Source organism: Hemicordylus capensis, chromosome 4 (assembly GCF_027244095.1).
Source record: "Hemicordylus capensis ecotype Gifberg chromosome 4, rHemCap1.1.pri, whole genome shotgun sequence".
NCBI classification, from domain to species: Eukaryota; Metazoa; Chordata; class Lepidosauria; order Squamata; family Cordylidae; genus Hemicordylus; species Hemicordylus capensis.
Genome location: NC_069660.1, coordinates 239273869 through 240301150, shown reverse-complemented (window position 1 = coordinate 240301150; position 1027282 = coordinate 239273869). Strand labels below are relative to the sequence as shown.

Sequence of the window (1027282 nt, the reverse complement as noted above, 5' to 3'; positions counted from 1 at the left end):
GAGGTTCAGTTTAGAGTCATGGATAAAAGTGCTGGACTCCTCCCCTCTTTGTTCTTCCAGTGTTAGCGTCCATTTTGTCTCTCCAGAGATGGCTGTTTGTTTTGGTCTCTCTCTTCAGCCATGAGCTACAGCTGAAATTAATCTGCAGGCTTTTTCACATCTGTTTGTAACCTTTTCTTTAAATAAATCCTTGTAGTTCTTCAATCCTTTAGTATTAGTCTCGAGACCTCTTGCTTTTCTACTTTCTCACCAAACTGGTTTTGCTTTGCTTTTTGGGGACTGAACTGCCATTCTTCCACTACAATAAGATGCAGCCCTTAGTTAGGCATGCCAACATCCAATTCTTTCTCATCCTGTCCCTAAGGCATATTTAACTTACAAAACAACTGTGATTCAGTACATATAGTGGGAAATGTTTGTACCTCTCTAGAGTGTATAGTTTACAGAAAGGTTTCTCATTTTCCAAAATTATAATAACAATAATTTACTCTCAAACATGCAAAACACAGGATGGTTTATTTAATTATATATTTTTTCTTATGTTTGTAATGTCCAGTTTTGCTCAGTTCAGTTTAAACTCCTTGATTCCATTTGGTTTAATCAGCATAGCTATGTGCAGGCAAGATCAGTGTTTATGGCATGAAAACAACCAATATGTTTCAGAATTTGTGGTTTAACTAATATCTAGTGGGTATTGAAATTCCATTTCTTGATGAATCCTTCTTTACACAGGCAAGATAAGTCCAATGTGTTATGTCAATATTTACTCATTCTAATAAGAGAAGCAGAAGAATAAGTAAGAGAGAATGAATGACTGAAGGCATGATGAGCATTTACAGGTGTCTGACTTAGAAATGGCCACTTCGCATTTAAACGGGGGAGAAAAGTTCAGTCTTTTAACTCCATCATAATTCTATATTTCCCAAACTTAGTCCCATAGTTTAAGAAATTTTGGGTTTTTTAAATTGTGATTAAATAATTATGACAATTGTATTTGCTGTGCTTAAAACCAGGCGCGTAACAATGATAGGGCAAGGGGAGACAGTTGTCTGGGGGCCCCACTGCCTGGAGGGGCACCCCAGAGGCACCTCATGTGACTCCCCATTGCCCCCTGCCCAGCCCCATAGCCTCTCAGCCACTTGCCCTCTTCGCCGTCTCTCCAGCTTGTTCTCCTGGCCCGCAATAGAAGCAGCAGGCAAGCTGCCAAGAGCTCCTTTTCTCCCGCCTCTCAGCTGATCGGCGGGTGGGCGGGGCTTCCACGGAGGCCTCCGTGTAGGCCGCAGTGAAGCCTGAACTCGAGTAGGGCCCAAGCCAGCCAGGAAGGAGGAGGCAGCCAGAGTGTTCTCTGCAGCAGAAGACCCCCTGCTGCACTGCTTAACCCAGACCAGCATTTGCCAGGTAGAGTGTGAACTCCTTTTTGTGGTTACCTTTCCCGCCCCCCCCCCCCCCATATATAGGGATCTGCTTGCCATAGGGCTTGGATATGGGGGGGGGAGGGACTGAGAAGTCTCTGAATATTTATTTTGAAACAGCTTGGAAAATTTGCTGACTTAAAAAAAACTATCTAAAAAGTCCTATAAGTGGCTTGTTTCATGGCAGAAAATTGCAAAAACTTCTGGAACAGTATTTTATTAATTTTATTTATTCATTCATTCATTTATAAATGCACTTATGTTCAAGTTGTTTTGCAACCCAGAAGGTCTGAGTGAGAACTGTGAAGCATGTCTTGTGCTTTTATTTTATTTTATTTTTCTTGTGTGTGAACTGCTCCCCAATAACTTGCAGGGACTTCAGGGTCAATCTGGCCAACATGTGAATGCAGCACCTCCATTCCAGAGGAGATGTGTCTTAAAGGGCTTTAAAAGCCTCCTGTGAAAAACCTCCTGCAATCAAACTTGACTGAATTTGTTCAGAATTCTGAGAAAACAAACATAGGTTCACCCTGCATGGTTGAAAGTCTCCTTTGCTAATCTGCAGCGAGGGGCCCATTTTAATAATTCATCTTTCTAGTGTGTTCTAGGCATTAAAAGTAATACAAATGTATAGTACTCAATGTATATCACTATATATTGTGACGTGTGTGTGTATTCAGTGAAATGTATTTGCAGGCAGCATACTTATTTTGGAATATCAGACTTAAATCCTTGGGGGCCTGGGGTGTGCGGAGGCCCTGGACTTTGGGGGGGGGACGGGCCCATTTTAAAATCTTGTCTCTGGGCCCACTCCAACCTTGCTACGCCCCTGCTTAAAACTCTAAACTCAGCCTCTATTAGTGTAAATATTGGCTGACTAAATTATTCAATGGAAGGTCTATTGAAATGGAATAGTCCTTTAGAATATTTCCTGAGTATTAGTATAGCCTGTCTGGAGGTCAGCCAGTGTTTCTTAGCAATTAAATAATAAGATAAAAGGATCTGAAATATGTTATTGTAGACATGAAATACTTCCAGTAATAGAATGAACCTTGGTGTCAGAGTAGAAAGCTAAGAGTTTCCTTTTTGCAACTGTGTGAAATTCCCATTTATAGCTGTGACAGTATACGCTGTGATAGTACAGTATGCTTATCACAGGTACAAGATTAAATGTTCTAAGAATGGTTGGGTTTTTAGATCAAGGAAGCATAGAATGTATAAATGAAAGAAAGGAAGGTATATTTACCTTCAAGCTTTCTTACGGATGTGAATATATGTTTGGTTGTTAGAAATGGATCAGAATAATTGGAGTATTTGCAATATTCTTGCAAATCCTGAGGGCCAATGCTTAGACTTAGGAAAGTCTAAGCAATAAAAAGTTTCCTAATGCATCCCATGAGTGGAATTTGTACAACCACACTGCTGATTTGCCTCCTTTGACACCACTGTTGTTTTTTACCCCAAACCCAGGATGGGAGAATGCAGTGATCTCAACTTTATTTAAGCTGTGCAATATAAATTCAACACAAAATAGGAAAGGCTCAGTGAACAACTATAATCCCAGACTCTCAGGTGGGCTTGCCACTCAGTTCAATGTGATGTCAAATACTAGTGGGGTCAAAGACCTGTTGATCAGTTGAACAGTTGATCAGTTGAACAACAAAGACCTGTTGATCAGTTCCCAAACTACATTCCCTAAGGTGATGATGAGGAAGCTGAGGAAGCAATATCCAGTACCCACCCTCAACCTCCTAGTCCTGAGTGGAATGTCCCGCCAAATCTGGATGTTAGTCAAGAACAAGCAATTCTAGCATTTATGGGAGTCAGTATAGATTGGGAGTCAATCATCCCCTGCAGGGAAGCTTTAGAATATGACCCTCCAAGACCAATAGGCTGCATGATGATGGCACACACAGTAATGAGACACATACAGGGGCCATTCACAGACTGGGCGGGCAGGCAGGGGAGCGGGAGGGGGCGAAGGCTGGTCCAACTCCACCACCACCCCACAATGATCAATGAAATGTTGCTTGGAGTGCACTCCTGGACAACCAGTGCAGAGCTCCAGAGGCCAGGACGACGCATAACCTATAATGCACCACATGACATGCATGGTGCACTGGGGGATTCCTCCAAGAGATGGGTGATCTAGATGCATATCTCTGTGTCTAGTGGGACTGAATGCAGCCCCAGCGCACACACGATCCCGGAGCCTGGGTTGAGGGCTCACTCAAGCCTTTAACCCCATCTAAAAGCTGGGCTAGGTGGTGCTGCCCTGCTGGGATCAGACCCGATCCTGGCAGTTCTCATGCGCAGCCTAACCCAGGCTGGGCTTCCCTAGCCTGGGTTAGGGTGCACTTGAGAACAGCCTCACAGAATGTCTCATACTTCAGTAGAATATATTATTCTGTAGTCAAGTAGCCCCTAGAGATCATGCACACTTATTTTAGAAGGTCTTTAAAGTATTTGCAAGTAAACAAACTCCCCTTTTGAGAGTAGGCTGATAAATAGCCCTATAAATAGTGTCAGACCATCCCTGATCAAGCTGAAAGCAAAGACAGAAAAATAATCTCCTCACAACTACAAATTAATTCAGCTTTGATTAAACTAGGTTTCTTCACTATGAACACTCCTCAGCATATAGCACGCCTGTCCATCTTTCAGTACACACTTAATCCTTTTGCGTCTGGGAAATAAAAATGTGAAGGATATATTTTAATGTGGTCTTAATATGTTCTACCCATAAACAAATGAAGCTACAAAATATTTTTAAAACCCTGGAGTAAATTCATCTTTAAAAATCCCTATGAATCTGTATATGTGTATGTATATTAATATTGGAGCCTGTTTAGAGGACTGTTCAGTAGTTTGTAATGCTTTCTCTCATGAATGTAATTGAATAGACTAACAATCTTTTACTGCTATTAAAGGATTGGAAATTTGTACATTCAGACTAATCCTCAACATTTTGCACTGCTGAATTATAATACTATCGATTGTCTTGCATATATTGATAATTCTTCTTGACTGGGCTTGTATTTTTCCTTGTCAAAAGTACAAAATTGGACCTGGCAAATTCTCTCTGGTTGACATTGAGATAAGTTAAACTGGCTTTCGCCTTTCTAAAAGTCCTGATCTGAATAAACACAGATTGGCAGGTCATCTGGCTCTTAACTGATACACATTTTATTATCCAGTTCCTGTAATATATTTTTCTGGAACCATATGTCTTTAGATTATAAATAAAAAAACATTAAAATGTTGTAACTAAATTTAGCCATGGGTTTATCACAAAGGTTTCTGCCATGTGCCAATTTTAGCAGCAGTTTGCCCTCTCTTTCAGACTCGCAAGCTTCTACATACAGTGAATGCTGTGGCACAGGTCATTAGGTCAGGAAGTCAGAGACAAAGAACACTGTATTGATAAAGTTTGACAATAGAGATTTCAAAATAGAAATTTCTGGGTACTTCTCTCATTTAAACTGACAAAATAGATGTGAGAGCTGTCGGACATAGTAGTTCCACAGTGAAACAAAACTATGTAGTCATCTGAAGGGGTGTTCTTTTGTTTTTGTTGTTTGCCTTGTGTTCTTTCTTTTTCTTGCCAATCTGGACCAGTTATGCCATTTTTGTACAGTCAAACACACATCTGCACAGGGGCACACCTAGGTAATTGGGGTGCCCAGACCGCCCCCACCATGAGCCCCCCCTCACCATGAGCATCCCCAAAACCTGCTTTCGGGGGGGGGTCTATGCAACCACCCTGCACCCGCCGTGCTGCACCAAACCTGCATTCTGTGATAGGCTTGTAACAATCTATTTCAACTGTGCAGGTACACTGAAGTGTCTCACAGTTATCAAGAGCCGCTGGGTCGGATGGATAGACCCAACGGTCACTCCATTCATCGACGCTGCCGGGAGAGGCCTGCTTTGCTCACCCTATGGCCACCACCCCTCGGCCACGCACATGGAGGCTGAAATTATGGGGGAACAGAGGTTCAGCATGGCAGGGCAGTGGCGAGGCTGTTGCAGGGTCACTGCAGGAGCCCCCCTGGCCATTTGGAGGAGGCCCTGTTCCTTGGATGTCAAGGACTGCGTCCCCAAGGTCCAAGAGTAAGAGCGCCTCTGCATCTGCAAAAGAGGTTATGGTAAATATACCAGAATGCTACTAGGCCAAGAGTTGAAGCTAGCTTCCATATTGTGGAAGCTATCTTCAGTTCTCACCCTACTAGTCTACTGCCATGTCCACCATGACACTGTAGTCATGTGTGTTTCAAAAACCAAGAATACAGTGCTATAACATAATCACCTTGTCCAGCTTGTATGCTCTGCAGGAACTATGCTCCTGCACAGGAACCTATGCTCGCAGGAACTGTGAGCCAGACAGTTCCTGCTTGGCTCACACACATACCCTCCCACAAGCAACTCACATCATACAGATCGCACTATGATGAGTAATTGCAAGCAAGGTGATTTAGAAAAGTAACCCAACTGATTTCAAGGCAAGCCACATGTTAAGAAAACATGTTAACTGGGCTGAGAGTCAGTCTTGAGAGCATTCCTTCTCTATCCTAAATAAAATAATCAAATGATTATAATGAAGCCCAGAATATAAAGAAAAATCTATCCATTAAATCTTCCAAAGATACTTTTTTTTTTAGCCCTTGAGATTAAATCAGTAACTAGCTGAGGCAGTCATTGATACCTCACCAGTGTTGGGATGGGGAAGAGAGACACAACAAAACAGCCAGACTGAATTAATAGTAAATATCTTGCCCATTAAAAAAAAAAAAAGCAAATGTCAACTTCTAATATCACCAACAGCTTTAAAAGAGGGCAATGAACTTTAACTTAAATCAACAGTACCAACAATAAAGCTCAGTAGTATAATAAGTCAGGTCATGTTTTGAGTTGAAACTTTACTTCAGACAGAAATAAAAAGGTTAAAATAATAACAATCATTATTGCCAAGTTTCTTGAGTTTTACATTTGCCCTAGGAAGCTGTGTGAAGGATCAGGCTGGCAGCAGGCTTAAGGCCCTTAACTGGCCTCAGCCTGTGCACTACCCAAGATCTTTTTCTCCAAATGAACAAAACAAAGAGGCTGTTCTCATGTGCAGCCTAGCCCAGGCTAGGGAAACCCAGCCTAAGTTAGGCTGCGTGTGAACTCCTGGGATCGGGCCTGATCCCGGCAGGGTAGCGAGTGTTCCCTTAACCCAGGCTCCATGGTCGTGTGAACGTGTGGGCTGCTTGCAGCCCATGTGGTCACAGAGATGGGCTCCCAGAGCACCATGTCCTGGGGCAATCCCCCAATGTCAGGGGCGTAACTATAATAGGGCAAGGGGAGACAGTTGTCTGTGGGCCCACTGCCTTGGCGCCCCCCCCGAGGCAAGTCACATGACTGACTCCCCCAGCTGCACCCCCGCCCAGGCTTCCTTCAGTTGTATTCATCCTCCAAAATTGATGTGAGTGTTAAGACTTGGAGCTACCAGAACAGCATGTCTTTCTCTAGTACCATTAAATGGCCTGCATCGTCCACAATTTACAATGCATTTTGTTACCACTATTCAGCCTCATTTAAGATTTCTTTACTTCATGAGCTGAGCTTCAGTGGGGCGGGGGGGGGCATTTTAAAATCTTGTCTCTGGGCCCACTCCAACCTTGCTACGCACCTGCCCAATGCACATGCTTGAACACGGGCTGTTTATTGCCAGGGGCTGCTTGCATGCTGCATCTCCCCCCTGGACCTCCTCTCACCTGCCACCTTACCTCCCCTGCCCGTAGGCTACTGCAGCCAGAGCTCCTAATCTTTCAGGAGCTGCAGCAGCTCACTAAGGTTTGCCTGGTTGTTGTGTGGTATGTTGTGTGGTATGGTCCAGTGCCAGTCCCAGGCCAAACTTAAAGAACTGATGCAGCTTCTGGAGGCTTAGGAGAAGGAGAAAGAGGTGGAGGCCTGCAGGTGGGGGAGGCAGCAAGTGAGCCGTTGCGGAGGCTTCTGGTGAGGAGATGGCAGAGATGCACCTAGGTAATTTTGGAGCCTGGACCTAAAGGCCTTTGGAGGCCCCCTTCCCCTGCAAATTAAGCATCATCATGCTCTGCTGGGCAGCCACACCACCCAGGACAGACTAAAGAAGATTTGGTGGCCCCCAGGGACTGTGGAGGCCCTGGACTTCAGCCCCAAAGTCCAAGGGTAAGTGCACCTCTGGGAGCTGGCCATGGGGCCTGTGGGAGGCATAAAGGCATCAGGTGATCTGAGGGTGTGGTAGTGGGTATGGCCACCAAATTTTGAATACAGGCCTGCCACCAACATAATTATGCCACTGTTAGTGCTCTTACAACACTTCCACAGTGATTCTTCCAGAAATTTATACCCTAGGATGATTTAGCATCTCCAGTTTTGAGCCTGAAGATAATTTCAGTTGTCTCACAATTCATTTTACAATGTGAACATAGCTTAGTCAATCTGAAGGAAAAAGAAGGCTCCAGAACTAGGCCCAACATACTCTTCAGTTCCAGTAGGTTTGGAGAAAAATGGAAACTCTTTCTGATCTCCAACCTAAATGTATTAAGCATCAGTCTCACACAGATTTTTCTATCTTATCTTTACTGTAACCTAAATAACTGTAACTGTGTTGTCCATTCTAATGGAGTATTATAGACTGCAATTATATATTTTATTTCACTTTGCAAGAAAATGAACAAAAGCCTCAGTTATTTTGAGATTTATAAGAACTGGCTCTTCCGACAAGGTTCATGGCCCCCAAATACAAAGAAAATTATAGTGCAAATTATGGTTTGACATAGTAGGAGTCTATCCTAGGCAAAGCATTAAAAACAAAAAGCTGCAAAACAGTATGTCCAGAAGCATACTTAAATGCATGATCTACATTACAACAGAAATCTGGTAATATAATGTCAAATAAATGAAATGCTCAGGAACATGCAGTAATCCTTCCAGTAATGTAATAGGCAACACATTCTCTGTCAGTCTGAAGATATTCACTATAAGGCATCAAGATGGCTCAACACTTGACACAACGTTAGCTCTTTTTGTTCTTCTTGTGTTAAAATACCCAAAGGCCATTCCATATGTTACAAACTTCCAAAATGGAAGGCATGTCTATGTAGGTATTAGAAACCCATGTAGAGATTATTCAGTGTGACAACTGCACATAGATTTACATACAGGCATTGTATGCCCCCCCCCAAAAAAACCCACCTAGTTTGTGACATAAACCGAAGTGGACCAGATGGGAAAAGTTCCCCCTCTGATCCATTCTGAGTCACGCTTTCCACCAGGCTGGCACAAGAGCAGTCATCTGGGAGGTCATGCAGGCAATGGATGCAGCTGGCCTATCAGAGGCCTGCAATGTTCCTCTCCTCACATCCCACCTCTCCTCACCTACTGTTCGGAGCCCCTTACCTCACAAACATGGTGAGTCAGGCTTCTTAGAGGAATTACAAGATACAACTGAAGATGCCTCTCTGTAATTCTGATACCTTTTCCATCATTAAACTATGCAAATGGGCAATATTATAGCAAAGAGATCCACCAGCAGGAGTCAGAATAAACAGAGGGTCACAGGATTCATTCAAAATATTGTCTTTGGAGGAAAAACAACAACAAAACTAACTAGGGTTGCCAGCCCTCTAGGATTGCCCGGGAGTCTCCAGGAATTTTCACCAATCTCCAGATTTTCAGATTTCTACTGGGAGCAATCCTGGAGATTTTAATGGTTTGATATTGTGAAAAACATTAGGAAAGAAATATTGGGGAGGGAGGAATCTCTGAAAATCACTTCTATCAGAGTTGGCAACCCTATAACTAACTCTTGGAAATATAGGAAGGAATTCTTGTTGTTCCTATGTGACATTTATTTTCACAATTCCAGCAGTGTCTATCAGCCATTTCAGCACTATTGCTACCTAATATAGCAAATAATACATTTAGGGATTCCTGGAAAACATATAATCTCTCCTCTAATATAGCATTAGCTCAGTATATAACCTCTGGCATTAAATCCATGCAGTGCTTTTGATGAAGTCTCCCACTGATTAAATACAGTATATTCTGGATGTCCATTTCAGATTTCCACAGCACAGTTTCATCTCTTCACAGGAACGGAAGCTGCATACAATGAAAACCATTCCCAGGTTCCTGGAGTTTTATGGACTTTCATAACTGCAGGATCACAGTGGGCCATTTTGTCATCATTTCTGTGTGATGGGTCTAAAAGAGAAAACACACCTCCATCTTCTGACAGAAGGAAGCTCTTATCTCAGGTTTAAACACCCTCCAGTATCTGGAACCCTCCTGAGGTGGTTTTTCTTCTTCTTGCACACCTGTGTTGATACCTTAATCTTCAAGCCATGTGGACGCCACTATGGTGCTGCTCAGGATAGCTACAGAAAGTAAAACAAAGGAGAAAGCTGCTTTTAAAGGACCTCCTGTTGGGAAGGAGCTGCTCATTAATACACTTTCAAACTGCCCTACTTTGAGTTACTGTTCAAAAGGTGTTTGCTATGGTGGCAAAATCAACTATATTTTCACCAATGAAGCTTTCCAGGACTAGAAGATGTTAACCATGGCAGCTCAAGTCCTCTGTGCGTCTAAAGAAGGCCATCGAATGCTGCTTCCACTCAATTGTGTGTCCCTTCTCACCCCCCCTTTCCCCTTTTTTAAAAAACAGGGGCAGGAGGGCATCTTAACTGCCTCACTGACACCCTAATAAAAATTGCTGCCTGAGGCAGTAATCTCACCTTGCCTCCTGGAAGGGTTGCACCTTATTTTTATGAGAAATATCAACATCTGGTGTTTCTGATTCAGAACCAGCTTTGATAATGGATTAAGTAGAGGGCCGGAAAGGGGTGATCGAGGCTTATCTTCATGAACTATGTAGGAATGTTTCAGTTAGGTATAAGCGTATACTTTTTCATGACAAACCATTAATTATGTGAGATAAAGTCAATTAGTTCTAAATAATAGATATAATTAATTAACCCAACAAAGGTTTCACCTGCATATGAGAACAATTATTCTATAGATAAGGCACACTTTCTTTGTTTTTTGATGATGCATCTAAGTGTCACTGTGGGCATTATCTAAGAAGAGGAATTCTGTAGCAGAATGCCCCTCCCATGGCCTTGTGCTATAGGGAGGGTGATTTGTCCCAGCCCCATCCCTAGCATAGGCCCTAGAAGACGCCGTATTGGCCAGGGGCCTTGATGGGGGCAGGGCTAGCATGGCAGCTCCAGCAGCTCCCCGCCCCAAACATTCAGTCCAGAGTTTGCTTTCCCCTCCCTCCCTTCCCTAGGGGCAGAACGGGTCTATGGGCTGGTCGTCCTTTGGTGGGCCGAGTAGGAATTTTTGGCTTCCAATGCATTGGCCTTGTTGGGGTTTTTTCCCCCACCTACTCTGTTCTGCTATCCTAGTCCTTGTAGATAGTTAGGTCACAGCTTGGCAAGTACAACTGTACATTGATTTTCTAGAATCCTTCCAGATTAGTTAGCCAGGCCATATATTTGTCAGCAGTTCGCCTCCTCCATAACATCACACGCTCTCTGACTGCTAGTTCAAGCATGTTGTTGTTCTTCCAGTGCAGATGGTCTTTTGAATTTTCTGATACTTTCTAAGTTTTTACTCCACAGGGTTCTGTGAAGCCACCATAGTTCCTTCTTATTCAAACTGCAAATAGCTGGAATGTCATCCAAAACAGCAGCTGATGTGGCAACTCCTGGGATTTTGATCACAGAACTCACTATATGCTCTACTTCTTGCCAAAATGGAACTACAATTGGATAACTCCAAAGCATGAAGTTATGCTTCATGTACGTATAATGTGGGGTACATATGTGAGAGATTAGAATTTTATAAAAATGTTTGCAGTACACATTTGTCTTCACTCCTTCTGGCTTTTGGCTCTATTATTGGATTGATTGGTTCTTTCACTTTCTCTCACTAGCTGATGTTATATCATAAAACACTTAGACCCCAATGCAGAAAATTGTCTGCACCAACTTTCTATGGTTTAGGACCAGCAGCCACTTATGCTACCAGAAAAACAAGACATGCCGCAGTAGTGAATGTAGCCCACTACCCGTAGTGATGTCAGAATAACCAGGAGATTTCAGAAACATCTTTCTGTAGATTGGGAACTCTCAGCTCATTACAAGCCAAACTTCCTTACAAGGCCAGCTTTAATGTGCTCAGCCAGACTCCAGCCCTCCCTGATGGATATTCTTCCTGCCTTTCCTCATCCAAATCTATAGTTGCAGCAGAGCAGCCTCTACCAAGCCTGTGGTGTTGTCACAACAGTGTCCTAAGTTTGATTCATGGGAGATAAAGTTCCCAGGGATTCTCACATCCTAATAGGGTTTTTAGGATCAATGGGAATGACATCTTCTTTGGCTCCCTGTGCCAGGAATGCAGCATCCCAGATGCAATCTAGGAACCTAAATGACTGAAGATCTAATCGAGATCCCACAATGAGGCCTTTTTTGTGAGGACTCGTCACCACCAGGAGCAACAAGAATCACCAGGGATTAGGCTGATGAGGCCTCCAGGCCCTGTCACAGTTCCAATGTCATCATCAGACATCATCTTGCCTGGGCTTTAGCTTAAAATGAGCCAAATCTGAGCCCAAATTAACTACTTTGAAGAGAGCTTACAGTATTCCAAATCAAGACTGTTGGGTATGTCCGTAACTATGCTGCTGTGTATAGACTCCTGTTTTCTTTCTTGACTGGAGGAATAATTGTTGGCACATTTCTAATAAGACAGACATGCTGAGCCAAATGTAGCCCTAGAATAATTTGATTTACTTTTGAAACTGTCAAACGCAGAGACTTTGAACATAACCAACACATTTGGTGATATTGCACTCTAGCTTATAATGGCACAGTATAATTGGCTTTAGTGGGACCAGCTTAGGGGCAAGCACACCATCTAATGCCCTAAGTTAGTGGACAAATGCTATATAAATATAGAGAATAACACCAGCAATATTTGCTATATACTTTCATAGAAATGTATATTCATTCAGAGAAATAAATTGGTAAATAAACCATAATTTTAACAGATACATAGCAATAGTTCATGGCTGATAACCACACTGTTTCAGAACACTCTCTCTTACAGTTATTAATGAGAATATTAGTATAAAAGAGATATTTGGGTGTGTATTGTTGTCATTTCCTTCCAGTTGTTTGTATAGTGTTATAAGCTCTGCTAATCACTATTTTTGTGTTGGCTGTATAGTCAGTTCCAACAGGAATTAATAACACTGATGATATATAGATTTTTATCTGTCAACAATAAGATTTTAGCATTAATTTTACAGTTACGGTCTCCACAGGCATAGACTGTTTTTAACACCATTGTTGTCATGTTTTATCTTATGCTGGTCAAAGACCCAAATAAAGGTATTGGTTAATTAGCTGATTGAATAACACTGATAGTATGCAAGCAGTGTTAGAAATGGTGTCACAAAATGTGGATAAGAGGCCAAAGTGGTAAGATTTCCATCACTGATATATCATGGGTGGTAATACATAACACTGCTTGTGCACATGCTCCCTTACAGAAGCTCATAATGACAGCATAATAGCAGGGGCTATCAGACATTTCTGCGGTGCTATTCCCTTATCTTTCATACTCTACAGCAGCTACAACAACTACTAATTATAACTTGTGTGCTTTATTATATACCCACCACCACCGTTACCACCAATGTCAAAAATGTCTGTGAATGCAAGGGCTGAAATAGCTTTGTCCCACTGCAAAAAAACCTTTTTTGCATGGCTTTAACACCCTGTTCTCATACCGCAGACATTGCTTTTCCAATTTAATGGCAAATGTTTGCTTTGGTAATAGCACAAAGGCTTGACTGTAAGCATTCGAAGGCCCCTAAAATGACCTTGGAAATGGTTAGAGTATAGACTGAGATAGGTTTTCCATCTAATTTAATTATTTCAGGACAAATGGGAGGGAACTAAAAGGATTTCCCTTGTATCCTTGCAAATGTCTCACCTCTATTGTGCATACACACACACACACACACACACACACACACACAACTTAACAGAATCTGCTTAGTGGTAGCTACACTGGATATAATCTTTAGAGAGACAACACAGATCTGTCCCCACTCACCCCACAAATTTCAAATGACCTAAGATTGTTTCAAGTCCTATCCTCATGTCAGGAACAACATAGAACAAGTCCACTCTTTCTTCTCACCTCCTTAATCATTCCTCATGTGACGTTTCCAAACCCTTCACCATCTTCGTTGCCCTTCCTGGACCCATTCCAGTTTATCAACGTACTTCTTAAAATGTGGGGTCCAGTTTTGGACGCAGTACTCCAAGTGAGGTCTGACCATATATGAACCGAGGGTTGTATCAAAACCTTTAAAGTATGGGATGATGCATGTCATTTCAAAGGCCTTTTAAAATCCCACCCCAATCACATTTTTCCTCATTTTAACCAATGGGCAATCCCTCCTGCATCACAATTTTGCATTTCTCTCCTTGCACCTAGATGTCAGAAGTATATTATGATAGTCTGCCTCTGTTGGTAATCTAAGTTACTTCAAACCTACCTGAAACACCGAAGTGAAACTGGTGATCATAACACATTTTGTCCTCATTCAACCTAGTAAAGCATCCCTCTAGTCTCCCTTCTGTGCTCCTTTGGGCAAGCAATCATCTTCTCATCCTTCTGCTCATTCTTTTTTTCTATGTCAATCATTTTGTTGAAAAGCAGTATATTCTTAATAATAAAGATTTTTGAAAGATATTTATATGCCCGTCCTTCTGTTAAAAGTATCCATATGGCTAAAAAATAGCTTAAACCAATAAAAGTAATGTTCAAATACTTAAATTATCAAATATCGAACTACAGATTGAAAAGAATTAGATTGGACTTTCATCTAATATGTGTATCTATGCTGTACAATATACATTTTAAACTATTTTGATGTGATGATAGCAAGGTATATATGTTACCATTTCTGGCAGAAGAAAATGTTCCAAAATATCTTAAGATTGTGGTTCTCTACATCCAGATTTAACTTACATTTTGAAAGTTTTTCCAGGAGAAGGTAAATCATAATTATTAAAATGGGCAGCAGATGGTGCTATTGTTTAGGATACAAACAATATTTTTTAAAAAATTCCTTTCTAAGAAGCATTTGTAAATTTGCTATCATTTTATGATGCCAGAATTCTCCTGTTATTTATCAGTCTGGTGTATTTGGTTTTTGCTATGCTGCTATAATCTAGGCTTGTCTGTTTATGTGTTTGTGCATCTGTATAGGGAACACAACAGGACTAGTGGGTGGTGATACACCAGAGTGTTGACTCAAAGCAGTTGTTTTATGTAGGGGGGGAAATTCACTGTGTTTTGCATAACAACATATTCCCATTGGTTCCTATATAGGCCTGGTTTAATGAGCTTCTAACATCCAAGAAACATTTTCTTTGAATGTTAGTAACAGTCTGGGGAAGTTGGGGATGTTTAATGCACTTACTGAATTGTAGAAGACATTTTATCTGTGTTCATAAATATATTCCATCAAATCTTTCTATTTGTATCTTTCTGTCTGGTGCCTTGATATTTATCAGCTGTATTTTGCATGAGAAAATACTAACGGTGAGTTAAAATTGCATTCTTCTTAGATGTGTTTATTTATTCTTCTAGTGATAATTACATATATGCATCAATGTCTTGTTTTTCCAGATGCTTAATGATAGTGAAGTACTGAATATTGCAAGTTAACATCAGTTTGAAAAAAAAAGCCTTTGTAGGGAGCAAAAATATCCCCAACCCCTCACACCTCCTCCTTACACGCACCCTAACATCCATGCCCTATAGCCATGCCAACCCCAATGGCCACACCTCCCACCTTTAGAAAGATGCAATAATCAGGGAGGCGGTGTAGGTTCCTATTACAAGAAGTTAAGGGTAGTTTCCTAATCCTGCAAAGGTTGAACCTCATGTGGTTATTCACCCAGCAGGATTGTCAGCCACAAAGCGTAGAGGACACTCTTGGAACAGAAGACCAGAACAATGGTGATAAAATCAATTGTAGTCCAATATTCAGTTATGTAACAAACTAATGGAATATCAAAAGCAGCATATTATTTCTATTTGAAAAACAAAGGGTTTTGTGTCCCTGCTGAGACTCTGGAGGGGAAAAAGTATCAGGGCTGTGGCCCTGCCCAGCACTGCAGCACTGCACCACTCCTGATTTTGTTACTCTTGACTGTCACTATTGTTTTTAACCTGCTCCCTCTTCTTGCTGGCTATGTAATTTAGTCCATCAGACACCACACTGCCACCATGATGACATCATAGTATCTTAAAAGCCAACCAAATTTGGTTATATAGCTTATATCACCAAATACAAACAAAGCTCACTCATTGCTCTCACTTTAAATGGGGGAAAGAAGGAATATGTCCCTCCAGCCAAGGCAACTGAGAGGATGTTCTCTCTTGCTGCACCAGTTGGTTGCCTGTACTGCAGTGCTGCGAAATAGAAAGGGCTGGCCTGTTTCAGCAATTGAGATGCATCCCCTCCTGCCTATTCTGAATGAAAGTATCCTGTTTTAGACTGAGCTAGGGTTTGCATTGGGACAGAGATCCAGGAGTGACACAGACTTCAGACAGCAAAGGAGGGAAGAGAGCTGATCTTATGGTAGCAAGCATGAATTGTCCCTTTTGCTAACCAGGGTCTGCCCTAGTATGCATTTGAATGGGAGACCACATGTGACCACTGTAAGATATTCTCCTCAGTGGATGGGGACATTCTGTGAAGATCACCTGCATGCTTGCGTGCAGAAGGTTCCAAGTTCCCTCCCTGACAACTCCAAGATAGAGCTGAGAGAGACTCCTGCCTGCAACCTTGGAGAAGCTGCTGCCAGTCTCTGTAGACAATACTGAGCTAGTTGGACAGATGGTTTGACTTGGTATAAGGCAGCTTCCTATGTTCACAATCTCAACTTGCCTCAAGTATGAACAAAAGAACTGGGTATGACAACACAGAAGACATTACTCCATTGGCTTCCTGGACCAGACTGCCTACTTTTATGGTTGCTGCCCAGGCAGTGAATTGGCCCCATCCTTTCCCTATGGAACGCTCTGTTCTTTAAAAGAAGCTTGCCAGTTCCTTAGGTTCTGGATCCAGCTATTCTACTAGCTCTGGCATGTCCTGAGGGGACTCAAAAACAGGGCAGTATTCTTGGGTCATGATTGAGGAGCTTTCTCAGGTTCCATTGGTTCTCCTGGTGGAGGGGGTCTTGTCAGCAGGGGGTCACCCTATCTCATCCCCTGAATCATCTGCCTTGTCCTCCAGTAAAGTCCAACAGAGGGCAATGAAAGTGTCAACAGTCAGATTTAACTATGAATCTTCCTCATTCTGAATTTAACTATGATTTAACTATGAATCTTCCTCATTAATTATTCCTGCTGTAATCCCTTCACACCCACCCAGCCCTACATATGCGAAAATCACCAGAAGGGGACACTTTTTGATTGGTACAAAAATGTTTGCAAAAAGATACACCCCCTCCCCTTAAGTATTTAACAAACACACTCTGTTGCAGTTCATAATACTGAGTCTAGGTTCTCATAATTTCATAGTACTTGGCCTTATCATACTATATCCAGTATGGTTGTTTCCCCATGAGTGTTTGTGATATGGTCAACAAGCACTTACATGCAGAAGACGACTATGTGCACAGGCAGAGATGCTTGGCTTTTCAGATAAAGACCATATTTACAGGACTTTCCTGGGTTGCCAAATCATGCAACTTCCCTTTTACAATATTGCAAATCTATGATCCTTCCCAACTGCCCCTTCAAGAAAAATTCTAGCTCATGTCTTGATCATTTCTTGCCATGACTACTTCAGCCTTCATCTTTCAGCTTAGTCATCATTCAGCATTCTACTGCTGAAATCATTCACCTCTCTTGTCTCACCAACCATGTTATTCTCCCCTAAAATCCCTTCATTGGTTTTCTGTCCACTCCTAGATCCAGCACAAGCTTCTTGTTCTTACTTTCAAAGTGCTGGTTAGTTTCTTTCCCTCCATGGCCTTTGCCCTGCCTGTCTCACTTTTTTGTTCCATTTTTAAATTGCCTGTACCTGTTGATGAGATTTCTGTTTGTGTTCTGTCAATTTTTTTTTTAAAGGAACACATCAGACATTATGTGGGAGGTAGTGTTGGTTTCAGCATATCTGCCAGACCTGCCAAACTATACAACTGTTTGGGGACAGAGGTCTGCCAATTGACCTTTGGACTGTATTATTAGGGCAACTCAGTGATGTTGCTCCAAAGTAATGTTGTAAACTTGTTTGGAAAGTGCTTCTTGTGCCATATGCAATAGTTTTAAGCCTCTAGAAACAGCAATACCTCCCCACAAAGAAAGAGTAGCAGAAGCAATTAATGCAAAAGTCACTTACATGTAAATTAACACATTATAAAGGATCACAAGGTAAAGTGTGCCGTCAAGTCAATTTCTACTCCTGGCCCCCACAGAGCCCTGTGGTTTTATCTGGTGGAATACAGGAGGGGTTTATCATTGTCTCCTCCTGCGCAGAATGGAATGATCTCTTTCGAATCCCAATATAGTACCAGTTGGGATTCGAACTGGCAATCTTCTGCTTGTTAATCAAGCATTTCCCCTCTGCGCCACTTAAGGTGACTCAAAGGATCACTGGGACGGCTTTTTACTGGAACTGGATCAACTGCTTTAGAATGATAGCTGAGAGAAATACTGAATATTGTCTAAGGTGGTTTTTTGGGTTGTTTTTTTTTAAATGAAATAAACAATTTATGATTTAGCACCAGTGACAGATGAAAAACAATAGGTTCTGTATTGGAATTATACTGAAATGTTTTTATATTTTTCTTTTTAAAATTGTTACAATATATTAAATAAATATATCCTTTAAGGATCTAAACTGGTGTAACTCTGCAAATTCAAACAGAAATGTTTGTGCCTGGATGCTTGAGTAATGTTACTGGTCTAAAGAGGACTGGTTCCTAGGTAAGGATGGGGAAACTTCTCTCAGTCTGAATGCCTAGACTTCTCCCATCATCCTTTCCTAAAACTTAACTGGTGAGGGTCAGTAGTGGCAGCAAGGTCCTATTCACCTCTTTCCCTTTGTTGAAGCACCAAGAACAACAATGGCATGATCTATGGGAGGAGAGCTGGTCTTATTTATTTATTTATTTATTTATTTATTATTAAAACTTTCATACCGCCCTTCCAAAAGGCTCAGGGCAGTTTACATTAAAACACCATTAAAATCAGTTAATAATTAAAACATTAAAAATTATAAAGCATAAAACAATGATTAACCATTAAAAACATCATAAAACAACAATTAAATAATCAGAACAATTTAAAAACAAGTATTAAAAAGCCGAGAAAGCTGGTGGTAGCAAGCAAGAATTGCCCACCTTTACTAAGCATGGTCTGCCCAGGTTTGCATTTGAATGGGAACTACATGTGTGAACACCAGAAGATACTTCCCTTAGGGGATGGGGACACTCTGGGAAGATCAGCTGCATGCTTGTATGCAAGAGGTTCCAAGTTCCCTCCCTGGCATCTCTAAGACAGGGCTGAGAGAGACTCCTGCCTGCCACCTTAGATAAGCCAATGTCAGTCTGTGTAGACAATGCTGAGCTGTATGGACCAATGATCTGACTTGGTATAAGGCAGTTTCCTATATTTCTAAGAACCAGGCACAGAGGGAGGCCAGCAGCAGCCCAGGTTCAGTCCACCTCTACGGTCCCCTAGCCTCCACCCCCTGCCTCTGACATCAGATGCACGGGGAATAGTTTAGCTTGTAAACGGGGCCACATGGCCCTGTCTGGGAGCAAAATCGACCAGTGCCGCATTTGCAGCATGGCAGGAGCATCTCTCCCTGCCTTTTAATGCATGGCTAGTGGCCATGCTGCAGACGCAGTGCTGGCTGTATTTCGCTCACAAATGGGGCCACATGGTGCTGGTCGATTTTTCATGCAAACAGGGCTCCATGGCCCTATTTGTGAGCTCAACTATGCCCCCTCATTTGATGTCAGACGCAGGGGTCATGACTGGGTTGCAAGGTGCGGCCCCTGAAGGGTGCATCCCGAGTTTTTTGAACCCGTCCGTGCAATGGTGGCTCGGTCCCTGTTAAGAACCCTGGGGGACTATGTTCCGCAGGCCTTCTTGTGCCTCAAACACAATGTTGCAGCATTTGGCACTCCAAATAGAGGGAGAAGGGGAGAGAAAGGGGTGAGAGGAGACAGAGCAGGGCAGCTGCTGTTGCTTCATTATCGCCATGCCCTGTCTCACTTTCAGGTAATATTGGGAGATAGGATGGAGTAGCAGGGATAGAAGGAAAAAATGGTGGTGAGGTATGAATCTTAACATGAACCATGGAAATATGGAGGAGTCAGTGCTTGCCTTTTAGTGGAATGAAAAGTTCAGGAACTGGAGGACTGTGCATTCTGAACTCCTCCAATTCAGAATTTGCCCCATCACTCATACCGGGTAGGTGTAATAGACCTTGGACCTAGTGTATCAGTTGTCAAGGACAAACTCCTGCTTTGGGGGAGAAATCACCATTTAGAGGTCTGATGGCAGTTAACCCCTGTTGGAGATCTTGGCAAAGGAGATTGTTGTCAGAAGCCATAAGCCCCTAATTAAAAGGGATTGAACAAACTCAGACCACCAATTTCTTGACAGCAGCCTGGGATAGACCCCTGGGCTGCTGCCAATCAGATCACAGTGCTGGGATAATTGGATGCCATATGATCTGAGTCTACATGGGTATGGCTAAAGTACTGCTTACTCTAATATATTGATCCTGGAAGGAGTTCAAAGGTGGGTAGGATGAAACAAGACAGTTTCATGGGGAGCCCATAAAAACATTAAAGTCATAGGGGCCATGGGAGGCTTACCAGTTGATGTGTTCTTGCTTGACAAAATCATGCCTTTGTGTAATGGTAATGCTGCATGTGCTGATGCTTATTGCATTGAGCAGATCCTGCCAGGTACCATTTTTGGTTCCTGAAAATACATTGGCTCAATGTCATGATGTGACATCTACCATTTCTGGTACATTTTCAGGGAGCAAAAATGATGCCTGGCAAGAGCTGGCTGCCACGGAGCAGCAGTGCCTGAAGCTGCCCGTAGAGCTGCAACTTTGTCTAGCAAGAATGCACCTGTTGGTAAGTCCCCCAACACCTTGACCATTTTGAAATGGTTTCCTGGACTTCCCATGCAGGATTGAAATTTCCTTCCCATTTTCACTACCCAGCAAATTATCAGCAAAAATGTGAACAGGTAGTTTTGGATCAGCATAAGTCTGAAGCAGGGATGTGCCCGAAACACAGTTCGAAGAATGGTCCAAGCACTTGCAGGGAAATGCAAAAGGAGACTTAAAAAGAAAAGAGAGCAGGTGCTTACCTGCTCTCTGCCACCCCTTCCAACTTCCTGTTGGGATGGCAGGCATCCCAAAAAGCCCTCTGAACCAGAATAAACATGGTGTATGTGCATGAGCCGGTGCCATATGTGTGGTCAGCAACACCATGTGCAAATGGCGCCCACACATGCGTGGAGGCCATGAGAGGACTGATGACACACTGGGCTTTGGGGGATGTGAGTCGTCCCATCAGGAAACGAAGGGACGGCAGACAGCAGCTAGACACCTGCTCTCCATACTTTCTTCTTGTAGTACCCTGCCCCATCTTCCCAAGGGCTACTTGGAGGCTACAGATAGCCTAAGACAATTCTATTGTTTGATATTTTCTAGCTTTTAATATGTTTTAATATTTTAAATTATATATTTCATATTCATAGCAACTGAAAACTAGCACTATAGTTGCAGGAATAGCTGCTACAGTCTGTATCCATGTTCACCATAAGTTTATCTAATCCTGTATACTGAAGAAATAAGCAGTCGGCTTACATATGTGAGCCAGGCATCCAATCCCAAACACCTTTTCAGTATTTCTTCCTATGTCTTTAGCTCTGCAGAGTGTTCTGCTAATGAACTATCATAGTTTCTGACTTCTTGCTGGTGGTACTACTCTGCTTTGTAAACCCTATCCTGAGCTGGCATAATAGCATCAGGCTGGGAGCTCATGGGCACTCTGTGAACTGTCTTATAGTTACCAATGCTCACCTTTTAGAAGAATAAACCTTCCATACCATTGCCCACAAAGGCATGATTTTGTCAAGCAAGAACACATCAACTGGTTGGTAAGCTTCCCAAGACTTACTTGTTTTTTGTGGATCTATAACAGACCAGACAATGATTGACTGCTTTGAAAAACACATAAAATAAAATATAGTCTAGAGGCAAGAAAAACAAAAGCCAACAGAATATTCTAATATCTAAAGTGATTAGATTGGATACCTGTACACTGTTGATGAGAATAGAAGCAATTTTCAAAACAGTATGGTATGTTCATCATAGTCAACGTACAAGATGTTATATATAATCTCTCTCTCTCTCTCTCTCTCTCTCTCTCTCTCTCTCTCTCTCTCTCTCACACACACACACACACACACTATCTTGTATGTAGCTCCATCATGTATGATAAAGGCACACAGAGAGGTTACTGTACATACAAATAGGAAATAGCCATCAATTCAGTTCAGTAAGCCTATACTATACCATTTTCATTTTTACACATTTTACAAATGAGAAATTGATTGATATGTAATTGTTCTGTCAACAAATTTATTTAATAAAAAGGATTTGTTTTATAGAAAAGGAAATGGACTTTTATAAAGAAATTTCTCTTGAAGGGTATTCACATTACTTAATATTAGCCCTCTATGTGGTTAGTGGGTTTTTTAAAAGACACACTTGTACTAAAAAGACACAAGAGTGTCTAACACAAAGGGACAATATAAATTGCATCAATAGTTCTCTGAGCACTCTGGATTAAATAACCTGAAATAAGAGAAAACTTTCAGAACCCTCTTCTCCCTAGACTTCCATGTTGGCTAGCTGCAGTCATCAATACAGAACCCTGCTCTGTATTCCCTCATTAAGGGAAGTGAAATTGCCAGCAGGTAGAAGCAGGGCTTTTACTACAACCTGAGGCTCTGGAATGATCTCCCTAACAAGTTCTGAACTTGTGTGTCCCTGATGGCATTCCAGAAGGATTGCAAAACTAATCTGTTGAGCATGGTTTTGGGCAATTATATTCATTTTAATGGCCATGAGATGTAGCTTTTAGTCGTATGTAGTGGATTTCTTTTGAATTTTGGTGAAACTGAATTATAAATGATTGTGTTGTTATATAATTAATGGGTTGGAGTCTAACCTTTGGCAGAGTGCTGTGTGAAGCAGGGAAGTGTCATGATTGGTCCACTCCCAATTAACTTCCATTAGAAGTTACTGGTATTCTGAGTCCAACTGCAGAGCAGTGGTATTCCTGTACCTAACCGTTACGTAACTTTGAGAGCGGAGCTGTATGTGTTCTTAGTATGTGTTTCTGGAAAGTATCCAGTGCATAAATGTTCTCTTTAAACCAGTTTGGGACTGGTTCCTTTATCATGAGGTAAGCGATATGCAATTCAGTTGCCAAGTACCAAGTACCAAGTAATGCCAACTATTACATGGCAGGAATTTTGTTCAATCGCAAATTTTCCATTTAGGCAAACTTTTCAATCTTAGATCCCTTTTCTTTTCCAATTGTATTAGAATACATCACATCCTTTATCCTAGATTTTCACTGAGTCACTAACATTGTAACTTAGAATAACTGGAAAGCATCCAGACTAATTAGTCCTGACTAAGCAACGTTGATATCAAAGAGAAGGGTCCCTTGCATGAGTGTGACTCTCCTTTTGTTTGCAGAAGAAGCTTCTATTGATGCAACACTGTTCCCACAAAGGTTAGGATCCAGCACATTGCAATTTAATGGTTTCTTTAAAATGTAAAACATTTTGGACTTAGAAAAAATTGTATACAAATGTCTTAAACAAATAATAATAAATACCAAAAATGAGTGGGGGGTGCTCTGAGCAAAGATATGGTTGAACCACACACTTGCAAGTGTTGACAGGATCTGACTATCTAAGGCTTTGCATTGTGGGGCAGTAAATCAGTTTGATAAAGGAGAACTTAGGTTTCCATTCAGAGGAATGTTAATGATGAGGTAGGTGCAGATTTTTAAATTCTTCTGCAAGTACTGGAAAAGCCAGCTTGAGAGGGAAAATTATTACTACTGTCATGGCTTGCACTGTAGGAAGGGATACGCTTCTGCAAGGGAGGCAGCTTGTAAACCCTACTCTGGAGAAAAAAGACCTCTTGCAAGAGCATCAGACTGAGGGTTAATCAACAGAGAAAGTGTGTCCTGCTTCCAACATTTCTTGGATTGCCCCCAAAGTCCTTATTACATGTTGACTTATCATGCCTGGATGGATAGGAGAGAGAGTTAAATTTTGTTGTGACTCTTTATTCCTCTAAAGTCCCACCCAGTTCTTTACATCACTCAGTTAATAAGGTGTTCATGGTAATTTCTTACTTAGTGTTGTACATAAGACCACAACTTATTTCAAATTAAATCCAGAATAACTATTCTCCTGGGTGGGTAGTAGGAGAATAGTTAAGGATCCCAGCTACCCCATCAAACATGCACTCGAGCAGCAAAGCAGGTCCTTTTGCACCTCAATCCTATACAACTTTACTGAGAAATAATCCCCACTGTATTTAGTGAAGGTTACTCCCAGGAAAGTGTGCCTTGTCCACTGTGGGAACATCAGAGTATTTATAGAGGTAACTAGCCTGTGTAAGTGATCATGCGTAGGCTGCATTTCCTGGATATACGTAAAAGAATCTTTTAAGAATAAACTAAAATGTTTTAAAATAGCCATCTTTTATTTTTCTTCTAAGCATACATAAACAGACTGATTTCTAAGTCTGAAATTAGAATTGTCTTGAGAGACTACCATGTGTACTTAGATTTTTTTTTAACACGTTCTACTAGTTTAGCAAAAAGATGTTCAGAAGTCTGCCTCGCCCCTGGAAAATGCCATGTAATAATGAATGGTTATTGTGCCCTTGATGTACACTTAAAAAAAAGAAGACAAACATGAAGTGATGAGACCTGTTATGTGCTTGTGTTTATAGCTTCCAGGTTTAAAGTGAGTTCTACAGATTGTAATAACTAAGAATCTGATGTTGATGTTTCAATAAACACAGCTTTATTCTGGTGACGTTTAACAGTACCTGTGCTGAGAGATTTCCAGATTTCTGCTGAACCCTATTATTATTGTTGTTGTTATTCTTTATTCACACAGTCAATCAGATGTTATTGACTGGTTTGTTTTATCCAGACATCGAGCCCTTCCCAAGGACCTGAGATGCCTGAATTTTATTGTCAATATTGTTGTTGTTATAAATATCGTCACAAAATGTAAGCTGTTCCCAGTAAAGTTGCTTTTTGTAAATGAATGATGGTATTTTCTGTGACCTCTATGCTATTGAGGTGCTCTTCAAGGTGTTTTGGAATTGCACCTAGGGCGCCAATTACTACTGGGATTATTTTGGTCTTCTTCTGCCACAACCTTTCAATTTCGATTTGAAGATCTTTATATTTTGTTCTTTTTCTTCTATTCTGCAGTCACCTGGTATTGCTATTGTCAATTATTCTGACTTGTTTTTCTTATTTATTTATTTATTTTATTTATTTTATTTTTAGACGACCTTTACAAAATAGCTCAGGGTGATTCACAAACATCAAAGACCCTTTAAAACAATTTAAGAGCACTGGAAGGCCAGGCCGAACAGGTAGGTCTTTAGAGCTCTCCTAAATTCCAAAAAAGAATTCAAATTACAGATGTCTGCAGGGAGCGCATTCCACAGTCCAGGAGCGGCTACAGAGAAGGCCCGTCTCTGGGTCGCCACCAGACGAGCTGGTGGCAACGGGAGCCAGACCTCCTCAGATGATCTTAGTGTGCGGTGGGGATCAGACTGAAGAAGGCGCTCTGTAAGGTAACCTGGACCTAAGCCGTTCAGGGCTTTAAAGGTAATAACCAGCACTTTGTATTTTGCTCGGAAACATATTGACAGCCAGTGCAGCTGTTTCAAAACAGGTATAATATGGTCTCTTCTCAACTACAGTTATATCTGGTGTATTGTGTGGCAGATGTTTATCTGTAATTGAAAGTCCCATAATATTTTTGCATCTTCATTTTCTACAACTTTTTCAATTTTGTGATCCCACCGATTTTTGGCCGCAGGCAGCTTGTATTTTTTGCAGGTGTTCCAGTGTATCATTGCTGCTACCTTGTCATGCCTTTGTTTGTAGTCAGTCTGTGCGATCTTTTTACAACAGCTGATTAGGTGGTCCACTGTTTCATCTGCTTCTTTACAGAGATGGCACTTGCTATTTGTTGTTGATTTTTCTACTTTTGCTTTTATTGCATTTGTTCTTGGTGCCTGTTCTTGTGCAGCCAGTATTGAACCCTCCGTTTCTTTCTTCAAGTTGCCTGTCCTGAGCCACTGCCAGGTCTTGGTGATGTTTGATTATCCGATTATATCATGTAAATATTGACCAACTATGCAGTGGCTTGTTTTTCCATTTTTCTGCTTGGTTCTTGACTTGTTCTTTCTTGTAGGCCTGCTTTGTTTCATTGGTGTTTAATAATTTCTCATTGTTGACCATTTTAAGTGCATCTTCTTCACTGTCCTTTATATATTCTTCAAGACCTCTTTTCTCCTCCTCTACTGTTTGATGGACTTGCAGAATTCCTCTTCCATCTGAGCTGCGAGGGAGGTATAGCCTATCTACATCACTGCGGGGGTGCAGAGCATGATTGATGGTCATGATTTTCCTGGTCTTATGATCTAGCATCTCCAGTTCTGCCTGGGTCCAGTCTATTATTCCTGCAGTGTATCTAATGATGGGTATAACCCAGGTGTTTATGGCTTGTATGGTGTTCCCACCATTGAGTTTGGACTTTAGAATTTTTCTAGCTTTCCTGATGTATTCACTTGCAATTTTTCTTTTAACTTCAGTGTGTGCAATGTTATCAGCCTGAAGAATGCCCATTTGTAATGTTCTTTTTCTTGCACGTTCTTAATGTTGTTTCCATTGGGCAGTTCTATTCCTTCTGTTTTTTGTTGTTTTTCCTCTGTTCATTATTAATACGGCACACTTATCTAGTCCAAACTCCATTGCTATATCGCTACTGAATATACGGACAGTATTTAGCAGTGATTCGATTTCTGATTGGGACATTTCATACAACTTCAGATTGTCCATGTAGAGCAGGTGGTTTATTTTACTTGATTTTTAGATGTTTGGTATCCAAGGCCTGTTTTGTTTAGTATTTGTGAAAGTGGAGTCATGGCGATTACAAACAACAGGGGAGATAATAAGACCCCTTGGAAAATACCTCTTCTAATGCTAACCTGTCCAAGTGTCTTGCCATTGATTGTTAACTGTGTACTCCACATGCTCATTGCTTTTTAAAATAATATCTGAATGTTGCTGACACCAGTTGTTTCTAAACATCATCATCATCATCTTCCTTATTATTATTATTATTAATAAATAAATTATTGTTTTAATCACAATTCTATAGATCAGTATTAGTTCAATCACTGAATTGCTAGAGTCAGTATGAGAAATTTCTGCTCTTTGATTACCAAAATTATTTGTAGATGAAACCAACAGTTCATTTATTTATTTTCTGTCAAACAGACATTTGGAGTGACTAGGCACCTTATGTATTTAAAATCATTGTGATAAAACCAAGTATTTAGCATTATTTACTGCACTTATATACTGCTATTCTAACCAGACACTCAAAGTGATTTATAATTTAAAGTATGAAAATATATTAAAGATTAGAAAAGACAAAACAATAGAATTGTCTTCAGCTATCCATACAGAACCCATTTTACTCAGGAAATAGGTGCTTTGGTTCAAGTCTCTCATACACATACACACACACACACACACACACACATATATATATATTCTCATGACCATGTGGAACCAGGCTAAGGGAGGTCAGCCCAGTTCCACGTGGCTGTGTGCTGCAGTGAGAGAGAGAGTGAGGCTACTCTCACAACCTTGCGGAACCGGGCTAAGGGAGGCCAGCCCAGTTCCACGTGGTTGTGTGCTGCAACAGGAGCCTCACAGATCCCAGCAGCAAACTTTCAAAAATATTTTTAAGACAACTGCTCTTTGCCCTCTGTGATAAAGACCTTGCAAATGGTGGATTCTTGACTACCAACTTATGAAATTCATTCCTATAGCTGACAGTCCCCCTGTATGTATAACTATAGTTTTTTCCTTAGCGTAAAGTTTTAAAGTTCACTAATTATATTTAATGGATTCACCTTAGAAGTCACAAGAAAATAGCCACTGTTCTTAAGGTTTCCAGACATATCAATATTTAACCGTCTCACTAAACTTTGATTATTCCAGTATAAAAGTCCTGACTTTACAATATAATTGTCAATATTCCTTACAATGAAGAGCTATATTAATGCAGGGCACTCTGGGCCTGTTGTGCTCCTGCTCTGGGCATGTCTGAACATGCCTGGGCCTGTTCTGTGGGGGTGTAGCCATTTCCATACACGTATGGTGCCATCACCCATCCCCTCCTCCTCCCTAACTCAGCCCATGAAGGTGACGTCATCTAGGTGGACCAAGGGGAAGCTTGGCTCTGCCCAGGTATGTCTATAATATTACTCACAATATTCTATCATTCCTTCAATAAAGAACAGGCCACAACTGAACAGGGTGACTTTTGCAGAAACCCAAGGCTTTTTGAGTGTTTATTCAATGTAGCACTAAACTAAAGCAGCATTGATCAGCTGGTGATAATGAGCCAGATGTGGTCCCAAAGCAATCTTATATGGCCCCTGGTACTAAACCCTGCGTACTTTTAATCAAGATGTGATAAAACGTTTGCACACAGTTTCATTTGTAAGGGGGGTAGGAGAGATGAAAAGGTTGTTAGTCATATTCCACAATAGTGCTATACATTCCTTTGATGTGTACATGCTAAGGCACCACTACTATATGGTGGGGTTGACATTTATTATAGAGCCTAATTACCAAGAGGTGATTGCTTTCTGCAGCAAAATAAACCTTCAGCCTCTAGATCATTCTTTGAAGAATAGGAAGAGGTTGTTGGCCAAGTTGGCCTCAAGAGGTTGGCCAACTCTGCTCTGAAGAATAGGAAACTCAGGAAAATCCTTTCTTTCCATACAGTTTTAGCCAGCATATAATTGAGTTATGGCAGAGGGGGATGTTCTGTTTTGTTATTTTCCACTTAATTCTGGCCACTCATGTTCCTAACTAGTATCCTAGTTTTTTGTTGTTGTTTTTAAAAAAATCAATCTCAGGTTAAATTAAGATTGTTGGAGGCTAAAGATATTTCTTTCATTCAGTGTTTCAGACAACATGACAGCAATGCCTCAGAACTATGTGCATATTTTGTGAACATTTCCAGAAGAATAATGCTGAAATGTTAATTATCAGTTACATTAAACTGACATTTTTATTGGATTCTAGATGTGCATAAATTAGTTACAATTATTCCACTGAGGTGATTCATTTGAATAAAAACCTCACAAGCAGCTCGGTCTAGCCTTGGTAGATGGCCTTGAGGAAGCTGCAGTATTTCACTTGCAGTTCCTTCCTAGTAATATGTGCATAATGCTGAGCCATCTTTCAGAGTTACTGTATGCAAAATGAATGTGGTAAGGAAATTGTGGTCTATCCAGTAGCTTTTATGTTTTGTTCTTTAGAAGTTTGTCCTGTAGATAGTGCGGGGGTGGGGATAGAAAGGAAATAGGAGAGAAAGGAGAATGAGAAAATGGAGTTGTTTCTGAATAAACTCTTAGTTAAATCTATATAAGATTACTTTGTGTTTGTGAGGGAAGCAGCTATAAAACATTTTGCAAGGCGATTTTGAACCAGCTAAGTATGTGAGCCTGCACAGCTTATGAATGCTCCTGCAACTTCATTGCATTGCATTACTGGCACTCCATTCCTGAACTGCTTTCTACTATTGCTGCTGCTGATTGTTTTTCCAGCTTCCTGACCTGCACAACCCGACGGTACTTTTCTTCTTATCAGTCTTGGACTCTGTTGTTCACAGGATGCCCACTGCAACTTGACTCAGTTCCCACCACCACCTTTTTTTCTTGTCTACCCCAGGATAACTTGCTCTTACCTGGAAACAATGGAGGGCCTGTTTCCGCAATTACCTTCTTACCATACAGACCCCTGATTTTACTCCAGCAAAGCAGAAGGCTATATTCCTAAACTGACTGGGCCCTGAAGGCAAAAGAATATATAATCATTTGCCCTTTCGGCCAACTTGGAAGGGGGTGCCAATTCTTATGACACTGCTCTTTAAGCCTTAGGTGATCATTTCAACTCTACTTTGAATGAGATTGCTGAATGTAACAAGTTCTAGACTAGATTCCAAATGTCTGGTGAATCTATCACTCAGTATGTCACAGCATTGCATGCCTTAAGTGTAACCTGTGAGCTTGCCATATTTAATGATGAAATGATCAGGCATCAGACTGTTATGAAAACAAATTGCTCCAAACTCCATGAAAAACTGTTATTGGAGCAGAAACCTACCTTGGATAACGTTATAGAGATGGCTAGAAGGGTGGAAAATGCTCTTCACTTTGCCAAATCACTCTTTGGTACCCCCAAACCCACTTCCTGAAATCAAGACTTTTCAGTCTAAATCCTTCAAAATCCATCCTTCTCATATGACACTGCCCCAGAAAGTGGCACTGCAAGAAAGGAGAAGCTACCAATGCTACCTATGTGGAGACTCTTAAGGATGTGTGAATTGGATTGAGGGTTTGGTTCGGGGGGTTGAGGGTTTGGTTCGGGGGTTTGATGGTTTTGACCCCCCAGTTTTGACCCCCCCCCCAGTTTGGACCTCCCCCCGGTTCCATCCAGACTGGGACAGAACCCCACCACCAGTTTGCAATTTTCCCCCCAATCTTTTTTTTTTTTTAACCTTTTCTCCTGTCCAGGGGAGTTCCTAGAGATGGCGGAGGTGTGTGTGAGGAAGTTCTCCTCCTCCCACCAGACTTCAAAATGCCCCCCTCAGGCCTTTTTGGCCTGTTTTTTGGCCCATTCAGGCCTTCCTAAATTGGCACAGAGGCCAAAATGGCGGCTGCTGCACATGCAGAAATGGCCTCTGCAAGGCCTGGAATGGCCCGAGCCTTGCAGAGGCTATTTGTACATGTGTGGTGGCCATTTTGAAAAAAATTTAATGGCCTCTGTGCATGCACAAATGGCCTCTGAGAGGCGCTGGGCCATGCCAGGCCTCACAGAGGCCATTTGTGCATGTGCGGCAGCTGCCATTTTGGCCACTGCACCAATTTAGGAGGCCTAAAAGGCCCAAGGGGGCATTTTGAAGGCTGGTGGGGGGGGTTTATGGAGGTTCTCCCCGCAGAGGGGAGAAAAGGTAAAAGAAAATTTCCAAAAAATAAAAATAAAAAATTCACGAACCCACCCGAACCGGACCAAACTGGGGGCGGGGGTCAAGGGGTGCCGGATCAAACTGGTCCAGTCAGGTTTGAGTCCAGTTTGGACTCGAACCGAACCAGGCCAGCTGGTACCATGTACACCCTTAAAGACTCTGCCCACAAAGCCAATTTTGCTCACTGTCCTGCATAGAAGGTCACTTGCAACAGGTACAAGAAAAGCGGACATTTTGCTAAGGTTTTCAAGTCTGCTGTCCACTCCATTACTGATTCACTATATGAGAAGGATGAGGCAGATGAACCACTTCCTGACAGTGTGACAGAATCAGGTTCTGCTTCTGCACATTGTCAGGTTAAACTGAATGGCTTTGGAGTGCAGATGCTGGCTGATTCTGGTTCTCTGTACACTATCATTTCCCACATAATTTACAAGAAACTAATTACTACATCAGATCTGCACTTACAGCTTTCAGATATCTCCCCTTGGGGATATGGAGGTTCCCCTTTTGCCATAAATGGATATTTCACAGCTGTTCTGGAATATAAAGGATGTATTGCAGAGGAGAAAGTATATATGTTTAAAAAAGGAGTCTCAATATTGGGCTGAAAACATCAGAAAGATCTATGGATCGTGTTAGACCCAAATTGCATTGAACCTATATTACAGATGATGGAGCATCCATGTGCTGCTGTCATTGCTGATTTCTAAGGCATTTTTGCTGATACTCCTGGCACTGCCATACATTTCAAACATAAAATTCAGATGAAGGCAAATGCAATACCTGCACAACACAAAGTGAGGAATGTACCCATAGCTTTGCTCCAACCACTTAAAGAAGAGCTCTTAATACTGCCGCATGCTGGCATCATAGAGCTTGTTGATTAATCAGAATGGGTCTCTCCCATTGTTCTTGTACGGAAATCAAATGGTACACTTTGAATGTGATTAACAGGAGACCACCTAAAAGACTTCAAGACTTTGTCACTGAATTTTAAATAAATTCAATTCTGGTTGTTATAAAGGGGAAGGGATGTGTTGTATTCTATCTATGTTGTATTCTTGTGGTTCTTTAGAAGTTTGTCTCAGTGGGGATCCTGGAGAGAGTATAGGGGGAGTGGAGTCAGAAGGGGGAAAGAGGGAAAGGAGAAGGAGGAAATGGAATTGTTTATTAATAAACTCTTAGTTGAATCTATATAAGATTACTTTGTGTTTGTGAGGGAAGCAGCTGTAAAACAAATGTGTATGCAATTCACCTTGAGTCTTGTGGTTCAGTGCTGTGAGCAACTGAACAGAGGCAGCAATTCACAGAATCCAGTGTAATGATTCTAGCACTGGCAGAAGAGGAAAACCTTTCTTTTCTTTGTTTTTTCTCTAGGACAGCACCTGCCTTTAGCAGTTTCCCTGCTCAGGACTGTGTTGTACAATTGCTTTTGCACTGTTCTGGCAGAAGCAGGAAAATGACAGTCTCCTGCTCTTTCCTTAGGCAGTGTCAAGTAGCTGAGCCATGGGCAGCAGTCTCTAATGGGCACAAATCCAAAGCCAGGGCTGGGAGAATCAGCAGCTTACTAGAGGTTAAGCCAGGCAGGCAGTCAGAAGCCAGTAGTCAAAAGATGCCAAGGGCCAGAGGCAAGTTTATTCACCAGGAGCCAGAGGGTCAGATAGAAGCCAGGAAGAAACCAAGGATCACACTGAGCAAGAACAAGACCACTTAAGAGGAACGTGATACTGAGGCAAAGCCTGCCTCAGCCTGGAAGCCTTTTATACTTTCTAGTACAAGGATAGGCCACAGAGTGATTTCCTAGGGCGGAGCTTGCTGAAGGCTAAAGAGTCAAGGATGTTAGCAGGCTTCCATAAGAGGCAGTGAGGTGCAGGATTACAAAGCAGGCAGGCTGTGACAGGCAGCTGGCAATTCAAAATGGCAATGCTAAAAACAAAGGAATCGGCAAGACAGCCCAACACATTAATTCATATGGAGGATTGGTTCCATTTTCCAGGGGCGCCTCAGCATAATGCCCTCCATGGGCCCCCTTTTACCTTAGTGGGGTCTCCTAAAGTCCATGATGGATAGGAGCGGGGAGAGAAGGAGATGAAGATCATCATCATTTTGGCACCTCTGAATGAAGGCCATGAGCACAGAGGTAGTCTCAGGAATTGGCAGTGGGCATTTCTGAGGCCCCAGGACAGCAGCCTGGCAGCCCCTACGCTGTTCATAAGATTCCACTTACCTGTCTGCCCAACCTTTCCAATCCAATTCTCAGCTAACCCTGCCTGTTCACCTCCTTTACTCTTTGCCCTGCCTTACTACGCTCAACCCTCTGCCGCCCCACAGTATTTTTCCCCAGCTGGGTAGTGCACTATAGGATTATACTGGTGCCATCTCCTGGCTGCAGGAGGCACAGTTGGTAGACTGCAGTGGTATACATTACTTGTGCTGCTACATCTTAAGTCGAGCGCCAAGAATGGGGTGCCACAGTGCTGCAGTGAACAATAAATCTGAACATTAAAATCAATCATTCTTTTACCATGTTCCCTGCATCAAGGCAGCTGAAAAACATATGCTAATGGGAAAAATATATTGTCTGTGAATCTAATACTTGCAAAATTAGCACATCAATCATGAAAATTAGACAATAACGTCTTCCTCCAAAAAAAATCCTGCAAAAATATATTACAAAAATAATTAAGAGATAATGTCATTTGGATAAAGCTTCATCACAAGACAATGAGCTCCATTTGCAAGATTAAAAAAATGACAAATCACAGACATTTATCAAAAACTATCAAGTCACAGGCATGTTTCTTCAAAGCAAGAGACACATATTCGTTGACAACATTTCATTACAATGACACTATTTCTATTAAAGTGTATGATTGATGGATGCTTAGGGCAACTGAGTGACAATTTGTTCATCGTACATTTTTTGAAGCACTGGATTCTGATTAGCTTTAGGAACAAAGCTTCTCTCTTACCCAATTGGTGTGAATAAAAAATAGATTTAAAAGCATGAAACAGTTGATACTCATTAATAAAATGGCTATTGGCTTCTATTAAGCAATTAAATGTGACACAACATGATCTGACCACAAAATCTCCCACTCATATTTCTCCAAAAATGACTGTTAGAGCGAAGCCAACGGCTGAATCATTTCCAACTTTTAAAAAGAGACTGGCAGTTTTTGATTGCAGGATATATTCCAGATTATTTTCAAAGGCATTTTGGCCATTCCTTTTGGCAAGAAATGTGGCTGTTTTCAAAGGTCCCAGGTAGTGTTCCTACCTAGGCTGGGACATTTGGCTGGATCAGCTGGCCTGTCCTCCAGCACCAAGTCATTAGTGCTCTGAATAAAAGACAACGAGGTGGTTCTCACATGCAGCCTTACCCAGGCTAGGGAGGCCCAGTAGGGTTAGGCAGACTGAGAACTGCTAGGACCAGTGCTGCCGAGCCCAGCTTTTTGCCAAGGTGAAAGGCACGAGCACGCCATTAACTCCAGCTCTGGGATTGCGTGTTCGCTCAGGTTGTGTTCAGCCTGAGCAGACACAGAGATGGGTGCCTAGAGCGCCTGTCTCCCAGGAGATCCCATCAATGCACCACACTCAAGGCACAATGAATTGTGGGATATCCAGAGGCCAGAGTGCATCGTCCTGGCCTCAGGAACTCCACACTGCATGATGCAGTGCAGATTGTCTGGGAGCACAGTACATGCTCCCAGCAACGTAGCTGCTGTCGTCTGGGGAGAAGATGAGTTGGACTAGGCTTCTCAGCTGCCTGCCCTCCACCTGCCCCGCCCCCCACAGCCTGGTCATGCGAATGGCCCCAATGTGTTAGTTTAGGAAAATTGCACTGAACTGGAATCTAGCAAGGTAATGTAATTTCTGTTCTATACCTCAATGTGAGACACAGACCACATTTGTGACCTTTTTTCCATTCCACAAACGTCAAATATCAACTACCCAACAATCACAATTTTTATCACTTAAAGCATTTCTTTTCAACTCATATCACACGAGTGCCCCAGCCACCTTGTCACCACCTTGTGCTTCATCATAAGTCTATTTGTCACCCCACCACTGCCTCACAAGTCCATTTCTGTCAAGAATGCCCACATGCTTGTCAGAAGCCTGACATCCCTGCCCTGCCCTCCCCTCCAACCTAAAATTACCTAGGATTGGGTGGGGACCAGAAGAAAGCCTACACAATGTACTCAGCCTCATCACTCACCTTTGGGAATGGCTTCTGTGTAAAAGGTATGAGTTTTTTCTTTAAATCCCTTTTAGGTTCCCAAGTAGCACCCAGGATAGTGGGGCCTGTATTTTTTTAAGTGATGTAGCCATAATTCCTAGCGCTGCTTGGAGACCTAAAAGGAACAACAGCAACAACAACAACAACCACCCCCATACACAAAACACTTCTTTTACACAGAAGTTGTGCCAGAATTCAAATGGCAAGCCTGCTGTGTTAGTGCTCCAGATAGAGTGAAGAGGACCAGGGGTGTAACAAGGCTGGAGTGGGCCCAGAGACCAAATTTTAAAATGGGCCCCTCGCTAATACACACATACTTCACAATATATAGCCATGTGACTTGCTTCTGGGGGTCCCCTCGAGGCGTGGGGGCCCCCAGGCAGCCACCTCCCCTTGCCTAATAGTAGTTACGCCCCTGAAGAGGACATCACTTATGCTGTCTTCTGGGCCTGGCCCCAAGAAAGGGAAGGGAGAGAGGGTGTGGGGAATCAAACAAAAATGTCACAATTATGATCAAATCGAACGGGGCACACTTGACAGCTGGGAGGGGCAAACTCACCCACCCCAATTTTGTCATTTTAGGACTGACAAAAGGAAGTACCTCTTCACATAGTGCATAGTCAGTCTATGGAATTCTCTGCCACCAGATGTGTTGACAGCCACCAGCCTGGATGGCTTTAAAAGGGGCTAAGACAAATTCATGGAGAGCAGGTTTATCAGTGGCTACTAGTCTGGTGTCTGTGTCACTTGAATCACCCCGACGAGCTCTAATTGATTCAACTCAAATTGATTTGCACATCTCTACTATCCAAGGTGCAGCAACACCAACTGGACCATGATTTTGGAGTGACCTGCATCTGAGAATCATCAAATCAGATATTCTAATAGCCTGATTTGGTAGAGAGGAAAGCCTTTCTGTTATTGCCATTATTAACTGGGAGTCAGAAACTCTTGCTGATCTAATGCAAAATATCCAGAGATCTACTGTTAGATCCCAAACTATCTTCTGCTCACCCCACTCTAAACTATTCTGCATTGTTTATTCATATAGTGTGAGCTTTAATACTATTTAAAAATGTGAATTAATTCCGTGCATTGTGGCCTAGATTGTCATGAAACATGTTATAATAATACACTGTGAACATGTGATTAGGACATCATTTATGCTCACTCTTGCTGAAGGTCAAGGAAAACCAGAGGATTTTATGTTAACATGGGCATCATTTTTTAACTTTGCCAAAAACAGCACATAAATTGTGAATACGTCATTTCAATACAAAGCAAGGGTGTGTGGCCAAGATGGCTTCGGGTGAGCAGCTCCCTTGAAAAACTCCTGGAATTTTAAGAATATTTTAATAGTTTCAATGGGAGATTTTAACAAGGGTTTTAAGCTGGGGATGATTGCACCGAGATGGGCTTGAGTATGAACTTTCTGTGTTATAAAACAAATTATTTGCATTAGTTCAGCATAAGGGAGAATTTGAATTAATACTTTGTCTATTCTTACTGGGTAATTTAAAAGAGGGAAGCGTTAGGCTGTTTTCATTTTCATTTTTCTTTGCTTATTTAAAATTTTATGTAGATGATATAAGTACTTGATTTGAACAATGCATACTTCCTTGCATACTTGGATGTATACTTGATAATTTTTCTTGTTAATTCCTTATAGAAAATCAACAAAGATTACATAAAGATCTGGATCCCTGCCACTAAGTTCTTCATTTATTAATGTTCAAGGTCTTGGAAATAACTAAGTGACCTGAATCTGGAAATCCAAGTGATGTTTCTTTTTACAAACAGATGTAGTTAGAGCATGTGCAATATTTTCTTGGCATGGTTACAAAATTTTCAGTTAGTTCTTAGAATCCTGGAAAATCTTGGTTGATTCTGCAATCCTATATAGATTTACCTGGGAGTAAGCCCCATAATAAGCAGTGAGACTTGCTTTGAATCATACTGTAAGCCAGATAATACCAGTCATCAAACTGACAAGAAAGGCTATCCTTCTTGCTCCAAGTGACCCGATAATCGGTCCAGATGCATTCAACAAAGCGTGAAATGTACACATTTATGAAAGTATACCTTTGCCTCTTGGTTTCTGGAAGAACCATTTATATACTTCAAAAGGCAACATGATAGGTACAGAACTCCTCCAAGGTGAAGGGCTGATCCTATTCAAAAAGGTTGCACCGGTATTGTAATGAACAAGGAAGCTTGGTTTATTTTTAAAATAAACATCACAATAGACAACAGTGCAACTTTTTTTCTTTCTCTGGTAAACAAGGTTTAGCTAATAGAAAAGCAGCTTTTCTAGATTTTTTTTTTTTAATTATAAAGGAACAGCTGCATTAACTTTATAATGTATAAGATAATCCAAATGAGCTAAGGTGAAATCACAGTTTTAATTTTTAGTTCTAATTAGAATCTGGAAACACATTTTCCACAAAACAAGGCATATGGTTTAACCTACACAGACTACATTATTTGTATATTGCAGTAATTATGCCTACTTTAAGAGTCAGTATACAAAGAATAGCTAAATGTAGTCCTCTATCACATACTGAATATATGTTATGGTTTTAAAAGAGTTACAAATGCATACTTAATTGCACTTTGCCTTATAAACAGAGTTTTTAGTCCAGGTAAAGTATTTATTAATATAATTCACACATAATTCAGCAACCATGGATGATCAGTCTCTTCATTTCTAATTATATCATAAGGATTTTGGTGGCAATTATTTTAAGGTAGTTTTGACTCTTGGGGTTTCTATAAGTTTTGATCTGTTGTGTTCAGTCCTTTGGTAGTGATTTTACGGGTGTGTGATTTGTCTGTGCGCTGCTCTTTTACAAGGAAGTTTGAGGTGTTTGAGAATGCCATGTCTGTGGCATTCAGTTTCTCACGTTTTCATGGGGAATGTCTTACTGATTTGCTTGTTTTTGTTTTGGTGAGGTTCATAGAGTGGTCCTCTGTGGGAAGGGCTAGGGTAGTGGAGGTAGAACCTCAACCATATTTCTTATTGCTCCCAAGAACCACTGGATCAGTGAACTTGCCCACCAAAATCAACAACTGTATTATAAGAGTTCATCCACTCAGTGCTGAATAAATGAATGTATGAATGAATGAATGAATGAATGAATGAATGAATAGATTAAAGACAAATTATATTTAAATATAAAACTTGATTTTTATTCTCTAGACTTTCCTACCAAGGGCTATATGCACACTATGAGCCCTTTCTCATGATTATGTGAGAGGGCTACCTGGCAGGCACAGGCAGCAGGGAAGGCTAATTAAACTTACCTTTCCTGCAGATGATTGGTTAGTCCTTACTGGTTACACAAATCGTATGCCCAGACAGTCACCGGCATTCTCTGGCAGCACAGAGGGTCGGGGGCTGGGACGTGTCATCTTAGCTCCCTGGAAATCCCATAATAAACTCTGTGAGAGCATGGTGCATTTTGGGGATCTCCCCAGCGCTGACCAGGAGCCTGCTCCTTTGTTGGCGCCACATGGTACCAACACACAATCATTTAGTCCAGGTTAACATCAGTTAATGGGTAGGCCTCTTTGCAGGGTTTTCCGCCAAGGCACCACCGGCAGTTGCATGGCTGCTGACGGTTTTTATGAGCAGGCAAGAACAGGCTTGATTTCCGTAGCCCGGTCTTGGCTGCACATGAGAACAGTCTCTATGAATACTTATTTAGGCTGCCTCCACTCCCATATGGCTGAGTCACATTGGCTGGCACAGGGTACAGGGAAGAATTACTCAGGACTTGGAATCACTGCTTGGGTTTGAGACTTTCCTTTTCTCATGTACTTGTGTTCAGTGCTGCTGTCATTGTCAACAGTAGATTTCTGATATTAAACTTAAAATCTGCTTTAAGCAGAGTATAGCTTCTTAGAATGAAAACAGTGAGCAGCTAGCCTATATCCAGGGTCAGGTATGCGACTCAAATTAAATTCCTTTATTTACCATTTGATTGTATTGACTAATTATTGATTGTGACTGCTTGCATAGATAAAATCATCAACTGCCCAACAAGAGCAACCAAGGACAGCCTTCCATTTGGCATTCCTGCTGTGGCCACTTGATGTTATTAATTGCCAGTAGCAGATGGATGACCTAGCCCTCAAATTTCTATCAGGTTATTATGACATGCTATCAAATGATCCCTTTTTTATTCCTATATCATTTTCTGTTGATCTGATAGAAGTGTTCTGCACAACATTGATTTGTCAGCTGCCTTGAGCATTCCAAAAGAAAGAAAAGGTCTTTTTAAAACAAACAAGCACCAAACTTGCATATTGGATTATTTGAGCTATTGGGGTCCTGAACTATTGTGATTGGATTTGAAGTTTTTTTAGTGTCCCTGGAGTGAAGCTCCAGAAATCCACATAAATGTCCCAGGGGTGTAGCAAGGTTGTAGGGGCCCTTGGACAAGATTTGAAAATGGGCACCCCACACCTGCCTTTACCACCTCCTCCCCCATCCCCACTGCTATCTCTGCTTATCTATCCCCTGCCTTGCCCACCCAGTGGCCTGCCTTCACTACCATCTGCCTTGGCTGGGATGGCCACACTCCAGTTAAGCCACCACAGCCTGATGATGTCACCAAGCCAGCACAACAGTGCCAGCTTGATGAGGCAGGGCAGCCGCAGTGCCAATGAGAACGGCCTGCCTTAAAGGGGTCACCTGGCCTCCCTGGGATCAGAACATCTATGACCATACTGGCTCAGAGAGCAGCCAGCACAGGTTAGGCTGAATGCCCAGTGCAGGAGTGGAAGGAAGGCAGCAAGAAGCTCATGGGCACCCACAGCCCCTGGACATCTGCCCACCTGGGCTGCCTGTTTAATGGTGGCTATGCTCCTGGATCTTTGATAGCATCCCAGAACAATTTTGTTTCCTTTGTGCAATCTCTCCCTCAAAGCATCATATTGCTTAATTGCCGGGTGTATTTTTGCTATGTTTTTGCCGAATATATTTGCAGTTAGGATGGGTTCGATGGAAATGACAAGGCCTGTGCCCTTCCCAGATTTTAACAGCAAGTGAAACTGACCAGTTCTGATGAGGTGTGCTGAAGCCCAGGAATTTGGGACTGCACAACCTGAAAGCTTTCATTTTTCTTTCAAGAAAGTGACAATTCCTGGGGCCACTGGTGGGGGGAAAGATATCTGGTCTGTATCTGTAGCACTCCATATGGCCAGAGCACTTAATTGTGGGTGGAGCTGAGGATGGATCATCACAAAGATGCCATTTTTCAGCAGTATAACCATGAAACCCTGATATGTATACTGGCTGTGAGACGGTGTCAAAGCAAAGCACACTGTTGAGATGGAGGCAATGAGGCTGTTCTCACATGCAGCCAAGATCGGGCTAGGGCAGCCAAGCCCAGGCTTGGATGCAAGGACCCCCGGGATCATCTTGACAACAAACCCGCCTGTGGAGCCAGCCTTTTAAATGAGGTTCAGGGAGTGAGCATTCCCTTAGCCCCATTTTCTTGCTTGTGTACAGCGCCAGCTGCTTTCAACTGATGCTGCAACATTGACAGGTGCCTGCCCATCACTGGGGGTATCGTGCGGTGCACTGTGGGAGTTCCAGAGGCTGGGACAATGCATCTGAACCTCCACACCTCTGTGCTGCCAGAGGTAGCAGGTGGCCATCTGGTCACGCTATCCACATGCCCAGCAAGGACAAAAAAGTTCATCTGTGGGGAAGGTCAATTTGAGCAGCCTTCCCCACTGCCTGCCCAGTAGCCCTCTCACGGGCTCTATAGGTGAGAAAGGGCTCTATAAGTATCCATTGCCCTAAGACTCTAAGGACCAATGGCCAAATTTAGCTCCCACTTCCATTATTTCTTCTCCTACACTGCAGTCTCGCTTTGCTGCCTTCTTTGTCATCAAGCTTTCCAGTTTCATGAAAAGATGGGAAAGGGAAGTGGCAAATGTTCGACACTGCTGACAGTACCACTGAAATAAATGTGGTGTTTTAAAATAAACCATGTTTGGCGAGTGTTTTCATAGTTGCCATAAGAGATCATAATCATGCAGAGATCATCCCCTGCTAACTGGGCAAAGAGGCACCTTTTCAAGTGGTGATTCTCTTTATTTAGCAGGGGGAGAGTAACTGGCCCTATCTACCCCCAGCACAGTACTTCCAGTGACTGTTGCTGGTGTCTATCTTGTGTTTCTTTTTAGAATGTGAGCCCTTTGGGGACAGGGAGCCATCTTATTTGTTTGTTATTTCTCTGTGTAAACTGCCCTGAGCCATTTTTGGAAGGGCGGTATAGAAATCAAATTATTATTAATCATCATCATCATCATAGGTTCTTCTCTAGGAGCCCTGGCTTCTGAGAATAGTCAAACAGTACTGGACACAAGTATTGGTAATTATGGATCACCTCTTCAAGGGATGTACACCTTGCATCCATCTTGGTAACCTTTTCAGTGTTGGGTGAAGTCTGTCCTGTTGAACAAATCTTATGGTGGCTGATAATCTTTATGGTGCTCTCAAGTAGAAGGAGGCCCATGTAGGATAATTTGCTGAGGTCTTCTGAAACCTGCAGCTAACACTGCCCTCCAACTTTTATTTTATTATAAGTAAGTTATACAGATTCTATGAGTTATCTTGTTCATTGTTTCATTTTTAGACCTTGCTGTCAAGTTATCCTAGTATGATAGTAAGGATTGTTCCTAGGGAAATCTTGTGGTTTTATTGATAGCACTAGTGCCCTTCAAAGTGTGTGAGTGGGTGAGTGAAGTATTATTTTTATGCATTGTTCATCAAGACAACTCTTGAAGTGGGGAACGCCAATGGCGTATTGATTCCATTTCAAAAATATGAGATTCAGTACTGTTCTTAAACTGGTGTGCATTTATGATATACATTTCTGAGGGCATTTGTAGTCTGCTCTCAGAAATATATAGCTCTAAATCAATTCCAGAATTCTCTGAGAAATTTGTCCATTGACTTTATTAGATACCTTTTTGCTGACATACTTGACCTTTCAAATGAATGGTTGGCTGTTGGCATGGTGACTCCTAATCAGATCTGTTCATGTTGCATACATGTTTCTCCATGGTATACTGGAGAGAATTAAGATATCCAAAGCAAGTACAAGGATAGCTAGAGAATGGTCACATTTGCACATAACATGGAACCGCAGTTGAATGGGCCATTGATTCCATAACCGTTGCATATGAATGCAGGCAAATGGGGTTCGGCATTGCAACAAACCCAAGGGTTCGGATTTGTGACTCCAATCTGAACCCCTGTGTTTTAGTGGCTTTCATCACCACAACCCAAGCTTGGATGTAGCCTGCAATGTGTCCAAATGTGGAACTGCAGGCTGTGTTCCTTGGAACCAGAGTTGAGGGAAGAATCTGACTGTAGAGAGGGAGCTCTCAGTGATATCCAAATTCAGACAGGGAAGCAGGGGGAGTGGAACCATGGGTCCATTTGACCAGTGGTTCTGTGTTACATGTGAATGCATATGAGGCTGAAATATGAGGCTGAAACATTCTACCAATTCATTCATTCATTCTACCAATTCTCATTCATATGAGGCTGAAACATTCTACCAACAGAACATCTCCTGGAACCCATCTAAGGGCCATGCCATAGCAGTGATGGTGGCAAAGCCAGATTCATAATGAAGCAAACTGAAGCGATCCACTCAGGTGGTGGATTTCTGGGGAGGGTGGCAGCTGCTGTCTCTGTTCTGCCTGTTGCAACTTCACCTCATCAGCCACCTTCCTCTTCCATCACTGCCTCACTTGGCAGCACTGTTTGCAAAGGGCCACTCTGTCATCACCTAAAGTTTGTGGTGAGCTTTACCTTGGTGGATAGGAAGGGACAGAGGGAATGACAAAACAGAGTTACTGTCTTCAGAGGAGAGACACTCCGCTATCACTGCACAAGGGCCATAGGCACAGAGGCTGTCTCAGGGATTGGCAGTGAGGGTAATGAGAGTCTTGGGCCCTAGACAGTTGCCAATGATTCTGACCCCTAATTTCAGCTTAATTTAAAAGGGAAATTGGCATGGTATTAATACCGCAGGGAACATTTTAGTGTAAATGATTATGTTTTTTAAAAAACACATGTGCTGGAAGAAATGCATGCCTTACTTCTCAACAACACTCTGCTATTCATATACCTATCCCACTATCTATTAGACCTCTAAATGCTTCAGGGTCATTTGCAAACTGAGATGTTCATGGTTCTTGTCCTGATTTTGTTTCCCTCCTTTATTTCCCTGCAGGTGTCCTCGTGTATGTTACTTTTAAGCTGATTAATTTCCTTCACTTTTGCTTTAAGCCACTTTCAATCCTATTAGCTTTCATATTCTACCTCAAGCTCCTGCATTTCTGGATAGGGAAGGATTCTGTATTCTCTTTCTTTTTAAAAATATTGTTGCATTTTTATGATGAGCTTTTATACATATAATCATACACAGAAAATGACTTGCTTTCTTAATAAGGTAAAAACCTCTGTGATTTTATATAATTCCCCCCTCCATGCAAACCCATTGCCTTTAACTTTTGTCTTTTCCCTCACAAAGGATAAGGATTTGAAAAGCAAATGCTATCCCTGGCTGATGCCTTTTACTCGGCATTTTGTTTTCAATAGCTTTCTTTCTTCCAAACATTTTACATTCTCCGCTTGCAGCATCTTTATCCCCTGCTCTTCAGAGAGGCTCTTCATGATATCTCTGGAGGTTTCCCCCTAATTTTTCAGCATAAGAATTGAAGCGTCTATCATTAACAATACTATACACATTTCTTTTCTGAACAATCAATGGAAAAGCTACACAGGTTCTAAAGGGCTAGATGCTCAGAGCCAGACCTCTGATATCCCGGTAGGATATTGGGAGACTACTGAGTGTGGGAGACATTCAAAGAGTTTCTAAGAACAGTCTTCTAAAAATATTTTGCAAAGGAGAAATGGTTTACTTCTTTGCAGAAGCAATACTGCAATATTAGACTAGCTGTTACAAACAACCAATGATATCCCCAAAGCAAACAGTCAAACCAGAACCGCAGCTTTAGATTCATTATAGGAAAATAAATCTAAGATTAGAAGTAAGACTGGGGTTGTGATCTAAACCTATTCTCTGGATAAGAGGGGTTTGGATGACTTCATGGAGGAGAGGTCTATCAATGGCTACTAGTCAGAGGGCTGTGAGCCACCTCCAGCCTCGGGGGCGGGGTGCCTCTGAGTACCAGTTGCGGGGGAGTAATGGCAGGGGAGAGGGCACGCCCTCAACTCCTGTCTGAGGCTTCCAGCGGCATCTGGTGGGTCACTGTGCGAAACAGGATGCTGGACTAGATGGGCCTTGGGCCTGATCCAGCAGGGCTGTTCTTATGTTCTTATGATTAGTCCTATTCAAAATGGCAGATGATTCAAAGGTATGAGTGTTCTATAGAATGGAGGCCCCGCTATTGACTGGTCTAGTCGGATTACTGCTTGGGAATTCTTGTGAAGATCTCACAAGCATTGATTGCATACCTCTACACATAGTCTCTACATCAGATCTATGAGCAAATTTGCATGTACTCTTAGACACCAAAGGGCTGTTTCAGAGGTTTGCCAGTTTCCCAGGTTCTAAGCAGCCCCTGATATGCAGCCCCAAATGTTTGTAGAAGTAGTAATTCCTGAGCTACTTTCCCATGATTGGAAGAATTGCTTATGTCAAGCAGTGACTAGGATATCCTATGTTAGATGTTATTTTAACCATGCAGCTTTACCTTTAGAGGCACATGGGATTCTATTAATAATAATAACAGTGATAACAATGACGACAACAACAACGTACCAAATTTGGAAAGAGAAGCATCCAGATACAGAAATAACAGAACAAAGGCTAGCAGACCAGAGAAGATTCATAATAAGAAATAAAGTATTCACAGGAGTTGAGCTGGAAGAACTGCAAAGAGCAACACAGGCTCAAGATATGGAAGAAGAATTACCACCAACTGAAGAAGTTGCTCAGGCGCAGGTGGAGGAGGTGTTGGAAATAGAGGATGCCACTGTTGCTGAACTGTTTCAAAATCAAAACCAGGCAACCTCCCCTTTGCCTTCACCTCAAAAACCCGAATGCCGTTTAACAGAAAAGCAACAAGAACTAAAGCAAAAAACTGAGCACATGAACCAAACAACCACCAGGGTTCGACTTCCAGCTCTAAAAACAGTTGCCAAAAAACATCAAGAACCTGGAAGAAAAAGAACATTACAAATACTTGGGCATTCTCCAGGCTGATAACATTGCACACACTGAAGTTAAAAGAAAAATGGGAAGTGAATACATCAGAAGAGTTAGAAAGATCCTCAAGTCCAAACTCAATGGTGGGAACACCATACAAGCCATCAATACCTGGGCTATACCTGTTATCAGATACACTGTAGGAATAATAGACTGGACCCAGGCAGAGCTAGAGATGCTAGATCGTAAGACCAGGAAAATCATGACCATCAATCATGCTGTGAACCCCTGCAGTGATGTCAATAGGCTATACCTCCCTCGCAGTTCAGGTGGAAGAGGAATGCTGCAAGTCCATCAAACAGTAGAGGAGGAGAAAAGAGGCCTTGAAGAATATATCAGGGACAGTGAAGAAGATGCACTTCAGATGGTCAATAACGCAAAACTATTCAACACCAATGAAACAAAGCAGGCCTACAAGAAAGAACAAGTCAAGAACCGAGCAGAAAAATGGAAAAATAAGCCCCTGCATGGTCAATATTTGCACAATATAAGTGGAAAATCAGACATCACCAAGACCTGGCAGTGGCTTAAGAATGGCAACTTGAAGAAAGAAACAGAGGGTTTAATACTGGCTGCACAAGAGCAGGCACTAAGAACAAAAGCAATAAGAGCAAAAGTCAAAAAATCAACAACAAACAGAAAGTGCTGCCTTTGTCAAGAAGCAGATGAAACAGTGGACCACCTAATCAGCTGTTGTAAAAAGATCGCACAGACTGACTACAAACAAAGGCACGACAAGGTAGCAGGGATGATACACTGGAACATCTGCAAAAAATACAAGCTACCTGTAGCCAAATATTGGTGGCACCATAAAATTGGAAAAGTTGAAGAAAATGAAGATGCAAAAATATTATGGGATGACTGACTACAAACAGACAAACATCTGCCACACAATACACCAGATAACTGTAGTCGAGAAGAAAGAAAAACAAGTCAAAATATCAACATAGCAATACCAGGGGATAGCAGAATAGAAGAAAAAGAAATAGAAAAAAAATCACCAAATACAAAGATCTACAAATTGAAATGGAAAGGCTGTGGCAGAAAAAGACCAAAATAATCCCAGTGGTAATTGGCGCCCTGGGTGCAGTTCCAAAAGACCTTGAAGAGCACCTCAACACCATAGGGGCCACAGAAATCACCATCAGCCAATTACAAAAAGCACCTTTACTGGGAACAGCCTATATTCTGCAACGATATCCATAACAACAACAACATTGACAATAAAATCCAGCCATCCTTGGTCCTTGGGAAGGCCTCGATGTCTGGATAAAACAAACCAGTCAATAACACCTGTCTGACTGTTAACAAGTTAACAAGAGTTAACAAGAGATAACAACAACTAGCTGGGCCGGGCGCAGAACATCTGCGCATCCGACAGGCCCACCCACTGCCACTGCTTTTCCCCCCCCGCCCCAGCCCACCCGCTTTCTGGCCAGCGGGCTGGCCCACTTTCCCCCCCTCCTGCTTCTCGGGACCCCCCCCATGCTTTCAGGCTGGCGGGAAGCATGGCCAGCCCACTTCTTTTCTCTCCCCCACCATCTCTGCCTCCCCCCAGGGTTTCTGGCTGGTGGGCCAGCCTGCCACCTCCTCCTGCCCACCTGCCAATTCCCAGCAGCGGCTGCCTCCTCCTGCCGGCCGGGCTGGAGCGGGCCAGTCCACCACCACCTCCTGCTCCCGCCGGCCAGGCTAGGCCATCCCACCACTGCCTCTTGCTCCTGCTGGCCAGCCTGCCACCACCTCCTGCTCCTGTTGGCTGGGCCGGCCCGCCACCACCTCCTGCTCCTGTTGGCTGGGCCAACCCACCGCGGCCTCCTGCTCCTGCTGGCCGGGCCAGCCTGCTGCCAGCTGACATCCCTATTTTCTCCCCATCTCCGTCACTATCCTATCCAGCAGCTGCTCATGAACTCTCACCACACATGGGATTAGTGACGGGTACGTTTAAGAGAATTATATATAAAGATACTAATTACTAGATTAAACTATGCAGAGCATCTGCACGCTAGTACTTTATTGCTCCTCACCCCCTGCCACAGCCCCCCTCAACCCTCACCTGAGCCGTACTCCTGCTGCTCCTCCTCCATCTTGTTGCTTCCATTCCCCTCATCCCTCCATCCCTTTACTCTATCCCCTTCACCCTGGTCGCAGCTGCAGTGTTGTTGGCACCTATTTGCCAAGCTGCAGCTTTCTATCCACAGAGACTTCCCTCATTTGAGCCCCGCTCCTGCTCCTCCCCACAGGAGCAGCAGCGATTGACCGGGCCCTTCCTCGCTGCTGCCACCATCATGGCTGCTTGTTCCCCTCAAGCCACTGACAGGCCTGGGCCCATCCCTTGCCCTTCCTTCTTTCTCTCTTCTCCTCCCTTCTTCTTCTCTCTTTCTCTCTTCTCCACTCACTCTTCCCCCCTCCCTTCCTGAGTTAACAGATCTTGTTTCCTCATCTAATTCACACAACAGCAGCCTCCTTCTCTTAAAGGGGCTCATTCCTTCCTCACAACCACTCTCTTCACAGACCCCTGTCCACTATCCTTTTATATATAGAGATTCCTTTCCTCTACAATCAAGAACATCTTTCAACCAGTAACAGTTGCATTCCAACTGACCTTAACCATCACAGGCTCCTCCTCCCTATCTGCATATGGAATCCCCACTGCCCAATCACCATGGTGCTTCTGCTCTCACAGGCTCCTCCCCCCTATCTGCATATGGCGTCTCCACTGCCTAATCACCACAGTGCTTCTACTAGTGAACTCTCACAAGAACTGCCACACACAGGATAAAATAAAAAACCAATTTAAAACAGATTAAATTACAATTAAAACAATAGATAACATTACAACTAAAAATGACGTATGGACTGGCTCCAGACTAGGTTTTGGGATGTAAATCCATGCCTTGATCCAGGCCAGGTTTCTATGGGCTAGGCCCCTGGACTTTGCAAAATTTTCTCAGCTCCTACAGTCAACCTCTTTGCCCCCCTACTAAAATGACATTCCCACACAACGTGCCTTCACAGCAGGCCATACTTCGGCACAGTGCAGGCCAAAGCTAAGGTGGGAAGGAATGCTGGACTCTAGGATTTCCCCCTTCATCAACCAAACATAGCCTAAGGCTGGGAGAGGTGGCATTTGAGGTGGCAACCAGGAACAGTCCAATAATAGGATAATCCCCAAATGATGATTTCCAGTGTTATTCAGAAATGCAACCATGCCTTCACAATGCAAAAATCAAATTACTCCGTTCTGCTAGCATCATGAATGGCTTACAATGGTAAATGGAACAGAACAGCATAACTCTAGTAAAACTATGTCCATGTTATTGAACCCTAAATGCCAGAACAACATTAAAAGCACTGGGGAAACCAATAATGTAGTTTCTCTGGGCTCCTTGGAGGAAGACCGGGATATAAATGTAAAAAATAAAATAAAATAAATATACCTATACTCATTTTTAGCTGGATCTAGCCCGTTCAAGCTGGACCCATCTTGAAACAGTTTTGCATCCTGTCTCAAGTGTAGTTCAAATGATTTTTATACCTATTTTTACTACTATAGCTCAGCCATACATCATTGGAACTTTTGTTTGGGAATGTTCTTGGATCTTGGTCTCACCGTGAGGTCTCAGGTTGAAGGTATGACCAAGAGTGCTTCTCATCCATGTCAGCTGATACGACAGCTCCTCCCATTCCAAGAGAATGATTGTAATACAGTGATGCATGAGCTGGTAACATCCATGTGCTCTATGTAGGGCTGCCTTTGTACATAGTCTGAAAACTTCAGTCAGCCCAAAATGTTGCAGCCAGATTGGTCTCCAGGGTAGCTTGGCGAGACCATATAATGCCAGCTGTACTGTCTGCCAGTATATTTTTGGGCAAAATATTAAGTGCTGGTTACTATCAGAGCCTGTCTGTCTGGTGTCCAAGTCAATGTTGCTGTCAAGGTCAAGAGCAGCTCCTTAAAGTCCTCCCCAGTCTGCAAGAAAACACAAGAGAACACTTTACTGGAAGTATCAGGTTCAGACAGTCTCCCCCCCAGTCTGCTCACCAGATAGCATGGTTCCAGAGCAAAAGGAATGCAAGGCATTCCAGCTAGGGCAGCAGTCAGGACTCAGTCAGGTCAGCAGAGTAGCAGCAGTAAAAGCCTGGGTCTCTAAAGGCCAACACAAAGCAGGGGTTTCCTCTGAGTCAGAGGCTCACCTGTAGCAGGCTCAAAGAGACCTATTGCTTCCAGCATCTAGCTGCAGCCTTTAGATTTGATTTATAGCCAGACTTAATTGTTCTCCACCTTTGACCAGCTGACACAATTTCAGGATTTATCTGGTTTGTAAAGCAGCCATCTGCTTCTCCTGAGTTCTTCCACCTGTTGTCTGAGTCTAATCAGTCTCCTCTCGCGAGGATACAAAGGTTCCTCAGTGTTCTGCTCTCCATTCCCTGTCTCTGCTACCTCTGATGGTTCCAGTTATCCTGAAGCTTTGGATATGCCTCGGGTATCTGCTGTGGGCTGACAGCTAGTCTCTTCCCTTCAGGTTCCCCTGCAGCTGCTGGCAGATTGCCAGCTTCCCCTTCGCCATCTGAGGACGGGGGCATGACAGTTATTATCTTTAAAGTCCTGAACGGCTTAGGTCTGGGTTAACCTGAGAGAGCACCTGTCTCTGCAAGATCTCCACTGCTTATTAAGATCATCAGGAGACGTCTGTCTTTGAGTGCCACCAGTTCATCTGGTGGCAATTTGTGATTGGGCCTTCTCAGTAGTTGCTCCCTAGGTTGCTCCCTAGGTTGTATTCCCCATGGGTATAAGAGGTTTATCATTGCTGGAGGCCTTCAAGAAAGCCATAAAGATCCACCTCTACAGCTTGACTTTCAATAATATTTACATGATTTTAATGGTATTTAAATGTGAAGCACCCGGAACCATTTTTGGATGGGTGGCGTATATATGAAATAAATATAAAAATAATTTTTCTGGAAAATATCACCCATAGATTTTCCATGCGAAAGGCAATTGTGATGTAAGATTAGTAGAATTCTGAAATGTTATTTATTTATTTATTTATTTATTTATTTATTTATTTATCTATCCATTTTTATAACACCTTTCACAAGGCATCCCAAGGAGGTTTACAAAAGTTAAAATACAATAAAACTTCATAAAAATCACATTTTAAAATGTAAAATTAGTTAACCAGTAAAAATCATAAAACACACACACACACACACACCCCAACCAACAACCATTTAAAAAACAACAACCTAGAAGCAGGAGAGCTGAGAGACCTGGCAGCCCCTAAAGGATAAAAGGCTGAAAAAAATTAAAAGGTCTTTAGTTGTTTTTTAGAAACAGTCACTAGGTGAGCATTCAAGAATCTGTGGGCAACCACAGAGAAGGCCCTGTCCAGTGTGCAAGACAATTTAGTTTCTCTCTCTTTGCACATGGAGCAAAGGCTCTTCTGATGACCTTGTGGGGCGGGCAGAAATTTTATTTTATTTTATTTTATTTAGCATATTTTATACCACTCAAAACTTATGCCATGTCCTATCAAAATATGATAGGACATGGAAAACCTTAACAAGATAGGTATTCTCACAAGTATGCATTTGCTTGCAAGGGGGGAAGCCCAAAACACGTTTGTGTAAATCTTCTCTGAACTTTTGCTTTGTACATTCATTTCAAAGACTGAGTGACAATGAAGTATATTATTCCATCAGGTGGCCAATTCTTAGTTGCAGATTAATAACATAAGGGCATAGGAAGCTGCCTTCTACCGAATCCATCTAGCTCAGTATGGTCTACACTGACTCCCAGTGGCTCTCCAAGGTTTCAGGCAGGAGTCTTTCCCAGCCCTACCCGGAGATGCCGGGGATTGAACCTGGGACTTCCTGCATGCCAGCAGATGCTCTACCACTAAGCTATGGCCCCATCCCCTAAGAGGAATATCTTGTAGCAGACAGTGCTCATATGTAGTCACCTATCCAAATACAAACCAAAGCAAACCCTGCTCAGCAAAGGGGGCAACTCATGCTCCACAACACAAGACTGACTCTTCTCCCCATCATGATAAGAGCATAATGATGTGTATAATTTTTGTTTATGTTACTGAGCATTTCCCCTTTCCCCCTCCCTTGATCTACATACAGGCAACAGGTATGTAAATGCTTATGAATTATGAATGCAGAAAAACTGTTTGTGAATATGTAGCTACCATTAGCCCTAAGAAGACTGTGCATCACTTAGATAAATGTACCTTTCTTACTGGAAATAATGCAGATGGATATCACACTCTTTAAAGGCCTAACAAAATCAAACATATGACTGTTAAAAAAAATGTCCAGAGAACAACCTGTTGTTGCAGCTGCCTGCTGCAGGTACAGGTGTCACAATTCTGTTTAGCTTAGATGTGGAGCTGTGGTAAATGGAAAGGAAAATAAGATCAGTGTATGCTACGTCAAGCAGGCAAATTTATTGTGTCCTTAAATGTGCATTCTTCATTTTTCTATTTGGTTCCCTGTTCTTGGACAATATAACATGGCTTGCACTGCCTGCTGAATCTGAGAACAATTACACTCAAGTCCGATCTGGGAGATCTGCAAAAGATGTGCTTTTACCAAAAATAAAAAATAAAAATCCAAGCAGGCTAACTCCTTCTTTGTAACTGATTTTACTAGGGATGTGCATGAAACAATTCGGTGCGTTCAGAAGGGATGTGCCAAATCGCTTTGGCACAGTCCACCGAAGCATTTCGGCAGGGTGGGGAGTAAAACCTTTAAGGATGAGTAAAGCAGGTCCTTACCTGCTCCTTTACTGCCCCACTGCTTTTCCTGCTGCAGTGCTGAGCTGCTCAGAGATCCACGCGAGGCTGCTGCACTGATTCAGCAGCCTGTGAGCATCTCAAGGATGCACAGGGCCACTCCATATGCACAGCAGCCATGTGCATCCCGGCACCGCATGCAGGCTGCTGGGTCAGTGCAGCAACCACGCACGCACCTCTGAGGAGCACAGCAGGAAAAGTGGTTAGGCGGCAGAGGACCAGAGAAGGATCTGCTTTACTCGTCCTTCAAGGTCCCACTCCCCACCACGTTGAAAGGCTTCCTACACATCTTTAGATTTTTGTTGTTTTAATGCTTTTAAGCAACATACTTATTTGTCAGGATAGGCCAAGAACACAGCAAAAGCATTGGGAAAAATCAGAATTTTCTGTAAATGAGATACAATTTACATGGAATTACATTGACACTGAGTAACATGCTGGGCACACATGCCTCCAGAAAAGCAACCTCTCCCTACCTTAGCAGCTGAGGACAAGCAAAGCAGCAACAGGGGTTAACTATTAGGAGTATTTTCCTAATGTTTCCTAATTAGGAATTGTTCACTAATTATAACAGCATTTAAACACTGGAACAAGATGACTAGGGGAAATGCTGCTAGAAGGTTTCAAGAACAGGCTCAAATAGCAGCTGTTATGTGTGCTTTAGGCATACAGGTGGAAGGTGCTGGTCTTTAGTATTTTAATTCCCGAAACAAAAAGTCAAAATAACTCACTCATACTATTCTTTCTAAAAATGATACACAGATATAGAGACTGGGAATTGATGCCCCCTGGGGCGTATCTAGGGTAGGGCAGGCAGGGTACGTGCCCTGGGTGCCACTTGAAGGGGGGTGCTATTTTTTAAACTAAAAAAAAAAATAGCAGCCAAAAACAAAATGGCCACCGTGCATGCTCAAATGGCCTCTGTGAGGCCCTAGGCCATGCCAGGCCTTGCAGAGCCCATTTGAGCATGCACAGTGGCCATTTTGTTTTCAGCAGCCATTTTTTTTAAAAAAAGACCACTGCACATGCTCAAATGGTCCCCGTGAGGCCCTAGAGGCCAGTGGGGGGAGGGGAGACCTTTTCAGACCCCAGAACAGCCTTTAGGAAGCCCCCCGAAGGGGCTACAGGTAATTTTTTAAAAAATAATATAATATGTCACTGTACACATATTTAGTTTGGCACTATGTACAGAGAATCAGGCCTTGTGAATACTGATCTGAAGCTTATAAGCTAGGATTGTATTCATTTGCTCTTACTTTGCTTCTTGTGATAAGTGAGTTAAATGCGATGTCTTAATAATATGGCTATTAATGGTGAGTTTGTCTTTGAATCAGTGTGAAATCCTTAGTATTAAGCCCCACTGGGAGTTTCTTGCTCTCTTTCTTTCATTTTAACTGTCTTTCTGAAAGACTAGAATATATTCCAAGCAGTGACACAGTTTACTCTGCATATCCTTTAATTATTTACAGAGTATCTGGGAAAAGTCAAATTCTCCATTGATTTTTAAAACTTATGTAATGGTGATGCTACAATACATAGTAGAGAATTAGACAGGCACTTCTGTTTCATTTTCCAAGTACACCTCCACATAGTATTTGGGTATTTCATGAGCCCCAGCATACTGAAATTTGTAGTTTTCCAGCATTTTTTGGTCTGGCTAAGTCCACTGCTAAAATAGTTTTTGAAATATTAAAAGATTAACGAGCCTGACTTGTATTTTTGAGCTGCTATTATGGTAAAGTTATCTGAAAGATGGGTGTCAGATGCTTGGACAGGGGGCGCAATTTCAGTGCTTGCCCTAGGCGCTATTTCCCCTAGATATGCCTCTGGATGCCCCTGCTATGATCTCTGCCCCAAGGCATGGTTAACACCTGCTCTGAAGACAGGATATTAGTGAGCAAAACTGGATTATATAACCCACTGCCAGGGTGTTGGTGTCTAAGCCTTTGTCAGACTAAGACCTGGCATCATAGCAAGCATCTGGCACTTTCGACAAAAGAAGCACTTTACTGTGAGTTCTGTAGAGCAGAAAAAGCATCTGGGGGTGAGGCAGCAACCTTTAAGGTAAGAGGGAGCTGTGAGATATGGCAAAGCAGGGAAGTACAGGATAGAGCTCTGTGGACAGATGCAGGAAGTTCACAGAACAATAGTCTAGCAAACTACTGTAATTAGTGGAGCAATCCAATCGCTTCCTTTAGTACAAGGGAAGTAAAACTGTTAAGTAAGCAAAGCATGCTCTGGGACTTAAAGTTGAATGTGGTTGGTTTCCTTTCTCCTCAGGGTTCATCATGATATTTTTGACCAGAGGTTGCCGTTAGCTGGCTCAGCTTGCTTCCAGTCACTTTCTCTAATTAGCTGGCCTGGTGGTACAATGAATAGAAATTGGAAAGTGTTGATTTCCACAGATCCTTGTTTAAGCACGGTATGCCTGTCATCCACTGAATAGCTTTTAACTGGGTGTGACCAGTTTCTTCTGTGTCCATTCATATTGATGGATCACATCCCAGAATGCAGTGCTTTGGGATTTCCCTCCATATTTTTTCTGGTTTCAAATGTGCCCTAAGAGGATATGCAAGGCTGCCAGATCACAAACCAGAGTGGCTACCTGTATCTTAAAAGTTCCAAATCAGCAGGCGAGTGTGTAGCCAATACAACATTTGCCCTGCTCTACTACTGATCTGTTCCTTTGACCAACCTCCTTTCCACCCACCATAGCAAGCCTTCTGACCTCACCTCCCTGTGGGTAAGAAGAGGGGGAAGGAAATGGTGGGGGGGATTATCAGGGTTGAAAGGTTGCGTTATCTTCCACTCTTTCAGAAAACTGTCTGGGTTGTGAACAGTGTTCCCTCTAAGGCGTACGCATGTGCACATGCTCACACATTTTTTGATGTCAGTTCAGTTAATTTTAGATCCTGCTCAGGTTGAATAAAAAAGGCCCCACTCTGAATGCATGTACACACACAACTGCCTTAATACTGTCGCCCAGAACGAAATTCATTCTGCACACAGATGAAAAAATTAGAGGGAACACTGGTTGGGAATTGACCACTCCAGTGAAATTAGCACACTGTCACAGACTGCCTTGACCTTTGCAATGTCCAAATGAAATAATCATTGACAGGGATTTAGTAGCTCTGCTAAAGGTTGTCTGCTTATGCTTTCAGTGCTTTGTTTCTGTAGTGTGTAGAGTCTGTTTTTTTCATGCTGTTTTCTGGGTTTCTAGTTGGAAGAGGTTAGCTTGTAACCAAACAATTACATCTTTATAGCATCTCCAGTCTGCTTCCTTCGTGTCCTCTGGGCCTGCGCTATAGTCATGAGAATCTTATAAAATCTTTCCTTAGCCCCATTAACTTGTGAAAGAGCTATGCTGTGAAACATAATTTGTTACTTTATGAACATTAAGCTATTGCAGAAACAGATGGAGCCTGGTTCTCTGGGAAAAAATATAGTGTTGTGATGTTCAACACAATACTGCTGGAAAAGGAGGGGGAAACCCTTCTGTTCCAAAGTGCTTGCTGTTTAAACCCCCCTGATGCATTTCAAGATGCCCCACTGACTGTGCTAATTCCTCTTCCAGAAATACTGTTTCTCAGACTGCCTGCTCCCCAAGTATGCGTAGTCCTTGGAAAGTTTATGAAGAGAATCATTCTTCTGTGTCACAAAGCTGGCAACCTGTGCTTGAGAAGGGTTCAGAACCCTTTTTAAAAATTTCTACCTCTGCTACAGTGTTTCTCCTTACAAATGCAGAGGGCATTCTGGCCTCTCAGGAACTACATTGCTCCAAGCTGTAGCGAAATTCTGCTGTAGCAGCAGTTACTGGGAACTGCTTTTGTTTTTCTTTTTAATGTGTTCTGAAAGGGGCCTGAAACTTGCTTGGCATTTTCTGCCACCAATGAAGGTGGTGGAGCTGGGGCAGTTTGGGGACAGTGGGCAGAATCCAGATTGTTAGGACTAAACACCATTGAAACAAATGAGACAAGTTAGATACGACTAACTCAAGTCCCATGAATGTCAAAGAGACGACGATGAACCTCAGTTTATTTCAAGTAACCAATGCTAGCTAGCCCTTCAACCAACCAACGGCAAGACCTTAAAGGCCAAGTTGAAGACAGATAATCCTGGAGAAAATCTATCTATGTGGTCACTAAGAGTCAGCACCGACTTGACGGCACTTAACCAACCAATCAATCAGCCAACATTACTTTTAAGATTTGCACCCATGCCATTACACTAACCACAGTTTATTTATGACTTTTTAACCAAGATCTGAACTCTAAATGTGAAGTTAGCTAGTGTACCTAGGTTAAGCTTATCCTTAGTTCTGCATTACACCCACCCTCAGAATAAACCTTGGATTGTTCCTGGAATTCCTTCCTCCAAGAGTTGCCACTTACAGAGATGCAATGGAGAGCAACCACAGCACACGGCTACTCTAGGCTTCAAGCTTTCCAGTCCTCTGGTATAGAACCTGACTGCAGGGACAAGTTACATATTTTTGCTAGGAGATCAGCAATTTCACATTTTGGTTCCTGCAAAACTCTTGGGTGGGTGTCATCTGGCCCTGGTGGTTTTTTAATTTTTCAAGACAATTTAGAACATCCTCTCTCATCACCTCAAACTGACCCAGTTCTTCATCTTCCAAGCCTGAGAAGCTCAGTTCCAAAGCGGTATATGGTCTGTATCCCCCACCATGAAGACGCAAAGAACTCTTTCAGCTTCTCTGCAATCTCCTTATCCTCCTTAATAATCCCTTTCATGCCCTCACCATCTAAGGGTCCAATCACTTCCCTGGCAAGTTTTCTGCTTCTGATATTTTTAAAGAAGTTTTTTGTTATTCCCCTTGACACTGGTAGCTAGACTAACGTTCTAGGTTGACACTTGTTTCTGCTTCAGACCACAGACAGATAAAACTCACAGTCAATATTTTGACTTCATGGTATTGACATGATCATCCTGGCTGGAGTGAACTGCCACTTGGCTCCTCTTCTCCCAGGATTCCAACAGCAGTCCAGCCCATGCCTGTATCTGTATCTGACTGTATGCGGGAGAACTGATACAACAAGGCCTGTGCCATCAGCTCAGCTCAGCTCAACCAGGACCAAATACCTGAAGCTCCCTTAACTCACCATTTAGTTCAGTAATGCCTATGGTAAGTAAGCAGCAGCTCTCCAGGAATTCAGACAGGCAGTTTTCCCAGGAATTAAACGTGGGGGCTTTTGTATGCAGAGCCTCTGATGCTTCTGCTCTACCAAATGGCTAATTCTAATTACTGAAATTAAAATTACAACTATAGGCTGCCATAATCATGTCAAACTACCCCATTTGTATCCTCCCCTTACAAAACTGTCTACTGCAGTGGCCATTCGACCAGGTCAGTTGAACACTTGTGTGTCATAACGTAAGCACTGTTACCTGAATGCTTATTTTTATTTCCCCATCCCATCTCTTTTTCCTTTTGTATCTGATCACATTATTTTAAATTGTAAACTGCCTTGAGTGCATTGGTATATACTGTAGAATGAATGAATGAATGAATGAATGAATGAATCATAACTGTCATATTCAGCAGCAGTATACCCCTTAATATCAGATGCTGAAGATAAAGAACAGGGGGAGGCCATCATCCAGCAAGAGGTCTCTGAAAGCTCACAAGCGGCATATAAAGATAATGGGCTTTGTCTTCATGGTCTATAACAATTGACCAGATGGACCACCCTGGTCTGATCTAGCACACATTTCCTTGTTCTTGTGTAAAAATTGTATTTTAATTAATGGTTTCATTAGATGTTTTAATGACACAATTCCTAAGTCCTGAGTCCTCCTTGTTGAAATGGAGTTTCTTAACAGAAACCCTCCACACAACTGTTTTATCAACACAAGGGCAACAACGATTGCTTTAACAGGATGATAGACTGCATGTGATGTTTCTGATTATGCTGCTAATTTTAAAGAAGCAAGTCAAAGCATCATGCTTCAGTCTTCTGTGCACATAAGCAGCCGAACAAAATACCTTGCATGCAAGTCAAATCGGTGGCACCATCCCCTTCTTCCTCAGGCAGGCTATTAAAAGGTGAGATGATCCAGCAATGACAGCTGCAGCTGTAATACTGACACTGCTGATAGATACTTCCAGTGGTGTCCATGCACTGTAGTGAAAGGCACATTAGAAATTCTTAGTAGGAAAGGTATTTTACTTGTCTGACACTATTATTTATTCAGGAAGCGACAAGCACCAAGAAGCACAGTTATAGTCCAATGCATTCACTGCTGAAAAAAAGGAATGGCAGAAAACCCAAATTCCACAATCAGAATAAATTATGCAAAGTGACATATGCTTGCTTAGTTTGCATAATTCATTCTGCTTCCAAAGTTTAGGGTTTACTATTTTCTATTTCCCTCCCCCATGTACAAAGGCTAGAATGTTATAGCAAGGGCTTAGGGAAAACACACACAACTATGGGATCTTTGAACCAGAGCTAACCTCTGCCAATGAATCAAACTGATATTGGAGAGGCTTCTAATGAATAGCTAATTTTATGGTGGTGTTTGCACAATTACAGTGATCCTGGTTAAACAGTAAAGATTTAACCAAGATAGCTGACCCACGCAGAGCTGAATGTGAAGACCCAGAATATCTGGGCAATTCTGGTCAACTTGCTGTGGTTAACCCACATTTAACCAGGATAGATAATCAGGATTTGATCTGTTTTGCAAAAGCAACAAGGAACAAGCAGATGAAGATTCTTACTTTGTTGGCTATGTTAATTGGATTAATACTTTTACTGATAAGAGTGGCTTTGTTTAGAAGTTTGCTATTGATAAGTTGTAGGCAGGTGCCTTTCCCCCTTTTCCTGAGAAAATTGATTAATTGGCTTAGGAATTTCCATAGTTTCAGTCTTCCTAGGAAGGGTCCAGGGGACCTCTGTTTGGTTTTTTTTGAAAAATGATTGACACGTGGGTCAGACTTGCTTTGTAATTGCCTTAAATCATGCTTTTGTGTACTATTCTATGCTGGTCTTAGAAACTACGAGCTGGTTACCTTAACTTCAGTGCCAGGTTAATTGCTGGAAAGCAAACTAAAGGACAAAATTGTTAAACATATAGAAGAACAGGCCCTTCTGAAGGAGAACCAGCATGGCTTCTGCAAGGGCAAATATTGCCTCACTAACCTTTTGGAGTTCTTTGAGAGTGTCAACAGGCATGTGGATAAAGGTGATCTGGTTGACATTGTATACTTGGATTCCTAAAAGATTTTGACAAAGTTGTCCACAAAAGGCTCTTGTGTAAACGTAGAAGTCTTGGGATAAAGGGACAGGTTCATCTGTGGATCGGTAACTGGGGTAGGAATAAATGGACAGTTTTCACAATGGAGGGAAGTAAGAAATGGGGTCTCCCAGAAGTGTTCCCTCTAACAGGGATTCCCAGATGTTGTTGACTACAACTCCCATATTCCCCAAGCAAAAGCCATTGCAGCTGAGAATTCTGCGAGTTGTAGTCAACAACGTCTGGAAATCCCTGTTAGAGGCAACACTGTCCCCTATTGATCTGTGCTAGGACCAGTGTTCTTTAACTTGTTCATAAATGATCTAGAAGTTGAGGTAAGCAGTGAAGTGGTCAAATATGCAAATAACACTAAACTATTTAAAGTAGTCAAATCCAAAGCAGATTGTGAAGAGCTCCAAAAGGATCTCTCCAATCTGGATGAGTGGGTGACAAAATCACAAATGTGGTTCAATGCAAGAAAGTGTAAAGTGATTGAAAATAAGAATGCTAATATTATTATGCCCTTATACAAATCTGTGGTGCGGCCACATTTGGAGTACTGCATAAAGTTCTGGTCACTGTATCTTAAGAAGGATATTGTAGAACTGGAAAAGGTGCAGAAGAGGGCAACCAAGATGATCGGGGCCTGGAGCACCTTCCTTATGAGGCAAGGCTACAGCATCTGGGGCTCTTTGATTTAGAAAAGAGACGACTACTGGTCATTTTTCCAGTATTAATAGAGGTTCCGCTACCAATAGTCATTTTCTGGTCCCTGGACATTACCTTTGCATGGTGTTTTTTCACCCTATTTCCCCTATTTGGCGTGCATCCCGCTTTTTTGCCATTTTCAGTCCTCATCATCCTTAGCTATGGATGCCCTTAAAAATACATCCCCCTTCCTGGCAAGCAGCGGGGAAAAGAGACAGGATGATAGGACGGACACAAAGTGCTTCGATCCCTGAGAATAAAGCAGCAATGCACAAGCACAAATATTTCGGGTGGTAACATGAACAGAGCACCCCATTACAGCACTGGGATGGGAATATTTGGTGGGGGAGGGGTTCCCAGGGTTGGATTTAAAAGGCAGCCCAAACCAGAGATCCTTGAACAACCAATTTCTTTTCCTCCCCCGCCACACACACAAATAAGTTGAGGAAGGGGGGCAACCCCAGCCTCTTGAGGGAACTGAACTCTCTAGGCTTACTCATGAGAAGGACCGGGCAGCAGGAGCAGCACTGCCAACACTGAGAAGAGAGATTCTTCATTTGTATTTAAGAGAACGTCTTCTTCATTATGAGTCCCATTGCCCTCTGAGTTTGTCTGGAGAGGTCCATCTCCAGTTGCCACCAGCTTGGCTGGGCCTTCTCGATTGCTGCCCTGAGACTGTGGAATGCGCTCCCTACTGAAATACAATCCTCCCCATCTCTGACAATTTTTTAAAATCACTTGAAAACCCACCTCTTCACCCAAGCTTTTTCAGCTTTTTAAATTTTTATTTTTTTAATCTGTCTTGATTTTAAGATTGTTTAAATTGTTTTAAGATTTTTGTGTATGTTTTTAACTTGTTTTATGTTATTGTTAACTGCCCAGAGATATAAGTTGGGGGCGGTGTACAAATCTGACAAATAAATAAATAAATAAATTTGTGAAGGCGATGGATGCTGATCCCAAGAGGACCGCTCACTCATGAGAGTGTATGGCCATGGGGAGATCCCTTCATAACTCATGAGAAGAACCATCTGACTGGGGACCAGGGTGTCAGGCAGAATTGCTAATGATGTGTGATGACAAAATAACCCCTTCTCCCATGTACAGCTCTCTCACGAGAGTGTCAAGTCATGTCGGCTTTATATCAATTCCATAAAATCAAATTAAAATATTAAAATCAATTAAGACCATAACAACATAAAAATACCAAAAAGCAACAGCTATAAAAAAACAAAGACAGAGCAGCTGGAAAGGAGAGATTGGTAACCCCCAAGGGGTAGAAGCCAGAACAAATAAGGGTTTTCAGGTTTTTAAAAAAGTAGCCACAGATGTCAGGGAATGGACACCCACCGGAAAAGAATTCCAGAGCCTGGGGGCAACAACAGAAAAGGCCCTGTCCAGCATGCATCAAGCCCCTGCCCCCCAATGTCAGCACATGGAGCAAAGCTCCTCTGATGACCTTGTAGGGTGGGCAGAAAACCTTGGAAGCAGGTGGTCCTTCAGATATCCAGGCCACAAACCACTAAGAGCATTAAAGGTAATAACTATTGTAATTTGTGATTGTTTAGCAAAGCACCAAGAGGAAACTTCCCACTCCAGTTACAAAGTAGTGCAGAGCCTTATTGTTGCAGTTAGTCAAGAACAAGTCAGTAGAACTGATACGCTACAAGAAATACCTGAGGAGTCAAGGCAGGGGTGATAGAGTAGAGACAAAGCAGGGACAGGTAAGGGGATCCTCACTAACTACTCTGCTCCCAAAGCCCCTAGTGGTCATTAGGATAGTCGGTGTGAAAGGTCTCAATATCTGGAACTCAATATCCAACACCCCTTCTCATCGCCTGTCGCATCGGCTCAGGATTCCCATCTTTTCCCGAAGCACCTGGAATCTGTCTCTAGGCAGTGGTTTAGTCAATCCATCTCACACCATCTCTGCCGTTGGGCAGTACTCCTACTGGATCACTCCCTTTTCTTGCAAGTCCCTAACATAGTGGTATTTTATGGGAATGTGCTTAGTTTGATGCGTCATCTTCTCTGTTTGGGAGATCTGGATACAACTCTGGTTATCCTCAAGAATGGTTGTGGGCTTTGGTTCCTCAATCCCCAATAGTAGTTGGTGTATCCACACCACTTCTTGGCATGCTTCAGCTGCAGAAACATGTTCCACTTCTGTGGATGAGAGCACAACAAGTGACTGCTTGCAGCTAACCCAACTTATGGCTCCACCTCCATACAAGAATAGGTATCCACTTGTGGACTTACGGTCTGATTGGTCCTCACCCCAGTCTGCATCCATGTACCCCACAAGCCTGGGATTGCTGTTTGTGGAAATCTCTAATACATAATCTGTGGTGCCTTTCAGATATCTTCTCAGTCTTCTGACTGCAATCCAGTCATTGTGGGTTGGCACACTCACTTTTTTGCTCAGGATTCCTACTGCTGAAGCAAGATCTGGCCTTGTGACTGTGGCTACATACAGGAGCTTTCGAATTGCCTTACTGTATAGATTGTTAGCTGGTAAAGGCTCGTTGTCTCCATCTTGTTTCCAGAAATTTGTATCCATTGGCGTACTGACTTCATTGGTATCCCTCAGTCCCAGACATTCTAGAAGATCTATTATTTTCTGCTTTTCATTGAGAAGGAATGTCCCATCTCGTTCTCTTTCTGTTTGGAAGCCAGGATAATAGATGCTTCCAAGCTCCTTCACTTCTGTTTCCTTGTTCAAGTGCTGCACAATCTCTGACTCATGGCTGTCTTCTTCTTCTTCTTCATATGCACAGATCAGGTCATCTACATAAGTCACTACATAAGTCCATTTATTGTCTCTGAATCTTGAGTATATGCAAGGATCAGCCTTTCCTTGAATGAATCCCTCATTCCTTTAGGAGGTAGTCGATTCAACTTTTCATTCCATGCTCTGGCTGCCTGCTTCAAGCCATAGATGCTCTTTCGTAGTTTACACACAAACCCCTTCTTTCCGGGTACCTCAAGGCCTGGTGGCTGTTGCATATATATATCTTTCTCAATTTCCCCATGAAGCAAAGCAGTCTTTACATCCAAGTGGTCAATGTGCATCTTTCTGGCTTCCACAACCCTGAGCAGTGCCCTATGCTTGACAACTGGTGCAAAGGTCTCATCATAGTCCTCATCATAGATTTGGGAGTATCCTTTGGCTACCAGCCTCGCTTTGTAGTGCTGCACATCTCCTCCTGCATCCTGTTTGACTTTGAAGACCCACTTGCAGCCTACAGTCTTCCTTCCAGCGGGTAGTTCCACAATCTCAAAGTTTGATTTTTGTGCAGGGAATTAATTTCTTCTAGAGCTGCCTTTCTCCATTTTTCATCTTCATCAGTCAGCATCTTTTCTACATCATGCCATGTGGTGGATTCTTGTATCTCTCTTCCTTTGGCAGGGTGGCCAGAACCTCAGGGGTATACTCGTGAGTCAAATGGGCCGTAACCCAAAATTTGGCTTTAAAAAAGCCAAATCTGGCAACAGAAGTCATGAGTGAGAGCCTCTTGGGTGGAAACCCTTTGTTGGGCCTCTGTGAGCACCTTTGCTCTAGGTCAGGCTGTATAGCCCCCTCTGAGTCTGTATCCCCTTCTGAACCTCCTCCTGATTCTGGCACATGTTCCTTGGGTTCAATGGGGTTCCAGGTACATGGGTCCTCTTTTGCCTGAATCGCCGTTGCAAGTTCCAGCATGTCACCTCTAGCTGTTTCTTGCCTTTTGTCAAAATACACTACATTACAAATTCTGACCTTTCCACTTATAGGAACAAGGATTCTCTATCCCCTTCCACCAGGCACATAACCAACCAACACTCCCAGTTTGCATCTGCAATTGAGTTTCATTCGTTTGGCTTTCATAACATATGCAGAAGCCTTTGATCCAAACACTTTGATATGGTTTAGAGAGGGTTTGTGCCCATACCATAATTCAAATGGTGTCTTGTCTATTGCCTTGGTTGGCAACCTGTTTTGCATGTAGTTTGCAGTCATCATGGCTTCTCCCAAAAATTTATTTGCTAAACCGGTAGCATGCAACATGCACCTCATCATCTCTAACAGAAAGTAATTTTTCCTCTTTGGCACACAGTTCAATTCCAGTGAGTATGCAGCAATGACTTCCCACGAAATTCCATTTTGCTTCAGGAATGCTTTCATCTCTTTTGACATGTATTTGCCTCCGTTATCTGTCCGTACTTTGAAGCCTTCTTTCAAATTTACTACTGACAAATGCTACATACTCTTTAAATTTTTCAAACACTTCAATTTCCTTCCTCAGTAGATATACATGAGTGAATCTTGAAACATCATTGATAAATGTTAGTATGTAGTGATTGCCCCCCATACTGTAATCCATCAGACTAGAAATCTCAGAATGAATTAACTCCAGAATTTCTTGTGATTCTAAATGTGTCCTTTCAGAGAAGCTGGGCCTCACTCCTTTATTGAGTAAGCAACACTGTCATCTAGTGGTGGTTTTCTTGCATGGCATTGCATTGAAATCCTTAATTAATCTGTTCCTTCTAAGATCATTAATCATTCTCATTTGTCTATGCCAGAGCCTTTCATGCCACCGGGTGATGCAATTCTTATGATTGCATGAAGCTGAGAGATTTGCTTGCTCAGTTACACAGTCCAATTGAAAGAGACCATCTTTACGCAATTATTGATTGATTAATTAAGTGCTGTCAAGTTGGTGTCGACTCTTAGCGACCACATAGATAGGTTCTCTCCAGGATGATCTGTCTTCAGCTTGGCCTTTAAGGTCTCTCAGTGGTGCATTCATTGCTGTCATAATCGAGTCCATCCACCTTGCTGCTGGTCATCCTACCCTCTTTCCTTCAACTTTCCCCAGCATTATGGACTTCTCAAGGGAGCTGGATCGACGTATAATGTGTCCAAGGTATGATAGTTCGAGCCTGGTCATTTGTGCCTCGAATGAAAATTCTGGACTGATTTGTTCTATGATCCATTTGTTTGTTTTCCAGGCTGTCCATGGTATCCTCAAAAGTCTTTTCCAGCACCAAAGTTCAGAAGCGTCAATGCTTTTTTATCTTGCTTCTTAGCCGATCATTATTATGTCATCATCTCTGGTAATATAGCAGACTTTGCCCTCAAAAGTCACTTTACAACCTTTATTGACTCCATGTCCTGCAGATATCAGGTTACAATTCATATCAGGGACAAATAAAACATTTTCAATTAAAATCCTATTTTCCCCATTTTACTGTCTGCAATATAGTTCAGCAGCTCCTTTCCCTTCTGCATGAGAATTATGACCATTAGCAGTAACTATCAAGGTTTTGCAATTTGTGTCTAAGTCAATGAACTGTTCTGGGGAATTTAAAATATTTTGAGTAGCCCCTGAATCAATTATGAAGATATTTCTTCCATTGGTGTCCTCTCTTACATTGAAACTTTTTTCATCAAACTGATCGTGCTGCTTCCCTCTCTGTGTATCAGGATGCGAGTTCCTTCCATATCCATGGAAACTAGGCTTCTGGCCTTTGTGTTTTCTGACCTTAAACTCTGGGCAATCAGTCTGGAAAGGGCCCATTTCATCGCAATAAAAACAGCTTCCCTGTTTGAGTGAGAAGGCAGCAATGCTGTCACTAAGTTTCACATATCTTTGCATTCAGTCTCCCTTTGTCTTTATGCAAAAATCTTGCAAAGATGTGATTACATTTTGAAGTTTAAGCTCATGCTTCAGAGATCTCCAGGGCTATTTTAATGGGATTATAGCTTTCTGGCAGAGATTGCAAGATCATTCAAATCATCATCTGGTCATTCAAATCACATTTATGCTTCCCCTATAATCTTTGAACATGTATCATTTTGCTGATATGAACTGAGAGGTCTTCTCCTTCTTGCAGCTACATTTTGCAAATCTTTTGAATTAAGAGTACAGCTGAATTAGGAGATATTCTCTCAAATTGTTTTTTGAGTTTCTCCCAAGCCTCAGCAGCAACAGTAGTATCAGGAAAAAGCATCAATAAATCATCACTTACATTCAAGCGTATTAATCCAAATGCTCTCTTGTTGTGTGCATCCCATTCTGCCTGAGCATCTGTGCCTTCTTCTGGTCTCTTTTGTGTAAGAATTCCATTGAGCCCCCTGGCTATCAGGAGCTCTTTCATCTTCATGACCCATTGGTCATAGTAGGTTCCATTCAGCTTGAAGAAAGCACCACTGCCTATCTCTGGGTCCATGAGGGAGACCTCAGCTGCACTTTAAAGGAAGGTCTCTGCTGCAGGCTCTTGGGCTGCTAAGTCCATAACCCTGTTGTAATTTTTGATTATTTAGCAAAGCAGAGCCTTATTGTTGCAGTTAGTCAAGAACAAGCGTGGAGATTGTAGTGCAGTATAAAGTAAATAAGATGTATTAGGTTAAGTACATTTGAGATAGGAAAGACCTATCCTAATTATGAGCTACATAGTGAATAGGAGCGGGGAGAGAGAGAGATGCTCCCATCTGCTCTCCAAGGAGAAAGGAGGTAGAACTGACTTGCTACAGGAAATACCTGAGTCAAAGCAGGGGTGATAGAGTAGAGGGAAAGCAGGGACAGGTAATGGGACCCTCACTAACGACCTCTACTCCCAAATCCCCTAGTGGTCATTAGGATAGTTGGTGTGAAAAGTTGATGCACCGGGACTCCATCTCCAACAATAACAAGACCTTTAACTGGATCCAGAAACAAATTTGGAGCCAGTACAGCTTTTTTCCAAAAAGGTGCAATGCATTCCATATGAGGAGTTCCCTAGCTGCTGCATTCTGCACCAAATGAAGTTTCCAATATTCTTCAAGGACAGCTCCATGTAAAGCACATTGCAGTAATTAACCATGACATGACTAAGGCATGGGTAACCATGGCCAGATCTGCCTTCTCAAGAAAGGGATGCAGCTGGGGCACTAGTCGAAGCAGTGCAAAGGAACCCCTGGCCACCGCTTCCACCTGAGCATCCCAAAGTAGAAGTGGGTCCAGCAACACTCCCAAGCTGTGCACTTGCTATTTCAAGGGGAGCACAACCCTATTCAGCTCTGGTTAAATTCCTTTATTCCAATTGGCTTTCCTACTGACCAACAGCACATCCATCATGTCTGCTTGTTCCCTCACTGACTCTTAGCCAGGAATGGCAAAGCTCAAGAGCACATGATGTTGCCTGCACAATGCCCAAAATCTTGTCCACCTCCTCAGGCTACACTAACTTAAAAGAATACGATACGACCAGATGGTTGCCGAGGCATTGCCAAAACCCTGGAGTTCAAATTACCATTCTTTATGGTTGTTTTACAGGTACATCATAAATATAGAGCTCCGCTGCATAGTAACAGCCTGATCCACAATGGCTGAAAAAGTCCATGCACAGAATCGAGATGCTGGAACTGGCCAGAATATGCTTCCATACAGCTTTCTTATGATGTATCCTAATCTAGAGATCTATGAAGATGTTTTATCTATTTATTTCAAACATTTATACCTGCCTTTCTGTTGGAATAGTTAAGGTAGTAGACAAAACAAATAAAAGAGAAAAAAGCATCAAAGTAAAACAATTATCACAGACAATATTAAAATAATTTTTTAAAAAAATTAGCCTTTAAAATGAATGTGGTTATTTATGTTGTATGTTTATAAACATAAACACATTATATTTATGTGTCTATTTGTGTGCAATATATTTATATTTTGCAACTGATATATGTGCAATTTATTTATACATATGATATATATTTATGTTTTATCTATCTATATTTCTTTTTACACAAGTAAGGTTTTATAATGTCTGTTTTTTCATTAATTTGAAGCATGTATTTATAAAATATAAATGAGTGCATTATTATGCAATTAATTCATATATGACATGAACATTTATGTTTATATTAATTATATCAAATATTGACAGAAGTTCCTACTTCTTGTATTTTAAGTGAAAAAATGCTTTTCTATAATAATGATAGGAATGAGCTGTTCTTCATTCCTATCATTATTGTTGTTGTTGTTGTTTATTTTGTATAATAACGATAGGAAAATGTACTTTTTGGAACGAACCTGAGTTGATAGGTGAATTTGAAATAGGTGTGATGTAAATGTCAGCATTTTATATAGAGTAAAGATTATTGTGGGTTGGTTTTTTTAAAAAATTTAAGCTTAAAACAATAATATTCAGTTATTCTAGGCTGATCTCTGCAGTCATCAGGATAATGGGAGGGAATGGAAAGGGCCATAGAGGTACTGATGCCTGAAATACAGCTCAAAACATACAGTACATTAGCAGTCAGGTACTGGAGAGTTATTGCAGTAGGAAGCTCTACCTCTTGGGGGAGAAGCACCAATATGGTTTTGCCCCCACCAGGAAATTTTGGGTAGCAAGCATGACTTGTCCCCATAGCTAAGCAGGGTCTGCCCTGGTTGCATCTGAATGGGAGACTTGATGTGTGAGCACTGCAAGATATTCCCCTCAGGGGATGAAGCTGCTCTGGGAAGAGCAGAAGGTTTCAAGTTCCCTCCCTGGCATCTCTAAGATAGGGCGCTGAGAGATTTCTGCCTGCAACCTTGGAGAAGCCGCTGCCAGTCTGTGAAGACAATACTGAGCTAGATAGACCAATTGTCTGACTCAGTATATGGCAGCTTCCTATGTCCCTATGTTCCTAGGTTTTAGCCATTCCTTTTCCCCAGAGAAACCTGGGGGTTTCAGTTTTATGAAGGCCAATCTACCCAGAGGGTGAGGGCTGAACTGCATGCATGACATTGAATGTGTCACTGGTCCTGATTTTCTTGCATCAGTAGCAGCCATGGGGGACAATCTGGACTGAGACCATGCTGTGGAGGGAGAGGTGCCCCTGCCATGCTCCTGATTTGAACTAGGTCCCCTGTGGCTGCTATTTGTCCCAAGCAGAAAACTCCCATTAGTGTCAATGAAAGCTTGCCTTCCAGGGTAAGGAGCAGCTATGGTGGGATGGTCTAAATCAGTACCATAAAGATATGAGAATAATTTATTGCTGAGACCCATCCCAACATGTTTCAAGGGGGAAACCTCTTCCTCAGGGGAAAATATATACATGAATCAAAATAAAAGACTTTTTATTTCTCTAGAGAGAAGAGGTTTCCACCTCAACATGCTCCAGGACTTGTCCTAGTAATAAATTGTTCTTACACTGTCCCTCTTTCTGTCCTTCTATCTACATTGGTGTGTTGCCATCTATACCATCTGTTGCCAAATCAGGATCATAGTCGAGGGCAAAAAAGGAAATGCCATTGCTCTCATGCCATAATATCAAGCCAATTCCCTTCCCTCTCTCCCATTGCTGCTATTGATGAAAGAAATCTAAACCCACCTAGGCTAATAACCTATTTAGCATCAAGTACGGCTCTCATGATTTGTAGCAACATTTTCAGCATCTCACCGCACTACAATTCCCAGAATTCTTTGCTGGGAGGTGGGGAGCCATTATTGTTAATGTGGAATTAAACTTATATACGTTTGCAGTATAAATAAATAAATCCAAATAAAGTTGGATTAAGTTGGCTGTATCTCATGAAATGCACTGAACAAAGACTGTCTCACAGAAATATAGGAAAATAGGAATCTGCCTTATACTGAATCAGACCATTGGTCCATAGCTGAATACTGCCCACACCGACTGGCAGTAGGAGTCTCTCTCAGTCCTACCTGGAGATGTCAGGGTTTGAACCTGGGATCTTCTGCATGCAAAGCAGATGCTCTATCATTAAGCTATGTCCCCATCCTCATCCTAAAAGAGAGTGGCTGACATCAACACTACCACTGTGCTGGTGCAACAGTGCTAACATCCAGACTAATACTGCACTGTCATGCAAGAGGGAGGGGCAATTTTAGCTGATCTCTCTTCCCTCTGAAGCCCACTGTACTTCCTGGAAATATGTCCCTATGGGTTGCAAGACCCTCAGGGACATATTTTCAGGAGGCACAATAGATTTCAGAGGGGAGGGGAGATCAGCGATGGCCAAAAAAAACCACCCCACTCCTCAAACAACATTCATCTGGATGTCAGCACTGTTGCACTTGTGCAATGCTAGTGTGGATGTCAGCCAGTGGGTTAAAAAAAAAAGACAGTGTCCCTGTGTGCTTATATTGGCACTGTCAGGACTCCAGACCCCCCCACCACTCACCCCACCAGTTGGAGGGGTTTCAGAAGAGGTGGCCGGGTCTTCTAGAGAGGCGGCAGATGGAGCAGTGGACACTGCTAAGACCCGCTGGGCCTCTGAGCCTGCCTGCACCAAGGAGGAATGGTGTGTGATGAGGCAGAAGGAATCTTGGCACTGTCTGAAGATGTCACCCAGCTGACGTCAATGGGGAAGGCAGCAGAGGCCATGGGACAGGGGGAGCCAGGGAGCAGGGCAGGAAAAGGTGAGCAGGGTGGGTGGCTGGAGGCCAGGCCTATGCCAGAGCCCAGTTATAAAGACGTGAGGGAATGGCGGGGTGGGGTGGCAGCAGGATGTCTTGCCTGTGGCTCTGTATATAATGATAGCCAGGCCTGTGGTGCAGCAGGTTTTGGGAGCCAGAGAGTGACTGGGCCTCTGGAGAGGGGCCAATGACCGCAAGAAGAAGGAAGAGGGTAAAGCAAACCTCCTCCTCCTAACTCTGAGGCCAAACCTGAGGACTCCACTAGGCTGGGGCCCTGGTTGACTGCCTGCATCTCCACACCACAGTTACCTGTCATTCTTACCAAGGAATGCTCATCATCATTATTATTATTCTTTATTACAGATTGTTCCTCCTCTATAAAGTGTAGAATATAATACTTCTTGTTTTGCTACATGGCTGCTCTATGCTATTGCTCCACAGTGACTGTTATTCTTGAGATTTTGATTCCACAGTGGTAAACACAGCTGAGACTTTAAAAGGGGGGGGGGATATTAGCACTAAGCACTAGCCTTTTTAAATCATACTTGCATTCTCTGTGAACAGAAGTGAACATAAAACTTGAATAATGTGCAAACAGAGCTGTGCATTAAAACAAAACAAAACACTGTTAACACTGAGTACCACCTTTTTCACCCTACCTACACTGAACTGACACATCTTCTAGAAAATGGTCATGAAAGGTAGATGCCAAGGTGGCATAATTAAACACCACTGCCAGAGCATATACTGCCTTTCATATGGCTAGGGCTTCAAATAAAGCTGCCTTATATTGAGTTATGCCATTGATACATCTAACTCATTATTGTCTGTTCTAACTGGCAGTACCTCACTGTAGGGATGTTCACGAATTTGCAGCATGATTCAAAGCATGTCCCTGGCACCTTTAAAATGGAGAACAGCTGCATACCTGCATACGCCACTACTTCCGGAATCAGCAGTGCCCCTCCCAATTATCTCCACACGCCAGTTGCCCTCATGCGATGCACGCACGGCGGACATTTGTGTGGTCAGCAACCATGCTGACCACACAAACAGCTGCCACACATGTGCAGAGGCCATGTGCATGCCAGCATCACAAGAGGGCAGCTGGGAGAGAGCACCACCAGCATGCGAAGATAGCTGGGAGGAGCGCCGCTGATTCAGGAAGTGGCTCCTGCTCTCCTCCATTCTAAAGGTACTGGGGATGTGCTTCGAATCATGCTGCAAATCACGGTTCGTGCACATCCCTACCTCATTGGGCTTTCAGACAGAAGTCCTTCTCAGCCTTATCTAAAAATATCAGGGATTGAATCTTCAATCTTCTGCATGCAAAGCATACATTCTACCGTGGAGCTACAGCGGTACTGGCATGGAATGGCAAGGATTAGAGACAAATTTCCCAAATCCTTCCCAAAGAAAACAAGCAGACACATCTATACCAAGTAAGCTGAAGTCATGTGCTTTGCAGGTAGAACCATCCATGCTAACATCCATTTCATGCAAATCATATAAACCAAAAGCAAATTTAAACGAGCTTTTCCAAACATTCTAGGAGAATTGTTTTAGGAAAGGATTACAGGCAATTTGTTAACATTTAAAACTCGTGGTCCAAGGGAAAGGACAGAAAAGGTATCAAATGATTTATGGTAGAAATTATAAATAACCCTGAAGCAGTATGAATATGGAGTACTGAGCCCTGAACATGGAGCACTGAACCTTGAATGATTAAAACTGTCCAGAGTCAATCAAGAAAGGCACCATTTGTTTGAGAATGTTCAAAAAATAAATATGTGGAATCAAACTCCATATAGAGTTTTATAACTATAAAATATTTATATATTTTTATACATTTATTTATAATAAATATTATAAATAAATCTTAAAGGCTGTGATCCTGCACACACTTCCTTGTGAGTAACTTCCATTGAACACAATGGGATTTACTTCTGAGTATACATACTATGAATGGCACAGATTCATTAAAACACCCAAGGATGCTATTTGCTTCTTATGCTGAATATCTGTATTAGAGTCCATTGGATATTTTTCACTGAAAAAGTAAGCATGCCACTCATCTTTAGAAGATAAAGCCCTTCAGCTGAAAATCATTTGCTGTGAATTACTGACTCATAGTGATGGTTTGGTGCTGGTAAAATTCCTTGGAACACTATGCGGGCAAAGTATTCAACAGATTTCTTTAATATTTAAGGGTACTTAAAAGAGACGTTAATCATTTGGCTATATATTTAAGGGTACTTAACAGGAAAGTTAATCATGTGGCTATATATTATATCGAGTCTTGCATATAGTTTGTCAATAGGACTGGCTCTTGAATTGAACAGATGGGAAAGTCGTTCCAGTACTAAGCTTGCCAGGGGGCATCAAGCCAAAGACCATTTATGCCACTTGTAGTGTTGCCGTTCTCAGCCTCTTCATTTTGGGAGCTGTGTTTCAGTCTCTCCTGATCAGCCATTCAGTCATGTCATTCTGAATGAATTACAAAATGAATGTGCTAAGCATTGTGATTTATCTCCTGGTATTAATCTTAGGAGGAGATAGGGAGATCGCCAGAGATGCAGCTAAGAACTTTTAGAGCCTGGACCGAAAAGCCTTTTGCCCACCCCCCACTGCCGCAAGTTGTTGTTGTTGTTGTTGTTATTAAATTAAGTTAATTATCATCCCCCTACACACACACACACACACACACACACACACACACACACCACACTCAGTATTTTAAACACCACCATTTTAAATGCAGTATTTTCACACCATATTAGAGGGGTATGCGTGGAACCGATTCTGGCGGTTCAGTTCGAATTCAAGCCAAATTTGAACTAAACAGCTAGTCCACGAGCCAGTTCAAGTCAAACTGGCCCCTGGATTGGTTTGGCATTTGAACCGGGTTGGACAGGTTGGGAACCGGTTCAAATTGGTTTGACACGTGTGCTTGTAAAGGGGAATCTGTTGAGGAAAGCTTACCAGCACTGGTGACTCCTCTAAACTCTATACCAGATCCAGCACTCCCAGCAGTGTAACCAGGCCACGCTTCTGGGAGTGCCAGACCTAGTTCAGAGCTTAGAGGAACTGCTGCCACCACCGCTGCCTGTGCCGGTAGTAAGGTGCCCTCTTGCCAACCCCCTGGCTGCCATTAGAAGTATTTTAAAGGCAGCGTTGCCCCTTTGTTTGTAAAGGGGAATCGAGGTCAAACCAGTCAAACTGGCCTGGTTCAAATAGAACCAAGTTTGAATATAACTGGTTCCACACATCCGTGCCACAATATGTTCAAGGAAAGGTTGAAACATTGTTTTAGGGGATGTTATTACAATAAATTCTCTATCATCCCACTGACCAGCAAATATCACATTTCGCATTGACAATCCTGCCACTTAAATTAGCTGGCGTACTTTTAACACCAGAATATGCAGTACAGAAGAAGGAAAGGGTGAAATCAAAGGGAGATGAAAGAGAATGAGGGAAGGGAAGGGAAGGGAATGAGGAAACCAAGGAAAGACAGAAAGGAGAAAAGGAAAGAAGACTGAGTAAGGGCAGGTGGGAAGGAACAATGTTAAAAGTATGAGGAGTGCTTATGATATAAGGTGCTTAAAGGGGGACTCCAGTGACCATAGTAACCACATGGGAAATGCCATGGTGGCAGGAACCAGCAAAATTCCTCCCAATCCCATCCCCCAGTAGTCAGTGTGCAGTCTTCCTGCTGCTACCACATTTCTTCTCCCCCCACCGCCGGACCCCTTGCTGGACCCCGAATCCACACAGGGCAAAGTGGATGCCTCACAGGCACAAAAATGAGAGCAGAGCAACTTCATTCTGTGTCCACAAACACACTATTGCAATGATCTGTGGCTTGTTTGCCTAGTAACAAAGAAAGTCCCTCTGAAGCCAATGCAAAAGAACCTGTTGCTCCACAGCTGCTTCCCTCTACCACAGACACCTGTGAGCAAAGTACAGCTCAGACCAATCCCTTGCGCAACAGCATGGCTGCTCACATGGGAGCAGTTAGGCTGCGGGAACTATGTTTGCAGGGAAGAAAGGGAGGGACACCGAGAGAAACTCCTTTTGCTTTGATTAGACAGCAAGCCTGAGAGCTACACAGACCATCCTCGTCTCCCTGTTCCATTTCCCCCTTCCAAGCTTACACATAAAGAGCAAGCCATGCCTTCCCCTCCCATGGCCACTGCCTGCCAAAGCAGTGACACTCGTTACTGTCCACATGCTCCCCCCACCACACAGCTGCTTTTTTTGCCCTGCCACCCAGGCCTGCCAAAGCGGTGGCATTTCCTTCCCACTTGTTGGGGCTGGAAGCAGCACCCTTCACTTCACCTGCCTTCACCTCGTCCCTCCTCCAAACCTGCCACCCTCTTCTCTCAGAATGCCACAGCACGCACGGTGCATGGCAAATCTCGCATTACCAACTGTCGCTGTTTGCCTGCCTGGTTACCTGCTTCTCTCTCGCTCAGGCACACTGTGGGAGCTGCTTATAACCAGGCCCAGCGTGCCCATATGGAAATCAGACCGGCCGTGGCCACACCCACAGCCTGTGTTCAGTCCTTAGCCCCTGGCTGTGCACAGTGGGAAGGAGATTGGGTGGGCTGCGAGTGGCCACAGCACTCAGTCGCCAGCCTCAACACAGTCGCACTCAGTGAAGTGTCTACCCAGGACAGACTAAAGAGGATTTGGGGGCCCCAATGGGTTTGGGGGGCCCAGATTTCCAACCAGAAGTCCAGGGGGGCAGTTGGTCGAAATCATTAATTAAGGGCGATATAGAAATTATTAATTCGATTTCTATACCGCCCCTCCAAAAATGGCTCAGGGAGGTTTACATAGAGAAATAATAAATAAACTAGCAGACCCGGTATATAGCATCTGTGGCACCAGTTTGTCGATCGCTCTCTCCCCCACCTCTCTCACTCACCCCCCCAACTCTCGCTTGCTCTCCACCCCCACAAGTCTCTTGCTTGCCCTCCCACCACAACTCTCCCACTCGCTCTCTCCCCCCACAACTCTCTTGCTCACTCTCTCCTCCCCACAACTCTTCCACTCACTCTCTCCCCCCACAACTCTCCCACTCGCTCTCCCTCCCCCACAACTCTCTCGCTCACTCACTCCCCCCAACTCTCTTGTTCACTCTCTCCCTCCCCCCACAACTCTCTCGCTCACTCTCCCCTCCAACCCTCTTGCTCGCTCTCTCCCCCAACTCTCTCTCTCCCCCCACAAATCTCACACTTGCTCTCTCCCCCCACAACTCTCTCACTCGCTCTCTCCCCCACAACTCTCTCACTCACACTCTCTCCCCAACAACCCTCTCTCACTCTTTCCCCCCACAACTCTCTGACCCTTGCTCAGCTCTCCCCCCACAACTCTTTCTCTCGCTCTCCCCCACAACTCTCTCGCTCATTCTCTCCCCCAACTATCTTGCTTGCTCTCTCTCCCCACAACTCTCTCACTTGCTCTCTCCCCCCACAACTCTCTCACTCTCTCTCTCCTGACTCTTCCCTTGACTCTTCCCCCCTTCAGCCCCATTTCATTCTCCCCCCCCTGCCGCCCCAGTCCTTTCCTACCGTCATCTGCACCTCTAGTTTGGTCTTCCCCCCATTCTTAGCCTGAACACTGCTTTCTCTCCCCCGTCACTGCTTTCTCTCCTCGCTGGCCTGCTATCACCTCCTCCAGCATCTCCTCAGCACTTTCCCCCAGGGCCTCTTTCTCTCATCCGTTTGCTTTTCCCCTGCCTCACCCAAACTACCCTCCCCCACACTTTCTCCCTTCTCACCACAGCTTTTGGTCCTGGCCAGCCGCTGTTTTGCGATCTGGCTTGCCACTGCCTGCCGCCATTTTCTTCTTCATCCTTTGCCTGCCCCATCGCTGAGCAGCAGCCCCACCCCCACCTTTTCATTGGTTGAGGGAGCAGTGGGGGTGGGGCTTGCTATGCATCCCCACATTCCCCCATGCATGTCGGCTACGATAATTAAGTATATAGAAGATAGAAGATAAGATGGATCCCTGTCCCCAAAGGGCTTACAAGCTAAAAAGGAACATAAGATAGACACCAGCAACAGTCACTGGAGGTACTGTGCTGGGGGTGGATAGGGCCAGTTACTCTCCCCCTGATAAATAAAGAGAATCACCATGTTAAAAGGTGCCTCTTCGTCAAGTTAGCAGGGGTTAACCTGACTTGACTTTCAGGGACATCAATTACTATCAATTAATTTTTTCCCTTTCCCCTCTTTAAAATGTCTCTCTTTACATCATTCCATAGAATACCCACCCAGTATTTTTCTGCTTTAGTTCCATTATCCTACTAGTTAGGTCTCTCTTACATTTGTTCACTCCTTTTTCTATCTTTTCACCTCCCTCTCTCTGCTCTCCTGTCGCTTCACCTTCTTTATAAACAGACCTCCTCAGAAAATGTTCATTTGAATAGTGTTTCACCTACATGGCCCTCTCTCTTATCATTGTTTCCCACTCAGTGACTACATTCTTCTCTATTCTTAAGCATCTTTTCCTGCCCAGGCATATTTCTTCTGGGAACTCTCCATTGTCTATCATGACTTTTGCTTTTCTCCTACTGCTTCTGTGACCAGATGTCAAGATGGCTTGAGGAGTGCTTTTGACTGATGGGGCTCTGTAGCGATTACAGAGTAGAGCTTTGGACCTTGACTTGCACAGAAAGCTGTTCCTTTGTCTTGCTTATGCGTACTTGTGACACAAGTTGTTGCTGTCATCTATTTTCTTTCCCTGCACACAGTTCCATTTTCATGAAACAATTTATCATTTCTGTTTCTATGACATTTTTTCTTACTTCACTGGTGGCCTGATCCCTCAAGGCTTTCAGTAATTTTCTTATGAGTAGCCTCTCACAGAAGACTCATCTGTGTTCTTAGAGGTTCCAGTCTATAGAATTTCCCTGAACTTCAGTGACAGGGTACAACTGCTCTCATTTAGCATAAACAAATCCCTCAAGATTTTACAAGTATAAATCTGGCAGATAAGAGTAGGAGGTTGGGGAGGGGGGAGCAATGTAGTTCATTACTCCATCTTGCAAGATAAATAAAGACCTCTTATGAATGATTAATATTCTTAAAACCACCCAGAAACAAAATTGACCTCTTCGCTTCCTTGCCAAAATGATTTAGTAATGGCAGTAATTAATAATTTAAAGAGATATACTTATGAAGCTCGAAGACACCACATTTATAAATTAATATACAAGGGAGAAAAAATGATTAGCTATATCAGTTTAAACCAAAACATTTAATCAATGTAGAATCCAAAGAGTGGATTTTGCCAGCACCTTTGATTAATGGTAATAGCTATCTTGTTATGCTTCAAAACAAGGGCTTTCTGGGAAAAATAAGCATCTAGGGAAATGAAGCTTCTGAGTGTTGGGCTGCTTATTTGGAATGACTTCTTTGAACAGGTCCAGTTGCAGATACAGATGTCAGGCCTGCTGTAAGGTCCTTGAACTTCTTATTGATCTTATTCAATTGTGAATACATTATCTGTTTTAGATATTAAAAGTTATTGTTCTGTCAAAATCTGATCAGTTATACTTTGAGCATACTGACCTAGATGGACCTATGGTCTGACTCAGTATATGGCAGCTTCCTATGTTCCTATGTCCATTTGATAATGGAAAGTCCAAAGTCATTTTCTAGATAATCAAAGGACCCGACCTTGATCTAAATTGTCAAAAGGATCCTCTGCATTAGGATTAAGAGATACATAATGGTTAGCAATAGTAATAAAAAATGAAGGAGCTCTTTTGTAAGAAACGTTAAGCAGAGGTGGTCCTTGTTGTTCGCAAGGGTTCTGTTCTCGCCTAGAGGCATGAATATGGAAACCGCAAATAACAAAACCTTGACACAATGGGAATTGGAGGTTAGGGAACTGGGAGCTTTAAAAGGGTCTCAGAAAGCAGAAACAAAGGGAATAAAGCATAGTACCTTGTTCTTCAGGTCTCCAGCTCTCCAGAATGGCCCCCCAAACCCACAAATCTTCCAATTCTTTTGAGAATTTTTCAAAAGTAATTGGGATTTTCTTTTTTAAAGAGCTGAAAATGGCTTTGTGCTGTAGAATGGTGGTCGGAAATGACATTGGAAGATAGGCAGATTTTGCTTTTTTTTTTTAAATTTTTTTTTAAACTATAGATAAATAAACTGGGTCCCTATGACCCAACTGCGGATATGCAAAACCACGGGTGCCAGGACCACAAGTAATGAGGGCCACCTGTATCTATTTTACATTGCTTAGACTTTGGGCCTTGCACACTAGCCTCAGGACTATCTCTACATTTTGTCTTGCCCACCTTAGTTAAGTCTATGCCATAATACTATGCCATGTTATCTATCAATATATAGAGATGACCTGTACTTAAGTTAACTTATTTTATTTATTATTTATTTGAGACATTTAATATACTGCCCACTTAAAAGATTCTGGGTGGTGCACAACAAGATGCAAACAGGCAACATTAAAAATTACGTTCTAAATTAAAAACTAAAATAACTACCAAAGAACAGAAAAATAAACTACAGGGCAAAAGCCTGGTGAAAAAGAAAAGTCTTCAATAGCGATTTGAAGATCGGTAAGGAAGGGGCTAGCCGGATCTGTAGGGGGAGAGAGTTCCAAAGGAGTGGGGCAGCGACCAAAAAGGCCCTTTGACGGGTCCTAGAGCCCTGAACATCTCGGAAATCAGGGACTGACAGAAGGGCCATCTGAGCTGATCTAACCAGATGGGATGTAACTGGATGGGAGAGGCGAGTCTGTAGGTAGACAGGCGCCAGGCCCCACAAGGCTTTGAAGGTCAGAACCAGGACCTTAAATTGATCTCGGAAGCGAAAAGGCAACCAGTGCAATGACTGTAGGAGAGGTCTTACCCTGTCATATTTTCTGGTACCCATGAGTAGGCGAGCCGCTGCATTCTGAACTTAGTTCCATGGAAATGAAACTATTAACACAGACTCAGCTGCAGACTTAGGTAATTAGGGATGTGCACAAATCAATTTTTTTGATTCGATTTGTGCCCAAAACAAATCACTCCTGATTTGTTTTTTATCCAAATCTACCCCCTCCAAATAACCACAGATTCAATTTGTATTTGCTTTGCTTTGATTCAAATTTGGACCAATTCGGGTCACTTAACAAGGTCCTAGGAGCACCAAATCTGGGTGGTGGGTAGGTCCCCATGGGTGCCACCTACCACCCAAATCTCAAGGCAGTGAGACACAGTTGATTTTTAATGAATTATTTTAGTTTTTACTGATTTTGAACATTTCTGCCATAGAAAATAATGGGGATTCGATGTCGCCATATCCAAACCCTAACACGGATCTCTAGCTTTCTTTTTTTATATATAAAAAAGCTAAGCTCTAGCCCTTGTAGAAGTGGAGTTATGAAGCAAAATGTGCAGTCATGATTTTTCAAGTGTTTGAATTCTTTGGTGTCTAATAACTTTTCCTCATAATGAATCCTTATGAGGATTCATTGCACACCTTCATTTCTTCTGTTCATTTTGACTGTCACTGAACAGTACCAACTGTCAACTGCCATGTGCCAACCCCCACACCCACCTGCAAGGCAGTGGTTACTCATTTTAAATTTTAGGAATATTGAAATATTTAGATTCTTTGGTGTCTTCATTACACACCTTCATTTCTTCTGTTCATTTTGACCCCACTGCTTTGCAGGTGGGGGTGAGAAATTAGTGGTATCCCATGTTCCAACATGTCCCCCACAACCCACAAGCCACTGGGTACTCAGTTTATATTTTAGGAATTTTTGAGGTGTTTAGACTCTTTGGTGTGTAATGAATCCTCATAGGGATTCATTATGAGGAAAGGTTATTAGACAACAAAGAGCCTAAACACTTGAAAAAAAGAAATCCTAGAACATAAACTGAGTATTATCCCACTGCCTTGCAGGTGGGAGTGGGGTGTAGTTGGCACATGGCAGTTGACAGTTGGCACTGTCAAAAAGACAGTCAAAATGAATAGAAGAAATGAAGGTGTGTAATGAATCCTCATACGGATTCATTGAAGGGAAGTTATTATACTCCAAAGAATCCAAACACTTGGAAACACACTGGAAACACATTTTGCTCCATAACTCCACTTCTAAGGGGCTAGAGCTTAGCCGTTTAAAAAACAAAACCTGGGAATCTGGGAGAATTGATGGGAGGGATCCGAATCTCGAATCAATCGAATCAGGTGCGATTCAATGTGTACCCGAATCTAGCCAATGGACCACGGGGGTGATTTGTTTTGTCTCCAAATCACCCGAATCAGCTAGATTTGGGTACACATTGATTTGTACCCGAATCAATTTGCACATCCCTATAGGTAATAGTGGGACCACCTCTTCTTGGGCCAAAGGGAATAAGCCACAGGGAAATCTCTTGTACTCTTTAGGCCACACAAGCCTTCTTACACCTGCATTGGGAGGAGCACACAGCTTCAAACTGGAGATCCAAATGCAGTCTGAGTTTGACCAATGCACTCAGCACTATCCCAAGTGAACTTTCCTATAAATGGAAACGTGTGTATTTCCACTGTTTTCATTTCATCCACAGCTTTCAAAGTACTCTAAAAATGCCTCCAGGTTACAACAATAGAAAGGTATGCATTTGGTAGATCCCATACACAGTGAGTACAAAGTGTAAATGAATTCTAGTTTCCTTCGCTTCTAGCTGATTATTACTGCCTATATTACCTTCTTTAAAGATGCCATCTGTATGATGCTACTCACTGTCACATTTCCTGAAACCATGAGAATGGAAGGCATGCCCACATTCAGTAAACATACTTTGCACTACAAATGGGAAAGTGTGCATTCCCTGTGTTTTTGTTTCATCCACAGTTTTCAAAGTGCTCTTTAAAACTGGCTCCATTTTTGCAGCCATAGAAAGATAAGCATTTGATATGGCCCTTCTGGGACTGTACTTTCTCAGACCACAGACAGAGAAGCACAAGTCAAATGCTCTTTTGCATATCAAAATTCCTGTATGTAGACAATTAGCATGTCAGGAAGGCTATGCGAAACCTCACCTCTCTAATATACTAGCTTTTCACAGGTAGAGAGGTCTTGACGTGGATAAGCATTCAAATTTGTCATTTCTGTATGTCATTTATGATGTGGCACAGTCTCGAGAGAATTGTTGTATATTCTTTTCCTGTAGATCAGCCCTGAGTGTCTCAGTCTTGTGGCTTCTTTGCTTAGACATTGCACCTTGACAGAGCAGATGCTTCCAAATGTCACATATACTTCATAGTGTTATATCAGCACATGATTTTATTGTTGGTCTGTCACAGTGTATTGTATCATCCTCATCATCCTGGAAAATATCTATAAAACTTACTCTCTTTCCTTTTATACAATGGAAATTATCTATGAGCGTGTATGTCCATATGTTTTTCCTCCCTCACATGTAAGTGGCACTTGCAGGTGAGAATATGTTCAGAGGTCATCCATGGCAATACTGCCCACAAGTCAAAGGGACATCTGAACATTTACAACATGCTGGAAGAAATGCTTAAAACATTACAGATGGACTCATTCCTGCATTACCATGAAACAGATGTAATATGGCAAATAGTGAGCCAGCATGATTATAATACTGGAATTATAAGTGATTATAATACTGGATGAGAACATAAGAACAGCCCTGTTGGATCTGGCCCAAGGCCTAACTAGCCCAGTGTCCTATTTCCCACAGTGGCCCACCAAATGCCTCTGAGAAGCCCACAGACAAGAGATAAGGGCTTGCCCTCTCTCTTGCTTGGGAAGGATTGGGGAAGCCCTGGCCCATATCCCCACTCAGCCATGAAGTTTGCTGTATGACTTTGGACCAGTCAGTTTCTCAGCCTAACCTACCATCACTGGGTTGTTGTGGAAAGAAAAGGGAGGCAATAACCATGTCTACTTACTCAGGGAAGAAGAGTGGGATAGAAATGTAATAAGTATGTAAAATATAGTGCAGTCATAATTGGAACATGGCCATTGCTTCAACATACTTTTGTAATTTCAGAAACTATCCCAAGAATATTTACTCAGAAATAAGTCTAACTAAGTCCAATGGGATGTATTCTCTAGTAAGCTAGCTTCAGATTGTAGCCTAGCACACTAGACCAAGTGTGGCAATGATACAAAGCAACAAATTTGATTTGACCAAGGTCAGACAGAGTAGGTTAAGACCTGGTGAGAGTACTGAGCAGGAACAAAGTGTCCTGACTGCTATCTTGTTTATTAGGCCACACTGCTCTCCCTGGATAAACTTTACTGCAAGTACTAAACATTCGCCTGCCTTTAAGGGACAAACAGAATACTACTGATGAGTGGGGGGAAACATTTTTGAAAATGTCAGAGGAATCAATTAAAATGAAGAGAGCTTTTTGTCCTGCAGCCTAGGTTATGCAGACCAGAGTGGTTACCGCAGGATGAAAGTGTGCTGTAAATGGACACTGCTGAAATGGAAGTGGAAGCTGCAATTGGAGAGCCGTGGTGGGAATATTTCTAGCAGTTTGTGTCCTCCCAGAGCTAAAATGGGAAAATGACGGAGTCGGGAACAAAGAGAAATCATAACTGCTTTTACTGGGGCCATTTCTTCTACTTGCCAGCATTATTGAGTCCATTATTGTCAAACTGAAAATTTGTTTCATCCTTTTGGTTGCTGGTCTTTTTCTTCAGACTCTGATTCAGAGACAGGGTCAGAAAAGCCTCATGTCATTTTTAAAGGGAATTGGTTTCTTACTTCAAGCACTCATAATGTCTCCTGATCTACGGTGTATATAAACAGTTTAAAATTTGTGGCGGTGTTTTTCTGTAATGGGAAACAAGGTCTTAATTTAAGACCTTTCCGGAAACATTATTACATCCACAGGATATCACAGTGCTGGTAAAAATATCAAGATGCAGTAAAAGTTTCATTTCAGCTACAATTTCAGCCCTCTCTGGTATATATAATTGCAGGAGAAGCCAAACCTGGCACCACAATAACACCATCGTAACAACGGATGAGCTGTGTTAATTGGCATTAAAGTGTATTTATGTCGGAGTGACTCAAGTTAAAAACTTTAATTGATTAGCAGCACTTGGATGATGTTAGCCAGTGAATCCTATCAGCAGCAACCTGACATACAAGCTTATTGTTACTGTCAGTGAAGCCATATAAAGGGAGCAACTTGCAATGTAATGCATTCGGGGTAAGAGAGTGTGACCTTAGATTTATGACACTGAGAGCTACAAATCAACCCGCTCCGCTAGCTTCATGGCCTGAATTACAGATTTTTCATTTAGCTGGACAACACGAATCTGCTTTTACAATTATGCCCACAATTACAGCGTCTCTGAATGTGCATGGCATCATAATGCAGTTGTTTACACTGGTGTGTTACAGCAATAGCATTCCAACGAGCCCATAAGCAGGCTACAACTACCTCATTATTTCTAGGTAGCTGAGCTGATGACACACCTAGGCGATATTCTTGAGAATGTAGCTTTGCCTGGATTCTAAAAGAGTTAGCTGAGAGTTCGTTCACAGCAGCAAAAAGTCACTGAGGCTCAGCTCATGAACATCATCCTAAATTATTTTTTTTAAGGTTTTGTAAATCGTGGATGATGCAAATCATTTAATGGTACTAGAGAAAGACATGCTGCTGTTCTGGTAGCTCCAAGTCTTAACACTCACATCAATTTCAGAGGGTGAATACAACTGAAGGAAGCCCGGGCGGGTGCGCAGCTGGGGAAGTTAGTCATGTGAGTTGCCTCTGGGGGGCCCCCCAAGGCAGTGGGCCCCCAGACAACTGTCTCCCCTTGCCCTATTATACTTACACCCCTGCCAGAGTGGCAAGAGGGAGCGGGGAAACTAGGCTGCATCCTCCGGTATCCCACAATGCACCACATGAGTGTGGTGCATTGTGGGAGTCTGGTCGCTCCTTCCCCCTGGCTGTATGGAAATTTGGGCTGCTGGCAGCCTGAGCTTCCACACAACCTGGCCATGAGGTAGGGTGTGCGCCCATGCCCTCCTACCTTACTCTTAGCTCGGTTTTGAAACCTCGGAGGAGGAGCACTGGGTTCTCAGTCATCCCTACCCAGGCTACAGCTATCCTGCTTGTGCAGGGCTCATCATGAGAATGGCTTTCATGGCTTCAGAGCCATGCACACTTAATTGAGAGAATGTGCCATTGGACTCATTGGAACTGGCTTCTAAGTAAATATGCATAAGAAGAGGCTGTCCAGATATTAAGAGCTGTGGGGCACTTCTTCTTCTGAGAGAGAGATTAATCTCTCTGTGTGTGTGCACGCGCGCACACGCACGCGCGCACAGACACACAGACACAGACACACACACACACACACACACACCCTGTGCTTCCCAAAGTGTATGAATGGTGATAAACATGTCACTATACAATATAGGGAAATCTCTGCTCTTGCTTGCTTCTCTCTCTCTCTCTGCTTTTCCTATGCCAAGGGTTCCTAGTCTTGGGTCCCCAGACATTGTTGTCTGTGGACCTGTAATCCCAATCACATCAGCTATTGTGGCTGGGGAGGATGGGAGTTTTAGTCCGAGAACATCTGGGTACCCAAGGTTGGGAATCCCTGCTCTGTGCTAGGAGTAATAGCTGGGAGCAGCAGCCCCTACATAATGGGTGTGCACAAAAGTGGGAAGTGGCCCTGATGGAGAGTTTAATCTCTGTGTGGATCAGTCCTAGGTTTTACTATACATACATATCCTTACTCTGGTGCCGAAGGGCTGTACTTGTTTCCAGTGGATTAGCACTTTTCTTTCTATTGCATAAGGAAAGCATCAGAAAAGCACGTGAAGTAAAAGGACTCCATTCAGACCAAAGCTTTCTGTGCTTCCGACAGTGTATAGGAAGCATCTCAAGAAAAGATTCCCCCCCACACACTCAAAACACTTCTACAATGGGGATACACAGCCCACTTTCTGGCCCCACTACAGTCCTTTTGACCCATATGGATCAATCCCCAAAGCAGCATTATGCAAACTGAAAGAAATAGGTAGGGATGTGCCGAATTGGGATTCAGTTGTCGAATCATGGGACACATCTGTTTAAAACCAAGGGCTTAACATAGCCCCTTTAAAGTGGAGGGGAACAGGTCCATATCTGCTCCTCCTCCTCTCACCGTCATTGCCATTTGCATGGTCAGCAACCTAGCGTGGAGGCCATCTGCATGCCAGTGTCACACAGGGGCAGCTGGGAGATGCCCCATCAGCCAGTGGTACTCTTACTTCTGAATTTGAGGGCCAAAGTCCAGGGCCTCCACACCACTTGGGGGCCCCCAAATCCTCTTTAGTCTGTCCTGGGTAGTGTGGTCACAGCTGGCACTGTGCCAGGCGGTCGAGTGTGATTATGACCTATGCCAGGTGCTTTAGAGACAAAGGAGGGAGTGGCAGGGAGGATATGTGGGACAAGAATATGTTAAGTTGTGTGCTGAAATGTTTCTGTTACTGCATATTTGCATAAATATACCTGTTTTATATTTTTACATTCTTGTGAGTTCAGTTGCTGTTTGTGCCCTCAAAAACCTATGTGTTAAAACTACTGTGTTTTTCATGGTGTGTGTGTGTGTGTGTGTGTGTGTGTGTGTGTGTGTGTAGGGTGATGATGCTTAACTTGCAGCATGGGGGATCTCCAGCAGGAGGGGTGGCCTCCAAAGGCCTCTAGCTGGGGGGAGTGCTAGGATGACAGTAATGACGGTGAGGAGAGGAGGAGCAGGCATGGACCTGCTCTCCTCCACTTTAAAGGGGCTGTGTAAGCCCTTGGTTTTACAGGGATGGTCCTTGCGATTCAGCAGCCAAATCACAATTCGGCACATCCCTAGAAAAGACCAAATGAACTTTTGTGGTGACATTTTGCTAGATGCATAACTCTTGAAAGCTGCTTTAATGCAGCTTGTAGTCACTCTAAATGGTTAGCTCATGTTTCATTAAGCCTGATCAAAAGTCATCATAGATTTGTTTCCTTACCCCATTTATATTTGACTGCCAGCAGCTGGAGTAAATCTTCCTTTCTTCCAGCCATGCTTGTTATCACTCTTTTTTAGGACTATTAATTTGCTGCAGTATATCGTAATGTACTATAGCGTTTAGATATGGCAGTTTGATGTGCAATAATATTATTTTGCACAATTAATTTCTGCTATCCCTCAGTGCAAACACATTGAAAGCAAATATCAGTTATGCTGTGCTCTTTCCAAATTACTTTGGCTTATGTGGCTCATGCCAGTTGGATATCCTTCTCTAAGATACTAGTGTCATTGACTAAATAGAAAAAATTACTTTTCTAAAAGAGCAGTATGCACTGGAGTGCTTTTGAAAGCACTAAGGTACCTTAGAAATGAAGCCCATCACAAACATCAGGGTAAAGTGCAATCCAACTGAAATTAGGCATTGTAGATCCCCTCTGGGTTAAACATGTGCTTAATTCTCGCCCACTGAAGTCAGTAGAACATGAAAATGCTCAGTTTAGGCAGGGTTGTGTGCCAAATGTCTAGAATGTAAATCTTTATCCAGATGAACTGTGTAGCTTTCATTGTTTATAAAAATGCTATAGGCAGGCAGGAGGTGGGGGAGAACGACTTAATCACATATGATGTTCTTCCTACACTGAGATCACTTCGGGTGGTGGGGGCAGGGGGGGATGTCTGCCACCACTACCAAAGCTAGAAGGACTACTTTATGTGTTTTTCATACACACACACAAAATTACAGTATATCCCACCCCTCCTATACAATACAGTACTGCTTGGGGTGGCTTACAACAGTAAAACAATAAAAGTTATATAACATTAAACACAATAGAACAAATAAAACACATCAAATAAAAACAACCCCAATTAAAATTAAATACCCATTACACTGTAGTAAAAAACATTTAAAAGCCTCTCTAAACAAATAAGTTTTAAGAGCTTTTTAAAATGTTTTGTTATAAGTACACTAGGCAGGAAACTAATAGCCATTACGAACACTTTCATAGATTCTATAGTAAGGTTCCCAAATTTTTTTATAATGAATTTTCCTTAATTTAGATTGATATATCCATTTTTTTGTTTCTACACAAATGTCTCATTTGTAAATCTGATTGAACTGAATTTTGCCCAAAAACATTACAAAGGTTTTCAAAGGAACATATGATTCCTTTTTCTGTATTTCCTGATATTCAGCCACTATTCTTATTCCATTGTCAGCCCATCTTTTTGCCACATGTGCTGTGGCAAATCTTTATGTGCAAGTGCAACTCACAGCAACCCAGGTTCCATAGGATACCATGGGACACTTCTGTTGACTTTAATGGAATAAATGGCTTGTGTATCACTACTGCTTTAAAGTGAGCCAGGATTCTTACTTTTATAAATATTTGTCTAGACTAGTACACTTATAATAATATTATTCATGGACCTGGAAGGAGAGCTGGCCTTGTAGTACCAAGCATTGATAGTCCCTTTTGCTAGGCAGGGTCTCCCCTCATTAGCATTTGAATGGGAGACTACATGTGACCACTGCAAGATATTCCCTTTAGGGGATAGGGCTGCTCTGGGAAGAGCACCTGCATGCTTGTATGCAGAAGGTTCCAAGTTCCCTACCTGGCATCTCCAGATAGGGCTGAGAGAGACTCCTGCCTGTAACCTTGGACAAGCCACTGCCAGTCTGTTTAGACCATACTGAGCTAGATAGACCAATGGTCTGACTCAGTATATGGCAGCTTCCCATGTTCCTATGACCTTCCCACATGGTAGTTTAGACATACAGTCCTCTACTAGAAATGCATGAAGTTATTCTTTCCTACACAAAGACATCCCATTTTATATAAGGGTTTTGTGTCTTCTGCCATCTGTGCTGACTCCATTTTTCTCTTGGCCTCTAATCTCATGGGTCGACTAGCAGGGATCAGCCATTATGTGTGGCTTGCAGAGATCTGGAGTCAGCAGGAACAAAACTATACAGACATCTTGAGACTTAGCACTCACCTGCATGTAATATTATTCTTATTACTCATTTTGATATATTGATAGTCTTCCATTACAACCATCGTGAAGGTCACTGTTTAGTCTAAACAGATTTGTTCAACATTTCAATCTGGATCTCAAGTGCTGATTTCCCTAAAGTTTCCCTATGAAAAACTAAGCCTAATAAGTCAACTTCTAGTGGCTCCATAATCGTGGCAAGTATATAATAAGAAACGACAACTAAATTATACTTACTCAGTAAAGACCCCTTTTGCATTATATTACTACCAAAAAATGTAGGGAGGAAATATATATGGAGGAGTGGTTGTTTGAATTTTTTCAACTTCAGTTCTTTGCAGATACAGGGAAAGAACATGAATACAGTTCATCCTCCCAGCACCACTCTGGCACATCTCCCATTCATTCAATGGGAGCTGCATTTTCAGGTATGAACCTTATTTCTCTACCTAGCAGGTAGAAAGCTATTATGATTTCTGAGTTATTCCAGTATCCTTCGCAATGAATTCTATGGAAAACCACAGAAACACAAGAAGAACCTCAGTGGCACATTGAAATCTCAGAGCTAATTGGGGCCTTTATATCCTCATTTTTCAGCACATACTTTGCATTCTGTCCTTTTCAATGTTCAGTACAATGCTTGTCACTCGATTTCCCCATCCCTTGTTTCACATTGTTCTCTCGTCTTCTGCAGTTCCTTTTATCACTGCACCCCTTTCCTCTACCACCTTTCCGAGCACTCTTCCATTTTCATGCTTCCCCTTTTGTCACTCTAGCTGTCACTTTTGAAACAGCTTGCTTCATGTCCCTGGGGCTGGACTTTGCAAAGTCAGTCCCAGTACTTTGTGAAGGTGACCCCACTGCAGTTTCATGGGCTTACTGGAAAACCTTCGTGAAATCAAAACATTGCTGATTCACTGACTCCCACTCCCAACACCCTCTACTTGCCAGTAATGTGTATGAAGCAGCATCTCCAAGCAAATAATGACACAGCGCAGTGAGTGGTACCTTCTAAGCAGAGTTCAAAATTGTGATTCCTTGTTTCATATAGGACCCTGTGTTCCAGCAGAAATAAACTTTTATTGCATTTGAACAAACGTGCTTCTTTATTGCTAGACAGAACACTCTAGCCAAAAGTAACAAAATGGGGCAAGTCCAAGGACAGGGTTGAACATAACAAAAGGCTCTAATATTTTAATTCTTTAATTGTCATGCTGCAACTAGAGTACTGTTACAGGCCCACTCCCCACTTCTCCGGGTGGTGAAAAACTCCAGGGTTACAGTGCCACCCTGATTCTGGCTTCCTTCAGGGAAGAGTTCACTGGAGGCTTATGATGTCTTCTCAGACACCTCTGGCTGGGGAGTGGCGAAGGAGGAAGAGTTAAATGAGAGTCTCATAGCAATCCTTCCCATCAGGTAAGGATGCACGCCATCTTACACAACTCTTGATAGCTCCCCTCCCTCAGGGTATTCCAGAGACACCACATCCAGAAGCACCCTCTGGCCTCCTGGCCTATTAGGGAGTTATCTGCCTAACAACAGTTAGCCACTTGGTATTAATAATCATAACCTCAAATTCACTACAGTACAAAACAGGGTAGGGGGTAGGGTAGGTGTATATGAGAGAGAGAGAGAGAGAGAGAGAGAGAGAGAGAGAGAGAGAGAGAGAGAGAGACCCTCTCTTTAGGTTTATCAGACTTTGAGGTTGTTCACACGACCAGCCCTACAGGGATGGGACAAGGGGTGAGACAAGGGCTAGTCACGTGCAGCGCCAGGATCTCTCCCAATCCCCTGGGTAGCCCTGCTTTCAACCCCGTGCTAAAAGTGGGTAGGAGGATGAGCTCACACCTACCTCACTCCCAGGTTCTGTGGGCGCTCAGGCTCCTGACAGCTCCTCTCAGGCTGCCTGTAGCCATCTTTTCCATAGATCTGAGGGGAAGGAGTGGCTTGGCAGCAGGAACCTTCCCAATGCACCATGCTGCTCGTGTGGTGCATCATGGGATTCCTGGCAACCAGGATTCTTCACCCCCCCCCCCCATGCCCACGCACTGTGCTGCTCATCTGGGAACATGGGCAGCAGAGCCCTGTTTAGGCTCTGCTCATGTGAGGAAAACAGGTAGGCGCCTGCCTTCCCCCCAGTCCTCTGCAGCCTCAGCACCATTGGCTATGTGAACGACCTTCATGCATGCTGCTCGCTACCACAGCTCTCATGTGCTCTATAGCCACTCTCCATAGTTGCACCAATTGTCTGCAAAGACTAACACTGTACTTGGGGAGACATCTTCCCTGTGATTAAGAACAGTGGGTAATCACAAAGAAAATCTCTCTCCATGTACAGCCCCTTGTGTCTCCACCCACCACTCTATTTTCTGCTCCCTGCTCCCTCAAAAAGCAGGAAGTAGAGTGGATGGGAGGAGGAAGAGTCATGGCAACCACTGCTCCCAGCGAAAGTAAGGTTGGGCAGCAGAAAAATTGGATCTCAACATGTTCTGCATGCCACAGGTGGCAAGATCGGGGGGGCGGGGCGGGGGGAGGCAGGCAATAAAATTGACTTGCAACATACTCTGTGTGCTGTGGGGGATAGGGGCAATGGCTCATCATGCCATCTCAGGTACCAGGGGAGCTCAGGCTGGGTTACTCCAAAGATCAGCATGGCTGCCATATTTTGAACTAACTGAGATTTCCAAACTACATACCAAGGCAGCCCTACGTAGAGAGCATTGCAATAGTCAGCCTGGACGTTACCAGCTGATGCACCGCTGTTTTGAGGTTGTCCTCTTCAAGGAATGGATGCAGCTGTCGAATCAGGCGAAGCTGGTAGAAAGCACTCCTGACCATAGCCTCCACCTGAGATACTAGGGTGAGGCCTGGGTCCAGGAATACCCCCAAACTGCGTACGTATTCCTTCTGGGGGAGTGTAACCAGCACAGGAAGATCCAATGAATCTCTCAAATTCTGAGCCACTACAATGAGCACCTCCGTCTTGCTTGGATTCAGTTTCAATTTGCTATCCCTCATCCAGCCCATTACTGCCTGTAGGCAGGCATTTAAGGAATGAATGCCATTTCCTGATGATGAGGATGACAAGGAGAAGTAGATTTGGGTGTCAGTGTTATCAGCATACTGATAACACTCAGCACCAAATCTCCTGATAACCTCACCCAGCGGTTTCATGTAGATATTAAAAAGCATTGGTGACAGAATTGAGCCCTGAGGGACTCCATATAGCAGCTCCTGTTTTGAGGAGCAATTGTCACCAAGCTCCACCGTCTGGAATCTACCGGAGAGATAGGAGCGGAACCACTGCAAAGCAGTACCCCCTATCCCCAACTCTCCCAGGCGATCCAGAAGGATACCATGGTTGATGGTATTGAACACTGCCAAGAGATCCAAAAGAACCAGCAGTCACACTCCCTCTGTAGATTCCCCAGTAAAGGTCATCCACCAGGCTGACCAAGGATGTCTCAACCCCATAGCCAGCTCTAAAGCCAGTTTGAAATGGGTCTAGATAATCAGGTTCCTCCAAAACTGCCTGGAGCTGGTCGGTCCCCACCCTCTCAATCACCTTGTCCAACCAAGGGAGATTGGAGACTAGCCTTAGTTTAATTTTAACCTTAGTTTAATATAGACCCTAGACCAATGAAGCTGCCTTATGTTATGTCAGACCATTGGCCTATCTAGCTCGGTATTGTCTACTTTGACAGATAGTGGTTGTTCGGATCCAAGGCAGGGGTCTTTCCCATCACTTCCAACCAGATCTCCTTCCCTGGCTAGGTAGGTAGATCCATCCTACCCACACACACCCCAGCTTAGAATTAGCTGTGATCAAGTTGCCAGCACTCTAAAGGTCAGAGATTTCATTTATTTAATGCAGCACCCTGAAACATACCTCATTTTCTTCAGTTCTGTTCCTACTGAACAGAATGGATTAAGAAGACTCAATACTAAACTATTACAAGATAATAGTTTATCATCTGTGGGATAAGGCTCAGTCTTGGCATTCTATAATCCCTCTTTAACCTTTTGCCCAACATTATATGAATGCATTTTTCATGACACATCTTATGCTACACGACATCATAGTTCTAAAGCATTTATCTTTAATTCTTTAATTGTCATGCTGCAACTAGAGTACTGTTACAGACCCACACCCCACTTCTCCGGGTGGTGAAAAACTCCAGGGTTACAGTGCCGCCCTGATTCTGGCTTCCTTCAGTTAGTTCAAAATGCGGCAGCCAGACTGATCTTTGGGGTAACCCGGAGAAACCATATTATTCCTGTTTTAAAACATGTGCACTGGCTGCCGGTCTGTTTTGGGGCAAAATACAAAGTGCTTGTTATTACCTTTAAAGCCCTGAATAGCTTAGGTCCAGGTTACCTTAGAGAGTGCCTTCATTTGCATGATCACCACTGCACGTTAAGGTCATTTGAGGAGGTCCAGCTCCAGTTACCACCAGTAGGTCTGGTGGCGACTTAGGGGTGGGCCTTCTCTGTAGCTGCTCCTGGGCTGTGGCAGAAATCTGTAGTTTGAGTTCATTGCTGGCTTTCAGGAGAGCCCTTAAAACCTATCTGTTTGGCTTGGCCTTTCAGGGTTTTTTAACTGTTTTAATAGTTAATGGTTTTATGCTGTTTAAAATTGTTCTGGAATGATTGTTTTAAATAGCTTTTATGCTGTTCTTAAATTCTTCTGAAATGATGGTTTTTTTTAAAGATTGATTTGTGGTTTTCATTTTTATTGTTGTGCACCACCCAGAGCCATTTAGATGGGGCAGTATATAAATTTAATTAATTGATTAATTAATTAAATGGTGAGATTTGCACAACCAGTCATGGAGCGAATATCCTGTCCTTGCCACATTGTTTCATGCACATGGCAATGGCTGACATGATGCAGGCGCTAGTGGAGCCAGAATGCTCTGTGTCAAGGCTGCAGCAGAGTCAGGAAGTAGCACCAGCATTTTTACAAACTGGGAGCTGTACAAAGAGGAGTACTCTATCTATTCCCATTGTCAAGAATGGAAATAAATCTGGTAATGCTACTTGTGCAGCCACCAGTTTTTAAGTGTCAAGGTTGCCTTATGCTCCACTGCAGCCCTGCCAGAGTTCTCTGGCTCCATTAGCCTGCACATCGTATCACTCTCGGTCACCAACCATACTTCTGCTTGTGCCCAAATCCTAATTTACTACCCGATTGCCAACAAGGAATACATTTCCCCTGGTACAGGTATCTGGGATCTCAGATGGCAGAATGTTCAGAATGACCATTGCCAGGGGCGTAACTACCATTAGGCAAGGGGAGGCAGCTGCCTGGGGGCTTCCCATGCCTCGAGGGGCTCCCAGAGGCAAGTCACATGTGAAGTGAGTGTGTGTGTATCAGCGAGGGGCCCGTTTTAAAATTTTGTCTCTGGGCCCACTCCAGCCTCGTTACGCCCCTGACCATTGCTAATGTGTACATTTGATTTGTGTGGCTAAAAAGGTCAGCACTTCACTGACTCAACACAAACAAAATGGGTTCAGTATTCTTGAATACTGAAGGAGTGGCTATAATATCCAGCTATAAAGTATGCCTTTGTTGTAGCCTGTATTACTTCAATGAAGTGCTGAATTAAATTTAAGGCTATGCCAAGATAATAAACTCCATAGTGTACTCTTCAAAACCAGCCAATACATGAAACCCAATTTGGGTGATATTTTGCCTAAAAAACCCAAAACATTGGTGTGGAGGATTGGAGAGCATGCAAACTTAGCCTCCATGTTATTGAGCTTTCATATAGAGTTCATCCTGGAGGCTATCCATATGATGGAAGGGAGGAGTTCATGCTGCTTTTCTACTACACTATAGCACAGTGGTTCCCAAACTTGTGGTCCTCCGGAGGTTGCTGAACTACGACTTGCATCATGCCCAGCTACAATTTATTGTGGCTATAGCAGAATTGCTTCCAGCTGAATGTATGAATCAAGGCTAAATGAAACAAGAAATAAGAAAGGAAGGCTTCTACAAACTACTTGCCTTTGCATCTCTTCCTCTTATGCAACAAACAGAAGCATTTTGTCTTTGTATGCTGCTGCTTATTGCTGCTGCAAAACATCTATCTATCTATCTATCTATCTACCTACCTACCTACCTAGCTAGCAAACATTACATATTTATATCCTGCCTTTCAAATAAATGTGCACAAGTTTGCAATACCTTCAAAGGCTCCCCCTGGTTTGTCCAACTATGTGAGAAAAGGAAAAGGACTTTATAAGACCCAAGCAACTGCCCCCTCCATCTTTTAACCAGGGAACTCAATGATTCTCTAGTGAGATGTGTTGATTAGCAATGTTAGGACATCTGTAGTAGGTAGGAACAAAGGCAGGAAGCTGAGGGTTTGGCTCTCCCGTTTATAACTAGCAAATGCAATGCTCTTAGCTGTGTCCTTCTCCTGTAGGAACATGAATAGTCACGCTGAGGCATTGCATTATGTTTCGCTGTAACCATAGTGGCTCGCAAGGAGTCAAGTGCATACTTATTAGGAAGTCGGAATAACTGCTCCGAGTGATTCTTTGTGATTACTGTGAGGAAATCTGTCGTTTGCAATAAGATGAGCGATGTGTATCTCCATCAAAATTGTTCATGCAGGCACCAATGGATCCCTACTGCTTGTATCCTCCCTTCACAATGGAACATGTTTAAAGCTTGCTGAAAGAGATATTTCCTATTAAAAGTATTGCCTCTGGTAATAGGAGGTACTTTGAACATGTCGCACAATTGGGCTTTTTACTGCTCTCCTTAAACAGCGGGCTGTTCTGAGCAGATTTCATAACACCTGGAACATTTCGTCTTTGACAAGCAAGAAACAATTGATCCTGGACAGTTATTCTGCTCTTTATCCACATTTTACTAAGGAGGTGTGTGTGTGTGTGTGTGTGTGTGTGTGTGTGTGTGTGTGTAGAGAGAGAGAGAGAGAGATGCCAATCTGGCACAAAATACTGTACCACCAATATGTGTGTTTTCTATAAATGCTAGATGCTTGAATGAAGAGTGACTAAGACTGAATCATAACAGTGCCATTTGCAAAGGCAGTTGGTGGCACTCACAGCAAAGTGTTATTGCTCATTTTCCTTTGTTGCCTCCCAAAGATACTGTACACGATAGAGGAAATGCTCAGAGTACTTCTGACTACAGCCAGGGGCACCACACAGCAAACCTGCATAACAAAAAAGGAAACAAGCAGAAAAGACTCAGCCAATTAGATGCACTTAGACCAAGGTTTCTTAACCTTGGGCCCCCAGATGTTGATGGACTACAACTCCCATCATCCCCAGCCACAATGGACATGGATGGGGATGATGGGAGTTGTAGTCCATCAACACCTGGTAGGAAGATTGTGGGGGCGGAAAGAGGGGGACTAGGATGGCCAAAAGAAAAGGGGGAAAGTCCTAATGCAAGGGGATAGTAAGATGCCATGAGATAAGATAACTGAGGGTTTGAGGAGAGTACAGGGTGAAATAAAGCGGCATGTGGACAGTCCCAGGTTCAGTCCCTGCCATCTAAAGGTAGAACTGGGAAAGACCTCCCTCTTCCTGAAATACTGGACAGCTGTTGCCAGTCAGTGGACAATGCTGAGCTAGATGGACCAAGGGTCTGGCTCAATATAGGGCAGTTTTATACGTTCATATGTTGAGAGGAAAGGCCTCAGTATGAGGTAGGCCAGTCTGCCCAAGGAAAATTAGAACAGCAACTATCCTAAAATGAAGGGCCCATGAAGCTGAAGGGCCAAATGAAGTTGGCAATGGACCCCAATCTACAGGAACTGAAAGGGTAAACATTTTAAAAGATGGGTTGGATGAGAGAAATTTCACTGAAATACCAAATTCATTGCTAAGAACCTCTGACTCTCGTAAGCAAGAAGTTCACCACACTAAACAAGTAGGTACTCATGTAGTCACACACAACTGTTCCACCTGAGAATGCACTGTTGATACTCCTTGTTTGAAAGTACCCTCAGATCAAAGTCTTTCTCCACAGGGAAAGCTGGTGGTCTCCATACCATATCATCTTTCTGTGTAAAGAAGGATTCTGACATTTTCAAAAATCAATACCAATAATGCATTCTCAGGTAATCTAGTTGTGCAAGAGGGGAGCACCATGAATGCCTGCATGTTGTGTGCATCACGCCTCAGAATTCCTCTATCCTATTGCTGTACGATATTCCCTGTTTCCTATAAATTCATACTGAAAACCATCAGGTATAGTTTTAACTAGGTCTCCTGTTTTCATTAGTGTGCAGTTTTATCTTTTCTAAATCCCTCTGTCTGACTCAGTGAATGTTGTTTCAAAACAACACCATCATAATGGATTTCCCCTGTCATTTGTATAGGGGAAATGCATTGGTAAGCATTAGATGAAGCCTTGACTTCAAACTATGCTAAAACAGGCACACTTCCTTTAAAGAACAGCAATGAAAACAATGATAAACAATAATTATTAATTATTAATTGTTTTATTTCATTCACCTAAAATTAATTAAGTGCTGTATGAAGATAAAACTCATAATATGTCATAACATTTATCTAAACCTCTGTGGAAAAGGAATTTGAAGGGTTACAGGAGGAAAAAGCCATTTGTTTTTCAGAAATGAAACTGTAGGAAATAACTTTTTCTCAGCATTTTCAAATCAATCAACAGTTAGTGCTTGTTCAACTTAAAATATGCACTGCAATAAAACCTCCCACATTTTCATCTTGCTGTTTGTTCAAGTCTTACAATGGATGGTACAATAAACATGTTTAAATATAACACACTTTTAATATTTTGGATTGTGCTCATAGGCCCAGATCTAGAAACAGAAAATAACAGTCCAAGGAACACTGATGAAGGAATAGTAAAAGCAGCAGCTTGATTGGAAACAAGTTTAATAGATTCTGAAATGCATGACAGGCAGTGGTGTGGACCAGAAAGGAATTTTTCTGTTTACATGAAATCACATGTGCACCAAAGATGAAAAAATAAATTATTTCTTATAATTTCTAGGAATAATTGGCAATATTTTGACTGCAAGTCTGTGGCAAGGCCTGGTGATTTTAATTTATGTGCATACTTCAGTATACCTAGTGTGTAACATCCTGACTAGATTATTCAGTTTTACTACCCAGGAGTTACTCTAAAAGGCTATTAAATGTCAGTAGGACTTCCTCTGGTAAATTTTGACAGGATGTCAATTAGTATATGTTAGGCACTTGTACAAATAATACATTGAAAGGATGGTCCAAAATTAGCATGTGGTTGGTTGTTGGCCTGTGCTCAGAAATCTTGGGCTATCCTATAATTGTCTGGAGATGGTCAGAGATGTAGCAAAATGGATGTGTGAGATATTACAGTTTCTGATCCTTGCATTTCCAATGTAATGGTCAGAAGAAGAGATTCATGAATCTTCCCCACTGCAAGATGCCTGGGCTCCATATGTAGTTGCAGCTCAGGAAGAGATGTTAGCTCCTTCTTCCAGATGGTAACCAGAAGCATAAAAAGCAGATATGTGGCTTGCTTGCCACTATGTCAATTTCACCCCAAACAGAAATTGTTGCAATCACCCCCATTCACCCTGGATTGATTTGGAAACAATTTTATTTCTTCTCCCACCATGGAAAAAAGTCAGATTTTATTCTGAGCCAACAACAGGCTTAGAAAGAGATTCCCGACACCACCCTCACTCCCCAAAACACTTCCCCAGCAGTCCTTCAAAACCTGCACTTTTATCCAGTGGTCCAGCAGTTGCAAGAGCCACAGTGGTGCTGCATAGAAGTGAGTAAAAAGGAAGTTACCCTTTGCCCAGTTATTATTCTGGCACTGGCAGTATCCCTTAGAAAGATAACAAATCCCAAGGGCCATCAGTTCCTGAACCATTCCTTCTGCTGTGTTACTTCAGGGCAGTGAAGTGAGGGGAAGGGGGAGAGATACACTACACACACCATGCTTCCTGCAGAGGCGTAGCAAGGTTGGAGGGGGCCCAGAGACAAGATTTTAAAATGGGGCCCCCCTCACTGAAGCTCAGCTCATGAAGTGTGTGTGTGTGTGTGTGTGTGTGTTTGTACACACATACACACCGCCCTTCCAAAAATGGCTCAAGGCGGTTTACACAGAGAAATAACAAACATATTATTATTATTATTATTATTATTATTATTATTATTATTAATTAAATTTCTATACTGCCCTTCCAAAAATGGCTCAGGGCGGTTTACACAGAGAAATAATAAATAAATAAGATGGAACCCTGTCCCAAAGGGCTCACAGTCTAAAAACAACATAAGATAGATACCAGCAACAGTCACTGGAAGTACTGTGCTGGGGGTGGATAGGGCCATACACCCCCCCCCAATTATTTTTTTTAAGGCTTTGTAAATTGTGGACGCCCACAACTGAAGGAAGCCTGGGCGGGTGCGCAGCTGGGGGAGTCAGTCATGTGACTTGCCTCTGGGGGGCCCCCCCAAGGCAGTGGGCCCCCAGGCAACTGTCTCCCCTTGCCCTATTATAGTTACGCCCCTGGCTTCCTGCTGCTGCTTTCGTCCTAGAATGTGGCTCTGCATAGCAAGCCATTCCCAATGGCTCCCACTGCTATCCAACTACTAAAAAGGGCAGGGGGAGTGTTTGGGGGATACGGGTTGGTGGGAAGGGTACTTTGGTGATATGCTGTCTGTCAGGGAGGGAGAAAAGTTGTTGGAAAACTTCTCCAAACTCAGGCTCAAACTCTTCAATCCTTAGTACATTGTATAAAACAATAAACTCCAGATCTATCTTAGAAAGACATTTTCCTGTCTTTGCCAGCAGAGCTTTTCTTTCTGGATAAATGTATGCAAACAGGACGTCCATTCTCTTACTTTTCCTTCCCTCTGGCCTCTCCACCAGCTCCTGTCTGCAGAAGAATTTCCTGCCTGACAGTTTTAAAACTGTTGCACCTGGCTGATAAGCAAAGCCTCATAAGAGGCACTTTGGATCAGAGATACCTATGAATGACTCCAAGGTGGGGCTCAGGGAAGAATTTTGATGGATCACAAAAACTTGCCATAAGGACATTGCAGTAAATGTTTCAAGCCCCCAAAGTTCATCTCTAAGCTTGAGCCGGGAGAAGTTCACCGGTATCTCTAATTCAAAGTGTCCCTTTGGAGGTTTTGCTGAGCTCTCCAAGTGAAATAGTTTTAAACCTATCAGGCAGGAAATTCTTGTTCATACAGAAGCTAGTGGAGAGGCCAGAGGGAAGGCAAGGGAAAAGAATAGGCATCCTGTCTGCATATATTTGCCCAGAAAGAAAAGTTCCGTGGCAAAGGCAGGAAAGATGCCTTTCTAAGATATGTTTAGAGTGCATTGTTTTACACAATGTACTCAGGACTGAAGAATACTTCATGCATACTGAAATATACTAACTTACAGTGTATGGTATACACTGACTGGCAGCAGCTATCCAGCATTTTAGATGGGTGTTTCCCAGACCTACCTGGAGATAGCAGGAGAGAAATCTTCTGCATGCAAACTATGTGCTCTGCCACTGAGCCACGGCCTCTCCCAAGTATGAAAGATCACCAGGCTCGGCTTTCTTAAAGATGAAGTGTTTCACATTCCAGAGCAGTAGCCATTCCGTCAACTGCAGCAAAAGCAGCAAGGTATGTTGGCATCTTGACACTACCAAAGGTATTGTGACATAAGCTTTTGCAGGCCACACCACACTTCATCAGATGCATGAAGTGTTATCTGCAGTAGATGGTAGATTTGGAGAAAGATAATAGAACCATAGAGTTTTAGAGCTGGAAGAGACTTTGGAGGTCTTCGACTCCATCCCCCTGCTCAGTTGCAGAAACTGCTATAGCATTCTTGACAGGTGGCTGTCCATATATAGGGATGTATATGAATACAGACAAAGATAAGATAATTGAATTATAAAGTGAGAACACCTTACAATACAGAGCAAGAACAGAGATGGAAATAAGGTCAATTCAAAAGAATAAAAGATCTGATCAGAGGTTATTGTTGATGTTTTTTTTTAAAAAAACCAACCTCCCAACTGGTAAAATGCTGCTCATCTGATCCCCCCACTTCACATGAACACACCAAGGTAGTGTGTAAGGTAGGAATACCCCAAAATGTAAGGGACATCATTTGTCAGGGATGTGGAGTGAAGCAATGGGAAGACACAGTTTTCAACAGTGATTCTTCAAAACAGAACCTGTGCACATCAACAGTGGCATAGGCACAAGGTACAAAATCTGAAGCATGATTACTAGGAAGTAAATTCAATGAAGTCTGTATTCTGGACAGAAATGCTTTGGAGTGGTGAGTTAAAATTACTATCTCTATGCCATTTTCCATGGTACAACAAGGCCTATCCATTGATGGGAAGAAAGGCACATCAGCTGAAGAAATAATTTGGGCAGAAGGTGCTGAGTAGCCAAGTCAGAAGCTGAGATCTAAACTGGTAAGCTATCCAGGACAATGGGTGCTTAGAACCCACAGCCGTCTTCAGGCACTGAAGGAATTATGAGTAAGCAACATAAGTCCTTGTAATTAGCAAGCAGTATGTGGCACTTCTAATGCCTTTTATCCTAAATCAGAAAGAGGCATGGAGTGAAAAGTGACATCTAAATTAAGTTGTAGATCTTCAGAGTAGGGTAATTTTGTAAAAACACTCTCATCTGTATAGGGAGACAGCTGTGCCCTCTGTTCAATGTAGGATGTAATGTCTGTTTACATATAATGCTTTCATAGAGACCCTTTCAATGGTGGAAGTGTGGTGACTGCTGGAGCAGAAATATCATCAAAAAGCATTGCCCGGAGAAATGAACTTGATTTAGGCAAATGTGCAAAATAGGAGTAGCCATGCCCTCAAGCAAATTATTTCCCTATATTGTGCTTATTTGACCAGTGGCCTGTGGGCTTTATCACAGCACTTACAAGAACCAACAGGAGACTGTGAATGGCTTTGATGCGTGGCATGCTGTTTGTTCTCGCTGTTTGAACTGACATGATTTGCAAGGCAGAGTGTGCAAAAGGAAAGACCCTGTGGTTCTAGCCTACTCCAACACATCACAGAGCCAGGATCTATTGCTATCAGCTTTGTACTTTTCAGGGACGTTGTAGATTCAGTTGTGTGTGTGTGTGTGTGTGTGTGTGTATACCTAGGGCAAAATGCCAGCATATGGTATCAGTGTGTTGTAGAAGCAGAAGCAGAAGCAGGTTTAATTTTTTTTTAAAAAAATCTGCACCAAAATGCCAAAAGACTGAGTCCCTAAAAAATGAAACTAGTACAAGTATTTCTGTTTCTTATGTAAGCAGTGAGAAAGACATGCCAGATGATGTTGGAGTCTTCTAATAAAATTAAGCAGTGAGAAATACATTGTCAGATAATGCAGGAGTCTTGTAATAGTATTTTCAGATATCTCTTGATTTACACATTTCAGATCTGGAGTGAAGCAAGGGGAAGAAGTGAATGTCAACAGTGCAGGGGTGTAGCAAGGTTTGAATGGGCCCGAGGACAAAAAATGAAGATTGGCCCTGCCCTCCCACTCCCCTGCCAGAGAGGCTGGAGGGAAAGAACGAAGAGCAAGCTATTTCTCAGCTGATGTGCTCCGTCTTCGTCAGGGGCCCAGGGACATTTATCCCCCAACCCTGTTCAGTTATAGCTACATCCCTGCAACAGTGTTTCTCCCAAACAGAACCCTACATCAACAGATGCATAAGCACAAGGTACTGAAGATTGTAATCTGGCACATGATTACTAGGAAGTAAACTACATTGAAGTCAATAGTCTTACTTCTGGATAGAGACGCTTAGGAGTGGGAGATGCTTAGGAGTTTATTCCTATGCCATTTTCCATCAGCATGGCCAGCCCATCAATGAGAAGAAAGCACTTCAGAGGAAGGAATCATTCAGGCAGAAGGTGCTGAGTAGCCACATACCAGGCATTCTTGCTGTCATCCTCGGACATTGAACGAGCCACTTTTGCCATTATGAAAAAGGGTTAGCTTGGGTGCAGTGACCAGGAAGCGAGATGCACTTCCTAATTGCTTCTGCAACTGGAGGGGTAGGATAGATCAGTACGAGGAGAAAGTGGCATGGTCCCCAGGTGAGGGCAGAGCTAGGCTCCCACATATGCTCCCAAACGCCTAAGAAAAGGCTGGGTTTCATTCCACTACTTTTATATAAGCCCAGATATTTTGAATCACTTCCTGCAGCACCACTCCAGGGCTGTCATAGCTTAAATAATACAGGACCTATCTCTCCTGTTTCATTAGCCAAATATTTCCTGAAAAGCTTTTAGGACATTGACAAACAATTTACTGCATGTTTGGCTGCACATATGGTCTACTCTTCTTCTTGGTGTTTACAAAAGTTTCCAGGGTGAATATTAATTGTTATGGATTTGAAATGTGTGTTCTGCTTATATCCTAATATAATTAGATAAACGTGTGGAAGTTTGGCTAGCACTTCTGCACAGAAATGGTAGGTTTAAATATTCTGGATGGGAAAACAAAAGAAATGCAAATCTAGTTCAAATTCAAATGAATACTCTCAGGGAAAAACTGCTTTCCAGTGCTATGCTCAATGCCATCCAGTCCTGTTCTTTCATCCTGACAGGATGTTTATCATGATCAGAATTTTAAGTGACTGACATGGGGAAAGGGTTATTGGACATTTGCAACACTTTGACAGGCTAAAAACCACTATATAGGCCTGCTCCGGTAATGCTTTTCTTACTCATTTTTTGTAAGTTTCAGGAATGCTCCATTCCCTCTTAAATGCTAAGATATCACAAGTGGATTTAGAGATATTGAAACACTGATATTTTGTTCCTATGTTTGAATTTTCCTTTTGAATTTGTATTTCACATGTGCTGAACTTATAAAGAAGGATGAGACTTTTAACCCATTTCTGCTATGAATCTGCATATTTTGAGCCTTCTCATCTGTAGTCTAAGATTCCTGCTGTTCAGATCCTCAGCTTCTCCACAGCACAGATTGTTCTTTATATATACATGGAAACAGCTTTGTAATGTACACATAAGGATAGCATAATCAAACTCATCTGTTGATAGGACCACCAGATTTGCTGGATTAATCTCAAAGAACTAACCCCTTCAAAACATCCTCCTTCTTGGGACTCCAGTACAGGTGAAACTCGGAAAATTAGAATATCGTGCAAAAGTCCATTAATTTCAGTAATGCAAATTAAAAGGTGAAACTGATATATGAGACAGACGCATTACATGCAAAGTGAGATAAGTCAAGCTTTAATTTGTTATAATTGTGATGATCATGGCGTACAGCTCATGAAAACCCCAAATCCACAATCCCAGAAAATTAGAATATTACATGGAACCAAGAAGACAAGGATTGTAGAATAGAACAATATCGGACCTCTGAAAAGTATACAGTGTACTGTGCTTGATTGGCCAGCAAACTCGCCTGACCTGACCCCATAGAGAATCTATGGGGCATTGCCAAGAGAAGGATGAGAGACATGAGACCAAACAATGCAGAAGAGCTGAAGGCCGCTAATGAAGCATCCTGGTCTTCCATAACACCTCATCAGTGCCACAGGCTGATAGCATCCATGCCACGCCGCATTGAGGCAGTAATTGCTGCAAAAGGGGCTCAAACCAAGTACTGAATACATATGCATGCTTATACTTTTCAGAGGTCCGATATTGTTCTATTCTACAATCCTTGTCTTCTTGGTTCCATGTAATATTCTGATTTTCTAGGATTGTGGATTTGGGGTTTTCATGAGCTGTACACCATGATCATCACAATTATAACAAATTAAGGCTTGACTTATCTTGCTTTGCATGTAATGCGTCTGTCTCATATATCAGTTTCACCTTTTAATTTGCATTACTGAAATTAATGGACTTTTGCACGATATTCTAATTTTCCGAGTTTCACCTGTATACTGGGTGCCATCGCTGTCAGAACACAGCATGCAAGGAAGGGCCTAGTGCAGTCTGAGCATGTCCTCAGGCCTCTGTGTATGCCCAGAATAGATTGTGTGACTTTCATGTACTGCCAAAATGTCTTAGAGCATAGAAACTGGCTCAATTTATTCCTGGACAACAGTGTTCTCTCCAGTCAAATTTTAGTGTATTAAGATCTGAAAGTCAATTTACTGTAGATTTTTCCCATTCCCTGACTCAGAATGGTGGCAGTCAAGAAAAAAAAAAATGGCTATTTTAATTAAATTCTTCATTTTAAAAAACAAAAGAAGTCCCATCACCCAAGTCCAGAAGCTAGATTCCATTTTTATAATGAAAAACCAAAGTTCTTTACAGAGGATACATATTTCTATAGTTAACAGAGGATTGTGTTAGAGCTTCTCCTGAAAAAAAAGGAGAGATTCCCTGCCACCAATAAGTTATTAAGAGTTCCTGATGGCACATCCAATAAGAAATCTCTTTCCGGCACTAAATGACCTCTAAGGCAAAGCTTCAAATGCAGAAAAACAGCAGAGCAGCTGTCCTCTCAGGGCATTCCAGTATATCCTTTTTCGTACAATCAGAAAATTGCACTTTATCCCTGTAGATCATGTACAGTTCTCAGATAGTGATCTCTTTCACCTTAACCTTGAGGGAGGTATGGTGTAGAATTATCTAGGTACGAGAGCAGGATGATAAACTTCAGTCTCAGCATGAAGGACACCCTGTAAGTACCCCGATGTTCTTCAAAGAGATTTAAAGCATAGGTTCAAAAACAAAAATCTGTGGCCATCGATTGAACCTTTAATAGTCGACATTACTAACATTGTGAAGATGCATTATATATATACATCCATATGCTTTACATCTTCCTCTATTCCAGGCACCACTCTGTTGCAGACAAATATTTTGTCCCAAACAGTCTCCAGATAAACGAGGATGTACCATATTCACATAGCCTGGTTGCCCTCAATTAACTTCCACAGGCCTGGATTCTCCCCTTTTTGTCCTCCCAGCATACTTCTTTCTGTCAGGCACCCCTTAAAAATTCTGAAGAAACATTTGGCTGCTATGCTATGTGGGTGCTTGAAAAGCTATAAGAAGTCAGATTCTTTTTCTTACTTGCAATTTTGTGCATCTTTTTCTCTTTTTTCCCCAGTGCCCTTTTAAAAGGATATTGCTCATTATGCCTATTTACAAATGGCAGCGAGCCTAGAATCACTGAGGCTATTTACAAATCACTATAAAGAAATCTACACATTTTTCAGAGACAATGTCCCTTTTGGGGGGACAGACATGTTGTGGATAATTATAAACATAAGGATATTTTAAACAGAATATTACACTGGTTCAGACATCGCACCGAATCATGGTTAAAGCCTGGCCCCATGTGATGTCCCTGAGCCTCAGGAACATGTGCTCCTCTCTCCCCTGCACTTGCCAGCATCTGATTCTGATTTAGGTTGTAATAACAAAGATTGGTCATGACATCCGAACCAACTGATTGGTTTATTCTAAACTACTTACCTGCAGCTCACTTCAAACCTTGGTGATAAATTATGGTTTACTTCAAATAAGCAAGTCAGAATAAACCAAGATTGGTCGATTCAGACCTCATGACCAACTTTGGTTTATTCTAGCATTAATCAGAAGTATGCAGTCATGCAGGCAGGGGAAGGGTGAGTATGAGCTCCTAAGGCCCAGGAACACCACGCAGAACAGGGCTTTAACCATGGTTCTGCAGGACATCTGAACCAGCCCATTTAGATTTTAATTGGAGGTGCCAGATAAAACTGGATTTGCAGAAACCGGGTAAGATTGTGATATCAGACCAGCTGGGGATGGAGCTCAGTGAGTCAGTGGGTCACAGAAAATGGCCTGTCTATCTCTATATGTACTGTAACTCAAAAGACAGGAAGAAGCCTAGCAGAGGAGGAAATGAAATGAAGCAAGCCTCAGACAAGGCAAGTCATATACGTGCAGCCTTTTCCTTTCATGCATAGTACCCTTGCAGTGGCAGCAGTTCCACCATTAAACTCTATCAAAGGCTGAAATCTTGCCCCAATCATAATCACCTATCATAGATGCAGGGTGATGCACAACCACCTATCACAGATGCAGGCTGTCACTTAAAAAAAAAAAGCGGGTGGGGTTTCCCCCCAAAAAAGATCTGATTAGGGTGGGGTTCCTAATAAATTGGATGGGAGGGGGAGCCTCTTTTGTCCTGAAGGCCCCCTAGTGGAGAGGCTTAAATGTTGATGCTCAGTAACACTTATGTATATGGATTTGGCAGCATGTAGCCAGAGTCTGCTGCATCTCTGCATTCTGCTGCTGGGTCTTAGAGAAAACTGTCTCACTTCTCTGCCATTGCCACAAACACTGAGCTATCTGTTGGCCCTTCTTCCAAATGCCAGATTGCCAGATGCCTCTATTTACTCTGGATGCCAGCGACTGAATTTAAGAATATCTGCATGCAAATCCTATGCTATACCTCTGAGCTACAAGCCCATCCAGCATATGAATGAATCTTGGGAGGTGGTTTTTTTAAATTTTTTAAATCAAATTACCACTTTTTAAATTAAAAAAAAAACACACAAACAAAACCCAACTGACACAACAACCTGCCAGTAGGCAGGTTCTCCTAATCCCTGAAATGCCAGCTAACCCCAAACAGGAGATTCCCCAGGTGTGCACACTCCCAACTTCTGGTCATAAGAACCTGGAATTCTTTGGCAATGTTGGGCTGCTGTTTGTTTGCTAAGGGGCATCCTGTAATCAGCACATGCAACCATTGCGATCACTGGCTGTGTGATTAGCAGCCAGTTCCCAAGGCTGCTGATCACAGAAATGGTAGTCATCACGGTTACAGCATGTCCCTCTGCAGACAAACATCTCTGTAAGTGTGAGTAGCACACTGCCAGGATTGATTGACAAGTGGGTGGGACCCACTTTGAGATGCTGTTTGTGAGTACAGCATCTCTTCTAATAATGTCTGAAGAATGCTTTTGTCTTTTCTTACCTAAGCAACTAACAATCTGTTTTGCTGTTCCCAGACGAATTGAGTCCCTTATGCCCATCTTCCTACACATCCTCTCTCTTCTAAGAACATGGTTGGTGAACTGATAGAAGTATCAGAGAGAGAAAGCCATAGAACAATGCATCTCTGCCATGCTTTATTCTAGTTACATATCTGGAGACTATGTGCCTGAGAAAGTCACAACAATGAAGCCTTTGAAAGGATATGCTAGTTTCAGCTGTTCTGCTCCTCTGGTGATTCTTTATCTCTTCTGACTGATACATTTGGAGAAAGTGAGTGTGAATTACTCTGAAGAATTTTTCTCATGTCAGTAGATAGATACTAGCCTGTAGAGAGGAACTAGCCAAATGTCTGCCTCACAAAAGGCAAAATGAGTTTAATATCAAATGCATGGTTGCCTATTCTCATAAAAATACTTTCAAGGAAGCATAAATCTAAACCAGTCATTCTCACCTTCCTATCCCAATAGCTGCTTTATACAATCCCAGGATTATACTGGCACAGTCATGCTCATATAGTTAAGATGAGAAGCGTTTTCAATGTTCCACCATTATAAACCCTGAACATTATTTTGCTTATAAGAACAAAAGTATCCACCCGATCCCTCTGAAATGGTGCACAAATCAAATAAGTGACAACAGACACCACCCCTCCAAATTTGATGCAAATCCATTGCAAAATGTCTGAGATACAGAAGTTTACATTTTTAACTCCTAAAAAGAGGTTTCAAAGTGTTGGGACTACTTCCAGCCTGGTTGCACATAGGGATGTGCACAGAACCGCGGCAGGGCGGTTCGGCACGGGGGGTGTAGCTTTAAGGGGGGGTGATAGTACTCCCCCCCCCGCCGCTCTTCCCCCTCCGGCGCTGGTGGTTTTCAAAACGTTCTTGGGGCGGCAGAGTTCCTCCCTGCCGCCCGTGCCCCCGTTGTTGTCCTTGAGAGCTTAAAAGCAGGAAGAGCTGGTGGCGCGCATGCGCCCTTCATGGCGCGCACACTAGTCTCCGCCGCTGGCGTGTGCGCCACACACTCCCCCGCCCCCGGGCCGAACCGAACCCCCAGAATTCTGGACCGGTTCGGAGGCCTTGACAATGGCCTCCAAACCGAACCATGCACACAACTAGTTGCACACAGAGATGGGTGCCTAGAGTGCCCGCCTCTTAGGAGAATCCCCAAATGCATCGCATATGTCACATGGTGCATTGTGGGATTTCCTGAGGCCTCTGGAATTGTGGGATTCCCGGCCTCTGGAACTGCATGTTGTGCCACGCAGCACTGCTTATCTGGGAGCACGGTCCACGCTCCCATAAACAGGCAATCGCCCATCGGGGAGGAAGGTAAGTTCAACCAGCTTTCTACCCTCCCACCCAACCCCGCCACCCCATCCACCCAGTTGTGTGAACAACCTCAGTATATATCTTTAATTTTTAAAAGTTTTTTAGTATTCCCCCAAAATGCAGGTCCATACTACACTGGTCCTTTTGCTGCTTTGGGGGAAAAAAAACATCAATCTAGTGATGCACCTACATTTTGCCTTGATCAGAGATACATCAGGCAGAAATTCATCAGCGGCACCTTTAGGAAGTGATTGGGGAATTTGCACCTGTTAAATGTCTGCCTGGATGCATCCCTCTCCCTTCCAATGTCCAGATGAAAGACAAAGGCAAAGTATGGGTGCATGAAGCCTCATTTCTAAAGCCGCCATCCTTGTTTGTACCAGACTGTACAAAGTATTTACAGCTTATATGACACGGAAGTTAATATGGGCACCTTAACTTGCAATTTCCATTCTTTTTAGAGGATGAGTGAAAGTGTAAAGCATCTTAACTCTCATCCTAAACCAAAGGTTTCTGGATTATTGACTACATTTATGGATGGAACCACTACGTATAGCAACCTAATAATATACTGTGCCTTCCTGTGCCTTCGTCCTCAAGATGAAATTATGCCAGACTGCCATAGAATTTAAACTGAATCATTCCAGGTATATTAGAAATGCAACAAGAACAAATGGCAGTAAACCAAATATTTCTAGGTGGTAGCAGCAATTTGAACAATAAAAGTAATGTTATCATGACCTAGGAGCTGGATTCAGATACCCAAGGCCAGGCTGCAATGAGTTGCAGTGAGGTGGTAGCCTCGGGTGGACATGAGGATTGCACAAGGGGCAGTTTCCTTGCCCCAGCTTTTGCAAAAGCGGGGGAGAGTGGGGAGACCAGCGGCCATTAGAAGCAGTGGTGGTGGTGCTTGCTGCCACCTCCTCCACCACTACCAACACAAGGTATGAAGTGGACATCGCTGGGACAATGGGGAAGAAAGGTCAGGTTGGGAGAAGGGGCAGCTGGAAAGGATTTTGTGCTGGGGCATGAGGAAAGAAGTCCGGGTTGGGGGAAGAGAGAGAGAGAGGTGGAGAAAGGCCCATGAGTAGAGAGGAGGGAAATTCCTCCATGGCACACTTTTCTCATTACAATAGGGTGACAACTTTCAAAGTAACCTCAGACACTGGTAACCTTCATCTAACCCTGCAGACACCCCTGCAGCAAAAGGTGCAAATTATGGGGCACACCCTCTCCATGGACCATCACATGAAGGAGCCATTGGAAACCTTCTCCAGCCAATAATTCTGGAGATGATAAGGGGGAACAGTGACCAGAGACTGTGCTTCCTTTGCAAGTGGGCAGCAGCTTTTCTAGGGGCTTCACTCTGAGATTGATACATTCGCAAATACTTTCTGCCCCTTTCATTATGAAAAACAAACAAAAGAGAATGCAGACAGGCAGGCAGACAGACCTGCTAAAGGATGTTTCAAGCCCTTGTCCTTTCAAATGCTGGAACAGATGAAGATTTGTGCTGGGATACAAATGTTTTCAGTCTTGCTTCTGGGGCTGGACAAGGAGCCAACTTTTCAGAAACTCTTATTTGCTCCTCAGGAGAATTCTCCATTCATGATTAGCAGGATTATCACTGGAGAACCTTGGCATGTACTCTCTCATTGAACCCATCTTCACTGAACCCAGCTACCCTTCTATGACTGAGAATATCATCAAACCTTACGAACACAGGGATGCCTAGTAGAATTCCTCTGGCAAACTAGTCCATGCAAGAGGTGCTACAAGGAAGATCCTGCTCTGTGCATTGTCAAATTATGCACCACACAGAGAACATTTGTCATGCAGAGCTCTCTAACAGATTTGAAGAAACAAAGAAGTTTACATAGAAGAAGGCATACCTAAGGAATGCTGGGTCCAGGCCTCAGTTATTTAAAGGTAATAACCAGCCCTTTGAATTGGGCCTTGAAGTTAATAGGTAGCTGTGCTGCACCTGCACTGGCAATAATGTGCCTTCTATTTTGCACTAATGTGCATGTGCAAAAATAAACCTTCAAGGTCACTAGATCATTAATGATCCATAACATTAAGATGGGGGCACAGTCATCTTATTCCTCTGCTTATACCCTTTGTCTGAGCAAACCCTTATTCTTCTCACCCAAGAAAGGCCCAGAAGGAACCATGACTCCTCTTACATGGTCATCAGCAGATCTGTGAACTGGGGATGGAGTTGAGCTCAGTGGAAGAGCACTTGCTTTGCAAGCAGAAGGTCCCGTGTTCAGTCCCTAGTCCCCAGTAAGACTAGGAAAGACCCCTGTATGAAACTGGGGAAAGCCATTGCCAGTCATTCTAGATAACATTGAACTGAATGGACCAATGGTCTGCAGTTTGTTCACTGTCAACCAGCCTATATCAGCCTCTTGATACTGGCTCAAGGAACCTATCACTGGACCTGGTTTTGAGGGGAAAGTAAATTGGAGATCTGTGTCATCAGTAGCAACAGGTTGGTGACATCATATCCCAGACTGCTAGATCAGAGCTGCACAACTCAAATGCCCTGGTGGGCCAGAACCAACCACAACTTGGCATGCAGAGGCCAAGGTCAATTTTTAGTGCATTGTTACATTAAAATTACAAATATGAATTAAAGCAATTATTAGTTCTTTGTGGATCTATTCCCCCTGTCAATGGACCCTTAGTTTTAACCAAAGAGAGTGGCCAGAAAAAAGGTCCTGTTCTTGCTCAATCAGAGGGGCCCCTAGAGCGTATGCCAGCCCCAAACAAATGCCAAGTCCTCTCCTCTCTCAAAATTGCTGTTGATTTCAGGGTGCAATCTTAGGCATGCTTACATGGGAGTCAGCCTCACTGATTACACCATGGAATATATTTCTGAGTAAACATGCATTGATTGATTGATTGATTGATTGATTGCCGTCAAGTTGGTGTCGACTCTTAGTGACCACATAGATAGATTCTCTCCAGGATGATCTGTCTTCAACTTGGCCTTTAAGGTCTCTCAGTGGTGCATTCATCTCTCTCAGCCCTATCTTGGAGAAGCCAGGGAGGGAACTTGAAACCTTCTTCTCTTCCCAGAGCGGCTCCATCCCCTAAGGGAAATATCTTACAGTGCTCACATGTGGTCTCCGATTCAAATGCAACCAGGGCAGACCCTGCTTAGCTAAGGGGTCAGGTCATGCTTGCTACCACAAGACCAGCTCAACTTTCCCCAGCATTATGGACTTAACAAGGGAGCAGAGTCTTCGCATAATGTGTCCAAAGTATGATAGTTTGAGCCTGGTCATTTGTGCTTCAAGTGAAAATTCTGGATTGATTTGTTCTATGATCCATTGGTTTGTTTTCCTGGCTGTCCATGGTATCCTCAAAAGTCTTCTCCAGCACCAAAGTTCAAACATATCAATACCTTTTCTATCTTGCTTCTTCCAAGTCCAGCTTTCACATCCATAGAATGTCATGGGGAAAACCATTGTCCGAATGATTCTAATCTTTGTCAGTATAGACACATCACGGCATCTTTCCAAGGCCTTCATTGCAACCCTACCAAGTGCTAGTCTGTGGCATATTTCTTGACTGCTGGATCCCTTACTGCTGATGGTCGATCCTAAAAGGCAGAAGCTATCCACCACTTCAATGTCTTCATTATCAGTTCTGGGGTTGGTTGCTATACCCATTGTCATTAGTTTAGTCTTCCTTGCATTTAGTTGTAGTCCCTTTTTTTTTTACTGTGCTTCTTGACTTTCATTACTAGAGCTTGCAGATCATCTGCATTCTCAACTATCAGAGTGTCATCAGTGTAGTGCAGGTTATTGATGTTTCTTCCTCCAACTTCCTACCTGGGGGGCCAGTAAAAAAGTCCCTGTGGGCCAGATCCAGTGCCCGGGCCTTATGTTGTGCTGGACAGATCTGGCCCACTTGCCTGTGCTAGATCATCCTTCTAGTATCTGCACACAGATTTTTAAAAGTCCTGAGGACCAGATAGGACTTTGCGGTACTCCAGGGGGAAACTCTCACTGAATAGAACAGCAGTCAACGCTGTGATACGTTCTGAGATTGTTTAGACAGGTAGGACTAGAACTATTGTTACTCAGTGTTCCCACCTCCTAACACTACTAGATGATCTAGAATGTCTTGATGGTATCAAGTGTTCCTGATAAGTTAAAAAAACTCAGAAGGGCCATACTCTCCCTCTCAGCTTTAGGAGTGTGCCGAACCAGTTTGAATTGAACTGGGTTTGATTCAAACTAGCCCAGCTTGACTGGTTTAAACCCGAACTGGACCAGCCTCAAAAAAAAGGTGGCCAGTCCCAGTTCAACCAGGTTTGACCTAGTTCAAGGGGTTCTGCTTGTAAAGGGGAATCAGGTGAGGATTCCCCTTTAAAAGCAAATGGAATCCTGCCTTTAAAATGGTTTGAAGGGCAGCCAGAGGGTGGCAAGTGGGCACCTTACCAGCTTTGGCAGTGGCGGCTCTTCTAAACTCCACTGGCATGCGCCATTAGGAGCGCAGGCTGGCAGCAGCCCGGTTCTGGCTTCCACGCATGTGTGGTCACACAAATGGCCTCCGTGCATGTATGGAGGCCATAACCAGGCTGAAAGAGGCCCATTCTGCTGGGGGGAAGCACTGGCAAGGTAAAACCCGGTTTGGCCGACCGAACCAGACCGCTTGCCAGTTCGACCGAACCAGCTCACAGACCGGTGGTTCGCTTCAAATTCAGTTCTAATTTGAACTGAACTGCCAAAAATGGTGCACATCCCTACTCAGCTTCCAAACATATACCCCGCAGTGTTCATTTTTAACCCTAGGTAGCATTAATAGTCTGAAATCTAACTGATATGGATCTAGCAAATCTAGTCTGTGCTGTGCCTTGAGGTGGTAAGAAATGCCTGAAGAAGCAATGCAAAAGAGGCATCCAGGTACAACAGCAAAAAATCACTAATCTATTATTGTTCAGGAGATGAAGGGCAAGACATTAGACTTATTCACACAAAAGTGATCCTGTGGAAGGTGGGAGCTGGGTAGGGCGGCTTTTTGTCCACTCTTGATAAAATGCTGGGGAAAGGATCTGGATAGGACGAACCTATCCTTCACCACTCCTATCCCGCACATGATCCCTCTCTCCTCCTCCTACCTTGCTTCTTGGTTTCACACAACCACCAATTAGAAGTGTGCCCGGCTTTCCTACCCTAGCTGGGTGTTGCTCCTCCTAAAGTGAGGATTATGTGAATGAGCCTATTGAGTCCTCACTCTACCTCTTTGTTCACGCCTGCCCATCTCTCACTCATGCTTTTGTTCAGCATCTAAATTCTTCAAAGATTCACATGGTACACCCAACATGTAATATTACCTGGGATTTGCCCAAGGACAGAAAATGCATTAAGGGTGCCGAAAGCATAGACTAGGGTTGCAATCTGACTTGTGTACCAGGCTTGCTTTCATGTACTTTTTTTTTTAAAGTTCTGCTTCAGTGTTCAACTGCTTCAGAATTTGCATACATTTAAATCAGAGGTATTGCAATAATAATAATCACTGCCATAAACTCAATCTGAAAACTGCAGAAATAATAATAAAATGATATTTATAGGGAAATGAATGAGATGAAATCGTAAAAGGGCCTTGCATCTGACAGCCAGTTCATAGTGTTTTGTGACCCTGGATAGTAGGAGCAGTTCCGAAAAGAATAAAAACAAAAACATAACTCACTGATAACCAAAAACTTTTGCCCTGTTTTATTTAACATGAACAGCAGAAAATGTAAGAAAAAGCAGTAAATCTCCACATTTGTGTCTTTTGCTATGAAAGAAAGTGAATTTATTGAGAATCATTTTCCAGGAGGTTGATAATATAATTCTTAAGAGGTCACAACAGCAAATGGGTCTAATACAAATTAGCCCAGTGAGCAATGGAAATAGCACACCTCTTCCACACCATCATGTTATTTTTTAAAGTGCAAGTCCAATGGTCCTCCCCACCCCCACCTGCTTTATTTATATACTTGTAACAAACGTTCCAGTGACACCATCTAGGCACTAGTGCTTTCATGCACACCTACATGCAACACCCATGGTCTGTGCTTCGAGTTGGATTGCTCATGCAATTGTCCTTGCAATGCTGCTAGCTGGTGCCTCCCTTGACCACTGTGGATTGTGCCATGACAGCCCCTGAAGCTCTATATATTGAGAGACTTACCAACTGCTGGATGCTTCACCACCCCAATCCCTTTTCCTGTGAAAGACAAGGACAGTGTATAGCCGCTTGTGGGGGCAATTTTGATCAGGATAATGGTGCAGGGTGTTAGCAGAGTTGGGTTCTGAAGCAACCATTGGGAACCACAATTCATAACTGTAAGAAATTTTTACTAAATAACAAGAAAAACCTAGCTGAGTTACATGTCTTTTTGGATGGAAGGAGAAGTCTGTGTCTGTGAGTCTGTGACTACCTGACACAAAGCCACCTAATGGTGCAGCAGGGAAGTGACTTGCCTAGGGAGTAAGAGGCTGCTGGTTTGAATCTCCACTGAAACACCTATATTGGGCAGCAGCAATATAGGAAGATGCTTAAAGGTATCATCTCATATTCTGCGGGAGATGGCAATAGCAAACCCCTCCTGTATTCTACCAAAGAAAATCACAGGGCTCTGTGGTCGGCAGGAGTCCACACCGACTTGACAGCACAACTTAACCTTTACTTACCTGACACAAAGGACACAAAGCAGGTATACAGGGAGTTCGTTTACATACAAATGCCTCCCACATCCCTTCACCTCTAAAGCTAAGATTAACCCTTTACTTTCTGGCTAGAAATAACGCCACTGCCATTGCAATTTCCAAGACAGGGGAAGCTTAAACTTCTGCCCCTCCAAGCAGTGTTCCCTCTAAGGCGTGCGCACATGCACATGCTCATGCTCACAAGTCTTTTGATGTCCACTCAGTTAATCTTCGGTCCCACTCAGGTGGAATCAGAAATGCCCCACTCTGAATGCATGTGCACACACATTGCCTTGATACTGCTTCCCAAAGCAAAATTCATTCTGCACACAGATGAAAAAAATTAGAGAGAACACTGCCTCCAAGAGGTGCTGCCCTGTTCCGAGTCCCACCAAGTGAATGCTTTAAAGTTTCAAAAAGGATGTTGGTAGGCATAGTCATGGATATCTCATAATATCTGTTGTTTGTCCCTAAACTTTCAAATAACCCAAGATCCAAAGCATGTGAAGAGTCTACAAATAGGACATGCACACTGGGTGAAACATGTTCCAGCCAAAGTCAAGCACTCTTAAGACCCATAAGCCAAGTGGGAGAGCTAAGCATGTGCTTAAATCTCTCCCACCAGAAAAAGTGCTTAAGTTTGGTTGCATCATGCCCTAAATAATTAACAAAAGCTAGTGTGTGCTGTGCATTTTGTACCAACTTAAACTAATTCTAGGACAAATTGGCTATAGTTCATTTCCCATCTAACAAGTTCCAGAAACAAATTTGATTTGAAAATCAAGAGATCCCTGACATTGTTATATGCAGACAGGCATCTGAACTTGTGAATTAAGCTTGTCAATCAATATGACTGAACAGAAGGAGGGAAAATAAAACCTCTTTAAACCTGAACGAACTTTTAAAAAACCCTAGTGACATATGGTACATAATGCCATTATAGAACGCCCCCATAAATCCTCAGCCTACCCAACCGGAAAACTCCAAATGACCTTCTAATATCCACCCCACAGAAGTTAAAAAAGGATTCCTTTTCAGTGTTCCGCTTTGGAAAGCTGCATGAATTTGTCAATGGATCATCCAACACCTTATGTTGAGCAGTGCTAATTATGTAGCTACATAGTTTAACCCTTTATATATTATGCTACCAGCATCCAGTAAGTATGACCCCATTTCTAGATCTTTAAGCAATGTCAGTAGAGTTTTCCAAGAAATACATTTTGGGCCAAGAAGTATCTCCCACCCCTAAATGTCGTGAATTCTGGATTGCTAATTCCAGAGGGGGCTTCAGAGAAAATGTAATCTCACAACAGCAAGTTCGGCAACCATGGGAAGGGAAGGGAGCTACTAAGAGGCAACTACAGACAAAGTCAATGAGGGAACCCAACCTTGCTGGGACAGTCTGGAACTTTGGAGAGGCACAAGAAGCAAAGGAAGAGGACCAACATTTAAGCAAGGCAGTGAAGGAATACAGTTTTATATCTGCCATTTTTTTTGCCAGCATGGCATGATGCACCAGAACAGCTGAGATGTCACAATTCATGCTTGCAGAAAGATAGCAAGCAAGCAAGATCTATCTATCTATCTATCTGTCATATTTCTGTACTGCCTGATATGTACATCTCTAGGCGGTGTACAAAATAGATGAATAACAAACTAAATGAAAGCTTATTTAATATTTTACTTGCAGTTGCTTTGCAATTCTGCACAATAGTGGCTTGTAAAAAGTAGTTGTACATGTAGAATCTTTTTTATTCATTTGACATTTCTTCCTTTGTGAAAAATTCATCCTAACAGGGACCTTACTCTGAGACCTTTTGGTCCCCAAAGAAATAGTGATATATGTTGTCAGAGAAAGATCTCTGTTCATTAATAGTGCTGGAAATAATGTCATTTTACTTTAAGTATTAAAGCTTCATTCAGATATATCAGACTTGTACACTGCCTCCATCCCTTCCCCGCCCCTCTTCCTTTCCTGTGCCATGGTTAAACTATTCTTTGCAATCCTTGTTAAGAACATTCAATAGGCTGATTTACACTATTCTAATTAGGGTAGTAGGAAATGCATCCTACTCAAGTTCGGGAGCTGTGTATGGCCCCATTTTCTGATCATCTGTAAAAGCAAGGTAGGAGGGGGAAGAAGTAATTGTCTGCTAGGCAGCAGCTAGGTCAGAGAACTCTGTCCTACCCAGAATCTGTACCCAGCTCTTTAATGAGGTACCCAGCTCTTTAATAAGGCATTTGAACCCAGCTGCTCCTTAGCAAATGGTCACTTCCCCTCCGACCTTGCTTTTTATTCAAAGATTATCTGAACATGGGAGCACACACAACTCCCAAACTTGAGTAATACACATCTCCTATCTTAATTAGAATTGTGAAGACAGTCTTAGCAGCTTGCAGAAACCATAGTTTGCTGGATTCTTCAGATGCAATAGCAAACTATGGTTTGCTGCTAAACATGACTGGAAGTTTTTTATTCATGGCATGTAGAGAAGAGACGATGGGAAGGGAGAAGGGGCACACAAGCCCAAGGCTCATGGCAGTTCATACACATAACGCTACACCATGGTTTTAACATTATGCCTGAATAGGGCCAACGGTCATTGTATTTGTCTTGACTATTCCGCCCCCCACATACACACACACACACACACACACACACACACACACACACACACACACACAGCATGGGGGTTTTAACTCAGTGTTGCTCTCTGCTGACATGTTCAGTCTACTTTAGATGAAATGATGAAATATTAGACAGGCCCTTGTTTCTCAAAGCCGTTGCAAAGGCTTTAGCAGATATAAAATGTAATACACTCTGGGACAGTTGCTAGCTTTCCTTTAATTAAGATTGATGGTATAAAGTTTTATTTAATAAGCTGAGTGCTGAAAGTGACTGGAGTTGTGCACATTATGGAAAGCCTGAGATCAATCAGATAAGCAAATTTCAGAATCCCCAAGTGTTATAAAGAACAAAGTTATATCACTTCATGTTAAAAATGCACATCCCAGCTCTGACTGCAAAATCCCATTGTAATTTGTTTGCATTATCACCAAGCAGTGTTTCTTAGGGCAGGCTGTTTGTGCTTTCACCGATTCAGCAAGCCAAGGAAGAATCGCTTCTCTGTGCTTGTGTCACACATTGCTGTGGTGTGTGTGTGAGTGTGAGTAAGAGAGAGGGAGAGGGAAAGGGAGAGCAACTGCATGAGGTGGGAGACAAGGTAAAAAAAAAAAGAGTGTGAAGATTCCACCACCTCTGTGTTTTAATATTAAAAGATGCATCACAGCCATGAATGGTATGACCAAGCCAAAGTTCAAAACTTCTGTTCCATTGATTTCAGTGAGCCAGTTCAGATGAACACAACGTGCCTTGGGCAGCTTCTGAGAGCCCAGAGCCCTGGGGTCCCACTACTGATGCCTGTTCTGGCCCCCTGGGGAGAACTGGGCTGAGCCAGCAACTGGCAGCTGCCACCTAGGTGGGCCCCTTTGCCTTATTGTGGGAACAGGCATGGGTTTATTTCATTCTTGGCAGGCTGGCAACAGCAACAAGTGTTTTAGCCAAAACACTACCTGCATGGATTCTTTGCCCCCACAGTGCTCTATGCAGCATTGCAACACTACTTGGGGTAATGAGGAGTGGGCGGAAAGATAGCAGGTAGCCAATGCTAGCTAGAATACTATTGTTGCTGCTGTCAGCCTGCTGAGAATGAAGGAAATTTGCATCTGTCACTACAGTAAGGGGGGCCCCACCAGGTAGGAGGGGGCCCACAGAGGCTATGTTGTCATGGACCTCTTATCCCTGGAAGAAGCATTGTAAATATTATGAATTAGGATAGATCATGCCCTAGGGCAGGGATTCTCAAACTTGGGTCCTCAGGTGTTATTGGACTTCAACTCCCATAATCCCCAGCCTCAGTGGCCTTTGCTTGAGGATTATGGGAGTTGAAGTCCAATAACACCTGAGGACCCAAGTTTGAGAATCACTGCCCTAGGGCACTGCAACTGAACCCCAGTAGCAAATTATGGCCACAGTCCACATTTACAAGATGAATGGACAGGTGTCAGTCCAGTAGTTGCACACACACACACACAAAAAAAATTAGAGATTCATCAACAATTCACTACCGCAGGGGATCTCATCCTTCGGTCCTCAGAGGTTGAAGGGCTACAGCCACAATGGCCAAAGTTATTATGGGAGTTGTAGTCCAAGAACTTCTTGGAATGAAAGGTTGAGAAACCAAGTCTATAGTATTCCCCATGTTATGTATGTTAAAACCGGTAGGAAGTTTTAGGGAATACAGTGCTGCTCATGGCTATAATAACCATTTGACAGAGAGACATTGATCCTGGTCGCAAATAAACAAAGTGAGGCTATTCACACGTGTGGAGGAAACCGGTCTCAGGGAGCCCAGCCCGGTTTCCCCTGCCCATGTGAACTGCTGGGAACTGCATGGCTCCTGGCGGTTAACCTGCTTAATTGCCCCCCCCCCTTAAATGAGTTGATCGTTTAGTTGATCGTGAGTTGACTCGCGAGTGGGAGGCAAAAGCAAGCCTCGCGGCCTTGGGGCTCTCCCCAGAATGCCCCGTGCACTCACACGGAGCATCCTGGGATTTCTGGGGGCTGGGCAGTCCCCGATCCCTGCCACCCCAATGCGGCCGCCCAGGGCTAGCCAGATGATCGTCTGTGGGGAGAGCGGGCTTGACCTGCTTTCCTCACAGAACCCTATTAGGCTCTACACACTAATTGTGTGTAGAGCCTCAGTGAATTCACACTGCAAATATAAACCAGTTCAAACCAGATGATGGCTCCTAGCTAAAGAACCTAGAACCTACAGTTCAGTGAAAGAGCTAGAAGTATTTTCAGCACTCTCACAAGCTATAGTTCCAACAGTGCTTTTTAGGAGGCCATGGAGGATCAACCAGTTTAAAAGCAGTTCCATTTGGTACTGAGGAGACCAATAGCTTAGAATTGTGCAAGGATGCAATGCCCTTAATATAAGCTGTGGCCTAGCTTCTTTTACTTCTTCGGCCAAGTAAATTTGTTACTTGTTTATCATGTAATGCTTTTGTCATGCACATTTTAAACAATTCTAGTAGCAAATTACTCTTTATTACTTGCACAGTTATGCAGTTTGCATTTTATAGATGTATGCTGACATCCCCTTAATAAAACGTCAAATGGGGAAAGCAGTGTATTAGTCTAGATTTAACACCATTAGGGGAAATATTGCCAAAAAAGAAAGAAAAAAATAGTTGTTTACTTTGAAGCCATTAAACCAATTTCATAGCTAAGTAAAAAATAATTACATTCAACCACATTAAAGTTGTGCCAAGAGCTAACTCTGTTTACAGGCACTTATAAAGATACTAATAGGTTTATAATAGTCCAACTATTGTTGGATATCAAAACTGAAGCAATATCAGATTAGGTGAGGTTTCTGGCTATATCCATAAAAGAAGCCATAATCGATTAACACTGCTTGTTCTGGCAAAAAGAAAGAAAAGTAGGAAGGGAAAACATGTGTAACTGCATTTGCTCAAACTTATTCCTATTACTTCTGTTTCCTTGATTCTTCTCCTTTCTCTTTTACCCCAGTCACCTTTCTCCCCCACCCCCGCTCCCCCCCCCGGCTTCACTCTGTCACTAGGCACACTGCAAATGGCCTGCCACAGTAGCAAATTCAGAGTAATGGCTAATTCTTTGCAGCACACATCCCCTCCTGCAATGGGGGAGGAACCATCAACTCCCCACTTTGAGCGATTTGCATGTCCCTTTGCAGATAAAGTTGCTCACATCTGTGCCAACTCACAGGCCAGGATTTTGGAAGTTCTAGGAGACTGTCTTGGGACCGTCTGGTCCTGTTATGGTGGATTTGTTTCAGTTAGTGCAGACTTTGGAAGTGGACAAGTGGCAGGGTGTGGGCAACATCATGTGCTCTAGACGTTTTACCCTCCATGGCTAATAAAATCTGCCAGGGAAGGAATAGGCACTAGGGAGGTGGATGGCGATAATTATTAATTCCTGATTAAGAGAGGGCAAGATACCACTGAGCCTTAAAGAGGCAGTAGTAAGACCACTATTTCAAAAGCCCTCATAAGGACACAAGGCCTATCTAGGCCCAAGACCTATCTAGTCCAGCATCCTGTTTCACACAGTGGCCCACCAGATGCCTCTGAGAAGCCCACAGGCAAGGGGTGATGGCATGTCCTCTCTCTTACTGTTGCTCCCCTACAACTGGTATTCAGAGGCATCTTGCCTCTAAGCAGGGGTGTAGCTGGGGAGAGGGGGGCCTGTGTTCACCCCTCTCTCAGAGAGACCCTCTGAGTAGGGGAGATAATGAAGAAGACAGGGAGGGTGGAGCTAGGGGGCCCTCAGGAGCTTGGGGGCTCAAGTTCTTTGAACCCATCCACTCAATTATAGCTATACCCCTGCCTCTGATGCCTTGATCCCTCCAATCTAGATAATTATAGACCTGCATCAAATACTCCCTTTTTGTGCAAGGTGATAAGAGTATGTGGTGGCTGTTCAGTTGCAGAGGGTATTGGATTATATGTGTTATCTAGAGCCCTTTCAGTCTGCCTTCCATCCTGGCTGTGGGACTGAAACTGACTTGGTCACACTACTGGATGACCTATGCCAGGAACTGGACAGTGAGAGTATATCCTTCTTGGTTCTCAAGGATCTCTCAGTGGCATCTGATACAATTGATCATGGAATTCTTCTGGACTGCCCATTGAATATAGTGACTGGAGTATCTGCTTTACTCAGTGCTTTGGCCAATGGTCTGTGGGGTCCAACAGGGTTTGGCATGATGTTTAACATCTACATGAAACTGCTGTGAGAGTTTGTCCAGAGATCTGGACTGAGGTGTCATCAGTACACAGATGACACTCAGCTCTATCTCTCCTTGACATCTAATCCCAGGGAGGCAGTAGATGTCCTGAACCAGGGGCTGGAGACAGTGATGGGCTGAATTTGGGCTAGTAAACTGAGATTTAATCTAGACAAGATGGAGGTGCTGTTGGTCAGTAGGAGAGTCAACCAAGATGAGGGGATTCAAATGGCTCTGGATAGGATTGTATTCCCCTTTAAAAAAAACAAATGTGCCTCTTGGGATTACTGCTAGACCTGGCTCTGCGTTTGGATGCACAGGTGGGGCCAGGGGCCAGGGTTGCCTTTGCATGGCTTCAACTAGTGTGCCAACTGCGTCCCTTTCTAGGGAAGGAAGATCTGGCCATGTCACATCAAATCTGGATTGTACATCAATGTACAGTGCAGTCTACATTGGGCTGCCCTTAAAGAATATTCAGAAACTGCAGCAAATGCAAAATGCAATAGCTAGGATTTTGTCTGGAACTGGCCATTAGGAACGTATTACACCCATTATGAAAAAGTCTGTGCACTGGCTGCCAATTTGATTCCAGATCCAATTCAAGGTGCTGGTTATTACCTTTAAAGTCCTTAATGGTTTGGGCCCTGGATACCTGAAGGAACTGAAGACCCGGCTGTCTGATCAGCCTTTGCCCTGTAGGGAGTGCAGTTTTTACTACTTGTGCTGTTTTATGAGCTGCCATGTATGGTTCTGTTGTTATGTGTTGGTGTTGACTTTATATTGTTTTAATATTTCTACTGGATTTTATTATTGTTTTAACAATTTTGTTGGAAACCACCTTGAGATATTTTATGAAAGGCAGTACAGTATATGAATGTGACAAATAAATAAATGATGCCCAGTGGTAAGCCCCTGTTTGCTCAACCACTTGTTCTCTACAGCGTTGGGGCTGCCTGATCAGTCTGCAGCAGCCCTGATGCGGGGCGCAGTGACTCCATACTGCTGCGCATCATGTTAGACACTATTAGAGGATTGTGAATGATCAGATCCTTCATTTATTGTTTGAAAACTTGTATAGAAAAGTGGCCTATAGCTATTTTAAGGTATTATGCTGTGTGTGCATACAGGTGCCTGTGCACATCAATGTGTTTTCATGTGAATGACTATACGTGCATTCATTTTAAAAGGGAACCTGGGTACAGGCCACCTCAAATGCAGGGCACAGACAGGAGGTGCACTACTGTACATGCATGGGATGTAATGTGTAGATAGTTGTATATATACCCTAATAACAAGATCAATCAAAATTATTACATTATTACATGAGAGTGCCATTTGGATGTTCTGCCTCAAACATTATTACATTATTACATTATTACATTATTACATGAGAGTGCCATTTGGATGTTCTGCCTCAAACATTATACAACTTAGTTCATCTCTCCCTGCGTCTGTTGTTCCATCAGCCTCTGAAATTCAGATTGTAAGGTCCTTGGGGCAGGTACCAGGATTGCGTGGGCTGGTTAGTTTCTTTCTTTGCTTTGCTTTGCTTTTGAAACTCTGAAAAGTGCTATGTATACTGACAGTGCTATCTTTTATTTATTATTGTTGTTGTCATTGTGGTGATGAGAATGATGATGATGATAATAATGTGTTTAAAAGTTTAGCTCTCTTCTTCTTGAGTAGATCAGTGTAAAGCTGGCTTGTGAACTTTGGGATTTATGAGTTTACTTGCTTGTCCTTAACAACACTAGAGAATACTATACTATACTAGAGAAATGTATTTAGCTGAGCTTCATTGTCCCCTTTAATAATAGTCCTGTTGCTTGGTAACAACTCCCAGGATCCCCACAAGTCCTGTCAGTAGTACTGCATCCACACTCTGTCCAAAGCCTTGTTCTGGCATCTATAAAACTATATTTCCATTTTCCATCATCTGCAGCTATCCCCCCCCCATTTGCTTCTGCTTCTCCAGTTTTGCAAATGAGCCGATACATTTCACGTAGCCAACTAGCTGTGTAAAATGAACAGCACTTTTGAAATACACTTTCTTGGTAGGATTTTTTATATATATTCTCACATAAGCTTTTTAAAAACATTGTTATTTCTCAACAGGGGATACAATTAGAGGGCATGTGCTCACAGTTGATGAACTGACTATTAACACATTGGAATACTTCTGATTAAATTAGACCCTCCTCCGTTTTCTCAAGTGACAGGTCAGGTACTTGCTGCTTTCCTTCTGTTGCAAGGGCATGGCTAATGGGAAGTTCTCTTGTCCTATCTGATTGCCATTTTGAAGTTTCATTTCTTCTAGGTCTGTTGGGAAAACCAGAAGTAATGCATGACCTTGTTTGCTGGAATTAGGACTAAATTGCATTTTTCTAGGGGGAAACCCCTATAATAATGCCTAAATCGTAGTTATAGGTATAATCATTCTCAAAATGTGTCTTTCTGAGCTTGCTATCTCCCACTGCAAAATGAAGTGAAAAGCCTTGTGGGAAGATGCTTAAGGGAAAGACTATGCTTATAGGAGTCTGAAGAAACCCCTTGAGAAATTTCACTCAAGAAGTGAGTCTTCTAGAAATTCATTTCCCCATGAAAATCCTCATGAGAATTCTCAGATGTTTCTTCTTGGGAGGAACCCTAAAATTAATTTCAAATTTTTATTTTCTTGAAATTTCAGAGCCACCCCTACAGATGTGCAGAAATCCCCTGATATTTTTATTTGTCTTATAGGAACATGTTTGGCTTCCCTTGAAAATTCTCAGGTATTTTTTCCATGGGAAGAACCCTGAAATCCATTCCCAATTTACTTTTTTCAGAACGTCAGTTTCCATTCCAGCACTTTGGTGCTGGAGAAGACTTTTGAGGATACCATGGACAGCCAGGAAAACAAACCAATGGATCATAGAACAAATCAATCCGGAATTTTCACTTGAGGCGCAAATGACCAGGCTCAAGCTATCATACTTCTGACACATTATGCAAAGATCCAGCTCCCTTGAGAAGTCCATAATGCTGGGAAAAGTTGAAGGAAAGAGAAGAAGAGGACAACCAGCAGCAAGGTGGATGGACTCGATTACAACAGCAATGAATGCAATGCACCACTGAGAGACCTTAAAGGCCAAGTTGAAGACAAATCATCCTGGAGAGAATCAATCTATGTGGTCGCCAAGAGTTGACACTGACTTAATGGCACTTAATAAATCAACCAGTCAATTCCAGTATGCTGACAATTTTCACACAGCTTAGAATCAAGAGAGAGAACAGTTTCCCATGAAGAATAAAAACACTACACAAAGTCACACACAAACACACCAAATCCCGTGCTTAATTGTGGTTCACCAACAAAATAAGGTGCCCAAGGAAGTTGTGCAATTTCTTTCCATAGAGTTTTTCAAACAAAATTGGACAAGTATCTGTAAGTGGTACTTAGGTATCAGGTGTCAACCTTGAAATGGAGAGTAGAATGAGATCCACTAGGTTCTTTCAGCCTCCTGATTCCAACAACCCATCTTCATGTTCAAAAAAGCACATGGGCTCAGTGAATAGTCTGGGAACATCAAATGGTGCAATATTACTGAAGCAAGGTAGTTTTAGACCTCATCAATACTTTGAGTAGGAGACCACTGACAGCCCCATGCAATGTATATATAATCATTATTAGAAGAAATATAGCACCTAGGGCAAAAAGGAGCCTGGACCTGAAGGGCTTCAGAGCTCCCCCCCCCATCATGGCAAGGCCACCTCCCATTATTTATTTTTTTTACTTGTGGCTACCGCCACTGCTGCTCCTGTTCCAGTGGGGCCTCCAAATGATCGGGGGCATCCCCAGAGCCCCTCCATTGCACCGCTTCCCTGCGCCTGCCCTGCCACTGCCCCGCGCCCGCCGCTTCCCCACCAATATTTGTCATCCTCACTGCTGGGGGTGGGTGGGGGCTGAGTGGCCGAGTGGAGCAGGCCTCTCCCCGGTGGTCAGCCTGTTGGCGGGCACAGCTGCACAGAGAGAAGCATCGCAAGCTCATGATGTCACAGGCATGCAACGCTTGATACTCACTGTTCAGGTGAGCCTTTTCACAGGCCGACCAGCTACTGCGTCCACAGCTCACCACCGCCACCACTGGGGGGATGCCTGCTCCGCTCGGCCATTCACCCCCAATTCTTCAGTGGTGAGGATGGCAAATATCGGTGGGGCAGCAGCGGGCGCGGGGCAGCAGCGGGGTGAGCATGGGGAAGTGGCACAGCGGTGGGGCTCTGGGGAGGTCCCCGATCATTTGGAACCCCCCCAACAGAGGAAGCCACAGACCTGATCCCCAAGGTCAGTGGCTAAATCCGCCTCTGAGGACATGGTACAACCCTCCTGTGACTAATATTTCAAAATGCAATAAAAGATCTCATTTTTGAAAACATATTGCAATCAGAAACCTAGTCCTTCAGCAGAAAACTAGCCTAGAACCCTTCTTTCTGGTACACTAGCTTTATATAGGCAGGGTGTGTATTATGTGGAGGCACATTCCTTCCTGTAACACCCTTCTGCGTTTTATTTTGAAGTGAAATAGCCTCTCCCAGGTAGGCTAGAATTTTTATGAATATATACATTAGTCCTAAGAACACACAGACACAATCCTAAGCATATCTTCTGCCCTCTAAGTCCCACTGAGTGGAATGTCCTTCCAAATAACAATCACAAGCTTAGAGATGTATTGTATTAGGTAACTTCTGTACCTCTTGTTTCACATAGCTCTCCAAAGTAGATTGCCTTTTATGTTTGTGAAAGAGTTAAAGGGACGTTTCAAAAAGGGTGACCAGCTGTACAGTGCATTATTGTTTCTCTACATTCCATCCCAAGGGAGTTGTTAAATAGCTGATTGTACTTTTGTGCCTACCTTAAATAAACCAGGCTCCTGACTTTGACCTGCTTAACCTTTTACGTATTCCTGATTCATCACACTGTAAGGAAATATGCTGTAGGACTGCTATTTCCTGAGCTTATCAGACTTCTGACCCTGCAGTTGTTGTAAGTCAATCACAGTGTCAAATCCGACTGTGCTAGAGCATGTTATAAATAAAGGTAACTTGCTCATCACCTGTCAAAAAACTGCCAGCACCATTTTCTGTCTTGCACAAGCAAAGCGGCCGTGGAGTCGATGGGCTCAGTTCAGAACCTTCAAACCTTCAATCCACTCCACAGCCTCTACTACTGCAAATGAAGACTTCCTCACTTGCACTTGGCGAAAATTAAGGGTGCATAAAAAGTGAGACTCAACAAGGGACACATTCGGACTGGCATAATTTCATTAATCTTAGTAAGATGCTGCAAAGAGACAATTTGATCCCCAAGTGTCTAAAGTCAATGGCAATCCTGAGTAGATCTTACAGTTTCACTTATAAGAGTCATTCCATCAGCATCTTGTAGAAATGCTGGAACTGTGTTATGCACATGATTAACATGTAGCCAGGGCTGCAAAATGGTTCCTGAAGCTTTCTAACATCCAAGTGCACTACAAGTAATTACCCCCCCCCGGCTTACAATGCCTTTGTTTCATCCCAAGGAAAGCCCACACCCACCCTTCCACTCTACCCCAAAATCCTATTTTTTAAGGAGAGATCATCGGAAAAAGCAGTTGCTAGGGGACTGTCCCCATAGCTCTTAAAGCAGGACCCTCTTTTTTCTATTCCTGGTAATAGGCCTCAGATTAATTATTATTCAGGAACTGAGATTCTTGATTTATATCACTAATAAGTATGTACTTTGTGTTGCTGCCAATGCAAGCTGCTTGGAATGCAGGATGGAAAAGCTGTGAATTGATATACACGTACTGCCGATCTTGGTAAGCTCCAAAGGGAAACAATTCTGTTAAAAGAAAAACATATCATACATCATGGACCTAAACAGGCCAATCTTTCCACACGACACAGTCACAAACTGCCCAGTGAGGACCCCCATTTGGCATCTGCCTCATCCCAAGATCTTGCCTCCCTGGAAAACGTGGGCATTTAGTTATGACTCCCGCATACAAATTAATATACTCATGAAAAGGCTCTGTTTCTGGGAATCAAAATTGCTCTTTTGACATAGCTGTGGTTGGGTGAGATTGCTAAAGAGGCAAGATGTTTGGAAACCAAATTCAAATGGCCATCCAGACGAACTTTATCCTCTGAAGGAATGCATGATCAAAACTTCAGCAGTGGCATTTGTTTTTAAAGAGTCATGCTGTAAAACAGGCATGACTGTTAAGCACAACAGTGGAACAGGCAACGGAACACACCGGATTCTCTGACTCGCTGCTTCAATAGGAGGACTTTCAGCTTTAAAGAGAAACAGCGCCTGCTTTGCTTTTCCACTTGCTTAGCAAAATAAACTGAGAATGAAAGAGGATTCCTGTCCTTGAGAAAAGTTTGTTTTCCTAACAGAGCACAGTGGGCAACCTTGGATATGAAGGCTGCTTTGTCCTTCCTTTAGAGAGAGATTCTGGACACACCAAGTGATGTGTTATTGGTACCAAAATATCTCCTGTCTCGACAAGCCCCCTTTCCTAAAAATCTAGAAATGCATTCCTCACACGCCCACCAAATCCCTCACAAAGGCAGAATCACCACTTACTGATGTGCAAAGTAGGAGCAGAATATTCTGAAGACTGTGGGTGATGAGATGAATAGAACAACCTCGATCATGCCATTGCAATTTGTGGTGAGAAGGCCAGTGAAGGTGGGGAATAATTGCAGGATGGCAACAAGCAGTCTAATACGTTTAAAGCTATTTAATTGCATGCTTCTCAGAGAGCAATTGAGTAGAATACTGGCTGCATACTTTTCCTTGTATTTTGACAAGTGAAAAAGGTTAGACACTAATATTTTTCTAGAGATGGATCAGACATTCATCACCAAGAAATCTAAACCTGATTTGTTGAGATTAGAGAGAGAAAAGGGGAGGGGGAAATGGCCTTTTTTGCAGTTTGCAAAGAGGAGCTCACCAGCACTCCTCCTGGCTGGCAGCCTCCATTTATGATTTTCCAGCATGCTTCACAATGCAGCATCATTCTGAAGGAAACATTGAAGGTGGGAGGGGGGTGGGGAAGGTGGCTGCTAACTGTAAGGAACAAGGAGTACCACTGAGTTCAGTTGCCCCTCCAAATTGCTCCAAACGCCCTAAACTGTACTGTTTTAATAATAATATAATTGTTGGTTTAAGAGAGGGGGGAAGATGTGTGGAAATGTGTTGTAATATGACTAGCCTGCAGGTGGAACTTCCTTCTTCCTGCCGGTACTTCTTGTTGAACTTGTCCCTTCCTGTTGCACAATAAAGTAGTCTTAGTCTATAATGGCTGCCTCCCTCTTCTGACACCAGCTCAGAGAAAGGCAGCCATTATAGATCAAGACTACTTTATTGTGTAACAGGAAGAGACAAGTTCAGCAAGAAGTACCGGCAGGAAGAAGGAAGTTCCACCTACTGGCTAGTCATATTACAACACATTTCCACACATAAAGCACCCAAAGGCCCCCAGTTTCACAATCTGTAAATGAGACCTCTTTGTCCAGTTTTCTCAATGAAAGTGGAATATTCAGGGTGAGTTCCTGGAAGACCCCCGAGGTCTTTACAGGCTCCCCTGTGGCTACAGACCCACACTCTGGACTCTGCATTCCTGTTGGTGAAAAGTAGAGCTGTGCACTGGAGTTATAATTTGTGTTTGAGAGGGAAATTCCAACAACTCTCCACACAGTAACGTCACAAAGAGAAGCACTCTCAACTCTCCCTCATTATTTGGTAGTTTACTGTGCTGCTGCACCCCATTGTTGTTTCCCTTTCAAACTTTTCATCTTAATGTGAATAAAATGGGATTCGATGGGGACAACAACTTAGGGCTGAAACAAAAGATCTCAGGTGACAACTTTTGTCTTGAAACTGAAGAGGTGGGAGGTGAAAGAGAGACAAAAATCTCATTTAGTTTTGAGGGTTTGGGGGTGCGCCAGTCAATTTTTATGTAAGTGAACTGCTGCTGCCAGCAAGAATTTTACCTGTTATCATGTATTTGTTGGTTAAAGAAATTCTTAACCATCCTTCAGCTTATATAGAGATGTGGGATACAGTTTACACTCAAACGCTTACAATTAAAATAAATATAACAAGCAATGACAAACCCACAGAAGCAGCAGCAAGGTCAGTATAATCCAGCACACAATAAAAACAACTTAAAACCAGCTTCTGCCTGGGCAAATGAAATATTTGCCTGACACCAAAATGACAACAGAGTTAGTGCCAGATGAGCTTTCCTGGAGAAGGCATTCCATACCTGGGGCTCCATGTTCAAAAAATGATATCTCCCCAAAAATCACATCCATCCCACTTCTGATGGCAATAAGACCTAAAGGAGGACCTCAAATACAAACATTGAAAAATTAGTTGGTACCCTTACAGCTCATTGAAAAAATGTTTTATGCCTCCTGAAAAGCGATTAAATGAAAAGCAATTGTCCCATGTATACCTGCATGCCTTTGATACTGTATGTCATCAAGTAAAGCAAAGCAAGTGTGAAAATAGATAAAGTATTGCTTATTCTACAAAGATATTCTAAAGTGGCCTGGACACATCTGTTGGTACCCCTAGAAAAGATCATAAATAATTGGATTAGAGTGATGTTTCAAATTAGCTGTTTTCTTTAATTAGTATCACACATGTCTCCAATTGTGCAATCAGTCATTCAGCCTATTTAAATGGAGAAAAGTAGTCACTCTGCTGTTTGGTATCATCGTGTGTCCCACAATGAACATGGAACAGAGAAAGCAAAGGAGAGAGTTGTCTGAGGAGATCAGAAAGAAAATTATAGACAAACATGTTAAAGGCAAAGGCTATAAGACCATCTCCAAGCAGTTTGATGTTCCTGTGACAACAGTTGCAAATATTATTAAGATGTTAATAATATTACAGTCCATGGGACTGTAGCCAACCTCCCTGGACACGGCCGCAAGAAGAAAATTGACCACAGAATGGGCAGAAGGATAGTGAGAATTGTTGGAAGTTAAAGGACTATGCGCTGTCTCTTTGCCTCAGACAGTGGAGGACAGACTAGTAAGTCAGAGGGCTAGAGAGTCAAGACATTGGTCATCCCTTCTCCACTGCTCTGATGCTATCCCTTTGAAATGTAGATTGCTACTCTTAGGGATTCAACTTCCTCCCTCTCTCTCTCTTCCTACCTGCCCCTCTACCTTGCAACATGGCAAGCCTCTCTCCCTGTACCATATGTGCAGAGAGGATGCAGAATCCATCTGCATCCAGCTAGATAGATAGATTAGAGATCCTAACTCCTCACTTTCCTATCTAGAATGGAGTTCCTTAATAAATCCCTTTTATATTGATTTGAATCTATGAATTGGCTCCAAGTTACTTTACTCTCAGGATACACGCATGCCTAACTAAATGTCCGCTGTGTTGTGCCTCTGTGCACTCTGCTATAATGAGAAAGGGATTCTCTCACCACAGAGAATTTCCAACAATTAAGACGTTAATAATATTACAGTCCATGGGACTGTAGCCAACCTCCCTGGACACGGCCGCAAGAGGAAAATTGACCACAGAATGGGCAGAAGGATAGTGAGAATGGTAGACAAAAAGCCAAGGACAACTTCCAAAAAGATACAAGCTGAACTCCAAGGTCAAGGTCCATCAGTGTCTGATCGCACCATCCGTCGCTTTTTGAGTGACAGTGGGCTCAATGGAAGAAGACCCAAGAGGACTCCACTGTTGAAAGAAAAACATAAAGTCAGACTGGAATTTGCTAAAATGCATATTCACAAGCCACAATGCTTTTGGGAGAATGTCCTTCGGACAGATGAGACAAAACTGGAGCTTTTCGGCAAGTCACATCAGCTCTATGTCCAGAGATGAAAAAATGAAGCTTTCAAAGAAAAGAACACCGTACCTACTCTGAAACATGGAGGAGGCTTGGTTATGTTTCAAGGCTGCTTTGCTGCGCCTGGCATGGGGTGGCTTGAGTCTGTGCAGGGAACAATGAAATCCCAAGACTATCAAGACATTCTCGAGCGAACTGTATTGCCCAGTGTCAGAAAGCTCTGTCTCAGTCGCAGGTCATGGATCCTCCAACATGATAATGACCCAAAACACACAGCTAAAAGCATCCAAGAATGGTTAGGGACAAAACATTGGACTATTCTGAAGTGGCCTTCTATGAGCCCTGATTTGAATCCTATTGAATATATATGGAAAGAACTGAAACATGCAGTCTACAGAGGGCACTCTTCAAACTTGACACAGCTGGAGCAGTTTGCTCAGGAAGAGTGGGCCAAACTACCTGTTGACAGGTGCAGAAGTCTCATTGAGAGCTACAGGAATCACCTGTTTGCAGTAATTGCCTCTAAAGGTTGTGCAACAAAATATTAGGTTAGGGGTCCCATCATTTTTGTCCATGCTATTTTCATTTGTGTTATTATTTGAAATATTCTGTTGCATCAAAACACTAAAGCAAAGTCTGATTTTTGTTAAATGCAGAATAAACAAGGATGGGTGCCAATTACTTTTGCCAGTTGCAAGTTATTTCAGAGACAATTGTGGGTTCTTCTTTTTTCATGGAGGGGTACCAACACATTTGTCCACGTGTGTAATGAACACAATAAAATCAAATTATTATTTTGTCCTGGTTTTTTACATCAGATGTTAGCTTGCATTATTTTAAAGTATGTTTTGTAAGCTGCCTTGAAGATTTTGATCATGTGGCAGTTACAAAGTTGCAATAAAAACAAATAAATAAAAGACATACTTCTCAATTTTGATCAATTTATCTTCATTAACACGGACACTTGGAAGAATCAACTCTCTAAGCAAGGAATGCAGCAGCTATGTACCCAAAGTTCCATTTGTTAAGTTCACAAGTGCACTTTTAAGATAACATTTTCTCCATCATGACCCCCATTGCCTTTTGAGATCATCTAGAGATGTCCCTCAGCAGTTGCCAGCAGCTTGTCTGGTGGCCACTCAGATACAGGCCTATGTTACTACCCCAAGATTTTGAAATGTGCTACCTGCTGAAATAAGAGCCTCCCCATCTCTGACAGCTTTTTAAAGACTTTAAAGATTCATTTTTTCACCCAAGTTTTAAAAACTAGAATTGTGGTTTTAACTTGTTTTAATGTTTGTTTTAATTTGTTTTAAGTTGTAAACTACCCAGGGATGCAAGTTTGGGGTGGTGTATAAATATAATAATTAAATAATAAATTTTAAAAAATAACTTCCAACATCCTAAGACCACAATTAAGGAGATTCTGTTTCATCCGATACACGAGAAACATTCTAGAATGTCTATGAAAAATATTATTCTTTAATGAGGTGAAGATTTCAAGGGTAGAGTGATTTAACTATGCCATTGTACTAGATGGGCAATACTGCACTTTGTAGTTTTAGCCCAGCACCAAACCTTGTACATAGAAATAACGACCCACAGCAAAGCCTGCGGCCTTCACAAATGTCCTAGGTAAGAGAGATGGAAACAGTGGACTCCCCAGATGCAAAATAATGTACGGGACTATGGGAAATGGATACTGAAGTCAGAGGCACAACTTAAGGCTGTGGAAGAGAAAATGTCCCAGATGCTCAGTAGACCTAGAGGGAAGGAGGTAGAGTAGGGTAACTGACTGTGCTCATTGGGGGCAGACTGACTGCTGGAGTGGCATATGTGTGACATTTTGCCTAGAGTGAATTGATCAGTAGAGTTCTTTCCCTGATCACCCTTTGCTACATTTGAAGCAAATTGAAGAATCCAAATTTGATACTGATAATCTTTACACTTTCTATTGTCATCTTTTAAAGTAGAACCAATTTCTAGGTTATTCAGTAAAGGCAGGGACATTTTGCTCAGAGCAGTCATTATATGCTGCTTTGATTTCTATTATGTCTAGCAGAAATCAGCAACATGATGTATGGCCTTTATTAGTAGGCAGGGTAGTTTTTCTTCTTCAGCATATCGCTTGGCAGGGGAAAGAGGACCCCTGGCTTTTATCTTGGCATCCAATTGCTCGAACTTGAGTAATCAACCCTTAGGACAGACAATTCCATTTTTCGCTATATTTTTGGCTGCTTCCATTATCAATTTGTCACTATGCCCAAATATGAAACAGGCTTGATCATCTCAGCTTCAACCTCAATTCAAAGCTGATTACCTCTTTAGAATCATCACAGTCTTCGGCTCTGATCTTGATGCTTTCCTTGGAGAGCAGCATATTAGCTTCTCAGAGGCTTTCATCTGCATGGCTATTACTTTGTGTGACTTAATGAACAAGAGCCATCTGGATCAGTGCTTGACCGTGTTTGCACCTGTGCCTGCATCTGCCCTGTCTGGCCACATCAGGTGGATGTTCACTTGTAAGATACATCTCAGTATCAGAGAAAGGGGAGAAGGCAGGAGACTATTTCTCCTACTTAGTAGCAACAGCAGCCACACCAGATGGCTCATGGAATAATCAGAGCTGGAACAACAGAGTTGAGACCTCATGTGGGGTGGATTGCAAGTGATCATTATAGTATACTCATCAAAGATACAGTTCTGTTTTTTGCAATTGGCAAGCCAATGCAGATTTAAACAGTGCTTCTTATGCATTATATGGGTTAAAGACCTCAGAAACTGGCCAAAGGTTCTGTAGCCTAAACAGCCACATAATGTATCCTAAACAGCCACAGAATGCAAATGCATACCCCATTGTGCCTTCTGAGTATAGACACTATTCAGCTGTATGGTAATGTGCATTTTCATACAACATTTTAGCAATATAAGACTCACAGAACCATGAAGCTAGAAAGAACCCAACGGGTCATCTAGTCCAACAGAATAGCTCAGGGTTTCTTAACCTGGGGCCCATGGACCCCCTGGAGGTCCAAGGAATAGGCTCAGGTGGACCATGGAAAATGCTTGCTGCACTGAATTTAAAGTTGTTGAAAATAACTATCCTAGTACTTTCCCCCTCTCAGATTTGTACTTTCCCCCTCTCAGATTTGTACTTATGAAAATATATAAATGGGTGAAAAATCCCTAGGTAATGCTTGAGGATCTGGGAGTTCATTGCTAAAAAAGGTTAAGAACCTCTGCACTAGCTGAAGATAATACTGTATATCTTAACAGAAATTTGTTAAGAAATGTGACGCTTCATAGACTTTTATATATACAGGAGAACCCTGCTATTCATGGGGGTTCCGTTCCATGTTGGGGGCGTGGATAGTGAATCCACTAATAACGGGGCATTTGGGCAATGGGAATTGGGGGTTAGGTTCTTGGATACCAAAAATTGGCCAGAAATCGGCCAAAAATGCTGGGTTTTGCCCCATTCCCCCCTCACTTCCAAATGGCCCCTCAAAGTACCCTACCGTCCCCTAATTTTATTTATTTATTTATTTACCTTATATACCACCCAAACTTTCGTCTCTGTTTTTCTGTAATGTAATGTGTCCTACTGTCATCCACGGTACCAAAAATCGCCCCAAAATAACAGTTTCTGCCTTAATTTAGAGCCATAAAATGGCTCCAGATCTCTCAGTCAAAATGGTGGCTGGATATAATCTCCGAGGTCATTTCTGGCCACTCTCAACCCACAGATATATGGGTTTAACACTTTCCCCCCAATTTTGTGTGTGTGTGTGTGCATACCGAGGTTGGGTGCTAATTACCTGACAACAGATACGCAAAACTACGAATGCTGGACCCATGATTAACTAGGTCCGTGTGTGTGTGTGTGTGTATTTATGAATGACTGAGCTTCAGTGTGTCTCTACCCAGCTGACGTTCTTACAGGTTTCAGTAGTGAGGAAGGGAAATGTTTTCTCTCCATTTGGATGGGAAGGAATAACTGGGAACAGAGCACAGGAATGATCACTGTACAGTGGTCCCTCGACTTACGATGTTAATCCGTTCCGAATGCACGTTCGGAGGTCGAAATTTTCGTAAGTCGAAGGGCGCATCCACGGAGGTCTGAAAACATTCGTAAGTCGAGGAAGCCGCATCTAAAAATTTGTAGGTCGAGTAAGCCGCATCTAAAACGGCAACGACTTCCGGTCTTTTTTGTCATTCGTACCTCGAAAACATCGTAAGTCGAGTAGTTCATAGGTCGAGGGACCACTGTACTAGGCCTAGCTCACTGTATAAAATATTTTAAGTCACATCTTACAATGAACCCTGCTGGTGCAGATATAGCCTTGAGCAGATAATAGTGCTTTTGGCTTCAGAAATATGTCTCTGAGGTCTGCATGACACTCAGGGGCATATTTCTGAAGTCAAAAAGTACTTTTAGAGAGAGAAGAGTGCAGCTAAAATGGCTCCCTCTCTCCTTTTGGACATGTTTGGCTATTCAGCAACACACTGGCTGAGTTCTGAAACCGCATTTCTGCAGAGTACATTGCTCTGTGCCCTCCTATTAATTAAAATGTGAACTAAAAAGTTCTCAAAGCAGTTAATATAAGAAAAAGAATAAGAAGGAGATAATTCCCTGTCACCAAAAGACTCATAATCTAAAGCACAAGATAGACACCAGCAACAGCTACTGGAGGGACACTGTGCTGGGGTTAAATAGGGACAGTTTCTCTTCCTCCGCTAAACATAAAATAATCACAACTTTGAAAGATGCCTCTTTGCCCAGTTAGCAGGAAGGAAATTTTGACAGGTGAGTCGGTGCCAGACTTGATATTTAGATTAATGTCTCTTTTATTGCATTGCGTATATATAGTTTAATTTGAGGTTTGAATTTTCTGTCACCTGTTGAGGCGTGTCTCACGATCAGTGAGACTTGCTGGAAGGGGGTTTGCAAGGAGAGCGGGCTTAGCCTGCTCTCCCCACAGACAATCAAGCCGGCAGCCCTGGGTGGCCAGATTGGCTGCCCACATGACTGCCGGCTCTGTCACGGAGTGGTAGGGGCTGTGGGGATCGGGAGCCGTGCAGCCCCCAGAAGTTCCAGGATGTCCCACATGAGCGCACAGGGCATTCTGGAGAGACCCCCAAGCCCAGGAGGCTGCTTGCATACTCCCGGTCAGGGGTCTACTCGTGTGTTGCCATGCACCGCAGCAACACACAACCAAAAAGATGAGGTTAACAGAGCGCTCGCTCTGTTAACCTCGTCCAAGGGGAGGGGTTTTTAGGGCGTTTAGCTGCTGGGAACCATGCCGCTTCCGTTGCAGCACACAATCGCCCCAAAGCGGGCTAGGCTCCCTTAGCCCACTTTTGGGCAATTGTGAGAATCGCCTCGTTGACTGAGAGAGTCAAGTAACAGATAATAATGTTGCTAAGGGGAAGGGAAGGATAATTTGATCACTGCCGTGTTTGTTGTATGTCTTTGTTTGTTTATACTTTCTATAAAACTCTTGCAACTACAGGCCATTCTTTGAGCCAGGATTTAGGGCGCAGAATTATCAAAATGCACCTTATTTCACATGAACCTACCTGCCAATTAAAACCTTCTTCAGAGATGTGTCTGGATGCATGAATTGTCCCCTTTGCTAAGCAAGGTCTGCTCTGGTTTACATGGAAAATGTGTGTGACCACAGTAAGATGGGGGAGTGGGCGACAAAATGGCAAATGCGGTTCAATGTTAGCAAGTGTAAAGTGATGCACATTGGGACGAAAAACCCCAACTTCAAGTAAATGCTGATGGGATCCGAGCTGTCGGTGACGAACCAGGAGAGGGATCTTGGGGTTGTGGTGGACAGCTCGTTGAAAGTGTCGACTCAATGTGCGGCAGCTGTGAAAAAGGCAAATTCCATACTAGGGATCATTAGAAAGGGGATTGAAAATAAAACGGCTAACATTATAATGTGCTTATACAAAACTATGGTGCGACCACACTTGGAGTACTGCGTACAATTCTGGTCACCACATCTTAAAAAGGACATTGTTGAACTGGAAAAGGTGCAGAAGAGGGCAACCAAGATGATCAGGGGCCTAGAGCACCTTTCTTATGAGGCAAGGCTACAACACCTGGGGCTTTTTAGTTTAGAAAAAAGACGACTGTGGGGAGACATGATAGAGGTCTATAAAATCATGCATGGTGTGGAGAAAGTGGAGAGAGAGAGATTCTTTTCCCTCTCACACAACATTAGAACCAGGGGTCACTCCATGAAATTGATTGCCAGGAGGTCTAGGACCAACAAACGGAAGTACTTTTTCACACAACACGTGATCCAATTGTGGAACTCTCTGCCACAGGACGTGGTGACAGCCAACAACCTGGATGGCTTTAAGAGGGGTTTGGATGACTTCATGGAGGAGAAGTCTATCAATGGCTACTAGTCGGAGGGCTGTGGGCCACCTCCAGCATCAAGGGCAGGGTGCCTCTGAGTACCAGTTGCAGGGAAGTAATGGCAGGAGAGAGGGCACGCCCTCAACTCCTGTCTGTGGCTTCCAGCGGCATCTGGTGGGCCACTGTGCGAAACAGGATGCTGGACTAGATGGGCCTTGGGCCTGATCCAGCAGGGCTGTTCTTATGTTCTTGATATTCCCCTCAGGTGTTGGAGCTACTCTGGGAAGAGCACCTGACTGCTTGCATGCAGAAGGTTTCAAGTTCCCTCCCTCGCTTCTCCAGATAGGACTGAGAGAGACTCCTGCCTGTAACCTTGGAGAAGCCGCTGCCAGTCTGTGTCGACAATACTGAGCTAGATGGACCAATGGTCTGACTTGGTAGGAGGCAGCTTCCTATGTTCCCATGTCCCAATTTGCTACCAGAAGCAAAGCCTTTTCTGTATTGTTCCAAAATTTTGAGACTTTCTCAGTAGACATGTGCACTGGTACTATGTTGTTATCTTCTAGGTTTTAGGCTTTTAAATATTATTTGAGAACCTTTAATTCTTTTTAGCTGCTATTTTATCTCCCAGCTTTGCTGCTGCTATCTTTTTAGGTTCACTGCTGTGTTGTTTTGATATTGTATTTAATTGCATTTTATCATTTAATATTATTGTAAGCCCTCTGGAGGTTATCAAAAAGCAGGATATGGATTCTATAAACAAATGCATGAACAAATAAATACATACATAAATGTCTGAGGCTGAGCTAATATATCAATTATTCCATTCTCATTAACCTACACCCTTATCATAACAAATGTTTCACAACCTATGCCTATTGCCAGCTAGCTCTGTTATATGTTGCTTAGAACACCTAGCTAGGCACTGGATAGCAGCCACAATGAGTCTAATTTCTAGTGTTCAAAAACGAAGCCAATTTTAACTTTTAAAGCTTTCTTTGAAAACTTAACCTAAGAGGATTACAGCTTAGTGTTAACCATTCTGATCCTATTGAAATCATCAGGCTTTGTCAGTGCAATGCATTTGCAATTGCAGCCTTCATCACATTGCTACTTGCATATTTCCAAACACATTTCGAAAACCATTTTAAACAGACCAAGAAAATGATGTGTTTGCTACTAAATTGCCTTCATTGGCCAAACTGTAAATTATAGTTCCTGGCTGATATCCAGTCTAATGTTAGACTGACATGCAGCCCGCAGGAGCATAGTTTCGCGAGGCACAAGTGACTGTGGAGGGCAGGGAAGATCATCGAAAGTCACCCCTCCCCCACTGCAAAACATAAAACGCTAGCACAGTAGCATAGATGTCAGTCACTGAGTAGTATGTTGCTTGTAGAAGTTCTGAATGAGCTTCAAAACATGGTTTAGTTCTGTACTTTTTATTCTCTGTTTGCACTTGGTGAGCTTCACATAGTTAGCGGTCAAAATAATAATGTCGAATCCCACAAGGTCACTCAGGGTGTCTCCAAAGCAGGTTCCTGGTGCTCTTTGTTCAGCACTTGCACTAACGCATAAGGGCAGGAAACAGAAGTCTCTGAAACATCTACCTGAAAGATGCATATCCATGCTTATAGCACTACTTTGTGTACATGAAATGCCTAGCTCTTGCTGGTCATGTGCTTGCCACAGCCAGTACTGTGAAGAGGCAGGGTTTAGGCCAGAAACATTGGCAACAGCAAGAACCTGCACTCTGGAGGCACTCTCGGTGGCTTTAGGGGATTAAACATTATCATCTCCACTGCCAACGATGAGCACGTTTTCAAAAGTTGCAATAGGATGGTTGTCTGAGAATCAGGAGATTTGCAAGCTGTGCACACTCCGGGTTTCCAGTTGTAAGAACCCGGAAATGTTGCAGTGCTGTCAGGCTGGCACTGTGCCAACCCAACATTTACCCAGGATTAGTAATCCAGGATTTGATCTAGGGTTATCGATCCTGGTTAAATGTTGGATTGGCATGCTACCAAGCTGACACTGTCAAAACATTTCTGGGTTCTTACAACTGTAAAGTGGGAGTGTGTGTGGTTGCAAGTCTCCCAATTCCAGGTCAGTTGTCCTATTGCAGGTTGTGAGAACCCACCCAATGTGAAACTCACCCAGTACAAACAAAGACTTGGCAAATACCAACAATGGGAAACAGAAGTACCCTAAATGCACATTTCACATCTTCAAATCTGATGCCCCTCAAGTAGCAATAGAAGCTCACACCTTGCACTTAGGAACTGTGTATCTAATGACTCCCACCAGGAGCATAGGGTCCACAGGGTCTGGGGGCAACCCAAGGGCCCTCAGCCAGTCCCCCTTTCTCGCCCTCTCTCCTGCTTTCCTACTCGCCCTCCTGCTCGCTGGCCGGGTGAGCTAAGCAGCCTACAAGCTGCTAGAGCTCCTTCCTCTCTGTCTCGCAGCTGTTCAGTGGGTGGGCAGGGCTTCCAGGGAGGCAGAACGTTACAAAAATGTCTGGAACTGAATCCCCCACCCCTTAGACCATCATTCCACCCCCATATGGAAGAACCTACCCTTTGCCTTCATAAACAACGGTAAAACACCTCCCTTTCGGCCCCAGCCTTTGATCACCTGGAATGACTTGGCATGGAGCTTTGGTACTGAGCAGAGATGTAGGGCAGGATAGGAGGAATGTGTATATTTAAATTGAAGTGGATTGGACAAATGGTTGGTTTTAATATTTTTTTCAATTAAAAGAAACCATCAAAAAGTCCTATAAGTGGCTTGTTTCATGGCAGAAAATTACAAAAACAAACAATATTACATATATTTATAAATACACTATGTTCATGTTGATTTGTAACCCAGAAGGTCTGAGTGAGAACTCTGAAGCATGTGTTGTGCTTTTATTTTAATTTTCTTTTTCTTTAGAAATGCACTATATGTCCAAGCTGGTTGGACATGTCCAAAAACCTCACTCACACTATTTTCACTGTATGTTATCAATCAGTATGATTCTGTAATGATATGAAGTGTTAAGGAGGCCCTGAACATGCTGATTCACCCCCAGCCCCACACCACCCTAGGGATGGCCCTGCTTCTGAGCACCTGCAGAGAGTGGTTTTTATCTCAGCATTGTGAGAGACCACAACCAGCCCTCCTTCCACATTGGGGATCAGGGAGAATGACTTTTAGGATGGAGGGCATAACTGTGGGAGCTCCTTGAGCCCATGCATGTCTCATCTATCTTAAAATTTTACAAAGAAGATACAGATTCCTCATTCTCCCCCTCTCCTTTTCTCCCAATGAACAGTGCTAATTCTTGCTCTTTTTTTATATTTCTCTCTGCCTATCTTCCTTGCTTCAGTGGGACTTACAGGTCTGGTGCTGAAAGGTATGATCTCATGCGGTGCGGGAGATGGCAATGGTAAACCCCTCCTGTATTCTTCCAAGAAAACCACATGGCTCTGTGGGCGCCAGGAATCAACACCAACTCGATGGCACAACCTTTCCTTTTCCTTTACTAGACTATAGGAAGCAAAATGTGCTGGGAGCACAAATTAGTTTGGTTTGATTTACATCCCTGAGCATGTGCAATCCGATATGCACTTACCAGGGAAGGATCTCAGAAAGTTGAATGCAATGAAGTTTATTTTTAAGTAGACATGCTTTCCTTGCTAGTAAGTCCTTTAGGTTTCAGTGAAATGTACTTCCAGCTAAATGTGGTTGCCTGAGGCTGCAATTCTCCACACACTTACCTGGGACTTTTACACACAACAAGCTTTACTACGAGTTTACTGGGAGGCTTCATTATTATTTATTATTATTTTACATTTTATATCCCTCTCTTCCTCCAAGGAGCCCAGAGCGGTGTACTACATACTTAAGTCTCTCCTCACAACAACCCTGTCTTTACTGCTAAATTGAAGTTGTCCCAAAAAACCAATGCAAATTGTCGATTTTTTAACCACAGATAGAAATTGGGCTATATTCTAATGAGCAGTGAAAAACCTGTATTGTGTGTGAACTGTTCCCCAATAACTCACAGGGTCTTTGGGGTAAATCTGGCCAATATGTGAATGCACTCCCTCCATTTCAGAGGAGATGTGTGTGTGAAAAACTTCCTGGAAGCAATGTTTACTGAATTTATTAGGATTTCTGAGAAGACACAATAGGCTTACACTGCATGGCTGAAAGTCTCCTTTGTTAATCTGCAGCGAGGGGCCCATTTTAAAATCTCGTCCCCAGGTCCACTCCAGCCTTGCTTAAGGTGAACATCTCAGCACACAGGACTTTGGTTCAGGGTAAATGGGTTCAAGATAGGAGTGTAAATTCTTCAGACGATATCTGGTATTCTCTTCCTACTACGGCCATCTCTCAGGCCTAAAAAAAGGGGGGGGGGAAATCTACTGGGTTTTAGAAGATGTCAGGTTATTATTACGTTTGAATTAAATTGCTTGATGGCTTACATTCCATTTATGAATAGTTCCCCAAAAGGAGAGAAAGCAGCTGACATCATAAAGAAGCAATGATACAGCAGGAGACTTCCCCATGCGCGGGGGGGGGGAGAGCAATTTTCACTAATCTTCTTTGCCTCCAGAAGTGCTGTGTCTTCCAAATATATGTCCCTGAGGGTTGTACAGCCCTCAGGGATATGTTTCAGAAGGCACAGAGCACTTCAAGAAGCAGAGAAAATCACTCCCGCTGCCTGCATGCTTCGTGGAAAAGCCTTTGGCTGCATTAGGAGCAGCCTTGCACTGCAAGGACACAGCTCCCGATGCATCCTCACTTCCATTGTCAGGATCCAAGCTAGTGAGCTGCATATTTATCATTTGATATTATTATTATTGTTTACACAGTCAGACAGGTGTTATTGACTGGTTTGTTTTATCCAGACATCGAGTCCTTCCCAAGGACCTGGGATGGCTGAATTTTATTATCAATGTTGTTGCTGTTATCAGGGGCGTAACTACAATTAGGCAGGGGGAGGCCGTTGTCTCGGGGCCCTCCGCCTTGGGGGGCCCCCTCAGAGGCTCTCCCCCACCCAGTGCCTACCCAATCTTCCTTGTGAAGTCATTTTTAAAAAAATTTCTCCTCCTTGTTCTGGCGCCGCTGTTATTTCCTTCTTGTTTTTCTCCGTGAGTCCACCCTTTGCATTGTGGGGGCTCCTCCTCCTTCCCCAAATCCCCATCCATTGGCTGGCTGTGGTGGTCACATGAAGAGAATCACATGATTATCAGCTGGCTGCACCGGCTGAGCAAGCAAGCGGACTCCTGCTGCTGCAAACAAACCACTCGGAGGAGAACTCTCAGAGACAAACAGTCGGAGTCAGAATTTCTGAAGCACACTTCCCAGTGACTGTTGCCAGTTTTGTCTGTGCGTGTGTGAGTTAGTCTCTGGGCCCTTTGGGGACCATCTCCTCCTATATTTTAGCTATACAACCTCTTAAACTGCGTGGAAAGATTCGCGTGGAAGCCGGTCAGAAATAGTGGCCCTCAGCAATGGAGTTTTGGATCGGGTCGACTGAACTTGCACTTCCCGAAGTTGTCTGCTTGCGTGGGTTTGCACGTGTGGAGCGTGAGAGCATGTGAGATTTAAACTGTGTGGGGCTTCGCTATATCTGGGTTGTGTCTGAGCGCTTTTGGACAAGGTCTGGGGGGCGGGTGTCACCTGTATTCACCTCGTCTTTTTCTTGATTAAATCTGGGCCACTGAGCCATTCCTCATAGATTGGAGCCACTCTGGTTTTCAAAGGGAACCGATCCAAATCAATCCAAATGATCAGCACCCTTTGGCTTCTGATAACCGATGCAGCGATTGGTTGGAAAGCCCCCTCCACAAACATCTAAAGAAGGCCGTAGAGACTAAAGGCTGCTTCAACCAGAAAGACAAATTGTGTGTGCGTGTGTGGTTGTGTGTGAGAGAGAGGTGCTGCATAGGGAATGAGAGTGCGCAGTCCCACTGCTAATTGTTGATTACTGACTTCAGACAAGGAGTCTATACCAGGACACCGATCCTTGTAACACCCATCGTGACACCCCCTCCTCTCAATTCAAGAGGGAAGCCTTCCCTTTGCTCCTCCTCTCTGTAGCTGTGTAGGTGTCTTAAGGAAGCCCCAGTAGAAAAGGAGGTATAAGCTGCCTTGAGAAGCTTTTGTTCTCAAACAAAACAAAGTGGTGGGCTCCTTCTCTAAAGGTTTTCAAACAGAGGCTGGGCAGCCGTCTGTCAGGGAGGCTGTAGCGGTTTTTTGCACTGAACAGGGGCTTTGGCTGGGAGAACTCCAGGGTCCTTTCTAAGTCTAAAATTATATGAGTCTGTGAAATAATTTTCATATTAATCTAATACTGTCAGTGGAATAAATGAGGAGAAATGCAGATAAGGAGTGGAATTCAGGTTTTCTATTATTATTTCTTATTTATTCCTTACATTTGTATACCGTCCCATACAAACAAGTCCCTGGGCAATTCACAATTTAAAAAGCATTAAAACATTTACACAATTAAAACAATTTAAAATAGAAATAAAAACTCTAAAACCCAAAGTTTTAGGTTAAAACGATAAACTAAAAGCCTGGCTAACCAGGTATGTGATGGCGGGGGAGGGGGGGCATTTAAGAATCTTGTCTCAGGGCCCACTCCAACCTAGTTACACCCCTGGCTGTTATGATAGATATCACCGCAGAATACAGGCTGTTCCCAGTAAAGTTGCTTTTTGTAATTGGCTGATGGTGATTTCTGTGGCCCCTATGGTGTTGAGGTGCTCTTCAAGGTCTTTTGGAACTGCACCCAGGGCGCCAATGACCACTGGGATTATTTTGGTCTTTTTCTGCCACAGCCTTTCAATTTCAATTTGTAGATCTTTGTATTTGGTGATTTTTTCTATTTCTTTTTCTTCTATTCTGCTATCCCCTGGTATTGCTATGTCGATTATTTTCACTTGTTTTTCTTTCTTCTCAACTACAGTTATATCCATAGGCGTAACTGGGGGGGGCAGGGGGGGCACGTGCCCCGGGCACCACTGAGGTGGGGGTGCCATACCAGTCCCTGCCACCCCCACCCCATTGCCCACCTGCCCAGCCCCAGGGCCCCTCAGCCACTTGCCTCCAGCTCCGGCTGATCGGCAAAGAGGCCTAGGATCGGCAAGGCCTGCAAACTGCAGAGCTCTTCTCTCCCCACCTCTCAGCTGTTCGGTGGGTGGGCGGGGCTTCCAGAGAGGCCTCCGAGTAAGCCTCCCTGAAGCCTGAACTCGAGTAGGCCCCAAGCAAGGAAGGAAGGAAGGAGGAAGCAGGCAGCAGACCCTCTGCCCAGACCAGACCATCTAGAACAGCTATTGCTAGGTAGGCTGTGAATTCCTTTTTGTGGTTACCCCCATATATAGGGATCTGCTTGCCATAGGGCTTTGATATGGGGGTGGGTGGGGCGAGACTGAGAAGTCTCTGAATATTTAATTTAAAACAGACTGGGAAATGTGCTGGCTTTAAAAACAAAAACTATCTAAAAAGGCCTATAAGTGGCTTGTTTCATGTCAGAAAATTACAAACACTTCTGGAACAAGTATATTTTATTTATTTTCATTCATTCATTCATAAATGCACTTATGTTCAAGTTATTTTGCAATCCAGAAGGTCTGAGTGAGAACTGTGAAGCATCTGTTGTGATTTTATTTTATTTTATTTTATTTTTCTTGTGTGTGAACTGCTCCCCAATAACTTGCAGGGACTTCAGGGTAAATCTGGCCAACATGTGAATGCAGCACCTCTATTCCAGAGGAGATGTGTGTTAAAGGGCTTTAAAAGCCTGGTGTGAAAAGACTCCTGGAATCAAACTTTACTGAATTTGTTCAGAATTCTGAGAAAACAAACATAGGCTCACCCTGCATGGTTGAAAGTATCTTTTGCTAATCTGCAGCAAGGGGTCCATTTTAATAATTAGCATTGCTAGTGTGTTCTAGGCATTAAAAGTAGCACAAATATATAGTACTCAATGTATATCACTATATACTGTGAAGTGTGCATGCGTGTATTCAGTGAAATGTATTTCCAGGTAGCATACTTATTTTGAAATATCAGACTTAAATCCTTGGGGGCCTGGGGTGTGTGGAGGCCCTGGACTTTGAGGGTCTGGGGGCCCATTTTGAAATCCTGTCTCTGGACCCATTCCAACCTTGCTATGCCCCTGGCGGAATAGTTACATATGTATTGATCACTACACATGGGTTTCTGTAGGGGTGTGTCCGAACCGGTCTGGAGGCCATTCTAAAGGCCTCCGAACTGCCGGACCGGTTCGGACCTGGCCAGTTCGGGTCCGGGTGGGGGGGTCTTCCTTTAAGGGTGGGAGGGCTTGCTTACCCCTCTCACCTCTTTGCCCCCTCCAGCGCCCGTATTCTACAGTGTAATTGGGGCGCTGGAAACCAGGCCCCCCCGCCGCCACCCCCCCGCGAGCGAACTAGGGCCAAAAGTTAAATACTGCTGCCGTCCCGGAGATCGTCCCGTGATCGGAGGCCTGGTCTACCCGGCCTCGTCCCGGCGGGTAGACCGGGCCTCCGGCGGAAGTTCCATCCGGTGTCCTATCGCACGCACGCCCGTGCCCAAGGCCCCAGTTGGGCTGGGACTTTGCCGAGAAAGGAGCTCTGTTCGCGAGCTCCTCTCTTTTTTAGAAAACAATGTGGTGAGCACTCGGTGGGGAGGGAGAGGGGGCGGGACGGCGGCAGTATTTAACTTTTGGCCCTAATCCACTCACAGGGTGGCGGGGGGGGGGGCAGCGGCTGGTTTCCAGCGCCCCAATTACACTGTAGAATATGGGCGCTGGAGGGGGCAAAGAGGTGGGAGGGGTAAGCAAGCCCTCCCCGCCCTAAAAGAAAGGCCCCCCCTTTGGTGCCGGTCCGGACTGCTCCGGACCACGCACATCCCTAGGTTTCTGCACAGCACCTGCACAGAAGAAACTTCCATGCAGAAAATGTGTCTCTTGTAAATTGACCCTGAATTTTCCATCCATGACTGGGATATCTGAGAGTTAGAGTCAATAATAAAAGAACAGCACACTGCTTGTGACAGGAAGGGGCAAATTACAATGATTTCTTAGTTTGGCAGGGGCTGGTTTTGGCCCTGGCAGAACTTGGCTATCTGCTCCTGTTGCAAATTCCTCTGTCTAGTGTGGCAAACTAATGTATCCTCCTCCCTCTTGGTGTCAAAGTAAGCACTAGTGTGGTGAATGCACATATACCCCATCATGAGCCCAGAGGCGTAACTATAGGGGGGGCAGGGGGGGCACATGCCCCGGGCGCCATCTTTTCTGGTCACATGGGGGGCGCCGCCATGACAAAACAAATTTTTTTAATTTTTTGTTAATACAAATGTTTCCTGCTCAGTGCAGCAGCGCTGCAGCAGTCAAGGGAGCACATCAGCGCCCCCTCCCCCATGAGCGGTCCCTTCCACGCCGCCCGCACCCCCCCGCATTGCTTTGCTGGCGTCTGGCAGCCAGTCAGTGGCCTGGCCTGGCGGCGGCGGGCGCTTGTGAGGAAAAACCTAAGTATAATGTAGTATGTTGGGGGCGCGGGGGGGGGCGCCATTTCAGTGCTTGCCCCAGGTGCCGTTTTCCCTAGTTACGCCTCTGCATGAGCCAACAGTCATCATAAGACAAAGGCTGGCAGGAATTATTCACTGGTTTATAGACACACACACACATCCCACCACCTTCTTCTTCCCCTATTTTGCTAGTGGCTATTTGGGCAGGTGATCCTCTAGGACAAAGTCATGTTTTTTAAAGAATGAGAGGAGACAGAGAAAATGACACTTGGAATCCTCGCATAACTCCTGACTGTTGTTCTAAGTCTTTTACAGAGATGTCTCATGTTTTCAGGTTTTGATCAACAACCATGTCTAGATGGTACAGTGTGCCTTTTAATGGGGATTTCAAGATATTGCTGACTACAAGTCCCATCATTCCTGCTTGGACAGTGGCGCAATTCCAGTGCTTGCCCTAGGCGCCATTTTCCCTAGTTACGCCTCTGAATACCTGTCTTGTCTTTTCCATTTTGGGACACAAAACCTATTACTATGTTTAAAAGCATTTATTTTCTGGCCATGAGGACTGCAAACTTAGGCTGTTGGTGTGCAAGACATTTCTTTAAAATATATATTTCTAAAGAGCCTTGTAGCCTCATGTTTCCTTTTTCCTGTCCCAGTATACTTGCACGGATGCAGCCCACAACCCACATTTGACTATGGCTGTGACACATTTCCATATTTCCGGGGGTGGCGGCGGGCGCGCGGTGGGGGGGGGGCGCAATTTCAGTGCTTGCCCCGGGCGCCGTTTTCCATAGTTACGCCTCTGGTTATATCTGGTGTATTGTGTGGCAGATGTTTGTCTGTTTGTAGTCGGAAGTCCCATAATATTTTTACATCTTCATTTTCTTCAACTTTTTCAATTTGATGGTCCCACCAATTTTTGGCTACAGGTAGCTTGTATTTTTTGCAGATGTTCCAGTGTATCATCCCTGCTACCTTGTCATGCCTTTGTTTGTAATCAGTCTGTGTGATCTTTTTACAACAGCTGATTAGGTGGTCCACTGTTTCATCTGCTTCTTGACAAAGGCAGCACTTTCTGTTTGTTATTGATTTTTCGACTTTTGCTCTTATTTCATTTGTTCTTAGTGCCTGTTCTTGTGCAGCCAGTATTAAACCCTCTGTTTCTTTCTTCAAGTTGCCATTCTTAAGCCATTGCCAGGTCTTGGTGATGTCTGATTTTCCACTTATATTGTGCAAATATTGACCATGCAGTGGCTTAGTGTTCTATTTTTCTGCTCAGTTCTTGACTTGTTCTTTCTTGTAGGCCTGCTTTGTTTCATTGGTGTTGAATAGTTTCTCGTTATTGACCATTTTAAGTGCATCTTCTTCACTGTCCTTTATATATTCTTCAAGGCCTTTTTTCTCCTCCTCTACTGTTTGATGGACTTGTAGCATTCCTCTTCCACCTGAGCTGCGCGGGAGGTATAGCCTGTCTACATCACTGCGGGGGTGCAGAGCATGATTGGTGGTCATTATTTTCCTGGTCTTACGATCTAGCGTCTCTAGTTCTGCCTGGGTCCAGTCTATTATTCCTGCAGTGTATCTGATAAGAGGTATAGCCCAGGTGTTTATGGCTTGTATGGTGTTCCCGCCATTGAGTTTGGACTTGAGGATTTTTCTAACTCTCCTGATGTATTCACTTCCAATTTTTCTTTTAACTTCAGTGTGTGCAATGTTATCAGCCTGGAGTATGCCCAAGTATTTGTAAGGTTCTTTCTCTTCCAGGTTCTTGACATTTCTTCCATTGGGCAGTTCTATTCCTTCTGTTTTTCTTATTTTCCCTCTGTTCATTATTAATGCAGCACACTTGTCTAGTCCAAACTCCATTGCTATATCGCTACTGAATATACGGACAGTGTTTAGCAGTGATTTGATTTCTAACTGGGACTTTCCATACAACTTCAGATCGTCCATGTACAGCAGATGGTTTATTTTACTTGATGTTTTAGATGTTTGGTATCCGAGGCCTGTTTAGTTGAGTATTTATGAAAGTGGATTCATGGCGATTACAAACAACAGAGGGGATAGTGAGTCCCCTTGGAAAATACCTCTTCTAATGCTAACCTGTCCAAGTGTCTCGCCATTGATTGTTAACTGTGTACTCCATATGTTCATTGCTTTTAAAATAAATATCTGAATGTTTTTGCTGACACCAGTAGTTTCTAAACATTTTAGTATCCATGTGTGAGGCAATGAATCGAAGGCTTTCTTGTAGTCAATCCATGCAACACTTAGATTTGCTTTTCTTCTCTTGTAATTTTCTAAAATCATTTTGTCAATCAGCAGCTGGTCTTTTGTGCCTCTGGTGTTCAGGCAATTTCCTTTCTGTTCAACTGGAAGCTGTTTGTTAGTTAATAAGTGTTGCATTACTTCATCTGCTATTATTCCAGGTAATAATTTGAACATGGTTGGCAAGCAGGTTATCAGTCTATAATTACTTGGAACTGCACCTTTTGCTGGCTCTTTCATGATGAGATGAGTTTTCCCAGTTGTTAGCCATTGTTCAATATCACCTCCTTGCAAAATGTGATTGAACTGTTTTGATAGTTGTTTATGAAGGCTTGTTAGGTGCTTAAGCCAAAAGCTATGCAGTTCATCTTCGCCTGGTGCAGTCCAATTTTTAATTTTCTTTGCGCTTTCACTTATTAATTCTGGTGTTATTATTAGATCTTGCATTTGTTGGTCACATTTTTTGACCCGTTTCATCCAGCCTGCTTTTTAAATTATAATCTATTGGATTGTCCCATAATTTTATTATTATTATTATTATTATTATTATTATTATTATTATTATTTGTATTATTCTTGTTATTCCTTGTTAATGTTATTATGGGGAATTTTGGGGATTCTAGTTCAAGTACAAAACCTGCCATAATATCTATCAGTTGTTTTCTTTCTTTCTTTTTTTTCCTTTTAAGGAGAGCAAGACAAAATGTTTTCTGTGAAATGTTTCAGAAGCTGTAAGTTAAACAGATGTTACCAAAGTAAGATAAACAAAATTTCATCCATAACAAAACAGTGTGTGAACAGCAATCTACTTACAGAAAATATAAGATATAAAATTTAATGAACTCATTACATCCCCCCCCCCGCCCCAGCATTATCTGATAGCTTGGAACCAATAATAATTTAATTGCTAATGAATCTATTCTGCCTCAGGATTAGGTTTGCCAGTCATATCATGGGTATTTAGATTGGCTCAGTCACCTGAAAGATCACAGGAAGTAGTGAATTAATTTTACCTTCACATTACAGGTATGGAAGTAAAGAGATGAAATCTTCATCCTTACCAACATTTATTCATTTGTCTAATGTTGACCCATGAGATTAGGCCTAGTTTTTCCTAGTGTGCACACTGGGAGAGGCACTTATAACATCATTTAATATGGATCAATTACCCCTTAATATATATTTCATGGGTTTTTTGTTCCCACAGTCAGAGCAGTTGCATTAAAATAGTTGGAAAATTCATCTCACAATCTGTAACCTAACCTTGTAAAATTAGACAGTCACCTGGTCACCTGTAGCAAGTAAAGATTGCCTCTAGAAGACAACACACGGGTCTACCAGGGGCTGACCTTTAACTGAAACAACATGAAGTAGTCCCTTTGAGCAGCAGATGTAACTGAAATACTACTGTATTTACCTGAATCAAAGACTAGGTTCACCCCCCAAGTTTTTTGATAGCAGAAATCCAGAGTTAGTCTTAAATTCAGAGTCCTGTTCCTTTTGAGCAAATGCAGGTATAACCTGTATTTAACCTCTATGTTTTAAGGAGTACATCTTAAATTTTTAAGTCTTAAATTCAGTATCATCTTCAATTTGGGTAAATTCAGTGGCCTCTCTCTCTCTCCCCCCGCCCCCAACCCCAAATCTTCTAGCAAAAGGTGTGAGATAACAGCTAAAGAAAGAACAATATGAACAGCTAGAGAATGAACAATACCAGTACACATAATGGCAGCAGTTTCCACAGTTCTGATAACATTATAATGGTTTTACACTGGTTTGCTGCTGCAAACCAAAGCTCTGTGTGTGTGTGTGTGTGTCTTTGATACTGTGGTTAATTGTTTCTAATTGTTCATTCATTGTGAGCTGCCTTGTGCTTGTTTTAATATGGAAAAGCACTGTAGAAAATATTAAAATAAACCATAAATGAATAATTCCGCTTCCTTATGACAGAACTGTCACTTGTCTCATGCAAACCAGAATTCAATTTCAGTAGCACAGCCTTGAAAACTACAATATCTATTCTAAACATTTTTTCCATTTGTGTGTGTGTGTGTATGTGTGTGTGTGTGTGTGAGAGAGAGAGAGAGAGAGAGAGAGAGAGTGCGCGCATGCGTACATCTTCATAGTCCATAAATGGACTGGACTGAATGGACTAGGAGAGGAGAGCTGGTCTTGTGGTAGCAAGCATGACTTGTCCCCATAGCTAAGCAGGCTCTGCCCTGGTTGCGTATGAATGGGAGACTAGATGTGTGAGCACTGCAAGATATTCCCCTCAGGGGATGGAGCCACTCTGGGAAGAGCAGGTTTCAAGTTCCCTCCCTGGCTTCTCCAAGATAGGGCTGAGAGAGATTCCTGGCTGCAACCTTGGAGAAGCCGCTGCCAGTCTGTGAAGACAATACTGAGCTAGATAGACCAATGGTCTGACTCAGTATATGGCAGCTTCCTATGTTCCTATGACTGGACTTCAAAGCAACTTTATGTATTCCGAAGCATACACATAGATGACATAGACAACAAGAATCGTTATTAGAGCTATATCCTTGATTGGAATAATAATGCTGAAAGTTTTACTGAATATCTTTTCCCCGAACACCAGGGATACAGGGTGGGGTAAAGGGGGCAAACTGTTCCAGGGCCCCACAAGGCTGAGGGGCATTTACTACTACTTCTACTTAAATACCACTTTTAAACAAAAGTTCTCAAATGATTTACATAGAAAAATAAATAAAGATGGTTCCCTGTCCCCAAACATCTCACAATCTAAAAAGAAACATAAGGTAGACACCGGCAACAGCCACTGGAAGGATGCTGTGCTGGGGAAGGATAGGGCCAGTTGCTCTCCCCCTACTTAATATAAGAGATCCACCACTTTAAAAGGTGCCTCTTTGCTCAGCTAGCAGGACCCTGAACATATTATCTCAGTTCAGACATTATGCTATATGAGTGTACAGATGTGTTTGTGTGAATGACTGTACATTCGTGCATGTTCATGTTAAAAATGAACCTGCGAACAGACCCCTCAAATGCATGGTGCAGATAGGAAGTGTATTGCTGTACCTGTGTTCAACATAACATGTTAATAACTGAACTGCTGTACAGATCTGTACCTCGGTACAATGTACACTCATTGTACGAGTGTTGAATAGAACATGTGACTGGGGCTACTATTACTATTATTATCTACTGACAGTACTTGGGAGCAGGAGGAGGGCTCCAAGACCATGTTTTGTCCTGGCTTTCCTCCCTGAGACCCTGCAAAACACACTAAATGTTCACAAAACAGAACACAAAACACTGGTATCCTGATTCTCTTTTAACTAACTGGGTTGGGTTAACTAACTGACCTGACTGGGTCAGTACAGCTGATTTTAAAAATAAATAAAAAGCATAAACTTTGTCAGAGAGGAACCAGAGTTCCTGCTTTACACAGTAACTATTCATGGAAGAAATAGCCTTGAAGCACATCCAAAACCTGGAAGCACACAATTTATTGTTCCTGCTGGAATCAAGAATAACCATGAAGTCTTTGTGTCCCCTTTTTATAAACTGTGTCAATAAACAAAACTGTACCTACAATAAAACTATTACAAGCTCTGCGAGGCAGGCCTACTCTTCTAACACAAGCATATAAACCAGATTAATACGTTTAGCTAACTGTACTCCCATTCACTTTGAGAGCATGAGAGGACCAGCATCAACCCTTTGGGGGACAATACAAGGCCTGAAATGAAATGTGCTACTGGGGACGTGCTATCACCCTCCGGATCAAAACGCTGACAGTGACTGGAAGTTGCAGAAGGAAATCAGGGAGGTGTCATAAACAGGCAGGGCGGGCAGTAATAATGGGTGACTTCTATTACCCACACATAAACTGGGTAATTTCACAGTCAGATAATGACAAAGAGGTCAAATTTCTAGATACCCTGAATGACAGTACCCTAGAACAGTTGGTCTTGGAACCAACCAGAGAGAAAGTGACCTTGGACTTAATCCTGAGTGGCACCCAGAACCTGGTGCTTGATGTCAGTATAATCGACCCTTTAGGGAACAGTGACCATAGTGTGATAACATTCAGCATATATGAGAGGAGAGAATCACCAAGGAAGTCTAACACAGACATTTTGAATTTCAGAAGAGGAAACTTATCCAAAATAATAATAATAATAATAATAATAATTATTATTATTATTATACATTTTATATCCCGCTCTTCCTCCAAGGAGCCCAGAGTGGTGCACTACATACTTAGGTTTCTCCTCACAACAACCCTGTGAAGTAAGTTAGGCTGAGAAAGAAGTGACTGGCCCAGAGTCACCCAGCCAGTATCATGGCTGAATGGGGATTTGAACTCGGGTCTCCCCGGTCCTAGTCCAGCACTCTAACCACTACACCACACTGATAAATGAGAAGTATGGTGAAAAGAAAACTGAAAGGGAATATCAGGAGAGTCACTTCCATCCCAGTTAGACTATATACCCAAAAGGAGGAAAGGTACCAATAAGTCCAGGAGGATGCCAGCATGGCTGACAAGTAAAGTCAAGGAAGCCATAAAGGGGAAGAAGACTTCCTTCTGAAACTGGAAGGCCTGACTAAATGAAGAGAACAGAAAGGAACACAAATTCTGGCAAAAGAAACAATAAGGACGTGAAAAGAGAGTCCGAGGAACATTTAGCTAAAAGCATCAAGGGGAATACCAAAAACGTCTTTAAATGCATCAGAAGCAGTAAACCAGGCAGGGAGGCTGTTCAACCATTAGACATTGAGGGAGTGAAAGGGATTATTAAGGAGGATATGGAGGATGCAGAGAAGCTAAATGAGTTCTTTGCATCCGTCTTCACGGCAGAGGATACTGAGCATATAACTGTTCCTGAACCAGGCTTTTTGGGGACGGAGGCTAAAGAACTGAGTCAGATAGAAGTGACAAGAGATGATGTTCTAAATTGTCTGGAAAAATGGAAGACTAGCCAATCGCCAGGGCCAGATGGCATGCATCCAAGAGTCCTTAAGGAACTCAAATGTGAAATTACCAACCTCCTTGCAAAAATATATCACTTATCTCTACAATCAGGCTCTGTGCTGGAGGTCTGGAAAGTAGCCAATGTAACACCAATTTTCAAAAAGGGATCACAGGGCCATCCGGGAAATTATAGGCCCATTATCTTAATGTCTGTTCCAGGCAAATTGATGGAAAGCATCCTCAAGGATAAAATTGTTAAGCACATAGAAGAACAGGCCCTGCTGGGAGAGAACTAGCATGGCTTCTGCAAAGGTAAATTTTGCCTTACAAACCTTTTGGAGTTCTTTGAGAGTGTCAACAAGTGTGTGGATAAAGGTGATCTGGTTTACATAGTATACCTGGATTTCCAAAAAGCTTTCGACAAAGTTCCTCATCAAAGACTGCTGAGAAAACTTAGCAGTCATGGGATAAGGGGATAAGTACATGTGTGGATTGCTAACTGGTTGAAAGAGAGGAAATAGAGAGTAAGGATAAATGGAGAGTTTTCACAATGGAGGGAAGTAAGAAGTGGGGTCCCCCAGGGATCTGTACTGGGACCAGTGCTTTTTAATTTATTCATAAATGATCTAGAAGTGGGGGTAAGCAGTGAGCTGGCCAAATTTGAAGATAACACCAAACTCTTTTGGGTAGTGAAATCTAAAACAGATTGTGAGGAGCTCCAAAAGGATCTCTCCAAACTCCAAAAGGATCTCTCCAAACTGGGGGAGTGGGAGACAAAATGGCACATGTGGTTCAGTGTTGGCAAGTGTAAAGTGATGCACATGGGGATGAAACCTCCAAATTTCATGTGTACACTGATGAGATCTGAGCTGTCGGTGACTGACCAGGAGAGGGATCTTGGGATCGCTGTGGACAGCTCATTGAAAGTGTCCACTCAATGTGCAGCAGCTGTGAAAAAGGCCAATTCCATGCTAGGGATCATTAGGAATGTGGTTGAAAATAAAACGGCTAATATTATAATTCCCTTATACAAAGCTATGGTGAATCCACACTTGGAGTACAATTCTGGTCACCATACCTAAAGAAAGACATTGTAGAAATGGAAAAGGTACAGAAGAGGGCAACCAAGATTATCAGGGGCCTAAAGCACCTTCCTTATGAGGCAAGACTACAACAACCAGGGCTTTTAAGTTTAGAAAAAAGATAACTGCGGTGAGACGTGATAGAGGTCTATCAAATCATACATGCTGTGGAGAAAGTAGATAGAGAGAAAGTTTTCTCCTTCTCACATAACAGTATAACCAGGGGTCATCCCACGGAATTGATTGCTAAAACGTTTAGGTCCAACAAACGGAAGTACTTTTTCACACAACACATAATCAACTTGTGGAATTCTCTGTCACAAGATGTGGTGACAACCAACAACTTGAATGGCTTTAAGAGAGGTTTAGATAACTTTATGGAGGAGAGGTCTATCAACAGCTACTAGTCTGAGGACTATAGGCCACCTCCACCCTCAGAGGCAGGATGCCTCTGAATACCAGCTGCAGAGGAGTAACAGCAGGAGAGAGGGCATGCCCTCAACCCCTGCCTGTAGGCTCTCAGTAGCATCTGGTGGGCCCTGTGTGAAACCTGATGCTGAACTAGATGGGCCTTGGACCTGATCCAGCAGGGATGTTCTTATTTTCTTAAGCGCCACATCAAAGGCAGGCAGCTTTGTTCTCTTCCCCTCTACAAGGGGAAGGGCTCCAGCACAGTGACATTCACACACCTGAACCTAGGGAGCTGCTGATGCGACTGGAATGGAAAGCAAGTTTGGTCAAGGCCTACAAAAGGAGGGGGGGAGGCAAACTTCAGACTAGCGCTTGCTAAGTAGACACTAAAATGAATGCAAAGTGCTTAGACAAAGCATAAATGTCTGCCTTCAGATTATTTAATGTATGTAACTGCATAAACAACTCCGAACACATACTAAAGGTAAAGGTGTGCAGTCCCGTCAGTGTTGACTCCCGGTGACCAAAGAGCCATGTGATTTTCTTTGGTAGAATACAAGAGGGGTTTACCATTGACTCATCCCGCGCAGTATGAGATGATGCCTTTCAGCATCTTCCTATGTCGCTGCTGCCCGATATAGGTATTTCCCATAGTCTGGGAAACATACCAGCGGGGATTTGAACCAGCAAGTCTGGGAAACATACCAGCGGGGCTTGGAAACAGCAACCTCTTGCTTGCTAGGCAAGTCATTTCCCCACTAATCAACCTTAATGCAACATCATATATCTGGTAACATCCACATTTCAGAAACATGTAAGGAAGGATGAACAGTGTTATTCAATTTTGACAAGAAACTCTATATGTCATCTTAGTCTCAAAATCAGTAGTTTGCTTGCTATCCAAACTATTTTTGCCTCTTATTTTAAAAAAAACAAACCCATTATTGCCAACAAACTAACCAACATCAAGATCCCATTAAAGCAAACTTGAATAAAACACAAAGGGCACACAAAGTCCCTAATAATATCATAAGCATTCTTCACACAATCATTAGGCATAAAGTGAACATACAGGGAAGAACAGGAATATAATGGCAAGCCCCATCTTCTGATCTATGCCTCTTCACTAGATCATCCATACTGTCCCTTTGCATGTACAAATTGTACACATTTTATAGTAGGATTTATATGCGAAGTTGAGAACAAATAACTAATTAAGCAGAGCACAGAAGCATGGAGCTTGTTTCCATAGCAGCAAGCCATGGTTTGCCATCATGTGTGAACCTACCTAGGTTTTCCATACTTGCTCCAGTACATTTTGCAGGCTGCAATGTTTAAAATGGGAGAAGTTATAGTTATGGAAGCCAGAGCTGCACTGGCTGACATCATGGGATAAAAGCACCTTAAGAACAAGAATTAATGTAAGGTTAATTGTTAATTAGGCACATAATCCATATGTCCCTCTGGATTGCACGAGTGTCAAGTGGGATTTGCTTGATGTCTTATATCCAAATTGTTTATTCTGCCAGTGGCGATTACATTATTTTAATCCTTCAAAACAAACTGATTTATAAGGATTCCAATTTAAGGTGGAACCATTCTCTCTCTCTCTTTCTCTCTCTCTCTCATTATATGTTTCTATTTTCTACATAAAATGATATTCCATTCACACTTTGATTTTTACCCTTTATTTTTAGAATCCACACTAATGTTGTTTACTCTAATTTTGTCTGCCTTTTTAAAAAACTCATTACATGAATACATATGGCTGACTAGGTAAGAAATAAATTCAGTTGGTGATGTTTGAAAATAAAGTTTTGATGTTGGTAAAAGTCAAAACTTTATTATACTTTGCTAACCTTTGAAAAAATTGGCATAAGCCATTCTCTCCTATTGGAATAAGCCATTTTAGTAGAGATGCACACAGTTCCAGTTTCCCAGACAACTCTAGGATATTCTTCTCCCACATTATTCTTCAGACAGCAAGATGACTTTGTGTATTGCTAAACAGTGAAGAGATCAGCAAATCATTCTTTGATGGAACAGAGGCACACAACCAATTTAGAATTGCCTGCTGGGCCACACCTCTAGGTAAGCATGTCCCCTTTCTCAGGTGTCCAAGTGGGGTCCTTTGAAGGATATAAAATGTTTCATGTTTCAAGGTGAATTCCATCATGCAAATTCTCACTAGGACATTAAACTGGACCCTTCTTGAAAGAATCTTGCTACAGGATACTGCACAGAAACCTACTTTTCTTTAGCACTTTCTTAGGATGTAAATGCATGGGATGCCACAGGTAATGTTTCTGTCATATCTTTTCTCGTTAAGTCATCTGTTTAGTACAAGGGAGAGACAAATCAGATTAGGTGTGGTGCAAAAGCCAGACTCACGCCTCACACAGCTGCAAGAAGAAGCCATGTGTGAGCTAATCAGTAATGGTAGGTTCTGGTACAAAGCAGACACTTAAGTGTACTTTCTATTCAGCCTATTTCTCTATCATCTAATGAAGATAAGCTTTAACTATTTACTCACAGCCTGGAATCTAAAAGAGAACCTTCTGCCTAAACAGCATGCCTCTCTCTGAAAAACATTTCCTAGTTTAATAACCCACAAATCTTCAGGCAAAAAATACTGCCTTACATACAGGGCAGAGTACTGCCCATGGAGGGGGTACGCATTTGTGCTGGCTCTGTGTGACTCCAAACTGTGTCCTATTGAGTTTGGAGAGCATCTGTGGCTTCAAAGAAGTGTGTCAGCACTGCAGACCATACTCCCATTGGGAATAATAGGAGTAGAGTGGCTGCAGCAGGCTGCAGCCCTGTATGTAAGCCATTATCATCCTGTCTCACTCCTACTTTGCTGCTGTCTGACATAATCTTTTGTACGTTATTGATGTCTCTCTTTGCCCTCTAGAGCTAGCCTGTGTAGGCCAAAAACATAATAATATTGGGATTTTAAAAAGAGAAATTATTATTTCAGAAGAACAAAAAAAATAGCACATAACCCAGGGGTCTACATAGCAAGGGACCTCAGCCGCCTTTTAATTAGTTTAATTGACCAAGCTTCAAATTGATAATGACTTCTTGAAAGAAAGATTCATTGTAATCTTTAATGACTGGAAGCTCATGTACTCATAGGTATGAAATGAACTTGATTTGTATCAAGATATCTATGTTTATAATCAAGGTGTGAAGGTTTTAACTCTGAATAAGAAAAAAAGAAAATTGTTATGCCTTGTTTAGTTCTAGATCTCAGCATTCGATATTCTAGTTTGTCTTTCTCTAGCAATGGTTACTCACAGGAGCCCTATTCATTCAATGAGGCTATTCTCATGACCAGAGGTGGAGCAGGTGGGCAGGGAGGGGCAGGAAGGGTTATGTAAACCTTACCTGTGTAAACCTTACCTACATGGATGGGTCTCCGAAGGCCGGGACGCCTCTGCAAAACACTACAAAACACTGTGCAATGAGTGCAGTGCATTGGGGGATCCCTGTGAGAATGGCGCTCTGGGTACTCATCTTGTGTGCGCTCGGGCTGCAAGCAGCCCAAGTGTACACACAATCCTGGTGCTGGGGTTAAGGGTTCACTCGTGCCCTTAACTTCAGCTAAAGGCCAGGCTTCAGAGCTGGGTCAGATCTGCATGGATCCCGGCAGGCCACATGAACAGCCAAGCTCAGGCTAGGCTGCTCTAGCCTTGGGTGGGCTGTTTATAAGAATGGCCTTGCTATGTTCAATGCATGTACAATCTGTGTTCAGAGCATGCGCATACATATTTGCATTCACATACAGTTATTCACACATTATGCCCATATAATAGCACACTTGGTATCTGCACCCTGCCTTTGAGGGGTCCTGTACTCAGGTTCACTTTTAAAGTGAAGGCATGTACAGTTGTTCACACACAAAAATATGCATGTGTACAGACATCTGTATGCACGTTCAGCATAATGTCTACGTTGGTCTGGAGCCAATTTACACAGCACAAAACTGACCATGAAATGCGTTGAATTTAGTTTACATTACCGCTGGCTGTCTGGCAAGATGACTACCAGAAGGCTTCACTGAATGTCCAGATAACTGCATTTCTCGCTCATGCAGTGAAATCCTCTGCAGAAGTAAGTTCCACTGTGTTCTATGGGCTTACTTCCAGGTAAGTGCAACGTAAGCTTGCAATCCCACACACAGTTACCTTGGAACCCCACTGAACTTGATACTCAGTAGTGCAGCGATAAGGAGTTTGGTTGCCTCCCTCCTCATTCCAGCGAGAAGAGCGGCAACTGAACTTCCCAGCCCCATGCAAACTGGATACTAAATGAGAGGCACCCTGATTCTTAATCAGGGGCCAGGACACATGTAGGCCTCTCATTTAGTATCCAGCTTGCGCAGGGCTGGGGAGTTTTATCTCCTCTCTGCTCGGAGGAGGGAGGCGATGGAACTCTTTAGGGCTACATGCTAAATTAACCCTAAAGCTACCGGGGAATTTTCCTCTACAGAAGCACTCCTTTCATTTCATTTCACTGAGCATGAGAGGCACAGAACGGTGGCTGATGGGGATTGCAGGGTGGTTGGGCCTGGTTCTGGGGCCTGGGAGAGTGCGGGGCTGGGGGCATTCGCCCTGCTTGTCCGGCCTAAAGGATGGGCCTACTGACATGCTCAGGAACTCCAGCCTGTCCCAGCTGTCCACTACAGCATCTGTATGCAGACTCTTCCCATGATCGGTGTTGGGATTTGTGATTATTTAGCAAAGTGCCAAGGAAGCTACCATTCCAGTGACAGTGTGGAGTTCAGTTGTTGCAGCCATTTAAAGAACATGCATGTAGATCACTGTAGAGTCTAAACTAAATTGATTTATTGGTGAAATACATTGAGATAGGAAAGACCTAATCCTATCTATCAGCTACATAATGAATAGGGAGGGAGGGAGGGAGAGATGTTTCCATCTTCTCTCTAGGAGGAAAGGAAGAGGACTGACTCACTACAGGAAGTAGCTGAGGAGTCAAGGCAGGGGTCATAGAGTAGAGGCAAGCAGAGACAGGTAAGGAGACCCTCACTAACTACCTCTACTCCCAATATCCCTAGTGGTCATTAGGATAGTTGGTGCAAAAGGTCAATGCACTGGAACTCCATATCCAACACTCGGAACACCAGGGTGTTTTTCACACAGCAGGCTTTACCATGAGTTTACTGTGACAAACCCTGCTGGATCGGGAACAAGGCCTATCTAGTCCAGCATCCTGTTTCACACAATGGCCCAACAAATGCCTCTAAGAAGCCTACAGGCGAGGGCATGCCCTCTCTCTTGCCGTTGCTCCCCTACAACTGGTATTCAGAGGCATCTTGCCGCTGAGACTGGAGGTGGCCCTCCTTTGATCCTTCTGATCTAAATAATTTTAGACCGGGGTCACACAGATGGCCATTGTGCATGCTCAGTGGCCTCCAAAATGGCCACCACCAGTACACAGAGGCCCAGAATGAGCTGAAAACTGCCTGAAATGAACTGTTTCGAGACTGGGAGGAAGCCAGCAGGGGAAGGGGGTACCTCCAGAAATCTTCTGTGGCTGCAGCAGTGCGCTGCCCCCCCTCCCCCACAACCCAGAGGCAGTGAGTCCTTTTTAAAAAATAATAATAAAAATTAACATTAGAACCCATGAACCAGCTCAAATTTGAACCAAGCCGGGCGGGGTGTTCGGGGGTGCATAAAACCAAACATGCCCGGTTCTGTTCAAGTCCAGTTTGAAATGGATTTAAATAATCAGTATCTTCCAAAACTGCAGTTGATCAGCCACCACCCTCTCAATTATCTTGCCCACCTAAGGGAGGTTGGAGATTGGCCTATATTTATCCATCACTGAGGGCTCTAGGGCAGGCTTCTGAAGCAAAGGTCTCACAATTGCTTCCTTCAAACATGGTGGCATCCTGCCCTCCCTCAGTGAGGCATTTATGATGTCAACCAGGCCATATCTAACAGCCTCCCTACTAGAAGTTATAAGCCATGTTGAGTGTGGGTCTGAAGGACAAGTCGTAGGCCAAACACTTCGAAGGAGCTTGTCCTCAGGAGTCACAAACTGAAACTGCTCCATTCAAATTGAGCCAGAGGAGTTACTGGACACCTCTACAACTGACCCCACCATAACCATGGAGTCCAAGTTGGTTTGAATGCGAGAGATTGGATCCGCAAAAAAGTTGTTAATAGCATCACAGTGGGAGAATGAGAAATCCAGATCTAAGTTCAGAGAGGAAGGAACCTGAGTCAATCCCCTCACAACTCTGAACTCCGCTGGAGGCGAACTTGCAGACACAATACATGCAGAATAGAATTGCTTCTTTGCTGCACGTATTCCCACAGAATAAGCCTTCAAATGGGCTTTATGCCATGTCTTATCAGATTCAAGTCAAATCTTCTTCTAGATATGCTCTAGTCTTCTCCCTTGCTGCTTCAGCTCCCGTAGGTGTTCAGTATACCATGGAGCCAGTTTTGTAGCAGAACGGAGGTGCTTAGCGGCGATAGTGTCTTCTGCCCTGGTAAGCTCCCTATTCCAGGTCTCCACCAGGGTATCAACAGAATCACCAGCAGAACCAACTCTAAAACCCTCCAAGGCCTCTTGGAATCCTATAGATTCCGACAGCCTACTTGGGCAGACTATCATAATAAGTCCTGCACCCCTGAAGAGGTGGATTGTGGCCATGAAAACCAACCTTAACCAGATGTTGGTCCGTCCATGACAATGGAGACACTCTAGGAGTCTCCAGCCATGGAACACCATCCTGATCTGAGCAAAAGACCCAATCAAGAGTGTTACCAGCAGCGTGTGTGGGCCGCATGACCAGTTGGGACAGTCCCATAGTGAACGCACATGATCCATTCCAGAGGAGATGTAAGCTAAAAGCCCTGAGTGACAAATGTCCAGCAGAACATAATAGTATTTGTCCCAGCAGACTCACACTGTAACTGTGGACAGTGGGGAGTGGCGCTTCTGAGCACGTGGGTGTCAGGAGGGTCAGCATGAGGCCGGGACTTCAGAGTGTGCTCTCAGGGATGCCTCTACTTTTTATAACTCCTAGCCATGCCATCTGAGGACTTTTCTTTTCCAGCAAGCTTTTAATTTCTCTGTGGCATAGTAGTGTTTTATGTTTAGTACTGGCTTATTAGTTTTTAATGCTTTTTATTTGATTTTATTTTTTTAATCATTTTTGTCAATCACCTTGAGAACCTCCAGTTTGGATACAGAAAAGGTGGGATATAAGGTTTTACATACAAACCAAGCATTTGCCCAAACCCAGAAAGGCCAATCAATGTTCAGAAGCAGGCACCCCACATCTGAAATATCTATACATACAAAAACTGGATGTGTGAGGTAAAACTAATAAGCAAAAACTCTGCATTTACAACCTAGAACTTACACACTGGGGAAATTCAGGATGACAGTTGTACCCATCAAAAATATAGTAGATTTCAACAGTGACAATAACCTTGCCTGAAGTGCAGAGATTGAATTTGAATCTGGCTTGCTTTCCTCCTCTACTCTCAACAGTTGATTGACAAATCAGACTGGATCATGCTAACTGAACTGCACATGAATTACATGCAATGTTGAACAGGACCTTCATGTGCCTGTCCCAGCCTTTTGGTATTGCAGTTGTGTTAGGTTTTGCTCCATCATTTGAGTCGACCAAATGAGACACACATTTTGCTCTTTCTGTAACGTAAATGTGTGTCCTTGCTTCCTATTGTGCATGTTTAGAATTTTCAAACAGGCAAGGAAGTGACTAAAGGAAATAGCTGGATGAGATGGTTCATGTTGTAGGCAAACCATGAATTCAGCACATGCAAATATTTTGCTGCATTCAACATGGAAGTTTTTTGATCATTCTAATGACCTTTCCCCCACTTTTTTAAAAAGGGGAAGTTAGAAAAAAAAATTTAAGGCTTTAAAAAAGTGTATAGGATATATCAGACACAAAGATGTGGTCACATTTGAAAGTATTTGTTAATATAAATGGAATGTGGTACTTTAGCACTATAAACATTTCCAGACTCGTAAGTACAACAGGTTATCTTTTACTAAGACATAATGCACATAATGCTACCAAGTACATTTGTCAATATTTACTTATTGTTCTCCAATAACATTGTTCTCCTGGAAGCATGAGCAAGTCTTCAGTGTGTTCCTAGTGATTTATTTCATCAGGGGATTGTTTCTACAAATAAATATTTGCTCAGTTCAGGCAGACACCCCAAATATAAGCAGCCATGCAAGAAGAAGTTATTTTCTTGGTATAACTACCACTTAAAGATATAGTGCCTCTGAAGAGGCCTCAATTATGTTTTCTCCTTATAAGGTAACCTTCTAATTAAATAGATGTCCTTTAAAACAAGAGGCAAAGTGCGAGCAGGCTGCACTGCATCAATAACATGCCTGTTTCAATGGAAAACATCTGTTATTTTTAAAAAGCAAAGGGGAAGGAGGGGAACGGGACGCTGCTATCATGCTTGCCAGAACGATAAATGCTTGCTTATAGCTGATAGCCCTAAGCATAACACAAGTGTAACAATCGTGCAGTAGTGAAAACAAAAAGAAACAAAGCAACAGGAGCTGACTGACTTCATTTCCTTTCCAGATGCCCAGTGAATTCAGCCATACAAAATGACTTCCTGTGTGTGATGTTCTAATCTAACAATGGCACATACAGGAGATATGCCCAGGCTTTCTGTGGAAAGTTACAGTTGAATATAAGCATACCATAAGCATTCCTTAATATGCTCAGCATAACAACCAAAAGAAAAGACACGGGGGAGGGGGACATATTTCTGAGAGAGAAAATCAAAATCAAGCCATTTTAAAAATACTTATTTCATTAAAAACCAAAGATGTTACACCATTTAAAATATTTTCTCAGGAATTCTAGAAACATTACCTTGGTCAAATGGGAGCTATTTTTCCATGACTGGCTCCCAGCTGGCTAGAAAAAAAATGTTTGAATGACATCATCATCATCATCATCATGGTGGCTCATGTGGAGCCTAGCTATGAAATCAGTATTCCCTGCTTCCCCAAGTGGGTGGTGGTGGTGCTGATTCGATGGGAAGGTCGGACATATTCAGATCCTGCCCATAAGGTTGAGTAATTAAAATGTTACCCCAGCTGTGCAGGAGCTGTCAGGGTAATGCTGAAAAGGCCCCTCAGTGTCAGGGTAATAGGAAGCAGCTGAATTGTCCTATGGGAACAAGTTGGAAGGAAACTGATGTTGTGAGAAGGTCATTTAAAAAAACCAGATGCATTCTGTTAGAACAACAATAAAAAAAATTACACAATGCAATGGATCTGCTTATTTTAGGATTGTTGGCGCCTATACAGTAGCTTTCTGGCTTCACAAGTGACTGACACAATTACAACAATTTTGATATTGTCATTCATTGAAAGGAGGAAATACTTTTCATACTATAACACACTGCAGTATTTTCTAGTGCTATTGAAAAGGAACATTTTGGATAAATTTTAACCAAAAAGAATGAAAATGTTGGCAGTACCTCAATAGGCAATGAATTTGTTGGCTACTCTGAGTTTAGCTGTTTGTTCGGATGTTTCTTCTTGTTATCAAAAGGGCAAAGTCAATGGGCTTTTCCAGATGGCAGTAAACTATGGGATGTTAAAATCTTTCTCACAAGTCCAAGCAAGATCTTATTCCCCATACCCATGCTGCAGAAAGCTTCTGTGCTACTTCCTAGCACAGTCTTATTCTCTGTACATACTCTAAAAGGGGACCTTGAGCAATTTTCACAGCACCACCTGCTGGCCAGCTCTTTCATTGCCACTTTTGTGGTGACTGCGGGGAAGGGTGGGTTCTTAGAACATAGAAACATAGGGAGCTGTCATGTACCGAGTCAGACCACTGGTCCATCTAGCTCAGTATTTTCTACCCAGACTGGCAGCAGCTTCTCCAAGGTTGCAGGCAGGAATTTCTCTCAGCCCTATCTTGGAGATGCCAAGGAAGGGACTTGGAACCTTCTGCTCTTCCCAGAACCTTCTGCTCCATCCCCTAAGGAGCATATCTTACAGTGCTCACACATCTAGTCTCTCATTCAAATGCAACCAAGGCAGACCCTGCTTAGCAAAGGGGACTAGTCATACATGCATACAGAAGAGAAATCCATGCTAGAAAGTAGCACAGAAGCTTACAGCAGTATTTATCCAAGGAATAAAATTGTACCTGGGACTTACGTGAAAGCTTTGAACATCCCATAGTTCATTGCTGTCTGGAAAGACCCATGTTGCACAGCTGGGAGTGTCCTGAAAAGGAAAACAAGTATATTTCTTCTAGGCCACTCTGCCTCAATATGGAAAACCAAACAAGTGTTGTTTGGAGCCAGGAATGGACCAAGGTATTGTAGCACTAGAAGCAAGGCTCCAGATACACTGGACAGTCAACACCAATCGCTCCTAGTCCTGTGGACAGCCAAAGGATTGGTATGTCAGCTGTGCTGCCCCACCACCCCATTTGCCATGCAGCAGTGTCCTAGCGCAGGTCCCCTTTGGCAGCCACAGTCTCTCTGCTGTAGCACCTACTCCAGCAGAAGCAGAAAGGCGAGACTTCCAGGCCCAACGGTCCCAGCCAGAGTACGGCCTGGACAGGGAGGAATGGAATGGACTGTTGGGTGTTTGGGGGAGGAGCTAAAAAACAAGGCACTTGAAGGTATGTGGGTGTTGTATGGCTTTCTTAAACAGGCAGGGACCAGGGATGAGGAGGAAGAGAATGGAGAAGATCTGAGGCCTCCAGGGAGAGGCCAGCTCCTAAGCAGTCTGCAGGCGGAGGCAAAGAGTGAAGGAAACTCCTCACCTGAACTCTGAGGCCTGCCAGAACTTCCCAAGAGCAGCCCCTTTGACATCCCATTCAGGCATCAGGCCAAGAACATCCCAGTGAGTTCTATGGGGTTCTTAAGCACTGAAGCAGTGCATTCCGTTCTCCAAATCCTGTGACACTCCTATTATTGAAATGCCTGCCAGATCTCTCAATTCTATTAATTCGTTTAGCTTCACAGGACTGAACCCACATGTAGAGAGTACTCCCACTTAAATGACCTTCCAACTATATTTGTGCGTGTTTTCTCAGACTGTTTGGATAAATAGGGTCACAATGTTGAGCTCTGTTTATTATACTTTTCTACCTGATCCTGCTAAGCATTTGCCTGAATTCTGTCCAAGGTACTCTGGCCTATGCAGAATTCATGTTCTAGTTCTGAGAACAACAAATAAAATGAGGCCCTTCAGGGACATTTATCCTTCTACTAACAGACTCAAGGCTGTTCTCTTTTATGGAGTGAGAAAAGGCTGTTAACTGTGGCTCAGCTCTGTCCAGATATCACATTGGTGTTCCGCGCTTGCTCTGTATGAAGAATTGCTTCCTTTGTTTCCTGCCTCTCTTAAAAATGTGTACAGCAAAGCTGAAACTTTCCCCAAACAATTCTTGGCTATCATTCTTTTCCCACTGAGAGAGCACTGAGACTGATGATTCAATTGCCAAGATTTAGCCATTGCTTAACTTGTAAAAAAAGAGGAAATCAAGGCTCAAGCCAATGGATATAGCTTCACAGGAAGTAACTAGGGGGACAGAAAAATAATCTGCACACAATCAGAGGTCCTTCTGCAGCTGGATTGGCCCGTGCACCAGGACGCCTGGTGATGACATCACAAGGCAAGTGCTAACGACAAGGCTGGGGAGAGAGCAGGTGAGGAGAGGCAGTGATGGAGGGAGAAGAGAAGGAAGATGGAGGCAACAGAGTGACACAGGAGGGGTTAATAAAGGCAGGTGAGGGTGACCAGGACAGGTGGAGTCTGGATGTCTGACCTGTACTGTTTAAAAACAGGCAGACCAGTGATGAAGAAGCATAAGGGTGAGTGAGAAAGCTGTGGTTTTCCAGTGAGAGACCAGCCCTATGACCAACTGCAGCAGGAGGAGGAACCAGGTGAAAAGTGGGCAGGCCTCCTCCCTCTGAGGCCTGACCAAAAAGGCAGCCAGGCCCTAATTGGCTGGCAAGAGGACTCCCAGGCTGACACTTTATGGTATTTTATCACATGGCACGTCTGTTAAGGCATCAGTCTGGAGTTCCAATATCCTGGCTTTGCAAAGCTTGAGCCAGACTGAGATAGCCTTCACTCTGGTCTTAAACCAGCAGGGTTATTGTTTTTTTAACCACTGAACGGTATTTGTGTTGTGTGTGTGTGTTGTGTGAGCTGCCATGTGTTGGTTATTAATTGGAGAAAGTGGGGTATAAGTTATTAAAATAAAATCAATATCCCACTTCACATGCTGAGGCATGGTGCATAAGAGAGATCCTATGGCTGATTTAGGTTTGGTCCTGGAGTTAACTCTTTTTGTAATACAAGCTCCAGCCTCCGCTGAAAAGGTTTAGGTGTGTGGCTATTCTCCAAGGACACCCTGTTAGCAGACTTCTTTTAACATGGGAGTGCCCTGGGTTACATGATTGCCTGAGTAACAAATTATAGTCCAGATCAGATGCCAGAGCTATTGGTAGCTGTGGATTCTATCAAAACAATACAAATCCATGCTGGGAACTTCCCCAACCTCCTATTGTTCTGCAGCCAAAATACTGAAACTATAACCTAAAGGGGAGTTTTGCTTTTGTACCTTTCAGCTTGCATTGCTGCCTGTCACTACTCTGCCTCTTGAACTGTTCTTCCTCCTCTGGGCTCCCACAGCTCTTTTGTCCACCATCTGAAAATGCGCCCCCCCCTTGAGTTTCCAGCTGTACTCATTCCAAATGCTGTTTGTAAAATGTACCAATCTGGTCTTTAGCCAGCATGATCCCATTTACCTCAGCACCCAACCTAAGCTATGGAAGCTTGAACAATGGCAAAAGAGCTGCTTCTCTCAAGCAAGCCAACAGAATAACATCTCACAACAGTTCTGGAGAAGGAAAGTGTTTTCTTTCAAGAGTACCTGTCCAATTACAAGACTCACTGAACACAGTCTGGGAGAACAGGAAAAGGGTAAAGGTATCCTTTTTTTTTTTCTTCCCGCCCCCTTATTTTTTTGGCAAGTGCGCAGTTCTTGAATGTTCTAGCTGTTTTTCCTACTTGATATCCTGTCATTAAATATACGTATAATCTGCTGAAAGATAAAAGCCAGTTTAATGTTGCATCTTATGCGGCAGCCTCTTACAGGCCTCTCATGTTTTGGTTTTGTTCTGAGAACAGAACATAATGGCAGCTGCTTGTACTTCAGTGAAAGGCACTCCATGCGGCATTCACTTGTAAACACGCAATCGCTCCCTACATGGGCATAAGGGGCTGCTCAGAGTTTTCACACACCTGTGTAAGGCTTCATCTGACTACAAAGATCTGCAGGCCCAGTGGAATGACTGCCTCTTGCAAATGGCACAGATGAAGTATTTGCTTCAGAACAACAAAAGCAGAGACCCCATTTTCACAAAACACGATGTGATGGAAAACTGTATTCTACTCAGGGGGATCTAAAAAGATCTCCTCTAGGAGAGAGGGACAGGAAAATAATTACCTCTGCAGTTTTGTTTATATACAGAAATTGCATTCAGTACAAAATAGCTGTGCTTTTGAATGCAATGCAAACATTTAGATTACTTAGCATATAGAAGTAGGGAACTATAACAAGCAGAGATATGTCAATAAAGACACTGCTTCTTTTTAATGTAAGGCATTCAACTCCTACCTAATTTTTTCAGTGAATAAGGGCATTTTTAAAGGGTAACAACATAACGTGACTTCTGATTCATTTTTACACTGAAATGTAGAATCTCAGAAAATGAAAAGAAAAATTGACAGCGTTAAAAGAAAATTGAGAGCATATCATAAGACTCTTTGATTTCAGGATAAGCACTACTACAAACAATAGCAGGGTTGCTGTCTCTGATGGGAACTTCACAGAAATCCTTGGTGCATTTTAAAAAAAACAACAGTAGTACATAAGGTTTTCTTCCAGATATATCAGTTTTCTACATATAGGTGTAAGGCTTTTATTAGATGCTCAGCTCATTCATAGCAGGTTCAGTGCACAGTCCAGAAATCAAGAACTCTCTCCAGGGATGATCAAAGGAGTTTATTGCATTAAGGCATAGAAGGATATATCATATCACATGTCAGTACATTCTCATGATGTACAACAGAATCTCCCCACTCTTCCAGTGAAATTAACTCCCTGCCATGCCTTTTATAGATAGAGGAAGAAGAGACAGAAGAGAACATGCTTAGAAGGGCTGAAGGTGGGTCAGAAGTCCCTCCCTGGCACTTCATTCACCTCTCTAATCATGCTGCTTATGAAACTGGCAGCGTCTGCCTGTAGATGGAAGCTCTGTAACCATAATGACAGGCACTTCCATGATTGGCAGCATGGACCGCACCAGGCTGCCAATCATGAAAGCGCCTGTCATCACAGTTACAGCATTTCCCTCTGCAGATAAATGCTGCCATTCCCATGAGCAGCACGATTAGGGTGGTGTGTCAGGACAGGACTTCTTGAGTGCTGTGCCAGGACAGGACTTCTGACGTACCTTCAGCCCTTCTAAGCATGTTCAATGGCATTCCTTTGAAAAAGGATACGGTATGCCTAAGCAGACACACTGAAAAAGGATAAGGTATGGCTAAGTATACACACAGAGTTCTGGTAAATTATCAGAAGAAAGGAAGATGGAAGAGTTTAGTCCACCTATTTTCTCTAATGCTATAGGATAAACAGATGTTCATGTGACATGAAGGTAAGAGTGAAATGGGGCGGGGAGAGGAAATGACTTGGAAAATTTCTCACCTTGGTAAACATAGGGAAGCATGGAACTGGAAAAGGAAGTGCTGGTGAGACCAGATAATTATCAAAGTATTAGACTGAAGAAGGATTTGTGAAAAGTCTAGGAAGGCACCTGACAAGAAAATAGGTCATAAATAAAATGTATTCTGGAAGAATGCAAGAAATTCCATTTATACTCATTTATACTTTAAATTCCATTTATACTTGCCTATACTTTTTCATAGCCATTTAAGCCTCAGTTAATACACTATTTTAATATTACTATTTATAATCTTTATATATATTTCTCTAAGGCGTACCTGTGGCTAATTCTATGTGTGGCAGCTCTCGCGAGAGTTTGCAAGCAGCTGCCAGATAGCGAGGGGTACAGTGGGAAGAAAATGGCAGTGGCAGCTGGCCAGCCAGCAGGTGGGGGAGACAGCAACAAATGGTGGTAGCCAGCTACCACTGCCAGGCAGAGAAAATATGGCAATGGGTGGTGGGGGAGAAGAAGGAAGAAGGCGGCAGCCGGCAGGTGGCGGAGAGGGCGATACAGCCTACCTCTCCGGCCCATGCCAGCCAAAAGGAAGGATGGCCTGGCTGGCGTGTGGGTGGCAGAGAGGGGGGCACACTCCCTCTCCAGCCCACCTGCAAGACAAAAGGAAGGATGGCCCAGCGGCAGCAGTGCCAGGGGTAGGAGTGGGGAAGAAGTGGCCAGGAGGGGGGAAGAGGCAGAGGAGGGGGGGTGGAGGAGTACTAGAGGCGCAGATGCTCTGTGCATGGCCCAGCTAGTATTATTTACTCTTCTAGACTCCCCATACTTTGAATTTATTCTTCCAGTTCTAGAGTAAAAATAAGGTTAAACTGCCTAGAAACTCTGGAGTCAGGCAGTTTATTTTAGATAGAGAGACAGAGAGATAGAATAGACAGTTAGGTCAGGGACACCTACAGCCTCAGAGGCAAGCCTCCTCTAAATACCAGTTGCAGAGGAGCAACAGCAAAAGAGAGGGCATGTCCTCACCTCTTGCCTGTGGTCCTCTCAGAGGCATCTGGTGGGCCACTGTGTGAAACAGGATGCTGGACTAGATAGGCCTTCAGCCTGATCCAGCAGGGCAGTTCTTATGTTCTTATATCATTATTATCTCCTTTGAACATGAGTTTATAATATATGGGGGAAGAGTCAAAATTGCAAGGGGGCCCTCCCACAAATTCCAAAGCACCCAGAAGGACTCTGAGATTTTGCTGAATGCATTGTTTGGGTCTCATATTCCTTTCACACTCAACATTCTAGGTCTTATGTTTCCATATTTTAAAAATAGATATTTGGAACAATAACACTTCCTAAATTATATAGCAAACAGTTCTTCAAAGTGCTTGCATTTGCTATATAAAGTGTGAAGTGTTCCTCCACAAAGTGTTCCACTAAACCATATTTATGTAAACAATATGTTGGAAAATATTTTCCTTCCACATTGAGCTTCATATGATTTATTTTAGTTTAACAAAGATGATAAAGAGTTTGAAATTTATTACATCAAAGGAGAGGCTGAAGGAATTGGGCATGCTTAAAAGGATAGCAGATAGGGCAAATAAGAGCAGCATTCAAATGTCTTAAAAAGCTGACATGAGAGGGAAGGAGAGAGCTTCTTACCAGAATTGCTTTGGGCTCCTTTTCAAATTACATATAGATGGCATAGATGTGTTATTGCTGAGTTTTAAAATGGCACTTGGGAAGTGTTGATACACAGTACTATGTCCATATGGGAGCAGGGGAAGGTGTTACCGAGGATAGGGGAATTATCGGATCCAATAAATCTTGCCAGTGTAAGAAACTGAGGTAATTTACTTGTACTTTGTAATCATCCAACACTATCATTTGTTTTAAACCACCCAGAGACTTGCATTTTGAGCAGTATACAAATGTATTAAATAAATAAATAAATAAATCCATCCAAAATCCATTGGTATTAAGCATCAAGTGGAGCTACTTGTATTGTATACTGATCTTTTTGATCTGTTTGGCCAAATATAATGTAATATGAGGAAAATGGGTTGCATCCATAGAAAGTTAGCCATGACTACAGTTGAAATCAATAGAATGTCATTACTAACTTGATTGATTTCAGTGATGTTTAGTCATGACTAACTTTCTTTGGATATAACTGTGTTATGTTCTGAAATACCCGCGCTGAAGTGGATTAAGTCTTCTATTATAAGTTGCTATATAAAACTCAATGCTTCTCTTTAAACTGTATGTAGGAGAAGTGAGAAGCAAGGAAATAAAAGGACATGAGTGGGAAGATATAGTGGGACTACAATTAAAGAGAAAAAAAGAATTGTGAAACATAAGCAGACAAGTGGGGTCAAAGGAAATAAAAAAACCCATAAGGCAAATAGAAATCCAATTATGTAGAAGTAGAGAGCAGAAAGAATACTTCTCACCCAATAACATGCTTCTGTATCATTGTGCACTGCCTTCCAGTGACCTGGTTGTAATGATAAGTTTCCTTAGGTAGATAAATTGCTGTGTGATCATCAGATACTTGTGTTAGCATGAGTGTCATTCACGTGAAGAGAATGTGCACTGGTGCAGCACTTTAAAGACATGAAGGATTGCAAGTACAATAAGTGAGGAGTCAAGTATGCAATGGACAATGAAATAACTAGTAACAGCAGGCCTGAAGTTGAGCTTTCAAATCTGCTATTCATTGCCAGAAGTGCTTTCTATCTCACACAGACAAAACACACACGCGGAAGACATCAGAAAAATTGCCATGGATAAATTCTTAGCTACACTCACTCAGAGTTGTGTCCCTTAAACATGTGTGCACCGGTTGAATGTCCTTGGGTGGCAGATCAACCCAGGTTTTCAGGGGAATTCTTTCCCTTTGAAGCTGAGGATAGAGTTGGAGTGAGGAGGAATTATTGGAATGCTAAGAGAACCCTTTTACCCTTTTAGGGTTGACCTTTTACAGCCAACCCTACCAGCCAGGGAAGCAAGCAGCCATCCATATTTCCATAAAGTTAATTTATCTTGAAAGATTCTGTTTGCCTCTTTGGGGTACCCTCGGGTGATATTCCACTGTCCAGGCTTGATCCAAACATTATTCATACTGGCTGGTTTGGTGCTAGTCAATTAGAGCCCTCCTCTTTTCCAAAACTCAAAGCACAATACCCACAATACCCCAAGACTCAAAGCACAATTCAAATGACCATCTTATTTAGTGAAAATGGAGGCTGGCAGTTTGCTTGGGCTCAGTTTACAAGCTTTGGCAGTTTGCTTGGGCTCAGATAGAAGATGAATTGCCAAAATGGAGGGGAGACTGCTTGGTAACAAAGTACAGAAACTATAAAAGGAAAGAAGACTTCTTTCAGAAAATGGAAGTGCTGCCCAAATGAAGATGTGATGAAATGGGGACTACTCTATGCCTTTCTGGAATCTACGCTGAGTAGACAGATTGCTCTGATCCCATTCTAGGAGCACACCACTCCTTCAAGGCTGGCTGCCACCAGTCGAAGACAGATCTAAAGCCATTGACCAGCCTAAGACATGGTTTCAACAACCTAGAGCTTTCTGGGTTGGGACGTACAGGCACTGTACAGCCAGAGCCCACACAACCCAGCTCTAGACAACAATATATTATTCTGAAACAGCTCAACAGTAGTGAATGACCTTACGAGGCACATGGGGAAGAGTTATGCAAGTAAGCCTCCAGAACCTGTTAAATCAGACTGAAGCCACTTCTTTATTCTTGCTGAAAGTATATGAATTTATCAACAAGGGTTGCACACAGAATAAGAAGTTTGGAAAAATAGGGGAAACTGGAAGTAAAGAAAGGCACACAGGAATTCAAAATAAAATACAAAAACAAGGGGCGTAACTACTATTGGGCAAGGGGAGACATTTGTCTCGGGGCCCGCTGCCTTGAGGGCCCCGCCGAGGCAAGTCACATTATCATTGTCCTGGCTCCCCATCTATCTAGCTCATTATATCTTAGCATCTATCTCGCTAAGCAGCATAAATACTCTTACCTCTAGTGTTTCTAGTGTGTTCTAGGCATTAAAAGTAGCACAAATATATAGTATTCAATGTATATCACTATATATTGTGACGTGTGCATGTGTGTATTCAGTGAAATGTATTTCCAGACAGCATACTTATTTTGAAATATCAGACTTAAATCCTTGTATTAGTTGGTTCTGCTGTTATTTACACCTTGTAACTAGTTGGGATAGTTAGCAGAGACATTGGGCTAGGAGAAGGAGAGGAAAGCAGTGGGGGGGGGGATTTAAAAATCCTGTCTCTGGGCCCGCTCCAACCTTGCTACGCCCTGACAAAAACATTAAACTAATTAACTAGCAAGCACTGCGTTTTATCTTAGTCTAGCAGTAGACAGGGTCTTGGCTAAGAGAGTGATAAATCTCTACAGCTTCTCCCATGGAACACCCTTTAACAGATGGGAAAACACTGGGCAGGCCTTTGCCCTCTAGCATTAAAGCCCTTACGGAAGGGGTGATCTGGGTCCAGACGACTGTGAGTCTCACACCTATCCATAGTTCAAAGAGTATTCCAATTTCCTCCCCTCTGGATAGTGAGATGCAAAGTGGCCCTATCTCCTGTGTCAGATAAGATTAGAGAATAGGTGATGGGCGGGTTTGTTAGACATTGTTGAGTAATGCTCTTGCTTCAAGATTATGGAGGCCTGCATTTTGTCGCAGAAAAGAACAGAAAGGAGCATAAACTCTAGCAAAAGAAATGCAAGGAGACAATAAGAAATGCAAAAGAGAGAGAGAGAGAGAGAGTTTGGGGAACATATAGCTAGAAGTGTCAAGGGGAATAAGAAAAACTTCTTTAAATATATCAGAAGCAGAAAACCAGCCAGGAAGGCAGTTGGACCCTTAGATGATGAGGGCGTGAAAGGGATTATTAAGGAGGATAAAGAGATTGCAGAGAAGCTGAATGAGTTCTCTGCATCTGTTTTCACAGCAGAGGATACTGATCATATATCAACTCCAGAACTCAGATTCTCAGGCTTGGAGGCTGAAGAACTGGGCCAATTCAGTTGATGAGAGAGGATGTTCTAAACTGTCTTGAAAAACTAAAAATTAACAAATTACCAGGGCCAGATGGTATCCACACAAGAGTTCTGAAGGAACTCAAATGTGAAATTGCTGATCCAGTTGACTTTTGATACTTAGACTTTCAAAAAGCTTTTGGAAAAGTTCCCCACCAAAGGCTCCTGGGTAAATAGTCATGGAATAAGGGGACAGGTTCATGTGTGGATTTGTAACTGGTTGAAGGACAGGAAACAGAAGGTAGGAAAAGATGGTCAGTTTTCTAAATGGAGGGAAGTAAGAAGGATCTGTACTGGGACCAGTGCTTTTTTACTTGTTCATGAATGAACTAGAAGTTCATGAACTTGTTCACTAAAAGCAGTAAAGTGTCCAAATTCACAGATGACACTAAATTATTTAGAGTAGTGAAATCCAAAACAGATTATAAGGAGCTCCAAAAGGATCTCTCCAAGCTGAGTGAGTGGGCAACAAAATGGCAAATGCAGTTCAATGTTAGCAAGTGTAATGTGATGTATATTGGGGCAACAAAATCCCAACTTCACATATACACTGATGGGGTCCGAGTTGTCAGTGATTGACTAGGAGAGAGATCTTGGGGTCATGGTGAACAGCTCATTGAAAGTGTCGATTCAGTGTGCAGCAGCTGTGAAAAATACATCAAGGAGAGTGTTTCCAGTGAAGGAGACACACAGTCAAGTATTCCTGATTGTAAGAGTTGTTCAACACTCTGCCTAGTGCAGCAGTGGACTCTGCTTTATTGGAGGCAGAGACTGGACAGCCATCTGTCAGGGATTGGCACTTAGCAGGGAATTGGATTAGAAGACCTCAAGATCATTTCCAGCATTAACAGTATATGATTCTATATTTCAACCTGTATACAAGAGGTTCTGAGAAGCAATTTTTGAAACACATGTGAGCAAAAATCATGGGTGAGTCATTCAGAAAGTATCAGAGGCAACATATCTCAAACAAATAATATAACCTTATTTTATTTAATACTTATGTCATTGGCCTAGTTAGATGGGAGTAAAAAAAAAAATCCTTCGCATACCTTCAGAAAGTGTTAGGCAAATCTGCATAAAAATGGATTATATGTAAAATCACCTGTGAAAATATGGATCAAGTAATAAAATAGATTTATAAACTTAAGGGGCAGGAAGTTGCTGGTAGTTAAAAGCTTTGGAAATGTATAAAGGGGAAAGTGCCAGAAAAGTCTGTTTTAGTGTTGGTACATTTTAAAAATATATTCTGGGCTATTTTTCGTTTCCATATAAATTATAGACTGATCCACTGACCACTAACATTAGGGGAACTCTTTTGCTTAAGTGTAACCACACAATATTATTCTTATCTGATATACATAAAATAGATGAATAAATCTTTTTTTAAATGACACAGAGATAAAATGAACAAACCAAAATAAAAACAGATTTTAACATTGGTTCCAGTTTGATGTTTTTCTCTGTATTTGGAAAAATCTTATAATACAGATAATCATCTTGCTTCTATTTGGACATCACTTCAGAGCCGCTAAGTTACACCTTAGCTAGATCAAATTCTTTAATTTTTTCCCCACATGTTAATTTAAGGTTGTAACAATAAAGTTGGACAAGAAATATTACTGAACCACCATTAAGATGGGTTGTATTTCAGCTTCCATTGCAGCCAGTGCAGAACAGCACCACAAGGCCACTTTCATAACTGCTTCTCCTGTAAAGACAAAACAATCTTATGTGACAATCTAAGACTTTATTCCAGAAACAACTAAATTTTCTCCTTTCCTTTTTCCTCCCTTTTCTTTCTGATTCCAGCCCCCATACTCTCTACAGGATCCCCACTGGGACAAACACAAAATATTACTAAATAGAATACAACAACCACCATTGCAGGGGTGCAGGGAGGAAAGTAAGTAGACTTCCAAGACACTGCTGCCATTGTGTAAAGAAAAACAGGAGCTGTCCTCACAGTGTAAGAACTTAGCCTGCCTCCACCTCAAATGAAGCTCCTTAGGAGACACCTGGAGCGCCGCTGGAGGAAAACTAATGCCGAAGCCAACTGAGCACGGTTACTTTCTTATCTTCAGGAGTATTCCGTGGCAATAAGGGCAGCAAAGTCTGCTCACTTCTCCCCTCTTATTGCATCAGCTGACTCTCGTCCAGCAGCCTTATTCCGGATTATGCATTCCCTGCTTGGGAAAGTGGATCCAATGGAGGTTCCATCCGGCCGCTGTGACATGTTTGCTAGATTCTTCGCTGATAAAGTCTTTTGCCTTCAGTGGGAGTTGGACTCTAATTGCACAGGATCCAATGAGATGACGGAGATGTCATCTCGTGATATAATCTGGGATACTTTTGGGCCTGCTGAGAACATGGACAGGATTCTTTCTGGTATGGGTACTGGGACCTGTAGCCTGGACGCTTGCCCCTCCTGGCTTGTTAGAGTAGCCAGCAGGAATGTAAGATCCTGGCTTCAGGAGTTGGTGAATTCTTCTCTTCATGAGGAGGTGCCGGCAGCCTTAAAAGAGGTTGTGGTGCGCCGTCTTTTGAAGAAGACTTCTCTCGATCCTTAGGTTTTGGAGAAGGTTGTATGTGCCCAGCTTGAGAGAGTTCTGGATGAAGCTGATTTTCTAGATCCTTGTCAGTCGGGTTCCATAGCACCGAAATGGCATTGGTTGCTCTGGTTGATGACTTGTATTGTGACCTTGATGAGAGTAGCATCCCTCTCTTGGTCCTTTTAGATCTCTCAGAGGCTTTCAGTACCATCAGCCATGGTATCCTTCTGGAGCGCCTGCACAGGCTAGGTATTGGGGGCACTGTTTTGCAGTGGTTCCGTTCCTTCCTTAGTGGGCACTTTCAGTCGGTATTTATTAGTGGCGAGTTCTGTGGCCTTTGGCCACTCCTTTGTGGGGTGCCTCAGGGCTTGGTTCTCACACCCATTCCTTTTAACATCTACATGAAACTGCTGCGGCAGGTCATCCATCGGTTTGGGGTGAGATTCCATCGATATGCTGATGATACTCAGTTGTATATTGCCACCCTAGGCCACTCCAGAGATGCTGTTTCTGTGCTTGCCCAGTGTCTGGAGGCTGTCAGAGTCTGGATGGGCCAAAACAGGCTCAGACTTAATCCCTCCAAGACTGAGTTGCTTTTGCTTACTCCTCGATCTGGCCAATTGCCAAGTCTGAGTCTTTCCCTGGATGGGGTTGTGTTGCCCCTGAAGGAGGTGATCTGCAACTTGGGGGTCCTCTTGGATTCACGGCTCTTGCTCAAGTCACAGGTGGAGACCATGGCCAGAGGTGCCTTTGTCTAGCTTTGACTGGTGTGCCAGTTGTGGCCCTATCTCAATTGGCAGTCCCTAGCAACAGTAACTCACATCATCTCTTGTCTGGAATAACTGTAATGTGCTCTACCTGGGGTTGCCTTTGTAGACAACCCAAAAGCTTCAGTTGGTCCAGAAGGCGGCGGCCCGCCTGCTTATGAGTGCTAGGAGATATGATAGTGTGACAACTTCCTTGTGGTTGCTGCATTGGCTACCTATTTGCTTCTGGGTCCAATTCAAAGTGCTGGTTCTCACCTTTAAAACCTTTCAGGGCTTAGCACTTGCTTACATTCAGGATCACCTCTCTCAGCCAGTTCTGTCCCGTCCTGTGAGATCTTCTCAGGTTGCCCTTCTTTTGGTCCCTGGTCTCAGAGAGGTCCAAAGTACTAGGGCCCGTGGAAGGACTTTCTCTGTTGCTGCCCCTTCACTTTGGAATTGTCTTCCCTCCCAGATTCGGTCTGCCTCCTCCCTTTCAGCCTTTAAGATCCTATTGAAGACGTTTCTTTTCTGCCAGGCATTAGCCCCCCCCCCCTTTCTCAAATCTCGGATGCTGTTCTTGCCTTGTACACCGCTGTGAGTCTGCGGATTGGGCATTATATTTTTAAATAAAATAAATAAATGTTTATCCTACAATGCAATGCAATGGCAACCTGGTGATGACTGACTTTCCCCATCCGTTGCCATTTAGGCACAACTGAGAATGTATGGCTGTATGTGCACCCAGATGAAAGGCCTCCCCTGCCATCTTTCATACTAAGCTTCTGGTGTGCCAACATCTAGGGACTTCTGAATACAAAAAAGGGGACTGAATTTCAAGTTTTACATAACTGATTGAAAAATAAAAGAGAAAAAAAGATTGTAAAACAGACATTATCATGCTAAGACAAAAAATATCCTAAAAGTATACTTACAAGGCTACACCATTATTTATCATATTGAGTTTATCAGTCTAAGCAGAAATAACTGTAAGTTATATAGAAATGTCATTAGGCCAGGATCCGGGGGTTTTATAGTCTGGCCCTGGATCAGAAATTGGCAGGGGATGGGGAGGTGTGGGGTAGGCAAGAGCTTTGGGAGGAGGCAACTTACCTCCTCCCGTGATGGCAGCAGTTTCCTAAAATGATTTTATGCTACATCTCTCACCTCCTGCCACCCCAGCTTATGCTGCGGAGATGGCAATGCAAGCATTAGATCACTTTGGATCTAGAGTTGAAGCACTAGGTTGATTTTGTGCAGCCACCATTTCTCCCCCTGAAGGTCCACTTGAACTGATATTACAACATGATGTAGCATTATTCCAGGAGCATTCTGAGAACAAAAATGGAAGTCAGATGGAGTTGAACCTAACAGTTCCAGTGCTGTTTCTGCCATGGTCTGCAAAGGCATGGCATAAACGGAAAAGAAAGAGAACTTCTGTTGCTGTCTCCATCAAACTGATGTAAGCATTTTCCCTTGAAACTTTACCAAAAAAATATCTCGCCTGCCTCTGACATTCCTCCTATTTCATTCCCCCACCCTTTCAACCTTTGAATTTCATTTGTAATTGCTTCGAGGAGAATTTTCAGATCAGCTCCACAATGGCTATATGGAATTGCCCAGTTCAGAAGCAGTATGGCACTGAATACCAGTTGCAATAGCAGGAAAGGGATTTCATGCCCTACGAATGGGCTCTCTAGAGGAAGAGACCAGCACCTAGATTTGGTCACTCTGGAAAACTGGATGTTAGCCTTGCTGAATCAGTTCTTTTTCAGCACAACACATTCCAACAAATAGGTCTACTGCTGTCACATCTGAGCTGCAATCCTATGCACATTTACTTGGGAGTAAGCCACCATGAACTCTGTGGGGTTTATTTCTGAGTAAATATGCATAAGATTGTGCTGCATAATGAAGCAACACCCAGTAGGTTGTTGCGCCCTCAGTTTGCAGCTGCCAAAATACTGCTTCTAATGACAATGTAACTCTTGGCTCTACATAGAGAAATCAAGCAGCCAAAGCATTAAAGCAGTCACTTGAAAATACAATCAGCATACTAAACAACTGATCCTAGCAAACATCTTTTCTGAGGTTAGCAGCCATAGTCACCTTTATAAGCACTTCATTAAATTACACCAAGCAATCATGAGGCTTAAGAATAAATGTCTATGTTTATATAATGCTCCTGTTTTGCTTTGTTTTTTTAAAAAGCTCTTTGCAGTATGAATGAGGAGGGGAAAACTTTAAAAACTTAAGAACAGGAACTTAGTTTTATGTTTTATGTATTAGAAATGCCATTTTAAAGCTCTTTGCAGTATGAATGAGGAGGGGAAAACTTTAAAAACTTAAGAACAGGAACTTAGTTTTATGTTTTATGTATTAGAAATGCCATTTTATGTTTCTGCCCTTAAATTTTCAGGACACTCTGAATAATCTGAATAATAATGACTTTGCTTGAACAACTGGAGCATAGTCAAGTTTTGTATTGGCAGGTATGTCATAGATTATTGGCTAAAGACATTTTGCACACAGTCTTTGTCTCATAAATGCAGTCCTAAATGTAAAGGGCCATAGTTCCATGACAAAGCACATGCCTTGATCCTTGCCCTTTGTGGGTGGTGAAGGCAGCTGGAGAGGGTCTGGGTCCATGAGTGGCAGTGGTGGTACATGCCTCCCTTAATCAGGGGGTGTTGCCCTCCATTAACATGACTCCTGAAAAAATGCTCTTTGGACCCGACCATGTTAAACAACTTCTGGCCAGTTTCTAACTTTCCATTCTTGGGCAAGGTATTGCACCATGTGGTGGCATCTCAGCTCCAGGCAGTCCTGGATGGAACTGATTACGTGGATTCTTTCCAGCCTGGCTTCTGGCCTGGATATGGAACAGAAACTGCCTTGGTCACCATGGTGGATGACCTACGCTGGGAGATAGAAAGGGGAGTGTGACCCTGTTGATTCTCCTAGATATCTTGGAGGTTTTTCAATACTATTGACCACAGTATCCTTTTGGGCCACTTCTCTTGGTACTTGGTGGCACTGTGATACAGTAACTCTAGTCTTACCTTGCTGGCAGAAGATGATGCTGGCCATTGGCCTATGGGGTGCCGCAGGGTTCTATTTTGTCCCGCATGCTGTTTAACATCTACATGAAACCACTGGGAGAGGTCATTTGTAGGTATGGGCTATGGTGTCATCAATATGCTGATGATACCCAGATCTATCTATCATTTAAGTCAGCTAACACCAGAGAGGCAGTGGATGTCTTGAACTGGTGTCTGAGAGCCTGTGCGGAAGCCAGCTGAGCAGTGGAGGTGGGAAAGCTTTCCTGCAGAATGCCAGGTGAGCCTCTGTTGCTTTGCAGAGACTGCTGCTGGATGCCAAACAGGGTGAAGTGCAGTGCTTTAAAAAGAAATCATGTGCCACCTCCGTTGCCGCCACTAGCCTGATGAGTGGTTGGAGGAGAGAGACAGCGGGGCCTGTAGAAACACGGGGCTCAGGGCAATAACCCCAGTCACCCCGGCCAAAGGACAGCACTGCCGCCCCAAGCAGTATTGTATTGGAGGGGCAGGATATGTATGTATGTATGTATGTATGTATAAATAAATAAATATTCAGATGGTTGTGACATCTCCAAGTAGAGCTGAGAAAGCCCCTCATCTGAAACCCTGAAGAGTTGCTGCTAATGAATGCAGACTACAGTGACCTAGAGGGTCCAACCTTCTGATTCAGTATTGGTCTGCTTTATGTTCAGCAAGATTTACTGCTTCCAATTCAGTTAGAACTGTAGTCCTACACTCACACATATAGCTGGCTTTTTGAATTTTAAAATCCAAAATCTAGAAATACCTTGCTTATCAAGAATCTTACTGAAACCAATGAAGCTACTCATGCGTAAACAAGGCAGATATTCATGATTTTGAATATCAATGATGGAGGAGAACATTTAAAAAAAATAGGTTACCAGTCCCACAGATGTCGGGTACTTAATGGCCCACTTCTTTAAATTTCACATCACTAGTCTGTTTTCTTTCTAATGAGGGGATTGCTTTGCTTTCAAGATATAAAAATCGTTTAGACTAAGTAATCCAGAAGGACATTTCTATTTCACTATGTAGCTACAGGGTTAAAATAAACAACATCTGATCATGCACCAATGTGGAAGAACCCAAGAGTTTGCTGAATTCAGACATAACACGAAACCAGAGTTAAACAGAGCAGAGGTTGTAACTCCATTACGTCCAAATTTGTGGAACCATGGTTTCAAGCTGAAAACAACCTGCAGTTTGCCTCACCAAACTCTGATTTGAACCTTCGGTTTGCACAAAGGTTCACGGCCAAGACCTCCAGTTTGGCTGCCAAAGCACTGCGTATGGTTCCAGACAGTGCCATAAGACATCTCATATACTGTTATTAAAGGCACAGAAGATTTGTCCTGCTTTATATCCAGTCATGCTATTGTATTGTAGCTTTAAGATAGAGATGCTGTTTCCTACTTCTGTGCTAGGCCCAAGTGAACAGCGACAGCCTCCAAGACAAGTATATAAGTGGCAGCATTAGCCCAGCCTCTCGCCATCTTGGTGAGAAAACTGATCACTGCTGAGCGCTTGAGGATGCTTTTGCACCAGGGAAATTCCCCTTCTGCCCCCATTTCCCAAGTCCACTCTGGGAGGCTTGTAAAAAGAAAAGAACAAAAAAAACCACCCTGTTTTGTTCAATTACTACAGACTGCTTTTATCTGAGGCTTTTAGCTTTAAATACACTCAAAAATACTTGGTAGGTTACAAAAATTGGTTGTCTTAGGCTTCAATTTTAGGTTGCCTTGAGGCACACTTAGATGTTTACAGAGCCATTTGCAATGCCCTAGATGGGTTGAGCATAGGCTAGTGTTTCTTATTTTAATTACGTTGCTGGTAAACAATAATAGAACAGTATCAGGGATATACAAAGTACACACACAAATAAATATAAATTCCTAATGCACAGTCTGATTAAACAAACTGTTCCCTATGCCGAATTCCCTTTGCTTGAAAACTCACCAAAACCCGTGCTGAGAATCACGCTTCCTGCAATCCTGTCTTTCCAAGATCTGCAGAGTTATTCCATGAGAAAAGCCTTCATGCTGGCTTTGACCATGAGGGAGCAAAACTCCATGCCCATCACTAAGCCTTTATGCATGTACTTGTTTATGTATCTATCTATCTATCTATCTATCTATCTATCTATCTATCTATCTTTAGAAGGAGGGGAGGCTGGTCACTACAGGGGATTACCCCATAATGTGGAGGGGTACATTAGCTTAGGACTGGAAAAATAATTTAAAAGGGCTAGTTTCCAACTTCAGCTTTCTAGGCACATGGAAACCTAATAGCTGGGACATATCTAGCCCTACTAAAGCTTTAATATAGTGCTTAAGGAATATTAAGGACTTAGGACATGCTGGGGAAAACAATTTAAAATCTATGTTTTGGACCAAGTTCCAAAATAATCGCCAAAAGATCACAAAAAATATATAATATAAAGAACCTCAGAACTGCAATATGGTGATTAAAAAATGATAGGGGTTTAATGCAAAAAAAGTGTTTTTCTTTAAAAATTGAATTAATTATATGCCTTTTATTTGTGCTCTGGATTCCAGTGTTTTATTATTTTGTTACATGTCATTACTTCTTAGCTCAATTTATGTATAAACAGATAGGTTCATGATGCAGACATCTATTGACATAGAAATAGGAGCTAAAGCCTTAATTCTAACAAAAAATACAATGTGTCATCACTCTGAGTTGAAAGTGTAGCTATGAAAAGATGCTGCAGAGATGCAAACTTCATTTGCAGGGCAAATGATAAAAGGAGCCCCTTGATGGTCTTATTTAGCAAGCTGTCGTTCAAAGATAAAAGACAGAGAAATGGTCCTAGTGAGTTATGAGTGCTTTCTAACTGCTCAATAAACAGACAATTCTGGCAACTGGACATGACTTTAATTGGACTATCTTGTGCATCATTGCTGACTCAGTTTCAGAGGATGTCAAGTTTCAATTACAGGTGGATTGAACCATCGGTCAAATAGCCCATCTGATTTTTCTATCTCATTTCATTTCATGCCACGGGTGGGTGGAGGTGGCGAGAACACTAGGACAGCTCTCTTTAGATGCGAACAATATATTTCTAAAGCCCAAATTATGGTGAAGTAAAATTGAGAGTTTTAGACTCTCACCAGTAACTAACATAAACAACAGAAATAGATGGAGCAATTACTCGAAGAAAATTAATCTAAAAATAGCAAAGCAATTGAAACCCCAAAATAAGCTTTCCGCAAGCCATTCCAATTGCTGTGTCGCACATTCCATTCAATTTAGTAGGAGATCTTTAGACTAATAGATTCACACAGCCCTTAAGGGGATGTGCATACAGCAAATAGCCACTGCCATACCATTTATCATATGTAACCAGTGGACTTAGTTCTTAATTACTCTCATTTCAATTTGTTGCTTGCATAGCAGAAGTTAAGTTTAATGCCCCCCCCTCTATATATTCCTTTTCATTAGTCTCTTTTCATCCAGTAATCAGGGTTTGTTCATTGTTTGTGACAATACAAGTCCTTCTACTTTAGGGCCCTTGGCAGAGAAAGCCCTATCTAATTCTTGGCAAAAAGACTGTGGACCATCTTGTCCAATTTAGAATCAGTAAACAATAGTTGCTACCAATTTAGATGGGAATGTCTTGTTTCACTGTCCATATATAATCAAGCTTGCTTTTAAATGTTTTCTCCCTCTGCTCCTCCTCTTCTTGTCAGTTGCTGGCCTCTCTCCTGATTCTCATGCCAGTCAAGCTATTCCATCCTGAAAGCCCCCTAAAATCCATTTCTTCCATAAAACCTCTCTTGGACCACAGTGTAGACACCTGTTCTTTACTGGATGAGTCCTGGCCTGGCTACCTTTCCCACCTTAGCAGCCCCTTGTTTCAAGCCAAGTACTCCGTATTCATCTTTTTGCATCTACATTGCTTACAGCCTGACCAAGCGTTTTGCTGCTTAGTAGAAAGCTTAGGGCTATACTCCCCAAATCTGCACAAAGAGACATTTTATTCCCTTATTTTGTAAGCTGGCACCCAGTCACACCTCTTAGCGGTGTTGCTGCAGTGGTTCAGAGAAGCCCTTCTGGGAAGCCTCAGTGTTATACAAGAGCCTTGGAAGAGAGGCAAACAGAAGTAGTAAGGAAGGTGGAGCCAGTGCTAGCTCCTTGCACCTTATTGGAATCATCCTTTCCTCTAGTTCTGATGCAGTATTGTGCAAATCAGTGCCTTGGGGGGCGGGGTTGGAGGGATGCGGAGCAGTGCCCTATGGTTCATCCCCACTTGCTCAAGGAGCATGTATTTTTAGCTGATACAGTACAAGCCTCTGTTTGTAGCATCCCAGCAGCTATTGGGTAGCATAGAGACAGACTACCCAGCTGCATGCTCTCTGAAGGGGCTGTCTAAGACCACTTTGGTATATGGCCAGGGGTGTAGTGGAGGGGAGATGCTCAGGGACGGAGCGCTGGCACTTCTCAGCTTATCGGGGTGAGCATGGCCATGGGGGCTGTCATGGAGAGCACCCGCACTTCTGAATTTGCAACTACATCCCTGGTGACGGCTCATTCATTTTACTCAGAATTTGCAATCAACGACGTGGGCCAAGTTCTGTTTTCCATTCCACTGGCAAAACTCCACTGAAATAAATTGGGATGCCCTGGGCACACTGCTTATTATAGACCACTGTTTTCTAAAAAGAAGGCTTTAAATAGGACTGACAAGACCTCATGGTATCGCAGAGCAGATGCAGCTAAATGCAAATGGTTCCTGTGCTAGAGCCAAAGGGCTGCTGCTGGCCACGTAAGCAAAGCTTCTATCTGGATCCGTCAAGCAGGCCTGTTTGGCTTCCTCTTGATTTGGCTTTGTTTGAAGAGACACAGAAAACCAGTGCTCGCTCTCTCTTCATGTAAATATTCTCATCTCCTCTGGATGGATGAATTTATATATCAGAATCAAAAAGCATCAGTTGATTTATACAAGCAATCAGTTTTAGTAGTCAGATGATAGACAAAGATGCTACAAAAATCTATTCCGTGTTGAACGATGGCAGGGGAAGGCAGCTCTTCATTCAGCAAATGTTTCAGAGGATTTTACTAAGCAATAAGTGGCTTGTCTGTGTTACTTGGGTCCAATTTGCAATTGTACATTGCCCTATAAACATATTTTTGGAATCTGATGGGAGCTGCTAGGAGGGCAATTTGAAACAGAGAAACAGCTGGTGAAGAAAGGATTTAAGTGCTCATCCTGCAGCATCTTTGGTTTGGACCCCAGCTACCTGGGAAAAGAGGCACTGTCTTAAATTTAAGAAGGGAAGAGCAACTATTCGTTTCCAACCCAGTACCATGTTTTTTTCCAGTTGCTGTTGCTGCTGTCTTCCTTCAGTCATCACTCCCCACATTAGATCATGAGCCCCTTTGCAACAGGGAACTTTTCTATCCCCCTTCGCCACTCTACTTTGTAAACTGCTTTGTGGATTTTTGTTGAAGAGTGGTGCATAAATATTCCAAATAAATAAAAAGCATTTGCCCTTCCCAAAGCAGATTTCACTTTTATTAATAGTGTTGAAGATCATGCACTTGTACATAACATGTCATTCTGAATCCAAATCAGAAATGAATGATATACCGAAGCTCAGTTCAGGCAAAACAGAGGTGATGTTGGCTGGCGGTTTAGCTGACCTAAGGAAGTGATGTTCAATAGAGAGAGTTCTACTGCCCCTAAAGGGCCAAGGCTGATATCATGACTAAATTTACTAGAGGATGTCCTTTGGAAATTTAGTAGGCCTTCAGAGTAACTCCCAAGTAGTGCTATTGAGTAGCTTACTCTGGATGTCAGCACAAGTGGATGGAAGATGCTGTGATATTTGACCTTACCCTTGATGCCCAAGTGACATCTGTGGCATCTGTCCCCCATGGCCCCTCTCCTACATGGGTGGACCCTGAGAGACTCCACCACCATCACCACAACATGAAGGCTCCAGGCACAGACATAGTCTCATGAAGCAGCAGCCCTTTTGAGGGCCCTGGGCCCTTGGCAGCAAAAAAACAGAAACAACACTACCTGTGAAGGTTGAGGAAATGGTGGAAGAGGTAGTGGGAGGGAGAGAGAGAGGGAGGGAGAGGGAGGCAGACAGACAGACAGACAGACAGGCAGACTGCCAATAGAATAGTAGCAACGACTGTGGAAGAAGAAGAGAAGGAGGAGAGAGACAGAGAGAAAAAAGAGAAAACCCACTCTCTTTTCTGCAGGCACCACCATAGCAGGTGGGAGGAAATAGTTCTTATCTAGGTGGCCAGATTTGGCTTTATCCAGCTCCAGTAGAATTCAAGGGACCATAATTGTCACCTCATATTGAAGGCAATCCTTAAGTCTCTCTGAGGTTCTCATTTTGAACCAGAACATTCTGAACTTTGGCTACCTCAGTAGTCGAAACAAGCTCTAAGAACCACCATTTGAGCTGGCCATCATTTCCTTAGTTACTTGGGAAGAACGAAGTTATTTTTACCCTTACTCTGTATCTCCTAGCCTAGAACAGTAAGAATGGATTACAAATGAACAAATCTTAACAATAAATTATGTGTCTGGATCACCCTACATAATTACAACTGGTTGCTGCTCTTACTTCATCACCAAAAAGTTTAAAATGTCTGTCAAAAATTTAAAAAAAAATTCAGTTGAGGCTACTTGGGGATGGGCCCTCTCCATTGCTGCCCCTGGGCTTTGGAATGTGTTCCCTGTTGAAATAAGAGCATCCCCAGCTCTGGCAACTTTTAAAAAGGCTCTGAAGACATATTTGTTCACCCAGGCTTTTAATTCGATTCATAGTTTCAATACTTTTAATGTTGGGTTTTAAATGATTTGAATGTTAATGAGTTTAATGTTTAAATGATTTTAAATAAAACCAATATCCATATGTTGGGGCAAATTACTTGGATGACAAAGATAAGAATTTTGAGGCTTCTGCTTCACAGAAAACAGATTCTCCTGCGGCCCAGTGTTTGAAGTTCAAGGCACTGTGTTCCAGAACAAGTACATTCTGAAGGGAGACATGGTTCTCAACACATAAAGTTTCTCACTGAAGCCAACCAAGGACTTCAAACCAAGGAGTCCTGACGTGTGCTGTGAATGATGTATACAAACTAAAGAGGGGGGAATAATCAAGATCCTATCAGGGGAGGGGGGCGGGAAACAGGCATAACCTGCCTTCTTCCTTTCTAGTGCTCAAGAGACATCTATTAAATCCCATTTTTTAGAAAAACACCGAACCATTTCAAAAGGAAAATTCAGAGATATTTCACCACTATATTAAAGTTTCTTTTCTCCAGTCTCCCAGCACCTTCTCTGTTTGTGTAGTTTTCTTTGATTCTTGTACAAGTTTCAACATACTACAGTTGTTTTAAAAATCAGATAAGATACGTGATCTCCATTCTACAAATGAAACTGCAACATACATCACAGCTTACAGGGCTGCAGACTTGTTGACCGTTTAGAGAAAAAAAATGTGCATAACTAAGTTCCATCTCACCTGAGGCTTTTTACCTGCTTTCATCATCTCTTTCTGCTGCCAGGCTCCTTTTCATCTCCTCCCCTTGATCCTTTCCCTTTCTTCCTCTTTCATCCTTGTTTGTTTCAGTACCATTTTATTTTCCCCCTCCCCCATATTACCTTTGATGCTGCTTCTTTCCAACCATTGATCTTCATGTATTGTAGTCTTCTCCATTTCAGATCTCCAAGTATAAAGTGCAGGCATTTACTTCAAGGCTTAATGTCAAGTCATATCTTGACTCTTTCAGCATGGGACAGAACAGTCTCTTCATGGCATCAATTAATATAGAAACAAAGCATAGGGTTAACTGAACCCTAAAAATCTGATAGAATGTGCAATAAGATGTGCAGCAGGAACAGTGTCCTTTCATTTGGACCATACATTGTGCCCTACATATGGAACACCCTTTGGAAGCCTTTAAAATCCTTTCTGCTTGAGGTACAGGCCAGTACTAAATGGTTTGGATTGTTTAAGGACTGTGCTTATAAAAGAATCATAGAAGGTTAATGTTAGATGGTTCTTTGAAGGTCTTCTAGTTAAACCCCCTGATCAGGGGAGGAACCTGCTAAAACATCTCTGACAAATGGCTGCCCAGTCTCTGTTTGAAAACCTTCTGATAAGAAGAGCCTACTGTACATTTAAGAAGTTCTTCCTAATGTCTAGCCTAAATCTGCTTCCTTGCCATTTCAACACATTGGTCCTAGTCCTGCCCTCAAGAGCAACAGAGATCAATTCTTATTTTTGCTATGTGCCGTTATTCCCCAGGTGCAGAGGAGCAACAGGAAGCCAGAGGGCATGTCCTCGTCCACCTCTTGCCTGTGGGCTTATCTTTGTGAAACAAGATGCTGCTGGACTGGATGGGCTTTGGGCCTGATCCAGCAGGGCTGTTCTTATGACAACTATTCAGATATTTGAAGACATCTATCATATCTCTCCTGAGTCTTTTCTTCTCCAGGCTAAAAATGCCAGCTCCTTCTACAATTCCTCATAGGACTTGGGTTTCTAGATCTCCCACCATCTTTAACTGCCTTCCTCTGAAGCCATTTCAGTTTGTCAATGTCCTTCTTAAATCGCAGGGCACAGAATTGGACATAGAATTCCAAGTGAGTGTTGTCCAGTGAAGAAAAGAGTAGAATGATTACTTCTCATGATCTGGACACTATGTTTCTGTTATTGCAGCCTAAGACAACATTTGCCTTTTAGCAGCTGCATCAGACTGCTGGCTCATATTCAACTTGTTGTCCACTAAGACACCTAGGTTCCTTTCAGATGTATTGCTGCCAAGCTAGATCTCCCTCATCTTGTACTTAAGAACATAAGAACAGGCCTGCTGGATCAGGCCCAAGGCCCATCTAGATCAGCATACTGTTTCTCACAGTGGCCCACCAGATGCTGCTGGAAACCTACAGGCAAGAGGTGAGGGCATGCCCTATCTCCTGCTGTTACTCTCCTGCAACTGGTACTCAGAGGCATCTGCTTCTGAGGCTGGAGGTAGCCTCTAGCCCTCCGACTAGTAGCCTTTGACAGACTTCTCCTCCGTGAAGTTATCCAAACCCCTCTTAAAGCCATCCAGGTTGTTGGCTCTCACTACATCTTGTGGCAGAGAATTCCACAAGTTGATTATGTGAAAAAGTATGAAAATGTACTTCCATTTGTTGGTCCCAGATTTCCTGGCAATCAATTTCATGTGATGACCCCTGGTTCTAGTGTTATGTTAGAGGGAGAAGAATTTCTCTCTTTCCACTTTCTCCACTCCATGCATGATTTTATAGACGTCTATCATGTCTCCCCACAGTCATCCTTTTTCTAAACTAAATAGCCCCAGGCATTGTAGCCTTGCCTCATAAGAAAGGTGTTCTAGGTTCCTGAACATCTTGGTTGCTCTCTTCTGCATCTTTTCCAGTTCTACAACATCCTTTTTTAGATGTGGTGACCAGAATTGTACGCAGTACTCCAGAGGTGGCCACACCATAGTTTTGTATAAGGGCATTATAATATTAGCAGTTTTATTTTCAACCACCTTCCTAATGATCCCTAGCATGAAATTGGCCTTTTTCACAGCTGCCGCACATTGAGTCGACACTTTCAATGAGCTGTCCACCACAATCACAAGATCCCTCTCCTGGTCAATCACCGACAGCTCAGATCCCAACAGCATATACTTGAAATTGAGATTTTTCATCCCAATGTGCATCACTTTACACTTGCCAACACTGAACCGCATTTGCCATTTTGTTGCCCACTCACCCAGTTTGGAGAGATCCTTTTGGAGCACCTCACAACCTGTTTTGGATTTCACTACCCAAAAGAGTTTGGTATCATCTGCATATTTGGCCACATCGCTGTTTACCCCTACTTCTAGATCATTTATGAATAAATTAAAAAGCACCTGTCCCAGTATAGATCCCTGGGGGACTCCACTTCTTACTTCCCTCCATTGTGAAAACTCTCCATTTATCTTTACCCTCTGTTTCCTGTCTTTCAACCAGTTAGCAATCCACACATGTACTTATCCCCTTATCCCATGACTGCTAAGTTTTCTCAGCAGTCTTTGATGAGGAACTTTGTCGAAAGCTTCTTGGAAGTCCATGTATACTATGTCAACTGGATCACCTTTATCCACACACTTGTTGACACTCTCAAAGAACTCAAAAAGGTTTGTGATGCAAGATTTACCTTTGCAGAAGCCATGCTGGTTCTCTCTCAGCAGGGCCTGTTCTTCTATTTGTTTTACAATTTTATCCTTGAGGATGCCTTCCATCAATTTGCCTGGAATGGACGTTAAGCTAACAGGCCTGTAATTTGCCGGATTGCCCCTGATTCCCTTTTTGAAAATTGGTTTTACATTTGCTACTTTCCAGTCCTCCAGTTCAGAGCCTGATTGCAGGGATAAGTTATACATTTTAGCAAGGTGGTCAGCAATTTCACATTTGAGTTCTTTGAAGACTTTTGGATGGATGCCATCTGGCCCTGGCGATTTGTTAGTTTTCAGTTTTTCCAGACAGTTTAGAACTTCATCTCGTGTCACTTCTTTCTGACTCAGTTCTTTATCCTCCATCCCCAAAAAGCCTGTTTCAGGAACAGGTATATGCTCAGTATCCTCTGCCGTGAAGACGGATGCAAAGAACTCATTTAGCTTCTCTGCAACCTCCATATCCTCCTTAATAATCCCTTCCATTCCCTTATTGTCTAATGGTCCAACTGCCTCCCTGGCAGGTTTCCTGCTTCTGATGTATTTAAAGAAGGTTTTGTTATTCCCCTTGATGCTTTTAGCTAAATGTCCCTCAAACTCTCTTTTCGCCTTCCTTATTGTCACCTTGCATTTCTTTTGCCAGAGTTTGTATTCCTTTCTGTTCTCTTCATTTGGACAGGCCTTCCAAATTCAGGAGGAAGTCTTCTTCCCTTTTATGGCTTCCTTGGCATCCTCCTGGACTTAGTGGTACCTTTCCTCCTTTGGGGTATACAATCTAACTGGGCTTCTCGTATTGTGGTTTTGAGTATACTCCATGCATTCTGGAGTGAAGTGACTCTCCTGATTTTCCCTTTCAGCTTTCTTTTCACCATTCTTTTGGAGAAGTTTCCTCTTTTGAAATTCAAAGTGTCTGTGTTAGACATCCTTGGTGATTCTCTCCCTGCATTTATGCTGAATTTGATTACACTATGATCACTGTTCCCTAAAGGGTCAATGACACTGACATCACGCACAAGTTCCTGGGTGCCACTCAGAATTAAGTCCAAGGTCACTTTCTCTCTGCTTGTTTCCAAGACCAACTGTTCTAGGGCACAGTCATTCAGCATATCTAGAAATTTGATCTCTCTGCCATTACCTGACTGTGAATTTACCCTTTCTCTACTGTGAATTTACCCAGTCTATGTGTGGGTAATTGAAGTCACTCTTTATTACTGCCCTGCCTGTCTTTGAAGCCTCCCTGGTTTCTTTCTGCAACTCCCAGTCACTGTCAGCATTTTGATTCGGAGGGCGATAGCATGTCCCCAGTAGCACATTTCATTTCAGACCTTGTATTGTCACCCACAGGGTTTCTGTGGAAGACTCCAGTCCTCCTAGGTTTTCTACCATGTTAGATTCTGTCCCTTCTTTAACATACAGGGCTACTCCACCTCCAAGGCACCCCTCCCTGTCCTTTCTATAGAGTTTATATCCAGGTATAACAGTGTCCCACTGGTTCTCACTGTTCCACCATGTTTCCATTATGCCCTTGTGCATTTCATTTTTCTTACCCAAATACAGGACTTCAAATGTGTCTCCACTGAACTTGGATTTTCTAATGTATTAGCTATCCCTCTCTCCCAGCATCATGTTATCCGCAAATCTGATAAGCATTTCCTCTACTCCCTCCTCTCCCTGCTCCCTGTTCCACATTAATTAAATTGTTGACCAGTACAGGACCCAGGACATAATCCTGTGGCAATCCCCTCCGTTTCTTCCTGTAGGAGGACATGGAGCCTTTAATCAGTACTTGTTGGGTATTGTTGTTCAACCAATTGTGAATCCACCTAACAATAGCATAATCCAGCCCACATTTTGCCAACTTGTCAACAAGTATATTGTGGGAGACTTTGTCAAATGCTTTGCGGAAATTAAGATACACTAGCTGAACCCGCATAGAGCATCTGTGCGGTAGTTCACTTCCTTTTTGGGGTAAGTTGGGAGAATTTGTTTGGCTGGTCCTCCCACAGCTCTCTCACTCGCTTTGTCCCCCCCACAACAGCTCTCTTACTCGCTCTGCCCCCCCGCCTCACTTTTTTGCTCTGTCTCTGCCCCCACCGTGCCTCTCTTGCTCTGTCTCTCCCCCGCGCACCTGTTTCACTCGCTCTGTCTCTCCCCCGTGCGCCTGTCTCGCTCGCTCTGTCTCTCCCCTGTGCCCCTCTCTCGCTCGCGCTCTCTCCCCCCGCGCCACTCTCACTCGTGCTGTCTCTCACCCCGCGCCTCTCTCGCTCTGTCTCTCCCCCGCGCGCCTCTCTCGCTCTGTCTCTCCCCCCACGCGCCTCTCTCGCTGTCTCTCCCCCCGCACCTCTCTCGCTCGCTCTGTCTTTCTCCCCTCCACGCCTCTCTCGCTCGCTCTGTCTCTCCCCCACGGTGCCTCCCTCGCGCTGTCTCTCCCCCTGCCTCTCTCGCTCTGTCTCTCCCCCGTGCGCCTGTCTCACTTGCTCTGTCTCCCCCCCGTGTGCCTCTCTTGCTCGCGCTGTCTCTCCCCCTGTGCCTCGCTCATGCTGTCTCTCCCCCCGTGCCTCTCTCACTCTGTCTCTCCCCCCGCGCCTCTCTCGCTCGCTCTGTCTATCCCCCACGCCTCTCTCGCAAGCGCTGTCTCTCCCCCGCGTGCCTCTTTCACTCGTGCTGTCGCTCCTCACGCCTCTCTCACTCGCTCTGTCTCTCCCCCTGTGCCTCTCTCACTCTGTCTTTCCCCCCACGCCTCTCTCGCTCGCTTTGTCTCTCCCCCCGCGCCTCTCTCGTTCGTGCTGTCTCTCTCGCCACACCTCTCTCATTCTGTCTCTACCCCCGTGCCTCTCTCGCTCACTCTGTCTCTCCCCCGTGCGCCTCTCTCACTCACGCTGTCTCTCCCCCGCGCACCTCTCTTGTTCGCTCTGTCTCTTCCCTGCACCGCTCTTGCTCGTGCACTCTCTCCCCCATGCGCCTCTCTCGCTCGCGCTGTCTCCCCCCGCGCCTCTCTCTCGCTCTCTCCCCCGCGCGCCCTTCTCGCTCGCGCTGTCTCTCCCCCACGCGCCTCTCTTGCTCGCTCTGTCTCTCCCCCCCGTGCGCCTCCTTCACTCACTCTCTCTCTCCCCCCCCACCTGCCTCTCTCACTCGATAGAGTCTGAAAGGCATTGCCTGATAAAATCAGGCAATCAAAAGCCAGCAAGTACCTGAAAAATATCAAAAGCCAGAAGGAAACTGCACAGGATTCTGGTGTTCAAGGACTAAAGCTTCTGTCAAGACAGAGCCAGGGTGCAGATACTTTTGGGGAATGGCCACCACGGTTGCCAGGCCAGGCCCGCCAGTGTGGGCCGGCCAATTCTCCTCCTCCTGGGTGTGCCAGCCAATCAGGCGCCTCCGCAGCCTAGCCAATCAGCTGGGCTGCCGGGACGCATTTTCCCCAGGCACACCTAGGAGAAATATATATATATAGATTATATCCACAGCATTGCGACAATCTACTAAACTAGTCACTCTATCCAAAAAAGGAGATGACGTTAGTCTGGCATGTCTTGTTCTTGACAAATTCATGCTGGCTCTTACTGGTTACCACATTCTTTCTAAGTGCTCACACAGGCTGCTTAATAATCTGTTCTAGGATCTTCCCAGGTATTGATGTCAAATTGACAGATCTGCAGTTTCCCAGCTCCTCCCCTGCCATTTTGAAGACTAGGGGACATTTGCTCATCATCAGATTTTCAGTACAAACCATGAATCAACTCTCATTTGAAATCAGAGAATCCACACTCAGAACACCTCAGAAACAACAGAACCCTGTACCCCATGGGTTAGAAACCCATGGGGGTGGCTGGCACACTCTGTTCACTATACTGCTACTCGCTCTGGGCCACCCCAGCACCCACCACCAAGTGCACGGGGGGGGGGGGTGTTACGGGGCTGCTGAAACCTACATGATTCCCTATGGAGAAAAACCTTAAAGATGCGTATACTTCAACAAATCACCAAAAATCAGTCCTCTGCCCAAATCCTTTGAAAAAATTCTGGTAGCTTCCTTGCCCCCCTTGGACACTACCACAAATCCCACACCACTCTAGGCCACCACTTTCACGCTGACATGAAGCGATACTCCTCCATTATATCTTATGGGGGGAAACCTTAAACACTGCAACAGTGTTTAACTGCAACAATTCACCAGAAATCAGCCCTTTGCCCAATACCTCTGCAATTTGGGTGGTAGCCTCCACCCATTAGGCACTACCACCCCACCCCACTCTTTTGGCCCTGGGACATTTTTAAAATCAAAATAGATTCAGATTCAGATTTGGATTAATTCGGATCCGAATCAAATCTGGGGTTATTCGGATGGGTCAGATTCGGACCCAAAAACAAATCAAGGGTGTTTCAGTTTGGATCCAAATCAAAACACCAAAAATCCGAATTGCACACCCCTAGACTTTAAATCATTTAAGGTAACTAGATGTTCTCATCCCATCTCTTTACCTATTTTGAGGCACATTGTTGCTATGTAAGAAGACAGATGCAAAATAGGTGTTAAACAGCTCTGCCTTCTCTCTGACACCCATTACCATTTTGCCATGTTCTTCAATCAACAGACTTCCTTAAGCTTTCTCTTGTTCCAGACATATTCATAAAACCACTTTTTGTTGTTTTTGGACTCTCCCTGCAAGCATCAGCTCATTCTGAGTCTTAGCTTTCCTGATGGAATCCATATAGATTCAGGTCACTCTTTTGTATTATTCTTTGCTTGTATGTCCCTCCTTCCATTTCCTGTATGAGTCCTTTTTGCTTCTCAACTATTCAGAGAATTACTCTAGTTTCTTGAAATGTCTCCCATTTTCCCTTCTCATGGGAATTGTTTATAACTGTGCCTTCAGCACTTCACTTTTCAGAATCTCTCAGCCTTCTTTGGCTCTTTTTCCTTAGGATTTCTAGCTATGGGATCCTATCTTTCACTTCCTCAACCAATTCTTCAGTGTTGGTAAAAACTAAATTCAGGTTTGCTGTCCAGGGGCATAGCTAGGAGAGGTGGGGCATGTTCACTGTTTTCCCTGGTGGCCGCTCAGAGTGAGGGATATAATGAAGAAAATAAGGAGGGGTGGAACTGGGAGGCCCTCAAGAGCTGGGGGGGGGGTGTCTCTGAACCCATCCATTCAATTATAGCTACACCCCTGTAGCTGACCCCCTTGCTGATGTGTCCAGAAGCTTCAGCAAAGAGGAAAAGGCAGAGCTAAAGGCAGAGCAAGCAGAAAGTATTCAGAGTGCATGACCAAAAGCACAGTGACTCATGCAGACTCTGTTTGCCTAAGCAAAATGTCCTTGAAGAACAGCCACATCTTTATTTATTTATGGTGGGGGTTTTTTTAATCCCACTTTTCCAATTCCGAAGTAACATAATAAAACCAGTTATTCAATAAAAACAATTCATTAGCATCACCTGATGCTATTGATTGATTGATTGATTGATTGATTGCATTTCTGGACTGCCCCTCCAAAGGCTCTGGGCAGTGCACAACAAATTAAAAAAACACCCATTAAAACAAACACCATTTAAAAACACACTGCTTAAAACAATAAAAAAGCAATTTTCAAACAATTCAGAGCCATTTAAAAACCAATTAAAATACTTTAAAACAATTTAAAAACTTTGGCAGGTGAGGCCAAACAAGAAAGTTTTTAGGGCACTCTTTAAGGCCAACAGTGAGCCTAAATTATGGATATCTGCCAGGACTGCATTCCATAGGCCTTGAACAGCTGCAGAGAAGGCCCAGCTCTGAGTTGCAACCAGACATACAGTTGATTACTGGAGACAGACCTTTCTAGATGACCTCAACGTGCAATGGGGATCTTACAAAAGAAGGTAGCCCGGACACAAGCTGTTCAGGGCTTTCAAGGTGATAACCAGCATTTATATTTTGCCCAGAAACATATTGGCAGCCAGTGCACGTGCTTTAAAACAGGCATAATATGGTCTCTCCAGGTTACTCCAGAGACCAGTCTGGCTGCTTCATTTTGAACTAACTGAAGTTTCTGAACTACAAAGTACAAAGAACAAAGTACAAAGGCAGCCCTACATAGAGCTCATTGCAATAGTTGAGCCTGGAGGTTACCATCTGATGCACCACAGTTTTGAGACTGTTCTCTTCAAGGAATGGACACAGCTGTCAAATCAGCCAAAGTTGACAGAAATCACTCCTGGCCATAGCCTCTACCTGAGATACCAGGGTGAGGCCTGGATCCAAGAGCACTCCCAAGCTGCATACCTGTTCCTTCTGGGGGAGTATAACCCCATCCAGCACAGGAAGATCTAACTCATCTCTCAAATTCCAATCCCCCACAATGAACACTTCTGTCTTGCTTGGATTCAGCTTCAATTTGTTATCCCTCATCCAGCCCATTACTGCCTGTAGGCAGGCATTTAGGGAGTGAATGCTCGATGATGATGATGATGATGATGATGATGATGATGATGATGATGATGAAGAGAAATAGATTTGGGTGTCATCAGCATACTGCACCAAATCTCCTGATGACCTCACACAGCGGTTTCATGTAGCTGTTAAAAAGCATTGGTGACAGAATGGAGCCCTGAGGGACTCAATATAATAGCTCCCGTTTCAAAGAGCAACCATCACCAGGCTCCACCATCGGGAATCTGACTGAGAGATAGGAGGAGAAGCACTGCAAAGCAATGCCTCCTATCCCCAACTCTCCCAGGTGATCCAGAAGGATACCATGGTCGATGGTATCGAACACTGCCGAGAGATCCAAAAGAACTAAAAGAGTCACACTCCTCCTGTCAGTTCCTTGGTAACAGTCATCCATCAGGCCGACCAAGGCTGCTTCAACCACATAGCCTGCTCTAAAGCCAGTTTGAAATGGGTCAATTTCTTCCAAAACTGCTTGGAGCTTGTTAGCCACCACTCTCTCAATCACCTTGTCCAACTATGGGAGATTGTAAACTATGGGAGATTGTAGACTATCCATCACTGAGGGATCTAGGGAAGTCTTCTTAAGAAGTGGTCTAATCATTGCCTCCTTCAAACAAGGAGGCATCCTACCCTCCCTTAGCAATGAGTTAATGATATTAACTAGGCCATCTCCAACAATCTCCTTGCTAGATAGAAGCAGCCAAGTCAGGCAAGGATCCAGAAAAAAAGTGGCTTACCAATTTAAAATAAAAATAAATTAGCTGAAAAGGACCAACAAACAAGCAAACAGAATAACTGAACAGCAGACAAATCAAAAGCTTGCTGGAAAAGAAAGAATTTTCAAATGACAGCAGAAAACTGGCAAAGAGGGAGGCAAACCAACCTTCAGCAGGCAGTTTCACATTCTGGGTGCCCCCACAGTAAAGGCTCTCTCATGTGCGCCTGCCAACTGTACAACTGTACCTCAGAAGATGATTGTGGGCAAAAACAGTCCTCACATGATGCTTAACAGGTGGGCAGATTCATACAGGAGGTGTAGGAGGTGGTCATTTAGGCATTATAGTCCAAGCCATTTAGGGCTTTATAACAGATAACCAGCTCTTTGAATTACACCCAGATATAAACTGGTAGCCAGAGCACCTATAACCATGGGGCAACATTCTTCTGAAAACTGGCACTGTTCTGAAAACTCGGATTTCAAATGGTCTCCAAAGGTATTCACATACAGTGTATTAAAGTAATCCAGGTTAGTCAAATCTAAAACAAGAGTTATTGTCATCAGATCCTGCATTCCTGTTATAGGGGGAAACATCTGTTCTCACCATCCAAGTTCCCTAATCCATCCTAAAGCCATCAGTGACCTAATCCATCAGTGACTGTTGCTGGTGTCTATCTTGTGTTTCTTTTTAGACTGTGAGCCCTCTGGGGACAGGGATGCATCTTATTTATTTATTATTTCTCTATGGAAACCACCCTGAGCCATTTTTGGAAAAGTGGTATAGAAATATAAATAAATAAAGCAAGCAAGCAAGCTCCATAGCATAGTGGGAGAAGCCAAGAAAGAGCCTGAAACATTGATTAAATTGGCAAGGATAGTGTACAGTGTTTGGCAAAATTCAGCAGAACTCAGGTTTGAGACTTGAGACTTCCAGACTATACTGTGCTGAGAGAAGGAGGGACCAAGATCCACTGTGCCCAGAACAAATGTAGAAAATGGAATCATTTTAGCGAAATAGATTTGGACCAAAGTAACTGTTTTTAGGACTGGCCAAAACCACACACACACACACACCATTCACACAATCAAAGAGACTGTTCTCATGAGCAGTCAAGTTCAGGCTTAGGCAACCCAGCCTGAGCTTGGCTGCCTATGAGAACTGCCAAGATCCACGTAGATCCCAATGGTGCCTTGGTGTCAAACCCTGTGCTGAAGTCCAGCTCTTAGCCAAGGTTAAGGACACAAACACACCCTAAACCTGGCTGCTTGCAACTCGCATTGACACAGAGATGGGCGCCTAGAGCACCCATCCCCTGGAGGAATCCCCCAGTGCACTGTGCTTGGTGTGTGGTGAACTTTGGGATACACGGAGGCCGGGACAAGTCCCAGCCTCTGAGCGATCCTCTTTGTTCCATGCCGCACAGAGCAGCAGGGATCATGTGGGATCATCATGGTGGGGATCATCATGGTGGGAGCAGAGCATGCTCCCACCAAGCAAAGAATTATCGTCTGGGGGGAAAGCAAGGTTTCCAAAGCCTTCCCCCATGTACATGCCCACCCACTCAGTAGGTCATGTAAACTGGGTAGCTTTTTCCCCCTACCTTGCTTCCACACAATCACTTCTACCCAGGTTTTCCTCCTACCTTGCATCCACACAGCCGAAAACTGGGAGCACACACAACTCCCAAACCTGAACAGAACACAGTTTTTAATTGTGTGAATGACCTCACAGAGTATATATTTATATGCCTCCTCAGAATTTAAAAAGAAAAGCTTGTCATCAAATTCTTACACCAGGCACTGTTTGTAATGCTTTGTAAGGAGGCATGTTGATTATTTGTTTTTTTAATTACGGATGGAGAGTTACTGCCATCCGATTTAATAGATAAAAGCTTGTGGCTGTGAAAAATTAAATATCACGTCTGTAATGAGGCCGCAAAAAATGTATATTGAATACAGAGGATTGTGCAGTTTCCAGTAGTTTCAATAAAATTTATATTGTTAAAAGGGGGTGGGGGAGGTGAGGTTAAGCACCTTAAACAGTTTGCTGTGAACACACACAAATGTAGTCATGACTACAAAAATAAAAGCCATGTAAGCTGCATATATTTCACAGTATCTGTGGTCATTATTTCCACATATATCTTTATTCCTGATAATGCTGTTATGATGCTTTTTTGCCCTAGGAACATGAAGAATTCATAAAAACAAATGCCACTTGCAAAGTTTGAAAACAATAAATCAGACTCACAACCTATTGCTCAGTTGTCTCCAAGCAAGAGGTTTTTTTAGTATTAATTTAAAAATTGGATGGGACAAAAATGTGTGTGATGTTGCAGGGGAATATTTGGAAGAGATTCTCCATTACAGTAGCTGCCAGATTGTACTTCTCCCTGTTGTCCACATCTGTTGCTCTTTTTCCTTCTCATGTTTATTCTGTGTCTCCATCCTCAGTTCATTCAGCCGTCCACAATTGCTTCTGTCCACCACTGTTTCTATCACTTGCTGTTTTCCCCCTTTGTTTTGGCATCAGTTTGTATACAGGCTTTGTTTCCCTCCTGTCTTTCACCTGTTCACTTGTCTTTGGTTTGCTAGATCCCTTTATCTGAGCCTTGCTTTAATAAACTGCAATACAGAACAAAGCTTTAAAAAAAAAAAAGAATGGGGAAAACAGAGCTCTCCCAAGAGTATAAACTGTTCAATGAGGACACAGGATATAGAATTGAGCAGCATTTTCACTTATTTTTCTCTGAGATTCTTATTACCTAAAAGCTAAGTTTTCAAGGCAATGCATGCTGAAACATCTAGAAGCTGCAGCATCGGGCAAGGGGCCACTATTTTAAAAGTTAAAAGAAAATGTATGTAGTTTAGCAATAGCAATAGCAATAGCACTTACATTTATATACCGCTCTATAGCTGGAAGCTCTCTAAGCGGTTTACAATGATTTAGCATATTGCCCCCCAACATTCTGGGTTTAGGACCAAACTAGCTGTTAGTTAAGCCTTTCATCAGCATTGATGGGCTTAAATGTTCTTTCAGAAACTGTAGCCACAAGGCCTGATGCAAATCAAGAATGTGGCAGTGGAAGGGGATCCTCATTATGGTCCCAATCTGGATCATCCCTCCCCCTGCAACTGAAAGAAAAATTCAGCCAGTTAGTGCTAATGAATAGAGGTTTTTCATATGGTGATTTATTGCTGCTTCATTATGGTCACCATTGCGGAGCATTCATATGGTAAATGACAATTCCTGGCTTTCTCCTTGACGATTAGCCCTTCAATGCATCACATAACAGTCTGAAAAAGGTTGTGCCTACAAATGGTCCTGAAAACAGCAATCTGAGGTATAATTCAGGGGCGTATCTAGGGTGGGGCAGGCAGGGCACGTGCCCCGGGTGCCACTTGGGGCTACAGGTAAAAAAATTAATTTAATATAATATAAATCACTGTACACATATTGAGTTTGGCACTATGTACAGAGAATCAGGGCTAGTGAATACTGAGCTGAAGCTTATGAACTAGGATTGTATTCATTTGCTCTTACTTTGCTTCTTGTGATAAGTGAGTTAAATGTGATGGCTATTAATGGTGAGTTTGTTTTTGAATCAGTGTGAAATCCTTAGTACACTGGGAGTTTCTTGCTCTCTTTCTCTCATTTTCACTATCTTTCTGAAATACTAGAATATATTCCAAGCAGTGACACAATTTACTCTGCATTTTTAGAGTATCTGAGAAAAGTCAAATTCTCCATTTATTTTTAAAACTTATGTAATAGTGATGCTACAATGCACAGTAGACAATTAGGCAGGTGCTTCTGTTTAGTTTTCCAAGTACACCTCCACATAGTATTTGGGTATTTCATGATCCCCAGTGTACTGAAATTTGTACTTTTCCAGCATTTTGGGGGGGGGGGTCTGGCTACGTCCACTGCTAAATAGTTTTTGAAATATTAAAAGATTAACTAGCTTGACTTGTATTTTTGAGCTGATAATATGGTAATGTTATCTGAAAGATGGGTGTCAGATGTTTGGACAGGGGGCACAATTTCAGTGCTTGCCCTAGGTGCTATTTTCCCTAGATACGCCTCTGGTATAATGTGAGCATGTGTGGAAAAGATCAGCCACAGCACTCTGCTGGGGAATTTGATCGATTTTAAAATATTTGTCTGCAGATACCTGCCTGTGCACCCAAAATAAGATGACAATTTTTGGTGTGATTCCAGCATATTTAAAATGGCCACGAGATGTAGCCCAGTCATCACTTCTGCAACGTGACACATGCCATCCTGTTGGCATCATTGGGAAAGAAAATTCCCAGTATCACAGAAAATGCAGTGTATTCTGCTGTTGTTAGGGGATCTTGGGTATGTTTCACAGTATGGTTAGATCTGTGGATATCCTCCTGTGCTCCCAATTTTTTTTTTAAATGCACATGAGTCCAGTGTGCTTAAAATTGTTGTGAGGGGAAATCGAGCCCTGAATTGTGCACATATACATCTACAATCATCACATAAAAATTAGGGGTGTACACAAACAAAATCTGTGATTCAATTCAAGGTCTCCAGCTCTCCCTGGGGAGAAGGCACCATTGTGAGGCCTGTTTTTCCAGCAAAGGGGGCCTCAAAATGGCACACAAATCACCTGAATTGATTCACATAATTTGGGGCTGATTTGCTTTCAACGAATCAATTCAAGGGTCTTCAATTTGATTTGATTCAAGGTTTTAAAACATTGCAGAACTCCAAATTGATTTGTTGAAAGCAGCTGGCTTGCCCAGCTGCCTTGACAGATCACCCCCAAATCGATTCAGGTGTTTTGCACACCATTTTGAGGCCCATTTTGCTGGGAAACTGGGCCTCAAAATGGCACCTTTTCACTGGGCAGAGCAGGTCTACCAGTGGGGATCAGCAGGTAGACCAGCTCTCCACTCCAGACAGCATGTCAGCCCACCTCGGAGGACATGTCTGCCTGTGTATACCTGTTCTCTGAGGTGGGCTAATGTGCCAAGTCTGTAGTGGAGGGCTGGTAGACCCACCGATACCCATTGGTAGACCAGCTCTCTGTGGAAAGAAGAGCCATTTTGAGGCTGTTTTCCCCCCAGCAAAATGGGCCTCAAAATGGATTTTGAATCACCCAAATCAATTCAAGTCAAACTGGGGATGACCCTGAATCTGGCTCTTTGTTTTTAAAGTGATTCAATTCAGAGTAGAATCATCGATCAATTTGTGGGTGAATCGAATTGCACACCCCTAATTGAAATGGGTACTTTAAAAACCTCATTAGGTGGTCGTAATGAGTGAAATGTAGGTAGCAGGAGGGGAAATGGGTGGCAATTCAAGAGAGGCTTGGTAGGGAAAGAGGAATATGAAACAGCAGTATTTATTCACAGAAGTCTTCTGTGCAGATGCAACAAAGTGAGGGAAAGGGTTAGTATTTATGACACTTCCTCATCCAGTAAATTGGAAAACCATATAATGTCCAGTGTGACCCTTAGAGAGATTTGTTTACATGGATCACTTTTAATTTTAATTTTAATTTTAATTGGATTTAGTCACAACCTGCCTTTCCTGCCATTCCTCTCTCAGGAAGAAGGGATAATACTATATTAACAATAGCTTCAGAGTTCTTAAATAGAATGTGGAGCTGCCTACAACACTGGGTTCAAAAGAATCTCATGCATGCTTCTTTGAACTTACTACTTTGTTTTGCTTTCCTGTGAAGTAGGAGGAAAGGAGGAGTCAAAGGAAGAGTAGCTGGGGCTATGTGTTCCCATTCTTAATTAGGAACTGCAACAGTCTTATCAACAGAAAGGATAATACCAGGAGACACCCACATTCTGACCTTTCCTTCATAGAGGATACTCTGGAAGATTATTTCAGATGTGGTCTGTCAGTGAAAAGGATTTTAGAATACATTTGATTAACAGAGCAGTGCCAGTTCTTTTAGCCACAGAACTAGGTCATAGGCATCTAAGATTTCTGTAACACTATACAGTATTACTACCTGTAATATATGTCTGTCATTGGTCCAGAAATGTTGCTCACTTTCTCACACTCAAAACTAGACTTGTGCTTTGGTGGTGCTGAAGCTGAATAATTTGCATCTTTCTACTGGTAACACATGGAGGCGGCGTCTGCATGCTTCTGGTACGTGGGGGGTCTTTTATGGGAAGCCAAGTCCTGTACCATCCTAGTGATAGCTGGGCTGGTGCACAGGATACAGTGGGAGATGTGCTCCCATAGAATTCTGTGGGGAAGGCACTGGGAGGAACTAACCTTCCCAGTCCTCTGCACACACTGCTGCAGACATTGCCAGGGCACGAAGAACTTCGGCATCCTAAAAGGAGCCCCCCTACACTGGAAGTGTGCAATACAACATTGTGCAGAAGCAGCTATGCGAAGAACTGTTGCCTCTGTGCAGTATCAGTGTGGAGGTCCCCATCAAAGCACAGGCCTACTCAGAACTAAAGTAAAGGTAAAGTGTGCCATCAAGTCGGTGTTGACTCCTGGCAGCCACAAAGTCCTGTGGTTGTCTTTGGTAGAATAGAGGAGGGGTTTACCATTGCCTCCTCCTGCACAGTAGGAGATGATGGCTTTCAGCATCTTCCTATATCGCTGCTGCCCGATATAGGTGTTTCCCATAGCCTGAGAAACATACCCGAGGGGATTTGAACTGGCAACCTCTGGCTTGCTAATCAAGTCTGGGTGATTTTCTGGGTGACCACTTAACATTCACAAATTAGATGAGGCCAAACAGATCTTACACTGGGGTAGATGCTCTACTCTGGTACTTTTCTTACATCCAGACAAGTAATTTCCCCCCCCTCCTGGGGATCGTAGCCAGGAGGTCTTCCTTGTTAAAGAGGTCCTGACTTATCATGTACCTCTCATCTCTAGCAAGCCAGGGCTAGCATGCTTCAAAGGTCATGTGAGACTTTCTTACCACTGAGATGCAAAACCAAATAAACTGTAAACAAGAGGTCCTTTCTTAAGTATAATAAATCTTAGATTCAGGCAAATGAAAAAGAAACATTAAGTAAGCATTCAGACTACTGTGATTTAGCAATAGATGTTAGATACCAAAGGTCAGAGAGAGTAATACAATTAAAATTATCAAGGGTCCATAGATCTAAGAATCCAAGGATCTATCTAACAAACCGTAGTTTTTAAAAATGCTTCTTTATTAGTTGAACACAACCTTTGATGCAACATTAAAATTCATTGTGGTATTAAGGGACCATCTCCAATATCATTTGAAAGCCTTTTGAAGTGTTAACAATGAGCTGATGATTATGCATATTAAACATCGTAGGTGATGGAGAGTCAGAAATGTTAAGTGACATTTTGGAGAAATTTAACTGTATTGTAAATCTTTATATGCCACTTTTTAAGAACGTAAGAACAGTCCTGCTGCCCAAGGCCTATCTAGTCCAGCAGTATTTCACACAGAGGCTCACCAGATGCCTCTTAGAAGCCCACAGGCGTGAAGGTGAGGGTGTGCCTTCTCTCTTGCTATTATTCCCCTGCAACTGGTATTTAGAGACCCTTGAAGCTGGAAGTGGCCTACAGCTACCAGACTAGTAGCCATTGATAAACCTGTCCTCCATGAATTTGTCTAAGCCCCTTTTAAAGCCGTCCAAGCTGGTGACCATCACCACATCCTGTGGCAGAGAATTCCATAGATTAATTAAGTGCTGTGTGAAAACATACTTCCTTCTGTTGGTTCTAAATTTTCCAACCTTCAGTTTCATGGGATAACCCCTGGTTCTAGTGTTGTGAGAGAGGGAGAAAAATGTCTCTTTCTCTACTCTCTATACTCTGTGCATAATTTTATACATCTCTATCATGTCTCCCCATAGTCACATCTTTTCCAAATGAAAAAGCCCCAGATCTGGTAGTCTTGCCTCATAAGGAAGGTGCTGCAGACTTCTGATAATCTTGGTTGCCCTCTTCTACACCTTGTCTAGTTATACAATATCCTCCTTAAGATACGGTGATCAGAACTGCATGCAGTGCAGTGGAGAGATCTCTCTCCTGGTTGGTCACTGACAGCTCAGACTCCATCAATGCATTTGTGAAGTTAGATTTTTTTTTTTTGTCCCAATATGCATCACTTTACCCTTCCTTATACTGAACCGCATTTGCCATTTTGTTGCCCAGTCACCGAGTTTGGAGAGAAGCTTTTGGAGCTCCTCACAATCTGTTTTGGATTTCACTACCCTAAATAGTTTAGTGTCATCTGCAAATTTGGCCACTTCACTGCTTACCCCAACTTCTAGATCATTTATGAACAAGTTAAAGATCACTTGTCCCAGTACAGATCCCTGGGCGACCCCACTTCTTACTTCCCTCTTTTTAGAGAACTGTCCATTTATTACCCTCTGTTTACTGTCCTTCAACCAGTTACCAACCCACACATGAACCTCTCCCATTATCCCATGATTGCTAAGTTTACTCAAGAGCCTTTGGTGGGGAACTTTGTCAAAAGCTTTTTGAAAGTCTAATTATCAAATGTCAACCAGATCACTTTAATCCACATGTCTATTGACATTCTCAAAAAACTCCAAAAGGTTAGTGAGGCAAGAGTTGCCCTTGCAGAAGCCATGCTGCTTCTCTTTCAGCAAGGCCTGTTCTTATATATGTTTAACAAATTTGTCCTTCATTATGTTTTCCATCAATTTATATCAAGCTAACTGGTCTGTAGTTTCCTGGATGCCCCCTGGATCCCTTTTTGAAAACCAGAGTTGTATTAGCTACTTTCCAGTCCTCTGGTACAGAGCCTGATTGTATGGACAAGTTACATATTTTTGCTAGGAAATCAGCAATTTCACATTTGAGTTTCTTCAGAATTCTTGGGTGGATGCCATCTGGCCCTGGAGATTTGTTAATTTTCAGTTTTTCAAGACAGTTTAGATCATCATCTCTCATCACCTCAAATTGGCCCAGTTCTTTAGCCTCCAAGCCCAAGAAGCTCCATTCCGGTATATAGTATGTATCCTTCTCCATGAAAACAGATGCAAATAACTCATTAAGCTTCTCTGCAATCTCCTTATCATCTTTGATAATCCCTTTAACGTCCTCATCATCTAAGGGTTCATCTGCCTCCCTGGCAGGTTTTCTGCTTCTGATATATATAAATAAGTTTTTGTTATTTCCCTTGACATTTCTAGCTATATGCTCCCCACACTCTCTTTTTGCATCCCTTATTGTGTTCTTGCATTTCTGTTGCCAAAGTTTATGTTACTTTCTGTTCTTTTCATTTGGGCAGGATTTCCATTTTCTGAAGGAAGTATTCTTCCTTTTTATAGCTTCGTTGACTCTACTTGTTAGTCATGCTGGCATCCTACTGAACTTGGTGGTACCTTTCCTCCTTCTTGGCATACATTCCAACTGAGCTTCTATTATTGTCATTTTAAATTAGTTCCATGCTTTCTGGGGTGATTTGACCCTCCTGACTTCCCCTTTCAGCTTCCTTTTTAGCAGTCCCCTCATTTTTGCGAAGTTTCCTTTTCTGAAATCCAACACATCTATGTTGGACTTCCTTGGCAATGCTCTATTTGCGTATAAGCTAAATTGGATCAAACTATGGTCACTGTTCCCCAATGATTCTACAGCTCTGACATCTCACCCCAGGTCCTGGGCACCACTCAGGATTAAATCCAAGGTTGCCTTTTCTCTGGCTGGTTCCATGGCCAACTGTTCTAAGGCACAGTCATTTAGCATGGCAACCTTCACACATAGCATGAAATTGTGGGTTGATGAAATTGGAGTTTACCGATAACCTCCAGCTTCTGGGCAGAGACTCCTCCCTCTTCTGGGTCAGCTGAGGCCAAATCCCAGCAAGCTGTGGGCCACTCACATCTCCAAACTGTGAGCAGGGTGGCAGGGCATTGTTAGGATGGCTGACGTTGGACCTGATCTCCAAGGGTCCAGTGAGATTGTTTCTTTTCGAGCTTGACAACCACCTTCAACAGGGTGAAGACATTTTAACCCCTTCCTCACTGCACTGGCAGCCATGCCTTTGCAGTAACTCTGAAGTCAGACAGTCCTGCAGAAGCACAATCATTTCTACCCAAGAATGGCAAAGGGCACGTCTAGATGACAATGAGGCATGCAGGGATACATGCAGAATGGCTTCCAATACATTTGGTTGAGCAGTGGACTAATTACTGGTGGTGGGCACAAGGTGTGGAGCAACAGTGAGAGTTATCCCACTGAGAGTTAACTGTGTAGCTGCTCCTGCAGCCTGGGGAATATCTAATGCAAATTAATTGGTGATGGTCTTTCTAGGAGATGTTACCTGCCCAGAGAGGTGGCACCCAACAAAGGAATATAGACCTGACCTTTGCTCAGGAGGATTGGCCCACGTTCAGTGCATCCAGAGTTTAGAGAAGGGGAGGCCGCTCCTACACCTTCCTAGAGATAGTGGGCCTGGTGCAGAGACCAGCCCTCATGGCCTTTCTAGAAGTATTAACTGTGCTCTGCCCAGGAAAACCTTCTTGAAGGCTTTGTTTAACCAGGTAGCTGCAAGGCAGGAGATAGCACCAAAGGCACCCAGTATGGGCAGTACTAACAGATCTATGGTGACAAGTCTGGCTTCCTAGGAGAATTCAAGGAGGCATGTGGGCGGCACATATCTGCCCTTTCTCTGAGCCTGGTTCTTGGCGTGCACCTATCCCTCATCCCATACTTTCCAGAGAATTAGGATTTAATTCTTGCTGCCATTGTGAGGAAGATTCCCTTGCAGGATGCCTTCCTCACCCACCAAAGCTTGAGCACATCCTCCTCCAATCTCTGCCCTGGTACATGGACATCCCTCCACAGAGCATCTGTAGCATGGGTGACTGCATTGAATGAGCAGGCAGTCCGTTGCCCACCTAGTGATTCTCTTTATTTAGCGGGGGGGAGTAACTGGCCCTGTCCACCCCCAGCACAGTACTTCTAGTGACTATTGCTGGTGTGTGCCTTAATTTTCTTTTTAGAATGTGAGCCATTTGGGGACAGGGAGCCATCTTATTTGTTTGTTATTTCTCTTTGTAAACCGCCCTGAGCCATTTTTGGAAGGGCAGCATAGAAATCGAATTATTAATAATGATGATGATGATGATGATGATGATGATGATGATGATGATGGAAACAGCACCATGCATCCCTTTTATGTGCTCCCAAAGCAATGTGCCACCAGACCGCCAAAGAGAATTGTGCACTGGGACATGGGTGCACTAGCACATAATACAGATCCCTCGCTGTGATGTCATATTTGAAGGCCATGTGCCAGCTGCACAATGACAGGGTGGCACATTTGTCTGCCATGTAATGTTCTCTGAGCATATGGCAGAAGTGCCGTTTGTGGCATGAGGGACATGGGTTTGAGAGGCGGGGAACCACATTTGAGAACATCATCTCTTGTGCCTCCGCAATAAACTGCACAGGGACTTTTTGTATAGGGTGGTATATAAATGCACTAATTAATTTAAAATGGGGGCACAGCAGGGTGGGGGGGAGACAAGATTGATGTGGGGTGTGCTCCATTACTTCTGCAACAAGAGACCCATGTCTGTTTTCCATGAGGTACCACATTTGATGGGTCACAGGAGAACCACTCACATCATTGTCCCTGTCCAGCATTCCTTTCAAGACACAGAGCACCCTATTTCTGAAGCATGCAGCGTACAGCAGGCATCCGCCAATGTGCTTCTGTCCCTTTAAATGCTGTGTCTGGAGGGATGCAGTGTCCCTTTTGCCAGGCAGCAGCAAGAGGAGAAAGGAGAGGGCAAGGGGGTGGGCCACAGGCGTTAAGAGGCATCCAGCAAGAAGCATGGCAGGCATGGAGCTGACGCATTTCTGGGCTGGTCTGAATCACCTTCTCTGTGTTTTCAGGAGCAGCTTTAGCACAAAACCTAGGTTACAATGGTGGCTGAATTCAAATGACACAATGGTGCCTCCAAACCAGAGGTACAAACAGCAAAACTCACTACAAACCAAAAGTTCGATTCACGGTTTGGGGGAGTATGAAACCTCAGGTTGCTTTTGTTATGAAACCACAGTTTCATGTTGGAGGTAATGGGCACCTAAAAGGTGGTGCCCATGAGAAGCATAGCGGTGGTGGTGGTGAGCAACCTCATCAGTCTTCCTCCTCCTCAGGCGATGAATCAGGCCTGTGGAACCTTTAGAACAGGTGCCCCCCAAACTGCGGCCCTCCAGATGTTGCTGAACTACAACCCCCAGCATACCCAGCCACAATAAATTGTGGCTCAGGATGCTGGGAGTTGTAGTTCAGCAACATCTGGAGGGCCGCAGTTTGGGGAAGCCTGCTTTAGAAGCTCCTGGATTGGAAAAATGTTTCAAACAAATGTTGGAAGTGTGGACACTCTGAAGGCACTTTTTTTCATATGTGGTGGACCTGTGGGAAGGCTAAAGCATATTGGGATATGATATATAATGAGTTAAAGAAAATATTTAAAATGACATTTCCTAAGAGGCCAGAATCCTTCCTGCTGGGAATAATACAAGGTGCAATTTCTACAACTAATTCAACGTTTTTTATGTACGCTTCTACAGCGGCTTGAATTATATATGCACAGAAATGGAAGAGTAATGAACTGCCTTCAAAAGAAGACTGGCTGATAAAAATTTTGGAATATGCGGAGATGGCAAAACTTACAACACTAATAAGAGACCAAAATTTGGAATGCTTCAAAGAAGATTGGAAACCATTCTTGTTGTATGTAAAGAACTATTTTCCTACTATGGACTTTACAGCAGGGTTCGGAATTTTGTAAAAAACTGCAGGTTGGGTGGATTAGCTGTGTTTGTAAGGGTTTAAATTTATGTTTTGAACTATTATTATAGCAAGGGTAAACTTTATAGCTGATGATTCACGAAGCGATGTGTGCGGGAAGTCCACTTTTGTCTATTTGTAATCAATGACAATATTATTATTGTTAAAATTAATAAAAATTGAATTTGGAAAAAAAAGAAGAAGCTCCTGGATTAGGGTATACCAGGGAGCAATCACATCTGTTATGCAAGCCAGGTTTCAAGTTTGTTCTGCAGTTTATCTCAAATGGGACTCTCAACCCCCACCATTTAGTGTTGGCTTGTGCACACACTCCTTTGTTTCCAAGTACATCTCTTGATGGCAATTCCAAGGAAGGGTCACGTAGCTCAGTTCTCTGTTCTCATCTGTCAATAAAGAAAGGTTTAGCATGTTAAAACACCTCAGATTCTTCTTGGGTACAGACACTTTCCAGATTGCAGGTGCTGCTGCCCACACAAAGCCAAGGCAGGGAGATCTGTACAAGTACCTGCCTACATAGGCCTGCCTGCACCCAAATGCTTGCTACAGGAGCAGGCCTCCAATTGGCAGCGCATACTTTTTGATTAATGGGTGGGGTTTGTAAGCATGCTGGCAGGCTCCTGTAATGTTTTCCAAAAACAAAACAACAGCAACAACAAAAACCCTCTCCGGTGTGGTTCACACTTTCCCTTGAAACATGGAGATATTTGAGCCACCAAAATGGGCACCATGTGCTCACTTCATGCCATGAGTGTGGTTTGAGGAACCAAGCCTTATTGAAAGCTTGGAGTGTGGCCATGGTTGCTGTGGGTGGGTTGCTAGCATTCCATGAAGCACCCTGGGGGGTGCCATCTGGCTTGGCAGCAGTAGGTGTGAGGGATTCAACACACAAGCTGTAAGTGGAAGTTGTTCAGAGTGAAGGATGAGGTTTGTGCCAGGAAGGCTAGAACGCCAGAGTATCTCTCCCCTGGAAGCCTGGACACCTTCTGGTTTACCTGAAATGTATGCACCCTCATACCTAAAGGTTGAGAAACCTCCCCAGCACTGCCTAACAGCCTATCTAGATGCTACGTGACACCCGCAATCTTCGCACCTGGCAGGCAAGTCACCATGCGTTCTACACATGGGAAACAAACCCATCTCTCGATGCTACTAACGATCAAATATCCATGACTAGAAGGCCCCCAAACCCCGGAGTATCCTCTGTGTGAGAGGATATGGGTGTTTCACCCAAGAAAGGGGTCCTTTCAACAGAAGCATTCCCCTCTTCCTCAGACTGATGTCCTCCTTCTTAATTCTACTTGACAGCAGAGGAGCTGGTGTCAAGTAGAATTTGGAGCTGGATTCAGCCTGGGATGCCTCTATCACATCCCTGGGGGTCTCATCCACATACCTCTCTGCCTCCCTGAGCTTCAAGGGGATGAATTTGTTCCATGAAAACCAGGAGCTCTTTGCACTGAGCACACATCCATGACTTCTGCCCCTGAAGCAGATAGTCATACATATAACACTCCATTAAATAGGAGAAGGCATAACTTCCCTATATGCCTGCCTGGAGGTAGTGATGGGCTGGATGAGAGGTAACAAGCTGAGGCTGAATCCAAATAAGACGGAGGTACTTATTGTGCGGGGTCGGAACTCAGGAGATGATTATGATCTGCCAGTTCTGGATGGGGTCACACTTCCCCAGAAGGAACAGGTATGCAGTTTGGGTTTTTATCTGGACACACACCTCTCCATGGTGTTCCAGATTGAGGCAGTGGCCAGAGGTGCCTTTTATCAGCTTCGGTGGATACACCAGCTGCGCCCATTTCTTGAGATGAATAACCTCAGAACAGTAGTACATTTGCTGGTCACCTCCAGACTTGATTACTGCAATGCGCTCTATGTGGGGCTGCCTTTGTATGTAGTCCAGAAACTACAGTTGGTTCAGAATGCGGCAGCCAGTTTGGTCTCTGGGTCATCTTGGAGAGATCATATCACTCCTATCTTAAAAGATCTACACTGGTTGCTGATAGGTTTCCGGGCAAAATACAAGGTTTTGGTTATAACCTATAAATCCCTAAACAGCTTGGGCCCTGGGTATTTAAGAGAACGTCTTCTTCGCTATAAACCACACCGCCCACTGAGATCATCTGGAGAGGTTAATCTGCAATTGCCACCAGCTCGTCTGGTAGCTACTCAGGGATAGGCATTCTCCGTTGCTGCCCTGAGGCTTTGGAACACGCTTCCTGCTGAAATAAGCGCCTCCCCATCTCTTACAACATTTTAAAAAGCAGTCAAGATGCATTTGTTCATCCAGGCTTTTAATTAGATATTGTTTTAATTGTGTTTTTAATAGTTTTAACATTTTAAATTTTAATTGTTGTGATGTTTTAATCTTTTTATCTGTTTTTGTTGTTTTGTTGTGAACCGCCCAGAGACTTGCATTTTGGGCAGTATATAAATATTTTAAATAAATAAATAAATATACTGGGAAGCACCCTCTCCCCTGCTGCCATTCTACCTTCATAATTGCTTTAATTGGTTATTTAGAGAATATATAGAGCTCGCTTATTTGTTAACTGCAGTTGTTGGCTAATTAAAGGTTTTAAACTCTGTCCTCCAAGAAGATTACAAAGGTGGGGTAGTACCTTCTCCTCATGCAGGGTATCTCCTTTGTGATAAAAGGGGACCACTTGTGCACCTCCCCACACACTTCCTCACTAAAAACTCCTTTGAAATCTCTTAGCAAACTCCTGTTCACAAAGGTCTGGGTAGCAAAACTCCTCTGGTCTGAGTTTTGTCTTCTCAAGAGCTGCTTACAAACAGATCTTCCTCAGGAATGTGGCCCCTCCCACAAGCTTTGTGACTCATCTGCAGCTAATCCCCACCCACTGTTTATCTAGGTACAACTCTAACTGAAACAGAACCTTCCCTGTCAAAAACAAACCCATAATCAGCCAGAAATCAAACCCTAGAAAAGTTATCCTAACAAACTTATTTTAATCTTTCCCCCTTGTTTTCTTGTTGATGTATGTATGTATGTATGTATGTGTTTTGCTTGCTTGCTTGCTTGCTTGCTTGCCAACTTCCTTCCTTCCTTGTTTAGGAAAGGAACTCAATTTTGCTGCCTTCCCTTAACCTTTGGACTTCAATTTGTTAACCTCATTTAATTTTGTAAAATAAAAATAATTTTGTATTTGTACAATACAAATAATGCTTCCCTGTCTAGTGGACTCTCATCCTCTTCCCAGTCCTCTGCTTTACCCTACAAAGCTATTCCTGTCCTTAGGACATTGTAGGGTTTTAATCCCAGCCAAACCCAGAGGGGATGGCATCCCCCTCTCTCATAGAAGATGAGCTGCCAACTTCTTGTGGGGGAGTACCAGTCCATCAGTGATTGGGAACTTGGTAGGCTTCAGTCAATCTGCTCAATCAGTCGGTGTCAGAGTCTTCATCAGTACCAGAGTAGTACAGTGCAGATATTAATAGTACAACATATGTACAAGCCTTTGGCAGAAATGAACTGAAGAGTATTCTTCCTGCTAAGCATATATGTAGAAGTTCAGGCTGTAACTGCACAAAAGCATCTGTCTCCTCTCACTTCCTGGGATTCAAGAAAGAAGGTACAGTCAGAACTGAGAACAATGGAGCAGTGGTTCACAACGTTTGTTGGTGCTCTCAGGAACCCTATCCCAGTGGGGACTGGTTGTGTGGAAAGGACATGCAGTGATGTGAGCAGATACCTGAGACTCTGCGAGGGAGGGATGTACTTTGCTTGGCTGCTAGTTATTGGAGAACAGCTGTAGGTCACTTTCTTTTTATTTACAAGCCCCTATAGCAGCTGTAGCAGACTCTGTTATGGATACTATTAGCAGAGAAAGGACCCCTCCTTTTTAAACTCCCCAAGGATGAGTGAGCCATATGTTTGAGCTGGAGTATGTTTCCAGGACTCCCAAGTCGAAGATAGGCATACTTTCTACTGGCCCTCAATCACACAATTATCAAACTTACTTACTTTCTTTCTTTCTTTCTTTCTTTCTTTCTTTCTTTCTTTCTTTCTTTCTTTCTTCCTTCCTTCCTTCCTTCCTTCCTTCCTTCCTTTCTTCCTTCCTTCCTTCCTTCCTTCCTTCCTTTCTTTCTTTCAAACTACAGCATAATGTTATATACCAGACTCTATTGTGAATTTTTGTGCCTCTTGGATTACATTTAGTTTTTATCTTTTTTTCTGGAAATCACACTCCTAGTTCATGACCTCAGACAATGGCTAGGCACTCTTCCAATACACAAGGCAATAATCGTACACAATAATACTCAATTCCACTCAATACACAATGTAGGAGAAAATAAAAAGAACTGACATTGTTATTGCTCACAGTCATATGGCTGTAAACTAGGAGAAGAATTTTACATTTTTAATCTAGACTACAAACACTGAATGTACTTTCTGATATAATGCTCTTTTGGTGTCTGTGTAAGATACGCTCATTTATACAGAAGAAAAGCACAGACTCATTACAAATACAGCCTGATTTCCTGTCTCCACAATGACATCACATGGAGCCCTGCCATTATTATTTTTTAAGAGTGGACGATATCATGCCCCCTGGAGGAGAGTCTGAGTGCTGTGCATGGAGGCCGGGGGGGGGGGGGGGGAGAGGTGACTAAGCTCAAAAAAGATTGTACATTTTCATAGGGAATGAAACCCTGTATCCATCAGAGGATTTTAAATGCACACACATTCCCAATGACTATCACTTTAATTGAAAATGGCTATCTCCCACATTCATATCATATTAGCAACATCATTGGGTTTTAAATATTTGAGTTTGAAAAGGGAATCTTAGCATTACTCCTGAAAGCAACTTTAGAATAGAGTGGAGCATCCTCAGAAAAGTCAAGCTAATATGATGTCATAAAACTTCAATTATACTGAAACTACAGATAAATTGTCCAGATGTTGTTGGCAAGAAGGTTCAGCTGTCTGGACAGATCATGCCAATGATTCACACCTATGCAAGGCTATCTCCATGATTGAATGGAGGGGGGAGCGGGGGGCTTAATAAAATGCATAAGCAACATCTCCTGACCCCCGGCCTATATTAGTCCCACCCAATGGCTCTCATGAGAAGCACCCGCAGTCTGCTCCTAGGGTTTAGTCCTCTGTACACATACTATGGTTTTGTACAAACCATAGGTTTTTGTATAAACTGTACTCTGGATTATGGGCAAAAATATCATGGAGGCATTTAATGTGTCAGGAGCAATGACCTCTTACTCCTATTTAACTGCACTGAAATTGCTGAAAGAAACTATGTTTCCATGAGGTTTGTTTTTTGGTCACTTTGCCAAAATAAAATGAAATAACTCCCCCCACCCCCCACCCCGCACCACACAGCAATAACTCTCTTCCCCTCTGGTCTCAATCCACTTGTGAGAAGTGCAATCCGGAAAGGGAAGTACTCTGCAATGCTGGGCTTGCTCAATAAAGAATCCCCAGGGAAAGGGACATAAACTGAAATACATTGTGGATGAAACAGGATTGCAGTGCATGCATGGAGAATTATTCCTTTCACTAATCAAACTGCTTTCAACAAGTGGAATTTCCACCTCACTCTGTAACCACATTGTAACAAAGATATCCACAGAGATCTGGTTAAGTCCTGGGCAGAAATCTGTACTCCTCTAGGGATGTGCATGGAACCAATTTGGTGCTCCTTTCTTGGAGTGCCAAACCAGTTCGAAATGCCGGCATTCGAGCCGGTTCAAAGGTAGAAGTGGTTGTTTTAAGGTGTGAGGAGAGTCTCCTTACCTCTCTCACTGCATTTTCCCCACCAGTACTGCTGCCAAAACCGCTGGTGCGGTTACACTGACTGGGGCAGCAAGAAAGTGTTCAGCCACTCCACATTAGCAGTTTTGGCGGCAGTGCCAGCAAGGAAAACGTGGTGGGAGAGGTAAGGACACCCTCCCCATGCCTTAAAGCAAACACCCCCACCTCCTGGGAGTGCACAGAACCAGTCCTCCTCCTCTCCTTCCATTAATGCAGGGGCGTAGCAAGGTTGGAGTGGGCCCAGAGACAAGATTTTAAAATGCCCCCCCGCCCAAGTCCAGGGCCTCCGCACACCCCAGGCCCCCAAGGATTTAAGTCTGATATTCCAAAATAAGTATGCTGCCTGCAAATACATTTCACTGAATACACACACACACGTCACAATATATAGTGATATACACTGAGTACTATACATTTGTATTACTTTTAATGCCTAGAAGACACTAGAAAGATGAATTATTAAAATGGGCCCCTCGCTGCAGATTAGCAAAGGAGACTTTCAACCATGCAGGGTGAGCCTATGTTTGTTTTCTCAGAATTCTGAACAAATGCAGTCAAGTTTGATTGCAGGAGGTTTTTCACAGGAGGCTTTTAAAGCCCTTTAAGACACATCTCCTCTGGAATGGAGGTGCTGCATTCACATGTTGGCCAGATTTACCCTGAAGTCCCTGCAAGTTATTGGGGAGCAGTTCACACACAAGAAAAATAAAATAAAAGCACCACACATGCTTCACAGTTCTCACTCAGACCTTCTGGGTTGCAAAACAACTTGAACATAAGTGCATTTATAAATGAATGAATGAATAAATAAAATTAATAAAATACTGTTCCAGAAGTTTTTGCAATTTTCTGCCATGAAACAAGCCACTTATAGGACTTTTTAGATAGTTTTTTTTAAGTCAGCAAATTTTCCAAGCTGTTTCAAAATAAATATTCAGAGACTTCTCGGTCCCTCCCTCCCCCATATCCAAGCCCTATGGCAAGCAGATCCCTATATATGGGGGGCGGGGGGCGGGAAAGGTAACCACAAAAAGGAGTTCACACTCTACCTGGCAAATGCTGGTCTGGGTTAAGCAGGGCAGCAAGGGGTCTTCTGCTGCAGAGAACACTCTGGCTGCCTCCTCCTTCCTGGCTTGCTTGGGCCCTACTCGAGTTCAGGCTTCACTGCGGCCTACACGGAGGCCTCAGTGGAAGCCCCGCCCACCCGCCGATCAGCTGAGAGGCGGGAGAAAAGGAGCTCTTTGCAGCTTGTCTGCTGCTTCCATTGCGGGCCTGCAGAACAAGCAGGAGAGACGGTGAAGAGGACAAGTGGCTGAGAGGCTATGGGGCTGGGCAGGGGGCAATGGGGAGTCACATGAGGTGCCTCTGGGGTGCCCCTCCAGGCAGTGGGGCCCCCAGACAACTGTCTCCCCTTGCCCTATCATTGTTACGCGCCTGCATTAATGGGAATCTTCAGCAGTGCTTTTTGCTCTCACATCAAATCTAGAGAAGAGAGCTGGTCAGAGAGGAGAGCTGATTGACACGAGTGGGTATCTGACCAAACCAAGCACATGGGAAGGAAAAAGGGGCAGCTACTTACTTTGGAGGGTGGCTTGGGTCTGGGCTACCTTAGAGAGCACCTTCTTTGGTATGATCCCCATCACTCGTTGAGGTCATCTGGAGAAGTCCATCTCCAGTTACCACCGGTACGTCAGGTGGTGACTCGGAACCAGGCCTTTTCTGTTGTTGCTCCTGGTCTATGGAATGCACTTCCGGCAGATAACCGCAGATAACCACAGATAACTCGCTGTTGGCCTTTAAGAGAGCCCTAAACACTTATTTGTTTGGCCTGGCTTTCCAAGGCTTGTAAAGTGTTGTTGTTTTTTAAAAGATTTTAATTGACTTTAAATGGTTTTAACTGTTTTTGAATTGTTTATATATTTTTTAGCATTTTGTTTTGAATTGTGTGTTTTTATGTCTTTTAAAAGTTGTTGTACACCTCCCAGAGCCTTTGGCGGTTTATAAATGTTGTTGTTATTATTATTATTATTATTATTATTATTATTATTAACAACAACAACAGCTTCCAGTTGAACAGAAAGGAAATTGCCCAAACACCAGAGGCACAAAAGACCAGCTGCTGATTGACAAAATGATTTTAGAAAACTGCAAGAGAAGAAAAACAAATCTAAGTGTTGCATGGATTGACTACAAGAAAGCCTTCGATTCATTGCCTCACACATGGATACTAAAATGTTTAGAAACAACTAGTGTCAGCAAAAACATTCAGATATTTATAAAAAAAAACAATTAGCATGTGGAGTACACAGTTAACAATCAATGGTGAAACACTTGGACAGGTTAGCATTAAAAGAGGCATTTTCCAAGGGGACTCACTGTCCCCTCTGTTGTTTGTAATTGCCATGACCCCACTTTCACAAATACTAAACAAAACAGGCCTTGGATACCAAACATCTAAAACATCAAGTAAAATCAACCATCTGCTGTACATGGACGATCTGAAGTTGTATGGAAAGTCCCAGTCAGAAATCGAATCACTGCTAAACACTGTCCGTATATTCAGTAGCGATATAGCAATGGAGTCTGGACTAGACAAGTGTGCTGAATTAATAATGAACAGAGGGAAAATAAGAAAAACAGAAGGAATAGAACTGCCCAATGGAAGCAACATCAAGAACCTGGAAGAGAAAGAACCTTACAAATACTTGGGCATTCTCCAGGCTGATAACATTGCACACACTGAAGTTAAAAGAAAAATTGGATGTGAATACATCAGGAGAGTTAGAAAAATCCTCAAGTCCAAACCCAATGGCGGGAACACCATACAAGCCATAAACACCTGGGCTATACCTGTTATCAGATACAGTGCAAGAATAATAGCAATAGCAATAGCAATAGCACTTACATTTATATACCGCTCTATAGCCGGAGCTCTCTAAGCGGTTTACAATGATTTAGCATATCGCCCCCAACATTCTGGGTACTCATTTTACCGACCACGGAAGGATGGAAGGCTGAGTCAACCTTGAGCCCCTGGTCAGGATCGAACTTGTAACCTTCTGGTTACAGGGCGGCAGTTTTACCACTGCGCCACCAGACTGGACTCAGGCACAGCTAGAGACGTTAGATCGTAAGACCAGGAAAATCATGACCATCAATAATGCTCTGCACCCCCGCAGTGATGTCAATAGGCTATACCTCCCTCGCAGCTCAGTTGGAAGAGGAATGCTGCAAGTCCATCAAACAGTAGAGGAGGAGAAAAGAGGCCTTGAAGAATATATCAAGGACAGTGAAGAAGATGCACTTCAAATGGTCAATAATGCAAAACTATTCAACACCAATGAAACAAAGCAGGCCTACAAGAAAGAACAAGTCAAGAACCAAGCAGAAAAATGGAAAAATAAGCCACTGCATGGTCAATATTTGCACAATATAAGTGGAAAATCAGACATCACCAAGACCTGGCAATGGCTTAAGAATGGTTGCTTGAAGAAAGAAACAGAGGGTTTAATACTGGCTGCGCAAGAACAGGCACTAAGAACAAATGCAATAAGAGCAAAAGTCAAAAAATCCACAACAAACAGCAAGTGCCGCCTTGTAAAGAAGCAGATGAAACAGTGGACCACCTAATCAGCTGTTGTAAAAAGATCGCACAGACTGACTACAAACAAAGGCATGACAAGGTAGCAGGGATGATACACTGGAACATCTGCAAAAAATACAAGCTACCTGTAGCCAAAAATTGGTGGGACCATCAAATTGAAAAAGTTGAAGAAAATGAAGATGTAAAAATACTATGGGACTTCCGACTACAAACAGACAAACATCTGCCACACAATACACCAGATATAACTGTAGTCGAGAAGAAAGAAAAACAAGTCGAAATAATCGACATAGCAATACCAGGGGATAGCAGAATAGAAGAAAAAGAAATAGAAAAAAATCACCAAATACAAAGATCTACAAATTGAAATTGAAAGGCTGTGGCAGAAAAAGACCAAAATAATCCCAGTGGTAATTGGCGCCCTGGGTGCAGTTCCAAAAGACCTTGAAGAGCACCTCAACACCATAGGGGCCACAGAAATCACCCTCAGCCAATTACAAAAAGCAGCTTTACTGGGAACAGCCTATATTTTGCAACAATATCTATAATAACCAACAGTATTGATGATAAAATTCTGGCATCCCAGGTCCTTGGGAAGGCCTCGATGTCTGGATAAAACAAACCAGTCAATAACACCTGTCTGACTGTGTAAACAAGAAATAATAATAATAATAATAATAATAATAATAATAATAATAATAATAATAATAATAATAAATTGGTGCCCTCAGTGCAATTCCAAAAACACCTTGAAGAGCACCTTAACACCATAGGGGCCACAGAAATCACCACCAGCCAAATACAAAAAGCAGCTTTACTGGGAACAGCCTATATTCTGTGACAATATCTATAATAATAAGAGCAACAATATTGATAATAAAATTCAACCAATCCAAGTCCTTGGGAAGGACTCGATGTCTGGATAAAACAAACCAGGCAATAACAACTGTCTGACTGTTTAAACAATAATAATAATAAATAATAATAATGATACTTAAGGACAGGAAGTCAGAGTAAACTAAGCAATGCAGAACTGGATATTAGACTGTCCTCCTCTGCCAGACACACAAGCACAGAAAGAAATGGTGCAGAGATCCTGTCATGGGGTGGCATGGGTCAGGGGCCTTTGGATAGAACAAATCTAGAACAAATCTTCAGCGGGGTGGGAAGTGACCTTTCTGAAGAAGCTAAATCCCCCTTTGCCTCCTCCTTCCCCTGAAATTTGAGCACTTGGATTTCTGGGTTTTATTCTTAATAATATATCTTCATTATGGTAATCATTTTTCTTTAATTTCACAAGTATATCCATGCATTTAAGGCATACATATGGAGGCTCACCAAGCTGTTGACATGGAATGGTGGTGGGAGAGAAAATATAAAGTGGTAAAGTGTATTGATGCATGTATTCTCTCTCTCTCCTCTTCATATTTGTTCAACATGTCCCAAATTCTCTGCAGCTGTGCAGAGCCATTCTCTCCCTTTCCTGGTACCTGACAGATGCTTCTGCTTCGCTATGTGAAATGAATGAGAGCACACCCACAAAGGCTTCTGCATAGTCTGCTCCTTCATACACAAGGGCAGTCCAAGACGTTTTGCTGCCTGAGGCAAAGGATAATATGATTACCTTCCCCATCGTGGGAAGATGCTCAGCATTCTCAGGACATGTTGAAGCAATGGCAGTGGCACACAAGTAAGCACTCTGATTAAGCCATGAAGCCAGGCAGTGGTGACAAGGCATTCTTAGTTCACTTTGGGGTGGGGGAAAGGCATGGGCGTAGCATCCATTGGACAAGGGGGGAAAATGAGACCCACAAGCAGAGGCGCTCTTACTCCAGGCCAAGGTCCAGGGCCTCCACATCCCCTGGGGCCCCCCAAATCCTTTTTATTCTGTCCTGGGAGGTGTGGTGTGTGCCCTCAAGAACGTACATGTTGAAAAATGATGCTTAACTTGCATTGGGGGCGCCTTTAGGTCCAGGCTCTGAAATACCTAGGTGCACCTCTGCCCACAAGTCTCTCCTTAGCTTGGGGACGGGGCGCACCCTGCGCTGCCGCTCTTTCAGCTGGGTGCTATGTGAACCCGGGCCCCTCCTCTTTGATCCTTTCTCCCCAGTGACTCCCTCTCTCCCCCTCATCTGGACACCCACTTCCACCAGCCCTTTCCTTTCGCCTTCAAGAGCCGTGGCTCTCCCTCTCTCCTCTCCCCAATTCTGGGTCCTGCTTCCCATTCTCCAGCATGGGCGTCACTACCACAGTGGCTTGGGAGCATGGGCAGGGCACTCCCATCCTTCCCAGTGCAGAAGCGGCTGTTTCACTTCTTCCCCCCATCCCCATGGTGGAAGAAGGTCCACATACAACAGGCAGGCCGGCCAGGGAGAGAGGGAGAAAGCTCACACCGTCTGCCCTGGCAGGCGGGCGTCAAGGGAGCGGCCAAGAGGGAGGAAGAGAGATGCACCCTGCTGGGCTCGGCAGTGGCTTCTGACTGAGTGGAGGCCATCACACTTTGCTAATTGCCCCACCCCTTGCATCTGACATCAGGTACAGGGGGCATGGTTTGGGGCACTGGGGGGCGTGTACGCTTTGCATGTGCAATGGAGGCCCCCTATCTGCACTTTGTCTCCTGGCCCTTGGGAAACTCGCTACACCCTTGAGAAGAAGCATGATCCAGTGGGGCAAGGAAGGGTAATGACAGTGGATGGCAGGAAAACCTGTGTGGTTGCACCTATAGTGCAAGGGGTCTGATGCTTGCCACCCCCTGCATCTAGCCACCTCGCCCTGCCTCATGAAATGGCTGTCCCTGAATACATGTCATGTATTCTGCCCACCACCTCCTGGTTCTGGTGGTGTCTTAAACGTTGGACCTGGAAAAGTAATTGCAGATGGTCCCTACTCCTTTCTGTGCATACAATTGTTCAGTTCTAAGTCCAGCTTTTAATTCCAAATAATTGTCGCAAAAGTGCCATGGTGTATTTATCATGGCTACAAGTGTCAAGGAATCTCTCATATTATCTAAATGGCTCTGACAAATCAGTGATAAGGCTTTTATCTGCATCTTGCAAAATGTAAAACCTTACATTTTACGACATGCAAATGTAGAAGTTTGTTTTATTTCTTATCCTCTCATGTGTAAATATCCCTTTTGCCCGACCAAGACTATACATACACAAGCTCTCATTATTTTCAGTAGAGTGACTTGCTGTAGGGAAATACTTGTGTCCCTTCAATGGACATCTGCTGTTGGTACAAAAAGCAATCGAGAGGAAAATGACTGCATGAAGCACATTTAACTTTCATCCCTCCCCCTTATCCTTCTTAAGTGAAGACCAGGCAGATCTTCAATCAAAAGAACTGGGGATGAATCCATACCACTTCCACCTCCTAGCTATAAAAAGCACCACATACATAAAAGAAGATAGGCAAGCTGACAAATATGAGTTGATGGCTCATTCCATTCCAGAAAACACCCACTCGCTATGACCATTTTACTTACCATAATAGAAGTATGAAGTATTTTGCAGCTACTGGGCAAAACAATATCTGGAACAAAAAAAATTATCTGAAAAGGCTAAGATCCCTTTAACTTGTACATTGCATCAGTTGTCCACTTCTAACGCTGTAAGCGGTTAAAATGAAATATACAAGCAATAAAGGACACAAGGGTCAGAGGATGGCATTAAACCATTCCACTAATTGCTGTGAAGGCTTTGGGTAGTGATTACTACATTTCCTTTTTCTTTCTACTGGATGGCACTGAAGTGAAAAAGCAGACAAAAAAACATTCCCTTCCTCTGCTGTTCAAACACAACAGCTAGAAAAACAAAGAATCGCTTCAAATTCCAGAAGGGCCCAGTGTTGTTATATGCCATGCCAACTGTTGAATCAGTTTGAAATGTATTGCTGACAATATGAATGCAACGTCTCGAGGATAGCATCAGTCATGAGAGATAAAATAAACACACATTCTGTTTCCCACAAGTTTGAACTTAGTGGAAATAAGTAGGAAATGGACTTTTGTTTTGGGGAAGAATGGTGTAAAATAGGTAAGGAGGCATATTATGAGCAACCAGCTGTTCTTGGAGTAACATTGTGAGAGCTCTAAGTGAGTAAATGAATGGCTTCCATACACTTTGGTTCGTTAAGAGATATTAATAAGAGGGTGCATTTTAGGATGCTTGTGTGTTTACCTCATTTGTCAAAACAATAGACTTTTCTACCATGGAGTAGAATGCTACTCATGGCTACTTAATGGGTAACCTGATCTTCCTGTTGACTTTTCTGGATTCAACCTGAATTGCTGAGTCTGAACTGGAAATGTGATTACAGTGATGGTTAAACAGCTAGTTAAATTACTTTTTATGTAGTCGAATGGTAATTACAGCTATTGAAAAGCAATGTTTTTCTAGCTTATAATTTCATTTGTACTGAAATACTTTTTAGCCTACATTTATTTTAAGATTCGTCCAATGGCACTAACATGAAAAAGGCATTATATCACATTTTTTAAAAAAGTATTTTAAAAATAACCTTGCCGCTAAAATGGTGTGCTCAGGTCTACTGTCCAGAGCTGAGATTCAGGATGGCTTGTATGACCAGATTCCCACCCTCCCCCCACCCCTCTCTCACACACACACACACACACACACACACACACACACACACACACACACCACACTCCTACATCTAGAGGCAGCTGTTGGCATCTCTCCTTTTTAATGTTTAAGTCACAATATTGCGGAGGAAGTCAAATATACACATTTCCCCTCATGATCCATTCAGAAGTGTCAGAAGTCTTATCTTGTTATATACAGAAGACCATGCCCCTCCCCCCCTTACCTAAGTAGGTCTCAGAAGGGTTTTTAACTCTTTTGCCAGCAAGATCATTTCACAGGAAAATTTATGTATTACTTTTATTTATTCTGCCTTTAACATTAGAATTGTTGACACACAGAAAGGAAAAGTATCCCTATTGTTTGTGACATTCATCTTGTCAGGCACAATGGGCTTCACTGAGGAGCTCTGCACTATTTGCTCAGTGCACTACTGCACTACTGAGTCTGCTGCTCAGAGGATGGAACTGGGTCATTCAGACCACAGCCTAGAGCCCTCCTGGCCCAGGAAGTCGGGAAATACCAAAAAACTTGTCTGGTGCAATTATTTGATGGCATAAAGCTCCCAGACCTGCTACTATCCCTCACTTTGGGCTGTTACAGTCCCTCCAGCTTGGGAGACTGGGCAGGTGTCTATGGCCTGGTTCATACGTAACACCAATCCAGAGTTAAACAGGGCAGAGGTTGGAACTCCTTTATGTCCAAACATGTGAAACCGCAGTTTCGCAGCAAAAGTGACCTCCAGTTTGCCTCGGCAAACTCCAAATTCCACAAAGGTTCACTGCTGAGACCTCCAATTTGGCTGCCAAAGCATGACGTCTGACTCTGGACTGCGGGTTTGCACTGATTTTCAGACAGCAGTCATAGAGGCAGCAGCACAGACCCACCCAGGGATGTGGCAGCTCTATGCCAACAGCGCTTCTCACTTGCTGCCTGTTGAAGGAGATGCCCGGCAAAAGGGATGCTGCCATGTCCCATTGCACGCTTGTCTAATCTCAAGTGGCACAGACACACAGGGGCATTCCCTCTTCCCACTCTTTCTCTCATTCCCCTCACCGGGCAAGCAGGAGGGAAAGGTGACAGGATGAAAGGATGACACCAAGTGCTTTGTTCCCTGAAAAGGAAGTGACAATGATGTATGTCTGCAAGCACAAATGCTCCAGGTGGCTACATAAGAAGGGTACCCCATCACAGCACCAGGAGGAAAACACTTAGCAGGGGTGGGGGCCCGGTCCCAAAAGGCATCCCCATGCAGGGATCCTGGAGCAGCTGTTCTATTTTTTTCCACAGAAAGGTCAAAGAAGGGGGACCCAGCCCCTTCCCCTTGGGGGTTAATAACAGTCCCTAGGCTTGCTCTTGAGAAGAACCATCTGTAAGGACTAATTTCAAATGCACAAGGTGGTACTCTAGTTGTACAAGGTGATATTCCCATTGAACGCTGCAGAATTATCCCATTATCCCATGGACCACTCTCTCCCGAGAATGTCAGGCCACTGGGGGACTGAAATCGAGCCATGATGCTCTATTGAGGAAAGCTGTGGGGATGGGTACCTTGGTAAGTTCTGTCCCAGTCCTGGTGACTGCCACCAAGTAGCTGTTGGAGCATGCCCCCTGCCAGTCCATCCACCCATGTGGACATGTGTACCCTTGTCTGCACCCCTAAATGGCAATGCCACTCTCCTGGGGCAGCTGGAAACTGTGGCCCCTCCTCTCCCATGAATCCCTGCTCCCGTAGATCTGTATATGGCACAACACTGGACTAGACCTGAGAATTTTGAATGGATTTAAAGGACCGTCCCCGAACCTGGTGTCTTCCCCATCAGCACAAATGGTATTTTGGGTGGAGGGCACTCTTGGCCAGGTTGAAGAGGCAGCCCCAAGCAGGAATTCTGGAGCAGCCAAGTTCTATTTTTTTCACTGAAGGGTTGGGGAAGGGAGGACCAGCCCCAGCCCCTTTGCGGGGTTTGCACTCCCTGGGCTTTTTCATGAGAAGAGCTGTCTGTGAGCACTAATTTAAAATGTACAAGGTGGTACTCGAATACACCTATTATCCCATGGACTGCTCTCTCATGGATGTGCCAGGCGACCTGTGGCTCAAGATCAATCCAGGATGCTCTATGGAGGAAAGCCATAGAGCAGGGATGTCAAACTGTGGCCCTCCAGCTGTTTTTGGACTACAACTCCCATAATCCCCCGCCACAATGGCCAATAGCCAGGGACGATGGGAGTTGTAGGCCAACATCTGCAGAAGGGCCACAGTTTGACATCCCTGCCATAGAGCATAAAGCCATAGGACGGGTACCTCAGTGAGTGATGTCCCAGTCCTGGTGACTGCTGCCAAGTAGCTGTCAGAGCATGCCCCCTGCCAGCTAGCACACCCATGTGGACATGTACACCCTTGCCTGCTCCCTTGAAGGGTGACCCTGCCATCCTGGGATGGCTGGAAACCAGGACTCTTTTCTCCCATTAATCCCTATCCCCCAGGTCTGCATATGGTGTGATGCCAGACTGAACCTGGGAATTTTGAATGGGTTTTAAGGCCATGGGGACACCCCACACAACTCATGAGAAGAACCATCAGAGGGGAGGGGAGAGAATTGCCAAGATAAATCAAAAGTGATGCCAGATGGCAAAACATCCCCTTCTCCCACAGACAGCTCCCTCACAAGAGTGACAGGCCACTCTCTCTATATCGAGCCAGGCTGCAGTGTGGAGGGAAGCCAGGGGGCTGGGTACCCCAGTGACTGCTTTCCCAGTCTTGGCAACTGTGGCCAAGTAGCTGTCAAAGCATGGCTCCTGCCAGCCCATCTGCCCTTGTGGGCATGTGCACCTCTGCCTGTGCCCCAAAATGGCGGCCCTGCTGTCCCAAAGCTGCTGGAAAATGAGGGTTGCCCTGTCTGCGATTCCCTGCGCCAGCAGCTCTGCATACAGCACAATGCCAAACTGAACCTGGGAATTCTGAATGGGCTTAGAGGTCCATCCCAGTGTCTCCCCTGCCTACGCACATGGCCAGGCTATGGCACATGGAACATCAAAATATCCTCTGGGTGTGTGCAAGGCTTCACAGGGAAGGGGGTGAAGTGCTATAGTTTTCACCATGGAGAGCTCCCCCCCCCCCAGGTGGGCTGGCTTAACTAATGCGCTTGCAGTCCATGGGTTGACCTGCATCCTCACAGCCACATTGGTCTCCCCAGAAGACTGATCCTCTCATGAGAGGGAAAGCCTGCTCAGCAGCAAACTAGCAGTGAGGAGGATTTTGGTTGGGTCTGCATGGACTGCTTTGCTGGGGTGACCCCTCGCAACATAATCCTAAGTTACGGTGGGACCTCCAGCATCCTTTGCTCTCCCTCATCTACAGTTCTCCTCCTAGGAAGTCTCAATATTCCCCTCTCCTCAGGGAAATATCACCCCAAGACACACACCCCGCCCCAAATTTGTGCTTGTACGGGCCTCTTTGGAGCCATGGTGCCAGAAGAAGTGCTGGCATGGCGTTTCCCTGCTGAGGGTGGTCAAGTGCACTCTGAAAATGCATGACTGCACTCAGCATGCCCCCTTCGAGATCGTGGCAAATTGCGGCCACTCTGCTGATGTGGTGATGCTTTGCTTACAGTCTGTCCATGGAGCTTGTTGGGATCTGCCTCGGAAGCTGAGCAGCAGGAGGAGCTCCCCTCTCATGGAACTGGAGGTTGGCGGGCTGTGGTTTGACGCACGTCTGCTGCCTGATTCACAGTTTGAAATTGAAACAATGAGTTCGCCAACCTCCATTCTGGCATTACATATGAACTGGGCCTATGTGTGTGTGTGTATTTGTGTGTGAAGAAACAGCATTTGGATGGTTTTGGGAAAACAGAGAGACACAAGTAGAGGGAACTGAGTGTTTACCTCAAGACTGGAAGCAACTTGTGGACTGTCAGACCTCACTCTGGGTGTTTGATGTAGAGTGGCAAGTAACTTGCATTGTAAGGATTCTAATGCTGATTACCTCCACCTAGTTGTAAAGAAAGCAAGCATCACTAAATGCCATAAGTCTCCAGTCCTGTCTCATCCAAAGGAAACCCAAACTTGGTTACGTCACCTCCCAGAATGCTTCATTGCTCAGGTAAAGAGGATAAACCACAATACATTTTTTTATTTGTACAAATTTTATTTATAAGTCCCCATCCCCTCTGCTAATCTGGATTTGTATCTTTGTAGGAAGGTTGACATGTTGCTCAAGGGCATAGATAGGGGAGAGGGGGCCTGTGTTTGCCCCTCTCACCAGCAGCCCCTCAGGGAGATAATGAAGAAAATAGGGAGGGCTGGAGCTGGGGGGCCCTCAGGAGCTGGAGGGCCGGGGTTCTTTGAACCCATCCGCTCAATTATAGCTACACCCCGGATCTTGCTGTTGGCAATGTGGGTAACACTGGTGTTTTATGAAGTTGTTTTATACATTTTTATTTTACTAGAAATACAGAAAGTATAGTTGTATATGGAAGACCATTCTTTCCTTATAAACAGTAACTGTTGGGGGTCAGAAAACACACCCATGCTATAGTGTAGGAGCAACACAGTGTGGCTACTTTAAGAAAGATATATGCCTGTGTAGAAAAGTCTCCTGAATAATCCCAAAAGGGAATACTGAAGTTTACTGGTGCTTCGGTTATCTAAACAAGTGAGGTTTTAACCTACGATCAAGGTTCCACATAAGCCATGTATATAGTTCAAGGAAAGGGGCAAAAACGCTTGTCTCCCTGCAGTGAAGCTGAAAGATAACAAATTATACCAGAATAACAATGGGGAAACTTGAAGACTGTCCTCTCTTTGGATATTTCTAATACAGTACATGACTGTATAAAGATCTTTTATATGTAAAGAGCAATCCACGACATAGGTTGCTTTTGGAGATGAATGTTAGCAAAAGGTCTCAGAGGTCTTCCTTATATACTACCTTATCACAGTGTTCTGTTTCCCATGGCCCTTTATACCAGTATCATCTGCTTTTTACTAGTTTGACTGAATCTCATTTTCATTTGTACTATACATAAAAAGCCTCCTACGTTGATTGGCCTTTTGGCCAGACTGTGTAAGAACAGCACCCCGCCACACACACACACACCACACACACACCTTTGTTCTCATGGTATATATATATACCTACCCACTGATGTTACTGCTTCATGCATCCCACAAAGGCTCTGGTCCACAAAAGCACATAGCATGAGTAACACAAGATTCTGTATTATTTTCACCTGCTTGTGCTGCTTCTTCTGATCCATCTTGTTCCAGGCAAAGAGCATTGAAGACTCCACCTGTAATAATAGTTGGAAACAAAGTCTTCTGTGAGTACACAGAGAGATCCAGTTCCCAATATAACCAGCAGAGAACTGAAACTTAAGGCAGCAAACAATCTAAGGTTAACTGTAAGAGCTGTGTAGTGTTTAGTGGAGTTGTTCAACACAATCGTCTCTTGCAGCATCAGTAGTTCCAGACTAGTGCTGCACCACTGTCATGTAAGTGGGAGAGGGGACAATTGTATCAATCTCCACTTCCCTCTGAAGCTTAGTCTGCATCATGAAAATATGTACCTGAGACTCACATGACCCTCAGGGACATATTTTCATGATATATAGTGGGCTTCATCAGGAAGGTTTTCCTCCTACCTTGCTTCCATACAGTCACTTCTACCCAGGTTTCCCTCCTACTTTGCTTCCACACAACCAAAAATTGGGAGGACACACAGCTCCCAAACCAAGTAGAACACAGTTTTAGATTGTGTGTGTGAATGACCTCACTGTATGTTTTGTTTGGAAAACCCTTTTAACATAAATAGTTAAAAATAGTAGCTCACATCCTGACTAATAAAGCAATGATGCAACGAGAGAAGCACCAGTGTAGCACCAGTGCTTCCAAAGGGTTCCAGAGTAGCACTGCACCATTGCTAGTATGTATGGGTGAGAATTTCAGTGATCTCCCCTTGCCTTGGAAGTCCTCTGTGTCACCTGTAAATATGTCCCTGGGGGCTGCATGATCCCCCCTGCGGGGACATATTTTGGTGGCACAGAATGCTTCTTGGGGAAGAAATAATCAAAATTTGCCCCCACTGCTGAGTCAGCTGTGGAGCTGAATTAGTTTAACTTTTCAGAAGCACTAGTGCTTCTTCCATTGCATCAGGGCTTTGTTAGTCAGGATGTCAGTCACTATGTGGTTTTTTTTCTCCTAGCTGTCTGTCTGTATTCATTTTAAAGAGTTGCCTCACAAGGAAAGGCCTCTATATTATTCTGCATGAAATTCAAAACAGATTCAAAGTGTCTCTGAACTGGTTACCAGACAACTTTTAGTCTATGGACCAGAAGTAAACAGAAGAGTTAGAAAATTCTGAAGAACCTGGACCAGAACTGAACCCAAATTTTTGGTGTTCAACTCCCTGACAGCTATGACTTCAGGAATGTTGGTATTTGACACAAATGCTTAAGAGATCTGGAGAAGGTAGAAAGAAAGGTTTGACTCATAAGTAGAGTAGATAAGAAAAAAGAGTGACGTCAATCCACATTTTTTCTTCATGTAGTAGATAAAGAAGCAAATGCAAATATGGAAAACACTTGTTACTGCATTTGAAGTATACTGTGCATTCAGAAGAAGATATCAAAATTTGCCCTAGCTGGTGAGTCAGCTGTGGAGCTACGTTAGTTTAACTTTTCAGAAGCACCAGTGCTTCTTCCATTGCACCAGGGCTTTGTTAGTCAGGATGTCAGCCACTATGCAGTCCCTCCCCACCCCCGCTACAGTTGTCTGTTTGTATTCATTTTACCATTATTCATATCACAGAAAGTCAGATCCAGTTGAAGTATATGTACATATGTACGTGTGTGTGTGTGTGTGTGTGTGTTCTGCTATGGGGCAGGGTCAGTACTTTTACTTTCCCTCCCCCACCCCTGTGCTTCTCTAATTATACAAATATAGTGCTAACTTATTTATTTTATTTTATAATGAACAGGCTGGCACATTCAGTCAACTTTTGATGGAAACACGTAGAACTGATTGCGCCTGAATTCAGTTATCTGTAGAAGGTCACATGTCTGGCCAAAACTGGGAGAGTGTGGGCACACAAGTTCACCATTCAAGTATGGCTAGACACCCTTTAAAATTCCTTGCCTAAACTTGAGTATTTGGCGAGCTGTGTGAATCATTTTTTAAAGATCACATAAGGTGTAACGTGAGAGGAGAGCTAGTCTTGTGGTAGCAAGTATGACTTGTACCCTTAGCTAAGCAGGGTCCGCCCTGGTTGCATATAAATGGGAGACTTGATGTGAGCACTGGTGTGAGCACTGTAAGATATTCCCCTTAGGGGATGGAGCTGCTCTTGGAAGAGCAGAAGGTTCCAAGTTCCCTTCCTGGCATCTCCAAGATAGGGCTGAGAGAGATTCTCTCAGGAGAGATTCCTGCCTGCAACCTTGGAGAAGCTGCTGCCAGGCTGTGAATGAAGACAATACTGAGCTAGATGGGCCTATGGTCTGACTCAGTATATGGCAGCTTCCTACGTTCCTATGTAAGTCAGGCAGACTGAAAGCCAGATTACTAAAAGAGACAGATTTAACCCTGGAGCATACAGAATGGAGGAAGTGACTACCAAGTGGTTGAGACAGCATAAAAGCAAGTGGAAGCCCTAATATACAAAGTCATTTTTTAAAAAGCTAAAAGCCAGCCTCAGAACAAAGGAAGCCCTAGCACTAACAATGGTCCCAAACAGAAAAGTCCCACAGAGTTATGCAGAAATGGCAATAGTCTGCTATAAATATGTCTTCAGTCATCACATACATTCCTGTCTAGCATATTGGAAAGAAGTAGAAAATGTGGTAAAGTTTGTAATTTTGCTAAAATGTGTTAAACAATAACAATATGCAACAATAACTGCAACACTATGTTTGCAGTGACAAAAAGACAGTTCCATACTTCAATCTCCTGTGGCATCATTTTATAAAGCTGAAAACAGCAAATATTACACTATACTTGTTTAATTTCCTGGATGCTAATCCAGAAGAGGACTTCCCAGCAAAGCTGGCTTTAGACATGTTTTCACCCAAAATGGAAGTTAGGAACATAAGAACATAAGTTCAAAATGATACAGCTGGAGCTCATGTTTAATGATACATAGAGATGGAGGCGGGGGGAAATGGTCTACTTCAGAATCTGCTGCCCAATGGCACTGTTTCTGGTCACTTCCGACTTTCCTGAGGACGGTGCCTGACATAAGGTCATTGCTCAGTTTCTTTCACGTGTTCGTCCAGGGGCCCTGTTGTGCAATATCATTAGTAATAGAGTTCCTATTACTAATTTATAGTATAGTATCTCATGTGGATGAGGAAACTGATGCAGTTCTCAATTAAAATTCACTTATGTCACTTTGAATTCAAACACTATGGTCTTCAGAGGAACCTTTAGTCCTCAGCTGCTCTCCTAAGACTTGTCACATAGTGAAGTTATTTGCAATGAGGGGGCTGTAATAAACCTGCTTGCCACTAGTCCACTGTGCCTGACCTGCTCTGACACGTCAATGTTCTCGGGAGAGGCAGGGAAGGTACAGAGTTCACAATTCTAGAAGGAGATGGCAAGTGAACTTGTTACAGGAGTAAACAAAGAACTTTATAATGGAGGAATTTTCACTAGTATGCACAGATACATGTACCTTCGGTTGATTCTCACTGCTACTTTGCCCCTAGTAGGATGCTTGTTATTTTTAATTTGAATTTTCTTTTGCCCTCATTATTCCCTTGGTGAAGCAGCCATATGAAACTGTCATATGGCTGAGCATGCCATGCTCAGACCAATTTTAATCTTGGCACACCCAAATATGATCCAAAGCAGTGGTGGGAGTGTCATGGCAATGTTTCCCATAGGCAAAATGTGGGTGAGTATGGGGTGGTTTTTTTTGTTTTTGTTATTAAGTTTTTTACAGCCCTATAATGAACCTGAGATTCTGGTTCTGATATTTCTTTCATTTGTCGAAAATATTCCTGTATTTTCAGTACATGGAAGTGTAAAGTTGGGGTAACCTGGTACCCCTAAATTTAGCTTGCAAGGCTTGGTTAAGCAGTCCCCAGGAGAAAAGACAGCCACAGATTTAATGGTCCAAATGGAGATATATTTTATTGATTATAATGAAGAGGCATGGCATTTAATAACACACATCAGTATTTTCACATTACATAGAACACACTAGATGGTTATGGTGTCTAGGCACTAAAATGTAATCTTCACTATATAACTAGAGTGGATTCTAGAATATGTTGTAAGTAGACTGGATTCTCTAATATGCATGTAATTGGCTGGGTAATGAATAACTAAGTAAGTTAACTAAGCAAGCAGCCAACACACTAGGTAATTGTATCTAAATTACTAACCAAGACTAAGTCATATTGAGAACAGAGGAAGAAAAAATAAAAAGAATAAGTAGTAGCCAGGGCCCAAGAATAATCAGTGTCAGAGAAAGGATCAGGGGGAATGTGGGGTGAGGTGAACCCTCAACCCAACACAGAAAGCAAGTGACCATCATAATTGTTAACTAAATCTTTGAATAAAGATTAATGATTGAAGCAAAGAAACAGTGACAAGGACTAGGTTTGAGCCCGAAATGTTTCGGAGGCCATTATAAAGACCTCCGAAATGTTTCGGTTCGGGGGGGGGGTGTTCAGCATTTTGGTGCCAGCGGGGGTGGTACTTTAAGGGCGGGGGAGAGTGTACTCACCCCTCTTGCTGCATTTCCCCCACCAGCGCTCCGTTATTTGTAAGCCCCTCAGGGCGGCAGCATTCCTCCCTGCCACCCTGTTTCCCTCATCGGCCAGAAGTGGCTGGAAGTAGCAACCGCGTGTGCACCCGTTGTGCACGGGCATGACAGATGGGCGCGCGCGCTCGCTACTTCAGGCCACTTCTGGCCGATGAGGGAAATGGGGCAGCAGGCAGGAAGGATAATGGAGCGCTGGTGGGGGAAATGCGGCGAGAGGGGTGAGTACACCCTCCCCTGCCCTTAAAGTACCACCCCTGATGGCGCCGAATACATTTCAGGCACATCCCTAACAAGGACTAGGTGCAAAACAGTGTCAGAGGAGAAGGGACAATAACAAGGATTAAGTGAAAAGCAAAGCCAGAGGCCAAGGAAATCTATCAGGTTAAAAAGGGCCAAAGAACCAGAGAAAAAGGAAGCTTTAATGGGGGGGGGGGGATGGAGCACATCCCTAGTTAGCTAAGGGGCAGGTTGAGGCTAGCTAGAGGAGTCCTACTTCTCCTAATCAAAGTTAATTCCTAATCAAGGTTAATTCCTATTAGAGATGGAGGAAGAAAGCAAACGGGCAAAGGTGGGGAGAAGCAACCAAGGCCGAAGAGTAATCGGTATTAGAGAAGAGACAAAGAAATAAAGAGCACTCAGTGTAGAGGGCGGGGGTTGAATCAGAGTAATTGAGCAGAAGCTTGGCAATTGACCAGAAAATACGACTAATCAATGAATTAAGCTACTAAGGCATTAACTCCTATGAAGATCAAACAAGTGAAGCAATGAGGGGAGAGAAAGAGAAAGAGAACGAGAAAGAGAGCTGAGGATACAACCAAGACACATGGAGCAGGAAAAGCAAGAGATGCAGCCAACTTGGCCAGTTACAATACTGGTTACAAGGGGAGACAGACCTGTTAGATGAACTAGGAAAGATTGGGGAGAAATGGAACTAGAGTGGCTGAATAGGAGTTGCTTAAAACTGAGAAAGACACGGGATCTGAATCCTTCCCAAGGTAATCCGGGATCTGAATCCTTCCCAACAGGGGCGTAGCTAGGGGAGAGGGGGCCCGTGTTCATCCCTTTCTCTGGCGGCCCCCCAGAGTGAGGGAGATAATGAAGAAAATAGGGAGGGATGGAGCTGGAGGGCCCTCAGGAGCTGGGGGCCCGTGTTCTTGGAACCCTTTCGCTCAATTATAGCTACGCCCCTGCTTCCCAAGGTGATCCGGCTGGAATCAACCTATGACTGGGCAGAAAAAGCCCCAAAGCCTCTAAACTGCCTCCTGGGGCAGCCCTTTGGATTGAGAATTCCCGAGTTGGCTCTCTTCCCAAAGGGACAAGGGCCATTTCCATTATTCTAGTAAAAGATAGATCTAAAAGCTACTAGGCTGGCTGCTCCTTAAACACTCACACTCGCATACATACATGCATACATACATCTTTAAGCATGCTTGGGATGGGAAGGGGAATTAAGAAAAATCAGTTACCTTTCCAGGTGAGATGTACTGAAGCCAGGTGCTCAGTAGAGCAAAAATGGGGTGCGCTGCCAACATCAGAGAGTGTGGGGCTTGGAAGTCCTTGTTTTAATAGGGTCCAAGTCATACTGCTCAGCACTATGTTCCTTGTGTCAGAGAATAGAAAGAATGGGATTACAAGTCACCAGACAGAAAACAGACTTATCCTGATGACAAAAGTACAAAATACTGGGGTTGGGCAGTTATCTTCTAAGAAAGGGTGATTGGTTATGCCCATCATAGTTAAAGGGCAATCCAGTAGGAAAACAGTGAGATCCAAGTATGGACAAAAAGAGCTTCCAGAAGATGCTAGAAAACATATACAGGAAAGGGAGATTTACAAAAGAGCCAGTCCCCATGGGGCAATAGAATGGATCCAAGAGGAAACTGGGCCATTTAGATACTTGAATGCAGGAATGTCAGAAATGTTGCACACTTGCTCTGAAGGGAAGTCTGAGGGAAGTCTCAGGGTGTTGGGAATGAACTGTGTGGTCAGCCTGATTTAATGATTAAAGAGTCTGTATTGGACTCTCCTGGAGCTTTTTCAGTCAGCTGGCTTTACTGCGAGTCTTTACTGAGAGTTCAGGGCATAACAGATTCTGATGCAAAAAGATTTTTTTTTTTACCCCAGACATAAATTGGGCTAGGTTCCAATATGGAGGAAAAAATCCGAAACATGTGTGAAGAGATTTCTGAAATATTGCATGGACTTTGGGGTAAATCTGGCCGATATGTGAACACATACCCACCCTCCCAAAGTAAAGTCGCCATCTGAAAAAGCTCCTGGGAGTAAAATGCATTTGCCATTGATATAACCGTGAAAGCCGGTTCTTGTCTGGGTGGTGCACGACGCCAAATAATACACACACAAACAGGGAAAAGCTTATGGGATGTTTACTGCTAGCAAGTAAGGCTTTCGGGGTGCACCCAAATCAAGAGCGAAGAACCCCAGTTACAGGTAAGAATTTATACACAGAGGGTAGCTTAGTCATCTATTATGGTGTAACAAAAGTCTTAGAAGGAATGTAAAGCCTATCAGTGCAGATCCACCTTTGTTTACATCAGAACGAAACACTTGACCATCCCTTAACTTGTATCAGTTTCCCAACATCCACCCTTTATAGCATATTCCATTTCCCTTCCCTTATCTTCCCTGCCCCTTCCCTTATCTTCCTAGAGGTGTCAGCGAGTTATATGGGCCCCTTGTCTAAGTTTCTCTCAGCAGCTGCAGCAGATTTACTCCTTAAGAGGTAAAGGCTACCTCCCTGGGCAGAGAGGGCTGGGGGAATTAATCCCTTAGTTTCCAGTGTGGAAGAGGCATAGAGAGTCAAGGGACTTCATATATAAATGGCTGTACTGTGGTTCCCTAGGCCTTAGTTTTAGGTTAGACTGCCCTCCCAATGTGGATGGTTTGCATGGGTATATCACCATGCTTTCCCCTTTTTAGGGCTTCCTAGGTTATTCCAAACTCCAGGGCTAAAACACTGCTTATTCCTGGACTATTTCCCCACAGACACATGCCAACCAGTAGGGGTGTAAACCAACCTGTGTATGTGTGTGTGTTGGGGTATGCCATCGAAACTGGGATCCAGATCCTTTAACAGAAGTTTGATTGTGTGTGTATAGATAAAATATTACTGTCCCAACAGCTTTTCAGTTATAAGTGCAAAGCAACGTGTTTTAGAATGGTTTATATTTGCAGTTAACAATAGGTTTGGAGACTGAAGTATACATGCAACAGAAAATAAGTGGCCTAGGACCAGTTCTTCCTGATTTCAGAAATCAGATTGTTATTGTGCCACTATATTTTCTGCCTATAACTATTTTACATTTCCTTTTTGCTGCTTTTTTAGTGCCTTGCAATAGCACAGGACCAAAGCACAACAGGGAGGTACAGACAGGCTCAGCTGTCAGAGATGAGGGGAGGGAAAATTATTCTCCAGTGCAAGAGAACTGCACAGCAAGTGAAGGTGGATTTATTGCTACACATGGAACCTGTGTGCTGCTTTTCAGCTTGTTCATTTTTATTTATGGCCGAGTTGCATCATTCTGTTTCTGATGGGGATTTAACCAAGAAAACAAGTCTTCTAACTTCTCTTATGGATAATACAGCTGAGATGCTGGCGTGTTGCACCAAATGATAAAGCGAATGAGAAGCTTTTGTATCCAGTGTGAGATCCGAGTTTCACAAACACACCCTTTCTCCTCTAGCTGAAACAGTTTCCTGCCAGGAACACAAATCCTGGGCAGGCTCTTCTGCAACAAAGCAGCTGCGGGAAGAGGAAATGCACTCATACGTTCTTCTGGGGCTACTAAAAAGGATGACTAAAAAGGAAAGGCAGTAGTCTAAACTGAGGAAAGAAGAATGGGCAGTGGAAATCACCAATGTGACCCTCTTTCAAACAGGGAGACAAATTAATTAAACAAATTTTTAAAAACAATGCAAAGCAAACATATTATAAGGTTTCTAGATTAGAGGCCAGGATTCCAGGCAGGTTGGAGCCCCCTTGATCGATGAGTTCTCCTTCTTCAAGAAATTATATGTCCTACCGCAGTTATTTTCTGCTCTCCCTCACTAGTTTTCTCTGCTATTTTGACATTTCCATAGTTTTTATGGCCATTCCCAAGTGCACCATGTTCCATTTCCCTATTGCCCGATGCTTCCTGTGGCCAACACACCCTCTTCCTCTTCTGTAATGCGGCAATCCTAGGCACGTATCAGAAATAAGTCGTCCTATTGAAAGCAACAGGACTTATTTCCAAGTAAGCAGGCAAAGGGTTGCTTTTGTGCTGCACATCATTTTTAATCAAAAGCGCTGAACTCAAATGTGCCTAAAAACCGCTCCTTGACCCGAACCCTGCCCCAACGGTCCTGGGCAAGCGGAGACAGGTTGTCGTAAATAGCGGCACTCTTCACAGCACACTCACAGACACGCTTTCGGGAAAGTTCAAGAGCTGAAGTGTGGCACTGAGGCAGATTATCGCGGCGGAGACCCGCCGCCTGGCTGCAATTAAGACTGGCTTGCCTGATAATATGCCCACCTCGTCATACTTCCCTCCCAAAGTCCCAGAACCTCCTTTCTCAACTGCTGCGACTTGTATGTTTACTACGAACCTTTCCCACACCCCGCTCCTGCCTTTCTGTTCGGCTCTTACTCCCTTTTCCCTGCCGCTGCTGTTCCCCTCCCTGCTGAGTCCACTTGTGTCGGGCCCTTTCTTTCGGTGGTTTTCGATCGTGTTCAGAGCGCGCGCCCGCGCGTGTCCCGTCGGCTTTGCCTTCCCCGGGGAGCCCAAGCGGCGTCCGAGCAGCCCGCCAGCCCGGCGGGGGTGCCGCTCGTGCCGCACTCGCCCTCTAGCGGGCGAAAGGCAGTGGCGTTGGCGGCTGGGCGTGACTTGGCTGCTTGCTTTCGGCTGCCTGCCTGCTTGCTCGCCTGCCTGCCTGCCTGCCTGCCGGGGGGACCGCGAGTCAGTGCGGGGACTAGAGAGAGGGAGAGAAGAGTTCCTGGCAAAGACGGCGCGGCGCGCTCGCCTAGGAGCCTGCGACGCTGGAGCTGCGCAACAGGGAGCGGACTGCCTGGAGGAGTTGCCTGACCGCGGGGACTACTGTGCGCGCCAAGAGGCAAGGCAGCAGCTCTTGGAGGAGTCTTCTCGGGCCAAGGCGGTCGCCGTCGAGAAGGGGCCACGGAGGGGGGCTGAGGCGCCCACTCTAGCCTTCCCCCAGTACCTGGGAAGGCCGGAGGAGGGGTCTTTCTCCAGACGGAGGAAATATGGGGAAAGTTGAAAGTTGCCTCCTGACTTTGGCTGGACTTTGGCTGGCAGCGAGAGCGGAGACGTTCACAGGTAAGAAGACACCCGCGAGCCTTTTCTCGCCCCCGCCGGGCTATTTCCCTTGGGGAGTGATGGTGTGTGTTAAAGGTTAAGACTGGGCAGTAACGGGACGCGCTGCCACTGGGGTGGGGGAGTTGCTGTTTCCCCCACCCCTGCGGGCGTGCCGCGACCCTTGAAGCTGCTGCGTGTAGGGAGAGAGGGCTGCGGGAGAGAAGGGAAGTTCCAGGCGCGGCGGAGGGAGCCCCTTAGCTGGGCTGCTCGGCGCAACAACTGCCCAGACGGGGAGAGGGGCTTGAGCAGAGGCTCGCACTGCTCGGGCGGCCTCGGGACCGGCGAAGAAAAGCCTCCCAAGAAGAGCTCAGTCTTCTGTCTGGAGGGGACTTACCTTTGCCTCCAACCCCCAGAAACTTTCTGCAAGTTGACTGCTGGCCAACAGCAGTCTGGGGGCAGCAGCAGCAGCATCGGGCATCAGCAGCAGCGCCCTTTCGAGTTTCTCCTCTTTGCAGCCAGTGACGCGCCGTCTAGGCAGGGCTGCTGCTGGCACGAGGACTCGCGGCTCCTGCAAGCTCTGCCGAGCCGAGATCTCGCAAGAGGCGGCGAGGCTGGTACTAAAGTACACACTCTTGTTGCTGAGTGCCCAGAGAAGTTGCATGAAAGAACCCTGGCTAGAAGAATGCCTGGCACACACGGCTCCCTCCTCCTCCTTTTGTGGCCATCAAAGTTGTCACTGGGCGACTGTGAAGTCCTTTGAAAGTTGTGATGTGATTGCAGTTGTTCCCGTGGCCAGATGCAAAGGGGGACAGGATTCCTCAGCTCCTGTGCCTTTCAGACTTGTGTAGAAGGAGCCTTGTACTCTGGGACAAATGGGAGACAGCGTCTGTGCTTGGATGCCTTCACTTCTCTCATGCCAGGCTTTAACATCTGCCAACTAGTGACAGGGGTGACCATCAAGGCATAACTTCTTAATTATACCTGGCGGGCTTTTGCTTCAGCATCCTCACTGCTGCCATTTCCTCACCCCCGCCCTTCTGGATCTTCTCCAGTATGTAGCACAAACCTACATGCTTTAATAGTGTGTGTGTGTGTATATATATATATATCACTGAGGCGCAAACCCCTAATTTTGGTCTGTAGCAGGGTTGCGAAACCGTTAGTTGCACATAGTTGGAAGGAATGAGTAACTTCAATTCCTCCTGGTTTTGTTTTTCACATGAAGCTTGAACTGTAAAAACTTATGACCGAAATTGAAGACATCTGGGCTCCATGTTCTACGTGCTTTGATCAGAAGTAGGACTCTGGTTGCCTGGGCTGAAGAGTACTTGGTGTTTTGTGCATTAAGCAGTGCTTGTGTGCAGCACCCTTGTGCAAACTACGTTTTAGGCCTGAAGAACTCCACTCCTACTGATTTTCTTGTGTAAACACATTTTGGTTTACTGGTATGTTCTAGGGACGCTCTGTGTATGAAAGCAGGCTGTGTTTTCTCAAACTCCTTTTCCACATTTGCCCATAAGTCAGAAGGTTCATTAAGGGAGAGACGTTCCAGTGAAATATAGCACTGAAAAATAAAATACAACCCTTCTCGTATCCCGTCTCTGGTTTCAATGAGTCTATATTGAGCTGTGAATTATGAAACTTTACTCTCAGTGTTTTTACTGAAAGCCTTTGAGTCTATACTTCAGTGAGCTTTCACTTTATTAGGATCAAGTCATACTTCAGAATTGGCTAAATAGCTTGAATGACATTTTGTCAAAAGTGCTGAGAAATAGTGCTATCTGTTGAAGAGCATGTACAGGAGAAGTCATATTTGTGTTAGAACCAGACTGTGACATTATTGCATGCTTGCTTAAAAACTGTCCTCCATCAGTGCCACTGGTGTAGTTTTGGGGTGTGGCATTCACTTGAAGATAGTTGTTTGCACAGTGTCTAGTTAAATTGGATGTATACTCTTTTGAAGTATGTCTGTAGATATATTAAAAGCTATATTGTTATAGCTAATACAGTGAACCAATTTCTGTTCAGAATGGGAGGTGCTACATACAGCAATGGTGATTGGATTTCATGGAGCAGAGAATATGGACAATTGCATAAGTTATTGATAGATGTAAAGATAACACAAATGAAATATTTTGTATTGTCCTCTAATACTTATTTAAAATAAAAGTGCGTGGTCATACTGTATTCTGAAAATGTATGGAGGTAATTAGGAACATAGGAAAATCGTTGCACTTTAGGGTAAAGTCACAATATTGTTAAAAATTCTTGATGAAATTAACTTCAGGTTTCTACCTACCTATGTCACACTAAAATTGTAATCAACTCAGTTTATTTTGCAGCTGAGTAGGGAACTTTTGTGCATATCTGCATCTTTATGGGTTTTTTTAACCTTACCTGAAACTTTATCAGAAGTTTTTCAATATTAGTACAGTAGTTATCTTTCAGTACTCATTAGAGAATCTTCCTTATGAAGTAATCAAGAAAAAGCAGGAATAAAAAAAATCATAAGATGTTCTTTCTGCTGTTTTGAAGTTTCTGTTGTTGCAAGTTTTCAAGGAATCTTTTTTGGAAATGACCTTAACAGTTCAACAGAACGTATTGCGGTTTTCTTAACTAACAATTTTTAGATTTCTGAATTTATTTATTTGAAATATAAATTTTCTTCCAAGATTGAAGGTGATAAAATAGCAATGACAATTTAATGACTAAAAACAAAGCAGTGGTGTCTTGAAGTGGCATCAAACAGTGTGATTCTTGTCCAAGGTAATGTCATTTTATAGAAATGTTTTGAGATTCGTAGACCTTCATCCTAAATGCCCAAAAGTCAATCCCTGTTTACCATGGAACTTCTAAGAAAGTGTGATTGACCCTCAGCATGGTTACTAGGCCCAGCTTTTTATATTATAGATTTGATTTGGACATTTTTATTTAATTGTTACAACTATAATGAAATATGATTATAGAAAAAGCGCAATGATACTGGAAGAAATGATGATGTTTTTTCTAGGGCAGTGTTTTTAGTTTTATTTCTTTGGTAGATTATCCATGCCATAGAAAACAAACTACAAATGATTTGTTCGCATAGAAGTAACCTGCAAAACTGAAGTGACAATATAATCCTAAATGTTAGGTTTTTATAACATGAACGGTGTAGATGTGATGTGTTCTGTCAAATATCAGCTACAATGGAAAACAAATAAAGGTATATGGAATTTGAAAATACGTGTTTTTATAAAAGCCTCATTTTTCTGATAGACTTTCTCCAAACATCCTTCAGAAAATTGTCACTTTTTGTTTAAAATGTGAACGTCCAAGAGAGGCCTATTTTTAAGGCTGTATGGCTATTTCATGTTGTACAAAGCGGCAGAAAACTTGCATGCCATCTAATACTGCAATCCTGAAATCACTTACTCTCACTTTAGGATTTCATATCTAATATTAACTCTGTGAAATCCTCATGAAGCTTTGCTGTGTGTGCTGGCACAGTATCTAGACTTCACGATTTTATATCCATTGGCTGACATCCTGACTTACGAAGTGCGGGTGTAATGGGAAAAGCATTGGTGCTTCCGAAAAGTTCAACTAACTCAGCTCCACTGTAGGCTCAGTATTGGAGGCAAATCTGATGACCTCCCTTTCCCCGGGAAGCACTCTGTGCCACCTGAAAATATGTCTCTGAGAGTTGCGCAACCTCAGGGAATACTTTCGAGTGACACAGACTGTTTTTGGAGGAAGGGAAGGTCATTGGAAACCACCCCCCCACACACACACAAGCACTGGTCCAGCATTAGTCTGGAACTCTTCAGAATTACTAGTGCAACTCCAGTGCTTCTTCTATTGTACTGGTGCTTTCTTTGTTAGGATGTCAGCCACTGTCAATCATCTATTTTGGGCTTCTTGTACCTAGTTATATCACTGCAAGAGAGTGTGTGAAATAAAGTTACTGGAAAAAAAGTTCTTTCTTTTTGTAGAATAACATACTGAATTCAGTAAAACGTTATTCATGACTAACCTGTCTTATTGATTTCATGGACTAATGACACTAACTAGACTGGATTTTTTCCACTGTATTTGACAGCCTAGTGGAATCACTTGTACTACTTTCTTATGATGTTTGTCCATTTGCTCACTCTATTTCATTTTTAGGGGCAGGAAGGTACATTAACAAGGAAATCTATTCAGTTTCAAAATGTCTATAAAGGCAAAAGTTAGTTAATTTTAAAAGTGTCATGATAAAAGCATTTAAAAGTTATAGTGCTGGTGCTAATATACATTGCACATCGGGGTCTGTGGGACAACATCATGTATATGTATCTATATACATGCCAGAACAAACCTGTGGTTCTTAAACAAGTTCTTTTCATCTACCTTTTAATTTGTAAACTGATGAAGTGCTGTGTATTAAAATTCTAAAGGCTAACTTGTGGCTCTGTGTCAAGTTAAAATGAGCTTCAGTCCATTCTGTAATTGAGAACGTTTTATTAGGAACACAGTTTCAGATAAGGGAAAGGCATGCTTAAAAGCAGGTTTGCAAGCCATATGCAAATGGTCATTTTCTAAACTGCATAGGGGCTAATCACCACCAATAGTGACATCTGGCCCAAGCCCTTAGTGTGCTGGTCTCACTCCTAAGTGTGCTGGACGTGTATGTGTTGGATGTCACATTTGCATAGGAGTCTTCACACCTAGAGCCCCAAACACCTAGGCAAAATCTGTACACCACAAACCTGGACTATACATATTTCACAGTTTGTGCCTGAATGCATTAGACCCTGTGCATGCAGGCCCTTGTAGAAATGTGATTCCAGTGTGCTCTATCAGGTGCTCTAGCCGGGGAGGGTGGGGCAAGTATGCTGAACAAGTGGGCCAGCTGGTGCAGTCTCAGTTCTCTCTGCTGTCCTATGGAGAAAATGACTGTCTGCATAGGACACTATGTTTATATACATGATAATCATTTAATTATCATGTGTATCATGACTCGCAGCTCACCCTATGAAGTGACTCCATTGAAAAGCACTGATCTGAGTTTATGTGAATGTTCTGTTTATGGAGTTAGATATGTGATGACCCATTCATATATGTAATTCTTCAAGGAGTGGACACACCTGTGTGTCCCTGCTCTTAGTTTGCTTTGAGTATCTGGCAAAGTAGCCTGCTGCTTAGGAACCTTTGTGCCATGGTCAGCTGGTTAGGTTCCAACCCAAAGATGCCTGTAGGTGGCATGGTACAGATGACATGAGGGACTGTGCATGTGCACTTCCATAAGAGGTGACTGATGCCCTCAGCTTTGACAGAGCCAGCCATGTGTTAGGGGATGGGAGCCTCAGTTTAAATTCCCACCCCTTCCTAAATGAGTGATGGAAGCAGTCAAATTGCCAAACATCTGATCACCATGGTTTGGGTCTAGCTATGGGGATGGCTCACACAGCCCCAAATGCAGCAATATAGGGGTGGGAATTGCATGTGCAGCAGTCTACTGTTTCTTCATACTTTGCCTGTTTCTTGGCTGTCTCTGTTCTTGTATGATGATTTTAGTGCTGAAACCATATCAGACTTGTCTTGTGTTACTTATTAAAAAATTAAAGTTTTCTGTTCAGTCACTGATTAAAATGGCACTGTTATTATGATATACAGAAGAGAAAAGTATACCCTACAGAGTATTACAAGGATATAATTACACTGAAGAACTCCTATAATGTATCTTTGGTCTCACAGTTTAGTTATCAGACTCTGCAAGAAAAATTACAGTGCCTTGAAATAACCAAACAAAATATATAGTTTTTTAAAAGAAGTGTTTAATGCTGATGTAATTGACTGGATTGACAATTGCAGAGGCTGAAATGGCAGTCTAGCCACAGAACATAGAGTGCAAACTTGTCTACTCCACCTCATAGAGTAATGTAACTCTCAATGGCAGACAGAGGGAACAGTGAATAACCATTCACCTATATTCTTTGGCTGAGAAAGTCTCCCCACTCCTCTTTGAAACTGAACTGAGGTAAATTACAAACTAAGCTGACTTCCTATAAAAGCAGGCTCTGTGGTTTCCTCCAATTCCGCTGCATTTGATGGCAGTCATGACACAGATTGGATATGGTCCCATCTATCAGCACAGCTCTGTGGTTTCCTTTAGAGGATTATTCTGTAGTTAGTAGCAGACATGAGGACAATTATTCAAAGTAGTCCCACCTTTATAATAAATCCTTGAAAACGTGCCCGTGGGGATTTGTCCCAGCACCCAGCGGACTGGCTGGGCAGCAGGAGCTCACATGCAGCAGGAGGCCGTTGAGCTGCTGCCGGGGGAAATGGCGGCAGCCGTGGTGAGGCGGTGGTGTCCTGCGCGCCCACTGGGGTCAGGAGGCGGCTAGGCTGCCAGGAAGAGGAGGCGGCAGCTGGAGGGGATGAAGAAACCGGCAGGAGGCAGGAAAAACCATGGGCGGGGTGGGGGGAGAAGTGGGCCAAGCGGGTGTCAGAGATGCCTGTCGGAAGGCAGAGTCAGTGAGAAGGGGCTGAAGGGGGGAGAATAGAACTAGGGGTGCAGACACTATGCGCCTGGTCAGCTAGCTGAAACTACAAGGACAAGCTATGCACTTTCTAACTTGTCATTTTAATTTCCGTGGGACTACTTTGAGTAATTGTCCTCATGTCAACTACTGTGGTTAGTGATTAGCACACATTGCAACCATTAAAAAAAGCAGCCCAGGATCCAAAGAACTGTCCATATACAACTGATGCCCATATACCTAGGAATCCTTCTCTCATTTTTTTAAAAAAGTACTTTGCCATGTGGCATTGGGTACTAATTGAGAACCTTGATGTTTGACTTCAGCTTTTTAACCAGTAGCCCCAATGCCAAATGTCAACATATTTTTAATAGCAGAGAGGAGTTCTCAAAAGCAGTGTGTGATAGGAGATGGAGATTTACTGTTCGAACAAGAAAAAAGTTAAACAAGCTCTTGGACATTTGATCTAATCCAGCAGTTTTCTTACGTTCTTATGACTAAAGTATATCCTTTGGCTGCTATGTATTTAAATTTAATTTACAAGTTGTATTGTCTTGGATAATGATGATAGTTACAACAGTAGGCTTGCAACCTAAGTAGTACATGATTCCAAGCAAACAATTTTTAATTATTTTTTGGATGAATGGATGAATGAAAAAAATAAAATAATTGGAAAGGCATTGTTCTACAACTTTTCAGTGTGTCCTATTTGATTCATTGGTAGTTTCTTTGTTTATGCATCTTATTTAGTACATAGAGTTTCCTTTTATTCTTCCTGATAGTTTGTACTTCCAGATAAAAATTCTGTTGTCTTCAGTTTGTTCTGACTCGCGCAGTCAGTAGTATTTTGGTTTTGATTTCAAAGATATGATGTCATTGAGACAGAGAGGTTTGTTTGCTGTGATCTACTGCTGATCACTAGGTGTAGCTGCATCTCTAAATCCATGGTCCTAAATCAGAATGGTATGCTATAGGATTGCATGATAGGTTTATTGAACTTGGCACATTTTGAGCGTGAAACATGAAAAAGTATTTAAGGCATTTGGAGAGATTTGAAAGCTTGATGTAATATAAGTAGTGTACCTTTCTGGAGGAAAATAAACCACTAAAAGGACATGAACTATGCATGTCTGTGTAATAGTATATTTGCTTGCTACTCTATTTATATTTTTAGTCTAGTACTTTGGTGGTGGTCCTAACAGAAGAATAGGTACTTAAACTAATTTTTCATATTTGCTGATGAAGTACTCTGACATTACACTGCTTATAGCTTACAATGTTTGTTCAGATAAGTGGAGAAAAATTGATTATAACTTTTGAGTATAATACTGGCAAAATATACTTCATGAAAAATCCTTCTTTACAAAGGCAGAGGAAAAATTGAATTCCAAATTATCGTTAGATCATTTATGGGCCAGATTTTAAGTCTGGGAACCACATGCGTCTAGTTGTGCACCACCAGAGAGAAACTTTAGACTTGAGTTTCTCCAACAGCAGTGCATTCGCGTGCACGCTCTCTCTGTGCTGAATACTGTAGTAAACTCTTTTTCAAGTGGAGGGGAGTTTCCAAAGGCAGTTTGTGGTATAATAGGTTGCTAGCTACTACAAGGGGTGGGGAGTCAGGAATTCAGCTGGGTACTTCCAGGCCATGCAGTGCATCTAAAGTACATCATTTGAACTCAGCTGAAATGTTATAGGAGTTGTAGTTACTATTAAATATGCTAGGAATTGCATTATTCAGTCCTGGCACTGTGCTCCAAATTTGATGGAAGAGACATATATATTTTGTTTGAGTCAAAGAATTTAGTAACAATGTAGGACCAAAAGTCTATTTGGATTAGCTAGCCAGGATATGGTACAAAAAGTACCCTTTTCATTACACCCATAGTAGCCCTGTGTTGTCACCTTAAGTGGCGTAGTGGGGAAATGCTTGACTAACAAGCAGAAGTTTGCCAGTTTGATTCACTGCTGTTATTATATTGGGCAGCAGCGATATAGGAAGATGCTGAAATGCATCATCTCATACTGCACGGGAGAAGGCAATGGTAAACCCCTCCTGTATTCTACCACAGACAACCACAGGGCTCTGTGGGCGCCAGGAGTTGAAATCAAGTTGCTGCCACCTCTACCTTTACCTTTAGCCCTGTGTCAGTTAAGAAATGATGTGGTGGACTGGTTCCTGCACAATGAGTAACAGGGAGTTTCAAAGGCTGATTTTATAATTACAGTGATAGTAGGTAGAGTACAATTTTAAGGGCTTCGGGGAAAGAGATTTAGAGTAGTCCCAAGAAATTGACAAGCAGCCTTCCCCCCTTACTGTATAAGTAGATTTATAATATTCTTGTAATCGGAGAGGGACAGGAATAGGAGGTCTGAGCAGTCTGCTTACTGGGCACAGCAGTGGTGAAATAACAGTATTCTGTACATGTCTAAAATATTTCCAATAAATAGAGAATCGGTAATTTAAAAGAGGAGAAAGAAAGAATTGTCCCACCACAAAACACAGAACTAAACTATGAGATTCATACGGTTACATGCTCTCTAACCCAAGCAGAGAGATGTTCTAGGGACAGTGCTGTTAGATGAGGGCTGCTTTTAGGGGGGTGGGGGAGGGAGAGAGAGAATTAGCACACTACAGACTTACTGTGTTTTTGTAATAATGGGTTTATTTACAAATGTGTAAGGCAGATTACATAAGGAGACAAACAGCATGTGTGTTTCTGCTAGGCACCGTATCGTCTGCCTCAAATCAAATCAGATCAGAACAATTTCCCACACCTGCAAGACACGTTCAGTTTTCTGCTCTTTCTTTCCCAAATCTCTCACACACCTTGTATCAGCCATTTCCTTTTGCTGGGAGGGACATGGGGTGTTACTTACTCCAAGGTCTGATGGCTAACACTCAAGAGATCTTTCCAGATGTTTCCCAACCATTAACTCCATTAAAGAAACAGCATCTAGGTAACTGAGCTATTAGCCAGTAATCTGCCTTACAAAAGGAGAAATACCAGCACCTCTTAGAACAGTAGATTGTCACAGTGTACTGTGATGATTGATTGCATAGATGTCTTAGAAAGGACTAAATACAGTGATGACAGATAGGCCTTTTCAGAGACTTCTAACCATGAAATACAGCCTGCGCTCAGACCACATGCCTCTCCCTATTAGATGCTATTGACAAATAAGGGGTGGATATTGCCATCCTTCTGTTTGTGAAAGCTTAAATAACTGGTCTCTAGAATAGTTAGCCATTGGCTGACACAGCATGGGAGTTGCTGTGTCATAACAGACACAGCTAGGTGCTTGAGAAAGGAAGAAACTGCTCTGCTTCCATTGGATGATGAGAGCATTGAATTTTAAAGAATATGCTAGATACCATAGTTAACCATGGTCTTAGCTGGGAAAAACAATGGAACTAGTGAAGTCTTTCATATGTATGTTTACATACATATGAATGTAATGTATGGACTGGGGGTGGGAGGCACTGCTTTGCAGGGGTTGCGCTCCTACCTCATGGTCAGATTCAAGATGGAGTCTCTTGGAGACTGTTGTTCTTCAAAATTTGAACTTTTCTATGGTGTCCCTCAGGGCTCCATATTGTCTCTGATGTTGTTTAACATCTATATGAAACTGCTGGGAGAGATCATCAGGAAATTTGGTGCAGGGTGTTATCAATATACTGATGACACCCAAATCTGTTTCTCCATGTCAGCAAGCATCATTGGGAGAAGTCATTACCTCCCTAAATGACTCTCTGGAGGCAGTAATGGGCTGGATGAGGGATAACAAACAGAGGATAAATCCAGATAAGATGGAGGTACTTATTGTGAGGGGTCGGAACTTGGGAGAGGATTTTGATCTGCTGGATCTGGATGTGACACTCCCCCGGAAGGAATAGGTACGCAGTCTGGGGGTGCTTCTGGATCTGAACCTCTCCCTAGTGTCCAGATTGAGGCAGTGGCCAGAGGTGCTTTTTGTCAGCTTTGGCTGATACACCAGCTGCGTCTGTTTCTTGAGATGAATGACCTCAAAATGGTAGTACATATGCTGGTAACCTCTAGGCTGGATTGCTGCAATACACTCTATGTGGGGCTGCCTTTGTACGTAGTCCGGAAACTGCAGTTGATCCAGAATGTGGCAGCCAGGTTGATGTCTGGGTCATCTTGGAGAGACCATATTACTCCTGTGTTGAAAGAACTACACTGGCTGCCAATACGTTTCCGGGCAGAATACAAGGTGCTGGTTATTTACCTATAAAACCCTAAACAACTTAGGCCCTGGGTATTTAAGAGAATGTCATCTTCGCCATGAGCCCCACCACCTCTTAAGATCCTCTGGAGAGGTTCACCTATGGCTGCCACCAACTTGTTTGGTAGCTACTCGGGAATGGGCCTCCTCAGTTGCTGCCCCTGGACTTTGGAATGCGCTGTCCTTTGAAATAAGAGCCTCCCCATCTCTGGCAACATTTATTCACTCAGGCTCTTAATTAGATTTGTAGTTTTAAAATTTTTAATACTGGGTTTTAAATGTTTTAAATGTTTTAAACGGTTTTAATTTTTAATTTTGATGTTTTAAATTATTTTCATTGTAAACCGCCCAGAGATGCAAGTTTGGGGCAGTACAGAAATTTTAAAAATAAATAATATTTATCTATCATATTTCCATACTGCCTGATATAGACATCTCTAGGTGGTGTACAAAGTTAAAAATATAGCAAAATGTAAAACCATAAAAAAATTTAAAATTCACAAAACATTAAAAACTATCTCAAAAGATAAACACGTATTAAATAATTTAAAATTTCAGTTAAAAGCCTGGAAAAATAGATACGTCTTGAGGGTCTTCCTAAAAGCAAAGAAAGAAGGCTTGGTGGGGATATATAACATGTAGTAGAATCTTGTATATACATTGAATTAGTGACACTTTGAATACTCATCACGACCTCTTATTCACTGCTATAATGTGATTGGGATTAAGTGTAATTTTCTCTGGCAATTCATATACACTTTTAATAAAGCTGTTGAATACTTGATTCCTGCTTGCTGTCAGGTTCTGAGTAGCTCATGGAAGGCTTTTATTTTTTCAATTGTTTATTTTATGAGTGCTGCTTTGCTGTATTTCTTGATGGTCTTTATTGTCAAATTTTGCAAAAGTTTACTATTCGGTGTCTTTTCGGTATGTTGCTATGTGGTCAGCATTTATGTTTCCTGCAGTTTGCCTTCTTTGTGTAGAGGGAGCAGATGGAGGACAAGGTAAACATGCTCTGCATTTAATGACATCTGTAATTTCAGGACATATTGTTAAGAGAGACAGAGAGAAGTGAGGTGGGGAGTGAAGCACATCAGAAAAGTAATGTTCACTAGCAATTCTGAAAAGGCCTTACTCCTGTTTCTGTCCCTTCTGCCACCTCCTTAACATCTATGAAAGCAGTGCTAGATGTGTACGAAATAGGTCTTGTGGGCTGAGCTGTTTTAAAGTAACATGTTAGTCTGCGTTAGGGATGTGCAGGAAGCATTTCATTGAGTATAATTTGAGTCACTGAAATGCTTTGAGCTGACCTATCCTAATTGTTTTGGTGGTAGCGTGGCAAGCGGGTGCTTTGAAAAGAGGGAGACATATCTTTCCTGCTCCTCCGTCACTCCTGTGCCACCCCCTGTTGCCCCCTTTGGCTCATGCACCATATAGGTGCTGATTCTGCCCACGGGCTGCTGGGAACAGGGTAGTTCCCTGTTCCCAAGCAGGAAGCAGCCATGGGTGTTTTCACTTTTTCAGAACAGGCAGCGTGGCTGTTTGATACGGACAGTGCCATGGGGGTGTGGGGAGTGGAGGAGCAACGGTAAGGCAGGTAAGCCTTTCTCCTTTTTAAAGCACCTGCTTTCCCCTACCCCGATGTATGAAACACTTCATGCACATCCCTTGTCTGTGTGCAGTTGTGGATATTGTAGTTCTGTCCACCCCCACCCCCCAATTTGTTTATTTAGTGTGTGATGTGAAAAAATGGACAAGGAATATGGTTGGGTTCAATTATGCAGAGAGACTGTTGCTGTGATGATTTACCAATTAATTGTGTCAGAAGTGTGCTCTCTCTCTCTCTCTGGGGCATAGGAAGCTCGCCATCAGCCAGGAGGTAAGGTGCATCTGGCAGAGAAGGGAACTCTCAGCCAGGCTGGAACAAAGCACTGACTGGAGAGAATCAGGAGCAAGGCTGAGCAGCCCCATACCCAGTCACACCCCCTGCATATGATGATACAGGGGGTGTGGCCACTGCTTGGAAGAGGGGCTGCTTGGCTCTTCTCCTGATTTATTTATTTATTTATTTATTTATTAGATTTCTATACCACCCTTCCAAAAATGGCTCAGGACGGTTTACACAGAGAAATAATAAATCAATAAGATGGATCCCTGTCCCCAAAGGGCTCACAATCTAAAAAGAAACATTAGATAGACACCAGCAACAGTCACTGGAGGTACTGTGCTGGGGGTGGATAGGGCCGGTTACTCTCCCCCTGCTAAATAAAGAGATTCACCACGGTAAAAGGTGCCTCTTTGCCCAGTTAGCAGGGGATGCTCCCCAGCCAGCGCTTTCACCTGCTGGACAGGAAAAGGGTGTAGCTTGCACTTCCAGCTGTTGAGCACTTCGTTTTCTGGCTGAGAGAGGGGCAAGGGGGAACCTTGCAGTCCCCCAGACTGTGGCAGCCCAGGGATGCTCATCCCCCCTTCATTGTCCCTATGCTCCTGCATGCACAATGTCTTTCTGTATGTCAGCAATATTGCTTAATTGGAGTTGTCCTCTGACTTTTTCTAAAAATGAATTGTAGAATCCCTTGCTTAAAACTGTGGGCTGAGATTCTACAGAATTGACAATCTTATTGAGAAGAAGGCAAAATTACATAATGGTGGGGATTAATTGGCAGCTACTCTGTTCCGATGAACAGAGGCATATCTAGGGAAAATAGCGCCTAGGGCAATTACTGAAATTGTGCCCCTGTCCAAACATCTGACACCCATCTTTCAGATAACTTTACCATAATATCAGCTCAAAAATACAAGTTCAGACACTTTAAAGAGAAACAGGTTGTAAGCAACACACGCATGCATACACACATACAACCACACATGTGGCACATATGTGTCAGTTGCCTTCCCAAGGATATGCAGCACATCCATGGCAAGGAAACTTGAGCAAATCTACTTGAGATGCACAGGCAATAAAAATCAAGTGCAACTCAGCTAAATTGAAGGGAATAATTTGCAGAACATTAACCACTTATTTCAAAAGACAAGCCATTTCTCAGTATGGTAAGACTGCACAATACAGGGATGGCATTACATTGCAAATGCAACATTTCTGGGTGTGAATTCTTACAACAGTTTTTGTTTAAAGCAGCACACAAGTTAAAGGCAGGTTAGTTCAGCCCTGTTCCTTATGAGAGAGTCTTAGTTCAGCTTTGTTCCTTATGAGAGAGGCTCAGTTTGGCAGATGTTATTGTGTGAGGACATAGTATGAAATATGAAAGTGGATGAATAAGAAGTCTCCAATTGAAGGAGAATTTTGTGCATGAGGTCTAAATTCTAAATGAATGAGGTCAACTATTGTTCCTAGCTTCTTGACAAATGAAAGGCTTACCTGTTAGCATGCTGGAGCATGTAACTATGTAGAGCCATAGCCTTCCAAATAAGCTAGGGCTGCCATATTTGGAGGAAGAGATTAAAAGAACTGCATAGAGAAGCAGTGATTTTCTCAGAACCCACATAAACTTCTATAATCTTCTCATCAAGCATTTAAGTGTATTTTACTGTCTCTGCATTGTTTGCATTGGAAATATTGAATCAAACCCTTTAAAGTAAACCTTTTTATCAACTTATACCATCTTTCTTAAACAGAAAAGTGGCTGCTTGCAGCCTCCTGGCCAGGGGTCTTCTTGTGTGTTGCTGAGGAGCATGGCAATACATGACCACAAAACCCAGGTTAGCAGAGTACTCGCTCCGCTAACCTGGGCTAAGGGGAGGGGTAAGCGGGTGACCCGCTTTGGAGAAACCGGGCTCGCCTGTGAGCCCAGTGGTTCCCACGATCCGTGGACAGCAGGCTAAGCTCCCTTAGCCTGCTTTCCACTGATCATGAGAATCACCTCCTTATGTGAAAATGTTAGGGTTACGGATGAGTTTATGCATGTTAAAAGAAAGTTGAATGCAATATAAAATCCATTTCAAACATCTTGAAAGAATGGTTATATTTCTTGTTTTATAAAAATCCCAGTATGTATTCTTATTAATACACAACAAACAAGATGTACAGGATGGTATACAAGTGGGAACTCACCTGGAATTTCAGTGGAAAAGCAGGAAGGGAGAGCAAATGAATATTCTTGTTTCTTTTGTTGTGTGTGTGATGGGATTGGATGTAGAGGAAACCTCATTGGATCTCTTTCTCGTTTTACATGGTCTTTCTCAAATGAAAGGAAAGCTGAGCTGTCCATTCATGCTTGAAGTGACTTACATAAGAACATAAGAAAGGCCCTCCTGGGTCAGGCCCAAGTCCTATCTAGTCCAGCAGCCTGTTTCACACAGTGGCCCACCAGATGTCTCTGAGAAGCCCACAGGCAAGAAGTTAGGGCATGCCCTCTCTCTTGCTGTTGCTCCCCTGCAGTTGGTATTTAGAGGCATCTTGCCTCTGAGACTGGAAGTAACCTATAGCCATCAGAGTAGTAGCCACTGATAGTCCTGTCTTCCATGAGCCCCCTTTTAAAGCCATTCAAGCTACTGGCCATCACCATATCCCATGGCAGAGAATTCCATAGATTAATTATGCTCTGTGTGAAAAAGTCATTCCTTTTGTTGGTCCTGAATTTCCTGGCTTTCACTTTCATGGGATTACCCCTGGTTCTAGGGTTGTGAGAGAGGGAGAAAAATTCATCTCTGTCCACTCTTTCTACTCCATGCATAATTCTCTACTGCATGCTTAATTCTATACACCTCTGTCATGTCTCTCCATAGTCAACTCTTTTCCAAACAAAAAAAGCCCCAGATGCTGCAGCCTTGCCTCATAAAGAAGGTTCTCCAGGCCCCTGATCATCTTGGTTGTCCTTGTCTGCACCGTTTCCAGTTCTAAAATGTCCTCATTAAGATACAGTGACTAGAACTGTACTCAGTACAATAAAAGCATTATAATATTAGCATTTTTATTTTCAACCCCCTTCCAAATTATCCCTAGCATGGAATTTGCCTTTTTCATAGCTGCTGCACACTGACTTGACACTTTCAACGAACTGTACTCCACGACCCTAAGATCTCTCTCACTGACAGCTCAGACCCCATCAGTGTATATGTGAAGTTGGGTCCCCCTCCAATATGCATCATTTTACACTTGTTTACATTGAACCTCATTTGCCATTTGTTGCCCATTCCCCCAGTTTGGAGAGATCCCTTTTGGAGCTCCACACAATCTGTTTTGGATTTCACTATCCTAAATAGAGGGTTTCATTTAGTTTCATCTGCAAATTTGGCCACTTTGCTGCTTAGCCCAACTTCTAGATCATTTGTGAACAAGTTAAAGAGCATTGGTACCAGTACAGATCCCCAAGGAACCCTATTTCTTACTTCCCTCCATCATGAAAACTGTCCATTTATTCCTACACTCTTTTCCCTGTTCTTCAACCTCTTACTAATCCACACATGAACCTGTCCCATTATCCCATGACTGCTAAGTTTACTCGAGCCTTTGGTGAGGAATGTTGTCACAAGCTTTTTGGAAGTCCAGGTATACTATGTCAACTGGATTACCTTGATCCACATGCCTGTTGACACTCTCAAAGAACTCCAAAAGGTTGGTGAGGCAAGATTTACCTTTGCAGAAACCAAACTGGTTCTCCTTGAAGGAAGGAGAATAGAAAGAAAGCCTGTTCTTCTATATGTTCACAATGTTGTGTTTAAGTATGCTTTCCATTAATTTACCTGGCACAGAAGTTAAGGTAACCAGCCTGTAGTTTCCTGGATCCCCCCTGGATCCCTTTTTGAAAACTGAAGTTACATTAGCTACTTTCCAGTCCTCTGGTACAGAGCCTGATTGTAGGGATATTTTTGCTAAGAGATCAGCAATCACACATTTGAGTTCCTTCAGAACTTTTGGGTGGATGCCATCTGGTCTTGGCGATTTGCTAATTTTTAGTTTTTCAAGACAATTTAGAACATCCTCTCTCGTCACCTCAAATTGGCCCAGTTCTTCAGCTTCCAAGCCTGAGAAGCTCAGTTCTGGAGTGGGTATATGGTCAGTATCCTTTGCCATGAGGACAGATGCAAAGAACTCATTCAACTTCTTTGCAATTTCTTTATCTCCTTAATAATCCCTTTCACACCTTCATCGTTTAAGGGTCCAATCACAGATTTTCTGTTTCTGATATATTTGAAAAAGCTTTTAACTTATGGGAATGAAAGCATTAGAAGGCTCCTAGATCAAGAGTGGGCAAACATTTGGGCTGGAGGGCCACCTACATATAAGAAATTAAATGGTGGGTCATGGCTGCCTCCCATCCCTTTCCCCCGGCTGTTGTCACACCCCTGTTGCCTGGCAGTGATGGTGGTGACAGCTGCTGCTACCTCCAGCACCACCTCTTCTCCTCTTCTGCCACCACTGCCTTCTGCCTGTGCAGCTGCTGGGCCGCCAACCACTCCCTGGCCATCACGGTACTGCCACCACCACCACCACCTCTTCTGCCACTTTTTGACTGCGCAGCTGCTTCTACTACAAGCGGCTAATTGCCTTGGCACGTTGTAATGATAACACCATGCTGGAATTGTTATGCGACACAGTGCCTAGTTGACTGCTGCAGGAACAGCCGCACAGGCCAGTGGTGGCAAAAGAAGAGGAGGTGTTGGCAGTGGCTGCCACTGCCAGGCAACAGGAAGAGAGGAGAGAAGCAGCAGGGGTGAGTAGCAGCAGCCAGATGACATGGGCCAGATGTTGGCCAAGTGACATAGAATAGACTGGAGAAAAATGTTCTGAGGGCTGTATCTGGCCGAGGATTGTTTTTTGCCCACCTTTATCTTAGATACTGTGATTGTCCCTGCAGAGTGCTCCTACGTACTTCCTAGTCTGAGATGAATATGCTTCCTGCTCAGTCAGTACAATTTTCCCATGGCCCAGGGCTAGTGCCTGCGGAGTGTCCTATGCTGCCCGTGATATTCCCTGGAAACATATATGTGCAACTATTTGGGAGAGGAATTTGGGAGAAAGTAGGAAGGCTTGTTCTAACTCTGTTTTTTATTTGCTAAATTACCATTCCATCATTAAGATGTTCAGGATGTTTACATGCAGAGATCTTACTTTTAAAAGTGATATATAGATCATGCTATAAGTACAAAGTCAAAAATAACTGCAAAAATTAGAGGTAGCTTATTTTCTAAAAAGTTTAGTTTTAAACTTACGTCAGACCATTATAAAAAAAGAGACAGTTCAGCCAAATACAAGCCCTTCCAGGCCTCGTCATTCTTAATAAAGGAGTGGTGCTGAACAAACACATGTTGTTTTTCCCTACTGAAGTCAATTAGCCTTAAAAATATTTTTGATTGCCAGACAAATTTTTCTGTGCAGCGACCTGTAAAAAAGTAAAGCTTCTGTGTACACATTCAAAAAGGTAATCGGAGACTCTGACTGATATCCTGACTAAAGAACAGGGATGTGCTTCAAGCATTTCGGCACCTCTATTTCCAGGTGACAAAACGCTTTGAGCTGCCCCAGGTGAATCATTTCGGCTGGGGTCGAGCGGGCATTTTAAAAGAAGGAAGGCCAGTCTCACTTGTCCTGCTGTTGCAGAACCACCACCCCAGGGCAGTGCTGTTTGTATGAAGCAGCCGGGCTCTCTGTTTGCCAGCTGAATTTCTTTAGGAACAGGAAATTCCCTGTTGCCAGCAGGAAATGGTATCTGAGCATGTGTGGATGTGTGTCAGCAATGTGTGTTGCGTGTCAGCATGTGTGTCAGCAATACTGAGAACTCAAGATGGTGTCCGCACATGCTCAGACACCATTTCCTGCTGGGAACAGGAAACTTCCTGTTCGTAAGCAAATGCAGCCGGCAAACGGAGAGCGTGGCTGCTTCATACCAACAGCGCCACTCTGGGGAGGTGAGGGATAGCGGAGCTGCAATGGAAAGACAGATAAGACCTGCTTTCCTCATTTTAAAGTGCCTGCTCTCTGCTGCCCTGGATATGCACGAAACGCTTCATGCACATCCCTGCTAAAGAAGTGCTGGTGCACTGAGAGCATCAGAACAGCAGCACTTGCCAATGAACAGCACGAGAAAGGGCAATTTTTGATGACCCCCCCCCTCAGAAAACCCTCTACGTGTTACTTGAAACTATGTCTCTACAAGCTGTACAAAACTCAGGGAGATATTTTGGGGGTGCATAGGGGGCTTCTTGGGAAAGGTGAGGCTGTCAAAAATTGTCAGATGCTTCTTGACTGAACAGAAGGAAAATTGTGCTTGCAGAAGGGAGTATGAGCAGGAGGAGTTCACTTGTGGAAGGGACTAACAGAGGAGCCCTTACATGAGTGCAACTCTCCTGTTCACAAAAGGAACTTCCATGAGCAGAGCAGTAAATTTTGAATCCAGGCTAATAGGACAGTTAATACACAGCTGGAGAAACTGAGAAGATTATCTGAGAAACCGAGAATATTCTTTGAAATTTCTGCTGGGGAGAACTCTGGAAACTTTGGTGAGAATGTCCACTTTGGAGGAATTTCTCCACATCCTTTGCACCCATCAGTGAAACTGTGGAGTGTGATGCCCTGCTACATGGCCTGGGTAGTCTCCCTGTTCCACTCCTTGGGATGCCTGTCTTCCATCTCTTGGCTAAGTGGGCTGGTTCCCTGCTACTTAGTTTCCAGCCCTGGAAAAAGAGGAGGTTCTGTATCTGCCTACAACAAGATTAAGATGATGATTCTGGATGTATATATGTTGACATGGAGGGAAGTGCCAATATTTGTATGAGTATATGTGTGGGGATGGAAGGGAAAGGGAGTGAGAGAGAGAGAGAGAGGGGTGGGGGTGAGTTATGCATGTGCTTTGGGTTATATCTCTGTTATTGTATATGTTTAATTCTATAGTATCCTAAAAGTGAGAGTGTGCTATAAAGCTTAAAAAGAAAGATAAGAAATAAGTAATTAAGGCCTTTTTCTTTTCATGGGAACAGAATATTAGAGCACTTGAGAGACCATCAAAGGGACAATTAAGAAGCTATTCGCATTAATCTCTCATCTCAACAGAAAGCAATAAAATGGGCAGGATCTGCAAACAGGAAACTTCTAATTAAAGGCACTGAAAAGCTTTAATAGTACTTTGTCCACACTAAACAGACTAGTGCTGCCATTATGTTTTATTACAAAAAACAAACAAACAAACAAACAAAAAAGCCACAAGTCTGGTTTTGAAGAAACCAAACAACAAGGTAATATGGACTCTCTTTAAAAAGGAAGCAGAGTATGGCAATTCTAGGGAAACGGAAATGACCGTAGTGGTTTAAAGGTGGGTTTTAAAAACATCATGAAAAGGTGGTGCAAGTTCTATTCAGTGATTTTTAAAAATCACCCCTTTAGGTACTATGATAGGGAGCATATCAGAGTGCATTAATAGGGTTTTGTAACTTAAAGTGAAGCCATATTGCAGTGTGGGGGGGGGGGGGGGCGGGGAGAGACCCATGATTTCCCCTTTTAAAGCATTCAGCATGCCCACTGTCATAGTGCTAAAGGGAAAACCTTTCAGGATCAGTTAATTACTTTAAGGGTTCTTTCTCAAGAACTCTTCTGTGCCACCTGAAAATATGCCCCTGAGGGCTGCAAATTGTTTTCGTCTGTGACAGCAGGTATTCAGGCCACTCAGGAGACTCACAGAGCCCCTTCTTGTCCTGTTCAGAAATCTTTCAGTTTGTTTGACTTCAGGATGTCTTGCAGACATGCAACCAACCACTTGTGCTTGCCCATCCTAGTTATTTAAAAGAACCAGACCAGGATTGCTTATCTGGATGGCAGAAATGACCAGTGTGTCCCACTTGAAGGACGAGGTTCGTGCTTCGCTTAGGGGGTTGTACACCTTCTCTTTAAAAGAATCATCTGATCCCTCTGCTTTGAACTAAAAGGTAAAGTGTGCCATCAAGTCGATTTCGATTCCTGGCGCCCACAGAGCCCTGTGGTTTTCTTTGGTATAATACAGGAGAGGTTTACCATTGCCTCCTCTCGTGCAGTATGAGATGATGCCGTTCAGCATCTTCCTATATTGCTGCTGCCCGATATAGTACCAATGGGGATTCAAACTGGCAACCTTCTGCTTGTTAGTCAAGCATTTCCCTGATGAAAACTAATATTTTGGGTGAGTGTGTGGTGGCATTCCAGATTCAGGTCTTCCTAGATGATGTGAAATCGATCCTTTATTTACTCCAGTGGAACTAATAAGGCAAGTTGAATGCTTGACCAGAAAGGAGTACCTAACCTTAAAAAACAAACAAACAAAAAACACTGACACTTAAACAAATCTGGAAGTGATTTTCTGAGATACGTGATAATGATTAATTATCACCCTTTTATTTAACTCTTTATATTAGCAATGGAATATAAAAGTATAATAAATGGAAAAATGAATCTTCAAAGCAGCTGGGTACAAAAGCAAACAAATTGTTCTTGTAAGAACTAATCAGCCTACTTTCCTTTCTGTCTCTACAACTGGACTAAATTTGGTTCAAATTGAGGTACACAAGTTAGATCTCTTGCACCTCAAATGTTCACGCATCCACCCATCTTGGATCGGGGTGGATGACATCATTACAAACTACTCCATTGAGGTGTCCCTGTTTGTCACTCAGTACAACTGTTCCTAATTTGGTCCAAATCGGTTAGACAGTCCTCAGGTTAATACATTTGTGCCTCAAATGTTCACACATCTGCCATCTTGGATTGAGGTGGTTTTATTTATTATTTATTATTTATTATTTATTTAGCACATTTTTATACCGCCCTAACCCAAGGTCATCACAAACTATGGCACTGAGGTTTCCCCATGTGCCTCTATAGCTGGAGCAAATTTGGTTCAAATTGGTTAGGCAGTTCACAGGCTAGCCCAATTGCACCTCAAATGTTTGTTTCCACCATCTTGAATTGTGGTAGATGACATCATCACAACCTACATAGTTGAGGTGTCCCTATGAGTCTCTACAACTGTATCTTATTTGGTTCATATTGGTCCAGGCGTTGCGAAGTTGATGCGGGGGTGGGACACACACACACACACACACACACACACACACACACACACACACACACAATGCTGAGTGACCTAATCAGCCTACTGGGAAGTAGGCTGATGATCAGATGATTCTGTAACCCTGCACAATTCTGTGCATTCTACTATCAATATTTGCTAAATTGTACACTTCCTCAGTAAAATCACACATAGAGAATCTATTATATATTTTGAAGAGTTTGTGAATTTGTTCAAAATAAAGTCAGGCTTACCTACATATACCAAGTTTTGCATAAACAACGCTGCTGCTTAAATTAGCTGAATGCACTACCTTTTACACTGGGATATATTGGCTGAAAGCTTTAGGGTTTGGGGGTGGTTTTTTTTTAGTGTTTTCCTTTTCTCTTTTGGAAGAAATGCTGAATATCTATATATATATTTCTCCTGGGTGTGCCCAGGAGAAATGCGTCCTGGCAGCCCAGCTGATTGGCTGGGCTGCGGGGGTGCCTGATTGGTCCTGGTGCACCCAGGAGAATGGCGGCAGCCATGGCCGGGGAGCCAGGCGGTCCCGGCCGCGGAGGCGAGGGTGCGGGCCTGGCCGGGCCCGGCGGCGGCGGCACTCTTGGGCCCGGCGGCGGCGGCACCCTCGGGCCCGGCCACGGCGGTGGCACCCTCGGGCCCGGAGGCGGCACTCTCGGGCCTGGCCGTGGAGGTAAGGCGGCGGGCCCGGCCGCAGCGCAGGCGGTGGTGGGCCCGGCCGCACTAGAGGCACAGATGCTCTGTGCCCGGGCCCACTAGTAATTCATATTTTAACTATTGTCTCAACAGATTTTTAGCACTTAATAATCAGTGTAATCTATACAAAATGACTTTGTCCAGTCAATGATGGGTCTCACCAACTAGTATAATATATATGTGAGGCACAGGGAAAGGCATATGAAAGAAGAGCATGGTTGGGCTCACACTGTCACAAGAATCCTGGTTAAAAAGTTAATCAGTATTAGTGAGTCCTGAGGAGCTGATTGTGAGAACTCAGAATTTCAGGGCAATCCTGGTTCAAACTGCTAGGGCCGACCAGCGTTTAACCAGGATTGTAACTGTGGTGTTCCTGGTTAATCCAGTCCTTGATCCAGGTCAGCTCTTTAATGGTGCTTTAGTCCAGTTCTAGACTGGAGACAGGGCAGATAAACAGGCAGCAGCAGAATAGAAAGCACTTGCCTTTCTGTAAATAACATTTACTTCATTAAACTATTAACATTCTTAATTATACTCCATTGCCAGGTCCCTGTGTGCCACAACTCTTTCCCCTGGGTTCTAGAGTATCCTGGTTAAATGCTGGTTATCCATAACAGTTTGATCAGCCCTGTAATTCTGGGTTCTCACAATCAGCTCCACAGGGCTTACTAAAGCTGATTAACTTTTAAACCAGAATCCTTGTGATTGATTGAACCCAGACCAAATAAAACTACAAATAATATAACCTCAAGATGATTTAAGGCAGAATGAATATATGCAAAGCATTTAAGAATTACTTTAAATACAAGAAAATACAAGCAATAACCTAATAGCCTCATCCCTTATAACAGGGCTGCACAACTTGTTGAACTACAAGTTCCATCATCCCTGACTGGCCATTGAGTCTGGAGATGATGGGAGTTGTAGTCTAACAACAGCTGGGGTGCTGAAGTTGTTTAGTCATATAAGATGGTGGAGCAGGTGAGAGGATAATGACTATGGGCCTATTACAATTGATTTCTGGATTGACACATGATACTGATCACACGCTGTATTTGTTATTTTGCTCTGATTAGGGTTGTGTTCCATGGGTGAGGACTCCTGTCATTTCCCCATTGTCAGTTAAGGTAGGACTAGTTAAAGTAGGACTTACAACCACAACCCACCTCTGCAGGGGTGAAGGACCTATTAGATTCATCTGCCCAAGGAGGTTATTGGATCCAATAGGATTCCAAGAATCCTTGGACGAGTTTAGGGTTGGCTCTGCTAGTGATTTTGTTGATGCTCTGGTGCAGACATGGAATAATGAACTCACTAGAGCAGTAGACACAATCGCTTCTAAGCATCCTTTCCGACCTGCTTCAAAGTCAGCCCCGTAGTATTTGAAAGCACTACAGGAGTTGAAGTGGTGAGGTAGATGACTAGAGCACAAATGGAGGAAGACTCAGCACAAATTTGATAGGTCACAACACAATGCACATTTGAAGATCTATGCTGTGGCAATGCGGGCGGAAAAGAAGCAGGGTATTTAAGAGAGTGCCTTCTTTGTCATGAACCCTGCTGCCATTAAGATCTTCTGGAGAGGAGAATAAATTATTTCTGAATAAATAAGATAGAGTTCCATAAACAGACAAATTCCTTATTAGTCCAAAACTAAATTAGAATTTTTAATTATCTATTTTAATATCTGTCAAAACACTGGAGATCTTATGGAAAGATGAGGAAAAAAATACATAAAGGAGATAAATTTTTCATGAAAGTTAGGTTCTCTTCGAAGAGAAAGAAGAGTCCTCAAATTTAAAAAAAAGTCTTAAAAGGAAAAAAGGGAAAACATGGAAAGGTCAAGAAAAGTTCTTAATAGATTAGCCCAAGTTACAAAAATGAGGTAGCCACCTTAAGTGGCGCAGCAGGGAAATGCTTGACTAATAAGCAGAAGGTTGCCAGGTCGAATCCCTGCTGGTACTATATAGGGCAGCAGCTATCTAGGAAGATGCTGAAAGGCATCATCTCATACTGCGTGGGAGGAGGCAATGGTAAACCCCTCCTGTTTTCTACCAAAGAAAACCACAGGGCTCTGTGGGCGCCAGGAGTCGACACCAACTCGACGGCACACTTTACCTTTACCTTTACAAAAGTGAGGCTAAAGAAAGTGATCGTATATACCACTTGGCTATGCCCTTGTGGCACAGGTGCCATTGAAACAACTGCAAATGTTTTGCTCTATTGCTCATTTTATAAGGATATCCTAAACAGTTTTATTTAGCCTTTTTTTTTTTTAGTAAATTATCCTGGCTATACTGATATGTTTTATCTGCAGCACCTTTTCTCTGATTATGATGATTTCATTTCGCTAAATGTGGCTAAAATTTGCTTGCACAATACGCAAAGAGATGCTTACCTTGATATAGGTACTTACTGTCTGCTGCAAACGCTGTGATGATTGTTTATCTGGTCGATGACTGTAATAAAGGATCTATCTAACTATCTTAAGTTGTCTCAAAGAAAAGAGACATCCATGTCCCTTTCAAAACCTCAATAATGAACAGAAAATACATTTTTTGGTGTGAAAGGAGAGCTCAAAATGCAAAGAATGCAAGCTTCCTTTAAGTTTTCAATCAAAAAGGGATGATGAAAGGACCCAAAATAAATTAAAAGGAAGGGGAAAAAAATCTTCCCTTGTAGCACATAGCTTTACATCTTCTCAAAACATATGCTAATTGTTCAGATATTTTGATTCCATACTCAACTAGCTGTTTATTTCCAAAAATAAATCTCGTCTGAAATGATCAAGGGTGACTTGAGAACCTTCATACAATTCCCTTTGTTTTCAGGTTTCAGTGGGAGGGGAAACAATCCTGTCTGCAGATAAGTTATTAGAGGAGACTGACTCTAGAGACATCCAGGCTTCTTTGCTTTCTTTGCTCATAGACTTCCCAGCTATCTTGCCTGGCAAATGTCCATCATGTCTGTATATTGTTCTCTTTTTGGTAAACAACTTTCCAGCTTGCTAAACAAAAGTCAATTCAGAGCCCAAAACCTCTTGCAAAAGTTATGGTTCAGAGTATGGCCTAGTAAATTCCAGTTAGACCAGAAGACTTCTCCTAGCACCATTAGTGTTCAAAATAAGATCGGACTACAAATGAGGCAGTTTATTGGGATCCCTTTCAGTCTTGTCCTGGTTGCCTTAGATCAGGGGTTCCCAGCCTTTTTAAACAAGTGTACCCCCTTCTGTTGCAAATTAAACATGTCCCATTAATTTCAGTAAGACTGCTTATGAGTAACTTAATCTAGATGTAAGCCAGTAACATTTAAGTGTGTTTATGTGCACAAGCACACACACCACCCCAACTTTAAGTATTACAGTTAGGGAGACAGGCTGCTCCAGTCTCTGGCTCATATCCATTATAAGATACTCATTAGCAGTTTTTCTGAAATTAATGGGAAACGTTTACCTGTCCTGATAACAGGTAAAGTCCTCAGTGCAAATTTTCTGAAGGCTCCCAGTAGAGTTTGGATATTTTTGTGATGGGCATATCCTTCACTCTTTTCATGGGAAGTATTATGTTTCAATAGAATGTTCACATTAAGAGGTAGGTGAAAATTTAAAACTATGTTGAAAATTGACTACCTGGCATTCATTTTTAAGTAGTGATTTTCTGTAGTATTGTAGTTTCTTATTTAACAACACTGCTTCTGTTTAATTCAGTGTCTCAAGAATACATTCTGTTACTGACTCCTAGTTCTTTTTTTTCTTTTTTTAAAAAACTATTTCATTTGAGAGCTAAGTTTGTATAATACTTATGTTGGCTAGTTCAAGCCATTGCTTTATATCAGATGGGAGTTGCCTATGGGAGTTACCGGTTTCCATGCAATAAAGTTCAAAGCACTAACATATTTTCCATCATTGCAATGGTATTGCAAGTAATACCATAACAACAGCACTTCAAGCTGTTCTTATAATAAATGATATTCATATATGTCACATGTGATATGTAATAGTTTTCAGTCTTATACACCATATGAAGAGCAGAAAATTCCTTCTTAATTTTCATGTTGGTTTGAGTTTCCTTAGAATTGTTTCTCTGGAGTGTTAATGGGTTAGTTAATTTGTGAGTAACATTGCAAATTGTATTAACAGTCTAAACCTTATTAAATCTTTGTGGTGAATTAGATCACAGAGCCTTGGGAAACTGCATGATGACTGGACAAAGGATGATGGAAAATAAGCTGGGTTTTGTGCTCTAATGTAAGGAATAAAGGAGATATATAGGAGGAGATGCTAAAGGACACTCCAACAAGGGTCTGGCTTTCAACAAGGAATGCAGTGTTATTTTCTTAACAAAGTGAGTACATTTTGTACATCATATGAACTTGCTGTAGACCTCTTGTAGAGAGAGGTAATCCTAAACTATGGGGGCGGGGGACACGGAATACAAAGCAATGTATACCCCTGAGAGTCTCTAACATCTTAAAAGTACTGTTCATATTGAGTTACTGTGGCACGTTCTTACACAGCTCTCAGCAGTACAACAGCAGTTCTTCTCTGCTTGGCCCTTCTGGCCACAGAACTATCTGACAAACATGGCCACTTTAATCCCCCCCCCTTTATTTTCTTAAAAAAAAAATGTTGTTGGTATTTCTGTTGTTTACCGCCTAGAGTCTTTGGAGGAGGCAGTATATAAGAAGTATAAACAAATAAATAAATTAAATTTAGTATAAAACACAATTTTACAGTTAAATTTTCTCTCTCTAAAACTTTCTTTCTAAAACATTCTAAAAACTTGTTTTAAAAAGCAGGAATTGTGCTCACAAAGCTCTGAGATAATAGTGCCAACTAAGTAGGCCTAGTTATCATGAAGAGCAGATGAGGTGATAAACCTGTTTCATGACTATAACAACTTTAAATTGTTGATGATGGTGGACATGACTGAATGTTCATCCATTCAGAAAATTTTCATGCATTTTATAAAAACTTGTCATTTCAGGTTTACTGATGTTTCATCTGCTGTTTCTGAGAACGGTTTCTCTGACAGAGGCAGCACTGATCAGATTGAGCATGAGCCACAGGTTCTTAGATAGGAAGTGGAGGAATGAGTGTTTTAGACAGTAAGGTTTGATGTAGTCAGGCCATTACATAAGAACATAAGAACAGCCCTGCTGGATCAAGCCCAAGGCCCATGTAGTCCAGCATCCTGTTTCGCATAGTGGCCCACCAGATGCTGCTGGAAGCCACAGGCAGGAGTTGCGGGCATGCCCTCTCTCCTGCTGTTACTCCCCTGCAACTGGCACTCAGAGGCATCCTGCCTCTGAGGCTGGAGGTGGCCTATAGCCCTCCGACTAGTAGCTGTTGATAGACCTCTCCTCCATGAAGTTATCCAAACCCCTGTTAAAGCCATCCAGGTTGTTGGTTGTCACCACATCTTGTGGCAGAGAATTCCACAAGTTGATTATGCCAGGTTTTTATAATATGCAAGTTGAATCTTATTCATCTGTGTACTTTCAAATTCTGATTGCTCTTGAATTTTGTGTATGTATAGTCCATATTCGTACCATCCTGGCGTCGAGGAGACCTACCAATCGGATTTATCAGGGCACTTGGGCAGCATTTCCAGGTGGGTGCATAGGAATCATTTTCTCCCTTTCTCACCTGGAATTCCCAGGGTACTCACCTCGGTCTAGACATCGGCCTATGCCCCAACACCCTTCAAAGATAGGTTTCTGATCTTTCATCAGTCTTGGACCTGAACCTCCAGGGATCCTCCCTTCTTCACCCTCACCTGAGATATTTCCTTAGAGGGGCCAAGAACCCGCCCCCTGTACATAGATACCCCTCCTGGGACCTCAACAAGGTGCTGAAGACTCTTACCAGGAGCCATTTTAACCCGTATGTTCAGTACCCTGCAGCTCCTCTCCTACAAGGTTCTCTTCCTTGTGGCCATAACCTTGCCTCTCAGGGTATTGGAAATGGGGTCCCTATCGGCTCGAAAGGAACTCTGCACTTTTCAACAGGATGCCATCATCCTTCACCTGTACCCTACATTCATCCCAAAGATAAGTTCCACCTTCCACAGATCTCAAGATGTAGTTCTTCCATCCTTTTGTCCTTCCCCTGTCCATCCAAAAGAGAAATGATGGCACACCTTGGACATCTGGAGAGCTCTACGGATCTACCTAAGATGCACTAAACACCTTTGGCATTCTGATTCATTCTTCGTCTCCTTCCACCCCATGTCCTTAGGGCATAAGGTTTCCAAGACCACCCTCTTTAAATGGATCCGGGCCACTATTTCCTTAGCATACAAATCTCTCTGACTACCCTTTCCAAGGGGCATCACTTTCCAAGGGGCATGCACTCCACTTGTAGCACCAGCACATCAGCTTCATTCTCAGCTAACACTCCCCTTCAGGTTATTTGCCAGGTGGCCACATGGGCTTCAACATCTCCATTCATTAAGCATTACAAAATTGCCTCCTTTCGCTCAGCCCTGGCAGCTCTTGGCCATACAGTGTTACAGCAGGTGGTCTGACACATCCGCTCTTCCCTCCTTACTCTCCCTTCTGCCTGGGCATGTCCGATTGTTAAGGATGACCTCAGACAACTGTGGAAAACCAAACATTGGTCTTACCTGTGTAGGGTTATTTTTAACACTGTTTGAGGTTATCCAGCCCACCTGCAGATGTCTGCTTCTTTCCATGGAACTAGGGGCTAGTTGTGGGAGGAGGACGGCTCCCAGGAATTCCCTCAGTCTCCAATATGTAAGAGATTATAGCCTTTGTTTCAGAGCAAGTTCACATGAGGGAAAGAAATGCTGATTCATCCCTGCAGGGCTTTCTGGCTAAGGCTACTCCTAAAACTCTTCTTTACTTTTGGTAGGCTGCCACCACCACCCCTCTCTATTACAGAGCTTGACCCTCCCTGGGCTTGAGGTGGAAATCCCAGGGAAAGCTCTGTTTCTTTTGCTATTTGCAAAGTACAAAAAACCCTTCTACGTGCAAGCCTACATGTGGGGAGAAAACTGATAGCCGTTGGCCGATTGAGGCGTGTTTTCCACCAGAGAAAAAGCCCCGTTTCGCTTGAACCTTTAAAAAGCTTTCAGTCTTTTACAATGCCCTGGCTGGCTGGGCAAAGGCTAGTGTTTCTTAGTTTAGTTACGTTACAGGTAAACAATCCTAGAACAGTTTCAGGGATCTACAAAGCGCACACAAAAGAAACCAAAAAAATCTAATGCAAAATCTGACTAAACAAACTTCCCCTAGTCTAAACTTCCTGAAGCCAAAGTCCTGGCTTTCTTAGTCTTGAACTCACCAAATCCTGGATGAGACTTCAAGCCCCTGCGGGGCTATTTTCCAAGAACTGGAAAATTCTTCGGCAGCCGAACTCTATGGTCACACGTCCTGCCCTCACCCCCAGCCTGCTTCTTCTCACAAAGAAACCTTCTCTTCCTCCCAGCAGTTCTCTAGTTCCCACTCACCTGGTGGGCTGATTGGCTGATCCCTGGAATTCACCAGCCTGTCAGTCAGGACAGGGTTCACTTCCGGTTTACTCTTTAGGGGAGCGGTGGCTGATCACTAAAGATATCCTATGCCTTTTTTCTCTCTGTGTTGGGCTGATCTCCTATTTGTTCTCCCAGTCTCTCTAACCCTTTTAGCATAGAACCTTTGCACCTGGCTCGACTGGGGGTTTGGTGCCTCCAGCCTATCTACTGGATATTACCATCTGTTTTGAAATTCTGCTTCCTGTCTTCCTGAAGCATGATTGCACAACCCATTGTTAAGGATGACCTCAGACACCGTGAAAAAGAACCCTTCACAGGTAAGACCAATGTTTCTTTCTCCCTGCACAGTTAGTAGCAGCTTCAGGTGTTTGTTTGGATTGGGACTGCAGTACAGGAGAAAAGGGTTAGACCCCTTCCCAGTACCACAGTCTTGATCTAAATGAACCCTGTCCACACGGTAGCTGTTTTTGAGCAGATGCATTGATACATTTGACTTCTGCATCACATTGAGTTTGGTCCTAAATAGCAACATCTACATGACTGCTCATTGAGTTCATAAAAACCTACAGAAAGAGGCCTAGTAACCAGTAATCAGATTGCCTTATAATAGTGGAGCACCATGTCCTGGTTTAGGTTCTCAGAGCCTACCTGCCGTCGGTTTAGGAAATGGCTTTTTAAACAGGTTATTGAAAAACTCACAACTCAGTAAAAGATCAGAAATACTTCTTCCTCTACTCTGTATTTGCACTAGAAACAAACGAGAAATAAATCTGCCTGAGATTCACTGTTAGTAAAATCTGCTCCTTACATCGAATTATACCATCTATTAATGGACTTTTGGTTAACTTTTCAATTACGTACATATACTTAGTTCCTTGCTCTTTTAATATAGTGTTGCATGACTTAGGCTGATCCCAGAATGAAACGTTCTATGTTAAAACACCACTTAACTTAGTAAAACGGAAGAGCAGCTAAAACTTCACACAGCAATGTTAGATATTGACACAGTCAGTGTCGTGTTTCCAATCTAACTAGTGCTTCTGGAGTGCAGGTACACTAAAGTATTTGCACACTTACACAAAAGCACAAGATTGCTAGTGCTTCATTTTGAGCCTGCAGCAGCATGGGTGAATCGGCATCACCCATGTTATGTTGTGCTGGATGATGGCCAATGACTGTAAGAGCAGAATGTACAGAAATGTGTCAGGTAAAACTTTTCAACTACAAAAACCCAGGCCAGAAAAGCATCACTTCCTGGGCTGCTGTTAAATGACAGGAACAGAATCAGAGTTAGCAAAAAGGGTGGCAACCCTATTGAGACCATCCTCACTTTTCTATCACAGAGCACAAAGGTCATTTGAACAATGATGTCTGTACACCCAAGTGTTGCAGCAAAGTTAAATAATCCAGCACATCAGTTTTACATTTAAGACAACATGGCCTCATCAAAATGTGGTCACCATACTTTTCCTGTTTGGTACATGGAACATTGCTGATTATGTTGGAGCCAGGGGCATAGTGAGCTTCCCACAGGACATGGGACAAAGTGTAGCCAGGGGGCCTCTTTCGCACACGCAAAGCGTGTGCATGCCCCAGTGCCCCAAGCCATGCCCCTTACGTCTGAGGTCACATGCAAGGGGGCAGGCAACCTAACCTATCCAAGCCTTCCCCTCCCTGTTCCCCACCAAGGGGCTGGTCTCGTTCTTGCAGGCTCGGTGTAGAGCGGGATCCCACCACTGTGCCAACAGCAGCACCAGCTCAATGACATGGAGCAGAGCCAGGCACGGGGCCACCAGGGGTCGCTGTCCTCCACGGGGGGCAGTGGCGGATCGGGGCTGGGCAGCCCTCATCTGCCAGTTCCTGCATGGCTACAGTGGCTTCTCTCCTTCTCTCTTCCCTGGTTGGCCGTCCATCCCGTCCCTCTCAGTGCTTTGTGCCTCACACTCTCTTGGGTGGACACAGGCGGGAGAGACAAAATATGTAATGGTGGTCACGTGCCCTTTGCCATGGAATACGCAGGCACGGAGGGTGGAAGCAGCTGCTCAGCAGGCAGAAGGAACCACTGCAGCAGGCTGTTTAGCTCACCTGGGCAAATGGGAGAAGAGGATTACTTGTGAGGGCAAGGCGGGACTGGCCTTGGGGACCCCTCAGACCCTGTAGGCCAGGGGATATTATATTTCCTAGAACAGCCTGCTAATCAAGCTGACTGCTGATCAAAGCTGAATGGTCTGCTAAACAAGCTGTTCCATCCCTAGGGTGCAACAGCCTGGTTTCGACCACTCCAGGAGCTAAACAAGTTGTTCTGGTAAGAACTAACCGGCCTACTTTCCTTTCACTGTCTCTACATCTGGACTAAATTTGGTGCAAATCGAGGTTCACAAGTTAGATTTCTTGCACCTCAAATGTTCATGTGTCCGCCACCTTGGATCAGGGTGGATGTCGTCATTACAAACTGCACCATTGAGGTGTCCCTGAGTGTCATTCACTACATTTGTTTCAAATTTGGTTCAAATTGGTTAGACAGTCCTCAAGTTAGTGCACTTGCGCCTCAAAGGTTTATGCATCTGCAGTCTTTGATCGGGGTGGGTGACATCATCTCAAACTGTACCATTGGGGCATCCCCATGTGTCCTTTCAGCTGTAGCAAATTTGGTTCAAATCGGTTAGACTGTCCACAAGTGAATGCACTTGCGCCTCCAAAGTTTACGTGTCTACCATTTTGAATTAATAATAATAATGATGATGATGATGATGATGATGATAATGATAATTTATTATTATTATTATTATTATTATTATTATTATTATTATTATTATTACATTGCACACGCTGAAGTTAAAAGAAAAATTGGAAGTGAATACATCAGGTGAGTTAGAAAAATCCTAAAGTCCAAACTCAATGGCAGGAACACCATAGAAGCCATAAACACCTGGGCTATACCTGTTATCAGATACACTGCAGGAATAATAGACTGGACCCAGGCAGAGCTAGAGACGCTAGATCGTAAGACCAGGAAAATCATGACCATCAATCATGCTCTGCACCCCCGCGGTGATGTAGATAGGCTATACCTCCCTCGCAGCTCAGGTGGAAGAGGAATGCTGCAGTCCATCAAACAGTAGAGGAGGAGAAAAGAGGTCTTGAAGAATATATAGAGGACAGTGAAGAAGATGCACTTAAAATGGTCAATAACGAGAAACTATTCAACACCAATGAAACAAAGCAAGCCTACAAGAAAGAACAAGTCAAGAACCAAGCAGAAAAATAAGCCACTGCATGGTCAATATTTGCACAATATAAGTGGAAAATCAGACATCACCAAGACCTGGCAATGGCTTAAGAATGGCAACTTGAAGAAAGAAACAGAGGGTTTAATACTGGCTGCACAAGAACAGGCACTAAGAACAAATGCAATAAGAGCAAAAGTCGAAAAGTCAACAACAAACAGCAAGTGCCGCCTTTGTAAAGAAGCAGATGAAACAGTGGACCACCTAATCAGCTGTTGTAAAAAGATCGCACAGACTGACTACAAACAAAGGCATGACAAGGTAGCAGGGATGATACACTGGAACATCTGCAAAAAATACAAGCTACCTGTAGCCAAAAATTGGTGGGACCATAGGATTGACAAAGTTGTAGAAAATGAAGATGCAAAAATATAATGGGACTTCCGACTACAAACAGACAAACATCTGCCACACAATACACCAGATATAGCTGTAGTTGAGAAGAAAGAAAAACAAGTTAAAATAATCGACATAGCAATACCAGGGGATAGCAGAATAGAAGAAAAAGAAATAGAAAAAACAAAAAACAAAATACAAAGATCTACAAATTGAAAATGAAAGACTGTGGCAGAAAAAGACCAAAATAATCCCAGTGGTAATTGGCGCCCTAGGTGCAATTCCAAAACAACTTGAAGAGCACCTCAACACCATAGGGGCTACAGAAATCACCACCAGCCAATTACAAAAAAGCAACATTACTGGGAACAGCCTATATTCTGTATATGTTCTGTATGCTATAATATTCTGTGTTCTATAATAATAACAGCAACAACATTGATAACAAAATTCAGCCATCTCAGGTCCTTGGGAAGGACTCAATGTCTGGATAAAACAAACCAGTCAATAACACCTTTCTGACTGCGTAAACAACAACAACAATAATAATTTCTACACTGCCCTTCCAAAAATGGCTCAGGGCGGTTTACACAGAGAAATAACAAATAAATAAGATGGAACTCTGTCTCCAAAGGGCTCACATTCTAAAAAAACCCCCATAAGATAGACACCAGCAACAGTGTCTACACCAGCAAAAACACAAGATAGACACCAGAAACAGTCACTGGAAGTACTGTGCTGGGGGTGGATAGGGCCAGTTACTCTCCCCCTGCTAAATAAAGAGAATCACCACAGTAAAAGGTGCCTCTTGCCCATTTAGCAGGGGTTGAGGAATCGAGGTGGATGACATCATCAAAATCTTCGCCGTTGAGTTGTCCATATGTGTCCCTACAGCTGCAGCAAATTTGGTTCAAATCAGTTAAGCGGTTCACAAGCAGGGATGTGCAAATTGATTCGGGTACGCCAGATTCGATTTGAATCAATTTGAAATTTGGATCCCTCCTGTTAATTCCTCCAGTTTCCCAGCTTTCATTTAAAAAAGGAAAAAAAAAAAAAAAGCTAAGCTTGTAGATGTGGAGTTATGGAGCAAAATGTGTTTTCAATGTGTTTGGATTCTTTGGTGTATAATAACTTCCGCTCAATGAATCCCTATGAGGATTCATTACACACCTTCATTTTGACTGTCTTTTCGACAGTGCCAACTACACCCCACTCCCACCCATAAGACAGTGGAGCACTACTCAGTTTATGTTCTAGGATTTTTTTACAAGTGTTTAGGCTCTTTGGTGTCTAATAACCTTTCCTCATAATGAATCCCGATGAGGATTCATTACACACCAAAGAGTCTAAACACCTCAAAAATCCCTAAAATATATATTGAGTACTCAGTGGCTTGTGGGTTGTGGGGTAGTTGGAACATGGGATGCCACTAATTCCTTACTCCCACCTGCAAAGCAGTGGGGTCAAAATGAACAGAAGAAATGAAGGTGTGTAATGAAGACACAAAAGAATCTAAACACTTCAAAAATACCTTAAAAACTGAGTACCCCAGTGTGTGTACAAGGCCTAGAGCTTAGCTTTTTTTTAAACAGTGAAAGCTGGGGATCCATGTTAGGGTTAGGATATGTCAACTTCAAATCCCCATTGTTTCCTATAGTGGGAAAGTTCAAAATCAGTAAAAACTAAAAGAAATCATTAAAAATCAACCAAGTGTCCCACTGCCTTGAAATCTGGGTTGTAGGTGGCACCCACTGGGACCTACCCACCACCCAAATTTGATGCCCCTGGGACCTTGTTAAGAGGCCCAAATTGCTCAAATCAAAATCGAATCTGGGGTGATTTGGAGGGGGTAGATTTGGATACAAAACAAATCGGGTGATTTGTTTTGGGCACAAATCAAATTAAAAAATAATCAATTTGTGCACATCCCTATTCACAAGTTAGCCCATTTGCGCCTCAGAAGTTTATTTGTCTGCCATCTTTAATCGGCATGGATGACATCTTCACAAGCTATGCCATTAGAGTGTCCATGTGTGTCACTCACTGCAGCTGTAGCCAATTTGGTTCAAATAGGTTAGGCAGTCCACAAATTAGCTTTCGTGTACCTCAGACGTTCATGTGGCCACCATCTTGAACTCGAGTGAATGACATCATCACACACCATGCCATTTGGGCATCCCTATGTGTACCTACATCTGTAGCAAATTTGGTTCAAATCGGTTAGGCAGTTCACAAGTTAGCCCACTTGTGCCTCAAAAGTTTACGCATCCACCATCTTGAATTGGGATGGATGACATCATCACAAACTATGCTGTTGAGGTGTCCCTATGTGTCCCTTCAACTGTACCCAATTTGGTTCATATTGGTCCAGGCTTTGGGAAGTTGATGAGGCGGGGGACGGATACACAGACACACACACAGAATGCCGAGTGATCTCATAAACCTAGTAGAAAGTAGGTAGAAAATAGGTAGAAAATACAGCTCCCGAAATTCCCAGGAATTTTTTTTTAACCCATTTTTAAAATTCCTAGAGTGGTCCCTGCCAGGCTTGCGCCCCCCTAGGGATCAAACTGGCTGGAACATCTTCATTAGCAGGCTGTTTCAGCCAATAAGACCAATGAAGGAAGCAATAGGCAAGGTGGACGAGCTGGAGGAAGCTCTGTGATTTGAAGGATTTGCTGGTTGCCTGTCATGGAAGTTTGTGTTTCTCTGGTAGATTTTTTGGTTTATGTGTTTGGTGGAAGGGATGCAAGTCCTGGCTTTCTCCCCCTTGACTTCTCTTTTTTGCCCTTATTTCTCCTTTCTCCCTGCCCCTCTTTCTTTGCTCTCTGCTTTCTGCCCTGCCGTCTCTCCCCTCCCCCTTCTGCCCCCTGCCTTCTCTCCCTTTCTGCCTTTTGACCCCTGCCTTTTGCTTTCTCTTCCTTTCTGCCTTCTGCCTTTTGGCCCCTGCTTTCTGCTGCCTCCCCACTCTCTGGTTTCTTCTTTTGCTCTGTATTCTCTGGTTTCTGATTTTTTTTTTTTTGCCCCTGTTTTTCTGCCTCCCTGCTTTCCTCCATGTCAGTGGGTTCCCCGCCACCCACCGAGCATGGAGGAAAGAGTGGTGGTGGTAGGGGGAAGCTTCTCCCTTGGCGAGTGGGCTCTCCTCTGCCCTGCTAGCCCTAGTGCCCACCAGCGGCCACTGCCCAAATGTCTTGTAAAATAGTGCTTTCCATGCACCATCAACTGTAGTTTAATCATTAGTTTCATAGAACATGAGTTAAAGTTGCTATCTTTCCACATCTTTCCTATACAAAATATAAAAATCAGATAAATACTTGATCAAAATGTATAACAGACAAGTTTTCCTTCTGTTTAGACTTCTGCTGCTGTGCTCGGTTCCTGTTGTTCACTAACTATTCCCATGTCAATTATATCTAAAGAAAATAACTACAAGGGCAGTGTAATAAATTTCTGGATTTCATTGTGCCACCTAGCTGAGCTAGTGCTGTAAATATTTCTCATTTCCCATCTAAGTTGGGAGTGAAGTGTTTGCAGATTATTAGGCAGTGGAATTGAAGAAAATCTTTCCAGCAAATGGATATAGGGGCCCTTTTCTGTGTGCATGCAAGCACTAAAACCAAGAACCTTTGTAGAGTAACATCATTTTGGTCAATTGTCATGGCTACATTTGTCAACAAAACGCCCAGAGACTTGCGTTTTGGGTGGTGTACAAACATGTTAAATAAATACAGGTCAAGAATCCTTTATCCAGACTGCTTTGGACCAGAGGTGTTCCGGATTTCAGATTCTTCCGGATTTCAGAATATGTTCATAAATGAGATATCTTGGGCATGAAAGGTTACTGTTTTGTTCTTCCAAGAACCCCTGAAGCTCCTTCCCGCCTTCCAGCCAAGCTCCTTCCTGCTTCCCCTCTCGCAGACTGCCTTGAGAAGCTTGTGAGTGGCAGTGCAATCCCATTCACAAAACTGGCTTGGCTCCGCCCCGAAGGAGGGCTCTTCCCCCATTCGGAGTGCCATTGCAGACGGAGCCCCGGGTGCTGCTCTGTCTCCCTGGCCCCTGCCCTGCCTGCAACTGCCCTTAAATGCCGCCAGCAAAGTGCCCCTCCATGTGGGAAGGGAATTGGAGCTGAGGCTGAGGAGGGGCCAGGTAACCGCCATTGCAGATGGAGCTGCGGGTGCCTCTTTGCCTCTCTGTAAGTTACGGGTGCTGCTTAGTTGGTTTTTTTTTTTTTTTGGCTGCTTTGCCACTGTTTTGCTGCTTTGCTGAGTTGGGAGGTTTTGGTTTGGGGGCTTTGTGAGTGGTTGAAGCTACAGGTCGAGAATATAAGCAGAAAACAGAAGCGGGGTTTGTTTGTTTTTCTTGGCGTGGTATCCGGATATTGGCGCTTTCCGGATTTTGGGAGTCCAGATAAAGGATTCTCAACCTGTAAATACATTTTGATTTTGTCTGTGGGAGCAGGAAAGCATTGCCATACAGTCTATTATAAGAAGAAGGAGTTTCTGTCAAATGTTAAAATTGCTTCAATGCATGGTTATTGCTTAGACACTCATAGCTTCTAAGGGAAGTCTCTTAGTAATGGTTTGATATGAAAGCTCTTTGTGTCTGCCTGTATATTTGGTTCCTGTAAATTATAGGAATAGCAACACAAAACCAAAGCTCTGTTTATGGTTTTCACGTACAGTTAATAAAACATGGATGCTTTAAAATGGTTCTGTAGTTAACATGCCATCTCAGTGAATTATGTATGTCCCCAATATTTTTTAAAATCTGCTCTCTTGCTAATTATCCGTATTGCTTTATTTTCCTGAGTGAAAGTGGATGTTTTATTTCACTTAGAATTATTCTAGAGCTGTCGTGTATTGGGTAGGTGAAAAGAGAATTTGCAGTGCAGCTGATAAGTGTACAAAATAGACTACTTAGTGACTAATTACCACTACAGTGATTTTGTTGCCCTCTTTTCCCCCCTTAATTGGCTTAATATTAATAAATGCTATTCATTTTTGGGCACAGCAAAGTTTAATCATGTTATAGACATGTATAATAAAAATATCTAAAGAATTAACATAATAAACAATTATTGCTTCCAGGGGTTTTGTCTTAAGATAATAAAATGTTAAAAAGCAAGCCACTTGAGTAGAAAGTAATTGCACTGACAAGCACCACACAGCCAGCATTTACAATAAAGTAAACCTTCCTTCAATGTCAACCTGATTTGCAACGCACATAAATGCTTCCTCACATTATGGAAATGTGCTTTTTCTATCAACAGAAAAGAATAAAACTCTAGGCATCTAATTAATCTTGTCTGACATTTGATTTCATACCCAGGTTAAAGGCACAAGGCAGGTGGGTTTATTTTCCCCCCTCCATGTGTATGACCACAGGCAAATCTCTCCATTAATGTCAAACTGCATCTGTGTGTCTTGGCGTTGTTGCCACATGTCAGTCATTAATGCATTAGTGCTACTTGTATTCAATTCATATGCATCGGTTTTCCTGTCCAGAGGGCTCAGTGCAGAGGGAAATGCAAACGGTAATTATACATCACAAGCATTTCACCTTGAATCTTTCCATAAAAGAAGAGGTGTTTTCTTCTGACTAAAAGTGGGTTTAGAGTGGTAACATACCGCAAAGGGAATTTCTACAAGTGAGTTTAGTACCTTGTTTAAAAGTTACGCTTTCAAGAGTTCTGGATGGCAAAGATGTTGCACAAGCAAGGACCTGCTCTGGACTGAGCATTTTTATTTCTGTCTGTGAGGCCTTTCTGACTCCACCTCTTCCTGAAGTGCTCTGTGAACTTCTGTGAGTATTCAAAGCTTGACTGCTGAAGTTGCTTTTTAGCATACTAGCCAGATGTACCGTGCATCTTCTGGTGGTCAGCTCAAGCTTCAGTACATAAGAACAGCCCTGCTGGATCAGGCCCAAGGTCCATCTACTCCAGCATCCTGTTTCACACAGTGGCCCACCAGATGCCACTGGAAGGCTACAGGTAGGAGTTGAGGGCATCCCCTCGCTCCTGCTGTTACTTCCCTGCAACTGGTATTCAGTATAAGTATTATGTGGTCCAGGAAGGGGTATTCTTTGGTTTTTGGTTTTTTACACCTGCCTGCTATAGATGTATGTTCTGTTCACCATGCTGCACTAGTGGGAGATGACTTTTTTGCCAGCTTATTTTAAGAAGCCTCCTGGAGCATTTTCAGACAATAGGCTTTACTGTGAGTTTACTGCGAGGCTTTAATTCGAGTTTGAAGTTGCCCCCCCAAAACAACACAAAAAGTGGGGTTTACTACTTTTTAGGTCTACACTCAAATGTGCAATGCAAAACCTGAATTGTGTGTGAAGTGCTCCCTGATAGCTCACAGGGACTAAATCTGGGTAAATCTGGCTATTATGTGAAAGCACACCCTCCATTCCAAAGGAGAAGTGAACGGAAAGCCCTGTGTGAAAAAGTTCCTGATCTTTCATTCAGCTCCTCTTTCCTGTGACCATTTAGTCAGGATTGTCAGAGTGCCTAAAAGTTTTTTCACCATCTCTTGTAGCACCTAGGTACTAACTTATTTGTATTTGGGTTTAGACTTCTAACTCAATTTAAATGAATTTGAAGGCGAGGGGCGCTTTTCTAATGGATCCCATGGTTTTAAATTCAAATAAGCAAATTGTATCACTATCTTGCTCTTGTTCAGAATAGATAGATAACCTGTTATTAAATACAGAATAAAGTAGCTTTTCTGCTTGCTTAATTATAGCCCAAGAGTTTCCCATTGCTTTCAGATGTTAAAACCCTAGTCAGTGATTAGTTCTTTCTGGAGGGCACAATAAGAAAGGGGTGAATACAGGATGGTGTGCAGAAGTCCTTGTCCACCAACATAGATGGCTATTAAGCCCCATGACCACAGCTGCTACTCTGACCCCACACCCTTCTTGGCTCTGGGTTAGCAGTGGGGAGTGAAGGAAGTGGACCACGTTTGTCCCGGGGTCTACTAGTTCCTGATTCTTGTGTTAAAGCTTTGAAAAAGTGTTCTGTCTGCAGCTATTAATTGTGCTCCCCAAAGCCTGATTTATATTTTTCCTGAGAAGTGTGGTTGAATTTGCTGCCAGGGTCAGCCCTGCCACGTAGCAGGGTGAAGTGGACTCCTCAGGCCGCAGTCAGTGGGCCAGTTCTCAGGAGCAGCACAGCAGCCCATGCAGCAAATCCCGCTTGCTAACATTGCCTGTAGAGGAAGAAAGCTCAAATGGTACCTACTGTGCTGCTTTCCCTTTCCCTTATCAATTAAAAAGGCAGGAAGTTGGAGATATTTGGAAGGAAGGAAGGAAGGAAGGAAGGAAGGAAGGAAGGAAGGAAGGAAGGAAGGAAGGAATTAGGGATGTGCTTTTAAGAGAATAAAGAGAAAGGAGTGGGAATTGAGGTTGGGTTCTCTGCTTCAGGCAGTAAAATGTCAAGGGCTGGCCCAAATGTTACACTGCCCCCCTGCCCCGGTAATTCCCCCTTGCTATTCTGATAATGTAAGAATCAGACCCAAGTGTCCTTGACATTCTCATATGTGGTACACGAATTATGATTCTGAAACAAAGAAGATACTTTTGGATAAAGCAAACATATTGTAGTGGTATTTAAAAAAACTGATCTTGAGCTTTCTGACATTGCCTATAATATAAAGATGCTGTAATGTAAGAATCGTTTGTTTTGTAATTCTGGGGCAGGGGTGGGAATCAAGTCCCGTCCCCCCCTTAAAGAAACTAACAGATGATACGGTAAGAAAGTGTTTCCAACATGTACAGAGTGGAAATCAACGTGTGCCGTGTATCTTGGTCAAAACCCTATTGAGAATTGTAGCTCTTCATCTTCTTCTTTGTAGTCTACCACATGGGTTTTGCCAGTCTTGGGGTAACTTGTTTTTGGACTACAACCCCCACCATCCCTGGCCACAATGGCTGAAGGCTGGGGATGAATGGACCTGTAGTCCAAAACCAAGAAGTTACCCAAGACTGCGTTTTGCACCTTGTCACTATAGTTCTAGTTCCCTAACCAGTGAACTGGCACTCAGTTTGCTTGTTCTGAAAGAGTGTTCGCTTGTTCTCTAGCCATCTAAATGCCTTTTGAGGAGTGAAGTGAGCACCTTTCTGTTTAGTTCTCTTCTACCCACAGCAAAAACAAGAGCTCTGAGAACATTCTCAGTGAGTTAAACTCCACAGCATGCTTTGGCACTTTTTATTTTTATGCTAGACAAGGACTCCCCTACCCCTACCCCCTTTAAGTTCTCCCTCAGGATGTGAGCTGTCAGATTCAAGTCCAGCTGCAGCAGTCAAATGGCTTCAGTGGCAGGTGCATATATAGTTAACTCATGAGGGTACAAAAGAATGATTTTTGCGTGTAAATACATTTATGAATTTCACTTTTGATAAGTGGGTGGCTGCATCCTGTGGATAAAATGAGGATACAGTATATGAACGACAATACTTACAGTATGAGGGATTATGTTTTTTACAAAGAAAAGCACATTCCTATTATGTGAAAGATAAAAAAGAAATAGGAAGTGTGTGTGTGTGTGTGTGTGTGTGTGTGTGTGTGTGTGTGTGTGTGTGAGACCTGTGAACATCTGGATACTTTTCTGGTTTCTAACAAGCCTGGATTTCCATGACCATTTTTTGGAGTTGTGTTGTAGGGGTCAACTAGGTAAGTTTTTTTAAAATTCTCTGTTCTAGTGTCATCATAATATCCTGAATATCATTTCTCTCCCATCAGTATATATTATTGGATTTGATGTGATTTTTCTCCAAGAAGTATATTGTATTGGATTCGGATCCTTAGGCATGACAGATGGACAAGACTAATGGGTCTAAAGCAGGGGTGTGCAAACTTGGCCCCCCTGCTGTACTGACTACAACTCGCATCACCTCCAGCCACAATTTATTTGCAGTTTGCCCAGTTTGCCCAGCCCTGGTCTAAAGAGTTTAGGTGTGGGGTTAGAATTGTTCCCCAAATTCTACCTAGGGTTTTCCCAGATGGCAGGATTAATCGTGGGATTATACGACAAATCATTAGTCGTATAGAAGCTGCAGCCTGAAGCTGAAATAATAATTCTGAGTGTGTTTGCATAGGGCTGCTTTGATGCTGTGTCCCCTCTGTTCCTCTCTAATGTTTCCCATGGAGTGTTCATACGACTTGCTTCCGGGTCTTTCTCTGGCCAGTGGCTTTATAGAGTAGGTGGGATGCCACATCTCCTTTCCCCTGCTACCGCACATGCATGGTGTGTGCTTCTGAAAACATTCATTTCAATGAATTGAAAACATTGTGTGTGTGTGTGTGTGTGTGTGTGTGTGTGTACACAAACACAAGTTTTTAGGGAGTCTTCCACAAGATCACCCAGCTGGTGGCCTCCCTCCACTCCTCCCTGCCCGCCCTCCTGGCTGGAAAGCAGTTTAGGGGAGGTGGGGAGAGCAAGCCAAGCCAGTTGGGTGAGTTGAGTGAGTGGAGAAAGCGGGCATGTGGATCCTTTTTTCTTTTTCTTCTTGGTGGTCTTGTGGAAGACCACCAACAAGAGAAAGAAAGAAAAAGATCCACTTTCCTGTGGAATACCACCAACTCAGAAAAGATGGTGGTCTTCCTGGTGTTCTGCAAGATCACCCAGCATTAACCCCCCCCCCAAAAAAAACCACACACAAAGAAAAAAGTCATTGCTTTATCACTATGGGCCCTCCTTACATCGCAGGAGAAACATTTGGGTAGTTCAAAGTATCTCAAAAAGCCACCATAGAGTGTGGAACTTTTTAGCACGGGGATAATTTGGGCTAAACTCCAATGCACAGGGAAAAATCCGAATTGTGTATAGAGTGCTTCCTGATACCTTGCAGGGACTTCGAGGTAAATCCCCTTGATGTGCGAATGTGCAGCCACCACTCCTGGGGAACATGGAAATAAATTTGTCACCTGGGAAAACCCCTGTAGGCTAGCTTGTGACATTGTAACAATGTTATAGGCAGTGCTGGCAGATAGACTGCTTCCCTCTGCCTCACTTTCCTTTTGTCTATACTGAGAACTTAAGGCTTGCACTAGAAGTATCCCAGCATAGGCAGGCATTTGATGCCACAGAATGAGTTTCAAGTAGACCTGTTGTGCACAAACTAGACTGGTGGAAAATCTACCTAGAAATGAGAGGCTCCCTGCTGTTGTCATGGTGCATCCTGGAGAAAGCTTGAGTTTCTGACAAAAGAAAGAAATGTTAGTGTGCTGAAGTGCATGTGGTACTACAGTGTGCCTTAATCTATTCAAACACCCTGAAATTATTATTATTATTTATTATTATTACATTTATATCCCACTCTTCCTCCAAGGAGCCCAGAGCGGTGTACTACATACTTAAATTTCTCTTCACAACAACCCTGTGAGGTAGGTTAGGCTGAGAGAGAAGTGACTGGCCCAGAGTCACCCAGCAAGTATCATGGCTGAATGGGGATTAGAAATTGGGTCTCTCCAGTCCTAGTCCAACACTCTAACCACTAAGGTCCTGAATCTTCAGCTAGGTATTCGGATTATAGAAAATAGAAGCCTTTGTTATGAACATAGGAAGCTGCCATATACTGAGTCAGACCATTGGTCTATCTAGCTCAGTATTGTCTTCACAGACTGGCAGCGGCTTCTCCAAGGTTGCAGGGAGGAGTCTCTCTCAGCCCTATCTTGGAGAAGCCAGGGAGTGAACTTGAAACCTCCTGCTTTTCCCAGAGCGGCCCCTGAGGGGAATATCTTGCAGTGCTCATACTTCTAGTCACCCCTTCATATGCAACCAGGGTGGACCCTGCTTAGCTAAGGGGGAAAGTCATGCTTGCTGCCACAAGACCAGCTCTTCTCTCAGGCCATCTGAATGAATTTCACACACCACATCCCTTTCAAGTCCATGAAGCTGGGTTTTAAACGAAGTATCTTTCCTGCCTTTGGGGACTCTACACTAGACAAATCCTATAAAAGGTATTGTTTCCCCCTGGTCAGGGTGAGCTTTGTATTCTTGGTGTGATCTCTCTCAAGACATGGTTCTGGTTCGATTGCTCAGAGAGGTAGTAAGGCCTGCCACTGCTGCTGCGGGGATTTGGCAGTGTGCGTTGTCAAATCACAACTCTTGAGGATTCATGCAGACTGCATCTGCGTTCACCCCCTTTCCCTCCTTTGAGCCGAAATCACTGGGTTGTTGAGCCACAAGTCGGAACCTTCAATCACAGGACCTAGAAATGCTAAGCTGAATCACTAGTGTTGAGCGTGCCTTGCGTGGAACAGGTGCTTTCCTGTCCTGATCCCCCTTGGAACCTCTGCCCTTGGTATACTCTCTGTGTGGGGCTTACATGAGATCCTTCTTGGGTTTTAACTATCTGACCGCCCTAAGGCTCCCTGAGTGGAAAACAGAGAGCGATTCCCAAACAGAACCCCAGATAGAAACTTCTGAGGCTGAGTCATTCCCAAAGTGGGTCTGCCATGAGTTAACCAACCCCCCATGCTCAACTGCCTGGGAATTTCAGTGCTCCCCTTGCTTGCTCTGGGCTGACACAGAGCCACAGTCTTGGCTGATATGCCAGCACCTTGCTGCATATCCTTGTCCTCCACTGTCACAACCTAATGAGGGACTCCTTGCTTCCCCCATGTTCATTAGGAGGGAATTACGCCTTGGCATCACACACAAGACAGCAGACTAAGGGAAAGTAACTGGACTTTCTTTCCTCTCTCAGTAAGCTCCCCCCCACTTTTTTTTGCCCAGACAATCAACTCTCCCCTTCCCCCTTCGTATAGTTTCAGGGGAATTGTTTGTATTCCTTGTGCTTGCCAAATACTTCCATTTGCACTGTACCTCTTTATAAAATATACTTCTTTGTTTCAAAAGTCTTGTCTCTGAATCTGTTGCTCGCTGGAGTATCCCAATGCTGACATTTGCTTGTGTCCAGATTGTAGTCCTTGATATGCATAATTGCAAGACTGGTTTTTTAGAGTAAATTTCCCCAGTTCTAATAAAGGCATAGATACAGATGTGGTAGCTTAAGTTACATGTGTATGGAGGAAGTGTGGCAACAGCAAAGATACCAGTACAGATGTTTAGGTGTAATATAATCCTCAGCCATACATTTCAGTTGCAATGTAAAAGTGGGACATTGTATTGCAATGTAAAAGTGGGACATCTTGCCACATTCAGTGCTATATTTAATATCTTTATTAAAGAAGAAATGCACACAGAGGAAAAACAAGCATAAAACTAAAGGAAGAAAAAGTGCATATTGCTGGAGGCAACTAGTGGCTGGGGCATGGAAGCAATGCACTCTTTCTGATTTATTTTTCATTGTATAGCAACAGAAGGCAAAGTATAGTTATTCACTGTTTCCAGAGTTTTGCTCTGTAGGGGACATAATAAAAGATCATGAAGGCCTAGGGAGATTTGTGAAAGAAAAACAAATATTTTTTCCCTTTTCCTTTCATAGCTCTTGCAAGACCTTGGATGCCATTTGATCACACCATTCTCAAACTTTTTTTTCTATGTAATTTCATTAACTACTTTTTACTGTAGTTAGGTTTTTCTCACTTGGCTAGCTGAAGAAGCCCAAACCTGCCTCTCTCTCTGCAGGCCATATTGATGAAGACCCACTAAGAAGGACCTGAATAGACTTGATCAAAATTCAGGGACACTGATATCTTCTTTTTAAATGTTTGTGTCTTCTGAATTTCTTTCTGACTTCCTCACACATTATTAGTTCTCTCAGTAGGTACTGTTGTGTAGTCTATTTTTAGTCTACTTTCCTTAAGGAAAGTAAGCTTATGAGATCACCCTGCATATACTCTCTCTCTCGCTCTTGCTCTCGCTCTCTCTGTATATATTTATTATTTTATTTATTTATTTATTTATTTATTTATTTAAAATATTTCTATACTGCCCAAAACTTGTGTCTCTGGGCGGTTTACAATTAAAATCATTTAAAACATTAAAAATATTAAAAACCCAGTATTAATTTTTTAAAGCTATAAATCTAATTAAAAGCCTGGGTAAATAAATGTGTCTTCAGTGCCTTTTACAAATTTGCCAGAGATGGGGGAGGCTCGTATTTCAACAGGGAGTGCATTCCAAAGTCCAGGAGCAGCAATGGAGAAGGTCCATTCCCGAGTAGCCACCAAACGAGTTGGCGGCAGACAAACCTCTCCAGATGATCTTAACAGGTGGTGGGGCTTATGGAGAAAAACATGTTCTCATCTATCTATCTATGATGTGTGTGTTATCTCCGTAATTCCTGGGCCAATATGAACCGAATTGGGTACAGTTGTAGGGACACCTCTACATCATAGTTTGTGATGATGTCATCCACTCTAATTCAAGATGGCAGATGAGTGAACTTGAAAGCACAAGTGGGCTAACTTGTGGACCATCTAACTGATTTGAACCAAATTTGGTACAGTTGTAGTGAGTGACACATAGGCCACCTCAACGGTGTAGTTTGTAATGATGTTAACTCCGATTCAAGATTGCAGACGTGTGAATGTGTGAGGTGCAAGTGGGCTAACTTGTGAACTGCCTAACTGATGTGGATTTAGTCCAGTTGTAGGGATAGTGAAAGGAAAGTAGGCAGATTACTTCTTACCAGAACAACTTGTTTCCTAGTTCAAGTCTTGGAAGTGATGGTATAAAACAGTGATTCTACAATCACTACTTTGACAACTCTGTTATTCAAATTATGATTGGAACAATCATTTTCATCATTTTCAATATGCTGAATTTCCGACCTTTAAAATTTTAGTCTTGTTATCTTTTTCTGAATGTGAAAATGTTGTTTAGTACTGAGGAAGAACTCTCTGATTCAGTTTTTAGTTTCAATATATACATTGAAAGTGTATCGTTTGGTGATGGACTGGGAAGGATGAGTTTGGCTGTATGGAATTATTTATTTGTTCTTTTGCTATTGTGGTTCATTCCATGGTCAGGAATCTGCTATTGACTGTAATGTCAAAGCACACACATTCTTCTTTCCCATGTGCCATTTTGGTGTTTCATGCATATATCACAGATTGATTTATTATACACAGCTTGCTAACAATGGCTGGCATCCAGACAAAAGCCTCACTGGACAACAACATTTTTAGTCTCGTGGAATGGTTTTTGGAGATAATTCGCTTCCCTCTGCAGCCATCTGTGCCTCCCCAAAATAGGACTCCAAGGTTTGATAGGCCCTCAGGGGCATATTTTTGGAAGCCATAGGCAACTGCAGGGGGGAGGGAGATCTGCCAACTATTGTGTCCCCCCTCCTGCCACTGTTGTGCCAGTGTGGCAATGGAAACTACTGTTGTTTGTAACTGTTGTTGGAAACTAGTGCGGCATTTGCCTGTTGGCCAATGTTGACAGTGTCTGGGATAAGATGCTATGTTAGCGTCACATGAAAAGGCCACAAAATGAGCAGTGTTAGGCTGAGCTGTTGTGAGGGCAAGGGAATATTCACACATTCATCTGAGGTTATTTTGCAGTAGAGTGAAGGTTCTGTAACCTTCTGAAGACCAGAGAATCCAATTAAGTTGAGGATAATTGTAACTGATTTTGATTGACCTTGTGTTTCCAGCCTTTAACTGTATACTAGATAACAGTAGTGAGTGCCTAACAATCTTTATTTTAAGAATTTATTTTAACTATACAGAATCTCTCATCTGAATCCACTATCCATTTTGTTGTAGCAGTTGCGACACTGTGATTTCCTTCATGGTTCAGTGCTGTAAGCCAACTCTGCACATTGTGCTGATACAACAGAGTGTGTCTGTGATCATACAGCAGCAGATGCTACTACTGCAATTTTGTAATATCTGTGTAAAGGTATTCTGTGCAGGAAATCTGGCTTCTTCCAAAAATTGGATGAATCCATCCATATCTAGATGCATCATTTACTTGAAAGATTGGGATAAAGTAGATGTGAAAAATAGAGATTTATATAGGCTTTCTATAGGAAAACCTGTTGTTTTCCCAGCAACATTTTACGGATATAGCATTTGTATGGGTAGTATCTTGATTTGGGGTTGGAAGGTGGGGTAAGGTATACCATTGCTTATACTTGTGTGCTGAAGACTAGAAGAAGTGTACAAGCTTCATGGCCAAAATTTTGAACACTTTCTCCTAGTCCCGTGCTAGTTATTGCCACCACCACCCCCATACACTGGCACAACTTAAAATTATCTGCTCACTCTTAAGAACAACCACCAGTCTCAGATGGGTTGGACATTTTCTCTAACCCAAATGTCAAACATCCTGCAGCCCTGCCTCTTTCTCTTCATGGCAGATGAAGAAAGCAGCTTTGCCATGATTTGTCTGCCACAGCATCAGATGATATGGGCAGGGAATACAGACAACCCTTTTCTCTGTTCCGTCAGCCAGAGTAGTTAGCAACCCCGATTATGTGGCATAGATATTTTATAGCATTTTGAAGGTACTGGGGATGTATAAATATTTATTTATTTAAAATATTTCTGTACCACCCAAAACTTGTGTTTCTGCAAGTTTATATGCAAACTGCAAAGAAAATTGGGCAACAAAGGTAGCTTCATGAAGGTATAATGCTTGTTTTGGATTGTAGCCGAAATACAGCTTATTAGGACAGACCTGACCCACTTTTTTCTCACATGATGCCATCATCGTGATATCAGTACATACCACTTGGTGTTTAGCCAAAGCAAGCTGTATACAATACACATTCAGAATATTTGCAGTTGTGACATCTGAAATATTTTGAGCATGCTCATTTCTGTTTGAGTTGCATTCAACATTGAGCAATGTCTAATAGAAATTTTTAACCTTTGTCTTATAATTTTTAGAAATCCTTCCAAATTGGGCAAATATGGATTTGCATTCCCTTTTTCAATATTACTGCCTAGGTTCTAATTGAGCATGAAATGAACATGGATTTGTTTATTAGCCTAGAATGTTTTATTCATGTTATCAGTAAAGACAACACAGCTCTGGGGATATTGTTTGTTAGTCTGAGCTGACTTGGTTTTGTTTTTCTAGGTCGTCTGTAAACAATTATTTCTGAAGAACTTTGTGGCAAGAGGGATTTGAGGCTTCATTTCAGGAGAAAGACAGTATTCTGGCATTTGTTTGTTATGTTGGTCTATTTAATTGTGTATGTAAGCCAAATGGTTGACTTTTTGTTTCAAAACAAAACTTGGAATGAAACCTTCTTTTAAGAGTTTTGGACTAGATTGTGCAAGATATATTTGTTGTTTTGAGGTGATTTACATTTTGCTCTTCTCTGGATTTTAGTATCTACTGCATCTTTCTCTCTGTGTCTCCCTTCTTGGGAATATAAGATCTCAGGGACAATGTCGCAATAGGATTTGAATGAAACCTTTGTTTCTTTGAGATTATGGATATTTATAGCATAAGAGTCTATTTACTACAGGATGGGATCATTTTTTTGTGTCAGCAGTCATATTAGAAACTAGGCAGAGACTGCAGAAAATCCATCTGTTTCAGATGTGCGTAATTTTAAAATGTTATGCATTTATACATGTACATCCAGCATCTTCACATAAAGTTGGGCAGATCTTGTACAATCTGGATATATATATATATATATATATATATAGAGAGAGAGAGAGAGAGAGAGAGAGAGAGAGAGAGAGAGAGAGAGAGAGAAATGTGGTGGAAAACAGCAGTGTTGTTCTGGTGTTTCCTACAGCAAATATGGAAGTTTTGGATGTGATATGTGTTTCTTTAACACCCATGTATGCGTTTCTGGGACCCCTGGCTCGATCAGGGTTTTCAGATGCATATGCATAGGTGTTTAAGCACAATCCAAAGGTTTGTAGGCATGAGATATCAAAACACACACTACAGTTTGGGCTTCCTATGATATATCTGCAGAAGTATCCCGTTCCCTGACAATGCTTTGTTTGGGAAGCCCTTCTTCTGAATGCAGCAGCTTTATGTGTAAGATTGGATTTCCCATGTATGCCAGTAGTCCCTTTAATTTGAATGGAACTAAATGGTTTGTGTTCCACCCTGTCATTTTAACTGAATTTTGAATTTTCTTTTTTAAATTTTGTATTGGTTGTGGCAGTGGTGGACAGAAGGAGATCGGGATCTGTAGATAGATCTCTTGGATGATTTGCATTAGATCAACAAGAGTTTCTGGCTCCCAGTTGTTTAACAACAAAAAAGCCTCCCCCCCCATCCTAAAAATTGTCTGTTAAAACCAAACTGCATGTGATGTTTAAAGCTGTATTAGGCTTGATGGGCTTAGTTTTTCCTTTAGCCACTATCGGCTATATTGGAACCTCCAACTGTTATAGCACAAGGTGATGTGGCCTGATCTGGCAATTTATGGCCAGAAAAGCTCTCATTTGGGGGGAAAAGCTCTTTTTTTTTTTTTTTTGAGGGGAGGTCTCATTTGCACCAATGGGAGTGTTTTTTTTCCTGGATTAGCGAGATTGGTACTAAAGCAAAGGGCCCCACCAGTATCCCAGTACATGGTGGGCCCTAATCTAGATGCTGTTGGCTAAAGAAAAACTAAGCCTTTCCGATCTAATAATTATTTAAAAGTCACATATAGTCTGTAATTTGATTTTCTCATCTGTAGTTCTTTTATATGGAGATTTGTGCTTCTAAATGAAGGTCATTCTAATGTATGGCTCATGTGGTGCAGTAGATAATTGGCTCCATCTTGAGGATTTGTATCTGGCTCTAGTTGAGGTTCTAGTAAAAACAAAAACAGTTCCTGCAAGACCAGTGTTCTCTCTAATTTTTTTCAGCTGTGCGCAGACCCCCCTCCCCCCCCGGCTGCATTATAAAGGCAGTGTGTGCGCACATGCATTCAGAGTGGGGCTTTCCTGATTCAACCTGAGTGGGATCTAAAATTAACTGAGCGGACATAAAAAACTTGTGAGTACACGCATGTGAACACGGTGCAAGACTAGTCTGCCAAAGGCTAATTTATGGCATATAAATTACTTAGACAGAATTCTACATTTTGAACGAATTATGGATAATTCTGAAGAGCATTGGAATACATTTAATTATTAAATCAATTTAACATGTTGTAATTGCCATGCAGGGAGTACCCTGTCCTGAGGGTGGGATACAAATACTATTAATAATCATAATAAGAACTTTTTCAAATCTGTTAATTCATGAATACATCCTGGATGGCTCATTGGATCGACTGCAAGTACAGCAATGACAAGAGCAGAAAAATTTACTCAGACAGGAAATCCTTTGTGACTCTGAGGATGAAATATCAATTTCTCAAACCCTTCATTCCTTGTTTCAAGTCTTAGGAAAAGAACAGATGAGTGTCTGAAACTGTGCTCCTATGCTGGAACAGCATATGGTATGGACAGACCATGGACATGGTATGGTATGGAATGGAAATGGTCTGCATGGTATGGTCATGTATGGATTGGACATGGTCTTTATGATATGGGATGGTATGGACAGCCCAGGGGCATTGCGAGGGTGCCTCCCATTATTGCAGCTCCGCCCTAGGACAGCCATGAACGGACTATGGCACTCAAAATACATTATGGTTGTGCAGAATCCAAACAAATTAAAATAATAGGGAGAGAGAAACTGAATACTTCTTTGTCCTATTATTTCAATATGTTTGAATTGTGTGAAAATGTTTGTTTGAAACAACTTTTATCATGCTTTTTTTTTGCTTTAAAAGCACTCAAAGCAACTTATTCAATTGTGAAGTTGTATCTGAACTGCAGTATATTTCTGAACTGAAAAAGAAAGAAACAAGAAAAGAAAAAAAAGTAAAGAAAAATAAATGTATGGTTTCAGGGTGGAAGAACACAAGGAGGAAACATGGAAGGCAATTTTAAAGAATTGACCAATAATAAGAAATACTCAAATTGGATCATAATATAAATTGCAGAGAAAAGGAGATGGGTGTCATAAATGCCCTTTGGCCTTATAACTAATGGAACAACCCACCCATACATTTAAAAAAAATATTCGTGGGATGTGGGCTGAGAGATGCACTATGACACAGCAAACTTGAATACTTGTGGGTAGCCAGTCACGAAGCAGAAGTCTGGAATGGCAATAGGCATATGGATGTGGGGGATGAAAATAACACAAATTGGGGGTGAGTAGAAGTGTGAAAAAATAAAAACACATGGCTCACCTCGCTTCACTTCTCAGTCTTGGGGAAAGCATCTCATGTGAAGAGATAGAGCAGGGCTATATAACATGTGAAGAGGGAAAGAACAGAGCTCCCATCCCCCATCAGAGGATTGGGGAGTAGCTCAGTGGTAGAGCATTTGCTTTGCATGTAGAAGGTCCCAGGTTTAATCCCTAGCATCTCCAGGTAGGGTAAGATTCCTTCCTGAAACCTTGGAGAACTGCTGCCAGTCAGTGTAGAGTAGATAATACTGAGCTAGATGGAGCAATGGTCTGATTTGGTGTAAGGCAGCTTCCTATTTTCCTATGCAACAAACTGAAATTCTTAAAGTCTGGGGTAGAGCAGTATTTGAGAAGCACAAGTACAGAGTGAAAAAAGAGACCCATTGACCCACAGTTAACACTGACAGCATGAGTGTAACACCCATGTCCTTATGTCCATAATAACAGCATCTGTATTGCTCTTTATGAGTGTGCAATGCTTCTTCACATGTAATTTTGATGTAATACTTGCATCATCCTGTGATGTATTACCTTACAGTAATGTCATAATATTATTCCCCTGCTAACTGGGCAAAGAGGCACCTTTTGCCGTGGTGATTCTCTTTATTGAGCAGGGGGAGAGTAACTGGCCCTATCCACCCCCAGCACCAGGGGTGTAACTACTATTAGGCAAGGGGAGGCGGTTGCCTGAGGGCCCCCATGCCTCGAGGCCCCCCCGAGGCAAGTCACATGACTATATATTGTGAAGTGTGTGTGTGTGTGTATCAGCGAGGGGCCCATTTTAAAATGTTGTCTCTGGGCCCACTCCAGCCTTGTTACGCCCCTGCCCAGCACAGTGACTGTTGCTGGTGTCTATCGTGTTTTTTTTTTTTTTTAAAGAATGTGAGCCCTTTGGGGACAGGGAGCCATCTTCATTTATTATTTCTCTGTGTAAACCGCCCTGAGCCATTTTTGGAAGGGCAGTATAGAAATTGAATTAATAATAATAATAATAATAATAATAATAATAATAAATTAATCATGTAATATTATTTCCATATTGCAGTTGAGGCGCTGAACTGGAGAGGAAGTGGATTGTCTAAAGCCACTTATAGTGAGTTTGTGGTAGAGGCAAGATTGAAATTGGGGAAGTCTTGATTTGAAGCTCATTCTCTTAATCCAAGGCTGCACAGCTTTGGCCCTTCAACAGTTGAACTATTGCTTCTGTAATCCCCAGCCACAATGACCAATAGGCAGTGATGATGGGAGTTGTAGTCTAATTTGCAAGAGAGCTTTAGTGCAACCCTGTTTTTACCAGCTTGCTGCACCAGCTTGCATGTCCATGGATTTGATTTTCTGCATTCCTTACATAGAAACTTCTTTGTAGGCAGTCACAAACAAGTAGTGTAAGTAGGAACTATCCAGGGGGGAAAGAGAAGAATAAATCTCTTGTGAGCACTTATGGAGGGTAAAGTTGTTGTGCATTTACCATGATCGACTCTGGATTGTCAAACTGGAAGACATCTCATGCCTTCCGAGTAATAAGACACGACCTCTCACAAAAGAAAGAACAGCAAGCCTTCAGTTTGCCCCATTTTCTGTTTGTCTTCACATCATTTGGCACGTTTCTCTCCATTATTACAACAGATGAACCCCAGACTTTCTCTTCTGTGAAGTCATTTCAAAGTCAACCCTTAACTCAAAAAGCCATTCTTAGGGCTAGTTTGAATGACAATAGTCGTAATGGGTTGAAAGCTTTTTAAAATGGGAAGGGGATATGTAAAGTTCATCCAGTCAGGGCTCAGTTGAGATTTAGAAGCATTTATGATACTAAGTTATTAATGATCTGAACAAGATTTCAAAACAACTCCCATTTTTATGCAGTATTTTAAAACCAGCAATAAAACAAATGGGAGAGTATAAAGCCATTAGATTTGAAACCTCCTCCTTTTGACTTTTGAAAGATTTGAAGGTGCTTTTTATTAGCAGAGACACTATTGAAAACTTTCAGATGTACCTATTTCTGTTTTTGTTTTAAAAGTTGCACTCCTGTATACACTTGCAAATAAATCTCATTGTGTTTAGTTGGTCTTCTGATTAAGCATGCCTTGGATCAGGCTGTAAATCTTCTCTTGCCTGGCTTTATACTTTTGATCCTAAGCCTGGCTTAAATTTCCTTCCTAATCTCCTTCTGCAACACTTTCTCCCTGTTGTCATGCCCCACATCAGAGGAGAACATTGCTGAGTGGAATCAAGGATGCACAATTTTTCTAGGAGTCTCATAGGTAAGAGCCAGTAATAGCATTATGATGCTAGTAATGGCATTATTATAGTTTCTGTTATTTTAGAATATTTATGTACTGCTTTTCAACAGAAAGTGGTTTATATAACAAAAGTCAGCTATGTAGCTGCGGAGATGATTTATTGTCCCAAAGAGGCTCATAACAACACATATACCCCCCCATTGGGACAGATATTATGCTGAGATGAATAGGAATGGCCTTGAACTATGAGGAGATACTTTGCTCAATGTTGTTATTATTATTATTATTATTAATATTAATAATTTGATTTCTATACCGCCCTTCCAAAAATGGCTCAGGGCGGTTTACAAAGAGAGATAACAAACAAATAAGATGGCTCCCTGTCCCCAAAGGGCTCACATTCTAAAAAGAAACATGACACACACCAGCAACAGTCACTGGAAGTACTATGCTGGGGGTGGATAGGGCCAGTTACTCTCCCCCTGCTAAATAAAGAGAATCACCACGGTAAAAGGTGCCTCTTTGCCCAGTTAGCAGGGGTTGGCTAGTGAATCCATAGTGAATCCATGTTGGCTAGTGAATCCATAGCAGAGATGGAGCTGAGAGATGAGAGAACAGATCTGAGATGGATTTGAGTTACTGCTAACAGCATAGCCTCTTGAATCATGAGAAGACACTTAACCCAGCAGTGTTCAACGAATCCGCAATGGAGATGTTTTGAGCCAGAGGATATTCTCTGGCACAGTGGTCATACAACTGCAAGAGTTCCCATGGAGGTTTCATGGGCTTAGGCAGAACCTGCCCCCGCCCCCATGCCAATTGAACAAAAGCTCACAGTACCCAAGTGACTTGCCATGTGACTTGAATGGCTGATGATTGTACAAAATTAAAAGGAATCTAAAGACACTGTTGTAGGGTTAGAAGTAGACCAGGCTAATTCTCTATTGCTCTTTCATAGGACAAACATTTCATTGGACTGGGTAAAGCCCCAAAGCATAGATAATAGTGCACCTTGCTTCAGTGTGAAAAGTCCAGAGGGTAGATAACTCTCAAGGTTACCACCAAGCCTGAGGCTTTTATTACCCTCAGCAGACAGATACATCCAAGAGTTAGGCTTCACATTGTTTTGCTAACTGTTGGTTTTATTCTATAGTGTAATGCAATTTCTGTTGTTATTTATGTCCATAGGAATGGAAACTGTTTTGATTCCTTTCATTTCCTCTATTGTGATGATGGGGATAATAAATATGTCAGTAAGCATAGTTAACACTCTCTTGTGTGAAATTTCTAATATTGGTTATATAAAATATTTTAACTTTGCCATCCAACTTTGTAGACCTTGTTAAGCTTATTGCCTCTGCAATGGCAGTTGCTCTGAAATACAGAAGTGGTTGCTTTTAATCCTTTGTTGGCAATTTAGTGTTGGATTGAGTATTGAAATGCAGCAAAGCAAATAATGAAGGCATATGTTTACCTATAATTCTTTTTACCTTGGGAGAAGAATTAAATAGGAACAGTTTGGTCGTTGTCAAATTCTTAACGGTTGCTTTCAAGCATGAAACAGTCCCCCAGCTCTCGGAGGATTTACTTAGCAGTTTGAATGGAGAGGTCTTTATTGCTAATGGAACTGAGATGGCAGGTTTAAGCAATGGGGTGCTTTATAGCCTCTTTCGCCACTTGAGAAGATGTAACATCAAATAGCTGAAATCATCCTGGTCTCCAGTGGTGTGCGGAAAGTTGCACAGAGATTGGTGAATAAATAATTTAGACTTGTAAGAATGTCTTCATGCCAGAGTGTTGCATGAATCTAAAAGCTTGATTTCACAGAAGATTTAATACCATAAGACGTTCAGTAGGGTTTTGTTTTGTTTTTTGCTTGGGCTGTACCTCAGGGACCATTTACTGATTTAGGGAGAGCTGCACTCTGTATATAGTAACGGACTCTTATTAAAATATATATAATTAGCAACTATAACACTGAAGGGGAGGTTACTTTTATCAAAAAAGCTAGCACATATTTAATCAACATCAATGACTTGCAATTGCTGAATTTGTTTCTATGGAAATAGAAAAGTAGCACTTGTACAGCACACACATTAACCTATAAATCTCTTCTCTATATAATGACAAGTTTTAGTACACCAATTGTATAAAGCCCATAAATTAAAAATTGGCATGTTTAGTATGTAAAGTATATCCGATTACTTGTTTTGGAAGCCAAGAATAGTTTTTTAAACATTTTAATGTTGCTGTTCCTGTTAAATTTTTTCTGCACAGTACCTGTTCACATATATAGTATTATATCCAAAGAAAGTTAAGTCTCATTGCAGTTAGCAAGAGCTAGATTAGTTACATGACTGACTCAAAACCCACTAATTTCAGTGTCTAGTTACCTTTGGATTACCTATTTATTTAACAAATAAATAAATAAATAACCCACAATTAAACAAATAATTAAACAAATTACCTGTTTTTAACCCATTAATTTCAGAAGCACATCACCACTTGGCATCTTTCTGTTAACAAAAGTGGATCCTTCATTGAGGAGTATTACTGCTAGTTTTACTTCCCCTGGTGTCACTTTCAGTTAGAAGCGGGTTGGCCAGCTCAGAATAGTTCCATGCATCATGTTGGGTGCATCACAGTACTATCACTGAAGGAATGCCAAAGCTACAATGAACAATATTAAAAAAACAAGCCATTTACTATATTAGGCATTCAGGCCCCCCTACCAGATTTGGCCCTGTGTTATGCTGAAATTAGCTGGAGCTTCCTAAGTATGAGGAGCAACAATCCCTTCTTTAAAACTCCTGCAATTTTGAACAGGGCAGTTCCCTTATATGGCAGTAGTGCTAGATGTTAAGAGATAAATACATCCTGTGCTTCCATCCTATTATGTGGGGGCAGAGAGTCCTAGGAAGGGGGAAGTGGTGAGTGAGTTGGAGGTGCTTAATCCTTCCCTGTCCACTGATCCTCCCCTGCTAACATATGCACTCCTTCAGCTGTTTTAAATCATTTACCCCCAGCCATTTCTGGGAATTGGCCCAGCTAGAGGAAAATGGTCTGAGAAGGCATTTGCATGGGAGACTTGGCAGGCATAAGAAAGATTATGTGCCCCTACCTCCCACTGATCTTTGAGCTGTGTGACCCTCAGGGACATATATCTGGATGGCAGAAAGCACTAACGGAAGCAAAAATGGCTGTGTCCTTGCCCTGTGCACGCTCTGCTATTTGACATGATGGTTGGTTAAGCTTGGAGCAGCTTCACTGTGCAGGGACAAAACTGATTTATGAGAGCAAATGATTGTGCAACATGTGAGTCAGTAAGTGGCTGATGATTGTGATATGGCTCTTAATCAGCAGGTGAGAAATAATTGCTTGTGGATCAGGGATGGAGACTCCCACATCCTCTGAGGCTAAGCTGTCATGCTTGTATGCAGGAACTTTAGCTCAAGTGGAAGAGGTTTATAGATTACTGAGAGATAGACACTGCAAAATCTTTGAAAAGCCCACATCTAAAATTTATCTGAATGCAAAATGTGCCCTCTACTCATATATCACTTATCACAGTAATGTAGCACAGTCATAATACACATGTAATACATGAACAAGTCTCACCAGTCTCTAATGGTAGAATGTAATCTCCATGAGAGAAATGCAGGAATGCTTAACAGAGCTGAAGAATTTTTTTATGCTTTACCACTTTGGTTTGCCTTCTGAAGTTACAAATCATGCTAACAATACTGATGCATCATGGATGGTGCAAATAAGATCGATAGTGCATTGCCTTCAAATTAAATGGGTCATGCTATGAATTTGGGTCATCCCTGGTTACATCAAGATATAAGAAAATAAAGCCGCTTTGCCCATTACTACCTTGGCTGTGCACAACTGCACTTAAAATTGATACCTTACTGCTGTGTTTTCCCCCTTAAAGTGTCTATGTTGATTCTGTTGTGAGGAATTCCCATGTGGCAATATTTGAAACCAGCTTTTGCTTCAGGGGACAAAACCCTTTAGCAATTGATGAAAGATCACATGAGGTAAAAGAACAAACATTCTCAGCAATTCTGCTGCACTTCAGAAATAATTTTTAGGTTTTAAGGTTGTTCTATTTCAGAATTTAATGGCTGAGAAGTATTCTTAAATTGTAGCCAATGGATCGTCAGTGGCCTGCAGTGTATTTCTATTCATTAATATAGAATGGGGGAGAATGTCTAGAATCAAACCACGATGTTAACGACTTTTGAAATGTTTTACATGGTAACATCTTTAGAAGCTAGAACCTTTCCTTGAACTTTTAAAAATCTTATTTTTAAGAATGCAGGTGAGCTACTGTTTTTGTGAGCTGTATCCAGTGCTTAACTTGTATTTTGCAGTTTTGTTCAAGTCTACCTGAGAACTCACTGGATCCCTTGATCTAGAAATTCTGCCATTGAGCATAGAGCTGGCTGGGGTGGTGGTGGTGGTTAGAAAAAAGCATTACAGATAGACTGCGTTACCTGTGAATTCATTATACACGGATTCGTGTATCCACAGTTGGGCAAAAGACACCCGACCTTGGCATACATGGCGGAAAACAACAACAGGTCGACCTCATGTATCCACAGGTTGGAAGTGGCCGGAAAGGACTGTGGAGGTCATTTCTGGTCACCATTTGGTTTCTTGGAGCTGCTTTAAAAACAAAAACAAAATTTGGCAGTTTTTGGCTGATTTGGGGGCATTCCGGGGGTACACAGGCAGACCAGCAAAGCAAGGTAAGGAGCTTTCCCCTGCACCCATCACTCAAATTTGGCCCAAAATCCGCATTTTTCTCATTTTCCTGGCTACCGGGGAGCCTAACTCTCAGTTCCCCATTGACTCAGTGCCTTGATATTTGTGGTTTCAGTATCCGTGGTACAACTGCGGAACGGAACTCCCATGAATATCGAGATCCTCCTGTATATGTAATGGAGAGGTACCACTTCACGTGGTCCACATGAATGGAGCAACAACAACAACAACTAACAACAAAAAGTACCAGAAATGCATATGAACCATGCAGGTTCTCATATCAGTTTGCAAAAAAAGTAGAGTGGAAAAAATAGTTCTAGAAGTTCACCTTTTACAATTTATATTAAAAAAAGCTCTGATCCTTTTATTAGCTTTTAGCTCTATTCCTGTGTTTGATCGTTTGACTTCTTTCTTTTTTTAGTGACCCTTTTAGTGGTACCTCACTGTGTAAGATAAGCAATTTTCTATAGGTCAGGACACTCACTTGCAGGATTTTAAAAGGCAAGCAACTATAATTCCTCCTTGGGGATTCTCATGGCCGAACTTCATAAAAAAATATAAAACTTAAAGTTGTAGCACTTTTTTTAATCCACAGAACATGATATTCACTGCTTACTGTGGGCCTGCTTACTGAAGTAATAGCATAACGTATAGGAACGCATGCCCTGCGTTTGGGCTCCTGTACACCCATGCATGAACATTTTACTTTGTGAATCAGCTCTTTACCTGATCATGTATTTGCAAATGTGGTTGATTTCTACAATTGCCGATTGTAGATCAAACTGTGGTTGATTTCTACAATTGCAATTGTTTTTATAGGATATTATCAAGATAAACCATGTGGTAATTCATAGAAACCAGTAGGGATTTGCAAAGAATAAATCTTACCAGACTAATTTCAAGTTTATTTTATTTGATTGGGTTATTTATTTATTTTTTATTTAACATATTTCTATGCTGCCCAAAATGCACACTTAATTTCAGCAGAGCATTTGATAATGCTCCCAATGATATTTTGGTTAGCAAACTGGTCAGATACAGGCCTGATGAGAACGCAATCATTGAGTAGATTCACAACTGGTTGAAAAAAATGTACTCAGAGAGTGATAATTAGTGGTTCCACATCAAACTGGAAGAAGGGTTTGGGTGGGGTGCCACAGGGCTCTGACCTTGGGCTGGTAGTCTTCCAACATTTTTAAACCATATTTTAGATGCAGTGGTGGTAGAAGTCCTCATCAAATTTGCAGATGACACAATACTTGGAGGGACATATCAGAAGACATAAATACAATTCAAAATGACTTTGATAGAAAAGACAAGTGGGCTGAAACAAAATAAAATGCAAAGTTCTTCACTTAAGTTTAAAAAAAATCACATGCATAGGTACAGACAGGGTGATGAAAACTTGGCTTTGCAGTAGTACACGTGAAGAAGATATCAGGATTGCTATAAACTACAAGTCAGCATTTGTTTCTAGAGAATGTAGAGAAATGGGAATGTTCAAACAAGGATAATGAAGATGATCAGGGCCTGGAAAAATCCTCCTCTGAGGAAAGACTGAAGGAATTGGACATACTTAGCTTGGAGAAGAGAAGATTGGGAGAGGAGATATGATAGTATTCCTCAAAAACTTGAAGGGCATAGTAGAGGGTAGGAATCTGTTCTCAGTTACACCAGAGCACAGGACTAAATATAAGGAGCTTAAGTTACAGGAGGCTAGATTTTGGCTGAATATTAGGAGAAGTTTCTTAATGTAAGAGCAATTCGACCACAGAATCAGTTGCTTTGAGGATGGTGGGCTCTTCTTCACTGGAGGTCTCCAGGCAGAGGCTAGACAACCATCCAGGTCCTTAGCCAGGGGCTGTCCAGGTGTGTCCACCCCCCATACATTTCTCTATAATCCTCAGCTGCAGACTCCCCCAAGTTTCTCTGTCTCTCCAGCTTCAATGCTGAAACTAGAATCTCTTCTGCTCCAGTCTCTTTGTAAATCTGCAACTTGTCTAAGGAAGGTTGTTTTGCAGAGCAATTGACAAATAACTTCCTGTCTGTCCCCTATTGTTTACTGTTTTTGTGTAATGGCTGGAAGCGAAAGATATTACATTTCTTTCCTCTCTGTAAAGACAAAGCATAAGAACAGCCCTGCAGGATCAGGCCCAAGGCCCATCTAGTCCAGCATCCTGTTTCACACATTGGCCCACCAGATGCCACTGGAATCCTACAGGCAGGAGTTGAGGGCATGCCCTCCCTCCTGCTGTTACTCCCCTGCAACTGGTACTCAGAGGCATCTGCTTCTGAGGCTAGGGATGTGCACAAAACCGGTTTGCCTGGTTCGGTTCGAATTCGAACCAGGTTTGAACCAGGAGGGGGTGGTTTGGTTTTGGTTTTGCTCGAACCTCCCCCTGGTTCGGTTCGGATTTGATCTGTTTCAGACATCCAAAAATTGGTAGGATGGTAGGTGGCACCCAAGGGTACCTGCCACCCAAACCCCAAAGCAATCGGACACTCGTACAATTTTTTATGAATTTGTGAAAATTATTATTATTTTTTCCTCATAGGGTATAATGGGACCCGAACCAGCTCAGATCCCCTATTTTGGAGCACCCAGGGGCACAAAAGTGGGGTGGGTGGTAGACAACCAAGGGTGCCTACTATCCACCAAATTCCAAGGCAATGGGACACTCCTCTGATTATTGGTGAATTTTAAAATTATTTTGGAATTCCTCATAGAGAATAATGAGGATTGCAGCAAATGTATAGCTTCATGTCGTGGAGAAAGGGGTGTCCTAGAGTGGAGTGTGGTGGGTGGTAGTGCCCAAGGGGGGCCAGCTAGCTATCAGAATTATTTGAAAGGAATTGGGCAAAGGGCTGATTTTTAAGTGATTTTTGAAGTTTATGTGTCTTTAAGGTTAGCAGATGAGAGTGGATTCATGGTTTATCATTGAAAATCTTATATGCTACCAAAGAATCTACACTCAGAACACTTCAGAAACAACAAAACCCAGTACCCCATGGGTTAGCAACCCATGGAGGTGGTTGGCACCCTCGCTCTGGGCCACCCCAGCACACCCCCAGTGCAGTTATGGGGCTTCTGAAACCTCCATTCTTCCCTATGGAGAAAAACCTTAAAGCCACTTGTGGGGTGCTGGGGTGGCCCAGAGTGAGTGGTGGTCTAGTGCAAAGAGGGTGTCAACCACCCCCATGGGTTGCTAACCCGCCACACTCCACTCTAGGACACCCCTTTTCCCCCGACGTGAAGCTATACATTTTGTGCAATCCTCATTATTCCCTATGAGAAATTCAAAAATACTTTAAAAATTCACCAATAATCAGAGGAGTGTCAAATTACCTTGGGTTTTGTGGGTGGTAGGAACCCCTGTCTGTCTACCACCTACCCCGCTTTTGTGCCCCTAGGTGCTCCAAAATAGGGGATATGGGCTGGTTCTGGTCCCATTATACTCTATGAGAAAATTAATTGAAAATATTTCAAATATTCATAAAAAATCGTAGGACTGTCTGATTGCTTCAGGGTTTGGGTGGTTGTTGGCACCCATGGGTGCTCCACAATAAGGTGTAATGGGCTGGTTCGAGTCCCATTATACCCTATGAGAGAAAAAAATAATTTTCAAAAATTCATAAAAAATCGTTCGAGTGTCTGATTGCTTTGGGGTTTGGGTAGCAGGTACCCCTGGGTGCCAGCTACCATCCTTCCAATCTTTGGATGTCCAAACCAGTTCGAATCGGTTCGAATCAAACCATCCCCTGGTTCGGTTCGAATTCGAACCTGCATCTTGAACCTGATGGCTGGTTCGGTTCGAATTCGAACCTTCAAACCACCCTGGTACGAATTCAAACTGGTTCGAATTCAAACTGGTTCACACATCCCTATCTGAGGGTGGAGGTGGCCTAAAGCCCTCCGACTAGTAGCCGTTGATAGACCTCTCCTCCATGAAGTTATCCAAACCCTTCTTAAAGCCATTCAGGTTGTTCGCTGTCACCACATCTTGTGGCAGAGAATTCCACAAGTGGATTATGCATTGTGTGAAAAAGTACTTCCGTTCGCTGGTCCTAGATTTCCTGGCAATCAATTTCATGGGATGACCCCTGGTTCTAGTGTTATGTGTGAGAGAGAAGAATTTCTCTCTATCCACTTTCTCCACTCCATGCATGATTTTATAGACTTCTATCAAGTCTCCCTGCAGTCATCTTTTTTCTAAACTAAAAAGCCCCAGATGCTGTAGCCTTGTCTCATAAGAAAGGTGCTCTAGGCTCCTGATCAACTTGGTTGCCCTCTTCTGCATCTTTTCCAGTTCTACAATGTCCTTTTTTAGATGTGGTGACCAGAATTGTACGCAGTACTCCAGATGTGGCCGCACCATAGTTTTGTATAAGGGCATTATAACATTAGCAGTTTTATTTACAATCCCCTTCCTAATGATCCCTAGCATGGAATTGGTATTTTTCACATCTGCCGCACATTGAGTCAACACTTTCATCAAGCTGTCCACCACGACCCCAAGATCCCTCTCCTGGTCAGTCACCGACAGCTCAGATCCCATCAACGTCTACTTGAAGTTGGGTTTTTTGTCCCAATGTGCATCACTTTACATTTGCCAACATTGAATCGCATTTGCCATTTTGTCTTCTACTCACCCAGTTTGGAGAGATCCTTTTGGAGCTCCTCACAATCCGTTTTGGATTTCACTACCCGAAAGAGTATGGTATCATCTGCAAATCTGGCCATCTCACTGCTTACCCCTACTTCTAGATCATTTATGAATAAATTAAAAAGAACCAGTCCCAGTACAGATCCCTAGGGGACACCACTTCTTACTTCCCTCCATTGTGAAAACTCTCCATTTATCCCTACCCTCTGTTTCCTGTCTTTCAACCAGTTAGCAATCATGTACTTATCCCTTTATCCCATGACTGTTAAGTTTCTTATTAAGCAAGTTTCTTTATTAAGCATGAAGAGCATTCTTTCTGAAATTTACCTTGAGTGAGCTTGGTGTTCTCTGGTCTTCTGGAGGGCATGTAGAGTGCTTAGCTGGCTTCCCAGTTTATCTGGCTGGTCACTGTGGTGGGACACAAAGCCTCAGCCTGCCCTGATCACAGCAAGCAGCCCTGCTTTTAGACTGGGTTAAAAGTTTCTTCAAGTTTTGAAACTGATCCTTTCTGCAACTTAGGTTTTTTATTTGTTCTGCCCCGCATTTGCATATATAGATAATGTTTGTGCCTTTGTAAATTTGATTTTAATGTCTCTGCTGTTTAACCCACTTTGGGAATGCATTGCTGAAAAGCATGATATAAATAAGAAATAATTAGTTACTGTTCTCTCTGCTATGAATTCCTTCTGACTGCCTTGCTGTGTGTGAGATTCAGATCCATAGTTTACTTTTGCTCTAATTATCCTTTACCTTGGCCTCTGTATTTCTTATATGTGAAATGGGCACATTTGTTCAATAACGTTTTCATGCTTAATTCAGAGGCAATATGCCATTCACTGCATGCAAGCTGCAGGGTAGCAAGGCAGCAGGAAAGGGAAATCCATAACCCTCTCCTGCTTGTGGATGTCCCAGCTGCTATCTGGCTGCTCACTGTAGAACACAGAACAGTAGGCTAGACAAGGCCTTGGCCTGCCCTGATCACAGTAAGCAGCCATGCTTTTAGAGTGGGTTAAAAGCTTCTAAAAGTTTTAAAACCCAGCTTTCTCTGAAAAAGCTAGAAAACTTGTTAAAAACTAGAACTACTCCTCTCCTCCTTACCGTGCCGAATCTGTGCACCTTGGTACATACACAAGTTTGGTCTATGCACATCCCTAGTTGTGGTTTCTTAATAAAGACAGTTTAGAGTTTGTGGATTTTTATTTGTTATAAATAACAATACTCTCTTGTAGTTGGTTAATGAAAATCATTAATTGCAATTTCTGTTTACTTTTGTACAACTTCAGTATAAGTGAGTAGATCAGAGATTCCCTGTTGCTGTTTACAGTAAACTGGTTTTGAAGGAACGGGGGATATGAAAACCCAAGCCAAACAACTTGGTTTGCTGTAGAATGACTCACATTCACATATTGGTTCACTGAGAATAGGTAAAGTTTGCTACACCTTCTTCCAAGGCGTATCTAGGGAAAATAGCACCTAGGGCAAGCACTGAAATAGCGCCCCCTGTCCAACCATCTGACACCCATTTTTCAGATAACTTTACCATAATATCAGCTGAAAAATACAAGTCAAGCTCATTAATCTTTTAATATTTCAAAAACTATTTAGCAGTGGATGTAGCCAGACCAAAAAATGCTGGAAAACTACAAATTTCAGTATGCTGGGGCTCATGAAATACCCAAATACTATGTGGAGGTGTACTTGGAAAACTAAACAGAAGTGCCTGTCTAATTCTCTACTATGCATTGTAGCATCACTATTACATAAGTTTTAAAAATAAATGGAGAATTTGGCTTTCCCAAGATACTCTGAAAATAATTAAAGGATATGCAGAGTAAACTGTGTCACTGCTTGGAATATATTCTATTATTTCAGAAACACAGTTAAAATGAGAGAAAGAGAGCAAGAAACTCCCAGTGGCCTTAATACTAAGGATTTCAATGTTACCAGTACACATTCAATTTTACATTGTGATTTTTTTAAGGAAGCCCGCTTGAGATTAATCTCCCCGTTATTGTCTAAGTTTTTAGGACACTCAGATGATTTTTATTTGAAGTTTTTATTACTTAACCCAGATGAAAAAAATATTAATATAGTTACCAGGTTTTGTTTTATAATCTGCAAAACTCGATCTGATCTTTAGCAATGCATTTCATAAGTAGTTTATATATTTTTCTCTTCTTTTTAAATTTTATTTACACGATGCATTGTTTGTATTTCTTGTATATTGGTCTACAACCGTAATTCTGTTCTGTTCTAAGGATTTCACACTGATTCAAAGACAAACTCACCATTAATAGCCATATTATTAAGACATCACATTTAACTCACTTATCACAAGAAGCAAAGTAAGAGCAAATGAATACAATCCTAGCTCATAAGCTTCAGCTCAGTATTCACACGCCCTGATTCTCTGTCCATAGTGCCAATCTGAATATGTGTACAGTGACTTATATTATATAAAAAATTTTTTAATTAAAAAAGTTACCAGTAGCCCCTTCAGGGGGCTTCCTAAAGGCTGTGGGGAGGTCTGCAAAGGTTCCCCCTCCCCCCGCTGGCCTCTTAATTCACCGCTGCAGCCCGTCCCGGGCTAATTTTCAGGTCTGTTTGGACCTGCAAAGATCGGTGTGGTGGCCATTTTGGAGGCTGCCACACATGCTCAAATGGCCTCTGCAAGGCCTGGCAAGGCCTAGGGCCTTGCCAGGACCATTTGAGCATGTGTGGTGGTCATTTTTTTTTTTAAAAAATTTTTTATGGCCACCGAAAACATAACGGCCACCGCACATGCTCAAATGGCCTCTGCGAGGCCTAGCATGGCCTAGGGCCTCGCAGAGGCCATTTGAGCATGCGTGGTTGCCATCTTGTTTTCGGTCACCATTTAAAAAAACCTTCATTTTAAAAAATGGTGCCCCCCTTCAAGTGGCGCCCGGGGCACGTGCACTGCCTGCCACACTCTAGATACGCCCCTGCTTCCACATACCCTTGCTTTTTAGGCCACTGTCTAAATAGCTCCTCAACTCTCCCTTTTCTTGCCTAGTTTCTGATAAATGTTCCTGTTCAGCTTTCTCATTCTTTCAACCCATCTTGTCTTGGTCTCAGGTGTGAGAGTGATTTTGTTTGTTTTTATGAACCTGACTTTGCACCTCCATCACAAAAGGACTATTTTTTAACATTCTGTTGACAAATTTGTTCCTTCACCAGTTGAATCTTGGTTAGATTCTATGGCATGAATGCCAGTTGTTTCAATCATCTCACCTCAACAAAATCATATAGTGAATTACAAAAAGTATGATTAGCTTTGTCTGAGATTGCTAAAAACGTATGTGGCTAACATTACATTTTAACAGAAATAATGATGTGGAACTGTAGAGGTGGTTTTTTTTTTAATAGAACAGAAAACTAGAGACTTGCAATGCAAGTCTCATTTTTAATATGTAGCTTGAATTAAAATCATACCTACAACCCTGCAACCCCCAATTGGGAATCTGTTATTTCTTCTTCAAGGTTTATAACAAAAATTATATCCAAGATAATCCAACCTTAATTATGCGTGATATTTCCTGACCTTTGAAATTCAATTAAAAAGGGAAAATGGGTTCCAACATGTCAGTTATCCATTACATCATATTCAGATTCTAATCGCTGGTCCAACTGCGTCAGTGCAAATTCAGAACAACATCATTAATTTCACATTAAAAGGAACAAAATTTGATCCATACTACAATACGAATGATACATTTTCATTAGCTTCAAGCAGAGTTTTTAGCTGTCATTTAGTCACTTCATTATTCATTATGGTTGCCACTTCTTGTGTAACTGCATTTGAACAAAGCACTAGAACCATGCACTGCAATAATAAACAAAAATATTGGCACATTTCAAATAAAATGGAGGGAAAGGTTCCCTTGAAACCAGGGCATCCAACCTGGAGATGCTCAGAGAGGCAGAGAGTTACATAGATTAGACCTTCAGGGACATGATAGATGCACCTCATTCCCAGGCTTCCAGCTCCTCTGTTGCCACAGAGAATTAGGTTCTCAGGGAAGGAGGATGTCATTTTGAGGAAGAGGAAAATGCTTCTTTGGAAGGGACCCATTCCTTGATTATGAACCCATGTTCTTTCACATACAGAGCCCTTGCTGACTAGGCGAAGAAGCACCTTTTGAAAGTGGCGATTTTCCTGTCTGTCTGTCTGTCTGTCTATCTGGCTTAGGACTGGGTTACCTGGAAGAGCAATTTCTTCTGCATGATCCCCACCGCACATTAAGGTCATTGAGAGAAATCTGTCTCCGGATGCCACCAACTTGTCTGGTGGTGACTCGGGAATGGGCCTTCTCTGTAGTCACTTCTGGGCTGTGGAATGTGTTCCTTTTAGACATTCATGGTTTAACATCTTTACCAGCCTTTAAAACAGCCCTTAAGACACATTTTTAGCCAGATATTTAGTAATCTGTGAATGTTTTAAATTGTTTGTTTTAACAGTTTGTCATACTTTATTTTTGTTGTGTTTATATCTGTGAACCGCCTATAGCCTTTGGAATCCGGCGGTATAGAAATTAAATAAATAGAAAATACATATTTCAGGGAGAGAGTAGGGATGTGCACAAAACACTATTTGGATGCCTAATCGCAGCACATCTCTTTAAAATCTTTAAAATGGAGGGATTACACGGAAGAGAACAGGTCCAAATACCTCTCTTTAACATGGAAGAGAACAGTTCCATACTTTGCTCTTTCCCCACCACTTCCTTCCCCCCCCCATTATTTTCATGTGCCCATCCCTAGGGGAAAGCAACTGGCCCTATTCAGCTCCAATGCAGCATCCTTCCAGCGGCTGTTCCTGGTTTCTCCCTTGTATTTTTTCTGAGATCGTTAGATGGTCCTGAGGAGGAGTCAGCAGTCAAGGTGCACATTGGCACCAGTGGTCTTGGGAAATGTAGTCAGAAGGTTTTGGAAGCCAAATTTATGTTGCTAGGTATCATATTTTCAAAATGCTAACTGTTCCTCACACAGGGCCAGTGAGAGAGGCGAAGCTGAGAGATTTCAAATGCCTGGATGAGACTGTGGTGCCAGGAAGAGATGTTTAGATTCATTAGACACTGGGGAACATTTGGGACAACCTAAGTCTGTACATAAAGGGGTGAACCAAGGTTTCAGAGCAGCTTTTAATTGACATTGAGGGAAAGCCGACAAGAATTGGGCAGCATCCAGTTCGGTATATACAATCAGATACAATCATAGTAGAAATAGGAAACAAGCAGACAGAGCATTATGCTAGCCATCCAGAGGCGAAAAGATCACAAGGGAGATAGCACACTCTGAAAGGGACACAACGTATAGGTGTTTATATGCCAGTTCCAGAAGTCTCTGAGCCAATATAGGTGAGCCAGAGTGCCTGATTGTAAATTATTTATTTATTTATTTATTTGATTTTCATACTGCCCTTCCAAAATGGCTCAGGGTGGTTTGAAATGAAATGAAAGCAGGTATAGTGGGCATAACAGAAACCTGGTGGAATAGTGAGAATCAGTGGGACATGATGGTTCCTGGTTACAAACTGTACAGAAAGGACAGGGATGGGTGCATTGAAAGTGATGTAGCACTGGAAGTTAAAGAAGAGATATAATCTAACAAGCTAGAAACTAGACTCCTCCACAGAGACACTGTGGGTAATAATATGAGGCCTGAAAATAAATGTATTATTAGGGACATGCTGTTGCTCTTCTGATCAAAATGCTGTAGGTGACATGGAGTTGCAGAAATAAATCAGGGATGCTATTAATAATAATAATAATAAAATATCCTCAGCGATACACTGAAATATCTGCAAAAAATACAAGCTACCTGTAGCCAAGAATTGGTGGGACCATAAAATTGAAAAAGTTGTAGAAAATGAAGATGTAAAAATATTATGGGACTTCCGACTACAAACAGACAAACATCTGCCACACAATACACCAGAGATAACTGTAGTCGAGAAGAAAGAAAAACAAGTCAAAATAATCGACATAGCAATACCAGGGGATAGCAAAATAGAAGAAAAAGAAATAGAAAAAATCACCAAATACAAAGATCTACAAATTGAAATTGAAAGGCTGTGGCAGAAAAAGACCAAAATAATCCCAGTGGTAATTGGCGCCCTGGGTGCAGTTCCAAAAGACCTTGAAGAGCACCAACACCATAGGGGCCACAGAAATCACCATCAGCCAATTACAAAAAGCAGCTTTACTGGGAACAGCCTATATTCTGTGACGATATCTATAACAACTGACAATAAAATTCTGGCACCCCAGGTCCTTGGGAAGGCCTCGATGTCTGGATAAAACAAACCAGTCAATAACACCTGTCTGACTGTGTAAACAAGAAAAAATACAACATATTTTTATACCAACCAAAACTTATGTCTCTGGGCAGTTTACAACAAAACAAAATAAATCAAAATAGAAAAGGTTAAAACATTAAAACAATTTAAAACTTTAAAACAATGTTAAAACTATTAAAGCAGTAAGTAATTAAAAGCCTGGGTGAACAGATGCATTTAAAAAAACTTTTTAAAAGTCGTCAGAGATTTAAGAGAGACAGTATTGTAATAATGAGTGGCTGCAATTCGCCTCACATAGACGATAGATTCATATTCAGGTAACAACAAAGAGACCAAATTTCTAGACACACTAAATGACTGTTCCTCAGAACAACTGGTCATGGAACCAACTAGATGGTAGGTGACGCTGGATTTATCCACCAAAATGTTGGAAAAGTGAAAGTCAAAGAAAATGTCAGGGTTCCTCCTGAGAAGAAACATATAAGAAGTTTTAAGGGTTCTCTGACATAAGTAACATTTCTCAAGGGGTTTCTCTATAACCCTAGAAGTAGAGGAGTTAGATAAACTGGGACAAAAATTTTAATCAAGGGATACCATTTTAATTGTTTGATTGGACTGATTAATCAATTAATGTTGCAGACTTAGTACTTACCTGAATCTAGATATCCTGTATATTACTGATTTATTTTGTATCATTCTGTTTGTTCAGAAGAAAGTTGCATTGATCTAGAGTGGAATATATGGCTAGGTAAATATGCTCAGGATCAGAGACCTAACATTATTTTGATCATAGACCAATGCTTCTGTTTTGAATAGCCAATTAACATCTGCAAATAGTCAATTAAATTTTCTTTATGTATGTGAAGAAAGCATAATAAAATAAAATAAACAATTAAAATGTGGCTGTGGGAACTTTGTTCCGCTACAAAATAGTTTTAAAAATTAAGTTTAGACAAAGCTAAAGGTGGCTTCCAAGTTTAAATTTCTTTAGTTTGTTCCTTAATAGTTTAGTTTGTTCCTTAATAGTTTACTTGTTCCAGATTTTCAGCTGGTTTCAGGAGTGGCTTATCCTAGCGAGCCGGGGTGGGGTGTGCCATGGGAAGCACAGCTGTCTCTGCTTCCTGGAGCTCCACTTGCTCTTCTCTCTCCCATCCCACCCCACCTCAGCATTAATGACAGCTGTGCTGCTTGTCTGCCTAACAGCCAGCCTGCAGGCAGTATAGTTCTCATTAATGCTGGGGTGGGGTGGGATGGGACAGAAGGGGGCAAACTGGGAAGGAGAGGCAGCCGAGCTAGGTCTCTTTTGGTGCCCGCTCTGCTTATTAGGATAAGCCACTCTTGGCTGGCCAGAAGCTGAGGATTTTTCAGAGAGTTAGTGGGTAGACTCCTCTGTGTTTGGGTGTTTGGGGATCAAAGGAGCCTTTAATTATTTCAGCTTATTGAACTTATTTCTCATAGCATACCAAACTGTTCTTTAACAATATATTACTACATCATTATCCCAGTTTGGCAATTATTGTAAAGCACCATTGCAGCATTATAGAAGAGAAGCAATTTCCTTATTACGGAACTAGGTAATTCTACTGCACATTAGAGCACAGTTTAGCTTCTCCCTATTCAGCACATGCATGATACTAGGTGCTGACTAATAAAAAAAGCTAGAAGTCACAGCCACATAATTCCATGGATACTTTACTTTCCCACTAAGCCAAAAGAAGTTCCCAAGCAATGTTTGGCCAAATGCTGACATGTAAAAATTGCCTTTGATACAGCTCCATAACGGGGGTGGGTGGGTGGCAGTCCATTAGGGCCTGGTGTGTGTTACACACCCTATTATCCACCCCTCGCAATTCCCTCACCCTCTCCCATTTCCTCTCGAACCCCACCTATATTTAATTTTCCTTCCCCCTTAGTCCATCCTTCTCTTCAGTAAAAAGTGCTCTTCAGGGTGTTTGTTTGCCTTGAATGTCCTCGATAGCATAGTCAGGTCCTGCCCATTTAATGATGCTAGCCAATCAAAATTTGCCATTTTGGTTACCATTTTGGGGCAGGGACAAAAGGAGCTCTAGCCAATCAGAGAAGAGAGGAGGAAAAACTGCAGCCAATCAGGACTCCTTGGAGGCAGGAGCAGAGATGTGGGCTGCGAGGCCAATTTAGCATGCTCCGTTTTATGCAGTCCGGTGTGAGCAGATGTTATTTGACTCTGAGTTGGAGACTTGTGTCTTGGCTGCAGTATGCAACAATAATCTCTCTCTGAATGTGAGGCTACTCACACTGGCGTGCAAAACCAGGCTAAGAAAGCCCAGCCTGGTTTTGCACACATGTGTGAACCTCCAGGATCAGGCTCGATCCCAGTAGCAACATGGCAGCAAACCCACCTGTGAAGCCACCGCCTCAATCACCGTGCTTGATCTCCTAACCTCATTTTGGCAATTGTGTGTCAGCTGCTTGCAGCAGTGTCTGGCACACTTGTGGGGTGGGGAGAATCCCAGTAATGCACTTGTACAGTGCACTATTGGAGCTCCAGTGGGTGGGGTGACGTGCAGCAGCACTTCCCTGCACCCTGAACCCTGGAGCAACCAGCAGGAGCTGGTCATTGTCTGGGTGGGCAACCCGCTCTCCCGTCTCTCCCTGCTGACCGCCCCGGAGTCCTTCTCACTGATTGTGAGAAGAGCTTGTGTGTGTGTGTGTGTGTGTGTGTGTGTAAGAGAGAAGAAAGTCGAAGAACAAAAAATGTAAAGGGCTGTTTGCTTTGTCTTGTTTGCCTGTTGAGGGGTCTTTCTTGGACTGGAGAGCAGCAGGGAAATGGATGCATCCACAGTGCAAGTGGGCACAAAGGAAAGATCAGGGGAAATGCCCCCCCCCCGACATGGTCAAAGTGCTTCCTTCCTAGCTGACCCGTCCTGGACTTGCTTTGTAGTTTTGTGGGGTGGGGAGGGAGAGAAGGGGCGAGGGGCTGCTTGTTGATGGGCTCTACTCTTTAGAGGAAAGGCAGACCTGGCAGAGCACATATGAGGTGAGGGAAAACTCATCTGGCTGCGCAGCATTTGTTTATGGGAGAGATGAGGAGGGGTGAGGGGCTGTGTCATGGGCATGCTGGAAGACTCCAAGGAAGAGTTGGAGGAGGGGATGGAGCTGACAGCAGAGGAGGGAGGGCAAGGACCAGCAGTTGCAAAGGAGAGTGGGTCCGATGCACAGGGAGTCGAAACAGCTTTTGTGGAGGAGGCACGACCAGTCTCAGCTGTGGACAGGCGTCGGTCCAAGAGACAGCAAGAGTTAAAGAGCTACATGCATACAACAGCAGGCAAAGCTGCTGACTCAGGAACTCTTTATTAACAGCACCGGGGGTCAGCCTATTTAAGACGACTATACCACAGCTACCCTGCTGATAGCAATGTCAATTTCCTGTGAGCTAATCGGCTGTGTTCATGTATTTCCTTGACTGTGTTTGGACACTGGACTGTGTTGACCTTGCTTGTGGATTTCACTTTGGACTCTGTTGAATTGATTGGATTGACTCAAACTGGCCCTGGTTTGGAGAATTGCTTTCTGTAAGTGTCACGCCCTCGATCTCAGACAGTGAGGAGGAAGGGGAAGCTGTCAACTTTCCAGCTGATGCAGGAGTGTCTGAGGGGCAGAGCCTGGCTGTCAGTGTTCATGAAACGGCTGTGGTAGATCCAGCTAATGATTCAGAGCAGGCACAACAACCTGAGATAGCAGAAATCCTGAAGGACCAATCCGAAGAGGAGCTATGCAACCAACCCCCACTGACTCCAAAACAGCGGCGTCTTACGAGACGCAGGACTCAATTAGAGACTATTAGGAGGAGCAAACGCCTCTTGCAGAGGGCTGATAAGCCTTGAATTCCTGCCAGCTGGGAGCTCTTGGCTTGCACTAAATTACGTCACCAGCCTTCTACTCACTGCTGAAAAGCAACATTTGTCAACCTCCGTGTCGACAGCGTGCAGCCAAGTCTGATCAAGATGAACTTTCCGAGCCGTGTTCTGTTGCAGCAGCTCCGTTTTGTCCCGTGATCTTCCCTGGCAGTTGGCCAGACCCCAACAGTAAGACTTTACTGTTATACTTCTGCCTGCCTGTTTTACGCTCCGTCTGGCTAGCCTGACAGATTTACGACAGGCTGCTTGGAACCGGGCACTGCTCTCAGTGGTGACCAGTCAGTAAGGGTAGGAGGGACCACACCCCTCCCCCACCAAAAAGAAAGAAAAAGAAAACGTATACTTTCTAGCCAGCCAGGCACACCTGGTACACTTGCACCAGACAGCCAATCTGCTGCAAGGCAGGGAACTTCCTGTTTCCTCCTTCCTGCTGCTGCAGCTTCCTCCCTGCTCTGTTACTAGAAGGTACAGCCTGCTAATCAAGGCTATTCCCTCACCTTGTTGCTTGGGGCATCCTGCATCACCACCTCCCCAGATTAGAGATAAAAGGGTAATGGGGGCATGTGTGCACTTGTCTTTTTTGTCCTTTTATGTCTAATACGGGGAGGCGGTGATTGATGCAGAATGCCCAAAGCATTGAGGTGAGAGAATAGCCTTGATTAGCAGGGTGTTTTCCAGATTGTATGCTGCAGTATAGTTTTGCAACGTGTCTGCTAAGTGCCCCTCCGTATTGCCCATGTTTCAACATCGCGGTTGTAGGGTGCCATTTATATTTCCGATGCCTTGTTTCGGATTTTATTGATTCATTGTTGCCCTATGTAGTTGTATATGTATTGCAGGAAAGTAGCTGTATTTCTCCATTGTAGGAGGCTTGCCCCATTGTTTATGCATTGCAGTGTGTTGTGGTGTGGACAGTTCAAATTGTCGTGCAACAATTTGTTGATTTTATAGCCCCTTTCTGTCCCATTCATGAAATAATCTTTCCGTGAAATGAAATTTGTAAAAAACTATTTTTCCACCCCGGTTCTTGCACAAAGGTGCAATCTGATTTTCATCTGCTTTTGGCTTTTGATTTTGCTCACATTTGCTTTTGCTTTTCATCAGACTTATTTTTTGGACATGTTCATGTTTCCTCCTTTTTTTTGTCCTCTGTGGATTGGCTGGCTCATTAGGCAGATCAAGGATCTTTTGATATGTAAGGCCACATATATATACTTTTAAATATTATTGCTCAAGGGCAATATTATGATTTTATATTACTGGCACAAGGGTGCAATCTCCCCTCAATTTCAGCCCTAGGTTTTGTCTCTGGAATTTGATAAGTAAAGCCACTTTAAATAAATAAATAAATAAATAAATAAGAGAGAGTGTGTGTGTGTGTATTCCCCCCATTTCTTATGCAAGGGCACAATTTCCTCTTGTTCTCTTTTCAGCTTTTGGCCCCAGTTTTGGTCACATTTGTCTCTGCAATTTGATATGTATTTTAAAAATATGTATTTCAGCTCCATTTCATTTCCGCTTTTAGCCTTAGCTTGGAGCTGATCTTCCCCCTGTTCACGACTCTGCGCAAAGACACTGAGAATATATATTATTTTAATTTCAATTTTTTTGAAGACAGTTTCTCAGGAGCAGTTCCCCACCCCCTCTGCAACCCTATTGGCCCAAAATGGAGGAGTGAATGCTATTCAGGCGGAATATGGACACCCCCTGCCTGGAAAACCCACTGCAGTGATGGGCAATATGAATGGCCCAAATTTTGTCACGATGCATTGAAAAACACAGAGAGAAATGCTGTACTCACAGTTTCAAGCTGCTGCCTCATACCATCACACTTTGCAACACTTTAACTGGTGCAAATCTCATAGTTTGGGAAATGGCCAGTAACAGAGCAGGGTGGAAGCTGCAGTGGACGGGTGGAGGAAGCAGGAAGTTCCCTGCCTCGCAGCAGATCAGCTGCCTCTTTTATCCCCTATTAGTTTCCTTCTGGGCTAGCTGGACATTAATAGTTGTCTTTTACCAATCATTGGCTGTTTTCTTTTCTTTTTGGGTGTGTGTGGGAGAGATGCTGGCTGCTGCTAGAAAGGTGGAATGACTCAGATCACTCGGTGGCTGTTAGCTGTGAGCAGACCCATTAGAAACAATGAGCTTTGTCATACGTAACATTTGCTGACTGGTTTTTCAACTAGCAACCTTCCTCTCACCCCCCATCCCAGATGGCAGCGACCACCACTGTGTAGAAGACAGAACTTTGGTAAATCAATAGCAGATGATACAGTAATATATAGAAATGAGAACAGAAAACACTGTTCTGTGAAGCTAAGACAGCACATTGGTTTCAGATTGTGAGGGGCATGAGAAACAATCACTACACATTTTGAATGTTCTTCTCCTGATAATCAAACTCCTATCATTGAAAAGCCTGGCTCTTTAAGCTTTCTTCAGTGTGCCGTGTAAGCATTTGCAAAAACAATGCAATGTAATAATGATACCATTATGGTTTTCTATGTATCTTTTGTGCTTCTAGCAGATTAGGCTAGGATTGCCAACTTTTGAACCAGGTTTTTGACAGCCGTTTGATCTGCAGCAGTTAGCAGATGATAATACTCATCTCCATGCCACAGAAAGCTTCATCAGCTGATTTATACATATCAAACTTATGTTCAAAGGACAAGAGCAGGTCAGGTTGTGATTGGTTATTTGGCAACTTTCGGTCAGTGGAGAGCAGCATTACTTTAACAAAATGCAGTGAATTGTATACCATATCCTAAAGAATATCAAGCCTTTTGATCATTTATATACATATCTTATTAGCTCTTCAATATCTGAGCAATGGGAACAGTAGCTCCTGGAAACTATTTCTATAGCACTGTTTTACTCATTTTCATTGTATTAAATTATATTCATGGAAGGCTTATTTCAGTAATTTCTGTACTGATGTGTATGTTAGGAACAATCAGCACTTAAGTGAAGAACAACATACTGTAATTTTATCTTCATGCGAATCTGGAACAAGTCAGCTTTTAAGAAGTGGCAGGGAAGGCCCAAGGGGCCTAACTGTTGCTGGTAGCAAAGGTCAGAGTCAATTTCTTTTTTGCTTCTCTCATCAGCATGGGAATATATCAAGAAGTATTTATATCTTACGGTGATAAAGTTACAACTCTTTCTGATATTCATATTCTCAGAAAGGTTAGGTTCTATATTGGTAATAACTTCAAAATCAGCATTATAGAGCAACATATAAGCCCTGTTCAGACATTTTGTCCGTACACATGTACATGATTTTGTGTGAATGAATGTACATGCAATAATTTTAAAAGTGAAGTTGTTATGGAAGTTCTTTTTCGGACTCTCCCTTTACACCCCTACAAGAGGTGTCTGGCAGGGCTTGACCTGTGTTCATCTGCAGTATGGTCTGGGAAGGTACAGTGTATCACACTAAGGTGAAAGAGTAGCTGAGGGAGTCAGTCACAGAAGGAAGCAGAGTGTTAGTTTCCTGTCTATTTGGGGGTCTGCAAACAGCCACCTTGACACCCCAAATAGATGTTCTTGCATAGCTGCTCTTAGCTGTTCTTGAGACTTACAGGCTCAGCTCTCCATTGCCTGTCAAAATTTCCAACACATTCCTGCATTCCTTCACGTTCCTTCTCCAGATCCCTGAGCCCAAAGGCAAACAGAATGCCTTCCTGATACCAATTTTGAATATTAAGATTAGCCCTTTTTTTTTACGTAGCTCCTCAGAAACTGGTTGTGGCCATTCAGATAAGCTTGTCTCCTGGCTCGCATCTTTTTGATTCCAGTTTTTACCTTTTTGATTCTATTCTTCTTTTGACCCACATGGGAAGTACTTCCAGGTAATCAGCAACTAGAGGCTTTTTCAGTACCCCTGGAATGTTCCAATGTTACCCCATAAAATATGCCCACTGGCCCCTCAAATGTACAATCTTTGGGATTAGTTCTCAAGATTGCTGCTCTTCACCTCGGACAGGTAATTTAGGAGGCCCAACTCCCTACCTTCCCATGCCTCCAGGAGTCTCCTATTTTTCTTCATTCAGACACCCTTCCCATCCTGTGTGAATGGATGTGAGTTAGGTTAGGATCATTTCCCCAAGCATTCTCCATTTTCAAGGTCTCTATTGTACCAAGGTTTTGGGGAAGGTGGGGCAGGCCCCTTCCCCCATAGGGAGGGCAGTCAACTCCTCCCCAAAGTAAAAAGGATATCTCTGTAGGGACTCCCAACCAACCGGTCAACTCCCAAGTACATGGACTCTTGATGAGAGAGATCCAGAAAGGAGAGGGTGGCCGTCTAGGCACAGAGTGCCTCCTTTGTAAGAGTTATAGTCATTTTGACACTCGTATATCATGTCACAACAGTGACCTTTCTCCTATTGACCACTCTCTCATGAGAGGACAGATGGCAGAAGGGTGTGCAGACATAAGCAACACAGTCTCATTGTGATGATTATGTCTTAGCTATTGGGCTTTTACCGTCTCGCTGAGAATGATTTTTAGGCAAATTTCTCCTGCCAGCAGCCTCCGAGCAACATCTCTTGATGTTGGTGGACCCCAGCTTTCTCTGCCAAGCCCTATCCCCAAACTAATTTTAAACTGAAAATGTTCTTCCATTCCACTCATGTGCTCACCTGTTCAGCCAGAGAGTGCCCCTCTCCTGGGCCCCCTGGCTCAGAAACTAGTCCTGCCCCAAAAGTCAAACCAAATTTACTCCATTTACCTAGTCCTGCCCCAAAAGTAGTCCAGAAAGCCAAGCCATGGCCTAGCCACAGTACTAGGGAAACGTTTCTCCTCAACTTGTCCAAGTCTTTTTGGGCTTATCTCTCAAATTGGCCCTACTCTCTTCTATGCCCACTGGCCCAAGTCAACCTACAGAGATCATGAGTAGGGTGTCCTTGCCCAACAAGGATCCCTTTCTTCCTGATGTCACTGAATGGATGAAATATTTTATTGCTAGGCAGTGCTACGCTACTATGAAAATCATGTCTTCCCCTTCCACACACCCCTCAAACCGCCCTGTTGAGATTCCTGCTCCCACAAATCCACCTCCCCCGCCCACCCCTTGGTTCCCAGGGCTCTCAACTGTGTCTGGACTGGTCATCCTCCCCTGCTTCCAGCCCTGCAAAGAGGACTATTCCTGTCATGAGGGGACAAAGACACAGAAAACGCAATAGGTCTCCCTCCTCCTCCTCTTTGGGCTGTTTCTCCTCCTTCTAAGACCCCCCTTCCTATCCTTGGCTCCACTCCAGTCCCTCCTAGTGCCAATCAGATTATTACAGCTCCGGCCAATTCCTTGCTGGCCAATCAGGTTCCAGCAGTCCCAGCTAATACTGTGCAGATTGTTCCTATCCATAATTCTGAGGACTCTCGGTCTAATATACCTGTACCAAACAAGGTGGCAATTTTGAGCAATAATAATGTGTCCTCTGATAAAGAGGAAGGAGAACTTTCAGATGAGGCTGCTCCTTCCACTTTACCAGCCTCCACGTGCTTGTTCTCTTCTTCAGATTTTGAGGTCCAAAATCTGAACCTTCTGATTTTGGCAGAAGCCAGACACGCAATTAATGATGTGGCACCTGCGGATGCTCCTTTGAACTGTCTTCCCTGGACCAAAATGTTTTTCCCTTTTCCTCAGGCCAAACATCGGTAGTGTCTTTTCCTCAAATCGTTTAAGGAAGTTGTATTGGCTGAGTGGTCTGCTCCTGCGTCCACCAAACCTTTAAACGGTTCTGCTGGGAAGCGATATATTTTATCTCCGGATGTTTCTTCTCTTATAGCAGCTCCTTCAGTAGACTTTAGCTCAACTGGTGTCTGGGGTGGTGGTGGTGAAGGAGAGGGAGGAACAGCTGAGAACACTGGAAGAACGTAAATCTGATTTGTTACTTCATAAGAGTCACACAGCGGCAGCCACTGTCATCAGAGTGGCCACCACAAATTCTATTTTTGCCCGGGCCTCGGTTCTTTGGACTAAAGAGTTAGCTCAGTATGTTCCTCCTGAGAATACTAAACTCCGTCAAGGGCTCAACAAGTTGGCTAAGGCAGCGGTCCTTATGGCTGATTCTAGCCTTGATTGTATTCAGTATGCATCATGATCTATGGCTGCTGGGGTGGCTGTCTGAAGATCTCTGTGGTTGAAACTTTTGAACATGGATTCTAAATCTAGAATCAACCTAGCTGCTTCCCCCTTTTTCAGTTCCCAGCTTTTTGGAGAACCCCTTAATCCTATCTTAGTAGAAACTAAAGATAAGGAAAAGGCCTTACCTACGCCTCGGAAATTTTTGTAGGCCCTTCTGCGCTACCTACCAGCCTTTTGGAAGTTTCCCAGATCCTCCTCCCATCAGCAACCTCCTCCCATCAAGAGGCTGTCAATTCTTGATGGGAAGACTGCTTGATTTATAACTATGCCTTTCGATCCCCACCCCAAGGGGCTCACAAATTTCCCCCTAGTAACAAACTGGGTCTAGGCCAGTGTTTCCTCTAAGGCTTGTGCATGTGTGCATGCATAGAGGGTTTTTTTTTTGGTTTTTTTTAAATTGCTCAGTTAATTTTAGATCCCACTCAGGTTGAATCGGAAGGGCCCCACTCTGAATGCAAGTGTGCATGCGCACTGCCTTGATACTGCTGCCCAGAACAAAACCCTTTCTGCATATAGATGAAACAAATTGGAGAGAACACTGGTCTAGGCTTATTCAAATGCAGGCTATAGATAGTAAATGTGCAGCTATACATATGTTGAACATAATGTGTGAATAACTGTACATGTGTACAGATCAGTATGTGTTTACAATGTACATATTTTATATGTTTGTTGAACATAATGTGTGGATAGAGTTTATAAATCCCTTATGTCAGTATTTTATTTTTTATGAAAATGAAACTTGCATGCACAGCTATAAGAAAGTATCTACAGTAGCTGTAATCAAGTATGTAAAGTAATTTTTTTCCTGATAGAAATGCTGTTGCTATGAAATCAACCAACCTTGAATATAACATAATTGCATATGATGTTTCTTGTTCATAAATGTACCAGCTTTACAGAATAGCATTAGCAAAAACATTTTTTAAAACATAATGATGAAAGCCAAAAGTATATATTTTTTCTGTACCTAGAGTAGTGAAAAGGAGTATATTTAGAGTTTGGCTGAGAATCATTAGAATGGATGAATGGTGCAAGCATGGGCTATAAAACAACTTTTACACTGAGGACAATTCAGAACATGCAGAATGGAAGCAATTGTGGAACATTTTCTAGCATTGAAATAAGTGGGTAGCCCCTACCTTTGTGGAGCTCTGAGTGCCAGCCTGAATAAGTGCATATCAGATGAGCATAGGATAGACACTACCTTTATATTGAGTAGGATCATTGGTCCATATGCACTTGTGCAAGTCAACTGTGCATTAACCTATTGTACAGTTTGTTCATTCAGAAATAGACATTCATCCTAGTCCAGTAAGGGAGATAGGCATACAGAAGCAATCTCATGGTTGATGGAAGTACCAATGCCTATTTGGGTGTGCATTCCTATTTGCATTACTATGCCCATTTAAATCCCATCGAATTAGCTACATGAGTCTTTTGAAACAGATGAGGACATTCATCCCATTTGGGACCACTAGTTGTGAGTGCTTGCTTGTGTAGAACTAGAAATGGTTCATGACCAATATCTGTCTGTCTATCTTAATTCATGTACTAGATATGCTACTGATTCTAGAGTATTGTCAAGCAAATAGAAAGTACTAAGGCTTCTTAGACTCTTTAACTCATTTATTGTGGCATTTTATCCCCAGACTGCCTTTTTCTGCTGTCCTAACTGCTGTTAATGACATACTGTAGTGTGATGGAGCTTGGGCTAATCCTGAGGTTTAAACAAGCGATTCTCTATTATCTCTGCTCTTCGAATGTGCCACATCAGAAATCTGATGGATTAATGTAACATTGCTACTGCTAATTGCTGACACAGGAGTATTTAGGCCATTGAAGCAATCACAGGAATGTGAAAAAGGAGATGTTTTCATAGCTTTCCAGTGCAGTGTGTTAATCACTCATGGTAATTCCAAGAGTAAACAGTGCATGTCTGCTGTGAAGAATCTTTTAAACTGTTTTTTATTGCTTAGTTTCAAATGAAGTAAGCATTTCACACCTTTAACTGTTTGTTTTCACGTTAATAGAAGTATTAACAAATTTAGCCACTGGTGCTTAAAATGGCATATATGCTCAACTTGTATTTTTGAAATATAACAGTAATTTACATATAAACATATGATGATGAAATATTATTGAGAGAATCCTAAAGGTGGTCTGGATTGTACAGGCTAACTTGTGAATGATAGATGGATGATCTTGACTTGTATGCCAAGGGGTTCTATTTTTGCTCATTTCCAGTTTTGGCATTCTCTCGCCAACCCACAGGATTTATATGTATGATGGGTATTGCCATTTCATATAGAGACAGGCTAAGAGACAGTGGATAAGGGACTTAGGTCAGGGAAATCTCACTATGACCCATTTATAATGAGAAAAAAGCCACACACACACCCCGAAATACAATTCCCAAGGACTTTTGATGTAGTTAACAAGTCAAGGATGTGGTAGGAAAAAAGAAATTGAGCAAAGAGATGAGACGTGACAGGGTGTTTGGAGGACAAAGGAAACAGGAGCAAGAAGAAGCTGGAGAACTGTTGATGGGGGAGGCACACTTGTCTTGTTCATATCAGCCACAGATGGGTAAGATAGAGGTTAGCAGTAGTACAGGAATTATCAACTGGCAGCGTCAGGCCTGAATCTGCTCCCTTGGGAGATACTTCCTTCCTCCCATTGCCTTTTGCCAACCTGCTCTCCCTTTCAAGGTATTACTTCTATACCTTGAAACAATTCAGATAGAGGAGGTTTGGGAGATTTAAAAAAAAAAAGTGTGTTAAAGCCTTCATATACTCCGATTGCTCCCCTTGAGTTTCCATTGCCATAATCAACTGTTTCCAAGCAGTTGGCTACCTTTTGCTCCCCTGAACCCTCAAATCATTAAGGAGATGTTCAGTCTTGCAACATAGGTATTCTCTGGACCCTAAGGGAAATCCTCCAAGTCCCAAAAGTTCTATGTGGTGGTAACCAAAGCATTGTGCTGGTTGGGTGAGTTCAAAACCAAGCACAATCTGGTGTTATAGTAAAAAGGTAAAACAACTTAGATTATTGCAATAAAAAGAATCCTCACTGTACTTTCTGCTTTCTCATTTTATTTTCCTGTTGTAATTAACCATTTAAAGCCATTATTATTATGGAAAAAGACTCTCCTTTAAACCCTGGTTAGGATTCCTCTAGCGTTAAAACACCATTTCTCTTAAGCCTGGCAGTCACATGTGCATTTCCTTACCATTTGGGTAATGATAGTCATTCTGTGAAACATTAGGATTCATGGATGCAAATTGCAGTTGGGGGAGGGGGGAGATGGGTGCTCTTTCTTGTATTTGTTCTCCTATTGCTGTAATGACTGGAAAATGTTGTTCTCTTCAGAGAAGAGGAAAGGAAATATTGTGCTGTCCAGTTGGTGTCGACTCCTGGCGACCACAGAGCCATGTGGTTTTCTCTGTAGAATACAGGAGGGGTCTACTATTGCCATCTCCTGTGCAGTATGAGATGATGCCTTTCAGCACCTTCCTATATCCCTGCTGCCCGATATAGGTGTTTCCCATAGTCTGTTTTTTCCCATAGTCTGGGAAACACACCAGCAGGGATGCGAACTGACAGCCTCTTTCTCCCTAGGCAAGTTGCTTCCCTGCTGCGCCATTAGCTCTTCTCCTGGAATTCTCTTCCAAGAGAAGAGACTTAGAGGCTTGTGGTGCCTTGCCATGTTTCTTTTTCTCCTGGCTTGGACAAAGGACCTACAGCCAGGCTTTTAGGGCTTAGGTTCTGAACTCCTTTGTAAATTTAATAGAATTGCTTCCTGCACCCTAGATCAGGAAGTAAGCAAGAATGCTCTTTTTTCCCTCCCCCCTCCGCCATTTTATCCTGATTTTTATTTACTTGTAAACAGTGGCACTCTTACCTCTGGACTTCGGGGCTGAAGTCCAGGGCCTCCACACCCCTTGGGGACCCCCAAGTCCTCTTTAGTCTGTCCTGGGTGGTGTGGTTGCCGCTGGCCAAGTGTGGTTGCCGGGTGGTGTGGTTGCTGGGCGGCCAAGTGTGATTATGACCTGTCCAGGTGCTTTAGAGACGGCGGGGGGGGGGATGCGGGGGATGTGGAATGGGAATACGTTAAGTTGCATGTTGAAATGTTTCTGCCCCTGCATATTTGCATAAATATACCCCACGTGTTAAAAAGACAGTGTTTGTCATGGTGTGTGTGTAGAGGATGATGCTTAATTTGCAGTGGGAGGGGGGCCTCCAGTGAGGGTGGGAGGGGGCTCCAAAGGCCTTTAGGTCCAGACTCCAAAATTACCTCAGTGCACCTCTTCCTGTAAAGTACAGTGAGGATGCTTTGTAGAATAGCTTCAGCTCTACTTTTTCTTTTGTTGTTCAGTCTCCATCTAGTTCCAGGTGAAACTGCTTACATTTGACAGATCTTTTGAAGTCTGCACAACAGGATGTATTTGGAGGGGAGTACTAATCCAGTCATAACATGAATTAAAGTTGATGTGTCTCACAAGTAGTTTTGTTTTCTGCCATACAAACCTTCCCAAGAAAAAGGTTTTATGGTCCCCAAGTATTGCCCAAACAGAACTATGCCATGAATTGCTTTTTGCTTTGTGAAGCTGTTGGTCTCAAGCTGGGGACTCTGTTTTATTGTTTATTGTTTGCTGCATGCCCTCCCCTAGTACAAACGAGATGCTGTATTCTGCATCAGTTGTAGGGTATATATTCTCTAGTTGCAAGTAGCCTGCTACTAGTGACATTTTTTCTTTACCCCTGCTTTTAACTTTGGAAGGTATACAACTTTATACAATAATTGAATATAATAATAATGTCACTTAGAAATATATTTACTATGTGGGTCATTTGGCTGACATTTAGCTAGCTTCCATAGTATTTTTCTTCTTAACTCCAAATTTTTAAATGTTCAGAAATCCAACAGCAACTTTTAAGTTTGCATTAATGTGTATTAGTTGAGCTGGGCAAATAAGCAAGCCTATTTAATACTAGAGGTGACTCAGTTCTAATGGAACTTATACAGAGATCTGTTACCTGCTCTGAAAGCAATAATAATGAGGCAGCATTAGAGCTATTTTGTGATTTGAAAAGTTGCTCAAAGTGAAGCAGATGCAGCCCCGCCCCCCCAAAAATCTGCCAGTGTAACGGGTCCTTGGATTTAAAAAAGAGTGAGGAAATGCATACAAGAGCCTCATATGTTGTTGTTCTGATATGCTGAATTCTCTAGTGTCATTACTGTTATTAAGAGCACCTATCCTAAACATGCTTCTGTTTATATTTTTTTCTATATTCTGCATTGTCTTTGTCCCACAGTCCCCATCTGCTTTTAAAAATTTCACTCCGCTTTCATTTTAAAACATAGTGATTACAAGATTAGGTGATATTATCTGTAGATGAAAAAGTGAATTACAAAGCTTTTGTTATAAAGAATGATGGGGCTACAGTTTCCTATTATGCACAACAATATGTGTACATTTGTACTATTGTGTACTGAGGAAGAACTGAAAATCTGCCGATTCTGACCCTTGATTTAATAATCCTATTTTAAGTTATCATAAAAGGCATTGTTATTATATTAACTTAACTTTTGTAAACTGCCTTGGGGTTGTCTTTTAACGAAAGGTGGTATATAAATGCAAAAATAAATAAAATAAATAAATAAACTGAGAGGAATTTCCTTCTCTTACTATCCAGTATCATTTATGTACAACATGACATCCATAAAAGCAGTGAACTAAAATATGGAAATAAAGTGTGCCTGCCCCACACTTAAAGCACAAGTTACAAAATTATGCATATTTACTCAGAAGTAAGTCACTGTGTTTGATAGGTCTTAATCCTGGGTAAGTATGCACAGAATTGCAGCCTCAGTTCTAGAATATTTGCTCCTACATTTGGAAAGAATTAGTACTGTAATGATCCCTTTAAAATGGTGAGGCGGGGGAGGTAAAGTGACAAAATCTCTGTAAAATTGGAGGGAATTATGGAAAGATCCTTTAAAAGTTGGTGGTAAAATAATGAAATGACCACTGTTACACTCCATATGTTTTATCTGCTGATCTGTAGGGAAAATACTCTGACATGTTTTTTCATTGTAGTGCTTTATATCTGTTTTTTCTGTGCTGTACAGACACCAGTAAGTGTCTCATGCAACTGAGCAATGGATTTTTTAAAATAAAATTATAATTTAAGTTGTAAGATTTGATATAAACTCTGTTTTGCACAAGTCTTTGATCCACTATTTTTAAATATGTCCCTCAGGGACATATATTTGGGAGGCACAGGAAACTGCGGACAGCAGGGGAGATTGGCAAAAATCACCTCTTCCCTCTTGTGCAGATACCACATTAGTCTGATGTCAGCCACTGTTTTCCCCTCCATAAAACTTTAAAAGTCAATTTAATGTGTTAATATAGTATTACCATGTGATAGTGATAAAGAAGAAGCTGAGTGATGAAAACAGTGAACAGCTTAATTTGGAGATTTCTCAGGTTGGGTTTCAACTTGCAGGTTTAATCCCATGCCATGCAAAGAACATAACCAGAAACAGGATGACTGAGCAACATCCAGTTTACTTTAGTCATGATTAAGCACCACTGAAGTCAATGAGATGATAAAGTCATAGCTAACAAATCATTAATCCATTCATTTCTGTGGAAGTTTAGTCATGACTTACCTCATCTGAATGTTGCACTCTGGTTACTGTTTGGTACGTGCTGAGCTGAATGAATGGGATCAAGACCTCAAGTTGAAATTGCTTTTGGTTGTATGGCTTTGGGAGTCTACTAAGAGCATAGCAGAGAAATAAAGTAGGACTATAAATGCTTGACAGAGGTTCTCAAGTCTCCCTAAATTCAGCTGGATATTCAAAATGGGGCCAGGGAGCTTTCTTCAATTATGAGAGAGCCCTATAGAGACAGCATTGCCCTTTGATTAGTAAGAAAACACTAGGAAACAAAGGAAGAATACATTTTACAGCAATGGATTATCCTAAAATATGTCCCCAAAACATAAAATATATGCGTCTATATTTCATATAGGAGATATTTTATCCTAAAATATATCCCTCAGGGACATATTTTTGGGAGGCACAGGAAAATGCAGACAGCAGGGGAGATTGGCAAAAATCACCTTTTCCCTCTTGTGCAGATACCACATTAGTCTGATGTCAGCCACTGTTTTTTTCATAAAACTTTAAAAGTCAATTTAATGTGTTAATATAAAATTCCCATGATTTTATCACTTTCTTTCTCTCTCTAATATAAACAGTTTTTTCTCTCTCGAGAAGAAGGCGGCTGATCTAGTGTCAAAAGGATTGAGCCCACAATCAGTTATAGAGTGTGTGTGTTTGTGTGTGTATAACATACTAGTTATAGTATAATTTGCTATCTTATCAGAGAGGTTCACAATCTGTTATGAGAATAATCCTGATGGCACTCACAGAATTTTAACTTTTAATGCATAAGTAAGCTGTAGGACTTGTTTAATAGATGCAAACTCCTGACACTACAGAAAATCTTGGAAAAGAATCAGGAAGATGAAGAAAACAAGATGGCCTTATACAGAATGCACTACACACACAAACAGATTGACTAGGCTGTAGTCTAGTGATTCATACTGATTAATTAAAAATGATAATATGCAATTGAATACTTTGCAGTCTTTAAAAATGGTTTGTTGGATTGGTTTTTCTATTAATCAGAAAAATATAGCTTGACATTCTCTTTTTGGTAACCCTTACATCTGAGAGATTATGCATTTAGAAAACTATTTCAAGTGGTTTGCCTTTGCACATGCAATAGATTTTCTTGAATTTAATCAAACTCATGGTTTAGCTTATAATTCCTCCTGAGGAAAACACAAAAGAAGGTAGGGACACTCATACAACTTTCCTTATTTTTAATCTAAAGCAGGGTTGCACAACTCAAATAAATCTTAGAGACATTTTATGCTTTTTATTAATTCAAGGGGGCCTCAGAAAAAGTATGTACAGTTATTAAACCTGTATTTCATTTATAACTCATTATCTACTGACTTCCATTTTCTCTTTTCTTTCCTCATCACTTCATCTCTCTGAACTGTTGCTTTCTCTGTTACACCTGTTAGCACAGGCAGAAGTGCACGTAAGTAATTTTGGAGCCTGGACCAAAAGGCCTTTGGAGCTCCCCCGCCCCGCTGCAAATTAACCATCATCTGCCCCCGCCCTGCCACACACACTGTCTCACACACACAGTATTTTTAACACGTGGGTTCTTGAGGGAAAAACGGCAACTGAACTCACAGAATGTAAGAATATAAAACAGGTATATTCAGAGGTACACCTAGGTGATTTTGGAGCCTGGACTTAAAGGCCTTTGGAGGCCCTCCCTCGCCTGCAAATTAAGCATCATCGTGCTCAGCCAGGTGATCACACCACCCAGGACAGACTAAAGAAGATTTGGGGGCCGCCAGGGGTTGTGGAGGCCCTGCACTTCGGCCCCGAAGTCCAGGGGTAAGAGCGCCTCTGGAGATATTTATGTAAATATGCATTAGCAGAAACATTTCAACACAAAACTTAACATTTCCCATCTCACTTATTTCTTTCCCCACTCCCCGCCCCCTGTCTCTAAAGCACCCGACACCGGTCACAATCACACTTGGTCACCCTGTGCAGTGCGGGCCAATGGCGACCACACCACCCAGGACAGATTAAAGAGGATTTGGGGCACCTAGGGAGTGTGGAGGCCTTGACTTCGGCCCCAAAGTCCAGGGGTAAAAGCACCACTGCACAAGTTCAATCCATCTCTGTATAACACTATTTCTTTTTTTCTTCTCTTATTTCACAGGTCATCTCTGTTTCCCCACTTTCTTTATTCAGTCTCTTTATATTCTCTTCTGTCCCTGTATTCCTATCTCTGAATTTGATCTTAGTGGCAAGATCACACAATGTGTCATAGTTGGGCCTTGTAGCCTGACTGGATGGCTACAACTTATTGTAAATTTGGCACCATCTCTGCCTATGAATCTAGGGAGAGGAGAAGCAACGTTGGCATACTCCCAGAAGTGGAAGCATTGCGTTATTTGTGGTGAGGCATCCAATGTTGTCTTATTCTGCCTTCCTGGTGGGAGCCAGCCCCCTTTTCAAAACCAACTTTTGCAAGTTTTGAAAGTGGCAGGAAGGAGGAAAGGTTGCCAGCAGCCTTATCTTCTCCTTGTCCTTCTTGGAAGCTGCATGGCGTGTGAGGAGAAGCATCCCTTGAAATGGACATATAGATCTTAAAGAACTGCTCAGATGACAGCAGCGTGGGGCATCTTGCTGTTATGCTAGTGCTCCAGTAATCTGCTGTCTGAGGCAACCTCATCTTCGCTCTTGCATTCTCCCATCCCATCCTTATGGTTTGGGTAGCCCATAGGTATCCCCACAATTGTGGGAAAACTCTGCAAACAATCTATATTTGGAATTTGTGGCATGGGGAAAAGGCTGCAGTAACCTAAATTTGTAATTTATAGAGGAGTCCATAGTAGTCTCTAAATTATATTGCTTATCTAAAACCAGTTGTATGCTAGACATACAAAATCAGGTTGTGCATGTAAAGCCCAGCCTAGACTGCATTTTGTTGTTTTTAGGGATGTACAGAACCGATTTGAATCGAACTGGGTTAAATTCAAACTGGCCCAGTTTGACCTTGAACAGGACTGGCCTCAAAAAAGGTGGCCAATCAAAATTTGAACTGGACTAGGCCTAGCCTGATTCGTAACGGTTTGACCCTCTTCAAGGGCTATGCTTATAAAGGGGAATCTGGTGAGCATTTCCCTTTCCAAGCAAAGGGTTGGGGGGAATTCTTTAAATTTGGTGGCTGGGGGTGGGTAGTGAGAGGGCACCTTACCAGCTTTGTCATTGTGGCGGTGACTCTTTGAAGCCCTGCTGGCACATTCCCCCTGCCGAGGAGCCGCCGAGTTCTCCCCATCTTTAATTGATCTTAAATTTAATTGGCTGGGATCCCAGTATGCACTCCACTGCCCTGGCTCTGCTCTTCTAGGTGATGGAAGGACAATCGGCAGAGCCAGGCGAACTACCTAAGGAGGCAGCTGTTGGTGTCCACCATGGCTCGCCCAGCTTGGCTGACAGCTGATGGAAGGAGGATTGGCAGATCCTAGTGAGTGGTGGTGTGTGAATGTAAGCCATACAGGCAGCCCTGGAAATAACATTTTAAAACACCAATAGAATTCAACAGCTGCTGGGGAAAATTTATTAAGCAGAATCAGATAATAGTCCCAGTGTGTTTCAAATGTGTTCTCTTCATTGGGTTAAAAAAAATCACAGAAAGAATAATAGACATCTGTATACCTCATATACTCGAATAGAAGATGACTCCGAATTTAAGATGGCATGCTTAAAAACAGAGGTTAAATACAAGTTATACCTGTGTTTACCCAAAAGGACTAGGGCTCTGAATTTAAGATGAACACACACCCCTCCCCCTTTTCTAACATCAAAGAACTTGGAAAGAACCTAATCTTTGATTCAGATAAATGTGGTAAGTTCTCTGTTAAACAATATGTAAGGTAGACAGATCTTACATATAATAAGCACAGCAGTAAACTAAGAAATAAAAACCAAAGTAGTACCTACCAGAAAATCTTAGTATGTACTTTTTTTTTTTTTTAACAGAATTGGCTCCATTGAGAGCCAAAAGCTTGCACAGAAATTCCTTACAGAACATTTCTCATAAGGCTGTATATATTATTCTAAGACTGGGATTATGAAGACCAACCTTCTCTGTGTTAGGACACTCATTGACTCAGAGCTCTGAATGTGATCCTAAATGCTATTCTGAATAGAGAAGCCATCAGGGTGAAGTGACATGTATCTCTCTCTCCAGCTGATAGGAGGGGGCCGACCTCAACTTGATGTATATCTGTACTAAGGAACGGGGGGTAGGGGGATTAATTATTTTTAGTAAGACAGGGACAGACTGAACATTAGAAGGTCTGACTGAATGGAGAAGTTGAGTGGAAATACTTTGGGGTGCAAGGTCAGTTTCTTGTGATTGGATGTGATCCTTTGCTGATGTCTATGAGTACATTACTGCTTGTCTTGGTCCAATACTAAACTTGCATATTTGGAAATAAACAAAATATTGCAGAGCCTACAAGCCTCCAGTGATCTCTCTCTAAATATTATCTAAATGTTATGCTGTGATCTCTCCTTCTAAGGTAGACAACATCTGGGCAATGCTGCTGAACGTTTTCCCTGCTCAGAGAAGTGGGCCAGTATGTAGATGGGAATTAGTTGCCTAGAAGAAAGTTGCATCTTCCTTGCTTTTGAGCATTATGCCCATTGATGCAATTGATCTGTGTCACCACAACATTTACACAGACCTCCCGCCATTATGGTCTCCTCCATTTGTAGCCATGGGAATGGGTAGATACTAGGGATGTGCACGAACCTGTTTGGAGGCCCTTTTATGGTCCTCCAGACAGGCTTGAACACCAGGCGGTTCGGCGGCTCGAAGGCACGGTGGGGGCGGGGGAGACTTAGCTCTGCTTTCCACCTGCCGGCATTCTGTTTGGGAAGACTTCATCAGGGTGGCAGCATACCTCCCTGCTGCCCCATTTCCTCCTTGGCCAGAAGTGCCGGGTGCACTTCCAGCCACTTCTGGCCAAGGAGGGAACAGGGCGGCAGGGAGGTATGCTGCTGCCCTGATGAAGTCTTTACAAATGGAGCACCAGAGGGGGGGAAGCAGAGGGAGGGGTAAGTGCACCCTCCCCTGCCCTTAAGGTTGCCCCAGCCCACCCCCACCTTCGAAACAGCCCCTGCTGGTTCCGTGCTCATCCCTAGTAGATACACCCACATACCCCTTTTTGTGCATAGCAAATTTGGTAGCTGGATGAGGGAGCTCTATCTTTTCATCAGAACTTTTGTATTGAGGAACTTTCTATTTACTTACTGGCATATCTTCACCAGTTAGACTTTCCCTGTTTGGAGCACCCCACTCTTGGATTCAGAAATAACAAAATGAGATCCTGGTGGATCAGATCAAAGGCCAGAGATAAGAAGAGGGTTAGGTACCAAAAATAAGATATAATCCTGAACAGACAATCAGTAAGTACCTAACTGATAATGAATTAAATTATATTATCAATTGAATAGGGATATACACACAAACATGATACAATATAGGAGATTATATAATATATTGAACAATGTGAAACTGGTAGCACTAAGATCAAGTTTTGAAATCTTCCAGAGTCAATGAAGTACAATCAATCTAGCCACTTATTTTGTAATTTATAAGCACATTCCAGAGTCCTCTTAAATCCAAAGGGAGTAAGTAGTCTTGAAGTTTTACTCAATAGATTGACAAAGTCTTTCTCAATCTTCAGATAGGTGGTACTTTCAAATTGTGGACTCTTAAAAACAAAAAGGTACATATCTAAACATCCTCCTTATTATCTTTCCAAGAAGCAAATCTAAATAGCACTTTCCACCTCCAGTGTCTCTCATTTAGCATAAAGTAAAAGACAAAATCCACTTTCTAAAGAACCCAGCTATATTTTGTTATCCTTAAGCAGAGTACTGACCTACAGTACCCAATTCCCACCCAAACTGTAGCCAAGTTTGTCTTTCACAAGTCTTTCACAAGACAAACTTGTGAAACTGCCAATAAGAAAAATAGTCTCTGAACTACTTGTTCTTGTAGTTAATGCAGCTCCCCGTGAGACTACAGAAAGAGTTTAGTAAACCATAAGCTGTATCTGGTCTCTTTACCTATCAAGATTCTGATTCTTAAAGAGACAGAACACATATATAGAGAAAATCACACATATACAGGTGAAACTCGGAAAATTAGAATATCGTGCAAAAGTCCATTAATTTCAGTAATGCAAATTAAAAGGTGAAACTGATATATGAGGCAGACGCATTACATGCAAAGCGAGATAAGTCAAGCCTTAATTTGTTATAATTGTGATGATCATGGCGTACAGCTCATGAAAACCCCAAATCCACAATCTCAGAAAATTAGAATATTACATGGAACCAATAAGACAAAGATTGAAGAACAGAACAGTATCGGACCTCTGAAAAGTATACAGTGTACTGTGCTTGATTGGCCAGCAAACTCGCCTGACCTGACCCCATAGAGAATCTATGGGGCATTGCCAAGAGAAGGATGAGAGACATGAGACCAAACAATGCAGAATTGCTGAAGGCCGCTAATGAAGCATCCTGGTCTTCCATAATACCTCATCAGTGCCACAGGCTGATAGCATCTATGCCACGCCACATTGAGGCAGTAATTGCTGCAAAAGGGGCCCAAACCAAGTACTGAATACATATGCATGCTTATACTTTTCAGAGATCCGATATTGTTCTATTCTTCAATCCTTGTCTTCTTGGTTCCATGTAATATTCTAATTTTCTGGGATTGTGGATTTGGGGTTTTCATGAGCTGTATGCCATGATCATCACAATTATAACAAATTAAGGCTTGACTTATCTCGCTTTGCATGCAATGCGTCTGTCTCATATATCAGTTTCACCTTTTAATTTGCATTACTGAAATTAATGGACTTTTGCACGATATTCTAATTTTCCGAGTTTCACCTGTATAGAGAAGCCCAATCTGTCATTCAGACCTGAAGGAAACAGACTTTTTGAAAAGAACATCCATTTCATTTCCTTCTGAGACAGTATTCTTTGTGTTTTCATTCTGTGAAACTTATAAGGTTGAACTTGATCAACAATCATGACTTTAAAATCTCTATAGTGATGATATTTATGAAAATGCTTTATAAGAACAGTATCCCAGTAGTGCTTTTAAATGTATTTCTGTGCTCTTGGATCCCGATTTTCAACGGTCAAGTAGTTTGGCCAGGGATGTAACTATAATTAAGCAAGCCGGTTCAAAGAATCCTGGCCCTGCAACTCCCTAGGGGGCCCCAGCTCCACCCCTCCCTATTTTCTCCGAGTATGTCCTGTGTCTGCTCTAACTAATTAGTTCTTTAGCAATGACCCCCCTCTTGAAATCAGTATTAGGGTATCTTGGTAAATGTAAATGTTGAGTGCATCTTAGTAAATGTTCAATGGGATGCCAGTGTTTCAATATAATATTTTTTAATATGATAAGATAATTGGGTAAATTCCATACACCAGAATATCCTATCTCTGCTGTTCCTAGATGTATTTTTATTTTTAGAAGCAAGTATCTTCTTCCTGGATTACTGAAAAGTTTTAATAGCTGCTGTATGAACAATTTTAGTGGGGTAATTTCTATGTACAAATTGTGTACTAAGTTAAGTGCTTCGTGTTAAAAATCCAGATTTTCTAAGCAATTTCTATGCAATCTCAAGAATTGTCCACATGCTAAATTGGTTTTTAAATTCCTTGAATGAGAACTATTAAAGTGCAAATAAAAATTCTTTGCAGTGGTCTTCCTATAGTTACAAACTTTCAAATGATTTTCATTTTGTATCACCAACACATCCAAAAAAAGGTATAAATTATTTGTGGACATGACTAGTGAATTTAATGTGATTATCCACAGAGTTAATCCAAAATAAAAATTGTTCAAAGGAATGGATAGTACCCCTAAATAAAAGGAAAATATCATCAATATATCTCCCATAATATTGGCCTCTATATTTAGGCTATGTTTCAATACCAAGGACATAAAGAGGTTGGCTGTAGAGGGGCCAGCCACTCTGCTGCCCATAGCTACTCCATGTTGTTGTATATAGATACTCCAATCATATCTAAAATAATTTTTTCTAGTACAATATCTAGAAGTTAAGGAAAAAATGTGTTGGATATATAAATATTTATTTATAATATTTATATCCCGCCTCTCCAGTGCAGTACTGCTCAGAACACTCACAAAAATGATAAACAATGGGCTGGTTCACATAATTGGGTGGTATTAGTTATGCCTCTGAAAGTTGGGAGGCGTGGGCTGTGTGCTCATGGGAAACCTGGTTGTTGTGCCAGCACCAGTGTCAGCTGGGTGCCGTGTGTCCCCCACTGGACATTGAACTGTGATCTGCAACCTAGATTGAATCTTTTATAACTGATTGTGGCTTAATGTCCGGTGGGGCATGACACCCAGCCAACATTCAAGCTGGCATATGGTCTGACATTGCCTGATCATGAGAAGCTGATCAATGCCCCCAATTGATGTAATAAAACAATATGGCCTTAATAAAATCCCATGAATTAGTCATCATGTGAAGTACTGCTGTGTCTATCCTGAACTTTCTGCCTTACTGAACTTACTGTCCTGAACTTAATTTCATTAGATAACCTCAAGTTCTACTATTAAGAAGGGAGAAAAAGGTCTATCTACTTTCTCCACAACATGCATAACTTTATAAATCTCTACCATATCCTTCCTTACTCACTTACTTGCTAAACTAAAAAAGTCCCAAATGCTTTCGCTCAGGGGTAGGTAATGTGTGACTATTCAGATGTTGTTGAACTGCAACCCTCATCACTGCCAACCACAATATATTACAGCAGGGGATGATGGGATCTGCAGTTCAGCAACATCTGGAGAGTCATGCATTGCCTATTCCTGCTTTAGCCTCTCCTTGTGGGAAGGCAATTTTGATTATGTTGGTTTCCCTTTTTGGCACCTATTTGAGCTCTATGCCACCCATTTGGAGATTGAGCAATCAGAATTGTGCACGGTGTCACACAGTGCGTTGAAGGAAGTCTACAGTCAGGGACACTCCTTCCCCCAGCCTCTATGATTGGATGGGCTACTGGCAGCCTGCAGTCTGTTTGTGCTGCCACACGACTAGGACTGGGGTAAGAGTGCACGTGTGCACCCTCTTATCTCAGTATAAGTCTGGGTAAAAAAACCCAGGTTCCTGGGGGCGGGGAGCAGCACTGGGATCGGGCCCGATCATGACGCTCTGCATGAACAGCCTTTACCAGGTAGAGATGCTCATGTGAACAGTCCCAGTGTTTTCCTTGCGCTATCCTATGACCCCTAGATCTCTTTCCTAGTTAGTCACTGTCAATTCAGACCTCATCAGCATTCATGAGAAGTTGCAGCTTCCCTGCTTGCTTTAGTGTGCACTTGCCTTTACACTTATTATACTAAAATTAATTTGCCATTTTGTTGCCCGTTCATCGAGTTTGGAGAGAATAGAGATAAAATTTTCTCCTTAAGGCCACAGACGGGAACAGATGCCCATGGAATCAAGCCTAGACAAAGTAGGAGGCCAAGGCCTGCTCCCCCACCCCTTTATTTTTGTGAACTGGAGAAAAGATTTAGTGCAGTTTACTTTGGCAGCAAGTTCAAAGCAGTGAACTCGGTGTTCCTGTGGTGGTTGTGGCATGGTAACAAGGCGCATAAGAGGCAGCAAGCTACATTTCTTCCCAACCATGTCACAGGCCCAGCAGGGACAATGAAACAAGAACAAAAAGATAGTGAAAACTGTGTCTGAGTGGTACCATTAATGCAAGTGAAAATTAAATGCTCTTCCGTGTTAATATAAATAAAATCCCTGCACATAGAAAACTGGATGCCAGAGAGAAGTAGGGTTGCCAGGACTCAGGGTTTCAGGCCCTTTCTCAGAGTCTCCAGAGGAGAGAGACATCAGGATGATGCACTAGAAACAAAGCAGCAAGTGGATTTCCACAGGGCCCATTCCCATTTGTCTTATCCCATTCTAAGATTTAAACCACACGTAGTTTTTGGTATGTTCTTCTAGTTTTAAAAATCCTTTTCTCTATTTCTGTGTGAGAGAGTAACTGAGAGATGCAGTCTATAATCTCTTTTGAAAAAAATATGGAAAACGGCAATAATTTTGCAGCTGAGACTAGGTCATAGGGAAGCTTGAGCTCTTTTAGAAATAATCAGAACTGTCTTCTGATTCTTTCTGATTAGAGACATTATGCTCTTTGAGGAGAGCAAATGCATGAGGGGTTCAGAGGGCTTCAGGCCTGCTTACCACACCTTCCTGCCACCATGCCAGCTAGCTACACTCCTAAGCGTTCCCACAATCAGCATTTGTCTACAGTGGTAAGTGCTGATCCCACAAAGAATGAATGTGGGAGCACATGGGGGTGTGGCTTGCTGCTGACAGTGGACAACTTTAATCCTGCTCATGAATGATTATGCATTTGCTCTTCCTGGAGAGCTTAATTTTTGAAGGGGGCTCAAGTGTCTCCAGCTTCTGCCACCTGAATCGACAGTCTCATAGCTTCAGGCTCAAGCAAAGTGGCAGTCTTCAGAAGGAGACTAGGCATCTTGTTTTCTGTCTGGAAACAATATATTTGTATGGAGAAGCATTCAGTCATGTGAGCCCCCACCTGCCTTCTGAGTAGACACAAGGTTGCCACCTTAATGAAAACAAGGCTATACAAACTACTAGTGCATATAAGTTATATTGCAAGAGAAAAACTACTAATCATGAACAGTACTCCATAACAAGATAAGAAACGACTTTAACTTATAAGATTTCCCCCAAATCAATTCCACAAACCTATTATAAGTATGAAACAGCAAGACCAAAATAAAATGTGATTTAAAAAGTCAATTCATAACTTGTTTATTGTGTCCTGATCCTGTACCATTTTTTTAATGCTAAACTTAACCATTGATTTTGGTATGTTCTTTTGCTAATCCCTGTAAGATGGATCCTTCTAGAGAGAGCTCATAGATTGTCGCCATCACCTCTTAGGTGGCAGGTTTAATTTGAAAATAAGTAGTTTAGAATTGCATTATATTTCTGATTCTGATGTGATATGCTCCTTTGGACAAGTTAATGAAAATAACCAGTGTTTTAAATTTTTTTTGAAGAAATAGCTTTTGAATCTAGGGGGCCTTTCACATGATCAGGCAGGCAGGGAGAAGGTAGGGTTAAGCCTGGGAAACCACAGATGATCCAGACTGGCCCCTGCTGCACTGCACACAATCGCCACGGTGGCAACTGGTGTGGAGGATTTGGAGGCTGGGGGAATCCCGCAATGTATCACACAATGAGTTCGGTGCATTGGGGATCCTCCCAGGAGACTGGCACTCTAGGTGCTCGTCTCTGTGTCAGTGCGGGTTACAAGCAGCCAGTGCTGATACACGATCCCAGAGCCCGGGTTAATAGTGTGCTCGTTCCATTAACCCAGGCTAAGAGGTGGGGTTTGGTGCTGGGTTTGGCGCTGTGGCACCACCAGGATCCTGACAGTTCTCATGAGCAGCCCAGGCTTGGCTGCTTGTGAGAACAGCCTCTAAGAGTACAGTTTTCTTGAAATATGCCTCTGTTAAATCTGAGATACTTCACATTAAAGCCCTTTCCAATGTAAAAATTAAAAAAAAAGTATTAAAAGTATTCCATTTTGAAAGGTGCTATTGAACAATTTGCTATTCTTTTTCTTCACCTTTTGTAAATTGAATCGTTGTGTCTTGTATGATCTTTGGTAGCCCATGTTATCTTTAGCAAACTGGGTGTGGTAAATCATGCTCTTCGCATTATGAAAGATATACTGTTATGGAGAAGTGAGGGTGAATCAAAATTACTTTTACATTTGGATACCATTGCAGTATGCAGTAATAACCCATTATATGAGGAACAATTTTATGATGTGCACTGAGAGAAAAGATCTATCTATGAAGCTCTCAAGCTAAAAAAAATAAAAATCTTTCCATCTCGGATGGATGGTGAATCAATAATCTCCTGCCATATACAAAGTGGCCCATAAAGGCATTCTGTCTCACAAGAGTAAATTGTGATTATCTCTCCTGTGATAGAAATGTTGTGTGATATGTTTCCAGGGCTCAACTCCACCCCCTCCTTGCCTTCCATTTGGTTTCAGATAGCAACATCTGGAGTCAGCATAGAAAGAATAACAGCCAATCATAAATTTCCACTTTCAGGTCTTTCATAACAAGGCAGGATAATAAAAGAATCACCTATATTGCATACCATGTTTTTTTCCACAAGGATCTTTTTTCCCCTTTGGTACGTACAGTTCATCCCATAGAGGCTTTTCTTTTTAAAAAACATATATTTCATGGAGTGCAAACTATTACTGTAGTCAAGCTTGGCTGTATAAAGTGTACTGCAAGTTTATAAAATAAAAATAAAATAAAAGCCTATTTTATTTAGGAAAATAAAAGTACACATGATATTTTATTTCAGCCATGTTTTGACTGTGTAAGGTAACTTTTAACAATTTTTTTAAAAAGTAAAAATTTTGATTAACGGATTGATCCAGCTGTCGTTAAGCACATTATGTCCTTTGATTCCAAATGAACTTAATTGTTGATGGATCTTGCCCAGTAACAATTTGAAAAGCCTATATTAGCAGAAGTAGAAATTCCTGCTAGGATGGTTAAATTAGGTCTGTAACAGACTGAGTATTAGATATAGTAGTGTATTAAGCAATTCTTCTGCTATTCTTCTTTCTCCTACACCCTTTTGCCTGATTGTCAGTGATTAGTAAATTGTTTCAAACAATATAAAGTTTTGTCATGAATTGTATGCAAGTGGGTGTGAATGTAGAAACTGTGATTACTTTCTTATAGCTGATATTTTTCTGGGGAGTCCAAAATAGGACTTCCCTTGTTTCCTATTTAAGTTGTGTGAAAGTGCTATTTTTTAAGTGTGGTTGTATGTTTGAGGGTGGGGAAGCAGAATATTTATATGCTAGCTGTTCACTGCTAATATTAAATTTTAGTATTAAATGTCCTGAATTACATTTTAGAAATAAAGGTAAGGTGTGTTGTCGAGTCGGTGTCGACTCCTGGCGACCACAGAGCCCTGTGGTTGTCTTTGGTAGAATACAGGAGGGGTTTACCAAATGCTGGTGCATAATAATTGCCTTCAAGGTAATATGGGACTTCCTTTGCAGTATAAGCCATTTTCACAGGAAAAACGTTTCCACAGATGTTTCTATGTGAATCTGAGTCAGTTTGAATGAATTATTTATTCAAATGGTATATGCATTATAGTTAAAAAGGAAGATGCAGTCACAGAACAGGCTTGATAATTTTCTTGTAATACTCTCCCTTCTTTCTGTTTTTCTTTCCATTCAGTGAATCTACCAGAAGGTGTCATTAATGTCTTCATACTCATCTGTGTGCATGCAGGAAACATAGATTTCTTTATTATTATTTTTAATTATTTTATTTTTACATGTATAGCAGTGACAAGGTTATGTTTATACTCACAACAGTCCTGTGAGGTATGTTAGGCTGAGAGATACATGCTGGCTTGGATTCCTTTGTTCAGAGTAACAAAAATAATGGACTAGAGTAGATGGAGTGTGTCTTTCTGACTGAAGTCAGTAACTAGGATTTCTTTGTAATTATTTGGGGAATTGTGTATGTATGTGTAGTTGTGTATAAAACAAAGGAGGTTGCTTCTGTTTCATTGGATAAATTCAGGATGTCAGAGATAGGTGGTCTGGAGTTAAATTTTGATAGTCTCATGAGCAGTATCTTATTTCCCCCCTCTTGCTAGCACACATTTTATCTAAACCTAAGGTTCTTGAACGCAGAATTGATGGTTTGTAACTTTGTATAGCTACCCCAAAACATCACAAAGGAACAAGGCAAAAATGAACATCCATTTCCTTTTTACACCTACATCTATCTTTCATTTAGACATGATGAAAATATCATTTGCACCTGCAGTGTGCCTGAAAGGAAAGTGATAATGAGATTGCTAAAAGCAGATCTTTATATTGTGGCATGCAAATTAGTTTAACATGATGATACAGACTGATATGATCAAATAGTTGTGTGAACATAATAAAATTAGGTGAACAAAAATCTTTACTATTATACAGGCCTATTTTCTCTGTTCATGTTTCTGAATCATGACATTGGGATGTCTCTCAGAAGGCACATGGTGGAAAACCATTGCATTAATCTCCTATGTAATCAAGTGCAAAGGTTCATTTTCCTAGGCAGTATGCAAAAACATGGCTTACATTGTGTTATGACCTTATAGAAGAGAGTCAATTGATTTTCTTGGTGACTATATCATATTCATTGTGATGGATCATGCCAGCATCCACCTGTGCCAACAAAATGATTAAGATTCTGTACTTGATTCAACAGCTCTTTTTGAGTCAAGTTCATGAGCCATAACAGCAAATTGTAGGCCTGTTGCTTGGCTGCCTGTTTTAAGCATCTAGTAATTAGGTGTGAATTCTTACATCCAGAGCATTCAGGCATGCGTTTTTCAGAATTCATTTAATTTCTTTCAGATATTATTAATCTGTTGGTATCAGTATGTGCTTCTCCAGTGTCAACAACTTAACACAAACTGGAAAGCCCATTGATTTTTAACACAATACAACATGCTTCTCTCTTCACAGCAACATATGTAAATGTAAAATGCTTATATATACTGGATCAAATTATATGTGTGGGATGCAAGTTAGTTTAGAATATTTTCTTCCTGTAGAGCACATTTCATCAGTTTCTCTCTCTCTCTCACTTTTTGTAATGAAAGTTCATGGTATCAATTCAGTTCTGCTTCTACTGATAAAGGCTTTGTCTTTGACAAAGTGTCAACATTTTAGATTGTAAGCCTGCCAGCAGAGTGTTTTTGTCTTTTTAATATATATAGCACAGCACCTAGTGATTTGAGTCACTAAGAATATTATTTTATTATCTGTATGAATTGTTCTTATTCCACATATCCTAAGCAAAGGTTTTTTTTGGGGGGGTTGCCAATTTTTATCACTGCATTTGTGCTGGTATTTTTTATTGTATGGCTTGTTTAAAGGTAAAGGTAAAGTTGCGCTGTCGAGTCAGTGTCTGCTCCTGGTGACCACAGCCCTGTGGTTTTCTTTGGTAGAATACAGGAGGGGTTTACCATTGCCATCTCCCGCCAGCATCTTCCTATATCGCTGTTGCCCAATATAGGTGTTTCCCATAGTGTTTACAGTTCCTATTTTTGAGTATTTGTTCTGTGATTTTTGAGTCATAGATGGTTATAAAAGCAGGGAATTAAAAGACATGACAATGGTATGCCTTTTTTAAAAAGTAGTCTTTAGAAGAGTTAAGGGAAATTGTGACCCCACCCCCACCCCCATGTCTCTGTTTTTGGTAATGTCTGCCCAAATATATACCACATTGAAGTGCAGAATTATGCACACTAAAGTCCTGTTCAGATGAATAGCTTAAGAATGCAGAATTCTGTGCTGTATTGAAACCTAAGGGATCTTCCTTCTCCAGACTATGCTCATTAATGCTTCCTTGGCCCCACAAAGTAAGGAAACACACAGCAAGTGAGGATGAGTGGATTCAGATGTAATGTAAAACCAAGGTGTGTGTGTAGGAATAAATCCTGAGGAGCAGTGTTCTCTCTAATTTTGTTCATCTGTGTGCACAATGAGTTTTGTTCCGGGTGGCAGTATCAAGGCAGTGTGCGCGCACATGCATTCAGAATGGGGCCTTCCTGATTCAGCCTGAGCAAGCGGGATCTAAAATTAACTGAGTGGACATCAGAAAATGTGTGAGCACATGTATATGCGCACATCTTAGAGGGAATAGTGCTGAGGAGCTTCAAGTTTGTGGGACAGGGGTCATTGAAACACAAAATTTGTTGTGACTAACATAGGGTGGTTGTGTCCTCTTTTCTCCTGGACAGTCCTCTATTAAAGGGGTTGTCCAGATACTGTCTGGGATTTAGTTTTAGTGTGGGATTTTAGACAGAGCATCACCTACAACCATGAGGGAAAATAAAAGAAGAATGGGGAGTGGGGGGAAGAGAAATGCCCCTTTGTGTTGCTTCCTCCTTCACAATTGTAAAGGTCCCTCTCTGCGGTGCCCCAGCAATCCCATATGACGTGAGGGAGAAGAGCTGCTTATCCCTCCTCCTTCATATCCTGCCATGCACTTCATATCCTGCCATGCACTTTATCATGCCGGTGGCAGTTTTTTCTCATTTGGAGGCAAATTGGCAGGTAACATAGGTGCTGCCTCATTCTCTGTCGCCCTTTCAGCAAATTGGCAGGTAGCATAGGTGCTGCCTCATTCTCTGTCGCCCTTTCAGCAAATTGGCAGGTAGCATAGGTGCTGCCTCATTCTCTGTCGCCCTTTCAGCAAATTGGCAGGTAACATAGGTGCTGCCTCATTCTCTGTCGCCCTTTCAGCAAATTGGCAGGTAGCATAGGTGCTGCCTCATTCTCTGTCGCCCTTTCAGCAAATTGGCAGGTAGCATAGGTGCTGCCTCATTCTTTGTTGCCCTTTCAGCTTGCTTGCAGCATTTCCCCCACAGAGCTGGGGAAGCTGTTGAGCAGTTAGCTCCAGAGCATTTTTCAGGCAAGCAGGCTTTTCAGGCTTGTGGTACTAGTTTTATTAAAACCAGTGTTATCACTGACCAAAGCATCATAATAATTAAATTGTTGTTTATAAAAGATAGAAAATTATTCATGCCATCAACGCTTGTCATCAGCAAATGTATCTCATTATTCAATTAATTATTATCATTATCCAATTGCACTGTATGCCCATTTGATAAGAAAAGAAATAGGAAGGATACACGAGGGAGTATAGAAGGAGCTGCCATAGGAATAAACCCAGATGACTATGGTTTTAGTTTACTCCTATTCAACCCCCCCCCCATTTTAATGTAAAACCAAGGGGAAAAACTCACTGTGTAGTAGGGTAATCAGATGGAAAAGAGGACAGGGTTCCTATACCTTTAACAGATGCAAATAAAAGATAATTTAATAGATGTAAAACAGAGAAAGAAGAATGGCTTGTTCTCTTTGTTGTGCAGGGGAAAGAAAAGCTGCATCTGCCAGAATTCCCCTTTCTGTGCATCTGTTACAAGTACAGGAGCCCTATCCTCTTTTCCATCTGGACTGAAGCTACCCTGCAGCTCCTAGGACATGTACTCAGTGCAGATGTAGTAATGCTTTAGTTAGCAGCAGTAGATAATTGTTTTATTAGCTTCAGATAAAGAACTGGGGAATGATCTTGAAGACAGAACTTTGAGATTGCAACTGAAAGGAAAGGAAAGAAATGCTTGTGAATAAGGTTCTTTCATGGAACATAAATTCACATCTAAGTTAAATAGTTCTGTATGCTTGAATTGTGTTTTTTATCTAAAGCCCTTTTGGAAATGTACAAACATTCATAAATATATGACTATAGTAAGATGAGATGACTTCATATTCCTCATGTTTGTACATACATAATTTCCGGTGCACTTCACTGTTTTCCAGCAACAAATTTTTGCTTTCTTATAGCCCAGGCACCCTGGGCTATATTTAACATACAGTTGGTTAGCATTCTCTTAGCTTTTGGCTTATGTAAACTGCTAAAGAGAGTGGAAATGATAAAATGCTGCTTATGTTATGGCATCTCTTTTTTCCTCCTTTAATTGTCAGTCAGATTTGAATGCTGTTGGCATTTCCCAGAATGTCTGCAAGATGCCAGTGGCATTGGTACTGCTATCCCCTTTGGTTTTCTGATACACTTTATCCTCCTCTCAAATTCATGGACCTGTAGCTATTTTGGTTGAGCCATTTCCATTTCAAGCCTCACCATGAATCTGAGGACAGAAAGAACAGGGCAAACTTCATTGTTGCCTTTCTCACACTCTTTCCTTTGATTCCTCTCTTAATCACTGTCCCACTTCTTTCTAAATAATTTATAAGTGTTCATACTCCGTGTTTTGAGGGCTACAAGTCGCATCGGATTTCAGTGTGTGAAGCTTGCATTGACAGGAGGCAGATTGCAGTGAAGACTATAAACTGACAGTTTAGGGCAAGCATGCTACTGGCCTCAGGCAATTGAGGATGTAGCCCCTTCCATCCTTCTGACTTAGGACATTCCTCCCTCCTGAGGTCCCTTGTCCTTTCTGATGATAGATTGAGAAAGACAAGCAGCACATGGATAGACAAACACCTCACCCGGGCACTCAGTGCCATTTAACAGTTTCCTCTTGCTTTTGACATTTTCCGTTTTCTTTTTCACCTCGCTCATCAGAAGCTGTTTCTATCTAACAGTCAATATACAGCACTAATATAAAATGACAGAATACATATTTGAGCTCTATTACTCATTTTAGATTCTGTATACACTAGCTAAGTTACACTGTGGCCGTGAAAGAACCATTTATAGTTAATTGTCAGCTGTATGCATTCGTCAGAATAAATGGGCTTGGGTGAGTGGGTGGGGGATATAAAAGTCTGTACTGTATAGGTATTCCACATTTAACCTGCCAATGTCTTTTATATAGTTAGAATCTGTGACAATTTGGTTTATCTGCACAGAGCTTAATATCTTCGTTCTCATTTCCTCACTTGCTATCTGTAATTACTGGATTTTTATCCAGCTCAAATTAGAAAATGAGGCCTTAATGACCAGATAGAAAACTGCAACATAAAACAGATTGCTTTGTGACCCAAGCCATGAATTGCATGACTGTTCAATTGCAGTGATCCGTTTATATATTAAAACATTTTCCATGGGAGTTTTACAAATTGAAACTTGTTTCAGTAAATGGGGAGCAGTTTATGCTTTGTGGCTGTTCGTGTATGTGTCTAGTTTGTTTGTTTTTTAAACATGTTAAAATAGCATATTATTTTGCTTTTCAGTGGCCTGGCTGCCACTGAATGGTGGTGTGTGTGTGTGTGTGTGTGTGTGTGTGTGTGTGTGTGTATGTATGTATGTATTTAATTTGCCCCAAAGTTCTGTCTCTGGACAGTTTACAGCAAAATAAAACAAATTTAAAAAATAAAACCAATTAAAAAATAAAACCTTAAAACAATTTTAAACCACAAGTCTAGTTAAAAAGCTTGGGTAAATAAATGTGTCTTTAGAGACTTCTTAAGTTCTTCTTAAAAGTTGTCATTGTTGGGGAGGCTCATATTTCATCAGGGAGCGCATTCCAGAGTCTCGGGGTGGCAACAGAGAAGGCCCCTCTCTGCCACCAGATGAGCTGGTGGCAACTGCAGATGGAAGAGGCACAACTGGAGCTGTCAGGAACCAGAGGAAGCTGAGCCTCAGTTGGCATCCCTCCCTACCCTGCTCATTAAGGTGAGCCTTAATGAATCTGTGCTACCTACATGGAGTTCAGGCATCAGCATCTCTTCATGTTCTTAAAGTAATATTTCCCTTTATGTATGAAAATGTAAATTATATATACTGGGGAATGGAGATGGAGAGAGAGAGAAAATATGAGACAGTCTTTTTAGGAAAAACAGATAATTTCTTTGCAAACTGGGTTTTCTGTAGATGTGTGGAGGTACCAAATGGCAGTAAATTGAAATTCTCAGGGTTTTTCACTTTGAACTGATGCTTTTTATTATCAGTTTGAGCGAACATAACATCTTTTCCAAAGTACATTTTTGTAAGCTTGCTCAAAGCTGCTTCAGATTCTTGCCATACATTATATTTTAGCCACCGCTGAAAAAAGGGTATTGCATTTACCAGAATTCAACTTTAAATGTCTTAAAAATTTAATCACTGGAAAGATCAATACAGACAGTAGTTAGCCAATAGCTCCAACAGCTTAAGGGAAGTTTTGAGCTATAGTACTTTAATGAATTATTGAATGCTACTTGGGAGAGAGAGGGCACTTAAAATATACTAAAAATATTTGGCCTTTATTTTCAAGCTTCCATTAATGGAAAGAGACACTTGCGGGGTGGGGTGGGGGTAGTTTGGTAGCCACTTGCACTGGTGTTATTCATTTAAAGCCAATGAGTCTGTTCTTGTGAAAGTGGTCTCTTGAATCGTAACCCTTTGGTGAAGCTGCTTTAGGCTGGAAGGAAAAAGGCCTTTTACACAGAAGTCACTGATCAACTGTAATATGCCCCAAAATGGTTTGCAGTGAGAGTAACAAATGCATAGGTTTTTTCAGGGTTACATAAATGGCATGCCACTTAATAAATTATTCATATTAGCCCAAAGGTATAATTATTCAGTGAAGTGAGAACCTAAGAAATTAGTTCCTTATTAATGTCTGTATGGGTAATTCATTTTATTTATTTTAGTACACTATTTTTATTTTAAAATCTCTTGGGCCACTTCATGCACAATACATTTATAATTTACTTATGTTTCCCGCCTACTTTATTATTAAAATTGTGTTTAAAACTGGTAGGGGTCTCTCTCTCTCTCTCTCTCTCTCTCTCTCTCTCTCTCTCTCTCTCTCTCTCTCACACACACACACACACACACACACACACACGTACTTCTGTGTATATGAACAAATACATATGTTTGTGCCTAATATACTGTTCTCCATCATTGTTGCCAAAGATATTTTTAAATAATTCTTTTCTAGAACTCTTTTGCAATTCTGATTGCAAATCTGTTTTCTCTTCTGTCACATAAGAGGAAATTATATGTTGACTGGCACCATGTGAAAATAACTTTTTTGATAGAAAATATGAAATAGGTAATACTTTGTGGTTTTGTTTCATCCATTCCATCTCAATAGAGATGTTCAGGTCCGTGTTTGCTTTCTCATAGTTCTTTCACATCACCTGCCTGTGATTGTTGCAGAAACATGCTCATACTGTTGTTCCATGTTGAACTCCTCTCCTGCAGTATTCCCTCTAATTTTTTTCATCTGTGTGCGGAATGAGTTTTGTTCTGGGCGGCAGTATCAAGACAGTGTGTGCACATGTGCATTTGGAATGGGGCCTTCTTGATTCAGCCTGTGCGGGATCTAAAATTAACTGAGCAGATATAAAACATGCGCACGCCTTAGAGGGAACACTTCTCTCTTGCACATGCAGGTCCAATGGTGTACACAGTTCGATTGTTAGCATTGGCTGCTAGAGTGACATCAGTGTGGGCATGCATGATTGTCAGCTGACAGATGTGTTGTGCAGGTAAGAGGAGTTCAGTGTTGTTGTAGGCATATGTATCTTCATGTGGGCAAGGTCTTTTCAGTGGCAACCGTGGCTGAGTAAGTACCTGTGAACTGGGCGAAGGCTATAAATAGATGGTATTCTCAAGGATAAATCGGAGTTGTAGCATCTATATCCATATACAAATCATTTGCTAGTGGAACTTTGTGGTTTTCCTTTCATGGCTCACCTCTTCCTGAATATAACATGAATATGCTAGACTATGGTCTATGGTTGGTGAGCTATGGTCTACTGACTCGACGGCACAACTTTACTTTAGCCAAGTTTCTGATTCCAGTTTCTGAGGTGCGATCCAGAAGCTTATACAGAATCTGTGTTGACAGAGTTTGCAAAAACATTATAGAACTGAAGGAATCCATTTGATGAAAAAGAGAATGCAACAGAAGAAGAGACCTGTTAGGTCAGACCAAAGTTTCCCTTCTCTAAGGCCCATTTTCCTGTCATGTGGTTTTCCATAAATCTCAGTTCTTGTAGTCACCTTGAAAAAACTGAACACAGAATTCTAAATTCTACTTAAAACTATTGAGTTAATTGTTCAGTGCACTGTAAATGAGGGCAGATTTTCAATGTCGTTACTTTTCTTTTTCACACTTCATATTTTTAATCAATCAGCCAGTCAATCAATTATATTTGTACACTGTCCTCGAACTTCTGTCTCTGGGCACAACAACATAAAACATATTAAAACAGACATTAAAACCTTAAAATGATTTAAAACTACAAGTCTAGTTAAAAGCTTGGGTGAAAGTTTTTGTCTTTAAAGACTTCTTAAAAGTTGTCATAGTTGGAGAGGCTCTTATTTCAGCAGGGAGCGCACCAGAGTCTTGGGGCGGCAATAGAGATGGCCCGTCCCTGTGTAGCACCAGAAGAGCTAGTGGCAACTGCACACTAATTATTTATGCAGAATTGAGGCTTTTAAACCGCAGAATTAAGTTCAGATTTTTCCATCCTTACTATAAGTTCATAATAATTATTCTTAGTATTTGTATTGCACTTTTTGAGTGTTCAAAGTCCTTATCTTGTACTATCTTAATGTTGTTATCCCCATATTAAAGCTGGGAAGCTGAGTCTTAGAGGGAATGGCTTACCTAAGGCTACCTCATGAGTTCATGGCAGAGATGAGATTCAAACAGGGAAGTCCTGATTTGCAGCTCAGTCTTTTAGTTAATATGCTCTATGTGCTCTCATTTGCACTTTGAAGTTTGCAAAATATACAGGGAATATGTCACCTCATAGTGCTATCGGTGGAGCATGAAGATTCCTCTATCTGTGTTGTGATTATCTGAATCTCTTCTATGCTAACACTCCTTTCACTTTCTACATAAAGGACTTTCTGATTATCATAGCCCTGTCTCTCCCACGTCCCCCCAATAAGTGGCTTCCCTGAATTACTGGAGTAATGTTTAAATGACTGAAACGTGTTGGCAAAAGCAGGTAGTTGAATTAGTCCCCTGCAGGGATTTGGGGGCGGTGGGAATTGCTGATTCCCTAGGAAAGATTCATTCAGGTGCCCCCCATTAAGATGGCTGGATACATTTAAATATTACCAGAGCTGTTCATGAAGAAGTGTGTCCCATGCCGCTAGGGTAACATTTAAAGGGCCTCTAGTTGCATCTATATCGGGCAGCGGCGATATAGGAATATGCTGAAAGGCATCATCGCAGACTGTGTGGGAGGAGGCAATGGTAAACTTTGGAGAAGAGAGCTGTCCTTTGGAGAGGAGAGTTGGTCTTGTGGTAGCAAGCATGGTAGAGAGCCAATGGTCTGACTCAGTATATGACAGCTTCCTATGTTTCTAAACCTTTCCTATATTCTACCAAAGACAACCACAAGGCTCTCTGGTTGCCAGGAATTGACACCGACCCAACAGCACACTTTACCTTTACTTTAGTCTATTACTGAACCAAGAACTCTAGTTTGTCACTTGTAAATGGATGGTATCTGGGATAGTATGTGAATCTGTTATGTGAAGTGTGTGTTCAGTCATGAAAAAAAGTCTGCTTTTCTTGTTTTTCACTACCAATAACTACCCCGCTTTAAGTTTTCTTTTTTCATAAATCTGTTTAGGAATTCAGAATCAAATTAGAATTCCATAGAAGTATCTGCTTTATGAAAGTTTAACTTTCATAACTCACATGTGTATGTGAGAACTTGCCTGATGTATGGTTCCTGATTACAGTTTTTCTCATTCTTATTATTCACATGCCAATGAATTCCTGATTGTCTCTCACAAGAAAGACCTGGCTCAATGTGAAAGGATCTGACCCTGTGTTGGTTAGGAAGCAGCAAATCACAAAGAGAAGCAAGCAGCATAAAAAGATAGCAACTCTCTCCTTTCTTCTAAACTGCTTGCTTTCTCCTTCAATTCCAGCTCCATTATTCCTAACAATCTAAGAGGTCACTTAGCATACGTTCGTTGCACCTTTATTCCAATTTAATACCCAGCTGAAACAAGTGAAACGGAGGCCTACAAAGACTACCATGGACAAATAAGGGGAGAGAAGGGGAGAGAAGATTAATGAAGAAGAGATTTCAGTACTACTTATGGGAGAGATGACTGGGTCAGTGGGTTCTAAGGAACCATCTTCTTATTATTTTTCCAATTAAACCACCTTTGAGAGCTTTTTCATTGAAATTGGGTATACAAATAGTAGTAACTAAGTAGGAAAAGCAGGGAAGGAAGAGGCAAAGATGGCCTCCAAGCTGTGTGCCTTACAGCTCAACCTTGTGAACATTTACACAGTACTGTACGAGGTTCCACTCATGAGAAAAAAAACATAGAATTTAAACCTTAACAGGCAGGGAAGCACAACTTCACATCTTGCCACCATAGTTAAATATTCTTTTTCTTAAAATTGGAGAATAAAATAAACAGCTAAATTAAAAGAAAATACAGCCCCCTATTTCATAGACTGGGAAATTTGAGAAGTTAAAAAAGAGATGCTTGGAAAGTTAAAGAGACAAACACCAAAACATTTCTGAAGTTTAACTTACTATAAAGTTCACCACTAAGTTTGAAATTCAAACCACCCTGGATATTTTTCATTTGTCAACTTCTTTTCCTTTCCCTTTCAGATAACAAGTGATCACATGAGCACCAGCTAAATGTCTAATAAATCTCCAGGCAAAGCTGGGTTGACTTATGTGGAACTGACTTTAAAAATATTTGATGGAACATTGCTTCAGTCTCTGAATACTTGTCAGATTAGATTTATTACAGCTGCTCCAATAACAAAGATGTGCACTGTGGTCCACAGGGATCATTCACTCTCTTTGGATATAGAGTCCTTGCTATTGTTGTGTCACCATGGATCAATTATTCACTTTGACACTTAGTGCTGTAGAATGGTGTTATATTCACTTATCATACCAACTTTACCTATTTTTTTTTTTAATGTTCAAGGATGTTTCTGTATCAAATACACTAACATATTCACTAAGAGATATGGAAATCTTCCTGGTTAAGCAAATGACGGAAAAAGAGGTTGAGGACACTTACACACTCTTAAGAATATGAAGTTGCTAAGGATCTCAGAGCTCCTTACAGAAAGTTATAAGAAATGTAGACAGGTATTAGTTTCATCATTTGTGGAGTTGTTTAATGCCAGACCAAACACCCTGAAGGACTGAATATTAATGTGAGAAATAATTATATAAATAATGGGCTCCATTATTTGGTCATTCTTTAGTGGAGGAAACTTTCAGACTGGGGCTACCTTTCACTAGTAAATATGTGTTTCTTGATTTTTTTAAAAGTTATTGTTCATCTTCTGTGAAGATGAGTCAAATGTAGAATCAGTAAACAGGCTGTATATTTTCATTGAAGTTTAGTTCTGGTTCCGAATATGGAAACAATTAGACCCTCAGGGATGTGTTTTCGCTTCATATAGGTGTTTCTGGGTAGGAGTACTGAAAATAGTTGCACTCTTGCACAAGAGCACCCACACTTGGGAAGCATACCCCATTGCTGCATGTGTGCTGTTTTTACAAGCATACTGCATGTGCTGCTCTAGGTAGTCAGCCATTGTGACTGAACTATGTGTTTGAACCCACTGAAACAAAATTTAATGCTCGTCAGAGGGAAAATGAAAAAAACAATTCAGTGAAAATTTCAGCATATATCTTTGATAGTCATATTGTAAAAAGAATTAGGTTGTGTTAACAAAAAAAAATAAACATATAATTACATGCATTTCAATATATATAATATGTATTATAGATTCATTTCAAATTTTATACATAGTAATGTGTAGTAATTGGAAGATAATCTCAGTCTGAAATGGGCAGGCAACATGATGAACAAATGAAATATTAAGAGTCCTTTTAATTGCGCATTATTTATCATAAGCTATGACTTGTGTATCAAATATTGGTGTGACAAAAAATTTACAAAATCTCTGCCTCTGTATTATGTGAAAAATATTATGCTGGTTTGAACAGAAATGTTTCAAAATGTATGTCCATTATAATATGGTTGCCCATCCTTATGTACCCTTGAGAAAAATGTTTGGTGAACAAAATTATACTGGAACAGAGGCAAAAATATGTTGAACCATTTTTTTCCTGGCATGAAGCCCTGTTTGCCTGTGCTCACAGATGGCTAAGTTTATAAAAAGCTTCATTCAGCCTTGGCATAGGGTGAGAGGTTGGGAGATTATCTGAAATAAAGTGCATTTTAGCGAATAACTTTTTTCCTGGGGAGATATTGCTTTTTGTCTTTCCCCTTCCATGACTATAAAATAAAATATATTGTCAGGAAGGAGGTTGTTTGTTTTGGAGGCCATATGCTTTGTTTGAACTTTGTGCCATTTCTGGATCAGTTATGGTCTGGTGCAAAGCAAGGTGTTCATCCTGCCCAAACAGTAATCAACATGCAGGACAGAGTGGAATATTTCAGAGAATGCCCAATTCATTCTGGGAAGCTTCTAGCAATATGCTCGCCACATGAAGGCCAGTTGAACAATTTTGGCATGCTGGCCACTCCATGCAGTGAGTTCTGTGTGCACTGTCTTGCACTGCAGGTTGATGTCAGCATATTGCAGCATGCTGCTGTAATAGGCTCTGAGTTCCCAGCAGTTAAAGAGATCTAACAAACAGGGTAAGTTCAACAGAATTTATGGGTAAACGTAAGAAGCCGATTTAAGGTAAACAGTGGTCACAAATGAACCCTTTAAAGAAAATAGTAACAGTTATACAAATACTTCTTTTCTTATATACTTGGTTTCCTCCATCTCTGTAAGTTCTCCTTCCCACTCTCCAACCAAGCTCTCTCGCAGCTTCAGTAGGCCTGACACTTTCAGTGCTGATTTCTGCTGCTCAGGATCTGTCATGGGAACAGCAGGTAAGTCTCTGTTCTTCCAGCTTTTGCCTCCCCTTCTTATGCTCAGCTTTTACCACTGCCTCCCTCAGTTTCTTTCACGTGATGGTGGTCCCCCCCCATTTCTTCCCTCAGTGGCTCTTTGTACATTTTGCTTCCATTTGCTCTCCCCACTTGCAGCTCCAGCTATACAGTCTAACTTCTCCTTGTTGCCTGGATAGCCTGCTCCCCACCCTCTACTGCCCCTTAAGTTCCTAGGCACTACATGTGAGGTTACCCTGCTGCTAGTGGGAACATTTGGCAGTGGAGACAAATCATGTGGAGGGGACTAATCCATATGGCAATACATGGCAAGTGCATGGAGCTGCTACATCACACCAACGTTGTCATGAGAAGCCGTGCTTCTCATGGTCTCAGGAGTTTCCATCCTGCTGACTCTGCAGGCTATTTGGGCTATCTTTGGGACTGAGAGAAAAATTTCCAAATGAGGTCAGTCAGTTTTGGATCAGTGAGAGTCTGGTGAAACGCGTAGAGATAAACAGGCGGGCCAGTCTTGGTAAAGGAGAGATACATGTGGAAGCAGCTTCAACACAGGAGTTTCCCTGCTGAATCAGGAGTCGTGCAAGCAAATTGTATGCAGATGTGCCTCCTGATTCACACTGAACAGTGCAATAGATTTAGGAATGTGCACTGCTGCATCAGGCTGCCTTCTGTCATTGTGCGTGACTATATCTGTACTGAGGTCATTGTTGTGGCCCCCGCCCCCAACGTTGCTTATATATATTAATGTTATTGAGGAAGAAGTCATTTCTTGAAGCTGGCAGGAGTGGAGGTGTGTGTTTCTACTCAGAGCCAACAGACCTGTGTCTTGGGCCTGACCGTGTGCCTGAAAAAGTGGGCCAGCAGTCCTAGCACTAACCCTGGCTTGTGGCAGCCAGAAGCTTTAGCAAGCAAGCAGCTTTCCTTCCTCTTATACATAGGATATAACTACACTACAGTTTTGAACTATTTAACACACTGGTGTGTTACTTTCACTCTCTTTAGAGAAATATTATTTCCCCATGCTTATGGACCTCACTGCTCATGTCAAAAGAAAATTGCAGAAGGTTTTAGTGTCCGTAGTCTGTGAAGTTACAAAATACTCTAAAGTGGATTCCTGCAGAGTTGGTCATTCCCCTCATTAAAATGGACAGACTTAGCACCAAGAGGTCAATCGGAAAGCCCCTATGTGCTTTTATTCTGTACTTTTCTTTTGGCGGGGGGAGGAGAGGGAAGGGAAATAGACTTCTTCCAAAACTCTTGACAGGCTCATCTTTGTTGACAAGCTTGAAACCAGTTCCAGCTGTAGTACACAGCGCCTCACCTTCTGTGCCTTGTGAACAACTGAAATACACATTGACCCACTTTTTTTTGTCTCTGTAAGGAAAATCCTTGATTTTCTTGCTGTACTAGATAATTGAAAATTTACTTACAACGAAAACATATATCTGCATAATTAGAAACAGTTGCAGAACAATTAGAATTTGATCAGAAAATGCTTTGTGGATTCCATTTTCTATTTATGAGAATCTTTCTGGAGCACTCTTCATGAATTACTAATAGAAATAACAACTAAGCACCAATATGATACACTTTGTAGGACAACACTTCTGTTTAAACAGGAAGATCATCAATTTAGAAATAATGCTTTTCAACTACACCTTCCCCTTTAGACCCCACAATCTCTTGAAGTTAGAGGAGATAACATAGAAGACTTCTCAAACAAAATAATAATTATATTCTCTAAATTCACTGAACTGTATTATTTCCCCTTTAATATTAAGATATTATATTTGTAATACCTACAAAAATCAAAGATATACTGTAAAAATTTTTTAGAGTGAAATGATAGACAAAACAATTTTGTTTCCAAAGTAGAACAAGTCTCATTGAATCATATTCTAATATAAAGTTGAAGTTTATGCTAAAGAAAAGGGAATTTTTTTACTGGATTAGGGAAAATAAATAAATTGTATCACTGCTTACATATAGGAAGTAATGTTTTAAAATCAGTCTGCTCTGAAAACTTAGAGCTCTGCAGTTTCATAACTGGAATCTGAATTTGGGCTGGAAACATAGGTAAGCCAATCATCCTATTGTATACCAGCTGAAATATTGCATATATTATAGTGACAAGTTTGGGGCATGAAATCCTGCTTAATAAGCTGGATGCTACATTATGCACAAGCACAAATCTCCCCCCCCCCGTTTCCCCCCTTAAAGTACAAGAATGTTCCCTGCAGTGTATATAACTGCAATCTCATTTGCAGCTGACAGCAGCCCAGGTGGGAAAGAATCTGCACAGGAGAAGAAAGTGGCTTTTTTTTAAACCTGTACCAGTGAATACCTCCTTTTAGGTATATGTGAGTTTTTAGGAGCAGCCCAAACAGAATTGTCATCCCACCTAGGACCTGTACAAGTGTAAAATTCCAATACATATAAGCGTTCTAGTTTCTTCATCTGTGTCAGGTATGTAGATGTAGCATATGATTTAATCGGAGGCATCTAGTTGGCCACTATGGGAAGTAGAATGCTGGGACTAGATAGGTCACAATCTGATCCAGCAGGGCTCTTATATTCTTAATCACTTGGTAGTAGTTTGGATAATGTGGGTGGATGCCCATTACAGGAGAAGTGAGAATGTGTTGCTGTTGTACCGGATTAAGGGGCCAGTATGGATGTTCTGGCCCCATGTGAGCATGCAGAGGCGTGGCTAGCATGTTAGGTTGATGGGAGTCAAGTGTACCCTCAGCTGTGTCTCCTGAACCTTTCTAACGTGACGTTGTTTCCATTTCTTTTTCCCAACAATAGCTGGACACATCAGCTCGATAAAAAGAAATTATCTTTTTCTAACATTGTTTAGAAGGAAAACAACGCTGAAAATACCTACCTCTAAGGTATTAATGTGGTAATAAAGTGTGCAGAAGTTGGGACCAAACTCTGAAAGTCTGACAGAGGCTAGTGCAACTTTCAGATATTCATATGTGTCTCAAAAACTGCAGAGGCTACATGTGGTAGGAGAATGAAATCCAAGTTTATGCCATTGGGTGTGTGTAAACATTTGTGCAATCATGATCTACCCTCCCCAAATGTGGATGAAAGCGGGTAAATATTTGGCAGATAATGCTCCAGTAGATAGACCTTTCATTCAGATGTTATCCAGTGTATCGATGTGAAGCAGGACAATATATCTCAGGACCAGAATGCAGTTCTGTACCCCCTTCAAGCATGGAATAAGGCAGTAGCAGTAATCTAGTCTACATTATATAGTAATCTGTGTACATTATATAGCAACATGTAGTGAAACCTGGATTTCAGGTGTCCTTGCAGACTTGCCCCTTCCAAAACTTGCAGTTATATTTGCAAAAAGTACATATCGGGGTCTTGTTCACACAGTAATTTGAATCTAAGTTTAATATGAGTTACCAACATTAGTGTGTTTGTGTGAACCCATGTCAACGTGATTTATGGCCTGAGATGAATCTGAGATTCCTGTCTTGGTGTGGGTTCATGCAATCACACTAGTGTCGGTAACCCACATTAAACATAGTTTCAAATGACTGTGTGTGAACCGGGCCAAGGTGGTGGGAACTACACATTATATATGAACTCACCTTAGACCTGCTGCTTTTGGTAGTGAGAGGACATTGCTTTGAGTGAGAAAAGCAGTGATTCTTGCTTAACCCTTTCCTCTGCAAACCCTCCCTCCCCCAGCTATTTCCTCCACTGATTCCAGACATATGTTGCTAGGCTAAACATGTAGCAGGGCCTTTGCCAGATGGCAGTTTATCTCACTTCACTATGCTAAGTGTTGGTGAGTGTTCATATGTGGAGGGAATTCACATTTATGTCAGTGTGGAGACAGCAAAGTGCCATTCATACATTGTTCGGCTTTTTTCTTGTGAATTAGGGTTTAGTGCACTGTATCTCTGTGCTAAAATGTTGCTCTTTTAAAGACAATTTTTTGGGTGCTCTGGAATATCTTGTTGCTTCATTGCTGCTACTGCCACCCCACTGCCTTCTGCTTCCCCCTTCCCCTCATCTTGCCTCTGCTGCCCAGCACCTGCTCAACCTCTCATGGGAATGCCAAAGCAGCCAAGAAGCTCAGAAGGAGAGGAGAGCTAGTCTTGTGGTAGCAAGCATGACTTGTCTCCTTAGCTAAGCAGGGTCTGCCCTGGTTGCATATGAAAAGGAGACTAGAAGTGTGAGCACTGAAACATATTCCCCTCAGGGGATGGAGCCGCTCTGGGAAGAGCAGAAGGTTTCACGTTCCCTCCCTGGCTTCTCCAAGATAGGGCTGAGAGAGAGTCCTGCCTGCAACCTTGGAGAAGTCGCTGCCAGTCTGTGAAGACAATACTGAGCTAGATAGACCAATGGTCTGACTCAGCATATGGCAGCTTCCTATGTTCCTAAGGAAGTCAGTGCAGTGTCTCATGGTGATGATGAATGCACTGAAATGTTTCCACTAGGAAAGTTGTTTTTTTCTATTGCCAAATTTCACAACATGTGGCATAAAGGCTGAGCAAATCTGACAGTGGTTGGTTGTATTAGATTTACAGTCATAACATTCAGAAACAAAAGACGAAACCACTGTTGATTTTTATGACATGCAGTGACTTATGCTTCCTATACCAATGTATAGGCATCTTGTTGCTGTGCTAAAAATATGCATGGATAAGGTCATTTCTCTTTTTGTCAAGTGACCTCACACTTACTTCACTGTGAAAACAGGCAGACATACAGATGCTAATTGGGGAAGGGGGGCACAGTGTGTGAATCTTGTAGAGTCATGTAGGTTGGAATGTCCTAAAAGGAGAATGTAATTATATCCTTCCTCTAATTAAACAGTGTGGCATAATTGATTGTTATAGTGAAACTGTTCCTCAGACTTGCATATAACAGCAAATTTATTCAACCAAAAGTTCACTTAGAGAATGGCATTTAAACTTTAACCAATTCAGCGACTTCATCCATGAAATTGTAAAGAGGGTGGCATTGGTGTCTATAAATGTAAACTAAAATAAAACTACCCAATGGGCTGGAAATTTCAAATTAGAAGAGCTGAAAAGATGCATATGTGTACTTTTTTCTTGACTCTTGGGGCTATTCAATTATACTGTGAATTACTATTTCAGATTACTAAAGGACATTTATAAGTCCCAGATGTACGATTAGCTGTCCTTGTTGATATTGGCTTTCAAGAAGTTAGTGATAATTCAAGAGGGACTGCCAGATAAACTCTGTGTACAACATTCTGATTGATGAATAGATTCTGCCCCCCCCGCCCACTAATCAGCTGACCAAGACAGCTAAAATTTATCTTGCTTCAACTTCAAATATTTGTGGTCAGTGTGTTCTCTCAGTGCTGCTATACAAGTTTTGTGGGTGTAGAAACCAATCTAGGACTCTCATTAAGCATGCGTTGCATTTGTGGTAATCATTCTGTAAGCCTGTAGTGTAAGAGGAAATTTAGTAGGAAAACACAGTTTGGGGTATCTTAATATTAATCATGTTGGGTTTCTTTTGAGAAGAAAAAGGAATACATGAATGGAAAAAAATACTAATACATGAAATGAAAAGAAAAGTTTGAGTGGTAGTTTGAATGTGTAGCTGGATTTATGGGTAGATATTTCTTCTTTTTGTAGATGGTTGAACCCATAGATTTAAACCTATGGAACCAGCATTATTTTCTGTTTATACTTTCAGTCTGCTCAGTAGAAAACACCCTCACCTGGGACGAAATAATATATGTAAAGTTACTGATTTGATCAATGGAAGCAAAACTTATACAAGCTGTCCAAATGCAAAGTCAGTATGTGATTCTATGTCCATTTGTGATGTTAACACATCTCCCCTTCAAAAATGAGATAGGCTTTAAAATCCACCACTCTGGGATATGACGTGTGGATTTGTACACTTCCCAGATGATTATGTTCCCATAAAACAATGTAAGGATTATGTTTATCTCTGTGGTTATTCTGTATTTGACAGATGTAATATTAAGGTTTTTGTCTAAACCACCTAAGCATAATCTGGTAACAATGACTAATATCAGAATTCCGCTATGGTTTATTTTCTGATTCAGGAAATGATGGGTGAAAGGCTGGAGAATAACACAGTTGATAGCACATGTGTCAGACCCATAATGGGCAGGTCAGAAGAACCTTGTTTATTTTTGCTCTCTGCATAGTAGAAAGAGCAGCCAATTGATGTATGGTGTGCATGGAAGTTAATGCAAGCAGGATGGCAAGGGTTGAATTGTCCAGATTTGCTATCTCTTTCAAGGCACCCACAAATATGATGACTTTCTGTAGCATATGCTTAGGGTGGAATGCTAACCTACAAAAGGAAGAGGCATAGCAAAGGAACATGGTATGTTCCAATAAAGATGGATTCTAAAACTCCTGTAGGTGGCAGAATTTTTTTCTTTACAAGGGTAAAACTTGTCTCCATTTTAACTAGCACACCTTCCCATCCTTCTTGTTCTTAACTAGGTGCTAGTATTTGTTCACTGTGTAACACTCATGTTGATAATTACACATGATGATCTACAGATTATTGAATGTTACTTTCTACAAAGAAGTAGTTTCTGTGTAGGAAATATGCAACATTTGAAGCATCCCTTGGAAATATCCCTGAGTAAGCATTAGATATGCCACTGTAATCTGCCAGTTTGGTTTTCAACAAGTTATTGTTCTTCTGCTGGTATGGAATTGTTTTCCAGAGCTTCCCTATTCTAAGCATTTTACTTTCCACTGTGGAAGGTTCATTCCCATCTAGAACTAGTTGCATGTTACTAAAGCTGGACTGGGGATATGTATGAGCATAGTGTTCTGTGCAAAATATATAAACATGAATAATATTTGTGTTCAACTTTGTGACCTGGTTGTACAGCAGTGTTCTCTCTAATTTTTTTTCCATCTGTGTGTGGAATGAGTTTTGTTCTAGGCGGCACTGTCAAAGCAGTGTGTGTGTGTGTATGTGCACATGCATTCAGAGTGGGACCCTCCTGATTAAACCTGAGTGGAATATAAAATTAACTGAGCAGACATCAAAAAAAGTGTGAGTGTGTGCACATGCACACGCCTTAGAGCGAAAACTGATGTACAGGGCGAATGGCAGGAAGAGCTCTATCCAGGCCAGCACCATGCCGGTTCTTGAAGTTGCTTGCTCTATAATCCAGCAAAGTAGGGAGGTCATGCTGCTGCCACCTCAACACCTGTCATGTGTGCAAGGGAGCAGGCCCACCAGGGGCCGGGACTTCAGAGGTGAAACCACCCTAGTCACCTTTTTAGGGATCTGCCAATGAACTATCTGCCACTGGCAGATGCTCTGAAGGAGCTCCACCCACCAGTTTGCACTGCAGATATGGGGAGCCCAGAGGGCCTGATGGGGAGGATGAGTAGGGAGAAGTCAGTGTCCATGTGAAGTCAGTCCAGAAGAGCCAAGGAGGAGAGCAGTGTAGTCCTAATGGCCATGAAGTAACAGAATAATAATGATAATACGCTTTTATTTGTTAGCTGTCCCATAACAATTGTTCTCTGGGCGGCTCACAATACAGGATTAAAACATAAAATAAATACACATAACATATGAAATCATAATGGACAAAAAGGATAAAAAGAAAATATAATACAAAGCTGTTTAAAAACTTCTAAGCCCTCTCCCTAGTAGCCACCCGCCTCACCTCTTTTGGCAGGGGCACCCGGAGAAGGGACTCTGAAGAAGATCTTAAGGTCTGGGTTAGGACATACATGGCAAGGCATTCTCTCAGGTAACCTGGTCCCAAGCCATTTAGGGCTTTAAGGGTTAAAACCAGCACCTTGAATTGTGTGTGGAAATGGACTGGAAGCCTGACGAAGCACTGGCGTAATATGCTCAAAACGTCCAGTCCCAGTTAATAATCTTGCAGCCCTGTTTTGTACCAGCCGCAGTTTCTGGATTGTTTTCAAAGGCAGACCCACGTACAACATATTGCAGTGTTCTAAGCAAGAGGTTACAAGAGCTTGAGTAACTGTGGCCAGGTTATCTCTGACAAGGTATGAACGCAGTTGGCATATCATCTGAAGCTGATAAAAGGTGCTCTGAGCAACAGAGGCCACTTAAACTTCTAGTGACAGTGCTGGATTGATGATCACCCCTCAAGCTATGAACCTGGTCCTTCAGGGGGAATGCAACCCCTTCTAGAACAGACTGAACATCATTCACCCAGGCAATGGAATCACTGACCAACAGTACTTCTGGATTGTCTGTGTTGAGTCTCAGCTTATCCATCCTCATCTAGTCCATTACTGCACCAATTCAGGACAGTCACCATCTCACCTGCGTCTGATGAAAAAGAGAGATACAACTGAGTGTCATCTGCATATTGATGACATCTGAGACCAAATCTCCAGATGACTGGTTTCATGTAGATGTCAAACAGCATAGGGGAAATAATCGAACCCTGTGGAACTCCATAGTATTACTGCCAAGGTGGTGAGCAATAGTCCCCTAACACCACTTTTTGGGGATGGGCCTTGAGGTAGTAGCGGAAACACTTCCAAACAGTGCCTCCTACACCCAACTTGGCTAGCCTATCCAAAAGGATACTGTGGTCAATGGTACTGAAAGCCTCTGAGAGATCCAAGAGAATTAACAGGGTTGCACTCCCCCTGTCTCTCTCTGCATAGCTTATCCCACAGGGCAACCAAGGCAGTTTCTGTTCCTAAGCCGGGCTTGAAGCCTGATTGAAAAGGATCTAGATAGTCGGTTTCCTTCAAGAGTGTCTGGAGCTGGTCAGCCACTACACACTCAAGCACCTTGTCCAGAAAGGGAATATTGGCCCTATAGTTTACTTTATTTTACTTTATTAAATTTTATTATTATTATTAAATGGACCAAGACATACAGCATAATACCTAATTAGCAATACAACATACAATTTAAAAGCGTATAGATCTTCTACAACTAATAATGATGTAAAGTAAAATAAAGGCCCTATAGTTGTTTACATCCTCTGGGTTCATAGCCAGACTGGTTTTCTTTAGTGGTGGTTGAATAATTAAAACCATGCTTCAGTGGAGCTGGGACCACTATAGGGGCATAGCAAGGCTGGAGTGTGTCCAGAGACAAGATTTTAAAATGCCCCCGCCCCTGAAACTCAGCTCATGAAGTAAAGAAATCTTAAATAAGGCTGAATAGTGGTAACAAAAAGCATACTGATACACACACACACACACACACACACACACACACACACACACACACACACACGCCACAATAGAACATCATCCTAAATTTTTTTAAAAAACGTTTTGTAGATTGTGGAAGATGGAAGTCATATAATGTACTAGAAAAAGACATTCTGTTCTGGTAGCTCCAGGTCTTAACACTCACATCAGTTTCAGATAATGAATACAGCTGAAGGATGCCTGGGCGGGTGCGCAGCTTGGGGATTCAATCATATGACTTGCCTCTGGGGGGCCGCCCAAGGCAGTGGGCCCCCAGACAACTGTCTCCCCTTGCCCTATTAAAGTTACACCCCTGGACCACTCCCTCTCTCATTGAGGCATTTAGAACCTGCTGGACCCAGCTACAAATTCCCACTTTACTAAATTTAATAAGCCATGAAGGGCAAGGCTCAAACATTCCATGGAGGTGACTGTTTTCTGTCCCTATCTGGGTTAGGACCAGAAAATTGATGGTGATGGAGTATCAGTGCAACCAGTAGGAAACAATAAAGGCAAATGTAACACATTTCTGCCTCCAGTTCCTCTATACGCAGCCCATCGTCAGCCTGGGACGGTGATGATGGTGACAAACTTGTAGCTAGCATTTCTGTGTGTCCTTGTTGCAGATGTATATCTGCTAATATGTCAAAGCAAAGTAGCAAAATGGATTGAAATTGTGACACAAGCAGCAATATTATGCATTTATATACATATATAAAATATGAACATGCATGTTCATATTGATTGATTGATTGATTAAGTGCCATTAAGTCGGTGTCATATCTTAGCGACCACATAAATAGATTCTCTCCAGGATGACATGTTCATATTGCTGTCTAATATTTGGTATAATGATGCTCATCAGTTTGAACAACTCTTTTTTCCTGGGGAGGGGGCAACAAACTCTCATGAGCTGAAGCAAGGATATCTGGGACACTGCATTCTTTGTGAATGTGGGGGGCATCTGAGTGTGGGGAGCAAAGGAGAAATAAAGTGACAGGTTTTGCCCATTTAGAATGTGAGCCTAACCTACAGAGTTTCTTTTTTCTTCCTCTTGGCTGGGTTAACAATGTGGCCCATTTTATGAGCTCATTCCAGAAGTAAACAAGACTTGTTATTTGTTGATTTAGGTGCTTTTAAAAATATATATTAATTTTATAGCTAATATTGTAGCCTTGGTGCCAGGCCACAGAAAGTGTAGTCCTGTTGTGAGTCTGTTGAAAGGCAGCATGACTGATTATTTGTATTTCAAAGATAATCCTTTTCTATTATTTTGAAACATGATAATATTTCTTTTTAAATGAACAGCATGTGTCTAACATGCATTTTTAGAACTACTGATGTGGGTAAGTTATCATGGTGTAATAGCATTGTATGGAAAGCTCCTTTTCTTCATAAACCCTTATATTTAATCCCTCAACCCAGCGAGCAGCATGCAGCCCAGAGAATTAACTTCAGATTGAAGATAAAGACGGGGCTAAAGTTAATAACATCTTGAAAAGCAACAAGAAGATTCAATATAATTGTAACAGGATCCTGATGAAGAAAAACATGGTATTCACAAATAGCTGCTGCAGAATCTTGTGTGTTATTCATACCTGTACAGAATCATATTTTCTGGTGAATATTACCAGAATTGATGTTGCCTTGAACATACGCTAAAATCCAGTGGTTGCTCTGGGATTAAAATAGACATTTCTCTCTCTCTGATATCAGATTAAAATGTTTAGTTATTGACAATGCAATTTAAGAAATCTAAGATAATGTTGAGATAGGCCTTTGTTTTCTATGTTGTTTTTTTTTTAAATTAAAAAGAGTTGAACATTGTTGCAAAGTTTCATGAAATCATACAGATTCCTAATCAAAATATGTCATTTATAAAATGATGTGCCCAAGTATTAAAGCACATGGCTGGTAACATTAGATCAGATACCTCTTTTAGTTTAATAGTAAACTTGAATTGGCTTCTAATAACAGATTTAGTTAGATGTAAATGTGCAAGAAAATAGAGACAAGAAGATGCAGGGTTGGAGGACATATTTTCAGCAGGCACAGGTGGCTGTGGAGGGAAGGGGACATTTGTAAATATTGCCTGTCCCCCATTGCATGCACAAAATGTCTTTTGGGTTTTTTTTGATATGCAACATTAGTCTGGATGTCAGGCATTGTCAGAGCTATCAAAGGTAATGGACTGATCTGGGAATATTTAAGAGAAAGAAGAAGAAGAAGAAGAAGAAGAAGAAGAAGAAGAAGAAGAGGAGAATATATGGTTCTTTAATTCCCTCTTGCTTTTTAGTATTCCCTGATCTGTCTATTGCTCTAATTGCCACTGTGATGAATATAGCTACTAGGATAGTACAACTGTTACTGTTTGGTCGACTGGTCATGTGCACCAGCTCACAACATGGATCAGTTGACTTTCACAACATACTACAGATATCCAGAAAGAGAGGTTTGTGGGACAGTGAGCCACTACAAACACATTAAGCCACATGGTGATGGCCAGGATCAGGTGCAGGCCAAGACCTTTGGGCATCTGAGGTGAGGCATCAAATGCCACTGCCTCACCTCTCCAAGCAGAGGCAGGGAAAGGAACTCCCAGTCAGAGATTTAACAAACGGCTGACTGGGGAAACCCTGCAGGGGTGCGTGGCTACTGTCCGGGAGTAAGTCTGTTTATTTCCTCTCCCATCCTCCCCAGTAAGCCTTTCTTTGTTACACTAGCTGGCTGGGCTTTCCCCCCAAGACCAGCGAACACTTCAGTGAAATTCTGGCTGGGGTGGAGAGGGGTCTGCCTCACGCTCCCAGATAGCAAGCGCTTGGTTCACTGGCTGGGTGAGGGAGGGGGCAAGGGGATACCCTGGCTGGGGGGAGGAAGTGCCTTGGTGCCCCACCACCCTGGTGACTGTGGGGACAGCTGTTCCCTCTTGCTGAATTGCCCCCATGCCTCCAGCTGTGTGTGGTTTTTTTGCTTTATTTTATTTTTGCAAAGGACACTACCATTCTTTCTAGGCAGATGTGTGTTTTTGTCTCTTGGTGTTTATAATCCAGACTGTGTATAAGCTATGCTTCTACCAAAGCTGGCTGTTTGTGTTGTACACTGGTATACTAGTGTTACTTCTATAAATTGCTGGCTAGCAAAGTGTTCAGGGATGCAGTGGATTTTAAAAGCACTCTGTAAAATTAAACTTTAATTCTGAAAATGTGTGTGAAACTCTGAAGTACAATAAAACGCTTATGTAAATACTCTAAAATATTAAAGTAATACAGTTGCCAAGATAATATCCTAGACGCAAAGCAAGAAAAGGCACTTGATTCATCCATTCCGATAACATTATGATGACTCAATAATAGTAATTGCTACGTACATTCAATTGTATCTAGTAGTACAAGAACTTGATCCTTAATGTAAATTTCATGTTTAACCTAGTAAAAATATCTACTTAATAGCTCTTGCCTGTCTTCTCTGTGGAATTAATAAAGTTAACAGTATTGTAATGCTAGTAATGCAAAATGTATTCAATTCACTTTGGCAAAAAAATGCAGCTCATATAGTGCATACTTAAAATGGCCTTATTAGGAATTTGTTTTTAAAGCTACAAAAAGATTGCATACTTTAATCAACACCATCTTAATCTCTTTTGATGATTGATATACTATAATAGAGGTGGCTAAGTAGAGCAGTTTATTAGAACCACAGAAAAAGTGATCTACAGCATGCATTTTCAATCTTAGTCAATATACAAGAGCTGAAATAAGCATTACATGAGGGAACAGTTTAATGATAAAATCCTCTTATCTCAGGAACTAAGCAATAAAAATAGTTATTGTCTGGATGCATCTAGCTTAGCCTTGTAATTAAGCAGCCCAAGCAGAATCTGTTCCCCACCCCCCTGCCCCCACCGTATATGTGTGTTTGTGGTATAAAATATGGTGAATGTTGGAGAATACAAAGTCTAGGAAGACAAATATGTTTCTCTGTTTAAACTTTAAAAATCTTTTACTAAAGATACAGCAATTAATCTATAGTCAAGAATGATCAAGTATTCGTACAGCAGAACCCCTGACAGGAATAGGACGTATTAATGCAAGGTTTTGTTGTAGTGTTCTTCATCGTAAGGCCCGGAGGCCAGTATTAGCTCCCATCAACCTTAAGTGAGGTCTCCTGACTAATTCTTTATTGGGCATGTGTGACAATTTGACTGAAGCTGAATACTCTGCACAGTCCCCTTGGCACAATGCGAAAGCAACTATTCCCACCGTGGAGTGCTGAACTTTGCCCAGTGTTGGGCAAAGGAGCCCTTTTGAGCCCCTGCACCATCTTGGAAGTTGTGCACAGAGTGCTGGGAAATTTAGCCCTTCCCGGCACTTTCCCTATTGAGTTATTTTAGGAGAGGACTCTCTCTGTCTGCCTTAGATGACCCTCCCAGTACTGAACTCAGTACTGTGAGGAGGTCAGCCAAGTGGAAAATGGCTCTCACACTGAAGGTTTTTGCCCAAATGGCCCCCACTTGAAAAATAGTGAAGATCAGTCTTTTGTTTAAACTGGAGGCCATAATTGATCTGTGTAAGACAAGATGCAACAAGGACGTGATTTTGTAAACAGTCCACCTATTAAATATTGCCAAAGGAACTACATTGACATTTCCCCTGAGCTACCTAATGGCACAGCGGGGAAATGCTTGACTAACAAGCAGAAGGTTGCCAGTTCAAATCCACGCTGGTACTATATCGGACAGCAGCGATATAGGAAGATTCTGAAAGGCATTATCTCATGCTGCGCGGGAGGAGGCAATGGTAAACTCCTCCTGTATTCTACCAAAAGAAAACCACAGGGCTCTGTGGGCACCAGGAATCAAAATTGACTTGATGGTACACTTTATCTTTACATTTTATTATTCACTAGGATAATTCAACTGGTCTATCACCACTCTATAAGAATATGGCAACGTTTTAGAAATATGGGAAGCTTGATGCTGCTGCTGTGCTTGTATTTGTTGAATGCACATTTAAAATGCATGTAGGTGCATTTCGATATTGTCCTGTTCGATATTGTCCAAAGAGAAGCATTCAACAAATTATTGCCTAATGAAAAATGTTTAGTGATATGGCCTGTATGGCAGGAAGGACCTGCACATATATTTAATGTGAAACTACTGTATGCTAGTCTATTCATACAATACATTGTACATGTGAACAAGTAACATGTAGCTCTGTTTGTGAGAATATCTGTACATGTATTCATTTTAAAGCTTAAATACAGTTTATCCCTGCATTTACTTGAAAGGAACAGGACTCCGAATTTGAGACAACAACCTAATTTCAAATATTTTAAAAAAACTAGTCTTGAATTCAGGTAAATACTGTATAAAGACATTTCTAATTAAAAGGGCCTTTATATGGCCAACAGAAAGAAAAGTAGTGATCATTATCAGTGATTTCCCCTCCCCCGAAAATTATCTGTAAAATCTTATCTTTTACAGCCAACTCTGTTTATGACTGTCGACAACTGTTTCTAATAGGATATATGCATAATGAAGAACTTTCCAAAGAACAATACCAGAGAAATATTAATGCAGTAATCTTGGTTAAATGGAACATTCTTAGCTCTAAGGCATTCTGAACTTGCATGCAACTGTTAATAATCCATGAGAGTTTTGATACTGCCCTCCCACCTCAACTTCCATACCGAAGCATGACTATTACTAAGCATCACCAACAATGTTCTGTGGGATGGGAATCTGGAGATCAGCACAGAATGTGTGAGTAATACAGAACTTAGCAACAGTTGTTGACTGGGCATGCTGTCATATTTTTAGTAGCTGGTTCAGTAGTCGATTATGCAAATATACAGTAGAAAGTCATAGGTGTAGCAACTATACACAGTTCTCTTCAAACCTGGATCCTGATATGTGTAATCATTCATAACTTGAGTTAAATGCAATGGTTTGCGTACATAGAACCACAAGCAGATTTTTGCTCATGTACCCCTTTTCTTTGTCGCCCTTGAGCCTGCCAAAAGGCCACCCCCTGAAGGGTGGAAGGCTGTCCCGTCATGTGCAATGCAGCACAGAGGGCTGAAGCTGGGATGCTAGAACTGATGGGAATCAGAGGTTATCCTCCAAGTGCCTTTCACGTCTTTCTAGGAGTTCTTTGGCTACAAGCCATTGCCATATTTTCTGCTTCTTTGCTGTTGCAGGACAGCAAACTGGGAAAATACTGCCTTTTAAGGAGCAGAAGAAGACTGCTCTAAGAAGGATTCTCTTATAGAATAAATTAGCTGTTCTATTTCCTTCTGGCCCTATCCACGAGAGGTCACATTAGGAGCTGAGCATGTAGTGTGAACAGCACAATGCTGGATCTTATACCCAGCCAAACACAAAGGTCTCTTTGAGACTTGAGGCAGCTGACATAATTTCGATGTAGACTCTTTGATTTTTATTTTGTATCAATGGCTAGTTGCTTTTTGCATCTCAAATAAAATAGACTGCTAGGTGCACCTCAAATTGAGTTCTCCAAAGCAATATATATTTACTTTGGTGGTGTTTTGTTGTGCTATCATACTATCATTTTTATTCATATTTGTCACAGCAAAATCTTTAAAAATGTAAGTAAGATTATTGTTCTTATCATATATTGGTGACAGGGGCGTAGCAAGGTTGGAGTGGGCCCAGAGACAAGATTTTAAAATAGGCACCTCACTGATATACACACACAAAAACACTTCACAATATATAGTGCACTCACACTCACATCCCCGTTATGAATATGGTGAATATCTAGTTCACATGATTGAATCTAGTTTTTTTACTCTCTGCTACTGCAGATCTCCAAGAGACTCAACATAATTCATAGGGGGTGCAACACGGGTGGGTGGGGAGTCATGTGATGTGCCTTGGGGGAGGCTCGAGGCAGTGGGGCCTCAAGACTACTGTCTCCCCTTGCCTAATGGTAGTTACGCCCCTGATTGGTGACTGTTTATATAGAATGCTTGCATTCCAAACTGACTAAAATTCTGAAGTTGTCTCTAATATAAATGTTATAAATATTGTTCTCAATACTCTGATATTTCCTAGTTTGTTTTATATATTTTCACTCAAGGACTTTTTATATGAAAAGTGTCCTTTTCACTTAAGGACCAGTAGGAAGAGCTCATTAAGAACTCCATTCCAGTGGAACTGAATGAAGTGAAAATTTTGCCAAGATTGGGACCAGAGTTGGACAGACCACTGGGAGTGAACCACAGGAGGGTCAGTCTGGAAGCAAATGTGAACCAGTGTCTGTAATGCAGTCCATCTGGCGTGGGCTGGAGTGAGAATGCAGAGAGAGAGAGAGAGAGAGATTTCTACAAATTATGAATGTTTTCAAAGGAGATTATATTTCTTCTGCTGAACGTTATATAGACAAGCATGTTATTGGATTGCAATGATTGCTTATTGATATTGATCTTTTGAAATAAATATATTCATTGCTATCCACAGTGGTTAACATGATGTGTGGTGTTACACTGTCTCCTGGGCTGTGGCAGACTCCTAAGCAAGCCCGGACACTGTCCTGACCAAGTGGTTCTAAAAGCAGCGCTTACTCAGTTTCCCCCATTGTTGCAAATAGGGAAAACTGCAGATGTGCTACTTCCTGAACCACTTGTTCAAAGCATCAGCCAGGCTTGCTTAGGAGTCTGCGGCTGCTCCAAGGTCCACAGCCATAACTGTCGATCATGTGGGGCAGTAATTTTAGTAATGCCACAGTAGGGACAACTTTCACTCTGAAAGTCTACCTGTCCCTTAACTTCTGGAGGAGGGGCCTTGTTCACAATCTGGTTTCTTTGTAAGGTTAAGGTTCCCAGGGTTAAGGGCAAGGCCTGCTCAGTTATAGTCCATAACCCCATGATACAATACAGTATATACACCATCTGGCACCAGCCACATCCCAATTCTGCATACACACACACATACACGTACGTGTGTGTGATTTGAATTGACTTGAAGCACAGGTTTTAAAATCTGACATGAACTGTTCTAGGAATTTATGGGATTGTATGGTAGTTGTTTAGTGTGTCTTGTTTGTATTACTTGGTGGTGTTCATATTTTATTGTGACTTTTTTTTCAAATCTGGCAGGACATAAATTAAAAATGCAATAATGAAGAAATGTTTCTGCACTTTAGTCTTTCCCCATCTGAAAATCAGATGATTTGTTTTCGCTGTGGGCATTACTCAGATTTACTAGTAGATGTTGGAAATGAAAGTGAAATTGAAACTTTTTTTTTAAGGACTGGGGTTATTCTTGAGATGTACTAGTAAGTGTCAAATATAATACATTACAGACTTGTTTTGAGAATTTACTGAAGTGCCTTAGTAGATATTGGCTGACATGCTGCACAGCCTTAGGAGGGTATAGCAAAATCTCTATCTGCACTTAATTAACAGCTTGCTTTGTGGCTTCAGTGAAGCAGGAGGTTTGCTTCTCTCCCCTCCCATTTTGCATCCAGAATAATGTCTGTGAGGCTTATGCAGCTATTGTGGACATATTCCTGGATATAAAATTGACTTTTGTTGGGAGGAAAGTGAAAATTGCTTTTCCGTGCCCCTCTGTTCAGGTTGCAGCTGCAAAGCAAGCCTCACACACTGTTGGTTAAGTCACTACATGTGGGGATGGAGTTCTTGCTGAGTTCTCCTATGGCTGGTAACATATCAGCCACTATCTTTACAGGTAAATATTAAAAATGAGATTCAATTTGATTATTAGCAAAAAGCACTTAATAGACTGCGCTGAAATTATTGATGAATGTAAAAATGTTTGATATTTATTTATCAGATTTGTACACCGCCCCAAACGTTCATCCCTGGGCAGTTAACAATAACATAAAGCAAGTTTAAAACATATACAAAAAACTTAAAACAATTTTAAAAATTTAAAAATCAACCACCGATTAAAACCTGAAAATTTAAAGAGCTGAAAAAGCTTGAGTGAAGAGGTGGGTTTTCAAATACTTTAAAAAAATTGTCAGAGATGTGGAGGATTGTATTTCAGTAGGGAGCACATTCCACAGTCTTGGGGCAGCAACTAAGAAGGCCCGTCCCTGTGTGGCCACCAGTCAAGCTGGCAGCAACTGGAGATGGACTTCTCCAGATGACCTCAATGGGCAGTGGGGCTCATAATGAAGAAAACACTCTCTTAAATATCCAGGGCCAGTGTTCTCTCTCATTTTTTTCATCTGTGAGCAGAATGAGTTTTGTTCTTGGTGGCAAAATCAAGGCAATGTGTGTGCACATGCATTCAGAATGGAACTTTCCCGATTCAGCCTAAGCAGGATCTAAAATTAACTGAGCAGACATCAAAAAACATGTGAGCGCACGCATGTGCATATGCCTTAGAGGGAACGCTGCCCATGGCCCAAGCTGTTTAGGGCTTTAAAGGTTAACCAGCACTTTGTATTTTGCCCGGAAACCTATTGGCAACCAGTGTAGCTCTAGCAGCAAAGGAGTGATGTGGTCTCTCCGAGATGAACCGGAGACCAACCTGGCGTCTGCATGCTGTACCAACTGGAGTTTCCGGACTATGTACAAAGGCAGCCCCACATAGAGCGCATTGCAAAAGTCAAGTCTGGAGGTTACCAGCATATGTACCACTGTTTTGAGGTAGTTCATCTCAAGAAATGGATGCAGCTGGCGTATCAGCTGAAGCTGATAAAAAGTCCTTCTGGTCACTGCCTCAACCTGAGATAACAGGGAGAGGTGTGGATCCAGAACTACTTCCAGACTGTGAACTTGTTCCCTTTGGGAAGGTGTGATCCCACCTTCAACAGGTAGATCAAAATTGTCTCTGGAGTTCTGACGCTGCACAATAGCTACCTCTGTCTTCTGAGACGGAGGCTGATTCTGTCTCAGTTTATTCTCCTTCATCCAGCCCATTACTGCTTCCAGGCAGGCATTTAGGGAGGCTATGCCATCTCCTGATGCTGTTGACATGGAGAAGTAGATCTGGGTGTTATCAGCACCCTGCACCAAATCCCTTGATGATCTCTCCCAGCGGTTTCATGTAGATGTTAAAGAGCATTGGAGACAGTATGGAGCCCTGACGGACGCCATACATAAGCTCAGATTTCGAAGAACAACAGTCTCCAATCGACACCATCTGGAATCTGTCTGAGAGTTAGGAGCGGAACCACTGTAAAACAGTGCATCCCATCCCCAACACTCTCAGACGTTCCAGAAGGATACTATGGTCAATAGTATCAAAAGCTGCTGAGAGATCCAGAAGGACCAACAGAGTCACATTTCCTCTGTTAATTCCCAATTGGAGATCATCCATCTGGCCGACCAAGGCAGTCTCTACCCTGAAAGCCAGTTTGAAGTGGGTCTAGATAATAAGTTTCTTCCAAGACCATCACCCTCTCAGTTACCTTGCCCAACCATGGGAGGTTGGAGACAGGCCTATCGTTGCTTAACTGAGGGATATAATGCAGGCTTCTTTATAATAGTTCTAATTGCCTCCTTAATACAAGGCTGCATCTTGTCCTCTCTCAGAGAAGCATTTATGATTTCTACCTGGCCACCCACAACAGCCTCCCACAATGGCCTCCCTGCTAGATAGAACAAGCCATGTTGGAAAAGGGTCAATAGAACAAGTGGTAGGCCTCATTGTCCACATCCTCAGGATTCACAAACTAAAATTGATCTAGTCGAACCACATAAGAGAAGTTGCTGGAGACCTCTGATTCAGACATCAAATTAATTGTGGAGTCTCCATCTAAGTCAGCCCAAATACGAGAGAGTTTATCTGCAAAAAACCCTTTAAGCACATCACAGAAGGTAACTGATGGCTCCAAATTCTGATTCAAGGAAGGGGGAGGCCCCCTCACAACTCTGAACAACTCTGCTGGATGTGAACTCACAGATGCAATATGGGCAAAAGCAAACCACTTCTTTGCTGCACGTATTGCCTGAGCATAGATCTTTAAATATGCTCTATGTCGTGATCTGTTGGATTCAAGTTGAGTCTTTCTCCACTTGTGCTCCAGTCGCCTACTTTGCTGCTTCTGCCCCCATATATCTTCTGTATATCAAGGGGCAGTTTTGAAGTGGGTCGGAGGGGACGCTTAGGAGCAATCGTGTCTCAGTAGCCCTGAGTGAGCTTGTTGTTCCAGTTCTGCACCAGGGCATCAACAGGATCACCTGTTCCAGTTCTGCACCAGGCAAAGCCAATATTAGATCCCCTCAAGGCTTCTTGGAATCTTTTTGGGTCCAATAACCTCTTTGTGCAGACCATTCTAATAGGCCCCTCACCCCTGTGGAGGTGGAAAGTGGTTGTAAGCCTAACCTTAACCAGATGATGGACTGTCGATGACAATCAGAAAATCACAGGAGTCCCCACCCATGGAAAACCACCCTGATCAGAGTAAAAGACCAAATCAAGTGTGTGACCTACAGTGTGCATCGGTACAGAGACTACTTGGGATAGGCCCATAGTTGTCATGGCTGCTATGAGCTCCTGAGCTGCCCTGGACAAGTTGGTCCCAAAATGAGCATTGAATTCCCCCAACACCAAAAGTCTGGCAGACTTCAACATGAGTTCTGTGACCAAGTCTGTGAGCTTAATAAGGGACTCTGTTGGGCAGCGGGGTGATCGGTACACCAACAGAAGTCCCAATATATGCCTGGTCCCCAAACTACACACATTCGATATGGTCAGCAGGGACCCTGGTAAGGGAGATGTTGTAAACCACAGCCACTCCGCCTCCCCGCCCACGTCCCCTCTCCTGCTCTTCTACAGAATACTCTGGAGTGAGAAGCTGGGACCAGCCTGAGCTTCTAGCTTCCTCCAACCAAGTCTCGGTGATGAACAACAGGTCGGCCCCTTAATCCACAATCAAATCATGGGTGAGTTTGGGTTTATTCTGGACCGACCTGGCATTGCAAAGGAGCAAGGTGACGCTATGTGGGTTGTTGGCATTGCTCCCTGAGGTCAAAGAGCTGGCATGAGAAGAAAAGGGAGAGATAGCTATTAAATTTCTGACTGCCCTTCCCCTGGATTGGCCTGCTGACCTGCCAATGTTACTTCTTCTATTGCCCACCACCACCGGAATAGCTGCCTCACATTCAACGAAGGGGTCCCTTTGTTGCTAATCTTCTGAAATGTCCAGAATTATTGTTGTAACACCATTCATTGGCTGACATCCTGGCTAGCACTGCATGTATGCCTCTAAGAACAATTTAGTTTATTTATTTGTTTATTACACTTATATCCCGCTTTTCCTCCGAGGAGCTCAGAGGATGCTTATGTTTATCCTCAGAACAACCCTATGTGATTGGTTAGGCTGATACAGTACATGACTGGCCCAGAGTTACCCAGTGCATTTTGTAGTTGAATGGGGGATTCAAGCTCGGGTCTTCCCGGTCCTAGTCCAACACTCTAACCACTATGCTACGCTGGCCCAAGGGTGCCCACAGTGCTAGTCCCTTTGCTTCCAATTCACAGGAACCCTTTCACAAGATTTCACCTATTTTTGGTGCTGTCTTCATGTTCTGGATGCACTGTTACAATTGAAAGTAACGGTGCTTCAGGAGCTTGGGAAGAACACCAAACACTGTTGCTCTTGTGTAAGAGTGACCATGCTTATGAAGCATGGGGCTAATGCTGCATGTGTGCTGCTTTTAAAAGCGCACACAGAGTGTGAGCGTGTTAGCCACTGAGATTCTGACATTTGCCATAGTATATATGGTGGAGATTTCTTTATACAAAAAATCAGTAATTTTGTTTCTGCCTTGGTAACATAAGGTTAGGCAAAAATAAATTAAATCTTTTTATATTTAGAGCAAATGTATGTTTCTTGTTTATGCACATTTATATAATTAATAATGGATTCAATTCTCAATATCTTTTATGAAGAAGTTAAAGGTATACTTGTATACAGAGACCCAGCAACCTTGAAGCCTTTTCCCTTTTATGGAATCCGTGTAGATCAGTACATGGAAATGTGTGTGTGTTCTCATCATCAAATACAGGAGAACAAATGCACAAAATTACTGTGATATTTCCCCCCACAGAATGTTTCATTTCCATATTTATCCTATTTATGCAAATCTTGCTATTGCTATTTTTGTTTTAGAGTATTTCTATTCAGTGCCCATCCATTTATTTGTCTCAGTGCTGCAGTCCTCATGTTTGCAGATGATCCATAGAAATATAAACAAGACATTTGTAGCAGCAGTATTTCATTACTAAAGCTGAGAGATGTCAGACGTAATTACTGGGACTAACATCTGGAGTGCTTTATTGAAGGGAAAACTGCCAGAATTGTTAACGTATACAAAGCAGCATTATGCATATGAGTGAGGCTTTATAACTGCTGCCAAGTTAGGTGAGTAGTATAAGCAGAAAACATAAAATCCAACAGAGGCAGTTTATGAATATACCTCCTGCAATGATCTTTTTTTATTATAGAATGCCACAGAGTAGTTTTTCAGAGATTTTAGAAGTAATGAGCATTATCCATCTGTATAGGTCCATGGTGAAAAGGATACAGGTGCATTTGAGTTTTGTATTTGAGATTCATTTTTGCCAGCTCACCAAAGAGCCATCAGCTCTTCCTTTGGCATCCCTTAATATACTAAAAGAGTTTGTTTTGTCACTTTCTCTTCCTGTATTAATACCTGGCTCTGCAGGCAAACTCTCTATGATGGCTTACAAAACCTAATGAAAAGTACAAAGTGGAAATGTCCTTTCTTTATAGAGCTCATCTGCCCAGTTCCACACATCTTTATAAGCTGATGTCCTTGAGAAAGGAAGAGTCTTACTAATGAGTTCTCAGCTGCCAAGGAACAGTTGGCATTATTTACAAAACATTCACAACCTTTTAGGCAGCCATGTAACTCGCATACCAGTGTTTATGATAGTTTCTCACTTGCCAAGTCATGAAGCAGGGAATGTGTCTATAAATACGAGATACCACTGATAGCAGTGGTTTGTTTCTTAACCCAGAGATAATTTATTCTAGGATGGCCACTGAGCTCTTCTTTTAGAAGAATAAGTCTTCCTAGTGCAGAATCTGGTCACTATTTGATCCTTGATTGTATACATTAGCAGTTTAAGGCTCAGAAAATACAGAGGGGTAGCATAAAGATTGCAGATGGCAGGATCAAAAACTGAGGTTTTCTGTAGAGCCTTCTTTCCTTTCCTACTATACCTCTTTATCTCTTGCCCACCTAAGTCCCCTTCTTTCATTCCCAATTATTTTCCAAATTATTTTAAAGACCTAACTAACAGGGATATTAGTTATAAGCAAATATTCTATTTTGAGCATTTTTTAAAACACTTAATTGGAATTTGTGAGTAACATCTTTGTTTTAAGAATAGAATTCCAGTTTCTATATATTCATAGCAAGGGAAATTAATGCTCCATTTGTATTTAAATATTTGTTCTGTTCCCAGAACTGAAGTTGGAACAAATATATCTGAGCCTTCTGTCAGGTTTGTGAATGGAAGCCTGATACGAAAGAATGTTAGGGAGTGTAGATTCTGAATACAAATAGGTTTTGGACAAATAGAATAATTAACATATATCACCATTTGGAAAGCTGTATGGGATGTGCCCAAATGTTAAGTTTATACTTGGAGAGGTGACTTTATTTATACTTATTAAATCACTGTATTGTATTAATCCGATTCCATTTGAAAAATGGATCTTACAATTATTTTTCAGTTGCAAAAACTGGAATCATTTTATTTTGCAGATTTACATCATTCAGCATCAGATTCTACTAAATACCATCTTTTGCCCCAATATTGTATGACACACATTGGAAAGGGTAAAAAAGCATGACGACATTGGGAATTGTCAGCTGAAGATTTAAAAAACCCGGTATCAAATCTATTAATGTAAGGATTTAATCGATAAATTAAGGCACACTCTGGAGAGTATGTTTCCTTCCAGTGTTCTTTCAATGTCAGTTAAGCACTGTTTGACCTCAGCAAGGTCTTGAAAAACTATTCTGTCAATCATAGGTCATTTTGCGTCTCAAGGATACAGATTAAAATCAAAGCCAAGTGGCACTGAATACCTGAGTTGGTACCAGTGTACTACCTTTTTATTAAGCAAGGCTTGATAAAAATAAAAACCTTCTAACTAATGTTGCAGGAGGGAGAAATAGAAGCATTATTTAAAACATCCTATTTATCCCTCCAAAGCTCTTGCTTTTAACCTATTATCCTAATCCATCTGCTTGAAAGAGATGTTGCTAAGTACACACATTAGGAGTGTGGAGAACTTATGTCCATAATCACATTAGTGTGTTAATGGGAGTTTCCAGTGTGAACCCCTTGCTGTTACAAACAGAATTCTGATAAAACATTTTATTTCCTTGTTGGGAGGCCTAGGTAGAAATATTGCACATGAAAGTCTTGGAAAATAGGATTCTCTCTCTTTGTTACACTCTTTTCTCAATGTTGCATCACACTCTAGTATAACTAAAAGGCAAAGTACAGTAATACTTTTATTACTGTAATAATAATTAATACCATAATACTTTTATTACTGTAATTCACTTTGGATAAATTTTGGTTTCAACCGTAGGCAAGCTTTTGAGCTGCTGATTACTTTATTAGGACCAACTAAGGTTGCAGGCAGGAATCTCTCTCAGCCCTATCTTGGAGGTGCCAAGGAGGGAACTTGGAACCTTCTGCTCTTCCCAGAGCGGCTCCATCCCTTGAGGGCTCCATCCCCATATATCTTACAGTGTTCACACATCAATACTCCCATTCATACCTACACCCATGTTCTTCCCTTAATTAATATTGCACACTTTTCAGTCCTGAGGGGCTCCTGGTTTGACTCACAAAGAAAAAACATTAAGGACAATATAAAACAATGTATTACAAATCCTAAAACAGTTTATCACAGTTTACAAAGCTAGCAGCATCAAGAAGCAGAGAAAGAAAAATTATACTGAAACATTAAATTGCACCACATATCCCATAGCAAACCCATGCAAGCTTACCCCCAAAGCTATCGTAAACAGCAATGTTTTCACCATTCGTCGAAGAACATTTAGAACCAGACTAATGTCATGGCAGGTGACACTATAAGTGCAGTGTCATGACTGAAAATACTTTAACGGTATTCACACATGCAGCCTAACCCAGGCTAGGGCAGCCCAGCCTGGGTTAGGGTTGAGTAGTTCAATCTGGGTTATGGGTTGGGCTGCACATGTGAAGCACCGGGAGTGAGGTCGCTCCCGGCGCTGCACTCATGCCAAGCTGTACTTTCAAACCCGGCATTTAGCTGAGGTTAAGCAAACCTGTGGTTCGCTTAACCTTGGCTGGCGATCGTCTGGGCAGTCGCCTCTGGGCTAAACAGGTCCCCCACCGGCCCATCACAATTTCCGGCAGCGAGCTGCGGGTAAGGAGCAGTCATTGCACTCTTGCCCTGGGGCACCCTGGGATGTGGGAGGAGGGGAATTCCTCCTGTTCCCAGCGTCTCCTTTTTCCGCACCACTGCTCATGTGGGTATGGAAGGCAGGCAACTTCCTGTCTTCCCTGCAGCCTTTCTGCCCTTCCCGGTGAGCTTGTGTGCATGACTTCCCTGTGTCTTGTGTGCAGTTGTCTCACTTCTGAAGGTGGTGGAGGGCCAGAAGGGTGCCAGATGTTGACCAGAACACTGTACAGCATATGAGGCAAGGTGGTAGATATCCTGCCCTCAGATCATTTAAGGCTTTAAAGCCTTAATACTTTGAATTGCCCCCCCCCCCCCCCGCAATTAGTAATCAGTTCATTTGAAATAATAGTAGTATGCCTGCAGTGGTCCCCAGGTAAAAGTGTGTCTTCTGCATTTTGGACCAATTGCAGTTTCTGAGCAGTTTTCAAAGGCAGTCTAAAATCCCCACAATAGCATAGGTATTGTTCTAAAGTTGCTGCTGCTCCTCCACCACCTGAGAAGCTGTCACAAGTATATGTGGTTAAAAATATTTCATCTATAATGCTGTAAACCAAGCAGATCACCACCTCATTTTTGTACCTTTAGGGTATACACATTAATTAGACCCAGTTTAAGAGTCTTGTGTGTGCCCTTAGAGCATTTTCATGTGGCCTAATTCACTTCCCTGTGTACACTGGGCTGCTTTTTTGCTTTTTGCTGTACTCTTTCACAGTGTTAGTTGCTGCAGTGGTAGATTCCCTGAGCCTCATAACTTTTCCAGGTAGTGAAAGAGGGTGCAATTGGGGGAATGAAGAACCCAAAATGGCCTGGTATGTGCATGGCAGCCATCTCATGGCACTTTGAATCTTGTCCATTGGGGTTTCCAGTGCTTTTTATTTAAAAGCAAAATTATATACAATTTACATTCAGCTACTGAGGAAAAATCCACTGGAAAATCCAATGTAAAAATATCCAGGGATGATTACATGTAGACTTCATTTTCCCAACACAAAGCTTAAACATGTGTGTGTGTTAATGACTCTGTCCCGGGGTGATTTGTGAACACCCCTAAATTTGTGTTCTGGCTTGCGTGGGGAAATTAGCTCAAAGACGACAGCTTCACCTCTGATTAAATTTGCGCAAAGTTGTGGACCCACGAAATGTCTGGACTGAGGCAAGATTAAAGTTTCAAAATCAAAAGAAAGCTTTTATTGAAGGGAGGGGTACAGTGGAAAGAAATGTGTGATTAAAGCAACACTGCTGTTAATGATACATTCAACTGCAATGAGGTGTTTTGGCTTAAAGTCCTAATTGTATAAATTCCTAGGGACTTTTGCACACAGCAGGCTTTACCATGAGTTTGCTGGGAGGCTTTACTGCAAACTCAAAGTTGTCCCCAAGAAACTGACACAAATAGTGGATTTATTTTATCCTGGATATAATTAGACTATACTCTAATGCGCTGTGAAAAACCCAGATTGTGTGTGAACTGCTCCCTGATAACTCGCAGGGACTTCAGTGTAAATCTGGCCCATATGTGAACACACAACCTCCATTCCAGAGAAGATGTGTGTTAAAGGGCTTTAAAAGTCTCATGTGAAAAACTTCCAGACAGTCGAGAAAAAGAGGCTTTTAGAAAAGGAGGCAGTTGGATTTAAGAAAAGGGAATAGGGATAGTTGGTCCCAGCGAGCAGCAAGTGTTCATATAACCTGATCTGGATGAAGAAACCTTGGGGCTCATGGAACAACCAAAGGAGCTCATTCCACAGGTTCAGCTCGGTCAGAAGCAGGGGTGAGAAGGTTGGAGGGGTTAGTTGATAGAGATGAATCCACAAGGGTGCTTCCTCTGTGGAACCAGCTTCCTATGTTAGTGAGGAAGATTGGGCAGATCAGGTTAGGCAAGGAAGACGATCTGGCGAGTGGTACGAAGAACTGAACACAGCCTGGTGTGGTGGCCTGTGAACAGTAAATCACTCAAGCAGCTGACAACTCCAAGATAGATGGTATGCAGAGAGCGCACTGCATCATGAAATTGGGGCTTGGTGTACCCAACAACATATCCTGGGGCCACATTCCTGTTGCCCTTTTTTTGCTGAATAGGTGTGTTGAGTGGAACCTGCAAGATCGCTCTTCCTGAGTATAATAATGTGGGAATTGCCGAGGCACACCAAGGTTGATTGTCATGACAAGAGCGTGCATAGACGTGAGAATGGGAAATCTGCATGGACGGAGGGTCCAATAATCCAATCAGTACTTTTAATGGATGCATCTTGTCCGTATCTCTGACTCAACCTCTTTTTTGAAGGGGGAGAGTTACCTCCACGAGCCTTATCTGCGTTCTTTCTGCTGAGTTAATTGGCACATTAGCTTGCTGCTATCCTTTGCGAAAAGAGGGAATGGTGAGCCAGTTCACTCTGAGTGCAGAGTGACCTTGGCTGGAAGTTAACCTGCCTTAGTTAACTTCTGGGGACTACTTAGGGTATCCCAACATAGGGAGGGCATTTATCTGCTCTCCTTTCCAAGTTGCTTGTTAGTAGCCAAATTTAGGGGTGACTGGCACACTGTCAACTAAGTGACCTGTCCCCATCATGTCCCCCAAGATGCTGTGAGGCTCCTGAGCATGTCAAGAGTGAGATTTCCAAGCCTTGAGACTCAAATACAAGGGGGGGGGGTGCTCCTGGGAGCTGGCAGAAAAGCATTGATAGCAACATGTGAGAACCATACTCATCTGAAAACCAAGTGAGGTTGGTATTTGACATTTGGCTTACTAATGATTTGTTTCAGAAAAATAAAAGTTATTGTGTCCAAAGTTAAAACTTCAAGCTGCTGTTTGAAATGATAGAACGCAGCATGTTAGGGGAAAAGTCAATGTCTGGAAATATTCAACTGCTACCACCAATATTATCCTGATCTCTGACCTTTGTATTTTGACGATGATACTGTGATGTTGATCTGTGTAATCATTTAACCAGTCATCTGGATTTTTGATTCACATGCAATGCACAATTTTTTTAAAAAAAACTGCTACCAAGTATTTGGGATCAGAGTTCTTTCTTTTTAAAAAAAAAAACGGGGCTGTAGAAAAATATTTCTTTGACTTACAAGCGTTATGTTTTATAAAATGGAAATCTATAGTGGAACACTCAGCCAAGACAAAAACATTCTAAATGGCCAATCAATCAAGACTCCTGTTCTAAAAGCTAAAGAAAATGACAAAATGAGCAAAATAAACATGCTTCAGAACTGTGAGAAGTAGCTGGTGTTAGCTGAGTGGGAGGGTAACAATATATCCTACACCAGATTTAACCCTAATTTTATAAAGATATTGAAGCACAAGTGAGCATGTGAGACTATTGCATAAAACAGTCTCATACTTTTTATTCACCTTTGTGATACAATGTAATGTAATATATATTGCTTAGCAAACCTGTCCAATAAGTTTGGGTTACAGATGTTTGCATTTTCAGATTTCAGTTTGCAGAAGCAAGAAATGTATGTTAGCTTTGCGACAAAAATGTTATGATTCTCAAAAGAGACACTAACTAAAGCAATGAAGCCTAAGCTAGAACAAAAAGGACTCTTCTTATTTCCTGAAGTTTCAAACAGTATTAAAACAAACCCACAAACCCTTTAATAACCCTCTTGTAATCCTTTAATCCTGTAAGCCTTTATCTAGGGTTTGTGTATATTACCAGAGTGATTTACTTTGATTACAGCATCATCAAAGAATGGGATTTTGATGTCTAAGAGTACACATGTGGCTTTAAGGAGGTTTTTATTTATCTATTTTACTGGACTTGGAATCTTCAAGCAGCAAATGCATTTTTTTAAAGTACTGTGCAGGAACTTGTAATCAGAGTATAGCTGACTAGTTTGATATTTAGAATGATCACCATATGAAAAGTGCAGGGTTTGGTATATTTGGAAGGGTTGTGTAAGAAACATTTTTATGTTTTATTACTCCATTTGTTTTTGTTTTAAAAACCTCTTTTTATTTTGCTATTCATTCATAAAAATAACATTAATTTTGAGTTCTGTTTCAGTCATTTTTCTTATTCCCATCTGTTGTTACTATTTTCATTATTCTAATTTCCAAATCCCAATAACTGGGGAAGAGCTTGCAGGGGCTGCTTACTGTAGTGCATTAGAACAGAAGAAATTTCCCTTTGTCCTTAAATGGTATTTAGCATTTTGTTGGCCATCATCTCTTTTCCCCGTAGTGTCCTGGATGTAGCAGTGTTCTGAGGCATTTTGGAGGGGAAATGGTCACCATAAAAACTAAGCAGTTCCTACTAGTGGCTTCTAGTTTTTCATAGAGCACTCTGGAATAACTCAACATCCAGTGCATTGTGGAGAGAAATAGCAGCCATCAGGAACAGTCACTAGAAGGGACCCCTAGTGATCTCTAGTTCTGAAAATGGGCAAGGAGTTCAAAATGGTATATGCCAGGTTCATTTAGAGCTATCTGAGATTTATTTAATAAACATAAGAAAATTTATTTATTTATCATATTTGTTTACCGCCCGAAACGCAAATCTCTGTGTGGTTTACAACAAAACAATAAAAAGGTTAAAATATTACAACAATTTTAAAATTTAAAAAGTTAAAACTATTACAAATCAAACAATTAAAACAGTATCTAATTAAAAGCCTGGGTGAACAAATGTGTCTTAACTGCCTTTTTAAAAGTTGTAAGAGATGGGGAGGCTCTTATTTCAGCAGGAAGCATGTTCCAAAGCCTCAGGGCAGCAATGGAGAAGGCCCGTACCTGATTAGCCACCAGACGAGCCAGTGGCAACTGCAGACGGACCTGTCCTGATGATCTCAATGGGCAGTGTAGTTCATACCAAAGAAGATGTTCTCTTAAAATGAGCGCAGTGGGCACTATTTGATCCCTCCCCCCATTTGTTATGTAACCAATACCCCTAACCCTGTAACAGGAGACCTGATGATATACTGACTAACATTGCGTACATGGAATGTTTTGTGTGCACAATGGAAGGAGTGATGTTTGTTCTCCCCTTCCCTTTGCTGCACCCCCTCCCCAATATGGGGAGGCCTTCAGGGACATATTGTTGGGAGCCATTGGGAGTAGTAGAAGTAAGCGGGGGATTGATGATCGCCCTGTCCCCACTGCATGCACACAGCATTTTTTCTTTCAGCTTGTTGCCCATTGTGGGCAGAGCTAGGGAAGGGATATACATGTACCACTAAATATTTGTGGTACCATTGCTTTCTACTGTTTATCGTGACAACTTCATGTCTTCATATAGGGAACAGACTTCTGTGTGCTCTTCCACGCTCTTCCACTTTGGAGGCTTGCGATTTTAGAGGTGATCTGTTCTTGAGTAATTTTTGGATGTTGATTTCCTTTGGATAAGCTGCATCATCTATTGGATGGTGGACTATGGAGCTTTCATATATTACTATGGGAGCATAGGTACCATTTTGTCATACTTGCCAACATATCTCTATTTTCCCATTCACCTGAATGAGAAAATAGGGACATATTGGCAGGTATGCTTAGCTATGGTTTTTCTTCACATCGCCATGGAAACCTGGAATCATGTAGTGGGGTCAAATGTGCAGGTCCTTCCCCTCCAACTGTTGCTTTCCCTCATACCCAAGAAGAAACTCCCATGTGATTCCAGGATTTCACTGTGAAAATAGTGAAGTAATCCTTCTGTGAGGCCCCATGAAGGGGTTCTGTTATTTATCCTAAAGAGAAGTCTGTTCTGCATAGCACTACCTCCTCCACTTTAATCTCAGGCTCTGCAAAAGTTAGAACCTTTATTATTTTGTTTTTATCTTGCATACTGACAAAAATAGGTGTGTGAGCCTCAACTGTTGGTTGGCATTGTGGGACTTCTGGGACAAATTTTGTACACAGACTTTGGAACTGAAGCCTCATTCCTTCATGTATGGAAGTAGCCAGGCATTTGGCACTGAACACTTTTCTTTTTAAAAACTGCATCTGTTTCTGGGCTACTTCCCAGCAGTTTAGGGCCTCACTATGGTTTGACAGGCTTGAGTACAATGATCTAGACTGGTTGCCAAACACCTTCTTTTTGTGCGACTGGAAAGCAAAAAATATAGCCTTGCCCATTTGAATATTAGACCTGCTTACTTTGGCAGCAAATGAAAGGATGTCATAGAAAAAGAGAGATACATTGGGAAACTGCAACCATCTGGTAGCCATTTTTTAGAGTAAAATGAAGGCTGCTTCTCACTGCCTAGCTACTCTTGGCCAGCTTTACCTCTTGTATTTTCCATCTCTTGTGTGTGCTTGCAATCCATTTTTTGTCTCTGCAGATGTATATCATGAACTTTTTAATTTGTTTTTATCCACTAGCTTCTTTATGAGTAGTGGTTACTTGATTTGGGCACTACTAGATATTGGGATATGTGGGTAGGGAGGGTGGATATCATTTATTTCTTAATAGGTCCTTAAGATTTAACTAGATTTATTTGATTAAGCCATTTCATTTGTGTTCAGCATTTTCTCTTTAAATATTTTGGATAGAGCTCTGGAGGCAGTGCAAACTGCACAGAGACATGAACACCCTTCTGTGTGTATTCTTCAATATCATCATCAAGGTCTGTCTTTACTGATGAGCAATTTGGAATTACAGTAATGAATTATAACTGGTAGTAATATTCCCGAAGGAAATATATTTATCACTGAGTGCTTTGTCTCTAGACAAAAGTCTCTGTAATTCGAATCCTCACAACAAGACCTAATCAGTAATTCTTAGGGAACAATAGTGTGCTGCAGGAGAACTGCTAGCATGCCACAATTAACAAATTAATTAAATAATTGAAGGCTGCTGTTCTCAGAACTCTGTGTCTTGACTCACTGATCTGGCCTTGCCTTTTTCTAATAGGCTTCCTGTGGGGATAGCTAATTCTACTTTGTCTCTCCATTGAGCGTGAATGGTTGCCTCCTTCCAGTCAGGAGCTATGGCCAAAGCAGTGGTTTATGTACAAATACAAGTGGGATGGGCTTCTGCAATGGTGGTGAATTTTTACACTTTTGTGCACTAAAAGTAAACTGGTTTGTGTACAAGAGTGAAGTGCCCTTCCATTTTTAATTTAGGTAAAACAATTCTTGAACTATCAGAAGTTTTGGAAACACTGGCTGACATCTGGACTGCACTGGTGCAACAGTGCTTGTCCAGACTAACAACCAGCCTAACAGTGCACCGTGCAACAGGTTGCATCCCTGTGCAACAGGGAGGAGGGGCAATTTTAACTGATCTCCCCTTCCCTCTGAAGCCCACTGTGTCTTCTGAAAATATGCCTCTGGGGGTCATGGAGCCCTCAGGGATATATTTTCAGGAGGGAAAGGGAGGTTGTTGAAAACCGCCCTTTGTCCTCTCATGTGACAGAATTGCATTAGTATGAATGTCACACTGACCCACATTCCATGCAGCAAAATGGGGGCGGTTCAGTCCTGCTTGCACTGCTGCATGTGTCTCCAGCACTGCTAGCAATGTTGCAGAACAGGGCTGTTGCGCTCCAGCTTTAAATTGCATGAGCACAGTTGTACAAAGTGTTTTTCCATTGAAATGACTGGATTACACATTGTGAAACTCTGCTTGCAGGATTTAAAGTAGAAGCAGAATAGTCCTGTTTCCCACAGTGCCAGTGGTAATGGAGATACATGCAGCAGCATGGGGGTTGCTGAACTACCTGCGTTTTGCTGCACAGAATGTGGGCCACTGTCTCTAACCATAGGATTTAACTGCTCCTGCAGCCACCCTGTTTCTTTGTTACCAAGATAAATTGACCAGGATTGGTCAGTGTTAACACAATTGGCCAGCATTTGTTTTATTTTTGTTTTTTTAATACCTTAACCTGAATGAGTATTTTGCAGATCCCCAAAGCTTGCTTTCCCATAGACTAGCTGGAGATTTTTTACACAGGGCTTACCCATCTCCTCCGGAATGGACGATGTGTGTTCACACATTGGCCGGATTCGCACCAGAATCCATGTGAGTTATTGGGGAGTACGTCATGTGCACCAGCCACTTGCATGGCAATGCTGAACCCGGATGCAAGGAGGCACGCTGCAGCCCTGCTCGTCTGCTTTTTGAAATAGCGCCAGTGGGGGAGAAATGGTGGGGCAGGGGCTGGAAGGTAGGCAGCACCTTCCCTGCCCCTTAATGCGACTCCCTGACCTCCCAGGAGTGCATGGCACTGGTTCCGTGCACATCCCTAGTGTGCTGTTCCTTGTTTCTCACCATCATGATAGTCTCTTTTCCCCCTTTTACTTATGTCTCCTTTCATTGCTCCCTGTATTCATAAATGCGTTAACTTGGTATCTTTTGACTGTTTGGGAAGTGTTTTGTTCTGAATTTACTTTATTGTAAATATTTTTAAATGACTTCTGTTTTTAAGATAAATAATTTTGCACTCAAACCTTTAGAATACAGAAGCAAATATTGAATAAAGTACATTTCAGTATGTCTTATGGTCAGAACTTGCATTTAGGATGACTGACAGTAAAGCCCATATTAAAAATGCTTCAGCTTCCCAGTCTTTTATATTAAATTGCCCTGTTTTAAAAACTGAAAACTATAATCAAGTTCCTTCTGTGTAATTTACTGGTGATTACTGATTTAAAGGAATAGCATGCTTTTAAAAAAGGCTTTTATATCTGTCTTAAGGTGTGTTGTCTATAATTGGAATTGAAGCTTTTGCCTCACTGCTCAGTATTACAAGCATTTAACCTTTAAGTTAATGCATGGGAAGTATAATGGGTATTGAAACAAGCGTATATTTTTCAGAATGGGATTAAATTAGCCCTGTAACTCTCGGGAGATATAACAACATTAATTTAGTGGTGTATGTTTGACTAACTTCAATGCCTTTAATATAGCCCATCTATATTGGCTGTAGATGTTGTGAACCACTCCGAGACTTTGGTTTGGGGCAGTATATAAATGTATTAAATAAATACATAAATAAATATATTATTGGTACATTAGCACCCGAACCCTAACACAATTATTTGAAGATTTCATCAATTTCATTCAGATATAAATGCCAGTGAATCCATACAATGTAAGGCCATATCATAATTATTTTAAATATATTTATTAACCATCTGGAATATGTGTCAAGTTCAGGTAAATAACAATAGATAAATAAGTTCAGGTTCCATATAGAATGCTACCATATAAAGGTAACCTTGTTATCCATTACCTGAGCAGTAGTGTTTGTGCTGTTCATTTGTGTTTTCTCCCCATACTATTCCAGTTTTGTTTAAATCTGCTATTCATGTGGGACAGACAGATCACATTGGAGGTTACCATGCCAGCAATGCCAGCCCCATGAGGGGGCACCAGTATGGTAATGCCCTACATGGCCTGCCTGATACATGAAAGTTCTGAATTTAGGTGCTAGTGGAATGGTATGAAGAGAAGTTGAGAGAAGTGACAGGGCGATTGTTGCAGCTGACCTAGTTGATATGGTTAATACCTTACTGAAGTAGGGCAAGATGCTATCTTGCTTGTCTGAAGGAGGTGGTGGTAAGTCAGACCCCTACTTAAGAAGCCCACCCTGGTGATGGATAATTATAGGCCAGTATCCAAACTCCCATGGTTTGGTAAGATAATTGAGAAGGTCAACAAGTGTGTGGATCAAGATGATCCAGTTGACATAGTATACCTGAACTTCCAAAAAGCTTTTGACAAAGTTCCTCATCAAAGACTCCTGAGGAAACTTAGCTGTCATGGGATAAAGGGACAAGTACATGTGTGGACTGCTAACTGGTTGAAAGACAGGAAACAGAGGGTAGGGATAAATGGAGAGTTTTCATAATGGAAGGAAGCAAGAAGTGGGGTTCCCCCAGGGATCTGTACAGGGACCGGTGCTTTTTAATTTATTCACAAATGACCTAGAAGTAGGGGTAAGCAGCGAGGTGGCCAAATTTACAGATACCAAACTCTTTTGGGAAGTAAAATCCAAAACGGATTGTGAGGAGCCCCAAAAGGATCTCTCCAAACTGAGTGAGTGGGCGACAAAATGGCAAATGCGGTGCAGTGTTGGCAAGTTTAAAGTGATGCACATTGGGACAAAAAACCCCAACTTCAAGTATACACTAATGGGATCTGAGCTGTTGGTGATTGACCAGGAGAGGGATCTTGGGGTCATGGTGGACAGCTTGTTGAAAGTGTCGATTCAATGTGAAGCAGCTGTGAAAAAGGCCAATTCCATGCTAGGGATCTGCATACAATTCTGGTCACCACATCTAAAAAATGACATTGTAGAATTGGAAAAGGTGCAGAAGAGGGCAACCAAGATGATCAGGGGCCTAGAGCACCTTTCTTATGAGGCAAGGCTACAACACCTGGGGCTTTTTAGATAAGAAAAAAGACGACTGCGGGGAGACATGATAGAGGTCTATAAAATCATGCATGGTGTGGAGAAAGTGGATAGAGAGAAATTCTTCTCCCTCTCACATAACACTAGAACCAGGGGTCATCCCATGAAATTGATTGCCAGGAAATCTAGGACCAACAAATGGAAGTACTTTTTCACACAACGCATAATCAACTTGTGGAATTCTCTGCCACAAGATGTGGTGACAGCCAACAACCTGGATGGCTTTAAGAGGGGTTTGGATAACTTCATGGAGGAGAGGTCTATCAAAGGCTACTAGTCGGAGGGCTATAGACCACTTCCAGCCTCAAAGGCAGCATACCTCTGAGTACCAGTTGCAGGGGAGTAACAGCAGGAAGGAGGGCATGCCCTCAACTCCTGCCTGTGGCTTCCAGTGGCATCTGGTGAGCCACTGTGTGAAACAGGATGCTGGATTAGATGGGCCTTGGGCTTGATCCTGCAGGGCTGTTCTTATGTTCTTATGTGATGGCTGACCAGTTCCAAGTGGCCATGAAGGAAACTGATTATTTAGACCCATTTCAAACTGGCTTTTGGGTGGGCTGTGGGGTTGAGATGGCCTTGGTTGGCCTGATAGATGACCTTCGCCATTAAATTGACAGAGGGAGTGTGGCCCTGCTGGTTCATTTGGCTCTCTCAGTGACTTTCGATACCATCAACCATGGTATGTTTCTGGATCCCTTGAGGGATTTGGGGGATAGGAGGCTGTGTTTCACAGTGGTTCCGCTTCTATATCTTGCGTAGATTTCAGATGATGGTGCTTGGTGACAGTTGCTCTTCAAAATGGTAGCTACTATATGGGGTCCCTCAGGGCTCCATTCTGAAACCAATGCTTTTTAACATCTACATTAAACTGCTGGGTTAGGTCATTAGAGGATTTGGTGGGGTGTTACCAATATGCTGATGACACCAACATCTATTTTTCCTTGTCATCAATATTGGGAAATGGCATTAGCCCCTTATATTTCTGCCTACAGGCAGTAATGGGCTATATGAGGGATAATAAACTGAAGTTGTATCCAGCCGAAATGGAGGTGCTGATTGTTGGGAATTGTAATCTGCAAGATGGGATAGAACTTCCTGTTCTGGATGAGTTTACATTCTCCCCCCAAAAGACAGGTACGTAACTTGGGAGTGCTCTTGGACCCGAGTCTCTCCCTGCTGAGGCCTTGGCCCAGGAGCGCTTTTTACCAGGTCTGATTGATTCAACAACTCTGCCTGTTCCTTGAGGAGAATGATCTGAATACAGTGGTAAACTAGCTGGTAACCTCCAGGTTGGACTACTGCAATATGCTCTATGTAGGACTGCCTTTGTACATAGTTCAGAAACTTGTTAGTTCGAAATCCGGCAGCCAGATTGGTTTGGGGGGTATCCCGGAGAGGCCACATTATGCCAGTTACCCTGGCTGCCAATATGTTTGCAGGCAAAGTACAAAGTGCTTGTTATTACCTTTAAAGCCCTGAATGGCTTAGGTCTGGGTTATCTGAGACAGTCTTTTTCTTTACAAGATCCCCACTGCTCATTAAGATCTTCTGGAGGGGTCCATTTTCAGGTGCCACTAGTTCATCTGGTGTTTAGCTCGGATAGGGCATTCTCAGTTGTCACCACTGGATTGTAGAATGCAGTCACAATGGATTTAAGAGGATTATCTTCCCTGTAGGACTTCAGGAGAGCCTGAAGACACATCTTTTTAGTCTGGCTTTTAATGTTATCTAGTTTTAATTTTAATTTATTTTTAATTTTATTTGTTTTATTATGTGTTTTTTATTTTAATGTAAAATGCCCTGAGCCACTTTAGGAAGGGAAGTATATAAATTGAATGGATGGATGGATAACTATGTTGCTTCATGAAGTGATTCTAAGATGTTTCCCACTAAGACGTTGTTGGATACGTGTGTAACTTCATGAGTATATAGTTTGAAAAATATAATTGTGCTTCCTTGTTTTATGTGTTACCTCTTCAGTTTTCAAACTGAAAATGTTTGTAAACATTTTACTGCTCAAGGGAATTAATACAGGTTGAAAAACCTATTCTTTCTTTGTAAACAGATGATCTTTTCAAAGTGTAATTAAATTCCTCTACCCATGTACAAATGCTCATCAACATATATTCTCTGCCTTGGATTTAAATACTAGATATAATGTAGGATTTAGAATGGGTGGTAGTCACTATCATGTGATTAGATGATAATCAAATGATAAACAAATGATCATCAACATATATTCTCTGCCTTAGATTTAAATACTAGATGTAATGTAGGATTTAGAATGGGTGGTAGTCACTATCATATGATTAGATGATAATCCACATTGCTTTGTAGAGTTTACTCACCATAACCATAGAGTTTGATTTGGAAACAGGTCAGAGACCAGGATTGGATCATCAAGATATGTAGATGGGACTTACTTCTGTCAAAACCGTTCCTCCCAGCCTGAACTGGAAAGTTGTGAGAGAGTTCTTTTAATCTCTGCCCCATTGGCACAGGTGGCAGGAAACATGCTGCTTTCAAGACAAGTGTGTTTTTTAGAAGTTTCACCCTCTTTCTTCTATACAATAAATGTGGAAACGTGTGTGCGCCTGTGTTTGAATTTCAAACTTTTTTTTTTTTGCTGTGACAGGAAAAAATGGGCAGTCTTACCTACCAAGGAAGAGCCTTAAAGGTCAGCCTTGCTCCCTCATCTTTATTCCCCCACCTTCCAGAGCCCCACTTACAGCCTCTTTAGTAATCCTACCTCCCATATTTCCCCTACTAGGATCTGACATTGCATTTTGCCCGGGACGATCATAATCAGGTTGAGGATGAAGGCTTGAGAGTGCAGCCTGCTTCCCCCCTGCCCCCTTGCCACTCGATGATCACTCATGCCCTGGTCATGTGGGTGCACAGCACAGGTGAGCACACAGTGCCACAGATCGTGTGGGGGGAGGTAGGTTGCGTCCTGCCTTCCCCACCCCTCCTTCCGCTGCCCCGCCCTCCAGCCCTGCCCAGAATGTTTGTGAGAATGAGTCTTTTCATTCTCCAGCCGTAATCTGGGGTTATGTGCTTGGAAACTGTGATGATCCACACTCTTGAAATATAATCTGAAAGACATATTGTCAAAATTCTAACAAAATGTAATGTTGTCTTATTTGGTTGTTTACCGTAAATAAATGAGTTCAGTTCTGTAATGTTGTCAGTAAATGAAATGACTTCTAAGTTTTAGAAAGAACAAGTGCGGATATTCACGTAGAAAGGCTCGCAAAATGCACCTAAGCATCACTTTGAATCTGAACCCCCAAATCAAGTAGTACCTGCCAAAACCCATCAGATTAAATTATAGCCCCCTATAAGATGTATGTGGTGTTATCATCCCCAGTTTGTGGTATTCTTAGAAACCAGGCAGTAAACCTCACCCACAAAGGCTCATTATAGTATACCACGCTCATGGATTTAAATGTTTCTCTAAGAAGAATAAATTTTATGAGACTCTAGGGCACCTTAAATTGCTGTATTTTATCCCCTTGATAGGATCCTCCACATCTATTACAAACACCTAGGGAATTTTTTAAATTCACCATGACCAGCATCAATCCCTCAGCTGCCTGAGCAAATGCTCTGCCTGATTTGCATTCCCATTATTAATGGAGCTCAGCCATACGTGTTTCTTTCTGCCTGATCTTTCTATTACACAGTTACCCCAAATTGTTTGCAGCAAGGTTCTGTTGCTTTTAGTAGACATCATTTTGCCATCAACACACATGGAAATTTACAGACATTCACTTGACATGAACTAATTTATTTTTCTATAGATGGACAGGAAGAAAGTATTTAGGAATCATACAGATATGAGTGAGATGAGAGCACAAATGTTGGAGAAATCCTAGGAAGGTGATAGACAAGACTGTTATATTTACATGGCCTTGTTAATACTGTTTTACTTCTTAATTCATCCTGAAATATACACAAGAGAAAACGTATAATCTCTCAGTACCTGATATTATTTGTTCCTGAATGTATGTTAGGCATGTTTTCAAATTTTATTTCAACTCTTCCTTTTCTCCTTTCAGATGCATGTCTGAGTAATCACGATGGCATTTGATAATAACGTCAACAAGTTTCTTAAAACTAATTTCCCATGGAACAACCTCATATTTTAACCCTATGCAAATATTTAGTGTCTGCTAATCAGTTTTCCTCACAAGATGCCATACCTCCTACTGAGATGTTCTCCCCTTGATAAAATAACAGTTCTGTCTGATTTAGTAGATTGTATTGAGTGATGGTTCCATTGACACACCTTGCTCATGTTACTCTCATCTAATCTGGCAGAGGTGGGGGGAGTTTTTCACTCTAAAGGTTTTCACTTTAAAAGTTAACTCTAGATTTTTAAGTATGGTATCTGGAAATAAGGGAGCCTAGCCCGATTTTTGCATACCGTGTGAACCACCGGGCTCGGCTGCGGGTCTGGTGGTTCTTGAGTGGGTAACCCGCTCAAGTAACCCTCCCCTTAAACCAGGTTTTCAGAGTGAGTGCTTCCTGGTCGTCGCTTAGCCCGCTTTCCCCGCTAACCTGGATAAAGTGGGTCTCACTGATCGTGAGCCCCACCTCATTTGCTATCTATGGTAAGATAGTAGGTGGTAAACTATTTTAGATTTTCTTTGATATGTCTGAAATTGTTACCCCTGAATAAATATATTTGTTGCACTATATTGCGACAAATATAGTGCATGCAGTGCTGAAGTTTTCAACAGAGTGCACATGATTCAGAGAGAAATCGGACATAAAGATTAATCCTCCTACCTCTCTACAGTTTTCTGACTGGTCAACTTGGTGCTGACATACTCAATCCTCCCTTACCACTCTCATTTAGCTAACCAATCAGAAATTCCAGACATGTTCAGAATTAAAGGCTGAAAGGAAAGTGTGTGTGTGTGTGTGTGTGCGCGCGTATGAACATGCGTGCCATTTTTAAATTTCTCTTTACTTGCTACTCAGTCTGAGTTTGAACCGGAGCAGTCCCAGTTTGAACAAAACCGGTTCACAGCAGTGCTTGTAAAGAATCTGCTGAGGATTCCCCTTTACAAACAAAGAGAGATTCCCAAAGGGAGAGAGAAGGTAACTTACCTTTTCTCTTGTAACAGCAGAGCTCCCCTAAATCCCCTGCTGGCCTCCCCAATAGCAACCTGGGTGGCTGCAGCCTGGATCAGTAACTGCAGAGAACACAGTGGGCTGGTGTGGAAGCCATTAGAGTAGATCACCCGGTGTTCTTGTGCAAGAGCAGTGGGTGCTCCTGGTGCACCAGGTGCTCTTGTGGAAGAGGAGAGTGTGTTCCTGGCACACCGGGTGCTGTAGCCCATGAGCACCAGGTGTTCTATTCTAATGGCCTCCATGCCTGTGCAGAAGTCTGCTGTGTGCACTGCAGTTACTGAACCTGGCCGCAGCCACCCGGGCTGCTATTGGGGGGGTCGGCAGGGGATTTAGAGGAGTCTAGCTGCTGGTGGGAACCAAGTTACCCTCTCCCTCACCACTGCCCCCTTTGGTAATCCCCCTTTGCATGTAAAGGGGAATCCTCTGCAGATTCTCCTTTACAAGCATTGCCTTCAACCAGTTCGGCAGTCAAACATAGGCCTAGTTCAGCTGGAACCGGACTGGTCCGGGTCAGTTCAAATTCTAACCAAACCAGTCATGCCAGTTCTATGCACATCCCTAGACACATGTTCTTTAACAAAATGTCTTTTTCTCAGTCTGACTACATAGATCATTCTGGAATGCAGCTCTACCAGAGGATCACTGAGTAAACAAAATGTTTTTTCCTGCCACAGCTCTCTAGAACCTGAAATTAGGGATTCAGGGGCAAAAAGGCTGGTGGTCAAGGATTGATGTTAGAATTAAATCATTCTAGGCAGCCAGTTATATTATGCTTTGAAGATAGTTTTTTTCAAAGCACTCAAGGGTGGGAATAAGTCTTTTTGTTAGGAACATAGGAAGCTGTTCATACTGAGTCAGAGCATTGGTCCATCTAGCTCAGTATTGTCTACTGACTGGCAACAACTGTCCAAAATTTCAGGAAGAGAGAGGTCTTGCCCAACTTTTTCTGCAGATGCCAGGGAGAGGACTTGGAACCTTCTGCATGCAAGCATCCGGGTGTTCTTCCCATTGTGGCCCCATCCTCAAAGGGGAATGTCCTCCAGTGCTTACATGTATTATCCCATTCAAATGCAAAGTAGGATGGACCCTGCTTACCAAAAAGGAGAATTGATATGCACTGCCACAATACCAACTCTCATCCCCAAAGATAAATAAATATAAGGAACAAATATATTGTTCCCTATATTTCTGATGTCTGTACCAATCATATATGGCTTTTACTTGTTTGCGTGTATTTTATTTAGCCACAGGTTGTATCTGCCTTCTAAGGTCATATCTGTTAGCTATTCTCTCCACTCGTCAGTTTCAAGTTATCTGCTGATTTGATAAGCATCACCTCTTGTCCCTCATTCACTTCACTCAAAGTTGACATGAGGCCATTAATGTTGCATATAGTTTTTCAACCAGCTGTGAATCCAGCTAAAATGGTGCTTCTACACTCAGCAGTTCTCACAGGTTTAATTTGTGTTCTGATGTTGTTATTTTCTGTCCGCAGTAGGGAATGGCACATTATCAGTTGGTTGGCTGTACCTCCTCCTGCCCCCCATCCCACTGTTCCCACCTCCACCGAGACTGCAACCTCTCACCCTTTGACACATGCAATCTTGTTCCTAGTGTTCAGCTTTGTACATGTTCTATCCTATTGTATCTCATTCCCTTGGGATTTAGTTTAAAGACCACTTGAAGAGGTTTGCACGACTCTCACTAAAAACATTCTACCAAGCCTTCATGAGGTTCAACCTGTCTTTTTAAAAGAGTTATTTGGCTTCCTGGGACTGCCTATAAATGCTTCATTTATTTGGAATTGTTCTGCCAAGCAAATTTTAGAAAGCCTGTCCTCAGATATAAGTTGGAGTTTGAACAGACTCGGATGAATTTTCATTGCAATGGACAAATCCCCTGTCTCAGATCTTAATAAAACCATGGATATACCTTTCAGGGTTCCCATTATTGATCTTAAACTTCCAAATCCAATGAACTGTAAAGGTGCAATTTTCCCATTCTGAATAGTATTTATGGCTATAATTGACAAGGCAGTATTTTTAAGATAGGCAGAACTTGGAATTTGTCCAGAGCAATGTGTGCACTTCTAAAGCTGCAAGAACTTTGATGTATTTTGCCAAGGAAGACAGTGCTTCAGACACACTTGTGCCATTGTCAGCTGATATGAGGCATGTATGTTTTGTCAACACAGATCAGTAAACAGTTCCCGAATGGTGTGCATACCCTTTATTGGCAACAACAAAAATATTTTTTCCTCATATATTGTGAAACTGGTTTTTTGTCATTCAAGAGGTTCTTGGGTGCAAGATATGAGTTTTGTAATCATGGGACAAGCTGACTTGGGTAAGCTTCTGTCTGGTTAGTTTACCCTGGATTTTTTTAGAGCCATTGTAACCAGTCAGTCACCACCTTGTTGTCATCTTGCAATCTGTATGCAGAAATGTTCATGCTGTAAAAAATGGCCCACGGGGCTTTTGTGATGTTGAAGTACAATAACAGTAAAAGGGAACAGTTGTTCTTATTTTTAAGTAGCTTTAAAAAAAAATGAAGCAAGCTAATGCTTTTAAGTAATCTTTGGTCAGCATACCATCAATTTTAATACTGCAGTTCACAACCTCTCTTGAATTGTTAAAATGAATGGCAATAATTTTCGAGAGAAGGATGTTATGGAAAGGCAGGAAGTGAGCATTTTAATGTTTATTATTGATTGATGCTGCTTTCTAACTGGGCAACAATTAGAATCCTGTTCAGTGACAATGAGATCCTTAATGTGCCCCATGTTATTTGGCAACATTACTTTGGCAAAGTATTATTTATTTATTTGTATTATTACAAACAACATTATTTGGCAAACATCTTTTCCTACATTACTTCATTTTGGATTACACCTTCTTGAGTTTAGACATTAGTCTTGACATACTGTATAATTGTACATCGTTTAATGTGCAAAGTTAGCACTGAATCTGCCTTTTGAACAGCACCATTCAAAAGTAAGCTTCCTTTTGTCACCTACTTCCTTCCAAAAAAGGAACATACACATTCAGAAACTGTGAGCACACTGTGTACCATTATAAATACCTGTGAACTAAAATAATTTGCCGCAAAATTATGTCTGTCAGAGTCTGAAGCATCAAAAGTGATGCTAAAATGACACAGTAATTATACAGTGTGGTACTAGTGTTACTATAGTTGAAGCTGAAAAGTGCTATTTCAATCTAAACTTGTATTTTCAAGCTGCTTATGGCTTTCTCAAATAGATTCTCCCAGGAACATAACAAGACATGTAACTGTGACATACTCGGCTACATTGGCTTGCTAAAGAAAAAAAGAAGGTGAGGGAGAGGCTGAAGCTCAGTGGCAGAGCACATGCTTTATATACAAAAAGTCCCAAGTTTATTCCCCAGTATCTCCAGCAGTACTGGATAAAGCCCCTGTCTGAGCTAGATGGACTAAGGGTCCATCCGTACAAGACATCTACATATGCTCATATTCAGCATCCCACTGAATTGCCAAAAATAAAGCAATTAGTAACACAGCAGACATTTTTCATGCACCAAAAATATGATATTGATATCCCAATGAGGTCTGGGTGCACTGATAAGTATTTCCAGCATATTAGATACTGGAACCGAAAAAATGGTTAGTAGGTTTGAAAGAAACTGGATTAAAAAGCAGACAGTAGAGACGGTAATTGTCCTTGAATTGTTATTAATTATTATTCAGGAATCCTGGGCTGAAAAATGAAATATCCTATAGATTGCATTTGGAGGTGTGTGTGTGTGTTGAAAATCTAGTGCTCCTTTTCAATAAACATTTCTGAAGTTTTCTGCTTTCTTTTCTGAAAACTTGAGTAACCTTTTACTCAAATCAAATGACTTGATTACAGTCATATACCAGCACAGGATAAAGGCAAAAAAGCATGAAATAGTTACAGATTTGTCATAAGGCAAATTATGAGATGGTTGAGTCATGATTAATTGTCATTCTGTAATTATACTATATGACTATAGTTACTATAGTGATTATAGAATAAAAGTATACATCAGTTGTCCTACAATAAAATATAATAATATTGTAAGAAAGACAGTGAAATAGAGATAAAAATGGGTAACTTCATAAGTAAAATAGGCATGAAATATTTAAGATACAGGACATGAAAGCTAAAATGTAAAAGCAAAAAAGGCGTGATATAGTTACAGATTACATTATAAGGCAGTATAATTGTCATAAGGCACGTTCTGAGGCAATTGAGTTTATTGATTAAAAATGTAAATCAAAGGTTGTACTATAGAATACTACTCTACTATTGTAAGGAAGCTAGCAAGATAGAGAAAAAAAGTGGGGATATAATTGGTAAAATTTTTAAGATATAGGGCACAAAGCGAAGTAGGATAACTAACTGAGGCAGAGAAGTCAGAACAGACAGTAGGTAAAATCTACTACACTGATTATGAGGTGATAGTCAGGTTTCGGCAGATCTTGCACACTGCTGCACAGAACTTGGCAATGTTATATGTGAAAGTCCGATTGTCATCTGAGAGTAGCATCATGGTATAGTCTCGACTGGGGCGACCCGGATACTTGAGGAGTAGTGGGAGTATAAACTTGTTGTGACTGTCTTTGTAAAAGGGGCGGGAGAGGAGAACATGTTCAGTGGTTTCTACCTCCCCACTGTCACAAGGGCAGAGCCTTTCCGCAAATGGGATCTTCCTTCCAAAACAGCAGAGGGAAGAGCATGACAGCGGGCAATGGTGAATGCCCTTCTGTGGCTTGGTGTTTCCAATTGTGTCAAATATGTAGCAGGGGAGACAGTGAATCTAAGGCTTTCTGTGGCCAGGAAGCAGGGTGGATTTGATTTAAATCAAACTGATTTAAATCACGATTTAAATCACAATTTAAATCACGATTTAAATCACAATTTAAATCACTAGCAGGGTGGATAAAAATCAAAAAAATCCGATTTAAATTTAAAAAATCCGATTTAAATAAAAAAAATCCGATTTTTTTTATTTAAATCGGATTTTTTTGATTTTTATCCACCCTGCTAGTGATTTAAATCGTGATTTAAATCAGTTTGATTTAAATCAAATCCACCCTGCCAGGAAGTCAGGAGCCCGACCTAAGCCCACCTGGTATTCTGTTTCCAAGACCCTCTGTTTGATAGTCAATTTCGCCTTGTCATGGCAAGCTGGAGGGGCGGGGAGAAGCCCAGTAGCGCCGCTTTGTTCCAGACTACCCATTTCCATTAGGATTGGAAATTGTCCTGAAGGGTTAGCGGAACTAGTCCCCGGGGGCACAGGGAACCTTTTTCTCTTTGACCATCCCTTTTAGAACTAGCAGATAAAAATTAAACGTTCTTTGTGGAATTATGCTGGAATTATAAGGATTTTAATGGAGTGCTGTGGTATTCTGAAATCAGAGAAACATGAGATTGTTGTACAAGTGTAATGCTGTGGAAATATGGATCAGTGTCTGCAATTGATGAAGACCTTTTTAAAGGAAGGGCATCTTGCAAGTCTAGTGCTTTCTACATACTTCATAAATGAAAAATGCATTGGAGAACTCCTTTTTTTTTCCAGTCAAGAAAGAAAAAAAATAAAGGTAATAGGTAATCTAATTATCTATTTAATATAGCAGATATTTATAAGTAAAATTAAGAGACTTTTCAGAGAGTTTTTTTTGGTGCTTTATCCTATGAGTTTCTGCATGGAATTGCATGAGAAATAGAAACAGAACTTTCACACACAGCAATTCTTGGAGGTTTCCTTTGTGTACTCATGTCACTGTATTTGATCAACACTAGGAGGGTGTAGGGTATTAGTTGTCTGTCCCTCCCCAGCTTTCTCCATCTTGTCTGGCTTTATTTTTTAAAGAAAATTTTAAATTGTAACAAGTTACAAAGGGCTGTTGGTGGCCGCTCAAAGTATAAGCAACACTTCTTTGTAACACACATGCTGAGAATCAGCTACAAAACAAATTCACAGCACATGACTAGTGTCCTAGGCTACCTGGTGTGTGTGTTTGCTGATTCACTATGTTGTTTATAGATAGCAGATCTTCCATGTGCTTGTGAATTTGGTTGTATTTAAACTCTCTCTCTTTCTCTGACATGGTAATCTCATAAGCTTTCTTCCCTTCAAAAAGTAGGCTAAAAACACTTTTGAAAACTTGAGTCAAAATAAAAGTAAATTAACCATCCTTTGAGACTTAATTCTGGAAGAGTCCCCAACCCCCCATCTTTTTTAAACCGCCTGATATGTACATCTCTAGGCATTGTACAAATTTTAATATTAAACATCACAGATTAAAATAGATAAAACAATAAAAACAATATAAAACAAATTATTAAAATTATTAAAATTAATTCTAATTAAAAGCCTGCAAGAACAGGAGAGTCTTGAGGTTTTTCCTGAAAACAAACAGAGAAGGAGATGCTCTTACTTCAGCAGGGAGCATATTCCAAAGCCCTGGGGAAGCCACAGAGAAAGTCTGGTCCTGAGTTGCCACCAGACGAGGTGGTGGCAACCGTAACTGGATCTCTCCAGAAGATGGTAGAAGGTGGCAGGGTTCATTACAAAGGAGGCACTCTCTTAAGTACCCTGGACCCAAGCAGTGTTCTCTCTAATCTTTTTCATCTGTGTGCGGAATGAGTTTTGTTCTGGCTTGCAGTATCAAGCAAGTGTGTGCACACATGCATTCAGAGTAAGGCCTTCCTGATTCCACCTGAACGGGATTTAAAATTAACTAGACGGACATCGAAAAATGTGTGAGCGTGCGCACACATACACCTTATAGGGAACACTCAATCCCAGCTGTTAAGGGCTTATAGGTAATAACCAGCACTTTGTATTTCACCGGGAAACATATTGGCAGCCAGTGCAGTTCTTTCAAAACCGGTATTATATGGTCCCTTCGAATTCCAGAATTATCTTTGATACCTAACTTTACAGAGTTCCTGCACTTTCCAAATAACATTCCACATCTGTCCTGACACATGAAATTGCTGATCAGCACCATAGTGCCATTTTACATAAAGCTTATGCACCAAGTGATGTAGAATGAAATGAATTCTGCAATGCGCCATTACTACTCTTTATGACTTCTTAACCATGACCTTTGTTGCCCCATTGTTTTTTAAATGTCAGCTCTCAGGAACTTGAACATTTAAAGAAGGGATAGTAAGTGAGCTGTGAAAGATGCATGAAATACTGCACACTTACTTATGGCTGATGCTGCTGTACGTAGGCATCTGGTTGCGCAGCACAGTAGCTCAGGCTCTGCTGGATCTGCTTCTCTCTTTCACCTTGTTCCAGGACCATTCTTCCTGCAAGCACTTCCAGTGGTTATATTGCAGAGACTCTGTTTGAGTTAGTGCCAAAATATTTAACACTTCCACTGAGATACGTGCCTTCACACCCACACAGTGGCCTTTAGGGTCTGCTTCCTAAGATGCCCACACAATGACATTGTGGGGCACATAAATGGCATTAAAAATCATATGTGGTAAACCAAATTTGGAGAAGAAAGCCTTTTGAGGATGATTGGTTGCCATTTGGAGAGTTTAAAGAGAGGAACATTTATAGCATTTAGGCTCTCTAGCCTACCTTCACAATGACCTTGTGGGGCCATTTGGGAAGTGTCCCCTACAGCCCATTGTGTGTGAGAAAGAGCATATCTCCATGTGGATTTGCAAAGTTCCATACACACATCTACCTGCAATAAGCATCAGTAGCCAGGGCGCTTTTCAGACTAGCTGCTCAGCAGCAGCAAAATGCCTCTGTTCGGACAAGTTGCAATTGAAACGTAAACAGCAGGGGGAGCAGTCTCGCAGCAACCAACAACCCGAAGAAAGAGCAACTTTTTCACTCTGGATATACGATGTCCTAGCTCTATATCGCAATGATTAAATACAAAAGAAGCCATTGGAAATGTGAACAGTACCTTGCTCTCTGCGTAGGGACTGCGATGTCACAACGCAGGAAGTGTGGAAGTACACATCCGAGATACGTCCTGACTCTGTTGTAGGGTCTAGTCTGGAAAGCGCACTGAAGAGCTAAGCTTTCAGATGATAGTTACTTGTTTTCCCAGGCTTTGAAAGGTTCCTTTTCTGCACAGTGCTTAAGGCAGATATTCCTCTTGTTCCACAGTGGTGACATAGTTAGTGTGACATAGTCTCAAGGTTAGATGATCTGCAGTGGGTGCAATGAACTGTCTTATAAGACTTTGCCTTGTACATTCGGTACAGCAGCCCTGAAAAGCAGAACAGTCATTCATGCAAAGTTTTACATGTGGGGTATTTTCCTAACTTTCAGATTTCTGTGTCAGTCCCATAACCAGTGGTGTATCGGGGGGAAACGGCGCCCAGGGCAAGCTCTGGCCCTGAAATGGCGCCCCCCACTCCCCGGCCCCCACATACCTGTGCCGACGGCGCCCCAGGTGGCAGATCGCTGGCGGTGGCGGCGATTCGGTGGCGGGCGGCGGCGGTGGGTCACCCGCCGAGTGCGGCGGCGATTCGGCAGCGGCGGGCGGCAGCGGGTTGCCCGCCATCTTGCGGCGGTGGCTGGTGGCTGGCGGCGATGTAGCGGCCCGAGCGGCGGCGGATCGCCCGCCGAGGAGTGCAGGCAGAGCGACGCCGAGGCCTGCTGTCTGGCCTGGCGTTGCTTCTCAACTGCGCAGGCGCGCGCCTGTGCAAATGGGAAGCAACACCTGGCCAGACGGCAGGCTTCGGCATCGCTCTGCCTGCACTCCTCGGCAGGTGATCCGCCGCAGCTCGGGCTGCTACATCGCCGCCAGCCACCGCCGCCCGCCACCGCCGAATCACCGCCACACTCGGTGGGCGATCCGGGGGGGGGGCGGAGGGATGCCACTTCTTGGTGCCCCCCCCCACGTGACCCGCCGGGGTGGCGCCCAGGGCACGTGCGCTGCCTGCCCCCGCTATCGTTACGCCCCTGCCCATAACTGCATTCAGTCACATTATCAGTAGGTAGAGAAACCAGAATCATTGTAACTTTTATAGTTTTCAAGAAAATATATTTTAAAGTTAGCTAGCAAAGGTGGAGACTGAAACCACATCTCATTGGCTGATGCAATTATAACATCACTTTTCCTGGTCTTCTCTGGGGTAAGATACTGCAGCTTATTCCACTTCTTTCTTCTAAATTAGCTGCCAATAAACAGGCCCCAAAATTATTAAGGTGAGAAACTACATGCTAATGAGGAGCTTACAGGTCTGATATGAGTGGGATACTGCTGGAGTGGGGAAGCTGAAAAACTCTCTCAAGACCCTGAGCTGGAAGGGCCAAGAAGATGAAGATAGGAGCACAGCAGGAAGGGGCTGGCTAAGAAGTTAGGGGAGAGTTGCTTTTATTTGTTGCAGAGAACTCTGATCTTATGGTACTTGAGCTCATGCAGTTCTGTGGCACCACTTAATTTAAGGCAGGGATACCAACCCACAACTACCACCACCCCTGCCAAGAAAGATCTGATCTGCCTTGGAGTCCCTGCTCTTTTATCCTTGGCGTATGGAGGGAGGACACTCGGCAGTAAACAGTAATGCAAGAATTCTGCAGTTAATGGTGGAAGAAGAAGAAGAAAAGCCCAAGAATAGCTAATCACGGTGCCAAAGCATGTGCAGAGTGCCTTTTGCTTTTTTCCACCATTAACTGCAGAACTGTGTTTCTTGTGTTAACTGCAGAGTGCCTTCCCTCCATATGCCCAGCTCAGAGTCTTCTCCCTTTAGGAACATGGGAGAGACTCAGGAAACACAGACATCAGACATGGGGGTGTGATTTCGCTCCCAAATGGGGCCATGCAGCCTCATTTGCAAGCAAAATCAGCCAGCGCTGCATTTGTAGCACGGCCATAGCGACTCTCCCTGCCTTTTAAATCATAGCGCTGGTTGATTTTGCTCCCTAATCCTGGCCGGTTATGCTAAATTTGGCCTGCGTCATATATCAGATGCAGGGGGTGGGGCTGGGGGGCCTGCAGTGGCAGCAGAACCCAGGACGCCGCTTGGCTCCCTCCATGCCTGGCTTCCATGCTTGTTTTCTGCTCCCCACACACTCCAACCTCACTCCCAGGCACACTAGAGAGAGAGAGAGAGCTCCACATCCTTCTCCAGTATCCCCTCAAATAAGAGTTGTAGCCACCTCATACACCAAAGGCCTGCAGTATCAGAGAAAGTTCCACCCCACTGCAGCATTGCATCCAAATCAGAGCTGCAACCACCTAATCGGTTGTTAGCAAAGTCCAACATGGATACATTGGACTTTAGAAGAGGACATTTCTTTAAAATATGAGGGGACTGGTAAAAAGGAAGCTGAAAGGGAAAGTCAGGAGGGCCAGATCACTCCAGAAAGCATGGAACTTATTTAAAACCACAATAATAGAAGATTAGTTGGAATGTATACCAAAAAAGGAGGACAGGTACCACCAAGTTCTGGAGGACACCAGCATGGCTAAAAAGTAGAGTCATGGAAAGTTATAAAAGGGAAGAAGACTTCCTTCAGAAAATGGAAGCCCTGCCCAAATGAGAAAAGGAATATAAACTCTTGCAAAATAAATGCAAAGAGACAATAAGGGATGTAAAAAGAGAGTTTGAAGTGCATATAGCTAGAAGTGTCAAGGAGAATAACAAATCTCTTCATGGAGGACAGATCTATCAATGGCTACTAGTCTTGTGGCTATAGGCCACCTCCGGCCACAGAGGCAAAATGCCACTAAATACCAGTTGCAGGGGAGCAACAGCAGGAGAGGGGACAGGCTCCCCCCTGCCTGTGGGCTTCTTGGAGGCATCTGGTGGGCCATTGTGTGAAAAAGGTTGCTGGACTGGATGGGCTTTGAGCTAGGACATCGTATATCCAGAGTGAAAAAGTTGCTGTTTTTTCGGGTTGTTGGTTGCTGCGAGACTGCTCCCCCTGCTGTTTATGTTTCAATTGCAACTTGTCCGAACAGAGGCATTTTGCTGCTGCTGAGCAGCTAGTCTGAAAAGCGCCCTGGCTACTGACGCTTATCCAGCAGGGCTGTTCTTATGTTCTTAAAGTTGGATGAATCTCCCATCTCTCCACCCCCATGTAGTTTCATACTTTAATAATTTTGGGATCTGTTACTTGGCAGCAAAGAAGAAGGCAAAGAAAACCCAGCAGAATAAAGTGCAGTATATCTGCCCCGAGAAGAACAGGAAAGTGATGTCATAATCAGATCGGCCAATGGGGATGCAATTTTAGTCTCTTTCCAAGATGGACGTTTTCAGCTAACTTTAAAGTACTGTTTTAGGGATATAACGACTAGAGCATTGATTCTCTTTTATATATGTATTGTATGAGCAACAACTGAATTCTAAAATATAGGGAAAATCCCCATTTTGACACCCATAGTAGAATTTAAAAATGCTCTTGCTTATTAGTCTGAATGATGGTAATGCATGTTTTAGAAGGAGACTTTATTTTAATCAAAAAGATACCAGTGGTGATAAAATCTATAGAGCAGCTGCATGCTAACATTCACAATCTGAAGCTAAAGTATCTGTTGCAGATTTGCTGAGATAGCTGCTCTGCATTCACACACCAGTTGCTTCTCACATCATCAAGGACTTAATCTGTAACATTTTGGTCTTTCCCTTCTTTATCATCATTGTTGACTGTGACATTTTTCTGGTAGAGATAGATTAAGAACAACTCTAGATGGGATATTTTTTAATTAAAATGGAAAAAATCAACAGAAACTGTATTGAATTTCTTTAATGCACACAAGTCATTTGTCATAATTTAACAAATGAAAGAGACTAAGAGAAGCTACCATCAATCTTTACTATTTAACTATATTATATAGTTCATTAAATCATATTTAACAACTTCTATCAGAATATCAATAAACACTACTAGTTTTGTTCATCTGCTTCTTAATTTCTGACTAGTAATCACTTTTTAAAAATGAAACACTCCATTTAAAGTATATTTCTTATATTTGTTAATGAGATTTCATATATGTATATAAAGTTTTTGCTCCATGTTTGTGTGCATGTGTGCGGGAGAGTATATGCTTTTCTTCTGTACATTTAATGCAGAGGTTCTTAACTTTTTTGTACCTATGGACCCCCAAATCCTTAAATATTACCCATGGACCCCCACTCAATTTATATATGATGTTTTCAGAAGGGTCCAGTAAAAATATGGAGGGCAATGTCCTCAGGATAGTTATTTGCAAGAACTTTATTCTGGCTTACCAGGAAGCAAGTTAAGTTCAGTGTCGCAAAGATATTCCATGGATCATCTGGATCTACCCTATGAACCCCAAGGGGATCCAGGGATCCATTCACTCCAGGTTAAGAACCTCTGCTTTAATATCAAGAAAGTACTGTTTGCTACAGAAATATTTGCTTGTGTTATATACCAGTTGCAATATAAATAATAACATCTTGCACAGCTTTGGTTCCAGTTTTCAGAAAATGGTTTCAAGTAATGAGCTAGAACTTTGGATTATTTTAAGGCTTTTTCTGAGCTTGTTTCTAATAGAAAATATGGGAGAAAGATGCATCACTGACTTGTATGAGTGACACACACTCATACAACAGTGGCTGTACTTCATTTTGTAAATTGGGACAATAATAATTTAATTTCTTAAATTGGTGTAGTCCTTTCATCTTTCCAGACATCAGCTCTTTTATTGTCTTAGGCAGGAGAGAATAGAAGTAAAAAACAACGTGTTTCTGAATTACCAGTGACAATGCTTAGACATGAGCAGCACCAGCAGTGCAAAGCTAAATTTGAAAACAGAGATTTAACCTGCAGAATTCAACCTGCAGCATACTGGGTAGCATACCATGCTGCCTGTACTCAACATGAGGCTTGAGAATTAAGTTTTGTAATGGCTAGCAGCTAGATGGGATGTCAATTCAACAGACTAAGCTGATGAAGTTGCTAGCAGAAAGTCTGGGGTGATTTCAAATATGTGGCACATCGTCTTGGTGAGTGTGTTGTGAAGCGGAAGCAAACCTTTCTGAAGGCAATCTGTTTTATTTTCCAAGAATAAATAAAATATTTATTGACTACTATTAATTAAAAGTTGAATATCAGACTGTGTATTTAGAATTGGATCCTGCATGAGCAATGGAGATGAAATTATGGAAATTATTAATTATTAAATTTCCCATGGAAATTTATGCAGGGGTGGATTAAGCTTTTTTCTGCCCATAGGCAAAGATTTGCCACTCTTCTCTGTCCCCAGAGATGGATTCCCCTTCAGCAGGACTGCAGGGGGTGTGGGGAGTTCTTAGTCTGTTTTAAAATTACATTTTAAAAAGCACTGGTCGGTGGCCGCAGCAGTAGTGAGGGTGGCGGTGGTAGCAGAGGCAGGAACGCCTTCCTCCATCCCTTTTGCCTCCCACATGAGAGTCTGGCCGGGTTGTGGGTGGGTGGCTGCGGCCCATTTCGGAGGTATCAGCAGCCACCCTTGCTACTGCTGCAGCCACTAACTGGTGCTTTTAAAAATGTAGTTTTTTAAAAGACTAAGAACTTCCCTCGGCCCCTTCCCTGGCCATCAGAATGTGCCGCTCCTACAAATTTGCCACTGTTGGCAAATGCTTACTTTGCTTATGTGTTAATTCACCCCTGAAACTATGGTTTGGTTGCCTGTAGTGGTGGAAAAACCCTGACTTTTCAAGCAAAGCAAATCATTGAGTAAACAAAAACTTAAGCTGCTATGAGTAAAGTTAATAAAGGCAAAATCTTGTTATTTATGGACTCTTTATCTGCTGTATCACAAATTTGCAGATTTGACATCTGATTTCATTATCTGCTGATATGAACGGGTTAAAACCCACATATCCACAGTTCCTAGAGGGACAGAAGTGACTGCAGAGGTCATTTCCAGCTGCCATGTTGTCAAGATGACCCATTTGGTGGCTCATTTCTTTTTTTAAAAAGCTTTTTTTTTTCCCATGGGGGGAAAATGGAGAATTTGGGATGGATTGCATTACTGGACACCTGCAAAGCATGGTAGGAGACTTTTCCTGAGGGTTTATTGCATTTTTGCCCCCCTTTTACCATTGCAACCCAGCGGAGAGGGTACAAGGGAAGGCAAGATTGATCTTACCTTACCCCTAGATGACCAGGAGCCTTATGTGGGACATGTGGCTTCCACACTCACACAATCTATGCTGCTGTGGGCAGCGCAGGTTTCTGGAGGCTGGGAAATCCCAGCTTGGCCTGCAAATATCCCGAAATGCATTGAGGGATTTCCTCCTCAAGCTGGGCGCTCTAGACGCTTGGCTCTGTGTCTGTTCAGGTTGTCTGCAGTCTGAGAAGATGCACAACCAGGGACTAGGCCAGACCCTCAGGGGTATACTCGTGAGTCAAATGGGCCATAACCCAGAATTTGGCTTTAAAAAAGCCAAATCTGGCAACAGAGCTAGGGATGTGCATGAACTGGATTTCGGCCGGTTCAGTGATGGCAGGGGTTTACCTTTAAGGAGCGGGGAGAGTGCTCACCCCCCCACCTGTGCTGTCGTGTAGATCGCTGGCACGGGGCGGCAGCATATACCCCCTTGCCACCCTGGCTAGCATCGGACGGGAAGTGGCCAGTGCAAGTGCGTGATGTGTGCTGGCCACTTCCAGTCTGACACCGGCTGAGGCGGCATGGAGGTATGCTGCTGCCCGCGCCAGTGGTTTTTATGACAGTGCTGGCAGGGAAAATGAGGCGGGGGGGATGAGCACCCTCCACACTCCTTAAAGGTAAATTCCCCACTACTACTGAACTGTCACGGACCCAGTCTGCGCACATCCCTACTATTGACCTGGGTAAAAAGGCATGCTTGCACCCTCTTATCCAGGGAGAAGCTCAGGGAAAATTCCCAGGCTATCCAGGGAGGTAGTGCCAGGATGAGCCATGATCCCGGCTGTTCACATGACCAGCCCTACCCAAGTACCTGAGCAGGACTGCTCATGTGAACAGCCTTAATATATATCTTCTAACTTTAGGCAAAGGAGATAATAGTAGCCACCAGTAAAAATGCAAGTCTTAAAATAAAATTCTTCAAATTAGGGATGCTCCGACCTACTAATTAGAAATGCATAGTGGATTATTATCATTACTTATTATAGTGGGACTTTGGTATAGTAGAGGCATAGCAGAGGACTAAACTCAACAACTGGAATCTTGTACTCAGGTAACCATGTGGAGATCCCACCAGAATCTTTCTCACAACTTTTAAAAGAATGCAGTGTATTATTATGGACCACAGACCTTGGTATCAGAGGAGCACTTGTTAAAATGCATTACAAAAGTTACTAGTGCATATTCTTTACAATAACTGAGAAAGTACTTGTAATTATTGTTGAAATGTTTTTCATTGTCTGAACTAATTGAAAACTCTTCGAGGCCAACAACATGAATACTGCTTTTTGTCCTTTACTTAAAACTCGAAAAGTATTTTGTATAGATTGGATTTCCCATCCCTGCTTAATATGCTGTCATGTAAGCGTATGCACTTGCAACTGCAAAAACCCATCAAGTAAATGGAAAAGATTACCCATGAAATCAAGTCTCAAACTTTTTTTTTATTTTCTCACAATCAATAGGAAAGTAATGCACTTGGTTTATAATGATATTGAGATTGACTGTTTAAATCCTTTCTAAAGTTCAAAGCCTGAAACAGACTGTGCGCAGTGGGGCCTCTAAGCAGGAGCTTGTGATAAATAAGTGAAATCAGGTTTGACTGAAATGGTCCACCGTTCCCATATGAGTTTAACAGGAAGTTTTCAGGCTCAAAAAGACAATAGTTGGAAGAAGTAGCAGACCTTAGTTTCAAATTACCTGAGATTGCTTTGTGGATTTTGTCTTCTGGGGGACATGAAGAAAGGATGCTCATTAAAAATGAGTTGCACCATGGAGAATGATTGAGCTCCAAGTACACTTGTGGTTTTTAGCTTGAGGAGTATAAAGGTGGATGATACCTGTTTTAAAAGCTGAAATGGCAGATGAAGAGAACTGCTCATTGAAATGCCTTCTAGACACACAAGATTCAATATCTTAGGTGTTTTGTTTTTAAAATACAGAAGAAAAAGAATTTACTATCTCCTCTATGGATTTCATAGCTGGGCATAACTGAAAGATTTTTCTTTATTTTATAGCTTACAAAGTTTTAAGTTTTGCTGCTTTTAAGTATTCTGTTTTTTTAAAAGGTAGAATTGTGGCAGAACAATTCTCACATCTCATTTGTTAACATTCAAGCAATACTTTTTGTTCATTTCGTTCTATCAGACATGTTAAAAATCAGTAATGTTTAAAGTTGTGCTTTAAGATCTAAAATGGCAAATTTCAGAATATTCCAATTTATTGAATAGCTAGGGAATGTAAGATAATGAACTCTGTTAACAGATGACACTTCTGTAATTGTCTTTAGAATCACCTGGGAACGGCTTGTCATTAACAGGTAATTTTACCCACTGTTTTAATGATTGGGTAAACATGGATATTTTAACCTATAAAACCCAGAGGGAAACTCCTATCTTAATAGTTTTATATTACCTAGCAAATGCAAGGATCAGAATCTTGCCACTTAAGAGCTTGTTCACATAGTTAAATGTCTGACAATGCCATGTATGGATATGCGCCTGTGCATGGACCAACAACTGAGCAAAAAGTGTATTTCCCCAATTCTGTATAATTATTTGTAATAGTAAAGGTAAAGTTTTGCCATCAAGTCGGTGTCGACTCCTGGTGACCACAGAGCCACGTGGTTTTCTTTGGTAGAATACAGGAGGGGTTTACCATTGCCATCTCCCTTGCAATATGAGACAATGCCTTTCAGCATCTTCCTATATTGCTGCTGTCCGATATAGGTGTTTCCCATAGACTGGGAAACATACCAGCAGGGATTCGAACCAACAACCTCGTTCTCCCTAGGCACCTACACTATAAGTAGCAAGCATTTTGCATCTGTCTTTTCTTTTGAATGCGAATCTGACAGGGTGGAGGAATAAGGAGATGATGATACATTAGCTTTGATATAATAATTGAGGGAGGTGCCGACATTGAGGGAGGTTCCTACATTGAGGGAGGCTCAATGTTATCATGCACGCAGGACAGGGTTTCTCCATTGTTGTCCCCAGGCTCTGGAGTGCTCTCCCAGCAGGTGTCTGTTGTCTGGTGTCCGTAACTGCTTTTCAAAAACAACTGGAAACTCTTTTATTCAGGCTTTGAGGTTGCCAGTCTCTCCTTTCTGCCTGTCCAGTCTTTTGTTTTTTATAGTTGTTGCTTTTTGGTGTCTTTGTGGTCTTCATTGATTTTAATGTGATTTTATGGTATTAATTTTTGTAAAAACCTTTGGGATAAGTTTTATGAAAGGAGGTATATAAACTGAAAAATAAATAAAATAAATAATTTGTTCTATTTTGTCAAAAGTCAATTTATTTTGCTAATTTGGAGCAATTCCAAAGCTTATCTTAAACCATGTATTAGGATAGCATGATTAAAACCATGATGGAATTTAAAGTGTTCCATTTAGTGTTTAATCTAGGAGGTGCAGCTCAACATTTTAATTGCCTGTTGTACCTGAGCTTATTAATATTTTACATAGCTTTCATTCTTTCGGCCAGTAAAAAAAAGAGAAAAGGGCTCCTTGTAGACTGCTTTGATATTCATTTCCTTCATAGTCATGCAGTTTCCACTTCTACTTTGTGTGTCAAATCTGGCAGAAGCATGAGACTTTGATCAAGGTTCCTTTTCCTTGCTATACATTTTGAATGGTTTCAGTTTGTATGTTCTTTGTCTACATATATTCTTGATGTGCTTTGTTTCTTTCTGATTTTATTAGGCTCAACCAGGCCTTTATTTTGCATTTGTTTGCTATGTTTGTTATATAACAACATGTTTGGAGATTAGTTTTGCATAGGTGTGGCATTTCTCTTGAAATCCTTCCTCAGTGGTATTAATCAAAACACATTTGTTGCACTATGGAAGAAGTGTGATTATGGAAGAACATTCCATTTTATTCAGGAAGGTTAAAATTAAATCAATATTTGTTTTCAAATGCCTTTGAAATTTTATCTGAAATATAGCAAGTTAGCTAAAACAATTTCTGACATTCCCACTAACAGTGCGGATGCAGAGCAACTCTGCAGCGTTTAGTAAATTCAGAGTCCTGCTGTATGCATGGCAGGGTGGTGGCGGTTATAGCTGATCTCTCCTTCCCCAGAAGTGCTCTTTAACACCTCTAAAAATATCTCAGAGGACTGTGTGATCCTGTGGTCTGCAGTTCCTTCCCATACAACCGTCACCTGACCGAATTGGGGCAATGTGCTGCTAAGCCTTCAAACATTACACATGTTTTCTAGGATGAAGCCACGGAAAAGCATGGGAAAGAAGGGAGCAGAGGATTGCAATAAATAGTTCTAACTAACTCTAGTTCTGGACCCTTGTTATAGTAAGTGTTATTGTAATGATTTGAAATAAAAATTATTTTGGTGACACTGAAAGTTACTATGTTCTTTTCACTGTAAAGAACTTTCATTTTAAAAAGGTGCCGATTCAGTCATTTAAAATCTCTCTTGAAAAAATTAATTGAAACAGTTTTAAATCCTACATGTTTCACCTCCACTGTAAAGTCAGAAACTACTGAAGAAATTACTAAGCATGTTGGCCAAGATCCAAAGAAGAGCATATGTGCCTCATATTTCCTGGACTCTTTATAAAATACTTTGCTTCCGAGTCCCCAAGTTGGTTTTTATTTGTTTGTTTTAGAGATATACCCCATGCTTTAAGTACTGGTGCTCCCAGGGTAGCTGATGGAATATTCAAAGAGTTTTGGACTTCAGCTAGGATTTGTGCACAAAACCGGTTTGCCCAGTTCAGTTCAAGTTCAGACTTGAACTGAACCGGATATGTTTGGTTTAGTCCTCTGAACAATATCTTGGGATATCTTGGGATTATTATAACAGGGAATAACAAGGATCTGTTTAAGAACAATTACTTACCAACCTGGAAATCAGTTAATGGACTTGGACCGATGGAAAAATTGGATCTTCGGCTAGGATTTGTGCACAAAACCAGTTTGCCCAGTTCAGTTCAAGTTCAGACTAGAACCGAACTGCATATGTTTGGTTTAGTCCCCTGAACAGTTCAAGCCAAACCAGACCAGTTCAATGTTGAACCAGCTTGAGGTCGAGCCGGTTAGCACATCCCTATGGCTGGCCTTAGGGATGGCCATTGTAGTTTGAAGTACAGTGAACTACTGTTGAAATCCACCTATCAACAGTTCTTTCATCTTGTCTGGATTGAGTTTCAATTTATTGAGTTTCAATTTATTAACAGCTTTCAGACATTGATTCAAAATTTCCGTTGCATAAAGAAGAGTGCTTAGTGTCATCAACGTACTGATGACATCTTATTCCAAATCACTGGGTGACTTTATGTTTCATGCAGTTTCATGTCATACTACTACTACGAATTTTTATATACCACTCTTCAACAAAATTCTCAAAATGGTTTACATAGAAAAATAAATAATACATAAATAAGATGGTCCTCTGTCCCCAAAAGGCTCACAATCTAAAAAGAAGCATGAGGTAGATACCTGGAACAGCCACTGGAGGGATGCTGTCCTGCGGTTGGATAGGACCAGTAGCTCTCCCCCTGCTAAATATAAGAGAATCACCACTTTAAAAGGTCTCTTATTGCTGAGTCAGCAGATGTAGATGTTGAAACGCATGAACAAGAAAGAACCTTGTGGGACCCTGCAGCATTAGTGCCTCAGGGCAGAGCTGTAGTCTCTCCACACTACCTTCTGGAATTGGCTATCCATGTAAGAGTAGAACCACTGTAATATAGTTAGGGATGTGCACGAAATGAATTTTGCATTTTGTTTCGAGCTCAGAATGAAATGCGAATAGCTGAAATGTTTTGTAGAAATGGTGGTTGAACCAGATGTTTTGACAAAACTAAACTCAAAACATGGGTCTGATGGTTTGTTGATCAGCATCTGGGACTACCCAGTCTTGAAAACAGACATTCACTACATCCCACTACATCCCTTTTGCTAGATGTTATTAGCCAAAAGAGACAAGGTTTGAGCATACATGTGGTAGATTATGTACCATGTGGTAGGCTATGTATCTGTGACTAATTTATGCACTTCCTCAGGCCACAACACCTGAAATATATTCATCAAAATAAGACTATGTCACATTCTGGATGCATCATTAAGGGCATACGTAGCAAAAAGGTCATACCATTTCTCGGAGTTCTCTCACATCATTGTATGGACTATGTTGAGAAAGGTCTTGGGCCACTTTAAAAAGTTCTGCTGGGTTGCATTGCATGGACACTGCTGTCACTGTCAATGAATTGACTTAATCTGACTGAACATGGGGTTAGGGTGAACTAACTATTGAGTGAATTCCATTATGAAGCAAAGCTAATATAATAAATATGGAAGGGTAATTTGAAAGCTTGAATTATAATTGTTTACTTTAAGAAATAAGGATTATGCATACTCAGGACCTTTACTGTGGCATGTTTGTAAATATATTCATTCATTTACTTTTGAAACATATAGCATTCAGGGGAGCTCACATCATCCAAATGAGGGATTTATTTTTTATTTTATTTTTTTACATTTATATCCCGCTCTTCCTCCAAGGAGCCCAGAGCAGTGTACTCCATACTTGAGTTTCTCTTCACAACAACCCTGTGAAGTAGGTCAGATGTGCAGTACGTATCAGCAGCAAAATGTTTCGACTCGAAACAGGCCATTCTGAGCTTGAAACAGAACACTTTTTAAATAAATAAATAATCTTAAGTCAACAAGTTATACCCTCTTCTTGGCAAGAAGCATTCATTTTTTTTGATTCCTAAAGAAGGAAATGATGCAATGCAGCCGGAATCGTACTGACCCATTTCTTTGTTGAATGTGGATTACAAAATTTTTGCAGGGATTTTAGCAAGAAGGCTGAAGAAACTCCTTCCAGATATAATACACTCTGATCAAACAGGATTCATCCCAAAGAGAATTATGAAAGATAATCTGAGATTTACATTGAATGTAATAGATGATATTGTAAAGAAGAATAAAACAGCAATGATCTTTCTAGATGCAGAGAAAGCCTTTGATAATTTGGACTGGTCATTTATGTTCTAGATTCTGCAGCGAATGAATTGTGGCTCAGACTGCCTTGCTTGGATTCAAAGTATATATCAAGAACAGTCGGCGAGGATAATAGTAAATGGGACTTTGTCAAAAAGTTGCCTTATTGGTAAAGACGCCAGACAAGTGCCTTTATCAAGTGCCTTTCCCCACTGCTGTATATCATGGTTTTAGAACCCCAGGCAGAGAAGATTTGGCAAGATGAGAAAATTTTGGGATTAAGATGGCAAACTGTGATCATAAAATAAAGATGTATGCTGATGACATCGCTCTTACAATAACTCATCCAGTGGACACCTTAGATGTGATAATTGATCATATAAAACAACACAGCATGATTTCCGGTTACAAGATTAATAAAGACAAAACGCAGATTATTACATGGAACTTTACCAATATGGAATTACAGCACTTGAAGGAAAAGACTGGATTCCAGGCAACAGAAAAACCTGTTAAATATCTTGGGATTAATATTTATTTATTTATTTATTTATTACACTTATATCCTGCTCTTCCTCCAAGGAGCCCAGAGCGGTGTACTACATACTTAAGTTACTCTTTCACAACAACCCTGAAGTAGGTTAGGCTGACAGAGAAGTGACTGACCCAGAGTCACCCAGCTAGTTTCATGGCTGAATGGGGATTTGAACTCGGGTCTCCCCAGTCCTAGTCCAGCACTCTAACCGCTACACCACGCTGGCTAAAACAGGGAATAACAAGGATCTGTTTAAGAACAATTACTTACCAACCTGGAAATCAATTTTAACGGACTTGGACAGATGGAAAAAACTGAATCTTTCCTGGTTAGGAAAAATTGCATCCATAAAAATGAATGTCTTACCAAGAATGAATTTCTTGTTTCAAATGATCCCAATTAAAATAGAAGACAAGATCTTAAATATGTGGCAGAGGTATAGTAATTCTTTTATTTGGGCAGATTAAAAAACCAATAATTAGATTTAAGATTATGCAAAATGCAAAATAATGGGGCGGTTTGGCAGTCCCCAACTTGAAATTATATTATCGTGCTAGTTGTTTGACATGGTTTACAGACTGGATTAAATCACTGCATGACCCCATTATGGAAATGGAGGGAGCAGATCTGTTGCAAGGTTTACACAAACTTTTATGGACCGAAGCAAGAAGGGAGGATCAAGAAATAAAACTTCATATGATAAGAAACAGCCTCCTAAGTGTTTGGGATAAATTCAGAAACAGAACCACCCCGGATATATCACCAATAGCATCTATTTTAAAGATCTTTTTTATGAAGAAGATTTAAAAAAAAAAAAAACACCTTTTGTAGAGATAAAGCATTCACAATGTAAAAATTAACTACAAGCGGAATAAAACCTAAATCCTATCAAACCTTGGCTATGGAATGGTCCACAGAACCACCTTGGTTCCAATACCTGCAAATCACCTTGACTATACAGAAAGAAATATGGAAACAGGGTGGTAAACTCAGACTTGACGGAGTTTGAAGAACTAATAATTAAAAATAACTGCCACCTTCTGGGTCTGATTTACAAATTGCTGCTAAAGTATGATTCAGGAACAGAACAGATCAAAGACTGCATGGTTAAATGGGTGCAAAATCTAAATAAAACAATCAACTTTCAGCAATGGGAGTATCAGTGGAAGACAAATATAAAGTTCACAGCAAATATCATGTTAAGAGGAAAATGGGACAACATTTTTTTTTTCAATGGTACATGACACCTGCAACTATCAATAAGATTGACAATAATTACTCCCGCAACTGCTGGAAATGCAACAAGCAGCTGGGGACTTTTTATGACATGTGGTGGACTTGTGATAAAGTGCAGCAATTTTGAAAAAAAAAATCACAATCAAATACAGAAAATTCTAAATATAAATTTTGCTTATTTACCTGAGGTTTTTTTTGTTGTTGTTAAATATAACTAAACCTTCTATACCTTCCAAACATATCAAGCTATCTTTATATATGATCACGGCTGCAAGGATCCTCTATGCTGCAAACTGGTGTTCGCAGACACTCCCAACATTGGATGACTGGCTAATCAAGTTGTGGGAATTTGCCTCAGTGGCTAAGGTGACAGCCTTCCTCTGAAATACTACAGATGAAACTTATTTGAGATCCTGGGAAGCTTTTATCAAGTTCAGTACAATGCAGGGGTTATATCCACATCTTAGATTTGGCTTTTTCTAACTTGAAGATCTATGGCATTACCCACATGATCTTCTGTTAACCGTTATTTTTATTTACAGATGCTTTTAAATACTTTTAGATGGGGGCCTAAGGATTATTGTGGAATATTTCGAACTCAGAACGCTGTAGATTGTTTATTTCTAATTGCATAATTATAATTATATTGACCCCTGATTTTAAGGGCCTCTGCTGCAAATTAATGTCAAAAAGTATAATATCTTATGTCTTGTAATCAGTCTTATTTTGATGGTTGGCTATTAAACTAGGAAAGCTGTGATTCTGGTCAAATGAAAAAAAGAAAAAGAAAAAAGATTATATTCCCAATGAAATAATGGCATTATTGCATTATTAACAGTCTTGCTTTAAAATAGGGAAATAATTGAGGTATACTAGTTACCTGAAAGTTAACAATTAAATTAAAATTTGATTCCCAGAGAAATAGACAGTATATTATGGTTTTGTTTAAATTAGGGATATCATTATGAAAAACTTCTATTTTCTAGAATTCCCAATTAAATATAGCTTATTTTTTCTACTTCCTCCTCTCCCTTTCCTCTCGTTTTAATTGTTAAAATATATGTGCTTTAAGAAAAAGTTCAGTTAAAGGATAGGGGTCCGTTGAAGTTTGAATGGTGGGGCTCAAATACCAAGAAAAGTTATTACCTTCCTATGCTTTGTAATCTAATTATGTTACTAATTTTCTTCAGAAAATGATTCTTGTTGTTAAAAATGATCTGGAAATATATTGCATACGTTTATGTGCTTTCTGAATAACTATCATTAAGACGGATGAGGTTTTTATCTTTGTATAACTTAAACTTTCCTTCTATTAGCTGTAATTGATTGCTCAAGAGATGTAATTATCTTTTCTTTTTTCCTCTATTAAAATACAATTTCTTAATCAAGTAAATAAAGGGCCTGTTTCGAACTCGGAGCAGAACAACCCTATTTCAATTGAAACGGTTTTATGTTTCAAGCACCATTTTGGAGGCCTGTTTTTCCATTGTTGATTGGTTTTCTGGCACTGGCTTAAGGTTAATACATCTATCTATCTATCTATCTATCTATCTATCTATCTATCTATCTATCTATCTATCTATCTATCTGTTTTTGTAAATAAATATATGTCATATTCTTATTCATCATATATGCTTTCAGAAAGTTGAGGCCATATTCTTTGTTCACGCATTATGTTCAATGCATATGCAGTCTATGTACAGGGAACATAAAACTGTTCACATGTTGTGTTCAGTGCACATACAGAAGCACACTCCCACTTCCAATCTGTGCCCTGCATTTGAGAGGGTCTGTACCCAAGTTCACTTTTAAAGTGAATGTATGTACAAGCACTCACACAAAACATGTTCATGTGTGTACATCAGTCTGTATGCAAGGACAACGTAATGTCTGAGTAGGACTATAGATATCAAAATGTTAAATTCATCTCATTGTTTGGATACAGGGAATGGAGCTCCCCTTTCTCCTATCTTTTGGTGCGGGTGGCGGGGAGACTGTAACTGCTCCTGGATTTCTTCTATGAGCAGGTCTAATCTCCATCTTACAGGAGAGTGGGGGATGAATAAAAGGGTCTAAAGCAGGGATTCTCAAACTTGGATCCTCAGGTGTTATTGGACTTCAACTCCCATAATCCCCAGCCTCAGTGGCCTTTGGTTGGGGATTATGGGAGTTGAAGTCCAATAACACCTGAGGACCCAAGTTTGAGAATCACTGGTCTAAAGAAACCAGAAAGCAGGGAGGTTGTGTGACTACCAATTAAGTCTGTGGCTGAGAGTAGCTGAAGAATGCGGTTACAATGGAATGGAGGTCAGGAGTAAAGAACAGAGTGGGAACTGCCACTCAAGCCCATAACAATTTAGCATAGGTATTGGGAGCAGGGGCAGGGCAGGGTTGGGAAGTAAGACACGCTGAATAGTAGTCTTTCTCTAAAAGGCTAGTGGTAGCCTTCAATATTTTAGCAATAGCAATAGCAATAGCACTTACATTTATATACCGCTCTATAGCCGGAGCTCTCTAAGCGGTTTACAATGATTTAGCATATTGCCCCCCAACATTCTGGGTACTCATGTTACCGACCTCGGAAGGATGGAAGGCTGAGTCAACCTTGAGCCCCTGGTCAGGATCGAACTTGTAACCTTCTGGTTACAGGGCGGCAGTTTTACCACTGCACCACCAGGGGCTCAAGGTTTTGTTTCAAACCCTAATTTAGAATGTTTAATATTTTACCATCCCTGAATGTAGCAACCCTGTCATCTTTCCACAGTTGATTTGGACATCTTTTTAGCAGCAAAGCACAAAGAACATTATAATACTCTTCTCTTCAAATTTGATTTGCAAAAAATGTATTTTAGTTTTATGCAAGTATTATTTCCCCCCTGCCTATTCTGAAATTTCTGGCCACAAAATGTAGCTAGGCACCTGTTTGCTATTGAACGAATCTATTTGATTTCTGAAGGTATTCTCTTACTCTTAATGTGCAAGACAAATTATATGTTTTTGTGACGGTGAAATATTGAGTAAGTACTATAAGTTCCTTAATGAGTTTTTTCTTCCCAGTGGAATTTTTAATTAAGGTTAGTACAGTCAGAGTATTGCAGAAAGATGCAATGTCCAGGACTGCTCGTTTCCTTTAAATGCTTAGCACTAATAGCCCCATTAAAGTGATTAAAACCATGAATGCTGTACTTGGGTGCAACACCAATGCCGTAGGCTGTCAAGCCCCATCCCTGTGCTGAAGGCACATTCTTAAACTCTTGTCTGTGATTAGAGCATCTGTTTGTGAAGACAAATATTGTAGTCATGGTGAGATTCTCTCTTTAATTGAGAACTCTGAGAACTCAGCATGAGTAACACTCTTCCTTGGAATAAAGTTCAGAACTGCATTAAGATAGGAACATAGGAAGCTGTCATATACTGAGTCAGACTGTAGGTCCCTCTCACTCAGTATTGTCTACAAAGACTGGCAGTGGCTTCTCCAAGGTTGTAGGCAGGAATCTCTCTCAGCCCTGTCTTGGAGATGCCAGGGTGGGGACTTGGAACCTAGATGCTGTTCCAGAGAGGCTCCATCCCCTAAGGGGAATATCTTACAGTGCTCACACATCAAGTCTCCCATTCATATAAAACCAGGGCAGACCCTGCTTAGCTAAGGGGCCAAGTCATGCTTGCTACCACAAGACCAGCTCTCTTCCCTCAGAGAGGGAAGACCAGATAAATGACCTACCTCCCTGACAGTAGGGCATACCTAATATGTTTGTGAAGTTCATAATAAGGAAAACAGGTGGTATTTAAGAGGGGAAAGATATTTCTCACATTAATTAATCTGCAGGTATATTCCATCTACCCATTTCCCCTTAACTCCCCCCGCCTTAGGTCTTAGTAGCATTTTGTTCTTTTTTGTTATTGTTTTGTTTTGTTACTTAGGGGAGAAACCAGTACTTTTAGTTTTATGCAGTATTGATTAAAACTTTTAGTTCAATTTTGACCAGTACCAAACCAAATGTGTGGGAATATAAAGAGAATAAGTGTTTTTAGAGCCAATGTGGTGTACTGGTTAGTGTTGGACTAGGACCGGGAGTTCAAATCCTTATCCGGCCATGAAACTCAATGGGTGACTCTGGGCCAGTCACATATGTCTCAGCCTAACCTACCTCACAGGGTTGTTGTGAGGATTAACATAAGCATGCACACTGATCTGGGATCCTTGGAGGAAGAATGGGATAAAAATGTAAAATAATAATTATTATTTTTTTTGCATTATGGAAGTTACAGAGATTATATCAATGCAAATGCTTCAGTCAAGCATACAGAATAATTATTTTTTTTAACATGTCAGTAGAAAATATTTGGGCTAAATCCCACTATTTTACTAGTAACTTGAAATTGTGCGAGCCCCTCAGTGACGAAAGTAAGCCTGAATCCCCACTTTACTGTGCAGGACATGTCAACCAGTGTCTAGTCATGTGGGGATTTACCATCATCGGTGATTTGCTGTACTGTGTTTTTGGAAGTGTTATTGACTTGCCTGTCTACTAGGTGGCCAGATTTGGCTTTAAAAAAGCCAAATTCTGGCTTACGGCCTATTTGACCCACAAGTATACCCCTTAGGTTCTGGCAACCTTCCAGCATCCTTGATTCCTTGAAACAGCTCCAGCCCCTCCTTGCCACAGATGTTTCACATCTTGACCTCTGGAATACTGTGCAAAGTCAGCTGTGTTCATGTAGTAGAAATTAGGGTTGAAGCAAGGTTTAAGTGTGCCTGATATTGTGTAGCTGATTTGATTTATAACTGACATTAGCAAACTGCAATGTATTTGCAATTAAAGTTAGGCAGTGATGCTGCTGTTGAAAGTAGTGACTATATGCTTGCCTTCATAGGGTGAAAAGAAATTTACAGAAGCTTTATGTATTACGAAGGAAGATTTATATATTTTACTTGTACAGGTGGCCCTCGTTATCTGCTGTTTCGGCACTTACTGTTTCATGTATCTGCGGTCAGGCAATATATACCTGACCTCATTATTTGCAGCACGTGGCTTTGCATATCCGTGGCTTTTAGCAGCGCAGTTGTTCCTTTCCATGGTCATGCTTTTGCTGCATGTGCTCGTCAGTTGTGAGAAGAGTTTGGAGGAGGACAATGGAGTGCTTTGGTCTGCATGTTTGGAGTTTTTTGGGCTTCTATAAGCCATTTTGGGTAGCATTTGGCATCCTTAGGGAGCCATTAGGAGCCTTCAAGAGCCATTTTTCTGGAACCTTTTGAAGCTTTTTGGAGCCGTTTTTGTGGAGCCTTTTGGAGCCATTTTCTGGATCCTCTTGCAGCCTTGTGATGCCCTCATAAGATGCCAATTATCACTTTTATAAATTTAGTTTTAATTTTGATGAAATTTTGTGTTATACTTAAACATTCCAAATAAAGAATTAATTTTAATTTTGATAATTACAGTGCTGTATTTAGTTTAAATTGCATATTAAAACTCAATTTAAAGTAAAAATTGATTTTAATTATCTGTTGATTCTGGTGATTGATTCTTCGCTCACTCCTTGATTCTCACACACTCCTCAATGTGTGTTTACTTGAATTGGATTTAATTTTGTGCTGCCTCTTTGGCCAGCCAACCAATCAGGCCAAGGGGCTTGTGCTGCTAAGTGCTGGGCTTCAACAGTAGGTGAGGAAACATCATGATTATGCATTACTGGAGAAGCTGGGGGCATTGTTGGAGGAGCTGGAGAAGAGGAGGTGGCCAAGGTACAGTGCTGTGCTCCATCCTTATTTCTGCTTTTACCCTGGCTTTTTGGTGGTTTTTTGGTGATTTTTCCAGGGCTCTGAAACCTAACCCCCCCTATTCCCATTGACTTAAGGTTTCATTAGCCGCAGTTTCATTATCTGTGCTTGTAGCCAGAATGGAATCTCCTCGAATAACAAGGGCCACTTGTATTTAAATTTTGATTGTTAACCTTTTGAAGGGATCATTTTAACAGTACATGTGTTGTATTATTTCTGGAAGATTTCAAGGCTACTTTTGAAATTTTGAATTAACTAACTTTAATATGCCAGCTAACTATCTTACTAAGCTTATAGTCCTCAAACACTGGAGGGCATTCACCATGGTGTGGTTTGATGTCCTCCCCTCTGCTGTGTTAGAGGATAGATTCCAGAAAATTCAATTTATGGAACGTACATGCTCCATAGTTGAGACAGTGGGACACGTCCTTTGGTACTGTATTTTTTATTGTGATCTTCGTAACATTTTTATTTCTCCTTTTCACTCAAATCTGCCAGGATGATTTGATGAATTGTTTTTATCTCCTATCTTCTTTCTGACCAGAACTCAGTAATCACCTTTAGTGTTGCTACATTTTGTGCTGCGGCATGTAGAGTTCGACATGAGTTAACCTTACATTTTAATTAATCTTTTAATTAAGTTTTAGCATTTAGTTTAGAAACCCAATGCTGTGTTTGCTGTACTATAATGTTTACTATTTAATTGTGTGTATAGCTGGTCAGAGACCAAAATAAAGTATTGATGATTGACATTTTGAATTGAGAACTTGTGATAGCCTAGTATACCAATGAGGAAGGTTCAAATGCATTTGACGAGGCAATTACACACCTTCATTTCTAAGCATCCTGGTTTGGGGGATTTTACTGTTGTGTATACATTTTGTTTTACAATTGTTCTATTAAAACGTTTTTGCTTGAGAGTCTAAATTGTAATGCATGTTTTGATATATCAGTATTTTAACAAATATGCATTTTTTACATTGGCAGCAAATTGCACAAGTTAATTGTTCTGATTACTTTGGCAATATGTTTTGTCATTATCTTCTTTACTGAGTTGTTGTTTCTGGTCAGGACCACACCCTGGCCTGTTTGGTGATTTATCCATCCCAAGTTACTCCATTGTTTTTTCCTATCTTGTCTTTTTACAGGTGGCTGCTCCTTTGATGAACCATTTACCTCATGTGGATATAGTCAGTCTGATGATGATGATCTTAACTGGGAGCAAGTGAACACTTTGGTAAAACCCTCGTCAGATCCATGGATGCCAACAGGTTGTTTTCATATGATTTTTTTCTTTCATTTTTTAAGATCACATATATAAGGGACTTTTGCTAGGCTACTATTTTCCCTAGGTTGTATTGTTGCTTATGAAAAATGTGGAACATATATCAAAAATAACTTAGCTATGAGATGCATATCTGGAGATGGAAGACATGGTGTTCCATCTTTACAAGTTGCACACTGTCAACTGGATAATATTTTTCCCTAAGTTATGTCATTATCAAGTATATATAATGACTGTATGATATCCTGAACATTAAATTAGACTATGAATTATATAAAACAGTAGGAAAGAGAAGGGGACCTTTAATGGGTGAATATTGTTAGGATGTTTCACTGCAGGTTTGTATTTTCCCCTTTATATTAACACTATGTAACAAGGAGAATGTTCTGCTACAATATCAAGATGGTATTAGAGAGATCTCTGGAAGGGAGATGGACAGAATACATGTTTGAAAAGCCATAAAATGAAAATAATTTACATACATACCTGGTGCGATTATCTGAATATTAAGTGTTTTTAGAAAGATGTATTAATACTAATCAGAATAGTGGCAGTTGTAGATTAACAGAAAGTTTAGAAACAACAATATTCACCACTCTGTGAAGAAAGAAATTTCTAACCTTATTTATTTGTAGCTGCTAAAATGGATGTGTCATAGTCCCGGGGAGAAGCTTCAAGAGTACCAGGTGTGGTGTCCTGGCTAGGAAAATTTCTAACTTGGAAAGTTAGGAAAGATACCAGTTTTATTAGATTTAGGCTGAAATCTTATGTACCATAGAATAAAGAAGATGGGGGTATCATGTGCAAAGAGATGATGTTTATGTTTGGATTTTAGATTTATAAATCTAAAAGTTTATATCAATGTATATATCTTAATAAAGAGGAAATTGCTAAATATTTATCAAAACACTTACAAGAATAAAGTCAAATAATCTGGTTTGCAAATATGAAGTAACTGGCAAAAATAAAGTTTCTTGAAAACTCCCAAAATAGACTTTTGGCAGGTTATATATATTTAGTAACAGCACCTCCCACTTCAGGAGGTTGTAGTAAGAAGCCAATTAGCAAGAATCTCTATGAAAACATCTCACCTCAAGGGATAAATGGATCCTGCACATAAATCTATGAACAGTTAGGAAGCCACTGATGAATATTCAAAGTCGAAATGCACCTGGCTTATCATTTACCATTCACATCACATTATGCATTTGTGAACCAGATTATTTTACTTTACTCTTTTCGGTGTTTTGATGAATTTCTAGTAATTTCCTATTTATTAAAACTTATAATGTAAATATAAAGCTTTAGATAATAAATATCATCTGTGCAAGATACCCCTGATCTTCTTTATTCTATGATGTTCTTGTCAGATCAAGTACGCATCCTGTTATGAGTTGCTTGAAATCATATGCACTCAAGCTGGGAGGTAGTGATTATCGTACTCAGTAAAACTTCCTTACATGAAAACATTCATAGAATTACATGTATAATTACAACTTGCGCACACTTACATGGAAGTGAATTAATTAAACTCTATGGGACTTACTAAAGCATAGGACTGGACTGCAAAATAAACGATGTCATCAGGTATTTTTATGATCTCGTATTTTGCATTATTTTCTGTTGAGATCATGCTCACCTCTGATTTTACTAAAGCAGACTTAGATCAGGAGTAGCATTTTTCAAACCTGATATACTGTACTCCAGAAATATGTTTTTCTTGCTTTGTACAAATAAATATATAGGAGCAGGTCCAGAAATAAACTGACATGAGCTGCTTTAATCTGCAGTGGCCTCTCTCAGAGATGAACAGCTTTCTCATAAGAATCAATAAAAGCAGATATAAACACAGTCTCTTAGGTGTGAAGTACAGTGACAGGTGACTCTTCACACTATTCCATCTAGATCATACCAGTGAAATGTCTAAAAAGCCAATTTTCTTTCTAAACATGCAAAAGGTCTTCTCAGCTTAAAGGTACCCTCAGTAAGTCCCATGAATTATTTATTTTCACCAGTGTGTTCACCACTGTGTCTCAGACCATTCTGAGTTCATTGCTTCTAGCTAACTTAGAAGCAAGAGTGGAATGTATTGTTCTCTTTGATGGGGCAGGAGCTGCCTGCTTGGACCATGTGGCAGTCTCCTTCAGCCTCTCTTGCTCAGCAATCCTGGGGGACAAACAGGCCCTGAGGGGAAGAATACTATGCTAGGCCATCAAGCCAAGGGAAAGCTCAGCTACAACTCTGCCACTTCAGCAATGTGTCAACTTCAGTATTGTGTGGTTGTTTTTATCTCTCTCATTACAGTTGTTGTGGTCCATTGATATGTTGTATATGTTGTATATTTACAAAATAAGTGTTCAAATCACAAACGCATAAGTAATCTTTGCTAAGTGATTCCTGGCTATGCAATCTTGCTTAAGAATATAAGATGTGCTTAGCTGGATTAGTCAAGGATCCACCCAGTCCAGTCTTCTTTGCAAGAGTTCTAGAAACAAACAGGCCCTCGGTGGTGTGTTAGAAATTGACGGGTGGTCCTTCTGCCCACCGCAGTGTCCAGGGTAGCAGTTTGACACTGTTGCTCTGCCTATCCGGTAACCCATCTCTTTATTTCAGTATTAGGGCCAATCACCCATGAGATCAAATGTGTCAATGTTGTTTTCTCCTTCAGATATTTTAAAAGGGGGACTCACTTCAGAATTGAACTATTGTGCATTTGTGGGGAAAGGGATATGTCCTTGTTGTAATCCTGTTCCAAATGGGGCCCTCCATAGCTGCTATTTGCCCTGGGAGAAAGCTTTCATTGAGGCATCTGTGGGGTTATGATATCTTAATTGGGATCACAACAAAAGCAATGAATTAACCATACTGATCACAGTCTGGCCTGCTTCCCCTTGTAGCTATTTTTGTTTTGTTTTGTTTTAAAAAGAAAAACAGAGCAACACTGATGATATGGTATGTTGTTAGTGTGATTGGGACCCATGTGTCTGTTTTTTGCAATGTAAATAGCAGTCTTTCAGGATCCCAATCGAGATCAGGAGTGTGTTAGGAACAAGGGCTTAAACTTCTTCACTGTGGTCCAGATTGGACCCTTCACATCTGCTATTGCATTTAACAAAAACCAGACATGTTATCTTTTTGAATGTTTTTAAATTATGCTTTATGTGTGTTTGTGCTGTCAGTTTATATTAGTCTAAAGGTAGAGTGTGCCGTTGAATCGGTGTTGACTCCTGGTGACCACAGAGCTCTATGGTTGTCTTTGGTAGAATACATGAGGAGTTTATCATTGCCATCTCCCATACTGTATGAGATGATGCCTTTCAGCATCTTCCTATATTGCTGCTGTCTGATATAGGTGGGAAACATACCAGTGGGTATTCGAACTGGCAACCTCTGCCGTGCTAATCAAATCATTTCTCCACTGCGTCAGGGTACTTCCATTTTATTTGAATGTAAACTACCTTGAGTACACTTCTGTGCAGAAAGATGGGGTATAAATAAAATAGATAAATACTGAAAGTCCAATGACCCAGGGATAACTTCTGGTGCAGAATTATAAGGAAAGCTTTTAATTTCTCTTGGAATTGTGAGGTATGTAAATAAATTTTGTCAGCATTTTATAAACTCTATGGTGATCAATAGAATATCTTAAATTATTGATCTTTATTATTTATCTGCCTTCCACAGTGAACTGCTTTTTCTAAAATTATTATAATATACTAGATGAAACATTCAGTGAGTTAACTCAATACAGTAGTCTCTTGTCAAAAGCAAAAGCAATTCACAACGACATTACCAATTTCCGACCCTGTGATTCAGTGAGTGAGTTAATGACAGTATGTAGTGTTTCATGATCAATTAAGCAACATTAGGGGAAAGGCAAAACTGAACTCTTGGGGTGTGTGTGTGTGTGTGTGTGTGTGTGTGTGTGTGTGTGTGTGTGAAGCAACTCCATATTTTTAATGTTTATTTCATTTCTGTAGAGTTATGCCATTAAAAGTGCTTTACAGTTCCTATTTATCTGTGCATTGTATCACCACAATGCACCTCAGCTGTATTCTCCATTTCCATCCATTCAAAAATGCTTCCAGGCTAGAAACAGGGTGGTGGTAAAGTTGAAGTGAAATGTGCTAGGCAGAGAGAGCCCAATTCATGATAGAAGGGGAACCACACACCAAGAGGCCTTTAGACAGGTCTAAGTAGAGGGCTGCCACTCTGGTTTCATTTTGTATCCGGCACAGATTCTAGACTCTCAGGAGTCTGATCTGAAATAAACCTGCTGGAGCTGCAAACTCCAGACATTTCTGACTGACAGTCTGAGCTAATAAATATTTCTCAAGATAAATAACTATAATTATGTCCATTTTATAGAATTACATCTCCACAAAAAAGAGCTTGATATTGCTCTGCATAAATGTATCTAAACCAGCTCAGCACCAGTTCAGAATGTCTGAACTGAATATCAGACTGCTTATTTAAATTTAGTGTCTGAACTTGAACTGAACTGGAGAGCTAAGAAACACAAATAAACCTGAACTGGAACTGAACCCTAGTTCTGTTGGTTCAGCTCCCTGATAATGTCATATCATGGTGGGATCTTTCCCAAAGATTTAGAAAGTGGTCCCACCTGCTGATGTCACCTTCTGCCCTTGATGTCACCAACTCCTCTTATTTACTGGTAGCAGCCTGATAATGCGCCTGGAAGAACAGTTATGGAAAGCTTTAGAATCACCCTTGCGATGGAGGGTGTCATTCCTTATGCTTTAGACACACTAAGAAATAGGCTTGTGCATTTCAATTCAGGTACAAAATGTTTTGTGCCCGAAAATGGCAACTTAGGAGGTTTTGTAACCAAAACAAAATCAAGAATTAAAAAACAGATTTTTGTTTCCGAATCAAAATGACTGTGTTTCGGACAGAATGCTTTGTTCTTTGGAAAAGCATTGCAATTGAAATTGATTTTTCTGACTTTCTCCACTCCAGCTGAGGCACTGCATGATTAGCAGAAGATAAGATATGCAAAAAGCTGTTGAGCATGAATAGTTTAGTTAAGTATGTGTTGTATTCAGTGTGATTGAAATGCAAACTGACCTTGCAAAGGGATTTGAAAGATGGCATTTTGAGACAGAAATACCCAAATATCTTTGGGAGCTCAATGCAATTCCAAAGCTCTTGCTAAAAGCCATGGTATAAATTGTGTGGAGAAGCTTTTTGAGAAGCTGGTTAGGAAAGTTCTGAGATTACACGGGTTTTTCTTTCCAAAGGTTTAGAAAGAATCTCTTGACTTGTTCAGGGGTCTTTTGAAAAGCTATTTTGTTTTTCTTCTGATTTTTATGAGTTATAGTGGTGTCTAAGTTTTGTTGCCCAAGTTGAGCAGTCTAATGTAATTTAGGCCACAATGTAATTTGGTGGGACATGATGTCTAAGCCAGTGGTTCACAACTTTTGCCATTGCAGGGACAGATCATCCACATGGGACTACAGGAAACAAAAGGAAGGGGTGGGGAATACCTCTGTCAATCTGTTGACATCCCCAGGAATCTTAGTTGCTTCTCTCTTTCTTGTAACCATGATCCATGGTTTTGCATTTTCTTAAATGCAGTGATGATACATCTCAACAATTCTGAACAATAGGCTGATTTGTTTGGGCTACGGCTCACTCCACTTCAGTTAAATGAACATTTGAAGCTGTTCCATAGTACCAAGGCAGTTCATTGGTCTATCTTGCTATCTCAAATGACCTATAGTCACTGTTCCATGGGGAGGGGGTGTTTTTATTGAAAGATTGCTTGAATCCACAAATGGGTTGTGCTGCTGTGCTAGTGTCACAGGGACAGGCTCCCACCCACTGCAAAATTCTCATATAATTGTGCCAAAAAATTAAGTGGTGTTGTTGTTCATCATTCTCTTCACTCTTTCAACTTGTTTATGTGGGGCTTCAGGGGCAAAACAGTGGGTTGGCTGGCAGTGCCCCAAGGGTGGTACACCCAGATTCCAAATAGGGCAAAGGGCTGATTTCTTAGGAATTTTTGAGGTTTATGCATCTTTAAGATTTCCCCCTATAGAGAATAATGGAGGTTTCAGCAGCCACATAACTCCACCTGGGGGGTGGGCACTGGGATGGCCTGAAGCGAGTGATGTAGTGCACAGAGGGTGTCAACAACCCCCCTGGATTGCTAACTCATTGGGATACTGGGCTTTGTTGTTTCTGAGGTGTTGAGTTTAGATTCTCTGGTAGCAAATGAGATTTTTTAATAAAAAACCATGAATCCACTCTCATATTCTACTAGAGAATCTACTCTCAGAACACTTCTAGAACAACAAAACCCTGTACTTCATAGATTGGCAACCCATGTGGGTGGTTGGCACCCTATGTGCACTACCCCGCCACTTGCTCTGGGTCACCCCAGTGCCCCTCAAGTGGAGTTATGAGACTGCAGAAACCTCCATTATACCCTATGAGGAAAATCTGAAAGACGCGTAACATCATTAATTCTTTAAAAATCATCCCTTTGCCAAATTCCTCTGAAAAAAATTGTGGTAGCTTCCTTGTACCAACTGGGCACTACCACACTCCACTCTGGGCCACCCCTCCCCCCCATGTGAAATTATACTTTTCCTGAAACCTCCGTCATATACCCTCTGGGGACAATCTTCCAAAATGAAAATGAAAGAAACAAGGGAAAAACAGACACACACACATTAAAAACTAAAAGCCTGGCAAAATAAATAAATAAATTTATTTAAAATTAAATAAAGTTTCCAAAAGCTTCTTAAAAGTCAGAAAGGAGGTAGCATTACGAATCTCATGAGGTAGGCTGTTCCATAAGGAGGAGGCTGCAACAGAGAAGGCCCTCCCACGAGCTCGGGCCCCACGTACTTCCCTTCGACCTGGAACTCTGAGAAGGCCCACCTGAGATGATCTCACAGGGTGGGTCAAAGTTGGATGGGAGAGGCGGTTCTGAAGGTACACAGGCGCAAACGTTGAAGGGTTTTATAGGTGATAACCAGCACTTTGAATTGGACCCAGAAGTGAACCGGCAACCAATGGTCATATTCTCTGCTGCCCATAAATAGCCGGGCCGCAGCATTTTGGGCCAGCTGAAGCTTCTGAGTCATCTTCAAAGGCAGCCCCAGGTAGAGCGAATTGCAATAGTCTAACGGTGACATCATCACTTCCTCTCCTCCTGACTAGGTTGTAGTTCACTCACTGATGAAAAAGAGAGTGTGCATAGCTCCGAAAGCTGGGTAATACATTTGCCCTACCCTGTTCATAGTTGTGTAAACTGTCTTAGTCAGTGACAATTGTATCAAATGGCAGGGGAGTGGGGCGAGAATCGCCCAGATACATGTAAGGGGTTTAATGTAAGGGGTTTAATTTAATTGCATTCAGAGTGAATATTCTATATTGAACTTGAACTATATTGAACGTGATGCAGAAGATTTCCTACTCGAATGCCTTGGCAGTTCAACTTACAGTATATTTAGGAAGTCCTTTGGTCATGAGTGACCACAGTTATTAATGATCAGGAAGGCGGTTGAGAGAAGTCAGTACTACTCAACTGTCATGAAAGTAAAATTTACTAAGGTCTAAAAGAATACTAAAGATCTTTTTTCTCCTGGTGAATCAAATAAGACCATCATTGATCTGTGCTGAACTTTTCAAAGGCCAGTTATAAGTTGATCGTCTTGTAGGTCTGACCATCTTTGCAGATTTCTCTCTATCCATGTTTAATTGCATCTCTGTTTTCCATACTCATCATTTATTCATGGTTCTCATAATGTCTTTACGGTGACCTTTCTAGAAGGTTGGGAAAAAACGTATTTCCCTTTCCTAGAGTGGAAGTCATATGTTAAGGGAAAACATAAGCATTATTTTGTAACAACAAAGATGTTTTCAGTTTAGGATTGCCCAGTCACTTAGTCTTAGTCAAATACATATTGCTTAAGTTTCTGCTCCAGACAGGGCTTGATTACAGTTATTAATGATCAGGAAGACGATTGAGATAAGTCAGTAGTACTCAACTGTCATGAACGGGAAATTCACAAAGGTGTAAAAGAATTCTAGATATCCTCCCCCCCCCCGTGAATAAAATAAGACCATCTTTATTGTTATCAGTGCCCTCTACCCCAGACTTGCTAATTTTGTATTGCAGCATTTTTAGATTTTAAAAGTTTTTGTTTCCTCAACTCCTGCTTTTTCAGCTTCATATTCTTTATCTTCAACTTTAAGCTAAATTCTTTGTGGGATGCTGAATACTGAAAAACTCCCATTTCAAAATCAGGATGAGGTAAAGAGGTTGATTGCAATTCTGTATATGCTCTCTCTTCTGAAGATAGAATAAATTAGAAATTGCTGTCACTGAAGGGACAGATAGAATTTAATTTCCCCCCTGTGCCAAACATCACATTAATGCCAAAGGAGGTAGATAATGTTCCAATCTGCTGAGGAAGGTCACAGCCTTGTAAGAATGATAATGCTTCCCTACTAGCCCTCAAGGATTTGTTTTCCCCCAGCAGCATGACTGACAGATAAGAAAGTAGGATGCCACATATGACAAGTCAGAAATAATGAAGTATCCTAGGACAGAGGAGTGGATAAGAAGTTGCCTTTTGCTCCGGAAGCATCTGACAACATAGCAAGACATAGCGAATAAGAATAAGAATAAAAATAAAAATGCTGCAAAAGGCTTCCTGAATAGCATCTGACATTATTACAAAAGAAGAGGCTGGAATTCAGACCTGCTTTGCACTGTTGTTGGCATGAAAAGGTTCTGAAGTGCCATGTCAATCAATAACATGCACTTTCAAGATATTGCACAAATATGACAATATGTTAATTAATTTTGCAAGCTAAATTTGAATAGTGGCTTCTAGGGAAGCCCCAATTATCAAATGTTTGCAACATGCTAAAGTGACTACACTTTTACAAATATGCACCTCCCTAACATTTCTTGTCAATTTAAGGCCACAGTCTTGTTCTTCAGTTAGAATTCTCAGAAATCAGAGAGCTGTACTAGAGCTATACAATAGGATCTGTACTAGCCATAGATGGTACTAGATGACTGCAGTTTGCACTTTCACAGTGCATCTGGGGACAGTGAACTATTGACCCTGGCAAAACAAGGAAACTGCTATATTCTTTCTGTTACTTCCTGATCATCCATTTTTCAAAGATAATCATTTTCATTACTTTTAGCTTCCTTGGTGCTTCCTAAGTAAAACATGGTTGCTAAATTCCCTAAAGATTTTTGGGAAATTATCTTCTGCACCAGTCTTTATGAATAACACTGAAAGTTGTCCCTTTATGTTTCCTTTTCTTTCCTGAGAATATGACAGAACATCTGAAGACAAGCCTTAAGAAGTGCAGATATTAATATTTATGGCTGTATGTATGGTTGTCCAGGAAATATGGACAAATACTTCAGTGTAAATATATTTGGTTTAAAAAATAAATGAAGCAATTCAGCTATTTAAAACTTCACTTTTACTTTGAGAGCTGGTATACCATAGTGGTTCAGAGAATGCACTCTGAACCAGAATGTCCTTAGTTCATACCTCATATAAGCTAGAACTTAGTCATTAATGTTAGGAAAGACAGTGGCCACAGTTGCACATAATGCAAAACTGCAGTTAAACAGGGCAGAGGTTGGAACTCGATTATGTCTGAATGTGTTCAACCTTAGTTAGGGATGTGCAGAACTGGTCTGCGGTCTGACGGTGCGGTCTGGGGGTTCATGAGTTCGTAATTGAACCGACACCCACCCACCCCGTTCTGTCCAGACCGGAACTGGACCGCCGGGTCCAGTCCGGCAGGTCCATGAACTTAAAAAAAAAAATGTTAAAAGGAACTACCTGTAGCCCCTTCAGCGGGCTTTCTGAAGCCGCGGGGGTGGGTGGGTGGGATGTCTGCGTGAGTTCCCTCTCCCCTCGCCGGCCTCCCTCATCACCACCGCGGCCAGGTAAACGTAGTCTTTTAGGCCCTTTCGAGCCTCCATAAAAGTGAGCAGCCGTCATTTTGGCCACCACTGCGCATGTGCAAATGCCCTCTGTGAGGCATGGCATGGCCTACAGCAGGCATCCCCAAACTGCGGCCCTCCAGATGTTGCTGAACTACAACTTCCAGCATACCCAGCCTCAAAAAATTGTGTCTAGGGATGCTGGGAGTTGTAGTTCAGCAACATCTGGAGGGCCGCAGTTTGGGGATGCCTGGCCTACAGCCTCGCAGAGGGCATTTGTGTATGTGCAGCGGCAGCCAAAATGGTGGCTGCTCACTTTTACGGAGGCCCGAAAGGGCCAAAAAGACTACGTTTACCCGGCTCTGGTGGTGATGAGGGAGGCCGGCTGGGGGAGAGGGAACCCGCGTGGATCTCCCCCCCCACGGCTACAGCAAGCCCCCCGAAGGGGCTACAGGTAGTTCCTTTTTGCATTTTATTTATTTTAAAGTTCGTGAAGAAAAGTTCGCGGACTGTTCCAGGATCGGATCGGATGGGTGTGGGGGCGGGTTCGATGGGGGCCGGACTGAACTGGCCTAGTTCTGTTCTAGGCTGGTCCAACTTTGAACTTAACCGGGCCAGATGGTTCTGTGCACACCCCTAACCGTGGTTTTGTGGCAAAAGGAACCAGTAGTTTGCCTCTCCAAAATCCAGTTTGAACCTTCAGTTTGTAGTGAGTTCCGCCACTGTAACCTGAGGTTTTTCAGCAATATCATTACATCCAAATGTAGATAGTGGCATAACCATAGTTTTGTTCACTTTTTGCAACTGTAATTATAGAGATGGTGGTGCAGACCTGCCCAGGATTGTGCTCGCTCCATGCCTGCAGCACTTGCTAGCTGCTTCTCTGAGCACTTGCACTGCCCCCCCATCTCCGATTCAACAAGCAGTTGCTTGGCAAGAGGATGATGGCCATGTCCCATTCCAGGCTTGTTAGCCTGTCAAACAGGAAAGTCACACAAGGGGCATGCCCTCTTCCGACTCTGTCCCTTGCTCTCCGCTCTTGGCAATCAGGAGAGAAAGCAGACGGGATTGCAAGATGGGCACTATGTGCTTTGTCGTCTGAAAATGAAGTGGCAAAGATATATGTTCATAATGCCAATGATGAATATTTACATACCACTTTTCAACAAAAGTTCCCAAAGCGGTTCTCACAGAGAAATAAACAAAGATGGCTCCCTGTCCCCCAAGGGCTCACAGTGTAAAAAAGAAACATAAGATAGACACCAGCAATAACCACTGGAGGGATACTGAGCTGGGGTTGGGTAGGGCTAGTTGCTCCTCCCTGTTCAATAATCACCACTTTAAAAAGTTGTTACTCAGTTAGCAAGGGACAAACACATCCATTCAAAGTGGCAGTTTAAGCAGGGCAGCTCCATTAGAGTGCTCGGGCTGCAACATATGGCAGGGCAGCGATACCCGGGGCCACGTTTAAAAGGCAGCTACCCGGGGCCACGTTTAAAAGGCAGCCCCAACCAGGAATTATTGAATGGGTAAGGTCTATTTTTTTATTTTATTTTTTGTACAATGAAGTTGGGGAAGTGGGGCTTAGCCCCTTCCCCTTGGGGGAACTTGTATGGTTCCTATGCTTACTCATGAGAAGGGCTGAGCAGCAGGCTCAGCATTGTTCCAGTGAAAGGATCAATTCAATATCTGTGATGATGACAGATGCTATTCCTGAGTGGACCACTCACTCAGAGTATAAGGCCATGTTGATACCCCTTCACAACTCATGAGAAGAAGCATCTGTTGGACAGGAGTGTTTCCCCAGTCTGCCCACCTGACTACGCCCAGACACATGGAGGACAGAATATCCTTTGGGTGTGTCAGAGGCTTCTTTGGGGAGGGGTGGGGGTGGTCACTGTGCAAAAGCTCTATCATTAACCAGAGGGAATGGGGCCTCACACAAGCAGGGCCCCTGTTTGGGGTTAGCTCAACTCATCAGCACGCAGTCCAACAGAAGACTGGAATTTTTTGAGCCTAAGGTCCTCTCCAGTAGACAGGCCCTCTCTGAGTGCTAATCCTCTGGTGGCAGGATGCCACAGTGGCAGGAGTGTGGTTTGGTCTCCATGGACTGCTGTTGCCGGCATGAGCCATTGCAAGAGCATCCTTGGTCACAGTGGGCCAGACCCTAGGATCCTTTCCCTCCTTCATATCATGTTCCCTTCCCTTTCCTGAGTAACAGGGAAATAGTGCCCCCCCCAAGATCTCCCCCCTCCCCCACATGAGAAATTGTGCTTGTGTGAAACAGTTTTGTTTCAGGGCTCTTAGGACGGTGATGGTGCAATTGCTGTCAGAAGAAAGGCTTGAATGGCATGGCATTTAAAGGGATTTAAACGCCCTTTCCCTGCCAAGGGCAGACAAACCATTCTGAAAAGGCACGATCATGTTCGGCATGCTCCCTTGAAGATTGTGGCCAATGGCTGCTGCCCTGGAGACATGCCGACACCTTGCCCACAGTCTGGTGATGCATACTCTATGGAACTTGCTGGGATGCAGCCTCAGCGGATCAGGAAGAGGGAGGGGCTCCCCTGCCCTGAAAACGGAGGTTGCTGGACTGCGGTTGGATGAATCTCTGCTATGCAATTCAAAAAATTAACCATGGGTTTGCAACCTCTGGTTTCACATTATATGCAAATGTGGCCAGTTGCTCACATACTGCACAATCAATGTGGATGCTTGGAGCACTGCCTGTGCTGATGCATATGTATAAACTCTATTGATGGGATTATGCCCCAGGACAGCTCTGCTCCAGAGTAAAGTGCAAATGCAGTTGTGCAACTGGATATCCATTATTTGCAATGGGTGTCCTGTTTAGCAGCTGAATTTGTACATTACACTGGAGCAGAGCTGCCCTGGGGCACAACTCCATCAAAGGAATTTATGTGCACACAAATATGAATAAGACGGATGTTTATATACTCCTTTCCAACTAAGCTTCCCAAAGCAGTTAACATAGACATAAATAAATAAATAATATGGCTCCCTATCCCCAAAGGGCTCACAATCTAAAAAAGAAACACAAGATAGACACCTTCAATAGCCACTGGAGGGATGATGTGCTGTGGATGGATAGGGATAGTTGCTCTTTCCCTGCTAAACAAAGTGAATCTCCACTTTAATTAATGGACACATGCGGCAATGTTGCATGGAATGCAACATGGCGGTTGGAGCACCATCCACATGCTACAACCGCCATGTTGCATTCTGTAGTATATGAGTAACTGTTTTTTTACTTAGCATCTCTCTCTTTCTCTGCCTCGTTTGTGTGTGTCTTCGTGTGTGTGCGTGCGCAAAATATGTGCAGTATTGGAATACTAGTACTTGCCCATTTTACAGAGTAGTTGTAGGGATTACTGAGAAAATGTGTCTCATTGATCATTTTAAAAAACACTATAAAATGCAGAATATCATTTCACTTTGCTTTCAGTTGTACAAAGTAAAAGACACACTGGTGTTTTGCCCTCTTATTAATTTATTTCTCTCTTTTCCCTCACTTTTGCTATACATTACTGTTTATACATCAGTACAGTTTCAGAATAAGCTTGTTTCCACTTGAAGATCTAGTAGTGTTCTTGTTTAATAGGCAGGCAAGGCAATCCTATGGCTCAGGCTGAGACGAGCTTATACTCGTGTTAACTATCTGATATCCTTTTTTTCCCAGCAGCAGAGTCAAAAGCATGATGTTAGTAGAAAAGAGAGCTACTTTCCTGACAAATACGGCTCCTTCTATAGAAGCCCTTATGACTATTGTTTGTTTGTTTGTTTATTTGTTTATTTCGGCCCAAGGCCAGCATATTAAAAAAAAAAAAAGCAACAGCAAGAATAAATACATAAAATAGATTAAATACATTAAACATAAAATGGATAAAACATTAATGGCTCCCGATACCGCGCATCCTTAGCGCATCCTTATGACTATCATTACCCACAAATTGCCATATTGCTCCCAACAATGCCTTTACGTTAGTCTTGTATGCATCAATATGTGATGGCAGGAACCATATAACATCACTTGAACCATTCTATATGCTCTCCCACAGACAAGCATTTTACTAGAAGGATTCCACAGCACTTTTTGCAGCACAGATAACACCATAGCTCAGTGGATAGTTAGGAGGGGAGGGTAGCAAACAGTGTCTGTAGTTGCAGGCACCAGCCCAAACCTAGACAGGATTCCAATCTACTTACTGCTACCTTCTTGCCAAGGAAAAAACCAAGGCTGCATAGAGAAGAAAAGTCTGCCTTTGACTTTTACAGCAATTATAGCACTTGGTCAACACAATGCCCCAGTGGGTAGGAGGCATGCATGGAGTACCCACAGACTCTGGCAGGGGCGTAACTACTATTAGGCAAGGGGAGGCGGCTGCCTTGGGGCCCCCATGCCTCGAGGGGCCCCTCAGAGGCAAGTCACATGAGGCAAGTCACATGACTATATATTGTGAAGTGTGTGTGTGTGTGTGTTTGTGTATCAGCGAGGGGCCCATTTTAAAATTTTGTCTCTGGGCCCACTCCAGCCTTGTTACGCCCCTGGGCTTTGGTAGGTGTATAAAACAGATGGGACTTTAGATGTGCCAGATTCAACCTGTGGCAAGAATTTATGACTGCATTACAGGAGGGCTCAGTTGGTCTGATCAGGTTCCTGTTGCCCAATGACCTTTGCTTACCTGGCTGGAAATTGCTTCAGTTAAATTCACATGTGCTGGGTACACTTCCCACCTTTCCCAGAATATTAACAGGTATTATCCTGTGTAATGACTTTACTTATTGAAAATGGGTACTTAAATCCAAAATTGGATCTGCTTTGGTAACCACACAGACTGAAGATAAGTTCGTAATGGACCCTTTGTTATTTCCCTGTGGGGCTTTACTCATGACGTGCAATCTTCCCTTCCCTCCAGCTCAATCGTAGGGCAGTCCCAGCCATAGATCCAAAGGGAGCTGTATCTCAGTGGAACATAACATAGGAATACAGCAAGAGCCCTGCTGGATCTTTTTGATATCTCTGAAAGGACTCACCAAGCTACACTCTTTAGGACATTGTCTGGTCACTGCTCTATTAGGGAAAATGTATTTTATCGGGAAATCAGAAGAGAACTTGTGTCCTATCTGTGGAGTCCTGAAATCAATAGATAATCTTACCTGGGACTGTGTCCAGTATTGTACTGTAATGAACAATAAACTTTTCTTCTATCTATCTATTCCATTGGCCCCTTTATTTTGTTATTACAGGAACTATTTAAAGACTAACTGCTGGACTATAGCTAAAATGTATTTGTGGAGATTTCTCCGAGACTCACACATTTTTGAAAGACTGTAGAGGTGTTTGAAAATTCTCCAGTAGGTGGTGTTTATGGGACCTTTGTGGTCCTGGTATGCCATAACTTCCTAATAATAATAATAATAATAAGAAGAAGAAGAAGAAGAAGAAGAAGAAGAAGAAGAAGAAGCCCTGTTGGATCACACCAAAGGCCTACCTCATCCAGCATCTTGTTTCCTAGAGTGGCAAACCAGATGCCTCTGGAAAGTGCACAAGTACACAAGTGCACAAGATGAATGCTATAACCCAATTCCATTGTTGTTCCTCAGCAACTAGTACTCAGAGACATGTTGCCTCTGAACCTGGAGGTAGCATATTGTCATCAAACACAGGAACCACAAAATAGACTTGTCTCCCATCAATGTATAAAATCCTCTTTTAAAGCCATCTAAACTAGAGACCATTGCTACTACTTATGGCATATTCCATATATTAATTGTGTGTTATGTGGAGAAGTGCTTTCGTCCTACATCTTCTTTCAGTCAGTTGCATTGGATGACCCTGGTTCCATCATTAGGAGAGAGGAAGAAAAACATCTCTGTAGCCAGTTCCTCTACATCATTCATAATTTCATAAGCCTTAATCATGTCCACCCTAGTTGTCTTTATACTGAACAAAATAGCTCAAAAGCTGTGTAGGGAGAGTGCTCCAGTCTCCCAATCAGTTTGCTTGCCCTCTTCTATTCCTTTTACAGTTCTACAATATCCTCTGTGGTGACAAGAGCAACATCGCCATAAATCAAAATAGCACCAGCGCACCAGCCAGGACATCTGAAGTTCAGTCCCTTCACCAATCCACATTGTCCTAGGAGAAAGGGCTGGAAAGAGAACATGCATACTCCTGAGGAAGTATACTGCGGTAGCCAGAGTAAATAGTAAAAGGACCAGTGGCCTTGAGCACTTATCTGCCTCACCTAAGATCTGGTATGACGTTTATTTTGACTAGCCCACAGAATCGCATCCCGTCACGCCACCTGGCTCATTTCCAGGAGCTGCTGGGTTTTTTTCTTAGCAGACCTTGTTATCCAGTCCCCCTCCTCCATTGTATGCAGCCTCACGATGTGTTTTATCACAGCAGCAGTAACCAAGGAGACTGTGAGCTGTTGGGAATCTTTCTCTGGTGCTCCAGTGATTGTCGATCAAATACAAACTCTAAGTCTAGGTATGGTGCTGGTGAGTCCTCTTGTGCATCCTCCTGTTGTGCATTCTCTCCTGATAACAGCTGAGATGAATAACAAGGTGGAGGAGGCTCTCTGTCGTCTGACTTTTATTATTACAGAGAAATAGATGAAATAGTCAAAGCTTATTAAACAGATTCAGAGGTGGGATTTGTTTTGAAGGCAACATAGAGGAATCAGGCTGTCAGCCTCTTTGGTCTTGCAGGGCACCTGTGCCTATGAAAGCTGAAAAACAGGATGGCAGGAGAATATAGCAACTTTCCCCATCACTGCATTCCCATGCTCGATATGGCTGCATTTGTTACATGTTTCTTAGCTTTTAAAGGTACAGGAGTTTCTACTGGCCACTGCTGGAAACCTTTGCTGTCGGGGTGTGTGTATGAGAGAGATGTTCATTGAATGACTGATGAGTATGAAGACTATCATGAGTAATGAGTGTCAGAAGCAACAGATGGTTTCTGTAACTAGGAGCTCATTAAGAGTTGTTGAATGAGTAACTGATAGGGGGTATTGCCACCTAGATGCTCTGCTATTCTGTATTCCTCAGCTGCTCCCTACACTCCCACTGCATGCACATTTACTTGATGGTCTGACAGTGTTTGCAGGTGCGGAGTCACTCTGTATTGTTGTCAGGAGTGATATGTTAGGGATGTGCATGGAAAGGGCCTCCGAACCGGTTTGAAGAACCGGCGGTCCCACAGGTTTGAAGGCGGTGGGGGGTCTCCCTTTAAGAGCGGGGGGAGGGTGCACTTATCCCTCCTGCTGCTTTCCCCCCGCTGGCGTCGGTTTTTTAAGCAGCCCATCGGGGCAGCAGCGTACCTCCCTGCTGCCCCGTTGTCCTCCTTTTCCAGATATGACCGGAAGTTGCTGACAAGCCTGAGCACGCTGGCACATCAGCAATTTCCAGTCATATTCAGAAAAGGAGGGCAACGGGGCAGCAGGGAGGTGTGCTGCCGTCCTGATGGGCTGCTCAAAAAACCGACACTGGTGGGGGGAAAGTGGCGGGAGAGTTAAGTGCACCCTCCCCCCGCTCTTAAAGGGAGACCTCTGCAGCCTTCAAACCACCCCACTGCGGTTCTGTGCACATCCCTATTATATGTTGCTCTTAGAACAATACTCTCTCTTCGATTGGAGAGTATTGCAAGCAGCTCCATCTGCAATCTCCTCCTTGTTCCACTAAATGCCTTGTAGCAAGATTTGTTAGAGGTATTGGTTTGGCTAACAACACCAGTATTTGGAATTTAGTCCTTGGTGTTACCAAAAAAAAGTGGCAGTGCTCCCCATAGCCATTTTTTGTACATTGTGTGGATTTGTGGTCATCAGCTTACTTAACCTGTATATTCTGTCTTTCTGACTATTGAATAAGGAAGTCATGGTTTCAATTAATGGCAAAGTGAGGGGGGCAGGGAGACACTCCGTAGCCATACTTATTAGTGCTCTCATCGCTTTTCTTGAGGGGTTGATAGAGAATGTTCAGTACTCCTGGTATGAAGAATTATTTTGCCCCTTGTGTATCTCTAGCACATGACCTGCACCTCTAATTCAAGCAGTGAAGTTGGGATTCATGTTGTGTTTGTATCTGGATTCCTGAAGAGTACTTGTAAGTGGTTCTAAGAAGACATGTGTTAGTAATTTGCCCTTCTATAGTTGTTGTTAATGAAACATGCACCTTTTTCATGCAAACTTCAAACTACCTTTTCATCTGTTCTTATCAAAGTTTCCATTTTTGTGTTCAGAGTTCTCTAGACATAAAATCTGAGTGATTGAGAAGTGTGTTCCTCACTTGGGATTGTGTACTGTACTAGTGTGTTGTAATTGGTTGCAGAGTTACGCCTATCCCCCCTTTGTGATTGTGGTAGGGAGTAATCTAAGCTCTCTACTGACTTCAATGGGTGCAATTGACCTTACACCATCTGTTTTGCAGATTTGCATCTTTTGCAGATTTGAGTCCAGGGAAAGATCTGGGTTCTCTTGAGTATTGCAGTCTTTTCAGTGGCTCCTGCAATTCCTGCAGCCTGTAGAAAGACTAATATACTCAAAAGACCCAGCACATTTCCCTGGAGTTATAGAAGGATATAGGTGGTGGTGGGGAAGCCCATCCTTGCTGAAGGTCTTTCTTCTTCATGGTCTCTGTGCATAACACTTGGGTATGCACCTGTGCAGAGCCATGAACCAGAACATTCCAAAGCTTCATCTTATAAGGAAAAAAATGTTCCCCCTACTGTCAGTCAGTCATGTTTATTTACGGTCATAGACCAAAATTTAAAGCATACATAATAATACACATATGATATAATAGTAATATATACAGAGATCCAATATTATCTCATCCTAATCAGCAGTTTCCAGTTTACATAATCTGGTTGACCATCTGTTGTCTAGCATTCTTAGCTGCCTCACAAAACTTAGCCCCCTAGTGGATAGCCTCCCTCCTCACCTCAGTATTTTGTCGACTGCTACTTGAACATGCTGTCAGAATTTTCCTCTGCTTTACCTATTGCAAAAATCCACTGCTACAGCACAACAAACCATACCAGAACTGACAATCCTAAAAAAGAAGTGCCCTGTACCTAACGCTGCAGCAACTGCCCCAGAAAGACAATTGCCTCCGAAAAAGCAGAAAAAGAGCAAGCATCTTCAGTAAGCACAATTGGTCCTCCTGACATCACACACTCCGGATCATCAGTCCTCTCCAAGACCTTTGTTGGGCTCCTGTTCAGATAACCAGGAGCGCCCTTCATGAGCCTTTCTCCGATTTCGATGATCAGCGGGGGGATTCTGAAGATGGGGCAGTGGGTTTGAGGGGTCATTCAACACCTGGCTCACCAGGATCACCGCTCTACCTCACAGGTCTCACTCCAGACACAAGGAATACTTTAATCCTGATTATCCTGGTTAAGGTTGGACTCACGACCTCGCCCCACCTCCGCAGGGGTGGTCTGCCCGAGAAGGTTATTGGGATGGTCTTAGGATGGTCCGCTCGAGAAGACTATTGGATCCAATAGGATTCCAAGAAGCCTTGGAGGGATTTAGTGCTGGCTGTACTGGTGACCTTGTCGACACTCTGGTGGGGAATTGGAATAATCAACTCACCAGGGTAGTGGACATGATTGCTCCTAAGTGTCCTCTCCGACTTGCTTAGGAACTGGCCCCTTGGTATATGGAAGATCTACGGGGGCTGAAGCGGCGAGGTTGACGACTAGAGTGCAAGTGGAGAAAGACTCCCCAAAATCCGATAGATTACTACATAGAGCGCATTTTGAAGATCTATGGTCAGGCAATACATGCGGCAAAGAAGTGATTGTTTTCTGCCCGTATCGTGTCCACAAGTTCACATCCGGCAGAATTGTACAGGGTTGTGAAGGGGCTAATGGACGCCACTTCCTCCTTGAACCAGTACTTGGAACCAACAATTACTCACTGTAACATTTTAAATTAGTTTTTTGTGGACAAAATCTCTCATATTCGGGCCGACTTATAGTCATACCCCACAATTGTTATAGAGTCTGATGCCGAGGTGTCCAGCAGCTCCTCTTATGTGATGATCCTGTATCAATTTCAGTTTATGACTTCTGAGGATGTGACTCCTAAAGAATGGAGCAGACTACCACCTGCCCTCGTGTTCCTTGCCCAACATGGCTTATACTATCTGGCAGGGAGGTGGTTGTAGAAGGCCTGATAGAGATTTTAAATGCTTCTCTGGGGGAGGGCAGGATGCCTCCTTGTCTTAAAGAGGCAATGATTAGACTGCTTCTGAAGAAACCTGCCTTGGATCCCTCAGAGTTAAGCAACTACAGACCTGTCTCCAATTTTCCATGGCTAGGCAAGGTGCTTGAGAAGGTGGTGGCCTCCCAGCTCCAGGCGGTCTTGGAGGAAACTCATTCTCTAGACTCTTTTCAAACTGGCTTTCGGGTAGGCTATGGGGTGGAGACTGCCTTGTTCGGCCTGATGGATGATCTCCAATTGGGAATTAACAGAGGAAGTGTGACTCTGTTGATCCTTTTGGATTTCTCAGAGGCTTTCGATATTATGGACCATGGTATCCTTCTGGAACGTCTGAGGGATTGTGGGTGGGAGGCACTGCTTTGCAGTGGTTCCGCTCCTACCTCACGGGCAGATTCCAGATGGTGTCTCTTGGACACTGTTGTTCTTCGAAATCTGAACTTTTGTATGGTATCCATCAGGGCTCCATACTGTTTCCGATGTTGTTTAACATCTACATGAAACTGCTGGGAGAGATCATCCGGAGATTTGGTGCAGGGTGTTATCAATGTGTTGATGACATGCAAATCTATTTTTCCATATCAATGTCACCAGGAGAAGGAATAACCTCCCTAAATGCCTACCTGGAGGCAGTAATGGTCCGGATGAGGGATAACAAACTGAGGCTGAATCCAGATAAGATGGAGGTACTTGTTGTGCAGGGTTGGAACTCAGGAGATGATTTTGATCTGCTGGTTCTGGATGGAGTCACGCTCCCCCGGAAGGAACAGGTATGCAGTCTGGGGGTGCTCCTGAATCTGAACCTCTTCCTTGTGTCCCAGGTTGAGGCGGTGGGCAGAGGTGCTTTTTAGCAGCTTCAGCTGATATGCCAGCTGTGTCCGTTTCTTGAGACGAATGATCTCAAAACAGTGGTACATCTGCTGGTAACCTCTAGGCTGGATTACTGCAATGCGGTGTATGTGGGGCTGTCTTTTTATATAGTCCAGAAATTGCAGTTGGTCCACAATGCAGTGGCCAGGTTGGTCTCTGGGTCATCTAGGAGAACTAACTGTAAAGAGTTCTGCAATATATTGAATTGTGTTCATGTGCTACTGAATCTTTGCCAGTAATACTACTGGTTGTTATCCAAGGCATTTTAATTGTAGCATTATAATTTAAAGTATAATTACTGTTTTCCTTGGTGCTATGCATTCCTTTGTGTTATATTACAAAAGCATTCCAACATTTAGATCCTCTCAAAGACATTAAAATAAGCCAGATCGCTCTGGTGCATGTGATATTTCTAAATGAAGATGTCTTGAGATAATCTTATTGGAGAAAGATATAAAATATGTTGTTAGTGTGAAGTACTATGTTTAAAAACAGCTTTATTGACAAGTCTTTGAATATTGCATAATGGCAGTACAAGTATGGGGATGGCATACTTAAAATTTCAATTACCAGTGCAAGCTTATTTTTATAAGTACTCAGTCATAATTAGGATGTAATACAAACTAGCTGTACCCTCATGGATCATCTGTGCCTTAGGAGTTTGTTGGTCTCCTTGCCTCCCACCACATCCCCTTCTTTATTGCTCACTCCCGCTTGCCCCTTCCCCGCCACTCACTTGCTCGCTCGCCCCCTTGCCCTTTCCCCGCCTCTCGCTTGCTCACTCCCTGCTCACTCTCCCCCTCTCGCTTGCTCACTCCCTGCTCACTCTCCCCCTCTCCACTGCTCACTCGTGCACTCTCCCCCTCTCCACTGCTCACTCGTGCACTCTCCCCCTCTCCACCGCTCACTCGTGCACTCTCCCCCTCTCCACCGCTCACTCGCACACTCCCCCCCTCCACTGCTCACCCGCACACTCTCCCCCCTCCACCACTCACTCGTGCACTCTCCGCTCTCTACTTCTCAGCTCGTTCACTAGCCCGCTCATTAACTTCAGCGTTAAACATTTTTTAAGCGTGTTGCACGGCTGTAGCTGAATAAATGATAATCATGATTAATGCAGTTATTTGGTTTATACTGCTGGTCATCAACTTCTAGACAGTATTCTTTTGCATGCTAAATTGAGAAGAGTAAGATAAACTACTGCTTCCATGGTTATTTTAATTCAAATAATGCTACTTGTATTTATAGCTCTGTAATGGCTTATTTCAGCACAAGTGTATTTTAGCAGGATTACAGATTTATTTTATTTTATTTTTTTAAATATGAACCATAAATTTCAGTCTGTACTTAGAAATGTGTTTGGGTTTTCCTTTATGTTTGCTGGAAGTGTTACCATCCTTGGTCAAAGCCATGTCTCTTAAACATGTTTGCTCCTCATTTGCATGTCCTGTGGAGGTCTCCACCTGATGTCTCATCCATTTGGAGGAATTACTCTGAAGCTAGGGGAATCATGGTCCTTTCTACAGGCATGGGTCTGTCACAGCCTAATAAAGCAGAGCAGTGTGAAGGGGTGGTTTTTCCATGAAGTGAGACAGCCACATAAAGATTTTTGAGGCATCAGTAGAGTAGCAAGATGCCCCCTGCTGCTTCACCTGCATCCCTCTGCTGCCTGCAACCATCAAAGCAGCTCTTTCTCAGGCAGGGTCACAACCGGTGCTCAGCAATGCCTCTTTCTTCTCTTAGCGTAGCTCTACTGTTTGAAAGCACTTTACTGCCCTTACATAACTTCTTCTCTTGCTTCCTCCTTTTCATTTCCTTTTGTGGAAGAGGAGGAGGAGCTAGGTGTTTGCATGCAGACCTATGGAAGCAGCTTCAGTTGTTGCAGCCGCCAAGGGAAAAAAAGGATATGCACAGGGGCAGAGGGGGCATTTCGGTCTCTGCCCCAGGTGTGCTGAGCACTGTTCCCTCTAACAGGGACTCCCAAATGTTGTTGACTACAATTCCCACAATTCCCAGCCAAAGGCCACGGCAGCTGGGGATGCTGGGAGTTGTAGTAAACAACATCTGCAAATCCCTGTTAGAGGGAACAGTGGTGCTGAAGTCTTGGGCCACCACTGACCATGCACATGTGACTTCAGGACCATTGTTCTAGATAGAAGAGTGCCTCAAAGATACATGAGTTAGAAAGGCCAGGACTTTTGCACAGAAAGGGTTTTTTACTAGAGGAAAAAAAGCCCAGTAATGATGGTTTGGGAATGAAGGAGCTGAAGACTGGGAGAGGAGAGACGGGAAAGAAGCCAAATGACAGTGGCAAAGTGAGACAATGAGTGTCATGATTCTTGAGCCTGACCTCTCCTCATCTGAGACAGACCCTAAGGACTCTGAGGAAGAAATTGGGTGCAAGGGTTCCACTTTTGGATTCATGAGGTCCTGTATTTTCTGAACCGCTACTTCAATCCCCTTTAGATCCCCTGCTAACTGAACAAAAGGCACCTTTTAAAAGTGGTGGTTCTCTTTATTTAGCAGGGGGAGAGCAACTGATCCTATCCAACCCCAGCACAGCATCCCTCCAGTGGCTGTTACTGGTATCTTTCTTATGTTTCTTTTTAGATTGTGAGCCCTTTGGGGACAGTGAACCATTTAATTTATTTATTAATTTATTTCTGTATGTAAACCGCTTTGGGAGTATATAAGCACAAAAGCAGTATATCCAGTATATATCCATTGCATATAAATATTGATTGTATTGTATTGTATTGTATTTAACTCAGGGGCATAGCAAGGTTGTAGTGGGCCCAGAGACAAGATTTTAAAATGCCCCCCCGCCACTGAAGCTCAGCTCATGAAGTAAAGAAATCTTAAATGAGGCTGACTGAATAGTGGTAACAAAAAGCACAGTAAAACTTAATCTATCTATCTATCTATCTATCTATCTATCTATGTGCCACAGTAGAACATCATCCTAAATTATTTTTTAAAAGGTTTTGTAAATTGTGGATGATAAAAATCATTTAATGGTACGAGAGAAAGACATGCTGTTCTGGTAGCTCTAGGTCTTAACACTCACATCAATTTCAGAGGATGAATACGCAGGTGCGTGGCTGGGGGAGTGAGTCATGTGACTTGCCTCTGGGGGCGGGCCCAAGGCAGTGGGCCCCCAGACAACTGTCTCCCCTTGCCCTATTATAGTTACGCCCCTGATTCAACTTAAGGATTCTGAGGAAGAAGCAGGAAGTGTGTCCCCCGGGACTCGAGATTCTATATCCCCAGAACCTACAATTCGACCTGAAGATGTTCCCTTGCCCTCTTTTCTCTCCTCCAGTTCAGAAGATGAGGCCAAAGCCACACCAGCTCCATTGGAAATTCTTCAGCTACAGCCACACTGCAGCCAATGACTATATAACAAGGTGTGGGCTCTTTAAGCCTTCCATCACTCCTGGCCAGGGGGCATAGCCAGGCTTCATTTTCCCTTCAAAAGGGATCAGTCTTTTGTAGGATTTTGCTGAAGCAACACCCTTGCAACAGCTCCTAGCCTAGTCCTTACCTTGCTTCGGTGCATACCTGGCCTCTGGCCTTGACTTTGGATTGACCTAACTTAACTTGCTCCTGCATAGACCTGATTGTTTGGCTTCTGACTTCAGCTTGTCACTAGACCTGACTCAGAGGCACCATTATGCATGGACCTAGGGGAACAGATCCATGTGCTCACTCATCTAGAGGGCTCCATGTTGTTTCTGAATTGGGGGAAAGGGCCCCTTTTATATATCCAGAATGGCTTGACCCTCAGTTCTGAAATTTGGAACAGATGTAAGACAGGTTATCTTTGTATTGATTTTGAAGATGATTGGTCTTCGGATGACCCACAGCCTTCGGATGAGGCAGTTTATAAATGTAATAAATAAATAAATAAAATCCATTGATTTTAAAAATGATTTTTTCATTTATTTATTTTTAAAAATTCCTATAAGTGGTTTGTTTCATGGCAGAAAATTACGAAGACTTCTGGAACTGAAGCTCTCCCTTGGACCATCATTCCACCCTCATGTGAAGGGTTATGCCCTTTGCCTTCATAAAGAAAAAGTGCAACACTTTTTACATTAGAGCAACCATTTACATTTCCAGAATGGCAGGGCTTAGAGTTCTGAAACTGGGCAAACATGTAGCCCAAGATGGCAGGACTCTGAGTATTTTTATTTCAAGGAAATTGATCAATTCTGTGATTTTTAATGATATTTCCCCCTACTACAGTAAATCTGCTGGAAAGATATCCACAGAGTACTTCATACCTAGTGAAAGTGGAACTAATAATCTGAATAAACAAACAGTTTAAAAAACAAACAAATGCACTATACTCAAGTTGGCTTGTGATACAAAAGGTCCTCATGAGAACTGTGATGCAAGGGGCATTTGTGTGGTATTAATTTATTTTCCTTACAAATGCACTATATGTCCAAGTTGGTTTTGTGTTTGAACTGTGGAGCAAGGGACACATGTTGTGTCACAGTTTGTTTGTGAATATTTGGGCGAATGCACTGTGGCCAGATCTTTAGTCCCCCCCCCTTCCCAGTGCACTCTGGCCCAGGCCTTTGGTTTTGTGGCGAAATGTATATATAAAGAGAAGATACTTATTTTGCAGGGGGACTCTGTAAGCTAATTAGGTTCATGGTACAAAATTACCTAGCTGCACTTCTGACCTGACCTACTTGCCTCCTGTGTAGAGCTGACTCCTCCACTTTTGACTTCAGCTTGTAACTTGAGCTTGATTTAGGCCTAGGTCCCTGTTGAGTCCTCACCATGAGACCAGCACCGCCCAGCCTCACAGGACAAGACAGCGAGAGTGAAAGATAGAGGGGCAGGCCAAGTTGAGGTTGTATCTATCCTGATTGCTAATCAGGAAACTTGGAAGAGGCAGGGTAGATCCCAAGCAGGCGTCAGTGATTTGTAGATCATGGTGAGACTTTCTCCCGACAGTGACAGTGGCATCCTACAGGGAGGCACAGGAATCATCCTACAGGGAGGCACCTGATCCAAGGACTGCAGGGGAAGTCTGAAGTGTCTAGGAAACACCCCAGTTTTAGGGTTCAAAGCAGGATTGGCGTGTGCCACCAAATCAGCCCCAGAGTGTGGGGTTCAGGGTACCAGGGGTGCAAACAGGCACTGGTCCAGGAGCTTTAAGAGAAACTGGCAACCTGCTCTAAGAAGTGCCAAAAATTGGCTCTTGGTAGGACAGCTTGCAAGTGAACATGCACAGGACTGGGTGTAAGCTTTCCAGGGTGTCATAAATTTTCACTCAGCACCACCTAATGGTGCAGTGGGGAAGCAACCTGCCTAGAGAGCAGGAAGCTGTTGGTTCGAATCCCCATGGGTGTGTTTCCCAGAATATGGGAAACTCCTATATTAGGCAGCAGCAATATAGGAAGGTGCTGAAAGGCATCATCTCATACTACGCGGGAGAAGGCAATGGTAAACCACATGGCTCTGTGGTCACCAGGAGTCAACACTGACTCAACGGCACAATCTTTCTTTGTGAGAGGATTTATCCAGAAGAAATGTTTACCACACAAAAAATGATGGTAGCAGTAAAAAAAATGATGGTCGCATTACATCACAATCTAAAAAGATTTAATACAAAATACAGTCTGAAGGCCACTGTATAAAATTATCAGTGCTGAAGTGTGAGGCTTTATTATCATGTCTGCTTTTGAGGAATAAAGTGAATGAGTTGTTTGACATGGGGTTCTTGGAGTGATTTTGACCACATGGTGAAAATGAAAGTACATGCATGTGTGATTCTGGGACCAGAGGCAAACCACTGAAGATCAAATAGGGTAGTTAAGGGCAAGGAAATGCCTAAAGCAGGAAGGTCATAGAATTTGAACACAGAAAGAGAAGTAAGATATAGTGTCCATTCGATTGGGAACAGATTACTTTGTCAGTGAGCCACAAGGGAAGTGTGATGCTATTCATCAGCTTTTCAGCAGCCATTACTTAGAATAATTTACAGTTTAAATGATAATTTAATATTCAAGCCCAAGCTTTGGTATGTATTTAATGAAGTATTGGGCTGTTGTCAGACTATGGCCGAGGCCAAGTTTCTCTTTTCAAGAACAAAAAGGCTGCTGAATAAGAACAAAACTTGAAGAGGTTATTGAAATCTGCTGATTGCCTTTTTACTCTTTTACCTTTTGTAGTTCATTGTCTGTCCTTGGGAAAGCATTTTTAACTAATCTAGTACAGCCAAATCTAGTACAGCTATTCAATTAAAAAAAAAAAAACCACTTCTGAAAAAGGCTATATGAGGAGTTTGAGATTTATATTCCTTAGGTCTATCATTGTTCATTGAAATTAGAACCATATAAATAATACTGAGATGATTTGAACTATGGTCTGCAGAGAAAATATAAAAGATAAAAGAGATACAGTCGTATCTTCAGTTTGTGCATTGTGAAAAATGTGGGAAACCTGCATGTGTTTTCCTCAGGTTTTGTCCGAACTTGAGTTCCTATGACTTTTTTTTTTAGTGGCTGAATTATTTCCTTCCCACAGGTTTGTGCTGCTTGATATATTCATATACCTATGGTAATTGGAAGTACCCTATCATGCTATCCACATGGAAATTCTGTTTAGAATTTATATAAAACCTATTAATATATATCTGTTAAGCGGTACTGAAATGAATGTTTTTAAGTGGAGACCTACTTGTTCCAAACAGTAGCAAATATATATCCAGTTTCCTCAGTTCTATTTATTTGTCTGATCAAGAATCAGAATGTGGGAAACTGTCTTCACCCAGCATACTACTGTGTGATGGCTGCAGGTAGAAGGCCTTCCGGGCTCTATATTAGTTTGGTGGGCCTGCATACTCCTTGCTGCATGTACCTGTTTCTCTAGGTCTGGTACTCTTCCTTTTTTGGTTTAGCTCAGTAGCAGCTCCTGTGGCTGGGAGAAGTTTCCTGTTGGCTGCTAAAACTAGTGCTGCCTATCAGAAGACTGACTGGGCTTAGAGAAGGGGTAATCCAAAGTATTGCGGTGCCTGAGGCAGGGTGCAAAATGTTGCATTGCCCCATGATCCACCCCCAACTGTGGCGGGGGCCACCTCCCTTTCAAAACCAACCTTTGCAACCTTTTAAAAGTGGCAGAGGGAGTGGGGAGAAGGGAAGATTGCCCGCAGCCTCCCCTTCTCTCCTTGTGCTACTTGCAAGCTTTTTAAAAAGTGTGAAAGTGTTCCTTTCACACAAGGGGGTCAGTTGCATGAGTCAGATTGGTCCTGAGAAGCTGCTCTGTTGGCAGCACTAAGGAACATCCTCTTGCCCTGCTGATACCCCCAAAATTTTCTGCCTTAGGTGACCACTTTACCTCGCCTCATGGAAGGCTGCCCCGGCTTAGAAAATGCTCTGACTTGTTAATCTGGTAGCAATGGCACCTTCTGTGGTCCAGAATTCCTACTATACAAGTTTTCATTGCTAGTCAGAAGGAAGGTGAGTGTGGTTTTATCAGGGCAATACTACTTCAGCCCTCCAGCAGTTGTTGGATTACAACTCTCATCATACCCAGCCAGAGAGAATAATAGGGATGATGAGATAATCACCTCACTTAGTTTTTGGGTTGTCCAAAAGTAGCAGCTTTTGTAGCTAATAGAAGCATGTTAAATTGTGCCTTTTTACCCAGGCTTTTATTTGCTTCTCTCTGCTGCTGCTCTTTGTACTCTGTATTGCTTTTATGCTTTTGTTTTAAATTTTTAATCAGATTTGTTTTCTATTTTTAGCTTAATATTTTAATTGTGTCCTTTTTTTTGCAATCTTGTTTTTAAATTTTGCTGTAAACTGCCTTGGGATTGTTTTAATGAAAGGCGGTATATAAATTTAACAATAAAATAAAATTAAAAAAAATAATAGAATCTCCTGCCCATCCTAGAAGCTGCTGAGCAGGACTAGGAATGCAGATCAGCTATAGCAAGTGAGTGATGGGGAGAACTGGGAGGTTTGGTGGGGGGACAGAATTATTGGGGTGAGTGGGCAAAAGAACTGATTTAGTGTCATTGTTATTCATAATTTGTATCGGAAAATCTTGTTACAAACTACAAGTTACTGACAGTTTGCAGAAGTGGAATTTAAACCTAGATACGGTTGTAAAATGGTATATTGCTGCAGATGCTAATATGTATAACATTCTACTAGTAGTTTGCACAGCTGACAGTGATGAAGACAATCTACCATTATCAGTAGACAGCAAATAGATAATTAGCTTGGTGACAATAATCCTTACACAGATATCAGAAGATGATGTAATGACAGACTGCTTCTAAATTACCAGAAACCTATTGGGCTGATTGGACAATCTAAATGTGTACATGGATCAAGTGATTAGCCAAACATAAACCGAGTTTCTCAAGCCTAAGGCAAAATTGAATTTCTATAGAGGTTTTACAGCTTATTTTCTTCGTGCCTTTAGAAATATTCTGTGTTAGACTGTATTTAACAAACCTTTCAGCCTGTGCTTACAAAAAGAGAAAAATATCAACAGTACTAAACCCTGTTCTCAGATGATGATGATGATGATGATGATGATGATGATGATAATAATAATAATAAAATTCCTTCCTAAAATATAGTGGAAACAACCCAGACTAAGTTAGCCATGACCATCTTATTTATTTTTCTATGTAAACCGCTTAGAAAACTTTGGTTGAAGAGCAGTATAAAAATATTCATAATAGTAATAGTAGTAGTAGTAGTAGTAGTAGTGCGTCCTATTGAAATTAATGGGCCTTTAGTTAGTAGTTTGTCTCTTTGATTTTAAGGGTGCTTAGTTATGACTACTTAGACTGGATCCTTCCCACTGTGACATTTAATCCCTATTACATCTTCTTTTTAAAAATCTTATTTTACTTATCATCTACTCTTCCTAATTTTCTTAGGAGCTTACCTTATGGATTTCAGGATCATTTGTTGACATTCTAACACTAACAGTGGCTGACATTCTAACATTGGGTGTTACATCAGTACTGGGTGAAACATCAGCATGCATGCAGTGCCAGGCCCCATTCTTGCCCCATGCTTTTGAAGCTTGAGGGCTCTTGTGCAAGAGCGCAAATACTTCAGAGCTTTCCCGATGATCTGGAAGCACTCTGTTAGACCAGAAACATATCCATGACCTGTGTCTATCAGAGTGCTTCCGGATGCAAGTCCCAAAGATTATCACTTCAATAAACTCAAATCTGCAAAAACTATGATATCACACAACCATGAGCCTTTAATTAAAAGAAAATAAACTGCTATTGAATTGTCATGATACAACATGGTAACCTGATGAACTTTGCGTTGGTGATCAAATTTTCTTATATTGGGAGAACAATGAATTCGTCTTTTGGTCTCACTGACTGAAGTTTAATGAGAATGCACGCACGCACGCAAACATGCATAAATACATTTTAAAAAATTCTATACCATTTCCCCCATCAAATTTATTTACAAGATTGTTATGAGGAAAACTTTTTATTATTATTTTACACAGTCAGACAGGTGTTATTGACTGGTTTGTTTTATCCAGACATTGAGTCCTTCCCAAGGACGTGGGATGCCAGAATTTTATTGTCAATGTTGCTGCTGTTATAGATATCGTCGCAGAATATAGGCTGTTCCCAGTAAAGCTGCTTTTTGTAATTGGCTGAGGGTGATTTCTGTGGCCCCTGTGGTGTTGAGGTGCTCTTCAAGGTCTTTTGGAACTGCACCCAGGGTGCCAATTACCACTGGAATTATTTTGGTCTTTTTCTGCCACAGCCTTTCAATTTCAATTTGTAGATCTTTGTATTTGGTGATTTTTTCTATTTCTTTTTCTTCTATTCTGCTATCCCCTGGTATTGCTATGTCGATTATTTTGACTTGTTTTTCTTTCTTCTCGACTACAGTGATATCTGGTGTATTGTGTGGCAGATGTTTGTCTGTTTGTAGTCGGAAGTCCCATAATATTTTTACATCTTCATTTTCTTCAACTTTTTCAATTTTATGGTCCCACCAATGTTTGGCTACATTTTTTTTTGCAGATTTTTTTTGCAGATGTTCCAGTGTATCATCCTTGCTACCTTGTCATGCCTTTGTTTGTAGTCAGTCTGTGCGATCTTTTTACAACAGCTGATTAGGTGGTCCACGGTTTCATCTGCTTCTTTACAAAGGCGGCACTTGCTGTTTGTGGTTGATTTTTCGACTTTTGCTCTTATTGCATTTGTTCTTAGTACCTGTTCTTGTGCAGCCAGTATTAAACCCTCTGTTTCTTTCTTCAAGTTGCCATTCTTAAGCCATTGCCAGGTCTTGGTGATGTCTGATTTTCCACTTATATTGTGCAAATATTGACCATGCAGTGGCTTATTTTTCCATTTTTCTGCTCGCTTCTTGACTTGTTCTTTCTTGTAGGCCTGCTTTGTTTCATTGGTGTTGAATAGTTTCGCATTATTGACCATTTGAAGTGCATCTTCTTCACTGTCCTTGATATATTCTTCAAGGCCTCTTTTCTCCTCCTCTACTGTTTGATGGACTTGAAGCATTCCTCTTCCACCTGAGCTGCGAGGGAGGTATAGCCTATCGACATCACTGCGGGAGTGCAGAGCATGATTGATGGTCATGATTTTCCTGGTCTTACGATCTAGCGTCTCTAGCTCTGCCTGGGTCCAGTCTATTATTCCTGCAGTATATCTGATAACAGGTATAGCCCAGGTGATTATGGCTTGTATGGTGTTCCCGCCATTGAGTTTGGACTTGAGGATTTTTCTAACTCTCCTGATGTATTCACTTCCAATTTTTCTTTTAACTTCAGTGTGTGCGATGTTATCAGCCTGGAGAATGCCCAAGTATTTGTAAGGTTCTTTCTCTTCCAGGTTCTTGACGTTTCTTCCATTGGGCAGTTCTATTCCTTCTGTTTTTCTTATTTTCCCTCTGTTCATTATTAATTCAGCACACTTGTCTAGTCCAAACTCCATTGCTATATCGCTACTGACAGTGTTTAGCAGTGATTCGATTTCTGATTGGGACTTTCCATACAACTTCAGATCGTCCATGTACAGCAGATGGTTTACTTGATGTTTTAGATGTTTGGTATCCGAGGCCTGTTTTGTTGAGTATTTGTGAAAGTGGAGTCATGGCAATTACAAACAACAGAGGGGATAGTTAGTCCCCTTGGAAAATGCCTCTTCTAATGCTAACCTGTCCAAGTGTCTTGCCATTGATTGTTAACTGTGTACTCCACATGCTCATTGCTTTTTTAATAAATATCTGAATGTTTTTGCTGACGCCAGTTGTTTCTAAACATAATTGTTGTTATTATTAATAATAATACATTTATACAATACAATAATACATTATAAATACATTTATATCCCGCTCTTCCTCCAAGGAGCCCAGAGCGGTGTACTACATACTTAAGTTTCTCTTTCACAACAACCCCGTGAAGTAGGTTAGGCTGAGAGAGAAGTGACTGGCCCAGAGTCACCCAGCTAGTTTCATGGCTGAATGGAGACTTGAACTCGGGTCTCCTGGTCCTAGTCCAGCACTCTAACCACTACACCACACTGGCTCTCATCCCTTGGAGGGACTTTTGAGCATGTTTATAGAACGGGCAGTTTCCCAATAAAGTCACAATCACAGGCTTAAAAGTCCCCCCAAAAGATAGTGTATATTATAGAATTTATAATTAATTAATTAATTAGTTAGTTCATTCAGTCATTCATTTCATAGTAAGAGGTTTCACTATGATATTAATGAGGGGATTCCCATGTTACGCAGACACGCAGCATGTGGACGTGTTTGGGCTAACGGTTTTACTCTGCTATAACTGGTAGATGTGTGTTTGTTACTGAGGGGGATGGGGAAAGGAATCAGAGCTGGGTGATCTGTTTAGTGGAATAATTCAGCAAATGGAGCTTTGGAGAATCTGAAAGAAGTGGACCAGTCAAAAAGCCAGCAGGGAGGCTGAAGGCAAAAGGGGGAAAGGGTCTGAATGAGCTTGGGTAGAAAAGGAAGAGAGAGATGGTCAGGAGAGCTTGCTGGAGACTGGAAGCGTCAAAGAAAGGGACCTTTCTTCGGAGAAAGAAGGAAGGCAGAGCCGGTAAGAGAACTACAAGAAGACTGAGAGAGGAAAGGAAGGAAACCCAAACAAATTTGGATGACGGGGGAAGGCAAAGCTGGTCAGGAGAACTGATCAAGGACCAAGGGAAGCAAGGAGAGGGACCCCAAAGTGTTTGAGCAAAGGAGGAGTTGGTTAGTGGAGCTTGGCAGGACTAGGGAAAAAATGGCTTCTTTGCTACTGAGGGAGAGCTGGCTACCAGCTTTCTGAAAGGGGCAGCTCGAAGGGTGGAACTATGCAAATGTTGGAAAGCTGCTGGGAACCAGGAAGAGGAATCTGAGAAGGGTTCCCTGTTCTGGAAAGTGGAATCTGAAGAGGGGTCCTTATGCTGCTGGGAGCTGCTTATGGAAAAATGGTAAATTGTTTCAAAGCTGCCGGGGTTCTGTCGAACGGGGGAGAGGGAAGAAACAGGGTGTGTATGGGTGCAAACAAGGTCACCTGAACTGAAAGGGACACTTGAGGGATGCACCTGGCTGGAAAATTGGGTAGAAATTATTTGTTGGGGTTTGCTCAGTGTACTTCACAGGAAGGCACACTCTAGAGTGTGCAGTCCTTATGTGAACATGTTATCATCTTGCTTATGGCTAAGCACAGATTGCATCTGAACTCTGCAGTTTGTTTGGCCTAGTCCTATGGTACCAGTGTCCCCACTAGAGGCTACCTTTTTAACCAGGAGAGGAGTTGGCCATCTTCCCCACTTTTACTGCTGAAAAACAGTCCTAGGTTGACCTGATGGTGACACAAGAATCATACACATTCACACATACCCAGGGAAGGGAAGGAGGGACTGGGGAGAGAAAGAAAAAATTATGGGGAGCAAGGAAGGAGATATTTTCCCTGTACTACCTCTCCCATGTGAAGGGAGGGGAAGCTTGATTCATTGTTGTTTCTGTTGTTCACTGTTGTTCACTCCACTGGGCTTCAACCAGGTGCTAAAGTCTGTTCGGGATCCTTCCAAGCTCTCTTCATCACTAGCTTTTTGATGGGAGCCCCTCCCCCTGGGTGACATCACACCCTCCCTCCCTCAGTTCGTCATTGTCCACTGCTGTGTTCACAGCTCTAGCTTGAGGTGCCTTCTCTTTGGCTTTTGTTGCTCTCTGTGAGAGGAAAAAAACACCACTTCACTTTATATATTGTTTCTTCCCCGCCCCCAGTTTATCTGTCTAACATCATAGTTTTTTCTGACTATGTGGTTTGCTTTTTGTTTCCCGCCCCCCAACTTCCTCCTTAAAAAAAAAGTTTTCATTTTGAATTTCCCTCAGCAATGTTTATATATACTTTTATCATCTATCTACATATTGATCTGGAAACACAGCCTTCACTGGAGTGTTCAACAGGCTTGCACTTGGTGTATGGAGGAGAAAAATAAGAAAAAGCTTATTTTTAAGCATTTTGCGGACTTCGGAGCTAATTGCCTACAACTGATGGTCACTCTTATTGTCTTCTGTGCCTAGGAGAGGCACATAAAGTAGACTCTTGCACCTTTTGCCTGCAGCTGGGGAAACAGGCATGAAAATACCACTCCCAGCACCTCAGAGCTATACTATGGGAGACAGCTTTGGCTGCCTCAGAACACCGTCCTATTATGGCCTCTCTGACCCCAGAAATAGCTGCACCCAATATGGGCCCTTCTCTTACTGGAGTGCCAGTGCTAACTGACACCTTGGTGGTCTCCCCTCCTGTGCCTCAGGCAGTCCCACCACAAGAGGCTCTGCAAATAGCACAATTTCGCCCAGGGGACTTAGTGCCATCAACTTCCTCAACCACTCTCGCATTGAACCACCAAAGATCCCATTGGCCATGCTGTCCAAGCTCAAAGCGCCCTTGGATCTATCGCTTAAAAAGAAGAAGAAAAAGAAGGCGGACTCACACAAACTCCACCACAAGAGCCGACAAAGTCTGCCGCTCTCCAAACTCTACCTCCTACAATCCCCCGACTGACCCAAGCAGGCTGTGGGCGGGGGCAGAACCAGCGGCCCTCCCACAGCCTACCCCTGTGATGGATGGCAACCTGTCACTGTCTTGGGATGCAGCACAACCCGTGGATGCCCGGGCCTCCACGTTACCAGTCTTGCTCAGCCAAAATGACGAACATCCTTCTCAGCTGACTCTCTCCTCGGCACCGAGATAGGCTACTGAATTATTGTACCAAAGCTAGCAGCGCCTCTTCCCTCGCTCTCATGGCAAGTCGAACAGGATGATTATTATGCCCCAGAGGATTATTATGGGGACCATTATGAGGACCCATACTATACTGACGATCCTGAGTACGGGTGCCCCCTCTCTCAAGATTATGGCTGGGATTATTGGGAAGATTATGGGGGTTATACAACCACTAGGTGCTCCCACTCCCCTTCTCCTTACTGTGCAAGGAGTAGACGCTACTCAAGATCACCATCCAGGTAATGGTACAACCAATCGGTTTGGTCACCACGGAGGTCCCGCTCACCCCCTGGACTTCACCCTCAGTACCGTACCCCCTTCAGCACCTGAAAATGTTACTCAAGATCAAGAATGCCTGACCCCAAACGTCCTCCTGAGGATCCCTCACACCCAGCTGCTCCTGCCAACCCACCACAGGCTGTTGGACACCAAGCTCCTGATTTGGACCCTCTGCCTGCACCACAGCCTACGGGGTCTCAAGGACAAGATGAGCCCCCAGTGCTGGACTACCTGGAGGACTGTCCTGGGGAAGAATCTGAGAATTTGGACCTCTCAGCCCATGCCTCCCCATTAGATACTTTAGGGGATACCAAACCAGACTTCTCTTCTGAGGACTTCCAGTCTAATGTGGAACATGTGTAACGTATGGCAACCTCCCTGGGACTTCAGGCGACCCAAACAGAAAAGCCCCCTGAAGATCCAATTTTCAGCATTATTGACTCTTCTGCCCACGTGCCAGGGGCCCTACCAATGTTTAAGCCCATATTAGATATAATGCATGGCTACTGGATGAGGCCGCCTTCTACTCAGCCTACACCCAAGAAGAGGATTGAAACCTTATACAGCTTAGAGTTAGACAATTGTGCTTTTCTCCAGAAGTACCCTGTACAATATTTGGTTGTGGTTGAAATTGCTGAAACAAGGTCAAGGAATAGGGTTAAGTGTGTAGAAAATTGGACTCTATAGGGAGACGCCAATATTCTACTTCTACCCTCTAACTAAAAGTGGCCAATTACCAGGCTTTGCATGGAGAGATACAATCATTTCTGTGGGACAAGTTAACCCTTCTTGAAGCAGTTGCCCACAGATCAAAGGAACCTGGCCAACACAATGAAAAAGGAAGGACTGAATCTTGTGAAACAGCTACACTTGTCACGCCATCAGGCAGACTGTGCTGCCTGTGTGATGGCTTCTTTGGTGGGATTGTGTCGCCATGCTTGGCTTCATTCTTCCGGTCTGACATTTCAGACACAGACTCTGGTTGAAGACCTTCCTTTTGGACTTTTTCAGGACTGAGTCTGATGACACTATGGAGCGTGTACCTAAGTTGTGCACTACTGCCCGCTCTATGATCTTCTCCTCTACTCAGTCCAGACCCTATCGGACCAGCAGGTGGAGCCGCCCATAGCCACCACGACCTACTCCTGTGACCCAGGCAAACTCCTATGATGCTACCTTTCTACCTAGTCACCAGAGCTCCTTTCGAAAGACTGGCTCCTACTCTGCTCAAAAGCCTCATCAACAGCAAAGATCCAAACACTCCACCTTCACCAAGCAACAGTGACTCATCTCTTCTCGCTCCCACTATGCGCCTCCGGCCCTGTTTGGAAACTTGGGACTCTTTAACCACCAATCACTGGGTCATAACAATTATCAGGATAGGATATGCTATCAAATTCATCCAATGGCCACCACCTCACCCAGGGAGATGCACTCCACTGACGCCACAACTCCTGCAGGTGATAGAAGCACTATTACAAAATGATGTGATAGAACACGTGACAGACCACCTGGATAGCAGCTTCTGTTCCCCGTTTTTGGGGCTCCGAAACCAGATGGGGGCTGACGCCCCATCCTAGACCTTCAAGACTTGAACTACTTCATGAGATACACCAGATTCCGCATGGTGACCATCCCAGAAATAGTGTTTCTCTTGTCTCCTGGGGTGTGGTTTGCAGTGATCGACCTAAGGAGGATGGAGACGCCGTAGCTTCCTGCGTTTCCAGGTAGGGCCCCATAGGTTTCAATTCAGTGCTCTTTAACTTGTTCAAAAATGATCTAGAAGTTGAGGTAACCAGTGAAATAGATATACTTGCTGCCCGTGTGATTACTTACAGATACCTTAGGGGATCTTACAAACTGAAGGTTTGTAAGTTGGCCATATTAAGGATTGAGAGCTATTTTCTTGCTCAACCAATTTTTAAAATATTTACTAGAATCATCTCTATGCAAATTTATCTACTACTGTACTTGAAGGTGATTACTCTTAAGAATTCTCTTGAAACCTTGTTTACTCTGAGTTTTTAGCCTATTTTCCAGTAGGCTTACGATATCACTCAGCATTCCGTGTGTGAGTCCATGTGTTTATGTGTCCTTATCAACTTCTCAATGCCTGGACCAATATAAACCAAATTTGTTACAACTGTAGGGACACATAGGGACACCTCAATGGCATAAATTGTGCTTATGTCATCCACCCCAATTCAAGATGGTGGATGTGTAAATATTTGAGGTGCAATTGAGCTAACCTGTGGCCCATCTAACCAATTTGAACCAAATTTGGTACAGTTGTAGTGAGACTAGGGTCACCTCAATGGTGTAGTTTGTAATGATGTCATCCACCCTAATCCAAGATGGCAGATGCATGAACATCTGAGGTGATATTGGGTTAACATTACTTGATATCAAGGCAATAACTTGAGGCGATATTGTGCTAACCACCTACCGATTTGAACCAAATTTACTACAGGTATGGAGACACATAGGGACAGCTCAAGGGCATAGTTCGTTATGATGTCATCCACCATGATTCAAGATGGCAGACATGTGAATGTTTGATGTGCAAGTAGGAACCAATTGGGACCAAATTTGGTACAGTTGACGCGACGCATAGGGACACCTCAATCACACAGTTTGTTATGATGTCATCTACCCTGATTCAAGTGGGCTAACTTGTGAATTGCATAACCAATTTGGACCAGATTTAGTCCAGTTGTGGGTATAGTGAAAGGAAAGTAAGCTGATAAATTCTTACTAGAACAACCTGCACAATGTGCAGAAGTAAAATAAGAATTCCCCTCAAAATACAATGCAGTAACAAAAATCTAGATCAAGTAGAAAATTACTGTTATCTAGGTAAAAGCCTTTATCATGAAAATGACCAAACAATAGAAATCCAAAACTTCATAGGACAAGCAAGAACAAGATTTAACTAAATGAAGATCTTCCTCTGTGAGAGTAAACTAGATTTACAACCCAGAATCAGAATCATGAAATGCTACATCTGATCTCTTCTCCTTTATGGATGTGAAACCTGGACTATCAAGAAAGAAGCACATAAAAGACTAGAAGCCTTTGAGAGGTGGTGTCTCAGAAGAATACTCAAGATTAAACAACAAATGAAGAAGTACATTGAAAAGCAAAAACAAATAAACAAATAATACAGACAATCAAGCAACATAAACTGGAATATTGTGGACAATAACTTTGCTAACTTGGCAAAGCGGCACTTTTTAACGTGGTGATTCTCTTTATTTAGCAGGGAGAGAATAACTGGCCCTATCCACCCACTGCACAGTACCTCCAATGACTGTTGCTGGTGTCTATCATGCCCTTAAAACCTACCTATTTGGTCTGGCCTTCCAGGGTTTTAAATGATTAACTGTTTTAAATTGTTTTAAATTGTTGCCCTGATTTTCAGGGCTTTTAGCTGTTTTATTGGTTTTATTGTGTTGTAATAGTTTTTAATTGTTAATTTGTTTTAATTTTTAATTTTTATCATTCTGTGAACCGCCCTGAGCCATTTTGGAAGGGCGTTATATAAATCAAAGAAAGAAAGAAAGAAAGAGAAAAAAAAGAATGTTTCTTTTTAGAGAGTGAGCCCTTTGGGGACAGGGATCCAGCTTATTTATTTATTATTTCTCTGTGCAAACCTTCCTGAGCCATTTTTTGAAAGGGCAGTATAGAAATTGAATAAGTAAATAAATAATATATAAATAAATATCCTGAAAGGAGTACATTATCAAATACCACAACTAACACTATAAGGAAAACTAGCAGGAAAAATATCAAGCAGAAGGGATAGATGGATCACTTGAAAGAATGGCTAGAAATGGACACAGAAAATATCACCCATGATTCTAGGGACTGCAATCTATGGCTTTTGTTGGCTGCCACCCCCCAATTGGAGAAGGTACATGGTGGGGAGAGAGAGAGAGAGAGAGAACATCTTGTATTCTACTTGGTGTAATATTGCAAAATACAAAGTGCTAGTTATTACCTTTAAAGCCCTGAATGGCTTAGGTCCAGGTTACCTTAGAGAGCACCTTCTTCGGTCTGATCCCCACCGCACGCTAAGATCATCTGACGGGGTCCGGCTCCAGTTGCCACCAGCTTGTCTGGTGGCAACCCAGAGGCGGGCCTTCTCTGTAGCCGCTCCTGGACTGTGGAATGCGTTCTCTGCAGACATCCATAATTTGAATTCTTTATTGGAATTTAGGAGAGCCCTATAGACGTACCTGTTCGGCCTGCTCTTAAATTGCTCTTAAATTGTTTTAAAGGGTCTTTGATGTTTGTGAACCACCCTGAGCTATTTTGTAAGGGCGGTCTAAAAATTGAACGAATAAACAAATAAATAAATAATATTCCACATATGCTGATGAAGAATTCAAAAATGATGTTAAGCGCTGCACATTATATTTCATGTTGTAATTTTCCATGCCTTTGCCACATGGCGCTCTGACCTTACTAAATATTATATAAATGTTACTTCATGTTGTAATTTTTTGTGCCTTTGCCATATGGTGTTCTGACCTTTACTGAACACTGTATAAATTGTGATAAAATTTGTATATTAATAGTTTCATGGTTGTTATTTTATTATATATCCTTGAATGTATTTTGATTGATTTTCCATACATCATTAGTCCCCACTCCCAGCCCTGGCCTCATTTGCTGGCAGCATGTCAGCAGAAGTTTCCTGCTCTCACTAGAAGGTTAGTTTAAGAACAATTTCATTGAATTATTTTAATACAAAACATATACTTGATAATTCTTAAAATTCTTAATATTAATTTATACTTGAATATAAAATTGAAGCAGATGTCAGGTGAAGTGCATTAGCAAAACTCCCAAAGATAAATTCACCAATTCATGAATTTATTTGGGTAACAGAAAAGGTATTTTTAGAAATGCTAGAATAACTGTTCTACTTCTTCTCTTCCACTGACTTTTCATTACCTTCAGATTATTCTCCTGGCAATAAATTGTAGAATTCTTGGATCTTTCCCATCAAATAACACTTAATTGGTTTCTTGCATATAGTGTTTTCATATGGGTTTCTTGCATAGTATATAGCCTATTATACAGTATATTAAATATACTATTTTACAAATAGTAAATGAAAAAGGCAATGTTCTTTTTGTTCCCATCAAAGGATGTAAAAGTAATATGTTGGTGACTTAAGAAACTACTTAAGAGGTTTGAAGGGTCTTGATGTATGTTAATCCTAAATAATGTAAACTTTCAGAATATCATATGTTAGCTTTCTGTCTTTTAGCAATACAGACTCTCCTCCAGGTGTTCCCAGTGGTGGCTTCTTATAAAGCAGACTGGTAGGACACATAGTTAAACAGCTGTTTGGACAAATACTAACTTGTCCTTAATCCATATCCTTATAGTATCTATGTGAAATTTGATGATAAAATGTGGAGTGCCAATCTACTGTCACCTGTTGTCTAAACCTGCCCTTTAGGTCAGTAGAAGGTGTTATTGCCTGCTTGGCTAGAAAGGCTTCAGATACCTTCGTAATGAATTCCACTAGTAAATTATTAAAATCTAGGAAGAGATCTTGTCTTGTTGGGAAGAGGGTATTGTAGTAGCAAGCATGACTTGCCCCCTTAGCTAAGTAGGGTCCACCCTGGTTGCATATGAAAAGGAGACTAGAAGTGTGAGCTCTGTAAGAAATTCCTCTTAGGGGATGGAGCTGCTCTGGGAAGAGCATCTAGGTTCCAAGTTCCTTCCCTGTCATCTCCAAGATAGGCTGAGAGAGTTTCCTGCCTGCAAGCTTGTATATTCATTCATTCATTCATCACATTTATATACTGCCCAAACTTTCGTCTCTGGGCGGTTGACATAAAACAATTAAAACACACATTAAAAGTTTAAAAAATTCAACAATTTAAAATCAATCATAAAATTAAAACCAACAGATTTTAAAAGGCTGAGAAAGCTTTGTTAAAAAGATGGGGTTTTCGTTGTTTTTTAAAAATTGCCAGAGATGGGGAGGATCGTATCTTAATGGGGAGTGCATTCCACAATCTCGGGGCAGCAACCAAGATGGCCCGTCTCTGTGTAGCCATCAGACGAGTTGGCGGTAACTGGAAATTGACCTCCTCAGATGACCTCAATGGGCGGTGGGGCTCATAGTGAAGAAGGCGCTCTCTTGATGAAAACAAGGATTCGGACATAATAACTAGATATATAAATACGAAAAAAAATATTCACATGAGAGCAAATATGAATGTTGTAGTATAACTGTGTTGAAAGATGAGCTAGAAGTCACATTGATATGTAGAAAACTAATAAAAATAAAGTGCAAAAAAAAAAAGAGAGAAGGCACTCTCTTAAATACCCAGGCCTAAGTCGTTTAGGGCTTTATAAGTTATAACTAGCACTTTGTATTTTGCCCAGAAACCAATTGGCAGCCAGTGTAACTCCATCAGCAAAGGAGTAATATGGTCTCTCCGATATGACCCAGAAACCAACCTGGCTGCCACATTCTGAACCACCTGAAGTTTTTAGACTATGTACAAAGGCAGCCCCACATAGAGCGCATTACAAAAGTCAAGTCTGGAGGTCACCAATAGATGTACCACTGTTTTGAGGTCATTGATCTCGAGAAACGGGTGCAGCTGGCGTTATCAGCCGGAGCTGATAGAAAGCACCCCTGGCCACCGTCTCAACCTGAGAAACCAGGGAGAGGTGTGAATCCAGAAGTACTCTCAGACTGAGAACCTGTTCCTTTTGGGGAAGTGTGACCCCCATCTAGGACAGGTACATCAAAATTGCCTCTAGAGTTCTGACCCCACACAATAAGTATCTCCGTCTTATCTGGATTCAGCTTTGGTTTATTCTCCCTCATCCAGCCCATTACTGCTTCCAGGCAGGCATTTAGGGAGGATATGCCAGCTCCTGAAGAAGATGACATGGAGAAGTAGATCTGGTTTTCATCTGGGTAATACCCAGCTCCAAATCCCCTGATGATCTCTCCCAGCAGTTTCATGTAGATGTTAAAGAGCATTGGAGAGAGTATGGAGCCTTGAGGGACACCATACTTAAGCTCAGATTTTGAAGAGCAGAGGCGTAACTATAGGGGGGGCAGGGGGGGCACGTGCCCCGGGCGCCATCTTTTCTGGTCACATGGGGGGCGCCACCATGACAAAAAAAAAATTTAAAATTTTTTTTGTTAATACAAATGTTTCTTGCTCAGTGCAGCAGCGCTGCAGCAGTCAAGGGAGCGCGTTGGCGCCCCCTCCCCCACGAGCGGTCCCTTACGCGCTGCCCGTGCCCCCCATTGCTTTGCTGGTGCCTGGCGGCCAGTCAGTGGCCTGGCTTGGCGGCGGGCGCTTGTGAGGAAAAACCTAAGTATAATGTAGTATGTTGGGGGGGCGGGGGCGCCATTTCAGTGCTTGTCCCGGGCGCCGTTTTCCCTAGTTACGCCTCTGTTGAAGAGCAACAATCTCTAATCAACACCATTTGAAATCTGTCCAAGAAGTAGGAGTGGAATTACTGTAAAACACTGCCTCCCATCCCCAACACCCTCAGACGTTCCAGAAGGATACTATGGTCAATAGTATTGAAAGCCATTGAGAGATCCAAAAGGCTCTACAGAGTCACACTTCCTCTGTCAATTCCCAATTGGAGATCATCCATCAGGCCGCCCAAGGCAGTCTCCACCCCATACCATTTATGAACTGAAATTGATCTAGTTGAATCGCATAAGAGGAGTTGTTGGACACCTCCAGTTCAGACATCAAATTAATTGTAGAGTCTCCATCTAAGTTGGCCCGAATCTGAGAGATTTTATCTGCGAAAAACTTAAACACATCGCAGCAGGTAACTGATGACTCCAAATTCTGGTTCAAGTGAGGAGGGGCAGAAACTAGTCCCCTCACAACCCTGAACAACTCCGCTGGACGTGAACTCGCAGAGGCAATACGGGCAGCAAAGAACCGCTTCTTTGCCATACGTATTGCCTGATCATAGATCTTTAAATGTGCTCTATGTTGTAATCTGTCGGATTCAATTCATGTCTTCCTCCACTTGTGCTCCAGTTGCCTACCTTGCCACTTCAGCCCCTGTAGATCTTCCGTATACCAAGGGGCCAATTTTGAAGCTGGTCGGAAGGGACGCTTGAGAGCAATCGTGTCTACTGCCCTGGTGAGCAAGTTGTTCCAATCCTCAACCAGGGCATCAACAGGTTCACCGGCAAAGCCAACATTGAATCCCTCCAAGGCTTCTTGAAATCCTACTGGATCCAATAACCTTTTTGGGCGGGCCATTCTAATGGGCCCCTCGCACCTGCGGAGGTGGGAAGTGGTTGTAAGTCCAACCTTAACCAGATGGTGGTCCGTCCATGACAATGGGGAAATCACAGGAGTCCCCAACCACGGAACACCACCCTGATCAGAGTAAAAGACCAAATCAAGCATGTGACCTGCAATATGTGTTGATCCAGAGACCACTTGGGATAGGCCCATAGTTGTCATGGCTGCTATGAACTCCTGAGCTGCTCCAGACAAATTGGTCCCGAAATGAACATTGAAGTCCCCCTAAAAGTCTGTGAGACTCCAACGCAAGTTCCGCGACCAAGTCTGTGAGCTCAGTAAGGGTTTCTGTTGGGCAGCGGGGCGATCGATACACCAACTGAAGTCCAAATCTACAGTATCCCTGGTCCCCAAACTTAAGTACACACATTCAATATAGCCTGATACCCTAACAGGGAGGGAGATGTTATCTTTATAGACCACAGCCACTCCACCTCTCTGCCCATGTCCCCTCCCCTTCTCCTCTACAGAGTATCCTGGCTGGAGAAGCTGGGACCAAACTGGACCACTAGCCACCCCCAACCAAGTCTCAGTGATACATACCAGGTCGGCCCCTTCATCCATAATCAAATCATGGATGAGTTCAGCCTTATTTTGGACCGACCTGGCATTGCAGAGGAGCAAGGTAAGGCTATGTGGGTTGTTGGCAATGCTCCCTGAGGTCAAAGAGCTGGCAGGACAGCCAGAAGGCGAGTCAGCTATTAAATTTCTGACTACCTTTCCCCTGGAACAGCCTGCTGACCTGCCGTTACTTCTTCTATTCCCCACCACTACTGATATAGCTGCCCCACAGTCAACAAAGGCACCCCCTGTCTCCCCATCTCCAGACAAACCCAGACACATTACAAATTAACTTCAGCTAAGTCTCAGTAACAAGTGGGCAAACTAGCTGCACTGCTAGCTGTGCTGTTGGCGCTCCCTCCGTCTTTATAGGCTCCCCAAAACTCAGAGCCGCCTCTCTCACAGGTGACTCCAAGCTGGAGCAGATGAAAATTAGTGCTCACAGATGGATTATTTTTTGAAATACAATATCAGATTTGCTTGTGCAGAGGAATTTTGATTTTGCAACCTGATAAACCAAGACATTTGACATTGGCCAAAGTAGTGTTTCTCCATGATACTACTGGAATTCTCTTCCCCTGAGATTTATTTATTTATTTTTATTGAACATATTTTTATACTGCCCAAAACGTACGTCTCTGGGTGGTTTACAAGAAAAACAGAAAAGTTAAAAACATCAGTTAAAACAGATAAATGACAACAAAGAAATTAAAACATTGGTTAAAATAAATCACAGCAAAATTTAAAACCTTAAAACAATATTTTAAAACTATTAAAACAGTATTTAATTAAAAGCCTGGGTGAACAAATGTGTCTTTAAAGATTTTTTAAAAGTTGTCAGAGATGGAGAGGCTCTGATTTTAGCAGGGTGCGCATTCCAAAACATTGGGGCAGCAACGGAGAAGGTCCATCCGCGAGTAGCCACGAGACAAGTGGTAACTACAGACGGACCTCTTCTGATGATCTCAATAGGCAGTGGAGTTCATGACGAAGAAGACGTTCTCTTAAATACTCAGGGCCCAAGCCATTTAGGGCTTTGTAGGATATAATCAGTATTTTGGTTATAACATTGTATTTTGCCTGGAAATTTATTGGCAGCCAGTGTAGCTCTTTCAATACAGGAGTAATATGGTCTCTCGAGATTACCCGGAGACCAACCTGGCTGCTGCATTCTGAACCAGCTGTAGTTTCCAGACTACATACAAAGGCAGCCCACATAGAGCGCATTAGAGTAATCCAGTCTAGAGGTCACTAGCATATGTACCACTGTCCTGAGGTCATTTATCTCAAGAAACAGACACAGCTGTCATATCAGCCGAAGCTGATAAAAGGCACCTCTGGCCACTGCTTCAATCTCGGACATCAGGGAGAGGCTCGGATCCAGAAGCACCTCTAGACGGTGCACCTGTTCCCTCTGGAGAAGTGTTACCTCATCCAGAACAGGCAGATTAAACTCATCCTCCGAGTTTCGACCTCCGTCTTATCTGGATTCAGTCTTAGTTTGTTATTCCTCATCCAGCTAATCACCGCCTCCAGGCAGGCATTTAAGGGGATTATGCCTTCTCTCGATGAGGTTGACATGGAGAAATATATTTGGATGTCATCAGCATACTGATAGCACCCTGCACCAAATCTCCTGATGATCTCTCCCAGCGGTTTCATGTCAAAGAACATCTGAGACAATACAGAGCCCTAAGGGACACCATACGACAGTTCAGATTTTGAAGAACAACAGTCTCCATGGGACACCATCTGGAACCTGCCCAAAAGGTAGGAGCAGGACTACCACAAAGCAGTGCCCCCCACTACCAACTCCCTCAGACGCTCCAGAAGGATACTATGGTCAATAGTATTGAAAGCCGCCGAGAGGTCCAAAAGGACCAACCGAGTCACACTTAAGAACACGCCTGCTGGATTGGGCCCAAGGCCCATCTAGTCCAGCATCCTGTTTCACACAGTGGCCCACCGGATGCTACTGGAAGACTACAGCTGGAGTTGAGGTCATGCCCTCTCTCCTGCTGTTACTCCTCTGCAACTGGCACTCAGAGGCATCCTGTCTTTGAGGCTGGAGATGGAGACTTCTCCTCTATGAAGTTAACCAAGTCTCTCTTAAAGTCATCCAGGTTGTTGGCTGTCACCACATCTTGTGGCAGAGAATTCCACAAGTTGATTATGCGTTGTGTGAAAAAATATTTCCGTTTGTTGGTCCTAAATTTCCCGGCAATCAATTTCATGGGATGACCCCTGGTTCTAGTGTTATGTGAGAGGGAGAAGAATTTCTCTCTATCCACTTTCTCCACTCCATGCATGATTTTATAGACCTCTATCATGTCTCCCCGCAGTCATCTTTTTTCTAAACTAAATAGCCCCAGGTGTTGTAGTCTTGCCTCATAAGAAAGGTGCTCTAGGCCCCTGATCATCTTGGTTGCCCTCTTCTGCACCTTTTCCAGTTCCACAATGTCCTTTTTTAGATGTGGTGAACAGAATTGTACACAGTACTCCAGGTGTGGCCACACCATAGTTTTGTATAAGGGCATTGTAATTTTAGCAATTTTATTTTCAATCCCCTTCCTAATGATCTCTAGCATGGAATTGGTCTTTTTCACAGCTGCCACCCATTGAGTCGACACTTCCAATGAGCTGTCCACCACGACCCCAAGATCCCATTCTTGATCAGTCACCTACAGCTCTTATCAATGTATACTTTAAGTTGGGGTTTTTTGTCCCAATGTGCATCACTTTGCCAACATTGCCACTTGCCAACATTGAACTGCATTTCCCATTTCGTTGCCCACTCTCCCAGTTTGGAGAGATCCTTTTGGAGCTCCTCACAATCCGTTTTGGATTTCACTACCCAAAAGAGTTTGGTATCATCTGCAAGTTTGGCCACCTCGCTGCTTACCCCTACTTCTAGATCATTTATGGATAAATTAAAAAGCACCGGTCCCAGTACAGATCCCTGGGGGTCCCCACTTCTTACTTTCCTCCGTTGTGAAAACTCTCCATTTATACCTACCGTTCGTTTCCTTTCTTTCAATCTGTCTTTCACTTCCTCTGTCAATTCCCAATTGGAGATCATCCATCAGGCCGACCAAGGCAGTCTCCACCCCATAGCCTGCCTGAAAGTCAGTCTGAAACAGGTCTAGATAATCGCTTTCCTCCAAGACATTCTGGAGCTGGGAAGTCAGAACCCTTTCAGTTACCTTACCCAACCACGGAAGTTTGGAGATAGGCCTGTAGTTACTCACCTCAACTTATTTATTATTTCTTATTTCTCTGTGTAATCCACCATGAGCCATTTTTTGAAGGGCTGTATAGAAATCGAATAAATAAATAATAATAAATAAACTCTGAGGGATCCAAAGCAGGCTTCTTTAAAAGTGGTCAAATAATTGCCTCCTTAAGACAAGGAGGCATCCTTTCCTCCCTCAGAGAAGCATTTATGATCTCTAGCATGCCTCCTACAACAATCCCTCTGCTTTATATTATAAGCCAAGTCGAGCAAGGGTCAAGAGAACAGGTAGTAGGCTACACCGCTCTAAGCAGCTTGTCCACGTCTTCAGGAGTCACAAACTGGAACTGATCCAACCTAACCACAGTTAGGAGTTGCATGAATAGTTAGAGATCTAACTATTCGAGTAATCAAACAGCTTTAAAAAGCCCATGTTTGCTTTGAACCCAGTAACTTCTTTTCTCATAGATTAGAAAAAACTGGATGTATATTTTCCAACTCAGCAGCGTAAACCATCTACATGACATACTGTAACTTAATTTAGTTCTCATTAAAGAGTCACTTTTCTTATAAAAGCAAATCACATTACTCTCCTAAATGGAACCCAGAGGATTTCTTTTGTTTACTCAAAGTTCTTTAATGCTTGCTTTTTCTTTTTAAATGACTAAGTATTGAAGGTCTTTCTCTTGATGGGTTGATAGTACATGACTTGTCTTAGAACTCTGATTATTATCTGTGTATTCCAGGACATGTACTAATTAATTGAAGCCTTAGAAACCTGAGGACAGCTTACATATTTGCATTCTAATTTTTCTCAACACTAGATTGTAAATTACTCCACATGATATTTAAAAGCTGCTTCTTTAAGAAAATAAGGTTTTTTTTAAAAAAGATTGTAATTAGCTGGGTATCCCCAATGTGGTACCCACAGGTGACAAGGTGCCTGCACAGGTGTTCACTGTCCCCACCGGACTGGAAGAGAGGCAAAGCAACAGTTTGCACCTGCTATGGAAGCTGCAGGTGGGTGGGTTGGGAGCAGAAGGCTGTGTAGCATGCAGTTGCTGCTTCGGCTTGTTCCAGTTGGAGTGCCAGTGGGGGTAAAAAGTGGGTGAAAAAGAGAACAAGTGAGACTGGGGACAATAAGAAGAGAAAGAGCAGCAGCAGGTATAAGTGTGAGCAAAGCAGCAAGTGGCAGCAGTAGTCCTGTCATCATGGTCCTCTGACTAACTGGGAGCAGGCAGAGGCATTTTAAAGTGTTTCCTATGTTCAGTCTACTTTAGTGCCTGATTTGCCTTTGTCTGCTGCTTTCTCCTGTGTCTCCATCTTCAGTTCCTTCCTTGCCCCCACCTCCCAGCCACTGTCCTCTTCAGCACTTGTAGCTGACTTTTCTCTCTCACCTATCCGTTCTTATCTATCCGTCCAGAAAGGAAAAGAAGAAAAACATTTTGCACCATCCCTCTGCTTCTATATTGTCCTCTCAAAGCTGAAGGTGAAGACAAGAAAGAGAAAAGGCCATTTTGTGAGTCCCAGAGCTGCTATAGGAAAGAAGGGTTGGATCAAAAATTTGGGGAAAGCACACAGAGGGAGAGAAAATTCTTTTGTGGACTTATGTGCTTCATTATTCTGAATGTCAGCTATTATCATCTTTATTACATTTATATCTAGCCTTTCCTTCAAGGTACCTTTTGCCTGCTGATCTTGAAGGAAGGGGAGGAAACAAGCTTGTATTTCTTTCCTAAAGAAGATATCAAGCAAGGAAACACAGCAAGGAAACTAACTAACCAACCAACTAACTAACCAGGAAAACAAAAGGGAAAGGAGAAGCTAAGTTTGTTAGGGCTGGTAATTTTCTAGGGTTTGATTTCTGGTTGGCTGGAAGTGTTTTTGTGTTTGTCAGAGGAGTTAGCCTGAGTGGGAGATTCATTCCAGGTGAGTGGCATTCCAGCTTGTGGGAGGGGTCACATTTCTGAAGAAAGCCAGTTTGCCTGCTGATCTTGAATAAAAAGCTCAGACCTGAGGAACTTTGCTCCCAGGAGCTTTGTGAACAGGGGTTTGCAAACAGATAATGGAGGGGGTTTGCAGGAGTTTAGTGGGAGATTGGTGGGACACTCTGTGTGGAGACACACAGGTCACCCCCCTTCCTCACAGATTATACACCCAGCACAAGAATAAGGTGAGTACTACACAATTTTGTAATTTTCTCAGAGGACATGCTGAAAACCTTTAATTAGCTGACAACTGCACCCAGTAAGAAGACTTCCTTCAGAAAATGGAAGTCCTGCCCAAATGAAGAGACTAGAAAGGAACATAAACTGTCAAAGGAAATGCAAGGAGACAATAATGGAATTATTGCATCCAATAATGGATGCAAGAAGAGAGCTTGAGGAACATATAGCTAGACTAGAATTGTCAAAGGGAATAACAAAACCTTCTTTAAATATATCAGAAGTAGAACACGTGCCAGGGAGATGGTTGGCCCCTTAGATGATGAGGGCGTGAAAAGGATTATTAAGGAGGATAAGGAGATTGCAGAGAAGTTGAATGAGTTCTTTGCATCTGTCTCACGGTGGAGGATACTGACCATATACCCTCTCCTGAATTGAGCTTTTCAATTTCAAGAGTAGCAGCTGAAGAACTGGGCCAATTTGAGGTGATGAGAGAGGATATCCTAAATTGTCTTAAAAAACTAAAACAATGCCTCTCAATACCAGTTGCAGGGGAGCAGGCATGCACATACCTCTTGCCTGTGGACTTCTCAGAGGCATCTAGTGGGCCACTGTGTGAAACAGGGTGCTGGGCTAGAAAGGCCTTGTGCCTGATCCAGCAGGGATGTTTTTAGGTTCAAGGAGTGTACACATGGTAACCCTCCCTGCTTTTATCTTCACAAAAAACCAGTGTGGTAGGTTCTTCACAATGATGTGCATGAAAATGAAATTGTGATATCCCCTGAGATCAGTTAATCTAGAAGAGAAAATATTTTCTCTGGAATGTTTGAATCTTCATTTCAATTTAGTGAAGCTATAGTTTTATTTATATGTATTGTTGAGGCGTGCTGCTTCACAGCATTTCTAGAGTTTTGGAATTATTGAATACGTGTATATATTTTTCCAAATTGAAATGCAGCATGGGGTTTTGCAGTAGAGTGTTTACATTTAAATATTTAGATTTAAACAGATTTAGATGCAAAATGTGATATTTTGGTATATGAGAAGGGAGAAGGTGGCAGATTGTGGAAATGCAGATTTGATATGAAATTGCTTAAATGTAACAAGAATGTAGAGATTTCAAGATCAGACATTACGTGTTATGTGCACACATGTACAGTTGTTCCTCTGTAACTGCGGGATTGCCAATCATGAATCTGAGTATCCGTGACTGACTCACCAATCGTGAATTGAGTATTCGCGGTTGGCACTATTTAAAAAAACTTTTGGCCATTTTTTGCTGATTTCTGGGATCACTGGGTCAATCTTAGGGTCAGGGGGTTATTTACGGGGGTCAGGGGGCAATTTTGGGTGGGGATGAGGTGATTCGGGGTTGGGGGACTTTATTGGGGGTCCGGGGGGGGGTTCTGTGGGTGGAGGATCCGGTGGTTTCCCCATTATCATGGATGGACCACTACCTGGTTAAGGTTGGTTTCACAGCCATGACCCACCCCTGCAAGGGTGATGGACCTATTAGGATGATCCACCCAAAAACGCTGCTGGACCCAGCAGGTTTCCAAAAGGCCTTGGAGGATTTTGAAGTTGGTTCCGTCAGTGATTCTGTCAATGCCCTGGTTGTAACCTGGAATAGGGAACTCACCAGGGCAGTAGAAATGATTGCTCCTAAGTGTTCCTCCTGACCTGTTTCAAAAATGGCCCCTTGGTATACCGAGGAGCTGCGAGGCCTGAAACAGCTGGTTGGACGACTGGAATGCAAGTGGAGGAGAACTCAGTTCAAATTTGACAGGATGTAGCATAGGACCCATTTGAAGGCTTATGTGGTAGCGGTGCATGCGGCAAAAAATTGATTTTGGTTGGCCTGCATTGCATCTGCAGGTTTGCATTCAGCAGAGCTATCCTGGGTTGTGAGGAGTTTAATTTATGCTCCTTCTGCTTCAGAACAGTTTCTGGAGGTGTTCTGCTGTGACGCTTTTAATGGGTTCTTTGAGGACAAAATCTCCTGTATTTGGGCCGACTTGGACTCCACTATTTCTGCAGGGTCTATGAAGGAGGTATCCAGCGATCTCTCTTGCAGTGTTAGGTTGGATCAGTTTCAATCTGTGACTCCTGAGGATGTGGACATGCTGCTTGGGGCAGTGCGGCCTACCACTTGTTCTCTGGATCCTTGCCCGACTTAGCTGCTTCTGTCTAGCAGGGAAATTATTGGAGGTGGCCTAGTTAATACCATAAATGCATCACTGAGGGTAGGATGCCTCCATGTTTGAAAGAGGCAATGGTTAGACCTCTTCTTAAGAAGTCTTCACTGGATCCCTTAGCGATGGATTGTTATAGGCCAATCTCCAATCTCCCTTGGTTGGGGAAAGTGATCGAGAGGGTGGTGGCCAACCAGCTCCAGGAAGTTTTGGAGGAAACTGATTATCTAGACACATTTCAAACTGGCTTTAGAGCTGGCTGTGGGGTTAAGACAGCCTTGGTTGGCCTGATGGATGACTTGTACTGGGGAATCAACGGAGGGAGTGTGACTCTGCTGTTTTGGATCTCTCAGTGGCATTTGATACCATCGACCATGGTATCCTTCTGGATCACTTGAGGGAGTTGGGTATAGGGGGCACTACTTTGCAGTGGTTCTGCTCCTATCTCTCAGGTAGATTCTAGATGGTGGAGCTTGGTGACAGTTGCTCCTCAAAACGGGAGCTGTTATATGGAGTCCCCTGGGGCTCCATTCTGTCACCAGTGCTTTTTTATATCTACATGAAACCGCTGGGTGAGGTCGTCAGGAGGTTTGGTTCTGGGTGTTATCAGTATGCTGATGACACCCAAATCTACTTCTCCTTTTAATCTGCATCATCAGGAAATGGTGTTCATTCCCTAAATGCCTGCCTGTATAGTAATGGGCTGGATAAGGGAAAACAAATTGAGACCAAATCCAAGCAAGACAGAGGTGCTCATTGTAGGGGTTCAGAATATGAGGGATGAGTTAGATCTCCCTGTGCTGGATGGGGTTACATTCCCCCGGAAGAAGCAGGTGCACAGCTTGGGAGTGCTCCTGGACCCAGGCCTCACTCTGGTATCTCAGGTGGAGGCTATGGCCAGGAGCTTTCTATAAGCTTTGGCTGATTTGACAGCTGCATCCATTCTTTGAGGACGATGACCTCAAAACAGTGGTCCACCAGCTGGGGTTTTAAATTGTTCAGATTCTTTAATTGCTGTTTTTTAATGTTTTAATGTTTAATTGTTGTTTTACACTGTTTTATAAATTCTGTTTTAATTAACTGATTTTAATGGTTTTGTTTTAATTCTAAACCGCCCTGAGCCATTTTGGAAGGGCAGTATAAACAATGAATGAATGAATAATTAACTTATTACTCTGACAGTAGCCGATCTCTAGACTAGCGCTGCGCTGGTGCAGCAGTGGCTGAAATCCAGATGGATGCTGCACCATCATTGAAAATAGGTCCCTGAGGGTCATGCAACCCACAGAGCCATACAGTGGGCTTCTGAGGGAAGGGGAGATTGGCAAAATCCACCCCTCACATAACTATGCAGCATTAGTCTGGATGTCAGCCACTGTTGTACCAGCGCAGCACTAGACTGGATGGCAACCAATATGATTAAATAAACTGTTTTGTGTGACTGATGCTTTACCCATTTTAGAAATATAATTTTCAATTTTAAGTGGCAAATGTGCTTTTCATGTTTTTAAATGGAGATAGATATCAAAATGCTTTCATTTTACAGTTCAAAGAATTGAGAAACAGATCGTTAGCTATATATATGGCATGTAGTCTGCTCAGATGTAAATTCCATTACATTTATCAGAACTTAGTCCCATATAAGTGTGCATAAGATTATAGTCTAAAGTTCCTCATTTTGTAAGATGGTGATGATAATTTTGACTAGTTTTTGCATTGGATTTTGTGATCATTATATAGAAGCTTTTATATAAATTCAGAGTTATAATTTTTAATATATTGTTTTACACAAAAATACATATGTTGGAAGAAAGAGTACATGTAATCCACTGAGTGAACCCTTCTGTTTTTGTTTTTTTGTTTTCCCTGCAGGATCATTCATGTTGGTTAATGCTTCTGGAAGGTTTGGACAAAAAGCCCATCTTTTACTACCACAACTTAAAGAAAATGATACTCATTGCATCGATTTCAATTTTTATGTTTCCAGCAAGAGTGGGTCAAATCCTGGCATGTTAAATGTTTATGTGAAAGTCAATAATGGTCAACTTGGTAGTCCAGTGTGGAATATATCTGGAGCTCCTACAGGAACCTGGAACAGGGTGGAATTGGCAATTAGCACTTTTTGGCCAAACTTCTATCAGGTATAGCTTGTTTATTGTTTACTTATATGAAGTAGTTTGAATCTGAAATTTGATATACTTAGACTTTCAAAAAGCTTTCAACAAGGTTCCTCATCAAAGACTCTTGAGAAAACTTAGCATTCATGGGATAAGGGTACAGGTTCATGTGTGGATTGGTAACTGGTTGAAGGACAGGTACCAGAGGGTAGGAATAGATGGACAGTTCTCTAAATGGAGGGAAGTAAGAAGTGGGCTCCCCCACAGATTGGTACTGGGACCAGTGCTCTTTAACTTGTTCATAAATGATCTAGAAGTTGGGTTAAGCAGCGAGGTGGCTAGATTTGCAGATGATACCAAACTATTTAGGGTAGTAAAATCTAACAGAGATTGCAAGGAGCTCCAAAACGAGCTCTCCAAATTGGGGGAATGGGCAAAAAGATGGCAAATGTCGTTCACTATTAACAAGTGTAAAGTGATGCACAGTGGGACCAACCCCCCCCCCACTTCACATATACACTGATGGGGGTCTGAGCTGTTAGTGACTGACCAGGAGAGGGATCTTGGTATCATGGTGGACAGCTCATTGAAAGTGTCGACTCAATGTGTGGCAACTGTGAAAAAGGCCAATTCCATGCTTGGAATCATCAGGAAGGGTTTTTTTTGGGGGGGGGGCATTAGTATTATAATGCCCTTATACAAAACTGTGGTTCTGCCACTTTGGAGTACTGCATGCAGTTCTGGTCACCATATCTTAAGAAGGACATTGTAGAACTGGAAAGGGTGCCAAAGAGGGCGACCAAGATAATCAGATGCCTAGAGCACCTTCCTTATGAGGCAAGGCTACAACACTTGGGACTTTTCAGTTTGGAAAAAAGGCAACTGAGGAGACACATGGTAGGGGTCTGTAAAATCATGCATGGTGTGGAGGACATTGACAGAGATAAATATTTCTCCCTCTCGCATAACTCTAGAACCAGGAATCATCCCATGAAACTGATTGCCAGGACCCTTAGTACCGACAAAAGGAAGTGCTTTTTCACATAACGTATAATCAACCTATGGAATTCTCTGCCACAAGATGTGGTGACAGCCAACAGCCTGGATGGCTTTAAGAGGAGTTTAGATAAATTCATCGAGGACAGGTCTATCAGTGGCTACTAGTGTGAGGGCTATTGGCCACTTTCAGCCTCAGAGGCAAGATGCCTCTAAAGACCAGTTGCAGGGGAGGAGCAGTAGGAGAGAGAGCATGCCCTCAGCTCTTGCCTGTGGGATTCCCAAGGACATCTGGTGGGCCACTCTGTGAAACAGAATATTGGACTAGATGGCCCTTGGGCCTGATTCAGCAGGGCTTTTCTTATGTTCTTATTGTATCTAGCACTGCTTGCACTGCTAATAAGGCAGTATTACTAGAACCACTTGGGCCATTTATTACATTGATCAGTTTGTTTTCTTTAGTATACACAGGTCTCCGTAGATTGGGACCAGTGTTGCTTCTAAGCCATGAGCATGTGCACCTACTCACAAGTTTTTGGATGCCTGCTCAGTTAATTTTAGATCCCTCTCAGGTTGAATCAGGAAAGCCCCATTCTGAATGCACATGCACACACACTGCCTTGATACTGCTGCCCAGAACAGAACTCATTCCGCACACAGATGGAAAAAATTAGAGAGAACACTGATTGGGACAAAGATAAGACTGAGATCCAGACAGGCATAGCAAAAGTAGCATGTTGCAGGAGGTCAGTACTAGATCTCTGAGCATCAAACCCCATGTGATGCTAAACAGAATGTTAGGGCTGCTGTTTAAAAAAAAATTGCAATACAGGTGCTGGGGCATCAGTTAGGCTGGGGATCATAATATCAAGGAATTGGTTGTTTAACTCCTTCCCTATGTGCTGTGGTCCTGATATAAATCACCTCATAAAACCTGCAATTAGCCCTGGGTGGGAAACTTCCACAGACCTCAGATCCGAAACAGGTAAACAAAGGTTTGGTTCGCTGTAACTAGAAAAGAAAAGATGAAGAATCCATGGTGGAAGCAGTGGTGGATTAATGGAGAGGCAGAGTAGGCATTTGCCTATGGCGGCAACATTTGAGGAGCAGCAAATTATGCCGCCCCTCTCTGTGGGCAGCAGCGGCTGCAGCAAAGGTGGAGTGGGCGAGGAGAAAGTCCCCCCACCCCCTTTTACCTTATTACCAAAAAAGGGTCAAACCTTTTTTGTTTAAGATAAAAGGTAGGCAAAAGCTTAGTACACCCCTAGGTGGAACCAACTCCAGCTTGTAAGGTGGCATGGCTAGTAGGAACAGGCTTTGTCCACTGAGCAGCAGTAGGTTAATGAGGCCTAAGATCTGTGCTTGCAAGCATCACAAAGTAGCAATGATAGAGGCAGGAGACCTGCAAATATGTGGCTGCTGACAATCTGGGAGTGCCCAGTGAAGCTGCTGCCATTGGCATCCTGCAGTTGGCATTGCAGGATAGTCAGCTGCTGTACACCTGCATAATCTAGATGCCCCTGCACGTCTAGGGACGTGGAGGCTCCCCCTCATGCTTCTCTTAGCATTCAGCAGAGGCAGCTGACTTTCTCTCCTCTGCAAGGTGCCACTGGTTGTGACTGTTACTTCAGAATTACAGAAGCAATTTCACAAGAAATTGCTCAGTCTTTCTTTCATCACTACTAAATGGATTAGATCCCCACCAGATTAATGTTGTACTTACTGTGCAGTTACAGAAGTTGGGCAGTATACAGAATACTGATCAATATAGAAAAGCTATTGCATTATCCTGAATTTCAAAGAAATAATGTTAGTATGAAAAAAAGGACTGAAAAGAGATGCTTTCTGCATTAGAAAGTATAGGCAAGTAACTCCCACTACTGCTTATTGAATTGAAGTGAGACTGTTTAGTGCCATGTAAATCACTCTTCTGTAGACATTTTGCTGTATTATGCTTCTAAATTTAGAGTTTCTACTGAAATGCTTCTCAGTATACATGGCCTTTTGTGCATAGTTATTGTTTTCTTTCAGGATATTTCTTAAAGCTAATAATTATTTCTCTAGGCCATACCCTGTAAGAAGCAATATGGCACTCACCTGCATAAGCAAAAATTGTTTATAGATTAATTGCTGTTCATTAAATCTAAATTTTCAAGTTGTCTAGCCTGAAGCTGAATCCCTTAACTAATACTCCCCCCCCCACTTTTTAAAAGAACTAATGCTTATTCTAATTGTTCCCACTTGAAGCATGCCTATTAGTTAGAGCTGCTTCACTGAACAAGACTTGTCTTTCCATAAGAAACAAATGCAGAGGTGTGTGTGGGGTTTGCTTGTTTAAAGTAGATATCTGCCACTTGCTGCTATTCTCACAGCAGAACAGTTGTTTTCATTTCAAAGGATTATTTTATGGTGTGATTCCAGTTTACACTTAAAAAATAAACTTCAATTCCTGCAGCAGAATCAGTTACGCAGCTCCACAGGTTATGCAGGGCCCCTACTGAGTTCAGTATGCTCAATATCTTGTATTCTTAGCCCCATATACCTGCATGCAGGCAGTTTGGCATAGCTCTGAAATAAACTTCAGACGCCCTCTTCCTAAATCATTACTTTCTAGTTTATGTGGAGCGAAAACAGCCTGTTGAAAAGTAAACACATAAATAAACCCTCTCCTTTATCGGAAAATCCAAGCCTAAAACCAAATAAATGGAGGGCTTTGTGTGTGTTTGTGCCTGTCTGTCTTATTTTGCAGTCATGCAATTTTTCAGTGATATGTTAAGGATGGAGGCTGGTGAACAATTTTGTATTTGGAATTGAATAACAGGTGATGGCATATCTTTTGTAATCTCAATTTTATGTTATTCTAGTAAATTTCTAAACCTCACTTAACACTAGTTAGCCTTAACCTTTCCAAATCTGACATCTATTTCTGTAAATGAGGTACTTGGGATCTAGATCAAGTAGGACCTAGATCAATTAGAATAAGCATTAGTTCTTTTTGGGGGGGGAGGGGGGGGAGAATAAATATTAGTTAAGGGATTCGGCCTCTGGCTGGATACCTAAACTTGTTACTTCATTCATTCATAGACCTGGTTTTTATACACTTGTTTCATATTGGTGAATTTAGTTCAAATCTTTATCTTGGAGCTTATGCTTCCATGTGCAGGGAAATATGCCGTATATCAGTATATGCTACCCCAGGACGTCAAGCACATGCTTTCAGTTAGCAACTTATTTGTGCATAGTACACAATGTATGGAATTCTTTCAGAAAGATAGTGTCTCTAACATGCACTCTAATCCAGGCTAGGGAGGCCCAGCCTGGGTTAGGCTGCGTGTAAGAACCTTTGGGATCCGGCCTGATCCCAATGCGGCAGAGCCATTTGGCCCTGCTTTTAGCTCGGATTAGTCTCTAGCGAGCCCTTAACCCCGGCTCCAGGATTGTGTTTGCTGGGGCTGCATTCAACCCCAGCGTACACAGAGATGGGTGACTAGAGTGCCTGTCTCCTGGAAGAATCCCTCCGTTCACAGTGCATGTTGTGCAGTGCATTGTGAGATTTCCAGAGGCTGGAATACATTGTCCTGGCTTCTGGAGCTCTGCGCTGTGCCACACTGCATGTGTGGTGTCGTGGTTAGAGTGCCGGGGAGACCCGAGTTCAAATCCCCATTCAGCCATGATACTTGCTGGGTGACTCTGGGCCAGTCACTTCTCTCTCAGCCTCTCTCTAAGTACTTCACAGGGTTGTTGTGAGGAGAAACCTAAGTATGTAGTACACCGCTCTGGGCTCCTTGGAGGAAGAGCGGGATATCAATGTAAAAATTTTTTAAAAAAATAGCATGGATAATCTGGGAGCTTGTTCTGAACTTGCAGCAACATTTCAGGTTTCTCCTGTGGGGAAGGTGAGTTGGACCAGCCTCCCCACTGCCCACCCGATTGTGTGAATGGCTGATCAGTCCCTTTAACTGGATCCCATCTTAAAAATAGCAAGCCCCTAGATATATGTACATGACCAACAGATACTTGACTTAAGCTGTATCAGTGCAATTTTGTCATCACTACTAAATACTGACAGAGTCAGAGAACAAAAAATAGAGCACAATATTGGCTCCAACCCACAAGCGATTTACTATGGAGCAGTAGAAGTCCTTGTGAAATAAATGGTTTCAGGATCGTAGGCCTTGAAAAATAACCTGGTACAAACAACTTCATTACTGTGTGAGCCCAATTTTCAGTCTTGTCCACCTTAAATAACTTTCATGTGGGTGTTATAGTTGACATTAACCTCATAAATTCTTATTTATGAGACTAAGCACAAATCTAAAAGTGAAATGCATACAAAAATGTAGTCATGTAGGAGTGCTATGCAGAGAGGGATGCAAGAAAAATGATCCAGAGTGGTAGTGAACTGTGTTGTTTGATGGGGTTATTTTCTTGCACTTTCACATAATGATATTAAGTAACCATATTGATATTGCCAAATTCTGTTTCTTTTCAAGTAAGTTTTGTGAATTAGTTTATGATTAGGTACAATTCACCTTTGCACTACAAGGATTGTAATTGCATAGCAAAAACAAAGGCAGGGATTTACTTAGTGAGGTCATTTATTGAAAGCAAATCTATTTATTCCCTTTGTTCTATGGAACTGACAAGTTATCTCTGCCAGCACATTTTCAGAAGTAAGCATTTAGGGTGGCAAGCAAGCCCCCCCTCTTTGTTCTCATAGAGAAGGGGGAAGTGGTAGGAATGAAAAGCTAATTTTGCTCTTCACTGAAGCAGGGAGGATCAGGGACAGTGCAATGTTAAACCACTTCCCTATTTCCTGTTTGGCAGGCATCTGAGGGATAGTCTGATGTAAAACATCTCTCAGGCAGACATCCAGCACAGCTATTAATGAGCAAATGAAATGTGTGTTTTTAACCAGTTGTTTCCTGACTGATAAGGCAGCAAAATAATTTCCAACAATTCAAAAGGCTATCATGTTTGCTACAGCTTGCTGCACAAGAATGTTACTTTATTTTGACTAATACACTTCATGTGTTGCCTTCAAGATACTGTGTAGCTATGATGAAATGCAAAGTTTAGAGCTTAGAATGAAAATGTTAACATATTATAGACCTGGCAAATAATCATGTGGAAAATGACCGAAAAGCTGGATGTGACTTGTACAGAAGCAAATTAACAACAAGCATTATGCTTCTTAAAAAAAATAAAAAATCTTAACTAAGACTATTTCTCCTCTTTCAAAATCCTACTTAACTCAGTGCACACAGAGCTTAATTTTAGTGTTGCTGCTTTAAATAGTGAAAAAAATACATTATCAGTCAACTTGCACACGTCTATCAGAGGCTGTATATTCTGGACCATAAAATCTTGTATGTTGACTTGGGAGACTTGGATTCCACTCAGCAGAAGCTGGAAGTAAACTAGGTTTTTAAAAAGAGAGTTAAAAGTGATATAATATTACTGTATTGCGTCCTGGTGTACAGATCCATTTCCTTTATCTCGCTGTTACCTCTGGTCAAAACAGATTTTGCCAGCTTTTGAAGCCATGCAAAATAATTGCTTGACTAGATATGATATAGCAATAAGAGTGGCCGCATGGATAAAGATACTTCTTCAGTTCTTCAATGTACCAACTTGATTAAAGTCAAGAGTAAAATATATAATCAGTTACTGACCAAGGCAACCACAATAAATAGTTTTCCTATCACACATGAGCCTTCTTCTTCTTCTTCTTCTTCTTCTTCTTCTTCTTCTTCTTCTTCTTGTGCTTACTTAGTATTTAGCTTAATAAATCCTTCTATGAATAACATGTGACTTTCTTGATAAAACTCTGCAAGCAAACTGTCACATCTGAGTCAACTTTAACATAAGAACAGCCCTGCTGGATCAGGCCCAAGGCCCATCTAGTCCAGCATCCTGTTTCACACAGTGGCCCACTAGATGCCACTGGAAGCCACAGGCAGGAGTTGAGGGTATGCCCGCTCTCCTGCTGTTATTCCCCTGCAACTGGTACTCAGAGGGATCCTGCCTTTGAGTCTGGAGGTGGCCTATAGCCTTCCAACTAGTAGCTGAAGATAGACCTCTCCTCCATGAAGTTATCCAAACCCCTTTTAAAACCATCCAGGTTGTTGGCTGTCACCACATATTGGGGCTATTCTCACGAGCATAAAAAATTGGGCTAGGAGAGCTTAGCTTAATTTTTGTTGCTCGTGTAAACCACTGGGCTCGCAGGTGAGCCTGGTGGCTTACAAGCGGCTAGCCTGCTTTTGTAGCCCTCCCATAAGCCCAGGTTTGCGGAGCGTGCACTCCGCAAACCCGGGCTTCCCGATAGCACTTAGCAATAGCAATAGCACTTACATTTATATACCGCTCTATAGCCGGAGCTCTCTAAGCGGTTTACAATGATTTAGCATATTGCCCCCAACATTCTGGGTACTCATTTTACCGACCTCGGAAGGATGGAAGGCTGAGTCAACCTTGAGCCCCTGGTCAGGATCGAACTTGTAAACTTCTGGTTACAGGGCGGCAGTTTTACCACTGCGCCACCAGGGGCTCTTGGTGGCGATAGTGAGTAGCTGCGGCGTAGCTCTGCGCCATGGCTACTCGTGAGTAGCCCCCCGGAGGGGAGGTGAAAAGCCGGCTCCTGGGGTCTCCCCAGTATGCCCTGCGCCCTCGCACAGGGCATACTGGAGCTTCTGGGGGCCACGCGGCCCCTGAGCTCCCCAGCCAGCTCCGTCATGGAGCTGGCAATCTGTAGGCAACCGATCTGGCCTCCCAGGGCTCCCTCCCTTCCTGCGCACCCTCCAAAACTGGGTCTCACTGATTGTGAGACCTGGCTCATTGTGGTAGAGAATTCCACAAGTTGATTATGCATTGTGTAAAAATGTACTTCCATTTGTTGGTCCTAGATTTCCTAGCAATCCATTTCATGGGATGACCCTTGGTTCTGGTGTTATGTGAGAGGGAGAAGAATTTATCTCTATCCACTTCTTCCACACCATGCATGATTTTATAGACTTCTATCATGTCTCCCCACAGTCATCTTTTTTCTAAACTAAGTAGCCCCATGTGTTATAGCCTTATCTCATAAGAAAGGTGCTCTAGTCCCCTGATCAATTGTCTTTCTTTTACTGTCAGGTCAGTATTATTAAAGCGAGATTGAAATCAGTCCAGAAAATCAGTATCATCCAAGAGAACAGGGATCTAGCCCAACTTTAATGCTTTACAAAACATTTGAGACTGGTTGGTAATTCTTTGAAATGGAAGGATCCAGGAAAAGCTTTTTCAGGTGTTGCCTCAGTAAGAAGACCAGGAACAATGCATTGCTTCCCTGAAGAAAGCATTGCAATAAGCTCGATGCCCTTAGCCAGTCTTGTTCAGTTAAACTAAAGCCAATCAGGAAGGGGAAAGGTCCAAGCAAGTAGTTGGTCAGACCACTCCAAAGTCCTTGTCCACATCCTCAGGCCACAAGCTGAATCTTGTGCACCAAAAGGGGCCAAGTGCACCAAAATACAGTCAGTTGTCAAACCCTTGCTAACTTGGCAAAGAGGCACCTTTTAACATGGTGATTCTCTTTATTTAGCAGGGGGAGAGTAACTGGCCCTATCCACCCCCAGCACAGTACCTCCAGTGACTGTTGCTGGTGTCTATCTGATGTTTCTTTTTAGATTGTGAGCCCTTTGGGGACAATGATCCATCTTATTTATTTATTATTTCTCTGTGTATACTGCCCTGAGCCATTTTTAGAAGGGCGGTATAGAAATCGAATGAATAAATAAATAAAATAAATAAAGGTTAATCAAATGTTACAGAGTTTGCCTGCAAAGTGTTTAGCGCCAAAAAGAACACCCCCCAAACCAAAAAAACAAACAGCGGGTCACTTTGAGTTACTCACTTGTCCACAGTATTCATGGAAGGACTTGTTAAACTACCTACTAAGTGATCATGCTGCTTTAAACAAACAAAACAAAACTCAAAAGTGGTCAAAAAGCAACTGTCTATGGCTGCCTTGGCTGAAAACAGATTATAAGGGAGTCAACATGATCGTTAAGAGCTGTGTGTGTTCCTAACTTTCAGGCATCTGTTAGCAAACTAGGTAGGAGGAGGGGGGAGTGATCCTCTGTGAGATGGGAGCTGGGTAGGACAGCAGTCTTACCCAGGATTTTAAATGGGTAAGAGGAAAAGCCATACAATCCAGCTCTTCTCTCGCAGACTATCACTAATCTTACCTAGTAGTTTGCTAAAACACAATTGAAAAACAAGCTCACATACAGCTCCCAAAGCAGGGCAGAACACTTGTCCTACTCTCTTAATGATAGTGTGAAGTGCCTTAATATCTTTCCCAGAGCTGAAGCTGGTATCATAGAGGTATCCACGGAGTGCATACCTTTCTCACTCTCTTATCTGGTCAAACAGTTGTTTTGCATGGCTTAAAACCTGTAAAACTGATTCTGAGCAGAGGTGACAGTGAGACAAAGGAAATGACCTGGATAGCCCTTTGTTTTAATTGCTATCCAGGTTCTGGTCTGGTCTGGGTTCTGGTCCAGTATGGCTTTGCTATGAACTAATAGGGCCATCCTTTGGTAGGGCAAATATGGGCAGCCACCTCAAGCCCTGCACCATCCCAAGTGCCGCGCCTCGCTCCTCCCCTGAAATGGCTGCTTCCCCATCTCTTCCCCATCATACAGCTCTGCCTTACCTTCTAGACAGCTGTGACAGGGTGTTAAAATCCAGAGCAGCAGCAGCTGGTGAGAGAGCCCTCCCTTGATAGCCCGGTGAGCGTGTGCACGGCTGAGGGACTGACTGGTTAGCATCCCTTGTCTCACTCTCCCAGCCTGGCTTGCATCCAGTTTGCTATATGGAGCGATTGGTTTCTCTCTTGCAAGCCCTCCCTCTGGCAAACTGGCTACAAGCAAGGCTGGAAGAGCCTGACGAAGGGGCACAGACAGTGAAAGAGGCAGAATGGCCCCACTCCTAATGCTGGCATTAGGCTGAGGGGCACGACTTGGGCGCTGCACACATGCAAATTTACCTTGGGCCCCACTTGCCCCGCGGGACACCCTTGGAATCCAACTGGGACGCCTTGCTCTGTGTCCTTCCTTCTAAACACACTGTGCAGCTGCCACTGCAACTTTTGCAGCAACTGGCTGGCTTCTCCCAGCATCTCTCTCTACTCTCCTCAAGGGTATGCAGAGAGATGGATGCTGCTGTACTTCTCTCAACTTCCTCTTTTGTGAAAATGGAAAGAGACACTGGAGAAGCAAACCAGTTGCTGCAGTGCTGGCAGAGACTATGCAAAGGGTATCCAGGGAGCAAAGAAAAGAAACGCCCCATCTGGAGGGGCAGTAGGATAGGCAAGCAACTTGGTGTGTGAGCTTGTGTGTCTCTCTGAGCTCACCCTCGCCTGGGCAGGAACATTTAAATGTGCCATCTCATGCTGCTGTGTCACAGTCACTGGCCAATGTGCCAGTTCTATTCAGCCCCAGCGGAGTAGGAAGCAACCAGGAAGGAGATCATTCCCTTCCCCATTCAGAATGTAAGCCATGCATGGAAACAACCAAAATCTCCTCTCTCTCGAATTTTCACTCTTTGTCCAGGAGCTGGTATCTTGTCCATTACAAAGCCTCCCCTGGACACAAGAAACTTTTGCTTCTGTGAATGTCACTGGCTGACATCCAAACTAGCACTGCACTGGCTGATAGCCCGACTGATGCTGCAGCATTGCACAAGGGGGAAGTAAGCAAGTTTCAGCAATCTTCCCTTCCATTGGGTTTGGAGAAAGACATAAAAGCATCAGTCTCCAATCTTCCCTTGCATGGCGCAGTGTTAGTCAGGATGTCAGCCACTGTTGCATCAGAGCAGTTCTAGTCTGGGTATCAGCTGCTATGATAGGCACACTTACTTGGAAGTAAATCCGCTAAACTCCATGACATATATTTGTATATATATTATTTATATATGTGTGTAAATTATTGTTGATTAGTGAGACTTAAACAGGGTACAGTCTTGTGTGCAAGATTAAGAACCAAATTTAAGGTTAAAAAAAAAGTTGCAAACAGCAACCATTATACAAACACACTTTGCTATAAACAGTTAGTTCTTCCCACCTCTGGTGGTCTCTTCTTTCCAGAGTCCCACAAAGCTCTCTCACAACTTCACTCAGGCCCAACACTTGTAGCACTGTTATCTACTGCTCAGGGTCTGTAACAAGAACTGTCTCATGAGGTCAGTCTCTATCTTTTCACCTGCTGCCCCTTCTCCTTATCTTCTGCTTCTTCTGAAGCCTTTTTTCATTCTTCTCTTGATGGATCTTTTCCAGTTCTCTTTCCCAGTAGCTCTTTTCTCTTCCAGCTTCTCTCACTCATCCAGCTAGGTAACCTGCCCCTTCACTTCCTACTGTGAGGTATTTCATTTTGAGCTCCATCAAGTTAACTAGCAGGGTTGGATTGGCTGCTGTTGAGATGATGTCTATCTGGCGTTATCCTCAAGGTTGAGGCTGCCTGGGACGTATCCAAAAGTTCTTTCTTGCCAATCCAGCTCTGCTCCAAACTCCATCACAAACATTGCATAGCTGTCACTATAGCTACCATACCTTTCTAATAACATTGGAGCAGCTGAATAAAGTAAAAGCCAGAATGTCTTGCCAGTATGTATGTATCATTTATGTTATGTTACTCAACAGTAAGTTCAAACTTACTCATTTTCATTACCTGCATCCCTGTGGGCAAATAGCAGTTGTAAGGAGGATTTTGATCAGGAAAGTGGCCTGTGGAAAATGGTTGTAATGTTCTCCCCTCATTTTCTGGGAGGAAAAAATGGCAGCCCCCAAATAAAATGCAGGATAAATGATGCAAAATCAATATAACATGTGAAAAAAATCCATGTGTTCATGTTTTTCATGTTTTACACTTTCTAAATTGACATAAACCTAGAACACATGTGAACAGGATGGAATGATGGTTAAATCCACTTGCACTCTAGTCGTCTAGGCAGATAACTAGAGTGCAAGGGGAGAAAGACTTATCTCAAATCTGACGGATTATTACATAGAGCACATATGAAGATCTATGCTCAGCAAAGAAGCGATTCTTTTCTGCCCGTATCGTGTCCGCAAGTTCACTTCCAGTGGAGTTGTTCAGGGTTGTGAAGGGTCTAGTGTGCGCCCCTTCCCCCTTGAACCAGTACTTGGAACCAACAATTACTCACTGAGGCATTTTTAATGAGTTTTTTTTTTTTTTTTACAAAATCTCTCGTATTCAGGTCAACTGGGATTCAGACTCCACAATTGTTACAGTGTCAGATGCCGAGCTGTCCAGCAGCTCCTCTTATGTGATGACTCTGGATCAGTTTCGGTTTTTTGACACCTGAGGATATGGACAGGTTCCTTGGTATGGTGTGGCCTACCACCTGTTCCCTTGATCCTTTTCCGACATAGCTTATACTATCTGGCAGGGAGGCTGTTGTAGAGGGCCTGGTTGCGATTATAAATGCATCTCTGAGGGAGGGCAGGATGTCTCCCCATTCTGGAGAAGGATACTATATTGACCATAGTATCCTTCTGGAATGTCTGAGGGGGTTGGGGCTGGGAGGCACTGCTTTGCAGTGGTTCTGCTCCTACCTCACAGGCAGATTCCAGATGGTGTCTCTTGGAGACTGTTGTTCCTCAAAATCTGAACTTTCATATGGTGTCCCTCAGGGCTCCATACTGTGTCTGATGTTGTTTAACATCTACAATAAACCACTGGGAGAGATCATCAGTAGATTTGGTGCGGGATGTTACCAATATGCTGATGACACCCAAATCAATTTCTCCATGTCAACATCATCGGGAGAAGACATAACCTCTCTAAATACCTTCCTGGAGGCAGTAATAGGCTGGATTAGGGATAACAAACGGAGACTGAATCCAGATAAGATGGAGTCAGAACTTGGGAGTTATTGTGCCGGATCAGAACTTGGAAGACAATTTTGAACTGCTGGTTCTGAATGGGGTCACGCTCCCCCGGAAGGAACAGGTATGCAGTCTGGGTGTGCTCCTGAATCCAAACCTCTCCTTTGTGTCCCAGGTTGAGGCGGTTGCCAGAGGTGCTTTTTATCAGCTTTGGCTGATACGCCAGCTGCGTCCATTTCTTGAAATGAACAACCTCAAAATGGTGGTACATATGCTGTTAACCACTAGGCTGGATTACTGCAATGCGCTCTATGTGAGGCTGCCTTTGTACGTAGTCTGGAAACTGCAGTTGGTCCAGAATGTGATGGCCAGGTTGGTCTCTGGATCATCTCGGAGAGACCATATTACTCCTGTGATGAAAGAACTACACTGGCTGCCAATATGTTTCCAGGCAAAATACAAAGTGCTTGTTATTACCGATAAAGCTCTAAACAGCTTAGGCCCCGGGGTACTTAAAAGAACTTAAAAGAACAATCTTCTCCATGAGCCTCACCACCTGTTAAGATCATCTGGAGAGGTTCATCTGTGGTTGCTGCCAACTTGTTTGGTGGCTACCCAGGAGAGGGCCTTCTCCGTTGCTGCCCCTCGACTTTGGAATGCCCTCCCTGTTGAAATAAGAGCCTCCCCATCTCTGGAAACTTTAAAAAAGGCACTGAAGACATATTTATTCACCCAGTCGTTTAATTTAGATTAATGGTTTTAATATTGTAATGTTGGGTTTTAAAATGATTTTTATATTAGTGATTTTAATGTTTTAAATGATTTTAATTATTTAAATGATTGGATGTTTAACTGTAAACCGCCCAGAGATGCAGGTTGTGGGCAGTATTAAACAATGCTAAATAAATAAAATAAAATAAAATAACTTGGGATGTTTTAACTAACATACTTCCTTGGGAGTAAACCTCTTTGAAAACAGTGGGGCTTACTGCCAAGTAAACATACATAGGACTGCACTGTTAGAGATATTTGAAGCCTCTTCTGCTGATGTCCCAGTGGGCAGTATGGTGTTTTTTTTTACAGTATTTTCCTCACATCACTTTAAGGCTACAAGATCCTCTCTATTCCTATGCTAAACCTATTGGTAAAGTACCATTTTTTGATGTAATTGCTTTCCAGTTATTCTACTTATCCTGCCATTTATGTAGTTATGCTGGTAATCTCAAACTCTTTCTAAACTATTAGTGGGAACTAAAAGGGGATCATCACCTTACTGTATTGTAGGAATTTCCCTTTTATTTTTAGGGAATAGCTCTGAAAAACTTAATAAGTGAAATTTATTGAAGAAAGAAAGGCTTATATTTCAAAATCCGCATGCTAGTCACCTCATGCTAGTCACCTCAGTTGGCTACTAACTTTCATCACCTCTGGTTTTTATTTATAAGTCTCCCAAAATATTCTCAGTGCTTCTGTTACACAGTTGTTATAGCACAGCAATACTGAACTTTCACCCTTGATTTTCTTACACACTTGAGAAGTTAAATTAAGTTGAAAGAGAGTGGTAAAATCAGGATCTCAGTTCCATTGCTTTCACCTCAGTATAAATGATCATGTAGTGGAATTATCTCTGGTGGATAGAGTTTGAGGTTCCATGGAGATACATGATAAGTAATATATGAGTATTTAACCCTGTTCAGATGTTAGTAAAACTGTAGACTCTGTATTCAGCTACAGTGCCCATGGGAGTGTACCAGGAAGCTCTTCTTCTGCATTAACATGACCCCCAGCAACCTGGTTTTCTTAGATACAGAATTTGTCTTTAGAGAGACAGAGAGCCCATGATTGCTTGTATATGCTGGGCACACAGTATTCTCAAACACTGTGTACATGAGTGGGGGAGGGGGTTGCTGGTGTACTTCCATGAGTTCTGTACCCGGGTACAGCATCCATGGTTTTACTAGTGTCTGAATAGGTCTTTTGTGGTTTTGTTTCCTGAAGCAAAAATCACATGCAGTAACAAATAAGCATCTCAAACATCATAGCAGCTTTTGGAAATGATCCACTTTTGTGGATATTTGCAACTTTACTTTTTGGTGAGGAAGAAATGTCTACAGAATAATAGGGAAACTTTTTGACATCTGAATGAGCTACAAGTATGTTTCTGAAACTGATGCTGAGCCAAAGCTATTGGACAGAAAACTACTGAAATTTGTGCTGAGTCAAACCATGATCTTTATGGACATGTTCATTAGTAGTGAACGACACTCAGCACACCCACACACATTTTTGTAGTTGCTTCAAAAGCTTTCACCCATGCAAAGATCAGTGCTCTTCCACTCAGTTGTCTTTACTTTCAGAGATATATAATTACAGGTGAAACTCGAAAAATTAGAATATCGTGCAAAAGTTCATTAATTTCAGTAATGCAAATTAAAAGGTGAAACTGATATATGAGATAGACGCATTACATGCAAAGCGAGATAAGTCAAGCCTTAATTTGTTATAATTGTGATGATCATGGCGTACGCCATGATCATCACAATTATAACAAATTAAGGCTTGACTTATCTCGCTTTGCATGTAATGCGTCTATCTCATATATCAGTTTCACCTTTTAATTTGCATTACTGAAATTAGTGAACTTTTGCACGATACTCTAATTTTTCGAGTTTCACCTGTATAGTCGAATCTGATTGGCTATATAGAAATGTGATATCATACTGTTAACTACATAAGAAGTATTAACTATGTGAGTTATACGGTAAGAGAAAAGTAGCATTAAGCAGAAAAACAGTGTCAACCAACAGGATAGCAAACAGGGTTTTCCCCACAAAGAAATTTTCAGGAACATAATGAGGTCATTCACATGACCAAAATCCCTGGTAGCTAGGGGAAAAGGCAGGAGTGTATGGCAATGCTGCAGTTCCCGGCTTCCTGGCCAGTCTTTAAGTGGCACTCTGTGGCTTTAAGGAAGCCGGGCTGCTGAGAATTGCAGCACAAAGCCTCAATCACACACACGGTTGGGACTGCCAAGGTAAGATGGGCTTTGCCCATTTATTCTAGGTAAAAGGATAGAATAAATAGCAGGGTTGCCCTGCCCTGGAGCAGCAGGGTAGGAGCAAGTCCTGAAGTGTGTGACTCTGTTGGTCCTTTTGGATCTCTCGGCGGCTTTCAATACTATTGACCATAATATCCTTCTGGAACATCTGTGGGTGTTGGGGTGGGGCACCATTTTATAGTGGTTCTGCTCCTACCTTTCGGACAGATTCCAGATAGTGTCGATTGGATACTGTTGCTCTTCGAAATCTAAGCTTTAAGTATGGTGTCCCTCAAGGCTCCATACTCTCTCCAATTCTCTTTAACATCTACATGAAACCACTGGGAGAGATCATCAGGGGATTTGGAGCGGGGTGTTATCAGTATGCTGATAACACCCAGATCTACTTCTCCATGTCAACTTCTTCAGGAGTTGGCATAACTTCCCTAAATGCCTGTGTGGAAGCAGTAATGGGCTGGATAAGGGAGAATAAACTCAGACTGAATCCAGATAAGACAGAGGTACTTATTGTGCAGGGTCAGAACTCTAGAGACTATTTTGATCTCCCTGTTCTAGATGCAGGGGCGTAGCTATAATTGAGCGAAAGGGTTCAAAGAACACAGGCCCCCAGCTCCTGAGGGCCCTCCAGCTCCATCCCTCCCTATTTTCTCCATTGTCTCCCTCAATCTGAGGGGCCGCCAGAGAGAGGGATGAACATGGGCCCCCTCTTTCCTAGCTATGCCCCTGTCTAGATGGGGTCACACCTCCCCAAAAGGAACAAGTTTGCAGTCTGCGAATACTTGTGGATCCACACCTCTCCCTGGTTTTCTCAGGTTGAGGTGGTGGCCAGGGGTGCTTTCTATCAGCTTCGGCTGATACGCCAGCTGCATCCATTTCTTGAGATGAATGACCTCAAAACAATGGTACATCTGTTGGTAACCTCCAGACTGGACTTCTGTAATGCGCTGTATGTGGGGCTGCCTTTGTACATAGTCCAGAAACTTCAGTTGGTACAGAACACGGTGGCCAGGTTGGTCTCTGGGTCATCTCGGAGAGACCATATCACTCCTTTGTTGATTATTACTGGCTGCCAATAGGTTTCCAGGCAAAATACAAAGTGCTTGTCATAACTTATAAAGCCCTAAATGGCTTCGGCCCTGGGTATCTAAGAGAACATCTTCTTCATTATGATTCCCACTGCCCATTGTGGTCGTCCGGAGAGGTCCATCTCCAGTTGCCGCCAGCTTGGCTGGTGGTCACACGGGGTTGGGCTTTCTCGGTTGCTACCCCGAGACTGTAGAATGCGCTCCCTACTGATATATGATCCTCCCCATCTCTGACAATTTTTAGAAAGCATTTGAAAACCCACCTCTTCACCCAAGCTTTTTTTGTTCTTTAAAATTTTAAGGTTTTAATTCATGGCTGATTTTTAAATTGTTAAATTGTTTTATTTTTGTACAAATTTTAACTTGTTTTATACTATTGTTAACTGCCCAGAGATGAAAGTTTGGGGCGGTATACAAATGTAATAAATAAGTAAATAAAATAAACTAAATAATTTCTGCTCAGAAATCAGAATGGAAGGCTATTTAGCTCAACCCTTGCTAAAATATGCTACAGCCTTTCCTTATGTAAGGCATAGGGTTGTTGCCATAATTCTGAGAGTATTTTTAAATCTTGCTGATGTAACCACGCCAACAGCCTTTTGATCATAGGGCAGAATGAGCTATATTCTTAATTACTGTCCTGATAATAAACAACACACACTTCCACAAGGAAGAGGGGCCATTTTCTCCAGTCCCTCCTGTAACTCTGAAAATGTGCTTCTCTGAACTGGAATACCCTCCAAAACAGGATGGTATGTGGCATGGGAAAAGGAAGCAGCAGGAATGGGCAATGAGGGAAATTACACCCACACACAAATTGAAGTGCTCTAAGTTCACAAAAAACAATTTAGGGTACAACTCCTGTCTTGTGTTTGTAGATTGTTATTGAGCAATTCCTCCAAGGAACTCAAATATGAAGTTGTAGTTGCTGTACCTTTTTACTCCTGAGAAAGTTCTTGAAAATTGCTTATTGTTTTGTCTTCTTCTTTGTTGAACTTTTATGTTTTTGCTTGCTTTTATGTCTTTCTCCAAATAGAAACATCTGCCTGATCACTTTTTCCCCCAGCTGTTTCAGATACAATCAGCATTTCAAATAAAATTTGTAGCACATTTCTAAAATAATTTCTGATTATTTGTATAAAATAATTTCTGATTATTTGTATAGATGCTGCAGATTTTTCACAGAGGCTCCTTAGCAGATATTTGATACTATCACTGAGTCTCTTCATAAATGCCCCTAACTAGATTCATTCTCTCTGATGTCTTGAGTTAAGAATAATCTTGCTTCCTTTTAGAGAGTTAAACACATTTGTGTAACTGCCTGGTATGTATTGCCCCATGTGGGCATTTGGCCTGTCAAAAATCACTGAAGAGAGAGAAAACTTAATAAATGTTTAACAAAAGTGACAGGATTAGGTCTGGGAGGATCCTTTAAGGATAGCTAAGGAGCTTTTTGCATGAGAGAGGGTGTTCAATAAGATGATTTATGAATGAATAGTCTTTCTGGATGGTTATTTTGTTGAGGTAGTTGAAACTCCCTGTGCACACATCTTACTTTCAGGTAGAAAAACATTCCTTCTTGCAAAATCATGTATATTGGAGGGAGAGAGCCAATATGAATTTGGGTGGAAATCCTTTTTTAATATTCTAAATCCCGAAATGTTGCGGTGAGCTTTATTGTTCTGCACTTCCTTCAGAAAGGCAACTGGCCCATTTTCCAGTAAGTAGGGTGGACCTGGACTCATAATACAATTTGTTCTATCAATGGTGATTCCAAAGTAAAGTAAAGTAAAAGTTCTAGTAAGAACTAATCTGCCTACTTTCCTTTCACTACAATCTTAATTGATCATTACCATTTTCAAAAGTTAGACCACTTCAGCCTTAAACATCCACCATATTGAATTGGGATGGATGACATCATTGCAAACTACACCACTGAGGTGTCTCTGTGTGTTCCTACAATTGTACCCAATTTGGTTCATAGTGGTTCAGGCAAAGTTGATGGGGGACACATAGAATGTCAGGTGATGTCATAAGCATACTTTCCTTAGTAAGCTAAAAAAGCTGTGAAGGTATTTCTGTACTTCATTTGCAGCTTGAATGTTCTTAAAAACATAACTAGGGCCTATGCTTCATTGGTGATAGTGGGACTTAACTATACCGATCTATGCCTGCATAACAGAATCTCCTTCTCCTGTTGCACATTCCCCTCCCATCTATAAACTCAAATTCTCTCCATAGTTGAAAATAATTGTGTTTACATTTCAGAGAAGAAAGTATACTTTAAAGAGAGCTATAGAATGCGTCTTCTCTGCTTTACAGTGAAATTACATTCAGCTCTGTTTTGTGCATGTATTTGTTTTATTTGCGCATTAAAACATCTTTTCAGGTCTTAGCAACTTTAGATTATTCTAAGCTTGAGCTGCCAAAGTTTGGAATGGTTTACTTTGAAATACTCTTAATTCAACTGACAAGAGCAGTCCATTTATCTTGTGACCTATTTATAGCCATCAGAAGTGAGGCCTATAGATATGCTTTACTCATGTCCTTCAGTTGGTGGGATTCTAGTACATACATAATGGAATATTTGTTTTTAAAAATCCGCTTTACCAAAAAATGTAAATATGCAATATTAGTATAAAGTCACTGAGGGATTAAAAACCCCCTCTGTTATCTATTTAAGAGAAAACAAAGTAGTTAATGTTATTTAATTTTAAAAACATATATATTATCTTACTTTTGCCATAATGATGGACCAGTGTTGTCCCAATGAGATTGCAGTTCAGGTCTGCACTGCAGCTCCTGAGGTACAGTGACTCTGAAGCATCAGGTGTTTTATGGTCATGCATTGGGCTCAGTATATGGCATTATGAAGCTCAACCCCCAAAGGCATTATGAAACTCAACTCCCAAAGACAGCTTTTTGCACACTGTACTTCAACATATTCTCCATCTTACATTACACTACATTCAGCTCTGTTTTGCTCGTGTATTTGTTTTATTTGCACATGAAAACATAAGAGCAGCCCTGCCTGAATAGGCCAAGACCTATCTGGCCCAGCGTCCTGTTTTCTTCTGGCCAACCAGATGCCTCCAGCAAGCCCACCAGTAGAAGTTGTAGGCATTCCCCATCTCTCATTGTTGCTCTCCACACCATGCCTAATTTTATTAACATATTTACTTTTGCAGAGGGTGAGGCTTTGTGGCATATTAAAAGATGAAATATATGCACCTCTTTTCAGATATAAACTGGGTAGCGCTGGGTGGTGACATCGTTATACCATGTTGCAGTCCATGACAGCAGAGTATGGCAGGGGGCATGGAGGCCAGGTGGCCAGCCAGCTTGTGGCCATGGCAACAACAGATGGCAGGATGAGTAGAGGCAGCAAATGACAGTCCCCCTGGCAGGGCCCCTGGGGATCCAGCAGCCCATGTTCATAGAGCAAAGAAGAACACCAGTAGATATGTCCCTGGCAAGTACTGATTCAGCCAGCAAATTTAATGATGAAAACTACTAAGATTATAAGGTTTGATTCACCATTTAGTCCAATGTTGCTTGTAAGAGACTGCTTTCCTTTTAAACAAATAAGTTGCTGTATTTTAATAGCTGTGTTTCAAGAGCATAAAATATTTATCCCACCAAGTAACAACAAAGCTGATAAGACTTGTTTTTTCCCCATATTTCAGATAGTTTTTGAAGTGATCACTTCTAGTCACCATGGATACCTGGCTATTGATGATGTGAAGGTTTTAGGACATCCTTGCAGTAAGTGACTGAGCATTTACATCTTGAAATTACATGCCTGAAATTTTGTTAGAGCCTTGTTGGAATAAGTATGTTACCCATCGGAACTCCCTTAATGCTTCTAATAAGGGGCCCATGAAGCTCTGCAGCAAAATGGCATTGAGTGAGAATGTTCAGAGACTGCAGGTCAAGCATGAAATGGGGCAAGAAGCCCAAACCTAGGCAAATATGGAGAGCCTGGAGCTTGGTCCTGAATTTTGCTGCAGAGAGAAGGGTATAAAAGAAGACAGGCTGAATGGAAGCAGTGTGACAAGTGAGATGTTGCTGTTGGAAGCAAGGAGAAGTGCACGGGATACTTCCGGTCACTTCCGGACCAAGGAGGGAACAGGGTAGCAGGGAGATATGCTGCTGCCCCACCAGACCAGTTTTTAAGAGAGCACTGATGGGGGAAATGCGGCCGGGGGGGGGGGCAGTGCAGCCCCCACCCTTAAAGGTCCCCCTCCACCTTTCAACCGACCCCTGTCAGTTCCATGCACATCTCCAGAAGTGGGTAATGGATCAGAGGAAGTGGCTGCACATCTCGCTTTCATAAAGGAGGTGAAAGTGAAGACAAACCTCTCTTCAGTACTGAGCTTTCCTTCCCTACCAGCCTTTCCCTGGCCATCACTACTTAAGATTCTATGATGTGGTTCAATCTCTTGAAGCTTATAAAGGGCTTCTTGGTCTTAAAACCTTTCTGTCACTACCATCCACTCAGTGCAGCTCCACCACTGCCACCAGTTTCTAGTTATCCTAAATGTGTAACCATCCTTCCTATAAGACATGGTGATAAGGCATGGACATGTTTTTAATCACTGGTGAGATACAGGACTTTAGTTATGTGTATTAAGTAGTAACTTTTATTCAGTAAATCCAGTTTTTCAGTCAGGTGCTTGACTTAAGGCCAGTGATTTCAATGGGCTTAAATGTACTTGGATTGTGGTCCGCATGTAAAGTAATGGACTCATGAGACATACTGATAAACATTGGCATCTTTGGATATTTCTATCCAAATCCCCCCAAAACAGTTAATAATTACTTGTAAATGTCAATACTGGATAACTCAAGCCAAACCATTATTTCACAATCTTCACTGCCATTTACTATGATGTCTGAATTGACAAACCATAGTTATGGCCGGTGCTCTGCTGCAGCTAGGTTCAAGATGATGGAAAATGAAAGTAGACAAATTACAGTACTGTAAACTATGATTTGCTTGTACATTTGGAAGTTCAAAACACTGGGGTCAAACTATGGTTAGTACATGCAGTGGTTTGGCATGATGTCTAAATGGAATATGCATATGATGCCCGAGAGAGAGGATGTTTCCAAAGATTTCTCAGAGTTGTTGAAAAAGTTTTGGATCACACTGACATCTCAAGTGTTATCGTAAGCTGAGTGAAATTGAATGACAGGATTCAGTATTCAGTCTATTATAAATATTATTTCCTTTCCCCTCTGTTGTACATTTGTAGTTGGAAATGTTATTCTAGAGATCTTGTTTTAAAACACATTTACTAAAGTACCTGGCTTAAAAATAGTTGTCTTGACATCTTTTTAATATTCTCGTCTAGTAACTAGTATAAATAGCTGCTGTGGTTTTGTTCAAAACATCAATTAGATTTCAGCATAATCCTTACAAACACTGGAATGTTTTAAGACAGTTCGTAAGCTAAGATAATTTGCTCAATAGATCAAGAAGCTAGCACTGTTTTTATTTTGTTATGTTATAATTGTTTTGTTATGTAATAAGTAGATTCTTGTTTTTAAAAAAGGAACAATAGTTATGTAAAACAGGCTCAGTTAGAGTCAAATATTTTAAAACATATTTCACAGAAAGTTGTTTGGCCTCCAGCATAATTTTGTTATAGAAAATGTTTTAAAAACACATCAGATAAATCAATGACAATAAGATATGACACTAACAAAACATTTTTGTCCCCTGTTTTATTCTCATCAGCCAGCACACCCCATTTCCTGCGTGTCCAGAGTGTAGAAGTCAATGCTGGCCAGTTTGCTACTTTTCAGTGTACTGCAAATGGCAGAACAGTTCAGGGCAACAGACTTTGGCTTCAGGTAATAACTCTTTTCTTCTTTCTTTTCCTCAATGCAGTAATACCTTTTGAAAATCAAATATGGCTAGCATCCAAGAGAGAAGCATGTATGCATGAAAGGAAACTGTACAAGCTGGGAACTGCTGCAGTGAAAACTAGTGAATCCCAAGCTGCACATGTGGTCACACATGCATGCAAATGAACAATTTAGATAATTATTACTAAAAAAATCAATTAATCACAATTAATGTATCCATTCAAAACGTGATCATTCCTTTGAAGAATTGCTTTTGGATCTTTTTCAGCTTATCATGTTTCAGACTTATTATCCAAAGTTATGAGAGTACAGTGGTAGAAGCACAATGCTTATTCAGCAGTACTTTATTTAATTCTGATATTCTGACTAGCAAACACTTGACTGATACCTAACCTTTCATACGTAACCTTTTGATTCAGGTCTTATTGGGTTGGGAGGGGCAATAACATAACAATTTTTTATTTTATTTTAAAAATAATTATAAATACAAAGGGCAGTTGGCTGCACCAATTTTTCAGAGTTTCTGGTAGACGGAGGAGCCATATTTGTTCAGAAAGGGTGCTTTTTCAGTAGTTGCTAACACTGAGTTAGTTCACCCGGCATCCTGGGAGGGAGAAGTCCAGGGGTGGAGCCACCATTGGGTGAACGGGTTTAAAGAACCCGGGCCGCCACCAATCAGGGACCGTGAGCGCGGCCCCAGACACGCCCCCCGCATCTAACATTAGATGGGGGGGGCGGGTTTTTTGTCCCAAACAGGGCTGTGCAGCCCTGTTTGGAGCCGAAATCAGCCCGCACTACGTTGGCAGCATGGCCAGAGTGAGTCTCTCTGCCATAAAGGCAGGGAGAACTGCTGCTGGTCTTGCTGCCAACACAATGGAGCTGATCGATCTCCCTCCCAAACAGGGCTGCGCAGCCCCATTTAGGAGAGAGATCGGCCCATGCTGCATTAGCAGTGCAGCTGGAATGGCTCTCCCTGTCTTTAAGGCAGAAAGAATCGCTCCGGACTGTGCTGCCCAATGCAGTGTGGACCGATCTCCCTTCCAGACAGGGCTGTGTGGCCCTGTCTGGCCCTGAGAGACCATGCCCCAGCATCTGATGTCAGATGCAGGGGCATGGCTAGATGGACCCCTGTGTCTGATGTCAGATGCAGGGGCGGGGCCAGGGAGCTGCCATGGTGGCCACACACGGGTCGCCGCCAGGCTCCTTACACTCCTGGAGAAGCCCTCCCCCACTCAAAAACCAGTCAGCCCACAACTTGTGCTGCCACCACAACCATTTGTGGAAGTAGATTAAACTTGTATATCTTGCCTTAGCTGGCAGTGAAGCTAAGAACTTCCTCCATCTAAAACCAAAACTGAAGCACTCGTGCATCATCTGCCTGGAGCTTGATAAACTTGAAATCCAAGCATATACCATGAAAGTGGAGGTGGCTTCATTAGGTCTCACTGTGAAGGAAGACTGAGCAACAAATCTTTCTTTCCAAATCTTTACTAAACAGCAGCAATACTGCCTGTTTGGAGCTTTAAGAAGCTCTGGCCCTTGAAAGAGGGGCCCCACTGGCTTGGAATGGCCTGCTTTTCACTCTCCCCGCCTGCCTCTCTGACTCAGTGGCAAGCTGCTGTCTCCTGAGCAGAGTGTGGGATTGTGTGTGATATTCACATAGAAAGAGAAAGGGCATGTTGAGAACATTTTGTGTTTTAGCTCTTTTGCACCAAAGACAGGGGGAGGGGAGAAGAAGAAGGCAGGGGGCCCAGGGGTCAACCTTGACGGTTTGTCCCAAGGCCCATGTCAACCTTGCTACACCCCTGAGGCCAGTGCTGCATTTACTGTAGTGTAAATGGCTGTTGGTGGTGGTTGGTCTGAAAGACCATTGGCATTGTTTAGCGGCTGGCATTGTACAGATGGCAGTATGACTGAAGGACTACAAGAAGTGACACAAGGCTTGTCATTGCTGAGTGAATTTCAAATTATAATGCCACACTACACACACACACATACCTCTGCCTCTGGATATTATCACTATTCCATACTTCTTGTTACTGTACTCAAGAGTCCTGGGTCTGTGAAAGGTTCTTAAAAAGTAATGTGGGAATTTGCCCTTTGGAAGGAAAGGTCTTTCTCACTATGAATTGTATTTGCTCCCTTTGATGTTCAATGTAAGTTGTTTTCAAAGTGGAAAGCTATCATTTCTCTCTCTCTCTCTTTCACTTAAATAAATGCATTATTTCTTATTTTCCAGGATTCTTACAAAATGGTGGTGGTGGGCAACCTTCAGATCTTTAGCACAATGGTTCAAGCACTACTCTGATAAAGGTCTGATTGCTACCCATGGTGATTAAGTTATGACCCAGTTTGATATGTATACCAGGGGACGTATCAGATATCACCCTGACATAATGTATAATAATAATTTGGGTTTATTCCATCCAGAAGAAAGGTAACTGTGAACTGGCAGAGATGATATTCTGACCAGTTCCCTTAATAGTGTGAGCTCTGCTCTACTAAAGGTTTGATTGCTATTCATGGTGATTAAGTTATTCCCTTTCTGACCTTGTTTGAACTGCATGCTAGGGGGCTATGATATGGATGAGGACCATGAGCATGCATGTTTCTCCTGCCCCCCCCCTGCACGGTGCACTGGTGTCCAATTGTACACTGGTTGGCTGTCAGAACCGTCCCTCTATGCACAGTTCAAATACTATTTTCAAGTACTGTATGATTAGGTGGTGGCACACCAGTCGTTGTGTGGGAGACATAAGGGCCCACAAGGTTAAAGAAGACTAGTTAGAATACTGACTGAACCAGCCTCAATTGTTAAAAAGAAATTTCCAAAATCAGGTCATTGGTGAACTGAATGCTCAGGCAATCACAGCACTTAAACCAGTCAGTCACTTTTTTGCATTAAAAAAGAGAAAAATTTTGGTATGGTAAATCATCCTAGGTTATGATTTTAATCTGCTCCTGACCCTTTCCTGATGAACAATGAATCATGAGATTTGATTATACGAACATCAGGTAATGTAAAGACAAATTGTCACTTAACTGAGCCAATTTCACCTTAGGCTAAAGTCAAATGAAGAAAAACATTGCTATAAGTTAGCCTAATGAAAGAGCTGTGGTTTTTTTCTTGTTGTCACCAGCATTTAGTTTAAAAGGTCATTGGCTAGATTGTATGCATATGAATTAAATGTTCTCATTAGCTGAAGCTTTAATTTAAGCATACACAAAAATACCAGAGAAGCGGTGTTTACGATTAACAGATGTATCCCATCTGCTTATATTTTCTTTGTTGCATCTGTGGACAACACAGGTTATTGCCATTTTGGGACTAGGTTTAATTTGGAATTGGGAAGCTAAACAAATAAGGTTCTACTAATGCTTGCATTCTTAGAATTGCTATATTCTAATACAGTTCATTAAAAAGCAGCTTAAAGGTAAAGTGTGCCGTCAAGTCGGTGTCGACTCCTGACAACCACAGAGCCCAAAGCAGCTTAGCAGGTCATATAAGAAAAATTGCCATGTTACTTAGCTCATAAATATTGCCACGCCATAGTAGCCAGCTCAAGAAGTACCTTTTTGTGATCATTATTGGTTACTTCAAGAGTAGCTATGTGGACAAAGGTCCTTTCTTCTGCAAAATTCAGTTGTACCACCTTAGAAGATCCACAACTCTTCCACAAAAACTCTTCTGAATTTTCAATTGCAATTTACCATTTGTTTGGCCTGTCCCAGTTCTGAATGAGCGTCAGGGTTCAATATTTGGGAACATGTTCAATGCTAATAAATGCATTAGAGCATGTGCAAAATTCTCTGTTGCTGAAAAATCTTTTTGGTGCTGTTGAATAACCACAGCTTGTTTCCTCATTTAGGATTAAGGAGAGGTATTCTTGGACAGGTGCCATGGCAAGTTCTGGGTAGACTTCAGCTCTAGAACCTCTCTATTTGGAAACTGGGCACAATCCGCTCTCTGTGTTCATTGCCTGACTCAGGCAACTTAGGTCAGCTTGAAGTCACTTTGTTACTATGGTGACCTTAAGGAAGCCTGAATCCTTTTTCCTATAGAAATAAATTTGGGTCAGCCGTGCTCCTTTCTTAGTCACATAACCCTTTACAATGTGAATTTTCAGTTCGTTAGGTAAATTAATGAGGGGAACCGTTCAGCGATACTGTAGTTCTTTTACAGTATGGACTTACTTATGGATGGATCTGAATTTACCTCTGTGAGTTGCAATGCTCCTTCCATGAGCAGTAGTTTTTGTCCCATGGTAAGTTATGATCCAGTCTGTTGCAAATAGCCCAATATTTCAACCATTCTGAGCAGTGATTGTATTTTATAGCACTTTTTAACATAGTGCCATTACATTTTTATATCTCTGCTGACAAAAATTATTGAACCATCTTTACATGTCTGTCTAAGCTTTTCTTTCTAATTCCCAGATCACATAGCTGTTTGTTTCTTATAGAAGTCAACACTGCTTTAACACACTATTCTTTATTTAGTGACCATGAAAAATCAAAATAATGTTTTTAGCAAAGCGGGGGAGGGAGAGCAAATAAAATTAAGATAGAATGTGGCTTTTGGTGAACATATTAAATTGTCAGTCATATTCATGTTGAGAAGTTTATACAGGAAAATAACAGATAGGAAACTGTCAGAATACAAAAACTTCTGATAGTGCAAAGGCTGGATAGCATACAGCAAGATTAATGATTAAAAGAAATTTATGTTCCCTCTAGCTGGAGAAAATGAATGAGAAAATGAATAAGAAATCAGCATCTCCATAATTCTGCAGCTTAAATAACGTCATATGAATAAAAACACATATATAGCACTTTTCTCCTAAGCATTTAAGGCATTTTCCTCTACATTAGCATGTATTGTATATTTTTGTCAAAGAGATAGTTTGACTGAATATTGCCACATAAATATGAACTCTGTACCAATAACAACTGTGTTGAGCATTGTCACCATGTGGACAATCAAGAAGACTATTTGGGAATTGGTCTGTCCTGCCCTAATATTTACTAATGTGTAAAAGCTGTTTTCAATCAGAATTTTGGGGTCAAGCAGTTTTGGAGGGTAGGAGTTGTGAGTGTAAAGCTGGAGGAGGAAGAAAGATTATATTACCCATTCCCCACTTCCCAGCCAAGCTAATCAATGGAACTTGGCAAGTTATGCCCTGTTTGCAGGCAATGTTTGCAGAGTGTTGGTAATACATTTAGTTGTGGGAGCAGGCAGGCCACTGGCTGCTCTCTGTAGGTTAAATGAGGCAACTGTTTCTTGCAGCAGGGGCCTGTCAGTCCTCCCTAAGGAGAGTGAGTTCAGGGAAGAAGAGCCCACCCCGGCTCAGATCCTTCCCCCTGATAGCGGCCCACTGGAATCAGTAATGCCAGGTCAGCCAGAGCCAGACACTCCCACAGAGGAGTCCTGGAGTTCTGGGAACCTGGCACCCCCAAGTGCGGCCATCAACTTCCCTCAGGCCATCTCCATTGGGCCCGGGGCCCCAGGAGCAGAGGTGATGCTGGTCCTGGATTAAGATCCAGCACTGAAGAGGGAGTGCAGGCTTATCTGCCCAGGGTCTCCTTGGGAGGAAGGGGAAACCAGCAAGCATGTCTCTTCAGAAGGAGGGTTGCCCTTGGAGTCCAGAAACAGCCTGCCACCTTTCTGTGACTTGCTAAGATTTTAATTTAGTGCCTTTCTACCTAATTCTTTATAACCTCTCCCACTTTTCTTTTCTCTCTCTAAACAGAACGTGTAGGCAATATTTGTTAATTTTATATACAGTATTTGTATAGAGTTTGCTAGACTCTTAATAAATAATAAATACGATGTATCCATTTCTCTCCAGAGGTGGAAGACATAGAGACCAGTTACAACTATACTTTCTCAGCACAAGAGAGCCTACAAATTGTGATCCCAACCCCACCAAATTAAAAAAAAAAAAAGTTGAAAATTGTCCACTTGCCCATTTTGGGGGGTGGTAGTTAACACCCCTCATATCCAACCTACCACACAACCCTCTTTGGTGTCACTAGGAACTACCCATGGGGAGCAATAGGATGTTTTGAGTTTCCCCATTGTTCCCTATGACCGAAACACTCGAAACTTTTTTTAATTGATTGATTGGTTTGTTTGTATATCTATCTCTCAATCATATTTTTATACTGCCTGATATGTACATCTCTAGGCAGTGTACAAATTTAAAACAATATTTAAAAATCAACATAGTTTAAAATACATGAAACAATAAAAACAGTAGCATAAAACAGAAACACAATAAAAACAGTAGCATAATAGAATTATTAAAACAAATTATTAAAACTAGCTGACCCAGGCACAGAGCATTTGCGCCCCTAGTTCTCCCTTCCTCCTTCTCCATATCAGGGCTTGACAGTTCTCCTCCCATCCATTTAGCCAGTCTCCCTCACTGCCCTCTCCGCCACCAGGTCTTATCATCCTCACGCGGAGACCAACAGCCCCCTTTTTGTTGCCTTTTCGGCCACTCACAGTGGAACTGGAGCCACCCCCTCCTCGACCTCCCTCCCCCCACCATCTCTCCTTCCCATGAGGAGCCCAGTGGCTCGTTTTTATCGGCCACTTGCAGTGGCGCTGCCACGTCCTCTACCTCCCCCCATCAGCTCTCATCCTTTTCGCAAGGAGGCCAGCGGTCCTGTTTTCACTGCCTGCTCAGCTGTCCTCAGCAGCTCGCAATGGCGGTGCCGCCTCCTCCTCATCCTTGGTCTCCCTCCTTCCTTGCCAGCTCTCAGAACTCCTGGAAGCTGCTTGCAAACTCTCGTGAGAGCTGCCACACATGGGATTAGCCACGGGTATGCCTTAGAGAATTATATATACAAATTAATTCTAATTAATAGCCAACAAAAATAGGTGAGTCTTGAGGGTCTTCCTGAAAACAAACAGAGAAGGAAATGCTCTTATTTCAGCAGGGAACATATTCCAAAACACTTGGGCAGCCACAGAGTAAGCCCAGTCCTGGGTTACCACCAAACAAGCCGGTGGCAACTGTAAACGGACCTCTCAAGAAGATCGTGACAGGTGGCAGGGTTCATGACAAAGGAGGTGCTATCTTAAATACTCTAGACCCAAGCCGTTAAAGGGCTTTGTAGGTAATAACCAGTACTTTGTTTTTCACCCAGAAACATATTGGCAGCCAGTGCAGTTCTTTTAAAACCAGTATTAGGTGGTCTCTTTGTGTTGTCCCAGAGACCAATCTGGGTGCCACATTCTGTACCAATTGTAGTTTGCGGACTATGTATAATGGCAACCCCCACGTAGAGTGCATTACAGTAGTCAGGCCTGGAGGTTACCAGCATATATACCACTGTTTTAAAGTCATTTACCTCCAGAAATTGATGTAGCTGACATATCAGCCAAAGCTGATAAAAATCACTCCTGGCCACTGCCTCAGCCTGACAAACCAGGGAAAGCTTTGGGCTCAGGAGTACTCCCAAGATACATACCTGATATTTCACGGGGAGTGTAACCCCATCTAGAACAGGCATATATAAACCATCTCTTGGGTCCCGATCCCCCCACAGTCAGTACTTCTGTCTCATTTGGATTCAATTTCAGTTTGTTATCCCTCATCCACCCCATTACCCCTTCCAGGCAGGCATTTGGAAAAGCTATGCCATTTTCTGATGAGGTTGACATGGAGAAATAGAACTGGATGTCATCAGCATATTGATAACACCCAGCACCAAACCTCCTGATAATCTCTCCCAGATTATAATGTAGATGTTAAAAAACATTGGAGACGGTATGTAACCTTGTGAAATCTTCATCGATTCCCCACCACCACTGGTATAGTTGCCCCAGAGATGGACCCCCCTCCCCATCTTTGTTCAACCCAAGAGTTCGGGAAGTGGTTTTGAGTTTGTTCCATTGAAACAACAGGGCTGGACCAGTTGTTTTGACAGAACATTTCAGCCACTTGTGTATCATTTCAAGCTCAAAACAGAATGCAAAATTCATTTTGTGCATATCCCTCCACAATTATCTGTACATTGTAACCATAAATGTCATAATCCTTGGTGCTTATAATTATGGCAATTTAGACACAATAAATTTAGCATGTCGGGGCCTAGAACACCTTTCTGATGAGGCAAGGCTACAACACTTGGAGCTTTTTAGTTTTTTGTTTTTTTAAAGACGACTGCAGGGTGACATGATAGAGATCTATAAAATCATGCATGCTGTGGAGAAAGTGGATAGAGAGAAACCTTTCTCCCTCTCACAAAATGCTAGAACCAGGGGTCATCCCATGAAATTAAGTGCCAGGAAAATTAGGACTAACAAACAGAAATACTTTCTCACACAATGAATAGTCAACTTGTGGAATTCTCTGCCAAAATATGTGGTGACAGCCAACAACCTGGATGGCTTTAACAGGGGTTTGGATAACTTCATGGTGGAGAGGACTATTAACAGCTACTAGTCTGAGGGCTACAGGCCACCTCCAGCCTCAGAGGTAGGATGCCTCTGAATACTAGCAGCATCTGGTGGGCCACTGTGTGAAACAAGATGCTGGACTAGATGGGCCATGGGCCTGATTCAGCAGGGCTGTTCTTATGTCCTACCCACTGAACATGTGACATGTTACTGCGCACTCTGCTATTATGGTAGTCACCACATGAAATCAATGATAATTGTGTAGCCTCTCTAAAATTATGTATTGTTAGCTTATTCAAATGAAAATAGTGGTTTACTAGTCACAAACTTTTCATGCAAGCCAAACTTCTTTCTGTGCTCTGATGCTTGTGTTCCACCATACACTTCAGTTATAGGGGCAGCTATGTCCACAGTAGGGGAAGGGTACCATACTGATTTGAGGGGGAAATAGGCTACAACTTTATCAAATAACGTAACTTCCAACAAAGGCAGCCAATGATTTAAATGGGAGAGATTTAGGCACACTTGTAACTCTCCCTTTGAACTAACAATGGGAGAGGTACCGTTTCATGGTAAAAGGAACAGGTTGCTGCTTGAACTCTGTCTGACATAACAACAACAACTCCTCTTTATATACCGCTTTTCAACAAAAGTCTCCAAAGTGGTTTACATAGAGAAATAATAAATAAATAAAATAGCTCCCTGTCCCCAAAGGGCTCACAATCTAAAAAGAAACATAAGATAGACATCAGCAACAGTCACTGGAAGTACTGTGCTGGGGGTGGATAGGGCCAGTTACTCTCTGCCTGCTAAATAAAGAGAATCACTTATTAAAAAGGTGCCTCTTTGCCCAGTTAGCAGGGGTTAGAAGACACAGACTCTCCTGTTGACATGTCTAGACCATCAGCTAGGTAAAATCACATCTAGCTACATGCTAGATAAACTTTGTCCATCCCACCTAGTACATAAAACCATGAGAGTACAAATGCCACAAAACAAAGGACAATGTGGGTTGCTTTTACTGGCTCTAGCTATTTGCCTGGTGGGCACAATTATTCCAATCAGGTTTGTAGTCAAAGCAGTGGTTCCCAACCTGGGTTTCTCCAGATATTGCTGAACTACAGCTCCCAGCATCCCCAGCCCAATAAATTGTAGCTGGGGGTGATGGGAGTTGCAGTTCAGCAACATTTGGAGGAATGCAGGTTGGGAACCACTGCTCTAAAGGGTTCCCTCAAAATAATAATAATGATAAATAATTAATAATTAATACACTTTATTTGTTAGCTGCACCATAACAAATTGTTCTCTGGATGGCTTACAGCACAACATTAAAACATAAGATAAAAACACACAACACTTTAAATCATAACAGACCAAAACAACTAGAGGGGGGAGTGGAGAGAATGCAAAACACAATACAAAACAATGTAAAATATATTTTTAAAATCAATTAAAATCAGATCAAAATTTAAAATAAAAAAGGTTTGTCTTGTCTCCCAACAACATATAAACCCAAGTCCAGCCAGATGCCAAAGCTTCAGTTAGGCTAACATAAACAAAACACAAAAATTGAGAATTGCTACAAGAATGTTCGAAGGGAGAGGAAGAGACCACCAATCAGGTGATCTGGACCTGTCAACAAGCAGTCTCCTGTTTATCCATAATGAGATTTTAGCCAGAAATACATATATAAAAATCCATAGCTTACATACTGCACCACCTACTGATGGAAGCAGGTGCTGTGTATCTGTCATACCATGTTGCCTCACTTGGCAATGGTTCAGGAGGCTCTGTCCAAGCAGTACGCTTGGGGCCAGCTCAAGCCATTGGCCAGATTGGTCTTGACAAGGGGCATCAAGGGATAATGGGCATCAAAGAGAGCCAATCAGACCTCCATCATCCCACTGCACAATGTCTAACAGACCCTTCCTTCACCAATTCCCTAATCTTATCACAGGATATAGGGCCACTTTGCATCTCACCACCCAGAGGGGAGGAAATTAGAATACTCTTTGAACTAGGACAAGTGTAAGTTCGCCCCCTCCCTTTAAAGGTAGAGGACAATGGCCTGGCCGGTGTTCACCTTTTGCCATTTGGAAATAGATCTTCCTCTGGGAGAAGCTGTAGAGATTAATGCTCTCTCAGGCAAGGAGCTGCCTACTGATAGACTAGGGTAAAGCTCGGTGCTAGTCAGTTAGTAAATGCTTTTTGTATTTTCTTTTGAACTCCTGTGTGCTTTTTTATACTTCCAATTTCAACTTACTTTCTCCCTTATTCTGTGTGCAACACTTGTTTCTTAATAAAGTTCAGATACCTAGAAGTGGCTTAAGTCTGATTTAACAGATTCTGGAGGGTTACTTGTAAAACTCTTCCCCATGTGCCTTGTAAGGTTATTCGCTACTGTTGAGTTGTTTTCAGAATAATTGTTGTCTAGAGTTGAGTTGTGTGGACTCTGGCTGTACACTGCATGTAAGTCCCAAGCCGGACAGTTCTAGGTTGTTGAAGCAGTGTCTAAGCCTGGTCAGTGCCTTAGATCAGTCTTCAACTGGTGGCAGCCTACCTTGAAGGAGTGGCGTGCTCCTAGATTCGGGATCAGAGCAATCTCTCTGCTAACGGTCGATCTCAGGAAAGCATAGAGTCACCCCCGTTTGATCACAATTGGCTGGCAGTGGGTGGGATTGAAATTGAATTGTTTTGCAAGAACTTTGCTGGAAGCTGCCTGAGAGCCAGAACAAGGTTGCACAGAAAAGGTGGAAAGGAGTAAATAAACACACAGATGAATATGATTTCTGTTTGGTTTTAGTCAGGGTATTACGAGTCAGTTTGGAGGATTCAGTAAGGTGCAGATCCCCACTGGGGCTCTTCCTGAGCAAGCCACCCCATCGGCTAGCCAGGCCCCAGGAGCTACCCCAACCTCCTCGCCACCGCCATTATTTCTCCATGCCACCACCTCCTTTTCCTGTACGGAGGGGCTTCACCCGCCGTCTACCCATCTCTTCGGGCTGGAGGGGCTTCGCCTGCCAGCCCTCCACCTCTGTATACTGACCACCACCATTATTTCTCTCTGCTTGCACGCTCTGGAGCATCTGTGCATTAGTACTTGATTGCTCCCCCTCACCTCAGAGATCTCCCCACCCTCACCTGAGCTGCACTCCTGCTCCTCCTCCTTCCTGTTGCTTCCATCCTCCTCACCCCTCTTGGTCGTGGCTGCAGCATTGCTGCCACCTATTGGCCAAGCTGCAGCCCCTTATCCCCAGAGACCTCCCCATGCTCACCTGAAACCCGCTCCTGCTCCTCCCTCCAGGTTCAGCAGCAGTGGTTGACAGGGCCATTCCTCACTGCTGCCACTACCATGGCCGCTCATTCCTCTCAGGCCGCTGACAGGCTCGGGCCCATTCCTTGCCTGCCTGCCTCCCTCTGACAATGACCTCAGTAGCCCCAAACAGCAGCAGTGGTTGAATGGGCCCTTCCTTGCTGCTAGTGCTGCCATGGCCGCTCATTCCCCTCAGGCTGCTGACAGGCTCAGGCCCGTCCCTTGCCCCTCCTTCTGTTTCTCTTCCCTCTCCCTTCTTTTTCTCTTTCTCTCTCCTCCACTCTCGCTTCCCCACTCTTTCTTCCCCCTCCCTTCATGTTTTTTCTCTCCCTCCCTGAGTTAACAGATTTTGTTCATCTTGTTTCCTCATTTTAATTCACACAACGGCATCCTCCTTCTCCTGAAGGGGCTCTTTCCTCCCTCATGACTCATTTTTTTGCAGACCCCTGCCTGCTATCCTTTTATATAAAGAGACTCCTCTCCTCTACAATCAAGAACATCTTCTTGACCAGTAACAGTTACATTTCAACTGACCTTAACCATCATAGGCTCCTCCTCCTTATCTGCATAGGGAATCCCCACTGCCCAATCACCACAGTGCCACAGGCTCCTTCTCACTATCTGCATATGGAATCCCTACTGCCCAATCACCATGGTGCTTCTGCTTTCACAGGCTCCTTCTCCCTATCTGCATATGGAATCCCCACTGCCCAATCACGTGCTTCTGCTTGCAGACTCTGTCAGCCAATCGCCTCCTTTCTACTACATCCCCATGCATAGCCCGTCTTGGACAATTAATAATATAGATAATGAATAGTGGGCGGGGTCTGCAAAGAGAGTGGTCGTGAGGAGGAAAGAGCCATTAGATGATTATATTTTTTTCCTTCTCCTCTACAATCAAGAACATCTTCTTGACCAGTAACAGTTGGATTTCAACTGACCTTAACCATCATAGGCTCCTCCTCCTTATCTGCATAGGGAATCCCCATTGCTCAATCACCACAGTGCCACAGGCTCCTCCTCTCTATCTGCATATGGAATCCCCACTGCCCAATCACCATGTTGCTTCTCCTCTCACAGGCTCCTCTACCCTATCTGCATATGGAATCCCCACTGCCCAATCACCACAGTGCTTCTGCTTGCAAACTCTTGTGAGAACTTCCACACACAGGATTAGCCACAGGTGGTGCGCCTTAGAGAGAGAGAGAGAGAGAGAGAGAGAGAGAGATGCTATTTGTGCACATGGCACTTTTTAAGTAATAACAAAACTAATCCCTGACCCAGTGGGCTCACAATCTGCAATTGACACAAGGGAGATTACAGAGGAAGGGAAGAAAGCAAAAGCAAACATAAAGGGGAACCATATGTTGTTTTTATGCTCACTTAAACTTTGTTACAGTATGGTGTAAGGGACTGTCTTTGGTTATGTTCATAGAAGTACAAGCTCTTTGCAGTTTACTTTTTATATTCTTAGGAGAAATAGTCAACCAAAAGGAGGATCACCTACATCTTCAAGAAGTTTTGTTACACATTTTGTGTGTACACGTCCTAGTCCTTCTTTGCTTTGCTTTGCTAGACTGAAAAGCAGTGATGTTTTTTTCTGGTTTGGCTGAACTGAGAGTTTTAAATGCTTTGTAAAAAATGTTTTGCCAAAGGGAAGCAAAAGCACCATGTCAAGATCCACGTAGATTATAAAAGCCTGTCAATGCTTTCTGTTCCTTTTAGTCTTCTTTCACAAGACAGGTTTTTTGGGGGGGTTGGGGGTTGGGGTTTTTTGGTCATTAGGGGTTGTAGGACCTCAGGGGGATCCATGTTTCAACTGTGCTGTAGCATACTTCAAGTTATTCTCTTCAGTATTCTAATGAACAGTGTCCTCAATAGAAAAAGACATTTCCCTCTCACCTTCTGCCATGATTTTACTCTTTTAAGTGGCATTTTGAGTTTTTTTGAAAGGTGGTGATGTTGTTATAATTTTTAATGGTCAGGAAAATTAGAATAGGTTTTGAAATATAATCAGATAATTTCACAGTACATCTGTTGTTGAAAATTCACTGACTAAACAGATTTTTTGGTTATTGTTAAACAGATTGGAAAGCAGAATATTATATTAACTTCAAGCATATTTAACAAAACATGTTCTGTTTCCTAGTAAAAGGAACAGGTTGCTACTGGAAAATCCTTCAGAAAAGCAGATGTAGAAGATGGTGTTTTATAATTGTTTAAACATTCTGGGAAATCCTATGCTATTCTTCCTACCAGATTTCCTGATTAGAAGTATTCATTCATTCATTCATTCATTCATTCAATTTTTATACCACCCTTCCAAAATGGCTCAGGGCATTTTACAATTAAAACAAAACAATTAAAATCAATTAACAGTTAAAACAGAGATTATAAAACACCATAAAACAACAATTAAACAATCAAACCAGTTTAAAACCCTGAAAAAACAGGTTACAACATTAAAACCATTTATAAGAATGTAAAAACCCTGGAAGGCCAGGCCAATAATATGGTATCCCATGAGGACTCTCATGAAAGCCAAAAAAGAATTCAAATTTCGGATTCTGCAGGGACTGCATTCCACAGACCAGGAGTGGTTACAGAGAAGGCCCACCTCTGAGTCACCACCAGACATACTGGTGGTAACTGGAGACAGACCTTTTCAGATGACCTTAACGTGCGGTGGGGATCATGCAGAAGAAAGCGCTCTCTAAGGTAACCTGGACCTAAGCCATTCAGGGCTTTAAAGGTAATAACCAGCACTTTGTATTTTGCCCGGAAACATATCGGAAGCCAGTACAGCTGTATCAAAACGGGCATAATATGGTCTCTCTGGGTTGCCCCAGAGACCAATTTGGCTGCCACATTTTAAACTAACTGAAGTTTCTGAACTATGTACAAAGGCAGCCCCATATAGAGCGCATTACAATAGTCAAGCCTGGAGGTTACCATCTGGCTCACCACTGTTTTGAGATCGTCCTCTTCAAGGAATTGATGCAGCTGTCAAATCAGCCAAATTTGATAGATAGCACTCCTGGCCATAGCCTCCAGCTGAGATACCAGGGCCAGGCCTGGGTCCAGGAGTACTCCCAAGCTTCGTACCTGCTCCTTCCGGGGGAGTGTAACCCCATCCAGCACAGGGAGATCTAACTCATCCCTTAGATTCTGAACCCCTGCAATGAGTCTTGCTTGGATTCAGTTTCAATTTGTTATCCCTCATCTATCCTATTACTGCCTGTAGGCAGGCATTTAAGGAATGAACACCCATTTCCTGATGATGCAGATGAAAAGGAGAAGTAGATTTGGGTGTCATCAGCATACTGATAACACCCAGCACCAAACTTCCTGATGACCTCACCCAGCGGTTTCATGTAGATATTGAAAAGCATTGGCGATGGAATGAAGCCCTTAGGGACTCCATATAACAGCTCCCGTTTTGAGGAGCAACTGTCACCAAGCTCCACCATCTGGAATCCACCCAAGAAATAGGAGTAGAACCACTGCAAATCAGTGCCGTTGATCCCCAACTTCCCCAGGCGATCCAGAAGGATACTATGGTCGATGGTATCTGATTCCGCCGAGAGATCCAAGAGAACCAACAGAATCACACTCCCTCCGTTGATTCCCCCGTACAGGTCATCCATCAGGCCGACCATGGCTGTCTTAACCCCATAGCCAGCTCTAAAGCCAGCTTGAAATGGGTCTAGATAATCAGTTTCCTCCAAAACTGCCTGGAGCTGGTTGGCTACCACCCTCTCAATCACCTTGCCCAACCAAGGGAGATTGGAGATTGGCCTATAACAATCCATCGCTAAGGGATCCAGTGAAGACTTCTTAAGAAGAGGTCTAACCATTGCCTCTTTTAAACATGGAGGCATCCTACGCTCCCTCAGTGATGCATTTATGATATTAACTAGGCCACCTCCAACAATCTCCCTGCTAGACAGAAGCAGCCAAGTCGGGCAAGGATCCAGAGAACAAGTGGTAGGCCGCACTGCTCCAGGCATCTTGTCCACATCCTCAGGCGTCACAGATTGAAACTGATCCAACCTAACACTGCAAGAGGGGTCGCTGGACACCTACTTCATAGACCCTTCAGAAATAGTAGAGTCCTAGTTGTCCGAAATTCAGGAGAATTTATCTTTAAAGAACCCATTAAAAGTGTCACAGCAGAACACCACCGGGAACTGATTTGAAGCAGAAGGAGCATAAATGAAACTCCTCACAACCCAGGATAGCTGTGCTGAACGCAAACCTGCAGACGCAATGCACGCTGATCAAACTCCCTTTTTTGCTGCATGCACCGCTACCGCATAAACCTTCAAATGGGTCATATGCCACATCCTGTCAAATTTGAGTCGAGTTCTCCATTTGCGTTCCAGTCACCTACCCTGCCGCTTCAGCCCTCACAGGTCCTCGGTATAGCAAGGGGCCATTTTTGAAGCAGGTTGGGAGGGATGCTTAGGAGCAATCATGTCTACTGCCTTGTAGAGTTCCCTATTCCAGGTTCCCTTCAGGGCATCAGCAGAATCACTGGCCGCACCAACTTCAAAATCCTCCAAGGCCTTTTGAAAGCATGCAGCGTCCAGCAGCCTTTTTGGGTGGACCATCCTAATAGGATCCATCACCCCTAAAGGGGTGGGTTGTGGCTGTGAAACCAACCTTAACCAGGTAGTGGTCCTTCCATGACAATGGGGAAACCACTGGATCCCGCACCCACAGAACACCCCCCTAACAAAAGGCCAAATCGAGTGTGTGGTCAGCAACATTAGTTGGTTCAGAAACTAATTGGGAGAGGCCCTTAGTTGTCATGGCCGCTATGAACTCCTGAGCCACACCAGACAAGCCAGCCCCAAAGTGGATATTGAAGTCCCCCAGCACCAGAAGCCTAGGAGACTCCAATACCAACTTCATGACCAGCTCCGTCAGCTCAGTTAGAGAGTCAGGCAGTGGGGTGGACGGTACACCAACGGAATCCCTAATCTATCCCTGGTTCCCAGCCTCAGAAATACACACTCAGTATAAGTCAACTGTCTCACAGGGTCCTGGTAAGGGAGATGGTATGCTTATGGACCACAGCCACTCCCCCCACCCACTTCCCCTGGCGTGCTCCACAAAAGAATAACCTGGAGGGAGAAGCTGAGCCCACACTGAACCACTTGCCTCCTCCAACCAGGTCTCAGTTATACTTGCCACGTTATATTATAAATTTGAATAATAAATATAAACTCTTTAAAGCTTTTGAATGTTCTGTACATATGTATGGAAGATATAAAATAGTTTGGTTTTGCTGTGGACTTATCAGTTGCGTGGTGAGCATGTGTATATAGGTAAATTAATAAATTATCCAAATGATTTTATTCACAATTTAGAGACAGAATCTCACCAACCAGGGCATAAACCAGCCAGGGCACAGTCTAGGTCAGTGGTGGGGAACCTTGGCCCTCGAGCTGTTTTTGAACTACAACTCCCACCATCCCCAGCCACAATAATTGTGGCTGGGGATGATGGTAGTTCTAGTTCAACAACAGCTGGAGGGCCAAGGTTCCCCAGCTGGAGGGCCAAGGTTCCCCACCCCTGGTTTAGGTACTTGACTTGGAGCACACTTGCTAAGTTATGTGTGCTAATCTGAGTACAAGTTTTTCTATATTGACTGCAGATTTTTAAAAAACATAAAACTGCATACAGACCTGTTTATTAAGATTTTGGGACTGATACAGGTTAAAAGCATATACGAGCTGAGACATGAGTGAATATGAGACACTGTACAATGGTGTGACACAGTTGTGTGACAATATAAGATATTGTACAGTTGTGAAGTATGTTTTTGATTAGGGATCATCAAGACCCACAAAAGTGTCTGTGCCCATTGTCCTTTGGGGACTGGGAAGGCAAGGATCCTCTGTGCACAGTATAGCATCTGGTATAGAAACCAAGGCCAGAGCACTTCCTGTGGATTTCTGAGAGAGTGTTTGCTGGATGGGCGACCTCTGGTTGCTTGTGGATGAGGTTCCTATAGGACTCCCACCAGTGCTTTGATCTCCATCAAATGCCTTAGGAACACAGCCTGGGCATTTCTGACAAAAAGACATACATGAAGAAGTCCTCTCTTCAACTCCAAACAGCTTGGAGTTGTTTTTGCAAGGTGTCAACTTCAGTAGTTAACTGGGCCACATATAATATTAGGGCTTTATTCTCCTGAGCCTGGTTTTTTATATATTTGGGGGGCTGGGGCAAACTGCCTGTGCCCACAGTCCTGGAAATTAAGGAGGTTTGTATGCCATAAGGAAGCTAGGATGAAAACTAGGGCCAGAGCAGAGACTGAGGTGAAAAAAAAGGACCAAGGGACATGGAGAGCAAGTTGAGGAACTTCAGCCAAGTTGAAGGAAAGGCGGGAACAGAACTAGGCTGGAGCAAAGGTCTTAGATTGTGTAGAAGAGTAATATTTAAGAGGAACTCCAGGTGTGCAGCTGTTGTATCAGCAAACGTTTGGTTGGATGTGAGTATGCTTTTTTTTTAAAACAGAAGAGGCAGAAGCTCCACTCCTTCCTGGAACTAACCAGTCCTTGATCCAGTCAAGCACCTGAGCTTGTTTTCCCCTCCTTTTTAATATTATTCAATATTTTAATATTAAATAATGTTTAATATTTAATATTTGAAACTGGCTTAAATATATTTTTTCCTTATAAGCTACTCAGTCTCCCTTAGATCATCCACCAAGGTTCTGTTCTATGTTCCTTTTATTAGTGAATAAAGGACTGCTAGGGTGGAGTAGGACCATTGGGAGAGTAATGCCCGCTGTCAGCATCACAGCTGCTCCTCAAGTTCTAGGGGCAAAATAGAGGAGCCTAAGGATGGAACAGGGACCCAGATAGAAGTTGCTGCATCCCTGCTTTCCTGGGTTTTTTTCCTTTCAGATTATGGTTTGTAGAGCTAAACCATGGTTGGTTGGTTGGTTTTTACATCTGGACCTATGTTCGCTACTAAAACTAGCACTTGGTAGTTATCTGAGGTATTTCTGGATGATACTACTAATTATCTGGATCCATTTCATTCTGATATCTGTCCTAGTTTTGGAACAAAGCCCTGGTTGTTCTAGTGGACAATCTTATGACTGTCAGATACCATATTATGCTAGAAATGTAACACTTCCTAAATATTTGAAGTTAAGCACAATAACACAATGCTTACCTTCAACGTATTTTAGCACATTATATATTAGCTCTTGCTGTAAGATGGGGAACAATGACTCCATTTCTGTGTGGGAAAGGTCTGTGATACAAGTTCTTTGAAACAGCGTTTCAAGCTTCTTTCCAATCTTACATTTTTTTGAGTCCTCAAGCCATAAAATGGTTTCTGATAAAATGAAAGAGGAGTTACTTTTCTCTTCTGAACATTTTTGCTTCAATTTTATGTATTTTTCATTCTTTGTAATAATGTGTTGTACTGGTTCAGATAGAGCTGTTGAAATAAGTATAAAATGCATTCTAGATTTTGGAAACTGTGTGGTACCTTTTATAAAGGTGTGACAAAAGCTAGGTTTTAGATAGATTGGTTAAGAATTGCTGAACTGATCCCAGAATGGCAAAGATCTCAACTTGACCGATACCAAATTACTCAGCCAAGTCCTGGATGATCAATTTATTTTATTTTAATTATACACCACACCAAACTTCCATCTCTGGGCGATTTACAGCAAAATAGAACAAATTAAAATAGAAATGAAAACCTTAAAACAATTTAAATTTCCAAGTCTAGTTAAAAAGCTTGGGTGAATCAATGTGTCTTTAAAGACTTTTTAAAAGTTGTCAAAAATGAGGAGGAGCGCATTATCAGCAGGAAGCTTATTCCACAGTCTTGGTGCTGCAACAGAGAAGGCCCGTCCATGAGTGGCCACTAGATGAGCTGGTTGCAACTGCAGATGAACCTCTTTGGATTATCTCAATGGTGATGTGGCTCAGAGCGAAGAAGAGGTCCCCTTAAATACCCTGGGCATAAGCTGTACCTACTATTAATGTATGAATTATAAATTATGTTAATTTCAACCAAGATAAACTATCAAGAGGCAAATACATGGGTTCACTTGAACCGTCTTATTTATTATTTCTCTTGTAAACTGCCCTGAGCCTTTTTTGGAAGGGAGGTATAGAAAATGAGTAAATAAATAAATAATAATTATGAATGTATGCCAAGTAAAAAATGGTAATTAAATATCTAAAAAATATTGTTTGAAAACAGTGGCTGACATAAGTAAAATTACTCAAAGCAGTTCCATTGAAATTAAAAGAACAAATTAAGCCCTATCTTGTTTTATTAATTTCAGTGGTACTACTTTGAGTAATTTTCCTCACCATGGCAGCTAGTACATGTAATGAGAGAAAGAGGCATACAGGTTTGGATTTAAAGGCCTCCACAACTTTACCTCAGCAGAAAGCATTAACTATATTCCTAAGATTGCTGCAGGGGGCTGGTTGGTGGAGGGGAGGATCTTTAATACAAAGGCAATTTGGATAACTTGGCTTCCCACCCTAATTAAACAGAACCTTGAGTCGTGTAGCAAACATAGACCCAGATACCAGACACAAGTGTTACTAAAAAGATTGTGCTAAGCAAGCTGACAGCATTCCCTACTTGCATTAAAAGGGCTATGTTTGGTTGATCAGTAGACAGAGGAACATAGGAAGCTGCCTTATACCAAGTCAGACCATTGGCTCATCTAGCTCAGTATTGTCTACTCAAACTGGCAGCGGCCTCTCCAGGGTTACAGGCAGGAGAATCTGTCTTGGAGGGTAAGACTCCACTTAAGGCTACTGTCTCTGGGCCTTGGCTTCCAGGCCAAGGTAGCGTCTCTCTGTTAGAAACTCCAGACAGTTAAAGTAACATGTCACCACTGAGCCTCCTACTCATTTCATTTTCCACTTTTTCCTTTCCATTTTTTTTTCCATTGACTGCTGTCTCTCCTGCTTTTTTGAAGATCTGGATAAGGGCCTGATAACCGTATGCTTTCTCCCACCAATTAATTTTGTGCTGGTGGCATAGCCATTGGATGAAGATGGACAAATATCCTTGAGTGACTGGAGTCTGGGCAGGGCCCCACCCAGCATGCCCCTTTGTACCCTATTTCCAGCTGTTGAATGAAGTGCTCACTGGCTAGAAGGGAAAGACAAATTACATCTATCCCTTCCAATTGTGAGCATTTTGTTTGCTGGAGAGTTGCTTGCTTTCTTCTTACTTGCCCAGAGCAAGGGAGAGAAAGAACACCCAGGTGGCTAACAAAATGCCAGCTGGCTGGGAAGGGTTGAAGGGCCATGCATTCTTCCCCACTCAGGAGCCAGAGCATGCTGGCCATGTGTTCTTCATCGGTGTGTATCTGATGGTGGCGCAGGGGCGTGGCTGGCACAGGCAGTGGGAGAGTTCACTGCCAATGGCCTGTTCCTAGGCTGCTGCCAAGCTCACTATACTCCTCAGTTTGTTATCCCTCACCCATCCCATTACTGCGTCCAGGCAGGAATTTAGAGAAGTTATACCATTTCCTGATGAAGTTGATTTGAAGTAATAGATTTGGGTGTCATCAGAATATTGGTAACACCCTGCACCAAATCTCCTGATGATTCCTCCCAACATTTTCACGTAGATGTTAAAAATGGTTGGCCTTATGGAACTCCATACTTTAGTTTTTGCTTTGAAGAGCAACATTCTACAAAAGATACCATCTGGAATCTGCCCAAGAGGTAGGAGCAGAATCATTGTAAAACACTGCTACTTAATCCCAACCAGAGGTGCACCTAGGTAATTTGGGAGCCTGTTCCTAGAGGCCTTTGGAGGAACCCCCCCCCCGCAAATTAAATATCATCATGCTCGGCCAGGCAGCCACACCATCTGGGACACACTGAAGAGGATTTGGGGGTCCCCTGGGACTGTGGAGGCTCTGGACTTTGATCTAGAAGTTCAGAGGTAAGAGACTCTCTGGTCTCAACACCCTAAGATGACCCAGCAGGATACCATGGTCAATGATATTGAAAGCCGCCAAGAGATCCAAAAGGATCAACAGAGTCCTACTCCCTTTGTCAGTATCTAAATGAAGATTATTTATCAGGCCAACTAAGGCAGTCTCAACTCCATAGCCTGCCCAAAAGCAGTTTGGAATGGGTCTCGACAATCAGTTTCCTTCACGACTGCTTAGAGTTGAAAGGCCACCACTCATTCAGTCATTGCCCAAACATGAGAGATTAGCCTATAACTGGCTAACGCTGAGGGGTCCAATGCAGGTTTTTTCAAGTATGGTCTAATGATAGCTTGCTTCCTGTCCTCCCTCAGATAAGCATTTATAAAATGTATCAGACCTTCTCCAATAATGCAGTTGTCAAATGACTCAAGTTGAGCAAGGGTCAAGAAAAAAAGACAAACCATGGTTAATCTGGATTAGGCCAGTGACTAAATCAGCTTAATCTGAATTGGGCCAGTGACTAAACTTGCTTTCCTAATGCATGCTTCAGAGCAGGCCTTAATCATAGAGGAGAAGCACAATTTCTGTGTTGCACATTAGATTGGAATTATTCCTATTGGGACAATGATATTTAAGATAACACTTCCCAAAGATAGCCCTGTTGGTTACTGGAATTGCTAATATTTGCATACATAATAAGAACAGAATAATCACAATATATTCAGATGTTCTCTCATCTGGAAGGAAGAGGATTGTTTTGTTTATAAAAAGGAATTCTGGGAAGTAATTATCAAAATGGACCCATGAATTCTTCTAAGCAATTTGGTTAAGGGTATTTTAATATTATTTGATTGCCTGTAGGTTTAAAACAAAATTACTTCTTGCAGTCCTTAAATAATTAGTGATCCCCCCGGTACTGATGTAGTACTCTTAAAACCTACATATCAGAAAGAGGGGCAATGGGTTACTCCAGTTTTTCTATTAAATTAATGAAAATCGTCTTTAATCTACCTGAATGGTCAGGAAGGATAAGTTTCCTTTTAACCTTGTAAGGGCAGAGTAGTTGAGTGCTTAAAGGCTCAGAAGCGTAGACTTGAATCACAAACACTTCATCCTCTGCCCCCCCCCCCAAGCTCTTTGCAAGCCAAGGCACAACTGCATCAGAGTTTGGGCTCATAATGAGGTCGCTGCCAGCCAGCCCTCCCTATGCTCCTTCTGCTTTCCCATTCAAAGACTTGTGAATTGATGGATGACTGGCTGGTTATGCTTCATCCTTAAGACCTGGATGCACAGGGCCATTCCTAGCTACTAAGATGCTTGGTGACCGTAGCTTACAATGCCTTCAAGTCTATCTAATTGAATCAGGAGGCAATGTGAACAGATGTGCTTGCATGCATCCCAGTGGCAATGCATGTTCCTGATCTTTCTCAGAAGCGTTCAGGTCTTGAGACATACAGGGCCTGTGCTGTTGCCAGTCTACCACTGACCTCCAGTCAAGCAAGATGAAGGAATTTGTTTGTCAATAATAAAATATGATAAAAATGAAGTGGGTTTGTTTATATTTGTATTATTGTAATATGCAATATATTTATGTACCAAGTTAAATAGACAACCAGGTATGGTTTCCTTCATTTTAATAAAATGGTAGTTGGTGAAAATAATGATATGTACAGCACCTTAGGAATATTCAAGGGGAAAGGTCAGTTTTAGAGTAGTTCCTGGCTAGTTATTGCTTTAAAAATGTTCTCAATATTATAGCCTTTTAGTCTTGAACTTCTGCAAACTGCATCTTCAAAATTTATTTTATTAATGTTTATTCCAGCACTTTCTTAAATAAGGCCATGCCATAAAGTCACTTGTAAAACTTAAATGACTTCATTATTGCTGTACTAATTAAAGAAATTAAAATGTGTTATTTACTGTTTAATATCCAGCTACTTTGGCTTAATACTCTGTTTAACCTTCACTTTCTCCTCATGAATTATGTACAAGAGCTAGTTTAATGCTGACATTATTTGGAACTTTCCAAAAGCTATAAATAGCATGTTAAGGTTACTTTCAATGTGTTGACATATGAACACTACGGTTGACAAACTGAGTTCAGCATTTCTTTAATAGGTTCTACATTTTGTTTTCTGGAACAGAGAGCAGGCTTATTCTTTCTGCTTCATAAAGTCAGGCAGGTTAGCCTTCATATACAGTTTTTCTAACTTAATTTGTGGTGTTTAGAGAGAGGCAGATTTTTTTCAAAGAGCTGTATTATTCCAGATCCGTGAGTGTGATTAGGCAATAGGAAGGATTTATGCACAGCTGTTTGTGATTTGGGTACACATGCCAAGCCACACCCAGATTTTCAGTATGTCCATGACTGTATATATATTTATAAACTTTTAGCACATTATATTACTCATGGGAGTGACTTGTAGCAGTGAAACCCATTAGACACAATCCTCAAATTAGGCATGCACAATAAATCATATAAATTCTACTGATTCCCGTCAGGCTTAACTCATGTCTAGCTTTTCCTGGATAGTTACTGGTATATTCATATTAGCCCTCATAGTTTTCTATCAACTTTCTCTGCCTAGGGAGTTCACTCGGCAGCACGTTTCAGAAACAGATAGGTAAATACAGTGTGTCTCCATTGTGTTGCTTTTTCTTTCCATTTTTCATGAATTGGACATCAGAAACACCTCCAGTCCAATAATTGGCCTGTGGAGAGGGGAAGACAGTATCAAGAGTCCCTGTTACTCCAAAGAAAATTCTCTAATTTCTGTTTCTCTAACACACTCTAGCATAACTCTGCGATACTGCCGGTCAGAGACCAAAATAAAAGTGAACTGCACTGAACATAACACTGCACTGAGGTTGTATCCTAAAAAACCCAATTATTATTCAGTTATCACCAAAAATGTATTACAGACCTGTTATTTTTTTATCCCTCCCACCCTGGAAAGAGAAATATCTTGAAAATAAAGAGCAATCATTATTACATTTGAATGATCTAACTTATGTCTCTGAGGTAGATTAGACCTGTTCTATCACATAGGCCTCAAATGCTTAGCAGTGTTAGTGTTGCTGCTTCTATTCATAGTGGCCTCTTCCTTCATTTTGTTTCATTATACCATCCTCATTGGGTAGGTAAAGTTACACCAGTTGGATGTCTGCCTGTCATGTGTAAATGTTCTGTGCCTTCTGGCCCTTTCAAAGAACCTAGCAGCCCATTCGGCTTAATCCAAGGCTGGACGGTTGTAAAAGCCAAATAGGAGCACTGAGGCCTAGAGCTTCTGAGGTAAAATGAAGGACAAGGCCACTGTCAGAAGGAATAAAGAGTCACTGTCACAGCTAGGGAACCAAGGCTATGAGGTTCCCTATTTACCTCGGGAACATATCCTGGGGGCAGATTTCACCTGCACTGAAAGAAAAAGGAAGTCTTTGCTCCCCTCAACTCCACTTTAACACAACCTTTATTGCCAATGAATTAATCTTTATTGCCAGTGAATAACTTGGTGATCATTCAGGAATCTACAAATGGCAAATTCTTTGTAAATATGCCTTTCCTTTCACTGAAGATAGGAATCTGCAAAATTTTGATGCAAAGATAAAACCTGGGATGGAACACTGACGTAACAGAGCTGTGTCCAGCACAGAGAGGCTGCCCTGAGCTTAACCACAGTGTTAGCAGAGCACACGTGACACGGGGAGTGATTTTCATCTCAATCCCCTTTCCCTGAAGATGCTTCTTGCCTTCAAAAATATGTCTCTGAGGGTCATGCAGCCCTCAGGGTAATTTTTTTTGGAAGGCAAAGAGCTGAGGATGTGCCCTAACCAGTTTGGCACCTCCTTAGGAAAGGGCCGAACCGGTTCAGGTGCCGGAATTTGAATCTGTTCGCTGGGGTAGGGGTCTGTTCCTTTTAAAAGCAGGTAAGCAGGATCGTATCTGCTCCTCCACTGCCCCACCACTTTTCTGGGTGCAGCGCTCGCTGTTCAAAAGGCCACATGTGGCTGAAGGCAGCATTGCTCCCAGCAGCATGCGTGTGGAGTCCATGTGTGCAGGGAGAGCACTGGAGGTGCTCTGGGAACAGCAGAGGGTTCCAAGTTCCTTCCCTTCCAAGTTCACAAGATGGGGCTGAGAGAGATTTCTGCCTGCAATTCTGGAGAAGCCACTGCCAGTCTGTTTAGACTATACTGAGCTAGATGGACCAATGGTCTGACTCAGTATATGGCAGCTTCCTATGTAACTGCCCAATGTACAAATGCTGCACATACAAACAAGTCACCCCTCTTAGGAACTGTACGCGGTCTGAGTTATAAACATCTGACTTACAATGAACTTTTGGAACACAACTTGTTTGCATGTTGGGGATTCTTCTCCGCTACATCACTGTTTGGCTGCTTTGAATGTAAGCCTGTGTTCCCAGGTCAAAGGAAATTTTTGGTCCAGTTTTTGGAACCTATCTCCTGTCTTTTTATTATGATGAATTTGTTATGTAGGAACAAATTACACGAACAGATATCTGTTAAATGCACATTTAATACAGAATTATCTGCAATGACTTGAAAGAAGTGTTAGGTATTTTAGATAAATTCTGACTTGCTGCTTATTCATCCTTTTTTAACCAAAATGAAAAAGAAGTCTTAGATCAAATCTGACATCCAGATTTTGCTATATAACTCTTTTTGGGATGTATTTAACCAAATACAATATATTTTCAATAGTTTTGTAGTGTTAAATTAAATTTTATATTTGTTTTTTCTCTAGGGATTGCTTGTGCGAGATGCACCTCTGAAAGATATAAAAATTTTTAATGATCGGCGATTCGTAGCTTCTTTTAGTGTGGTGAATGCTACCAAACGTGATGCTGGAAATTACCGCTGCATGATTCGCACAGAAGGAGGAGTTGGAGTATCAAATTATGCAGAACTAATAGTTAAAGGTATTTCTAAATGTATATATGAAACTCACTGGTTCATAGGCCGGTTTTGAACAAGGCTCCAGTGTCTTCGTTGGTACAAATTTATTACGATTACCAGCTCTAGACATGATTCAAAGCCCTGCAGCTTTGATACACACATGGAATTTTTGTAAATGTATTACTCTGTTCCCTAAATTGGAAAATGCTTAGTGCATGTCATAGGGAGAACAGAACAGATGTTTATAGAAGGACCTCCATATGTGGTATGCATTGCTGATTCTTGAAGGAATGACCATATAAGGCCTCTTTCTAGGACATCAGGCTAGTTCAGGACTGTACAACTTTGGACTGCCTGGAGATGTTGGACTACAACTCCCATGAACCCTGACTATTGGCCACTGTGGCTGGGGTGATGGGAGCTGTAGTTCAAAAACAACTGGAGAGCCAAGGTTGTGCAGCCCCGAGCTCGTTCTTTATCGTTTGTACTTATTAGCCTGGTTGATGGATGTCACCACCAACCAGGGCTAGTCATGATGAGAACAGGTCATGGTGAGCCTTGAGCCTGTGCACTCCCTGCTCCCCTTGCCTCTCCTCCACATGTGAGGGAAGGAGATTGGGAGCTTTCATTTGTTATTTGTAACAAACCACTGTTTCTTTGTCCAGCTATATGAAACTGTGATTTGTATGGATTAAAGTTTCCTGTTTTCAGACATAACTGCAAAATGTAGATTGCTACAAACTGAAAGCTTCCTATCTACTATCTCATCATGATTGGTAAATTCTTCTGGAAGTCAATATTGATTTGTGATAATGTAAGGAATTACTGGGTGTTTGTTTTTTCCTTAGCGTTTATTTAATATGCACAATAAAAAGGCCTCAACTGAAGCTTATAAAAATTGATATATTTGGGGACTAAATTTTTCGTTTCACCTATCCTTGGTTCAGTCATACTTTTATGCAGCAGCTGCAAGCAGTGAAAATTTCAGAGGCAACATTACAATGTTAGTTTTCTTGTGGAGGAAAAGGCACTGGAGATTTAAATTATGTTTACAATATTTGCTTTATTTTTCGAATATATGATCTGAGCATATTGGAAGAAATAGATATACTTTTGTCAGGCTGTAGATTACCTTGCCTAAAGCTTCACCCCAACTTTCAGCTGAGTCTCTGCCCTTTAAAACTGCCCTTTGCTCCCTCCCCTGAGTACCTTTGACAAACGCTGAGTATCTTTCCAACACTGGAGAGAGATCCCTAGCTATTAGGAGACTATCTCTTGACATTAGCTCACCTTGATGAAATATCAGCTACCGTGCTGAATTATTAGCCAGCAGTCTGTGTCACAAAATAATGGCCAGTCATTCAGAATCTGTAACTGTACTATCCTTATGAAGCAAAGGAAATTCTATTAGGAGGCAGAGACAAAAAGAATCTGAGGATGTGATTGTACAAGAGGGAAAATGGAGGAACTGTTTTGCTGTAGATAGGAAAAGAAGGAAGAGTCTGCTCTGGTCCATGATGTAGTAGCAGAAAGGGGGAGTAAACAAGACATTAAAAGGCCGCTCTGATAATTCCAATTGACTTCTCTCTATATGCATTCTTTGATCAGTGTCTCACTATGACTGTTGCAAAGAACTAAAACTGAGACTTTTAAAAAATGAAAAGGTAGGAATTAAAATTCAGAAGAACCTCTGTGTCGGAAACATGCATATATAATACCCAGAATAAAAGGAGAAGTGAAGATATGACGGGGGCATAGATTCACATGATGAGGACAGATAAAATACTCAGCCACACATATTTGTGGGGGAGATTTGTAGCAAATTATTACCATTAAACTTGACCCTTCCATGCATGAGTTTATTTATCAGATCCTTATAATATTTGCTCTTGCCCACCTCTCTAAGCACATTTCTACTGTGTGTAGTGAATAATTGCTTACCCTTAGGGTGTAATCCCATTAGCTACTTGTAGTGTGATGAAGTAATTATAGTAATCCCTGTTGCTTGTGCTGTAGCTTTTATGAGACCACATGCAGGTCATTCCTTGTGACCTAAAAAGCCTATTTTAAATAGCGTGCTGACCTTGGGAGAACTTATATTTAAATAACAACATTGTAGGATATTTAAGCTTATTTGCATGTTACTGATAGCACTTGCAAAGGATTACATTTAGCTTATCTTTTTTAAAAAATAGGTTTCATAGGGAATTGCATATTTTTTAACTAAAGTATGTATGTATTTATTAAGTGATCAGCAGTATGCTAAAATTCAGTGCACATTGACAGATTTTCCCCCTGTGAATTCATTGAAAAAAATTCATGAGTCTGAAGGCTAGTATGTGTAGTGCCTTCCTTCCATATCTTTCCATAGCTATTACCATGAAAGACCTGTTTATTATCTAACAAGATCCACATTTGTGGGTGCACATATATTCCTTGGAAGTGTGGAATTTTCATAGTTTCCTGACATCTATAGGTAACACTGTGAATAGTTCTTCTTGTATGACCAGTCTGGGGTACATGCCTACAGATGCCTTCCTGAGGGTGCACAGATGCTCACCCAGTTGACCCCTTTTTGGCAGTAAAGGTGGGAATGAGTTAGCCAGTGATTTACAAGTACCGCTGCTGCTCGCTGCCAGGGACCCCCCATCTGTAAATGATGAGATGCCTCTGCATCATCACATGACCTCTCTGAGAAGCTCTCGTGGCCAGAAGGGAAAGGGAGGAATTGTCACCAAAACCAATGGTGGTAGTGGTAGCTCCTCCCTTTCATTCCCATCCTCTGAGGATGGGAGAGAGAGTTTCTGCTCACCAACTAAGCTGGGGTAGGTTTGCTCATGCCATAGGGGCCTAGCTTTGCCTCTGAGCAACATGGTGACAGTTCTGTGTCTTGCAGAAGCAGACTTGTAGTCATGACAACAGAAAGGAAGGACTGTCACCTCACCCATCAAAACTTGTCCTTTCTTGGGCCTGTGCTATTTGCTTGATCTCAGAGCATTCCCTACCATGTAGGATTTCCTAGCATTGCCACCAGTGTGCCCTCTAATTTTTTTCATCTGTTTGTGGAATGAGTTTTGTTCTGAGCAGCACTATCAAGGCAGCGTGTGAGCACATTCATTCAGAGCTTTTCTGATTCAATTTGAGCGGAATCTAAAATTAACTGAGCGGACATTAAAAAAGTGTGTGTTCGTGCACATGTGCACGCCTTAGAAGGAACACTACCTGCCATACCCACACAGACACACACTTATTAAATCTAGCTATATGTATATAAGTGTGTACATTTCTACATCTTTATCCTCACACTGTTTACTGGAGCATGGATATTTTTAGAATTATCCTATATTGTAAGTGCAAATAAATATATACATTAATATTGAAAACCTTAAATTTGTCACAGTATGTTCTGACTAGGCTCAACACAACACTATGGAAATTGATCTTTCAACTATTTTATAGGCAACTAATGCAAGGATTGACTAGACAATTTGAATGAATCCTAAGCAGGGGTGTTTTCCGTTTTAATTACATATTAATTTTGATAGGAGAGAATGAATAATATCAATTATTTGCCATGCAGTACAATATGTTCAAATATTATCATCTGTGTTTGTCAGGGAATCAGATTGAAATGTATCTAATTCAAGACATGAAACTGAACTTTTCAGATTACCCATTTATCTAAAAAAACAAAATAACATCCACAACTTCCTAAAAGAGCACTGCTTTTTAATATATTTGAGAAAGTAAATTAGTATTTTGCATATATTCCATGTAATCAATCTTTCTGGTAGTGGTCAGCTGCAACATAGATTAGTTTAGGAAGGCAGAATGAGCCTGTCTGAGAAGATATCAGATTATTACAGAGTTCAAACTGCTTATTGAGTTCATACAAGGTAAACTTAGGTGTCAGACTGGCTGGAAGGAGTTTTCTTAGGTTTTTAAGTAAGGGCATGGAGGGTAACCATCTGTACCATCCATGGCTTATATTTCTTCATGTTGTCAAATGGAAGATTTAGCACCTTGAATAATACTGAATATGTCAGAGACCTTTACAACAGAAAATGGATGGCAACAGTATGTAGAAAGTCATTTTGAAAACTAAGGCAAATACTGAACACACATAATTGGGGTATCAACACTTCTGAAATAATGAATATTTAGCAATAGCAATAGCAATAGCACTTACATTTATATACCGCTCTATAGCCGGAGCTCTCTAAGCGGTTTACAATGATTTAGCATTGTATTTCAAAATATGCAAGTGTTTAAAATATGAATATTTCTCTTGTCTTTGTCTCTGCTGTGTGTGTGTGTGTATTAAAATTCAACTAATTGTTTAACCTCACCCAAATAAAAAGTGTACGTTACTAATCTGATGTGGGGGTTGAATATTACCTTGTGGTAAGTCATTTAAACAACATGCAGGGTTGAGTGTGACACGAGGTGTAAAAGGTGGGCGGGGTGGGGGAATCCCTTCACTGAATATTTCTCTCTGGCAATACAGGAATAGGACAGCAAAGATAATGGTGTATTAATATTGCTATTTTTGTACATTTTTGAGAGTTGGTCTTGTGGTAGAAAGCATGCATTGTTCCCTTTGCTAAGCAGGGTCCACCCTGGTTTGCATTTGAATGGGAGATTACATGTGTGGGCACTGTAAGATATTCTCCTTAGGGGATGGGGTTGCTTTGGGAAGAGCATCTACATGCTTGCATGCAGAAGGTTCCAAGTTCCCTTCCTGGTATCTCCAAGAAAGGGCTGAGAGAGACTCTACTTGCAACCTTGGAGAAGTCCCTGCCAGTCTGTGTAGACAATAATGAGCTAGATGGAACAATGCTCCTGTGCAGCCTCCTGTGTTCCTATGGCATTGAACAATAGGTGCTGGCCAGTTTTGGTTTTAAATTCAGTGCAATTTTGGGTAAAAATGACCCAACACCATCAGAGTGTGCATTGCAATGTTTTTTTCATGCCCCTTCATGTGTGGAGGGCATGGAACATCACAGAGCAATTTCTGTACAGTAAGGTTGAGAAATACAAGCAGAATGGAGTTGTAAAATATTTATATTAACATTGTATCCATTTTTCTATTACTCCAAGTTAATTTGGTCCCACTGTCTAGGTGGTGATTGGTTAAGGGTTATTCATTAATAGCATTTGTTCAATCAGGTAGTTTATTATTAGTGGAAAAGTACAGAATTTCTCCAACAGTATTACATAAATAATGAGGTTGTGCACACAACCTCACCAGGGAGGGCGGGCAGGCTGTGGAGAAGACAGGAGCTCACCTGCTTTCCGCAGCATATGAGCAGCCGCCTTTCTCCCCTCTGCCTCACCATGTACCAACTCAAGCAGTGATGTAGCAGAGGGAGATGCTGGAAGCAGGAGGAACACCCCCCCCATCCCAGGGTGTAATGGGGTATGAGCGCGGTGGCTGCTCTGGTTAAAACAGCCACTGTGCTTGGTATAGCTTCTTCTTTCCCCTGACTCGCTGCCGGAAATGGCGGTGGGCTGGGGCAAAGCTGTTTAACGTGGCAGCAATCACCCAATCATTGGCAGAGGTTAAGTAAACCACAGGTTAACTTAACCTCAGCTAAATGCCAGGTTTGAAAGTGGGGCTTGGCACGGGTGCAGCACCAACCTCACTCCAGATGCTTCACATGACCAGCCTGGGCTGCCCTAACCTGGGTTAGGCTGCCCATGTGAACACTTGTAATGACTCTCTAGATTTTTATTTTTATTTTTTGCAGAGAACACATTTCGAGGTGGGCAGTGAAATTGCACCTGCTGGCTTCACTCAAACTCTGTGTGTTAAGTTCACATGGAAAAACTCTCTCCGTACAAGTGAAAAAATTCTACTGAATGTATGGAGGTTGGAAGTGGAGCCAGCAGATACAGTCATGCTTCCCAGCCCTACATGTATTTCATGGAGAGCTTTAATGGATTTATTTAGAGAAGAAAGAAGGAAAAAGCTCCACAAAGCTGTTATAGTCTCCTGATTGGGAAGCAGTGCTACCCTTAGATTATTGTTACTTGTTCTCATTTGTAATAAAATGTAGGGCTGCTTCTGTCCTGACAACAGCATGTTGGCAAATGGAGATGAGACACATAGCAGAGGCTAATGATGAACATACACATGAACAGTTCACCTTGTGGTTTGAAACAGTCTCCAGATTGTGTCTGTCCCATCAAAAGTGGCCTATAGACTACCTCTTCTACTGGTATTTCCACATAGGCATGTTTATTGCTCGATCTCCAACAGGAAGAGATGACATGCATGTGGAAGCCATTACCAGTTCAGCGTCAGAAACAGCTTTCATACTTTCTGACATCACTTCAAGTACTGTACAGTACTTTTCAATGGTGGCAATTTCACGTGTTCAGCTGTGAACCAGCTGTGAGTCACTAAGGATTTATTTATGCTTTGTTTTCATAGTAGTCAAGCTATCCTTAAGCTAGACAACCAGAACAAAACAAGCTATTGGGTGCAGGCATTCGCTGAAACGTTTCTTTATTTTGTACTTTGATCATAGGGGATCAGAAAATACCCCTAGGGATGAAAAACCATTAAAATAAAGTCTATTTCAAATATGTGTAGGACCTAAATGAATTGGTGTAACTACTAACCTTTGTAGCCTTAGTCCTGAGGTTGAATTTTGAATGGCAGTTCAACAGTCCTTACTAGCACTTGTAATTTGAACATAATTAACTGTTTTAGTGTGGCTACATGAGTGCCTCAGGATGTTCTATCAATGTTCCATTTCATGTTTTGGTTGAAGAAACAGCCTAATGATTTAAAATGAAGCTAAGTCATTTTGAGTTAAGCCACAGCTACTTAAATTGCACAGATTCTGCATAAAGCTCTGGTCTATAAACACTGGAGTAACTGTGTCTTTGCAGTTAAAGTGAATTATTAAATACTGAAATGGATAAGCTAGTTTAGCAGTATATATTGGTTCTGGCATATAATAAAATTTTTCTTGATGATTCTAAAATGTCTACATGATATGCCATTTTCTTAATTTGCCAATCTGTATAGAACAATAAGAATTAATAAGAATTTGTATAAGCATTTTGAGTTGCTGACAGATTTGTCATTTTTATCCCAAGGGAGCAGTGACAATAGCTCATTAACGAGGAAATATGTAATGTTGCTTCTTGTAGCTGTACATTTTCTGTGCCATTTACATGGTGACATTGACCATCTAAGTACCATCGTTAATACTTAGTTAACGCTCTCGCTTAGGCAGGTAATATTTGATACAAGTTTACTAGATCTATCTTCTGACAGTATCTAGTATGATATGGAGTTCTCTGTTTTCAGATATTATCAGAGTATAGTGATGAATAAAAGTATAGTATGATGAAGTGAATGTTATATAATATTTATTTATTTATTTATTTATTTATTTAATATATTTCTATACCACCCAAAACGCAAATTCTCTGAGCTGTTTACAAAACAATTAAAACAGGCAATAAAAGATTAAAATATTTCAACAATTAAAATCAAAAAGTTAAAACTATTAAAACACAATTAAAAACAGTATCTAATTAAAAGCCTCTAATTAAAAGCCTATAATAAGGTATAGTTAAACGTGGAGTAAGAATGTCTTACTAAGCTCACAAAACAGAAACTTACGTAACTTTAAAAAAAATCTTCCTATTTTAAATGGTGATACCAACTGAATTTTAAAAAGTTGACTAAATTATAATAGACATATGTTTCTAAAGTGTTACCAAAAATGGTAATTAAAAAAATAAATACAGTGCTTTTCCGATAGTTTTAGGGAGACGGGTTCTAATTAGCATATTATGTAAAATTCCTTATACAGAGTGATGGTGGGGTTATATAGCTTGTTTTTTTCAGGATTTCTTTTAACTTTTTTCTATTAATAAACTAGTTGGCCTTTTAAATTTGTTTTTGAAGCTGTATTATTGGAAGGGTTCCTTTTGGTAGACTGGAGATTGAAGGAATGGGATTTGTTGATAATTTGTTCTGCCTGCACTAGAAGCCTGCAACCAAACAATGAATGGATTTTATTTATTTATTTACTATCCCATTTTTCTAACACAAGGACCTTGCAAGGCAGCCTACAAAAAGCGACAATGCCAAAATAAAACAGATAACAAATTAAAATAAATCACTTAGATACTGGCTGGTGGAAAGGCTCTGCTATCTTGTCTCACACTCAGCTGCAGCCTGGTGGAAATGGCTGCAGGAAAACACAGTTCTTTCTTTAGTTCTACAATTCCAAGTTCTGAAATTCAGCCCCTCACTCACTGCTTTTTGGTCTCACTGTCTCTTTAGGGTGGCTAGCCCAGGCTGTTCCACCAGTGAGCTAATTTCCGTCTTCCATGGCATGGTGCACCTAAGTTATACTGACTTCAAGACATGCTTGGCTCTAAGGGGAAGAGAGGCAAGCATTTGAAGCATGGCCTCAAGGGAATCAGGACAAGAAGTGGGGAGGGCAGGCAGAAGTTTGCCATAGTTGTGATGAAGGGTTTATTTTTAAAAAGGCAGAGAGACGAGAGAAAAAGAAATGTTGAGGATATCCTCTAATACCAGAAATCTGATTGCACGGATTGACTTTGGATTAATGTCTGCAGAGAACAATAAACATCACTGCTTCTTTTTTTAAAAAGCTGGTAAGAACTTGGGGATGCATAGGATTATGTCTCTAAATTGTTGCATTCCAAATGGAAGGAAGAAGGGCATTGCCCCATGAAGGCATATAAACCTGTGTAAGAGCCAAAGACCTGGTGAAGAATTTGGTGAAAACCACCTGTATTTTATTTATTTATTTATTTATTTATTTATTTATTTATTTAATTAATCAGATTTGTACACCATCCCAATCTCCCATCTCTGGCAGTTAACAATACTATAAAAACAAGTTTAAAACATACACAAAAACTTGAAACATTTTAAAACAATTTAAAATCAAACACAAATTAAAACCTAAACAATTTAAAAAACGGAAAAAGCTTGGGTGAAGAGGTGGGTTTTCAAATCCTTTTTAAAAATAGTTTTAAAACAGTGCCTCTCACCCCCAGCACTCCCCAACGTTCCAGAAGGATACTATGGTCGATAGTATCAAAAGCCACCAAGAGATCCAAAAGGACCAACAGTGTCACACTTCCTCTGTCAATTCACAATTGGAGATCATCCATCAGGCCGACCAAGGCAGTCTCCACCCTGCAGCCCACCCAAAAGCCCATTTGAAATGGGTCTAGATAATCAGTTTCCTCCAAGAATGTCTGGAGCTAAGAGGCCACCCCTTCTCAATTACCTTGCCCAACCATGCAATGTTGGAGACAAGCCTATAATTGCTCAACTCGGAGGAATCTAGTTCAGACTTCTTTAGAATAGGTCTAATAATTGTCTCTTTAAGACAAAGAGGCATCCTGCCCTCCCTCAGAGAAGCATATATGACTTCTACCAGGCCTCCTACAACAGCCTCCCTGCTATATAAAACAAGCCATGTTGGACAAGGGTCAAGAGAACAAATGGTAGGCCTCATCACTCCAAACAGCTTGTCCACATCTTCAGGAGTCACAAACTGAAACTGATCCAGTCAAACCACATAAGAGGAGTTACTGGACACCTCCAATTCAGATATCACAGTAATTGTGGAGTCTCCATCTAAGTCGGCCCGAATACGAGAGATTTTATCTGCAAAGAATTCATTAAACATATCACAGTGGGTAACTAATGGCTCCAAATTATGATTCAAGGAAGTGGGGGCACATACTAGTCCCCTCACAACCCTGGACAACTCCGCTGGACGTGAACTTGCAGATGCAATACGGGTAGAAAAGAACCGCTTCTTTGCCGCACATATTGCCTGAGCATAGATATTTAAATGTGTTCTTTGTTGTAATCTGTTGGATTCAAGTTGAGTCTTTCTCCACTTGTGCTCCAGTTGCCTACCTTGCTGCTTCTGCCCGTTATAGCAATAGCAATAGCAATAGCACTTACATTTATATACCGCTCTATAGCCGAAGCTCTCTAAGCGGTTTACAATGATTTAGCATATTGCCCCCAACATTCTGGGTACACCTTGGTTATACCAAGGTGCCAATTTTGAAGCGGGTTGGAGGGGACGCTTGGGAGCAATCGTGTCTACTGCCCTGGTGAGCATGTTGTTCCAGTTCTCCACCAGGTCACCAACAGGATCACCGGCAGAGCTAACCTTAAATCCCTCCAAGGCTTTTTGCTTGGAGGAATCCTGTTGGGTCCAATTACCTCTTTGGGCAGACCATTCTAATAGGTCCCTCACTCTGCGGGAGTGGGAAGTGATTGCAAGCCTAACCTTAACCAGATGGTGGTCTTTCCATGACAATGGGGAACTCACAGGAATCGCCACCCATGGAACATCACCCTGATCAGAGTAAAAGACCAAATCAAGCGTGTGGCCTGCAATGTGCGTTGGTCCAGAGACCACTTGGGATAGGCCCATAGTTGTCATGGCCGCTATGAACTCCTGAGCTGCTCTGGACAAGTTGGTCCCGAAATTGAAGTCCCCCAGCACCAAAGGTCTGGGAAACACCAATGCAAGTTATGCAACCAAATCCATGAGCTCAGTAAGGGATTCTTTTGGGCAGTGGGGTGATCGGCACATCAACAGAAGTCCCAATCTATCCCTGGTCCCCAAACTTAAGTACACACATTCAATATGGTCAGATACCATATTGTTATTTAAGGGACAAACTACACATGACATTTAAAGTGTTCTTAGACCTCATGGACTTGGTTTTTTCTTTAGTCAATACTGTCCAAAATGGGGCCATCATACACTGGGACTGGGACAAGATAGGGTTATAGACTTCCTATTATTCCAGCCTTGACTTGCAAAGATGGGGGATCCACCTTTGTGCTATCTGGTGTGCTATCTGGCTGCTTTGACTAAAGAACACCCAATCTTGTCAAGACTAATATTTCTTTAAACACGACGTGTAATTTGCACTACACATCATATAAAGGCAAAATAAACTTGCTAGAAAATTGCTGTTGTCCTGTTCTTTGTATTCGGAAAAAGAAATGAATGCTGCAAGACCCAAGCTTATCACACAGTATAAAAATATAGTAAATATTCAGATTTCAGTTTTGGAGTCTACTAAAACCATGTAAATATTTTGGTTATTTCATTGGTTTAGTTTTTTTTAATATAGTTATCATTTCCCTTCCAGAACCACCAGTTCCTATTGCACCACCTCAGTTGTCATCGGTTGGTGCAACCTATTTATGGATACAGTTGAATGCCAATTCCATCAATGGAGATGGACCCATCATTGAAAGAGAAGTAGAATATCGCACTTCAAGTGGAAGCTGGTATGACATACAACCAGTGGACTCCACAAGCTATAAAATTGGACACCTGGATCCTGATACAGAATATGAAATTAGTGTCCTGCTCACTAGACCAGGTGAAGGGGGTACTGGATCTCCTGGACCAGCTCTTAAAACAAGGACGAAATGTGCCGGTGAGTGTATGTAATAGTACGAATAGTGTGTATTAATTTGAAACAACCTATTGTATCTGACTTGAAACAAGATCAAGTTAAAGATTTCAGTTAGAATTTTAAGCATGAATTTAACCTTCCCATTGAAATCAATGAGACATTTAAAGGGCTTAACTTTGGATAGGAAAACCCTAGTGCAATAGTTCATTTTTTCTGACTTTTCATGCCTTGCAACTGTTGGCCTGAATTTTATACAACATTAATATGCAAATATGTCAGATGTATGGTATTCTTTTAAAATTATTTGGGACTGTAATATCTAATGCCTGGTTCTTCTATGTAGTTTATATGCTTTAGTCTTGCAACCAATAGTGTATTAATTATTTGTTCTGGGGTTTTTTAAGCAGCCAGTAATATGTGCTAATGTGGGGGGGGGATCAACTTTGGTTTAAAAAATTTTTTTGGGGGGTAGAATCCTTTATTGAAAACAGAACATTACAAGATAACAAATATGTTTCTGGTAAATTTACTTTTATGTCCTTCAGCAGTTGACCTGCAGCAGATTTCCCGCTGTTGTCTGTAGAAGTTGACTCTTTTATCGTAATCTGTGGTGCTGATCTTTCTACCTGTAAGCAGATGCAACACAGAGCTCTAATACAAATAAAGTAGTAAAACAATCCTTGGTGAAAGTAGTAAACAATTTTACCACCCCATCAAAACTTGGCTTTCTGCCAGCCATTAAGCTCACTGAGTAACTGTGGGCCAGTAACTATAACTCAGCCAAACCTCACAGGTTTGTTGTGAGGATAGGGGGCGGGGGGGGAGAAACTATGATTGCTACCCTGCGCCCTTGGAGAAAGGGTAGGATAAAAATTCAATAAATTAAATTAATATATAGAAGGCAATTAGTGTAAGAGCAGATTATGAAAAAGGAGTCCTTTCTTGCTCTGAGTAAAAGGCTTTTCTAAAAGGAAAAGGAAAGATGTGGTGGTTGTTATATCATGGAATTTTAGCGCTGAATTGGAAATGAACTGGTCTTCTAGTCCAGTTCCTTGCTCAAAGCAGGAAATTGCCACAGCATCCAACAGATGGCCATCCAACCTTTGTTGGAAAACCTCTAGAAAATAAGAGTTCACTGCCTCAAGCAGACTGTTCTCCTATCAAATAGCACTTGCCATTAGTTTATTCCTTCAATATCTAGCCTAAATCTGTAACACCACTCTTGTTTAAAAGTCACAAACAGTGCGATCTTATGCATGTGTTCTTCGAGTAAGTCCTACTGTATTCAATGGGGCTTACTCCTAGGTAAGTGTGCATAGTATTATAACCCAAAGAGGTTAAAATGTTCCACTAACACACTAAATATAGACCAATGAAACTGCTTAGCAATGAACTGATTCTGTTTGGAATTGTGTACCATGGAATTAATAGAATAGGGAGTCCTTTAAGAGAAGAATCACTGCACATTTAAAATTTTGGTGATGATTGTGTACTATATGCTTGTTCCCTTGGGATAGAGAACAGTCTACTTTGAGACTCAACTAAAAATCTAGTGTTGTGCTTTATCTTAATAGTTCTCTGAAATGCTTGAAATATGCCTTTGCCTAGCACAGTGAGATTCCATTTGGCTAGAACAGCCTAGCTCAGATAAATAAATGCATCTATAATTAGAATCCGAAGAAAACAAAGACTATTCTCCAAAGGCAGCTGTAGAATTCTCAGAAGAGCTGTTTTCACACTTTAGGAAAATGCTTTACTTTCTTTGGTATGAAGGTTTTTTTGTTGTTTTAGTTTTTTTAAAATATACGCTAAGTGAACAAGTTTCAATTCCAAATTACACATAACTTTTAGGTTTCTCTGTGGAAATCTTATTCATAAGGATACATTTTCAGCTCCATCATATGCATGTTTGCGCAGAAGTCCAGTGTTGTTGAGTAGAACTTAAATATGTATGTGGACATAGAATTGCAGCTTTTGATTCTGAAGTAGACTTAGTTTCTATAGGGCATGTTCACTCCCAGTCACAACTGCAAATCTTGGAATAACTAAGCTGCAGGATTGGTGAAATGTGAAAGAAGCTCTTATGTTCCCATTGACAACCAAATCAGGAAACGCTTGGAGTCAGTTAGTAAACAGCCATATAGATCTGGATTGTGATCCACTATATTAATAATGAATGGGTTCTGTGCCCGTACAGGAACCTTGCGGATAGATTGACTATCTCCTCATGACGCCTCCTCTGTCCTACATGTGCTCTGTGCTTCCATTATTCTTGGCAGTTGGGACGTCCTCTTATTTAGTTTCTATTTGACCGCCTAAGCATCAACATTTCATTCTCTGGCTCCTAAGTGCAAATAGATTCTAAGTGATCAAAGCGAAAATTACTGTTGCATTTTGTTGGTTATCAGCGATTGGACTGTTTTAACAACTGCTTTAAGCAGCCTTTGGACTGCTTTAACAGTTCTTTTGCATACTAGACTAAAACTTGGTGAAAGAAAAATTCGAGGGCGTGCAGCAGGCTTGCCATGTGGTGTGCCACTAGTTTATTGGATTTCGACCTTGGAACTGGCAAACAAGAATTCTAAAGATTATTAGGCTAAAACTAGGTGAAAGGAAAATTCAGGCGTGCACCACGTGGCTTGCTGGGGTGACGTGACACAAATTTGATATGCTGGCAAAAATGGCAAAACCAATATTCAAATGCTGTGTCAAATGCCAAGCAAAGTTGCCGTCGACAGGCAGTCATGACACATGTTTACTGTGTAACCTGACAACATGTGAAAGAATCGAGTGCTCCAGCTTCAAGCGGCATTATATGATGAGGCACTTCGACCTCTGCCACCAAGACTGGCATACCCATCTGTAGTGGTCAGTCACTGACCAGCCACTCCTCTCCCCAAAAGAGTAAACTGGAAGTGAACCCTGTCCTGAGTGACAGGCTGGTGAACCCCAGAGCTCAGCCAATCAGCACACCAGGTGGGTGGGACTTAGACAGCCATGCGGAGGAAGAGAAGGTTCCTTTGTTAGTTGAAACTGGCTGGGAGTGCAGAGAGGAGAACATGTGGCCATGAGCTGCAGAAAAATCTCTCTGCAGGTCCAGGGAAAGCCAGGAGGGCAGGAGTTGCCCTACAGGAGTTGCCACCGGCTAGTCTGGTGGCTACTCAGGGACGGGCCTTCTCCATTGCTGCTCCGAGACTTTGGAACACATTCCTGCTGAAATAAGAGCCTCCCCATCTCTTACAACTTTTAAAAGGGCAGTCAAGACATATTTGTTCACCCAGGCATTTAATTAAATATTATTTTAATTGTTTTTAATTGTGTTTTAATAGTTTTAACTTTTTAAATTTTCATTGTTGCAGTGTGTTGATCTTTTTTTGTTGTTGGTTGTTTTTATTGTCTTGTGAACCGCCCAGATAACTTGCGTTTTGGGCACTATAGACATATGCTTAATAACAACAACAACATTATCATCATCATCATCCTCTGGGGTGCTCTTTGAAGTATTCTTGTAACCTGCTGAGTATTCCTTTCACCTGTAACTAAAAACTGAGAGCCTCAGAGAGTATCTGTAGTATTTTGAATAAAGTTTTTTTTCACTTTTTGTTCTTTGCACGTTCAGCAACTAACAGTTTTCTCACCATGTGTAGGTTTGCACATGGAAGGTTTCTGTATATTTTCCAGTAGGAAAAAGGAGAGTTTCTCTGGGATTTCCACCCACCCAACCCAGGTGGGTGGGTGGGATTTAAACTGTTGATAATTGGGTGGTAGCAGCAGCCCAGATCCTACTAAGATTATTGGAAAGTTTTGGGAGTAGTATTTGATTGGAAAGCATAGGGGAGATGATTCAGCATTTTTCTTTCCCTCACATGGGCTTTCTCTGAGACAAAGGCTTGTAATCTTTGTCTATGAGCCCCTGGTGGCGCAGTGGTAAAACTGCCACCCTGTAACCAGAAGGTTACAAGTTTGATCCTGACCAGGGGCTCAAGGTTGACTCAGCCTTCCATCCTTCCGAGGTCGGTAACATGAGTACCCAGAATGTTGGGGGCAATATGCTAAATCATTGTAAACCGCTTAGAGAGCTCCGGCTGTAGAGCGGTATATAAATGTAAGTGCTATTGCTATTGCTATATTGCTAATCCGCTACACCATCAACATCAGGATCGATGTCGAGCATGATAACGAGCACAAGGGAAATGCCTGAGGTGGACCCTGCAGATATGAAGTCTAAAACCACCAAAGAGCCAGAATTCAAACATCCTGAAATGGTTTTGAAGAAATTCCACAGGCATAAGAGACGCAAACACTCTTCGGGGGAAGGAGCGGAGGCATCTCTGCCAAAGAAGCAATGTAGGAAAACGGATTCCAAAAGGAGTACTCCTTCACCTACTTCTTTACAAGACGTCTGATGTCAAACGAACATGAGCCCTTGATACCGATAATGGTCCAGAAGTTGATGTTGATCAAACAGGAGACCTCGATACCGACAGTGGTATTGGAGATAGGCGCAACGGCTATTATGTCGGTATCGAGGTTGATGCCGGAGAACATAAAAACTTCAACCAGTGTCTCTGAGACAGGGTTAAAAATAGTTTTACTACTATCTCTAGCACATAAACCGATGCAATCTCTGTTCACAATTACACCACAGTGTAACTATGACAGGGGAGATAATGTGGGGTTTGGAGAAGAGACTGCAGAGCAGGAGGATGGCATCTCTTTAGACCCCAATACGACGACTACATTTTTTGCAATGTTGCAATCAACAAATAGCACACCATTGGGGTCCACTTTTCAGGGTTTTCTGAGTGGAGGACTCGAACACAATACCGAAGAAGGGCCCCTCTCAGTACCAAAAACACTATCGATGTCACCAATGAGGTTACTGCCTACAGCATTGAACCCAATATGACTAATGTCTCTTCTGAGGCATTCTCAGGATCATACAAGAGTTTCAAGACCCATTTCTATTTTCAACAAACCAATAGCAAGTTATGTGCTCCATTAACTTGGAAATCACTACTTCAGTATGTGGCCATGCAAGGTTTGACACCATCAGAACCAACAAATAACCCATACTTGCAGTTTTTTACCCAGCAGGTTATGCAGATTATCAAATATGGAAGACCCAACAAAAAAAACCCCAGCACATAATGCAACAATAAGCGCAATTACAGGTCTGTACAGCATCAGTGCCAAGCTATTTGCCATCAACAGTTCAGGCTGTAACATCAATTGCCTGCCAAACGATGTCACCTTAAGCACAACTTGTGCAATCAGTACAACCTTCAGCTCCACAACCACAGGAAAAAAGTAATCCTCCAAGAGAACCATAGGTGCCTTCTTAACCAAGGAAAGCGGTGAGAAAGAAAGCACCTTCTGTAATATCTCCAGTGAATGATGATGATGAGGGAGATGGTTACCCTACAAATTTTACAGAGAAAGATTATGGTGGAGGAGATTATCCTGCTGAACCACTAGCAGAAGTAGCACCAAAAACTTCACTATCACCCACAGATGAACTAAAGCCTATCATGCTCAGATAAAAGAGATGGCTGAGGCACTGAGCTTAGACAGCCGGAAGTAGATCTGAAAGATCCTGTCTATAATATGATGGCTAAAGCAAGAGCATCACACCCAGTGGCGCTTCCCATTCTGCCTGTTATCATAAAGGCGGCACAGGTGGCATGGGAGATTTTATAGCATCTACACCAACGTCAACAAGATTAGAAGAATTATATAGAATCCAGGAACAGGAAAATACATACCAGGTGCACCATCCAATACCAAATTCCCTGGTGGTTGAATGTGCAACCTCTTCGAAGGGTGGACAGCATCATACAACTCCAGCTGAGAAGGAGGGGTGAGAAACTGATGTATTATGAAGAAATTTGTTTGCCACCTCAAGTCAGCCTATAAAGATTGCAAATTATGCTGCATGTCTTGCAAGATATGAACATTATTTATGGGATATACTTTTCCAGGATTCTACCTCAATGTCACCAGAGGAATTTCAGGAAAAGTTTACACAGACCTATGAAAAGACAACAGCTGCTACCAGACAACTGCTCAGTACATTTAAACACTTAGCTGAGACGGAATCAAGAGCCATGACGATGGCAGTAACACTACATTGTCATGCACGGTTGCGATCCACCAACTTGCAGCAAAACATGCGGGATTGGGTAGAGCAACTGCCATATGATGGGAAGGGCAGGTGAGACAGGCTTTTAGCAGACTATTGTCCATGCATTTAGTGGAAAGTAAATATTTTACCACTAATACTTGATTGGGGTTTAATTCATCTCTCGCAGTCCAAAAAGCCGGTGTGCTGGTGTGCTTATTTTTAAAGAATTTTTCTTGCCTCTCTTTATCTATAACAATGAGGACATTTGGGAGGAGTGCTGCTGTTTTATTGCATTGTGGAGTGTTTTTATGGGGCACAATGGCTGAAATTCAGACTAACGTTGCATGTGCACTACAAAGAAGGGCAATTTTTGCCAATCTCCCCTTCTCTCTGTAGCCCACAGTGCCTCCTGAAAATATGTTCCTTAAGTTGCGGGATTCTCTGGAACATATTTTCAGGAGGCAAAGTAGGCTGCAGAACGAAGGAGACACTTGTGAAAATAACCCCTGTTGCGACCAACATTGTGTGCATGCAATGTTAGTCTAGATCTCAGTTGATGTGTCTGGTAGAAGTTACTGTTGGTGGATCTCTCAGTGTTGAGGATGGAGAAGAAAAGAGATGTCAATGGGAGAGTAGCAAGGTGTGTTAGAGAAATCTTCCAGTTTTCCTTTCTTCCAGCAATGGACAATGACTGGAAGTGCCAAAAGTGTACTTAGTTGCAGAAGAGTGGGGTGCTCCTGGGAGTCATGCATTGTCAGCTATGTAGATAACCACTCCTCCTCAGACCCAGACAAATTGCCCTATGGACTGTTGATATCTTTGGTCATCGCACAAGTTGTTTGCTAGGGTTTTCATGTCAAAATATATGAGTAATGAAAATAAATAAGTATCCTATGGACTAGTGTGAATCCCACATGGATTTACAGTGTAGACATTCTGTGAAATATCTTGTAAGTCTTAGTGTCCATGATTGAATAAATAACCATTCTGAAGGGTTCCTGATTTCCCGGATAATTGTGAATAGTGTATGGGTTTTAAGTGTGTCTGATCTTTGTGAATTTTCTTCTACTTGTACTCTAGCCATTGTACTTGTCTCATTGCCTGCAGTTTTAAGGAGAGCCTGTGATGTTTAGACACACACACACACACACACACACACACACACACACACACACACAGTGATGAGATTTTAATTTTCTTCTATATTCACAGTGAAAAGCAATTGTGAATGCCTTCTCCATATAGTTTGTTTTAAACTTTATATACCTTAAAAAACAAATGTTTCTTGAGAATGGAAAATGTATAGCTAAAAATAAGTGAAGAGTACACTGAATTGTGTTTCACGAAAGATGTGGAGACTTCTAACAAAGGTTTTGAGACAGAAAATTCAGCATGCAAGCAACTCATTTGCCTGAAGCTCACTGACCTAGAATAATTAAATGTAATTTAGTGTCTTATCCCATAGCCATTTAATTTGTAGAAAAATGTTTCTAAAGAAGGAAGGTTATTCATTGAGTGATGACTTATTAGTCTTTGAAAATGTTTTGGGCCAATCACCAGTTCCTTTTATTAACTTTTCTTTGTGGTAAGTAATTTGTGTATCCTTTAGTTTAGACATCGCTCCTTATGTAAGCAGTAATAAATAATTGAATTTGTAGATATTTTCCAAGAAAGTGACATACTGATAATTACCTGAGACCTGTAGTTTACTTACACCGTCATTTTAACAGAATTACACTTTGTGACCAGATAATGGGCCATCACAAGAGGGGTGCATATGAATAAATGCTGACATAAATGCAAGCTATTCATTAAAAATTAAGGTTTTTATGAAGCTTAAAATACAGTTTTTTAGGCAAAATAAATTAATCCGATTATTGTGCATAATTGCATTAGTGTCGCTACTGGTGTTCATAGTAATTGTGTTATCGGGGTGGGGGGAGGAATGAAACAGAAATCAAGCAAATACAAGTTACTGCTGGGATTCCTAACTTGGGTCTGCATGTAGAAATAATGGTTGTATTTATTACGTTTTATGTGCTTTCCAGCACCTAGGGTGTTTCCAAAACAAATCTCAATCCGTAATACATATAAAATGTATTAAAACATTCAAAATGTTTTAAGATGCTCACTGTGCTAAATAGTATCTGCAGCATTAGTATAAATATTCATCCCTCAATCTCTAAATGCCCAGTGGAAGAAAAGAGTTTCATCTACCTTCTAAAGTTTGTTCACACTCATTCAGTACAACATTGTATCTCCCTGTTAGCACTGCTGCACCTAAATCAAATGGCGGGTGAGGAGGGGAAGGAGAAATACACTTGGGTGTCATCTTGTGTTTCAGATTACTCTATCCAGACAGATGCTAAAGAGAATAGCAGACAAGAGCAAACCTTGTATCAGGGACTTTCTCGGAGAAATCAGTTGATGTAAAATTATTTCAACAGAAACATCTTCGTATTTTAGGCAAATACATATGTTAATTACAGTTAAGCCTTCAGCTATGCTATGTGTTGTAAGAGGGGTGGAGATAGAATCTGTTTTGGGGTATAAGGTGTGTTCTTGGACCTCTTGGGATACTGGACAGGACTGGTAAAGTGCGTTGCTTCTGTTTCGGGCATGGGTGTGTTCCATATCCTTGATTTTCTAAGGAAAATTGTGCTAGAATAAGACCAGGGTGAGATCGCTTATCTGGACAGCAACTTTAGATGCTCTCAAGCTGTGTACAAATCCAGAAATATCTCATTTTTTCATCTGTGAATTTTCTCAGGCCAGAATTACATATAACATGTTATCAGTCCCATGTTTCCCTTATACTGCTAACATAGGTCTGGTAGTCTGATGGGTAAAAAAGGTAAAGTGTGCCGTCAAGTCAGTGTCAACTCTTGGTGACCACAGAGCCCTGTGGTTGTCTTTGGAAGAATACAGGAGGGATTTACGGTTGCCATCTCCTGTGCAGTATGAGATGATGCCTTTCAGCATCTTCCTATATCGCTGCTGCCCGATATAGGTGTTTCCCATAGTCTGGGAAACATACCAGCGGGGATTCCAACTGGCAACTTCTGGCTTGCTAGTCAAGTCATTTCCCTGCTGCGCCATTAGGTGGCTTAGGAAGGATGCTTAAATTGCATACCCACCAGGTTACATAGGAAGCTGCATTATACTGAATCAGACTCTTGGCTCAGTATCAGAATCTAGTTCAGTTAGTATGGCAACAGCTTTCCAGGGTTTTAGAGGATTAAACCAGGGATTAAACTTGGGACTTTCTGCATGCAAAGCTGTTGCTCTTCCACTGAGCTATGGTCCTTCCCCTACCCACCATTTATTCCCTGCAAATGCCCCCCCAACCATTATAAATCTTTTTATTTTCCTAGCTGGACTTCAAAGCCTGGCTGGGAGAAAACAGCTCAAGGAAGGGCATTTTCATGGGTAAATGAGCAGACGTGGAAGAGGTTAAGCACCTTAAGCAAAGATTCTTCCTTATAAGTGCTTCCCCCCACCATCAATTCATGTTATTTCAGGAGATGAGTTTTATAGTAAAGTTGTCTAAATTCATAATTATCTGGTCTAGAATGAAAATGTGTCCAAATATATTATGAATCAAGCATCAGTTCCCCCAGAAATTATTTTCCATTTTCAAATGTAAAATGAGATTCTGCACATACGTAGTTGGTGGTCAAGCTGACCAGATTGCCTTGTAGGTGGAAGTTCAAAAGCTCTTTATATTAGTGCTTTTCTGTCAGTGATGCTGTCTTGTTGATTGCTGTGAATGGCATGATAGATCCAAGACCTCTGTGTGTGCCAGAGACTCAGAGGAAAGGAGGTCAGTTTCTTCTACCTAGCATGAAACTTTCCTTTCTCCAGATTTTCTGCAATGCACAGGGAACTTGGAGGAGGAGAGGGTTTTCTTACCTTATGCACATCTACAAGTGCAGTCCTGAGGAAGAAATTCTTGGTCACTAATGGTGATCTGGTAACTGCATTTGTGGAATCTTAGTAACACAGTATAAATAATAATTTGAAGTCACTTTTTACAGTGACTTTTACAGATTCCATCCATCTTAATTGAATATTCAGTACAGGTAGAGTATCCCTTATCCGAACTGCTTGGGACCAGAAGTGTTCTGGATTTTGGACTTTTCTGGATTTTGGAATATTTGCGTACTGTAATGAGATATCTTGAGCATGGGATCCAAGTCTAAACAACAGCTTTACTTTCTGTGCTATAGATAACATAAATGTTTCCTCTTTTTCTTATCACTGTTACCCATAGAGATATCTGCAGGCCTTTTTGACATTTTCGACAATACACTGTACTGTACTTACCCTCCCTCATCCCCCTCCACTCCTTTCCCTTCTTGTCCTCGATTTACACCTCAGCAGCAGCAATTGCTGCTCCAGCTGCCAGGCTTGGTCTCCCCTGCTCACCTCATTTCTAGCGCCAAAGCGAGCGAATGAGTGGAGGCGTTCTGTTTTTTGTTTTGTTACGAGGCGCTCAGCCACAACGAGTTGGTGCTGTGGGCGCACGCCGTGGTGGTTTCCAGATTTTGGAGCATTCCGTATTCTGGATGTCCAGATTAGGGAAATCAAATTAACAACAACAACAACAACAACAACAACCTGTAATAGAAATGCTATGTATGCAAGATCATGTCATTTTCCCTCTTTAAATTGCCAAGTGACTTGACAGTTGTGGCGAAACTGAGAAAACAAGGAATGCACTGTACTGATGACATTCTAATCAAGGAATCATTCAGGGATGGAATGATTAAGAATACAGTGATGTGATATATCAACTCAGCATACTCTAATTTGCTATAAATCAAGGCAAAGGAAACCCTATTTAAAGACAGGCACCAGCTCAGAAAAACACTGAGACACAAATATATCTTTGGAAGGAAAGTTTCAGGAAGCAACAAAATGGCCAAACTCTTGCTTTATCTTAGATCTATGATATTACAGATACTGGTAATTCCACACACAGTTCTAGAGTTCTATATTTTATAAATATTCCTACTTCTGTGTTGAATTTGTGTGAGTTTTTTTATTTTCAGTGCAAAAGTTGGAAGCAAAAAAGTCTACAAAACCCTATGATAGGTGGACATACGTTCTGTTGTTCTGTGAGATGCTTCTGCCCCACAGTCTGGAGGTTACCAACAAATGTACCATTGTTTTGAGGTCATTGATCTCGAGAAACGGGCACAGCTGGCGTATCAGCTGGAGCTGTTAGAAAGCACCCCTGGCCACTGCCTCAACCTGAGAAAGCAGGGAGAGGTGTGAATCCAGAAGTACTCCCAGACTGCGAACCTGTTCCTTTTCGGGAAGTGTGACCCCATCTAGAACAGGTAGGTCAAAATCGACTCTGGAGTTCTGACCCTGCACAATACGTACCTCCATCTTATCTGGATTCAGCTTCCATTTATTCTCCCTCATCCAGCCCATTACTGCTTCCAGGCAGGCATTTAGGGAGGATATGCCAGCTCCTGAAGAAGTTGACATGGAGAAGTAGATCAGGGTGTCATCAGCATACTGGCAACACCCAGCTCCAAATCCCCTGATGATCTCTCCCAGCGGTTTCATGTAGATATTAAAAAGCATTGGAGAAAGTATGGAGCCTTGAGGGACAGCAAAACCACTGTAAAACAGTGCCTACCACCCCCAACACCGTCAGACGTTCTAGAAGGATACTATGGTCGATCGTATCGAAAGCCACCAAGAGATCCAAAAGGACCAACAGAGTCACACTTCCTCTGTCAATTCCCAAATGGAGATAATCCATTAGGCTGACCAAGGCAGTCTCCACCCCAAAACCAGTTTGAAAGGGGTCTAGATAATCAGTTTCCTCCAAGACTGACTGGAGCTGAGAGGCCACCACCTCTCAATTACATTGCCCAACCAAGGGAGGTTGGAAACAGGCCTATAATTGCTCAACTCTGAGGGATCTAACGCAGGCTTCTTTAGAAGAGGTCTAATAATTGTCTGAGAGGCATTTATGATTTCCACCAGGCCACCTATAACAGTCTCCCTGCTAGATAGAACAGGCTATGTTAGACAAGGTCAAGAGAGCAAGTGGTAGGCCTCACCGCTCCAAGCAGCTTGTCCATATCTTCAGGAGTCACAAACTGAAATCGATACTGTCGAGTCACATAAAGAGGAGTTGTTGGACTCCTCCAGTTCAGACATCAAATTAATTGTGGAGTCTCCATCTAAGTTGGCCTGAATCCGAGAGATTTTATCTGCGAAAAGTTCTTTAAACACATCATAGTGGGTAACTGACAACTTCAAATTCTGATTCGGTTGGGGGGCAGATACTAGTCACCTCACAACCCTGAACAACTCAGCTGGATGTGAACTCGCAGTTGCGACACGGGCAGAAAAGAACTGCTTCTTTGCCGTACGTATTGCCTGAGCATAGATCTTTAAATATGCTCTATGTTGTAATCTGTCGGATTCGAGTCAAGTCGAGTCAAGTCTTTCTCCATTTGCGCGCCAGTCGCCTACCTTGCCGCTTCAGCCCCCGTAGATCTTCCGTATACCAAGGGTCCAGTTTTGAAGCAGGTTGGAGGGGACACTTAGGAGCAATCGTGTCTACTGCCCTGGTGAGCAAGTTGTTCTAATTCTCAACCAGGGTATCAACAGGATCACCCGCAAAGCCGACATTAAATTTCTCCAAGGTTTCTTGGAATCCAACCGGATCCAATAACCTCTTTGGGCGGACCATTCTAATAGGCCCCTCGCCCCTGCGGAGGTGGGAAGTGATCCAACCTTAACCAGATGGTGGTTTGTCCATGACAATGGCGATATCACAAGAGTCCCCACTCACGGAACACAACCCTGATCAGAGTAAAAGACCAAATCAAACATGTGACCTGCAATATGTGTCCATCCAGAGACCGCTTGGGATAGGCCCATAGTTGTCATGGCCGGTATGAACTCCTGAGCTGCCCCAGACAAATTGGTCCCAAAATGAACATTGAAGTCCTCCAGCACCAAAAGTCTGTGAGACTCCAACGCAAGTTCCGCCACCCAGTCCGTGAGCTCAGTAAGGGATTCTGTTGGGCAGCAGGGCGATCAGTATACCAACAGAACTCCCAATCTATCTCTGGTCCCCAAACTCAAGTACACACATTCAGTATGGTCTGATACCCTAACAGGGATCCTGGTAAGTGAGGTGTTATCCTTATAGACCACAGCCACTCCACCTCCCCTCCCACGTCCCCTCACCTGTTTATGATTCCATTCCATCCATACCTAATCCATTTTCCTTTGATTTCCATCCCACTGTCTTCCACTAGAAGTCTTCCATTTTTCTTACATTACTAGAAAAAAAAATCCTCATGCTTTACGATAATTATAATAAATGCATATTTAAATATATATATTTCAAACAATTTCACATCTTTCCTATCCAAACAGCTGGTACAATAATATGTTGTGAAATATGCATTTAAATATGGTACATATTTTTCCACAGGTGTACAGAATACATTGAATCAGTACAAATCATTTCAATAAAATCCATTTCTCTGGAGAGAGGGAGGAGTGAGGGGTCTGGAACCGCATATTCCATCATTAATTTTGACAAGAGAGGCAAGATTTGTTAGCCTCTCTAGTTTTCTGGTTTAGACATAATGACGAACTGTTGTTATTAGACCAAGATGTAATGTATTAAGCTGCATATGTGCAGGAGGAGAGAGTTCTTGAGTTCATTTTTTGGAGGATCATCCATATATTGTTGATAAAAAGGGACGTTCTCTCTGAGCAATGTTTGTGAGCTTCTTTTTAATTTCTCAGCTAAATTGTATAGAATGTTTCATGTCATGTTTTAGACTTAATTTTAGGCACATAAAGACCTTAAAAACACACTAGAGGGCATAGGATGGATTAGGACACATTGACAGGTTGTGCAAATGGGTGAGCTACAGTATAGTTAAATAACTGGACGATACATCACTGGCCTCCCTTGCAATCTCTTTATTCCTCTCCTGTTTAACTCACTCTGTTATCCAGATATATTCGGTATGACTTTACATTGTTTACAGAGAAATTTGTCCCAATGTTGCTCAATTCCAATCTATGTTAATTTCAGGATGCTTAGATTTTGGATGACTGGCTCACCATGGACTGGAGCTAACAAAAGGTGCTATTTTTCAGTTCCCAACATGCATTATTACATGAATATGCCGTTCGTTATCAATTTAAAAAACTGAATCTTTGTTTTTTAAAGAAGTTATTGTGAATCTTAGATTTAGAAGGGTCATTGGTCATCAAAATTACCTTCCAGAATTCAAAAGCTATGATTCACAGCCTCTGAATGCCAGCATGTAACTTAATTTCAGTGAAGAACTCTATGAAATATTGGGCTGTAAATCAACTTCAGAGATCTTGTGGTCAACCCACCACAACTAAACACGCTAAATATCTAATTTGTTTTAAAATATTTTCATAAATGGAGATACCATCAGACTCCTAGGCAATTTACTTCACCTCTTCACCACTCTTATTGGTTTCTGTTGTTCAGCCTAAAAGATTTACTTGCAGTTTGAGTCCATTATCTTCATTGCTGGAAGCAAAGAGACCCCTATGATCCTTAAGGCAACTGTTCATGTGTTTAAAGATACAGATCTCCTTTCAGTTTGTACTTAAAGGTACAGCAGCAACCCAACATCTTGAGACAGGGCATGTTGAGGATTACTTTACTATGGAGAGTCAATTTGTATAATAATGGGCTGATTTAAAATTTGGGAAATGAGGACTTAAGCATTTCTGTAAACAGATGTTTTTGGTTGAAAAGTCTCTGTAAGACCCCAACAGAATTTCATTGTTGTTATTCCTTATTCCGACATCAGAGGATATTAATGTACATCCTAAGTGTACAATATATCACAATATAAGTGGCAATCCATGGCTTAAAGAGGCTTACAAATGGGATATAATGCTACTAGAGCCTTGCTTTGATAGACCTCAGTCTTCTGTGGTTTGAATAATGCCTGTCACAAACCCATCAGACAAAATTCAGAACAGAGCATTGCTCCCTCAGGTGCTATGAAACACAAGTCAATAGTTTGTAAAGCTTTAAAACTTTGCTTTTCTTTGATGGAAGCACACTGAAGCTCTGCCTTTGCTTAAAACTTTCTTTTTGGTTGACAACGAAGGTTTAAGGAATAGCCCAAGGGATTGTCTGCCTTTTGAACAACAAACTCAAAATGGCTGCTTGAAGGTGGCCCCTGCTGTGCAAGGTCCTAAAGGAATTCTAACCCAACAGCAAGTGCTATAAACAGATACCTCCTATATAGTGTTAAGGTGAGAGCAGTTTTCCTTAAGAGTACAAATATATTATAGTAATGTCTCATATGCTCTCCCCTGCTCAACCCCCCAACCGCCATGCACACACACGCACCTTTTTAAATTAAGGAAATACAAAATATCCAATTTCACATTGTCTGCATTTTTTAAACACTTAACTAATTAGAAAGGAATAGGCATATGAACCCCAAGAGTCGCTTTACTTTTAGAGCCTCCTAACAGAGTTCCATGCTATGACCCAAAAGGAAGATTAGCGAACAAAAAAGTTACTTTGAAGAGACTCTGGGGAAAAATCTAAGTGCAACACCACCTAGAAGTGTGTATGTGATGGATGGATGGATAGATATAGATTATATAGATATAGATATAATGCAAGCTATTTGAGGAGATATTAATACTGCCTGAAATAGCTTTACAACATTTAGGAAAGATACTGTTATGACAACAGGTCTCAGCAGTAGCTCAGAGTCTGGCCTAGACAGTAGGGTAGTTGAATGAGAAGGGCAAAGCCTTATGGTAGCAAGCATGACTTGTCCCCTTAGCTAAGCAGGGTCTGCCCTGGTTGCATATGAATGGGAGACTTGATATGTGAGCACTGTAAGAAATTCCCCTCAGGGGATAGAGCCACTCTGGGAAGAGCAGAAGGTTGCAAGTTCTCTCCCTGGCATCTCCAAAATAGGGCTGAGAGAGACTCCTGCCTGCAACCTTGGAGAAGCCGCTGCCAGTCTGTGTAGACAATACTGAGCTAGATAGACCAATGCTCTGACTTGGTATATGGCAGCTTCCTATGTTCTAGTGATGTGCACGGTCCGGAGAAGTCCGGACTGGCACCGAAGGGGGGCCTTGTTTTTAGGGCGGGGAGGGCTTGCTTAGCCCTCCCGCCTCCTTGCCCCCGCCAGCGCCCGTATTTAACAGTATAGGGGCGCTGGAAACCAGCCGCCCCCCCCCGCCGCCGCCGCGAAAGAACTCCCCAAGCCAGCCAGCCCTCCCTCCCTCCCAGCTAGCTGCCCGCCCGCACACCCACCCGCTCGCTCACCCGCTCACTGGATAAGAAACGAGAGGAGCTCCGGCACAGAGCTCCTCTCGTTCGGAAGGCCTCCTGCAGAATGGCGGGTTGCGCGCGCGCCGCAAAGCACGCCGTTCTCCGGAGGCCCGGTCTACCCACCGGGAAAGGGCCGGGTAGACCGGGCCTCCGATCGCTGAGTAGACCGGGCCTCCGATCGCCGGAGGCCCGGTCTACCCAGCGATCGGAGGCCCGGTCTACCCGCCGGGAAAGGGCCGGGTAGACCGGGCCTCCGATCGCTGAGTAGACCGGGCCTCCGATCGCCGGAGGCCCGGTCTACCCGGCCCTTTCCCGGCGGGTAGACCGGGCCTCCGATCGCTGGGTAGACCGGGCCTCCGGCGATCGGAGGCCCGGTCTACTCAGCGATCGGAGGCCCGGTCTACCCGGCCCTTTCCCGGCGGGTAGACCGGGCCTCCGGAGAACGGCGTGCTTTGCGGCGCGCGCATGTGCACGCGCGCAAGCCGCCATTCTGCAGGAGGCCTTCCGAACGAGAGGAGCTCTGTGCCGGAGCTCCTCTCGTTTCTTATCCAGTGAGCGGGTGAGCGAGTGGGTGGGTGGGTGTGCGGGCGGGCAGCTAGCTGGGAGGGAGGGAGGGCTGGCTGGCTTGGGGAGTTCTTTCGCCGCGGCGGCGGCGGGGGGGGGGGGCGGCTGGTTTCCAGCGCCCCTATACTGTTAAATACGGGCGCTGGCGGGGGCAAGGAGGCGGGAGGGCTAAGCAAGCCCTCCCGCCCTTAAAGGCATACCCCCCACCCGGACCCGAACCAGGCAGGGCCGGACCGTCCGGCAGTTCGGCCATTCTTTGGAATGGCCGCCGGACCGGTTCGGGCACACCGCTACTATGTTCCTTTATAGGTCCATCAGGCTAGATCCTGGGCCTGCCAGCTAAAAAGCCTCAGATTGAGACCCTGGAGCTAGATAGCCCAGAGCTGGAGTACTTACATCACCACCTAAACCCCTCAAAAAAGGGAGGAGAGCTGGTCTTGTGGTAGCAAGCATGAATTGTCCCCTTTCCTAAGCAAGGTCTGCCCTGGTTTGGATTTGAATGAGAGGCTTCATATGAGCACTGTACAATATTCCCCTTAGGAAGAGCATTTGTATGCAAAAGGTTATTTCAAGTTGCTTCCCTGGCATCTCCAAGATAGGTCTGAGAGAGACACCTGCCTTGGAGAAGCCACTGCCAGTTGGGGATATGCAGACCGGTCCGGGGGTATTCAGCTTCTTTGGGGGCTTCCTGTAGGCTGCGGGGTGTGTGTGTCCGCCAAGGTTCCCCCTCCCCCCTCTGGCCTCTCACATCACCGCTGCGACGCAAATTAAATCAGTTTACTGGTTTCCATTTTTGGAGGCCGCCGCGTATGTGCTAATGGTCTTTGCGAGGCCCTGGGCCATGCCAGACCTCACAGAGGCCATTTGCGCATGTACGGCGGCCTCCAAAATGGCCATCACACCAATTTACGGAGGCCCGAACAGGCCAATAAACTGATTTGGGCCACGGCGGTGATGTGAGAGGCCAGTGGGGGGAGGGGGAACCTTGACAGACCCCCCCTGTGGCCTGTAGGAAGCCCCCCGAAGGGGCTGAAGGTAAATTTAATTTTTTTAATTAAAAAAAAATAGTAACCACCCCTCCCAGAAACCGGACCGGGTGGGGTTCAGAAGGGTGCCAGACCGAACCGGGCCAGCCGGTTTTATGCACACCCCAGCTTCCAGTCTCAGTAGACAATACTGAGCTAGATGGACCAATTCAGTATAAGGCAACTTTCTCAGTATAAGGAGCTGTCAGTGACTGACCAGGAGAGGGATCTTGGGCTCATGTTGGACAGCTTGTTGAAAGTGTTGACTCAATGTGCGGCAGCTGTGAAAAAGGCCAGTTCCATGCTAGGTGATCATTAGGAAGGGGATTGAAAATAAAATTGCTTATATTATAATGCCCTTTTACAAAACTTTGGTGTGGCCACACCTGGAGTACTGCATACAATTCTGGTCACCACATCTAAAGAAGGACTTTGTAGAACTGGAAAAGGTGCAGAAGAAGGCAACCAAGATGATCAGGGGCCTAGAGCACCTTTCTTATGAGGCAAAGCTACAACCTGCTGCTATTTGGTTTAGAAAAAAGACTGCGGGGAGACATGAGAGAGGTCTATAAAACCATGCACGGTGTGGAGAAAGTGGATTGAGAGAAATTTTTCTCCCTCTCGCATAACATTATAACCAGGGGTCATCCCATGAAATTGATTGCCAGGAAATCCAGGACGAACAAAAGGAAGTACTTTTTCACACAACGCATAATCAACTTGTGGAATTCTCTGCCACGAGATGTGACAGCCAACAACCTGGATGGCTTTAAGAGGGGCTTGGATAACTCCATGGTCTATCAACGGCTACTAGTTGGAGGGCTATAAGCCACCTCCAGCCTCAAAACAGTGGCCAGAACCTGAGGGGTATACTCGTGAGTCAAATGGGCCGTAACCCAAAATTTGGCTTTAAAAAAGCCAAATCTGGCAACAGAACCAGTTGTAGGGGAGTAACAGCAGGAGAGAGGGCATGCCCTCAACTCCTGCCTGTAGGCTTCCAGTGGCATCTGGTGGGCCACTGTGTGAAACAGGATGCTGGACTAGATGGGCCTTGGGCCTGCTCCAGCAGGGCTGTTCTCATGTTCCTAGGATAACCAGCCCCTTCTGTGCCATGAAGATCTCACTTCCCTTTAAATGTCTCCACTCACTTCCAACAGGAAGGTGGAGCCTGAAAAAGGTAAACAGAGCTTGGAGGAGTGTAGGGCTCAGTCCACCTATGGCTCTTGTTGGAGCAAGTTGCTCACTTGGAACTCTCCTACCACCCATCAGACCTCATGAACTGTTTGCAGGATGGAACAAGACAAATGTACTATTTTTTTGCTGTTCTAGAAAAAGAAATATCTAATACTTCAGCTGATTTGCGTGGACTCCCAAGTTTATAAATGGAATGTGCCCTGTAAGACCTCTCAGAAAAACAGCCTTTTCTAGCCTAAGGAAAGTAATCTTATGAGATTATCCGGCTGTCTGAATCCATGTGTACCCGCCATCAACTTCGCAATCCCTGGACCAAGATGAACCAAATTGGGTACAGTTGTAGGAACACATAGGGACACCTCAACAGCATAGTTTGTGATGATGTCATCCATCCCAATTCAAGATGGCACATGTGTAAACATTTGAGGCACAAGTAGGCTAACTTGTGGACCATCTAACTGATTTGAATCAAATTTGGTACAGGAGGACCTTGTTATTTGCAGATTTGGAATCAGGGGTTTCACATATCCATGGTCGGGCACCTGACCTTGGTATACATGTGAAAAAGTCAGCAAAAAAAGGGTTGAATGCACATATCCACGGATCAGGGGTGGCTGGAAATGGCCTCCGAGGTCATTTTTGGCCGCCATTTTGTGTTCGTGAGCCATTTTGTTGCTCCTTTTCAAAGACAATGTTCTTAAAAACCTGCCTTTTCTTAAAAGCAATGGTGGATTTAAGTCATTTGATGTGCATTGCTGGACTGCTGGGGACCCGCGGAGATTGGTAGGGCACTTTAGTTGTTATTTTTTTCATGTTTCTCCCCATTTTTTTTGCAGTTTTCCATGCCCTTCGAAATTTAACTTCCACAATCCCATTCACTTAATGTCTCAGTATTCACAGTTTCAGTATCCGTAGCAGGAGATCAGAACAGAACGCCCGCAAATACCGGGGTCTTCCTGTACAGTTGTGGTGAGTGATACATAGGGATACCTCCAGCATAGTTTGTGATGATGTCATTCACACAAATTCAAGATGACAGATGCATGGCCATTTGAGGTGCAAGAGGGCTAACTTGTGTACTGTTTAACTGATTTGAACCAAATTTGGTACAGTTGTCGTGCGTGACAAATAGGAACACCTCAGTGGTGCCGTTTGTAATTATATCATCCACCCCAATTCAAGATGGTGAATGTGTGAACGTTTTTGGCACAAGAGGGCTAACTTGTGAACTGCCTAACCAATTTGAACCAAATTTACTACAGCTGTAGGGGCACATAGGGATGCCTCAGTGGTAGTGTTTGTAGTTATCCATCCTGATTCAAGATGGCAGATGTTTGAATGTTTGAGGCAGAAGTGCTCTAATTTATGGACTGCCCAACTGATTTGAACCAAATTTGATACAGTTGTCATGAGTGACAAATAGGAACACCTCAGTGGTGCCATTTGTAATGATATCATCCACCCTAATTTAAGATGGCGGATGCATCAGTGTTTGAGCTGCAAGTGGGTTAACTTGTGAACCACCTAACCAATTGGAATCAAATTTGCTACAAGTGTAGGGACACTTAGGGATGGTTCAATGTCGTAGTTTCTGATGATATAATCCACCCCAGTTCAATATGGCGGATGTGTGAACGTTTATGGCTGAAGTGAGCTAACTTGTGAGAATGGTAATTATCAGTTAAAGATTTTAGTGAAAGCAGGCAGATTCATTCTTACCAAACCAACCTTGTTTTTTGGAACAGATCCATAAAATACATATAAATTGCCTGTAGTCATATATAATTTAGATATCTAGTAAGAGTGACAGGGTGCTTTTTTTTTTGGTATAATGAGTTCCTGATTTTGCTGTTCTGTTAACAGCCAATATCAGATCGTCATCTTACATATTATGAAAATAACAGAGTATTTTATATTTACAGTAGGAGGTCTGCAATTAAGTCCTGTTCAATGTAAAATAGATATGTAAGGAATCAATAAACAGCTACTGACACAGTGAAGGAAAATTAAGGCCTGACAAACTAAGGTGAAGTGGTGTCAGAATGTTAAGCATAAACGATTAGGCAGACTTCAGTTTTGCATGCTCATGCTGTGTATGGATGAGAGATAATGAAAAGTAAACACTTCCTTGGTCCACTGCTACACAAGGACGTCATTCACACAATCAAAAACTGTGTTCTACCCGGCTTTCGAGCTGTGTGTGCTCCCAGTTTTCAGTAGTATGGAAGCAAGATAAGAAGAAAACCTGGGTACAATTGATTGTGTGGAAGCAAGGTGAAACTTGGGTAGCTTTTCTTCCTATCTTGCTTCCTTACAATCATTTCTGCCCAGGTTTTCTTCTTACCTTGCTTCCACACAACCGAAAACTGGGAGCACACTCAGCTCCCAAAACCAGGTAGAACACGGTTTTTGATTGTGTTCCAATTTTCTAGTTGATTTTAGGTCTTAATACTTTTAGGTTAGTTGTAGTACAAAATAAGTACTTGGCAACACAAGCCTACCTCCCTTGTCCCAAATAAATGATCTTGGAAACAAGTCCTGTTGATTTCAGCCAAACATCTAAGACTGTTTAGATGTTAGTTCTGTAATGTTATATTGTTTATGTGAAGCTTGTGTACTTTATTTTGTGCTCAGAAAATATTTGAAGGGCTTCTACACAGTTGTGAGAGCAAGAGAAAGTGAGAGCCATTGTTCCCAAAGTTCCCATTTCCTACTCAGGTACTAGTACAAGGATAGAACGAAAAACAGGATGGCTTGATAATAAGACAGCAGAGTAGTTGGGAACGGAAGTACCAGCCAGGGAAATGTAATGTAGTTCTTTTCTTCCCTGATTAAAAGTTACATATTTCCTTTTCATGTAGAAATAGGAAACAATACAACAAAATATTCAACATTTTTAAACATTCAGTTTAAAAAACAGAAGTCTGGGAATTTTTTTAATACTAGCTTTTAAAAAGCAGTCAGTGTTTAGATAGTGCTACGTCTTACTTCATACTTCAGCAGCAGTAATGCTTAATGGCAGAATGCTTTATGACAGCATTACTAACAGTTTTACACAAGTCTTCCAATAGTAGTTGTTGCAATGTCAAAATTTCAAGAACTCAAAAGTGAGCTAGGGCCAAAAGATAAGCTGAGATGTTTGTTGTTTTGTAGGGCACCGTCCAAGTTTCCGCCCTTGATTTGCAGTAACATCTGAAACAAACGAAAAACTCTTAGCTAAGTGTTGGATTGTCTCAAATTGTTCTGCTGTTTCCACAACACAAAACAGTACAATTATTGCTTTCATTTATTAATCATGTATAATGTTAGCATTTATCAATTACAGACACAAAGGCTGCCATCCTGTGCACCAGCCCTATTGCAGTTTGCTTCTGAGTAAACCGCGTATTGAAGTGCATAGGATTGCACTGTCAATGTGTTGCCTAAAAGTATAATCAACACATTTTTAGACATGAGTGTTCAAAATAGTCCAAAATTACAGCTGTTTTTGTCCCTAAGGGAAAAAATCCAAAGCAGCAGTGCCATAATATCTTTACTATGGCCAACTATAAATTCACAAATTGAGCATGCTTTAGAACAGTCTTGCTTCCAGATGGGTCCGTGTGATTTATTTTTAAAATGACCACAAGGAATGAGTTTTATTATCAAGAGGAATTGTTTTGCTGAGTTGGTTAGTCAAATGTTCTGGCTTCTGATTGTGCTCTTTGGGTGATATGTTGATAGATTACATAGTGTCATCTTCATCTTTGTTTTTTCCTCCTCCAAAAGAATGCAAACGTTTGTGTGAGAGAACAAGTGTTACTGAACAGAGAAAACAAGAGCAAGACAGGATTGTTAAGATAATTGTTTCTTATGGGTACATTCTGCTTATGTTCTTTACTGGTAAATGCAGTGTAAAAAGTTTGTATCAAAATGGAAGATAATGCAGGAAAAGGAGTTACTTGCAGCCCAAATTATTTTCTTGTGGTCATTCTTGTGCAAGTTTGTAACTTGCACAACTGGACTAAATTTGAGAATTGTTTTAATACCAATAAAAAGCCTATGGGAATATCTTTTCGCTGCACATAAACATACAATTCTATGAGATTATTCACCCTTTACACGGCATTGCAGTAATGTAATACCATGAATCCAGAGAAAAATTGTCAATTACAGATATTCACCCATGCTCTGGTAGCCAACCAGTGCCTTAGAGAAAAGGGCTTTGCTCATCTCTGTCCTTCACATTTCATTTTCGAGTGGAGTTTCATCTGCAGAACTCATTCTGATAAGCTCACTGAACTGCAGAAATTGTCTCCTTTCAGTAAATCCGCATTTACACATGGTGTTTAGTGCATCTGCCACTGACTAAATCACAGTATGAAAAGGGCATAAAATTTGTACATGACTGTGTACAGAGTGTGTACAGTTCCTTCTGTTCTGACCCCAATCACTGTCTTAACAAAATGGCCTACCCTGGATAGATATGGATGTGTAGTCATGATGAAAAATTGTTGTTCACAGGCAGTCTGGTTATCCCCCCCCCCACCCTACATTTCATTGTATGCCTTGAGGAAGAGAGATTAAACACATTTCTCAAATCATTAGACAGTGTGTGTTAAAGGAAATTCTCCTATTGCTCAAGTCAGGGCTGAGCCGTATCCCCCCACCAGCCACAAACCATCACTGTCACTCCCCCCACCAGTTCATTCAGACATTTTTAAACTGATGCTTTTATCATGCAGTCACAAGATGGTGTTAATTTTTAGAAATGGAGTGACCCTCTTTCTTGGAGTCCTCGATTGGACAAAGCTTGTCTATGGGCAGGGAGGGGCAGCCTGTAGTGGCGTGGGGGGGGGGAGCTCCAACACGGGCACCTCTGTTGCTCTGCTTTTCTCCTGGCCACAAAGGAGTCTCCAGGCAGCTCGCAGCTTAGAAAAGAAGCCGAGGCCTGGCAGTATATGTGTGTGTGGGGGGGGGGAGAAAAGGCGCCCACCGGGAATAGGAAGAGAGGGCAGCTGCTGTCCCGCCTCCTGTCTTCAGGTACTTGTTTCTGGGCTAGTGCCTGGCAGTGCTGACCTGGAGCCAGGCGACCCTGCTGCCTCCTCCGGCCCCAGGGTGCTTTTTGAGGGAGGACAGCTCCCTGACGATGTGCTGGAACCCTGTAGCCCTGTCATGGGCTGCAGCCAGCTCACCACCAACACTTCACATGGCAGCCACATTCCGGCTGTGGTGGCGGGGCCCAGCAACAATTGACGCTGGTTCCCAGACCCTGGACACAGCAGCAGTGGGTGGGCAGAAGGTAAGAGGATCCACAGAGAGTGTTTCCCGGCTCCTGTGTGCACACTACCAGAAGGTGGTGTACATCCTCTGAAAGGTGGTTGTAATGGGTGTGCCGAGGGCCTGACCGTGGGGCCTGGGAGAGTGCGGGCTTGGGAGCGATAGCCTTACATGGGCCTAAAGCATAGGCCTGGCTCAGATTCCTCTGTCATTATTCTGAAAACATGGTGGTATAATCCCCCCTCTCAAAAAGGCTTCATGTGCAACATTGAGGTTGTATAGGTTGAGCACCATTTAAAAACCAGCCAGCCCCAAGTTAATCTTGTTGGATCCTGGAAGTAATTAGTATTTATAACTTTAAAAATCAAGCGATTATAGAATAGACCCTGAATATATAAAAATAAATCCATATAACTCTTGTAAAATTATTATGGAATTATTCCTGTTCATTTATTGTAGCAATTTAATGAGCACTCAAGAAGAAGAGTACTCCAGGACAGAATAATGTGCTCTAATGGCGTTCCTACAGGAAGTTGTATCCAAGGAGCTTTAACATTAAATCCCTGAGGTGGTGTCAGCTTTGAATGGCATTCTGGGTTGACAGAAGTGTGATATCTTTTAGCATCTGCACATTTGGAGGTTTGCTACCCACAGATGATACATTGATTTCTGAGCTGGATTCTAAACTGGGTATGATAGTAATGATAGGTCCACCCTTTGAACCCATGCTTCCCCTCAAAGAGCTTACACTTAAGATGATTTTTCTGATGGCTATTACATCAGCCAGGAGGGTGTCAGAGGTGCAGGCTCTGTCTTTGAATCCTGGTTTCTGGATTTTTCACATGGAGATGGTAGTAGTACTCAGACATTAGTTAACATCTTTACCCCTTTAAGATTGATATGTTTAGCTCAGCCAAATCTGCTCCTACCTTCTTATGTCATAGGAAGTTACCATAAGTCACCATTGCCTGTTAGTAGTGCATTAAATTGTCTTGGGTATGTAGATATATCCATGTACATTCTTGTTAGAGGAAAGCTGTCCTAAAGGATGTTTATTACTCTGAGGACAGAAGACTCCCACCACAGTTATGTATAATTCCAGAATTGCAATTCATCTCAAGCTGCACATGACACAGCAATGCAGTGCAGCTGCAAAAAAAGAGAGGCCAATTTAATGTTAGGCTGCATTAATAGTACCGTAGTTTATAAGTCACAAGAAAGGCTTATTCCCTGATGCCCCAAAAGACAGGATGAAATCCAAAGGGTTTAAGCTGCAGGAGGTTAGATTTGGTTGAACATTTAGATAAATGTTTTAAGAGTAAGAAATGTTTGCGCATGGAACATATTGAGCCCTTTCTCACAATTGGTTAAAAACGGGCTTGAGGGCAAGCAGGGAGGAAGCTTTTAAAAGCTTACCTCCCCACAGACTATCCTTACTGCTGGTCTGGGCATGGAGATCACGTGGGCAGCGTGGATGGTTGTCCCCTGGAACTCTCACAGTGTACTGCACAAGTGCACAGTGCATTATGGGTATCCCCCTGAAGCTGGCTGGGTGCCCCACAGTCTCCCAGCCCGGGCTGCAAGCAGTTGGGGCTGGCAGATGATCGGAAAAATGAGGTTAAGGGAGTGCTTGCTGTCTTAACCTCATTTTGAAGGCGGGCTCCAGAGGGTTTGCCCCCATGCCACTACCGCGAGCCACATGGCTCCCAGTGGTTTCTCTTGCGTAGGAGATCCTCAGGACGGGTGATGCACTGCGCATGCCCAAGACAGAACTGGAATCACATGGTTTGATTGTAGGCGTGGTTGCCTCCTCACTCCAGTTCCAGTTCTGTCTTCGCCCGAGATAGGACTGTTGGAGAGAGCTCTGGTTAGTTTTGCCATCTGGATTTATTTCTCTGCCTGTTTCCCTTTCCTCTCTAGCTTTTCTTTTGTGCAAGGGCGGGAGGAAAGCAGCCCCTTTTCGGTTATTGTAAAATTGCTTACTCAAAATTGACTTTTTACGTTCCAATTCTAATTGGCTTCCAAATTTCCTTCTTTTCGTTTAACCCTGTAATATGGAATCGGCTCATGCCGAGGAGGTAATGAGGGCTTCCTTATCTGAATCCGGGCAGCTGCCGCAGCACCTGGGCAGCGAAACTCTCCCGGCGGCAACTATTTCCCGCTCGGGGACTGTTGGGAGGAAGGTGGATTGCTCTCCGCCCCAAGCGGAATGTGTCCAACACCCGCCATTTTCGGCAGCCGCTTCCCCGCTGCCAGAGGGTTCCGAGCGCGTTTCTGTGGAACGGCGCCCAGCCAAGGCGCCAAAAAAGACCCGCCACTTGATTGATTCTCCATCTCCCCCCAAACGTAAGCAGAAGGTGAAAGAGTCCGCTCTCCTCTCCGAGGGACGCAAGCGGCTCAGTGAGCGCCTTCTGATACAGGCGGTTTGCCGCCGGTCTAAAAATAAAGGGGGGAAAAACAGCGCGAAAGCGAAACCGCGCCAAAAAGAGACCAGCAAGAAACAAAAGAAGAAGGTTACAGTCGAGAGCCCGGTGGGCAACTTGCCGGCTGCAACCATCCCTCCCGTTGGGAGCGCGGCGGTAGAGGGGGAACCGGCTGGTCCGCGCTGTCTCCCCCCCCCCCCCCCGCTGCTGGTGGCCACGGAGCACACAACTCTTCCTCCACCGCCTGCACAGCCGACGCAGCCGGTGAGTACCAACCCCTTTCCTCCTCAAGCCACTGAGTGGTTCAAAGCCTTTTTTGCTAGGAGTCTACGCCTTGAGCCAACTGCGGCTCCTCTTGCCATTCCTGAGGGACACTCTTCCCTGACAGGGGGGGGTATTCAGGCGAGCCATGAGGTCATTCCAACGGTTCAAGGAGGGATCCCCCCCCTTCAAACCACTGTCCTCAGGGGGAGAAAATGCAGCAGGATTCTGGAGGATGGGCGTCTCTCTTCCTCCTCCCCTGATTCCAGCCCCTGTCGTAGGGCTATTCCTATGGGGGAGCGTGGTAGGTTCCTCCCTAGACCTCCTGCCCTCAGAATTCGGAACAGACACAGGGGCCATTCATCCTCGTCCTCCGACTCTCCCATCAGGAAACACAAGCCCCCTCCTCCAAAGGTCCCTTCTACCCCTTCCATCCCGGCTGACCCCACTCCTATTCCTCCCCCCCACCAGGTCCATCCATACCTATACCTCCTATAGACCCCTCCTCCTCTTCGGAAGGGGATTCTTCTAGCTCCACGCCTGCCGTCCCCAGGGATCCCAGGGATTCTGATAAAGAAGAAGGGGAACTCTCTGAGGAAGAGATCGTTCCCCCTATTTCCAATTCTACTAGGCTGTTTTCATCCGCAGAATTTGATGTGTTACTGACTAAAGCGAAACGTGTGATTAATGACGTTTCTTCCACAGCACCTGCTGCTATAGAGACCTCATTGGATCAACAAGTCTTCCCTCCTTCAGAGCCTACTAACTCGATAGTTCCTTTCCCTCCACTCTTCCACCGTGTTATGAGTGCAGAGTGGCAGCGCCCTACTTCATCCAGACCTATAGGCAGTCTTCCAAAAAAGCACTACAACCTCCCTGCGGAGGTGTCTAAACTCTTGGCTATGCCCAGAGTGGATCCTCCAGTGGTGCAAATGGTCTCTGGAGCCCTGGTCCACTCTGAACATCAGGAGCAGCTACGTGATCAGGAAGATAGGCGCTGTGATGTACTATTGAAGAAAGCACACGAAGCTTCCACCTCCTCGATTAAGATGGCCACTACCAACTCCATCTTTGCAAGGGCCTCGGTCCTGTGGGCAAAGGAGTTGGTTAAGCTCGTCCCCCCGGAACTCCCTAGGCTACAACAGGGAATAAACAAGATGGCCAAGGCAGCTGCACTGACCGCGGACTCTAGCTTGGACATCATTCAACATTCGTCCAGGGCCCTAGTGGCAGGCGTAGCAGCACGCAGGACTCTATGGCTTAAGCCCTGGAACGCGGATACCAAATCCAAGTCAGCTCTGACCTCTGCCCCTTTCGTAGGGACCTCTCTCTTTGGCCCTGCCTTGGAGCCCATTCTCATTGACACTAAGGACAAAAAGAAGGTTATGCCTTTGGTAAAAAGGGATTTCAGGCCCTCCTCCAGAGGGGGACACAGCTCCTTTCATCCCTTTCGCCAGCAATCTGGTTCCTACACGCAGTTCTATCAAAATAGAGACTTTCGCCCAACCCCCTCCAGGGGCTTCGGCAGACCCCAGTGGCGACAGCGACCAAGAGGGCAGACCAGATCTAACTGCCCCTCCAACCCATATTACAAACAACGGAAACAATGATGCCATCCAGCTGGGAGGCCGACTCTCCCTGTTCGCCCTCACATGGTTTTCCACAACTACAGACAACTGGGTCCTACAGACCGTTTCCGAGGGGTACGCCATAGACCTTATTTCTCTTCCTCAATCACGCTTCATCCCCACACCAAGATCTTCCACGCCCAGAAACATCTTCGGATGCGTCAGGTGTTGAAACATCTTCTTCAGATCGAAGCAATAGAGCTTGTACCACCTTCTCAGAGATTCCAAGGGATCTACTCCATCCTCTTCCTGGTACCCAAAAAGGATGGGTCGTGGAGGGCCGTCCTGGATCTCAAATCCTTCAACCAGTTTTTCAGGAAGAAGAAGTTCCGCATGGAATCTCTACGCACTATCAAGGAAGCGGTGCGATAGGGAGACTTCTTGGCCTCAGTGGACCTCTCGGAATCATACCTCCATGTTCCCATCCATCCCGAGGACCACAGGTTTCTCTGCTTCGCATACGATGGCCAACACTTCCAATATCGCGCTCTCCAGTTCGGGCTGGCATCAGCCCCACGGGTATTTACGAAGTTGATGGTGTCCATAGTGGCTTTTCTCCGCCTCCAGGGGGTGGGGCTCCACCCTTATCTGGACGACATTCTTCTGAGAGCACCTTCCAAACAACAAGCTATCAAGAGTGTGAACCTGACTCTCACTGCCCTAAGAGACCACGGTTTTGTGGTGAACCAAACAAAGAGCCACCTGGTCCCCTCACAACAGCTGATCCACCTGGGTGTTCTCTTCGAACACGGTTTCCCTCTCCCCATAACGCAGGGGAAAGATCACTTCGCAACTTCGCCCGCTCATTCGCAAGCAACAGGAGGACGTCATGAAGCTTGCCCAGGCTCTGGGTGCAATGATAGCCTGCATGGATTGCACCCCGTGGGCGCGATGGCACTCTCGGCCCCTCCAGTGGCTTCTCCTACCGTGGCAGGATCAGATCATGGCGGCACAAAGTATCCAGATTCCCCTAACCCAGACGGTCAGGGACTCAATGAGATGGTGGCTATCGCCGGCACTCCTGAAGGGCCTCCAACTGACAGAGCCACAAAGGATACTACTTACCACGGATGCCAGCCTCACAGGCTGGGGAGCTCATTGCCAGGGCCAAGTAATCCAGGGAGTCTGGTCGGCAGCGGAGTCATCCGCACCTATAAACTTGCTGGAGTTATGAGCGGCACGCCTGGCTCTCCTGCACTTTCAACAGGTACTGCTGGGTCACCATGTCCTTCTACGGACAGACAACGTCACAGTCAAGGCGCACATCAATCGCCAAGGAGGCACCAGGTCAGCATGTTTGATGCAGGAGGCCGACCTGCTGTTCCAATGGGCAGAACACAACCTTCAATCCATTCTGGCGGAACACCTCAAAGGCGACAACAATCAAATAGCAGACTGGCTGAGCAGGGAGGCCATAGATCCTGGCGAATGGTCCCTACACAGAGAAGTCTTTCTTCAGCTCACGAGAGTCCTGGGCTCGCCTCGAGTGGACCTCTTTGCGTCCTGCAACAACAGTCAGCTCCCAAGGTTCTTTTCAAGGTTCCACGATCCCCTGGCGGAGGCCACGGACGCTCTTCACTCTCGTTGGCCGAGGGGTCTCCTATTCGCCTTTCTTCCAATCCCCATTCTGATGAAAGTCATTCAAAAACTACGTCTAGAACGAGCGGAACTCATCTTAGTAGTGCCCTTTTGGCCTCGTCGGCCATAGTTCCCGGACCTCGTCAGCCTGGCAACAGCCCCGCCATGGTGCCTCCCTATCCGAGAGGACCTACTTCATCACGGGCCCCTCGTTTATGCAGACCCTCAATGGTTACAGTTAGCCGCTTGGAGGCTGAGCTCTCGATCCTAGCGAACAGTGGATACTCCACCAGTGTACAGAATACCATCCTTGCATCCCGTCGGCCGTCTACTGTCAGCATATACCAATCCACCTGGTCAGCCTTTGTGAGATGGGCCCGTTCTCATGATAAGGACCCCTTGGCATCTGGCATACCTGAAGTTTTGGACTTCCTGCAGGCTGGCCTAGATATGGGTCTTCGGCACAGTACCCTCAAACACCAGGCCTCGGCCCTTGCCTCTGTCCTTCAGCTTTCCTCTACAGTAGCGGGTCAATCTTCTTTGCATCCCCATCTCTCCAGGTTCTTACGGGGAGCCAAGAATATAGCGCCTCCTCCGATCAGTCGTTTTCCGTCGTGGAACATGAATAGGGTGCTCAACGCCTTGACCAAAGAGCCTTTCGAACCAATAACCACAATTCCACTACGTATCTTATCTTTCAAGCTGTGCTTCCTGATAGCCATCACGTCATCTCGTAGAGTTTCAGAGTTAGCAGCTCTTTCAGCTCGCAAGGAACTCTGCACCTTCCATCCCGATTCCGTGGTCCTCCGCCTGGACCCTACATTTCTTCCTAAGGTGAATTCAACGTTTCACAGAACTCAGGTCATAGTCCTACCTTCCTTCTGTCCTTCCCCGGTCCACCCTAGGGAGAAACTGTGGCATAAGCTCGATGTGCGCAGAGCCCTGCACACTTATATTCGCCGCACTAAAGATATCTGCCATTCAGACGCCCTCTTCGTCTCCTTCCATCCTTCCACCCTAGGCAATAGGGTGTCAAAGTCCACCCTAGCGGGCTGGATTAAATCCTGCATACGTCTGGCCTACGAGGCCTTACACCTTCCCCCTCCCGGGGGGCTCACAGCACACTCTACAAGGAGCGCGGCAGCTTCCTTGGCTTTCTCTGCACATGTGCCACTCACGGAGTATGTAGAGCTGCTACCTGGTCATCCTCTACTCCATTTATCAGACACTATAAAATTCCTGATTTCTCTCAAGAGCAAGCGGCATTTGGTCGCACAGTTCTTCAACAGGTAGTCTGAGATCATTCTGCCCATCCCAGGTCCTTCTTCAGCTTGGTTAAGTCCCATCCTGAGGATCTCCTACGCAAGGGAAAAAGGAACATTGGTCTTACCGTGAAGGGTTCTTTTTCCTTGCAGTAGGAGATCCTCCCCCACCCAGATGCTTTATTAGTCTCAAGGGACTACCTGTCCATTTATCATTCCCCTACATGTGGGTTGGTGCCTCCTCTGGGGGCGTTGGTTCAAGGGTGTGGCTGTTTTCAGGGCATCAGTATGTCTGTCCTTTCTCTACTAATCGTTTTCTCTGTTCTCTGTTCCGGAGCTGTCTCCTCCTGTTGTAGTGTAGAGCTCTCTCCATGTACATGCCTATTCCTCGCTCATCATCACTGGAACTGGAGTGAGGAGGCAACCACGCCTACAATCAAACCATGTGATTCCAGTTCTGTCTTGGGCATGCGCAGTGCATCACCTGTCCTGAGGATCTCCTACTGCAAGGAAAAAGAACCCTTCACGGTAAGACCAATGTTCCTTTCTCATGCGCAGGCAAAACCAGGCTGGGCTTCCTTAGCCAGGTTTTGCTTGCATGCGAGAATAGCCTCATTACCTAGGGGCTGGTGGGCTTTCTCTTCTTGTACGTCTTCCCATCGGTTGTTCTCAGCTATGAATTTCTGCATTAACAGGGGGTTGGACGACATGACCTACAAAACCCCCCTACATATCTATGACTCTATATACAGTTGTTATTCAGTTCTGAATTATATATATAATGTATCCATTTATGTGCAGATTTGTTTTGTTGTACGTGTTTAATGCTGCTGTGGCTTAATGGTGCTCTGGAAATGAAGGTTATGTGCAGCTGAATAAATATTTCCTTACCACCTTGTTCTCTGCATATGGCATTTTGAAATCTGTAGGATGTGGTTAATACAGATAGCTATAATGTGTATGTGTTACATGAAATATACTTGTTTGGGGCATGACAAACTGGCAGGCTCTTTAGTCAGCCTGTGAAAATATTCAGCTTCAACATGTTGAAGCTGAGTCATTTTCACCTTGCCTCTGGCCCACACAGAAACAGCCGCTCACTCCGCTTACGTTCACACAGAGCAGCTTGTGTACAGCACCAATGAGGGCCCTTGAAGGGGAACAAAGCTGCAAGAAGCCCAATGACATTGATAATGTGACATGGGATGCTGGGAAATATAGTCCTTCCCAACAATGTCCTCATAGGACTCTACAGTGCTGGAAAGGGCAACATTTCCCAGCAGTCCTAGCACAGCTTCCAAGACATCACTGGGGCTTTCTGAAAAATTGCTTCCCTTAAAGGGAAGTGCATGGACAGCTCTGCATAGAGGTAAGCTGGGGGCAGGGCAGGATTCCTCCCAATACCAGTTGCTGGGGAGCAATGGCAGGAGAGGGGGGCATGCCATAATCTCCTGGTTGTTGGCTTCCCAAAGGCATCTGGTGGGCCCTGAGAGAAACAGGGTGCTGGACCAGATGGGCCTTGGGCCAGATCTAGCAAGGTTCTACTTACATTCTTATGGGAGCGGCTACCTCCACATGGGGACAGGCACTAATGATTTGGCTTTAACACTTCAAAACCAAATCTTTGTACAGGCCTAGTCTCTAGACAATATTGAGGCCACAACTATTCATTTATTTGTTTGTTTTCCCATTTTTATACTGCCAAAATACATCTCTTTAGGCAGTTTACCCAAAGTTAAAATACATAATATTTGAAACAAAAAGTTAAAACATTTAAAACAGTTTGTAAAAAATTAACCAAAAGTTTGTTGGTATAGATGCATCTTGAGACTTTTTTTGAAAGCTACCAAAGATGGCAAAGCTTTTATTCTGACAGGGAGCATAGTGCAGCACTCCTACCTTTCTCCACTATCCTCAGCAGTGTGTGGTGCTCCTTCAGCCCACTACCACTTCCCAGCTGCTCACGGTTTTGACCCCAAAGTGGCTGGGAATGAGAGCATGCATGTAGCCTTGGGGACAAAGCTGGCTGGAGCATGGTGCATGGACAGTAGGAGGGGCCACCACCGGGTGGAATAGCATGTGGCCACTAGGGTAGCTGCCACAACGAGGAAGCTGTGCTGCCTCCAGGGTAGGAAATTTGGGCGGCTCCTTGTGAGAACACAGGACACCTATGCGTCGTGACACCCCTGAGAACAACCACACTAAGGTGTTTATGGTTGTGATGTGACTATACTGAAGTAAAAAAAATTATCTTTCTCAGAGTTAAAAAATTACATCCAGTACTTGGCATCACACATGAAAAACTGAGTGACAGAAATATGTGAAACAAAAGACAAGGTTGCATGCCCCAAGTTATGTCAGAATTAGCCTTCTATGATCCTCCCCAAAGGAAAACACCAAAAATATTAAAAGCCATCCTAGTTTATTTTATAGATTTGAATAGCTTTTTTAAAAGTAAGTTTTGAGGAAGGGAATGTGCTCCATTTATAGCACACTTGACTTAATGCTAACTGTACTTATTAGTTAGCCTTCAAGTAAACTTATTGTCCATTTGTTTCATCCATGTTGCCATCAGTTTGTTTAAAGCACACCCCGTATGAACTGATTTCCATCTGTCGGTTTTTAATATAAAAACTATAGCCTAGTTGCTTGTCAGACATTGGTTGCTCTGGAAGGTGTGTGTGGTTTCTATAGCTTTGTTGATTTTACTTCTGTTTGTAAGCTAGTTAGTCTCTCTGAGAAACCAGTATTGCATTTTAAACCAGTCAAGTGAATCGGCTGGATTTGCCAGCATACAAGTGTGGAGGGCTGGAAGAGAATAGCACAATTGATTCCTTGTATTTATCTTTATCCCACCCCCCTTCACTTTTTATAGATTGCCTTTCAAAAGATGACTATTAGGTCAAGACTTTATTGCAAGAAGATGCTAATTGTTAAGAACATTAAGGTTTCTATAATGGGTTTTTGATTCCCATGCATGACTGAGAAATTATAACTGTCCTTTCAGTAAGATACAACTAGAGCTACAGAATTTTAATAACATGAAGAAGGAAGCATCAGAAATTTTTAACAGGTAGTAGTGAGGAAGTGTTATGTTCTGTTTTCTCTCTGCTTTGTCACAGAGCACTAAACCTCTTTCCCTTCAGGCAAAAGCAGCATCTGTTCCTTTGGCCTACTTATGAAGAAGAAATGAAACTTTTATTGACATCACATCCTTATTTTTAAACTGTTTCAGAAAATATCCCTACAATGGATTTCTAGATGTTCAAATGAAATCCCTCCTAGTAGACGAGGCAGGCTGCTACTATTGGGGACTTTTAAAAAAAAAAGTAAGAAAGAAGCTCTTTCTTCTGCTCTACATTGATTTTATAGAAGGGAAAATAAACGTTACTCTTATTATTGCCCAGAGGAGGCAAGTTGCATTAAACCATGAGCTTTCCCAGACAGCAGGCTTTACTCCGGGTTTTCTGTGAGGCTTTACTGCGAGTTCGAAGTTGCCCCCAAAAAACGATGCAAAAAGTGGAATTTTTTTTACATGGATTACAGATGTGAAATATTAATACGTTCTGAAGCCAGTGGAAGAAAAAAGAAATTTTTTCTTTTAAGAGAAGAATTGAAATATTAAAAATGTTGTTTAATTATTAGATTTCAGTCGTGCTCTTTCTCCACGGGTGTCCGGATAGTATATGGTTCAACACCCCTCCCCCAGTTTTTACTCTTAATTATCCTGCGACATAGATTATAGATTAGTCGAGAGATAGTGAGCCCTTTCTCATGATCAGGGAGAAAGGACTCCACACTGCAGGGGAGGAAGCCTTAAAATGCTTACCTCCCCCACAGACAATCCTTGTCTTCTGGTTGGGCAAGTGGATTGCTCACTGAGACGTTTGTCGGCTGCTACTGGTAGCTGGGAGATTTGTGGGCCAGGAGGCCCATGTAACTTACACAATGCACCACACAAGTTTACAGTGCATTATGGGGAGATTTCCAATGCAGGCTAGGAGGCTACTTGTGTGTAGGTGCCACACGAAGCCGACACATGATCAATTAGCCAGGGGCGAGAGTGCGCTCACACCCTTAACCCTGGCTAACAGCCAGGGCTCCCTACAAGGTTTGCTACCATGCTGCTGTCGGGAACCTTGTGGCTCCCAGTGGTTCTCATGCGCAGGCAAACCAGGCTGGGCTTCTTTAACCCAGTTTTGCCTGAGCCTGTGATAAGCCCCAGTGATTGGCCCACCATCATATGGGGCTTTTTAAGAAGTGGCTTTCAGCTCTCTGACTATCCGATGAACAAAGCCACTTCGAATAAGAATCACTGAATTATGCTCCCTCTTTTTAGTTGAAGTGAAGCAAGCAAAGAAGCAGCTTGCTTCTTCAGTAGCTGCAACCTCTCCACCCCAGATCTCGACTCCAAGCAGCATGGTCAGAACTGCAAGGAGGGACTTTGGAGCCAGGATCCCTCCGGGGGAGGTGGGATTCAATGCGATCCCATTAGAGGATTCTTTGTTATATTAATGTAATTGCTGGCAGCTGCCCTAGGTTTATTCAGAATTTGGGGTAAAAAAAAAACCTCCTAGTGAGCTTCACGACTGAGTTGGGATTTCAACCTGGTCTACCTGATGCTAGTTCAGCATTCTAACCATGAAACCATTATGAAATATACTTGTAAAATAATTGGTTTGCATGTCCAGGTGCTTCTCAAACTTCTGTGAGAGGGAAATAATCTCTGCCACAGGAAAATGGCACCTTTCCCCCCACTGTGCAGTTTAGCTTTTCCTTGCAATGGTAAGCCACTGCATGTACCCAAAGATACCTAATTTTCACTATAGTGTATAACTGGGTTAACAGAACATCATTTAGGTGCATGCATTAAGTTAAACATGTGAATTTTAAAAATTCACTCAAACATTATTATTATCACAGTATTGCTTTTCAACAAATAAAAGTTTTTGAAACTATTTACATAGCAAAATGTTTGAAAAAATGGATCCCTGTCCCAGAAGTGCTCACAATCTAATAAGATTTCTAATAGTTAAAAGTATACTTAACACTCAGTATAGTAATAGTGTAGAACATATTTTGTGAGATCTTAAGAGTAATTTCTGACCTGCAGTACTGCAGAATCAAGATTCACACAGGACGTCCCTTTGAGACTCCATCTGGAAAATGTCCTCTGGTCCCCTTCAATAATTCTAATCTGTGCAAGAAGGATTGATCAACCCTGAAACCTATTTTGAGTCCCAGGACTCAGCCTGGACCAATGTGAATTAGTAGTAAAGTAGAGCTTGCCTCCAAGTATACCATGGGTTATTTTCAGCCTAGGAGAGAAAAGAAGGTGGTGGTGATGTAACAGCTAAGACAGAGATCTCTGTGTTTTGAATCCCCTTTTTTTCCTTTCATGGTGACTGGAATTTCAACTATTTGGGATTTTTAATGTCATTTTGATGATTTTTTTAATGAACTTATTTTATTTGAAAAAACTGAAATATTTACCCTGAAAGCCTAGGACAGTTTATCTTGGAGAGTATGGGCTCGAAGAAATGGCAGTAAACCTTGCTGGATCAGATGGAGCTTAAGGCAGGGAAGCAGCTAAAATTAGACCAATTCCTGCAGGGAAAAGATCTTGAGAGCATTACAGTGACTTTTCCAACAAACAACAGATTCACTGTGCTGGATATCGAATCTTCTATTATTTCTGGTGGAGAAGTAGTATCCCCCTTACATTTAAAAGAGATACTTCGAGATCCTACATGTAACAAAGAGGAGTTGCCAAATGCAGGTACATCTGCTTTTTAAATCAAAACAAACCATTCTAATGGCACAGACTTTGGTCACTTTATTAGAAAAACTGCAAAAGATATATAATAAATTGAAGGTAATTCGTGACCTGGTGGAGGATTTAAATATACAATGGACTAAGTGGAGCCAATTTGCTGGCAAGCCCCATGGCTCCTAATACATTTACAGAGATCTTGAAAAATGTTCCTCTTAGGACCTGTTTGAAAAATTATTGGAGTTTACAGAATAAACAATAGCTCTGTGTATTGGAGACAATAGGCTGAATTATAACTGTTGGAATAATCGTAGCGGTGTCCTGCTGTTCTTGAGCCAACTTCTTGGCTATAATATTTCACAAGTTGGATTTCAATATGGTTGGTTTTGCGGGTTTTGTTTGTTTGTTTGGCTTTCTAATGATACTTTCTATACAAGTATTTTTTCATTATTCTGAGCCCCAGCCAAACTGGTGTGAATGCACCATTATTTAGCAAGATATGACATCTTTGCCACAAGAGTCTTCAGAGACAACGTAACCTTGCCCTTGCACCATAAAGAGGTTTATCAGAACTTGGAGCCAGAGCAGCTGCCCAAGCCGACCTTGAGCAGAAAGTACTTAAATCAACATCTTCACACTGGCAGTCGACCTAGTGCAAACGTAACTTAGATCCAAAAATAGAGGGCATGAGGCCAATGAGAACTAATTCCAATTTAGTTCAGAGACGGGATGGACTGCTTTCCATCCATAAGTCTGAAAACTTACAGGAAGTGCTCTTGGACTTTAAAGATATTGAACACTCATGATCTAAGTTTCAGGAGGCTGCAAAGTTAGTACCTACTTTAGTCCAAAATAATGAAGATGCTTTGGCTGATCTACCTAATGTGAAGAATATGCAGGCAGAATTGGAAGAAGGGACAGTGACTGAAACAAACTCTCAACTACAAGATTCACATCCATTATTTGAATCCGCTATGTGTGTATCTTTGGATAATTCATCAGGTCATGATAAGATTATTGCACAGCCAAATTTATCTAAGGACTGTCTGTTGCAGTCAAAGCAAGATCTATGTCTGTATATGTCTCTAAATTAGGACAGGATGTTCGAGCCTCATCTATGAATGCCTTGTCTTCATCTGTTCGTGAAGAGGACTGTATACAGTAATCCATATTAACTATTGGTCTACAGGCGATAATCCACAGAAAGTTATAACCACCAAAATTGGCATCCATAGCTCCTTGAGCACATTTCCAGTTGCCAACATGACTGTTTACCAGGCTCAGACTTCTGAAGATGTATCACAGATTCCTTCTAAGACTGTGCCATCTAATCTTGAAAAATCTGATGTACAAAATCCCTGTTTCTCAGTTACATAAGGACCCAGTAACATTGGATCTGGAGCTGAGATTCTAAAGAAGCCTGTATTATGGTCAGCATCCCTATGATTCTAAATCATTGGCACAGGAATTACAGGAAGTTGACATATGTGTAGCTATTACAATACCGAATACTCCATGAGGAAGTCAGTCAAAAGCTCAAGATGAGATGCACAACTCTTTTGCTAAAGAGGTCATGGTTCATTGCAAACCCAGGCCCACATAACAACAGGACACACATAGTTGGAAAAAGTAGGGCCACTTTATGAATAATTACAAAAATCTACAATGAAGAACTTAACTAAAGTGCGGGTACACAACCCCTCACTGTGTATCCATTGTAGTTGGAGACAAGCTTGCCCAGTTACCTGCTTGGTCCTTAGAGAAGAATACTCCTCTGATTGGACTGATTTTATTGTTGAGAAGCTTAAGACACATTCTTTATCACTGGAATATTTAATCCCATTGGGCTTCAATTACGCTAAATCCACAATCAAGCAATGTTTATTTGATATGGAACATCTAAAAGACTTAAGTTTGGACCCTAGATATGCAAGGATTGTTTATAAACCAGCCAATTATTTGTATAATTTGATACTACCAATATGTAGAAGGGCTCTGACACTGGCACAGTTGGATGTGTTGCCTTCGGCGGTGTTAGAGGATAGGTTGGAATTTTCCTTGTGGGAATGGGGATGTTGAATCAGCTGGTCATGTGCTTTTATATTGCTACTTTACCAAGATTTGCATCTTAGACATTCTTCTTATTTTTAAACAGATATCCCAATAATAAAGATGTTTTATTTTGCTTACCTTCCTTCTGACGACCATGTTAACATCTTGTATCAGGTAGCTTAATTTTGCATGGTAGTGATAAAGATTCGATCAGGGTGTTATCTCACTCTATTTTATAGTTTATATGAATGTATTTTCAGTGTACTTGAACTGTCTTATAATATTTATTCATATATGCTTATTAGGTTAATCTAATCATCTTAATCTTAAAGGGTGCCTTTGCACGGTTTTGGCTAGTGCACCAGCTGTGTCCCTTTCTTGAGAAGGCAGATCTGGCAACAGTTACCCATGCCTTAGTCACATCACAGCTGGATTACTGTAACGTATTCTACGTGGGACTGCCCTTCAAGAATAATTTGAAACTGCAGCTAGTGCAAAATGCGGAAACTCGGATTTTATCTGGAGCTGCCCATTGGGATCACATCACACCCATTTTGAAAGAGCTGCACTGCCTACCAGTTGGTTTCCGGGTCCAATTCAAGGTGCTGGATTTGACCTTTAAAGGCCTTAACGGTTTGGGCCCAGGATACCTGAGGATCTGCCTGTTCCTAAGGGTTGCTGCCCGCTTAATGAGGTCTGGGTGCCGACAATCAAGGAGGCTTGGCTGTCATGCACGCGGGACAGGGCCTTCTCTGATGCTGCCCCCAGACTCTGGAATGCTTTTTGGGTGGCTATTCACTCCTTCGTCTCTATCACAGTTTTTAGAAAGTGTGTTAAATCTTGGCTTTTTACCCAGGCTTTTATATGATTGTTTCTACTGCTGCTGCTTTGTATTTTGTACAGTTCTTATGCTTGTATTTTAAATCTTTTTAGTCAGATTTGTTTTATATTTTAGCTTAATATTTTATTTGTGTCATTTTTAGTCTTGTTTTTAATTTTTGTGTGAACCGCCTTGGGATTGTTTTAATGAAAGGCAGTATACAAATTTAACAATAAATAAATAAATCTGTACATTGTTTTGGATACATCTCTGGAAGGGTTGCTAATTGTTATTTTGTTAAGTCACAACTCTGCTGTTATTTGTAATTGCTCAAAAATAATAATAAACACACTATTTACAGCATCTCATGCCACCCGGATCTTACATATCTAGCATTAGTAGACAATCTTTTTTTGTGTCAAGTGTTCCTTCCAGGCAGAATTCAACACTGGAAACACTCATTTTGCAAATAAAGCACAGTTAATTGTGAACTTCCATTCACTTTTTAAAAAGGGATTTTAAAAAATGAGGGGGGAAGCATGAAATCGTAACCCATAAGTCATTTGCTCCATCACTGACTTCAGCTGAAGCAGTCTGGATTAAACCTGAGTGTATACCCATGCAGTATACTGTGCTTCAATAGTCAGTCAGTAGCTGGAAACAATGTGAATTTGATCAACCTTTTTTTTAAATCAAAGCTAATTAAATCCTAATAAATCCTAATAAGTTTATGTCAGAATCTGGCATTTTGAACATAAGAATGACAGATTACTCTTTTTCCGCCCTATGTCAATTTGAATTTTTTATATATTGACTTTGATAGTGTGAATGTAAGAAAAAGTGATAATGAATTCTCAGTTAAGGGATGAGAAATTATGCATTCAGTGAATGAAAGTTCTTGTAATTTGACGTAAGAGTGATTAGGGTCTCATATTCCATTGGAAAGCTTTATGTATAGTACTCAGGGGCACACCTAGCCAGTTTGGGCACCCGGACTGCCCAGCCATGAGGCTCCCCAAAACCTCCTTTGGGGGGGCCAGCATCAAATGGCCGCACCCACAGTGTGTCCGCCCTGTGAAACCTCCATGCTTTTAAAAAAAAGATCAATACCGTGGTTGAGGGATGTCACGGACTTGCAATGATCTCTCAACTGTGCAGGCGCACCTCACAGCTGGCCCAAATGGACAGGCCCAGAGGCGCCCCTGGTCCTGCGGGGGGGGGGGGGGAGGGGAGAAGGACTGCTCCACTCTCCCCCGCTGCCACCTCTCAGTCATGGTGTATGTGTGTGTGTGTATGTGTGTATAGATAGTGTATAGATAGCTGGCACTATAGAAATGAAGGAAATGGTAGAAATGTCATCGTATTGAATTAATTTCCAAATTTCAAACATTTATAGATAGCAAAGCATAATCTGGCCATAATAATTCCTGTGAATTATGCCACAGTAGAACTATTTATAGTACACACTTCTTATTGTAGTTATAGGTGTGGCAGTAATATTCAGTATAAATAGTTTGATACAGTCAGAATGGAGTAGTGACTGGTTGCCATTATTATCTTGATGAATGAAAAATAACATTCTAATGGGTGTGTGGGGGGGGAACAAACTGGAGGCATTTTTAGCAGTAAAGCAGCCAGCTGAGAAAAGATTAAGTAAGCCCTTTCCATCTTCCACTTATTCAGTCAAAGTTGCCAATACTGGAGTGGTATGGGGTTTTTTTTGGTTTTTTTTAATTTTTAAGAAAGTGTTGAGACTCCATTACACAGCTCAGTACATTATGTCTAGTGTGTCCCCGAAGTGATGAGTGAGTAAGTACACAGCAGATCAGTTCATTAAATATGCATATCCTTGAAGTGTTAATACAGGGTTTCCTAACTGGTGGTACTCCAGATGTTGCCAAACTGCAACTCCCATCATCTCCAGCTACAATTTATTGGGGATGATGGGAGTTGTAGGACTCAGCAACAGTTGGAGTACCACAGGTTGGGAACCCCTGTGTTAATACAATTTGCTTTGGGTTTCTGTACTCAATTGTTACATTACTTTTTTGAAGGAAAATTCTCACTTTTCATGATTTCTTATAATTTAGTAAGTGAATAATGAGGGATGGGGATGAATAGTGCATAATCTCATGGAGACAGGCATGTGAACTTTAGGTCAGGTATTAAACAAAACCCTGCCAAATGGTGCCTCTTATGTTGCATTATGCTGGAAGAGAAAAACCTTTTTCACCTATCTTCAAATTTCTTCTAAGTCTACAATTGTTTTGCATAATAATATTATCTCTTAATATTCTTTTGAGCTATACCTTTTGTTAGATTTCACTTGCTCCACCAGCCATAATCAAACCAAATGAGACCTGACAATGTGTTGGAAAGATGGCAAAAAGGTTGTTATATTTTTATTTTATATATTGATGACTAGCATTTAAAATTTGGTGAAAAATACTGCTAAATGAAATAATAAACTCATGATTTGAAGAGTGAGGCATTCTATAGAGAGTTTCCCCCCCCCCGCATTAATTTGTTGTACACTTTATTTGATGGAATACTGTTGTGTTGCATATAGAAGTATCTGACCTCACACACTGAAAATCGGACATCCCTTGTTTTCATCTCCAGGCATTGATTTTCTAACATATTTTACAAGTTAGCACTATTTGCAAAATATTGAATGCAGCAACATTGGACTCCTTGCTTTAATATTTACAGCCTTAATTTTCAATAGTTTACATCTGTTATCTTTGCATGGATTAAGATATAAAATAACTAATAACATGTGTCAAATCCAGTGTTCACTAACTGCTAACTCATTTTTTCTCACATTAAAGTTAAAACAACATAAAAATAAAGCAATAGAGTAATAACTTGCCACATTTGTAATCACAGAGAGAAAAATGTGAAGATTATCACATATTCTATGGGATTTAAGAGTATTGCAAAATGATCCTGTCACTACTTACTGCAGGGTCTGCTCTCTCATTACTTGGTTCCTCGAGGGAAGCTTAGAAATGAGCTTCAGATTCATATGCTCCCTCCTTCTGTGCCCCAACTGTGGGCATCAGTGATAACTCAAGGTTCATGTGAGTTCTCTTCTCAGCCAAGTGCCCTAGAAGGCCTCTCAAGTCCTAGTGTGGAAGCTTACTTGAGTGGTGGGGTCAGTATGTTCCAGAATGTTCTTCGGTTTGGTGGCTGCCATCTTTGGAGGAGGGGAAATGCAATGCCCCTGCCTCATGTCGCAATTACGTAGTGATGAATAAGCACTCTGTCCAGGAAGCATTCTAGTCCACTGTTGCCCCCTACTTCCAGGGAAAGCCCCAGAAGGATTTGGGGGAAGCTTACTTTGGCATTGTCAGTGGCTCAGCGGACTATACAGCAGACATGCTGGTGGCTGCCATCTTATTTTCTTTGTTTTAAGACTTTTTTCACTACAAAGAATTGAGCATTGGGCAGGAGTTGGCCATGGGCCCTCTGATGGCAGTAGTGGGTATATCTTCACATTCAGTCTTTGCATTCTACCCATGAGTGTTTTTAATATCAGGCTTTTAGCTCGCATCTCCTCCAAAATGGAGGGTGTGCATTCACATATTGGCCAGATTTACCCCAAAATCCCTGCAATCGATCGGGGAGCACTTCATACATGATTTGGGTTTTTCATTGCATGTTAAAGTGTAGCTGATTTATATCCAGGGCGGGGGGGAATCCACTTCTTGTGTTGTTGTTGTTTTGGCAACTTCAAACTCACAGTAAACTTGTGGTAAAGCCTACTTTGTGAAAAATGCCATGGTGTGATGAACTGGGGAAGGACTGGAAGTGAGACTGTGCAAGCCCAAGACCCTGGGCTGTAACTCTAAACTTTTGGAAGGCCTAATGAATATGTTTTCCAGTTAGAGAACCAGTGTTGATGATAAGGCCATTGAACTAATGGCAATATATATTTTAAGTATCTTACTACAAATACCATTGTACAGCTCAACGGGAACATAACTTGGCTAGGGATCAAGAGGTTGCTAGTTCAAATCTCCGCTGGTATGTTTCCCACCTATATTGGGCAGCAGCGATAAAGGAAGGTGCTGAAAGGCATCATCTCATACTGCACAGGAGGAGGCAGTGGCAAACCTCTCCTGTATTCTACCAAGAAAACCACATGGCTCTATAGTCGCCAGGAGTCGACACTGACTCAATGGCATGATCTTTCCTTTACTTAGTTGCAGTAACAACAGTTCCCAAAGTAAGTGAGCTTACTGCTTTATGGTATGTTTGTTTTCCTTAATAAGAAGAAAGTTATATTATGTCTGGGTAACCTTTTTGCCAAAAATAGTTTCACTTAAATGAATTTGCTAGTGATTTCCCTCTGATGCGCAAAGAGTAGGTTCTTCATTCTTTAGACATTTGAAGATCCTTGTTTTGTGTTCAAAGAGCTCAGGAATTCCAAGTTGATCTTCACCTTTGTATTTCTTATGCTTGAAGAGAGAAGGGCAAAAAGGCATCTTCCCAATCTATTTCATATGTGGATTGTTCTTCTCATCAAAACTTGTTATGAGTTAGCAGGGTTCATTGCCTTCTCCTGGTTCATGCACATTCCACAAGAACAGGAGCATCTTCAGATGCATTATTGAAAGAGGTTGCTATAAAAGATACTGCAAAGCTGCTACGTGGTTGACCCCATTTATTTTTGTCAGGTATTCATCCCTAGAATTTAACTTCAGAAAAGAGGCAGGTGTTGGAAAAGCAAACCTGCACAGCATATTCATGTAGGAGCCTCACATCCACCTCCTGGTAAGTGAGCCAGCTTGTCTCCCATTGTGGGGGATACACACAGAGTTCATAAAGCAGGGTTGCAATTCCTGTAATTTATATACTTGCAATCAGACAGCTCTCCGACCTTCCCCACAGTGGAGACTCAAAGTGTGCTTCTGACATGGCTCAAGAAACAACGTTGAGGGAAATTATGTTCCCTGTTCTCTTGGCATGAAAGAAAGTTAGGTAAAACCATTAGATAACAACAGGGGAACGCATAATTCTCATGGGAGAGCTCTGAACATTTCCTTTGCTGGACATGTGCAATCCCAAGTGCCCACAGTTAGTCATTGAAGCCAGGTACAGGTGTGCAATTCTGATTTATATCAGAATACACTTCTACAAATAGCAACCTTAAAATTTCTATTTTATCTCTTGAATGTTCCTTTTCCAGGATTTCTGCTGATTTGTGAGTTCATGCTTTTTAGCTACTTTATTGGGTTATTTTTTAATTGTTAAGCTGCCCTGTGGTGGAGGAGGAGGTGAAAAATATAGTGGAGGAGGAGGTGAAAATCTTTAAAATATTTGTTTAAAGCATTAAAATGCATTTGGTAGTAATTCCAGTTGATATGCAATTCAAATTAACAAGCTGGAACTGAAAGTTGTTAGGTGTGTTGTTCCTTCATATATATGACATTTTTCATTATATTGAAATAATGCTAATGTAACTAACTCTTGTGGTGGTTCAAATAAAGTCTTGTTAGCTTAAATCTCACTTTAAATGCATGGAGCTTTTCTAATGCACACAGTGCACAGTGCACAGAAGGCCACCTTGCCAAACCTGGTTACATGCACCCCATGGTGAAAACTGTTGTTGCCCAGAAAAATCTGCAGGCCAGACCTGAGGACCAGCATAAGTGCTTGGTGGCCCCTGGGGTGTGTAAGGGAAAAGCCATAAGGGCCCACCGGGCAAGCCAAACCTCCCACAAGTGCCTCACCTGACCTTTGCTCTGCTGCTGATCCCCCTTCTGATGGAACAGGCACTGGTGTAACAGGAACTTCCCGACGAGTCACATTCCCTGGCGCTGGGACAGGTACAGGCATGGAGTCCTCCTCCTCCAATAGGACAACATGAGCAGACAAAGAGTAAATTAGTTTTGCCCACGTTGCTGCTTTTGGACCCTGCTGAGGCCACAGTTGGACCCCACAGAGACCCGCTGGGTTGGGGCCTGCCAGTAGCTGCACTCCTAGGTTTTTCCAAGGCATCTAGCCATGCTATGAGAGCACACACTTGGCTAAAATCCTTGTCGTTGTCATCTGAAGACTAAATGTGAGGGGGAGACTTGGCAGGCCACCCCACTTCTTGCCTTTTGCTGTATTTGGAGACATGGCCACCAGGACTCCCCTGCCAAGTGCCCGCCCCTCAAACACAGAGTGACCCTCAAGTTCCCACAGGGTGGAACTGGTGTGACCCTCTAATGTAGGGGATTGAAGGCAGTGCCCGTTGAGCAGAAACCTGCCAAGCAGAAACCCCAACAGCCGCAGGGGAAAAATGCCCCATATGCCAGGCTGTTCTGCTTCCTGAAGGGAACACTCCCCGCAGCTGCCATGAGGCCAGCTCTCCTGCCCCCATTCTGTGGTCCTTCCCCCCGCTAAGTGACCCCCAGACATCCCTGCAACAGCAGGCCACTTGGCCAATCATGCTACCCAATAAATGCCACCACCACTGTGTCTTCTTGAAGTGGAGGCTCCCCAGTGGCCTCTCCCCCAGTGCCCTGGTTCCCTGGTTCCCACATCCATTCACAAGCTATTCAGCCAGAACTGCTCTCTGTGTGCTGGTCAACAGGGATGCACTGATGCCCCACTGCCTCCAAGGCTGCTCTAGTCTGCTCCTGGTGCTGCCGTTGCCCTGCCAGCTCAAGGCCTCTCCAGCCCATGTCACTTTCCCAGCACCACTGCTCCCCAGGCCATGCAGGCCCGATCCCTCATCAGGCTCGAAAGCCCACTCCAAGCAGCAGTCGGGATACTGTTCGCAGCTACCTCCTGACCCACTGCCTCTGGATCACGAGTGTACCAGGCCTCTTGAGCTTCATGAGGCCTGATCAAGCCCAATCCTCCTAGAGTAGCAGCGGGCAGCAGCTAACTTGCTCACTGCTTTCGCTGGAATGAGGAGGTCTGGAGGCCGGCTAGCCCCCCGCCCTAACTAGTCAAGTCAAACCCCCAGTCCTTGGGCTTCATTGCATGAGGCTGGGGCAAAGAGACTGCGCCCAGACGGACTGGGCAAGTGGCTGCAGTAAGAGTGAATTAGTGGATACTCTTCCTCTTTATCTAGATGAGAACTGTATCCCTTTTCATTCTGGTTGAGGTAAACCATTTCACCAATAGATGCTGTTCTAATAAAAGGCAACTCACCTTAATTACAAGCCAGCCTTTCTCTCTATATTTTTAATTCCCTCTGGACTTTGAGGGTTGTCATTTTCTAAACTCATGTCCTTTTTTCCACCCAGAAAATAAGTTTTGAGTTGCACAGTTTCAGCTGAGAACAACTATTCTTAAATGCTCAGTGTGGCAAGAGATAACACACTTTCTCCAGAGACCAGGAGCCACACTTCCAATCATAACAGCCAGTTCGAATGTTGTTGCCAGTTCACCAAAATGGCATTCCTGTTCTTTTATGGATGTCTTAAGATCAGATCCTGCTGAGTCTGTTGCCACTCAAGTGGTTCCAGCTACTTCAACTACACACATCAGTAACAAACAGATTAATTAGGTTTACTGCTTTATTTTAGTGAAGTTAGTAAACTTCCCATTGCCTATTCAGCATTTTCTTTTGAGCCTCAGGAAGATAGAGTTTAACATTTGCAGACACTATAAACAAACGATTTAAGCACAAAACAGTGACTATGCCCCCTTTTAGCTATAGTATATCTTGGTGTCCACTCCATAATCTAGATCACCGCCCCCCCCACCTCATATTCTTTGAAGGTGGGAGGGGCTTGTTGGCCATCTTGCCCAACTAGAGGAGGAGAGCTGGTCTTGTGGTAGCAAGCATGGATTGTCACAATAGCTAAGCAGGGTCCACTCGGGTTGCATATGAATGGAAGACTAGAAGTGTGAGCACTGTAAGATACTCCCCTCAGGGGATGGGGCCACTCTGGGAAGAGCATCTAGGCTCCAGGTTGCCTCCCTGGCATCTCCAAGATAGGGCTGAGAGAGCTTCCTGCCTACAACCTTGGAGAAGCCTCTGCCAGTCTGTGTAGACAATACTGAGCTAGATGTACCAATGGTCTGATTCAGTATATGGCAGCTTCCTATGTTGCTGTGTTAGATGCAATAAATCCAGAGCACCCCACCCCACTGTCCAACCTCTGTGTGAAGACCTCCTGTAAAGCCCACCACTACCCTAGATAATTAGTTCCATGGCTGAACTGTTCTTACTGTAAAATGTTTTTCCTAATGTTCAGGCTAAGCATGCCTAGTTCCTTCAGCCTTTCTTCATATGCCTTGTTTTCCAGAACCCGATAATCTTTGTGGTCCTTCTTGAACCTGTTCCAATTTTACTACAACCTTCTTAAACTGTGGTGCCAGGGGCATACCAAAGTTGGAGTGGGTGCGGAAACAAGATTTTAAAATGGGCCCCTCGCTGTCTTCCTCTCCCTCTCCTGGCCCCATGTCTCTGTTGCAGAAGAACCTTAAGGACATGTGTAATGTTGTGTAGCAGATTAACAGAGAATAGGAGACTACTGTTGCAAGGTGGTTGCAGCAGAACCAAATATACATCAGTATCAATGAAGAACTTTAATAATTGCACATTTCCTAACCAGTGTTCCCTCTAAGGCATGCACGTGTGTGTGCACTCACACGTTTTGGCATAAGGTGGCCCATAGCCACCAGACATTGGATGCCTGAAGCAGTGTGGGCCTATCAGAAATGCTTGCATAATGTTATGCAACATATGGGCCAGTATCAGTAAGGAAATCATTCCATACAGAAAACAGAGAGAAGGGTTCTAGCCTAGTGTTTTGACTGGCATGCTATTTTTTTAAATTTGCAGACCAAACTTCCAGCCCAAGGAGGCACCGGGGCAGCAAACGGATATTTTAAAAGGCAGCACCGGCAGGGGAATTATGGCAGGAGGGCTAAGAGATCCCCCTCACCTTCAGACCAGCAGGCTCCAGTTCTGTGCACACCACTAGTGGTAGTTTAACTAATCAGTTGTTAATATGCCTGAGAAATACTCCACTCTTGCTCTTGCATATAGACAGAGACACGGAAGTGGGGGTTGGTGGGGAGGAAATTATCCACTCTACTTGTTGGTTCTGTTGATAGAATGTCTGGAGAATGTTTCAGATGTTCTTTCTTGATTCTTCGTTAGCTGGGTGAACAGAGAAGCCTCAAATGAAATGTTAGGAATATTTTTCAAGAATGCTTGAAGAAAATGCCTTAGGCTAGAATAACATATTTTATATAGATTTAGTGCACTCTTCATGCATCTGTATTAAAGTCTGTTTGAAATTTTAACACTTTCTGGTTTCATATCTCTTGAATGCACTTGCATAGCGAATAAAGCACTTGCCACTTTTAAATTAGATATCAAATGCAAACTATGTCAGTGCAATTCTGTACTTCAGTTAATAATCTGGAAGAGAACTTCTGATCACAGGCTATATAAGATATGAATTCTCATCATCACAGTCACAGAGGTAATGTAACTTCCAATAATATATTAGGTATAAAGATAATGTTCTAATTGCCATAAATGAATGGGTACAGTTTACTGAAACATTCTCCAGCAGAAGCCCCCTTGGATTGCATGAGGTTTATGCTACAGTACCAATAGACCTAAGAGCAAGTCCCATTCTTTTTACAGCATTTGTGCAGGGGCATTTCTTGGTGTATTGTCCTTTAAGGATTTGATTCTATCAGAAGATTCTTGTAAAATCATAAACACTGCATGCACAATAGAATTCATTGGCATATGTAATCAGAAGTTGAGGGTTACGTGGTTATATGAATTATAGATAGATAGATAGATAGATAGATAGATAGATAGATAGATAGCGATATATAATTATATTATTTTTATTATTTTATTATTTTTACATTTATATCCTGCTCTTCCTCCAAGGAGCCCAGAGCAGTGTACTACATACTTGAGTTTCTCTTTCACAACAACCCTGTGCAGTAGGTTAGGCTGAGAGAGAAGTGACTGGCCCAGAGTCACCCAGCTAGTCTCATGGCTGAATGGGGATTTGAACTCGGGTCTCCCTGGTCCTAGTCCAGCACTCTAACATCTACACCACGCTGGCTCTTCATATAATACTATGTATGTGTAATGTTTGCAAGATTGTGATAAATTTCTGATTTTATTTGTCATATTTAGTTTTATATGCATTTTAAAACTGTAAAACAAATAATAGATTAATGAGACATTTTGGAAACTATTTTTCCTGTTTTTTGGGGGGGGGGTTGCACTTTGCATGGAGGGGAACTCAGATTGCAAGCCTGTTAAATTTTAGGGGAATTGAATGTCCTAACTGGAGCTCGGTGTGATGCACTGTCCGCTAATTATATTCTCACCAGTGTGGATGGCACAAAGTAGATTGCCAAGTTGCTAAACTATAACTGATTCTTCAAGTGCATCCACTTGCCCATCCTTCTTCCCTACTGCTGTGGCGTCCACTTGATTGAGCAAAGTGCAGAAACCACAACTTCTAGAGGGGACAGTACCTGGGTCCGTGCCAAAAAAGGAATGAGATTAAACTCCAAAGGCTTCCTGATAAGGCTTCGTGTAGGCACAGGAGCCCCATCAGTGTGAATGAACAGAACAGCATGCAAAGAATCACAGTAATAAACAAGCTGCTACTTTGAGAACTTGTCAAAAGTTGAATAGTGCTATTAAAATATCATTCAAATTATAATGTATAGACAGTATATTGATACGATAAATGTTTTGGAAGCAATGTTATCCCCATGGTTTACATACTATAGCCACAATTAGACCTTATTATGAAGATATGAATTAATAAAAACAAACTAGGGAAGAACATTCAGTAAAGTGTTGTATAAAGCCTATGACCATAAGCCAATTATAATTCCATATGTGCAAGACGTTGCACATTTGCACCCAGAGTTTTTCATTATTTTAAAAAAAGGAATACATGCATTGTCCACTGTGTTCCTGTATCCTAGAATAATATTAATAACCAAGTTTAAAGAGTGGGTTGTTTTTAAAGGAGTGGTGGTGATAATAGCTTGCAATCAGTGGCAGCACCAGAAAAAAAAAGGGGGGGGGATGCATGGAAAGGGCAAAGTGCATTCTGGGGGGGGGGATTGAGCCGAGGGGGGTAGGCTTTTCTGAGGGGGTGCTTTTCCCGCATCTGGAGCTGCTCTTCTCACATCTGGAGCTGCTTGCTTGCTGTAACAAAAATACAATTAATAGGAATCATTAGCACACAAAGTTCTCAATTCTAGCAATAAGCTTAAGCAAATGTAGAGCATAATCACAAATATTGGTATTGTTGTTGTTCACCGCCTAGAGTTTTTGGAGGAGGTGGTATATAATAAAATTTTAATTAATTAATAATCCTACCCTGTACTGATATGTGCTTCCCCCCTCCTTGCAGCAACACACCCAGCCAGTCTCCAACAGTTCCTGGCGCACTTGAAGGAAGCTGCTCTAGGACTTGCAGCTTTGCCTGCTTGTGGATGTGATGTCTCTTGCTGGTCATTCGCAACAGAATTAGAGGGTGTTGAATGGTGTATAGACTAAGGGGTATCTAGACTCCAAGCATATATGAGGTTTATTGAGGTTGTGTGAGTACTGTGCTGTGCCACATGGCAGTTTTGTGAATTACACATGTAATGTTTAATTGTGGGGGCATCAAACGTATTGAAGCACTTCTCACATGTTGCCTAACCCAAGCTAGAGAAGCCCAGCCTGGGTTAGGCTGAACATGAGAACTACTGGGTTTTGGCCCGATCCCAGTGGGACAGCACTGCCTAGCCCGGCTTTTTAGCCCAGGCTCCGGGATCGTGTGCCTCCTCGGGCTTTGTTTAGCCTGAGGAGATGCAGAGTCAGGTGCCTAGAGCACCTATCTCCTGGAAGAATCCCCCAGTGCACCTCGCTCAGTGCATGGTACATTGTGGAATACCCAGAAGTGGAGAGCTCCGTGCTGCCTGGTGCAGCAGCGGAGCATCTGGGAGTGCAGTTCGCACTCCCACCAACATTACATAGATTGTCTCAGGGAAAAGTAAGCTTCGTGCAGCCTTCTCCCTGGCCCGCCCACCTGCCTGCACACCCACCCACCCAGTCTTGTGACTATCCCCAGTGTGTGTGTGTGTGTGTGTGAGAGAGAGAGAGAGAGAGAGATTTTATGTTTCATATATATGTGTGTATATATATATATATATATATATATATATATATATATATATATATATATATGTATGTATGTATGTATATACACACATACACCAGATACTGAAGCTCCAAATAAATGCACATCAGCGGTCAAATATATCTTTAATCAATTCATCTAAACAAATTGTATATTTACTACAATCAAACATGTTTTACTGTTGGTGCTTTCCTGAAAACTTTTAAGAAGTATGACAACAGCAATTAATGTTTATTAAAAATTTCTATAAATATTTTTGTTCAAGGTTTCATAACCTGTTACTAATGAAATATGATTATGAATATCATAAGCACATTTCTTATTAAATGCAACTGAACAAAATGATTTTTGCCCCTGGTAAGCATAATATCTTTAAAAATTACATTTTTCTAGTGGCACCAGCAGAGTTTAAAACCCTTTAGGGTTTTAAAACCTTTATTATCATAAAGTAGGGTTTGGTTGTCCATAAACATCATGTTCCGTGTGTGTTTATATAAATAGATAGATAGACAATACTAATAAGTAGAATTTAGTGTGTTTTTTGTCCTAGGCTGGGGAACAAAGTAGCAGGCAATGGTGGGCTTGGATTGTGCCCACAATGCTCAAGTTAAATGACAGTCTTCTAGAACATTTGATTTGAATCCTTGAGGGTACAGATGATTTGGGAGGTGAACTCAGAGCTGCACACTCATCTGTACCTGGCACTGGCTTTTAATACTTCTTCAACAGTTCTTAATTAGTCAGAAACCAGTGCTTAAAAAGTAAACACATAGTTGTTGAAAAGGAGTATATACAGATTAGAAGCCCAGCAGAGAGGGAAGGGAGAGTCCATCTACCTCCCGCCCAGTGCTGCCTGGAGTGAGAGACCAGGTGGGTGCTGGGGTTCCTTCTGCTGTTGCCTGCCTTTGCTTCCCCTGTGGGGCTGCAGCCTCAGGTTAACATCTGCGGGAAGTGTGGGCAGGATTGGGACCAGCCCCTGAGTGTCTCAGCTGTTCCTCGGGTCACCTGCTCAGTTTTGGGCTTTATAGGAAGTCTCCTTGTGGCGGCAGGCCCACCACAGGTGGGGTCACCACCGAAGGGGTGACACCAAAGGGGGTCACCCCTTTGGGGGAGGATGAGGGCAAGGGGTAGAGGGCTTCTGTTTAATTAGCTTTAAGCTTTTTTAGACTTGGGTTGTAGTTGCTGTCATGTGTTTGGGTTTGCCTGGAGATGGGGGGACAGGGGGCACCTTTGTTGACTATGGGGCAACTATCCCGGTGGTGGTGGGGAATAGAAGAAGTAACATTGGTAGGCCAGTGGGCTGTTCCAGGGGAAGGGTAGTCAGAAATTTAATAGCTGTCTCCCCTTCTGGCTGTCCTGCCAGCTCTTTGACCTCAGGGAGCACTGCCAACAACCCACATAGCTTTTCCCTGCTCCTCTGTAATGCCAGGTCGGTCCAAAATGAATCCGAACTCATCCATGATTTGATCATGGATGAAGGGGCCGACCTGGTATGTATTACTGAGACTTGGTTGGGGGATGGTAGTGGTCCAGTTTGGTCCCAGCTTCTCCCTCCAGGATATTCTATAGAGGAGCAGGTGAGGGGATGTGGGCGGGTAGGTGGGATGGCTGTGGTCTATAAGGATAGCATCTCCGTTACCAGGGTCCCTGTCAGGGTATCGGACCATATTGAATGTGTGTACTTGAGTTTGGGGACCAGGGATAGATTGGGACTTCTGTTGGTGTACTGATCACCCCGCTGCCCTGCAGAATCCTTTACAGAGCTCACAGATTTGGTCACGGAACGTGCGTTGGAGTCTCCCAGACTCTTGGTGCTGGGGGACTTCAGTGTTCATTTTTGGACCAATCTGTCCGGGGTAGCTCAGGAGTTCATAGTGGCCATGACAACTATGGGCCTATACTCTGGACCAACGCATATTGCAGGTCACATGCTTGATTTGGTCTTTTACTCTGATCAGTGTGGTGTTCCATAGGTGGGGACTCCTGTGATTTCCCCATTGCCATGGACGGACCACCATCTGGTTAAGGTTGGACATACAACCACTTCCCACCTCCGCAGGGGCGAGGGGCCCATTAGAATGGTCTGCCCAAAGAGGTTATTGGATCCACTAAGATTCCAAGAAGCCTTGGAGGGATTTAATGTTGGCTTTGCTGGTGATCCTGTTGATGCCCTTGTTGAGAATTGGAACAACTTGCTCACCCGGGCAGTAGACACGATTGCTCCCAAGTGTCCTCTCCGACCCACTTCAAATTTGGCCCCTTGGTATATGGAAGATCTGTGGGGGCTGAAATGGCAAGGTAGGCGACTGGAGCACAAGTGGAGGAAGACTCGACTCGAATCTGACAGATTGCAACATAGAGCACATCTAAAGATCTATGCTCAGGCGGTACGTGTGGAAAAGAGGCGGATCTTTTCTGCCTGTATTGCCTCTGCGAATTCATGTCCAGCGGAGTTGTTCAGAGTTGTGAGGGGATTAGTATCTGCCCCCCCTCCCTTGAACCAGAATTTGGAGTAATCAGTTGTGATGTGATGTGTTTAAAGAGTTTGTGATGTGTTTAAAGAGTTTTTCGCAGATAAAATCTCTCGGATTCGGGCCGACCTTTATGGAGACTCCACAATTAATTTGATGTCTGAGCTGGAGTTGCCCAACGACTCCTCTTATGTGATTCGACTGGATTGGTTTCAGTTTGTGACTCCTGAGGATGTGGACAAGCTGCTTGGAGCGGTGAGGCCTACCACTTGTTCTCTTGATCTTGGCCAACATGGCTTGTTCTGTCTAGCAAGGAGGCTGTTGTAGGCAGCCTGGTGGAAATCATATATGCCTATCTGAGGGAGGGCAGGATGCCTTCTTGTCTTAGGGAGGCAATCATTAGACCTCTTCGAAAGAAGCCTGCATTAGATCCCTCAGAGTTGAGCAATTATAGGCCTGTTTCCAACCTCCCATGGCTGGGCAAGGTAATTGAGAGGGTGGTGGCCTCTCAGCTCCAGGTGGTCTTGGAGGAAACTGATTATCTAGACCCATTTCAAACTGGTTTGGGGGCGGGCTGTGGGGTGGAGACTGCTTTGGTCGGCCTGATGGATGATCTCCAATTGGGAATTGACAGAGGAAGTGTGACTCTGTTGGTCCTTTTGGATCTCTCAGCGGCTTTTGATACTATCAAGCATAGTATCCTTCTGGAACATTTGAGGGTGGGAGGCACTGTTTTACAGTGGTTTTGCTTCTACCTCTCGGACAGATTCCAGATGGTGTCTATTGGAGACTGTTGCTTTTCAAAATCTGAGCTTAAGTATGGTGTCCCTCAATGCTCCATACTGTCTCCAATGCTTTTCAACATCTACATGAAACCGCTGGGAGTGATCATCAGGGGATTTGGAGTGGGATGTTATCAGTATGCTGATGACACCCAGATCTATTTCTCCATGTCAACTTCTTCACGTGCTGGCATATCTTCCCTGAATGCCTACCTGGAGGCAGTAATTGGCTGTATGAGGGAGAATAAACTGAAGCTGAATCCAGATAAGACGGAGGTACTTATTGTGCGGGGTCAGAACTCCAGAGATGATTTTGACCTACGTGTTCTAGATGGGGTCACACTTCCCCAAAAGGAACAGGTCCACAGTCTGGGAGTACTTCTGGATCCACATCTCTCCCTGGTTTCTCAGGTTGAGGCGGTGGCCAGAGGGGCTTTCTGTCAGCTTCGGCTGATACGTCAGCTGCATCTGGTTCTCAAGATCAGTGACCTCAAAACAGTGGTACATTTCTTGGTAACCTCCAGACTGAACTTCTGTAATGCGCTCTACGTGGGGCTGCCTTTGTACGTAGTCAGGAAACTTCAGTTGGTTCAGAATGCAGCAGCCAGGTTGGTCTCCGGGTCATCTCGGAGAGACCACATTATTCCCTTGCTGAGGGAGCTACACTGGATGCTGATTGTTTTCCGGCAGAATACAAAGTGCTAGTTATAACTTATAAAGCCCTAAATGGCTTATGCCCTGGGTATTTAAGAGAACGCCTTCTTCGTTATGTGCCCCACCGCCCATTGAGGTCACTTGAGGAGGTCTATCTCCAGTTACCGCCCCTCATCTGGTGGCCACACCTGCCCCACATCTCCCCCCCCCCGCCGCCAGCACTGTGGCCAAAACTGTTGCTGCTGTGGTGCTGCAACATACAGTACCTCTCTGCAGCCCCAGTGTGCATCCTACCGGAGGTGGCCACTGACTATTGGCCACTGTGACTGGGGATTATGGGAGTGGTAGTCCAAAAACAGCTGGGGGGGGGCTAAATTGAGCAGGCCTTATATAGGGACATAGTAAATACATTAGCAATCAGGAAGATCCTTGGCACAAAGGATAATCAGAGACCTAGAAAAGTTCTCCCTCATTTTCTCTTTTATACAAATACTTAAAGACAGTAACATATAATGCCCAGAAGGGAAAAACTGCATATTATTTTCCTGATAATATGCATATATTATGTTCAATGTTTCTTTTATCAAGCTAATCCAAGGAATCCTCTCCATTTATCATCAGGGTTTTGCCATTTGATAGTTATTCTGTCTAAATTGATTTCACTCCAAAGCTCTTTGTAAAGGTTGAATGTGTGTATCAGATTAGGAGGAATGTTAAATACTAGAGTCTTCCTAGTTGAGTAGCATTAATTGGTGGCATTTTCTATTTTACATACATTTATACAACCATGCAGTCTTTTCAGTGGTATTCAGTAAATTGCAGTGGCAGCCAGTCTTTAAGGGCAGGGTGAGCTGTGCCCCCCCCCCCCGCAAAAGGACAAAAAAAACAAAAAACACTGTGGGTATTTTATTTTATTTTTCAAAAAACCTACAATTTCCAGTTAGTCAGGGGATAAAAGAGGCTGCCGATCTGCTGGAGGGCAGGGAACCTCCTGTCTTCTCATCCAACTGCTGCAGCTCCTTCCCCTGCTCTGCTACTGGAGGGAATAGTCTGCTCATCAAGGCTATTCCCTCATCTGATTGCTTCTGGCATCCTACATCTCCACCTCCCCGGATTAGACAGAAAAGGGCAAAAGAGACATATGCACACATGACTCTTTTACCCTTTTCTGTCTAATCCGGGGAGGCGGTGATGCAGGGCGCCCAAAGCGAAGAGGTGAGGGAATAGCCTTGATTAGCAGACTATTCCCTACTATTCCAGTAGCAGAGCGGGTGAGGGAGCTAGAGGAGGAAACAAGAAGTTGCCTCTTTTCTCCTCTGGCTGGCTAGACAGATTCTTTTACCAGCCATGGGCTGTTTTCTTTTCTCTTGGGGATGGGGTGGGGGGGATGCTGGCTGCTGTTAGATTTGAGTGGCTCAAACCACTCAGTGTGTTACCCATGGGTAGGCATTGGAAATAATGGGATTACTCATGTGTAACATTCACTGCGTAATTTTTGCAACTAGCATCCTCTCACCCCCCAGTCCCAGATGGTAGCAGCTGCCACTGGTAAAGTGGTGTCTTAAATCCTCAGTTTAGCTAACACTGCTACTGATTACTGTTCTGAATTAATGCTGTTTGTCATTCGTACACAAGGAAAGTGATAGACACAGCACCCTTCTACACCTTCATTCTAGTGATCTGTGAAAGAATTTCCCCATTTATTTCTGAACAATATGAGAAGTAATATCTCTGTCACTGCTTTCCTCTCAGGTATTGAACAGGCAACAGCCCTTGTTTATCATTGTTGCTAGGAGAATCTTTATGGCTATTTTGAGACCTCTGCTATTCAACATGATTGCAATCTGTATGTTACATGTGGGGATATATAATATAGTATCATATACATATAAGGGATATACAATATAATATAGTTCTTTTTATTTCAACTTACAGAGCAAGTTTTCATACTTAAAAGGAAAACTACTTTCTGACATTATGTAATAGTGTAATTCATAAAGCTCTACTTCATTCATTCCCCTTCTGTGGATAATTAATTGTGGTTCACATTTGTGAGCTCAGTACACCTCACATCCAAATCCTAAGTATATTTTGTTCACTTGGTTTGATTTAGTCTCTTCCAAATGAGGTTGCAATTTTAATATTTGAATTAGGGCCCAGAGAAACTGGGCCAAAACATGGCCAAAAATAATTTGAGGTTGTCCTCAATAACATCATAACAAACATGTAGATGAAAATGGGAACGACCTTTTACAGAGTAAATAGAGAAGAATACAAAGTTGAACTATAGTTCTATAAGGACAGGACACATGCTGAGTAACAAATAGAGTTTGCTAGATTGTGCAGCATTTGAGTTCACAGAGATGTTTGTTAGGCAAGATACGTGGGAAGAAAGATGCTGGTGAAGCTTGCCAGGCTTTGGTCACTCGGAGTCAACATCAGGAATCAGAACCAGAGAAGAAAATGAGAGCCAGAGCCATAAGGACTATCATTGTCCAGGCAAAGTCACAACCTCAAAAGGAAGCTTTAATAGTTGGTGAAGAAAGTCAATGGCAGCTTTATGGGTTGCTCCAGTACCCAGGAACGCTTTACTGTCTCGGAAAAAAAAAACCCCTCTAGGCTTCACAGCAGGCTAGTTCGACTGCGAACCAGTCCATGAACACCCCTAGTGGCCATTATGTATTTTGCTATGGTCATGGTTAAAGACCAGTTTGTGAACCACTGGTCTGAACAGCTTCTTCTTACATCAAACTTTGATACCCTTTCAGACATAAAACAGTCATATCTACATATGTACAAACATATATTGTCAAAATGAATACCCATTCAGTGATTTCTAGTTTTTTGCTCCCATTACAACACTAACATTGCAACTTTCCCACATGTTTGCTCTTCCTCTTCTCTATCTCTTTCTCTATGTGCATCAAAAGTCTCCAGTGGAGAATGTAGCGGCCTACTATTACTACTACTACTACTACTACTACTACAATATTTATATACCGCTCGTCAACCAAAGTTCTCAAAGCGGTTTACATAGAAAAATAAATAATACATTGAGAAGATGGTCCACTTTCCCCAAAGGGCTCACAAGCTAAAAAGAAACATAAGACACATAAAAGCAACAGCCACTGGAGGGATGCTGTGCTGGGGTTGGATAGGGCCAGTTGCTCTCCCCTGCTAAATAGAGAATCACCACTTTGATAGATGCCTCTTTGCTTAGTTAGCAGGGGTACCTAACAGCATTTGAGAATCCCTGTCTTAAACCAGAATACTTCTAGTATCTTATAAATAAATTTTTGTCCTTATATTCATGGTGAAGACTTAACAAAATATCTAGTTGAGTAAACTCTTAATTGTGCTGTTCCTAATCAGTGCTGAGGGATAATTACCAGAAACTTGTGTTTCTTACAGATTTGCATTTTCATCATAACACCTGGAATGCACTTGGGGTGAAATGGAAAATACATGCCTGCATTCCCAGATTTTTTTTTCATTTATCAATAGGATTCATGCTTCTTTCAAGCCCAAGAAAGAAAATTGTAAGAACACATGCTTGTCTGTCTTTGGGACTCACTAGAATTAGCCTGTCATGAAATGTAAAACTAATGTGTGGTTGTAAAAACTATCACCAGCGTTTTCCTTGCTACTGGCTGATGGCTAAGTAGATTTGGAAATGAAAGGGGTTATTATAAAGTGAGTACTGAATAGCTAGGTATGTCATTTTAAACAAGCAGCTCAAATCTCTCACAGATTTGGAATATAATTTTGTTTATATTCATAGTTTTTTACATTTTAAAAAACCTCTGCTCTCCATTGTGGAGAAATAAGCAAGCGATCTAAGGAATTTGGAAGCAATATTGAACCATAAATTTGTTCCTGTTTAAATTCTAATATTTTTTAATAAATCACTTTCTAAAATATAGCTATAAGATGTCAATAACAAACTACAGCAGTAAGTATAGGGTTCATATTTCAACTGTATTGTTTGGATAATTTTTTTGAGAATCAGTGGGTCTCTGACAGAAAACCCTAGACAGAAATGTGTTCAGGTTTATAAAGAAACTTGATGATGATTGTATGGATATTTCATGACTATAAATTTTAACCCCAAGGATGGTTAAAAGTGTATATGAATATATGCCATGAGTGCATGAGGAGAAAATGTGACTATACAGACTTTAATGCCCTGTGAGAGAAGTACCTAGGAAAGCATCTGCCATTCAGTCAAGCTGCGAATTGGATGGTTTGCGGAAATGTGGGGCTATTCACATGGGTGGGCAGGTGGGGAGGGGCAAGGCTGCTCCAACTCACCTTCCTCCTAGACAGAAACAAATATGCTGCTGGGAGCATGGACTGTGCTCCAGACGATCCACACTGCATGGAGCTCTGGAGGCCCGGACAACATGTCTCGGCCTTGCAATATCCTACAATGCACCTGCACCATAAGCATGGTGCATTGACGGGATCCCCTGTCAGACAGGAGCTCTAGATGCCCATCTTTGTGTCTCCTCGAGCTACATGCAGCCTGTAGAGATACATGATTCTGACAGCTAGGTTAAGGGAGGACTGCTCCCTTAACCTCAGCTAAGAGTTATGTGTGGGGAGCACTGGAATCCATGGGATTCTGGCACTCCACATGAGCAACCTAGCCCAGGTTAGGCTGCTCATGAGAACGGCCTCACTATGTGAACAACAGTTCATGGATCCATGAACAACAGTTAATAGTTCATGAACATGTCCAAGCTCCCAAAAAACCCTCTGCTTTTAACCCAGCATGGTAGGAAGCGTGCTTCGTCCTATTACTTTCAAAGAGCTTATTCATGCTTAACAGCTGTTTTGCATTGTTGCTTCTGTTTGGAGAGCTACGATTTAGATATCTGTGCAGTATAGAGTGGCAATATGTGCAAGCTTTGGATTGGAAGCCCAAATAACACACTTTCAGATATATCACAGCTTGTTGTTGTTGTTGTTGTCATCAATCTGAGCACACATCCTACAAGCAATCTCTTCCATTTTTGTTGCATTTTTTCCATGTACCAACTTCACTTTTGAAAGCTGTCAGAAAATAGAAACCAAACATTTTTCAAAAGCCAGTCAACTAAAGTGCTCCTGAGAGCACTGGAAAGGTGCTATGTGGCAGTGCAAAGGCTGTGTGGCAAAGAATACCGGAACCCCACTTTACAAGAATGTAAAAGAAATAAGATGAAATCCTTGTCTCTTTAGGATGAGATCTGCTTACATTTGTGTTGTTATAGAAGATGTTGGCTTGGCAAGAATATTCAGCAACCCACCAAGGATTTGCTTAGTGAAAAGGAGTGATATCTTATGTCTCGGAGATGTGTCCTGCTGACAGCTGGCTCTTGCTAGGCATTACTTTGTTTGTAATACAGTGGTAGAACACAAATAACGATAGCTACTTGTATCAAGAAAACATTTTTGTTTAATGCACCATAGAGGATCAACCTTGTTAGAGTACTTTGCATCCTATATCAGATCAGAATTCCTTAGAGTTGTCATGTTGCAAACATAAAGCAGATTTTATGGCTGTTGCCAATCCACTAGTGAGCAGTAGATACCAGATAAGGGTATAGAGAAAATAGCTCCGGGTAGACAACTGTAGCAAGAGATTATGCAACTTCATCCAAATTATTATTTGTTTGATTTAGATCCACTCTTCATATATCACTTTTTAGCAAAATATAATATTCCCTTAGCAGTGTCCCTGCTAACTGACTAAACAAACAAACAAAAAGCACTTCTGTTTAGCAGAGGGAGAACATCTGTCCATACTTCTCCTAGGATACAGTCCCTGCAGTGGTTGCTCCTTGTGTTACCCTTGTGTCACTGCTACTTGCCACTTTTTTACAATGTTATCTCTTTTGGGACAAGGCAACATATGTTTTGTAAACCATGTTGACAACTTCTTTTGTTTAAAAATGGTATATATATAATTAATAAGCATTATCATCATCATCATCATCATTAACGTTTTCAGAAGGAAGCCATATAAATAATTTTACATCAATTAAAACAAAGTCAAATTGTCTGCTACAGATAAAACAATCCCATAATTGTTCAGTTTATTCTATTTATTTTCCCAAAGCTTCTTAAACATCCATTATGATGATCTGTGACACCGATGAATATGTGCTTTTATTTGCTATCAACAAAGGCCAATAAGGTGGTTAATCAAATACAATAAAAAGTAAATTAAATAAATCCAAAATTGAAAACTGTAAAGAAATAGCAGCAGAGAAAGTATAACCAACACTATAGAGTAACAGAAACACAACCCACAGCAATTTGAGTATCCTAAGAATACTTGTTGGAATGTGGTATATAAATATTTGTTGTCCTCAAGTTAGTAGTAGGAAGGAAGCCAACTCAAGGGCCCATACCCCCCAAAAATGGTTTTCGTGTTTCACCAGAAAGTGCCAAAAAGTGAAGCCAAGTGGGCCTCCCAGGGGATAGTGTTTGTTGTATTCTATCTAGTAATATGGCCCTAATAGGGCCATCTTATCTAGTAAAATGGCCCTGAGCCATTTTGGAAGGGCGTTATACAAATCCAATCCAATCAAATCCAATCAATCAATCAATAAAATAATATTTTGTGTTTTTTTGAGAAGTTTGAATAAACACTGGAATTAAATCTAGAAAAAACTAAATCTTAAGATTACTTTGTGTTTATGAGGGAAGCAGCTATAAAACATTTGGTGACAAGATTGGGAACCAGCTAAGTGTGTAAGCCTGCAAAGCTTGTGAAGGTTCCTGCATCTTCATTTTATTGCATTACTTGGCCTACACTCCTGAACTGCTTTCTCCTATACCTGCTGCTGATAGTTTCTCCAGCTTCCTGACCTGCACAACCCTCGAAGGTACTTTTTCCTGATTAATCCTGGACTCTGTTGTTCCTTGGATGCCCACTGCAGCATGGCTCAGATCCCACCCACCACCTTTTTTCTTATCTACAGGAGAACCTGCTCTTCCCGGGGGGGGGGGGGGTGTCCTATTTCTGCAATTACCTCCTCACCATACAGATCCCTTATTCTACTCCAGCAAAGTAGAAGGTTATATTGCTTCACTCTCTGGGCCCTTAAGGCCAAAGAATCATTTGCCCTTTCCTGCCAAATTGGAAGGGGATGCCAATTCTTCTGAAGCTGCTCTTCAAGCCTTAGGTGATCATTTCACCTACTTTGAATGTGATTTAATATCAATGAAATGCTGCTTACTTTGAAAGAGGCCTCCATGTTCACAAATTTGGACTTGTCTTCATCTTATCATCAAATTTCTCAGCTCAAAAGTTATTATTATTATTATTACATTTATATCCCGCTCTTCCTCCAAGGAGCCCAGAGCAGTGTACTACATACTTGAGTTTCTCTTTCACAACAACCCTGTGAAGTAGGTTAGGCTGAGAGAGAAATGACTGGCCCAGAGTCACCCAGCTGGTTTCATGGCTGAATGGGGATTTGAACTCGGGTCTCCCCTGTCCTAGTCCACCACTCTAACCACTACACCACACTGGCTCTCACAAGTATACAGTGTTCATTACCCCAGAGGGTCTTTTTCCATACAGAAGACTGCCTTTTGGATTAGCGTCTGCAGCTTTGGTATTTCAACGAATGATGCCTGCAATTTTGGGGACTACAAATGACATCACTTACTTTCAGGATGACATTTTAGTGTATGGAAGAACGATGCTAAACTGACAGAAGTCTTAAGAAAACTCTGACAACATGGACTTAATATCTCTGCAAAGAAATTCACTTTCCGGTCAGACCATAAACCCCTATCTTCTTTATTTACTACTCAGGGATCAGTTTGAGCAACCCCAAGAACAGCCAAATGGATCACCAGACTTGTGGATTTTGATTTCCATGTGGAATATCTTTCAGGTCTTTGGAACACAACTGCAGATTGTTTATCTCAATTTCCACTTCCAGGCCAAGAGGAGATCCCAAGACAAGAATGAAGGAGTAGTAATTGTGCAAAAGCTTCATCCACTCACAGAGTGATCACATCTTCTGAGTGGAAAGCGACCCTCAGTGCTGATCAAGTCCTCACTGAACTCTTATATAACTTATGAGGGTTTTTTTTTTTAAAGGTAAACTTTAGTGTTTTTTAAAAAATATCTTCTCCTATGGGTACACTTATTTTGTAGTACTGAAAAAAGGAGAATATTTGAATGCATATATTAGAGGGGAAATTTATACTTTTGGTCCTTCTAAGATGAAAACAATCTCTCTTAAATAGTTTTAACGTCCTGCTAGTGCTAGTATGTGCTTAAATCCCATTTCATGATGTAATGTATACAAATTTTAAAAAAACAAAACAAAACACAAAAACACCACCACCAGCACCAAAATCCCACCACCTTATTCTCTTTTTTATTATTCTGTTCCAGTAGGTATATGCAGCCTATGGTGAAACAAGGTTTTTAAAAAAATCCTTATAGCATAAGCTTTGCTTCTGGACCAAGTTTTTGATGATCAGTGACAGGATCTTAAAATTACACCAAAATGTCTCTCACAGATTCTGAAATTGAGTTTCTGAAAAAGCACAGTAGTTGTAATAGGAGGTAAAGTATGAAGTTCCAGAGAAATGAGCTGTGAATTGAACCTGCAATGAAAATTGATCCTATCAGTCTGTGTTTGCTCTACTTCCTCTGGAATGAATGGCAATGGAGGTATGATCTATGATTTAACAGACTGCTAAAGTTCCAAGGGCTAGAACTGGACTTGGTGGTCCCTACAGTCATGAGCTACAAGTGTCAAAGTTCACTGCTTGATACCTAGCAAAAACTGGCAGGAAGAGAGCAGTATGGAAAATACTGTAGGTACCAGCAAAGGAAATGTAAAGAACTATCAGACTAAGCTTCTGGTGTGACAGACATGGTTCTTTTGAGGGAAGCAATCTTTTTTCTCTTACCATGAGTCAGTGGGCCCAAACTGGCCACATGATTCATGCCATAAGGGCCTATCATAATACTGCAGCATGTTTGTGAATGCTGTATTCAAGCACTTGTAAAATGGGAAAGGTCTAGCTTTGTAATCTCCCCCCAACAGAATTTTACCAAATAAAAAGAAAATAAATGTGCCAGTTCTCAAAACATAATTAATTACCATATTGCCAAAGCCTACGAGATTTATGTGTAGTATACAAAATGGTTTTTGTGTCATGTAAACCTGTTTTGGCACATCTGTGTTTTCTATGAGCCTAATAAATGTGGTCTGCATTGTGATTAATGCTGCTAAATCCCATTTTGCTTGTTACTGAGCTGATAATTCTGAGGGATAATTCTCAAGGCTTACACTGTGGCAATATATGCAGCAATGAAGCAATATATTCTATACCTATTGTGTCCACAAGTTTGTGTCCAGCGGAATTGTTCAGTGTTGTGAGGGGATTGACCCAGGTTCCCTCCTCTCTGAACTTGAATTTAGAGTCTTCATTATCCCGTTATCTCTCTCATTCTAGCTGACTTGGACTCTACATTATGGCAGAGTCAATTGCAGGGTCATCCAGTAACTTTTCTGGTTCGATTAGAATGGATCAGTTTTAATTTATGATTCCGGAGGATGTGGACAAGCTCCTTGGAGGTGTTCAGCCATCTAGCAGTGAGGCTATTCGAGATGGCCTATTCAACATAATAAATGACTCATTGAGAGAGGGCATACCTCCATGTTTGATGGAGGCAATTGTGAGACCTTTACTTAAGAAGCCTGTCCTAGAACCCTCAGTAATAGATAATTATAGGAGAGTCTCCAACCTTCGTTGGTTGGGCAAGGTGATCAGGAGGTGGTAGCTGATAAATTCCAGGTAGTTTTGGAAGATACCGATTATCTCAACCCATTTCAAACTGGCTTTAGAGCAAAAATACAGGGTGGAAATAGCCTTGGTCAGCCTGATGGATGATCTCTACTAAGGAATTGACATAGGGTGTGTGACTTTGCTGGTACTTTTGGATATTTCTGCAGATTTCAATACCATTGACCATGGTAACCTTCAAGATCATTTGGGGTAGGGGTGTACCTATAATAGGGCAAGGGGAGACAGTTGTCTGGGGGCCCACTGCCTTGAGGGACCCCCAGAGGCAAATCACATGACTGACTCCCCCAGCTACACACCCGCCCGGGCTTCCTTCAGTTGTAGTCATCCTCCAAAATTGATGTGAGTGTTAAGATCTGGAGCTACCAGAACAGCATGTCTTTCTCTAGTACCATTAAATGATTTGCATCATCCACAATTTACAAAGCAGCCTAATTTGAGCTGAGCTTCAGTGAGGGGGGGGGGGGCATTTTAAAATCTTGTCTCTGGGCCCAGTCCAACCTTGCTACGCCCGTGATTTGGGGGGAATTGGGAATAGGTGGTAGTGCTTTGTAGTGGTTCAGTTCCTATCTCTCAGATAGATTCCAGATGGTGTTGTTCGGAGATAGTTGTTCTATGATACGAGAGCTATTGTATTGTGTCCCTCAGGCCTCTATTCTATCTCTGATGCTCTTTTACATGAAGTCACTGGGTGAGATTATCAGGAGATTTGGAACAGGGTGTGATCAATATGTTGATGATACCCAAATCTATTTCTCCATGACTTCATCATCAAGAAATGGCATAGCCCCCCTAAATGCCTGTTTGCAGGTGATAATAGACTAGATGAGGGATAATAAATTGAAGCATAATCCAAACGAGATGGAGCTACTCATGGTAAGAGTAATCATAATATGCGTGCTGTTATAGAACTTCCCTTTTTCTCAATGGGGTTGTACAACCCCAAAGAATCAGGTACATAACTTGTCCCTATAACCAGGCTCTGTACCAGAGGACTGGAAAGTAGCTAATGTAACTCCCATTTTTAAAAAGGGATCCAGGAGGGGATCTGGGAATTTACAGTCAGGTTAGCTTAACTTCGGTGCTGGGTAAATTGATGGAAAGCATACTTAAAGACAAAATTGTTAAACATATAGAAGAACAGGTCTTGCTGAAGAAGAACCAGCTTGGCTTCTGCAAGGGCAAGTCTTGCCTCACTAACCTTTTGGAGTAGGCTTGTGCATTTCGATTCGGGTACAAAATGTTTTGTGCCCGTAAATGGCAATTTTGGAGGTTTTGTAACCAAAACAAAATCAAGAATTAAACAACAAAGATTTTTGTTTCCAAATTGAAATGACTGTGTTTCGGACAGAATGCTTTGTTCTTTGGAAAAGCATTGCAATTGAAATTGATTTCTCTGACTTTCTCCACTCCAGCTGAGGCACTGCATGATTAACAGAAGATAAGATATGCAAAAAGCTGTTGAGCATGAATAGTTTAGTTAAGTGTTGTATTCAGTGTGATTGAAATGCAAACTGACCATGCAAAGGGATTTGGAAGATGGCATTTTGAGACAGAAATACCCAAATATCTTTGGGAGCTCAGTGCAATTCCAAAGCTCTTGCTAAAAGCCATGGTATAAATTGTGTGGAGAAGCTTTTCGAGAAGCTGGTTAGGAAAGTTCTGAAATTACACAGGTTTTTCTTTCCAAAGGTTTAGAAAGAATCTCTTGACTTGTTCAGGGGTCTTTTGAAGAGCTGTTTTGTTTTTCTTCTGATTTTTATGAGTTATAATGGTGTCTGGGTTTTGTTGCCCAAGTTGAGCAGTCTAATGTAATTTAGGCCACAATGTACTTTGGTGGGACATGATGTCTAAGCCAGTGGTTCACAACTTTTGCCATTGCAGGGACAGGTCATCCACATGGAACTACAGGAGACAAAAGGAGAGGGTGGGTGGGGAATACCTCTGTCAATCTGTTGACATCCCCAGGAATCTTAGTTGCTTCTCTCTTTCTTGTAACCATGATCCATGGCTTTGCACTTTCTTAAATGCAGTGATGATAAATCTCAAAAATTCTGAACAATAGGCTGATTTGTTTGGGCTACGGCTCACTCCACTTCAGTTAAATGAACATTTGAAGCTGTTCCATAGTACCAAAGCAGTTTGTTTTCTTTTAAACATTTTATATCCCACTCTTCCTCCAAGGAGCCCGGAGCGGTGTACTACATACTTAGATTTCTCCTCACAACAACCCTGTGAAGTAGGTTAGGCTGAGAGAAGTGAATGGCCCAGAGTCACCCAGCTAGTATCATGGCTGAATGGGGATTTGAACTCGGGTCTCCCCGGTCCTAGTCCAGCACTCTAACCACTATACCACTCTGGCTCATTGGTCTATCTTGCTATCTCAAATGACCTGTGGTCACTGTTCCATGGGGAGGGAGTGTTTTTATTGAAAGATTGCTTGAATCCACAAATGGGTTGTGCTGCTGTGCTAGTGCCATAGGGACAGGCTCACACCTGCTGCAAAATTCTCAAATAACTGTGCCCAAAAATTAAGTAGTGGTGTTGTTCATCATTCTCTTCACTCTTTCAACTTGTTTATGTGGGGCTTCATGGGCAAAAGAGTGGGTTGGGTGGCAGTGCCCCAAGGGTGGTGCACCCAGATTCCAAATAGGGCAAAGGGCTGATTTCTTAGGAATTTTTGAGGTTTACACGTCTCTAAGATTTTTCTCCATAGGGAACAATGGAGGTTTCAGCAGCCCCATAACTCCACCTGGGGGGGGGCACTGGGGTGGCCTGAAGCGAGTGGTGGTGTAGTGCACAGAGGGTGCCAACCACCCCCCTGGATTGCTAATCCATTGGGGTACTGGGCTTTCTTGTTTCTGAAGTGTTGAGTTTAGATACTCTGGTAGCAAATGAGATTTTTAATGAAAAACCATGAATCCACTCTCATATGCTACTAGAGAATCTACTCTCAGAACACCTCTAGAACAACAAAACCCTGTACTTCATGGGTTGGTAACTTATGTGGGTGGTTGGCACCCTATGTGCACTATACTGCCACTTGTTCTGGGACACCCCAGTGCCCCTCAAGTGGAGTTTTGGGACTTCCACTCATTGGGCACTATAACCCCCACCCACTCTTTTGACCACGTGACCCATTTTTTAATCTGAATTAATTTGGATTCGGATTAATTCGGATACAAAACAAAACTGGGGTGATTCGGAAGGCTTAATTTCAGACAAAATACAAAATGGGGTTGATTTGGATTTGGTACAAATCGAAACAGAAAAAATACAAAACGCTCAACCCTATTTTGGAGTTCTTTAAGAGTGTCAACAGGCATGTAGATCAAGGTGATCTGGTTGACATAGTATACTTGGACTTCCAAAAAGCTCTTGACAAAGTTCCCCACCACAGGCTCTTGTGTAAACCCAGCAGTCATGGGATAAGAGGACAGGTTTCAATTGTGGATTGGTCCCTGGTTGAAGAACAGGAAACAGAGTAGGAATAAATGAACAGTTTTCACAATGAAGGAAAGTAAGAGGTGGGGTTCCCCAAGGATCTTTATTGGGACCAGTGCTCTTTAACTTGTTCATAAATGATCTAGAAGTTGGGGTAAGCAGTGAAGTGGCCAAATTTGCAGATAACACTAAACTGTTTAGGGTAGTGAAATCCAAAACAGATTTTGAGGAGCTCTAAAAGGATCTCTCCAAATTGGGTGAGTGGGTGACAAACTGGCAAATGCAGTTCACTGTAACTGAGAGTAAAGTGATGCATATTGGGGCAAAAAACCCCAATGTCACTTATATGCTAATGGGATCTGAGTTGTCAGTGACCCGACCAGGAGAGAGATCTTTGGGGTCGTGGTGGACATCTAGTTGAAAGTGTTGACTCAGTGTGTGGCAGCAGTAAATAAACAAGTTGTTCTAGTAAGAACTGATCAGCCTACTTTCCTTTCTCTGTCTTTACAACTGGACTAAATTTGGTTCAAATTGAGGTTCACAAGCTAGATCTCCTGCACCTCAAATGTTCACGCATCCACCATCTTGAATAGGGGTGGATGACATCATTACAGACTACACCATTGAGTTGTCCCTTTGTGTTACTCACTACAACTGTACCAAATTTGGTCCAAATTGGTTATACAGTCCTCAGGTTAGTGCATTTGCACCTCAAATATTCACATGTCCACCATCTTGAATCAGGGTCAGTGACATCATCACAAACTATGCAATTGAGGTGTCCCTGCGTGCCACTTACTATAACTGTACCTAATTTGGTTCAAATTGGTTAGCAGTCCACATGTTAGCCCACTTGCGGCTCAAACATTCATGTGTCTGCCATCTTGGGTTTGGGGTAGATGACATTGTCACAAACTATGCCATTGAGGTGTCTTCATGTGTCCCTACAACTGTACCTGATTTGGTTCATATTGATCCAGTCATCGCGAAATTGATGTAGGGGGAGGGACACATGGACACACAAACAGAATGCCGGGTGATCCCATAAGCCTACTGGAAAGTAGGCTTAAAAGGCAAATTCCATGCTAGGGATCATTAGGAAGGGGGTCAAAAATAAAAATGCTAATATTATAATGTCCTTATACAAATCTATGGTGCAGCCACATTTGGTGTACTGCATACAGTTCTGATCACCCTATCTTAAGAAAGACATTGTAGAACTGGAAAAGGTACAGAAGAGGGCAGCCAAGATGATCAGGGGCCTGGAGCACCACCTTTATGAGGCAAGGCTAAATCATCTGAGGCTCTTTTATTTGGAAAAGAGGCAACTAAGGGAAGACATGCTAGAGGTCTATAAAATTATGCATGGAGTAGAGAGAGTGGACCTCTTTCACAACCAGTGGTCATCTCATGAAACTAAAGGTCGGAAAATTTAGGACCAACAAGAGGAAGTACTTTCACACAACGCATAATTAACCTATGGAATTCTTTGCCATGGGATTTGGTGATGGCCATTAGTTTGGATGGCTTTAATGGGGGCTTAGACAAATTCATGGAGGACAGGTCTATCAATGGCTACTAGTCTGGTGGCTATAGGCCACCTCTAGCCTCAGAGGCAATGTGCCGCTAAATGCCAGTTGCAGGGGAGTAATGGCAGGAGAGGAAGCAGCCCTCACCCCCTTCCTGTGGGCTTCCCGGAGGCATCTGGTGGGTCAGTGTGTGAAACAGGGTACTGAACTAGATAGGCCTTGGACCTGACCCAGCAGTCCTGTTCTTATGAGTGCTTCTTGACCCAGGCCTCACCCTGATTTTTCAGGTTATTGCTATGGTCAGGAGCGCTTACTATCAACTTTGGTTGATATGACAGCTGCATCCGTTCCTTAAAGTTAATGATCTCAGAACTGTGGTGCACTCTCTGGCAACCTCTAAGCTTGATTACTGCAGTGCACTCTACGTAAGACTGTATGTAGGTTTGGAAACTTCAGTTAGTTCAAAATGAGGCAGCCAGATTGGGCTTTGGGATTTCTCGGAGAGACCATATTATACCTGTTTTAAAAGAATTGCACTGGATGCCAATAAGTTTCCAGGCAAAATAGAAATGCTAGTAATTACCTTTAAAACCCTGAATTGTTTAGGAAAGGGCTGTTGGAGGTATGACCCTGGCAGCATCAGCTTTCAGCTGCAATGTTTCATAGTACCACAGTGGGGTGGGATGGTTAGAGTCATGGATAAAAGTGCTTGACTCTTCCCCTCTCTTCTGCATTTTGTCAAGTTGAGCTGCAGGCTTTTTCACATTTGTTTTTAAGCTTTTCTATGAATAATAAATAAATCCTTGAAGTTCTTCAATCTTAAAGAACTGTCTCCAGACCTCTTGCTTGGCTGAATTCTCCCCCAACTGGTTTTGCTCTGCTATTTGGGGACTGATCTGCCATTCATATTCTTCCTCTACAAGGGCTACCTGGGAAAGTGCCACCTTCTCCTGGGCTGTGGAATGCGCTCCCTAAAGATATCTGAGGCTTAACCTGTTTTCAGAGGACATAATTAGCAGGGCCTTCACCACACCAGTCTATGACTTGCCTCATGAGATCAGATGAGCTACCTGTGTTAGCTTTCTCATTTGCTGAAAAGGTTTCAGCAGACTTTTAGCAAAGGCTTGAAGCTAAGCTGCTTTCTCTTTTCTAGACTGTTAATCTGTTTTTATTACTGTATTTTATTTGTTGTTGTAGTATGTTATTTTGTTGGATTTTGCTCCTTGGAGGAAGAGTGGGATATAAAATGGAAAAACTAAAAAACTAAAAACCACTCTGGGCATCTTATAACTGAAACAGAAATACAGGATACATATTTTTAAAATATTTTATTTCAAAAGAAATAATAGTATCAATAGTATTAATACTGCAGGTCATTTAAATCAGTTGCAAAGTAAAGATTTGGCCCATATATTTCAGTTACAGTACAAAATGGAAGACTGTACTTTCAATAAGCTTCATTAAACAAACAAAAACATGTCCTCCTGTGGGCCAAGGATACACTAGAGCAGTGTTTCTCAACCACCGTTCCGTGGACCGGTGCCGGTCCGTGAGGCATTGGGTACTGGTCCGTGAGGCATCATTAATAAATATCACCCCCCCAAAAAAAAATGGGGCTGGCGGGGGCCACCGGGAGCTCTCCGGAGCTCATTTCTGGGCAGCCCTCACTGCTGGATAATGTTCATTTCACTTCCTCAAAATGAACATTATCTAGCAGTGAGGGCTGCCTGGAAATGAGCTCCAGAGAGCTGCCTTAAATTGTTTTTGGGGGGGTGCCTGGGGGTGGTGGGGGCAAGGGGTTGACCCCCTTACTAACTTCTGGTCCAGGAAACTGCGCATGAAAAATGTACTGGTCCATGTCTCCAAAAACATTGAGAAACAGTGTACTAGAGATTATTGGTTAACAAATAAAACATGTTTTGTTAGCTGAATAAAGCTATGGGGTAGTTCTGCACCATAAATAAAAATGCATGAATATAAGAGGCCTTCAGTCTGCTACTGCAAGCTCATATGAGCACAGCACAAATGAGAGTTCTGATATGCACTGAAAATCCTTACCTACAGGTGTTCTATACATTTCAGTGCAAGAAGCAGATTGGGGTGCATGTGTTTTGTTGTTGTTTTGGAAGACTGTTTTAGTTTCCCATCCATCAGCCCCGACAGCAAGCAGTGCTGGCCCCTCTTCTGTAACATTCAGCGTCACACACCCAGCCAGTCTCCTTGTCTCTCTAGCCATGCACAGAGGATGCTCAGGGGGTATCCCCTCTTCCACCTACTCACTGCAGCCATGCCCTAAGCCCCTGCCAGTTTCCTTGCCCGTGGTCTAGCGACAGTGTGAACAACATCATTAGTCTCTCACCAAAAGCCACAAGAATACACTCCTCTTGAACTACTTCCCCACTTAAAACAGAATAGAGCTGGCGTGATAACAAACATTTGTATGCCATCCGATTGCTGGATTCAGTGGCTGAGTGGGATCAGAGCCAAAGTAACAGGGATGAGAGGAAGGAGGCAACACTGTCAACTGCATATCCGCTTATTTATGGCTTTTCCTGGCAAAACTGCTGTGTGCAAGGATTTCCACAAACATCTGCCAAATAGATGGTTGGCATTGTTTAGTAGGTGGGCAGAATGAAATGTCCTCCACTTTCCAGAATGATCTGGATTCAAAATGTTTGAGCAACACCAATGAATATGGAACAGTATAAATCTTTATGAAAACATTAGCAATGGATTTTGAAGGCTATGTGAGTTGTGATTTTATAGCTTTTACTTGCAAACTGAAGGTAGAATGAACAGTGTCTTTGAACAAAATTGCAAGCTTGCAGGGAATTATTAGGAGCCAGAAGTGATGGAATCTTGTGGCAAGTGTTTTAGAAGGCTCTTGGTGAAGACGTGTTGATTAATAAACATGAGCCAGAAGATGCATATTAATCTGTTTATGTATAAGAGCTTTCTTGCTCATTAAAACTCTTCTTGGCATTTCAACTAGCAAAGCAGTAGATAAAGCTAGTCATTGTCTTTTATCTTGTTGAGGGCTCTCATATGAAATAAAAATCAGATTACTGCTAAATTTGTATAATAGCTACACTGTTGACAGTCTTCTGAGTATTTTATTAGACATGTAAGGCAAGTTGCAGCATATATATATATATATATATATATATATATATATATATATATATATATATATACACACACACACACACATACACACACACACACACACACACACACACACACTCTTCAGTTTCAGATGAAAGTTAAGGTGCTTGAAATTTTCACTCATGCTCCAAAAAGTGTGGAAATTGCTGGTGGATGGTCATCTTAAATTCTGTTCCATGTAAGCAGTCAAATCTCAGCTAGATTGTCCAATGGCCTGACTCAGTCAGTGATGTAGTTGCCAATTCAGAAGTGCAGGCTCTCTCCATTACAGCCCGCATGGCCATGCCCAGTCCAACAGTCAGAGAAGCCAAGAAGTCCTGGCACTCCATCCCTGCACCCCCTCCCCCACTACATCCCTGGACTCAGGCAGCTTCCTATGCTCCTATGATTCTGTACAGTCTCAAATATTACACTGACTTACAAATTAAGGTTCATGCACCTTGCTTGGGTCTTTCAGCTCAACGTGAGGCAGTGGAGGGATGCATCCCAGCAGAAATCCAACAGGTGCACAAGTACATCGGAACATAGGAAGCTGCCATATACTGAGTAAGACCATTGGTCTATCTGTTGTTTAGACAGACTGGCAGAAGCTTCTCCAAGGCTGCACGCTGGAATCTCTCTCAGCCTTATCTTGGAGATGCCAGGGAGGGAACTTGGAACCTTCTGCTCTTCCCAGAGTGGCTCCATCATCCCCTAAGGGGAATATCTTACTTATAGGGAGAGGAGAGCTGGTCTTGTGGTAGCAAGCATGACTTGTCCCCATAGCTAAGCAGGGTCTGCCCTGGTTGCAACTGAATGGGAGACTTGATGTGTGAGCACTGCAAGATATTGCCCTCAGGGGATGAAGCTGCTCTGGGAAGAGCAGAAGGTTTCAAGTTCCCTCCCTGGCTTCTTCAAGATAGGGCTGAGAGAGATTCCTGCCTGCAACCGTGGAGAAGCTTCTGCCAGTCTGTCTAGACAACAGATAGACCAATGGTCTTACTCAGTATATGGCAGCTTCCTATGTTCCTATGCTCACACTTCTAGACTTCCTTTCATATGCAACCAGGGCAGACCCTGCTTAGTTAAGGGGACAAGTCGTGCTTGCTACCACAAGACCATCTCTCCTCCTCAAGTGATTTATGTGGAGTGTGTGTATGTGTGTGTGTGTGTGTGAGAGAGTGAGAGAGAGAGTGCATGTGTAAGTATAAAGGAACATCACTAAATTATGTCAGCACTGTGTGTGTATGTGAAAATTTTACCTCTCTAATTTTACAGTGGCATTATCTTGTTTAAAGTGCACAAGATTGTGTTCTTCAACTTTACACAGGCTTATGAAGAGGTTCTTTGTGAATCTTAAAGGCAGTAACTGACAAAAGTAGGGCAATTCTACTAATCCCCTAGAAATTGAATTAATCCTTTAGAGAGATTATGGACACCTACAGCAATTAGCCAAGATAGCTAAATTTATGTTCAGAGACAGTATATCTCTGTCCATGTTCAGAGACATTACCAGATTATGGATTCATACAATGGAAGAATGTTACAGTAATGCTATGTACTCTTGTTATAATTTTGCAAATGGGTGCTTGTAGTAAATTAAAAACAACACAGATCCAGTGTATAGGGAAAGAGGACTCTAACAGTATTAGTATAGTAGTTTTAACTGGAAAAGGCCCACTTCACTGTGATGGAGACGGGATTTCATTGCATTAAATTGGTGCCATTTTCAGTATCTGTGAAGACACAATTCAAGGATGCAGGAAAGAGGATACCCCCACAGGTCCTCTGCAACCTCATAACCTCAGCTTTGCCCCTGAAACAATTGCGGGGGGAAATCCATTGCAATGAAAAGGAGACACTAACCTCTCAGGAAGCCATTTTAAGAAGTATTAGTAACTGCTGAGGAAAGGGCTAACTATCTTCTTCTTCCAGCAAGTTATCAGTGCTGCTAAATCTGACAGAGCCAATAATCTTTTGCTCAGGTCTTCATGTACAGGATCTATTGATCAGAGTCTCTGTTGCCTTTTTCCTTCGGCTTTACTCTACACATTGAGTGTTTCAATTGTCATACTATTTCCCCGCTTTTGTTTGCTCAGCTATATCTTCATAGAATGTATTAAAAGTATGCTCCTTCACATTAATACATCCTGTGCTTCATTCAGAGTGCAGCATCTAGGAGTACTTCTGTTAAAATGCCTGCCTTTATTTTTACAGATCCTGTGCGTGGTCCAAGAAAACTAGAAGTTGTAGATATCAAGTCCCGACAAATCACTATCACCTGGGAGCCATTTGGCTACAATGTAACTCGTTGCCATAGATACAACCTTACAGTCCATTATCGCTACCAATCTGGTGGACAGGAACAAGTCCGAGAAGAAGTGAGCTGGGATGCCGACAATTCGCACCCTCAGCACACCATTACTAATCTATCCCCATACACTAATGTCAGTGTCAAACTTATTCTTATGAACCCTGAAGGACGGAAAGAAAGTCAGGAAATTGTTGAACAAACAGATGAAGATGGTGAGTTCAAAAAATTTCTACTAAAAACATTTAATTTTACTAGACAGGTTTTAGTGCTACTTATGCTTACATAGTGCTACTGAAATTAATAAAAGTGTACTACATGTATGCATAGCTCCATATAATGTTTTCTTTTTAGATTTGGTCTATGTGAGAGGGTGACAGATCTAAAGCTGAAAAATGCTGAGAACTGAGAATAAGCACAGAGTTGTCTGTAATAGTACGTAACACACATATACACATGTGTATCATTAGGGCTACACAATATGTTTGCCTTTTCATTTTTCGGGGCAAAACGTATGCTTGGAGAATATTTCCCACCCCACCCCACTTTTGCTGCCTGTTTTATTTTCCAGTCTGCTGCTTCTGCCCTGATTTATTTTCTTGTTGACTTCTACCTAGAAATAGCCATCTCAGGCATAATGAACATAACAACATCACAATATTATGTAGCCAATCAGATATATCTGTATGTGACACCATCTCAACGCTTATTGACAAGGAGGGCGGTGGTTCATATATTGGCACTGGCCTCACACTCAATGAGCAAACACTTTCTTCCCCTTTCAAAGTAGCTCTCAAAAACTGTTGAAGGAAGCTGTGCTTTTTACAAATGGCATTACTCTCCTATTTCAGCTCAGTCTTAAGATATCTTTATGCATTATATAAAAAATGTAATGCAGCCAGGAATATTGCGAGTTGAAATCATCAATGCGCAAAACAGTTGCATCTTTAACAGCAATATCCATATTTCCATTGAGATGAATATTTGCCTTTTAGCATGGGAGCATCTAAAAGATTTTTCATCACCAGTCAAATGTTCAGTGTGGAATGAAAAGGCCCTGTCATTTCTCCAGAGGACCTGGCATTTCAGGAAAGCATTATAGTATCTTCTCAAAGACAAATAACATTTTTCGCATGCAGTCAATATGATGAACAATTTACATATTATGGAAATTGTTTCAAATAAAAAGTACATTATTGGTCTTTTTGACTCTCTTCTAAGCTGCAAATAGCAAGAGAAGACTGAAAACCTCAGACACTAAAACAAATAAAGGGGCATATTTTTAAATATGACAGGAACTATTCATTTAGACTCTATTTTGATGTTCACTTACCAGCATGGATGCAGTTTCTCTCACAGTTGCTTCCAGAATGTCTAAAGAGTTCCACCAGTGTAAGTTGTTCTTACAATGTGTTTAGCAACTATATAGGAGCTGCCCATATCTGGAATTACGTCATCTGCACAACTCAGTGGGCAAAAGTCATTTGAGGATCTTTTATCATCTATGCTTAAACACCTCCTAAGATCTATAAAGTATGAATCTCAAAACTTGCTGTAGTTGTGTTGATAAACTTCTGACAAACAGAACATCTCTAAATTACTTTGAATATTTGAGTTCTTAATACTACATAATGCAGCAGTATACAAATCTACTTGTACATTACATATGACAGGAGTTCTGTTGAGAGGGAAAAATACATTGTTCTTTTCCAGTTTAGATGTTTTCCCCTCTTCTTACTAGGGATGTGCCCAAACAGGTCTGGAAGCCATTTTAGAGGCCTCCGAACCGGTTCAGATGTGGCCCAGTCCGGTGGTTCGGCGCCGGGGGGGGGGGGTTGTACTTACCCCTTCTGCTGCTTTTCCCCCTCCGGTGCTCCATTTTTCAACAAAGTTGGGGCGCAGCAGCGTTCCTCCCTGCCACCCCTGCCCCCGTCGTTAGCAGGAAATGGCGGAAGTAGCCACTGTGCATGTGCCCTGCCGCGCGTCTGCCGCACACGTTGCATGTGCACATCACACATGCAACGTGCACACGCAACGTGCGATGTGCACGGCGGGCGCGCATGCGGCAGCTACTGCGTGGTGGCTACTTCCAACATTTTCTGCTAACGACAGGGCAGGGGCAGCAGGGAGGAACCCTGCCACCCCCAAAACCTTGTTGAAAAACGGAGCGCTGGAGGGGGGAAAGCAGTAGGAGGGGTAAGTACACCCCTTTACCCTTAAAGAAAGACTCCCCCTCAGTGCCAAACCGCGGTTCCGTGCACATCCCTACTTCTTACCCAAAAAACAACTCCCACGTTTCCAAACCCTGTTGGAAACCCTCTTGGAAAGAACTTCCCAAACCCTCTTATGGAACACTTTTAGAAGTTTCTGACCCCATGTAAATAACATAATACACAGATGTGTCTCAAAAGCTGAAGTATGGTTGAGAGCACAAACACTGATATATAACGTCTTCTTCACTGATTCCTATGTGTGATGCCGCTGGAGGTTCAGATGACATACATGTGCCCTGCAGATTTGGGGGGCATGTTTTGCCATCCAATCTACGAAAAAATAATATTTTTTCAATATTGCTTTTTTTCAACTTGTATATGCAGTACAAATTTTTACATGAGGAGAAAAAAGTGTGGACAGCCATAGGGAAACCTGTAGAAGAGTAGTTACCTGCATAGGTAATAAAGTACAGAAGAGTTGGCTCCCCCAAGGATATACCCTCTATGCCCCCTTACTTCTGCAACTGTGTACTTTTCTTCCAGTACTTGCTTTGTGTGGTCCGTCTTCTTCCCCATTCCAGTTGATCGATATTACAATCTTTTGCCCTTGATGACCATGATTACGATGATTATTTATTGCTGATCATGTGAAATAGTGTTCTTCTCTAGCCTTTAGGAAAAGAAGCTTTCTCCCCTGCCCTCTATTTACACGTTTGTGTGCCCGTGCGTGCACTACTTGTAGAAGCAGAACTGCTATGTTAATTTATACAAATTTTCTTAATATGAATTTATTATACAGATCACTGAATTTAGCTTTGCTGAGTACAGAATTTTAGTTTTTGTGAGTGGAGAATACATCCTCATATATAATCTATGAAAACGTTGCTGCAGAATTATATAAAATAATGAAAGATCATGATCAAAAGAAAACAGTTTTGCAGTTTGCTGTGGCCTAAATATACCTCATTGGATCTCAACAAGGATTTAGGATGTGATTTCCATTCATCGTAGCTAAGGAATATAAATGCTGCTTTCCTAATTTGCAATAAATGTTCCTAAGCATCTGTTCTTCCTCTTTTAGTTCCAAGTGCCGTACCACTTGAATCTATCCAGGGAAGTACTTTTGAAGAGAAGATTTACCTTCAGTGGAGGGAGCCAGTACAAACATATGGTGTGATCACATTATATGAGGTTTGTAAGATACATATTTTGCTTACCTCCATGACTGATAAAAAATAAAGTCTGTTATAAAGTATTTTTCCTAGAAATCTGATAGATTTATCTGACCCATTGTTGCATGGCATTACATTAAATAGGTTCCTGTTGCTTGGGGATTCTATTGGACACTTAGGATGAAGAAATGAAAGCAGTTTGGTCTAATGCACAGAGACCAGGATTCATGAATGCCAATTTTCTAAAATAGTCATCACAGTACTACTTGTGCCATAGCAGCTACTCTAGTGTCTTATCTGTGATAAGTGGGTCTGGGCTGTCTAGTTCTACTCTATTTGCCAGGCAGAGTGGCAGACCCCTTCCATCATTACCTAGGGCCAACAACATTTTGTTCTAGTTGTCCTTTAAGCATTGGGTTCAGAAGGCCCCAAGGATATTTTATGGTGATAATCTCTGCTGTTCCCTCCCTCATCTCATACCCAATAGGATTGTTTAAGCACAGTCTGCCTTTTAACAGAATCATAATAGCCCGGACAATGAGGTAGCACATACCATTTTCATTTGACCCTATAGGCAGATGTCTGCTATCCACTTTTTACAGTACTAAAAAGGTTACTCTCCATTCCTCTTGACTGGCACATCAATAGAAGGCATCTTCTTGGATCCCCCTCCTGTGACGGGAACGGGTGCAGTCATTTCCTTTTTTTAACTATAGCTTTCATTTGGCTATGTCTAACACGTACGAGATGTGCACTGCCTTTATGCCTCCCCCAGGAATTTGGAACAAATCTAGCAAGTGGTTATAGTGATATCGTTCTCCAAATGTCTCTGCTGTCCCACTATACTGTGCGGCTTTGCAGGATCTGAGAGTATAAGTAGAATAATTGCACCAAAAAAAGGACCTTGACTGAGTTCCTGATGGAAATTGGTTAATGCAGATGGTCTTACTGGCTTTAATCTTGGAGATCCATTTAATGTTGTAGCCTTACTTAACTTCCAAATCACTTTTCTTTCGTCCCCCATCTGAGGTCAATGTTTTTTCTCCCCATAATTTCTAATAAAAGGAAGTTTACCTGCTCTAGGAGACTTTTACAGTGAGCAGGATATTGGATCAGAAGACCTCCAAGGTCTCTTGCAACTCTAAAACTACATGATTCTGCTGTGCAAAGTATGTCAATGCATAATCAGTATTAGTGAATTCTATTTACTAAGCTTGTATAATATTATCCTGTCTAGTTTTGTAGATCAATATTTGAATGCTAGCAAAAGCACCCACTAGACTATGACTCAAGGGCAAAATTGGGAGAGAGAATATAATATTGAGCGCTGCATTTCCATAAACCTTTTGTAAAAAGAACAAACAGGCACCATTGAACAAAATAGTCTAGCTTTTTAGAATTTCAACAACATTATATGTCCATTTTACAAAAATCCATGTTCTTTTCTGTATGGAACCTCTGCTCTAAATATCTTTCAGAAATACTGACAAAGGACTGCACATATTATGCTGTCAGACCATAATAGTTGTTAAACCTCTTACCTGACCAAACTACCCTTACATTTCTTTTCATCCATGGAAATTGCTGCTGAAATGCTCTGAAAAACAACACACACTCCCAAGATTTATAAAATAAAAATATATAATTTGTATTGCTAAGCTTTCATAACTATTTTGCAGTCAAGTTTATTATGAAAGGGTGTATCTTTTTGAAATTTTACTAATTAAAGTTTCCTCAGTAATTAAAAAGTGACTATTTTAATTCTTATGTGATTTAGACCATAGTCTTTCCAAAATGAGTGGGAGTCACACACCTCTGTGAAAAATTATGGAGAGTTGGCCCTGGGGAAGGCCTTTATCTCTAAAATATGTGGACTCATTTCTTTAAGCTTTTCCCTAGCATTATCCCATGCCCCTGCCTTTTAGTGCTGACTTCCGTACATATATATGTATACACACACCCACACACACCACTCCTTGTGCTCAGCCTTCTGCCAAATGAAACTCTTTTGGGACTAAGGCTGCAGTCCACAAACAAGTCTGCACTATCATGAAGCCAATTGGTTATCTTATTATTGATCTAATTGCTAGATTGTTTTTCAGACCATGATAGTGCCAATTATCCTTTTTTTCACTCATCCTGGACTAAAATCATACTAAATATTTGGTTTTGTCTATTTTTAACAAACAGATCATTCCAAAGGTCTTGTCTTATGTTTCTTTCTATTCTAAATATTTGGTTTCTGTTCTTACTGTAGCCTTCAGCATAGCTCCTTTTGTTGAAATAGAGACCAAACCTTCAGAATGATACCATTTTATTGCCTTATCAATATGTAGAAAAGATTCTTAATTGAAAGGAAAATCAGGAAATAGCCTAGAAAGCAGAGTGGCTGACACTCAGATTCAAACCACTCCAGCCTCCATGCAAATTACATGTTATGAAAGACTGACATCCATTTGTAATCAACATGGCATCTTGTGTGAGGCAAATGAGGCATATCCATCCTAATATGCTGGATACTGATTCTAATAGCATTGCAACTACTTATTACAGCATATTAGGCAGGTATGTGCACTGTGACACAGAAGACCTCATGGGACAAGGTTGTTTTTAAGATGTTACACTCTTGAACTTGCCCCAGCAGCAGCTGGTGCAAGCGCTGCCAGGGGCAGGCAGTGGGAAGTATCTTTAACTCTAAGTTACGAGGTGCCTACTTCTCCTCCCACCACACCTGAAAGCTGTTGTGAGCAGAGCTGCACTGGCCAGCACCCGTTACTTGCCAGCACCCGTGGAGGATTGGCTCCAGTGTTCCTTCTAACATGGATTCCCAAATGTTGTTCAGTACAACTCCCAGCATCCCCAGCTGCAATGGCCTCTCACTGGGGATTATGGGAGTTGTAGTGAACAACATCTGGGAGTCCCTATTAGAGGGAACACTGATCGGCTCCACCACGCAGTTGGCCTCCACACATGTGTGGAGGCCATTTGCTGGCCACACAAATGGCTTTCGCCAGCTCAGTGGCGGAGCCAATTCTCTGCCGCAGCAGGTGCTAGGCGTCACACCACTGCTCACAACAGCTTTCAGGTGCGGCGAGACGAGAGATAGGCACCTAGTAATTTAGAGTTTAAAGTAACTCCCACTGCCTCCCCCCCTGGCAGCGCCCACAACAGCAGCCAATGACATCTCCATTTACCCATTGGTACGGAGAAAACATCTGTTTATGATGCCTATTCCCGGCGTAATGGAAGTATCCCCCATGCAGTGCCGAAATCACATTCTGAAATGACTTGCTCCACTGGCCTCATACATAATGTCACTGTGTTGCATTGTGCCAGCAGTTAGTACACTAAAAACTTATTTACTGTATGGCAGAAATCAGTTCCTAAGTGACTGAGATGCATGAGTTTGTTTTACATTCCTATGAGACAACAGAAGTACTGTTTAACATATAACTTGGAACAATTATCAATATCTACAATTTAAGATATGTGTTATGATGCAATAAGCCCTAGTTCAGAATGTATGGAATTCCATAACTGTTGATCTACTGGAGATTACAATGCTTCAGTTATGACACACATTTACGTGCCACCATGAAGTGATCTATATTCTCTTTTAGAAACTAGACTGTGCTCTGAGTTAAATTGTCAGTTTACAGATAAACTTGTATAATCCCAAAGATCAGCACTGAGAGCTTGTGTAAATGATTGTCTTAATATATTGGGGTTTTTAAAAGTTATCTTAACATTTTTATACTGCCTTTCTAGCAACAAGGCTTTCAAGACAGTTAACATCAATACAATGCAATAAAAATAAAATAAATATATTTACATTAAAACTACCAAAATAAAACTAACAAAAACTTTGAAGAATAGCAAAGAGAGTAAAGTCAATAATAAAAAAAACAAAACTGTTACCAAATCAAATCAACATTAAGTGTCCTACCAGGAGCAGTCAACCAACTGAGAGATTCATCCCAAAAGGGTGCTCTTCACAGTTTATGTGGAAAGGGTTAGAGGAAACCAAGGGGAGCTCCTGGGGAAGAAGTTCCACATCCTAGGTGAGCCACTGAGGACTTTATCCCAGGTTCCTATCAAACTAACTCTTGATGATGATGGGACATGGAGAAGAGCCTTCCAGGATGACCTCAGTGGATGAGCAGACCCAAATAAAGTAGTCTGTCAAGTATCTTGTATGCAGGGCCATTATTTAGTGGGGCAAATCAGGGCGGCTGCACTGAGCCCCACGCAGTGTGGAGCCCTGTGTCTGGTCCCTCCCCCAAGGTGGCTGATTCCCCATCCCTTCCCTGCCATGCAGCTCTGCCTTACATTCTAGGCAGGCAGCAATAGGGTGTTAAAGTGAAGAGCAGCAGTGGCTGGTGAGGGAGCCCTTTAATGTCTCAGTGCAGCCTGCCTAGAAGGTTAAGACAGCACTGAGCACCTGGGACAAAAGACCAGCATGCAACAGGAGAGGAAGGTGGGGCTGGCCCAACTACAAGATGGCAGGGACACAGGCATGTGTGGGCTGAGAGAGGAGAGCCTGGCTCAGCCAGCATCTGTCCTCACACTCTCTCAGCTTGGCTTGCAGCAAGTTGACTAGATGGAAGGCTTGCTTTCTTGCAAACTTTCCACCTAGTGAACTGACCACACACTGGGCTTTTAGAGCCTGATGAAAGGGCACAGCAAAAGAGATGGAATGACTTTGCCCCTTAACATGAGGGGCATAGGTCTTATATTTGCTCCCACACATGCTTATATTTGCTCTGGGCACCATTCCCCTTACGGAATGGCCCTGCTTGTATGCATACTGTTGGTGGCTTTAGAACTTACAATCAGCACCTTGAATTGGGCCTAGAAACAAATTGGGAGCCAGTGCAGATAGAACAAAATGCAGATTGCTCCACATAGCAAACTCTTGACAGCACAGCAGCAGCATTTTCCAGCTGCAATTTCCATACAGTTTTCAAGGGAGCCCCATATAGAGTGTGTTGCAATTATCCAGCCTGGATGCAACTAATGTGTTTATGACTGTGACCAGATTTGCCTTTTTCAGGAAGAACCCCAACTGGTACAACAGCCAAAGCTGGTCAAAAACACTCCTGTCACAGCAGCTTGGTGTATAATAATTAACATTAGTCCACCTTTCCTTCCAATGTCATATACATGTCTTTGCATCCTTAAGGCAGAATTCAGTTGAATTTGCCCTTGTCATCAGAAGTCATCTTTGTCAGCATTAAGTGTAATTACATACAGAAGCCTTAGAAATCTAAAACCTGTTTTACTGGCATTTTTGAGGGTACAAAATCAACAACAATACCTTAAAAAAACCAAAACACATACAATGTGAAAACCAACAACTTAAAGGTATTAGCTTAAAACCATAGCTTTTATAGTTGCAATCCAGCTTCGTCTAAGTCCCTGTATCTATAAAAGTAATAACTCAAAACAGTTTTGTCTGAGCCTGTGTCCCTTCATTGGATTCTGGATTTGAAGCATATAAGGGAGTAAGATAACTTATCATAAGATGTCTGACAGTGCATACATCAGAAGGGTTTACTGGATAAAAATGCAATCTTTGTCCAACTGCTGAAGATGCTTTCTTACTTTGTATTCTTTTGTAGATCTCCTACAAGGCTGTCAGCTCCTTTGATCCAGAAATAGATTTATCCAACCAAAGTGGACGTGTTTTGAAGCATGGCAATGAAACCCACTACTTATTTTTTGGACTTTATCCTGGGACTACTTATTCTTTCACTATAAGAGCCAGTACAGCCAAAGGGTTTGGACCTCCCGTCACAAGTCAGTTCACCACAAAGATATCAGGTATTATTTAAAATAAAACAGCATGTCTGATCTGATATGGAAAACTAATGTATTAATGTTGTTTACCTATAATATTGCAACTTGTGTCTAGCATGGCTGGAGTGTTAAAGATAATTATTTTCTGTATAGTGCCATCCAAACGTTTTCTCTCATTTGATCCATTGTGAATAATCTAACCTAACGAATGTCCTCCACTCTCCAAACCTATTACTTATATATGAAAATGTATCTGAATTCTAAGTACTTTTAAGTAATCCAGGAAGATTGTTTGCCATATTTGTTATCAGTTTGTTTAATGGATTTGTAAGCATCTCAAACATTTTTAAAAAATCTCTGAAGGAGGAGCCATTACTATAATGCTATAATAAATAATCCAAACCACAGTGTATATATATCTGCTGGAATACTAATAAATACACAATATTAGGCAGCCTAATCCTATAGAGGTTCTGTATCTGCAGCAGCAAAAGCAGTGGCTCCTCTGTAAAAATAAATCACTAGCTTCTTTCTGGAAAGTGGGAATAGTACTATCTACCTCTCCTCTACTTCCAGACAAGATCAATTGAAATGTATTTTTAGCTGAAGCTAGTTCAGGGTTGCACCACCTTTCTTGGAACTGCTGTAATAATACAGGCCTTTAGGATGACATGAAGATCCTGCCCTTGTTCTTTAACACTGAAAACAAGGTTCCTTCCAGCATAATTTATTTTATTATTTATTATTTATTATTTATTTATGTAACATATTTTAATGTTAATAGCATTGTCAAAACAATTGACATCCCCATTGCATGCACTTACTTGATGTATTGTCAGGATGCAGTTCACCTTAACTTCTGCATGTCAGGCTGATGTTAAAGCCGCAGATCCAGGGCCAATAAAATGATGGAAATCCCCATTGCTTTCTGGTTTATCATCTGGGTTGTAACATAAATGAGTTTCCCTGCTTTACCCAGGAGCTTTGAAATGGCGGTGGGGTTGGGGGGAGGATTAAGCAGAAGTGTGATGTGATAATTATCAGTGGTGAGGGAGGCTGTAGCTTAGTGATAGAGCACATGCATGCAGAAGGTTCCAGCACCAATCACTGTCATTTCCGGTAGGTCTGTTTCTTATCTGCATAGCGAATGTTTTATTGTAATGGCTTATGATTAAATTCAAAAAAGGTTACTTGGTAGTGATCATATGGTAGCCTAGTGTGATGCAGTGGATGTACTAGTTGATGAGAGATTGAGCCCACTCAACCCCAAGCTATGTGAGTAGCCTTTGTTATCGCTGTATTCATTAGTTGTATGGATGCAGTAAGACTGGTGAAACTCTGTGAAATGGTATGAGTTTGCAATTTGAGATCTGGCCCACTAATGCGGTGAAGTGACTATCTCAAGCAGTGGATTCGTGGAAGCAGTGAAGTAGGAGGGGGTGCCTGCCTCTGCGGATTGCCTGTCTCATACTCAGTTAGCGGCTGCCAAGTGAAAGGAAATGGTGAGAGAGATTGGTGTGTGGTATGCTCTATACCATGGATGAGGAGATGGGGAGCTGGGATAGGGTGGAGAGAGCAGGTGAGAAGATCAGGATGGGGAAATAGGGTAGACAAGCAGGGGTGGATCAGCAGGGGCATGCATGATTTAGTGATGGAGTGGTTAGAGTGCTGGACTAGGACCGGGGAGACCCGAGTTCAAATCCCCATTCAGCCATGATACTTGCTGGATGACTCTAGGCCAGTCACTTCTCTCTCAGCCTAACCTACTCCACAGGGTTCTTGTGAGGAGAAACTTAAGTATGTAGTACAGCGCTCTGGGCTCCTTGGAGGAAGAGCGGGATATAAATGTAAATAAATTATAAATAATGCAGCTTTGGGTGTCTGTGGGGAGGCTTACCCAGAGCTGTCTAACTAATCCCCAGGTACTGTAATTAGTAATGTATCCCCAAATTTAGCTTCTGTGGACAAGTAACTGACCAGGGCAATCCATGAGATTTCTCCAGTTCATTTCAGTTTTGGAGTGATGACTAGTTATATCATATGAATGTTATGTTAAATCACTTCAAGATTTCATCAGAAGAAAAGTGTTCTAATACAAACGTAGTAATTCTAAGTACAATATTTATAGTTTACAGCTCAGCTTATTCTTGGTAGGCTGCCCTATAAACTACTCCATTCTGTTAATGTTTTTGTGGGGAGGAAGAATGCATAAGGCTCTGTTGGTAAATTCTAAAATACTCTTTAAAAAGATATTTTAGGACAAGTTTTTGAAAATCATCTGAAAGGAATAAATGTTTAAAGTCTGCTTTCTCTGTTCTCCCCCCCACCCCCCTCCAGCACCCTCTATGCCGCCCTATGAACAGGATACACCTTTAAATCAAACTGACAGTACTGTGACAGTTCTGTTGAAGCCTGCACAGAGCAGAGGTGCTCCAGTCAGGTATGGTGATGTTTGGAAAGCTACAACATTAAAACAAAATTGATTAATTTCTTGACAGTGTTTTCTGGGGATTTTTTAAAACTCAGCAATCAGTGTTTAAATCCATGTTTGCATTATCTCTAATTAAATAACACAAAAGCAAGAAAGTCTTTTGATGTGGAATATTTAGGTATTGTGTAGAGGTTTTCAAAGCTTATTATTTGAAAATAAGGTACAAAGCTGTAATGCTGTTATGTGGGTGGCTTCTTTACTTCTTTAAGGTAATTGCTTACTGCAGTGTTGTGAGTTCAAGGGCACATCATTATTTTTATCTTCTAGTACTATGTTTCCAATAACCACTCTCTCTTTTTTCTGTGGGTTTAATCACCATTGTTTCAAGATATCTGCTGAGAGAGTTGGGAGGTTTTAAAAGCACATTGCATCATAATCAAGACAGAAAGGGGGGAAATGCACTTTAAAAAAAAAAAACTTATTTGCTTAGAATTTTCAGATACCTACTTGAGAGCTAAAGTAACACAGTGGTAAAGAGGCTGAGCTACAAACAGCAATTCTTTGATTCACATATTTCGGCCATGAACTCTCTAGGCAAACTCCTCTCTAACCCTAGACTCCCATCTGCAACATGGCGATAATACTGATTCACCTTGCAGGTTGTTAATCTGTATGAAAATTTACAAAATAATCTACATGAAACATTCCGTAATAAGTAAAGTGTTATTTAAATGCTGCTTACTGTTGTTATTATTTGTTCAGCACTGGCAGTATTCAGACTAGTTAATCAGGACTAAATACCATTGAAACCAATGAGACAAGTTAGTCATGACCAGTGTTCCCTCTAAGGCATGTGCATGCGCTCACATGTTTTTTGATGTCTGCTCAGTTAATTTTATATCCCACTCAGGTTGAATCAGGAAGGCCCCACTCAGAATGCACGTGTGTACCCACTGCCGTGATACTGCCGCCCAGAACAAAACTCATTCTGCACACATACCCCTACTAACTTGGCAAAGAGGCACCTTTTAATGTGGCGATTCTCTTTATTTAGCAGGAGGAGAGTAACTGGCCCTATCCACCCCCAGCACAGTACCTCCAGTGACTGTTGCAGGTGTCGATCTTAGGTTTCTTTTTAGATTGTGAGCCCTTTGGGGACAAGGATCCATATTATTTATTTATTATTTCTCTGTGTAAACCACCCTGAGCCATTTTTGGAAGAGCAGTATAGAAATTGAATAAATAAATAATAAATATGAATAAAATTAGACAGAACACTGGTCATGAGTATCTTAAGTCCCATTAATTTCAATGGAACTTAGACATGACTAGTATGGATGCTGCCCCATATTTTTACAACGGAGCACCCCTTATACTGTGATTTACCAATAAGCAGGGGTGAGTTGAGGGGACAGTTGTCATTTGCTGGAGCCAAAATATGCCCAGATTACTTAAACTGGAGCATTCTAGTCTAACGACATTAGATGTGTGCTCATTTGATTTTCAGTTGCCAAGTAAAATTACCAGATGGTATCTGGATGCCAGTGAACTTGGCAGCATCATTGCAAGGAAAAGGAAACACCAATCTAAAACATCTCTGTGCTGATTAGCCATTTGTTTAGAACTAGACTAGCTTGTTCCTGCTGTCTGGCTTCCAGTGGCATAATAATTTGAGTATTCTAGGAGCAGGGAGACCTCGATTCAAATCCCCACTCAGATGTAAAATACACTGAATGATCCTAGGCTAGTTGCCAGACTAACCTACCTCACAGGAATGTATGTTGGTGAGGATAAAATGGGGTGGGGAAGAGCCATGTCTGCTGTCCTGAGCTCCGTGGAGAAAGGATGTTTCGCTTGGCTGACATGATGACGAAAAGTACTCAAGATAGCCCCATTGAAATTAAAATGACGTTAGGCATGGTATCAGTGAGTAATTTTGCTCAGTATAACAGCCATTAGTAAAACAGTCTGGGCAGGAGGAATGTCCAGCCAGACTCCAAGCCCTTGCATACTCCTGAGACAGTTACATGTCAGCATACGGTGCGAGATACATGATGCGGGTTGGCCTACCCAGATCGGAGCTGATAGACAACCACTTCCCACTGCTCTTATCTTGATTTTTGATGACATACAACCATTTCTTAGGAGCACATATGGGGCTTGGAACCTGGCTGGATGCTCCTTCGACCCAGCTGTTAGTATGAGAACTCGCCTATTTTTGTTTAAGTTGTTTTTATTTTATGGAACCCTAGCCACCTAATGGTGCAGCGAGGAAATGACTTGACTAGCAAGCCAGAGGTTGCCGGTTTGAATCCCTGCTGGTCTGTTTCCCAGACTATAGGAAAACACCTATATCAGGCAGCAGGCCCATAAGGAAGATGCTGAAAGGCATCATCTCATACTACACGGGAGGAGGCAATGGTAAACCCCTCCTGTATTCTACCAAAGACAACCACAGGGCTCTGTGGTCGCCAGGAGTCGACACCAACTCGACGGCACACTTTACTTTACTCTAGATAGGATAGAAAGACAGGATATACATATCTGAAAATAAATAAATAAGATACTGATAGTACATCTGTGAGTTGAGTAGTAGCTCTTCTCACTTAAGCCTCATTGAAATGAATAGGAAGGGAACCAGATCACCGCAACCTTGTTCATTCTAAAGGTTTCTGAGTAGGAGAAGCTCCCAGTAGATTTTCTTAATCTGTATTCATTGTTGGGTAGAAAAATGTAGCTGTACTTTATTTATGTACTTCACTAAGTGCAATGGCTGTCTATTGATTCTGCTGTAACAACCCAGCATGGTTAATGCAGATTCTTGGAACTGCGCTAAACTTTTCAGTGTAAATGATTGTTGTCGTTTTATTGATCAACACATCAGCTCTGTCACATAAAAATCTTTAATTCCTCTGATGGATAGAGGGAGAAAGGGGGAGAAAGAGTAAGCACAAATTCTAGCACATTACTGCCTAGGATTGCTTGTTTATGGCTTTGCCACCTTTTATTTTTACACTTGGGGAAAATATAAAACAAGAATATGATTTTTTTATTTCAACCTTTCTTTGATCCAGTCTATTACAATCATGCTTGCAACATATTCAGTAAATGATTGCTTGGTAGTATGCACTGTTTAAAAGAAATTGAATGTATAGAAATGTTCTAGAACCAATGCTATGAGTTAATGTAAATTGACTGAAAGCCCAGAAAACCAAACTGTCCACTGACCTTCAAAAGGTCAGTGATTATTAATAATCACTGATTATTGCAGTGTTGATTAACTGAATTTTAATATAGCTAAATACCATGGCATCATGATCTCCCTTCAGATGGAAGTTAATAAAGGGGACCCATGAACTATTTATTTATTTATTTATCTATCTATCTATCTATCTATCTATCTATCTATCTATCTATCTATCTATCTATCTATCTTCATTATTTGTATATTGTCTTTCAGGCCAAGACCGCTCAGAGTAGATTATTACTTTTTTACACATATAAATTCTCACTTTACCATTTTTGTAATCAGAGAACATTAATTGTTCTTTTGTATATGCACACCATGGGACTTTCACCTCAGATTGGCATGGTTACTTTATAGGCATTTAAAAGTTACTTATCAAAAGTTACGTGCACAATCTTCCTGATTTAAAATGTGAAATATGAAGCTTAGTGTTCCTCTTATCTCTTGACATGTCAGAACTGCACCTTGGATAGTGCAGATGTAGTTGTCAACGTGAATGCTATTGTTCAATAGTGAGTAATTACCAACCTGTTCAGCCTCACTGCTGAGGCATATGGGAGAGGCTTACTGAGTGATAACTGTCAGGAAGGTATATAAATAATAGCAGTAGGATCTAGGATTACAGGCTGGGGCTATGTAGTGGAACTGGGAAGTAAAGAAAATGGGTGATTTCCAGTTTTCAGCACTAATATCTACTCATTTTCCCTGACGACAGTTTTAGGATACTCTAAGCAAACATCCAATCATGTGGTAAAACTGTTTCTGGACTGTACAACTTTAGTCTTCAGCCTTGGGATTGCATGGCTAAATGTTCTCCTACAACGAACTCCTACTCCATAAAAATAGGTCGATGTCATACATCATGGGGAAACGGTGACTCAGGCAAACCACCAGTTCCCAGAGAGCATGTGAGCACATGATTTCTGGTGTCGAGACAGTTATATCGACATTGGACATGTTGTCTGAACCCACCAATATCAGCATATACTATGCTACTTATGGTTTGGAACCCAACATCTGTAACCAATGTCATCATAGCTGCCTGACACCAGAAGTTGGGCTCCCTTGTGTTTTCTGGGACCCTGCAGTTTGTCTGAGCCACTGGTTTTCCATGATGTGTGAAGCTGGCCACAGAAAATTTAGTATTTCAGGGAGACATTCAGAAATATTTTCCCTGTTGTCTCCTAATTTCTGTGTGCAGGAAGTTATTTTATATGGGGGGACATTCAATCGTGATTTTCCCCACTTGCAGTGTGATATGGTACAATCTAGATAGAAACAGATTGTTTGTCTAGATTGGTCCTAAAAATGTCTCTGCATGCTTCTCTTTGGCAACATTATAAAATATTCTTAAAGTTTTCAGTATGACCTTGCAATATCCTAGAAATTTGAAGACTCACTGTGTGTTGTTGAGTATATGAGTTCTATATAAACAAAAATATATTTTTAAGAAAATATTTGACTTTATCCTAGTAATTTCATAGTTTTGGTCACAGAATAATGTACCAAAAAATCAGCATCAGACAACACAAACCAAAATTTTGAATACCAGAATACAAATCAATTCACCTTTAGCTCCAGGATTCCATTTTGCTTATGTTAAGGTACTAATGATACTAAAATTATGAATCAATTTGGATTCATTTTAAAATGGCATATGCTATTTTAAGTATGTCCAAGATGCTTGCTGGTTCATACAAAAACTTTTATTCTTTTATTTGTATTTTTGTCATGAGTGTCTTTTTCCTGTTGTTTTTCATTTTATTTGGAGCACATTATTTAGGGTTCTATAAAGTTATAGGCTTGCAAGGTAAACTACAGGGTCATCTCCTGCATGCAAACTGTTTCTGGATCAAAGCTTTACTACCCATACAATAACCCAAAACATGGTTGAGCAAGTCTGTGATATAGAAGTGATGGAGCTTTATTGATGCCCATAATTGTCACTCTTTTATGGCAAACAAGTATTCTTATTTATGACCAAACGGTCAATTCCAGTTACACTGAGGGAACAGTGCAATAATTGCTTACATTGTAAAAATGTTGTAATTTTCTTTTGTTATGCAATAGAACTTGTCCTTGACACTGTGAATAGTGACTAGAATTAACAATTTGTTTTGGTGCATGTTAAGTATGATGTGTGTGCCATAATATCTTGTGGGAAAGTTATGTGACTGTTGTACACATTTTAATGCACTGTTCACTGAAAGCCACATGACACATTTTAAGAGCTTTCTTTTTAAAGTTTTATTTGCTGTTACACTAATTTTAGTGGTTTGGGATTGTTTTAAGGATGTTTTATATTTTTGTAGTTATATATGTATGTGTGTGTGTATGTATGTATGTAGAGAGAGAGAGAGAGAGAGAGAGAGAGAGAGAATTGTAAGTGACCTTGAGTTTATTTTGGTGAGGAAAGGCAGGGTATAAATCAATTTAAACACCAAGAGACCAAAAATTGCTGCAGCTCAGGCCTGTTCTAATGAGTGGTGATTAGCTTATCTGATCTGGTATCTGAAAAAAGACTGTCCTGAACTGCTAGAAGTTTACAAAGTAGTACATTCTTCTGAACATAATCTAATTCAGTGAATGAATAGCTACAGTGATTCTTTTTCATTCTTTTTGGAGCGCTAAACTTTAGGAATTTTCATTGAGTTCAAATCAGAACTCTGTGAGTTCTCCATTGGAGAATTGTGACATAATTATTTTCCAAGGTACACTGCTCTTGGAAAGCTGCTATCCATAAATCAATTCCAATCCTAAAAGATAAGACAGGCACATCTTGTCCCTCCCTAATATTTTATTTTCTTAGGTTCACTATAATAAGGCTGTAGTTTAATCAGCCAGTTCAAAAAAATAAATCCATGACTCCATTTAATCACCAAAAAATGGAAAGTACAGAATCAGGAGATTGAACATGGATCACATTTGCATGTAATGTGAAATCAAGTTAAACGGGACAGAGGTTGGAACTCCGTTACATCCTAATGTGTGCAACTCTGATTTTGCGGCAAAAGAGACCTGAGGTTTGCCTCACCAAACTGCAATTTGAACCTTCAGTTTGTAGGTTCAGTTAGTAGGAGTTTTTTCACCATAACTTGAGGTTTTTTTGTGGCAGCATCATGTCCAAACGCAGACAGCAGCATAACCACAGTTTCGTTCACTTTCTGGAACCATAATCATAGAGACGGCAGCACTGACCTGCCTGGAATCATGCCTGCTCCATGCCTGTGGTGCTTCTCACTGACCCCCTCTCTGAACACTCGCCCCACCCACCCCACCTCCAATCCAACAAAGCAGTTGTCCAGCAACAGAGATGGAGCCACATCCCATCCCAAGCTTGTAGGCCTGTCAAATGGCAAAATCACACAGGGGCAGGCCCTCTCGCCACCCTGCTCCTTGCTCCTCCACTCCTGGGAATCAGAAGAGAAAGGGGATGGGATAGCAAGAAGGGCACTATGTGCTTTTCTCTCTGAAAATGAAGCGAAAAAATGTATGTTCACAAGCACATGCCCTTGAGCTGGCAACATAAGCAGTGCAACCACATTAGAGCACTGGGATAGCAACATATTGCAGGGAAGCAATACCCAGGGTCGGGTTTAAAAGGTAACCCCAACCAGGAATTCTTGAATGGCAAAGGTCTATTTTTTGTACATTGATGTTGGGAAAGGAGGTGCACAGCACCTTCCACTTGGGGAAACGTGCGGTCCCTAGGCCTACCCATGAGAAGGGCTGGGTAGGAGGATCAGCATTGCCCAAATGAAAGGAGTGATCCCTCATATGTGATGAGAATGGATGCTGCTCCTGAGCGGACCTCTCACTCAAGAGAGTGTAAGGTCATAAAGATACCCCTTCAGATGGGAAGAAACGTCTGTGGGAACAAAGGTGTCGGGCAGAAATGCTAATAATGTGTGACTACATCCCTTCTTTCACAGACCGCTCTCTCATGAGAGTGTCAGGCCATGGAGACACTCATGGAGGCCAAACAGCAGATGCCATCCAGCCTTGTTGCTCTATACAAGCAAGCCGCGGGAATGGGCACCCTGGCAACAGCTCTCCCTGTCTTAGCAACTGCCATGAAAAAGCTGCCAAATGTGCCCTCTGCCATCCTGTCCGCCCATTTGAACATGTCTATCTTTGGTTTTGCCCATAACAGCAACCTCACTCTCCTGGGATCACTGGAAATCAGGGCTCCCCTCTGCCATGATTCCCCGTGGCAGCAGATCAGCATATGGTACAATGCCGGTCCTAACCTGGAAAATTTGATTTAGAGTAACGATCCGTCCCCGATCCCATGTTTCCCCAGATTGCGCACCAAACTATGCCTGGACGCATGGAGCATCAAAATCTCCTTTGGGTGCATGAAAAGCTTCCCTGGAGAGGGAGGTTGTTGCTGTGCAAATGTTCTATCATTAACCAGAGAAAACAGGGGCCCCACACAAGCAGGGCCCCTGTTTTGGGCTTAGTTCAACTCATGAGCACACAGAAGACTGAAGGTTTTTGAGCCTCCCAAGAAGACTGGCCCTCTCATGAGAGTGCTAGTCCCCTGGCAGCAAGCCACCAAGGGGGAAGGAGTGTGGTTTGGTCTCCCTGATTGCTTTGCTGATGTGAGCCATCGCAAGAGCATCCTTGGTCACAGTGGGCCATACCCCAGGATTCTTTGCCCTCTCTCATATGCATGTCCCCTCCTAGGAAGTCTTCATATTCTCTTCCCTTTCCTGAGTTACAGGAAAATAGTGCCCCCCAAGATCCCCCACCTCCAAAAATTGTGATTCTATGAGACAGTGTTGTTTCGGGGCTCTTCCAACGGTGGCGGTGCAAACGTCTGTCTTGTCAGAAGAGCCTGAATGGCCATGGCATTTAAAAGGATTTAAATGCCCTTTCCCTGGTGAGGGTTGGCGGACCATTCCGAAAAGGCATGACTGTGCTTGGTACACTCCCTTGAAGATGGTGTTAAATGGCTGTAGAGAAAGAATGGCATTTCAGACCCCAAATAGCAGAGCCAAACCAGTTTGGGGAGAATTCAGCCAAGCAAAAATTCTTTGCTTTTTTTTTGAAGGAGTCTCTGTGGTTCAGGATTGCCCCTTAAATGAATTTTGTTGGTAGCTACAACATTTGAGATTTAAACAATAAGCATAGTGCTTTGTTCTGCTTCTATTTATGAACATAGCAGTATTCAATATTCTTTAAATGGGACATGAAGTAGATTAAAAATCTTTGAAATTATCTTTGCTTTGTTAAAAGTGTCACTAATGTAAATTCATGAACAATATGTTTGTTCTATGTTCCAAAATATATTGCTATCATGTTATAACAGTGCATTGAAACCTAAACCATTATTTGAAACAATGCTTCATCTTAGGGGATTCAGATTTCCTGAAAATAAGAAATTTGTTGTCTTAGACATAGTTACACATTACAGATCGCAGGCTGTAACAAGATAATCACTTTCTAACTTTAAGAATGTGTGAGACAACTATTTTGTTAGAAATTGGTGACTCGTTCTGTACAAATGGCTCATAGCCACAGTGATTACGTTAAAGCTCAATAAGTAAAGGTTCAGATGTTACAATGAACAGGGGCTCACATACAGCGCAAGGAAATTTGGGAGGCACTGCCTGTGCCTTTGCACACTTGTAACTACCACCGATGGGGCTGCACTGCAGGGCAAACTCACTCCATCATAAGGGCTCTGTGCATGCGGTTGCATGATGCATCAGCCATTGGAAATAATGTTTTCAAATGTTGGGAGGCAGTCACACACTTATGTTTCATATGCAAAATTGAACATGTAAGTTGATTGCTTACAGATCTCAGCTGTAAAGCTTCCAGTACCCATTGTTCCAAAATGCATATCTGTGGATGGTTTGGGACATTAATAAAGAAGAGATGTGCATGCCTTGAATATCCTCTGTGCATGCTTCCTGTATAACATTCCAGCTTGCACATGTACTTTCAAGTGAGATGCATGAATGCCTTACACATCAAGAACTAATGCATATCACTATAGAGGAGATGCACAAACTCCCACTTCTCATGTTATGCTGGAATCACTGAAACTGATAATGGCTCTGAATATTATAAAATGCAGGAGAAGGAGAGGTCTGGAATTGTTTGTGCCTCAGATCAATGAATTCAGGAGGCAATTCAACAGTTACTTTGTGTGCCTGTGAAAGCCGACCATGTTTTTTCAATTTATTTAGCCAAGTTGTGTGGAAACCTTGAAAGGACTTCTTTTTAAAATATGAAACATTTTAAACTGAATTATTTCCAGTTTCTTATTTTCTACAGTCAGTGTGCTAAATAGTACATTTACCAACCCATCCCTGCTTGGTAAAAATGCTTGCTAGGCTGCGCATTATGTTTTCTAATGTACTAACTACCAACAAAAGCAATGGCATATAACCTTGATCAAGGAAACAACCAACTGTATCAAAAATATCAATGTTACTTCACAGTTGATGTGTTTAATATAAACATTGGCCCTTGATCTTTCTGACACAGTTGGTTCTAACGTACTAAACCAGCTATTTTGGTAGGGCACTTGAACAGCAAAGCATTAGCAAAGTTACAATTATTATAGATTAGGAGTATTTGTCATACATTGATTATTGCAGTAAACTTGACCTGTGGAGGACTCCTGAAACACAATGAAATGACAAAGTAGATAGTTTTGCCATGAATCAACAAATGTAAGCCATTTCTAGAGTTGCTCATGCAAGCTTGGTCACACTGTTTCCCAAACATGGCTAATAATCAAATGCCCTCTCGTGTCTTTAGGTACGGATAAGTATACTACATATTGAGCCCCTTGCATTGCACATGCTCCATGGGAGTAATTTGTGTGGTGCGAGAGAAGAGTCATTCAGCTGGGTGTGGTTCTTATGGGGTTAACCTTACTCTCTCCCATCCTCTTGCGAGACTGTGCGAGAGGTGGGAAACTGTGATATGGAAAGAGCAGTGCCATGTTGCCCCCTCTTTCACAGGAAGGCAGGCACCAGCCCTCCCTGTAAATCACCTATCCTGTGTTTGGCCAGTTGCCTTTTACAGGGTCTTAGGGGATATTTTTTCTGCTTTTTCCAGGCTGGCATCTGGAGGAAACAGGTTTTCACCCTCATCAGGTCAGGTCTGTTAGGGTAATTGGGTCTTATTGGCTCCATAGTGTCACAACTTTTGTCAGAGTAGCTGGGTAGCGAACACAGGATAACAGTGAGGAAGCAGTGATCTGGGCCACCAGTTTCCCAGGTGGGGTGTTCAGCTAGAAGAGAGTCGGTCTCCCTTTCTAATTGTCTAATTGTCTCCCTTTCTAACTGTGTGATAGGTATGAGTTAGGCAAAGGGGTGGGCTGGGATGCCTATACCCTCCATCCACCCCACCACCACCCTGTTTTCCTTCTGCCCATTTTCCCAGTCTGCTCCTCCATCCACTAATCCTCCATCTAGCAGGAAACTCTGGTCAGAAATGTCACAGATTTCAGGTTTGCCACCCAGCCACCTTATTCGAAGCCTCTGCTGTTTGTATATAGTTCTATAAGCTTAAATAAAGTAGCCCTGCACCAATATCCAACAAGTTCTGTGTCTAAACTCTTCCTTTCTATCCACACAAATATGGCACAGGGGTGGTAGAATACTACCCACCTTCCTGCATGTATTTGTTAATATTAGAAAAGCAATTCAAGCCTTCACCCTACCCCACCTTACACATACACACAAAATAGCCTCTCAATACTAATGCATAAACATAATAGTGAGAAAGGTGTATAAATGTAAGCATCCTTCATGAAGCATTATCATGCAAAATGTAGAATGTATAACAAAACCCTGACAAAAATATCTGTAGAAAGCTAATTAATATCTGTTTTGGCTTTCCCTTTAAGCAGAAAATGCTTTTAATGGTGCATTTTCATATTTGAATTATGTTGCTACTGTTACACTGGCTCAAAGATGCATTTCAGCAGGAAGTATTTAAATCTGACCATTAGTTTCACAGATCTTTAAGAAAATCTGACATTTTGGAAAGAATATATCACAGCTGACCTCATCATAATGTCCTTGTGTTGTATAACAATTTTAATAATTACACTGAAGGAAATAATTAGAATTCTCAGATAAAATATTTAAATTGGTTAGGAGGATGGAGCAGGAAAGATTTTCTAGTGAGGGCTTATTCACTTGAAATTCTATGCCTGATGTAATGATTAATAACAGGTGGCCTTTTAGGTTGTTCTCAGACTCATTCTAATGTTCTAGTTGTTCTTTTATTATCCCAAATGTCCATAACCAACAGAATTTTTCACATTGCCCTTTGTTCGCAATATGGGGCTGTAATTGAGTTCATATTTTTCACCCAACCTTTCAGCTGCAATTAATATTTTATTATATCAGATTTTATCACTAAATAGCCTAGCAGCAGGATATTGAGCAGCATATACTTTAAAAAAAATATGTTAGTGACTTACTGATGCCAAGCCACTACCTCGTAATGAGTTATGGTTGAAAGAACACAGAATACATTTATGGTACCCAGCTAATATTCCAAAGCAATTTATGACTGATCTTATCTAGATCACAGCCAGACCAAGAGAATTAAAGTTACAAAAATGGAATATTCATCACTATAGATCTTGTATGATATCTAGCATATATGGCATATTACTTTTTTTTTAAATGGCTGTGCAGGACCAGTTATCTCTTTTTCATCATTGCATTTTATAAACAAAGTCTGGTTAGGTCAGATGTCTTTTGTACTTTGAACTATCCATTTTTTTCAAAGCAATGTTAACTATAAATACTTCCAGATTATGGTATGTATTAATATGAACAATTGCTTTGCATATGTCCAGCTATAAACCTGTACAAATCCAAGTGCATTTGTTCACTGAAAGGTGTTTTATTTTTTAATTAAATTAGTTTTCATGAAGGAACATCATGGAATATGGATTTTTTTTTGGGGGGGGGAGATGTAGATACTTGAGAACTGGATGGATGTTGGGCTAAAATTTTATCAGCTTTAGTGATGATTGATTTCCTTAACAATTCATTCAGTGTAACATAGTTCAAATATAACTGACACACATGAGGCAGGAGAATAAAGAGAATAAATGTCTACTCCTCCCTCTATGTCTTCATATGAATTAAGATACATTAATTTTGTTCTTATTTCTCTTTCCCTTACAAAGATACAGAATATTTTACAGTACTAATCCTCACAGCAATTCTTTCCAGAGAAGCATCTCATTGGTATTTACAGGGAAAGCTGAGGCTGATAGATTGTAACAAGGTCACGGATTAGGTCCAAGCTTAGGCTAACCAGGGGGTTGACACAGTCTTCCAACACCCAAGTTCAACACCTGACAATTAGGCTAAACTGACTTCATTCAAACTTGGATATCTACACTCTGACAGTGGTTATTTTTAGAATAGTATAAGAGAACTTTATTAATTGTCCTAAAATATTTGATGTAATATGGCCTCATTAAAGGAGAATATCTTTAGACAGTGTAATGTTTGTTATTCGCTGACTGTTGTTTTAGAAGGAAGTTGCTATCGTGATTTCAGAGCCCTAATAGAATAAACCTATAACAGCTGCTAATAAACAGAACATAATTATGTATAAATCTGCAGTTGCTCCAGAATGTATGGCAGCTCTTAAAAGCCATCATATATGTATATTTTCTCTTGTTAAAACTGTTTTTAAGGGAATGCTGTATCAGTGAGGGAATGTTGCAGTAAGATAGTTAGCATTAAAGAATGTTAACTGACATCCTAAGAAAGTGAAGATGCAGTGGGAACTGTGCAAGCCTTAGAGACATATTTTTTGAAGGCATGGACCACTTCCAGAGATAGGGAAAATCAGTAAAAATTGTTCTCCCCTGCAGAAGAGGTTCCCCTGGCTGCAAGGATGCCGCCTCCCACTATGTCCTTGCTTCCTTACTCAGCCATTGTCTTAGCTGAGAAAGAAATCTTGGCCCAGCCTTTCTTTTCTTTGTAAGTTTTTGCAATATCTAGCAAGTTTCTGTGGTCCAATACTTGGTTTTTGTATATGGTCCAATATTTGATTGAGCTACCTCTAGCTCTCATTGAGGTCATAAAGCTTTTTCCTAATTGTACTACTTCAGGCTGCAGTTGTGGGGTCCTCCATTAAAAATATATAAATCCCTGAACACAAGAAAAACTGTCAGGGAGGAAGCCTGGTGGTATTTCTGCCTGTGGCATACAGTTTTGTATGTGGAAGGGATTTTTGTATGCTTATCTGATCATATGAGTCCCTGTTTGCAGTCTGAAGTGGTAGAGCCCAGACACAGGATAACTATGAACTAGGCTATGATCCACGTTCAGACAGGGGAGTATCTATAGTACTATAAATGAAGGTAGCCAAATATAATGTAAACATTGCACATATCATAGGTGCCAAGATGTATTGCAACAGGCCAGACTTTTTTTTTTTTTTTGGTCTGGTTAAAGAGAGCTGATTTAATGGTTATATCTTGTCATTTGCTACACCATTGTTTATTTTATTTAGATTTCTATCCCATCTTTCCTACAAATGTGTCACCTAGTTCCTCATGACATAGAGAGATGCTAGAACCTGCTCTTCTTTTAAATGCAGGGCTGTGATGTTTTCTCAAGCCTCAGATACATAAATTCATGCCATATTATTTGACATTATAATGTAAGCTTTGGAATGAGCCATTGAAATGGAGATATATCTGTGGCAAATATATGCATTCTTTGAAGCTCCTTGGGTTGTGCTACAATCAAGATATCATATAAATAAACAAGTGTTTTTTTCTCCCCAAGGAGGTGAATAATTGGTCTCACTCTCATTGCAAACGCCCTTCTGGCAATGCGCAGGAAAAATGACTTTGCCTTCCATTGATGATGATATACTCTTCTTTACTGGAGAACCATCGGGATTTCCTGTCTGTATGCATAGGAATGCTAAGAAAAGGCTTTGCTTGGATCTCCTTTTGCCAGAAAATCCCCTTTGTAAATAGTGACTTTTAAATCTTTGAAAATATTCATGTGAAATGCCTGGGCAGTCACAAAGAAGCTTAAGGGTTTCATGTTAAAAACTAGCTGCCGCCGCCATCACCCCACTCTTCCTCCCCCTGGACTGGAAATGTGAAAATAAATCTTATCCGAGCTACTTGACTGTTTGTATTGGGCATTTATCTCTAGAGGCTGAAATTAAGCCATCTTTTATCTCCTCCTCCTCTTAGGCTACATGGACATTTCTTCCTAGATTATTTGTGGAGTCTGTTAGTAAGCTAGAGAAAAAATAATATTTTGGCCTGCGTGCCTCTTCTTGGCCTGCTGCGGAGTGATTTATAGTCTCCCCAGTTTGAACGAAGAGCATCAGTTTAATTCCAGTTGCTGATGAATACTTTACTAAAAGATAAGGAAAGAAGCTCCAAGTGATGGTTGCAGAGGAGATGCTACTCTCTCTCTCTCTTTTTCTTGACGAGAGAAAATCTTAGCTTGCAAAAATATTTCTTTTGCCAGCATCATGTAATAAGAAATTCAACATGTTGACGCTTTAGCAAGAATCAACTATGGATTCTTTCCATCTTGAGTGTAGGGGTTGGCAGCACCTCCAATAATAGACTTAAAGAATTATCTCAGACAAAATGTAATATTTTCCCTACTCACTATAGCATCCTTCTGTAGCAATGAAAGATACCCCTATAATAATTTACATAACGTTACTATGCTTGCTTGGGCCCATGTCCTTATATTTATGTGCACCTTAGTTGTGTGTATAGGGCTGGAACACCAACTCAGTTTTAGAGAGCATATACTTTGAAGATGGGGAAATTACTTCATTGCTAGGGGAATCCTTTCCTTGTAGACAACTTGGACCAGTCAGGGCAGTAGACAACTATCAACCCAGTATATTAGGCTCAGATTGACTGGCATAAACCAGCCTAGCACAAAATACTTCTGGATCATGAAGCATTAATGTAGAGTCAAGCAGAGGCAAATCCTTTTCAAAAGTAAGGAAGAGGTTTTTATTAAAAAGCACAACACAATAACTGAATGTTGAATATTGGTTGCGGTAGTGGGATTGAAGACTGTTCTGAGTAAAAGGAGGGGGAAGTGAGGACTAACTTATTCAAGCTGCTGCTTCCAGGAGAAATGAAAGTAAAAGGAATTTGGAGGAAGAGGGAAACAGGAAGAGAGAGGGGGGAGAGAATTATTTTATACCTCTCTAGGCCTTTACTGCAGTAGAGAATGATGGCATCCAGTGCTGCTGAGTGGATACCTTAATTCAGGTATCCAAAGTGCATGGGTGATGGCCGACACCAAGGTCCAAGTAGAACTTGAGAACAATGTATACATCAAGCCAGGCTCAGAGGTGAGTAACAAAAGCAGCCACTTGCTGGGAGATCCCTGGATTAGTCAGTGTCCGCCGGTAATCCCAGGTCTGGAAGCACACCAAGTTCTGGATGCTTGGACCAGTCATGGGAATTTGGGGTAAAAGGAAACAAAAGGCAAGGGGTTTCCTGAATGGAGAACTTCCAGGGACTCGAAAAACAGTTGTTAATCTTTTTATTGAGGTTTGTGGGAGCTGAGTGAGTGTCAGGGTTACTTTTCAAGAGCAAAAGATGGCAAGCTTCTCTGTGTGCCAATTCAATCAGTGCCAGGAGTTGCCTTGATTGCATTAGGATGGGACTTTCTGTTGTCCCAAGACCCGTACTTGCTGGGATGGAAATTTAGACTCATCAAAAATTTAAGGGCACTGTATGATTCCCCCCGCCCCCCACCGAGGCTCTGAGTACAAGCCCTTGTCTACATGGTCATCACACTTGCCTGAGCTCAAGGCTGATTCTCAAAGCATATGCTTAGTACATGTGGCAGTTTTGCTGGTCTGCACTGAAGGCTAAATTCTAAGGGCATGGGTAAGGGTTGTTCTGGCTACAATAGCACCAAAGTAGAGCACATTCTTCATGTGTATAAAGTCAAGATAGCTCCCCAGAGTATCACAAATACAAAAGAAAAGATTTCTGTCTGAGGCTGTGGAGAGATTCTGTGAGAGTAGAAAGTACTAAAGCTGGATGGATCATGATCTGACTCAAAACAATACATCTTTTTATACCCTTTTTATGCCCCCATTGTTTCATGAAATAACCACAATTTAGTGAATCCCTAACACGCTCACTCTGTTTCAACTCATGGGTGTTTTAAAAATATTTGCTATATATTTTGTCACAAGGCCATACAAGTTTCATGGGGAAAGATAGCAGAGGTAATTCGATCTACTCTAGGCTACCTATCTCTGATTTGTAAGGTTGCCATGTTTAGAAATGGAAAATTAAGACAGCTACAGTATTGGAATTAGTATTTGAAATACTAATCCATCAAGAAGTTCTTCTTTTCAGTATCCATTGAAAGAGATAATAGCAGGTCAAGAACCCACCTTATATTGTGGTGATCCATTCAGTAGAACACACACAGGAGGAGAACAACCATTGTATCATTACCAAAGAATCCTAGCACTGTAAAGACTAATTTATTGTGGCATGAGCTTTTGTATGTAAAAGCAGGGGCATAACTATAATAGGGCAAGGGGAGACAGTTGTCTGGGGGCCCACTGCCTTGGGTCCCCCCCGAGGCAAGTCACATGACTTCCCCAGCTGCACACCCGCCCGGGCTTCCTTCAGTTGTATTCATCCTCCACAATTGATGTGGATGTTAAGACCTGGAGTCTTTCTCTAGTACCATTAAATGACTTGCATCGTCCACAATTGACAAAACCTTTTTGAAAATAATTTAGGATGATGTTCTATTGTGGCACATAGGGGTGTGTGTGTGTGTGTGTGTGTGTGTGTGTGTGTGTGTATGCTTTTTGTTACCACTATTCAGCCTCATTTAAGATTTCTTTACTTCATGATCTGAGCTTCAGTGAGTGGGGGTCCATTTTAAAATAAACAAACCAGTAATTAATTAATTTATTTTTATAATTAATTTTACTGCAATAATCAATGCACTGAAAATTGACTTCGGCCCTCGCATACATCGTAATGATTGTTTCTGGCCCACTGAGACGTTTTATTTGTGCACCCCTGCTGTAGTGGGTAGAGTGTGGAACCAAGACTAGGACATTTTCCCCAGGTTTAAATCCCCATTCTCTAAGCTTGCTGTGATCTCAGGCTTTTCAATCTTAGCTTAAGGTACCCATGGACTTGTCACTAGCATAAAGAAGCAGGGTAACTCACTGGGTAACCCTGGGCTAGTTACCATATCTCAGCATAACCTACTTCACAGGATTGTTATTAGCCTAACCTACTTCACAGGGGATAAAATTGGGAGGAGAACCATATATGCTGCCTTGAAAAGTGGGGTAGAAATATTGATGGTAATGACTTGATGATTTAATTATAATTTGTTGATTTTAATTAAAGGACATCCTGAGATTGAAAATGGAAATAAAATTCTGTTATTTTGGTTAGAGTGGCTGACATCCTCACTAAATTTACCAGAGGAAGTCCTATTGAAATTTAGTAGTTGTTTAGTCTACTTCATGAACAGTACTATTCATTAAGTTAGACTGGATGTCAGACAGTGATAACTTTTGCTTGGGCCCTCTTTTATGAGTTTAACTTCATCTGGTTTACGCTGTCCACTCTAGAACCTAAATGAGAGTAAAACAAACTGTAAATATAAATAGTGTGATATTTGCAAGCGTCCTCAAGCCTTACAAATTAATTGTAAAGCAAATGTGATTTTCCTAAAGAGATTATTTTTGTCAAGCCTGCTTTAATTGTATTTGCATATTCTATATATGTGGTTTTTATTGTGTATTTCATTAGAAATGCAAAGATATGCCTGAGAAGTCATAATGCAAATTTAAACAATTAGGAAATATGAATCAACATATTAGAGGAATAAGAGATTGGTTCAATGTTTTATCGAATATAGATTTCTTTCAGGAGAAAGCTATATTATTATATATTACTAGGAAGCACTTCTAATAGTAAGATTTAAGGAAGATTTTTTAGATTATGGTTATGATTCAAAAGATTTTATGCAATTCATTAGCGAGATGATCTCATTTATACAAATTTAAAACATAACTCATAAAATGCTGTCAGGTTACCATTGACCCAGGTGCTTATAATGTGTTAATTTACATCAGGGAGACAGTCTTGTGTGGAAATGGGGCACTAGACAGGATTTAGCAATTTTTCATTACCACTTGGACTTTGATAAAGGGGAACAGAAAAGAGCTTTGTGACCTTTCTGTGCTTAAATTATTAAAGAGCAAATAGATTTGAGGTCTAGTTGCTCACAAATCTAATTTGTCTTTTAGAGTAAAGATGAAAAGACATTTTAGGTCTGAAATTGCTCTAGTCAACTTGGTTCTTTCTTTAATGTATTTGAGGATGGATGCAGGCATTTTAGAATGCAGTGTACATGGAGTACTGCTTGTAGTATGACTAGTATGAACTGATCGGAATAAAACCAGACTAGAACAGTAATTTTAGTTCTAGAATTCAGACAGCCATTATAAACGAAAGCTGCCTATATTATCAGCCTTCATGCAGGTCCTGAAAACAACCCATGCTCTGAGTTTAGAGCTGCTTGTTTTCATTATTTGAGAGTGTGCATTTTGTTTTACTCTCTTGGTTGCTAGATCAGTAATTGCAGGTTTTGCATAAAAGCAATGCTAGTAGGTAAATTTTAGAGGTATGTACTGTATAGGACTCTGTGGGCGCCAGGAGTCAAAATCAACTTGACTTTTACTGTACAGGGAAACCTCGCTATTCATGGACTCACCATCCATGTTTTTGTGTATCTGCGGGTGACACCCGATTTCATTATCCGCAGATACTAAAGGATTAAAATCCATGTATCTACAGTTCCTAGAGGGCTGCCATTCTGTAGGCATTTCTAAGCAGCATGTAAGCAGGAGCCAATTTGTAAATCATTTCTGTTTTAAAAGCATTTTCTTTTGTGTATGTGTGTGGTTTGGGGTACTTTTCGCTGCTTGGGGGGGATTGTTGGGCACAGGGAGATCCTACAGAGCAAGGTACTGTTGATCTTTTGCCTATTTTCCACATATATATTTTTTTGCCCTTGTAATTCAATCCAGGAACATAACCCCTCTTTCCCCATAGGCATAATGCCTCATTACTTGCAGTTGTGAGTAACAGAACCCGCTCAATTAATAAGGCTTGCCTATAATCTGTATTGTAATATGAGGACAAATAGAAATGATACCAGAAAAAAAACTAATTTACTCGGGGTGGGTAGGTAAATGCTTATATCTGTAAGACAAAGATTAAGTCAACCAAAAAGGCATGTGGACAGAATGGGAGCCAGGGAAAGCAAGGAAATTTTACATCTTGGCACCAAGTAATCTATACTAAATAATTGTTTTGGATAAGTGATCACAACTGTGACATCACTTTTTTGATCAATATAGCCTCTGAAACAAATTGTCACAATTCTGTACTCCTTTCTTTACATGGGAAACCTTTAGGTATGAAAAAGCCCCCAATTACAAGAACTTAAATCTTACCCATCAAAGGAATGTGACATTCCCTCCATGACTCCATGTCAGTGCTGGCTGCTGATAGGGGCAAACACAACATCATGTCACATGGTAAGACATAAACATTATAGCTGATGGGAGAAATAATTTGCCATTAAGATGCTGATCCTCATGGCAACTGGAACATATAGTTCAGACCAAAATTACCATCTTAGACTCACTATATTAAAATGAAGTAGTAACGTCACTGGCTGACATCCAGACTCTAAAGGAATACTTAATTTCAATAGGACTTCTGTCCTCAGGATGTCAGCGGACAGTGCAGACTGACACTTCTGGAATGGATGTAGCATGTCTGTAATTCAGGCCATGTCACAGCAATAGTTTTTGTTCAGAAACTGCTGTATGCAAAGTGCTGTTTTCTCCAGTGAACTACTTCTGAGTTGTTAATTTCATAATCTTATATCCACAAACTTGTTTATAATACTGGGACTTTGCAAAGTATAGACTGCATAAAAAAACTACCTTAGCACAAATATGTGAACAGTTAGGGATGTGCACGACGTCGATTTTGCATTTTATTTCAAGCTCAGAATGAAACACAAAATCTTCGAAACTTTACATTGAAACAGCGGCCAAAGTCAAGACATTTTGAAACATTAGTTAACCTACTAATTTATGCTTAAATGTGCCTCTTGCTGCCCACCCCCCAGCGGCACCTGCATTGGCTGCTACTGTGCCATATGGAACAACTGGAAATTCAAAACACCTCATTATTCCCCATAGGTAGCTCCTAGGGACACCACAGTGGGTTGTGTGGTAGGGCATGGTGGGTGCTACCTACCACCCAACCTTCAAAAGAAATGGGCAAGCAGTCAGTATTTTTTAAAGACATTAACCTTTCCCCAAAAAACACATAAAACTGTACTGCACTTACAGAGTACGCATGACAAGCTTTGCGTTGCAATTTGCAATGCATTTTGCAACCCTGCCTTGAGGAATATTGCCAAGCACACGGTAAAAGGGAATCTGTCCCTCCCAACACAATACACATTTCAAACACAGACCAAAAATGGCCAAAAAAGAATTAGTGACCCAGAATCCACTGCCAATCATAGTGCCTGCACAGCAGTAACATCCTTGGCACACGTTGTTCTTTCACACACAATTATGACTCCTTCAGCATTTCAACAGCTGCTACAGCACAGTAGCACCCTTAGCAGCATCAAGCATAGCCATAAGCTCAACCACAGCAACATCTTCAGCCACATTTTGATTCAATACACCTTGCAATGCAGATTGCATAACAAACCAGAGCAGTGAGTGAAGCACAAGTTAGTCTCAAGGCCAGACATGAAGATCATCTTACAGCAATCACCAAATAAATAAATATTTATTTATTGTTAAATTTATATACCGCCTTTCATTCAAACAATCCCAAGGTGGTTTACAGCAAAATTTAAAAACACGATTGTAAAAAAGACACAATTAAAATATTAAGCTAAAAATATAAAACAAATCTGATTAAAAATTTAAAACAAAAGCATAAAAGCAATACAAAGTACAAAGAGCAGCAGCAGAGACAATCAAATAAAAGCCTGGGCAAAAAGCCAAGATTTTACACTCTTTCTAAAAGTTGTGATAGAGACTGAGGAGCGAATAGCCACCGGGAGAGCATTCCAGAGTCTGGGGGCAGCAACAGACATAATAAACACAGAGAGAGAACTGAGCTGCCACTGTTCATTTCTTGCCACAACACTATCTCACAAACAAACCAAACTCAGGCAGGCACCCAAGTTCTGCTTTTGTCAATCTGAGATCTAGCAAAACCAGATAGTTATAGCAGCAGTAGCGCAGCAAGCACTTCATACTTAGCACTAAGAAAACCACAAAATCAAACTTACCTTCCTGCCTGCCTGCCTTCCTGCCACGGAGAGACAGGACAGATCAGTCATGGCCTTATGGACCCATGGTCTGACAAGAAACAAAGCTTATATACCATGAGAAGAACTCTTCTTTCTCATCTTCTCCAGTGTGCATCCCTGCCTGCCTACCTGCCTGTTTCTGGATAACACAACCATCTCAGATTGGTGCTGGGCTCCCTCTGATCTTGGACCATAATAAAGATGATTGGTTGACAGCATAATAGATGGGTCGGTGCACCATTCCATCCCATCATTGCCCATGGTGGTGGCGCGTGTGCGCATGTGTGCATGTGTCAGCAGCATTAACGGGAAGAATGTGACACATCTGGTTTTGGATTTACCCATGGCAGGTTGAACTGCCAGTGGTGTTCCAGTGGGTGGGGGTGACCATGAATCACTCACCCTCCATGGCCAATTCTGGATAGCCCAGTTGGGAGGGGGGTGTAGGCCTGAGGTTGGCCTTCAGGAAGACCAGCTGCTTCACCAAGTAAGCATCCAAGTGTGCACAATGGGTCATCACCACATCCCCAGCAATGGAGAATGCCCTCTCACTCTGGATGCTGGTTGGAGGCCATGAGAGGAACCCTCTGGCAACCACCACTAAGTCCGACCAGACTTGGTGATGCATTGCCCAAAACCGGATCGGCTCCATCTCTTGGCATGCCATCAGGTGCTGCAGAACACACTGCTTAGCACTGCTGCAATGCTCAATGTGCTCCTTCTGTACCCCTGGCAAAGCACCAAGGAACCCCTCTGTGAACCACCTGGTGGAACACTAAGGCAGAACTACCAGCTCACTTGACCCTGCCAGGAACACCACACTGCTGGACCAGGAAGTTGTGGTGATTCTGCTGTTAGGGGTGGACTGTGCACTAACAGTAGGCACTAAAGCACACTCCTCCTAGTTCCACCTCAACCTCAACCTCCTCTCCTCTGCTCACATAATTTCTTCAACCAGGAAGTCATCCACTTGAGCAGCTGGTCAGGGGTAACTGCTTTGCCCTTCATCCTTGGGTCATGTAGGCAGAATAAAATATCACTGCCAATGCAGCCAAGATTGTCCTGAGCCAATCCACCACTCCAGGCCCCAGCAAACCTGCCTTGCGTGGACTGGAGCTCACCCATTGTCTTCTTGAGGAGAAGAGTGGTGGGCAAAACCTGGTTCAGCATTGCTGTCTTGGTAAGCAACAAATAATGGCTGGAGTACTAAGACAACCTCGGAAATGAGCGCCCATTCCTGTTTGGATAAGTTACACACTTTCAAGCCGCATTTCCTTACCAGGGCGTGGATGGCTGGCTCTTGCTCCTGCAGGCATTGGAGCAAGAGAAAGGTGGAGTTCTACTGGGTCTGAACATTCTGAGTGATCAGATGTTCAGGTAGACCCAGCTCAAGCTCCGTCTCCTTTAGCATACACATATCGTTTTTGCTCTGGTAGGAGAAAGCTGCTGTCTTGTGGCACCTGTCCACCAGAGCAGTCGTGGCAACAACAGAGTGGCACCCAGTGCCTTCAGCAGGGATGTCTCACTTGGCCGCAGCCCCAGAAGGGCCAAGCACATCCCATACAACTAGGTTCAGCGTATGCACCACACAACGGATGAACACAAACTGCTGGCTGCCCTTGTTATGTTTGCAGCATCGTCATTCACATGAACTCTCAGCAAAGGTTTTGCTTCCTGGACAGCCATCCCTCCACCTGGCGATCCATAAGAACAGCCCTGCTGGATCAGGCCCAAGGCCTATCAGGTCCAACATCCTGTTTCACACAGTGCCCCGCCAGATGCATCTGGAAATCCCACAAATGAGGTGAGCTGTTGCTCACATGCAACTGGTATTGAGAGACATCGTGCCTCTGCAGCTGGAGGTGGCCTGTAGCTACCAGACTAATAGCCATTGATAGACCTGTCCTCCATGAATTTTTCTAAGCCCCTTTTAAAGCCATCCAAGCTAGTGTCCATCACCTCATCCCATGGCAGAGAATTCTATAGATTAATTATGCGCTATGTGAAAAAGTATTTCCTTTTGTCAGTCCTAAATTTTCCAACCCTCAGTTTCATGGGATGGCCCCTGAAACTGGCCCCTGGTTCTGGTGTTATGAGAGGGGGAGATTCCTCTCTGTCCACTCTCTCTACTCTGTGCCTAGTTTTATAAAACTCGATCATGTCTCCCCGCAGTCACCACTTTTCCAAACTAAAGAGCCTCAGTTGCTGTAGCCTTGCCTTATAAGGAAGGTGCTTTAGGCCCCTGCTCATCTTGGTTGCCCTCTTCTGCACCTTTTCCAGTTCTACAATATCCTTATTCAGATACAATGACCAGAACTGTATGCAGTACTCCAAATGTGGTCGCACCATAGATCCATGGCCAACAACAGCTCATCTGCTGTGTGGTTAGTGTCCAGCACCTCCACATGCAGCACAGCCCAACTATGCTTTGCCGCATGGAAAGAGCTGACCATTCCACCAGCAGCAGATGTCTCCTCACTCTCATGCCCCCACCAGTGTGCCATGAGGGACAGGAAAGCAGTGTGCCTCCCACTGATGCTGGTCCACAGATCTGCAATGAAGTGTATGCTTGTGTTAGGCGCTACTGCATGCAGCAGCCACAACATGTCCTACTTGCACACCACATGGAGGGAGGCCACCACATGCCTGCTGACAGTGGTGCATGAAGGGATTTTATAATCGGAGCAACTAGTAGGATCAGCCGGCATAAGCTGGCATTCTCCAGCACCTGGAATGGCTGGCCATCCAAAGCAATCATCTTGGCAATGACTCAGGTGATTAGATGAGGCTCTGGGCGACCAGACCGCTTGCCCACTGACTGCACCCACTGTGCAGGGAGCAGTGCAGCTGCCTTGCTGCTGCTAGTTGCGGGCACACCAGGCCTTTTTCTGTCAGCAAGAACAGGGGCCCCTGGGTGATTCCACCGCAGGTGCAGCAGCATCGCAGATAATCAGAAGATGCTTGGAGTCCTTCACCCTGCTGGTCTGTACCCCCTAGTCTCACACCATGCTGTCTTCAGTCCTGGACCCTTTCGGTGGTGATGGTAGTATTGAAGCGGCTGGTTTCTTCTGGTGGCCACTGCCGCTGCCTTCGATCCAGGGCTGAGAAGTTCAAGTACTGTTCTTTCTTAGTCTCAGATGGGGGGGGGGGTGCGGGGAGGTCGCACTGCCAACACAGATTGGTGAGGATGGAGAGAGTGATCGGGCTGGGCTAGCAGCAGATGACACCTCCTCCGCTGCCACCAGAAGAGCTTCCCTGACGGGAGAACCTCCTTGAAACACTCAAAACTGCCCGTTTGGAGCTTGAATCATTTCGAACTTGGATCATCTTGCACATCCCTATGAATAGTTAGGAAATTTTAATACTATTTCAGTTCTTCAGTGCTTTCCCATGATTGCAAGAATCAGTTTGCAGCAGGACTGATTTCAGAAATTTTAAGGCAGAGTGCCTTTCTTTTATTGCTGAAGTGTTAATGGCTTCAGCCATTCAGATTCTTCCGAGAGCAAAACCTATGAGTGGTGTTTTTTCTTTATTCCTATTTGAACAGCTGCTCCATTATTACAGCAAAGATCTTATGAGCTACAGTACAGGGGTGGTTTCCAGGTTAGCGTTTGATAGCCTCACCAAAAATAAGCTTAACATTTTTGCCTTTGGAGTACTTATTTTGGCTGTCTGAAAGTGCTCTGTGTTGCTAAATCTGCAGCCAAACAATCATGATTGATCAAAATTTTAAAGAGGTCATAAACAATGATAGATTCAAATACTAACAAGCAAGCTCTCTGGTCAGTTTGCTTCTATTCCTCTTCTCTGTTGTTTTTCTGTACAATTGGGGTAGCATAATTCATCATTCAAACAAGGAAAATGGCTTACAATAGAGAAACTATAGCCCTCATTCCTACTTTCTGGTCAAACATATTTGTAGAGCCTTTTATCATTAATGAAATACATTTTTATATGAGAGTATCCATCTTTCAACCCATTTTATGTGTAAAATGCTTTAAAAAGTTTACAGTGAATATCGTTCTACTTGCTGAAAATAATATATTTTGATGGAAGAAGGGACGTGTATTTTAAATACCAGGATGTAAATCCTAATTTTAATTCACTGTGCTCCTTGCTTTCAGGCTTTATGTGTTTTACCATAAATACTAGATTATATGATTTTAAAATGAGTTTGACTCTGGTACCTTAAATTAACCCACCATTTTTTTCCACACTCCTCCCTCTTCCCACCCCCTCTCATTTGTTAGTGTCTACCAAATCGTCGTTGAGGAAGAACGTCCCCGTAGAACCAAGAAAACAACAGAAATCCTGAAATGTTATCCAGTGCCAATTCACTTCCAGAATGCTTCACTTTTGAACTCTCAGTATTATTTTGCAGCAGAGTTTCCAGCCAACAGTATTCAAGCTGCTGTGCCTTTTACTATTGGTGACAACAAAACCTACAGTGGCTTCTGGAACACTCCTCTTCTTCCTCATAAAAGCTATAGCATTTATTTTCAAGCTGCCAGCAGAGCCAATGGGGTAAGTTCTAGATCTTGGATGGTTGACTGCAATGTCCATATGTGAAAAAGAGCAACAGACTATATTGTATGTATGTATGCATTTATTTATTTATTTATTTAGCCCAAAAGACAAATGGAAAAAGACATAATATTTTTCCATGAAAAGTTACATAGTTACATTCATTACTGGAAAGCAAGGAAAGAATTTCATATTAATGCTCAGGCTAACATTTCTTTCAAAATGACTGCTGTTCTGTTCTCTTTTCATTCTCTTTGTTCTTCCTAAATGATTTTTGTTTTATACTATCTGTCTGGTTGGCTTGCTCAAACATATTACGTTGGTTTACATCAGTTTGAACATCCATTTTCACTCTTGATTGCCCTGACTTAGACACAGACCTTTTGTTTTTCGCTCTCAAACAGTGTAAGAGCAATAAGTTGACTGAACCAAAGTGAAAAGTGCGTAAGAAGGCCTTCCTTTGCAGATCACATTTCATCTTGTTGATTCTTTCTAGAATTGTTTTCCATTTCCTGGGCAGACCTACCCAGAGCCCTTCAATTCCTGATAAGCTTTGGTTTGTCTCCCTTGACAGCAGGGAAATGTTTTCTGCCAAATACCATAATGGCCCCTCTTTTACAGTGCACTGACAGTGCAGAAATGTGAAACACCATTGATTTTTGTTTGCTTTCTTACATTGTCGAGCATGTTGCTTAGAATTGTGAAGCTGACTCTAATAAAAGAAAATATCCCAAGGTCAATGTGTTATCAAAGAAGGGGAAAAGTGCACGTATCATGTCTAATAACATCTCATTCATCTTCTAGGTTAATGTTAAGTGAAGTATTGATGTTACATGTCCAAGTGCATTTTTCTTCAGTTGTCCATAGCTGGGAAATGTGTTGAACTAATGCAGGAGACTATTAAGCATGAGAACAAGCACATAAAGTTGATGCTTTCCTTAGGGCTTAGAAGCAGCTTAAACAGAAGCAATGTATTTCTTTCTGTGCTGTGGATGCAAAACGAGCAAATGACCTTTTCTTTCTTTATCTGACACAGGAAACAAAAATTGACTGCGTCAGAGTGGCTATAAAAGGTATGCTTCAGTTGTGTCTTTCTTCTTGGCCTAAAATTTGTTGACCTTTTTACTAGAATGTTTACATGGTTTAATAAATGTATACAATCCTGCCATGGTACTTTATATTAACCACTTGCATATATAAAGGCATAGCCTTCGCTTAAAGACCATGATTTACATCCAGACTAAATTACTCTCAAGTAATCCTAATGAAATTAAGTATTCCTAGTGAAATTAAGTAACTCCTGAGTAGAACTGTTGAGTAACTTAGTCTGGATGTCAGCCCATGAATGTATTATGAATGCTTTTTTAGCTTATTACATGAACAGCTCCTTTTTCTGATTGTTTTTTGCATGATGTAATGATACATATTTTGGTTGATATAAAAGACACTTGGCCATAGAACAGCCAATAATTGCAAACACACAGTTTGTACACATAAGTTGAAGAGCTTATAAAATAGAAGGTTTTCTTATAAAGTAGAAAATTATATTCTTAATTTCTTTAGTTATTTTTGTAAAAGAAAACTGCAGGGAAGTTTTCATATTCATGATCTATAACAGTGATATCTATTGGGGCTCCTGGACATCTGCTCCAGAAAGCATAGATTTCATTTGTCCTTCCTCTTGCTCATTCTAGTACTGAGAGTTTACTTGAGTTCCTTCTCTGAGCAGGACTGCCAGTAGTACAAGTAGGAGATTGCTAGTGATCTGATGGCCGCCATGTGTGTCCTTGTAACCTTACAAGTGAACTATTGTAAGTAAGTAAAGTAAAGTGTGCCATCAAGTCGATTTCTACTCGTGGTGCCCACAGAGCCCTGTGATTTTCTTTAGTATAATATAGGAGGGGTTTACCATTGCCTCCTCCAACGCAGTATGAGATGATGCCTTTCAGCATCTTCCTATATCACTGCTGCCCGGTATAGTACCAGCGGGGATTCGAACCGGCAACCTTCTGCTTGTTAGTCAAGCATTTCCCCGCTGCACCACTTAAGGTGGCAAACTATTGTAGGATAGTCTATACCAGTATTTACCAAACTGGGAGCCTCCAGATGTTGCTGAACTACAGCTCCCATCATCCCCAGCCACAATAAATTGTAGCTGGGGCTGATGGGATTTGTAGTTCAGCAACATCTGGAGGCTCCCAGTTTGGGAAACATTGGTCTATACTGTATAAAGGTAGTTTGGAATCATCACCTGGGGGTCTATCTACTATGAGTAAGAAGCCAGGATCACATTATATCAGTCTTCCAGTGTCTGCAATGGCCTCCTGTAATCTTCTAAGCATAATTCAAGGTGAATTTAAAACAGAAAGAAATAGGGCTTTAGAAGATGGTTTTGACTTTCAAAGCTCCACTTTGGGACGTATGTAACTAAGACACCACCTCTTTCTATTGAGGACTCTAACGTCTGCAGAGTTCATCATCTTCCCATTGTGAACAAGAGTATGTGTCTGAGAGTTATATTATTTTGATTGCTTCCTAATTTTGGAGTTCCCTTCTTATTGAGGTTCAACAGAACTGATGTCTGAACATCTTCAGAAAGGATGTAACTGTTTTCCTAATAGGGCAAGCTCATGAAAATTTGCCTCACTATAATTTTTTCTTCATTTGTGAAGAAAGACTTTTGCTTTTTAAAATGTACTGTATACCCAAGAGATGGTACTTAACATGCCTACTCCTACTATTATTTACATAGTAGGAGTATTGCTTTTCAATAAAAAAGTTCTGAAAGTGGTTTACTTGGCGGGGGTGGGGGGTGGGAAACAGATGTACCTATGGCACACATCTAATCTAATCTAATGCATATAATTTTCCTAAAAGACTCTGACCATCTACAAAAGAAAATTGACTGTCTCTTTTTTTTCTTTATAAAAAACAGTGTTTGAAACATTGTAAACAAGCTTGTTTAAGAGACTATGATCCTGACAACTGCTTTAGGCACTTAGAAAGACGTATGCAGTTATATTAGGGCTGCTTGCTCTTCCTCCCACTTCTAATAGCAGTTCTCTAAGCCATATTGCATACCAGTTTTGTAACTCCCCAAAGTTCCAAAAGCGGTTTGTCAAGTAATGTTGGGAAACTGCTCTAAAGGAAAAAAGAATCAAAAGCCCTTCTTAGCTCTCAGAGCCATCCACACAGTGTTCTGCATTGCAGCTAGAGTAATTTCCCTAAATCATTATTAGCATTCCTCAGACTGTTTTGTTGACACAAGCACTACGTATTTCATGTAATCGTATCATGCAGTATACTCTTGTCAGCATGATGATACTGTTTTTATTCATTTTTAAAAATAATATACAGGATTATTTAATTTTTGGTGTTCTAAGTGATGATATGATAAAAGTATATGGTCTACATGTGGAAAGTTGAATTCACTCTAAAGTTTACTTGCCAGAACACAAGTGATGTTTCTTCGGTCAACATCTCATTTCTGGTCATGTGGACTTAGGATCTTTTTTGTTCTGGCATTTTTAAAATGAACTATAAAGGGAGGAGAGAGAATTTGGACCAATTTATTATAAATAGATTAACTTGTTAACATCACTTGACAATCTGGGCTTCAAATCCTTAGAAGTTATTCAACCATTTGTTTCAACGTTTCATTGGCTGAACTTTTTTTACTCTTTTTGTTTTGAAAAAGAGAGGGTATTTTCTGCAATGAAATAGCTACCATAGCAACAGATAACTTCAAAGTAGCCTCTTAGGGAAAGGGAAAGAAAGAGATTCAACTTTTATTTAAAACATATGCCAGTTCATTTTATGTTGCGAAAGTATATTTGTGAGCACTTTGTGGAATCTTTGAAAAGTCTGTGGTGTATTCAAAGAGACACCCTGTGAGGCACTAGAAACAAGAATTCTCCAAGCTGCACATTTGGTAAGATTCAAAACTTTTAGGGAATCTGCAAATCATTATTTGTTTTAAAGAACATTGCCTTTATGAAAATATGTATATGATATATTGATTTCCCTAACTATCTAATCTGCAGTACATACATAGTACATAGCATACGTACTTATGACACATGCCAGTTTTCTTCAGTTTAAATAGCTGCAGTTGTTCGACCCATTAAAAGGGATACAAGGAGGAGCATAGACTTAAAATAGAATTGCTTTGAGTACACCAATGATTAGCAGTACTGGAATTGAATTTGCTGTTAGCAAGCAGGTTATTAAGTGTGCTCCAATTAGTAAAATTTAGAGACAAAGCCAAATGTTTTTCTGGTATCAACTCAAAGACAAGTAAAAGAGGTGGATTTGAGACCAGATGTGGTAAAACATGTAAGTGATGCCAGACCAGCAGCTGATCTGGAATAAAGTTGCCAAGCAGATTGGATATGGCAGAACCTACCTTTAGGTGCTGCTGATAAATTACATGTCATCTCTTGTGTCACCTGACTGCACCTTCCCCCACCTCACTTTTCCTCGTAGTTGTAGTGTTGTGAGTCATTGACTTTAGATTCTTCCAAGCAAGGTTTGAGTCCTGATTTGAGAGATAACCCTTTTCCCTTTCTCTTGTCTGAATATCAGCACACAACACTCTTAGGGTGGGTTCAGATGACCCACTGCAAGTATGTTGGAAGGAACTGGAGGTTTCTGGCAAGTGAGCACTCCCAGAGTGAACTGATACTTCCACTCTAAGGGTATGCATGGAACCATCCACAATGGTTTGGTTCAAATTCAAATCAAGTTCAAACCAAGCTACTAGTCCACAAACCAGTTCATGCACTCGAACCAGGGTCGAACTGGTGTGGCCTGGTTTGACCCAGTTCAAGTGCCTTGCTTCTTAAGGGGAATCTGAGAAGGATTCCCCTTTACATGCAAAGGTGATTCCCTAGTTTAAAAGGTGCACAGTTCCGGCCTCCACACGGAGGGTTGTGCCAGAGTTGCCGCCACCGCGGTGCCGCCTTCTTACCAGATCCCCCTTTGCAAGCATAGCCGAACCAGTTTGATTCAAACCAGGCCCAGTTTGTCTCGAACTCATACCAGCCCCCTTTTCTGGAGGGCCAGTCCGATTCGAGCTCGAACTGGTCTAAGTGGGCCGGGCCAGTTTGAATCAAACCAGTTCTGCACACCCCTATTCCATTCTTTTCCTTGTTGTCCAAATCTGCCAATGTCAGTTTCTGCTTGCCACCCAGCATCCTCTGCCCAAATTCAGATGTAGGTTATGAAGACCTGGCGGGCAGGAACCTGTCACTGGCAACTTGACATTGGTGAGTTCAGACAAAACAGAAATGAGTAGAAATACGAGCTCATACTGGAAGTGTGCACTTTTCTTTACTTGTATGGGTTCTTTGGAACCCATTCTGAGTAATTTTAAAGAGATAAATGTTACTTATCTGTTTAAATTTGAGTGGCGGGGAAGGAGTTAAAGTTTCAGAATCAAGAGTGCAGACCAGGGCTGCTCAGCTTCAGTCCTCTTGCAGATGTTGGCCTACAATTCCTATAATCCCTGGCTATTTGCCACTGTTTCTAGGGATTATGAGAGTTGTAGTCCAAAAACAGCTGGGCCCCAAGTTGAGCAGACCTGGTACAGACAAAAACACACAAACCGATATACATGTTCTGTGCTTTCTGATTAGTAACTCCAAGTTGAGATACTATAAGTTTAATTATGGAAAGCAGCACAAGGGCAATGATGTTAATTTAAGTGAGGCAGTCAACAATTAGAACATGTTTATTTTAAGCGTGTAAATAACTCTATCTTTATACTTTATTTTTATATTGCCAGTACCCCACATCTGTCTTCCTTCATACCTCCATCCTGATATGGTCAGTCATACAACAATGGAGCAGGAGAGTGAGGCAAAAAGATGAATAATGATAATAACCCATTAAATACATTAATGAAGGATGGAGTTTTGTGCAGCAAGATATATTGTTTCTGAATGAACTGCATGTGGAGCAGTCTACTCCTGCTATAACGTCTACTGTAACTTGTAGAGTTTGAATTAATTTCATCTTTAAAAAGTCATAAATGTGCCAGCAGTATTACAGACACAAGGAACATTGGGACATTTAGCATCCAAAGCACTTGATCTCCAGAATGAGAGTTGCAGCCATAGCTCAGTGGCGGAGCTCATGTTCTACACAGAGAAGGTCCCATGTTTAATCCCTGCCATCTCCAGGTATGGCTGAGAAAGACCCTCTCTGAAACCTGGAATTCTGCTGCCTGTCACAGATAATACAGAGCTAGATAGACTGTGCTCTGACTCAGTATAAGTTAGGCTCATGTGTTCAACTCAGGCACATGTGAAAACTATGTTCCCCATAGTGCCTGGAAATAGGGTTAGGAATGGCATCCATCCCCTGCACAGTATCCCTCCAGTGGCTGTTGTTGGTGCTGACCTTATGTTTATTTTTTAGACTGTGAGACCTTTGGGGACAGGGAGTCATTTTATTTATTTATATTATGTAAACCGCTTTGGGAACTTTTGTTGAAGAGTGGTATATACATATTAATCATATTCGTATTCATGCCTGCTATTGCAGCCTTCAAGGCAGCAGGATTTTATTATTTTATTTAAAATATTTCTATACCTCCCAAAACTTGCATCTCTGGGTGGTTTACAAAACCAATTATAACTCTGATAGATAAGTCTGATAGATGGCTAACAGCTGACAAGTTTCCTGGGGGTTGAGGAAGACATTTTGACCCATCGGCTCCCCATCATATAATCAGGAGTGCAATAGGGTCAAAATGCAGAAATTGGGCTCAAAAAAAATCCAAGATAAAGTAAAGATAAAGTATGCCGTCGAGTCAGTGTCGACTCCTGGCGACCACAGAGCCCTGTGGTTTTTCTTTGATAGAATACAGGAGGGGTTTACCATTGCCTCCTCCCATGCAGTGTGAGATGATGCCTTTCAGCATCTGCCTATATCACTGCTGCCCGATATAGTACCAGCGGGGATTCAAACTGGCAACCTTCTGCTTGTTAGTCAAGCATTTCTTCACTGCGCCACTCAAGCTATTTTCCTATTTTCAAAAATAGGATAGCTTGCTAAGATCAATTTCAATCAAGCCAAGTTTCTAGCTTTATCACTGGAGCCTCCCTACATCTGTGGACCATACAGAAAACAAGTGGCATGCATTTTGACAGGAAAGGCTTTCTTTCTAGAATGCCTTGGAATGTTAGGTAATGCATGCATTAATTTCTCCTCAATGCTGATTTTATATTAATATCATAAAATAGACAATTCAAATAGGCAGTGATGGGCTGGATGAAAGATAACAAGCTGAGGTGAATCCAGAAAAGATTCTTATTGTGAAGGGTCAGAACTCAGGAGATGATTTTGATCTGCCAGTTCTGGATGGGGTCATACTTCCCCAGAAGGAACAGATATGCAGTCTGGGGGTGTTTCTGGACACACCCCTCTTCCTGGTGTCCCAGGTTGAGGCAGTGGCCAGAGATGTCTTTTAACAGCTTTGGCTGATACGCCAGGTGCATCCGTTTCTTGAGATAAATGACCTCAGAACAGTAGTACATCTGCTGGTCACCTCCAGACTTAATTACTGCAATGCACTCTATGTGGGGCTGCCTTTGTACATCATCCGGAAACTGCAGTTGGTCCAGAATGCAGCAGCCAGGTTGGTCTCTGGGTCATCTCGGAGAGACCATATTACTCCTATCTTAAAAGTTCTACACTGGTTGCCGATAAGTTTCTGGGTAAAATACAAGGTTTTGGTTATAACCTATAAAGCCCTAAACGGCTAAGTCCCTGGGTATTTAAGAGAACTCCTTCTTGGCTATGAACCACTCTGCCCATCGAGATCATCAGGAGAGATTAATCTGCAGTTGCTACCAGCTTGTCTGGTGGCTACTCAGGGACAGGCCTTCTCCATGGCTGCCCCGAGGCTTTGGAACACATTTCCTGATGAAATAAGAGCCTCCCCATCTCTTACAACATTTTAAAAAGCAGTTAAGATGCATTTTGTTCAGCCAGGCTTTTAATTAGATATTATTTTAATTGTGTTTTTAATAGTGCTAACATTTTAAATTTTAATTCTTGTAAAGTTTTAACCTTTTTATTTGTCATTTTTGTTTTGCTGTAAACTGCCCAGAGACTTGCGTTTTGGATGGTATGCAAATATTTTAAATAAATAAATAAATCTGCCACTCTCTGTAATTGCAGTCCACAGCAAACACTTAAATTTTACATTTCAGACCCACAGTTTAGATCTGGTAAGTTGTACCCACCAAAAAAAAAAAAAAAGGGAGTGGGGAGGATTTGCTAGTGATGATTGTGAAGCAAATAGATTTTAAATACTGTGCTGGTCTGTATTAAAGTTATACTCTTCTTTGATTACAGAAGTATTGTTTTACCTTGTTTTAAGAATAGAACCAATGAAATGCAGACCAGAACATATAATTAGAGAGTTATAACTCAGACTGACTCCACTCTGGACTTAGGTTACTATTTGGGCTAGCATTATGGACTAATAGTAAACTTGGGTATTGCATCAAACCTTTTCATAACACTGCTGGACCCTTTAGTCTGTATCATCATTATAATCACCACCACACATAATATCATGGATAAATCCTGTGCTGGTGGCCCTCGTTAACTGTGGCCTTGCACTCATAGTTTCAGATATCCGCAGTTGGGCAATGGAGACCTGACCCCATTATTTGTGGATACAAAAATAGTTAAAATTTGCCTATCCACAGATCCTGGGTGGCCAAAATTACCCATGAGATCATTTCCAGCCACCATTTTGCTTAATGGAGCCATTTTGTGGCTCTTTCTTTTAAAAAAACCAAAAACAATCCCCCATGATTTTTCATGGAAAATTGGCAAAATTGGGGGTTTGGGGGCATTGCTGTGACAGTTTCAGACTGGGAGAGCATGGCACAGTATGTTATTTCATTTATTTCTGCTTCCTCCCATCTTTTTTGACCCCAAGGAACCTAACCCCCAATTCCCATTCAAGATCTCGTTATCCATGGTTTCATTATATGTGGTTGTAGGTGAGAACAGAACCCGCATGGATAACGAGGTCCACCTGTACCAATATAATGTGATTTAAGCAGTAGATAATGTTCCTGCAAATAATAGAGTAGCACAAGTTTATTTCTGTAATCAGAATACATGTCTGAAAGATCCACAGGTTCCATTTCTAAAATCATAAGAGATGTTTCTATTCTCCCCACCCCCATTTTCATTCCTTTCTTACTGGGGCTGTTCCTACATCTCTTTCAACTCCTCCCCTCCCCCTCCGACCACAGGGGACTGTGTCTATTGTTTTGATCTTGCAAGACTAGAAAATTCTTCATCAGTTGTAAGAGAAAAGGGTTATTATGCCTATTTTAAATCCTGTAGCAACAGTGCTTCAGTGTTGCATAGAGATATTTCAAAATATTATGCTGCAGCAGTTTTGAGCTTAATTGTCTGCAGATGGCAGATAATCTCCTTTCCTCACTCATTGCCACATATCTAACTGCACCCAGGCTGTTCTATGTAAATTTACAAGCTTTCATATGATCCCTTTCCTTAATTTCCCCTTTTCTTTCTTTGCTCCATTTCCCAGATGTGGCATGCTAGAACTGACCTTTTAAACATTTTGAGGTTTAAAAATTGCATTCCTTAACATAATGCATATGGCATGTTTAATGATTTAGTAAATTGAAAATACATCATAAATGTAAAACACCAGTAACCCTCTGCTCATAGTCCTGCAAGGCATTGTTCAACCATCTTGTATTTATGAAAGGAACTGCGTTTACTGTGATCCTTCTCAGGCTATAAACATCAAATCAGTATACAGACAAATTTAAGGAGGGATGGGTACCTATTATTGATGGAAAGTCTCAAAAGCAGGTTCCATCTGAGTTTAAAATTTAGAGTGCTTCCCATGGTGACTCCTGTGAATCATTCTTATTTTTGAAAATACTTAGTGCCTTGTTAGAAAGTGTTGCAAATAGATGACTATTAACTACAGGCATGAACTTTTTTATTACCTTCCTTTGTATTGGAAGATTTTCTCAAGTAGAAATTAGTTAGTATCATAAGTGAAAGATGGGGCGGGGGGACAATCATACATAGGAATCTAAAGAGTTAATCACAAGCAAGAAAAATGACCAGAAGTAAAAGCCAGACATAATACAGAATGTGTGTTTAAGAAAACAAACAAAATTCCAAATATGTGATGGATATCACTTGAATTCTCCAAAAATGAAGCATATTTCATTATTGGTTGTAATATATTAGATTAATTTTCAATATCTCAATAAATGGACATCATTTTGCATGACAACTATTATCTTTGGATGACTTAACCCTTGGAAGGAACCAGAGTGATTCATATCCCATTTGAGAAAGGGGGGAAAGCAAACATCTTGAGAGACTGACATCCTAATGACTCACTTACATAATGCGCAAGGTTGTGCTAGCACAAGAGGATCACATCATTGCACTTTAAAAAAATGGAATTTGTTGAGATGAGCTGTTGCGCAAAGGTTTTCTGTAGAACAAATTAGATGCGGCACAATTGATGCAGAAGTGCAAGCATGCATAGAAAAGATATTAAGGTTGTTCACACGACCTCTTACCCGGGTGGTGGGGAGGGTGAGCGGTGAGGCAGGCTCCTACCTGCCTCCCAACAGATGATAAACAGAAACACAGAACTTCGCCAATCATGCACCCATGCGTGTGCCAGGGCAATGATTGGCAAAGTGCCAGCGGGAGGGGAAAGTGCCAGAGGGAGGGGGAAAGCTCGCACTACGTCTTGCACGAAGTCAGAATGCAGTGCACAAGCAGTGGAGCGACTGCTCATAGTATTGCAGCCATTCCGCATGGTCGTGCTGTCCCCCTGGCTCACTGCTGAGGATGGCGGCAGGCCAGTAGGGAGCCCAGTTACCCAGGGTGATCATGCACACGATCACCTATTGATGAAGCCTTGGTGAAGCCCTGGGTAGAACTGCTGGGCTACCCAGGACTGGAGCAGCCAGGGTCACAGGGCTCTCGGCGCTCCAGACAACACAAGTTGCCTCTGGTAACCCAGGTAGCTTGAGTCTTGTTAATAGGTTTAATGTGTGTTCAGCCTCTATGCTCCTTCCCCTCAAGAAATTGAAATAATTGACTATGGTCTAAGCATCTATAGACACATAGAGAGTGATTACATTATTACAACATCATTTTGTAGGGTATCGTATTTTGTATGTTACCTTACACATTTTTGTAGGGTAAATATTAACAGCAGCAGCATAGTACTTTCAGTTTCCCATGCAATAGTGATTGGCAATATCCATGTTAGTATAACTGCAGTTTTAAACAATATTACAAGGCAGTGGTGAATGACACACCTCAGGTGAATAACACACTCATTAAGGTTGAGTCCGACCTGGATCATGAAGTTGCCGAACACCGGTACCAAAGTTTTATTTTTTCCTTCTCAAATGTGATATAATCCACCTTGGTGTCTTACAAGGTTAATTTGAAAAGTTACAATCCCTTGTTCTAATACCAAGATGAAACTGTAGGAATAGCGACATAGTTTCCATGTTTAGCTACTCCATCTAGGCAGCATTTAGGTGTGAGACTACCAAGTTCCTATTAATTAAAGCTTCTAGGTCATTTTTGAAAAGACCCAGCAAGTCAAGCCTTAGATTTAATCTAATCTCCTGCTTTGTAATGTTTTTCCTCCTCTAAATTGTTAAATTCTGCCTCAAATTCAAAAACCTTAATGTGAATAATTCACAACAAGCTAGTTTTCATTTCTTTTCATCTACAGGAATCTCACTGCAGCATATTAGATAGCTCAGAAAGAGACTCTTATTTTGATGTATACAAGGAATTATGTGAATTATTAAAACGGGGATTAAAATAATCTGCAAATTTAGCTTTTTAAAATTGAAAATGTGTTGTGATCTTCTATAAAATAAATAAAGATCAATGTATTCTTTCAGATATAGATATTTCAGATATTGATATTAGATAAAACTGAGAAGTTCATTCAGCACTGGAGATGGGTTGAACCTAGGGGTAGTTCCATTTGTGGCTTTAAGATCCTTGTCTGAGGGTCAAACTACACATTATTTGATGGACATCAAGCTGATGTGCTTAACTTTGTCTTCCAAGCAGAAGCCATGGAGCCCCCAATCTGGATGTCATGGGGGAGGATGCCTTTAACCCTTTGCGCTACCACAGTTCCAGTCTGGATTAGGTTGCCGTTAGCTGCTATTTTTCCTTTGAGAATACCTCCCAGTGGCATCAACAAGAGCTTCCTTCCCAGAGGAAATGGCCACATGTGGTCCAAATCTGAATTGGGGTTATGGCAGGGGTAAGGGACTAAAGCTCCCTCCCTGGGAGGCAGATCAGGATCTCCATGGCTTTTATTTAGCAGGGAAATGTTAGGTATGTCAGCTCTAATTACATGCTTAACATAATATGTAGTCTGGTCCTCAGAAATGCAGATTCAGTCCAGTTGAGCTAATCTATTATTAGATATTTTACATAGTGTGTTTAGAATTTAATTTATTTGTTCATTTCTATTTTGAAAGAAGGTGTCATAAAGGGCTCATCAGTAACTATCACAGAATAAATTAGGATGATTCACTTTGCTAAATCCCTTCACTTAATCATGGGCTGGTTTGGACGACTCATTGTAAGTAAGGTGGAGAGAACCAGAGGTTCCTGGCAAGCTCACACTCCTGATGTGAACCAGGCATTTCCATTCATTTCCATGTCATATGAACCTGCCAATGTTGGGTTGTCAAAGGCAGGTTCCCTCTACCACCCGGCATCCTCCACCTTATTTCAAATGTAGGTTACAGATTTGGGGTGGTGAGAGGGAACCCAAAACTGGTGGGTTCAGATGACATAGAAATGAGTGGAAGTACCGGCTCACGCCAGGAACATGCAGTCACTGGGAACCCCTGATTCCCTCCACCTTACTTGTAGTGGATCTTCTGAATCTGCCCCATGTATATGAATACACAACTGGAGGGAGAAAGATTAGTGAGAATTGTACTGTATAAATGATTGGCCAGCAGCCAATTTTTATTGTGGTGTGTGTCCCACCCCCAAGAGCCATGATCACAGAAATGGCTGCCAGCTAACCATGTGTACTACTCAGTTCACATTAACCTTTATTTACATGGTTGTGTACCATTGTGAACCACATTTAGCAGTGTAACTCAATCCTAACATCTATCTATCTTTCTTTCTTTCTTTCTTTCTTTCTTTCTTTCTTTCTTTCTTTCTTTCTTTCTTTCTTTCTTTCTTTTTCTTTCTTTTTCTATAAGGAATTGAAACAATAGAATTTGAACAGATTGTTTCTTGCTAGCTTAGCTTCAGTCTGGCTTTTTTTCCCTCATGCATGCTGACCTGGAAATTCTCCTTTGCCTTAGCTGCGATAATCGTGACTCAGCTTACAACACCATACATTCGCATCGCCCCTGCTGCAGGCGACGACCAACTAACAGGTCAGACACTCAAGTATAGACAAGTCATCTTACCCATTTTCACCTTGCTTTTTGGGCTTGTTTTCCCTCCACATCCTCATCATTCTTTCCTTGCAGTTTGTTTACTACATTGCAGAATATTTGTAGCTTAGCTCTTACATCTGCTAATCAATCTGCTGGATGCCAAAGCATTAGGACACGTCTATCCATGTCTGCAAAACAATTCCACTGCATGTTGCATTGTGTGTTTGGATTTGGGGTGATCCCTTTCAAGCTTAATGTTATAAATAATTTTGTCTGTCCTAGCTTTACTGCAGTTAATATATTTTTCAGGTCTTTAGTGTATACATATAATATTTAGCTATAGCTCAGTCTTCTGGATTTTAAAAAAACCAGGATATGTCACTAATACATAAACACCCAACGTATGACTTATAAGGTAAGGTAAGAATTTTCTTATATGAAAAACTGTACCAATATTTTTCCATTAATACTCTGAATGTAGTTATGTAACATAAAATGTAAGCATACGTAGAACTAAGTACATATTTCATTACATAGAGTTGTAATGGAGATAAAAAGAGAAAAGTACAATATGAAATACATAATTCACCAAGCTAAACTTAATTAACAAATTTAATGAACCGTTCTGATCATTATTCGTTTCGGGATATTCAAGTCAAGCTGAGAATTCAATAAAAAAATCTTTGTTAACATGAGATTTTTTAAAACTCATGCAATGCAAAAAGACTCATGCAACCATTTGAGGGGGTTGCAAACAACTGCAAGAAAGGAAGTGTGGTTCATTGTTTGTAGAGAGAGATCAAATTTGTTCTTTTGTTTGTGCAAATTTTCTTTGTTACACCTCATAGGTTCAAATATCCTTGGAAACTCTTTGTAGCATCTCATACATCACAATTTCCAAACAGTTTCCACAAATGTGTGCATGTATGCTTTGCCCCTGAAAAACCTGGAAGGGTTCCCTCACCAGTTGCTTGCACAGTATGAGCATCCAGCCACCATTCCTGGAAAGCTCAGTACTAATGGTTTATTATCTAATCCCTTCGCAAAGGCTACAAAAGACGATGCAATGAACAAGCTTTTCCCGTCTTTGAAGTGGGGAGAAGTCCCTTCACTGTAGAGGTGAAATGGTCAAGGATTTTAAAACCACAGGTACATTTTACACTCCTATGGTGAAAAGACTTCTCCATTTGTATAATAGATTAGATAAAAGGTGGGCAAACCTGGCCCTCTAGCTGTTACTGAACTACCACTCCCATAATCCCTAGCCACACTGCAAACATAAAGCTGACTAACTTGTGTCAAAAGACTTAAATCTCTTGTAAGTTCACCTTTGCAATGAAGGAACTTCTCCAGGCTTGCTGCAGAAAAAAGCATGCCAGTTTCACCACTGTCCTTAGCAGCCTCTGTACACAAATCTACACAAAATGTTTTACAACCAACCACATTTTCTTCTCTGAATAACATGTATAAGGCTCTGTCCATTAAGCCACCAATATGGATCTCTTAACCAATGAAAAGTGATCAGAAATAATGAAACATAAGGAAGGGTGAGGATACCTGTCCACATCAGCCGAAGTGGAATATCTGTATTGCATATCAAACCTGGCAGATGACCACAGCATCCCCTAGTCCTTCAGAATGTAAAATGTGTTTCATTACAATATGATAACCTAGAGTTGTCCTTCTATTATACTGACATCTCCAAAATTATTAGCATCATTACATGAGGTGGATCTAAATATCAATATGGAGAATGGCATAGGGGATAAGAATTCAAATGGGTATCCAGAGATATTCAATATTAGATGAGAAATTTGTGATGTTTCGATTATATTCTTGTGTAAGATGTTCCAGTTGTGCAAAGGGGGGAGGGACGATTTCTGCCAGTTCTCCCTTCCTTCTGCAGCCCCACTCCAAATATGTTCCAGAGTGCCCTCCAGGGTCATATTTTCAGGATGCACAGAGGGCTGAAGAGGGAAGGAAGTATCAGCAATAATCACTCCCCCCCCCCTTTGTGTAAATTCTTTCATTTGCACAGGTATGAGTCTCTGGGTGATGTTCAGTACTTCTTAGGGGTGCTTGAAGGATTCTGAGTTTAGGTTTGTCAAACGTGTTTATTTTTGAGACTGCACTTATCTCTCTCTGTCCAAGGTTCTCCATCAACAGAGGTATAGGAGTGAATCTTTTGTAACCCTCCTAGCACTGGAAATCTGACCTGGCAGGTTTCTTTAGGCAATGGCAGTGGTTGCAAAACATTTAAAGAAAATGTTTCTTGAAGAAACCAGTTAGCAGTTGCTTTAGAGAAAGAAAATGCTGGCTGTGAAATTCCACTCATTTCATATATTTTTTGCATATCACATTGTTGGGTCAATAAAATATATTACTGTATGGCTGCACAGTGCACATTTCTATACAATTTTCCTGCTGAACTAAAATAAAATAGAATCCCATTCTAGCTGTGTAGAATATCTTTGTGTAAGGAGACGTTTCAGTGCCAGGTGGGAAATTCCACCTGCCCCACCACCATACTGTGGAAGAACATGTGCATCCCCAATTCCCTGTCTGCAAGTAGCTTGCAAGACTACTTTTTCTTTCTGCAATTCTCTTTCCCTCTTGTATATTAAAAGAGTGAATTTTCTGCTTGAAGTGGCAGGCAGTAGCTGCTAAGCACCTTTAGTGAAACATTATCTAAATTAGTACCACATGGTTTGTTGCTGAGGCAGCTCTCCAGCTTAGTCAGCTACACAGCAGAATCATTAGCTGAAACCAGCAGAATTGATAAGCAAATGTATATATAATATCCTGAAAATAAATTAAAAACATCTTTTTAACAATAACAATTTTACATTTTTTTCTTACAAACAGTGCTAAACCATCAACTCGCACATTGTCCTATGATATTTGACTGCATCTTTCTCAAGTTAATGTATGTTTTAGGTAACCTAATCCACTACCCATTTAAACCAAATGACCAGACTACATTTAAGTACCCCTGATAGTATTATTTAATTATTTATATTTATTTAAAATATTTATATCCCGTGCCTCCAGTACAATACTGCTTGGGGCAGCTCACAACAATAAAACAATAAAAGTAATATAAAATTTAAAATAAAATAAATCACAATGTAGAATTAAAACAACCCCAATTAAAAATTTAAAAACTCATCAGGCTGTAGTAAAACACATTAAAGAGCCTTTCTAAACAAGTAAGTTTTTAAATTTTAAAAAATTTCAATCAGTGGTGGGGCCGTGATCAGGTATGGAGATGACGAGCAAGGGGCCCTGGCAGAATTATATGAGTGAATGAGGTCCAATAAATACCCCAGCCCTACACCATGTAGAGCTTTAAAGGTCAAACCCAGCACTTTGAATTTAGCCTGGAAGCAAATTCTGGAAGCCAATGGAGCTGCCTCAGGATGGGTGTAATAGCACTGAAAAGTGTCTAGCACCACCCTTGCAACACCATTCTGGACCAGCTGAAGCTTCCAAACTCTCTTTAAGGGCAGCTCCACATAAAGTGCATTGCAGTAATCCCATCTAGATGTTACTAGTGCATGAGTGACTGAAGTCAGGTCTGACTTCTCCAGGTAGAGTCACAGGTGGCATCCGAGCTATAGCTGGTAAAAAGCACTTCTGCCACCTGTGACTCTTAAGGACAGCATTGGGTCCAGAAGCACCACCAAGCTGCCAAATTGGTCTTTCAGGAGAAGTGTGACACCATCCAAGACCAGATTTTTCTCACGACTCATATAATCCATTTTGTTGACCCAGAGCACTTCCGTCTTATCTGGATTAAGTTCTAGTTTGTTTGCCCCCATCCAGTCCAGAACAGCCTGCAGTTCAGGACATCCACTGCCTCCCACCCATGAAGGGCAATGATCGTGTACACGTGTGGTTAGGTCTCAGTCTTCCGAGCAGCCTGTCTTCCTCCTTAGGCAACACAATCTGAAAGATATCCAATCTAATAGGACCAGATGGTACATTGGCAACATTCAGTTCTGGTTCTGCAAAAATCTTAGCATCCAAATTAGCATGAATATGAATGATTTTATCTGCAAGATGTAATGCAAATTGGTCACAGAAGGCTGACGAAGGTTCGATTTGATGATCTTTGGGCCACTTACCTAGTAGCCCATGAACCACTCAAAAGAGCTCTGCTGGATGACATTGAGCTGACACAGTGGTGGTGGTAAAGTAAGATTTCTTTGCCACCATCACCACCACAGAGTAGGCCCTAATATTGATTCTAGTCTGTGTTCAATCATGTTCACCCTGAGTTTTCTGCCAGTGCTCCTGTATAACAGGAGGCTGCTTGAGCTCGGTGGGTTGGGAGAGGACACTTAGGCACAACCATGTCAATTGCTCGACTCTTCCTATCATATGAGAGGGAGGCCAAGGCATCAACAGGATTGTCTGTTCTTTCAGCAGGGAAGTCTCCCAGAGCCATCAGGAATCCATAAACTTCTGAGGACTGACCATCCTCACTGGTCCCTCACCCTTGCAGAGGTGTACGGGATCTATTTCTAGTCTATGTACCACATTGTGATCCAGCCATGACAATGGTATTAAAGCCTTTTGGACAAGCTACAGAGTACCATTGTCCACTGATGAACCAAATACCAAAGAAAGCGTATGTCCTGCCACATGTGTTGGACCATATATCATTTGAGACAAGCCCATGGTCATCATGGAGGACATGAAGCCCCAAGCTGAACCAAATGAGGCTGCCTCAGCATGGAGATTAAAATGCCCCAAGACTAACAGCCTCGGGGCCCTCAGTGCCACATCCAGGACCACCTCGAGCAGTTTGGACAGGGAGACTGTTAGGCAGCAGGGTGGGTGGTACAGTAAAAGAATCCCAACTTTGTCTCGCAATCCCAATACCACATGCAGGTATTCAAAATGATCAGAATGGCAGACAGTGCAACTAGTGAAGGGGATGGTCTCCTGATGGACCAAAAAAACTCCAGCTCCCTGCCAGTGTTCCCTTTAACAGGGATTCCCAGTTGTTGTTGACTACAACTCCCAGAATCCCCAGCTGCAATGGCTTTTGCTTGGGGATTATGGGAGTTGTAGTCCACAACATCTAGGAATCCCTGTTAGAGGGAACAATGCTCCCTGTCCACCTTGCCTCGGCTGATGCAGCACCTGGAGACACAGTTGGGAAAGATTTACATCCTCACCATCATCCAACCAGGTCTCTGTAATGTATGCCAGGTATATATAGGATTTATCCACCAGTTCTGTCACAAGAACCACTTCTGCTGTTCTCACCTAGAGATTGTATGGAGATGATTAAATTCTGCAGTACATGGTGATATATAATTGTATTCCCTACCTACATTTTAATTTCATTTCTATGTTCTTATTTGACAAACTATTCAATCATGTTCCTTTTATCTCTGTCGTAATTGTTTGGATCTGAAACCGCAACTCAGAATTCCTTGATTCTTGCATCTCAAGAAACCACTTAAGATATTGTGTTATTGTTATTATTATTATTTATTATTTATTCAATTTCTATACTGCCCTTCCAAAAATAGCTCAGGGCAGTTTACACAGAGAAACAACAAATAAATAAGATGGATCCCTGTCCCCAAAGGGCTCACAATCTAAAAAGAAACATGACACCAGCAACAGTCACTGGAGGTACTGTGCTGGGGGTGGATAGGGCCAGTTACTCTCCCCCTGCTAAATAAAGAGAATCACCACATTAAAAAGGTGCCTCTTTGCCTAGTTAGCAGGGGCATGAGTGTATATGAGTGCATCATATCAGTTATATGAGTGTATAGATGTCTGTACATACATGTTTTTGTATGAAAGACTGTACCTGTGTTCATTTTTAAAGTGAACCTAGGTACAGGCCTGTCAAATGCATGGTACAGTTAAAAAGTGTACTGCTGAACCTGTGCACAATAGAACATGTGAATAACTGTACTTGTGTACATATCTATACCTCTCTACACTGTACACTTGTTGTACTAGTCTTTAACATAATGTCTGATTAGGACTAGGGTCAAACCAGACACAGAAGTGGTTCGTTGTCATTCGTATTTGCATTTTTGAAAACAAAAAATAGTCGCAGTGTGAGGAGGATTGGCATAGGAAGTAATTTAACTCTCCCCTTCACATCCTGGTTGTGATTTAAATTCCACCCCCAAAGCTACTAATAGCCCCAGAAGGGAAGCTCCTTTTGGTGTCTAGAAAAAGAAAAGAAGTATACATAATATGTGTAGCATCACATGTGTTTTGGCTCTGAATAATCTTCGAGCAGCTTTAGATCTTACTCAGGAATCATGCTTGCCTTAGAATACATTAGTGTTTTTCACAACAAACATGTAAAGTCAAAATTATGGATGTCTATCCTTAAAACATTTGTGTATACACATTGAGAAGACACAACCACAACCATCAGAATCCTCAATAACATGTTGATTGGTGTTTAATAAGGAACATTGGCGTTCATGTGTGTGATTGTTTCTGGTACCCAAGCAAACATGGTTGCTATGTAAAGTGTAGAGCCACTCCCAGTTGTTTTCATTTGATCACATCCAGTATCTCAGCTATGTTTGATAAAGTATTTTGATCGATATCCCCCATCAGCTGCCAACCTTTCCTTTGTCACCAGCCCTATTGCTGGTATATCTACTTCAATTAGTGCTCTAGCATTTGTTACATGGGTGGTTCAAAGATTCTGATTCTCCTTATTCTGCACAGCAGAATGTAAAGTGAATGGAAAGTGCTCTCCTTCCTGCAACACCAGCTGAATGCATTTTAATAGCCTGCAGTGTCACTTGTGATTTATTGCCCCTTTTTGTTCTTTTATGTGTTGTATTTGTCATTTTTGCTGTGGCAGTTTCGTCTATAAAACAGTATAGTTACAAGAAAATGTTAAGAGGATATGGAATTGGCACAGAAACTGCTCTTTTGTCATCACCCTTCCCCCCCCCGCACAAGAACTGTTCAGCTCCCCCCCCCCGGCACGCACGCACGCACACACACACACACACACACACACACACACACACCCTTCTTGTTACAATAAACCACCAGGTCAAATAGTAGTATTCTCTTTCAGAAATCCCTCTCCCAGTGGGAGTATATACACTAAGTATGTTTATCCACATGTAGTGCAAATAAATAGCTACTGTTAGTGAATAATGCAGACTGATAATGGGAACAGACTATCTTCTGCTGGTGGTGACAGTCTGCATAAATGCTAAAAGATAGCATAGATGCAAACCTGTTCCAATCACATGAAAAATATAGGAAGGAACTGATAAGAAAGTTGTCAGTGCGATACCGAGACTGCTTTATCAACATATTTAGTGTGCAAAATGTAAATAGTTTAGTGTTCACTTGCTGTTACAGTAATGATACCCAGTAGCCAAAGTCAAGAGTTCCAAAACTGTATTCTGTTACATTGGGACTTCTGTGATAATTGTTCAAATAACTGTTGTAAAGGATAGCGGCTGACAGCCTCACCAATGAAGCACCAGTACAAGAAGAGAAGCACCAGTGCTTCTGAAAGTTTCAACTGACTTTTCTCACGGTTGACTCAGTGTTTGTATGTATCCTCTAACAATGTAGTATAATACTTCACCCAGTGGCAACATGAGTTACCTAAAGCTATTATAACAAGAAGTTCTGGTAAGAACTAACCTGCCTACTTTTTCCCCACTGTAATCTTAATTGATAATGACCATCTTCATAAGTTAGCCCACTTCTGCCTCAGATATTCATGCATCCACCATCTGGAACTGGGGTGTATGACGTCATCACAAACTACACCATTGAGGTCCAAATTGGTACAAGCATTGCGAAGTTGATAGGGATAGGGACACGGACGAAAGAGAAAGAGAGAGAGAGAGAGTGCACACACTGGGTGATCTCATAAGCTTACTTTCCTTAAGGAAAGTAGGCTAAAAAGGAAACCTGTCCACTTTTCTTTCCAAATATATCTTCTCTTTCCATGAGAAAAGAGAAAAGCTTCTTAACGGTGGGTAATACAATTGTCACTCATGAAGGACAAAGTATGGCTGATCAGGGCTGGCCTTAGAAGTAGGTAAGCCAGGCAGTTACCCAAGGTGCCTATATCAAGGGAGCACTGAGCTTGTCTTGGTGGACCATTGTTTGTAGAGTGTACTCTCTGTAGTGAAGCTGCAGATGGCCTGTGAGACTTCAATGGGTTCTTCAAACTGGAGCAAGAGAGTGCTGGTAGCAAAACAGCAAATTGCTGAGAGAGAGCTCTGGGCCCTTTCCATGGGCATTGCTGGGAAAGCCTGGGAACAGTAACCAGGCCCGTTACACTACCAGGTTTTTCAAACCTATCCAAACAACACACCTTGGCAATGCAGATAAACTAACTGGCAGGGGGCGAAGGTACTCATTGCCCAGAGTGCTATTTATCCTAGGGCTGCCCCTGTGGATGGTGCATTGTATAGTGGTTCATCACTTGAGAAGCCTCTTCAGACAGTTTAATTCTGCTTGATTCCAACCTTTGCAATATGGTTCTTCCTGGTTCTGCAAGGCAACGTTTACTACAAAAAGCCTTGCATGTCTGAATCCACCCTGTGCAACAAGTCTTACTGCTAATTCAGTGTTAGCTATGATGCCTATGAAACATTCAGAAATCATGTTTAGACTTCCTAAGCATCACTGTTTTCCACCCTGCCTAATGAGAGGCTCTGGGGATACTGTAATCTGTTCTTCTAGTTCCTCAAGGAGTCCCAGGACAGAGCCAATTTTTCTGGGCTTATGAAAGCTGGCCATGTGCCTTTGTAATCACAAGAATTCATTTTCTGATTGAAGTCTTTCCAACTCAGAACTGATTTCAAATTATGTATGAAAATTTGATGGAAGCATTTCAGTGCAATTGCCCATAAAATGCCTCTGTGTTAAAAAGCTGAATTATTTTAGTACAAATTTTTAAACAAAGATAGCTGAAGCCAATAAACCTGGGTTTGTCTGTTTCAAGTAAACACTTCAGTCATTTCCAGAGGGGTAGCCATGTTAATTTGTTGCAGTTAAAAGAAAAAAAGAAAAGAAAGGGAGATTGGCTTCTTTACTAAGACAGCATATATGCAATCAAAGGAAGCACATGTGCAGCGGCTACGAGTGAATCCAGTCAGGGTGAGTGGGTGATTTTCACTGATCTCCCCTTCCCCTGGAAGCTCTCGGTGAAAGCTATGAATATGTCCCTGTTGGTCACACAGTTTTGTGGATTTCACAGAGCACTCCTGGGGAAGGGAGAGGAAATCCCACTCCCCACCCCCCTGCATAAGCACCCATGCTGCTGAAGTGCCAGTGTAGTCAGTGCATGCGTGCCTCACTTGGTTGCAGGTGCTCGGTGGAAGGAGAATGTCAGCCACTGTCTTTGTGACACCTTAAAGGTTAACAGATTTATTGTAGTATAAGCTTTTATAGATAAGAGCCCACTTTATTAGTTGCATAAAGTGTTATCTTCATTTGGCATATATTTACATACCTGGATGCAGATGTAGATATAAAATACACAGACACGCATGGAGGCAGAGGAAAATGTATACACTAGTCCAAAAGGCCATGAAGCTAAAACGTATGAAAGATAAGAACAGTGGCTCACATGCTGGGCAGGGTAAGGCGGATGGTTCAGCACTGCCTGAGCCACTGTGAGTGTGTAAAACATTGCCCACTGTCTTGCACAATAGCCCTGTTCCACTGCAACTTAAAATTGCACAATTGAAGTTTGCATGATGCTACAAGCACATCATGACACACAACTGTGGTAGTACAATTTTCACTTGCAGCAGAATGGGGCTGTTCCACAACACCATGTACCGTGTTTTTCACACTCGCAGCAGGGTGGGTGGTGCTAAACTGTCCACATTATCCTGCACAGCATGTGAACCAGGATGTGGCAACAGAGATGGCATATGGGTTTTTTTGCAGGGCCTGGTCAATCAGTGGTTCATAATCCAAATAAGACTGTGCCACAAAGACTGGTTTTTTCTTATTATTATGGAGATGAAAGGGGAAAAACAAGTTATTGGAGCAAACATGCATTTCCTTGAGCACAGCAGTGTAATTTCTATGACATCTAAAATGCGCATAACATCTGTGGTACAAACTGACACACAGCCCCATAAAAATATATCAACTTTGTTAGTAATTCATAAACTAATGATAGTAAACTAATGTCTCACAGAAAATGTATGGCCTGAAGTTAATTTTTTTTTTAAAATGATACCTCTGAAATCTGTGTTTCAAAAGTCAAGTTTTCTAGTTATCAAAGTGAAATAAACAAATAAATATGTTGAACACGTAGAATTTTTTTTAAAAAATACTTTGCATCTTATTTCCATAGTTATAAGCAAGATTTGAATTTCTGCTCTGTGTGACCCTGGGTAGGAGGGTTGTTGCATCAAAATTTCAAAATTCTGAAACTCCTGAATGTAAATATAAACTCCATTATAACATGTGGAGTTACACTGTTCTGAAATACAGGAAGTTTCTTGAGGACTATCTCTTTAAATAAAGGAAATCTGGGGAAACTGCATAGCAGACTTTGCATTATTTTTCTAACAGAGGGCCTTATTTGCAACACTAATCCAGTAATTAATGTATGTTAATGTTGTATGCTCTCATCCTGATAAATCAATATATATTCTGACTCCTGCTAGCATAATTTCTATGCTATTTGATTGCTGCTGCATCAACAGCAAAAAACCCTGTATTTTTTCTGTGAATGGGTACCATAAATCTTATAAGCCTGCTTTAGACACTCTAATTGCTACTGCGTTACTGTGTTCTTTGAGCCAATTTGGGGAGGGGACACAAAATGTATCCTCCTTTTCAGTGATTCCCCCCCACACACACACTTCTTGGTGAAAATATGTGGAACTTTGGAAGGTGAAGGAATCTGGGAGAAGAGGGAACACAACTTCTGTCCTAAGGCAACCAAACTGATTCTCCATCTCCCTTTCTAAACATGCATTGTTGACTAGTTGGGACAAAATGGAGGTGGGATGTACATTTATATCCATATTCAAATGTATGTGAAACAACGGAAAGTAATACAATGCAGATGGATACACATCTCAATATGGATATTGGCCATCAACACTGCATTTCCTTGAAGTGGTTATTCATAACTAAGCAAAACTATGGATGAGTGAGGTGAAAACCTCGCCATGCAACACTGATGAGCAATGAAGAAACCAGTGAGTATGGCAAGACTGGCAATATTGTCCAGTTGCCTGTCCAATAGGGATATATTGCTTCTTTCTTCCTCCTCAGACTGAGGACAACAGGAGGACTTAATTTACTCTCTATGATGTCACATAACCTGATTGGATTGTGCTGCAAAGCACTATGACGTCATCATGCAGATATGCCCATGCAGTTAGTTATACCTTTTGTAGCTGTATAATGCAGTGAACAAGAAGGCTGGCCTAAAACTGGTGTCATGTCAGCAGTACTGTATATTGTAGCTCCAAATTGACATGAGAAAAAAAGTGAAAGACCACTAAGGTAGCAGGATTTTCAAATGACTTTTTACCCACTTTATATGACAAGAAAAGAAACAAACTTCATGAAAATTCAGTGCAGCACCACAGCCTTGATCTTGACTTTGGTCTGATTTCATATCCTTTCCTTGTCCTGTGTCTTACCTTCAGCTCATCTCAGCCCTCTGCTCAAACTTCATTACTTTGTTTCCAGCTTCATCTAATTCTAATAATCTCTTGCAGTTATGCCCTTTGGCAGTAGTACTTATCTGATGACCAACGGGTGTTGACCTCTCTCATATGATTCTGACAGTATCCGTATAGAAAAAGATCAAGAAATGCCTTCTAAAATAGAGTTTCAACCTAACTTTGGGTATATAAGCAACCCATGCCTCTGGTATACTGTGCCTGCATTTTTTATTTTTTATTTTGTTAGTTAAGGCCGCATTGTAACACTTGATGGTGAGAACTGGAAAACCATTAACTAAGAAGCCCCAAGAGTATTTTTCAAGGATGCAAAGCTATTGCAGCTGCAAAACTACTGTAGGCAAGAGGCATTCTTATGTTGCTCAGGGCAACATAATCTTTGCAAAGGATGTTTTCAACGATAGACCATTTGTTAATAGGGATGTGCACGAACCTGTTCGGAGGCCCCTTTATGGATCTCTGAACAGGTTTGAACACTGGCTGGCTCGAAGGTTTAACAGCGAGGTGTGTGTGTCTGCCTTTAAGGACGTGGGAGGATGCACTCACCCTTCTCGCCAAGTTTTCCCCGCCGGCTCTCCTAAAAGTCCATCGGGACTGCAGCGTACCTCCCTGCTGCCCCGTTGCCCCCTTTACTGGATGTAGCCGAAAGTACTCAGCGCGCACATCACGCGCACATACCCGATGTGTGAGTGCAACGTGCGCCCACCGCCCACAGGCCCGCTGAATATTTCCGGCAGGGAGGTAGGCTGCCGCCTCAACAGACTTTTAGGAAATCGAGTGCCGGTGGGGAAAATGTGGCAGGGGAGTAATTGCATCCTCCCCCACCCTTAAAGGCAGACACACACATACACACCCACCGTCGAACCAGCCCCCGCCAGTTCCGTGCACATCCCTATTTGTTAATATGGAACTGTGGTGTAGTAAACAGAGCATTGGACTTGGATTAGGAAAACCTGGATTCAAATTCCTGCTCACTCATGCGCCTAACTGGATAGATTTGGGACAGTCACTGTTTCTCAGCATAACCTACCTAACAGTGTTGTTGTAAAGATAAAATGTGGGGGGGGGAACCAAGTTCTTTGAAGGAAGGACAAGAATAAAAGGTAATAAAGTAAAAGTCTTCCAGTCCAATACCCTACTCAGTACAGGAATCTGTACAGTATCCCTGTTTGAAAACTTCCAGTACAGAGCCCACATTTGGTGCTCCCTAAGAGGTGTGGGAGCACTTATTTCCACACCTACTTCTTAGGTCAGTAATTTCCACTCTTTTTAAAGCAGTGGCCACATTAACAAACAAACAAAAATCAATGTGAGCACCATTTCCCTGTGTCAACCTCCACACAGAACTGCCCTTTTCTCAGTGCTAGGAGAGTTCTTTAAGAGAGATGCCCTGTCTTTAACTCTGTGGGAGGAAAGTACTCTGTGCATGTCTCCCAAGGTGGTGTAGGGGCTCAATTTTCCTTAAAGGAAATTTCCTTAGAGCGGGGCAAAGCACAACACTGCATGGTGAGAATGACATCTGCACGTAGTGCCAGCGGGACTCTGCAGAGTATTCAGCTTTGGCCAGAGCTTCACACATTGGGTTCTTAGGGCCCCACTGGCCCCCAGGCCCTACAATGAAGAACCCTGTCTTGGGTGCTCTCCTTGTCACTTGAACCGAGTTTGGATTCTTGTTTAAAGAAGAAATGACATACATTTAAAGAACAAATAAGAAATATGTCACAAAAATAATTGCTTCCTTTAAAGTTTATTCTTTCCCCCAGATGTGATTCATGTCCCTAATGCAGAGCAGTACCACAGAACAGAATATTAAGATTTGGGTGTGGTATAGTATGTCTTTGTATTCTGGGATGCTAGTATCATACTATCAACTGGAATGCAGTGCCTCTATTTGTACATGTCATCCATTAATTGCCTCATAATGATTACATTAAATCTATAGCAGAGTGTCCATGCTGTTTCATAAGATATTCTGTTTGGTCAGCCTAATGTATGTTTGGCTGTTACACTTGTATCTTTTCATTTCACCGCCGTGTTTGCGTGCCTGTGTGAGCAGTATTTTTGCTAGATATGTATATTCCCCTTTCCCCATACAGACACACATCTAGATTTTTATTTTGTTTATTTTGTTTATGAAATTAACTCCCAATTGGCAATCATCAGGTGATTCGGGAAACAAGTCTGTAGGGAATAATTCCATGTTGTAATCCCCTTCTTACCCCTCAAATCCTAACTAATCAGCTTCTAAAAGGGTTTCAAAAACTAATCTGCACCACCAAGGAATATCTGATGTATCTGATACTTTCTGTTTTGCTTTAGCAGAGGAAACAATCTGTCTGTGCTCCTACTGGCAAAGCAGAACACAACAGTTCCTGTTTTTAACATGTGATGGGATCCCCTAGACATTTATTGCAGGATGTAAACATTAATCTAAAACAGAAACTGCTGATACTATGATAGGATTCAAAATATTCTGTTTCAGATCTGTGCTAAAACTATGCTAAACTGTTGATGGAAAATCAGTAATTAATTCTGATCCATCTGCATAGGAGGAGATTCGCAAAATGCTAGGGTGCATTCTTCTATGGATTGGAGGAGGTTTAGTGTGATCTGCTTTCAGGTTACTAACCCTGGCACTCAATAGATTGATAAGCATGTAATAGAATTTAAATGATAAGATTTAACAAAAATGAAAGGAGGATGTTACCAATGACATCATGATCCAAATAGTTTATAATGCTAATATACTCAAGGCTTCACGTCAGAGGGGGAATTGAAGGCAAGGTTTAAAGAGCAACAATAAGTTTTGTCACAGAGTTATCATGCCTGCAGTTCATCAGTGGTTCATGACTCATCTGGACTTGTAATGGGTAGCCATCTTTCAGCTCAATTTGAAACTGAACGCAAAATTATTTATTTATTTATCATATTTTGTACCACCTGATATGTACATCTCTAGACAGTGTATGAAGTTTGAAATACAAAACGTCACTGATTAAAATCCATGAAACACAATAAAACCACATAAAACAGTTATTTAAACAAATTATTAAAATTATTTCTAAGCCTGCGAAAACAGGTGAATCTTGAGGGTCCTCCTGAAAACAAACAGAGAAGGAGAAGCTCTTATTTCAGTGGTGACCATATTCCAAAGCCCTAGGGCAGCCACAGAGAAAGCCCGGTCCCGGGTCACCACCAGATGAGCTGGCGGCAATTGTAACCTGACCTCTCCAAAAGATCATAACAGGCGGCAGGGATCATGACAAAGAAGGTGCTCTTTTAAAAACCCTGGGCACAAGCTGTTAAGATCTTTATAGGTAATAACCAACAATTTTGTATTTCATCCAGAAACATAGTGGCAGCCAGTGCAGTTCTTTTAAAATCAGTGTTATATGGTCCCTTCGTGTTGTCCCGGAGACCAATCATGCTGCCGCATTCTGTACCAATTGTAGTTTCTGAACTATGTACAAAGGCAATCCCACGTAGAGTGCATAAGCCGACAGGATTTAAAACCCCTTCAGATCTACTTCTGTGAGTTAAACAGAAAGTCTGGAAATAAGAGTAGCAGTGAAGCTGCATGAATGAAAGCGAAAAATACTCCCGAAGAAAATTAGTAGGAAACAAAATAAAGTCCCTTGAACTAAACTAGGTACCCCCCTCTACGATAACTGAGTAATAACTGAAAAAAACAACAGAGCAAGGAATGAACAGAACAAGGGACAACAGAGCAAGGAATGAATAGAACAAGGGACAACAGAGCAAGGGATGAACAGAACAAGGGCAGGCTGGAACACAAAAGGTTGAAGAATTCTAAGTATGAACACTGTCTGCGGTAAGCGAAAGTTGATAACAGCAATCTGTGCCAATAACAGTCTGCTTAATATAGGGCTCAACATAACCAGCAGCCAATCAGGCTTTCCTGACTCAGCACTTCTATTTCCTCTCCTGTGATATCTTGCGCCTGCATGTCTCCCACTGAGCCTTTCTCTTGAGATGCCTTCTTAACACAAGTGAAATTCCAGCTTCCTCGTGATCAGCCTCTTGAGCCCTCATGTCTGCCAGCTGCTCAGACTCCTCTGTATTCTGCCATTCCAGCCCAGCTCCAGAGTCTCTTCTCCCAGCCAAATCCTGCTGCTGTGCCTCTGAGCCTGCACTCCCAACTGAGTCCTCCCGTTCTTCCTCTGACTCTTCTGACTCAGAGGTCTAAGCCATGACACCAGTATGAGATGATGCCTTTTAGCATCTTCCTATATCACTGCTGCCTGATATAGTACCAGCAGGGATTCGAACAAGCAACCTTCTGCTAGTTAGTCAAGCATTTCCCTGCTGCGCCAATGTATACCACTGTTTTAAGGTCATTTACCTCCCAAAATGGATGTAGCTGACTTATCAGACAAAGCTGATAGAAAGCACTCCTGGCCACAGCCTCAACCTGAGAGATCAGGGAGAGCTTTGGTTCCAGGAGCACTCCCAAGGTATGTACCTGATCTTTCAGGGGAAGTGTAACCCCATCCAGAACAGGCAGATCTAAACCATCTCTCGGTTCCCAGCCCCCCACACTCAGTACCTCCATCTTATTTGGATTCAATATCTGTTTGTTCTCTCATCCAGCCCATTACTGCCTCCAGGCAGGCATTTAGGGAAGATATGCCATTTCCTGTTGAGGTCAACATGGAGAAGTATATCTGGGTGTCATCAGCATATTGATAATACCCTGCACCAAACCTCCTGATGACCTCTCCCAGCGATTTCATATAGATGTTAAAGAGCATTGGAGACAGTATGGAGCCTTGTGGAACTCCACACTTCAGTTCTCACTTTGCAGAACAACAATCTCCAACCTACACAATCTGGAATCTACCAGAGAGGTAGGAACAGAACCACAGTAAAACAGTGCTTCCCAACCCACCTCCCTCAGATGGTCCCCAAGGATACTATTGTCAATGGTATAGAAAGCCACAGAGAGCTCCAAAAGGCTCAGCAGAGTCACACTCCCTCTGTTGATTGCCAATTGGAGATTGTCCATCAGGCCAACCAGGGTAATCTCAGCCCCATAGCCCACACAAAAACCAGTTTGAAATGGGTTTCGATAATTTAAAAAATGCATTTTTTAAAAAGATGGAAATAAAATAGGTATATTCCAAGTTCTGTTGTGCTTCTGATGACATCTTTGGGAGTCTAACAGTTTCTTAATGGCTTCCCCCTACTCTGTCCATGTGTGGTTTTCCCTCCAACAAGTCGCTATACCATGCCCCACTTCCCCCTTCTGTTCCTTCTTAGCTAACTTGGCAGCAATGGCAACAGCAACATTTGCAAGGTCTTGCTGGACACTTGAGCAGCCTCCATTCCTGCCCTCTTGAACAGCATTGTTGAAGAAGGAAATTACATTTCCCAAGATCCATGGAATGCTCTGTCACCATCCAAGGCACAAAGGAGTTTTTTCCCCCTCAGAGTATGGATGTTAGGTGTCACAGAAGCAACAGGTCCCTTGTATCTAGAATGCTGCAAAACACCCTCAGCCTGTTCTGCGCATGTTTTTGCTCAGGAATGTTATTACCTGGGGAAATATGCTGGTACAGATTACAGTCTGAGCCAGGGAAGAACATTCAGGAATAATTGTTCTTGCTTACTAATGCAGATGAGCAATATGAGCTGACCAAGTGTAGACTATAAGCCAGGTGTGCATGGTGACATAACTCGACTTAACTTTAACCATATAGGCAGAAAGTCAACACACTTTTAAAGTAGTAATTACTGGAGCCTCCTGAAGCCATAGCTGTTTGCTCTAGAAATATTAAAATGGGCATATTGCATGATCTGTATGCAGGTTAAGACTGAATAATAGTTACTTTTGGTAGGTTCACAGTTGTGCTACTATTTTATAATCTACATGCTTCTGCAAGTTTTTTGCTTGATTTTGACACCTGGGCAAAACCAAACTAAATAGACATTGAGCTCTGCTAGAATCTTTACTCTGATTTACAGCTTGTAATAGCTGCCATCATAGCACACAGCCAGTGAATTCTTTTCACCAGGATCCTTGGGTGGTGCTGGCATAGGACTCGTGATGATTACCACCACTCTGGGCCAACTGGCTGTGACTGTAGCAGGCTGAACAGGCTCAAGGGCTGCTCTTGAAATGCCTTCATATAGATTGAGAGTGACTCCAGGTGATGCACTTGGCCCTCGCATCCTTTCTATAGGGTCATCCTGCTCTTTGTCCTGATTAACCTGAAGGCTCCTGCTATACTCCTGTCTTTTGGTCCTCCCTTGTGTTCCAGGCTGTGCATGTTGTGACTGCTGAATACAACCAGTATTACGAGGTGGAACCCCTGACTATAAATACAAATTAGCCTTGAACCTATGTCTTGATTCAACTCCTTAGCATTTCACTCAATTTCTGGCTCACCCACACCTCAGCTGCCAGTGAACAGGATCACTTTCTGCTCAGAGGTGGAAAATGTTCAAGTTTTTAAAAGCAGAATGGTATGTTCCCTCGCGCCTCCCCATCGTCTTGCATTGCAACAGACCCATTGAATTAGATAATCAAAGGAAGACGCGCACCACTATTCGACAGTTCAGTCCCGTCCTATTTTGCATGATTCTATGCTCCTAATCACAATGCAGCTGTCACACAAGGTATAACATTTCATTTCCCTGACCTTATCTGCAATATGAGTTAAGGGTAGGTACTGAAAAGTGATATTACTTGGATCCTGCTGCCTGCATAATAATTTGATTGCATGCCTCTTAAGAATGTGAAGGGGTTTTTTTGAAGCTGTGATCATTTACCTTGCCCTCAGAAGGAACAGATGGATATTTACCAGTTACTGTATAACACAGGTCAAGACTTAGAGCAAAAACCTAGAAAATAAAAACCATTATGAGCTGAAAAAGTAGAAAACAAAACCATCATAAGCTGGTTAATAACAGGAAAAGCATGTTTCATTGGTGACTGAGCTTTGCTGTGCCTATTTTCATAAATGCTTTTAAACTTTGCCATTACTTCAATTGATGGGAACACTTGCACAAGAAATTTAGTTGAGAATGATGCATTGAGCAAATTGCATTTAACAGTAACAAAAGTAAAAAAAATTGTTGAGCTGCTGGTCAGGCTTAAACTGAAAATTATAGTGAGACCAAGCTGCTCTAATAAAGGAAGGGGTTATTGAATTCAATCACACCATAGTGGGGGAAATAGAGGCTTGTACGTGCATAAAACAAAGCAATCTGGTTTTACACATGACTTTCTAGTATTATATCTGATTAACTTGTACTGGGAAACATGTGATCAACTATGAGGAGTTAGTTAGGAACATAGAAAGCTGCCATATACTGAATCAGACCATTGGTCCCTCTAGCTCAGTATTGTCTACACAGCCTGGCAGCAGCTTCTCCAAGGTCACAGGCAGGAGTCTCTCTTAGCCCTGTCTTGGAGATGCGAGGGAGGGAACTTGGAACCTTCTGCTCTTCCCAGAGCAACCCCATTCCCTGAAGGGATTATCTTACAGTGCTCACATGTGCTCTCCCATTCAAATGCAGCTAAGGCGGACCCTGTTTAGCAAAGGCAATTCATGCTTACTACCACAAGACCAGCTCTCCACCTTTTACTTAAAGAAAAGAAAAGAAAAGAAATCGTTGTCCTAGTTCACACATTTTCCTCTGTGTTAAAGATCAGGATTTTGTTTCCTTACATAACAAGGAATACCTTAATTCAAAAAAGTAAGAGCATAGAAAGCACTGTGACAAAGAAATTGAAAGTCATGCCCTCCTATATCCACAGGGCAGAAGGAGGTGTTCTTGAGATTATGGGATTGTATGTGGAACCTTCCACTCCCATGTTACCTGCTGTTTTGTTGATTATGAATTATTAAAAATTCATGCTGCTTCTGCAAAGGCTGTGATGAACAGTGTGGTACATGCATAGATTGATTAAGATGACTGCTTTTTGCATAGAAAGAAGTAATGTGCTTTTGAACCACTGCATGAAGGGGAAACACTTGCACTGTCTTGCCAGCTTTGACTCCAGATATTCTCTTCTGCTGTGATAGCAGATAGCACGGATTCTCATGGCTAGAAGGGAGTGCAGCATTAGATATGCTACTGGGATGTAAAATAGTAGGGGTTTACCTCACTACAGTGCTTTTAAAACCTAGGACAAAAAGTCTTCATGTCATTCTTGTTATAGCTTGTAGCCTGTTGAGCTGCTGCAGTAAGGAGAAGCAGCACTTGCAATGTGAAAACATTTGTATGCATGAGTCCCTAAGTGAGACAGTTGGCCCCATAATAAAGGCTCTGGATCCCCATTCTCAACCGTTGTTTAAATACAAAACTGGCCCCTTTCTCACCGTTCTCTTCTCTAGCTCTGATAGGACAAGAAACAGGAGGAGGGATTGTCTGCCTCTACCACAGTAGTGTTTGCTCTAGTTTGCAATTTGACTATTGTGGTTCTTTTGTGGGGTTGAGATGTTAACTGCCACAGGGTTTTGCACCAGTGTGAACATGCCCTATATATTGAGTCCAGAAGCTCAAAAAACACTCAGCTTATTATCACCAGCATGGATGAAAGATCTGTTGACCTAAAATGGAAAGCAATTTGTGGAAATACGGCTATAAACTTTGATTTTAGAGAACTGATCCTAATTTGGCTCTGTGAGAATGGAATACCCTTGAAATGTTTGCATTATTTGTTATTGAGCAATCAGAAACCTGACCTGTTATGGTTATTCATTGACATGGTTTCTAAGCAAATAAAAACTGTAGAACTTAATCACGGCTTTCAAACTCCTTGATGAAACCAGGAGTGTACTGGTCCCCAAACGTTAAAGTTTAATTACATTTTACTCTCTCCCCACCCACACCCATGTCTATCCAAAGGCAGTTTAATGAGCAAGCTTATAAATCAGACTTCTTTCCAGGATTGTCTGTCTGCCTTGTGAAGGTGACATGGTGCCTCAAATGATGGATACTGTCATATTTTGATTAAAAAATCAGAAGTCCTTTAAGGGGGCAGCATAGTGAATTGAATAATGCATCCTTAACCATTTTCAAGCTGAAATTATTTAACGGATGTTTCATGAGACATGGATTCTGACGTTCCATCACATTATACAGTAAACAGAACAAACAGTGCTTTTTTTCCTTTTTCTTTTTTGGTAACAAGGAGGCTATAAAAGCCTAAGACAGTAGCTGCTGTAAGGCACTGGTTATCTCATTTAAACAGATATTAAATGTGGGTGCCAGTGGTGTGATCATCAGCTGCTTCCCATTTTGTGAATAAATTGCTTAGAAGGAGTCTTTTGCCTACCAGATGTGACCTAGATTTAGATTTCCAAAGGCAAAAAAAAAGTCTATTGTGTAAAAACAAAACAGTTGCTGGTAAAATGCATGGTAAATGAGCTTATCTCACATTTCCAGGTGTTTAAGCTAATATGTTAAGGAATTACTGCTTCATTTATGAAAAATAATTGCAGAAAATGTTCCAGCAAATCAAATTTGGATAAAGGCTTAGGATAGTTATTGTGTTGTTAGCAAGTTTTTAAATAGCAAAATGAACAAGGAGCGTAGCACAGATAATAAAAATAAAGATAATTGGTATGTGAGAATAGGCTCTTATGAAAGTGTAAGGTGTAGCACTGAAATTTAGTTTACCAATATAAACAATTCGATTTCCTTCAGTCCATGTCAATTACTGTTTTAAAAAGCCTAAGAAATCAGTGTTTCGGTATCTGCCAACTTTGATTATACTTATGCAAAATATAATGTAGGAAAAGTTCTAATTCTTTCCTCTCTCCTTTTAAAATATGCTTCCATAGGTGCTGCTACTAGGAAACCAGACCCTGAACCAGAAAAGCAAACAGACCACACTGTTAAAATTGCTGGAGTCATTGCAGGAATCTTGCTGTTCGTTATTATATTTCTGGGGGTTGTGTTGGTTATGAAGAAAAGGTGAGCAGTTAATAAATATTCTGTGTGTGCATATTTGTGTTGAAGTATCTCCTGCAGCATTTTTCAGTAAATCACATGCAAAGGTTTTAGCCACCTTTTTGGGGACTTTAAAAAGAAATGCTGCTTATTCTCCCTAAAGCCTACCTGGTGTGTTATGAAACTTGATATCTGACTCTTTCTTCCTACAACATTCTTAGTAAATTAATGTTAGTGCCTATTTGTTAAAACACCCTAAGGTTTATAGTTTCAGCACTTTGCACCTTTATACTCCATAAAGAGTCTAAATGACCTCCACTCTATCCAGGAGTTAAGGCGAAAGTTAGAGAAACTTTGATTCCTTATAGAAATCTCAGAACATTGAACATTTTGAATATAAAAAAGACAAACACCGGCTTTCATCCATGATAGCATCGCATTTGTGGAAGAGCATTTTACATCATGCAAGAGGGGGCGGAGCAATTTTTTACCATTCCCCCCTTCCCACTGCAACCACCTGTGCCTCCCTGACTTTCTCACAATGTGAGAAAGTGCCTCCCTGACTTTCTCACAACCACCTGTGCCTCCCTGACTTTCTCACAATGCTCCTATTTTTGGGAGGCACAGGTACCTACAAAGGCAAAAGGAGATTACTGAAAATCGCTGCTCCCTCTTTGCATGATGGAAAACACTCTTCCACAAGCACCCTTTTAGTCTGGATGTCTGCCTTTGTGTTTTGGATCTAAACATTAGTGAGCAAAATGTAGCCCATAAATGTGTTGTGCAAATGCTTAAGAGTACATTTAGTGAAATTAGAGGCAGTTTCTATTACATTTCTCACGCTTCTGCTTGTACAAGAAGTTACACAAACTGTTGCAGAAGGAGAACATCATATTTAGGTTTAGTTTCATTTTTCTCATATAGTATTCTAGTGCGAGTTCCAAAACAGTTGTTCCTTGTGTGGATGACTCCTTCATTGAGTGAAAAGGCACCTTTGGATCCTCCTGTGAACGGTAGGATAATAGCGCTAATTAAGAGTGGATTTGCTTTTTGAATTCTCTGAAAGCCCAAATTCTGCTGTACATTTTTCCCCATGAAAACAAGTGAAATTACATTATAATGATGTTGCTGGTAACATAAGACAGGTTCAGCAAATTTTTGCAGGTGAGATCTGTTCTCAGTATAATTTGAAGTAGTTTTAATAGTACTGTAATGCCATCATCCTTTGGAATATCTATCATCTGATGTCGAAGAGTGGATAAATATTTCATCCATGAGAAAAGTGAGACAGTCATTCTTGGCAACAGGAATGAGAGTATATTGCATACTACAGTGGGAAAACGTTTGGATGCATATCTGTAGAGGTTATGTTTGGGTTCATTTCTCAGTCGAGCTCCAGATAAATAGGGTATGGTAGCTATGGAAAAGGTTTAATATTTAATATTTGTCACTGGATTGCTTCTTCCTTTGCAATTATGATCTTCCTACATGCAGGGCACACCACTGCAATTTCTACTGGCCTTGTGTTCCTTAAATGATGTCAGATCTACTTGCTATATATCCTGGAGAGTTCCAGATGTGAGTGATAGAGTGATCTGTCAGTAGTATTAGATCTGGAAAACACTGCATGTATATTTAAGTCACCAGCATATTAGTAGGGTCTCTGTGGAATGACACTGAGCTGGAGGGACTCACTTTCTTCAGATAATGGAAGGAACTTGTAAAGAATGAGGAAGATATACATGAAAGAAGTAAAGGAACCTCCGTGAAAAATAAAGATGACATTACATTTGAGTCATGGATTGTAGTTTCAGAGCACTGCATTCATAAAAATAGATACAAGTTCCATAACAGGAGATACCTGGGTAGAAATTCATGCATCAACAATGAAAAAGTAAATATCATGTAGTGAATTCAGCAGTTTTCAGTTGTGTATTCTTAAATGTGTAAGGAAGGTTTTCTGTATCCATGGAATGTTGACAGCTTCCTTTAAAGCCAGTGGCAAAAGTAAGGACCCCTTCTGGCATACAGTATCTTAACTATGTGAAAACCACTGCAGTGTGTGTCCTCTCCATGCAGCTCCAGCAAGGCCAGAAGCTCTAGGTCGCACAGCAAGAACTCACAATGCAGTTCTTTCCCACAAAAGCATTGCCTATCCCAGGAGTTGGAGCAGCATGAATGTGGGAAGGAGCTTGGTTATGAGCTTCTTCCAGATAATCTGGAGCAGAAGAGATGGATGGATGCACTGCAGTGACTTCCACAAAGCTAAGGTAATATTAAGAAGAGCTTTTATTCTTTTCATTGGCTTAACTAAAGGTTTCAGTGTATGATCTCACAGACATAAAGATTACAGCGAACCCCTCTATGAAATTTAAGATCACAACTGAAAACTAGCAGACACTTACTGATATTGTGTGTCTTTGTATAACTGGAAATATTTTTGTAAGGTAGAGTATGGTGAATAAAGGAGAGGAATAGGAGCTAAGTCGAGTCCAGTTGGGAAATGTACATTGCAAACATAATGGAGACTTTGAGGGAGATAGTCATGCAGACCGGAGAATCTTTAAGTTTGTGCGCATGACGAAATTCAGTTCAGTTAGGGGAAAGGCAGGATTCTACCTTCCTGCACCCAGATGATCCAAGCCTACTCTTGCTGCTGCCATTTCCACACCCACTCAAACAGCACCAGAGGTGTACCTAGGTAATTTTGGAGCCTGGATCTAAAGGCCATTGGAGCCCCCCCCCCCAAGTTAAGCTTCATCCCCCTACACACACTCACACACTGTAACACACACAGTATTTTTTACACGTGGGTTCTTTAGGGCACAAAGAGCAACTGAACTCACAAGAATGTAATAATATAAAACAAGTATATTATGCAAATATACATTAGCAGAAACATTTCAACCTGCAACTTAACATATTCCCATCCCACATAATTCTTTCCCCACTCCCCACTCTGTCACACTTGATCACCCAATTCAGCACGGGTCAGCAGCACTGCATGGCGTAGTGACCACACCACCCAGGACAGAATAAAAAGGATTTGGGGGCCTTCAGCGGGTGTGGAGGCCCTGGAAGTCCAGGGGTAAGAGCACCTCTGAACAGCAAAACAATGATGTCCTGAGCAGGAATCTGCAGGAGAAAGTCCTTCAGTATCCCACAATGAATTGTGAGGGAAGCGGAGAGGCTGCCCACATCAGTGTAGCAGCTCTCTTCTTCCTGGCCGCTCTGTATGCAGTACTCCCTGGTGGAGATTGCACCAGGCTGCTGGGAGCTGCTGAGGACAGCCCGATCATGCAGACAATCAGGGCTATGCAGTAGAATGAGGCTTTTCGCCATTTATCTTGGTAAAGACCATGGTATAAAAGTCAGGTAGCCCTAGTCTGGGGCAGCAGACCAGGGCTATTTATTTATGTATTACTTATTTTTCTATATAAAGCACTTTGAGAACCGCTTTTAGAATTTTGTTGAAGCGCGGTATATAAATATTCGTAGTAAGTAAATAGCAGAGTAGGCTCCCAGACAAGCCTGGGGAGGCGAATTTCCCTTGTCCAACATGGCTTGTTCTATCTAGCAGGGAGGCTGTTGTAGACAGCCTGGTGGAAATCATACATGCTTCTCTGAGGGAGGGCAGGATGCCTCCTTGTCTCAAGGAGGCAATCATTAGACCTCTTCTAAAGAAGCCTGCATTAGATCCCTCAGAGTCGAGCAATTATAGGCCTGTTTCCAACCTCCCATGGCTGGGCAAGGTAATTGAAAGGGTGGTGGCCTCTCAGCTCCAGGTGGTCTTGGAGGAAACTGATTATCTAGACGCATTTCAAACTGGTTTTTGCCCAGGCTATGGGGTGGAGACTGCCTTGGTCAGCCTGATGGATGATCTCCAATTGGGAATTGACAGAGGAAGTGTGACACTATTGGTCCTTTTGGATCTCTCGGCAGCTTTCGATAGTATCGACCATAGTATCCTCCTGGAATGTCTGAGGGTGTTGGAGGTGGGAGGCACTGTTTTACAGTGGTTCCACTCCTACCTCTAGGACAGATTCCAGGTGGTGTCGATTGGAGACTGTTGCTCTTCAAGATCTGAACTTAATATGTGTAAACCGCCCTGAGCCATTTTTTGGAAGGGCGGTATAGAAATCAAACAAAAAAACAAGTATGGTGTCCCTCAAGGCTCCGTACTTTCTCCAATGCTTTTTAACATCTACATGAAACCGCTGGGGGCGATCATCAGGGGATTTGGAGCTGGGTGTTACCATTAGGCTGATGACACCCAGATCTACTTCTCCAGGTCAACTTCTTCAGGAGCTGGCATATCCTCCCTAAATTCCTGTTTGGAAGCAGTAATGGGCTGGGTGAGGGAGAATAAACTCAGACTGAATCCAGATAAGTCAGAGGTACTTATTGTGCGGGGTCAGCACTCTAGAGACGATTTTGATCTTGTTCTAGATGGGGTCACACTTCCCCAAAAGGAACAGGTTCTCAGTCTGGGAGTACTTCTGGATTCACACCTCTCCCTGCTTTCTCAGGTTGAGGCAGTGTCCAGGGGTGCTTTCTATCAGCTCCAGCTCATATGCCAGCTGCGCCCGTTTCTTGAGATCAATGACCTCAAAACAGTCGTACATCTGTTGTTAACCTCCAGACTTGACTTCTGTAATGCGCTCTATGTGGGGCTGCCTTTGTATATAGTCTGGAAATTTCAGTTGGTTCAGAATGTGGCAGCTAGTCTGGTCTCTGGGTCATCTCATAGGAACATAGGAAGCTGCCGTATACTGAGTCAGGCCATTGGTCTATCTAGCTCAGTATTGTCTTCACAGACTGGCAGTGGCTTCTCCAAGGTTGCAGGCAGGAATCTCTCTCAGCCCTATTGTGGAGATGCTGCCAGGGAGGGAACTTGGAACCTAGATGCTCTTCCCAGAGCGGCTCCATCCCCTGAGGGGAATATCTTGCAGTGCTCACACTTCTAGTCTCCCATTCAAATGCAACCACAGTGGACCCTGCTTAGCTAAGGGGACAAGTCATGCTCACTACCACACGACCGCTCTCCTCTCCATCTCAGAGAGACCACATTACTCCTTTACTGATGGAACTACACTGAATGTCAATAGGTTTCAGGACAAAATACAAAGTGCTAGTAATAACTTATAAAGCCCTTAACGGCTTAGGCCCTGGGTATCTTAGAGAGCGTCTTCTTCACTACGAGCCCCGCTGCCCATTGAGGTCATCTGAGGTGTTCTGTCTCCAGTTATCTCCAACTCGTTTGGTGGCTACACAGAGACAGGCCTTCTCGATCACTGCCTCGAGATTGTGGAATGCTCTCCCTGCTGAGATACAATCCTCCCCATCTCTGGCAATTTTCAAAAAACACCTGAAAACCCATCTTTTCGCCCAAGCTTTCTCAGTTTCCTAATTTCTTTTAGGTTTTAATCTCTGGTTTATTTTTAAATTGTTAAATTGTTTTATAATTTTTTTGTATATGTTTTTAACTTGTTTTATGCTATTGTTAACTGCCCAGAGATGAAAGTTTGGGGTAGACAACCTTATTCAACACAGCATCTTTTTTTGCAGAAATTACATGTTTTTAAAATCATTTTCTGAACTATAAGTTTTAATATCAACAGTTTTCAGAACTTTTGATATAAAATATCAAAATTATATATGTCAGCTGCCGATGTTTGCACCTCAGTACTTTTTTCCAATGACCAATTCACTTTATTTGTTTGTTTGTTACATGTATAGACCGCCCCATCCAAAGGCTCTTGGTGTTCAAAGGCTCATGGAGCAACATTATGTTGCTCCATGACATGTTCAGTCAGGATATATTGGCATATGTAAGAGCAGTCATAATAGAAGCCCACCATTTCAAATGGATACTTCAAACTAAAAAGATTCTGTAGATAGTTTCATGGCAAATCTACATGGGACCAATTTATGATAGGTTTTTTTCCTGTTAAAAGAATGTAATTAATATGTTTAGATTTTATTCCTAAGGAGTCTCCAGAGCGTTCAGAAGTTCACCACTGAAATACAGCTGTGGACTGTAGACAATATAGTAATGGTTACATGTAGTCAACTAGAGGAGGTGACAAATTAAATGGGTTATTTCCTAAAAAAATAATATGTCCATCCAGACATTGATTTGGACTGGCTAGCGGCAGAAGGCCCATTTCTATGGGTAAGATGAGAAGCTCCAGATTGCATAGGAGAAATCTACCTTGGGTCTGTTTTCCACTTTGCCCTTTTTCTGCTGGGTTCCTCCCACATGGTCCAGACTTTCTCATTATATACTAGCAATATAAAAGGCAGCACCATAGCAGCTCTCTTCAATGTAACATGAGTAGCCATTGTAATTCAGTAAGCCAGTTCACACAATCATTAGTAGGGTAGGACAAGCATCCTACCCACCTTTGGGAGCTGTACAGACTCCCGATCTTTGATTGTGTGCTAACAAAAACCAAGGTAGGAAGAGGTGGGTATGATGGTATGTGAGACAGGAACTGGGTAGGATGGCAAGTGCTGGGTAGGACAGCACCATCTTACCCAGCCCATCTCACAGCCAAGTACTCCCCCGCTCTGCCAGGCTTTTGCTAGCACATGTCCAAAACCTGGAAGCATGCACAGCTCCCAAAGCTGGGTAGGACACTTGTCTCCATTAATGATTGTGTGAACTAGCTTAGTGGAGATTTGGGCTTAAGAAAAGAAAAGAAAAAGAGCATCAGCCAACCCCCTTTCTATAAGACAAGTCGCTTTTGAAACTTGAAAATTTACAAAGCGGTTTGTGATGTTTTATAAGGCCTGTTGGATGGACCCTAATGAAGCCTTTTGGTTGTAGCCTAAAATGGTAAATATCTGTTTAGATTAAAATACAATCTGAAACTCAATTCATTTTGTATCAACATCTTTATTAGGAGATTTCATGTTTTACATAAGTGTTGGTGTTGTACTTCTTAAATTAATCTTATTTAAAGCTGTAGTGTTTCTTGTTGGTTATATTCTGCAATAATGGACATTAAGAACCATGGAATCTAATTGTCTAGATGCTCATACGTAAAATGCCATTATCTTATTATTAAAATATCTAGAGCCACTTTTTCTTCATTTTTCTTCTATTCTATTACATTGTCATTTGATGCATTTGCTGAAATTAGAAACACCTGACTCTTCAACTAATTTTTGTACAGAATAATTCATCTCAATTCATTTTTGGCAGAATTTTGCATCCAAGCAGTTGACAGTCTTGCACTGATTAATTATATTTATTGTTGTTTATAAAATTGCTATACAAGTTTTAGATGTATGGGAGCATTTATACCAATTACACTATATTCCTGTCATTACAACATATGGCAAGAAAAGGGACTGCTGTGTCATGAGATTCTAAATGAGAAATGAGGAATGAATAATTCTTAATAGGAGGAAAATATAATTATACCATCTATAGAATTGCCCTACTCTCTTCTCTCTTTTTCTCTCTCAGCATAGCTAGGCAGAAATATTTCCATAGGGCACAGCAGTGCATTCCTTATCACAACTCTCCTTTGTTATTGTTGAGTGTTTTTGTTTTTGTTTTTGTGTGATTCAAAACTGCAAGAACATATATAACAGCAGCTTTCCTACTGAAACAAGCATATTGCAGACTCCCTTTAAATAGAATTTTAACAGGTGTGCATTTAGCAAATATACCACATGTGATTAAATATTAAGCAAGTAGCTTCTTGTGTTTAAACAATACTGTTAGCATCAGAAAAAGGGGGGGAGGCTGGCAAACATTTCTGCAGGCAAAGGAGATGAGAGAGAAAATTTGATGAAAGCCTAGTTTTCAAAGGAATGCCTGCTGCATGTAGCTGGAGGCAACTTAATATTAGCTATGTTTCTTTGTAAGACCTATTTATATGGGATGTAGGTTGGATGTTCTTTTTTGCATAGTCAAAAATGGTACTTTATAAAGATTATAAATACCTGTAGTGGTTCCTATCTTTCATCCTCCTGCTACTTGAACATAATTTTTATTCATCTTTAGAATAAAGCAGGGTGGGGACCATTCAATTTAGTCAGTGTTTAGAATCCTTCCTTCCACTAGGAATTGTGAGGGAGGACGTCATGGGCAGAGCAGAAGCACAGGCATTTGTATTATAAACTCTGCAAATGTATGTGGGCTCACAATCTAGACTTTTGCGTGCGGGAGATCACTAGATCCCTAAAGGATTGGAAACCTGACTTATGGATGTGAGAAATCATTGGATCCTTTCTGAATTCACTTTCCCTGAATGGAAAACATGGTGGAATTGTTTCAGAGTAACTAATGCAGAAACACCAATTTTGTATAATCTACTTCATTCAGCCTTTACTCTCAAAACAGAGGTGCAGTATCATTTTGGTCATTGAACTTAGTAAAGCAGCTTAAAAATTGAAATGACAGGAAATGTATGGTGTGTGTGTGTGTGTGTGTGTGTGTGTGTGTGTGTGTGTGTGTGTTTAAAAAATAAAAATTCTGATACATACTTTCCCTCAAACATATTTCTGGCTGTGTGAAAGGATGAGTGTATATGTGTGTGTGTGTGTGTGTGTGTGTGTGTGTGTGTGTGTGTGTGTTTCATTTGGTATTACTTTTTAGAACAGCCTATACATAAAAAGCTAGCCCATGCTCATAAGCCCTGTTGTCATCTCTAACATGTGAGCCCATTGAGTTGTGTATTGCATTGCAGCAAAGCTAGCTTCCATATGATGGACATCTAGAAAGCATCCCCAACATCAAGCAACCCACAGTACGCTGGCAAATCAAAAATAAAAACCTGCAGCTCTGTAAACATTATGAAGAGTTAACGTTCTAAATTTCTTACCAATGTTTTAGAGGTGGCATGCTGTTATAATTATAGTGAAAACAAAGCATGGTCTGTGAATTAACATGTGTGTCTCTGTGTTGAGTATTATATGTGTGTGTGATACATATCTTTCTTAGTCTTGGCTTTTAGTTGTGCAGTAAATTATGTTAAAAATCTTTGAAAAATTTGTTAGCTACTGCTTAAGCTTTTGTGAAGAGTGGATATGTCATCTGTCTGTTCCAGATATGTTGCATGATGTTTCTGAAATGCATTCTTGCTACCTTTTCATTTGTTTCTCCAGTTCTAGTCTCATCTTGATTTTTTCATACATTAATATTTGGCTTTTCTTTCCTTCCATTTCATTTTTCCTCCACTGCCTAAAATCCTTCCACCATCATGGCAGAAGAAGCTATCACTCCTACACTTATTACCTGTAAGTAACTTATTTGTGCATCATCAGAGACATGCTTTCTGCCATGTTGTTCTTCTGTGCATGAATAGTGAATACTAATGGTTCAGCTTCCCTTGTAAAACTCAAAACACTTTTTCAGCATCACTTGAAACAAAACATCTTCATATTGTATCCAAATCCACTTTTCCTTAAGGTGTCCTTTGCCACGTACTGTGTGTTAGATTGTTGTCATTGAAAATAGTCGGAGGGCATAAGCACCATAAAGAGGTGCTTTTAAAAAGACTTACAGCCAGATACCATGCATGTTTACTCAGAAGTAAGTCCTGTATTCAAAGGGCTTAATCCCAAATAAGTGTCCACAAGATTGCAGCATTAGATTTCTGTTTTTGTCTTTGTTGAAAATTTGGTAATGTATGTACATCTGCAACCATTTACCATATATCCATTGCTGTATACATTTTAGTCCCATTCATAAATAAACAAATTGCTTAATTGTTATTGGATATTATGGAATACAAAATCAATACCATGTTGATCCCAGAGAATGATATACACTAAGTAGGTAAGAGGATATTTTTTATATTTGGACTTCAAAAAGGCAATTTCATGGGGATTTGTTTGCTTTGTTTAGTGTAGTTTTTACAAGAAAACTTAGTATTAAATAAATGAGCATAGGCACAGTTTGTCATAACCTGACTGTTTACTACTTGTTCCTGAAGAAATCCTCCTGGTGAGTGCACAATGAATGAGCCATAATTTTATAGTAAATATAGTAGATGTTTGTTGAATGTTCTCCTTAACAGTGGAGGGCAGTTCCCGTATGTCATGCTTGTAAACATCCCAAAGGCACCTGACCAGCCACTGTTGGAAACAACATGCTGGTCTAGGCAGACTTTAGTCCAATCCAGCAGAATTCTTTTACATTTTTATTTTTATGCTCTCCGTGGGCTATACAGTTAATACAGGAATAGGGGATATAACATTTGCATAGGGCTATTGTTCAGTTAGATCAAGCCGTTGGTCTCATGTCTGTTGACCTTGCACCTGCAATTCTGTTATCATTGTGTTGTCATCTCAATAGAAAAAATTGTAATCTGGCCTCATTTTTGCTTTGGAACCTGTTGCCAGACATGCAAGAGACAAAGCTATATTTTCCATCTCAACAGTGTTTTGATTTGTTCCGGGAAGGGGGAGTTGCTGTGTATCATTAGTGAATAGGCAAGTTTTTTGCTAGGCTTTATCCCCAGCCTGCCAAAAGACACTGGGTCTACCTCTGCCCCTACTTGGAAACATGCTCTGGGCTCCACTCCACTCCACAAGAGGACTCTGCCTGCAGGCTCTGCTCAGGTGCAAGATATTTTTAATTGCATGAGTTGGAAGCCTGATGAGAGCAATGTAATACATGAATAGTAACTCACAGATTTCAAATGTCGCAAACTCCATACATAATCTCTGATACACCTTTAAAAAACAGATTATTTTTAACTTTTAAACACTTTTAAAAAAATATTGTTTGGTCTGAAAGTCTTGAGGTTCAAGTTCAGACTTAATACTCCTGGTTTTGTATCTGCTTCACTTATAAACTCAAATCATATTATATAGGTTTAACTGAGAACTTTATTAAGAAACAATTTCATTTCCTTCCTCTTCTTTCATCCTCCTGAGTCCATCCCCCCAAACTCCCTAAAGTTTCCCCATTGGTACAAATTTCTAAATTAAATAAACTGATTATGAGATAGGATACAACTCTAAGCTGGGTCCACCCTGGTTGCATATGAATGGGAGACTAGAAGTGAGCACTGTAAGATATTCCCCTCAGGGAATGGAGCTGCTCTGGGAAGAGCATCAGAAGGTTCCAAGTTCCCTCCCTGGCTTCTCCAAGATAGGGCTGAGGGAGACTCCTGCCTACAATCTTGGAGAAGCTGCTTCCGGTCTGTGAAGACAATACTGAACTAAATAGACCAATGGTCGGACTCAGTATATGGCAGCTTCCTATGTTCCTAATGCTCATATAAATGAAGACATGGGGGTGACTCCAATATATGAAATAGATCACCTCATATGGCACCTCCAGCCTCAAAGGCAGGATCACTCTGAGCACCAGTTGTAGGGGAGTAACAGCAGGAGAGAGGGCATGCCCTCAGCTCCTGCCTGTAAGTTTCCAGTGGCATCTGGTGAGCCACGGTGTGAAACAGGATGCAGGACTAGATGGATGCAGGACTGTTCTTATGTATCATGAGAATGAATCTTGTATAGATTTTTATTCTTGCTGGCCCAAGTCTCTCCACTTAACAGAGAGTAAAAATGGTGATGCTTCTGTGAACAGTTGAAGGTGCAAACTATTGTGTTGCACTGAAATTATTTATATGCTAGTAGGTGAGATCTGTCATTGACCAGGCAAAGCCATTTTGCATAGATTACACTTCTAGGAAAGTTCAGCAAATTAATATGTATAATATGAATTGTTATTAATGTATTAGCAAAAGGAAAGTAAAAGAACAATTTGAAATCTGTAAAATTTTAACTTCAAACATAATTCATTTAATATACAGTAAATTTTAATCATAGTATCTGTTTTTCTTGAGCGTTATGTCATTTTGGAATTATTGTTCTGATTATTAAGTATTAAAAATCTGTTGAATAATAGCAAACAAAATATGATTAATTCAAAATTTCTGCTTAAAAATATAAAAAATAAAAACTTGTCTCCAAGCATGTTCCAGTGTAAAAAGTAGTTCATTCAGCTAATTTAAGTGACAGGGTTGTTCATGCAAAATTTGGTATCTGTAGGTAATTGGGAAGTAACATATTCAGAATTTCTTCAAAAAGCTACAAAAAATAATTAATTTTTCAGTGAGCATATTCCAATGTGAAAAGCAGTGTATTCAGTTAATTTCACTGGCAGGATTGTACAAAATTTGGTATTTGTAAGTTATCGGGAAGTATAACTTTATTTCACACAAAAGAACAAATTCTTCAAAACATAAACAGTAATAAATGATAGGTGCAAAAGATGAGCTCATGAATTTTATAGTCTGCTAAGTATTTGAATGATGTATACAAATAGACTAGCAGACCGCACCATGAATACTGAGCATGAAACGAAGCTTTCAATATCATTTCAGTCCTGGGACATCTTGGATCAGGAGGAAAGAGAGAAGTTGTATCATATGAGTAAAGCAGGAGTTTTGATAGCAAGTCCTTTTGTTGTATTCCCATGAAACAGCTTTGTAGTTATGTCAGTATGAATAATGGTGAACAGTAGGCCTGTGCAAAGATTTGACTTAAAAGTATTGAAGATAATCATGTGTGACCCCACAGTGGGGCTGCCACTCCCACCGTTTCTGTCCATGCAGAGTGGTTCTCTGCACAGAGCTGGAGAGGGCCATTAAAGGAAAGGCTAAAAACTCTATGGGGAAAGCACTGGGAAGGACTACATTTCACTAGGGCTTCCTGCATCTCTGAATCCCTTAAATGGCTCTCCCCAGATGCTGTGCACAGGACTTCTCTGCACAGAAGTAAACAGTGGGAGTGGCTACCTCCCCATGGGAGGCAGCTTCAACTATACACCAGCCTATTGAAAATCCTGAGGATTTTCAGCTGGTGGGTGGTGTTCAGGAACATTTTTACTTCTATCTGCAGACTTTTAATATATGTACAGTATATAGACATTCTTAAGGTCCAGTCTTGCTGCATGGTGAAACCACAGCTTCACGGGTAATTTGTGTTGCTTAGAGACTGTAGTTTCATAACAGATTGAGCTGTTAGATTTCAGGATGATTTAATGAAATATTGAACCAAATGCCAAGGCCAGAACCATGAGAAATGAGGTGAATGTACACAAATCAGTGTGCAGGGGCTTTCTTATTATTATTTTAAGTAATAGGTTGAGTAAAGTAACTCGGATGTCTTTTCATTTATATTTTTTAGTACTCGGTCACTTCAAAAAGTGAGCACACCTTCATTTCTTCCGTTCATTTTTACCCCACTGCTTTGCAGGTGGGGGTGGGGAATTAGTGGCATCCCATGTTCCAACTACCCCGCAACCCACAAACCACTGGGTACTCAGTTTATATTTTAGGAATTTTTGAGGTGTTTAGACTCTTCTGTGTATAATGAATTCTCATAGGGATTCATTATGAGGAAAGGTTATTAGACACCAAAGAGCCTAAACACTTGGGGGGGGGAATCCTAGAATGTAAACTGAGTAGTACCCCACTGCCTTGCGGGTGAGAGGAGGGTGTAGTTGGCACATGGCAGTTGACACTGTCATGGGAGCAGAGCTGGTCTTGTGGTAGCAAGCGTGACTTGTCACCTTAGCTAAGCAGGGTCCACCCTGGTTACAAATGAATGGGAGACTAGAAGTGTGAGCACTGTAAGATATTCCCCTCAGGGAATGGAGCTGCTATGGGAAGAGCATCAGAAGGTTCCAAGTTCCCTCCCTGGCATTTCCAAGATAGGGCTGAGAGAGATTCCTGCCTGCAACCTTGGAGAAGCCACTGCCAGTATTGAAGACAATACTGAGCTAGATAGACCAATGGTCTGACTCAGTATATGGCAGCTTCCAGTGTTCCTGTATTCTATTGCCCAAAAGACAGTCAAAATGAGTAGAAGAAATGAAGGTGTGTAATGTATCCTCATAGGGATTCATTGAGGGGAAATTATTATACACCAAAGAATCCAAACACTTGAAAAATAGTGACCACACATTTTGCTTCATAACTGCACTTCTACAAGGGCTAGCACTTAGCTTTTTCCCCCAATGAAAGCTGGGAATCTGAGGAAATTAATAGGAGGGATCCGAATTTTGAATTGATGCAAATCGAATCAGGCGTGATTTGATTTGGATCCGAATCTAGCCAGTGGACCACAAGGGTGATCTGCTTTGTCTCCAAATCACCTGAATCAGCTAGATTTGGGTACAGATTGATTTGTATCCGAATCAATTTGCACATCCCTACAGTCTGATACACCTCCAAGCTGGGGGGAGGCCATGGCTGAACATTGGATATACATACATGTATGTGCAGTGTTTAGAGGAGCACTCTGTACATTTGATGGGAGCAGCAGCATTCAGCACTGTCCAGGCAATGTCCTGCTAACTGACCACACTCCACATGCAACATCTTAGAAAAGGATGCCTTGCTGGGCAGCCCCACTTGATCAGGTGTGTTTTTAATGAAAGGGTTTCTTCAACGTGTGCTCCCTCTCCTACCCCAGATGGAAGTTGTCAAAACATATTGTAAGGAAACTGCAATTAAAGGTCCTGTGTGCCCGGCAACATGCCAAGGTGTGTGTTGCAGGTTGCTCCAGGAACACAAGTAAATGTACAGATGCAGAAGGAGATTTCTGGAATTCCTGTTGTCTCTTTCTTTATATGACTAGATAACAGGAAGGTTTCCATAGACATGGTTTCCGCAGTTTTCTGCACTAGATTGGCACATTGGTATTTCTGCCAAGCGATGCAGTATCACTTGCCTGTAATGTATTATCTTTGTTGGGAATAGATTGCCCAATTCCTGGTGTCACCTTGGCTCCATGTGTTTGTGAACATACTTCTGCAGTCCTTTATTGCTGGAAACCTCTCCCGCTGTGCCTTTCTTGTCATCCCATCCTTTTTGTGAGGATTGACAAAGGGAGACCTTAAGACTCAGTGGAAAGCAGGCTTTCCCCAATGTGGTTCTCTCCCTTTAAATGCATTGAAGCTTGGTATGCGGCAGTGTGATATCCCTGTTGCCAGGCAAGGGCAGGAGGAGTCTGGAGACTTCGGATGGTGGGGCAGCTGATCAGAGAGGCGGCCAGTGGGGCAGCTGATTGGAGAAGCATAAAGAGGCATAGAGCTGAAGTGTTTCTGGGCTGCTCTGAGCTGCCTTCTCTGTGGTTTGTGGAGCAGCCACAGCACAACACCCAGGTTATGCCAGCTGAAACCAGCCAAGGTGACTAGCTCAATCTCTAAAAAGGCCAATCAGGTAGCAGGCCCCTCGGTCTTACCCTTGGTCAGTGGCACACCCAGCTCCCCAGTCAGATGTACAAAACTCTCTAGCAGATTATTACAAATCAAAGATTACTCTGGACTAGCAAAAAGAAAACCATCTAGTTAGTGTGGTGAACATGTAGCCTGCCCTGCTCCTCAAAGCCCACTCCAAAAATCTGCTAAATGCTTCAGAGGCCGCACAGGAGATGGAGCAGCCCATAGGGAGTGCCCTGTTAAAATACAACTTACCTGCAAAGGAAAAACCAAGCTGGTCGAAATCAGCAGGATGTACGGGCAAGAGGCGGAAAGGAAACTCAATGTCACACTTTGCTACCAGGGCCACAGAGCCTCAGCCCCTTTGCATTCCAATCGCTTCATCGAAGGATGTATATTGCATCGAACAGAGATGTTCAGGGATCCCATCATTACCTGAAGACCCCTTAGGATAGGAAAGGTGGTGAATTAGGTGAAATTCACCGGGAGTCTTCTTGGGGACCACCCCCAAAGGTTAGGGAAAGGGGCCCAGGACCCTATTGACAGCAACTTCCTTGCAGATTTCCCTAAGCACTATATTTTCCATCCCCACGACAGACCACAAGTTGTGTGTGACAAAGGCCACCCGACGAGAGGATGAAGGGATCCTAAAGCCATCCTGAAACCCGCACCTTAGATAACTTGCTACCTAGTGGTAGTCCTGCATTGCAGCCCTTAGCCCTCCTACAGGTGGAGCTGGGGTGCTTGGCACCGCAGAAACCACATGCATGGCAGAACCTACGGGGGGACCTGGTACAGCGCCCCCCACTGTTTAACATGATGCTGCCTTCAAACCTGAGGTCCCAGCAGCCAAACTCACTACAAACAAAGTTCAGATTACTGTTTGTCATCTAAAACCTTGGGGCAGTTGGGTGATGAAACCATGGTTTCACGCATTCAGATGACCACAACATTGAACCTCTGGCACCATTGTCTCCAGTTTGGTGTTATGTCCGAAGGCAGCCATTGTGTGTTTCTATTACTTAATCTAAGTAAGGCAAGACACACAAGGGAAGGAAGCTGGTGGGAAATGATACATGTGGAACATCAGTTCTAGTCCTGTGTAGCCGAATGTAGTGGTGGAATCCTAACTTCCGACTTAGGCTGAACTTGGCCATAGTGAACAAACTGCTTATTCTGAAATGATAACATTCAAGTGGGGAGACTGAGAGAGAGGGTAGGTCATGATATTTATCCACCATCTCAGTGCTAGACTGTGATAATCATAGTGAAGTAGCCAGGATTGTCAACTTGAAATCATTAGTGTTTTTCTTCCTGACAGACTTCATATCTATGATAAAATTTGACTGTACTGAATTTGTTCCCACTGCAAACATCCCTCCAAGCATTCTTCAGTAAGTTAAAGACCAAAATGGGTTTTATCCTTTTATTCTTTCCATTGGGACTTAGGTATCTGTCACATGAGCTCTAGGATCCAGGCATGTAAGCAGACGCAGGCTGTCCATACAGGTGACTCGAAGGTGCCCACTGAGTCCAGTGGCTGATACCCATTGTCTAAAGCTTATGCTGGTTCATTTGTATTACCTTTGTCGCCTCGATTGCCTTGGATATTTTATTCATTTATATCCCACCTTTCTTTAACCATGAAACTCAAGGCAGCATATGTGGGGTCCCCAGGCAGTCTCCTATCCAGGCACTAACTAGAACTAGAACTGCTTAGTTTCAGCAAGATGGCTGCATCATGTGCCCTCAGACCATTCACTGGGCATATGTTCCCCTCCTTCTCTCCTCTGCACAGTGATAGAGCACTTTTGCACTTCTGCCCCTGTTCACATGTTCTGTGCCCCCCAAAAGTGCCCAAAGAGGTTCTTTTGCTGGGTTTGAGAGTTTTGCAGCTTAGTTTTATGACTCTTTGCTCCAAAGTTAGTCCCACTGTGTACTACAGGATTTATTTTCAAGTAAATGTGTAAAGAAGATTTAGTAAACCCTGCCCCCCCCCTCCAGTTCATCTCTTTTTAATAGATTTTCATTAGGGATGTGCATGAATCCTGATTCATGCACTGATTCAAAGGATCAGTTCAGGCACCTTTAAGAGCAAGAAGAGCAGGTCCATACCTGCTCCTCTGCTGTTCACCACAGCTTCCTGCTGTGGCATCACACTCCCCAGCACCCCTTGCATGTTAGTGGCATTCACATGGCCTCCGTGCATGCGCAGCTGCCATTTGTGTGGTCAGCAACCATGCTGATCACATAAATGGCCACTGAGGCACTGCCATGTGAGGGGTTCCGGAGAGAACAATGCTTCAGCAGCAGAACAGCAGGTACGAACCTGCTCTCCTCACTTTTAAAGGTGCCCAACTGACCCTTCGAATCAGTACACAAATCGCTGTTTGTGCACATCCCTAATTTTCATACAGATTTTTTTTTCTGATAGTCATTTGATTTTATACTTCAACTATCTACTAAGTCAAAGCTTTAAATGTATTTGAATCTAATTGAATAGGTGGGGTCAGTATCAGGTATATGGCTTTGTTTTCTGTTTTACTATTGCCTGTTATTTGAAGTTTTGCCTTCATTGATGTTCTCATTCAAAAGAAGCCATTAAACACAGATACTTGCTGAATGTGCCTACTGCATAAAAGCTTTAATTAAATCTACAAGCCGAGCCTTAAAAAGAACAAGAATCAAATTAATTGCAACCAGGGCTATGCATTTGTTTCTGTGACAGGCCTTTGCGCTTTGGTGAAAGTGAAATCTGTGTACCCTTATCTGGATTAGTAAACTCAATATCACTTTTCATTAGTGTGGTAGGTCATTGCCATATGTCTTCCATCCAGTGCATTCTACCTCATAAACAGAACACCATAGGATTCCATAGCTGTTCCTATGAAGAGGAATAAACTGTTTTCAGCTTTCTGCACCAATGGTTTTTGTGAGTTCTTCTCCACACTGAGCTTCCTAATTAGGCAACAGTATAATTAAGGTAAATTCTGCAAATACAAATATGACAACAGGATTTATAGCAGGTTTGAGTTATTATGCCATATGAGAGATCAATTATTTTATAGATATCATTTGACTTTCCAACCACCTGCAACTCTGAAATCTGTGCAATTACAGATTCATAGTAAATAGACTTTAAAATATGGCTAAAGATGGCAAGGGATGAAGCATGTCCGTTTCCAGAGGTCTGTTAAAAATGATGGGCATGCCTATAGATATTACTAGGCAAATATTCTGAGATATTTTAATTAATGTCAGCTGCTATTTACCTAGCCAACTTTCCATCTATCTGTTCCCCTACACAGCATAAATCAAGATATACATTCTGAAATCATATTCTCTGAGAAAAGGCCTATCTGGTATTGTACTCAGACAGCAGGGGAAATCATTTACTTCTTTTTTAAAAATCTTGTGCATATTAAAACCTGGTTCAGAAGGAATAGAATAGAAGAGTTTGGAGTGGATTACCTAAAACTGTAGCTTGTACTTTGTACAGAATGAACCAACTTCAATCCCACTGATTTCAGCAAGGGAAGTGAAATTGCTTTGCACCATTCAGAATTGATGCCCATTATATTATGGCTTAGTAAAGGACATGTATGTGGAAGCTTTTTCTCATTGGCTATATATTGCTTATAATTTCTTATCATATCCTTTGGAGTTGCTTCATGCTAGTCAATAACAGCTTTTACTCATCAGAAATACTAAACAAATTCAGTTGCATTGCACCATGTATTTGATTGCCTACATTTCTTGTTTCTTTTCCCAACCACAAAAATTTGAGAAAATGCAACTCATTCTGAATGTGTAATATGTGTAGTAATTGAGCAGTCTCTCCATAATCAAAATACAACAGATCAAAAGCTAGGGTTTTCAGATTTTAAAAGTTTCAATCAAGCATTGCAGTGATTCATGTTTTAGTATAATGCATTCTGCACTGGATGTGAGCAGGGCACATTTGTATGTGTTCTAATATTGATTAATAAAATATAACTTTTTAGATTCTGCTATTTAAAAAGAGTCCAGTCCATATGGTTCAGCATAAACGGTAGAGACGTTTACAAACATGCGAGGCACTCCCAACGCTTTGGGACATTTTGAAAGATCTTTCATCTCAGCTGTCTTAGGGTCTGGTAGGACAAGCTACAAAAAATCTCTGAGCAGAAATTAATGTTTTTCATTCTCTAGAGATGTAGAAGCAGCAATAGAAATATTCCTCCAGTAGGACCAATGTTGATATTGGGGAATTCCCATTCTTCTCTTAGCAGGACTACGGTTCTGACAGTTAAGCTGTAGCTTCTGCAGCACTCACAAACTGTTCTACTGAAGCCCTTTACAGCTAAATGGACAATTATAGTACCCACAATATTTTAATTACTGACTTATTGGAATGTTGTCACAAAGTGCCCTGTAGGACACCATGTATGAAGTGAAAAGAAAGTAGTGGATATAGTAATACCACCTGAGCAGAACCAGAGCCAGCCTTAGGGGTGAGCCCCTACCTGAAGGGGGCACCAAACTGAGCTTAGTGATTTGCTGTTCATTGAGTATACTGTCAGCAGTGAAGCTACAGAAGGCCTATGAGACTTCAGTGAGATCTCCAAACTGGGGTAGGAGATAGCTGGTAATAAAACAGCAAATTACTGAGAGGTAGCTGTGAGTCCTTTTCATGAGCATTGCTAGGAAAGCTTGGGAACAGAAGTCAGGCCTTTTACACTACTAGGTTTTGCAAACCTGTGCAAGCAACATAATCTGACAACAGTGATAAACTAACCTGGAAAGTGAGGGGGTGGGGGCAAAGACACTCACCCAGGGCCACCAGTTATCCCAGGGCCAGCCCTGAGCACAACATTTCTCTACTGCATTCTTTTCACATAGTGTGGCTAGTGTGGCACAGGACACTTTGTTACAACATCCTAATACTACAACCCCTTCTAACTGAACAGAGAGACATCTTTTAAAGTGGGGATTCTCTTAAATTTACCAGAGGGAGAGCAACAGTCCCTATCCAACCCCAGCACAGTATTCCTCCCATGGCTGTTGCTGGTGTCTGCCTTATGGTTGTGTTGAGTTTTTTGTGGGGGGGGGGGTTGTTTGTTTGTTTTAGTTTCTGAGCCCTCTGGGGACAGTGGGGGGGGGCATGTTGTTGTTATTTTATTATTATTATTTAAAATATTTCTATACCACCCAAAGCTTGCATCTCTGGTTGGTTTACAATTAAAATAATTTAAAACATTAAATCAATTAACAATCAAAATCATTTAAAAGATTAAAAACTTTCAAAACCCAGTATTAAAATGATTTAAAACTTTAAATCTAATTAAAAGCCTGGGTGAATAAATGTGTCTTCAATGCCTTTTTAAAAGTTGCCATTGATGGGGAGACTCTTATTTCAACAGGGAGTGCATTTCAAAGACCAGGGCCTGCAATGGAGAGGGCCCATTCCCAAGTAGCCACCAAACAAGTTGGTGGCAACCGTAGGCAAACCTCTCCAGATGATCTTAGCAGGCAGTGGGGCTCATGGCTAAGAAGATGTTCTCTTAAATACCTAGGGCCTAAGCTATTTAGGGTTTTATAGGTAATGACCAGCAACTTATATTTTGCCCAGAAACGTATTGGTAGCCAGTGCAATTCCTTCAACGGAGGAGTAACATGGTCTCTCCATATTTATGTATTATTCATTTTTATGAATAATAAAAATGGTGGCGCAGGTGGTAAAACTGCCGCCCTGTAACCAGAAGGTTACAAGTTCTATCCTGACCAGGGGCTCAAGGTTGACTCAGCCTTCCATCCTTCCGAGGTCAGTAAAACGAGTACCCAGAATGTTGGGGGGCAATATGCTAAATCATTGTAAACCGCTTAGAGAGCTCCAGCTACAGAGCGGTATATAAATGTAAGTGTTATTGTTATTATTATTATATGTAAACCACATTGACAGTTTTGGTTGAAGAGTGGTATATAAATACAGTATCCGTAGTAGTAGTAGTAGTAGTAGTAGTAATAGACAGTAGTTAAAATATTGTAATAATAATTTTCCATTTACCTGGATAATTATATGCTGCCCATGGTTACAGTACCAATGGAAGCATGCTGGCAAGCCCACCGGTCCTACCAAAGCACTCTGTAGCTCCCCTGCCCAGTACAGTGCAGAGACACTGTACATAGGGAGAGATCCTTCCTCATTCTGATTGAGAACTTCAGGTGCCCAGTGTTCTCATGCGGAGGATTTCTCTTTACAGCATTGCCACTATAGACAAATACTGTTATCAAGGAGCTCATTCCAAAGTGGGTAGGGCTTGCTGGCATGCTGCTTTTGGCACTGTACAGTGTACATTGTGCCCAACACAACTCAATATATAACTCTAATGTGAACATTTAATAATGTCATGATAATAAAATTTCTATAAAAATTCTTGTAAACCTGTATTGTGCGGTATCGGAACTTGGGAGATTATTTTGTTCTGCCAGTTCTGGATGGGGTCACACTTCCCCAGAAAGAGAAGGTATGCAGTCTGTGGGTGCTTCTGGACACACACCTCTCCCTGGTGTCCTGGGTTGAGGCAGTGGCCAGAGGTGCCTTTTATCAGCTTCAGCTGATACGCCAGCTGCATCCATTTCTTGAGATAAATTACCTCAGAACAGTAGTACATCTGCTGGTCACCTCCAGACTTGACTACTGCAGTGCGCTCTATGTGGGGCTGCCTTTGTACATAGTCCAGAAATTGCAGTTAGTCCAGAATATGGCAGCCAAGTTGGTCTCTGGGTCATCTCGGAGAGACAATATCACTCCTATCTTAATATTTTCCAGGCAAAGTACAAGGTTTTGGTTATAACCTATAAAACTCGAAACAGCTTGGGCCCTGGGTATTTAAGAGAACGTCTTCTTTGCTCTGAACCACACCACCCATTGATATCTTCTAGAGAGGTTCATCTGCAGTTGCCACCAGCTCGTCTGGTGGCTACTCAGGGATGGGCCTTATTTATTTGAGTAGTAATATTTATTTATTTGAGTAGTAATAAAGTATTTATTTATTTATAAATATTATTTATTTTTTTGAGTATTAATATAGTATTATTATAGGCTTTGGAACACACTTCCTGATGAAATAAGAGCCTCCCCTTCTCTTACAACTTTTAAAAAGGCTGTCAAGACACATTTGTTCACCCAGGCTTTTAATTAGATATTGTTTTAATTGTGTTTTTAATAGTTTTAACGTTTTAAATTTTATTTGTTGAAATTATTTTTTGTTTTTATTGTTTTGTTGTAAATTGCCCAGAGCCTTGCATTTTGGGCGGTATGCAAATGTGTTAAAATAAACAAACAAACCAACAAACCTGAATAAGTAAAATAGAGACCTATATGGATATGTCCTTTCCAAATAGGGTATCCGATAAAATTCTTCAAGTGAATCTTCAAAAAGGAAATTCTTCATAAAATGGCAAATCACATCCCCAAAATATAATAAAATGCAGTTCTCAGCTGGAATGAATAACTTTTCCAAGTGGAGAGTGAGATGGAATCAAAAAATCTTCATGGGAATACTTATCAAATGTCAAATCACTACTCCACCAGTTGTCATAAAATCCAGTTCTTCAAATAAAATGAGTGTCTTTTTCAAGTGGAGTGCCATATAAGATCACATATGAATCTCCATGAGAACATTTAAAATGTCAGATGTGTTTCAACCATGCATCTTCCTCAGTGGCTTATATGGTCTATATCCAATACTGTTTTCTATATGTATCTTCATCTCCTCACAAGAGTTCTTGAAAACTGTAGGAGGAACTACTGTGAGTAAATGAAGATACATTATAGTGTATATATTGAGTTGTGTTGGGCATTTTAATATTTTTAGGGTTCTTGGTTTGGTTTGATTGCAATTGGTAGAACCTATAGCACCTGTTTTTATGTTCTTGCAGTGTACGTTGTTACATAATGGGTGAACAGGGCTATGTGTCTTAGAATGGATTCACCAATGTTTAATACACTGGAAGGGAAATATGAATTGGGTTTTTGAGGGGAGGGAGCACAGGGCCTATCTTTTAAAGAAGATAAAAGTATTATTTTTAAAAAGATAAATTTTAATATTTACATTCCATTTTCAATATATATGTCAGTATATTTCAGGGAGAAATCATTGTCCACGTGTAAAGAGAGAATGAGAGGGAAAGCCTGCAATAAAAGGAATGGAATCATTAATTAAGATCAGTGTTGTGTTCGCTTGAAGTGCTACTTTATGCCTGTTTTCATGACTGAAACTTCAGTGATGGGTTATAATTTTATTTATTATGGATTTAGTTATAACTGCAGTAAGAATACCTCTGTGTTTGTCTTACCAAATTTTATTGAATATTCATATAACAGTGGGATTATTGTATAACAGAAAAGGTCATTTGATGAAATTAGTTACACTAGTGCAAGCATTACTTACGGAAGATTTTGCTATCATTAGGGTCATTCCATCAGGCAATCAAGCAAATGAGATCAAACTAGTGACCCTTAGGAAAATAAATTAACCTCAACAATAAATAAAAGGTTACTATTCACTGCAAGCACTCCCAGACTAGCTAATTTTGATTAATTACATCTTCTACTTTGGGCTATAGATCCTCTTTAAGCTATTCAGATTATTAATGGATGGTGGCATGTTAATGCAGACTAAAAATAATGTTGCTTATTTTCTCTTATGATTAAATTAATGCCAGCTTTTCCAGTGACATGCACAGAGCTTAAAGTAACCATCTTACCCTCTAATCAGTATGAAGTTAGCTTGCTAACTGTATTTATTTATTAGCTATCCAACTCTATGTCCAAGGAGCTCTTGGCAGCATATACTGAGTTTACCTCATTTTATCCTCAAAACTCTGTGTGAAGTACTACTGCTAATATTTATATAGCTTTTTTCAGTAAAGGTTCTCAAAGCAGTTTTTGATTAAGTGCTGTCAAGTCCGTGTCGCCTCTTAGCGACCACATAGATAGATTCTCTCCAGGATGATCTATCTTCAGCTTGACCTTTAAGGTCTCTCAGTGGTGCATTCATTGTTGTTGTAATCAAGTCCATCCACCTTGCTACTGGTCTGCTCCCTTTCTCTTCTGCAGCGGCGGGGAGGGTGTGTGGCCGCCAGAAGTTGGTGTGGCTCTGGAGAACACAAAACAGTGACTCCACTGGCAAACGCACAGGGCTTGGTAAGGGCTGCATTTCCCTCCTCCCTTCTGAATGGAAGCGCTGTTTTGTAAAGCACCCTTGGATTTACCATCTCTGGACATCACGGCAGAGAGGAGGAAGAGGCAAGCAGGTTGCCTTGCCCCCTTGCATCTGACATCAGGCCCAGAGGATGGGGCTTGGGGTGATAGGGTTTTGCACACATAAGAGGGGCCCCCTTCCTGCTCTTTGTCACCAAGGAAGCTCACTATGCCCCTGCTCTTGGGAACAGAGTTGAGATGCTCCCTTGTGTTAGTATAGCCAAATCTTTATAAAACAATTTCCCCATGGTACAGTAAAATCACACATACACAGAGTAGCCTACATCCAAATTAAGAGTTGAAGATGGGGAACACTTCCATGTGCAGCTCTCAGGGATATGTTCCTGGCAATGAAAAGGACTTCTACAGAGAGGGGAGAGAAGCGAAAATTGCCTCCCCACTCTCTTCTCTACACTTTGCTCTTGCAAGGCAAGCCTCACCTGCACCTTGTTTTTAGGCTACTTGCCAGGACAGAGATTGTACTCACTCTTATAAGACTGTGTATCATGTCAACTAGTAAAAAATAGAGCATACACAGGGCACACTTAGGTAATTTTGGAGCCTGGACCTGAAGAGCTTTGGAGTGCCCACCCCACCCCCGTTTGAAGGCTGAGAGGGTTGGCGGCAAGTCAAATCATTATTATTATTATTTTACATTTTTAAAGCGGTGCTGTGCAGCGGGGATGGGAACTGCCAGAGAGTGTGCGGGCACTCGGAGGAGAGAGGCAGAGGCAAGAGCTCCTTCTCTGAGCCTGCCTGCCTGCCTCCCAAATGACAGATCAGGCTGTTTTCAGCCCATTTAGGTGCTCTCTGTGCACATGCAGCAGTGCTTTTAAAATGTTTTTTTTTAAAGGTTTGACTTGCCCAGCAGACATGGGGCAGCAGTGGGGCTCTGGGGAGACCCCCCAGAAAAATTAGAGGCCCCCCAGAAGGCAGGAGGCCATGGACCATATCCCCATGGTCCATGGCTAAGTGTGTCTCTGAGCATAAGAAACTTCTCTGAGTATCTCAACAGAGAAAATATTATACAGTCTTCTCTCTCTCTCTCTCTCTATCTATCTATCTATCTATCTCTTTCTCTTTCTCTTTCTTGCATTATTGACATCTTTACCTGTTCTAGTTACTCAGATTCTGATCTTGCTTGTTTTAGCTCTGATCTTTCATTCTTTTAACTCTGCTCTTTCTTTGTATCTGGACTTGTTTGCTCCTCTTTGTTCATCCACGATAGCCTTTCTCTTCACAAACTTAGTTTACCTTCCAGAATTTTCACTCTTGAATTCAGACTGCAAAGTACTCATGGTGTAGATTTCATTCTTTATTAAATTATATTAATTATAAGTGTATGTTGTCCATGCTATCTCCTGCTTTCAATTTTCCTAAACAAGCTTATTTATCCTTGGTCACTATGTATTAAGTCTCATCTAAATATCTTTGTTTTAATGTTCACTACTTCATCCCTCAGTGCCTTTCTTTTCTTCCTTCCCTAACTCCCTCTAGGTCAAGACTTCTGTGATAAAATTGCTAACATGTTTTTCCTTCCTTTCCAGTTGCCAGAGTTCTTCTCTAGGATTTCTTCAAAATCATTCTGATTCTAGTTCTTCATCATTTTATTTTGCTCTAGCCTCTTGTTTTCCCTTTTGTTCCCACTATCTGTTACTTGCACCTCTTTTCTCTTCCTTCCTTCATAATCTATTATGTGCTCTTCAGTTTCCTTCTTCCTTTCTTACATCTATTTAAACTACTGTTCTTCCTTCCCTTCTTCATATCTTTAATCCTTCTTTGATGTCAGGAGCTTTTCCTCCTGATGTGTCATCTGTTACACCTCTTCTGGGAAAAAAAATTCCCTTAATGCCTTTTTTCCTCCCCGTAACCTGATCTCCAGGTGCAACTTTTTAGCATGGAGATAATAAGGGCTAAGATCCAGTGCACAGGAAAAATCCTAATTGTGTATGGAGGGCACCTTGATGTCTCTCACTGACCTTGACTTAAATCCCCCTGAGGTATGAATGTACACCCACCCTTCCTGTGGTGAAGTGAAGTAAAATTGCCATCTGGGAAGGTCCCTGGAGAATGTCCCCAGCCAGTTAAAAAAGCCTGTCTTGGGATCTCTGGATCTAGAAACAGAAAGAAATTCTGAAAAGAAGTCAATGGAATTTCAAATAGGGGATGAAGTTACGGTTTTTCTTCCCCTGAAAAATGACAATATCAAGGAATCCGGGGAAGGACCCAGGGACAGAGCCACCGTTGAGCAGACAGGTTCAAAGAACCCAGCTGTGAGGGAGAGGAAGGGAAATAAAACACTTCCTGAAATGAGAGGGAGTGAGCTCACTCAGGCTATCCCAAGTCCAGGCCACAGCCCCTTTGCTTGTGATGTCACACTCAAAGGGGGTGTGGCCTGGGCTTGGAGTAGCCCAAGCAAGCTCTCCCCCACTCATTTCAGGCAGTTTTTGCCTTGCTGGAGAGAAAGGAAGGGAAATAAACACTGTCAGCCAGCAAGTGCTGCCTGGAAATAAGAGGGGGAGGATTGGGGTAGGCCTTTTGGCCATCGTGCCACACTCAGTGGGGGCTCCTGCGGCCCCTTTTCATTGATGGCCTGGGTTCTTTGAACCTGTTAGCTCAATGGTGGCTCCGCCCCGAGCTGTATCTGGGATTCATTGTAGAGAAAAGCTGTTAGAGCAGTAGGAATCTTGAGAGTGTCAGGAGGACTGTGTACTGTAAAGTATCTCTGTCTGTACTCCTGTCCCTGATACCTACATCAATGCTTTACCAAACCTGAAGACCTATAAAGATAGTTTCTGATTATTAAGAGAGCATAATGTATATGGTGGCAGCAAAACAAGATCCTGTTGGGAAGATTAGAAAATAAGAACTTTAAAGAAACCTTAGTAAATACACGCAAAATCAACCCCCTCTCATCATATAACAGGATCTTGTTTTGCTGCCACCATATATACTCTCTTAGTAATCAAGAACTCTCTTTATAGGTGGCTTTGTTCGCCCTAGTGGATAACCTTCGCTGGGAACTAGTTGAAAGGAATGTGTCCCACTTGGTTCTGCTGGACCTCTTGGCAACATTCGATACTATCCTCCATGGTATCCTTCTGGACTGCCCCTCAGTCCAACTGCTCTTGCAGCTTTTCTCCACCAGAGGATTTCCCAGACACAGCAGCAGGGCTTGTCTCTGCCAAGCACACTTAGTATATGGTGCCCCTTTATTTGTGGGGGTTCCATTCCACCTCTTCCTATCCAGATATCGCTATACAGTTTATTCTCTAATCTCATTTCATTCATTCATTCATTCGATTTCTATACCGCCCTTCCAAAAATGGCTCAGGACAGTTTACACAGAGAAATAATAAATAAATAAGATGGATCCCTGTCCCCAAAGGAGTCACAATATAAAAAGAAACATCAGATAGACACCAGCAACAGTCACTGGAGGTACTGTGCTGGGGGTGCATAGAGCCAGTTACTCTCCCCCTGCTAAATAAAGAGAATCACAACGTTAAAAGGTGCCTCTTTGCCAAGTTAGCAGGGGTTCATCACACTGTAGCATATTATTGTTATTGTTATTAGCCTACTGTTCCACAGTTGTAAGAGAGTGGAAGAAGGGGTGTGACTTCACAAAGTGCCTTCACAAAAGGCTGCAGCCTACCTGTGGTGAAGGCTTGTTCTACAGCTGAGAGTGAAGGAGAGGGATGGGGAAGCAATTTTTGCTTTTCTCCCCTCATTCCAAAAGTCCTTTTCACTTGCAGAAATATGTCCCTGAAGGCTGCATGAAAAAGACTGAGGCTCATTGTCTGTTCAGGATGTGAAAAAGGCAAAATCCAAGGAGGAGGGAAAGGTGGACCATGGTAAGGTGGCTAACAGTATGGCATGATATGAGAGAAGAAGAAATGTCACAAGCCAAATATCCTATTTCACCTCATGTAGTGTGCTAGTATGTATAAGTTATATATTGCCTCCAAATCAGTCAAGGTGCACTAGGAGTTTCACCCAGAAATAGAGAAAGTAAAGCCGTATTGATGCAGTTGTATGTAGACAAAAATGAAAAACCTTTAGTCAGTGCTTTTGCTGATTTGTTGACTCTTGTGTATGTACACTTTTTTATCGGTAAATTTTCTTCAAGGTTAATATATTCTTTGAGGCATTTTGTAATTTCTGTTAGCTGCCCCATTTTTAGGGCACTGAAAGCCGTGTGTGTGTGTGTGTGTGTGTGTGTGTGTGTGTGTGTGTGTGTCTGTCCAGTGCTTTTACTGTAAAATGTGCATCTACTTTTCCATCTGAATAATAATACTCACATGGGCTTTTGAGCCATAATCTGTATGGGAGGCTGCGTTTTCCAGTCCTGGCCACATTATATGGGCTTTCCAAAGTCATTACCTGTCATGATGGTTGAAATAACATGTTTTACAACATGGCTGTCTCAGTTGGGTTGGTGCTTCTCCCCCCGCCCCCCTGCAGTATCTAATTAACTGGAAGTGCCTGTATAATTTTAGCAGCATGCTCTTCCCTTCCCCTACTCCAGTTTTCCATTCTGGGACCAATGTGCAGGTGGCATCTACAAGAATTTTCAATGCTTTATTTCTTTTTGTCGTTTTTTTTTTAAAGCATGCCAACTTTTCATCTTATAAACTAAAAATAAATCCTTTGCCAGAGATTGAAATTAAGGGTTCATTCATAAATGTAAAAAAGTAATTATGTAGACTTTCATTAATTATTGCATGGGTACTTTTGCTTGTGAGAGCAAGTTGCTGAGTATTTCAGTTTTTGTGCACATCTGAAGGCTTGTGATTGATTGAACAAAACTGAAACACTTCCTAGATTACAGATTTAGGATATATCTAATTTTGCAATTCACTGGGGTGGGGGAGGGGGAGGGTGGGACGCAGTTTAAGCTAAAATATTTATTAAATTTCATTGCGGATGTAGCAGCAGCCATGTTTCTTTCAATTAAAATTTTTCAAGTAATGACATTGGCCTGGTTTACACATATATGTTAATCACTTGAAAACTGCAAAATCAAGTTATTATTTTCATGTGTGAGTGGGCCATCACAGATATTAAAATCCTATATGTAGTATTATGAGCTAATATTGCTTAAATGCAATGGCTGACATCCAAACCAACCATCTGAGGATGGCTGAGCAGAAAGGCTGCTCTGAACTCTGAAGCCAGAGTATTGCCAAGCAGCAGAGAATGCAGGGGTTGGAGGAATAATTTTCCCTTCTTTCTCCTGCCCCCGTAAACATTCTTTGCCTTCCAAAAATACATCCCTGGGGCACCAAGTGGAAAGCAAAGAGCTCTTACACAGAGGCAGGGGGCAGCAGCAAAAGCCATTCCCTCCACACGCACATGCCCATGTTGCGAACAGCACTTTGACTGAGTTCAAAGTAGCCTCTCTGTGAGGGGACGCAACTCAGCTGCATCCCTACATGGCTGCTCTGGATGTCAGCTAACATTTTTCAAAGGAGACAGTTCACACATTCTGCTGCTAATAATCAAATACAGAGGAATCTATGTACTTGCATGTGTGAGCCAGCAAAGTAATTGCTTATTATATAACATATAATTTATCCCACTTTGCAACAATATTATTTTAAGGCAACTTATAAATTAAAAACAAAGTACAGCATCCCAATGATGCACATGTACTTCTAAATAAAGCATGTACGCAGTGCTAGGCTCCCTGGTTCCAAATTGCAGGCACTCTTGTGCGAGAGCAGGGCAATACTTAGGCTCATGGAAACGTGTCCCTGAAGACTGTGTGACCCTCAGGACATGTTTCTGCTGTTTCTCCACCAGTGAAAGTCACAGGTGGGTGGGGAAAATATAATGTGACTCTGGAGCTGTCAACTTTAGTGTGGCAGAACTTGCTGCCACAGACAGCATTTCACCAGTTGAGAGTAGCCAAGAAAGCATTTTTCCTTCGGCTTGCCTGAAAAAGCCACTGGCAACTTAGCTCCTCCCCTTTAGGCTACCAAAGACTTATGAATCCAGGATGGCAATGCTATGTACTATCAGCAATCACCTTTAGCGAAAGAGAGAAAACAATTGTACTAAAGAGGATGCCCAGAACATTTGTGGTTTTGTGGGTTGTATATCTAGGCAGAGATTGTTTCACCACATGCCAGTCACATGCTTGTCTTACCACATGCCCTGTTCACTACCTAACCCATCTATGCCATACTGTTCCTCTGGTCATTTTCGGCAGCTTTCTGTGCCTTTTATATAATTCATTTCCCACTTAGAGATGTTCACAATATTTACTGGCATCAGATGACATCCAAACTAAAGAATAACTTGCACAACCATGTTGTGTTAACACAAGGCTGTTGCACTAGTTAGGTTGAGCCTGGAGCTCATATTCTAGACTGGTGTTGCAGAAGTACAACCATGTTTGTAATTGTACAGACTGCGCAACCTGTGGCATGCCTCGTGTTTTGGAGGGAACTTTTGCACAAGAGTGCAGTTTCAAGCATCCCATTCCTGCATGATCTTTCTGTACTTATGCAACTTTGTTGCGCAAGCGCTTCATTAGTCTGCATCAGCCAGTATGATGTTGCTGCAGTGTAGCAAGTTCTTTCCTTGTTTGTTGCAAAACCAGGACCTGCTTGAGTTGCAGAAATGGTATTTTAAGCTATGAAGAGCAACTGATATATTTATTTAACATGTATCTATTCCTCCAAAGAGCCCAGAGAGTGATCAATAGCAATAGCAATAGCACTTACATTTATATACCGCTCTATAGCCAGAGCTCTCTAAGCAGTTTACAATGATTTTAGCATATTGCCCCCAACATACTGGGTACTCATTTTACCGACCTCGGAAGGATGGAAGGCTGAGTCAACCTTGAGCCCCTTGGTCGGGATCGAACTTGCAACCTTCTGGTTACAGGGTGGCAGTTTTACCACTGCGCCACCAGGGGCTCAAATGGAGTTCTTTGGGTGCTTACCAAAGAGATACTGGCCGAACCCAGTTCTGTTTATCTTTTCTATATTCTATGAAATGACTGGATTTTTCAGACCCCATTCTGTTGTGAGAGTAACTGTCAAACACAAAGCAAGAAAAGCAAACAAAATGGAATGAATCAGATGCCATTTTCACATACCAGTGTAATGCTTCGCTTAGCACTCTGTCTCCTAAATAAGGCACAGAGCATGGACTAGCATGCTTTATATTTGTTGTGCAATAACCTACCATGGTAAAACGCCTGGCAATAAACCAACTACTTTATGAATAGGAAATTCTTGCCATGTCTGTGGTAGCAAATATTTATTTCCTATGATTGTAGCAACAGTATGGTTTGTAGTCTACTCAAACTGTAAATATCAGAAGCAGAAAGTAACATGGCCCCCAGCAATTCTCTCCATTTAGAGAAAATATAGAACTCTGTAGATTAAATTTTTGTGATACTGTGAAGGGGGGAAATCTCTTAAAAGAACTGCACTTATTGTGTTCTGGTGGTTTTTCTTTAAAATGGTATCAGATTGACTTGAACTAGTGTTGTTGTTTTTAAACTCAAGCATGCTTCCTCTCGCATATTTTATTTGAAGCATTAGACTTGTATTTTAATGTAGGCTCTCAGTAGTCTCACAACCAGATTTTCAAACAGATCCTTGCCTGCCTAGCTTCAACAATGCTGCAACATCAGGTGGTCCCACACCACCCACTGAGCCCCACCTTTCAAGCAGGTTAAAAGGAAAGTTCTGTTTTCCTTTCTCTCTTCAGTGTGCTTCTCTCTAGTAAATCTATTATCTTGACACAATAGCTAGATGAACTACACTCAATATTGAATACTGACTTCCTGAAGGAAAGCTGCATATTATTCTACTTTTTATCTGAATACCTATTTGGGTGAGTCCAAATAAAGAATATAACCATAATTAAATGATGTGGGTTATGAATCACCAACACAGTCCACATAGAAGGGTTTGCTGTGTTGTAAAGCTGTGTTGACTCTGAACTTGTAGAAGTATTTGTATAGCTACTGAGCACCATGAGCTTCCCTTGCACCAAGGATAGTGGACACGAACATTAGGGATGTGGAGCTGGCTCAATATTAAACCAGCCCAGTTTGGGCGGTCCGAGTTTGAACAGGAATGGCCCCCAGTTCTAACAACTGTTTCATGAACTAGCTCAGGTATACTTGTAAAGGGGGCATCCCTAATCTTTAAGCTAAAGGCGCGCGGGCAGCAGTGGAGAAAGAAAGCAGCCTCCTGCTGGCAACAGTACCCTTACAGGAGGTGGTGGCGGAAGCGGCAGAGAAGTATCAGAGGCATTCAGGCCTCTGCACACACACAGAGGCTATTTTTGTTATCTCTGCGCATGCACAGAGGCTATTTGCATCTCCACACAATTTGGTGGTGGGTCTCTGCACATCACACATGGGCAGAGGCCCAAACTGGGCTGCAGCCAGCCCAGGTTGTAATTTGGGAGGCCGGCAGGCAGCTTGGAGGAGCCCCCGGGTGCCTCTGCCACTTCTTGTAAAGATACAAAGGCTGCTTTTTTTCTCGACTCCTACCTCTGCGCCTTTAGCTTAAAGATAAGAGATGTCTGCTTTACAAGTATACTTGAGCCGATCTGCGAACCGCTTTGGCCTGGCTCAAGGGCTGAACCATACTGGACTCGGTTCAACCGAACCTGGTACTAGTTTGAATCCTGTCCAGGGTTGGTTTGAATCCTGTCCAAATTAAGACTGAACTGGCTGGACCGATTCCATGCACATCCCTAATGAACATACATTGGATTCTTTGGCTGTTTTTGATTCAATGAATGTGTTTGAAGAACTGACAGAAGATATGCAGCCATTTGCTGTGGTGAGTCATATAAGAATTATCAGGCAAGTAACTTTTTAGTCACAGTGCACATGTCTGGAAGAGGGAATTATTTGATGTATGTGTTAAGCTTGAAAAATAATACTTTGCTGCCATTCTATATGTTGAGATATATTTCCTTTTATTCATGAAATTCATGTGTGAAATTATGGAACAGCAGAAACTGTGGTGTTCACAGCAGGATTGCCGCTTTGACCATGGAGATTACAGAAGAAAAGGTCCCTGACTTTTCCAGGGACACATGCTATCTAGAAGTGTTCCCAGTATATGTTCTGTAAAAATATAAACACTTAAGTTCTTTTAGCTTGAACATGAGTTTTAAAAAATTGTGGCGTGTCCATTTACTAAACAGGAGAACCTCATTATTCATGAGTACTCCATCTACTGTTTTGCATTTCTGTGGTTGGGTCATAGGGACCCAGTTTCTTTATCTGTGGGGCAAAAATAGGCCCATCCACAATTCCTGAGTGGCCAGAAATGATTTCTGCCATTTCCAGCCGCCATTTTCTATCACAGAGCCATTTTGTGGCTTCCCCTTGCCACCCGCCCACCAAGAAAGCACCAACTAAAAATCAGAGGATTTGATCCCCATCCACATTTTTCTTGTGATTTTGAGCACCCTTCATTGTGCTTAAGAATCTAACTCCACAATCCCCATAGGATTAATATCTCTTTATTCACAGTTTCATTATCTGCAGAAATAGGGAGGAACAGAACCCACATGAATAAATAAAGAGGGCCTCCTGTACTGGGGGGTGAGGGCTCTGTTGAAGACAGGCCTTTGTAATATGTATGTTTGCTCATTTCTGTATCAGTAGAAATAGTTGTTTACAAAGCAGTCTTTTGTGCCTATGAATAATGATTTGGCTGTAGACTACCCTGATCAGTTTGATAATACTTTTGGTCAGTGCTCTGAAATATTTGTTTTTATTTGCAAACAATAATTAGTTCTCTTAGATGAAATATTAGAAAACCTTCACAGGCATTTTTCTCTATATACTGAAGGTTGATTTTCTTCATAAATCTACGTAGTGTTCTGACAATGTGTTAATGCTGAGTTTTTAAGATTAATTAAGCCACGTGCTGTCTTGTTGGTCTGTTAGTACAGTTTTGAGTAAAATCAACATATTCATTCAGTTGGTTTGCAAACAAGAAATACTCTTTCATGACAATACATTAGAGAAGATATCACAGAAGCTGATATTTTAATCATCTGTAGGCTGAAGAAACTTAAAGCTATGTTGCTTCTCTTATCAAATAGCACTGGCACAACTGCTTGCTATCTAGCTTATATATTAATTAAAGGGCTGAACAAAGATTTGGGGTTCCTAAATGAGTAATTTGTGTTTGAATAAATATGGCATTAGCAGTAATCTTGTTTGCTATTGTGCTGAGAATGGCATGCTTATGTGTCTTGAAAGATGGTGTGTAAAGTGAAAGCTAGTAAATTCTCTTGCACCAGTGGAACGTGGTCCATTAAAAAGCATAAACTTAATTAGCCCCCCACACACACACACACTTTTTAAAAGTGTAATATTTTTCACTCTTCCAAAATCAGTTTTCTTGGGAAACTCAATGGTGGTGTGTGCAAGAGGACTTCCATATCCAGATGAAAAATTAAAATATCATTCAGTTAGGGAATTTATATGTAGCATAAGCAGAAAAGAGCCTAATTTAAAAGTAATGGTAAAGGACAAAACAAGTTGAAATCCTAAGAGAAAAATTTACCAGTATACTCCAACTGCTTTGGGATATTCTGAGGATACAAATAAGCTATTAACCAGACTTTACTGGCCACTTAATCTGGTTTATGATAGCTTTGTTTTGCCATAGCTGCACAAAGCATCTGGAACATACTGGTGAATAAGGTCCTGTGAATATAATAGAGAGTAATTCAGGGTTAAGGACTCCATAAACAACCCTATTTTTCCTTAAGAAGCTGCAACAGAAGGCTCCGTCTGCTCCTTGCAAGGAGGTTTGCAATGCTAATGTACAAAATAAAATAAATTGTATGGCTATACCAAGTCTCTTTTGAAGGTCAAGCAGCAGCGTAGGGGTTGAGCATGTGTCATGGTCCTGGATCCAAGCCCTCCCCTATTGGGGGAAGAGACAGACGGTTCAGGGAATGAGACCCTATGAGACAGTTCAGAATGGGGAGTCCCTATGACCCAAACCCCAGCAGCCTCACATGGCCAGGACATCCCATGACAAGGGAACTAGGAGAACCAGAGCCCACACTACCACCATAACCTGAAGACATTGTCCAAGTAGATGCCCCTCAGTGCCATAAGAGTTACCATTTACAACATCAGGCAAGGCTCCTTTAAACGACAGCCATATAAACTGATAATCAGTTATAAATAGCCTTTGGAACAACATCCCATGTTGTACCCAGCTCTCTTGCTTGTCTTTATGGAGCTATCTGATGTCCTGTCCTCTTTTCCAGCTGTACGTCCTTATAGCTATCCAAGGTTTGTGTCCCACCCAGCACCCCTAATGGCATCTGGAACCCTTCCTTGATGGAGGCCCAGCTCAGCCATTGACCCCATGTGATACAGTATAGGAAGAATTGTCATTGCTGAGTCAGATACATGGCCTAGTTTAGAATTCTGTCATGTGTAGTTTTCCTTCCATACTTTGGGCTTATTTTACAAAAAGCAACTGAAGATTCATGGAGAGGAGGGGTTTCTCAACCTTTCCAATTTCAGTACGTTGTTCCATTAAAAGTTGCCCTCTCCGATCTCCTATTTATTCTGTTGGGAAAGATACGGCACATTAGGAGGCCATTTTAAGAAGAAAATGAGAGTTATGTTAAGAACTAATCTGCCTACTTTCCTTTCACTATAATCTTAATTGATAATTACCATCTTCACAGGTTAGCCCACTTCCACCTCAAACATTGACATGTCCACCATCTGGAATTGGGGTGGAAGACATCCTTACACATTACACCATTGAGGCATCCCTATGTGTTCCTACAGCTGCAGCAAATTTGATTCAAATCGGTTAGGTGGTTCAAAGTTAGCCCACTTTTACCTCAAATATTCACACATCCACCATCTTGATTCAGGGTAGATGACATCCTTGCAAACTATGCCATTGAGCCATCCCTATATGTCCCAACAGCTGTAGCAAATTTGGTTCAAATTGGTTAGGCAGTTCACAAGCTTACCCACTTGTGCCTCAAATGTTCATTCATCCGCCATCTTGAATTGGGGTGGATGATGACATTACAAGCCACACCACTGAGGTGTCCCTACAGCTGTAGCAAATTTGGTTCAAATCTGTTAGGCAGTGCACAAGTTAGTCTACTTGCGCCTCAAATGTTCACGCATCTACCATCTTGATTTGGGTGGGTGACATCGTCACAAACTACACTGTTGAGGTGTCCCTATGTCCCACATAGGCTCACAATGGTCTAGGTATTGTGAAGTTGATAAGGAGAGGGAGAGGGAGAGAGAATATGCTGGGTGATCTCATAAGTTCACTTTCCTTTAAAAAATTAGGCTAAAAAGGAAACGGGTTAGAAGCTTCTTCCCAGCGCTTGAGTTATGGATCTTCCACTGGAGATTTCAGCCTCCAAAATCTTCATTTGGTGTAAAGCGCGGGGGGTGTGTGTGATTGAGTGGCACATGGCACCCGTAGATCAATATTATTCTGACATTGGCCAGCGAGGTGTCTCGGGGACATAACAAACACATTGCTATCCATCACCTAAAGTTTGTCCCTGGATCTGACATTGAGAGGCATGCTTTCCATGGATGTGTGAATTCTCCATTCATTTATCTAATTCTTCTAAAAAGCTATTTGTACTATTTCTGTCACACTATCCTGTAGCAATGAATTTAATAAATTAAATATGCATTGTGTGAAGAGCTACTTCCTTTGTCTTCAAACTACTGCTTTTCAGTTTCAATGGATGTTCCTGGATTTTAAGACAGAAGAAATAAGTTTAGTTCCTTTTTCTACTCTACACTAGTTATGGTTTTATGAACCTCGGTCAAGTACAGGTTCCTTCATTCCTCTTATGCATGAATAAGGGGAATCAAACAAGGTTCTCCTTATACAGTGTAAAAAGAAATTGACATTACTTTTTAAACTCAGAAGTCTAAACTATTTGCAAACAACCCCATGATGTTATTTTATTTTCTGTTTTTCTCCAGTGATTTCTAGGTAGTCAAAGACCAAAACAAATAGTGTAGTCCAATGTGTCACTTTGAGCTAGTGTTGACACCTGGCTGCTTCAACCTACATACCTTTGAATATTGTTAAGTGGTGTGCATTGAAAACTAACTTTCTCTATATTTGGGACAGATACATTGCCTTTCAGTTTAACAACCTAAGAATTTTATTTCCAGCAATAATCAGGCTGTCAGAAAATTTGGTAGCAAAAGATTTTTCACTGACTGATGCAGAAGTGTCATCTTCAGATTCCTTTATAATCCTCCTCTCTGGAAAATAGGTGTTTTAGTAAAGGAAGGTGGATAATCTTTAAGGCTTCAAACAATCTGATCATTTAAGCTGCTACTGAAAGATTTCTTGAAGGACCAAAACACGGCACAAATCCAATCAATCTGTGGTAGATGTCTGGAGATAGCAAACTTATAATTTATTCTGTTGCTGGCTATTATTTCTCATAGGCCTTCTGTTTGGTTGCTTCCCTCTTCCATTGTCATTTCTCCCCCTGCATGTGTATATGTGTATGTGTGTCACAGAGAAATTACTATCATCAGTGCCCACCTCTTACTGTTCTCAGAGTTCCATCAATAGCCATCTACCTAAATGTAACATTTTTTTAATTGGTAGTTGTTCTTGACACTTTGGGATGTATTTTATCCTCCTCTTTGTGTGTACTGAAAAGCATAGAGGGAGAATTGAATCTTGACACTTTGGAGTGAAATAGTCTTGTTTTCTTTTTGAAATCCATGTAGTTATTTAGTGAAATACTGCAGTAGAGAGTACTCCCCCCGCCCCCGGCCGCCCATTGATATATAAATAGAAGGAAGATTAGTTTTGAAAGCACATTGGCTTCTTAGAGAGTTAAAAGAGGGGGGAGAGACTATACATTGATGTCAGTAACAGCTTTGAAGGAGTGAAAAATCCAGAAATAAAAGGAAATGGCCTGCAGCCTAATAGCTGCATCAGTGAAGGGTGCCATAATGAGGCGGAAATGAAAAGTATTGTGATAAGGAAGGTCATTTTTCTATAATTCACTTCACTTAAAACTTGCCTAAAACTCCATTTGAGCTTCATTGAGAATTTCGGCAAATCTGAGAAGTTTGTGTCCATAAGATATACTTTCATAGCTGATTTCTGCTTTTTAACTGCTACATAGGAACATAGGAAGCGGCCATATAGCAAGTCAGACCATTGGTCCATCTAGTTCAGTATTGTCTTCACAGACTTCACAGCGGCTTCTCCAAGGTTGCAGGCAGGAATCTCTCTCAGCCCTATCGAAGTCAGGGAAGGAACTTGAAACCTTCTGCTCTTCCCAGAGTTGGCAGCTGGTATGGGTGCATTTGAGAAGTTGAAACAAAAAACATAAAAAACCTTTGTGGTCAGTGTTCTGCAACTCCATCTTCCAGGTCAGGATTAACCTTAAGTGCCCTGTAGGGTTTCATCCACTGCTCCCTCGTAATATTGTCTAAAAGTGCCTTTTTAATGTATAGCTATTGGGGTATTGACAGTCCCTATTGGGCTCCATGTTAACTGAAAGAACGGTGCACTTACAGTGCTAGGCATCAAAGGGATACTACAAAATGCCACCATAGTACTATAATCATGCTTCTGTTTTCCCAGGGGAAAAGGAACATATGTCTCCAGAGAAACACAATTATCTCAAGCTCGTCCCATTCCTATGGAATGTGTTTGTAAATACTGTATTTACCTGAATCCAAGAATAGTCCCCCCCCCCAATATTTTTTATATTAGAAATAAAGGATGCCGCCTTAAATTCAGAGTCCTATTCCTTTCAAGTAAATGCAAGTATAACTTGTATTTAACCTCTACTTTTTAAGGGGGTTGTCTTAAATTCAGAGTCGTCTTTGATTTGGGTATATACAAAACACATCTACAGTATTATGTTCCCAATTGAAGTATGCCTATCGATGAACAATTAGTAGCTTTTAGAAGGAAATGCCCAATAAGGCAGTATGTGCTTTCTAAACCAGAAAATTATGGCATAAAGTTCTGATTATGAGCTTCCTTCCATGTCTTTTCCACAAGAAATGGAAGGAACACATACATACAGTATTATGACAGCATTTTGTGAGAGCTCTGATCCCTACCACAGTAAGTACATAGTACTTTCATTTTCTCATGTAATTCAGTAGGGGTTGTTGGTAACCCAACATGTTAATAAAAAGGGCACTTTTAGACAATATTACTAACTGCAGTTACATTCCACACAGCATCAGGATAAGAAGGTCAGGCACCACTAGTAGGCAAGGATTTACATTTCATTGCTATCCAAAATCACATCCTTCCAGAACACGTGCTAAGCAAAGTTTGGGTTGTATTACAACTATTCTTGAACCTAGAAAGGCACAATGAGATTCACGTCAATGGGCCATCTGCCAGCACTATTTGGAAGAGCAAAGGAAGGAAAGGTATTTTATTTCCAGGTCAAGAGGTGAAAGTGAGAGGGTGGCTAAAGGAAATGCAAATCATGTGTATATATTGCTGCCTAGTTTAAAAAAGTGGGAAAGCTGCTATTTTTAATATCATTAGTAATTTCAACTTGGTTCAGAGATGATGTAGCCATTTATTTTATGGGGTTCAACAAATTGCAGTCACAGGAGGAAGATAAAACTGTAGCTTAAAACTTAAAAACAGGTCTCTGTTCATACAGAGTACACAAGAGCATCAGTTCTTGCTTTCAAACCCAGAATGTTACTTAGTTTATTTGCTTCATGGGCAAAATGTCTGAGTCTACATTACAGGGATTTGTACCTGCTGATCTAGCAAGTTCTCAGTAGTGTGTTGAAGTATAATATCTAGTCTGAATGTGCTGGTAGCTGAACATCACTTTTCCTCATATCTGACAGGCCCAAATGCACTGGTAAATAAATCACAACAAATAATACAAAAGGAGCAAAATAATTTGTTGGATCTTTTATATTATAGTTTTTTCTAAAAGAATGCTTAACTCTTTTGTAATATGTACATTTCACTGGGGAAGACAAAAGTCTAAAGCACAGTTAAAATTATCAAGAGCACAACCCGATTCTAATAATTTGTACAGTCAAAGAAGAAGTTGAAAAGGACCTTCCTTAAATGTTTTAACACTAAAAACAGTGGCTGACATCCTGAATAATGAAGCACTGGTGCAACAGGAAAAGCACTGGAACTTGTGAAAAGTTCAACTAACTCAGCTCTACTGCTGGCTCAACAGTGGGGGCAAATTCCAATTACCTCCCCTTCTCCAGGAAATACCTTGTGCCACCTGCAAATAAGTCCCCTGCAGGACACACAGCCTTCTGGGACATAGTTTCAGACGTCACAGAGGGCTTCCGGGGAAAGGGAAGGTAATTTTAATTTCCCCACACAAACTCTAGCTTCCTTGGCAGCATTAGTCTGGAACTCTTCAGAAGCCCTGGCGCTTTGTTATTTGGGATGTCAAGTGGACTGGAAGCAGTTTGCATGCAGCATCTCTGCTATTCTCCATGACTTCTGTGGCAACTCTGTAAAAGCTCTGTGTAAATGAATGGTGATTGAAATTGTTCAAGAGACAGCAGTGCTTGGTGGAGTTCTGATATCTGCAGTTTCATAAAAGCCAGTTCAGAGGGTTTTCACTTTAAAAAGGTAAGTTTAAAGTCAAATGCTAGGTATGCAAGACTGTCACATTGCAGCATATCATGTTTTCATTACACCTTCCCCATTAGTCTATGGGATACAGAATGTCTTATGCAGCATCACTTATTATACAGGCATTTCAAAACAAATTGACACATTCAAAATGAATGCTGCACCTTTCAGTTCAGAACAAGCCTGCTGAAATATTTACCCATAGTTAACTTTCATACATAATTGCCTATCTTTTCATCTCTGCACATAGTGTCTGTATGCGTAAACGAATCTCATTTTAGGTGCATAATGGATTTCAGATTCCCAAGTATAGCTTATATTTGTTGACGTTTTCTCCATGTTGAGAAAAACTGTCTTACTGGGAGAAGAAGGTTTATGAGAGAAGCTTAGAAATCACAGTAAGTTTTGAAAGTTTTAACAAAATAATTTCAGTGTATCACAGTAAGGAAGCAGTCTTTATCCAATGACTTTTACATCAGAACAGACTAGGCAAGCACAGTTCTGTTTGTAATGCATCTGAAAGTCCTACAAGCCAGATAATATATGACCATAAGATTGTTGGAGGGAAATGAAGCTCTGATATTGTTGAGGGAAAATTACATTCTGTGTGGGTTGTTTTAGCCTACTCTCCTTAAGCTTATGAGATTACCCAGCTGTCTGTGTGTCACCTCTTATCAACTTCACAATGCCTGGGCCGATTTGAACCACATTTGGTACAGTTATAGGGACACCTCAACAACATGTGATGTCATCCACCCCAGTTCAAGATGGCAGCCACTTGAACGTTTGAGGTGCAAGTGGGCTAACTTGTGAACAGTCTAACTGATGTGAACCCAATTTGGTACAGTTATACAGTAGGTACACCTCAATGACGTAGTTTGTGATGATGTCGTCCACCCCAATTCAAGATAGCAGATGTGTGAACTTTGAAGTGGGCTAACTTGTGAAGATGGCAATTATCAATTAAGATTATAGTAAAAGGAAAGTAGGCAGATTAGTTCTTACCAGAACTTCTTGTTTTTTAATGTTGGCAACATGACTATGAACATGAGCAAATGGGTTGAATCATAATGTAAGAATTCTTCCTAGAAATGAGACAAAAATAAGCTCTTTTTATTCATCTGTTCTGTTCAGGTGAAAGTAAAGAAGAAACTTTTGTAAATTTTGTAACTAACAACATCTTCAGGATACAATTTTAAAGAGAACCTTTTCACTTAGCCTTAGTTGGATGGACTACTGGAAGTTCATATCATACAAACAAGTTTTTTAGCACAAGGTGATTTTGAGAAGCTACCACATGATAGAAATCCATATGAAACTCATTTAACCTACTCATTGTTCTTCCAATTATCACCCAGTAGGGTTCTTTTTGGGGAAGGGGGCATGTTGTTTAACATTTCCCATGCTTGTGGTAGCATAGCAGCTGTGTATGTGTTGAAAGCATTCACAAAAATGGATTCCACATGGATGTCTGTCATAGCATGAATGCTTGTCATAAGGTGACAATTTGAAAATTTATATAGATCTGCACATCTAGATTCAGTGCTTGAGGTTCCTTCTGGAAAAGTGTTTCTTTTGATGAGGCCAAACTGCTGATGAGCAGAATGTGACATAGAAAACAAAGCATAGCATAGCAGTGTAGTCATTTGTTTTTGGCTTCTAGGGAAATAACTGGGGCCATAGTTCAGTGGTAGAGCACATGCTTGGATGCAGAAGGTCCTCAATTCAATCATTGGCATCTCTAGCTAGAGCTGCGATGGCCCCTGTCTTAAAACCCTGGAAAGCTGCTTCCAGTCAGTGGCCAACGTCCAGACTAGCAAAGAGCAGATGCTACATGAGAAGCACCAGTGCTGATGACGGCTTGACTAACACAACACTTGTGCACATCAGACGGTGGGATTTTGATAACCTCCCTTTCCATCAGAAGTGTGTTCTGCCTCCTGAAAATATGTCTTTGAGGGTTACGCAGCCCTCCAGGACATATTTTTGGGTGGCACAGCACTTCCAGAGAAAGCTTGTTGCAGTTCCTCCCCCCACCCCGCCCTCTGCTAACAACAGCCAGAAACTCAATAGCAGCATTGGCGTTTCTCACGTGGCATCCATTCCTTTCTATGAAAAACTAACTGAAGATATTATTTACTGGTGAACATAGTATACTGTATCATTCTTATAGCACTGTTCAGTCAGTTAGTTTTCAGTACGAGCCGCTCAGTGGGAATTGTACTTTTTAGAATCATCTTCTCAAACGGAAAGAGGCCAAAATTTCCATGCTAATACTTAATGCACAGACATGATATCTGTTGGTTTAGGACTTGGATGAATTTCCATGAGTTTTGATTTTCGTATTGAACATTGCTCATCTGACAAGATAAACATGCCCTTTTATCAAAGAAGTGGGCAAGTTATCTCTAATTGAGACTATAGAGCTGTGCTCAGGAAAGCTTCCTAACCTGGGTAAAGCAAGACACAGTCTCCCTTTATATTGATTGATTGATTGAATGAATGAATGAATGAATGAATGAATGAATGAATGAATGAGTGCCATCAAGTCAGTGTTGCCTCTTAGCAACCACATAGATAGATTCTCTCCAGGATGATCTGTCTTCAACTTGGCCTTTAAGATCTCACAGTGGTGCATTCATTGGTGTTGTAATTGAGGCCATCCACCTTGCTTTATATACCCTGTGTAAATTTCTTTGCCATGGTCAAGACTGATAGTCATATGGACTGCAGAGAGGGTTTCTGTAGGAGAGGTTGGCTTGAGCTCCCAAGAGCATAATCCTTTGGGGCTAGCTCAGAAGCTGCACAGCGCCCTCTTTTGAAACTTTCCCTTTTGTCCCACACAACCAGACCTGTCTCTAGATGGGTATGGGGCCCAGGGCAAAAGTGGGAGTGCAGGACCACTTAACAAAGAGATGTGTGGTGAGGAGCTTCAGCTCCAAACCTTGCTGTGCCCCTACTCTTTCTCAGACACAGAGAGAGAGAGAACTACTGCCGCCACCACATGCCTCACTTTGACTCCCCTCCTATCCTATCCTCTCTCTGATGTGGGTGTCAGCTCCTCCTCATGGTTCAGCTTTCTCTGAGTTCAGCAGCTTCATGAGGCCCAACAGGAAGAAGGCAAGGCCAGATGTGCTCCAGAGGCCCCAGGGCTGTTGAGGAAGCTGTCTTTTGGGCCATTTGGAACTCAAAGGGCCAGCCCCTCACTTCTCTGCAGAGAGGGAAGGGGCTCGCTGTTTGCATTCAAAATGGCCTGCAAGTACCATTTAAACTGAATTCAATAGCTTTACTATGATCAATGATCAGTTATATATACAAACAGATGACTTTAGTAGAGAATGCTTTCTTAGCCATACTACATTTGGATAAGAAGTAAATAATACAGAATACACCAACATAGACGCCTCATGTAACAGCTTCTAAAAAGAAGGGCTGGAGGTTAGCTGTTGGCGGATCTTAACAGCAGCTGCACAAAATTTGGCAACCTTGCAGGTGGTAGAAGGTTTCTTATCTGCAAGGAGGAGTGTGGCGTAAAATTCAGCAGTCTGGCCAGGAAAGCATGATAGCAAGGGAGAAATAAGACTGCACTGGCTATCATTATAAAAAGGACAAAACAGCAGCACATGGTGGACAGATTCAACCTCACCTGAGCCACAGGGGCATTACCAACTGACCAGAGGGAGTTTCAGAAACCTTCCAGATAAAACCGCTGATGGTAAGGTGTCATATCTTGATCTGAGGAAAACCCTGTGATGGCTTGGGGAAGAGACGGACAATAGCTAGCTAGCAGGTTCCCTGTTAAAATCACCAAGGTGCCCTTTTATGGTCTCCGGGATGGAGCTTAAATCATTCTGATATTCAGTGTCCAAGACCCTCTGCGTGAGGATCTCCTTGGCTTGACTATAATCTAATAATGACAGATGTTCAGCAGAGAAGCTGAGTGATGACAATTTACCCATCAGTGCTCGTGTCCAGGTGGATTGAAACCTATTGGCCAACATAAGAGGGATCAATCCCAGAGGGGAGAAATGTATCCTAAGCCCATAATTGAGGATTAAAATCCATGCTTTTGTTTCCACCCTCTGGGGGCCCATTTCCAACCACAATGCTGCATTGGATATACATCGAGGGCCCCTGAATACTGTTCTAATAAACTTGGATTGGATTATCTCCAGTGGCCTATAGTTAGGATAGGGGCCCAGTAGTGCACCTTACAAAAGTTGGGCCAATGATTTAGCAGCAAATAACTTAAACGCTTCAGGGATAACCTCTCCACCTTTGGAGCGAAATAATCTTAACATTGCTGAAGCACTTATTTGTGCCTGTTGGGCAATGTAGTCCACATGGGCCTTTCATGACGCAGTGGCATGAAAAACCACACCCAGATATTTAAAACTATTGACCTGCTCTATATGGTAGCCTTCTATATGCCAGTTAAATCTTATAGGCTTCTTGTCAAAGACCATCACTTTGGATTTCTGGAAATTAATTACCAAGTGGTTGTCCTTGCAGTAAGTGACCAATAGCCTCTTAAGGCCCACAGGAGTTTGTGAGGTGATAACAGCGTCATCTGCATACAGCACGATTGGGATAGCTGCGCACGCAATAGTTGGGGAATGTAGCGCTGGATCAGAGAGATTATTAGCTAGGGCATTTATGTTAGGATTGAACAGGGAAGGTGCCAAAATGCACCCTTGTTTAACTCCTTTACTAGTGGTTATTAAATGTGAAAGTGAGACTTGAGGGTTACATCTCACTTTTACACTGGTGTTATCCTGGCGCTTCTGAATAAGAAAGAGTAAGGGCCTATCAATATTGGTGTCTCTTAGTTTTCCCCAGAGGCTTATTCTCTAGATTGAATCAAAGGCTGCTTTGAAATCTACAAAGGCCACATACAAGGAGGACTTGGGTTTGTTGCTATATTTCTCAATCAGATGGCGTAATACCAGGGCATGGTCCATGGTTGACTGCCCTGTTCTGAATCCAGCCTGTTCATCACCCAAAATACCTTCAGTCTCCATCCGGTCTTGCATCTTCCAATCTAAATGCCTCACATAAAGCTTACTCACAATACTCAGTAGGCTAATTGTGTGGTAGTTGGCAGGATCAAGTCTATCCCCCCTTTTAAATATGGGTACTATTATGGCTAGCCCCTTTTAAACTAAAAGGTGTGGCACGGGCCTTGAGATGGTGCAGAGCTTGGGGAAAGTGCACTGATTTGCCCTTTGATTAACATTCACCAAAGTCTGGACAAGGCCATAGGAGAATCAACCCCAAAAAATGACCTGTTTTTGTCCTTAGCTACCCTGAAACTGGCTACTGAGTAGTTTCAGCTTAGCCCTAATTTGTTTCCAGCTGAATTGTGCAACTGTGCTGAATATTTACATGGTTTATGTCTAGTGACTATAAAAACCTGATGACCTGAAACAGAATTCAATCACTACTTTTTCATTTGAAATACCTATAACCAGTTTGAATGTTTATTTTCAACAAGTAAAATTTGAAAAGAGAGAGAGAGAGAGCACAAACCTCAAATGACTCAGAAATATGCAAGTCGGCAAAACAACCATGTTTTAGATTGTGGTTCTTTCTGCCAAATGATTTTGTATAACAGAAATTCCTTGAGTAGCAGAATGCAATATTGGTTTTTATGCAGATATTAATACATTTTTGAGTTAAAACTCACCCTGTTCTGGGGTCCCACTTTAAAAAAAAAACATATCTCTTCCATTTAATATCATGGCAAGGTTATAATATTTATAGGGGTTTGGATTTTGGTTAGGGGTTTTTTTGGTAGCTGCTAGTCTGAGTCGAGACATACTTGCTTGATATATTATAAAATGAACCAGTTTATCTTTTAGAAGTTTAGCCTGCTGCGATCACTGGGGAGAGTGCTTTTTCCTTTGGGAGCTGAATGTAAAATAACTGAAACAGATTGAAGTTGGCAGTGACTAATGAAGTCTTGTGAGGAGTCAGGCAAGTCAGTGGCTTCGATGCATAGCATGGATTGAGAAGAGGGAAACAGCAGCCTCTTTGTTAAATCTGTGCTCTTTGGGGGCGTACTTTCAGATTGTCTTCCGAGGAAGTTGGAAAATATTCCTAGCTCTTTCTGTTCGTCTGCATAATTCTTTTTCTCTTTCTAATGTGTTCTTTCTCTCATTTACATCCATACACACACACACACACACACACAAAAAAAAAACCTGTTACAGAGCAGATAATTTCAGGCTTCCGTGTTTAATGAGCCAAAGTAGTTGCCTAAAGGTGTTCTACATAATAATAATTTTAATCAGTCACACAAAATTTATGAAACCAGAGTTCCAGCCCATATTAGCATAAATTAGAACTGTAGTCATTTGTTTTTCCAAGAGCTGCTTATTCTTCAGCAATTTCACTGTATAGCCCCATTGTCACTTGCCCTTGCATAAAGATCATAACTTGTATAAATAAAATGACCAGTTGGAGCCTGAAAACATTTTTCAGAGAAAGGCAAGTGCTGTGGGTATAGAAATGTTCGCCTTTTTTGTATATTGTTTTTCATTGGGCTATATATTTTACTGTAAGACTAGATTTTGGATTGCTGAGTAAGGAAATCTCCTTGCTCTGTCTACCCAAGCCAGCAGAAACTATGCAAAGGACTGAGCAGGAAGAACTGATTGTGGTGCAGTACAGTGGGAAATTACTGGCATTGAATTTACGCTCCTTCCAGCCATGGAGCAAGGAGAAAAAACTGTTCATTTAATGACAGAAATGTTATGCATTACCCCCCACCTCCCAGAACCAGAGGTGTCTTGCAATAAAGCAGTTGGTTACCTTAAGAAGTGTATCTTGAATGTGGATCCAGCTGACACCAAAATCTGGGGTAGCTATAAATCTCAGCCTCCATTGGGACAAGTGCTGGGTTACTTTTGGGTTCTGTACACAAACAGTGTGTGAGGGCTGACCACTGGAACAAAGAAATACGTTGCCACTAAGAATGGCACTAAGTGTTGTAGAGGTGGAACTCATTATCTGTGGATTCATGTATCTGTGGTTGGGAAAAAGACACCCAACCTCGACATACACGGGGGCAAGCGGCGGGGGGCATGCCGACCTCGCATATCTGCAGGTCGGAGGTGGCCAGAAATAACCGCAGAGGTAATTTTCGGCCATCATTTTCTTCGACAGAGCCACAAAAAATTTTTTTGAGGGAGCAGCACAGCACGGTAAGAAGCTCCCCCCCACCCGTGGAATTGGGCCAATTTTCAGCCAACCAGGTACCTAACCCCGTGATCCCTTAGGATCCCATGACTCGATAGCCACAGTTTCCATATCCATGGCTGCAGCCCAGAACAAAACCCCCGCGAATATTGAGGTTCTCCTATATTAGTTACTACTTCATTTATTTTAGTGCACAGCAGCACTGTTGACTCAGACTGAGAGGATATACAATGCAGCACTGAACCTGTTGCATTTTCTCCAGAATCTAGCTTTATTTCAAGACCATTGATTGAAATCTTGTATTAGTGTGCTTGCTGGAGCTCCTTGTAAACAGCTGCCATTTTAGTGTGTTGTAAAAGATCCACAGCCTATTATATAAATCTTTGTTTTCTGAGCAGTAATACCACAGGAACATTGCTTTAGGTGTTGCTCCTGAGAAATGTAACATTGTATGAGATCTTAACCATTTATAGATCAGATATTTAAAGAGCAAAAGAAACAAAATCATGCTCTTCCACTGTTAGCCTGTGCGTGCAGAGTGGCAAGATTTGTGTTTTCCAACTCATTAAACTAACAGCAGAAATTAGTTTGTAGCATTAAAATCTAAAAAGTTAAATTACAGCTACACATGCCATTTATGCAATGGGGCATGTAGAAGATGCTTGATTTTAATGTTTCTATAATGGAGACTTTAAATTACAATGTTTGTCAAATCTCTGATCTTTGTTTCGAAGTGGAATATTAATTATGCTCTTAACTATGAGAGGTAAATAAAATGAGCATCCACTGACTGCCTAGGGGTAAATTGCAGATTACTGACAACGTGACATGGCATGTTAAATGTCAGTTTTGTCAAACAAATTTAGAGGAACAGTTAAACTATTAGCTTCCTGTTGTTAGGAGGAGTTGGGTGTTGTTGTTTTTTAAAGAGAATGGCTGTTCCAAGCAGCAGGGGCATTGTACCATATGGAACACTAACGAAGCTAAATAGAAAAAGGGAGATGAATGAGGAGATAACTGTACAGATGCACTCAATTAGTTTATAACCATCTATTATCTTCTGTCAGTGGCTTTGAATAAACAATAGATTATCTGTTCCATGCTTTTGGTTTTTGAAATCAATTGGAAGGTAGTGATGATATACATGGAACTAGAAGCCCTCAAGAGATTTCCTTCAGAGCTGCTTCTCTTAATACAGCATCACATGGATACTGTTGGGAACTAACTTTCAGTGTCAGCTGCTCCACACCCTGATGTATTAGATGTGTGGCTACATTTAGTTTGAACATTGCTATATTGTTGACATCACTTGCTTTGGGCATTGTGTGGGTGTTAAGCTGGGGGAGGGGCACTGAGGCAGGGGGAGATATGGCAGTGGAAGATGAAATTAGCAAGATGAGGGGATTGGGGGGGCAGGCAGGTGAGAGCTCCCTTGACTTCTGGTTCTTCTCCCATACATGCTGACCTCAGGCTCTCTGCCAACTTGCCATCAAATCTTGTGATGCCGCTTAATAGCAGGTTGGTACATAGTAAAACATCAGTAGTCTCGGACTTGATCCGGGGTGAAGGTGTCAAACTGGTTCATATTACTGTTAAGTGAGCTGGTGGGGTTAGCCTAGCCTAGCCATACCTGCCTGTAGCACAAGCAGAGACTTGATAACCAGGAAGGAAGTGCTGCAATGGTTTATACAGAGTTAATATCCCTTTCCAGTTTCCCTGCACCTAGAACAGGACATTATGTGTAGTGATAGTTACAAGGAGAGTCTTTAGGGAGTGGATTTAATTCAGATTCTGCTGTTAACAGCCCCAGACACCAGTGTCTGGTGACTGGATAGTAAATAGTTCTCTTTGTGGGCATGTAACGGATAAAGAGCAATAGAGTGAGTGTGCTACACTTGCTTGTTAAGCCCCGTATTGCCCTGGTGTTACTTTATTGGCTCCACTTGTCCTGCTGTTTCTTCTCTAGGCTGCTGCTTACAGGCTCATCACTTTGGTCCATTTGCCCCCTTAGAGATGGGTGTTACAGACAAAGCATGTTATGAGGATTTTGTCTTACTGACTTTTTCATTGACAATAACGTTCTGAGTACAATAGGCATCCATCTTTTGCTGATTTTGTCTTATTGATGTTTTCACTGCATTTCTGTATTACCTGTCTGATCCATATCTGCTCATCCACACCTCAAACTTACTGTGAGATGAGGTGAGTTTTGTCTTTAGAATAATGTGAGAGCTTTTCATTTTCATTATGGAAATGGCAAGTACTGTCATTATTGCAGGCTCCTACTTGCTAATATTTTTGAATGATGTAATTCAAAAACACTGTAATTCAATGATTTATATTTGTCACCATCTGTAAAATGACATACTGCATAGCATCCAATGAATAATACAAATAATGTGGCTGAAAAGATTTCATTTAGTTGAATAAATGAGTGTGATACATTATTTCCATGTTGATCTTTTCCCATGTTTTATCTTATCTGACAGTTCAGGCTCTAACTCACAAGTGTCAATGTTTTCCCCAAGAAGATACCAACTTGCATTTATACTAAATGTGTCATATGGAATCAGGTTTTATCCCCCGCCTCCACAAAAAAACCCAAAAAAACAGAATGAAAGATGAGATTGAGAAAGCATGTTATGTTTCTGTTCACTGGAAAACCTACATTAGAATATAGAGGTGAAATAATGCTGCAGTGGTCCTCAAACCTCTTACAATGTGAGCCTGGCAAAAGAAGGTTATTCATATTTAGCAGTCAGTTTCAAGTCTGATACAGAAGTCAAGCTCCTTTCACTCTCCAGTTCTAAACAATAGCACTGGCGTATGTGCCTGCTACACTGTCAAATCTGTACTGCATATAAAAAGGAAGCTGAAAGGGAAAGTCAAGGGGGTCAAATCACTCCAGAAAGCATGGAAATTATTTAAAACCACAATACTAGAAGCTCAGTTGGACTGTATACCAAGGAGGAGGGAAGGTACCACCAAGTTCAGGAGGATGCCAGTGTGGCTAACAAGTAGAGTCAGGGAAGCTATAAAATGGAAGACGTCTTCCTTCAGAAAATGGAAGTCCTGCCCAAATGAAGGGAACATGAAGGAATATAAACTGGCAAAGGAAATGCAAGGAGACACTAAAGGATGCAAAACGAGAGTTTGAGGAGCATATAGCTAGAAGTGTCAAGGGGAATAACAAAAACTTCTTTAAATATATCAGAAACAGAAAACCTGCCAAGGAGGCAGTTGGTCCCATAGAGTGTGAAAGGGATTATTAAGGAGGATAAAGAGACTGCAGAGAATCTGAATGAGTTCTTTGCATCTGTCTTCACGGCTGAGGATACAAACCATGTACCCACTCTGGAACTGAGCTTCTCAGGCTTGGAGGCTGAAGAATTGGGCCAATTTGAGGTGACGAGAGAGGATGTTCTAAACTGTCTTGAGAAACTAAAACTTAAATTGCCAGGGCCAGGTGGGATTGTTCCTACAATCCAGCTCTGTACCAGAGGACTAGAAAGTAGCTAATGCAATTCTGATTTTCAAAAGGGGATCAGCAGAGGGGATCTAGGAAACTACAGGCTGGTTAGCTTAACTTTGGTGCCGGGTAAATTGATGGAAAGCATACTTATGGACAAAATTGTTGTTTTTAACAATTATTGGGAGGACGGAGAGGGGAGAGGAGAGGAGGGTGGACTCTGCCAGTTTCCCTGACCTTGCCCAAACAATGCTAGCTGTCTCTCCTCTGCCTCCACATTCCTTCCTTGGCTGAGGGAGTTTTTATGTAGCCCTGAACCCAGAAGGTTTGCAGCTTGCTTACAGCTTGTTTTTGCTTGATGCTAGCAAACCCTGTTCCACCTGTGCCTTCTACCTGATTGCTTGACTTACTTTCCCCTGTCGCTTGGAACCAGAAAGCTCTTGTGAGAGGGAAGATTTCTGGAGCCCTTGGGAGCATAAAAGGAAGAAGTCACGCCAGTATCTTATCCAACGGTGTGGCCAACAGACTGCCTATAGGTGGTTGCTGAAGCCAGCCACCAAAGGGGGCCAGCCTTTGGTGCCGGGCCTGTGGTGTGGGACTGAGGTCTGGAGGGGAGGTTATATTAAGGAGGGGTTGGAGGTCTGGGTTATTAAAGTTAGTTAGTCCTCTTTTTAATGGGTTGTGCTAGGCCTTTGCTGACTTGTGGTTGGACTCTCTTGGGAAGGGTGATGTGTGGGGTGCATCCAGCAGTGGTGGGTATAGAAGAATTGGTGCTGGCAGAGCAGCTGGCCATTACAGGGGAAGGGAAACTAGTAATTTAGTAACTGTTTTGCTTCCGGATGCCCTTTCAGCTCTCAGGCCTCGATGAGCAGTTCAAACAAACCTCAGAGCCTAGCCATGCTCCTCTGCAATGCCAGGTCGGTGAGGAATAAGACCATAATCATCCATGACTTGCTCATGGATGAGGGAGCCAACCTGGAATGTTTAACTAAGACCTGGATGGAGGTGGCTAGTGGCCCAGTGTGGGCCCAGCTTCTCCCACCAGGCTACTCTTTGGTGGAGCAGGCTAGGGGAAATGGAGCGGGGGTGGAGTGGCTCTGGTCCATAAGAATACCATCTCCCTTACCAGGGCCCCTGTGAGACAGTCGACTTATATTGAGTGTGTATTTTTGAGGCTGGGAACTAGGGATATATTAAGGATTCTTTTGGTGTACCGTCCACCCCGCTGCCCAACTGACTCCCTAACTGAGCTGATGGAGTTGGTCTCAGAGTTGGTGTTGGAGTCACCCAGATGTTTAGTGCTGGTGCACTTCGATATCCGCTCTAAGGCTGACTTGTCTGGTGGGGCTAAGAAATTCATAGGGGCCATGACAACTATGGGTCAATCCCAATTAGTTACAGGACCAACTCATGTTGCCAGCCACACACACGATTTGGTCTTTTATTCAGATCAGGGGGGTGTTCCTTGGGTGGGGGATCCTGTGACTGTCATGGATGAACCACTACCTAGTTAAGATTGGTTTCACGGCCACAACCCAGGCCTGTTGGGCATCAACAGAATCACTGGCAGCACCAACATTGAAACCCTCTAAGGCTTTTTGGAATTGTACTGGATCCAGCAGCCTTCTCGGGTGGACTATTAAGATGGTCCACCCGAGAAAGCTGCTGGATCCAGTAGGATTCCAAAAAGCCTTGGAGGGTTTCAGTGTTGGTGCTGCCAGTGATTCTGTCAATGCCCTGGTGGGAACCTGGTAAAGGGAACTCACCAGGGCAGTAGGCACGACCGCTCCTAAATGTACCTTCCAACTGGCTTTACAAGTGGCCTCTTGGTATACAGAAGAGTTGTGGCATCTGTAGCAGCGAGTCAACTGGAATGCAAGTGGAGGAGAACTTGGCTTGAATTTGACACAACACAGCATAGAGCCCATTTGAAGGTTTATGTGGATATGGTGCATTCAGCAAATAAAAAATTATGGTCTGTGCATATTGCTTCTACAGGTTCGCGTTCAGCAGAGTTGTCCCGGGTTGTGAGGAGTTTGATTCAGGCTCCTTCCATTTCAAACCAGTCCCCGGAGGCTATGTTCTATTGTAACATTTTAAATGGGTTCTTTGCGGATAAAAGCTCTAGTATTCGGGCCGACTTGGACTCAGCTATTTTTGCAGAGGGATTACGTGGTTTCCATCAATCCCTCTTGCCATTTTAGATTGGATCAGTTTCAATCTGTGATTCCTGAGGACGTGGCCAAGTTATGGGGGGCAGTGCAGCCTACCACCTGTTCTCTGGATCCTTGCCCAACTTAGCTGCTTTTGTCTAGAAGGGAGACTATTGGAGATGGCTTAGTTAATATCATTAACTCATCCCTGAGGAAGGGTAGGATGCCTCCTTGTTTGAAGGATGCAATGATTAGACCACTTCTTAAGAAGCCTTCCCTAGATCCCGCAGTGATGAGTAGTTATAGGCCGGTCTCTGCTCTCCCATGGTTGGGCAAGGTGACTGAGAGAGTGGTGGCTAACCAGCTCCAGGCAGTTTTGAAGGAAATTGATTATCTAGACCCATTTCAAACTGGCTTTAGGGCGGGCTGTGGGGTTGAGTCTGCCTTGGTCAGCCTGATGGATGACTTTCATCAGGGAATCAACAGAGAGAGTGTGTTGGTTCTTTTGGATCTCTCAGCGGCTTTTGGATAACATCAACCATTATATCCTTCTGGATTGCCTGGAGAAGTTGGGGATAGAAGGTACTGCTTTGCAGCGATTCCGCTCCTATCTCTCAGGCAGATTCCAGATGACAGTTGGTGACAGTTGCTCTTTGAAATGGAAGCTGTTAAATTGAGTCCCTCTGGGCTCTATTCTGTCACCAATGCTTTTTAACATCTACATGAAACTGCTGGCTGAAGTCATCAGGAGAATCGATGCAGTGGTGCAGGGTGTTATCAGTATGCTGATGACACCCAAATCTATTTCTCCTTATCTCCATAATCAGGAAATGGCATTCACTCCCTAAATGCCTACGGGCAGTAATGGGCTAGATCAGGGAAAACAAATTGAAGCTGAATCCAAGCAAGATGGAAGTGCTCATTGTGGGGGATTGGAATTTGAGGGATGAGTTGGAGCCTCCTGTGCTGGATGGGGTTACACTCCCCAAGAAGGAATAGGTATGCAGCTTGGGAGAGCTCTTGAATCCAGGCCTCACCTTGGTATCTCAAGTGGAGGCTATAGCCAGGAGCGCTTTCCATCAGTTTCGGCTGATTCAACAGCTGTGTCCATTCCTTGAAGAGAACGATCTCAAAACCATGGTGCATCAGCTGGTAACCTCCAGGCTTGACTATTGCAATGCACTTTATGTGGGGCTGCCTTTGTACATAGTTCAGAAACTTCAGTTAGTTCAAAATGAGGCAGCCAGACTGGTGTCTGGGGTAACCTGGAGAGACCATAACATGCCTGTTCTTAAACAGTTGCATTGGCTGCCAATATGTTTCCGGGCAAAATACAAAGTGCTGCTTATCACCTTTAAAGCCCTGATTGGCTTAGGTCTGGGTTACCTTTGAGAGCGCCTTCTCCTGTATGATCTCCATTGCATGTTGAGGTAATCTGGGGAGGTCCGTCTCCAGTTACCACCGGTATGTCTGGTGGCTACTCAGAACCAGGTCTTCTCTGTAGCTGCTTCTGGCCTGTAGAATGCACTCCCAGCAGATATCCGTAGTTTGGGCTCGTTGTTGGCCCTAAAGAGAGCCCTAAAAACTTACTTGTTTGGCCTGGCCTTCTAAGGTTTTTTAATTGTTCTTAAGTATTTTAATTGGTTTTAAATGGCTCTGAACTATTTTAAATTTGTTTTTATATTATTTTAAGCAGTTTGTCTTAAATGCTGTTAGTTTTTGTTTTTGTTTTTTTACTTCTTGTGCATCACCCAGAGCCTTTGGATGAGGCAGTATAAAAATGTAATAAATAAATAAAATAAAGGTATAGAAGAACAGGCCTAACTGAAGGAGAACCAGCATAGCTTCTGCAAAGGCAAGTCTTGCCTCACTAACCATTTGGTGTTCTTTGAGAGTGTCAACAGGGATGTAGATAAAGTTGATCCAGTTGACATTGTATCCTTGGACTTACAAAAAGCTTTTGACAAAGTTCCCCCAAAAGGCTCTTGAGTAACCCTAGCAGTCATAAGATAAGGGGACAGGTTCATGTGTGGATCGGTAACTGGTTGAAGGACAAGAAACAGAGGGTAGGAATAAATGGACAGTTTTCACAATGGAGGGAAGTGTAGTTGCCCAAGGATCTGTACTAGGACCAGTGCTCTTTAACTTGTTCCATAAATGATATAGAAGTTGGGGTAGGCAGCAAAGTGGCCAAATTTGCAGATGACACTAAACTGTTTAGGGTAATGAGATCCAAAACAAATTGTGAAGAGCTCCAAAAGGATCTTTCCAAACTGGGTAAGTGGGTGACAAAATGGAAAATGCAGTTCAGTGTAAGCAAGTATAAAGTGATACATATTGGGGCAAAACTTCCCATTTTCTCTGATGGGGTCTGAGCTGTCAGTGACTGACGGGGGGGTTGATCTTGGGGTCGTGGTGGACAGCTCGTTGAAGTGTGCAGCAACTGTGAAAAAGGCAAATTCCATGTTAGGGATTATTAGGAAGGGGATTAAAAATAAACCACAAGGCTCTGCTGTCGCCAGGAGTTGACACCAACTCGACGGCACACTTTACCTTTATACAAATCTATGGTGCAACCACATTTGGAGTTCTGTGTACAGTTCTGGTCACCGTTATCTTAAGAAATACATTGTAGAACTGGAAAACATGCAGAAGAGGACAACCAAGATGATCAGGGGCTTGGACCAACTTCTTATGAGCTGCTTTTTAGTTTCAAAAAGAGGCAACTACAGGGAAACATGGCAGAGGTGTGTAAAATTATGCATGGAGTAGAAAGAGTGGATAGAGATACATTTTTCTCCCTCTTTTTATAACAGTAGAACCAGGAGTCATCCCATCAAACTGAAGGCCGAGAATTTTAGCACCAACAAAAAGAAGTACTATTCCACACCACGCTACTAGCTTGGATGGCTTTAAAAGGGACTTAGACAAATTCACAGAGCACTGGTCTATCAATGGCTACTAGTCGGGTGGCTGTGGGCCACCTCAGAGGCAAGATGCCTAAATACCAGTTTCAGTGGAGCAACAGCAAGAGAGAGGGCATGCCCTCACCTCTTGCCTATGGGCTTCAGAGGCATCTGGTGGGCCACTGTGTGAAACAGGATGCTGGACTGGATGGACCTTGGGCCTGATCCAGCCGGGCTGTTCTTGTGTTTTCTGCAGGCACAAATGACAATCTGCACTGTGCACATGAGGACTTTGAAGAACTATGAGCAGAAGGATAAAATGTATTCCTGCTGTTCTGTGAACACAATTGCTTTTGGAAGACTTATTTTTATTTATTTCTTACAAATCTATACTGCCCCATACAAAAAGGTCCCTGGGCAGTTCACAATCTAAAAACCATTAAAACATTGACACGATTAAAACAATTTAAAAATGCCAATAATAACTCTAAAACCCGAAGCTTTAAAACTATAGACTAAATGCCTGGCTAAAGAGGTATTTTTTTCAGGTCCTTAAAAACTTTCAGAGAAGGGGAAACTCGAATTTCATTAGGAAGTGTGTTCCAGAGTCCCTGGGCAACTCTTTAAAAAGGCTATTTTTAAAATGCCTAGCAGAGAGAGAGAGAGAGAGAGAGATTGATTGATTTTTGCACTTCTGTGAAAACTATGTCGGCCAAGCCATCCCATGCATGTTTACTCAAAGATAACTTCTTGCATTGCACTACTACCATAAACTGGGAGTTGTGTTTCTTTCTGAGAAACGTGTTGAATAAGGAAGATACAGCCTGTTTTCTATAAACCCTAGTGGACCATTAAAAGGTTTTATCTTATTATTATTATTTTCTATGTAAGCTACTCTGAGAACTTTTTTGTAATTGAAAAGCAGTATATAGATAATAGTAGTAAGTCGTTCATAAGATAACATCTTCTTCACCATGAGAGCCCCATCGCTTGTTAAGATCATCTAGTGCTTATGGAAGACTAATTATGGAAAATAGCAACAGCATCCTCTCCTATATATCTATATCTATATTTATATATGTGGTTTTAAACCATGATGACTTTCACCCCTTCAGGGTCAAGGAAGGTAGGGGATTTCCCTTTGCAGTTATATAAAGATTCCATTTCTGCTTTTACAATAGTGGGAAGAAATAGAAATGTGGGGCTAGTAGCCTGCTGTACACTCAGATTCAAATGTTGCCTCGAAGCACTAACTTCACTTTTTGTTGAGGCAAAAAGCAGTGTGTTTCCTTTGTCTCAAAAAGAGGTACATTTGTATGTGGAGTTAGCGTTTGTATTGAAAAGAGGAAGACACAAATTTTTATAAAAGAAAAACGCTCCATATTGTTTAAGATTTGTATATTAGCATAAAATTAAAGCATTGGGTTGTGGTTGCATAGCACAGAAGCAGCCAGACATACTGATATAACCTGTGGCTCTGAAATGTATCACATGGCTCCTTGATTTTCTGCAAGGATCAAAGGTGGCTCTTTCACAGAGGTGGCTTTGGTGTGTTACAGGAGGACATCTCAGAATAAATTTGCATTAGATTAAAAAGGCCTCCTACTTAGCTTCATAAAAGCAAAAGAAAAATGGACGCCTACAGCGAATACCTTCCTTACATGTTTCAGACTCTGCATACAATTGACAGCTTGACTGAATAAGAAGGTTGACTCTTTAATCATTAGGCTTTTTTTCCCTAAAATGGTAATTAGTCTCAAGATGAGAATTTCAGAAGCTGTCATAAAGGAATTCCAGTGAAAACCTTTCATGTCTATGTTGTCTATTGCTATATATCACACAACTACCATCTGAGTAGGCCTCAGTTTTGCCTGTGTATTCACTTTTTACTATACTACTTTGATATTTTAGAAAGAAGAAAGAGCAGGAGGAAAATCCTTAAACATTAGACATTACTTTAAAAAGCAGTAGGACTGATTTTCATTTTTATGCTAGTGGGAAAGTACTGTCCTGCTTTATATTTTTTATTGTGTTGGTATGTTAGTGACACAAGTCAGAAGCTCATGTAAATCAGATATTTCTTTTTCACAGTAATTTTAATATTATATGTAGACTCAATAAACATGCCTAGACCTTGTAAAGAACACAACTTGAACTGGTGGTTCAGGTATATGAACGGTGGCAGCTTCCATGGTCAACACAGCAGCATGCAAAAATCCATAGAGCACTGGCATATTTGAAATACTGGCATAATTTGATCATGCAAATGCCAGATATGATGAGCATTCATAAATATATAAATATATAAATAAAAAGATAGAACTGTGTGAAAATCAGCCCTGACCATTGGCCTGGGGTTTTGAGAGCTACTTAGGTACTCAAGTATCTACTAAAGAACTTCTTAGATATTGCTGTTTAGTCTCCACTGGGCATTATGTTAGTTAGTATATTGCCCCCTGCCCTTGTATTTAGAATTGTGTAATCGGAACATTCAATTCCAAGCTCCATTTAATAATTTCAGTATCAAGTGGAGGTGCTACCTGGCCTTAGATAAAATTATAAAGCATATTATGAGCCTGATTAAATTCACCAATATGACGATAGAATTTGATTATATTTGGAACTTCCGAAGCACTGATAGCATCAGGACCAAACCTTTTGAATATGCTGTGTCTTAACTGAATATATTGCCAAGCACCATCCGATCTTAGACTATATTCATGTTGTATAAGGTGGAATGGTTTAAAAACAGAAGCAGGGATATTAATTGAGATAGAAAAAATATATTACTATTAGCCCAATTCTACCAACAGACAGGTATTCCAGCAAGTGTTATTTGGGGATTACCCCATAATGTGGACTCCTCATGTGCAAATCGACAAGTCTGAAAATGGAGCAGTATATTTTTCCAAGCAGATCTTGCAGCCACAGTAAATGAACTATACCAAGTAGAATGTTTCAAGTACCTAGAACCTAATGTGGCTTCGCCAAAAAGAGGTACCAATTGTTGGGCCTCAACTTTTGCCCATAATGGAGCCTCACAAATTTCATCCAGCTTTCTCGAATACTAAGCTTGAGAAATAAGAAAGGAATTGTGATACATCTGGAAATTAGCCAAATTAAAACCACCTTTCTTTAAAGACAATTGCAATTTCTTGTAAGAAATTCTAGATTGCTTATTTCCCCCATAAAAAAGATACTTGCCCTGTTTTATATTCTTGTTTGAAATATACAGCACTTGCCAGTTCCGAAGACAGAATTCAAGCCAAAATAAATATGTATATAGCAGTTTGCCTGTTGTATAAAACAAAATTATTCCAGCCTTAGAAATTTTCACATGCAATAATACTCACACATTATCAGCAATAACTATATGGAATAATACTAACTATTTGAGATACATTTTTAAAGTCCCCAAGTCCCAATGTTTTGTTGCCAACCTCTTTTGTGTACAATGAAACCTTTATTTTGCCTGGTGGTAATCTTAATTGGATTGAGCATGACTTGACAAGATTCACTTGGGTGATACTGGAAGAAGTAAATTATTTAAGCCTAGATGAACTAAGATATTATATAAACAACATAAGAATCCCTTAGTTCCAGGACTTTCAGCTAAGAGGTTTCATTCGTAACTAATGCAAGAGATGCAGATACAAGACATCCAGTTTCTGGATGAGGTTGCACTCCCCTTGTAGGAGCAAGTACACAGCTTGGGAACATTGCTCAACCCGGCTCTGCTTTTGGAAGCTCAGGTGGAGGCGGTGGCCAGGGGTGCCTTTGCATGGCTTCGGCTAGTGCACCAGCTGCATCCCTTTCTCGAGAAGGCAGATGTGGCCACAGTTACGCATACCTTAGTTACGTCACGGCTGGATTACTGTAATGCACTCTACGTGTGGTTCTCCTTGAAGAATATTCAGAAACTACAGCTAGTACAAAATGCAGTAGCTAGGATTTTATCTGGAGCTGCCCACTAGGGTGACATCATGCCCATTTTGAAAGAGTTACACTGGTTACCATTTTGTTTCTGGGTCCAATTCAGGGTGCTGGTTTTGACCTTTAAAGCCCTTAATGGTTTGGGCTCTGGATACCTAAGGGACCCCCTGCTCCCAAGGGTTGCTCCCGCTTGACGAGGTCATCTGAGGGGGCTCTGCTCCAGGTGCTGACAATGAGGGAGGCTCAGCTGTTGTGCATGCGGGACAGGGCCTTCTCTGTTGTTGCCCCCAGGCTCTGGAATGCTTTCCTGGTGGCTACTCGCTCCTTGGTCTCCAATACAGTTTTTAGAAGGCGTTTAAAATCTTGGCTTTTTACCCAAGCGTTTTACAATTGTTTCTACTGCTGCTTCTTTGTATTTTGTATGGTTATTTTATGCTTGGATTTTAAAACTTTTTAGTCAGATCTATGTTTTTATATTTTAGTTAATATTTTAATTATGTATTTTTATAGTCTTGTTTTAATTTTTATGTGAACCACCTTGGGATTGTTTTCATGAAAGGCGGTATATAAATTTAACAATCAATCAATCAATCAATCAATCAATATAAATAAATAAATAAATAAATAAATTAAATGGAGTTTTATGGACCTGAAAATACTCGAAGAAATACCAAAAATACGAAAGGAATTTTAAAAGTATGTACTATGACTGGTATCCATTACAAAGCACATGTGCTAGAGGAAGGGTAGATTTTTGTGAATCTCCCCTTCCCTATGAAGTGAATATATCTTCCTGAGGGTCATACAGCCTCAGGGACATGTTTTCGGGAGTCACATTTGGCTCCAGATGGAAGGGGAGATTGACAAATAATTGCCTCATCCATAGTTGACAATAAACTTAAAACAGCCCTGGATCCTGACTTACCATAGTTGAATTTTCAGTTAGTATCACTCTGACTAATATATGCCGTCTTTCATTTTTGAGAATTTTCCAACAGGTTCGGTTCAAGCAAAAATAAGTTTTGGAAGCTTAAATTTATGTTTGCAAAAAGTCCAAATCATGCAGTGGCTTTTGACCAATGTTGAAAATGTATGCTAGACAAATTAATACAGTTTGGTCAACATTATTTGCTTTCTGTGAAGATCGTCTTTCTAAGGTGTAATGCGTAAATTGCAGAAAAAGCAAGTAGATCCAAACTGAGTCTGAATTAGAGCAGACAAAAGCAGTTAATATATTTGTCCTATAGCTTTGCCAAGGCTTTCCCCCCTCAACCCCTTTTCTAGCCCTGGGTATTTCATGAACTGATTGTCAATCATAATAACTTCAGGGTGGTCTTCTAAATGGATGGCCTTGACTAGCATGTAGCTGTTAGATTAATTTTTATTTGTGACCTAGTTGAACTGACTTTAGATAAGTAACATAAAACCCTCAGTGCTGTTATATACAGTTTTCTGATTTTAAAAAAAATGTTGCCGTATATTCCAGAAAGGCTAAAATAGCTTCCGTGTGACTTCAAATCAGCCGTTCTGTATTTTCATACTTGAAGAATCAAATTAATATATGAACATTTTTAAAGGGTAAATAGTTACCCAAACAAACATCAGCAAACATAGTCAGTTTGTTAATGGAACTATTCTGGAATGCTGGAGGAATGTCCCGAGACTACTTTTTGGCTTCTGTGAGGAATTAGCACAACTGGAATGAACAGTCTATTATAATGTCAATTTATGCCAAGCTTTGATCTGGAAACAAAGGCTTGAGATAGGAATATGGTATAATCATTTTTATGTAAGGGTTATTGGGGTACAGGAAATGAAAAAATAGCTAGGCAATTGATAAAGGCAATAAAACCTTAACTAGCCATTTAAATCAGAGACTCATGAAGAGGTGTTTTTAGCTAAAGGTCTGAATTACGATCAAATCAGCTTAAGGCTTGCCAAAGAGAGGACCTAGAGTGCAGAGTTCAGATTTAGGAGGGAGGAGAGAGGGAGAGAGATTATTAGTATACCTTCTTCCAGTTCCATAGGAGTGTCTGTCACCCTTGCAGGATGGGGAACACTGGGGTCGTCATTCCCAGGGGCCAAGCAGAAGGACAGGGTAAATTAGAGGCAAGCCTGCCACTTGGAAGCCAGAGAACCAGGAAAGTGGCTGATTCCAGGGAAAATCCAAGGGTGGTCACTTCTCTAAGGCAGCCAAGAGTAGTGCGTGGTTTGGATCAAGAGTTATAAGGGTTATAACCTATAAAGCCCTAAATGGCTTAGGCCCTGGGTATTTAAGAGAACGTCTTCTTTATTTTGAGCCCCATTGCCCACTGAGATAATCCAGAGAGGTTTGTCTCCAGTTGCCATTGGCTTGTCTGGTGGCCACACAGGGATGGGCCTTCTCTGTTGCTGCCCCGAGACTGTGCAATGTGCTCCCTACTGAAATACAAGCCTCCCTATCTCTGACAACTTTAAAAAAGCACTTGAAGACTTACCTCTTCACCCAAGCTTTTTAATCTGTCTCCAGTTTTTAATGGTTTTGATTTTTTTTTATTTCCTGTGTTTTTACCTGTGTTATGTCACTGTAAATTGCCCAGAGACGAAAGTTTGGGGTGGTGTACAAATTTGAGAGTAAGAGAGAGAGAGCGCTCCAAACCCGGAGCTGGAAGTGAAGCTGGAGCAATGGCCATGGTAGATGTAATTGCCAGAGCCAAAGCATACACAGATGGTGGATCCAAAGAAGGAGCGCACCATTGAGTGGATCTAGGGTTAAAATGGGCAAAAATATGTCTCCTGGTTGCAGGGGATGATATCTGTGGTTAACAAAAGAATACATGCTGTATGATTCAGTCATGGGTGTGTGCAATCTTGAAGGCAATAGAGTGAAATGGTTTGAAAAACCTGTATGGGATAGACTAAATGGGTGAGCTCAAAGCTTATCTTGTGGGTCAGGAAGACTTTCCAAGTATGGAAACTGGAATGCTTTTCATGCTAAGGAGTTTGTTCCCTGGTCCCTGTCCGCCCATTAATGCTGCAATAGTGAGGTGGCAGTGATACAGTCTTATCTGTGCTCCTTTTGAGGTGATTAGTTTGACTAATCCTTTGTGCCAACAACAAAAGGAGTTGACTACTCTTTTGAGAAATAGTCCTTTTCCTTAACTCGTGTCTTACTCAGCCAGCACCCTTCTCTGTGTTGCAGAATAGAGAGGGACATGGGGGTACCTTTCAGTCTCATGTCATACTTGGAAAAAAGGAAAGATTGTTCTGTTGAGTCAGTATCCACTGCTGGTGACAAGAGCCATGTGGTTTTCTTGGTAGAATACAGGAGTGGTTTGCCATTGCCTTTCTCCCACGCAGTATGAGATTATGCCTTTGCTTATGTCACTGAAGTGAGCATCTGCCTCCAGCACCTTCCTATATCAGTGCTGCCCGATATCAGTGACTAAGGGTGTGCACGGAACCGCACAGCTGCGGTCCGGCACTGTGGAGGAGGTCCCTTTAAGGGCGGGAGGGTTTACTTACCCCTCCCGCTGCTTTGCCCCCTCCAGCGCCTGTAGTTCTTGTAGAAATTGGGGCAGCAGGATACCTCCCCGCCGCCCCTTCTTGCTCTGCAATACAAAGGCTGAAAGAAGTCTTCTGCACACGCGCACGCGGCGCAGCGCAAAAGCTTCACATCTACCCGATGCGATGGGTAGACCGGTCTCCGACCGCCGGAGGCCCGGTCTACCCGCCGGGACGAGGCCGGGTAGACCGGGCCTCCGGCGGGCGGAGGCCCAGTCTACCCGTTGCGTCGGTGAAGTTCGCACGCCGCGTGCGCGTGCGCAGAAGACTTCTTTCAGCCTTTGCATTGCAGAGCAAGAAGGGGCGGCGGGGAGGTATCCTGCCACCCCAATTTCTACAAGAACTACGGGCGCTGGAGGGGGCAAAGCGGCGGGAGGGGTAAGTAAACCCTCCCCGCCCTTAAGGGGACCCCCTCCACCCGGACCGGCCAGGTCCGAACCGGTCCGGACGGTCCAGAGGCCTTCACAATGGCCTCCGGACCAGTCGGGACCCACCCCTATCGGTGACTACAAATATATATTTACGAGGCACAGTCTGGGAAGCACACCAGTGGAGTTTTGAACTAACAACCTCTTGCTCCCTAGGCAAGCTGCTTCCCCACTGTGCCACCGTAGCTGATTGTCATACTTAACCTGGGGTAAAATTGTCCCATGCTGCTTGTGCTAAGTGGCTAACTGAGAATTTGCCGAATATGGGCATGTGACTTGTGCTCCCATGAGTCCAGGTAGCCAAGATGGGGACTTCAAGCCTGCTGTTCCAAATCATATAGAGGTGTGCTGGTTGTAGCCCCTGAACAGGCTGTTCTCATAACTTCTCAATGTCTGGGGAGTTTTGATTATAGTGGTAAATTGAAACACCAAAATAATGTTTAAACTCTTCCTTTTAACCATATGATAATTGGGTCCCATGTTTGTTTGTTTATCATATTTTTATATCACCTGATATGTGCATCTCTAGGCGGCGTACAAAATTTAAAATATTTAAAAGTCAACACAGATTAAAATACACGAGACACGATAAAAACAATAGTATAAAACAGTTATTAAAACAAATAACTAAAATTCTAATTAAAAGCTTGCTAGAACAGGAGAGGCTTGAGGATCTTCCTGAAAACAAACAGAGAAGGAGATGCTCTTATTTCAGCAGGGAACATATTCCAAAGACCTGCGGCAGCCATAGAGAAAGCCTGGTCCTGGGTCACCACCAAACAAGCTGGTGGCAACCATAACTGGACCTCTCCAGAAGATCGTAACAGACAGCAGGATTCATGACAAAGGAGGCACTCTCTTAAATAGCCTGGACCCAAACCATTAAGGGTTTTATAGGTAATAACCTTCATAGTTAGTAACCATGTTGCTTGCTTGCCAACAATATTGTGAATCTAAAATCTTCATCTACTTTCTACTATCATGTTTTTAAATACTCTGATTTTAGCACATGAACAAAATAAAAGTGTAGTGCAAACAACTAGCTAGGAGTGACCAACACCTTTTGAGAACCATCACTGGAAGGTCAAAATGTAGTCCATGAAATTGGAAGAACATTGAGTTCTTGGAGATTGGGAAACTTGTTTCTTCAGATTCGTTTTTCTGTCATACATAGGCAGATTAAATATATTTTCAGACATTCAGTTAACCTATTGAGGGAGAAATAAGGATTGTGTATGACTACCATGTTCATCTCAAGGTCTGAATAGACTCTACGCACATACAAGTTGTGCATACATAGACTCTCTTATGTGATCAGACATGCTGCAAGTGGCAGTGTCCCTGACTCTGCATACAGAACCTATGTGTGTATATAGGGGGGGGGGGTTGCATAAAGATTGGTTTAGATCTCAGGAGACCAGGAGAGGTGACGTTGTCAATTCTCCCCTTCTCCATGTTAATTGAAAAGTGCTTGAGAGTTGGTCATTTGGTTGTCCCTTCCTCAACTTAATTGGTAAGGCCATAGGCAAGAAATGTCATATTAGGCCTTAAAGTGCCATCAAGTCGATGTCAACTCCTGGCAACCACAAAGCCCTGTGGTTTTTCTTTGGTAGAATACAGGAGGGATTTACCATTACCATCTCCCGTGCAGTATGAGATGATGCCTTTCAGCATCTTCCTATATCGCTGCTGCCTGATATATGTGTTTTCCCATAGTCTGGGAAACATACCAGTGGGGATTCGAACCAGCAACCTCTGGCTTGCTATTCAAGTCATTTCCCCGCTGTGCCATTGGGTGGCTCATATTAGGCCATAGCTAGAACTATTTGTTCAGATATTTGTGGAACATTGTATTATTTATTTATTTATTACGTTTTATATCCCGCTCTTCCTCCAAGAAGCCCAGAGCAGTGTACTACATACTTACGTTTCTCCTCACAACAACTCTGTGAAGTAGGTTAGGCTGAGAGAGAAGTGACTGGCCCAGAGTCACCCAGCAAGTCTCATGGCTGAATGGGGATTGGAACTCGGGTCTCCCCGGTCCTAGTCCAGCACTCTAACCACTATGCCACACTGGCTCTGTGCAGTGCACAGTGTGTAGTGCAGGTCAGAAACTCATTATGCAAAACATAAAATGCTCAGTTTATGACTATGATTGCAACATTATATACAAGGGATGCACAACTCAAATATCCTGATGGACTAGAACTAACTAAGACATGGTGTGCAGGGCCCAAGGTCAATTTTCAGTGCATTATTACGTTAAAATTAACTATTAACAATATTAATGAGGGCAATTACTAGTTACTTGTTGATCTTTTTCTCCTGGCAAGTGACCCACAATTGTAGCCAAGGATAGTGGCCAAAAGTTAGGTCCTGTCCTTGCTGAGTCAGTGGGGCACCTGAAGTGCATACCAGTCTTAAAGAAATGCCAAGCCCTCTTCCTAAATCATATGTAATTTCCTCTGTGCTGTGTATAACACCACATAAATTTCCTGGATCTTATGACAATAAATGAAAGTGGTTTTGAGCTCCTCCCTGCCACCCACACTGCCCATTTCCTTCTTCCTCCTGTACCTTTATTATTTTATAAGTATTTATAACTATATGTTTTCTGTGGTGTGGGACTATTTTGCCTCAACTAGATTACAAGTGTACAAGCTAAATATTCTATTTTTTTCATTAAATTTTTAAACTTAACCCATCATTGATCATGTGCACCAATTTTCTCACCAGATAAGTGTGATTATACAAAAATAAATATGATATGAAAATGTGATCAATAAAAAGCACTGTTGATGCTAAGCAAAATCCTTTTTTCTATGTGTAAACACATGTAATCCAAAAATTTGGTTGGCCTTGAGTTTATTGAAAGAACATCTAAACCACATTTTCAGACTATTTTCAAAATGATTGACTTTTTGTAGCCCACACTTTAGATCTTATTTTAATATTTATTTATTTATTTATTTGATTGATTGATTTCTATTCTACCCTTCCAAAAATGGCTCAGGGCGGTTCACACAGAAAAATAACAAATAAATAAGATAAACAAAATGGATCCTTGTCACCAAAGGGCTCACAGTCTAAAAAAAAACATCAGGTAGACACCAGCAACAGTCACTGGAGGTACTGTGCTGGGGGTGGAGAGGGCCAGTTACTCTCCCCCTGCTAAATAGAGAATCACCACATTAAAAAGTGCCTCTTTGCCAAGTTAGCAGGGGATCATGTTTAATAGATCATGTTTTAGATCTCATTTTAATATGATTAAACACATTTCTTGTCAATCCAACATTCAGTGGCAATCATTTAAACCATAGTGTTAAAACTAGTACTACAGTATATTTGTATTTTTTAAAATTACAGCAATATTAAAGCATATTTCCAATAGTATCTTCATAAATTGTAAGAACTCGTGGTCTTTATATTAAGCAGGAAACAGATAGTAAAAGAACTAGCATGAACTGGTCTTCTCATGTCTTGCAAAAGTGTTTATTGATCTCTGGTCACCTTCATTTTTTACTGTTATATTTATGAACTGCAGAGAAGAATCTGCTTTCCTATAAAGGATCAGGAAATATCTTGCTATGAGCTAGAAAGGCAGGACTGGCATCCAGGCCAAGAAAACAGTGGTACTACATGATAAGTCGCAGTTTCCCAATTAGATCCCAACTTAAACATGGAGAGGCAAATTTTGACACTCTCCCATTACTGTGGAAGTGCTTTGTGCCATACGAAAATGGCTGTGCCACTCTCAGGGGCATATTTCTGTGTGTCACAAAGTGCTTTGGGAGTAAGCGAAGGTCATTAAAATTCTCCCTCCCTGCCCACCCCTCCCCCACGGAATTGCCCTTGCTGAGTTAGTCATAGACATCAGAAACACTGCCACTTTCTTAGTCTCAATGTCAGCCAGGATTCGTCAAATGATTTTCTTTAAGTTGACACTTAAATTGGGGCAGCTTAGGCTCTAGGAAGAATGTTGCTACCTTTTTGTTGTTGTTCTTTGCTTATGAGCTATCCAGTCTTGAACATTTGGGCCAGGATCAAAGAACCATGCAACTGGGGGAGAGCTGAGACTTGTGTTTCTAAAATAGTAAACCATTATGCTACATGTTAAACAACATTTAAAACAGGGGTGAGGTCTTTCAGAAGTGGTTTGCATGATGGCATTGAGGTCTTCTGTTCGAAGAAAATGGTAAAAAATTTCACTGGGTATACTCAAGCCCTTGGGTGTACTCAAGTAGCTCTTTGGTTCCCAGCTTTGTGCTAGCCTATCAGCTGCAATATTCTCTAATACAATACTGGCACAACATTTGGTTCACCCTGTCTTCAATATTTGTTTGTTAGGCTAGCAAATCTTAGAACCAATCTGAACGTTTTTGTGCACCCCAGCTATAAATTGATTTATTTGAAAGCAAATGCCATTAATTACAGTAGAACTAACTTCTAAGTAAGTGTGATTAGGATTGTAGCCTTAAAGAAATATGCTGCTTAACTGACGTAAGTAAATATAGGATTTTTAGCAGAGTAATGAGCAAAGACCAATGGTTTTGTTTTACAAAAAATTGCTTTAATAAAATTCTTCTGTAATCTTGTTTCTAAATTTGTTGCTGAATAGAGTGCTGATACTATACCGTTTAATGTCACTGTGCAGTGATGTATTTTTAGTTCAATTTAGTATCCTTTATATCATTTGAAGTTGGACAATATAAGCTTGCTATGAGAGCTTCACAGTCAACAATACAATATTTTTCTCTTTTGTGACATATTTGGCCCACTTAATAGTTCTCCTGCTATCTGAAAATGAATCCAGATTTTCATTATTTCACAGAGATATATATGTATTTGGGATACGTTTAGCTTTCACTGTCTTCTTTGTAATAACTACTATGTTTCACCAGTGTGCTGTGTAACAACAATGTCCATTATTCTGGCCCTACCAAGAGCAGCCACCAATGTGGAATAGAGATGGGGACATTCCGTCATTAGGAAATTCATATGTTGTAGTTGGGTTATGGAGAAGGAGGAGGGAACTAGACACACAACTGCAGACCAGATTTTGCTTCTCTTGGGTGGAAACTAGATGATACTGGCTGACATCCAAACTAGCGCTGCACTGGTAATCATACAAGAGGGAGAAGAGCAATTTTAACCAATTTCTCCTTCCCTTTAAAGCCCAAAGTGCCTCCTGAAAACATGTCCCTGAGGGTCATGCAGCCCTAGGGGACATGTTTTCAGGAGGCACAGTGGGCTGCAGAGGGGAGGGGAGATAGGTGAAAGTTAGCCTTTCCCCTTTGTGCAATGGCACAGCATTACTCTGGAAGTCAGCATTGTTGCACTAGAGCAGTGCTAGCAACTATATACACACAGTTGCTGCTGAAAATAGCAGCTGTGTGTCCAGGTCCCTCCTTCATCTCTCTAGGTCTGTTACAACATATGTATTATATCCTAATTTACGAGGACATTATTGGGTGTAGTGAAGATTATTGGGTGTAGTGAAGAAGGCTCCCACTTTTCCTGAGTTATATACTCACACAGAAATATATGGAGACACCATGACATGCTGATAAGGAGAATGGGAATTTTATGTGTGCCATCCATATTCTCATCCGGCCCGTCCTCTGACATTGATACAAGCGTGAGATCCAAAGCATGAGTAAATTGTGTTAGGAAGGAAAGGGTGGATGAAGATATGGGAAGTAGACACTGACCTCCCATTTCCTCCTACAGCCCGTTATGCTGTCATGTACATGCATATGCAGGAAGAGGAGAAACAGGGCTCTGTTGTGAATCCTCCGTGCATGTATTATTCTGAATTGTGCCCAAACTATGTATTTCACCCCCCACACACACACACATTGTTTCCTAACAATCTATACAATTAGTGTAATTTTTTATTAATGTGTTTATAAAGAAGCATAGGGAGCTTGGCCACAGCCAGAGGACAAAGTCCTCCAGCGGCTCCCCTGCCCACTAGGCTTTACAATCATGTACGTGAACCAAGCCATGTCCCCTGCACCTGACGTCTGATTAAATGGGGCGGGGCCAGTGCCAAGGTCGGAGCCTGTCATCCCTGACAAAGCTTACCTCTCACCCCCACCCCCAGTCAGCAATTCATGGAATCACTGATTGGGAGCTCCTTTCCCTACCTTCTTGAGGAGGCAGGGAAAGAAGCTCCCAGTCAGCAATTCCAGGAACCACTGACTGGGGAAGGGAAACTGCTTGGACTGACAGGCCCCAAACTCAGCATTGGCCCCGACCCCAGATGCAGGACATCAGATGCAGGGGGTGTGGCCACTGCCGGGAGAGAGTCCATTCACCCATCCCTCCCCAGTCAGCATTTCATTGAAATGTTTCATTGAAATGCTAACTGACTGGGCTTTTCCCTCAACCACAGCCAGCTTTTCAGTGAAACACTGACTGGGGGGAAGAGGAGTGTGTGCCTCCTGCTCTCAGCCAACAAGCGCTTTGTTTGCCATCTGAGTGTGGGAGGGGTCAAGGGCGTTCCCTGACAGAGGGCGAGAGGTATCCTGGTGGCCATGGGATGATCATCCCCCCCTTACTCCATGGTTCCCACACCCCGGTGTTTATGAAACTGGTTAAATTTGATAGCTTTGATGAGTTTTTAATGGAAAGGATTGGGAAGTTAAACCATTAATTTATTTTTGTCAGTGTAGGTTTATTTACTAATGTGAATTTACTGTGCTCGTATGAAAAGATGAATGCTGCACTGGCTTACTCTGGTATCATTTTTCTTCCTTAATATTTGTTCCTTAAGGAAATTGGCTAAAAAACGGAAAGAGACATTGAGTAGCACACGACAGGAAATGACAGTGATGGTGAACTCAATGGATAAAAGCTACACCGAACAAGGCACCAACTGTGACGAGGCTTTCTCTTTCATGGACACACACAATCTAAATGGGAGATGTAAGTTTAAAATGCATGTGGATACAGCAATCACTTTTATTTTGTAGGGCAGGTGGGAGGGGAGACTGAAATTGTTCTTAAAATACTTCTCATTACCCTATCAATTCCATTGGCAGCTTATTGACTCAGGGAAAATCCATGGGATCCAGCATCTCACACTGAGCAGCATATTGCAGCATGTATTCTAGTGAGAAAAATAGGGTTCTTTAAAAATAATAAAGATAATTTTGCATTTCTGTCTTTCATTTTCTTTCGCGTAAAAAGCACAGGAATCAGTACAGCAGGTGTTGGATGCATTTCCTCATTTATTTTTACAATGCTGAAAGCTTTATTGCTTTTATACTGCCTGCATGTCCCTATATTCATTTTATCCATTTTTTAAAAAGTCATAATGTATTTGGATGGCGGCCACTGAATCAATCATAACACCAATTAATGTTACAGCTGATATATTTCAGCATTCTTAGTGTTAGAGAATGCATGGAATTTGTAATTGTTTGGGACATGTATCCAGTAATTTCTTTACAACAAAAGAGTCAAAAAATAATTACTGATGAAATGTTATACATTATTGTTATCTAATTGAATTGTATCACCTTTCCAGCCCTGAGGGCAGGGCTAGAACAAATGGTTTAACTTACAAGAAAGTAGACTTAGGCTAGACATTAGGTGAAATCTCCTGATTGTAAGAACTGTTTGATAGTGGAACAGTCTGTCTTACACAGTAGTGTGCTCTCCTTCGCTGGAGGTTTGCAGACACAGGCTGAAGAGCCACCTCTCAGGGATGTTGTAGCAGATTCCTACTCTGATGTCATTCTATACTGCTGAGTGACATCAGAAACCCAGTGTAGTATGTCAGGAATTCAGTTTTGCAGTTTCATCCCACATCAGCTTTGTCCCTTGGAAAACTGAGCAGTTCTGATATGGAAAGAGGGTGTGATGCAAATTCCTTTCACATAACTTGAGATTTCAAACGTTATTGAGGAGCACCAGAAGGAGCTACTAAAGATAATGCTAAAAGGGGCATTAATAGAACATTCCATGTAGTGAAGAAAAACACAAGACTACTCTAAAGAAATCCATAAACTCCAGTGTCCATTTCTCATGGATACTTTTCATTTTTGCTATATTTGAATTTCTAGAAACTGCAATGTTTCTAGCTTAAAAGGGTTTAATAAACATGTAATAGTTTTCTAGTGCTTTTGTCTTGTTTTACTGAATAGTATTCTTCTCTTTTCAGCTGTATCCTCACCATCTTCCTTTACAATGAAAACAAATACACTGAGTACAACAGTTCCTAATTCTTACTACCCAGGTAACAATTTTGTCCTTGCTTTTTTTGCATAATCATTTCCTAGGAGTTAAGGGATCTTTACCCATACATGCACAACAGCACACATGGGAGGGGCCAGCATAGAGCTCACTGGAACCCTCCAAGACCAGCCCTTAGTGCTAATATACTGGCCATAAGGCAGGATAGTCTTGGGCACACCTCTTGAACACACATCCAGCCATCACTTTCCTCCAAGGCACTAGCCTGTACGTTATTTGAGTAAACGCCATGGACACACACACACACCCCACATAGTTGGATCATGTTCAAAGCTTCTTCTTTTTTAATCAAAGTATGATGATGATGATGATCAAAATTCAACCAAAAAAGCAAACTATCTTTTGCACGCTATAACCACTTGCTTATTTGTGGCTTTCTGGCAAAAAAAAATTGGGGACATTTATCAGTCATTTACTTTTCTTTCTCTTTTTACCTTTTTTGCATTGACCTGCTTGTGATGTATGACAGATCCGTTTGTGCCAACTGCAATTTTAGGTGAGAACATTTTCCTTTATCGACATATGTTGCAGAAACAATTTTATCAGATCAAACATAGTTTTTGAATAAGTATTACTTGCAGTGGGAGAATTTGCAAATTGTTCTTCATTATAAATTTAAATGCCTGTTAGCTTTTTCTATTATTGTCACCAGACAAATTTGAGGGAAAGGGAAAAAACAACAGACGTTAAAGGTGTTTTGGAAAAATAATGAACTATCCCCAAATAGTATGAATATGGCAATCATAGATTTGTCATTATTTCCATTAATAATAATAATAATAATAATAATTATTATTATTATTATCTGTAAAATAAATTACAGTTTAAAATTATTTAGGAAATGAGTTTATATACAGATTTGGCCATCTATTTATCTCCTGCTCACAGCATAGTGAAGGTTTTCAATTTGGTTTTTTTATATTTGTGTCACAGAAGAGACTTCCAGTGGGATTGTGAGCAGCAAAATAATGACACTTTAAACTACTGTTCATCATGTGCCACATCCCACAAAGAATGAAATGAGATACTAGTACTATAGGAGGAAAGGTATTTGTACCTTTCAGTCAGGTACAAATTAAAAGTAACTCTGCTTGTCTGTTATAAAAAGAGTGAAGGGAAATGGGTTTACCATGCTGAGTTAACAAATATGGCATGAAATTTTATTGCATTTGGACTATATAATAACAGAACTGAGCTATGCTTTAACTACTACCAACATACTAACCTTAACCTAATCCTAAATCTAAGCACAATCTTTTCTTGAACAAAAATGATAAAAATATAATAATGCACTGTTGCAAGAATTCCGTTCCAATATTTCAGTTGCTGCTTTCATGCTGTCTTTTCAGTAGTTTTTATATTTCCCTTTTTCTTGTTCTTTCTCTTCAAGTCCTTACTAGTACTCAATATTACCATATGAATTCTGGTTTGAGGTTGTTGAAATCATTCTTATATTAAAAATGTTGGAACTAAATTGTAATGTTCATAGGCTGCAATACAGAACACACCTTTAGATGCACCAAGTGATGTGTGTGCTCACCAGAACTTTGGGGTTCACACACACACACACACACACACACACGGAACAGGACCCTTCCAGTGTTCCCTCTAAGAGGGATTCCCAGGTGTTGTTGACTACAACTTCCATCATCTCCAGCCAAAGGCCATTGCAGCTGGGGATGCTAGGAGCTGTAGTGAACAACATCTGGGAATCCTTGTTAGAGGGAACAGTGGACCCTTCTATGTTACATCATAAAATTGTTTTTGAAACTGCAAAAAATAAAGTCAACCATCAACAGTCAAAAAGCCCCTGGGCCGGTACAACTAATAATGGTATTCTCTGGTTTATAACCATGAAGTTTCATTTTCAGAAGGTGGTTTAGGCACAGAAATTAAAAGAAAAATGCAGCAAAATCTTTCTATGGAGTAATAGTTATCAAAGTTCATTTCCATATGACATCCAAAGAAAATAATTTGTGGTAAATCAGAGGAAAAGACATTGCAGTCACTATAACAACATAATAACTTGCACGTCAATGAAATCTGCTGTAATTTCTAACAGCCTGAGATTATTGCATGTGACTGCTTTAGCAATCTCTGTATGTTGTGGCATTCTCAGTGGACAAAGAGGAAACCATTGCTTATCAGAAGAAGAACTGGAACGTTTTATAGCAGGATTCCAATATGCTTCATTGCTAACAGGCTATATAACTGGATATATTTTGATAATTTTCTCTATAATAGTTCAAATATAAGCTAAGCAATCAGTGTTGTCCTCAAAGATACATATTGAAAGATCTTTTTTAATTTATCCAAGAAGAGAAAATACCTTCATTAAGCTACATTTTTACTATTTTGTGAACATCCCTCTATTTCCCCTACTATTTATTGAAAAAAAGAATATTGTTTTTAATTGCCACTCCACTGACAGGAAGTATATTTGCGCCTCTTCTGATCTTTCCATTTATTATTGCCAGTGACCCATGCCCTCATCATTTTAGAATGATTAACTGAATTTCCCTTCTGATACACACTTGAATGTCATAAAATAATAAGAAAGATTAATAATACAGATCAGAAGCAGCCTTTCCACTGAGCCTTTCCACCCTGGAAGAACATTAGGCATATATTAGGGCCTTTCAGGTGTAACCATGGTTTGATGTTGCAAAAGCAAGCAACCATTAAGCTCAGTCTCCCCTCCCCTCACATGCAGCAATTATTAATGACCAATCTTTTTTTGCAACAAACAATGCATTGTCATTTCAGATAAAACTCTAGTTTTATCTGCCTGCAAACCTTAGATTATAGGCTAGTAAAAACTAAAATGTGCCTATTCAGATGAAATGGCAAACTATTGTATGTTGCAAAAAAGGATGGAGCATTAATAAGTGCTGCATGTGGGGGGAGAAGCGAGAGAAGAACATATAAGCCCAAGGCTTGTGCCCACTTGTTTTCGTAGATACTATGTCTCAACAGTCCCAATATGAGCTCCATGTACATGCAGGGCTAGGGATCACAACAGATTGTCTGGATCCATTTCAAACAGGCTTTTGGGCAGGCTGTGGGGTAGAGTCTGCCTTGGTCAGCCTGATAGATGATCTTAAATTGGGAATCAACAGGGGGAGTGTGACCCTGTTAGTCCTCTTGGAGGCTTTCAGTACCATCAACTATGGTATCCTTCTGGACTGCCTGAGGGGGTTGGGGGTGGGAGGCACTGCCATGCAGTGGTTCCGCTCCTACCTCACTGGTAGATTCTGGATGGTGTTGTTTGGAGATTGTTGCTCTTCAAAGTGAGAGCTTTTATATGGAGTCCCACACAGGGTTCAATTCTATCTCCAATACTTTTTACATCTATATGAAACTGTTGGGAGAGATCATCAGGAGATTTGGTGATGGGTGCTATCAATATGCTGATGACACCCAGATTTATTTCTCCATGTCAACTTCCTCAGGAAATAGCGTAACCTCTCTAAATGCCTGCTTGGAATCAGTAGTGGGCTGGATGAGGGAGAACAAACAGAAGTTGAATCAAAACAAGACGGAGGTACATGTTGCAGGTGGCCAGAACTTGGGAAGTGGTGTAGATCTGCCTGTTGTGGATGGGGTTACACTCCCCCTGAAAGAGCAGATACGTAGTTTGGGAGCACTTCTGGACCTAAACCTCTCCCTGATATCTCAGTTTGAGGCAATGGCCAGGAGTGCTTTTTATCAGCTTCAGCTGATACGCCAGCTGCGTCCATTCTTTAAGACAAACAACCTTAAAACATTAGTGCATATGCTGGTAACATCCAGGCTTGACTATTGTAATGCACTCTGCATTGGGCTGCCTTTGTATGTAGTTCAAGAACTGCAACTGGAACAGAATGCAGCAGCCAGGCTGGTCTCAGGGGCCACTCATAGAGACCACATTACTCCTATTTTAAAAGAACTACATTGGCTGCTGATTAGTTTCTAGGCAAAATACAAAGTGCTAGTTATTACCTATAAAGCCCTGAATGTCTTGGGCCTGGGGTATTTAAGAGAGCTCCTTCATCTTAGTGAACCCTGCCGACTATTAAGATCATCGGGGAAGGTCAGGTTGTGGTTGCCACCAGCTCCCTTGATGGCGACCCAAAACCGGGCCTTCTCTAGTTGCCCCAAAGCTCTGGAACACCCCCCCAAATGAAGTTAGAACCTCCCCATCTCTGGTTGTTTTAAAATGACTTTTGAAGACACACCTGTTTCATCAGGCTTTTAGTTTATGATATTTAGGGTTTTAAAGTTTTATTTATGGTATTTTAATTTGTTTTATATGATTTTTTAGGTTTCTATAGGTTTTAGGTGCTGTTTGTTTACACTGTAAATCGCCCTGAGATTTTATATGGTACAGTATATAAATGTATTTATTTTTAAAAGAAAAGAACAGCTCCAGTAATCAGGACTGATTCGTACAATCATTTCAGCATACGGTAGCTGTGGATAAAGCCTAACTAATCCAGTACACAGCAACTGATCCTACTCCTACTCCAGTCCAATACACAGCAACTGATCATGTGAATGAACCTCCAAGGCTGAATTCATCTTTTGGCACACCACCACTTATGTGGTTTAGAGTGTTGTGCAGAAATCAGATTTCAATGCATGGTGATGCATGCATGCTATCAGACTGGCATGGGCTGGAATTCTAGAATATTTATTTATTTATTACATTTATAAACCGCCCCATCCAGAGGCTCCGGGTACAACTAGTTTAAAAAAACATAAAAACAAACTGGAGAGGCTAGATTTTTCCCACAGTTGCTATGCATTATAATATTTTTCTGAATTAACCCTGAAACAGAGCTCCATAGTCTTTTTTGCCATTATGCTAGCAGTCTCACAGAACTCTCCTCATATTGCTGATACATGAAATCACTGAATATGATTTCATATATCAAGAGAGCAATGCTTGCCACATTTTTAGTTAAAGAGGCTGATTAACTTCTGAACTTTATCTTTGTTTAAAAATCACCCATTATTTTTAATTTTTGATGAGAAAGTAAATCTGCTTTAGTCCCTGATTTTGTTATTTAAAGATTTGGACTTTTAAGACTGAAAACTGTAAGCCCTAGTTTACCCCCCCACACACACACCTTAAATTAAAGTATATGTACATGACATGCCAGGAAGTTGGATTTTTCATGTTCTTTAGGTTATGGACCCCTTGTAACTTTTCAGACCTTGTATCATCTTTTCCTTATGGAAAGAGCCAGGTTGCTCTTTGCATGCGTACAAATGGGCACAGTCCAGCTAAAGTGAAGCACTTTTAGGTTTCATTAAATCCAAAAGACTTTAAAACACCCAACATGGTTGTATGATGCTCAGTCTCTTTTTATACTATATTACCTTTGTATATCTGACACAGACTACACAGATACAATAGCATTTCTTTGGACTGAATCCAAGGTATCTTGTATGAATTGAAAGTTTCTTCCATAGGACTCTCACTCCATCCTTCTCGCTTTATCCTCCCACCAACATTCTGGGGATTACCTAAAGAGCAGATTTTCAGGGGGCTGCAGAGGGAAGGGGTGGGGGATAAAAGTTCCATTGTGCAACTCTGGGTCCAACTCATTTTTATTAATGTACATTTGACATGCCAAATGGAAATAAAATGCAGGATAAGTGTATTGTCCACATTTCAATACTGTGGAATTAAGAGCAATAACTAGGGCTACTAGTATTTCAACCGATGTATGACCACTTCATTCTGAATCCCTATAATGTGAAAGCAATTGGTTAATGAGGGTCCATGCATTTTTGTATTGAAGGTCTTAGGGAGCTGTTTATGAACCTCATCGTCTGTTAAAATGTTTTAAAACAACTTTAGACCCAAAGAACACCAACTTCATTACACATTTGCATATTTTGGAAAGCCAATTTTGGATTGCATTTCAAGAAATGCTGTTCTAAAGAAAAACAATAACCTGGAAATATAGTGTACCTGGTGCCTGTTTAGAAGATAATAAACTCTTCATTTCAAAGATCCTTGTAAAATTATTCCACTATGAAAAATAATAATCTTGGTTCTTAAAAAATAATAATAGAGGCATCAAGCAAAAATGCATTTCAATGAACTCTGGCTCCAATTGATCCAAAAACATACAAATATATGAATATGCAGCAGATATATATATATAAATTGCACTGACCTGGTTTTGCAGCATTGGACTGGATCCTGATCTGTATCTGATTATAATACAATAATTTAAAGCAAAAAAACATGACCCAATTGTGCATAAATTTATTTTAAAATATCATAAATCAACTTCCAACTCTTTATTTTATTTTATTTATTTACTTATTACTTTATTTTGTCTTTTGTGTCTTAGCCACCGTGTAGTATTCAGGTGCCATTTCAACAACAACATACTGTAACAACACTTGTATATCGCCTTTCATGCCATGCATCCCAAGGTGCTTTGCATTACAGTTGTGCTGGAGATTAGCTAAGAGGAACTAGTTTTACCTGTGTTATGTCAGAATAATAAGGCAGCTTCAGAGCTAAGGAAAAATTACTATATTCATATATATATAAATGGTTGCATATTTTATTTTTAAGTTAGGATTTTTAGCTAACTGTTCAGAAAAGATTAGATCACCTTAATGTGCATCACTGTAAAACACAAGTAACTCCATTGGGCTGAAGTAATTTTATTTCAGTGAGTTTAGTGTTGCTTCCTTTATACTAATTATCAGTTTCGAGAATTTGATCCTGGTATACTGTTTCTGAAGCATTTTGCCAGCAGAAGCTCATTATGTTATAAAGGGACTGAAACTGGCAGAGAAGTCTGAGGATTACAGCATTCATAAAAGGTTTAAATATTCCTGGGGTGTGTGTGAGTGAGTGAGTGAGAGAGACTGACCCCTGACCCCATTCATAAAGGCAATGGCCCACATGTTCTGCAGTATTTAGAAGACAGAGTGGCAGCTGTGGAGCTCAGCCAAATGCTTACCATACAGCCAAGCATGGATAGGAGAGGGGGAACGACTTTTGCTGCTCTCTCCTAACTCCAAAAGTTCTTTTGGCTTCCAGAAATATGCCCCTGAAGATCACGCAGCCCTCAGGGGCATATTTCTGGAACCCAGAAAGAACCTTTGAAAGGAGAGGAAAGCAGCACTAATTGCTCTTGCTCTGCACCTACAAGCTCAGGTGCCCAACAGACCTTTAGCTGTGCTCTGCAGCAGCTTATCCTAACACTGTGGAACAGGTGGGCCAATGTCTATAGAATATTAAACAAGGAATTTGAGAATCACCCTCGTCAGCTGTCCCCTACATATGCCACTTTACACAGCCATATTTTAATATATGAATGTTTTTAATCAATCCTGCTCTTACATGGGCTCTGATACGTATACAGAGGTCTGCATGCTTGGGGGCTTTCCAGTTGTCTCCTATGCAGTGAGAGAATACTTTGCCCAAGGTACAGGAGCATGCCATGTGTGCATGGAGCATTTCCTGTCCTAGACAGAAACTAAAAATCCTAGAGTAGAAGTTCAAGACCAGTGGCAAATGTGGTGCTGTAAACCCTAGCTGCCAGTTCTTTACTGCCATGTAGGGAGGAAAGTCGTTTGCAGCAGAATTGTATTGAGCAGGAATGATGCTTAACCCTTTTTCTGCCAGCTGCTTTCCCCCTGCAAACCACCACTTACTCCAAGCCTCTCTTTTCCACATTATGCAATTAATATGTATCTTGGAGCCCCAGCTGGTGGGGAAGCTAAAATGTGTGCAGAATTCTGAGTATGCATCAGAAGCCTCACAGAGCTTTAGATCACATTACTGGTTGAGGGTCATTGCAGGGTGCTCTCCCTAAATATTGAGACTGAGAACTTAGCTACATGAAAAGCAATCAAGCTCTCATTGTTGCAGTTTCTGAAAGGGCCCTTCTGACTGTCAAGAAGCTGGAGGTGCTTGCCTTGACCATTCTGAGAGAGAGAGAGAGAGAGAGAGAGAGAGAGAAATGTTGCTGGCATCTCTACTTATCTGACTCACATCTTCTCCCTTGCTCTCCTCATTTGCTGGGGGAGCCAAGTGGGATCACTAGAGAGCAAAACCTGCCAGCCAGCCAGGCTACTTTTCATGTAGTGAGTATCACATGTAGCCAGTTTCTTGCAGTCCGGTCAGAAGACTTGCTGCAGCTGAAAGTGAGTGCATAGAATGGAACCTAAAATCACTACCTCAGGGCCGTACACTAAACAGATATGCAAAGATTATAGTGATGTAATTTCAGCATGCAAACAGATAATCTTTATAAATATTTGGATCTGAAGTATTAGGATGAATAGACATATTACCATAAATTCGGAAATCCCTCAATTCCTATAGTGAATCAGAGATAGGGAAGGGAGTTCTATCCAACGAGTTCCATGATACAAACAAAAAATACATTTTTTCACATTATAGCAAGATTTCTCTGTAAAAATGACAGTGTCAATTCACCCTTATCCTTTAACCAGCAAACCACATGACATGATGGAATGCCATTTAATCTTGCTTAGTTCCATTTACTTGAGTCAGACTAAGTCAACTGAAATATGCCTGCTTAAGGGTTCATAACTTGCCCTGTAGTTTTGTAAGCTGGTTTATTTGTCTATTTCAATTAAAATTTAAATAGCTTTCTGGCAATATAAAATACTTTGAGGCTTAATTTTTATAGTTGATGAAAAAAATATAACAATGGCTGGTTCTCAGTTTTAGGGTTTTTCTTCTTCTTTTCATATATTAAAAGTGCCATCCCAATTTGATAAAAGAAAAAAGAAAGTTATATTGGTTACTCAGCCCTGCCCTTTTTAACATATTCACTTGCTCTGCTAGGAAACCAAACTGAAGACACTTAAATTACAATTACAATACCTGTAATTATTACTGTAGTACTGTTGCTTATGGCCTGTTTCCTTTTTCTCCTCCTCCTCCTCTTTTTCTCCTGATATGTATCTTCTTAAAAGTGCCAATAAATGGTAAGTTGCCCATTTGCCCCATTGAAGAGATGTGGAGGGGGTGGGAGATTATTTGCTTCATACCAGTTTTGACCAACCCAGTGGGGTTATGTTGTGTGTTGGCTTGCATGTCAGTTGACATATAACATTTCATGCCTAATGTGATGGCCCATGTTATATTGTATATTCGATTCTGCAGCATGCTAAATTCAATCAAAGCATTAACCCCAGTCAAATTATCCTTTGCATTTATCCTTGTGTATTTTCTTACCTAGTGTTGTATCCAATTTACATTTCCATTTTACTCCTGGCTTAATAACCCATATCATTTTTTGCATTTTTTAAACATTTTGCTTTCACTAACATGTGTCCTGAATTACCGTGAAAGAGATAATAAAAAGTTTACTAATCTAGGAAATGCTCAAGTCCTTTTTTATTTTACTGGGACTTGATGAAGTTTCAACCTGAAACTCCTGTACCATTTAGAACTAAATACTTAAAAAAATTAAATTGTCTAATTTATCAGTGGATTTAAACAAGCAAACAAAAGTATACTGTGTGGACTATGCAATGCTTTTCATTGTAAACCAAGACCTTTTCCCTTTTTCAAATACATCTTACTATCTCTCTGAATAAATTACTCAATGAGATTTGTTTCTGTTATGCTTTTGCCCACCTAGCTAGAGATTTTAACATAGGTTGATGGTGCCAAAGACCATCCTTGTAAAAGCCATGAATCATACCATTTTGTGGAACAATTGGAGATAGCCTGGTACATTATTCAGTATTTTTTTCCTAGATGAAACCCATACAATGGGCAGTGACACAAGCAGCTTGGTCCAGTCACACACCTACAAGAAGCGAGACCCTGTTGATGTGCCATACCAGACCGGACAGCTCCATCCAGCCATCCGTGTTGCGGATTTGCTGCAGCATATTACACAGATGAAATGTGCAGAAGGCTATGGATTCAAGGAGGAATATGAGGTGAATAAGGCTCAAATGGCCTGTGATGCTGTTCTCTCAGTACTTAACTTTTCTCCATTTTGGGGTACATGTTCCTAACAGTTATAATATAGTTCATTTTAAAAAAATCTATGTTCCATGTGGCCATGTTCTTACCCGGCTCCAGTTCATTTTATTGAGCTTACATTGGAGAATTACCTGGTAGATTTTGCCCAAATTGGCATCATATTTTCAGAAGTACGTCTGTACACAATAAAATAAATTACACTTAATTGGGGATGCCAAGTAATCCAGCAGTTTCCAACATGGATATTGTAGCTTCACTTGTCCTATCCTGATCGTGAGCTGGACTCTGGGGCATGAGGGAGTTCCCAGGAAGGGATGAGGGGGTGACCCAGTTGCAGGCAGGCAGTCAGCATAGCAGATAGGGATGGGCTGGAGTAGCAGATCTTAGAAAGCTCTTGTCAGAAGTTCCTCATTCCAAGGAGATCCAGAGTTCAACTGAGCCCTTATATCTGTCCAGCCCTCTAGATTGGCTCCAGGCTGTGCCCCCTTTGAGTTTAAAGTGTATGACTTAAAATAAGTAGTATTAATGCACAAAGGTTCCAAATTCTTTAATTTCATATGTCTGCAAGGATTCATTTACATTCCTCAGAGATTACATACTGCAAAGAGTAGATAGCTGATTTTAAAGGTTCTTTGGGTTTTCTCCAGAGCAAAAAAAGGTTAAAGCAATAACTCCCTTTATGGGAAATTTACAGGGATTATAGTTGTTTTCATGGTTTAGACTGTGAGCCCTTTGGGGAAAGGGATCCATCTTATTGCTTTATCATTGTTTTCTCTGTGTAAACCGCTTTGGGAACTTTAGTCAAAAAGCGGTATATAAATATTTGTATGTATGGTGTCATGCTTAGTGCTTTGGGGTTATTATATATAGACAGGATATATTAGTATCCTGCCTTCACATTATCCGGTTCTGGCACTCCACTGTATGGAAGAATTCCTCCAGGCTCCATCCAGTTCAGACAATATATCCACTGGCCTTCTGAAATGTGTGGGGGAAAGCAGCATTAGCACACATCTCACTCCTATGCTGCATGACATCTTACCACTGCCTAATCATGCAGGGGAGTAATCCAGACCACTCCTCAGTGCATAGACAAAATAAATAGTATTTCGTCATTGTACTGAGGGGCAGGTTAGGCAAACTGCCCTCCCCACAAGCAGTTAGGCAACAGCTGGGTGGCACTCAGATAAGTTGGGAGACATATGCATGCACACTCCCTACAAATATCTGAGAGAGTCAACGGACATAAAATCCAAACTTGCCCCCTTGTAATGTGGTCATGTGGATGAACATTCTGAAAGACCCTCATGTGACCCGGTCAGCTCAACTAGATAAGCATTTGGGGGTAGACCTTGGTCAGAACGGCATAAAGGATGCAAAAAGAAGGCATTCTGATATGAAAAAACTGTCTTAGGCCAAGGAAGAGTTCCAGCCCTGACTGTTAGGCTTAAGCCTTCAGGGATATGTCAGTGCAGTAAATGAACTTCTATCCTGAAGTCCAGTAAGGATGGAGCTGACACTTGCAAGCAGGGTGATCTTGCATTGCACTTCTTATGGCATTATTATTGCTATTACACAATAATTTTTGTCGACGAACAAAACCATTGTTATGCCGATAACAGCCCTAGTTGGTGCTATAGTTTTACATATATTTGCTGTGACAAGACACAGACAAATTGCACCTCCAGCCTGCGCACTCTTCAGATATTTTTATTTCATAGTTAGCTGTTCAGCTGAGTAACTGCATTGCTATAATTGGTACAGGGTTTTTTATATTGTATAGACTACAAGGAATGATCAAAACAAAAACCAGTGTGATACACTGGATGGGAAATGGGCAGGATGGCAAGCAATATCAGTATGTATAATGGCAGCCACAGCAGCTGTGCCTTCCAGTGTATCAGCATGTATGGTTTTTTTTCTTGTTTCTTTAATTATGATAATCTTTTTTTTAAGAAAATCCATTAGAAGCAATGTAGACTTGTGACACATTGGCCATAGCTGGGATGGAAAGGGAATCAAATCTAGGAGATAACTACTGTAAAACTAAAAGTTAGTGTTTTATTTTTATTTAACACATTTTAGGCCACTTTTCTATTAAAAGGCAGATTATAAAGAACACCAGAATAACAAAATGAGATACATCATTCAATGATTTATTAAAGATTTTATGGTAGGGCTTGACAATTTTCAGGCACCAGCTTGCCATGGTGCCTGAGTCAGGTGATGAACAGAAGCAACCAGGAGTGAGCAAGCAAGGTGGGGACAGGTTTGTCCCTACTCCTGGTTGCATCTGTCCATCACCTGCCTGAGCCAGTTAGTTGTTTTATGTTACTATGGAGTATACAGGTGGCTCCGTGGTCACCCGAAGTCGGCACCAACTTGATGGCACAACTTTACTTTAATGGATCCTGTACTCATGGGTAAATTTGAATGAAAATCCACAATCCTGCACTTTGTTACTGAAATCAGTAGGACTTGATCAAGCATATCTGATGACAAGATTGCATCATTACTATGATCTTTTCAGCCCTTGAAGGACAGTCAATATTTATTACCAATTAGAATGCATATACCTGCATTAACCCTAAAGCTATGCTACTAAACTGCTTTAAGGAAGGTGGCCCCTGCTTCCTTTGTACAGAGCTCCATAAGCAGTTTTACACAGCAGGAAAACTGCGCATAACCAGGAACTGGAAATTTCCCTATAAGCCCCCCAAGCAACAATGGCTAGGCAAAATAGGAGAGGTTATGATCATATTCCATTTACTTGGAATGTGCAGCTATCCTGAAATTCCAGTTTTAAAAAAATTCCATGGGAGTCTCCCCTTTTTTCTGAGTCTCTCCAAGCAGATGATCACATTCTTGACAAGTACAGGAGTGTTTATTGTATATATACTATCCACATCTTTATTGCTTTGGCTAGTCCTTTAGTACTCCTTGCCATTGTTCTTGCCTTGTTTTTGTTTGGCAGCTTTTGTTAAAATAGGGGTGTGTCCCCCCAATGTTTCATTATTTATTTATTTATCACACTCTATTTAGTTTTTCTCTTGTTTATTGGTTATAGTTATATATGTTATCTATATATTTAATTATCTTAGGCATACCCGTCGCTAATCCCATCTGTGGCAGCTCTTGCGAGAGAGCTGTCGATTAGAGATGGGGACCGCAGTGGGGGGGAGAAGTGGTGGCCTGGCAAACAGCTGGCTGCAGGGGGGCGGGGAGAGGCAAAGGCAGACAGCAAATGGCTGGCCGCAGGGGGGAGAAGACAGGCGGCCGGCGGACAGGCCCCAGGCCTGTCAGGAGAAGACAGGCGGCCAGCAGACAGGTGGGTGGCTGGAGCAGCCACGACCAGCTGGTGGCCCCAGCAGATGGGTGGCTGTGAATGGCGGGCAGCTGGTGTGGCCGTGAACATCAGGTGGGCGGCCTCAGAGGCCGCAGGAGGCTGGAGTGGCTGTGACCAGCGGGCGGGTCACGAACAGCAGGAAAGAAGATAGGGGCAGGGAAGAAGAAGTAGGCAGCTGGGGGGGGGGAGAAGATGGGTGTCAGGGAAGAATGCGGTGGAGGCAGGTAAGCAAAAAATGCTGCGGGGGGACTGGGGCGCAGATACTCTGCACTGGATCAGCTAGTTTATCTATATTTCCATTCTTTCATTGTCTTTGTACTGCATATTTTCAATTAAAAGTTTAATAAAATGCATGTTTTAAAAAACTAGTAAGGATATAGCTTTCAAGAGTCAGCTAATTATGTTAAATATCTAGGGTTCTGTTACTCAATATTGGAACAAAGGAAGCTGCCTTCTACTGAGTCATATGATTGGTCCATCTAGCTCAGTATTGACTGGCACTGACTGGCAATAGCTCTCCAAGGTTTCAGCAGCAGTCTTTCCCAGCCCTACCGGGAGTTGGCAGGATTGAACCTGGATCTTCTGCAGGCAAGCAGATGTTCCAGAGACAGTGCTCACATGTAATCACCCATCCAAAGGCAAACCAAGGTGAGCCTTGCTTAGCAAAGGGGGCAATTCATGCTTGCTACTACAAGTCCCCTATAAGAGGACAATCCTTCCAGCATGATGAATTGCCAACTGATTATTCATTTATGAGTAGATAGATATTTGCTGAACAGTTATGTCCTCTATCAAAAGACATGTTTGTGCAAGCATGTTTATTACAGAATTTGGGGGCGGGGGGGGGGCTCAATTCAGTATATCTGAGATCTCTCTTAGCATCCCAGTCTACTACAGCCATCTGCTCACTGATTCCTGCCAACAATGAACAAGAGGACTGTTCCTAAATAATCAATATTCCCAAATCTCCCATTCTCTTTCACTGCCTTTAACTCTAGGATTCTTAATGACTATTCCCATTCACCAGTGCTGTGTGAGGAGAATACTCACTTCCATAAAATTATGGTTTTGAGAGATTTATAAATGCTTCCAACCCTTCTGTCCTGAACAATGATATATCATGTTGGGATAGCTTTGTAGCTAAATTTTGGCTAGACTTGAGGCGGCATTTTGATGGCACCAAACCGAATACTTTTAAATCTGTTCTCCGTTAGCTTCACCTCCTTAAGCTTGACCAATTAGGATGTACGTAGATTTATTTATTTATTTGCTACTTTATATCCCACATTTTCATGATTTGGGCCTTGGAGATAGTTTATAATTGAATCGTTTTCATTTAACACGGAAGAGCTTTCATAGATCGATCTTCTATCCTAGAACAATTAGACTCCCACCTCCATTCAGCAATGGGCAAAGAGCAAGTCCTCCCAGAACCCTCTGTGTATGGAGCAGATAATAATCTCTACATCAGGAGGTCCAGATTGCTCCTAGGCTCTTGTTGTGTAAATGCCACAAGGTGGAGATAGGAATAATTGTTTGATTTGCTTTACTGTTTCACCTTGATATTTAGATGATGCCCATTACTCCCTACCAGACAATGCAGGAATGAACTCAAGCTCACAATGACATAATATAAAAGCCAGGTGTTCAAGTGTTGTTCAAACCATGGACCCTGGGTGACATTCAGTTTTAGGAAGCACTGGTGCAGCAAACACACTGCATGTGCTTTAGGGAAAGAGCAACTTTTATCAATCTCCCCTTTGCTCCAAAGCCAAATGTGACCCTTGAAAATATGTCCCTGAGGCTGGGTGACACTCAGGTACATATTTGCACCTTTGGATTCAGAATTAAGGGTAGATGGGCAGAAATTATCTTTCCCTTGAAGCGCAGGCTGTGTGTTTGCTGCAGCAGTACTTCTATAGTCTGGATGTTAGCCACTGTACCAAGGTGGAGTGCTCTGGCAAGCCCTACCCTTTTGCTGATGTGCTCTTAAACCATGCCCCCACTCCACAAACAGATGTTCTTGTTCCTTAGAATGCAGAACTTGGAATTTTTAATCACAGAGAGGATCTCTCCTTGAGCACAGCATTTTGAGAGGGCATGGTTAAGGAGTGCATCAGTACAGGGGCAGGGATTGCTGGTATCATTCATGAGCACTGTTCCTAGGCAGAATGCCAATGATATTCATAATACCTGAACTGAAGGGGCACTGAACAGAGCTAGAATATAGGGGACAGTCTGTACATGCAGAGAAATCACTTAGTGCAGCCTTTCTGCAACTGGTACCACTTCAGCTGGTTGATCTCGTGTTAACTACACCGTAATCTTACAAAACGAAACAATTTACACATAGAAAAGCATCATGTCAACAAGAATGCTGACTGTGTATCCTTCTAAGGCTACTTTCTCATTCCAGGACCAGAGAGGGTGAACCACAACAAACTAGCTGATGTTTAAGTTACGTTGAATTCACCTGGGGACTACACCAAATAGGAAAAGTAAAAGAGAAGATAATATAGGAGTAGAAAGTAGAAGATAAAGTAGAAGATAATAACTGCTGGGTGAGGTCCATCAGAAGATTTGGTGCTGGGTGTTATCAGTATGCAGATGACACCCAAATCTACTTCTCCCTTTCTTCTTCAGGAAATGGCACTCATTCTTTAAATGCCTACCTACAGGCAGTAGTGGGCTGGATGAGGGATAACAAATTGAAGCTGAATCCAAGCAAGACGGAGGTGCTCATTGTGGGGGATATATGTTCTAGGAATTTTTTCAAGTATTTAGTCTTTTTGGTGTCTAATAACCTTTCCTCATAATGAATCCCTATGAGGATTCATTACACACCAGAGTCTAAACACCTCAAAAATTCCTAAAATATAAACTGAGTACCCAGTGGCTTGTGGGTTGCGGGGTAGTTGGAACATAGGATGCCACTAATTCCCCATCCCCACCTGCAAAGCAGTGGGGTCAAAATGAACAGAATAAATGAAAGTGTGTAATGAAGACACCAAAGAATCTAAACACTTCAAAAATACCTTTAAAATAAACTGATTGTGTGTGTGTGTGTGTGTGTGTGTGTGTGTGTGTGTGTGTGTGTGCATGTATGTGTATGGTGGGGATGTAGTTGACACTGGCAGTTGGCACTGTCCGGTGACAGTCAAAATGAACAGAAGAAATGAAGGCGTATAATGAAGGCTTATAGGGATTCATTATGAGGAAAAGTTATTATACACCAAAGAATCCAAACACTTGAAAAATGACTGCACATCTTGCTCCATAACTCCACTTGTACAAGGGCTAGAGCTTAATTTTTTTTTTTTTTTAATGAAAGCTGAAGTTCCATTTAAGGGTTAGGATATGGCAACTTTGAATCCCCATTGTTTCCTATGGTGGAAATGTTCAAAATCATTAAAAACTAAAACAAAATCATTAAAACTCAACCAAGTGTCCCACTGCCTTGAAATTTGGGTGGTAGGTGGCACCCATGGAACCCACCCACCACCCAAATATGGTGTCTCCAGGTCCTCGTTCAGTAGTCCAAATTGGTCCAAATCTGAATTGAATAAAAGCAAATACAAATAGAATCTGGGGTGATTTGGAGGGGGTGATTTGGATACAAAACCAGTCAGGGGTGATTTGTTTTGGGCACAAATTGAATCAAAAAAATTGATTTGTGCACATCCCTACAAAAGTGTCACTTAGGTTTATCATAATTATGTTTTCCAAAGAGTTTAAGTCTGGAAACTTGGTCAGATAATTGCTTATCCTTCTCTATAATTCATTTCGGATAACCTCTAGATGTTAATGCAGATCACCAAGAAATATTACAGAGAGAGAGCGAGCTGCCATTGTTCATTTCTCATCACAACACTATCACACAAACAAAACAAACCACAACTCGTGGAAGGAAGACACCCAAGTTCTGCCTTTGCCTTTGTCTATCTGAGATCCAGCAAAACCAGACAGTTATAGCAGTGATAGCACAGCATATTATATTCAGAGCTGAGAAAAGAAAACCACAAAATCAAACCTATCTTTCCCCCTCCTGATGTATCCTCTTCAAGAGAGGCATAGAGCTTTCTCTGCCTCCCAGTCCCCTTGAAATTCTCTCCATTCGGGTTCCCCCCTCCCCTAGCCAATGGGGGCACAGTTGCCCATCACAACAGTTGATTTGTATGAAAGCAAACCACCAAGGAAGCAAGGAGATTGCAAACCAATCAGAAGGCTGTGCCAGAAAATCAATCAGTAAGGGGAAAACAGGCCTGCAAAATGGCACTCAAATTGTCAGCACATTTCAATCAAAACACCATTCTTCTGTTCCAAGCTTGAAACAGGCCCTTTATTTAGCGGGTTTTCTGTTTTGAACTCAGCACACTCAAAACAGCCTGTAATGGGGAAATCCCTAAAAGTAATGGGGAAATTGTAGAACAAATACTGTTGGTCTGATGTATGCTTTTTGAAACATGGCACACTGAATTTTTGATCATATGTAATATTTTATTCATATGTCACAGTTTCATTTCAAAATGGCTGTCTTTTAAGGTTTATTTTAAAATTGTTGATGCTATTAATGCACATAGAACTCAACAAGGCCTTTCATTCACATGGTTATTGCACATTAATTTTTATTACATGCAAACACAACATAACTTCTTTTATATTTTATATTGTCCTTAAAAGAACATTAAACATCCATTTATTTACTGCTAAATTATGCAAATGTTTTCTTACTTGTAATTACAATATTCATTATCAATTATAAATGTACCCTTTAGATGTTGTTAGGATTGTATGTCTTGTCTACACATAATTAGGTATTTTCAGTCTATTGCCTTTTTTATAACCAAAATATTATTCTTGGCTAGACTTCATATTTAAAATCATATTTACCAGCAAAATATGCCTAATGTAGCTATAGTTGATCTAATAGAATTTTAAATGTCAGTATTTCTTTAAGATGTATATCTGAAGTAACAGAGATGCACTTTCTCCGTTGAAAAAAACATATTTTGTAAGCAGTTTTTTAAATATAGTGTACATCTGAGTTGTAGTTTTACGTATTTCCCTTTTTAAAAAGAGAGGGGTTTTTTTTAATTCAGATGAATCAAAAGTATAAATTTGGAGAAGTTTCCGTTAGGGATGTGCAAACCGGCTTGACGTCAAGCCAGTTCGACATCGAACTGGTTCGGTTTGATGGTTCAGAGTTGAACCAAATCACCCCGTTTGCTCTGACTCCGGACCGAACACCCCCCCCAAAAAATGTTCGGAGGGGTTCATGAATGCTTTTTGTTAAAAAAAAATAATGTAACCTTACTCCCTTCCGGGGAGTTGCTGGAGGTGGCAGGGGGTCTACAGAGGTTCCCTCTCCCCGCCGCCAGCTTTCCTTATGCCCCCTCCAGGAAGTTCGACCAGTTTTCGGCCTTCTCTGCTCGCCATGGCAGCCATTTTGGAGGCTGTGCGCCTGTGCAATTGGCTTATGTGTGGCCCAGGCCTCCAAAATGGCTGCCATGCCAAGGGGAGAAGGCCGAAAACTGGCCGAAGAGCAGCTGAACCAGCCCAGAGAGATATCTAGCAGTGGGAGGGGGAAACTCCATGGACCCCCACCACCACGTTCAGGAACTCCCCCGAGGGGTAGTAAGATTTAAAAAGACTTTAGTAGTAAATTTATTACGGTCCTTAGACCAGCTTAACATTTAAAGTAATACAATTATAATTTACAAAATATTCAGATTGCTAATACAAGCTCTACGAAGTTTGTCTGCAACAAAACAAAACTTGGCCACATTTATAGAAGTAACAAGTTTAAAATTTGACAATAAAAAATCCAAGTAAAATTGATCTGTATGACCAGGATGGTTCTTTAAGAGAGGAGCAATGAACTTACTACGAGCATCCCTATAAAATTGACAATACAGAATAACATGAAGAACTGACTCTATATCCCCTGAGCCACAAGGACAATGGCACAGTGCATATGGGACTCGTTTATATTTCCCATCTAGGAGTGCGGAGGGAAGGGCGTTCAAACGAGCAAGGGTCAATGCTCTCCTAAACTTGGGTAAAAACATGTGATCTAAGTATTCAGCCGGTTTGTGGCTGAAATTTTGAGAACCTATATAGATTCCCCTTGGTAGTAGAGCACACTCCGCCTGCAGATCTATATCCAATAGTCGTTGCCTAACAAAACATATCGCCTGATCGAAACCTCTCACTATAAGGTCTTCTTGGGATGTGCCCAGTTGATGTAATTTCACTTTTAGAGCAATTTCCCATTTTATTTATTTATTTATTTATTTATTTTTACATTTCTATACCGCCTTTCGTTAAAAGAAAACCCCAAGGCGGTTTACAAAAATTAAAACATACAATAAAAAGCAATAAAAACATCAAGCAATAAAAACATCAAGCTAAAAACATATAAAACAGGGATAAAAAACAATACAACAGATTAGATTTAGATGTAAAGCTGTCAGTTAATACTAAAGGCGCTAAACCAACTGGGAAGAAAAACAAATGCAGCCAGAATTTGATTATGCAAAGCCAGGTTTTCATTTTCAAGGTGGTAACCCCAACCTCTCTACGGAGAGCCACATTAGCTGTGTCTCTGGGGGCTTGAAGGATAGCCCTTAAGAATTTAGTTTGGACTGCTTCTAAGATTGTAAAGTTATCAAAAGGCCCAATTTGTGTGCCATAAAGAATTTGGGGGTATATTTTAGCCTTCAATAATTTGACAGCTGCTGGGACAAAAAGAGCACCTCTCAAGAAGTAAAAAGATTTAATCACATTTGCCGTCTGCTGGGCACTGTGAGAAACAAAGCTAAGATGAGCTTTCCGGGATCCACTGGAATGAAATACAACCTGTAAATACTTAAAAACCTTGACCTGCTCAATGTTTTGTCCATTTATGGACCATTTATGGGTTTGGGGGCGTTTTGCAAAAACCATCACCTTAGTCTTGGTATAGTTTACCTCCAAGGCCTCCTTCACAGTATAGGAACTCAGGGAAGTTAAGGCACGGCTTAACCCTATCTTGGTTTGAGATAATAGGACAATGTCGTCCGCATAAAGCAGTAACGAAACATGTCTATTCGCAAGTTCAGGGGGATGAAGAGCAAGGTCATTCATATGAAAAACTATTGAATTTATATAAAAATTAAATAAAACAGGGGCAAGAATACAACCTTGTCGTACTCCTCTGTAAGTAGGTATCTCGGCCGAGAGATGCCCTTTCCTGCTACACCGCATTCTGAGGCGGGTGTTCTGATGAAGATTGTAGATTAATAAAAGTAAACGTGAATCTATTGATGATTCCTTTAACTTTGTCCAAAGTCTGTCTCTGGAAATAGAATTGAAAGCTGCTTTAAAATCTATAAACCCAGCATACAGGGAGGACTTAGGCAAGGAGGAATATTTCTCAGCTAAGTATTGTAAAATAAATACTTGCTATGTTGTAGAAAACCCTTCTCGAAATCCCACTTGTTCGGCAGATACGATGTCCTGAGTATCCAGCCATTCCTGTAATTTCCCCAGGAGATGTCTAGCATAGAGTTTACTAATAATGCTAAGGAGACTAATCGGGCGATAGTTATTAGGATCCTCCCTTGATCCTTTCTTGTAAATTGGGACTATAATTGAGACACACCAATCCTCAGGCATTTTTGCAGTCGCATCTATGAAGGTAAATAAGGAAGCAAGAAGAGGAGCCCACCAATCAAGGTTGTTGCGAATAATTTCAATTGTGATACAGTCTATTCCAGAAGCCTTACCCGTCTTACATTTTTTAACCAGAGCTTCAACTTCCGAGACAGCGACTGGGCTCCATCTTGGAAGTTGGTCTGGGGGAAAAGACTTTAAAAAACAAAACAACATTCACGGAATGCCTCCCCCTGGACCAAACCAAGCTGGGGAGGGGGGGTGGTTCAAGGAGGTGCAGGTCCGGACTCGAACCAAACCGGGTCAGCCTGTTCCATGCACATCCTTAGTTTCATTTAAGAAGTTTAATTAAAACTGTTGATGTTTGGAAAGTCAAGATCTATACTATAATGTGATTCACAAATCAGTTGACACAGTGGATATCTGTAATCATTCATGAAGGAAAGAGAGAGATTAGTCTTAGATGAAGGGTATCTTCACAGTACAGTTTCCTTCCTCCCCCCCGCAATGCCCTCATTGAGAGTGGAGGAGCCATCCCCCTTCACCCTAAAGGCACACATCCTTAGAGCCCAATTCCACCTTGCAATGACACACACTTGCTGTCATAAAGACCCTTGGGGGGATGTTAGGGTACTGGGTAATATGTATCTTCAAAGTCCAATTCTAGTAGGCAGGAGGACTCAGCAACTTCATTTGTGGACTGAGTAGGAAGTATTTTTCACTAATTTCCCACTCAGCTGACATAATTTCTTTGGAGACATAGGAACATTGGAGTCTCATAAGAACTGAGACTAAATCCAAATAAGATGGAGGTACTTATTATGTTGGGTTGGAACTCAAGAGACCATTTTGATCTGCCAGTTCTGGATGGGGTTACACTTCCCCAGAAGGAATAGGTTACACAATCAGGGAGTGCTTTTGGACTCATACCTCTCCCTAGTGTCTCAGGTTGAGGCAGTGGCCAGAGGTGCTCTCTATCAGCTTCGGCTAATATGCCAACTGCATCTGTTCCTTGAAATAAACAACCTCAGAACAGTAATACATATGCTGGTAACCTCCAGACTTGACTACTGCAATGTGCTCTGTTTGGGGCTGCCTTTGAACATAGTCTAGAAAATGCAGTTGATACAGAATGCAGCAGCCAGATTGATCTCCGGGTCATCTCGAAGATACTATATTACCCCAAATTAAAAGAACTAGACTGGCTACCAATAAGTTTCTGTGCAAAATACAAGTGCTGATTATAACCTATAAAGCCCTAAACAGCTTAGGCTTTGGGTATTTAAAAGAATGTCGTCTTCACTATGAGCTGCATCACCCATGGAGATCATCCAGAGAGGTTCATCTGTAGTTGCCACCAACTCATCTGGTGGCTACAGAGGGACAGGCCTTCTTTGTGGCCACCCCGAGATGCTGGAATGTGCGCCTCCCCATCTCTGACAACTTTTAAAATGTCTTTAGACAAATTTATTCACCCAAGCTTTTTAACAAGACTTGTGGTTTTAAATTGTTTTACACTTTTGATTTATGTTTTAATTTACTTTATTTTGCTGTAAACCAGCGATAAAAGTTTGGGGTGGTGTACAAACAAAACAAAACAAACAAGCAAACCAATCAATCAATCAATCAATCAATAGGTCTAGCTCCTGCACACTCCTGCCAGGGATTTACCCTGTAACTTAATGGAAAGTGTACACCCTCTTGCCTGGGGTGGTTTTTGGGGACAGGCAGGGATTTTTATTTTATTTTATTTTTAAAGTTATGGATCTCCTCTGTAAACTGCCCTTCCCCTTGTTTAGGCCCCTGGGATATCTACACATAGACATCCCACTTTATAAATCCCAATCAAAGCACTTAACTGAACAGTTTTCCAGTCCTACCTGCTGCCTCTCCTTCCTTGCAACTTGCATGGCAGTCAGCCCTATATCTCTAGATCCATGGCCTAATTTAAACACCAGTACAAAAACAAAATTGGAAAAGATATAAAGGCACTTCCCATTGCCTTTATAGATGTATGTTGGTGACACCCACCATGTCTGAATATATATGCAAATATGATGTGTACGTTTGACTTCCAGCAGATCTAGTGAACTCTGAAACATTTTGGGGTAGTTTCATTATATCCTGCTTATGACGTTCTTGAGTGTGGTCTCACCACTGTGGAGAAAAAGTGTTTGACTAGATGGACCTTTTGGTCTGATCCAGCAAGATATTTCTTACATTGTTACACTAAATTTATGGAGCATTTATAGACCATTACCCTTGCAAACTGGGTAAAGAGGAACTTTTAAGAGGTGATTCTCTTATATTTAGCAAGGAGAGAGCAACTGTTCCTATTCATCCCAGCATAGCATATTTTTCATTTGCTTGTGTCTCCAAACCTTTTCACATATTATGCTCAATAATAATACAAGAGGTTTGCAGTGTGCATAGGTTCAATTCTCTTCACAGACACAATTATTCACACATTATATTGAACACAGGAACAGCAATACATTTCATAAGAACATAAGAGCCTCCTGGATCAGACCAAGGAAATATTGGAGGAAACTGATTATGTAGACCCATTTCAAACTGGCTTTAGAACGGGATATGGAGTTGAGACAGCCTTGGTCAGCTGATGGATAACCTTTACCGGGGAATCGACAGAGGGAGTGTGACTCTGTTGGTCCTCTTGGATCTCTCAGCAGCGTTTGTTACCATCGACCATGGTATCCTTCTAAGTTGCCTGGGGGAGATGGGAATAGGAGGCACTACTTTGCAGTGGTTCCATTCCTATCTCTCGGATAGATCCCAGATGGTGGAGCTTAGTGACAGTCACTCCTCAAAGTGGGAGCTGTTACATGGACTCTATTCTGTCACCAGTGCTTTTCAATATCTACACGAAACCGCTGGGTGAGGTCATCAGGAGATTTGGTGCTGGGTGTTATCAGTATGCTGATGACACCCAAATCTACTTCTCCCTTTTTTCTTCAGGAAATGGCACTCATTCTTTAAATGCCTGCCTACAGGCAGTAATGGGCTGGATGAGGGATAACAAATTGAAGCTGAATCCAAGCAAGACGGAGGTGCTCATTGTGGGGGATCAGAATTTAAGGGATGAGTTATATCTCCCTGTGCTGGATGGGGTTACACTCCCCCAGAAGGAGCAGGTACACAGTTTGGGAGTACTTCCAGTTCCAGGCCTCATCCTAGTATCTCAGGTGGAGGCTATGGCCAGGAGTGCTTTCAGTCAGCTTCAGCTGATTCGACAGCTGCGTCCATTCCTTGAGGAGGATGACCTCAAAACAGTGGTGCACCAGCTGGTAATCTCCCAGCTTGACTATTGCAATGCGCTCTACGTGGGGCTGACTTTGTACGTAGTTCGGAAACTTCAATTAGTTCAGAATGCGGCAGCCAGATTGGTCTCTGGGGTAACCCGGAGAGATCATATTATGCCTGTTTTGAAACAACTGCACTGGCTTCCAATATGTTTCCGGGCAAAATACAAAGTGTTGGTTATTACCTTTAAAGCCCTGAACGGCTTAGGCCCGAGTTTCCTCAGAGAGCGCCTTCTTCTGCGTGATCCCCACCGCACATTAAGGTCATCTGAGGAGGTTTGTCTCCAGTTACCACCAGCTCGTCTGGTAGCAACTCAGAGGCGGGCCTTCTCTATAGCTGCTCCGGGGCTGTGGAATGTGCTCCCTGTGAAAATCCGTAATTTGAATTCTCTATTAGCCTTCAGGAGAGCTCTTAAAATGTATATGTTTGGCCTGGCTTTCCAGGGTTTTTTAATTGGTTTTAATATTTTAACCCGGTTTTAGGGTTTTTTAATTATTGTGATTGTTTAATTGTTGTTTTAAAATGTTTTTAAATTGTTAATTGTTGTTATATTGTTTTTAATTTTTGTTTTAGCTCTTTACTGTTTTAATGGTTTGTTTTAATTGTATACCACCCTGAGCCATTTTGGAAGGGTGGTATAAAAATAAAATAAATACATAAATAAATATCCAGTCCACCATCCTGTTTCCCACAGTGGCCCACTAGATTACTCTGGGAAGCCCACAACCAAGAGATTAAGGTGTTCTCCCTCTCCTACTGTTGTTGACCTGCAACTGGTAGAGGCATCCTGCTTCTGAATCTGGAAGTAGCCTGTAGCCATCAAGATTAGTAGCCATTGATAGAGTTGTCCTCCATGAATTTGTCCAAGTCCTTTTATCGACATCCTGTGGCAGAGAATTCAATTGATTAATTATGCGCTGTGTGAAAAAGTACTTCCTTTTGTCCTAAATTTCCTGGCCATCAATTTCTTGACAAACAATTTCACTTCTTAATTCTACCATGCACTTGAGGGGTTTATACCCAGATTCACTTTTAAAATGAATGCACGTTCAGCCATTCACACAAAAACATGTACCAGTGTTCCGATGTTTTACACTTCTACAACATAATGTCTGAACAGGATTTCCATTGTGTCTTTCTTTATAACGTGAACCCCTTTGGAACCTTCCCCCCCCCTTCTCTCATTTATTTTGCTATATAATCCACTTTGTGAATCTTTTTGTTGAGAGTTCTGTATATTCTATACAATAACCTGTCTGAATATTGTGATGACTTCAGTGGTCTGAGTAGTATCTACATTTGCAGGAGGAAACCAATTTAAACCCTATTGCTTCTCACAAACATTGGGTGTGAGGTTAGGCTTGCCAGCTGTTTTTCTAGCAGGGCTTCTGATTCTTTCAAACTCCAGCACTCAATGTTTTCCAGCATGCAGATATAGGAAAAGCAAGAGCTTTACCTGCTGAATAATACTTGCTGTTAAAGGCAGAGGATCCCTGCCAGAAGACAGCTGGCAACCCTGTATGATAGCCACAAGAAGCCTTCACATGGTGGCTCCCAGCCTGTGGCAAGCCAACTGTATGTTTTTACTCCACCAGACCGAAGAATTAGCTTTGGCATGCTTCCACAATGTTGTAGTAACAGACGGAAGTTGATGAATTCTACGTATGCAGCAGATACACAGAACTGGATAGTTGCCGGTGGGCAGATAGCAGTTCAGGCCTATTCCAGCAGCTACTGTGTGGTCAGGTCTTAAATTTGAATATTTCCAGGTATGCAGCTTTACAAGTTTGTAGACCAGCTTCTCCATAAGCTAGTAACTATGCAACTTTTACATATAATTGTTGTTTATATTATTTCAAGCCATCTGTAAATATATTTAATGACTAACAGATGTCAGGCATATTCTGTGCCTTACACAAATATCACTGGGAACTCAATTTAAAAACATTTGCTCTCTGAGCAAGGAATGAAGGCTTAAGCTAAGGATTTAATACTTTTTTAAATTTCAGTTACTTGGAATTTAAATTTTGTAAAAGAGTATTTTACTGGTACAATTGTGCCAGTATAGTTAAGCTGAAGAGTGTTTTCAACATTCTACCATTTTAAGCTCTGGCCATTCTTTGTTTATTAAATGCCTGCTTGGAAGCAGTAATGGGTTGGATGAGGGATAACAAACTGAGACTGAATCCAGACCAGACGGAGGTACTTATTGTGCGGGGTCGTCACTTGGGAAGCAATATTGATCTACCTGTTCTAGATGGGGTCACACTTCCTCAGAAGGAACAGGTACACAGTTTGGGAGTGCTTCTGGATCCGCACCTTTCCCTGGTTCCCCAGGCTGAGGCAGTGGCCAGAAGCGCTTTCTACCAGCTTTAGTTGATACGCCAACTGCGTCTGTTTCTTGAGGTTCATGATCTCAAAACAGTAGTACACTTGTTGGTAACCTCCAGACTTGATTACTTCAATGCGCTTTATGTGGGGCTGCCTTTGTACATAGTCCGGAAACTGCAATAACTACAAAATGCGGCAGCCAGGTTAGTCTCCAGGTCATCTCAAAGAGACCATATTACTCCTATATTACAGGAGTTGCACTGGCTGCCAATAAGTTTTTGGGCAAAATACAAAGTGCTGGTTATAACCTATAAAGCCCTAAACAGCTTAGGCCCATGGTACTTAAGAGAGCGTCTTCTTCTGCATGATCCCCATCGTCCACTGCGTAAATCAGGGGAGGCTCGTCTGTGGCTACCTTCATGTTGTCTGGTGGCCACCCAGGGACGGGCCTTCTCTGTTGTTGCCCCGAGACTTTGGAACGCGCTTCCCATGGGAATAAGAGTCTCCCCATCTCTAGCAGCTTTTAAAAAGTGTCTAAAGACTTATCTTTTTACCCAGGACTTTTAACTTTTTAAATTTTGGATTATTTATTGATTTGTTTTAAACTGTTTTTAATATTTAATTGATTTTAAGTTTTGTTTTTATTTGTTGTGAACCGCCCTGAGACCCTGGGTTAGGGTGGTATAAAAATGCACTAAATAAATAAAAACCATTTGTCCGATCTGTCTGGCCTTCAGCACACATTCACTAGGTTACAAGAGACACCTCCCCGGCAAATTTGGTGAAGGTCCATTGAGAAATGGATTAGATAGACAAGTTGCTAACATTTTTTTTTATTGAGGAAGTGCTATTTAAATGATTTTGTAGTCCATTTGCATAGTTTCAGCCTTTAGACTGCATGCTAGAAATGTTCCTTTTATATATCCCTCTGGGACCAATTGATTGTTATTTTACAATTGATCCTCAAAGCTGGGTTTTAAGAGACAGAAAAATGCATTTTTAGTGCTAACCGAGTCTGTGCAGTAACAAGTTTGAGGTTACATTGCCCACAGCAAAAGCCCACAATAAACATGGCAGCTGACTCACTGTTCTGCCACTCCAGCTGCCCCATTTAGAAATGAGGCTCGATGCACCCAAACTTTGCCTTGATCAGAGGCATCTCTAGGAACTGATTTGGTAAACTGCACCTGTTAATGTCTGCCTCGATGCATCCTTCCCCAGCCCAATGTCCAACTGAAAGACCAAGGCTCCATGCACCCACACTCCATGTGGGTGCATGGAGCCTCATTTCTAAAGCCATCATAATATACCAAACCGTACAAAGTATTTACAGCTTATATGGCGTGGAAGTTAAGATGGGCATCTTAACTTGCATTTTTCTTTTCTTTTTAGAGCACGAGTGAAAATGTAAAGCACTTCCACTTTCATTTTAAACCGAAGGTTTTTGGATTACTGAATGTAACACTGATATGTTCCAGAGAACCTATAGATTTCTATATTTTCCTAATCTTACACAAAATAGGAAATCAAGAAGCATATTAGCATACATTTTTACAAAGGTCTCTCATGAAACCGAAGGTCAGGAAATTTAGGACCGACAAGAGGAAGTACTTTTTCACACAGCACATAATTAGTCTATGGAATTCTCCGCCACAGGATGTGATGGCCACTAGCTTCAATGGCTTTAAAAGGGGCTTAAACCAGGGGCGTATCTACAGGTAGGGCAAGCAGGGCACGTGCCCTGGGCACCACTTGAATGGGGGGTGCCATTTTGTAAAATTTTTTTTTTAAAAAAATGGCTGCCAAAAACAAAATGGCCACCGTGCATGCTCAAATGGCCTCTGTGAGGCCCTAGGTCATGCCAGGCCTTGCAGAGGCCATTTGAGCATGTGCAGTGGCCATTTTGTTTTCAGTGGCCATTTTAAAAAAAGATTTTTAAAAATGGTGACTGCACATGCTCTAATGGTCCCTGCGAGGCCCTAGAGGCCAGTGGGGGGAGGAGGAACCTTTGCAAACCCCCCAGCCTTTAGGAAGCCCCCCGAAGGGGCTACAGGTTTATATATATATATATATATATATATATATATATATATATATATATATATAAAAAGTCACTGTACACATATTCAGATTGGCACTATGTACAGAGAATCAGGGATTGTGAATACTGAGCTGATGCTTATGAGCTAGGATTGTATTCATTTGCTCTTACTTTGCTTCTTGTGATAAGTGAGTTAAATGTGATGTCTTGCTAATATGGCTATTAATGGTGAATTTGTCTTTGAATCAGTGTGAAAACCTTAATATTAAGGCCCACTGGGAGTTTCTTGCTCTCTTTCTCTCATTTTAACTGTCTTTCTGAAAGACTGGAATATATTCCAAGCAGTGACACAGTTTACTCTGCATATCCTTTAATTATTTACAGAGTATCTGGGAAAAGTCAAATTCTCCATTGATTTTTAAAACTTATGTAGTGGTGATGCTACAATACATAGTAGAGAATTAGACAGGCACTTCTGTTTAGTTTTCCAAGTACACCTCCACATAGTATTTGGGTATTTCATGAGCCCCAGCATACTGAAATTTGTAGTTTTCCAGGATTTTTTGATCTGGCTAAGTCCACTGCTAAAATAGTTTTTGAAATATTAAAAGTTTAACGAGGCTGACTTGTATTTTTCAGCTGATATTATGGTAAAGTTATCGGAAAGATGGGTGTCAGATGCTTGGACAGGGGGTGCAATTTCAGTGTTTGCCCTAGGCGCTATTTTCCCTAGATACACCTCTGGCTTAAACAACTTCATAGAGAACAGGTCTATCAATGGCTATTAGTCTGGTAGCTATAGGCCACTTCCAGACTCAGAGGCATGATGCTCTCAATACCAGTTGTCAGCGGGGAAAAAGAGAGAGGGCATGCACATGCCTCTTGCCTGTGGGCTCCCCAGAGGCATCTGGTGGGCCGCTGTGTGAAACAGGATGCTGGCCTAGATGGGCCTTGGGCATGATCCAGCAGGGCTGTTCTTATGTTCTTATATAAAGTTTTAATACCATATCTTCATTCCTGAAGATTTGCTTTGTCATTCAATGTGCATAGAGGCAGGGTATCTTTTTGCAGAAATCGTACACTTCTCATGAGATTCACTACTTGATGTGACAGCTGTGAAGTTTGTACATGTCTTGCTATTCCCTGTGCAGAAAACCCTGTAAGTGAGTTTTCTGCAGACATGCCATTTAGCTCTTATATTTTGGCAGATCAGTTGTTGGGGAATTGTGTTGTTAAAAGGCAGGTGCAGTTGCTAAATGTATGCAAGCCTATCAGCTATTTGGATCTTTGCCTCCTGCTAGAAAGAGAGTGTGTTAACTGAATAAAGGAAAGATTTTTTTTCTAAACTGATCATGACACTAAGCTCTGCTTTAGACTTTACAACTGAAAGTTACTTACTCCTGAAAAATGGTTCTCTAAAAGGTCTCTGTAAAATAAGCAAAAAGGTGAGCTGAAACTACTATCTTAGGAGACTAGTGGAAGATATAGAATTAATAAACTTTGTGTTTTTATACAACTGTGAAAGGATTAAAGCATTATATATATGTCTGTATATGGCAATCTACTGTGCTGTTAATTTTAACCTTTCCCCCCTACTTATCTGTATATTACGCTTTTTATCAAGCTGTAGGGACATCTTCTTTCATTTTGCATATGACTGTCTATTGGAGCATTTAATCAAAATAATGTCACATAGGCATAAATTTAAATTCAGAATTATAAGATAAGATCTGGTAATTAATTATTTTTAAGGTGCACTAAGAAATAAAAAGAAATTATGTTGAAATGTAAGAGTGGGCCAGTTCAGACAATTTCTTATTGACTCACACTATTAGAAAGGGGAGGTATCAAGAGTGCATCCATTGTGCCGTCTTCTGCGGACATCCCAGTACCCTCCTGGCATGTCCCTTAGCAGGTGGGCTATAGAGTTCTCCCCTATGCGATAAAGGTATGTGCCGGGAGGGCATTGGGATATCCAATGTCACAACAGGCATGTTTTTGGTGCATCACCTTTCTAATCACATGGGATCAGTAATGTGTCCAAACTGGCTCCATATTTTATACGTTCCAGCTCCCAAGGTGCCATCACACCTATAGCTTGACTAAGAAGCAAGACCAAGGATAAGTCTATGCAGATAGGCTAGGCTTGGTTTACAAAGGTTGGGGTCACTAGGAGAGGGAGCAGCCCCTTACCCCAGTAGTGTCTTCAAGTACACAGTCCCTTTGTCTCCAGTGTTATTTAAAATATATATATATATATTTGACATATTTATATACCACTCAAAACTCATGTTTCTGGGTAGTTTACAGTAAAACAACACAAATTAAAACATTAGAACAATTTAAAATTTGAAACAATGTTAAATTCTATGAGTCTAATTAAAAGCCTGGGTGAACAAAAGTGTCTTAACCGCTTTTTAAAAAGTTATTAGAGATGGGGAGGCACTTATTTAAACGGGGGGTGAATTCCAAAGCCTCGAGGCAGCAATGGAGAAGGCCCATCCCTGAGTAGCCACAAGACGAGCTGGTAGCAACTTCAGCTGCACCTCCTCAGATGATTTCAATAGGTAGCAGGGCTCATAACCAAGAAGGCATTCGCTTAATACCCTGGGCCTAAGCTGTTTAGGGCTTTATAGATTATAACTAGCACTTTGTATTTTTGCTGAAAATATATTGTTAGCCAGTGCAGTTTTTTTGTATAGATGTAATGTGGTCTCTTCAAGATGACCCAGAGACCAACCTGGCTGCTGCATTTTACACCAATTGCAGTTTCCGGACTATGTGCAAAGGCAGCCCCACATAGAGCACATTACAGTAATAAAGTCTGGAGGTTACTGGTATATGCACTACTGTTCGGAGGTCAGAACAGTTTGAAGGGGTAGGACTAAAAGAGCAACAACAGTACCAAATTTAAAACAAGCAGGTGCTGTTTAATCAGCAGCACCCACTCAATCCTGATTTGCCAGCATACAGGGTGGGTGGGTGCACATATGGTGGCCAACAGGCTTACTTCCTTTAAAAGAGAAGTTCAGAATGCTGTGAATGCTGTATGAGCTGCCAGCAGTGGTGAACGGTGATGGCGACATGGGGGGGGGCAGAGAGAGGTACTTTTAAAAAGTGATTATCAGAGGTACTGCCAGCACCTGACAGCTGCTGTGAGCAGTGACGTCCTGCCCATCATCCCGCACGGCAGCTGCCTTGGCTCTAGCTCTCACCTGGCCTCTGCACATGCACAGAAGGGCGGTGAGAGATACCTTAAAAAAATGTATTGCTAGAGGTACTGCCGGCACCTGCAAGCCACTGTGAGCAGCGGCAATGCACCCAGCATCCCGCAGAGTGACTGCTGCAGCTCTGTCACTCACCTGGCTTCCGTGCATGTACAGATGAGTGCCGGATCCGCAGCAGCCACCACACGGGATGCCAGGTGGGGCACTGCTGATCATGGCAGCTTGCAGGTGCCAGCAGTACCCCTGGTAATCACTTTTTAAAGCTACCTCTCACCGCCGCCCCCCACAGCCTCCTTGGCCACCACTGCCTACCAGTGACATCCTATTTCCAAGTTCTATAACAATTTTCCAAATCTTATCTACTTACCCAGCCCTGTGAAGTAGGCGAAGTTGAGAGATAGTGATTAGTCACCCAATGAGGTTCATAGCTGAGTGGGGATTTCAACTCTGGTCTCTGTAATGCAAGTATGCTGTCTGCTATGCTAGTGTCCTTAATTACAAGGCCCGAGAACTTGTGATGACTCCCTGACTGATTGTTATTAGGGCTATGCAAAGCTTCAGGTGAAGCCCAAGTACTCTGCACAGGCCTCCAGGCACTGAGGTGGCAGTTCTCACGGCTGGGACTCAGACAGGTGTGTAGGAGTATGTGGGTGTGGGTGTGTTTGGGGTGATCCACCTGGTTGCTTTAAGAAGACAACCAGTAAAAAAATTTCATATGCTAGCTCCTGAGCATATCTAGTATACAAATCAGGCTTGGTTCACAACACCACCTGGTTGCTTTAAGAAGACAACCAGTAAAAAAATAGGCTACACCCCTTTGTAAGTCATGTGCTGACAATTGAATACAAACCAGATTCACAGCACATGGGAGAAGATCCTAGGAAAGTCACTATGTTAAAAGAAGCTGAAAGTAGACTCCAGTTCTACTTAGAACTGCTTGTTTAAATTCTGAATTCGTTAACTGGTGGAGAGATGGATGAGAACAGGATATGGTTTTTTTTAAAAGGAAGAAACTTGATTAAATCTATGTATTAAAGATATAGATTTATGAATCTTCTGAAGTTCTTTCTTCAGATATTAAAACTGTTCTGTTGTCCCAGAGATATGATAAATATATTGTTTATCTGGGCACCAATTCTAGTGCTTTTTTGCCTTCTGTCACTCATACTCTATTCTGCTGTTGATCTAATCATAAAGTAATAATTCCAACAATCTAATACCACATCGGTAGCTTGAAAATATTATTGAAGTGACACTTGGATGGGTAGAATGTTGGATTAAGCCAATAAGTTTTCCTTCTTGGTGCTCAAAGCTGTGAAAATGGTTCTGACTCTCTAGAATCAGCAGCTGTGTTTGAATAAGTGTCAGCTGAATGTGATTCAGTTCTTGCCCCTCACTGCACCCAAATATATATTCAGACAAAGCTTGTGCCGAGGACTAACAGGAATTGTTTACTCTCATATTGGGTTTATAAATATAGTAGCCAAGGATCAATCACTTCAGCGTATTGGCGGGGGGAGACCTGTGCTTCACAGAAATCCTTTGGTGAATGGTGGAAGTGCCCCAGCCTCACTTCCTGACAGCTGTGCCACATGGGGATTATGCTCCCCCCCACACAAGGCACAAGATGACATCCATCTCCATGTACAGAACAGTGGATAGAGCCCACGTGAGAGCAGGAAGAGTTTATCTTTGATGGAAAGAGGATGAGATTTGTCTGCATGAACAAGCCCAGCTGTCACTGCCACTGGAGCCCAGGAAGGTCAGCAAGCAAGCAGAGGCAGCAAAGGTCCAACTACCCATTTCAGGAAATAAGCCCTTAGTGCTTCTTTCACTGTCTTTACAGTGAAGAGCAACTGGCTCAGACCTACAGTTTGTGGCCATCAGAGAATGAGGGCCTTAACCCTACCCTCTGCCACAGTCCCAATCTGGATCACACCCTCTTTCCCCACGACTGCTACTTGTAAAGGGAGGAAAGCTCCATTGGCACCAATGAGAATTGGTTTTCCCCTTGAGAAATAGCAGCCCCAGGGGGGCTGCTCCAGATTGGAACTGAGGGTAGGGTTAAAGCTTCTCACCACTGTGGGGCTGGGGGGTCTGATCTGGCTGCTATTACTGCAAAAGGGTGGGGGACACGCACAGAACTGCTAGGTAGGTGAGTCCTGTAATAGGTAGTCTTGACCCATAATTGGGCTCAACTCAGTCAGAAACAAAGAAATCACTTTTGTAGGAGGGTCAACTGGGCTGGGCTATGGGAAGAAACATGCCATCTTCCCTTGATGCTTGTGTGTCTACTGCTGATAAGACGACAAAAGGAAAGGAGTAGAACCATATGATGCATGGGGCCATCCCTATAGAATGTGGCATTTTGCTTTGCTTTTTTCCTCCCTCCTATTTCCATAGCCCTGCTGCATGTTTTGTTGACTCTGGAGCATGGTTGAGAGATGTGATGGCTTCTGTACAAGTCAAATGCGCTCAGTTGCAACAGTAGAAGACAAAACAGTTTATTATTGTTATGCCTAAAATTGTGCTAGGTACTAAGTACAGCGGCTGGCATCCAGAGCAACGAACGAGTTGTTAAAGGACTTTTATGCTAGGGCAAAACTGTTGCCCTAGCTAGTAATGCTAAATCTGGAGCTTGTGCTCCAGACTAGTGTTGCACTACTGCAAGCTTGTTTGCATGCATGCCTCATTTATTTCAATGGGAACGGTTGCACAGTAGTGCTCTTGCACAATCTCCATGTTTAGCTAAATTGCTTGCTAAGCTAACTTGCCGTATCACAAATTTGCTTGTACTGCAAGTGGTTGATTGCTGGTGTACATACAGGTGGCCCTCAACACCCGTGGTTTCGCGTATCCGCAGTCAGGCAATGGAGACTGACCTTGTTATTTGCGGATACAAAAATAGTTAAAATTTGCCTATCCACTGTTCCTGGGTGGCCAGAAATCACCTCCGAGGTCATTTCCAGGCATCGTTTTGCTAAAAGAAGCCACTTTGTTGTTCTTAGTTTTAAAAAATGCTTTCCTGACATTTTTTTGGTGGTAAATTGGTGGAATTTGGGGTGGGGAAGCATTGCTGTACACCTGAAGAGCATGGCATGGTTTGTTTCACTTATTTCTGCTTTTTATTGCTTTTTGTGCCTTTTTTAAAAAAACCCAGGACCCTAAAACTGCCCCCCCAATTCTTAGTGACTTCAGGTTTCGTTATCCATGGTTTCATTTTCCATGGTTGTAGCCAAGAACGGAACCCCTGTGAATAATAAGGGCCACTTGTACCCTTCCTTTATAATTGAAAGCATATTAGTGGCCTTTCCCCCCTCTTAAAAATAAAGATTTCCCCCAAAAGTTAAACTGCTTTGTTTTATTTAGTACAAGCAGTATTCTTGTTATACTGAACTGTGATCTTGCTGATGGAACAGGTTCTGAGAAGCAACTGAAGGAGGTTAAGGAAGTAACTAAATAAACAGAAAGCTTTTGTTGCTTTTAATACAGAAAAATGCCTACATATTCTGGAGCTTCTGCATATCACCATGAAAGATATTGAACAACAATAGACTAATCTCAGGGGTTAAGCATTTACTGTCCTCCTATGAGGAAGTTTGCAATAGACTGCATCTGCATTAATTAAGACACTGATGTTGAATAACAGAACTATGGAAGATAACTCTTCTGTTTTCTGTTTTTATTGTATATTATGAGGGTGCAATGTGAGGTTAGAGACTGTGGCATGGATGTGGTTATCTGTGGTATGTGACCATCTACAGGATGCCATGTCTAGTATTCTCTAAATTTTCTCTCTCCCTTCAAAGACAGTATGTCCAGCCAGCTATTACCTTTTGGCTTACAGTTTGTTAGCTACATTTTTATCTCCCCCAGCCAAAGGCTCTTGGTGGTACACAACAACAAAAAACAGAAAACAAACATTCATTTAAAACATCAGATTAAGACAATATAAAAACAATTTTAAAACCATTTAAAAACAGTTACTGGACACCACTCATTTGTGCTGCTCCTGAGCTAGTCAGAATCATTTCCTAGAGAACAGCACAGTTCTGCTTTCTTTCTGTGCTGTTAAGACTTGGAATAAGGAGCCCTTGCCTTTTCTATTTCACAAAATGTATTTTTAAGATGGTGAGATGCTCAAAGGGTAGCTCTCTTTGAATCAAAGATTGAGCCAGTTGTCCAACAGAACAAGTTCAGAAACTCAAAATGTTCCGAGCGCCATTTTGGAGTCCAAAATGGTGCTCTTCTGGCCTTGTCACACACATGGCAACCATTTGTGTGGTGGTGCTGACCACACAAATGGTTGCCACACATGAGCAGAAGTGTGTGTGTGTGTGTGTGTGTGTGTGTGTGTGTGTGTGTGTGTGTGTGTGTGTGTGTGAGAGAGAGAGAGAGAGAGAGAGAGAGAAGTGGGGGGGGGGTTATTTGCCTAGGAGTAAGGGGAAAGGTGTGCTGAGAATGTTTTGTTTTTCATCATGTCCTTACAGTTCTTCTGCAGCAAAGATGCAGATGGGAGAAATATATCTTTGACAGAGGCTTTTGTCTCAGGGCCCACTCCAACCTTGCTACACTCTTGACTCTTGGGCTATTCACATGACCAGGCCGGGGGTGGGGGAGCAGGGTTCAGCCTACCTTCTCCCAGAAGAGTGGTCTGTGTTCCTTCAGCTCATGAGCCACACACCCACACAACTATCTGCACGGATCAAGAGAGGCCAGTACTCGTTTCCCAGCCTCTGCGTATCCCACAAGGCACACGTGATGAGCACGGTACCTTGAGGGATTCCCCCATCAACTTAGCGCTTTAGGTGCCTGTCTCTGTCTCCTCGGGCTCTGTGGAGCCCGTGTCATAAATCTGTTAGCTCGGCTAACCCAACAGGATTTACAACCCCCTTCAGCACTCCCCGGTGAGTTAACAGAAAGCGGCAGCGGAACTGCACGAGTGAAAAATAAAAGGCTCACAAAGAAAAAACAGTAAATGAATTAAGTCTCCTGAACTGAACTAGGTACCCCACTTTAACAATAACTGAGTAATAAGTGAACAGAAAACAGAGCAAGGAATGAAAATAGTGAAGGATAACAGAAGCAAGGAATTAACAGAACAAAGCAGGAAAGCATAGACAAGGCAAACTGGAACTCGGACAAAGTTTTGGAATTCAGTAGCACACTGTCTGCGGACCAGCAAAAGTTGCAAACAGCACCTGAGCAATTGAGAGACTACCAAATATATATGGCTCAAGCGAACCAGCAGCCAATCAGGCTTCCTCTCTAGTGATCTCCTGCGCCTGCGTGACTTCCACTGAGCCTCCCTCTTGAGCCGTCTTCTCAAGACAGGTGAAATCCCAGGCTCCTCCCCATCAGAAATCATGTCTGGCAGCTGTTGTGAATCCTCAGCTCCAGAGTCTGGGCTCCCTGCCAACTCCTGTTGCTATGCCTCTGAGCCCTCACTAGCAGGCAAATCCTCCCATTCCTGCTCTGACTCTTCCGAGTCAGAAGTCTGAACCATGGCAGCCTGGCAGCCAGGTTATGGGAACAGTTGCTCACTTAATCTCAGCTAAAAGCTGGGCTTAAGAGTGGGGTTAGGCTGGGCAGGAGTGCTAGGATCCTTAGCCTAGTCTGGGCTAGGCTGCTCATGAGAACAGCCTCTATATCTATTTCATGTATATATATTTTAGTTTCCATTATTTGCAAATAATTTTGAAAAACTGCAAGCGTGGGCGGGCGGGGGTGGGGCGGGCTTTTCCAAAAGGAGATCACTCTGATTAGTATATCAAACAGGAGGCTTAATGATAATTTAGGACATTTTTGCAACTTTTTGCAGAGAAAATGTTGTATATTAGAGGGCTTCTTAATCTAGCACAGGAAGACATAAAGAGGACAAATGGCCAAGCCTTGAAGAACTCAAATTAGGGGAAAAAGCATAAGCTGGTGGTGGTAGTGATTTACCAATACATCAAGGGAGCTGGTGTTGGACTCTTCATCATTTGCAGTCTCCTAGCTGAGATTGGACTCAGTGCAAATGAAATGTTCCAGCCAAATATGATTTAATGGGTTAGATATACTTTAACATTGTAACAGAAAGAAATTCACTTGAGTAAGAGATCAGGAGGTCAGAGGAGATCAGAATGGACCCAGCAATTGTAGGTTAATTTGTTATGGCCCTTAAAGATGTGAATAAGGAGTTACTCTGGTACTTGGAGCACCAGACATTCTCCCTCATGGTTGTGAAAGAGACCAGAGTTTTTTCCAGAGAAAAATTGAGTTGCTTTCTAAAATAAAAACTGTCTTCTTTTTCAAGATTGTCTAATGTTAGTCTTTCCCCTACATAACCATTAAGACTGCACTAAATGTATGTCAATTTTTATTTTCAGGACAAAAGCAGTCCATTCAGTGTGGAGCAGTGAAAATTTTATCTTAAAAGCCCTTTATTGTTAGAATGCTCACTTCTTTCTATCCTTCTTTTTGCTGCCATTGTTTCCCCTACTTGCTGCTGCAGCTTCAGTGTCATTTTCCTTCTTATTATTGCATACTCTTCTATATGGGAAATCCAAACAAGGTTCACTTAGTATATGGGATGATGCAACAAGGCTGCATAGGCAATAATAACTGGTAATTTGATGGCATTCTAAAGGCAAATTCAGAGAGGAGACAATGGGGCACTTCACATGACATGTGTGAAGGGCCTGACAGGGTTCTGTGGGGAGAGCGGGCTTAGCCCATTTTCCCCGCAGACAAGCAGCTGCTTGTAGAGGGGTGGCCAGATCAGCTGCCCACACAACTGCCGGCTCCATCATGGAGCCGGCGGGGAATGCAGGGATCGGGGCCGTGTGGCTCCTGGAAGTTCCAGGATGCCCCGCGCAAGTGCATGGGGGATCCTGGAGAGACCCCCATGCCCAGGAGGCTGCTTGCAGCCTCCAGGCTGGGGGTCTACTCATGTGTTGCCACATGCCACACAAGCAACAAAACACACAAGCAACAAAATGAGGTTAACGGAGTGCTCACCCCATTAACCTCATTTAAGGGGAGCGGAGATTAGGCGGGCTAGCCACCTTGGGAGTACTGGGCTCGCCCGCAAGCCCGGTGGTTCCCATGCTCCACGGAAAGCAGCCTAAGTTCCCCTAGCCCACTTTCCACTGATCGTGGGAATAGCCTCAATGCTTCCTGAACAGACTAACATTTCCAAACTAAAATTACCAAAGAGGGCAGTACTTTTGACACTGCCAAAAGGACTCACACTAACCAGTAAGTCTTTTTGACTCAATCCCAAATACCATTTCCCTTCTGAGCTTAACTATGAATGGTTATAGATTGTACTTTTTAATTTTCAGTATTTTTTTTTAACATAGAAGAGGATATTTCCATTTATGGATAGAATGTAAACAGCTTACAGTCTAATACTTCCAAAAGGATGTTCAAAATATAGCGTTTGGGGTGTGAAAGGAACTAGGTTCACCATCTTTTGTTTGATTACTGTTTTCTTGGAAAAGTGATGCTACTTAAGTACACTTTTTCAGGGGGCACAGTAAATGATAAAATGTGTAAATGGCAAAATGAGGTACTTCTCTCAGACAGTACATTCATTGATGATGTGGTTGTGTGATTTGATTCACACCTATTAGTTGATGTCTGTGATATGGTTAGTGATGTCATTTCCCACTCACGGAGGTATCATTTCATACATCTTTTATTTTACACTCCCCTTTATCTTGACTCCCCTGCTGTGCAATCCCAGTTCTGGAGTAATGCTGCAAAGAATAGGAAGGGTACATCTTTCCTTACCACTGCCTTGCCATTTTATAATACTTAGATATAGATGTTTAATGCTTATTTACTTGCTTCATTTCCTTTTAGGTTGTGTCAAATCCTGCTGTTCACAGGTAGTGCAAGAATAATAATGCAAATCTTTTTGAATTGTAAAGAACAGCAAGCAAGACTGCCCTTCTGCCATTTTTGAACTTTTGTTTTTGTTTTGTTTTAGAAGCCAGTATAGCTGCCTAAATCCCATTGAAATTATTATAGTCTTAGTTTATACCCCCCCCCTTTTCCCCTATGGAGATTGTACTCTTCTTCCCCACTGTGCTAGACATCTATTCTTGTGTTTAGAAAAGGGCAAACAACAGCATAGCAACCTTCTTCCAGCAATTCTACCCACCCACTTTTCCTCACTACATGAGGATATATGATTGGCACTACATTGAGATATGTGGGAGTATATCACTGCAGATAAAATGTGGTTAAGCACATTTTTATTGAACATGCAAACAGTTGTAAATGCAAATTAGGAGTAACTTCTCTCATAAGCACATAAAATGTAGGAAACATACAGCAAAAGGGCAGCTTCAGCTGCTCAAATAGCTGCATCAGCAGAAGCTGTTATTGGCAAGAAAATAGTTGATGGCAAAGAATTCAGCCCCCCTTCATCTGTGCCATGATCCTGAACCAGATTGTTCACTCCCCCACAATTGCAGTTTAAAAAGAAGAAACACACAGGAATGAGAAGATGATGTGCCCAGAAATATTTTGACATGTGTCAAGTTTATCAAGAGCACAGTAAACATGGATATATTTCAATACCAGGACCTCTTGTTTTGCTTGGTAGTGGTATCTTGATCTGGCAGCCCCTCAGGGGATGACACTGCTCTGGGAAGAGCAGGTTTCAAGTTGCCTCCCTGGCTTCTCCAAGATAGGACAAGATTTATTTATTTTTAAATAGGACAAGATTTTTTTATTGAACCAACAAACTACCAAAGCATACAGTACGTTGCCAAAGCACAATTATATACAAAGTGGTTGTTTGTACATGATATATCTACAAAGATTTACACACAAGGATTTGGAAACCCACAAGGTTATGAAGTATATGCAGGTAGTACTGTAACTCGAGGGTGGGGGATTTCAAGGCACATCAGGTAATCGGGGGGGTTAGGTCCGACGTCCATTTCCACAATTTGTCCCATTGCTGTTTAGAAGAGATACTCTTGTCTTTTTGCACATAACCATACAAACTTTTCCAGAAGAGATTTACTGTCTCATCTGCGTGAACCTCTTGGTCGCGTCTTCCCTCCCTATTCCTATGCAGGAGCATTGCATAAATGACGTACAGGTTTACTAACCTGATTACGATGAGGGGAACATTCCAATTCCCTAGTATGAGGGCACCCGTTCTGTCCCGTTTCCTTGAAGGTTTCTTTCTGGGACCTCGAAAGGAGGTTCTATCGCTCAAACCCGATGTTAGTTCTTCCCAAGTCTGTTTTTCCAAATCAGGCCACTCTAACAGCTTGCTTACTCCCTGCCACACTCTTTTAAGAAATGTGAGTGGGTTTCCAAGATAGGGCTGAGAGAGATTCCTGCCTGTAACCTTGGAGAAGCCGCTGCCAGTCTGTGAAGACAATAGTTACTAAGCTAGATAGACCGATGGTCTGACTCAGTATATGGCAGCTTCCTATGTTCCTGTATTGGTATCATTGTTCTCATTGGTCTGCTATTATCCAGTTCTGCCTGGGTTAGAGGAGCAGCACACATGAAAAATGTAGCCTTTGTGCCTGATAATTTAGAAAACCTTCATGGAGTAAATTTAAGGGAACATAAGGGAGAGGCTGCTTCATAGCTTACTATACTGGCTGCCAATTTGTTAGCCTTCTCAGGGCTTTCTCGGTTGTTGCCCCCAGGTTCTGGAATGTTCTCCTGGTGGGTGTCCATTCTCTGACATCTGTGGCTGCTTTTGAAAAACAACTGAAAATGCTTTTATTTGTTCAAGCATTTATTATTGATTTATTTACACAGTCAGACAGGTGTTATTGACTGGTTTGTTTTATCCAGACATCGAGTCCTTCCCAAGGACCTGGGATGCCAGAATTTTATCGTCGATGTTGTTGCTGTTATAGATATTGTCGCAGAATATAGGCTGTTCCCAGTAAAGTTGCTTTTTGTAATTGGCTGAGGGTGATTTCTGAGGCCCCTATGGTGTTGAGGTGCTCTTCAAGGTCTTTTGGAACTGCACCCAGGGTGCCAATTACCACTGGGATTATTTTGGTCTTTTTCTGCCAAAGCCTTTCAATTTCAATTTGTAGATCTTTGTATTTGGTGATTTTTTTCTATTTCTTTTTCTTCTATTCTGCTATCCCCTGGTATTGCTATGTAGATTATTTTAACTTGTTTTTCCTTTTTCTCGACTACAGTTATATCTGGTGTATTGTGTGGCAGATGTTTGTCTGTTTGTAGTCGGAAGTCCCATAATATTTTTGCATCTGCATTTTCTACAACCTTTTCAGTTTTATGGTCCCACCAGTCTTTGGCTACAGGTAGCTTGTATTTTTTGCAGATGTTCCAGTGTATCATCCCTGCTACCTTGTCATGCTTTTGTTTGTAGTCAGTCTGTGCGATCTTTTTACAACAGCTGATTAGGTGGTCTACTGTTTCATCTGCTTCTTTACAAAGGCGGCACTTACTGTTTTTTGTTGACTTTTCTACTTTTGCTCTTATTGTATTTGTTCTTAATGCCTGTTCTTGTGCAGCCAGTATTAAACCCTCTGTTTCTTTCTTCAAGTTGCCATTCTTAAGCCATTGCCAGGTCTTGGTGATGTCTGATTTTCCACTTATATTGTGCAAATATTGGCCATACAGTGGCTTATTTTTCCATTTTTCTGCTCGCTTCTTGACTTGTTCTTTTTTGTAAGCCTGCTTTGTTTCATTGGTGTTGAATAGTTTCTCCTTATTGACCATTTGAAGTGCATCTTCTTCACTGTCCTTGATATATTCTTCAAAGCCTCTTTTCTCCTCCTCTACTGTTTGATGGACTTGCAGCATTCCTCTTCCACCTGAGCTGCGAGGGAGGTATAGCCTATCTACATCACTGCGGGGGTGCAGAGCATGATTGATGGTCATGATTTTCCTGGTCTTACGATCTAGCGTCTCTAGCTCTGCCTGGGTCCAGTCTATTATTCTTGCAGTGTATCTGATAAGAGGTATAGCCCAGGTGTTTATGGCTTGTATGGTGTTCCCGCCATTGAGTTTGGACTTGAGGATTTTTCTAACTCTCCTGATGTATTCACTTCCAATTTTTCTTTTAACTTCAGTGTGTGCAGTGTTATCAGCCTGGAAAATGCCCAAGTATTTGTAATGTTCTTTCTCTTCCAGGTTCTTGATGTTGTCTCCATTAGGCAGTTCTATTCCTTCTGTTTTTCTTATTTTCCCTCTGTTCATTATTATTGCAGCACACTTGTCTAGTCCAAATTCCATTGCTATATCGCTACTGAATATACGGACAGTGTTTAGCAGTGATTTGATTTCTGACTGGGACTTTTCATACAACTTCAGATCGTCCATGTACAGCAGATGGTTGATTTTACTTGATGTTTTAGATGTTTGGTATCCGAGGCCTGTTTTGTTTAGTATTTGTGAAAATGGGGTCATGGCGATTACAAACAACAGAGGGGATAGTGAGTCCCCTTGGAAAATGCCTCTTCTAATGCTAACCTGTCCAAGTGTCTCACCATTTATTGTTAACTGTGTACTCCACATGCTCATTGCTTTTTTGATAAATATCTGAATGTTTTTGCTGACACCAGTTGTTTCTAAACATTTTAGTATCCATGTGTGAGGCAATGAATCGAAGGCTTTCTTGTAGTCAATCCATGCAACACTTAGATTGGTTTTTCTTCTCTTGCAATTTTCTAAAATCATTTTGTCAATCAGCAGCTGGTCTTTTGTGCCTCTGGTGTTTGGGCAATTTCCTTTCTGTTCAACCGGAAGCTGTTTGTTAGTTAATAAGTGTTGCATCACTTCATCTGCTAATAATTTGAACATGGTTGGCAGGCAGGTTATTGGTCTATAATTACTTGGAACTGCACCTTTTGCTGGGTCTTTCATTATGAGATGAGTTTGTTAGCCATTGTTCAATATCACCTCCTTGCAAAATGTGATTGAACTGTTTTGATAGTTGTTTACAAAGGCTTGTTAGGTGTTTAAGCCAAAAGTCATGCAGTTCATCGTTGCCTGGAGCAGTCCAATTTTTAATTTTCTTTGCTCTTTCACTTATTAATTCTGGTGTTATTATTAGATCTTGCATTTGTTGGTTACATTTTTTGACCTCTTTCACCCAGCCCGCTTTTTTATTATAATCTATTGGATTGTCCCATAATTTTCCCCAGAATTGCACTGTTTCTTCTTTATTTGGTGTTTCTAAGTTTCTTGCAGTTTCTCCTTCTATGCTTTGGTAGAAACGTCTCTGATTCGACTGGAATTGGAGATTCTGCCTGTGTTGTGTAATTCTGGCTTCATATCTGCTAATCGTCTTTGACACTGCTGTTATTTGCTGCTTTATTATTTCCAGGACTTCTCTAATTTTCCTTGAATCTAGGTGGTATTTTTGGATCAGATACTGTTTGGTGTTTTCATTCTTCAGCTTCTTGTCTTTCATATCTTTCAATTTACTAGCATCTGATCTAAGCCTGGAGATTTTGTTTTCTAATCTAATCTTCCATTTAGGTGATGTACTACTTTCTTTTTTTACAGGTCCACTGATCTTATATCCGAGCTCTAGTGTTGTTATTGTTGCTGCGCTGTACATTAGTTGGTTTGTTTCTTGCAAATTCTTGGTTGTTATTTCTGCAAGTGCAGCATTGACATCTTTTAATGCCTGAGCAAGTTGTTTTTTGGCAACTGTTTTTAGAGCGGGAAGTCGAACCCTGGTGGTTGTTTGGTTCATGTGCTCAGTTATTTTTTGCTTTAGTTCTTGTTGCTTTTCTGTTAAACGGCATTTGGGTTTTTGAGGTGAAGGCAAAGGGGAGGTTGCCTGGTTTTGATTTTGAAACAGTTCAGCAACAGTGGCATCCTCTATTTCCAACACCTCCTCCACCTGCACCTGAGCAACTTCTTCAGTTGGTGGTAATTCTTCTTCCATATCTTGAGCCTGTGTTGCTCTTTGCTGCTGCTACTACTACTACTACTACTACTACTACTACTATTATTATTATTATTATTATTATTATTATTATACATTCATCTCCCACTCTGCCTCCAAGGAGCCCAGAGCGGTGTACTGCATACTTGAGTTTCTCTTTCACAACAACCATCTGAAGTAGGTTAGGCTGAGAGAGAAGTGACTGGCCCAGAGTCACCCAGCTAGTTTTATGACTGAATGGGAATTTGAACTCAGGTCTCCTTGGTCCTAGTCCAGCACTCTAACCACTATACCATTTACCCCTTAGGGGTAAAGTCTCTTCTTTCTGGCTGCTCTGTTTTGTTTTTATGGCTGTTGCTTTTGGTGTTTATATTTTTATGGTTTTATTGTATTAATCTTTGTGAACCACCTGGATATAATTTTATGAAAGGTGTTATATAAATCTAACCAGTAATTAAGAAGTAAACAAATAAATATTAAACATAGCAGAAAGCATTTAAGAAATTTATCAGTTTGCATCATCTTTATTTTGTAGCATTCTTAAAATAGTAGATTGCATGGAAATTTGTATGAGTTGAAAGTCCACAGTGATAGTTTATGAATATACCCTTTCAGGATATAAGATAGTAGAGGTTATTAGCTAAATGGTCTTAAAACTAAAAGGGAGACTATTGGAAGCCTCAGTATTTCTAAGACCTATTGATAGATTCAGCAGAGTCAGATTCCTATATTGTATCACTGCAAGATGCTGGACTGCATGTTTGAATTCTCCCTCATTGATAAAACTGAACCATTGTCCCTGATATACAGTACTAGTTTTCAGTGTGCAAGGATTATTTTAATAGGGAGCATTCAACCATGCAATCCTCCACGTGCAAGCTTAAGTGGTACAGTCCAGGAAAAGCTTTACTGCTTGCTTCAGTTGGATCCATAAACTAGCAGTGAACAATGCAATAAGTTATGATCTTATCTTTTATTCTAGTGTACCCATTTTAGTTATGGTTTGTGGAACTGAATTATAAAAGGTAGTAAACCTTTTAAAATTGTATCCATACTGCATGAGAAACCTACTGTACATGATATATAACCCTGACATGTACACCCTTCAGGGTAATAATATAGTCATTTGTGGGAACTGGGAGCTCTCATTTTAAATATCTTGGTACCATTCTGTACTTACAGTCTCTTGGGTTGTACAATTGGGATGTGTAATTTTATCTTGTGGAAATAGATAAAGGGAAGGAAGGGCGATCTGGAGAAGATTATTAAATCACAAGGCATGTGTCTTGCTCAGGAAAAATATATGATTGTGTATGTGGGATGTTCAATTTCCTTATGCATTGCACTCAGTTCTGAAAACTCAAAGTAGTTGATATTCATTGAGTTGTTTCATTTTATTGTATTATAGAGTTTCTACTATTATGTTTCCAAGGTTCACTGATTTGCTCCAGAATATGAGATATAGTCAGAAACAACGCTTTAATTATATGCTATAAAGAATTTTTAAAAATAGGATTTATTTCTGAAAATGCCACATGCACTGCAGAGAAAGCATCCGTTCAGCCCTCCCAAAAGCATTTTTATTTCAGGGAAGGAAAGAACTGCTGCCTGAGAACAAGCCTAAATTTTAGGTACACACATTGGAAATAATATACCTTGTACATTAATTACAGCATAAATGTGTGTATTATACCTAGGGGATTTGTCCTGTAAGAGGAGAAGTATAAAATCCTATCATCTCACTCTGTTCATTGTCTTACAGATAAAACTGGAAGACAAATTACTTTCGGTTACAGTTAACTGTTGTGCCAAGGAGTATGTTGCTAAATTTGAATTTTAATTGTTCTTCCTAGTACATTCTTCAGATTAATGCAAACTAAGTCTCATATAGAAAATCCTCCTTTTGGAAGAGTCCTATATTAGAATTTAAAAGGGGAAGAATCTGCTAGGAGTCTATAAAAATTAAATTGGTTTCTGTAGAAATTACTCTTAAACTAGTTATAGTTTAATAGAGAAGGATGACTTTTCCATTCAATTTTTTTAATTCTCTCTTCTAAGACTTAAGTCCTGTTCATAGGTTACATTAGGGGTGACTAAACATACATATTGTCATGTCAGCAGAATAGAAGCTCTCACCTGGGATACTGGTAAGGATGATATCTGTGATGCTCCTTGTGTACTGTATGTATTATCAGGCACCCATTATCATACAATAGCATAACAGAGATTATGTTATGATGATTCTCAATAAAAGGTAGTGCAGCTGATACATCTGGGGAGACTGAATGTGCACTGTAAGGCATGGAATTGTCTTGGATGGCATCAGGAATTGGCCAAGTAGGACAAGCCCAAAGGTGCACTGCCAGAGAAAGTGGTGCAACCAAGAGTCACTTATGACATTGTCTTATCACTATCCCCATTTATTTATTTATTTATTTATTTATTTATTTATTTATTTACTGAATTTTTATACCACCCTACCCAATTCGGCTCAGGACAGTTCACAAACAAAACAAAAACAGTTTAAATCAATCACCAATAAAAACAAAAAAAATTAAAATACCATAAAACAATCAGTTAAAAACAATTTAAAAACCCTAAAAACAAAACCCCCAGTACATTAAAAAAAACCAAAAACCACAACAATTTAAAAACCCTGGAAGGCGAGGCCAAACAGATAAGTCTTAAGGGCTCTCCTGAAGGCCAATAAAGAGTTCAAATTATGAATTTCTGCAGGGAGCGCATTCCACAGCCCAGGAGTGGCTACAGAGAAGGCCCGCCTCTGAGTCGCCACCAGACATACCGGTGGTAACTGGAGATGGACCTCCTCAGATAACCTTAACGTGTGGTGGGGTCATACAGAAGAAGGCGCTCTCTGAGGTAATCTTAAGCCATTTAGGGCTTTAAAAGTAATAACCAGCACTTTGTATTTTGCCCAGAAACATATTGGCAGCCAGTGTAACTGTTTCAAAACAGGCATAATATGGTCTCTCCAAATTGCCCCGGAGACCAATCTGGCTGCCGCATTTTGAACTAACTGAAGTTTCTGAACTACGTACAAAGGTAGCCCCATGTAGAGCGCATTGCAGTAGTCGAGCCGGGAGGTTACCAGCTGATGCACCACTGTTTTGAGGTCATCCTCTTCAAGGAATGGATGTAGCTGTCGAATCAGCCGAAGCTGATAGAAAGCACTCCTGGCCATGGCCTCCACCTGAGACACCAGGGTGAGGACCAGGAGTACTCCCAAGCTTGTACCTGCTCCTTCTGGGGGAGTGTAACCCCATCCAGCACAGGGAGATCTAACTCATCCCTCGGATTCTGAGCCACTACAATGAGCACCTACATATTGCTTGGATTCCGCCTCAATTTGTTATCCCTCATCCAGTCCATTACTGCCTGTAGGCAGGCATTTAGAGAATGAACACCATTTCCTGATGAAGCAGATGAAAGAGAGAAGTAGATTTGGGTGTCATCTACATACTGATAACACCCCACACCAAATCTCCTGATGACTTCACCCAGTGGTTTCATGTAGATATTGAAAAGCATTGGTGACAGAATGAAGCCCTGAAGGACTCCATACAACAGCTCTTGTTTACAAGAGCAACTGTCACCAAGCTCCACCAACTGGGATCTGCCCGAGAGATAGGAGCGGAACCACTGCAAAGCAGTGCCTCCTATCCCCAACTCCCCCAGGCGACCCAGAAGGATAGCATGGTCGATGGTATCGAACGCTGCTGAGAGATCCAAGAGAACCAACAGAGTCACACTCCCTCTGTCGATTCCCCAGTAAAGGTCATCCATCAGGCCGACCAAGGCTGTCTCAACCCCATAGCCCATTCTAAAGCCAGTTTGAAATAGGTCTAGATAATCAGTTTCCTCCAAAACTGCCTGGAGCTGGTTGACCACCACCCTCTCAATCACCTTGCCCAACAAAGGGAGATTGGAGATTGGTCTATAACTATCCATTGCTGAGGGATCCAGGAAAGGCTTCTTAAGAAGAGGTCTAACTATTGCCTCCTTCAAACATGGAGGCACCCTACCCTCCCTCAGCGATGCATTTATGATGTTGACCAGGCCACCTCCAACAATCTCACTGCTAGATCTCTCTCAGTCACTCTCAGCCTAGCCTACTTCATAGGGTTGTTGTGAAAGAGAAACTTAAGTATGTAGTACACCGCTTTGGTCTCCTTCGAGGAAGAGCGGGATATAAATGTAATAATAATAATAATAATAAGAAGAAGAAGAAGAAGAAGAAGAAGCAATGAGCATGTGGAGTACACAGTTAACAATCATTGGCGAGACACTTGGACAGGTTAGCATTACAAGAGGCATTTTCCAAGGGGACTCACTATCCCCTCTGTTGTTTGTAATCGCCATGACCCCATTTTCACAAATACTAAACAAAACAGGCCTCGGATACCAAACATCTAAAACATCAAGTAAAATCAACCATCTGCTGTACATGGACGATCTGAAGTTGTATGGAAAGTCCCAGTCAGAAATCGAATCACTGCTAAACACTGTCCGTATATTCAGTAGCGATATAGCAATGGAGTTTGGACTCCAAAAGAAAAATTGGAAGTGAATACATCAGGAGAGTTAGAAAAATCCTCAAGTCCAAACTCAATGACAGGAACACCATACAAGCCATAAACACCTGGGCTATACCTCTTATCAGATACACTGCAGGAATAATAGACTGGACCCAGGCAGAGCTAGAGATGCTAGATCGTAAGACCAGGAAAATCATGACCATCAATCATGCTCTGCACCCCCGCAGTGATGTAGATAGGCTATACCTCCCTCGCAGCTCAGGTGGAAGAGGAATGTCGCCTTTGTAAAGAAGCAGATGAAACAGTGGACCACCTGATCAGCTGTTGTAAGAAGATCACACAGACTGACTACAAACAAAGGCATGACAAGGTAGCAGGGATGATACACTGGAACCTCTGCAAAAAATACAAGCTACCTGTAGCCAAGAATTGGTGGGACCATCAAATTGAAAAAGTTGAAGAAAATGAAGATGTAAAAATATTATGGGACTTCCGACTACAAACAGACAAACATCTGCCACACAATACACCAGATATAACTGTAGTCGAGAAGAAAGAAAAACAAGTCAAAATAATCGACATAGCAATACCAGAGGATAGCAGAATAGAAGAAAAAGAAATAGAAAAAATCACCAAATACAAAGATCTACAAATTGAAATGGAAAGGCTGTGGCAGAAGAAGACCAAAATAATCCCAGTGGTAATTGGCGCCCTGGGTGCAGTTCCAAAAGACCTTGAAGAGCACCTCAACACCATAGGGGCCACAGAAATCACCATCAGCCAATTACAAAAAGCAGCTTTACTGGGAACAGCCTATATTCTGCGACGATATCTATAACCATTGACAATAAAATTCTGGCATCCCAGGTCCTTGGGAAGGACTCGATGTCTGGATAAAACAAACCAGTCAATAACACCTGTCTGACTGTGTAAACAAGTAATAATAATAATAATAATCCCCAAACTGCGGCCCTCCAGCTGTTGCTGAAGTACAACTTTCAGCATACCCAGCCACAAAAAAATTGTGTCTAGGGATGCTGGGAGTTGTAGTTCAGCAACATCTGGAGGGCCGCAGTTTGGGGATGCCTGCTCTAGTGTGTCACACAGACAGACTACAGTGTGTCTACTAATACAGAGACTGTTTTAACTTTCATTAAAGAGTTTGATTACTGTCACTCTCACGATAGCTTAATTTATGGGAGATGGGCATAAACACAAGCAATGAGCGATGTCATGAGTGACTCGTGGTTGCACTGCTTTCTCAGGCAGTGCACCTTTGGGCTTGTCTTACTTGGCCAATTCCTGATGCAATTTTCTACGTTATAAAATAATGGATGGTTCAATTGTGATGTGTAAATTTAGTGCAGGGCAGATTATTTATCATTCTAGAAAAACTACCAGAGCTATGGCAGGAAGTCGGGCTAACTGGGGCGGGAGCACAGGGATCAGGACCAATCCTGGAGCGCCACACGTGCAATCTAGCCCAGGCTGGGCTGCCTCTGGGAATAGCCTTAATATGTTGTTAGAACTGAAATTCTTCTGGGGAAATGACCAGAAGTGGGATCCAAATGAAATATATTAAAGAATTGCTAGAATATTTTAGTTTCTCCATTTGAACACTACACATAAAACTGATTAATAGTAACCACAGTAATAATAGGTGTACAGTAGCTAACACATCTTGGAAAGTATATCAGAAATGTTCTTTTGGGTTGACATGTAGTGCCAAAGTGCATGGTAGTTGTCTAGGTAAGACAAGGGGCAGAATGAGACATGAATTGCATCAAAAGTTTCTAAAAGCTTCTTGTGCCTAAAGTTGTGCTGTCGAGTCAGTGTCGACTCCTGGCGACCACAGAGCCCTGTGGTTTTCTTTGGTAGAATATAGGAAGGGTTTACCATTGCCGTCTCCTGCGCAGTATGAGATGATTCCTTTCAGCATCTTTCTATAACGCTGCTGCCCAATATAGGTGTTTCCCATAGTCTAGGAAACATACCAGCGGGGATTCCAACTGGCAACCTCTTGCTTCCTAGGCAAGTTACTTCCCCACTGCGCCTACTTAGGAAGGTAAGTAGATGGCCAAGGTCTCCCTGAGTACTCTCAGGTAGAAGACACCTTTGTTAATTCAAGAGACAGAATTCCAGTACCACCCATCCTTCGTTTTAATTATCTGTGTCATCTCTATTTTTTGCCTTGATGACAGGGTTCAGTGATTGATAGGATTAGATTAAATGAAGATTGCTTTAAGTGGTTGGTAGATGACACCCTTTGTGTTGGTGTCAGTGTTATATGCATTTGCCAGCTATTTAAGCAATGACATCCTGCAGTATGGATGCATTTACTCGTAAGTTTTAGGCAGCAATCAGCATATCACTCATGTATTATATCACTGGATATTATGGATAAAATGCTGGGTGTAGAACTGCGGCCTTAAATTTTCATTAAGTTATAAGCTTTGGGCCTATTCCACCACACCAAAAGTAACATGAGAATTGGCTCTCAAAGTATTACTTTCAAGGTACACCTTAATTTGTGGCCTTAGAAATCCAGAGGAATGTAACATACAGATTTGATTACAGATATTTTAAATATTTTCTCAGTGGAATTCCAATCCAGCTTCATTTACATGAGAAGTAAAAGTCTAAAAGGAGTTTTTTTCTCCAGGTTCCTTTTGGACACCGTTTTCAGTGCTGTATAAATTAGGGTTTTTCTATCCTTGACAGAGACATATAGGCATGCATCCTTGCTACCACTGGGACAGGGAACACCATCCCACTAGCAATCGAGCTAAGCTTGATTAAATCATATAGTACTACAGTTCAATAAATATTAAACCAGCTTATATGCGTGATGAAAACATTTTCCCCCTTTCTGGCAATTCAATAATCTTTTAAAGTATTGTAAACAATGATTATATAAAATACGTGGACACATCAGTTGTATACAAATGAAGAAAAATGTTGTTACTTAAACAGAGCCTCTTTAGTTTCATACTACTAGTTATAAAAAACTTGCATCTCTCCCCTTTATCTTCAGTTGACAACCTTCATTGCTAGATTATGTCTTATTGGGTCACCTTTTCTAGGAAAAGGAGAACAATTTACTTTCTCCAGTCTATTCATATGCCTCAGAAAAAAACTAGATTAACCTGGCCTGTCTTGACTACGATTGCTAAGAATTGGCCACTTTGATATTACTAGCTTTCATTTTAAAAGGGTGAAGCTCTATTTGGAGACATCCAGGAAAACAGCCAGCCCTTAAGGTTTATGTATATTTCATATTGTCACTTCAAACATTTATTTTTTGTTATGTCACAATCCTTTCACATAACTGTAGTGCGTCACATTTCATATGAAACTGATACATATTTGAAAGCACCCCATGATACAAACTGTGACCCTATGAAAAGCGTATGTGTCAGAAAGAAGATACTTTCTGACATGTTTTTTCTACCGGGAGCATTCCCAGGCAGGGATTTTAGCTTGCATCCCCACTGGAATTGAGGATGTACGTTCACATATCAGTGAGATTTACCCGGAACTCTGTGCAACATATCAGAGGGCACTCCATACAAAATTTGGGTTCTTCCCTGCATATTAGAGCCTAGCACGATTTATGTCCAGGGTAAAAAAAAATCCACTTTTTGTGCTGGAGTATCCAATATGCCCCGAACTCACAGTAAACCCACATTAAAGCCTGCTTTCTGGGAAAGCTTATGGGATGCCATTTGACATGTAAGTGATTTTAAACAAGTGGTTTACCTGTGTGAAGACCATGTTGGTAAAGAATGTTTGAACTGGCCCTAAGATCTTCACAACTGTATAGAAGTCTCATTCTCCTTTTCTGTTCCTCAAATATTCAAAATAATTGATAGCCAGCTACTGTCACAGGTATTTCCGTTGCTAGTGCACTTCCTGGCAGTGTAGAACCAATTAGCGGTGAACAGGAGAAGCAGCAGCCAGAGAAACAAAATGTCATTATTGCCATCCTTAATGGCTGCAGTTTCTGCAACTGGGACTGGACTAGACCTCTCCTCTCATCCCCAAAGCTGGAAGAACCAGGGGCGTATCTAGGGGTAGGGCAGGCAGGGCACGTGCCCCGGGCGCCACTTGAAGGGCCACTTGAACCTCTGTGAGGCTCTAGATCATGCCAGGCTTTTCAGAGGCCATTTGAGCATGCGCGGTGGCCATTTTGTTTTCAGTGGCCTTTAAAAAAAAAGATTATTTTTAAAAACAGCCACTGCACATGCTCTAATGGTCCCTGCGAGGCCCTAGAGGCCAGCGGGGTGAGGGGGAATCTTTGGGGGGGGAAACACCCCAGCCTTTAGGAAGCCCCCCAAAGGGGCTACGGGTAAAAAAAAATAATAATAATAATAATAATAATATAAGACACTGTACACATATTCAGATTGGCACTATGTACAGAGAATCAGGGCTTGTGAATACTGAGCTGACGCTTATGAGCTAGGATTGTATTCATTTGCTCTTACTTTGCTTCTTGTGATAAGTGAGTTAAATGTGATGTCTTGCTAATATGGCTATTAATGGTGAGTTTGTCTTTGAATCGGTGTGAAACCCTTAATATTAAGGCCCGCTGGGAGTTTCTTGCTCTCTTTCTCTCATTTTAACTGTCTTTCTGAAAGACTAGAATATATTCCAAGCAGTGACACAGTTTACTCTGCATATCCTTTAATTATTTACAGAGTATCTGGGAAAAGTCAAATTCTCCATTTATTTTTAAAACCTATGTAATGGTGATGCTACAATGCATAGTAGAGAATTAGACAGGCACTTCTGTTTAGTTTTCCAAGTACATCTCCACATAGTATTTGGGTATTTGATGAGCCCCCACGTACTGAAATTTGTAGTTTTCCAGCATTTTTTGGTCTGGCTAAGTCCACTGCTAAATAGTTTTTGAAATATTAAAAGATTAACGAGCTTGACTTGTATTTTTCAGCTGATATTATGGTAAAGTTATCTGAAAGATGGGTGTCAGATGCTTGGACAGGGGGCGCAATTTCAGTGTTTGCCCTAGGCGCTATTTTCCCTAGATACACCTCTGCTTGGCAAAGACCATCACTTTGGATTTGTGGAAGTTAATTACCAAGTGGTTGTCCTTGAAGTAAGTGGCCAAAAGCCTAAGCACTCTCCTAAGGCCCACAGGACAGGAGTTTGGGAGATGGTAGCAGCAGTATTTGCATACAGCAGAATTGGGATAACTGCGCCCGCAATAGTTTGGGAATGTAGCACTGGATCAGAGAGATTATTAGCTAGGGTATTTGTGTAAAGATTGAACAGGGAGGGTGCCAAAATACACCCTTGTTTAACTCCTTTACTAGTGGTTATTAAATGTGAAAGTGAGCCTTGAGGGTTACATCTCACTTTTACACTGGTGTTATCGTAGAGCTTCTGATTAAGAAAGAGTAAGCGTCTATCAATATTATTTTATTATTTATTTATTTATTTATTCGATTTCTATACCGCCCTTCCAAAAATGGCTTAGGGCAGTTTACACAGAGAAATAATAAATAAATAAGATGGAACCCTGTCCCCAAAGGGCTCACAATCTAATATTAGTGTCTCTTAGTTTACCCCATAGGCTTATCCTCAAGATTCTCGGCCTTTTGGTTAAGAAATCATTTTCTACTGAAGTCATCTTTTAATGCAAATTTTACATATGAACAAGTACTTATATCAATCATCAGCTGAGAAGCAGGCTTTCTTGGTTAGAACAGTTGTCTATCTGGCCTATTGGCTAGCCTTGAAATCTGACCAAGAAAGCCTGCTTCTCAGCTGATGAATGGTATACAGTACTTGTCCTTAAGTAAAAATTGCATTAAAAAATATACAGGTGCCCAGGGCATTTATGGTTTATTTCACAGGATCCAATGACTGTGCAGTATGAAAGTTTAGTTGAGCCTAACTGATCCATGATAATAATCAGAGTAGGGTGAACATTTTGACTTTACTTTTAATAGCAATGTCTCAGAAAATTTTTTAAATGATTATTTAACACATTTTAATGACTCTTTATTGTCATTACCCTGCATGTCTTATGCATACTATCTTTACTATTATTTGACTTTATTGTTCAGGAGAACCCCGTTATTCGTGGGGGCTCCGTTCCAGGTTGGTGGGAGCACTGCAGATAGCGAAACCGTGGATAACTGAGTAATCAATTCAATGAGTTTGCTGGGGTTGGGTTCCTAGACCTGGTAAAAATGAAGGAGGGGAAGCAAAAACGGGCCAAATAAAGTGCCCTACTGTGCTCCATGGGTCTGTAGATGTCCAGCCATCTTCCCTAAATGCCTCTCAAGTCCCAAATGGGGGAAAACGATGACTTTGCCCAGGTTCCCCCCCCCCATTATTTTTTAACTAAATGAGCCACAGAATGGCTCCTGAACACAAAATGGAGGCCAAAAATGACCTCTGCAGTTATTTCTGGCCCTCTAGGATCAATGGATAGGTGGGATTTAACCCGTTCATATCTGCAGATATCGAGGCTGGGTGTCTTTTTTAAACCCACAGATACACAGAACCATGAATAGTAGTTCCGCGAGTAATGGGGTTCTCCTGTATTGTCAGCCAATTATTGGAAATGTATGTACATTGTGTTCATAAAAAAGACTGATGCTATTATTAAATATTACTATTAATTATTATAATTCAAGTAACAATGTTAATTACAATTTAGTCAGGCCTTATACCTTACTTAACTATTTTCACCAAATAACTATAATTATAGTTGGTATTTTCTCCCTGAGTCTTGCTATTATCGTCATGTTTTTGTTGCTAGGTATTTCTTTTGCTAGGTATTATTTTTGCTTCCCCCTCCCCCTTTTTTTTTACAGAGTTTCTTTGAAGGGCAGTCTGCACCATGGGACTCAGCTAAAAAAGATGAGAACCGAATGAAGAATAGATATGGGAATATCATTGCATGTAAGTGTTGACAGTATAATTGTACTACTGTGGAAAATCCTTTTAGTAACTGACAACACTGCCCATCGATACCCTACTCTGTGTGTCTGGAGTAAAAACAGAGCCCTAGTCACCTTAATAAAAAATAGGGGAGAAATATATGTGTCAATAACACAATATATTTTACTTCTGAAGTCTAGGGTCCTGGTGCACTTTCACAGAGCAAATATACAATTCCTTGTCCTCAAAATGTTACAGCTAAAACACAGGCTAAGACACAAAATGTTACAGCTAAGTCACAGGCTATAACAAATGTACATGTCTGTGGACATTCATTTAACATGGGGATGGGAAGGGAAATCCAATTAAAGAAAGCAAAGTGCTCCTAGAGACATTTATTTTAGTGCACTTTATTTCCATTTATTTTAGTAGGAATTTGAGCCAAAGAAAATGTGATGTTTGTTAATCACATTATTACCCCTTTGTTTTATTTTGTTTCCCCCCGCTTAAATAGTAGCTGCAGGAAGCACGACAAGACTTGTATTTTTAAAACACACACGCACGTGTGTGCGTGCGTATGGACATACGCACGCGCGCACACACACACACACACACAGAGTAGTCTCAACAAAAACTGCTTCTCCTGAAACTGCTACTTGCTCCAGGGGAAAAAGCTGCCATGGTATCAGTGTGAGAAAAAGGTTCTTCTCTAGAGCAGGGCTGCTCAACTTTGGCCGTCCTCAGATGTTGGCCTTCAACTTCCATAATCCCTGGCTGTTGGCCACTGTGCATGGGGACTATGGGAGTTGTAGTCCAAAAACAGCTGGGGCACCAAAATTGAGCAGGCCTTCCCTAAAGCTATGCATCACTGAAAAGATCGAAATCAGTTCTGGTCCAGATTGAGGGCATCAGTCCCCCAATGCACTGTGCATTCCTGGAAAGATCAGGATCTGATCCATTCTGCAGCAAGTACACTGGTTCACTGATATACTGGGGGGTTGCTGCATTGAATTGATCTGACTCAATGTATTAGGGGCCTTAGCTGTCAGCAGTATACCGTAGTGGGCCCTCCACATGTCTTTTAACTTCAAAAAGCTGCTATCTTGATAGGTAGCAGTGGACCCTGTTTCTTCCTTGGCATCTACTCCATTATGCTCGAGGGAAGGAAGCAGCTTCATGTTATTGCATCTTTTCTCAGAGTATTACTGGGGGAAGAAAATAGCCATGCCCTATGAATAGAGGCAGCAGCTTTTCTCTTTTTCGTAAAAGAATGAAGAGGCCAGCACACTGCTGCCAAGTAAGCCATTTCAATCTGATACCGGATGTATTGGGCTTCCTTCTATTGGGAAATAATCAGTCCAATTATTGGCCTGATTTGATTCATAGCCCTGCTCCCCCTGATCTTAATTGCAGGGAGGTGGCTGCTATTTAAGTGGGGGGGAATACAGAAACAGTATAGCAAACTCTGCAATTAATGTAATATGTACTTTGGTCCCTAGACTTAACTATTTTTTATTGGATTGGGCCCATTGTGGCTAGAGTTTTGTATAAAAATCAGGTGTGAAACTAACATATTCAAACACTTACTAAATATTTGGTTGGAACTGAGTAGTGCTTTTAAATATGTGACCTGCCAGGGAATTGAAAGCATGCATGCTACAGGAAAGCACCTTAACTATCTATTTCCTAACTTATAAGATCTCCTTCAGATAGATATTTCCTGAATTGAATAAATGAATTGAAAATTGAATAAATGGCGGTGGGGAGGAAGAGAGAGTGTTCTGGAACAAGATACAGTGGCCAACATTCAGACTGATGAAGCATATGTGCAGTGAACACACAACACATGCTTTGAGGGAAGGGCAATTTTCATCAATTTCCCCTTTCCTCTATAGTCGACCGTGACTCCTAAACATATGTCCTGAGGGACATGAAACCCTCAGGGACATATTTTCAGGAGTCACAGTTGGCTACATAAGGAAGAGAAGTCTGATGAAAATTACCCTTCTCCCAAAGTATGTGCTGCACATTCACTGCACACATGCTTTATCAGTCTGAATGTTGGCCAGTATTTTTAAAAAGAGAGAATATCACATTTATTAAGTAAACTGGTACCACTAGCAGAAATAAGAATTTCTTTTTAAAATAATATATAATATCTGCATGTTTCTTCTTCCTTTATCAACTTGTATGCACTCATTGGGGTCCACAGATACACAATTCTAATCCAGTCTTAGCTGTGCCAGCTACTTGTACCAATTACTTAGGATTCCCCTGCTTAGGCTGACAACAAGACTCATATCTTTACAGAGCAGTGACAAACAGCAGAGTGAAAACAAGATAAAAATATTAGATGCACAAATCAATTGTAATTTACAAGCTATATTGAAGCCGCTAAGAGCAGCAAATGTTACTTTGATCACTAGGATTCAATTTAATTTTAATGTCATCAATATTTAGCAATGAGAAAGTGTGTGTTAGATGAAAATGAGTTGTTTGGGTTGTCAGTATAAACTTAGAATAATTGAGTAAACCTTAAATAATACAAATTGGTGAAGACTCTAGCACTTGAGATTCAGAAAAGATGATTAAGGGAGAACTTGATGGAAGTTGATAAAATTATGCATTATGTACGGAGAATAAATAAAGAGAAATATTTATCTACGGTGCTAGGGATTTCCAATGCTATAGATTGACAGGAAAAAGAAAGGAAGTACTTCTTCATGCAATGAACCATTAATCTGTATCACAAAGCCATACATGGGTTATCATATGGAACATGGGGAATGCTCTCTTTCAACATACTGTTGGCACCAACTAAAAACTAAACAGGGTAAAAGCTTTTCTCCATGTGAAATAAACCTCCATGTGAAATATTTTTATATGTGAAATATCCATATTTTAGGAGGTAGCTTTTCATACAGATTAAATCAGTAGTTGAAATAATACAGTTGTCACTTGGCTCCAACAAGTCCCATAATGTTCTCAGCTCTTGAAATGACTGTCAGAGCATCCAGAGGAGTTACTACAATAGTCCTGGGGCTCTTATTTTGGAAGTATTCTGAATTGCTACCTCATTGTAGGCCTGAAACTTTGGTGTCTTAAGCTTCAGAGATGAAGCTTATTCTCCATAATGGACAGGAGACTTGCCTCCATGCAACTCCCAGAAGTGTGCCCCTGATACAGCTAACTCTTAGTTCCACCACATCACCTGAATATGATCTGTTCAGATTCCAGAACCAGACAAAATGAATCTCTCTAAATAAGGGAACTTGTTTACTTGCTTGATATTATATGAGCTATTTCCCAAAGACTAAAGCTTATGTTTTGTAGTAGTTTATTATCCTACACTTACAAAGATATAACCAGATCTGTGAGCATTCTATTCAACTAATTTCTGTAATGGAAATTAATAACAACTTAGCATTAAAACAGGACTTTTCTGCCACTGACCACTCCCATGGGGGAATGAAGAATTTGTCTCCTTTTAGTTCAGCAACTACGTAATTTATGAATCAGTTGAAAAGAAAAGGAGCCAGAGCATGCCTTTGTTTAACACTTCTCATGGCTAGCACCTTATTTGCACAGCCACCCATGTTGGTAGATCTTACTTGTAGAACAGCATTGGAATATAGAATTCAAATTAATCTACTGTCAGGATACTTTGCCCACAGAAGTTCTCAGTCAATTGTGTTGAAGGCTATTCTTAAATTGGCAAGTGTGGTATACAATCAGGTTTTGAGATGTAAAGCATTACTTCCAATAAAATGAGACACAACAAAACAATTGTCTGTTGTGGACAATAACCATGCCCAAGCTGTTCAACATTCTCAACAAATTAGTTCAGGAAAGTGTTAGAGGTACGGGTGAGATAGATGCATTTATTCTAGAATAGACATGCACAACTTCAAATTCATGAAGCTGAACACAGCCTTCCTGGTATGCATTGTGGTCTACCAGGTGCTGTTCTGTAGTTCTAGGTAGGCAGAAAAACTAGGGGAATTGCCAAACCCCTGATGGTCTTCCATTCATGACTGGTAGACTGCATTTGATTTGATAGGTCATAAATTGTGCAGACCTATTCTAGAATAATCCCAGATTAGAAACTTGGGTGTATGTAGATCACGGATATTTTAATATGACACACAAAAATTTAGGAATTTGAGGCAATGACCTTTAAAATATATATATTATATCAAAGTGGTGCTATAATCTTGAGGCCAGTGCCAGGAAGTCTGTAGAAGATTACAGCACCATGGCAGTAATAGATTCATCTTCCAAAACTTGTCTATAAGTCCCCTATACCTAGAAAGCCAAGCTTCTAACACATGTTGTTTAAGGTCTGTTTCTTTAGTCAGCAAAGCTAAAGATACTCAACTAGAATGCCACCTTTTATGTAATAGAGTCTGTGACCTCATTACCTCATATGGCCTAAGGCCAACCATGGCACTTTCCCCATGGGTCAGTTGGCTACTGCACTTAATTTCCTTCTGGATCAGAGATTTAATTAAGCATGTAGCTAGGTAAACAATGATGAGCACTAGTGAATAAGCATTCATCCTGTTGAAGATTGTCTCCAAGGATCAACAAATGAATAGAGTGTATGTACTTAAGGCCTTGAATGCTGGGGAAGAAAGTATTTAACCAACCTCTTATCAGGAGAGCTCTTGATTTAAGGGTAGGACCCTTAATGAATAGGGTTTACACAAGGGTGGAACTTTTGCTGATACAGGGTAATGGATTTTGAAATTTACATTTTAGCTGACACCAGGTATATTTAGAGGAGAGCACATGACTGGATAGAATAATGGCATATTGAATGGACTATTTGCTGGCAACATGAAGATAGATCAAAGAAAAATTCTTATCATTGATGCTTTTAAAATGATTATTTTTCCTGGCACGGCTACTTTAATTAAAAGTGTGACAGCTATCCCTCTAACCATCCCTCTAACCATCAAATAAATATACTGTAAACATAATATCTGAATAAGTTTAAAACAGACAGTCTCATTACCAAATGCTCATCCCACTTCAGTAAGCAGTAGGATCTGTTTCCTTGTAATAAGAGCAGGAGAAACTTATGCACCATCTTTAGTCATTACATTGTATGTGCATTTAGGTGTCTGTACACACATACATGTTTTTGTCTGGATGGACTTACTGTACATACATTCATTTAAAAAGTAAACTGAGTACAGGCCTCTACAAATGCAAGGTCAGATAGGAAGTGTACTACTGCATGTGTGCTGAATATAATATGTGAATAACTGCATATGAATACAGATCTGTACATGCATATACTGTACACAGACTGTAGCACTGTGCATGGTTACAGCCAGGGGTGCTCCTAGGTAATTTCGGTGCCTGGACCCGAAGGGCTTCAGACGCCCCCCCCCCCCCACAAGTTAAAAATAGAAGTTATTTTCGGGGGGCCTCTTGCCTAAAGACTCCTGCCTACTGCAACCCCACCCCACCCTGCCACTTCCCCATGAAAATATTAAAAAATTAAAGTCATACCATGTAAGCGGCTGGGGTGTGAAGGTGAGTCGAGCAGGCCTCCCCCACCCCCGTGGGCCTGGTGGTGTGGTGGTGGCGTTAGCGGGCGGGTGAAGCATGATCGGCAGCGGCTGCTGGGTTCAACGTCTTGGCCCACCAGCCCTTGAGAACTGTGAGGAGGTTCTTCGCAGTTCTCACGAGGACGCCGTTCTCGCAAGGAACAGTGTCTTTGTAAGACCTGCAAGGAAGCTCCTCGCAGTTCTCAAGGGCCACTGGGCCGAGAGGTCGAGACCTGCGGCCTCTCCCAGGTCACGCTCGGGGCGGGATGGAGCATGCAGCACAGCCACAGCAGTGCAGCCCCATCATTCCCATCCTCACTCCCACCCGGCCCCCATCCACTACTGCGGCGGCCTGGGCAGATGGCCGCCTCCAGCACTACTCGGAGGCACCCCCAGGCAGCAGAGGACCGGGCCAGATCTCCGTGGCCCAGTTCTAAGAGCACCTCTGGTTACAGTTCCGAAGCTAGTCAGACATCCTGCCCCGGCTTGTCACTCGCCCTCTAAGCCTAGCCACTCACATTGAGAGCTGTGTTTGTCTGCACAGGGAGATGCCACAACCAGGATGGGTGGCGCTACTGTGATCGGCAGTGTGGATCACCCCAGGCTACCGATCACAGAAATACAGAGTTTCCCTGTGCAGACAAATGCAGCTGTGACCATGAGTGGCTAGTTTGAGGGGGTGAGTACACACTGGGGTGGGACTTCTGACCAACAATTCAGCGCTGTAACTGTGAGCAGTGCTAATATTTGAATTGGGCTAGTGTGTGTACTGTAAACTCTCGTTGAACATAACTTGTAAACAGGACCATGGTGTCCTATTTTTTTAAAAAAAAACAACCCACCCAAAAACAACCCACCCAAATTCACATATAAGCTGATGGGATCTGAGCTGTCGGTGACTGACCAGAACTCAATCTTGCGGTGGTGGATAGCTCCTTGACTCTGTGCAGTGCTGACTCAGTGCGCAGCAGCTGTGAAAAAGGTAAATGCCATGCTTGGGATCATTAGGAAGGGAATTGAAAATAAGAATGCTAATATTATTATGCCTTTGTACAAATCTATGGTGTGGCCACATTTGGAGTACCACATACAGTTCTGATCACTTTATCTTAAGAAGGATATTGTAGAACTGGAAAAGAAGAGGTCAACCAAGATGAGCAGCGGCCTGGAGCACCTTCCTTAGGCAAGCCTACAGCATTTGGGGCTCTTTAGTTTAGAAAAGAAGTGACTATGGGGAGAATTGATAGAGGTGTATAAAATTATGCACCGAGTAGAGAGAGTAGACAGATAAATTTTCTCCCTCTCACAACACTAGAACCAGGGATCATCCCATAAAACTGAAGATTGGGAAATTTAGGACCGACAAGAGGAAGTACTTTTTCACACAGCACATAATTAATCGATGGAATTCTTTGTCATGGGATGTGGTGATGGCCACCAGCTTAGACAACTGTAAAAGGTGCTTAGACAAATTCATAGAGGACAGGTCTATCACTGGCTACTAGTCTGGTGACTGTTGGCCACTTCCAGCCTCAGAGGCATGATGCCTCTCAACACCAGTGCAGGGGAGCAACAGCAGGAGAGAGGGCATGCACAAGCCAGCATGGTGTAGTGATTAGAGCGCTGGACTAGGATTGGGGAGACCTGAGTTCAAATCCCCATTCAGCCATGATACTTGCTGGGTGACTCTGGGCCAGTCACTTCTCTCTCAGCCTAACCTACTTCACAGGGTTGTTGTGAGGAGAAACTTCAGTATGTAGTACACCGCTCTTGGCTCCTTGGAGGAAGAGCGGGATATAAAAAATGATTTATTTATTTTTTAAAAAAAACACTTCTTGCCTGTGGGATCCCCAGAGGCGTCTGGTGGGCCACTGTATGAAATAGGATGCTGGACTAGATAGGCCTTGGGCCTGATCCAGCTGAGCTGTTCTTATGCCCTTGTAATATCTGTTTATTTAAGCACAGCACATTGCAAGCAAGCTGACTTTTAAATCAGGCCCTGCAACTGCTAATTTTGCATTCAATCCCCACAAAACAACAGTATGCACTCCCCACAGCTTCCCAAGCCGCTTCTTGTTTGATGAATGCCCAGATGTCTTTCTCTCTCAGTCCAAACTACAAAAAACTGCTTCTCTACACCTTAAGTTAGCTGAAGAGTATAGCATTCTAAAGGCTGGAGAAGGTTTTTAGATATAAGCCTCCACAAAACCAGTGGGAGACCCATTCATAAACTTGCAGCAATGTCTAATATAAAGCAATTTAATAACTTTGTGCCACATGTTACCGTTGAAATGACTTTGGTATAGCTAGATGGAGGTACAATATTTTACTATCAACATCATCATGCCCCTTTTTGTCACAACTTATAGGTTTAGTATTTATTTACGGTCTTTGACCAAATGATACAACACATTTACATTTACAAAAAACAAAACATACTTTCAGTAAATTTGAAACATTAAATAAAAACCAGTTAATCATTAAATAAAAACCAGAGTGGAGTACATGTACATATTGTAGCTTCCCAGAAGCCTTAGAAACTCTATTCTTTTGAGGGCCGTAATCTTGAGGCCGCATAACAAAGCTTGGCTACTGCAGCAGAAGTTGATATATCCTTATCATCTAATAAGTGCGTTACCACCAGGTCATCGTCTTTTCCATTCAGATCTTTTAATAATGGACCTATGCATATAATTAGCAACATAATATAAAGCCAGTGTAAAAGCAACAAAAGCCCCACTTTCACTTGTTGCCTTCCTACAATCTCCCACTAAATATATACCTTCAATTTTTCTATACACAATGAGAAATAAGCTTTTGTAGCATCAAGGTTGTGCTATTTTGGTCCTCCACTCACCACCATTTTGCAAAAGTATAAAACCTTGTTTGGAAACAGATTAGCTTGAACAAGGAAATGCATGTTAGAATGTGGTTTCCTCTAAAAAGTAACTGTTTAAATATGAGACTTTTAAAGAGCGTGAAACTACAACCATAATGCACTCACCATCATATGTGTTTGCTTTAGAGGAAAATAATTTACATAATGTAGTTCCTGTTTGCCTTACAGAGCCCAAAGAGTTAGCTAGTTCTTCAGGATTGTTTACTAAATAACTAAGGTTGTATACCACAAAATAGAAGGTTGTACAGATGACACGTATTTTTCCAGCAGAACCTACTTATAGGAGAGTGCTCAACAGAGGAAGAACAGTTTGCAGTCTTAAGCTAATATTATGGCTGCACAAACTTCCTAAATTCCAAATGGCCTTCAGCTAAACATGTCTTGTTGATTGAGCTATCATAGCAGAAAATTTTTCAGAAATAATCTTGAATTATAAACTGAGCACAACATGGAATCTGTTCCACTTTGTTAAAGCTGAGTAGACAGCCATGATTTTATCGTTATATTTTTCCAGGTATCACTTTAATGATATGGTTGGGGATTATGCAGAATGCATTAAAAGAAATCATCTTTTCTCAAATATATTAGCCCTATTCAGAAGTTACGTTGTATGAGGGTACAGATATCTGCACAACTGCACATGTTTTGTGTGAATGACTATACCAGCATTCATTTTAGTACAGGCCCCTCAAACGCGTGGAATACATAGGAATTGTACTGCTATACCTGTGTTCATAATATGTGAATAACTGTACCTGTAAAGAGAGTTGTACAGTCATTATATGTTGAGCATAATACATGGATAGGGCTTTGTGTGTTTGTGTGTGCACTATTTACAGTTTCTGCCATTTATTGGTCATTTAAAGGCAGTATAGAGCTAGTCTTGTGGTAGCAAGCATGACTTGTCCCCTTAGTTAAGCAGGGTCTGCCCTGGTTGCATATGAATGGGAGACTAGATATGTGAGCACTGTAAGATATTCCCCTGGAGCCGCTCTGGGAAGAGGAGAAGGTTTCAAGTTCCCTCCCTGGCATCTCCAAGATAGGGCTGAGAGAGATTCCTGCCTGCAACCTTGGAGTAGCCGCTGCCAGTCTGTGTAGACAATGCTGAGCTAGATAGACCTATGGTCTGACTCAGTATATGGCAGCTTCCTATGTTCCTATTTTGGAAAGCATGCTGCGGGCAAAACTACACATTAGATTATGCATGCCATTGATTTTTGTGCGCTTGCACAGGTGACCGTTCCATGAGGCAAGGTGATGTGGTTGCCTGAGGCACAGGTGTAGAGAGGGCCAGAAGGGGCAGCAAGTGCTGGACTCCCACTTCAGCACCACCTCCACCATTCACTGTTGTCACACTGTTTGCCTGCTGGATCACCCTTTTCTTTTTTCCTTCCTTGCCCTGCTGGGATGCACCTCTTTTTTCTCCTCACTCTCTTGAGCTAGGAATGCTCTGGCCACTGCTGCTTACCTTGGCTAAGCATGCTCATATGTTGCCACCATTACCCCGGCAGCATTGCCTGAGCCCCCACCTGCAGATTATAAAAGGCATTATATTGTCTTTTGCTTCCAGCAGCATTGCCGCCATGTGGGGAGCTACTTGGAAGGCTTCTGTATTGCTGGTGGTGGCATGGAAAATAAATGGCATACATGTGAATAACTTTCAAACTTTATTTATTTATTTATTTATTTATTTGACTGATTGAGTGATTGATTGATTGATTTCTATACTGCCCTTACATTTATTTACCACTTTTCAGTCAAACTTCCCAAAGCTGTTTACATAAAAGCACCAATAAATAACCATACAAGCAGTATATTTACAGCTAAGGTTGCCATCTCCCCCGGATTTCCAGATAGTGCCCAAATTTTAAGCAAGTTGTCCAGATTGCTCAGCCCTCCCAGATTTGCCCAGATTCCCAGCTTTCATCATCATCATCATCATTATTATTATTTTTTTAAAAGACTAAGGTCTGGCCCTTGTAGAAATGGAGTTATGAAGCAAAATGAAGCAACATTTTGAAGCAACATTTTTTAGAATGTGAGCCCTTTGGGGACAGGGAGCCATCTTATTTGTTTGTTATTTCTCTTTGTAAACTGCCCTGAGCCATTTTTGGAAGGGCGGTATAGAAATCGAATTATTATTATTATTATTATTATGATGATGATGATGATGATGATGATGATGATGATGTGCGGTCATTATTCTGCTCAACCACTGGACTTGGAGTAAGGCAGGTAAAGCACAGGAGGCTGGCTGGGAGGGATTCACAATTTGTAATCTGAGGAATGTTGCCTTTGTTCTTTGTCAGCAGGGGATCTCTATAGGGCAGTTGACAGGATAGCTTAATTTGATGTAAATCACTGCCTACCTGTGTATTGTAATGTTTAAGGTTTTTGGCTTTATAGAGCAATATATTCTATGCATGCCTACTTTGAAGTACCATTGGTTTCATCAGATGGATTGCAGCCTAACTGAAAAGCTCACTATATTTTTTGTTCCATTGCAGCTATTAATATATCAAACTTTGTATAGTCTTCATTTATTTTCATGGAATTTTCTGGAAGAAAATTATTTTGCTCTGGTAGATATTGAGAGCAAATACAAGTCAACTGGACAGTGAATCTGTTAATTTGCATAACATGCAAATTATTACATAGGAAGCTGCCATATACTGAGTCAGACCACTGGTCCATCTCGCTCAGTATTATCTACACACAGACTGGCACCAGCTTCTCCTAGGTTGCAGGAGCTAATTTGGCAAGCTAATTATTATTAGCTTGCCAAATTATTATTATATTGGCAAATTAATTATTATATTGGCAAGCTAATTTGTATAACATGCCATTAGGGTTCCCGTATTTGGAGAGCTTGAATATGGCAACCCTGTTTACATCTTTACAGGCCATGCTCCTTAGGCTCTGTCTCTCCTCTCCTCTCTTCAGAGCAAGATGGCTCTTAGGTAGCCCCGTCATGACAGTTGAGGCAGGGAGAGGCCACAATTATGGTTGTTGCAAGGCGCACCCACAATGCAGACGTCTTTCATCTGCTAGCTATACTGTAAGAATCTGTTCTGTTTATAAGTTTGGCAGGCAGACAGTAAAATGGAGCAGACACAAATCTAGCCATGCTTTCTGTGTTTCCTTTTGCATTGTGCATTCATCAATCTGATTAGTTCACAGAATAACCATTGCAGACTACAGAAGACTACAGAAGCAGAAATCTTTCAAGTAGCCTTGCACATGGCATCACTAACATAAGAAAATGTGATAGTCTGCAAAGAACTATCAAACCAAAAGGGTAATCTGCATTTCCATCAATGAAAGGGAATTGCAACTAGGCTATGAAAGTCATGCCATTCCAAAGTTATCATTAATCTGATGGTTCACTTTAAACTCTGCTAGAAAGAACTCCTTTGGCTAGAAGTCCATACATATTTTTGGATGAATACACCCCCACCCCACCCAGCTTTTATTATGTCCTAAGAAAGAGCACCAGTTGAAACAGACAAGGTAATTAATTCCCCAATAAACAGTTCACATTAATCACAGCTTTGGGTGGTGGGGGGCGGAGTTCTGTTTTGAAATAGGTTTCTTAAGTAATCATGGTGCTGTAAGGCCACAGTGTAACTTGGGCACTTTATACAGTGTTCTCTTTAATACACACATGTGACTATTTGATGCTGACTGTTATTTTGTGAGTAGGGAGCAGAATACAAGTTTAATGCATTTTTATGTGTTCTATTTCAGATGATCATTCTCGAGTTAGACTGCAGACCATTGAAGGGGACGTAAACTCTGACTACATAAATGGAAATTATATTGATGTACGTATACTCATCTATACAACACATTTAACAATATTATTCAAAGAAAGAAACAGTTCATTTATTGGCTATTTTAAAAGAATTTTGTGCATGATCAGAATGCCAGTTGCTAAATACTTTGAACAATCATAGTCAGGGGATCTCATATGTATACTATGACAGTAAAACTATAATAAAACAATACAGTTGACAGTAAAACTACCAAAACTTTACTAATAAGAAAATTAAATCAGTCATTTCCTAAAAGTACCACATTCTGAGGTGGAGCCTTGCCAATAATTTTATCTGGCTCCTTTTCCTCCTGAAGCTTATGTGGACATAATAAAATGTCCACATGAAGAAGGAGAAGAAATGTTGTTTTCATTTTCTGTCAACAACTTGGCATGATTCCACATTTAAAAGAGGGCTCTTTGCATATTAATGTGACAAAACTCTGTAATTCCTAATGCAGTGACTTGCAATCTCTTGTCATCCCTGCACTTTTAAGCAGTCTTCAAAGTATAGTCTGCATCTGTTAACCAATACTTCTAATGCAAGCAAGACATTTCATTAAATATGTACGTTGTTTAATTATTGAAGACTGCTTCTTTGTTCATTCTGCATCATGTTAACTTAATGTTTTACATTAGAATAAATTCTTCAAGAGACAGCATTTGGGGGGCATTAAAAGAATGAAATCAAAAGTAGAACTGAAAATCAAGGAAGTTTCCATGCCATTTTAAGGCCCAAATAAGTTTAAATAATGTTCATGTTCATAGACTATATTGTTTAGTAATTTAGAATAACGTCATCAACTCATCTCATCAATATTGCCTTTATCCTCATTAGTGACACCTTGTGACAAAGCTGCCAATGTCGTGTATACCTACCTTTTCACTGGCTATGACAAGATAATTCATCCCTTATTTACTTAATTTTAAACAGAGTCGCAATAAGCAAATTATCTCTTTTCTTACTTACTGATCTCAACATTAGAGGTTTTGTCTCCCAGCTTGCTCTAAACTAATACATTTAAATCGTTGTTAGCATTCAGATAACATAAGACTTGGTATGTATGAATATTAGTGTTTAGGATATAGCACACACAAAGCAAATCATTTTGCTATATCTAATGTAGTTCTGCTGCAAGGAGCTAATTGTCTACAGGCAGGTGTGCCACATTAAAAGCTGTTTCTGGAGGGTAGATTAAAATTGTCCTGTGGCTATAAAATGTGGCCAGTAATATAAAAGTTGCTTTCACACATGTGGAAAAATCAGCCCTCCAGTAAATTTTTCTAGCACCTGTTGGAATCATTAACCAGAGCCACCACTGAAGTTTGAAGTGGTGTATTTATGTGCAGGGGGTACACCGCCTATATTAATGAAAATAAGAATGTTCTGTTTCATAGAAAAACATATATCACTGAGCTGCAGATAAATCACAATTCTTTTAACTTTCTTTACTGTTTCAAATGTTCTTTGTATTGTATCAGTACCTTTGACTAGGTGCACATATTGAAACCAATTTAAATTTCTTGATGGGGTGGATATCACCTTGTAGTGGACCATTTGGGTCCATTTGTTTGTCATGCAAATGAGGCACATTTTCTATGTCACCACACATTTCTTGGGCTATTTGTGGTAGCATAGAGAAATGCTAGATTAAACAGTTATCTTCCAAGTTATGGTCATGCTGCAGTTCATACTTCCCCCTCTACTGACTCCCCATTTAGGGACATAAGAAGCCGGCTTATACTGAGTCAGCCTATTTGGTCCATCTAGCTCAGTAGTGTCGACACAGACTGGCAGCAGCTTCTATAAGGTTGCAGGCAGGAGTGTCTCTCAGCCCTGTCTTGGAGATGCTGGTGAGGGAACTTGGAACCTTCTGCATGCAAACATGCAGATGCTCTTCCCAAAGTGGATCCATCCCCTGAGGAGAATATCTTACAGTGCTCAAATGTGTCTCCTATTCAAATGCAAACGAGGGTGGATCCTGCTTAGCAAAGGGGACAATTCATGCTTGCTACCAGAAGACCAGCTCTCCTGCTCTTGTAGTTATATATTGGGTTAGATCTAAAGAGGCCCTAGCTCATATTAAATGCACATCTGCTTGCACACTGGAGGACATGATTTTCACTGACTCTCCTATCCATCTGCATTCTCCCCATGCCACATCCCACATCAGCTTTCAGGAGGAAGGTCCCCATCTCTCAGATCCCCTAACTCACTAAAGTGAATGAGAGAACCCTGTTCTGCAAGTAGAGTTCTGTTCATGGTTTGTTCAGTTCAGTCTCACAATTTGATTGGTGGCATAGATTCACCAGTCTTTTAAAATACCTTTGGAATTAATATGGATCATATAATTGTATGGGTATGCAGGTATGTAACTGAGCACCTTGGCAAAGCTGCTCTAATAACAACACCAATACAGAACAAATGATATTATTCTCCATATCCAAATAGAAGTCAATATGCAGTGTTAAAAAATGAGTTTTTAGTATTTGCTGCTCGACCAGCATATGATTATATTACTCTTGAATTACTTTCTTCTGTATTTCCTAGTTAGAACTGAGCAAACAATCCACTGCACAAAATTTGTTCAATAAAATGTAATCTTTTCCCAATCATAAGCAAATCATGATTCCAAAGAGGTGCCTAATGGTTTTCTGCTCTGCCTGGATGTATAAAGATGTTAAAGCTCTAGCATTAACTTTATTAATAGCAATAACAGGTTTCTAGTGTGAACAACTGCAATTTTGGTTTGCATTTCAGACTCTAATTTTTGTGTTTCAATTCATTATGTTTGATAGCAATAATCACTTTTAAGTGGACCAGAACTGCAAGTGCCATCAATTTCAGTGGATATTGTATATAAATGTCCTGCTTCAAAGGCACTAATGGCATTAACAGCATACTCATGAAAAAGTGAATTCACCCATCATATCTGATGAGCATGTGTAATATAATCTTTATAAAATTATGTGCAATGATGCAGGAACTACTTTCCCTACAACTGCAAAATACATGCTGTATGGAAGGTCTCTTCTGTATCTGATAGAATGTCCAATATGTCAATACAGAGGCATCATTCCTAAGATACAAAAGCTGCATCATTAGCCGCTGAAAAACTGCTTTCTCATGTGTTCAGAATATCACAACACTGCACACTAAAGAAGCTCTGATCTTATGCCTGCTGCGCAATTATCAGGACTAGAGGTGCTGGTATGGGAACTAAACATATGATCGGTACCGCTGGTAACGAGTTTCTAACATAAACGTAATGATATGAAATCAGAACACAAGGAAGCAGTGTTTCAGCAGCTAGTATGCTGCCTCAGCAACATTACCATATTTAACTAAATCCAAGAGAGACTAGGAGGCTGTTCACACGATGGGAGGAAATCGGGCTAGCGGAGGCTAGCCCGATTTCCTCCCATTGTGAGAACCACCAGGCTCGGCTGCGAGCCCGGTGGTTCTTAAGCAGGTCACCCACTTAAGTAGCCCGGCAGTTAAACCCGTTTTATCTGCTCGTGAGTTGCCGTGCAGTGGTTCTGTGCCACGGCTACTCACAAGGAGACCCCTGACCGGGAGGCTGAAAACCAGGCTCCTGGCTTGGGGGTCTCTCCAGCATGCCCTGTGCACTTGCGCAGGGCATGCTGGAGCTTCCAGCGGGCGCATAGCCCCTGATCCTCCCAGCCCCTGCCAGCTCCATAACAGAGCTGGCAGTCATCTGGGCAGCTGAAGCAGACTGCTGCTCATGTGTGGGGAGAGCGGGCTAAGCCTGCCCTCCCTGCAAACCTCCCCAGGCTCTTCTCACTAATTGAGAAGAGGTTTTTCCCAAGTTCTTTGATGTTAGAAATGGGGGGAGGGGCTATTAAATTCAAAGTCATCTTCTATTCAGGTAAATAAAGTATACTGAGTCTTGCAATACTCCACAGGCAAAAGATAAGTTACAGATTATTTCCAGAAGTGACAGTTCACAAGCAAATGCTACTATTAATTGCAAGTGTTAGCAGGTAGGAATACTGAAAACAAAGAAAAAATCCTATACAACACAATACATGTATTCCTTTCCTAATCCTATGCAATTTAGGAGTCTTCCTATCAGCTTGGACTTTTCAATAACATGTCTGTATTCATGTTTATAATTTTCACCTCCTCCCTGTGATAGACTGTGTTACAAACTGATGCTAAACATTCTTTTTTGACATGTATTTCAGGGATATCACAGACCAAACCACTATATTGCTACACAAGGTAAGTTAATGCCACTTTATAATTTTCTTGTGTCTATGTATATTCAATGTTTAAGTGTCAAATGTACTTGTGAACGTTTGCACTTCTAACCAGTACTTCAAGTCAAGCACTTGTTTTCCTCATATTAGCCCTTTGCTCTTGTACCATCCCCCCAGTTGTTGATATAGGCGGACACGATACACACACCCTACATTGATGGTAGGGGTGCTGCAGCAGAAACAAGGCTGGAGAGATCAAGCGGTAGGCTAGAAGTATTACCACATTGTTCCCCATTTGTGATTATGGGAAGAAATAAGGTAGTGCTGCTACCTCATCTCTCCAGCCTCACTGCTGCTTCCAGCTCTGCAGCAGCAATTCTGCAAGTTGCTAAGAATTTGTCCCTAAGAACTGCATATCATGCAAGCATAGAAATGCAGAGGGGTTCAGAAGGCTCAAGTTCACTTGTGCTCACTTATGCCCCTGCCAAGTGACCAAAGAGGCAGCTTCAAAATGGTGGTACTCTTGTACTTAGCAGGGAGTGAATACCTGCCCTTTCCAACCCCAGCATAGCATCCCTCCAGTGGTTGTTGCTGGTGTCTACCTTAAATTTCCTTTTAGACTGTGAACCCTTTGGTGACAGGAAACCATCTTATGTATTATTTATTTTTCTGCGTAAACCACTTTGAGCACTTCTGTGGAAAAGTGATGTATAAATATTTATAACAGTGGCGGCTGGTGAGGGCAGTGCAGAGGGGATGGTGAGAGGTACCTTTAAAATTGGTTACTGGTGATACTGCTGGCACCGGGAAGATGTGGGGAACAGCGGTGCCCTGCCCGGCATCCAGCATGGAGGAGGCCCCGCCTACAGCAGTCACCTGACCTTGGCACATGCACGGCTGTAAGTGGGGCCTCCACCACGTGGCATGCCACACAGGGTCCCGCTGCCCCCCCCCCATCTTCTAGGTGCTGGAACAACTTTTAAAGGTACCTGTTGCTGCCCCACCCCCCTGCACCACCTTCCCTGGCCACTACCGATTCATCGTGGTGGTGGTGGTGGTGGTGATAAGGCACACAAAAGGTCGTTCTTCCTTTGTCCGGCTAATCCTGCACCACCACTCCACTTCTTATGCTAAACAGACCACAAGGTCATTCACACTATCAGCCCTACCTGGGCAGGACCAGGTAGGACATGTGTGAATGTCGGGATCACTCCCAATTCCACCGCTCCTCCTCCAGATATCCCTGATTCAAAACCTGGGCTTAAAGTGAGGTAGGAGGACAGGTGCTCACCTCCTATCTCATCCCCCAGTTGTGAGTGTGCTTCACACTGCCAGCAGCTGCTTTCTGGGCTGCCAGCAGCCGTCTTGATCATAGAGGCGGGGGAAAGGAGCAGCCAGGCAGCACAGAGCCTTCCCAATGCACCATGCTGCTCATGTGGTGCATTGTAGGATATACGGTGGCCTGGTTTCCTCCACCACCACCCCATACTGTTCGCTGCTCACTTTGCTGCCATGCCACTTGTGTGGACACACGAATGGCAGAGCCCTGATCAGGCTCTGGTCATCTAGAGGAAAGCAGGTAGACTCCTGTCTTTCCCCCTCCCACCCCCATTTGGTCATGTGAACAACCTTTATTAGTTTTCTCTTAAGTAATTTTTTTTTTTAAGTTGGGAAGGGGGAAGTTCAACAGGTATATGAGATAAATGAATTGATACCAACAGGGCAATCTATGGTAAATTTCTTAAATGCCTTGCTCCAAAAGGCACTAACCTTCTATGTATTTAATTTTCACAACTTAAAGGAACAGTATATTTGTCTCTGTTTTATATGTGATAAAGAAATAACCATCATGTTCTCAGCAATGGAGAATTTTAAAGGAGCTTAAGATAAATAACAAGGCTGGCGTGCTCTCTGGTGATTGTATTAGAACAGGTGCCACTTGTTGTATGTGGCTCCAGTTATAGCATATAAGCCAAATGATTGTTCCAGTCAAAAGATGAAGTAGAACACGGCCCAGTAGAACAAGCCTGCAGAACTTCAGCCTTCCAGCCTTCCCACAGAACTTCAGCCTTCCAGCTGTTGTTGGAATATAACTCCCGTCATCCCCAGCCACAGTGACCAGTAGTCAGGGATGATGAGAACTGTAGTTCATCAACACCTTGGGCGGTGGGGGCAAAGTTGTGCAGCCCTGAAGTGGAAGACAACTTGGTTGTGTCCCCCCACCCCACACTTACATTTGGTGCAGAGATACTTTTTTCTGCCTGGAGAAAGCTGCTCAGTTTTGAAACCTCATAAGTTTGGTAGCATTCTACTTTTGGCTGGCTCTTCAGTTCTGCAGAGAGATACTTACCTTTCCAAAGAACCTAGCAAAGAGCAACTCTTGGGCTGCGTTTACACAGTCAAAGAACCATGAATTTCTTTTTCTTAGCTGTATACCATGTATTATTGCAATCATTTAAATTTTGTCCCTATGTAGCTGAAGCGAACTAACTCCTCTAACACTTTTGGAATCCACCCCCCTCCGAAAGCACTCTCATATGGTTGCTTTTTAAAGACTTCCCCATCCTTTTACTAAAACAAAACAAAACAATGTTATAACTTCCTTGAACTGAAGAAGATTCTGCTTCCTATCACAGAAAATGAAAGGACTGTTTTCCATAGAGGTCTCCCTATTCTCTAACTGAATATTGCCCCTAATGAAACAAGCATATATGACCACATAGTGACAAATACCATTGCAGTATTTCACCACAGGATATTGCAGTATTATCAGTCATTAATAAAACCGCTCTGGAGTGTTGGCTATGCACCCCAGACTGACTTTTGGGCTTCCGTGGGGAACCAGCAAATCTAAAACATAATTTATTCTGTTCATTACAGAATAAATGTGTGCAAAGCTTCAGTCTTGGAAATTGATGACAGAGAAAGTCAATATACAACCGGGTATTAATATCCCCCGAGTCGTCTCCAGATGAGCTGGTGGCAACCGTAACTGGACCTCCACAGATGATCTTAATAGGCAACAGGGTTCATGACAATGAAGGTGGTCTCTTAAACACCCCGGACCTAAGCCATTCAGGGCTTTATAGGTAATGACCAACACCTTGTATTTTGTTTGGAAACATATCGGCAGCCAGTGCAATTCTTTCAGAATGGGTGTTGTATGATCCCTTTGTGTAGTCCCAGAGATCAACCTGGCTACCGCATTCTGTACCAGTTGTCGTTTCCAAACTATGTACAAAGGCAGCCCCACATCGAGTGCATCACAGTAGTCAAGCCTGGAGGTCACCAGCTTATGTGCTACCATTTTAAGGTCATTTGCCTCCAGAAATGGGTGTAATTTCCTTTAATGTAAATAACCAACCGGAGAAAGGCACATATATTGATTATTTAAACATCATCTTCAGTTTTGATTAATATGAGTAAGGCGTTCTGTACTGATGCTCTGTGGCTGGATTAATTCTGACAATTTGGGGACAGTTCATAACTTTCTAACATATTTTCCCTTTCACATGTGTTGTCTCTTTACTTGAGTAAGGTGACATGTAAGCCAAGAGCTCATGGAATTCAACTGCAGCAGGTTCTGTTATCTAATCTAACAGATAATGGAACCTGCTGCAGTTGAATTCCATGAGCTCTTGGCTTACATGTCACCCTACTCAAGTTTTGGCTATTTGGCAACAGAGATGAGAAAATCCCCTCTACATGTGATTTGGAATTATTAAATTGGATTAATTTGTAGGATGCCCATGTAATATCCAAAATTCATCTGATTTTAAATGAGATCCATTCCAGATGGGTGAGGCCTCTGGGCCCCCAACATACTCCCAGTTATTTGCTTGCATGATGTCCTAATGATGTCTAGGTCCTGAAGCCTGTGATAATCTAATGGCAGTTCTCAGAAAATTTCCCTACTATCCCTTCTACCTTGGTATGTTGGGGAAAGAGTTTGCAAGGAAAGCTCCTTAGAACCTCTGTGAGTTGAAAGAGATACCTTTTAGGTTATCCCCATCCCTGGAAGGTTCCAGGCCTAATATGAAATAGATCTGAGAGAAAGGGTTCCAAAAAGTCAATATTAGACCCCAATTTTCAGATTTTTTGCCTCATTACCAGTGATAGTAGAAGTTGCTGTTGCTGGAACCTGCAACTTTTCCTAACTCCCACATTGAAGGTATTTCACACACATGAAAAACCGGGCTAAGGAGGCCCAACGCAGTTTTGCATGCGCATGTGTACCACCGGGAACAGGCCTAATCCCGACAGCACTGTGGAGGCAAACCTGCCTATGGAGCCATCCTCCAAAACAAGGTTAGGAGAGTGAGTGCTCTCCTAACCCCGTTTTATTGACCATCTTCCAGCTGTGGCTGTTTGCAGCCATGGCTAAGAGACTGAGACGATCTCGGGGAGGGGGGATCCCCATAATGCACAGTGCACTCTCTTGGAGCTCCAGAGGGGCGGGGCAATGCATCCTGGCACCTCAACCCTCTGAGCTACCAGCAGGAGCCAGTAATTATCTGGGCAGGCGATCCACCCACCGAAGGGAAGCTTAGCGCTTGTCTGTGAGGAGGCAAGCTTTTTAGGACTTCCTCCTCGCTAACCCTCTTGCCCGTTCTCACTGCTTGTGAGAAAGGGCTTGTTACGTTTTCATATAAGCAGACAATGAAGCTATTCTTGCGATCACTGAAAAGCGGGCTAAAGGAGCGTAGCTCACTTTCCAGGGATTGTGGGAACCACTGGGCTCTCAGGCGAGCCTGGTGCTCCCAAGGCGGCTAGCCTGCCTAATTACCCCTCCCCTTAGATGAGGTTAATGGAGCGAGTGCTCAGTTAACCTCATCTTTTTGCTCATGTGTTGCCGTGGCGCGTGGCGACACATGAGTAGACCCCCAACCGGGAGGCTGCAAGGAGTCTCCCAGGCTCGGGGGTCTCTCCAGGATGCCCGGTGCGCTCGCACGGGGCATCCTGGAACTTCTGGGGGGGACACGCCCCCCCCCCCGATCCCCACAGGCTCCACAATGGAACCGGCAGTCATGTGGGCAGCCGATCCGGCCACCCAGGGCTGCCTCTTGATCGTCTGCAGGGAGAGCGGGCTAAGCCCCAAGGAACCCCCTCCTCAGAACCCCCTCTGGCACTTCACACTGACCATGTGAAGCACCTCAGTGTGTGAAAAGGAAAAAGGACTTAGTCAGACTTTCACTGGAAGTCTGATTGTCTGGGATGCGGGATAGGGGCTTCAGAGCTGTGCAATACAAATTGTGAAACTCCCTTCCTTGGAAGGCCAGTATGGCTCCTCTTGTTCATGCCTTTCTTGTGTGAGGTACAGACATTTCTGTTTCACCAAACCTTCGCTGTTTTAGATTTTAAGGTGCTGTGTTCTCCATGTCATTGTTATGTTGATACTGTATATATCTTACATTTTGTTGTGATCCACCTTGGTGATACTTATGAGACCAAAAGGTGGGATATAAATGGGTTTAAAAATAAATAAATAAATAGGGAAAAGGCAGAAAGTGTACTGTGTGAAGTGAACTTTAGTGTAGTGTGACTAGGGAAGAAGGAGAGGAGAATTCATGCCAACCTCTTGCCTGTCCTTCCATCTTCAATTGGAAACAAGATCTTGATCAAGGCACTGAAACCTACTCAGAGTTATCCAGATTCTTTTGGGGCAGTGGTGGTGGAAATATCTATTTTTAAAGTGTGAAAATGTGACCTAGACATCTGAATAGAATATTTTGACTATTTCCCTTTAAAAAATTCACAATCATTCTTTCAGAGTCTTTCAGATCCAGTGCTTTCCCATCTTTGCTCATGTTAATGCTTGCACTATGCTCTACATGTGAACAAAATCATTCAAGAAACCAGTTTCAATTCCCTGTGGAGCTGGTGAGATTGGTATTTAATTGTCCTACTGCTCTTCTTCAGCTCCATTCAACATATCAGGTGTTAATGAGAAAATATAATAGGGTGTTGCTAAATAGTGGCAAATGTAATCGGGTTGCGATAGGCTACCAATCTAGCTTTTAACAAAGCTGGAGGGTTGTATAATCACTTGTTTCTTACTGTTTTAGTATCTTCCAAGTGTACCAGTGTTACCTTTACGGGGCTAGACTTGACAATAAGCCTGCCTTTTGTCCTTGTTCAGGTTGATTAGTGCACTGATATAAGAAGAGCAAAAAGTGTTTTACCTAATGCTGTGTCAAGAGACCATCTAACTACATTTTAAGTACAATAAATTCAAAACCTGCTATTTGGGTTAGAAGATTAGCATCTACTATCTCCTATAGGGTAGCAGTAATAGGTTTAAATTGCCACTAATGAAGACTTTAGGTGATCTGCTGCAGTAATTGGCACAGACAGATGCATTGTAAGTGCCTGGGTCAGCCTGTAGTAAAATCCTTCAGTACGATGAATCATGTATGAAGAACAGACAGCCACAATTTTTAAAATGATTATTTGACATTTTCGAGCTGATAATTCTTTACTATCCATTTACAGCAAAAATTTGTGGTACGCTACTGGTTGTCTGTATTTCTCATGGTTATTTTTTATTTCATCCTTTAGGTAGGCAGTGGACATAATAGTATTGTTATAAGATAAATGTAGTAGATCTTAGTATTTACATGACCAGCTGACAATGATTCAGAATTCTGTGGTCAGATCTGAGTCTGACCAACAACTATTTCTGTCTTTCAGTTTCCTTTTATTCTGCAGGTTTGACATATATATAAAGCCCGGTTTGGAATATATTCATTTCCACACCATGATCTTTCACTCCCTTGTAATTTTTCCTCCCAGAACATCTGTGCACTAGGACTTTGTTGCTCGCCTTCCCCCCGCCCCCACAGCCCAGGTTTATTGTTCAGTGTCAGCCACCCACTCTCACTCGCCCCCTCACCACCACTCGCTCACCCACTTGCCCACTCCCCACCGCCTGCTCCCCACTGCTCGCTCGTCCACCCGCTCACTTGCCCACCCTCCCCACCATTCGCTCGTCCCCTCCCTGCCGCTCACTCACTCAACCCCTCCCCACCGCTCGCTCTCTTACTCTCTGTTCGTTTTCTCACTTGACCTTCCCCACCGCCAGTTCTTACTCCCTGTTCACTCTCTCACTCACCCCTTCCCCAGTGCTTGCTCTCTTACTCGCTGTTCGCGCTCTCACTCAACCCCTCGCCTTCTGCTTGCTTGCTCACTCATTCACTCCCTGCTGCTTGACCCCTCCCTGCTCACTAGCTCTACCCCTCCCCACCCACTCACTTGTTTGCCCCCTTCCCACTGCTCGCTCACTCACTTGCACCTTACCCACTCCTCTTCCCTATCTACATATGGAATCCCCACTGACCAATCACCATGGTGCTTCTGTTCTGTTACCTCTGATTGGTAAAGCACTGTGTGGGTGGGGCTTGCCACGTATGACCTGTGTGTGTGTGTGTGTGTGTGTACACACACATATATGATAGTGTTCTCTCTCTCTCTCTCTCTCTCTCTCTCTCTCTCTCTCTCTCTCTATATATATATATATATATATATATATATATATGTTGATCACTGAATGATTATGATAAATCACATTTGCCTGCATACCCTACAGACAATGGAGCTACAGAGTTAAGTAATACATGCATACAACACAAGTTGTTCTGGTTAGAACTAATCTGCCTACTTTTCTTTCACTATAATCTTAATTGATAATTGCCATCGTCACAAGTTAGCCCACTTCAGTCTTAAACATTCACACATCCACCATCTTGAATTGGGGTGAATGACATCATAAGAACAGCCCAGCTGGATCAGTCCCCGGGCTTATCTAGTCCAGCATCCTGTTTCACACATTGGCCCACAAGATGCCGCAGGGAATCCCACAGGCAAGAGGCAAGGGCATGCCTTCTCTCTTGATGTTGCTCTCTTGCAACTGGTATTCAGAGGCATTGTGCCTCAGAGACTGGAGGTGACCCATATACACCAGACTAGTAGCCATTGATAGACCTGTCCTCCGTGAATTTGTCTAAGCCCCTTTTAAAAGCCATTCAGGCTGGTTGCTCTCACCACATCTTGTGGCAGATAATTCCAAAGATGAACTATGTGCTGTGTGAAAAAGTACTTCCTCTTGTCAGTCCTAAATTTCTGACCTTCAGTTTCATGGGGTGACCCCTGGTTCTAGTGGTCTGAGAGAAGGAGGAAAATTTCTCTCTGTCCGTTCTCTATTCCATGCATAATTTTATGCACCTCTATCATGTCTCCCCATAGTTGCCTCTTTTCTAAACTAAAGAGCCACAGATGGTGTAGCCTTGTGTCATAAGGAAGGTGTTCCAGACCCCGATCACCTTGGTTGCCCTCTTCTGCACCTTTTCCAGTTCTACAATATCCTCCTTAAGATACGTTAACCAGAACCATATGCAGTGGCCCTGGCAATTTGTTCATTAGTTTTTCAAGACAGTTTAGAGTATCTTCCCTTGTCACTTCAAATTGGCCAAGTTCTTCAGCCTCCAAGCCTGAGACATTCAGTTCCAGAGTGGGTATATGGGCAGTATCCTCTGCCATGAAGACAAATGCAAAGAACCCATTCAGCTTTTCTGCAATCTCCTTATCCTCCTTAATTATCCCTTTCATGTCCTCATCACCTAAGGGTCCAACTGCCTCCTTAAAGGGTTTTCTGCATCAGATGTATTTAAAGAAGTTTTTGTTATTCCCCTTGTCACTTCTAGCCATATGCTCCTCAAACTCTCTGTTTGCATCCCTTATTGGCTCCTTGCATTTATTTTGCCAGACTTTATGTCTCTTTTTGTTTTCTTCATTTGGGCAGGACTTCCATTTTCTGAAGTCTTCTTCCCTTTTATAGCTTATCTGACTCTACTTGTTAGCCATGGTAGCATCCTCCTGAACTTGGTGATACCTTTCCTCCTTCCATGTATACATTCCAAATGAGCTTCTGTTACTGTGGTTTTGAATAATTTATATGCTTTCTGGAGTGATTTGACCCTCCTGACATCCCCTTTCAGTTTCCTTTTTACCAGTCCCCTAATTTTTGAGAAATTTCCTCTTCTTGGCAATGTGCCACTTGCATATAAGCTAAATTGGATCACACTATGGTCACTTTCTCCAGTGGTTCTGCAACTATGACATCTCGTGCCAGGTTCTGGGCACCACTCAGAATTAAGTCCAAAGTTGCCTCCTCTCTTGTTGGTTCAGTGACCAACTGTTCTAAGGCACAGTCATTTAGCATGTTGACAAATTTGGACTCTCTGTCATTATCTGAATGTGAATTTACCAGTCTGTGTGTGGGTAATTGAAGTCACCCATTATTACAGCTCTGTCTCTCTTTGATGTCTCTCTGATTTGCTTCTCCACTTCCAGATCACTCGCAGCATTTTGATCTGGAAGGCATTATGATGATCCTCATATCATCACCCATAATGATTCTGTGTTAGACTCCAGTCCTCCTAGGTTTTTTAGTTTATTGGATTCTATCCCTTATTTAATATGCAGTGCTACTCCACCCCAAATCTGCCCCACACATACTTCCTACCAGTCAGAAATCAAACCCTAGAAAAGACTAGCCCTAACAAATTAGCCTGTATTTCCCCCTTTCTTTTCTTGTTTGTTTGTTTGTTCTCTTGCTTTATTTCCTTCTTTGGAGTCATCATAACAAATTACACCATTGAGGTGTCCTTATGTGTCACTCACTACAACTGTACCAAATTTGGTTCAAATTGGTTAGACCAGTGGTTTCCAAACTAGGAGCCTCCAGATGTTGCTGAACTACAACTCCCATCAGCCCCAGCTACAATTTATTGTGGTTGGGGATGATGGGAGCTGTAGTTCAGCAACATCTAGCGGCTCCCAGTTTGGGAAACACTGGGTTAGACGGTCCACAAGTTAGTCCACTTCCATCTCAAACATTCACACATCCAGCATCTTGAATTGGGGAGGATGACATTATTACAAACTATGCCATTGAGGTGTCCTTATGTGTCCCTACAGCTGTAGCAGATTTGGTTCAAATTGGTTAGGCAGTTCACAAGTTAGCTTACTTGTGCTTCAAATGTGTATGCATCCGCCATCTTGAATTGGGGTGGGTGACATCATCACAAACTACACTGTAGAGGTTTCTCTATGTGACCCTACAACTGTGCCCAATTTGGTTCATATTGGTCCTAGCATTGTGAAGTTGATTGGGGGGACACATGGACACACATACACAGAATGCTGGGTGATCTCATAAGCTTACTTTCCTTAAGGAAAGTAGACTAAAAAGGGAATCATACAATTATGCATAGGATCAGTAATTATAGTTGATGTCCTTAAGGCACAAACTATTAAACTATGGTTTAAATATATTAGGCCTAATAAAATATTTTAATAACAAATTGTAAATCAGCATCTGAAACTAGGCATTTTACTCTTTCAGATTGCCTCTAGCTTTTAAACAAATAAACCATTTAGAGTTTCTCACTTTATAGTGTGAACCTAATTTTCTTACTCTGTGCAAGAAACTTCTCATATTTCAACCCTGGGAAAATATGTTTTTGTATGTCAGTTATAAGCCCCTGAAGGTAAGTATTTATAATGTAGGTATTTACACAGCTTTAACTATGGCAGCACAGATGTGCCACTGTAATAACCTCTTTAATATTCTTTCAATCCTCCCTTCCCGCTCCTATTGCCACATTGCAAGGGTATTTCAAGAAGGGTGTTCAAAACACAAATATTGATTTCCAGCCCAAAGTTCTTCAGATATTGAAAACAAAAATATTGCTTTGAATCATTCACGTCAACTTGTTAACATACCAAGTCCTTGGAACTGAAAGAGACCCACATCTTGCATAAAAGAGGTATTGTTTACCCTGTTTCAAGCTTTCAAATGGGATCTCTGATGATATTCAGTCTGAAATATTTTTTAAAAAAGAAAAAACTTCAGGCCTTTTCACTATGTGGACAGGCATTGTCCTCGTTGCATATGTTCTTGGTTGTATGGATTAGCAGAATCAGTCCAGATTGTATTTTCTTTCTTTCTTTCTTTCTTTCTTTCTTTCTTTCTTTCTTTCTTTCTTTCCTTCTTTCCTTCTTTCTCTCTCTCTCTCTCTTAAAGTTGCCCCTGGACATCAAGCCCTGCCTAAAATTTATACCCTCTGCTACAAAATACCTGCCCAAGCTAATCTATGACATGCAATGACTGTCTGTAGTTACTCAAGCAGTGATGGAACAGCACTCTGCATATGCTCAGGTGGTCTATCATTTTAATATCTTCATATGTTTTGTGACATTGAAAACAGGTTCTGAGGCTGAAACAGGCTTGCATCAAGCGTTTTCCTAGTATGATCTGTGTTTTGCCCATCCCAAGTTTTCCTTTAGCTCTGTTTCCAGACTGCATTATTCCAAACAAGTGATTGAAGGAAAGATTTTTAGGATTGGTCAAATTATCAACCCAATTAGATTTAAAGACATTTTGAAGAAAATCATTTTAAATAAAAAAGTTTTAGAAGCTGTTGAAATAGGTATAGGATGTGTTATTGAAGACTGCCTGGAATTACTCTGCTAACAAGAACATAATGCATACACACTCTGAAGTCTATTATTAAAATTCTATTATTTTAACATTTGGGGGAATTGTCAATTAATACTATAGAGGTTGTAATGAAAGTGTTTATATTGCATGTGGTGGGTGTGAAAGGATGCAAAAAATAAGATCCTAAGTGAAATACAAATATTATAGATCAATTTATTGTTCTTTATCCCAGACTTATTCTGCTTAATATATATCCCAGTTACATGCAATATCTTCTTTGAGAAAATGTGATCTCATTTATTTATTTATTTACTTACCATATTTTTATACTGCCTGATAAATACATCTCTAGGCAGTGTTACTGCAGCAAGAACAGTTACTGCATTAACTGTTCAATAGTTACTGCAGCAAGAACAGAGATTAACAAACATTGGATTAGCAATTATTTACTATCATTGAAGATCTGGTGTGAAAGAATCTGAAAATTATTGGTCATGGAAAAATTGATGTATCAGTTGAAACTTTCAGAATGTCAGGACAAGTCAGAACAGTTTAACACTAAGCTGTTTCCCATTTTAAAAAATAAATGGGAACAAGAAGGGTAGTGCACTACACAAACAACTGTAGCCACCACGAAGCACCCCAAAATTACCATTTTGGGGATTTGTGAAATGGGCAGCACTTCTCACCCATTTAGTGAGGGTCAATCCAATTTGCTACATGACTTCATCAGAACACTGGTCAGAGTGAGGACGATTCTTTGTGAGTTACTCTGATTTAGCCATGTGGCATTGTTGTATAGCTGAATCTGATTGGCTGTAGGACAATGTGACTATCACATTGCCTTTGGGAAGCATAATTAATGGGAATTGGTGAATCGCTTTGTATAAGGACTACAATATGTAGTCCATTAATCATTAGATTAATTGATTAAAATCCCTTCAGTTGAATAAAATCAGTCCCAATTTAATTGAACACATTAGTAGCTGTAATATACATTATTTATAGAACCTGCAGGTATTTATTTATTCATTTATCATATTCATATACCGCCCAAAACATATCTCTCTGGGCAGTTTACAATAAATAAAAAAACAAATTAAAACATTAAAATAATTTAAAATTTCACACTGTAACTGTAAATTTCACACTGTAACTGTTAATGTAAACTGTAAAAACTGTTTAACAAGGTTTCATTTGTCATCTTAGAGAACACATCGTTTATGCTCTCATATACAGGAGGTAATCTGTCTTTGAAGTTGACGACAGATGCAACACAAACTTGCATCATCTGAAAATAATAGAGGTTCCCCCGCAGAACTATGCAAATGTGCAGGTTTATTTAATTGATTAAACTCATATGATTAACTAATATTTCTTTAATCTGGTGGCAATCCTACTTTTCATTCCATAATAAAATAGAGAGGGGTTGGGGATGACAAATTAGAGTTGAGAAGTAAGTAGTAGATCCAGGATTTTCCACTATACTGTTAGGTAAGATTTTACATGATCCTTCTTGTGAGTTAAGATTCGACAGACTAATGAAAACTGAGCTTTTCTGAAAATGCTTCTTTTCTTTTATTTCCATGAGGGAAAAAATGGTTTATCTAATTGGCTAAATGTATTTCTTTTGTTGCTGTTGTTGCCTTCTTTTCACTAAAATATAACTTTTTAAAACTTGTAAAATTCAAATCTATAAATTATTTTTAACTTTTCTTTGGTTATGATCCATTCTTCCTTGTTAATTAGATTCTACCCATGCTATGAAAACCATTGCTATACCTGGTGCTGAAGGAAATAGAGTATCCAAATCTTGCCTTTGTCACAGTGGAAGACACTTATTGGCTTATTCTTGGTTTTTTAATAATATAACCCACACTTACTTCCACGTGCAATTGCTACTGAAAATAAGGCTTTTTAGAGATTTTTTTTCTACAGCTCCTAAATCGTATTCCCGCACAACTGTTCCCATTTAGTGTTTTTGGTACAGATACATTTATCCAAGGTACACAATTAAAATGGTTCACTTAATTTACTTGGTATTGCATCTGTATTGTAAAGTACAAATGAATGTTAAAAATCTTAGAGAAGCATACTGTCTTTTGTGACTTGTTTTCCACGTAGCTGAGGTGAAGAATGCACAAAGTCCCTTGTACAAATGTTCTGCAATAAAAGATAAATGCAGTGCTATTTAAATATTGGTTTTCTGCAACTTTATTGAAATTGGTAGGAAACTTTTCTTGCTAAATTAACAGACAGTATTTTGTTCAGTGTGAACAACCTCATTTGTACACTTATGAGAGAATATTTGCTGTTCTATGGCTTTTGAAGACATCAGTAAATATCAGATCTGTCAAGCTGATGTGAAATTTTTAGTGGCTCAAAGCCCTAAAGACTTGATGAAAAGGTTGTTTTTCTTGTATAATTTAATTGTCTTGGTATAATGTGCAGCTTATCCCAAACCTGAAGAATCCTTTGAGTTACTCACATTACATTTCCCCATGATTGCAGCTCTTCTTGGCAGAAAAGTATCTTATTGGTTAGCTTGTTGGCACTTGTGACTTATTCAAGATTAGAACAAGGCAAGGTTAGGTCCAGTGGTGGCCCAAAGCCTCTATGCACCTGAGGCAGGGTGCCAGATTCTCCCCCTTTCCCTTTTGTTAAGCAGCAGTAGTGCACGCCACCACTTGATGTTGTGCACACACACAAACTCACTTATCTCCACCTCCTTCTTCTTTATGGCAGCAACAGATACCAGTATGGGCATCATGCATCCTCCTGTACTTCCTCCCTCTTACACTGCTGGGCTGATTGTGAAAATGGGAAGGAAGTGGAATTTTTCATCAGCCCAGTAGCACACAAGCAAGGAGGTGGAGGGGAAAGTGCACACCCTGTGGCAAGGAAGGTGGAAGCAAGGAGGAGTTAAGGATCTGCTCTGAGGGCAGCAGGTGGCAGACAGTAGCAGGGACATCTTGCCACCCTGTCAAATATGCTGCCTGCCTCATGAAAGAACTATCCCTGGCTAGGTCAAAGGTCAAAATGATAGGACACAGGGGGGACACTCAAGAGGTATCCTGCACTTTCCTCTCCATACTAGGTCTATGAGAATCAGGGTTTGCAGGACACAACATGTTGGAAAGGTCTGCAACACACACACACACACACACACACACACACACACACCAACAACAATCTTGGTAAAGGATTTTTCACACAATGGAAAATTGCCTTTTCATGAAGGGTTTGTTTTCTGACTGTACATTTGTTTTCTTAAAATCATTATTTTTTTAACTTTTTTACTTTACATAACAGCTGTTTATCTGAAATAACTCAACTAGTTTCTATTCTGTTTTAAAATCCCAAATGCTCTGTAGAAATCCAGCATGATTAAAATAATGTATACACAGTGCTTATGGGTAATTAACCAATCAGACCACTGAGCTGGTAGAAAATTGGTAATCCTGTAATTTTGCATATAAATTGAGCCACATGCTGTAGAAACTCTCCTTCGAGATTAGTCCATTAACAGTTTTGGTGCTCCATAAGGTTATGTTAAAAAGAGCAGCATTCCTGAACTTCTAATTAGATTGTTATTTTGGTTACTGTGCCAACTATTTTTGAGTTGCCTGATTTCAGCACTTTATGTATAGTATGCAATTAGCATGGAATTTTGAATTCTGCTGTTAATAGATTTTCTTTGCAATGCAAAATCAAGAGTGTGTTGGCACCTATCAAGAGGAGGTCTAGACACAATGAGCCTAGTTAATTGCTCACAGTGCTCTTATCTTCTCAGGAAAAGGTGTTGTGCTAGTGTTTACAATACTATCTTCTACGAAAATCAATTTTCAAATTTCCACCTCTAAAGCTTTCTTCCATCTCTGCTCAAGTTCTCTTTACCACCTGTCTCCTGATGTTCCTCTCCCTTCTCGAGGTCATTATTTGTTTGACCTTCACTCCCCTCTCTTAGATTTCTCTTCTTTCACCCCCGCTTCTGTCTACTTTCATGGCGCATCTCTTGTGCCTCCATATTTTTCCTTTCTTTCTCATCCTTTCTTCAAATCTTTTTCCTAGTCCCTTTTCTTATCTGTTTCCATCTTCTGTGTCATGCAGTAAATGACAAAAAAGACACAAGCAAAAACAGAAGAGGGATGGGCAGAAAAAATCTTCCGCCCTCTTCCAGAGCAGAAGAGCAAAGTCTTGGAAACACTCTCTTCAGGATAAGCAACTAAGAGTCTTGTAGCACCTTAAAGACTATAAAACTAATTATTATTATTATTACATTTATATCCCGCTCTTCCTCCAAGGAGCCCAGAGAAGCTTTCATGGACTTGGGGTCCCTTTCATCAGATATATAACTCTGTTGGTTCTCTTGGATATCTCAGTGGCGTTCGATACCATCAACCATGGTATCCTTCTGGGTCGCCTGGGGGGGTTGGGGATAGGAGGCATTGCTTTGAAGTGGTTCTGCTCCTATCTCTTGGGCGGATCCCAGATGGTGGAGCTTGGTGACAGTTGCTCTTGTAAACAAAAGCTGTTATATGGAGTCCCTCAGAGCTCCATTCTGTCACCAATGCTTTTCAATATCTACATGAAACTGCTGGGTGAGGTCATCAGGAGATTTGGTGCTGGGTGTTATCAGTATGTTTATGACACCCAAATCTACTTCTTTCTTTCATCGGCTTCATCAGGAAATGGCATTCATTCCCTAAATGCCTGCTTACAGGCAGTAATGGGCTGGATGAGGGATAACAAATTGAAGCTGAATCCAAGCAAGAGGGAGGTGCTTATTGCAGGGGCTCAGAATCTGAGGGATGAATTAGATCTCTCTTTGCTGGATGGGGTAACACTCCCCTGGAAGGAGCAGGTACAGAGCTTGGGAGTACTCCTGGATCGAGCCTCACCCTGGTATCTCAGCTGGAGGCTATGGCCAGGAGTGCTTTTTATCAGCTTAGGCTGATTTGGCAGCTGCATCCATTCCTTGAGGAGGATGACCTCAGAACAGTGGTGCACCACCTGGTAACCTCCAGGCTTGACTACTGTAATGCGCTCTATGTGGGTCTGCCTTTGTACATAGTTCGGAAACTTCAGTTAGTTCAAAATGTGGCAGTCAGGCTGGTCTCCGGGGCAACTCAGAGAGACCATATTATGCCTGTTCTGAAACAGCTGCACTGGATGCCAATATGTTCCCGGGCAAAATACAAAGTGCTGGTTATTACCTTTAAAGCCCTGAACGGCTTAGGTCCAGGTACCTTAGAGAGCGCCTTCTTCGGTCTGATCCCCATCGCACGCTAAGATCATCTGAGGAGGTCCATCTCCAGTTGCCACCAGCTCGCCTTCTCTGTAGATTGTGGAATGCACTCCCTGCAGAAATCCATAATCTGAATTCTTTATTGGCATTTAGGAGAGCCCTAAAGACCTACCTGTTCGGCCTGGCCTTCCAGGGTTTTTTAATTGTTTTAAAGGGTTTTTAATGTATCAGAGGGGGGGGTTATAAGGTTTTGAATTGTTTTATTCTTTAGTTGCTTTATTGTATTTTAAAATTTTCATTCCCAATCATTGATTGATTTTAACTGTTTTATGATATTTGTGAACCGCTCTGAGCTATTCTGTAAGGGCAGTCTAGAAATCAAATCAAATAAATAAATAAATAGATATCTGAAATGTAATCCTCAATATGCAGGTGTGTGTGTGCACGCGCGCCAACTGAGGATAACATTTCTGGCATCTGATGAAGCTTTCATATAGTTCATGAAAGCTTATGCTACAATAGATTTGCTTTCTCTTTAAGGTGCTGTCAGACTCCCAGGGGACAGGGTGGGCTCCTAGCCCTTCTTGGACTACAACATGACTGGGTCAGCACCAAAAAAAGGTCAGCCTCAGGAACAGCCGGGGAAGAGGTTAATTTGTCACCTGAGTCCTTTTCCTGGCTTGGTGCATTCTCCCTCACTTGGAGAACTCCTGGCTCCCATACTCAGAAGCAGCTCCTCCTCATCAGCTGCCTTTTCTTTAAATACCCCAGTGCAGAGCTGACAGGGCTTAAAGCCTACTTCCAGCCCGACCCCCTTGCTTCCTGTTTCCTGCCACACCCAACCCAGCTATCTCCCTGGAGCTGTTTCCTGCAGCTCTCCCTGCCTTGCTCCCTCAACCCTGCTGGGATCCGACCAGCCTGGGCCCTTTTTGTTCCTACTGCCCCCTGAAGGGAATTGAAGCCCCACAGGAGAGATGCCACCCCCTTCTCCAGACTCCACAGGGCCATCCAAGCAACCAGGTAACATGGCCTGACAGGTTCTATGAGATCAGGGGCAGAGCCACCACTGAGCAGTAGGGTTCAAAGGACCTGGATTGCCAATGAAAAGAGCTGTGCACTTGGCCCAATCTCCAGAGGACCTCTGGAATGCTGGGGAAATGTGCATGTGTGTGTGGCCTGGGCTCCAGAGATCCCGAGCAAGCTCTCCAGGGCTCATTTCCAGCCAGCTGTATTTGTTTCCCTTTCTCCAGTGAGGGAGATGAAGCAAAATGAACAAATGCTGGCTGGAAATGAGCTCTGGAGAGCTCACTTGGGCTCTCTGGAGCCTGGGCCATGCTGACGTGCACATGATGTCACACGCACGGGGTGTCACTGGCGGGGACCACTGGTGGAGTGGAACATGGACCCCCATTCTGCTGGCACCGTCAGTGCATGAGACTATTGTTTCCGCTGCGGCAGACTAACACAGCTACTCTTTTGAAAGTGAACTCTCGATAATAGTTAAGGAAACAAAATGTTACTTTTAAGATTGCTGAGCTAGAATGAATAAGGCTTAACTATGAAGTGTTTTAGGTCAAAGTCCGACCCCATGTTACTCTAAAAATTCAGTAATCCAGAAACCTTTGGTTTAAGATGAGAGTTAAGATGCTTTATATTTTCAATCATGCTCTAATCTAAAAAGAATGGAAATTGCAATTTGACGTGCACACCTTAACTTCTGTGCAATATGGCAACTCATCTTATAGGATTGGATTGGATCACTTTCAGTTTTGTGACTCCTGAGGATGTGGACAAGCTGCTTCAGACTGTGCATCCTACAACCTGTTCTCTTGACCCTTGCCCAACTTGGCTTATTTCATCTGGTAACTGTGTATTATCAGAGAGTCTGGTAAATATTGTAAATGCTTATCTGAGAGAGGGCAGGATGCCTCCTTGTCTTAAGAAGGCTATTATTAGACCTTATTTGAAGAAACCTGCATTAGATCCCCATTGAGACTGCGTTGGCTAATTACAGACCCGTTTCTTATCTTCCGTGGATGGGCAAGATGATCGAGAGGAGGGTGGCCTCTCAACTCCAGGCAGTTTTGAATTACACAAATTATCTAGACCCATTTCAAACTGGCTTTCAGTGGGTTATAGGGTTGAGATTGCCTTGGTCAGCCTGATGTATGATCTCCAATTGGCTGTCGAGAGAGGAAGTGTGACTCTGCTTCTTCTTTTGGATCTCTTGGTGGCTTTGGATACCATCAATCATGGTATCCTTCTGGATTGCTTGAGGGAGGTGAGATTGGGTGGCACTGTTTTACAGTGGTTCCATTCCTGGAGGCAGTAATGGGCTGGATGAGGGATAACACTGAAGTTGAATCCAAAAAGACAGAGGTCCTGACTGTGGGAGGGTCAAGACCCAAGAGATGGTTTAGATCTGCCTTTCTGGATGGGGTTACACTCCCCCTGAAAGCTCCCTGTTGAAATAAGAGCATCTCTTTCTCTGTTTGCTTTCAGGAAGACCCTCAAGACACACCTGTTTGTCTTGGTTTCTCAGGGTTTTCTCAGGTTTCTTGGGGTTTTAACTGAAAATTTTAAACTGTTTAATGTGTTTTTATCTTGTGAGACTGTTTTTATTTGTTTTGTCAGTTGTAACTGTTTTTAGACTGCTGTTACATTTGTTGTGTTTTTAACTTTGTACACCACCTAGCGATTTACATACTAGGCAGTATAGAAATGTGATACATAAATAAAAAATAAATAATTTCAGAAGATGGGGAAATTTTCATAAATACTTTTATATTTGTTTCTTTCTTGACCTTTCCTTATGAATCTAGAACTAGCAACAAGGGAATTTATGTATCGTTTTCCCACAGTAGAGAGTATTTAGTCTAGCCATTATATTATATTGCTAGTAGACTGCGTCATTGGATTCATAGCACAGAAACGTGGTGTGTTCTCACAACAGCCAAAAGAATAAGCTTCGTGCTCATAATGGGCAATACACCAAGCCCTGATGCAGTGCAGGTTCTGTTTATTTTATCAGGATTTCCATGCACTCCTGGCACATGCCCCACTGAAATTAATCAAGGTTACACAGCAGCAATTCTTGCTGGACTCTACTCTTTGTCAGAATCTCTAGATCTGGTTCCTTTTGTGATTATAGTTATGTTTCTTCCTGCCCTGAATCTTTGGAATCAAATTGTTCAGCTCTTGATGACAATAAATTCTGTACCCTTACCTGCCCTTTAACGTTTTTCAATTCTTTGTGGAGACAAGTGACAGAGGAATAATTTATTCAGATGTCAGAAAATAATTTGAAAAATGTCAAGCAGAAAAGAAAAATAGGATGGAAGAGAATTACTTCCAAAGACATGCAGCTACCTTTACCCCCCTAAGCATGTCTTGCGTCTAAAATAATTTTTGTAGTTTTCTGTAGTACAGGAAAGCAGTTAATATAAACAGATAGCAAAACTCTCCTTTCAATTTCCCTTCCGTTGTTTTAATTACTGTGGTCTTTCTATAGCAGGTAGGTTTGAAAAAAGCACAGCTAACATTCCAAAGGAGAGTTTTTCTCTCATCAATCATTCTTAGAGGGAACTAATATAAACGTATGTCTGCATGGCTGAAAAAAGTGGTTTAGCCTTGATGGAGGGGAGGGAAGATGATGCATTATCTTGGAGAGAAGGTTTGATCCAGTTCCATCCATAGCCATTGGAATTTTTAGACTTACAAAATAATTTTTCATCTTTACATCCCCCCCCCCATTGTAATGGATAGGAACTACTTTTTGGCATGATCTATGGCTCATGTACCCAAAATACATAATTCTACAGGGAAGATAGACTTCAGTAAAGATTAATGGCACAATCCAACACAAAGTAATGTGAACTTAAGTCCCACTAATTTCAGTGCGACTTTAGTATGCATAATTTCATACATGTTAGTGACCCAAATACACAAATTATTAGCAAGTAGATGTTGGCCCACCAACAGTGGCAGCACTGATGCCTGGTACATAGTCCAAGCATGGCTATAGCATAAGCATACCAGTAAGGCTATTATTTGGCATTGGCTGGGAGGGGATGAGGCCTGTTATGTTTCCTGTACATGACATCCTCTGGGCCACTTTAACAATGTAGAACTGAAATGAACAGCACAGTGCTATGTCTGTTTTGGTATAGTTAGAAATGTGCATGTCAAATGGAGCCAAGGTCTGCTCAAGATCTAAGCATAAGATGCTATTGGGCTATGAACAGCAAACTACCGGTTTTGCTGCAGCAACTAAAGAGGATTTTTAGATTGGGTGTTTCTCCAAATAAGAAAATAATTCCACATAATAATCTGCTCTGCCTTCCTGCCAGTGATAATGGTCTTATAAAAAAATAGTCACCTAATTTTAATTGCCAATTGCTTTGGTCAGTTTTGTGTAGGATACTCAGACAAAACAGGGCAGGAAATGCAAGAAAAAGGCTAAAGCTGTGCTTATTTTCAAATGTCAGTAATAAAAAAATGAATTTTTAACAAATTAGTGGCGTATATATATGGGAGTTATTTGAGTTTAATAATATTCTTAAATTAATTGCTCCTGAAAAAGTGGACACACAAGCAGTTAAGATGCAATTAGTGATGTGGTATGTTTCTTGCATCTATTGCATTACAAAAACATTCTTATTTCAGGAGTGATTACAGTCGCAGCTTCTTATCAGCTGTAGGCAACCCTAATTTTAAAATTTAAAAGGTGGTATAATGTTTCAAGCAAGGCATCTCATTTGTTTGTGAGAGCAGCCTGATAAATTTATCCATTTGTCCCCAAATGAATAGACTAATAGCATTCTCATGAATAAGTGACTAATAGCTTAGTGTTGTGAAGAAAAGATCAGTAAATGACTCTGTAGATGGTGGAATTTTAGTAATTGATAGTATTTTATATCATCTTTTTCTCTATGCCTCCAAGAGACTGAGAAGCTGAAATGGTAATTTAAAAAATGCAATACCAAAGGGGTCAAAGGACCCATGGACAGAATTATATTTTTCTTAAACTATTTAGTTCATAGCTGGGTTTAATGGAGAATTCCCAGTTAGCAACTGTGGCCCAAACTGCCTTTTACCGGTTTCAGCTGATATAGTCTCCTTTCCCCCAGATCACTGCCTAAAATGGCAGTGGGCCAGGTTGAAGCCCAGCTTACCCAGGGTGATCGTGCACACCTACCTACTGTTCATTCTACCTTGGTAAAAACCTGGGTAGAGGAGCTGGGCTACCCAGGTCTGGAGCTGCCAGGACTGGAGGGCTCCTGGTACAGCAGATGAAGGAGCTCTTGTTGGATGGATACGTTCAGTAAATTAATGGTTCTATGTTGGACAATGAGAATTACCAGGAGATATATGCTGGACAATGCTTATGTTCAATAACATAAGGCAGAACAGAAATGCAATTGCCCTGATTTGTATAGAAATTATATGTGCACTACCATGTATGATCACATGTGTCTGCACATATGTTGAAGGAAGGTCTGATTAGAAGCAGGTTTTTGAAACATGTACATAATGCAAAATAGACTCATGCACATTTGTCAGTCATGACAGTGTCCATGTAATGTCCATGTATCTCATGTGTACATGGAAGTCAGTTTAAGTTGTGTGACCTGGCCTTGAGACATCTCACACTAGGTACAGGCTTATCCCAGGGCATAGCCTGAGATGTTTTTTTAAAGCCTCTTTTCTGTCATTTAGGTCTCTAACAAGCATAATTGTCAGACTTGGCATTTAAACTCTTTTCTCTACTGCTGTCAAAATAATAAACTGCTTCCAAAAAGCTGTCATCTTTCAGAAAGAACAATCTAGGAATTAGACTAATTAGATCAATAGTGCAAACTAAGAAACTGGAGAAGGCCAATATATAGTCAGTACAAACCCTTCTCATGTGAAATATGAACTTCCTTGTTACAAGACAGAATAATAATACCACTCATTTTTAATAATCTCAGCCCTGTTTATTAAGGAAAACAATCTGTAGATACTCAATAGCCAATTTTCCTTCATTTTAAGAGGGGAAAAAAGATGCAGATAAACTGGTTGACAAAAAAGAAATTAAAACGTTTAAAGTCATTTGGAAACCAGAATTAATGAGCCTATAGATAGCCATGTATATACTCTGGCAGTGTCAAAGTTTAAAGATTGTCTCTAAAATTATCAATGTATAATCTTCAAATCCTGAGACTTGCAGAAAATAAGCTTTTGACTGATTTCTTATTTCAGGACCAATGCAAGAGACAATATATGACTTCTGGAGAATGGTCTGGCATGAAAATACAGCAAGTATCGTCATGGTGACGAATCTTGTGGAAGTGGGAAGGGTAAGAATGTTTTGGGTTTTTCATTGGTTCATCTTTTTAATGGTTTGCAGAAAAATCAACAATATGAAGGTATACTTGTTGCACAAAATATTGGGAATCAATGGAATGAAACTTTATTATAGTCAGCAGCTACCGGTAGCAATTAAAAATCAAAATCAAAAACAACAGGGCTGGGTAGTAGAGCATCATAACATATACATGCAGAAATCTCAATTACAATTAGTCAATTAACTCCTGTCTCAGTTTGCATGCTGTGGCACAAAATCTTGCCACCCCAGCTGGGATTGGTGCATACCGCTCTGCCAGAAGGAAAGAAACATAGTACTCATCTGATCTACCTGGCATATTCTTTAGAAGCAGCTCAGTCATAACAGTGGGAATCTTTTTGGTATTTTGCTGCCTTTCTCTGTGATAGACCAAGTACGGAAGGATGATCTCTACTCATAAGGAGATTTCTTTGATGGTTTCTAGTTACAGGGGTTGCTTCCACATTAGAGCCCTGCAGAGCTGATGAGACCCTGGCTGATGTCCTGACTAAGTTTACTGGAGTCGTACTTTTGAGAAATTTAGTCAGGCTGTCACCCATTGTTTTGCCACAATTAGCTGGAAGTGGAATTAAAACTGAGGTTTCAAATTATCTTTAATATCGTGCTTTATTATACATCAATGCCTTTCCCTATTGCCAAGAGTCTGCTATAGTGTTGTTTACTCACAAGTAAGTCATGTTCAGTAAACTGACAGGTTCAGCTTGTTTTGTTGCTTCTTGTTAAGCACAGCTGGGAGAGTAGTTATGAATGGCCCATCAATTACCCCATAGAATAGCCTCTCTTAATTGCCCTGTTTCTGTTCCAGGGTGGAGGAGAGGAGTTTTAATTACTGATTTCCTCTTTTTTTTTCTGTAGTGAAATGTTGTTGTTTCACTATAGCTAGACAGAGATAGCTATAACTATAGATAGACAGAGAGAGGTAATCAGTAATTAAAATCTTTCTCCACCCCCATGGGAACAGGCATTGATATCAGGATAGTTAAAAGAGGCTATCCAAGGGGAAATTAACAGGTTATTCATCTGTTACAATGGGGATTTGGAGGTGCTACCCTGCCCCTCTGGGATAAGAAGGGAGGGTTGTAAAGCAGGCAATTTTATTCCAAGTCAAGGAAAGACACAGCAGTAAACCAACAATAAAACTTTATTATAGAACATTAAAAGAGAACAGCACAAGACATGGGAGCATTCCTACGTGACATGGTATCGCATGTCAACTTGTGTGTCAAAACATTCATTTTCAAAAGATTTACACTTTTCGCTAATAAAAACCATAACTGCTATTAATCTAATGTGGATACTTGCATAAGAACTAAGAGTAGAACTTTGTTTAGCTTCTCTAATGGTAACTTACATTGAAGTTAGGAGAAACCAAGTGGCAGGACTTATGCTACCTGGGAGGCTTTGGGTAGCTGACCTAGGAAAGGCTGGGGAGAACCAGTTACCTTAAACTCTATGGAGGGGCCTATGTTCAGCCCCTCAGGCAGGGATATACAGATGAAGGCTGGCAAAGGATTCCGGGTTTGGGCCAGTTCAGTGGTTCACTGTAACTATGGATGACTTCAGGCACCCAGACCCAGGCCGAGGAGTCAGGGAAAGCCCAACCTACTCTTGGCCTCAAGCCCGCTTGCTGGCCAAGGTTCCTTCTTCTCACAAAAGGGTGAAGACATGGGAGAGGGGGCATCAAGAAGTGCTCCCATCTCTCCAGTCACAAACCTGGGGTCAGGTCTGGGAAGCCAGAGAGTGAGGGGAAAGTTGTTGCTTACCAGAGCTGTGGCTTTAGGTTTTTTCTGTAGATATGGAGAGGCAATGCACACCTCTGGGTTCCACAGTTCACATGCACTTTTATTTTCAGAAATTATGAAAGGTAGCTGACTTTTTATTTTAAATGGTCAACAAGAGTTGTTTTTTTATTTACTGTAGCAGCAGCACTGATGCAGATTGCGATGTTTAGAATGGCCTAAGGAGTAAGCTGTTCAATTTGCTTGTGAAAATCTCAAATGTCATCAACAATGTTGTCAACACCTCCAGAAAAAGTTCATTTATTAGCTGCCGAAAGAGTGGGAAATCATGGATATACTTTGTAGTAGCTAAAACAGTTATGATGCATGTTTTTAATTTCTTGGCCACACAGTAGTTTATAATTTCCCATGAAAAACAGATGTGTGAACTACAGCGTGATCCATTTCTTCCAAATATGAGTAAAAGTGTTGTTTGCAGCCTCTTTTATTGTAAATTCAATTTTCATTCTGTGTTTAGAATGGGGATTTTTGCCCATGGTTTATTGTGAGTTTAAATCCTACCGCTTAGACATCCAAGTGCCTGAGCCTGCTCACAAATCAGGCAACAGGACCACATTTGGACAATAACACAGTACAATTTGTGAGTGTAATTAAGTGTTGTTAGAAAAACACAAAGATGCAACCAACTAGACTGGCTAAAGGGTCAATCTGAGGCCATTTCAGACACTATGAATCAATACATTAATTTTGCCACTCACATTCGCTTTAAAGCAAGGAAGTTAAAACTATTTTATTCATATGAAACTACAGATACCTAAACCAAGAGCCATGTGAAAACCTCTTTCAGCAAAACACAATGGAGTACATAGCTCATTGTGAACTTTGTATCTTTGACAAAACCGCCATCTGATTTCTTCACCTGGCATCTCTATCGCAGCTTGCCATGCCACTACAAAACTTCTAAAAGTGAGTTGTGCTATAATTCACTTTGCTACAGGATTTATCTCTCATCAGTAACCCACAACACATTAAAAGCATTTTGTGCATTGATTCCAATGTTTCCTTCTAAGAACAAGAGCATACTGTTCATGGAATTTGATTTTTCTAGTTGTAGATCTAATACTACGTATCACAAAACCAATGCAATCTGTCATATTTTGTATTGCATATAACCATCTTGCTTAGCAAGAGTGAAAAATGACCGGCCTCGTTCCAAACCTATAGATCTTACTCATACAATAGCTCTTGCTAATGGTATCTATCACACAGGCAGGCAAGGATAGCCTGGAGCTTCTTTCTTCCCTAAGATTCCAGGGGAATGCAAAATATCTGTGCTGCAGTACATTTCTTGACCCACGCCTTCCCTTATATAAACCTCTAAGACTATTCAATGTTTCTGCAAAGGGCAAACATGCAACTGTTTTACACTGCAAATGTGAAAACATTAAGCATGATCCAATGCATGTTTACATGACAGCAAGCCAGTAACACTCTGTCCAGTGGGGCTTAACTGCAAGTAAGTGTACATAAAATCTGCTCATTTTATTAACAGGCAGACTGGGGCACTAAAGTGGGCCAATTAATCCCCGTCGGAATTGTAGCCTCCAAGAGACTGCATATTCCCTGTTTTCAATGGTGAATCAGTTGACATCAAAAAGCTAATGTGCCAACTGTGCTTCCTGTCTTCCACTGCCTAGGCACTTCGGGCTGTGATATACCTCAATAGTTTAAAAAAAATTAACTAGGCCTCTGTCTTTGAGTTTTCATTGAGTTCTTGTTTTTTACTTCAGTATTTTCAATATTTAGACAATAAGTCAGATTCCTGCAGAGCAAATGCTGTAACTTTTCTTGACTTAGGTTATATGTGTTTTTGTTGCTGCCGTTACCGTCCACTGCTACTTCTGTTATTTGACTTACAGATTTGTTTGGAGACCACCTGCTCATTTTAAATCCAAAAATTGGGATGCAGTGGCGGGGATAGGATAGCACTACTTCCCCCTCCCCCCCCCCCCGTTCAGGAAAGAGGAATACCTGTTCAGTATGTTTGCCACATAACATGTCATGAATTAATCATTAAGGGGGCGTATGTGTATTTGTTTACTTGGACTGGATAGTCATTAAATTTGTGCTCGGATATAGCTTTTGCCCTCGAGCTCTTTGCATCAGGATGGTTTTAATTGCAGGCAGAGGAGCCACCAGGAGGCTTTCCCTCATGCAGGCACCTGCTACGGATGATTCAGTCCCTTCATTCGCCTCTAGCAGGGCCTGGATACATCTGCCAATACCTGTCATTATCTGAGGCAGACTTGTCAAAACCCTGCATCCCTTCAAGCTCTCCTGAGTTCCAGCAAGGGACCCTTGTCAGTTTTCCTGGCACTTGCAGCCCGTTGTGCACCTGGTATTTAAATGGCAGCAAAATGTGTTTTGATTGTTTTCCTTCTTTAATGAACCTACCTGAGGGACATTTAGCTCTTTATCTAGTAGCATGTTACAGAGCCACTCACATTTACACGGCTTGTGTGGAGAGACAAAAAAACAAACCAACCAGCCCCCCAGCTTCTGCTATTATACTGATCCATCTGCCGTTAAGTCCTGTGACAAAAATCTGCAGAACTCCCCCAGGAGTGTTTTTTCTCTGATAATTTACACTAATGATTTCTAAACATATTTAGCCAGCTTTATGAAGACCTCATTAGAATGTGACTGAATACTAAACATGCAAACAGTGCTTCATTGTAATTTAGGATAGCCATTATTGAGCTGCCATGAATAATTCTTTGAAAAGTAATATGATGAAAGAGCTGGTTTCCACAGACTTTCCCCCTTCGCACAAAAAGTAGTTCTGGAATTGTTTTAGTTGATAGACAATGAGGCTGTTCACACGAGCAGCCCTACCTGGATAGGGCTGCTCATGTTAAGCACCATGATGGTGGCTGATTCCAATGCTACCTTGCCGGGTAACCCAGGAATTTTCCCTGGACTTTTACCTGGGTAGAAAGGCACAAGCGCACCTTTTACCCAGGTCCCTGGCCGTGTGTCTGGTCAGGCTGCACACAGAGCCGGATACCCAGCTTGAGGGGAAATCGCCCCATGCTCCATATGGGTTGTGTTTTCCCAGCCTCCAGAAATCCGCACTGCCTAGAGCAGCGCGGATCGTGTGGGCATGCGAGCCACACACCGCACACAAGGATCTGGATTGTCGGAAGGTAAGATCAATCCCCCCCTCCCCGCTGCCTTCCCCGCCAGGCTGCAATGGTAGTATGAATGACCTTAATGTTGGCTCAGAAAAGGATATGTGCAGATATCTTTGGGGAAAGTGTTGGGAAGATGGGCAATCTGAGGAGTGTGAAGCAGGGATTTAGTTTCTTTGGAAGTTTCAGAGGAAGGGACTGCATGGAGACCAATTATACTAACATAAGAACATCCCTGCTGGATCAGGCACAAGGCCCATCTAGTCCAGCATCCTGTTTCACACAGTGGCCCACCAGAGGCATATTCTTGCAGCCCAAGAAGTCCATGACCTGCTTCTGGGGTCAGGACCTAAAAGACTCTGCTGTTGCTACTACTTTTTTGCCTTCTACTTTCCCCCCTTTAAGGCGCGGCGCATGAACGCGCCTCTGGCTGGGTGGCAGGCGGCTTCTTTAAGTGTAAACGGAGCCAGTGCTCCATGCCGCCCAGCAGCCCCCGCAGCAGGGAATCACCTCCACCACTCACCTGGCTCCCACAGAGGCGAGCCCCCGCCAGCGGCCAGGTGAGTGGCGGAGGTGATTCCCCGCCACCGGGGCTGCTGGGCAGCATGGACCACTGGTTCCGTTTACACTTAAAGAAGCCGCCTGCCGCCGCCACCCCCGGAGGCCCGTTCATGGGCCGCGCCTTTGCCTTGTTTCATTCAGAGCACCAGCTCTAGTGTTGGCTGCACCCAAGGCAAGGCCCACATGACACTCACCACGTCCCCAATGCTGACAGCAGCATCAGGTGATGGGGCCAGCACCAGCTAACTGAACCCCTGATAACTGAACAAAGAGGGATCTTTTTGAAGTGGTTATATTTAGCAGTGGGAGAACTGGCCCTATCCAACCCCAGCACAGTGGCTGTTGCTGGTGGCTATCTTATGTTTCTTTTTTGATGGTGAGCCCTTTGGTGAAAGGAATCCTTTGTTTTGGTTTTGGTTTTTGATTCTGTCTATCTATCCACTATGTAAACTCCTTTGGGAACTTTTGTTGAAAAATGGTACATAAATGTTATGTACCAATAATAGTCCTTCATGCACCCCCCCACCCGCCCTTCCCTATTCCAGTGAGCTCTTTTCACTATCCAAACTGAAGCTTAAAGTGGTTGGTTCCTAGCTACATACAGAAAGGGTCCCCCACTGGGATGGCAAAGGACAGAGGAGCACAAGCAGTGCTGCCTCCTCATGTACCCCCTGCCCTTCCTCATCACTGATGGGATGCATTTTAAGCTTCAGGTTAGGTGGCAAAAAGAGCTCAGGGAAAGGCGATAGAGAAAAGCAGCAGGTATGTGAGGCAATGCCCAGGCAGTGGGGGGGGGGGGTTGAACCTGAGGCCATCACCTCATTTTGCTTCATTAAGGAAACTCCCCTGCTCGTTCCACCCTAAACTCAACAGGAGCCAGGTCTGATAGCAGAAAACAAGATAGTCACTGACCCCTGCTTTAGATCTTTCTTGGAACCTCTATCTGGGTGACCAATTCAATCCAAAGATTCCCCACATACTTCCACAGAAATCTTCTGGAAGTAGTATTTTATCTATCTTGCAATGCAATGAGAATGTATGCTTTATGTGCTCCCTTGGCCCACCAGATTTGACTAACGCTGTGCCCATGCAGCTAAAAAAAAGATGCACACTCAGTGCTGACTTCCCTGCTTCTGAGGTGTGGGTACTCATGTGCAGGTAGGCAATTTATGTCAGTTCCACCTTGTCCCAGAAACATTCCATGCAGCCCCAAAGTAGGCCCCTGAAGGCTGCACACCCCTCAGGGACCTACTTCCGTGTTGTATGGAGTGCTTCTGGCAATTAGTGCAATACTTTTTGAGTGCATCTGTATCAGGGCCCATGTTTTTAATGACAAAAATAAAACAATTTATTTCTGCCTGGGGTTGTAGTGACAAACAAAAGAAATAGGCTGGAACTGTTGGAGATGCAGCTCCTGATGACATCAACTCTTAGCACCAGCCGCCCTATTGACCTTTAGGGGCATTAGGGGTAGAAACAGCCAGTAAGGGCATTCCCCCTCTGACCATGCTTTCTCTCCTCTGATTTCCCTTTGTTAGACTGATAGTCTCAGGTTTCACTCTCTCTCCTGAGAAATAGACTTCCTTCTTCTCCCTTCCCTCTTCCTGTATGTAGTAGCAACCAAGCATGTAGGTCTTAATCTGTCCCCCTGATGGATTTCCTACACAAACTATTTTATTTGGAACTTTCATTCCATGTCTCCATGTCTTACCTGCGCACTTCCGCTGTAGCTGGGGCAGATCAAGAAATCTCCGTTCCCGAGCTCTCTAACCACAAGCACCATAGTAGAAGTGAGAATTGTGGCAAATTGTATGTGCAACTAGATATCTATTTGTTCTGTTTGTTACAGCAAACCTGCTGCCAAAGAGGCATCACTAAAAAAAAAAAAGCAAATAATGGTTTGCCGCCTCAGCTGTGGGAATTGCTGCAACTTTAAAAATATTTAAAGTTATTCAACTGTTCTAGACAAAATACTGAAAACAATAATGTAAGAGGAATCTGTATTATTCCTAAATTCATTTATCCAAATGATAATGTTGTTGTTTTTTAAAAAGTTTAAGAAACTGTAGTTTTCCAGTAGACATGAAGGCAAAAATGACTTGCAATAGATTGCTAAAACCAAAATGCTTTATTCAATTCAGCTGCTTAAAATCATCTTTAATCTGGCACATCAGTAAATAGGATAATTTATCTTACCAATCAGATCAGATTTCTGCTTTCTAAACATGCAACCCGAAATAACAAGTTGGCTTTATTCCATCATGCATAGCAGAAGAGGAGTCCTTAGGGGGAAGAATTGGCTGTTATTCTCCAGGAAGCTAGACAGTCTTTTGTAATCATTTAATAACAATGTCCCCAAATCAGCAGCACTTGTCTCACTGAGCAAGGCAGCATAAAACATGTGCAGAACATTGCCCTTTGTAACACTAAGAAAAGGTCTGATCAGTTCCCCATTTTTCTTATGTTCCTTTTTCTATAAAAGGTGGATACTCTAGAATGTATGGAATTAACAGAGATTCAAATCTTACGCTTTAGTAAGCCAATGCGGAGGTATCAGTTTGAAAAGTACAAATAAATGGTTTACAGACTATCCAAATAAGTAAAAATGTTTTCTGGCTCAAATGCTGAGAAAGGACCAGAATTCATTTGTCAGTATTTTGGAACTATGGCTTCAAACTCTTTTGTACACTCTTGTATTGTGCATAGATCATACATTCTAATTTAGGAACCCTCTAATTTATGTCAGTTTCAATTACTGAAGCAGAAGGAAAGCAAAGTTGGAACAGTCTTAATGTGTTACCTGGGACTGTGTTTTGAAATAATACTCCCTTCAACCCTTTTGAAGTGATTGTAAGCAAGGCCCTTTTGGGTAACTTCATTTTATGTATTGTATCAATCATATTAAATAGGAATCTAGCAATATGGCAGCTTGGATTCCTGTTCAGAGGAAGGACACCTCTCCCAAATGAGTCTGCTTTTGGAAGGGAGCTATATCTCCTGATGTTTGCTATTCTGGTGATGGTCACATCTCAGGGCAGTCTGTTGTCATCCGTCTAAGTCCTCTTATCACACAACCCAAAACATTCCTTTTGGACCTTCTTTTTGGGTTTTTGGCCCAGTGTGAGTAGCGGTAGTGCTACCCTTGCTGCTGTCAAGCAAGCCTCACTAAATCCCCTTGGACTACAGTCCTCTACTCCTCCAGACGGCTTCTCTTCATTTGCTCTGCTCCTGGTATGAAAAAGAGCCCCTAATATCTGCCCCGACTTTTAATCTCTCCTTTGACTTCTAAGTGATTCCAGGGACACATGTACCAGCTGGGCTGTGGCCTCATCAGGAGAAAGGGGAACAGGCCAGTGCCATGTTCAAGAGAATGTGCATCTTATTGTCAGTTGATGACAGTGTGTCAGTGTGTGTGTGACACACACGGCTTGTCCCCAGATACATGTAAAGGAGTTGCTAATGTTTGTTTGTTTGCTTCTTTGTTTTTATATAGTGCTTTACACAGAATAAAGAGAAGGTTCCCTGACTCAAGAGTCTCACAATCTTTTTATTTAAAAAGTACAGAAAGGACAACAGAGGAAGGGTAGGGAAATGGAGGTAGGGAAAAACAAAATGGGGAAAAATATTTTTGGTGGGCTGGAGATGGTTCAGCCAAAAGCTTCAGGGGAAAGATGGGTTGCAAGGAAGAATTTGAAGTAAGAAAGAAAGGATGGAAGAGGAGAAGACAATAAGAATAAGTTGTTCTAGTAAGAACTAGTTGGCCTACTTTCCTTTCACTGTCTCTACATCTGGACTAAATTGGCTACAAATCAAGATCCACACACAGGGACACTTCAAACAGTGAAGATTGTGATGATGTCATCCACCCCAATTCAAGATGGTGGACACGTACACTTTTGAGGCGCAATCTCTTGTGCCTCAAATGTTCATGTGTCTGCCATCTTGGATCGGGGTGGATGTCATCATTACTGCACTATTGTGGTATCCCTGTGTGACACTCACTACAGCTGTTCCAAATTTGGTTCAAATCGGTTAGACAGTCCTCAGGTTATGCCTCAAAAGTGTCACTTGTGCTTCAAAAGTTTATGAATCCTCTATCTTGGATCAGGGTGAGTGACACCACAAACTGCATCACTGGGGCATCCCTATGGTCTATTCAACTGTAGCAAATTTGGTTCAAATTGGTTAGACTGTCCACAAGTTAGTGTACTTGCACCTCAAATATTTGTGTCCACCTTCTTGAATTAGGGTGGATGACATCATCACAATCTTCCTCGTTGAAGTGTCTCTATGTGCCCCTACAGCTGTAGCAAATTTGATTTAAATCAGTTAAGAGGTTCACAATTTAGCTCACTTGTGCCTCAAAAGTTTATGGTTTTGAATCAGGGTGGATGACATAATCACAAATTACATCACTGAGGTGTCCTGTGTGTCACTCCCTACAATTGTACCAAATTAAGTTCAAATTAGTTAGACAGTCCACAAGTTAGCCCACTTGCACCTCAAACGTTCACGCATCTGCCTTCTTGGATTGGGATAGATGACATCATCACAAACATTGGCATTGAGGTGTCCCTATGTGTCCCTACAGCTGCAGCAAATTTGGTTCAAAGCGGTTCGCAAGTTAGCTAAGTTGCACCTCAAAAGTGTATTCATCCACCATCTTGAATCGGTGTGGATGGCATCATCACAAAATGTGCCATTGAGGTGTCCCTGTGTGTCACTCACTGAAACCGTACCTAGTTTGGTTTAAATCGGACAGTCCACAGATTAGTCTGTTTGTGCCTCAGATGTTCACACGGCCACCATCTTAAATTGGAGTGGATGGCATCATCCAACACCATGCCATGTGGGCATGTCTATGTGTCCCTACATCTGTAGCAAATTTGGTTCAAATTGGTTAGGCGGTTCACAAGTTAGAAAGGCTTAATACTAATGGTAAAGGCACAGAAAGATCTAGGAAAATTTTTCATAGTGGTACTTGTAGAGGACTAAATAGTACATTTGTCATCTTTTGTGCCCAAAATGCTTTAAGACTCCATTCCAGTTTTCTGGCACACACATTCCAAAGTTAATATTGATATGAAATATCAATTTGCATGGTTAATTTCACTATGGAAGTAAGGAGTTTGTTTTTAAAGTACCCTGTCCTAGACATTGTGCTAACATCCAGACTTTTGCCTTGTGTGTGCAATGGGAGATGGGTGATTTTCACCCCACCTTTCATCTGCAGCCTGCTGTGTTTCTCAAAAATATGTCCCTGAGAGTCTTGTGACCCTCAGGGATATATATTTTTGGAGGCATAGTGGGCTCCCCATGGGAAGGGGAGATTGAAAAAGGATGCCCATCCTGCATTGTGCAGGTGAAATGTTTTCAGCATGTGTAATGTTAGTTTGGATGTCAGCCCCTGATCTTAAGTTTCAGAAGAGCCTCCCAAATGGAAATGATCTTTATAACTTGCAGTCACTAGCTGACATGATACCAGTGTATGGAGCCATAATGCTGCACCCTGTGGCTGCTGCGTACTCCTAAGGCAGCCCCAACGCTGTTAAGCATGAGCAGTTGGGCAACCAGCACTACCACAATTTCCCCCATTATCACCAGCTGACACTACCACCCATTCTTAACAGTGTCAGGGATGCCTTAGGAGTCTGCAGCAGGCCTATGGTGCAGTGTTACAACTCCATAACTCTGTGCATCATGTCAAGCCTCTAAGACTTCTGTCTCTCTTATGTACCAGCAATGTTTGCTTAGCAGACAAATCAAAGTTGCTGAAGAAGAAGCATCCCAAAATATTCTAACGATTGTGCTTACTGTTTGTGATGTTAAATAAGGACATTGTTCCTAGTCTCCCACTGTCATTACAAGCATATGTTCAGTGACTAGCATCAAGACAAAATTACTGTGTAGGAGAACTTAATTTCATTAGGACCACTCAGGAGTAGCTTAATCTGAATGTTGCCCATTAAGTTTCACTAAAGAGGAAGCTATCATCCATGAGCCAGGCTGGACAGAACACAGAGTGATACTTAACCACTGTGTGTCATATATATCCTGTGTCAATGAGCTTTGGCAGCAGACTAGTGGAATTTGCTGGGAGGTCATGCACATTATACTGTAAGCATTTACTCTTGAACTGGTTTGTATGTGGGCCAGTTCATATGTGAAAAGACAGTCATGACTCCTACTTAGTTAACACTGGACTCAGTGATGTACATAAATTGTATGTGCTACACTGTTTTGCTGTGCCAAATGCTTTAGCGTTCAACAATTTTTACTCTTGATTTCCCGTTCTCAAAGCTGATTTTAAATTTACAAAAGGCAATACGAGTAATAGTACATAAAAGGTGAAGTGTGCCGTCAAGTAGATTTTGACTCCTGTGATTGAGACAACCACAGAGCCCTGTGGTTGTCTTTGGTAGAATACAGGAGGGGTTTGGCATTGCCATCTCCCACGCAGTATGAGATGATGCCTTTCAGCATCTTCCTATATCGCTGCTGCCCGATAGAGGTGTTTCCCATACTCTGGGAAACATACCAGTGGGGATTCGAACCTGCAGCCTCTGGCTTGCTAGTCAAGTCATTTCCCCGCTTCACCATAGTACATGCATCTACATATATCATCTAGCTGGACCCCAATGTGCTTAAAATCAGGCTTTAACATATGTTCTTCTTGAGCAACTTGTGCTTGATTGGAGAAGCAGTCAGGTTTGGAATGCAATCACCACTGCTTGAACAGAAAATCATTATTTCTGCATTGTGTTGTCAGCAGGGGCGGGACTGTAATTGAGCTCACGGGTTGTGCTCCTCCTGCTTCTAGGGCCACCTAGTGCCATTTTAAGTCCACTAGCTCCCCTCCCCTCCTTTGCCCGGGGACGTAGTGGTGCATTTCACTTAACTGGTGGCAAACTTAGCTGCCGCCAGTCTCTTGAATGCAGTGTGAGAGGAGGTTCCTGACCTCCCTTCACAGCATGGAGATCAAGTGAGCAGCAAGGGGCACTGCAGCCTCCCCTCTGGAAGCCGGGTTGGGAGCCCAACCTCCCTCCACAATGCGGAGATCAACTGAGCAGTGAGAGGCAGTGCAGCCTCCTTGCTGGATGGTGGGTCAGGAGCCTCATCCTCTGCTGCATTCAAGATAACAGCTGTAGTTAGGTTTGGCACTGGTTAAGTGTCACACACACACCCTGCTGGAGCGACATTTCTGGCCCTCACCACTAGGGTAGGGAGCATGCCACCAATGGCGGGTGGGGGTGGGCACCTGTCAGCCTATGCCCTCACTACACCACTGGTTGTAAGTGTCAAACAGCTGCAATCCAGAATATTGGTGCAGTGCAACAGATTTGGTTGGCACCACTGAACCAAATATGCAGCACAACATCTTTGCACACACGTTTCACTGCTGCTATTACACTGATTGCAGCTCTAAAAAGTTTATATAAGAATAATATGATAAGGTAACTGCTAGGCAGAATGGCAGGATAGATTTGTCCTACCTGCTTTGCACAACCTACTTACTGTAGCCACATCAGAGGCAAACTACACATTACAAGAAGCGAGCTATTAGCACCTCCATGCTTAGGTTATTTTTATCATATGTAGCAGCCAAAGGAATCCCAATCCAGATTAGGACTGCGGCAGGGACACAGAGTTACTTCCCTCCTCTGCCATGTTCTTGATCTAGACTAGCAGTTCAATTGCTGTTTACACCAACACACACACAGAAGCAGGGGTGTAGCAAGGTCAAGCAGGGCCGTAGCTAGGACAAGATATGAAGGTGGATCCCTGCCTCCTTCTCCTCCCCACTCCCATGCCTTTGCTGGCATGGAAATTGCCAATGACGTTGTGTGAAACCAAACATTATTCACACACCTTTACTCTTGCTCCTGTGTGAATATTATCACACATATTATCAGAAACTTGCTCACACATACTTGTGTGCACACATCCCTCTGGCTCAGAACTACTTCTTAACATATATACCTACTATCAACAATGCTTTTTCATCCATCCATCCGCTTGTTCGCTCTCTCGCTCTCGTTCACACACACACTCTCTCTCTCTCTCTCTCTCTCTCTCTAATCCTGCTTCCAAGAAAAGCCATATGACTGTGTGCCTGTTTTAGCATGCTCAATAATTTCATTTAATCTAAATTAAAATTAGCATGTGTAAAAGTGTCTATCCTGTGACCTCATATGAGCTATCAATATCAAGTCTACTACAGATGACCAGTAAGTAATTTTAAATGCTCTTTGCAGCTACAAGATTGAGTTAGCTGCCAGTTCACATATTAGTATCACTTGCAGATGTAAAGAAGTATAAATTGCCGTACTTACCCATTGCGGCTTACCACTTCAAGGTATATGACCAACTCTCAATTTACTTTGACAACATGTGGATATGTGCTTGGGAGACATCCCTGTGCCTTAAAAATGCATGAAAACATAAAGGTCATGCCCACGGCTGTTGCTTGGGCAGGGGAGGTAGGCGGGGGGAAGGCAGAGTTGAACCTACCCTCCCCCCCAAGATGATCACTGAGCTTCTCTTTGGCACGCCATCACGCACCCACACTATCTGTGCTGCTCCTGGCACCATGGATCACTGGAGGCCGAGAAAATGAGTGGATCTTGGCCTCCAGGAATCCCGAAATGCACCACACAATCAGGACAAGTGCATTGGGGGAATCCCCCGTGAGTCAGGTGCTCTGTGTACACATGGTCCCGGACCTGGGTTAGAGGATGCAAGAGCACGCTTGACCCTCTAACCCAGGATAAAGGTCATGTCAAAACGTTGGGCTAGCAGCAGAGGCAGTGCCGGAATTGGCCTAGATCCCGGCACTGCACACAAGCAGCCCAACCCAGGCTGGGCTGCCTCCTACCCCTTTGCCAGAGAGATGGCATCAATGTAGGATGGTTGTGTTACCAAAGCTGGAGAAAGATTCTGTCTCTCTTGGGATCCTACAAAATGACAAGTTGTTCATTACTATTCTAGCCAAAAGAGTAGGTTACATGATTCTCCACATGTTCAATTGATGCATCAGACAAGGCAGCATTGTTTTTACAGTTTACTGAGCTTTGAACTCTTAGCTATTGTCATCAGCCTCTCCTATATAAAGGATCTTTTCTTTTCCCCCCTCAAATTCAATTTTTATTAATTTTAGCAACCGTAATATTATCATTCATTACAAATACACACAAAAAAGGTGGACTTCCCGCTCACATTTCTTCGTGAATCATCAACTATAAAATTTACCCTTGCTATAATAATAATTCAAAACATAAATTCAAACCCTTACAAACATAATTAATCCAGCCAACCTCCGATTTTTACTAAATTTCAAACCCTGCTGTCAAGTCCATAGTAGGAAAATAATTCTTTAGATACAACAAAAATGGTTTCCAATCTTCTTTAAAACATTCCAAGTTTTGATCTCTTAATAGTGATGTAAGTTTTGCCATCTCCGCATATTCCAACATTTTTATCAGCCAGTCTTCTTTTGAAGGCAGTTCACTGGTCTTCAATTTCTGTGCATATATAATTCTAGCCGCCGTAGAGGCATACACAAAAAATGTTAAATTAGTTGTAGAAATTGCACCTTGTGTTATTCCCAGCAGGAAGGATTCTGGCTTCTTAGGAAATGTCATTTTAAATATTTTCTTTATATAAAGGGTCTTTTCAACTTATTTGCTGATGGTGTTGCTCTAATATTTTCCATCCAAAAATAAGTCATCCTAGAATTATTGTATTTAATTGATCATTTTGGGAAAGTAGCAGGCTTACATAAAATCACAACTGTTTTGCCTAAATACCTCCCAAGAGGACCAGGATTTGATTAATATTATCAAGGGACTTTCTTTCTGTAAATCCAGTCTTAAGTAGTTAAGGATTAATATTACTAAGGAGACTTCTCTGTTACTGGCTAGGATTATGGGGAGGTAATTAAGCAGTTAAAAAAAGATATTAAAAAGTGAGAAAAGTTCAATCTATTCTGGCTGGACAGGATAACAGCCATTAAAATAAAAGTCCTTCCCAGAAAGGAAAGGAAATTTTCATTTTTCAAACTCTTTTTATAGTTTTTCCTCTGTAAAGATTAAGAAATGGCAATTATGTTGGATAAAGTGTGTCAATAAAAAACTCCTATCAATAAGAGTGTGAAATATGAATTCTCAAAAGGAGTGTTGTTCCAGACTTCTGAACAAGGTGGTCTGGGAGTTTCTAATTCACCATTTTAGTATGATGCATTTTAGCTCAGGCAATTAAATTTCTTATGAAGTGCTGACTCCCAAAGATGGATTTCTGTGGCGCTTTCACCCACTCATTTCCTGTTAAAAAGCCAAGATTGGTTGTGATGGCTGTACCAACCGATCTTCCAACTTCCTTGAAACTTCCACTGAGAAGAGGGTTTCTCAAAACTTATTTCAAACCCCAGGTTGACCCAGTTTATTCCAAGGAATTTGGTTAGAATAATTTAGATGTCACAACTGATCTTGAATTAGAATTCTTCCAAGGCTCATTTAGAATTCTTCCAGGGCTTGCAGGGAAGGCAGACAGGGAAGCGTGGAGCACATGCTCTTGAGACTTAGGATGTCACACAGAACCAGGGGCAGATCTAGCAGGAATTTACAGGAGTGCCACAGGAAATTTTTTTTTCATTAAAAAAAAAAACAGTGGGGCACTGCTGCTTCAATGTGGGGTGGTCAGGCACAGGACTAGAGAGAACCTGACTGGCTGAAGCACAGGAGCGGATATGGCACTGGCAAGCAGTGCAAGAGGCACTCATGATCATCCTACCCGTGCTCGCTCTTGGCCTGGCTGAAATGGGGAGAGCAGATTCTAGGCACTGCAGGAGATGGAGGAGGAGTGCTGCAGGTGCTGGTGGTGAGGTGCGCACTGGCTCTCTGGAGCTTGTTGCAGTCGTGCTGCTGCCTCATGTGTACAGCGTGAAGGAAGAGAACTGGAAGGAAGAAGCATAGTACACCAGAAGGGGCAGGGCAAAGAGGCATGTGCAGGCATGCTGCTGGTCTGGACTACAGCTGTGTTGCCTCCGACTTTGATAGAGTTGCACTTGGTCCACCGTTGCTGTGCCAGCCTGGGACAGGGGAGATTCCTTCCAGGAGCAGGGGCATAGCTATAATTGAGCAGATGGGTTCAAAGAACCTGGGGCCCCAAGCTCCAGAGGGACCCCCCCCAGCTCGACCCCTCCCTATTTTCTTCATTATCTCCCTCAATCTGAAGTGCCACTGGGGAGAGGGTGAACATGGGCCCCCTCTGCCCTAGCTATGCCCCTGGCCAGGAGGTGGGAGGAGACAGAATTTTTGCAGCGGGTGCCAGAACACCCTGGCACCCCCTACTGGACCCACCCCTGCACAGAAGCAAGATTCCATGTGACATCTGAACTGGCCCAGTATATTATGAAGTTTATAGTATTACATAAGAATAAATATAAGATGTTTTAAAAATAAATGCTGGCCTGTTTTTTCTCTAGAGCATTGGTTGTTATTTGAAGGAGTGATGAGAATAGCTTACAGTTTGAATCTTTAAATAACCTTTTTTTTGCCAATCCCCCTAATTCTCTTCCCCAGTGGTATCACATAAGCAGATGATAAAGGAGCGCTGGTCCTTTAAATACCATAAGCCGCCTGCAATTTAAAGCCAGGCCTTCCAGCAGCTGAGGTGGAATCTTCAGCCTCCAAGGTTTCACTCAGGTTCAGCTGCTGTACCTGATGGCTTGCTTGAAGTCTGACAGTATTCACTCTGGTCCTCTATTCACGCACTAGCCTTCCTCCAAACCACCGGCCTCCAGCCAGTGATGACACCCTTCACTGGTGAGCAGTCTTCCTGAAGGGAAACAGGCATATCAGCTCCCAGTGATCAGCCACTTGCCCACCCTTCCTCCTCTGACTCTGTCTTTAGCTTTCCCTTCAGCCTTTTTCCTAAAGTTTTGGTCCCACATTGAGACTTCCACGCATTCTCCCTTAAATCTTTCTCACAGGCCCTTATATATATTTTCCCCTCCCACCAATGGAATGTTCAGAGCCTCATCCAATCTCTGGGAGGATTCTGCTTAGTCACTTTACCATAGCTTTGGCCACAAGTGACCAATTGTATTGTCCAGAATCTATCTATCTATCTAATTCTCTAAATCCTAATCCTGTGTGTGGCTGCTCTCGCAAGAGTTCACGAGCAACTGCCGGAAGTTGCGAGAGCTGGTGAGGAGGGAGGGAGGGAGACTGGGGAGGACAGGGCTCCATTGCGAGCTGCTTTGTGAGAGTTGCGAGAGCTGGCAGGGAGGGAGGGAAATCGAGGAGGCGGCGGAGGCAGAGCCATTGCGAGCTGCCAAGGATGGCTGAGCAGGTGGCAAAAATGAAGCCTCTGGCCTCACAAGGAAAATGAGACCTGGTGGGAGGAAGTAGAGGGGAAGCAGGTGGTGCCACTGCAAGCAGCTGACAAAAATGGGCCACTGGGCTCCTCATGAGGAGGAAGAGATCTGGTGGGGGGGTGAGGAGGTGGTGCCACTGCGAGCATCCGAGCAGGCAGCGAAAACGGAGCCGCCAGCCTCCTCACAAGGAGGATGAGAGCTGCCAGCGGAGAGGACGGTGAGGGAGACTAACTGAAGGGTTGGGGGGAGAACTGGCTGAGCCCTGAAATGGAGAGGGAGGGAGGGAGAACTAGGGGTGCATATGCTCTGTGCCTGGTTTAGCTAGTTTTAAATATTATTCTCTAGGGCGTACCCATGGCTGATCCCATGTGTGGCAGCTCCCGTAAGAGTTTGCGAGCAGTTGCCAGGAGTTGCGAGAGCTGGCAAGGAGGGAGGGAGACTGAGGAGGAGGAGGCAGCACCACTGTAAGCTGCCAAGGATGGCCGGGCAGGCAGCAAAAATGTGGCCACTGGCCTCCTCGCACAGAGGACAAGAGCTGGCGGGGGATCGAGGAGAAGGCGGCAGCGACGCCACTGCAAGCAGTCGGCGAAAACGGGCTTCCAGGCTCCTTGCGAGGAGGATGATTGCTGGTGGGGGAGGATGGAGGTCAAGGAGTAGGAGGCGGTGCTGCCACTGCGAGTGGCCTAACAGCTGACAAAAATGGGCCGTCGACCTCCTTGCGAGGAGGATGAGAGCTGCCAGCGGGGAGGGAGACTGGCTGAAGGGATGGGAGGAGAACTGGCTGAGCCCTGAAATGGAGGGGGAGGAAGGGAGAACTAGGGGTGCAGATGCTCTGCGCCTGGGCCAGCTAGTTTTAAACAAATAGCCAATCCTTTGTAGAGCACAACCCACCCACCCCCATTTCTTTGGCCCTATCTGTTTTAATGGGACTCTGCTGTAAGCGTACAGCTTTCTCAGACCTCTAGCTATTGACATAATGCCCCTAGTAAACAAAGTGGCTGCCTAGCAACAGCTATAACAGTAGCCAACCACTAACAGAGGTCTTACTATTATAAACATGCATAGGCTCATAGACCCAGCTCAGACGTACAAGTTAACTGGCGTTAAGCATGGCCGTGGTTTCAGTTCTTAATGCCAAATCACACTGCAGATGTTCACCAAACTGTGGCCAGCCAAACTCCAGTTGAAGGAAAGGAGCGCCCCTCCCTGCTACTCAGTCGCTGAGACACATCCCCACCGCCCCTATGGTTGGAGTTTGGAACAGGCACGAAACTGTAGTTATAGCTGAGTCAGCATTCAGGAGTAATGCTTTGGCAGCAGAACCTCAGATGTTGGTGGAGAAACTTAAGAGATAACCAAAGGTTCCAACTGGAATTTGGTAAGGCAAACTGGAGTTAGTTTTTGGCCCATAATCACGGTTCCGGGCATTCAGGCATACTGCAGTTACAACCTCAGCCAGCTAACTATGGTTATCTTGTACGTCTGAACTCAGCCACAAATTAACACCGTAGCCCAGTCAGGCCTTTAGACAAGCAACCTGTAATCTCTGCATATAAACAATAACAAATATGTTTCTTTGAATCAAATAAAGCCAATTTCTTCACAGGGTGTCACTAAGTAGGGCTTAAAATTTTATTCAAAGATTAAAAACCAGAATCTTGCCAGCTGTTCTCAATCTAAAGTCAGAAGATGAAGCCCAACTGGTTTCAACTATTCAAGATACAGCACTTCTCTGGAAATCAAAAAATAATCCAGCAAGCCACACATTCACTTAGTTTGAGCTTTTGGTGAAAACAATATCCATTTAATTAAAAGCCTCATAGCAACATTTATCCCCTCTCCACTGACTCTTCCAGCTCTAATCTAGGCTTGAGAATAGCGTGGAAGGCAGACATAGGCAACAATATTAGTCCAGAAGAGTGGGAAGGCATATGGTTGAAACAGCCTTTTAAAAATACTGTATTTCTGCAGAATAAGGGAGAGTTTATTAAAGTTCATTCATCACAGACATCTGTCTTCATTGAAGCTGCACTACATTTGTAAAATTTTATATCTGTTGTGCAGGAGAGGGATTCTGGTTGCTAGATCTTTATATTAGATGATAATATAATGAAATCAAAATATTCTGTATTCAAGTCTATAAAGAAGGAAGATTATTCACCACACTTTAAAATCCTCCCCCAATCTTGATGTATTTTGGGAATGATACATTTCAGGATATAGCTTTATCTAACTACAACTAGTTATTTGGCTGTAATCTGCCTGTTATCTACGCCATGATTGATATGTAGGTACATTGTAATCTTACCTTCCAAAACTATTATCTTGGCTATAATCTCTCCAAATTTAAGGATTTACTTGCTTTGTACTTTTATGTCTGTTTTTGTTGTAAGACAGAAAAAACTATTCAATGAAAACATTGCTTAAAAAAACCTTCACTTAAATAGAAGTTTCCATTTCCTTCAGTCAGTAAGTTGCTCAATACTACATGGAAGCTGACATAAATTCCAAGTGAAGAGCAATAAACTAGGGATGTACCAAAATGCAATTCAGCTGTCCGAATCATGGGCACCTCCCTTTAAAACTGAGGGCTTACACAGCCCCTTTAAAGCAGAGGAGAGCAGGTCCGTACCTCCTGCTCCTCCACTCGCTGCCAATTCCGCCATTCCCCCCTCCTCCCCCCCGCAGCTACACTGGCAGGGTAACTCCCAGCTGCCCGTGCAGTGCCAGCTCATAAATGGCCCCTGCACATGCACAGAGGCCATGTACATGCTGATGCTGGGGCAACTGGGAAATGCCACACTGGTCTACGGGCATAGCTGGGGAGAGCTTCGTGATGGTGGCGTGGAGGAGGAGCAGGTACAGACCTTCTCTCCTCCTCTTTAAAGAGGCTGTGTAAGTCCTTGATTTTAAAGGGAGGTGCCCACGATTCAGACAGCCTAATCTTGTTTTGGCACATCCCTACAAAAAACTCCCATATTTAGGTTTTTCCATGTGGGCTGTGAAACCAGGAAGGGGTATAACAAGGTCAAAATCAGAACTCTGAGTACTGTAGGGTGATTAATATCTTAGATCAAGTGTTTTTACAAGAACATTTGCTGTTTTAGTCAGTCAAGCCCAAGGGCCTTACCATTATGGAACAGCCACTCTCTTGAGGATTTCTCCTCTGGGGCCCAATCTTTTCAAACCTTCCCATTGTGTAAGTTAAAGGTGCTGGCCACAGATTTGACAAATGCAGATTTTCTTGATCTTTAAAGAGAATATCAACTTTACAGCTTCTTTATTATTTATATGTATATATATATATATAATAATAATAATCATATATTATTGTGGTTGTTGTTGTTGTATAAAATAACAAATAATATTTATTTCCCCCTAATATCCTGAGGCTCTCTTGCCTACTTGTTAGTAACCTTAATAATGTCTTTGTACAGCAGAATCATTTCAACTTTGTGATGTTAATTTTCATTTGATATAGGATTGCAGCCTGAGTCTTATTTTTTTAACCTCACTACAGGGTGGAAACAGGTAACCATACGCTGAGCCTAGGCAGATGGGAATACCAGTCAGTGTATCAGTAGGCCATGGGGCAAGGATGGCATCCTTGAGTGCATTGTTTTACTTTCTACCTTGTGAGTGGTTGCCATTCACTTCTATGGGGATGAGTACAGCATTGTGTTTGTGAACACTGTGGCTTCTTCACAACCCTGACACCAGGCAGCCTGGCCCTTGCTAGCAGGGATCCCATAGCAGTCTCTAATGTGTTTCTCTATGCAAAATGCAGAGGTGCTCTGTTTTCCTTAAAATGTTCAAACCTCACTAGACACACGCTATGCCCTACATAACAATGGGAATTTTCTCATTAATAAATAATACCCAAGATATTTTGTCTTTCAGAATTACCTTAGTCAGATGTGACAAAAGTTGCCAATAAGTTATCAACAAGCTGATGTTTCTTCTGGAAAGCACTGACATCCCCTTGTAGAAAAAGGATCTATTATTACCTTTAGGTACTTATCTTTTACTGGCCAGACACTGCATATCCTGGGGATTCTTAGTGACAAATCTCACAGTGTGCAGCCAGAAAAACATGATGCCTGTACACACCCTAAATCTGCAGAGCATTTGCAGAAAAGACTTTTGAAAACATACCATATTAGTAATCCAGGGTGTCTAGACTGCACTGTTGTGTGTTCCTTTTCTGAGCCAAGCAATTTAGCCAAATCTATTTTTTAAATTGTTTAGCCAGCTAAACTGAGCACTATGAAACATGGCAAGTGCTCATCTCGAAAGGAATTGTGCTAAAGTTAGAAACCTGACTCGTGGCCCATGCTGCAGCTGTTTCCTTTTTCATATGTGCCTTGGACGCATTTGTGTGGATCAGATTGTACCTATACAGAGGATACAAAACAACAGGCAAGAAGGAAGCGAAGGTCACAAAGAGAGCTCTTGGTGCTTTGCACCAGTCTGGGGATAAAGGGAAGTTCTGTTTCTTTTGAACAATGCAGAGGAAAACACATTCTCCATTGGGGGGAAATTGCTATTACACAGAGCTGCCCAACAATTGATACAAGCACTGTGAACCTTTAAGTTAGGGATTTGAACAATGCTGTTGGTCTGGATTATCAAGCAGAACAGACGGATAAACAATGAGCTTCCAGTGTGTTTCTTATGGTTTCTATTTTCTTGACTGCCGAGAGTTGAAAAGTTCTTTCAGAGGGAGTTTTAGGAATTGTTGCAGAAGAGAGAGTAAAATATCAGACACAGACAAAATGAACTTCATGTTGTGCTTATTAATATTTTCAGTACTTTACATCTGGTGTTCAGATGGATTTGTTTGCCCAGCTGGAAGTGATACTAAACACACTGAAATACATACACAAAATTATGAGCATTGTCTCTGCTGCCTTTGGGAAGAGAAGTGAGCATGTACATATAAATATATACATACATGTTTAATACAGTATGTTACGGATTCAGTCCAGTCAAGAGAAGGAGCAGTGTTCGTGTATTCAACAGAGCTATGTTCTCCCTACAACCTCCAATGTGAGCGCATGGGTGTGTGCATAGGCAGCACAAAAGACCATTGCAAGGAATGGAAAATCCTCTTCCATATCCTCAACCAACACTTAATCTCTCACCAAGGTAAGCTACTTGTGCTGCAAAACATGAGTGACTTGCATGGAATATGGAAGGGACTGAATGGGGATCACTGTTCCCTCTAACAGGGATTCCCAGATGTTGTTCACTACTGCTCCCAGCATCCCCAGCTGCAATGGCCTTTGCAAAGCTGGGGATTATGGGAGTTGTAGTCAACAACATCTGGGGAATACTGATGGGTATACTGAAGCCCCCCATCCCCAGGAGTATTTCTTTTGTGCTACTTATGTGCGTCCCCATGTGTTTGCATTGCTGGGGAACAGGGAAAACAGTGCTCTAGAGATCTCAGTGGTGCTCCTCCAACAGATGGGTACTGTGCCTATGCTCAGCTGGACTGAGCCCTACCATTTTGAAATATATTTTAAATTAATGTAATATAAAAATGTATGCAGCTTGAAATTGCATAAAAGTATAGATAAATAGATAAACTTTTTAATGGGTGTCTGTGTGTGTGATTTCCTTTCGGGTGAAGGAGTAGCAGCTTCTCCTTTTGCATGTGAGCCTGTTAGGGACAGGCTTCTTGAGCCAACTTGCCAAGTTTCCCACCAGGCGCTTAATGAGTTATCCAGTCACATTGAGCATCGGTTTCAAGACCAGAATAGCATCTTGTCATTTGAAGCTCACCACTGCACGTATTGAGTTTTGCACATTGTGTATTCTGTTCTACCCATATAAGCTTTTTTCCTTTCTTGCCAGGTTTCCTGAGTAGTTCTATCTCAGAAATATATTTTTCTTTCTTCCATTAGAAAGAACTTGTGTCACAGTGTGCTTTTTCATAAAAGAATAAGATACTTTGGAGACAAATAACCAACTGCAGGCAGATGTGAATGTTTTAAGTTTCTCTTTGTTACTTTCCCCTCTGGATACACCTTGAATGGGGAAAAAACAGGAAATGAATGGTTATTTTAACTGAGTAGTTCATGGTATAAATACTAACATGATTTGTACGATTTTCTCAGTTTGAACAGAATAGTATTTCAACCTTCAACTTGCTGAACTGTTCTTTCAAAAGCAAGGTGCATATACTTTAAAACTAATGGGTCATTTCTTCGAGGAGGCAGCATGACTGTTTAATATGTGATTAGACTGTATATCACTTATCACTACAAAAGTATTAAGTAATGCTGCTAATTGAAATATATGAGCCTTTATGTTTTATTTTTTCTTCTCTTTCTGAAAGGTCAAATGCTGTAAATATTGGCCAGATGACACAGAGATATATAAAGACATTAAAGTTACTCTAATAGAAACGGAGCTCCTGGCAGAATATGTGATTCGAACATTTGCAGTAGAAAAGGCAAGTGTTTAAAGGCATACTTTCTCAATATGTTTCTCACATGTTCGTAGCTTTATCAGCGTTACCATTGTCACATCTTTCCATAAAGTAAGTGGATCTTTGCATAAAGTGACTGATCTTTGCAAACTCCTTTGTGGGTAGTACCTCACTGCCCCCTAATGGTGAGGTCAAGTTTTCCTAAACAGTTTGCTCCCTCCTGTTTACTAGCTCAGTGTTTCTCAACCTTTTTGGAGTCAAGGACTGCTACATTCTTGGTGCGCAGTTTCCTGGACTAGCAGTAAAGAGGTTTCAAGTTCAAGTTTGTTTGTTTGATTATTCAAGAGATCTCTGTACTGCCCAAAACGTGCATCTCTGGATGGTTTACAATTAAAATCATATTATAAGCTTAAAATCATTAACATTAAAATCATTTATTGATTTTAGACAGTAAATCATTTAAAAGCAAACATTAAGTATTAAAACTATACATCTAATTACAAGCCTGGGTACAGCTAATATTGTGGGGATTCCAGGCTGGAGTGTGAGCCCCAATGTCTTTCATTGTACCCATTAGTGATGGAGAGTAACTGCATTGGAGGGCAAACAATTTATTTTCCATACTTAAAAGCAGTCCTGGTGTCTTTGGTGTTGCCCATGCCAATGCAATTAGCTTTGGCATAGAAAGCAGGCTCAGGGCTGGGTCCTCTTCACTACAGCTGGGGGCGGGAGGAATTAAATCTGCAGTGCAAGACAGCAAAGTGACACACAGGCCAGGGTAAGCAAGGTTTAACCAAGAAGCATTGTCCAAAGGCTCCAGCCTAGGTTTTGGCCAGAGCTGCTGAGGCAGGGTTTTGTGCAAACTGCCGCCAAAGCTGTTGCCTCCTCCCTCACCTCCCTGCCTTGCAGTCTCATGCAAGGAGCGAGCAATGTTTGAATTGGCGGGCCACATTTGCGACCGCGCGGAGGAGGAAGGAAGACGTCCAGCAGCAACCACCTCCAGCCTGGCTGGCCTTCCTCGCCTCCTTGGACTGCTGCACCTCTTCTTCCTCAGCAGGTGTCATGTGGAGAGCTGGCTTCAGCTCAGCAGCAATACTCAGGGAGAGCCCGGCTGGGATGAGAAGTGTTGTTATTTAAAGGCCGCTTCTCTCTCTGCCTCTCTCTTGGCCAGGGGGTCCTCAATCCCTGGGATCAGCATCAGTTTCAAATCTCTGTGCACCAGGCAAAGGTTATACCCTTGACTTTGTGTGTGTGTGCACACACACGTGTGTGAAGCAGCTCAGCCTCTCTTAGAGTTTCTGCCTCCAAGGTGGGATGCTTCATAATCTTTTTCCTTCTTTTGCGTTCTTATGTCAGCAATCTGGCCACCCAGAAGGGAAGTCCAGGAAGATAGTCCACAATACAAACTGGGCTGCAGAAACGAAACATGGCTCGGAATAGTTCTCTATATCAGGCTCGGGCTGAAAGCTGTCAACACGGGGGTTGACAAATGTTGTCTTCCAGCAGCTAACAGAAAGCTGTTGACGTGCTTTATAGTCCAAGCTGATAACTCTCAGCTGGCAGGGATTCAAGGCTTATCAGCCCTCTGCAAGAGGCGTTTATTCCTCCTGATAGTTTCCAGCTCTGCTCTTCATCTTGTGACGCACCATTGCTGTGGAGTCAGTGGGGGTTGCCCGCACAGCTCATCCTCTAGTCTGTCCGTTGCTGTCTCTGCTGCCCCAGACTGCTATGCCTGCTCTGAAACACCAGCCGGACCCTCCTCAGCCATCTCTTGGGAACTGACAACTGGACTCTGCCCCTCAGGCACCCCTGCATCGGCTGAAATGATGTCAGCTTCCCCTTCCTCCTCGCTATCTGAGACCAAGGGCGTGACATCTTAAGGCTGCCTTCAGTTGATGGAATCCCTAGCATGAAATAACATGTGTAGGGCTGCCCTTAAGTAGTAGCTGCTTCCTGCAAGTATGCTTCCTGTCTGACAGACATGGCTACAGCATTAGTTAGTTGCCTTCTTGAATGAAACTCCTCAGGGGAGAGAGCAGGGGAGAAGGAAAATATTCCTGCACGCTCCTGAAGACATTTCTCTGGCACACCGAGTTTGCAGCTCAGCCTCCCAGTCCGGGCAAGCCCTCCAAAGCTAGCTAGCTAGCTATTTATTTATTTATTTATTTATTTAAGCACACAGCCCTTGCTGCAGGGATTACGTTCATTTCGAAGAAGCAAAATGAATGTTATCCCAGCAGCGAGGGCTGCCTCCCTAGAAATAAACTCCCGCCAGCGGCCCCCACTGGCTCGAAATTGTTGGGGGGGGTTTAATTCCACTGGTCCGTGGCACCAGTCCACGGACCGGCGGTTAAGAAACACCATACTAGCTGATGAAATTGAAGAGGGAATCTTCAAATACTTGTATTTTAAAGGAGAGTCATACTGTTATGTTTGCTTCTTTTTTCTTCTGAAATGCTCACTCCAACTTCTCCTTCTCCCTGCCCTTCTCTTTGTATTCCACAATGAATGGACAGAGAGGCGCACATGAGATACGAGAAATCAGACAGTTCCACTTCACAGGCTGGCCAGATCATGGTGTGCCTTACCATGCAACAGGACTCCTAGGATTTGTACGACAGGTCAAATCCAAAAGCCCACCTAATGCAGGCCCACTGGTTGTACATTGCAGGTAAGTAGAATGGAAATCTGGTTAATTAGTCAAAAATTCCACTGGCCTAATTTTATCTCATTAAATTGTACGCTATTGGGCTAGCTGTGTGTGACGCACATTAACATGTGTTGTGTTCTTGATTACAATAATTGATTAACCTGTCATTGGTGGACAGGTTGCAATAGCCTATGACATTCTTATTACCAAGTTATTATTCTCAAAAGTGGAAAACGTTGAGCTATACTGTTGAAAAATCGTAATGAATAGATTTATTTAGGGCCAATTCAAATGTGACACAATCTATGTGGGGCTGATAACAATGCTTCCAGATGGTGGTATACTGCATAGTGACATTACACTTTAAGCAGCTATTGTATAATTGAACAATGTGCAACTGACCTGCAAACGTTACAGTCACTTACATGGAGTGTTGTCACACATAAACTGCCATTCAGAAACAATCCAAGGCCAGCTTCAAGGGAAGCTATCCTATCACCAGGCAGCTGTTGAGAACCCAGAGCCCTCAGCAGCGCCTGGTGCTGATCCCCCAAATCACTTCTGTGTCATGGTGGTGGAAGGGGAGGGGGAGGAGGAACATCTCTCATGGTCAAGAAAGCCACTCAGTTGTCATCTCTCCCATCCCAACCGCAAAGGTAAACCCACCACAAACCTTAGGGGGCCCATGGAGGACAGTTTGCTGAGACCCCCCTGAAACGTGGAGCTGGCCCTGTAGTGATATAACATTTGAACTGGTCCTTATAGTCCCTCACAACACAATGAATTTGAGTTTACTTTTCCCCAGAAGGTCTTTAATATTTAGCAGCATGTTTGCTTACTTAGCTAGGAAATCATGAGGGCTAAAGACCTGTACTTAAAATAAACACATAGAGGTCAATAACACAAAGCGGTCGTTCTCACATGCAGCTCTAAACTGGCTCGTGCAGCCCTACCAGGGTAGAGCTGGTCGTGAGAGCTGCTGGGATTGGTCCCGATTCTGGCAGTCCTCAGCCAGGTAACCAGAGTTTTAAACCCAACCTAAAAGGGAGGGGGAGGGCGCACATGTACACTCCTCCCTCACCCCCTGGTCATGTGGACGCTTGAGCTGCCAGCGCCCAGCAGTGGGGAAATCCTCCAGTGCGAATGCTTTTTGCATTCAGCCACCATTTCCACACACACCCCTCACCACTATTGGAGCGCTTGTGCACCAGTCGTGTAGGCATGCAGCACTGCAGAGCCCAAGAGTGGTTCTGATTATGTAGGGCAAGGCAGACAGACTCCTTCCTCCCTGCCCCCGCAACTGCCCCTGACCCCAGTGCTTTTGGTCGTGCTAATGATCTTACTAAGCAGTGCAGTCACATTCCTTCCTAGGCACACCATTCAAGGGGAACTTGTGCTTTCCGTTTTAACTGCTGCTGTGTTCTGAACTATCCACTGACGCCAGTTGTGCTTTTTACCTTTTCAGTGCTGGTGCTGGCAGAACTGGATGCTTCATTGTCATTGACATTATGCTGGATATGGCGGAAAGAGAAGGTGTTGTAGACATATACAACTGTGTCAGAGAGCTTCGCTCTCGAAGGGTTAACATGGTGCAGACTGAGGTATTCTGATCATCCTCTCTTGCGGAAATATTATCTCATAATATGTATAATACAAATTCACTTTATTCTACCATGGGCTGGCATTGAATTTAGGTTTGATATGTGCTGCTGCTGAACTTATGGCATCAGCTGCGTGGAGCATGCAGTCTACATTTCCACCCAGAGGACTTATGATTTACCTTAGAATGGACATGGGGGTGGTGAAGAAAGAAGTCAGGGACTGAGAAAGGAGTAGTGAGGATGAGAATCAGGTGGCAATGTAAGTGCAGGAACCCCCAGCGATGAGCTTGGGAGTGCTCTAGGGCAGGTTTTGCTGCACAAGTGCCTCTTTGGAACTGCAACAAGAAGAGGAAAATGGGCTGACCAGCAGAGAAAGCTCTATTATTCTAGCCAAAGGTATATAGGAACATAGGAAGCTGCCATATGCTGAGTCAGACCATTGGTCTATCTAGCTCAGTATTGTCTTCACAGACTGGCGGCGGCTTCTCCAAGGTTGCGGGCAGGAATCTCTCATAGATAGATTCTTCTGGGCAGGAATCTTGGAGAAGCCAGGGAGTGAATTTGAAACCTTCTGCTCTTCCTAGAGTGACTCCATCCCCTGAGGGGAATTTCTTACAGTGCTCACACTTCTAGTCTCCCATTCATATGCAACCAGGGTGGACCCTACTTAGCTAAGGGGACAAGTCATGCTTGCTACCACAAGACCAGCTCTCCTCTCCTAAGGTAGCAGCAGGACAGAAGGTGGGTCGGGCGGGGGGAAGTATGTAAGCTTGTGCCAACAAGAGGGAGCAGAAAGAAGACTAAAGCAAAGTAAGCTGGAATCTGTAGTCTGGAGCAGAGTAGGGGTGTGCACGAACCAGAACTTACAGTTAGGTTCAAATTCAAATCAAATTTATACTATACGAGTATAGTTCAGCTATACTTGTAAAGGGGAATCTGGTGAGGATTCCCCTTTAAAAATAAAGGGGTGGGGAAATCTGCAAAGGGGTGGCGAGAAAAGTAATGAAAAGCATGCAGGGAGGCAACACAAATGGCTTCCGATCATGTGCAGAAGCCACAACCGTGCCACCATCAAGTGGGCAGCTTGGTAAATATGGGCCTCCGTGCACTTGGGTAGCAACAGGGAGGGGGCAAGTGCCAGCGCCAGCAGCCACACCAGCTGGTAAGGAGTACTTTACATTAATGACAATCAGGTGACAGCAACCTGGATATGATACGACAATAACGATACAATTCTGTATGTAATATTATGATATCTGATACTTTCCCCATAGGCATGTGCAAAACTGAAAGCAGCATTTGAGCCCATTTTTAAAAAATTGTAGGATAATTCAGTTAAAGGCTGTCATGTTCCTTTTAAGTTAGGCTTTCTTTACTTCTCCAGGAGCAGTATGTATTCATACATGATGCAATACTAGAAGCCTGTCTGTGTGGAGATACATCAGTTCCAGCTTCTCAAGTTAGATCTGTGTACTATGAAATGAACAAACTGGATCCTCAAACCAATTCAAGCCAGATCAAAGAAGAATTTAGGGTAAGTCAAAGGCAGCAACACATTCAGGAAGCCCAGTAGTGCAAACGGCTCTTTGACATTACTGGGCTTTGGCTCTTCTTCCCTTTTTTTTTTTTTTTAAACTTTCAAAGACATTCTAGAATGCCTAGACTTGTAACACTGTTTTAAAGATATATTCACTGCTGAACAACTCATCCTTCCATATCAATAATCTCTTTCTTTTCTTTTTTGTAATTAGACTCTGAACATGGTGACTCCAACTTTGCGCGTGGAAGACTGCAGCATAGCACTTTTACCGCGGAACCATGAGAAGAACCGGTGCATGGACGTGCTTCCTCCAGACAGATGTCTGCCTTTCCTCATCACAATAGATGGGGAGAGTAGTAACTACATTAATGCTGCACTGATGGATGTAAGCGCCTGTCCTGCTGTTAACAGTTAGGAGAGAATGCACTGATCGACACACTGGAGAGCCCCAGAAAGCAACAGTCAGCACAAAGGGGCTCAAATCTCTCTAATTTGCTTTCTGAAAAATGACACAAAATCTTTAAACTCTCAGATACGTTTAAGGTCCCACATATGCTACATTACAGCCAAGGTCTGAAATTTTCATTGAGAGAGAGAGAGATGGAAACTGGGAGGGGTGGCATGTTGACAAATGAAAATTGTCTATCTAGATGCCTCTTATCTAGTGCTTGAATATGAACTATAATGCCTAAGAGGGGAAAAGAGTTACCCTTTAAATCACCAAAGCAGCTAATGTTTGTAGCAATATTTTAGTTTTCGCCTCCTAATTTTTTTTACAGCAATTAACAAAGAAAAATAATAATAATTGCCTGTCAGCATAGATAGTACACAAGCCATTACTTCAGTTGCTCCACTCATTCCTGACTGAATGAACACTTCCCCAAAGACTCTTTTTGGAAGGGTTTTCCCCCTTTAAATACAACCATGGAAGTCTTAATAGGACTAATGGGGTATCAGCTGAAGGATACTTAAACATGTTTTACATTCTCTAGAGATTTATGGAGCATCTCTGACATTTCAGAGGAACAGTAATTAAGGCTGTCATACGTACATATGCACATGCCAAGAAAGCAGACTTTGGAAAAGAATGAACACACTTTAAATAACCTCCCATAAAAGCAATCCTTGAAAACAAAATAACAGTAGTTGGCATGTATATAAGATGCTCTCATTATTACCCTGACTGTAATAAATTTGTATGGAGGGGATGTGTATTTGGCTCACTATGCCATTGGCACCCACTGATTGGTGTCTTTGCACTACACTAATACATGGGCATCATTGGTGAGCACTCTTAGGATTAGTGGGTCTCAGTGGAGTTTCCAGAGATGCTGTCAGAGTGCTGCTCAGTTTGCAGTTGTTTCTGCAGCTATTGCTGTGCTTCTGACTTGGCTGCTGGTTGAGAACAGGGTTGCAACTATGTTATGCTAGCATTAGCCCTATTGTGGCAGTCGCCATGTTGACTGGTTCATAGGATTGTTCCATATGTGAGGTTGCCACACAATGCATAGCAATTTGTTCTTGCTTTGAAAGGTATCAGTATGAATAGACTGAGATTCTAACTAGACTCCTCCCTTGCCACACCCCCACTCTGCCCACCTTTTGCTCCTTGTGTTGACAGTGCGCTGTCAGCCTGAGGATTCTACCTGTGGTTGATAGGTACAGCGGTACCCTTACACCAACATCTCTTTGGGTTCCACCGCTGTAGAAGGATAGGGCTCCACTAATAGATATTCAAGTCCCCTCAATAACTGCTGTAGCTTCATAAATCCTAGAAAGCCATCAGATTTCCTCAGCTCTCCTAATAAACAGTTCTCAGCATCTTCCATGCATGTGCTCTGTCTCTCTCTTTCTCTCCTTCCCTCCATGCTCTTCTGAAGCCATTTACTACTGCTATCAAGTACACATGCCCTAAGGCCTCAGTGCCCTTTGTTGCAGCTGGTGTTTGTTTGTTTTTAAATTGTAGCTCTAAACCTGATAGTTCTGCTCAACAGAATATTTCCTCTTGTTTTACAGAGTTATAAACAGCCTTCAGCTTTCATAGTTACCCAGCATCCTTTACCAAATACTGTCAAAGATTTTTGGAGACTGGTTCTAGACTACCACTGCACATCAATAGTTATGTTGAATGATGTGGATCCAGCACAAGTAAGTGACAAAAATTAGTTGAATAAAACTTTACATTATAATGCAATGCACTACATTGCAGAACTGTCACATGTGCATGCTTCAGAAGAGTCGAAACACTGTAATTTGCATTAAAACACTTTTAAGATTGATAAATAGCCATTGGGGTAGCAAGAAGTAGAATTGTTGCAAGTAAAAATAATATAAAATTAGAGGGTTTTTACTAGCAGAACCCATGGCAATACAAAGAGTTAAGAACAAAAAATGCTTTTGGAAAATAAATTGCAGCTACAGGCATAGAATCAAACTGATATAAAAGATTTAATCAGAGAACGGAAGTTTGCCCAACATTTCTCTCTTGGTTCCCCCCCCACCCCCCGCCGCCACCCCATATTGCAATGGCAAATGTACAAAGGTCAATAACCACTTCTTACTGCATTCTATAATTTGTGAAAACCCTTGCTCTGAAAAAGTTGGTGCTCAAATCCAGTTGCACCAGTCTCCAGGATTTTAACAAATGCTGCAGCTTTTGAAGCCAAGAATGCTTCAGGCAGTTTCCCCACAGAAAACTGTTGTTGAAAACCTAGCTCCAACAGTTGCTGATTATCCATCCTCAAACCTTTGTAAATGGACCACTTGGCTCTTGGCTCTAATGGGAATGAGAAATTATTCTACTTCTGTTCTAAGTAGATCCCTTTACGTGTAGGGGGAAGGGGTTGGCATAAGAACAGAACAGCCCCGCTGGATCAGGCCTAAGTCCTATCTAGTCCAGCATCCTGTTTCACCCAGTGACCCACCAGATGCCTCTGGGGAGCCCACAGGCAAGAGGTATGTGTGCATGCCTTCTCTCCTGCTGTTGCTCCCCTGCAACTGGTGTTGAGAGGCATCGTGCCTCAGAAGTTGGAGGTGGCATATAGCCACCAGACTAGTAGACATTGATAGACCTCTCCTCCATGAAGTTATCCAAACCTTCTTAAAACCATCCAGGTTTGTTGGCTGTCACCACATTTTGTGGTAGAGAATTCCACAAGTTGATTTTGTGTTGTGTGAAAAAGTACTTCCTCTTGTTTAAATTTATCTATCCTAAATTTCCGATCTTCAGTTTCATGGGATGACTCCTGGTTCTAGTATTGTGAGAGAGGGAGAAAAAATTCTGTCGGTTTACTCTCTCTATTCCATGCATCATTTTGTACATCTATGTACATCTTTGTACATAGTTGTCTCTTTTCTAAACCAAAGAGCCCCAGATGCTGTAGCCTTGCCTCATAAGGAAGGTGCTCCAGGCCCCTTATCAGCTTAGTTGCCATCTTCTTTATCTTTTCCAGTTCTACAATATCCTTCTTAAAATACGGTGACCAAAACTGTACACAGTGCTCCAGAGTGGCTGCACCATAGATTTGTATACGGGCATTATAATATTAGCTGATCCCTAGCATGGAATTGGCCTTTTTCACAGCTGCCGTGCACTGAGTCGACATTTTTAATGAGCTGTCAACCATGACCCCAAGATCTCTCTCTTGGTCAGACCGACAGCTCAGATCCCATCAGCATATATGTGAAGTTGGGGTTTTTTGCCCCAGTATGCATCACTTTACACTTGCTTACCTTGAACCATTTGCCATTTGCCATTTTGTCACCCACGCCCCCAGTTTGGAGAGAACTTTTTGGAGCCCTCACAATCTGTTGTCAAATTCACTACCCTAAATCGTTTAGTTAATCTGCAAATTTGGCCACTTTGCTGCATGGCAAGCAATTGTCTTAATTAAGGTCTTATTGTGACCATTTTCTGGTTGCTTATTGTTCTCCAGATCAATCAATACTTCAAACCCATATTAGTTTCAAACCTGTGACACTAGTAGAGCGCCAGTTATGTGGCTATTCTGCTTGTAGTACTGGAGAAAACAAATTAGTTCTTCATTATTTAAACTTAATTTGTTCAGTTGAAGAATTGTCCATAGACCACTTACACAGTTTGGTCCTAAGTCCAATTTTTTTAATATTATGTTTATATTACATGCCATTTTATATAACTGGCTTTTAGGTGGTTAATCATGTTTTATTCCTCACATTTGTATCCTATGTTTCAGTAACTTTAAGTACCATACATGGGGATGAATCCATGCTATTCTAACAGCCCTGTGAGGCTGAAAAATAGTGACTGGGACAAGATCATCCAGTGAGCTGTACTGCTAAGAGAGCTTAAAGCCAGATTTCAATGGTCCATAGCCACCACTCTCCACACATGAGCTCAAGCACTGTTCTTCAGAAACTGATTTTCTATTCTTTACAGTTGATAATATCATCCTGAGAAAATGAGCATCACTTGGCATCAGACCTTTGTTAACAGGAACGGGGTCTCAGTTATCTCTGCCATCTCCATGGGCATCGTGGGGAGGCGGTACATCAGTTTGAGGATATGGACTACATTGTGGCATACAGCTACAGCTCACGTGACACGCACGTAGGTGTGCCCGCTACTTCCGGGGACATACGGACAACGTAGCAAACAGGGTGGCATGGAGGTACACTGCCACCCCGATAGACTGTTAGATAATGGAGCGCAGGCAGGGGAAATGCGGCCGGGATGGGGGGGTAAGTGCACCCTCCCCTGCCTTAAAGCAGCACACACACACACACACACACACACACACACACACCACCATCGAACTGGTGGAACCACCCACTGTTTGAACTGGTTCAGAGGCCCATGAAGGGCCTCTGATCTGGTTCCATGCACATCCCTACTTCCCTTTACACTTTAAATTTAAAATCATCATTATCGTTTATCCATATAATGTATTACTATTCAGGATAGAGAATAGAGAATGAATAGACTTTCCTCTCTAATTGATTCTCTGCCCTACATACACACACACACACACACACACACTAAATTGCTCCCTTCCATGTGTAGTTTAATACAGGAGAATGGCAACAAAACTACAGTCATATTGTGAAATCTAGAAAATTAGGAAAACTAAAACAACAGCAGGAAACATTCAATGCAAAAACTGTCACTAGAATTTTCACATTAAGTTTTCAAAAACAGCTGAATACTGACCCAAATTCGAGTTGTGTGTCACACAGGAAAAATGATATGCATTGTCCATATTCTTCATAGACTTGGTCCCATTGTGGGAAGATCTACCTAGTCGGTGTTCTGGTTCTACCAGCTAGGTGCTTTGGGGAGCTCATGGTGCAAGATATTATCGATATAATAACCCCTGCTGTCTGTCCCCAAGTGCCTGGTTCTGAGAACCAGTCATATACTACTCCTGTACACGGAAGTTCCATTTAGCTGTCATCGTTAATAGCCACTAATAGACCCATCTTTTGTATATATGTCTAATTGTGGCTTCCCAGGGGCTTCCCAGAGGCATTTGGTAAGCTACTGTGTGAAGCAGGATGCTGGACTGGTTGGGCCTTGGGCCTGATCCAAAAGGGCTGTTCTTGTGTTCTTAATAAACAGTACCATTAGATGGCATGGGGAAGCTCTGCTTACGAAAGCATCACCTCCGGTCTCACCAAGGCCTGGTCTCAAATTAGCCTACATGTGCCCCAGATCAGCTCAGAGGGGAGAGAATCCCAATCTCAGTTACACCTGGAATAACCATTTCCTCCCCAAGGGTATGAGTCAGTAAAAAAACAAAGTATCTCAACCTATCACCCATTCCCTTTTCTACCATGGCACTTGGGTGCCATAAAAGGGTCAGTTCTTTAGTGCTGAGCAGAGTAGATGAGCTTCCTCCAAGCAGCAGAGAAAGTCAGGGAGGCAGAATGTGAAACCAGGGTAGGTGGGATCCCATTCTGGAAGGGGCAATCTGCATCACAGTTTTCAATCTGTCTCCCATTTGTGGTATACGGAGGATACAGCTTGTTCACCTCTGTCAACCATGTATATGTAGTATATATTTCAGGTTTTTGGTTTAAAAGTGGTTAGAACCTATATGCAATGCTTTACCCTTCTAAGCAATCACTTTTGTCTGAAGGAAAGGATTTTTAAGATGTACAAATTAACAGCTGGTCGATAGTTCAATTTTAGTTCAACACCAGCTGCTCAACAGAATGAATTTTCTTGCAGCTTTGTGTATGAAATGTTTGTACAATATGATTTTATACTGTACAAACACATGTTTTCTTGCTAGCAGAAAAAGTTGCCTTATGTGCATTCTTCATTCTGCTATATGGTTCCCAAACCTACTCAGGAAAATTCCAGAATAGGTACATCCATCTGAAGTTTTCTGTATTTTCTTTTTCATTGTCTTTAGTACAGTCTGGTCATATTAAGGAATCCACAGCTCACTTCTAAGCTGATGTCTGAAATATTGAGAGGTGAAAGATTACACAGTCCTGTACAGCTATTCAGCCTACACAATATTATCTGACAATTAAATTGTCAAGAATACAGCTCTGTCATGTTTGTGATTCCCTCTGGCTACTGTTTGCCATACTGAAACTTGCTGGGACAAGTTTTCAAAGGGGGGGGGGGGAGACATTCACAAAGATAAGAATCACCCAAGGGCCCAGGCAATGATGACATTATCCAGTGGTGCTGAACTGAGAGCAAAATGTTGCCTCTGGGAATTTGAGAATAGATAGAGTCATATCAATAGCATATATCGTGCTTCAGTATCCCGCTAAGAATGGTTTATCACCCCTCTGAAGAGAGTGACTAGCCCATTGGTGGTGTGTTTGCGTGCTTCCAAAGAATGCCCGACATGTAGAGGTGTTTGACAGCACCTTTGCATGCTGTTACGGTCTATTGCTAAATTGATGTTGAATGTCTGAAATCTGTCATTCCACATGCCAAAGGAGTTTAAGAATTTGGTAATGGGCAATATTTGTGGAAACTATATGGAAATACATTTGGCTAAACCCACTCAATTAAAAAGTGCCCAGTTTGATGATGTTTTTGTCCTATAAAGCCCCACAACAACTTGTGGGGCTCCAGGTACTCAAAGAACACATTGACTTGCATGACCTCATAGAGTTCTACAAGTAAATCCCTGGCCTCTAAGAAGATAAGAGAGCCATCTAGCAGAAGCAAAATCTTCTCAGTGATGTCCCCAGAATTATGCAGTGTACTCCCCTGAGGAGTCCATACGAGTGCTCCTCTGGTCTCTTTCTGAGGCAGGTGACGACTTTTCAGTTCTCTTAGGCATTTGTAAATGTCTACAGTGGAAAGGAGCATTGTGCTGTTGCCCAGAAGCACCTTAAGGTTATTGCACAGCAGCCCTGTCACTACACCATTGGGACTGCCTTTGAAGTTACGCAGCATCCCCAGCACATCCTTAGCATTGGCAGGAGATGTAGCCCAGTGTAAATAAATACAAATAAACCAGTGTCCCACGTAAAGGGCTTGTACTGCCATTATATACCCACTTTTGTGCTCACAAGTCTGATTTCAATGGGACCTATGCATGTACAACTGTGAACAGGATTGTGCAGATGGAATATAGGAGCATAGAAAGCTGCCATATACTGAATCAGACCATAGGTCTATCTAGCTCAGTATTGTCTACTCTACACAGACTGGCGGAGGCTTCTCCAAGGTTGGAGGCAAGAATCTCTCTCAGCCCTATCTTGGGGAAGCCAGGGAGGGAACTTGGATCTTTCTGCTCTTCCCGGAGTGGCTCCATCCCCTGAGGGGAATATCTTACAGTGCTCACACGTCAAGTCTCCCATTCATATGCAACCAGGGCAGACCCTGCTTAGCTAAGGGGACAAGTCATGCTTACTACCACAAGACCAGCTCTACAGAAAACAGACAATTCTTCCTTTGCTGTTCCTTCTGCAAAGGTTTGTTTCATTTTCTTGTGACTAAAATATATATATTTAAAGTTTAAGATACTGGCTTTGTAAAGAAGAGTGCAAACAGGCTGTGTTCCACAGTACCATAGGGCTCCAAATGGGCACATGAAGATCTGTGCACACAAAGGTGGTTCCAGCATTTTCAATGCTGGCAAATGCTCTGTGTGAGCAATGTCATTGGACACTGAAAAGGTGGGGAGCGCTTCTGCTATGGAGCTCTGTGTGTGCAGTGGAGCACCTGTGTACAGATGGAAGCCAGTGGATTGAGGTAAGTGGCATCGTGTTGAAAGACCTTTTATACATAACACACTTAAATATTTACCAATCTCTTTGTTCTAGTTGTGTCCACAGTACTGGCCCGAAAATGGGGTTCACCGACACGGTCCCATTCAGGTGGAGTTTGTTTCTGCTGATTTAGAAGAAGATATTATCAGCCGGATATTCCGAATTTATAATGCAGCAAGAGTAAGGACCTTATTCAGCGATTTCATTTGACTTATAATAGCAGAAGAAAAGATGTCCCCCTATTAAAGCGCTAAAAAACTTAATTAACTGAAATTCACTTTTATTATGTACTTAACTGTACATAAAGCCTCCCAGTCCTTAACTTTCTGGATGAAAGAGAGGAAGTTACAATTTGCTAACCAAGGTGTCAAAACAACACACCTGTACTATGTTGTCATATGGTGGATCCTATGTTGTACATTTCATTATATCCCATACATGCACTCTGTCAGAGAATAAGAGAATTCGTTCAAGTAAGCTGTTGGTGAGAAAACCCTACATACAAGGAGCCATCTTATAATGCAGAGACCATTGAACCCCAAATTACCAGTTAGTGACTGACATACAGGAGATCCCCATTATTCGTTGTGGGGAGGTGGATAGCAAATCCATGGATAATGGAGCATTAGAGCTATGGGAATCGGGGGAATTGGTTCCCGGACTGTGCCAAATTGCCCCCAAATCACCCCCCAAACCAGTAAATGGGCCAGATAAAGTGCCCTGCCATGCTCCAGAGTCCCTCACAAGTGAAAACAGCATTGAAAATCTCAGGCCTCCCCACCCCAGGTTTTAAAGTTAATGTACCATAAAATGGCCCCCAAACACAAAATGGCGGCCAGAAATGACCTTCAGGGTTGGGTGTCCATTACCTGACTGTGGATACATGAAACCACAGGTGCTGGACCTGCGATTAATGAGGTTTTCCTGTACTGCACACCATTCTGTCTGCCTTCTAACAGAATGTACATGCAGTTGCTCAAGAATACTGTTGCAGTTGCCTTTTCAGCTATTGGGAATAATGGCTGAGCACACAACAGCATTTGAGCAATTCCCCATGCTTATGCAAAAGTGCTACCAAAGGCTGAACTGAAAGCTTCATACTCTGCCACAGAACTATGCAATGAAAAACTTCCTACGTAAATAGTGATTCTCAGGCAATTTAAGTTCTAAAACATGACTAACTTGCAAATAAATGGGCTGAGGGTTTGAGGTTGTTGGGTTGTTGTTGTTTTTAAGAGCCATATTGCATATCTTTCTGACTTTTATTCTATTTATCTGAAGATGTCAAAGCTTAGATAAATTAACTGCTCACACGCAAGGATTTGTAGCCAAGAGAATAATCATGGGCTATAGCTTTGTTGTGTTCTTTTGTGTCACTCCTGATGTGAACTCTAAATATCTTACATTTTTTATTTATAAAATTGGTGCTTTACACAAGACTCTTTGTTCTTATTAATGAATTAAAAAATAAAATTGTTACTTCAAAAGTACTCCCACATGTAAATATCAAAAGCATATGCTTAGAATGTATTATTCAGATACGCATGCGTTTTGTAAAAGTAATCATCTACCACCAAGAGTCCACATTCAGGTGTATTTTTAATAGTATGTTTTCATTTTGTGTAGGCTGCTTAGTGAAGAGAAGTTCACTAAATACAGCAAGAGCAAAATTGGCAATTGTATGTGTTTGTGGAAAGACCAATAACCTTGAAGACTTTTTAGTATTTTTGAAATCCAAAATTCCATTTTAATCCCTTTATCAATGTAACAACATTTAGAATTGCACATCAATATATTTTAATATTTCAGGTCTTCAAGAATCAGAATACATTTTCCTTCCTGTCCTTTGTTATAAATGAGCAGAAAGATCTCATTCAAACTTTGTAGGTATATAAAATAAAACACATCTTTAGAGAGAAACACAAATGAAGTATTCCAAATGCAAGAGTTTTTATTTCGTGTCTTAATAATCAGTCACTACAGAGAGAAAGTTCATTCTAAAAATTCAAAAATGACAAAGCATATAAAAAAGGAGCAGCCATCATTGGAACTATATTGCAAATTTTACTTTGCTAGCCAGTGATTACTGCAATATTAATCATCACACTTGGCTCTTGCAGCTGTACCATTGTTCCATTCTTGCATATTTGTATCTTCAGCGATTTAGAATATCATCTTAATAACTGAGATTCAGAGTCATAACTCCCAAGTGTAAATTACTGTATTAAATTGTAAGCAGCAATCTGCTTTAATAATATTCAATGTTGATGAGAATGGCTAATGTACATATCATTTGGATGCAGTATAAATAATGCTGTCTTTTATTCTCCTCCTGTTGGTTGGATCCCCACAGCCCCAGGATGGCTATCGAATGGTGCAGCAATTTCAGTTCCTGGGATGGCCCATGTATAGAGACACTCCTGTGTCCAAACGTTCTTTTTTGAAACTCATACGTCAAGTGGACAAGTGGCAGGAAGAATACAATGGAGGAGAAGGCCGAACAGTTGTCCATTGCTTGTGAGTGAAATTCCATGTGATGAAACAGCCACAAAATTAATGGCTTTAAGAAGGGATTCAGCAACTTCATAGAGGATAGGTCTGTCAACAGCTATGAGCCATGGTAGTTCAGAGACAATATACCTCTGAATACCAGATGCTGAGGACTAGCACAGGGGCAGGGCTGCTGCCCTTATGCACTACTTATGGGCTTCCTGGAGGTATCTGGCCGACCATAATGGAAATGGAATGTTCGACAAGATGGACCTTGATCTGATCCAGGAAAGCTCTTCTTATGTTCTTAAGTTCATCTAGGAAACCAAATTAAAGAAAAAGTCTTCATTCAGAGTATAATTATCAGCTGTGGTGGTACAGCGGGGAAGCAGCTTGCTTAGGAAGGAAGAGGCTGTTAGTTCAAATCCCCGCCAGTGTGCTTCCCAGACTGTGCCTAGTAAATATATATATTTGTATTCACTTATATCGGGCAGCAGCGATATAGGAAGGTGCTGGAGGTGGATGCTCACTTTAGTGACAACGGCAAAGGCATCATCTCATATTGCTTGGGAGAAGGTAATGGTAAACCACTCCTGTATTCTACCAAGAAAACCACATGGCTCTGTGGTCGCCAAGAGTTGACACCAACTTGATGGCACAATCTTTCCTTTCCTTTCCGTGTATGGTTATTTGTTAGATATAAAGACAGCTCATAAGCATTCTTCAGTGTGAGACAGAGGTGTCTCAGACATGCATCTATCCTGTTTATTTTCAATCCAAACCAAACCTAGATTCCCCTTTAACTAGAACTAGAGTCTACAAACAGAAGCTTCACAACTTCTGGAATTTAGCCACAGAGTTGTTCTGGTCTAGTGCAGAAGATTTTCTTGAAATAAAATCTATATGGCCAAATTAGACAGATGTCTAACAAGTAATATTTAACAAATGTTAAATATTTAACACTTACTTTGAACCAGCATGTCTCCCTGGCTGGTGTTTGTGGGGTCACGGGGAGGCATTTCAATTCATAGCATGTATTAAACATCTCACATAGCTTGGCCCTAAGGTGTAAGTCAAATGAAATATCCTTTTGAACAGAGGTGTGCTTAACAGAACCTTAATTTTGTTTATGGCTTGGACCCAGGATGCCATCTTCTCCCATTTAAAGCTGCCTATTTGTTTAGATCAGCATCTGGAAGCCTGCTGAAGGTCTCACCTTCTACAGAAGAATACGTGGCAGTGACCTGTGGCAACCTCCAGTTTACAGAAACCCCTACACACACACACAAACACACACTCCAACAAAGCTCTCTGAAGTCTGTCAGGAACCTTTAACTGTTTTATTTAAACAGACATTAGCCCTGCCCTCTCATGACTGGTCATAATGTTCTCCTGCTGTGCTTTCTGTCAGTTTTAATGTGCTGATGCTATTTTAAGTTGTTTTATTTTGATAGCTGGTTTTAAAGTTGTATTATCATTTGTGTGCTGCTTTGATTACTTTGGTGGAGAAGTGGCAAATAAAATGCACACACACACACAAAGATTTTCAGAAATTTTATAGCTGCCTCTCAAAAGTTTCCTAAAATTCCTGAACTTTCCAGCTGATAATGGACAGGTAGTTTTATCTCACTGTATGTAAAATGTAGATGATAATCATAGATAATAATAAATTATAATTCTTTATATTGTGAGGGTTAGCTCATTAATGCTCTGAGATCCACATCTGGGAGGTCCTTTTAAAATGTAAATTTATATTATCTCTCTTAATTGTTCATGATATTAAATGGTTGTACCACATTTCATGCTCTCTCACTCTCTCTCTCACACACACACACACACACGTGTCATTTCTAGGTGGCATAGAAAGAAAAAAGTCAACATAATCCTTTTAAATGACTTTATTTTAATTATAATGCTCAAAAGATGGCACAATATCATCCAGTGTTTTGGCAGCAGGGAACATTCTTTTCATGCTGCCTAGATGTGACAGATGTGCCATATTGTAGCTTCCTTTGAAAATCAACCATTTGTGAGGGCTGGCTTTAAAGAGCTGCAAGCTAACTAGTCTGCACTCTAGTAATTATTAAGGTTTATTATTTTCAATGAAGTACAGACTTAAGATGCTGATTAGAATAACTGTGAGTTTCCAGAAGGGAAGAGATTCTCTTGAAGATTAAAAATAATCAGAGATAAAGCATTAAGAAATGGTATATTTAAGCATGCATCTGAACACTTCTGCCTCGATTTTTTGCAGCGAGTCGCATTGTTTTTTCAGCTTCTTAGGGCATATGCAATGCTCTGCAAACCACTTAAAATGGCTAAGAGATTAGGATCAGGCACAGGAATTCCCTCAATGTAAATTCATCCTCCTAGTTGTCTTTAATAATATTTGTGCCAACAAAAGCCTTCATCATGCTTAAAGCCAGCAGGCAGAATGTGTGTAGAAGTGAAGGGCTTGAGCAAAAGAGCATGTGATCTTGCAGCCTCCTCTGGCTCCTATAGCCATAGGAGAGTGATTCCATTCAGTACAAAAAGTAAAGTTTTTCCTCTTCTTTCTTATAATTCACAGTAATGAGAAATTGGTTCTTTAAAGGGGGGTTTCAGCTAGATGAATCCAGAAGCAAATATTCAATTATCTTATTATTTATTTATTTATTTATTTAGTGCATATTACCACCCTATACAAAAAGTCCCTGGGCGGTTCACAATATAAAAACCATTAAAACATTAACATAAAACAATTTAAAATACAATTTAAAAAACTCTGAAAAACTGAAACTTTAAAACTATAAACTAAAAGCCTGACTAAACAGGTATGTTTTTAGTTCTTCTTTAAAACATTCAGAGAAGGGGTAACTCTAATTTCATTAGAAAGCAAGTTCTAGAGTCCTGGGACAACTCTAGAAAAGGCCCGGTTTCAAGTCACCACCAACTGAGCTGGTAGCAACCTCAACCATTAGTAGAAAAGGACTGAAGTTTTTGAACTGAATCTGATGAAATGGTGAAATGAGGATTTGTTTTTTTAAATGTCAACACAGAACATCCTTAATTCTAGTTCCTAGAACAACAGAAGGACTTATGTTTGAGTAGGAACATTATTTATGTGTTCCTTTTCTTGTACCCCAGATTTGTTTTAATTCTATATGAAGTTTGTTTTAAAAATAATTATGTTCATTGTTTTTCATCTGTGAAGAAACTGGTGTACAACTGAACCTTTTTGGTAAGGTTCTGGGAAGGGTGCTCATCTGTCTGTGTTTGCACTTCCACCAACATGAATGAAAAGTTATGAAAACAGTTGCTGACGTGATGAGGAAAATTACTCAAAGTAGACCACTAGCTTAAGTTCGACGCAGTGAGCTGTTGATCCAAGGGAGTGTAGGCATGAAGAGAAGGCTGCGTGCCTACACTCCTTAGTAGGAGCAGAGCTCTTCCACTTCAGAAGCAGCACCAGCAGAGTTTAAAGTGGCACAGAAGCACTACGTGCACCTCTCACTTGGATTAGCGGCTCACTAGGTAAAATGTAAGCCACTGAAATTAAAGGGGGAAGTTAGCCATTTAAATAGGACTACTTTGAGTAATTTTCCTCCTCATGTCAGCTACTGTTTCTTTGAGCAAAGTCCCTTACAGTCCTTCTAATTAATTCTAATAGCCATTCTTGGCATGATGTTTGTTTAAAGAAGGGAAACAGGCTGAGAAGATGGGAAACCTAGGTTTTCCCCAAAACTCATGGCTGGGCTGACATCTGAAATCAGGCCTTGTAGCCCAAACATCTGTAGATGCCACTGCTGTGTTGCCTATTACATAAAAACTCAAATATTGTCTTAGACAAAATCCAGCTGGGTCTAGCCTAAATGTCCATTGGTCCATCAACATTTGAATCCACTTATTATAGGAAAAAAGACCAACAGGCACTAAGAGCAAACAACACAAAGCTAAAGAGTCATCAAGTCATTTTGTTGCTTTTCTTACAGAAATGGAGGTGGCCGCAGTGGGACGTTTTGTGCAATCAGTATTGTTTGTGAAATGCTGCGACACCAGAGGGCCGTTGATGTATTCCATGCTGTGAAGACCCTGAGGAATAATAAGCCTAACATGGTGGACCTTCTGGTATGAGCTTTTTAAACTGTGCCACTAAGTAGAAAATCTTTCCTATTATCATAAGGCACAGTGACATTTTCAAAACTTATACTGAGAGCTGTTCATAAAAGCTAGCCTGTTGTTTTCAAAAGGGAATAATGAAATCACTTGACTTGTAAAAGTATTTTTGCACTGCTTCCTTCCCATAGAGACTTGCTCTGTGGATGCTAGAATTTTTGTGAGAAGTTTAAAACTTTCAACAGAACATCGTTATTAATTTTCCTTTCTGGCAGTGCAATCCACGTGGAAACAGCCTTTGTGTCGCAGAAATAATAGTCATGTAAAATGAAGTGCCAGATTTTCAAATTATATATTTTATAAATAGCTTAATCTCTTAATATTTATCAAGACTGTGAATTTCAGTTTGACATTCGGAGTATTGCATTTAATTATGGCTCTTCTATCTTGCAGAAAGATTAAAAGAGTTCAGAAACAAAGGGCCAAGAGCAATTATTTTCTTGTAAAGAGCTTTATGGAACTTCTTAAATGCAGAATTGCTGAAATGCCAGCTGCTGTTATATAAAAACTGTATAGTACAATTCAGATCAGCAGAGTATTATGGTCTAGTTGTTCATCTGCAGTAGAGAAAAGGTTGCATGGTAACCATCTTGTTAAGCAGCCATGAAGACATTCTAGTACCAATCATAGTTTGGCAGGCTGCTAAAAAGCAACATGGATAGCTAGATAAAGTACCTGGGCATTGTGGTTTATTTATACTTATGCAGTCTTTGTTGCATGTTTATTCACCCAAGAATCTCAGGGCATACATGGCTTTCTTCTGCCCCATCCTATCCCACTTTCTGTAATCTAAATTGCCAGGTGTTCTGATTATTGATTTGCTTCTGTGGATAATCTTATTGCCAATGCAAAAAGGATTTAAAAACTTATTTGCATTGACCATGACTAATACAAGTAAATAATTTGCACAGAAGAGAAAATTGTTTCATTAAGTAATTTTAATTAATAGAACAGAAAACTCTTGTCCTTGATTCAGTCCTTGCTGAAATTGACTTTGTTGTTTTGTCTTGATTTTTCAGGATCAATATAAATTCTGCTATGAAGTGGCTTTGGAGTACTTGAATTCTGGCTGAAGGTGGAAGTAGTATTGCGGGAAGGGGAGACAAAACCTTTCACCGCCACAATCAAAAGCAAGTTGCTTCATGATATCTGTGTGTATGAGATGAGGACTTCTCAGTGTTACGCTTGTATTGCTTTGTATCGGCTCTTTTTAAGAGCCCAAGAAAGTCTTTCCAAACTTGCTTGCACTGCCCATTTTCCACAGTATGGCTGTTGCTTGAGACACCTACAATCCCACAGTAACACACAAATGCACTTCGGTGGCTGGACAGCACGAACATATAAACCCATCAACTTGATAGACCAGCCTAGTCATCTGGTAAATTAAAAGAGCACAATTCTATTCTGATGAAGAAATTTGTACTTTTTTGTTGTACTTTTTTTGTTGCCAGTAATCCTCTGTTGTTGTTGTCAGAGCCTAGTGTACATTTTTGTTCTGTGGAGAATGCCGTCTAACGTTTTGATAATGTGTTTTTAGTTACATTTGTATCCTGTTTGCTCCTAATAAAACAAAGCATCTGTAGCTTAAACCAAACTAATAGCTACACCCACAAAGACCACATTAACGTTGCTGAGTTGTATTTTCTGTCCAGCTTGTATTGTTTCAGAAGGGAGAGACTTGATGGAAGTCCATTAAGAAAACAGAAAAAATACAGGATGATCAGATTAATATATCCAAAGCTTTTCCCCATTTGTTTATATTGTAAATATTTTTTTGATTTCATCAAATTATTTATTCATTAAAAAATCTTTTGTGAAGCACAGTGAGTGACAATCATTTTTATTAAGCCTTGGAAATGCTTACTTTATTATATTGTAAACAATTGTTTACCCTGTTTGGACTCTCAGATCAATAAATAATTACATATGTGAGAACATCTCATTTAATTTATAGCATATCATGATATAAAATTGCCTTGAGCTAAACCTTGTGAAAGACTTTCAAATTATATACAGATTATAACTTCAGAGTAGGAACTTCAGTAACACCAGAGGAACCATAGCACAAAATTAAGGTATATGTTCTACGTGTTTGAATCTGCAGGGTCGGTCTTCATCATCTCTACATAAAGAACCTGTGACAACAGGACTGCCTGAAATTGTGCAAGCCTGAATTGGAGAGCTTCTGGCCAAGTTCAAAAGAAATAGGAAGCCGGAGGTCCCGTCACCTCCAGTTTCCTAACCCAAACACCTGAACTCGGGGAAAGGGAGTTTGCACGGGAAAGTGACCCGCTGTTTCCATCACCAAACTTCACTCTGAACCTTTGGTCAAAGTCAAGTTTTGCCACCACAAACTCCATTTCTGCTGTGCCAGTGCTACATTCAAACCACGGTTTGGGCCTGATGGGACCGGAGTTGAGGGAGGAAGCTCCTCCCTTACTCTCCCTCCCGATTGACTGTACAGGCTGTCCTGTCAGGAAGGCAGCCCCGCACAGCCATCTCCCCACCTCTCTGCAGTCTCATTGACTGCAGGGAGGCCATCTCCCCAACATCCAAATGTGGATGGGAGAGCGGGTGTGTGTGCAGAACCACGGGTCTATTGGACCTGTGGCTCTATGCTATGTCTGAACCCGGCCCCTGTTAATCAGGGCTGTGACTATATTGGGCTAGGTGGGGAAATGTTCAATTCAGTGAATGGTGGTTCCTTACAGAGCATTGCTCACATGCAACCAGAGTCACAGAGAGGCACAGCCTTCCCACATCATATTGCAAATTGCTGTACTTTAAAAAAAATTCTCACTTCAACTTCAGTTGAATTGAATGAATAATTCAACCAGTTCCCTAATTAAATATATATAAATCCTGCTTTAAGTGAATATAGGACTCGTTTATATGGTCACTCATCCCAAGATGACCCACACTCAAGGTTTGGGTCACTTCTGCTGGTTAAACCCAATGCTGCAGGTTCTGGTTGCCATTATAGTTACCATTTTCACGACTATAGTCCAGTCCACTAACTTCAGTGCTCAATGACTGAACCATCATCATACAGAATGGTCACCCTGCCTATTCAACCTACAGAAGACCATATAATATTAACTATCAACGGGAAATAGAAAAATTCTACTATGGCCACACCTCCCTATTTGAGTCATCACTGAAGAAGGCTGAACTACTGCTGAATATGTAAAGCAACTCACAAAAAAGAGAGCTAATTTATCTGATAAGGATCTATTAGTTCTCTCTCTTGTTTACAGGGACACACAATTCAACAAAGTTTGGATCATAAGCAAGATATCAATCACTGACATAGCACAGAGTTTCCTAAAATCCTGCTTTAAGGAGTTACATTTATCTGTCCTGACTATAGAATCCAATGTGTACTGGATATGGAACTCCTCCTCAAATCCAGTGCCCAGGCTGCATGCATGTAACCTCATCCAAAAATAGGCAATCACACCCCTTAGCTCTCCCATGATCTCTCTTCCTCTCCAAGAGTGCAGTTACCAATTGTTGACAGGTTGACGCTTGTACAGCCCTGCTTGCTGCATGTGCATACCACTGGATCAGGGTCATTTACTGAAAATGTATAATCTAACATACTTCCAAGGTGGCTAAAAACTGAAATAAACATATATCCTTACAACAGCCATCTACACCATATATTGGGTTCTTAGGGTAGAGCTATACATTTGTTTTTTTCACAATGCATTTGCTGAGCATTCAAGTGAAAGACTGGTGCAGCAGGAGAGAGGATTCTTAACCATCTCCCCTTGCACCATTTTTCTGCTGAAAATCTCCACTCCAGCTGCTTTTAGCTCCACTGTGGAAAAGATACAGGTACTGTGTGGTTCATGTCAGATATCTACCTCCAGTTTGGTTTCTCCCTTATTTGAGCTTCACACTCTGTATGTTTCCAGAGTGTCCAGTATACCCAACCCAATCAAGTATACCCAACCAAACTACTTGCTGATCCCAAAGAGTGATCATCCACACTCTTCCATCCTTACAAATTATTCTGTGCTCTGGGCTAGTTGTTTGGACCCTGCATTAAAGTCTTTAACTTGATGCTCTGTATTTCCATGAATAAATGCTTTGGTACTACTAATCTGTTGCCTAGATCCTGACATAGCTTTGCACAATCTCTCTGGGCAGCCACTTGGAAGTCTCACATCTTGAGCTATTCCACCCCACAAATAATACAACATAACCTGTTCCCATACCTACTTCACTATGAGCATGCCACTTTGCTGGTCAGTGATGAGACAAACATGTCTAATAAAGAGGAAATGTATCATTTATTTATTTATTTTATTCTATTTATATACCGCCCTTCCAAAAAGGCTCAGGGTGGTTTACAACAAGATAAAACCAATTAAAACCAGTTAACAATTGAAAATCCAAACTATAAAAGAATAAAACCAATTTAAATATTCAATCAGCTAAAAACCCTGGAAAACCAGGGTAACCATTTAAAACAGTTTACAGTAGTTTAAAAACCCTGGAAGGACAGGCCAAACAGATAGGTTTTAAGGGCTCTCCTGAAAGACAGTAATGAACTCAGATTACGGATTTCTGCTGGGAGTGAATTCCACAGCCCAGGAGCAGCTACAGAGAAGGCCTGCCTCTGAGTCGCCACTAGACGAACCAGTGGCAACTGGAGATGGACCTCCTCAGATGATCTTAACGTGCGGTGGGGATCATGCAGAAGAAGGCGATCTCTAAGATAACTTGGACCTAAGCCATTCAGGGCTTTAAAGGTAATAACCAGCACTTTGTATTTTGTCCGGAAACATATTGGCAGCCAGTGTAACTGTTTCAAGACAGGTATAATACGGTCTCTTCGGGTTGCCCCAGAGACCAATCTGGCTGCCACATTTTGAACTAACTGAAATTTCTGAACTATGTACAAAGGCAACCCCATGTAGAGCACATTGCAATAGTCAAGCCTGGAGGTTACCAACTGATGCACCACTGTTTTGACATTGTCCTCTTCAAGGAATGGGCACAGCTGTCGAATCAGCCAAAGCTGACAGAAAGCACTCTTGGCCATGGCCTCCACCTGAGATACCAAGGTGAGGCCTGGGTCCAGAAGTACTCCCAAGCTGCACAACTGCTCCTTCCAGGGGAGTGTAACCCCATCCAGCACAGGAATATCTAACTCACCCCTCAGATTCTGAGCCCCCACAATGAGCACCTCCATCTTGCTTGGATTCAGCTTCAGTCTGTTATCCCTCATCCAGCCCATTACTGCCTGTAGGCAGGCATTTAGAGAATGAGTGCCATTTCCTGAAGATGAAAAGGAGAAGTAGATTTGGGTGTCATCAGCATAGTGGTAACACCCAGCACCAAATCTCCTGATGACCTCACCCAGCTGTTTCATTTATTTATGTATTTATGTATTTATCACATTTTTATACCGCCCAAAACGTGAGTTTTCATGTAAATATTGAAAAGCATTGGTGACAGAATTGAGCCCTGAGGGACTCCATATAACAGCTCCCATTTTGAGGAGCAACTGTCACCAAGCTCCACCATCTGGAATCTACCCGAGAGATAGGAGCGGAACCACTGCAAAGCAGTGCCCCCTATCCTCACCTCCCCCAGGCGATCCAGAAGGATGCCATGGTTAATGATGGTATTGAACAACACCGAGACATCGAGAAGAACCAGCAGAATCACACTTCCTCTGTCGGTTCCCCGGTAAAGATCATCCATCAGGCCAAACACGGCTGTCTCAACCCCATAGCCAGCTCTTAAGCCAGTTTGAAATGGGTCTAGATAATTTATGCTTACAACTGAACATAATTATTGTTATTAATATATATTATTCTGTATCTCTTATCTCTAGTGTTAACTCAAAAGTCTGTTAGGGTAATGTGAAGTTAAATTTCACACTAAAAGCCTCCATGAATTATTCTCAACTTGAGTCCCTCGCACACAACACCTATGACTGAGAAATTAATTGCAGCATAGCTGTTGGTGACACTGAACAGGATACACCCTGCACCAAAATAAGATCCAGAACCGGAAGGAATAGATAGATAGATAGATCGATAGATCAATAGATCGATCTGTGGTTTGAAAGTTATATTAATCTAATGACTTCTGTGGTTTAGGCAGTCTACTTCCATTAATTCCTTTTCCCAGGTGCTAACCCTTTGTCCTGCAGAAAAGAACATTTCCTAGGCTGATTGTTATGACAGAAGAAATACACTTTTTGGCATCATTTGCAAGCCTATATTAGGAGGCAGGTTTCCGGGCAGGGACAGCTCTTCCATGAGAGGAGGTGAGGCGTTCACCTCAGGCAGCAGTTTATTGGGATGTCAGAGAGACAGAAAGATGTCATCTTGCCCCCTACTTTAAAAAAAAAAAGTAAAGAGGGTTCGTGCAAAGGGGCAGCATTTGGCACCCTGTCTAAAACACACAGGAGTCTTGAGCTGCCACAGATTCCAGACTTGACATTAGGAAAAACAACAAATTCAACTCTTGCTTCTTATAGGTCTTCTAACAGATGGAAATTTAACTGGCAATGAAGAAAGCACCCTAGATAAAAATTCCTGGAATCTGGTTTCCTGAAACTACGGCCTGAAAACTCTATACATCCTGAAACTATACACTGCCATTTTTGGCATAGGTGTTACAGTTGCAACAACAGTATACAAGAAGTGTTAGAGTGATCTGAATATGTCCACCACTCTAATGGTGACCAAGAAGGAGAATATGAAGTCACTTAGTTGAAGCCAAACACATTTCAACCAGTTCTTGGCCTTCCTCAGTGGCAATAATGCCTTGGTTCCATTCTCCTTGTAAACTACCTTGCTTAAAAAATGTCTAAAGCCAAGTTGGTGCCAGAAAGGATTTTCTCCTAGTGAACCTCACAATGCTTGCAACCGACTGTTCTCTGCAGGAGCATATTAAGGTCTTAACAGAGCATCCCTTCTGATCACATGTTAGAGTGTCTATAACAACCAATGCCACATAGTTATTGGCAGTAGTGTTAATCACAGTGGGGTAGGTAGGAGAGCATTTCCAGAGCCAGAAGTGTTCACATTGTGCTACTGGTAACAGAACAGCACCATTGGCGCTATCACAGATGGCTGACGCCTCCAAAAGTGGGAGTGATACAAGTCCCATTAATCCTGCCAAGCCACTCCCAACACTTCAGATTCACTGAACCAAAATGCTTCATCCTGACTTTGCCTGTTCTATCTTGGTGTCATATCCTGGTTGATAAACTACAGTTAAATCACATCTCCCAGGTCTGCACAACACATGGGGCTGCTTAACTACCAACAGGATCCTTGTATCACTGAGGAGAGGAAGGGGTAGTGGGGAGCGCACTGGGCCATGGGTTGACGGGTTAGCTGAAACTGATCTCTCTCACTCACCTACTGTATGTTCTAGCCTGTAGTTGGAATGCAGGTTGCTGTTCTGTTAAGACCTTGCTGCATATGCCGGATTCCTGATTTTGATGACAGAGTTTCTAAGAACTGCTCTACAGGAGTAGGCATGCTCCTGACACATATATAAACAAGATTATTATATGCACAGCCAGCTACTAACTTTGGTGGGTCTGCCTGTATTGTGTTTAGCAAAGCAGACTGTATTGGCAATGCCTTAGTTTTCGTTTATTCCATTCCCTGCAATTGTTTAACTTTGTGCAATACAAGAAACAGAGTGGAACTAGAAACTATGAGGAAAATAGGGGATTTCCAACCCAAAGTTTTCCTCATAGTGCTAATGTGGGCATAGTGAAGGCCTTGTAATTGCACTGGGGCAGAAAGGAGGAATACCCCTTTCTACCTCCTGCCAAAAGCCTCTCACCCCAGGCTGTTTAAAATTATCTTTTTCCCTGACACTCTGAAACCAGAAGTGAGTCTGGCTGAAGAAGGGGGAAAGCGCTGTATGCCCATTCTCCTGCTGCATCTTTCCCTCTAAGTGTCCCCTCTCATCCCCACATTCCTGTTATCTTGGCAAGTGGGAGTTTGGGAATAGGCATTTGTGATCACATCAGGTTCCAACACCATCTCCAGTGTAGTATTTGCTTATTAAAAGTTCATTCAGGATGTTAAATTGAGCAGTAGGATTCTGCATTCTCCGTGAATTAAAGTATCGGGACAGCTAGAGTTTACTTTACCCCGCTGTGTTTTCGAATACCCCAGACACACACCTCCCAATTTAGAGGAACTGCATTTTGTATTGCTGTAAAGCTAATTGTTCAGTTGTTTAAATAACTACATGTAGCTGTGAGTAAAATCCTACTCTGTGGCAGCGGTGGAGGGAGGGGTTTGCAGCAGGGTAAAGACTGGCCAAAATCTGTCTCTTGCCATGAGATTGCCATTATGTCATAGCCTTCCATGCCACTGAAGGGAATCATCAGTCATATTATACTGAATATCAGTGCACCTGCTATTAGAAAAGTAAATGCTCAGCTAGAAGACTAACATAAAAGCCCTGCAGCTGGATCAGGCCACAGCCTATCTAGTCCAGCATCTGATTTCCCACAGTGGTTGGAGCTAGGGATGTGCACGAACCTGATCAGAGGCCCTTTTACAGGCCTCCAAACCGGTTCGAACACTGGCCGGTTCAAATGTTTGTTGGGGGTGGGGGTAGGACTTTAAGGGGCAGGGGAGGGTGCACTCCCCCCACCCACCCCCCGCCAGTGCTGGAGTTTTGTAAAATCCCTCGGGGCAGCAGTGTACCTCCCTGCACGATCACGACATGCACATGCGCGCCCAGTACTTCCGGCCAAAGAAGAAGGGGCATCAGGGAGGTATGTTGACGCCACAAGGGATTTTACAAAATTCCAGCACTGGTGGAGAAAAAGCGGGGGGGGGGGTTAAGTACACCTCCCCTGCCCTTAAAGTCCTACCCCCACCCCTTCGAGCCACTCCCGGCCGGTTCCATGCACATCCCTAGTCAGAGTGTCTGGAAGCCACAAGCCAGGATATGAAGGCAAATAGTGCTCCCCTGCTATTCAGAAGCATCTGGACCTTGGGCAGCATATAGCCATCAAGACTAGCAGCCATTAATTGACTGGTCATTCATGGATTTGTCTAATCCCCTTTTAAAGACATCTAAACTAATGGCCATCATACAGGGCCTAGAACCAGTGGGGTTGGAAAGACAGAAGGTTTGGGAAGCAGCAAATGAGGGTCTGAGGTTCCATCCACAGGGCTCAAGGGTCAGGGACCTGGGAAGCAAATAGGATGCATGCTCAAGCACCAAGTGGATAGAAGACCAAGAACACAAAAATGAGATAGAGGGGAACCCTCACACAGAGCCTGAGGACAGGAAGGGCCGTGTGCACATGCCAATTTCCTAAACAGCATCTAAAAGCAAAGTTCACAATGTGGGTCAACATATTGCAATATGCTGTATTTTCAGTGCCTACTAATGATGGTGAAATATGAATGGGGTGGGGGGCAAAGCAAGAGGAAGTAGGTTCTCAATGCTGGTCGGCCCCACTCTGTGTAATTATAAGAATCCTAAAGCAGTTGCTGGAATAAAGTTGCTCGTAACCTGAACGGCTTCTTCTCACAGTTCCTATAAAGTACCACACAAAATAAACTGGTTCTGTATTAAGTCCCTTCGCAGTCCTGATCTGTCAAGTCTGGCAATCCATACAAAATACAGATCTTCTCTGGGCTGGAAATTGTTGGGCATGTAAAGCAGGTAGGTACAGCATTCCCACCTGAGAAAAGGAAGGAAATCTGTTACAGTCCTTGAAGGTTTAATTATCCACTGTTCTGACTCAGTGTCCTTAAGTCCTTGCAGGTTTGGTATCAAATGCCTGCAAAGTACCAGCCAAGTTAGACTTAAGGGGAACTGACCTTGGCTGGCAAAACAGGCTAACTTGCCTTAATTTGAATCATGCAGCACACACATAAAGCCAATACCATCTATATCAGGGATTCTCAACGTGTGGGTCCCCAGATGTAATTGGACTTCAACTCCCATAATTCCCTACCAAAGGCCACTGGGGCTGGGGATTATGGGAGTTGAAGTCCAATAACATCTGGGGACCCACACGTTGAGAAACCCTGATCTATATGATCTCGTCAGTGTTTGGGAGCTAAAAGAGGAGGGGTCTTCGGCAGGTCTGAATATAGCTGTTATTACAAAGGGATCTGGCAGCAGTAATGTGTATAAGCAACAGGCGATGGCACCATTTCATTTCATTTCCCCTGCTTTTTGAGGGGATCCTGTGCAAGAAAGCTGAAATTTTAGAGTGAACCATGCAAATCTTGCCATTATCTCTCTCACCAGATGGGAATCTGTTCCCTTCTCCTGACCCAGGCCTCACCCCCCAAAAGGGAATGGGCTGCATAGTCTTCTTCCAAGAGCAGACTGAGTGTCCCATTGCACCCAGAAAAGAAGGATTGGGTTGTCTGTCCTTCCCAGTTGGCAAGGAGCACTAGACTCACTTGGATGCTGAGGCCACTTCTTGGCCTACAAGGACTGGGACACGTTAAGAATGGTGCAAGCTTTACAGGTACTATTACTTAAATCCCAGGTGTTCACTTATCAGATAGACTGTTCCTGATCAGAAGCTGCTGTGTTTAAAAAAATGCTTGCTACTGCCCAGTGTCACACATCTGAGTTTATCCTCTTCTGCTAGCAGTATTTTGTAATTCTGTGTGCTTTATTGTGTTAGAACTACAGGTCAATGAGGATCCAAAATTGTGTCATTCTAATGTTATCTTAATTACTGGTGATTAATTAATTAATTGATAATTAATTACTGATAATTAATCAGTATAACCAGATAATTACTCAGATAATTAGTCCCTCAAGGCGGTACTTGAGGGACCGCCTCTTCCCAAGAGTTGCTGCCCACTTGACAAGGTCATCTGAGGGGGCTCTGCTCCGGGTGCCGACAATGAGGGAGGCTTGGCTGTCGTGCACTCGGGACAGGGCCTTCTCTGTTGCTGCCCCCAGACTTTGGAATGCTCTCCCAGTGGCCATTCGTTCCTCGGACTCCATCACAGCTTTTAGAAAGCTTGTTAAATCTTGGCTTTTTATCCAGGCTTTTACATGATTGCTTTTATTGCTGCTTCTATGTGTTTTTACCTGTGTATAGTTTTTATGCTTGTATTTTATAGATTTTAAATTAGATTGGTTTTATATTTCTAGCTTAATATTTTTATTGTCATTTTTATTGTATGTTTTTAACTTTTGTAAACTACCTTGAGAATGTTTTTAATGAAAGGCGGTATATAAATTTAACAATAAAATCAATCAATCAATCAAATACTGTTTACTACAACTTGCTACTTAATTACTACTTACATGCTCCTTGATGCAAATTTTGCTCACCTGTCTAGGTGGTGCCCAGGGTACAATCTGCAACTGTTGATTTTATGTGTTCTTAAACACAGGGCTGTGTGAAGCATAATGGTTATGTAAAGGGTTATTTGAAGGGTTGTGAGGCATAAGGGTTATGTGAAGCAATGCCAGCTTGAGTCAAGGGCTGTCTCAGTGGAGCTCCGCCCACCCCCCGCTTCAGTTTGGGGCTTTGGACTACCAAAGTGCTTCAGTTCAGGCCGGCCCACTTTAGCTGCTTGGCCAGTCCTCCCCATGATGTCCTCCCCTAGCTCATCCTTTTTACTTAGACTTGTTGGAAGTGAAGGGCTTTGTGCTGCCTCATGCCTCAATGACAGAGGGGGACAGACTAGTGAGTCAGAGGGCTAGAGGGGTCAAGACTTTGGTCATTCCTCCTCTCTACTGCTCTGACACTATCCCTTTGGTATGTAGATTGCTACTCTCAGGGACTTCCTGCCTGCCTCCCTCCCTCCTTCTTCTCCCTATCCCACATGCTTGCTTCTCTCCGCACCATGTATGCGCAGAGATGCAGACAGCATCTGTCTGCATCCAGCTAGACAGATAGATTAGAGATTCTGTCTCTCCACTTTCCTATCTAGAATGGAGTTCTCCAATAAAGACTCCTTATATTGATTTGAAACTATGAACTGGCTCCAAGTTTCTTTTGCTCTCAGCATACACGCATGCCTGGGCAGACTGCACTGTGTTTTGCCTCTGTGCATTCTGCTGTAATAGAAGGGTATCTCTTACCAGAGAGAATTCCCAACAAGACCGAGAAGACAGCCACATCTGTTTTAAAAAGACTGCTGGAAGAGGTCTATTACTACTATTTATATACCGCTTTTCAATGAAAGTTCTCAAAGAGAAGGTGCAAGGTCTTCTTGGAACTGGAGTGCATTGCGGGGGGTGGGGGTTGCAGCTGTTGCCACAGTCTTTGAAAAGACTGATTCCCAGAAGACTTTGGGACTTGAACTTCCCAGAACTTCAAAAAGAGGACATGAAACCTTGAACCTTCCCCAAGACTGCAAGAAGAGGAATTAAAACCCTCTTCCAAAAACTGAATATCTCAGACTGAATATCTCTTGTGGGATTTGACTTTAAAAAATATAGCAGACTCTTTGCACGTAAAAATAACATTTCCCCCTCTTCATTGATATATTCTGCACATACTAGGAAAATCTGCACTGCCAACACTGCCTGTTCTTTAACATTCACATTGATCAACCCGTCTGACTGCTCCTTTAAATCTTTTCTGAAGAACTGAACAATGTCTCAATGCTAGTACTGCTATAGTACTACAAATTCCAAATTAATTTGTTAACACTTCATCTAGATGGCTAAATTGTAATTTGGTCAAACCTTTCACATCACACTATTAAATGCTCTTTATATCTACCCAACCAGAACAAGGTTGCAATGTAATTTTCATTATCATTGCTGTAAAATGCATTAAGGTTACGCTGGTTACCTCTCAGAAGCAGCCAGGATCCTCTCGCTGTAAATTGCAAGTGTCCACTGCATCTGCAGAATTGGTTAAGAGACAAATTAACTTCAGCTGCTTATTCTTGCAGGGCTGTGTCAACCGAACAGCTTATTCTTTTGCTTGTTTAGATAAAAGCTTTTAAAGGTTCAATCATTTCAATAAGATCTTTACATTTCTATGAAGCAAAGATGTATGAAATGAATTCCCTACTGGCTAAGAACAGGTCAATTTCCCCTTTGTTTCTTCTTATACAAGACTGTCTCTCACCATTAACTTATTTTATTTATTCGGCATATACAAGACCAGCAATTGTATTCCACATCCATTCCTGCAATTCAAAACTCCCAGTCAATAACAAGGATGAGAATGCAATTTCATCCATGAGCATGCAAAAAGGTATGGAGAGATTCATCCTGGTGGGGTGATATAAGGGTGTTAACAATAAGTAATTGTGTTAAGTACTGTAGTCTTGAGTTTGCACCCATTGTTTGGTGACAGTACTACTTGTTAATTAGCTGGGAGAAGGGGTAGATCCAAGCAGTGTGTTTCCATAAAATATAGGTTCCTGTTTTAATAAGGCCTGAACAAGGCTTTTAAGTGGGGTTACTGTAGCAGAGTATACCAGAGCAGAAACTGAGACTTGTTAAGTTTATTGAACAAAGTTAATAGAGTTTACTATTTAGCTATTACTAAATCATAAACAACAGTCCTACTCGGAGTGAAAGATCATCCTAACAGAAAAATAAGTCTCCATCATCCAATAAGAAATACAAACTGACCAGTTAGTCTAGAATGTTCCTGTCAGTAATCAGTTCTATAAACACTACCCCAAGCCTATACACCAGGGCTGCTCAACTTTGGCCCTCCTGCAGATGTTGACCTACAACTTCCATAATCCCTGGCTACTGGCCACTGTGGCTGGGGGTTATGGGACTCCAAAAACAGCTGGGAGGCCTAAGTTGAGCAGGCCTGCCATACACAGATATACTCACACTGTATCAGTGCCAAGAACAAAGACAGTGTATATACACATAAATCCCAACAGACATCACCTAGAGGTTCCCCAGGAGTGCACTTGGAAGCCTTACCCCAGCCCTGAGATACTCTGAAATCCCACCTCCAACTCCACACTTGCAGCATGTGACGGAAGAGACAAATGTTGTACTCTTGAATAGATCCTCCATGTGATGTGGAATGCTGGGGCACTCTGGCATTCTGATCATGGGGGAAACCTTTCCACGACTACAGTGTGTTTGTCATCAGACAAACACTGTAAACATAGAGAACAGGGGCAGGGCTTCCAAGAACTCTGGAGAACATGATATGTCTGCCAGTACAGTGTCCCCACTTTATAGAACGCCTGAGCAGGGCTTATAATGTAGCTCAAAGGCTTTCCTTCTTTCTCTACACACCTTCTTTCTCTACAGCAGACTACCTCAGTGGTGGCCAGTCAGTAAGGGCAGGGTGGACTGTGCCCACCCCCACAAAAAGAACAGAAAATAAAAAGAAAACACGGTGTGTAGTTCTTTTTATAAAAACAAAACTTACAGAGTTCAACCAGCCTGGTGAAAAAAGAGGCAGCCGATCTGCTAGAGGGCAGGGAGCTTCCTGTTTCCTCCTCCGGTGGCTGCAGCTCCCTCCCCTGCTCTGCTACTGGAGGGAATAGTCTGCTAATCAAGGCTATTCCCTCCGATCATTACTTGGGGTGCTCTGCATCACTGCCTTCCTGGATTAGACATAAAAGTGTAAAAGAGTCACATGTACAAATCACTCCACATCTGTTACCCGTGAGTAGGCCCATTGGAAATAGTGGGCTTACTCATGTGTAACAGTCACTGTGTGGTTTTTGCAACTAGCATCCTTGTCCCACGACCCAGTCAGCCACTGTGGCTTTTTGTCAAGAGGAGCTACTATTTCTGAATGGGACTGAGCCTGAGGGCAGAGGAGCTGATAACAAGCACATACACACTTTTCAAGATTCCTCAGCAAACAGCTTGGAATCTACCTATCCTGCCCTTCAGCACTATGCACACAGCACACTTGCAGCAACCTCTGCAAGACAGACAAATGACTTCTCATTACCTGTCTCATTGATCAATACACACTGAAATGGTGAACAATGTTCCCTGTAAGAGGGAATACCAGATGTTGTTGACTACAGCTCCCAGAATCCTGAGCTGCAGTGGGCTTTGGCTGAGGATGCTGGGAGTTGTAGTCCACGACCTCTGGGATTTTCTGTTAGAGAAAACACTGATGGTGAAGGATGTTACGTGCACCCCTTAGAATTGCATCAGCCCAATCCCCAGCTCAGCACAGACACTTGGTGGGAAGTTCAGAGCAGGTAGCTGCTTTATGGTCAATCCAGCGCTGCCCACACAAGAGGGTTTTTGTGGAATTGCCTCAGGCTCTCTATTATCGGCCCAAAAAGGAACATTTTTCCTCATTAGGAGTCTAGGATTTTTAGGTTCCACTGAACATTTGCTTGTCCAGAACAACTGTACCAAAATTGCTGAAGGGCTCCCCTGCTTCTTATGACATTCAGAGGGTGGCGTAGCAATATCCCTTCTTGTTATGAACTGCAGCTCCAGTCATTTTATTTTACCTGTGATCAATAGGCTGGAGAGGAAGGGCGGGGGGCATAAGGCATTGCAAAACTGCTAGAAACCATTTTGCGCTTATTCAGTTGTCTTCCAATTGAGAAAAAGTCAATTTCCAGAGGTGGTTCTGTAACAGAAGACTGGTTTGGGTACTGAGTAAGCAGAGAAGCTAGAGCTGCTGTGTAATAAAATTGGAAGTAGAATTGCAACTATAAAATCTGTGCTTAACAGGCAGAACACATGTTTATAACCCTTTGCTTGGAATGGATATCCTACTCGCCTATAACTACACATTTAGACACATGTAGATTCAAATTTAGGGAATGAGGGAGAGCCGTCTGTTCCTCTTCTAGTGATTTTGTACTTACAGTGTGCTTTAGCACTTGATGTATTGACATGAAGGGCACTCACATTACAAATCATGCTGCAATGTAGTGTGTCTTTGCACATGTTAAGTTATACCCTGCAAATTTATGGAGGTGAAGAGGTTTTATTTGATTGTGGCAAGTGGGCATAACATTTTGTTCCATTCCTAGAAAGGAAACCAAGCCTGCCTTGTAGGTTGACCAGTTTGGGTACTGGTCAACTGAATCAGATTCTGGCATCTCTGTTACATCTGGCATTTGCATTGAGCCAGGCATATACTATGAGCCATCATATGGCTTCCTTTCCAGAAGGTTACCAAATGTGTTTGAAGAACCCTCACTGCTTCAATTGATGTTTTCTGACATGGGTTCAGGTCCTGTCAATAATAATAATAATAATATTTATATTGACCTATTTGGTCTTTGTTCAAATTCTCTTGGGTGATTATATGGAATGAATGCATCTTGCACTACAAAGGGAATTGACCAAACCCCACCAGGACCTAGATAAAAAGACAGCCCAAAGTGGGTTGGTTTCAAGTATGTCGGAGGACATACCCACATATATTTTCTCACTCACCCTAAATGCTGGAATTGGTGTTGTCTGTGTAGTGATTCAGATACTGCTGAAACACCTTGTGCGGATGAAGATGGGAGACAGTCATCCATACCCACCACTGTTCCAGCTGGACTTTCACAAATCATAGTGTCCTCGATAGGTTTTGGTGCTTTAGAGAAGAAGGCACTAACTGATGCTTGCTCTTGCTTTTGAGACTCATGGAGGCTATTCACATGCGTGGAGGAAACCAGGCTAAGGGAGCCCAGCCCGGTTTCCCCCACACGTGTGAACCACCAGGAGCTGTGCAGCTCCCAGCGGTTAGCCTGCCTACCCCCCCCCCATTAAACAAGGTTGGAGGAGCAAGCACTCCGCTAAGCCCATTTTTCAGATCATGAGTCACCACAGTGTGGCTCCATGTGGCTGCGACTTGTGAGGAGATCCCCCACAACCAGGAGGCTTCAGCAAGCATCCCAATGTCAGGGGTCTCCCCAGAATGCCCAGAGCACTCATGTGGGGCATTCTGGGGCTTATGGGGGCTGCCCAGACCCCAATCCCTGCCAGCCCTACCAGCTCCGTGACGGAGCCAGTAATCGTGTGAGCGGCTGATCCGACTTCCCAGGGCAGGCTAGCCGCCCATGTGTGGGGAGAGCAGGCTTGACCCGCTCTCCATACCAAACCCCATCCGGCTCTCCACACTGCTTATGTGGAGATCCTCATCGTCTGTTCAGAGTGAAGAGTTCTAAATCCTGTTAACATCAAAACACACATTCCCACTAATTTTGCCCAGAGGCAGATATGCAGAGTTACAATAAATATGCCACTTAGCAGTTCTTATGGCATTTACATACAGTCCCTGTAAAGTTGGGGTACCCTGCCCCCCCAAAAAAGTTCATACTGCAGGTCTTGGTAATAAGCAAGTGGTTGCCAGGAGAAGAGACAGCCACAGATTTAATGGTCCAAGTAAGAGACATGGCATTCACTAATGAGGTCAAGGAGGCTTTATCATACTCAAGGCATTCCTATTAGAGAGGGAGGAAGAAAGCAAAAAGGAGAAAGGTGAGGAGAAGCAACCAAGCCCAAAGAACAATCAATGTCAGAGAAAACACAATCCTAGGCAATCCAGTGTCAGATAAGAGACAATGGGAAATCCAAGACCAAGGGGGATCAAAGTGAGTGAGTAGCAGAAGCTACAATTTTTTAACTTCAACACAAGAAAACTTTACTTTAAAACAGTATTCAAAACAGAATTCAAAATAGTAGTTCTTTGGGGGAAATCAAAGAAACAGCAACCAAATGAGCATAAAGAACAAATGAAATATGAGGAAAAACCATTTGATCTGTCCTGCACTAAGAGCATGCAGATGATCTTCCCTAAGGGGAAAATCTTACAGCGCTTACACATGTAGTCTCCCATCCAAATGCAAACCAGGGCAGATTCAGCCTAACAAAGGGGACAATTAATGTTTGCTACCACAAGACCAGTTCTCCCCATAGAGGCAGAGATAAATTAAACAGGAAAGAAAAAAAGTCTCTGTCTTGGGGCAAGAGTGACTCCAAGAGGAAAACTAGGTCATAATTAGATGCTGATATGCAGGAATGCAGACATGTTCTGGAAGGATTGCAGCCATGGCTGCTCAACTTTGGCCCTTCTGCAGATGCCGACCTACAACTCCCATAATCGCTGGCTATTGACTGCTGTGGTTGGGGGTTATGAGAGTGTTGGAGCGGTGCCAGCATGCACATGCCATATGCGCAAGTGCCATTTGCATGGTCAGCAACAGCTTACTGACCATGCAAATGGCACCCGTGCATGCACGGATGCCATGTGTGTGCTGGCACCACACTAGGGTACTTGCCCACCCCCCACAAGGTATATTTCCCCCCCAGGATTGTAAAAAACTCTCTTTGGAGAATTCTCTTTGAGCTTGGCAGCTGTTTCACACATTTTCCCCTATAGCATTCCTTGCGCAGAAGAGGGTTAGGCACATTTCACTTCCCTAAACATAATCAAGTAGGTGAAATAAATATGACAGTAACACAACAGCAGGTGAGAAATGAAAGAAAACTGTATTAATTGATTAGATTTAAAAATTGTTTTTAAAATGACTGTTTAAAAACAGACTTGGGACATTTTAAATTTCTTGCTAACTCTAGATTATATCTTGCTTCCTATCATACTAGTGGTCTAGCTACTGAAGTCTGAGAAGATGCCATCATTTTTGATACAGTTCAGTATTTGGTCATGGGGTGTGTGTTTCCCTCTCTCTCTCTCTTTCTCGCTGGATCTCAGCAGTGCCTCTCTACTATGTATGTTCTGTACAGAATAGAGTTGGCAACATCTGTTCCACACATGTTAACAGTATTAAAAAGATTTATAGATCTGTCGAGCTAAAAGTTCAGATTTTATCAATTAGATGGCAATTGGGTTCTATTCTTATCACAAGCTTCTCTGCCTACTGTATTTACCTGATTCCAAAACTAGGTTTTTTCCAAGTTTTTTCATATTAGAAATCAGGAGGCCATCTTAAATTCAGAGTCCTGTTCCTTTTGAGTAATGCAGGTATACATGTATTTAATCTCTATTTCTTAAGGGGGTAGTCTTAAATTCAGAGTCATCTTCTATTTGGGTAAATACGGGTAATATGTTTGGACTGGAGAAGTGTAGATTCTGGGCAAAATACCAAGTGCTGGTTATTACCTATAAAACCCTGTATAAATTGGGCCCCGTATATGTAAGAGTTCCTTCTTCATGAACCCCTCCATCTATTAAGATCATCGGGGGCGGTCTGGTTGCAGCTGCCACTGGCTCGCTTGGTGGCAACCCAAAACCTGGCCTTCTCTAAGGTTGCCCCGAGGCTCTGGAACACATTTCCAAATGAAGTCAGAATCTCCACATCTCTGGTTGTTTATAATTGACTTTTGAAAACACACCTGTTTCATCAGGCTATTAGTTTATGATGTTTTCATGTTTTATTTAAGGTAACTGTAATCTGTTTGATATGATTTTTCAGTTTTAGTTGCTGTTTGTTTAAATTGTAAACCGCCCATAGATTTTATATAGGACAGTATATAAATATGCTAAATAAATGAATAAATAGTCCTAAAGCAGAAGCAGAAGCTAGAGCACTCTGCAGGCTTCTTCATCAAACCACTTCCCTTTCCATTATGCTTCTATTAAGGCATCTGTAAGTGGAGTGAAGTATCCCCTCAATACTTATAGGACCAAATACATTGAGGCAGGTCTCACGATCAGTGAGACCCGCTTTGAAAAGGTTTGCGGGGAGAGCAGGCTAAGCTCACTCTCCCTGCAGACGATCAGCAAGCCCTGCCTGGGCAGCCGGATCGGCCACTCACACAACTGCTGTAAGCCCAGTGGTTTACACAAGCTGCAAAAATCGGGCTAGACTCTTCTAGCCCAATTTTTGCTGGTTGTATGAATAGCCTCATTGTCTCTGCCCACAAACGTCTTCAAAGTATTCCAGAGCTTAGCTTATACCAGAAGATTTAGGACATAGAACTAGATGCTACAAAGGAAACATCAGACTCCCAATCCTGTTTTCCTTCATATTATCAATGCAAGGGCAGCAGGCAGGCAGGGAGCACTTGTAGGAGAGCAAGGACTGATGCGAAAGGCTGCTTTTACCCTTTTCTTGCCTATTCCAAATTCCCACTTCCTCCAGTTTGAGTTTATTATCCACAGCTGAGTTCCAAAACCAGAAGTGAGCCCAGCTGAAGCCAGAGGAACTACTGAGGCTCTATACATGATCAGTGTGTAGAGCCTTAAGGGATTCCGTGGGGAGAGTGGGTCAAGCCTGCTCTCCCCACAGACAATCCGCAGGTTAGCCCTGAGCGACCAAATCGGCTGCCCACACAACTACTGGCTCCATCATTGAGGGGCTACTTGTGAGTCGTCATGGCAACTCATGATCGCCAAAGCGGGGTTAGCAGAGCACTCACTCTGTTAACCTCGTTGGGGGTGGGATTAAGCGGGCTAACTACCAGGAGCTGCATGGCTCTCTGCAGTTCACACGTGCAGGGAAAGCTGGACTGGGCTCTCTTTGCCTGGTTTTCTCTGTGCATTCGAATAGCCTCAGTGAGTGCATTAGGAAGGCTAAGCATCCCTTTCTTCTGTCTATAAGTCCTGCTTTGCAGGTGATAACCCCTGCTTCCATTATCTTGGCACATGTGGGTTTGGGAGCAGACTTTTCCTGAGATACCATCTAGTCCTACCCTTGCAGTGGGATTGATTTTATTTAGCCAGGAACTGTATATATAAAGAACATCTGGTAATCCATGTAGATGCTGGCTGAAGGTTTGTGTGCTTCACTATCTATTGCACCACTTTGCAGAGGGACAAGAATTCTACCTAGGACTTAACAAGATACAAAAATGAACTCCCAAACTGAGCTGGTACTTAGTTAATATAACTTGACTGAGTAGGTCTGTCCTTGTGCATTTATTCCTTTTCACCCTTCTGTTTTGTTTTGTTTTTAAATTTCATCTGGCATAAAATGCAATTTCTTATGAAGAGATCCCATTCTCTGTTAGTTTGATGAAATCTTTGTTTCTTCAAGGCATTATTTGTGCAGTGGCCCTGTTTCAGTGTTCTCAAATACATTAAAAACAATTTCATAAAACAAGTTTGAAATGAAAGGATGACAGACTCACTGACAAGTGGGGAAGAATAAAACTATACCGGCAAAGCCTGCAATAGGGTTTAGGGTAAAGGATAATTCATTCCTATATAATTATAGGATTTGCTTCTAATTGGCAGCAGCTGTAAGACAGAGCCAAACACAAAAGTGGAGCAAACTGTAGACTGTATGTAAAAAATGGGGATGGGGGTAATTCTGGAAATATATTTTCTTTCCATAAGAAGGAACCAAAGCATTCAGAGATAGATCAATGCTGCAGGCAAACTGTGGATTAGCTGGATCTGGCTAAACTCTCCATATATCCTATTCAACCTCAGTGCCAGATGGCACATAACTATGCTCAGCACAAGCTAAAGAGGCTAGAAAATGAAACCAGCATGGGCTAGCTATGTCTCATGGATGCCATGTGCTGAAATGTTCATATGTCTTGCCCATCAGAGAAAGCAGATCACAATCAGGGAAGATATGATGGAGGACTTTCGTTATACCAGACTGACTATGAAGGCAGCACAGAAACTTCTCTTAGTGAGAGGAGGAGAGAGGCTGAGCTGAAAAGCTGTGTTCCCTGTTAGCTTTGGCAGAGGCTGCCAATGGTTCTTCTTTTCTTTTAAGAAGCTGACTTTCCCTCCAAGAGATTTGGACTGTACTCACCTCCCCCAACCACCATGAGCAGCTCCCAATAGGAATTGGCACAGTTCTTTGGCTCACTCCGTCTCCTACAAATAGCTGCTGAGGAAAGCACATCTAGAGAGAGAAAATGAATGGGACTGGAGCTCTCTCTTCCCCCAGTCCTCAGTGTCACAGAAAAGTTCATCTGTTGAAGAGATTTCCTTTGTATTCCAAAAAAGAAAATCATTAATCTCTGCAGTCAGGGGAAATTAGCCTCCTTCTGTGCCAAGGTTCTGCTTGTCACGAGCAGCAGGCTCGTCTTCCACAATGATCTATAAACACCTCAAAAATGTGTATCAAAAGGTCCAAGGCCTACCAAATATAAAATTGCTTCAGCAGCTACAAGCGCATAAATGGTACCTTCCAAATCTGCAAATGACTGTAACCCATAGAATTGTAGGTTACATGCCAGAGAAAACCAAGCTCCTTAGGAGGTATTTTAAAAAAAACTAGGCAAGAAAAGGCTTGAACAACTTTAAATCTAGTGCAAGGAGAATAAAAAAATAGATTCCATAGTTTGTCCTATGAATGTTCTCAAAAAGAGAGAAATGTTCCTATGCCTCAAGGTTTCATGTCTAGGTGGTGGGGTGGTGGGTATATAGATATCCAGTACAGAACAAAAAAGCGAGAGGAAACCTTTGCATGAAGCCCTGCCTAATGCAGCTATATTGCTTCACTGCCCAGGCCCTGAAGGCCAGATAACATTTGCCCTTTCCTGCCAACTTGGAAGGGGATGCCAATTCTTATGAGGCTGTTCTTCAAGCCTTAGATAATCATTTCAACCCTACTTTGAATGTGCTTGCTGAACATTACAAGTTCTGTTCTAGGTCCCAACTACCTGCTGAATCTATAGATCAGTATATCACAGCCTTGCGTGCCTTAAGTGTAACCTGTGAGTTTGCCAGCTTTATTGATTAAATTATCAGGGATCAGATTGTTATGAGAACAAACTGCTCCAAACTCCATGAAAAACTGCTATTGGAGCAGAAACTTGCCTTAAATTAGAGATGGCTAAGAATGTGGAAAATGCCCTTCACTATGCCATACCACTCTCTTTGGTATCCCAAAACCAACCTCCTGAAATCCAGGCTATTTGGTCTAAATACTTCCAAGCCCGATCTTCTTATAGGGTACTGCCCCAGAAAGTGGCAGCTCAAGAAAGGAGGAGCTACCAATCTGGAGACTCTGCCCACAAAGCCAATTTTGTTCACTGTCCTGCACAGAGGGTCACTTGCAACAGGTGCAAAAAAAAGGTGGGGGCAACTTGCTAAGGTTTGCAAGTCTGCTGTCCACTCAATTACTGATTCACCATATGATAAGGATGAGGCATATGAACCACTTCTTGACAGCATTTTAAGTGAAAAAGAAACTATACCATGTTTCTGGGCAGTAAGGCACTTCAAGATTTACTTGTGGGGCAGGAAATTCACTTTATGATCAGACCATAAACCCCTACCTGCTTTATTTACTTTTGGGGTTCTAGTTGATCAACCTCAAGAATTGGCAAATGGATTACCAGACTTTATGGATTTTGATTTCCATGTGAAATATTTTCCAGGTCTTTGGAATATAACTGCAGATTGTTTATCTCAACTTCCACTTCCAAGCCAAGAGGAGATCGCAGAAGACGAGGATGAAGGAGTAGTAATTGCTCAAATAGTTTCAGCTACTCATCGAGTGATCACGTCTTCTAAATGGAAAGCAGCCCTCAGTGCTGATCCAATGCTTACTGAACGTAAGCCTTACACAACTAATGGATGGCCACACAAAAACAAGGTACCTGAACATCTTCAACCATACATCCATGTACCAAGTGAGCGGTTTCTTCTCAATGAGCTGGTGCTGTGCGCTGATTGTTTACTGGTGCCAACCTCCTTACATGCAAAGGTGATCAAAATTGCCCATGCAGGTCACCTGGGCATGAGCTTGACTAAAAAGTGAATAGGAGAAAGTTTTTGGTGGCCAGGTATGGACAAATACATTGAAAATGTAATGAGGAACTATATGGCTTGTGCTGTTTGTAAAAAACCATAGAAGACTATTGACAACCCTCTTGACTCCAGTAGAGTATCCCAATGGTCCCTGGGAAAAACTTGCTCTGGATATAATGAGGCCTTTTGATAACCAACCCACAAAACAAAGATTTGTTACAGACTGCAGATTACTATTCTAGGTGGCCAGAAGTTTCATTTGCTGACAACATTACTACAAACAAAGTGATCCAGTTGATGTCTGCAGTTTTTGCAAGGGAAGGCCTTCCTAACGAACAAGTAACTGACAATGGGACACAGCTTACTTCATTTGAAATGGAGCAATACTTACATAACCATGGGATAAAGCACAATACAAGGGAATGACTTAGTGGGAAGAATGAACAGGTTAGTGAAGGAAACTTTACATCTGGTTGCTATGCAACAACAACCCTGGAAAAAGGCAATCTGTGGAACTCTATTTGCTTATTGAACTACTCCTCATTCTACTATAGGAAAATCACCTTTTGAACTACTGAGAGGACACAAAGCTTCACCGAACTTACTCAATAGCAACAACTGATAGGGCTTTCCATGCCATCTTACTCTGAGGATGCAGAGGTTCGTGATCAGGTAAGGGAGAAACAACAAAAATACAAATTGTATGGGGATCTGAAATGGGGTGTGAAACAGCAAACATTTCAGGTGGGATTCTTTGTTAAAGTACACCTGCCTTAAAAGGAATGTTCCAAATATTCTGGACCAAAACAATTGAAATTTAAGGAAATTCTGTCATATTGGATTATGGAAAGAAATGGGACAGTTTGACACTTTCCAGCATGCATACTATGAGGCAAGAGGAAAGGGAATCTGATCTCCAGAGAGGAACTGGAGAGGAATTTGATCTTGCCTCCAGTTTTGACCTCACAGAGGATGCTGCTGAAAGTGATAGACAATCCTCTGCACCTGAAAAAGCATCACAAACAGTTCCTGTGCCAGAGAACCCAAGAATTAGAAGTGTGCACGACAGGAGACAACCTTAAAGACATCAAGACTTTGTCACTGTCAATTCAATTCTGGTTGTTATACAGGGGAGGGATGTGTTGTATTTTATCTAGTAATCTTTTATATTTTGTTGTTGAGAAGTTTGTCCCATTGGGATCATGTAGCGGGTGTAGGAGTGGAGTCAGAAAGGAAAAGGAAGGAAAAGGAGAAAGAAAATAGAGTTGTTTCTGAATAAACCTCTAGTTAAATCTACATAAGATTTCTTTGTGTCTATGAGGGAAGCAGCTATAAAACAGAACAGAACAGTTTCCTTATTCCAGTCCTGGAGTGAATGTTTTACTCCACCTGCTTCTTTGGTTGTCTCCTTATCTTTTCTCTATTTAGCTTGAGGTATTAACAAACTTTCTAAGACCCTTCATTTCTGTTCTCAGTCTACACAATGATTCTGTGTGAGACAAATTGATATTAATTTCCCAGATTAAATTTTGTGTCTAGATATATGAACAACTATTCTGAAAGCAAAGATCTATTTATTCGATTGTGTTATCTTTATCTACTAATTTAACAATCCAGTTTGTGTTCTATAATTTGTTTTCTATCAACCAGAGTGGCTAATTCTTCATGGTTCTATTATACTCTAGACAGTATTGGCTTCATATCTATTCAATTTGCTAACCAGAAATTGAAATTGAAATTAGAACTATCATAGCTTTTAGTCTGAAGGGGCAAAAGGATGCTTTTTGATATAAATCTATGTTCGTACATAGAATTCCTTGGAGGACTCTACTTTTTAACTTTTTCCTGATGTGTTAATAGGATTGCAGTGTTGACCCGGAGGGGAGAGAAACACTGACACTTCAATCACTTTTCCAGTTTCAGTACAGCATCAATAGAAGAAAGTGTGCTGAAGAACATGTGAATCTGCCTTATATTGAGTCAGACTATTGGGCCATTTTGCATGGTATCGTCTACCCAAGATTCTGGAGAACTCTTTCCAGTCAGACTACATAATACCATGTATTATGACCCAATAGTCCTTCAGAGCACTGGCTACTCGAGATCCTTTAAGATGTACAGGGGACATCCTTTAAGACGTACAGGGGAGTGAACCTGTACATACAAAGTATATATTGCACACAAAGTATATATTCCATAGGAAGGTCTCTTAATGGAGTCAGACTATTGGTCCATCTAGATCAGTATAATTTACAATGACTAGCAGCAGCTCTTCCGGAGTTTGGACAAGAGCATTTCCCTGGAGATACCAAGATTGCACCCACCTCAGTCCTTCTACATGCAAAGCATGGGCTCTATCACTGAACTATAGTGCTGTCGTGTTTGGTACATACTGGTGAGCTGATCAGGATAGCACAGGTCTATGAAATCGTAGTCATCAGGCCAAGGGTCAAAGCCAGAAAGTAGTTCATAGGATAAAGCAAGGTCAAAGTCACACATGCAAAGGTCAGTATCAGTAGACAGTCCAATAGGAGCAAGCAAAGAGCAATGGCTCAGTAGCCAGAGACAGTATATAGGAGGAGGCAAAGTCAAGCAAGCAGTCAGTCAGGAACCAGGGAGTCAAGGTAAGAGCTCAGTAGCAGGCAGGAAGGCTTTACAACAAAGTTGCTTCAGCAGCTGCTCCTTCAAGACCGGGCTTTTGGATAGGCCTGCTCCAGGATCCCTGTTTCAGGCTCCTCCCACCTCTTCTAGGGGCTGCAGTCATTTAAAGGAGCCACACCCTGTTCCTTATATGCAGGGTACTCTGTTGGGGTTCAGATTCTGGTGTGGAAACAGATTCCTTCTCTGTTTGTTGTTCCAAGGAATCTTCAGAGTCAGAAGACAGAGGCAAGAGAATATCTCTTGGGCAAGGTGGGGGTGGTGGCTCTTCTGGATCGAGGGTCTCTGGTAGTGCCAGCTGTCCTGCATTCCCTTCCTCGCCTTCTGAGACTGATAGCGCTGACTCACTGGGTAGGCCCTCGGCATTGTGGTGCAAGGGTAAAGCAAGGGGGTCTGGCCTCCATTCAGACTCCTCATCCCCTGAGCATTCATTGCCTAGACTGGTGGGTGGTCCAGGTGACTGGGATTCATGACAAGCTCCTCCCTTAAGCCATGGCTCGATGGTTTTGAGCACATCCTTTGTTCACAAGGAACCCTGCCTCAAAGCTCTCAAAGGAACCAAAGCTTCCTCAAGCCTCCTGAACACCACTATGCCTCTGTATTGCAGGTTACAGTCAGAAGCCATCAAGCCTCTGCTGATGTGGGGTGGAAAGAGAGACTAAGTGGACTGCAGCATGGAAACAGCAGTAGGCCAGCCAACTCTTTGGTGCAAGTATTTCTTCTAATCAACTCTATGGATCAGTTTAAGCTGCTACAGTGATTTGCACAGTTGCTTCTAGTCCAATCTCTGCCTATAACCAACATTTCTAGAAACCCTCACTCTCTCCTTTACTATAAATGTCTCCTGTAGGCCAAATGCCTTAGATAACACAATACAAGGAAGTTGTAGGGAATTCTAACTCTTTGCACCCTTGAAAGCAGGGCCAGCCCATGCACTAGGCAGACCTATGTAGGAGGGGCATAGGTATGGTGGGGATACTGCTGCCCTCACCCCCACAGTGAATAGTCACAGCAGCTCCCATGGGCAGCTGAGGGAGGGCAGTGAGGAAGCAGACCGTAGCTCTTCAGATTTGTAAATCTCTTGCCTATACCACCCCATCCTCACGCCACTGCCCTGTTACCCAGCTAGCTGATGTGCATGTGGGGCACCCCATTTGATGGGCCAGCCCAGTAAAAAGCTTTGCTGGACAGACTCCTAAATGGCTGCTGCGCATGCACATCGGTCAGCTGAGTGGCAGGGATAGGGTGCACAGGGGCGTGGGCTCCACGAGGAGCTAACTGGGCAAAGAGGCACCTTTTAAAAGTAGTGATTCTCTTTATTTAGCAAGGGGAGAGCAACAGGCCCTATCCATGCTTCCAGTGGCTGTTGCTGGTGGCTGCCTTATTTTTCTTTTTTAGATTGTGAGCCCTTTGGGGACAGGAACCATCTTTATTTATCTATTTATATCTATGTAAGCTGCTTTGGAAACTTTTTGTTGGTAACTTTTTGTTTGTCTGGGTATACCAACTATCACTGTTCTACTCCCTTCACAATTATTACTTAGCTCACTATCTTCTCAGTACTTCCCAACCCCTTCCTGCTTCCCAGCTAGCCAGGATTCCTGTAAGGGGAAAAAGTGATGTTGCCTTACAACTTGGGCTTTCTTCACACAGCAGGCTTTACTGCAAGTTTACTGTGATGCTTTACTGCAAACTTGAAGTTGTCCCAAAAAACTGAAGCAAAAAGTGGATTTTTTTAAACCCCAGATATAAATCAGGCTACACTGTCATGCAGTGAAAAACCTGAATTGTATGTGGAGTGCTCCTGGATAGTTCACAGGGACTTCAGGGTAAATCTGCCCAATATGTGAATGCACAATCTCCATTCCAGAGAAGATGCAAGCTAAAGGGCTATAGAAGTCCTGTGTGAAAAATGCCCCGGAGAGAAAATAATATGCTGCTGTGTCTGGCCAAAAATGGCCTTTGAGAATCTCTCAAAGAACCTTGAAGAACATGCAAATAGGAGAATCAGATGATACCAAATGGAACTGATAACCTTAAGAGCTTCCAAATTATGTCCCCATATAGCTGGTATAGTAACTCGGCTAAAAATGCAGGAAGCTGCTGTCTGTGCCATCAGGTTGATCTAGATTCACTCCCCCACACACACACATACACACACACATAAACAGCCTATCTTGTGTTTGAACTAGTATTGAGCAGCACAGTTACCAGGGGCATAGGGAGCACTTGGGTGGCTGGAGGACGTAGTCCTGTCAGTGGCTCCCCTGCCCCCGGTGACTGTCAAGCATGTGTGCAAAGCTCCTGCACACACCCCAAGCCACATTCCCTGTGTTTGGTGTCAGATGTAGGAGATGTGACCAGTACCAGGGATGGGGCCAGTCAGACCCTGCAAAGCTGCCCCAGTCAGTGGTTCATTGAATCGCTGACTGGGAGGGAGCCCTTTCCCTGCGTCCTCAGGAGGCAGGGAAAGGAGCTCCGAGTGGTAGCGCTGCAGGGGCCATCTGGCCACGTCTCTGCATCTGACATCAGATGCAAGATGCGTGGCCACTGCCCAGGAGGGCATTCGGACCCTCTATTCCATTTGGACTCTCTCCCATTCTCCCCAGTCAGTGTTGCATTGAAGCTGGCTGCCTGGGTCCCCACCCCACCCCCCAGCCCAGCCAGTGTTTCAGTAAAACACCATCTGGGGAGGAGAGGGGCACAGCTTATGCTCCCAACCAGCGGGCACTACATTTACCGGTTGGAAATGGGAGGGGGCAAGGGTGTGTCCTGACTGAGGATGTGGGGTGCCTTGGCAGCCCCTCCTGACCCTGGTGGCTGGGAGATAGTCATCCTCCCTTATTCAATGATCCCTATGCCCCTAAGAGTTACCATATATGTAAAATAATTCATCTGGTCATGGAATGAAACTACACTCCAGGGACCCCAAAACATCTTATTTTGGCTTCCCTTAGAGCAGGGGTGTCAAACTGTGGCCCTCCAGCTGTTGTTGGCCTATAACTCCCATCATCTCAGTCACCATGGCCACTAGCCAGGGATGATGGGAGTTGTAGGCCAACAACATCTGGAGGGCCTCAGTTTGACACCCCTGCCTTAGAGAGACTTGCTGTGACTTCCTATATTATCAGTTTACAGGCTAGAGTTAGGCAACCATTAGCACTCCAGCTGTCGTTGAACTACAGATTATTGGCTGGGGATGACAGGAGTTGTAGTTCAACAACAGCTTGGAGTATCAATGGTTGCCTAATCCTGGGGCTAAGCTGTTGGGTTTTTCATTCATTCATTCATTCATTCATTCATTCATTCATTCATTCGATTTCTATGCCACCCTTCCAAAAATGGCTCAGGGCGGTTTACACAGAAAACTAAAAAATAAATAAGATGGCTCCCTGTCCCCAAAGGGCTCACAATCTAAAAGGAAACATGAAATAGACACCAGCAACAGTCACTGGAGGTACTGTACTGGGAGTGGATAGGGCCAGTTACTCTCCCCCTGCTAAACTTTAGAGGAAACATACTCGAACTGCATTGCTTGGTCTGTGAACCAGTTCTGACAAACCGGCCGGTGGTTCGATTCATGCCTAGATCCTGTTTGACCCGGTTCTAATGCTTACAAACAAGCATCAGGGGAACCCTTCAGGATTGAAAAGGGGTGGAAAGAGTGGTGGGTGGGAGGCTACCTTACGTGCTGCCATTGTGCGGCTCTTTGGGGGGTGGCAGCAGGGCGCTGGTGGTTCCCCCCATATCAGCATGGGCTGCTGGAGGCCATTTGCGTCACCGCGCACAGAGACTCAAACTGGGTTCTTGCCCACCTGCACTGATAGGGGGAGCACTTGCAGGGCCTAGGGGAACCATATATATGGCTAAGGACATGCGTGGCAAGCCCTGCCCCCACCCCTGCCACAGCCACAACCAATGAAAATGCAGGGGTGGGGCTTGCACATAGAACCTTAGACCAAGGCAGGAACAGCAGTGGAGATGGTGACGACAAGGTGTGGTGCTGGTGGCGGAGGGGTAGTGAAAGCTCCTTCCATGGGTCCGCATTTTGGGGCTCTCTGAGAGAGCCCCAAAAAATGAGCTGTAAACAATCTGACCTGTCATTTGGGCAGTAGGCAGGCCCACAGAAGGCACTTTTGCTGCCCTCTCCATTGCCAGCGCCCCATCATTGCCCAACCTCTCTGCTGCCATGGGGAGGCTTAAGGCAGGGGACCGAATCGGTTGGTGTGGGGGGAAGAAGGAGATTTTGCCACCTCCGCTGCTATCCTGGATGGCAGGGGGTGGCTGGGGCAGGGGAAGGCAGCACAAGGAGCTGGATTGGTGGGGATGGAGTGCGTGGGGAGCAACAGGAAGAACTAGTGTGCAGATGTTCTGCGCTGGGCCAGCTAGTTATTATTAAAAGCATGCTAATTTCAACAAAAATGTTCTCAAAGCAGTTGACATAGCAGAGAGGTATGAGAAAATGATTCATTGTCCCATAAGAGCCCTCGTTCACTGAAAATGATGCATTGTCCCATAAGAGCCCCTGTTCACTGCCAATCCCCTACATGAATGCAACATCCCATATAAAGACCTCGAACCACTGGCATTCTGGCCAGGAGGCACATTTGGCAACCCTGGCAGGCCATAGTCACAGAGTGCTTTGAAGGAATGCCGTTTGTGGCATGAGGAACATGGGCTTCGGAGAGCGTGGAACAAAATAGAGAATATAATCCAGGTGTCTCCATTTTTATAATGGGGGCACCGGGGCAGGGGCGAAAGAGACTTGAGTGACATGATGCATGCTCCATGACTTCTGTTGGAGGGTCCCCACGTCTGCTTTCCATGAAGCCCTGTGTTCAGCGGGTTCAGCATGCAGCGGACAATGGGCTTCTGCCAATGGACATGTAGCTCTTTAAATGCTGTGCCTGGAGTGATATGTTGTCCCTGTTGCCAGGCAGCAGCCGGAGGAGAAAGGAGAAGGCGGAGGTGGGGTGAAGGCTCCAAGGGGCAGCCCATGAGAAGTGCGTTTAGAGCTGACATATTTATGCGCTGGTCTGAGCCATCCTCTCTATGGTTTCAGGAGCAGCCAAAGCATGAAACCCAGGTTATAATGGTGGTGGAATATGGACAACATGTCACCTTCAAACCTGAGGTCCAAGCTGTGAAACTCACTACAAACCTAAGGTTCAAATTATGGTTTGGGGAGGGAAACCTCAGGTCACTCTTGTAACGAAACCGCGTTTCCTGCAGTCAGACAACCATGAACCAAACCTCAGGCTTGTTTGCCTCCGGTTTGGCATTATGTCAAATGTATTACGGCCACAGTCAGGTTTCATCAAGAATAGTAATGAAGCTATTCACAGTACTGAGTGTTCAGTTACCATGTTCTATCAAAGACCAAGTACATAAGAACATAGGAACAGCCCTGCTAGATCAGGCCAAAGGCCTATCTAGTCCAGCATCGTATTACACACGGTGGCCCACCAGATGCCTCTGAGAAGCCCACAGGCAAGCGGTGAGGGCCTGCACTCTCTCCTGCTGTTGATCCCCTACAACTGGTAATCAGAGGCATTTTGCCTCTTAGGCTGGGGGTGGCCTGTAGCCACCAGATAAGTAGCCATCGAAAGACCTCCATGAATTTGTCTAAGCCCCTTTTAAAGCCATCCAAGCTAGTGGCCATCACCATATCCCGTGGCAGAGAATTCCATAGATTAATTATGTGCGATGTGAAAAAGTACTTCCTTTTGTTGGTCCTAGATTGGATGATCTACTGTTGTGAGAGAGGGAGAAAATTTTCTCTCTGTGCACTCTCTCTACTTTTTCATGAAGTACTTTCAGACTTCATGAAAAAATACTGCTCAAGTACAAGGAAAAAAATATATAACCCTCCTGAGTTATAGTAATGTATTGTATGTTTTTAGTTTGAAACATGCAAGATAAAAATCCTACATTAACTGGTACTTTAATATGAAAACATACACTTACAGACTTGAGCATCAAAATATTAAATTTTAAAACATGTAGTTCATTTATAAAGCACTGTAAGTTCTTATTCAAGCAGGATTGCAGCAGGAAATTTTTTTCCACTCTGATCTTACCAAGCTGAATAGAGAACAGAAACTGGATTCATCTAAATGACAAGTGGATATATATTTTAACAGCTATGAATAAAAGACACTCTTATTAATCATTTACCTACCCTCAAACTTCAATAAACAGTGATAAAATTGTTTTATCAAAAAGAAACCGACACATGCACATGGAATAAAAAGTGCAATTTGTGAGTTCTAACTGCTTGCATTTGTGAATAGCCTATCCAGATGTATGCTCATCTTTTTTTTTTTAAAGCTTTTCTTTAGCATTAGTAGCAACAGACATCAGTGACTACAGGAATCAAAATGAGGTGCATGGCATTTCCAACATTTAGATGATTTTTCAAAATCCTGCTAATTTTATTTCCCTTGACAGAGGATGTAGCACAGACAGGCACACAAGTCTTTTATTCCTTAAAACCTGCATTTCAAGCAATGTTTAAACGTATCAAGAAGAACCTGTCATCCTAAAACACTGAGGTGACGGTGGTTATTTATTTATTTATCTATCATATTTTTATACCGCCTGATATGTACATCTTTAGGCAGTGTACAAAATTTTAAAAACAATATAAAACAGAGTAAAAACAGTTACAATTTCACAAAATAAAGTAAAAACAATCACATTTTTTAGAAACCACAGTTTTCTCATAAGAGAAAAACAAATTAAACAGTTTAAAGTAAATTTCTTTTAAAAGCCTGAGAAAACAGGTGCATCTTGAGGGTCTTCCTAAAAGCAAACATAGAATTTGGTGAGGAATGAAAGATCCTTGGAACATACCTAAGCATATTCTCTTCCTTATTTTTATTTCACATGTTCCTGCCATTCACAAGGAGTTCCAGGGCTAAACCCTAATTTAAATTAGTGTCATCTGTCACCAATTTATCTTATCATCAGTAGATTGCTAAACTGGGGGTGCCAGTTTCACACTGAGACCCACTGAAGCAGAGTTTATCTGTGTTTGCACAAACTGTACAATCTGGCTAAAATCAAGAGAATTGCACCCACTTAACTCCAGTTCTAACACTGTTGTCAAACCTTGTTAGCACAGCTTTCTTTTTTGTTGTTGTTGGAGACTAATTGTAATTTGTAACATCTGCAGGTATCGAATCAGCCACTGTTAAATTTCCTCTTTGAAAATGGCAGGTTAAACAATGAACCTGAAAGAAAGTTATTTGCACAGATAATATTTCACATTTTCTCAAGGCTTCTATTAACATGTTCCTTCTGTTTCAATAAAATCATATTTTAAGAAATCACAGTTCTTTGGAATGGTTAAGCATAGCAGCAAGGACAAATACATTCCCCCAGAATGAATAAAAATGCTAAACCTCTTATGGCAGGATTTGTCAGTCAGCCACAATGGAATTTTATCCCTTTCTTAAAGAGGCTTCAGTTTTGCTTTTCAAATAAATATAAATCAGCACCCCATTCTAACTTATCTGAGAAATTATCTTTGTTTTTCTAAAATGAAATCATATAGTACCTACTTGGAGGCTGCAATAATTTGAGATGTGTCTTTTTACGCTTCTCTGTTTTTACATTGTCAATTCAGGCCCCTTCTAAATCATGTCATCGACTTATCAATATTTTAAAAAATCCATATGTATTAAAACTCTTGTTCACTTTTTAAATGTTATTTAGGCTTGATAACTGTAACACCCTTTTTGTTGGTCCTCCTTCATTCCATTTAAAACGACTAGTATATTGTCCTCATTTTTACAGCTCATCTCATTTTTCTTACCCATAAACATGACCATGCTCCTCCTCCTCCTCCTCCTGCTCCTCCTCTTTTATTTACATTGGCTCCCTTTCTTTTAACACGTCCAATGTAAAATTCTACTACTTACTTTGAAATGCTTATAGATTATCGTTCCTCTTTGTCTTCTTGAATTTCTCTTTATATTGGCTGACGTTCTCACTTTTGGTGTGGAGGTGCTATGCTCAAAGCGCCTCCACGTCGTTTAGTTATTCAGTCCCACTGCATAAGGGGAACAATTTTTGCCAAGCTCTCCTTTCCCCCCAAACACTCTTTAACACCTGCAAATTTGTCCGTGAGGGCTGTGTGACCCTAAGGGATGTATTTATGTGTGTTATAAACAGTGCTTCCGGGGGAAGAAGAGAGAGGTGAAAATTATTCCTCCACCCATGGGGGACTCAGGATTACTAAACATGGTGGAGACACTGCTCATTAGGCACCTCTACAGCTAGTGAGCATGTCAGCCACTCTTTCTAGAGTGCTATAGTATTCAAAAATGCATGGCTGCACTTGCTGTCTCCTGCCTCTGTCCATTTTCTTTGGCAGCACCTTATCTTTGGAATTCACTGCTTCCAAACATTTGTGTGACCAAATCTTTCCCACTCTTTAAGAAGTGCCTTAAGATACTTATTTCTCTCTCTCCAACCTTCCCTAATTTGCTATAATTTTAGGTCTCTCTCTTCTTCCAATGAGGTGGGTCTCACGATCAATGAGACCTACCTCGAGAGGGTTTGCAGGGAGAGCGGGCTAAGCAGCAAGCCGTGCCTGGGCGGCCACTGCAGCCACCCACATGACTGCCAGCTCCGTCACAGAGCCGGCGGGGGCTTGGGAGTTTGGGGGCCACGCGGCCCCTGGTAGTTCCAGCATGCCCTGCGCTAGCGCAGGGGCAGGGATGTGTACTCTTCCCCCAACTCCAACTGCAGCTACCTAAACCACTGCGACCACTTCCACAGAGCTTTTTGAACTTTGCTGGCTTGATTGTTCTAAGTAGGGATTGCCCAGATTGACATTTGTAGAACCCAACTTTGCATGCCATTCTGAGTATTTTTAGGTGGAGGGAGACAACCCAAAGGTTCCTCCCTCCACCTAAAAATACTCAGAATGGCATGCAAAGTTGGGTTCTACAAATATCAATCTGGGCAATCCCTACTTAGCCATCAAATTAACAAAAATCCCCCAGCCACCACAGACTTCTGCATCACTGGCCACACAGAGGTGGCTGCTTGGAGCACTGTAATGGCCCATTCCTGGTTGGAGCCCCAAACTACTAGAAACCATGGAGGAACCATCAAGACAGTCCTGATGCTTGCAAAGAAGTCCACATCACTGCTTGGGTGTGTTTCCCTACCTAAGGTTCCTACTACTCTACTACACACAAGCTCACCAGCCCATGAGCAGCCGGAGCAGCCACTGACACCAGAGGAAGCATCCACCCAGCCTGTAGCAAAAAGAGACTGCACATACACCAAGGTCACTGTCCAATGCAGAGTGTGGATCACCTTCAGCTCACAAAAGACCAACCAGACAGCTGTGAGGCCACCTGCTCCCGGCTCTGGGAACTTGACCTCAATGAGCCGCAGAGGTGGGAGGAAGGCAGAAGAGTCTTTCAAGCAGACTCTGAAAATGCTGATCAGGAGGTGTTCAGGTCCTCAGAATGCACAGTGTAGGAAGTGGTTGGTGATATGGAGCACTCAGATTCAGTGGCTGAGAGGAGGTTTGAGTGGTACATGGTCTACCTGGAGCAGATGGCTGATTCTGTCTCTAGAATTGCCAACCAGGCATCAGGTTATCCTCCACAGCAGCAACTGCACCATCACCAGCTGCTGATGCCTGCTCTCTACCTGCCCACACATCCTGGCCATTCCTAAGCCACTCTGGCCTCTCAAAGTCTGCAGGCACACTTTCTGGGTGCACTGCCAGGGCCATCACAAGCAACAATGCCATCCGAATTACCTCAGCCAACCTATATGGGTGTGCAGGGATGATGTCTGCCCACCACACTACTGAGGCCACCCTTAATGGGTACACAGCCAGGGCCATCGAGAGCCCTGTCAGCTCAGCCTGCCAGCCATCATTAGTTCACATGTGGAGCATCTGTCCTCAATGCCTACTTTGCCCCTCCAAGCACCCTTTTTGGGCAGACAGCCTGGAAAAGGGCCCTCCCAGGCCACTCATGGAGAGCCACCACAGAAGGCTCCAAAATGCTTGCAAGGGTGTTCTACTGCAAACCACCTCAAACAAGGAGTCTTGTGGCCAAAGGGCCAGACATTCCCACACTTCTTGTGCACCGCCTTTGCTTGCGTTCTGTGCTTGCTTCCCAGATTGCAAGCCCTGCTGCACACACAAAGCCGAGGCAGCAAGACCCGCTCAAGCATATGGTCCAGTAGGTCAGCTTGCACTCATGCCTTGTGCAAGAGCAGGGCCCAAGTTTCAATGTGGAGGTTTTGTTTCTTGAGGAGGGGGCATGGTGGCAGGCACCTGCTATGTCTCACAACCCATTCACCTGCTCTGTGGGTCTACCTGTCCCAAAACACATGGATTGGTGATGTGTGCATTGCCTGACAGGACACCACTTTCCCCCTTCACGCCAGGAGTGGGTGCTGGCATACACAGCCTTTTGGGCTGCTTGTTTTATGCCCATATCTGTGGTGGGCAAACATTCTCTGGAGTGCCCTGGGGAGTGTGTGCACATCAGTTTACACCAGGGAATGCCACTCAAAAACCCCATTAACACCCAAAGGTGATAAACAGGCCCTGTGGTTCCAACTCTTCTCGGGGCTGCGGTGGGGGGTGGCGGCAGCTTGAAATGCCAAGGGGAAGACAGGTGTTCTCCGTTTCAACGAAGGGGGCCATGCGGTCTAAGTGTCCCTGTTAGAAACTGCTGGCAGAAGGAACCGTACACACACACACACACCCCGGAACTTTAGTTGGTCCTGAAGGAGGGGCCCCACACACAAGCTGGAAATGGTTGCTGCTTAGGGTGCCCAGTGTATGGTGTAGGAAGACAGGTGTTCTCAGTTTCAACGAAGGGGGCCATGCGGTCTAAGTGTCCCTGTTAGTAGAAACTGCTGGCAGAAGGAACCATACACACACACACACCGGAACTTTAGTTGGTCCTGAAGGAGGGACCCCACACACAAACTGAAAATGGTTGTTGCTTAGGGTGCCCAGTGTAGGGTGCAGGGCAAGGTTTGTGCTCAGAAGGCAAGCATTCCCCAGATAATTTCCCCTCAAAGCCTGGCAAGGCATTGGCAGCAGGAAACACATCATCAGCCACCCCACGCCCAGGGAAAAGGCACCTACAAGTACAGCTCCCTCCTCTGCAGGAACAGTGCCTATTGTTACACTCCAGGCAAGCAGGTCAAAAGGCACACACTCCTGCCCACCCCTGTAATATGGGAGGTGCCCATCCGAGGATCTGTGCACTACAAAGTCTCTGGAGTGTTGTTTGGGGACCAGACATACAGCCTCCAGTAGTGGCTGGTGACCCACTACCGTGTACCTTGGAGTACCTTCAGAGCAACTTCAACTTATGGAACAGCAGCGTGCGGATGGTGGTAGAGCAGGCTTTTGGCCAGCTGAAGGCCTGATGATGAGCCCTATACACTATGCTGGATGTGGAGGACGATATAGTCCCAAACGTGATAGTGGCCTGCTGCATCCTACACAGCATCTGCTAATCAAGGAGAGACATCGTGCTGTTGGACCACCCAGATCTGCCATCTCCACCAGGAAGTGGGAGTGGCCAGGTGCCTGGGCAGGACAAGGATGTGGCTCTGCTTGCGAAGATCCAGGGCAGCAGGAAGGAGGCATGGGCAATAAGAGCAGTCTTCACAAGATACACAGGGAAGCATCTTCTATTCACCCACGTGCAAGGCTTGCAGGTTCCTGGTGCTCGAAGGGTGCACCACTCTTAAATTAGAAGGTGGTTGGATGCTGCAAACAGGTGCACCTGTGGCCCCTTAGAAGCTCAATCAAGGATACACCTGGACTGCCCATGCCCATTGCAACTGTTCCAGGACTGTATTGGAAAATAAAGGGTTGACATTGCACCAACATCACTTGTTGTGTGCATATACCTTTGCTACCTGCCCCTTAACTACCAGGCATGTGTGCAGGAAATGGAGGGGCAGCAGGGAGTGTCTGGACCAGGTGAGGATCTTTGCCCCTCGCCATTCCTTGGGTACCAATAATAGTGCTTATGCATGACTGTGTGGCTTGGAAGTTCTTGCAAGGGCATTGCTGCAAATGCAGCGAGGGAGGGGTTAAAATGTCTTAGCACTGCCGAAGGCAGCCGTCAAGGCTGAAAGGACACAAGTGTGCCAGGAATACCCCATCAGAGATCATGCCCAATGGCGGCTGCCTTAAAATATCCTTACATTCTGCCTGTCTGGTAACACGAGTGACACGCTGCTTCCTGGGATTTGGCCTTGGCCGTCCAGGAAGAGGGAGGGACTCCTCCACCCCCAAACTGGAGCTTGCTGGACCACGGTTTAGTGATTGTCCGCGGGACAATTCCAGGTTTCACCGATTAACATTGGGTTGTCAACCTGCAAGTTCATGCTATGTCCAAAAGCAGCCCATGTGTCAATGTCTGATATTGTCAGCAAGAAGGTGTTATTATGTAGCTATCTTTAATAGAATGTGCCTGTAATTGAACAAAGACAATAAGAAATGCAGTGGAGAACATCCGAAAGGAGTCAGTTATGCTATGTCATCATTGACTGCCTTGCCAAAAAAAAAAAAATCGACTGATGTCAACAGAAAGCCAGGGAACCACATCTGACAAGCAACCAGTTAATCAAAATACACATTCTGGGTGTTGTATATCAGCATATTATACCAACATTTCATGTTCATTAACTTGTATTTCTTTGCTGTAGGGAACTTTTAAAAATTCAGTTTGCATCTATGAAGTAAGATGATGCAATTCAGTTTGCATCTATGAAGTAAGATGATGCAGTTCTACTCCATGTACTTGCACAAGCTCTGAAGAAGATTCCCTCCACACATGGGTGCTATGGCCATGTTAGGACCCAATCAAATTCTTCTTGTATATTTAGTGAAGCTTTATTAGTATAAGGCAACTATTATCAAAACATCTTTATTTGGTAGATTTTTTTTTTTAAAGAACTCTTCTAGAATGGATTCTGAAATGTTAAAATCATGCTTTTTTAGCTATAGGGATGTGCATGTGCATCGGCCATTTGTGTGGTGACATTCACTGGGGCTGCAAGAAGGTACGCTGCAGCCCCGCACCAACACTTTTGGGGAGAGTGCCAGCGGGGGGGGGAGTGGCGGGGCAAGTAAGGGCATCCTCCCTGCCCCTTAAAGGAACCCCCCGCCTCTGGACTGGCTTGAACGCCAGACTTTCGAACCAGTTCGGCACTCCAGATGAACGGGTTCATGCACATCCCTATTTAGCTTCCCCAAATTGAACATTTATCCATTACTGACATTTTCATTTTGTTGACCTACTCTCTTACAAGTGTGCTTGAACATTTTCCTAATAATATAATGTTGTAAACAAAACTAAAGCTTTGACATTTCATTAGAATTAGTGTGCTTTAATATATTGCTAATATGTTCTACTGAGAATTAGTTTGGTTCATTGAACAGAGTTACTCTTGTATCTAGGAGACCTAGATTCAAGTCCAGTCTTTGTCATGGACTTGGCCAGGAGCACGCGATTAGCCACAACTGTGGTCTACCTCAAATGGTTCTCATGAGGCTGAATATAAATGCCAGATATAACCGGCTCTATTTGAAGGAACCAAAGTCAGATCTTAACATTTCCGGGTAACTGCCCAGTTTACAAATAAATTGTTAGAACATGGCCCCAATCAAACTAAAGTAAATGCTGAAAAAGTCCCTTTGAAAGCAATAGTTCGTTGCAAGCAATTTGTTTCATTCATTTCATGAAACTAAGTCATGAGTAACTTTAATCAGATTGGGCCCTAGGTTTGCAGCTCTCCATGCATTCTAAATATGCTCATGAACACAGAAATCTGATAGGCTGAATTTCTGTGTGCATATGTGGGCTTGGAAAAACTGTATTCACAAAATTAAATACCAGCAAATGAGATATGCAAAAACATCTCACAGCTAGCAGTCATTTCAATTGCATTCTTTTACTGAAATATGTAGCAAGCTCTCATATCAGTACCATACGACATAAAGTCTTTGATACAAATATTAAAGCTGCCACTGGTAAAAGTATCATTGATGATACCATTTTTGAATTCTCCATACTCAGGATGAACTGTCACTGGCTTGTTCCCAAGCAGCTGTAGAACTCTTATTTGCTAGAATGTTTGTGGCTAGAGAGCCATCTTGTGGTTCACTCATACTAATCAATATAACCAGTCATCTATTCTGAATATTTTAAAAACCAACTGAGGTGGTGGGGGTGGGAGCTTGCAAATAAAAATAAGGTTTTTTGTGTCAAATTGTGGAAACACCATTTTCATTGAAAATTTCTATGCATTTGTCATTTTTATGTAAGCATTTTTGCCAATAGGGCATTTTTAAAATATTGACAAAGAATCCAAATACTGTATGTTAATGTTTTGATATGATACTGATAATAATACTATATAATTGAAAAGTATCTTAACTACTTGAGGTATAATTGGTAAAAATTAATTTTTTTTAAAGTCCATGCATCACAACAAGATTCATAAAGAATAATCAATGAGATTTCATAAAAGTGATCACTATATGTCCATTTTTTTAAAAAAAGAAGATCCATCCGGTCAATTTTGTAGTTATGCCATGATTGCATTGCCATGTTTTAATTGGGGGTGGGGGGATCCATCTTGTCTGTCTTGTAGTTATGCCAAATGCATTTGACTGAAATCAGTCTTCTTCAATAGAAATCTTTTAAAAATTAACATATTGTAATATGTGTCTATATGTGTGTGTGTGTGTGTGTGTGTGTGTATCCTATAAAACTAGACATCGTTTTCCTGTTATGAACCTGTTCTATGCACCAAAACTTCAAACTGGATTCATCCAACTTCATATATTTATATATGAACTTATATTAATATATTGGATTCATATATTGAGAACATGGTCCCCATTTGGCTTGAATGAGGACGTTAATAGATTTTCAAGTTAAGAAGATATATTGAATCTTTGGCCATTGTTTTAGATTTTATAATTTTATATGGATATATGGATATTTTAATTGCACATGAATATATTTTTGATATACTGATGATTTTATTCATAGTATTTCTATATGTCTGGTATTTTCAGATTGTTTTGTATATCTGTTTGTAATTATCTTCTTGTAAACTAGGGTATACTTCAGTTTCATTACAACTCTTTTAATATACATATGTTTACATTGTGTTTTATTTGTGAGAATACATTTTAGCAGGATTAGGAAACTGTATACTTAATTCAGTGGTGGTACCAGATGTTTCTTATACCTTAATTGAGAAGGACAGGTAGAATTTATTTAAGCCATCGCAATTTAGCTAGGAAAGAGAGCTGAAGGGGAAAGCTATTGCCAATTCAGTCCCCATGAAAGCACTGGAGACTACTAGTGGAAGTGAAAATTTTCCAGTTTAAGTATTACAGCTTATTTGTAAGAGAATTTATAGGTGTATAGAGTTGGGGATTACAATGTCATAAGAACAGGAGATCCACACTAACATTATACCATATGGGATACTGGTTTATTATCATTTGGCAAATTTAGGAAAATAAGATTGACTCAGATTATTATGCAGTCAAAATTGTTTTAAATAAAAATTAGCCACAATGTATTGCCTTAAACCATAAAACTGCTGAAACAGAAGCCTTTAAAAATAACCTTCAGTAATTAAGACTCTTTTTCATTTGTAACTTTATTGTATAGATGTATATATGAGATCAATATCTCAACTTTAATATGCAGAAGACATGATGTATTGTGTTTTCTCCTAACCCTTCACTTATGCCTTATTGCTTCTTTTTGGGCAACTCAGTCTTGTTAAGTTAAGAACTTGGGAGTTATCTTTGATCCTTTCCTTTCTTTTTCAGTTCACATTTCTGCTCTAGCTATGGTCTGTTGGTTCTATAACATTTCCAGAATTTGTTCTATTTCATCTGCTGACTCTACTAAAACCCTTATTCAGACTCTCATTCTATCTTGCATTTACTATTTCTTTCAGCTTAAAACTAGTATATCTGTTCTCAACTCTTCTGTGTATTTGATTTGTCTTCTTTCTTTATGCTTCCATCATGTTAGACCTCTATTCCCCTTGACTGGCTTCCTTTATTGTTTTTGTATCTTTAAATTTGGTTTCAGAGGAGACCCTTTAAGTCTCTTCATGATAGTACTACTCTGTCTTTCTTGCTTGCTCTCTTTTCTCTACCTTGGTTCCTCCATTTATCCAACATGAATCCCACTCCCTAGTGTGGTTTCTCATCTCCATTCTTTCTCTATTGTGGTCATTCATGTGTATAATTTCTTTCCTTTAATATCTGGTTAATCTTTCCCCATTTCACCTTAAAAATGCTCTTCTCTCTAGTATTTCCCTCTTGATGTATGATTTGGCCTTTGTGTTTTCTCTTCCTAGATCAATTCTTACTTTCTGACTCTTTTGTTCTCTCCTTCACTCTCTCCCAGCTTGAATGAAGTTTTCCCCTTTCCCTATAACTCCCCTCTCCTTTTTTCTCATGTTCTCCAGATTAAGAGTCTCTGTGCAGAGGCTTGTGCTTTTTAAATTTATGTTCTTTAATTTTAATCCCCTGCTAACTGAGCAAAGAGGCACTTTAAAAAAAATGTGGTGGTTCTCTTTATTTAGCAGGGGGAGAACAACTAGCCTATCCATCCCCAGCACAGCATTCCTTCAGTGGCGGCTGCTGGTGTCTATCATGTTTCTTTTTTAGATTGTGAGCCCTTTGGGGACAGGGAGCCTATTTATTTATTTCTCTCTATGTAAACTGCTTTGGGAACTTTGTTCCCTCTAACAGGTATTCCCAGATGCTGTTGACTACAACTCCCATAATCCCCAGCCAAAGGCCATTGCAGCTGGGGATGCTGGAAATTGTAGTGAACATCTGGAAATCCTTGTTAGAGGGAACAGTGGTTGAGAAGCAGTATATAAATATTCATTGTATTTATATTAGTATACAGCAGCTAGTGTACACTTGGTACACTATAAATGCCAGGTGATAATGATGTACTGAGTGCCCCTTTAAACATTAACTTGCTGCTTTTCTGCAAGTGGCTCAAATAATGTTTAAGATCGTCTCTAACCACATGGGTGGGTATAAACTGCATAAATTGCAAGGGTCTTTCCCACAGAAACAGGACCACTCTCCTGGTGGGGTGCCAGTTCAGTAGGAAAAATCACATGTGTAGGTCCCACCCATGTGGTTGGAACATTTAAATATTATCCTAGTCATGCAGCACGACCCTGAAACTGTTGTGGGTTAAGAACTGAAATTGCTCTAAGACTAGAATTTCTAGGTTGGGTTCATGCTGTTGTTGTTTCAATAAATATATTCTCCACAGAAATTGATGTGTAGCATTTTGTGACAGTGGCAGAATTCAGATGTAAGACCAAACCTGGAAGTTGGTGAACCCAGCAATTGGCCATGATCTTAAAGGAGACATGCCAAGCACCATCATGCCTTTGCAAAGCTATCCGCCCAATTTCAGCATGGAAAGGGCATTTAAATCCCTTTAAATGCCATGAATATGTCAGCGCTTCTTCAGACAGCGATGGCACTGTCACCCTCCTAAGAGCACTGCACCTTAATAGTCCCACACAATTTGGGGGGTTGGTTGGTCGGGGGGGGATATTTTCTGTTAGAAAAGGGAAGGAATTATGAAGACTTCCTAGGAGGGGAGATGTATATGAGGAAGAGCAAAGGATCCGGGCAGGGTGTGTGTGTGTCTGTCCCAATGTGACCTAGGATGCTGTGTGAGGGATCACACCCCATCAGAGCAGTCCACATGGAGCAAACCACACCCCTGCTCTGCTGACAACTTGCTGCTAGTGGGCTATCCCTCTCATGAGAGTGCCAGTCTACTGGGGAGGACCATGGGGCTGTAAGCCCTAGGTCTCCTGTCATACTGTACGCTCATGAGATGAGCTAACCCAACAACAGGAGCCCCACTTGTGTCGGGCCCTCAAATCTCCATGTTAAAAGATTGAACAGAAGCGCTGCAACCTATCCCTTCCCTCTGAAGCCTTGCACACACACCCAAAGGAGATTTAGACACCCCATGTGTGAGAGCCTGGCCATATGCGCAGATGGAGAGAACACTGGGTGCATGAACAGAACATTAACCCCATTCAAAATCCCCAGGTTCAGCATGGTGTTGTGCTGTATGCAGATCTGCTGGTGCAGAGGATTGCGGGATCAGAAAGCCCTGATTTCCAGCGACTCCAGAACAGTGGGATTGCTGTTCTGGGGCACAAGCAAGGGTGCACATGACCATATGGGTGGGCTAGCAGGGGGCAAGCTTTGACAGCTATTTGGTGGCAGTCACCAAGACAAGGAGAGCAGTCTCTGGAATACCCATCTCTGCAGCTTTCCTCCAGACAGCAATCTGGTTCGATAGAGAGCCCCATTGGTCTGACACTCTCATGAGAGGGCAGTCCATGGGAGAAAGGATTGTTTTGCCATCACACATTATTAGTGATTTTGCTTGGCAATTATCTCCCCTCCATTCTGACAGTTCTTCTCATGAGTTGTGAGAGGGTGTCACTATGGTCTGGCAGTCTCTTGAGCGAGCATGGTCCACCTTGAGTCGGCATCCATCATTATCACAGAGGTGGAGTCTCCCTTCTCAATTATGACAGTGCCAATCCCGCTGCCCAGCCGTTCTCATGAGTAAGCCTAGGAACTGCAAACCCCCAAGTGGAGGAGGCTGGGCCTTCCTGAACCTTCCAGTGAAGAAAAAAACAACTTGGCTGCTCAAGAATCCCTGGTTGGGGCTGCCTTTTAAACCCAACCTTGGGTACACCCTCCCCAGCCATTTGTTCTTCTCCCAGCGCTGTGATGGGGTGCCCTGATTATGTTGCCACCTGGAGTGTTTTTGCTTGTGAACATAGATCATTGTCACTTCTTTCTTGGGGAGCAAAGCACTTAGTATCATCCTGTCATTCCATCCCCTTTCCCTCCTACTTTCCAGGTGGGGGGGAGCACGGGACAGAGTGGGAAAGAGAATGCCCTGTGTGATTGTGCCACTTGACAGGCTGACAAGCTTGGTTGCGGGGTAACTCCATAGCTGGATAGGTGACAGGAGGGGTGAGGCTTCTGCTCAGGGAGGCAGCCAGTGAGAAGCACCACAGCCATGGAGCAGCCACATGCCCGGGGGGAGCTGCACTGTTGCCTCTTTGATTGTGGTTTGAAAATCAGCACAAAACCACAGTTATGGTGGTATCTGGGTTTGGACGTAATGTTTCAGTGGCCAAACTGGAAGTCTCAGCTGCAAATATTTGTGCAAACCAAAGGTTCAAATTTTGCGAGACAAACTGCAAGTCGCTTTCAATTCGAAACTACAGTTTCACGAATTTGGACCTCTGCCCTATTTAACTCTAGTTTTGTGTTACTCTGAATTTGGCCAATATTTGTGGTCCAAACTCTTAATGGCGGTATAAATTAAAGTGTTATCCTGTGGGAAACACTTGTAACAAGTAATGTGTGTGAAAAATGTTTGTAATGTATGTACTCGGTAAGCAGTGGGAAATCACTCTTTAACAGCTGATATCCACTAGGCCCGTGAAATTATTAAGCTCTGAATATTCAAAGTCAAACAACATATCTATCACTCATGGCCCCACACAGAGGCCATTTCTGCCACTTACCTCTGCACAGAGCAATGCTGTGCTAGTGCTGCGGAGGGCACTTAAAGGTAACAGGAACCATAGTGATGTCTAGTGATGTTTGGGAAGGCACACACAGAGTGCAGGGAAGTGTAGTCCTTCCAAGAGCTTTGCCCATAGAGCTCTATGGACATCACTTGGGCTTTCCACAGCTCTGGTTCCCTTTAAGGCCTGTGCCCAGCACCGCTTTGCACAGAGCAGAGCAATGGGAATAGCTGTCTCCATTGGCAGGGGCTGGGGGTAATGTGAACGTTATTTGTATTCAGTGCTTCGTAGCCAAAAAATTGCACAGGACTACTAATCACAGACTGAAAAGCAATATGTTGCTGTGCCCTTTAATAAAGAGGAAAGCACCTGTAATTTGTTTTATCTGATGTAGATTAAATGTACTAAAAATTCCTAAATTGGCCTTTAGTTGAGTAAGGACTAGGAAGGAATACTTGAAGAAATGCTGCACAAGCGGTGAATTTCAGCATGAATACAATTACAGAAACACAAGGCCAATGTTCATGAATTGTGCAACTTGGTGGAATTTGAATAAACATGGAAAATAGAAGCAACCATGTTTAGCAAATGCCAAATAACTAGTTCATAGAGAAATGCAGTATATTGAATAGGACTGGGTATCCTTCAACTGAAGGACCCTGCCCTATCTATAACAGTGTTTAATCTCATCAAGATTAGGCTTAAACACCATTAGAAATTAGTATGATTTTTTTATTTCTCAGAAAATAGTAAAAGATTAGAACAGGCTATGGTCAATCTACACAGATAGCTAAAGGTGATCTATGTAATATAAACAAAAGTACTGCATAGGCTGAATGTTTGTGAACTATTTTAAATTCAATATAGCAATTACATCTAAAGCTCCACAGATGGGTTAATATCACCAGGTTATAGTGCAAGACCTGTCCTGTTCGGCTGAAGTTAGTGGAAACAAAATTGAGTGCAAATGGTTATATTAATTGTCACCTCTTTCACCATTCCCTATAATGAATGCCTGGCTCTTGGACTCCTTGTCTGGATGCTAATCAACCTGCTGTGAACAGATGAAATTTTAGCCAACAGGTAGAGATAAGGTGCAGATAAGAATGTCATTCCAGAATCTCTGAATGTAAAAAAATATATATATTTTAAAAATGCATGATGTATATAACTAGGAAATGCAATTATTGCTGTGGAAAGGGAGGGATAATAGTGAAGTCCTAGATTCTATCGATTTCTTTTTCCAACCAAGTGTTGATGAAATGACAGCTTTGCCCAGTAGTACTGGAAAATGCAATTTGCAACATTTTGGGCTGCTCTTAATAAATCAGTCTATCCACTGTGCTGTTACCACTGATACCGCTCAATTTCCAGCATACATACTTAATAATGTGTCTACATTTGTACAAAGGCCATATTCTCTAGAGTCCTCCTATGAATGAAAAAATTGAAAAATCCTTCAATGGTGTCCGCTGCTTAACCAAACTGATGGGACAGAAAAGCCCATCTTTGTCTCTACTTGGTCCACTGTACAGAACCACACATGGCTTCCTTCTGCAGACTCCTTATTCCTACCTGAAAGAAAGACCTGGAATGGGATGAGTGCTCCTGTGCTGTCTGGCAGAGGATCAGAACCACAACCAGAACATCTGCATTGCAATCAAGATTCTGCTTCTCTCTGCCTTAAGGACTGGCAATGGCAGTATGCTTCATTGCATGGTTTGGGAGCTGCCACTAAATTGCATTAGCCCTAAGTACAGCTCCCCGAATAATTTTTTTTAAATCAGATCTGTGCAAAGCTTTGGCCAAAGCCAAATACCACACAAAGCTCCCCTGGTACTAATGAGGAGGCAGCCTCTCCCACTGTGCAGTGCTGCGCTTTGGGCAGCACCAGTGAGGCTCCTTTAGGAAAAACAGAGTCCTCTCAAGCCTCCGTGCCATCTTGGAAGGCACACAGAGCACTGGGAAGGATACTTCTTCCCAGAGTACAAAGTCATTTTCATGACCATAACAGGGGTAGGCAAGGGGGAAGGCAGGGATGGACCTACGTTCTCCCTAGTAGGGGTGTGCACATACTGAAAATTGCAGTTAGGTTTGAATTTGGACCAAATCCTAACCAAACCAGTTCAGTTGAACTGTCCAGCCGATCCAGTCCATTCAGCCAAACCATTTCAGTGGTATGACGGGCTATACTTGTAAAGGGGAATCGGTGAGGATTATAATTTATATATAATTTATTATATATTATAGAATTTTTTCATGAAAGTTGTATTTTAGTATTCTCACGGTTGTTATGATTATATATTTCATGAATATATATTTGATATTTTTCATACGTTATTAGTACTCTGACATTCCTTTTTCTTGGCTTCATCATGAGTACTACCCCCCTTTTGTATTTACTTGTTACATTTGGGCTTTGTTGTATGATGGCAGAGTGGATGGATAAAAATGACACCAGCTTTTTTTTAGCAACTGGATAGTTAACCTTAATGTTCTTTAGACCTTATAGTTTTGATTATTGAATGTTCAACAGAGGAAATGTCTAGACTGGATAAGGAACTTATGAAGAATCACTATCTATATTTCTTATATAGACAATATTTCTTATATAGACTTACAGAAGAAATTGGAAGATATGGATAAGTAGCAATATTATCAGGATTTGAAAAATCTCAAGCTTAAGAAATTTAAGAGATGAAGATGATTACTCAAAAAATCATGTGTAGGCATGGTTGGGTGGTTGTCATCAAAGGAGTTTAAGAGAACAGATTTAAAGAACTTAATAGTATCGCTTCTGATTTTAGTTCCAATGAAGATTTGAGTGATCCAATTGAAACTTCAGGTTATAGGGTGGGAGGAAATCATGATAAAAATGCATCAAAAAACCTTGTTGATGCAAAAATGTATTTTGACAAGCTCTTCCAGGAACAGAGGTCACTGTGTTCTAGAACAACTTTACTGAATTTGTTCAGAATTCTGAAAAAACAAACATAGGCTCACCCTGCATGGTTGAAAGTCTCCTTTGCTAATCTGCAGTGAGGGGGCCATTTTAATAATTAGCGTTGCTACAGTGTTCTAGGCATTAAAAGTAGCACAAATATATAGTACTCAATGTATATCACTATATACTGTGAAGTGTGTGTGTGTGTGTGTGTGTGTGTGTGTAAGTGTGTGTGTATTCAGTGAAATGTATTTCCAGGCAGCATACTTATTTTGAAATATCAGACGTAAATCCTTGGGGGCCTGGGGTGTGTGGAGGCCCTGGATTTTGAGGGGCTGGGGGCCCATTTTAAAATCTCATCCTGGCCCATTCCAACCTTGCTATGCCCCTGGAGGTCACTACACATGGGTTTCTGCACAACACCTGCACAGAAGAAACTTCCATGTAGAAAATGTGTCTCTTGTAAATTGACCCTGAATTTTCCATCCATGACTGGGATATCTGAAAGTTAGAGTCAATAATAAAAGAACAGCACACTACTTGTGACAGGAAGGGGCAAATTACAATGATTTCTTAGTCTGGCAGGGGCTGGTTTTGGCCCTGGCAGAACTTGGCTGTCTGCTTCTGTTGCAAATTCCTCTGTCTAGTGTGGCAAACTAATGTATCCTCCTCCCTCTTGGTGTCAAAGTAAGCACTAGTGTGGTGAATGCACATATACCCCATCATGAGCCAACAGTCATCATAAGACAAAGGCTGGCAGGAATCATTCACTGGTTTATACACCACCACCACCACCACCACCTTCTTCCCCTATTTTGCTAGTGGCTATTTGGGCAGGTGATCATCTAGGACAAAGTCATGTTTTTAAAAAAAGAATGAAATGAGACAGAGAAAATGACACTTGGAATCCTCGCATAACTCCTGACTGTTGTTCTAAGTCTTTTCCAGAGATGGCTCATGTTTTCAGGTTTTGATCAACAACCATGTCTAGATGGTACAGTGTTCCTTTTAACAGAGATTTCCAGATATTGTTGACTACAAGTCCCATTATTCCTGTTTGGACAAGGGCGCAATTTCAGTACTTGCCCTAGGCGCTATTTTCCCTAGTTACGCCTCTGCTTGTCCCCTTTCATCATTCTATGCTGCAACAGAATATGCATCCATGCTGGCTTAAGCCAGTTATTGACACCATTGTACTTCATGCCCTCTCCCTGGAGGAGCCACCTGATGGCCCTGCTGTAGCCCAGGGCAAGGTTCTGGGTATATCTACCCTTGACATGCTAGAGAGAGAAAGCTTGCTGGGCTAGCTATGGCGGCTTCTTTAATGCTGTTTTCAGGGCAGCAGTTCAATTCGAGTTAATTTCCCCACTTAGCCTAAAAACGCAGTTGGAGTGTCTAGCAAATATCGCTGCTGTGTAGTCTTGGTAACAACTGCAGCACTTTATGGAAAGCACTGTGGTGAGGATGGCTCTCCCATGGAAGGTTCCTTCAAAAGCAGCCCCAGCTTGAAAAATAGTTAAGATAACTGAACTATAACAGCCTGCCATTTTGGATGAATTGCACCTCCACTGAAGAATTTCCCATCAGTAGCACCTCTCTCTTCCCCCGCCCCACATCCTCATCCCGTGAAAGTGAAATACTTCTTCCTTGCCAATAAGCATTTACAAAACACTTACAGCAGAATCGAAGCATGTTTACTTGCAAGTGAGACTTGAACTCACTATAGAGCTTGCTCCTAGATGTGTGTGTAGAACTGTAGCCTCACTAATTCATACAAAGATCATCCTCAACAGTAGGACCTCTAGGAACAGCCCGAACTCTACTTTACCTAGATTCTTTGTCTTCTACAATTCACTTCCCTTAGCTTTGCTCTTGTAGCATGGCCTGTTTCTGTTTCCTGAACCCTTCTCATTGCTGGAAATGCATATGCGCTGTCACTCTCAACATAAACTGGGACTTAGCCTAGTTGACCTGAGCATGCTCTAAAATTCATAGCATACAGGTCTGTTGCTGATGACTAGTTATGAGAGCCAGGAATGTGATCTCTCTTCTTAAAGCAAGTGTACCACTAACTACTAATTTTTGGATACAAACAAAAGATAGACACTAGCATCTTGCCTTCCTTATGAATGTCTCCTGGTTGGCCAATGTAACAGGCATAGTGCTAGCTGAGTTAGGCATATCAGCATGAAAATTCTTATTGTCTAACATCCCAAGCCACAAACAAGCTTCTTGGAAATAAAATAAAACTGATTTCAATAGAACTTACTTTCATATAATGGGTTTATGGTCAGGTGTTAAAAGCTAATAAACTGAAATATCTACTGTAATACATTTCATAGCATTTTGAGACAAGTTATCACTCATGCTGGAATAATGAAAATTAATTGAGGCACTGCATTTTGGAAATATGGGATGATAAGATGCAGAAGTCAGTTTTATACATCAAGGAGATACTTTAAAAGATAGAAAGAGAGATTCAATGGATGTTGATGGAACTAAGATGTAACACTAGCAGAAAAGTATCTATTTTTTAAAAATGAAGTTGACAATATAGTTCTTGATAAAGGTCACTCTGTCCTCCTGTACTACTGTCATTTTTTCCAAGGAATTAAAACATTGCCTGGATATGTCTTTCAATCAAACAGTCTTTTGGAATTTTCAAGGGCTGGACAAGATCTGTATAGAGAGGAGAGAAGGTTGTGTCCTCCACCCCCTTTCATCTGATCAAAATCTCTAATTGGCACAACTTGAACATGTACAGGTGAAACTCGAAAAATTAGAATATCGTGCAAAAGTTCATTAATTTCAGTAATGCAAATTAAAAGGTGAAACTGATATATGAGATAGATGCATTACATGCAAAGCGAGATAAGTCAAGCCTTAATTTGTTATAATTGTGATGATCATGGCGTACAGCTCATGAGAACCCCAAATCCACAATCCCAGAAAATTAGAATATTGTGAAAAGGTTCAACAGTCTAGGTGTCCCACTCCAATCAGCTAATCAATCCATAACACCTGCAAAGGGTTCCTGAGCCTTTAAATGGTCTCTCAGTCTGGTTCATTAGGAATCACAATCATGGGAAAGACTGCTGACTTGACAGTTGTGCAGAAAACCATCATTGGCACCCTCCATAAGGAGGGAAAGCCTCAAAAGGTAATTGCAAAAGAAGTTGGATGTTCCCAAAGTGCTGTATCAAAGCACATTAATAGAAAGTTATGTGGAAGGGAAAAGTGTGGAAGAAAAAGGTGCACAAGCAGCAGGGATGACCGCAGCCTGGAGAGGATTGTCAGGAAAAGGCCATTCAAAAGTGTTGGGGACTTTCACAAGGAGTGGACTGAGGCTGGAGTTAGTGCATCAAGAGCCACCACACACAGACGGATCCTGGACATGGGCTTCAAATGTCATATTCCTCTTGTCAAGCCGCTCCTGAACAACAAACAACATCAGAAGCGTCTTACCTGGGCTCAAGAAAAAAAGAACTGGTCTGTTGCTCAGTGGTCCAAAGTCCTATTTTCTGATGAGAGCAACTTTTGCATCTCATTTGGAAACCAAGGACCCAGAGTCTGGAGGAAGAATGGAGAGGCACACAATGCAAGATGCTTGAAGTCCAGTGTGAAGTTTCCACAGTCTGTGTTGATTTGGGGAGCCATGTCATCTGCTGGTGTTGGTCCACTGTGCTTCATTAAGTCCAGGGTCAACGCAGCCGTCTATCAGGAGATTTTGGAGCACTTCATGCTTCCTTCCGCAGACGAGCTGTATGGGGATGCTGACTTCATTTTCCAGCAGGACTTGGCACCTGCCCACACTGCCAAAAGTACTAAAACCTGGTTCAATGACCATGGGATTACTGTGCTTGATTGGCCAGCAAACTCGCCTGACCTGAACCCCATAGAGAATCTATGGGGCATTGCCAAGAGAAGGATGAGAGACATGAGACCAAACAATGCAGAAGAGCTGAAGGCCGCTATTGAAGCATCCTGGTCTTCCATAACACCTCAGCAGTGCCACAGGCTGATGGCATCCATGCCATGCCGCATTGAGGCAGTAATTGCTGCAAAAGGGGCCTAAACCAAGTACTGAATACATATGCATGCTTATACTTTTCAGAGGTCCGATATTGTTCTATTTACAATCCTTGTTTTATTGGTTTCATGTAATATTCTAATTTTCTGGGATTGTGGATTTGGGGTTCTCATGAGCTGTACGCCATGATCATCACAATTATAACAAATTAAGGCTTGACTTATCTCGCTTTGCATGTAATGTGTCTATCTCATATATCAGTTTCACCTTTTAATTTGCATTACTGAAATTAATGAACTTTTGCACGATATTCTAATTTTTTGAGTTTCACCTGTATTTCACCTTCAAATTAGACAGTGCCTCTAATGCTTAAAAACATCAGATGTTTATTATAAGAACTGAAAACTGTGCCAAACATAACCACAAAGTAGCCTTTTATCATAATCTATAGGGTTTGTCTTCCGTTCATGCCTGCTCTTACATCATCAACTTTTGTCTAGAGTTTTTGGTGTACTAAGCCAAGTTTGACTTCGGCATCCTTCCCCAGCCAAGAAGTGCAGAGCCCTGGCTTTAACTTGAGCTGTGCAGGCTTCTCATTTACCTGTTGAATGACCAGCCTGCATGGATGATCAATGGATGAGCATTGATTTGGGGATATAGTGGGAGAGGGGAAAGGGTTGAGGAGCTCAAAGCCCACCTGATGCCCCTTGGTCTATTGCTGCGATCCTCAGGGCCAACCAGCTTCTGTCTCTCTGAGAAGCAGTTTGTAATGGTGCTGAGAAGAGCTTCCTTCCATGACCATCCAGGCCCAACTGTAGCATATCACCTTTGGGTCTGGACACTTGAGAAGCTAGAATGGAGACTCTTTCCACAGCAGTAACAGTGCAGAGGGAGGGGGGAAGAACAGAAAGCATGGAGGAAGGAGGAGACCAGCCAAGAGGTAGACTCTACTACCCACTTAAATTCCACCAAAGGAGTTGTGGCGCTGGCAGCAGCGCAAAGCATCCTCTCTTTCTGAACCAGGCAGACATCACAGCTTTGCAGGTGGTGCCCACACCCCCCAAAACTTGACTAGCTGGCTAGTATACAGTACCGTGGTATGCATATCCACAAAAACTTGATTAATTTACTTGGGTGGGTGGCAGCGCCCCAAGAATTGGTACTCTAGGCCATTGCCTAGATCTGCCTAGTTGGTGGGCTGACCTGATTTGAATTGACTGAAGTTCAATTCAATAAGTTCAAACATCACATGGAATCATGGTTTATTTTAACTTAGATTTATTTAACATCGCTGAATTAGCACCACAGACAATAATCAAATCTTGGTTTGTTTACCCATTGGGGTCTCGTCCCTTCTCCTTACCTCCCATAATCTATGCTTGTTTCTCTCTATAAGAAGAGCCCTGAAAGGGTAGAGCTACTGAAACCAAGATTAAACAATGGTTGTGGTTGACATTATACAAGATCATAGTTAGGTGATCCAACTTCAAACATTGGGTTCAGATAGTGGTTTGACTGTCCAAAATAAACCACAGTTTGATGACTGGTGCATGTTCAAGCATACAAAGTAAAGACTAAATAAACCATGGTTCCATTTGATATCTGAACCACTACAAAGTCTTCAACAGTCACCTATTATCAACATATCCACTTCTTGGGAAATACATTTAATACAAAGGTAAAGCTAGATTTACCGTCACCTTAAGTGGAACAGCAGCGAAATGCTTGACTAAAAAGCAGAAGGCTGCCAGTTCAAATCCCTGCTGGTACTACAGTATATTGGGCAGCAGCAATATAGGAAGATGCTGAAAGGCATAATCTCATACTGCGTGGGTGGAGGCAATGATAAACCCCTCTTGTATACTACCAAAGAAAACCACAGCGCTCTGTGGGCTCCAGGAATTGAAATTGACTTGATGGCACACTTTACCTTAAAGATAGATCAAACCTCTTTGAAGAGAATTCTAAATAACTTCATAATTTTCAGTAACTAGATTTATAAGCCATTGAGATCTGTACTTTATACACCCCACTATCTGAGTGGGAGAAGTTCCAGGGCACTGCTCACTGGGTTCAACTTCTTTTGGAAGAAAGTGCTCTGGAGGCTAATAATGTATTTGTAACATTTTGTTTATTTAACAGTAGAGCACCAGGTAGAGGCAAGCACCATGTGTGCTTCTCCACAGTAGCAGAGGCAAGCGCCATAAAATCTGGGAAGAAAACACCGGAAGGGGCAAAATACGCTCAAAATTTCCCCAATGTAACTCTCAAGGGAGTGGAATGTTCAGAGGCTTGCAGGGCACTTGAGACCAGCAGGTGGGCAGACTTAATGGAACTCAGTGGTGAGGCTAAGGGGAAAGAGATATAGAACAAAAACAGCAGGACATTTTTTCAGTTTGAAGAATACTCCCTCAAACAGTCACAACCTCTTCTGCTTTTGAGGAGGAAAGGTGTCTAAAACTCTATAGTTTTCTCACTAGACATTTCACACCTGTGTTTCTAAGTGGGGAGGGGTTTGACACACTTAAACTCTTGGCCGGGCGGGGGGTCAACTCTGACAAACTAATGTAAAAACAACTGTATGTGTGTGAACTCTCTTGAAGAACAGAGGGGGAAATTGCACACTTAATCTGTTGACTGTTGCATGTGTGCACATGCATACACAGTTACATAATAAATTGGCAACAGTCACCTTTATTTTCATACTAGCGATATACTGCAACTTTTTTTGTGTGGGACCATACATACTTGTTCTAAATTGATAATAAGTCCTAGAGAGGGTCTCTGTACCCCATGGTGCCTTCAGGTCTTGGTCACAAACTACAGACTGCCCTTTTCTCCCTCCCCCCCTTGTAGCAGCCCTTCCCTTTAGCTTAAGAGATTACCTCCCACAGTGGCATCACTCCGGCACAGAGGGCTGGGTTAGCAACCCCACTAACGTGTGGCCCAATGGCAGGGCACCCTCCATGATGGTGCATGTGCCTTTGGCATGCACCTTCTCTCACTACCAACCACCATGCTGCTGCTCCTGCACGTCTCTTGCCGTTGTTCCTCCTGCCACCCACTACTACTTGCCATCAGGCTTGGGGAGGGGTGCTCAGAAGCAGAAGGCCCCCATTCTGCTCTTCTCGGAGAGCAACGAAATGGGACCTCTCTGCTTCCGAGTGCCATGCGAGCCTGTTGGGAACAGAGAACGTACATGTGCTGTGATGCTGAGACAGGACACATATGCACCCTCCATTCTCATTGAGCTTCTAAGGCACTCAAAAGCAGAGAGTCCCCATTTTCTGGAGAGAGGAACAGAACGTGCCCCCGTTTCTGAGTGTCTCACAAGTCCGAAGGTAAGCAGCGGCAGGCAGCAGGAGGAGCAGCAATAAGCATGAGCAGAAGCTGCCTTGGCAAGTGGCGGCAGGGTGGGGGAGCAGCAAGTGACAGAGGGGCCCTTGGCAGCCCACTCCTCTCGGTGGCCTGTGTTTGCCTTGGAATACAGGCAAACTCTGGCAGTTCTGCCCCTGACCTTTTTCCAGTCTTGGATAACTAAGGTTCAAGAAAGATCTCCAGGTATCTAAAAACCACTAAATCCTTTTAAGGAAACATTGCATATGCATTTCCAGCAATTATCCAGTAATCTGCCTACCAAGAGGAATAGGCAGGCAGTAGTCATGACAATACATTTTGTGTGTGTTTTTAAGATTTTCTTCAAGATAGGAACATAGGAAGCTGCCATATACTGAGTCAGACCATAGGTCCATCTAGCTCAGCACTGTCTACACCAGGGATTCTCAACATTGGGCCCCCAGATGTTATTGGGCTTCAACTCCCATAATCCCCAACCAAAGGACTCTGGGGCTGGGGATTATGGCAGTTAAAGTCCAATAACTTCTGGGGACCCAATGTTGAGAATCCCTGGTCTACACAGACTGGCAGCGGCTTCTCCAAGGTTCCAAGCAGGAATCTCTCTCAGCCCTGTCTTGGAGATGCCAGGGAGGGAACCCGGAACCTTGTGCTCTTCCCAGAGTGGCTCCATCCCCTATCTTACAGTGCTCACACATCAAGTCTCCCATTCATATGCAACCAGGGCAGACCCTGCTTAGCTAAGGGGACAAGTCATGCTTGTTACCACAAGACCAGCTCTCCTTTTACATTTTGTGTTTGAAACTTGGTGTGTATGTCTTGTGTATATGTCTTGTGTGTATGACTTCGATGTGATCAGCACATGGGCAGGGGAACAATATCATTAAGTTAAATCCTAGATGACATGTCAATAAGACCCAACTCCAATGCAACACTGGGGGAAAACCCACAAATAGAAGTGTCACCAGAATAAGAGTATCAACTATCAAGATCCATAGCACAAACAGGTCATAGAAGATTAACTAGCTTGTGCAGCAACTTCTTGGACTGGACTGTAAAAGACTTTCGGCTTAACTCCCTCACAAAGTTACGTCTGAAGCCTGCAAATTTATCACCTTCCTGTCAGTAGTCTGCAGTTTCTCCATCATATTAACTTTCACAGCACAGATTTTAGATTTCACAGCAACTGGGCTCTCTCTAGTGGCCATCGACTGCAAGTTCCAGGATTTTCCTTAGAGCACGAAAAACATAGTAGAACTTCGTGTTATCCTGTAAACAGAGATGTGTGCTTGTTTGGGTATTTTTTAACAGATATGTGTGTGAGACAGAAAATTTTATATGTTAATCATAAAAAATCCCTTTTATTCACATCTATCCAACTCAAGGCTGCAAACCAAACCCACTTTCTCTCAAGCAACCACACTAACTTCATAGTTATGACCTTTGAGATACAGGGGCGTAGCTAGGAAGGGGGGGCCTGTGTTCACCCCTCTCCCTGGTGGCCCTTTGGAGTGAGGGAGATATTGAAGAAAATAGGGAGGGGTGGAGCTGAGGGAACTTCAGGAGCTGGGGAGCCTGGGTTCTTTGAACATATCCGCTCAAAAAGAGCCAGCATGGTGTAGTGGTTAGAGTGCTGGACTAGGACCGGGGAGACCCGAGTTCAAATCCCCATTCAGCCATAAAACTAGCTGGGTGACTCTGGGCCAGTCACTTCTCTCTCAGCCTAACCTACTTCACAGGGTTGTTGTGAAAGAGAAACTCAAGTATGTAGTACACCGCTTTGGGCTCCTTGAAGGAAGACCGGGATATAAATGTAAAAATACAATACAAAATACAATTATAGGTACACCCCTGCTTTGATAGGAAATTCATTCAGCTCTGCAAAATGCAGCAACGTACAGAAATAGCTAGGACAAATTTTACCATGTAATGTAATATATTTTTAATGTAAAATCAGTTGCCTTGCCTCTGCTACAACACAGTTCTGCCACACCAGTATATTTACACCAACAGTCTTTCAGGAGTGTTATAGGTTAGAGTCCACTGCATCCCCATTGTATTGCATTCTGACCCACACAGACATTTATAGTACAGGTGCAGCCCAGAAGGTGACTGAAAGCACATTGTAGGGTAAGCAGTCTGTTTCATCTATAATTTTTATCTTTTTATGAATTTTCAATGTGTTATATTGTGTGTTTTAATTCTGTAAACCGCCTAGAAATTTTTATACTAGGTGGTATAGAAATTCAAAAATAAATAAATAAATAAATAAATAAATAAATATATATATATATATATATATATATATATATATATATATATATATATATATTCGGGCTGACTTAGATGGAGATGACACAATTATTGCGGTGTCGGAATTGGAGGTGTCCAGCAACTCATCTTCTATGGTAGGGCTGGATTTGTTTCAGTTTGTGACTCCCGAGGATGTGGACAAGGTGCTTGGAGCGATCTAGAAGGGAGGCTGTTGTAGGAGGCCTGGTAGAAATCATAAATGCTTCTCTGAGGGAGGGCAGGATGCCTCCTTGCCTTAAGGAGGCAATCATTAGACCTATTCTAAAGAAGCCTGCTTTAGATCCCTCAAAGTTGAGCAACTACAGGTCTGTCTCCAACCACCCATGGCTGGGCAAGTTAGTTGAGAGGGTGGTGGCCTCTCAGCTCCGGACAGTCTTGGAGGAAACTGATTATCTAGACCCATTTCAAACTGGCTTTCAGGAGGGCTATGGGGTGGAGACTGCCTTGGTCAGCCTGATGGAAGATCTCCAATTGGGAATTGACAGAGGAAGTGTGACTCTGTTGGTCCTTTTGGATCTCTCATCAGCTTTCGATACTATTGACCATAGTATTCTTCTGGAACGTCTGAGAAAGTTGGGGGTGGAAGGCACTGTGGTTCCACTCCTACCTCTCAGACAGATTCCAGATGGTATTGACTGGAGACTGTTGCTCTTTGAAATCTGAGCTCATGTGTGGTGTCCCTCAAGGCTCCCTACTGTCTCCAATGCTCTTTAACATCTAAATGAAACCACTGGGAGAGATCATCAGGGGATTTGGTGCGGGGTGTTATCAGTATGCTGATGACACCCAGATCTATTTCTCCATGTCAACATCATCCGGAGATGGCATAACCTTCCTAAATGCCTGCCTGGAAGCAGTAATGGGCTGGATGAGGGGAGAATAAACTGAGACTGAATCCAGATAGGACGGAGGGAGTTATTGTGTGGGGTCAGAACTCCAGAGACAATTTTGATCTACTTGTTCTAGATGAGGTCACACTTCCCCAAAAGGAACAAGTACGCAGTCTAGGAGTACTTCTGGATCCATACCTCTCCCTGGTATTCCAGGTTGAGGCAGTGGCCAGAGGGTCTTTCTATCAGCTTTGGCTGATATGCCAGCTACGCCCGTTTCTTGAGATGAATGACCTCAAAACAGTGGTACATATGTTGGTAACCTCCAGACTTGACTTATGCAATGCGCTCTATGTGGGGCTGCCTCTGTGTGTCGTCTGTAAACTCCAGTTGGTACACAATGCAGCAGCCAGGTTGGTCTCTGGGTCAGCTTGGAGAGACTACGTTATTCATTTGTTGATAGAACTACACTGGCTGCCAATAGGTTTCCGGGCAAAATACAAAGTGCTGGTTATAACCTATAAAGCCCTAAATGGCTTAGGCCCTGGGTATTTAAGAGAACGTCTTCTTCATTATGACGCATTGAGGTAGTCTGGAGAGGTCCATCTCCAGTTGCTGCCAGTTTGGCTGGCAGCCACATGGGGACCAGTCTTCTCAGTTGCTGCCCTGAGACTGTGGAATGCGCTCCCAACTGAAATACAATCCTCCCCATCTCTGACATTTTAAAAAAGCACTTGAAAACCTACCTCTTCAGCCAAGCTTTTTCAGCTTTTTAAATTTTTAAGTTGTAATCTGTGTTTAATTTTTAGATTGCCTAAATTGTTTTAAGATTTCTGTGTATGTTTTCACTTGTTTTATGTTGTTGTTAACCACCCATAGATGAAAGTTTGGGGTGGTGTGCAAATTTGACAAATAAATAAATAGAATGTGGGTTTCAAGAAAAGTTGGTCCTAGACAGGTATCAGATTGACATCAACTGTACAAATCACTGCATGAAGCACTGCAGCACCTAAAACTGATCCATGGAGTTGACCAGAAACAATACCTGGATCAAGCAGTTGATTGGCCCCTGCTGTTGCCATGATGCTGCTGCTGTAGACATCTCTTCTTTCTCTCATAACCTGTGACTTAGTGGTTTCTGAAGGGTTTGGCGCCCTTGATGACTGGCAGGCAGGGAAAGTATGATCAAAACACATGCTTCATCACTGGGCCATGGCTTCGAAACATTTAGTCTTTACTAAGCCATGCCCTATTTCAGTGTAAGAGCACATGCTTTGCACGCAGAAGGTCCCAGGTTCCATTCCTGGCAAGTTTCATGTATACAGCATTTTACAGAATCCCTGCAACCAATAAACCCTAGTGGTCTAACAGAAATTGGCTCTTTGGGGGATGGGGCCATAGCTCAGTAGAATATACCAATTACGTGAAGAAAGCCCCAGGTTCAATCTTTGGCATCTCCAGGTAGGGCTGGGAAAGATCCTGCCACTTCTAGAGGGTGCAAAAATACTGACTGAGATGGGCCAATGATCTTACTCCGAATAAGGCAGATTTGTATGTTCATAAATGGGCTGGTGAGTCACTGCCCCTTCTTCTACTTACTTGTTTGGTAGGACTGGTTGTAAGTTGAAATGTAGAAAAAGTAAGTTATTGAACCTGACACTTGGTTCATCTAGAAAGATTTGGAATCAAAATCCCGTTTTTATAGGGGCATGGAGATGATGTATTGTAATTGCAACATCCCTACCTGTTGTTACCAGATGTGTACTACTAATAAGTAAACCAGGAATGCCGCAGCAAGCAATTTTGTTGATACATGAGCTATTTTCATAAAAGCTTAAAACAGATTGAGGAATAATTTATTATTGTGATGTTAACTCAGCAACAAGGAGGTAATTTTCTAAAGACAGATGGATCCGAAAGCAAGCAAATGAAAAGTGAAGTCCATATGCTCCTTGACTACACCACATTGATTAAACATAATACTTTTTTAAAAGGATATACACTCAAATTTATGACTGCTATATTTAATATTATTACACTAAGATGTATTTATACTATTCCCTCAGCAGCTTGATTTATATCTGCCTGTGAGAACTTTAGATGGCTTCTACTGTAGAAAAACAGAAGAGCAATACTCTGCTGTCATTTTTAAAATCCTGTTTATTGGGTTGGCATTTTAAAAGTTCAGATGCTTTTGTTCTGTGTTCTCAAAGCTCAGACATGCTGTCAGCTCCTGTCCCCAGGTCCTCAGCTGCTGTCAAATGCTGACTTGATTTGTCATGAAAATAGCGCAACTGGGATTGTATGACCTGTTGACTTATTGTTTTTTCCCAACAAAATAATTACAAATATAATGTGAACTTTCTGCCTTGCCGGTCAGTTCTTTGGGCTGGCTGTCCTTGTATTAGGAACTCCATGGAGGGATACAGGAGAAGTTGACGCTATCTCCTCCCCTAGCCGCCTTCTTCAGCCATTTTGTTCAAGAACAGAGTGAGTGAAAGTCAACTGACCAAGAAAAAATGACCCAGCTTGATCTTGTACTTTTAACAGCAGCTTCAGCAGCTCTGTGTTATGAAAGAATAAGGTGAAGGTTTTTACCACATGAAAATAAACATTTCGGTATCAGTGCTAATATCTCCACAGCACATAGCTGTTCAAGGCCATGCAACAGTGGCCAGTTGAAAAGTTAGGGCCATCCGGCTACGGCTACTATGCATTTTCAACTAATTTTTTAGTTGCATTTACTAATATTTATTAAATTTTTAGTTGCATTTACTAATTTACTTTACGGCTACTATGCATTTTCAACTAATTTTTTAGTTGCATTTAGTTGTATTTACTATGCATTTTCAACTAATGTTTTCAACTAATTGTTCACAAGGCAGTTTACACAGAAAAATACAACTAGGTCTGATTTTAAACATCTTGCATGTGATTTGCCTTTTTATCTTGGAGTTGGGGGGGTTAATAACTGTTGTGGGACCCCAGTCCTGATTGGGACTAGAGCATGAAAGAGTGGGTCCCAACAAAAAAACCAACACCCTGCCCTGAAGCCACCAGGCAAGAAGCCACCATAAGCACTACTGCCACTGGCACTCATAGCAGCCATTCTTTATGGCATGGGCAGAAAGAGTAAGATTCCCTCTCGCAGTCCCAATCCAGAACGACAACAACACCACCCCCTCCCCTCAGCTGCTATTTACAAAAAGTACAAACATGTTTAAAGCCATGCTTCGTTTGGCCCTTAGCAAGTCCATGCAGAAAGGAGGCATAGACTTACAAGCATCCGATACTGCAGTTCCTGACTCTTTTCCACTCCACCCCTGAACTTTAAACAAATGACAATGGCAGGAAGGAATCCGGAGCTGTACTAGCTTATTCTATTATGCCAAGGACGACAGGTTTCCTTTGCCCTTTGTAGAAGTGAGAATGTTGGCAATTGTTGCTTGGGGAAAAAACTTGTACCTACTATGAACCCCTGGTGGCGCAGTGGTAAAACTGCCGCCCTGTAACCAGAAGGTTGCAAGTTCGATCCTGACCAGGGGCTCAAGGTTGACTCAGCCTTCCATCCTTCCGAGGTCGGTAAAATGAGAACCCAGAATGTTGGGGGCAATATGCTGAAATCATTGTAAACCGCTTAGAGAGCTCCGGCTATAGAGTGGTATATAAATGTAAGTGCTATTGCTGCTATTGCTATTGCTAAAGTGTACCTTTCTACAGAACTATTTAAAAGTACGAATCACAGAGGGATAGTAGCAGTAAACACTACTACAGTCAGGGCCCGGCCCGGACCAGCTGCCCTCATCCTCCCTCCACCTCCTATGGTGACTAAATTCATTCCTAATGATGACACATTCCTAAAAATGGATTTGATGATCCATTGGGTGTGTTCACATGTGGCATCAGCACTATGGGAAGTACATGGCTGTTGCACTGGCACACTTTCATACATCCAAGTCTCACTTGCTGTCCTGTAGAACCTTAAAGACTAATATATTGTATCATAAGCTTGTTGGAGCTGGAGGGGGAAGTTCCCCAATATATTTGTTCATCTTCAGATGTGCTTTGAATCACTGTTGCATAGAAGCCCTGTCCTTGCTTGCATCAGGTAACCCTATGCAACTCTCAACCTCCCCTTCGATCTCCAGCATCATCTTCATCACAGCAAGTGAGACTTGGATATATGAAAATGTGCCCGTGCAACAGCCATGCACTTCTCGGAGTACTGATGGCACATATGAACACACCCAATGGATCATCAAATCCACATTAGGAATGCATTTAGGCACTATAGGGGGTGGCTGGAAGATGAGGCAGCCGGACCGGTGCTGGGCCCTGACTGATTTTATTTATTTATTTATTTATTTATTTATTTATTTATTTGATTTATATACCACCCTTCCAAAATGGCTTGATGCACAAGATGTATGAGTGGAAGGAGCTGTAGCAGAGGGGGTCGGGACTTGATAGTGGCAGGAGCTTGGACACGGTCAGGGACTCCCCCACTCTCTCAGGGCCTCAGACCAGCTACAGGAAACAGCTGCTGCACCCGACTGACTTCAAGCTGCAGTGATTATCATGAGCTTTTGGAACACCAGCAAGACCAGCCTCATGGAGCACTTTACCAGTGACAGCTTCTGCGAAGCCTGCAAGTCCACTGCAGGTTCAATGTAGCCAGGAAAGGGGGAGGCTTTCAGAGTGCTGGGTTATGTTTGGCAGGGTGAGATGATCAGGAGTGGGGTTCCATTGGATTTGTGCTTAGGACTCACTGAGGCTGTTTAGCCCACTCCCATCTCTTCCCTGCTTGTTGTGAAGTCTCCTCTTGCAACATTGGCATTCCTGTGGGTGGTGAAATCTAGCCTCTCTTGAAACTGAGTGAGCACTTCCAAAGCAGGGTTGGGCTCTGAAGGACTGCAGCTTCTATGAAAAGTAGACAAAGAAGAGTGTCTCTTAACTTCCATAGGAAAAGCATTTGACAGCCTTGGAGGAATAGTGGTAGGCAGGGTTGGCTCAAGGCCTTTTGGTGCTCCAGGCAAAGCCTGGCTGCCAGGGCCCCATCCCCATGCCTGCCACCCCCGCCATAATGTCACTTGCCACTGTGCTGTTGCCCCACCCGCCACACCTCCCCATCTCCACAGCCACTCCACCCACTGCCCCAGCCCCATAGTGCCTGTGTTATGAACAGTCATAACTAATCAGAACCAGAGGTACCAACTCAGAAGTATGTGAAATATAGGCCCAGAATACAGGCCTGTATCTGATTTCGTTTTATATCAAGAAATGAAATCAAACCTGAACTCTGGCATACTGTTCCCTGCTCTGCGAAGAGAGGAGGAACCTGGCATTGTGTTGTTAAAATGGGATATGCAAGGGAACAATGGAGCCAGGTCTGAATGCTGAATGCTGCAATCCATATGCTAATACCACTGGCTACCAAGTGTCTGTGAAAGGGGCCAGGGGGCTGATTTCCCCCCTTTCCTGTTACAAGAAGTCAGTGTTAAATCCTTGTCAGCAATTAACTGTATTGTCTCCATGGAAGTTCAACATAGCCAAATGGATACAGAGATAATGCTTGTAGATTTTAATTCTCACCTCACTAATGCTACAAGTCTCACACACATGTATGTTCCTCTAAATATTCTCTTGTTTTCAATTACAAGCAAAACACTGGATAAAGGTACATAAGAAATAGTGGAATGATTGTCTCACACCAAATGGGACCAATTCCACAATCCCCTTACTAATTCTTGACTTCTTAACACCTTCTGGGGGCTAGACTGCCAAAATGTAATTTGCAGCATCTTAAGATGCAGATCCCCCCCCCCCCCCCGCCTGCCTGAACACGCAGTTTACAGGAGAAGAGTCAAATCTCTCTCTGGACTAGCTGATATCCTGAATAATTAAGATTTTGTTCAGAAGGTGGAAGTTGACACCTGTTTGGACATACAGGAAAAGAGGAGATTTTTGAATAGTTCCTATTCAAGGATCAAAGAGAAAATGACTATAAGAATGAGGTTTTTGAGACAGAGAGCTAGCAGTTCTGTGCCTACGGGCATTCTGCTCACACGCTAGCATCTTGTGCCTACAACAAGATTTGCTCACACACTTTCCCAGAGTTTGCTGCACAGCCGCAGGGGCTAAGCAGGAACTCTGCCCGTGCTCAGAGGCTATGACTCTCACTGCGCAGTGAGAAGTCAAGGCTCCCCAGCCATGGAGCTTTCAGCTATGATCTGAAACAACTGCACAACTCCTGTCTCCACCAGCGCCTCACTGCTTCAGTTGAAGTGATTCGTCTCTCTCCAGCCTCCAGCCTCGGATCCTGGTAATATGCTACAAGCTTTGGGAATTCCCTTCATCTTTTCCCCTTCTCCTGCTCCCTTCCCCTCGTCCCCTTACTAATTTCTCATCCTCCCAAAACCATACCAGCCCTGAGCCTTCCTTCTTCCCTCCCCCCTTTTTCCGCCTGTATCTAAACTGTACTAGGCTCTAGGAAGATTTAATTGCACGCACATAAGCTAATTAGGCACACTGGGTGGAAAATATTGGTGCTGGCTAGATGTTCTGTTTTAATACTGTTAGCAATTCTGCTTTGCTAGGTTGTTGTTAAGCCTTTTATGTTCAATAAAGCCCATTGAACCCTTTCAGGAGTGGTTTGATCTCCTTTCCTCTTGCGCTCAGATCACACACGGGTCACCATATAAAGAACTTGATGACATTGTGGGGCAGACCTAATTTTGTATACTAGCTAATGAGCATATTTGGTGTATAAATCAGGCCTAGTCTGTAACACCTGCCCATCCCAGTGCTCCCTGTCCCCATCTGAGTGTAGGCGCCCACCACCCAGCCAGGCACCTCCTCATCTTCTGCCTTGAATTGCCACAGTGCCTCAACAGTTTTGAGGAAGAAGAGGTGTTGCCTGGTACAGTGGAGAACACAGGCGTTCTGACACGGATGGCGCTGGGTGGCCGCTATGGAGATGGGGCAGCAACGATGAGGATGGGGAGATGTGTGTGCTATGGCTATGGAGCATTGGAGAGCACAGCATGGGGCACCCAATGGCTGAAACGATGCTTCCCAAAGGCTACTGCCCTGGGTGGCTACTTAGTTGTCTTAGCAGATGGGCTGGCTCTGGTGGTAGGACAACAATTTACTTCTCCCAGGAAGTTGAGTGAAGTTGTTTGCCTTGAGAGACAATGGGTTTGCCCAAGACTGCCCAGTGACCTTCACAGCTGATAGTGTTTTAAACCTGTTGCTTACAATCAAGCCAGGGCACCACGTTGGATCTTGATAAATATTTCTCACCGCAAATTTGAGAACATGTGATGCAGAAAATAAGTCCCTTATTCAGGGACTTATTAAGTCCCTGAATAAGTAGACAACCAACAATTTAATTTTAAAGGCCTGTTGTTTAAGTGTATGCATACTGAGACATTTATTCAGAATAAGTCATCTTGTAATAAAATGGATGAAGCTAAGTATAGTAAATAAATGTTTGGTAATAGTAAAGTGATGCACATTGGGATGAAAAACCCCAACTTCAAGTATATGCTGATGGGATCCGAGCTGTCGGTGATGGACCAGGAGAGGGATCTTGGGGTTGTGGTTGACAGCTCGTTGAAAGTGTCGATTCAATGTGCAGCAGCTGTGAAAAAGGCAAATTCAGTGCTAGGGATCATTAGAAAGGGGATTGAAAATAAAACGGCTAACATTATAATGCCCTTATAAAAAACTATGGTGTGACTACACTTGGAGTACTGCATACAATTCTGGTCACCATATCTTAAAAAGGACATTGTTGAACTGGAGAAGGTACAGAAGAGGGCAACCAAGATGATCAGAGGTCTAGAGCACCTTTCTTATGAGGCAAGACTACAGCACCTGGGGCTTTTTAGTTTAGAAAAAAGACGACTGTGGGGAGACATGATAGAGGTCTACAAAATCATGCATGGTGTGGAGAAAGTGGAGAGAGAGAAATTCTTTTCCCTCTCACACAACACTAGAACCAGGGGTCACTCCATGAAATTGATTGCCAGGAGGTCTAGGACCAACAAACGGAAGTACTTTTTCACACAACGTGTGATCCACTTGTGGAACTCTCTGCCACAGGATGTGGTGGCAGCCAACAACCTGGATGGCTTTAAGAGGGGTTTGGATGACTTCATGGAGGAGAGGTCTATCAATGGCTACTAGTCGGAGGGCTGTGGGCCACCTCCAGCCTCAAAGGCAGGATGCCTCTGAGTACCAGTTGCAGGGGAGTAATGGCAGGTGAGAGGGCACGCCCTCAACTCCTGTCTGTGGCTTCCAGCGGCATCTGGTGGGCCACTGTGCGAAACAGGATGCTGGACTAGATGGGCCTTGGGCCTGATCCAGCAGGGCTGTTCTTATGTTCTTAATAGGAGTGGAGCTCAGCTGTCAAACTGTAAACAGCTGAAATAGTTTCAAAAGTAGCAAAACAAGCAAGCAGGTTTATGTCATGCTTGAAATTTCACTTTGGTAGTGAAAAATGGAGCAAATTGCTATGTTACATTTGCAGGTTATTTGTTTCTATTATGTAGCTAGAAAACAAAAGTTATTACAGATTTACTTCTACTGGGTTACAGAAAATAGTTCTAAGTATCTCGGATTACACGGGGGGTCATATTTGCAGGATTGATTTCATCCTAGTGTGTTTTTAAAAGCACTGAATTCTTTAAACCCCTTATGGGTGGAGTATCTTTTAAAAGTCACTTAGTGTAAACTTCCCCAGTAGAACGTGGCTGTAATTTTACAGAACACTGCAACATTTTGGAATTTAAGACAATAAATGAAGGGAAAAAATGTGACCCATTAAAAGGGAAAGTGTCAATAAGCAAAACATCTTTCAAAGTTGTGATTTAGCCAGACAGCAGGGCCAATTCCCCAGTTTTTATTCTCCCATCCCTGCCCACAGCTGCCTATTTTGGATCATAAAACTGAGTGAAATGATTTTGGAAAAGTTTTGTGTTTTAAGTAATTTTCACTTTCAAATCTAAACATCACTCAGGAGCACACAGAACTGACAAGGCTGACATCTGTGTCAGGGTTTTGGCAGGGTTTTTTTTTAGTAACTTTTCACTTATTTTCGCTTGCAATGTATTGGGCTTGAAATGAGAAGCAGACCAGTTGTCAGCCAGACCAGGAGAGGCACAGGCTGCTGGGAAGCCCCTCAGCCTGTTCACTCTCTTAGCCACATAAGGAGTGCATTAAAGATTTTTCACACCCATTTCAGAATCCTTTATGTAGCCTTTATGTAGATGCAAAAAAAGGGTGTGTGTGAAAAGCAATCTGACCCAATCTGCCTCATCATTTAATAATGATGTGTAAATAGCAAGGTTAAATATTAACATGATTTAAGCTGGCTGACCAGCAAAATCTTTCTGAGCTACATTTAAAATGACAGAAATACTAAGAAAAGGAAAACCAACATTATTCCAGGATTTTCAGTAGCTAGGGAAAGGTTCCTACATTCTTTGAATTCTAGAGGGAATCACACTACTTGCCATGTTTCTCTGTATTAGATAAGCTGATGACGTACTCCACATGCTTCCCAGACTTTTGACTTATTTGGCAGATGCTCAATCATAGGCTAACCTGTATCTAAAAAACTAGATTTTTAAATATCCCAAACATGGGTTGGCCAATTACTAGTCAAAAATCTTTACTTCCAGATACAGGTTGACTAGGGTTCAAAATATGACTGAAAAAAGTCACCTCATCATGGAAATATATTTTGTAATGTTTGCCAGAATTCAATTATTGCTCTTCAGATATTTTTACTAGTCAAACTTGTTTGAATATTTAAGCTAAAAACATCCTGTTGCTTTTTCATAGTTGTTATACAACCAGCCAATATGTAGATGGATTTAAGCTGTTTATTAGAGAACTATTTCTAGTATTTATCCAAGTGTAATTCTCATGGCGATATATGGCTATGACAGATTTAAGCATACTGTAAGCTTATTTTACTAATGGCAGATATAATTGTAAATCAGGCATGGTTGTAAAGATCAATTTTACACTTGAATGGGGGGGTGAGAGAGAGTGGGGGAGAGGGAGAGGGAGAGAGATCAGATGCTAAATTTAGAGAGGAAGAAAAGAAAGCAAGGATACGTGTACTTTTCAGTCTAGGCATTCCATAGGCACCAAATTAGAAGCATATGCTTTGAAATCATTCGACATCTGTATCAAAACACACTAAACAGCACGTGTAGCTGTTAGCTAAGGTAGGCATTTATGAAATAGCCTATCCAACCAAAGCAGGAGAGCCACCATAGCTCAGTGACAGAACATCTCCAGTTAAAAGGAACTTGGATATCAGGTTGTCACTTTCAGAGTGAAAAATACTAAGGACCAGTGATGCAACTTTGCCATCTATGTGCATAATTCAGCCTTAATTCAGCAGCACTTTAGGCCCTAATAATATTCCTAGTGTTGATTCCTGCCACTCACTATTTTTTATTTATTTAGGATGCACCAAGAAATGATCCTGTTTCATGATATAGGATCATTTCCTGGTACATATGAGAGGGGGGAGGGAAATGATGACTGGAAGGAGCTGGCCACTGAGATCAATCAGCTCTTCCAATGCTGTTGAAGCCACTGCTTCCCATCAAGGCACAGCACTAAAATGTTGGACAGAAAAGATGATTGCAAATTCCACCTCCCCACCCCCCAAAAGCAGTCTGGTAACTTTTCTGGGCTTAATTACAAGGCTGGCATGGCTCCCCTGCCCCCGCCCGCCCACTTTGCTTCTTCATTCTTTCTCATCTAAATCCTTATATGTGAAATCATTTTATCTACTTTGGCATAGGAACATAGGAAGCTGCCATATAGTGAGTCAGACCATAGGTCCATCTCGCTCAGTATTGTCTTCACAGACTGACAGCAGCTTCTCCAAGGTTGCAGGTACAAATCTCTCTCAGCCTTATCTTGGAGATGCTAGGGAAGGAACTTGGAATTTTCTGCTCTTCCCAGCGCAGCTCCATCCCCTGAGGGGAATATCTTACAGTGCTCACACAGCTAGTCTCCCTTTCATATCCAAAGGCTCTTAGTTTGTACTCTTGTTTCCCAATTTTTGGGCCTTGTAATTGATCATCTTCTCTAATATTTCTACAGAGCACTTCCAGTACTAATATAAAAAGTAATGGGGAAAGTGGACATCCTGTCTAGTTCCTTTCTGTATTTTACAATTGTCTGATAATTCCCCATTTACAATAATTTTAGCTTATTGCTCCGAATAAATTGTCTAAATAGCCCTAATAAAATTATTACCAACTCCCATTGCATCGAATAATCTCCACATGAACTGCCAGGAGACATTGTCAAAAGCTTTCTCTGCGTCCAGAAAAATCATGGCTATCTGTTTATCATTGTGTTTTTCATAATACTCCAATATGTTCAAAACTGTTCTCACATTATCTCTTAATTGCCATTTTGGCAAAAAGCCTGCTTTATCTTCATGTATAAAAAGTCTTAGTATAGCCTTCATTCTCCTTGCCAAAATGGCAGCAAAAAGTTTATAGTCGTTGTTTAAGAGTGAGATTGGCCTATAATTCTTGACTTGCGTTAAATCTTGATCCAGTTTTGGAATTACTGCAATATTGGCATACTTCCAAGACTCTGGCATAATCCCTCTTTGCAAAATATCATTCATCGTCCATTGCAAAGGCTGTAGTATTTGATCCTTAAATGATTTGTAATATGAAGCTGATAGGCCATCGGGTCCTGGCGCCTTATTAGCCTTGCTTTGATTTATTACTTCTGTTATTTCCATTGTTGATATTGGTGCATTCGGAGTTTCTATGTGTTCCTTAGAAAGTTTTGGAATATTTTGTGTCTTAAGAAATTGGTTGATTTTTATATCTTCTACTTTATTTCCTTTGTATAATTCAGAATAGTATCTAAAGAATTCTTTTTATTTCCCTTTCATCATATTTTTTTGTTAGTATCTTGGATATATACTTATTCTTTTTCTCAGTTCTAATTTTCCAAGCTAACAATTTGTCTGTTTTGTTTGCAAATTCAAATGACTTTTGCTTTGCATATTTTAAGTTCCATTCAACTTCATTTAATACTAACATAGAAAGTTGTAAACCAATTTCAGAGGAAGAAACAAAAGAAGTAATACAGCGGCGGAGGCCTAAGGCACCAAGCTCAGATAGATTTTCAGCAGTTTATTACAAATCTTTTCAAGAAATATTAATCAGCCCATTGACCCAAGCTATGAATGAAATATTACATTGTCATACACTGCTTCTTCTTGGCAAGAAGCATTCATTTCTCTTATTCATAAGGAAGGGAAGGATCCAACTATACCAGAATCATATGGATCAATTTCTCTGCTGAATGTGGATTACAAACATTTTGAAGCAATTTTGGCAGGAAAGCTGAAAGGTTTTTTTAATTGATATAATACATCCAGATCAGACAGAATAGGTACCGAAGAGATACATGAAAGACAATCTGAGATATATATTGAATGCAATAAATGATATTTCAAAGAATAAGAGTGAAGCAGTGATGATTTTCTTGGATGCAGAGAAAGCTTTTGACCATCTTGATTGGTCCTCCTTGTTTAAACTATTAGAAAAAATGAACTGTGATCCTAATTTCCTTTCATGGATTCAAAGTATTTATCAGGAACAAACAGCAAAGATAATGGTGAATGGGACGATATCAAAAAAATGCACTATCATAAAGGGTACTAGACAAGGGTGCCCCCTTTCACCATTGTTGTTTATCCTAGCTCTTGAACCACTGGCGATGAAGGTACGACAGGAACATAAAGTTTCTGGAATTAAAATGGTGGATCAAGAACATAAAATAAAATTGTATGCAGATGATGTAGTTCTTACAATTACTCAACCAAAGCACTCTTTGGACTCAATAATGGAGCATATAAATCATTATGGCATGGTTTCAAGATATAAGATTAACAAAAACAAAATGCAGATTCTTACATGGAACCTGTCAGATACAGAAATATTATGTTTGAAAGACAAGACTGGATTTCAACTGACAGAAAAGCCAATAAAATATTTGGGGATTAATTTAACAGTGAATAACAAAGACCTGTTCAAGAATAATTATTTGCTGTTGTGGAGCCTTATTATGGCAGATTGAACCAGGTGGAAAAAATTATCTTGGCTGGGAAGGATAGCATCGGTCAAAATGAATATTTTACCAAAGATGAGCTTTTTATTTCAAATGATCCCTATTAAAATCGAGGATAAGACATTGAACATGTGGCAGAGGAATAATGAAAAACCAAGAATTAAGTTTAGGGTCATAAAAGATCGGGGAGGATTGGCTGTTCCTAATTTGAAATTATATCATCATGCCAGTTGCTTGACACAGATTTCAGACTGGATCAGAGAACCATATGGTCCAATGATGGCTGTGGAAGGATTTGACCTTCCAGAAGGGTTACATAAGTATTTATGGACTAATATAAAAAGGAAATATCATGACATAAAATCCCATACAATTAGAAGTAGTTTATTATATGTTTGGGACAAATATAAGAACAGGATAAGTCCAGAGCTATCACCTTTGGCATATATCATAAAAAAAATTTTTTCATGGAGAAGAAAACACTAGAAATTTTGCCCACTGGAGAAAGAAGGTATACAATCTGCAAAGTTTAACTACAGGAAAAACAAAAATGAAATCCATCCAGACTCTTGCTTCAGAATGGTCCAATGAACACTCATGGTTTCAATATCTACAGGTTAGTACTATAGTGCAGAAGGAAATACAGAGACAAGGTGGCAAACTTAGAGACTTAGCAGAATTTGAAGTATTAATTACTAAAAATACCGATCATTTACTAGGATTGATATATAAGTTGCTATTGAAATATGATGCTATTGAAATATTGAAATATGGAACAGGTAAAAGACTGTATGATCAAGTGGATGCAAAATTTAAACAGAACACTTGATATGCAACAATGGGAATACCAATGGAAGGTGAACATTAAATTTACTGCAAATAGCATTTTAAGGGGAAATTGGTACAAAATGTATTTTCGATGGTCTATTACTCCCACAATGATTGCAAAGATGGATAGTAATTACTCTGGAGATTGTTGGAAGTGTAAGAGCCATGCGGGGACATTTTATCATATGTCGTGGACATGTAGCAAAGTGCAACACTTCTGGAAAAAATTCACCCCAAGATACAAGAAATTTTAAACATAAATTTCCCTTACTCTCCAGAGGGTTTTTTTTTTTGTTAAACGTGACTAAATCCTATATTCCTACTCAGTATTCAGAGCTGTCTTTGTATATGATTACTGCAGCAGGATCTTATATGCTGTTAAATGGAGACAACAAATAATCCCGGCAGTAGATGAGTGATTATTAAAATTATGGAAATATGCCTCTATGGCTAGGGTTACTGCTTATTTATGGAATATTTCAGATGAAACATTTGTTTCTATTTGGGAGTCTTTCATAATTTACAATTTAGCATGGGGTCCACACTCTCATCCAAGATTTGGTTTTTCTTTCTAGAATACACGGTTAATTAACGTGCTATTTCTGGGTTTTGTTTTTTTATGTTTGTTTGTTTTTACAGTTCTTGGCAAGGGTGTGTTTTGGGGAAGGGGAAAACAGAGGGCTGCTGAACCTCTCGATTGATGTATGTAGTTATGAGATGTTTAAGAACTGCTAATTGTAAAGTTACTTGTATCTTTTTTCTTTCTTTCTATGTTTCTTTTCTATTTCTGTTACCTTTTTGAAAAACAATGAAAAGATAATTTTTTAAAAAAGAATGCTTAGTATCTCAGGCTGCAGCAAAGCTATTGGAGACTCCTAGTAAACTGGTTTTCAAAATCCAAATTGCCACTTCTCTTCTCAGTGCCCGAGTCTCAATTTTACAACAGTTAATCTGACCAGCATGTCCACTGACTTTTCTCGCATTTGCCTTCAGGTTTCTGGGTGGATTAAGAATGTTAAATAATTAGTTGCAGTTTACATATATGACAGTTCCTGCTGATCCTGGTATTGTGTAAAGAATACCTCTTTGGATCCTTTAGTTTCAACTAATAAAAAATGCACAATTTGAAATATATTCCTATTTCTGCTACCATAATGTGGCTTTATAAGTGTCATTCTTCACAGATTCTGACAAATATTGTGTGGCTTTCTATAGTACTGATTAGATGGTTTGCCATTTTTGTAGCACTGGTAGGACTTGTAATAATGCTGCAGGCAATAATAGAGAAAATGAACTTTCGGACAATAAGCTCAAACTTGACAAAAATTTAGGTGACTTTCCTATATTTAAATAACCTGTGTTTTGCTTTCAGTTCTTGAATAAAACTATAAGAAACTGGCCTACATAAATGTTTACATCCTATCGGGAACAGTACACTTTTGGGAATCCAATGGCGATGTTTGCTGTTGTTTCTCTATAGATTTCAAAGTATTCAAAAGGCCTCAAGACAGTGAACAGATTTCACTTGTAGCTTTCTAACTCCTACCCATGTTAAGTTGGAACTTGCAAACCTGTCATTACAAAGGGACTATGTTTGCAAGCTTCAGTATGCATCCCTTTATTTAATAACATAAATGTGCAAATATGCATATTGTGCCATGGACTTAAAATACTGCTTTAAGTGGAATTTTGCCAAGGCCCCCAACTGAGCAAGGTGACGCTATAGCCAATTAAGTAAAATTAATGTTAAAAGTAATCAGCCAAAATGATTCCAGCATAAAGAGAATGGAGATGAGGTGTGTTCTTTCAGAACCATTCTGGACAAAAATCAGATATACAATACATGCATTTTTCTTGCTTAACAGCATATCACCATATGTCCAAGAGAGTGTAACAGTAAGCTAAGCACACAAGATACTAACTCAGTGATGGGAATATACGCCAATTGCCATTCCCTTGGGTGGGTATATTAATTTTTATTTAATGACTTTACAGGGCCCATCATTCCTTGGCATAGCTAAGGAATTCAAGGAAATTTAGGCTGTGGCCTGCACAGAGGTGGGGCTTGTCATGTCATGGAGAAATGTTTGAGATTTTTAGTAACTGCTGCTGTAGGACAGTTGTTTTCAATAAGCATATAAATAGTTTCAGCACCCTGACATTAGTTTTGTTTTACAATTTAATCCAAGACAAGTTGCTCTGAAATACCTGGAAAACTTTGAAATATTGTGAAATCCCTCAACCAGGGCTAATGCCCAAAGTCAGCAACTTTGTGCAGCTGCCAAAGGGCTGGCCAGGATCCCTGAGATGATCTCTGTGCTCCTAGCATTGGTTTATTATGGGTAACAGAGCAACCTTTTCATAGCCAATATTGATAGGAAGGGTCTGTGGAAGGCAGTTTGTGGACAGCCCCCCCAAAAGCTGAGCAATGGCACAATTTCGTTCTGGTTTCACACATGAAGCTAATTTAATATATACCATACTCTCTAGGTCAGCTTGAACAACTTGTGACTCACCAACTTAAATGCAATGTATTGTGCTGTCAGGTGCATGAGGACCTCCCTGCTTTAGCATTCAGCTTGGTGTGTCACCAGTTCACAGCTCTGCTTTAGTTATTTCGCCATCACATGATCTGCTACAAATTAGATAAGAAACTTAGATTGTTTTTGTGTAATTTGAAAGCCTAGCACAGAGTTTCTCAACCACCGGTCCGGGGACCGCTGCCGGTCCCCGAAGGGTTGAGTGCCGGTCCCTGACTGGGAGTCAAACCCCGCCCCCAACAACTGCAATCAAGGCACTCACTTCCTCAATTTTGCACATGGTACGGAAGAGGAAGAGTATTACCTTCTTGTCCCTTGCCTCCACGTGCTGCTGTGATCTTCCTACAGCTATTTTATTCCCTATCTTTACAGCTTCAAACTGTATGCGGTGTGGAAGGTATGCCACCTGAAGGGCTGCCACTTGAAGGGCTGCTGGTTCTTGCATGCTCATTGTTTGCAGCCAAAGGTTGATTGATTGAAACCCAGCTGCCTATTGTGGTCGAGGCGCCTTGAGAGGGAACGCTGTTTCCCTCTTGCATCGGTGGGGTGTTGTGGTCCCTCTGCCCCCTGTAACCCCCTGGTCTGCACCACCGGTGGAGGACGGCGGTCCCCTTTATGACCTCGCCGGGTGCGGGGGACAATCTCTGGCCGGGATCATGCCGCGGTGAGGGCTAAGCAGAGGAGGGAGGGAGGAGGGCCGCCTTGGCTCACCTCGCAGGTATGCGCGGGCAGCATGTGGGACCACGTGAGCTGCGTGGCCCCAAAGGCAGGCTGGTGTGATTGGCTCCCGCAGGGGAGTTGGGAGGGGGGCACAGAAGTGCACATTGTGAGAGAGGATGGGGAACACTTGCTACACTCTGGTGCGCAAGCACAGTGGCGGCAGCTCTTGGACCCAGGCGACCTTCCGAGTGCAGTCCGGTGCACCATTGCCTCACCCACCCTGAACAGTGCCTCGTCTCCCCAGCGAGGAAAATGAGGCATCTACCACTACAACGCCCCACACCCTCCGCCATCTCAGAATCACCCCCTTTCTTTTAATGCCAGGTCTCCACCGCTCTTCTTCACATTTTCTTTCACCATTAAAAAAAACCCCATTCCCAGCACCTGCCATGTAACGAATTTAACGAGTTTTGGAGGAGCTGCACGGGTTTCATTAGGTCCACCTCACAAAGTGCACATCTAAGAGCAGGATCCAGATCAAGTCAGGTGATCATGACCAAGCAGCATTGACACAAATGAGAGATGACTAAATTAATTTCAGTGGGTGGTCGTGACTAACGTTGTCTGGATCCTGCCCTGCGACTACACAACTCCTGCTAAAACTCCACCTCCATCATGAGAGGGTTAAACTGTAGATTTCCGGCTCTACTGAGCTTGCCCTGCTCTCCTCTCCTCACCTCCTTTTTGCTTTGCTTGACATCCAGCCTGATGAAGCATTTTGGGGGATTCAAAAGCTTGCTTGTGTGTTGTTTTCATTGCCCCCATGTAGCTTTTGAATTTTTCTAATGGCCCAACATCCCCTCTCCATTGAGTAATCACAAGCACCTCCACCCCCACCCCACACATACTGAAGACATACTGGAGACAAATTTGTTCACCCAGGCTTTTAGATTCAGGGGTTCTCAACCTTGGGTATCCAGACATTGGTGGACTTCTACTCCCATAATCCCCAGCCATAATGGCCAAATGCCATTGTGGTTGGGGGTTATGGGAGTTTAACTGAGGGACCCAAGGTTGAGAACCCCTAATATTCCATGTTTGCAAAAGATTCCAAATTTAATTATTTTAATGCTTATATTATTTTAATTGTAAACTGCCCAGAGATGCAAGTTTTGGGCAGTATAGAAGTCTGATAGATAGATAGATAGATAGATAGATAGATAGATAGATAGATAGATAGATAGATAGATAGATTTGAAACCCCTTTACTAACTGCCGGTCCGGGAAACTGCGCATGAAGAATGTAGCGGTCCTTGAAACTCTGCACGAAGAATTTAGCGGTCCTTGACTCCAAAAAGGTTGAGAAACACTGGCCTAGCATGTTGTTAAATAATTATATTGGTATTTAATATTTGAAGTTTCAAAAGTAAAATTAATGTTACAAGCATGGAGTAGATTTGGTTGCAACGTTTTATGCAATAGTTCTCAGCAATGACTTAAAAAAAATACTGGACTCTAAGCAGTAGCACAGGAAGTCCACAAGGGGCCAGTGATGTACTATATTAAAAATATACCAGAAGATTAAGTCTGAAACATTATTGGATTGATGCCTGCTACCCACAATTTCATTACTTTCACAAGAGAGAGATGTTGACAGTGCATACAAGTGTAACAGACTGTGTGTGTGTGTGTGTGTGTGTGTGTGTGTGTGTGAAATATGTGAAAATATTTTAATTGTGTCCTGTATGAGGAAATGAAATCTTGTCCCCCAAATCAGTACAAAATAACAGGATTGATGTATTGCTCTAGTTAGTTTACAGCTGACTAAAAGCCTAAGACTGTCAAGATGGCTTTTGTGGGCTTAAGCTAGAGGGAAGCAAGGCAAGCCAAGACATGAACTAGGCTCTGTGTCTCTGCTTAGCTTGCCTGTCTCCCTTAGTCAGGTTGAGGCTGCCTCATCAAAGACAACTCCTGTCACTGCACTGGGACTAAGCAAGCCTTTTGGCTGGGAAAGCATTCTCTACCGCGGATCTGTGTCACTGCTACCCATCATGCCTGTCTCTCCTGCCTTGTTGATGGAGCCGGCCTAGAGCAGCCAAGCCTTTGCCTCCTTCCTTTCCTCCCAACTCCCCTCTCCTATCACACATTTAACTGATTTGTTCAAACCAATTCATCCTTACTCCAGTTTCTCTTGAATATTCCAGTAACAGGATCCTGAGAAGGGTGCCTGTACTTCTAAGAACAGCATCAAGGGGGTATACGCCAGGTGCTGCAGTTCCCATCATAGTGATGGAAGAAGCTGAACCTGGTAGAACTTCTCCTTCTGCACATATCTTGAAAGTATAGGAAACCTCTTTGGATCTGCTGTTTTCTTCCTTGGCCTGCAGACTTAGAGTTTCCAAAGATTCCTTACCCATATTTATCCTTCCTTACAAACAGCTCATAGTCTTTCCTGGCCCTAGGCCCTAAGTGACATCTTTTCCTCAACCCCATACATCCACATCTCATCGTTACCTCAGATAACTGCTTTTCAGCCCACTCTAATCCATCCCATATCCTTTAGCAATCTTAATTCTTAGCCAGTTCTAATGCCTGCTCAGCAGTTTGCTCTTCTGTTCTTTCCCTGCCAGCAGCATACAGTTTCTGCCTCTTCTGTACCCTGTGTGAGCTCCCTCTCTTAGCCTCTCTTTTTCTAAGTTCCCTTCAGTGTTCTCTCTAATTTTTTCCATCTGTGTGTGGAATGAGTTTTGTTCTGGGCGGCAGTATTAAGGCAGTTGTGTGTGTATATGCATTCAGAGTGAGACCTTCCTGATTCAACCTGAGCAGGATCTAAAATTGACTGCACAGACATCAAAAAAGTGTGTGAGCAAGTGCAGACGCACATGCCTTAGAGGTAACACTGGTTCCCTTTATTCACTACACTTTTCTATAGGTCTCGATCCTTTGCCTACCCTTTGTGCAGTCATCTGGCTCTGGGTTTTCTGAGGTTATTCGCACAACCAAAAACTGGGTAGGATAAGTGTCCTAGCCAGGTTTGGGAGCTGGGTCAGGACAGCTTTTCTTCCTATCTTGGTCAAATGCTGGGTATGAAAGCTGGCTAGGACAATGCGGTCCTATCCTGGCTTCTTCTCCTACCTTGATTCCACACAATCACTGTTCCCTCCTCCTACCTGGTTGTTTGCTTCACACCATAGAAAATTGGGAGCACACACAGCTCCTAAACCTGGGTAGGACACTTGTCCTACCCAGTTTTTGGTTGTGTGAATGACCTCAGAAAGCCCAGAGCCAGATGACTGTACAAAGGGTAGGCAAATAATAGAGACCTACAGACCTACCATTTTGGGACTCTTCTCACTCACCTTTCCAGATCTCAGCATAGTTCCTGCTGATTGTAGGGTCTGTGTGAGTTTCATTCCCAGCCAAACTGACAGCCTCTCCATAGATCTGGACTGCAAATATTCCATTGCTGTTGACTTTATTCCCTGTGTAGCTGGAATGTTTATTAATACTCTCTAATATTGCTGCTGCTTAGTCAAATGCTGCAGCAATATTAGGGCATATGCCTGTTAAAATAGAGACAACTGGAGACCCGCAAAAATAGCTGGGTGGAGGGAAATTTTCTTCATCCATTCTTTTGCCTCACTTCTTCACCTGACATATTCCTCTGCTAGCAATCTCTATGACAACTTGATCCTGGAGCTGTGTTGTGCAGCAGGTTGTTTGCTGTTCCCCTGCGTAATGAATTCTTTCCTCCTCAGAAAAGCCAATAACTAGCACAGGTGTTGACTGACTGGAAAATCTTCACGGGCTGACTCTGGAGCTGTTTTGTCAGCTATAGGTCATTTGGAGGCAAATGAGGACCATCTTAACTTTGAAAGAGACCCCAGCATTGCCCCCATGACTTCTTCTCTAAACAGGGTTATCAGCGGCCAGAAAAGGTATTATTTCTTCTAAGATCTTTATTCAAAGATCCAAGCTTTTAAAAGGCACTATGGGTTGAAATCAATGACTTAAATGGTACACAGAAGATACACACACTGGAGCACTTGTGTAACACGTTCCAGGTGGGTCTATGACAACTCACTGCAGGGAACAACGCAATTCCCCACCCCCACCCCCACCAGCCTGTCCTGTCACTTTGGCTTTCGATCCAGAGGGGACAAGCAGGAGAGAGATGCGAGGAAGCTAAATTTCCACCTGCCACCCACCAAAGCATGTTTTTCACATTCTGCAGTGGAAAGAAGAATCTCTCTGCATTCCTACCTGTGGGGTTGTGCCTCAGGAGAAGTGAAATGTCAGGTGCGAAGCCTGCACCAGAGCTTTAGAGCAGGTGAGCTGCCATTTCCCTCCTCATATTGCCCCTTTGCGGGTCTCCCCAAAGCGACAATGCAACTCCCCCCCCCCGCCCGCAAGCCTGTCCTGTCCCTTTGGCTTTCGATCTGGAGGACACAAGCAGGAGGGAGGCGAGAGAAAGCTTGCAAAACCTTTTACACACCACGGAGATTTCTTACACAGAATGGAGTTTATTGCCAATGAACAAGCAGCGGGCAGGAAGCCTGCAGCAGCGGTGCTGCCAAAGTGACAGGACGGGCATGCAGAGGGGGCGGGCAGGGAAGGAGATGTGTTGTCCGCCGAGCGGAAGCTGCAGGGAGAACTCTCTGGGTGCCCCTTCTGTTTTGGACAGAGAGCCTCCCAGCCCTCTCCCTGCCCACCTGCCCCTTGGTTTTGTCAGGAGAAGCTCCATTTTGCAGGAGAATTGCAGCTTTCTCAGTGAGGCTGGCAAGTTGCCTCCAGAGAAAGGCCGTTTGACTCAAAATGGGTAGAGCCCACATCGCTGCTCTCCTAGCCCACCTCCCCCCCACCCATCCCAGTGAGCCACGGAGCCAAGTGGCAGCTGCTGTGGGGAGCGGGTTGTGGGCTCTTACAATGCCTTCATTTGCCAAGTTAAAGCACAAGCATGCCCATGGTGCAGCTGTCACTTCTCTCAACCATAACACAAACACCATTGAGAACCATGGTTGCTTCTAAGCAGGCCTTGCCTCCTTCCAGCCTGCAGCCCGAACTTTGAATTTCTATATTAATTTATTTTTGCAATTATAGTTCCAAAGTGTTCGCATGCATCTGGTGGCCAGAGCTGTTTTCACATCTTTCCTACAATGTGCAGTGAAAGATGAGCTTTACTTTAGTAAAGGGTGTCGGGCAGGATTCTGAGCTACTTACTGCTTCAGCCTGTCTTGCTGAATTGCACTCCAGTGTATCTGGATTTCCTGCACAGATTGATACTTTGTATTTACACTTCATGCTTTGTTTTCTATTTTCCAGAAACCCCAGTGCTCCCTCCCACTTGTCCCCCCAAAGTGACAGAACGGGCTTGTGAGGGGGAGTTGCGTTGTTCCCTGTGGCAAGTTGTCCCTGAGGCGAGTTATCCACATCCAATTGACTGGCGGTGAGTTGGCCGCGGAGAGTTGTCCCATTCCTGTTCCAGGTAACCCTACTACCCTTATCAGGACAGGAGAAGCCTAGATTCATCAGGCCATTTGGTGCCTGAAACAACTCCAGCAAAGTGCACTTGACAGAGATGATGCCTTGATTGACAAAAAACAACTTTCCCACTGGTGCAGAGTCTGTTTAAAAGTAAGTGTGTGTGTGTGTGTGTGTGTGTGTGTGTGTGTGTGTGTGTACAGACCTACCATTTTGGGTAGCCTACAGACCTACCATTCGGGTAGACCTACCAACTACCTATATATATGGCAGTTGTTTATATTTGGCTAGCAAAGGCAGCGGCTTTCTAATATAAGCAGAAAACAGGAATTGGCAAAACCCCAGCCAGCCTTAAGAAGCAAAAAGCGTAACCTCAGAGGAATCCCAAAATAGCACGGCAGGAGGCACTTTAGCAATTATGATCAATAGCACAGACTGGAACTCACTTCCTAATGATGAACCCATGCCATTTGAGCTGGTTTGATATATTTCAGCGTGGTCACCCACCTCTGAAATGGACTGCTATTTTTGGAAGGTAAGGTAGATAACATTTCAAGAATACTTGATTAGGAAAAACCTCTAAGAGCAGCATGCCCTTTCCTTTAGCTGCATAGCTGTCATGAAAAAAATATATTAATGCTGGGGCTTCGTCCAGATGTAGTTTAGGTGTGTGTGGTAAACTCTTGGTGAAATAAATCTAATTCCTATGCCAAACTGCACAAAGCAAGAAAACAGAAATGTATATTAAAATAGAGGAAGGTGTGTTGCACGAGTTAACTGATGCTCTTCATTACTGCAATGCACAATGTCTTCAGACACTATGAGCATTGTGGGTGCTCACGCTTACAAAGACAAAAGTGGGTAGGAAATCCAGCCACCATGCTGTCATTAAAAAAAATAAATCACCCCATCGCCTCTGACAAACACACTTATGGTGCTGTTTGCGTGAAGGGGGAGGCACCATAAGAGTGCTTGATGGTGATTCCATCAGCTACAACTCCCATCAATTGAGATTGTGATTGAGATGAGAATAGCAAAGAATTATAGGCCCTTCTAAAGCATAAGGCATGCAACATTTCAAACAGATAGGTGCAGGGGATTCTGTGCAGGAAAGGTTTGCAGAAGTGTTGTAAGTGGTTTGCTTTCAGGTAGAATGGAATGAAAATAGTAAGGATGGTAGCCCCTTCTGAGGACATTGTTCTTGCAACATCGGAGGCGTAACTAGCGAAAATGGCGCCCAGGGCAAGCACTGAAATTGCACCCCCCCCAACATCTGACACATCTTTCAGAAAACCATAATATTAGCTCACACTGCCAAAACTTTTAAAACTAGCTTTCATTTCTGAACAATAACGCATTTCCCCATAGAAACCTCAAATGTACACTTGTATAGGTGAAAAATCAAGAGAAAATCAAGTTGAAAGCCTTGCCAGTACAAATGAACTAAAAAGGGTGGAGGGAGTTTCCCACTGCTTCTGAAGTCCCATTGAGTTCAGAGGGCAGCAGACTTACTTTGGCGGCAAGACAGTTCAGCAACAACAATGCAGGCAGCAGGGGCACAGCAAGGTTCAAGTGGGCCCAGAGACAAGATTTTAAAGTGGCCCCTCGCTGATACACACATACACACTTCGCAATATATAGCGCACTCACACTCATGGTCTGTGACATCCCCTTCAGTTTTCCTCACCCCTTCAGTTAACTCCAGGTAAGCAGCAATAGCTAGCCTCCCAGCTCTGCATATTTTACTCCAACATGCCCCCCCCCCACAGAGTTCCCTCTGAGTCGTGTGCTCACAGGTTTTTTATGTCTGCTCAGTTAGTTTTCAATCCTGCTCAGGATGAATAAGGAAGTCCCCATTCTGAATGCATGTGTGCACACACTGACGTGATACTGCTGCCCAGAACAAAATTGATTCTGAACACAGATTTTTAAAAATGAGAGAATATTGCTTCCCCCCAATCTGATTCCCATCACAAGGGCCATTAGTAGCACATGGCACTGGCTTCTCCTCCAGTAACAGCTCCTATCTCACTGGGGGTTGATGGCTATGCAGACCTTGCAGCAGAGGAAACCAGAAGCCTCACATACACAATAACCATGGACATCAAGGGCCAGGGTTTTTAGCACCTTAGGTGAAGTATAACCTTGGCACCCTCCAAACATGCAACACAGAAGGAAACCAAGACAGAGGTGGGATGTAATTGCACTACTATGCACATGTGTGCATATACACTCCAACCCCCCCAAGGAAGCCCAAGTTCTACATTTTGCACCATGCACATCAGCTGCATTAGGAACTTCCTTTTCTGCATGAGTTATTTTGCTTTCTTTAAAAAATTGGAAAGGGAGGAGAAAAGCCTACTCCCCCTCTCCTTTTGCTTCTAAAGACGAAAGCACTACAATATGAATTGCTTCCCATTGCAATGAAACATCCAGAGAAGAAACCAGAACTTTATAAGATTACCAAACAAGCTTTTAATCCTGAGAAGAAACCCTTGAGACCCTTAAGGGGGCTCACACAGCAGCACCCTATTACACACTGCACCAATGTCTAAGCCATCCTCAGGGCTAGGAAGTGATGCTCTAAGGCAGAGCTACCAATGGCTGCTACACCATGCCACAGCAACAGTCTGACTTTCCCCCTGGTCCAATTTAAATGAGCACAGCAGTTTTCAAGGAGCACTGGCAGTGTGAAATTTGCAACTTAGAGAGCCAATGTTGTGTCGTTCTTAAGAGTGTTGGACAAGACTGGCAAAACCCAAGTTCAAATTCCCATTCAGTTGTGAAACTCACCGAATGACTCTGGGCCAGCCACTTGTCTCTCAGCCTTTCCTACTTCACAGGGTTGTTGTGAGGATAAACATAACCATGTGCACTGCTCTGGGTTCCTTGTAATTAAATTAAACCTCACAATCCCACATATCTGTTTCACTCTGTTGCTCTTAAATCTGTCTTTGATGAGATTAAACATATAATAATTTCAACCCCTATTTTGATCCACCTTGCTGAAAGCAATAATACACACCTCTGCACCAGAACTGTTCAAAAATCTTCACAGCCCTTTTTGACTGTATCTCCGTTACAGTAGTTTAATTTGATAATATAGCTAGAATTCAAGCTTCCAGGCTTCACTGATTAAGCCATTAAGAGAAAATAATACAGCTGTATGCTGAGCCTTTGAACCAGGAGAGTTTCCCTGCTATCAGATACTTTTATTGCTGTCCAAACATGCACTGCCAATCAGATTCTTTCTCTTGAAATGTATCCTAAGGTTTGCTTCATACAGAGGAGGCAATCCTTGCTCTGGAGCAAGAACCCTTTCTCCAGAGAAAGAAAACCTTAGAACAGTTTTCCCAGTAGCAGCACCAGGGGAAAATGGGGTGGAGAACACAGAAGTAACAAAGTGCATTTATGGGTAGACAAACTGTGTCTCATATATTCAATTTCTTAAACAGGAATGGGGGAGGTGGGGGACAAGCTACTTATGGGGGGCACTTCCCCATCATTTTTCAATCTAAAGCACAGGGCAATGGAATCCGGATTAGTTTGCTTGCTATCCATTCTATGCGTCCTGTTTCAGCAGACCCTTTTTAATGTGTGTACCCAGCACTCCATGAGGAGTCCTAGGTGGATTTACATTGTAAACCCCCCCACCCCATGAAGTAAGTGTCGAGAAGTCTGGAACATGTAGCCCATATGTGGGGAAAGTGATTACATGGTTGCTCCCTTCCCAACGTACCAGGTAGTTCAACGTTCCGCACACCATTTTTATACTTGTGTACTAAAGCACTCAAGGGAAGCTTTCCGTAGATGCATCCTTCCCAGCAGAACGGGGAAAGTGCTGCTGCATAAACAATTCTGAACTAACGTTACTTACACACAACAAGAAATGCATTTTTAAAGTTGGTTTAGAGCCTGCTCCTCTCCACGTTATAGTCCAAACTCTACCTGTTAGGGTTTTTTGTGTGTTTTTTAAAGTTCCTTGAAGATGAAGCAAGGGAGACTTCGGCTAGTCTGCCGTAGCTCCTGGCTTCATTCAAATGCAGAGCGACCAGGAACTCAGCAGCGGACCAATTAGGCTCCTTCTCCTGCTGGGAGGGCATATCTGGCAGCGAAATCTATGCTTCCCCCCACCCCAAGGAGAGTGAACCCTTTCCTTATTCTGAGAGCTTCTGAGGCAGAGGGAGGGAAGGGAAGCTCCAAGCCACATAAAGCAGCAGCAGGGAAGGAGGTGAGGCGGCGGCAAATAAAGGGTGGGGGAAAGAAGGGGAAAAGATCACCACCACCACCACCAGCAGCAGCAGCAAAAGTCAATGCTCATTTCGTTTGCTTCATTTCGTTTTTTCCCACCCAGCAGCAGAAAGAGAAGGACAGAGGGGTGGAGAGAGCACGTGTGAGCCAGCACACTTGAGCGGGAGCTAATTCTCCCAACCTGAGTCTTGCGTTTTTCCTTCCCATTCCTCCTCCTGGCTCTTCTTTTGTGTAATGGTTTGGAAGAGAAAAAAGGAGCCAAAAAAGGAGGAGCCAGGCAGGCAGGGGAAAGGGAAAGGGAGGAGCTGCGGTTGGCGTTCCTTCGCCTTCCTCCTAGGGCTCCCTCCCTCCTCGCCAGCTCACATAACTCTCCAAAGTGTGTGTTGTTGTTTTTTAATTACAAAGCTTACTGGTTCTCCAGGCTGGAATGATAGGAGGAGAAGCTTCTATACACTCAGTATACGCTGTGCATCTCGTCGGATTAAAACACATGCCTGCCTCTGGCTGCCTTTCCCCCTCCCTTTCCGCTTGTCCAGAGCAACGGGAGAGCGCCTGCCCTGCCCCGACAGATCTTCTGACTGGCAAGTCCTGCGGGGCGCCTGTGCAAAGCGGGGAGGGGGAGGGGGTGCTGCTGGCCCCGACGCATTTTTTTTTTTAAATTTTTTGACTTCTTCCAACTGGCGAGTCCTGCGGGGCGCCTGTGCAAAGGGGGGAAGGGGGAGGGGTGCCGCTGGCCCAGATGCAAATTTCTTTTAATTTTTTTTTTTTGAAAAATTTGTGGTGGTGGGTGCGAGGGTGGGGCATGGCAGGCACATTGCGCCCCCCCTTCAGCTGCACCCAGGGCACGTGCCCTGCCTGCCCCACCCTGATTACACGTCTGTGCAACATTTCAACCAAAAAGCTGCAAGCATTTTCTGGAAAAGTGCATTTGCTTTTTTTTACCTTCAGAACTGGAGGAGCAATTCCCTCAGCTCACACAGGCTGGCAGGGACCTTCTGGCAAAGCATTTGTGTAGGCAGTGGCAACATTGGAGCACTGCTGCTGATTTAGTGGGCAACATGCTCTAAGAAAGAACACAAGAACAACCCTGCTGGATCAGGCCCAAAGCCTATCTAGTGCAGCATCCTGTTTCAGACAGGAGCCCACCAGATGACTCTGAGAAGCCCACAAGCAAGAAGTGAAGGTATACCCTCTCTCCTGCTGTTACTCCACTGTAACTGTTATATAGAGGCATCTTGCCTCTAAGGCTGGAGGTGGACCTCTTTGTGGCCGGGTCTTTGTGGCAGTAAGTCTGGCTTTTTAAAAAACTATTTAAAAATCCTCTCCCACACTAGCCCTGAATCAGTTCCAGACTGGCTCATGTGCACATAACTGAACCCAGTTCTGTTCTACTCAAACTGAACTGGGTTTTCTAGTTTTGTGCATACCCCTAGTGGCCATCATCACATCCCGTGGCAGAGAATTCCATAGACTAGTTATGCACTGTGTGGGAAAAGTACTTCCTTTTGTTCTGAAATTTCCTGGCCTTCATTTTTGTGGAGTGATCCCTGGTTCTAGTGTTGCGAGAGAGGGAGAAAAATTTCTCTCTGTCCATTCTCTCTACCCCATGCATAATTTTGTACACTTCTATCATGTCTTCCCATAGTTGCCTGTTTTCCAAACAAAAAAGCCCCAGATGCTATAGCTTTGGCTCATAAGGAAGGTGCTACTGGCCCCTGATCACCTTGATTGGTCTCTTCTGTTGGAGATGAACTTCCAGTGCATCGACCTTTTGCACCAACTGTCCTAATGACCACTAGGGGCATTGGGAGTAGAGACAGTGAGTAAGGGTCTCCCTATCTGTCCCTACTCTATGACCCCTGAACTGACTCTGCAGCACTTCCTGTGCTGAGTCACAATCCTTCCTTTCCTCCTAGAGAGCAGATGGAAACCTCTCTCTCTCTCTCTCCTTACCTATCCACTATGTAGTCCTTTAGATTAGATATAGGTCTTTCCTGTCTAAGTGTATTTAACCAATAAATGCTTAGTGTTTAGTCACACAAGGATCTCCATGTGTTTTCTCTAAATAGCTGCAATATCCAAACCATCCTCTGCTACCTACTCTGTAACTGGAGTGTGTGCTCATTCCTTAGTGCTCTGCTGTTTTACCTATTGTGGGTAAAAATCAGCAACCTCTAACATCTTCTGTACCTATGGTCATTGTTCCCCAATGGTTCTACAACTCTGACATCTCACACCTGGTCCTGGGCAATACTTTCAGTTTCAGTTGTGCTTAGAGGGGCAGTGGGTGGGGATTAGCTGCAGTCGAGCCACACAGTTTGTGGGAGGGCCCTGAGGTGTCTCCGTTTGGAAGCAGCTCTTGAGAAGACAAGTGAGGAAGTTACTCCCATTCAGTTGGTGCTTGTTGAACATGGTGTTGTGGTAGCAAGCATGACTTGCCCTGAGGTGTCTCCGTTTGGAAGCAGCTCTTGAGAAGACAAGTGAGGAAGTTACTCCCATTCAGCTGGTGCTTGTTGAACATGGTGTTGTGGTAGCAAGCATGACTTGCCCCCTTAGCTAAGCAGGGTCCACTCTGGTTGCACATTAATGGGAGGCTAGATGTGTGAGCGCTGTAAGAAATTCCCCTTAGGGGATGGAGCCGCTCTGGGAAGAGCATCTAGGTTCCAAGTTCCCTCCCTGGCATCTCCAAGATAGGGCTGAGAAAGATTCTTGCCTGCAACCTTGGAGAAGCCGCTGCCAGTCTGTGTAGGCAATACTGAGCTAGAGGGACCTATGGTATAGTATATGGCAGCTTCCTATGTGGATACAGCAGAGGAACTCAACTCATATGGTGTCTAAAATATTGAACTTGAAACATCTAAAGGGGGAAAAGCCTGAAACATTGTTGAAATCTTCAGTACGTTTCCATTTTCTGCTTGTGAACAGTAGCTCTGTGAACCATCATTTGAAAGTGAGCATAAAGCTTGACTTTCTTTCCTAAAGCCTTTATTTTCTTCCATAATCTTTAAACTATTTTAGAACATGTAAAGCCCGCTTTGCTTTTCTGTATATTTCCTGATCATATAATAGGTGACGTGTCCTATATAATCAGTTCCACCAGATAATCCAGTGCTCTGCCTTTGTGGGTCACACTGCATTAAGAAAGGAAAGCAGCTGGCTGAAATTTATGCCTCTCTATTAACAGGAGTTGAATGAGCCTCTTCCCAGTAATGTATAGGAGCCAAACTTACATCAGCATGGAAATGAGATATACAGGGCTGTATTTGTATACATATAGGGCTACATTTGCAAGGAGTTATACCAAAGCTGTAGACTAGGATATTCAACTATTGCTGATTTTTTATCACAAATATGTTTGTTTTTAATATCTCGGTTTTCCAAATGTAGTATTTTCATTGTAATGGATCTGTGGATTAAATAGTTTAACGTACTTGCTGTTTTGCAAACATTCATAGTACAACAGAGTATGTGTGGGCAATCTTCAAAACACAGGGTATCTACAGAGACAAAGGAGTGTGTTATAAAATAGTGTGTTATAAAATAGCATGCACAGCTATTTTATAACAAATGTGAACTGCTATATAGTGAAGTAGAGAGTTCAAACAGTTTGTGCAGAGGTTTAATTTGAGCCATGGTTTTCAGAGTTCAGTCCCACAACCTGTTTTTAATGTTAAGCACTCAGATCTGGTAGATATGATTGAAAATAATGTTCCTCCAAGCATAGGTGGAGTGCCTTCCCTCACCAGTGAGTAATTCCAGCGAGCTCTCATTCATCTAGGATGAAAAAGAATGAACTCCAGACAAGACGACACAACTTATAGGGAGATGTGAAACCCAAGACCCCTCTAAAAAAAGAAAAAATCAGCACTAAATTTCACTGACAAAAGGGGCAGAAAGTACAAAGAACAGCTGTTGGTAGAGGGAAGAAGGTGACAAAGGAAAGGAGGAAGCAGGGGTCCAAGGAAAAGTGGAATTTTAAACAGAAAGAAGTAGGGAAGTTAGAAAGAAGTGCAGAAAGAAGTAAGGCTTTGGCTGGATATTTGGTTTGAATGATATTCAGTCTAAATCAATTTTGTCTAAATATCCATTTCAATACCAAATATCGAAGGAAATAGATAGGACTCCAAATGGTGGCCAACGTCCCAATAATCATGATGAGCACTGCATGCAAAGCACCTTCCCAATGTTTTGTGACCCAGGGTCCCAATGCATGGGCGGGGTGGCGGGGTCGCAGTTTTCACGGATCTCTCCTTTCCTTAGAAGCACTCTGTGTCCCTCGGGGACATATTAATGGGTATTAGAGTGCTTCCAGAGAAGGAGAGATTGGTGAAAATGGCCTCCCCACCTGTACAGTGGGACACTGGATTACTAGTTGCTGCAGAGGTGATTTGTATACAGTGCCTCTTCAGTTAGTGAGGGTGTTGCACAGTAGATGTAGTGACCAAATATATTCTGAGATATTTAGCTATGTGAAGGCTCTTGCCCATGGCAAACAATGATATCTTTTTGAAATTGTCAAATGGGGAGGAAAGAAGGTGATGGTCCATGTATGGAAAATGAGGAGGTGAGAGAATCCTTTGAAATGGGCATATGAAGATGGCCAACGATTTTGCTCTGGCTTCCCTGTTCCTTTCCAATCACTGTGCTTTGGGGTAGAGATTTAGAAAGAAGATATCAAGCTGTTCTCCCCTTTTCCCTTTTCTTCTGGGAGTTGCTGAGTGTCAGAAAAGAGCCAGTAGTGTTAAGAACGTTTCTTGGAGAAATAGTGGTCTGTGTACTGTATGTCTTTGCTTGTAATCTTATGTTTTTCTTGTTTGTTCATTTGCGTGTTTGTTTGTTGGTATAGTACATTCCAACCCCTATCTCCAATCCTTTCCTATCTAACCTTCCCTCAGTTCTCCAACTGCTATTCCCCTTTGATTGCCCTACTTCCCTCCACCCTACAAAAAAAGTGTTTTGTTTTACTGTCTGTCTTGTGTCTTGTTTGTGTCCTTGACACCAATACAAATTTGAGGCTTCTGTTTGAGGTGGTTGTGTATAATTATATAAACAATAGTGTAACCAGCATTTGTCTCAAATAAATGTGAATGGGCACAAGCGCAAATGCACTTTGTACTGCACTGCATTTGGAGTATGGACACAAGAGAAATAAATAATAATGCAGCATGCCAGAAAAGCAAACAGCTTCTCTGTCAGAGAAGGAAGAGGCACAGGTTTGTCCCCCTACCCCAACAAACTGAGATGTACTCTCTTCCCTTGTGGGTGATGATGTTCAGGTAGCTACTGGGAGCCAGGTGGTGGTGGTGGTGGCAGTGGTGGCACTTGTTGAGGCAGCAGTGTCTCTCCAGTGGCTCTTCCCACTCCCAGCACCAGTACTCCTCTAGCAGAGGGAGAGCTGGACCTGGGAGTGGAGGAACTGAAAAATATTGGAGAAGGTCTTCTTAGGGAAGTACCTCTGCCACATGGGGCACTGGTATGATGAGTCACAGGCAGGACGACTTTATCTGTGGGTTCATGGTCACCAACAGTGGGGCCAACATGACAGGATGGTTAGGACCAACAAATGGAAGTACTTTTTCATACAACACATAATCAACTTGTGGAATTCTCTGCCACAAGATGTGGTGACAGCCAACAACCTGAATGGCTTTAAGAGGGGTCTATCAAGGACTACTAGTCGGAGGGCTATAGGCCACCTCCAGCCTCAGAGGCAGGATGCCTCTGAATACCAGTTGCAGGGGAGTAACAGCAGGAGAGAGGGCATGCCCTTAACTCCTGCCTGTAGGCTCCCAGTGGCAACTGGTGGGCCACTGTGTGAAACAGGATGCTGGACTAGATGGGTCTTGGGCCTGATCCTGCAGGGCTGTTCTTGTGTTCTTAGGATACTAATTTTGCTGAGAACCACTGTTTGGTGCACAAATTCCACCTAATAGTTTGTGAAGCCTGGTGGGGTGGGCTTACAGCCATGGTGCCATTGCCAGCACAACTGCAACAAGCCAGCTGCTCTCCAGATGCAGGAAGATGGAATGCTTCTTCAATCAGAATATCAAGGGTAACAAGACACTTCAGGAGAAACAGGTGTCAACGACATCCCACAGCAGAAAATTGTGCAGGATACAGAGATTAGGTAGAATGTTACATCCTTGATGCTTCAACAGTGTGAGCAACATATGGCCAACCATGAGGTGGCCTTGGAAGGGCAGGCTGGTATCAGCACACCACTTAGTAAGCAGCATCTCCCATTTGTTATGGGGTCCAGAAATGGCACCCCAAGAGAGGTGCTTGGCCTGGCTTGACCTGTGTTTGAGAGAGAATGTTCAGGAAGGAAACTGTGTTTACCACTTCAGCTGAGAGTAGTTTAGGGATTCAGGTAAGAAAGAAAGCATGGCCATCATATCCTATCCCCATGAGTCTGCACAGGGCTTCATGACATCCCAAAATGGACTTCCTGTATGGCCACTCTTAAACATTCCTGCAAATTCCAAGCCAGCATCCATAGTCCAGCATATATTTACATTCCTTACCTAGGCACTAAAGCCACTCAGTCTTCCACTCTGGAACTACCTAAACCTTGCAGTAAACAAGTCTTAAAATCCCTAAAGCCAATGTTTGACTTCCATGATAATCCCATTTTTCTGTCTAGCTGCCTTTGAATCCATTGTTTTCCATCAAAGATCACTCAGTAATCTTTAACCTGGAGTAGCACTAATTTAGTGCTTTTTTACCCTATAAAATCAACTGGCCCAAACCCCCAATTTTGCACAGTCTTTGGCACCGATTCCAAAGACTTTGGCACCGATTCCAAAGACTGTTAGCCCCTCTACTTTGCCATCACTGTACCCAGAGGCGCTATTACTCCCGGACTTTGGGGCTCTAGCTCCTAGTCTGGGGGGGGGCCTCCATAGGTTGGAGGACTCCTGCAGCCACTCCACACTGACCCACCACTGCTATTGTGCCTGCCCCATCATTTGGGAGAAGGGAGCAGAACTGGATGGAGCTCGCCACCATCCATCCTGGAGGATAACAGGGGGAACTCTTCCCTACTCACCACCGCACCTCCTCCCCCCAGGTAAACATCTCCTTAAAGGGGAACTCTCCCCTCTTTGCCCCCCACCCTCCCCACAGCTAGTGCTGCTGCTGCACAGCGCCATTTTTTAAAACAAAGCACAAAGGGGGGACTTTCTCTCATGCCCCCCTTATTATGATGGGGAGGGGCCTCTGAAGCCCTTCAAATCCGGGCTGCCAAATGACCTGGGTATGCCAGTAACCGTACCCCACTTTTATCCTCTGAGAATCCTTCTACACACATTAGACAGTGTGTAGAAGGACAGGGCTCTTCTTCAGCTTTTACTGCCCGTTGGGAGTGAATTTTGGTGAATTTTTCCCAGTTGGGAGTGCCTGCAAGGTGTCTCTCTCAGTTCAGGTGACTCAGGACACACACACACCCCAACCATGGCCCCCAACAGTCAAATTCCCCATGACTCCAGTACATCCCCTTTCCCCCACCAGTGCCCCTTGGGTGACACAGGGACTGCCTCTATCTCAGGTCTCATTTCCTGATTCCCAGCAGTTCCCCTTTATTTACATAACCCCACTGTGAGGTTCCCTCTGTAGCTGGAGAGCCAATCAGCAGCCCTCTCTTCACAGAATGAAGCTTCTTCTCCCTGCTCTTGACTAACCCTTCTTCCTGAACTTGTTTGGGTCTCTGTTGTTTCCCTGCTTCACTCTCAGGCTGTTTATTTGGAGTGGGCCATCTCCCTCCAGGTACCCAATTGAATTGAGTGCCTTCTGCTCTTTGGCTCCTTTCTCCTGCTTCCTTCCTTGGTCCTTCTAATCAACTCTGACTTCTTCCTTTAACCTAACTCATTTGGGTACCACTGTCTCTCTCCCCCTGCTGCTCCTCCCAGTTCCTTATCCCCCTTTCTACCCAAACCTTCTTGGGTTTTCCCCCTCGCCTCTCCTGCTACTTCTCCCAGTTCTTTCGATCAGTCCTTCTCTTCTCCTCTGCCCAAACCCATTCAGGGTTCTCCACACAGTTCATATACCAGCCTCCTCTGATTGGATTACCGTATCCCATTCGGACAAATGGTATATTTTCATTTCATTTTTGAGGAGAGCTGGTCTTATGGTAGTAAGCATGAATTGTCCCCTTTGAGAAGTATTGTATGCCCTGGTTTGCATTTGAATGAGAGACTACCTGTGGGAGCACTGTAAGATATTCCCCTTAGGGGATGGGGCCTCTCTGGGAAGGGCATCTGCATGCAGAAGGTTTCACATTCACTCCCTGGCATCTCCAGATAGGGCTGAGAGAGACTCCTGCCTGCATCCTTGGAGAAACCATACCTAGCTAGATGGACCAATGGTCTGACTTGGTACAAGGCAGCTTCCTATGCAAGGGGTGGGGGAAAACACTACACACACACACACACCCTTCCACACAATTCAAACACCAGCATCCCCCTACTCCTGTGGATCACAGAATCCCATGACACAAATCAAATAATGGTGTATTTTAATTTCATTTTGCGGAGGGAAACCACCACAGAACCCTTTTCAATACAGTTTAACACCAGCCTGCCTCCTCCAGATCACAGAATCCATTCCTATGGAACAAATGTTGCATTTTCTTTTCATTTGGAGTGGGGGGCACACACCCCTTCTCCACAGTTCAAACAATACTATAGCCTCCCCTCCATAGACTGTAAGCATACAAATGGGAGAATTAGGCATAACTCTCTGCCCTAATGATGAGCAGACTCAGCAGAGCGAGAAAGGAGATAGAGTCCCTGGGCAAGGCCACCCACTGGGCCAATGAGTGGCACTCAGAGGACAAGGCGAGGCTGCTGCAAACACTTTTCAAGTTGGCACAATGGCTGGCACCAGCAAGCAAATGGGTTCCGTGCTTGACACGCATCCTTGTCATGGCACCACAGGCAGCAGGAGTGCTTCTGGAGGCAGCAGGGAGGCTGCTTTCTGATTGGCTGGCAGCTGGCTGCAGAAGTGCACACAGAAGTTGCTGGTTTTTTGTGGGGGGGCAGGGCTCCCCATGTATGCAGGAGAGCCTCTGACTGGCTGGCTCACGCAGCAGCGGACAAATGATCTGCTGATAAAAGAGATCGGGCTGGCCCTAAACAGATGCAATTCTGGGTGGAAAGATGCCATCTGGCAATAATAAGCTTGGATGGCTTTAAAAAGGGCTTAGAAAAATTCATGGAGGACACATCTGTCAGTGGCTACTAGTTTGGTGGCTATAGGCCACCTCTGGTCTCCGAGGCAAGATGCTTCTAAATACCAGCTGCAGGGGAGCAACAGCAAGAGAGGGAGCATGCCCTCACCTCTTGCCTGTGGGCTTCTCAGAGACATTTGGTGGGCCACTTGCCATCTTTGGGTGTAACGTGGAACTGCAGGTCCAGTGGAGCCGTGGTTCTGCTCCCCATTCCCCCATCCAAATTCAGACGAAACAGAGAGCTTCCTCTCTGCAGTCTTGCTGACTACAGAGATGAGGGGGAAGTAGCTGTGTGGGCTTCCTCCTTTCATGGACAGCCCACACAGCCAATAGCAGCCAGAGTGAGGGATGAGCTTCCTCCCTCAACGCCAGTTGGGGAACAGGCAGACTGTGGTGCCAGCATTCAGACGTAACACTGGCACCACGGATCTGGACATCCAGGCAGCGGACATCATTACAAATTGAAGATACAATTCTCTGGGGATGAAAAACGTGGGTCCCTTTTTTTTTTTTTTTGGCTGAAACTGCATTTGGCCACAATCAGACATGTAGCTTCCAAAAACTCCAGTTCCATGTTACGTGCAAATGCGGCCACGGTGTGAAACAGGATGCTGGACTGGATAGGCCTTGCACCTAATCCAGCAGGGCTTTTCTTATGAACAAGATGAGGCTTGAAGATTTGTAGTATCATTACTCAAGACAAGTGGGTTTTCTCCATTCTTCTCTTGCCTGGTTCAACAAGCCATCAAGGGGGAGAAGAGAAAACCTTCCCAGCACTACTTTATTTTGTCACCATGCAGGCCCAGCTTGAGAACTTCACCATAATCTTATTCTGATATTTAAATGTGTATCTGAGATCTGACAGCTGGGGCCTAATGTGGAAAGTTACTTGAGACCTTGTATCTATGTCAACAACTGTGTGAACTGAGCACACTGCATGACATATGTAAGCAAATATTAAATGTATCTCCTCTCTTTCCCCAGGTAACATTACTACATGCCCATTTTAAAAGTGGACTTAGAAATGTTTGTAGTTTGTATAAACCACTGCAGCTGTTTTATTATTGGGGCAAAACTATATATCCAAAAAATACTATGCATTTCTAAACTTTTCCCAAGTTAAATCTGCTGTATTTCATTAGACAATGTTTTAAAGATTTTATACCAAGTTCATATATACCTTGTTGATGTGTAATGTAATATTTCTATTGCTACAGTTTTATGTTTTCTCTCTCCACTTGATTTAAAAAGTAGAATCCTCAAATATATTAATCATTGCCTTCACTTTGGTATACTTAGGCAAATCAACTTGTGCCATGCAGAACAATGGCTTTTAAAGCACATATATTTGCCTCCTACGTTTTAAATCTGGGAATTAGAAAGGAATCTGGAGTTTTGTCTGTTTCAATGAAAGGCATTAATTTTTGACAAACAAATTAAATGCAATACAAGTCACTGAAGAAAATACTCCTTTCCAGGATCCCAACACAAGTCCCACATTTAATGCATTAGTGAAGTGATTCTCACAAGAGACTTGTGGACAGTTTTGAAGAAGCTATTTTAAGATGAAAGAGGAGATGAAAGATTTCTGAATAATTTCTACCAGGGCTGTATTTTCTAGATGTAGTTGTGAGCACTGCTCTCAACCCATGAACTGTTAATGAAACTGTCCCGGGGTGATTGGCGATTACCCCAAAATCTACCTTTGGGCTTGCGTGGGGAAAATTAGCTCAGAAAGGAACAGTTTCATGTTAGATTTTAATTTGCACAAAGTTGCGGACTTAGGAAATGACTGGACTGAGACAAGGTTTAAGTTTCAGAATTAAAAGGAGATATTTATTGTAGGGAGGGGTACAGAGGAGAGAAATGTATGGTTAAAGAAATATTACTATCAAAAATACATTTTATTGCAATGAAGCATTTTAACTTAGAGTCCTAATTGTGTAAGTTCCCAGGTGGGCAAGAGAAAAAGGCTTTTAGAGAAGGAGGTGGTTGTGTTTAAGAAAGGGGAGTAGAAATAGAATTTGGGCCCAGGGAGGGGCAAAGCTCATATCACCTGGTCTTGATGAAGGACTCTGGGAACCACTGATGAACTTTGTTCCTCAGGAACATGTCGGGCCAAGGCAGGTGTACGAAGGTTGGAGGGGTGAGTTGCTAGAGGTAAATCCAGGAGGGTGCTTTGTCTGTGGACCCAGCTTCCTAAGTTAGCTAGGAAGACTGGGCAGATCAGGCTGGACAAGATCTGGAGACTGGCACGAAATGCTGAACATCGCCTTGTATGGTGGCCGGTAGATAGTAAATTGCCCAAAAAGCTGATGGTAGCCCCAAGGTAGCTGTTGCATAAAGAACACCAAATTCGCAAGGAGCACCCAATGGAGTCCCAAGTGAAGCATACAAGGGAACACACTGGATCATGTAACTGGGGGTTCTTATGCCCAAAATCATATCCTCGGGGTAAATTCCAATTGACCATTTCTGTCTGACAGGTGTGTTCTGACAGGCAGAGATCCCATTGTTGCTGATCTTTCTTCCTGAGTGTACAATGTGGGAACTGCCAAGGTATGCCAAGGCTTTTGTCAGGAAAACAGAATGCATAGATGTAAGAAGGAGAATCTGCATAGACAGAAAAGTCCAGTAAACAGTATTTTTAATGGGTGCTTCTCTTAGGTTCATAGCGCTGACTCAACCTCTTTTGTGTGTGTGTGTGGAGGGGGGAGATTTACCTTTGCAAGCCTTATCTGTATTCTTCCTGTTGAGCTAATTGGCACATTAGCTGGCTGCTATCCTTTTCGGGAAAGGCAGGGAAGACAAGGCAGTTCACTCTGAGGGCAGAGTGGCCTTGGCAGAGATTTAACCTGCTTTTAGTTAATTTTGGGGGTCTACTTAGGAGATCCCAGCATTAGGGAGCGAGGGCATCTGCTCCCCTTTACAATTTGCTTGTTAGGAGCCAAATCTAGGGGCAACTGGCCCACTGTCACTAAGTGACGTGTTTCCATGTGTATAAATGGAGAGCTCATGATACTGTGAGGCTCCTGAGTATATACAGAGTGAGATCCAAGCCTGGACACTCAAACATAAATGAGGGAGGCTCCTGGGAGCCAACAGAAAAGCATTGCTAGCAACAGTACTGAGCTTCATGATAACCATTTTTCAGAATATCTCTAGAATATTAAGATCCTGGGGGATACTAAAAGTGGGATATGCACTTGATCACAACCAATCTAAAATGTGATTTGTGAGCAGGTGGTAAGGGAAGGTGTTGCTACCAATTAGGAATAGTGCTAAAATGAATAATTTAGAGAGAAACAGCAAACACCCTCTCATCTTCCTTTTTCCCTGTCAGTAAAATCACATGATTGGGAATAACATCCCACACAATGATTTGCATTTGTAAACAATATTGCCATTTTAACCTTGATATTTGATTGCATAAATTCATTTGTGAATGTGCACAAATCAGCTGCCTATATACAAACTATAGATTAGCATCATTTCTTTATAATTAAATCTTTACCATGTAGTAACTACATTTTCTTGATGGTTTCAATCCAGTTTTGTGAGGTTTGTAATTAAGACCTCCTATTTTGCTTAGTAATTAATATAGGCTGGCTCCTGGATGTGTAGTTTTTTTAATAAAATGATAGACAGTTCTGATCCTTCAGGCTGATCTACTAGCTGAGTGTAGATTAATGAGGATAAACAGAAGCCATCATGCTGGCTCATTTAGCTCTCTGCCTCATACCTGGGGCCAAGACAAAGGCTTATTGTAATTAGGGTCACCAACCTTCCAGGATTCACCTATAGTTTCCAGGAATTGATACCAATCTCCAGATGAATCCTGAATGCAATTCTGGAGATTTTAATGGCTTGCTATTGTGAAAACACCACAATTTATTTCTGGGGGAAAGTGGCCATTCCACCTTGGAATTAATGATATGACAAGGAGGGGAAACTTCAGTAAGTAAGAAGTGTACCCTGAATTTCAAGAAAGATTCCTTGAATAAACTCAGACAAAAACTAGACAGGATCCCATAGCTAGAAATCCTAAAGGAAAAAAGAGTTGAAGAAATGGGAGATTCTGAAAAGCAAAATACTGAACACACAATTGCAAACAATTGCCATAAGAAGGAAAAATGAGAGACATCTCAAGAAAACAATGTGGATGAACAGAGAGCTCTCTGAATAGCTGAGAAACAAAAAGTACATACATGGGCATCCACAGGACTTTCTCTGAGGTATGTAAATAGAAATCAAAACAGAACAGGTTGTCCAGTATTAATATTGGCTCAGTCGAGAGGGCAACTGCTCTCCTTGCCACTGCCCCCTGCCCCACAGACACTCATGAGGACATATAAGAAATAGAAGGAAGGGCATACCGTATAACTAGAGATGTGCACAAAACAGATTGTTTCAAGCTTGAAACAAAATGCAGACAGCTGAAACATTTCATTGAAACAAGCAGTCTGCCTGGTCGTTTCGATGAAAATTGGTTTGGGGGGAAAGGTTAAAAATCTGTTTAAAATTGCCTGCTTGCCCATTTCCTTTGTGGGTTGGGTGGTTGGTAGCACCCATCATGCCCTACCACACAAACCACTTTGGTGTTTCTAAGAACTACCCATGGAGAACAATGGGGTGTTTAGAGTTTTTCCATTGTTCCTTATGGCTGGAACAAGCTGCGCACAGAATGCACACAAGCTTAGCACTGCAATTTGCAATGCATTTTGCAACCCTGTCTTGAAAAACACTGCAGTAGCACACAGTGAAAGGGAATCTGTCCCTCCCAAGACAGAACACACATTTCAAATACAGTCAAAAAATGGCCAAAAAAGAATCACTCATCTAGAATCCACTGCCAGCTACAGTGCCTCCCAGCACTGCAGTATCATCATTGGCACAAGATACTCTCACACACACAATTATGACTCCTTATGTTCCTAGCATTGCAAAAACTGCCTCGATTCCTTCCTCCTTTCCTCCTGATGTATCCTCTTCAAGAAAGGCACACCTGAGCCATTTTGGAGGGGCGGTATATAAATCAATCAAATCAATCAATCAATAAGGGCTCTCTCTGCCTCCCAGTCCCTTTTGAATAAATTTTGAAATGCCCTCCTTTTGTGTTCCCCCCTCCCCCAGCCAATAGGGGCACAGTTGCCCATGACAACACTTGATTTAGATGATAACCAACCTAGAAGCAAGGAGATCGCAAGCCAATTAGTAGCCAGTGCCAGAAAACCAATCAGAAATAGAAGTACTGGCCTCCAAAATGGCGCTCAAAACGTTTCAGTCAAAACACACTTGTTTTGTTCCAAGCTCAAAACAGGTCCTTTATTTAAAGGGCACTTGTTTCAAGTTTGAAAACACTCGAAATGGCCCATTTTGACATTGAAACGTTTTGCACATCCCTACATATAAGCAAGGAAGAGTACAAAAGAGTGGCCGGAACCTGTAGGGATGCTGACAGGAAAGCTTAGGCTCAGAATGAGTTGAGGCTTGTGAGGGATGCCACACACACACACAAAAAAAAAAGTCAAGGAAGCTGTTGGTCTGTTGCTTGGAGAAGACAGCAAAATAGTAACAGGTGCCATTAGATCTGCTTAACACCTATTCCGCATCTGTCTTCTCCCACAAGAAATATGTGGCCTAGCTGGGCAACAGATGCACAAACGAAGAAAGGAGAGAGTCACCTCAAGACAGATAAAAAGATGGTAAGAGAACACATAGCTACCTTAAATGAGTTCCAGATGAATTACTGAATGCCTAACTTGCCCTTTTTATTTCCATGTACTACTTTGAGTAATTTTCCTGGTGGCAGTCACTGTTTTTATTTAATTTAATTTTTATCTCTTTTAACATTTAAGTAACAGCTTTACAAAACAAACAAGGAGATACGGTTAAGTTATTAGGGAGTGGGAAACTAGAAGGGGAGGGAAAAGGGAAGATATAGGTGTGACTAGGGATGTGCCCGAATCCATTTGGTACCTTTATAGGGAAGCGCTGAACTGGCTCAGGCATTTGCATTCGAACCAGTTTGGCAGGGCGAGGATCAGTTCCTTTAAAAAGCAGGTCCTTACCTGCTCCTCCACCACACCACAGCTTTTCCGGGTGCGGCGCCCGCTTTCCCAAAGGCCGCATGAAGCTGCAGCACTGCTCCCAGCAGCTTGCATAAAGTGTTGGCACACATTGCTGCTGTGCATGCCAGTATGGTGCGCATGTTACTGGGAGTGGCACCAGCAGCTTGCATAAAGTGTTGGCACACATTGCTGCTGTGCATGCCAGTATGGTGCGCATGTTACTGGGAGTGGCACCGTAGATGTGCATGGCCTTTCGGAAAGGGGGCACTGCATCCAGAAAAGCAGTGGGGTGGCAGAGGAGCAGGTAAGGCCCTGCTTTTTAAGGGAATCGATCTCTGCCCTGCCCATGGCTGCCTGAGCCGGATCTTGCATATCCCTAGAATGTGCCAGAACCAGAATGGGTAATGGTGGAAACTTTGATATTGGCACTGTGTCTGTTTAAAAAAATCATTGGCTTTGCCACATAGTTTTTCTCTATTTTATTATATCTCTGCCCCTGCCATTATGCCTGCACCTCACTTGCAATCCTTTATTTTTAAAAATTATTTGTAATACTTTCTACCCTTCTGTCTCTACTGGTGACACCACTTTCTTAAAACTACTCTTTATCCTTTTAAAAAAAACATAGTAGCAGGTAATAACATTAGGCATGGGAATAAATCGCCAGATATCGATGCTAAACTAAAAGGTTTAAAACTTATTTTTCTAAATGTTGATTTCCCCCCACCCCCCATTCCATTTCAGATAAACCTAGAACTATTTATAGGCTCACTTCCAGAATTTAAGTTGTTGTTTCCTTTCTAGTCTGCTAATGAAAGTTAGTGGCTTTCTAACAACAGCACACAGTTAGTGCTAGGCCCAGCACACAAGTCCCCATGCTTTTGAGAATTGCCGGTGCTCTTGCACTCTGGAAGTATTCAGGGGTTCACACAGTTTTTAAGACTAGATTCTCAAGTAAGTACCAGCAGAAATGGTTCAGTACTCACAGCTATCAGACATCTCGGTAGCTCCTCCTGCTCTGCCACTTCAGTGGTGCAGCCCTTTGCTCACCATGGACAGCTCCTGTTGCCTTCACCACTGCTCTTACCACCCTTGGTGCTCCTGTTGCCTTTGCCATCACTTGCCAGCGGCTCTCTGGGCCTCTCAGAAGCGGGAAAGACCCTGTTCCTATCTGCAGGCAAGAACAGGGCCTTTTCAACTTCTGAGAGGTTTGGAGAGCCGCTGGCAAGTGGCAGCGAGGGAGTGGTGGCCAGGGAGTTGAAGCTGGAGGAGGCTGGCTAGTTAGGCAGCCCCAAATGGTACTCATTTGAGCTTTTTTTGGAATGTTTGATGTACTCTTTTTACAAATTTTTGGTACTTGTGAATACCCGAATACTACTTACATAAACCCCTGGTTATAGTGGAAATGCATCCCTGACCCTCAGGCGTGTGTTTTGGCCATAACAGAGCTCTTCCAGACTGCAGGGAGAGCGCCAAAAATAGCCACACTCTCACTCAAGAGGGCAGAGTCAAGAGTGCAGAGGCTAGTGCTGCTGCATGTGCGCAACTGTTAGAAGCACGCAGACTACATTAGTCAGGATGTCAGCCAGTGTCTCTGGAGTTAGTTTTTTTCGCTGCTCAGACCCACAGATCTCCCTTTAACATATACTGTACTATATTTCCCAATATCTGTAGGCTTTGTTATCAATACTTACTTTCTCCTCCCTTTCACAGTGTGTACACACTGTCACCAAATATCAGTTGACAGACTTAGAAGGCCTGAGGTAAACTGTTTCTTTCCTGGAAGTGGATTTTTTTTTTTAAATGATAATGCTTCCACTCTTTCCTTCAACACCCTTTTGCTTGATAACAACCTCCTACTTAGAATATCTTTCCTAGTCCTCTGCTTCACCTCATAGCACAATAGCACCATTTCTCCTCCAAATCCATTTTTCTCTGCCCACCCCACAACTGTCATTCTCCAGCCAAGTTGTCACTCATCAACAAAACTCTAGTAAGGACATAGCCTCAGCCCCTGGCACCAACCCTCACCCAGCAATCGTAATCCACCAACAATTAACTCTTGGTTCTTCAGCATCTTCACACACACCCTAAAATCTATCACCCCCTTACTTATACCCAAGCAGAGCTGACAAAAGCCACAAGTAAGTATGCTTTACAAATGAATTCTAGGCATTCATATATAATTTTTTAACTGAAGTTTTAATTTTCAATGAGATCATTTAATAAGATTTAATCCAGTTTTTGCTTCAGGAACTTTTAGCTGCCATGCCATTGTATTTTGCAATTAAAGTATATTATTTCTCATTTGCCACTGAAAATATGGTGGTATTCTATATATTTTTCCTGCAACAATCCAGTAGGCCACTTTTACTTGTGGGATAACTGTGTTCATGCTCTTCTGCAAGAGTTTTTGATGTTGTTAATGTGGGGAAAACCAATTGGGAAGTACTATAGATCAGAACTAGATAGATCACATGTTTTGCATGAGAGAGTTCCTAAATTTAATATTTAACAGCTCCAGTTTAGTTCCATTTAGGCTGAGTACATATCTCACCATAACAACATGGGAATCACAGTCGCACCAGTTTTTGCAGTGGGCAATGTGTGAAGCCTGGGAGCATGTGAGAGGAGCTACTATAGCTTAGTGGTGTGTATGGAACTGGTGCCTGCCAGTTCAAAGGAGTGGGGGGATAGCTTTAAGGACAGGGGAGGGTGCTCTTTCCCCTCATGTTTCTCCTGTCGGCGCTGTGTCTAAAAACAGTCCCGCAGCACACCTCTTTGGCATGCACCAAGCACTTCCAGGTACTTCCAGTCTGATGTGCAATGGGGCAGCAAGGAAGTACACTGCCACGCTGTGGGACTATTTTTTAGACACGGTGCCAGTGGGGAAAACATGGCATGGGAGGAGGTAAAAGCACCCTCCCCAGTCCTTAAAGCTATCCCCCCACCTTCGAACCTGCTGGACCTTCAAACCATTTCAGAGGTCCTTAAAAGGGCCTCCGAACCAGTTCATGCACTTCCCTACTATATCTCCTCTTTGTGTCAGCATAAACCCAATTTTCCAAAGTTTGCCATTGGTGTGGGCATGAGCTATGGGTTCCTCTTAGTAGGGTTTACAGTTACTCATATTGTCCCAGCAACACAAGAAGTGGTTCTGCAGTAGCACTCTTGTCTCCATGGCAATGCAAGTACCAAGTATAAGACTCTGCAAATCTCTTGCCAGTCAGGGTAGATAATATTGTACTATGAGGACCTTGGTGTAAGAGAGCTTTCCCAGATTCATAAAATGAAATTGTCCATATTGTTCTACATTGGGAAAAACCATGAACGATGACTGATTCAGTCAGCTCCATTATGTAATTCAGCTTCTGCTAATAGGAGAAATGAGACATGAATCATTTGGCTCTAGAGGAATTGCAATGAAATTGACTGTCTCTCTTAATATTCATGTTCTTTCATACATGGTAGGACAACATGGACTATTTCATTTTATGAATTGTTTTTCACTTGTTAAATCAACTGTCCTTGAGTTTTTGGTAAGATTCTTAATCAGCTGTGGGAAATTCCGTTTTGTTTGATTTCCTGTTGGATGTGGTGTACATGCAGATATGAGCATATTGTGTCTGAACTGCTTTATATTGGAATACATAAACAATCTTTAGCTGCAATCTTTAATACTAGGGAATAAACCCAGTGGGGGGGGGGAATCAGCTTTGAAGGTCGCAGTCAAATCAGATACATGTAGTCCTGGGCTCTGCTCAAGGATGGCTGTTCCAGCCACTTACCTCCACATAGAACAGTCCTGTGCACAGAGCTGTAGGAAGCATGGAAGTATGTCGTGGGAGCAGCTGCCTCCATATGGGGCTAGGGGCAATGTGCATATGATTTGGCTTCGGCCCATCAAAGTTTAATCTTTGCACAGGCCTGATGTAGAGGATTGCGCTGCTAGCAATTTAATTCTTTAGCAGCAGATGTCATTGGCAATGTTCTAGCACTAAGCAATTACCTCTACATGGTGCTGTAAGGCCTTGCAAGAGGCTTTTTTGTGGTGGAAACAGAGTGAAGGAGATGTGCCATCATTGGGCTCATATATTTTATTCTGAGATCCATGTAAGATCCTGAGCAAGACTCAGGCTCCTTACTCTCTGTACTGCCAGGTTAGCTTTCAGGCTGAAGACATTATCAGCTAGATCTCTGCTGTACTTTGGCACCATCTTATACTGGCGAGAGCACATATTGCAACCTTCAGCCAAGGTAACCTGAAGAACCAATAGGGGCCTGGCTGGCACTGTATAAGAATTGCTCAAGGCTTGATTCATCAGTCTGAGCAACTTGTCCTGTGCAGCAATGCAGGTTGCTTCACCTCGCTTTGTCCCACCTACCTGACCATCAGCTCATTTTTGATTATGTCTTCTGCCTGTGGCCCTTTGATCTTCATCTACCTGATCTGGTATTCAACCACCAATCCATCTTTGACCATGTCTGCTGCTTCTAACCCATTTGATCTTCATCTGCCTGCTCCAGAAAGGAACATTGCACTTACTGTGAAGGGTTCTTTCCCCCTTCACTTACTGTGAAGAGTTCTTTTATGTATGGAGGTCATCCTTAGAATGAGTTGTGTACTGAGCATACTTGGAGACGGGTCTGAAACAACATGAGACTAGTTTCCAGCTGCCAGGAGGCACCAGAGCCCCAGTTCTGGGATGGTTGTGGAGAGCTCGGCATATGAAGAAAGAGAGAAAAGCCTAGAAAGCTAAACAGTTACAACAGAGACAACAAACAGGAGCAAAATATCAGGGAGAGAATCTAGATACTGCAATGCCCTGGGAGATGCTGCCATGCAAAACACGGAGACCCAGCCCCATAATTCAACTATATATATCCAAGGGAGGGTCAGATGACCTCTGTACACTGGGGGGGGGGGAACCCTTCATGGTATGTCTAATGTTCCTTTCCCCCCTGTGAGGGAGGGCATCCTTAGAATGTGACATACCCAAGCAGTAAGAAGATGGGTGGGACAGAATGTATTTAGAAAATTTGTAGAAGTATTCTGTGGCCAAAGGCTGCCTGGGCTGGCAGAAAAGAGATCTTATAATATCAAATATACCCTGATCCATCTGGCTAAGGTTATCTTGGACACCTTAGTACCCAAGGAAGAGGAGTGGAAAGAAATGAAGAGGGAATCAGACCTGCGGAACTCCTTCATATGACGGAGATAGATGTGGAGGGCTCTGTACATGTGCAGGGTACCCAGGTTTTTTCCTTTGGGTGAGAAGGGGACAGCCAAAAAGAAAGAGAGAACAATATCTTGGGAATGGTGGAAGATAGTTGATCTGAGGGAGGATGGTGGGATCAAGCTTGAGGACTACAGAGTGAGGTTGAAAGATGCAGAGCTCTTTGCAAACAGAGAGGGCACCCAGCTCAGAAACTCTTCACGCAGAGGTAATTGCCACCAGAAACAGAACTTCGTAGGATAGGAGCTTAAGGGGGACAGAAGACAATGGTTCAAAGGGAGCTCTGGTAAGAGCATTGAGAGCCTTATTCAGAATCCATGAAGGGAAATGGGGAACAGGAAGTGGTACCAAGTTGGATATGCCTTTGAGGAAACACCAAATGTGTGGGTGGAGGGCCGAAGTGTCAGGGGAGAAAAGGTTGAAGACTGAAGCCAGTACTGACGTCTTATGCTTAAGGGTGCTGGGGTGTAAATAGAGGTCCAAACCAGACTCAATGAAGGCCAGCACTTCTGGAACTCTCACCGAGAGCAGATTAAGATGTCTCCTGCAGGCCCACTAGGAGAAGGCGGCCGACATCGCCTGTTAAATCCTGTTTGTTAAGTGCGGTGAGAAGCTCAAGTGGTGTTTTGGACTTCCAGAGAGTAGCCCTTACTAGCTAGGGTCAAGTGCATAACTTCCAAGCACACAGTTGGAGCCACTCTGGGTCTGGGTGGAAGAAAGGCCCTTCAGAGAGAAGGTCCTTGTGGAGAGGAAGATGCCATGGTGGATGGACAGAGAGAGTCACCAGATCTGAAAACCAGGGTGTCCAAGGCCAATGAGGATTAATTCTGCCTCTTCCATGATCATCTTCCTGAGAACTTTTCATGATGATCATCATCAGGGAAAAGGCATAAAGGAAGGTTCGAGGCCATGGAGCTTTGAACACATCAGTTGCTTCTGTTTGGGAAGAGTGGAACCTGCGGAAGAAACACAGGAGTAGATGATTCTCTGGTGAGGAAAACAGGTCTACTTCTGGCATTCCCAGGTAGGCAGTCATTAGGTGGAGCACATCTGGGTGAAGGCTCCATTCGGCCGGGTTTATGGCCTGGTGACTGAGCCAATCAGCTTGGCAATTGTTGACACCACTGAGGTGTTCAGCAGCTATGGAGGCCAGGTGTACTTAAGAACATAAGAACAGCCCTGCTGGATCAGGCCCAAGGACCACCAGATGCCATTGGAAGCCTACAGGCAGGAGGTGAGGGCATGCCTTCTCTGCTGCTGTTACTCCCCTGCAACTGGTACTCAGAGGCATACTGTCTTTGAGGCTGGAGGTGGCCTAAAGCACTCCGACTAGTATCCGTTGATAGACCTCTCCTCCATGAAGTTATCCAAACCCCTCTTAAGGCCTTCCAGGTTGTTGGCTGTCACCACATTTTGTGGCAGAGAATTCCACAAGTTGATTATGCATTGCGTGAAAAAATACCTACGTTTGCTGGTCCTAAATTTCCCGGAAATCAATTTCATGGGATGACCTCTGGTTCTAGAGTTATGTGAGAGGGAGAAGAATTTCTCTCTATCCACTGTCTCCACACCATGCATGATTTTATAGACCTCTATGATGTCTCCCCACAGTCGTCTTTTTTCTAAACGAAATAGCCCCAGCTGTTGTAGCCTTGCCTCAAAAGAAAGGTACCCTGATCATCTTGGTTGCCCTCTTCTATAACTTTTCCAGTTCTACAATGTTTTTTTTTATATGTGTTGACCAGAATTGTATGCAGTACTCCAGGTGTGGCCACACCATAGTTTTCTAGAAGGGCATTATACTATTAGCAGCTTTATTTTCAATCCCCTTCCACATGATCCCTAGCATGGAATTGGCCTTTTTCACAGCTGCTGCACATTGAGTTGACACTTTCAAGGAGCTGTCCACAATGACCCCAAGATCCCTCTCCTGGTCAGTCACCAATAGCTCAGATCCCATCAACGTTTACTTGAAGTTGGAGTTTTTCATCCCAATGTGCATCACTTTACACTTGCCAACACTGAACCATGCATTTTGGAGTGAATTGACTCTCCTGGAGTGAAGTGACTCTCCCTTTCAGCTTTCTCTTCACCATACTCCTCATTTTGGAGAAGTTTCTTTTTCTGAAATTCAAAGTGTCTGTGTTAGACTTCCTTGGTGATTCTCTCCCCACATGTATGCTGAATTTGATCGCACTATGGTCACTGTTCCCTAAAGGGTCAATGACACTGACATCATGCACCAGGTCCTGGGTGCCACTCAGGATTAAGTCTAAGGTCACCTCCTCTCTGGTTCGTTCCAAGACCAACTGTTCTAGGGCACAGTCATTCAGCGTATTTAGGAATTTGACCTCTTTGTCATTACCTGACTGTGAATTTACCCAGCCTATGTGTGGGTAATTGAAGTCACACATTATTACTGCTCTGCCTTTCCTTGAAGCCTCCCTGATTTCCTCCTGCAACTCCCAGTCACTGTCAGCATTTTGAACTGGAGAGCGATAGCACATCCCCAGTAGCACATTTCCTTTCAGGCCTTGTATTGTCACCCACAGGGCTTCTGTGGAGAACTCCGGTCCACCTAGGTTTTCTACTTTGTTAGATTCTATCCCTTCTTTAACATACAGTGCTACTCCACTTCCAATGCACCCCTCCCTGTTGTTTCTTCCTCCAACTTTAATACCACGCTCACCTTCTTCCAATCCAACTTCTCTCAGTATATGTTTAGCATATATATTGAATAAAGAAGGAGAGAGTATACGGCCTTGTCTTACTCCTTTGGCAATCTGGAACCAGTCTGTTTCACCATGTTCCATCTGGACTGTGGCGTCCTGTCCTGTGTTTAGGTTTCTCATGAGAAAAATGAGGTATTCTGGGATGCCCATTTTCCTAAGGATATTCCACAACATGGTCCACACAATCAAAGGCTTTTCTGTAGTCAATAAAGCGCCTAGCCCGCTTTTTGGTGGTGATGTGCTGCCATGGGAGCCGAGCAACTCCCGGCAGCAAACCACCCAAACCACCCCTCCCCTTAGCCCAGGTTAGCGGAGCGAGCGCTCTGCTAACTGGGGTTACCGGATTGTGTGCTGCTGCTGCAGCGTGGCTCCGTGCCACAGCAACTCATGAGGAGACCCCCGACCAGGAGGCTAAAAATCAGCCTCCCAGCTCAGGGGTCTCTCCAGCATGCCCTGCGCATTTGCGCAGGGCATGCTGGAACTCCCGGAGGTGCATGGCCCCCCAAGCCCCTGCTGGCTCCATGACGGGGATAGGGAAGGAGGGAAGAGCAAAATGATTTATCAAATAGAGAGAAAGTAGCCTGAAAACTGCAAAAATGCTGAGGACCTCTTTCTCAGTCCTGCAGCCTTGAGCAAGACAGGACCGGAGCTGGGGTTCTAGTAGCTCTCAGCAACTGGAAACTAGCCTCTTGTTGTTTCAGTCCTGTCTCCATTGAGCATGCTCAGTACAGAACCCATGCTAAGGATGACCTCCTACATGGGGGGGAACTGGACCTTTCAGCGTCAGCCAATCTCAGAACTTGGCTAAGGCCTGACAAGCACCAGAGTGGGCCCAAACTACTAACAACAGTGCTGCCTAGACTGGTTCAAGACTAGCAACAAGCCTTGTATACAGAGGATAGTGGGATGGATCTTTCCACATCTGTTCCATTTGCCTCATTCAGAGCCAGCATGGTGTAGTGGTTAGAGTGCTGGACTAGGACCAGGGAGACCCATGTTCAAATCCTCATTCAGCTATGATACTTGCTGGGTGACTCTGGGCCAGTCACTTCTCTCTCAGCCTAACCTACTTCACAGGGTTGTTGTGAAGAGAAACCTAAGTATGTAGTACACCGCTCTGGGCTCCTTGGAGGAAGAGTGGGATATAAAATGTTAAAAAAAAATGCTGTTGAAGGCCCTGCATACTTGACACTCAACAACTAAAACTACAAATAGGTCTAGGCTGCTGACAAGGATATTGCTCTACATTTGGGCATACTGTTCGATGCAGTGTCACAGCTACAAACATGGAACCACGGTGTCCAGTGGTATAAACATTATCATCTTTGATATGATCCAAATATATGTTTTACTGTATCAGTAGCTACTCAAGCCAAGCACCTTTACAACCTTTACAAAAAGTCTCATACAAAGATGTTACAATGGAAATCCATTCATCAAAGAGGCCAGAGGAGCTTTTTCATGTCTGGCAGAACAAAAGATGCCCAGAGTCAACTTAAAACACCTCTCCTTTCATGGCATCTTGTGCCTGGCTCTTTCTGGAGAATGGCAGTTTGTTTATTCTGAGGGATGGAACTACTACTCAGTGGAAGAGCATCTGCTTTGCATGTGGAAGATTCCAGGTTCAATCTCTGGGATCTCCAGGTAGCTCTTCAGGGACCCCTTTCAGAGAGCCTCTGCCAATCAGTGTAGAGACAATACTGACCCCAAAGGACCAACTATCTAGTTCAGTATTATGCAGGCAGATTTGTTCATGACCGAACATTTTCAAGAAGCAATAGTTCTCAATTTTCACAGAAAGCAGAGACCAGCTGCTTCAAAACAACTAAGGAAAAAATGAAGTAAAATTTAAATTTCAAGGGTGCCTATACCTCTAAGCACAAATTACTGTAGGTTAAACTACATGTTACACTTTCTAGGTAAAGCAGCTCTGGGAGAGGGGAATGTTCAGCAAAGAAGCAACAGAGCAGGAAGGAAACACTTAACTTCTCCCTGGTCACGGCTGCTCTCCCACCCTGCAGGTTCCAATGTATGGTTGTCTCATAAATGAATTTGAGCCAGTAAAAAAATATATATAACAAACCACCTGAAAATCTTAACTTCTGGACTCTGCACCATTTATAGCTATATTATTAGCAGATCAAGATTTTTATTATTATTGTTTTATTTATTTATTTATTTATTTACTTACTTATTTTTATACCATCCAAAACTTATATCTTTGGGCAGTTTACAACAAGATAAAAACATTAAAACGTTAATTAAAAACAAACACAAGAAATTTAAAACACAACTATTTAAAAATTTTAAAACAATGTTCTAAAACAACATTAAAAAACAATCAAAACAGTAACAGTTAAAAGCCTGGGTGAACAGATGCGTCTTTAAAGACTTTTTACAAATTCTGAGAAAGGGGGAGGCTCTTATTTCACTAGGGAGCGCATTCTAAAGCCTTGGGGCAGCAACAGAGAAGGCCCGTCCCTGAGAAGCCACCAGATGAGCTGGTGGCAAATGCAGATGGACCTCTCCTGATGATCTCAATGGGCGATGGGGTTCATAACGAAGAAGACGTTCTCTTAAATACCCAGGGCCCAAGCTGTTTAGGGCTTTATAGGTTATAACTAACACCTTGTATTTTGCCCGGAAACATATCAACAGCCAGTGTAACTCCTTCACTACAGGAGTAATATGGTCTCTCCTAGATGACCCAGAGATCAACCTGGCTTCCGCATTCTGAACCTACTGTAGTTTCTGGACTACGTACAAGGGCAGCCCCGCATAGAGTGCATTACAGTAATCCAGTCTGGAGGTTACCAGCAAATGTACCACTGTTTTGAGGTCATTCATCTCAAGAAACGGACACAGCTTGTGTATCAGCTGAAGCTGATAGAAGGCACCTCCGGCCACAGCCTCAACCTGGGACACTAGGGAGAGACTTGGACCCAGAAGCACCCATACCTGTTCCTTCTGGGGAAGTGTGACCCCATACAGAACAGGTAGATCCAAATAGTCGCTAGAGTTTCGACCCCACACAAAAAGTACCTCCATCTTATCTGGATTCAGTCTCAGTTTGTTATCCCTCATCCAGCCCATTACCGACTCCAGAAAGGCATCTAGGGAGGTTATGTCCTCTCCCGATGATGCTGACATGGAGAAATAGATTTGGGTGTCATCAGCATACTGATAACACCCTTCACCAAATCTCCTGATAATCTCTCCCAGCAGTTTCATGTAGATGTTAAACAACATCGGAGACAATAAGGAGCCCTGAGGGATACCATACAAAAGTTCAGATTTTGAAGAACAACAGTCTCCAAGGGACACCATCTGGAACCTGCCCAAGAGGTAGGAGTGGAATCACTGCAGAGCAGTGCCTCTCACTCCCAACCCCCTCAGACTTTCCAGAAGGATACTATGGTCGATAGTATTGAAAGCCGCCGAGAGGTCCAAAAAGACCAACAGAATCACACTTCCTCTGTCAATTCCTAGTTCGAGATCATCCATCAGGCCGACCAAGGCAGTCTCCACCCCATAGCCAGCCCGGAAGCCAGTTTGAAATGGGTCTAGATAATCAGTTTCCTCCAAGACTGTCTGGAGCTGGGAGGCCACCACCCTCTCAATTACCTTGCCCAACCACGGAAGGTTGGAGACAGGCCTGTAGTTACTCAGCTCTGAGGGATCCAAGGTATGCTTCTTCAGAAGTGGTCTAATAATTGCCTCCTTGACAAGGAGTTTTGACTATAGGACTTAGCAAAGACAACTAAAGATCCATTAAAATCAGCAGAGGTTTTTTCTGAGTAGTTTTTCTCATCACAATGCTGTGATTTAGAACAATCACACCAGGCCAGCTGTATTTTCTTGTTATATAGATATTTAAAGCACATGTGCTACTGTTAGTTGGCAACACAGATGCTGTCTAAAGTAAAAGGTTATTCCTAGAAAGAGTTGGTTTTAAAAAACAGATTTTTAAAACTATCTAGTACTTCGTTTTTGACACAAAAATTGCGTTTTAAGAACTGTGGTGAGAGAGGAACTTTTCAAATGTCAGAACATATAAAAAGAGGCACTTCTGTTTTCAAAACAAAATGAAAACATATTCTTCTGAGCTTTAAAAATATCCTACAGGATTCCTTAACATCTTGGTGCTGAAATTATGTCAATCGATAATGCATACTTCATCACACAGCATTTTCACTGTGCATATCTTGGCACCTTCTTATGAATCTTCAGCTGCTGGAAACTTCACAGCTTCAGTGTGCTGTTAAGTAATAAGCATTTTATGTCTCGCCCTTTAAAAAAATCATATATTAAAGCACTGCTCTGTTTGAGCATTCAGCTCCTTCAGCTGTGCTAGAAGGCCATATCAGAAAGTTCCCACTCGCAGAGCGACAATGCCCCTGCGGCTTCGGGCAGATTGAAAACAGCATGTCCTATTTCACTGTTTGTATTACAGAGACATTTACTCTTCCTTTATCCACCCATTGCTATACAAGTACCCAGGACATTCAAGCCATATCTATGTCTCTATGCTGCTTTCTGACTCTAAACCCGCTGTTAACAGCATTGCCAGGTTTTGTGTGGCAGCGTCCAAAATCCATTGGACACTGGTAAGCATTGGGTCCAAGCAGCCCTAGTCTGACCACCTGCTGGCTCTTGTGTGCTATAACGTGTTCATCCAACACAGCGCACCATCTGAAAGACCTATGCTCCTCCCATTTTTTTGTGCCATTGCTTTGTATTTTTAATATATAGTTATATAGTCTCGCTGTATTTATCAGGCTTTTATGCAATTGCGCCTTTTTGTGCCTTTTATACCTTTATGTCTTGTATCCTTTAAAGTTTTTTAAAAATGTCCTTCTATGCCTTTAAATGCTTTCTAATATTTCCTTAGGCCTTCTAATGTTATGCTTTATACGTTGTACTGTGTAATCACCCCCTGCATTTTATGCTGGTCTATGACCGTAATAAAGATGATTGATTCTGGAGATACCCTTAGTTCCAATAACCCCCAAAGGGACTAGTGCTGATGTGACAACAGCTGTATCTTAGGCTTAGTAAGTGGCCAAAGTTTACCTATTATGCTGCCTCTCATTTGCATTTCAGAGCAAACAGTAGCTAAGACCTATTAAATATATACCAATGTATATGGATCCATTTATAACTTGATAAGTGCTGTTGGTTGCCACAGAAGTGAATTGTCTCCTGCCCTATCTTATCACACCCACTACCCTACCTTCAGTTCTGGCACACAATAGCTTTACACATCAGTAGTACTGATAATAGGTGCTACTGGTATACCTTTGCTGATCCATACTACTATACGGGTGGGATGTCTTGGGTTGGATCAGCATTTCAAGGTGACATCAAGGTTCATTATGTTATACTGAGGATGCTGTATTACAAACCACCACTCATTTTACAGAGTCAGGGTTGCTTCATGCATTGCATTTTATACATGTAGAGAATATCAGGGTATTCCTACATGCATTGTTGGGTGAGATCACAAACTTATTTTGCTACATTACACATTTTAAAATCTACTTTTAATTGGTTCTGTTTTAGTTGATCTATTTAGTCTTTTATCTGTTTTACTGTTTTGTTTTAACTTTATACTGCTTTTATTATTTTATCTGTGTTATTGTTCTGCTATTGTTGAAAGTATTGCACTGGAGGGATGGGATAAAAATAAATAAACACAACTCTTCTCTTTCTCCACCTGCACACCATATTTATTGAGCCATACAATGGCTCTGCAGTCATCAAAACCAATATTAAAAGATACAGTAGTATGACTACTGCCTACAACAAAGTTGCCTACTTTACCCCTTATATGGGAATCGTACAATTGATAACAGCTCACCTAAATGTTTGCTTTTGTGGCACAGCAGGGAAGCAGCTTGGCTAGGGACAAAGAGGCTGTTAGTTCAAATCCCCACTGGTGTGCTTCCCAGACTATGCCTAGTAAATATATATTTGTAGTCACCTATATCGGGCAGCAGTGATATAGGAAGGTGCTGGAGGCGGACGCTCACTTCAGTGACATCAGCAAAGGCATCATCTCATACTGCATGGGAGAAAGGCAATGGTAAACCAGTCCCGCATGGCTCTGTGGTTGCCAGGAGTCAACACCAACTCAAAGACACAATCTTTTCTTTCCTTTTGTAAGAACAGCTGATGGGGTCATTACCGGCTTTTTTTGTATGTACAAATGGGAGAGTGATTGGGCTATATAATTGGAATGTGAAATCATTCTCTCGTCTTTGTGCTGACATACATTTGTGCTTGTGTGACAATCACTATATCAAATAAGCAAAGGAAAGGTTACTGGCAATAGGAAACAGTATCTTCCTGAAAAGAGGCAGAAAAACAATCTGTGATCAAGGCAGGGCAAGGATCCAGAGAACCGTGGAACTACTTGTGTAGGTCTACGGAGACTTTAGATTTGCTTTTCTCACATAAGATCCCTACATGCTGCATTGCAAACTGCTTTTGAAATCCAAAGAGCAGTTGGTGGCATGGTATAGGTCAGCTATTCAAAGAAAAGGGGTCAAAAAATTCCACTGGGTTAGCACAAAACCCCCTGTGTCCCTAAAGAGCAATTTGGTTTTGAGGCCAGGATTGAGAGGAGGATACATCTTTACTGTCCCTGAAGCTGAGACAATTCAAGCATTTGCTTGGAACTTCTTGATCTGAAAGGCCTGGATCACCTATGCAGTGCTGAGCAGAATCCCATGATAAATGGTTTTTCAAATAGGAATTCTTTATCTTTTTTAACAGTGAAGCACTTTTCATTGAAACTCAAGTATTCTACTCTGATAACGTAGAGCACTGTATGTTTGTTTGCTTTAAGGGCCAGGATCTCTCTCTTACATCACTGTGACAAATGAGATCTCACACATCTGGTGCTAAATTAAGGCTAGCATGAATCTTTTTAATATACTTAAATTACTTAATAGGCTATTTTCTTGCTCCAAATGATGGGTTGATTGTGATACATCTCTGTTGCAATCCATTATAAATGGCAGTGTTTTATTTTAATTGTGTTTTCCTTTGCAAGCTGGAATAAGCTGCCATCACTGTCAGACAAAAAACAGAGTAAGGTGTGTGTGTAATATTAAGGCTGAATGCACCAGCACACTATTTTGTATAATAACTTATTTATAATTGAAATAAAGCCTAAATTGTCAATCAGTTTACAACAATAGGACTTGCTTTCAAGCAACATGTTTTGAATGGAGATTAAATTCATTAATTGAACTTTAATAATTAAATTTGAATTAATTAGAATTAAACTATCTGAAAGAATGCTCAGTGCTATCATATATAATCATGTCTAGGTTTAGACTGTCAATGAATTTAATATTTTGAGTTATAGAGGAGGGTGAAATTGGTTGTGTAAGCAAAATTTTAAATTGTTTTGAAATTAAATTAAAATATTTCTGAATCATGAATACTTTTATATATGTGTTGTTCAAGAAAACTGGCCAACATGATGCGCAGTATTCCAGCACCAGAACATTTTGTACCAGGGCTGCTGCAGACTCATAAAACAGCTCCGATATATTTGAGAATGAGTAGTTGCACAAGCAGGGCTACCGCAATTACTCCTATTGCAACAAATGGGTGTAGAGAGACAGCGTGGTATAGTGGTTAGAGTGCTGGACTAGGACCGGGGAGACCCGAGTTCAAATCCCCATCCAGCCATGATATTTGCCGGGTGACTATGGGCCAGTCACTTCTCTCTCAGCCTAACCTACTTCACAGGGTTGTTGTGAGGAGAAGCTTAAGTATGTAGTACACCGCTCTGGGCTCCTTGGAGGAAGAGAGGGATACTAAAAAAAGTTTTTATATATATATATATATATATATATATATATATATATATATATATTGCTGCAAAACCACTCACTCTTAACAGTGGCAGCACTGGAACACTGTACATCATGTCAGCTACTATTCTTATTATATCCTATTTGCTGTCATACTACTATACTTCATTCATTTAAAATAAGGCAGTCAAGAAGTATAACAATCAATTTGGAGCAATCTAAAGATTGATAAAACTGTATAGGTTCAATGTTGGTTCAATGTTGTTCAATGCACAAAGTAATTACTAGAGGTTTTGTTTCAGTAGGTCATGAAAATCATGTGGTGGGATTTTCTAATGCCCACCACATTTTAATTAGTATTACAATTATTTACCTTATTGCTATTCCTCAGGGTTTTGGTCAAGGATCATTAAACAAAGCCCTATTGTGTTGAACCTTATATGAATGCATAATAATATAGCTCATGACCCAGAAAGTGTATCCAATAAACTTTAACTGAGAAAAGACGTGCTAAATCGTGCTCATGTAAATTATAGACTTAAACAGACATTATGTAAACAATGGATTTAGGAATTTTTAGAAGATGATGTAAAATCTCTTTCTGAGATATACTCATTATTTAATATTTTTCCCATTTGTTATTTGCATAACTCATATTGATGCTAGGTACGTATATGATGGATGCACACAGAGGCCTTGAACAGAATGAAGAGTTTCTTGAGCATCACAACCACAGAAATTGACAAGATCTATGTCTGCAAGCAAGACTCCAAATATAACCAAGTGACACACAGGTCACTGACTAATCATGAAGATTTCAATCAGAGATAGCTATATATCTTTATATAAGATTCCCCCCCCCCAATATCTTTTCCTCTAATTGACCTCAGGTAAACTGCTTTATATAGTTTGGGGTTGTTTTTTTAATGTAATAACTTGGAGAAACAACTTGGACTGAGCTAAAGTCATTTTGTATGTATTGATAGGCAGCCACACTTAAATCCAGCATTTCATTACATTAACACAGAGTCACAATGATTACTACTTGCACCAGTGTAGATACACTATTACCAAGATTTCAGCAATAATTATAATAATGGAAAATACACACACACACACACACACACACACACACACACACACACATTATGCAGCCACCTAATGGCGCAGCGGGGAAGTAACTTGCCTAGGGAGCAAAAGGTTGCTGGTTCAAATCCCCACTGGTATGTTTCCCAGACTATGGGAAACACCTATATCAGGCAGCAGTGATATAGGAAGATGTTGAAAGGCATCATCTCATACTGCACAGGAGATGGCAATGGTAACCGCTCTCCCCTGTATTCTACCAAAGAAAACCACTCAGTTTTGTGTGGTCGCCCGGAGTTGACACTGACTCGATGGCTTTAAATACATTATAGCTGCTACTGTCTGTCCCCTGAGGGATACCAAATCATAAACTGGAAATCATGTACATACTTTTAAAAGTGCTGAAGAAGATGGTTAAATCTCGTTTCTTCCCTGCTTCTCTTTGGGGTACAACTGGGGTCCTGATGGTTTATTAAGCTAGAATTATATCATTGGTCATGACCTCCTTGCTGGTCATAATTACTGACTTGGAAATGACAACTTTTCACATCTTCTACTGTGTTTATTCCAGCACTCATTACTATCATCCAAAAGTCTTCCATGATGCACAGTTAGGTCCCAACCCAGAAGATGAGATTCACTAAATGCTATAAACTGACAAAACAATACTTATCATATGACTGGGTCGTTGCAACATCATGAGATGCTTCATTTGAGAGCCATCTTAATGTTAATAACTACAACACCACACAGGTTGGTGACAATAACCACTATAGCGACAGTGAAAGACTGAAAGTAACACTTGACCTTTTAGAGATCTATTGAGCATTTCAATCAGGCTTTTTTTCCTCAGCAGAGGGAGGCAAAAACAAAACCACAACTGAGTGGGGGGGGGGAGCCATCTGAATGGTATTGTAACAGTTGAGACTGTCACTAAGCAACCTTTTCTCCCTAGAAGTTCCACACATAAATACATGCAAAGTGTTGTTCTGGGAATTTGCTGAAATTGTTCCTGCAAAGCACTGCAAGGACCCATTTCATTACATACAAAATAGTATCAACCTTTGTTTTATAAAATGTTTTAGTACTCATGGGCTTTACAAAACAACACACATAGAATAATGCATTGGCAGAAAAATATATCTGCTACTAAGCATAATATTCATAATATATTCACTAGCATTTCCTTCACAAGCCTTTTCTGTTGTTTCCCTACAACTGAAATCCTTGCTTAGCCATGAGGCTCAATGGATGGTTTTGAGAAAGTCATCATTTCTCAGACTAACTTTAGTTATTTTGTGGTTAGGAGGAGGACCTATGAAGAAAAATATACCGTAAGTTGTCCTGAATCCTTGGGATAGGTCAGGAAAGGAAGAAAATTACTAGTTAGTACTGGTATAGTAAAAAGTGCATCCTTGCAGAGAAAGGAGCCCAATGTCTATTACACACACGATGAACCGGAAAGGTTGGGAATGGATGCCTAGGACTTTTTTTGTCTCTGAAGAAAAAAGTACATATGACACCTCCATAGTGGTAAATAAATAAATAAATAAATAAATAAATAATAATAATAATAATAATAATAATAATATACATAATTGACCATTTGCTGCCATTTAATTTAATGGTATCCAGACACTGGTCATATCAGACAGGCCATGTCACTCTATCTAATCACAACCACCTTGCACTACTATCCAAACTACACTATTCCTCTACCAATATAGTACTGCAACATCAAATATGGACATTAATCAAAGTTTATTACATATTGTAATGTTATTATGAGTATTTTGCAGTCTTTTTCTGTTTTAACAGCCATGTCTATTACTTGCAAACAGTCAAAACACAGGATAGCCTACCAGACAGGAATAAGGCTAGTTAAATTGTTCACATGTCAACATAGGACTCAGCCCAAACTATCTTATGAAGCTTGAGTGATAGTTGCATTTCAGCTATTGGCCTGAGCAAGGTGCTAGCTACTGATTAGCCCACTATGACTCTTTTTGTATTGAGTGAGATTATCAGTCTGCCTCACATTTCAGTAATGGTGATAGGCATAATCTTTCATAATAATGCCTTGAATCTGTAAGAACAGATTATCTTCAAGCTTCCTCAAGTGCTGTTAAGACTCATATTTTGTTTTTGAAATTTATACATATCTAATGTTACAGCTGCAGTTAGAAGCACATTACATGGAATTCAGTCAAACTGAAATAAATTGTATCTACTTCTGAATAGAAGTAGGACTGGGCTGCTAAGTTCCACAGTACTTCTGGCAGTTAAGATTTATTTCCATTTCAGAAAAGAGACAGCCACAGTACAGTACTTGTCCATGATCTCACAATCATTGTCACATTGCCAGAAATGCCTTGCCTTTATTTCCCCCCCTTCTTTCGTGTGCTCCAGTTCTATCATCCTTACATTTACTTTTAAGAAACTTTTCCACTGCAGAAAATAAACAATTTCAGCATGAAGTTTTTCTCTGGACTTTTCACCGATTGTTCTAGTTCTAATTAAAAGGCCTCTGGCTGATAGTACTGCACTTGCACTACTACTATCATCACTCCTGTGAACTTGTGATACACGAGAACTCACAACAGTGATAAGTTATATAATGGTAAAGGTCAGACAAATATTCAGGCTCTGCAATGTTTCATTATAATCATGGAAAAATATGCTCAATGTTTTGTAACAAAAACATGCTTCTTAATACTTAATGTAAGAGGAAAACCTTATTTAAAACAGTTGGTTTTTTTACCTTTAAATAGTAGTCACACATATCCCCAGTTCCATGTGTACTCTGTTGCACACACAGAACTGTTGTTGTATGTACTGTGGTCTCCTATACTCTGATTGGGTGTGG

At 42.2% G+C, this 1027282-nt stretch overlaps 2 protein-coding genes and 1 long non-coding RNA gene across 26 annotated transcripts; 1 reads left to right on the top strand and 2 right to left on the bottom strand.

Annotated features, from left to right (window-relative positions):
- Nucleotides 1–124469: 124469 nt before the first annotated feature.
- Nucleotides 124470–129713, bottom strand: LOC128324769 (uncharacterized). Its single transcript, XR_008307087.1, has 3 exons — nucleotides 129041–129713; nucleotides 128188–128290; nucleotides 124470–124752 (listed from the first exon to the last, which is right to left on the bottom strand). It is a non-coding gene; the product is annotated as an uncharacterized LOC128324769 (long non-coding RNA).
- An 83680-nt stretch (nucleotides 129714–213393) lies between these two features.
- LOC128322230 (transcription initiation factor TFIID subunit 3-like) lies at nucleotides 213394–243241 on the bottom strand. 12 transcript variants are annotated; one of them, XR_008305605.1, is made up of 6 exons: nucleotides 241688–241880; nucleotides 238546–238679; nucleotides 232548–232607; nucleotides 231202–231307; nucleotides 217300–217430; nucleotides 213394–213685 (listed from the first exon to the last, which is right to left on the bottom strand). XR_008305605.1 is itself a non-coding variant. In XM_053243131.1 (4 exons), the coding sequence occupies exons 1-4, from the start codon at nucleotides 242860–242862 to the stop codon at nucleotides 213576–213578; spliced, it is 381 nt and encodes a 126-aa protein (XP_053099106.1). In that variant the 5' UTR covers nucleotides 242863–243241; the 3' UTR covers nucleotides 213394–213575. The 12 variants fall into 12 exon arrangements, 5 of the variants coding, with proteins under 5 accessions (XP_053099106.1, XP_053099105.1, XP_053099104.1 ...); XR_008305603.1 differs by lacking the exons at nucleotides 231202–231307; nucleotides 238546–238679; nucleotides 241688–241880 and adding exons at nucleotides 215933–216888; nucleotides 242786–243241; XR_008305609.1 differs by lacking the exon at nucleotides 238546–238679.
- Nucleotides 241846–907790, top strand: PTPRM (protein tyrosine phosphatase receptor type M). Of its 13 annotated transcripts, none has more exons than XM_053243112.1 (34): nucleotides 241848–242412; nucleotides 427272–427394; nucleotides 481395–481663; nucleotides 502355–502433; nucleotides 504412–504527; nucleotides 530977–531151; nucleotides 542322–542615; nucleotides 619115–619423; nucleotides 622503–622612; nucleotides 628215–628416; nucleotides 630730–630832; nucleotides 656740–657013; nucleotides 658050–658086; nucleotides 670417–670491; nucleotides 692006–692138; nucleotides 701340–701369; nucleotides 763617–763768; nucleotides 765009–765083; nucleotides 765570–765596; nucleotides 774855–775042; nucleotides 821313–821400; nucleotides 833584–833660; nucleotides 837860–837896; nucleotides 860866–860963; nucleotides 885221–885337; nucleotides 887830–887984; nucleotides 889429–889564; nucleotides 890949–891098; nucleotides 891316–891489; nucleotides 893121–893252; nucleotides 899382–899509; nucleotides 901668–901844; nucleotides 905789–905924; nucleotides 906992–907790. In XM_053243112.1, exons 1-34 carry the CDS (start codon nucleotides 242340–242342, stop codon nucleotides 907043–907045), a joined length of 4503 nt encoding a protein of 1500 aa, XP_053099087.1. In that variant the 5' UTR covers nucleotides 241848–242339; the 3' UTR covers nucleotides 907046–907790. The 13 variants fall into 13 exon arrangements, with proteins under 13 accessions (XP_053099097.1, XP_053099089.1, XP_053099087.1 ...); XM_053243113.1 differs by having other exon boundaries at nucleotides 241889–242412; nucleotides 899382–899507; nucleotides 901681–901844; XM_053243122.1 differs by lacking the exon at nucleotides 427272–427394 and having other exon boundaries at nucleotides 241846–242412.
- Nucleotides 907791–1027282: the final 119492 nt, after the last annotated feature.

What these genes read in the sequence shown, in the direction of transcription:
- PTPRM (XM_053243112.1), top strand. Translation starts at nt 242,340, where the DNA reads ATGGGGAAAGTTGAAAGTTGCCTCCTGACTTTGGCTGGACTTTGGCTG. An exon ending in ATCTTGTGGAAGTGGGAAGG is followed by an intron (nt 860,964 to 885,220) that starts GTAAGAATGTTT and finishes TCTTTCTGAAAG; the next exon opens with GTCAAATGCTGTAAATATTG. An exon ending in ATTTATAATGCAGCAAGAGT is followed by an intron (nt 899,510 to 901,667) that starts AAGGACCTTATT and finishes CCTCCTGTTGGT; the next exon opens with TGGATCCCCACAGCCCCAGG.
- LOC128322230 (XM_053243127.1), bottom strand. Translation starts at nt 243,052, where the DNA reads ATGCAACTTCTCTGGGCACTCAGCAACAAGAGTGTGTACTTTAGTACC. An exon ending in TCTGGGGGTTGGAGGCAAAG is followed by an intron (nt 232,608 to 242,785) that starts GTAAGTCCCCTC and finishes CTATTATTACAG; the next exon opens with GTGGAGTCTTCAATGCTCTT. An exon ending in TGAAGCAGTAACATCAGTGG is followed by an intron (nt 213,686 to 232,456) that starts GTAGGTATATAT and finishes CTTTATTGACAG; the next exon opens with ATGAGAACAGAGAACTGAGC.